General features: G+C 44.2%; 5 protein-coding genes across 14 annotated transcripts; 3 read left to right on the forward strand and 2 right to left on the reverse strand.

Annotated features, from left to right (window-relative positions):
- Positions 1–334: 334 nt before the first annotated feature.
- TSPAN31 (tetraspanin 31) lies at positions 335–91,850 on the reverse strand. Its single transcript, XM_033936508.1, has 6 exons — positions 91,589–91,850; positions 83,591–83,758; positions 65,512–65,592; positions 28,141–28,269; positions 9,768–9,878; positions 335–3,807 (listed from the first exon to the last, which is right to left on the reverse strand). Exons 1-6 carry the CDS (start codon positions 91,649–91,651, stop codon positions 3,733–3,735), a joined length of 627 nt encoding a protein of 208 aa, XP_033792399.1. The 5' UTR covers positions 91,652–91,850; the 3' UTR covers positions 335–3,732.
- LOC117356802 (poly(U)-specific endoribonuclease-D-like) lies at positions 68,647–165,015 on the forward strand. 3 transcript variants are annotated; one of them, XM_033936506.1, is made up of 10 exons: positions 85,013–85,377; positions 113,682–113,803; positions 125,804–125,877; positions 126,911–127,063; positions 128,939–129,089; positions 134,895–135,097; positions 138,160–138,273; positions 138,408–138,514; positions 144,540–144,682; positions 164,039–165,015. In XM_033936506.1, the coding sequence occupies exons 4-10, from the start codon at positions 126,997–126,999 to the stop codon at positions 164,151–164,153; spliced, it is 900 nt and encodes a 299-aa protein (XP_033792397.1). In that variant the 5' UTR covers positions 85,013–85,377; positions 113,682–113,803; positions 125,804–125,877; positions 126,911–126,996; the 3' UTR covers positions 164,154–165,015. The 3 variants fall into 3 exon arrangements, with proteins under 3 accessions (XP_033792398.1, XP_033792397.1, XP_033792396.1); XM_033936507.1 differs by lacking the exons at positions 85,013–85,377; positions 113,682–113,803 and adding an exon at positions 68,647–68,717; XM_033936505.1 differs by lacking the exon at positions 113,682–113,803.
- Positions 165,016–207,612: 42,597 nt separating this feature from the next.
- Positions 207,613–734,029, forward strand: AGAP2 (ArfGAP with GTPase domain, ankyrin repeat and PH domain 2). Of its 7 annotated transcripts, XM_033938399.1 has the most exons (18): positions 207,975–208,104; positions 231,244–231,402; positions 456,802–456,860; positions 475,743–475,830; positions 518,841–518,926; positions 534,184–534,325; positions 544,738–544,872; positions 560,097–560,218; positions 561,309–561,461; positions 572,032–572,115; positions 609,445–609,549; positions 615,677–615,839; positions 642,266–642,409; positions 682,661–682,812; positions 689,978–690,068; positions 711,923–712,145; positions 723,579–723,834; positions 732,352–734,029. In XM_033938399.1, exons 2-18 carry the CDS (start codon positions 231,315–231,317, stop codon positions 732,556–732,558), a joined length of 2,298 nt encoding a protein of 765 aa, XP_033794290.1. In that variant the 5' UTR covers positions 207,975–208,104; positions 231,244–231,314; the 3' UTR covers positions 732,559–734,029. The 7 variants fall into 7 exon arrangements, with proteins under 7 accessions (XP_033794289.1, XP_033794290.1, XP_033794291.1 ...); XM_033938398.1 differs by lacking the exon at positions 231,244–231,402 and having other exon boundaries at positions 207,613–208,104; XM_033938396.1 differs by lacking the exons at positions 207,975–208,104; positions 231,244–231,402 and adding an exon at positions 383,262–384,477.
- Positions 304,686–305,330, reverse strand: LOC117357586 (40S ribosomal protein S2-like). The gene has a single exon (XM_033938403.1). It carries the CDS (start codon positions 305,287–305,289, stop codon positions 304,711–304,713), a length of 579 nt encoding a protein of 192 aa, XP_033794294.1. The 5' UTR covers positions 305,290–305,330; the 3' UTR covers positions 304,686–304,710.
- Positions 734,030–776,792: 42,763 nt separating the features above from the next.
- On the forward strand, positions 776,793–982,821 carry OS9 (OS9 endoplasmic reticulum lectin). Of its 2 annotated transcripts, XM_033937157.1 has the most exons (15): positions 776,794–777,000; positions 809,490–809,666; positions 814,558–814,621; positions 815,473–815,549; positions 816,607–816,705; positions 834,843–835,044; positions 882,823–882,963; positions 895,765–895,904; positions 906,589–906,631; positions 922,208–922,296; positions 939,107–939,349; positions 941,251–941,443; positions 966,925–967,092; positions 972,182–972,294; positions 982,027–982,821. In XM_033937157.1, exons 1-15 carry the CDS (start codon positions 776,839–776,841, stop codon positions 982,162–982,164), a joined length of 2,049 nt encoding a protein of 682 aa, XP_033793048.1. In that variant the 5' UTR covers positions 776,794–776,838; the 3' UTR covers positions 982,165–982,821. The 2 variants fall into 2 exon arrangements, with proteins under 2 accessions (XP_033793049.1, XP_033793048.1); XM_033937158.1 differs by lacking the exon at positions 966,925–967,092 and having other exon boundaries at positions 776,793–777,000.
- Positions 982,822–1,069,424: the final 86,603 nt, after the last annotated feature.

Consider the following 1,069,424-nt stretch of genomic DNA (forward strand, 5'->3'; position numbering starts at 1 on the left):
AAGATAAGCCTCAAGAATTCTTCAAAGACTGGGGCACTGAACGACAGCACGGCAGACTGAATTTAAAGTAAAAATAGATAGTTTAGTAAAAATCTTACTCCTCTAAACCCAAATTTCCACCTTGGTGCTATTGCATGGATTTTCATGTCTTCTTTTTTATACAGTTCATTAAACTGTAATATCGTTTCATTTTGGTTTTTCCTTTGCCCTTCTCTTTTCCACCCTTCTTTGTGCCTTGTATATATTTTCTTTGTTTTACCCTCTACTTAGTATTATGTAAACTATTTTAGCCATCTTAAGATAGGTGATCAAACAAAGGTGAAATGTTTGAAACTGTATTCATCACTGAAAGATTTATTTAAATACCTTTTTACAATGGAAGGTACTTTGAGAGAATCTACTGCATGCCAGTGATATACTGTATATACATTACAGTGAATAGACAATTGCAATTCATATTTATCTCTTAGAAATGTGTAGGTAGATCAGCAAAATGTGGGAAACACATCCCAACAACTTGTATCTAGCATTTTGCTCTCATTGTGTTAACAGCTGGCCACCTCGATTCCAATCCCACTTAGCACACTTAAATATTCCATGGAACAAGATGACCAGTGCCTGAAAAAACATTTTCTAGATAAATGGACTTGCTGTGCCTGCCTAAGTCTTGTTCTTTTCAAAGTTCAACTCCAAAAATGGTAGACTGCATCCGGAACTTTTCCCTCCTATGATCTCCCAATCCTGCTCAATTGAAGAGTCTTCTGTCCGTGGGCATCTTGGTACTGACCTGCAGCACCCCTGCTGTTCAATAGTCTTTCCTAAAGCAAAGCCACCTTTACCTGGGTTAAGGTTCTGAGAAGCCAAAACGTGCAGACTGAGCCACAGCTCAAAGCCTCCAACTGTACTCAAGTCAGGGCTTGAACCAGGGCTTCTAGAGCTTACAGCTACAGTCACACACTACCACTTCTCCCAGGAAGTTCTTCATTCACTGCTCATAGGAGCACCTATATCCTACAACTTAGCTTTACAAGTACCTTAAAAGGTTAATACTGCTCTTGCAACCTACTGCTATCCTATTTAGAAAAGAAATCCTTCAAAAATGCATTTATCACTTCTCTATATGTTCTTTGACTAGATTTCTTTTTCTAAGCTTCTATAAATAAGATCAAAGCTTTCTTGCTGAACTGTCAGCAGTCAATAAAACATGCTACTGTAATGCAAGTGTACCAGATACTTTCTTAATGCAGTCTGGACAACATATGGGCTTCCAAGGTCACAGCTTTGGCTATTTTATATTGGTCCAATTTGAAGGATAAATTAAAGATTAAAACCTCCAAAGAATCCAGTTTTTTTCCAAACTGATGTAACTAATCCATCTGAATGAATTGATAAATCCAAGCCACTGTCAATTCTAGCTCACAATACATGAGTTTATTCAAAATTACTACGTAAGCCAAGGTTGCTTGTGGTAGCTCGGCATACACCAAAACAAAGCCTAACATCAAAATACACGATACTGTCTCACCAATTTAACTCAAAGTTTCAGTGTCTGGATGAGGTAATGGAGCAAAGGTTCTTGGAGAGTTTCATGTGTCAGGGCAATCCAAGATTCAAAAATGTTGAACTACAGTATTTGATGTACTGGAGGACACTGCATGGCCCATGTTACCCAAATTCATGGTTAAATACATTTTCTTTCCTAGTGGTAGGAGACAAGCAAGTAGGTATTCTATGAATTAGGACAAATTAATATTTAGTTCAGCTCACTTCTTCCCCTGCCCCAACATTCTCTTCATCAACAAATAAACTGAAGCCTTTTACTGATTACCAAAGAAACCCCAAACCATTGTGCTGAATTATATTTTTAAATCTCTGCTTTTATATTTTGGAAACTGAGACGTGGGAGTGGGAGGTGGTGGTTGTTTTGGTTTTTGTTTTTTTGCAGGGCTGTATTGCTCCAATTTGGGTCTCCTCTGGCTCCTTCGCTGAGTTCAGCGATGCCCTATCAGCCATCAGTTACTTTACTGTAAACCAGTGGTTCCCAAACTGTGAGCCCTAAATGGTGTCATATCCTCAGAGATTGGGGGTTAGAGAAAAAAAAAACCCCACACCTCTAAAGTCTTGAGTTGTAGCGAGAGCTAACATGGGACCTAGGGTATAAGCCAGTGCACATTCACATCATGACTCTACCTTGACAGGGTTGGAAATTCATACAGCATATCAAGGACCTACAAGCACACAAATAATCAAGCCCTGCTTTGAATGAGTGGGGAAGGAGAAAGAGAGAAGGGCAAATGATGAACCTATTTTATGTTGTCAGCAGCTAGGATCACATATTTTCTCACTTGTTAAAATGGGGTTACACTGGATTTAAAAAAAAGTTTGAGAAACATTGGTGTTAACAAAAAAAATTTAGACAAATGATTTGTTACCCTTAGATCTGTATTACTAGTAAAATGACCAAGTTTTAGGTCTGTTTAAAACAAGATTTAAAATAAGGCATCTTTAAAATTTCAAGAAGACATCAATTAGCATTGTCTAAAAATGCCCCCATCATGTTCTCCTTTTTCAGCATTTTGGGAAAATAAAACATTGATTTCTTTTTGTCACCAGTTCTTTCAAAAGGAATTCTGGGTTTTTTTTCCTTCTGCCTCAAAGTTTCAAACATTAGTAGATATCAGCTATCAAACAAATTCTGAAGGCCGACAACTCTGTCTAGAACTCCTAAAGGGCCTCCCACATCACTGGCCGTGACTGATGCACATACTCAGTTACTAGCTTTAAAAAGGACACTACATACCACACTACCAAATAAAAATATTTCCATCAGAGCCAAGACAGTGGCAGAGCCTATAGTTCCTGAAGCAATGCTGAACTAATCAAAGCTGCAGCCGCTTTAAAAATAAAATCGATCCAGTTCCTGGAAGAGTCGAACCCGGTTCTGATTTTCTGAACTTCTATCCACAGGTACTTGTAGTTCTAGCTCTGTCCATTTCCAATCAGAACTGCAAGCAGAAGAATGCAGTCAGCGGAGATCAAAGTCAGGATGGATTGAGATTACCCTCCAACAACTGGGTCACAACACTTCTCTAGTACAGCTGCAATGCCACCTTGCAAATATATGGAGTGGCATAACAGATCCAGTCACTCTTTTGCGCAGAGCAGCTTTGCAGATATACGCCCAAATTAAGAAAATAGTGTCCGTATTCTTGGTAGGTTTAGAAATCGAAGACTTAGTACACTGCACCCCCCTGAAACTGATGACTATGCTTTGTGATCTGTTTTTTTAAATAGCGGTAGCTAAATTCTTGAAGAGATGTGCAGACATGGGATAAAAAGGATAATGCCTCACCTATTCCCGGTAAACACACTGCAAATTAAACAAGAATGTGCTAGGAGTGTGTCCAAACACCATTTGTGGCCTTGGCTCAGGTGCTGTGTATACTTGTTTTTTCTGTCATAAGGCAAAACATCACATTAAGAACAGAACTCTACATAATCTGACAAATTATTGTACCAGCTTTTTGGAATAAAAGCAGAGAGCCTCCCACCCTCTCCCTTGAACATACAAGTTATGCTTAGTGATGATACCGCCCTGGAAATAAGCAGCCTTGAGCTGCTTTTCTTGCCCCTTTTACAGAGATTGACCCTCCATAGCATAAGATACTAGAGCTACAGGGAAGGGGCTGGAGAGGAAGAGTCACTCTACGTGGTGGAAGGACTGCTATTGTTCTATAAGAAGGCACTAGGATTTGCTCTGGGGTCCTTCTGGTTCCTGTATCGTATAGCCAGCCATACACCAAGTATCTATAAAAAGAAAGAGAAAAGTTAGCAGTGGAGCAAGGGTTTGCATTATAGTTTTAGTTTATGTGCTTGATTAATCACTTTTCACCAAATACCAAAAAAATATCAGCACACAGTTAATGTCAGCACTTTCAGTTATCTTGTCCTCATCTTACTCCTTAGCAATAAGCATTTCAATTTTTTCAGTTGTTCATCTTTGTATTGTGTGATTGTATGTATATGTATATTGTATGTATATATATATATATACACACACACATGTATATAAGTAGTATATATACATATATCTATAATAATAAAACGCTAAGCGCGCATGCGCACTCCTACCTGCATGATACATGATCCGTGAACCGTAGGTCCCTGGCTGACAGGAGTGCGCATGTGCGCTTCGACTCACCCCTCACCCGGCTCCAGCTGCGTCCGCAGTACTCTAAACACGCTGCTTCGCGGCCTTCTACTGCCCTGATTTCCTCTGCCATGTCCCTGATGACATCGAGACAGAGACGCGACAGAGGAAATCACCATCGAGACAGAGACGCGACAGAGGAAATCACGGGCAGAAGTCCACGAAGCAGCGTGTTTAGAGTACTGCGGACGCTGCTGGAGCCGGGAGGTTTGTAGGTCGTCTCGCGGTGGGAGGGTCAGATGGGAGGGCCAGTTGGGTCTGCTGCACGGCGGTGGTAGTGGGGGGGGGGGAGATGGAAACATGCTGCTCAACGGTTCTACTGCACAAGGGGGATGGGAGGAAGGGAGGGATAGAAAAATGCCGGGTTCTACTGTACGGGGGGATGGGGGTAGAAATGGAGGGGGATGGGAGGGAGGGAGGCAGGCAGGCTGGCTTCGGAGGTGGGGGTGAGAAAGTCTGGAAGGCAGTGAGGGGGACATAGGAAGGAGGCACTGGGGGCACTAAGGACACAGGAAGGAGGCACTGGGGCACTAAGAACATGAAGAGACACTGGGGACACTAAGAACATGAGAAGGAGACACTGGGGGCACTAAGGACGTAGGAAGGGGTACTAAGGACATGGGAAGGAGGCACTGGGGGTACTAAGGATATAGAAAAGGGCACTAAGGACATAGGAAGGAGGCACTGAGGGCACTAAGGACATAGGAAGGAGGCACTGAGGGCACTAAGGACATACGATGGGACACTAAGGACATAGGAAAGCAGCAGTGTGGCACTAAGGACATAGGAAGGAGGCACTGAAGACACTAAGGATATAGGATGGGACACTATGGACATAGGAAGGGGGCCACGGAGAGACAGGCAGGCATGGCGCAACAGAGAAATACAGCAGGCAGGGGGCCAGGGAGCCAGAAAAAAGACAGACAGGGGGCCAGGGGGAGACACAGACAAAGAATGACAGACAGCGTCCAAAGAGAGAGAGACAAAGAAAAAAAACCCAGACATCTCTCTAGCACCCGTTAATGTAACGGGCTTAAAACACTAGTGTGAATATGAAAAAAAAAATAAAAAATATATATATATATATATATATATATATATATATATATATATATATACACACACACACACATATATACATACATACACACCTACATACACATACGCACACATACATATATGCATATATATGTGTGTATATATGTATCTATACTAAAACCCTAGCCACGCATGTGCACTTGAAACGCCATACCTCCATGCCTCTGCATGCGCAGTAGAGTAACCAACCGAGCAGGGAAGCGTTTCAGTGCAGTGGCAACAGTCCTGACCCACCAACCCCCCATTTCTTACCCAAAGCAGCAGTGGCAGCGCTATAAACAGGCTGTTCGCGGCAAGCCCAGGCAGGGCCTTTCCTCTTCCGTATCACTTTGGGTGCTAGAATATATATGTGTGTGTGTCTGTCTTTATTTCTTTTTCCTTAGCCGCTTTCTGTATTTGTCTTTTTCTTTCTGTCTTTCTTTTGGCTGTCCACCACCACCCCTTGTGTGCTCCCCCTGTCCATTCTCCCTTCCTTGCCAGAATCTCAGGAGGCTGAGTGTTGAGTTCCAATTCTCAGCTATGCTCGATATTGATTTGGTACCAAAAAGCTTTTCAAATTGTAGTTTGCGGTCTTTAAGTGACCTCTTTTTGCATATAGAGACAGAGGACACAGATAATGTCCCAAGGGAAGATCGTGCCTAACGAACTTATTGCACTTCTTCGAAGGGATCAACAAACGGATGGACAAAGGAGACCCCATAGACATCATATATCTAGATTTCCAAAAAGCCTTTGACAAGGTGCCCCATGAACGTCTACTCCGGAAACTGAAGAACCATGGGGTGGAAGGAGACGTACATAGATGGATCAGAAACTGGTTGGAGGGTAGAAAACAAAGGGTAGGAGTGAAGGGCCACTACTCTGACTGGAGGAGGGTCACGAGTGGTGTCCCGCAGGGCTCGGTGCTCGGGCCGCTGCTATTTAATATCTTCATAAATGATCTAGAAACAGGAACGAAGTGCGAGATAATAAAATTTGCGGACGACACCAAACTATTTAATGGAGCTCGGACTACAGAGGACTACGAAAAGTTGCAAAGGGACTTGAACAAATTAGAAGAATGGGCGGCGAAATGGCAGATGAAGTTCAATATTGAAAAATGTAAAGTATTACATGTGGGGAGCAGAAACTCGAGGTACAACTATACAATGGGAGGGATGTTATTGAATAAGAGTACCCAGGAAAGGGACTTGGGGGTAATGGTGGACATGACAATGAAGCCGTCGGCACAGTGTGCAGCGGCCGCTAAGAGAGCGAATAGAATGCTTGGTATAATCAAAAAGGGTATTACAGCCAGAACGAAAGAAGTTATCCTGCCGTTGTATCGGGCGATGGTGCGCCCGCATTTGGAGTACTGCGTCCAATATTGGTCGCCGTATCTTAAGAAGGATATGGTGTTAGTCGAGAGGGTTCAAAGGAGAGCAACACGTCTGATAATAGGTATGGAAAACCTGTCATATTCTGAGAGATTGGAGAAGCTGGGTCTCTTTTCCCTGGAGAAGAGGAGACTTAGAGGGGATATGATAGAGACTTACAAGATCATGAAGGGCATAGAGAGAGTAGAGAGGGACAGATTCTTCGAACTTTCGAAAAATAAGAGAACAAGAGGGCATTCGGAAAAGTTGAAAGGGGACAGATTCAAAACAAATGCTAGGAAGTTCTTCTTTACCCAACGTGTGGTGGACACCTGGAATGCGCTTCCAGAGGACGTTATAAGGCAGAGTACGGTACTGGGGTTCAAGAAAGGATTAGACAAATTCCTACTGGAAATGGGGATAGAGAGGTATAGATAGAAGATTACTGCACAGGTCCTGGACCTGTTGGGCCGCCGCGTGAGCGGACTGCTGGGCACGATGGACCTCGGGTCTGACCCAGCAGAGGCATTTCTTATGTTCTTAATGTTCAGGACCAAGGCACTGAATGCACCAATTATGTGGATCAGAGCCTGAAATGGTCCGATTACATCAAAAGCATTTCTTTTTTTTTTCTTTTAATTTTAATTCTTTATTTGATTATTCATTACAATAACAAATATTCAGAAATATCCACTGAATTCTGTATATAAAATACAACTTAACATATAAAGGAAATTAATCAACAATGATAAAGTCCACATTATAATGGTCACCAGTATCAATAAAAAACTTAAAACCATCAATCTTTAACATCACAGGCAGTATTTGGCCAACTATAAATCATACACCCTCCTTCAATATATATATATAATTATTAACAATAGAAGTTAAGCTTTCAACAAAGGTTTCCCTTTAATAAAGTCTTCTAACTGGACTGGTTCAAAAAAAAATGTACTTATCACTTCCATACGAGACTAAGCACTTGCATGGGAATTTCAAAAAGAAGGCAGCTCCAGTTGCCACCACCCTAGGTTTTAACTGGAGGAATTGCTTCCTTTTAAACTTTGTATGCTTAGAGACATCTGGAAAAATTGTCACACATTGGCCACAAAACAGGTCTTGTTTTTTCAAGAAATATAATTTCAAAATAGCCTGTTTTTCCAACTCTGTTTTAAAGACCACTATTAAAGTTGCTCGTTTGTCAATTATGTCCTTAGAGGATTCAAGAACTGTGATACATTCAAACTGTCAGGTGAAACAAGTTTATCCATTTCACCCTCTTCAAGTATTTCTTTAGACACTCTTGGAATGTAATAGAGGTTATCTAATTCAAGAGTATCCACTTTAGTATGTTGTAATATATCCTTCAAGTACATTTTCAAGAGTTCTAAGGAAGACAAATAATGTGTTACAGGAAAATTTAAAAAAACGGAGGTTTTTAGCCCTTATAGAATTCTCTAGTTTTTCTAACTTAGCATGAGTCAACATACCATCTTTAATATTGGAAACAGCAGTAATTTGTAAAGTATTAACAACTTTGATGACTGGTCCGATGGATCGTCACCTTATGGCTCCTGTGTTGTTGCAAATGAAAAAGCACTCTTAATGCTTCTTTATCCTCTGGGGAACCTACACCACCTCCTCAACCACCATATTCCCCAGGGTTAGAACAGTCCCACCCAGTGTTGGAGGGAACATCTTCTTCCCCACAAACATTTTTACCTCCTGGACTAGAGAACTTAGCACAATCCCTGGAGGGACCTAAAGAACTGACCCCTGTGCAGATGGTCATAGGGCAAGGCTCTGAAGTTCTCCCTAAGGATAAAGAGATCACTCTAAACGATGTATGGCTAAGTATTAACAGAATAGAGTTATCATTACAAAAAACTGTTTTGAAATTATATCAGTTTTTCCTAGATATAACAGCAAAAATTTATGAACATGATGTTAACAGGGTGTAACAGCAAAAAAGTTAGAAAAAATAAATCAAAAGCATTTCTTAAAGCTGCTTAGTACCAATTTTGATATGGAGGGAAAAACAGCCGACACAAACTCAAAGGGCTAAATGGCCTGGGGAGCTAATGTGAAAAGAATGTGAAAATGATCAATGCTCCTGGGACGAAAAGGCCAAAGGTCAAAAACTAAAAAGTTGACCAAATTAGACCAAAGTCGGTAAGAATATAAGAAAACACTAAAAACAAAAAAGTATGACTAAATTAGACCAAAGTCGGTAAGAATATAAGAAAACACTAAAAACAAAAAAGTATGACTAAAAGAAATAAAAATAAAAATGGGAAGGCACAAAAAAAACCCCAAAAAGTCAGACGCGCTGAAGAGAACACTGAAGACACCGCTTCTCAGCTCTCAAGGAAAACTAAGAACTGCAGGTCCCATGAGCTGATGTCAGGCAGGAAGGTACTGGCATGCATGCAGTAGGGGCACTACCTTAAAAATTTTAAATGGAAGTACACTTGGTAGAGCCCTTACCAGGTTCCCTAGATGATAATATCCACGTGTGAGAATATTATACCTGCTTATCATCAGAGAAAAGAAAAAAAAGTTACCCAAATACCTCTGAACTACAACCACTGGATCGCATACATGCCTACCACAAAATTGTGATGAAAGAGAGAGCGAGAGAGAGACCCCCCAATATTGAGCAAGCTCCTTCAGTATGTCCAGGGAGCCATCATTTTTATTGTGTTTGACTCCCCTGTCATTTTGTTTGTTTGTTTCTTAAAAGAAATCTCTTAAGGGTAAGAGTAATACCATACAGGGTGGTGAAGTCACCAGGGCCTGCCTCCACTTCACAGCTTCTTTAAAATTTCAAGCTACATTGACCGACTTATGCGGATACAGCATCCCACTTCCTCTCTCACCCGCCAGGGCACAGCTTTATTGGCTGGTTGAGTGTCAAAACAGATTTATTTTCAAAGCAACCAAAATATACATATTAACCTGGTTCTTGGATCGTCTATATAAATCTAGTATCTGCTGAATGATGAGTGGACAAGCTGAAAGCCAGAGCCAATAAGCTCTGTTTAAGAGCGTAGATGCAATTTACAGAGAGACACACATTATTCAGGACATCATGTTGCAGTTACCTCTGTGAAACTGAAGAAGAGCCCTACTCCTCCCAAGATCTTCAGGGCTTCCCCTGCATGACGCAGCATCAGATCCCCACATGTCTCACACTTGTTTGCATGTATACATTCCTATTAGACAGCAGAAAAAGTATTCCGGTAAGAACAGACTCAGTACCGCTATACTGTAGGATACCGCAAACAGGTACCATCCTTCTCTCCAACACTGAAGGGGAAGAAGAACAGCCAAGTCCAGAAACCCCCAAACTTGGATCATCACTTGTAGGGATTAAGGTGCTCTTAAGATCCCTTTGAGAGAAACATACCAAAGAAATACTAACAAATAAAATCAATGCCTTTTTAACAATCTTCTTTAACAAAATAACTGGACCCCCCTTTTTCTCTCTGACATATAAAATGGTGTGCAATAATAAAAGCTGGCTTGCAAATAGGCTTATGATAAAGCTATAAAATGTGAAGGCCAAGTAAACACCAAAAAGTCCAACAGGACAGAGAACCCATGGGTATAAAACAGTACAAAAGGAAGTGGGAACAGACAATGAACACTCCACTAAAGATCACCGATGGGATAATTTTCTTCTATGTTGTCCTCTGATTTTCTTCTGTGTTCTTTTTGCTTATTTTCCTTTGGTGTGGTTTTTCTTCCCTCTTCCTCCCTTTCTTTGTTCTTTCTTTTCTCTTGGCCCCCTTTTTTTCTTTTCTTCTTTTTCCTTTTTTTCTCCTTACCTGTGGCTTTTCATATCTCGCTTTATACTCACCTTCCTCTTTCTTCAGTTCAGGTTTTACAATGCATGAAATGTTAACACTCGAGATTCTCTGTATTAACATTTTATAAAGCTGCTATTTTGTTACAAAGTTACATAGTGATACACTTGAGATTTTCTGCATTAACATTATGCATGGTTGCTAGCCTTTGAAGTTGGTTTACGCAGCTACATGTTTGCGCTCTTTTATTGTCTTATGTAAATATTATGTTATGTTGTAGTTTTGAGTTTTTAATTTTTATTTGATGTGATTTAATGTTATGTTTTTATGTTTAGTGACCCCTGATGCAGACGTTCCTCAGACACCGAAACACAATGCTGTGTCGGGTTCACAGCTTCTGCTTGTGTCCTTTTCTGAAATAAACAAGTTGGTGATCTTCAGTGGAGTGTTCATTGTCCGTTCCCACTTCCTTTTGTGCTGAACTAAAACTATAAAAAGGTCATGCAGTACATATGTAGTATGATAAATGTTCTTTGAAACATATTAAAACTATGACATCATTAATTACAGTTGGTTAACATAGGTTTTTCACTAGAAAATAAGTTTATAAAAAGTGTAGTTGCTTACCTTTAACGGAGGTTCTCTGCAGAAGCAAGCTAATGCAGCCTCTGGGTGGCTCTGTGTGTGATGCTGTCCTTTAGAGCTCAAGGAGTCCTTTGCTTAGAGAATCATCGAGCATGTTTATAGTACTTCCCTCTTCAGCTCAGTTCATAGCAAAGCAAAAAAGAAGAGTGGAAAGGGGCAGGAAAGTGTGTCTGAATTACCTGGCCTATGAAAAACCCCATTATAAGCATACAACTACACATTCTCCATCTCCATTTGGCCTTTATCTGCCATCATGTTTCTATTGGAGAGAGAAAGAGATAATGGTTACTGCGGATGGGCAGACTAGATGGGCCCACTTTTATCTGCCATCATGTTTTTGTGTTTCTAACAACAGAAGTAGTAGGTTTCCCTCTATTTCCAATTGGGAATGGTGGGTTTCAAGGTTGTAAAACTACTGCAGAGCAACAAGCCAATTATAAAACTTTAAAAAAATTTAAGATGTAACCTCAGTGCAAAAGATAAAAGCTATCAGTCTCGGTAAACCCGAGTTCCAGGCTTATACCAGTATAGAAAGGGCTATTTCTCAAGCCACTTTAGCACCATCATAGGCATACATCTAGTGCTTTTAAATAATAATGAACCCACTAATAGGTGTTTCTATGATAAATATATAACTGTGTAATACAAAATTGAAATCCACCAAACCAAATAGCTCAAACTAGCGATTTCATAGTACTTATCTCAGGCACTCCTCAATTGCACAACAGTTCTCCAGTTAGTAATTCTCCCCGTAGATGTTCCTAGCACGTCTTCGCCGCCAGGAAAGTAAGGCTCAACTGTGCCCAGTTTCAGGTATATTCCCTTCCTCAGGTGCCAATTCTTTGGGGTCTATGAAAACAATGTCCATACTCAACAAGTGAGGAGAAAATGCCTTAGAGAAAATCACTGGCGCCGCTAGTGAACACTAGATGTATGCCTATGATGGTGCTAAAGTGGCTTGAGAAATAGCCCTTTCTACACTGGTATAAGCCTAGAATTCGGGTTTTCCGAGACCGATATCTTTTTATCTTTTGCACCGAGGTTACATCTTAAATTTTCTAAAAGTTTTATAGTTGACTTGTTGCCATGCAGTGGTTTGACAACCTTGAAACCCACCATTCCCAATTGGAATAGAGGGAAACCTATTACTTCTATTGTTTATTACCCTCTGGGACAATTTTCATTGTTGTCTATGTTTCTAACAAGCAGGGAAATTGCAAGCACATTTGTTGCCAACTTCAAAGCCGAGGATCACCTGAAAAATAAGGAATGTCAAAGACGCCCTATAGAAGAATAAAAATGATAGAATGGTAGCACACATCATGGCTAAATGGATTTTGGAACACTAATTGACCAAAGCAGAATCATGCTGTGAAGAAACATCCAGGGTATACTAAGATATCTTGTCAAAATATAAAATGGCAGCTTTATATATCTCTGCTAAAGATGTATCATGAAGGCGTGCAATAGATGGGGATTTAGCCCTGAGTGCATGAGTCATCACCAACTCTTGAGGTGGTAGATCCAATTTGAATAGCAAAGCTGAATATATTCTGATACTGAACGGAAGATGGCACACTGGATGCTGGTGTTCTTGGTAAACAGTTAAAAGTACTACACAAAGAGGATGTATTCTGCAAGTAGTGCTGCAAAGTTTTATGGCAGTCTAGGGTATGTAAAGACTGTTCTACTACAGTATAATTTCGTTATAACGGATTTGCTTATAACAGAACCTCGCCTATAGCAGACGAGGTCCGCTGGTCCGGCCGTGCGCCATTATAAACATAATCAAAATCATCGCATATAGCGGACTCGCATATAACGGACTTTCAGATATAACGGACAACCAATTTGGTCCCCAGAGCCGCTTTTAGCTGTAGTTTTCTTCGGCTATAATGGACATGCAGGCTCCACCTACAAGGCGTGTGGCATGCCGGTGATATAGTATCAAAATGCAGCCAAGAAGAAAATGACAGAGTTTTTTCTTCCAGTACAGTACGACATAATGCTTTAGAACATCTTTTAGTGTTCTGGTTTTGCAATCATTTCGTGCCATACCAATGTTTTGCTGAGTTTTGTTCTTGATGTAGCTGATATGGTTGTGTTGTTCATTGTTTGAACGTTGTTTCAAGTTGACCTAAATAAAGTTTTTAAAAAATGCAACTCTGGATATAACGGACCATTTTTCCAGGTCCCTTGAAGTCCGTTATAATGAGATTATACTGTATAGCAAAATAAGGCCTTAAGAGAGAAGATAGAATCACAAACTGATTAATGTGGAATTTAGAGACTATTTTGAGTAGGAATTTGGGATGGGTTCTTAATATAACCTTGTTATGCAGCAATGGAATATAGGGAGGGTAATGAACTACTGCTTCAAGATCACTGGCTCCTTTGAACGAAGAAGTACTGAGCTACTACGATATGTTTAAGGTAGCTTAGGACACTGGCTCAAATGACGATTGTAAAGATTAAGCAAAGAAAAAACGCCGAGATCCCAAAGAAGACGCAGCTTCTGAAGAGGCTGTCTGGCATGGAAATTCCTTTCATGAACTGGTGCACCCATGGTTGGATGGAGATAAGCTTGCCATAGTAGGCTGCCAGCGCTGCCAGGTGACAACTAGAAAACAGACTACTAAAATTACGTTCATCATTCTAATTCTGGAATGGTAGCTGACAGCAAGTCTGTCTTCTTCAGTGCAACCTTTCCTTGAAGCCAGAATAATGCCTTTTACTTCCTGAGAGTCTGGAACTTGAAACAATCCGTTAGCTTTCAATCAGTGGCGTAGCGAGAGTGAGAGGCGTCTGGGGCGGTGGCACCCTTCCCTCCCCAATTCCCCTGCCACGCGCCCCCCTTCCTTTTCCCTGTATCTCTAATCGTTTACCGCCGTGAGCAACAACTTCAACATGCTCCTCGCAACCCCGTCGTCTCTTCCGCTGACGTTATTTCCTATGTGTGGCACCCAGAAGAGACGTCAGCAGGAGAGATGACGAGGCCGCGAGGAGCATGTTGAAGTTCTTGTTGCTTGCGGCGGTGAACTAGAGGGATGGGGAAAGGGAAGGGGGAGCGTGGGGGAAGGGAAGGAGTAGGAAGAGACAGGGGCAGAGAGGAGGAGGGGTGCCAGCACCTCCACAACATGGCACCCAGGGCGGACTGCCTCCCTCTTACCATGCCACTGCTTTCAATATCCATGTTGTGAAATTAGAGATTGCAATCAGAGGTGAAGTAACCTACCTGTGTATTCAGTTAGCAATGCGAGTGATTTCCTAGGTGGACTATTTGGGCCACAGTTGATGACTATATAGAGTGAAACAAATTTGTCAGGGCCAATAATGTACGCCCTGACTCAAAAATTCTTTTGAATAACAAGACAATGTGAGAAATGAAATTACAGTACTAATATTTCTAATAGTGTTAATTATTTCAAGGTATCATAAAAGGTATTCACACACTCTAAGAAAAAGGTAACATAATGTACATAACCACAGAGATGCATTAATAAAGTATGGTTGTGAGATTTGAATAAAATACTGATAAAAGATGTCAACTAATACAGAAGGTTGTGTATACATTGTAATTCGCTTAGAAATAATTTTAATTAAGCGATTAATCAAATATAAATAAAACTTGAACTGATTACTCCCACCCCAGGCCTACCAACATCTTAGAAGCTTCATCGACCGAAGAGGCAACATTGCAGGCCTACTCTGGGACCTTCTGCTGGCTGAATACCTCCCTCCTGATTAACTTCTGGCTTTGCCGGAAGTTGCATTGGAAGGAGGGACTCAGTTGGAGGAAGGTCCCAGAGCAAGCCTGCGATGTCGCCTCTTTGGTCGATAAAACATTTAAGCTGCTGGTAGGCCTGGGATGGGAGTAATCAGTTCACACAACTTCTGATTTCAGATGGACAGTATTCATGGCAGTCTCTAGCCTCCTATGCATGGGGGGGGGGGGGGTGCAACAAAGGATCTAGCCTGCAGAAACTTGCAGCTATATCTCCACAGTGCACAGAGATGGGATATCAGAGCAAAAAGCCAAAGAAAAAATAGCTACAAGAAGCTCCCCTAAGAAAATGCCGGTGCACAGTGCAGTTATACTCCTGCTCTGCTCTGCCCAGCCCAGCCCAACCCAACCCAGGTGGGGCAGGACCTGACTGAGATGACCAGTCAAAACATGCACACATATATAGAACCTGGCCAGGGTCACACATGCACTTACATGGAAAAAAGAAATGTTTCTCTCCTTCAGTTACTAACTGATAAGGGGATGGTGAAGGTCTCCAGCTGTAGCAGGGAGAGTCAGAGAAAGCAGTGTTAATATGGGCATATCAAATAAGAAAAACAGATCATGAGGCTGAAGAAAAGCTCTGCATATCTAGGGAGAGGCCTCTAGAAAGCCCAATTCACTGCCTATGTGGGCCCAATTTCCACCAACAAAAGCAGTTTTGTTCCATTCCACATAAGAATTCAGTCTGAATCTTATGTTAAAAAATAAATACATTTGAGGCTCCAGAGGTCAAGGATCAGTCTGATGCCTCCTGACATTTTAGAGAGAAGGAAAAATCTTGAGTAGAATAATTTGCTCTTCCTTTTCCTCCGCATTGTTCTGGATTAATAGATCTAATTCTGTAGCCAGTAGTTGTACACATGATGGCCTGAAGATTGGAATTTGTTAGAGGTTAGGTGGAAGAGAGGAATGTTTGAGGACAATATTTTGTAGCCCCGATTCATAATCCACAGCACCCTTCTGTCTGATTATGGAATTACATGTCTCTTTGAAAAAATGAATTCTGCTTCTTACTGGAAGACAAAACCAGGTCTGGTTTTAAAAGGTGCTGCAGGCAAAACTGATTACTGCTTTATTTCTCAGGTTCTCTGTCACAAAGCATAAGTCTTGGGAAGCCACCTAACATATGGATGGTACCAATTCCTTGGATAAAATTGTTGGAAATGTTGGTATACAGTTTCCTATAAGGAGAATTTGTACCTCTGTGAAAGTCTGTGCTCCAAGGTCTGGGAAATGAGGAAAGTTCTTTTATAGTGGATGAATTAGCAAAGTAAAAAAATATGTCTCTCAAATTAAGGATATCTCCAATGCATGAAGCATCTGTTAATTAGTCATGGGGATCCTTACAAAGACCAGAGGCTCTCAATCATGCCATTCTTCATGCCACAAAGCACAGTTACTTACCTTAACAGGTGTTATCCAGGGACAGCAGGCAGATATTCTTAACACATAGGTGACGTCACCGACGGAGCCCCGGTACGGACACTTTTAACTAGAAAGTTCTAGTTGGCCGCACCGCGCATGCGCGGGTGCCTTCCCGCTCGACGGAGGAGAGCGTGGGCCCCAGTTAAGATAAACCAGCTAAGAAGCCAACCCGGGGAGGAGGGTGGGTCGTAAGAATATCTGCCTGCTGTCCCTGGATAACACCTGTTACGGTAAGTAACTGTGCTTTATCCCAGGACAAGCAGGTAGCATATTCTTAATGCATGGGTGACCTCCAAGCTAACAGAGAGGGAGGAGGGATGGTTGGCCATTAGGAAAACAAATTTTGTAACACAGATTGGCCGAAGTGCCCATCCCGTCTGGAGAAGGCATCCAGACAGTAGTGAGAAGTGAATGTGTGAACTGAGGAACAAGTGGCAGCTTTGCAGATCTCCTCGATGGGCGTGGAGCGGAGGAAAGCCACAGAAGCAGCCATAGCTCTGACCCTGTGGGCCGTGACAGCACCTTCCAGTGAGAGACCGGCCCGAACATAACAGAACGCAATGCAGACAGCAAGCCAGTTAGAAAGCGTCCGTTTAGAGACAGGGCGACCTAGACGGTTAGGGTCGAAGGACAAAAAGAGCTGAGGGGACGAGCGGTGAGCCCTGGTACGGTCAAGGTAGTATGCAAGGGCACGCTTACAGTCCAGCGTGTGTAATGCCTGTTCCCCAGGATGAGAATGGGGCTTAGGGAAAAAGACAGGTAACACAATGGATTGGTTGAGGTGGAAGTCCGAGACCACCTTGGGAAGAAATTTAGGATGGGTACGCAGAACTACCTTGTCATGGTGAAAAACCGTGAAAGGTGGGTCAGCAACCAGTGCATGTAGTTCACTAACCCTCCTGGCAGAGGTGATGGCAATGAGGAAAAGCACCTTCCATGTCAGAAATTTGAGTGAAGTTGTGGCAAGAGGCTCAAATGGAGGTTTCATGAGGGCTGAGAGAACCACGTTCAGGTCCCAGACGACTGGAGGAGGCTTCAGCGGTGGTTTGACATTGAAAAGGCCTCTCATGAACCGGGAAACCAGGGGATGAGCCGTGAGAGGTTTTCCGAGGATAGGCTCATGAAACGCAGTGATGGCACTGAGGTGGACTCTGATTGAGGTAGATTTGAGGCCAGCGTCGGAGCGATGAGAATCATGGTGGCTCTATCTCTGCGGAGTTTGAACAATGTCCGCAACATCAGAGGTAGTGGAGGAAAGGCATAGAGGAACCGATCCGTCCAGTCGAGCAGGAATGCATCCGGGGCCAGACGGTAAGGAGAGAAGAGTCTGGAACAGAACTGGGGCAGCTGATGGTTGTGAGGAGCTGCAAATAGGTCCACTTGCGGAGTGCCCCAGCGCGCAAAGATGGAGCGGAGTGTGGGAGGATCCAGAGTCCACTTGTGAGGTTGAAGGATGCGGCTGAGATTGTCGGGGGTAATCATCAGTGAGGACATGAAGTCTGCCAATCAAGTGGAGCAGGCTTCGTCCAAGGCAAGACAAATCATGGGCTGCATACGAAGGGGTTTCGTCAGTCGTAAGGCGGAAGTCATTATGCCATTGTATAGATCCATGGTGAGGCCCCACCTGGAATACTGTGTGCAATTCTGGAGGCCGCATTATCGCAAGGATGTGCTGAGACTGGAGTCGGTGCAAAGAATGGCCACCCGGATGGTCTCGGGACTCAAGGATCTACCATACGAAAAACGGCTTGACAAATTACAGCTATACTCGCTCGAGGAGCGCAGAGAGAGGGGGGACATGATCGAGACGTTCAAGTATCTTACGGGCCGCATCGAGGCGGAGGAAGATATCTTCTTTTTCAAGGGACCCACGACAACAAGAGGGCATCCGTTGAAAATCAGGGGCGGGAAACTACGAGGTGACACCAGGAAATTCTTTTTCACTGAAAGAGTGGTTGATCGCTGGAATAGTCTTCCACTACAGGTGATTGAGGCCAGCAGCGTGCCTGATTTTAACGCAAAATGGGATCGGCACATGGGATCTATTCACAGGGCAAAGGTAGGGGAGGGACATTAAGGTGGGCAGACTGGATGGGCCGTGGGCCCTTATCTGCCGTCTATTTCTATGTTTCTATGTTTCTATGTCGGCCAGGGAGTTCTGTTCGCCCTGGATATATACAGCCTTGAGGAAGAGACTGTGGGCCGTGGCCCAGGACCAGATGCGGATGGCCTCCTGACAGAGGAGGGGAGATCCGGTGCTGCCTTGCTTGTTTATGTACTACATGGCGCCCTGGTTGTCTGTGCACAGAAGAAGGACCTGAGGGTAGAGAAGGTGCTGGAAGGCTTTGAGAGCATAGAACATGGCTCTGAGTTCCAGGAAATTGATGTGATGTAGATGCTCCTGAGGGGTCCAGAGACCCTGAGTGCGAAGATCTCCCAGGTGAGCTCCCCACGCATAGGGGGAGGCATCCGTGGTGATGGTCATGGAGTGAGGGGGCAGATGAAAGAGTAGACCCCTGGAAAGATTTGAGGAGTTCAACCACCATTGAAGAGATTGCTGAAGAGACGATGTCACAGAGATGGGATGAGAAAGAGAATCCGAGGTCTGTGACCATTGGTTGGCTAGAGTCCACTGAGGTGTCCTGAGGTGGAGTCGTGCCAGAGGAAGTACATGGACCATCGAGGCCATGTGGCCTAGGAGGACCATCATCTGCCGAGCTGGGATGGAGTGATGAAGGAGCACCTGACGACAGAGATGGAGCAGGGTCCGTTGTCGGTCGGCGGGAAGAAACGCCCTCATCAGAGTGGTGTCCAGAACTGCTCCAATGAATTGAAGTCGCTGTGTGGGAAGCAGATGCGACTTGGGGTAGTTGATCTCGAACCCCAGGAGATGGAGGAAAGAGATGGTGTGTTGTGTGGCTTGCAGCACAAGCGGAGACGTAGGAGCTTTCACCAACCAATCGTCCAAGTACGGGAACACCTGGAGGTTGTGAGACCTGAGGAAGGCCGCCACCACAATAAGGCACTTGGTGAACACCCTGGGTGATGATGCGAGGCCAAAGGGTAGCACTTTGTACTGATAGTGGCGGTGCTGTACCTGAAATCGGAGGTAGCGACGTGAAGTCAGATGGATTGGAATGTGAGTGTAGGCCTCTTTGAGGTCTAGGGAACATAGCCAGTCGTGTTGAGAGAGAAGCGGGTAAAGCGTGGCAAGGGAGAGCATTCTGAACTTTTCCTTGACCAGACACTTGTTGAGGTTCCGGAGATCGAGGATGGGACGGAGGTCTCCTGTCTTCTGGGAACCAGGAAGTAGCGGGAGTAGAATCCCCGACCCCTTTGTCTGGGGGTACCTCTTCGATGGCATTGAGAAGAAGGAGGGATTGGACCTCCCTCAGGAGGAGGGGGGATTGAGAGGAGTGAGAAACAGACTCTATGGGAGGATTGTCCGGTGGAAGAGTCTGGAAATTGAGAGAGTAGCCGTGGCGAATGATGTTGAGGACCCACAGGTCTGATGTGATGACCTCCCAACGGTTGAGGAAGAGTTGAAGACGTCCTCCTATCGGCTGAGGAAGAGGCAAGGATGGTGGGAGACTGGCTATGCCCTGGAGAAAAGAGTCAAAAGGGCTGAGATGGTTTTGACTGCGGGAGAGGCTTGGTCGGTGGGTGAGACTGTGAACGTGCCTGAGTCTGGTGCTGCTGACGAGGCCGGCGAGACTGTTGTTGTTGAGGCGGGTTGAGAGGTCTGGCCGAGAACCTGCGTTGATAGGAAGACTGCTGTTTGTAGGGGCGAGCAGGAGGAGTTTTCTTCTTAGGTTTGATCAGGGTATCCCACCTGGTCTCGTGTGCCTAGAGTTTCTGGGTACTTGAGTCCAGGGACTCCCCAAAGAGTTCATCACCAAGACAAGGTGCGTTGGCTAGGTGGTCTTGGTGATTAATATCGAGGTCAGAAACTCTCAGCCAGGCCAAGCGCCTCATGGCAACAGCCATGGCAGATGCTCGAGAGGTCAGCTCAAAAGAGTCATAAATGGAGCGCACCATAAATTTCCTGAGTTGGAGCAAACTGGAAAGTTGTTGTTGATAAACCGGGACCTTGCGTTCAGGGATGTACTTTTGGAAGGAGGAGAGTTGTTGCACCAAATGCTTCATATAGAAGGAGAAGTGGAAGGTGTAATTATTAGCTCTGTTGGCAAGCATGGAATTCTGATAAAGGCGCTTGCCAAATTTATCCATCGTTCTGCCCTCTCTGCCAGGAGGAGTAGAGGCATAAACACTGGAGCCCTGGGTTTTCTTTAAAGTGGACTCCACTAGAAGGGATTCATGGGGTAGTTGAGGTTTGTCGAACCCCGGGATAGGAATGACCCTATATAAACTATCCAGTTTTCGAGGTGCACCCGGTACCGTGAGAGGGTTTTCCCAATTTTTGTAAAAAGTTTCCCGTAAGATGTCGTGGACGGGTAACTTTAAAAATTATTTGGGGGGTTGTTCGAAGTCCAGGGCGTCAAGGAAAGCCTGGGACTTCTTAGAGTCGGACTCCAAAGGGATAGACAGAGCTGCCGACATTTCTCGTAGAAATTTTGTGAATGAGGACTGTTCAGGTTTGGAACTGGTATCGACCATCGATGGTTCCTCGTCCGTTGATGAAGCCTCATTCTCGGTACCGGGTGGGGATTCTTCCCATAAGTCCGGGTCCCTGACGTCGGTATGCGCGGGACGGGACGGTGGTGCGGATGGCTCAGTATGGCGAGTCTTAGAGAGGGATTTGCCAGAGCGCATCGAGACGGTACCGGGGGAGGAAGATCGGTGCCGGTCCTGGTCTCGGGGGGACTGGTGTCAGTCTCGATGTCGGGTAGGGTCGGCATCAGAGCGTGGTTGCACCGGAGGATGAAGTGGTTCAGCCGCGAGTACTGGCATGGAGGTGTTCAACGGTACCGATGGTGTCGACACCGGTGGTGTGGTGCGAGGCTCGGGCCGGTCCGGCACCGAAAGGAGTGGGGCCAACAGTGTGGGCAACAAGTGCTGGAATTGTTGTTGTAGTTGCTCCTGCAGTTGGGTTTGGAGTATGGCCGCAATGCGGTCGTCCAGAGGGGGCACCGGTACCGCTTTTTTCTTTTTCGGTACCATAGGTGCCGCTCCATGCCCCGGCGATGAGGAGGCCGATGACAAGGCACTCACCAAAATCGGGGCGGAGCGTTTGCGGGGTCGGCGTGATGCCGGGAGGACCGGCGTCGCCAGTGTGGCAGGAGGGCGCTCAAGGGAAGTGGAAGGCTTCTTAGCCGGCTTACCTGGTGCCAGCGACCCCGAGGAAGGATCAGGCGGTGTCGAAGTAGTCGGTGCCGACTTTTGCGATGCCGTTGACGGCGCGGCTGATTCCATGGCAGATCCGGTGCCGAAAAGAATATTTTGTTGGATCTGTCTATTTTTTAATGTACGTTTTTTAAGAGTAGCACAGCGGGTGCAGGTGTCAGCCCGATGCTCTGGACCCAGGCACTGTAGGCACCAATTGTGCGGGTCAGTGAGAGATATCGGGCGTGCACACCGCTGGCACTTCTTAAAGCCCGGCTGAGGGGGCATGAAGGGAAACACGGCCTCCGCAAAATCAAAACCGGAGGCCTGTATGGTGACAACAGGCCCCGCCGGGGCCGGTTCCAAAAATAAAGAGAAAACAAAGTTGTTTTTTTTGGAATTTAAAACGAAAAAGAAACCCGAAGGTAAAAGAAGAAAAAGGAAGACAAAAACGCGAGCGGGAAGGCAAAATCAGATATTTCAACGGCTGTTGAAAAATACATGCGTCTTCTTCGCTCCGCGGAAATGAAGAAACTGGGGACCACGCTCTCTTCCGTCGAGCGGGAAGGCACCCGCGCATGTGCGGTGCGGCCAACTAGAACTTTCTAGTTAAAAGTGTCCGTCCCGGGGCTCCTTCGGTGACGTCACCCATGCGTTAAGAATATCTGCCTGCTTGTCCTGGGATAATGGCTATTACAGCTGATCCAGTAGTGTCATAAGCATTAAAAAGTAGCTTTTATGAGGTAAAAAGTATATTTTTGTATAGATGGTATACTGACTTAACTGCGAAATAAAATCATCTAAAGAAAAATCAGAAGGTTGTGATATCTGGTTAACTAAGTTATTATAAAGCATCTGTAGCTGATAAGCCAATATTAATAAAGTTAACAAGGAGCTCTGGTAAGATTTCCATATTAGAATGTATAAATTTTATCCTTACCTAGGGGCATACTGCAATTAGGCTTGCTGTCTTGGACACTACTGACTGATAAAGGAGCTGGGTGAAGTCATGCCAAAAAGCTGATTTTGAGCATAACATTTTTAGGGGTCTTTACTACAGGTTAAAAGCACTTACTACAGGATGTGCTCTGGTGTTGCATGGTAAATGGACACTTCTATAAAATGTGCATGGAAAATAAAAAGTTTATTTTTCTGAAAGGAGGCGTATCTGGGGAGAGGAGAATGAGCACTAATCAGTTAGCACATGGAGAACTGCCACACTCTAATTGATTAGTATGGGGGGGGGGGGTTTCTTTCCACCTACAAAATAGGAGGCAGTAGAGGCTCATGTGCTAATTTTTCTTTAATGGCCATGAGTTTATGGCAAAACTAGCACATGGCCATTAATTCGGAAAATAGGGAAAAATTGGCCATTTTCCAGCCACTGGGAAAAATGACCTTAGCACACAGGAAAGACTCTCTTAAGGCCCCTTTATGCTACAGTTTAGTAAAAAAGACCCCTTAGAGGGGCATAAGTCCATATAATAAGTAGGTAGCACGGAAACGTCCAAAATGTGTGTGTGTGTGTGTGGGGGGGGGGGGGTTGAGAATGGCCTACCTGTACATTCAGCAGTTTAATCACCCAGATCGCCACTATGTGTATGCTTACAACATATTCCTGACCAAAAAATTGCCCAAGTCCCAAATGCCCAAAACAAGACCTTTTAGGTGAAGGAGGGGCCAGTCCTTTGCCTAAGAGCATGATTCTCTAACCAGCGTCAGTCATAAACAATGCCGGTTAGAAAATTGTGGATGCCTCCCCCCCATCCCCCCAATGATTACAGCAGGAGAGATGCCCAATCTCTCCTACCGCCACTTGCAGCACACCTCTCCCCCCCCCCCGACACTTTGCAGCAGGAGAGATTGGCCATCTCTCCTGCCGCCACCCCCCAAAATCCCCACACAATCGCAACTTCATCGCCAGTCCACCCCCGTCCTTCATCCCCACCCGGATCCCCCACCCCTTCGTCTGAATGGTGGGCCTGGTCCTTCCTGGTGCATTGTGGGATGCACCAGGGAAAGCCCATAAGAGAGGCCTTAGGCACGTGGGCCAACCTAAGATTCCAGCTGGCCCAGGTACCTAAGGCCCCTCCCCGGAGCATCCCACAATGCACTGGGAAGGGACAGGCCCACCACTCAGACAAAGGTGGGCCTGTCGGTCGGCCAGAAGACCCATCTATCCAGCCATCAAAAAAGGTTAGAGGAGGGTATGGGGTGAGGTCCGGGGGGTGGGCTAGGTGGCCCAGAAGGGGTAGATTAGACATTTCTCCTTCTGCGATTGTTACGGGTGCAGGGAGACGGGCTGCCTGGGCTGCTGAGCTGATCGTGGCAACAGCGATCAGCTCAGTGGCCCGATTCAGAACTTATACCTGTTTTGACTTTCTTCTAAGTCAAAACATTTAGGTTCCGTCTGGCAACCTGTCAAAGTTTTTTGGTTATGGCTGCCAGACGACCAAGTCTAGGTCAGCCCACATCCATCCCTATCCACTCCTCCAAAAACACCCCTTTTGACTCTGGGCATACAGCAGCACTGAAAAGGCCTAAGCTGGTTTTAAATACGTCTAAAACCGGTTTGATTATCGTTACTTGGACAACCTGTCATTTTGATCATCAAAGTACTGACTTAGGCTGGTTTTTGGACCTTTTTTGTGTGCGATTATGAGCCCCTTAGTGTTTATATTTATCGGCTTTATTTATTCATATAGGGCTCTTTTTACACCCGATTCCTGGCGTGGCCTTGTTAAAGGAGCCCATGATGTTTAAAACTTCTTTCTTTATATGAGGTTTACAAAGAATATTTATCACATTTGTTGCATGACCATTTTACAGCTTTATCATACATCTATTTGTGAGCCAAGTTTTATTATTGTGCACCCAACTATTTATTTTAGAAAGAAAAAAAGGGTCCTGTTATTTTGAAACATGATGAGAATTCATATGAAATTGCAGTTGTAGAGCATTTCTCTGCAAAGCACCACATGGTGTTTAGCTAGTTAGTTAGTTAAACACCACCTGTGAAAGAAGTAGGGTTTTAATAAGAGTCTAAGCAGGGTCAGGAATAAATTAAGCAAGTACTAGCCAACTACTGGGGTAATACAAGGATTTTTCATTCTGAGGTTGATATTCAGCTAGCAACACTCAACCTTTTGCTGACCTACGCCAGCTTTATGCCTGGAAATTCAATGCTAGGCCATGTCTGGGCTTTGGCATTGAATTTCCAGGTTTTTAGAGCCAGCCAAGTATAGCTGGTTAAGTTCAATATTCAGGATGACTTTTGTGTTGTTACCTTGGCTGGTTAAGTGTTGAATAGTGGCACTTAATGGGCCAAGTGCCAACCCCACCCCAAGAGCACCCCCAAAATAGTCAGTTTTGAAATCAGGGCTAACCAGTTATTTTCAGCAACACTCAAGGCTAGATTCACTAACAACAGCGACTCAATCGCTGTTGGCCAATTTTCCAACAGTGATTGATTCACTATTAAGCTTGCATGCAAACCCACCGACTCAGTTGCTTAGTGAGCGATTGAGATGTGCACAGAGCCCTAACAGTAGTGACAGGGGAAACAGCTATCAGGGCTTCTGCCAGTTTTGTGTTTTGTTTTGTTTTTTAATGGCACAGATATTTTGCGTCTATTACACAAAAAAATATCTGTCCCATTTAAAAAAAAAAAAATAAATAAAATTAATCCCCCACCGCCAGCCCTCCCCTAACACCCCCTGACAAACACAGGCAGAGGCTTAAGTCCCTGATTGGCTCAGATGCTTCAAGCCCCTCCCTTTGGGCAAAGTCTTAGGAGTCTGAGCCAATCAGGAACTCCCTTAGGCTCCCTCTGTATACTGGATAAAGAGCCTAAGGCTCCTCCGTTTTGTATCTGGGATACAGAGGGAGCCTAAGGGAGTCCCTGATTGGCTCAGACACCCAAGACCCTGACCATGGGGAGGGGCTAGAGACATCTGAGCCCATCAGGGCCTTAGGCCCCTCCCCATGCATGAGATGATGCACCAGGGAGGGGCCTAAGGCCTGCACTGCAGATGGCGGCCATTGGAGGAGCAGAAGGGACTGACTGAGCACCCCTCCTGCTCCTGACTAAAGGTACCATGGAGGAGGAGGGCGGGGGGGGGCTGATGGAGGGTGGCCTCCGCTGGCAGGAGGGAGTGGGCATCCCTCCTGCCATATTTAAGTTCGGTGTGGGGGGGAGCGCCTGGTGGCAGGAGGGAGTGGGAATCCCTCCTGCCATTTTTTTAGTTCAGGGAGGGAGGGAGGAGGCACTTTGTTGTGGGTCATTGGGTAGGGCTGTCGGGAGACTTTTTTCTTTTCTTTTTTATTGGGCAGATATCTTGCGTGTGTAATACATGCAAAATATCTGTGTCATTGCAAAAAAAGAAAACAAACAAAATCAGGCAGCAATCGGGTTTTAGGATCGGTAAAACCCGTTGCTAAATAGCCAAGCGATGTAAGTGAATCAATCGCCTGGCTATTTTGAATGGAGTTTCATTAATTTGAATGGCCAGATCAGAAAATGGACAATCGAGGGAAAAACCATGCAGTGGGCCATTTTGTGAATCAGGTCGATTAGCAGCGATTGCTGCTAAACCAGTAAAAACAGGTTTACTGACAATCGCTGACTTTAGTGAATCTAGCCCTTAATCAGTTTGTGAAAATGACCAATTAGCATCAAACATATGATTTAACTGGTTAGAAGTTATTTCTGCTTGGCTAAATTGCTTTGAAAAATCAACTTGGCTCTTTTCTGATCTGAAAAGGTGATATTGCCTTCAAAAGCTAAATCAAACATGCATTAAAAAATATATTTTTTTTTTTTGTTCAGTTTTATTTATATTAAAAAGTGGACTAACACAGCTACCACACCATTTCATGCTGTGTGTAAAAGTACCAAGTTCACATCCCATCAAATAGACTGCAGCTTATCGTATATACTCAAATATAAGTTGATCCAAATATAAGTCGAGACCCCCATTCCCCCCCAAAAAGGAGGAAAAATGGTTGACTTGAATACAAGTTGAGCAGCTCAATAGTCAAGTGTCCTGCCCTGCCAGGTTCTGCACTCAGCCCCCCTCCCTGCCAAGTTCTGCACCCAGCCCCCTTTCCTCCCTGCCCTGCACTCAGTCCTATTCCCTACCATGGTGTGAATCAAGCCCCCTCCCTGCCAGGCTCTGTACACTGTTCCACCTTTCTTCCCTATACCCTCTTCCCTCTAAAAAGAGCCAACATCATCAGTGATGTCACAATGGCTTGACTGTCCCGTACTCCCTTCTGCCCTCTAACCAAGCCAGCAGATTATGGTAACCATTCCCCTTAACTGAAACCACCTAGTGGTAGGCCTGGACAGGAGGGATCCCTCCCGTCTCCTGCCCTGGCCGACACTAATAATTACCACCCTACCTCCTTCCCTCCCTCGCATATCTCTTCCCTTGTGGTCCAGCGTGTATGCGCTGAAATTATCCTTTGTAAACATAGTAATCAGCGGTGTACCCGGGTCGGCACGCAAGAGCTAGCTTTTCGTGCTCCCGGCCAGCCCTGCACTGCTCCTTGATAGGCTGCCGCGGGATTTGCGGTTCTCGCGGTAGCCTATCAAGGAGCGGTGCAGGGCCGGCCGGGAGCACAAAAAGCTTGCTCCTGCGTGCCGGCCCGGGTGTGCAGCTGACTACTACGTTTACAAAGGAGGATTTCTGCGCATACACGCTGGACCACCAGGGAAGAGGTACGCAAGGGAGGGAAGGAGGGAGGGTGGTAATTATTAGTATCGGCCAGGGCAGGAGACGGGAGGGATCCCTCTTGTCCCGGCCTAAGGTAGGCCTCTGGAAGTCTGGGAGGGTTTTGGGTGGTCACTGGGGGATGACCCGAATATAAACCGGGACTCCCATTTTTGGGCCAATTTTTGGGCCCAAAAATCCCGGTTTATATTCAAGTATATACGTTACTTTATTTCAAATGAACAAAAAAAAAAAAAAAAAAGAAAAGGAATTTCTGCAAGAGTCCCTGACATTAGGCAATGATAATGATTCATTACTCTTGGCAGGAAAAAGTGCTCTAGCAAAATCAAAGCTGAGAAGAGAGTAGAGAGGGTTTAAGGTTGTTTCATATTTACTGTCAGCGATATCTAATGAATATTTTTCTTGATCTGGTGGTTTAAAAGGGTTACTAGCTATTTTAGTAATTTGTCCTAGCATTTAAATGGTATGTCTGGTGTACACATAGGTAGGCTGAGGCTTTATTACTAGGTCACTAAGCTCTGTGATTCGTGTTTCACTTTTTTTTTTTTGGGGGGGGGGGGAGGGCATGGAATTGCTATGCAAAATTTAAAAGTTTGCTGTCTAGGTCAAACTCTCCTAAGCATTTGGAGAGCTCAAATTACTGCAATCTGCAAAATCTACATGAAGGATATACGTTATGGAAAGCAAAGTTTATAAGACAAGTTCACGAGCGCAAGTCTGTGTGCAGGCTCTTCGCTATACTAGACAAATGAGCATTTACAGAATCCTGAAGTGGGTGACGTTCTCCACTCACCGCACGGCACGTGGTACGTTCCTTCTGTATATTCATGTCATTTAACAGCCCACAGCAGTTCAGCTGCTTTTCCAGATCCTCCTTTGTCTGGTTTGTCATACTTGCCCAAGTGGCATTTAGCAATTTTTCCTGCCATCAATAACAACAACAAAAAAAGGCCAATTAGGAGATACCACACAATGCAAATACCACCTGAACATCAAGATAATCTTACAGGCATAATAGTTACCAGTCTGAGTGAACCTGCCGAATTATACAGAAAATGACAACAGATAAACACCATATGGTCTTATCCACAATCTCTTCCTCTCCCGTAGGATGTTCTATGTGCTTTCTGGAAGCTTTCTTGAATTCAGAAATAGTTTGGTTCTCCACTGCCTCCACTGGGAGGCTGCTCTACACATATACAGTACCACCTTTTCCTTAGATTACTCCCGAGTCTATCCCTTTCACTTTCATCTCATGCCTTCCACTCCTGAGCTTCCTTTCAGTTCAGAGACTCAGCTGAAGGACCATATGCCAGTACTGCACCATGTAAGATTAATGGGCTGCAATTTATGCACAGATCATCGCCCCAGAATACTTTCTTGTCCAAGTGGTTTAAATGTGGGGTCTTTGCCACAGGGCACTGGTACAATTCAGGGCTAAAATTTAATATAGTCTCTAATTTTCAAGACCCTTAATGGAAATGGGTCAGAATACATCTCCTAGCACAGGAGAGGGCAACCTTGATCCTCACAGGCTACAACCCAGTTGGGTTTTCAGGATTTCCTTGATATGTATACAAATGGAGGCAATGCATGCAAATAGAACTCATGCATATTCACTGGGGGAATACTGAAATTCAAACTGGGTTGCGGCTTTCAAGGACCAAGGTTGCTCACCCCTGTCTCTAAAGTCCTTCCAAAAAGCATCCCCAACCACATCATCTCCACAACCAATCATGTGATAGAACAACCGCCAATGAGCCTTCCCCACACTCCCACAAAGGCTTGTGTTACGTGAAGCCTCTACTTCAGAAAGCAGGTGAAAACCTGGCTGTTCCCCAAGCCTTTAATGGAAGGGGCAACTAACTAGGCATACACTCAAGGACTAATATTAGCTGCTTATAATAAAAGACTTACTTATCACACCCCTCATGCCCAATCAGTTGCTTGCACCTTTTCTGAATGCAGATGCAAGTTTTCCTCAAGTTTTTCACCCTTACCTACCTAATGTCCTGTTACTTTATCATATCTATGTTACACCTCTTCTCTCCCTCTCTGCTGTCTATTTAAGATGTTGTAAATCATAATAAGTGTTGTGTGATAATGTGAAAAATTCTTGATACAAATATAAAGAGTTACTTTTCCAAGAGAAAATAATAATAATAATAATAATAACAGCTTATATACCGCAATACTGTGAAGTTCTATGCGGTTTACAAAAGATTAAGCAAAGGTACAAATTGACTGACTTAAAGAGGGGAAGAAGAAAGAGAAGTAATTAGACAGGAAATTCATTGTTGAGGAGAAAAGTGATCAAAAGGACAGTAGGTCGCTATTGAGAGGAAAGAGATAAGTGGATCAGTTGTCAAGATGTTTTAGGGAACAGGTGTGTTTTTAGACGTTTCCTAAATTCCTCATAAGTAGAGGGCGAAAGTAATTGTTCTAGGTCTTTACCCTATGATGCTGCTTGGTGTGAGAGAAGGAATTCATGGTGTTTTTTCAGTTTGCAACCTCTCACTGGGGGGGGAAACGAAGTTGGAATGTGAACTTCTCTTGTGTCTGTTGGTTGAGAAGGAGAAAAGGTCAGTAATGTATTTGGGGGCAAGTCCGTGTAATGCTTTAAAGTAGAAACAGGCAAATTTGAACTTTACGCGTGCCTTCATCGGCAGCCAATGTAGCTGCCGGTAGTAGGGTGTCACGTGGTCAAATTTTTTTAGTCCAAAAATTAGTCTGACTGCCGCATTCTGCAACAGTTGTAGGCGTCGCATATTTTTTTGGGAAATTGCCAAATAGGCGATGTTACAGTAGACAAGCAGGCTTAGTACGAGGGATTGGACTAGGATTCTAAAAACCGATGTAACAAAAAGCACAGTTACTTACCGTAACAGGTGTTATCCAGGGACAGCAGGCAGATATTCTCACATGTGGGTGACGTCATCTACGGAGCCCCAGCGCGGACAGCTTTTCAAGCAAACTTGATTGCAGTTTCAAGTTTGCTACACTGCACCACGCATGTGCATGCCTTCTTGCCCACTAGAGGGCGCATCCCACCTCGTGGTCCTCAGGTCCATAACTAGCAAAGAAGCCATCTCCGGGGAGGCGGGCGGGTTGTGAGAATATCTGCCTGCTGTCCCTGGATAACACCTGTTACGGTAAGTAACTGTGCTTTATCCTAGGACAAGCAGGCAGCATATTCTCACATGTGGGTGACCTCCAAGCCAACCAAAAAAGGGCAGGTGGGAGGATGGCAATTTAGGAAAACAGATTACGTAACACCGACTGGCCAAACCGGCCGTCGCTTCTGGACAAAGTGTCCAGACAGTAGTGGGAGGTGAACGTATGAACCGAAGACCAAGTGGCAGCTTTACATATGTCCTCCATAGGAGTAGATCGGAGGAAAGCAAACGAAGCTGCCATCGCCCGGACCTTATGCCCCATGACTCGACCCGGGAGCGTAAGACCAGCCTGAGCATAGCAAAAAGAAATACAAGCAGCCAACCAGTTGGACAAGGTGCGCTTGGAAACAGGATGTCCTAAACGATTAGGATCAAAGGACAAAAACAATTGAGGAACCTTCCTATGAGACCTGGTACGTTGGAGATAAAAAGCCAATGCCCTCTTACAGTCAAGCGTGTGAGTGCCGTCTCGCCAGGATGGGAGTGGAGCTTAGGAAAGAACACAGGAAGGAGAATGGACTGATTGAGGTGGAAATCAGACACAACTTTAGGTAAAAATTTAGGATGGGTGCGGAGAACCACCTTGTCATGATGGAACACAGTGAAAGGCGGATCCGCAACCAAAGCTTGCAGCTCACTAATCCGTCGAGCAGATGTGAGGGCAATCAGAAATACCACTTTCCAAGTAAGAAATTTCAGGAGAGACTTGTCGATAGGCTCAAAGGGAGGTTTCATCAGTTGAGCTAAGACAACATTCAAATCCCAAACGACAGGAGGAGGCTTCAGAGGGGGACAAACATTGATTAGACCCTTCATGAAACGCGTCACCAGAGGATGAAGCGAAAGAGAACATCCGTCCAAGTGCCGATGGAAAGCCGAAATGGCACTGAGATGTACCCGGACAGATGTCGTCTTCAGGCCGGAATTAGACAAATGTAACAAATAATCCAGTACCGAAGACACCAGGACCGAATCCGGATCCAGATGACGCGAGGAACACCAGGAGGAAAACCTGGTCCATTTCTGGGAATAACAAAGCCTGGTCGAGACCTTGCGCGAGGCTTCCAAAACTTCCCGCACCGAAAGGAACCAAGCGGTCAGGTGTAACGACTGAAGATTGGGATGCAACAGCGAACCCCGACTCTGAGATAGCAGAGGGAAACACAGGCAGAAGCAGAGGCTCCCTGATACTGAGTTGAAGAAGCAGGGAGAACCAGTGTTGACGAGGCCACCGAGGCGCAATGAGAATCATAGTGGCTCTGGATGATTTGAGATGAACCAACGTCCTCAAGATCAGGGGAAAGGAGGGAACGCATAAAGGAACCTCCCTTCCCAGTCGAGAAGAAAGGCATCCGCTTCTAGACGATCCGGGGAGTACATCCGAGAACAATACAGGGGTAGTTTGCGAGTCTCCGGGGAGGCAAACAGATCCACCTGTGGAGTCCCCCAGCGGTCGAAGACCTCGCGCAGGACTCTGGAGTTGAGTGACCACTCGTGCGGCTGGAGAAGCCGACTGAGTTTGTCTGCCAAGCAGTTCTGTTCCCCCTGGATATAGACCGCCTGTAGGAAGATGTTCTGGGAGACCGCCCATTCCCAAAGGCGCAGAGCTTCCCGGCAGAGGGACCAAGAGCCCGTCCCACCTTGCTTGTTCACATAGTACATGGCCACCTGGTTGTCCGTTCGCACGAGGACTACCTGATCGCGGAGCAGGTGGCAGAATGCTCGAGCCGCCAGAAAGATGGCACGAAGCTCTAACACATTGATGTGACAGCGTCGGTCCTCCGCCGACCACAGGCCCTGGGTCCGCAGACCGTCGAGGTGGGCCCCCCACGCGTACTCCGAGGAGTCCGTGGTCAGAACTTTGCGATGTGGAGGGACGAGAAAGAGCAAACCCCCGGAAAGATTCGAAGAGTCGGTCCACCAACGGAGCGAACGTCTCAAAGAAGGAGTCACCGTTATGCGACAAGAGACAGGATCGCACTCCTGGCGCCACTGAGAGGCCAGAGTCCACTGAGGAATTCTCAGGTGCAGTCTGGCGAACGGAGTGACGTGGACCGTAGACGCCATGTGGCCCAGAAGCATCATCATGCGCTGAGCCAACACCACAGGCAGTTGAGAAACGAGACGACCCAACCGAATCAGGGCCTCCTACCGAGGAGGTGGGAGGAACGAACGGAGGCGAACAGTGTCCAGCACTGCGCCTATAAACTGAAGTGATCGGGACGGGCACAACTGTGACTTGGGAAAGTTCACTTCGAAGCCCAGTCATTGAAGGAAGATGATAGACTGTCGGGTTGCTGAGATAACCCCCTCCCTGGTCGGGCCCTTGATCAGCCAATCGTCCAGGTAGGGGAAGACCTGAAGCCCCCGAGACCGCAGGGCTGCCGCGACTACCACCATACACTTCGTGAAGACTCGAGGGGACGAAGCCAGGCCAAAGGGGAGGACCCGGTACTGCAGGTGGAGCTCGCCCACCTGGAATCGCAAGAATTTGCGGAAGGCGGGATGTACCGGAACATGGGTATACGCTTCCTTCAGATCCTGGGAGCACATCCAGTCCCCTTCCTCCAAGAGAGGGTATAATACCGGAAGCGACAACATCCGGAACTTTTCCCGGACCAGGAACTTGTTGAGCCTCCTGAGGTCTAGAATGGGGCGTAAGTCCCCGGTCTTTTTGGGGACCAAAAAGTAACGGGAGTAAAACCCACGCCCTCGCTGGTCGGGGAGTACAGGTTCCACCGCCCGAAGCTTCAACAAGGCCCTGGCCTCCTCCAGGAGGATGGGGAGCTGGGTCCGATCGTATGGGCGAGCCCCGGTGGCTGTTCCGGCAGCGTAGCGCAGAAGTTGAGAGTAGCCCTCGGAGACGGTCCGGAGCACCCAGGCGTCGGATGTTATCTTGGTCCAAGCCGCATAAAAGGCCCGGAGTCGACCCCCCTATGGGTAGGGGTTCCGGCGTGAACGCGGAGGGGAACCTGCCCCATCCGCGCAGACTGTCAAAAGGACGGCGCAGGCTTGGACGCGCCCTGCGCCGGAGGCTTAGATTGTCCGCCTCTCCCCTGATGAGGTGGACGCCGAGGTGGAGGCCTAGAAAAGGCCGGCGTCGTCTTCTGAGGGTAACGCCTCGGGGGTGGCCGGAAAGGTTTTTGCGGCATGGCCCGAGGTTTTAATAATAATAATAATAATAATAATTTTATTCTTATATACCGCCATACCCAGCGAGTTCTAGGCGGTTTACATTAAATTAGATTAGGATCCGCATAGACTTGTAGATTTAAAACAAATTTATAGGATTTACAACAACTGTAGCCAAAACTTGGCAGATGAGAAGGGAAATTTACAACAAGTTTAGCCAACTTCGTAGATGAAGAGGGCAGAATTACAACAAATTAATCGGATTTACAACAGATTTGGTCAGACTTGAAGGAAGTGGGAAGGAGAAGCAGGGGGAGATAGGAGCTATCGTGAAGGAGAAGAGTCGGGTAGGGGGCCTTGAGATTATCTGAAGGGTCAGTTAAGGGTTTTGTTTGCTGAAAAGGTGGGTTTTGAGTGATTTTCTGAAGTCGAGGTAGTTGGGGGCCTCGAGTATCATTTGGGCTAGCCATGGGTTCATCTTGGCTGCTTGGAAGGCGAGGGTTTTATCAAGGAATCTTTTGAGTTGACAAAGCTTTGGCGAAGGGTATGCGAACAGCTGAATTCTGCGGGATTTCTTGTTGGTGCAGTGAAGATTTAAGTGGGGAGTGATGTATCTTGGCGAAAGACCATTTATCGATTTGTAGCATATGCATGCGAATTTGAAAAGAACTCTGGATTCGAATTGCAGCCAGTGAAGTTGGTTGTAGTATGGGGAGATGTGTTCCCATTTCTTCAGGCCATAGATGAGGCGAATGGCGGTGTTTTGGATCGTTTTTAGTCTCCTGGTGGTTTTCTTTGTGGCGCTCAGATAGATAATGTTGCAGTAGTCCAGAATGCTGAGAATGGAGGATTGTACTAGTAGGCGGAAGGAGGTGTCATTGAAGAATTTTTTTATGGTACGAAGTTTCCAAAGTACCATGAAACATTTCCTGATAATGAGGTCTGTGTTGTTTTCTAAGGATAGGTTTTTGTCTAGGATGACTCCCAGTATTTTTAAGGAGGGTTCTAGGGGGAAGGTCATTCCTTTCAGATGAATTGTGGTGTTTTTGATTTTTTCCTTGGGGGTGGCTAGAAAAAATTTTGTTTTGTCCGGGTTTAGTTTCAGCCTGAACGATAACATCCAACGTTCAATCTGGTTGAAAATGTTAGTAATGTAGTCAAGTAGTTCTGGTGTGAAATTGGTAAGGGGGATGGCTATTGTGATGTCGTCTGCATATATGAAAAATTTGAGTTTGAGGGTGTGAAGGAGGTTGCCTAGGGAGGCCAGGTAGATGTTGAATAGAGTGGGGGAGAGGGGGGAGCCCTGCGGGACGCCACAGGTGTTGTCCCAGCTATGTGAGATATTGTTGTCCTTGAGTACCTTGTAGGATCTATTTTTTAGGAACCCCTGGAACCAGTTGAGGACCTGATCGGATATGCCAATGTGTGCCAGGCATTCGAGGAGTATGGTGTGGTCGACCAGGTCAAAGGCACTGCTTAGGTCTAGCTGTATGATCAAGGCACTTGATCCTAGACTGAAGAGCGTGTGAAGATAATCGAGGAGGGAGGCAATTATGGTTTCGGTGCTGTGGTCCGTGCGAAAGCCTGATTGATTGTCGCTGAGGATGTTGAATTTTTCTAGGTAAGTGGAGAGTTCAGTCTTTACCACCCCTTCTGCTATTTTGGTGAAAAGGGGGATGTTTGCGATCGGTCTGTAATTAGATGGGGAATTTGGGGATTCTTTTGCGTTTTTTATAATTGGGGTTATCAGAATATGTCCTTGCTCTGGTGGGAAGTTTCCTGTAGATAGTAGGTGGTTGACCCATGTCATCATGTTTGCTTTGAAGTGGCATGGGGCAGTTTTCATGATATATGGTGGGCATGTGTCCAATTTGCAGAAGGAGTGGGTGTATTTATTGTAGTAGGTGTTAAAGGTTTGCCAGTCTATTGTTGAGAATTGTTTCCAGCTAGGGTCTGTTATGGATCCTGGGTTTGGGTTAGATGTATCGGGGTCTGGGAGAATGGGGAATAGTTCGAGGGGATTCATCTTGGTGGGTAAGGTTGATCTTAGTTTTTGAGTTTTGGTGATGAAGAAGTCTGCGAGGTCGTTGGCAGTTATAGTGGGTTCTTCATAGATGTTTGTGATGGTTTCGATGTTGTATAGGTCGTTAACCAATTTAAAGAGGTTACTACTGTTGGTTTTAATGTTGCCAATTTTGTGGGAGTAAAAGTTTTTTCTTTTTTCGTTGGTAAGGTTTTTGTAATTTTTTAATTTTTGTCTCCAGGCCAGTCTATGTTCTTGGGTTCCTGATTTTTGCCATAGTCTTTCTGTTTTTCTGAGCTCCTTTTTTAATAGCAGTAGTTCTGAATCGAATCAGCCTTCTTGGTTTGAGTTTCTTATTCTGCGGGTCTTCATGGGGGCTATTTCGTTTAGTATGTTCGTGCTATCCACGATCCATGAGGTCATGATTTTTTCCGTTTCTTCGGTTTGTTTGGTGTATGTTTCGAAGCGGGACCAGAATTCCACTGGGTCGATTTTTCCTCTGGAAGTGTGGGTTTTGATCATTCTGGTTTTGTTGGTTTTTGGGGTTTTTTGTTGGCAACCTATTGAGAAGGTGTATAGGGAGTGATCTGACCAGAGGGAGTCGGACCAGCTGCCTTGCTTCCAGTAAAACGTGGGATTGGCCAGTTCCTTAGAAGAGAAGGTGACCAGGTCTAGTTGGTGACCTTTTTGGTGGGTTTTAGTAGGGGGTTGTTTGGCATAGCCTAGTTGGGTGAGCAGTGACCATATGTCCGCGATTTCTGGTTGGTCAGATTGTTCAAGATGGATGTTGATGTCCCCGCATAGAAGATTGTACGGGCTTGTTAGGGAGTTGGTTAATAGTGATTCCGCGAAATCCTCTTTGGCCAGTGTCCATTTTTTGGGAGGTATATAGAATAACGTGATAGTTAGCGAGGAGGGCAGTGATTTAGAGGTTAGGGAGATGGTTAGAATTTCAGCGTTGGGTGAGGATATTGTGTTGAGAATGGTACATTTTAGCTGTTCCCGGTAGATTATCGCTAGGCCTCCTCCTCTTCCCCATGTTCTGGCTAGTGAGAGAATTTAGTCGGACCAAGGAGGCCAAAGAGCGTTCCTGCTCCGACAACCGTTTGGTCGCCGCCTCTAGGGATTCATCGAATAGTTCGGACCCCACGCAAGGGAGATCCGCCAGACGCTCTTGCAGATTAGGGTCCATGTCGAGGGTGCGCAGCCACGCCAGCCGGCGCATCGCTACCGCAAAAGCCGACACCCTCGAGACAAGTTCAAATGCGTCGTACACCGCATGGAAGAGGTACAGGCGCAATTGAGAAAGGTTGGACATGAACTTGTCAAACCCATCCCTACGGGAATCCGGCAGGTCCTCTCTATACTGAGGGAGGTCCTTCACCATGCCCCTTAAATAAGATGAGAATGTAAAGGCATAGTTGAGAACCCTGGTTGCCATGAGGGAATTCGAATAGAGGCGACGACCAAACTTGTCGAGGGTCCGACCCTCCCTACTGGGCGGAACCGCCGCAGAAACCCTGGAGGGTTGCGTCTTCTTCAGGGCCGACTCGACCAGCAAAGACTGGTGAGATAGTTGAGCCTTATCAAATCCCTTAGGTGGGATTGTTCTATACTTGTTCTCCATCTTGGACGGCACCGCTGTGACTGTAAGAGGTGAAGTCAGGTTTTTAAGGAAGGTCTGAAGAAGGACCTTATTCAAAGGAAGCCTGGGGGTTTCCCTCGGGGGAGTGGGGAGGTCCTGCTCCTCGAGGAACTCCTTAGTGTATTGGGATCCCGCCATGAGGTCCAGACCCAAAGCACGTGCCATGTCCTGAACAAAACTGGTGAAGGAGGACGGTCTGGCGGGCGGCGAGGGGGTTCTCGACCTCTCCGCCGAACAGAAGGGGGAAGCCTCATGGGAGTAGTGCGGCTCCCTACCTGACCCCGAGCCCCAAGAGGCCCGATCCAATGGCCTCGAGGGGGTCGGGGAACGTCCCCGTCTCGAAGACCCTCTGGGAGAAGTCCCAGGAGTCCGAGGGACCGAGATACGCCCCCTCCTCCTCAGCGAGGAGTCACACGAACCCCCTCGGACGGGAGAACGAAGCAACCTCGGGTTGTCGAGGCGAAGCTCCGAGACTCGCAAGGCCTCACCCCCGAGAGGCGAAGAGCGATCACGGCGCCGAGGAGAACCTCGCGACCGCTTGGGCTTCCTCGGACGACACCTCGCCCGAGGCCTGCCCGAGGGTGAAGAGCCCCGGGAGGACCTCGAGGAAGAGGAGGAGGAGATCCGACGCACCCTGCGCACCTTGTCACGGGGCCGTACGCTTCTCTCAGGCGGGGCCCCCGAGGCCGAAGTCGAGGGTAAGGTCGGGGTCGAGGTCGGCGCCGCCCCGGTGCCCGAGGGAGTCGAGGCCGAGACCGCCGAGGCCGGGGCCATCGAGGTCGGAGCAGCCGAGGTTGCGGCTTGCTGCAATTGCTCGAGGGCCCCGGAGAGCTCCGAGGCAATCAGGGCTCGTAACAGATCCTGGAACGCCGGGATCCCTACCATGGTCGGTAGGTCCGAGGCCGGGGGATGCTCCCTGGAGGGCGACCTCGGTCTCGAGTATTCCCTCGGGGCATTAGTGGCCGTATTCCTTGACGGGGCCGAGGACGACCCACCCGCCGTCGAGGAGCCCGAGGATGGCTTCTTAGTCGACCCTGGAGTCGAGGAAGGAAGAGAGGACTTACCCGAGGCAGGCTTAAGCGAGGGTGTAGGCTTCGAAGAAGACGAAGGTCGAGGCGAGGCCGAGGGAACCGAGGCCGATGTCGAGGCCGGGGCCGAAGCCGAGGCCGACGTCGAGGCCTTCCCCGGCGCGGAGTCGACCGCAAAGAGCTCCGCCATCCTGGCACTGCGTCGGCGGAGCGCTCTGGCCTGAAAGGTGGAGCACCGATCGCAAGAGTCAGTCGGATGTTCGGGCCCCAAGCAAAGCAAGCACCACCGGTGTGGATCTGTAATGGAGAGTAACCGCTCACACCGGGTGCACTTTTTGAAACCCGTCAGGGGACGGGACATGAAACCCGAACAGGCCGGAAACAAGGCCTGCCGCGGCCGCGGCTCACGGGAGCCCCCGGAGCCGACTGAAGGAAAAAACTCGTTTTTTTTAAAAAAACAATCAAGAAAGAAAGAAAAGATAAAATAAAGCACAGCGACCAACGAAAAAACAACCGGACGCGGTGACAGAAGGCAAAATAGCAGAGCTCAATATCCACAGGGCTTCTGGCTCCGCGGAAAAAACTGAACTGAGGACCACGAGGTGGGATGCGCCCTCTAGTGGGCAAGAAGGCATGCACATGCGTGGTGCAGTGTAGCAAACTTGAAACTTCAATCAAGTTTGCTTGAAAAGCTGTCCGCGCTGGGGCTCCGTAGATGACGTCACCCACATGTGAGAATATGCTGCCTGCTTGTCCTGGGATAATAAGCTTTAAGGGATCTGAGTTTCCAGAGAGTGAAAAATCCCTTTCTGATAAAGGAATCTAGTTGGTCTTTCATGGTTAGGCATTGATCCAGAGTTACACCTAGTATCTTTATGGAGGGCTGGATAGGGTAACTAAGGTTATTGATACAGAGGGGTGATTTAAAGTCAAGTGGATGTGGTGAAGCAATGAAAAAAAGTCATTTTATCTGAATTAAGTTTGAGCCTAAAGTTTGTCATCCATTGTTCCATCATGTCTATAGCTTCTGAAGCTTTGGGAATAGTTTCGGAGACAGAATTGGTGAATGGGATGATAATCGTAAAATCATCTGCATAACTAAATAGTTTTATCCCCCCAGGATATCAGCCAAAGAGAAAAATAAGCATTAAAGGTGAAGTATGAACATTTATCTTAAAAAATGAAGCACGTCCAGATTGGCAAGGGAGGATCGCCATGCTAAAAGACTTTTTTGCCTCCTTGAAAAAGAACGCTGGCGTTTAGGTTCTACCCAGCTCGGTTTCAGGAATCCTTGGCTGGGACAAGTTTATTCTATATACCGAACATCGACATGTATCTGGTTGGTTTACAATACTAAAATTTAGGTACAATTATAAAAGAAAAGGGGTCATTTTACAAATATAACAAATGATTCATTACAAAGACATTGAAACTTCACTCACAAATTAGGCTGGAATCTAATTTGTGAGTGAAATGGCAACGTCTGTGTTTATTAATAATTGACAACTAATGAAAGCCAATGCCTTTGAGACCTCTATGTACTAGTGCTGCTCGATTCAGGAAAAAAAATTTTCAATTCGATTCAGCCAACTGAATCGATTTTCCGAATGGATTTTCCTGCCCAATTGGGTGTTTTTTTTAAACATCCTGGTGGGTTTATTTTATAGCCTCTTCACCCCCTTTGCCCTCTCCTACTCACACTGGTGCGGTGTAAACAAAATAAACAAACAAAAAAGACTTTTCCTTTCTCTGTTAAATCCTAGCTCACGTTTGCGGTCTAACAGCAGCTCTGGCAGGATACACATTTCAAATCTGACATATTGTAATCACAAAACAGAATATAAAATTATTTCTTCTACCTTTTGTTGTCTGGTCATTATTCAAATAATGTTGATCCTAGGCTCTGGTTGTCTTCTGATCAGGATCTCCTTCTCTCTTCTTTCTCTGTGCTAATCATCCATCTTCCATCTGTCTTCCCCTTCCGTTTTCCTTCCCTCCCCTGGAGGTCTGGCATCTTTCCTTTTTTCATCTCCATCCCCCTGCAGCTGCGATGGACCCCATTATCCCCAGATCCACCATCTCTCCTTTTCTCAACTACCCTTCATCCAGCATCTCTCCTTCCTTCCCCACCACCCCAGGATCTACCAGCTCTACCTTTCTCTTCCCAACTACACTCCTATCCAGTATCTCTATCCCCCACCCCCCTCTATATATCCCCCTGTGTCGAACTTCTCTCCCTTTCTGTTCCTTCCTGCCCTAAATTCCATTGTCCACCATCTCTCTCCCTGTCCTCTGTTTTTAGACCCATTATTTATCCCCCTCCCCCGTTATATGCACATCTCTTTGAACCCCCTCTTCCCTCCCTATACCAGGGCCACCCTCCCCAGGCCTGCATGTTCCCCCAGCTTGTCCTGAAGGCCTGCATGCTTCCCCTGAAGGTCTGCCCTGCCCTCCCCCTCCAAAGGCCTGCATGTTCGGCCAGCTTCCCCACTCTTACCTTAACATAATATGGCAGCTGCAAGGATCACTAAAGCACCGGCGATCCTTATAATATCCACCCAAATTAAAAATATTGCTGAAATAACCATGTTCTTATTGCTTTCCTAAAAAGCCCGATATGAGACAAGTTTCTTATTTCATTGGGCCTTCTAGAACATTTAAATAGCTTCTACATTATGGAGGAGGAGAGTAAGGTAGAGAAAGTCTATGCCACGAGGGGACCAATTAAATTTTAAAGGAGAACATATGCCTCTCTGTACAGAAGTGACACTAGTAGACTGAGGTAGCCTAGTGCTGGGTTGCTGATATTTAACAATTTGGTAAGCCCTTGCAGTACATTTTTAATTATTTCATTGAACATCTTTTTCAGGGACCATAGAAGTTGTTATAGAAGGTATTGAAGCAGACACATGATTTATTTGCTACTGTGATCAGTACTGAAGTTAATGACATTGGAGGATTTTCAGGCAGTCATTGCATAGAAGAGGTTTATTGGAGTTAAAGAGACTAAGGAGTGCTGTATTATACCTGCATAATCAGTGAAAGAGAGCTCCTGTTCCAAATATAGTTACTTACAGACAGATAGACTGTCATCAACGGGCTCAGGGAAATGGATCCTGGACCGCTGGGACAAGGATATACTCGTGAGCCGCGGTGGGCGACACAAGGAAAAAGAAAGTCAGGTTTAGTGGAAGAAAACACAAACAAATTAGGAAGTTGAAAATCAAAATCAGGACTGGATTTATTCTTCAGAACAAAATAAACCAGTTGCTTCATTCTTTTGTTCTTAACCCAGTCCTCAAATAAATCAAACATAAACTTTGTCAGGATACAGCAGCAAACAATAAAGTCCCAAAACATAAGGTTTGGTATAGCTTAATGGTCCTAAATCTGGACAAAAAAGCTTCAACGTGGTTTTAAACCCAAAACAAGAAACCTTATCTTTCAAGCAAAAATGGAATCTTCATATAATCAAGAGTTCCAGTCAGCAAGGTTTCACTCAAACCAAAAATAGTCCAAAAACATAAGTCTTTACTTTCCTCAGGAAGACTTGTGCTTGTATCAGTGCACCAGCACTGATTCATCCAGCAGCAGTAGTGCTAGGCAAGATGGCGTGCTCCATGTGGTGATAATTTGCCAAGATTTGGCCCTCTATCCCACAGCATGAACGTGGGGCAAACCCCACCACCTTAGTTACAAAACAGTCAACCTTCAAAAAGGAAGAAAAGAAAAACTAATCCACAACAGGATAAGTTCAGCACAGCCCTTGTCAAAAGAATCCTATTCTACTTTAGACATAGCAAGACTGACAAGGTACAGTATCAAAAATAGTCCAACCAGCAAAACCCGGATATTTGTAATCCACTTAAGAGTTTTAAACACTTGCCTTGGACCAGCATATTTCCATGGGCTGGACACTGTTAGGTACCTCAGTAATTGGCTCCAGCTCCAGTTCCATGGCTTGGGATACTTCAAAAGTGTCAGAAGGTATCTCTGCTCCGGCCTCTGTAAGTTCCATACCCTCAGGTAAAGAACAGCCTTGCAGATCTCCCAGCCCTGAGCTCTGCAGCTGCTTCTGTTCCCTCCAAATCTCCCTCTGTCTCTCAAGAAGCTCAGACCTCTGGTTTAGGAGCTGGCAACCATGCCCCAAACCCTCAGGTGTAGAGGATATGCGGTTACTTCCTCTAGGATTGCGTGGAGGAAGGGAAAACTGCTGCTTAACCCCAGGGCTCCCTCTACTGGTTACAGAAGGTACGTCAGGCAAAATGCTAAACTGGGGTTTAACCTGAGCAGGTTGGGAACTGTCTGCTTTTGATACAGGTCTAACCCTAGGGCCAGACCTAGCAGGCACAGTCTGCATATCACAAGACAGACAAACTAAACCACAGGTACATCAATAAGATTATCTGACAGAAGGAGGCCCTTGAATAAACTTGATGGGCTGACATTAGAACCCAAAGTGAACTGAGCTAAAAACTGGTTGACAGACACACACCAGAGGGTGGTGGTTAAAAGCAGTTACTCACCTGTAAAAGCAGTTACTTTCCGTAACAGGTGCTATCCAGGGACAGCAGGCAGATATTCTCACACATGGGTGACCTCCAAGCTAACCAGAATGAGATGGTGGGAGTGTTGGCCTTCAAGAAAATAAATTTTGTAATACTGACTGGCCGAAGTGCCCATCCTCTCTGGAGAAAGACTCCAGACAGTAAAGCAAGGTGAACGTATGAACTGAGGACCAGGTGGCAGCTTTACAGATTTCCTCATTAGGAGTAGATCCAAGGAAAGCTACATAAGCTGCCATAGCTCGGATCTTGTGAGCTGTGACATGACTCTCCAGGTGCAATCCAGTCTGAGGATAGCAGAACGATATACAGACAGCTAACCAGTTGGAAATCATTCTCTTGGAAACAGGGTGCCCCAACTTGAGGGGCTGTGCGGTGTGGCTTTGTCCTGTCAATGTAATAGGCCAAAGCACGCTTACAGTCCAGAGTGGGAAGAGCCATTTCTCCTGCATGAGAATGAGGCTTAGGGAAAAAAACTGGGAGAACAATCGACTGAGATGAAACTCCATGACAACTTTCATAAGAAACTTTGGATGTGTGTGTAGAACCACTTTATCATGGTGAAAAACTGTGAAGGTTGGATCTGCCACCAACACTTGTAACTCACTGAACCAACTGGCAGAAGTGAGCGAGATCAGAAAAACAACTTTCCAGGTAAGAAACTTGAGATGAGCTGAGGTCATAGGCTCAAATGGTGGCTTTATCAACCTGGAAAGAACTACATTAAGGTCCTAGACTACAGGAGGAGGTTTGAGAGGTGATTTAACATTGAAAAGTCCTTTCATGAACCTGGAGACCAAAAGGATGAGCATTGAGAGATTTACCCTTGACTGGCATGTGAAAAGCTTTAATAGAACCGAGATGGACTCTGATAGATGTAGATTTGAGTCCAGAATCAGACAGATGAAGAAGATAATCCAACACAAAGTCCACTAACAAGGAAGTTGGATCGTGATGATGAAGAAGACACCAGGAAGAAAGCCTAGTCCACTTTTGTTGATAACATTGTTGAATGGCTGGCTTCCTGGAGGCGTCGATAATATGTCGAACAAGCTGAGAGAGTTGCAAGTAAGAAGAATTCAGGCCGAGAGAAACCAAGCTGTCAGGTGTAACAAGTGCAGGTTGGAATGGAGAAGGGATCCTTGATTCTGAGTAAGCAGAGTAGAAAAAATTTGCAAAGGTATTGGCTCCCTGGCCGACTCTCGCTTTAGTTTGAAAAGAGTCAAGATGAGGAGTTGGAGGAAATGCATATAGAAACAGGCCCGTCCAATCCAGCAGAAACGCATCGGCCTCCAGATGGAGAGGTGAGTTAAGTCTGGAGCAAAATTGGGGCAACTTGTGATTGTTGGAAGCTGCAAATAAGTCCACTTATGGAGTGCCCCACTGAGCAAAGATTGGATGAGGAACTGCAGAGTTGAGAATCCATTCGTGAGGTTGAAGAATTCTGCTGAGGTTGCCTGCTATGGAATTCTTCTCCCCTTGAATGTAGACAGCCTTTAAGAAAAGGTTGCGAGCAGTTGCCCAAAGCCAAATTTTGTGGGCTTCCTGACATAGCAGGAGAGACCCCGTGCCTCCTTGCTTGTTTATGCAGTACATTGCTACTTGATTGTCTGTGCAAGGAGGAGGACTCGAGGGTGCAAAAGATGCTGGAAAGCTTCGAGGGCTTAATACATCACTCTGCACTCTAGGAAATTGATGTGAAATGGCCCTAGGTTTGTAGTCCGTCCATATGTGCCCCCCAAGCATAAGGAGAGGCATCCGTCGTAATCACCTTTTGATGAGGAGGCAAGTGGAAAAGGAGACCTCTGGATAGATTGAAGGAGATCATTCACCAATGAAGTGACTACAGAAGAGATGATGTTACAGAGATATGCTGTGAGAGACAATCTGTCGCTTGAGACCACCGAGACACAAGGGTCCACTGAGGAGTTCAAAGATGTAGCCTTGCCAGTGGCGTCACATACACTGTGGAAGCCATGTGTCCGAGGACAACCATTAAAGAGATGGTCTGAACAGTGAACATCTGTTGACAGAGGTTGAAGAGAGCATGGAGAGGATCTGGAGGGAGTTATATGAATTGTTGATGCCATGTGACCTAGAAGACGCATCATTTGGTGTGTGGCGATGTGTTGAAGAGTGGATACTTTCTGGCAAATTTGAGTCACGAGAATTGAGTCTCTGTTGTGATAAAAATGCCTAAGCTTGAGCCATCTAGAAGGGCTCCAATAAACTCCAGAGTATAAGTTGGTTAGAGATGAAATTTCTGGCAACTGACTGAAAATCCCAGAAGATATACTGTCAGATTGATGGTTAACTGAGCTGCTTGAGGGGAATGGGCCTTATCATCCAGTCATCTAGATAAGGGAATACATGAAAGTCGCAAGAGCAGAGTGTTGCAGTTACTACAACTAAACATTTTGTGAAAATTTTGGGTGCTGAAGCTAGACCAAATGGAAGCACCCTGTATTGAAAGTGAAGTGTGCCCCAACTCAGAAGGAAGGGCTTTTTAGCCTTGAAACCTCGAGTTGTGGAACTTGGTGCCACATTTTTTCTAAAGTTTCCTTGCAAGTGTTTGGTGGCTTTTCAAAATATAGATTATATTTTTTGGGATCCTGCTTAGTTAATACAATTTCTTGATAAAAAATAATGGGGGATTATATATTTTATTGGTTGAGATAGCTATTTTCAAATTGAGGAGCCTGATTTGAAAAAGATACTTATATATCCTAAATTCCTAAAACAGAAATAACAACACGACCTCAAAAAGCCCTTAAGATCTACATATTACCTCTCTAGCTATTCACTACAATTCATATAATTCTGTAATTCTGTAACTCTCTGTAATTCTGTCCTTAAACTAACCTTTTGTAATCCGCCTTGAACCGCAAGGTAATGGCGGAATAGAAATCCCTAATGTAATGTAATGTAATGTAATGTAATGTAATATAGAAGGAAGATGTTTTCTTCCTTTAATTTTCCTTTGAAAAGATTTCTGTAATAAAATGGTGCACCTCTCCTTTAATGAGGGCTAGATGGAATTTCTGATTTAGTAATGGTAATAATTATGTAAAATGATTTATGTTTCCATATCCTGTTATGTTTCTTTGTAAACATCTGAAATTTCAAAATAAATAAAAAGAAGGAAAAAAAAAAAGTAAAGTGTGCCCATTCAAAAGCGAAGATAGTTCCTGTGGGCTGGGAGGATGGGAACGTGAGTGTAGGTCACTGGCATACCAAGGGGGAGGAGGAGAATAATTGTATTTTCCTGTTTTGTGATTACAATGTGTCAGATTTGAAATGTGTATCTTCCCACAACTGATATTAGACAGCGAGCGTGAGCTAGGATCTTACAGAAAGGAAATATCTTTTTTATTTTGTTTTCACCACAGCATTGGCATGGGGTTGGAGAGGGTGTAACCCTATGTAATGTTATATTGTAATACTGTGAATGTTAAACTGTAACATGTTCTGAGCTCTTTAGGGAGGATAGGCTATATCAGTGGTCGGCAAACTGCGACTCACGAGCCGCATGCGGCTCTTTAGCCACTTGAGTGCGGCTTGCAGCTCGTGCCCAACCTGCTTCCCTTCCTCCCTGCCCTTCCACAAGCCACCGCTGCCGGGGAATAGGCCGCCACCGCCGCCATCCGGGAACAGACCACCGCCGAGTTCTCCCTGCTTCCCCGCTGAAGCGCAAGGCTGAAAAACTCTTGCCACCCGACATCAATTCTGATGTCGAAGAGGAGGTTCTGGGCCAGCCAATCATTGCCTGGCTAGCCTGGAACTTCCTCTCCGACATTAGAATTGACATCGGGTGGCGAGAGTTGGTCGGCCCTGCGCTTCAGCGGGGAAGCAGGAAGAGCTCAGTCAGAACTCGGCGGCGGCCTGTTTCCCGATGGCGGCAGTGGCAGCCTATAGGCACTTGTTCAGGAAAGAAACAAAATCAAGGAATGCACATTTCCCAGTCTATTGAGGGTAACTTTCATAAAGGGGAGCTTTATTTTAAGTCAACTTTATATAGACAAATAGTTGCCTACATGTGTTTATACTAGTGCAGGGATGGAGACAGAAAAAAAGAAAGGGGGCATGGAGACAGAAAGAAAGGAGGAACGGAGAAAGAAAGAAAGAGAGAAATACAGACATACAGAAAGAAAGGGGGCATGGAGAGAGAAAGAAAGAAGGGGGCAGGGTGAAAGAAAGAAAAAGTTGGGAGAGGGAATGAGGTTTGGAGGAGAGGACGCATACAGGAGGCTGAAAGAAGGGAAGAAATATTGGATGCACAGTCAGAAGAAGAAAATGCAACCAGAGACTCATGAAATCACCAGACAACAAAGGTAGGTAAAATGATTTTATTTTCAATTTAGTGATCAATATGTGTCTGAATTTATATCTGCTGTCTATATTTTGCGCTATGGCCCCCTTTTACTAAACCGCAATAGCGGTTTTTAGTGCAGGAAGCCTATGAGCATCAATAGCAGCGCAGTGCATTCAGCACAGCTCCCTGCGCTAAAAACCGTTATCGCGGTTTAGTAAAAAGGGAGGGGTATATTTGTCTATTTTTGTATAGTTGTTACTGAGGTGACATTGCTTAAAGTCATCTGCTTTGACCTCTTTGAAAACCCGCGGAATACCTAGAAGATATAAGGAGAACAGAATTTTATCAGATACATGGAAAACATTGAGATATATTAGCAATTTAACACCTATTCCAATAAATAAATCTACAAATCAATCTTTATGGATTAATTCCAAGATTCAAATTGGTGGATCTAAAATCTTATGGAAAACCTGGATCATTGCAGGCATTTGAACTCTAAATGACGTTATTTCAGATGGTAAACTGCTTGAATTTTCACAGCTGCAACATAGATTCGGTCTTAATAAATCACAAAATTTTAAATGGTTGCAGCTGAAGCAGGCTATTCAGGTAGGGTTCCCTGAATGGAAAAATCTGAATACAATATAGTCTGGAGTTCCTTTGTTTTCAAGCAGATTTCCTGGGACATCAAGCCGCTTTGTGGTATAAATTATTATCTGGATATGTGAATAAAAAAACCAAAAAATGGTCTTAGAGACATTTGGAGTATTGAGATAAGGCAGCAAATTTCTGCATCTCAATGGCCACGAATTTGGTCTTGGAGAATGAGATGTACAATGTCAGCATCTATGAGCCAAACTTGGTTCTTTTTGTTGCATAGAGCTTTTTGGACCCCAGTTCGTTTGCAAAAGTTAGATAGGTCTAAGTCTAATAAATGCTGGCATTGTAATCTGGAAGAAGGGACATTGGATCATTTACTTTTTTACTGTTCCTGTATTAAATTATTTTGGAATTCAATTTGGACGCAGGTTAACCGTTTACTTGAAAATCATGTTGCTTTGTCTTATGATACTATTCTGTTTGGCATGGCTATGAGGAAAAAAAGTCAAATTTCATCTTATAACAACAATCTTCTATTAATAATGACAGGAGTGGCAATTCAGCACATTACAGCTAATTGGAAAAATTATACAAATCTTAATTATTCTTTTTGGTGGAATTCACTTTTGTCACATTTTTAAAATGGAAAAAGCAATTACAAAAAGGTAATTATAACAATTTTATAAAGATCTGGGGGCCATTAGAGAATTATTGTAATGAATGAACATCGTTTTCTTTTCTGATGGATACATGTATTTTATTGGGGGAGGGGGGAAATTGGATGATTAATATTTTTATTTAATGATTGGATTTCTGTTGTATTATGAAAATTTAATTGAAGAATTGTTGGGTGGGGGGAAAGGGTTATAATTTCTACTTTAATGGATTATATGTATAAGAATGTCAAGTGCTATATATTATATTAGTAATGTAATGTTTTAATATTAATCACTTGTTTGTCAGTTTTAAAATGAATAAAGAATTAAAAAAAAAAAAGAAAACCTGCAAAATATAAATGATAATTAACATTTTCTCTGCGTTCAGTGTGCTTTGTGTTTTTAAAATTTTATTGTTGGTAGATCATTTTGACTTGGCCACGAAGGTAAGGGGGAGGGAGGTAAGCTGCTGAAAGACATCTAGTAATCCTTGCAGGCTTGACTGTGCAGGGAATTATTTTTGTAAAATCATGTTTTGTTATGTGACTGGCATTATTTAGACTTTAATTTCTATGAATGAATAGAATGGAAATGATATAAAATTGATTGTTTTTATTTGCATGCGCTGAAGGGAAGTGGAGAGAGAGTGGGCTGAGGACGCTGAAGGGAAATGGGGAGAAGACGCCGATTTATAAATTGACAATTGTACAGAATATTGTTTCTTTTTATACTTTAATATAATAAGTTCAGAATAAAACTATTTGAGGCTTGTGTGGATGGGATCAGATGGTTTGCGGGGACAGGGCAGGGACGGAGACAAATTTTTTCCCCCGTGTCATTCTCTAGGCTCTGCTACGAATCGATTTAGACTACAGGCGGACGAGCAGGGTGTCAGTCGGGTTGACGTAGCCGTCATAGCACAAGCGGGCACGGGGTATGGTTCTCAAAAAAAATCTTAATCGTTGTACTGCTGATTTTGGCTCTTTTGACTAATGAGCTTGCCTACCACTGGGCTATATAAATAAATAAATTACTAAAAATATATTTTTTTATATTGAGGGCAGGGATGTTAAAAAAATGATCAGCCCCCGGGTGTCATGTACTCTAGGTATGCCACTGGTGTAGGTCTCCTTGAGATTGAGAACAATCAGTTGTTTTTCTCCAAATGCGGTAACAGGGTTCCTATAGAGACCATTCTGAACTTCTTTACTAAGTATTTGTTGAGAGCATAGAGATCTAGGATTGGATGAAAAACTCCAGTCTTCGTTGGTATTAAAAAATACTTGGAATAGAACTCTAGGTCCCTCTCCTGCAGAAGAACTTGCTCTATATAGCTGAGAGCTCTTGGTGAAGGATAGTCTGTTGGGAATTGAAAGAAGACTCTCTTGGAGGAGTGTTTTTGAAATGAAGAGTATAACCTTGTCTCACTATTTGTAGAATGGACTCATTTAATTGGTCCATCAAGAATAAATTGTTCATAATGAGATAATGACCAACAACAGGTGAAGCCATCATAGCAGACAGAAACTGGTCCAACTTCCCAATCCTACTCTGGTCGGACATGAACCGACTCTACAATAAATACAGCCATGCTTCCAGCGAACTAAATAATTGCCCCACCTACCTGTTATCAAGCTCCTCCACCACATTCAAAACCAACCTCATGCTATGGATTCAAACCACATTAACAGAAGGTCAATTCCCACAGGACCTAGGAGAGATCTTAAATCACCCCAATCATGAAAGATCACAAAGGCCCAATAGATAGCCCCTCCAACTACAGACCTATCGCTTCAATTCCAATATACGTCAAAATAATAGAAGGCCTAGTTACACAATACCTCACAAACTACCTGGAAAAACATAACCTACTCCACCCCTCACAATCAGGATTTCGAACTAACCATAGTACAGAAACACTACTGGTCTCACTTCTAGATACAGCCCGGCAACACATCAGTAAAGGAAAAATGCTGATACTAATACAACTCGACCTCTCTGCAGCATTTGACCTTGTTGACCACACCTTATTACTACAGATACTCGACGCCATAGGGATCTCAGGCAAGGTCTACAATTGGTTTCAAGGGTTCCTCAAATCAAGAACCTATAAGGTAAAATACAATGATATCAAATCAGAGCCATGGGCAAATCCCTGCGGAGTCCCACAAGGATCACCTCTCTCACCTACGCTCTTCAACCTCTTTATCTCCTCCCTAGGAGCCACCTTAGATAACCTAAATGTCACATCCTTTAGCTACGCAGACGACATCACCATACTCATCCCCTTCGACCCATCAGAGCCCTCCACCACAGCAAAGCTGGAAACTACCCTAGATACTGTAGAAAAATGGATGATAGATCACAAACTAAAACTAAACTCTGAAAAAACAAAATTCCTTTTGCTCGAAAAGGCCAAAACTCCTACCATCACAGAACTGATAATCAAAAATACCAAATACCCAATACAACCCGAATTAAAATTCCTAGGAGTTACTATAGACAGATGTTGCACAATGCAGTCCCAAATCAACAAGACGACCCAGAAAGCTTTTCTAACCATGAGAAACCTACGTAAAATCAGAAAATTCTTCAACCAAACACAATTCAGACTAATTGTACAATCCCTAGTCTTAGGTCTGCTGGACTATTGCAACTCCCTATATCTTCCTTGTCCAGCCATTATGATAAAGCAACTCCAGACTATACAAAACACCGCCCTCAGACTGATCTACTCACTTAGAAAATATGATCACATAACAAATGCCTTCTTAGACTCCCACTGGCTACCCATACAAGCACAAATTCAATTCAAATTCCACTGCCTATTATTCAAAGCAGTACACGGCTCTTCCCCCTCCTACCTAAACAACCGCTTAAACCAGATCTCCACCTCAAGACACAGAAGAACTCCGAACCCTTTTGCCTTCCCCCCACTCAAAGGTACACAACGCAAGAAAATGTTTGACAACCTTCTGGCAACACAAGCAGCAAAACTCAACCATTCCATCTCCAACTTACTGACAACATCGGACAACTTCAAAACATTTCGTAAAGAAATCAAAACCCTGCTTTTCAAAAAATTCATCCAAATTCAAACCCTCTCCACCTACCTCCAACTAATTCACCTACCTCCAGACAATTCACCTACCTCCAGAGAATCCACATACCACCAGATAATTCCCCCCCAAATACCCCACCTAAACACATTTCAAGTTAACAGACCCCTAAAATAGATTGTAATCTTGCCTACTCTAACTGTATTCCATTTGCTAATTCACTCAGTTCGGCACAGTCAGTTTACTATCCAACCCGTAAGGTCCCCTAGATTTCTATCCAGCTACCCCCCTTATAAAAAAAAAAAAATGTATCTTCACTGGAAAATGTCCAGTCAAATCCTCTGTAATGTGATCTGCACTGGAAATGTCCAGTCAAATCTTTTGTAATCCGCCTTGAACTGCAAGGTATAGGCGGAATAGAAATCCGTAATGTAATGTAATGTAATATAAAAAATTTAACTCAATATTCTACATTCTTCACCTTTTTACAAGGTAACCCTGATGGATCGATGCCGGTGCTGGCTTCAATGCTGATGATGGTCTTTGCAATTGTGCATCAGAGGTTGCACACATTCCCATGTCTTCCAATGTTGTACTGAAAAGTTTTTCAAATTGGAGTGATCTTTAGTAACCTTTTCTGAAGCTTGAGCAGCGCTGAACACATCAGTTATGTGGAGCAGTGACTGAGATGGTCCAAAGCCAGTAGAAGATTTTGACAGAGGGAAAGACTGCCAATGCAAGATCGAAGAACTTAATGATCTGGGAAGATCGAATAAATTTAAACCCCAAAAAGGGTCAACGCTCCTGGCTTGTGAACAGGCTCCAAGTGGCTCGAAGGTCTGAAAAAAATTAAATTTTTACAAGAAAGAACTATGAAAATAAAGAAAAATAAAGAAAATCAATATCAGGAAGGCAGAAAACCCGAAGTTTGATGCACTTTTGGAGAACGCCAAAAGATCTTCACCCAAAGGGTCGTGGACACTTGGAATGCGCTACCGGAGGAAGTGATCAGGCAGAGTACGGTACAGGGTTTCAAACAGGGATTGGACGGATTCCTGAGGGATAGGGGGATCGTGGGATACTGAGAGAGGTGCTGGGATGTAACACAGGTATAGAAAGCAAACCAAGTAATAAGTATAGAAATCCAACCAGGTCGTGCATGTGCAAGACCGGAGGGTTAGGACTTCGATGGGAAGATAAAACTCAATGGGAAATCAAGGTGGCAAGGGGGCCCCTTCTGGTGTCTCAGACAGGCCGTGACCTGTTTGGGCCGCCGCGGGAGCGGACTGCTGGGCAAGATGGACCTGTGGTCTGACCCAGCGGAGGCACTGCTTATGTTCTTATGTTCTTATCAGTTTTTCAGCTCCACAGAAAGCTGAGAACTGATAATCCCACAAGCCAACGTTGGGCAATAATTGTTTTCTTCTACCTGAGAATTGCACTAATTCCTGAATTGTGGGATTGAGGAGATTGCTATGTATGAGAAGGGCTGCACATACTTGGAACTCTACATTAAGCTCTGAGCTCACCTGCCTGTGTATGTGCGCGCATGTGATATCAACCCTGCTGTCTAAAGAAAAACACACCTTTCTAGTACCATTCCTGGAAGAAAAGTCTACAAACCATTAAGGTAGACTTGAGCAAATCCACTGCTTGGCCTTGGGTGTAAGCAGCATGGAGTTCTGTCTGCTTTTTGGGATCCTTTAAGATACTTGTAACTGGATTGGTCACTGTTGAAAATATGACACTGGGCTTGATGGACATCTCCCAGTATGGGAGATTGTTTATTCTTCTGTAAAAAAAATAATAATTTTTTTGTTTTGAAAATGATATTTGTGAGAGTCTTGTTTTGGGCTGCTTTTTAAATATTCAGTCACTGACCTCTGAGGTTCCTTTCATTAAAGGAGCTATTCTTTGCCAAGTCACTTCTTCCTACACAGACCTCTTTGGTGTTTAGAGGAACACCAGTATGTTCTTAAAAGATTAGATGCAGGATGTTAAGCCAGTTTCCTAGTTTGTGTGGTGACTGAAATGCATATTTCATTTGAATCAGCCAAAAGTCATGTTAAGTTAATGGAGTCTTACAAGACTTAAAAATGTATTTATTTAAAAATTTATATACCGCAAAATAACTTGGACAGAATATAGGAAGCATTATTTCTTCACGGACATGAAAACCATGTTGCCACTTAGGTAAAAACAGGAGGCATTCCATTTGAAAGAGCCACCCTGCTATGAAGAAATTGAGCACTTTCAGATACATTTAATGCAGATCTCCTTGGCTCAAAGCAGCAAACTCAAGACAATGCTGAGGGGATTTCTGCACTAGTAATTAACAAAGTCCCTTCATGAATCAAGAAACAGGTCTTCCAGCAGACATCGGGAGCCCTAAATAATGGAGATGATGCTCTCTCGTAGTATGTGTATTAGATGGGCATTAAATAGGGCATGTTCATTCATAATACACCAAAATGGAGAACCCTTTTTACTTCATAGGTACACCTAGTAAATTGATTTGTTGCAGTAATTAATGTATCCTAAATTGGCTCTTTTAATCCTAGACTAAATGCTAATAAATTTCCATGGAGGCCCTTGTTATGCATCATCAACAATAAAAATAGCTAAAAGAAGCACGGGGGAAGAACTGCAAGCTGTATTAGGATGGGGAACCAGTTCTGTCAAGACTAATACAGTACTATGATAATCAGGGTGCTTGACTTCTGCTAAAATTTGTTTCGGTCCAATCTGCTATGAGTAAGATGGAGAATATGCATAAAAGCAGAGGCCAAGTTCTAGGGGATTGCTAATGCATCCTTTGCTAGGCAGCCAGAGACTATAAATACAGCAGCAAAACCATGGGCACCTTCTCTACTGCGTTGGTGTGAATAATGAAGGCAAATTGTTTTTCAAGTTGACTTTTTGCTATGCTTGGTTATTTTCAATAAAGCTATTATTTTAAATACCAAAACCAAACAAGGGGAAATTCAAATAAATGCAGGGGGTATTAGCAAAAACTTCACTGGAAATAGCAACCCCCACATAGATCCTGAATTGCAGTTGTTTGAATGGTATAGATGTTATATCAAGCAATAAATTACTTCATATGTTCATAAAATGCTAGTTCTCAAGGCGCCAAGCGGTAAAAAGAAAACATATTCTAGTGGTGGTGCAAAATAGTGGTCTAATCATGGCATATACTACTGCCAAATGGTGCTTTGAAATACTGTCCACAAGTAAACTACATCAACATGTAACCAAGAGCAAAAGGCACTTAGCTTGGTGAAGTAATCCCGGCTTTGATACGAGCCATGTTTCGCCAACGCTACCTTAGAAAGCCGAGTGTCTGAGCTGATTTTTCATTCAGGCTGGAAGCTAAAGAGTGTTAAGGTTCCTATGAATTTAAACTGCTTCTCGGCTTTCTGAAGTAGCGTCAGCGAAACACGGCTCGTGTCAAAGCCAGGGTTACTTCACCAAACCATTCAAACAAACATGGTTCAGGATCTATGTGGGGTTGTTATTTTCAGGAATTAATTTAAATACAGCAGCAGATTATTTTTCATTGAGGAATTCCCCAACGCTGAAAAATGTCTTTTATACAGTTGTTGGCTAAGGATCACACAACCACACAGCTAAGCTTGTCTGCCAAGTGATTCTCAACTCCTGAGAGATAAGCAATTTATATTTGGAAGTTATCAACAATGACAAGGTGAAGAATACCATCCCTCCTTGTTTGCTGACTTAAAGGTCCTTAGTTTAGAAGCCCTATTCACACATTTAAGTGCTGCATTTATGTATGCACATTGAACAAACATTAGATCACAATTCTAGAAAGTTGGAATTTGTGTATAAATGTGCCATATATGCACAGGACAAGAGGGTGTGGTCTAGACAGGACACAAAATTCTCATGTTCTCACAAGCAGTCAAATGTCCTTATTTACAATTGTTCCCAGGTATATACAGATAGCACAGTTACTTATCGTAACAGGTGTTTATCCAGGGACAGCAGGCAGATGTTCTCACATATGGGTGATGTTAACCATGGAGCCCCAATGCGGACAGTTTCACAAGCAGACTTGCTTGAAGAACTTTTAGAAAGTCCGCAACTGCTGCACCGCGCATGCGCCAAGTGCTTTCCCGCCCGACGTAGGGCGCGCATCTCCTCAGTTCAGATAGCTAGCTAAGAAGCCACCCAGGGGAGGTGGATGGGTTGTGAGAATATTTGCCTGCTGTCCCTGGATAAACACCTGTTATGGTAAATAATTGTGCTTTATCCCAGGACAAGCAGGCAGCATATTTTCACATGTGGGTGACCTCCAAGCTAACCAGAATGGGATGGTGGGAGTGTTGGCAATTCAGCAGAATAAATTTTGTAATACTGCCTGGCTAAAGTGGCCAACCCGTCTGGAAAAAGAATCCAGACAATAATGAAAGGTGAAAGTATGAACTGAGGATCAAGTGGCAGCTTTGCAGTTTTCCTCAAAAGGAGTAGATCTAAGGAAAGCTACAGATGCTGCCATGGCTCTAACTTTATGGGTTGTGACTCGATCCTCTAGATGCAGTTCAGCCTAAGCATAGCAAAAAGAGATGCAAGCAGCCAACCAGTTGGAGATGGTGTGCTTGGAAACTGGATGTCTCAACTTGTTTGGATCGAAGGAGATAAAAAGTTGAGGAGAAGATCTTTGCGGCTTAGTCCTTTGTAAGTAGAAAGCCAAAGCATGCTGGCAGTCCAAAGTATAAAGAGCTGTTTCTCCAGAGTGAGAATGAGGCTTTGGAAAAAAAACACTGGAAGTACAATGGATTGATTGAGATGAAATTCTGAAACAACTTTTGGTAAGAATTTAGGATGAGTACAGAGGACCACCTTGTCGTAATGAAATACTGTGAAAGGTGGGTCCGCTACTAAAGCTTGTAGCTCACTGACTCTGAGAGCAGATGTAAGAGTAATGAGAAAGACCACTTTCCAAGTGAGATATTTGAGATGAGTCGAAGACATTGGTTCAAATGGAGGCTTCATCAACTTAGCAAGAACAACATTGAGATCCTAAACCACTGGAGGCGGTTTGAGAGGTGGCTTGACATTGAAAAGTCCTTTCATAAATCTGGAAACCACAGGATGAGCAGATAGTGATTTCCCTTCTAGTGGCTGAAGAAAAGCTGCAATTGCAATGAGATGGACTCTAATGGATGTTGATTTGAGTACTGATTGAGATAAATGAAACAGGTAATCCAGAACTGAAGACAAGGATGTAGACTGAGGCTCCTTGTGATGAAGAGCGCACCAAGCAGAAAACCTAGTCCCTTTCTGGTTGTAACATTGCCTAGTAGTAGGCTTCCTGGAAGCCTCCAAAATGTCCTTGATAGATTGAGAACACTGTAGATTGGCAGTTACGTTGAAAGGTACCAAGCTGTCAGGTGCAGAGACTGCAGGTTGGGATGAAGTAGAGAACCCTGATTCTGTGTAAGCAGAGCTGGAAAAACAGGTAGAAGTAATGGCTCCCTGCTGCTGAGTTGAATTAGAAGGGAGAACCAAGGTTGTCTGGGCCACCGAGGAGCTAACAGAATCATGGTGGAATGTTCATGTTTGAGTTTGACGAGTGTCTTGAGAATTAGAGGGAATGGAGGAAACGCATACAGGAATTTGTTCGTCCATTCCAGAAAAAAAGCATCTGCCTCCAGGCGGTGAGGAGAGTAGATCTTGGAGCAAAACTGAGGCAGCTTGTTGTTGTGGGGAGACGCAAAGAGATGTATTTGAGGGGTTCCCCACTGAGAAAAAATGTGATGGACAGGTGATGAATTGAGTGTTCATTTGTGAGGTTGTAGAAGACAACTCAATTTGTCTGCCAGAAAGTTTTTCTCTCCTTGAATGTAGATTGCTTTCAAAAAGATGTGAAGAATTGCCCAATTCCAAACCTTCTGAGCTTCCTTGCAAAGGGGGAGGGTCTTGTTCCTCCTTGCTTGCTGACATAATACATGGCTACTTGATTGTCTATACAAATGAGGACTACTTGATCGTGAAGATGTTGAAAAGCTTTGAGAGCATTGAAAATCGGTCTTGAGTTCCAACAGATTTATGTGGTTCCGACAATCTGTGCTGGACCAGTGTCCTTGAGTACGGAGACCATCAAGATGAGCCCCCCAAGCATAGATCAAGGAATCTGTTGTGAGAACCTTCTGATGAGGGGGCATTTGAAACAGCAAACCTCTGGAGAGATTGGAAGAGAGCAACCATCAGTGAAGAGACCGTCTCAACAAAGGAGGCCCTGTAATGTGCTGAGAGAGTGGATTGGAAACCTGTGCCTACTGAGATGCCAAGGTCCACTGAGGAATTCTGAGGTGAAGTCTGGCAAAACTACAGAGGCCATAAGACCTAAGAGAATCATCATTTGTCTCGCTGAAAGTGAACTGAGGGATGACACTTTGAGACAAAGTTGGATGAGAGTATCCAGACGCTGTTGAGGAAGGAATGCTCTGAGTTGCACAGTGTCCAGTACAGCTCCAATGAACTGTAGAGTCTGATAGGACTGTAGCTGAGATTTTGAGAAATTTTTTTCGAACCCCAAACTTTGGAGGAACCAAATAGTCCGTTGGGTCACTACAATAACCCCATGAGATGTTGAATCTTTGATGAGCTAATTGTCCACAAACAGAAAAACCTGAAGACCATGGCTGCACAGAGCTGCTGCTACTATATCAGGCATTTGGTGAAAACTCTGGGAGATGATGCCAGGCTGAAAGTAGCACTCTGTATTGAAAATGATGATTTCCCACCCAAAATCTGAGAAACTTGCGAGAGGCTGGATGAATGGGAATGTGAGTGTAAGCCTTTGAGATCCACAGAGCATAACCAATCATTGTGATCCAGAAGGGGATACAAGGATGCTAGGGACAGCATCCAAAATTTTTCTGACAAGAAATTTGTTGAGAGCTCTGAGATCCAATATAGGTCACAGGTCTTCTTCGGGACAAGGAAGTACTGGAAGTAAAACCCCGTGCTCTGCTGTTCTAGAGGAAATTCCTCAATGGCACGGAGACGAAGCAGAGCTTGAGCTTCCTGAATAAGAAGAGTGGTCTGTGATGGATTGGAAGGATACTCTCTTAGAGGGAGATCTGGTGGAATCTAAAGGAAGTGAAGAGAGTAACCTTCCCTGATTATTGTGATACCGCAGATCTGAATCCATAGGCAAAGAAGCAGATGAAAGACCACTTCTGGCACGAGTCAGAGAAGCAGAACGTTGGAATATTCATTTCTATCTTTATCTCTACCTCTGTCTTTATATTTTTATCTTTACTTTTCATAAATTGTTTCTTCAGGTACTTTAGTTAGATTGTGAGCCTTTGGGACAGTTAGGGAATTTCCAAGTACCTATCTTATTTATTTTTATTTATTGTATCTTTTAATGCATTATTTTTGTAAACCGCTTAGAAACCTCACGCTTATTAGCGGTATATAAGAATTAAATAAAATTAAGAATTAAATTAAATTAAATGTAATTAGTTCTCATCGATGATATAAATGATGGAGATGACCTCCTATGGGAAGAGGGGAGGACAGAAGCAGAACAATTGAGGTTATGCTCTGTGTTAGATGGTCAAAAAGGCTGAGTGGACTTGGGCACAGCAGGAGGCTGAGGCTTACGCTGCCTTTGTTGTTGTTGCTGCTGTTGTTTCTTAGGAGGCGTCCTTGAATAAGGTGCTGCCTTCTGAGGATAATGCCTCTGATAAAATGGAGGAGGCCTATAACTCTTAGCAGTTGAAGGCTTCGGCCGAACTATAGAGACAAATGATTTCTCATGCTCAGACAAGCGTTTTGTAGCTGCCTCAATCGAGTCAAACAGCTCATTCCCTTGACATGGGATGTTGGCCAGTTGATTCTGCAGATTTGGATCCATATAGATGGTGCGGAGCCAGGCTAGATGGCACATCGCCACCAAGAACGCAGTAACTCAAGAGGACATTTCAAATGTATCATATGCAGCCTAAACCATATGCATGTGAAGTTGACCCAGAGTGTGATGCATGTGCTGAAACTCTGGAAGTCGATGTTGAGGAAGATACTTTTAGAAAGTAGGCATGGCGTTGACCCAATGCTTCAGATAAGATGTGAAGACAAAAGTTATAGTTTAAAATTCGATTCGTCATTACTGAATTTTGATACAGCCGACGGCCAAACTTGTCCATGGTTCTTCCCTCTTGGCCAGGAGGGATGGTGGCATAAACTTTGGCAGGATTGGTTCTTTTTAAAGAAGATTCCACTAAAAGAGATTGATGCGATAGTCGAGACTTCTCAAATCCCTTACAATGAACCATATTATATCGAGATTCCAGTTTTGCTGGCACAGCAGGAATGGAATATGGTATATCAAAATTCCTTTTGAAAGTTTGAAAAAGAATGCCATTCATGGGTAATTTTAAAGAATCCCTAGGAGGATTATACCCAGTTCTTCCAAATACTCCTTAGAGTATTCTGAATCAGACTCCAAAGCGATGTTAAGATTTTTATTCATTTGGCATAGAAACTTCGTAAAGGACACCGGATCAGAAGAGGGGTGGCCCTGTTGAGGTGAAGGTGAACGAGAGCCCCTCAAAGTACCTCTCATTGCAGAAAAAGAAGGTGAAGCCTCGCTGGAATATTGATACAGCAGATCTGAATCCATAGGCAAAGAAGCAGATGAAAGACCACTTCTGGAACGAGTGAGAGAAGCAGAACGTTTTTGTTTTGAAGAACCAGCTGGTGAAGAAAACCTCGCAGGAGAAGAACTCGACTGATGAGAATGCTGTGGTTCCACAATAGATTTCCTCAACAAGGAAGTTGGTTGTCTCGAGGAGTCTCGATGCCTCGATAAATGAGGTCTGTCTCGAGAAGAGTACTGTATTTTTAATCATTGTTTATATAAAGTTATTAACGTATGTAAACCGCCTAGATCTTTGCGGTAGGGCGGTATATAAATAAATTATTATTATTTATTATTAACTGCCTCAGAGAACGAGGCAAGGATATCGAATTCAGCCTCGATATGGAATGTCAAAGAGTCCTCGCCCTGTGCCTCGAAGGCAATGCCTTATGTGTAGAGGTAGGACTGGAAGTTGGAGATCGATAAGGACATTGATAAGGACTCAGCTCCTTGTGCAGATGATTATATCTCGAGGCACTCTCAAGGAGTCAACTCCTTGCATAGGATGTGTAGATTGATCTCGAGGCACTCTTAAGGACTCGACTCCTTGTATAGAGCGTTCAGATTGACCTCGAGGCACTTTCAAGGACTCGACTCCTTGTATTACTGCTGAGTGAGTAGGCTGGACTTCAGGAAGCAGGGTCGAGGCAGGAGTTAATGCCCACAGTTTGGGCAATAAGATTCTGGAATTAGAGACGGAAATGAGGAACGCCGACCTAGATATGGTGGTGATATCCGAGATTTGGTTCACTGACTCCCATGGGTGGTATATGGCTATACCGGGATACAACTTACTTCGGCGGGATAGAGAGGGCAAAATGGGAGGAGGGGTAGCACTATACACTAAAGAGGACATCAAAGTTACCAAAATCGCAGATGTCAAGTACACCAGGGAATCCCTCTGGGTGAATTTGGCTAGGGGGAAGGACAAATGCCTGTATCTTGGTGTAGTATACAGACCTCCAAGACAACAGGAGGACATGGATATAGAATTAGTCGAAGACATTGAGAATATCACTTTGCGTGGAGACACAGTATTGTTAGGAGACTTCAATATGCCTGATGTGGATTGGAACAATCTTTCCGCTACGACCAGCGGCAGCAGGAAACTATTAACCTCTATAAAGGGAGCGAGACTCAGACAAATGATATTAGAGCCCACTAGGGATCGGGTGATACTAGACCTAATACTCATCAACGGAGAAAGTGTCACAGAGGTCTCGGTAGGCGATAAGTTGGCCTCCAGTGACCACAACATGATATGGTTCAACCTCAGGAAAGGTTTCACTAAGTCAAGCACATCAACCAAGGTTCTCAACTTTAAGGACACAAACTTCGAAAGCATGGCAGATTTCGTCCATCGGGCACTGCAAAACCATGCCAAAACAGATAATGTAGAGGTAATGTGGTCAACTCTGAAAACAACCTTACACGAAGCGACCAACCACTACGTCAAATCAGTATGTAAACGGCGAAGAAACAATAGACCACAGTGGTTCTCTGCGGAGATCTCAGACCTCATAAAAAAGAAGAAAAGAGCGTTCATCCTCTACAAACAATCAGGGAAGCGAGAATCCAAGGAGGACTATCTGGCAAAGTCAAAAGCGGTCAAAACAGCAGTCAGGGAGGCCAAACTCCGAATGGAGGAGAACCTTGCGAAGAACATCAAGAAGGACGATAAATCCTTCTTCTGGTATATTAGTGACAGAAAAAGAAACACAGATGGGATAGTACGCCTTAGGAAACCCGACGGGAACTATGTAGAATCGGACTCCGACAAAGCCAAACTTTCAAATGAATACTTCTGCTCGGTCTTCACTTGCAAGGGATCCGGCCCTCAGCTGCCGACGAGGGAAAACTCTGAAGACCCGTTTCGAAATTTCGAGTTTACGCCCAGTAGTGTCTACGAGGAGCTATCAAGATTCAAGGTGAACAAAGCTATGGGACCGGACAAACTACACCCCAGGGTGCTCAGGGAGTTGAGTTACGTCCTGGCGGAACTGTTATCCGCACTCTTCAATCTTTCCCTAAGTACAGGAAAAGTCCCGTTGGATTGGAAAATGGCTAACGTCATTCCATTCCACAAAAAGGGATGCAGGATGGAGGCTGAGAATTATAGACCGGTAGGTCTCACATCGATAGTGAGTAAATTTATGGAAACACTAATCAAACGCCAATTGGATACGATCCTGAACGAGGAGAATCTACGAGATCCCCATCAACATGGTTTTATGAAGGGAAGGTCCTGCCAATCAAATCTGATCAGCTTCTTTGACTGGGTAACAAGAAAGCTGGATATAGGGGAGTCCCTGGACATCGTGTACTTGGACTTCAGCAAAGCATTTGATAGCGTCCCACACCGCAGGTTATTGAGCAAGATGGGTTCGATGGGACTGGGTGAAACATTAACCGCATGGGTTAGGGACTGGCTTAGAGGTAGACTTCAGAGGGTAGTGGTAAACGGTACCCTCTCCGATACGACGGAGGTGATCTGCGGAGTGCTGCAGGGCTCGGTCTTGGGCCTGATCCTATTTAACATCTTCGTAAGAGACTTGGCTGAGGGGCTTTGAGGTAAAATTACATTATTCGCCGATGACGCCAAACTATGCAACATAGTAGGCAACCGCACAACAGATGAAAGCACAGTGCCCGACAAAAGCTCAATGCCTGACAGTATGACGCAGGACCTACTCCTGCTGGAGCATTGCTCAAAGACTTGGCAACTAAGTTTCAATGCCAAAAAATGCAAGGTCATGCACCTTTGCGGCAAAAATCCATGCAGGACTTACACCCTAAATGGTGAGATCCTAGCAAGGACTGTAGCAGAACATGACTTGGGGGTGATCATTAGCGAAGACATGAAGACTGCTAATCAAGTGGAGAAAGCTTCATCCAGGGCTAGACAAATCATGGGCTGTATCCGTAGAAGTTTCGTCAGCCGTAAGCCCGAGGTCATAATGCCGTTGTACAGATCCATGGTGAGACCCCATCTGGAATACTGTGTACAATTCTGGAGGCCGCATTATCAAAAATATGTGCGGAGAGTTGAGTCGGTTCAGCGAATGGCCACCAGGATGGTCTCAGGTCTCAAAAATCTCCCGTATGAGGAACGACTGGGTAAGTTGCAGCTGTACTCACTCGAGGAACGCAGAGAGAGGGGAGACATGATCGAGACGTTCAAATATGTCACAGGCCAAATCAAGGTGGAAGAGGATCTCTTTTTCCTTAAAGGACTAACGGCAACAAGAGGGCATCCATTGAAAATCCACCAGAAAATATTTCTTCACCGAAAGGGAGGTTGATCGCTGGAATAATCTTCCACAACAGGTAATTAAGGCCAGCAGCGTGCCAGATTTTAAGAAAAGATGGGATTGGCATGTAGAATCTCTTCATGGAGGTAGTTAGGAGGTGGGCCATTAGTGTGGGCAGACTAGATGGGCCATGGCCCTTTTCTGCCGTCATGTTCTATGTTTCTATGAGTTAATTTGGCAAGCATGTTACCAAACTTCTGGTGCAGAATAGTTTCCAACATATTCTGCAAAGCCAGCACCGAGACTACTGGAGCTGGTACAATTGGTGTGGCTATGGACTCCGAGGAAAACGACCTGGAGGAAGAGTTTTGCCTCGATTTTGAGACACGCTTCCTGGGAAGTCTCGAAGCAACTGGGTCCACCAAGGCCGCTGCTGAAATGGCTTGTAACTCCTGAAGGGTTGGCTTGGGTAGCTTACTTGATGGATACACTGAGGATAACGGCCCCTCCGTAGAGGATTTAGCTGACTTCCCTGAGGATGACGACTTCCCCATTGAGGAAGGCTTGAACGATGAGGTCAAGGTTGGACTTTGACGGCGTCGAGGTCGTGGCCGTAGTCGGGGTCGAGGCTTTAGTTGAAGAAAGATCCATTCCCCTGAAGATTTTTTCAATTTGAACTCAATGACGTTTAAGGGCTCAATTTTTAAATAATTTGACCAGCCAGGACATGGAATGAAAGACAGCCATGGCTAAATTGAAGCCCACAGGCTGAGTCCGTGGAACAGGCCCCGCCGTGACATAACCGAAAAAAATTTTTTAAAAACTTTTTTTTTTGTTAAACATGTGCAACACAGCGACCCTGTAAATAAGAAAATACACGAGCCGTGGTGAAAGAAGGCATGAGTAGAACTAACTCTTGCGCAAAGTCTTGAAACGAGGGCTTCTCAGCTCCGCAGAAAACTTAGAACTGAGAAGACGCACACCCTACATTGGGCAGGAAGGTACTCGCACATGCGCGGTGCGGCAGTCGTGAACTTTCTAAAAGTTCTTCAAGCAAGTCTGCTTGAGAAGCTGTCCGCATCGAGGTTGACATCACCCATATGTGATAATATGCTGCCTGCTTGTCCTGGCATAATTACTGCATTGGCCTATCATATGGAAGAATAATGAAGGCAAATAGTGACTTTTCCTTTAGCCCAGGCTTACATGGAAGTGGGGTGGGAGTGAGCTTTGATGCAGACTCCAGTAGATGGAACCTAAGCACACTACCGGACAGGGCTCTGGGTTTCTGGCCCAGAAATATCTAAGAAAAAATTCCATTTAAACTAAATAATTAATTTATGGAGCATGTATGGTTGGGCAGACTGGATGGACCATTCGGGTCTTTATCTGCAGTCATTTACTACGTTACTATGTTAACATCAAGTATGCTATTGCTGCAGCATTTCTGTACCTCCCACTTCCAAGAGGAGGTATCCAGCAGCACTAGACCAGTTCTTCTCAACCCAGTCCTCAGGGCAAATCCAGCCAATCAGGTTTTCAGGATATGCACAATAAGCATAAAAGCAGATAGCACATGCAACTTTCATGCCTTTTCATTGAGGCACTCTCACTGAAAAAAAACTGACTGGCTGGGATTCTCCCAGACAAGTTTAGGACCCCCTAGGGCATTTCTAGGAAAGCCAGCTTCTGTATGCTTTGGACTGGAGGACTTTTCTCATCCTTCCCATACTCTCTCATGCCTAAATAAAAGCCTAGCTTTGGTCACTTCAGTGAAAGATTGCTCTTTACCAGTTTTTAACTGAATTTTCCTCTCCTAGTGGTATACTAAACAGGGTAGTTGCAGGAAATGTAGCTTATGCTATTGACAAGTAGAGTCTGAGTTCCCTTTTTACATCATTTACCCTGTGTTTTAAGCCTTCTAACATATGAAAAATGCAGCACTGGATCTTCTACCAACTAAAAGAGGTCAGGCTAAACCCTGGTCAAAATCATTCTATCACTGGGACCCTGAATACCCCTTTACCTTGATAAACTCACCTGCTGTGTTTTATTTAGTGCCAAGCATGAACAGGAGACTCCAAATTGAAAAAGAAATACAAGAAATAAAATGACCATATACTGATGCACAGGTTAAGGAAAAAAAAAAGCTGCATATTTGCCTAGATTACAATAGCAGAGCTAGAAATTGCAAACACAATACAGAAAATTCTTATGCATGAAAAATAGCAAAGATATTTACCTGTAGCAAGTGTTCTCCAAGTGTAGCAGGCATATATTCTCATATGTGGGTGATGTCATTCACAGAACCCAGTACAGACACTGTCAAGTGCACTGTCATTTTGAATCTTTAGGCCAGTGTACAGCAAACATTTTTGAGCTGGGGCACACTAAATCTAGTGTCCTCGGCTCGAGACACCAGGAAGTGCGCTGGGGTTGGCGTGATGACATCATGCGCATGCGTGACAGTGCGCTGCCATCAGCGCATGTGCAAAGGCCCTTCAAATGGGCCTTGCGCTGAAAGAAAGACCCGCGCTGGAGAGAAGGGCTGGCAGAGAGAAGATGTGCCGGCGTCGGGAGATTGCTTACAGGACATGCCTCTCTTCACGAGAAGCATGTCCTGTAGACAGTCATCCAGCACCTCTCCTCTTCCCCAGTGTACCACGGCACACCAGAAATCTCAGGAAGCACACTGGTGTGCTACGGCACAGTTTGTGATACAATGCAATAGGCAGATGCTGGTGCCTTCCTGCCCAACATCGGCTCAGTAACAAATCTAAGAAGCCAAATAGGGGGAGTTGGATGGGTTGCAAGAATATATGTCTGCTGATCTCTGTTAACAGCTGCTACAGGTAAGTAGCATTGCTTTCTCCAAGGACAAACAGGCATAGTATTCTCATGTGTGGGACTTCCAAGCTGCAAGGATGTCTCTGGAAGGAAGGTTAAACATTGAATCTACAGGAGCCTGGCGAGACCCTATAGGGTTGGAGGGATAGGTTATCTTTATGTAGAGACTAGATATTACAGAACAGCTTGCCCAAACTGTCTGTCTCTTCTGGAGTTACTACTACTACCAATCATTTCTATAGCGCTACTAGACATACAAAGTATATCAAAACACAGAAGAAACCGTCCCTGCTCAAAAGAGCTTACAATCTAGTCAAGACAGACAAATTGGACAATAAGTTGTGTTCTAAACACTAGATAGAAGAAAACATATGGACTGAGGAAAAAGTAGCCGCTTTGCAGAGTTCTTCAATAGATGCAAAGCGAAAATGAGCTACCAAGGCAGCTATAGTCTATATATTATGGCCTGTCACACAGCCTTGTAGCACAAAGAACAAAAAAAAAAAAAAAAAACTGCAGACAAGCGTACAAGATGCAGGCTATGTTTATTATTTTAGTTATTTCAGGTGGTTAATGTTACCACCTTTTTACAAACCAAGGGACCCGACATGGTCCGTGTTTCAGTTAACACACCTTCATCAGGGGTCCAAGGTTGACAAGGTATCAAATTAAACCGCAAAAAATAATAAACATGAGCCTGTATAAATTGGATAAAATCATTGACCAAAAGTCTCTACATAAACTCACTTGTAGCATCAACCCAGCCTGAGTAGAAACCAGTGGTCTCAAACTGAAACCCTTTGCAGGCACTTGGAGGGCCTCAGAAAAAATAGTTAATGTCTTATTAAATAAATGACAATTTTGCATGAGGTAAAACTCCTTATAGTTTATAAATCTTTCCTTTTGGCTAAGTCTTAATAATAATATTGTAATTTATAGCTAGAGAGACATATGATCAAGAAACTGTTTTATTTTAATTTTGTGATTATGATAAACATACCAAGGGCCTCAAAATAGTACCTGGTGGGCCGCATGTAGCCCCTGGGCCACAAGTTTGAGACCACTGGTATACACAGAGGAGTCATAGATAATTAGCCAAGTAGAGATGGTTCTTTTAAAATATCAACTCCTAGCCTATTTGGATCAAAGGCAAGAAAAAGCCTTGAGGACCCTCTATGTAGTTTAGTGTAGTCCAGGTAGTATACCAGAGCACATTTCCTGTCTAAGGTGTAAGGGACTGTTCTCCAGGATGAGAATGTGGCTTCGGAAAGAAAACAGGCAAAGCGGATTGGTTGAGGTGAAACTCTTAAGACTTATGAATTTTGCATGTGTCCCAAGGACTATCCTGTTGTGATAGAACCTCGTATAGAAAGGATCCAATATAAGGGCTTGAAGTTTACTCACCTGATGTGCAGACATGAATTATTAGGAAAACTACCTTCCAAATGTTAAGCTTGAGACAGGAAGATGTAAGCAGTTCAAAGGGAGATTTTATAAGAACAGAGAGAACCACATTAAAATCCCAAGTGACAGGATGAGGTTTGATAGAGGCTAAGGGATGTATGAAAAAAGGTTTGTTGTCCAGGGAGGAATGAAATGCACTGATAGCACCAATATGAACTCTAATCAAATTGGGTTTTAGACCCTAAGAAGTATTCCACAACCAGTGGCCCAATTCCAAATCTGGGCTGCCTGCATATAGAGGGGATAAGATCATGTGCCCCATTTGTTCAAACAGAACATGGCAACTTGGTTGTCTGTACTACCTGTTGAAGGAGGTGATTCTAGAAAGTCTTGAGTGCATTCCCTATCACTCTTAGCTCCAGAAGATCAATATGGTTGGTTTGTTCATGGCAAGACCACACTCACCAAGTGTGGAGACTATCTAGTTGAGCTCTTCTGTCCGGCATCAAAGAATCTGTGTTTAGAAGTTTTTGATGGGAATGGGGCCGATGATGAGAGAGTGCCATAGATCTGGAGTGATCTGAACTAGAGTAGAAAAGGATCCCGTGGCTTGGGACATTGTATTAAGGTCCTTTGTGGAATTTTGAAGTGAAGGCATGCAAATGGGGTCACATGAACCAGAAGCCATGTAACCAAGCAGGCATGTGGAAGTACAAGCATGCAATTTTCTTCTGCTTCTGATCTTACTGTAACTGATCTGACCCTGTCCCCAGAAAGCTGAGGATGTGGCATAATGAAACCTGTCAGACAATCACCCAAGTTTTGGTTTGACTATCCACCGTTTTTGACAGCAGGTGCTTTTTTTGCTGATTAGTTCTCTGCTTTTTGACTCTGTAGTGACATGTTCAAAAGATTTCTGGTATCCTGATGCAAAACAGCTGAAGCCAAAGGTCACAGAGCAGACCATGAGAAGATTTCTCTGCATATTTTCCCAAGTGAGTGAAAATTCAAAAAAATAAAAATAAAGAGAGGGGAGCATAGCAAAATTATGTTTCCTGAACAAAACAATCTGCTGGTAAACAATTGTTATAACCTTGCATGCCCTGCCATACCAATTCTTCAAGTCCTGAAAGTCTTGAAGTCCAGGAAAATCCTGCTGTCATACTGCAATTAGAGCAGAGGCCTCCAAGAATCACAGGCTCCCCTCTTGAAAACAGAATTAGTACTTGCAAGATTCATTACACTGTTACCCACGAAATAGTATAAATGATACAATAGCAGCCATGTTGAAAAAGTTCCACTGTCTTTTTTTTTTTTTTTAAGGGTGCATCTCATCAGCAAACCATTACTTTACACTGGAAAATAGAAGGTTTTTAAAAGTTAAGTATAAAAAGGCAATGTTCAGAGTGTAATGTTAGAAACCAATACAAAAGAAAGCAGAAAAATACTGTAATAACTAAACATAACACACACTTCTACTCGTCATAAAAAAAAAAAAACAAGTATCACAAACACTAATACAGGGGCACTGCAACAAGTGCCCACAGAAACAGAGTAACTGCTAAAATGAAAAATGAGGAAAGCCTCAGATCCCAACCTTCACCCTACAGAGACAGGTATAGCAGGGTAAAAAAACAAACAAACAAAAAACAAAACAACTTATCATAGGCATTAAAAAAAAGCCAACTCTTCTTATATGCCAATTAAGTCAGTGCTCTGTGTGCAATGCCAAGTAAATCCACTGAAATTTCAAAAGTTGACAAAGGCTTTCCTGCGTTAGAAAAAGGTCTGTCACACTGACGATGGCCAGTATTTCACATCCATTGCTGCTTCAGAATGTGAACATATTGCACCGACTTGTGTTGGCAGAAAGAGGAGAACAGGGGGTTTGTCCCGGGCCCAGCTTTGTCTCTCTATGGCCCGGGTAGCACCCCAGGGCACTGCAGCAAATTTACAAGGGAGCCACAATATATTTTAAAACCTACCCCATCTGCCTGCCCCAGCAGTAGTGGCAAAACAATATATAGCCTGTCTTGTCCAAACCCACGGTTGCTGGTCTCACCCCCTCCGATGTTACTTCTTGTTCCAGATCAGAGCTGGCAGCCTCAGGTTTATATAGTGTAGCCCTTGAAGGCTGTATTTTGTTTCTGGGGAAGCAGCAGTGGCGGTGCTGGAGGTGTCAGTGGGGAGAGGGGTTAAATGCTGGATGGAAGTGAAGAGGTGAAAGGGGGCAGATGCTGGATGGAAGCACGCTGCTGACTTCCTTGCTGCTCAAGCAACATGGAGCTTAAAGTTTGGGCAGAGGACCACTTCAGCTAGTGGGCCTTCAGTATCTCTGCCAACAAAGTTAGGACTCCATGACGCAATGCTGCTGTGATGGGGGGGGAGGGGGAAGGGGAAATACCTGAAAGGAAGTGTGTGGTCTAAGTGATGTGAAAATTTACTTAGACATGAAGGGTACCATGAACCACAAAAGTTTGGGAACCACTCCACTTTTTTTTCTAAATCTTGCACCTCTGTTGTAGAACTTCCTGCCTCCTAGACTTCATTCTGAAACTTGCTTGTCAAAATTTAAGAGTCTTTAAAAAATTATTTTTGACCTAACATTCAACCGCTACACTGCAAAAGTCTCAAAAAGAACTTTTATCCCATTACCCTGCCCCTGATTATTTCTCTCCTTTATATATTGGCATTCTTCTTTCAATTATTTTTATTTGTATTTTTATAAAAACCACTTTGACCTGCTGACTAGTAAAAATCAGTGTATCAAATTATCTTAACATAAAGAAAATAGCACTTACACAAGTATATGTACATATATGCATGTAAATGCCAAAAGTCTACTATTCTGTAAATATGTGCATTTCTTTCAGAGGTAGAGTCTGGGTGGCAAGGGGGCAGGACTCACATACGTATGAGGGAGTGCTGTAAAGTCCTCAGTCCAACTAACTTCCTAAATTCTGAGCATTATTTTGCTACTGTAGCTGAAGAGTGTTAGTTTGCAAAGTGCCAATTTGCATAATCGTAATGCTGTTTTGCCTGCGTTTCAGATCATTGACTGAACCATGTCAACGAAAAGTGTGGAATTTTCAAGTGTGGAACTCCGAGCCATCATGAAGTTCCTATTCATGCAGAAGAAACATTCATGGGATTTCCTATGGAGTTATGATGCAAACATTGAATGACAAATGCCCATCATACTCTATAGTAAAGAACTGGTATGCAAACTTTCAATGTGGAGATTTCAAAACCAAAAGATGCAGCAAGGTCTCAAATGGCTTCATCACCTGAAATTGTTGACGAGATCAGCAAATATCAGCTAAAACAATTGCTGAGACACTATAGATATCCAGGGAACGTGTTGAGTGTATAATCCACAAGCAGCTAGGTATGCAGAAGCTGTCAGCTAAGTGGGTGTCCAAATGTTTGAATGCAGATGAGAAATGATATCAAGGGGACACTTTTAAGTTGATTTTGCAGCATTTTCAACGAGATGATGCCAATTTTTTCGAATGACTAGTTACTATTGATGAAACATGGTTACACCACTACTATCCTGAGACAACAGTCCATGTAATGGCAGCACTCAGGTTCTCCAAGGCCAAGGAAACTCAAGATCCAAAGTCAGCAAGAAAGGTCATGACCACAGTGTTTTGGGATCAGAAAGGTGGTGTAATCTTCCAAAGGGGTCAAACAGTTAATGCAGAAAACTGCTGTAACTTGCTGTGTCAATTAAAGGAGGCATTGAAAGAAAAAGAAAAAAAGGAGGAGAGAGAAGCTACGGCAAGGAGTTCCCTTTTGGCGAGACAATGCACCTAAACTAAACTAAAAACTTGTAAGAAACATGCTATCTTACTTCAGTTCGATTTGTCTGCAGCTTTTGATCATAATATTATGCACTATCTGCTCTCAGACATTGGCCTTGATCAGACTGTCTTGGACTGGTTCGATAAATTTCTATCCTCACGTTCTTACTCAGTTACTATGGAAGGATCTAATTCAAAATCTTGGAGTGTTCCCCAGGGCTCCCCATTGTCTTCAATCTTATTTAACATCTACATTAAGTATTTTGAAATACTATGGGCTCCTTTCATCAAGTCGTGCTAGCGGGGTTAGCGCACGTGACTTTTAATCACGCACTAACCCCAGCGCTAGCCAAAAAACTACCGCCTGCTCAAGGCAGGTGTTAGCGGCTAGCGTGGCCAGCGGTTTAACATGCGCTACTACGCACGTTAAACGCTAACGCGGCTTGATAAAAGGAGCCCTATGACTTGAATATTCGGGAAACTATTAGCGTACGCTGATGACATCTTCATATTACTTGAGGTCGACCCAGATCTTGTTAATCTAACACCCAAAATTATCCATTGCATTGCTAAGCTTCGGTCCAGGGCGATGATGGTCCAGATGAAACTGAATGCTGCTAAGACCAAACTTTAATGGATCGGTCCAAAGTTAGATTATCTTCCCTCAGCTGTGACCTTAAACTCAGGAGAATCTCTGAAAATTGAGTTTTCCTTGCTAATATTGTGTATTGTTAGATTCATCTCTTACATTTAAGGATCAGCTAAATTCTCTTGTTAAAAAGTGTTTCTTTAGTCTCCATATCCTGAGCAGAGCGAGAGCGCTCTTTCATCAGCAACACTTCTCTGTATTGGTTCAGTCAATTATTTTGTCAAGGTTGGATTATTGCAACTCAATGTACTTGTGTCCCTCAAGGGTCAGTCTGCAGAGACTTCAACTGATACAGAGTACTGCTGCCAAGCTCATTTTTGGTAAGAGTAAATTCGATCACGTAACCCCCATTGCTCAAGGAATTATATTGGCTCTCAGTGTATCTTAGAATTCAATTTAAGTGCGTTTGTATTACATTTAAAATTTTCTTTGGCATTTTTATTACTTTGGTTCCTTTAGATTGGAATGTACACAGATCTCATCTCTCTAGGAGTTTAAATAAATTAAAACTTACATTTCCTTCCCTTAGGGGGTAAAAAGAGACCTTTCAAGAGATTTAGCCACCCTTTCATTTTCAAACTAGCTGAGCTTCAGAATGAGTTACTGCTTTCACTCTGTCTGGGCCCCTTCATTTTATTTCAGAAAGCTCTGAAAACTTTCTTGTTTACTAAACACTTTGGAAACTAAGCCATTCTAGATTACATTCTTCTTCTATATTTATGTACTATACTTACATTATTACATGATAAAACAATTACAGACAGTTCAGAACACAGCCCTCAGAATCATCTACTCACTAGGCAAATATGACCACATCACCAAAGCATACCTAGATTCACACTGGCTACCAATAAAAGCAAGATCCCAGTTCAAATTCTACTGTCTACTATACAAAGTAATACATGGAACAGCACCCAGCTACCTAAACAACAGACTACACCGTAACCTCTCAAACAGATTAAGGAGAACTCAGAGCCTATTCACTCACCCCCCTCTCAAAGGAACACGACGAAAGAAACTATATGACAGCCTTTTAGCGACACAGGCAGCAAAGATCGATACTACCATCACCAATCTACTGACCAAATCAATAGACATTAAAGCATTCCGAAAAGAAATCAAAACTCATCTCTTCAAAAAACATTTCCCATCTTCATAACCTCACAAAAGTATTAGAAAATGCTCTCATGACTACCCTAACACCACCACCAGCAACACCCGAATCCGGACAGTATTATCTCTATTCGTCTAAACAGCAGAATCCGGACAATATTATCTCTATTCGTCTAAACAACCTATCACTATCTAATATCTACTACCAATTTATCCTGGAAAAGTCCAGAACAACAATTGTAACTTAACGCATTCTTGATTATATGTACTGCAATGCTACTGGAAATGTCCAGTCTTCTAACTTGTAATCCGCTTAGAACCGCAAGGCACAAGCGGAATAGAAATCACTAATGTAATGTAATGTAATGTAATGTAAACTCAGTTGAGCACCTTTTTGGCTGAAGACCCAGTCTATAAAATTAAAGTTTTAGTTTTGTTTAAGTGATCGGAGATGATTGCAGCAGCTGAGCAGTATTTCAGTGACCAGACATCAGAGTATTTTTTTGGAAGAGTTATAGAAACTAAAAACATGATGAGCCAAGTGTGTTGATCTTAGGGGTGAATATGTGGAATAACTTATAAGTTTCATGGCTCTACGTCATTCTGTTCCGGGTTGGGCTAAAAACATTTCAGCACCCCTGTGTAAGTTATTGGGCTGGTTGGAGAGGAAATCAGGAAGGTATGTGACAGAAGGATGCCAGTAGGGATGGAAGGGAGAAGGGGATGGGGTGTGTGAATTTTTCCTTTATGAGCATATACAAGGGGGAGGGGAGGGTTCTGGATGTGGTGGGGCAGAGAAGGGGTTTGCAGCAGACTGAAACAGCCCTTTCCTATTTGAGATATCCGTTAAGCTGGTTTTATCAATTCCTATTTATAATATAGTGAGGTGAAGGTTTTTTCCTAGAATGTGGGAGGAAGCACCTCCCCAAAAGTCACATGAACACCACTTCTGCAAGCTCTGCACAGGCTAAAAGGCAGATGTGGCTTCTCTTACAGGAAATTCATCTTAAGTCCACTGAACACGACAAGCTTAATGTCGGTGGACTGGAGCATATGGTGCTCCAACAGTAGCACAAACAAAAGTCACAAAAAACAAGTGGTAATCTTAATCCTAAAAGGGTCAACACTTCTTACATAAAGATATCAATGATGAGCAGAGCACAGTTTTAGTGGTCCAAATGACTTAGATAGGCAGTCATTCCTATTTTGGAATATTTATGTACCTAATATATAGAAAAGCATTTTGGGCTGGATTCTATAAACAATGCTGGCGGTGGCCACCTAAAAAATGGCCAATCACGTGACAATCACATAATGGCGTTGTTTAAAGAACTGTGGCTTTGCGAAAGGTAGGCACCAGAAATGTAGGCCGGGATTTTAAAGACCTACATTTCTGGTGTCTACCTCTCATGTGAATCGTGGCTACAGAGGCAATTTACAACACCCTAAGCCACTTCCGGTGTTAGCCATGCCTACAGTGGTATTGGGCATCATAAAGTGCCTCCATAGCCATGTTGCAGGCGCTGTTTTTCTAAGTGCCTACATTTAAAATCATTTTTAAATAGCATTTGCTACTAACACCCTGTTTTATGAAGCCACATGGCAACGGCCCCGAAGCCCTTTAAATTAGAGAATGACACGGTGACAAAATTCATCACCGTTCCCGTCCCCAAGGATAACCGCGGGAAACCATCTTCATGTCATTCTTTACGGACAGAGGGAAGAATCAGAGTATAATTGGGCACAACCACTGACCCGCAAGCTTTGCTTTAAAGAATGCTGGTGTAGAAGGACTGAGGTTGAGACAGACACTACAGAATGACAGTCTCTGGTATCCAGAGCAGATATTGTGATGTCATAATGCCTTATTCCACCAGTGCCTAGGAACCAATCACATCAGTGATGTCACAATGGCTTCATTATCCTTGGTTCACATAAGAACCAGAGTATGAATGGCCACAATCACTGACCCACAAACTTTGCTCTGAAGAATGCTGGTGTAGAAGGACCGAGGTTGAAATAGACACTAGAAAATGACATGGGATTATTTCCCACGGTTATCCGCGGGGACGGGGACGGTAATGAATTTTGTCACCGTGTCATTCTCTACTTTAAATCTCTATAGGCTTCGGGGCCGTTATCGCAACGCAGCCGCTAGCGCGGCTTCGTAAAACAGTAGGGTGCCTAACTTAAGGCAGTTTATAGAATATGGAGTCAAGAATTTCAGTCAATCCTTGATTTTTAAATTTTCTCAACTATGGAACAAACTTCCTCTTATTTTAAGGGGTCCTGGTCCTTTTCAACTTTTTCACAAATCTTTAAAAGCTATTTTATTTGCCAAACACTTCGGAAACCAGTCATATTAATATTTTCCGATATCAGTATTTTTTTTTTAATTACTGTTAACCGAGTCGAGCTCCTTTCTGGCTGAAGATCTGCTATACAAAGCTAAGTTTTAGTTTAATTTATATGGGCCTTGATGCTTAATTTGGTAAGCCTTTTGTTGGATTTTAAAGGACTACCTACAGTCCTAGGAGGCCATTTAATATGGTGGCCAATTTCACACTGGACAGGTCTCACAGCTCAGCTAGAGTACCCTAATTTTACTAGGGCTATACAATTTGACAGCTTATACCCAGCACCCCCTGGCTCACGTTTATACACCATTTAACTAGGGCCTATTCTACTCCATCCTGAATCGATCACTGGTTTAGTGCAGAGAATTGATGAGAAATACAGATGCAGTTGAAATTGGACCAGATGCTACATCAGACCATGCTATGGTTTAGGTGGAGTTGGAATTCCAAATATCTTATAGCATATCTTAGTGGAAATTTCCTACAGAGCTTTATTCAGATGAAACCATTTCAAGAATTGATGATGAAATGGACTTAATATGATGTTTTCAATGAGATTTGAAGGTAAGATCATTCTTTTTTGGAGGCTGCTAACGCAGTGTTCCATAGGAAAATTATTTTTATAGCTTGAATAACTAAGGTAGGCCAGAAACAAGGAAATTGAGACTAGAAAAACTGATCAAAACTAAACATCAAAACTTTAGGCTAATCCAATACCACATAAGCTTCAAATAGCTCTTGATGAGCTTTTATACCAGACAGCCAACTTATGCAATATTTTAAATATAAACACTATAAATATGGAAAGAAGAATGGTAAGTTGTTGGCCAGGGTGGTGTGAATTTGGAAGAGCCCCCAAAAATACAGATGAAAGACTACAGGTTTAGAATATCAATCATTATGAGCAGCTGTATTCTACACCTCTGGAGAAAATCTCGAGAGTGAGAGTTACTTGTCTAGTATAGAAATGGCAAATGGGCTGGATGATTCATCAGAGTGCATTATGTAAGGAACCAGGTCAAGATGGGTTCATGGTAGAATTTTATAAAATCCTACAAGGATGGGGTACAGTAAAGCCCCTTATGGCAATTTTTAATTTTATTGGTACCAAGAGTCTTTGCATAATACAGAGGCCAAACCATTGGCCAAGACAATGTCAACTTCCCACAATAATAAGACTACCAGGTAGGTTTTGTCATGGATCGAGATGTAGTACAAAACATGAAGAAAATTTTGGCCTCTTTAGAGCAGCTTAGCAGAGGAGGAAACACATTGTTACTTAGGCTTGATGTGGAGGCCTTTGATAGAGTTAAGTATGATGCTTTACAGAGTTATGGTATAGTGGGTTGCTTTGGCTCTGCAGTCAAGGTCTTGTACAAGTATTCTAAGCCCAAGGCTAAATTATGGGTCAAAGGGATGCTAGGGTTATCCTTTGTTCCCCCACTTTTTGTATTAACCTTGGATCCTAACAGGTGAAGAATTTAAAATAGAAGCATTTGCTGAGCATCTCTTGGTGCACATTACCAACCTGCAGGGCTCCTTGTCCACTCTAGTGGGAGAGTTTGGGGAAATATGGGTATTTTTCAGGCACCCTCCTCAATCTCTTAAAATCTGAAACTTTGGCAGTTGTGAGAGGGTAAAGGAGAGAGTGGGGAGATTTGTTTTGCTCAATATGAGCCAAGGTTTGTTTTTTTTTTGCCTATAATACTAGGAAACTTCATCGTCTCAATGTGAATTATTTATTATTACCCAATGCCAAATGGGAAATCTGAAGGCAGTTATTCCCATCTTTAAAATGGCTGAATTAGTTTACATAAAATGGCCCAATTTCAAATGGCTATATATTTTGCAGGTCCTCCCTACCAGTTTATTTAAGGATTAAAAAATGTGGGTTTTTTTTGGGGGGGAAGAGAGACACACACACACTACACACATATCTGAAGAAATAGAATAGTCGGGTTGGTGGTAGGAAGATGATTCAATCCTTTTTATATGCTATTTAGAAAAATGGAGGTCTAGGACTACCTAATATGAAAAATATAAAATCAGGCTTCTCTGGCCTGTCATTTAAAAGACTGATAATCCACCCTCAGGATTGTCCTCCAGTGACATGCACCAGCCACCAGTGAGAGACTGCAGCTGGGCGGGTGATGGCATTTTGCTGTGGGCTGGATCAACTCCTCACTTCCCTCAGCAATGCCAAAATTGGGCCTGGGGGATGGAAACTGTAGCACCCATATATGGGTTTGAGCCAGGGAAGCCCTGCAGTCTCATCTAAGCTGAAAGATCTGGGTTGTTTCAGTAGACAGGCAGTAGTAGTAGGTTGTCTTTTTACTGATCAGGCTGAGATCTCAACTTTTGTTTTCTTCTCTATTTTTTTTTGTAATTGATATAGAGCCTGAAGAGAGGAGAGCTGCAACTGGACTGGAGATGTAAGGGAATGGTGTAGCTCCTCCTGGCTTATCCTTTTTTTTTTTTTTTTTATTTTATATTTATCAAATTTTACATTTTATAAATCAAGTATCCACTTGTACAGAAAGTTGAAGAAAAGCAGAAAAATAATACTCATAGGTAAAATACATAATAATCAACTAAATAAAATAAATGTTTAGCTTAAATTCAGCTCAAGTCCTCAAAATTAGATCCAAGATGGATGAGGCGGACATATTAACAGATGCTGACGAAAATCAAATCAAATATTAGGAAAACAAAGTCCCTTAGCTGAGGAAGGATATCATTTATTCAATTGGACCTCTCTTGATTTCCCTTCATCCAGTCGAGTTCCTGCCAGAAAAGCTGTCAACTGGAATGGCTCAAAGAATACATATTTCTTCATATGGTACTGTATTACACATTTGCAAGGGTGTCGTAGGAAAAAGGTCCCTCCAAGAGATATAACACCTGGCTTCATCAAAAGAAACTCTCGCCTTCTTCTCTGGGTTTCCCGTGCCAAATCTGGGAACATTAATATTTTATGTCCAAGAAATTCTTTCATTTTATTCCTAAAGTACATTCTAAGCAACCAGTTTTTATCTGGTGCAAGGGCCACCGTGAGAAGCAATGTTGCCGGAGATGCTAGCTCTCTGTCCGAAAGTTCCAATCTCCTGGCTTATCCTACCGATAAGCCAGGAGGAGCTACACCATGCACCAAAGTCCCATGCATGCCCAGTAAACCAAAAAGCTTTCTTTAGTTGGAGAGCACTGGCACACTCAGCCCTTTGGCATTTTAATTACTTATATACAGAAAGCTGCCCATGGTATTGAAGCATGCTGCTTACTGCAGCTGTTGTGTAAAACTTGGAGGGAGATAGTAAGCATCAATCCAAAACTTACTAACCCATTACCTATTGGAGAGCATGCTGCTTTTATTCCAAGTTTGGATAGTGAAACTTTTGTACTTTGGGAAGAAGCAGGATTTACACTTATAAAATCACACACTTTTCTTTTTCTACAAGAGGATGGAAATTTAAAAGACATTTTCAGACCTGCAACAATTGCCTATGGGCAGGGGTAATTATTTCGCTTACTGCCACAACGAGGACAGGAGTCCATTGGGTGATCCGCAACCAGGCACAGAATACACCAGCGGTGCAGGTCTGTGATGGAAATAACCTGACCGCACTGGGAGTGCTTCTTAAACCCGGTAAGAAGCCGGGATATAAGTTTCAGCCGGCCGCAGCCACACGAGGCCAAGCGGTCATGGCAAACCGGAAGCCCCCGGTCACCGAGTACGAAAAAACAAAAAATATACGATCAAGTAGCAAAATGAAGTAACAAACCGCATAGCGACTCCCGAATAAAATAAAGAAGCCGCGGTGCTAGAAAGGCATTTAGAAGAATGCAGAGAAGAGAGACAGGGTTTTCTGGCTCCGCGGAAACTAAGAACTGAAGACCACGAGGAGGGGATGTGCTCTCTAGTGGAGCAGGAAGGCACACGCATGCGTGGGCAGCACTAGCAAACTTTGAGATCTTCAATCAAGTTTGCTTGAAAAGCTGTCCGCGACGGGGCTCCGTGGATGACGTCACCCACATATAGAGAATATGCTGCCTGCTTGTCCTGGGATACTAAGTTTATTCATTTGGAAAGCTACACTAGTGGAAAAGATATGTATCCTCCAACAATGAGTGTAAAACAGACAATCTCATTTTGTAAGGAGGAACAACATGGGTAGCAAAAGCAGCAAATTTTACAGTTGAACATAGGAAGTGGTTTTTAGTAATACGGGATACGTCAATCACTTGCCCTGAAAATTAGAAACCTTACAGTAGTCTGAATAGATTGCAGATGTAATAACTTCAGTGAAAATCTACGTGGTTGGGTGTGTCTTCTGAATTAGGTTGGGGGAGGCTTTGAACTGGATTGGTTTAAAAGGAGATAGCCGATTTCAGAATTGGGAGGCTATAAGACCCATGCCTATAGGTTAGAAGATAAACATAGGCGTTTCCTATTGCATTTTCTATATCTATGAATGTGTTTTCTACAACATTTAGTTCAGCAATTGTTACAAACTGTTTTACATATTCCATTATTTGATACCTTAACACTGATTTTAAAAGGTTCATCCAGCCACACAAATAACAAAAAGGGAAAAAGACTACTGGGAGGCATTACACGTAATGCTAATGTTTCCCTATCCCTATAATTTCTCAGTTCTACTGTTCCCATCCCTGTCCTCCCAAAAGGCTTTACTCAGTAAAGATTTTAGTCAGACAAAGGGAGAGAATCTAACCTCCCTCAATCCTATTAAAGGTTCCTCGAGGACACAGGGTAATAATATAATTGATAAACTAAAAAGGAGTGTAGAAAGATGAGAACTGCAAATGCTTTAAAGAACTGCAGGCTTTTCAGATGCCTTTTCCAAACTGCATACTAAATCCTTGCTGCAGAAAGCAATGCATTAGAATGCTGCATTAAGTTCCAGTACACAATATTCTAACATACACTAAAAATATTTATTCCCAATGCAGCAACATAATGGCATGCAAAATTACTAGAGTGTTCAAATGTCAGGCAAAACAACATCGCCACAGTAAGATGCAACAGTCCTCTGCATACCAAATAAAATGGTTTCCTTTATCAGCAAAAAGATTAGGAATTGTCATGCACTGACAGGAAAGGAAAGGCTTCCTGACTACTGTCCCCTACCATCATCTTAAAAAAAAAAAAAAAAAGTGTTGTTGGCTGAAACACCCTAATCCCATATCCCTCCCCTCTCAGACCCACAACTTCACAATGTCCTTGGTGGCCTGTGGAACTTGCATCTACTTTCCTAATCTCACCTCTCCCCCCTCAACTCTACGATGGCCATGGTGGGCTCACAGCTCTTTTGAGGGGAAGGGGATATAAGGGACCTAGGAAGTCCGCCCCAGCTTGTGCAACTTCAATGCTGGGAGGCATAAATGATGCCTACTTTTGGAGACAGTAGTAAATCAAGTACTGAGTGCCTTTGTGTCATAATGCTGGAGGTGTGCGAGGAAAGAAATTGGGTTCATTGAGCTACCATGGCTTTTGGGTTACAAAACAAGTGCACACTTCACCTCAGATGACCACTTTGCTCCCATGCTGCATCTTGCATATAGGAAAGAATTCAGCACAGTATTTAACACATTAGAACCGGTTTGTTAATCAACTATTTTGCATGCCCACTGTGCAATGGTTTTGCACAAGATTTTCCCAAGCTAGAGGTCTTTCTGTATTGGAGTAAGATTAGGACAGGAATGTCTGAAGATAAACAGTGTTTACTACATTGGCATCTAATTGGCAGACAATTAGTTGACACAGCAACTACTAATTTGACTTCATTATATTTCCTTCTCTTCCTTTTTTTTTTTTTTTTTTTTTAAAAAAAAGGAACACAATCAAATTAGCACTTATTCCTTTTCACAAAATCTCTCCTCCTCTTGAGCCATGCTATCCATCAGCAGAGGCCTTCAGCAACAAAAGTTTCATTTAGCTGTAACTACACAGACCACCATCCAAATCCAGATGTAATTAAAGTACAGCATTTGCATGTAATCAGTAAGGGAAAGGGGATGGGACATGATATCAGTGCTGTGGAGTCGGAGTCGAGGAGTCGGAGTAAATTTCGGGTACCTGGAGTCGGAGTTGCCAAACAATGCATCGACTCCGACTAAATTTAGATTGGAATTAAAAAAAGCAAGTTTAAATGTCCCAATTCACAAAAAGTTATAATTAATGACTTTTCAACTGTAAGAATAAAGACCAATGCATGCAGTGCCTCACGTAACTGCAAAACGAACACGTGCTTCACTATATGGCACACAACGCACAATTCGGAGCACCAATACTTATAAATGTATTCTCCCTTGTTGTTTACAACTTATTTCCAACATTCAACAAGGTTTTCAATACCTCGTTGGTAGAAATCACCTGGTGTAGCCTCGAAAAATTCATCCAATCAAGCTCTCCCACCATACGCACAACATCTTTTTACGCGGATGAAGATCTTGTTTCACGCGTGGGGTCGTTTGTTTACCGGGGCTAAGCCATTCCTTACGCTGCTTCATACTGATGTACAGACACCATTTTTCGTCGCCAGTAACGATTCGGTAAAGAAATCATTCCTTGTGTCCATGAGTTGAATGGTGACGAGCAAGCAAACCAGCAGAGATTGTGGCTCGTTGATTTTTGTTGTCGTCACTTAAAGCAGTAGTTTCTGTGGTAATGACATGTATGTTGCCTTTCTTTCCTTCAAGGAATGTATAAAATACATTCGCATATTAATACAGAGGAGTCGGAGTCAGAAGTACAAAAAACTGAGGAGTCGGGAGTCAGAAGTACAAAAAACTGAGGAGTCCGAGTTGGAACATTTATCTACCGACTCTACAGCCCTGCATGATATACCGCCTTTCTGTGGTTACAATCCAAGTGGTTTACATATTATATATAGGTACTTATTTTATACCTGGGGCAATGGAGGTTTAAGTGACTTGCCCAGAATTATAAGGAGCTGCAGTGGGAATCAAACCCAGTCCTGCTGTTTCTCAGGCCACTGCTCTAACCAGTAGGCTGCTCCAGTCTTATCAAGGTGGTTAGAAGATAAAGGGGGATTGTGCACCAGGATATGCCCTGCATTCCCTCTTAAAATGAGCACTGTAATAGATAACTGAAAATATATTTGAAACTGTTTTTGAATAAATAGGTCCATACTTTCAAAATATGGATCATATTTTGAATATACAAAACCCATCCCTTTTTTTTCCAAACCTACTAATCCATGACCTAGTGGGCCCATTGCTTGCTCCAATCTAAATTTATATAAAATTATGGGCTGTGATTCTGCAAAGGTGCCTACCCTCTTCAACGGAACTCTTAGAGCAAGACAAGTACACAAAAATAGGAAACATTTGTTAGATATGCATCTTTCGTATACAGCAGCATGGGTAAGCTCAGTTTTGCCCAAATGTACCAAGCAGGACATTAGAGATGGTCAGATTAATGTGATGATGGTGTACCATATTCCCTCCTCATCCTCTCTCCCCCAACAAAAAATAAAAAAAAAATAAAAAAATTTTGAACAAGCACAGACTAACGCATGACCACACTTACAGGATACTGCAATACTGTTGCCTAGTCACTTAACATTCTATAGCCCCAAGTACGTTGGTTAGATTCTGAGCCCAGCAGGCCAGATAAATATTTGAGTACCTGAATGGAAACTACTTATGCTATAAGCAGTGTATAAATATTAAAATAGCCTTTATCCTCAGTGTTTTCCATCCAGATACTAACTGGGCCCACTCAAAGTGCTGTTGCTAAGGCCATAACATACATATAAAAAATAAATGTCACCTTGTGTAATGACTTTCAAAAACAATGCATTTAAAATAAAGATTCAGGTCAGATTCATTAGGAGCATTCTGTGCATTCACAACATTTTATACAGTAATTCCAGAACCATGGAATAACACAAAAAGGATACCAAGAAAAGCATCACTTGGTGATGGTTGGCTGCACCAATTAGCCCCACAATTGCAATAAGGAGCAGGAAGACACCAATGGCAATCACTCCTCCAATAATAGTGATGCTGGAGACAATGCCGAATTCTTTACCCCATGCTGCTACACCAATGAGCAGCAAACCCACCAGCTGAAAAACAGAAGAGTGCTGAATGTTTCCTCTTTTCTAAGTATTATTTTCATCTTTGGGGAGGGGGGGCTAAGGAGGGAAGAGAAACAAGAACATTAAAAGCACGGCTTAGATCCTCTGGATTTTTCTGCTGGGCTTCCTCTTATAAGGTAGCCCCTTTCTTGCATTTTAAAGCCTTAATTTGAATTAAAATAAAAGCACACGTTATGATCACACATTCTTGGTTCGGCAATTTCTACCTGGACTTTGTAGCTCCATAAGCATTCAATACCAGCTGTGCAGAGCACTCCTTCAACCTACACAAACAACCCAGCTATTATAGACTGTCCTTGAAAAGGAGCCAAAGACTACATCTGCCTTTAGAGCACATTCATGCATGCAGAATCCCACTTGTAGCTGTTGCTGCTCAAAGACAGTCCTTTGGGAAAGGGTGAGAAAAAGAAGCTACCTCCATTGCTGCTTGTTTAATGAGAAGCCAGGGCCAAAAATGGCATCTAGGGCTTACGCAAAGCTGTCAACTAGGCATTACTACCCCTTTTCTAGTTTTCAGCTACTGTCATTATGTTAATATTCACACTTTTATTGCATTTGTGGAATACCTATTTGCTGTTTAAATGAAAAGTTGCACGGCCCACTTTAGATTATGGAGGGAACAGTGAACTGCAATCTTTTGAAACTCTGAAAATGAAATTAGTGTCTAACAATCGTTTCCTGATCTTTAAATGACAAATGGACACACCCACTAGAAAGCCCTAGGCTTCCTTCCCTGGTGTTACAGCTCCTTGGAAGGAGAAGTTCAGCTCACAACAGCACAAACAGAGAACTTTACTCTGTTCACGTAACACTGCATATATAGAGAGAGGGCCAATGCAGAAATCTATCATGAGCCTATCTGTGCTATCACTGCAGGTTTCTATGTGCACTTTACTGGCTGAGCAATGCAGAGAAGAGTTGTATGTGCATATGAATATATTAATGAAGTCCTTAATCATTCAGCTGCAATGCACAGAAGGAAACAATTGTTTCTGACATGCTCACAAAGCAAGAACATTTTTTTGACAGATCTGGAGCATCACAGAAGGATTGATAGAATTTCATACCCTTTTTTAGTGTTTCAGATGCCTTTTCAAAAGGCATATACAAGTCCCATCCCTTTGCCCCAACACACATCAGCAACTGTACTGAACATAAATATCAGCCTCACAACAATTTTATGTACAAGACATTTGTGCAAGGCAACTATTTATGCACAGAACAGCCTCAAATGTATGCCAACACTTTCATTTTCTTCGTACATGCACACCAATTCAGAGACAAACACAGCTTCATATGTGCATGTCCAGCAGGCTCCCTCTGATAAGCCCACAAGTTTGACAAACTCAACTTGTGTAAAAATTAGCTTTCTGCATGGCAAAAAGTCACATGCTCAGCTGTCCGTGACTGTTTTATAATCTTGACTGGATACTTCAATTTGCAAAGTGTTTTGCTGTGTACACACACATTATAAGAAGCAGAGCTACTCAGGATTCGCCAATACTCATGCTACTGACAGCATTTTGAGCATAAGCTATCTGCCGAGAGAACCGAGAGAAGTATTAATTCAAACTACACCAATATTTGTAAGTATAAAAATACAGACACCAAGGACAGATATTTTTCTCTACTGAAGGTAGCTTAATGCATTCATTTTATTTCTTGCTTGGGATTGCAACTAATACAGTATGTGGTTTATTGAACTCTAATTTGATGATTTATTCTTGCATTATTGTGTTGCATCACTATGATCGGTTAACTTTTATTGCACTTAATACATCTTTACGTTAAGATGTCATTAAATCAAAATTTCAGACGGTACTGTAGACCATTCCCTAAGCAGCTACACTATCGTGATACCTTCCGTTCAGAAGTTATGAACAAACAATTATGAAGCCACTTTGTAGATAGAGAATTTAACTCATGTTTGAAGCACTGCAAACTAGGAGGGGGAATAATAATAACTGCAGTACAAACATCCTACAGATGAAATCTGCAAAGCACACCTCCCTCTATGGGGGTGAGGAGTAGAGGATGACAAACTTTGTCCCCCGTTTCATTCTGAACAAACAGCATGAATATGCAAAACACGTGCAGACTGGCCAAATTTGCTTTCCCCTTTGTGCCGAGTCTTTTTTACAGGTTTGAACTACAATAAAGATTCTAGCACTGAGCAAAAGAATTATCAGAGGTGAAGTATACCCTGATAGATACTTGATACCCTGATAGAAAAGGTCCCTAGTAGCCCAAATAGCACCAAAGATCCCTACCAACCTAAACCCATCATTTTGTTGGAAGGCAGGAATAATGCCCATTCTCTCCTGACCTCTAGCTGTAATGTTAAAGAATAGTGCTAGGGGTCAGGCTGCCAGATAGTAGCCTCTTATCTGGCAAAATTAGATGCTTCCCTGGGACCAAGCACTAAAAGAGCAATTCTATTATCTAGGTGTCTACCATTTAGACACCCCTTTCTCGTATAAGGTTTAATATTTATAAACCGCCTCTTCAGTACATATTGAAGTGGTTTACAAATTTTTCAAGAACACGAAAGGAACTACAAAGTCATGAGAAGACAGAAAAGGGAAGGAGGAGAAGGAACAGGGAAGGTGCTCAGCTCTCACTCGCCAAATGACAAGGCAAACAAATAGGTTTTTAAAAAGGCTCTAAACTTAGGATAAGAGATCTTAGGATGGTTGAAGGGATATCCCAGTGGATCGTTCTTGGTGGTCTTTCAACCCAGTAACTCAATCTCAAGTTTCTCAACTATGCGAAAAGATGAGAAAATGTAAATGCTCTTTGGATCCCTTTCCATCATCCCTTTTCACTAATATTCCTTCCCAAGCTATTAACTGGCTGACAACACTACTGAACTATTCACTGAAAAGAGGGTACTTCTTGCATGACAAGGGGTGGATCAGCCTTACTCTACTTTTAAAGAAAGCTGACTTGGGCCCCACCACTCCTTCTCATTACCGACCAATTGCTAATATACCATTGTTGACCAAATTAATAGAATCTATTGTCACCAGTCACCTTGCCACCTATCTTGAGATTCTCAATTATTTTTCCTTTTCAACAAGGGATCTGTTCTAACTTCAGTACTGAAACTCTTCTAGTCTCTTTACTTTCAAAAATTCAACAATTGCAGAACAAATATGCTATTCTGCTTTAGTTTGATTTGTCTCCGGCGTTTGACGTCATCCATCATGACATCCTACTCTATTTACTTTCAGACACTGGTCTTGATCAAGTTGTTTTGGACTGGTTCTCTAAATTTCTTTCGTCCCATTCTTATTCAGTTAGAAACATAGAAACATACATAGAAACATAGAAGATGACGGCAGAAAAGGGCTACAGCCCATCAAGTCTGCCCACTCTGCTTACCCACCCCCTGTCTATGCCCTAATGACCCAATTTTCTTATCTTGACTCTCGTAGGGATCCCACATGGGTATCCCATTTATTCTTAAAGTCTGGCACGCTGTCTGCCTTGATCACCTGCACTGGAAGCTTGTTCCAATGATCAAGGTGACATATCAAAGTCTTGGGTGCCTCCCTGTGGGGTCCCTCAAGGTTCTCATTAACTCCTATTTTATTCAATCTTTACATGAGCACATTGAAACATTACAACTTGACAGCATGGGAAACTTTACTCACTTAAGCAGACAATATTTTCATCTTGATTGAGTTCAACTGATCTTTCCAATGTTGTTTCTAAAATAAATCAATGTATCTCCAAACTTCATTGGGCAATGTCAGTTCAAATGAAATGCCACCAAGACTAAACTTTTATGGTTGGGTCTGAAATTAGATTGTCTTCCCTCCTTTATGACCTTGGATTCTGGAATATCTCATAGACTCTTCACTTACTTTCAAGGACAAAATAAATCCCCTTGTTAAAAAATGCCTTTTCAGTCTTCATACGTCTTCGTATGCCTTTTCAGTCTTCAACTAAAGGTCACCCTCAATCTACACCCAACACCCTTAAACCCCACCTCTACCCTTCTTTCTCCATTCTAATCGTCTGCCTAAATTTCTGTTTAGTCCACTCTCAGCCTATACTCAAATAACTTGTATCTAAACTAAACTACTTATATTTAAACTACTGTTCTTAATTTGCTGTATAGTCCCTATATCTAAACTGCTGCACAGTCTCGTATGTCCAAGTATTTAAATCTACTGTATAATCTTGTATGTCCAATTCACTCCATTGTGAATGTTTACTTGTAAACCGTTCTGAGCTACTGGGAGGACGGGATAAAAATCTAAATAAATAAATAAAAGGGTTTTTTTTGTGTATTTACTATTTGGTTGTGGAATTACTGCTTTTTTGTTTTGAGAAAAGTTAGGGGCCTTTTTCACCAGCAGCATTTTCCTGTTTTGGTCCAAGCTATTATATTAGCCTGGTTGGATTACTGCAACGCAGTCTATTTGAGCATAACTAAGACCTCCTTGAACAGACTCCAATTAATACAAAATATTGCTGCTAAGTTGATCTTTGGAAAAAGTAAATTCGATCATGTGTCTCCATTGCTCCTAAAACTTCACTGGCTTCCCGTCTATTGAAGGATTCATTTCAAATGTGTCTGTATTGCCTTCAAGATCCTTTATGGTATCTTTGCTCCTCTTGTACCTTTATCTTGGAAAGCTTATAGATCCTGTCCTGCAAGAAGCACCCAACAACACAAGCTCTCCTTTCCCTCAGTTAAGGGACTAAAATCAACTAGGAACCTCAGACAATCCTTTACTTTCAAACTAACAGAATTATGGAATGGAATTCCCCATATTCTAAGGGTCTCTAGTGCCTTTCAATTTTTTCATAAAGCTGTAAAAACTACTTTGTTTTCTAACCATCTTAGAAATCTTTCCTAGCTTTGTCTTCTCTCATTCACTGGCTCTTTTTTTCTTCCCTTCATATTGTTCTTTTTTTTTTTTTTTTTTTAATACTGTTAACCGAATCTAGCTTCTTGTTTGGCGATGATCTGGAATACAAAACTAAGTTTTGTGTTTAGTTTAGAGCATGAAACAAAGTTCTAGAGCACAGGTGTCGAAGTCGGTCCTCGAGGGCCGCAATCCAGTCGAGTTTTCAGAATTTCCCCAATGAATATGCATTGAAAGCAGTGCATGCACATAGATCTCATGCATATTCATTGGGGAAATCTTGAAAACCCGACTGGATTGCGGCCCTCGAGGACCGACTTCGACACCCCTGTTCTAGAGGGAGGGAGTTCCGAAGTAATGGAACAATGGCAAAAAATTTGAAATGACGAGCTTAATTTTATCATGTGAACCATGAAAGGGACAATTGATATGCCAGAGTGGAACAAAGGCTGCGAATAGGTTTGTGTGGGACAAGGAATGAGGCCAAGGAATGAAGACGGCCAGTGTACATAGTTTTGAAAGCTAAAGGTGAGAAGTTTAAAATTTATTTTTGGAGATTGGAAGCTTGGAAGCCAATGATGTTCTTTTAATAGTGGTGTTACATGAACATGAGAGCAATCCAATCAAAGTACTGTATTTTGAATTGCTTGCAGTTTCTTATGTGCTACTTGTGGTAAACTAGTATATATCACATTGCAGTAGTCTAATTTGGAAGTCACTAAAACATAGAAGAGAGTGGCACAAGCACAAATTGAACAAATCAGTCGTAATGAAAAGAAACATGCTTTAGTAACCAACGAAATATGATTGCGAAAAGTGAGTGCTATAGCTATATAAACACCAAGATACTTTAAAGTATCCACAATCTTCAAACGAGTCAAACAAAGCAATAAAACTAAGTGGAGAAGAACATGTACCCACTACCCACAGAGCCCAAGTTTTAGAAGGGTCAAGGGTAAGACGGTTAGAAGAAAGCCACAAATCTATTATGTCAAGACATGACTGAATGGAATTTAACTCATGATTTAAAGAGTCATGAACCGATGCCAACAGAATGCCATCTGCATAGATGTAGCATCTTGTTTGTGATTCTTTAATTAATAGTGTCAAAGAGTATACATGTCTGGAACACTAGCAAATAAGGACAAGCAGAGCACCTAATGGTATTCTGCAAATACCTAGTTATAGTGAGTATTTGCAAGGAAGGTATACATATGGGCAGGGCAGGGCAGAGCTCCCTGTTACATGCTTAACTTACCGAACACAATTATGCGCATGCCTAATGCATTTAGGCATCTGCTCCCCCACTAAGACCCCCCTCATGGATGTTCTAAATCTTTCAGACACTCATTACCCTTAGATCTCCAATTAATATGTAAGTTTACCATTTAGACTATTGTACGGCATCTAGACTCTTTGTTCGGTACTGTATTTAAACTTATTGTATAGTATTGTATTTAGACTCACTGTATTGTATTATATGTGGACTTATTGTATTGTATTAGCATTGTACTGTACTAAGACCTTTGTTATTCGCTGAATGTCCAGCCTTCTTACATTGTAAACCGCCTAGAAGTCGCCTGACTATGGCGGTATAGAAAAATAAAGTTATTATTATTATTATCAGCTCTATGGCTGCTTCAATTGCAGGCATTTAAGCATTAAGCGTGCAGATAACAGGTTTAGTTAGTATTATAAAATAAAGTTGGGGACCAAGCTCCTACTGTATATCCTCTGGGTACCTAAATGGAGGTGCTCAGTTCTAAAAATGTCTTCTTAGTTCAATGGTGCTGCAGTTTCGGGGGGGGTGGGGTGGGGAGGGCTCGCCAACTGAGGGCTTTCCTATAGCAGATGTCATGGACCAGAGAGATATTTCCCCTCTCCTGTCAGTGTATGAGTCATGCACCGACAGGAGAGAAGAAAGGACTTCTATCTGACACACAAAACAGCAGCATCTTATGGTAGTAGTATATTTCTAGCTGTCTGTGAACATTTATACCACTGTAGGTTTGACCACCATAGGTTTACTATATCAGGAATACCTTGTCAGCACCTGTGTTGTAACAGTTGTATTACAACTGTATTGAGCTTCATCAGCCTCAGTGTGGAAAAGGAGCATTTTATTACAGAGCTGAGCAGAAAAGCCATAGTTCCATACCAATGGCGGAAAGGAGGGAAACAAGCCACATATTGCAAGACAAAGGATCAAAATGCAGAAAAAGGAGGAAGTGTACAAGCAAACCCCAGGAGCTTAAAGAAGCTAGAGAAATAAGATTTAGAAGACAGAAGAAACCATTGCCAAATACAGATTCTTAAAAGTCAACTTATAGGATGGTGTCACCAAGAGGTTTCAGCCAGGTTTCTTTTCACTTACCATAGCACATCAATACTTACACCGATTTATAATACAAGAGAACGTAAGTGGAACTCTTCCACCACTTTCTTAGGGCAGGTAGAACTAAAACTCGAGTAGCTAGTGACTTTTATAGGAAAGGAGAGTGTGCTGTTCATGTCTAAGACTTCTTATGTCTCCTCCCCCTCAAAACGCCTGAAAAAGCATTAACTCTGTACTCAGCAGGAGCTCCCCCCCCTAAAATAATAGAGAATTAAAAGAACCACCAACAAATCCTCTCCTTTTACAATCCCGATGAAGAGGTTAAATCCTTTCTTAAGGAGAATTTAATTCGGAAAAGCAGCATCGCAATAAAATAAATGCAAATTCAGTGCTGGTTTCCGCGCTCGTCCCGGTGCATTATGGGCACTGTAGTCCTTTCCCTGCTGATCCAGAGCCGCATGCCCTGGAGACCTCAGCAGAGAAGAAGCCAAGCCCAGCCCAGGAGTCTGTTTACATTAGGAGAGAGAGAAAGAAAGATGGCCTGACTGAGCAAGCCTCAGCCGAGCGGCGCAGGTAACTCACCATATACACCACGTTTAAGGCGCAAAGTGCGTTCTTCAAGCAAGTAAAGCCACCGCACCCCATGCTGGAATCACCTACCAACCTCCCCTACCCTGACCGAAAGCCCCGACCACTTAGTCCACCCAAGAGAAACCTAAACAATGAAAAGGAAAACCACCAACACCACAATAACCGTCTCTACATTGGAGGACACTTTAAATCAGAGCCGATGGCTTCCGGCTCGCCCGTGCTCTGACGTCATCGCGCTTCCGCCGTTTTGCGAGCTGATTGGCAGTGGGAGCAGCAGCATCAGATACGTGAGGTTTCCGCTAGGTTCTTGCTAGGAAAGCAAGCTCGTTAGGCTCTTCCTGTTTTGGTTTTTTTTCCTTTTCGACCGCATGCGCACTGAAGGTCCGCTGCTAGCTCGTCATCCAGGGCTTGGTGATGCGCCTGGATATAGGCATGCTTCCATTGGCCAGAAGAGTTTTTGCATTTTATTTTTTTAATCTATGGAAGAGCTGTTCAGCACATCTTATTCTAAGTCTCATTATAGAAAGGAAAGCAGGAATTATTAAATTGCATTACACTAGAGGGCTCTCTAAGCTAGTATTCTATTTAGAAACATAAAAACGTGATGACAGATAAAGGCCAAATGGTCCATCCAGTCTGCCTATCCACAGCATCCACTATCTCCTCTCTCTTGAATTCAGTCACAGTCCATCACTTCTACCGGGAGACTATTCCATGTATCTACCACCTTCTGTAAAAAAGTATTTCCTTAGATTACTCCTGAGCCTATCACCTCTTAAATTCATTCTATGCCTTCTCATTCCAGAGCTTCCTTTCAAATAAAAGAGATTTTACTCATGCGCATTTATGCCGCATAGGTATTTAAACTAGGGTTACCAGACGTCTATGGCTTTTCAAAACCTGGCACTTTGTCTGGGTTTTGAAAAGTTTCCAGCTTGGGACCCTTTTGGGAGGGCATCTACTCAGTGTAGAGAGAGACTGCATAGTTGTTGTACAGTCGGGTTTTCAGGATTTCCGCAATGAATATGCATGAAATGTATGTGCATGCACTGCTTTCAATGCATATTCATTGGGGAAATCCTGAAAACCCGACTGGAATGCGGCCCTCAAGGAGGGACTTTGAAACCCCTGTGTAGATGATAGAAGTAGCTGGATTTGGGAGATCAGCATATGAACTCCGTTTAGCTGTATCCCAAGTTTCCTGACTTGTGATTTAAGGGACAGTTTATATTTCTCAAAAGACATTTTGATGTTGGGTAGTATGAAGTTAAGAGGGAATAGGCTCAGGAATAATCAAAGGCTGCCTTCTAAAATACCTGCAGCAACTTCTTGCAGTTGCTCGTAGCATTTCCTGTAGTACCTTGAGAGCTCACAGCAGCCATTAGGACGCAGGAACGAGAGGGCTGTGCTATAACAAAGACTCCCACTGGACCACCAGGTACCTCGGTAGGCCTGGGAGAGGAGGGGAATCGTGGGGTTGGGAGGGAGAGTAAAGGGCCGGGGCTTGGAGAGGGGAGAGAGCCTTGGCTATGGTGTGGGGGGAGGGATGAGAGGTGCACAGACCTGCGAGGGGTTGAGATGAGAGAAACTACACCTTGCAGCTTTGTGAATCTTGGGTCAAACATTTTGGATAAACTGTTTTTTTGCTGCAAAAAGGTTGCTGATCCCTGTACTATGCCAAAGTACTTTAGTAAAATTAAAAAATGTACTTAAGTGAGTAAAAAAAGTTATTGCCTAATATAATACTTTTTGAGTAAAAAGTAAACATATCACAACTATAATAAATGCAACTGTTAGTTAACATTGTATCCCAATAACATTGCTCTACAATTCAATCCACTTTGTTTTTAATAAAACTACATTTTGAAAATGGCTGTCACTCATTCAAGTGCGCTCGTGGGTCATTAATCCAGCACAGCTAAAAAGTTGTTTGACAACTGCACTAGCAGAAAGTGGATCATTCAGTCTGATAAAAAGGTCCTTCAAATCAGGCCAGGTTGCAATATTACTGATTTCTGACTGGGTCTGCAGGTTTTGATCAAGAGAATCTCTGAAACACTTGACTTCTGTTTAGTGAAGAATACTTCATAAGAACATAAGAATTGCCGCTGCTAGAAGAAGTGCTATATAACTCATCCCTTGCATCTTCATTATCATTGCCACGCTGTCCAGTTACAGAAAAGGCTTTCACAAAGTTGGAATCATTGTCTGTTGTTCTAACAATTTTTAATCTGATGGCAAACTCTTCCCACCTTTTACAAAACTGCTGAAGCGGGTTTTAGCGCAGGCTGGTGCACTGAATGCTCTGTGTTGCTCCCAATGCTCATAGGAATTCTATGAGTGTCGAGAGCAGCGCAGAGCATTCAGTGTTCCAGCCTGCACTAGAAACCGCTTTCATGGTTTTGTAAAAAGGGGGGGATCTGTTTGAATATATTTGAGAACTAATGCAAGAACATCAACTGCATGGGAACTCTTCAGTCTTAAAGCCAAACAGCAGACTTCCTTTCCAAAGACTCTATCAATCTAGTGGACAATCACCCCAATGTAAAATTTTCCATGGGATGACCAGTCTATTCACCAAGAACTGCTACCAGCTTCAGCTTCACCTCCACTTCAAAATGACCCAATCATCACTGTTTTGTTTGGCTGGAGACCAGTAACCAGTTCAACAAAAACAATGAACAGAAAAATGTAAAATTAGATGATTCACTCTTTACATGACGAGGTTGCAATAGCAAAATCCTGTTCCTGGTTTTGCTATTTCATTGGGTTTTCTGAGCAATTCTCATTTACATCTCGCTGCCACTTTTACTTTTAATTGCAAACAGATGTAACTGAGTAAAAGTAGTCAAAATTTGTAAGTTATTACCGTTACTTCAGAAAAACTAAAAGTAATAAATTTTATGCTATATATCTTTGCAAGTAAAAGTGACAAAGCTTTTACTTAAATACAGTAACCAGTTACATTTACTTATGTTGACTTTTATAAAGCTGCAGTAAAGGTTTCTACCACAGGCCGATGAGGTAAATGCTCTGACACTCAAAGAATTCCTATGAGTGTCAGAGCATTTACCTTGTCAGCTTGCAGTACAAACCTCCACTGTGGCTTTATAAAAGGAGTCCTAAGTTACTCTCTCTACTTCCAGTGTGTTCCCCTCTCTCTCCTTTCCATTTCTCTTCAGCATCTGTTCCTCTCTTCCTTCCCCTCCCCCTCTCTCTCCTCTTCAGCACCCTTCGCATGGTCCAGCAGCCCCTTCCCTCCCTTGTGATCGCCGCAGTCCGGGCATCTCCCTCCCTTCCTTCTTTCCCCTCACCTTTGCTGGTGATTTTTATTGTTGTATCTCCGAGCGGCACAAGCATTTTCATAAGTCACGCATGGCTGCCTGAAACTTCTCCTCTGACACAACTAAAAACAGGAAGTTGTGTCAGAGGGGAAGTTTCAGAACAGCTGCATGCAACTTGAGAAAAGGCTGGGGCCACTCGGAGACAGAACAATGAAAATCAGCAGCGAAGGTGAGGAGAAGGAGGGAGATGCCTGGACTGCGGCAATCAGGAGGGAGGGGGCTGCTGGACCACATGAAGGGCCCCGAAGAAAGAGGGGGAGGGGAGGGAAGAGAGGAACAGACGCTGAAGAGAAATGGGAAGGAGAGAGAGGGGAACAGGCTGGAAGGAAGTGGATAGAGAGGGTAATGGGAGGAAGGAGTAGATGTGCATGCTAGTGGGTAGGAGAGAGAGGGGAGAAGACGCTGAAGAAAAGTGGGGAGGGGAGAGAGTGGAACAGACGATGAAGGGAAGTGGAGAGGAGAGAGGGGAGCACATATTGGATGGAAGGAGGAGATGAAGAAAAAAGGGCACATGCTGGATTGGGGAGACAGATACCAGATCTGAGGGGAGGAAAGGAGGAGAGAGATGCTAAAAACCACCTGGGAAGGGAAGAAGACAGAGATGCCAGACTATGGGGAGGAGCAGAGGAAAGAAGATGGATGCCAGACTATTGGGGATGGAGGGAGAGATGGAAGGGAGAGGCGGACAGTTTCTGGTGGAGGCTTACAAACAGAGCAGATACCATATTGAAGAGGCAGAGAGAAGACAAACAGTGGATGGAAGGAATAGAATGACGAGAAGATGAGGAAAGCAGAAACCAGACAACAAAGGTAGAAAAAAAATTCTATTTTGTTTCTTTTTTTTTTTGCTTTAAGATAAAGTAGTATGAGCAGGTCACGTGATGCTGTAAGCTGGGGCAGACACGTCCTGCCTGAGCTCCCAGGCCCCGAGTCTTACAAACTGCATTTAGCCTCCACTGCGGGGTTAGCGGATCCCCTGAACACTCGTCCATAGTACTGTTCAAGTACATGGACAAGTATTTTCCATTGCCGGGGCTTTCGATGACGACGCGAACTACAAAAAAAGATCGAGATCGCCCGGCAGCCTCCACAGACAATGGCGCTGGGATCCACGGCCACGGTCAGCCAACTCTCGCCAGAAGCCCTGCGGGACATTACATCGGCGGTCTCACTGGCGATGCAGCCTGGCCTTGACCGCTTATCAGAACAGCTGCAGCGGCTGGAGACCATAATTGCGGACGCCAAACGCCACACAACCGAATTAGAAACCCGCATATCCTGCATCGAGGATGCTCAGGGGGCCCAGCTGCAATCACTAAAGGAGGTGCAAGAGTTGACACGCACACATGCAGCAAGACTGGAAGATATGGAGAACAGGTCCCGCAGGTCCAATTTACGTTTTCTGGGTATACCAGAAACGGTAGCGGGTCTGGCTCTCCTGCAGACCCTGGAGACGTGGCTGCGGGATACTTTTCCCAAGCGGGAGAATCTGGGCCCCTTACGCCTTGAATGGGCCCATCACATGGACAGGGAACAAAATCGGGAGGCCCGCCCACGAATGATCATTGCTAAGCTGCTCAATTATAATCATAAGGTTGCAATTCTGCATAAATACAAGCAAATGAGAGATTCCTTGAAATTTGGGGATCATGAAGTTTGCATTTTTCAGGATTACTCCGCTGCACTGACAGAAAAGAGGAAATTGTTTTATCCACTTTGTTCTACACTGGTGGATAAAAAGATGCGCTTCATGTTTCTTTATCCCGCTATTCTGCGTCTCCGCCATCAGGGACACTGGCACACCTTTGATTCCTCTTTGGAGGCAGATAATTATCTCAATACTCACCCGCTTCATCCACAGGACCCTTCGTGAATGAAGAACGGGACCATGAATGCTAGCTCTCTTGCTCAGTCTGATAGCATCTCTCACTGACTCCTGCCATACTGCCCTCCTAGTTGGAGGGGTGGCAGCTGCTCACTCAATTATTCTTTTTGGTTCACAATATGTACAGTTGCGATATGTTTATACCTGGTTTTTATCTTTCTTTAAGCTCGTTCTCCTTAGAAATAGTGGGTGTGGGAGTGTCCTACTTGTGTTGTACATTGCTGTGACTCGGGGCTCGGGGGGGGAATCTCTGTGTGACCCTACACACTTCTGGACCTGCACCTGTGTGGGCCAGTAGCTATGTTTAGATTGGAGAATCTTGCGGGATGGGGGGAGGGACGATGGGATAGGATGGGATATTTCATTGTATTATTTTATATGAGCATGTTTTTGACACCTGGTTATGCAGATTTTGAGAGAAAGGGCTCATTGTTCTATATGGGCAGGTGGGAGCGGAAAGATTAGTGCATTGATTCAACGTTGTGGGGGAACCTGGTGTTTGGGGTGGATATTCACAGGGCTTTTCTCCGATTGTCTTGGGTTAGGCTTGGAACCCGGGATGTTAGTTTCTCTACGCAGCCGTGCATGTGGATACTCTGTTTTTCCAATTGTTTATGCCGTTAGCCGCAACTATGCGCATTATGTCCTAGAATGTATCAGGTATTTCGTCCCCTATTAAGCGAACTAAAATTCTGAACCAGTTAAAGCACCATAAGGTTGACATAGTTTGCTTCCAGGAAACCCGATTGACTGATTCAGAACATTCGAAATTGGGTAGATCTTGGGTGGGAGCTGTCTTTGTGGCCTCCTTGCCGCACAAAAAAATCGAGAATGGCGATACTGATTAACAAAACTCTTCCTCACACAGCAACTATTGTTGAGAGTGATCCACAGGGTCGTTATCTGTTACTTTCTCTCAAAGTGGGCACTTATTCGATTTATCTCTTGAATGTCTATGCCCCTAATGCATATGATCACTCCTTTTTTGAACGCCTGACTGCCTTATTATTGGAGCGGATGGACCGCCCGGTATATTTAGCGGGGGATCTTAATCAGGTTCTGGACCAGGATCTTGACCGCTCAAATCCCAGGATCTCACGAGGGGAGTGGGAACTCGTGGCATTCCTTATCTTTGTGCGACCTTGAATTTGGTAGATCCATGGCGTACACTTCATGTAACTGAACGAGACTACACCCACAGATCGCGGGCTCATGGGACACAATCCCATATTGATTACATACTCACCACTAGACATTCTTTTCTTACTATAGACTCTGTGGTCATCGGTCCCTCCATAATATCAGATAATGCATTGATCTTGATAGATGTTAAGTGGGATTTGGGATACGTGGCCTCATTCGATGGCGCTTCCCTAGTTACTTGTTTCAGGATGATCACTTTCGAACCTACTTACTTAACAAGTGGGAAGAGTATTTAGAATTTAAAGGTCAACATCGTCCTGACCCAGAATTGTTTTGGAACACAGCTAAAGTGGTCTTACGGGGGGACTGCATAGCTTATGTTATCACACGCAACCGATGGTTATCTAAGGGCATCCTTAGATTAGAACGTGAATTGGCGTCTGCCAAACGACACTATACTCTCCACCCGTCCCTTGCTGCGAAGGAAAATTGGTTATCTATTGAGACTGCCCTTAATTCTTTCATACATGAACGGACAGTCAAAATGTTGTTTTATCAGAAGTTTAAATATCACAAATATGGAAACTGGTCGGGAAAATTGCTTGCTAATCTGACTAAACGGGCAAGAGGACAGCGCCTTATTATGGGATTGAAAGATGGACTGGGTAGACTGCAACATAAAACTGACCAGATAGCAGCGATTTTACTAGAACACTTTCAGGGTGTGTATAGTAATAGACTCAGGCTCGGCTCCGTTAGTTCAAGACTATATAACTGATTCTGGACTGCCTACCCTGACAGCTCAGGAAGTCGAGTCCCTCAGTGTGCCCATTATCCTTAGAGAATTACAGAAGGCTATCCAACTCCAGTGCAATTATTCTACGCCAGGCCCTGATGACTTTACAGCCGAATTTTATAAATTATTATCTTCTCAGATCAGCACACCTTTACGGGACTATTATAATCAGGTCATAGATTAAGGGGAGTTCCCTGTGGAGGCTAATGTGGCTTTGATTACACTGATTTTGAAACCTGGGAAGGAGGCAACTACCCCAGACTCCTATCGCCCTATCTCCCTATTGAACGTGGACGTTAAAATCTTGGCTAAACTCCTAGTGGATAGATTAGCTAATATTCTTCCCAGACTTATTGGTCCGGGCTTTGTGAAGGGCCGCCAGGCAGCTCAAAATGTTCAAAAGACTGTTTTGACGGTGGCGCACGCCCAGACCCAGGAAATGCCCATGATACTTCTAGATGCGGTGAAAGCCTTTGACCAAGTGAATTGGAAGTATTTATTTGAAGTGCTGGACTATTTGGGGATGACAGGGTGGTATGCACAGGCAATACGAGCATTGAATGTGTCCCCTAAGGCTTGTTTACTAGTTAATGATGTTATCACTGAGGCCTTCCCCATTGAATGGGGAACCAGACAGGGCTGCCCCTTATCGCCCCTTCTCTTTTTGTTATATTTAGAACCGTTCTTACAAACGGTTCTTAGAGATCCCGGGATTGCAGGGATGGCCTTTCCAGACCATGCAATAAAAGTTTTGGCTTTTGCGGACGATTTACTTTTTACACTAGTGCACCCGTGCACTTCTATCACTCAGCTTCTGCAATCGCTTGAAGAATTTCATTTTTACTCGGGTTTCTCCCTAAATTTTCAAAAATCCACTGCTTTAGCAATCCCGTCTTCCCTACGGGATACCTGGGTTGGTGATTTTCCTTTTACATGGGCACCTACATCCATTAAATATTTGGAAGTGTGGATACCAAGTGATCATACCACTTTGTATAAGTATAATATAGATCCTATATTGGATGACACCTTGAGGTATTTTCAGCTTTGGGCCTCCTTCCCACTGTCTTTAGCGGGACGCTTGGCCTTGTTTAATATGGTATTGTTCCCCAAATAGTTATATAGATTCCAGGTACTCTTATTGTCTCATACACATAATCTCCAACTTAGAGAGCTTCAACGCTATATATGGGGAGGCAAAAAAACACGCATGACCCACTCTAGGATGTGCCTGCCACGGGATAGAGGAGCCAAATTCCTGTTGGACACAGTTACATCATTCTGCATTTACCACACAAGCCAGTCATGTTGAATGCCCCCGTAGATAGCCCAAGTATACCTATACTACACAATGAGACATGGACATGGGCTCTGACACAAAAAAATAAATGCTGCTGCCACAGCAGCACAGACTGAATCCCTCACCCCCACCCATGGGCATCCCTCACCCATCAAACCAACCACTTGAGATGAACCTCAAGATGAGCTCCCCATGAATAGCACTTCCCCCACCCTCAGATAAAGCCTCCTTCTCTCCCAAAAGCAGCACCTCAGAGAGAAGTACCCCTTGATCAAGAGTCTACCCAAGCTCAACCCCCACAGAAACACCATCCTAACAGGAGCCCCTCCCTAAGATCAGCCCCTCCAAACCAAATCCTCCGACCATAAACAATGCACTGAGCCTCCCCCCTCTCCTCTTGGTCTTACCTGCAGGTTTCCCTGAAAGTCTAGTGGAGCAGGGCTTGATCATTTTCCTTTCTGCTCCTGCCCTGTAGCTTCCAGGGTTAAAACTGGCAACTATGACTCTTAGTGGTAGTCTCACTTTACTACCATAGGGATCAACCCACTGTATAAGAGCGGATCTTGAGTACATTTATGAGAAGTGCAGAAAAAGACCAAGAGTTAATAGGAATCTAGCTACTGGTTCAAGTTTTAAAACAGGATGTGAAATTCAGACATGACTGGTGCTACGGTATCAGTACTGAACCCCCAAGACACTGCCTGGTGCAGATAATTTTACTTTCAAGGAAAAAAAGCTAAGTATAATCCTTATCTGAAAAGTTTAGCTTAATGTTTAATAGTCCACATGCTATGACTAAAACATTTTCCACAGATTCCCAATGACAAGTTAATTATTAACCCAAATAACACCATAGTTGTTTTTTAAAATTTTTAATTGAACCAAAGTTTTACAGATATCTTCACCAGTGACGGGTGAAGACTAGTTAAGTACAATGCTGATTCTCTTCTCAGAAATAATTTTGTTTTACATATTTTGTAGCACTTTGCATATTGCAATCGCTTCAGCTAAAACCAATCAAAGATTACAATCTGGTATAATTGCATAAAAAAGAAGTTCTGCCCAATATTCAGCGCTATTTAACCAGACAAGAATGGCTCCTGGCTAAGTGCTAATATTCAATGTGAGATGGCTGTGAATAGTAGCATTTAGGGCCATTCCTAGGCACGGGTTAAGGAAGCTACGTCAGAGGTAGAGCCGAAGCAGGCGCGACAGCAGGATGGGGGGGTTACTGTTCACGCCAGGAACATTATAGAGGTATGGGGGATGGGAAGCGGCATGCATGAGGGGCAGTGTGGGGGGTGCAAGACGGCACCCAGGGTGGTTATTTATGAGTTTCTAAACCCGGACCCACCCCCGCCTCCTGAACGCCTCATACAATGTGCACGACTATGAAGCCCCGCTCTAACGTCCTCACCTCTCCCAGGACCATCACATCTGGCCACAGTGCCCCCAGGCCTCACGCCTCACCTCTCACAAAGCCCCCCAGACAGCCACAGCACCTGCCCACCTGCCAGTCTTGTGCTCCCAGCAGGGCTTCTGAGCTCTGGCGCCCCAGCCAATCAGCAGCTGCCTTGGCTGGGGCGCCAGGTGGGTGCAGCCAATGGCGAGGAGGGTCTCCGCCGCTGTCACATCAACCTGCCGCTGAGCCAGCCAATAGGCATCATCCTTGTGAGGAGAGGGGAAGTCTGCTGTCTTTTCACCTCCTCGCATGGGCCAGGAGCGTAGGAAGAGCGCTGTTGCCCCGCTTCACCCGCTAGACCACCAGGTAAACTTTATAGAAGTCCGGGAAGCAGGAGTGAGGTGGGGGTGGGTCAGAGCCGGCCCTAAAAGTTATTCACGTTTTTCGATATCCGCGGGTCAGCTCTGCCCCTAACCCCAGCGAATATTGAGAGGGAAGTGTAGTAGTAATTCTGTGTTGTGTTGGGGCCTGAAACCATACTGAGAGAGATTTAGGCAGGAGAGTTTGTCTAGGTAGGCTATGAGTTTCGTACAAACCAGTGATTCAAGAAGCTTGGTGAGTGGAGGTATTCCAGCTGTGGGTCTGAAGTTGGAGTGTGAGGATAGGTCATCAGCTCCTTGACTTTTTGGGATGGGCGTGAGAGCAATGTGACCCATTTGGGTGGGTAGCTGGCCCTTTAGTGAGTGTTTTATTTTGATTTCCCCCCTCCCTTTTACTAAGCTGCAGCAGGGGGTTTCTACCGTGTCCCAGAATGCTAAATGCTCTGATGCTGCTCCAACATGCATAGGAATCCTATGAGCATCGGAGCATTTAGCACTCTGGATCACGGTAGAAACCTCTACTGCAGCTTAGTAAAGGGGGGGGGGGTAAATAAATAAAAAAAAACCCTCACTAAAAAGCTGTTTTCATAGTATATCTATTGTTTGTTCTAGCATCCATGGCTGCCTTTCTTTTCCCTAACTCCCCACACACACACCCCTCAAATCCCCTCTTTCTTTTGCCAATGATCATCATGATGCATCCCATCAATTATCATGTTCATCTCTCTCCTCCTATTTGCCCATCTCAGCCTCTTCGGTCTTCTTCATGCTCGCTTGCCCTTGTCTCTGCCCCTCTCCCTCCATCCCTCAACATTACCTCCTTCTTCTCCTTCCTCTCCCTACCCCTTCATCCCCCAAAGGCTCTCTTTTTATTTTCCAGTTCTTCCTCTATCCTCCTCCCCCCCCCTACATTTCTCCATGTCCCTGTGCCTGAAACATCTCTAATCTTCAGCAGTTGGCAAGATGGACTCTGCCAGTCACACCAAAGTGATACGACCAGAATATAATCCACAGGGCAATTTGAGGACACTTTTTAAAATTTTATCTTTTAATCAGATATATATAGGACTTCAGTATAAAGGGTTTAATATAGATTTTATCTTGCCTGTCAAGGAAAAATAACAAAATCAGATGCATAACTCAGTCAAGATGAGTTGCAAGGCTAGTCAGTACTACTGCTAGGACTTTCTTTTACACAGTTCCCTGCACTTTAGAATCTCTTGTCAAAGAAAGCCCATTTGCTAGGGAGCTAGCTTTATAAAGGATTTCCCCACAAGTAAAGCATGTTATAGACCAGGGCTGTCAAAGTCCCTCCTCGAGGGCCGCAATCCAGTCGGGTTTTCAGGATTTCCCCAAGAATATGCATGAGATCTATTTGCATGCACTGCATTCATTGTATGCTAATAGATCTCGTGCATATTCATTGGGGAAATCCTGAAAACCCGACTAGAAAAGGCTTTATTTATGGAAAAGGTGGTGGATGTGTGGATCGGCCTCCTTGTGGAGGTGGGTGGAGACAGGGACTGTTTCTGAATTCAAGAACGTGTGGGACAGGCACCTGGGATCATTTATGTAGAGGAGGACATAGTGGATGCTGCGGGTGAGCAGACTGGATGGGCCATTTGGCCTTAATCTGCCATCATGTTTCTATGTTTTAAGTTACTCCTAGAATTGGCTAAATCCCTTTGTGCTTGAGCCAGAAGTCTGTAACTGTACTAAATACAAGAACAGTAATGAAGTTAAGGTCAAAGATATCAGTATGAGCCCACCATGAATCATGGGAACCTTTTGGCTCAGGCTAAGTCTCACAGGTGACTAGCACCAGACGTACATCTAAATGAGAATTGCCTCATACATCATCAAATCTGTGACCATCTTCTATAAACAAAATCATTCGTTTCAAATGAAAAAATACAGGCTTATAGTTCAGGAACAAGGGGAATATAAGGACATAACAAACAAATACCCCATCACAGACTAAACCAACACAATAAATATGATAAGTTATGAAAACTAAGGAAAATATGTGAATAGTGGTTGAAGATTTACACATGCATAATTCTAAACCTCAAATTTAATAAATACTAAAACATTTAAATTAATAAGTTAATATATAACATCTAAAAGTTAATCTAAATAAATATGAGAATCCATTAAAAGAATTATATTGTGCAAATTGTGCTAAATGTGCAAATCTGCCCAGACCCTGAGAAACAAATAACTACAGTACGATAACAAATTGTATGCTCATGAAAAGTGCCAGTGCCAGCACCAATACAGGAATTTCTGTCTATAATAGCAACAGAATCTTTCTCATTAAAATAAAGTGCAATGACTCAAGTACCAATTGAATTTCAAACATTCAAATACAAATATAAAAAATATGTGAATATCACTCATGTAACCCAACTATAGTGGCTAATAAAGCATCAGTACTATAACAATTAACTATAACATATAACCAGGGGCTCAGACTATTACCAACCCCACACATATACACACACAATACCACTCAAACCGAGAACATATCGTCATTCATCACCACTCGACAGAGTTCCGTTTCGTGTCTTCATCAGGAGCAGGATGCCAAATAATATAATATAATGGCCCAGTGGAAAACACCGACAACCAAATTTCACAGTTAGTCGGTCCAAAGTTTCAAAACCAAAAATCAAGGAAAATACTCAGAGCTAGCGTGTACAAATCAAACAACGCTGCGATTGAAAAAACATGGCGTCTATGGGGTTTAAGAACGCCTCGGAGAGCCAGCCATGGACGCGCCCACAGACTGCGTGGTAACGCAAAAGAACGGCACCCGCAGAGGTGCCGTTCTAAATCTTCTTGGACCCCTTCTTCGTCCTAAATCTTCTTGGACCCCTCCGGGTCCTTTGGATCCACATATAGCCACTTTCCGTGATCTCACTCCCAGGCCCACCCAGTTTCGCCCATCCCTGCCCTGTAACATCCTAATCCCGCCCCCAGTCCCGCCCTAACCTCCCCCCCCCCCGCTGCCTGCTCTTGCAGATTATTTATGAACGCAGTCTTTTTGCTAGCAGTGTACAAGTGTTTATCCATCACTGAAAATATTTGAAATCATCGCATGGCATTTACGCATGCGCGGACTTCCTTCCTGCCCAACGCGATATGAGGAGGCTTTTCAAAACCTTTTTGAAAAGCCGTCCGGGGAAATCCGGACTTCTGGTAACCTTACCCATGTCCCTCCCATGGCCATGCCCATGCCCCTTTTTGAGTTGCAGTTGATCCAATTTATGTATTTATTCAATTTTCTATACTGTCAAAGTAGATCCATGGGGGTGGGGGAGGAGCACTGAGGTCTGTCAGAGCTAAAAGTGCAATTGAGGTCCTTCAGTTAAAGGGTAATGAGAAACCTCAGCTGTCAAAACCAAGAGAAACAAATGTTTAAGGAAGTGCAGTTGAGATCACGCATCCTGCACTTTTCTTCAGAATAAGTAAATCATTTGAAATGAGTGGGCTGCTCTTTAATTTAGGGATTTTTTGGCCCATTTAATGGACAGATCCTTTTTTTTTTAGTTCTTTATTTATAGATTTAAAATTTTGACAAACTTAACAGTCAAAAAAGGAAAATAATACAATGCCAATAATTATCACTCATAGCAATATCTTCAAACTTAACAATGAAAATAAATACACCTGCTTGTATAATTAGTCCACAATAAAGGAGGTGGAACTGAAATTAGACTGAAATAGTTAACTAGAAACTATATAAAAGGAAAATAAAGATGTGGCAGGATGGCCCCTGAACATTCCTTCACTGAGCTATTTAGAAGTATTCACGTAGTAGGTACATTTTGCACCTTGACGGAAATAAATTTTGACAACTGCTGAGGCTCATAAAAAACATACCTATTCCCTTGGTAAACCATAACACACAGGGGTATCTCAGGACAAACGTTGCCCCCCAGCTGCACTGCCTGAGGTCTCAAAATGAGGAACTGTTTTCTTCTCTTCTGAGTGAAACATGATATGTCAGGATACATTCTTACAACATAAAGGGAATATCTTTATATTTGAAAAAAAGTTTTAGCATTCATTCCCTATCTGAATCTAACGCAAATTGTACCAGCAGCGTAGCAGAAACCTGAGCCTCACTATCCGACCTCTCTAGAAAGTTAGATAAATCCAAACTATCGACAGATAAATTCTGCTGGTTTGGATTTTGAGCTTTAACTCTCCTAGGTAAATAGTAAACTTTTGAGAGGTGGGTAGGAGGATTCAGGTACCTTCAAAATTTCAGTTAGGTATTTTTTTAAACATATCATGTACTGACATAGAAAGCAACTTTGGAAAATTTATAATATGAAGATTACATCTCCTGGTGACATTCTCCAGCATTTCGACTTTGAAATAAAGATTCCCACTATCCTTAACCTGAGCCTCAACCACTTTTAATCTGATCTCATGTCCATCCACCTTGTTTTCCAGACATGATACTTTATTTTTTAAGTCCAGATTCTCTGACAAAACCGTCGTGTTACATGCTGAAAGATGCTGCATTTGAGTTCCCAGAGAGAGTTGCAAATTAGATATCGCTTCCCATAGTGTTTCCATGTTGAAAACTTTAGGCCTTTGCATGGGTACAACCTCGCCTCCAGAACCCCCTGTTTGAATCACAGTACCTGTAGCCACTGCAGCGGTCCCTTTTGGCATTAGGAAAACTTCGGGAGCCTGTTCCGTCTCGTTCTCCGATTGCACAGATGGTTGCAAAAAAAGCTTCTCTATCCCCCGTCCAGAGTTGTTTCCCGCGCTCTTCTGAGTTAGAGAGAGAACGTCCCAGGCTGGTTCCACCTCAAACCTACCCTCCATCTCCTCGGGACGAATTGGAGGACTACGCTTCTCCAGAGATAAAGTGGTGCCCTCCAGTGGCGTACCTAGGGGGGGGGGCGGGGGGGGGGCGGGCCGCCCCGGGTACCAGCCCTAAGGGGGTGTTCCCGGCCTTGCCGTTCAGTCCCCCGCCACCCCCGAAGGACCGCTCGCCCCCCTGGCCTCCCCGCACCACCTATGAACAGCCGCAGCAGGATCGCGAAGTCAGCGTCAGCATCCCTGCGCTGCTTCCTACGACGCGATCCCGCCCCTCCTCTGACGTCAGAGGAGGGGCGGGACCGTGGCGCAGGAAGCAGCAGGGATCGCTGACGCTGACTTCGCGATCCTGCTGCGGCTGTTCATAGGTGGTGCGGGGAGGCCAGGGGGGCGAGCGGTCCTTCGGGGGGGGCGGGGGAGTGAACGGCAAGGCCGGGAACACCCACTTAGGGCTGGTACCCGACGCTGACTTCGCGATCCTGCTGCGGCTGTTCATAGGTGGTGCGGGGAGGCCAGGGGGGCGAGCGGTCCTTCGGGGTGGGTCGGGGCATCAGGCCTTCAGGGTGGGGCGGGCGGGCAGGCAAGCAGGCTTTCAAGGGGGAGGGGGGTGACAGGCAGGCAGGCAGGCCTTCAAGGGGGGACAGGCCTTCGGGGGGGGGGTGCAGACATTCAAGGGGTGCAGGCCTTCAAGGGGGGCAGGCAGGCCTTCAGGGGGGTGCAGACCTTCGGGGGGGGGTGTGTAGGCCTTTGGGGGGGTGCAGACCTTCAAGGGGGTGCAGGCCTTCAAGGGGGGGAAAGGCAGGCAGGCCTTCAAGGGGGGGACAGGCCTACAAGGGGGGGGGACAGGCCTACAAGGGGGGGGACAGGCCTACAAGGGGGGGGGACAGGCCTTCAAGGGGGGGTGCAGGCCTTCAAGGGGGGTGCAGGCCTTCAAGGGGAGACAGGCCTTCAAGGGGGGGAAAGGCAGGCAGGCAGGCCTTAAAGGGGGGACAGGCCTACAAGGGGGTGGGACAGGCCTTCAAGGGGGGGACAGGCCTTCGGGGGGGTGCAGACCTTCAAGGGAGTGCAGGCCTTCGGGGGGGGGTGCAGTCCTTCAGGGGTGGGGTTTAGGCCTTCAGAGGGGGACAGACCTTCGGGTGGGAGGTAAAGTCCTTCGGGGGGTGCAGGTCTTCAGGGGTGGGGTGTAGCCCTTCGGAGGGGGGACAGACCTTCGGGGGAGGGGGGGTCCTGGTGTAAAAGTACACAGAGGGAGAGAGGGAAGGGGGGGTTCAAAGATACATGCATATGCCAGACTTTGGGGGTTAGAAATAATGGGTCTAAAAACAGAGGAGTGGGAGAGAGATGGTGCATAATGGGATTTAGGGAGGGAAGGAACAGAAAGGGAGAGAACTTGGAAACAGGGGATGGTGTGGAGGGGGGATAGAGATACTGGATAGGAGGATAGTTGGGAACAGAAAGGGAGAGATGGTGGATCCTGGGGTGGTGGGGAGTTGAGAAAAGGTGAATCTGTGGATGGAGACAAAAAAAAGGAAAGATGCCAGATCTCCGGGAGAGGGAAGGGAAACGGAAGGGGAGAACAGAGATGGCAGACGGATGGTTAGCACGGAGAAAGGAGACCCTGGCAAGCAAGACAACAAGAGCCTGGGACCAACAAGATTTGAATATTGATCAGAGAACAAAAGGTAGAAAAAATAATTTTATTTTCTGTTTTGTGATTACAATATGTTAGATTTGAAAAGTGTACATGAGACAGCTTGAAATGGGAACTTTTCTATTTTTGTGAATGGCAAGGCTGAGTTCAGTTAAAATATATGCTTTATAAGAAAATATAATAATGTGTTTTATAAAGTTTATAAGCATTGCTGGCATACTCGGTGAGGTGTTCCTAGTGTTGGTGGTGGTGGTAGCATGTCAGTGTGTTGAGAGGAAGAGGTGGTCTGGGAAATTCTGCTGAGCAAACTCTGGGCCCATTTCCACCCCCAGTTAGTCCACTCCACTCAACTGGTTCACACACTGAGTGGGTCTTTGGGTGTTATTTCTGGGTAGTTGTTTTAGAATCTCTTCCAGTGGTTTGTCAGTATCTCCTTCTGGTCCAAGGAAGGAAACTTTGTCAACCTTAGCATTGACCTTCAGAATATGTTTGTAACAGCGCTGCTTGTGTGGCATTAGGCTATGTAGTGATCGAAAGAAAAAAACAGACCTTTGCACATTTTTGCACTATATGGTGGGTGTATGAGGAGATTCATTTCCTGCACAGTTAAGTCCATTTTTTCTACTGAATAATAGTATAGGTACAATGAAAGTAAATAGCAAAAATGTTTGAGTAGATAATTAAGGAAATCTTTTTCATATTGCTTGCTTATGGACTGGGAAAAAAGACTGTTCAAGCAAATGTCTCCAGAACTGCTTTAATGGAAAAATGTGATTTTTTTTTTTTTAAGTACTTTGTGAAATTTATTGTTGTTGTGAAATTTATTGTTATACTTTGTTTAAACTTAAAAAGCGGTGTCATTAACAGTGAATCTAATCGAAAAATCGATTCAACAGGGTGAATCGGATCGAATGAAATATTTTTCTCTGAATCGGGCAGCACTATTGGCTACCATGAGAATGGGCTACTGGGCATGATGGACCATTGGTGTGACCCAGTTAGGCTATTCTTATGTTATGTTCTCATCTGTAGGGGCCTTTGTTTTCACTTCTTATTTTAATGTATTTTTTTCCTGGGAACTTATCAGTGTTTTTTTATAATGGGAACAAAAATGGAAGAGAATTAATGTGTGTGGAATGGGGGGGGGTAACTAATTTCTTCAGCTAAATAATTCAATCCACTTCAAACAGACATAGGAGAACTCACGCACCATTCACACACCCTCCAACCAAAAACGTCAAAAGAAAAAAACTGTTCGACAACCTCCTAGCCATTCGAGCTGCAACACTTGACCCCCAACTCTACAACCTATTGACCTCGACCACAAACTACAAAACCTTAAAAAAAGAAATAAAAACCCTTCTATTAAAAAAAACACATAAAACCAAACTAACATAATCAGAACTGTCCCAAGCATCACCTGCAACTACTCCATATGTACTTCTGATGTCATGACAATTCAGACATAATTTATGTTATGTTATGTTTGGAATAATGGTTACATAAATGAGGTTCAATAAAAGAAAATTTTCTGTGGGAGCATTTGTTGGAACTTCTGTTATCCTGATTTCTTCTATCTGTGGGCTTTCTTTAGCTAACCTACTTATCTGGGGCTTTCCACTTCTGCAGCTGCCCTTTTCACGGTCCACTTTGCGCTTGCACTCTCTGGGGAGGGGGGGTTGGGTCTGGGCTTGGTGGGGTAGGTGTGTCTGGTAGTTTTGTCTGGGTGGTGGCTGGGTGTTTCTTGGGTGCTTGTTGTGCAGATTGGTGTGTCTGGTGAGCGGTCTGGGTGTTGTTGCTTGTGGGGGTTTTTTTCATTATAAAATATGGCTGAGGGTCTAGTCCGGCTTATTATTCTTGTGGGTTCTGGGGTGGGATTTGTTTGCTTGCCCCAAGTTTTGGCCTTTTGTTGTGTATTGCTATGCCTCTCATTGGCAATTTTCTCTTGGGAGAGGCTTGTTCATGCTTGTTGTTGCTGTTACTCTCATTCTGTGTTCTTTTTGATAATGTATAAGTTTCTGTACAGACCATGGTTGCTTGTCTGGACCTTTTGCCATTCTCAATAAAAATACTTTGGAAAAAAAAAAAAAAAAAAAAAAGAAAATTTTCACTGCCTGTTTCTATTCTGACCATTTATTCCATTTCATGGTTATTGCAAAAAAAAAAAAAAAAAAAAATTTTACATGAGGGGGGGGGGGGGGTGTCAAAAAATGATGGGCCCCGGGTGCCACATACCCTAGGTACGCCACTGGTGCCCTCAAAAGAGAAGTCACACACCTCAGCCTGCGTGTCTCTCCCAGCCGAGGATCCCTCCGGTTCCTACATTCGGGTTCCTCGATCGACGTAGGCGTTCATCGGTCCGGCTATCATACCAGATTCCTCCGGGAAAACCTGGACTTTAGATTTTTCTCTTCACCATTCAGGCAAAAGATTGCAGAAAAGATTTTCGCCAGAAACTGCGATGGCGTCTCAGTGCAATGGCATCTCAGTAAGCTCCACTATTGCTCCTTAATGGACGGATCCTCACAAGCAGCAGAAGTGGAGCCATAACCTATGTTGAAATTAAAAGTGCCATAACTTTGCAACTTTATAAACTAAGGAAGTGGCTTAGAGGTTAGTGTAGCTGTCTGAGAGTGTGGGGATCTGGGTTCAAAACTGAGTTGAACCAAAAAAAAAATACATTTTCCTGCCCCAGCTCTGGGGTAAAACGCAGACCTATCAAAAAAATATGCAAGAGAGAAGGTTCAATTCTATATCCAAAAAATATATACCGACTCTATTCTTTCTAAATTTTTGAAACACCCAAAAATAATAATTGTGCACCAGAGTAGTTTAAATTGCAAGGAGGAAAAAGCCTCAGATCCCCGTCTCCAGCCAGAACTAATCTTGCTAGGAGACTTTGCCGCTGATTTTGAGCGCCGATGTTTCATGCCGACCCGCAAAGAACGAGCTTTATCTTCCTATCCCCCCTGACGCAGTGAGTAGTGAAACGCTGGTAACCACCGTCGGAGGAGGAAGATTTCTACAATACACTGAGCTCTGCACAGAATGACTACAGCACGCAAGATAAGTGCTGTAATCTTTAGTAGCTGTTCAAAATGAACTTTCTACGCAGAGCCTTCTATTAAGTCATGTTTGAATGAGTCTCAACACGTTCTGTGAAGTATATAAAACAGATTAAGAGTTTAAACAAGGAGGTTTAGTCTAGTCTCCTAGCAAGATTAGTTCTGGCTGGAGAGGGGGATCTGAGGCTTTTTCCTCCCTTAGTTGAAGTGTTTCCTCAGATTAATTATTACTATTAAGACAATCAGCACAGATCCGTGGGGTCAGAAATGGCTACAGCTGCAGCGGTGGAAAGAGGGGGTGAAATGCAGACCTTGCAGATATGAAATTTGAAACCGCAGCTGTCAAAAACTAAAGGAAAGCAGATTTTTAAAGACATGTGCTTGAGATCCGCATTTTACCCCTTCCCATACTGTTCTCCCAAGGGAGCTGAGAATGGTTTACAGGAATTTATTCAGGTACTGAAGAATTTTTCCCTGTCTGTCCTAGCGGGCTCAAAATTTATCTAATATACCTGGGACAATGGAGGGATTAAAGGACAAATTCTATAAGACGCCGCCCAAAAGATAGGCGCTGATATAGGCACTGTTCAGCGCGATTCAAGTAAAATTGGGTGCTGTTTAGTGAATCACGCTGACCGGCACCTATTTTGGGGGCACCCATTAAATAGGCCAGCTCTAGGCACAACAAAAAGTTAGGCGCCTATGCGAGCGCTTAAGCACGCTTAAGAGCAGTGATTCTGTAAGAAGGCGCCTAACACGTAGCCACGCCCACACCTAACATGCATAGCGCCTATTTTTTTTTTGAAGGTCGCCTAAATTTTCAGAGGCGCCTTGTTACAGAATCGCGCTTTCATGATAGGCGCCTATGTTTTCATCAGTGCTGATTAAAAGGCTTAATTGAGCTTCTTATTAGAGAATGACACGGTGACAAAATTCATCACCGTTCCCGTCCCCGCGGATAACTGCGGGAAACCATCTTCATGTCATTCTTTAAGGAGAGAGGGAAAAATCAGAGTATGACTGGCCACAACCACTGACCCACAAGCTTTGCTCTGAAGAATGCTGGTGTAGAAGGACTGAGGTTGAAATAGACACTAGAAAATGACATGGGATTATTTCCCGCGGTTATCCGCGGGGACGGGAATGGTGATGAATTTTGTCACCGTGTCATTCTCTACTTCTTATTCAATTTAGATAGGCGCCTATCTAGGTGGGCGCCTCCATAATAGGTGCCTAACTTTAGGCGCAGGTTACAGAATTTGGGCCTAAGTGACTTTGCCCAGGGTCACAAGGAGCAGCATGAGTTTGAACCCACAACCTCAGGGTGCGGAGGCCGTAGATTTAACCACTGCACCACACTCTGCATCAGTGTCCTGCAAACGTTTCAGCAGGGGGCACACAAAACCCAGTGCCCTGGCCGGAAGGCACCCGGAAGTGCGTTGACATCGACGCAGTGACATCGTGCGCATGTGTGATGTCATTACGTCAATGTGCGCAGTGGCCCAGCTGGTCGTGACCCTGAACCTGTCACTTCAGTGGGGGATCCTGAAGAAGGGGAGGTGCGGGGAGAAGAGGAGAGACGCCGGTGAGGAGGGGCGTCATCGGTGTGTGCCTCTCTCGCTGTGAGAGGCATGTCCTGTAAGCAGTCAGCCAGCGCCAGCCCCTCTCCTCCTTACCAGCATCTCATCGGGCCACACCTGGAATCTGTTGTGGCATACAGTTTGCAATACTCTGCTCTACTTACATTGCTATAGAGTAGCACCCAAATCATAATTAGTGCCAATTGTTAGTTCTAATAATGAAATTATTGGAGCCCATTAACTAATTATTTTGGGTGCCAGTCTGGGATCTGCGCACAATTATGGGCACCCTTGTATACACACAGTCTGTGGCAGAACAGCTGTAACTTTGTGCAGCTTCTTTACCGGAGGATTATTCTATGAGCCTTTTGTAGAACACACCCCTGTTGCCTTTACAAAACCCTGTTATAATATTATACCTTGATAATTACAATATTTTTTCTTCAGGATAAAAATAAAGCATGGCTCTTTGAGCTGTCTTTTAATTAACAGGTATATTCTTCCATGATGGTTGGGGTTATCCACGGCATTCTTTCATGAACTTGATTGTCATTATTTATATCTATTTTACTTTTTCTATGCTGGTGATTATTTGTAATTTTTCTATTATTTTATTTGCTCATGCTTGCCACATTCTTCTTCTTCTTTTTTTTTTTTTTTTTTTTAAATCTTATTGCATTTTTAATTGCATTTGCACAGGATTTTATACATATACCCTGGTTTGGGTATTTAAATGAGAAATGCTGCGTGGGCGAGAGGGGGGAAAGCAGGAGAAATGTTGGGCATGGCAGTGGTGGCTACAGAGGGAGAGATGCTGCATGGTGAGTTAAGAAATGTTGGATCAAGGGTGCAAGAGAGAGAGGGGCAGAGAGAGAAAGATGGCAAACAATGGACGAGAAGGAGGAGGGAAGAGAGAGGGGGGGGTATTGGACATGGGGTGAAGGAAATGGAGAAAGAGACGGACGTGGGGTAAAGAGGGAGGGAGAGATGCATAGGAGGGGAAGAAAGAGAAAAATGCTGCATCCAAGGGCAGAAAGGTTTGAGGGAATTGACCCTAGCAGATGTCTTTGTGTTGTGTTCAGTAGAAAAGGAAATGCATTTCTATTTTTATTTCTCCAGTGTTAAAACATATGAACAGGAATAAGTGTCCTAGAAAAAACAAAAAAAACTCCCAAACATATGAACAGCCATACTAGGTCAGACCAATGGTTCATTAACCCAGTCTTCTGTTTCCAATAGTGGTCAATCCAGGTTATAGCAGAAACCCAAATAGTAGCAACATTCCATGCTACTGATCTAGGGCAAGCAGTGTTGCTCTACATACCAACTTCTCGGGGTTCCCAATTAATTTTTTGTCTACATATTTGTATTTCTAATTTGTGATCCCTTGTTCTCTATTTGGTGAGTGTCAGTGGCAGGTGGAGCAATCAGAGAGGAGACAGAGAGAAAAGGGGATCTGGGAGGCCCTCTCCTTTATTTTCTGACCTGGGCACTAGTATGCTTAACACTGGTCCTGACCCTTGCTGTAGCTGGTGGGTATCACCAAGCATCACCAGCTAAGGACTTCCTCCAAAGGTGGCCAGAATTCCCTTCTATCAAGCTCTGCACTTGGCAGCAGCACCAACAACTAAGCATGCATGGGGTGCTGGCATAGGTGATTTCTGCTGCCTGTCGAGCTTGGTAAAAAAGGAATTCTGGCCACCTTTGGAGGAAGTCTTCAATAGAGAATGACACAGGAACTCAATTTACCCATCCCCGCAAGTTTTGTTGCTGTCCCTGCCACTGCCCCATTCCTGTAAGCTCTGCTTTAACTGCACAAACCTCAAACACTTATGATTTTAAAGTGTTTGAGGCTTGTGCAGATGAGGACAGAGCTTAGGCATTGGTGGAATGAGGCATTATGACATCACAATCTGAGCTCTAGAATGTTGTTGCTTATGATTTTAAAGTATTTGAGGCTTGTGCAGATGAGGACAGAGCTTAGGCATTGGTGGAATGAGGCATTATGACATCACAATCTGAGCTCTAGAATGTTGTTGCTTATGATTTTAAAGTATTTGAGGCTTGTGCAGATGAGGACAGAGCTTGCAGGAATGGGGCAGGGACAGGAAAAGAACTCACGGGGATGAAATGGGAAAATGAGTTTCTGCGGGGATGGGGAAAAATTTGTCCCTGTGTCATTCTCTAGTCTTCAACTCATGGACTTGGGGATCCTGATTAGCTAAAGTATTTATATTTTGAGTTGGAAACTGCTGGGGGAGGAGGAGGCAGAAATAAAATTTTGTGCCCACACTCTTTGAGCTCAGGCTGGGTGAGGGGTAGGGTGGAAAGGATTTGAAATGAAAAAAAACCCCCAACAAAATGCTAAAAAAAAAAACCTCAACAGAAAATGGTAATAAGCTCTATGTTTGAATTTCACGTCAGAGACCCCTTCAAAGCAACTGTAGATTACTACTACCGTACTACTACTACTATTAATTATTTCTATAGTGCTACCAGATGCATGCAGCACTGCACAGAGTCACAAAGAATAAGAAAACAGTCCCTGCTCGAAAGAGCTTACAATCTAAACAGCCAAGACAGACAAATAGGATGTCATGGATACAGTTAAGGGGAACGGTTAATCTGCTGGCTGGGTTGGAGGGCAGAGGAGTAGGGTTAAGGATTGAAATCTATATCAAAAAGGTGGGTTTTCAGTCTGCTTTTAAATAAGGGAAGGGAAGGGGCTTGACGGACAAACTCAAGTAATTTATTTCAGGCATACGGGGCAGCTAGATAAAAGGAATGAAATCTGGAATTGGCAGTGGAGGAGAAGGGTAGCGCTAAGAATGACTTATCTGAGGAATGGAGTTCTCTGGGAGGTGTATAAGGAGAGAGAAGCGAAGAGAGATATTGAGGGGCAGCAGAATGAACACACTTGTAGGTCAGCAATAAGATCTTGAACTGTATGCGATGGCAGATAGGGAGCCAGTGAAGTAACTTAAGGAGAGGGGTGACATGAGCGTAGCGAGATTGGTAGAAGATGAGTTACGCAGCAGTTTTGCACAGATTTCAAGGGGGAGAAGCAACACTGAGGGATACCAGTTAGGAGTAGATTGTATTAATCTAAGTGTGAGGTTACGAGAGCTTGAACAAGGGTTCGGGTAGTGTGCTCAGAGAGGAAGGGGTGAATTTTGGTGATATTAAAGAGATAGAAGCGACAGGTCTTAGCAGCTTGTTGGATATATGTAGAAAATGAGAGGTCAGATTTGAAGACTACTCCAAAGTTGCGAGCAGAGGAGACTGGAACAATGGCAGTATTATTTACAGAGATGGAGAAAGGAGGAGCAGAGGGTTTAGGAGGAAAGAGTAGCAGCTCAGTCTTGGACATATTTAGTTTCAGATGACAGCTGGACATCCAGGCAGCAATGTCAGCCAAACAAGCAGAGAGTTTTTCATGTACTTTAGGTGAAGTTTCAGGTGTAGAGAGGTTGATTTGGGAGTCATCAGCATGTAGGTGATACTGGAAGCCATGGGAGGAGATCAGGGCACCAAAGGAAGAGGTGTAGAGAGAGAAGAGAAGAGAACCTAAGACAGAACCCTGGGGTACGCCAACTGCTAGTAGGGTAGCAGCAGAAGAGGACTCACCAACACATACACTAAAAGTGTGTTGGGAAAGGTAGGAGGCAAACCAGGAGAGGACAGATTCATGGAATCCAAACGAGGACAGCATATCAAGGAGTAAACTGTGATTTACAGTATCAAAGGCAGCAGACAGGTCAAGAAGGATAAGGATAGAGTAAAGGCCCTTAGATTAAATTGTAAAATCAGACTAGCCCAAAAATAGGCAAGATAGAATTTCTAAACTAAAAGCCATAAATTATCAGCAGTTTACTAACTGATAAATTGTATCTAATCGGGATTCCTTAATCACACTTATCCAATACAGTTTCAAGGTGTATTGAAGAGGCCCATACAGCATCATGAGAAAAAAGTTACAGCATGTCGTAGAGAAAGGTTATGCTGTTACAATAGGGGAAAAACTTGCAAACATTAGAGGAAAGTTGCATTGTTGCAAGAGGGGAAGTAGTTACATCAAGCTGAGGAAGACTGTCACATTGTCATCGAGAGAAGGTAGAAATACTACTGAGCTGAAAGGAATTTATCAAGTAGGTACGTTTCTGTCTTTTCCCGAAGGCAAGGTAGTTCAGTTCTGTTCTTATGGATGTTGGAAGGGTGTTCCAGGCTCTTGTAGCAACATACGTGAAAAGGATGTTGAATGTTCATTTGCATTTTACTCCCTTGGATGAGGGGATGATCAGCTGATGGGTGTTGTTGCTCTTGGTTGAGGTAAAGAGGGAGTTGGTGAACAGATGGGTTATATGATCTGGTGAGTTGCTGTTTATTGCATGGTGTACAGTGCAGAAGACTTTAAACAAGATCTGGGCATTTATAGGCAGCCAGTGAAGTATGCAGAGACAGAGTCGTACTTTTTTAAAGCCAAATATCAGCCTGATTGCAGTGTTCTGAATCAATTGGAAGTGTACATTTGGGAGGAGGTTATGCCCGCGTAGAGGGAATTGCAGTACGGTAGTTGAGTTGTGTTAGGACTAGCATTTGAATCAGAATTGCAAATTGGTAGCTACAGAAGGAAGGTTTGATCAGTCTCAGTTACTTTAAGCTGTAGAAAGATTCCTTCCCCCCCCACCCCCCCGAGGTTGGATATTTGAGGTTTGTAGGAAAGTGCAGAGTTGAGCAGGATTCCAAGCACCTTAGAGATCTTCTCCACATTTAGTATCGAGTTTCAAGTTTCAAGTTTTATTGATTTTGATAAATCGCCTATTTTGTACTAAGCGAGCAACAATTAAAAAGAAATGCTATACATAGTTTTAAAAGAGGTACATAAAAACTTCGGACAGACAATACTGACAAACTTGAGAAACAATGGGAAGGGATAAAGTAGGTTAAAGTTACATATTGCGTTTCTCAGAGGAGAAGAAATGGAAAATGTGAAAGAGGAAAAAACATTAGGGTTGGGGGTTTAGAAAGTCATATTGAGAGAAGTTGAGAAAAAAAGAAATAGGAATTATTTAAAATTGCTGATTAAAAAAAAAAAAAATTAAAAAAAAAAAATTAAAAAATAATAGTAAGTGAGAAGGTTTTAAATATTAAAAGAAGTTTTAAAAAAGAAAGTTTTTAGATTAGATTTAAATAAGTTCAGGTCTTTGGTTTCTCTAATGTATAAAGGAAGGGCATTCCAAGTAAGGAGAGCCATGACTGAGAATATCGCACCAGAGAGTAAGATTAAACCCATGGGTGTTGACTTTATGGCATTGTGGAACCAAAGAAGCTTGACAAAAATGAACCATGGTCCCCATATATTAACAAGAGCTCAGGTTTTACGGTTCATAGTCAGTCACAAGCGAGACACCAGCGCGCCAACAATCAAGCGCTGACAATTCAGTGCAAGAAAGAAGCGCGTGGCGGGAAAACTTAGTTTTAAAGAGCTCCGAACCGGGGTGTGATTGGGGAACCCCACCCCCACTTTACTGTATAGTGTTCACGCTGCTGTGGGGGGGGGTTGGGGGGTTTTGAACCCTCCATTATAGAGAAAATGGAACTTTTTCTGATTTTTTCAGGAAAAGTTCCATTTTCTCTATAATGGGGGGTTGAGTTGCACCCCTACAGCCCCCCCAATGGCAGCGCAAACACTATGCAGTAAAGTGGGGGGGGTTCCCCACTCACCCCGGTTCGGAGCTCTTTAAAACACGCTTCACTTCTTTATTGCACCAAATTGTCAGCACTCGATTGTCGGTGCGCTGGTATCTGGCACGTGATTATCCTGTCACCGGTTTTACACCCTCAGTATTGTGCTTTCATGAATTCTGTGGCTGGTTTTAGGGGGCCTGGCTGCTGTGGGTTGGGTCCCTCAATGATCACCCCACTCCTGAAGAATAGCCTTGTATTTGAGTATCAGCACTTTTCTTTTGCTAGAACTGATATGATATACTGTCTTTCTGTGTTTATTAATAATAATAATAATAATAATAATAATAATAATAAATTTATTCTTCTATACCGCTATTACCCAAGAGTTCTAGGCGGTTTACAGTGTAAGAAACTGAAGCGAAGTACTTACATATCATAAGATTTTAAAAAACCAAGATTACAAATGGTAAAATAATTACAATGTTAAGAAGGCCTAATTATGTGATAAATTTGTCAAACAAAGCAGAATTTACTAATTTTTGAAAAGAACAGTAAGACATGGCTTGATAAAGACATTCACCGAGCCAACATTGAAATTTGCCTGCCTGAAATGCTAAGGTCCTTTCAAAAAAGTTCTTAAATATAACACCATTTGGCATAGGATAGGTAAATAAGTTAGAGCTTCTCGTAATCCTTGATGATCTATAAAATTCAAAGTGAGGGAACAAATAATTATTGTACCAGTAATCTAAAAGACACTGGATCAAAGTATTTTATAATGGTCTGTAATTTCCAAGTTTGTATGATTGATCCAAGTCAGTTGGCGGTCAAGCATGATACCCAAGATTTTTATGGAATCAAACTAGGTTTCATATTACAGTACTGTATATATAGGTACTTATTTTGTATTTGACACAGGTGAAGCCACTGCTTGCTCTATATTGGTAGCATGGAATGTTACTACTATATATGGTTTTCATAGACAGTGGAATGCTGTATTGTTTGCGGGGCCCAGAGAATCCACCTTGGGTCCCAGCAGAGTCCTGCAGCATGCCCTCTCACCAACTCCTGACTCCCCCCACCCACCTCCTCCGGCATTGTACTTTTAAATTTTCGGGCAGCTGTCATGCAGCGTCAATGAGCAGGCCTGTTCCCAAAAATTTTGGGGCAGTCCTGCTCGTTGATGCTGTGCAGTGGCTACCCAAACATTTAAAAGTACAGCGCCGGGAGGAGGGAGGGTGGGGGAGGGATACAGCCATAAACAACTAGCGACCACAATTTATTTTTGGGAGGAGGGGCCATAGCCCCTGTGGCCTTCCACATTCTGACCCCCATGGACCTGTATTGACCACTATGAAGATGGGCTACTGGGATAGATGGACCATTGATCTGATCCAGTAAGGCTATTCTTATGTTCTTATCTGGGGCCATAGAAGGCTCTTCAGCTTGGAAAAGAGACAGCTGAGGGGAGATATGATCTAAGACTACAAAATCCTGAGTGGTGCAGAATGGGTAGATGTGGATCGATTTTTTTACTGCATCAAGATTTACAAAGACTAGGGGACACTCAATGAAGTTATAGAGTAATACTTTTAAAACCAATAGGAGGAAATATTTTTTCACTCAAGAGAATAGTTAAGCACTGGAATGTGTTGCTAGAGGATGTGTTAAGGAACAGTTAATGTAGCTGGTTGGACAAGTTCCTGGTGGAAAAGTCCATAAACTGCTGTTGAGACAGACATGGGAGAAGCCACTGCTTGCCCTGGATCAGTGGCATGGAATGCTGCTACTATTTGGGTTTTTCCCAGGTACTTGTAACTTGGATTGACCTCCGTGAAGACAGGATACTGGGCTTGATGGACCATTCGTCTGACCCAGTAAGGCTATTCTTATGTTCTTATCTGGTGCCATAGAAGGTTAAGTGACTTGCTCAGAGTCACAGGGAGCTATTTGGGGAATTGAATTCAGTTCCTCTGGTTCTCAAGCTGTTGCACTATTAGGCTATTCATCCATTCCTCTGAAGAGCATCCTTTCTAGATAAACAGACATTCAAAAATACCAGCAGGTCAATGTGCATATAAATTTTAATGTTGAGGAATAGTAACATAAATATTTTTGAGCTAAATACAAACATTTATCTTAGCGATTTTAGAAACATAAAACATGTAATTTTCCTGAAGCTGTCATATGGTCCAATATCCCTTACTAGTTTGGCTTTTTGGTGATTAACGGGCGACCTCTTTTAATCCCTGTAGTGGAGCACTGCTCAAAAGGAGCACAGTTCAGAAACCTAGACGTGCTAGGCCAGTGGTTCCCAACCCTGTCCTGGAGGACCACCAGGCCAATCGGGTTTTCAGGATAGCTCTAATGAATATGCATGGAGCAGATTTGCATGCCTGTCACTTCCATTATATGCAAATCTCTCTCATGCATATTTATTAGGGCTAGCTTGAAAAACCGATTGGCCTGGTGGTCCTCCAGGACAGGGTTGGGAACCACTGTGCTAGGCTATACTAGACAACACATTGTTCTTAAGTGTGAATGTAGAAAGTGCATCTTCAGTGGCATGTTGCACTTCATGGTTTTGTATGCTCTAAGAAGTTTTTCAGCCAGTGGAATATAGTTTGGTGCTCTGTAACTTGCAAGAAAATTCTCAACACCATCCTTAAATGCTTTCCAGGTGATTTTCTCTAGCCCAACTAACAGATCTTCAAATCTGTCATCTCTGATGACGTGTCTGATCTGTGGATCAACAAAAATGTCTTCCTTAACCTTGGCGTCAGTTATTAATTATTATTATTTGCATTAGCCTGAAAGTATAACAAGAAATTGTAAAAATGCACTTTTTTTTTGTTAAGATGGTACATGATACGTAATTTTAAACGTGATTTTCGTGATCAGCAGCCAAAAATCTGCAAAATACACCCAAAAGTGTTGAAGAAACAAAAACTTTGTTGTCCAGTGGTAAATTCCAGTGTCGATCTGTTAGGACATAGAGGCTCCTTTCCCTTTTGAAATGTGGAATGAACATTCATTTTTTTAAAGTCCAACCTAGTCCTGCCCAAAGGTTGACCATACCACTCCCCCTTGCAATGTATTGATTGATTAATTTTCATGTTCTTCAAATTTAGATGCGTGTATCCTGGCTTTACAATAACAAAACAGGAAGAATGGAGGGAAACAATCAGAACAGCTGTGTACAGAATCCAGGCCTTAGGGCCGGATACTGTATTTTATAGCTAAAGTTTATGTGCAAATCTGTGCGCATTGCCAACTTGTGCACATAACTTAATTGTTTAATAAGCCAAACTGCCAATAATTGTGGGACAAACTTCACATGCACTAAAATTGCACTTAAATGAGCATAGAAGCACATTGCAGAGGGGTGTGATTTCTGCCCCTATGGTACAACACTGTGGCTCACACAACCATGATTATTTTCAGCTACAATGCTTGATCTTAGACCAGATTCCAATTTATCTGCGGGAAGGTAACAGAAGACTCCAGCTTCAATGAAAAGAGCAGTTCTGGATCTTTAATCTTCATGCTGTGTGTCCCCACGGACTAAACAATAGCATTGATTGGTTTCATTTTTATTAACTGTTTCAGTTCAACTGTTCCAGTATTTTTCAGCTTTTTTGATCCTTCAATTTTGCATCTCTCTGTGTTTTTTGCTTTTTGACTTCATCAGCTGATTGTATGACGTTTTTCTCCAGTTTTTTGTGAATGGGGATTTTCCCGTCTGCCCTGATTGGCCAGCCTTAGGTCCATTCATCCTGTCACGTGATGCATCACCTGACTGGCTTGGACGCTGTTTAAGCACCGCACCAGTGCATTTGAATTTGTGGTTATATGCAGCAATTGGATGATGCTTGGGTGGAAGAGTGTGGGTACACCTCTCCTTTAGTCTGAGGCTTTTCTTTCGCTTTAGCATTACCTTTCTCTGGCACCCATTGTGTGGTGGTGGTATAATGGAGTGATTTGTATTTTTTATCCTGGCTTTACAACATCAGAATTTGGATGATTATGTAAGACAAACGTTTAAGTGCCAGTTTCTGCACACCTAAAATGCAAATGACACTTCTAAACTAAGGCCCTCTTTTACTAAGCTGAGGTAGAGGTTTCTTCTATAGCCTAAAGCACTAAATGCTCTGACACTGCTCCGACACTGCTCCAATGTTCGTAGGAATTCTTCTTTTTTTTATTTCTTTATTTATCATTTTAAAGATACATTAACAAGATTCACTCTGGATACAGAAATCCGGATAAAAATTAAATCCAGGAAACTTTCCATCAATGAATATAAAAAATATTATATCTAATCCTCCTTAGACCACAAATTGAGAATAGGGGGTGTATAACAAATCAAGAGAGAAAAAATGAAAAGAAATATAAGGAAAAAAGCTAATAAATGAGATGTATGATGTAATAATAATTGTTTAACTGTTAAACAATTATTATTACATCATACTTTAGCTGATTTTACTCCCCTCATGATCTTTTTCAAGTCTATAAAGGCCTTCAAATGTTGAAATTCAAAAAAATACGTATTCTAACCCAAGGTATTTCACGACGCATTTGCAAGGGTACATTAGAAGAAATGAGGCCCCCAAAGATCTAACCTCCTCCCGCATAGCTAGAAACATTTTTTTTTTAATCCTGAGTAGTCTTTGTAACATCTGGATATATTCAGGTCTTTTGTCCCAAGAATAATGAATGTAATTTTCAAAAGAAGCGTTTCATAACCAAATTTAAATCATTCTCAAAAACAAATGAAACTAGAAGTGTAGATCTCTCTGTAACCTCCATCGATGATTCTTCCAATATGGCTGACAAGTCCTGAATCAAATCTTGGTTTTCCTTAATTTGCCCATGATTCTCCTTTTCCTGAGAGAGAGAGAAGCCGGTACTTCTTTTTTTGAGGAATATGGTAAATAATACACCTTGTTTAAAGGAGGTATATTCATAGAGGAAAAATCCAAAAGTTCATAGGAATTATATGAGCTTCGGAGCATTTAGTGCTCCAGGCTGCAGTAGAAACCTCTACCGCAGCTTAGTAATAGGGTGGGGTAAGTCCTGTAGTGTCTGACAGTAAAGTTTTAATTCTATATATGTCGTCTAAAAAAATCAGCACAGAAAAGATTAATATTTGGTGAGATTTTATAAAGTGCCTCCAGAGTTAGGCACAATTTATACAATCACATGTAGCGCCCGTCCACGCAGCAGGGTAAACTAACAAACCCCGCCTTTAGTTGCCTAGGAATAATGACAATTGTGCAAATATTACCAGTCCAATATTGTTTATTAATATTAACAGCATAATCTCGTATCATCAGGTCTTTGCACAATGGAGGCATATATAGTCAGGCATGTCAAAGTACATCTTTCCTGACAAATATGAACTCAGAGTACCACTCCCACAAGGTTCACTTATATACTTTTGCAGTGCCTAGTATGACATCACACATGTCAACCAATCGGCCAGCAGAAGCTGGCCTTAGGTTTTTGAATAAAGAAATTTTTTTTAACATAGCTACCAAACTAAAAAAAAACAGTTTTATAAAATACATATCTGTTCACAAAACTTTCTGCATATGTATAAACATTATACTATACCCCCAGAAACTTTGAATCCAAAACAGCTTTCTGTGTCAGGAGAAAACTTGCTTTGGAAAAACTGACAGTTTCAAGTTTCACTGACACACACAAAACCCATATAACCTTCCTTACTGGAAATTTCTATGTGGGCTAAAGGAGCCCACCCTTCACAAGTTTATATTGTAGGCTAGCTTAAAGGTCAAAGAGGTCAAATTGCAAATGTTACTTCTCAGGATTTCCCAGGTTTCAAATATATAAAAATAATATTTTCAAAACCCATTCTATGTTTAATATACATTCACATACATAATCAAAACACTTGCTCATATACATCCTTGGGATCCCAAACATTCATACACAAGCTACACTCATATTTCATTCATATCCAATAATTATGGTTAAGATACATATAAACTATCTGTATTCCAATCATGTGAAACCCTATATCTTCCCTCCAACTGCCACAAGTCAGACTGAGAGGTCTGGCATTAATTAAACCATGAAGTCAAGGCGGGAAACTGCAGTAGGTTTAGACAAAGGACACAAAGAAAGAAAGATGGAAAAATGGAGTCAGATTAATACCTCTCTAAGTATGTTATGTATATCTATACATGATTTCCTCCATGATCTTGCTTAATCCAGCAAAGTACATACAGCAAATATTATTATGCTTTTTCTTCCTAGTACCCCCTAGTGTTTTCCCGTTAATCTCTAGTTTTTCTGGCCTCAGCTGCAATCCATATTCAGATTTTTATTTTTGTATACCAAAACCTTTCATAGGCTTCTACTTGGGCGTGGCCTTATCTATCACATATGCATCTAACTAGATTTACCCAGAATCATATGAAAAGCAGGTCAACATATTCAAATTTTCATATCTTGCACACTATCCATTCTAGTGCAGCATATCATAGCACCCCATGGCTGCCACTACTCAACAGGTATTTATACCAATGAAAACCAGGTCAAAATGCTTGCGCCTAATTTGTGCGTGGATCAGGCACATGCTCCTCCCCTGGTCACATACCCTTTTTAGATCTTCACACTACAATTTATAGAATGCACTTAGAAAGTTGTGCGTGTAAATTCTAATTAGTTAAAGTTAGTTCCAATAATTGCTTGTTAATTGGCAATTACTGGCACTATTTGGCTTGTTAAGTTATGTGCACAAGTTGGCAATGCGCACAGATTTGCGCACAAAACTTTAGCTGCAATATACATTATCCGTCCCTAAGACCTGGATTCTCTAAACATCACCAATAATGGCGGCTGCTGATCACGCTACGGTGCCATTTAGAGAATTGTGCCTCCAGGAAAGATAGATGCCGGAAATGTCAGCCAGGGTTTTCAAAGCTGACATTTCCGGTGCCTCTCTTTGCCGTGCATCGTGCCTGTATAGTTGCTTTATGGTGCCTAACATCGCTTCCAGCGTTGGCCACATCTATAGTGGCTTGTCGTTTCAAACAGCATTTCCCAATTAACTTAGCTGCCGGTAGAATTTCCCTTTAAATGGTGTTTTGTTTTTGCATTCTTAGGGCTTGAATCACTGAGATCCCTTTCTCCCCACTCTTCTGGATCTAAAGGAAAAGAGAACAGGTCCTTTGTCATAGTGAGTACATGATAATGTTTCTGGCTCCATGACTTTTAGCAACTGATTACAGCAATGTTATCACCCTTTAGAGCAGTAAGTCATGGACCCCTTTAAGAATCTGATGAAAACTATGGACTCCCTTCCCCAGAAATAGTCACATAAACACAACTTTGTATGCACTAAATATATTGTAATTTATTTATCGAGATTTGATTGTCTCATAGATATATGACATACACAAAGTATTATTAAACTGTAAAGTAAACAATCTAAAAAAAAAACAAAAACCACTCCTTTTTTATGCAAAAAGCAATGGCCACTCATTATAATTGTGAAATAGAATCCTCTTGTGCAAATTAAAACAGATCTACTACTAAGTTTTCTACTACCATTACTGCTACTACTAACATCTACTCTCTCGTTATCTACTTTATTTCAATGAGAAGGTTGTTCTTGTTTGCCTTGAATAAGAATATGAAACTGTGGCATGGTCTTCGACAAGGTGACACGCATATCATCTTTGACATCCAATCTATTTCGACAAAAACAAATGCTGAGAACCCTGATTCACAATGACGAGAGACGTAGTGCGCGAGAAAAATCACGAGAAAGTTCACGTGAGAAAAAAAAATGAACAGTATCGAGCTGTTCATTTTTTTCTCACGTGAACTTTCTCATGTGATTTTTCTCGCGCATTACGTCTCTCGTCATTGTGAATCGAGCTGTATAGTGAATATAAATGTTAATTTTTATCTGACCCCCTGAAACCTATCCATGGACCCCAGGTTAAGAACCCCTGCTTTAGAAAATAAGCCCCTGGGTATCCACGGCAGAGCTGGGATTTGAACCCGTGAGCCTTCAGGTTCATAATGCCTTGCTCTAGCCCCTGTAACTCACTCTCCTCTTTAAATGTCTCCCCTCACAAATTATTGAACTTTCCCGACTCTTGCCCCATCTCTGACCGGCAACAGATGTTAGTGATGGTTTTTCCCTCGTGAAACATAAATCAACATTCCTCTTTTCAACGTAATCTGTTTTATTGCTTCATCAGACTTAATCTCAACAGTTTGTAGCAGATTATTTAAACAGCAGTGCAGTAGAATTCCCAGGGCACAGACTGACTGTAACAGACTCAACATGCAGTACTGGATCCTGTTTGCTGTCTTGCCATCTTTGATCCACGGGGCTCGCATCCAAAACCTTGGTAAGAACATTTTTTTCTATTGTAACCAAAAGATGTTAAGAATTACTGGGAGAATCTTTTATTATTATTATTTTTTTACCAGGTTTTTCAGGGCGAGCTGATCTATCCTAGTTTTACTTTACCCTTTTCTGGGCATAGACTTCTAGCCTTGCTTCTTAAGGAAATAAGAAGCACAAATTCAGTTGTAAAAAGGGTCATTTTCATGGGTAAAACAGTGACTTCCTCACAGAAATGGGGCTTTTATAAAATATTGCACCCTATATTGCAGATAAACCTATGCAAGTAGGAAGCAAATCTTTAAGTGGGTGCCTCCTTTTAGGATGTCAGTCGGTAAGAACAGTATTTGGGCACCTAAATGCCATTATAGAATGCTAACACAACCCGGTACTAGGGAGCCTAAAATCTAGACACCCACAGGTAGGCTGCCGCCACATATTGGACGGAAGGCTTCAGCGTATTGTCTACAATGACACCCAGATCCCTTTCTTGAGTGCTGACCCCCAAAGTGGTCCCTAGCATCTGATAACTATGATTTGGATTATTCTTCCCAATGTGCATCACTTTGCATTTGTCCACATTAAATTTCATCTGCCATATGGACACCCAGTCTTCAAATCTCCTAAAGTCTTCCTGCAATTTTTCACAGTCTGCATGTGTTTTAAGAACTTTGAACAGTTTAGTGTCATCTCCAAATTTAATCACCTCGCTTGTAGTTCCAATTTCTAGATCATTTATAAATAAGTTAAATAGTACCGGTTCCAGCACAGATCCTATGGGGGGTGGCCTAAGGGATCTAGCCAATCGTAATCTTAGGCCACTCCCAGCGCATCCCAGAATGTACTGGGAGACAGGCCTAAGATTCCAGTTGGCCAGATCCCTTAGGCCACCCCCCATAGGATCTGTGCTGGAACCGGTGCTATTTGCCGGTGAACTTTCAGGGGTTCAGGGGGGAATGTCTGGCAGGAGAGATTGGGCATCACTCCTGCCGGTGATCGTTGTGGGGAGGGGGGGTTCACAGCGGGTGCGGGCAGGAGGGACTGGGCATCCCTCCTGCCAGTAGTCTTCACGTGGAGGGGAAACATAATGGGTGATGGGTTGCCTGGGCCGCTAAACTGATCATGGCAGCTACAATCAGCTCAGTGGCAACCCGATCAGAACTTATATCTGTTTTGACATCATCTATGTCAAAACGTTTACATTCCTTCCAGGCAACCTCATCAAACTTTCAGTTATCACTGCAGGACAACTAGGTTTGGTCGGCCCACATCCCGCCCACCTCCTGCACTAACCACTCCTCCAAAAACGACCCTTTTCGCTCTGGGCGCACAGCAGCAGTCAAAAGGCCTAAGCTGCCTCTAGATACGTCTAAAACCCGTTTCGATTATCGGCACTTGGACAACCTGTCTTTTTGATCATCCAAGTGCCAATTTAGGCGGGTTTTTAGACATATTTTCAATTCGATTATGTACCTCTCAGAATATAGCCTTTTGATGTTATTGTTTCTGCTAACTGTCAATTGTATTGATCTTTGTGTATTGTAAATCACCTTGATCCATTTTTGATACAGGCGATTAATACATGTAGATGTAGTGTATGCTTTATACCCAGATATTCAGCGCTGGGATCTGGGTACAGTCCAGCACTAAATATCCAGGTGTAAAAAACCCAGATAGCAACAGGCATTTTAAAAAATTATGACTGCTGTGGGCCGGATATCAGGTGACAAAATAACTGACCTCTTATCTCACCACATGGAGAACTGAAGAACTGAGCAGGAGGATGGAACCCAGGCCCTTTGCAGTCTCTATTTTGAAGAATCAAGTTAGTACAGTTAAAGTTATATTATTTATACATTCTGATTCTGCTCTCCTCCAGGTACTGTCTCGGACAGTGAAGTCCAAAAAATCTCTGAGGAGATCTATGCGGCAGATGTGAACAGGGCAGTCAGTAACGACGTTGTCCTCAACCTCCAGCGTCAGATCTCCAGTTCCCAGATCAACGAGGGGCAGGACTATGCCAGCCAGAGGTAAGCCCTTTGGAATGCAATGCTATCACATCTCCGCCATGAAAACTCTCTTGACAAATTTAAAACCAAACTTAAAACTTTTCTATTTCAAGATGCTTACCAAAATATCAGATAAGATCCTTTCTCCAACCATCGTCTACATATAATGAGAACCACTTTTAAGAAGCGACTTCCCTTCCCTTTCTGTATTCCCCCTTCCCTTCTTCCCACCCTTTCATTTTTATTTTTTGATGTACATAAGAGCATAAGAATTGCCGCTGTTGGGTCAGACCCGTGGTCCATCGTGCCCAGCAGTCCGCTCACGCGGCGGCCCTTGGTCAAAGACTAGTGCAATAACTGAGACTAGCCCTACCTGTAATTTTATATTTTCCCCTCCCCCAGCACCTCTCGTATCTACTTTGTCTATGTTTCTGTCCTTGTCCTATCCTCATTTTACCCTATTTTATTTTTATTTTATATTTTATAATTTAAATTTTAGTATTGTAAACCGACCAGATACTTGTCGATGGTCGGTATATCAAATTATAAATAAACTTGGAAACTTGGAACTGGGACTCACAACAGAATGCACCCTTCATTAAACTGTCAAACCTCCCTCCCCCTCCCTCCCAAAAGCTCTCTAGAGAAAATGCCACCCGTCACGTTCTGGGCAACATTTCAAACCTGCACATGTTTCAGTAGTAATGTACGAGGGCGGCTTGAAAAGTTCAGTAAAAAAACACATTGTTAAACAAATATTTTTTAAAAAATTTGACAAAACCTGTTTTTCTGATGGGATGGAAAAATGCAGCATTAATGCGCGGAATAGCGCGCACGCTAGATGCTAATGCCAGCATTGAGCTGGCACTAGTTCTAGCCGTGTAGAGTGGGTTTAGTGCGCGCTAATCTGCTGCATGCGCTAAAAACGCAGGGCACCTTAGTAAAAGGAGCCCTTATAACCTTTGATTGAAAGACTAACCCCCTCTTTTACGAAACTGCATTAGCAGTTTCTAGCACGGGGAGCCGTGCTGAATGGCCCGCGCTGCTCCTGACCCTCATTAAGTTCTTATGAGCGTCAGGAGCAGCGCGGGCCATTGCTAGAAACTGCTATCACAGTTTCGTAAAAGAGGGGATATGTTTTGAAATATAGCTGGGTTTTTTTTTTTTAATATATGTATTTAATTTGATTTTTTTTTTTTTTTACCAAACCTTCAAACCACTCTCATTCATCTGGTATATAGAAGTCAGGATCAATTTTATTAAGGATTTGATATACTATACTTCATGAACCAATATAGAAGTTATTCAGAAATTATGATAAATATAAGTTTTGAAACCACATAGGTCTTGTCTACAGATGTCATTATTGCAAGTTCTTATGCTGGCCCAGAACAACAGCTTCCTCAGTTTGTACTGGTGACGGTCAGTCTTCATTTTGTTAGCTAGCACAGTTTAGAAAGCATTGTTGTCCCATCAGGTTATAGCCTTGAATCTGCTAGTTAATTACAGCTTAGTTGAATAAGTTAGAGTATAGTACAGGTACTCGTCGACGTACGACTGTAATTGGTTCCGACTCACAGGTCATAAGTTGATCTGGACGTAAGACGGCCTATGTTAGACTAAGGTAAGAATACTGTATTAGACTAGGTAATGATATTGTAATCATCTTAAGGTAATATTTTATCAATATTTTCTTACTTTCTAAGTCAAGCACGGCACAATCCCTTTGTGGTGAACATTCGTTGTGATGCCAAATCCTCTTTAGATTATTACTGCTGCATCGCGAGACTTGGGAGTGCGGGAGACTGGGGCTGCTAACAGCTGGCGGGGGAAACTGTAGTAAACGCGTCGTACAGTCGAACAGTCGTAACTTGAAGTCGACGAGTACCTGTATTACCCAGCACAGAGAGAGTCTGTGCTAAACACTCCCAGCTTGCTCTGATCACAGGAGGTGCAGGTTGAAGCGTGGATTCTGCAAGAAAGGAAATTCTTAAGATCATCCGAACTATATGTTTGTTTGTTTATTTGTTTTTAAGTTGTATTAAAGAAATTTGCTTTAGGAATAACAGAGTCCAGCCTGGTAATATTATAGACTACAGGTTCAATGAGTTTGTCTGCTATCCCCCAGGATAAGCCTCAGCACAGTGGAAATATGTAAAGAGCGATGCTTCATTAAACCCAATTAAACAATCCACAGTAAAACCAATGTGAGAATGGTACAACTGTGATGAGGTACACTGGACAGTTGAATTGAGAGATCTGTGGAGACCTGAAATATGAGAAGGTGCTGAAAAGTTCTCAGCCCAACCAAAAAAGGGAAAGATATGGAGCCAAGACACTTACAAGTTATTCCACATATTCACCATTAAATTCAACATACCCTTCCAAAAAATACTGTCTGGTCACTAAAATACTGCTCTGCTGCAGTCACCTTCAAATCACTCAAAAATTGTCACCCTTTCAAACTCTTTTTAAGGTCTGGAAACAGAAAATAGTCAGAAGGAGCAAGATCTGAAAAGCAGGGTGGATGGTCTATGCTAGGGGTAGGCAATTCCGGTCCTCGAGAGCCGAAGCCAGGTCAGGTTTTCAAGATCTCCACAATGAATATGTATGAGATGGATTTGCATGCACTGCCTCCTTGAGATGCAAATCTATCTCATGCATATTTATTGTGGATATCCTGAAAACCTGACCTGGCTCCGGCTCTCAAGGACTGGAATTGCCTACCACTGGTCTATGCAATGAAACACCAATTTCATCAAAACATCCATCATTTTGTCAGCCTTGTGAGCAGGTGCATTGTCTTGCAAAAAGAGAACTCTTTTCCGTAGCTTCCCTCTCCTTTTTTCTTTCAATGCCTCCTTTAATCAGCACAGCAAGTTACAGTAGTATTCTGCATTAACTGTTTGGCCCATTGTAAGAGAGTCAGTCATTACAAAACCTTCCTGAACCCAAAACACTGTGGCAATGACCTTTCCTGCTGACTTTTGGGTCTTGAATTTCCTTGGCCTTGGAGAACCTGAGTGCCACCATTGCATGAACTGTTGTTTTGTCTCAGGATCATAGTAGTGTAACATGTTTTATCAACAGTAACTAGTCATTCCAAAACGTTGGCACCAGCTCGCTGAAAATGCTGCAAAATCAACTTGGAAGTGTCCACTCGACGTTTTTTCTCTTCAGCATTCACATCCAGTATGTTTCCTGAATATCTGTAGTGTCTCAGCAATTGCTTTAGCTGATATTCGCTGATCTGCCAAAATCAGGTCATGGGCATAGTCAACAATTTCAGGAGCTGACACCGTTTGAGGCCTCCCAGACCTTGCTGTATCTTCGGTCTCAAAATCTCCATGTTGAAAGTTTGCACACCACTTCTTCACTGTGGAGTATGATGGACATTTGGCACTCAATGTTTGCATCATACATTCATGGATTTCCTTTGGAGTTTTCTTCTGCAGGAATAGGAACTTCATGATGTCTCGGAGTTCCACACTTGAAAATTCCAGTTTTGGTTGACATAGTTCAATCAATGATCTGAAAAAATGTCAAAATATAGCATAACGATTCCACAAATTGGCACTTTGCAAAATAAAACTACCTTTTTCAGCTACAGTAGCAAAATAACACTCAGAATTTAGGAAGCTGGTTGAGCTGAGAACTTTTCAGCACCCCCTCATATGGTAACCCTAATTATAAACAAAAGTCTCAATTCTGGATTAATACTTTATTTCTCATTTTTCTTTTTCAAAATTTATATGTTCAAACAAACTCACAAAATAAAATAAAAAAAACTAATATTTTACATATATATTCCATAATATTGTATAGTGCTCAGAAAATGGCTACCACGTAGCTTTAATCAAAAGTGAAGGAACACCCGTTTTCAATCATCGCACTTGCTATATTCCTAGGTTAATTTAAACAAAAGTCTCTCAATCCAGGAATAATACTTTATTTTTCATTTTTCTTTTTCCTGGGAAGACATCGCAAAGACTCTTGCAAAAGGAGGAAAAAAATGAGAAAGAACAGTTAAATCAGATACATCTAGAAATGGTTGCTTCCAAGGCTGGTCTACCCTTCTTGGCTGTTCTTGCCAGGTTAAAAAGATGATCTGACAACCAAAATTCATTTGTGACTTCCAAGTACCTCAGCAAAAGCCTGTGCATATCCAAGGATGTCAACACCCTGTCATTTTTTCTTGAACCTGAGAACATAAAAGCTGGCAACTACATTTCCTAGTTGATATGGAAACTAGAAACCATTGTCGGCAGAAAAAGAAGGGACAGTGTGCAGGATCACGCCTGATTCCATAATGCAGAGAAATGGATCTCTGGAGGCAGGACAAAGCTTGAAGTCTGGACACTCTACGGACCAATGTCATGGCCACCAAGAATACCATCTTGACCATCAGAGATGCTTGAACCAACAGCTCATAGGACGAGCCTGCCAGTGACCCAAGAACCAGATTAAGATCCAAAGTTGGAAACAGTTGACGAAGAGGAGGGCTGAGCCACAGTACGCCCTTCAGAAACCTGACCACATCCTGATGAGCCACAAGGGAGTCCTCCTGGGGCTTGGGACTGAAGCAGGAAAGCCCAGAGAGCCAAGAGCAAGGTCTTTTTCCAGACCTTCTTGAAGGAAAATGAGGACCACTGGGATCGACTCTGAGCTCAGGTCTTCATTCCGCTGAGAACACCAGGCCTGAAAACACTGCCATGCCTTAGCATAGGCTGTAACGGTCGACATCTTCTTCCTATGTAAGAAGGGAGCACCAGCCAAGTAGTCTATGTGCATTAATTCTGCACACTCAAGCCAGACCAAAAGACCAAAGTGGTCCAGAACCTGCAGAGCTGTCAGGCCATAAGTGAAAAAGTGAGGGTGGCAGGAAAGACTAAGACCCAATCTAACTGCAGATGAATCAAGTCTGCACACCACAGATGCCTTGGCCAATCGGATGCTACGAGAATCACTTGGCCCTGGTATACCTTCATCCTGTGCAGAAGTTGCCCTAACATGGGCCATGTAGGAAAGGCTTATAGAAGATCCTCCTGGGGCCAAGGCTGAACCATGGTATCCAAACCTATGCTGTTTGGCTCATAATGGTGGCTGAAAACCTGAGCCGCCTTCTTGTTGGACACCGATGCTGTGAAGTCGAAAATTAGATGACCCCCCTAACTCTCAACTATGAATGCGAAAGCTCTCTGAGACAGTGACCATTCCGCTGGCTTCGGGGTTGGTGGTTAAGATAAACTGCTTGTATATTGTCTAGGCCTGCAGTGTGCGCCTGAAATTGCTGATGAGAAAATTATTTAAGTAACTCCTCTACAATTCTGCATCTTGACTGTGTAGGCTATTTTTGTACAAATCATTTTTATTGTAAACCACTTTATAACCTTGGTATAAAGTAGTGTATTAATTAATTAAATAAATCCAATCCTGTACAAAGGCTTAAATGATGTCACACTTAGAGACCAATGGGATTCAAGAGTGTAGATATGTTGACATCAATGGTGATATCGAAGGGGAAGATTCTTACAAATTTTAAGCATAACTGAAACATTATGTAGCTATCAGTCAGACTTAGTGTAATGAAATATGTTCTAAGTGATAGAATGGTTTTGTGTCATGGGAATGTCCCAGGACATTCTGAATTGAATGAGGGGGCACACATGCTCAAATACTGAATGGGGGTGTGGGGGGGTGAGTGTGAAGTGAAAAGAGATGAGAATGTGATTGAGGACTTAGCTAAAATCAAATCTACCTCATGCTCTGATCGACCCTTTTTACTTTGTTCTGTTTTTCTCTTTCTCTTTCCCATTCTTTTTGTAGACTCTTCAGCTATGTTAATGAGGAAAAGCTCTTCTCCAAGCCTACTTTTGCCAGGCTGAGAGATATGTTGAATAACTACGACCGCATGGCTGGGATTGCTGAGTTCGTGACCAGTGACGAAGATCAGGAAATAAATGCTTTTCTGGATGAAATCTTCAAAACTCAAGTTATTGACAAGTTGTACCACTTCTTCTTGTCCAAAGGTAACGTATCAAAATGCATTGCATACAGTCACAAGGACACACTGCTCAACAGGACATGATCAGAGAGGATATCACTTTTATCAGCATAAGATTGTGGGACAGGAGTGCACATCAGTCTAAGCCAGATCACTCTTACTAACATAAGAGAGACTGACAACACATCCTAAATATAAGTTATGAAGCTCTTTATAATATATCATTTTGTAATATGTGCTGTTAGTGGTTCTCAATTCAGTCCTCTTGGCACGCTCAGTCAGTCTGATTTTCAGTGTACCAACAACACAATAACATAGGGCCTAGTATTAAAAAAAAAGGCTGAGCCTAAATTTGTGTTTCTATGAATGTGCCCTATTGTCATCCAAAGTTAGAAATCTAGGTTTTCAGCTGAAAATTCATCTTAATATACTGTAGGCAGTGGCTTAGTAAGAGGGATGTGGGGGGTGCAGTCCTAAGGGCATGGCACCCCTCCAACTCTCTGCCCCCCTCCCCCGCTCCTCTCCTTGCCATACATGCGCACCCCTCACCTTTCCCCATACCATTTTTACTTCCCCAGCATGAGGTTGCTGCCCGAGTCAGTATCAGTGCTCTCTCTGTCACTTCTGGGACTCACGCCAACGAAGTGACATCAAAGGGGGAGCCGACACTAACATGAGCATGTTGCTCATGCCGTCGAAGTTAAAAAAAGTACGAGTCCAGGAAGTGATGTTAAAGGAAGAGCAGACGCTGGCATGAGCAATAGGTTGGGTTGCTGCTCGCACTCGGAATGTTAAAGAGATATGAGGGAAGGGGTACGCGAGGTAGTGGGGGATGGGGAAGGAGTGGAGGGGCGGAGAGGAGGATGGGTGCCGGCGCCCCCCACCAAGACCGCACCCCCTTACCACCGACAGCACCCAAATTTGAATGTCAGGAAAAAAAGTGCTTGAGTTGGGTGCAGCTTGTAGAATAGCATGTAACACCAGAAATTACGCCCAGCGTTTAGATGTAAGGATTTACACTAAGCCTGGATTCTATTAAGGACACCTAAATCAGCCGGCACCTTGAAAAATGTCACAGACCTCGTGTCAGTCACGCTTAGGCGCCGTTAACAGAATCGCGGCTACAGGCACTTAAGGAAAATCTTTAAGTCCCGGTAATGTAGGCTGGGGTTTTAAAGGCCTACATTACCGGCACCTACGGTTTTTTTTGAGAATCAGGCCTAGCAGTGTCTAAGGTCATCTCCATCACTAACCACACCTACTTTGACCTTTGGCACCGCTAGCCACCATGCTGAAGGCACGATTCTGGCCTTCAGCAGGTGACTAGCGATGCCTACTTTGTTTTTAATGACTTTTTAACTGGTTGTTGCCCTTTATTTGACATTGTTGCTCAGAAGCAACATGTGTTTTCAGTACACTGTCAAAAGCATGCCGGACTTTGGCACACCAACAGTCCCGCAGTGACATTTGCGCAAAGGACATATGCGCGGCCGCCGCTACCACAGCTTTGAAGCCTTTCTGTTAGCGCTGTGAGGGGGTATGTGAGGGGGGAACTCTCAGTACATTTGCAAGTCCTCATGCTCCCATTAGGGGGGTGGGGTGGGGTGGGGTGGGGTGGGAACCCCCCCCGTACACACCCCCCGTACACTGAAAATTCCCATTCTCCTTTTCATTTTCCTAGGAGTTTTCAGTGTAGTGGTTCCTCCACACACACCTCCCTCAACAGGAGCACGGGGACTTGTAAATGTAGGGGGGGGTTCCCCCCACACACACCCTCACAGCGCTAATGGAAAGGCTTGAAAGTAGCAGAAGCGGCAACGCGCATATGTCCTGCGTGCAAATGTCACCGCGGGATTGTCGGCACACTAAAGTCCAGCGCGCTTTTGATGGGTCACCGTGTTTTCTATGGCTCTTATGGGAGCTCTGCATCTCCAAATGCCTGATACTTGGCACTGTTGCTCTCATTCAACATCAAGTTACGTTTCACCATCTGCCAATTAAAGGGTTAAACTATGCGGTCAATTACTGTGCTGATTAAAACCAATTAAAGAAATTAAGTTAGACACCAGTAGGTGCAGTCAAGGCGCCTACTAACACACCATTTACAGAATATAGGCCTGAATCCAGGTATAAATCACCATGCCTAAATTAGGCGAGGATCCCATAAGTTCTTTTGTGAACACCCCTGACCTGCCCGCACCCTTCCCATGGCCATGTCGCTTTTCAGTTGCATGCTAAAGAATTTCTATGCACATCTTTATAGAATAGCGCTTAGCAAGAGGCGTGAAATCCTAATAGCACTAATTGATTGTTAGCATCCAATTACTGGCACTAACAGGCTTGTTAGGCAATTGCATGTGACCAAATTTGGGCAAGCAATTTTAAGCAACATTTATAGAATTCCCCTACACATGTTACCATATATACTCAAATATAAACCCATCTGAATATAAACTGAGAACATTCCCCCCCCCTCCTTTTTTAGGAGAAAAATGTTAACTCAAATATAAATCAATGGTTTCTCTCCTTCCTTCCCTCCCTCTCCTGTGTCATCCGCATTCCTGTCTTCCCTCCCTTCCCCGAGGTGTCCTGTCCCTTTTCATCCTGTCCCATCCTGCTGGCTCTGCACCGAACACCCCCATCCTAGACACACTGCAGGCCTGTCCCTAGACTTTCAGTACCTTATAACTCTGGTGGTCCAGCAGTGAGCCAGAGCAGAAACGATCTTCCTACTCTCCTGTCCATGCAGTCTTTCCACTAAAAATGGCTGCTGCGAGTTCCCATGACAACCTCTTGAAACTGTCTCACCTCAGGGAAGGAAAGGACTGCATGTCCACTGGCTCACCATTGGACTACCAGGGCTTAAGGTAGGCCTGGTCCATGCTGGGTGGGACTCAAATATAAACTGCGATCCCATTTTTGGGCTCAAAACTCTCAATTCGTATGTATACTGTATATCTTTCTAAAAAGCTCTGGAATAGATAATCCATTGACCACTGAACACAGTCATGTGACCCACTCATGAAACTGCTCAACAGTCAAGGAACACCTCTTACAGATAAACAACTTTGTTTTTCTTTTGGACAGGTTACTACAGCTCACAGGCAGAGTTTAAGAATGACCTGAAGCAAATGTGGTTTGGGTTATATTCTCGTGCCAAAGGTGCCCTAGATTCTTCTGGCTTTGAACACGTTTTTCATGGTAACTTGCTGGAATGAATGAATAAAGCTCAGAATCCAATTTTCGGACTCATGGGTTTCTCTACAGTACCTATCTACAGTAGCTATGGATCATGACTATTTTTTGTTTGTTTTTTTCCCATCTGGTTTTTGTAGGCGAGATAAAAGGAGGGAAGATTTCAGGATTTCACAACTGGGTCCACCTCTACATGTTGGAAAAGCAAGGCCAAGTCAACTACCTCAGTTACAGCTTTGATGGGCCTGTGAGTACCAGCTACAGAAACAAAATTTAGTCATGGTTATATTGAGCTCATAATTGATGGTTGAATAATGAATACTATCAGGAAATCTCTAGCAAGTGTAGGGCTGTTGTTGTTTCAGTATGCAGCACCTTGTTCCAGTGGTGTACCAAGGAGGGGGGTATTCTGCCCTGGGTGCAGCACATAAGGGGATGCTCCAAGGGCCAGCATCATGAACTTCTTCCATCAGTGGCAGCATTCAGAATTTGCTGTTCTGTTGGCATTGGGGCTTCCTCTCTGCCAGGTCCTGCCTTTGTAGAAACAGGAAGTAGGCGGGACCACACCAAAAGAAAGAACACTGCCCTACCACCCCACCACCACCACACCATAACCCCCACCACCCCCACAACTACCCAAACTCCTACCCTCCCCTGAGCCCCTCCACCACCACCACACCGAAACCAATCTTTGAGCAAGACACCAAAGTCCACAGCAACTCATCAGAGTTCATTTAGCAAAACACTACATCCTCGGGCTTATCTGTTTTAATGGCCACACACTAATGGCAAAATTAGCACATGGCCATTAATAAAAAAAGGAAATTCAACCATTTTACCTCAGCAGTAAAAATGGCCTTAGTGCACAGGAAAGACCTGCATAAGGGCACAGTATAGACACTTTATACTGTTTGGTAAGGGGAAAGGGGAGGAAATGGGACTTGTATATTGCTTTTTTTTGGTTGCACATTCAAAGCAGTTTACATATACTGTATACAGGAACTTATTTTGTACCTGGGGCAATGGATGATTAAAGGCTCCATTTACTATGCAGCGTAACAGTATTTTACCGTGGGCTGGCCCTTGGTAAAATGCTCATGCTCATAGGCTGTTTAGTAAAACCCAGTGTATGTGACTTGCCCAGGCCAGCAGCTCTTTCACTAAGCCACTTCTCACCTTCTAAAAGAGTCATATTTTTGGACCAACATAGCTAACGCTTCAAAATGAATAATAAGAGATGTTACAAATTATACCACCCCCCCCCCCCTTTACAAAAGCGTTGCATGGCTTTTAATGCCAGCTGCAGCAGTTAACAGCTCCAACATGAGTGTCCAAGCTGCTACGGCCGGCGCTAAACACGCTAGCACAGCTTTGTAAAGGAAAGGGTATAATCATTAGTGAAAGTTATTCTTACAATGCTCACAAAATGCCCCTCCCCATAACCCCCCCCCCCCAAAACCCCAGCTTTAACGTTCTATGAAAAATCAAAATTCACTTAGGAGCCCTTTCTACTTTAGGTGCTAAAGCCACAGCTAACTCAGCTTAAAATGGCATACTGCAGGACATGCTCGGCCATCCTGCCTTAAGCGCCAAATGTGCGCATGCTAACTGCTAAAAATATTAAAAAATTTTCTTATGAGGGGGGATGTATATAGGGGTGGAGAGTGGGCATTCCTCTGCTAATCAATTAGTGCTGCTACATTACCATCTGCTAATTGGAAAGCACAGGAATAGCCATGTACAAAATGGTTAGCCGTAAGCGCACGTGTGCTAATTTTTTTGTAATGGCCACACGCAAATGGCATCATTAGCCCATGGCCATTAATCAAGAAAAAAAGGTCTTAGCATGTGGGAAAAGCTTGCACAAAGGTATACTAAGGTCACTTTTTACCACAGCTTAGTAAAATTACTTAAAAATTATTTAAATCCAGTGGAAAATCCCAAGTATGTCTTCAATGCTGGTAGATGTATCACACAACACAAAGGAAAAAAATCGCAACCCCACGTACAGGATATAAGAACGAAAAAGGAGTGGGGAAGGGACACAAAGTCAGACCGCTTTGAGGACAATCAATTTATTAAAGAACGTATATCCAGGGCAGGATTAACCAATAGGCCAAGTAATGGCCCGAAATGATCAGGGGGGCCCGATGAAGGAGGGCATCAACATTGTTTTATCCAAATGGCGATGGGCCTCTCCAGCATTGATCGGCAACACGCTCCCCCCCGATCAGCAACGTGGCCTCCCCATTGATGGAAAGTAAGACAGACAAGCAAGCAACGCGGGTAAGAAAGGCAACGGGAACTGTAATTTTGCAAGCGGTGCTGCTTGCCCAAAGTTTCCCTCTGACGTAGCTTCCTGTTTCCGCCTGGGCGCATGGTGGGGTGGGGCGGGGCAGGGGTCCCAGTGTACTTGTGTGCCTAGGGGCCCTCGACGAATTAATTCTGCCCTGTGTATATCCACATCATACATATATCATGTACATAAAATACGGCAATTCACCAAACAGCACTTGGAATTATAATTAGGTTCTTTTATGAGGGACATCAATCATTCATTTATCTAGAACAGGGGTGGCCACACTTTTTTGGCTTGCAAGCTACTTTTAAAATGACCGTCAAAATGATCTACCAACAATAAAATTTTAAAAAACACAAAGCACACTGTACGCAGAGAAAATGTTAATTATCATTTGTATTCAGGGTTTTTTTTCAGAGGTCAAGGCAGATGACTTTAAAATATGCAATGTCACCTCAGTAACAATTACACAAAAATAGACACATATACCCCCTCCTCTTTTACTAAACCTCGATAGCGGTTTTTAGCGCTGGGAGCTGCGCTGAATGACCCTCGCAGCTCCCGACACTCGTAGGCTCCCTACAAAATACAGACAGCAGATATAAATTCTCAAAACTCCGTCTCATTAAATCATGTTTGTCTACGTGTTCCAAAGTTTTATTTTTTATAATTGTTTCTACCATTTTGCCCAGTACTGAAGTGAGGGTTACCGGTCTGTAATTTCCCAGATCTTCCCTGGAGCCCTTTTAAAAAATCGGTGTAACATTGGCCACCCTCCAATTTTCAGATACTACAGATGATTTTAGCGACAGGTTACAGATCACTAAAAACAGGTCAGCAATTTCATGTTTGAGTTCTTTTAGTACCCTGGGATGTACACCATCCGGTCCAGGCAATTTATCATTTTTTAACTTGTCGATTTGGCTTAGTACATCTTCCAGATTCACCAAGATTTCTTTCAGTTCTTCCGTATCATCACCCTTGAAAACCATTTCTGGTTCAGGTAGATCTCTTACATCTTCTTCCATAAAGATCAAAGCAAAGAATTCATTTAGTCTTTCCGCCATGGCCTTATCCTCCTTGAGCGCCTCTTTTGCTCCTTGATCATCCAACGATCCCACAGATTCCCTCACAGGTTTTCTGTTTCTGATATACCTAAAAAATTGTTATGAGTTTTTGCCGGTTTTGCAAGTTTCTCTTCATATTCTTTCTTAGCTGTCTTTATCAGTGCTTTGCATCTAACTTGCCAGTGCTTGTGTTTCTTTTTATTCTCTTCATTCAGATCTTTTTTTCCATTCTTAGTTTAAAGGATGCTTTTTTGGCTCTAATAGCCTCTTTCACTTCACCTTTTAACCACGCTGGCTCTTGTTTCCTCCTTTGCTGATACGTGGAATAAATCTGGTCTGGGCTTCCACGATGGTATTTTTAAATAACATCCATGCCTGGTTTACAGTCCTAACTTTTACAACTGATCCTTTTAGCTTCTTTTTAACCATTTTCCTCATTTTATCATAGTTGTCCTTTCAAAAATTATTATTATTCTTATTATTATATTTTTTTTAACTTTATTGAATTTTAAATAATGGCAGTGCATTACAGAAATTATAACATGAAAAGCTTGCATAAAATGCACCTTAATACACAAAATATAATGAAACAACCATTTCCCCCCTATCATTCCACTATTTCTTTTGTGATGTTACTCCCAGTATTAGCTCAAATTTTATCATGTTATGATCACTGTTTCCCAGCGGACCCAATACAGTTAACTCCTGTACTATGTCTTGCATTCCACTATGTACTAAATCTAAAATTGCACCTCCTCTTGTCGGTTCCCAGACCAGTTGCTCCAAAAAGCAGTCATTTATGACATCTAGGAACTTTACCTTCCTAGCACTCCCCGATGTAACATTTAACCAGTCAATGGTGGGGGTAATTGAAATCATCCATTGTTATACTGTTGCCCATTTCTCCAGCTTTCCTAATCTCTGAAAACATTTCTTCATCTGTCTGCTCATTTTGTCCCAGGGACGGTAGTATAACCCTACCTTTATATTCCTTCCCTTCACACATGGAATTTCTATCCATAAGGATTCCACACTGCTATTATGTCATGTAGAATGTTTATTTTATTTGATTCAATTCCCTCTTTAACATATAGCGTAAACCTTCCTCCAATTTGATCTACTCTATCCTTGCGATATAATTTGTACCCAGGTAACACAGTGTCCCATTGATCTCATATACACCCCTCTAGAGTCCTCACATCAAGTATATTATTCCCCGATCATCAGAAGTATCACCTAGGACTCAAATGCTTTCATTGTCTCAGGATTTAAGTACCACTTCCTCACTGGATCATATTTTTGTGAATATAGTAATACATTAAAAAATATATATTTTAAGCATAACTTAGCGTACTTATATACTAAAAGTACTTGGCTTATATGGTCTTCCTTTCAGGGATAGTGAAGCCAACATGTTTCACCCACTGGTTTTTTCAAGGCTAATCATCCCTATCAAAAATGGAAAGAACTTTCTTATTTATAGTTTTAATTAGTAATCTTAAACATTCCCTACGCTAAGCTCTTAAAATTTTCATAGAAGTAACAATATTCCATTACAGTTTGTTACAAACCAACCCTTCTTCTTATCTTAGTAAGCTTTGCCCCACTGTAACAGACCACTAAGTCTATTGCAAACATGGCCGCAGTGGTTTTTTTCTCCCTCTTTTGAACATGTAGTGTTATAGTTTAGTAAAAGTGACAGAAATGCATAAATTTAGGTAGAATCACTTTAAGAGTTTACAAATCCGTGCCTTTGATGCTGACGTTGGTAGAAATGATGTAATCGTCAGCTGATCCGAACGGGCAAGTGTTCAAAAGAGGGAGAGAAAAACGCTGCGGCCATGTTTGCATTAGACTTAGTGGTCTGTTACAGTGAGGCAAAGCTTACAAAGGTAAGAAGAAGGGTTGGTTTGTAACAAACTGTAATGGAGTTTTGCTACTTCTATGAAAATTTTAAGAACTTAGCGTGGGGAATGTTTAAGATTACTAGCTAAAACTATAAATAAGAACGTTCTTTACATTTTTGATAGGGATGATTATCCTTGAAAAAAAGAGTGGGTGAAACATGTTGGCTTCACTATCCCTGAAAGGAAGATCACATAAGCTAAGTACTTTTAGTATATAAGTACGCTAAGTTATGCTTAAAATATTTTTTAAAAATTTATTACTATATTCACAAAAATATGATCTAGTGAGGAAGTGGTATTTAAATCCTGGGACAGGGAAAGCATTTCAGTCCTAGGTGGTACTTCTGAGGATCGTGGAATAACATACTCGATGTGAGGACTCTTTGGGCTCCTTTTACAAAGGTGCGTTAGGGCCTTAACGCACGGAAAAGCACACGCTAAATTGCCGCGCGCTAGACCTTAACGCCAGCATTGAGCTGGCGTTAGTTCTAGAAGCGTAGCGTGGGTTTAGCGCGTGCTAAAATCCTGTGTGTGCTAAAAATGCTAGCGCACCTTAGTAAAAGGAGCCCTTGGTGAGGAGACTTTGTTATAGCCCCTGAGTCTCCAGCAGCAGCTGAACTTGTCATTTCCTCGGCGCTTCTGCTTGCCTCGCAGGCACTGGAAGAGACGGACCCCTGACGTCATTGGGTCCGTCTCCACCTCTTCAAATTCACGCCTCTACCGTTTTTATGTTTATATGTCAAGGAATGTCTTTTTTTCTTTTGTTATTATGACAAATATAAATGTATGAAAAGTATAAATCAAAAAAATTAAAAAAGGAGCCCTTGCTGAATTCAATGGTTCCATATGTAAAGCATGCTATATACTCAGAAAATGCTTCCTAGCCTTACCACCAATAGGTTAACACCAGATATTGGTCTTACCATGACCTGTTTTTGCTTCTGCTGTGTGGAGTATTTAAAAATATATATATTTTTTGTTTTCCTATGTATTTTCCAGTGGAGCAGTTTCCCTGATATCTTGGCTTTCCAGTACAAATGGTCCAATTACCTTAAAACTCTGGGCTCCTTCTTTGTGGGTTCAAGTCCCGAGTTCGACATAGCCATTTACACACTGTGTTTCAAGACCAGGCCTGATAAACTGTAAGTATTATGAGAAGAGGGGGCTGTAACACTCCTGCGACATCATTTTTGTAGGTCACATCCTCTAGTCAGTCGTATGCAGTAATTTTTTTTTTTTTTTTTTTGGTTAACCCTCCAGTTTCCCCCTAATCCTTTCAGGCTTCCAGCTCAATAAGAATGTGCCTCCATTGGCCCACAACATCAAGCACTTTTATTCAAACCTAGGATTTCCCCCCCCCCCCCATACACACACATTTTGTTTCCCCTTTCCTACTTACCCAGGGCACCCCCCTAGTGACATTCTTAGGCTCAGAGTCACACACAAGATTCTTTCTGGAATTCTGCAGCTGTGGGAGTTGGACTACTGTAATTCTATTTATTTGGGTATTAAACAGGGCAGTTTAGATCGTCTCCAATTAATACAGAATACAGCGGCCAAACTTATTTTTGGAAAGAGAAAGTACGACCATGTTTCCCCACTGCTGAGAAAACTCCATTGGCTTCTGGTCCATCATAGGATACAGTTCAAGTGTGCATGTGTGGTTTTCAAACTCCTTTATGGAATATTTGACTCTTTGATTCCCCTTAGTGGGAATTCCTTTAGATCCTGCTATTCAAGAATTACAACAATGCACAAATTAGCATTTCCTTCACTGAAAGGTATTATATGCACTGGGAAGCTTAGTAAATCTTTTACTTTTAAATTGGTGAGAATTTGGAATGGACTTCCAGATTCTCTAAGGCTGGTAGATCGATTATTTCAATTTCGAAAAAGTTTTAAAACCTGGTTGTTTTCACAATAGTTAATTTGATTTTAGCTGTCATATACTAATTTTAAGCAATTCAACATACTTTTTTCTAACTTTTTCCATCCATCTAATCCAGTGATTCCCAAACCTGTCCTGGAGGACCCCCCAGTCAGTCAGGTTTTCAAGATATCTCTAATGAATATGCATGAGAGAGATTTGCATACCTGTCACTTCCATTATATGCAAATCTCTCTCATGCATATTCATTAGGGATATCTTGAAAACCTGACTGGCTGGGGGTCCCCCAGGACAGGTTTGGGAACCACTGATCTAATCTAACCAATTTCTGTTTATATCCCAGTTTTTACTTGTTATGTTTCATTTTTTAACAAACTGTAAACCGAGTCGAGCTCTTTCGGGAGTAAATTCGGCATATAAAATGAAGATTAGATTAAATTAGATTACAGTATGTCTAACAGCTAGATGTCACCATCAAGCAGTCACTGGGAACAGTCCCTTCCATGGTACTGTGAACACATCCCCAGCTCTGGCAGGTCTATGGAATGGAAGATCTGATCTGAGAATCAAACACAGATCCTCTACATAACAATGCTCTACGCTAGTCTAGCCTCTTTGTACTTGGCTACATTTTGAAAAGGGCAGCAAAATAACTTAGGGCCTATTTTACAAAGCTGCACTAGCTGCTGCAGCACAGTAACGGCCCCGAAGCCCATAGAGATTTAAAGGGCTTTGTAGAACAGGCCCTTAATGTCTTTCTCTCATTACAATGCATGCCCTTGAAACCCTACTTTTTATTTTCTCATATTACTCCATTATCCAGAGCTGAGTATCTGGATTAGAGTGGTAAGCAGCTGTGCCATGTAGATAGAAGCAATAAAGGGCAAGATTTTCTAATATTTGTAAAAACTGTAGTGCCAGCAAATTGTCCAATTTTAAAATGGCGATGAGTGTTGAAACAATATCGCATGCAAATGAGTTTTACAGAGATCCTCCATAATCCCATCCAATCAGTCGCTAGAAAAGTGACTGATGCATGAGCAGAGCTGGCAGGGGAAGCCCAAACAGCTAAGTGTCAGGGAAAGTTCTGAAGCAGTCTCTTGCCGCTCAATTGTTCAGGGCAAGACGACTTTCTTTTTTTCTTTAATGGGCACAGATGTGAATGTGTTACACATGCACAATATCTGTCCCCATAAAAAAAGAGACATGCCGCCCCTTCCCCCACCATGATGGCCCCCCCTGACAATGACCCCTGAACAACAAAAAAAAATCAGCAGGACACCTGGACCACCTCGCACCCCTGACCTTCCAATTTATATCGGCAGGAGGGATGCCTACTCCCTCCTGCCTCAGTGGCCACCTGGACCTCCCACCCTTGTGAATATCAGCAGGAGGGAAGCCCACTCCTTGTTGCCTCAGTGGCCACCCAGACTCCCCCACCCCCACCCCGTGAATATCAGCAGAAGAAATGCCCACTTCCTCCTGCCTCAGCAGCCAGCCAGACACCCCTACACCCCCCGACTCTCTCACCTGTAGATATTGGCAAGAGGGATGGCCATTCCCTCCTGCCTCGGCAGCCACCCAGATCCCCCCCAACCTCCCCCAGTGAAAATCCCCCATGGCCCCAACCCACCATTTTAAAGAGGCAAGCCTGCCAGCAGGAGAGTGTGGGCATCTCTCCTGCTGATCTGCTGAATAAAGTACAAGGGTGATTATGGGGCAGGGGGAGGGGTATAGGTGGCTAAGGCAGAAGGGAGATTAGAAGCTACTACTACTACTACTATTAAATATTAATATGCCTCAGGGATTTGTACTGGGACTGGGACTTTTTAGCACATTTATAAAGGATTGAGAAAAGAAAGTGATGAGTGAGGTGTTTTAATTTGCAGTTGGCACAAAATTATTTGAAGTTGTCAAACCACAAGTGAATTGTGAGGAGTCACAAGAGGACTCAGTGAGCGTGAGGAACCATGCTTCTAAATAGCAGATAAAACCTAATGTGAAAAAGTATAAAGTGATGCATTTAAAGAAAATCCTAATTATGATGCTGGGTGATGCTGGGTTCCTTATTAGGAGTCACCAGCTCATACCTTGATCTGAGTTTTAGACATTGTGGTCTTTGATCCGCTTCACTTACATACTGTCACCTACCGGGGTCTTGGTACGGTTAAGAAGACCCCCCGATAGGGGGTAGTACACTCTTGACGTGGCTCCCAAAGGGGAGACCTCACTGGTGTCTCACTATCCGGGCTTTGCCCCAAAAATAAAGCACCGTGAGTCAAGTTGAACCAAACATAATGTGTAAAGTTTAATTAGACACTTAACACACCAACTAGAAATCATATAAGCAGTTATTACAGTTCAAGTTTCCTAGCTTCTCCAAAACAGGGCAAAGAAAGAAAAAAAAAAAAAAAATGAAATCCTTTTAACTTTCACCCGGTCTGGTGAAAGCACAGCAAGCTTTCTGTCAAGTATAATTCCAGTCCAGGTCTTAGTGCTTTCTCTACTTTGCCCCACAGTCACTTAAAAAAAACACAGCACAAGTAGTCTCTCTTAAGAAATTATCAAGCCGTGAGCTTGAGTCCTGGGCTTACCAATCAACACAGTCCAGTTTCTTCACCAGGTATTTGCATTTGGGGTTATAAAGTAAACTTTAAGCAGGAACCAAAAGACAAAACTAAAACCTTACTGCAGGCTCTTAAAGTGTCAGCCCTAATTAGCTCACAGTCCTGTAGTTCCCCTTGAGCTTCTGCACAGCTGCAGTGTAGCAAAACAATCAAGCTGGTGCAGCCCTGCTCTACGCTTGTTTGTACCTCACAAACAATCAAAATTTAGTTCTTCTAAACTCTTCTCCATTATTATTCCTGTGCAGCTCCGTACCTGCAGTGTTTAGTGGCAAGTTGTCAAGCCCACATCCATGGCTTCTCCCATAACGGACTCCGGCATACACACTTCATCCAGGTCCATGCTTTCTGGGGTGTCCAGCTGCTCTGCTGGTTCCAGGGGTATTGAAGCCTCACACTCCATTGGCTCTGGAGTGAGGTCTGGCCTTTTCCTGGCCCAGAGAACTCTCTCTGCCAGACTCTCTTGGGCAGCCTCCTTTAATGCTCTGGAGAGCTGCTTAAAAGGCCTAGGGCCATGCCCTACACTGGGTGTCTATGTGCCTAGCTTGTGTGTTCTTGGGCTCCCCCTCAGGCTACAGGGCAGAATATCACTGGGAACTTGATTAAACCTCTTAGTGTGGCTGGAGGTTTTCCTGGTCCGTGGAGTTATCCTATATTCTGGGCACTGCTCTAGGTTGGAAGGCTCAGGATAGGCAGCTGGGCTTTCAGGATCTTCTTGCTGATCCTTTTCAGAGAGAGCCTGGTCTCGAGTAAGAGCTTGAGACCGGGGTTTTGCTCTGACATGACCGTCTCGGGGAGCGGAAATGTCACAATACTTTGGATTTAAAAATATTACCTGCTTTGAAACCTGTGGATTATTAGCTTTAAATGTGACTCCTGATGAAAACACCTTCTTGGGTGTTGAAACACTAGCCATGTTGAGTTTCAGAGTCACATGAACTTATATTTGACTATACTAAGGCCGAGATTCACTAAAGATAGCGATTCGATCGCTGTTGGCCAATTCCTGGCCAATTTTAAAACAGCAATTGATTCACTATCTTTTTTTGCAAGTCTGATGGGGAGCTGTGTTTTCCTCCCTATGTGAAAGAAAGCCTTGCCTTCATCATACTCATCTTAGTCAGTGGCCTTTCTAAAATATGGGCCTCATACTGGCCATCCAGAGATTCAGAGCTCCTCCTTCCTCCTCCCCCATGGCCTCTGCAAACATGACAGTTCCTGTACCTGTCATACACAATATGGATAGTTCTACTAGAAATCCCGTGGTACTGATGAGCAATATTTAGCCACTATTCATATGGTTGAGTAGTTTAGATAGGTCTGTGAAAAAGCAGTCCTAAGCTGAACAGCTGAGCTATACATATAGCAGCTGATATTGCTAACAGTGGTGGGCACTTGCTATGTGTATCGAACGCCTATCTGGATAGCAGTGCTGAATATAAATATTTTTCTAAATGCCACAGCCAGTATTTGAAAAATAAGGTTACTTGTCAGATCTGATTATTCACATATGCAAGGGGTGGGTAGGTTGGGTGTTGCGGTATTGTGAAAGGAATTTGCCCAATGGGTGGTTATAGGGAAATGAATCAGCTAGTGCAACCCTGGGTCCCAAGTGTTTCTCTACTCTAAGACTATCACACGTTGGGGACAGGGTGGAATGCTGAGGGAGTAGTAAGTGCGGTGTGAGTTTGAGTTTATATTGTGTGGTACAGATGGGAGAGTTGGGTGTTCTGTGGTTCAGAAATTTGAAATGGGCACTGTTCAGGATTTAGAGTTTTTATCTGTTTGTCACAGCGGAGCTATTTTGAAGAAAAGATACATGGGTGTAGGATCCAGTTTGATGGGGTCACTCTGGGTATGATTTTTTTTTTGACCCTACGCTAGATTGTAAACCTCCTAGGGTGGTGCGGGGAGACAACGAACGGATTGGCATGAATTTTCTGATGAGCGAATTGGTGCGCACACATATCCTTGATGTCCCCTTTAGTATTCCGCGCGATTGGCCTCCGAGGGCTGCACATGCAGGGCACTCCTACACAGACGCAATTGCCGAGTGAGAGACACCAGTGCCGCCTCACGTTGTCGGCACTGCTTAACCGTATAAGCGATAATCCGCCCCCACAGAAATGCCATGGCGGCCTCCCAGAAAATAGTATCCGAGACCTCCCCTCCTGTGTTAGTTTGGCAATAGTAGTCCCATTCCGCCATAAGATATGCATGAAAAGTTTTATCCAAGTAGAGTGCGGGGTTAAGACGCCAGATACGATCATGGACTGAACCCTGCCTTTAGTCCATGATCGTATCTGGCGTCTTAACCCTGCACTCTACTTGGATAAAACTTTTCATGCATATCTTATGGCGGAATGGGACTACTATTGCCAAACTAACACAGGAGGGGAGGTCTCAGATACTATTTTCTGGGAGGCCGCCAAGGCATTTCTGCGGGGCCGGATTATCGCTTATACGGTTAAGCAGCGCCGACAACGTGAGGCGGCATTGGTGTCTCTCACTCGGCAATTGCGTCTGTGTAGGAGTGCCCTGCATGTGCAGCCCTCGGAGGCCAATCGCGCGGAATACTTAAGCCTGCGTAAACAAATCGACGTTATTTTCACCGAGCGAGCTCTGTCTCATATTGACGTTTATAAGTTTTGGCTATACCAATGGGGCAATAAGGTGGGAAAACTATTGGCTAATCTGGTAAGACCGTTTCGGAAGGCCACTCGCATTTCCCGCATTCAGGCGAGTGACCACACTGTTCACATGGAGGAGGCAGAGATACAGGACCAATTCATTCATTTTTACTGGGATCTTTATGGGCCGGGCCCTTATGATCTGGAAGCGCGTGATTCCTTTTTTCGAGATCTTGTTTTACCCCAGGTGTCAGAACAACAGCTAAGCATGTTAAATGCACCCATCTCGTGTGACGAGATTCTTACGGAGGTGGGTAAGTTGAAGCTGGCAAAAGCCCCTGGACCGTATGGGATGGGGCCTGAGTTTTATAAAATCTTGAAACCTCAGGTTGGGCCAGCTCTGGCTGCCCTATATGCTGACATGAAGAGCACTGGCCGTGTTCTCCCTACCCAGAGTCACGCTCATGTAGTGGTTCTACCGAAGCCGGGGAAGGACCCGGAGTTGGTGGGATCTTATCGGCCAATCTCTTTGTTGAATCAGGATATGAAGCTCCTCACAGCGATTCTGCCATGCAGGCTGGCCCAGGTGATTCCTTCCCTGGTCCATGTTAACCAGGTCGGCTTTGTACCGGACCGTTTTGCTTCTTCCAGTATCCTACGGGCGCTGGTGGCCCTTTGGGAGGGTAGGGGCCGAGAGGGTGATGATCTTCTGGCTAGCCTAGATGCTGAAAAGGCTTTTGACAAGGTGACTTGGCCTTATCTTTTTTGGGTGGTGCAACAATTTGGTATCTCCGGGCCCTTTCATCAGTGGATAATTCATCTTTATACGTCCCCCACGGCCCAGCTCCTTATCAACAAGAGTCGTACGACATCTTTTTCATTGTATAGGGGCACACGACAGGGTTGTCCCTTCTCCCCACTTCTGTTCATTTTATCCTTAGAGCCTCTTGCTCATAAAATTCGGACTTGTCCAGACATCTCGGGCATCCGGGTGGGTATCGAGGAATGTAAGATCACTCTTTTTGCGGATGATATATTGTTGTTTGTAAGCAAGGCACCGGAGTCGATTCCCTGTTTGACTACCCTTATTGGGACGTTTGGTGCGTTTTCAGGTCTCTGTATCAACTTCAGCAAGTTGGAGGCCTTACCGATCTCTTCCCCGTGTGTCTCGTGCTCTGATCCAGGTTTCCTATTCCGGTGGGCTAGTGGGGAACTTAAATATTTGGGGATTTTCCTTAGTGCAGATTGGCCTATGGTTTATCGCCATAACATCTCTGACCGATTGAAAACTTTGCAGTTCTACTGTACGCGCTGGGGTGACTTGCTTCTCTCTTTGTCTGGTAGAATTGCCCTTGTGAAGATGGTTTTGCTCCCGAAGCTCCTCTACCCTTTACAGATGATCCCTCTTTGGATTAAGTCTGCGAATGAACGTTCTTACAGGTCTTTTATTGGTTCCTTTATTTGGCACAATAAGCAGGCACGTATTAGCGGCACACGCTTACTCAGGGTAGAGATAGGGGGGGGATGGCTCTGCCAGACCTGCACTTGTATAATGTTGCCACCCTGATGCGCTGGATTCAAGAGCTCATTACCGCTGCATCTCGCTTTGCCCCAGGGGGCTTGTTTGATTTTTTGACGGCTCCTTACAGAGCGTTCGCATGCTTGACTTGCCCTCAGTAGCGGCGTCCCCAATTGGGTCTTGCTTCGGTCTTGTTATCTCCCTTGCGCAGAGCGCTGCAGTGGTGGCGACATCAGATTGGTAGGGGTCAAGGTAATTGGGCTTTTCAGCTGATCAGCCATAGTCCTGATTTCCCCCCGGGCGTGGGATCGACGGGGGGAGTAGAGGTGCGGTTTGGTTCTCATTTTTGCATGGGTCATGTGTCATCGATGGGCTCCGATCCTTTTGTCTTTCCCTCTTATGACAATCTTCGCACCACCTGGGCCTTGCCATGCATGCCTTTTTTTGCATATCTCCAGTTGAAGCACTTTTACATGGCCCACCTCCGCCGTCACCCAGGGGGTGGCTCTTTTTTACGGGTGGACCAGATCTTCCTGTCCCTTCCCTCTGCTCTCAATTCTTTATCTTTTTGGTACCGGACTGCATGGACAGAGAGGGTGGACACTCAGCTAACCGGACTGGCTGTTCAGTGGTCTGGGGAGTTGGGGGAGGACGTTACCTCGGGGGAGCTTCGGGCCTGTTTCGCTAATGTCATTGCTGGGGTACGTAACGCACAGCTGCAGGAACTTCAGTTTAAACTGCTTCATTGTACCTACTTTACCCGACTCAGGGGATTGCAGGCTGGCTTATGGAACTCGGCGGATTGCATGAAATGTGAGCATGCATCTGGGACTCTATTGCACATGCTCATTGAATGTCCAATCTTGGGTGATTACTGGAACGGGGTTTTGGATTTTCTTGCCCCGATCCTGGGGGTGCCGGTCCAGTAGTCTTATCGCATTTTGGTTTTGGGCCATGAGTTTGAGTTTCTGGATCAAGGCTTCACTGCTGCCCAGTGGCATTTTGTCTATATTGCCCTTCTTGTAGCTAAACGGGTGTACTCCGCAAGTGGATAGATGCAGAACCCCCGGTATTGGAGCGGTGGAAGCGGGCACTTCGGGAAGTGGCTCACTGGGAGTTGCGGGGTTTGGAGGGGCAGTTGGAGGGGCCCATTCGGCTGTATAGGTCTCTTTGGGAACAGGTCACCGCTGCTATTGCTGTTCCTCAGTGATGCTATGATGCTACCCTGTGCCTCTCTTTCTTTTTTCTTCCTTCTTTTTCTACTTTCTCTTTTTTCTTTTTCTTTCTCCCATCGCTGAGGGGGGGAGTGGATGGGGGTGTGTGGGTGGGGGGAGTGGAGGGGTTTTCCGTCTGGTTTGGATGTGGGGGTTTTCTTCTTTGGGGGAAAAAAGAAGAAGTAAGCTGTGTTGCTTTCTACAGGTTCTCCATGATTGCTTTGTGTGTCCTCGGTCTTGCTGGGTACTGGCTGGTTTCTTGTTCGGGGTGGGGGGAGGGAGGGCTTGCTGCTTCTCTTGATTGGTTGGTATTTTGTTCTTGTTTCTTCTGCCCTTTCTAGCCCTTTTGAGTTGGACTATGTTATGTATTTGCTGTGTTCTTGGACACTGTTTGGTCATACTGGCTTTGTTTGTCTGTTTGCTTCTTAATAAAAAAAAACGTTTCAAACAAAAAAAAAAAACAAAAACCAAACACCAAGCAACACACGCATAAACAGAGATTAATACAATTCTGGTTACCGAATCTTAAAAAAGATATAATGGAAAAGGTACAGAGAAGGACAACAAAAATGATTAAGGCATGCCTTTCCTATGAGGAAGGGCTACAACAGCTAGGGATCTTCAGCTTGGAGAAGAGACAGCTGAGGAAAGATATGATAGAGGACTATAAAATACTGAGAGGACTAGAATGGATAGATGTGGATTGCTTGTTTATCTTTAAAAAAAAATAAAAATAAATAAATAACAAGAATTGCCGCTACTGGGTCAGACCAGTGGTCCATCGTGCCCAGCAGTCCGCTCACACGGCGGCCCCCAGGTCAAAGACCAGTGCTCTAAGACCAGTCTTCTGGAATCTTTCCTGATTTGATCGACAGATTGGCTATTAGTTGAAGAAGTTCAGCTATATTCTCTTTCCGTTCCTTGATGACCCTTGGATGGATGCCATCTGGTCCAGGAGATTTATTGCTCTTAAGCCTATCGATCTGACTGCATACCTCTTCTAGACTGACTGTCAACCTATCAGTTTCCCATCTTCATTTCCAGCATATAACCTGTTGGGTTCTGGTATGCTGTGTATATCCTTTTCGGTAAATACAGATGAAAAAAATGTATTTAGTTTGGCGGTGATTGCTTTGTCCTCGTTTAGCACTCCCTTTATTCCATGGTCTTCCAAAGGTCCCACTACTTCCTTCGCGGGTCGTTTCCCCTTAATATATCGAAAGAATGGCTTGAAGTTTTTTGTCTCCTTGGCTATTTTTTCCTCGTAGTCTTTATTGGCCCCTTTTACCACCTTATGGCACCTGCTTTGATGTTGTTTGTGCTTATTCCAGTTTTCGTCCATTCTTGACCTTCTTCATTCCTTAAATGAAATTTTCTTGTTTCTGATCGCTTCCTTCATCGCTACAGTGAGCCACGCCGGTTCCTTGTTCTTTTTCCTCTTGGATCCCTTGTTGATATGTGGTATATATGGATTTTGCACCTTGGTGACTGTGTCCTTAATAAGGGACCAAACTTGCTCTAGCATTTTTATAGTGCTTATCCTCTTCTTAATCTTCTTCCCCACCATGAGTCTCATCCCTTCGTAATTCCCTTTTCAGAAGTTCAGTGCCGTGGCCATCATTCTGGACTGATGTTTCGCCCCTGCGTCCAGGTCGAAGCGGATCATATTGTGATCACTGTTTCTCAGTGTCCCTTCTACTTCTACAACTTGTGCCTGTCCTCGCAGTCCATTTAGAATTAAGTCCAGAATTGCATTTCCTCTTGTATTTTCCTTGACAAGTTGTTCCAGGAAGCAATCGCCTAAAGCATCCAGGAACTTGATCTCCCTAGCACAGCCAAAGGCTCCAGTCTATCACCGGATAGTTAAAGTCACCCAGGATAACTGCGTTGCCTCCATTGCAGTTGCGTTTAATCTCGTCCGTCATTTCTCCATCAATTTCTTCGGTCTGCCCGGGGGGTAGTAGATGCCGATCTTCATTTCCAGTCCATTTGTTCCTGGAATTTTGACCCATAGAGACTCTAACTTATCCGTCTATTGTGGCGTGTTCTGTCCAGTAGATTCAATTCCCTCTTTGATGTATATGGCAATGCCCTCACCTTTTTGAGCCACTCTGTCTCTGTGGTATAGTTTGTATCCCAGTAGTAGTGTCCCAGACGTTTTCCTCAATCCACCATGTTTCCGTGATGCCGATGATGTCTACGTTATCTTTTTGTGCCATAGCTTCTAATTCACCCATCTTATTCCTTAGGCTCCTTGCATTCGTGTACATACACTTGAGTTTGCAGCCTGTTCCTTTCTTGCATTTTCTTCCCTTTTGTGTCCCTTTCGATCTGTCTTTCCTGTGATCTGGTGAGTCTTCCCCTCTATCTTCCTGCACGGTATCCTCCGGGTATACCGGTTCCCGAACCATTGACTCTCTCTCTCTCAGTTGACTGTCGGCTTTCCCCTTCTTCCTAGTTTAAAAATTTCTCAACTTTTCTCACCGATGCTCCTTGCTCTCTCCTGTCTTCTGTTGCTCCTTCTTCCCCTCTCCTGTTCTCTACTCTGCTTTTCTTTCCTTCTCTTTTCCTACTTCCTGCTTGCCTGCCCAAGCCTATTTAACTGAGCTCTGTTGGCCCCTCCCCTTTTAAGGAGGAGCTCCGGTGGATGATGTCAGGGGGTGGGCGGAGCTACCTCTCGCCGATGCCCTTTGCTCTTTCCTGCCTTCTGTTGCTCCTTCTTCCCCTCTCCTGTTCTCTGCTCTGCTTTTCTCTCCTCTTTTCCTGCCCCCTGCTTGCCTGCCCAAGCCTGGACTAGGGGGCATGCAATAAGGCTACTAAATAGTAAACAAAACAAAACACCAAAACCCAGAGAAAATATGTCTTCACTTAGTATGTAATTAAACTCTGGAATTTGTTGCCAGAGTATGTGGTAAAAGCAGTTAGCTTAACAGGGTTTTAAAAAGATTTTGATCATTTCCTATAAGAAAAGTTTATAAGCCATTATTAAGATGGTCTTGGGAAAATCCACTGCATATTTCTAGGATAAGCAGCATAAAATCTGTTTTAATAATAACAATAATTTTATTTTTTATATACCGCCTAACCAGGAATGGTTCTAGGCGGTTCACAACAAATGAAAACTGATCATACAGCGAAGAATACATTTTAAAATGGAAATATATCAGATAATAAAACATAAGAAATGTATAAAATTTTTAAAAGCGGACAGAATACCATTAGGATACTTTTTTGGGATCTTGCCAGGTACTTATGACCTGGTTTGGTCACTGTTAGAATCAGGATATGGGCTTAATGGACCTTCAGTCTGTCCCAGTATGGCAATGCTTATGTTCTTAAGTTAAAATAAACTATACATAAGGGATCAAAAATTTCTGTCTGCTTAGGGGCAAAACAAGAGAAAATTTGGTGTGAAGGAAGAACAGGGAAGACACATCAGATCTAAAAGTGTCAGATGAATTGTAGGCTCCAGAGGAAAAAAAAAGTTCCTTAAAATGCATTTTTACAGTAGATGCTGCTCCTGAAGCTGCGTTAGTGTACTGAGGCTTCAGTTATAATCTTTATAGAAGGATCCGTATTGCAGTACAACAGGGACGGTATATGTTAACCTCCCTTGAACACCTCCTATTTCAATAAGGTATATCAAGTATATTCTCCAGGCCCTCAGAGGTGCCACCAATCAGTTCAATATACTTTCATAACTGTTGGATTTATGCCCCCAATCGTCATTGGGTCCCTGGTATGATGAAAAGTGCAATGCTTTTTCTATGTTATATTTTTGTGTATTTTCAGTAGATAAGTTAAATAAGTTAAATAAATAGTGAAGTTTACTTAACTTGGGTGGTTAGCCAAGAGGGACAGAGTCGCCAACATGTTTCAACCTATTAAGGTTTCCTCAGGGCACAATCCCTCAAAACTATTCTCTCATCACGACGTGGCCACCCGAAATGTAATCTAACATAAATCCAACAGTTATGAAAGTATATTGAACTGATTGGTGGCACCTCTGAGGGCCTGGAGAATATACTTGATATACCTTATTGAAATAGGAGGTGTTCAAGGGAGGTTAACATATACCGTCCCTGTTGTACTGCTCCTGAAGCTGCAGCATAGAAACAGCTGTACATTGAAACACATCAGTTAGGGAATTGCTCCCCCTCCCGTCTCCTCTCCTGATCACAGACACAGTCAACATAATATACACACACAGAGGTATGCATGCCCACACATGAATTTGCATGCACACATGAGCACACACACACATGCCAGACATAGATGCACACACAGATACAGTCTTGTACCTTTTGATCCCTGAGACAGCCCTAGTGGATGAAACTTGGCCAAGTCAAGCATAGTGTCACCTCTCTACTCCTGTTGATAATAAATGGTGTTTTGGAATACTTTGGGATCCTCGGCCTTTTTTTCAGTCTGCTCCCTGTTTTCAGTCCAATTCTTTATATGTGAGTTTACAAACCATTGGACCCCTGAGGAAGGCGGTTGGATTTTTATCACTGTATTTTTTATCATTGTACTTTTTAAATTTAATTTTCATGGTTTTATATGTCAGTGTTTAATAAATTATCTCCAGAACATCTGCATCCACAGTTTTTGTTTTTGTTTGCTCACTGTTTTGGCCATCATTTGGGAGTGAATAATTACACCAGCCTTTGGCCAGCATAAATGCTCATGCTCAAAGTCAGGCACAAAGGCCCTGATTCTATAAAAGACGCCTACAGTTAGGTGTCTTGATTGGTGCGCCGAGCTGATTTAGGCATCTAACTTAATTTTTTTAATTGGCTTAATCAGCACTGATAATTGAAGTGCCATTAAAAAAAACCCACAATTAAAAAATGCTTTAAAAATTTAATTTGCTGGTAGGCACCTACCACTTCAAGGCATCTATTGGCATCTACCAGCAAGTAGGCATGGTTAAGGGTGGATTTGGGGTGGATTAGGAGCGGAGTCTGAGTGTTAACTGAGTTAGGCACAAGTAGGCACCCTGAAGTACATGATCAGGCAGATCCAAATAGTACAAAACACTGCAGTTAGATTTCTGCTGGGAAAATCAAAGCAGGCGAGTGTCATCCTGCTACTGAATGAGTTACACTGGCTCCCGATTGAAAGCAGGGTGAAATTCAAGATCATGTGGCTGATGCACAAAACCATTCATCTTTCAGAGCTGCAGTACCTAGCAAACAGAATAGACAACCATAAACCAACTCACACCCTACGTTTGAGCTTACATTTCCTACTGGAAATACCCTTCTTCAGAAACATCAAATACAGAAGCGTCAGGAAAAGAATGTTCTCGGTGATGGCCCCAATGTGGTGAACTCCCTATCGAGGGAATTAAAACTAGAAAAGGATACCAAAAAGTTCAAGAAAGGAATAAAGATGATACTCTTCACAGAACACTTTAGCAAATAAAGAAACATTTAGGGGGAATAGCAACATGAAGGAAACAGCAGCAGGCTGCTACGAGAGGAAATGCAATTCTGGACTTAAGTCTGAATGGACTACGAGGACCAGCACAAGGTGTAGAAGTAAAAGGGATGCTGGGAAGCAGTGATCACAATATGATCTACTTCAACCTGGACACAGGGGGCAAAACATCGATCCAGAACAACGGCCACGGCACTGAACTTCTGAAAAGGGAATTACGAAGGGATGAGAATCATGGTGTGGAAGAAGATTAAGAAGAGGATATATATATATATACCGCGAATCAACAAGGGATTCAAGAGGAAAAAGAACAAGGAACCTGCGTGGCTCACTGTAACAGTGAAGGAAGCAGTCAGAGACAAGAAGACTTTGTTTAAGGAATGGAAAAGGTAAAAAATGGATGAAAACTGGAATAGTAGCACAAACAGCAAAAAAGGAACAATAATAGTTATTAATACAGTTTCAAAAATGGCATTTAGAATCCAAAAGTAGAGTAAAATAACTCAGCATAGGGGAAAACCCTTTTATAAATTTTCATAGAATCAATCATTGCACCATCTTGTTAGAATAAATGATTTTTAAATAACTTCAAAGATTCATAAGTAATTCTTAAATTTTCATAATGTGAAAATAAAGTCCAAAGTCCAAAGTTTTGTGAAAAGCTCATATAAGTAAACAGATTTAGTTTCAATGTCTCTGCAGCGGTGACCCAGCGGGGTTCTGACGCATTTCGCCGTCCTGGCTTCCTCAGAGAACCCGCTAATGCTGTGTGTGACAGACTTGTCAGTTGGGTACCTAATTCAAAAGGGAAAAGAAACTTCCTCGTGTTCTATGACATGAATGCTCTGCTGAGCACCCTGTACTTAATAATAACAAAGTTAGACAAATTCCTCCTAAACCAGAACGTAGGCAGGTAAGGCTAGACTCAGGGCACTGATCTTTGACCTAAGGGCTGCTGCGGGAGTGGACTGCTGGGCACAATGGACCAGTGGTCTGACCCAGCAGCGGCAATTCTTATGTTCTTATGTTACCCACTTGGAACATGAATGGGTGAACTGACAAATAATATAAAGAAAGATGAATATATGATAAACAGAAACTATAATAATACTATATGTACATAGATGGTATATATAGGTAAGATATACATATATTTAACTGATGTATTGTAACACTTTTACTGAAGCTCATGCAAACCGCTCTGAATTGACTCCCCAGTCAGTAATAGCAGCAGTATAGAAATTTCCAATAAATATAAACATAAACCTTAAGCACCCTCATTTAGGCCAAGAAAACCCTGGCCTAAATGGCAGTGCACCTAAAAATTCAACGTCTATCGGCACCTATGAATGTTTAGACTCTGCTAGGTGGAATTCTATAAAAGGCGCCTAGCGGTTGATTGGCAACCCTATCGAATGGCACTTAGTTAGACGCCGTTTATAGAATCAGGGCCAAAATGCATGCTAAGCTTGTGTTCCGTAAAGGTCGTTCTGGAGAGATCAACCTTCACAGAGTGCTAGCTAAGCGCCAAAATGATATGCTCTAATCCAGTGTTTTTCAACCTTTTTTGGGCAAAGGCACACTTGTTTCATGAAAAATATCACGAGGCACACCACCATTAGAAAATGTTAAAAAATTTAACTCTGTGCCTATATTGACTATATATAAAGTAATTCTCTTGAATAGGAATCAAATAAACACAAAGAAAGTATTTTATAATGCTGCCACCGCCAACAACACCGTTGGCGGCGGTGGCACTCAAGTGGCTAAAGAGCCGCAGTTTGCCGGCCTAGGGACAACACTGGAGGGTGGCCAGCTGTGCACCCCCTTGGGACGTAAACCCGGGGTGGGGCAGACCGCCCCCCCCCACCCCCACCCTGGTATGCCACTATCTGTACCTCACTCCCTCCCTATGATCAAAAATTCTCCTTTCTTCTATTCCCCGTGTACACAACCATCTCTTTCCCTCCCTTCCTCTCTCCAAAGTCCATGCCTTCTGTGTCCAAACACTCATTCCCTCCCCCACCTCAGCATCTCTTTCCCTCCCTTCCTCTCTCCCAAGTCCATTTCTTCTGTGTCCAAAAACGCATTCCCTCCCCCACCTCAGCATCTCTTTCTCTCCCTTCCTCTCTCCCAAGTCCATTTCTTCTGTGTCCAAAAACGCATTCCCTCCCCCACCTCAGCATCTCTTTCCCTCCCTTCCTCTCTCCCAAGTCCATTTCTTCTGTGTCCAAAAACGCATTCCCTCCCCCACCTCAGCATCTCTTTCCCTCCCTTCCTCTCTCCCAAGTCCATGCCTTCTGTGTCCAAAAACCCATTCCTTCCCCCACCTCAGCATCTCTTTCCCTCCCTTCCTCTCTCCCAAGTTCATGCCTTGTGTCCAAAACGCACTCCCTCCCCCCTTTTGTGTTCCGTGTTTGCCTCCCAGCCCATCTTTGCAACTTTCTCAGCAAAACGAAGCTCAAGCCGCGAGGCTTGTCTTCTGCTTCCTGCCTGCCCTGCCGCGCACAAATAGCCGAACGGAAGTATTCTCCGACGTCAGCGCTGACGTCGGAGGGCAGGCTTTGCTTAAGCCCTCCCTCCGACGTCAGCGCTGACATCGGGGAACGCTTGCGATTGGCTATATGTTAGCTGCAGGGCAGGCAGGAACAGAAGACGAGCCTCGCGGCTCGAGATGTATTGAACTCCACGGGTCCCCCGTCTCTCTCCTGTCCACGTGGGGCGGACCGCCCCTCTCCCTAGACTGGTGGTACTGCCCTGATGGCGGCCCTGACCGTACGGCACACCAGGCAACATCTCGCGGCACACTAGTGTGCCGCGGAACAGCGGTTGAAAAACACTGCTCTAATCTTTGGGTGTCATTTTCAAAATCCAGCCCGAATTTTGTACTATGCTATTAGTGTAAAAAGCATGTTACCATGGGACAGCAGCACCCTGTGATTAAACTTGCCAAATCCATCTTTTGAAATCTGGTAACAGTGAGATCTAGCGGTCAAATAAGCAAAAAATGTGCTAAGACAAATTAATTATCTGTTTGTTTTGTTGAAACATGTTTAGCATTTGTCCAATATGTATGCACATAATTATGTAAACCGCATATTTATTATGCGGTATATAAATTACAAAATAGATCAGCTTGAATCAAATACAAAACCATAGTATGGTTTTTAGTATCGGCCATAGCGGTAACAGCTCCGACGCTCATACGAATTCTATGAGCGTTGGAACTGTTACCGCTGTAAGAATACCCCACGGGGCTAGCTCCGAGTCCCTTTTAATTATGCTTCTAACCTAATGACATCATAGTAACTCCCTCGTTACACATCTAATGATTGGTGGATACAATGGGACATGCTTTTACATTGGTGGATACAAAGGTACATGTTTTACATCTTGATCACCTGCCCTTTGCCTCGTGCTTTACCTCGTGATCACCCTCCAACTCAGCACTTAGACAAGGGCCTGATTAACATGTGGACAGCACCTGAGTCTTTGCACGTCCTCAGTGCCTGTCAGCTGATGTCCTTTCCAAATAAGGACTGCTTGATTAAGATAAGGGTTAATATGTGACAGGGGTCTTGTGACATGAAAGGAGGGGGGAATGCCTCAGCATTCTGTCACAAAGTGATAACACTTTCCTTTCTTAATGAGGGGAGAGGGAATGGGAATAATTCATAATTCTTTCACAGGAACGGTGAAATCAGCGTGCCAATCTCGCCCTGTTTCAGACTGGCAGAATGGCGTCCCTACATACCACACAGGCAGCACTAAAAACCGCACTATGGTTTTGTAAAAAGGGGGGGGGGGGGGTTGGTTAACAAAGAAATTAGAAAAATAGATAAAGATGAAAAAGTACAGATGTGCTGAGACAGGCCTTCATTGAAATGTATCTCTTCTTCTTCTCCCTAGCAACCTCATTCTGATCTCAGTGTGTGCAATAGGAGAAGGGTCACAGTTCTCAGCCCAACAAACAAAGTTTGGGCACTCTCCATTGAGAGCTATACACAGTCTAGCGATTTTCCACTTTTGTGTCCCATATTTTTCCAAAGAAACAAAAAAAGTGGAAAATCACTGAACTTCCGACAGGTCTACAGCAGTTGATTTTTACAATCGTAAAACCCAATGGAAAATAGCCAAGCAATTGTTAGTGAATCAATCGCTTGGCTATTTTATATGGGGTTTTACTCATTTGCATGGGTGGATCGGATTGGATCAAATAGGAGCTTCATTGGAAAGCAGTTTAGTGAATCGGATCGGGGAACACAAACGATTGCAAAACCGGTAAAACCGGTTTTGCGACCATCGTTACAGGATCAGTAAGTTTAGTGAATCTAGCCCTAAGTGTATAGGCCTCGATGGAAACTGCCCCAATTTTGTTGGTTGGACTGAGATGCAAATGATTGAACTTATTGAGAGGCAAATGATTGAACTTAATGTGTGAAAAGGGATCAAATTGCACATATAAAAATGAGTACAGCTGATAAAAGTGAACAATTAGAGGAGGGGGAGAGGTTTCCCTCAGTGCTTGGACAACTGCAGATACAGGATTTGGCCATAGGAGGGCTGAGGTTCCAAAGAGTAAACACAGAATGATTTCTGTGCTCTGTGGAATCTGTGCATCCTGTCAGAATAGTACAGGTCACAGAGGATTGGAAAATCCTAACAGCATTAAATTCACAGAAGTATTTGGAATTTTCCTGGGGAGAAGGGAGGGAAATCTCATTCACTAAAATCCTTCTACCTCAGATGAAGGCACCAGAGCACCACATATATAAGGGATCGACAGAGCTAACCTAGGGGGCTCCTGCCAAGTCGGGTTTCAAACCCAGGGATGTTCTTAAGGGGTATTGCATGTGCAGTTGTAAAGAGAAACAATGCCTGTAATTTAATGAAGAACCTAAGAGGAAATATAAAATTCAGTGGATGAATTAACAAAGATTCATGTTTCTAAATTCTATCACAGGGGCTAAAACTGGCACGTTAAAAATAAACATTATTCTTTTTTCCCCTGTTTATCTCATCCCTTATTATCTTCTCCCCTCTTTCCTCGCCCTCTCCTTCCTTTGTGCTCTTCATTTTATTTATTTCTCTTTTTCCTCTTCTTTTTCTCCCCATCTTCTTTTTTATTCTTTTTTTGTTTCTCCTGCTCTTCCCTCCTCTCCCTTTTCTCCTCTCTTCTAGGTGTAAGATCCGTCTGGATGGAAAAGCAGCTCAGATTCAGACCTGGGCTTGGACCAAGTCTTTTTATGGTGATGGTGGGAAGTACATTGCTTCGTCTTATCCCAACTCTCCCTGAATAACATGCAGTTAGAATAAACTTGCAGAATTCTGTGGCTATGTATGATTTTGAGAGTTTACCTAGGAGAAATGTCTATGTTAAGTCAATAGCATCATTTTATTTCATCTGCAGCTGTGCTGTCATGGAATGCTAGCCAAATTCCATTCCATTTTTAGCCAGTTGGAGTTTTCTAATTCTCCCTCTCAAAAACCTTATGTAAAACACGAAGCACCAGAAGTCCTGGAAGAAATATACCAGTACTGGAAATCTAGTAATGACATGAATTGAGCCAATAGCCTGTTTCAGGATCCAATTCAAATGTGCCTGCATCACTTTTAAAATCTTATATGGTATTTTTATTCCTCTTGTTCCTCTGCTATGGAACATTTACAGATTTTCCCATGCAAGAGGCCTTCAACAATTCAAACTCTCCCTCTTTGGCTTTCAAATTTTCTCAATTATGGAATGAACTCCCTTTAACTTTGAGAGGCCCTAGTTCTTTTCAATTCTTTCACAAATCTTTAAAAACTTTCTTATTTGCTAAACACTTTGAAAATTAATTCTTTATAATTTTGTGCTGTTTTTTTTAATATTCCTTTTTCCTAATTACTGTTAACCGAGTTGAGCTTCCTTTGGTTGATGATCTGGTATATAAAGCTAAGTTTTAGTTTCGTTTTAGTTTTTATGGGCTTAATGGGTGCTCAGGTATATAGGTTTCAGTTCTATGCCCATAGGTGTCAGTTCTATGGGCTTAGTGGATACTCAAGTACACAAGGGAAACGAAATCCCAAAAATTGGAGCATAGAATGTTATGAAAGGGTGGCTGAGAATCTCAGAAACCAGCTTGGGCAAATGAAATAAATTTCTACGCCAAGACTTACAAGTTCTACTGTTGCATCATTGATTCTCAAAACCTCCCCCAACCTTTATATAACACTCTAAAATTATTGACTGTAATCTTTATTACTTCTCTTCTAATGCTTCCTTACTTATTAAAAATTAATTCCAGCCGTTGAGCACCCAGCCCTCACTGGGAGAAAAGCAGCTAGAAATGCAGCATTATAATGGAACCCTTGAGAAAGCCTGAAAAAGGGAGAAACGGGTCCCGTCGGGCTAAGAATCTAGCATCTATCTAAGATAAGTTTATAATTTTTTTTTTGCTGGGTGAAAGATAAGTTATTAAGAAAATTAAAGAAAGCAACCATCATTGGAATTAATTTTTAACAAGTAAGAAAGCATTTTATCTACTGGCGATCCTCTGCAGGCTGATGTAAATAGGTTTAAAGGTGAGACCGGGAGGCTAGGGGGGAAGCCGGAGGACACTAGAGAGAAGGGGGAAACATGCAGGCCTTCAGCGAATCGGGCAGCGTTGGTGCTGTACCGCGTAGGGAAGTCAGCTGGTAGGCGACTCTCTTCCTCCTCAGTGTGCCATGGCCCACTTGGAATCTCAGGAGGCACACAGTTTGAGATACATGTGAGAGGAACTTCCCCCAAGGTCAGAAGGAAGCTTCTGGCTCAGCCATGTGCAGCATGCAGGACCCACTTACCATGGCTTTGTTGAAGAGAAACAAGTGCAGCTCAAGTAAGGAGGAAGATGGAGACAACCAGAACAGAGGTAAACCCGCAGGAGAGGGCACAAACTCAGGACACAGAACAGAGGGAGGGAGGAAGAGGAGCACGTAGGGACACAGAAGGAAGGGAGGGAGCACAAATTAGGGAGGGAGGAAGAGGACATGAAATTGGGACAGGAAGGAGAAGGGAAAGAGATTATAAAGTGTCTTCCTCACTGGTTCTGAAGCAACCCCTCCCCCCCCTCACCTAGAGCTGCCCGCGTCCTCCTCTGCACAGTTCCTTTGCTGCTGTCCATCCAAGCGGAAACAGGAAGTTGTTTCAGAGGAGAGTGAACCAGTGCAGAGGAGGCATGTTCTAAACTATAGTATCATCATGGCCAACAGTGGCTGTGACCAAATATGGCTGCGGCCAAATGTTGGCAGCCAAACATTCGTGGCCAAATGTGATAATTTGCATAATTTTGGTCTCTTAGTTAGGTGGGTGTTGGCCTTAATATGGACCAGCACCCATAACTTCCTGGTCATGGCTGCTGGGTTGCAAACCTGATCTCCCCACTTCAATCCCTCCTTATTCCCACAGTCTAATCTCATTTAACCTGAGATAGAGTTACCAGATTTTATGTAAAGAAAAAAAGAGGATGTGTAGCTCCATCCCATTCCACCCCTGGTCTCAGTCCCACCTTGCTCTGCCCACAGTCCCACCCCATTCTGCCCCCCCCCCAACCCCAGCCCCACACAAACTTTGTCTCTTCGGCCACATCTGGAGGGCATCTGCAAATGCGTGGATGCAACATGATGATGCGAGTGACATTATTGTGTTGCATGGCAAGAGTGGAGTGGGACTATTCTTGCCCCTTCGCACTAGATGATGAGAAATGGCTTCCAGGTAAGCCCTGAGAGTTCTTGGAGGGTCGGATGAGTATACGGCTATTGTATCAAGCAGCCATATGGGGTAAAGACCTAGAAAAACTAATTGCACACACAAACAACTATGAAGAATTCAGGAAACACCTAAAAACTTACCTATTCTTGAAATACCTAGGTAATGAACCGGAACATCAACCCCCCTCGTAACATCATCACATACCTGTACTTATAAACTGTTAACCTCAACCCCTAATCACTAACCATGAACACTCTATTCAATTTACGGAATATTTCTACTTCTGTGTAAGCAGCTTGGCACTTCTTGGCCTGCAGCACACATACTGTTGTAAACATTATTAATGTTATCAGATGCACACTGCTATACTCTTTAATTCGTTGTATGTACAGTTTCTCTTTATTGTATTTACTGTCTCTCGTTTTGTAAACCGCCTAGAAGTCGCAAGATTGCTGGCGGTATATAAGAATAAAGTTATTATTATTATTATTATTATAGAGTTACCAGATTTCATCATTATTAAGAGAGGACATGTGACCCCGCCCTATTTTTCTCCTACCCCAGCCCTGCTCTCGTCTCTTCTTCCTTGAGTCCGGGCTGTATCTGGAGGGCCTCTGAGTATGGCAGATGTGATGCGATGATATCACACTCATGCTTGTGACATTATCACCTCCAGATACAGCCCAAGCTCGAGGCTTTCCAAAACCTGGACATACTGCCGGGTTTTGGAAATCCATCCAGGCACCCAGATAATCATCTAAAAAGAGGACATGCCCAGGTTTTTCCGGACATCTGGTAACCCTAGTTCAGTGGTTTCAAACTCGCAGCCCAGGGGCCACATGCGGCCCGCCAGGTACTATTTTGAGGCCCTCAGTATGTTTATCATAATCACAAAAGTAAAATAAAATAGTTTCTTCATCATATGTCTCTTTAGCTATAAATGACGATATTATTATTAAGACTTAGCCAAAAGGAAAGATTTATAAACTATAAAGAGTTTTACCTCATGCAAAATTGTCATTTCTTTAATAAGACTTTAACTTTTTTTTTTCTGAGGCCCTCCAAGTACCTACAAATCCAAAATGTGGCCCTGCAAAGGGTTTGAGTTTGAGATCACTGCCCTAGATGAATGGGAGGAGCCTTGGGGAGTTTGGTAGAGAGGCAAGGGTATGGATGGGAGTGTCACATTAGGGAGGGATTAGAACTGGGTGTGGGAGGCAAGTGAATGTAGGACTTTAGTGATCCACTTATGCAGGTCCCAACTGAACATTGGCTAGAATCCACATAAGTGCTAGCAGCCAAAACATGGCCAGTCATAGATGGATATTCAGTTCTGGTGTTCAGACATGGCCCAGCCTTGAATATCTGGGTCTAATTTAGCCAGTGACAGTCAGTCCTTAAAAACACACTGAGTGACTACCACTGGCTGAATACTGACCATTGGAGAATGTAAAACTGTAAGAAAAAAAATTAATGTTCCTTTCTAAAATCAGCTTGAGAGGTGATCAGTCAAAAAAAGTGAGACCATTGAAAATAAAATACTGATGGATCTTGTCATAAAAAGAAAAATCTTCATCTTCATAAAAGCTAAACTACCAGCTCACTCACGCAGAATATTCTATATTGTGTACATATAGAGTTTCATCAACATAGCTGAAGAATCATGGCATGACTTATGATGCTCACATTATAGCCTGGGCAAAAAAACATGGGAACAAAAAAATGCAGGCCACCAGTGTGGGCACTGAAGACTACTTTGACACTATGTGACTGCAATACCCTAATTTGTCCTCTGGAGGGCAGAGAGACACAATTAATGCTACCAAGTCGTTCTGGAATCACTGCACTGAAACAATTGCTGTCAGTACTGTAACTCGATCAGTGTTTCTTAACCTGATGGTACCTACCTACCTCTAGTCATAGCTATATAAGGCCAAATTAAAGCATGGGCAAACTAGGTACATGCATTGGTCCCAAAGAATTAAGGAGCAATGTGATCAGGACTAGGATTGCCAAGTGTCTGGATTTTTTCCCACAAATCTACAAATTTTTAAACTAACCATCTCAAAGCCAGAAGGCTAGCTAAGCTAACATATCTGAATATTTTTCAGAGTTTAAACCTTAATAGCTCTCCAATCAACCACCCTTTTACACTGTGATTGGATCCAGCTAATGGGAAGGCCGCTCCAAACACAAGCAGAAGCTGTGCTTTTCTGGAGAGGGGGGGTCTAAGCTCTGCATAGAGCCATGGAGACCGCCAGTGAAATAGCTGCCAGGTCCACGGTTTTCTCGCCCAATTGGGCTGCTTTGGAATGCTGGCTGTGGGAGATTTTGAGTAGCTGCGGGTTGCGGTTTTTTGGGCTGCATCATGGCACGGTATTTTCAAGTCGGCTCGACATTCAGAAAATCAGCACTTAGGGCAGACCATATGTTCAGTATTCCACCAATGACGGCCCTTGCTCACCCTCTCCCCCACAGCCAATCATAGTCAGAGCCTAGCCTGTGTGTATCTCACATACCTTTCTCTCTGTCTTTTCTCCTGTACCTGAAGTTTGTTGTCCAGTAGATTTTTGGCATAAGGAGGAAAATTTTCCAACTAAACCCTAGGAGGTAAAATTGCTTCCCCCCAACTCACACACAAGATGGCTAGATTTAAGCAGGGAGGGAAAAGAGACATTCCAGGGCTCAGGAAGAGGAGAGGGAGAATACACTGGATTTGATTTGCAAATACAGTCTTTACCCTAGTTAAGGCAAGTAGAAAGCTTTCAAATTTTTTGTTGCACATGTGCAGTTTCTCTTTCAAAATGAGCTGTAGGTCCACAAGTGCAAAAGTATCTACCCTGTTCTAGCTGCTGTTTCGCTCGGTTCACCTGAATTGTTTCTCTCTATTGTGGAGGGTCTTGGTTATTTTCTGATTTGGAAAATGTATAGTACATCTCTGAAAATATTTGTGTTGTGCTGAAAAGTTCTCAGCCCATTCAACAAAACCGGGGCAGTCTCCATCAAGGGCTTTACACTTTACCATATATACTCGAATAAAAGTCAATCCAAATATGTCGAGACCCACATTTCCCCCCAATAAAGGAGGAAAAATGGTTGACTCGAATATAAGTCGGGCGACTTAATATTCAAGTGCCCTGCCTGGATCTGCACCCAGCAACCCCCCTCCCTCCCCTGTCAGGCTCTGCATCCATTCCCCTTTCCTCCATCCCTTGTCAGGCTCTGCACCCAGCCCCCTTCCCTGCCAGGCATTGTACCCAGCTCCCTTCCCTCTATCCCCTGTCAGGCTCTGCACCCAACCCCTTCCCTGCCAGGTACTGCACCCAGCTCCCTTCCCTCCATCCTCTGTCAGGCATTGCACTCAGTCCCCTCCCTGCCAGGCACTGCACCCAGCCCCCTTCCTTCCCTCCCTCCCAGGCTCTGCATGCTGACCCCCCTCTCTGCCCTATTTGTCATACCTGCTCTGCTGATCCCTGGTAGTCCAGAGGTACAGTGGGCAGGAGCGAGCTTTCCGCACTCCTGCCCCACTACTAACTTGGTCGATCAACCAGTCAGTCGCTGCTGTGGCCACCACAAGTTCCAGTTTCTTTAGCCACTGAGCGGCACGAGCAGGAGCGCGCTTTGGCGCTGCTGCTCAGCGCTGAGTGGCTTCCTGACTGGCTCCCGGAACTCATGGCAGTGACCGACCGACTGACCAGGTTAGCAGTGGAGCAGGAGCACGGAAAGCAGAGCAGGTACGACGGACAGGGCAGGGAAAATAATAATAATAACAGTTTATATACCGCAGGACCGTGAAGTTCTATGCGGTTTATAATGATTAGAAATGTTACAGATTGAGTGAATAAACAAAGTTACAGATTGAATGAACAAAGTACAGAGGTCAGGGTGCAGAGCCTGGTGGTGGCTTGCAATAAGTCTGGGAGGTGGGCGCTGTCCCGAATATAAACCGGGACTCCCATCCCAGTTTATATTCGAGTATATACGGTAATCCAGTGAGTTTCCACTTTTTTCGTTCTGACAGAAAAGTACTGAATGAAAAAGTGGAAACTCACTGGATTAAGTGTATAGCTCTCGATGTATAGTTCTCAGCCCCAACTGAATTTAGTTGGGCTGAGAACTTTCCAGTACCTCCTCATAGATTGTGCTGTTTGGGAGCTGCTTTTTCAAGGTAATTGGGTGGGATTATAAAAATGTATCTTACAACACTGGCCAGTGAAACCAGTGAGTTTTTTGGAGTTAGGAATATAAGAGTAACGGGGAAGTGTGAGGGACCTGCTGCAGGCTGAGGAAAAAGCTGTCAGCAAATGCAAGAATGTCATATGATAGTGAGCAGAGCTGGTTGGAGGGGCAGGGGTAACCAGTGGCTAGTAAGGGTAGGAGGCACCCGGGGGGTGGCGCTCTCCCTGTGCCCCCCGCGCCCTCCTCTCTATGCCCCCACTACTTCCGCACCTCCCCACTCCTTCCTACCCCCATTCCACAATTGCGCTCTCCCTCCCCTTGTACCTCTTAATCTTCAGTGCGAGTGGCTTCTGCAAGCATGCTCCTCACACCAGCGATGGATTCCCTCTGATGTCACTTCCTGGCCCCGTGACCCAGAAGTGATTCAGAGGGGAACCAGGCTGGCATGAGCAACAGACAGAAGTTGCTTGCGCTAGCGAAGATAATACAGAGCTACAGGGTAGGGAGGAGGGATGGCGCAAGGCAGGGCATGGCAAAGAGGTGCCAGTGCTCCCACCGACTTGGTGCCCAGGGCGGACCACACACCCCCACGCCCCCCTTATTTTGCTGCTGGGGGTAACAACACTGACTGAATGAGCACATGAGCAGGAGAAGCAGCACAGCACCACAAGAGAGTGTGTGTGTGTATCCAAAAACTCACGTGTGTAAATGCATATGAAGGACTTTGGTTTGGATTGGGGGTCCTGATAGAATATCAGGGAAATATTGGGGGGTCTTAGCACAGCCTACGGTCCACTATACCACCAGGCCCTTTTTTAACATTAGGAGGGACAGGAGGGAGCTGGGAATCCAGTAGACCACCAGACCTTTTTTTAAAAAATATTGAGGGGGGGGGGTTGGGGAGTGGGCCAGAGGTGGGCTGTGGCTCACTGGTCGAGCTGCTGCCTCTACACCCAGAGGTTGTGAGATCAAATTCCAGTGCTGCTCCTTGTGACCCTGGATAAGTCACTTAATCTTCCAGTGACCACTGCTTTGAATGTAAGTTTTGAAATGCCAAAGTCACAAAAAGACAGTATACAAGTCCCCAATCCTTTCTCTTTCCCCTTTCCTACTAGATCACAAGGCCTTTTTTATCATTTAGGGGAAAAAGGAGATTTGTGTTGCATCACCTCACATTACAATAGGAGCTGGATTTCGGATCTGGGGCAGGTTGGTGGGGTTGGAGGGAGAGAAGGAGTGTTGCTAGACACCTCTCCTCTCAACCAACCCTTCTATGCTGCGCCAGACCTGGCAAAAATGTTCCTGCACTAAGCATGCGTGAAATGGTGTGTGGTTTTTTTCTTTTTAACATAACTGTAGGGTAAATAATGGACACATTTAAATGCAGTGTGCAATAATGGTTTTCAGCATCTGCGATTAAGCCACTTAAGCCTGGGGCTCACACTAACTTGAATGCAAACCCAGCATTGACAGCATGTTAACACTGGTGGCACTTCTGAACATCAGCCCTTAGTGGCAGCGGGTTCAACTGCTCTGTTAGGGAGTTCACCGGAAATTTTCAGATGTTTGAGGGTACTTGCTATTTAAAAAGGTACAGAAATGCTGTACAAGATCATTTGAATAAAAGAGCTTGAGACTGGTAAGCAATACCAGCCATCAACAGAGTGGTTGCCATGGTAACTGGCACTTGGGGAAAGAACGGACTCCGAGGATGCAGTCACATGCCAGCGTACTAATGGCAGACTGTGGTCCCTTGCAACGATGTGATTGTTTTGTGGGAGACCTTGGAAGTGGACCTTGGCCATCTACTGGGCTGCAGCTGTGTCACTGCAGAGGATTGCCCCACTTTCAGGGATCTCAAAGTCCCTCCTTGAGGGCCGCAATCCAGTCGGGTTTCCCCAATGAATAGGCATTGAAAGCAGTGCATGCACATAGATCTCATGCATATTCATTGGGGAAATCCTGAAAACCCGACTGGATTGCGGCCCTCAAGGAGGGACTTTGAGACCCCTGCAAGCTGGAGCTTAGAGCATGGCACACTGGTATCCTGCAGGTGTTTTATGTTTATGTTTTATTAAAACTTGTTATACCGCTTAAGCATACGACAGAACTAAGCGGTTTACAAAACAAATACAATATAAAAAAGAACTCCATTGAAAATAGAAAAGACAAAAAACGAATACGTTACATAATAAATGTCTTAAAAAAGACACACCCCCCAAAAAAATCCAACAACTTTCCAAATGTCCTCTATCTGCCACCTTCCCAGGAACTATACCGCCGAGCTGAACTCTTTCAGTAACTATGTCTGCCTAACATGGATATCAATGCAGGGAGCTGCGCTGAAAGCTCCGTGCTGCTCCCGACGCTCATAGAGTTTCTATGAGCATCAGGAGCAGCATGGAGCATTCAGCGTGGTCCCTGCGCTAATAACCGCTATCACAGTTTAGTAAAAGGGGAGGGAGGGGGGTTGTTGGTGCCCTATCCAGTGGCCCTGGCCTTCAGACCTTCAACTTTATCAAGTGATCATGGCTTTTGTAAATATTCACAATTCTATCACCTCGAAAAATATCACTGTGTATGCTCACCTCATATTCAGGGACCTCCAGATCAGCTTCTCTAGTAAAATATTGTAGTAGCAGAAAGAGTGTAATTGACCCATCCAGTGTGTTCTGTTTTCTCCATCCATTACAGGAATATATCCCAATAAGCACAGATCCTCTACCCACTCTAATGCCCATATCCTCTCCTCATCATACCATACCACCATGCTTCAATCTAAATAACCAGCTTTCTTTTGCAGCCATGCTCTATTGCTACTACTGCTAATTATTTCTATAACGCTACCAGACGCAACAGCGCTGCACAGAGTCACAAAGAGTAAGAAAACAGTCCCTGCTCAAAAGAGCTTACAATCTAAACAGGCAAGACAGACAATCAGGATGTCATGGATATAGTTAAGGGGAACGGTTAATCAGCTGGCTGGGTTGGAGGTAGAGAATGACACGGTGGCGGTTTACCCGCGGCCACCGCATTTTAGCCGCGGGTCACCCGCCGAAACGGGGAACGAAAACTAGCAGTCGCTGCGGCGACGGGGACAAGGCCATTCACCGCCTGTGGGGCGGTGAATGGTCTTGTCCCCGCAGTGAGGCATGAAGGATCGCGCGGTCCCCGCAGCACACACCCGCCTGCCCAATCGATCCTACTGTTTAGCCAGCTCTCTCCCTTCTCCTCACCTTAGTTTGTAGGTTTTCTTTTTCGGCGACCCGCACACTATCAGAGAGCTGCGCACCCGCTGCTGCTCAGTTTCGATCTTCTGCTCTGACGCAACCGGAAACAGGAAGTTGCAGCAGAGCAGAAGATTGAACACTGAGCAGCCGCGCGTGCGCGGCTCTTTGGGAAAGCGTGCATGTCGCCGAAAAACAAAACCTACAAACTAAGGTGAGGAGAAGGGAGAGAGCTGGCTAAACAGTAGGATCGATTGGGCAGGCGGGTGGTGGCTGCAGGGACCGTGCGATCGCTCGTGTTCCCGGCTCAAATTGGAAGGAGGGAGTGAAAGGGAAAAGGATTCTGGGCCAAGGAGATGAAGACGGAAAGAAAAACCCACAGCAGGAAAGAAAGGGAAGGACAGGCAGGTGAGCCAGATGCTAGAAGCAAGGGGGGGGAGGGGAAGAAAGAGGGAAAAAAGCTAGATGGGGTTGAAAAGAAGAGACACACTGATATGGAAGAGGAAGATAGGGGAAATCTGGACACAGGAAGGTAACAGAAAGAGGGAAAATTATGTGCATGGGGCATAGGGACAGTGACATAAAGGGGACATGCCATGGGGATGGTATATGGACACAGGGGGGGGGGCAATGACAGATACATAGGGGAGATATTAGAAATGGAGAAAATAGGAGCACAGAAGCGAGATGGTTTGTGGGGATGGGACAGGGACCGAGCTTGCAGGCTCCAGTGGCTTGCACAAATTACATTGTAACGTGCCATGAAAATAAGAGGGAGGAAGGTAGATAGATAGGCCACGCGAGAGGAGCTGAAGGGTAGTAGAAAGGAACAGATGGTAAAGGAGGGAGGGAAGGGTGGTGGTGGAAAGGAATAGGACAGACATTGAAGGAGGGTGGAGAGGAACAGACCCCGAAGGGAAATGTGGAAGACAGAGTGGGAAGAAGACAGATGCCAGACTATGGGGGAGTGGAGGGAAGAAGATGGGTGCTAGACCAATTGGAGGGGGGGGGGTGAAGGGAGAGGCACAGTAACAGCAAGTGGAAGACGCAGAGAGAAGACACACAGTGGATGGAAGGAATTGAATGAGAAGATGTGGAAAGCAGAAACCAGACAACAAAGGTAGAAAAAAAAATTATATTTATTTATTTATTTTTTGCTTTAGGATAAAATAGTATATTAGTTGTGTTGATAAAAATTTATAAACAAAGCCCTGCCAGCTGAACATCTCTTTCTCTAGTTCAGCAGCAGGAACTTTGATTTATAAGAAAGGAATAAGCTAAATATTACAGTACTAAGGCTTATATGGATGCAGCGGGGACGGTGACGGGGCGGTGAATGGGATGGCAGTGGCGGTGACGGGGCGGTGAAAGGGATGGCGGTGACGGTGACGGGGCGGTGAAGGGAACGGCGGTGACGGGGCGGTGCAGAGGATGGTGGGCCGGTGACGGGGCGGTGACGGGGACAGATTTTTTCCCCATGTCATTCTCTAGTTGGAGGGCAGAGGGCAGTACAGAACAATCAAGCCATCGTGACATCACTGATGAGGTTGGCTCTTATTGGTGGAATGAGGCATTATGACATCACAATCTCAAAGACTGAAACTCTACACACTACTATTACTACTATGAATTGTTTCTGGAGCGCTGCACAGAGTCACAAAGAATAAAACAGTCCCTGCTCAAAAGAGCTTACAATCTAAACAGGCAAGACAGACAAACAGGATGTCATGGATTCAGTTAAGGGGAACGGTTAATCAGCGAGCTGGGTTGGAAGGCAGAGGAGTAGGGTAACACTCTAGTGCTGGCATCGACACTGTTTCCTGGGGAGCTGTATTCAGCTGGCATTGATCCAGCTACCCCATGGCCTGCAGTGAGTTTGGGCATATTTGCTTAATCTGCTTTATTGTTTAGTTTGATTATTTATTTATCATTCAATAAATCCCAAAGCAAGGCACAAAATATAAATTAAACAGTATCATTAACTTTAAACTTTTTTTTAAATAAGGTTTTGCAGTTGATGATGAACTCAGCCACTAGGCTGATCACTGGCGTTCCAATAATGGCACACAGTACTCATGTTTTGAAACAATTATGTTTATGTTTATTTAAAATCTTTATATACTGCTCACTATGCCAAATAGGATCAAGGCGGTTAACAATATAACACAATGAAAAGAACTCCATTTAAAAATAGAAAAGGCAAAGCAAAAAAATTAACTAACCCCCCTCTTCTACGCGCTAGCGGTTTTTAGCGCAAAGAGCCGCGCTGAATGACCTGCACTTCTCCCGACGCTCATTGAGTTCCTATGAGCGTCGGGAGCAGCGCAGCTCTCTGTGCTAAAAACCGCTAGCGCCGTTGCGTAGAAGAGGGGGTAAATATCATACATCCATCATACAGCATATTGAATATGTTTATTAAAAATCTTTATATACCACTTACATTCTTCAATAAAAATAAACAAAACAAAACATAGAGGTTATGGGTTCAAATCCCTCGCTGCTCCTTGTAACCCTGGGCAAGTCACTTAATACTCCCATTGCCCCAGGTACACTAGATAGAATTTGAGCCTGCTGGGACCGAAAGGGAAATATGATAAAGTACCTGAATGTAAAACCACTTAGAATATAAGTGGTATATAAATAAAAATATAAAATAAAATAATGCAGGTTAAAGTACTGAATCCTATCAATGGAAAAAGACCAGTTGAAAGTAATGGACCTCTAAATGCCTTTTAAAATTTAGGAAAGATTCTTCCTTTCTCAATTCTATGGGTAAACTATTCCATAGAATTGTAACCAGATTTTTAAAAATGTACAATTTCTATTGTAACAAACAGCATTAAATGGAGCACATAAGTGCCTGGATGAGTTCAATGCTGGAAGGTAGATAATCACAGTAAACGCATAAACAGTAAATCCAGCATTGAACTCATCCAGGCACTTGTTTGCTCCATTTAATGCTGTTTGTTACAAAAACCTTATCCACCATGGACCCCTGAAGAAGCTGTGTTGTCCGAAACACGGACCGTGTCGGGTCCCTTGGTTGGTAATAAGGTTGTATATTCCACTATAGTTTGAAATAAACAGTGCCTGCATCTTGTACATAGTCTGCAGTTGTTTTGGTTTTTGCTTGTCAATACAGTGGAAGCACAAGTCATCCCCCACTCCAAAAAATTTCAAGACAGAAAAATCTGTAGGCAAAGTCATGGCAACTGTCTTCTAGGATGATGTAGGACTTTTGCTTCTGGAGTTCATGCCACACAAGACAACATAACCAGAGAGAGTTATGCCAACACAATGATCGATTTGAAGGAGTCAATCAAGGAGAAAAGACGAGGAAAACTCACAGCAGGAGTGCCGCTTCTTCACAATGCGCCAGTGCACGTTACAACAATCACAGGCTGCCATTCGAGAATGTGGGTTTCAGCAGACGAACCATCCACCCTACAGTGCTGACCTGGCTCCCTTGGATTATTTCCTGTTCCAAGTTTTGAAGAAATCTCTCCATGGACAGCAGTTTTAAAGCAATGAAGACGTCAAGGAAGCTGTGACGTCCTGATGTGAAGGTCAAACAAAAGAATTCTTTGAAAGTCATTGCTGGAAAAGTGGATGAAGTGTATGGAGCTATCAGGGGACTATATTGAAAAATAAAACAACAATTTTTAAAAAACTTCTTTCCTACTGGGGTAAATAAACTATTGAACGTCCTTCGTACTTAAGGTCCTTTTCCAAAACCCCCACTATAGCCTTCCAAAATGTTTTAATTTGGTGACAGGTCCAGATGGAATGAAAAAAAATGTATTTTTCTCCCACTTACATTTCCTATGAAGGGATTGTCCTCTCCTTTCCTGTTATAAAATTGTGATTGAGATATATAGACCCTATATAACATCCTATATCGACATTCTCTCAAAGATGCCCTACTCATATTCCTCGGTATTGCCTTCAACCCCTTAGTTATGTTTAAGTTTCCTCTGGATTTCCCAAATGAGTACCCCAGCACTGAGTAACTGATGAAAGCTCTTATGGAATTTGTATTAAGTAAACTGCTCTGATGGCTCCCACTATAGCGTGATACATCAAATGAATTAATCAACTTGAACATGCAATACTAATTTCAATTAATATTGTTAGGGACCACAATGACCACACTGCTTTGGGATATTAACTCAAACCAGTAACCTCAGGGTTCAGTGCTTTCAGTCTTAAATGTAAAATTTACTTGCAGAAATTGTGTGAAGTCATTACTTTCTACAATGTATTCTAGAACCTATATGCTGACAATGTATCTTGCTATATGCTACTACCTATTAACAGCAGGATCTGGACAGGCCCAGTTGTCCCCATTATCCCCCCCCCCCCCCCGGCTCCCCTCCCCCACACACACATCTTGCCCTCTATCCCACACCTTTTACCACTTTGCCACAGATAATTCTATTCTCACTATACATAACACCAGATTTACCACATAACTCTCTTTTTGGTGACAGAACAAAAGCGCGTGGGACAAAGCCGCGCCGACATTTGAGAGCAGACAACTGAGCGCAAGATTCCAGCGCGCCATCGTAAAAGTTTATTTTAAAGGGTTCCCCTACTCTACTTAATAGTGATATCGCTGCCGTTGCTGTGTGGGTGCGGGGGGTGTAACCCCCCACATTATACAGAAAACTTAACTTTTACCCTATCAAATAGGGAAAAGTTAAGTTTCCTCTATAAGTTACCACCCCCAACGGCAGCACGAACACTATTAAGTGTGGGGGGTTTCCCCCCTTTAAAATATACTTTTACGGCGGCACGCTTCAGTCTTGCGCTCAATTGTCTGCTCTCAAATGGCGCGGCTTTGTCTCGTGCGCTTATGACTGTGAACCATTGGGGAGAGCTGTCATCACAGTTACTGAGAGGTCTAGGCAGGTCAGTTTTTACGATCGCTAAAACCCTCCCCTTTTTTTTTTCCATAGCCAAGCGATGTTAATGCGTTAATCACTTGGCTATTTCCATGGGGTTTTAGCTAATCTGCATGGCTGGATGGGAAAATGGGCAATCAAGGGGAAAAACATAGTGGGCCGTTTTGTGTATCGGGTCAGTAACAGCGGCGACAATTGCTAACTTTAGTGCATCCCCCAATTTATACATTGCGTTTAAACACTGCAAGTTGCACATAAAAAAAGAGGTTTTTCAAAGGTCCATGATAGAAATCTGGAACTGATAAGTATCAGATTATTTTATTCTATTACAATTTCCGAGCCGGTTTCTGAGATTTTTTTGGCCATGACATTTGCTGCACAATAAGAAGTTTTTGGATATAGGCAGGTTGCACATCGTGCTTCTTATTCTATCTATCATTGGACGAGTGCTGTCTGTTAATCCCCAAAAGACAAGCAAGAAGAAAAAGACAAAACTCCGCACAAAGCTAAATGGATAAACAAAGGAGCAGAGAAGACCAGACCTTCAAACTGAAGCTTTTAATGTCACCAATAGGACGTGGAACAAGAAAAATGGACCCAACACGCACCGTATTTCGGCTATAAACCCTGCACCAAGAGTCCTCAGGTTGTCCACTCCACAATCAGTACCCGAGGTTGTGGGTTCAAACCCACACTGCTCCTTGTGACCCTGGGCAAGTCACTTAATCCCCCCATTGCCCCAGGTACGTTAGATAGATTGTGAGCCCGCCGGGACAGAGAGGGAAAACTGCTTGAGTACCTGAATAAATTAATGTAAACCGTTCTGAGCTCCCCTGGGTGAACGGTATAGAAAATTGAATCCTCTATAATAAAACCCTGAACGTGCATGCGCACTTAGGAGGCCGTGATCCCAGCCAGCGTGCTGTGTGCTTCCGTATTCTATTTGCGGCACGTGCAGTGGCTTGAGGCGCGTGCGACAACTTGCAGCGCGTGCAGCGATTTGAGCAGCGGTGGCAGTTTGATTCCTGCGCTGCCGCTGCCGGGATGCCTCTTCTCACCCCCAGACCAGCAAACGCAGCAGCCGCGGGGCATTTGCTAGGCCAGCCCACTTTGATAATGCGAGGTGGGCCGGCCTAGCAAAAGCCCCAAGGCTGCCCGGGCTAGCGGATGCTGGACAGGGGGAGCAGGGAAAGGAGAAGGGGTACTACTGGCAGGGGGGAGCAGGGAAGGAGTGCTGCTGAACAGGGGGGGTGGAGGTAAAAGGAAGGGAGAAGGCCTACTGTTGGACAGGGGGAGCAGACAAGGGGTGGTGGTGGACATCCAAGGAAAGAGAGAGACAGAAAGAAAAACAGATAGACAGCGGCCAAGGAGAGAGAGAGAGAGAAAGAAAGACAGACAGACACATCTATTCTAGCACCCTGGGCTTAAAGACTAGTAAATAAATAAATTAGACAATAAACATAAGCTAACGTAGCATCTAATTCAACAAAACCTCACATTCAAAAGTGTCTGACTGGTGATATTAAAAGCTTCAGTTTGAAGATCTGGTCTTCTCTGCTCCTTTGTTTATGCAATCCCCAAAAGACAGCCATCCTGTTTTGTTTCTCAGGATCAGGGTTTTATTCCACCTAGTTCCACGCATGTTCATGGAATGAACTTGTTAGTAACATCAGGAGGTCCTGCTACCTTGGTGTAATTCAGGACCATTCTTTAACTAGGTCCCCACATTAATAAAGGGTTGTATTTTATAAGATGAAGGTGCTATGCCATTTATGACCATTCCTTGAAGATGGTGATTTTTGTACTGTGTTCCAGGCTTTAATAACCCTCATGATTTGATTTTTGTAATAAAATACAGGGCCGCCATCAGGGCAGTACTACCAGTCCTGCATTCAGGGGCCCGGAGCTGACAGGGGGCCCGGGCTCCCCCAGGGTCCTAGGCAGTGTTCTAAGGCAGGGGCGCCAGTAGCTCGCCAAGGCAAAGTGAGTCGATCACCCAGGACTCACTTTGTCTTGGCGATCTAATCTATCGGGCCGATCAGTCTTCCTCTCCCCGACGTCAATTCTGCAGTCGGAGAGGAAGTTCGGGCCAGCCAATCGCTGCCTGGCTGGGCGGAACTTCCTCTCCGACAGCAGAATTGACGTCGGGGAGAGGAAGACTGATCGGCCCGAAGCAGGGAGAGCATGCGTCGGCTTCGGCTTTGGGGCCTGTTCCCCATTGGTGGGTCCTGTTCCCCGATGGCAGCGGCAGTGGCAGTGGCTTGGGGAACGGCAGGGAGAAAGAAAGAAAGGGGGCAGGCAGGGAAACAGAAGGAAAGAAGAGAAACAGAAAAAAATAAAGATAGGTCAGGGAGAGAGGAAGAAAAAGTTGGGGGAGGGAATGAGGTGTGGAGGAGAGGAAGCATACAGGCTGAAAGAAGGGAAGAAAGATTGGATGCACAGTCAGAAGAAAAAAGTGCAACCAGAGACTCATGAAATCACCAGACAAGGTAGGAAAAATTATTTTATTTTAAATTTAGCAAAGTGGATGCAGTATTACCACAGTTTTCAAAGGAATTTGCCCAAATAACTTAATAGTTAACTGGGTAAATTCCCAGAGATGAAAACTTCCCTTCACTTACTATGCACAGTTCTGAATTTATATCTGCTGTCTATATTTTACAATATGGTCCCCTTTTACTAAACCGCAATAGTGGTTTTTAGTGCAGGGAGCCTATGAGCGTCAAGAGCAGCGCTGGGCATTCAGCGCAGCTCCCTGCACTAAAAACTGCTATTGTGGTTTAATAAAAAGGATGGAGGGTATATTTGTCTATTTTTGTATGGTTGTTACTGAGGTGACAATGCATAGAGTCATCTGCCTTGACCTCTTTGAAAAAAACCCAGAATAGGAATGATAATTAACATTTTCTCAGCGTATAGTGTGCTTTGTGTTTTTTTAATTTTATTGTTGGTAGATCATTTTGACTTGGTCATTTTAAAGTAGCTCACAAGCTCAAAAAGTTTGGGCACCTCTGAGCTAGAGCGTTGAAACTGTGTATTTCTATTTTATCCCCCCTTTTACAAAACTGTGGAGCATTTTTTAGCGCCAGCCGTGGTGGTAGCAGCTCTGATGCTCAGAATTCTATGAGCGTCAGGGCTGTTACCACTGTGGCTAAAATCCACACTACAGTTTTGTAAAAGAGTGAGGGGTTAGTTTGTGATGACATATTCCATACTAGGCGAAGGTGTTTTCTGTATTCTGTGTGTTCAAAAGACATGGTTTTCTGTTAGGATTGACGGTCTAGGATTGATCTGTGCTGGTCTGGCTTGTTTAGTTTTACAATGGGTGTATTGATGTACTCCTCACTGCAATATGTAAGATGCTGCCTTTTCCTAGGTACTCATGTGTGACGTGTGGCTTGTTACTAAAAATCATGTTTTTTGTACAGATGGGGGGAGGGGGGTGCCAAAAAATGATGGGCCCCGGGTGTTACATATGCTACATACGCCACTGTATGTAAAGAAACCAGAAAGCTGGCGTAGCAAAAACTTTAAGTAAATTGTTATTCTTCTAAGTTTTGAGTATTTAACCCTCCCACAATCTCATGTGCACACGTTTCAAGTTTATTGAGATTTTGATTTAAACGCAATATCAAATATTTTCAATGCGTATAACAAAAATAAATTTTGGGAAATAAATAAAACCATTTGAACAATAAACATACAAACATATCCATAGATAATTAAAATTACATAAGGAGTACAAGGATAAACTACATTTGTTTAAAAATGTGTTCTCCGCGCCTGCTCATAAATTTGTTGACTGGAAGGATCCAGCAATGTGGCCAGATGCCATTCAGGACAAAGACAGAGAAAGAATTGTGCAATTTGGATTAATGATGGAAGATGATTTAAAGCAAATGGCATAGTCTATGAGTAAAGATCTTGACGGACGTTCTTTTTATGAATATCTCCTCTATGCCAAATCACCCAATGGACGCGAGAAGATTTTAAGGGACTGGCTTAGGTGGAGCATTAGCAGAAAAGTATGTGTGTATTCGGCCCATGGAAGAAGGGGGGGTCGTCGGGGGGGGGGGGAAGGGGTGCGTGGGGGGCCCAATAGGATTGCTCAGTAAGGGGCCCAGAAATTTCTGATGGCGGCCCTGATAAAATATATTAGGGCTTAGTCATGGTTACTCTTAGGGCGAACAGAGAAAGCCTCGCCTTGTAGTACAAAAGAAAAGAAAAGGCAAGGGAGACATCCTTCCAACCGAAAACAAGTCTTTATTCTTTCATAAACATGATCTTAAGGCGCCCCTGTTAGCACAGAATACTTCCGCCTGGCTATTACTGTGCCAGGCTTTTTTTGTACATCCCTCCCCATTTTTGTCTTGTCATTGTCTCCTGATAGAGAATTCAATATAAGAGAATGGATTTTTTTTATATTGAAAGTGACACAGCACCTTGTCCCCCAGTCATTTGGCCTCCCCTTTCCACCACCACACCTCTATACAACCAGTTAGGTCCTGTTTCAAGCAAACATATTGTACCTCAGTTGAGTGCAGGAAGGAAACAGGTGACAAGGGATAGGGTGTTCTCTGGGTGGCAAGTCAACCGTTCTCTGTCTTGTCTGTGCAATGTGCTTCCTTGGATTTATGTCTAGTTTGTGAGAGGGAGGCATTTCATCAAGGACTTAGGACAGACATGTCAAACTCTGGCCCGCGAGCCAAATCTGGCCTGCGGGGGATAATAAAATTTGGCCCACCAGACAATTACCAATTTGCACTTAAGCTGGCCCGCCGGCAGACTTTTTTTTTTTTTTTCCCATCAGCGCCACATCAGCTATAGGTTCACGCGGCTTTCTGGTCTCACATTAAAGCAAAATCAGTTCACCCAAGTGGTATCGGTAACCAAAAATCCAAAATATATAACATACCACTTATCCAGAGAAGTGCATTTGTAGAGACAAGCACTGCTTAAGATAAGTGGTTCTTTTGTCAATCTTTTCAATATGCTGGATAAGTGCATATTAATATAGGAATGAAAGTATAAATAATGAAACTACTAACAGAATAAATAATGAAACTACTAATGTGGGAACACTGGTGTATTTTTTTAAGTAAAGATAAAAAGACAAAGAAAATAGAAAAAAAATGAATGTGAGTCATAACACCATGTCCTTTGGTCAATGATTGGAGCAAGGAGTAACAACCTACTGCTGATTTTCTCAGTTTGTGATAGTACAACTGTGCGTAGGCTCCAATTCTGAGGCCCTTGGAAATATACTTATAAAATTGGTTGGAGACCATTTGTTGCACTTCTCTGGATAAGTGGTGTGTTATATATTTTGGATTTTTGCTCACATTAAAGCAGCCTGCAGAGGATCACTGGTCTGCTGTAGCGATCCTAGCAGTCTGCCGTAGCCTCAGCAGCACATTCCCTCTGTCGCAGTCCCGCCCCTCCTCTGTGTATCCTGCCAGAGCTGGTGCTAGACAGCAGGCGTGAACTAGGACCTAAAAGAGAGAGGAAACGTCTTTTTTATTTATTTTGTTTACATTACAGAGCCGGCGTGGGGTTGGAGAGGTTGTAACCTTATACTTCTACTAAGACTAAGGGGTCCTTTTATTATTAATAATAATAATAATAACAGTTTATATACCGCAATACCGTTAAGTTCTATGCGGTTTACAATAGATTAAGCGAGGTACAAATTGATTGAATTTAAGAGGGGGGAAGAGGAGAGTTAATAGGACCGGAAATGCGTTGTTGAGGAGAAAGAGATTAATAGGACAGAGGAATCACTATGGAGGAGAAAGAAGATGAGTGGGTCAGTTGTCTAGATACTTTAGGAAAAGTTGAGTTTTTAGTACCTTAATAAAAGGACCCCTAAGTGTCTTAGTAAAAAATTCAGCCTGCGACTTAGCCTAAGTTTTAGATTTCAGCCCCTTATGTGATTGAGTTTGACATGCCTACCTTAAGACATATCTGTACCACCACGCATTCCAGTAATGTGTATAGCTCTGTGGGAGATAAAAGTTGGATGCACGTTATTTTTGTTACATTACTTCATTCGTGAGATTATTTAGCTGTAACCTAGTAATAGATAGGTGTTAATGTTTGTGTAATTCATTTACTGTATCTTATCTTAAAATGTAATGATATGGGAAGTAATAAATTTTTCTTATAACCCTTCATTGAAGCTCCTTTTCAACCTAACCCTTTAAACCGTGCCGAGCTCTACGCTACCTAAGGTTTGGTTTAGTTTAGTTTATCATTAAGTAAGTAAATACAAAAAATAAACCAACCGACCAACCTGACTTCTCTGGTATCCAAATGCCAGCCCTACCACTACATCCGTTCTGAAAAACTACAGAGAAAGACAGAGAGAAATGAGGCACAGAATGACACGGGGACAAATTTGCCCCCATTTCCCTGTCCCCGCGAGTTTTGTCACTGCCCCTGTCTTTGCCCCATTCCTGTAAGGTCTGCCTTAACCGCATAAGCCTCGAACACTTATGATTTTAAAGTGTTCGAGGCTTGTGCCGATGAGAACGGAGCTTGCAGGAATGGAGCAGGGACAGGAAAAGAACTTGCGGAGACGGGACGGGAAAATGAATTTCCAGGGGATGGGGGAAAATTTGTCCCTGTGTCATTCTCTAAAAGAGATCCTCTATAATAGTAGTATAGGTACAAAAAGCTTAGATTGTGAGTCCACTAGACTGAGAACATATTTGTAAATAATAGATGTAAACTGTTTTAGTTGTACCACAGAAAGGTGGCATACCAAATGCATGACCCAAATATGTACAGTATATTCCTAGGGAAACACGTATATGTCATGTCTGTCTGTCCAGGTTAGATTGTAAGCTCTTCTGGGAAGGGACCATCTATAAATGTCAAAATATATAGCGTTGCATAAGCCTTTCAGTGCTATATAAGTGATTAGTAGTCGTAGTAGGATGACATCCCATAAACAGCAGTGTGATGTTAGAAATCCCAACACAGCAAGTTTTCCTGTGGATTATGATCAGGAAGGAAACATTTGAGTGAACTATTGTACTGGAAAGCTTATTTATGTGTGAATGGCAAAAACTATATTTATTTATTTAGATTTATATCCCGTCCTCCCCAAAGAGCTCAGAACGGGTTACTGTTTACATTCACAGTGTCACAATAGTGTAGTTACTTACCTGTAATGGACTTATCCGTGGACAGCAGGATAGTCTTTACATACAGTGTGTTGCAATATATCTTCATGTAGGTTTACTCACTGATGCTGGTGAACGGTTGAGGGAGTGACTAGGCAAAAAAGATAGGTTTTTATAGCTTTTCTAAAGTTAAGAAGTCCTTTAAGGGCTCTAATACGAGGAGGTAGGCTGTTCCAGAGGTTTAATATGTAATGGAGGCTTTGTTTTGTGGTTAAGAGAGGAGAATAGAGTCGATTTGATGCATCCTCATTTTTACCTTGTAAGGCTCAAAAACCCAAAAAGGAAGAATATCTGAATATATAGCTGATAAAAGGATTCTTCCTGCAATACAGAGTATACCGGGGGATCTCTGCAAACATCTAAACAGTACAATTATGATTAAATAAATTTTGTGACAACTCAGTTATCAGGACAAACCTGAATTTATCGAGTTGAAAGCTGTGTGAACCCAAAAGGGTTATTTAAGCGTGAAACATATCCGGACCTTATGTGCGAAAATGTGTTCAAAGTGCAAAATCACACTAAAAATAACAAATGTATATAATCTCTCCAGTATACTCTTTGTGCAATAATATATTGCTACAATAATCCATGTTCGATTTGAGGTTAAACTTCCCCCGTTGTTCTCCCCCTTTCATCCAAAATTTCAAAATATGAAAAAACTCTTAGGCAATATAGAACATAAGCATTGCCTCTGTCGGGTCAGACCAGGGGTCCATCGTGCCCAGCAGTCCGCTCACGCGGCGGCCCCTCAGGTCCATGACCTGTAAGTGATCCTTTATCTAAATCTTTTATTCCCTAATCATTTAATATCCTGTATAGTAACCCTCTATCTATACCCTTCAATCCCCTTCTCCTTCAGGAAATCATCCAATCCCTTTTTGAAACCCAATATCGTACTCTGTCCTATCACCTCTTCTGGAAGCGCATTCCAGGTGTCTACCACCCTCTGAGTGAAAAAGAACTTCCTAGCATTTGTTCTGAATCTGTCTTCTTTCAATTTTTCTGAATGCCCTCTTGTTTTTGTTGACCCCGCTAGTCTGAAGAATCTGTCCCTCTCCACCTTCTCTATGCCTTTCATGATCTTATAAGTTTCTATCATGTCCCCTCTAAGTCTCCGCTTTTCCAGGTACTTATCTCACAACACAGTAATGTGGATATTATAGCAAGTAGTCCATCATTCGTGCTGCAATTAAAGGCTCTACAGAGCTCCGTTTCGGAGGGAAACCTCCTTCCTTGGGAGTAGTGGCACTGAAACGTCTCAAAGTTGTTACGGGAAGCTTGGAGACACAGAAAGTTGAGCTGAATCCCAAGTAGAAAATGGCACTTCGGCCTCTTTTTTTTCCAGCATGGCTGCAGTTTTAGAAAGTATGCATATACTGTATGGGTATTTAATGTGCCCTGCATGAGGTACAAACAATTTTAACCGAGTCAATTTCACTTGCAGTGCAGGGTCAAATGACAATTTTCAATCATGCAATCAACACAAAAACATTAATTTTTCTAAAATTCCAAAAAAGTGAGTGAATATTTAAAAAACAACATATATTTAATAAATCATCACCTTCTGGTGTTTAGAGATCCTCTGTATTGGGCTATGTGGAGCTATTCATAAGATCACTTCTCAGCCACCCATTTCATCATTGGTCTCTTGCCTTCACATGATTTTTTAAACTTGTCTTGTAATAAACTGAATGTAAAGAAAGAAGACTTAACTTGCATTGCACCCACTTTATTGGATTGCTGCCGACATGGCCAGTGCTTCACTTCCTGTGAGGTCCGATCACACTGGACAAAACATTTTTCCAAAAGTTTTGGGGGCTCGTCCGGGATGGACTTGACATTACCAATATTTTGTGAGTATTTCTGAATTTTGAATTCTGTTCTTTAATACTCACAGGTATTGGCATCATGTTCCAACCAGTGTTCCCTCTAAGCGGGCGGGTGTTGTGAGCAAACTTTTTTCACTGTGAGCTAAAAATATCGGGCGCCAGCAAGTTATGAGCCAAATAAATATGTTGCTTTCTACCACAGAACTTCCTTACGTTTGTATGGAATCTATCCCCTTTCAACTTTAGAGAGTGCCCTCTCGTTCTCCCTGCCTTAGCTACTAAGTCTATTCCCTTCAGTACCTTGAATGTTTCTATCATGTCCCCTCTCAATCTCCTCTGCTCAAGGGAGAAGAGGCCCAGTTTCTCTAATCTTTCGCTGTACGGCAACTCCTCCAGCCCCTTAACCATTTTAGTTGCTCTTCTCTGGATCCTTTCGAGTAGTACCGTGTCCTTCTTAAAGTACCAGTGCTGGACGCAGTACTCCAGGTGAGGGCGTACCATGGCCCGGTACAGCAGCATGATAACCTTCTCTGTCTCTTCAGTCCAGCATCTGCCCCTTCCATTCACTGTCTGTCTTTCCCTGCCATCTCTCCTCCTGCCCCCCCCCACCCCCCAATTTGGTCTAGCATCCATCATCTTCCTTCTGTTCCCCTCATGGTCTGGCATCTCTATCCTTCCCTCCCCCCTGTGGTTTTTAGCATATCTCTCTTCTCATTTCCTCCACTCAGATCTGATCATTCTCTGCTCTCTCTTCCCTTTTCTTCTCTGGTCTTCCTTCTCTATTTTCTGCCTCCATCTAAATTAAATTCTTTCTTACTATTTAGTCCCGTTTCCCTCTTTTCACTGTGTCTACACACAGCTTGTCACCCCTTTCCCTCACCCCTCCATTATCTTACTATTTTCTTCCCCCTTTATTTATCTCCTCCTTCCATCCAGTATGTGTTCTTTCCCCACTTCCATTCAGCATCTGCTCTCCCTTCTCAACTGACATCCATCTGCCTTCTGCTCTCTCTCCCTTCTTCTCACTTCCATCATCTGTCCCCTTCTCTCTCTCTCTCATCTCCTCCATTCCATCATCTGCCCCTTCTCTCTCTCTCTCTCCCCCCCCCCAACTTCAATCATCTGCCCCCCTTCCCCTCACCTTTGTGGGTCACTTTCTTTCCCCTGAGGGTGGCTCATGTCACAGGGGAAGCTTTGGCCGAGCAGAACCGCTTGATTGACAGTGGAACTTACTTGATTGATGTCGATGCTGGGGCCCGTTGCCGTTTGAAGGAAAAAAAAAAAAAAGGTGGAAAAAAGGAACCTGTAAAGGCGAGAGGAAGGGAAACCTCCAGGACAGCTGCTTTTTGCCCTCCTTCAGCGGCCCAAGAGTTCAGACCAGCAGCGGCAGCTCTGTATGCTTTTAACTTCGGCACAGAGCTGCCCCTAATCAATAGTTTAGCGCGGTTTCATGAGGCAGCCTCGGGGCCTTTGATAGCCGGCCCGCTTCGATGATGCGATGTGGGCCGGCCTAGCAAAGGCCCCGAGGCTGCCTTATGAAACCGCGCTAAACTATTGATTAGGGGCAGCTCTGTGCCGAAGTTAAAAGCATACACAGCTGCCGCTGCTGGTCTGGAGGTGCGGAGACAAGGCAGGAGGCAAACGCGGTGGAAGGCAGGAGTCCCGGCGAAGGCAGGAGTCCCGGCACAGCGACTGCAACAGGAAGTTGCAAGTCAGCTGACGCCGGCCTTTCGTTGCGGCGGGGACCGAATCCTTCGCGGACCGGCAAGATTTTGTTTGCGGACCGGCGGTTGAAGAACTGTGCTCTACACTGTGTGCGCTGTGACGAGAAACTTGTGCGCTGCGAGGTAATATTTTGTGCGTGAGCGCACCCCAGCGCAGCTTAGCGGGAACACTGGTTTTCCAACCCTTTATTTAAATTGTAGGGTTTTTGGTAAACCCGCCGCGGTTACTGTCCTTTTGGCAAGGACAAATATTAATGTGGAGTTTTCGGTAAATTCCCGCCGCAAAAATAAGCAGCTGCCATTCTTTCGGGAAGAATGAAATTAAGTGAAGACTTTTGGAAAGTCTCTATTGTGGAGAAACGTCTGCGCATTCTGTCATCTGTGCCATTCTTTGCATGCGCTTTTCTCTTCTATCGCTTAGATAAGATTTTATAGAGTATAAGATTATATTGTATATTATTAATGTATCTCGCTTATAAGGTAAGGTAAGCGAAAATTTCTGCATTGTTATATTGTTTTTTTTATTGAAAAAATTCCTGCATTGTGATATTGTTTTTCTAATGGGTCATAAAGGCACTTAGGATTCTCCACCTCCTAGACAGATGAGAATTTGTTCGCTTCAGTAATAATAATAATAATGGTAATAACTTTATTCTTCTATACCGCCACAATCTTGCGACTTCTAGGCGGTTTACATTTAAGAGAGCTGAACATTCAGCGATTTACAATATGTGGAGGGAGGACAGAGTACAGAGACTATTAGGAATCAAAATTACAAAATATAATGTTTGCTAAGAATTTCGGAGCGGACCTGTAAAGAAAAATCGCAGCTTTCCTAAAAAAAGGGAAAAAATTACAATGTACAGTTTGTTTAGAGATTCAGAAACAGCAAGAATTAGGATTTCAGAGAGCATTGTGAAAAGAAAAAGTACTTGGTGAGGTTCTGTTTAGGTGATGTATCTGTCGAATAGGGTAGTTTTTATGAGTTTTCTAAAGGCATTGTAGGTCAGTTCGGCTTTATTAATGTGACTGTCTAGCCAATGTTGTTGTTTATTTGCTTGGAGCATGAAGGTTCTGTCCAGAAAGGTTTTGTATTTACAATTGGTTATGCTTGGGTATGAAAAAAAAAATAGCTGTTTCTGGTTTGTCTTGTTGGGTTGTGGAGTGCAAAGTGGGTTTGTAGATACATAGGTGCTAGTCCCCAAACTAGCTTGAAACATATGCAGGAGAACTTGAATAATATTCTTGCCTCGACTGACAGCCAGTGCAGTGGTTTGTGGTGGGGGTGACATGGTCATTCTTTTCTAATCCATATATCAAACGGACAGCTGAGTTCTGAATGATACCCAAATAAACGATATTACAATAGTCCAGGGTAGAAAGCACTAGTGATTGCACTAGTAATCTAAACGAAAGTGGGTCAAAGTATTTTTTGATGGTCTTTAATCTCCATAGCATCGTGAAACATTTTGTTGCCACAATATTCGTGTGTTCAATCATAGTGAGGTGTGTGTGTCCAATGTGACTCCCAATATTTTTATTGTGTTGGTAATTGGGTAATCATGGTCTTTTATATGTAGCGTTGAATTGGCAATTTTATCCGTTGGGCTTGCAAGGAAGATTTTTGTTTTTTTCTGTGTTAAGTTTCAGTTTGAAGTTGCTTGTCCAATGTTCTATTTCGGTCATTATATGAGTAATGTATTTTGAGGTTTCATTTGTTATGCTATTCACTGGGATTAGGATGGAGATGTCGTCTGCATATATGTAATAGATCAGGTTTGGTTTTTGCAGTGGGTGTCCTAGAGAGGATATGTAAATGTTGAATAGGGTAGGTGAAAGTGGTGAACCCTGTAGGGCTTAATATGAATTGAATGTGAGTGAACCAGGTTGTGGATGTGTGGTATGGGTGAAGTGGTTGAGTTGGAGTCGGAGATCTGATTCTGATTCTGTGGCAGTCTTTGGCGGGAAGAGGAGGAGGACAGCCCCTCCTTCTCCTTTGTTGTAGTGACAAGCAGGCTGACTAGTTTTCAGCACTGTTTGTAGGCCGGCTGAGAACTTTTCAGCAGCTTGTTTGATACATAGATAAATTGTCTGAAATAAGTTTTTAAGAATGATAAAAGAATATTGGAAATGTTATAAAATGTTAATGTATATTCAGTGGACAGAACGAATATGGTTTCTAAAACTTTTAAACGTAGAAGAACTCCCTATAAGTAGGTTTCAGGTTTGTTTGGGGAACTTACCGAAACAAAATGAAAAAGGGTAGAAAATACATTTGTGTAATTATTAAAACAGTCAGAAAGGCATATATTTAAAAAACAAAACTAATTATAATGAAAAAGAAAGAGAGAAGGATCAAAACAAAAGGGAGGAAACAAAAAAAAAAAAAAAATTAATTAAATAAATAAATAATCTAGCACTTTGTAGAAAAGATTAAAATGAATAAGAAAAGCAAGGAGCAAAGTTCCATTACAGTCCTTAAAAGGACTATTATACTTCAAATGCGTCTTTAAAAAGAAAGGCCTTCAAGCTAGTTTTAAATTTATCAAGTGATGAACTTTCTCTTATATAGTTTGGTGCTGAGTTCCAGACGATAGGGGCCGTCACAGAAAAGATATTAGTATGCATGGTGCCAATGTGTCTTAAAGAGGGTCAGGATAAATTAACTTTAATTAATACAGGGGCCAGAATTAGTTTTACAGATAGAGCAAGAAAAATATGGAAATTTGTGAGATTCAAGTTTATTTTTAACTTATTGAATAGCTTAATTTAATTTGCTAAGCGATTTACAAATAAAAACAAAAGGTGTACACATATGCTTATTTATAGTAAATTACATGAGTTTGACATATTGACATACAAACTAACAGATACATAAGGAAGAAAGGGCAGAACTACAATTGTATTAATAAAGCACAAAAGAAGACATGAATGGTGAAAACAATAGGAATGGAGAATAAATAAATTAAAGGCGTCTTTAAAAAGGAAGCTCTTCAGATTGCTTTTAAAATGGTTTAGGTCATTTTCTTCTCTTAAATGCTGAGGTAAGGTGTTCCATAATTGTGGGGCCATTACAGAGAAGATATCATGATGATGAGTTCCGATAACTTTCAGTGATGGAATTATTAAGAGTTTTTGATTAATGGATCTTAAAGAACGTGATATACTATGGGGAATAAGTAGTTATTAATGAATTGGGGTTCGTTCAAAGACAGTGTTTTTAAAAAAAACTAAAAGTAGGATTTTAAAGGTAATGCGATGAGTAACAGGAATCCAATGTGATTCGATTAGGATTGCAGACAGAGCTTGATAGGTGTGGAAGAGGTTTAATGAAACCTGGACCCAAGAGGCAGGACTTAGGGCCCATGCAAATATGGATTCCCTACTTCAGACTTTCCTTTCTAACCTCCGTTCTCCTTTGCAGATTCTGGTCAAACAAATGATTTCAGAATGGCCCACTAGTTCTCGTGCATAATTTCAGATTGAAAAAAGGAGCAGTGCGGGGTTTGAACCCCCAAGCCTCAGGTTCCTTAGGCTGTAGCGCTAACCACTACGCAACACTCTCCTACGCTTTGAGATCTCTAAGCCTCGGGAAATCCTGCATTATTAGGGCCAGCTACCTACCTGGGGACCGCACCTGTCCGCTCCTCGCGGAAGAGGGGGTCACGGGTTTCGTAGCGGGCGGGCCCCTGTCTCCAATTGAGATGGTAATAATCCATCTAGAAGTACTGGATGTTTTAATTGCGGAGACCCTGGTCACTGGCTTAATCAATGCCCATCTGGCCGGTGCCCAAAGCCGCCCTTCGGACGGACTTTGGTGCAAAGAGGGGAAACCCTGTATACCAGCTGCCCTTGTTATTGTTGACATGTTCTCCCGATAACCTGAAGTTTTTTCCCACTACAAATGAAACTGCTCAGACTATGGTGAACATTTTACTTCGCGAAATCATCCCTAGGTGGGGATGTCCCACACACATCAACTCAGATAATGGTCCTGCTTTCACTGCCAGAGTATGCAAAGATTTAGCTATCGCATTCCGCATTGAGTGGAAATTTCATCTCCCATATCACCCACAGAGTTCCGGTATTGTCGAACGCATGAATAGGACTATTAAAGATAAAATCTGGAAAGCCACAGCTGGCACATTTGTGAATGGAAAAAAATTCCTTCCTATTGTTTTAGCTGAAATTAGGATGTTGCAAAATTAAAATGTGTTTTTCTTTTCTTTTTCTTAGCAGCGGTTCGGATATATGCATGCCCATCCCAGTTTTGGCACTAGGATATTTCTGGTGTTTTCCAGGGATCCTCTTTGTCACTGCAGAGATAAAGACGATCCAAAGAGACATTAGCTTTTCTAAATATGAGATGGTTATGCTATGCATTATTTGTCCATATACTTTACTCATGTGTTCATCTCTGTTTTGTTTTTCTATAACAATGTGTTTATTTCCAGAGATAAGTTCAGCTCTGAACACTTGACCGATGGAAGAATAGTTTGAAGCCTAGAGCTATGTGTTTTGTGTTTTGTCTGTGCCATGTGGTCTGTGTTTTGTCTACTTGTTTTGGTTTGAGGGGTACCCCAGGATATATAATATTGGCCATTTCTAGAGCTAGCTCTTTTCCCACTTTTTACTAGCCCAAATGCGCAATGTTCTTTTTCCCTATAATTTGCATATGCTAAATGTAGCTTAGTTAGGGGTTATATTTTAAGAAAAGGTTTTATTCTATATCTATATTCTATGGTGCTCACTTGATATGAACCATTCAGTACACATTTCTGACATAATTTTTTAAATACATTCAGTACAGATTTATGGTCTCTCTGAATTGCCATAATAGTTATATGCAGCACACAAAAACATATCTTTTTGGAATGTCTGATTAAGAACCTTAAGTACTTGAATATTGTCTCTCTTTTGCCATAACTATAACAAGTAAATGCATTAATATTGTCACATGTTGCCACATTCAGTACAGGCAACCTGGTCTCTCTCTCTCTCTACATTCAGTACAGGCAACATGGTTTCTCTCCCGTTTTCTATCTCTTATTTGGATCACACTGAAGTACAGCTGCTGAATGATATCGGGACTCTTTTCAAATCCCTCCCTGTATGCACAAACATCATTTCATCTCAAGGGTGAATACCACTAATTTGCAGTGACTGAAAGATCCTGTGCAAACATCAGATCCTGTGCAAACATCATTTCATCCCATCTCACCAGTTTAAAGAGACTGCCGGTTCCTGCTGGACTAATTCATCTTCCTGCACCCTGACTGCAAAGACTTTTCCACACATGCTGTACACAATGTTTCCTGTTCATCGGAGATAGCCACCTTCCTAAGAACGCTTTGCTGTACAATTCCTCCTATTTAACCTATTCTATGGACATTTCAGACTTTATTTCATATGCTGTACATCCACTACCTCTTGGAATGAGGAATGAGACATTCCAAAAGCTGCTGAACTTTACTGAACTCCATACTTACATTGAACAACTTAAGAAAACCTCCAAAGAAGTGAATCATACTATCACTTTTGAAAATGGACAGATTGCACAAACTATAGAAAATTTGCTACGAGACGCTCATGTCTCAGTTTGAGAACTTTTCTTTGGGTATTCGCCCACTGCAAACCATGTATTTAATGTTTTAATTCATCCTATCTTAACTATTCTACAAATTTTGCTATGTATTGTTATGATTCTCCTTTGCTGTAGAGTGAAACACGTGTACATTTCTTTTAGCTTTTAAGGCAGTTATACATGAATTTCCAGTATCTTCTCTGACAACTTGCTAATTTGGTTCTAATTTGGTTTTAATTTGGCATGGCCTATTGCATTACCATTACCAGGGTCAGAGATAATATTATCCCATATCCCATACTTACATACTCTCTTATGACATCCTTGTACCTTTTTGCCTGGGCCTCCTGAGAAAGTTTCCTGCACCTCTTATGCACCGTTCATTCGCTCAACGACGGGTAAGATATAGATACGACCTATGCAACCTAAGACAGAGGTTTGAACTCATAATGGGAACTGTTTATCTTCATAGCTTGGAGGACAGCTATGATATACTGTTAGAGATTGGCAAGGCATAAGCGAGGCAAGCTGGCTAAGGGTACCACAAGTTTGCTTTCATTTCAAAGAATATGGAAGATGTCAGCATAGCCGTTGCAGGCGTTCAGCATTTTCGGTTGGCATAGCTGGTGTCACCAAAGGCCTATGGGAAATTGTATCAATCTGACTCTGGCATGGGGATGCAGATAGACCCTGAGGGCAGGAAGACGGTTTCAAGTAGTCCTGATTAAATCATGATTAGCTAAAATGTGTTAATGTATTAATCAGAAACTATTGTCCGAGGCATACTGGAAATTTAACTACAGCCTAGTATTCTTTTTTGGAAATTATAGGTATGCTTCACTGTTGCCGCATTAGATTTTGCTTTAGGTGATATTTACTGGCTCTGTGGAGACCTCCGGCTCCGTGTTAAACTACTCAGCCAGTAGATAGGCCAGTGCACTTTAGCTATACATAGATGAGATAGGGGTCCCAGATGAATTCAAGGCCCGAGACCAGGTTAAGGCTAGGTTTGAGTCCCTTATTACTATCAATAAGAATGTTGAACTTAAACGTAATTCTGGTTTATCTAATCCTTGGGATCTGTATTTTATTTGGATGCAGGGGTGGGTGAAAGACCTTCTTATTGTTATAATCTTTATTATTATCTGCACTCTTGTTGCTTATGTAATTTTTAGACTGTTCCTGCGCTGTTTGACTCATATTACAGCCCCTAAAACTCCTCCTCAAGAGACATATCTAGAATATCTCTCCCTCCACGCTCATGCTGTGCATTTATGACATCATTTTCATGACGTAAGAGGGGATTGAAAGGAAAGGATAGGTTTTCTGTCTTTGTCTATGAAAGGACACATTTTAATGGATAAGTTTTCTGTCTCTGTCCATGCTGGAAGTAATCAAATGTAGAATGTTGGGTGTTTACTCTCTTAATGGTTTGGGAAGAGGTCATTTAATTTATGTTAACGAAGTTAACTCTCAGACAATGAAGGCTCGACCCCCCACTACTATGTACTGGTTGAGATAGATAAAGGAAGCTTTTTACACCTTTAGCTTTAAACAATGAAGTACATATCCTGCTCCTTTTTGATTACTTCTTTGAAGCCTATGTATCCTGTCACTAGATATGGTCTGTACTTACGTCATCTGCTAATACCACTGGATATATATAATGAATGCAGACTAATAAAAAAACAGGCTATCCCTTTAGAACTCTGTCCGTGTATCTTTCTTTCTAAGGGGAATTGCCTCCAGACGTCTGAAATAGATGACAGAATGTTTTGCAGGACGATTTCGGGACCAAGAAACGGATCCTGTTCGTTTCACTTAACACAAACTGGTGATTATGATTGACCCCTTCAAAATAAACACAAATATAATTTCCCACTGACTGTATCATGTAAGAATTTTGAGAAACACAATGGCATCTTTAATTGACTATAACAGTTTCTGATATGCTGTGATAGTTCGCCATTGAAAGTGTTTTCCTGCTGATTTTCGTTTGTTCTCTGTGTCCAATGCATCTTGTTGCCCTGATATCTTTTTTCCATAGTGACAATGTCCCGGTGAAATCTTTTACCATGCTTGTCGCTGACTGCACCAAGATTTGCAGGGAACAAGTTCAAGTGTGACTGTAGAAAGGGTATCTTCAGTGACATGTTGCACGTCATGGTTTTGTATGCTCTAAGATGTTTGTCAACCAGTTAAATATAGTTTGGTGCTCTGAAACTGCCAAGAAAATTCTCTACATTCTTAAATGTTTTCTAGGCTTTTTCTGGCCCGACTAACAGATCTTCAAATCTCTCGACATTGATGATGTATCTGATCTGTGAACCAACAAAAATGCCTTCCTTAATCTTGGCATCAGTTATTCTTGTAAACATCTGTCTTAGATAAAGAAAACCTTTGCCTTTCTTGTTCACTGCTTTTACAAAAATTTTTTTATCAGTCCAAGTTTTATATGAAGAAGAGGCAAAAATTTATTTGTCGAGTCAACAGGTGGTTCATGTACCACATTTTTCTGTCCTGGAACCAAATCCCTTTATGCAAACTGCTTTTTATACAGTCTTTTCAGGCAGAATCCATCAAGCCCATGTACATGCATGCCCAGATTGCATCATTTCCATGGACGTAATGGAACCTGCCCTGAATGTACGCCTGGACATGCCCACACTATATCCAGCAAGGTATAATGTGAACAATAGGCCTATATTAAGAATTCGGCTAAGAATAAATTGCATTCACCTGAAAGTATAATAAGAAATTGTAAAAATGTACTTTTTGTTAAAACGGTATGTGATACATAATTTTAAATGTGATTTTCGTGATCAGCCGCCAAAAATCTGTAAGATACACCCGAAAGTGTTGAAGAAGCAAAAGCTTTGTTGTCCAGTGTCATTAACAGCATTCTTTGTTTCTTTCCAAAGAAAACAAATGCTGTTAATTATCGGACTTCTACCCTGAAGCAGAAAGCAAAACACTGGCCATGTCAGCAGTGGTCTAGTGAATTTATTACAAGACAATTTTTGGTGAAGTTTAGAAATTCATGTGAAGGTGAGAGACCAGTGATGAAATGGGTGGCTGTGGGATGATCATACGAATAGTTTGTGTTTCAATTAAAACATCTTCTCTCAGGGGTCCAGGATGGGGTAAACAATGTGGAACACAACAAATGCGAATGAATCCAATGCCTGTTAGGTCGCCGGGATTAAAAGCATTGTCCTGAGACGTACTGCTCCTTGCTTTTAATCCCGGCAACCTAATTGGCATTGGATTCATTTGCACATTGTTGTGGTCCACATTGTTTACCCCAAAAGAGACATCCTGGACCCCTGAAGAAGATGTTTTAATCAAAACACGGACCATGTTGGATCTCTGTTTCTCTGGCTACCAATTCCACACCGTAACATATATAAAATAGCTATTCTCTCTTTCAAGTCTCAAAACACCAAAGAACCGGCCTTTATTCACAAACTTCTTATCCCTCATGAACCTACTAGACTCCTAAGATCTTCCTCCCAGCATCTTCTTCACACCCCATCCTTGAAGGTCATTAGTACATGTCAGGCTACCTCATTCGCTATTACCGTCCCTACAATATGGAATTCTATACCACTTTATATGAGGGCGGAAAAAAACTTAGATAAATTTAAGGAAAACATTAAGTTACCTCTTTCTAGATGCATATGACTATTAAACAGACTTAGCTACAACCAGACTTATTGTGGTTAACTTTTTATGTATCCTTTTCTTTTGGCTTTGTAGTTCTCCCAAACTTCCCTACTGTTTTACGTTGGTCTAGTATTGTTTAATGTGTCTCCTCCTTTTTAATATATATTGTAAAACGCTTAGAAGTCTTTGATTTGCATTTTATCAAAATTTTAATAAACTTGAAAATTTGAAACTTTAACAAAGGTGGACCACTTTTTAATCAACGTTTAATTGATTTAAATAAAGATCCTGCATCAAGTACATCAAATCTGCCGTTTCTCTTTTGGTTTCCATTGCTCAACACTTACTGCAGACCTGTTGGATCATTTTTTCTTTGTGACTTACGAAGAGTTCCACATAGCCCAATACAGAAGATCTCTAAATGCCAGAATATGATGATTTATTAAATATATTTATGCCTATATATTTAATATTTACTCACTATTTGGAATTTTAGAAAGATGTTTTTGTGCTAGGTGCATGATTGAATTTTTGCAAGAGCTATAGCCATGTTGGGTGTATTAATTCCTATGTTTGAATGTATGAAGGCATACAGATGTTTGTTTACCTGTTCTCCAGGTGTCTGTAAACGTGTGTAAGCATGAATGCATGCATACTTGTGTGCTATGAAACACATTTATTCCTCCTAATTCTACAAATTTGTGTGCACAACTTTATGTTTAGTGTGCAAGGTTTTGTGTGCAAGTTATAGAATGCTGACAATTATCTGCAAGATGTGATGTGGCCCCTAATAACTAATTATTGGCTGTAATTTGTGTTACTTGGCACTCACCAGCACTAAGCACTGATATGCCTAACTACCTTGAAAACCAGTGGTTCCCAACCCTGTCCTGGAGGACCTCCAGGCCAATCGGGTTTTCAGGCTAGCCCTAATGAATATGCAAGAGAGAGATTTGCATATAATGGAAGTGACAGGCATGCAAATCTGCTCCATGCATATTCATTAGGGCTATCCTGAAAACCCAATTGGCCTGGTGGTCCTCCAGGACAGGGTTGGGGACCACTGCTGTAAACAACATAAGAATAGCCTTAGTGGTCAGACCAATGGTCCATCTAGTCCAGTATCCCATCTTCATGGTGGCCAATCCAGGTCCACAGTACCTGGCAAAACCACAAATAATAGCAACATTCCATGCTACCAATCTAGGGCAAGCAATGGCTTCCCCCATGACTGCCTCAATAACAGACTATGGACTTTTCATCCAGGCAGCAAAATTGGACCCCTACATCTCTAACCTGCTCACAGTAACAACTGACTTCAAAATGTTCCGAAAAGAAATCAAAACCCTGCTATTCAAAAAATTTATCCAGATAGCTTAACCCCCCTTCCTCTCCCCCCTTGCAATCTCCCCCCTCCCCCCTCTCTACCTGTATTATTCCCCTAAGACTCAACAATGTAACCAGCTTCCACTCTTTAACTTCCTCATAATCTTCCAGCTTCATCTGACGTTTTCCTAATTTTTCTACCTATCTTGTACCCTCTTCTCAAAACTTTATTATGAAATCCGCTTAGAACTGCAAGGTACAGGCGGAATAGAAGTCAGTAATGTAATGTAATGAATTCATCCAACCCTTTTTTTTTAAACCACATCCTCTAGTACGGTAATACTTTCCAGAGTATTATCTGAATGAAAAAAATATATTTCCTCCTAATGGTTTAAAAAATATTTCTCTGTAACTTTGTTGAGTGTCCCCCTAGTCTTTGTAATTATTGTTGGAGTAAAAATTGATCCACTTGTACCCATTCTACACTACTCAGGATTTTGTAGACTTCGATCATATCTCCCCTTAGCTGTCTCTTTTTCAATCTGAAAATCCCTAACCTCTTTAGTCCTCATACCAGAGGAGTTCCAAACCCTTTATCCCGTTGCTCTTTGAATCTTTTCTAGTTCTGCTATGTCTTTTATGAGATAAGATGACCAGAATTGAATGCAATACTCAAAGTAAAGGAGCCAGCTCGGTGGGTACTTGAGCACCTCCAATACTGAGTAAACTCCTTGACTGAGCCCAGGATAGAAACATGATGGCAGATGAAGGCCAAATGGCCCATCCAGTCTGCCCATCTGCAGTAACCATTATCTCTTTCTCTCTCTAAGAGATCCCAGGCCTTCTTGAATTCAGACACAGTCTCCGTCTCCACCACCTCTTCCGGGAGACTGTTCCACGCATCTACCACCCTTTCTGTAAAAAAGTATTTCCTTAGATTACTCCTGAGCCTATCACCTCTTAACTTCATCCTATGCCCTCTCATTTCAGAGCTTCCTTTCAAATGAAAGAGATTCGACTCATGCGCCTTTATGCCACGTAGGTATTTAAACGTCTCTATCATCTCTGACCCCCAGAGCACTATTTGGTTTTTATATTATTGCTTCTCCTAAACCTAAAGGTCTTTCAGCTTCTGTAGCTAGAGTGATGTTGCTCGGCAAGAAGGCAATTTTGTCCCAGTGGCTGGCCAGTGAACCCCCGACTTACAGTCAGTGGAGATCATTGATGATCATTTATGCTTCTTTAGAGCGACAACATTTTTCAGACTTAGACACTGGCCCTGGCCACAGATTCTGTTGGATTTGGGAGCGCTTCTGGCTGAGTTTTACGCCTAATGCTAGAAGTCCATTACTGAACTCATAACATGAATATTCCTGCGTTTCCTGTCCTCGGGATTTCTCTCTTTTGTTTTTGTTTGGGGAGATGGGGGGGGTTTGGGGGGGGTAATGATCATGTGTGCACATTTGTAAGTATATTGCTTTATTTTTGCTGATGTTTGCTTGCACATTGGAAATTATTAAAAAACATTTAAACATAAACGTCTCTATCATATCTCCCCTCTTCCATCTTTCCTTATAGTATACATATTGAGATCTTTAAGTCTGTCCCTATATGCCTTATGACGAAGACCATACACCATTTTAGTAGCCCCCAGTTAAATTTAAAAGTTGACTCCTACGCCTGTTGGTATTCTACAAACTGTGCTTGCAAAATACGAAGTTTATAAGTACAAGGAGGGCATGGACCTGGGAGGGACAGGGCCAGTTTGGGGGATGTCCAGCACATTATAGAATATTGTCATTTACGCACCTAACTGACATTTACACCAGCCTTGGAGCTAGCATGTGTGCTCACGCCTAAAGTTAATGTTATATAAAGGCAATTGCACATGCACTTGCCGATATAGAATTTGGGCCCGATTCTACATATATTGCCTAAAAATTGGTGCCAACTAGAATAGCGATTTGCACGATTCTACAAGGTATGTTTACCTTTTAAAGAATCACGTTAATTACCACTGTGTGACCCATAACTTAGGTGCTGCCATTTAGGCCGGCTAAAACCAGGCATGAATGCCTGTGCATAAACTGGGTGCACAACGGTGCATATTCTATAAATGGGCGCATAACTTATACCACGCCCAAGATCTGACCCCCCTTTTTTAGGTACACACACTAGAACTGACACATAATTTGCACTGAATTATGCCTACCAAGTTAAGTGCATAACTTCTATTTCGTTTAAATGAACATCAATTATGAGGTGTTGTATGCGTACATCAGCTACATGCACCGATGTACACACACAACTTTAAGCGCCTTTTATAGAATTTCCTCCTTTGCGCTTAGTGCACATCATCCCAGTGCTTAATTTTAGGTTACAGTGAATACCGAAAATACAAATATGGAACCATTGATTCCAAGAGAAAAAGAGGGTTAGTTGCCTTTGCGACCCAGCTTATTGCACATTTTCACTACCTAGCACCATAAATTATTCATAGTTTTGTGTACCCTTTTTGTAAAGAACAGCATGCTTATTATATTCTGCATCAGTTTGCTACTCAGCTCTGTGGGTGCTGTAATGGTGCGGTGAATTCCTATTTTCATGCTATCTGGAGCTGTGCAGGGATCAGGCATTTTGGAAAGCTGTAGCCTCCTTTATACAGGAGCCCGTTTCTGTACTCTCTATGCTCTTTGCGCATTTTTCGCTGCTTTCTGGGTATACTTTGGCAGAAAAATTGTTTCTTAGTGAATGTTATATCTCGGGGAAGAAATATATCTTGACTTGTTGGTTAACTCCAGAGCCCCCATCCTTTTGGTATTGGAGAAATCGCTTGCATGAGCTGATGGGATGGGAGGCTAGATTGGCTCATGCCTCCAGACGGCGGAGCAGAGACTTTGTTGCCACTTGATCTCCATATTTGAACATTTTGTCTGCAGAGAGTAGACGCTGTATTTTGAATGGACTTCAATTGTATACTGCCCTTCCTGTTTAAGTTCTGATACTGGTCTGTACACTGTTTTGGGTGGGTGGAGTTCTGGAGTGGGGTACGATACTTGTGTCTGGGTGTCCCTTAGAGGATATAAGAGTACAGTCCTCCATGGTGGGTAGCCATTGTTGTTAAAACCCCATTTTGACTTGTGAACAGTGTTCCCTCTAAGCGGGCGGGTGTTGTGAGCAAACTTTTTTCACCGTGAGCCAAAAATATCGGGCGCCAGCAAGTTATGAGCCAACTCGCCCGATTCTCCTCTCGCCGCCCTGCCATCTGCCGTACGCCTCTTCCGATCGTGCGCTGTGACGAGAAACGTGTGCGCTGCGATGTAATATTTTGTGCGCCAGCGCACGCCAGCGCAGCTTAGCGGGAACACTGGTTCAAATGGTTTTATTTATTTCCCCAAATTTATTTTTGTTATACGCATTGAAAATATTTGATATTGCGTTTAAATCAAAATCTCAATAAACTTGAAACGAGTGCCCGTGAGATTGTGGGAGGGTTAAATACTCAAAACTTAGAAGTTTTTGCTACGCCAGCTTTCTGGTATCTTTACATACAGTGGCGTACCTAGCATATGTAACATCCGGGGCCCATCATTTTTTGGCACCCCCCCCCATCTGTAAGAAAAACATGATTTTTAGTAACAAACCACACGTCACACATGAGTACCTAGGAAAAGGCAGCATCTTACATATTGCAGTGAGCAGTACATCAATACACCCATTGTAAAACTAAACAAGCCAGACCAGCACAGATCAATCCTACACCGTCAATCCTAACAGAAAACCATGTCTTTCGAACACACAGAACACAGAAAACACCTTCGCCTAGTAAGGAATATGTAATCACAAACTAACCCCTCCCTCTTTTACAAAACTGTAGTGTGGATTTTAGCTACGGAGGTAACAGCTCTGATGCTCATAAAATTCTGAGCATCAGAGCTGCTACCACCAAGGCTGGTGCTAAAAACGCTTCACAGTTTTGTAAAAGGGGGGATAAAATAAAAATACATAGACAAAGGTTAAATTGAACCAGCAAGAAGCTGGACTCTGCATACAATGCTTCACAGAAACAGTGACACATGTCTCCTAAAGCAATAAATAAATAGAAATTTTTTTCTACCTTTGTCTTCTGTGGTTTCTCCTTTCCTCATCTTCTTGTAACTCTCTTCCTTCCATCCACTGTCTGCCGTCTCTCTTCCCCTATATGGCATCTTCTCTCCTTCTATGCCCCTTCCAGAAACTGTATGCCTCCCCCTTCCATCTCTCCTTTCACCCCATTGGTCTGGCATCTCTCTCCTCGCCTTCCCTCTCCCACACCTCTCCTCATAGTCTGGTATCTCCCCTTCCCTGATTCTCTGGCATCTCTCTCCTTTCCTTTTCTTCCATCTTTCGCTCCCCCTCCATGCTCTCACATCTCCCCCTTCCTTTTCCCTTAGACTGGCATACCTTCCTCCTACGCTCCAAGCCCTGGCATCTCCTTTAATTCCCTCCCTCATCTTCCTTCTCCCTCCAGCTGGGTACCGCAATACTCTTCCCTGCAGCTCTGCACTTCCCCACAATTGCCATGCTTCGGTTCCTCTTCTTCCTTCCTTCCTCCCCCCCCCCCCGCGGGACCCTGCGGCACCATCAACTCTTACTCCCTCTAATGTCGGCCCTGCAGCTCCAGACTTCCTCGCACCTTCTCCCCTCCCCCTTTGGATCGCTATTATTTTAAATGTTATAGCCGCGGAGCTGTATCCATCAGTGGAGATGTCTAACCTCGGCCTGCCCCGGAACTCTTACTGCAGCAGACGCCCGTCTAGGCAGGAACAGGAAGTCACTGTTGCAGTAAGAGTTCCGGGGCAGGCCGAGGTTAGACATCTCCACTGATGGATACAGCTCCGCGGCTATAACATTTAAAATAATAGCGATCCAAAGGGGAGGGGAGAAGGTGCGAGGAAGTCTGGAGCTGCAGGGCCGACATTAGAGGGAGTAAGAGTTGATGGTGCCGCAGGGTCCCGCGGGGGGGGGGGGGGGGGAGGAAGGAAGGAAGAAGAAGAGGAACCGAAGCATGGCAATTGTGGGGAAGTGCAATCCCCCCAATGCGTCCCCTTACCTTACCGACGCGTGTGTGCGCTGTGAAGAGAAACTTTGCGCTGCGATGTAATATTTTGTGCGCGAGCGCAGGCCAACGCAGCTTAGCGGGAACAAGTTTGTGAATTAGCTTTTGTATCACTGGTATCTGTTCTCTAATAAAAAAGATTTAAACATATTCTGTATCAGTGGTTTAGTAAGGGGGCAGGAGGGCAGTCTGCCCTGGGCACCGTCTTGGTCAGGGCACAGGCACCTGTCCTTCTCTCTGCCCCCCCTTCCACTGCCATCATATGCGCCTCTTCCCTTCCCCCATACCTCTGTAATGTTCCTGGTGCGAGCAGCAACCCCCAAGCTGCTGTCACACCAGCTTCAGCTCTTTCTCTGACGTCACATCCTGGATCCACGCCTAGGAAGTGATGTCAGAGGAAGAGCTGAAATTGGTGCCACCGCAGCTTGGGGGTTGTTGCTAGCGCCAGGAATGTTACAGAGGTACGGGGGAAGGGAAGCTTTCTGTGTGGGGGGGGGATGGGGAAGGAGCATGTGGCGTTGGGAGGGGGGGCGGAAAAGAGGGCAGGAGAGGGTTGCCTCTCACCCTCGCTATGCCACTGTTCTGCATGTTATAAATGTATTCTATGCACTGTTGTTGTTTTTTTGCTTTTTGTAAAAGCAGTTTTTTGGTGCAACAATATTCACTCACAGCTCTATGAATATATGCATCCTCATGGGAACCAGGGGTGTAGCCTTGGGCGAGCCTGGCCCACCCAGTTTGGTTTTGGGCCCGGCTACCCAGTAGTCACAGGTTGCCAGCAGTGGTCTGCATAAGCTGCCGGTGACTGACCTGGAAGCCTGCCCTCTGACACGTTTGTGTTTTGCATCAGAGGGAAAGCTTCCGGGTCAGCCACTGGCTGCATGTAAGAACCACTGCAAGCAACCTGAAGAAATGGTACATGGGCTGGGGGGGGGAAGAGAAAATTTGTTGCATGAGCTGGGAGGGGTGAAAGAGAGGGAGAGAATCTGCTGCACAGGCTGGGGGATGGGATGGGAAGGGAGGGAGAGAGAGTCTGCTGCACAAGCTGGGGGGGGGGGGATGAAGGGAAAGAGAGGTCCACCCACTTTGAGTTCAGGCCCTCCCAAAATTGATTGGCTACAGCACTGATGGGAACATACTGTGCATGACCGTGAATAAGTAAACATGCCTGTGAATAGCAAAACTGGGTTGCACAAAAAAAATAAAAATATTCTTTAACTATTGGCCTTCTCTTCCTTTTCTTAATTTTGTTGTAAACTGCACTGATGTTGTAATGAAGAGCGGTATATAAATACTAATAAACATAAACAAACTTTATTTTGCCCAAATAAGTGAATCCATGAATATGGAACACATGGATAATGAGAACACACTCTATCAATAGAGAATTCCCTCCTATGTGAATGCATGATATGTATTCATTCACTTTTCTATACCGTTCTCCCAGGGGAGTTCAGAACGGTTTACATGAATTTGTTCAGGCACTCAAGCATTTTTCCCAGTTTGTCCCAGTGGGCTCACAATCTATGTAATATACCTGGGGCAATGGGGGGCCAAGCGACCTACCCAGAGTTACAAGGAGCAGCAAGGGCCTGAACCCACAACCCCAGGGTGCTGAGGTTGCAGCTATAACCCCTGCACCAGATATGACATGATAGGCAACTTTCAGCCTCCTGCTCTGTTCGAGGGCACAGATTAAAAAAAAAAAAAAAAAAGAACAAGTTTAAATCAAAACTTAAAAATAACTGGGGTCTTTTAGAACAGTGGTTCCCAACCCTGTCCTGGAGGCCCACTTGGGTTTTCAGGCTAGCCCTAATGAATATGCATGGAGCAGATTTGCATGCCTGGCACCTTCATTATATGCAAATCTCTCACATGCATATTCACTAGGGCTAGCCTGAAAACCCGACTGGCCAAGTGGTCCTCCAGGACAGAGTTGGGAACCACTGTTTTAGAGTGGAGGACCCCCAGGCCAGTTAGGTTAATGAATATGCATGAGAGAGATCTGCATATAATGGAGGTGCCAGGCATGCAAATCTGCTCCATGCATATTCAATAGGGCTAGCCTGAAAACCCGACTGGCTTAGGGGTCCTCCGGGACAGGGTTGGGAACCACTGCTCTAAAACAGGGGTCTCAAAGTCCCTCCTCGAGGGCCGCAATCCAGTCGGGTTTTCAGGATTTCCCCAATGAATATGCATGAGATCTATGTGCATGCACTGCTTTCAACGCCTATTCATTGGGGAAATCCTGAAAACCCGACTGGATTGCGGCCCTCGAGGAGGGACTTTGAGAGCCCTGCTCTAAAATACCCTCCAAAGTTGGGTGCAGCACTATACTGTGCCTCACTGCTGTCAAAATGAATTCAGGTGAAGACAGAGAGTGAGAGAGAGACACAAACACACAGCACTGCGGCTTTGAAACTTGACACTCAGGAAGTGTGGTGGCGAGTGAATCAAGAGAACTACCAGGCAAGAGAGAAGTCACGCTGCCTAACAGACTCTGCTGAAGCCTAAAACTTACGAAAAGGACATTCTAGTTATTTGTGGGGGGGAGGCAGGCGCTAGGCGTAATGGCAAGGCTCGTCCCTTGGCCAAGCCCGTTGCCATGAGGGGCAAGAGGCCAGGAAAATGCACACCCAGAAGCAGCAGACCTCGGTAGCCATCCGGGCAGAGGTGAGGAGGCACGAGGGAGTCAAAAGCAGCCTCGACGCTCTCTTCGTGCTGGCGGAGGGGGTGAGCGAGCCCCAGCTGAAAGCCAAGATCAGAGCCTCGCTGAGCCACGTTCGAGGTAAGCAGGTGCACCGCTCTCGCGGAGTGATCGACGGCCCCGTCACTAATCCCGTCTTTTCCTCAAGTCATGGGGGGAGGGGGGGGACCCTCTTGCAGATGCGCTTAAGGGACGCCATTAAAAATGTGACAGGAGGGCCACGCTGAAAAGTAGAAAGATGATGTTCTGTTGTAGAAATGAAAATATCCCGAGAACGTGGTAGTAGGCCCGTGGTGGAAAATGATCTTTTTAAAAAAAAATTTTTATAGTTATATTTATTGATTTTCAAATCAAACAACCAAGAAAAAAACTTTGGAAAATGATCTTTTAAAAAAAAATTTTTATAGTTATATTTATTGATTTTCAAATCAAACAACCAAGAAAAAAAACTTTGGAAAATGATCTTGAAACAGAAGTTATTGCCATAGGGAAAAAAAAAAAAAAGGATGCTTTTATGAGGGCAGTGATCTTATTCTGTAGCAAGCATTGACTGTACAGGAAGAGACATGCTGCCACTGTGCAAAGATGTTTTCAGTAAGGGCAAGGTTCTTGGAGAACAAGTGTCACTTCTATAAGAGGATGCACGGGATTTTTGAGAGTAGGCTGCTTGCCATGTTTTTATTGCTTCCCTTCCCCCCCCACAAGATGTCCTGTAATAATTTTCCTTACAGCTTAATGCTAATTAATGCCAATCATTGCGCCCCTTTGTTAAAAACAGCTGTGGAGCAGCATCCCTAATGAGCTAGGCAGATCCTCTCCAAATGAATTAAAACTCTTAATAAGCTTAAACATTATCCCAAAATACAGGGAGGTGTGAATTGAAATCCCAAGCTGTTATTGGAGATATGATACAGTGATAAAGTGACATTATAGCTCCATGTCAGAAGGGCAGGCTGAGCCAGGCCTTGTTTGATTCCCCCCCCCCCCCACTAATGATTTTGACTTGTAAGTCGTTTCAGCTTCTCTCAGATAGGCAGGAATTACAAGGCAACGGGGGTAAAACCTGGACTGACACAGGGGCTGATGCAGAAAGCTACCCTGAGCAGAAGCACATCAATACTGTGGATGCAGAAAGAGGTTCAGCGCAGAAGTTAATTTGCATGGTAATTCACTGCCAGGTGTGGGGCAGCATAGAAAGGTTAGCCGAGAGAATTTACTCCAAGTTTTTGGGGGTTTCCTGCCAGTATTTTGTTTTATGCAGTCATAGAAATAACAGCTCCTGTGTATGGAGGTAACGGCGGCTTCACTGTGCACATATTGGAAGATACAAAAGTGCCAGCACATCTGCGCATGTTGTTCTGTTCATAAATATTATTAGCCTTGCAGGGATTTTGTGTCCAAGAAATGTTTCGGAGGCTAGTTGCTATGCGCAGATGTGCTGGCGCTTTTATTTTCTTCCAACATGCGCACCACGAAGCCGCTCTTGGTGCAGAACCTATGTGCATATATGTGTCTGACAGGCTTTCTCCGATTAGCACAGCACACAAGTCATGCATGCTTTGAATTTGCATCACATTAGCTTACTGCATTTCCACGGAGTAGTTTCTCGCTAATCTTGCAATAGAAGCTGTGTGCTCAGCCGCTCGTGTGACTTTCTGCATCAGGGCTTGGGTTTGTCTGTTTTGATTAAGTCACGTTCAGCCCACTCCTCCAGATACACCCAGCCAGTTGGATTTTCAGGATATGTGGTTGGTACCTGCTTTGAACTGCCTTTTTGAAGATGTATTTTATGATTGTGTAAAGATGTTCGGATGTTTTATGATATATACAGTCAAACCTCGGTTTGCGAGTAACGCGGTTTGCGAGTGTTTTGCAAGACGAGCAAAACATTCTCGCAAATCGTGACTCGCAAACTGAGCGTTGACTCGATTTGCGAACATCGCTTCCCACTCCCGAGAACCGGCATCGCTCCCCCCACTCGTGAACGCCCCCCCACGTGAACCCGGAATCCTCCGCCCGCCCAAACAGAAGCCTTACCCCATCTGGCACCAGTATGCAGCCCACAGGATGTGCCGGTGAACGAAGATCCTTCCTGTTGCCTGGGCCTTGAGCATCTGCGTATGCTCAAGGCCTTCTGGTTCTCGCTCTCTCTCCGAGATTTTGTGCAGATGCTCAAGGCCCAGGCAACAGGAAGGCTCTTCGTTCACCAGCACTGGCACGTCCTGGGGCTGCGTGCCGGTGCCAGATGGGGTAAGGCTTCTGTTTGGGCTGGCGGGGGATGCCGGTTTGCACAGGGGGGCGTTCGCGAGTGGGGGGGGGGATCGATGCCGGTTCTCGGGGGGGGGGAACGAATCAAGCGAGTTTCCCTTATTTCCTATGGGTAAACTCACTTTGATATACGAGCAATTTGGTTTACAAGCAAGCTTCTGGAATGAATTATGTTCGTAAACCAAGGTTCAATGTATTGCTATTGCATTTTGTTGTTTGTTATTTGCTGATTTTGTATGTTATATTGTTCCCGGTCTAGATTTGTAAATAGGCTGGCTACAAATAATTTTAAATAAATAAATATTCACAATGAATGAGACAGATTTGCTTACAATGGGAGCAGTGTGTGCAAATTATGTTAGATGCAGTGAAACGCCTTTTTGTTTTGGGGGGAGAGTGTTCGGCTCTTACATGTTTTAATGCGGAGCGCTATAAAAATGATAAGCAGCCGTCATAAGTAAACCTCTGCCTTGATCCTCTAAGCATCCTAGTGGATGATAGTATTTGGGACAAAAAGTTTGCTTGAATCATGACTCTAGTCGCCTACCTCATTCCACTGGCTCCATCTGGCTATCATACTTTATAGCAGGGGTGCACAAATTCCTGGGGGTCTACAAAGCAGGTCGAGTCTCAGTATAACACAACCTAACATAAAAATGTATTTATATATCACAGTACCTCAGGAGTTCTATGAGAGGGGGAGAGAGAGACTCACAATTCGTTCCACAACCCAAAAGGTGGCAAGGAACTGGGAGGACGTGGCGAGGGGTGTGTTCCTGTTGGGTGTCAGTTGCTGGGTGCTACAATTTGTAGGTGGCCACTTGGTTTGCGAGACAAAAGTTTGCTGAGTGTTTTGCTTGTATTGCAAAACACTCGCAAACCGCGTTACTCGCAAACCGAGGTTTGACTGTATATATGTTTCTTATCATTTACTGTAACTCTAGTGTGTGTGAGTTATCCCAGCTGGAAATCTCATTATGCAGAGAACATAATGTAACGTTCCCCATGGTATTGTTTGCTCTCACAGAATAGATTCACATGCATGCCATGTATACTGTATGTATGCCAGAATAATTAGGGGCAGAACAGATGGGCAAAGCTGAACTGAATGTAGTTTGGTCATTAAACGAGCTGTCATGTTCTTCCCAAAGGTTATTCACTAGAAAGGCTCATATCTCTCAAATCCCCAATACATGTGGTCTGCTTCTTTGCTGTGTTAAGGGAAGTGCTAAAGAGGAAGAGTGGAATTCTCAATCAGAAGTTTTACTGTACAACATTGTTGTTAGTTTTCATATTCACAGACTTATCAGATGCATATTTTTCCAGGCTTTGGGGTCCTTTTACTAAGGTGTGCTAGCCGTTTCACCGCGCACTAAACGCTAACGCGTCCATAGACTAAAATGGGCATGTTAGGGTTAAAACGGCTAGCCCGCCTTAGGAAAAGGACCCCTTTGTTATGTATGTAAACTTGTAACCCGTTCTGAGCTTTCCTGGGAGGACAAGTTGAAAGCAGCGGTTAGGATCTGCGTACTGATTACCTGGATTTGGCGCTAAGACCCTGAAGCAGTGGTTACCGGCCACAAAACGATTGTCGGCCTGGCCTGTTTGTGTTCAGTGGTTTTTACCATTAATCATTCTAGGCTATTTTTTTTTTTTTTTTTTTTGCTCCCACCTGCTATCTTTAAACTCGTGCAAAAGTTTTTTTTGCCTATGATGCTTTGGTGGAAGAGTGTAAGTACACCTCTCTGTTTGTCTGAGGCTTTTCTTTCACTTAAGTAATAAGCTAGCTTTCTTGGCTTGTGTGGTGCTTTTGTTATGGAGTGATACTAAATTTACATGCGTAAGTGTACAAATGGTGCTTAAACTGAGGTGACCTGTTGGAGAATGAAAGGGGGGGAGGGGTTAATGTGCAGCCTGATCTTTCTATTATTTTAGAGAAAGGACGAGTAATCCATTGCTCTCGGGACCACATCTGGCCCGTGGGAGTATTTAATCCAATCTGCAGAAATGAGTTGAGTTACAGCCCACAATGGTGGTGGTAAGAGGTGTGTGTCTGGAACAAGTTGCATTGTCAAGCCAGTAGTGATATCATTGGCTTGTCAGCATTTGAAGGGGACTGTCCCCTTTGCTCCTCTGACTTCCAGAGATCCCCCCCTCCTTCCTCAGATCTTACTACATATCTACTACTTCTTATCATTTCTATAGTGCCGCTAGACGTATGCAGTGCTGTACATTAAAACATTAAAGAGACAGTCCCTGTTCAGTAGAGCTTACAGTCTAATCAGACAGACAAACAGGACAAGTTGGGGATTAGAGAGTGTCTTAGACATGGGTACTTTACCTGAGAAAGTACCTGAGATCTTCATTACCCTCCCTTCACACCAAACCTACGGTCCCATGGCAAATATTTTTAGTTTGTTTGTCATTTGGACAGTTTTCCAAATTTTTAGAACAATTTTTTTTTCAGTCTGTTTCCATACTTTTGTATCATAACAAAAATTTTAACAGCTATAATTTGCTAAGGGGTCCTTTTACTAAGGCGTGCTGAATGCCAACACATCCATTATGTTCTACGGACACGTTAGCGTTTAGCGTGCGTTAAATCGGCTAGTGTGCCTTAGTGAAAGAGGGGGTAGGTTAATGTGCATTCAATTCATTTAGTGTGCAGTAAATTTAAGGCATACCAACAAACTGAATGCACATCCTAACCTGGATGGAGACTCTAATGTGGTCCTCGGACTAAAAGGCACGTACATCCTGCTCTAAAAGATTTGTTGAAGTCCCTTTCAGGCTGAATGTGGAGGACTTCTGGAACTGTGTTCCATTGCTGTACAATCTTTCTTATGGTTCTTTGTGATGGAGGAGGGGATTGCAGGAACCGAGCCTGGGATTTACAGCTGTGAGCCTGTATTCACAATTCCCTTAGTCCAGTGGTTTGCCACAACAGTCCTCGGCTGAGGGCCACGCACCGTGGCTTCTTTCAGAACTCTGCAGCCCTTGGCCCTACATCCAGTCTTACCATTGCCACATGGTGTAGAAGGGCTGGAGTGAGCTTTGACGGAGACTTCAGTAGTTGGAACCTAAGCACAGTACCGGGCAGAGATTTGGATTCTTGCCCAGAAATAGCTAAGAAGAAACAACAAAAAAAATTAAATTGCATCAGGTTGGGCAGACTGGATGGACCATTCGGGTCTTTATCTGCCGTCATCTACTATGTATGTTACTATGACTGGAAACCTCTCTCCTGCAGCGTCCCCAGCTCTCATAAGCTTAGAGACTAGAAGAGCTAACCTGGAATCGGATTCAGTTTCCTCTCCACGGAAGTGCAGAGCATTGCTACTGAACCAGCCCCTTTTCTGATTCTACTAAACATCCTTTTCAAGATGGTGTAAGTACAATACTTTCTGCTGGCAGAAGGGGGATGATTAGTGTAACAGAATATGATGCAACATACAGAGCATAAGCCCCATGTTGTCTGCTCAGTTTCATTCCTGTTGGAGTGCCATAGACCCCCCAATTGATCCCTGGCTTTCCACTAATTCCTTTGCAACCTTGGATCTTTTGTGCTTTTCTTAAATTCTGTTATTGATTTAGCCTCCACTGGAGGGCAGTTCCATATATTTACCATTCTTTTCATGGAGAAATATGTTTTCAGGGTCTCTTCTAATCCTGAATTTCTGTGATTTTAAAAGACCCCTTAACATCCTTTCCAGTCTTTTTTTATTTATTCTAGATGACTATTCATGGCTCCTTCTAACCCTTATTTCCATGGCAGAATTTAAGAAATTAAGGACCCCCTCCCAAATAAAATATCAGAAAAGGTCTCCAGAGCAGAAGATCCACTTCAAAAGATACAGGAGTGACTATAAGTGGACCCCATGCACTGTGGAACTACTGTATTTGGGTAGAATTGCTGGATTTTTTTTTTTTTTTGCTGCATGATTTCGCTACAGTGTAGCTGGTACATAAGAACATAGGAATTGCCGCTGCTGGGTCAGACCATCGTGCCTAGCAGTCCGCTCCCGAGGCGGCCCCTAGGTCAAAGACCAGTGCCCCAACCGAGACTAGCCTTACCTGCATACGCTCCAGTTCAGCAGGAACTCGTCTAACTTGGTCTTGAATCCCTGGAGGGTGTTTTCCCCTACGACAGCCTCCGGAAGAGCATTCCAGTTTTCCACCACTCTGTGGGTGAAAAAGAACTTCCTTACATTTGTACGGAATCTATCCCCTTTTAACTTTAGAGAGTGCCCTCTTGTTCTCCCTACCTTGGAGAGGGTAAACAACCTGTCTTTATCTACCAAGTCTATTCCCTTCATTATCTTGAACGTAAAATGAGTAGTGCTGACCCTAGTTTAGAGATGGAAAGATCTGTATTTCTGAACTGAGAATGCGATTGAGAATAATCTAAAATCATAAAAAGAAATATAATAAGGAGATTAACAAGCATTTCAGAAGTAAAGTAATAAAGAAAAAATAAGAGGTTTTTTTTGCCAATGACTATGTATGAGCCAAAGTCGGCATTTTTGCTGATTTGTTTGACACATATCAGTTGTGCTGGTGGCTCTATATTCTGAGGCTTTTTCCCTCCAATTAAACTAAGTTTAATTGTATATTAATAGAATTGAATGAATAGAAAACTGAAATACAGTTAAATCGTCCTTGAGTAAATAAATAAGGAACAGTACTATTCACTAGTGGGGTTATCTATTTTGATTAACCCTTTCAGGACCAAGGGACATATTTGTCCCATAACTTTAAAATCCTATAAATTTTGATTGGGATAGTCTACAATTCTAAATTTGATATGTACGGATTCCATATGATACTGCCTTTATGTAAACAAACTGGTTCCGACATTCATTCATTAGCGTCGTTGCCAGATTGACGAGAAGATTCACTTGCCACACTGTCCATAAGCCAGAAGTTTGATTTTTTACAAAAAAAAATAATGATATTTCACAAAAAAAATCAATTTTTTGGCATCTGCAAGCCCTTTTTACCATAAAAATGTCGTCAAAACCACAAAAATTGGCCTACGATCCTTATGGTCCTGAAAGGGTTAAAGATTGTCTATTGGACCACTAGGTCAGACATCATATTGTTTTATTGCTTGGGAGGAATTATGCCATTTTCGTCTTTTTACAATGCTAGATGACCTCTTAAGCTCGCTTCCAGTGCTATCATGCTACAGTTTTCCATTTTGACTAAATTGCTTAGCAAAGAGTACCATGGCGCACTAGTACTTCCCAATTACCAACCTTCTCACTAAACACAAAGGGCCAGATTCTGTATATAGCACCCAAAAAAAATTGTGGGAAAAAAACTTGTTTAACACTATTCTATAAACTGAGCCTGCAGTTAAGTGCTGTTTATAGAATACGCATAGTGGTCAGCCCAGTTGATGCCAAATGTACCCAAGCCAACTCAGGTTTTCTACTGCCTCTGGTACACTCACCATATTAGTAGTTGAACAGTGTTTTCCTGAGGCCACTTAAGCATTGACAAGTGCCACTAGACCATTATGTTTCCTGTACTGTGACTAGCTAAAGTACCAACTCTTCCTAGCCAATTCCCTGGTCTGGTTGAGTCTGAAGGTTGTACCATCCAGTACATGCCACCTTCACTATGCCATTCTCTGGGGTTCCTTTTACAAAGCTGCGTTAGGCTTTTTTTTTTTTTATCACCGGCCGCAGTGGTATTAACACTGACACTCATAGAATTCCTATGAGCATCAGAGCTAATACCGCCAAGGATGGCAATAAAAAAACCTAATGCAGCTTTGTTAAAGGGGGTGGGGGGTGTAAATTTGGATTTAGGCTCAGCAACAAATATCAGAAGCAGAAAATATTTTAATAGATCAAATCCGTAAACCAATTCATCTTATAAGAGGCCAGGAAGACATCAATTGAATCTTGGAGTTAAGATAAGGGAAATCAACACCTCTCTCCCCTATTTATTCTCCCCCTTCCTCATAATCCCTGACCTTGGATACAGCCAGAGCCTTCAAAATTAAAACACTTTACTTGAGCCTATAACTCAAGACAGATTTCAGTTTAGAGAACACTTTCAATTTGACTGGATGAAAAATACTACAGACATAGTTGAATACTTCTGAAGCAGGAAAGCGGTGGGATGGGAAGGCTAATTTTGTAATTTTAGAAGTCTAGCACTCTTTGCCTAATCACCCATTCCCCACCTACTTATTTCCAGTTACTTTGAGCAGCTAAGGCCCCATGGCTGCCTTTATTTTCAGTCAAACAGGACAGTGGTTCAGGACAGGACTTTTATGACAGACAAAGCAAGTGCAATCAAATGCAAGTTGAATATTCAAGTGACTTCAGCCCCATGAGAAGTTCAATATACCTTAACTTATAATGTGTTTATAGCATTTGCAAAATGTTCTGGGTTTCTGAATTATATAAGTGATCTTTACCCCCAGAAGAAAGGCTGAATCTTTAGCTGTTACTAATGCAAAGCTGTTGTCATGAAATCTAGATCTTTGTTGGAAGTTCATGCTACTTTTCAACGGCTGATTGATGATTCATTTGTTAAGTCTGCAGCATCCTGTACTGTGCAAATGAGCTGTCTTGAATCCACAGGCTGTCACTGCTTGAGAAGCTAAAGGTTGTCAGAATTGCAGAGGATGCTAGGGCCTGGCGTGGAAGTTTGCTTTTTAATTTACCTTCCTGAGGAGACGTGAATCTTATGGTTACACCAATGAAAGCTGCTTAAAAGAATTTCTGGGTCAGATTTGAAGATGGCTTTGCAGTTAGTTTTATGGAAAGCCCCCCCCCCCAACACACCCATTTCTCTATGCCTATTCCCAGTCCCCAGCTCTGCCACTGTCTGTGCTTGACGTTGGCTATGTTAATTTGGGCTTTATTTACTAACCCCCAAATTCTATATATGGTGCCTATAAAATCAGTGCTGATCAGAATGGCACTTAGTGCGATTCTATAAAAGGCACTCACTATATATAGAATCGTGCTTAAAGGCCATACGTGGCATAACATTTGGGCACATCCATTTAGGCCAAGGAAAACCAGGTCAAAATACCTTTCCCTAAGTTGTGCGCAGATCAAGTGTTCTATAACAGTAGACCTAACTTTTAGGCACGCTCGTGATTTGCCCATGTTCCTCCCCAGCCACACGCCCTTTTGAGATTTGCGTACTAGAAGTGACATGCACTACTTTATAGAATGTGCCTACAAAGCTGTGCACTTAACCACCAATTTGCCTGTGCAACTTAGGACGCTATATTCAGAATTTGGGCCTAAGGTTTTTCCCACAGATGTGCAAATGGGGAAATCCCTTTTTGAATGAGGTCCTTTATCTCCCTGAGCTTCAGTTAAAATCTGAGCTCTGCTACTACTGTACCTCACTTTTATCTTCCTGTGCCTCAGTTTACCCAGCTACAGTTCGAATGCCTTTGAAAGCTCTTGCACACCATAGACATCAAGCCTAGAAGCTAGGCCTTCCAACCAGGAGATGGCTGCATCCAGGCCCTTAGTTCATTACAATTTCAAATTTCTTTTCAGCTTCCCAAAAAAAAATCAGTATGTGAAAACTTTGAAGCATCACAAAGGTTGAGGCAGTTGGGCTCCAATAGTGTCCTTTTTCTTCTGGCACCTTTGTGGAACGTACCATGAGATGTTCTTCCCCTCCTGAAGTTTCTCTTGCATTTCCCTGATGGGCAAGGTGCAGCTTGGGTGGTTCTTGGTAAACCCAGTCTCCTGCTTCCACCGAAGCAGACAATGCTCAAGGGATTTTCGGTATTGACCAGTCCTGCTCTGACCCAGCCTTCTGGCCCATCTGGCATGTCTGGTCTGGGCAACAGTGAAGAAAGGGCATTGCTGAGCCCTGAATCATGGACCACAACCTCTCAATAAGGAAGTGCCACTGCTGAAGAAGAGCAAAGTCACTATGGTGCTGAGGAGAGTCACTAGACTAAGCTGTTGCTGGGGAGCCTTTAATTGGTATTTTCTATTCCACAAGCTGGGATAATACCTAAAATGAATGTGCTTTTACAGAAGTTAACCTCGGTAGGGGAACTGAATGAGTTGACAGCACAGGATCCTTCCTGTGGGTTGAGAGAATTGGAGAAACATAGAAACATAGAAAGATGACGGCAGAAAAGGGCTATAGCCCATCAAGTCTGCCCACTCTACTGACCCACCCCCTTAAGTCTGTGCCCTAATGACCCAATTCCTTAACTCGACCCTCGTAGGGATCCTACATAGGTGTCCCATTTATTCTTAAAGTCAGGCACGCTGGTGTCCTCGACCACCTGCACTGGAAGCTTGTTCCAGTGATCTACCACTCTTTCCGTGAAGAAATACTTCCTGGTGTCGCCATGAAATTTCCCGCCTATGAGTTTGAGCGGATGCCCTCTTGTGGCCGAGGGTCCTTTGAGAAAGAAAATATCATCTTCCACCTTGACACGTCCTGTGATGTACTTAAATGTCTCAATCATGTACCCCCCTCTCCCTACGTTCTTCGAGAGTGTAGAGCTGCAATTTGTTCAGTCACTCTTCGTACGAGAGACTCTTGAGCCCCAAGATCATCCTGGTGGCCATCCGCTGAACCGACTCGACTCTGAGCACGTCTTTACGGTAATGTGGCCTCCAGAATTGCACACAGTATTCTAGATGAGGTCTCACCATTTTTCTGTACAATGGCATTATGACTTCAGATTTCCGGCTGACGAAACTTCTATTGATAAAACCCATCATCTGCCTTGCCTTAGATGAGGCCTTCTCCACTTGTTTGGCAGTCTTCATGTCTGCACTGATGATTACTCCTAAATCTCGTTCTGCTGAAGTCCTAGCTAATGTTTCTCCATTCAAGGTGTAAGTTCTGCATGGATTTCCGCTACCGAGGTGCATGACCTTACATTTCTTAGCGTTGAAACCCAGCTGCCAGGTCAAGGACCAGCTTTCCAACGTAAGCAGGTCCTGCGCCATACTATCCTGCAAATTGCTTTCACTTACTATATTACATAGTTTGGTGTCATCGGCGAATAATGTTATTTTACCTTGAATCCCTTGAGTCAAATCCCCTATGAATATGTTGAAAAGAAGCGGACCCAGGACTGAGCCCTGCGGTACTCCGCTGGCCACTTCCAGAGAGGGTGCTGTTGACCACCACCCTCTGAAGTCTGCCACTTAGCCAATTGTTGACCCATGTAGTTAGTGTCTCCCCTAACCCCATCAATTTCATCTTGCTTAACAGCCTGCGGTGTGGGACACTATCAAAAGCTTTACTGAAGTCCAGGTACACGACGTCCAGAGACTCTCCCGAGTCTAGCTTTCCTGTTACCCAGTCAAAGAAGCTGATGAGATTGGATTGGCAGGATCTACCCTTGGTGAATCCATGTTGACTGGGATCCCGTAGATTCCCCTCATCCAAGATCGTGTCTAATTTACGTTTAAGTAGTGTTTCCATGAGTTTACACACTATTGATGTGAGACTCACTGGTCTGTAATTCGCAGCCTCTGCCCTGCAACCCTTTTTGTGCAGAGGAACGACGTTAGCTGTTTTGCAGTCCATGGGGACTCTCCCCGTACTTAGGGAGAGATTGAAGAGCATGGCTAATGGTTCCGCCAGGACATCACACAACTCTCTGAGCACTCTTGGGTGCAAACTGTCCGGTCCCATGGCTTTGTTCACCTTGAGTCTTGACAGTTCGTTGTAAACGTCAACTGGTGTGAACTCAAAATTTTGAAACGGGTCTTCCACGCTTGGCTTTGCCTCCAACTGTAGACCGTGCCCTGGTGCCTCACAGGTGAAGACTGAGCAGAAGTATTCATTCAGTAGTTTGGCTTTATCGGAATCTGCTTCCACATAATTCCCGTCCAGTGTTCTAAGGCATACTATCCCGTCTGTGTTCTTTTTCCTATCACTAATATACCTGAAGAAGGATTTGTCCCCTTTCTTAATGTTCTTTGCTAGAGTTTCTTCCACTCGAAGTTTTTCCTCCCTAACTGCTGTTTTGTCCGCTGTAGACCTGGTCCTATATTCTATGTTAGCTTCTCTTTTCTCCGTACGTTTGTAGGAGAGAAATGCTTTATTCTTCTCCTTAATGAGGTACGAGACCTCCTCGGTGAACCATTGGGGTTTCTTGTTTCTTTGTTATTTACTGATTTTATGTAGCGGCTAGTTGCCTCGTGTAGGGCCGATTTCAGGGTTGACCACATAGCTTCCACATTACTGGTAACAGCTTGGTCCTGCAGTGTCCGATGGACGAAATCTCCCATGCGTGCGAAGTCAGTGCCCCGGAAATTGAGTACCCTTGTTTTTGTTTGTGATCTAAGGAAGTCTTTCCTAAGGTTGAACCATACCATGTTGTGGTCGCTGGTGGCTAGCGTTTCTCCCACCGAGACCTCCGAGATGCTTTCCCCGTTCGTAAGTACCAGGTCCAGGATCGCCTGGGCCTTAGTGGGCTCTAGTACCATTTGTTTGAGTCGTACTCCCTTCATGGACGTTAATAGCCTCCTGCTACCAGTAGTCATCGCTGAGAGTGTGTTCCAATCCGCATCAATCATGTTGAAATCCCCTAGCAGAACAGCGTCCCCCCGTAGAGTGATATTCTCTATGTCTTCAATTAATTTCATGTCCTTGTCCTCCGATTGTCTTGGAAGTCTGTATACTATACCAAGGTACAGGCATTTTTCTCTGCCTCTGGCCAGGTTTATCCAGATGGATTCCCTGGTGTACTTGACATCTGTGATCCTGGTTGTTTTGATGTTCTCTCTGATGTAAAGTGCTACCCCTCCTAACCAGCAGTCATCACCAAGGAGATGCTTTGGGAAGCTCTGCAGGACTTAAACCTCTCTCCCAAATGTTTATGAGATACTAATGGATAGACTTGGTTGGGTTGGAGGGTATAAGAATCCTCCCTCCTCCCCCCCTTTTATGTGTTAGGCTTTTTTTATCACTGGCTGTGGCAGTAAAAGCTCCGACATCATAGAATTCCTATGAATGTTGGAGCTAATACCGCTGTGGCTAGTGATAAAAAAGCCTAATGCGGCTTCATAAAAGGAGCCTTAATAATATATATGAAATATTTTCCTTTTCTTGAATGTATAATTCTCCTGTTTTGTTGATGATGGAAGTAATCTTTTTCATATCTTGTTAGTAATTATTACTTTGCCTTTTTCTTAATTGGTAATATCGGGGATATTATTTGAAATTATAATATTTGAAATATCTATAAATAAAAAATATTTTAAAAAATGAATCTCATTAGCTTGGCCTTAAATCAGGGATGTCAAAGTCCCTCCTCGAGGGCCGCAATCCAGTCAGGTTTTCAGGATTTCCCCAATGAATATACATGAGATCTATTTGCATGTACTACTTTCATTGTATGCTAATAGATCTCATGCATATTCATTAGGGAAACCCTGAAAACCTGACTGGATTGCGGCCCTCGAGGAGGGACTTTGACACCCCTGCCTTAAATCATGAAAGTACATGTAAGTGAAATACACCAGATTCTAGATTTCTAAAATTACAAATTAGCCTTCCTACCCTGCTTCTGAAGTATTAAACTGTCTCTGTAGTACTTTATGATCCAGTCAAAATGAAAGTGTTCTCTAAGTCGAAGTGATTAAGTGTGGAATCGGAAGGAACAGACGACATATATCTAAATACAGAAATAGGTCTACAAAACTGGCTGTAACAGAGGCGAATAGAGATGCTGCAATTTATTCTAGGTTTGAAATGTATTTTTAGGACGTGTGCCAGAAAATCAATGCTATTGATGCCTGAGTCACCATTTCATCTTTTATCCTTGAAGTTAACTGAAACTGCACAACAGAACTACGAGTATTATTAGAAATAAATGTAAAAAGAGGAGAAGAATCATAATTTTGTGCGTACAAAATGCTGAGGCTGTCATGTAAAAATGGGTTCCTGAGGATTCTGGACCAAAACTAATAGTACTAATATATGCAAAGGAAACCCTAAGATTCAAGACTCTGCATGCAGTACAACTCCAGAGAAAAAGAAGCAAATGCATTTCTTCCTGAACAGTGCAAAATACAGACAGCAGATGTAAATTCTCAAAATTGACACTATTCAATCACTAAATTGAAAATAAAGTCATTCCCCCTACCTTTGTTGTTTCTCTCCCTCCATGCTGTGCCTCTCTCCGGCGGGTGTCTTACCTTCTGGCCGGCTCCCACCTGGCCATTTTATGCGGCCTGCAGTGCGATGCGGCGTTTTCATTGCCGCCTCTGGTGTTATCTTCTGGCTAGCTCCCTCCTCCTCACTGCCGCAGTGTGCACAAAGCCGTGAGCGGCAGCTCCTCATGCGTCCCGTGCCTCATCTGGAAGCATTACCTCTGATGTTGCGACATCAGAGAGAAGGCTTCCGGTTCAGGCATAGGATGCGCAAGGAGACACTGCGGCAGTGAGAAGGAGGGAGCCGGCCAGAAGATAATACCAGGGGCGCAATGAAAATGCAGCATCACACCGCGGGCCACATAAAACGGCTAGGCGGGCCTTGAGTTTAACACCTGTGCTCTAAGGCCAGCAAACTAGGCAGAAAGATAATTTTGATGTAAAGTAGATAAAGGATATAGAAATTAGGTACTGTGCCTGAGCAGTAGGGTTTTCACTCACAGACACACTTAATATCAGGCGTGTCAAACATGAGACCCACAAGGGAATTCTGTGTAGCTCACATTATAGGATCTAATGCTCATTCTAAATTCAACTTCTGGTTAATTCTGTAATGTAAATTTGGCTCCTAAGTAACTGTAGTGGGGAGAATAGAGAGAATGAATATTTTAGTGTGGCTCATCAGTGAATGCACAGCTGCTGTAGTGGCCCATCATTAGTCATGAGTGTGACATACCTGCTCAGTATCCACACATCCCATTCACCCCTGCATCGTTTTCTCTACCTATCAGTCTTATTTATTGAAAAGTTCTTTAAAAATAAGGTCCACTGTATACTTCTCTCTTTGTTTTAATTTTCCTACATGTCTTTTTCACAATCCTCTCTGTTCCCCTTCTGTATGTCTCTTTCTTACCTGCACCCCTCCCCCATCCATCTCTTTGGCTATTAAAATGATGCTTAGTCTCAGAAACCCTATGAACTGAGAATTAAGGACCTAAATGTGGATACTCCAGAGGGAATGGGGGAGGGGGGATTATGATTCTTACCTTTAAATTACTCATAGGCATAATTAATACACAAGAAGCCAACATGATTCTGTGAAAAGGAACCTTTACTACAAAAGATCATGATATGGGGTCCAAAGGGGGCAGACAGGAGTAACATTAGAAAATATTTCTTCACAAAAAGATGCTGGGTGCCTAGAGAAAACGATGGAAGGAAAAACAGAACAGAATTCCAGAAAGCCTGAGATTAACACAGAGAATCCATACGTGTGATGCTAAAGCTGGAAAGCAGGCAGACTTCGCAAGACTCAGTCACAAATAGGCAGACTCCATAGGCCTTCTTGTCTTTATCTGTGGTCACCTGCTAGACAAGTGTTCTTCAATCTTTTGACACCTATGGACCGGCAGAAATAAAATAATTATTTTATGGACCAGCACTGGTCCGCAGACCGGCAGTTGAAGAACACTGGGCTAAGTCGTGCCCATCTCCACCCAATCTCCGCCCCAGACCCCACCCCCATAATACTGTAGTACTAATTTGTAACACCATTTTTTCCATTCATTTTTCATATAAACACACACACAATATAATCGTATTAACACCACATAATGGTTAACCACAAAATTAAAATACACAAAGCACACTGTATGCTTTTCAGCATTCATTCCTACCAGTAAACAGATAACCCCATGCAAACGCAGGACCAAAAACTAAAAGTACTAATATTTACAAACAAACCCTAAGATGCAAGACTCTGCAAGCAGTACAACTCCAGAGGAAAAGAAACAAATGCATTTCTTCCTGAACAGACAGCACATGTAAATCAATCACTAAATTAAAATAAATAGAAGCATTCCCCCTACCGTTGTTGTCTCTCTCCCTCCATGCTGTGCCTTGCCTTCTGGCCTGCCCCTCTGGTGTTATCTTCGGGCCGGTCCATGGTGTGATCAACACGGCATCTTCGGGCCGGCTCCCTGAGTGCTGCATTGCACAGAGCTGTGGGCAGCGGCTCCTCGCGCACATCCCATGCCTCATCTGGAAGCCTTCCCTCTGATGTTGCGGCGTCAGAGAGAATGCTTCCGGTTCAGGCGCAGGACACGCGTAGGAGCCTTGTGCACTGCGTTGATCGCACCGTGGACCGGCGGCTGAAGAACACTGTTTTCTGCCCGATAGACCTGTGGACCGGCAGAAAATTTCTGCGGACCGGCGGTTGAAGAACACTGTACCAGACTATGTGTCTCTCTAGTGCTCTCCTGTCTCTCTCTTTGTCTCTATACACTTATAGTTCATGCACAGTGTATGTGGCACAAAGTAGACTTATGCAAAGTGAAAATGGCAAACATTAAAAAAAATGGCCATAGCTCACCTGCTGGTCCTGGTTCCCAGCAGCATTAGCAAGGCATTGTTGAGCCATTAACAATCTTTGATAAACACGCTGTATCCGAAGGAAAGGGTTTCCATGGTAACTGTGCTTTATATATCTGCAGTTCATGAAATCTTCCCTCAATCTCTGCCCCCTCTGATATATAATGCCTGCTAAGTTTCTCCCCCCCCCCGTCACTTCTCCCCCTCCCAGCGATGGTGTGGTATACGGGGACAATAGTGGACTGACTGTCTAGGTCTGGAGCAGATTCAGCTTGCATTCCTTATTTCCACTTGTAACACAGTGGATGGTGGCAGAAAAAAGGACAAACAATCCATCCTGCTTGCCCAATTCTCTTTTTCCACAATATTAAGGCTAAGTTACAGCTACCAGGTCAGCCACAGGGTGTGACCACTTGTAAGATATTGCTCCCTCTCCCTAACCAGAGCAGTTTTAACGTCTTCTGCAGGAAACACCCCAATGTTTTGGGTAAAAGATTACATATTTAGTTCACACCTAGTACCCCTACCTTCCCATGTCAGACTATAAAGCCAGAATATTTGGCTTCCAACGTTCTTGTGTAGACTACCAGACAGACCTGAGTTTTTGATAAGACGGGAATGGCCATTCTTTCATTCACCTCGAGCCAAGGAATGAAAATGCAAAGAGTCTCTGTTTTCAAGCCAAGGTCCCCAACAGGAACGCAGTCCCTCTCTCCTTCCCACCCCCTCTCTTTCTCTGCCTGTCTCTCCCTCAATCCTCTCTCCCTGAGCCCACTAGTTTTTATCATTTCTCCCACCCTGTCTGAATCATTCTTGCTCTTTCAGTTCCCCTAGCTTGCCCTCATCAGCCTTTCTCAATCTTCCCACCTTACTCCCACTAAGCATCCATCCATTCTCTCACTCACTCCCCATGCTCTGTTGAATGTTTGTCTGTCGCTCCTTTACATGCTGCCAAGTGCTTTTGTCTCTCCCTTCCCCCACATTCAGTCTAACATCTCTCTCTCCCACTCTTACACATGCCTAGTGTTTTTGTCTCTATCACACTCTGCCCATCTTCTCCCCCCCCATGCTGCGCCCAGGGTCTTTCCCTCTATCCCTGACATTTTGCTCAATGCTTCCACCCCGTACCCATTCTCTGCCCAGTATTTCTTGCTCTCTCTCACTCTCCGCATAATACCCCTCACTCCCAATAAAAGTGACCAGGGGGAGGTATGCCTCAACATGTCACCTCTCACTCTGCAAATTTCAAGTTTTATTATATTTGGTATACCGCTTATTGAAGCCTAAGCACTTTCCATACAAATTTTACAAAAATATAAATTAGGGGAGACACACAGGGATTATTAAAAACCATGGATAGATGTACTTGACACAAAACGGAAAAATGATAAGAGGATACATCATATCAAAATAAATGGAAAGGGGAAAGGAACATACCACAAGAAAATGATAAAAGAAAAGACTAGAAGAAGAGAGCTGAAAAAAGGAGAAAACAGAAAAAGTTTAGAGAATTGAATTCTAGTATGTGTCATAATTTAGGTACCAAGAACGAGGAGAGCTCAACAGCCCCAACACAGCATTCCCTACAAGAATTAAGGGGGCTTGGCTTCCCCAACATAACCTCTCCTGTCTCACTGTGTGCTATTTTGCCTCCTCTCTCTATACCAGTGGTCTCAAACTCACAGCCCGGGGGCCACATGCAGCCCGCCAGGTACTATTTTGAGGCCCTCAGTATGTAAAATAAGACTTGGCCAAAAGGAAAGATTTATAAACTATAAAGAGTTTTACCTCATGCAAAATTGTCATTTCTTTAATAAGACATTAACTATTTTTTCTGAGGCCCTCCAAGTACCTACAAATCCAAAATGTGGCCCTGCGAAGGGTTTGAGTTTGAGACCACTGCTCTACACTGTCTGCCCAGCTCTAGTATCCCCCTCCCCCAGTCCCTCTTTTGTTCCCCTATTTCAAACCCATTTCTCTATCCAACACCAGTAGCCCACTGGCTGACCCTCTTCTAGCCCTCTTTCTTCCACTACCCACTCTTTCTCTGTCCCGTCCCCCCAATGGCCCCACTCTTTCTCCTCTTGCCCTCATCATTTCTTTTATCCTCCTCCATTCAATTTCTGTCATCCTGTCCCCTCTTTCTCTCTCTGCCTGCGCTTCTTCTCTTTTTGCCTCATCCCCTATTACAACCCTCTTTCTCTCTCCCCACTCTCATCCTTCTCTCCCTTTTTCCCTTCTTTCTTCTCCTGCCAGTACTCTACAGCTCTCTCTCTTATACACCTTCTCTTCTGGCTCTCATACATCTATTTCTACAAATGTTTCTTGCTCTCAACTCCTCTACATCCCTCACCCCCCCACACCCCCACCATCTCTTATTCATTGTGAGACCTCTGCTCCTCCTGCCTTCATCACACTTTGACTCGGATTCTCTTCCCTCGCCTTTATTACTTTTGGATCTGTTACCACCCCTGTATTCATCACCTCTGGCTCTCTATTAGTCTTACCACCCCACCCCATCAGCTGTGTTAGTGTCTCTCTCCCTTCAACATCCCGGATCTCACTCACACGCATACTCTTTATCATCACCTCATTCCGAGTTCTACCCCAACTCTGTTTTTGGCTTTTTGTCCCCTACCCATACACCATTACCACCTTTGGCTTTCTTTCATACACATCATTCTCCTATGAATTTCTTGAACCCCTCTGTTGCATTTCACCATGCTCTTTCAAATACCTTTCTACCCTCATCCTTGGCTCTTTCATGACTCCACTACTCATTCCACATTCATGGTTGGCCCAAGGGTATCTGACATCCTAGGCAAACCTTCACAGCAGCACAAACCTCTTTCTCTCCCCTCCCCCCTTTTCCCCCAGTGGTCCAAGGTTCTATCCCATACCCCCAGTATCTCCTTTCGCTTGCCTGCTCCTCTCCCATAGTCATTTCAATATCTCAGCCCCAGGTAGTTAGCATCTCCCCTGACCCCTACTCCTCCCCTGGTGGCCAGCATCTCCCTTTTCTCCCCTTTCCTGAGCTCTGCTGTGTTCAGCATCTTCCTCCTCCTCCCTTTCCTGTCCCTGCGATTCCTCCTGCCTCTGCTCCTATCTGTGCTGATAATGCAGAAGAAACTCAGCACAGAGCAGGGCATTAAACATAGGCCCATGTTCAAGTGCTGCCATTTTCCACCCCATTCTAATGCAAACTTCATGCTGCAGAGAGCAGGGGATGTGGCATGGCAGTGCTTTAGTATAGGCCTGCTTAAAGGCTGTGCATTATGCTGAGTCCCATTGCAGCTTCAGGCCTGGGAAGGCTGCAGTAGCAGTGGCAGACCAGGTAGGAGGAAGGGAAGGGGGAGATGTGATACCCTCCCCCTAAATGTTGCTGCTGTAGGCTGATACCTAATAACATAAAATTTTATTTGTATACCTGAATACACCGTGAAGTCTGATGCGGTTAACAGGAATTAAGTAAAAGATTGTACATGAGAGGTGAGGGTATAAGTACAAATAACTTAGGAGCAAGATAAGGTCAGTGTCAAATACAATCATGTTAAGGTAATACGACAGACAAGAAGAACTCGAGTGAGTGAACAGCTTTTGATAACTGGTACAGATATGGAGACCCAAAAATGGGTAGTGAGAGAGGTCAGTGTCAAATACAATCATGGGAAGGTACTATAGCAAACAAGAAGACTAGGCGTCCAAATGGCAGATGAAATTTAATGTGGACAGATGCAAAGTGATAACCTGAATCACAGTTACCGGATGCTAGGGTCCACCTTGTAGGTTAGCGTCCAAGAAAAGGATCTGGGTGTCATCGTAGACAATATGATGAAACCTTTTACCCAATGTGCGGTGGTGGCCAAAAAACAAACAGGATGCTAGGAATTATTAAAAAGAGATGGTTAACAAGACTAAGAATGTTATAATGCCCCTGTATCACTCCATGGTGCAACCTCATCTGGAGTATTGCGTTAAATTTTGTTCTCCTTATCTCAAGAAAGATATTGCAGCACTAGAAAAGGTTCATAGAAGAGCGACCAAAATGATAAAGAGTTTGGAATTCCTCTTGTATGAGGAAAGACTAAAGAGGTTAGGACTCCAGCTTGGAAAAGAGACAGCTGAGGGGAGATGTGATTGAAGTCTACAAAATCCTGAATGGAGTAGAACGGGTACAAGCGGATCGATTTTTCACTCCGTCAAAAATTACAAAGACTAGGGGACACTCGATGAAGTTATAGGGAAATACTTTTAAAACCAATAGGAGGAAATTTTTTTTCACTCGGAGAATAGTTAAACTCTGGAACGCATTGCCAGAGGTTCTGGTAAGAGTGGATAGCTTAGCTGGTTTTAAGAAAGGTTTGGACAAGTTCCTGGAGGAAAAGTCCATAGTCTGTTATTGAGAAAGACATGGGGAAGCCACTGCTTGCTCTGATCGGTAGCATGGAATCTTGCTACTCCTTGGGGTTTGGCCAGCTCCTAGGGACCTGGATTGGCCACCGTGAGAACAGGCTTGATGAACCATTAATCTGACCAAGGAAGGCTATTCTTATGTTCTTAAGTGAGTGAGTTTGGCCTTGTCCACACTACTTCACAGTCCTCTCTTACTCCCTCTTTTCCCATTCTTAGCTCTGGTCCCTCTTATGCAGAACATAAGAGGTTGTAGACCTTGGGGAGGAATAAGATGTTAGACAACCCAGACAGATACAAACCTTGCATCAGAGGCATGGACGCCTTGGTGCAGCAGTGGCCCACGACAGGCCGGTTGTTTGTTTTTCCTCCTTAGACCAGGATAGGCAGGGCTATTCGAAGGATAGTGTCATACCCAGGACTGGTGATTCTAGTAGACCCTGATTGGCTGAGAAAGCCCTGATTTGTGGATCTAGTGTGACTACAAAGGGAAAGGAGCCTCAAGCTACCTCTGCATCCCACCTTGCTGTCGCAGGAGCCAATTGCCCTGGAGGATCTGGAATACTTTGGACTTGCAGCATGGCTCTTGAGCACAAAACTTTAGAATGCAGAGGCTATTCAGACGTAGTTGTGGCAACTATCCTTATGGTAAAGAAACTGGTAATGGTCGCTGCCTATGCAAAGGTCTGGAAGATGTTCAGAGTCTGGCGCAATACCAGAAACAAGGATCTTTTTTAGGTGCCAATTTCCTTAGTCCCAGCATTTCTCCAGGATGGCCTAGAAAAGGGCCTAGCAGTTGGATTCCCTAAGGTGGAAATAGCAGGTCTTTTGGCTTTAGGGTCCAGATGGACAAAGTTCCCTAGCTGCGCACCCAGATGTATCCAAATTTTTTAAAGGAGTGCTGCAGCTGCATCCACTGGTGAGACAGCCTTTTCTGACATGGAATCTGAACCTGATTCTGAAGTCCTTGACTTGGCGCTGTATGAGCCATTGCAGGGAGCGTTGCTCATAGACTTTACCATGAAGATGGTGTTTTTAGTGACAATTGTATAAGTGAGAAGGAGTTGCAGGCCTTGTCCTACAGAGAGCCTTTCCTCAGATTTACTGACATGGAACTATCAATACGCACAGTGCTGCCATTTTTGCTGCAGGTCATTTTGCCTTTACATGTAAATCAAAAAGTTTGTCTGCCCATGTTCAGACTGACAAGGTCCAAGAAGAAGGCCGAGATCTTTCAGTTGTTGGATGTCAAGCAGATCCTTCTATGATATGTCAAAGTGACCAATGAGTTTCATCTGACCGATCATCTGTTTTTCTTGATGAATTCCAGCTGGTAGGGAAGGCTGGCTTCTAAGGCGTCCATTTCCAGATAGATTTGCATGGCCATATCTGCAGCGTGTATCGGGAGTGGACAGCAATCCCTGATATCACTGAAAGTGCACTCCATTTGGGGGGTACTTGCAGAGGAGCAAAGTGGTCTAAACTTTGTACTTTTGCAAAGTTTTACAGGTTGATGTGCTGGCTCACCTGGACACAGCTATTGGGTTTTCAGTGCTGGCAGCAGGCTCATCTGACCCACCTGGGACTCTAGGGACTGCTTAGGTACATCCCAACTGTTCAGGACCTCTACACCTGTTGCATTGGAAAGAAAGATTAGGTTCTTACCTCAATAATCTTTCCTGTAGACAGATGAAGAGGTCCTGAAACCCACCCATCAGCATTCCTTTTGCCTTTATGTGATGTCCAGAACAATGCTACAGTATAGTAGACAATCAGCCTGTCAAGTATGTCTTAACAGTTTGCATTTACCTATTTTAGCAGGGTTATAGAGTAAAGATGTTTCTTCAATTCAGGAAACAAACAAGAGTTGATATAAAATGACTTAACTGTTAGTGCTAGTTGCGCTCATGTAGGTGGCTTGTTTGATCCACCTTGCTTTTATGTTCTAATATTTCTGTCATCTGTTTTAGGTATGTTACTTACAGAGAAGAACTAAACTTAAGTTATTCAGGGAGCTTCCCCGTGTCCCCTTTCTCTGTTTTGATGATAGGTTGTTTTGGTACAAACAGAAGCTACAGTACAGTCCACTGGGGAAGGAGGCGGAACCAAAGAAAATAATTGATGCCTTCTGCACAAACACGTGGTTTGAGGGTGACTACCCAACTGTTCAGGACCTCAACACCCATCTACAGGAAAGAAGATCATCGAGGTAAGAACCTAATCTTTCTTAATCTGACAAAAGTCATATATTTCATGTGAAAGAACTACAAGTTGGCCACTCCTGTATCTTCTAGGATGTCTAGTTCTTATTCTATGGACAGCCTGCCAGACAGACTCAGCTGCCATTTAATTTTATAATTAAAGACTATGGAGATATACTGTGCTTGTCTTCCTAAACAAGTTTAGATTCCATTCAATTAATCTGGTTTCTTCTCAACTCCATTTCTTTCATGACCATTTTGGTTTTGTGTACTCTCCTGTGGATACAATTAAACAAGACAATCAGAGCATAAAATTGTTTCCCAACCTCCTAATCTGTGCTAGGAGCTCAATTCCCTTGCCACCTCTTCACAAAGAAAAAAACAAACAAAATATAGAAACAGAGAAAAAATGAAGGCAGGGGAGAGGAAGAGTGTCAGTATTGGCGGTGCTGGAAAGAGAGCTCCCTGCAGCTACTGAGGCCCCTGTTCCAGCAATTCCAGGCGGCCTGGTGACATCATCTTTGCAGGTCAGAATCAGGGATAAAGGCACTGCAGGTCACTATCATTTTAGGAGAGAAGGAGTGTCAGTACCTGGTGGCGTTGGAAAGAGAGAGGCCCCTGTTCCAGCTCTTCCCATTGGCCTGGTGACATCATCTTTGTGGGCTGGCATCAGAGATAAAGGCACTGTAGGTCGCTGCAACATGCCCAAAGGGGTTTGCCCTAAGGGGCACATCAGGCCCCTTGTATATCCCTTTGGAGCCCTGGTGGAACCACAGTCAGCCTGAGATTCTAGATTTGAAGATCTACCTCTTCCTCTACTCAAGTGCAATGTTTTGTGTTTATCATTGGAAAACAGAAAGCTAAGACTAAATATTTGTCAGTAAGTACTCCCTCCACTCCAGGTCCTATTGAAAGACACTTGGAGGGGCATTTTCGATATGATGTCTAAATCCGAGATTAGACATTTTACAGAAGATACACAAAAATTCAGTACCAAAAATGCCCATTTTCAAGATTACAAAACGTCTGTCTTGTTTTTTCGAAAATGAATGTATTTGTGCTCTATATGTTTATACTCTGTGCGTCTATCTTTTGAACCCATTTTTAAAAAAGAACACATCCAAATGAAAAATGCACAAAACAAGCCATTGCGATGTAGGAGGGGTCAGAATTTGTGATGCACGGGGAGAGGCCTAAGGCCCTGATTGGCTCAGGCTCCTCGGGCGCTGAAGGAAGTCCCTGATTGGCAAAAAAGATAGTGAATCAATCGCTGTTTTAAAATCGGCCAGGAATCAGCCAACAGCGATTGAATCGCTATCTTTAGTGAATCTGGGCCTAAGATTCTTAAATTTTCCAGTATGCCATTTGCTACCTGCAGAGGAAATATTTCAAGGAAGTTCTAACTCTCTCATATGCTGAAGTTATTTCTATTTATAAATGTTATTAATTGACTCCAAAATGTGTTGAAGACCAGGGGTAGGGGGCCACAGGATGTATTGACTGGTAGAGTACTTAAGGAAAAATAAAATGTATATTTTAATACTTAAATAATGTAAAAAGCATCGTGAAGAACACATAAAAAATTTTACTTAAGAGGAAGTAAAAATGTTATTGTCCAATACGAGCATAATACTTTTTGAGTAAAAGGTAAAAGTATCACAACTACAATGAATGCAACTTATTGTTAATGCTATCCCAATAACTTTCCTGCTCTACATTTCAATCCAGTTTACTTTTAGTAAAACTAAATTTGGAAAATATCACTCGTGAGTATGCTTGTGCTCAACAAAGAACTCTACTGGCAGGAAGTGGATTATTCAGCCTGATAAAAAGTTCCTTCAAATCAGATCAGGCTGAAAAACTACTGATGTCGTTTGGCAGGGTCTGCAGGTATTGATCAAGGGAATCTCTGTCTGGAACACTTGCTTCCATATAGCAAAGAGTGTTTTATCATCATCATTGTCATTATCATCTGCATTAATTAATGTGCATGAATAGATTTGCTTGACTTGCCTTCTTGGTATGCAAATCTCTCTCATGCATTTCATTGTGGATATACTGAAAACCTGGCCTGCCTGTGGACCTTGAGGACTGGAAATGAGTCACCCTGTCACAGGCTTTTCTTCAGCATGGCTTTCTACTTGCTACCCACTTATATAGGCCATGTCTGTGGAACAATCTTGAAATTGTTGAGCAATTAATATTTCCCTCAGTCTCTGCTAGAGACTTCTATACTTGTTTTAAAGTAATCTTAGTCTTTCCAGTTGCCTTCCTCAGCAATTTTTTTAAAAATTCATGTCTATTGATTTTGAAGTTAACAACGCCATAAGTGTTAACAACGCCATATGTGTTAACAACGCCATAAGTATTGCCTACCAGGCAGGCTTCTAAACCCTTCTTCCTTATATCCCATAAATGTTTTCTTTCCTATCAGAAATTGTATTTTTACCCCACACTGCTCTTCACTATGGGGTCCTTTTACTAAGGCGTGCTATTCTTTGGACGCATTAGTACACGCTAAAATGGCTAGCACGCCTTAGTAAAAGGACCCCTATGTTTTTGTATGTCACCCCGAGCAATATTATATTTTAGCCTTTTTACTTATGTACACCGCTTAGAAAACATGTAAGTGGTATATCAAATTTTAATAAACTTGAATATACTTGGTTGATACAGTGTTATGGTGGTGCCAAACTGTTTCCGCTTTGCATGATTGGACCTGACGGAATCTCAAATAATATTCGAACTCACAGAAATATTCTGATAGCCTTCCCTCAATCTGTCGCTTATTGCAACGCTGTTTTGATAGCTGTGCATTTGCTTGGCTTTGAAAGGTGGTATATCAAGTCCATAATAAACAATAACTGCCATGAGTCGCTATTCTCTAAGTTAGGCCCTCAAATCCATCAGGTGCAACTGCAAGGGACCTTGACTGTAGGTCAAGACCCTGTCTGACGGGTCTTGACCTGCCCATGCCCCCTCCCAAGTCCCATGGGAGGGGGCATGGGCAGGTCAAGACCTGTCAGACAGGCGCACTGGTTATCAAATACTAAAACAACTTAGCATTGTATAAATCCTCAAACCCACATTCAATAGTAATATTTTTTGCAGATTTTTCAGATATGCCTCCACCAGCCCATTATTATTTCAACACGGCTGTATGAACGCAATCTCTGGCATTTATATCATCATTTAATCTGCTTTTTATATATTTTTTAAAGTACTTCATGTGCATAATCAAAATTTAGTAAAACTTCTATCTTTGAACAAAAGATTGAGTCGGGATGGTGTGTAGTAGTAAACTAAGAGGGGCTTCTCTTGAAAAAGCCTAACGGCGAAACATGTTGGCCAGTCCCTTCCCAGCAAAATGAAAGTTAAATGCTGACATTGCAGCGGCTTCAAAGCTAAATAGAGCTAAGAAAAACTAGTTATTTGAATGCTTTTTAGCAACGATCTTTATGGATTTAAAAATCAGATAGAAGTTTTACTAAATTTTGATTATGCACATGAAGCACTTTAAAAAAGTATAAAAAGCAGATTAAATGATGATATATATGCCAGAGATTGAGTTCATACAACCGTGTTGAAATCATAACGAGATGGTGGAGGCATATCTGAAAAAAATCTTCAAAAAAATATCACTATTGAATGTGGGTTTGAGGATTTATACAATGCTAAGTTGTTTAAGATATAACTTTTTTGTAGCAGTTCGTTAGAAATTTCCGGAGGCTCTATCAGATATACTTATAGAATACTGGCACATACATACCTAACTGCCTGCAGCCATTGAGCTAGCATGAGTGCTCTTGCCCAAAGTTAGTCACATAAATGCAGATGTGCTATTCTTTAATGGCCATTACGAGCACAATTGCTATTATAGAATTCGCACTTAGTGTGTATCATCCCAGCACCTAACTTCAGGCAACCATTTTACAGTAGAATTACCCTTTGAAGTACAAGTCCAGAAATACCAATGGAGAGAGAAACAGGAGTTGCTTAGTTGTTCCTGATAACCCTATCCTCATATGCATAGATCCAAAGAGCATGGGGGAGGAAGAGGGAAGCATTTTTTTTTTACCAGAGTACCCTTTAAAGCAGGGGTCTCAAAGTCCCTCCTTGAGGGCCGCAATCCAGTCGGGTTTTCAGGATTTCCCCAATGAATATGCATGAGATCTATGTGCAGCACTGCTTTCAATGCATATTCATTGGGGAAATCCTGAAAACCTGACTGGATTGCAGCCCTCAAGGAGGGACTTTGAGATCCCTGCTTTAAAGCAACAGTACTAGCACCCCATACAACTGCACCAGTTGTACAAACCCTAAGCTGTCCCTAGTAGTGTTGGCAGACATAACACCCCCCCCCCCCGAATGACTTAATGTCTTCTTTCACGATTTGGATGCACATCAATGCAGTATATAAGTATATGAGGGTATGTTTGTATTTATTTGTGTAAGCTTGCATGTATGTATGTGGTTATGTTAGATTATTGATATGTCGAGATACGTCTACAAATAGGTATGTAAACATGTCTGTGTGCATTTGTTTAGTATGTATAAGCATGCATATAATTTGTATGTGCACATAAAATGGAGGTTTGGAGGTAACAGTGTGTGTCACTGATGGACAGGATGCTTGGCAGGCTTGGTAATACTGCCCTGGAGCAATGTCAACCAATCGCAGAGGGTGGGACTCTTCTTGTGGCCACAGCTGCTGTTCTCTCCCTGGGGCCGTGCTGTGCGATGTGGTTTTCCTGAGAGACAGGCGTCACCTGACAGCATCACAAGAGGTTCTTCTGCCATTGCTCCTCTTCCTGCTGTTAACTGTCTGCCAGGCTAACTCTGGTTTCCCTGCTTCATTACTCTAAAGCGTAAAAGATAAGAGAGAAGCAGAAAACACATTAGCAGACTGAGATGTGGGACTGAATTCCTGATGAAGTTTCTGATGTAGCGAGGTAGATCTAAGACTATAGTGAATGCCATGAGAATAGAGATGAGGGCTCAGGACAGGGCTCTGAGGCACACCAATGGATAGTAGGGTACCAGTAGAGGAGAATTCACCAGAGAACACACCGATCCCTGTACTTTATAAAGGGTACCCAAATTTGGGTGCAATCCTGAGTTGCACATGCAACTAAATTAGTGAATGAGTCATTAACACTCAATATTAGCAGCTAACAATTACTGATATTAATTGGCAGTAAGGTGGAGTTTGTTGTGCAAATGCCTCTGTGCGATTCTATAAAGAGCCCATGCCCAAATTCTCTCTAGTGTAATCCAAAAGGGGGCATGGCCATGTGTGTTTCTAAAAGTTTTGCTGAACGTTACAGAACTGGAATGCATACCCAGTGGTGTAGTGAGGGTGAGAGATGCCCGCTCCTCCCCCTCCCCCTCACCACACAAGCACCCCTTCCCTATCCCATACCTAGTTTAACATCCCCGGTGTGAGCAACATGACCAACTCGCTGCCCGTGCCGGCTCTCCCTGACTTGACTTCCTAGGTGCGGGACCCGGAAGTGACGTCAGAGGGAGGACCGACGCTGGCGCGAGCAGCAGATTGGAGTTTTTGCTCATGCCGACGAAGGGATTGAGGTACGGTGGGGGGGAATGTGAAGGCGCACGCATGGTAGGGAGAGGAGAAGGGGTGCTGGTGCCACCACCAAGACGGCGCCCAGGGTGGACTGTCTCCCCCCCCTTACTACGCCACTATGTGCACTCAGCTTATACGGCAGGATTTACACCTGGTTTCAGTAAGTGTAAGTCTTGGCACCTAATTGTAGTTACAGGAATTGGCGCTAGGCACTGTTCTATAAAAGGGCAATCAACCCTGCCAAGATTTGGGCACCATTTACTGAATCTGGTCCTAAAAGTGTAAAGGGAGAGATAAAAAGAGGACCACAACCATTCTGAATGATTTGGAGGTGTAATAATGTTGGAAGTTTCATCTGAGACATGGACAGAGCAGATGGTTTGTTATGTAGTAGCTATTTGGTTTATATTCTGGTATGGGATCTTGTAGGAGGTTGGGGTTTGGGGGGGGATGGGATTTCTGTGTCTTTATATTGTATTGGCTATGTGTTCTTCTCAGAAACTAATAAAGATATTTTCAAATAAAATTAATTATTAAAAAAAAAGGGAGAACCAGCACAAAACGGAGACCCCAATTCAAGTGAGACTAAAACATCAAGAAGTAAACGGTAACAAAGGTGTCAAAAGCAGCTGATAGGCCAAGGAGGATGAATATCGCGTGAAGGTTTTGGCTATGAATAGATCACTGGAGGTTTTAGAAAGGGTTCTCTGTGGAATGTAGAGCATGAAAGCCAGACTGTTAAGATATAACACATAATCTGGAGGGCACTTGAATATTAAGTAGCCTGACTTATATTCGAGTCAACCATTTTTCCTCCTTTTGGGGGGGAAATGGGGTCTTGACTTATATTCGAGTATCTATGGTACTCAGTGATGTCACCGATAAGAAATATAAATATTTTCTCATGTCTTGTCTTTCTCTACTCTTAAGTTTACAGCACTACAAATTTATGAGGTTCATAATTATCATTTGTCTTTTTTATTATGAAGGCTTCTTTTTTACAAGTCAGCAAATGTCTGTATGTCAGCAGTTTCTTTCAGGGGCTGTAAATATTTATTTATTTATTTAATTAATTAATTAATTAATTTATTTATTTAACAGGCTTATATCCCGCCTAAAACCTAAGCAGGTTACAAAGTATATACATAAAATAATATACAGGGTGCCTACAAAAACACTCCTTGATTTTAAATGGATTTATCAAAACTTATTGGAATATTTTTATAAATAAGATGACAGCAAATACAAGTCCCCGAAAACACAGTTAGCAAGATCTTACACAATTGCTTGCACTTTCACCCTTATGAGCTCCAATTGGCGCAGACGTTACAACCTTCAGACAATGCATTGCAACAAAATGACCAGGTGTTTCTCAAGTAGCCCCTGAGGTTACCGGACATTACTGTTTGTGACTTTTTCCTTTGGGGGTATGTGAAAGACAGATGGCTCCTTTTACTAAGGTGCGCTAGCATTTTTAGCGCACGCTGCTAACTCCATGCTACGTGCTAAGAACTAATGCCAGCTCAATGCTGGCATTAGTGTCTAGCGTGCGCTAAAACCGCTACGCATCTTAGTAAAAGGAGCCCAGAGTGTACATACCTCCACTACCCGCAACTATGGATGATCTGCAGGAACGCATCATTGAAGCTATAAACGCGATCAATCCAGATATGCTTCGGAGAGTCTGGTCCGAGCTTGACTATTGCATCGATGTTTGCCGAGTAACAGGTGGGGCGCCCATTGAGTGTATGTAATCAACAGATGCCATATGAAACTTTATGAGTTGATGAAACTGTAGCCTCAAAGGTGAAAGAATATTCCAATGAATTTTGGTTTTGTTACCATTTAAAATCAAGGAGTGTTTCTGTGGGCACCCTGTATAATATTAGACAATACTAATACAAAAGTCTATTTATCTTGTATCTTCTATTTCCCTAAAAACAGTGCTCTCTATTTAAAAAAAAAGCTTCCACAAAGTTGTTTTAAAAAATTTCTTAAAGTGCTGAATATTATTCATCAATCTCAGTTGTCTAGTTATTCTGTTCATAAAGTAACCCCAGCTGCTGAAATGGCTTTTGTTCTGTCTCAGCATATTTCACCTGCTGCAAATTCTCTAAAGACAAACATTTTGACATCTCTAATCTTAAGGAACGTTGTGGCTGGTATCATGTTATAACTTTTGACAGGTACCAGGGTACCCTGTTGTGAACAGCTAAGACCAAAACTAGCACTTTAAACACAATCCTACTCTCAATGGGTAACCAGTGCAATCGCTGTAGCATGGGGTTCACATGTTCAAACCTCCCAGCCCCACATTCAAGACGTGTGGCAGCATTCTGGATCACCTGCAGTACCCTACATCCAAAGGACACCATTCCCAGGTTTAGGGCATTGCAGTAGTCCACTTTCTGTAATATCATATTCTGCACCAAAATTCTAAAGTCATAATTAGATAACAGTGGTTTTAATCTCTTATGAAAAAAAAAAATGATTTCACCACAGCCAGGACTTGATCTTTCATTGACAATATTGACTACAACGAAACCCCTAATAATTTAATTTTCCTCTGTACAGGAATTTTCATTGCATCCACAACAATTTCCTCTGACCTTGTTGGATCTTCCACTCCCCCCCCAATAAGTAACTCAGTTTTAGTAAGATTTGCAATTTATTTCTGATGCAGTATTCATGTATTCACAGTTCAGACATCTAGTTAACTATCTTTCAGTTTACTCCACCAATATTATATTGGGGAAAAAATTGGATATCATCTGCGTACAATCAACAGCTAACATTTAATTTCTTAAAAATATCTCCCGCGGAAGCCAGGTAGAGGAAAGCCGAGAGTACTGAACCCTTTGGAACCCCTTTGCAAATCATCATAGATTTAGAAACAGATCGTCTACTTTTTACCATTATTAATCTATGTTGAATAAGATACAAACCAATTATACACAGATCCTCCAATACCCATTGCTGTCAATTTGCCCAGTAAGATGTCACTATCTACTATATCAAAGGTCAGAGACACAAATGCCTTGATTCTATAAACTGTGTCCCGATTGTAGGCTAATCGGGATGCACGTTTTTAGAAAAAAGCTCCTAAGGCAGGCCTCTTACATTGGAGGCACCCCCAAGAGCCTAGGGAGGCCCACATGCCCGCCTAAGCTCGTCTAAGGATAGCTGTGGGCATGGTTTGCCCCAGAAGTCGCCTTAGGTGAACCTAGGTGGCCATACGCGTCTCCTTAGTCCAGGAGGAGATGCTTACAATGTAGGCCAGCAAAATGGGGAATCCACGCATGGAGGAGGCATGCATGGGGGGCCTCTGGTATCGGGTGGGGGGTTTCCGGCAGGAGGAATTAGGCACCCTCCTGCTGGTTTCATTCGAGGGGTGGGGGTGTTCTGGCAGGAGGGATTGGGCATTTCTCCTGCCGTGATCTTCAAGGGGGGGAGGGGCGGGAGGGGTGTTCCAGCAGGAGGGATTGGGCATCCCTCTTTCCATGTTTGGAGGGAAGGATTGGGCATCCCTCTTTCCATGTTTGGAGGGAAGGATTGGGCATCCCTCTTTCCATGTTTGGGGCGGGTGGAGGGTGGACCTGTGACCTGACCCAGCAGAGGCACTGCTTATGTTCCTATGTTATGAGATAGTTAGAAAAATCACCTCTGAAGTCTTAGGGGTCCTTTTACTAATTGATATAGCGTGTGCTAAAGGTTAGCGCGCGCTAAATGCTAAGGCATCCATTATATTCTATGGGCACCTTAGCATTTAGCGCACGATAAATCATTTAGCACATCTTAGTAAAAGGACCCCTTACTGATCTCTCCATTAAATATATAGGCTATTTGGCATCTCTGAATATCCTATCATGTGCAGCCAGTGACCCGAATTGGATAAAGTAGTGTGGTCCCTATGTTAGTATATGTTAAAAACAGAGAAATAAATGTTGATAAGTAAAAACAACTCCTCCTTTGAAAAAGTATCTTATTTATTTATTTATTTTATTTTATTCAAATGTCACACAGAAAGTACCTTCATATAATAAATGTAAACCGCTTTGGTTATACCACAGAAAGGCAGTATATCAAATCCATGAAAACTACCAACATAAGCACAACATAAATGGACACAGCCGAGAGGAATATTTATAACACGGTACTACTCGAGAGGGTCCAGAGAAGAGCAGCTAAAATGGTTAAGGGGCTGGAGAAGTTGCCGTACAGTGAGAGATTAGAGAAACTGGGCCTCTTCTCCCTTGAAAAGAGGAGACTGAGAGGGGACATGATCGAAGCATTCAAGATAATAGACTAGTAGATAAAGTCAGGTTGTTCACCCTCTCCAAGGTAGGGAGAATGAGAGGGCACTCTCTAAAGTTGAAAGGGGATAGATTCCGTACAAATGTAAGGAAGTTCTTCTTCACCCAGAGAGTGGTAGAAAACTGAAATGCTCTACCGGAGGCTGTTATAGGGGAAAACACCCTCCAGGGATTCAAGACAAAGTTAGACAAGTTCCCGCTGAACCAGAACGTACGCAGGTAAGGCTGGACTCAGGGCACTGGTCTTTGACCTAAGGGCCGCCATGTGAGCGGACTGCTGGGCACGATGGACCACTGGTCTGACCCATTTTCAACTTGTAAATCATGAGTAGAGCTGTTCACACCTGAACACACAGACCCCCGAAGAAGCCAATATTTGGTGAAACGGGTCCTGTCGGGCCAGCTGTTCAAGCTACAGAAGGAGCGACAAGCTAAAAGATAAGTGTCGCCCATCTGTGTACAGCTTTCAAATAAGTTGGTGTAATGTGGTTCACTTTCAAATTGCACATAATGTATGAAGCACGATGAAAGAAAAACTGTAATATCTGCTAATAGCTGTACCGATATATCTATCGACCAGTGCAGGAACCTAAGGGCTTCTTACTAAAGTGATATTTCACATATGCTAGACAACTGAGCAATAAAGTCCAGTGGTTGGTTTGTTTCATATACATCGGGGACTTTTTTTTGCCATTGCTTTTGGGTAGCTTCTCAAGTTAGAACAGAATGAGCATAAGTTGGCAATACAAGAAAATACACTGAATAATGAAAAGCATTCCAGATGTAATCTGAAGGGGAAAAAGTTGGGGGTTGGGAGAGTCTGATGAAGATCAGGAGGTGGCAGGCAGTAGAATTTCATGGATCAGGATTTCATGTGTTAGGATTGACCAAAGATCTGGGCTTTTTTTTCTTCTCGGTTCTAAAGTACTCGATAATTTTAACTTCAAAAGCCTTACATTCATGAATTGCTTTAAAATTTCCTTTTGCGTATCCTGATCATAAAGTTATTGATGCAGTGTTCTGATTCTCAAAAAACGCTCCCCCACAGAGATGTCACCTGGGTCTGTTTTGTGGCTTTTGATCATCTGGCCTAACTCACCAATTTAACACTCTTCTTCATATTTTCTGCCTTGAATAATAAACATAAGAGAAGAAACATCAGGGTAGTGATTATACACTTTTCATTTTCAGAGTAGGTGAAAAACACTCCAATTGTTTGTACAAGAATCTCTTAATTTTCTGATTTACACCAAAAATGGTTGCAGGAATTCCATGTTCACAACTACTTTTTAATATCCCCTAGAAAATTTTTTTTTTGTTTTTTTTTTACAATGAAATTGTTCACACATCCTAAAACTAACCAAGGAGAAGAATACCAGAAAACTTTACACGGAAAAGGGATCATGGGGCCTCCTATAGCGCACAGCTATTCCAGAACCCACTTCATTAACCCTAGCACTTTAATCATTTGTTCCTCCCCCCAACCTCCCTATTTCTACGTTTTTATTTGTTGCACGTTTCTTTTAAATCATTGTGTCTAAAACATTTCATTCAAATACCAAAATGTCAATCGCAATAAAGGCATTTGAAACTGCACTTATCTATCCGTATAGGATTCCAGCACTGTCCAGATTCTCTCACTCCCGATGCCCGGGAACAGCTGGTATACTGTCCCCCATATGGCATTTCAGTTAATAAAACCTTCATCAGGGGATTCTCCAGCACATACATCTTGAACAAACAAAAAAACCAGAACACAGTGTGAGACACAATAAAATACTGCATACCCACAGCCCCACCACACAACCTAATACAGACACTACTATTTTGAAACACTCCCCGTATTAGCTTACTTGTCGGCTTGAATAATAAACACTGCATCATAAGTAGAATCCCCTTATATTCATTGTCTTTCCCACGTAGGTAGCTGTGAAGTTATGGGGTTTCTGCTGGCATAGTTGCAGCATGATATATTTCTTTTTATTTATTGTGATTTATTAACCACTTTTATGAAGAAATAAGTGTACGGCAGGAACAGTGTAAAATAAAACTTGCAGGGTTGAACATTATTTTAGCCGCTGACACCATAATTCTCGGTTATTGAATACTGGACCATGTCCAGGCACCAGCACTAAATATTTGAGTTTATATGGCTGGTTTTTATGCAATTAAGTGCTGAATATTGTTACGTAAGGGGCTGATTCTACAAACGAGCATCCCGCTTGTTGGCGATGGTGGGCATTCTACCGCCGTTTCACAGCCAATTGGGACACGCTAAGAAAAATGCAGGCAGGGAAGGCGCCTACATTGTAGGCGCATGTTGCATGCCTACGGAGACAATTTGAGATGCGTACAGCTGCTCAAGGTGTGGCATGGGTGTGGTCTCCACCAGAAGTGGCTTTGGGCGTCTGTTAGCATCCCTACGCATCTCCAGAGGCGCGAGACAGATGCCTTAAATGTAGGCCTGTAAAATGCTGGTCTACATTTAAGGTGCCTGTTAGTAAAAGTAGACGTGATTTTTTACAGGACGCCGAAGCGTGACTGACACGCGATCGGCGGCCGCTTCTTAGGCAACCGCCGAGATCGGCATCCTGTAGAGAATCAGGCCCTAACTACATAAGAGACACTGTATAAACTTTTATGTGGTCTGATTTGACCACTATACTTAGATGGTTACATGCTGAATATCGGCACTTAACTGCATACGTGCCAGCTCCGCCCCCAGACCACAGACAAAATAGCTGGCTTTGAATTTAGCAGTCTCTGGTGATATCTAATCTAAACCTTAGGTTTGTATACCGCATCATCTCTACATTCGTAAAGCTCGACACGGTTAACAAGAGTTAGGGTAGAAAGGAACTCCAGTGGAGGGAAGAAGCAAAATGAAGAGAAAATTTAGAGGACTAGAATAACCAGAGAGGGAGGAGGAGTTACATTTTTGAGAATAACCAGGTTTTCAGATGTTTACGGAAGAGTTGGAGGGAGCTACTACTACTGGAGCGCTAGTCTAGGTCCTGGCAACTCAGCTTCAATGCCAAAAAATGCAAAGTCATGCACCTGGGCAGCCATAATCCATGCAAGACTTACACCCTAAATGGCGAGATCCTAACAAGAACTGAAGCAGAGCGTGACCTAGGGGTGATCGTCAGTGAGGACATGAAGGCTGCCAATCAAGTGGAGCAAGCTTCCTCCAAAGCAAGGCAAATCATAGGTTGCATACGCAGGAGTTTCGTCAGCCGTAAGCCTGAAGTCGTTATGCCATTGTATAGATCCATGGTGAGACCACACCTGGAGTACTGTGTGCAATTTTGGAGGCCACATTACCGAAAAGATGTGCTGAGAGTAGAGTCGGTGCAGAGAATGGCAACCTGGATGATCGCGGGTCTCAAGGATCTCCCTTACGAGGAAAGGCTGGATAAGTTACAGCTCTACTCACTCGAGGAACGCAGAGAGAGGGGAGACATGATCGAGACGTTCAAGTATCTCACGGGTCGCATCGAAGTGGAAGAAGATATCTTCCTTCTCAAGGGTCCCACGGCAACCAGGGGGCACCCGTGGAAAATCAGGGGAGGGAAACTGCACAGTGACACCAGGAAATTCTTTTTCACTGAGAGAGTGGTTGACCGCTGGAATAATCTTCCACTTCAGGTCACTGAGGCCAGCAGCGTGCCTGATTTTAAGGCCAAATGGGATATATACGTGGGATCTATTCACTGAGTTAGGTGGGGAAGGGTCATTGCGGTGGGCAGACTGGATGGGCCGTGGCCCTTATCTGCCGTCTATTTCTATGTTTCTATGAGCTCAAATTCCTAAGAGGGGAGGTAAGGTTGTTTTAATTGTTATTTCTAGTTCTGCCATGAAGAGGTTGGCATATCGTGCTACCATCTTGGTGCTTGTGATCTGTAGATAGAAATCATTATTGAAACTGAAGTAATTGTGGTCAGGACTAATTTGATTAGTTTTGTAATAGCTCTTGGTGTGTATTAGTGATCCAGAGTGGATGTCTTTGAAAAGTTTGCCGCTTTGGGTGAACTTTTTCCAAAAGGCTGTATATAAATCCAAATAAATAAAAGCTGTTGTACTTTATGCAAAGAGAAATTGGCGGTGTTGCTTTTGATCGGAATATGAAAATGAAAAAAAGAGAGTGTTGCTGTGTTGTGATTCTACATCCGTGTAGGGTCCGGTTTTAACTACCATTCTTTGTAGCAATTAGTATATTGTGATATTGTTTTGGAACATGTTATTTTCTGTACATATGGTCTTTTAATTCGGTGGACGGTCAAATAAGCGCAAGACAAATGCACGCAGACAATTTTGCGCAAGGCAATTACACGCAGGACAATTGCGTGCAGGGCAATCACATGCAGAACAATTGAGCGCAATGTAAATGCATATGCGCATAACATTAGTCCTGTGCATTTGTCTGCACGTATTTGCACTTATTTAACTATGCGCGTTAAACTTGCACGCATTTGTCGATGTACCTTTAATTCTGATGTTTTTAGATGATATTTTATCTCCAATAAATTTTTGGAATCTGACGACAGCTGCTTCATCCAGGCACTATTGTTCCACCATTGTTGTTTTGGATTCACAAGTTTTATTGTGGAACATACTGAGGTCTCTTCCTATTTTGCTTTGTGTTGGCTCTACTGTACATCCACTGTGACCAGGGGAGCACCAGGAAACAGCTGCTTAAAGTTCTTCAAATTGTTCGGAAAGTCTTTGGTGTCTTGTGTGAAAATGTTTAGTGTGTGAGAAGTTTGAGAATCTCCTCTAGGAGGATCATTATACAAAGCAATTTTTGCACATAAAATATCAAAACACGCAAATGGATTTTTAAGAAAATTAGGTCACACCTAAAAGTAGGCACAGTGCAAGCTGGCATGTGCTTGTACAGTAGGCGTGCCTGGGAGTGGAGTTAAACTTTATAAAACGTGCACATGCATGCATCAAGTACACACTAGCACTTACACCCACTCTTGAGTACATCTAATATCCATGCCTTGAATGTAGGTCCTAGTGCTGCTGTATTTGCTTCAGTATTTTATAGAACTGGTCTGCGTGAAATGTTACAGTGAGTTCCTCAGGTACTACTACCCTGACGTACCTTTAGTCTAGTGTATCGCAAACTGTGTGCCGCAGCAAATTCCAGGTGTGCCCCGACGAGATGCCAGTGAGGAAGAGAGGCGCGGGCGCGGGCTGATTGTTGATAGGATGTGCCTCTCATGGCAAGAGGCACATCCTGTAGGCAGTCAGCTGGCACTGACGACTCTTCTCGCTGGTGGCTCTCCCCTCCTCCAGGATCCCCCAACGAAGTGACATGTTCAGGGTCACGGCCGGATGGGCCTCCGCACATGTGCGGACATCAAAGTGATGACATCACACATGCGCGTGATGTCATTGCATCGACGTCTGTGCACAACCGGGTGCCTTTCGGCCGAGGCACTGGGTTTAGTGTGCCTTCCGGCCGAAAAGTTTGCAGGACACTGCTTTAAACGAAACACGATCATGTTGGGTGGCCCTGAAAGATGCGCTTTATTTCTGAGATATGTACGTACTCTATAAATTTAAAATACTCCTTTTGAATTTACATTGAAGCTATAAAAAATATTGTATTAGAAGGACCTATGAAGAATTATGGCAGATGCTGATGGTCCTCAAAAAAACCTCTTTAAAATCTTAAAAATAGTAATTTAGAAATAGTAAGAGTGTCTACAATCCATTTAAGATATAATAATAGCTTTTTTTTTTATATCCCATCATACCTTTCAGTTCAAGATGGTTTACAACAAGAGAGACTGCATGAAAGCAGATGAGTTACATCATGAGCATGAATTAGGAGGAAACAGACAGGCGTGAACCGTAGTTATATACAACAGGAGCATGCTGGAAGACGTAGAGGAAAAACGATTAAGGAAGCTAAACAAACTTGTCAAATAAATGGGTTTCCAGTGATCTTCTGTATGATTGATATGACAAATGGTTAAGGAGTAAGTCACTTAGAGTATTGTTCCAGATTCCTGCTTGGAAGGAAAGTGTCTTGTCGAGAAATCTTTTGAATTTGCATCCTTTAGGAGTTGGAAAAGTGAATAGTAATGTTCTTAAAAAAAAAAAAAAAAAAAAAATCTTTATTGATTTTCAAACTAAAACAGTGCAATACAAACCAAAAGAGCAATAAGTACTACAAACATTGCACTATTAACTATACAAGTAACACATATATCAATCAAATCCTCCCATCCTTCCTTCCTTTATTAATAACATAACATAACATAAAACATAATATATAATGATAGAATTAAATTACCCAAGTGTAACCATCAAAATTTATTTCCCTCCCCCCAACCCCTTACCCTGGATGTGTAAAGGTAAATAAGAAAAAGAAAAGATAAATAAACATTATTATAAATTCACAAATTTAGTCAATGGGCTCCACACTTTATTAAATGAATTACTAAATCCCCCACATTCCGCATTCATTCTTTCATATCTGTATGTAGTACATACATACATTCACCCACCAAAAAATGTAACTTAGTCTGTATGGTTTTTCCAATTACTTGTGATATCTGCTTCAAGAATAAGATTTATTTGTCCCCAAATTGACTTCCAAAATATAAATATCAAAGGACAAAAATATAACAGATGATCTAAAGTCCCTACATTAATATGACAATGCCAGCATCTATTAGATTTAGAATTATCTATTTTATTTAAATGAACTGGGGTCCAGAAAATCCTATGCAATAAAAATAACCATGTTTGTCTCATAGATGCTGACGCTGTACATTTCAACCTTCAAGTCCAAATTCGTGGCCAACGAGACACAGAAATATACTGTTTTATCTCGATACTTCAAATGTCTCTAAGACTATTTTTTGGCTTCTTATTTAAAAATCCAGAAATCAATTTGTACCACTGGGCAGCCTGATGTCCTATTAGATCTGTTTGGTAGCAAAGGATCTGCAAGCTAAAGTAAGTTTTTAAATTTTTTCATTCAGGGAACCCATTCTGAATAGCCTGCTTCAACTGCAATCATCTATATTGAATAGTAATGTTCTGCGTGAGAAGCAGAGTTTGTCTTGGAGAACAAAGTGATTATTATTTGATGGGGAGAAAGATGAATTGAATAGTATTTTATAGATTAATTGAATAGTATTTTATAAAGTGGCATAATAGCCTGTGTGTCTTTATACAGTGGCAGTAAACTAGGTATTTTCCTGCCTAACCTACAGCAGATGTCCTGTTATAAAATATCCCTCAAGTCTAGATATCTCTAATGAGAATGCCAATAGCAGATCTGATTGGTCTGCCAGGATTCCTGGGTTTATAGATTTTAGGTAGCTTGTAGAAGAACAGTGCTTATCAAATTTTTGTGGCTATGACCCCCGTTATCGTAGCCAAAAAAAAGCATTTAACCCCCTACTGCGCCAAAGCCAGTCAGCCAGCTTGCCTGCCTACCTCCTTCCCTCCCTGCCGCGCAAAAAAAAAAAAGCCTCCCTCCAGGCCCGATTTTAAAAAACCCCGGTCCGCTGCTGCTCTGCTTACCTCCCTGCTGCTAATCGCGCCCAGAAGCCTTCTTCCCAATGTCAATTCTGACGTCGGAGAGGATGTTCCGGGCCAGCCAGGCAGCGATTGGCTATCCTGGAACATCCTCTCCGATGTCAGAATGAGGGAGGCTTTTATTTTTGGCAGGGAGGGACAGGAAGCACAGCTTCGGGACGCTGTCCCTGAAAATGGGACATTTTGGTGTCCTGAAGTTGTGTGTGGGGCCAACGGGACAGGAGATCCAAAAATGGGACAGTCCTGTTCAAAATGGGACGTATGGTCACTTTACGCATACAATATCAAAACCACTTCGATCTACCCAACAATCTCTTCTTGCAGTTCCCTCTATTAGGCAATTATTTCTTGACACCACTCGTAAAACAGTTTTACAGTGGTAACCCCAACATTGTGGAATGCACTGCCATTTGCTCTTAGGCATGAATCCAACCTTTCCAAATTCAAATCAGTGCTCAAAACCTTTCTCTTTAAAGAAGCATATGAGGCCTAGACCCTGAACTTAATCTATACACTGCAGCTTGCCCTTTTGGTTTTTTCCTTCCCTACCACCTTTTTATTTTAGGAGTGTAACCCCTCCTTTTTCCCTCTTGTGTGTCTTGTAGTTGTTCATGATATTTGTCTACCTATGTATTTATGTTTATAATGTATACAATTTTGTTGTTTTTAATTTTTTAAGATATATAATGTTGTAAACTGCTTTGGAAATGAAAAGCGGTATTTCAAGCCTTAATAAACTTGAAACTTGGCCTGGCACCAAATATTCAGGGCTAATTTAACCAGCCATGGTCAGTGCCACCAACTGAATTTTGGGCCATTAGTTGCTAGATTCAGGAGGATATCCTGGGCCATGTCCCTATCGTCCTTCTCTTGTCAATTATTACTGCAGGTCACCCTAACTAGGTATGTTGTGGGGACATAAATATTAGATACTGTAAGTAAAACAACTCCCCATCAGTGTTGTTTAAAGTACTAGGTCAAAGTACTTTAAGTAAAAGTAAAGGTAAATGCATATTTTGATACTTAAATAAAAAGTATATACTATATATATATTTTTTTTAAACTTTATTTAGTTTTTAATGCCAACAAAAAGTGCAATACAATTTACATACAAATAATAATCAAATAAGCACTTATAAACAATCAGAATCTATACAAAAGATAAATATTCCCTCTTCCACCCATCATTACCATCAGGAATAATACCAAAACAAAAGATATACCCCCCCCCCCGCTCCACCCCCCCCAGATGTGTGAAGTAAAAAGTATATTGAAAAGCAAATAAAAAATTTACTCAGGTAAAAAAGTAAGGCCTGGATTCTCTATCTAGTGCTGATATCGGCAACCACCTAAAAAATGGCTGCTAATCGCATGTCAGTCACGCAATGGCACCATATAGAGAATTGCACCTATGGTAAAGATAGGCACCAGAAATATAGGTCAGGGTTTTCCAGGCTTACATTTCCAGCACCTGTCTTTGTCATGAATTGCGCTTATGTAGGTGCTTTATGGTGCCTAACATCACTTCCAGCATTAGCCATGTCCATAGCAGTACTAGGCGCTGGTAGGCCCCTCTGGAGGCACAATTCTGGCGCCTTTTCTTTAGGCACTTTAAATTTAGTTATCTCCCATTTCAAACAGTGTTTCCCTATTAAGTTAGGCTCCTAAGTTAAGATGCCGTTTGTAGAATTTCTCTCTACGTGCCTAAAATAATACTGTTTGAATAAAAATTAAAAGTACTGTAACTATAGTGTCTGTTCATCAAGAGTCGCTGCCAACTTCAGCTTTATCTCTGCTTTAAAGTGACCCGACATCCAACCAGTTCAAACATAGGCAACTCCACTGTTCTTATAGGCTGTATTCACTAAACTGCAAAATTTAAGATGAAATGATCCACTCTTTGCATAACGAGGTTTGCAGTAGCAAAATCCTGTTACCAGTTTTGCTGTTTCATTTGGTTTACTGAGGACTTGTAATTTACATTTCCTTCCACTTTTTACTTTTAACTGCAAGCATCAAATGTAACCAGGTAAAAGTAGTAAAAACTGGCAAAATTATTACTTCAGTAAAAGTAAATCCTATATAGTACTTCTTTACAAGTAAATGTATCAAAACTTTTACTTAATGGTGTAGTGAAGGAGGTTGACACCTGGGGTGGAGGTGCCCAGCATCGTTACACTGTGTGCCCCTCGCCCTCACGTATCTCATGAAATGTTTGCCAATATGAGCAACATCAACCATCTTCTGCTCACACCAGCCTTGGCTGCCTTCTGATGTCACATCCTGGCACCACGACCAGGAAGAAGTGTCAGAAGGGAGCTGAGACCGGCACAAGCAATAGGTGGAAGATGCTGCTCGTGCCGGCGAACATTTAAAGAAGTACACAGGAGGAGGCAGAGAGGAGAAGAGGTGCCGGCGCCCCCAAGGTGGTGCCTGGGAGGACTGCCTCCTCTTACTATGCCATTGAATACAGTAATTAGTTAAAATGTACTTAGGCCTAGATTCACTAAACTCATCGTTTTGGGGCGATCCGTGGACGAGTCTTGCCAGGCGACCGATTTACTACAGAGTCCTCATGCAAATTAGGTGATCGGAAGCACACCCCTCAGCGACCCCACGGATCACTGCAGAGCGATCCAGACGCGTGCGCAGACCATCCTCTTTGCCTGTAGATGTGATCCGTGCATGCGCTTAAAACATTCACACGACTTCCCCTTCTAGCAGCAAGGATCGCTATTGGGTTTACTGAAGCAATGGCGCAGCTCCTTGCAGAAAGGAGGTCAACAACAACGGTGATATTTCTTCTTCCATTTTGTGAAGAATGGCTTCCTAATGAAAGAAAGTCCCCCTGAAATGGGTCTGGCTACCGTTGTGTGCCAATGCAAGGTGGCGGGCAGGAGTAGGAGACCGGCAGCCCACAACTCCAGACACAGCACTGTGCGTCACATATATTGTGGAGCGAGGTTTGCTGTAATACAGAGGAGAGGACTTCAGTGGAAATGTGCCTTGTGCAGCCCCACTTTAAACCCACGAGTTAAAATCACGGGCTCGCAGAGAGGCAGGGCGGCAGAAAGCAGGAGAGTCAGCAGTTGCTTCATTTTGGATCGGCAAGCCCAATCGGTGTTCCTTCTTCTGTTTATTGAATCGCTGCCTTCCTACTTATGCATGCCATTTCCTCTCATTTGCATTTGTAGATCGGATCGGGTGTGGATCGGATTGGGCAAAAGTTTAGTGAATCGAGTCGGGAAACGCTTGCAAACTGGTCGGTACACGATGGGTAAGCTTAGTGAATCTAGGCCTTAGTTACTATACACTAACAATTATGATTGAAAGTCAGATTGCCGGTCTGATTCCCATTAAGCTGGAATAAAAGTTAAAACATAGAGGAGTTCTGGTATACCGAGATCCTTTTATTCAAAGGAAGTCCTTATCAGTTGCATCCATTATTAAGCTTTATTAACGATATCACCTATTCTATCCACGTTCATCTTTTTACATTTTGTTTCAACTCGTGTTATACCTGGAGAAGGCTCATATGTCTTTGCCCACCATAACTTGCCCCACCGTGTAAAGGAATATCTGTGTAAAGGAACGGCGGGTGGAGGTTTTAAAGAGCACTAATCGTGTGTGACTGGAGCAGAATCCGGATTTAGGAGGCACAAATCCAGCTGAACGGTGGAGATGGGGTGCAGAGCAGACAGCTGGGCTCTACATTGAGTGTGTAGAATCCCTGGTGACACAGCCGAATGTGTCCATGGCGGCTGAGGTGTGTCTCGTGCCAGTGCTTTCTGTCTGTTGTGTCAGCAGGGCTTGGCGGCAGGACGGTCGTGTGTTCAGTGATCTTCGCCACAGAGACTCTTGTTTCATTTTATGAAGAGTGGGGGTGGTGGGAGCTGCATTCAGAAAACTGCTTTCTTCCTAAATATTCAGCTGCTGCTGTCCACCTTTGGCCCTTCAGGGACCTGGTTTCAGTAGTGCAGGCTGAGCCGAAAGAACAGATATTGAAAACAACTGGGCGTTCCAGATCTGTGGGGGCTTTTCTTAGCACAAATCAACACTCCCCACCTACCCAGATAACAGTGCTGGAATTTGCTTACTATCGGGGGGGGGGGGGGGGGATGGAGGGTGCTGAAGCACCAACAGAGCTGGCATCTTTTGAGCAGAAGCAGTCCCAGTTTTACCTTCAGTATATTTTGGGACTCGTACTTCCAGTTTCTTCAAGAAAAGCAGGAACTGCAAGTTTACTGATGTAAAATAGGCACAGCCAAGATTGACTTAAGTCTGTTCCTGTTGACCCATATGCTGTCATCTGCTAAACCCTATTTAAAGAAAAGCTTTCCTGGCAGAAACAAAGGCTTCATCTCCAGAAATAAAGGGCTCATTTCCCAATGGGGGTTGGAATCCCTTTGAATAAAAACACTATTTTCAGTCACAAAGAAATAAGTCACAATTCTAATGAACTCCTAGGTTATTCAGCGTGACTTGTTTAGCAATCAGATAGATGAAGTGCAGTTGTAATGCAGTGGAAAAAGACAAGGATAGCTATAATTATGCCTAAGTGTGGTAATGGTGATTAAGAGAAGGTCTCTACGTGCAGAATGCCTTAGACTCTCCAGTGGCTAAACAAAATCACATTCACTGTAAACTGGCTTAGCCCATTTGAAAGCAATGGAAGTAAAACCTGGATGTCTCAATCCATCCTCCTTTTTTCTGGAGCCATATGGTAACCCTATCTCTGACTTATCTACAGAGCCAGAAATGTTCACCATGTGTGTGTGCATACACATACCACCATGCTGACCCTCCTCTTCCTATCTAACACCCCCTTTTACAAAACCGCAATAGCGGTTTTTAGCACAGGATGGCACACTCATTGCTCTGCGCTGCTTCTGATGCTCATAGAAACTCTATGAGCATTGGGAGCAATGCAAAGCATTCAGCGCACTGACCTGCACTAAAAACCGCTATCGTGGTTTTATAAAAGGGGTGGGGGGAAAGAATTGTTCACATCAGCCTTCGGAACAAATATAAATTTATTTAAAAAATTTGAAATCATTAGAACATATGCATAGAACAATTCAAGCCTAATAAAGAGTCCTTAATCCTTATTTTGGACCCTGACACAGTCTGTGTTTCGGCTTCTAAATGCAAGCCTTCATCAGGGGTGTGATTATAATTACCAGTAGATGGCGATGGTGTCATGAAAATACAAAAAGGATTGCTCTGGGCTTGTATGACCAACTAAGTCACTTGTATAAAAAAGAAAAAAAAAAAAAATCGATCCTATAGGCTGCTTGAAATTCCACATATAGGCAATGAAGTCACCAGAGTTTAAGTGCTAACCAAATTAAATGGTTCCTATGCCCTGACACAGCATAAAGTGAAACGCTGGCTTGCCTTCATCGGCGGTGGACTGCTGTTATGGTTTAGACTGGCAGCTATTTAGAACAAAAGTTCACAGCATCTAAGAACATTTGAAAGTTAAGTAATGTGTTTTCTAATGCATAATTTATTTGATGAAAATAGTTCAGTAACAATTAAGATATTGGTTATTGCATAGGGAACATAGGAGGAAGGAGGTTTTTTGAGGCGATGAGGTGGTTTCCTTTTCTAGTTTGCTTGCAAAGATAAATTCTGGTGACAAACGGGGATCTGAGGCTTTTTCCTTCTTTGAAACAGTTACTGACATGCTTTAACGTGGAATCAGCCTGCAGTTATGTTCCCTTCAATGGTATGAATGCTGAGGGAATATTTTTCCCCAGGTCTTACTGAGTACCTTCATATAGGGATCTTCTTGTATAATACCTATACCAAATCTCATTAAAGAGACACTACTGTAAAAGTATGGTAGGAAGGAAAAAGAAAGAGATACTGGAAATCCCCAGGTTAAGAACGAGTTACATTTTTAAAGCTGCTCTTAAGTCAGATTTGTATGTAACTCAGAACATGTAGATTTAAAAAATTCTTGCTGCTTACCTCTGCACCCAGCTGACAAAAGGGCCAACTGTCCCTAGCATTGTTCCCTCTAAAGTACAGCATGCACAACCACACACTGTTCTTAATGTGGCCATGCATCATTCCTGAATCTGCTGCAGGAGAAGTGTAGGAGTCTATGCCACTGGAAATACTGCTCAGTGAAATAAAATGAAGCTACAACCACGTTCTTAAGTACAAGTCGTACTTAAGTCAGGTGTCTGTAACTCGGGGACTGCCTATACTGGCTGCACATTGCTGACGGTGGTTGCAATAGTGCAAAACCCTGAGGAGAAAATAATGTTCCTGATGCAGCCGTAGGCCGTGTTGAACTTGTTCATGGACCCAGTGGAGCAGGAAATAAATAAGAGACATTAATGAAATATAAATAAGAGACATTAATGAAATATAAATAAGAGACATTAATGAAAAAAATAAATAAGAGACATTAATGAAAAAAATTGAGAGGGCTAAAAACTATTAGGTGGACTCCTGAAAATGAGATAGTATACTGTATTATTTATACTATAAACCCTTTTTTTTACAGGGTATATACAATGAGAGCTCACCACAAAATGGAGCAAAGAGGAAATATATTGAAGGAAATGTTGCAAAAGGCAACTGACACCAGTTTAAGATTCCTGATTGGACAAATTAAAGAATGCTGCCTAAGTGAGGATGTGTTAAAACAGCTGATACCGCAAAAAGGAAAATTAGAGAGAAAAGAGGTTCAGAAAGAAGTACAGAAGGAGAGATGCCACAGCATTTGGAGGCAGCAACAGGGAAGGTATTCAGAAATGTAAGACAGCAAGATAAATGAAGGACAGGAACAGAAGTCAACCGAGGAGGAAGAAATGCTGGAGCAAGACCCAGAGGTAGAGGAATTAGCAGTTCAGCTACTAGCCTATGTGGACATAGATAAATATGCTGGATTCAAGGAGAAGGAAAGGTTACCAAAGTTGAATTGGATATCTAGAGTAAAGAATATGATAACTAAGATGAAGAAGGCATAAACTTTATAAAAGGATGAACTATAGATATTATTGAAATTAGCCATATTTGTGCATCCAAAATTATTGCCAAGAGAGTTTTACCAATGAGGATGCAGGGACAGAGGAAAAAGAAACTGGGCGTCCAGATGGCAGATGAAATTTAATGTGGACAAATACAAAGTGATGCACATTGGGAAGAATAACCTGAATCACAGTTACCGGATGCTAGGGTCCACCTTGGGGATTAGCGCCCAAGAAAAGGATCTGGGTATCATCGTAGATAATACGATGAAACCTTCCACCCAATGTGCGGCAGCGACCAAAAAAGCAAACAGGATACTGGGAATTTTAAAAAAAGGGATGGTAAACAAGACTAAGAATGTTATAATGTACCTGTATCGCTTCATTGTGCAACCTCTTCTGGAGTATTGCATTCAATTCTGGTCTCCTTATGTCAAGAAACATAGTGGCGCTAGAAAAGGTTCAAAGAAGAGTGAACAAGATGGTAAAGAGGATGAAACTCCTCTCATATGAGGAAAGACAGCTTGGAAAAGAGACAGCTGAGGAGGGGGTTAGATATGATTGAAGTCTACAAAATCCTGAGTGGAGTAGAATGTGTGCAAGTGGATCGATTTTTCACTCTGTCAAAAATTAAGAAGACTAGAGGACACTCGATGAAGTTACAGGGAAATACTTTTAAAACCAATAGGAGGAAATTTTTTTCACTCAGAGAATAGTTCAGCTCTGAAGAGCGGATAGCATAGCTTGTTTTAAGAAAGGTTTGGACAAGTTCATGGAGGAAAAGTCCATAGTCTGTTATTGAGAAAAACTTGGGGAAGCCATAGCTTGCCCTGTATCGGTAGCATGGAATATTACTACTCCTTGGGTTTTGGCCATGAGAATGGGCTACTGGGCTTGATGGACTATTTGTCTGACCCAGTAAGGCTATTCTTATGTTCTTCCTCTTTGGAAAAATTGTATTGAAGGAAAAATAAAATAATTACAAACAGAGATGTCCTTGATAGATTGATATCTAAAAGGGAAAGAACATCAGTACAGTAAAAACACCATCAACATTTTGGAGAAACTTCTACAAGATCTTGTAGGGGAGAGTGTGGCATAGTGGTTAAAGCTACAGCCTTAGCACCGTGATGTTGTGGATTCAAACCCATGCTGCTCCTTGTGACCCTTGGCAACTCACTTAATTCCCCCCTCCCCCCCATTGCATGAAAATTGACTGTGTGCTGGGCATAACAGTGGATCCACAGACTGTACTGGATTCCTGGGACTAGCTAGGTAGGAGAGGGGATGCCACTCTGTAGCATATAGAGCATGGGCTCAGACTGGTCTTTAGTGTCTTGCAAATGGCAAGCCCCTCCACTGAGTTTCAATAGTTCCCTCTGGTAATAAGGGTAGTAGAATCGTTAAGGTTGTCACTTGATCCTGGTCAGTTAAGCCAAACTCCAATCCAGCATTTGCCCTTTTTGCCTATATGGATTTGGATTTCCTGATTACTTCTTACAGATACTGGAATTTCAATCCATGGAGTCAATGAAGGTAAAATGAGGACTGGCTTGGCCTGTCCCTGATACAGTTACCATTATTTTATTTGATATACCACAATTTTTTATTTTTTTTTTTTAAAGTTAAGCCAAAGTGGTTTACAAGAATATAAAAAAAAAATGGGCAAAAGTTAAAAATCAATAAGGACGAACAAGATAAGGAGACCAAGAGTAGTTAAACTGGACAGAAATAGGGGGACAAGAGCAGAAAGGTTTACAATATTATAGGGAAAAAAACAAGTAGGAAAATAAGAAAAGGTGACTGGATGAGAGAAAAAAACAAACAAACCCTGGAGCCATCTGGCGGGGTTCAGAGGAGAGCGACACGTCTGATAAAAGGTATGGAAACCTTTCATATGCTGAGAGATTGGAGAAACTGGGACTCTTTTCCCTGGAGAAGAGGAGACTTAGAGGAGATATGATAGACTTACAAGATCATGAAGGGCATAGAGAGAGTAGAGAGGGACAGATTCTTCAAACTTTCAAAAAATAAAAGAACAAGAGGGCATTCAGAAAAGTTGAAAGGGGACAGATTCAAAACGAATGCTAGGAAATTCTTCTTTACCCAACGTGTGGTGGACACCTGGAATGCGCTTCCAGAGGGCGTAATAGGACAGAGTACGGTACTGGGGTTCAAGAAAGGATTGGACAATTTCCTGCTGGAAAAGGGGATAGAGGGGTATAGATAGCGGATTACTGCACAGGTCCTGGACCTGTTGGGCCGCCGCGTGAGTGGACTGCTGGGCACGATGTACCTCAGGTCTGACCCAGCGGAGGCATTGCTTATGTTCTTATGGTGACGATGGTGGAGTCTCCCATCAGTACTGATGCAAGAGTTTGCAGCAGTTGCTTTTGACTAAATTTATTATAAGAAATTAAACAATGACAGATAAAAGACCTGAGTGGTCCATCCACTCTGCCCATCGAGGTAGCCAGAGTTGTATCTGATGCTCTGTGCATCTTGTACCCCTCTATTTCCAGTTTAAAGGTCATTTTATTATGCTATAATTCCATCCTCTTTGTATGTAGGAGTCCTCTATGTTTGTCATATATTTTTTAAATTTATTTATTTAAAAATTTATATACCACATGAAAACTATGCGATTTACAAAATTACATGCATACATATTAAAAATGCTAAACATGTTTCGACAAGACAAACACAATAAAACATTAACTAACGATATCATTATTAAAACCTTCTTTTAAATTCATCCTACAAGATGGAAAGACAAAATCCCATAAAAACATACAGGGCGGGAAAGAATTAACAGCAAACAGCATTAGCACATGAAGGCATTGACAAATAATTGTGTTTTTCAACATTTTCGTAAAGTTCAGTCTCCCCTCACAGAATCGCAGAATACCAGGCAGCGCATTCCAGAGCTTGGCACCTGCTAAAGACAGCATTGTTGCCCCAATCACTGTTTTTGTCCTCACCAGGAAGGATATTCCAGGCATCCACCACCGTTGTATCATTCTGTGCTTAGTCAGCTGGTGTTGCAGAATGGCCTGTACAGGAGTGGGTTGCAGCAAGAGAGTTTATGCAGTGCTTCCCAATCTCTCACCCACACAGACCATGTGCTGACTGTACCAAAGCTGCTACCAGTTCAGCAGAGCACATGGATGCAGTCTTTACAATGGAGAGCCCTTCTATTAGGCATTTAGAAGGAATTTCTATTAGGTATTTAGAAGGAATGCGCTGCCTGGTACTCTGCGATTTTGTGATTGGGAGACTGAATTTTGTGAAAATGTTGAAAACACAATTATTTGTTAATGACTTCATGTGTTAATGCTACTTGCTGTTGAAGCCTTACCGTCCTATAAATGTTTTTATGGGATTTTGTCTATCCATCTTGTAGGATGAATTTGAAAAAAGTTTTAATAATGTTAATGTTTTATTGTGTTTGTTTGGTCAAAACATATTTTAATATTTTTAATATGTATGCATGTAATTTTGTAAACCGCATAGTTTTTATGCAGTATATAAATTTTTAAATAAATAAGGCTTAGGAGCCCTATCTGCTGTTTGACCAATACAGCTGAGATATGCTTCACCTGAGGTCAGAGCATGTCCACATATCAGAGAGTCTATACATGTGGAAGCATATTTAAGATAGAACATACAAATCAGAAATGAGACATCCAGGTCAGGATGTTTCGAGTTCCGCTAGTATCTTTGAACATGATCTGCAGATATAGAATCTCTTCTAAAATACATCCAGGAATTAACACTGGTTAATGTAATGTAATGTAATGTAATTTATTTCTTATATACCGCTACATCCGTTAGGTTCTAAGCGGTTTACAGAAAATATACATTAAGATTAGAAATAAGAAAGGTACTTGAAAAATTCCCTTACTGTTCCGAAGGCTCACAATCTAACTAAAGTACCTGGAGGGTAATAGAGAAGTGAAAAGTAGAGTTAGAGGAAAAATAAAAATAAAATAAACATTTTAACAAGACAGCATTGATCTAAATACTTTGGAAGGTAGAAGAGAGGAGAGAAAGGAATAGAAGCATTTGCTCTCCAACCATCAGTGTCTAAAATATCAAAGAGTTCAAAACAGCATCATAAACATGTTGTGCCAGAACATACATTTGTATTCAGCCATTTTAAAAACATACAAGTCTGTGTTTTACCATGCTGTGTTTCAACACCTAAGATTTGCTAGTATTGCATTTTTTTGCGGAGGGGGGGAGGATGAAGACAAAAACTGAGGGATTAAGGAGATGTATTCATGCATTCCTCAAGTGCACTGGATATTGCATTCGTTTTTATGAAAACTTGAGCACCAACGGGACAGGAGTACAGGAAGAGTCCCGTTGGACTGGAAAACGGCTAACTTCATTCCACTCCACAAAAAAGAGATGCAGGACGGAGGCTGCAAATTACAGACCGGTTAGTCTCACATCGATAGTGAGAAAACTCATGGAAACGCTAATCAAACACAAATTGGATATGATCCTGAACGAGGAGAATCTAAGAGATCCCCACCAACATGGATTTACAAAGGGAAGGTCCTGCCAATCCAATCTAATCAGCTTCTTTATCTGGGTAACAAGAAAGCTGGATATCGTGTACTTGGACTTCAGTAAAGCATTTGATAGCGTCCCACACCGCAGGTTATTGAGCAAGATGAGTTTGATGGGATTAGGTGAAACATTAACTGCATGGGTTAGGGACTGGCTTGGAGGTAGACTTCAGAGGGTGGTGGTGAATGGTACCCTCTCCGAAACGTCAGAGGTGATCAGTGGAGTGCCGCAGGGCTCGGTCTAGGGCCCGATCCTATTTAACATCTTTGTAGGAGACTTGGCTGAGGGGCTTCGAGGTAAAATTACATTATTCGCCGATGACGCCAAACTATGCAACACAGTAGGCAAAAGCACAGTGCCCAACAGTATGACGCAGGACCTACTCTTACTGGAACATCGGTCAAAAACTTGGCAAATAAGTTTCAATGGCAAAAAATGTAAGGTCATGTACCTTGGCAGAAGAAATCCATGCAGAACTTACACCCTAAACGGTGAGACCTTATCAAGGATTGCAGCAGAACGAGATTTGGGAGTGATCATTAGTGAAGACATGAAGGCTGCCAATCAAGTGGAGAAAGCTTCATCCAAGGCTAGACAAATCATGGGTTGTATCCGTAGAAGTTTCGTCAGCCGAAAGCCCGAAGTCATAATGTCGTTGTACAGATCCATGGTGAGACCTCATCTGGAATATTGTGTACAATTCTGGAGGCCACATTACCAAAAAGATGTGCTGAGAGTTGAGTCGGTTCAGCGAATGGCCTCCAGGATGGTCTCAGGATTCAAGGATCTTCTGTATGAGGAACGACTGGGTAAGTTGCATCTATACTCACTCGAGGAATGCAGAGAGAGGGGAGACATGATTGAGACGTTCAAATATGTCATGGGCCGTATCGAGGTGGAAGAAGATATCTTTTCTCTTATAGGACCCACGGCAACAAGAGGTCATCCGTTGAAAATCAGGGGTGGAAAATTTCATGGCGACACCAGGAAGTACTTCTTCACTGAAAGGGTGGTTGATCACTGGAATGATCTTCCATTACAGGTAATTGAGGCCAGAAGCGTGCCAGATTTTAAGAAAAAATGGGATAGGCATGTGGGATCTCTTCATGGAGGAAGTTAGGAGGTGGGTCATTAGAGTGGGCAGACTTGATGGGCCGTGGCCCTTTTCTGCCGTCATTTTCTATGTTTCTATGTTTCTATCTATCGGATTGCAATCTGTACCCCCGAGGCAGGCAGGGTGTAAATCCTGATGCCAACAGAAACAAACGTGCACTCCCCTTCTGAAATAAGGAATGCATGTGTATCTTTTTGCCCCTCATAAAACATGCCCAGACTATGCCCCTTTGCCATATGCATTTATTTGTGTTTTGGATGTATATATCCTGGCCTTCTAAAAACAGTATTTAGACTTATTTGCAATATACACATCTAAGTACCAGTGTATGTGTGTCCAAATGCAAATAGGGCTTCTAAAATTACTGTCATTATGTCTGGGGCCCATTCTAATCTAATCTGCAATTTCTGTGTCAGTCTATGCCTAATGAGGTTCAAGGCGACTTACAATTCAAGAGAGTTACAATGTAATTAGGAGTACATAGCAGTTATAAAGCAAACAACATACTAAGCGGAGATCATCTAATTACGATGTAGCCATCTATTACAAGAATATATAGAGAAGACAGTGGATAGACAGAACAGTGGATTAATTTACGATCCATTAGTGCTAGATAGGCAGATGAGGAGAGTCATCTTTGGGAGAATGAAAGAGGGCATGTGATAGGTGGTTAAGTAATGTGGAATGTTTATTGTTGTTAAGCTAATGTTGTCTATGGAGTATATTTCCTCGAAGAGATGAGTTTGTAGTTTCCTGCAAAATCCCAGGTAGTTGGGTTCTGTCTTGATGGTTGGTGGAAGCCTGTTTCAGGTCTTTGCACTGATATAGGTGAGTAGTGTGTTAAATATGCATTTGTATTTGAATCCTTTTGGTGAAGGTAGGATCAGAAGAAGTTTCCTTAGGTTTCTAGCATAGGTTATCCAGGAATTGTTGAAGAGGTCTATGAGAGGCTCCACAGAGTTTCCATATAAGATATGAAACATTATACATGATAGCTTGAAGGTGATGGGCAGCCAATGAAGGGCGCTGAAGTATGTTATAATGGATTCAAATTTTTTTCAGTTTGACTATTAGTCTTATTGTTGTGTTTTGAATCAACAGTAATTGCGAATGAGAGTAGAGTTTATGCCTGCATAGAGAGAATTGCAGTAGTCTGACAGTACTAGCATTTGTGTTACTATGGTGAAGTGGTGATCATGGAAGAAAGGTCTGATTAATCTTAATTATCTCATACTATAGAAGGGTTTTTTTTTTGGTAGGTTGGAAATTTGAGGTTCATATGAAAGAGTGGAGTCCAGTATGACTCCAAGGATTTTGGAAGTTTTGTCAATATTTAGTGCAGTTCCTGAGGGTAGTGTGAAGGATGCCAGAGTTGTTTGTAAGGAGCTGTGAAACCACAGTACTTTGGTTTTTGCAGTGTTTAGTTTGAGCTTGTTGAGAGTAGCCTATGTATGTATCTTGTCTATGCCTTTAGATATTCTCTGGGAGGTATCATTGGAGATGCATTTGATCGGATGAAAAGGAGAATGTTTTCTGCATACAATAGCAAACATTCATTGTCATCAAAGTTAATGTGGCCCAGGGAACTCATGAATAGGTTGTACAGTACTGGTGAGAGTGGGGAACTCCACAAAATGCTTGCTAGCAGCTTTGGTATCAGATTTATCTTCCAATTCGCATGTCATATATTCAAGATCAGGAAGGATTGAGGAGTCTTTTAGGGTAATTTTAAATAAAACTCTTGTAGATTAGAACCAGGCCTCCCGCTCTCTTTTCTGACCTAGGCATTTGTATGATACTACAATATATCCTGGTGGGGAAAGTTGGGATAATTCTCGACAAGTCTGGTCATTAAGCCAGGCTTCTGTGAAAAAGGCAAGGTCTAAGTCATTGGTGGATATAAGTTTGTTCAGTTTGGCATTAACATATGCACAAGGCACAGGCATGAGTATGTGGAAGGAATAATCAAAAGATATGTCTAAGTCCGATTTGGACTTATGGCGCTAGATACCCAAAGTCACAACGTATAAGTTTTGTCTAGGAAATCTCGTGAAACATTTGATTATCCCTGTAGGACAACTAAGACAAACAGCCCTATTTTTAGGCGTATCACAGACTACCACAATGGGAACTAGGAATCTCTTCAGTTTATTCTTAAATACCTATTTTAATGCTGTTTAAATTAAATCTGATCTCAGTTTTTTTAAATCATCCTTGGTTGGAGTTTGTATTTCAGCCACTCTGCCATTTTGATACAATAGCTCTTTTCTGAACATAAATTAGGAATAAAGCACTTCCACTTTCTAATATAGCAGTAATGGAGGCAGGAGCAAATGAGCATCGCTCCTACTTTCTGACCAAAAGGTAGAAAGGGGAATGGGATAGATGGGAGCTTCAAGGCCCACTTGGACCGCCAGAGGCCTTTATAGACCAAGGTCACCTGAAGTGAAGCACTGCACTTGACTTCAGATGACCCTTTTGCTTCTGTACTAGATTGTTTGCTAGAGCTCAAGGCTATATTAAAGATTCAGAGCTAAACAGAAAGTAAAAAAGTGTGCCAGAATTTAAAATTTCTTAAATTATGAGCAATTTCTGATTCCATTAATTTGTAAGAGTTTTGCACATTGTTTTCATTGCAGATTTTTCTGCACTAAAACCTTTACTGCAATAGGTAATAAGATTAAGATGGGAAAACTGGAGCAACCGTCACCTTAAAGAATAGCACAGCTTATTTCGTTGACTTCTGAGTGAACTAAATGGCCTTCTCTGCAAATATGTGCTATGTTACAATGCAGACGTATAGGAATTTGGAAACATTTATCTAGATGTTGCATTACATTGCTCACCATGGAATTTACCTCTCTCTTCCTCCCTTCTCCCCCAACCCCCAAGCCTTACATATTTGCAAGTCACCTGAAGTTTTCTTATTACTCTGTTCTTTCCTGAAATGTCACCCTGTGATAAAATTCTGGAAATGAACCTGTCAGCATTCTCAGAACAGACCCTGCACCCATGAGTTTCTTAGAACCCATACAGAGATTCTGCCACACTTTGGCCTGTATGACATGTAATGCAGGCAGAACCCATTGGGTTTCTAGGGAAGAACCCCTCATCTTATCTTACAGGGTACTGAAAAGACTGAAAAACACCCCAAAAGAAATATTCTGCTGTCTGAATAATTAATCCATATCTTATGCATAGTTTCATTCTCACAATGCTGGGGTTGCTAGACTCCTTCTTGACTGAGTCCCTCACATTACAGTGACAAGAAAATTATTTTTCAGACTAAGACAACCGAGAGCAATCAGGCTGGTTCTAACCCAAAACAACTTTAGGATGATCAGTCAAGCGGTCTTACTACCCATACCTGGACTACTGCAACTCTCTATACAGTGATATTGCAGAAAAGGAACTCAAGAGGTTACTGACGCTTCAGAAAACAGCAGCCAGATTAATACTCGGAGACAGCAAAGTGGACAAGGCCACCCCACTTCTAAAAGAGCTTCACCGATGAATCATTCTTTTACCTTTCATCCAGGAGGGATCTTGTTGGGTCAGGTTTCATGGTTGGGAGTGCGGGGCTGGGGACCACGACTTTGGGTTTTAAAAGCCTATACAGTGGGGAAGAAATGTATTTTGCAATGCTGGACCCAAGAAACAGCTCCCTCATACTGTTACTGGTGAAATAGATTGCATGAATTGTTACTACTAGAGCTTCGTGCCCTGCACCTCACCTTTAAGCACATCAGACACTTTTATGCCATATGGGGGCCTTACATACATTCTTTGTCCCTGCGAGCGTGCAGTGCTATTCTCAATCGTCTTGGTGATGTTTTAACACTTCCTTGAGGGATAAGGTTCTTTGTACTTTTCCCTTCTCTGTTTTTCTACTGCTCATTTCTTGGTTGTTTTTCGTTCCTTTTCTCTATGTATTCTTTTAATGTGGGCTGGCTCCAGAGTCCATATCCAGGGGTCTGTAGAGTTTGGCCCCTGACATGATTGGTCTTCTTGCCTTTGGTGGGCAAATTCGGGCCTGGAGCAGTGTGGCCCTTCTTTGTACTATTTTATCTTCAGGGGGTAGGTTGGGAGGGTGGGGTGTGGGAAAGTATTGTTCTTAGTAGGGGTGTGTGCTCTAGGTATGGATCTTACCCACCTTTGGCTCCTTGGTTCATTATTTACCAGGATGATGTGTGTGTGTGTGTGTGTGAGGAGGGGGGGTAGTTAGGGTTCAATGTGGACTAGATGTTTAAAGGTTATATTCATACTGTTTTTTTGGACTGTTTGGTGTATGTGCACTCTTACTAGTTTTATGGCTTTGAATTTTCAATAAAACAGATTTCACTAAAAGAGCTTCACCAACTACTGATAAAGAAAAGAATACAGTTCAAGATGGTATGCATGACCCACAAAACTATATAGGGCGAAACCTCCTATGAACTCACCACAAGCATCAAGGTTGCACCTTCCTTCCTCAGCTCAAGAGCAATGCAAAGTTTCAAGATTCCCTTCCCATCTCCGCAATAAGTCCACTAAAAAAAGCTGTTCGAGTCAACTTTTGAATTCCAATCCCCATACATTTGGAATAAGCTCCCAAGATCTTTCCAACAGATTCCTCCTTACTTCCACTTCCAGAAGACACTAAAGACATATCTCTTCTCCTTATAGATAACTCTGTCCAGTATCTGTCTCAACTGACCTATAATATCTCAGTAGCCATTCCTATTGTGTACAAAGTCTTTTGTTAGCTGCATTGAATCCTTGTCGAAAAAAATGCAGGATATAAGACCTGTAAAGTATAGATTGGGCAGTATCTGTGCCACTGATTGGGGGTATGTTGGTGGAAGGTCCCAAGATAGACTCCATCTGGTATGATAATCCTGGGCTGGACCAGGAAGCCTCCGATTTATGTAAGTCAGTGGTTAGAAGTGTGAGTTAGACTTAACTTCCTGTATATGTTGGTTGTAACCCAATTAGCGTTTTAGATAATGTGGGTTAGAAATTTTTATAATAAATAGTTTGAAGATAAAAACAGCAGTAAAGTTAGACTACTAGCATTTTTAGCTCACTTTCCAAGATAAAAAGGTACACAGCTTGTGACATCTCTTCACTGATGATTTTATGCACATTTTCTTATTAACCAACTTTTTTTTCTAACACAATAAGTACTCAAAGTTTATTTAAAATTTGATTACACGCCTATCAAAATTCTAGGCGAGAATACAATAATAATAAAACAGGGGGGTACCATAATTTAAAACAAAGACATCTATATACTGAGGGCAAGCCTTACTAATTTGCATACTATTTGCATGCTGTATCATGTACTAACTTTTTTGTAACTCATGGATTAAAAAATGTGCACAAAAATTTTGTGCACATTTTTTCGTTGACAAGCAGGATTTTGTCAGGCATACAAGTGGGGGTGATGACATCCGACAGTAAAGGAGGTGGAAGCATCCTCATTGTTTGGACCTTCAGTTCAGAGAGCAAGTGCAGTCCTTTCTTTCCTTAGCTCTTCTTTCCACCTTAGCAAATGGACACAAATGAAAGCTCTCCCTCAATTTGAGATATTTTGTTGTGTTCCAACATTATTCATTGCTGGGTTTTTTTTATCATGTAAATTTTGTTCTTCCTCTATTTTGTTTTCATAAAAGCAAATGTCAGAGTTGGGCTTTCAACTTTGCTTGAAATGTGGTGGAAAGGTTTGGACTTGGAGGATGAGATGTACAGTGTCGGCATCTATGAGACAAACATGTTTTTTTCTATTACATAGAGCGTTATGGACCCCTGTTTGGTTACAAAAATTGAATAGCTCTAAGTCTAATAAATGTTGGCACTTTTAGATCATTTATTATTCTATTGTCCATTTATTATGACTTTTTGGAAATCAATCTGGGACCAAATTAATTGTTTGTTAGAAAATCCAGTGGCATTGTCATAGGATACTGTGCTGTTTGGTATGGCAATGAGAGCAAAAAGTCAGATTTCTTCAAATAATAACAAATTATTACTTATAATGACTGGGGTTGCCATTCAACAAATTACGTATAATTGGAAAAACTGGAGTAGATTAAATTATAATTTCTGGTGGAATTCCTTATGTCATATTTATAAAATGGAAAGATTTATTGCAATACAGCGAGGATGTTTCAGGAAATTTCAAGATGTGTGAGAGCCATTAACAAAATATTGTACTGATTAGATGACATTTTTTCCTTAAATTTACAGGTTCAATTATGAGGGGGGAGGGGGTAATTTTATGATTACATATTGTACAAGGTATTGATTATATAATAGGAAGGGGTGGGAAGGGTGGGAGATAAGAATATATCATTTGTACTATTGATTATTAAGTGATATACTTATTGTTAATCTGTTTTAACTTATTGACACACTTAATGTAAGTTCAAAAATGAATAAAGATTAAAAAAAAACAACAAAAGAAATGTGGTAGAAAGAATGGGGATTGGCTTTGAATGCCAGACCTCCGGGGCACCTATATAGCCATCCATTCTGTCTTTATTATAGAAAGTCCTCAGATGTCTTAAGGCCAGTCATTTCAAAAATCCTGCTTGGCCTGTCCTCTGCCCCCAAAGAAACACCATTTCTTTAATACAGCAAGAACTACCTTAAACATGCTTCAAGCAAGGGCCTTCCTCCCAAAAAACAAAATACAGGCTCTCGTTTTCCATAGCTGCATTATACAAACATTACCCAAGAATACAGCTAGGATTTAGTTTCAGGTGTTGCACCACATGATTTCTGCTGGCCAACCTCATGTTGTGGTGTTGGCCATCTCATGGTGAGGCATCCACAGTGAGACCTCAAGTTCCTTTGGAATTGATGATCTCAGCCTCTTGTCAGTCTTTTACTCACCACCTTCGCTTTGACTGAAATGCTGGTTGCCCGGAGGGTGTTAAAAGGCTTTAGAAGGGAAAGAGAAAGACACTGGATAGGGGGGGGCGGTGGGTGGGAGAAGAGTGGGGAAGGGGAAATGCAAATAATCTGAGCATTATGGATATCTTGAAAACCCATCTGACTGTGTTCTAAGGACTGTATTGAGATAACCCCTGGATTAAGGTGACTACCCTAGTTCAGAATCGCCAACCTTGTTCAGCATCTGCAGACAATCATATTAAGCTAGCCCTGGTTCCATTTTCCAAGCACTCTGGTCTTTCTAATCTTGCAGAATATCCTGGATAAATACTGAGTCTCCTTTGCTATTTTTCTGCCCTTTTGTTCTCTGGATTTTTCTGGGGGTCTCTCCAGTGCATTATCAGCCTTCACTGTGTTACACATTTAAACGCTACTTGCAAATTGTTTTGTGCCAGCTAAAATCAAAATCATTATTCAGATTTTTGTTTCACTCCCTGGGAGATGTTATTGCGTTAAAATTTTTGGTAGCTTCTTCTGCTTAGCAACCACCTTTATTATACATCTGAACAGACTGAGAGGGTGTTTTTGTACTCACCTTCACCACAGTCCTGCAGAAGTGTCACACAGATAATGTAAAGCGTGAAGAGTGGACGCAGGAAATGAAATTTTAAAAATAAAAATGCAAAGGGAATGTTACCATAATCCTTGGAACCAGTGGGTGCAGAACACTTCCTATACTGAGCAAGCTCCTTCATTGTGTCCTGGGAGGGGCAGTTTGAATTGTGTTTGGTATTCCCAACCATTTTGAAATGCTGACACATAATAAAAATTCATGCTTTTTTATTAAGAAAGAAAAGTATAAAAATATAAGAAAAAACCCCCCAATTAGGACAGAAAGAAAGTAGTCCTAGAAATGAGCCTGAAAGGGGCCCAACGGAGACCTAAAAGAGTAAAGCTGTTGTAAGGAAGTTAGCCCTGCTGCTGTTTTAAGAGCAGGGCTATAGTGAGCCATTAGGTTTTATAAAGGATCAGTGGGTGTTCTAATTTGCTTCTGGTTTTGTGTGGAGCTCTTTGTTTCCAGGCGTGCCAATAACAATGTGAAGCTCCCAGCACTTACTTCCTGGGGCTGTCTCTTTATTTTATTTTTTTTTTCTTTCCAAGTCATTTCCCTTTTGTGTTTTTTCAAGCAGCGCCTTAAGATGGGTAAGAAATCAGGAGTGCAAAAATTATTTTTCCTCCTAATGTACCTAAATAATTATAATATTATCATAAGATTATTAGAAAATATTTTGTATTCAGAACTCTTTTTTTTTGTCTTTTCCACTGGATCTGATCAGGAAGTTGCCTTAGTCTTTACTCCTTTCCACTGGAGTTTCATCAGGGAATTATAATAGATATTAGGGGCAGACTGACTATGATCTGGATCCCCGGGTAATAACGCATACTTTATATTAATAGATATTATTGGTTAGGGGAGAATGTTCGGGCGCTCCCTACTGGTGTTGACTAGTGCTGCCCGATTCAGGAAAAAAAAATTAGATTCGATTCAGCCTTCTGAATTGGTTTTTCGATTCGATTCGATTTTCCTGCCCAATTGGGTGTTTTTTTCAAACATCTTAGTGGGTTTATTTTATTACCTCTTCACCCCTTTTATAGCCTCTTCACCCCCTTTGCCTTCTCCTAACCACACTGGCGCTGTGGTGTAAACAAAATAAACAAACAAAAAAGACTTTTCCTCTTTCTCTTAAATCCTAGCTCACATTTGCAGTTTAACACCAGCTCTGGCAGGATACACATTTCAAATCTGACTTATTGTAATCACAAAAGGGAAAATATAATTAGTTTTTCTACCTGTTGTTGTCTGGTCATTCAAATCTTGTTGGTCCCAGGCTCTGGTTGTCTTCTGATAACTTGCTTGCCAGGGTCTCCTTCTTTCTTCTTTCTCCGTTCTAACCATCCATCTGCCATCTCTGTCTTCCCCTTCCGTTTCCCTTCCCTTCCCCAGAGTTCTGGCATATTTCTTTTTTTTCCTCTCCATCCACAGATCCACCTTTTCTTAATTACCCTTTCATCCAGCATCTCTCCCTCCTTCCCCACCACCCCAGGGTTCACCATCTCTCCCTTTCTTTTCCCAGCTACCCTCCTATCCAGTATCTCTATCCCCCCTCCGCACCATCCCTTGTGTTCAACTTCTCTCCCTTTCTGTTCTTTCCCTCCCTAAATCCCATTATCCATCATCTCTCTTCCTCTCCTCTATTTTCAGACCCATTATTTCTTCCCCCCCAAAGTCTGGCATATGCACGTCTCTTTGAACCCCCCTTCCCTCCCTCCCTCCGTGCACTTCTACACCAGGGCCCCCTCCCCTGGTCTATCCCCCCCTTGAAGGCCTGTACCTCCCCATGAAGGCCTGTCCCCCCTCGAAGGCCTACATCCCCCCCAAAGACCTGCCTGCCTGTCCCCCCTGAAGGCCTGTCTCCCCACCCTTTGAAGGCCTGCATCCCCCTGAAGGCCTGCCTGCCTGTCCCCCACTTTGAAGGCTTGCATCCCCCGAAGACCTGCCTGCCTGTCCCCCCTGAAGGCCTGTCCCCCCTTTGAAGGCCTGCACCCCCCAAAGGCCTGCCTGCCTGCCCCCCTGAAGGCCTGTCCCTCCCCTTTGAAGGCTTGCATCCCTCCGAAGGCCTGCCTGTCCCCCTTTGAAGGCCTGTATCCCCCCTGAAGGCCTGCCTGCCTGTCCCCCCTGAAGGCCTGTCCCCCCCCTTTGAAGGCCTGCATCCCCCCCGAAGGCCTGCCTGCCTGTCCTCCCGTTTGAAGGCCTGCATCCCCCCGGCCTGCCTGCCTTTCCCCCCTTTGAAGGCCTGCATCTCCCCGAAGGCCTGCCTGTCCCCCCATGAAGGCCTGTTCCCCCCTTTGAAGGCCTGCATCACCCCGAAGACCTGCCTGCCTGTGCCCCCTGAAGGCCTGCCCCCCCCCTCTGAAGGCCTGCATCCCCCCGAAGGCCTGCCTGCCTGTCCCCCCTTTGAAGGCCTGCATCCCCCCCGAAGGCCTGCCTGCCTGCCTGTCCCCCCCCTTGAAGGCCTGTATCCCCTCGAAGGCCTGCCTGCCTGTCCCCCCCTCTTTGAAGGCCTGCCTGCCTATCTCCTCTGAAGGCCTGTGCCCCCTTCCCCCGGAAGGCTGCCCCCCCCCCCCAAAAGGACTACACCCCCCCTCCGGAAGGCCTGCGGTTCCCCATGGCCTCTAGAATCAATCTCCCTAACTTCAGCAGCCTGCAATAAGATCGCTGGCACTAGCAAACTTTGCAAGCTGCTGAACGGCTTCGGAGCATCTTCTCTCTGCTGTGGTCCCGCCCCTTCTCCCGTGTAGGGTCCAGTAGGACAATTACATGTGGACTATTAACTTGGTTTTATTCTTTGTATTTTTATGATTTTATTGTGAAGAGTGAATAATAAATCATCTTTCAGAACATCCACATCCACAGTTTCTTGTTCTCATCGTTTGGATTGCTTTCACTGTGGAATATTGGTTCTTCTTTTTGTTTTTGTCACGTTGCATAAGTGCTAACACACCTTTGACCCATCCATGCCCCTTCCAGGTCCACACCCCTTGCAGTGGTGCACTATGGATTTTGCATGCTCAAATTGTAGAATACTAAGGGAAGTTCCACATTTAATGACAAATTAGTGGCAATTAACACCAATTATAACCACTTATTGGTAGTTAATGGCAATTAGCAGCTAATTAATAATTAAATTACATGTGTAATTGGCATTAGCAATTAACTTGCCTACACAACTTTGCACACTAAGCATCAAATTATGTGTGTAAATATAAAGAATTAGGGGGTCAATGTCTCTATCAGACCAGTACTTTCCTGTCTCCCCTCTTTCTAAACTTCCTGCCTTCCTTCCAGGCAAGGCTGAAAGTACCTTCCTTCTTCCCCCCTCACCCCCCCCCCCAAAACTGTTTGCAGTCTTCCCAGACAAACAACTTGTTTTATTGCCAGATTCCCTCTTCATGCAGGCATCTCATTTGATGTCATTTTGTCTATTTTAAGCTGGCCAATATAGACCTGAGCCAGGCAGTAGTTTGAAAAGAAATGAGCTATTATTAGTACAGTACATAAAAATTCAAAAGATTTATTTTTTCTGTTTTCCCAACAGTTAGCAGTAGCTTTTTTCCCCCTTCTCTTTATTTTTATCCTCTCCTTCCATCCCTCACAGTCCGTAAATTCCAATTAAAGGGCAGTCCGTATTTCAGTTGTAAGTGCTCAGAGGAGAGAGAGAGATAGATGAGTGTTTTAAAAACCTGTAAATCTGAAAGTAATTGTGTAGCATGAGTGAGAGAGAAATTTAATCCTAAAGGGCTTTTCACTGGTGCAGCAGCCCCTGTTCCCTTATTAGCAAGTCAAATGCTGGCCAGCACAGCACTCATCCTGTAGACCTGTCAAGAGTCCATGGAGGGACAGCTGTCATTTCTCTGCAGAAAATTGTTACTTCAGCAATAAAGGCAAACGGAGGGTAATTCCTATCCTTATTGAGTAGATGAGTGGAGTGAAGAAATGATAGAGGAGAAAGGAGAAGGGTGAGTGGCAAGGGAAAGTGCTTCTCATCCTATTGAGAGACACATTGGAGTCACTGGCAGTGATATACAGTACGTATTGAAGAACTCGTGAGCAAATTTGGTTTAGAGCTGAGAAAAAAATATTTTTGCACTCTAGTACATGTTTCAGAGTTCCACTACCTGTCTTGCAGAATCTAAAGTGCATACAGTGCATTGTGAGGGGGTGGGGGGCTTAGGAGTCCCATGCAACTTTGTCTCATGTAAAATTGTCCTCTTGTCTCCATGGCAACCAGGAAGCAATGTGGAGGACAAGAGGAGAGAAGCTGGAGCAGGAAGCTCACACAGCAGCAGTGAGTCCCCTGCTTCCTGCCTCAACATAACCAGCAGCACTAGAGGACAGGAGAGGAGGGAATAACTGGAGCTGGTAGCAGGGACAGATTTAAGATTTCAGCACCCATTACCAGGACCAGCGAGTGAAAGCAGGAAGCTTGAAGGCTATGGGGGACTATGTGGAAAACAAAGGTGGGATACAATGAAGGTGCCTCTATGATATGGCACTGGTGGATGGCCCTAGAGAAAATGGAAGAAGGTTCCTTTAGGTCTGGGTTCTTGGTGTTTTGAACATTTGGACTGTGTTGCTTATGCCTAAATTAAAGCCTAACTGATAGGATAGCAGAGAAGGGCCACTTAACTCCTGTTCTAGCTCTCTTCCATCTGTCCACTCTCTATCCCACCTACTGCTTAGAGCAGCTCTTCTCTAATCTGTTGTCTGGAAAGAAGGGGATGAGTTGGAATGGAGACAGCCCCAGCTCCGCAAAGTACTGTGCTTGCATGACTTGGGATTCAGCTGACAGCAGAGAGGCGATGAGAGTCATCTGGAGGTGTAGAGACTGATACGGTGACAGGATTTGTCGGTAAAACTAATTGCTTCTCTCCTCTTGACCATCCCCGTGGATAACCATGAGAGTTGTCGTTTTTTTAGTGTCTATCTCAACCTCAGTACTTCTACACCAGCATTCTTCAATGCAACGCTTGAGAGTCAGTGGTTGTGCCCATTCATAGTGATTTTTCCCTCTCTCCTTAAGAATAACATGGGGATGGTTTCCTGCGGTTATCCATGTGACGGTTACAAATTCTGTCACCGTGTCATTCTCTACGGCGGAGGTCCAGTCAACTCACAATAATCTGTGGGAGAGCTAACATGGAGTCAGGGTTTCTGGCAACTCCCTCCCTCCTTCTCTATCCAGCATCTCATTGCTCCTTCCCCTTGCCACTACCACCCTGTCTCTACCAAGGCCCAGAAGAAATCATCATAGCACAGGTCCACACTCCAGTGCTACTATGTCTCATCCCTCCAATGACTTCCTCTTAGAGGGGGTGAGATGTGGTAAGCAAGGTGTGATGGGGTCCAGCCTTGGCTTGTGCCCTCTGCCAAGCTTACCTTGCTTACTATGCTGCACTGGGAATGGGGTAAATGATCGGGGAGGGGTGCAGATTGAGAGGGGGCACTACACAGAGGAAGTGAACATTGTGAAGACGGGTTGAATGCTATCACCCTCACCAGTTCTTTGATGTTAGCAAAGCAGATTGGGCTGCCCTGCACCTTGCTCGTCCCCAAAATCCAGGCTGCTACTTGTGATGCAGCAGGACTGTGGAATTAGGGCTTTATAACATAATACAAAATGTAATTGTATACCGCAATACCTTCCAGTTCTATGCGGTTCACAGTTCAAAGAGACTGAAGAATTACAGCGAAGTACATTTGTATTACAAAAATTTAGCATATAAGTAGGTTTTCAACAATTTCCTAAAGTGTTGATAGGATGCAGAGCTAACAATTAAATGATTAAACTCTTTATCTCTTATTGCTGCTTGAAATGAGAATAGTTTATGAAAGTATTTTTTATACCGACAATTCTTAGCTGAAGAAAAAGCAAAAAATACAAGAAAACATTGTGAACGTCTAGAGTTGGCAAATATAAAATGATCCACAAGATAATCTACTGTAAGACTATGTAACACCTTATAGCACTTGGATCCAATTTTAAATATCATGCTAGCTTCAATTGGAAGCCAGTGCAACTTGTGATAGTAAGATGTTAAGAACATAAGAGTAGCCTTACTGGGTCAGACCAATGGTCCATTAAGCCCAGTAGCCCATTCTCACGGTGACCAATCCAGGTCACTAGTACTTGGCCAAACCCAAGGAGTAGCAATATTCCATGCTACCGATCCAGGGCAAGCAGTGGCTTCCCTCATGTCTTTCTCAATAACAGACTATGGACTTTTCTTCCAGGAAATTGTCCAAACCTTTCTTAAAACAAGCTATGTTATCCGCTCTTACCACAACCTCTGGCAATGTGTTCCAGTGCTTAACTATTCTCTGAGTGAAAAAAAATTTCCTCCTAAAAAATTTCTTCCTATTGGTTTTAAATGTATTTCCCTGTTGCATGATCTAATTTTTTTTAAATTAAAAATTAATCTTACCGCAGTGTTTTGAATGATTTATTTTTTATTTATTTATATTCTGCATATCTACAGTTCTAGGTGGATTACAAATTATTCAGGTACTCAAGCATTTTTCCCTCTCTGTCCCAGTGGGCTCACACTCTATCTATCTATCTTTTTTGGAAGACCTGCATAATAAATGATGTTACAATAATCCAGAGTACTGAGAATCAAAGACTGCACTAATAATCTAAAAGAGGAAGTATTGAAATATAATCTGATTGAATGTAATTTCCATAATGTATAGAAACGTTTTTGAACCAAGAAGTTGGTGTGAACTTTCATTGATAGGTCCATTTAGATCTAAACTCTGTTCTATCTTCTTCTTACAGTTGTTAAGTGCCCTAAACTCATGCTTGAGTCCTAGCAACTTGATGATTGTGGATCTAAAAATGAATTGGTTTTGTGTTAGTCCGGAAAAGTTGTTTTCAACATGTCCAGACATCTAATTGCTAGTCCGGAAAGATTGTTTTCAATGAGTCCAGTCATCTGATTGCAGGTCACCCTCTTCACCTGGTTCCTTCGATCTTCCCAAACATGATGTCCTTCTCCAGTGATCTCTCTCTCTTCTGATGGTGTGACCAAAATAAGACAGTTGTAACTTCATCATCTGGGCTTTGAGTGACATAGCCGGTTAGTTCTTCTGGCGGGCCACGGCACTCCTAAAATACTTCTTCACCACCAAAGCTCAAATAAGTCAATCTTCTTTCTGTCCAGCTTTTGCATCAGTAACTGGCCACTGAGAAAATGAGTGCATGGACAAGTCTGATCTTCATTTGAAGTGTTACCTTCTTGCCTTTGAATACTTTGTTGAGAGCCTTCTGCAGAGTATTTCCTCCATGATAGTTGCTTCTTTATTTACAAAATAGCCCAGGAGATTGAAATCCTTTACAACGTCTATTGCCTTCAAGCTCAAAATCTTCATCATTTTCCATGTTCATGATCTTCATCTTGTTTATGTCCCATTCTAATCCCATGTTATGACTTTCGGCTTTGAACTTTCTCAGTAGCTATATCATGTCTTTTTTGCTGCTGGTGATGATCTGTATAGCGCAGGTTGTTTATATTTCAGCCACCAACTTTGAAACCAACACTCTTCTTCCAAATTTGCTTGTCTGAAGATGGTTTCACCGTAGAAGTTGAACAGGTAAGGTGGCAAGATGCATCCTTGCCTGATGCCATGTTTTATTGGAAACCAATCAGTGTTGCCGTATTCAGTTCTTACTGCAACTGCTTGATTTTCATATAGACTCTCAATCAGCTGAATTATGTGTTTGGATATTCTTCTTACTAGGGGTAGCAAAAAAGAATTCTATCTGTATTGAGTTTCAATTTGAACTCATCCATTCATCACTCTGTAGTGGAAATTACAGTCAATATTAACTGTGTTACTTGAGATAAAGAGAATGAAATAGGAATCACAACAGTTATATCATCTGCATAACTATAAAATTTGATGTCTACATTGGACAGTCTTATTCCCAAAGAGGCCAATTAAATATTGAAAAGTAAAAGAGAAAGAGGTGACCCCCTGGGGAATGCAGCAGGGTATTGTTAAAATGCACCTGATAAGTACATGAATTCAAAAAGCCCTGAAACTATCTAAGTTTCAAGTTTCAAGTTTATTTAAATTTAATGGTTCGCTTAAGAATTCTAAGCGAATAACATTACAATAAATATAGGGGTAAAAACAGTTAAGATCATTTTTGTGAATTAAAAAACATATTCGTGACCACTTAACAAAACAGACACTACTGGAGTGGGTGGGAAAAACATAAGGGATAAAAAGTTACAATATTGTTGTGTCCTCGTATATAGGCGAAGAGAATTGGATAGGGTAGGATAGAACATTGAGGTTGGGGTACCTGAAGGTAGAAAGTTTTCGAAGTTTATGATATTTTTAATTGATGAAAGATGATTCCTATTTAAGGGTTAAAGGAAACTTTGAACAGGAATGTTTTTAGATTAGTTTTGAATAAAGTGAGATCTTTAATATTTCTAATGTATAAAGGAAGAGAATTCCAGATAAGTGGGGCTTTGACTGAAAAAATATCGTGTCGCCTGGTTCCTATTATTTTCAATGATGGAACCATAAGTAACTCCTGTCTATTAGAACGGAGAGAACGATTTGAGAAGTGTGGGATTAATAAGCGGTTAATAAACTGAGGTTCGTTTGTTATAGTTGTCTTAAAGACTAATAATGCTATTTTATATATTATTCTCTGGTTAATGGGTAGCCAATGAGATTTCATCAGATATGGAGTCACGTGATCATATTTCTTTCCATGATGTATTAATTTTATGGCGGTGTTTTGAATTATTTGTAAACGTCTTTGTTCCTTATTTGTTATGTTTAATAATAAGGAATTACAGTAATCTAATTTGGATATTATGAGTGAGTGGACTAAAATATTTACTGATTTTGGCTCTAAGTACTTGGACATTGAACGGATTAGACGCAAGCGGTAGAAACAGTTTTTAACTGTGTTATTAATATGTTCTTGGTAAGAAAATTTACTATCGATGATTACGCCTAAAATCTTAAGTGAAGTTGCTAATTCAATTGGTGTGTTGTTGATCGAAAAAGGGATTGATAGTTTTAGGTCTTGTTTTGAAGGAAAAAATAGAGCCCTTGTCTTGGATACATTAAGTGCAAGTTTATTTTGTGCTAGCCAACTTTTAATTTGTTCTAATTTTTGGTTAATTTGAATTATGTCATTTGGATTTTCCGGATTGAATGCATGAGTCAACTGGATGTCATCTGCGTAAGCATAGGTGGTAAAACCTATGGATTGGCTTAGGTTAAGTAAGGGAGCTAAAAAAATATTAAATAAGAGAGGAGACAAAGTTGAGCCCTGGGGGATACCATAGTTTTGGGAAAAAGGTTTTGAAATTGTGTTGTTAAAGCGTACCGTAGAAGTACGGTTAGAGAGAAAGGAGGTAAACCATTGCAATGCTAAGTCGCTAACGCCTATTGAATGAAGTCTGTCGAGAAGAAGAGTATGGTCGATTGTGTCGAATGCGGCTGAAAGATCAAGAGAAAATAAAATTACCGAGTTGTGGTGATCAAGGTTATATATGATATTGGTAGTGAGCCCAATTAAGGAATACTCTGTATTATGATGTTTCCTGAAGCCTGTTTGATTGGGATGTAATGTATTGGTAGAATTGGCAAAGTCTGATAGTTGAGTGAATATTACTTTCTCTGTGATTTTTGCTAAGAATGGGATATTAGCAATTGGACGGTAGTTAGTGGGGTCGTCATGACTGATTTTATGGTCTTTTAATATAGGAGATATTATTGATGCTTTCCAACTTTTTGGTACTGCCCCTGACGAAAGACTTTTTTTAATTATTGAATGTAATAGTGGACCAAAGCAAGAAAAATATTTTTTTAAAATTAAGGGAGGAATGATCTCAGAGGGAGTGTTTTTTAAATTAATTTTTTGAATAATTGATTTTATTTCATCTAACGATGGAACTTTAAAGTTAGAACATTTTGCACAAGGGATTAGATTATTAGTGTGTAACTCCGAGGAGTTATTGATAGGATCAGAGATAAAGTTTTTACGGATGTTTGTAATTTTTTTGCTGAAAGCCTCTGCCATGGTTTGAGCTGAGAGATTTGAACTTTTATTTTCGTTTTGAGGATTTAGATTGAAGGATTTTAAAATAGAGAATAATATAGAAGAATTTCTGGCTAATTTAATTTTATTTGAGTAGAAAGTTTTCTTGGACTCGTTGATTTTATTTTTATAGTATTGAGATTGTTCTATGAAAGCTTTTAAGTTTACATTATTTTTGTTTTTTCGCCATTTTCTTTCTAGAGATCGTAGTTGCCTTTTAATTAGTGAAAGTTCTGGTGTATACCATGGATTTTGAGTTTTTTTGTTGGATATTGTTTTATTAATTAGGGGAACCTCTTTGTCTAAGAGGAGTTGGATTGTATCGTTCCACGAATTAAGTTGGTGTTCAAGGGTGTCACTTTCTAATAAGGGAGGCCTTGAAAGAAGGAAAGAAGAGACTGAGGAAAGTTCTAATTTAGTATAATCACGGTAAGTAATCTTCTTGGGTACTGGAATTGGATTTATTTTGTTGTTTATCGTTAACTCGAAAGATATTAAGTGATGATCTGACCAGGGGACTGGAGTATTTAAGATGTTATTGCAGTAAAGATGCTCTGATTTGGGGATAAAGATCATGTCCAAGGTATGTTCGGCCTTGTGTGTAGGTTCATGGATGAGGGGGTAGAAGTTAAGTATTTCTGTGTAGGTTAAAAGCTCTTAGGTTAAAAGTCTAAGGACTTTAGCAGTAACACCCATGGCATCCAGACAGCTAAGTAGTTTTTTATGGTCCACCAAATCAGATACACTACTCAGATTGAATTGCACTATCAGAGCCCCGATACCTTTAAATAAGTTGTGCAAGTAATCCAGGAGGTAAGCAAGAACTATGTCTCGGTGCTATATCATGGATGAAATCCTAATTGAGACATATGTAAAAGAGAATGTTACTCCATATAATCAATAGACCAAGCTCTCAATTGTCTTGACAAAGAATGGTATTGATGCTATAGGCCTATAGTTGGAAGGATAAGAAGTTTCTTTTGAATTTTTTGATAACTGGAGTAATAATAATATGCCCGTTCTTCCTGGGAAATTCTCCTAACTCAAGCATATAGGTTAGACAGTCATAGAGATCTCTTTGAAATTTTAAGGAAGCACATTTCAAAACTAGGGGAGAGCAAGGGTCCAAAGAGCAATAAGAATTCTGTAACCGGCGCCCAAGTTGGTGGCTGCCTTAAAAGTGGCCACTGATCGCCTGCCAATCATTCCAGGGTGCTGGTTACAGAATCGCGCCAAGATAGGCGGCTGAAATGTAGGCCTGGAAAACCCAGGCTTACATTTCTGCCACTTATCTTGACCGCAGCAGCCGAGAGCAGCAGGGGAATTCCCCTCTCCCATCAGCTGAGTGGCAGGGACTCCCCAAAGCTGTGATTCTGTAACTATGGGAGAGGCCTTAGGGATCTGGCCAGTTGGAGTTTTAGGCCACACCCAGTGCATTCCAGAATGCAATGGAAAGGAGGCCTAAGATTCCTGTTGGCCCAGGTGCCTAAAGCCCCTCCTATGGGAGGGGCCATAGACGCCTGGGCCAATCAAGGCCTTAGGCCCCTCCACGGTACATCCCAGGATGCACTGGGAAGGGGAGGCCTGCCATTTGGAAGAGGCGTGCCTGCCCTCTAAAGGGAGTGGGCATCCCTCTGGCTGGCCTTCTACAAAAAGTTACAGTGGAAGGTGCAGGTGGATGGTGGGGTGCCAGCAGGAGGGATCGGGCATCCCTCCTGCTGGGGATGTTCAGGGAAAGTGCCGGCAGGAGGGTTTGGGCTTCCCTCTTGCTGGGGATGTTTGGGGGAGGTGCCGGGAAGAGGGATTGGACATCCCTCCTGCCAGGTGTGTTGCGGGGATGGCAGCAAAAGGGATTGGGTATCCCTCCTGCCAGGGATGTTAGCCAGGAGGGGGGTGCTGGCAGGAGGGAGTGGACATCTGTCCTGCTGGCTGATTTGTGGTGGAGTATGGGGGTTCCCTGCCGCAGCCGCTCTCAGACAATCGTGGTAGGAGAATCCCCCTCCCCCATCAGCTGCGATTCTGTAACTAGCGCCCAGAACTTGGGTGCCAGTTACAGAATTGTGGCTTTGGGGAATCCCCGATGCTCAGCTGATGGGAGAGGGAGGAATTTCCCTACCGTGATTGGCTGCTGAGGTCTAGGCAAAGATAGGCAGCTGAAATGTAGGCCAGGGTTTTCCAGGCCTACATTTCAGCCATCTATCTTGGCGTGATTCATGGATGGGTAGCTGCTTTAGATCGCCTAATGCCACTTCAGGGGTTGGTCATGCATACTTTAGCATTCCGTGAACTAAAGTGGCTTCCTAACAACTATTCCAGCGGCCATTTTAGCCGCCTTTTATTTAGGTGTCGGTAGGTGCTTCAACCCTGCCTACTGATGCCTAAATCTAGGTGCTGGTTATAGAATTTTCCCCTTAGTGTATAATTGCCTGAAATGATTCCAATCAGGGTTTTTAGAAGAATTTCATACAAAATCTGCATGTTAAATATTTTTTTTGAGAAAATTGTAGCTCTTAAGTCTGAGTCTTTAGTACTAATTTTAGTACTAAAGTAGAAGGCTAAAGCATCCGAGGTTGGAGGAATATCTTGAAGAGCCTGTGTGTAATGAGTTATATCAAAAATATATACATAAGGGAGCAGAAATAACAAGACAGGCAGGGATGAGATATGGGGCTGCTGAAGAGCCTTGTAGTGGGGATAAGGGCTTTGTGTGTGAAATAGTATGTTTAAAGTTGTGGAGAGGGGATGACAACCAGAGATAGAGGGTGTGGGGTGTTGAAAGAGCTGTAGAGAAGTGCAAGAAAGGGAGAAGAGAAGGGTACACTGTATATATGAAAGAAAGACCAGAGATGGCAGGAGGGAAGGGGGTTGAAAGAGCAATAGAGAAATGTAAGAAAGGGGGAAGAGGAGGGTATATATGAAAGAAAGAGATGTTGGGAGAGATTAAAAGAGTCAGAAATGGAATCGGATTCATGGTGGAGAAGAGGTGATGATGACAGAGTGTGTGTGTTAGAACCAAAGGAGCCAAAAGGGAAGGAAGGACAGAGAATTGAGAAGGGGTTGGGAAGTTAACCAGAAACAAAGGTGGTGATAAGAAGGGGGAACGAATGGTTAGAGAATGAGAGCCTCAAGGGGTTCGAAAGAGAAATAGTGATTGGGAGAGGGAGATGGAATGCTTTGAAAAGCACACAAAGATGATGGGAAATGGGCTTATGAGAGCTGGAATGAGCGAGAGCAGAGAATATATGAGTTAGAGAGTACTGGAGAGGGAGAGTAAGGGATGGAAGCAATCGGTCAGAGAAGGTAGGAGCAGAGGAACAGAAAAAAGATGATTTAGGAGTGGAGGGTGAGCAGGAGAGGCACTGCTGTAGGGCAAAAGTTAGAAAAGAAAGAGGGGTTTGGGGGCAGGGAGGAGAGAGAGATGGGGCAAGGAGAAAAGTGGTTAGAGCATAGTGGTATTAAACAGAGGATGGGGTAAGTGTTCAAAATGGCCCAAAGATGAAGCAGGAGGTGTTAGAGGACCAAGCCATAATTTCATGTGGTGGATGTTATGCTGGGTTAATGTGCTGGAGCTCCTGATCTGTTATTCTTCTGGGGGTATTAGGATGAAGCATCCAAGCCCCTGTTCTTGTGGGGGTTGTTATGGTGTGACTGTGATCTAACAAGGGGGAGGTTTTATGTTTGTTATTTTTCTTGTTGAGAGTGGTTATATTATTAGCAGAGATAAAGGGAAGAGTGTTGGGGTGATGCTGAGCAGAAACTGGACTGTGAGAGGACAAAAGCGAGAGAAACTGGTGGGGATGGAGTGAGAAGAGAGAGAGGGAGAGATTTTATCTTATTAGGGACCTCAAACATCTAAGGGAGCTCTCCCTTGAAAACATGAGGCTCTTTAGTACAGTACATTCTAGGTCCTTGGTGAATGCAAGCTGACTACACTTAAGTATCTTACACACTGAATACATTTGTTTATAGCAGTGGTTTCCAACCCTGTCCTGGAGGACCACCAGGCCAATCGGGTTTTCAGGCTAGCCCTAATGAATGTGCATGGAGCACATTTGCATGCCTGTCACTTCCATTATATGCAAATCTCTTTCATGCATATTCATTGAGGCTAGCCTGAAAACCTGATTGGCCTGGTGGTCCTCCAGGACAGGATTGGGAACCACTGGTTTATAGTACAGGCTGATTGGGCCTCTGTGTACTACATTGTATTTTATTTATTTTAAAATTTTCTATACCATTTAAATCTAAACGGTTTACATAATTTTACATACATAATTTTATAAAACGAATAAAGACAAACATGAACAAATAACCCTCAGAAGGTCAGCAGTGAAGAAAGGAGAGCCAGAAAAGTCTTATACAGAGTCATTTACGAATAACTGCATTTTAAGTCATTTCCTGAAGTTGCCCTTATCACAACATCTTCGTAATTGACTCACAAGTGAGTTCCACAATTTAGCCCCTGCACAACGGGAAGTCATTGTGCCGGTCTCAACATATTTTGGATTAACATTTGCTTTTATGTATCTCGTTGTAAACATCTCTTACTTCTTGTTGTAAACATCTCTTACTCTCAGTGTATGTAACTTGTTGTAAACTGCTTTGAACTTATGGTATAGCGGTATATAATTTCTTACTTAATAGGGAGATAAAGCTTAGTATTCTGTGACAAGAATTACTCAATAATAATGAGATCACAGCTATAATCTATTATTGATAATATTACTTTTCTTATATTATTTTAAATATTATTGTGAAGTTGGCCCGTTTGCTTTGAATGAGTCTGGTCTCAGTGAGCCATTACCAGTGTCCCTCCCTGATGAAGAGGTGAAACTCGAGTCGGGGGGACGGGATTGGAAGAATGAATGAACAGTTCTAGGATTTTAACGGAGCACAAGCATTGTATTAGTACACAGTCATCAATGAGAAATAATAAAATCAACTACCCCCCTATTCAGATAAGTACATCAAGTTGATCTGAAAAATATTTTTGTGTTCATCTAGGGAGGGCATGTGAAGGCGATGATGGTCCCCTTGTTAACCTCATTGTAGTGACTTCACTATATTTTGGGTTACTTGGTCTGAGCACTTCACAATAATATTTAAAATAATATAAGGAAAGTAATATTATCAATAATAGATTATAGCTGTGATCTCATTATTATTGAGAAGCGGTATATAAGAAATAAAATTATTATTATTATTATTTAATAAAGCTGAGTTTTCTATTTGTAGACTGTACCTGGCTCACCTATGGAAACCAGAAAAGAAACTGCAGAACTGATGTAAGTGATACAGGATCTTTATTTAATTACATCAATGAAACTTTGTTTAAAAAGTGGTCCACCTTTGTTGAAAAGAAATAAAGACACAACACGGTCCCTAATGAGATATAATCTCTCTCTCTCTCTCTCTCTCTCAATCTTCTCACTCCGTCCCCACTACTTTGCATTGTTCTGAGACATACTGCTCTACGCTTTTTATCCGGGTGACCTAACAGGCATTGGATTCTTTCGCAGCCGGGACCACTGAAGAAGATGTTTTAATCGAAACATGGACCGTATTGGGTCTTTGATTCTTTTCAACAAAGGTGGACCACTTTTTAAACAATGTTTAATTGATTTAATTAAATAAAGATCCTGCATCAAGTAGATCAGTTCTGCAGTTTGTTTGTTTTTTGGTTTCCGTTGCTCGACACTTACTGCAGACCTATTGGATCTCTTTTTTCTTTGTGACCCCTGGCTCACCTACACCATTTCCTGGTTTTGTTTGCCGCTTACGAACTGTGATGCAGAAGGGACCCCTGAGGCTGTTTATGTTCAAATTCTTCTTTTGTACACTCTTCACAATCCTTGGCAAGTCACTTTTTCTGTCCGAGACTCATTTTACCCAGTTGTGATTTGCTAGTAATAACATTAACCCTTCTCCCTGTGAGAGCTGTCAGGCAGAAGTGGCAAGAAAATTCATGCTAGTGCTTTCCACCACAGCGGTAGCCGAACATGATTTTCTGAAACAGTGTTAAGGATAAAGCATTTTGAGGCTCTGTTTTTACGAAAGTGTGTACATTGTTATTGTTGTTAAATAGAACAAAGACACCAGAGAATAGGTGTGGGAGGATTGCTGCTTTCAGAAATGCCAACCCTCACAAAAGACATCATTATGGAGAGCATTTGGAAACTGAAGATTTTATTTATGCACGGGGCGGGGGGGGGGGGGGGAGCAGATACAGTACAGGCAGCAGCCACCTATACATTCCCTCTGTCTTGCTGTCTTGCGTTTGGGACTCTACTTCCATGTACGGCTGCTTTTGCTCCATCTCATAGAAGAAAATTGGACCACTTTGTGGCCGGGAGAGATGTTAATGTAGGCATACAGTATGTTATCCCAGGACAAGCAGGCAGCATATTCTTAACGTATGGGTGACGTCACCGACGGAGCCCCGGTACGGACACTTTTAACTAGAAAGTTCTAGTTGGCCGCACCGCACATGCGCGGGTGCCTTCCCACTCGAAGGAGGAGAGCGTGGTCCCCAGTTTCTTCGTTTCCGCGGAGCGAAGAAGACGCATGTGCTTTCAACGGCTGTTGAAATCTCTGTTTTTGCCTTCCCGCTCGCGCTATTTTCTTCCTTTTTTTGTTCTTTTTCCTTCAGATTTCGTTTTTCGTTCTATCTTGCAAAAAAAAAACAACTTTGTTTTTTCTTTATTTTTTGGGCCAGCCCCGGCGGGGCCTGTTGCCAACATACAGGCCTCCGGTTTTGATTTTGCGGAGGCCGTGTTCCCCTTCATGCCCCCTCAGCCGGGCTTTAAGAAGTGCCAGCGGTGTGCACGCCCGATATCTCTCACTGACCCGCACAATTGGTGCCTACAGTGCCTGGGTCCAGAGCATCGGGCTGACACCTGCACCCGCTGTGCTACTCTTAAAAAACGTACTTTGAAAAATAGACAGATCCAACAGAATATCCTTTTCGGTACCTGATCTGCCATGGAATCGGCCGCGCCATCAACGGCGCCGCAAAAGTCGGCACCGATTACTTCGACGATGCCTGATCCTTCCTCGGGGTCGCTGGCACCAGGTAAGCCGGCTAAGAAGCCTTCCACTTCCCTTGAGCGCCCTCCTGCCACACCGGCGACGCCGGTCCTCCCGGCATCACGCCGACCCCGCAAACGCTCCGCCCCGATTTCGGTGAGTGCCTCGTCATCGGCATCCTCATCGCCGGGGCATGGAGCGGCACCTATGGTACCGACAAAGAAAAAAGCGGTACCGGTGCCCCCTCTGGACGACCGCATTGCGGCCATACTCCAAAGCCAATTGCAAGAGCAACTGCAACAGCAACTCCAGCACTTGTTGCCCGCCATTTTGGCCCCACTCCTTCCGGTACCAGACCGGCCCGAGCCTCGCACCATACCGCCGGTGTCGACACCATCAGTACCGTTGAACACCTCCATGCCGGTACTCGTGGCTGAACCACTTAATCCTCCAGTACAAACACGCTCTGATGCCGACCCTCCCCGACATCGAGACCGACACCAGTCCCCCCGAGACCAGGACCGGCATCGATCTTCCTCCCCCGGTACCGTCTCGATGCGCTCTGGCAAATCTCTCTCTAAGACTCGCCACACTGAGCCGTCCGCACCACCGTCCCGTCCTGTGCACACCGACGTCAGGGACCCGGACTTATGGGAAGAATCCCCACCCGGTACCGATGATGAGGCTTCCTCAACGGACGAGGAACCATCGATGGTCGATACCAGTTCCAAACCTGAACAGTCCTCATTCACAAAATTTCTCAGGGAAATATCGGCGGCTCTGTCGATCCCTTTGGAATCCGACTCTAAGAAGTCCCAGGCTTTCCTGGAAGCCCTGGACTTCGAACAACCTCCCAAAGAATTTTTTAAAGTTACCCGTCCATGACATCTTGCAGGAAACTTTTTACAAAAACTGGGAAAATCCTCTCACGGTACCGGGTGCCCCTCGAAAACTGGATAGTTTATACAGGGTCATTCCTATCCCGGGGTTCGACAAACCTCAACTACCCCATGAATCCCTTCTAGTGGAGTCCACCTTGAAGAAAACCCAGGGCTCCAGTGTTTATGCCTCCACCCCTCCTGGCAGAGAGGGCAGAACAATGGATAAATTTGGCAAGCGCCTTTATCAGAATTCCATGCTTGCCAACAGGGCTAATAATTACCCCTTCCACTTCTCCTTCTATATGAAGCATTTGGTGCAACAACTCTCCTCCTTACAAAAGTACATCCCTGAGCGTAAGATCCCGGTTTTCCAACAACAAATCTCCAGTTTGCTCCAACTCCGGAAATTTATGGTGCGATCCATTTATGACTCTTTTGAGCTGACCTCTCGAGCATCTGCCATGGCTGTTGCCATGAGGCGCTTGGCCTGGCTGAGAGTTTCTGACCTCGACATTAATCACCAAGACCACCTGGCTAATGCACCTTGTCTTGGTGATGAACTATTCGGGGAGTCCCTGGACTCAACTACCCAGAAACTATCAGCACACGAGACCAGGTGGGATACCCTAATCAAACCTAAAAAGAAGACTCCACCTGCTCGCCCCTACAAACAGCAGTCTTCCTACCAACGCAGGTTCTCGGCCAGACCTCTCAACCCGCCTCAGCAACAACAGCCTCGCCGGCCTCGTCAGCAGCACCAAACTAAGGCACGTTTACAGTCTCACCAACCTGCCAAGCCTCTCCCACAGTCGAAACCATCTCAGCCCTTTTGACTCTTTTCTCCAGGGCATAGCCAGTCTCCCGCCATCATTGCCTCTTCCTCAGCTGATAGGAGGCCGCCTTCAACTCTTCCTCAACCGTTGGGAGGTCATTACATCAGACCTGTGGGTCCTCAACATCATTCGCCACGGCTACTCTCTCAACTTCCAGACTCTTCCACCAGACAATCCTCCCATAGAGTCTGTTTCTCACTCCTCTCAATCCCCCCTCCTCCTGAGGGAGGTCCAATCCCTTCTTCTTCTTAATGCCATCGAAGAGGTACCCCCAGACCAAAGGGGTCAGGGATTCTACTCCCGCTACTTCCTGGTTCCCAAGAAGACAGGAGACCTCTGTCCCATCCTCGATCTTCGGAACCTCAACAAGTGTCTGGTCAAGGAAAAATTCAGGATGCTCTCCCTTGCCACGCTTTACCCTCTTCTCTCTCATCACGACTGGCTATGTTCCCTAGACCTCAAAGAGGCCTACACTCACATTCCAATCCATCTGACTTCACGTCGCTACCTCCGATTTCAGGTACAGCACCACCACTATCAGTACAAAGTGCTACCCTTCGGCCTCGCATCATCGCCCAGGGTGTTCACCAAGTGCCTTATTGTGGTGGCGGCCTTCCTCAGGTCTCACAACCTCCAGGTGTTCCCATACTTGGACGATTGGTTGGTGAAAGCTCCTACGTCTCCGCTTGTGCTACAAGCCACTCAACACACCATCTCTTTCCTCCATCTCCTGGGGTTCGAGATCAACTACCCCAAGTCACATCTCCTCCCCACACAGCGACTTCAGTTCATTGGTGCCGTCCTCGACACCACTCTGATGAGGGCGTTTCTCCCCTCAGACCGCCAACGAACCCTGCTCCATCTCTGCAGTCAGGTGCTCCTTTGTCGCTCTATTCCGGCTCGGCAAATGATGGTCCTCCTGGGCCATATGGCCTCGACAGTCCATGTGCTTCCTCTGGCACGACTCCACCTCAGGACACCTCAATGGACTCTAGCCAACCAATGGTCACAGCCCACGGATCCTCTTTCTCATCCCATCTCTGTGACATCGTCTCTTCAGCAATCTCTTCAATGGTGGTTGAACTCCTCAAATCTTTCCAGGGGTCTACTCTTTCATCTACCCCCTCACTCCATGATCATAACCACAGATGCCTCCCCCTATGCATGGGGAGCTCACATGGGAGATATTCGCACCCAGGGACTCTGGACCCCTCAGGAGCGTCAACATCACATCAATTTCCTGGAACTCAGGGCCATGTTCTATGCTCTCAAGGCCTTCCAGCACCTTCTCTATCCTCAGGTTCTTCTCCTGTGCACAGACAACCAAGTCGCCATGTACTACATAAACATGCAAGGCAGCATCAGATCTCCCCTCCTTTGTCAGGAGGCCATCTGCATCTGGACCTGGGCCACGGCCCGCAGTCTCTTCCTCAAGGCCGTCTATATCCAGGGCGAACAGAACTCCCTGGCCGACAACCTCAGCCGCATCCTTCAACCTCACGAGTGGACCTTGGATCCTCCCACACTCCACTCCATCTTTGCTCTCTGGTGCACTCCTCAGGTGGACCTCTTTGCAGCTCCTCACAACCATCAGCTGCCCCAGTTCTGCTCCAGACTCTACTCTCCTCATCGTCTGACCCCGGATGCATTCCTGCTCGACTGGACGGATCGGTTCCTCTATGCATTTCCTCCACTGCCTCTAATGTTGCGGACGCTATTCAAACTCCGCAGAGACAGAGCCACCATGATTCTCATCGCTCCTCGGTGGCCTCGCCAACACTGGTTCTCCCTTCTGCTCCAGCTCAGCTCCAGGGAGCCCATTCCTCTTCCTGTATTTCCTACTCTACTTACACAACAGCATCAGTCTCTACTACATCCCAATCTGTCCTCGCTCCACCTGACAGCTTGGTTTCTCTCGGGCTGACCTCTCCAGAGAATCTGTCTCAGCCTGTCCGTCGTATTTTGGATGCCTTCAGGAAACCGGCCACCCTCCAATGTTACCATCAGAAGTGGACCCGGTTCTCCTCTTGGTGTCTACTTCATCATCACAATCCCACCTCATTGGCGGTGGAAACTGTACTGGACTATTTGCTTTCTCTCTCCGACGCTGGCCTCAAGTCTACCTCAATCAGAGTCCACCTCAGTACCATCACTGCGTTTCATGAGCCTGTCCTCGGAAAACCTCTCACGGCTCATCCCCTGGTTTCCCGGTTCATGAGAGGCCTCTTCAATGTCAAACCACCGCTGAAGCCTCCTCCAGTCGTCTGGGACCTGAATGTGGTCCTCTCAGCCCTCATGAAACCTCCATTTGAGCCTCTTGCCACAACTTCACTCAAATTTCTGACATGGAAGGTGCTTTTCCTCATTGCCATCACCTCTGCCAGGAGGGTTAGTGAGCTGCATGCACTGGTTGCTGACCCACCTTTCACGGTTTTTCACCATGACAAGGTGGTTCTGCGTACCCATCCTAAATTTCTTCCCAAGGTGGTCTCGGACTTCCACCTCAACCAGTCCATTGTATTGCCTGTCTTTTTCCCTAAACCCCACACTCATCCTGGGGAACAGGCGTTATACACGCTGGACTGTAAACGTGCCCTGGCATACTACCTTGACCGTACCAGAGCTTACCGCACGTCACCTCAGCTCTTTCTGTCCTTCGACCCTAACCGTTTAGGTCGTCCTGTCTCTAAACGAACGCTTTCCAACTGGCTTGCTGCCTGCATTGCGTTCTGTTATGCTCGGGCCGGTCTCTCACTGGAAGGTGCTGTCACGGTCCACAGGGTCAGAGCTATGGCTGCTTCTGTGGCTTTCCTCCGCTCCACGCCCATCGAGGAGATCTGCAAAGCTGCCACTTGGTCCTCAGTTCACACATTCACTACTCACTACTGTCTGGATGCCTTCTCCAGACGGGATGGGTACTTCGGCCAATCTGTGTTACAAAATCTATTTTCCTAATGGCCAACCATCCCTCCTCCCTCTCTGTTAGCTTGGAGGTCACCCATATGTTAAGAATATGCTGCCTGCTTGTCCTGGGATAAAGCACAGTTACTTACCGTAACAGGTGTTATCCAGGGACAGCAGGCAGATATTCTTACGACCCACCCACCTCCCCGGGTTGGCTTCTTAGCTGGCTTATCTTAACTGGGGACCACGCTCTCCTCCGTCGAGCGGGAAGGCACCCGTGCATGCGCGGTGCGGCCAACTAGAACTTTCTAGTTAAAAGTGTCCGTACCAGGGCTCCGTCGGTGACGTCACCCATACGTTAAGAATATCTGCCTGCTGTCCCTGGATAACACCTGTTACGGTAAGTAACTGTGCTTTATAGGACTTAAAAGGATTGGCTGAAGGGGGCAACCACGGCTCACTGCTGAGGAAAACAAAGTAAGCTAGTTTGTGTGGGAAAAGCACCTACTAGCCTAGAAATACTGGGACAAAGAGGAGGTCATTACAGAGCCCTGAATAAACCTTCAGAAAGGAACCAGAAACTCTTCAGCTGACTTCCAGTCTCAAACTATAAATGGCTCCAAATTTGCATCTTGGAGTTGCTGGATGATAACATGTCATGAGGCACAGAATGATCCAGCTCTGTTTAATGTTTAAAAGGCGCTTATGTGCTGCACATCTCATCAAGTTTCAAGTTTAATAATAAATTTGATTAATCGCTTAATTTTAATTCTAAGCGATGTGCATATTAAAATACAGTGTTAGGGAGACAAAACAGTGCATTACAAAAACAGGGTCTTGCATGGTAATTAACAAACTCAACAAAATTAAACACAAAAGGATAAAGGGGTAGAACTACAAATTATTTGAAAGAAAGCAATTCATTTAAGGAAAAAAAACATAGGGAGGGTAAAGTTAAAAAAGCTTCAATAAAACGATGAGTCGAATTAAAATTGACTAAAATAACTAATTTTCGAATGCGTCTTTGAAAAGAAAACTCTTCAATTTACTTTAAAATTTTTCCAAATTATATTCTTCTCTCAAATAAATAGGAAGAGTATTCCAGGTTTGAGGTGCTGTAACGGAAAAAATGAATTGTCGCCTTGTATTGATAATTTTGAGGGAGGGAACCGTTAGTAGGTGCTGTTCATTGGATCTCAGTATTCTTTTAGAAGTATATGGGATTAATAATTTATAAATGAAAGCAGGAGTTTTATAAAGTAGAGATTTGAATGTTAGTAGGCATAATTTATATGTTATCCGGTAAGCTACTGAAGCCAATGTGCTTTTTCAAGAAGAGGTGTTACATGGTCGTATTTCTTGGCTTTTGATATGAGCTTAATAGAGGCGTTCTGAATAATCTATAGACGTTTGATTTCCTTGTGAGTCATAATTCTCTATGGTTAAAAATATCACATACCGGTACATATATTTATATACAGAGCAAGAAAACAAACAAAAATAAAACATAGATCAAATAACATTAAAAATGAAATCAATTCAGCCCCTATCTCTGCAAAAAAAAAAAAAAAGGTTTTCACATTCTTTTTAAAATCATTCAAATCACTGCCCGATTGCAGATCTAAAAGTAAAGAGTTCCACATTCTTGGTGCTGCAACTGAAAGACTAGTACAGCATTAATATAACACAATGTAGTGAAATAATTTCTAATCAACTCTGCACGCATTTCTGATAGGATGATAGAATCACAGTGAATTAGTCAAAGGGATAGGGTAAAAAAAAAAAAGACATAGGGGGTGGGACTTGATATACTGCTTTGCATATTTTAGACAGGTTCTTATTTTTTACCTGGAGCAATGAAGTTTTAAGTGACTTATCCAGAGTCACAAGGAGCTGCAGTGGGAGTTCACAACCTCAGGGGGTTGAGGCGGCTGTTCTAACCACTAGGCTACTCCTCTACCCACAAAAGGGGCTGATGTTCAAAGCGATTTAGTTGGCTGCTGACCTCTAATTTTCAGCAGCCCTTAACTGGCTAAGTGCTGCTGAAATTTGCAGATAGCACCGAACTCAAAGCCAGCTATGCCAGGGGGTATTCCTGGGGTGGTGTCAGCATTTGGCCACTTAAGAGCTGATATTCAGCCCTTAGGCAGCCAGGTTTAGCACAAAAATGGGACTGTATAAAAGTCTGCCTTTGATCACTCAAGGCTGCTTAAGTGCTGAATATTGATTTAAGCAGCTGTGTATTAGCCAGCTTAAAAATAATTGGATATTCAAAGCCAAAGCCCAGATAGAGCCTGGCTTTGAATATCAGAGAATAACTCCATCATCTGTGAACAGCAGATCCATAATAGCTGGAATAGCAAAAGCAAGACTTTGAATTTCACATGAGCACCCAGTGGGAGCCAATGCAAAGATGCTGGCACTGGTTTCATGTGCTCCCACAGTGGGATTTGGTTAAGAAGTCTCATCACAGCATGTTGTATCTTCTGCAAAACTCTCTTTGTAGAGTCAGGCAACCCTAATTACAGGGCATTGCAGTAATCATTAGTGGAGAGTGCCAACTGCTGCAACACTGTATGAAATTCATTAGCAGGAAGATAATGGTGTAACCTAAGTAACAGAACAAGAAACAACAAAATCCACCCAAAAAATTCCACAGGGAGAGCAAGAAGGCAGGTACAAATGAAACAACCGTGGAACCGATGATCTTGATCCAAACTTTATTCAAAAAGTTTTGGTATACAAGGTGCAGTCCAAAAAACCAATACAAAAATATACAATAGATCAGGGGTGGTATAGACCCGAAACGGTCCGTGTTTCAGTTAGAAAATTACCTTCTTCCAGGGTTTGGAGCGCTATGAACCACAAATAATGCTTTCTGCGGACTAGGTGGATACGCTTATTCAGCAACACTGTTTTGATTATTAGCATTTCATTCTTTGTGGTTCATAGTGGTCTGGACCCCGGAGGAAGGCCATTTTCTGACTGAAACACGAACCGTGTTGCGTCTATATCACCACCGATCTACTATGTATTTTTGTATTGGTTTTTTGGACTGCACCTTGTATAGCCAAACTTTTTGAATAAAGTTTGGATCAAGATTATCGGTTCCACAGTTGTAACCTAAGTAACATCGTAACTTTAAAAAATGATTTCTCAAATGTAGTAACTTAAATATATGGCCTCTTTTACAAAGCCGTGCTAGCGGCCTCGAAGCCCATAGAGATTTAAAGGGCTTCGGGGCTTTTGCTGTGCGGCCTTCTAAAAGAAGCCGATAGTTACTGATTATCTAAGACGATACCTCAATAATGTACTTCCAAACAGGTTTAATGACATAAGAATAAACTGTAAATATACTAGTAGGAACCTTAAAATGAGTATCCTTTGTTATCACCAATACCTTGTGATTTCTGGTAATTTAAATATAAACCATTAACCCACAACCAGTCTGACAGAGAAATGAAGGCAGTTAACAAGAGGAACAATGTGACAGAAACATTACACCTACAAGAGAAAAATATCATTGTAATCTGCTTACATGTAGAAAAATAAGCCCAGCTTCAAAATCATATCACACAATACTGTAGATGCAAATACAGATTAATGAGCTGCAGACAACTGATCCCTGAGGAACATCTTTTGAGTACTACATAAGAAATAGGAATAGTATGAACACAGTACACGATACTAAATATGGATGTGTATATGTATATATTTATATGTATGTATAAGAAGGTATAATATGAATAAATATATAATATATTTTATATAGGTATGTACAAGTAGGTTGTATGAGCAGGTAGATTGATTATATATTACTAGTCTTATAGCCCGTTACATTAACGGGTGCTAGAATATATGTGTGTGTGTCTGTGTTTATTTATTTCTCTCTCTCTGTCCTTAGCCGCTTTCTGTATTTCTGTCTTTATTTTTCCTCGGCTGTCCACCCATTCTCCCTTACTTTTACCTTCTCTGTGTCCACCACCACCCCTTTACTGCTCCCCTTATCCAGCAGCAGCCCTTCTCCCTTTTTTTTAATCTCCCCCCCCCTTTCCATCAGCACCTCTTTCCTGTCCCCCTGTCCAACAGTAGGCCTCCCTTCCTTTTTCTTCCCCCCCCCCCGTCTCTTCCCCTGTCCAACTTTTTCTCCCCCCCCCGGTCTGTTCCCCTGTCCAGCAGCACCCCTTACCTTGGGTCTGGCCTCCCGACAGCCGCCGCAGCCTGAAGCTGCCGACAGCTGCCGCGGTCAACAGTCTCCACCTGCATTGCTCCCGCCACGCCACTCACCGGCCCGTTGCTCTCCACCAGTGATCCTGCCATCTTGGGAGTGCCGAGCGGTGACGGAGGCGACGGGTGGATTAGCCGCTGGAGGAGGAGACTGGCGGGGAATGGAGAACAGGTTCAGGGCTGCCAGGGGGGAGGGAAGAGGGGAGGAGTGAGCCCGGCTGAGACTGGCAGGAAGAAGAAGGCGGGGCAGGTGAGCCGCCACCGCGAAAAACTTTAGTGAGCCAGCCAGAGCGTGAGTGCGGGCCATTGTAAGCTTGCATGTGCACTCTTGCCGGCCACGGACATACGGATCATGGAACACGCTGGCAAGAGTGCGCATGCACGGCTAGCATTTTATTATATAGGATAGGCGGAAATGAGAAAGTGGATTGATTATGGTTTAAGAGGGCTGTATTGAGAACCATCTCAGAAAATGCCAACTCTGTATTGTAACACCTTTACAAAAGCACAAGTATTGATTAAGATTTAATAATGTATTGATTTTGGTTTAATGTATTGAAATCATCCCAGGAAACAAAACTCTGTATTGTAACACCATTACAGAAGCTCATGTATTAACACCATTACAAAGCTCATATAAACTGCTCTGAATGGATTCCCTCAGTCATTAGCAACAGTATAGAAGCTTTCAATAAACTATCAGACAAATCCTCACCTCACCTGTCAGATACAAATGAAACCAAATTAAGCACAACACTCGTAAGACTTTAGGCCTTCAGCCTATCTAGTAAGATTTCATGAAAAACAGCATTAAAGGCTGATGAAATATGTAAAAATACTGCAGTCACAGCCTTTTGTCAGTCCAAGGTTTCATCCAGTGGTCATTTGTAAATATCATTAATGTTTGCATGCCGAAATTCTTGTAATACATCTGTTCCCTCAATATGTTGCTTTAACTGTTGATATATATATTTTTTTAAATGTGATTAACTTGGCCAAAAAAAGGCAGATGTACTAGGACAATAGGAATTAACCTCAGCCTTGTTACCATCTACTTTCAATAACTGACAATCTGAAGCTGTCTTCAAACTGAAGGGCATTCATTCAGACTGGGCCACAATGGAGCTCATAATATCTGGAAGGCCTTCATGGCCCATACTGCTCAAGGATCATTAACTTCAGAACTGGAAAGTTATATTCCCAGTTGTCTGAGAAATATGCTGCTTAGTCATGGGTGCAGATTCAGTCCAGTCCTCCTCCACAATTTGCTTCACTGCTTCCCTCTTAGCCATCATGACATTATGTGGATCCATCCCTTGCATTTTCATCTGTACATAATCAGCAAAATTCTTACTAGAAGTCTGCCATTCTTTCTCTTTCTTCTCATAATGACGCTGACATTACATGGTCATTGGTGATGGCATACCTAGCCCAGATTCTTATTCAAATGATGATGTCAGCAGCAGCAGCATGTAATGTTTTACTTTTGTTGAAGAAGTGGATGGACTTCCTTTATAATGTTTTATTACTTTAGGTAATAGCTTTCCAAAATTAAGATCCGATTGTTTAAAAATCGTACTGGGGCAGCTGCGCAAAAATATATTTTGAGAGCATGCAAATTCTCCTTTTACTTTACCCCCCCCTCCTCCAGAATCTAGAACAGACCTTACTAACATTTAAATGCAAATATAGGTTAGAGCAGGCTGAAAAGGCTTTTAAATATGAATTGATGATGGAAGTATTGCTTTCATAATTTCTAAACAATGAGGCATCGTGGTCCATTGTGTTTGATAATAGATTCTACTTGAAAGAACTTGTGCTGCTGCAACAGAATGCTCATGAGCTGTTTTCCAGAGAGAAAGGCAATTATATAATTACATTATTCAGGTTAGGCAGTTTCTCTTGTAGGCTAATTAAGGAAAGGCACAGGGCAGCTTAGCAGAAGCTGTAATGCAGTTTCTCAGGATAGCCAGACAATCAAATACCAAAACACTGTTGTGCATTAACCATGTGTGCCAGATCCAGAGTAGTAACCAAAGGAATGGGCAAGCCCAAGAGCTAGTCTCCATGGGCACGATTGGCCTGTTTTTGATCACCCATCGGGAAGGAGACAGGAAGTGTAGGAAGGAGAAAGGGGAGGGGCGCAGGCTCCAGGAGATATGGTGTAGGGTGGGTGGGCAGGGTATAGGAGATGAAAGGGAGCAACTTTATTAAATCTGACTTTCCTGCCGAAGGTGAGGAGCAGGTTAGGACAAGGTCGTTTTGGGAGGTGGGACACGGGTCTTTTCCCCTTTCCATTGGAGGTAGATTGTCACCAGCCCGCCCACCCTAGCTGGCATATAGGCAATAATAGAGGAATTCAGAGGAGGTTACAAGTCGCAGCTCACTGTATCCTGAAGCTGCAAGGTTATGCACTCATTGGGTGATGAGCGATATTGGGTCTTAAAGCTCACTGAGCAGTATCTTGAGGGTCAAGTGACCCAAAATGTCGTGGAGGTCCATGCCAACCTCAAGCCCTAGCTGTCAGGGCAGGGTCTGGGAGATATCAGATCAAAATGCAATGTGTTTTTTTGTGGTAGCTTGGTTGGGGGGTTTATGTTGGTCAATTATGTAATGTTGTTTCTGCTCAATAAACAAAGCTGCTGCCTGGTTTTACACCCACTGAGAATGTGTCTGTCTGGTCAATAACTAATTCTGAACATAAACAAAACCCAGTACCAGTGGCGTACCTAGGGTATGTGGCACCCGGGGCCCATCATTTTTTGACACCCCCCCCCCCCCCCTCATGGAAAAATTTTTTTTTTTTTTTTGCAATAACCATGAAATGGAATAAATGGTCAGAATAGAAACAGGCAGTGAAAATTTTCTTTTATTGAACCTCATTTATGTAACCATTATTCCAAACATAACATAACATAAATTATGTCGGAATTGTCATGACATCAGAAGTACATATGGAGTAGTTGCAGGTGATGCTTGGGACAGTTCTGATTATGTTAGTTTGGTTTTATGTGTTTTTTGAATAGAAGGGTTTTTATTTCTTTTTTTAAGGTTTTGTAGTTTGTGGTCGAGGTCAATAGGTTGTAGAGTTGGGGGTCAAGTGTTGCAGCTCGAATGGCTAGGAGGTTGTCGAACAGTTTTTTTCTTTTGACGTTTTTGGTTGGAGGGTGTGTGAATGGTGCGTGAGTTCTCCTATGTCTGTTTGAAGTGGATTGAATTATTTAGCTGAAGAAATTAGTTACCCCCCCATTCCACACACATTAATTCTCTTCCATTTTTGTTCCCATTATAAAAAAACACTGATAAGTTCCCAGGAAAAAAATACATTAAAATAAGAAGTGAAAACAAAGGCCCCTACAGATGAGAACATAACATAAGAATAGCCTAACTGGGTCACACCAATGGTCCATCATGCCCAGTAGCCCATTCTCATGGTAGCCAATAGTGCTGCCCGATTCAGAGAAAAATATTTCATTCGATTCGATTCACCCTGTTGAATCGATTTTTCGATTAGATTCACTGTTAATGACACCGCTTTTTAAGTTTAAACAAAGTATAACAATAAATTTCACAACAACAATAAATTTCACAAAGTACTTAAAAAAAAAAAATCACATTTTTCCATTAAAGCAGTTCTGGAGACATTTGCTTGAACAGTCTTTTTTCCCAGTCCATAAGCAAGCAATATGAAAAAGATTTCCTTAATTATCTACTCAAACATTTTTGCTATTTACTTTCATTGTACCTAGACTATTATTCAGTAGAAAAAATTTAGTTTGTTCAATCAAGCAGAACATTCACTCATAGAAGTCCAATGTCCACACAGGATTTGATTGAACAAACGATATTTTTTCTACTGAATAATAGTTTAGGTATACTGAATAGCAAAAATGTTAAAGCCACACAGAAAAGCAGTAAAAGTCAATAGGTTCTCCAAGTGGGAACAACCTGATGTCTCAGCACTTGAGGAAAAGACCACGTAATAATGTTTATAAGATAAATCATATAAATGATTATACTGAAGCAGGGTGTCCTCAGCGTGAGAGGTAAGCGAGAGGAGAGAATTCTCCAGTGCTTTACACAATAAGGCTCCTCTGCCTGCAGTGCACACCATCATAGGACACCTCAGGTGTGCTCAAATTAATCAATGTGATAAATTAAACAGTGATAAACAATTGGTCAATCACAAGAGTGCAAGATCAAACAGGTTGTTCCCACTCAGAGAACCTATTGACTTTACTGCTTTTCTGTGTGAGTAGATAATTAAGCAAATTTCTGATAGCCTACAGAACTGATTCTCACCTTCCATCCCCAGCCCCCAAGACTTACCAGACCCCCCCTGCCGATGCATTTACTTACTGCCTGAACTGGATATTAAATCGTGGGGAAGAGAGGAGAAATGCGGGGAAAGAGCCAGCCAAAACTAGTATTTGTTGCTGCTGAGTGCACCAATCCAGGGCAAGCAGACGCTTCCCCCATGTCTTAATAACAGACAATGGACTTTTCCTCCAGGAATTTGTCCAAACCTTTCTTAAAACCAGCTATGCTATCTACTTTTAACATAACTTCTGGCCACTTCATTTTTAAGCTTAGATCTTTCCTTCCAAACAGAGACCTTGCTAGATGTCAAATACAGCACAAGGTAACTTCACATGGACTTAACTGTGCAGGAAATGAATCTCCTCATACACCCACCATATAGTGCAAAAATGTGCAAAGGTCTGTTTTTTTCTTTCGATCACTACATAGCCTAATGCCACACAAGCAGCGCTGTTACAAACATATTCTGAAGGTCAATGCTAAGGTTGACAAAGTTTCCTTCCTTGGACCAGAAGGAGATACTGACAAACCACTGGAAGAGATTCTAAAACAACTACCCAGAAATAACACCCAAAGACCCACTCAGTGTGTGAACCAGTTGAGTGGAGTGGACTAACTGGGGGTGGAAATGGGCCCAGAGTTTGCTCAGCAGAATTTCCCAGACTACCTCTTCCTCTCAACACACTGACATGCTACCACCACCACCAACACTAGGAACACCTCACCGAGTATGCCAGCAATGCTTATAAACTTTATAAAACACATTATTATATTTTCTTATAAAGCATATATTTTAACTGAACTCAGCCTTGCCATTCACAAAAATAGAAAAGTTCCCATTTCAAGCTGTCTCATGTACACTTTTCAAATCTAACATATTGTAATCACAAAACAGAAAATAAAATTATTTTTTCTACCTTTTGTTCTCTGATCAATATTCAAATCTTGTTGGTCCCAGGCTCTTGTTGTCTTGCTTGCCAGGGTCTCCTTTCTCCGTGCTAACCATCCGTCTGCCATCTCTGTTCTCCCCTTCCGTTTCCCTTCCCTCTCCCGGAGATCTGGCATCTTTCCTTTTTTTTTGTCTCCATCCCCAGATTCACCTTTTCTCAACTCCCCACCACCCCAGGATCCACCATCTCTCCCTTTCTGTTCCCAACTATCCTCCTATCCAGTATCTCTATCCCCCCTCCACACCATCCCCTGTTTCCAAGTTCTCTCCCTTTCTGTTCCTTCCCTCCCTAAATCCCATTATGCACCATCTCTCTCCCACTCCTCTGTTTTTAGACCCATTATTTCTAACCCCCAAAGTCTGGCATATGCACGTATCTTTGAACCCCCCCTTCCCTCTCTCCCTCTGTGTACTTTTACACCAGGACCCCCCTCCCCCGAAGGTCTGTCCCCCCTCAGAAGGGCTACACCCCACCCCTGAAGACCTGCACCCCCCGAAGGACTTTACCTCCCACCCGAAGGTCTGTCCCCCTCTGAACGCCTAAACCCCACCCCTGAAGGCCTGCACCCCCCCCGAAGGATTGTACCCCCCACCCGAAGGTCTGTCCCCCCCTGAAGGCCTGCACCCATCCCGAAGGCCTGCACCCACCCCGAATGCCTGCACCCACCCCGAAGGCCTGCACCCACCCCGAAGGCCTGCACCCCCGAAGGCCTGTCCCCCCCCCTTGAAGGCCTGACCCCCCCTTGAAGGCCTGCCTGCTTGTCCCCCCTTGAAGGCCTATCCCCCCTTAAAGGTCTGCCTGTCCCACCCCCTTGTAGGCCTGTCCCCCCTTAAAGGTCTGCCTGTCCCACCCCCTTGTAGGCCTGTCCCCCCCTTGAAGGCCTGACCCCCCCTTGAAGGCCTGCCTGCTAGTCCCCCCTTGAAGGCCTGTCCCCCCCCTTGAAGGTTGGCACCCCCCCCAAAGGCCTGCACCCCCTTGAAGGCCTGTCCCCCCCCCTTGTAGGCCTGTCCCCCCCTTGAAGGCCTGCCTGCTTGTCCCCCCTTGAAGGCCTGTCCCCCCCCTTGAAGGTTGGCACCCCCCCAAAGGCCTGCACCCCCTTGAAGGCCTGTCCCACCCCCTTGTAGGCCTGTCCCCCCCTTGAAGGCCTGCCTGCTTGTCCCCCCTTGAAGGCCTGTCCCCCCCCCTTGAAGGCCTGCACCCCCCCTTGAAGGTTGGCACCCCCCCAAAGGCCTGCACCCCCTTTAAGGCCTGTCCCACCCCCTTGTAGGCCTGTCCCCCCCTTGAAGGCCTGCCTGCCTGTCCCCCCCTTCAAGGCCTGCACCCCCTTGAAGGTCTGCACCCCCCCGAAGGCCTGCACCCCCCCGAAGGCCTGTCCCCCCACTTGAAGGCCTGCCTGCCTGTCCCCCCCTTGAAGGCCTGCACCCCCCTGAAGGTCGGCCCCCCCCCTGAAGGCATGCACCCCCCCTGAAGGCCTGTCCCCCCTTGAAGGCCTGTCCCCCCCCTTGTAGGCCTGCACCCCCTTGTAGGCCTGTCCCCCCCCCCCTTGTAGGCCTGTCCCCCCCTTGAAGGCCTGCCTGCCTGCCCCCCCCTTGAAGGCCTGCACCCCCTTGAAGGTCTGCACCCCCCCCGAAGACCTGCACCCCCCCTTGAAGGCCTGCCTGCCTGTCACCCCCCTCCCCCTTGAAAGTCTGCCTGCCCGCCCGCCTGCCCCACCCTGAAGGCCTGATGCCCCGACCCACCCCGAAGGACCATTCGCCCCCCTGGCCTCCCCGCACTACCTATGAAGCAGCCGCAGCAGGATCGCGACGTCAGCTATCTTTGCGCTGCTTAGGAGCTGCTTCCTGCGCCGGGCTACCTTAAGCTACTGCCCCCCCCCACGCCCGAAGGACCGCTCGCCCCACTGACCTTCCAGCACACCTATGAAGCAGCCCGCAGCAGGATCGCGACGTCAGCAATCCCTCAGCTGCTTGGGCGCTGCTTCCTGCGCCGCGGTCCCGCCCCCTCCTCTGACGTCAGAGGAGGGACGGGACCGCGGCGCAGGAAGCAGCGCCCAAGCAGCTGAGGGATTGCTGACGTCGCGATCCTGCTGCGGGCTGCTTCATAGGTGTGCTGGAAGGTCAGTGGGGCGAGCGGTCCTTCGGGCGTGGGGGGGACTGAGCGGCAAGGCCGGGAACACCCCCTCAGGGCTGGTACCTGGGGCGGCCCGCCCCCCCCCCGCCCCCCCCTAGGTACGCCACTGCCCAGTACTATTATTCTCAAATAATACTCCAGGAAGTACAATCGATGATTGAAAAAAAAAATGTATACTCAGAGACCGGAAGACCAGTTTGGAGAACACCCCCATGTACTAAGTCTCACCATCCAATCATTGCATACTGCCTTCAAAATCTGGTGTACTTTCAAAAGAGATATTCACACTCATAAAGCTGTAACAGTCTTTAAAGCTGGCACTTATCTCATAACAATTTCCTGGGTCCATGGGGTCCTGGGGACCCAGGAAATTGTTATAAGTGCCAACTCTAAAGACTGTTATAGCTTTATGAGTGTGAATATCTCTTTTGAAAGTACACCAGATTTTGAAGACAGTATGCAATGATTGGATGGTGAGACCTAGTACATGGGGGTGTTCCCCAAACTGGTCTTCCGGTCTCTGAGTATACATTTTTTTTTTTCAATCATCGATTGTACTTCCTGGAGTATTATTTGAGAATAATAGTACTGGGTTTTGTTTATGTTCAGAATTAGTTATTGACCAGACAGACATTGTACTAACATGGAGGTGTTTCCCCAACTGGTCTTCCGGTCTTCTGAGCATACATTTTTTTCAATCATCGATTGTACTTCCTTGAGTGTTATTTCAGAATAATAGTACTGGGCTTTGTTTATGCTCATATAATTGTTTTCCCGGTCTTTTTTCTGAAACAAGTAGTTTATAATCTCCGTGCAATTTTTTTTAACTTAAGTCAATAATTAATTCTGACATCAAAAGAGTATTTTGAAGGGGTGGCAGCAGGGTCAGTCCAGATCTAGCTGTTAATACTGTGGATGCTGGCTCATGCCTTTTCAGTACTACTGTAGTTCAAAGTGAGCTGCATTAGTTGGCACAGGAATACAACATAGTAGTGTGTCATACTCCAAGATAGGAAGGTCACTATTGCTTCTGTTTTCTATAGCACTACTTAGATATATGTATTGCTGTACAGTTAATAAATCAGACAGTCCTTGCTCTGTGTAGCTCACTAACTAATCAAGATAACACAGACAAGTCAAAGGTTTCAAGTAGCATATTTATTAAAGAAAATATGGCTAAAACCAACAAGGTTATGATCAGGATGAGATGGGGGTTTAAGATTTATTTATTGTAATTATGTATGCATTCCAAAATTAACAAGAATCATGAAGACAAGCAAATCGGGCAGAGTTAATAAAAGGTAATTAAAAAAAAGAGAAAAAAGTATCAAAGCCAGCACTACCCTATTACTCGTAAACCTGAAATAGGGGAAGATCAAATAAGATAAGGGAACTGATGACAATCTGTATTTTCTTTGGGGGGGAGGTCTTTATATAAGAAAACATAATACTTAGAGAATACAAGAATGAAGAAAAAAGGAGGCAGATCATATCCAATTTGCAGTAGTTGACATACCCATTCAAGGAAGGCCCAGCATTCTTCTTACATCTAGCCCTGATGAAATCCTTTAATTGAATGATCTCATAAAGTTTAAATGTATTACCCTCCCATTTAATTACACATGGAAAAAATGAAACAGAAAACTAGCATCAGTAGAGGTACAGGCAACTTTTAACTGTAAAATTCCTAGCATCTCTGTTGTGTAACATTATGTAAATCAAGAACTATCCATATTTCATGGCCCAGGAAATCACTCTTAAAAAAATCTGAATCAAAATCCAATTCTAAGAGCAAAAGAAGCAATCAAAATGGATTGAGTATCCATCATGTCTTGGTCTTCAGGTTATGCTGTGAGGTTTGCAGTTTGTCTTTCTATACATACTACGAGTATATAACCCAGCTTCACAGGGAGAACATCTTTAAACTCGCCAGAGAATTTTTCTTTCTATGGGAAAAAGAGACCAAACGGATTTTCCTGCCAAAATTCAAATTGGTAACCAATAGACTTCCCTGCCTCATTCACCTCAAGCCCCAACCAATCAGGTTTGAGGATCCACTATATATTAAGGCAAACTGTAAACCTCACAGCATACCCTGAAGAAAGCCACAGCAAAGTGGCTGAAACGTCTACCTGACCAGACACAGTGAGACCTGGAAAACTGCAACAAGTATGATGCCAGCTGTGGAAGCCTAAGAGAACATGTGTCCTAACCTTATCTTGCTCCTATGCAAATCATGTTTGGAAATATGATCAGGTAAACAAGAGGACCTTAGCATCTTTTTGTTCCTTTCTAAAGTACTTTGACTCTTTTTTTTTCAGTTTTAGAATCATTTTAATTTCTGTCACAAGAAATATTTAGGAGGGTGCTGCGGTAGCGACAGCAGCTGCTTGGCTCCTCTGAACTGACACTCTTGTGGGCCAGATGATCAGTGTATTCCTGGTAAGGAGACTTGGTGAAGACAGTTTCCTTCCACAGATCAGGGGTCAAATAGCTGTAGGTCTTAGAGATTGCATCGAAGGTGGCTTTTGCAAAGTTTCCCAGTGTGGCTGTGCAACCCCTGGCTGAGGTGTAGCAGTCATCGATACCTGCCATCATCAGTAACTTCTTTGGGACTGGGGCGGAGACTATGCCAGTACCGCGGGGTGCAGGAATCAACCGCACTAGAACTGAACCACAACGACCAGTGACTTTGCAAGGAACAGTGTGGGGCTTGCCAATCTTGTTACCCCAATAGCCACGTCGAACAGGCACAATGGAGAGTTTAGCGAGGATAATTGCACCACGGATAGCTGTAGCAACTTCCTTAGAGCACTTAACACCGAGTCCAACATGTCCGTTATAGTCACCAATGGCAACAAAAGCCTTGAACCTGGTCCGCTGACCTGCCCGCGTCTGTTTCTGGACTGGCATGATCTTCAGAACCTCATCCTTCAGCGAGGAACCCAGGAAGAATGACTCTTTACGCTTAGTTGAAGGACTGTCCTTCAGAAATCAGTACAATATTCTTTTTTAGATTCAGTTGAGTCTCTGAAGACCCAACTCATGCCCTCCTAGATATTGCCAGACATGGTACCATAGTGGCATTCACTTACATGCCAGACTTGGAGAGCTGAGAAAATATGGAGAAAAGTGAAAACTTCTGTTCTTGCTGACTGCAACAACTGCCACCATTCTCTTGAAGTAAAGTCAGCACAAAAATCTTATTTTTCAGCTGATAACTTCATCTGTTAATTGCCCTAGGAAATCTTTCTATATAATATCAGTCTCCTCTAGTGCTAAATCCTATTCTGTTTCCAGCCAGATGCTATAGCAGACAATCACACAATAACTCCAAAAAATACTGCAAAAAGATACTAAATAGCAACCACATGAAGCAGTGAAAAGTCTAATAGACTCGCAGAGCGACCCACTCTGTCTAAAGCACCAAATATTCAATCCAAAATATAATATGTGGAGGAGGGGTCCTCAGTGTGAAGGATAAGCGAAGGGAGAAAATTCTTCAGCGCTTTACACACACTGGTGAAGATATAATAACCTCCACCTGCACACCATCATTGGACCCCTCCGATGTGCTCAAATTAATCACACAACAGTGAATGAAATAATTGCGTGATAAATTAATCACAACACTACAGTGCTAAAGTGAAGACAGAGTAGGACACTCTGGGAGTCCCCCAGCCGACTTCTAGGTGAAAAAAAGCAAACTTAGCTTGATGGCATGGTCTGAGAGGCTGGAATCAGCGGTAGGGCAAGAGAAAACCACCGCCAGGGTCAGGTTCTACCAAGTCCGGTTTCGGAGACTCTGGGTCCCTTCTTCAGGAACCTGTTGGACAAGACGGACAGCAATCATTCGACCATGAGCGGCACAAACGCAAGCCAGTCGGTGGGAGGGAGGAGGAGCTAGCAGACAATCAAGCATTATACTTCATTACTAAAGTAATTGGCATCAGAATGCAAGATGGACTATGGAACTTCTGGAGGACCATGAAAACCTTCCTCTTTACAAACCCAGCACCTTAAGGTCCCACTCCTACAAGAACTCAGTAGCTCCATTAACCGACCCTAGAACTCAAATGCTATTTAGTGTAACCCAAATGTACCATCTACTGTAAATCACATGTGTATCTCTGTCTACATGAATATGTTATGTCTGTCTTGTCTTGACCTATACTGTGTATGTGTACATCTATTACCTGTTCTGGGCTCCTTTGGGAGGACAGGCTAAAGAAATGAACAAATGAATAAATCTGCAGTGGCTTCTCTCCATTCTCTAACTCTGCTACTGTCTCTACTTATCTTCCAAGACCAGTCCACTTGTCACCTGATTTGATTACCTGAATGGATTCTCTATTTCACATTATCAACATGTTTTCCTGAACTTTTTCAATCCAGCCACAAACCTTTCCCTATCCAACTTGGTAACTTCAGCCAGACTCACTACATGTGCTGTAGATCCTGTCCCTTGTAAGTGGATCAGGAAGCCACTGCTTGGCCTATTACTCTTTGTCCTTACAATCATTAACCATAGCCTAACTTCTGACATTGTGTCTGACAGCTGGAAGAAGGCAATGGTCCCTCCAATCTTGAAAAACCTAATTCCAGCCAATTAGTGCCCTGCAGAATCTCATCAGGGTGTGGTCTTCTTAAATAGGATAAATTCCAGGCCTGTCACTGGCCTTCATTAGGGTTACCATCAGTGTTCCCTCTAAGCGGGCGGGTGTTGTGAGCAAACTTTTTTCACCGTGAGCCAAAAATATCGGGCGCCAGCAAGTTATGAGCCAACTCGCCCGATTCTCCTCTCGCCGCCCTGCCATCTGCCGTACGCCTCTTCCGATCGTGCGCTGTGACGAGAAACGTGTGCGCTGCGATGTAATATTTTGTACGCCAGCGCAGCTTAGCGGGAACACTGGTTCAAATGGTTTTATTTATTTCCCAAAATTTATTTTTGTTATACGCATTGAAAATATTTGATATTGCGTTTAAATCAAAATCTCAATAAACTTGAAACGAGTGCCCGTGAGATTGTGGGAGGGTTAAATACTCAAAACTTAGAAGTTTTTGCTACGCCAGCTTTCTGGTATCTTTACATACAGTGGCGTACCTAGCATATGTAACATCCGGGGCCCATCATTTTTTGGCACCCCCCCCCATCTGTAAGAAAAACATGATTTTTAGTAACAAACCACACGTCACACATGAGTACCTAGGAAAAGGCAGCATCTTACATATTGCAGTGAGCAGTACATCAATACACCCATTGTAAAACTAAACAAGCCAGACCAGCACAGATCAATCCTACACCGTCAATCCTAACAGAAAACCATGTCTTTCGAACACACAGAACACAGAAAACACCTTCGCCTAGTAAGGAATATGTAATCACAAACTAACCCCTCCCTCTTTTACAAAACTGTAGTGTGGATTTTAGCTACGGAGGTAACAGCTCTGATGCTCATAAAATTCTGAGCATCAGAGCTGCTACCACCAAGGCTGGTGCTAAAAACGCTTCACAGTTTTGTAAAAGGGGGGATAAAATAAAAATACATAGACAAAGGTTAAATTGAACCAGCAAGAAGCTGGACTCTGCATACAATGCTTCACAGAAACAGTGACACATGTCTCCTAAAGCAATAAATAAATAGAAATTTTTTTTCTACCTTTGTCTTCTGTGGTTTCTCCTTTCCTCATCTTCTTGTAACTCTCTTCCTTCCATCCACTGTCTGCCGTCTCTCTTCCCCTATATGGCATCTTCTCTCCTTCTATGCCCCTTCCAGAAACTGTATGCCTCCCCCTTCCATCTCTCCTTTCACCCCATTGGTCTGGCATCTCTCTCCTCGCCTTCCCTCTCCCACACCTCTCCTCATAGTCTGGTATCTCCCCTTCCCTGATTCTCTGGCATCTCTCTCCTTTCCTTTTCTTCCATCTTTCGCTCCCCCTCCATGCTCTCACATCTCCCCCTTCCTTTTCCCTTAGACTGGCATACCTTCCTCCTACGCTCCAAGCCCTGGCATCTCCTTTAATTCCCTCCCTCATCTTCCTTCTCCCTCCAGCTGGGTACCGCAACCCTCTTCCCTGCAGCTCTGCACTTCCCCACAATTGCCATGCTTCGGTTCCTCTTCTTCCTTCCTTCCTCCCCCCCCCCCCCGCGGGATCCTGCGGCACCATCAACTCTTACTCCCTCTAATGTCGGCCCTGCAGCTCCAGACTTCCTCGCACCTTCTCCCCTCCCCCTTTGGATCGCTATTATTTTAAATGTTATAGCCGCGGAGCTGTATCCATCAGTGGAGATGTCTAACCTCGGCCTGCCCCGGAACTCTTACTGCAGCAGCCGCCCGTCTAGGCAGGAACAGGAAGTCACTGTTGCAGTAAGAGTTCCGGGGCAGGCCGAGGTTAGACATCTCCACTGATGGATACAGCTCCGCGGCTATAACATTTAAAATAATAGCGATCCAAAGGGGGAGGGGAGAAGGTGCGAGGAAGTCTGGAGCTGCAGGGCCGACATTAGAGGGAGTAAGAGTTGATGGTGCCGCAGGGTCCCGCGGGGGGGGGGGGGGGGGAGGAAGGAAGGAAGAAGAGGAACCGAAGCATGGCAATTGTGGGGAAGTGCAATCCCCCCAATGCGTCCCCTTACCTTACCGACGCGTGTGTGCGCTGTGAAGAGAAACTTTGCGCTGCGATGTAATATTTTGTGCGTGAGCGCAGGCCAACGCAGCTTAGCGGGAACACTGGTTACCATATGTCCAGGTTTCCCTGGACAAATCTTCTTTGTAGGCAACTATCCAGGTGTCCAGGCAATTTTCCTAAATTGGGGAAAGGGTTCTAATCATTTATCCAGGTTAAAAAAACAACAACCAGTGGAATAGTCACAAGCCCACCCACTTTGGGATCAGCATAAACCACCCAACCTCCCCCCTCAGTGCAGCATGTCTTCCTCTCCTCCTGGTACACTGGCACTTCCTCTCTAGTCCCTTCCTCCTCCTCCTCCCCCTCATTCAGCAATCCTCCAATCCTCAGATACATTGTCAAAAGTGTCAGTGATTGAGATACCCGCTACCGATGGATCCTGAAGTCTTTTTTCCGCTTCTGTGATGCAATTTCCTGTTCCTGTGCAAGTGGAACACAATAGAGAGGACTTCAGGAGCCGGCCAACAGTGGATGTCTCAATCACTGACACTGCTGGCAATGCATCCAAGGACTGGGGAGGAAGGGGGAAGGAGCGAATAGAAAGAAATACCAAGCTTCATTCAAAGGAAATATGTTGCTCCCATGTGGCAGGGAAGGAGAGAGGAAAGAAGGAAACAGATTCATGAATTCAGGGGTGGCAGCTGGCAGGGAGATTGGATGAGAAGGGGTGGGTGGAGTGGAGAGAACAGAGACATTGGATGAGGGAATAGGGAAGAGAGGATTAGAGATATTGGAGGCAAGAGAGAGAGATTGATGCTGGAAGGGAGTCAGCAGAGAAAGATAGAGTGACAAAAAGAAAGTTACTGGCCCTGGTGCAGGAGGAAGGGAGTAAGATGAGGGACAAGGACACAAAGGGGTGATGGGGACAAAATGCAGAGGTTGAATGTAGGGGAGGGATACAGAGGGAATGATAGTGGACATGGACAGAGAAGAAATGTAAAATAGAGCAGAAGCCTTGGAAAGAGTGGAAGATTAATAGGGCTCAGGGAAGGGGAAACAGAACAGAAAATAGATGGTACTCAGGAGTTGGGAGATCAGTGCAGAAAATGGTTTTGACTCAGGGATGGGGTTAGAGGAACAGAGATTTGGTAACTGAATGGTAAAATGTTGGGGGGGGGGGGGAAGAAGGGAATTATGGATGGAAAAGATGATGAGGGAATTTTGATGGAGTGGCGAGGATCTGGCCATTGGTAGGCATGAGTGGGGCTGTGAATTGTGAAATGGTGAGTAAGAGAAAGGAGATGAAGCATGGAGAAAGGCTGAAACGTAATGTGAATGATCTGGAAGACTGGAGAGTGGATGAAAGGCATTTTAAAGGGAAGGTGGAACTGAGGGGTATGAGAAGAAAGAGTTGAGTAAGGGTAGAAATAGTGTTAAATGGTGAAAGAGAGACAATAGGAGATGGGGTATATGGTAAGAGATAGAAGAATGGCCTAGAGCCAAGGGAAGGAAGGAGAGACAGGGATGGAGCTGGAGCTAGTGAAGGAATGAGTGGGTGAGTACAGAGGGAAATGAAGATCTAGGAGTGGATGAAAGATGGGAATAAGAGACTGGGGAAGGAAAGAGGGGATGAGAGGGAGATAGAAAAAAACTGGGAGTAGACGAGAGGTGAAAATGAATAGACTAAGAAGAGGGTGAGAGAAAGAGAGAATGAGGGTGTGCTGTGTTCTTGCAAAATGTTTAGTGAGCAGAGTAGTAGAGTGTAAATTTTTTAGGAGTTGTCACGTATTATTTGTTATAATTTGACTATGTATGTTTTTAGTGGAACCCACTCAGAACTGTGGATGTAGCGGGATATAAATTTTTAAATAAATAAATAAAATAGGTGAATATAAAGGCAGAAAAGAGAAAAAAGGATTAGTGGCAGACAGATGTAGAGAAGAAAAAGAAGATCAGAGAAGAAATGGAAAGGGAAATCTGGAAAATAATATAGGAAAAAACTGACACAAGGAAACTGGAAAAGAGACTAGGACCAACACAATTCTGCATGTCAGTGAGAAGGCTGAGAGGATGGCATGAGCAGTGTCTATCAGTCCCAGCTTGCTGCTGGTGAAAACTGCTATTTAAAAGGTATGTGTTGAAAGGTCACTTTGGGAAGCCACAAAACTTAAAGACTTGAAGAAAGCAACAGGTTTTATTAGCATACATATGCGACTCCTGAGCTCCAAGCTGGCTTCAGAAGTCCCGAAAACAGGAAGTTATAGAGATATTTATACATTCTTCTGGCTATACAACTGAATTCTAGAAAAAACTTTTCACGTGTTACTTTTCTTAACAATCGTTGGTGCTAAGCTCACACTAGCAGGTCACTTATCTAAGCCCTTCAGTCTTTCTGTTACATGTCGTTTATGCTGAGATATCCATAAGAAGTTAGAATGTCCAAGCTAACACCCAGTAGAGGCAGGCTAGAACATCAGATAAGTTAGGTCTGCAGCTAAACATAATTCAGCATTTTATTAAAGAGAAAACTTAGTTCAACACTTAGGAAAACCAGTCCCAGACTCCTTCAGTGTGATAAACTAGTTTAAATATTTTTTTAGCAATGGTAGTAACCATTTTTAATTTTTGTCTCTGCAAATATGGTAGTCCTAGCTTTTGTATTAAAATTTGACTCTGATTGGGCCACTCTGAAGAAAGTTATTATATATAACTAGACATATATAACTAGTGTAGTCTACTAAACTGTGGCATATGCATAGTGTTACAATAACTATTCTCCCCCTTTTATCAAGCCACATTAGAGTTTTTTATTGTCAGCTGCTGCGGTAAAAGCTCCGACACTCATAGAATTCCTATGAGTGTCGGAGCTTTTATTGCAGCGGCCTGCAATAAAAAACCCTTACACAGCTTGATAAAATTGGAGGGGGGAGTAGTTATTGAAACACTGTGCATATGCCACACTTAGGTAGGGTTACCATTCGGTTCCAGAAAAAAGTAGAAAAGATTGAGACATCTAGGTTTTACTCCCAATCTGTCCTCCTTTTTCTGGAGCAAAAACCCCAAGACAAAATATCCTTAAAATATAAGTTGGGCATGCCCTAGGGCATTGAAGGAATGTTAACTCCCTAGACTCCAACAAAAATATATAAACTTCAAATCTAAATTTTTAAGATAAGGAGTACCTTCAGCATGAGTTTGAAATCTTTATAGAGCAACTCAAAGAGCAGCTCTAGTGCTTAGAATAGCAAAGCCAGCAAACACTGAGCAGAGATTACCACTCACTGCCAGCCGCACACCATCATCTGGGTGCTCCTGTGTGCTTTAAAGTGCAAGTCAAGTGCAAACAATGTGCAATAAATATATATAAAAGTGGAAGACAAAAAGTTCACTGTCCTGCAATGCCCCGAATGCCTAACCCACTGACGTGAACAGAGAATGAAAAAATTAGTCACTTGTCCCTCCAGTTACTTAGCTGAATAAAGGTGCTGTAGTCAAATAGTAGCAAGAGAGTTCAGCTTGCGAGTAAAAAAATAAAATAAAACATAAAAAGCACGGCATCAAACGCATGCACAGACCATCTACAGGCAAAGAAGATGGTCTTTGCATGCGTCAGGATCGCTCTCAAGCGATCCGTGTTGTTGGTGGGGGGGCGTTCCTCCGATCACCCCCATTTGAATACAGACCCGTTGTGAATCAGTCGGCCTGCCTCAGATCGGAGTGAATCGGGAAGGTTAGTGAATCTAGCCCTTAATGGTTAGAGCCAGGTTATCCAGTTCCAGAAGGGAGATATTAGAAACATAGAAACATAGAAAAAAGCAGCAGAAAAGGGCTATAGCCCACCAAGTCTGCCCATTCCAAGTATCCCCTCCCCTGAATTTACTCCCTTAAAGATCCCACGTGAGTATCCCATTTTCTCTTAAAATCCGTCACGCTGCTGGCCTTTATCACCTGGAGTGGGAGTCTGTTCCAATGATCCACTACTCTTTCGGTGAAGAAGTACTTCCTGGAGTCGCCATGAAACTTCCCTCCCCTGATCTTCAGCGGATGCCCTCTGGTGGTCGAGGGTCCCATGAGCCAGAAGATATCATCTTCTGACTCGATGCGTCCCGTGATGTACTTATATGTTTCAATCATATCTCCCCGTTCTCTTCTTTCCTCAAGTGAGTACAGCCACAATTTTTTAAATCTTTCTTCATACGTGAGATCCTTGAGCCCCAAGACCATCCTGGTGGCCATTCGCTGAACCGACTCGATCCTCAGCACGTCCTTTCGGTAGTGTGGTCTCCAAAACTGAACACAGTACTCCAAGTGAGGCCTCACCATGGCTCTGTACAACGGCATCATAACTTCAGGTCTCCTGCTAATGAAACCTCTGCGGATACACCCCATCATTTGTCTGTTTTTTTTGTAGCTGTTACTGAGGTGATATGTCATATTTTAAAGTCATCTGCCTTGACTTCTTTGAAAAAAAGCAAATATAAATGATAATTAACATTTTCTCTTTATACAGTGTGCTTTGTGTTTTTTTTATTTTGTGGTTACCATTATATATTAACAAGATTATATTGTAAGTATATGAAAAATAGATGGAAGAAATTACATTACAATTAGTACTATTATTATGGGGGTGGGATCTGGGATGGAGCTTGGGTGGGTCTGGGCAGAGCTTGGGCGGAGGTACTTGGCTTGAAGAAGTTGAAAAACACTTCATTATGGGACACGAAATTCTGACTTCACTTGGTAGTATCAGAGACTACAAATAACACACTGAATTGGGAGGTAAGTTCAACCAATGGATTGCCCAAAAATCTTCCTCCTAGAGCTGGGTAACTTGGCAGTTCTGCAGCAGTGAGCCAAGAACCAGAGAAGTTCTGCAAGCCATTTTTACCATCCATTGCCTCTGGTACAAACTAGAGGTGCCAAAGAACAGTGTAATTGAAGTACATATTTACAAAGTTTTAAGTGTGAGAAAAACTTCACAAATGGAAGCAGCAAAATAAAAATTATCACTGATGTTTCTGAAAGGCTATAGACCAGGGGTGCCCAAAAGGTCGATTGCGAAGGCAAAACAAGTCGATCGCGTTGCCTTCGTATTCTACTTGCTTCCCGACTCAGAAGCGCCGAGCCGACCAACTTTCCCCACCCAACATCAATTATGATGTTGGAGAGGAAGTTCTGTGCCAGCCAATCACTGCCTGACTGGCCTGGAACTTCCTTTCCAACTTCAGAAATGACGTCGGGGAGAGGAAATCTGGTTGGCCTGATGCTTCTGTGTGGGGAAGCAGGGAGAGCTTGGGGTGGCGGTGGTTTGGAGGCCTGTTCCCCGATGGCGGAGGCAGTGGCTTGGGGGAGGGCAGGGAGAAATAAAGAAAGGGGGCAGGCAGGGAGACAGAAAGACAGGGGAGCAGGGAGACAGAAAGAAAGAAAGAAGGGAAACAAAGAGAGAAAGGGGGGACAGGGAGACAGAAAGAAAGAAAGGGGGCATGGAGATAGAAAGAAAGAAGGGAGAAAGAAAGAAAGAAAGGGGAGGGAGAGAGAAAGAAAAAGTTGGCAGAGGGAATGAGGTCTGGAAGCATACAGCAGGCTGAAAGAAGGGAAGAAATATTGGATGCACAGTCAGAAGAATAAAGTGTAACCAGAGACTCATGAAATCACCAGACAACAAAGGTAGGAAAAATGATTTTATTCTGTCTGTTTTGAGAATTTATATTTGCTGTCTATATTTTGCACTATGGCCCCCTTTTACTAAACTGCAATAGCGGTTTTTAGCGCAGGGAGCCTATGAGCATTGAGAACAGTGCAGGGCATTCAGCGCAGCTCCCTGCGCTAAAAACTGCTATCGCAGTTTAGTAAAAAGGGAGGGGTATATTTGTCTATTTTTATATAGTTGTAACTGAGGTAACATTGCATAAAGTCATCTGCCTTGACCTCTTTGAAACTCTCTGGAATATAAATGATAATTAACGTTTTCTCTGCGTACAATGTGCTTTGTGTTTTTTTAAATTTTATTGTTGGTAGATAATTTTGACTTGGTCATTTTAAAAGTAGCTTGCAAGCCCAAAAAGTCTGGGCACCCCTGCTATAGACAGAAGGCAGTATTAGGACATTGTTCAAAGGAAATTGCACAGGAAACGGAATAGCTAGCTGGATAAATTCCTCAGGCTGAAAACATCCCTTCCTTTAGTATAGACACAGGTACATTTGTAGCAGTGGACTTTCAAAGGGAAGCTCTGTTTATATGGCACCGAAACATACACAAGTGCATACATTCTTTCAGGCAGTGTTCTCACCACACCATCGTTGCTGCTAGTTCTTTAACTCAGCCTATAGCCGACCCTTCACACTTTATTAAATTCCTACTCCCTTTTAACAATTTCAAATTCAAAGAATACTCACTAGCTTGCCGTGAGAGCCACATCCTGTAGGTAGTCAGACAGTGCCAGCATCTCTCCTTCTCTCCGCGCCTCTTCCCCTCCAGCACCCCCCACTGGTGGCTCAGGGTCATGCACGGACACCGACTAACCCAATCCACCTCAACCAGGCACAGGAGAACCCACTCACTATTCACACACCCACCAACCAAAAATGTCAAAAGAGGAAAACTATATGACAACCTAATGGCCACCAAAGCAGCTAAACTAGACAGACAAATCACCAATCTGCTATCTACGACTACAGACTACAAAACCTTCAAAAAAGAAATTAAGACCCTACTCTTCAAAAAAAAACACATGAAACCTGTTTAACACGCCCAGTTCCTTCCCTAACTCCACCTACCACACACTCCACCCATATCTAATCTAAAATGTTTCTTATTACCCAACATGTTGCTCCTTAAGTTCTCGACAATTCTTATGTAATGCTTACGACAATTCTTGTGTAATGTTACAATTCTTGTAACCTCCTGACAACTCTTGTGTGATCCACCTTGAACCACAAGGTAATGGCGGAATAGAAATCACTAATGTAATGTAATGTAATCGACATGATGATGTCATGCACGCGTGTGGCATCATCGTGTTGATGCCTGCGCACTTCCAGGTGCCTCAAGCCGTGGCCACCACGTTTAGTGTGCTGCGGCTTCGCAATGTTTGCAAGACACTGCACTAGCTCCGCAGCTCTCTCCAAAATCCCGTACAGAGGGCTCAACCCCTTCTTCCTGTGACTAGAACCTCCCCATTGGCTGGATCCTATCACTGTCTCTGCACTGGAAGGGGATAGGAATGGAGAGCTATAGTAGGGTACTTTAGCTATCATTCTGACTTCAAGCCCGGAAATGTATAAATTTGTAGAATCCTAAAAAAAAAAAAAAATCCAAACAATAGGCAATCCAAGGCTCTTGGGTACTTAGCACATGTGATAGGGCCACTCTGAACTTTTGGGCCCCAGGCACGTGCCTGAAGATAAGTGTTCATTTCAACTCTGATTTGATTTACCGTAGCTGTTGTCCATCATGGCTGCTGGGAAGCTCTTTTGAATGCAGAGAAATAAATCTGGCTGCTCTTTGCCCCGCTTCTCTATCTGATGACAGGCTGAAGATCTAGCAGATTTCAGCCTTCTGGATCTCTGTGGGCGGATTGCTATGGGAATATGTCTTGTCTCTTCCATGAGCTGTTGGAAGGCAGCATGGTTCTAGAGTGAATGCCAATTAGCTGAGAGACTTTTTTTTGTTGTTCAAAATTATTTTTGTTTTGTTTTTAGTTCAAACTTTTATTGAAGATTTTGTGATACAAACAAAAATAATAGACATTGAGTGCAATTACAAGATAGAACATATAAAATTGTCCAACAGCACTCATCTTAACCTGTTGCTACTGATACTTTGTAGTCAAATATATAAGCAAAAAGTGAAACTAATCAAGATATACAAGGAGAGAGGGAAGAACCAGAGATTAATATTCAGAGTGGTCAGCTATGTAACTATACATACTGGTCAATAAATTTTTATTTCCATCATGATGGAATAACATTGATTATTTTATAAATATGGTGTGAAGCTGTTCAATGCTCCATGTGTTTCTCAGCTGAGAGACTTCTTTTTAAGTATATATATCTTTATTAGATTAGATTTTCAAACTACAAATGTGCAACAAGTAATTCATATACATAAAATATCGCAAGACAAGCACAATAAACTTTCAGACATTAACATACAATTAAATTTTCCCCCACCCTCCTAGCCAATACTCAAATAAAATAAAACCCAAAATAAACTATCCATACATACCCTGCTATGGATATGTGGGAGGAGTGGTGGAGGGATAAGAGCTACCTTGAAAATGCCCTAAAATCTCTGAGTAATTCCACCTTCCAGACTTCCTTTTCATTATAGTTAGTAAAGGTATGAACCCAGTGGCAGGAGAATGCTGAGCCAGAAAGGTACTCTTGCAGCATCCTCCAAATGTTCCCATCTTGCCTATCACATTGCTGCCAAATAAAGGAAGCCAGTGGAAGGGGTGAAATTTGGTGCCTCTACCTTCCTTGCATCCATATTCTTGCTATGGAACTGCTCAATGGACAATTTCTACCTCTGGTATTTTCAGTTTCTGTTTTCTGCAGGTTTTTTTTTCCTAGGGCAGTGGCCTTCAATAATTTTTAAGCTGGAGTCACTTTGGATTCTAACAAGCTGAAGGAGAGCCACCAAATAACTTTCCATGTGGTATCCTCAAGATTGTGAGCATTTCCAAATGTATTCTGTTTTGTCTATTGAGAAATGCCTTGTCCTTGCAAGCATGTAGATCTTCCCTCTCCCCCCAAATCAACTTTCTCCTTCCAGTCCTAAGTCTAGGTAGAGAGTAGAGTGCGTTAACCCCCCCCCCCCCCCCCCACACACACACACAGAAAGATAATAGGGGCTGTTCCAGATGTCTTTGGAGGCTGCCATTTGCCCATGGCTTATATTGAAGAACACAGTCCTAGGGTCTCCTAACAAGATTGAGCCCCTGAGTTTTGCTTTTTTAATGAGTTTCCAAAATTTGTACCTTTAGGGTGTGATTAAAGCAGAGGTATTATTGTAATATTGTGCATAGTGTTGGGGGTGCAGTTAAAAAGCTTGCAATGTTGCAAAGTTGTAATGCTTGCCTCCTCCCCATTATACTTTGACTGACACATTTTCTTTCAAGCATTCGTGTGCAGATTTTGTGTGTGTGTTTTAATATTAGCTATTAGCTGGCCCAGCCCAACCTTAGTCACCCAAGAGATGTCACACTCCCTCCCTCTTTGCAAAGCTCTCAGTTGCCAGGCAACAGGCTAAGCATCATAAGCAGCATTTGGTTCCTCTCAAAACAGGGATGTGGACATTATTTAGGCAGGGGGCTTTCCATGGAGAATAGGACATTTCAGAGTTAGATTTAATCTGAACAGGCTTTAAACATAACAGAGAAAAGGATAAGAGTTAGCTTCAGTTTCTGAGGCTTCCTTTGTTAGAACAGAGGCAAGTGTCATAAAGAGTCAATTTATATATCTGATTGAGGCTGGGCAGCAACCAATAGCAGCTTAGCAGCTGCATTCTAGCTCATGACATCACAATGCAGCTGTGCAACTCTGTGCCTGTTTATAATAAGCTGCAATTAATGATCGGGCTTAGGGGACAAAAGCAATGATCAGAAAGGAGGGAGAGCAATGGAGGTAGGGGGAGAGAGATGCTGGGGAAGAGATAGAAGAACAAAAAGCGAAGGGGAAAATAAAAATGGCGAGAATTGCTATCATTACCTTAGTGCATTGTCAGCATAAGCGTCTGGAGAATAGTGGTTGATTTATCATGGGAGAGACATGGATCAGCTGTTATTCACCGACCCGTTACTTAAACCACTCAGTGCTCTTATGAAAGCAATAAAGCAAACCAAACCCAGTGGAACCTTTGCTGTCAGCTGGGAGACCCCAGGCAAAACATTACAAGACTCACAAAATGCAAATGCAGAAGGAAGTATTTGACTGTGTCATGCCTGCAGGCAGAGAGGCTAGATAGCCAGAAGCCTTACTTGCCTCGCTGCATTGTGCAGAACGCATAGAAAGGATGAAGGCTTTTGTTTGGCATTATTCATTGAGCCACGGTCTCAGGCTCTGCCTCTGCCTCTGAGCAGTGATGTCCTGCTCAGAGGCAGCAGCACATCACTGACCACAACTAGCTTGAGCTGCAGGATTTCTGTTTGAGCAGCAGGACCCATGCAAGAGCATTGGGCTCTTTAGGCAAACCTTCATACCCCCATTAACTTTCTGGTACCTAGCCTTCCCCTCCCCCACCCCAACAGAATTTTGATATTTAAACTAGTCAATCTTGATAATTTTAAAACAATCCTTTAAAACACATAATTGAACATCATTCTTTAAAATATTACTTTCCTTTGTGTGTGTTTATTAGATATATATCACGAAGAACTGATTCAAGCAAATGTCTTAAGGGCAAATATTGGAAAAAAAAAAAACCAACAACTTAGCAATGACAGTAAATGTAGACTGTGTAAAGAAAAAGAGGAAACTGTAGACCACATTGTTAATGGCTGCAGAAAAATTCCCTGACAGAATGTGGGAAACAACATGACATAGTTGTCAAATTAATTTGCTGCCACTTCCATAAAAAAATATGCATTCCGTGGGATAAAAAATTATAGGTACCATGAAATTAAGGATAAAATTATAAGGTGCGGATATTCAGAGTGCAGGAAGCGGGCTGGCTAACTCCCATGGTTGGCACTGACCGCTGATATTCAATACTGGACTGTCTCTGGTGACCAGCATTGAATATCCGGTCTTTTTTTGGCCAGCTCAAATTTAGCCAGCAAAGTCAATTTTAAATTGGTTGGTTAAATTATAGTTGCCAAAGAGAGACCTGTTTTTTTTTGTGTGGCCCGATTTGGCTGCTAAATGTGGCTGGTCAACACTTAAATTGGTGGCTATCATGCGATATAGCCAGTCAAGTTTAGCCTCTAACTGCTAATATTCAGTGGAGATAGTTGGCAATTTCCTGCTGAATATTAGCGGATAGCCAGCAAAATGCTATTTAACTGGCCAGGAGCCATTCCTGGCCAGTTAAATAGTGCTGAATATCAGGCAGATAGAAAATGAAAATGCCAGATATAATGGTGATCGAAGTGAATATACATGCTTATGTAGGGGCAATTTCAAAACATCCAGAAACTCAAATAAGTCGGCACTTGGATGTTTTTCTCACTAAAACATCCATGTGCTGATGTCCAAAACAAAAATGCTAGACATTTTGCAGGATGTTTTCCCTTCATAAAGTCTTAACTAGTAAAGGGGCATGTTAAGAGGCATGTTTTGGGAGAGATTTGGGGCAGTTTAGACTTTGACATCTTGCAGCTATAATTGAACCTTTTGTAAGACATCCTGGTCAGAACTTGGATGTTTCAGGCTAGACTTGTTTTAGAAGCATCTAAGTGCCAAAAAGGTACCCAAATCGACCTGATGATCACTGAATGAATTAAGTAATGACCCCCCCCCCCCACATCCAAATTAAACAGTACATATATGTCTCTAGAATAACAGCATCTGGAATAGGGAAGCCAAGTAGAGCATGACACAGGTGTCTTAAGTAGCCAGGTGGGTGGTCTAGTGAACCATAGAGAGGAGGAGCCAGGCCCAAAAGCCACTCTAAACACTACATTTATGGTGGAAACTATGAGTCTTCCAAAACCCTACTATACTTCCAAGGAGTGGAGGAGTGGAGGTTGCAGGTTCAAGCCAACGCTGCTCCTTGTGACCCTGGACAAGTCATTTAACACTCAATTACCCCAGGTACATTGGTCAGATTGTGAGCCCACCAGGACAGATAGGAAACATAAGAATAGCCCTACTGGGTCAGACCAATGGTCCATCAAGCCCAGTAGCCCATTCTCACAGTGGCCAATCCAGGCCACTAGTACCTGGCCAGAACCCAAGGAATAGCAATATTCCATACTGATACAGGACAAGCAGTGGCTTCCCCCATGTCTTTCTGAATAACAGACTATGACTTTTCCTCCAGGAACTTGTCCAAACCTTTTTTAAAACTAACTACGCTATCTGCTCTTACCACATCCTCTAGTAACGCATTCCAGAGCTTAACTATTCTCTGAGTGGAAAAAAAATTTCCTCCTATTGGTTTTCAAAGTATTTCCCTGTAACTTCATTGAGTGTCCCCTAGTTTTTGTAATTTTTGACGGAGTGAAAAATCGATCCACTTGAACCCGTTGTACTCCACTCAGGATTTTGTAGACTTCATTCATATCTTCCCTAAGCCATTTTTTTTCCAAGCTGAAGAGCCCTAACCGTTTTAATCTTTCCTCATATGAGATAAGGAGACCTGAATTGAACACAATACTCCATATGAGGTCGCACCACGGAGTGATATAGGGGCATTATAACATTCTTAGTCTTGTTAACCATCCCTTTTTTAATAATTCCTAGCATCCTGTTTGCTTTTTTGGCCGCCGCCACCGCACATTGGGCGTAAGGTTTCATCGTATTGTCTATGATGATACCCTGATCCTTTTCTTGGGTGCTAATCCCCAAGGTGGACCCTAGCATCTGGTAACTGTGATTCAGATTATTCTTCCCAATGTGCATCACTTTGCATTTGTCCACATTAAATTTCATATGCCATTTGGACGCCCAGTCTTCCAATTTCCTAAGGTCCGCCTGCAATTTTTCACAATCCACATGTGTTTTAACAACTTTAAACAGTTTAGTGTCATCTGCAAATTTAATCACCTCCTTTGTCGTTCCATTTTCCAGATCATTTATAAATAAGTTAAATAGCACCGGTCCCAGTACAGACCCCTGCGGCACTCCACTTGAGTACTTGAATGTAAAACTGCTTAGGCTAAAAGCGATATATAAATACTAAAATAAATATAGGTGCCATTTGCAGACATAAGGGCTATTGGGGTGGTAGTTAGATGGGTATAGTAGTTGTTGTGGGAGTTTTGGAGGGCTCACTGTAAATTATAAGGGGGTTATGGTAAGATGTATATGTGGTACCCTTTCAGTGAAGTTCACAGCAGTGCCCTCTAATGTGCCCCACTGCTCTGTTAGCATGTCTATGTGGGCAGTCCATTATAATGCTGGCCCCTCCAATGTCTAAATGGTGCTGATTTGGATGTTTTTGACTTGGACGGTTTTGTAGTAAAAAATTGGGAATAAGACGTCCTGGTTGCCCTAGACAATCTGCAGCTCTCTTTATCATTTTTCCAGTACTCTGACTTGAATTGCTCAGAGAACAGGAGAAACATATGCACTTTCATTGTTTCAGCTTGTGTCACCTTGGGGAAACTAACTACCGGTACTTCCAGTTTAATCAAATTTTGGATTTTGATGCTTTTCAGGTTTTGGGGTTTGGGAGCCATACCACAGAGATCTACAAAGAACTTAGAATTGCTTAACCTCGGAGGGCAACCACCTTACTAGCTACTAGAGTTAGCCTTATTCAGAGCAGCATATATTCTCTGACATTGCCTCTACAATTCTTAGGTCCTTGGGTAGGACTTGAATTTGTTGGGCAGACTGGATGGGCCATGCAGGTCTTCATCTAATGTGTTACTATGTTGGGGGAGACAACCAGTCAAAATACTATGATGGTTTTACAGGCTTTGATGATCTGTCTATATACAATATGCATGTGTACATACATAAAAGGACAGTTTCCAGAAGTTATTTATCCACTTAAAGGAGCTACTTGAAAATTCCCTATATTTTCTGCAGGTGACAAGTAAGTGCTAATGCACCTTTGAGAACTACCACCAGTACTCCTAGTAATAATCATTTCTGCAGTGTTACTAGATCATTCTTCATTTGGTTTGGTTTATTAGGTTTTTATATACCGCCTATCAAGATTATCTAAGCGGTTTCACAATCAGGTACTCAAGCATTTTCTTTATCTGTCCCGGTGGGCTCACAATCTATCTAATGTACCTGGGGCTATGGAGAACTAAGTGACTTGCCCAGGGTCACAAGGAGCAGCGTGGGGTTTGAACCCAAACCCCAGAGTACTGAGGCTGTAGCTCCAACCACTGCACCACACACTCCTCCTCATTCATCAACAACACTTACAATTTATTCAAGACAGACAAAAAAGAGTTTAGGGCGTTTCATTTATTATAAGATTGATGAAAACATGGATATTAATCAGGCAAATACGAGGGTTACAATTTAAAAGCAGTCTCAGAAAGTTGGGCTTGTAGCCTGAATGTGAATAGGGCCAGAAATGTTGCATGATATTATATACAGTTACAGTTTGGTGACTTAATGTCAGCTTAAAATTGTATTTTAGCTAAAGTTTGTTTTATGTTTTTATGAATTTGTACACCTCCTAGAAGGCTGATTGGGCGGTATAAGAAATTTTAAATAAACTTGAAACTACAGTCAAACCTTGGTTTGCGAGCATAATTTGTTCCAGAAACATGCTTGTAATCCAAAGCACTCGTATATCAATGCGAATTTCCCCATAGGAAATAATGGAAACTCAGACGATTCGTTCCACAACCCAAAAACTTTAATACAAAATACTATACATACATATTGCAAGACCTCGCTCATTTAGAACAGTCACTACACTCCTGCAGCGTCAGAGAAAGAAGAACCATTGGCTCAGTTGTGATATGTATATACTGTATGTACTTGTATTGCAAGACATTGTTTGTATATCAAGTTAAAATTTAATAAAATGTTTTGCTTGTCTTGCAAAACACTTGCAAACCAAGTTACTTGCAATCCAAGGTTTTACTGTATATCAACCTCAGGAAGTTTGTTCCAAGCAAACAGCACAGTAAGGAAGAAGAAATTAAGTCTGGAGTTGGACAGAGATAAAGAGTTCCAGGGCAAGAATATAATGAGAGATATGCACAGGCAGAACAGGGTGGAGTACTGGGACCTATGCTTCACCCAAAATTTGAGCAAAACCCATCCTAGCGGCTATTGTGGACTAGATGTCTCCTTAAGGCAGTGGTGGAGGGACAGGAGTGGCGCATTTTAATTTCCCTTCTCTTCCTCATCTTTCTGGAGGCAAATATCAAAGTGGATTAAGTGCTGGTGCAGAGCCTGGAAGAACAGGTCTAGCTCATATGCTGTCATGTCCTGCCACAAAGGGGGCTGAGATGAGACACTACATGAATGCAGGCTTCCTCTTCTAGGCCCCACATCAGCATGAAATCCATTTTGCTCTTTTGTCTTGGGAGGGAAGCAGCGGGTCAGGGAAATGGGGGAAATGCTGGATATAGAGGGAAAGGAAGGGGGAAGATTCTAGACTGTTGGAGAGAGTAGGGAAGGCAAAGGAAGATGCTGGACTGGTGAAAAAATCAATGTGCTGGTCAAAAATCTTTTCTGTTACTTACAAAATTAAGGAGAATCTGAAGCTTTTTAGATTTCACATTTTTCTGGATGGTGGTGCAGAGTAGAGAATGACATGGTGGCGGTTTACCCGCGGCCACCGCATTTTAGCCGCGGGTCACCCGCCGAAAATGGGGAAGAAAACTAGCAGTCGCTGCGGCGATGGGGACAAGGCCATTCACCGCCCGCGGGGCGGTGAATGGTCTTGTCCCCGCAGTGAGGCATGAAGGATCGCGCGGTCCCCGCAGCTCACACCTGCCTGCCCAATCGATTCTAGTGTTTAGCCAGCTCTCTCCCTTCTCCTCACCTTAGTTTGTAGATTTTCTTTTTCGGCGACCCACACACTATCAGAGAGCCGCGCACCCGCTGCTGCTCAGTTTCGATCTTCTGCTCTGACGCAACCGGAAACAGGAAGTTGCAGCAGAGCAGAAGATTGAACACTGAGCAGCCACGCGTGCGCGGCTCTTTGGGAAAGCGTGCAGGTCGCCGAAAAAGAAAACCTATAAACTAAGGTGAGGAGAAGGGAGAGAGCTGGCTAAACACTAGGATCGATTGGGCAGGCAGGTAGTGGCTGCGGGGACCGTGCGATCGCTAGTGTTCCCGGCTCAAATTGGAAGGAGGGAGTGAAAGGGAAAAGGATTCTGGGCCAAGGGGATGAAGTCGGAAAGAAAAATCCACAGCAGGAAAGAAAGGGAAGGACTGGCAGGTAAGCCAGATGCTAGAAGCAGGGGGAGGAAGAAAGAGGGAAAAAAGCTAGATGGGGTTGAAAAGAAGAGACACACTGGTATGGAAGAGGAAGATAGGGGAAATCTGGACACAGGAAGGTAACAGAAAGAGGGGAAATTATGTGCATGGGGCATAGGGACAGAGACATAAAGGGGACATGCCATGGGGATGGTATATGGACACAGGGGGGGGCAATGACAGATACATATGGGAGATATTAGAAATGGAGAAAATAGGAGCACAGAAGCGAGATGGTTTGTGGGGATGGGACAGGGACCGAGCTCGCAGGCTCCAGTGGCTTGCACAAATTACATTGTAACGTGCCATGAAAATAAGAGGAAGGAAGGTAGATAGGCCACGCGAGAGGAGCTGAAGGGTAGTAGAAAGGAACAGATGGTAAAGGAGAGAGGGAAGGGTGGTGGTGGAAAGGAATATAACAGACATTGAAGGAGGGTGGAGAGGAACAGACCCCCAAGGGAAATGTGGAAGACAGAGTGGGAAGAAGACAGATGCCAGACTATGCGGGAGCGGAGGGAAGAAGATGGGTGCTAGACCAATTGGGGAGGGGGGGTTAAGGGAGAGGCACAGTAACAGCAAATGGAAGACGCAGAGAGAAGACACACAGTGGATGGAAGGAATTCAATGAGAAGATGTGGAAAGCAGAAACCAGACAACAAAGGTAGAAAAAAAAATTATATTTATTTATTTATTTTTTGCTTTAGGATAAAGTAGTATATTAGTTGTGTTGATAAAATTTTATAAACAAAGCCCTGCCAGCTGAACATCTCTTTCTCTAGTTCAGCAGCAGGAACTTTGATTTATAAGAAAGGAATAAGCTAAATATTACAGTACTAAGGCTTATATGGATGCAGCGGGGACGGTGACGGGGCGGTGAATGGGATAGCAGTGGCGGTGACGGGGCGGTGAAAGGGATGGCGGTGGCGGTGACGGGGCGGTGAAGGGAACGGCGGTGACGGGGCGGTGCAGAGGATGGTGGGCCGGTGACGGGGCGGTGACGGGGACAGATTTTTTCCCCGTGTCATTCTCTAGTGCAGAGTTTGCTGTTATCCCAACTTGATTATAGCAATGTTTTGTATATAGGCTCTCATGAGTACTTACTTAAAAAAACTGCAGACGGTTGAAAATACACGAGTCTGCTTGATATATTCTGCCCACAATCATGACAGAATCACTCCATTGTTTATGGATCTCCATTGGCTGCCTATTGAAACCTGAATTTGATTCCCAAAATGTGTAAAATGATTTTCAAAAGATTTCATTACATTACGTTACATTACATTAGTGATTTCTATTCCGCTTGTGCCTTGCGGTTCTAAGCGGATTACAAATTAGAAGTCTGGACATTTCCAGGAGGGTTACAGTACAAAGTAGCAAGTTACAATTGTTAGTCTGGTCATTTCCAGGAGAATTATAAAGTAAAGAGTAAGTATATAATAGGTTACTGTGATGAATAATAGTACAATCGGGATACAGTAGTGAGTAGTACAATGTTGAAGGTGTTGCTGTGGTGGTGGTGGTGGTGTTCATGAGAGTATTTTCTAGTGCTATGGTGAGGTTAAAATGATGGGAAGTGTTTTTTGAAGAGATGAGTTTTGAATTCTTTTCGGAATACTTTAATGTCTGTTGTTTTGATCAGTAGATTGGAGATAGTAGTGTCAATCTTCGCTGCCTGTGTCGCCAAAAGGCTGTCGTATGGTTTCTTGCGTCGGGTACCATTGAGACTGATATATATGTTGCATTTAATTTGTAATCCGAAAGGAAACAAAAATATAGCTTAATACATTTTCCAGATCCCAAAAGACAAGCAGGGGATATATGCAGGCACACTTATTGGTGAAGATCCTGTGTGTCGATGCTCTTCCCTAGCAATAGTACGCTTTTGGCTTACTGGGCATGTGCAGGGACTCCCGCCTTCCAAGGTTCCTCCCCTTGTCTGTCAGTTTTATCTCTAGTTGAAAAACTTGTGCATCGTAGAGGATGGTGGAAAGGTATGTGTGGCTGCATTCCCCTGCTGTCTACGGAGAACTCCTATTACAGGTAAGCAACTTTACTGTTTTTACATCGGGTTTTTCCTGTTAAGCATCAGCTATCTGGAATTCACATCCTGTAAATATTAGGATGATACAAAAGTTATTGTCCTTTAAAAGGACTTTGAAATCATTTTTCTTCCAACAATAGTTACAGATGTGATATTAATGACAATGAAATTCCATGGAAATACTTTTAAAACCAATATGAGAAAATATGTTGTCACTTAAAGAATAAAGCTCTGGAACACATTGGCAGAGAATATGGTACCAGTGGTCAACATAGCTGGGTTTAAAAAAGGTTTGGACAATTTCCTGGGTGGAAAAGTCAATAGTTTGCTATTGAGACAGACATGAGGAAGCGACTGCTTACCCTGGATCAGTAACATGGAATGCTAGGTACATGTAACCTGGATTGGCCTCTGTTGAAACAGGATATTGGGCTAGATGGACCATTGGTCTGACCCAGTATGGCTGTTCTTACAGTATGTTTTATGTTCTTATGTTGGAGATTATAGTGATTTCTCCCAGCATTTGCCTGGTTATCTTAGTTAGAATCCGCATAGAACTTCACAGTGTGTGCGGAATATCAGAGCATTTGTAATTGTTATCAGGGGCAGCTCAAGAGGCTATGGACCCTGGACCATTTTTTGACTTTGCGCCCTCTCTGCCATGCCCCCACCTGCATGTCCCTTCCCTTCAGTCCAGCATCTCTCCATCCCCCACCGTCTGACATGTCCCTCTTTCCCTACCCCCCACAGTTTGATATGTCCTCCTTTCTTCACCCCTAGCCCCTCTCTCCACCCCCTATGGTCTGACCTTCCCTCTTCCCCTGTTCCCTCACCCAAGAGCTGGCATCTCTGCTGTTCCCCTCCCCAACATAGCTCCAGCAACCTCTCTCCCCCCCATCCTGCAAGTCCAGCACCTCTTCCTCTACTTTCCTCACCACCTCTGGTTCAGTAAATCTTTCTTCGCCAGTGCCTCTTCCTCGGCTTACCTCAGCATTCCTGGGATCTGCAAACCTATTCTTCACCGTCTTCTTCCCTCTGCAGCATCCCACCCGCATGTAAACAGGAAGTTACATCAAAGGGGCAAGATGCTGCAGGCAGACTGTTACCACTGCTGCTTCCAGTGAAGAACAGGTTTGCTGGTCTAGTGGGGTGCTGAGGGAGTCCAAGGAAGAGGTGCTGCATTGAAGGCAGGAGGAGGGGAAGAGGTTATAGATCCATGGCAGGAGGAGAGGGGAAAGAACTTTTGACTTAACCTATAGGGACTGTGATGTCACTGGCCCAGGCATTTGGTGCCATTTTTCACTGGCACCCTGGACGAGAGTTTCACCTGGTCCATTGTTTAAGCCAGCCCTGATTGTGATATCAGTATGGAAGTAAAAAAATGACATTAAAATCAGAGCTAGGGGCAAGGCTTTGGGTGGCACTGGGGAAGGAGCTTGGCCTCACCAACCAAAGAGGTGTAGAGAAAAGACACTGAGGAGCTGCAGAATGAATGCACTTTTAAGTCAGTAAGAGAAGATTGAAATGTATACAGAAATGGATAGAGAGCCAATGATGTTACTTGAGGAGTTTTGTGAAACTAGTGATTTTGGCAATAGAATTTCAAATAGACTGAAGGGGAAAGATGGTTCAGTGAGGAACCTATGAGGAGCAGGTTGCAGTATTCTAAGAAAGATGTGATGAGATTGCATAAGGGTTTATGTAGTATGTTCAGGAAGGAGGGCCCAAATTTGCTAACCTTATAAAGAAAGAAATGCGGGTTTTACAGTCCATTAGATATGTACAGAGAGAGAGATTGGAGTCAAATATGACTCTAAGGTGGTCGATATTCAGCCAGGGGCACTCAGTGTTTTGCTGACTGCCATTGACGTTATGTCTTGAAATTCAATGTTGGGTCACATCCAGGCTCCAGCATTGAATTTCCAGGATTATGGAGCCAGCTGCACTATACCCAGTTATATGCAATATGAAGCACTTAACCAGCTTTGGGAGCACTGCATAAAAATAAGACTGACATTTATGGGTTGACTTTGGCCAGCTGAGTGCTGAATACAGTAGAATATTACCCAATCGGAAAAAAAAAACTCCCCCGAAACACCAGCTGTAGCGGCACTGAGCTGCAAATCCCCCTCCCTCCCTCAAATCCCCAAGCCCTGAAGCAGCTGGGACACAAACTAGAGAGTTGTGCGGGGACAGAAATCAAACCCATCCCTGCCCATCCCCGGTAGAATCAAATCCGTCCCCATTCGTCCCTGCTAGGAGTCAAACTCGTTCCTGCCTGCCCCTGCTGGAATCAAATCCATCCCCACCCATCCCTATAAACTTCATAAGTAGTTATTTCATTTAATTATGCTACTGAATTAAAGGCTCTGGTAGAGACCTATATAGAAATAAGCAAAGACACTTTATTAATTTGGAAATATTAATTGGGAAGAAAACATACTTTGTAAACGGGTTTCTACCAAAGCCTCTAATGTAATTATAAAATATAAATACTCAGCTGATGAGGACCCCCAATGTGTGGCGGCGGCCAAAAAAGCAAACAGGATGCTAGGAATTATTAAAAAAGAGATGGTTAACAAGACTAAGAATATTATAATGCCCCTGTATCGCTCCATGGTGCAACCTCATCTGAAGTATTGTGTTCAGTTCTGTTCTCTTTATCTCAGGAAAGATATAGTGGTGCTAGGAAAGGTTCAAAGAAAAGCGACCAAGATGGTAAAGGGAATGGAACTCCTTTCGTATGAGGAAAGACTAAAACGGTTAGGGCTCTTCAGCTTGGAAAAGAGACAGCTGAGGGGAGATATGATTGAAGTCTACAAAATTCTGAGTGGAGTAGAACGGGCACAAGTGGATCGATTTTTCACTTCGTCAAAAATTACAAAGACTAGGAGGACACTCGATGAAGTTACAGGGAAATACTTTTAAAACCAATAGAAGGAATTTTTTTTTCACTCAGAGAATAGTTAAGCTCTGGAACGCATTACCAGACGTTTTTGTAAGAGTGGATAGCGTAGCTGGTTCTAAGAAAGGTTTGGACAAGTTCCTGGAGGAAAAGTCCATAGTCTGTTATTCAGAAAGACATGGGGGAAGCCACTGCTTGCCCTATATTGGTAGCATGGAATATTGCTACTCCTTGGGTTTTGGCCAGGTGCTAGTGACCTAGATTGGCCACTATGAGAACGGGCTACTGGGCTTGATGGACCATTGGTTTGACCCAGTAAGGCTATTCTTATGTTCTGCAGTTGGCCGGGAGTCCCTTTTGCCAAGCTTGGCAGCAGTAGCATCCCTGAGTCACAGATGTTGGCTCAGTGGCTCATGGATGCTGGCTCAGTGGCTCATGGATGCTGCCAGCGACTGCTGCGCTTGGTGGAGGGGAGTTCTCCCCCCCATGTGTCCCGCATTTGCCTCCCATGTTCGAGTCCAGATAACAGCTGATGTCGGAGGGAATGCTTTGCAGCGTTCAGGGCCCTGCACATGACTGACACGAAGCCTTCCCTCTGACATCAGCTCTGATGTTGGGGGAAGACTTCCGGGTCGGCTACGTGTGGCGTGCTGCAGGCAGGAAAAGAAGACGAGTCTCTCGGCTTGAGCTGCCTCCAATCCCACGGAATCCCTGAGACCACAAGGGAGGTCCCCACAGTATCCCCACGGCCCGAGGGGGTGTCCCCAAAGGATCCCTGTGACATGAAGGGGGAACCTGCAGGATCCCCTTGGGATTTCCGTCATTCTCATTCCTGTGCAGCTCTCTAACACAAACCCCCTTCACTCCCACCCTGAAGCACCAGTGGTCCTGAGCTGCAAAGCACCTCTCCCTTAACAGAAAGGCACTGCCGGCGCTGGCCAAAAGCAGCCCCTTTCGAGCGCTGCCTCCTGCTGACCAGCTGCCATTTCTGGTAAGGGAGGGAGGGAGCGAACAAGTGAGTGAGGGGGTTCGCAGCTCAGAACCGCGGCCTGCTTCTGCTGCTTCAGGGCTTGAGGGAGGGAGGGGGCTTTGCGACTCAGGACCACTGCCGCACTGGTGCTTTGGGGTGGGAGGGAGGGAATTGAGATCTGTGTTAGACAAGGTTTCTAACACACTCTCAATTAACCAGAAAAACAGTTATCTGGCATCCACCAATCTCCGTGGGTGTTGGATAATTGAGATTCTATTGCAGTTGGATAGGGGGGGTGTTTGGGGGGCAGGAGGGAGTGGGCATCCCACTTAGGACCACTTAAGCTCGCCTAAGGCCACTTCCGGGTGAAACCACGCCCACATCTAGCACTGGGCAAGCTTAAGCGTCCCTATGCGTCTCCCTCAACCACAACAGATACTTAAAGTGTAGGTGGCCTGCCTCAGAGGTTTTTTTTTTTTTTTTTTTTTAAACATGCGTCCCTATTGGCTGGTTAGACAGCGGTAGGACGCTTACCACCGTCTACAGTCGGGATGCCATTTATAGAAAATGCCCCCTAGTCCTTGATTGATACTCTGTGATTAGGGATGGATCAACACAAGACATTTTGTCTTTAGATATATCTGGAGCATTTGATTCGGTTGATCTCCATAAATTGTTGGGTAGATTGTATAATCTTGGAATGAATAATGCTGTTTTCAATTGGTTTAAAACATACTTGTTAGGATGCTCCTTTCAAGTGAGGAATGGATGCAAGATTTCAGGAGTATATTTAGCTAGGACAGGAATGCCACAGGGCTCGGTGTGCTCTGCCCTATTATTTAACATCTATATGGCTGCTTTAGGCAATTTATTTGGGTTCTTAGGAGTTGAATATTGAATATAGGCAGACGGTATTATTTTTTTCTTCCTAATAGGTGGAGGGGATAAGAATGTTGAACAATTATTGACTGTATACATGTGTAAAATTGAGGAGCGGATGGGAGAACAAGGTCTGAAACTAAATGTAATAATAATAACAGTTTATATACCGCAGGACCGTGAAGTTCTATGCGGTTTACAATGATTAAAAATGCTACAAATTGAGTAGAACTAACAACGTTAGAGATTAGTGACTAACAGTTCTAGAGAACAATTGTGGGAAATTGTACAGTTCAGCTACCTAAGTGCTTCAGGAACAAATATGTTTTTAGGTGTTTCCTAAATTCCCCATAGTTATTAGCATGCATCTTTTCCCCATAATGCAGCTTGATAAGAGAAAAGATGTTGATGATGTTTTTTAAATTTACATCCTCTAACCAGTGGTGAGACAAACTAAATGTAGATAAAACTGAAATAATGTTTGTAGGAAAGCCAGATTACCAGTGGCCTATAGAGGTGAAAGTTATTGATGATGTTCTCTCGGTACACGAGTCTTTGACCATTTTAGGGTGTAAGGCTTGATTCTGGCCTAACAATGAAGCTGCAAGTAACTGAGACCATTCAAGCATGCTTTGTACAAATGCATTTTCTATACCAATTAAAACCAATGTTGGCGCCTTATGATTTTCAAACTTTGTTCAGGCTATGGTATTGTTGAGACTTGATTACTGCAATGCCCTTTAACTTGGAACAAAAGCAAGATGCAGAGCATTGCAGGTTATACAAAATGCAGCAGCACGATTGATAATGGGATTGTCTAAATATGATCATATTTTACCACATCTCCAGAAATTGCATTGGCTTCCAGTCGCCTTCAGAGTACAGTATGAAGCAGTGATGATTTGCCATCAATTCTTGTATGGAAACATCCCAGAATTGTTAAAAAAAATAATATACTTAGTTATACACCAAAAAGATCTTTGCGTTCTGAGAATTTAGCTTTACTGAAGACGTCTGTGAATCCAAGACTTGTTGAGACTGGTAAAATGACTTTCTGTTGTGCAGAAGTTAAGTTCTGGAACTCCTTGGTGGGTCAGATATGAAATTGCTATGAAAAGGGCAGGTTTAGAAAATTACTTAAGATGCAGTTTTTTGTAGATGCTTTTTTCTAGCTACTTCTAGTAACGTTGATGAACTATCCACGATCTTTATTATCCAAATTACGGTATCTTTCTGAGGATTGTTTGCATGTTTATTTTATCGTATGTCTATTTTATCATGTATTTGTTTTATCATCTGTCTATTTTAAATATATGTATGTAAATTATGTAAACCGCTTAGTTTTAAACGGTATATAGAATTTTAAAATAAATAGTCGTCATTATGATTTGGATGCCGATCTGGCTGCACACTATTCTGTAACGATGGACACCTTAATTGGATTGCATGCCACTCAAAAGGGGGCATGGCCATGGGAGAAGTATGGCCGGGTCAGGGCATTCATTAAAGATGCGAGCAGTGTTACAGAATAGCAGGGATCCACCTCCAACTTGTGTGCCAGGATATATACACCAGGTTTCAACTGGCATAAGTCTTCCTGTCCAAAGCTGAGTGCAGAATTTGGTGCTCCACACTATTCTATAAAGAACACTCATCCCGGAGTTATAGAATAACATTGAGTGGTGACTTGTATCGATGCCTAATTTTTGGTGCCATTTATAGAATTTCCCCCTGTAACTTCATGATGCAAAGTTCCTCATTAGGAGTCATCACACAGGAAAAGGATCTAGGTATCTTCATTGTGTGGCAGTGGTTAAGAAACTTAATAGAATATTAGGAAAGGAATGGAGAGTAAAACTGAGAATATTATAATGCCTTTTTATTGCTGCATGGTGCAATTACAGCTTGAATATTGCATGCAGTTCTGGTCACCGCATTTCAAAAAAGATATAGTAGAATTAGAAAAGGAACAGAGAAGGGTAACCAAAATGATAAAGAGAATGGGATGACTTCCCTATGAGGAAAGGCTAAAGAGGCTAGGGGGCTCATATTAAAAAAAAAAAAAAAAAGTCCAAAAAGTGGCCTAAATCAGAACTTGGACAATCAAAAAAAACAGATCGTCCAAGTACCGATAATCAAAGCTGGTTTTAGACGTATCTAAGACCAGCTTAGGCCTTTCCCCTGCCTCTGAACGCCTAGAGCGAAAAGAGGTGATTTTGGAGGAGGGGAAAGTGTGGGAAGAGGGCCGACCTAGACTTAGTCGTACAGCAAGTATAACCAAAAGTTTAATGAGGTTGCCCAGTTGGAACTTATACGTTTTGACTTAGACCAAGTCAAAACAGGTATAAATTCCGAATAGGGGCCGCTGAGCTGATCACAGCTGCCGCAATTAGCTCAGCAGCCCCGGCAACCTGCCCACTCCCCACTGCAATGTTTGCAGCAGGAGAGATGCCTAATCTCTCCTGCCATGATCACAATCCCCCCGTCAAAACCACAATGGCCGGCAGAAGAGATCCCAAGCCCTTCTGCCAGCACCTCCCACCCCAGAACTCCAAACCGGCAAGAGGGATCCTAAGCTCTCCCGCCAGAAGGAAATCACCCCCCCCCTCCGTGAATACCGGCAGAAGGATCCCAAGCCCTCCTGCCGAAGACGTACCCCGAACACCCTACCCCCCTCAAATACGGGCAGGAGGGATCTCAGGCCTTCCTGCCCATGGCGCACTGAAAAGGCACTGCTAACCTTTTCAGAATATGACCTCGCTAAGACAACCCAATTGCTTTATATAATATAGGTTTATTAGTAATAGACAAAAGTCAGCTTACATGGAACAACACTACAGCAAATTGAGTCAATGGATAACATACAGAGTTGCCAGTTTCTGATATGGATCTATTCTGAAGCTTAAGCCAGCCGGTATGCTACTTATATACTTTAGTTCAGTAGCCTAGAGCAGTGTTTTTCAACCTTTTTACACCCGTGGACTGTCAGAAATAAAATAATTATTTTGTGGACCAGCAAACTACTAAGACTGAAATTTTAAAAAACACATTTCCGCAACGTCTCCGTGAGCTCGGTCCCCGCAAACCATCTGATCCCATCCGCACAAGCCTCAGTTATGATTTTATATTGAATGTATTTTATTAAAGTATAAAAAAAACAATATTCTGTACAATTGTCATTTTATAAATACAAATATACAGAGCAAGGACCAACAAAACCCCTGTCTCCCCTCCCCTTCACATATATCCCTTCTACTATCAAGAAAACTGAACAAGCCAAATTATTACAGAATGCCACACAGAAATATCATGCTAACAGAATACTGCAGTCACACATGACAGGAATAGTGTTAGGGGAGTGCCCCCTGGTCAGAGGGAGCCCTAAGCCAGCTGGAAGCTAAAGAAGCACTGCCTGGGCTTTGCAGTCCCCAGTTATGTCTTTAGCAGGATATATATTTCAAATCTGATATATTCTAATGACAAAATAGAAATAAAATTATTTTTTTCTACCTTTTGTTGTCTCTGGTTTCTGCTTTTATCTTCTTTTCACTCTTTTTCTTCCAGCGTCTGCCCTGTCTCTTCATTCCAGCATCTGCCCATTCCATCCACTGTCTGCCCCTTCCAGAAACTGTCTCCCCCCTGCCATTTCTCCTGTAGACCCCCCATTTGGTCTGGCATCCATCATCTTCCCTCTGCTCCCTCATGGTCTGGCATCTTTCTCCTTTCATCTCTCTTTCCCTCCCCCATGTGGTTTTTAGCATTTCTCTCTTCTCATTTCTTCCACTCAGATCTGATATCTCTGTCTCCTTCCCCATTCTCTGGCATCTCTCTCTCCTCTCTCTCTTACCTTTTCTTCTCTGGTCTTCCTTCTTTATTCTCTGCCTCCATCTAAATTAAATTCTTTCTTACTATGCAGTCCTCAGTTTCCCTCTTTTCACTGTGTCTACCCGCAACATGCCACCCCTTTCCTTCACCCCTCCACTATCTCACTAACTCTATCTTCTTCCCCCATCCAGCATATGTCCTTTTTCTTTATCCCTCCTTCCATCAAGTATGTGTTCTCTTTCTCTACTTCCATTCAGCATTTGCTCTCCCTTCTCCCCATTTCCATCATCTGCCCTCTTCTCTCTCCCCCTTCTACCCACTTCCATCATCTGCCCCTTCTCTCTTTCCCCCACTTCCTTCATCTGCCCCTTCTCTCTCTTTCCCCCCACTTCCATCATCTGCCCCCTTCTCTCAATATCTTCATCCACCACAGGCCCATCTCTCTCCCTTCCTTTCACCTTTCTTTCTGATTTTGGAAACAAGATCGGCAACGCCCCCCCCCCCCCCCCCCGTGATGACAATGATTTTGGAAACAAGATTGGCAACGGGCCTCCTTCCCCCCCTGGCATCAACAGCACTTCAGATCATCAACGCAGTGCTCAGTCCAAAGCTTCCCTCTGACTCGAACTGCCTGGGCGGAAACAGGAAGCTGAGTCAGAGGGAAGCTTTGGGCTGAGCACCGCATTGACGATCTGAAGTGCTGTTGATGCCAGGGGAAGAAGGAGTCCCGTTGCCGAACTTGAGTGCCGTCACAGGGGGGAGAGGCCTGTTACTGATCTTGAGTGCCGGGGGGCCCGTTGCCAATCTTGAATTGCAATACAGGGGGGGGGGGGTTCTGCCGATGCAGCCCAGACACTGCTGATGGCCCCAATCTGATTTTGCCGGCTCTGAGTGGACCGGCAGGAATTTTCTGAGGACCGGCGGTTGAAGAACAGTGGCTTAGAGTACTACCTAGTTACAGATTACATACTCACTTTCTATTGGATTGACATATCTATCATATCTATTGATTGTATAGTCTGCATACTTATCACGGAGCCTTATTGAAGTACGATATCACCTAGTGTCAAATTTGACCTCTCTATTTCCCCTGACAATGCATTCTTAATACTAAGTTCAATTGTTGCTTCATTGTTGCTCTGTCAGCAGTTCAGATAACTGTTGGTAGGACATCTTGTTTGGGTTTGTCTTCTTAGAAAGTCCCGAAATATCCAATGCTGTTACAGTCAACAAATATTTGCCAGCTACTAGAGCAAAGATGAACCTCTCACATAAGCATATTGTTTCTGCTGACAGGGAGAGATATGATTCTTTCATTATTCAGAAACCTGCATTCAATAGCACAATGCCTCTCTTAAAAATATCCTCTGGGAGTCTCATAGGGATCTTCACCTACTTTTTCATGGAGGTCTTATTCCTGATTCTCCCTCAGCACCCCCTGTGACCCCCCTAGAATGTCCCCCTGAACCCCCAAACGGAACTCCGAACGGCCCCCCACTACCCAGGCCCCCCAACTCCAGACAACTCCCCCTAACTTTCCTGTACTTTGGCCGGCTGGATGGGTCCCAAATCCAGCCGACATGGCAGGCCTAGGGCCTTTGACCCATGTGCCTAAGGCCCCTCCCATAGGAGGGGCCTTAAGCCCTGGCCAACCGGAATTGGCCCAGTTGCCTTAGGTCCTTCCTGTGGGCGGGGCCTTAGGCATTTGGGGGCCAACCCATCCCATGTGCCTAGGGCCCCGCCCACAGGAGGGGCCTAAGGCAACTGGGCCAATTCTGGCTGGCCCAGGCACCTAAGACTCCTCCTATGGGTGGGGTTTTAGGCACATAGGCTAATCAGGCCCTAGGCCCGCCATTCCGAGTTTGGCAGGCCTAACGGCTGGCTGGACTTGAGACTCGTCAGGCCGGTCAATGTTCAGGTAAGTCAGGGTGGTCTACAGGGTTAGGGGGGCCCAGGTAGTGGGGGAGGGGGGTTTGGGGGGCCGTTCAGGAGGCATTCAGGGGGTCACAGGGGTGTACGGTGGGCAGTAGGGCCTGGGATCCCTTCTGACCATATTTGAGGGGGTGGGGGGTTTGGGGTGCATCTTCGGAAGGAGGGCCTGGGATCCCTCCTGCTTGTATTTGAGGGGGTGGGGGTTCAGGGTGTGTCACCGGCAGAAGGGCTTGGGATCCCTCCTGCCGGTATTCATGGGGGAGGGGGGTGATTTCCTTCCGGCAGGAGGGCTTAGGATCCCTCTTGCCGGTTTGGGGTTCTGGGGATGGGGGTGCCAGCAGGAGAGCTTGGGATCCCTTCTGCTGGTGATCATGGTATTGTCGAGGGGATCGCAATCAAGGCAGGAGAGATTAAGCATATTTCCTGCCGCAATCGTTGCAGTGGGAGGGGGGGGCAGTTACAGGATTCTGTTACCCGCTTCGTTTTTTGACAGACACCGGTTACAGAATCCTGCTTTTAGGCAAAGGACTGGCCCCTCCTTCGCCTAAAAGGTCTGGGTTTGGGTGATTTTGTGTTCGGGAATATGGTGTAGGGATAGACGTAGTGGCAGTCTGGGCCTGTAGATTGCTGAATATGCAGGTAGGCCATTCTCAAAAAAACCCTCAATTTTCCATGCTGCCAACTTCAGCGTCTATTGACTTAGGCCAAAAGGGGACTTAGATTTTGTTTTTTTATTATGTCCCTCCACGGCTCTTCAGTTTAGCGAAGAGATGTATGAGGGAAGAAATTATAGAGTTCTATCAAATTCTGAGTGGAATGGGTAGACATGAATCACTTTTCTATTCTTTCCAAAAGCACAAGGACTAGTGGGCACACAATAAGGCTACTAAATAGTAACATTTAAAACAAATCAGAGAAAAATTATTCATGCAAGTGTAATTAAACTCTGGAATTTGTTGTGTTTAGCACAGCAGGGTTTTAAAAGGTTTTGACAAGTTCCTAAAAGAAAAAATCCATAAACCATTATCAAGATGAATTTGGAAATCTGCCTCTTATTCCTGGACTTGCTAGGTGCTTGTGACCTGGATTGGCCATTGTTGAAAACAAGATACTGGGCCTGATGGACCTTCAGTCTGTTCCAGTATGGTGATGCTTACTGTATGTTCTTATGTAAGCGGTATAACAAGTTTTAATAAAACATAAAACATACTTATGATTCTCAGGATTGCTATCCCCCCCCCAACTGCCACCTAGGTGACCACCTAGTCTTGCCTAATGGCAAGAAATAAGCATACCAAGAATTAGCTGCACATTTTGAGGACCTAGAGAGCAGCCATGGCTAGTCTCATTCATGCAACCTGCTTTATACAGTACACCATCAAAAGCGTGGAGGACAACGGCGTGCTGACAATCCTGCGCCGACATTTGAGTGCAGGAGAAATACACGCCACCACTTCCGCTGCTTTGAGGCCTTCCGTTTACGCTCTGAGGGTGTGTGTGGGAGGAACCCCCCAACTATAGTTAGAACTCCATGCGCTTCCATTGGGGAACCCCCCCCCAGTACACTGAAAACTCCCGTTCTCCTTCCCATTTTCGGTCTTTGGGACTTTTCAGTGTAGTGGAGGAGTTCCCCCACACACCTCCTTAGAGCGCAAAAGGGAAGGCCTCAAAGCGGCGGCACGCATTTGTTCTGCGCTCAAATGTCTGCGTGGGATTGTCGACTTGCTGTTGTCCTCCGCGGTTTTGATGCATCACCGTTTTATACATCGCTCTTTCTACAGAACCAGTGCTTTTATGCAGCCTGTGATCCACAATGGCAGAGAGTGATTTATATCATGCACTCATATCATGCAAAATGTGTTTCCCAGTTCCTGTAATGCAAGTGCATTTTCCTCTCTTAAGTAATTTATATTGATTATAAGCTCTTTATACAGTTAGTTGCAGTTTTGGTTTGTTTTTTGGTTTTGTTTAGTTTTTTTTTTTTTTAAATAGCTTTAAATCTCTTCCATCTACATAAAAAGCATTTGTACCATAACTACTGCTCAGCAAAGGAGAGTGCTTTTAGAAAATGTTGTGGGGTTTTTGTGGGTTTTTTTTTTTTTTTTTTCTTATCTCAAATCTAGAGAGCATTATCTTTATAAAAAATATTTATGGCAGTATGCAACATTCTCGCAATGCATATAAATAAAGTGGTCAGAACTGTGAAACTGTTTTAAATTGTTTGTGTATTTGAGATGTCAAGTTTGGGCCTTCCAAGCCAGTCCTGGTGATGCCAAAGCCAGTCACAATCACAGAGTTTATAAACTGACCAATCCCATATCTGGTTCATACAAACATACACTATATATGCATGAAGTAAAAATATTCTATGAAGTATTTGGGATTTCTGTGTAGCGTATTTGATGAGATGGACTTATGGTTGGGGTGGTGGGGTGGAGAAGCGTCTAATAGTGGGGAATTGTTGTGTTGGGAGATGTGAGGTGTGGATGGTGCTCTTCTGTAAATCATTTCAGCTTAGTTGGAGGGAGGCGATATGTCATTATGCTCACATCACCCCCTCTCAAGTCACTTCATTGGCTCCCTATCCATTTTGGCATACAGTTCATACCCTTGGATTGACTTACTGTTCATTCGCTCTGCTGCTCTTCAATATCTCTTCTCTCTCCCTATACTCCTGCCTGGGAACTCTGTTCATCAGGCAGATCTCTCTTATCTGTACCCTTCTCCTCTACTAACAACTCCAGACTACGGCCCTTCTCTCTTGCTACACCACGCCTGAAACAGACTCTTTTGAGTCAGTATATCAAGCTCCATCCCTGGAAGTATTCAAATTCAGGCTAAAAGCCCACTTTTTCAAGGTTTCTTTTTATGCTTAATCACTTGTAAAGTACCCATGCCTGAGAAATTTCCTAACCCCCTACTTTTCATGCTTTTTTGTCTGTTTGATTAGATTGTAAGCTCTACTGAGCAGGGACTGCATACATCTAGCAATGCTATAGATATGATAAGTAGTAGTAGTAGGGGCTCAAAGGCTCCATACCATGCTTCTTTCCTGTTTTACTGCTATTGCCAATCCACAACAGGTCCAGAAGCCACCAAACCAACAGTGGAGCAGGTGAAGAAACCAAGCAGTATATGGCAGTCAATGGGAGTCTCCTTATATTCAATAAATTCAATCCACTGAATGCCATAAACTGCTTGGTTTCTTTGTCTTTTTCACTGTTGTTTTGGTCTTTACTGCTATTGCCACCACTGCAGGTTCTGTAGATATTTGACAGTGGGAGTGGGCAAGAATGAGGGTCTGCCTAGGACTTTTGATATCCTTGTGCCTGCCCTGCTTGGGGTGGAAACAAATGTGGATAGTTATAAGCCCCTGTTCTTTAAGGAACCAAGGCTACAATACAATGCAAACTTTCTTGAACAAATGTTATAAAGTGCTTGCACCTTAGATGTTTAATAGGATTTTTCTTTATAGAAGGCAAGCAGTGATTTAAAAAAAGGGTAATGATATAATAAATTAAATACTGTCCAAAAAATAAATATAACCCAGAAATAAAACCCCAAGTTGACGCAAAAGAGGCAAAATATAGGCCTTCAGTCAGTACTGCTGCTTTAAGTAAGGTCCTGCCTCAGCAAACACCTACTTAAAATCTTATTTTAGCAGCAGCTGGGAATGTCAGACTGTGTGGGGGAGCTGAAGCATTTGATTTTCAGTGATTTATTTTCTTCTATTCTTTTTTGTTTTCTGGAAGGAAAAAAACCCACCTATCACTGCTCTGGCAGACACTACAGAAGCTAGTATGGCACAGTCCCTGAACCCTGTCATTTGTCATGGGATGACCAGCTAATTAGTTGGGCAGTCCTGCATATTTTAGTTGAAAAAAAAAGACCATATTTAAAACCTTTCCTATAAAAAAATAACTCATTCAGTCAATGGGATTATCCTGTGGGTTTTACATGTCTTTCAGGCCCACCATATGCACTCCAGGCCTATCCGGTATACTGCAGTAGAGATCCTATTTAATCTCCATCTTGCAAACCACTAAGTGCAGTGGCTAGTATGGTGGGCTGAAAACCAGAGTCTCAACCCAGTGATGATGCTCCTTCTGATTTTGAGCAAGTCGCTCTATCTTCCATTACCAATTTGCCTTAGGACCAATTTTAGATTGTAAACCCTCTAGGGGCAAAAAAATACCTAGGTCTCCGTTTACTAAGCTGCGCTAGTGGTTTTGGCGCACGCTAAATTGCCACACACGCTAGACACTAATGCCTCCCTTGAGCTGGCGTTAGTTTCCCCGCGTAGCGTGGGGGTTAGCGCTAAAAACGCTACTGCAGCTTAGTAAAAGGAGCCCCTAGCGTACCTGAAAGCAACTCACCTTGAGCTACTACTGAAAAAAACCCCCCCAAAAACATGAGCTTAAAGCAAATCCTAAGGATTCTTTGTCTGTTGCCTGTTCAAAGCCCTTTTGAAATCTGATAGAGTTTTTGTCCTCACCTCCCCTTCCATGGGAGACAGACAAAGCTACTGAAAGTGAAGAGACATCTTCATGATCACAGATACTTCAATTAATGGAATACAGAAGTGTATATTTATGCCCCAGGTGGTTTATTGTAATAAAAGTTTCCTTCAGTTTTGTGATACATGGAATAGTAATCTATTGCAGTGGTTTTCAGACTTCTTCTGAGGGCTCCCCACCCAGTCAGGTTTTCAGGATATCCGCAATAAATATCCATGAGATTTGCATTCAGTGGAGCCAGTGCATTCATATTTCTCTTATGCATGTTATTTGTGGATATCTTGTAATCCTGACTAAGAGCCCACAGGTGAGGTTTGGAAACCACTGAACTAGCAGTGGCAGCAAGGGGCTAATAACCATCGGGAAGCTAGAATTCAGATCCTGCTTTTCTCACTGTCACTCCTTGTAACTTTGGGCAAGTTACTTCACCTTCCATTGTCTCAGATACAAATACAGGTTTATTATTCAAACTTGTAGACCACACATTCAAAACCAGCTTCATGGATCTGCAAAGGCAAGTAAATTAAAATCTATCATGTTTCCCCGAAAATGACAGGATATCATATTAATTTTTGCTTCAAAAGATGCATTAGGGCTTATTTTCAGGGGATGTCTTATTTTTCCATGAACAACAATCTACATTTATTCTTTTTTTTTTTTTTAATTTAAATATAACAATTATAATACATACAGTATTCTAAAGCAATATGAGTCCACACAAAGGAAGAGAAAGAGGTCATTCTTGAACATACATAACCAACCAACAAACAAACAAACAAAAAAAAGATTTATGGACAGTGGTTAAAAGATCTGAAGCTTTACTACAGGGTCCAGTACAAAAGCTTTGTGTTTTTTCAGATCAAGTAGTGTCTAAATTGGAAAAAACGGATGAAAAAATTATTCAGTTGGAAGGAGCAGTTAAAAAATTAGAATCTCAGATGGATACTCTACAACAAACTAGTACCTCTGCAATTAAGGATAGTCTTTGGTTGCACAGACAGTGTGAGATTATGGAAAATCATATGAGAGCTTCTAATCTGAGAATTTTGAATTTCCCAAAATGCTCATTGCTCTCTCCTGAGATACTACTTAGAAAATATTTTAAAAAGGTTCTACAGTTAGGCAATGCTGAAACTATTATCTTGAATAGATGTTTCTATCTCCCAATGAGGGGATCGGTTAACCAAGAGGATGGTACATCTGATGATTCTAACCAGAGGAAAATTTAACATTATTTAACGTTATTTCTTGAAACAAGTTACAATGATATTTCAGATTGTGCCACCCTCTTGGTTACCTTCGCCTCAGAGAATTGTAAAAGTATGGTGTTGAAAAATTATTTCTTGAAAAAAGATTTCCTCTTTTGTGGGCAGAAACTGCAAATGTTTCCAGACTTTTGTAGAGCTACCCAGTTTAGGCAGAAACAATTTCTTCAATACAAATCTCGTGTATTATCATTGGGAGCAACTTTTTTCTTAAAATTTCCTGCTAAATGTATGATTACTTATTCAAATATGTCATATGCCTTTTTTGAACTTGATCAGTTGGAAAGATTCCTGATAGATAGGGAAACGGGTGTTCAAACTAAAACTTAAAATAGAAATATACAGGCTTTTTGTTTAAATCTACATTTATTCTTGAACAAAAATCTACATGTCATGTCACCATCTTCTGGAACCTTATCATACTGTAACTTTCCAAACCCTTTTTCCATGTACAGCAATCTACATTTACCTGTATTCATAAACAAAAATCTATATTTATTCAAATACAATCATGTCATCTTGTTCTGGAACATCATCATATCTCTCCAAACACCAAATTACATCATGCATTTCTTGCGACTCCACTTCCTTTACAACCATTGGCCCTAATCTCTCATGTCTAGCAATAGAGCTTTCCTTAAATGAGCACCTCTTGTCCATGTAGCCTGCTCGTAGTGCATTGGTAACACAACTGTCAGTGATTTTATCCCATAAATTCTTCACCTCAAAAATGTTCTGTCCTCAGTCCACATGAAGGGCCACACAAAGGACCCATTTGCAGGGCCCGCTGGTGGAACAGGACAGCCTGCAGGTTGGCCCTCTTGTAAGGTTTCTGTGCCAGCAGAAGATATCAGTCCATTAGGGGTGGTGCTTATCACCGTTCAAAATGCAGCAACTCCGGAGAGGTAAGAACATAAGAACTGCCATCTCCGGATCAGACCTTCGATCCATCAAGTCCGGTGATCTGCACACGCAGAGGCCCAGCCAGGTGTACACCTGGCGTAATTTTAGTCACCCATATCCCTCTATGCCTCTCGTAAGGAGATATGCATCTAGTTTGCTTTTAAATCCTTGAACGGTGGATTCCACAATAACCTCCTCTGGGAGAGCATTCCATGTGTCCACCACTCGTTACATGAAGCAGAACTTCCTGATATTTATCCTGGACTTGTCCCCCCCCCTTAGCTTCATTCCATGTCCTCTTGTCCGTGTCACATTGGACATTGTAAATAATTTTTTTTCCTGCTGTATTTTGTTGATTCCTTTCAGTATTTTGAAAGTCTCGATCATATCCCCTCGCAGTTTCCTTTTCTCAAGGGAGAACAATCCCAGTCTCTTAAGTCGTTCCTCGTATTCCAAGTTCTCCATATCTTTTATTAGCTTCGTTGCTCATCTCTGAACCTTCTCCAGCAGTTTTAATCCTTCTTTCCCTAGCAACAGCAGCAGATGAATCCAGAGACCAATGGGATAGCTCACATCTACCAGCAGGTGGAGATAGAGAAACTGATTAACAGGTGGTCCTATTGGCTGGCACTCCTCCTGTTTATTCAGTAATCTCTATCTCCCAGAAGGAAAAGGTCGCTATTCAACTAGCTCCTGAATTCTGGCTGTGGCTGGAACTTTATTTTCTCCTGTTGAGGTTTCTCTTCAGTGAGACTGCCATTCTGTTTCTCCTGTTGAGGTTTCTCTTCAGTGAGCTGGCAATGCTATTTCTCCTGTTGAGATTTTCTCTTCAGTGAGACAGGGGTGTCCGGCTGAACGGTGCCGGCTTTAGGGGTTACACCTGGGCCTCCCCAGGTCCCTGCCTCACCCTCCCTCCAGTGATAGAGGGTCTGACTGGGTCTCAATATTTTTCTTCTTTCCCTTCTCTGTAAAAAAAAAAAAAAAAAAAAAAAGAAAGAGAGACCACAGTTCCTCCATTCTACCTGGTTACTGCTGATCAACCAGATTTAACTGGCTTCAACCGGCCCTAACAACAAGTTTGTGAGTATGTCTGTTTGAACTTCAGGTTCTGTTTGGGAGTCTTAGTAATGTGAGTTCGGTCAATGTACGTTTAAGGCATGGATATTTTATTGAGGCTAAGTTTTATGACTAGAAATCCGTGGAGGGAGCCGGGACTTCCCGCCCTTTGCATGCACGCGCTTGGTTTCCTTGTTGGTTACAGCGCAGCAGTGGCGGTGCAATTTCATTATCGCACTTGTTCTCATTGTTGGGTTTCAGTGCAGCAATAGTATTCCTGTTTATTCTGAAGCTCTCTTTCATCGGTGTTTGTCACGGTCATGTGCAGCTGATAGTGCAGGTGCCGGTTTATAGCAGCATGAGATGGGACATGTTTTTTTTCCGGCGCTGTGGGCCGTTCTTCTGGTTATTCCCTGAGTCTGATTTTATTTCTGTGCAAGCCGCGGCAAGGTAAATTTTGTGGGGCTTGACTCCGACTATGTTTCTAGGAGCGTTGATGCAGCGGCCACGTGTCAGTGAGAATCAGGCGTGCGCTTGGGTCTCAGGCGATGGCGGGAGAGCTGCAGTGTTATCCCAGGACAAGCAGGCATGATATTCTCACATGTGGGTGACGTCATCTACGGAGCCCCGATGCGGAAGCATTTTCAAGCAAACTTGATTGAAGATTTTAAGTTTGCTCTGCTGCTCCACGCATGCGTGCCTTCCTGCTCCACTAGGGGGTGCATCCCCTCGTGGTCTCCAGTTCAAAATTTTCCGCGAGCCTAGAAGCCGTGTTTCTCAGGCTCTGCCCCAACTGCCTTCTAGCACCGCGATTTTTTCTTGTTTTTTTCTCGATTAAGTCGCTGTGCGCGAATTCCTTACAACTCTACTTGATTCCTGCTTCGTTTTCGACAACCCGGAGGCTTCCGGGTCCCCGTGGCCGCGTGGCTAATCGAGCCGCGGCCACTTTCGATTTAATGTCCCGGCCTTTGACCGGCTTTAAAAAGTGCACCCGCTGCGAGCGGCTTCTTTCTCTCACAGATCCGCATCGCCGGTGCATCCTCTGTCTGGGGGCAGCTCATCCAACCGACTCCTGCCCCCAGTGCGCTAATTTCCAAAACAGGGCCCTCCGCCGAAGAAAAGCCCGCATGGCGGACCTCTTCACTCCGGACCAACCCTCCACCTCGGCCTCGAGGTCGGCCCCGGCCTTGACCTCGGCCCCTGATACCTCGGCATCGCCTCGAGACTCGACCCCGAAGTCTTCGGGACAACAGAAAGCCTCGGCCCCGGGTAAGTCCCCTCTTCCCTCTTCAGGTTCGGTAACAGCGAAGAAGCCAACCTCGGGGACAACGTCGACGCATGGCGGAAGCCCCATGCTCACAGCGACTAAGCCCTCCAAGCCTTCGGGCCGTGCCTCCACCACACGGGAATACTCTGATACGAGGTCGCCCCAGGTGGAGTGCACCGAGGCAGGGGACATGCCTTCGATGCTGTCCGTGCCCGTCTTCCAGGACCTACTCCGAGCGATGATCATGTCGGAGCTGTCCACTGCAATGGCCCAGTTTCAATCGGCCTCGACCTCGAACGTGCCAGACCAGCCTGAGCCTCGCACAGATCAACCTCGAGGAAAGGTGCGCAATCCTCGCCGCATCCCATCCTCCTCCGACTCCTCGCCGAGGCGCCCGAGACGTTCCCCCTCCGCAGACCGCCGAGGGGCAAAACGTCGGGCTAAAACGACAGAAACCTCGAACTGCCGTACCTCCAAGAAGGCCCGAGGTTCACCAACTCTATGAGGCCGCTCTCCCACACCTCGTATGGGACCACTAAGGGTGGCTGAGTTATCACTCTCCAACCCGCGCATCCTCCGAACTCCCCCTCGGACGTATTCTCCGAGGGAATCCGGATCGAGGTCACCGATCCGATATCGATCGGTACCCCTAACTCCGGCATCGTCTCCGAGGGGCCCCTCGAGACGCCGAAGATCGACACTCTCACAGTGCTTCCCCAGTCTCGGAGCAGGGATCGGAACATGAACCTCGATACTCGAGGGAAGCCTCCCTATCCTTCTCCACCCGACGAAGGTCTCGTTCCCCGACCCCGCACGGGGCCCCGGGGACATCACGTCCATCCTTCACTCGCTTCGTCCAAGACATGGGCCACGCATTGGACTTAGACCTCCAGTCCGACTCCAGATACTCTAAGGAATACCTGGCGGAGCTGGATATGCCATCACTGCCCAGAGAGTCCCTCCGCTTACCACCTAACCCGGTACTCCAACAGGCCTTCTTCAGGAACCTAGAGACCCCCTATATGGTCACGGCCGTACCCTCCAAAATGGAGGCCAAATACCGCACAGTACCTTACCCGGGATTCGAGCAACCACAGCTCTCCCACCAATCGCTGCTAGTAGAATCCTCCTTGAAAAAGGCTCACCCGTCCCGGGTCTCAGCAGCGGTCCCCCCAGGCCGAGAAGGCCGAACCCTGGACAAGTTCGGCAGGAGACTATACCAGAACGCAATGATGGCCTCTAGGGTGCAAAGCTACACTTTCACCTTCACATCCTACCTCAAACACCTCATTGGACTACTGAGAGCCTTTGAGACTGACCTACCGGCCTCCCGGCAAGGAACGTTCGGCCTGCTTTTAGAGTCCCTCTCCAACCTGCGCCTTCATCTATTCCACGCGGCCTACGATGGCTTCGAACTCTCCTCCAGAGAAGCAGCCTTCGCTATCGCCATGCGCCGACTAGCTTGGCTGCGCCTGGTCGACATGGACCCCAACTTACAGGACCGGTTGGCTAACCTCCCCTGCGTGGGAAAGGAGTTGTTCGATGACACTATCGAGGCGGCCACAAAACGCCTCTCCGAACACGAACGCTCGTTTGCCTCCCTTGTCCGGCAAAAGCCCAAACCGCCAGCGGCCAGGCCGTATAGGGCCCCTCCGCGCCGCTACCCACAAAAGTCCACCCCTGCTTTCTCACGGCCCCCACCCAGGCGTCCGCAAGCCCACCACAGGACCATGCCCAAGTCCCAGCCTCCCGCGACCACCAAACCATCCCCGTCCTTTTGACGGGGCATGCAGAAGGGGGCGGGCCCCCTCCGCCATAGTCCCAGGCCTCCTTCCCATCGGGGGCCGACTCAAAGCCTTTTACCCTCACTGGGAACAAATCACGTCGGACGCATGGGTCCTTGGCGTGATCTCATCAGGGTACTCTCTCAACTTTCGGGCCATTCCCCCGGACAACCCCCCAAGGAATTGCCCTCCCAACCGGACTCAGCTATCCCTACTCCTCTCCGAAGCTCGAGACCTGCTTCGCTTGAGAGCAGTGGAGAAGGTTCCCCCCGACCAATGGGGGAAGGGCTTCTACTCCCGTTACTTCCTGGTACCGAAAAAAACGGGAGACCTACGCCCAATACTAGACTTGAGACGCCTCAACAAATTCCTGGTACGGGAAAAGTTTCGGATGCTCTCACTACCGACACTCTACCCCCTGATCGACGAGGGCGACTGGCTCTGCTCCCTCGATCTCAAGGAGGCGTACACACATGTCCCAGTGCATCCCGCCCACCGCAAGTTCTTGCGTTTCCAGGTAGGGGACTGGCACCTACAATACCGAGTCCTCCCCTTCGGACTAGCATCATCACCTCGGGTCTTCACCAAGTGCCTCGTGGTGGTAGCAGCAACCTTACGTTCCCAGGGCCTCCAGGTATTCCCCTACCTGGACGACTGGCTAATCAAAGCCCCGTCCAGGGAAGGGGCTATCTCAGCGACCCAACAGACTATTACCTACCTACAAAGTCTGGGGTTCGAGATAAACTTCCCAAAATCTCAACTACGCCCCTCGCAGTCCCTACAGTTCATCGGGGCCACGCTGGACACGGTTCGCCTCCGTTCCTTCCTCCCCCCTCCGCGCCGGGAGGCGTTAGTAAGTCTGAGCCGAAGGATCTCCCTGCTGACCTCGGTATCAGCTCGACAGATGATGACCCTCCTGGGCCACATGGCCTCCACCGTCCATGTCACACCCTTCGCCCGCCTCCATCTGAGAATCCCTCAATGGACCCTGGCGTCTCAATGGCGTCAAGACCGGGACCCGATCGACCGCTCCGTGACAGTGACTCCTTCATTGCAACGATCGCTCCGCTGGTGGGGCGACTCTTCAAATCTTTCCAAAGGTTTGCTCTTCCTCACCCCACCCCACAGCAAGGTACTCACCACGGACTCGTCGGAGTACGCTTGGGGAGCCCATCTGGACGGCCTACGCACCCAAGGAATGTGGTCAGCACAAGACCGTCGCTGCCACATCAACGTGCTAGAACTTCGGGCCATCTATCTCGCAGATGTAACCTTCCAACATCTGCTCCGCGACCGAGTGGTTCTCATCCGAACCGACAACCAGGTAGCGATGTACTACGTAAACAAACAAGGGGGGACAGGGTTTTGGCCCCTCTGTCGGGAAGCCCTGCGCCTCTGGAAATGGGCAATCTCCAACAACACCTTCCTCCGAGCGGTGTACATACAAGGAGAACAAAACTGCCTGGCGGACAGACTCAGCCGCCTCCTCCAGCCACACGAGTGGTCACTACACTCTCAGACCCTACGAAGGGTGTTCGAACAGTGGGGGACACCTCAAATAGACCTGTTCGCGTCCCCTCACAACCACAAGCTGCCTCTCTTCTGCTCCCGGATATACTCCCCGGACCGACTCGAGGCCGACGCCTTCCTCCTCGACTGGGAGGGAAGGTTCCTGTACGCGTTCCCGCCGTTTCCTCTAATACTGCGGACGCTTGTCCACCTGAAAACAGTACAAGCCACCCTGATCCTGATTGCCCCTCGCTGGCCTCGCCAGCCGTGGTTTTCCCTTCTACTTCAACTCAGTGTCAGAGATCCACTGCCTCTGCCTCTGTTTCCCTCTCTACTGTCACAGGGTCAGGGTTCACTGTTACATCCCAATCTTCAATCTCTTCATCTGAATGCTTGGTTTCTCTCCCCCTGACTGCTCTCCCCGTGTCTCAATCAGTCAAGGAGATATTGGAGGCCTCTAGAAAAACCTCGACGAGAACCTCCTACTCCCAAAAGTGGACCAGATTCACAACCTGGTGCTCCTCCCACAGCCAGGACCCGGTGTCGGCCCCCGTCCCCCTGGTCCTTGACTATCTACTTCAACTATCTCACTCCGGCCTAAAGACCAACTCCATTCGAGTACACCTCAGTGCGATTGCGGCCTTTCATCAGTCCCTGGAAGGGAAAGCCCTCTCGCTCCATCCCTTAGTCACTCGCTTCATGAAGGGTCTGCTGAACGTCCACCCCCCTCTCAAACCTCCCCCGGTGGTTTGGGACCTTAACGTGGTTCTGGCTCAACTAATGAAACCCCCATTTGAGCCACTAGACAAATGCCATCCAAAATTCCTCACTTGGAAGGTAATTTTCTTACTCGCGCTCACGTCCGCACGGCGGATCAGTGAGCTACAAGCGCTGGTAGCGGATCCACCCTTCACGGTATTCCATCACGACAAGGTGGTACTCCGCACCCATCCAAAGTTCTTACCTAAAGTAGTGTCTGATTTCCATCTCAATCAGTCCATCGTCCTACCCGTGTTTTTTCCCAAGCCCCACTCTCACCCCGGAGAAGTGGCGCTCCACACTCTTGACTGCAAAAGAGCGTTGGCCTTTTACCTCCAACGCACTCAGCCACACCGGAAAGTCCCACAACTGTTCCTTTCCTTCGACCCAAACCGGTTAGGCCACCCAGTTTCCAAACGCACCTTGTCCAACTGGTTGGCCGATTGCATCTCCTTTTGCTACGCTCAGGCTGGTCTCGCGCTGCATGGTCGAGTAACGGGACACAAAGTCCGAGCGATGGCAGCCTCCGTAGCGTTCCTCAGGTCCACACCTATCGAGGAAATCTGCAAGGCCGCCACGTGGTCTTCGGTTCATACCTTCACCTCCCACTTCTGTCTGGACTCCCTGTCCAGAAGCGATGGCCGGTTCGGCCAATCGGTATTGCAAAATCTATTTGCTTAAATTGCCAACTTCCCTCCATCCCTCTTCAGTAAGCTTGGAGGTCACCCACATGTGAGAATATCATGCCTGCTTGTCCTGGGATAAAGCACAGTTACTTACCGTAACAGGTGTTATCCAGGGACAGCAGGCATATATTCTCACAACCCGCCCACCTCCCCAATGTTGGCTTCTTGGCTAGTTAAGTGAACTGGAGACCACGAGGGGATGCACCCCCTAGTGGAGCAGGAAGGCACGCATGCGTGGAGCAGCAGAGCAAACTTAAAATCTTCAATCAAGTTTGCTTGAAAATGCTTCCGCATCGGGGCTCCGTAGATGACGTCACCCACATGTGAGAATATATGCCTGCTGTCCCTGGATAACACCTGTTACGGTAAGTAACTGTGCTTTCCGGTAGTTTATTTCCAGCTGACTTTGGTCAGGGTATGCCGGGGCTTCTCTCCTTTCCGATTCAGACAAGTTGTATGTGTTTCACCAGCTTTGGGACAAGCTTAGGCAGCTTTATATGTCTATGTCTGTGTTCCTGCTGTACTCCCTTGAAGGAAGCTGCTTGTTTAATCAGACTCTGGGGTTAGCACTCAAGGGGTTTACCAGAGAGACTCTGACCTGTGCTAGATCATCCAGTCTCGGTTTGTCTCTGGACTGGGGCGACATACGGCAACTCACGGCACAGTGAGATCAGCAGTAAGATAGTGCCCTGTATTTCACACAGGTATCTCTGTACAAGTGCCCTGTATTTCTCATTGTCTCTCTTGGGGTCCCTGCAGATTGAGCCTTTGTCGGTTGGTAACTGTCCTTATTTGGGCCTCTGTGCTGAGCTGCATGTGTCTAGTAGTGGCACAGGATATATATGCCTAAAGGTAGTACTAACAGTTTCCAAGTTCGGGCTGTCTCTATGGGCATAATGACACTGCGCATCTTTCTGCGGCCAGGACTCTCTTTCTCTATTTCTGAGGGGGCCTGGACTTCAGATTTCCATGCTTATCACGCTGGTTTCTCCTGTCACCATTTTCTCATGGCACATGATAGACGGGCCCCCTGACCAGACAGGAAGGGCTGTACAGCTCCTTTTAACCAGGAGCCAGTTACCTATTCTATCAAACCCGCAGAGGATCACGCGCTATGTGGCTGTTAGCCTCATCCCTGAAGCTCTCATTAGCGATGTGAGCTTTGTCTGATACCTGTAAGGATGCTGTTGTTTTCCACAGGGCGGTAGATGCAACATCTTGATTGAGTCTAGTACGTATTCACTTTAAAGGACATACGTATTTTGCTCATGTTGCATGGGGTTAGTACTGTTTTCATGGTTCCGGTATATTCCTCTTTACATTGTGAAACTTGATTTTTCCTAGGAGAATCTTCTTGCAGATCCTACAGTCTCATCCTGCCATTCCCTGACCTTCTGCACTTCATTCTGAGGGATCTTGACTTCTTCCAATGATTCTTCAGGCTTTCTCATGAGGGAGAAGACGCTATAATGTCAGGTCAGGGGGCTGTGAAGATTTTTCAGGATGCTTGCATCTTTGCATCCTCCTCAGGTTTCCAGTTCGTTTTTGGAGTTTTGTGTTTCCCTTTTCAGTGTTACTGGTCCTCAGGACAGTTCTTGTAGTTCTTCGGGAACTAAGGGACGTTGTTCCACTTACTGCATGGTGCCCGAGACGGGGCCATTGGGCAGGCTGGATCCCATTCTGCTGTATTAGTTTCTCGGGGTTACACATTTCTGCAGACAACCTGGGAGTATATTTACATTTTCTCCGAATCGGCACTTGGTTTGCCTGCCTCTCTTGGAGCGGCGCTTTCAGTTTTGGCACATGCCATTTCGCCTACCCAAGGCTTCACGAACGTTTTAGGTGGTGTGGGCGGTGGTACCGTTTTGGCGCTAGCAGGCGATTCATCTAATTTGTTCTTGACTGCCTGCTTGATTCGGACGACTTCCAGTCGGGCCATTTCACTGACACGAAAAGGGTGATATCTTTTCCTCAGTTCTTTACACGTGCATCTTCAAATTTGCACAACGCTCTTTTCTCCTATACTATTTATAGGTATATCGGGGTGATGTTTTTATTCATATAGGAGAGACATGTGTTTCTTTCCGGAGACTTGGGCGTGGGGTCTCGGTCTCAGATTGGTATTCTTCTTCGCTTACCATGACCAAGAGTGTGGGATTCTGTACAGTTTCTGGGATCCATATTGCTGACTCCACTGGGGACTTCGGCTTGCTTTCCCCTTCTTACGCTACAGCAGTTGCTTTTGTTCCGGTGGTTCCCGGTATCTCAGGGCTCCAATTATTTGGTATGTTCCTCCTGCCTCGCTCTGTATGATTTGGTGGCTCAGCGCGATTTCTGTTTTCAAGGCATGCCCTGGGCTGTCGGGTTGGGGGGCTCGGTGGCTTCCATCCTCAGCTCCAGGAGTCTGGTCTTCAGAGGCGACTCAGTACTTGTTCATTCTTCTGCTCTTGAGCAGGGTCAGGCTACCTTTCTGGAGCTTCAGATCATTCTTCCGGATTGCCGCTGAGGGTCCTTTTGGTCAGTATTAGGATGGGGGTATTTATCTACAGCTTGGGCAGTAGGTGTTGTACTCATTGGCAGGTGAAGTTGTTCTGCTTCAATGGGTGGACTCTCATCTTCGTCTTCTGTTGGCAGATCCTTTTATGGATCAGGATAAGAGTTTGGATTGACTTTCTCTCCGCGGAATCTGAGCATGGCCCATTTCTTATATGTTACAGTGTGCAGCGCTGTGTACGCTCTGGAAAGTGTGCATGTTAGTAATAGTGTGATCTTCTGCATCCTGGATATTGAGATTTGTGGCTCAGGCATTCTAGCTCTTTTTATGGACGTGCGATCTCCTTGACCTAGTCCTCATGGCCTCGTCTCTCAATTCTAAGCTTCCTAGCTTCTTTGGCGGGCCAAGGGAGTGGGAGTTAGAGGGGGTAGCTGCATGGCTCCTTTCTCGCTTCTGCCTTCTCTTTTTCAGTGTTTTCCGCTGGCTGATGATGGCTTGGATTTGCCATCTCGAGCTCGCTTTCCGGGCACAGTATTTGTAGAATCTCTGGATCGGCGGCGCCATCCTTACATTGCGGATTTGATGAGTCTTTCGACAGCCGGACTAAGAAGTTTCCTGGTATCTCCGGCTTTGCTCGCCTAGGGTCCGATCAACATGGATATTTGTACTACTTTAGTATTACGACCTAGTTTTTTGAAAAATCTTTGCTGACGTGTAAGGGTTATGCGAAGCAGGTTGTTTCTTCTCTTATCCAGGTGCTACGGACGTCTTCTCCTGTGGCTTTTGCTTCCTTTTGGAGGTTTTTCCTTTCTTGGGTGCTTCTTAACGTTTGAAACACTCCAGAATTCCTTTTTGGCACAGGTGTATTGCCGAGGGCTTTGCGTTCAATTCCCTTCAGCTTCTAGTGCCATTCTTGGCTGGTTACAAGGGCTAGGTATATTGCTCTTCGCTTACTTCTCAGCTTCATGTAGTTCAGTTCCTAAACAGAGTGCGGTATATTCATGCACCTCTTAGAAAGCCCGGTTTGGAGTACAATCTTCACGTACTTCTTCTCAGTTTACCGAAGGCTTCATTTTATCCTTGTCTTTTGGGACTCTAAAGGGCTGTGCCATTGAACATGGGGTTTCTTTTGGCCATGGCTTCAGCTCTGCAGTTTTCTATGTTGCAGGCTTTGTTCAACGTGGATTTCTATTTCTGATTTCCGAAATATGGGTTATCAGTTTGGATGGTACCACTATTTCTTTCTAGGGGGGTGTCATCCTTTCTTTTATGTCATGCTCGCTTTTCCTTCCTTCTTCCTGGGAGGAGAAATTGGGAGCAGTGCTTCACTGCATTTTTTGATACGTACGTAGCGTTCTCCGTGAGCTCGGTTTCTAACGACTTTTAGTTGTTTATATCTCCTTTTTGTATTCTTCAAGGGACGCCTCAAACGTATGGCGGCATCCGAAGCCTCCATCGCTCGATGGGTCCAGGAGGACATTCTTTATGCTTGCTTGCTGGCAGGGAAGCGGTTGGCAAAAGAACTTCATGACCATTCCGCTGGAGCGATGGCTACTTCTTGGGCTCGGCCCAGAGGATTTTTCCTTGGAGGAGATTTGTCTCGCTGCTAATTGGTCTTCCGAGAGTGCTTTCTCTCCACATTTCTGCTTGGATGTGGGGGCGCATGCGGTAGGGGCGTTTTGTGCTTCGGTTGTTGCGGAGGCGGCGTTTGCTTCACACCCAGATTGAGGATTGCTTTGCTACATTCCATTGGTCTCTGGATTCATCTGCTGCTGTTGCTAGGGAAGGAAAAATTATGTTCTTATCTGTTAATTTTCTTTCCCTTAGACGCAGCAGATGAATCCAGAGCCCCACCCTTTCTGGATATTGCTTCTTGGTTTTTTTTTCTTTTGCATCTTTCGCAGTTTGTTATTATGGCAGGTTGTTTTCTGTGTTATTACATTTTGAGATTTGTTATGGGAAAGAAGTTTTTTACATGCTATGCCTATTGATGGTTACGGATGCTTGGGCAAGGAGCTATACTGAATAAACAGGAGGAGTGCCAGCCAATAGGACCACCTGTTAATCAGTTTCTCTATCTCCGCCTGCTGGTAGATGTGAGCTATCCCATTGGTCTCTGGATTCATCTGCTGCGTCTAAGGGAAAGAAAATTAACAGGTAAGAACATAATTTTTCCTTAGGTTGGGAGACCAGTGCTGGACACAGTATTCCAAGTGTGGTCTGACCATTGCCCTATAAAGCGGCATTATAACTTTCTCCGATCTACTCCTTTCTTTATCATGCCTAACATTCTACTTGCTTTCTTTGCCGCTGCTGCGCATTGTGCCGACGGTTTCAGGGTCCTATCTATCAGTACACCCAGGTCCTTTTCTTTTTCGCTCTTACCCAGAGTTGCACCTGACATTCTACACTTGTGTTCCTTGTTCTTTCTGCTTAAATGCATTACTTTGCACTTTTCCACATTAAACTTCATCTGCCATTTCTCCACCCATTTCTCTAACTGACACAAGTCACTCTGGAATTCCTCGCCATCCTTCTGCGATCTGATTGCCCAGCATAGCTTTGTGTAATCTGCAAACTTGATGATCTCACTGGATGTTCCTTCTTCTAGGTCATTGATGAAAATATTAAATAAGATGGTCCCAAGTACTGAGCCCTGGGGCACACCGCTAGTCACTTTCTACCAATCCGAGAACTTCCCATTCATGCCCACTCTCTGCTTTCTGTTCCCCAGCCATTTGCCTATCCATCTTAGTATATCTCCCTCTATTCCATGGCTTTGTAGTTTCCTGAGAAGTCTTTCATGTGGAACCTTGTCGAACAATATCTGGAAGTCCAAGTATATTATGTTCACCGGTTCTCCACTATCAATTTGTTTATTCACGGTCTCAAAAAATTGAAGTAAATTCGTCAAACATGATTTCCCTTTCCTGAAGCCATGTTGACTGGCTCTCATCAGGTCATATGGATCCAAGTGCCGGACTATGCTATCTTTAATCAGTGCTTCAACCATCTTTCCAGGGACAGACGTAAGACTCACAGGTCTGTAGTTGCCTGGTTCTCCTCTTGATCTTTTTTTGAAAATTGGCGTGATGTTTGCTATCTTCCAATCATCCGGTATCTCTCCAGTTCTAATTGACAGGTTGGCAAGATTTTGCAAAAGCTCTCCGATTTCAACCTTCAGTTCTTTTAAGACTCTCGAGTGAATTCCATCAGCTCCAGGGGATTTGTCGCTTTTAAGATTGTCAATCTGGTAGTATATCTGGTCCAAGTCCACTTCTACTGTGGTGAGGCTGTCCTCTATTACTCCTTTGAACACTTTCACTGCTTCTGGTATTGTTGCAGTGTCCTCCTTCGTAAAGATACATAAAGAAGGAATTTAGTCTGTCTGCAATTTGTTTGTCTTCCTTGATGTACCCTTTTCTTCCCTGGTCATCCAGCGGTCCCACCGCCTTATTTGCAGGTTTTTTCCCTTTTACGTATCTAAAGAAGGGCTTGAAATTTTTGGCATCTTGCGCTATTTTCTCCTCATAGTCCTTTTTGGCATCCCTCACCGCCTTGTGATATTTCTTCTGATCATCTTTGTGTTTGTTCCACGCTTCGGTTGTTTTCGTGCGTTTCCATTTTTTAAAGGAGTCATTCTTTTCTTTTATGGCTTCCTTCACCTCTCTAGTAAGCCATGCTGTTTCTCTTTTGCCTTTAGTTTTCCTTTTTTTGAAAATCCGTGGAATGTGGAGATTTTGTATTTTTCAGTAGGGACCATGCCTGATCTACCGTTTTAACTTTGTCCATCTTTTTCTTGAGCTGCTGTTTAACCATGGCTCATGCTATCGCATCTTCCCTTTTTAAAGTTTAAGGTCGTGGTTAAGGTTTTGGTATGTTTCCCTTTCCCGATGTTGTGATCGCTCGTCCCCAGCGGGACCGTGACTTCTACTTCTTTTGTCGGTCCCGTAATGCCATTTAGGACCAAGTCCAAGGTGGCGTTTCCTCTCGTTGGCTCTCCCACCATTTGTTCCAGGAAGCAGTCCCCTAGCGTTTCCAGGAACTTGGCCTCCTTGCTGCAGTTCAAGGTTCCCAGGTTCCAGTCTATCCCTGGGAAATTGAAGTCTCCCATGATTATTACATTACCTGTCTTACCTTCTTGTTTCATTTATCATTTCTGAGTCTGTCTCCTCCGTCTGTCCTGGGGATCGATATTAAAGGCCAGTTTTTGTGTCTGCACCATTGTGTCTAGGAATCATGATCCAGAGGGACTCCAGCTTCTCTGTCCTTTCCGTCTTAGCCTCTCTTAACAGTTTCTACTCCATCCTGAACATATAGGGCAATACCGCCACCTTTCTGCCCTACTCTATCTCTTCTGTATAGTTTGTATCCCTGTAGTACTGTGTCCCATTTGTTTTCATCATTCCACCATGTTTCTGTTATGCCAATGATTTCCAGTTCATCGTATCTTGCTATTGTCTCTAATTCTCCCATTTTGTTTCTCAGACTTCTAGCATTCGTATACATACATTTGAGTTTCCTTTGTGTTACCTTCTTGGACTTTCTAAGCTTAGCAGTATCTACTGTTTCTTTCACGGTATCCTTTTCTGCTCCTGCGTTGTCTCCCTTGTTTGCTTTGTGGTCGTCCCCTCCCGTATCTGAGTAGTTGTCCATAGTTCCTTCTTCGGGGCATCCTGTCGCCTGGGCCATTGACTGGTGGTCAACTGTCGGCTTTCCCCTGTCCTTTAGTTTAAAGCCTTTTCGATGGCCCTCTTCATGTTGCCTGCCAATACTCTTGCTCCTTCCTTGTTAAGATGTAGTCCATCCTTTCTGTAGTACTTGCTTTTTCCCCAGAACGCCGTCCAATTGCGCACGAAGTCAAAGTCTTCCTCTTCGCACCATCATCTCATCCAGGCGTTGATCGCTTGAAATTCTCCTTGTCTCTTTCCATCCGCTCTTGGTACCAGGAGGATCTCGGAAAAAGCCACCTTCACCTCTTCCGAGTGAGCGGAGCTGGCCCTTCATCTCTTCCCTGACATACGTCCGCTCACATCGTTGGTTTCCATGTGGATAAGCACAGCAGTGTCCTCTCCCCCTGCGCTGTCTATGATCCTGGAGATCCTGTTGGCCACATCCTTCACTCTTGCTCCAGGCAGGCAGGTGACAATTCTATCCTCTCCCTCCTGCGGTGTGGCTGTCCACATGACGTATAATGGAGTCTCCTTCGATGATCCCCATCTTCTTTATTCAGAGGTTCCTTGGGGGTCGTAAATCCACGTCCATGGTATAGGGCCAATCTTCTTCCTCCTGCGATACGCTTGAAGTTGTTTTCGGCTCTTTGTGTGGGGGACGTCTTCATGCGTTCTTTCTATTCTTTCTATTTCTCCTGGTGTGCGGTCGTCCCCCATCTCAGCTTCAGTCTCTTCTGAATTGGTAACAGAAGGCTCCTTACCCAACTGGAAAATGGCTTGATAGCCTTTCCGGAGAGAAACACAACTAAAACATCCCCAATGCAATTACTTGCCAAAATATGGCTCTGTGTCTAGTTTGTAGTATGATATATCTGGATAACTCGTAAAATATAAATATCTTTTATTTATTCCTCGACTCCTGGTTCTTATTGACCCACGGAGCTCTCCTATTTATCCCTGCTCCCTTTTTCTGGTTTGCACCCACAAACTGAACCCCGCCCCCCTTAATTTCCCCTAGTATTCCCTCATACCTCCCTTTGTCTACTTTAGATCTTCTACTCTGTTTTTGTACCATTTCTGCACTAAGGACTCCTGAATTGCCTATATCTATCTATATCTATATCTACATTTACATTTATATTTATATCTATCTATATTCCCAAGTACCTATTCCATTGAAAATATCTAATATAATAAAGCCCTAAGCGCGCATGCGCACTCCCACCTGCGTGCTCCCGTTTTCCGTGCGCTGTAGGGTACCGCAGGTAGGAGTGCGCATGCGTGAGAATCCCCCAAGGCGGATGTCGGCTGCGGCGGCTTTCGGCTGCTGCAGGTCGCAGCGGCAGCTGTCGGCAGCTGAAGGCTGCTGCAGACCACGGCGGCAGATGGCTGAAGCCTGGCTGGAGGAGGACGAGGAGGAGCTGCGAGAGCTCCGCAGAGGCAGGAGGTGAGGAGAGAGAGACAGAGACAGATAGATGAGAAGGACGGAGGGGCTACTAGGAGGACCAGGAGAGATGGTAGGGGATAGGGAGAGATAGACTTAAGGGAGTATGGAGGGGGCAGGAGAGAGAGATGGTCTTGGGGAAGGATAGAGGGGGACAGGAAAGAGAAAGATGGCAAAAGAGGTGAAACAGGGTCAGAGAAAGATGGTAGATGGTGTGAAAGGGGGAAAGGGAGAGATGGAAATGGTAGGACCACAGCTGCTCTGGGGCACTGAGGGAGGAAAGGTTGGTACCTCAGGACTGCTGCTGCCGCCTCGAGTAAGTAAAGACCCTGTCAGGAGGGCCAAAAGGGTACAAAGGAAATGGTGAAAGGTGAGGTGGTGAGACTGGGATCAGTGGGAGGCAGGGTCCGGGCATGATAGAGGCGGGGCATGGGTGGGGTCAGGGTCAGGGTATAGGTGGAGCTTTTCTAGCACCCGTTACTGTAACGAATGTAACGGGCTAAAACACTAGTATATATATATACTGCTGCAGAGTATATAGATAGATAGATAGATAGAGATAGATATATATATACACTCTGCAGCAGTATATTGTCCAGAAATTAAAGGTTCTGTACAATTAAAGGTTCTGTACAATTAAAGGTTCTGTTCTTTGCTATTTATAAAATGTAAAAATAGGTTTTTATTTTTCAGCTAACTATGAGACTATTGAGGTATCAATCAACAGTTATCAGTGTTTTTATATCATAGGTACTATTCCTAGGCACCTATTCCAATGGGAGTGTGTGGCACAGTGGTTAGAGCTACAGCCTCAGCACCCTGAGGCTGTGGGTTCAAATCTTGTGCTGCTTCTTGTGACTGAATCCTCCATTGCCCCAGGTAGATAGAGTGTGAGCCCACCAGGACAGATAGGGGAACATGCTTAAGTACCTGAATGTAAACTACTTAGGCTATAACTGGTATATAAATGCTTAAATAATAAATAAATAATAGGTACTATTCCTAGGTACCCATTGGAATTAAATATATGTTCAAAGAAAAGGATTTTAAAAATATATGGAATAGGTACTATTATATATAAGGAATGGAATAGGTACCTAGAAATAATACCTATTCAATATGTATTTAATTCCAATGGAGTAAATACCTAGGAATAGTACCTGTGATATAAAAACACTGATAACCGTTGATTATACCTCAATGGACCCATAATTAGCTGAAAAATAAAAACCAATTTTTACATGTTATAAATAGAAAAGAACAGAACCTCTAATTATATAGTATTTCTGGACAGTGTACTACTGCAGAGTTTCACTTTCCTAGGCAGGAATGGTGACTCAAGGGCTATTCTCAGCTATCCTGCACACAATACTGTTTCTACTGGAAATAAATATTCAGTTAGATTAGTTTCTCATCACACTTTTAGTTCTGCCTTATTTAACAGTCTGTCTCCATGCAATAAGAGTAGAAAGGTAATATTCTCAAAATTTAGAGAAACTGGATAGTTTTATGGACCAGAGCAAGGATTCATTCAGTGCCTATCACTCCTAGGACCAAAAGGCTCAAGGCATAATCACAGGTATGCGTTGTGGCTTGCTATACTTGTTTATACTACTTTTCCTTTTACTTTTTATACTTAGCAAAGCAGTGAACATAGAGCACAGTTACTTACCGTAACAGGTGTTATCCAGGGACAGCAGGCATATATTCTCACATGTGAGTGACGTCATCTACGGAGCCCCAGCGCGGACAGCTTTTCAAGCAAACTTGATTGAAGTTTCAAGTTTGCTATGCTGCACCACGCATGTGCATGCCCTCTTGCCCACTAGAGGGCGCATCCCCACCTCGTGGTCCTCAGTTCCATAGCCAGCAAAGAAGCCATCCCCGGGGAGGAGGGCGGGTTGTGAGAATATATGCCTGCTGTCCCTGGATAACACCTGTTACGGTAAGTAACTGTGCTTTATCCCAGGACAAGCAGGCATGATATTCTCACATGTGGGTGACCTCCAAGCCAACCAAAAAAGGGCAGGTGGGAGGATGGCAATTTAGGAAAACAGGTTACGCAAAACCGACTGGCCAAACCGGCCGTCGCTTCTGGACAACGTATCCAGACAGTAGTGGGAGGTGAAAGTATGAACCGAAGACCAAGTGGCAGCCTTGCAGATGTCCTCCACTGGAGTAGACCGGAGGAAAGCAACAGAAGCTGCCATCGCTCGGACTTTATGTCCCGTAACCCGACCATGCAGCGCGAGACCAGCCTGAGCGTAGCAAAAGGAAATACAAGCAGCCAACCAGTTAGACAAGGTGCACTTGGAAACCGGACGTCCTAACCGATTAGGGTCGAAGGACAAAACAATTGAGGAACCTTCCGATGAGACTGAGTGCGTTGAAGATAAAAAGCCAACGCCCTCTTACAGTCAAGCGTGTGAAGCGCCACCTCGCCAGGATGTGAGTGGGGCTTCGGAAAGAACACCGGAAGAACAATGGACTGATTGAGGTGGAAATCAGACACAACCTTCGGCAAAAATTTAGGATGGGTGCGAAGAACCACCTTGTCATGATGGAACACAGTAAAAGGTGGGTCCGCAACCAAAGCCTGCAACTCACTAACTCGCCTAGCAGAGGTGAGTGCAATCAGAAAAATCACCTTCCAAGTGAGAAACTTAAGATGAGATTTGTCAATAGGCTCAAAAGGAGGTTTCATCAACTGAGCCAAAACCACATTGAGATCCCAAACTACAGGAGGAGGTTTCAGAGGGGGATGAATAATCAGCGCCCGGAGCAAATCCTGAAAAACAGGAACGGCCATCATGGATGGTAAGTCCGGGGCCGGTGGGTGCTCCCTCGAGGGCGACCTCGGTCTCAAGTATTCCCGCGGAGCACCCGACTTCGACTTCGACTTCGACACGCGGGGCGGGGCCGAGGACGACCCACCCGCCCCCGTCGAGGAGCCCGAGGATGGCTTCTTAGCAGAACCTGGAGCTGAGGAAGGAAGCGAGGACTTACCCTGGGCAGGCTTCATCGAAGTGGACGCAGGCTTCGACGAGGAAGGCAGCCTCGGTGAGGTTGAGGGAGTCGAGGCCGAGGTCAAGGCCGGGGCCGAAGCCGAGGCCGACGTCGAGGCCTTCCCGGCCGCGGGGTCCACAGCAAAGAGCTCCGCCATGCGAGCGCGACGGCGGCGGAGAGCTCTAGGCTGAAATGTAGAGCACCGAGTGCAGTCAGTCAGGTGATCGGGACCCAGACAAAGTAAGCACCACCGGTGGGGATCGGTAATCGAAAGCAACCGATCACACCGGGTGCACTTTTTAAAGCCCGTCAAAGGGCATGACATGAAGCAAAAACCGGCCGGGAACGAATGAGGTTCCGCGGCCGCGGCTCCCGGGAGCCCCCGGAGCCGAAAGAAAACAAATTTTTTTTTTTTTTTTTACGAATATCACGATCGCAAAGAAGGGAAAACAAAGAAAACACAGCGACTAAGGAAAAACAACCCCAGCCGCGGTGACAGAAGGCACTAGCACGGAGCGAAAAAACACACAGGGCTTCTGGCTCCGCGGAAGAAACAGAACTGAGGACCACGAGGTGGGGATGCGCCCTCTAGTGGGCAAGAGGGCATGCACATGCGTGGTGCAGCATAGCAAACTTGAAACTTCAATCAAGTTTGCTTGAAAAGCTGTCCGCGCTGGGGCTCCGTAGATGACGTCACCCACATGTGAGAATATCATGCCTGCTTGTCCTGGGATAATAATGTTTTTCTCAATAACAGACTATGGACCTTTCCTACAGGAAATTGTCCAAACCTTTCTTAAAACCAGCTACGCTATCCGCTCTTACCACAACTTCTGGCAATGTGTTCCAAAGCTTAACTGTTCTCCAAGTGAAAAAATATTTCCTCCTATTGGTTTTAAAAGTATTTCCCTGTAACTTCATCGAGTATCCCCTAGTCTTTGTAATTTTTGAAGGAGTGAAAAATCGATCCACTTGTACCTGTTCTACTTCACTCAGGATTTTGTAGACTTCATTCATATCTCCCTTCAGCCATCTTTTTTCCAAGCTGAAGAGCCCTAACCTTTTTAGTCTTTCCTCATACGAGAGGAGCTCCATCCCCTTTATCATATTGGTCGCTCTTCTTTGAACCTTTTCTAGTGCCGCTATATCTTCCTTGAGATAAGGAGACCAGAATTGAACGCAATACTCCAGATGAGGTTGCACCAAGAATATAAAAATACATCATTTTGCAAGATATATCCTGGAATGGGTGGTTCCTTATGGGACCCTTTGCTCAAAATTGATGAATTGATATTAAAATGGCATTTGACAGGAATAGGTAGTGATTTTAGTAAACAGGGGCATGCATACAGTATGATACAGATAATGGTGACCAATTAATAAACTGATAAATGTAATGACGTTTGTAAGTAACCAATGAAAACTAACAATATGATATGTACCAACGTGGCCTCAGGCTATCAAGAATTGTATAAAAGACAGCCTTTTTGATTATGTAGGCAGGACAGATCCGAGATCTCAGGCCTGATGATCCTATGTTCTGTTACTCTGTATGCTGGAAGATTTATTCTTGTAAGCTGTTACTGATTTACTAATAAAAATATATTACCTATACCAGCATATCGAGTGCCATGAGGTCAGTCATTATTGCAGGCCCCAAACAGCAGGGCCACACCATTCTCAAAATCTATCTCTCTCTTCTTCCCTCCCTGTTTCCATGGTGTGACATCTCTCTCCTTCCCTCCTTCCCCCCAGTGGTTCGACGATATCTCTCTCCTTCCTTTCCCCCCCTTCCCAGTCTCTCTCCTCTCCTTCCCATAATCTGACATCTTCGTAAAAGGAGCCCTATAACATGGATATAAGGAGTCAGAATGCTATGGGTAACATTTATTTATAGAGGTCTTTTTATAGTTAATGAGTGGATTTGATAATGAGGGTTGTAATTAGATGATTATTATATTTGGGATGAGTCCTATGGATGTGATGGTATAATTAGAATCATAATAATTGTTGCACAATGAGATGTTATTAAGTTTGTAACTTGTTATAATGAACTCTTTATTAGAATTGTAAACTGCTATAGCACTTCAATTTTTAGCGGTATATTAAGTATTAAAATCAAATCAAATTATAGAGCACTTCCACCATAAGAAGAAGAAGAAGAACATAAGAAGTTGTCTCCACTGGGTCAGACCAGAGGTCCATCGTGCCCAGTGGTCCGCTCCCGCGGCAGCCCATCAGGCCTATGACCTGTGAAGTGGTCCCTGACTATTCCTATAACCTACCTCTACTTCTATCTGTACCCCTCAATCCCCTTAACCTTTAGGAACCTATCTAAACCTTCCTTGAACCCCTGTAGCGTGCTCTGGCCTATCACAACCTCCGGAAGCGCGTTCCATTTGTCCACCACCCTCTGGGTAAAAAAGAACTTCCTAGCGTTTGTTCTAAACCTGTCCCCTTTCAATTTCTCCGAGTGCCCCCTTGTACTTGTGGTTCCCCACAGTCTGAAGAATCTGTCCCTGTCTACCTTCTCTATGCCCTTCAGGATTTTGAAGGTTTCTTTCATGTCTCCTCTAAGTCTCCGCTTTTCCAGGGAGAATAGCCCCAGCATTTCCAACCTGTCAGCGTATGAAAAGTTTTCCATACTTTTTATCAGCTTAGTCGTTCTTTTCTGAACTCCCTCAAGTACTGCCATGTCCTTCTTGAGGTACGGCGACCAGTACTGGACACAGTACTCCAGATGTGGGCACACCATTGCATGATACAGCAGCATGATGACTTCCTTCGTCCTGGTCGTGATACCCTTTTTAATGATAACCAACAACAAGGGCCTATGTAGGAAAAGGCAGCACCATAAACAACTGCAGACTAGAACAGTGGTTCCCAACCCTGTCCTGGAGGAACACCAGGCCAATTGGGTTTTCAGGCTAGCCCTAATGAATATGCATGAAGCAAATTTGCATGCCTATCACTTCCATCATATGCAAATCTCTCTCATGCATATTCATTAGGGCTAGCCTGAAAACCCGATTGGCCTGGTGTTCCTCCAGGACAGGGTTGGGAATCACTGGACTAGAACATCACTATACATATTACAGATCAGTACATAGAAAATTCATGCTAACAGAATACCTAGCCTCTATTGAATATAGAACACAGATCAAAACTCATCAAATACAGAATAAGTGACCATAAAGTAAAAATAGAAATGTGTATACAAAATTAAATTGCATATATGAAGTGCATCACAATAGAAATAAATGTATCCCCCTTTAATGTACGGTAATAATATAAAGACAGCAGATATCAGGGCTGACTTTAGAGGGGATACTATGAAGGTAATTGCCCCGAGTCCCTAGCCTAAAGAGAGCCCAAGCTTGCTTGAAGCTAATGGGCTTTGGGGTTCCCTCCCAAAGTTTCCAATAAAATTATTTTTTCTACATTTGTTGCAGAGTTGCCAAGTTATGTAGTTCCAGGGGAGAGATTTTAGGCCAGTCTGCTAGCCTGTCATGACACACTATGGAACCCGCAGCATGGATTTCAATGGATAGAATCGGGAACTATAAATAATACATTGTTTTATGGTATAAATTCCCTCCTGGAATTACAATTTTGCATCTGTCTGGAATGGATATATTAGTTTTCTAATTATATTGGTCCCAGGCTCTGGGTTCTGCTTTCTTCAATTCTGTTGTTGGGATCTCCTGTCCATTTGCTGTTTCTTCGTTTTCTTCCTGTCATCATGTTTTTATTTATTTTATTATCTACTGCCTGAAAGCTATCAAAGCAATATACTGTAGGAACTTTCTCCCCTACATCACCTCTTTTCCTCCTCACTACCCCTCTCTCTCCTTTCCTCTCCCAGTAAATCATTTAAACCTCTACCATGATTCATACACCCAATCCAACCTACCAGTTTCCCTTTCAACTCTATCAGAAATTAAAAAAGTGATAAACATAATGAACATCAGAGGGACCCACTTTGAGATAATCTCTCCGTTTATCTTGAAACATTTTTTCAGTGTTCGGAGTTCATATACTCAACATGGTAAGCAGGGTAATTGGACACAAGCGCACTCTTAAGCAGCAGTAAGCTGCTAGCTTTTCTCTAGGTGTGTAAAAAGTACAAGAATAATGAAATGATGCAAATGTTTTCTAAAAGCAAAATTATTATTTATTCATTATCAAAAATGATTTATCATAAGGTTATTTGCATCATGAGAATTATTACAGAAGCCAAAATCTGGCCTTGCTAGTAACGAATTCCAGCGTTTTACCAGTTACACATCCATATATCCTAAATGACGACATTCCTTTGCTACAATCTAACTGATCCACATTATTTGCTTCCATATAAGGCTTGCTTCTATACCTTCATATGGGCATGTCACAAAAGCATTCCTAAAGTTACATTCTTATACCTAAAAAAGTTCCATTCTCATACTAAGCTTACATGTTTTATAAAGAAGAAATACATAGACAGATATTGTAATGTACTCACAAAGACTAATGCCCACATACAGCTTTTAAATCCCTTCCTGTTACGATCATCTCTGTGCTGAGAAATTCATGTCCCTTTGTCTAACTAAAACTAGAGAGAGAAGATGGATTAACCTCCCCTCCCATCAGAGTTTCACAGAGTAGAAAAAGTTGCTTAAGGTCAGAGGTTAAATCCCAGATGTAATCCTCTCAGAATTTCTTCAAATTTCAAATATATGAAACCAAAGTAAAATATACCTACACTTGTTACCTATAGCTAAATAAGTAAATTCTTATTGTATAGTTTTAATGACTTACGGACTTACTAAAACTTAATTCTGGATCTATACATACAATGTGCATTCGATTAGTCTTCCTCACTGCAAAATCAGGGCCCCTTGGAATGTAGGCAACCATGTCAGAGGCCAACTCCTGTCTGCCTATAACTTCCCTGAGGACCAGCCTAGTCCAGGCTGGACACACATCCGAACAAAGAAACCTTATAAAACTTAAGCTTTGCCATCTAGGGTAAATTTGCTATGGTGCTTATCAATCACACTAATGTCCCAGTCTGACTTCCTGTTCCTTCAAGCACATAACACATGTGTGAAATCAATATGTTAGATTCCCATTTTTTGCTTTTGCCTCTCTGATTATTATATTCTGGCTTATCCAATATTTTCTTGTTTCATATATTTATGTATAGCCACTAGTAACACATTCTCACCTGCTCTTGGATTAGGCCCTATCTATCAACAGGTTTTTCTAACTAGTGAATCCTGGTGCAATGTGAGAAAGTGTAATGGCTGAATTTTTTATTTCATGTTTGCTCATTTCACCAAAATCTACCTGTCCAGGTAAATAAGCTGGCCCTCCCCAGGCCTATTTAAGGCACAGAACAATCTCACATGGTTAAGACAAGCTTATCCATAGGAACTGTGTCAAAAGCATGGAAACATTCTACTATAATACCTGCTATCAAAGATTTCAAAGTAAGCCCCTCAGAAGAGTCTAATTATCGTCTGATAGCAAATATCTCTTTTTTTAGCCAAACTCACGGAAAAAATAGTTTTCTCTCAAGTCTCTGAATTCATTGAAAAAAACAAGCTCTTGAACCTAATCAAACCGGGTTCAGACAACATCACTCTACGGAGCTTTCACTGATTGGATTGACTACAAACATTCTTTACCATCTTGATCACCACAAATCTGTTGCCCTTATCTCCTTGGATTTATCCGCTGTATTCGACACAATAGATCGCAAACCACTTCTTCAATGCTTGTATGACATAGGAAGTAGAGATCAAATTTTGGATTGGTTCACTTCTTACTTTTCCAATAGAACCTTTAAAGTTATCTTCAAAGAGACTACTTCTAACTCCGTTTCTAATCAGTTTGGTATCCCCAGTGTTCCATTCTATCCCCGTTACTGTTTAATATTTTATTGGCTCCCCTCTTGACGCTGGGCCAATCAATTGGATTTTCCATATTCGCATACACCAATTATATTCAGTTGACATCAAATAGACCTTGAGAACCCAGAAGATATATCTCTCATAAATCAAAAGCTTGAAAAAAATACATAACTGGCTTGGCACTAATATGTTACCTCTAAATATTAGTAAAACAAAAGTTATGATCTTTCCGGTAAGAGAGGGCCTTTCTTTATCTGCCCCAATTTCCGTTTCATCTATTTCCCTATAAACAGTCCCAACACTTAAACTTCTAGGCGTCACGTTTGATGCAAAACTAACTTACCAAAGTCAAATTAGCACAGTAGTTCGAAGCTGCTCACTCTCAAAATTACTTGAACCAGCATCCATCAATATTTTAATTCATTCATTGATAATTTCACGTCTGGATTACTGGAAACTTACTTGCTATTCCATCCTTGAGACACGTCAATACGATGTACTTAAAACATTTTCACGGTTACAACTCCTACCCTTTAAATGATTTCAAGTCCAAATTAAAAACCTACCTGTTTAAAGACACTTTAAATGTATGACCGTCCTGTTTAGGACGTGACTTTTCTGAATTTTAATGATTTACCTGACACCTGATCCCTTTCCTTGCGTTCTTCCCATTTGTGCTTTTTACTTTAAATAATGTAGTTCTACCAGTTTCCTCCTGTTCCAGTTTGTCTGTTTGTCCTGTCAAGTCTTTGTATGACAACCCAAAACTTAGTGTACTGTTTTTATAAATGTACTTTTTAACCTTTGGATGTACACCGCCTTGAAATTTGATTTGGCGGTATAACAAATATTAATAAAACTTGAAACTTAATCCCTCAATATCCAGCATTTATTCTCTTTCTCCCTAGCCCTCCCCTTATGTCCAGTATCCCTTCTATTTCCCTTGTCCCCCACATCTAGCATATCCCCTCTGTCATCCCATTCCTGCCCCCATCAGGTCCAGTGTTTCCCCTGTCTCCCTAGTCCCCCCTCCCTTGGAGATCCAGCATTTGTTTGTTCTCTAATCTTCCTAATTCTAGCAACTTCTCCCAGTATGGCATAACCTCCCTCCACTCCCCATATGGTGCAGCATCTTTTCCCAGTCTGGCATAAAATTTTCCTCCTCACAGTCCAGCATCTTCAACAATATCAATCTTCTCCACTCCCATCTTCTTCGCAGCTATAACATAACAGATAGGAAGCATGGTGCTTTGATCATGCACTGAAGACTCATGTATCTCCTGACCCCAAACAAACAGGAAGACAGCACTAGGGGTGGACCCTCTTGTCTATATAATTTCATAAGTTTCAAAGAAAAGCAAATACGTATTATTTTATTCAGCTTTTTTCATTTGCAAAGCAATACCACATTAAAATGTTTCTAGTCTGGATGTACTGACTTTCAGTCTCACTCTTTAGGGTGGTTCACCCTTGCCTTCTTCAGACCTGCCAAGTCTCCCGCATTCAGCATTTTGCAGGTCATTTCCTGTACTTACGCTAGGGAGTGAAGATCTCCCACTGAGCAGCCACCCCCTCCATCGGCAGCAGGAGATGTATTAATAAGACATCATCTGCCATGGCATCGGTCTCGCAATAAAAGCTGCAAAATCTGAGACTGGTTCCATGTTTTATTAAGGGGGAGGTGGCCTGTTAGTGCCACAGCCCAGGCCTGTCAAGGGATGGAACCAGGAAGTGGAGTGGGCAGGTTTTGGGGTATTACTGGGTATTGTCAGGGTGTGGCTGAGCAGTTGGTGCATGGCTGGGAGGCCTAGCTTAAATCTCCTTCTCAAAAATCAGGCCTCCTTGGTAGCTCTGCATCTCTGCTATCCTAGTTCTTTTTTCTCTGCTTCTCTTCCATTCTGGAGTAACATGAAGTGTGTCAATATATTAGTCAAACATTGTTTAGCCAGCCAGTAGTAGGCCACTGAAAGAAACAGGTACAATAGCACAGAAAACAGATGCCTTTTTTAGTTGCCCTCCCCACCACCAGGAGTGCAAGAGGAAATATTATGAGTGCTTCCTTAGAGCTGACACTTAAAAGCAGGGTTGATAACACAACTGCCCCAAAAATAGTTTTACTGACAAATTGAGGGAATGTTGACTGACCATCTAACTTTATTTACTGAACATCAGAGTTATTGATAAAAAAATTTTTTTGGTGCTGGCTACCCTACCTGGCAGATTGAGAAAAATGAAGGGAGGGTAATGCAGGGGGTATGGGAGGAGGAACAGTTTCCTCTCAGGACTCTCCTCTCCTAGCAGACCTTATGTCACATCTATAACTCAGTGACATCAGACAGAACCAGAGAAGTGTGACTTGGCTACAGTGCACACGTTTTTACCTTCAGGCTGGGGAAAAGCCAGAAGAAAGATTTACAGACAGACAGATTAACATAAATTATGGATTTTATAGACAGGACCATTTTTTAAAAGATATTTCTAGTGATCATACATTTACAGGGCAAAAACATTGATGGGTATCCCTGCTCCAAAGCACAGTGACCCTCACTGCTTGTGTGACTTTTCTCTTTAATTATTATTTTTTTTTTAATAGGATGGCATTGGTTGGTACTGCTTCCCTGTTGCTACCCGGGGGTGGTAGGAAGTAGGCTTTGAACAGGCACAGATGGAGCTAGTCAAGCAAAAAGGGATATCTTAAACGATGCACTGTAGCACTGGCAATAAGATTTCTTTTTTTTTTGAGTATGCTTACAACAAATTCCTACTCAGCATCCTTTTAAATACTGTACATCCTTTAGTGTGCATTTGCCTAGCAGTTATTGCATATTTTAATCTCTTTTTTTTTTAAATATCTCGCTTTTTTCTCTCTTGCTATATTCTTTAGGAGTCAGCGCACATGCGGATGATTTTCAAAATGAATCTTTAATGTTGAGAATTTTTAAAAATTGTTTGACCATACTAATTTCATTTAAATTCAGATATGTGGAGGGGCATTTTCAAAACATACGTCTAAGTCTGAATGGGACGTATGGTGCTAGATGTCCAGTCGGCAGTAAGAAAATGCCTATTTTCAAAAGTCAAACCACCATATGTCTAGAAATAACTTTTTTTTATTGAAAATCCTTTATCTGGATGTCCAGGCCATTGGGACGCCCAGACTGCCAGGACGTCTATCTTTATACCACATTTTCAACCAAAATTTTGTACAAGTCCCAAATGTCCAGAACAAAATCATTTGGATATGGACTTAGAGGAAGGGTATCACTGTTCGCCGCCGCCGCCAAACTTTGCAACATAGTAGGTAAAAGCATTTTGCCTGATAATATGATGCAGGATCTACCGCTGCTGGAACGGTGGTCAGCAACATGGCAGCTAGGCTTCAATGCTAAAAAGTGAAAGGTAATGCACCTGGGTAATAGAAACCCGCACAGAACTTACATACTAAATGGTGAGACCTTGGCCAGGACCATGACGGAACGTGATCTAGGGGTGATCATTAGTAATGACATGAAGGCTGCAAATCAAGTGGAGAAGGCTTCCTCCAGGGCAAGGCAAATGATGGGTTGTATCCGTAGAGGTTTTGTCAGCAGGAGACCTGAAGTCATGATGCCGCTATACAGGTCCATGAAGAGGCCTCATTTGGAATATTATGTTCAATTCTGGAGACCACACTACCGGAAGGATGTGCTGAGAATCGAGTCAGTTCAACGAATGGCCACTAGGATGGTCTTGGGGCTCAAGGATCTCACGTATGAAGAAAGACTGAATAAACTGCGGCTGTACTCACTTGACGAACGAAGAGAGAGGGGAGACATGATTGAAACGTTTAAGTACATCACGGGCCGTATCGAGTCGGAAGAAGATATCTTCTACCTCATGGGACCCTCGACCACCAGGGGGCATCTGCTGAAAATCAGAGGAGGGAAGTTCCATAGCGACTCCAGAAAATACTTCTTCACCAAAAGAGTGGTGGATCATTGGAACAAACTCCCACTGCAGGTGATTGAGGCCAACAGCGTGTCAGATTTTAAGAGAAAATGGGATATTCACAAGGGATCCCTAAGGGAGTGAAATGAGGGGGGCGGGTATTTGGAATGGGCAGACTTGGTGGGCTATAGCCCTTTTCTGCCGTCTTTTTCTATGTTTCTATGGGAAACATAATGGACTGGACTGTAATGGACTGGGCACCCAGACATGTCAACAGAGCAGTGGGGCACCTTAGAGGGGACTCCAGAAGCTTCCTCTCTGTAAAAATTAGGGGAAGATTCAGCCTTCCTATTACATGTACCTAGTACTTAGCAATATAAACTGACAAAGCACTATTTTTTTGGGCTGGGAGAGAAAGATGTACTTTATATCTGTTTTCATTTTAATTGTCAGTAGTAAGGGGAAGTGTTGTAGTTCTGCTCTGCACCCATTGTCCAACAACTTCACTCTTGCAACAAGTTCGCTGTCCTTCTTCAATTTGACCTTTCTGCAGCTTTCGACATTGTCCATCATGACATACTAATCCTCCAACTTTCTGAAATTGGCATAAACTCCACAGTCTTAGATTGGTTCTCAAAATTCTTACGTTCCCGCTCCTACTTCGTTAACATGAATGGCACCTCATCCTCCCCTTGGAAACCGATTTGCGGAGTTCCTCAGGGTTCACCTCTATCCCCGATTCTTTTCAATGTTTATATGTTCTCCTTGAAACTCCTCCAACTATCCCCTTTGGAGACACTTTACACCTACGCCGACGACATCCTTGTCCTCCTCGAGACTGACTCTAACCTCGCCAACCTCTCTGATAACATTTCTTCTTGTATAACGAATCTTCAATCCTGGGCTCTCACCGGTCAAATGAAACTAAATGAGACCAAAACAAAACTACTTTGGCTCGGCCCAAAATTAGATCAGCTGCCCACCCTCATCCCACTATCCTTTGGCACCAAACTGCAGCTTGAGCACTCAAGCAAAGTTCTGGGAATCATCATTGATTCTACACTGTCCTTCAACGATCACCTCAACTCCTTAGTAAAAAAATGCTTTTTCAACCTTCACATGTTAAGGAAAGTCAGATCCTGCTTCCACCAACAACACTTTGCTGTCCTCGTCCAATCCATTATTCTATCCAGACTGGATTACTGCAACTCCATCTACTTAAGCCTAACAAAGAAAAGTCTTCTCAGACTGCAGCGGATTCAGAATACCGCGACTAAACTAATCTTCGCAAAAAGCAAATTCGTCCACGTCTCCCCCGCTTCTGTCTAAGCTTCACTGGCTCCCAGTTATCCTCAGGGTTAACTACAAATGCGCCTGTCTAGCCTTCAAGTCTCTTCACGTCATCCTTCCTCCCCTTTTTCCACTTTCTTGGCTCTCCTCGAATCCTAACTCCACCAGATCCACTCAGAAATTCAAACTATCCTTCCCCTCTTTAAAAGGCATATCCCATACAGGCAAACTTAGAACATCCCTCCTCTTCAGGATCACTGAGCTGTGGAACAGCTTTACTGCCCCTATTCGGAGTTCGACCTCCCTCCAACGCTTCAGAAAACATTTGAAAACTTGGCTTTTCTCTAAAATGTAACTACTCCCTCCCTCTCCACTATACTAAGTCCCCTCTTTCTTTCCTTTTTACTAAGCCCTTCTTCTTTCCATTGGAGTTCCTTTCTTTATTAATTCCTGTAAACCGTGTCGAGCCCCACTTCTGTGGAGATGATGCGGTATACAAACTTAAGGTTTAGTTTAGTTTAGGAGTAAAGTTTCTCTGGACACAGAGAGGTCAATTCTCACCAGAATGTCTTCAGAGAATAATTTGAAACATCTAGTCTAAATGTTTCAAATTACTTGCCAGCAGTGCTATACATGCGCAGCGCCATTTTAGAAAAGTCATGAATAAATCACAATAACTAACTAATAATTCACCCAAGAGTCTTAAAAGAACTGAAGGTTGAAATCGGAGAGCTTTTGCAAAAACTTGCCAACCTGTCAATTAGAACTGGACAGATACCGGACAATTGGAAGATAGCGAACGTCACAACAATTTTCAAAAAAGGATCAAGAGAAGAACCGGGCAACTACAGACCTGTGAGTCTTACGTCTGTCCCTAGAAAGATGGTTGAAGCACTGATTAAAGATAGCATAGTCCGGCACTTGGATACACACGACCTGATGAGAGCCAGTCAATATGGCTTCAGGAAAGGGAAATCATGTTTGTCGAATTTACTTCAATTTTTTGAGACCGTGAACAAATTGATAGTGGAGAACCGGTGAACATAATATACTTGGACTTCCAGAAATCGTTTAACAAGGTTCCACATGAAAGACTTCTCAGAAAACTACAAAGCCATGGAATAGAGGGAGATATACTAAGATGGATAGGCAAATGGCTGGGGAACAGAAAGCAGAGATTGGGCATAAATGTGAAGTTCTCGGATTGGGAGAAAGTGAGTAGTGGTGTGCCCCAGGGTTCGGTACTTGGGCCCATCTTATTTAATATTTTCATCAATGACCTAGAAGGAACATCCAGTGAGATCATCAAGTTTGCAGATGACACAAAGCTATGCCGGGCAATCAGATCGCAGAAGGATAGCGATGAACTCCAGAGTGACTTGTGTCAGTTAGAGAAATGGGCGGAGAAATGGCAGATGAAGTTTAATGTGGAAAAGTGCAAAGTAATGCATTTAAGCAGAAAGAACAAGGAACACGAGTGTAGAATGTCATGTGAAACTCTGGGTAAGAGCGAACAAGAAAAGGACCTGGGTGTACTGATAGATAGGACCCTGAAACCATCGGCACAATGCGCGGCAGTGGCAAAGAAAGCAAATAGAATGTTAGGTATGATAAAGAAAGGAATCACGAGTAGCTCAGAGAAAGTTATAATGCCGCTTTATAGGGCAATGGTCAGACCACATTTGGAATACTGTGTCCAGCATTGGTCTCCCAACCTAAAGAAGGATATAAAACTGCTGGAGAGGGTGCAGAGATGAGCAACGAAGCTAATAAAAGGTATGGTGAACTTGGAATACGAAGAGCGACTTAAGAGACTGGGATTGTTCTCCCTGGAGAAAAGGAGACTGCGAGGGGATATGATCGAGACTTTCAAAATACTGAAAGGAATCGACAAAATAGAGCAGGAAAAAAAATTATTTACAATATACAATGTGACACGGACAAGAGGACATGGACTGAAGCTAAGGGGGGACAAGTCCAGGACAAATATCAGGAAGTTCCGCTTCACGTAACGAGTGGTGGACACCTGGAATGCTCTCCCAGAGAGGTTATTGCGGAATCCACTGTTCTAGGATTTAAAAGCAAACTAGATGCACATCTCCTTACGAGAGGCATAGAAGGATATGGGTGACTAAAATTACGCCAGGTGTACACCTGGCTGGGCCTCCGCATGTGCGGATCACCAGACTTGATGGACCGAAGGTCTGATCCGGAGATGGCAGTTCTTATGTTAATAAATAAATTGAAGTGGAACCTAAGTGAGAGGCTGCCAGGAAGTGGCACATGGGTGAAATTCCATGTCTAGAAAAGCTTTTCAAGGTAATTATAATCAGTGATGGTGCTATTAGATGATATATAGCACCTTGCATGTCCTCAAAGAAATCTGCATATCCTGGATCTCCAATATATGCAAATATTTATCTCATGCATATTCATTGTGGCTATCCTTAAATTCAGATTAGGTAGGCCAGCATTTAGGAATGGTTTGAGAAATACTGTTAATGGGACTTGTTCTAATTTCTCTCAGTAAAAGCAGAAACGTGAGGTCCTGACACAGTAAGGATAAAGACTGTCTCCAGTGACATGGAGCTGTGTGGGGTTGGGGGTTAGTAATTGTCTCTGTGAATCATTTCCATTGTTTAGTAGTGTCAAACCAGGCCTCAGTTTTCCCAAGCCAGTCAGTTTTTTGAGATATTCCAAAGGAATAATTGTGAAATATATTTGCATATACTACTTCCAATGTTTGAAAATTATCTCATGCATATTTATTAAGGCTATACTGAAAATCTGACAGGGAGAACCTGAGGACTGGTTTGAGCACAACTTACACTAGCAGCCTACCTCTTCAGCAGTTAAACCTTGAAGTGGAAGTATAGCTTCAAAATAATAGTGGAGACATTTTCTTCCAATATGTAAAGTCCATTAGTCTGCATGCCACTACTCTTATTTGGGGGGGTTGCAGTATTTTCAAGACTTTTGTTACCATAACAGCAGAACAAAAATTATCAAAATAGAGAAATTTTAAGTCTGTTCTGCTGTTTGACATATCTTGCTTTTGATACTTTGAGAAATAGTCCTATTAGGATGGTGGGGTATCCAAACCATATATCCTAGTGCACAAATACATATTTATTTATTTATATCTGATAATTATCATAGGCTGATGGATAAATAGGGAAGCGTGATAAATGGCTGGATACTGTAATATTGTAGAATTATAAAATAATGGATTTGTGGATGATAGATACTGGAGCAGATGCAGATACTAAATGAAAAAGGACCAAGCAGCTAGACCCTAAGACATTATGGGAACTCAGATTTGGACAGTGCCACTGATGGTTCTGTTTCATCACTCTTTGTAGAGGGATAGCTGTCCTTTTTCTTAAAAAGGAGATGATATTCAAACATTTCATAATACCTTATTTTATTTTTTTTATTTATTTCAAGTATTTATATTCCGCATATCATCTCTGTGCGGCTTACAAAATAAAATGAAATGAGATAGTTGAAAAATTCCCTATCTGTCCTGAAGGCTCACAATCTAGCTAAAGTACATGATTAAAATAAAAGGTATAATAAAATTCCAAGGTAATGATGAGTTACATTTCAAGAAAAAATTAAAAAACAACAAAATAAATCAATAGGAAAAAAGAAAGAAGATGGAAATAAAAGAAAAAAAATTAACATAAATAAAATAAATAGTCCTGCATAAACAGTTTCTGAAGTGGCTTGTTAGTAAATCCAGTCAGGACTTTGGCACCAACAAGCTGAACGATGAAGCAGATCAAAACGAAGGATTGAGCCAATGAGCGAAGCAGGACCCAGCAGATGAGGTCTCAAGAGTTCATCTTAACTACACCACACACCATGCAAGTGGGCTCCGGTGATCTGAAGATAGTAGGAAAGGGAGCATCCGGCCAGCAGCACTCTAATCCAGTAACAATATGGAAGAGCCACGATGTTCACCTCAGCGGAAACGGTTTGCATGGATATTGGACACAGCGCTACTACACTGGTATGCTGAAGCAACACCAAAGCCAGATCCCGCCATCCTCAACAAAGGAAGAAAATTTGATGGGGCACAACATCCTTCAAGCTCAGTCAGTCGATCAGCAAGTCAGTCGATCAGCAGGTAAAAGGAGTTTCGACTGTTGGATCATAACCAATGGTCATACTGGGAAAATAAATAAATTATGAAGATTGTAGATGTAAAAATAAAAATGGAGTCCTTAAACAAAAGAAATTCGTTTATTTGAGAAAAGCCAAATGAAATAAAAGAGCAAAATATAAGATAAAATACAAGTCCGATAAAAAGAAAAAAGAAAATAAGTGGAATGGGGAGGAGATACAGCTGATGACTTAGCCAGGTGTAGGGTTACCATATGGCTCCAGAAAAAGGAGGATGGATTGAGACATCCGGGTTTTACTTCCATTTCTTTCAATAGAAGTAAAGCCAGATGTCTCTATTTGTCCTCCTTACTTCCATTGCTTTCAGTAGAAGTAAAACCCGGATGTCTCAATCCGTCCTCCTTTTTCTAGAGCCATATGGTAACCCTAGTCAGGCGCCATCTTGGAATTACACTATTCTTTGGTAGATATTTGTCATGCTTATGGCAGCATGGTTCATATGAATTTTCTATATGCAGTTTTCCTTTATAGAAGATTAGACCAGAAATAGTAAGAGGAATGGCCATCAGGTCCTCACTCAGCACCTCAGAAAATACTTTTTCATGGAAATGGTGGTAAATATGTGATACAGCCTCCTAGTGGAGGTGGTGGAGACAAAGGCCTCCTTTTAGGAAACTGCTATAGCAGTTTCTAGTGCAGGGAGCCACGCTGAATGGCCAGTGCTTCTCCCGATGCTCACTGAGTTCCTATGAGCGTCAGGAGCAGCGTAGGCCATTCAGTACGGCTCCCCGAGCTAGAAATTGCTACTGCAGTTTCGTAAAAGAGGTGGAAAAACTATATCTGATTCAAGAAAGCTTGGGACAAGTATGTTGGATCTCTAAGGGAGAAGGGATAGTAGATGGCATGTTTAGGCAAACTAGATAGGCCATATGGTCTTTATCTGTCTTTATTTTTCTCTGTTTCTATGTTTATAGGGAAAATGAGGCAATAATGCCCCTGTATAATAATAATAATAATAATAACAGTTTATATACTGCAGGACCGTGAAGTTCTATGCGGTTTACAATTATTAGAAATGTTACAGATTGAGTGAATAAACAAAGTTACAGATTGAATAAATAAACAAAGTACAGATTTAGTGACAGGTAGTTCTTGCGCTCGGTTGTTAAGGACTAAGATTGAATAGGTTGGTTTCCTAAGTATTTCCTAAGTAATAGATGTGTTTTCAGGCGTTTCCTGAATTCTCCATAGGTAGTAGGCACAAGCAATTGTTCAAGGTCTTTACCCCATAATGCTGCTTGATGTGCGAGAAGATGTTGATGATGACTTTTAAATTTACAACCTCTAACCGGTAGAGAAATGGGGATGGCCCCAGGCTCCAAAATCTCAAAAGCAGGCTAGCTAACAGGTACCACCAAGGATTGGCCTGTCAGTTGCAGACCGCAGTCTTGCTTCTTCTCTGTGCAGGCAGAGCTATGCCAAGGATGAAAGCTCCAAGCACTGAAGAAACAAAAAACATTAAAAAAAACCCCACCAAATAAAATAAGAAAAAGGGAGAGAACTAAAACACTCCTTCCGGCTTGCATGCAAAAGGGAAAAACTGCAGAATAGAGCTCCCAGTGAAGTAGGAGGGACTCAGAAAAAAATCTGGAATGGATTCCTTCTGCATGTGGCTCATGGGCATGGAAAGATAACCCGCTTATCTAGAATGACACATCTATTACATTGGAAATTTAGATTAAGTGTACACAAAGAAGCAGCATTTTTCAGCAGAGAGTAAGTTCTAAAACAAGAGGTCATAAAACGGGGCTTCAACAGGGTATATTGAGAAGCAGAATAAGGAAATGTTCCTTTTTAGATATGGTGAACATAAAGGAACAGCAGACTTCAAGAAGAGGTGAGAGCAAAACCATTACTGCAATTTTTAAAAAGCATGGTATAACCATAGAGAATTCTTCCTTGTCAGAAAGTGGAAAAACAAAGTTAGATGTCCAATCAATGGGTTATGTGGTATAGCCAGAAGGGTAAATGAACAGAGCAGATGAACTTGGATATGGCACTTGACTAGTATTCCTGGCCTTATCACATTTTCCTTATCTGATATCATCACGCTGCAGTCTCTCTTCTAGTTGCTGCATAATCAGTTTCTCACTCCCATCATGTACTATTCCATGCCAATTCTGCACCCCAATTCATGATTTTGCACTTTTTTGACCATCCTTTAAATTTTAGGTTGCCTCATTCTAACTATTCTTTCTACAGTGCTCACTCTATGGCAGTTCTCATTGTCAAGCAAATGTTTCCCTTCCTGCTCTCTGCAATATCAGTCATAAAAAAAAAAATGAACACTGGCCCCAGGACAGATTCCATAGGCACTAACTTAGCAAAAGATATACAGTATATAAGTTTAAGGTGTCATAAAACATACATGTATATGTCTCTATCCCTTTTACAAAACCATAGCGTGATTTTTAGCACCAGCTGTGGTGGTAACATAGAGTAAAGGGGGGGGGGATATTTATAAAGAAAATCTGGTAATTAGGTCAAAGGTAGGAATGCACTAACCTTGATAGAATGAAAAAGATGTCCAACATATTGATAAGCTCATTAAGAGGTACTGCTAGACCTTCCAAAAAACAGGCCTATTTCCAGTCTGAAGTGAATCTAGATGAGTTGTGGGTGAATTTTTAGGCTGGGAGTTTGAATTAATATTTTAAAAATATTTTCCAACATTTTAGTTTATTCACAAGAAAGAGACAAAAAATTAAATGTATTCTAACCTGCAAGCCTATTGCCTGGGTATATTTTTCATCATCTTTTCACACCTGCTGGTTACCTATCAGAAATATATCACATACTACAGCTGTATAGCTGTTGTCGCTTTTTTATATAAACTGGGGGGGGGGGGTGTTAAACAAATATGCATATGAGAGGGCATTATTTTTGTACTTATAGTGGCAAGACACATGTATCATACCTCCCACTGCATCAGCACAGAAGAAATAGAGGCCATGCTAAAGGAGTTAAACAACGAAGAACTGCTGTAATGCCTTAAGAAGTATAATTTGTGCTCCATTGTGCTGATGTCACAAAGAAAGTAGCCTACTCATCCAATCGAGCTTCAGCTTTGATCCACCCATTTGCAATGCAATGCATATATAATTGGTCAAAGCAAAAATATTCAGAATATCAACATGACTCTTTTTGAGCATTGCTGTTCTGGCTATATTTCTAGACCTCCTTTGGGTTTTGTTATTGTTTTTAAATTGTATTAACATATTTTTTCTTATGAGCAGGTCTACAAGTTTACACCAATATATTATTTTATTGGAATACTACTGTACATGCAGTATAAGCCACAAATCAAATACTGTGATGTAAGATAAAACGACACTTCACAGTACAAAAGACATTTCTTTGTGCCAGGGTTGCAATTTTCAAATACAGTTCTAATGTTAAACGCTGCTGTAATTTAATAAGAGGCCATATCATCAGTCTACAGAAAAAAAATATAATTTTTTAACTTAGCTGTATTTTGTGAAGTATCCGGTACCCAATGCTTTCTAAATAATCCAGTGCCGCCTTGAGGTGGTCAAAAATTAACCGTTTACTGTACATGGTTTCCTGCCCCTCCCCCAGATATTAATCAATTTTCTACCACATAAGCTATTCTCGCCTAGTATGTGATCGAATTTGCTGCTTGGCATTTCTGCAAATTACACAGTGAAGGAATGAAAAATATTCCAGTCCAGATCTTCTCAGGGATTTACAATTCCTCATTTCTTTTGGATGGGAATCTTTCTTTTTTTTTTTTTTTCCTTTCTTGTGATGTATGAATTCTGGATTTTATCATTCTGATCCAACAGCCAGAGCTTGCAGCTTTCTCCCCCAGGCTGTTTTGTGCAAGTCTCCTTTTCTTTTTTTTTTTATTAATCTATCGCAGGGGGGGTCTCCGTGCATATGTGTGTGGGTGAGGTGGGATTTTTCAGCTCCTGCTCTCTTCCATCACCACTCTCCACCCTTCCCCGCGCGCGCACACAAATCAGCAGCTGAAATGCAACTTGCAACGAACATTCAGTAAGGCAGTAGACAACAACCATAGGCAAAGGGGAAGAACGGGGTGCATTATCTCTTCACGCTGGGAGAAGAAAGGACTACAAGCATGCCCGATTCCTAGTTGCCGTGGCTTTGTGTAAGATGTTCTTGCGGTGTTTTCCTATGGGGTAACAGAGGCTTTACTCTTTTCCTCTCCCAGAAGACAGCACACGATGGGCGACCACCTCGAACGAGACCTGTCCAACAACCCACGCTCCAGGGCACACGCCAGGGAATGCCTTCAAGAATTATGAAACCTTTGTGGAGGGGATATGAAAGCTCCACCAGCTGCACGCTGGAATCGCGACGAGACAGAATAAACGTGTGTTTTTTTTTTAGAAACCAGAGCTCTTCTGTACTCCAGGCGTTTTTATTACCCTTCTGCCCATGTGGATTTGTCGTTTTAGGCTGATGCTGTCAAAGGCTGCACCCTTCTCGAGCTTTTATGGGACAGGTTCGAGGGGTTGACTTTCCTCTGGGTTTCTTCGCATAAGACCTCCAACCTGGCTACACCGAACGCCCTGACACCTTCCCAAACCTCTATGAATGATAGTTTAAGAGGAGATCCGGACTGCCCATCTCTTTGCTTCTTTGACTTCAGCTTACCTTTTTTTTTTATCCTTGTGTTACATGATCCCATCTTGAAGACCATAAGGTGGGCGAGGAAACCTCAGCAGTGTTCTTAGCAGCCGATCGGTGGCCTCCTGCAGTCTATGTGCTGTGTGCTTCAGCTGGGCCCCATGAGTAGAGGAGCCACCCTGCAGCGAAGGACCACGTATCTAATCTCCCTCACCCTAGTGAAGCTTGAAGCAGTCGGTGAGGCCAAGGGGGATGTTTCCCCCTCTCCCCGTAGCAGCTCTTTGGGGCAGGTACCCTGCTCCTCCCCTGCACCCAAGGCTGAGGCCAGGGTAACTTCCCCGCAGCGCCCCCCTGAGCCCGTGCAGAAAGAGGAGGAGAAGGACACGGGAAAGGGAGACGATGTCCGCGGTGCAGCCGAGGAGACAAGGAACAAGCGGCAGGAGCGGCTGGCTTTCCAGCGCCAGGATGCGCTGTGGATCAGCACCAGCCTGGCCTCCGACTACTATCTGCAGACTTCGCCCAGCTCGCCTGCCCCAGGGAGCGCAGCCAGCCGCAGGCAGCGCCTCTCTTCCTCAGGGAGCCTGGAAAGCAGCCCACACTTCTTCGCCCAGACCCATCACTCTTTTGGGGTGTCCACTGCCGGCAGCCCCGCGCAGGCAGCACAGCTGTGTGCGAGCTCCAGCCTGCAAGAAGAAGGCCATGCCGCGGCAGAAAGGAGGCGGCCTCCCGCCCCAGAGCGGATTCCCCCACCTCCTCCTCCTCGCCCCCGGGGACTGAAGGAAGCGGCGAAGACCCAGAGCGCGGAAACCAAGAGCCCCGCGCAGGTCGCGGGTCCCGTGCCGTCGCTAGGCAGCAAGAGCCCCGCGCGCGCCGGGGTGAAGGGGCCCGTGGTTCCGGCGCTGTCGCTAGGCAACAAAAGCCCGGAACGGGGAGAGAAGGAGCCCGAGAGCCCGACGGCGTCGCTAGGTAACAAGAACCTAGGAGGAGAAGGGAAGGTGCCCGCGGGCCCGGCAACGTTGCTAGGCAACAAAAGCCCCACGGGGGAAGGACAGGCCCCCGCGTCGTCGCTAGGCAACAGGGCCGCGGAGCTTCGGGCCGATCCCAAGCCTGAGGTGAGGGAACCAGGGACTCCGAAGATTCTTACCCCAACCACGAGTAAGGGGAGCCGGCTGCTTAAGCTCTCCACAAGCACCAAACCTTTCAAAATGGAGTCGGCCAAAAGCCAAAAGCACCCCAACCGCCTGTCGTGGCCTGAGAGCGAGGGAAAGGGCAAGGCCAAGGGCAGCAGCCCCCGGACTGAAGCCCTGAAAAGCACAGGGGCCACTCTCTCGCCCTCCTCTTGCGACCCTCGGGGCTTCCGGAAGGGCAAAAGCAAGACATTGGACAACAGCGAACTACACGAGGGGGTCGAGGCCGGGCCTGAGAAGGGCGGCAGGACCCCCGCTGCTCGCGACCGTAGGATGCTGCGGTTCATCAGCGGCATTTTCGCCAAGAACACGGCGTCAGTGGCCTCGTCGCCCGGCCCCGAGAGCGGCCTCAGCCGGAAGGAGCCAGGGGAAGAGGGCAAAGGGGTCGAGATAAGTAAGTGCTACTGCCGGACATGTGCTTGTCTGTTCCTGGGGTGCACCCGCTCCATAATGAATATGCAGAAAGTGCATTTGCATACTCAGATCTTTGAGTCATGCAAGCTACATTCGTGCTTAATCATGACTGCCAGAGCGGCTTAGGTGCTTCTCAGGACCAGCAGGGTTATTTGACAGCTGGTTTTCAGGGACCAGCTCAGTGGTTTCTGGTTTTGGCTCTCTTACATCCATATAGTTGTATTGTTCTTGGTAAACCTGTAACTAAAATTTTCTATACAATATCAAAAGCAGGACTGGCTCAGCTTGTCCTAGTTATAAGTGATAAGTCGATAAGATATAATATAGGCCTTATTTGATAGAAAAAAAAAATATGTTAGTGATGTACTTTTACTACTACAGTACTACTACTTATGCATGAATACCTGCATAACTCTCCATAAATGTTCATAATGCAATCAATCACCTTTTAAAATAGAGAGAGGTAAAGAACTCCAGTGCTCAAGAGCAATAACACAGGTCTAGTTTTCAGGAGATCACAATCTCACCCGATATTCATTGCTAAAACAAGACCTATATGGCCGTCTGAGGACCAGTGCTAGCCAGCATCCCATATTTATAGTAGCCTTATAGTGCTGCTGCTGACACATTTCACTGTACTAAGAGAACCCCTTTGTGTGTAAGTTACCATGTGTTTAGTGTATGTACGGTATATGAATCTTATTTAGTTGACCCTGAACTTAACAGCTACCATGGTGCTTAGCAGTTAACATGTGGTAAGTTGCATGTCAACAGATAATGTGAAACGGGATGGAGATTGGGGGGGGGAGATGACTGCAATTTACAGTTAATGCATATTAAGTAACTACATGTTTATAGTTACTCCAGTAGATGTGGGGTTCATTTTCAAAGCACTTAGACACAGAAAATACCATAGGTATAGTTAACAATACCTAAATTGGTGTACCAAACCATACTACAATACAGGCAGTCCCCGGGTTAAGAATGAGTTATGTTTTTAAAACTGTTCTTAAGTCAAATTTGTATGTAACTCAGAACTTGTAGATTTTAAGATTCTTGCTGCTTACCTCTGCTCCCAGCTGACAAAAGGGCCGACTGTCCAGTGTTCCCTCTAAGGTACAGCATGCATAACCACACACTGTTATTAACGTGGCCATGCATCATTCCTGAATCTGGAAAAGGAGAAGTGAAGGAGTCTATGCCACTGGAAATACTGCTCAGTGAAATCAGTTGAAGCTGCAATCTCGTTCTTAAGTATGAGTCGTACTTAAGTTGGATGTCTATAACTCGGGGACTGCCTGTATCTGCAATGGAATTCATATGCACACATTTTTTTCTTTCTGCATTAACAATTAACATAGGAGTTTTGCACTTTAACTTCAAAACCTTAACATGCTTTAGTAAATAGGGGCCTATGAAGGCAATTCTGTAAGTGGGCACCTTCTTTTAGGCACCTGATGCTGCATGGTGGGAGCCTATTCTATAAATGCATTTGGGTGCCTCTATTTCTGTTGTAGAATTTTAGACTAATCTGCCATTACCAAGCCTAGTATTTACATGCCCATGGTTACACTTGCTGTAGACATGACATAACTGTGGTCATGTAAATGTAGCAAGGGCGTATATAACTTACAATATTCTGCAAGTTACACACATAAGTGGTAGCACCACCCATGCTCCTCCCATGTGCTACTTATGTGAATGTCTCCCTTTGCATTTATGCTCTGTTCTTCTTATGTGCCCTTATGGAATAATGCTTAGTTGATTTGCTGCTACTCGTGTATGTAAGTGACCTGAAAATGAGGGCGCTTGGTTATAGAATTGCCCTTTTTATGTTTAGGGAAGAAAACATTTTGAGAAAAAGTAATGATGAGGTGTGATGTGATGGTTAGAGCATTGTGAAGGGGAGATTCTTGAATACAAGTTCTAATTTTTATTTTCTCTGATCACATTGGACTAGATTTTATAACATTGTTTCTACATGGAATGTCAAAAAGGTGCTTTTATGCCTGTTTAATAAAGGCAAGCTCTAATGCACAAATATCACATAGATTCAAACACTAAAACACCTTATATTATTGGAGATTTTCTTTATTTTAAGTTTAGTTAAATTTACACTATTTAGAATAAGCATAAATTTACACTATTTAGAATAAGCATAAAAATATATATTTTGGACTGTGCAATATTGGTGTGTTATTTGATGGTCCATCTCAATTTTTTTTTAAAATATATATTTAAAATTTTGTTTATATTGAAGGTATATGTTATTTTTAGTATTGTGAAAACTATTTTTTTTGTAGATTTTTGGTTGTATCTTATAATAAATGTGTGTGTGTTTGTGTGTGAGGGCTATACACTTAGTCTAGGGATTTTCCACTTTTTTCTTTCTGTATTTTTCTGATGGAACAAAAAGAGTGGAAAATAATTGGACTAAGTGTATAGCCCTCGATTGAGACTTCCCCTACTTTGTTGGTTGGGCTGAGAACTTTTTAGTAGCCCCTCATACTCTACATTTACTTGCACAATTTTTAATATACAGGCTTTCATTTGGAAGGTCAGCTCTGAACACGTTTCATCATCAAAGTTTATCTGAGGCATTAGATACCACACATTTGTGTCAATCAAATTAGGATCCCTGAGGAAGGCTGATTTCTTACAGACTGTGTAGGGTCTGAGTCTCACTTTTGTGAGCATGTACCATCAGTGACACTATCTGTACCAAATTCATCTAGAGGTTGCTTTTATTTTGATTTTAAACTGATTGTTTCTCCTGGACATCCAGAGACTTGTGTTCCTCTTTGTGTTTTCGTACCACGATTGTCTGTGGAACACTTGTCCTTCTTTTTTGCTTGTGTTTACATAATAACTCTGCACCAACTTTGCTCACAGTATGCTCTCAGGAACACCTATATGTGTTAGCTTAAAGGTACACTCTTTGCCCCTTCTTATCTATGTATACCCATTCACAATGTTATGAAAGCCCTTTTCCATATGTAAAACATGCTTTCCATGTGGTTACAGCTTTATTAAACCACCCCATTTTAATCTTTATCCTATTATACCTGAAAATCAACTTGAGCTTTTTACTAATAGGCATGAGCTAAATCCAAAAAATCTTTGTATCTTTTTTCTCCACTTTTAATTACTAAGGCACTCACTTTCAAAAGAGAAAAATGTCTCAAAAGCTGAACAAAGCAGCAGATGGATGTTTTTCACGGGAAAACGTCCAAGTTGTGATTTTCGAAACTCAGATTTGAGATAGTTTTTTTTCTCTGTAGTTCGTCTAAATTGCAAGGGGGCAGGATTTGGGCAGATTCCTGAATCTGGACACTTTCAACAATAATGGATCAAAATAAAAATGTCTAGGGCAAAATTTGGCACATTTTTATTTGGACCTGTTTCAATCATGACTAAGCTGTGGTAGTGATTCTTCTGCAGCAAATGCATCAAAGCCCATAGGAACTGAATGGGCTTCGGTGTATTTTTTGCATGGAAATCACTACCGCATGTTTGTAAAAGGAGCTCTAATTTACAAAAGGGTCCCTTAGCTGACCAATGGAGGGATTAAGGCATGACCTCCTCTTAATCCCCCAGTGGTCACTGACCCCCCTCCTACCTCCCAAAGATGTGACAGCTTCAGATATTACATTACATTACATTAGGGATTTCTATTCCGCCATTACCTTGCGGTTCAAGGCGGCTTACAAAAGATTTATAAAAAGGGTTACAATGGGAGAACAATTGGTTTGCTAGATTGGTAAAGAGTAGATCTTTGGTGTTTCTTTGTTGGTTAAGAACAGGGAGGCTTAACAGAAGATTTGTAGACTGGGGTTTCAATCCTTTGTCAAAAAAATACGACCACGTTACACCTTTACTGATAGATGCACATTGGCTTCCAATTAGTCACAGAATCTCTTTCAAAATAATCCTACTCATTTTTAAATCATTAACATCAGGCGAACCATCTTTCATACTTAGATATTTAACCCCATATAATACTCAACGTTCACTCCGTTCTTCCGGACAAAATCTCCTATCGGTACCCTCTCTAAAAATTATTGGAACACGAAGATCAGATATGTTTACAGTTATGGGGCCTCAATGGTGGAATGCCCTACCACAATACATTAGAACAGAAAAAGACATTATTAAATTTAAAAAACTTTTGAAGTCATACTTTTTCAATGATGCGTTTAATATTTGAAATCCTTAGATCCCTTAGAAATTTATTGCTTTATACTTGAAATTTTCTATTTTTCGGTAATGCTCACAATAATGTTATGGATTTTATAACCCCTTTCCCTTTTGTTTTTACCCCTGTTTTTCTACCAACAATTTAAAATATAACTTTATCCTTTTTCCCTCTCAAGTCATGTTTGTTAATATGTTTTAATTTTGTTAAATGTTAGCCTGCTTTTATTAATTGTATTAGATTATGTACATCGCTTAGTAATTTTAATAGGCGATTAATCAAATGCTCTAATAAACTTGTAAACTTGTATAACCATTTCTACAGTATTAGAGCAGCAAGCTGGTCCCACGAGTAAGCTAGTGATCAGTGCAGTGGATTGTACAGAAAGGGATCGAGATCCATTTCTCACTCGTAATTAGTATTCTATGCTATGTTTTGTATACCACATAATCGCTAATAGGTTCAAAGCAGTTAAGAAATTCCATGTGAACTGGTCAATCCATGATGAAATAAAAAAGACAATTTTATAATTTCATAGTAAATGACAGCAGATATAGACCTAAACGATCCATCCAGTCTGCCCAATAGTCACGCTCATTATACATTCATGTTTAAATTGTCTTTTTTTCTTTAGTATTTCTGGGCAATAGACCATAAAAGTTTGCCCGGTACTGTCTTTAGGTTCCCACTGCTGGAGTTGCCACTGAAGCTCACTCCAGCCTATCCTAACCATTCTGTTACTGGAGCTTCCATCAAAGTCATCCCCAGCTCATCCTAAACCAAATCACCATATATGGGACACAGACTGTGCAGGATTGCCCAGTACTAGCCATAGTTTGTTTTATACTAAACTAAACCTTGGGTTTATATACCGCACCATCTCCACGAATGCGGAGCTTGGCACGGTTTACAGGAAGAAAGATGAGAGAGGAACTACAGTGGAGAGATTAAAGAGTTAGGTGTAAAGGGGGAAGGTGAGAGGCCTAAGAGGGGGGAAGTGTTACAGTTTTGAGAATAGCCAGGTTTTTAGGTGTTTGCGGAAGAGTTGGAGGGAGCTTGAGGTTCGGAGAGGGGAGGGGAGGTTATTCCAGATCTCAGTGATTCTAAAGGGGAGGGATGACCCAAGTTTGTCTACATGGGAAATACCTTTTATGGAAGGGAAGGATAGTTTAAAAATTTGGGAGGATCTGGAGGAAGTAGGGGTTAGGGAGTTCCAGGATAGAGGGATAACGGCAGGAAGGATGCCATGTAGGATCTTGTAGGCCAGACACGCACATTTGAAGTGGATCCATTCATTTTCTAATTAGAGATTCTTTGTGTTCATCCCACGCTTTTTTGAATTCCGTCACTGTTTTCATATTCACTACTTTCCTCGGGAGGGCATTCCAGGCATCTACCACCCTCCCAGTAACCTCAATTCATGCCCTCTTGTTTTACCATTTTCTTTGGAAAAGATTTGTTTCTATATTAATACCTTTCAATTATTTAAAAGTCTGTATTATATCTCCCCTGTCCCTCTTTTCCTCTAGAGTATACATATTCAGGTCTTTCAATCTCTTGTACATCTTTTGGCGCAAGCCCCATACCATTTTTGTCACTTTTCTCTGGTCTGCTTCAAGTCTTTTTACATCCTTAATCAGATACAGCCTCCAAAACTGAACACAGTACTCCAGGTGGGGCCTCATCAATTATCTATACAGGGGCATCAACACCTACATTCTTCTGCTGGTTATGCCTCTTTCTATACAGCCTAGCACCCTTCTGGCTACAGCCACTGCTTTGTTGCACTGTTTCATTGCCTTCAGATCCTCAGACACTATCACTTCTCCCTATCTGTGCAAATCAGAGTCTTACCTCAAAGCACATACAGTTCTCTCGGATTTCTACTCCCCAAGTGTATCACTCGGCACTTCTTTGTATTGTATTTTAGTTACCAAACATTAGACCACTCTTCTAACTTTTGCAGATCCTTTTTCATGTTTTCCACTTCCTCTGGGGTGTCTCCTCTGTTACAAATCTTGATATCATCCGCAAAAAGGCAAACCATACCTTCTAACCCTTCAGCAATATTGCTTACAAATATATTGAACAGAATTGGACCCAACACTGTTCCTTGTGGCACTCACCTTTCACGCAGTACTCACCTTTCCTTCCTTTGAGTGAATTTCATTAACCACCACCCTTTGGCTTTTATCCGTCAACCAGTTTCTAATCAAGTTCACCACTTTGGGTCCTAAATTCTGCCTGTCAAGTTTATTCAAGAGTCCCCTATGAGGAACCGTGCCAAAGGCTTTGCTGAAATTTTGCGTAAATTACATCTTGCACACAACATCGATCCAGTTCTTTGGTCACACAGATAAAGAATTCAAGTCAGGTTTGTTTGGCATGATTTGCCTTTAGTAAACCTTGTTTCCTCGAATCTTGTAACCTATTGGATTCTAGGAAATTCACTATCCTTCAGCAACACTTCTATTATTTTTCCAACAACCGAAGAGAGGCTTACTTGTCTGTAGTTTCCTGTTTCATCTTTGCGACTACTTTTGTGAAGAGGGACCACATCTGCTCTTTTCCAATCCTGTGGAACCTCTCCTGTCTCTAAGGAGTTATTAAACAAATCTTTTAGAGCAGTGTTTCTCAACTTCTTCAAGCCAAGTACCCCCTAAACCCTAACAAATACCAACTGAGTTCCCCCGCCCAAGCTCCGCCCCTATCCCTGCTCCCATAATAATAGTACTAATTGTAACACAATTTCTTCCATCCATTTTTCATACAATATAATCTTATTAATACATAAAGGTAGCTACAAAATAAAAAACCACAAAGCACACTGTACGCAGAGAAAATGTTAATTATCATTTATATTCGTGTTTTTTCAAAGAGGTCAAGGCAGATGATTTTAAAATATGCAATCAGTAACAATTATAGAAAAATAGACAGATATAAAGCAAAATATATATATATTAGATATAAATTCACAAAACTGACACATTTTGATCACTCAATTGAAAATAAAATTATTTTTCCTACCTTTGCTGTCTGGTGATTTCATGAGTCTCTGGTTAAATTTCCAATATTTATTTATTTCTGCCTCCTGCACACTTCCTCTCCTTCAGACCCCATTCCTTTCCCCAACCAACATCTCTCTCTCTCTCTCTCTCTGTCCCTCCATGAATCCAACTTTTCTTCCTCTCTCCTCCACCCCTATTGGCAATATGTCTCCCTCTCTCTCTCTCTCTCTCTCTCTCTCTCTCTCTGTCCATCTGTCTTGAGAGATCCAGGCATCTTTCCTACCCCCTCTACTGCCACATCCAACATTTCTCCCTCTCTCATCCCCCGGATCATGTGCAGTATTTTTCACCACTGCCCATCAGCCCCATGCCCATTTCTCCTTCTATCACCCCTCTCCAGCACAATGCCAAATTTCTCCCTCCATCACTATGTCCAACATTCCTTCCCCTTGCATCCCCTTCAATCTATCCTTCTGTTCCTTCTCCACCAGCATATCTTCTCTCATCCTTCTCTCCCCATGCATCTCTACCTCTCTCCTCTTTCTCTTGTGCCCAATTTTCCTCTTTCTTCCTTTCCCCTTCACTCACACACTGATGGCCAACAATTCTCCCTTTCTATTCCCTTCCTCCTGTCCCAAGTTAGTGCCTCCTTCCCTTCTGTGTCCCATGTTCATGCCCCTTCCCTTCCTTCTGCATTGAGTTTGTGCTCCCTCCCTGCCTTCCAGCCTTACAAAATTAAGTTGCACGCCGGGGATCCCTGCCTTCCCTGCCCAAACCCCCCCTCCCGAAGCCGCCCCATCCACAGAAGCCAATCCCTACCTGCCCTGCCCACACCCCCCCTTTCCCGAAGCTGACCCGTCTACAGAAGCCGGTCCCTGCTGGCCCCGCCTGCCTGTCCTCCCTCCCAAAGCTGACCCGACCCCTCCACAGAAGCCGATCCCTGCCTTCCCCGCCCACCCACACCCCTCTCTCCTGAAGCCGACCCGATCTGACCACAGAATCCAATCTCCGCTTGCCCCGCCTGCCCACCTGCACCTTCCCAAAGCTGACCCTGTTACTTTGTTGGAGCTGGACTTGCTCCATCCTCCCCCAGCAGCAACTCTGTGCAGGGACAGTGCATGCAGCGATTCAAATACTGCACGTGGCTGGCCCACAAGCCTTCCCTCTGACATCAATTCTGACATCGGAGAGAAGGTTCTGGGTCAGCTACACAGCTTATGAGTCGCTTCCTGCATCCCTTCACAGAGTGCTGCTGGGGGAAGATGGAGCCAGTCCGGTTCCAACGAAGTAACAAGGTCGGCTTTGGGGGGAGGTAGTGGTGTGGTAGCTGGGCGGGCAGGGAGGGAGGGAGGGAGGGAATCCCAGCAGCAGCTTTAGCAGCAGGGGGTGGGCAGGGAGGGATCCTCGGCGACAGCCAGGCCACATACCCCCCATCAAGCGGCCCTCTGTTTCAAGATGGATCCATGTGGCCATTTCATTGACTTACATAACATATGGCAAGCAGCTGCCAATTTCTCTTAAAGCTCATTCAACAAGAGGTGTCACAGCTTCTTGGGCAGAGTCTCGAGCGATTAATCCAGCTGAAATTTTTAGTGTGACCACTTAGTTGTCTCTTCATACCTTTACACGGTTTAACAGAGTGGATTTGGTAGCTTGGTCTGACAATGCTTTTGGGGCCTCAGTATTGTGGGCAGGCTCCTCTATCCCACCCTAGATGTTGCCATTATTTTGGTATGTCACCTATCGTACAGAATCTGGAGTGGACATAACAGAATGGAAAATTAGGTTCTTACCTTTGGTAATCTTTCTGTTAGTCCTTGATGGATTCTGTTCAGCCCCACCCTCTGTCTTCTCTGACTGTTGTGTGTTGCATATATATTTCTGTCTTGGACGTTTCTCCTTTCAGGCCTCAGTACCTCCCAGCCAGCAGATGGGCCTTGTGTGGAATCATTCTGCATATGTGAATACATATCTTTACTGAAGGCATGTTTTTAGTTAGTGCTCATTGCACGCAGCAGGTTGGTTCCATCTTGCTACCATGTTCTTGCCTATTTTTCATGTTGCCTGTTTATTAATTGTTTTCTTTATAAATTGCAGAGCAGAACAGAATGCTGTTGTGTAGTGGGGAAGTTCCCCATGATCCTTTTGAATGTGTGCTTTGTTCCACTGCTATTCAGTTGGCTTTTGCATGCAACTGCAGGGGCTCTATACTCCTCAGCTATGTGGGAGAAGCAGAGGAAAAAGGTGTGTGGTTTTCTGCAAGACCCGGTTTGCGGGTTGGAATGAAAGACCTATTGTACAGAATCCATCATAGACAAACAGAAAGAAGATTACCAAAGGTAAGAACCTAATCTTCCAATAGCTCCCTCTTCAGTTTTTTCTTCTGCAAGCGAACTGAGAAGGTGTGTTCTGATCTGCTCTGCTTTCTTTTCATTATTTTTGGGCCTTTTTGTCTGTTGGTTCTTTTCTCCTGTGTGGCTTTGGTGCCTGGAGGTCCCCTTTTTGGGCTTACTTCGCCAAGGAAAGGATGCAGACCCATGAGGGCGGGCTGTTGCTAAGTTCAGATGCTGTTATATTAAGTTATTATTAAAAAAGCATAAGAAAATTATATAAAGCATAAGAAGCATAAAGATAATACAAAGAAAGTTGTAGGATCACACTGTAGTTACAAGGATCAATGAGGAGTGATGCCACACTGAACTATATTGCTTGGATGGCATACTGAGGATCCTTTTAAGTGTGACTATCAGTAGTGTAATTTTAGCAAGACTTACTTTGGAAGCATCAAGAAAATTGTCTACGCAACAGTGTTATCAGCACAAATGGAAGCATTTTTCCACTTGGTGTAATCTTTACCATCATGATGCTAAATCCACCTCTGTATCTTCAGTTTTGGATTACCTTCAAACCACTTTGATTAGAGTTCATCTTAGCGCTATCAACGCTTTTCATAGACCAGTTGATGCAAAACCTCTCACTGCTCAACTTCTATCCAGATTTATGAAAGGAATTTTCAATGTCAAACCTCCTCTCAAACCACTTCTAGTAGTTTGGGATCTTAATGTGGTTCTTGCTAGACTAATGAAGCCTCCTTTTGAACCAATGTCCTCGGCTCATCTTAAATATCTCACTTGGAAAGTGGTATTTTTCATCTCTCTTACATCTGCTTGAAGAGTAAGTGAACTTCAGGCACTGGTGGCAGATCCACCGTTCATAATCCACTGTTCACAGTGTTTCATCATGACAAGGTGGTGCTTTGCACTCATCCAAAGTTCTTCCCAGAGGTAGTCACAGAATTCCATCTCAATCAATCCATTGTGCTTCCGGTGTTTTTTTTTTCAAGCCTCATTTTCACCCTGGAGAAACGGCTCTTCATACTTTGGACGTAAACGAGCTTTGGCCTACTATTTACAGCATACTCAGCCTCATAGGACATCTCCTCAACTCTTCGTCTCATTCGATCCTAATAAGCTGGGACATCCTGTATCCAAGAGAACTATTTCTACCTGGTTGGCGGCTTGCATTCTTGTACAATCTCTCTGGATGCTGAACGGATGGGATCTTGTATCTCTATTAGCTTCAGCTGCAGGCAACTAAAAGATATTCCCTCCCCTTTGGGCTACCTGCCTGGGAGCTTCCTGTCTTGCCCAGTTTGTTCTGCAGCTTCTCTGCATGGTTAATTCTGTTCGTGATTTGTTTTATCTTCCTAGTCCTTTTTGATTTTTTTTGTAGGTTTGTCCACGTGCTGTCGATCAACTAGGTGCGAGTGATCCTTCGGCGGGAGATCATAGACATTTTAAAGTTTGCTTCTGGAGGGTGCTTTGTAAGCCTGAAACTGCAGTAAGCCCTCTGGACAGCCTGCAGATTGATTCAGCTTTGGGGGGAAGCCATCTCCAGGTTCGGGAGCCATCTCTCCCCTGGTTCATCCGCAAAGGGGTAGAATGCAGGCTGCTGCGGTTCCGAGGAGGTACACCGGGATTGGAACTGCGCCGCGTGTCTTCCCTGATTTCCCTTAGGGGTCCTGGTGGTCGTGATCTGAGGTGGCAGGGAAGGTGAGGCGGTCAGAAGACCTGAATTATCCAGTTTATTCAGCTCCTGAGGTACTGATCTCCTTGCTTGTACTGTGTTTTACAGGCTGCCATAGATTTTCATTGCAGCACATGTCTCTGTGGTGTCTGTGAGTCACAGAGTTTGCCGATTTTATGGGGTTTTGGAGGGTTTCCCTGCATGCCTTGGTCACCCCCCACCTATAAAATCCTATTTTAGTTTTTAGCGTTTTCTTGCGTTTTTAAGTTGCTTTTTTGTCAAAATCAGCACCTGCGGCGGCCATCTTGGATTTTCTTTAAAGTTTTTAAAACTGTATTTTTTTAGACTTAAAAACTTCGTTTGCTCCAAACTTCACAGATAGCTACCTCAGGACAGGATGGCATGGATTCATGCCTTAAATGTGGCGAATGGCTTGCGGATTCGCAGCCGTGTGTTATGTGCGCTGCGGTCCGCGAGGGGCATGAACTGTATGTGGATGCTGCACTATCCTCTGGGGAGATTCTAATTGCCTCCGCTTCCACCGGAGGTGTGTTTCCAGCATCCGGGACGCCAAATTTGGGCGAGGAGGGCGCTTCCGCAAAATGCAAGCGCAGTTCTGGGGATAAGTCTCATAAGTCTTCAAAACACTTCAAATCGGAGTCCCGCAGATTGGCCCATTTTCTGCCAGAATTTGTGGATATGATGTATCAGGCTTTCATGCGAAAATGAGCTGCGACTGTGTCCCCCCTCAGACTCCAGTGTGACAGGCTGTGCAGCCTTTGGATTCCAGCATGTCAGTCTGCTCTCTTGCTAGTCCGCCGGAAAGCCAGAGGCAACTTCCTGCTGTTGCCTCACTGCCTGCTTCAATTTCTCTGCCGTTGCTGTTGCACGGCTCTTTGGCGGGCTCCGCTGATGTGGCTAGCCTAACAGATATTGGGGATTCCCTGAGCTCTGGGGCCCATGATTTGGGTGAGGATCAAGCTGTGAGCAGGCTATTTAAGTCCAGTCGCCTTCCTGATCTTATCTCTGAATCCCTGCGGACATTGAAACTTGATTCTAACTCTGCGGTTCAGGCGGAGTGTTCTATAATGAGTTCTAAACCCCACTTTCCGTTTCCTTTCTGGATGATGCGGATTTGGCGGAAATGCTTTTGGAGGAGGCCCCGTAGGGTCCCCTGAAGTGCACTAGGGCCATGGCAAAATTGTATCCCATGTTTTCGGAATTTTCCAAGCGCCTAGTCCCGCCGAGGGTGGATTTGGCGGTGGCTCAGGTCACTAAACGTACCTCCTTGCCCTCGGATGGAGGGGTGGTCCTGAGGGATGTCCAGGACCATAGACTGGATTTTGTCATGAAGCGTCTTTTTGATTTTGCTGCAATGGGGGAGCGAGCTGCAGCGGCCACTTCTTTTGTGGCCCGAGCATGTCATATTAAACTTCGTCAGGATCCTGAGGAGGTTGTCCTTCGGGATCTCGATTTCCTGGTCTCTGGCGTGAATTATTTGGCAGACGCCCTCTATGATATTTTGAAGGCTTTTGCTAAGCTGGGAGCTTATTCAGTTTCTGCTAGAAGAATGTTATGGATTTGCCAGTGGTCGGGTGATTCTTCATCCAAGGCTACTCTGAGCAAGTTGTCATCCAAAGGTTCGCTCTTATTTGGTCAGGGTTTAGATGATCTTATGGCGAGTGTGCAGGACCGTAAGCCTAAGGTGCTTCATGGCCCTAGATCTTGTCCACCCAGGGGGTCGGGACAGCCGAATTTTCATCCCTTCCGGAGGACCTCGCAGTACGCCGGACCCCCTGCGGCGGGACAGCATTTCGGAGCCTCCTGCAGACCTCGCTTTTGAGGTACAGAACACCCACAGCCTCCCAACCCTCGACCTTCAGGCCCTTCCAAAAGAAAATTATGACGCCAGGGCTCTGGCGGGGCCTCCCCGAATTGGGGGGCAGTTGTTGGCATTCCTTTTGGAATGGCTGAAGATAACCTTGGACCAGTGGGTTCTAGAGGTACTCAGGGAAGGTCTGCGACTGCACTTTTTCTGGCTGGCGGCAGACTTCTTCATGTCCTCTCCCGAGGGCAATCCGGACAAGGCCAGCAAGGTGTGCGCTTCTGTGCGCCGGTTGCTAGATCTGGCGGCCATAGAGCAGGTCCCACATGACGACTTGGGGCTGTGGGAGATACTCGATTTACTTCATCATGCCAAAGATGGACTCCGTCGATTGCAGACCCATTCTGGACCTCAAAGCAGTGAATGCATTCTTGCGAGTTCCGCGTTTCCGGATGGAAACGGTGTGTTCTGTAATAGCAGCGGTGGTACCTGGGGAGTTTTTGGCTTCCTTGGATCTCACAGAAGCGTATCTCCACATTCCAATTTTCCCAGAACATCGGAGGTTCCTGCGGTTTCATGTTCTCGGGAGGCATTTCAGTTTGCAGTGCTCCCTTTCAAGTTTCAAGTTTATTTTAATTTGATGAATTGCTTATTCAAATTTACTAAGCGAATTACAATAAAAAAAGATAAACATATATTTAGACATATTGTTTAAAATTTAAAAATAATTAAGGTTAGACTGACAGACTTACAGACTAATCGATATATATATAAGGAATGGAGGGATAGAACTACAATTCAATGCTTTAAAGTAGAAAAAAGAACCATAGATGGAAAAAACATTAAGGAGGGAGTAGTATAAACCTGGAGGGTTTACCAAGATCATGGTGGTGGTGGTGGCTGCCCATCTGCGATCTCTGGGTGTGTTGGTGCATCCGTACCTCGACGACTGGCTGATCAGAGCTCCCTCGTGGGAGCAGGGCCACTTGGTGGTTAGCCAAGTGGTGTCTCTACTGGAGCGTCTCAGATGGGTGATAAATCTGAAGAAGAGTTGCTTCGTGCCTACCCAGGAGTTGGAGTACCTAGGTATCCAGTTCAACACGGTTCTGAATCGGGTGTTTCTTCCAGAATCCAGAAAACTGAAACTCAGGAGTGCGATTCGGAACATGTTGGCGGTCCCTGCTCTGAAGGCCTGGCAGTACCTGCAGATGTTGGGTCTCATTGTGGCAACCATAGACGTAATTCCTGGTCAAGAGCTCGCCTGTGTCCTCTTCAGTTTTCACTTCTGTCGAGGTGGAATCCCCAGAGAGATGCGCTGGGGATGAAGCTGCCTTGGTTAGCAGCGGTGTGCAGCAGTATGCTGTGGTGGTTGAACCCAGTCACTCTGTCCACAGGGCTTCCTCTGCAGGTCTTGGATTGGGTGACCCTAACTACAGACGCGAGTCTTTCCGGTTGGAGAGCAGTTTGCATGTCCGTCCGAGTCCAGGGCCGCTGGACACCAAGAGAGAGCCGATGGTCGATCAATTGGCTGGAGCTACGAGTGATCCGGTTAGCTCTGCTACAGTTCCAAGTGAATCTCCACAGGAAGGCTGTCCGTGTGTTCTCGAACAATGCGACGGCTGTTACCTATGTCAGTTGTCAAGGGGGCACGAGCAGTCCCCAGCTGGGATTGGAGGCTCGGATGCTCTTTGCATGGGCGGAGCGTCATCGCTTGGCTTTATCCACAGCTCATGTGGCCGGCGTCAACAACGTTCAGGCAGACTTCCTCAGTCAGACTCTGGACCAGAGAGAATGGTCCCTGTCTGAGCTGGCTCTCAGGCCCATAGTGCGCCGCTGTGGGCATCCCACCTTTGATGGCGTCCTCAGTGAACAGGAAGGTGGACAGATTCTTCAGCTGCCGACAAGAGGTCAGAAGTGTCTGACTCGACGCTCTGGTTCAACCTTGGCCCACAGGGGAACTTCTGTACGTCTTTCCTCCGTGGCCCATGATAGGTGCGTTTTGCACCAGGCGTCCTCACACCGGGGACCAGTGATTCTTGTGGCTATCGCAGCTTAGTAAAAGGAGCCCTTAATAGCTAGGGTAAATTCCTTGGGCTGAAAATTTCCCTCCAGCTAGTGTATGCCTGGATATCTATAAACCTCTCCACTCCAGCCCAGATTTTTAAAGCGAAGCTTTATATGAGATTGTCTTACTACCACTACAATGACTAATCTAATCTATTCTAATCGAAATTTCTGTATTGCACTTATCCAGTACAGCAGGGGTGTCCAATGTCGGTCCTCGAGGGCCGCAGTCCAGTCGGGTTTTCAGGATTTCCCCAATGAATATGCATTGAAAGCAGTGCATGCAAATAGATCTCATGCATATTCATTGAGGAAATCCTGAAAACCCGACTGGACTGCGGCCCTTGAGGACCGACATTGGACACCCCTGCAGTACAGGTTTTAGGCGATTTATTTGGGAGGTCAGTAGGGAGGTAAGGGGAAGTGGCTATATCACATCAGTGGGTGTCAGATACTATCTTGCAGGTAGATAAGATGAAGGAGGTCGGTTACATAATTCAGAAGGTAGGGATAAATGCATTGGGGGGGAGATAATTACAAGTTCATGAACGGAATAAGGGGAGAATAGCGCTTAAGTCTGATTTATGAATGGAGTAAGGTGAGCATAGAGTAGGAGAATGAAGACAATTCTTAGCTTGGCAGATAGGTACTAAGTTACTGAGTAGCAAGGAATTTATCAAAAAAGCATGTTTTTAGCTTTTTCTTGAAGGTGAGGTAGTTTGTCTCTGTCCTTATAGATGTGAGAGGAGTGGATCAAGATGGCGTCGAGAACGGACGCCTGAACGAGCGGCGCCGCTCACCTCGCTTGAACCAGCACGCGCACTGACTCTCCCTCACGTCTCAATATGGGGAAGAGGAAGGGAGCCTCTCGCCCTAACCCTCCGGCGACTGGAGCCTTTCAGCGGATTGTTCAAACGTCGATCCAAAGCGCGTTGGCCCATTTGGGTGAAGAAACCCATTCCACTTCAGGGGAAAATCCGGATTTTTCGGGAACTCTCGGCGCGGGAAGTCGGGCGTCATTGAGCCCGGAGCATAGGCTAATTCCTCCCCAACCCGGAAGTGAACGGGTGCAGGGATTAGAGGTAGTCCTTCCTCCGAGACTGGGAAGCTTGGACACCTCCGGGAGAGGGGTACCTGCACGGGACTCTTTGGAGGAAAGAGCAGGAGAACAGGGTCATCTAAGTCCCTGCACCAGAGAAGAAGAAGTGGTGAGAGATGCTCCGGGAGGGAGAACTGTTTTGTTTGGGGAGTTGAGGAAGCCTGAAAAAATTGATATGGAGGCGCTCTGGCAGGCCATATCAATCATGGATTCCAACCTGAAACTTTCTTTGTCTGCCTTGAAAGTGGATTATGGAACTGTCCTTTCTAAGGTTGAGCAACAAGGGTCTATAGCAGGGGTGCCCAATAGGTCGATCGCCAAGGCAAAATGAGTTGATCACCCAGGACTCACTTTGCCTTGGTGATCTATCGGGCCGATCAGTCTTCCTCTCCCCGACGTCAATTCTGCCGTCGGAGAGGAAGTTCGGGCCAGCCAACCGCTGCCTGGCTGGGCGAAACTTCCTCTCCGACGGCAGAATTGACGTCGGGGAGAGGAATGCTGGTCAGCCCGAAGCAGAGAGAGCATGGGACGGCATCGGCGTCGGCTTTTGGGCCTGTTATCCATTGGTGGCGTTTTGGCTCCTGTTCCCCGATGGCAGCAGCAGTGGCAGTGGCTTGGGGAAGGGCAGGGAGAAAGAAAGAAAGGGGGCAGGCAGGGAGACAGAAGGAAAGAAGAGAAACAGAAAAAAAGAAAGGGGGCATGAAGAGAGAAAGAAAGAAAGAGCAGGGAGAGAGGAAGAAAAAGTTGGGGGAGGGAATGAGGTGTGGAGGAGAGGAAGCATACAGGCTGAAGGAAAGATTGGATGCACAGTCAGAAGAAGAAAGTACAACCAGAGACTCATGAAATCACCAGACAAGGTAGGAAAAATGATTTTATTTTAAATTTAGTGATCAAAATGTGTCTGAATTTATATCTGCTGTCTATATTTTACAATATGGTCCCCTTTTACTAAACTGCAATAGTGGTTTTTAGCGCAGGGAGCCTATGAGCGTCGAGAGCAGCGCTGGGCATTCAGCGCAGCTCCCTGCGCTAAAAACTGCTATTGTGGTTTAGTAAAAAGGGAGGGGGGTAGGTATTTGTCTATTTTTGTATGGTTGTTACTGAGGTGACAGTGCATAGAGTCATCTGCTTTGACCTCTTTGAAAAAACCCCGGAATAGGAATGATAATTAACAATTCTATGCGTACAGTGTGTGTTGTGTTTTTTTTAAATTTTATTGTTGGTAGATCATTTTGACTTGGTCGTTTTAAAAGTAGCTCACGAGTCAAAAAAGTGTGGGCACCCCTGTTCTATAGTAACTAATTTAAAAGAAAAATTGGAGAAGCATGAAGAGGATTTGGGACAAATGAAAAGAGTGGAATTGGAAAGGATTAAAGAGAGCTCTTATATTTCATGTAAAATGGAGAATTTTGAGAACCAACTACGGAGAAACAACTTGAGAATGTTGAATTTTCCAAAATGTCCTATTATATCACCTGTGGAAATGGTAAAGAAATATTTTCAGGAGACCTTGGCCATTCCAATGGAGAATTTACCTCCAATTGTGAGAGCTTATTACCTAAATATTAAACGACCACAGGAGGAGTCCACTCCTATTGGAAAGCAACTGGTTCAAAATCTGGATATGGATTTAACAAATTATTTGGAAAACTCCCTTGAGGTTGTGACTGATAGAACTACCTTGATGCTCACAGTAGCCCTGGAAAGTGACAGGGAATTTATTTTGCGTTTGTATTTCCGTCATATTAATGACAAGTTCTTGGGCTCTAATGTACGAATGTTTTCTGATCTAGCTTAAAAAACCCAGAGACGTAGGAAAGAATTCTTGGCCTTAAAACCAAGAGTTCTTGCTCTAGGGGCTACATTTCTTGTTAAATTTCCATCAAAATGTTATGTGTTATTTCAAAATAAGAATTTTTTATTCTTTGAGCCCAAACAGTTATTAGAATTCATTACCTCTAAAGAAGGTGTGGTAACCATGAATAATTAGATATGGCCTTCCATCTGGTAGTGAAATGGGTTATCTTATGTCGTTACTCTAATAATTTAATAGTTGAATTGAAATTTATTTCTTTTCTTGATCTCCAATATTGTGGGCTAAATAAGAGTTAATATTACTTGTTTATAATATTTTTTGTGTAAATTTTTATTTCTTCATCTCTGATCTGTATCAAGTTATCATTGTATACTTGTATTCTTTAAAATTCAATAAACAAATTAAATAATAGATGTGAGAGGATCGTTCCAGGTTCTCATGGCTGTATAAATGAATAGGGTGTTGAATATTCACTTGTGTTTTGCTCCTCTGGATGGGGGAAAGATCAGTTGTCATGTGTTATTAATTCTGGGCGATGTGAAGGAGAAGTTGGAGAATAAGTCAAATATTTGTTCTAGAGAGTTGGAGTTGAGGGCGTGGTAAGTGGTGCAGGAGAGCTGAACAAGGTAGCCCATTTATGGGTAGCCAATGAAGCTTGTGATAGTAAGCAGAAACTGGGTTGTATTTCTTTAAGCTGAAGATCAGTCTGATTGCAGTGTTCTGAATCATTTGGGATCTGTGCATATTAGAAGAGGTTATGCAATAGTCGAGTTGGATTTGGACAATCATTTGAACTAATTTAGCAAAATGGTGATTGTAGAAATAAGGTCTGATCATTGGAACCAGAGCAACTTTATTTTAGTGGTGTTTAATTTTAGCTTATTGGACGTTGCCCAAGAGTAGAATTTTTTCAATGCTTTTGGAAACTTTCATGGAAGCCTCCCTAACATTTGTATTGAGTGGGATTAGAAGAAAGATGTTGTCTGGGCTTTTAACCTACATTTGAACACTGTCAGAGATGGAGCTTGACATACTGACTCAGGCAGTCTGTTCCAGGCATATCGTGCAACAAGATAAAAGGGACGGAGTCCAGATTTGGAAGTAGAGGGAAGGGTACAGATAAGAGATGAACAGAGTTCCTGGGTATAGGAAGAAATAAGAGAGGAGAGATACTCAAGAGCTGCAGAGTGAATGCACTTGTAAGTCAATAAGAGGAGTTTGAACAGTATGCAGAAATGGATAGGGAGCCAATGAAGTGGCTTGAGAAGGGTAATGTGAGCATAACTACACTGGTGGAACATAAGTTGTGCAACAGAATTTTTAATGGATTGAAGAGGAGAGAGATGGTTTAATGGAAGACCTGTGAGAAACAAGTTGCAATAATCTGGGCCAGAGGTGGTAAGAGTGTGGATAAGGATGTCCTGTCCAGAGACACAGAAGCATAAACAAGTGCATGCACTCTCTAGCTCTTTTTTCTAGTACTGTTCTTTTACTCATATGCTCCATCAGACAGTGCCCCAACCCTTAACCAGTGCCCCCACCCTCAACCAGTGCCCACCATTATGTAAATTCAGTAATTTGCTGTCAGTTCTTTTCCTCAGCTGACAACAAACCTTTTATATTTTCCACATTCTTTAGTACTAATCCTTTTCAACAACCCCCACCCCTGACCAAAGTTCCTGCGCAGAGATCTGTTTCCCCAACAGCCCTTGCAGTTCAGCTCCTCCTTTCTTTGATAAGAGCAGCCTTCCTAATGGCTGCAGCCTACCACAGCCTCTGTAGTGAAAGTGGGGAGTATGGAGTGTTGTAGTGGGTTAAACTCTGAAAAATATCAACACACTTCACCATCCTTCTGACTTTGAGACAGGTAATGTACAACTTTTTAGAATCCTGAAAAAATCCAGACAATTAGCAATGCTAGGCTCCTGAATCCTGAGCACATCTTACTGCCTCCCCACTCACGTAAGCTATTGGGCCTGAGGCATATGCCTAGTTTGCCTATCCCTTAATCTGGCTCTGCCTAACGGGGGAAGTTATCATCATTGGCTACTGTTAAGATGTATTATTTTGCTACTAACTTATGCTAATACCTGGGGTTAATGGTTAAATAATAACTTAGTGGTAGTCCTTATCAGTTGCTGAGTTGTCGCTGTCTAGCAGGAATAGCGCAGAGCAAATAGACGAGGGTGTGGCAAGCCGTCCTAAGGTGGACAGTGTAAAAGGTATTTTTATTTATTTATTAAAAAATTTATATACCGCATATTGGCTTTGCAGTTTACAAATTACATACACATTATCTTAAGCTCCCTTTGATCAATAAAAAAACAAACAATGAGTGTAACACTGGAAGGCAAAATAGTCAGACACTTTTTAACTTCATCCTCACCACATTGTATCACAAAATTCCAGGAAAGCATGACCAGACATTAGCAGGTCAGATTTCAACAATATTAAAACAGGAAGACATTAATAGTCAAATTCATTTCTAAATATTCTTGAGGATTGTATCATAACATTCCAGAAAAGCAGTAACAGCCACAAGGAGGGATTACCAGAGAAAAGCATTAACATAGGAAGGCATTAATGAATAGTTGCATTTTCAACATTTTCTTGAAATTAATCCTCCCAACACAAAATCGCAGAATACCAGGCAGAGCATTCCAAAGTTTAGCACCTGCCACAGACATCATTGTTGCCCCAATTCTAACATGCATAATTGACATCTTACCCTCTAGTCTCAATTTCACACTATTTTCTGATCTTAGGTTGGTAGATTTCAAAGAACTCCTTTAATACCTTCGGGGAAACATGATACAAGATCTGATGAATGCTTGAAAGAATCTTAAAATGCACTCTCTTTGCTGCATGGCTAACCAATGCAATTGTTTCAAAACTGGAGTTATGTGTGACATCCTTGAAACCCCAGTAATTAATTTTGCAGCAGAGTTAATTAACATCTGCAATGCCCTCATCTTCCCTTTATCAACTCCCAGATAAAGTGAATTACAATAATACACCCTACTCAGGATTAATGCTTACACCGCACTACAGAAGTCAAATGCTGGCATCATTGGTTTCAATCTATATTGCAATTGCATATAACCCACCCGAATCGTTTTCAATATTTGTTTTTCCATAGTCAGACAACTATCTAAACATACTCTCAGTATAGTCATCTCCTTTTTTACTGGCAATCTCTCCCCCATCACAGCCACACTTTCAATCTCAAAGTTGTCCCTTTGGTTTTTCACTACCATTACCTCTGTTTTGTTGATATTTAATTTCAAATCATGTTCATCCACCTCACAGTCATTTCCATATATCTTTGCAAACACAATTCTGTGCTAAGAGCATCTCTTATTGGAAAAAAAAATATCATCAGCATATATTCTATATTGCACTCCCATCTCCTGAAGCTTCACCCCCAGAGTAGCCATGTAAATATTAAACAAAATTGCAAAAGGGCTGATCCCTGAGGTACTCCTCTTTTAACTTCAACAATTCTAGATACAGTTTCCCTGCTCCTCACTCATAAGGCAAACATAAAAAAAGAAACCCTAGTTGGATGTGGATTTTTCTACATGCAGACACCTACTTTCCATATGGTTCTGGGTAAACTAGCTAGAGATAAAATTGATAGATAAGACAAACACCCAATTTAAAGCATATGAAAAGTTAGGTGCTTCTCTGGGAAAGAGATATAGTAATTGAATATGGGTTATAGCCAGAGCCAGAAAAACTGGGAATTAATAGTAAGAAAATCATAGGAATAATAATATACAGTATAATTGTGTAACTTGCTGGTTAAGCAGGATTTAGGAGAAGTCTTAAGTGCATAGACATTTGTAGAGGTAAAGACTTAAAATTATAGGAGTTCCTTTCTCTTCTTTGATTAGTTTAGAACAAAATTTCAGATTCCCGAGTTTTCTGTGTTCTTTGTTTAAACTGTTATACACAGGAGACTGGTAGAAGGGGCCACTAGACTTCTGGTCTAGTTGTAATGAAGATATATGATTTCACATTCCTGAGCGAGGGAAGCCTGTATGTTAAAATCTCTTCTATGTGCTTTAATAATTATGGAATATGTGAAATATGAATGTATGTATGGCTTGGATCCAAGAAAGAATGAAAGGTGACCAATTGCATGACTGTATGTGTGATATTCAAACAGGAAAATGTTCTAAAAAAAACTTATAAATACTTTGAGGTTTAAACTTTGGGAAGTCCAGAGAAGGTATACATGTAGTTTGACCTATCTGACCTATGGCCAGTTTCCCCGGGATCATTGCCATGGAGGCTATCTGTGGAATGTAGAATTTCTCTTCCTATATTTGAGGCCTGCTTTGTTTTAAACATCTTGTATCTCAGGCTACATTCTAATGTAAACACAGCAAGGCATGCAAGTGGCTCTTTGTCTGTGAAAAACTTGGTTTTCCAGAGAAGATTACCTTGGTCAGAAAAAGCTTTTTTCATTCTTTAAGACTGTAGAAAGACATGTGAAGCTTATGAAAAAGGTTTTGGTTAAAGATAAGATATATTCTTTCTTTCTAAAAACAAGTTTTACATTCCTTTGATAAATTATAAGATAAGTGGTGCTAAGGAGTCCTTTTAAGAATATACACATAATCATATAAGAACATAAGAACATAAGCGTTGCCTCTGCCGGGTCAGACCAGGGGTCCATCGTGCCCGGCAGTCCGCTCCCGCGGCGGCCCCCCAGGTCCATGACCTGAAAGTGTTCCCTACCTAACTTAAAATACCCATACCCTGTTCACTCAATGTCCTGTCAGGTAAATCTCTATTTGTACCCTGTTATCCCTTTCGCTTCCAGGAAGTCATCCAGTCCCTTTTTGAACCCCAGAATTGTACTCTGTCCTATCACCTCTCCGGGAAGCGCGTTCCAGGTGTCCACCACCCTCTGAGTGAAGAAGAACTTCCTTGCATTCGTTATGAATCTGTCTCCTCTCAGTTTTTCTGAATGACCTCTTGTTTTAGTTGTCCCTGCTAGTCTAAAGAATCTGTCCCTCTCCACCTTCTCTATGCCTTTCATGATTTTATAAGTTTCTATCATGTCCCCTCTCAGTCTCCGCTTCTCCAGGGTAAAGAGCCCCAGCCTGTCTAACCGTTCGGCATATGAAAGGTTCTCCATACCCTTTATCATCCTCGTTGCCCTCCTCTGAACCCTCTCGAGTATTGCCATGTCCTTCTTGAGGTATGGTGACCAGTATTGGACGCAGTATTCCAGATGTGGGCGCACCATTGCTCGATACAGTGGCAGGATAACTTCTTTTGTTCTGGTAGTGATACCTTTTTTGATAATGCCCAGCATTCTGTTCGCTTTTTTTGAGGCCGCTGCACATTGTGCCGCCTGCTTCATTGTGTTATCCACCAATACCCCCAGATCTTTTTCTTGACTTCCTTCCCCGAGTACCCTCCCTCCCATCGTATAGCTGTACATGTAGTTCCCCTTCCCTATGTGCAAGACCTTGCATTTCTCCACATTGAAGCTCATCTGCCATTTTTTTGCCCACTCACTCATTTTGTTCAGGTCGCTCTGCAGTTCTTTGCATTCTTCAACAGTTCCGGCCCTGCTGGAGAGTTTTGTGTCATCCGCGAATTTGATAACTTCGCACTTTGTCCCCGTTTCTAGATCATTAATAAATATATTGAACAGCAACGGTCCCAGCACTGACCCCTGTGGAACACCACTTGTGACCCCTATCCAGTCAGAGTAGTGCCCCTTTACTCCTACCCTCTGTTTCCTGTCCGCCAGCCAATTTTTGATCCATCTGTACACGTTTCCTTCCACCCCGTGACTCCACAGCTTCTTCAGTAAGCGTTCATGGGGCACCTTGTCAAAGGCTTTTTGGAAATCCAGATATATAATGTCTACTGGGTCACCTTGGTCCAATTGCTTACTTATCCCCTCAAAGAAATGCAGTAGATTTGTCTGGCATGATCGGCCTTTACAGAAACCATGCTGACTCGATCTCATCAGATTATTTTTTTCTATATGCTCGTTGATACCTTCCCTGATCATTGATTCGACCATCTTCCCCGGAACAGAGGTTAAACTCACCGGTCTGTAGTTTCCCGGGTCGCCTCTCGATCCTTTTTTGAAGATCGGTGTAACATTCGCTATCCTCCAGTCCTTCGGGATTACCCCTGTTCTCAAGGACAGGTTGCAAATATGCTGCAGTAATTCTGCTGTTTCGTCTCTAAGCTCTTTTAGTATTCTCGGGTGGATCCCGTCTGGGCCCGGAGCTTTGTCCGTTCTTAATCTATCTATCTGCCTGAGAACGTCTTCGAGGCTTACCTCCATGCATGATAGTTTCCCCTCCTGATCTCCCCTGAAGATTTTTTCCGGTTCTGGCACATTGGATGTGTCCTCTATTGTAAAGACCGACGAGAAGAACTTGTTTAGCCTACCAGCCACCTCTTTTTCCTCTTTCACCACTCCCTTCCGGTCACCCTCGTCCAGGGGCCCCACCTCCTCCCTCGCTGGCTGTTTCCCTTTCACATACCGGAAAAATGGTTTGAAATTTTTTGCTTCCTTGGCTAGTCTCTCCTCATACTCTTTCTTGGCTTTCCTGACTACTCGGTGACATTCTTTTTGTTGCTTCCTGTGCTCTCTCCAGTTTCCTTCAGTTTTGTCCTTTTTCCACTTCCGAAATGATTTTTTCTTGTCTCCTATCACTTTCTTTACTTCACTGGTTATCCATGCAGGGTCCTTTGTCTGATTTTTCTTGGAACCTTTCCTAAATCTTGGTATATATAGGTTTTGTGCCTTGTTTACTGTGTCCTTGAATAGGGACCAGGCTTGCTCCACAGTCCGCGTTTCCTTGGAGCTGTTTCTGAGCTTTTTTCTCACCATTTGTCTCATGGCATCATAGTTCCCTTTCTTGAAGTTAAATGTTGTTGCCTTGGTTCTCTTTCCCATAGGTAGTCCTACTTGCACTTTGAACTGAATCATGTTGTGGTCACTGGTTCCTAGTGGTCCTATGATCTCCACATCCTTCGCGGGGCCTTTCAGCCCATTGAGGATCAGATCCAGCGTCGCTGATCCTCTCGTTGGTGCCTCGACTAGTTGTTCCATGAAGCAGTCCTGTACTGCTTCCAGGAACTCCGTTTCCCTTGCACATTTTGAGTTTCCGAGACACCAGTCTATCCCCGGATAGTTGAAATCTCCCATAACTATGGTGTTTGGGTTCTTGCATTCCCTTCTCAGCTCGGCTACCATTTCTGTATCTTCAGCTTCAGTTTGCCCAGGTGGACGGTAGAACAGTCCCATCTTTATCTCAGCTCCGTTGCTTCCTGGTACTTTGATCCACAATGCCTCCAGTTGGGCATTTGTCTCTGCTGTGTCCACAGTGGTTGAGTGAATTGTATCCCTTATGTATAGTGCTATTCCTCCCCCCTTCTGGTAAGTCCTGTCTTTTCGGTAGAGTTTGTATCCTGGTAGTACTATGTCCCATTTGTTTTCTTCGTTCCACCATGTTTCCGTGATCCCTATGATGTCTAGTTTCTCATTATTGGCCATGACCTCTAGTTCCCCCATTTTGTTCTTTAGGCTCCTTGCATTTGTATACATGCAGTTCAAGTCCTGGTATTTTCTCTTCCTTTCTATTTCATCTTGCATTTCATTCTTCATTTTGTCCCCTTCCTGGCCTGCCAACTCCTGAGTATTGTCTCTTTTGGCCTTTCTTTGTGGTAGATTCCTATTGCCTTCCCCTTGTGGCATGTTCCTATTGTCCTCCTCTTGTTCTCTCTCAACATCCAATCCCGTTTTGACTTCCCCTTCCAGTATGTTCATCCTGGCCCCCTCTCGCTTCATCTGACTCCCTTGTTTGTTCATAGTCTGTTGCTTGCCACTTGTGTCATCCCCAAAATCTTTCCCCTCAGTACCCTCATTGGGTACTGTTTCCCGAACCGTCGATACCAGGTCGACTGTCGGCTTTCCCCCTCTTCTTAGTTTAAAGCTTGCTCTATCGCACTTCTGACGTTATTTGCTAGTTGTCTGGTTCCCGCCTTGCTCAGGTGTAGACCATCCTTCTTGAAAAGCTTGTTCTTTCCCCAGAACGTTGTCCAGTTCCTCACGAAGAGAAATCCCTCTTCCTCACACCATTTTCTCATCCATGCGTTAATTGATTGTAGCTCCGTCTGCCTCTTCGTTTCTGCCCTCGGTACTGGCAGGATCTCTGAGAAGGCTATCCTCTGGGTCCTCATCTTCAGTTTCCTTCCTAAGATTTTGAATTGTTCAGTCAGTGCATTCTTGCTGTAGTCCCTCCTGGTGACATCGTTCGTCCCGACGTGGACTATCACTGCTGTCTCTTCCGTCTCTGCTCCTTCCAAGATTCTCTCAATCTTGTCAACGATGTCCTTTGTTCTCGCTCCTGGGAGACAGGTCACTAGCCGATCCTCTCTCCCTCCTGCTATGTGACTGTCAACGTGCCTCAGGATTGAGTCTCCCACCAGGATTGCAGATTTCCCTTCTTTCAGCCTCCGTGTCGGCCGCAGGTCTGTGTCCTTGGTGTTCTTTGTTTCTTCCAGCAAGGTTCCTCCGCGGGCATCCTCTACCTTGGTGTCAGATGTTCCTTGTCCTCTGCTCTGTGTGTCTTCCTCATTTCCGTGCTCCTGTTCTTCCACTCTCCTGTAGGCATCATCAATGTACCTCTCGAGCTCCCTGACTTGTTCCTCGTTGCACTCATCTTGCATGGGGTCTTCGGCTGTCTGGAAGGGGGCTTCGGAGATGTAGAGTCCCTCCAGCTCCTGGATCCTGAGCTTCAGTCGACTGACTTCGCTCTTCAAGCTTACCAGTTCCTGGCATCGTCCACACACATATGACTGCTGCCCGGAGGGGAGGTAGTCATACATGTGGCAGTCCGTGCAGTACACTGGGAAGCTCATCCTTCGGGTTCCTTCCGCTTCCATATTTGTCCGCTCCCTAGGAGTCCTGTTGCTCTTTGCTAGTGTTTTCACTCCTGTGCCTGGCTCTTCCTTACCTTCTTCGTCCTTCGCTTCCTTTTACTTATGCGCTTGTGCTATTTGCCCCTCGCTTACCCTCTGTGGCTGCCTTTTCCTTTAGCTCGTGTTCTCTCCTGGGTCCTCCTTTTCTTGTCCTGTTGAGCTTGTTACTGCTGTCTCTGTGTATGTGTGTGTGCTACCTTCTTAGCCTGCTTCTAACCTGTCTTTTGCCCTTGCTACCGTTCTTCAGTGCCTTCCTTGCCTGTCGTTCCTTTGATGTGTGGTCCTTCCTGGGCCTACTCCTTCCTTCTTTTCTGTGTTTGCTTCCCTTTTACTTGTGTGTATGCGTGTATGTGTTTACTTCCTTACCTTGCTTTCTTCCTTTCTTGGAGTCCTTGGTTGTAGTGACCTGGCCTGCCCTTCTTGAGGCCCTTCGCAAAGGCGCTCTCGCTAAGGCGAGCGCCTTTTCCGCTCGCCTTCGCCGCGCGCCGAACGGCTGGGCGCCGTTGGCTCCCCTCCTCTTAAGGGGGAGTCCGGCCTCTGGCTCCGCTGGTGACGCGGTGCGGGTGGGCGGAGCTTACTCTCGCCGCTGCCCGCCCTCGCCGCCGCCTCTACTTTCCCTGTCTCCCGGCTCCTCTCTCTAACAAGCCTCCACGCGGCTTGTGCTGCTTTCGCGCCGCGGCTCCCCTCCTCTTAAGGGGGAGTCCGGCCTCTGGCTCCGCTGGTGACGCGGTGCGGGTGGGCGGAGCTTACTCTCGCCGCTGCCCGCCCTCGCCGCCGCCTCTACTTTCCCTGTCTCCCGGCTCCTCTCTCTAACAAGCCTCCACGCGGCTTGTGCTGCTTTCGCGCCGCGGCTCCCCTCCCCTCCCAATTACATATGATTTTATGTAATTCTAAATACATATTTAGAATATCTTAGAAAGTGTTGTAAAAGAAATGTACCTTTATATCGTGTAAACTTTTTCTTTAAACTTGTTAAAAAAAAACCTAAAGAATTTCTTTGTCTGAGATAGTCCCGCCTTCTAAGAGAATGTGGTAATTAAGTATTGGAAGCTGAAGTGACGTGTCACCAGTTATTGTAATAGTATATAAGCAACTACAGAGCCCTGATTCTGTGGAGAACTTTTCTCCACATGCATAGACAACTTTGGGCTCCTTTTATGAAGCCGCGATAGTGGTTTTAGTGCATGCATCGGATTAGTGCGCGCTATGAAGTAGTAGCGGCTAGTGCACGCGGCAATTTAGCACGCGCTATTCCGCACGTTAAGGCCCTAGCGCTGCTTTGTAAAAGGAGCCCTTTATCTCATGTTACTATGTGTAACAAGTCTCCCCCACACACAGAATAATTACAGGGTTATGGTTTATGGAAATATATATAGTATACATAATTAATTAGCATTTTAATTCTAATTATAACCTCAAGTTTAATTTTGATACAAATTGAATAAATATTATTTTTATTAAAATATATATCTTTGTGTGTGTTAATTGGCATCAAAAGGACCCTTTGTTGAGCTGCAATGCAGCAAACATGCTCATTACTCCCCCTCAACTCATACTATTTTAGCATATCACATAATAGAAAATGTAGATAATGAAACCTATTACTAATAAATGGGGTAAATGGTAAAATAACACATCTTAATAGTAGCCCATTTTAATAACGTCCCCTAGTTATCAAACCTATTTGGAGACACTAAGAGGGGCATAATCGAAAGGGACGTCTAAGCCCGTTTACGTCCATCTCGCAAGTCGTCCAAAGTAAAAAACAGCTTAAGACACATTTTTGAAAAATACGTCCAACTTTTTTTTCGTTTCGAAAATCGTCTAATTATACGTCCTGCCGATCTGATCGTCCAAACCGCTAAATCGTCCATCTTTATACCACATTTTCGTCCAACTTTCCGTCCAAGTCCAAAATGCCTAGAACAAGCCCTGTTGAACGTCGGAGGGGTCTGCAAAGTGACGGACTGCACACCCGGACATGCCACCTAAATAGTGGAGTACCTTACAGGGCACTGCTGTGAACTTCACAAAAAGGGTGCCATGTCTTTTCCTCACTACAGCTCCCTTATAGGCCTTGGTGAGCTCCCCAAACCACCTCCAGAATCCCTTAGACCCACTTATAATAATAATAATAACAGCTTATATACCGCAATACCGTGAAGTTCTATGCGGTTTGCAAAGATTAAGCAAAGGTACAAATTGATTGACTTTAAGAGGGGAGGAAGAAAGAGGGTTAATATGACAGGAAATCCATTTTTAAGGAGGGAGTGATCAATAGAACAAGTTAATCGCTTTAGAGGGGAAAGAGAAGAGAGGATCAGTTGTCTAGATACTTTAGGAACAGGTGTGTTTTTAGACGTTTCCTAAATTCCTCATAAGTAGTGGGCGATAGCAATTGTTCTAGGTCTTTACCCTATGATGCTGCTTGGTGCGAGAGAAGATGTTCATGGTGTTTTTTCAGTTTACAACCTCTCGCTGGGGGGGAAACGAAGTTGGAATGTGAGCTTCTCTTGTTTGGCTGAGAAGACGAAAAGGTCAGTTATATATTTAGAGGCAAGTACGTGTAGTGCTTTGAAGCAGAAGCAGGCAAATTTAAACTTTACGCGCGCTTCCATTGGCAGCCAATGCAGCTGCCGGTAGTAGGGTGTCACGTGGTCAAACTTCCTCAGCCCAAAGATCAGTTTGACCGCTGCATTTTGTATCAACTGTAAACGCTGCATGTTCTTTTGGGAAATTACTAAATAGGCAATGTTACAGTAGTCAAGTAGACTCAGTACGAGGGATTGGACTAGGGTTCTGAATGCTGCTGTATCGAAATAAGATTTAATGGATCTGAGTTTCCAGAGAGTGAAGAATCCCTTTCTGATCAAGGAGTCCACTTGGTCTTTCAAAATAGGCACTGATCCAAAGTTTCACCTAGTATCTTTATGATAGGTTGGATAGGGTAATTAAGATTATTGATACATAGTGGTGATTTGATGTCAAGTGGATGTGGCGAAGCAACGAAGAAAGTTGTCTTTTCTGAATCTACCACCCCAATAGCTCTTATGGCTGCAGGAGCCACTTATATGACAGTACAAAAGTGTTTTGGGATGTATAGGGCAGTGCACATGTTTAAGTATCAGTGCAGTGATTACAGGGGCTTATGGGCATGGGTCCTCCTCTCTATGGGTCCCTAACCTACCCCCAGGATGATTTAAGCTGCCTCTGTGCTGGATGACTAGGTTTTCCTAAGCCAGGTGGCCAGGTGATGATGGTCTGGAGGCTGAATGTTAAAGGTGTGATTAATATTTTTATGGGAGTGGGGGGTGGGTCGGTGATCACTGAGGTAGTGTGTGGGGGTCTGTATTATGTGTTTTCAGTGCTTATCTGGTGAGTTTAGGTGGGTTTTTGTGACCTAGACCATGTTTTACTTTGGCTAAGTCACAGCGTCCAAGTTCCGTCGATCGTCGGGTGTATATCTTTTGGTTATACATGCTGTACAACTAAGTCTAAGCCAGCCCACGTCCCGCCCAACTCCCGCCCTCGACACTCCTCCCAAAACGTTCAGAAATACGTCCAAAACCCGTTTTTAGTATCGGCACTTGGACGTATTTGAGAAATGTTCATCCAAGGGCCGACTTAGGCCGGTTTTTTGACGTATTTCTCTTTCAATTATGAGCCCCTAACTCAAGACAGATCAACAAGTCCCATTACTTTTAACATATAAAAATCTTACTAGCTATGCTATAACAATATGTACACATCACAGACCTTCCTCATAGTTCAACTAAACACCAGCTCTCTGGAATCGGTTGCAAAGGTTAGGACTGTAAAGCAGGCGTGGATATTACTTAAAAATACCGTTGTGGAAGTCCAGACCAGATGTATTCCATGTATCAGCAAAGGTGGATAGTAGAGGAAACGAGAGCCGGTGTGGTTAAAAGGTGAAGTGAAAGAGGCTATTACGGGTGATCCAAGATGGTGGCAGAGTAGTGTGTGAGCAGACCCGGTCTCCACACTACTAGGGTGAAAAACTGGCAACTTACCCCACTGAGAGCGGATTTAGGTGGCATCCATTGGTGCTGGAGTGAAGCGGAGCTTCTGTTTCATTTACAAACTTTCCGCTGCACTGGAGGAGCTGTGATTAGGGATTGCTGTCTCGGGGACAGACTTCGGTGGCTTGACTGGCACAGGAGGAGTGCTGGAGTGGAGGCGTGGTCTGGTCTTCCGGAGCGGCAGGACCTTGTGTGAACGGCGTAGAGAGGAGGCTGGTGCTGGCTCCGGAGTGCGGCGGGCCCTCGCTGGTGTGAACTTTGGCGGCTGAAAGTCTCTTCCGGGTCAGGAAGAGTATAGGAGTGGAGGTGCAGCTGAAGTTTAGGAATAGCAGGGCTGCATACGAATGGCCTGGAGAAGGATAAGGAGCAGGAAGTGGCCGGGGAGCCTGCTAGACTCTCACCTTTGTGGCGTTTCGCTGTGGCTTTGGAGCACCTCTCCCTCCCAATCTTTACCGCATTGAGGACTGGTGGGACCACTGAACTGGAGAACAGAATGGAGGGGGAGGTATGGTTTGAGCCCTGAAGGGGTGAAGACATTATCCCTTAAAGGTAACCCAGCTTGAGCAGTGCCAGTTCATATCTTTTTTCTTACAGATCCATTTCCATGGGTTTTTTTTTACATTGTCTGGGTTTGGACTAAGGAAAGGCTTGGAACTGGACATAAGACCGGTTTGAGCAAGCAAGCAGCTGAGCTGAAAAAGGACTGTGATAGAGATCTTTCTTGCGGAGTTCTCTGAAGATTCTCTGGCAGTGGTAAGATCATTTAAGAATCTTTAAAGTGTTTTCAAGACTATATCTAAATTTAAGAGGCGTTCTAGCTGAGAAAGAAGGAAAAATAGGGGGGCTTGGGGAATATGGCTAACAAAAAAATAGACTTGATTTAAAGATGTTTGCTTACCGAGCAGAAGATATAACAGAGGTGCTAGCACTGGAACAAAATCCAACACAGGAATAAGAGGAAGCAACTACGCTTGGAAAAGAAACTTTAGAGCCATTTGAATCTCCCCCAGCAGACATGGCGCCAGCCAGCAAGGGGGACTTACAACAATGGATGGCCAATATGAAGCTTTCTTTAGCAGTCTTCACTTCAGATATTAAAATAAACATTGATGGCCTTCATAAAAAAATGGACAATATGACTCAGAGCCTCCAAGAATTTGAGGAAAGGGTTATTATGCGTGAACAGGAGATAACCAAAATCCAACAACATTGTAAACAAATAGACCTATCAGTAGAAGAATTTCTTCTTAAAGTAGAAGACGGAGAAAATAGGTCAAGGCGAAATAACCTAAGATTTCGGGGATTCCCTGAATCGGAAGACCTTAAAGAACCATCAGCTTTCATACAAACCATATGCCATAAGTTCCTACAAGCAGAAAACCCAGATGCAGAACTCCCAGTTATGGAATTTGAACGGATACATTGGGCTCTGGCCCACGTAAATCAGAGAGACCAAGGGACATATTAGTATGCTTCCTAAGATATCTACAGAAGAAGATATCTGCAAGCAGCTCGGAACATTGGCCATTTGATGTGGAACAACATAAAAGTGGAACTGTTTGAGGATATCTCTTCAGCAACTTTGAAATGGAGACGAGATTGTCGTGAAGTAACTAGATGCTTGCAACAGAACAATATCCATTATAAAAGGCATTACCCATTTTTGATCTCTTTTATGTTAGAAGGCAAGCTACATAAAGTTGCATCAGCGTCAGAAGCCCAACAGCTACTTCTACAGGCCAAACTTTGGACTACCGAGGGAGGAAAACAGCAAAAGGAGCCATAACAGCCCCTTCCTATGGAACCGCCAAGTCAGAGATGGCATAGAGCAGAACAAAAAATGAGATTACAGAGACAATGAGAATATTTGCTGATATTAATATTTCTATTTAATAATTGTTTGATAAAATAAAGATAAGAAATTTTAAGGGGTAGTTCATAAGAAAATGGTGGAGAACCGGGTCAAGTGAACTTTCTTCGACTCTGATGTCTGAAATTGGATCTGGCTCCCCGAGCTAGGAAACTGCTAGCGCAGTTTAATAGAAGAGGCTTTAAGTTTTGGGTGGCCTTTGGAGGGTTCACCATACAATATAAGCAAGTTACGGTGAAGTGTGTACCTGGGACATTTTAATGTGACATTCATTGCAGTATCCTCTAGATCAGTATTCTTCAACCTTTTGACACCTATGGACCGGCGGAAATAAAATAATTATTTTTTGGACTGGCACCGGTCCGCGGACCAGCAGTTGAAGAACACTGGGCTAAGTCGTGCCCATCTCCACCCAATCTCCGCTCCAGACCCCGCCCCCATAATAGTACTAATTGTAACACCATTTTTTCCATCCATTTTTCATATATACACACATATAGTATAATCGTATTAACACCACATAATGGTTAACCACAAAATTAAAATACACAAAGCACACTGTATGTTTTTCAACATTCATTCCTACCAGAGAACAGATAACTAAACTAACTAAACTAAACCTTGGGTTTATATACCGCACCATCTCCACGGATGCAGAGCTCGGCACGGTTTACAGGAAGTAGGATGAGAGAGGAACTACAGTGGAGAGATTAAGAGTTAGGTGTAAAAGGGTGGGGGAAGGGGGAGAGGCCTAAGAGGGGGGAAGTGTTACAGTTTTGAGAATAGCCAGGTTTTTAGGTGTTTACGGAAAAGTTGGAGGGAGCTTGAGATTCGGAGCGGGGAGGTGAGGTTATTCCAGATCTCAGTGATTCTAAAGGGGAGGGATGAACCAAGTTTGCCTGCATGGGAGATACCTTTTGTGGAAGGGAAGGATAGTTTAAAAATTTGGGACGATCTGGAGGAGGTAGGGGTTGGGGAGTTACAGGATAGAGGGATTATGGCAGGAAGGATGCCATGTAGGATCTTGTAGGCTAGGCATGCACATTTGAAGTGAATCCTGGGGATTACTGGGAGCCAATGGAGCTTAGACAGGAGTGGCGAGACGTGATCGAATTTGCCTTTCGCGAAAATAAGCTTAGCTGCGGCGTTCTGAATCCGCTGAAGTCTGTGGAGGCTTTTCTTGGTTAGGCTGAGGTAGATAGAATTGCAATAGTCCAATCTAGAGAGGATGATGGATTGTACTAGGACTGCGAAGTGTTTTTGGTGAAAATAGGGTCTGACTTTCCTTAGCATGTGAAGGCTAAAGAAGCATTTTTTTTACCAAGGATTGGAGATGGTCGTTGAAGGATAGAGAAGAGTCTAAGGTGACACCCAGGACTTTGCTTGAGAACTCGAGCTGTAATGGGGAGCTGGAGGACAATGGGATGGAGGAGGGTAAATGGACTAATTTTGGGCCGAGCCAAAGGAGTTTTGTTTTGGACTCGTTCAGTTTCATTTGCATTGTGAATGCCCAGGATTGAAGGTTCGTTATGCATGAGGATATGTTCGTAGAGAGGTTAGTGAGGTTCGAGTCGGTCTCAAGGAGGACGAGGATGTCATCAGCATAAGTGTAAAGAGTTTCAAGGGGGGATAGTTGGAGTAGTTTCAGGGAGGACATGTAAATGTTAAAGAGAATTGGGGAGAGGGGTGAACCTTGTGGGACACCACAAGTCGGGGTCCAGGGGGAGGATGAGGTGCCGCTCATGTTAGAGCGGGAGCGTAAGAATTTGGAGAACCAATCAAGAACTATGGAGCTAATGCCTATCTCGGAGAGTTGGAAAATTAGAATGTCGTGGTGGACAACGTCAAAAGCTGCGGAGAGGTCGAATTGTAGGAGAACAGCAAACTTGTTACGAGAATGCAGTTGCTGAACCTTAGAGATTAGAGAGGCCAATAGGGACTCGGTGAAGAAGTTGGATCTGAAGCCATATTGGTAAGGTAGGAGGATAGAGAATCTTTCTAAGTAGGAAGAGAGCTGGGTAGATATGATGGACTCGAGCAGCTTGGTGAGGAGAGGGATATTTGCTATTGGACGATAGCTGGATGGTATGGAGGGGTCTAGGTCAGCTTTTTTCAGTAAAGGGGTCAGTGCGATGTGTCCCATTTCAGTGGAGAATAGGCCTGATAATAGGGCAGAATTTATGAGTTTGGTAAGAGATGTGATGGCCTGTGTGGGGATTTTCTCAAATAAATAGCAAGGAAATGGGTCCAGGATGCAATTGCATGATTTTAACTTGAGGCAGAGTTTAAGGGTCTGAGAATCAGATATGAGCTCGAAGGCAGTCCAGGATCTGTCAGCAGGGATGGGGTTGAGAGAAGCTAGGGTGGGGTTGGGTTCGGGGGGCACCAGAGAGTTGTAGGAGACTGCGGGCGGGAAGGAGCGCCTTAAGATAGAGATCTTATCATTGAAGAATTTTGCTAAGACCTCAGCTGAAGGAGATGAGGGGAGAAGGGTGGAGTCATTTTTAGTGGTTAGGGAGCGCCAAATGTTGAACAGTGTGCTATTCTGGTTGTTGGATTTGGAGATCTTGTCTCCATAGAAGTTCTTCCTTACTTTTTTTAATATTGAGTTGTAGAGCTTGATATTGACTCTCCAGGCCTGTCTGTCAGATGGGGATTTGGATTTTTTCCATTTTCGCTCTAAGGCTCAACATTTTTGTTTCAGGTCTCTGTGGAGTGGAAGGTACCAAGGGGCTTTATGGGGATAGGTGATGGATTTAGTGGTTTGGGGGGCGAGGGAGTGGTAGGTAGACTTGGAGAGGGTGATCCAGTTGTGCCAATTGTTTTCAGAGTCTGCAAGCTTGGGAATGGAGGGGAGGTGGTTGAGGAATTTGGTCCAGAACAGATCGCTCGAGATTTTTTTCCGGAAGGTAATAGAATTGGGGGATCGGGGAGGGGATCCAAGATGAGACATGAAGATGGGGAGGCAGAAGGCCCCTAGGAGATGGTCTGACCATGGGACGTGTTCCCAACGGGTGTCTTCGGCAGACGTTTTATAAGCGGTGAGGTCGAGGAACTGGATGAAGTCTAGGGTGTGCTCCTTTTCATGGGTAGGAGCGGAAGTGGGGGGGGAGAAACCTAAGGAGGTGAGGAAGTCATTGAATTCTATCGTGTCCTTGCTGGTGGTGTCGTCAAGGTGGAGATTAACGTCTCCGATGATTAGTAATCTTTGGAATTTGAGAAAGGCGTTAGTTATGGTCTCGAAGACGAGGTCAGAGGAATTGGACCAAGGGATAGGTGGACGGTATAATAACAGGATGCCCAGTGGGTGAGGGCGGAGCTCGTCATTGACTGAGGCTAGCATATATTCTAATGAAACGTGGCAGCCTCTTTCGAGGAGCTGGACATCAAAGAAGGATTTGTAGAGGAGAGCCAGGCCACCTCCTTTACGATTGATTCTGGGTGAGAACAGGCCTTGGTAGCCATAACCCCATACAAATGCAGAACCAAAAACTAAAAGTACTAATATTCACAAACAAACCCTTGCAAATACAGGACCAAAAACTAAAAGTACTAATATTCACAAACAAACCCTAAGATGCAAGTCTCTGCAAGTAGTACAACCCCCAGAGAAAAACAAACAAATGCATTTCTTCCTGAACAGGCAATTAGGGCAGATGTAAAATCACTAAATAAAAAAAATAAAAGCATTTCCCCTACCGTTATTGTCTATCTCCCTCCATGTGCCTTGCCTTCTGACCTGCCCCCCGGTGTTAGCTTGAGGCCGGTCCACGGTGCGATCAACGCAGGGTCTTCAGACTGGCTCCCTGAGTGCTGCATTGCACAAAGCTGTGGGATGCAGCTCCTCACACGCGTCCCGCGCCTCATCTGGAAGCCTTCCCTCTGACATTGCGACATCAGAGAGAAGGCTTCCTGGTCAGATGCAGGCCGCGGGTAGGAGCCTTTTCCCAGGGCTTTGTGCACTGCAGCACTCAGGGAGCCGGCACGAAGACGCCACATTGATCGTACTGAGGACCGGCGGCTACAGGACAATGTCTTGGACCCGATGGAGGTGCCGGCCCTGTGGACCGGCAGAAAATTTCTGCGGACCGACACCAGTCCACGGACTGGCGGTTGAAGAACACTGCTCTAGAGTGCCCTTCTGTTCTGCTCAGATGTCTGTGGAAAGTTTGTTAAGAATGCTGGCTGCTTAGACATCCCAATGACTTGTATGTGTGTATTTTTCATTTGGACGTTTTCTTATATGAAAATGACCAAAAAAGATAGATGCATTAAGGGCCAAAATGTCTAGATAGGTCATTAAAATTTTTTTTTTTTTTAATGTGGTTTTGAAAATGGACATATTTTCTCTATTGGATTTTTGGATGTCTTTCCCAAAACATCCAAACTCAGATGTCTTATCGAAAATGCCGCTCTCAGGCTTCCCAGTTGCCAAAATTGAGACTTTTGAAACTCATATCTAACAAAGCCAACAATTTCAAGCATGCTCTGCTTAAGATAAATTGTTTTTACATCACAAGAAAGAAAATTTGGACAATTTCACTAGGCAGTTGAATTTGAGGATCTTAAACTTTACTCCGTTATTTATAATATCACCATTGGATCTTTTTATAGATTTCTAAAATAAGTTCTTAAATATTCTGAATCTGCTTTTCCAAAGTTGTTAGACAGAATATATTATTTACCTCTTCTAGTTCCAAAGCAATCTGGTTTTCTTTCAGGAAATTCTATTGTTAATGTCAGATAGTTCATTTGACAGAGATTTTGGGAGAGGAGAGTGGATGAAGTGATTTTCAGATCTACCTTATTAGTAACATTTATTTCAATATATGATAAAAATGCTTTCTTATGTTAACTTTTTAGAACTACAGTGGAATGCTGATTATCCAAATTGCTTTGGAGGGTCTCAGTTTATATTTGAGATACCCGCAAAGTACTATTCCTATCACTCTCCCTCCCACTAGTGCTCCTTCTCTGCTTTTGCCGCCACTACCATCAGCCCCCCCTTTCCTCCCCAAACTGGGAGACTTTCCCCTACCGTCAACATGCCTCCTTCAATGATTGGATGTTAATTTTTTTCTTTTGTTTTTTAATTTAAAAAATACCTTCAGTGCACACCTCCTCCCCAACAAGAAAAGGCAGCATTCCCTCTCCCTCCCTGAACAGGCACCACTAACCCCCTCCCAGACAGGAAAGACCCCCAGGCCTACCTCATTTCCCTGGTAGTTCAGTGGCAGCGCTGGGGCAGGAGTGATGCTACTCGCTCTTGCCCATGCAAAAATAGCTGCCGAGACCCCTAGCCTCAGAAGACTGCCACAGGAATTGTTGGCAGTTATTTTTGTCGCTGATAGAGCATGGAGAGGAGCATGTAGGATTGCTCCTACCCCAGCGTTGCCTCTAGACCACCAAGGAAACAAGGTAGGCCTGGGTTCTTTTCTGTGGGTCCGGGAGGGGATTGGTGGTGCCTGTTCAGGGAGGGAGGAGGAATGCTGCCTTTTCTTGTCAGGGGGGTGCAAGCTGAAGATAATTTTTGTGTTAAAAACAAAAGAAAAATTAATGTCTAATTATCCGGATTTTTGATTATCCGGACTACCCTCTGCCGGGGATAGTCCAGATAATCGGTGTTCCACTGTACTTTTTAGGTGAGATTTCTGCATTTCCAGAAATGTCAAGATTTATACAGTTTAGGAGGAAGAAATTTCTTGGATATCATCAGCAAATGTTATCTTTGGGTGCTATAATTAATTTAAGATAGCCCTGTAAATGTGTTGGTTTTTTAAGAGAACAACTCCTATGTTTCTATGACCCATCTCAATTACGTTTTTTTCTAGAAGGAAAAGGAATTCCAAATTTTTGATGTAGTCCTTAGTTTTAATGGGCTGATTGATGTAAGAAAGTATCTCATTGGTTTTCTTTCTTTTTCTGTAGTTTCCTTAACCCAATTTTGTTCTCAATATGTGACTTTTCCCCCCTAATAATGTGGTGTGCTATCTGTGGTAAAAAAAAAAAAAATCCAAAACAGTTTTCCTCTGTATACTTATTTATTAAAAAAAATTTATACCACATAACAACATACATAAAAGTCTAACATACAAACTATATATATTCATCAGAAAGAACTAATTCTTGTTACAAAGGCATCAACAATCAAGTAACTCCTCAATCATCACAGCAATAAATCATCACAGCACCTCCCTTCTTATCTTCCAACACCTCTTCAAATATATTGCATCACATAAAAGCATTCACAAACAATTGTGTCTTCAACAGTTTCTTAAAATCCAATCTAGCTGCACATAAACGCAAAGATCCTGGCAGGGCATTCCAGAATTTCACACCCCCTACTGACAACATGGTGTTACCAATCCTAGAATGAGTGATTATCCTGTTGCTGTTGTACTTATTATTTTTTTTCACAGTTTGTTTGATAATCTAACATGGAATATAAATAAATAAAATAAATAACATAGATTGCATATAGTTGAGGCAGTGCATCCAGATCTCTCTCATGTATATTTATTTTGGATATCCTATTCACCAGTCTGGTTTGTTGTGTCCCAAAGACTAGGTTGAGAACTACTGTACTATATTAGGTAATTCAGATTTCTTAAAGAAGCTTCTTTGCATTTCCATCCTCTACTGCTTAGTACAGTGATATTAGATATAGTCAGATTTTAGGTAAGTGTGGCTTCCAGAAAGGTCACAGACATCTGAAGAAAGAGGGCCTGTCATGTCTCCTGTAGAAGAAGGTAGTAGCCAGACAATGCAAGTAGTCATAATTTTTACTTGAACAGATACATTATGAAAGTGATTTAAAGAGAAAGCAATCAGTGGCACAAATTCTGCCTGAACAACCCCCTAAAATGCAAGAGGGCCCAAAGAAGAAGCTACTTCCAGATTTTTTGAGGTGATCTCTCTGTTAAATGGGCCCTTTCAAAGTTGTTGCTAGAGTCCCTTAAACTGAACTTATGCCACTGTTCATTCATATAACTTTTCACAGTATGAAAGCTCTTGTCAGGCACCTAAGTTAGCACTTCTAAATTTGGCTTGAGATGAATATTCGTTGACTGGGACTATATAAACTTTTCATGAAGTACTTCTGAACAGGTTAGCCTATGGCTTAGCTAGGTTTTATTCTTGAGCTTGGATTCCTTTCCTCTAATTACCTGGAGCTTGGAATACCACAAAGGGATGTCACCTGTAATATTGTATTATACTATACAGTGTTTTCCCCAGAAAGTTTTTCCAGCCGGGTGGCATGAAAAAGTAGCCGGGTGGTGCAGGTTGGGGAAATTTGGTAGTGGGGAAAATTAAATGTGTACTGTTTTTATTAGTTAATTATTATTATTTCCCAATGCTCAATATGACTTCCTTTTTTAAGGACACTTGTGCCAGAATATTTTTACTAAATTTAAGAAGTATCCAATTCTAGAAGTGAATAATTAGATATTCGCCCTCTTTCAAATGGTATAGAGATTTAAAAAATGGAAATGCGTTAATGAAGTTATTAGGTTCAATCTAGCCATTTATTTCTGCATGAATTGTATGTGTGTGTGTGTGGGGGGGGGACGGACGGACGGAACAACACCTATGTCAACAGTAAAGTTAGAATAGGGTCTTTAAATCCAGTGGTGTACCTAGTATATATGACAGCCAGTGCTGATCATTTTTTAATAACCCCCTCCTCTATATAAAAAAGTTATTTTTAGTAATAATCCATGAGTCACATAACAAGGGTGCACCTAGGAAAAAGCAGCATCTTAAACATTGCAGTGAGCACTAGAACACCAACACAGGCATTGTAAAACTAAACAAGCCAGATCCTGCAGTCAGTTGATCCTGTACAGTCGATGCTAACAGAAAACCATGTCCTTTTCATACACACAGACAAACTTAACTAAAAAAAAAAAAGATACACAAACTAAAAATAGAAATATGTAGACAAAAATTAAACTGAACCAAGAAACCAGACTGCATAAAATGCAACACCACAGAAACAGTGACACGTCCCCTAATACTGTGCAAAATATAAAAACAGTAGATATAAATTTGAAAAAACTGCTACATAAAAATCACCACTTTACAAATTAACAATAGAAATAAAACAAATAATGAGAAATAAGAAAATACAATTTTATTGGACTAATCCATTTTTCAATTAGGTTTCAGAGGCCAAATCTTTCTTCAAAAGACAGTACAGTATACTGCTGTTATGGTATCCTGTCCTGACTTGAGGAAAGGGGTTTAGTCCCCCCAAATTGCCTTATTTCCATTTCCTATTTATAAACTTTAACCAATACAGCTACAATACTACTTGATTCTACGCAAAGCAACAAAAAAAATTTTCTACCTTTTGTCGTTTCTGCTTTAATCATCTTCTCTTCGCTCCCTTCTTTTTATTCAGCGTTTGTCCTCGCTCCCTTCCATGCAACATCATTCCTCTCTCTTTGTCCCTTCTACCCAGCCTCTGCCCTTTCTCTCTCTACCCCTTCTATCCACTGTCTACCCTCTCTGCCCTTTCCATCCATTGTCCACCCTCTCTCTCTCTTCCATATGGCATCTTCCCTCTTTCTATGTCCCTTCAATAAACTGTATATCCTGTGCCCTTTCTCTCCTTTGTACATGATTCATTTCAGCTTTACCCCCTCCCCTATGCTTTGGCATCTCTATCTTCTCCTTTCCTTCCTTCCCACTCCACCCCATGGTCTGGCATCTCTATCTCCTTCCTTTCTCTCCACCCATGCCCTGGCATCTCTCTCCTCTCCTTCCATCTCCCACTCCCACTCCATTATCTGACATCTATTCTCCTTCCTTTCTCTCCTTCCTTTCACCTGGTCTGGCATCTGTCTCCTCCCCCTCCCCCATAAGCCCTGATCTATCCCCCCCCATGGTCTGGTAGCTCCTTTCCCTCCCTCCCATGGTCTTGGCATCTCTTTCCTCTCCTCTCCCTTCCCTGGTCTTCCTTCTCCCATCTCTCTCCCCAATTGGGTGCACAGCAGCACTTCTCTTCCCCCTCCCCAATTGGGGGCAGCAGCAGCATTTCTCTTCCCCCTCCCCCCAATTGGGTGCAGCAGCAGCATTTCTCTTCCCATCTCTTCCATCTCACACACCCATCGGCAGAGTCGCTACAGACTAAGACAAGTTGTAAGCTTCCTTCCATCGCTGACCTATCTTCCATAGGTCAGCGACGGAGGGAAGCTTACAACTTGCTGCTCTTGCTTGCTTCAGGCCTTCCTCGTTACCGGGTCCTGCCTTCGTGGAAACAGAAAGTAGGCAGGATCCGGCAGCTAGGAAGGCCCGAAGCAATCAAGAGCAGCAAGTTGTAAACTTCCCTTCGTCGCTGATCTGTCTCCTGCCTTAGCCTGTAGCGAACTCATGCTCTGGGGCTCTAACGTGCCGGCTTCCCTTCTCTTCTACCCCCCCCCCCCCCCCCAGGTACGTAACTTCCGGTTTCGGATGGAAGAGAAGGGAAGCTGGCATGCACACATTAGAGCCCCAGAGCATGAGTTCAAGTCGCTTGCTGGCATTTAAAAAATAAAAAAAATTCAGGCAGGAGTCAAACACTTTTGGCGGCAATTCAGGCTGTGCCGAGTCAGCAGCCTGGGAAATCTCCAAGCTGGTGAGAGGGTTTAAAAAAAAAAAAATGTTGAGCAGTGGCGGCACAGCAGGAATCGCGATCGAGATGACAGCCGGGCGGTCATCTAAATTAGCCGGGCAGAGCGCCCAGCTAAAAGGCCCTAGTGAGAACACTGCTGTATATATGATGAGACAGCCTGAAGAAAGAGCAGTTGTCCTTCAATGCTACACATACAGTATACTAGCACTAGGAAAATGCAACTGTCCTTTTAACACTGTAGACATAATTGCAGATGTGTCTCAAATGAGAATGTCTTACAACTAGGGATGGCTGTGCATGACTCTCTTCATCCTGGTTATAAATCAAAGCTATTGTGCAAAAAGAAAATAGACAGATGAGTTGACATAATGCCTACTTGAACCTTGTCACACAGGGAGCACTATTCAGCTGATGTGAGCATCTATTGGATTCCACCATCAATCCCATAAATTTTGACTAGGTTCTGGAATGACTTATAAAGAAATATGGCCATTTGCTTCAAGTCCAGTGGTTGTTTTTTTTATATTATTGTTATTATTATTTTAATGCTCAAAGGCTTCTGGTTATTTTCATGGCTCTCCAAATCCTGGATCTTTTTGCCCTTTCTGGGAGATTTGGAGCTCAATTGATGTTGAGATGTGGCAGTAGTTCTTATGACTTCCTTCTTTTCTTTCATTCTGATGTGATAGGATGCTGATTTTGCATCCTATCAAAAACATGATATACAGGGGCTCATAATCGAAAGAGAAAAACGTCCAAAAACCGGCCTAAGTCGGCACTTGGACGAACATTATCAAAATACATCCAAGTGCCGATAATAAAAGGTTTTGGATGTATTTCTAAACGACCTAGGCCTTCATAGTGCCACTGAACGACCATAGCTAAACGGGGTGTTTCAGGAGGAGTGTCGAGGGCGGGAGTTGGGCAGGACGTGGGCCGGCTTAGACTTAGTTGTACTGCATGTTTAGCCGAAAGTTATACAGCACAGGATCGACGGAACTTGGATGTTGTGACTTAGACCTTTTAAAACATGGTCTAAGTCACTGTTCTTCAACCGCCGGTCCGCGGACCGGTGCTGGTCCGCAGGAAATTTCTGCCGGTCCGTAAAGGGCCGGCAAGATTAAGGGACAGGCGCAAAAAAAAAAAAAAAAGCCAACAGGAAGTCTTCTTTCTGACGTCAATTCTGACGTCAGAGAGGACGTTCTGGGCCAGCCAATCGCTGCCTGGCTGGCCTAGAACGTCCTCTCCGACTTCAGAATTGACGTCGGAAAGAAGACTTCCTTTTGGCTTTAGCAGCTGCAGCATGGCGGTAAGAGCAGGGGAAAGGAAGTAGGGAGGTTTTTTTTTTTGAGCGGCAGGGAGGCAGCAGGCTGGCTTTGGCTAGGGAGGGAGAGAGGTAGACAGGCAGGCAGGCAGACTTCGGGGGTGGGGGTGGGACAAAGTGTGGAAGGCAGTGAGAGGGACATAGGAAGGAGGCACTGGGGGCACTAAAGACAGGAAGGGGCACTAAGGACATGGGAAGGAGGCACTGGGGCACTAAAGACATGGGAAGGAGGCACTGGGGGCACTAAAGACAGGAAGGGGCACTATGGACATGGGAAGGAGGCACCGGGGCCACTAAAGACAGGAAGGAGCACTAAGGACATGGGAAGGAGGCACCGGGGGCACTAAGGACATAGGAAGGAAAGAGGGAAGGAATAAAAAGGGACAATTCTTGGGCCTGAGTGCAGAAAGAAAGAAATGAAAGAAAGGATACACAAACAGAAGGAAACGCAACCAGAGACCCATGAAATCAATCACCAGACAGCAAAGGTAGGAAAAATGATTTTATTTTCAATTTAATGATCAAAATGTGCCAGTTTTGAGAATTTATATCTGCTGTCTATATTTTGCACTATATTTGTCTATTTTTCTATAGTTACTGAGGTGACCGAGCTCGCGGAAATGGGGTTTTAACATTTTAGTCCTAGTAGTTTGCCGGTCCACAAAATAATTATTTTATTTCTGCCGGTCCACGGGTGTAAAAAGGTTGACAAACACTGGTCTAAGTCACAAAAACCCACCTAAAGTGACCAGATAAGCACTGCAAACACATAATACAGACCCCCACACACTACCCCAGTGATCACCGACCCCCCCCAATCCCATAAAAATAATAATCACAACTTGAAAATTGTGCCTCCAGAATATCATCATCTGGCAGCCTGGCATAGGAAAGCCTAGTCGTGCTGCACAGAGGCGTCTTAATCTGTCTTGGGGATGGGTAGAGACCCATGGAGAGGAGGACCCATGCCCATAAGCCCCTGTAATCACTGCATTGATATTGAAACATGTGCACTCCCCTATAAACCCCGAAAACCCTTTTTTACTGGCATATAAGTGGCTCCTGCAGCCATAAGGGCTATTGGGGTGGTAGATAAGTGGGTCTAGGGGATCCTGGAGGTGGTTTTGGGGGCTCACAGTGACCTATAAGGGAGCTATAGTGAGATGATGACATGGCAGTGCCCTGTAAGGTACCCCACTATTTAGGTGCCATGTCTGGGTGTTCAGTCCATCACGTTGCAGATCCCTCCCATGTCCAACAGGGCTTGTTCAAGGCGTTTTTGACTTGGATGAAAAGTTGGATGAAAATGTGGTATAAAGATGGACGATTTAGCGACTTGGATGATCAGATCGACAGGATGTATACTTAGGCGATTTTTGAAACGAAAAAAAATGTGGACGTATTTTTCGAAAATGTGTCCTAAGCTGTTTTTTACTTTGGACAACTTGCGACTTGGACGAAAACGGACTTAGACATTTCTTTCGATTATGCCCCTCCACGTGCTTTGGACACTCAGAGCTGGTGAAATTTAATGAAGAGTGGAATATATAAACTGTGTGAAGCACTAAGGCCTCTATTGCATGAGTATTATTGCCTCCCATTTGGTTCTTATTAGGGAACCTTTATTCCTGTCCTCCCTCCTTATATCCCTTCATTTGGCTCTTATGAAATTGTTATTATTGGTTTCTTGAACCTCTCTTATAGCCCTCCCATCTGCCATATATTTCAATGTCCTAACCTCTAGGACCAGCCCTACTATTGAGTGACTGTGTTTTTCAAATAACGGCCCAATTTCTGCCCTGTTTTTCAACCCCTAGTGATTTTTGCAGATAAGGTCCTGTATTGTCTCTGCACTTGGCCATGTATCCATCTGCATCCCATTGGAACTGCCCCTGCTTCCCTCCAAGCCCAAGAGAGCAGAGTGCAGGTTTCTCACGAGTTCTTCTTTTTTGTAGTTTCCTTTGGGCTTCCAGCTTAATATGAACCAAGGGCTGGAATCTGGTACCATGAGTCTGTATTTACAAATATTCAGGGATTGTTACCCTTGTAGAAAAGTAACAAAATTGTTAGAGCACAGGGCTGGGAAACCAGGGTTCAAAGCCCACCGATGCTCCTTGCAATCTTGAGTACCGTATTTTCGCGGATATAACGCGCACCATTGTAAAACGCGCACAGGGGTATAGCGCGCAGAAATCACGATGATATGTACAAAAACTTTTCTATACCGCGCTCAGGCATATAACGCGCATGCTGCCCGACTCTCCTCTGGCCACCCCGACTCTCCTTTCGCCCTCCCCGACTCTCATCTGGTTGCCCCGACTCACCCTGACTTTCGGTGCACTGCCCCGACTCTCCTCTGGTTGCCCCGATCTGCCTGTCCCCCTTGAAGATCTGCCTGTCCCCCTTGAAGTCCTGTCCCCATCCTGAAAGCCTGATGCCCCCCCTCGACGTCCGATTCTTCTCCCCCCTCGGCAGGACCACTCGCACCCCCACCCCGAAGGACCGCCGACTCCCCGACAATATTGGGCCAGGAGGGAGCCCAAATCCTCCTGGCCACGGCGACCCCCTAACCCCACCCCGCACTACATTACGGGCAGGAGGGATCCCAGGCCCTCCTGCCCTCGACGCAACCCCCCCTCCCCCCAGCCGACCCGCGCCCCCCCTGGCCGACCCCCACGACCCCCCCACCCCCCTTCCCCGTACCTTTGGAAGTTGGCCGGACAGACGGGAGCCAAACCCGCCTGTCCGGCAGGCAGCCAACGAAGGAATGAGGCCGGATTGGCCCATCCGTCCTAAAGCTCCGCCTACTGGTGGGGCCTAAGGCGCGTGGGCCAATCAGAATAGGCCCTGGAGCCTTAGGTCCCACCTGGGGGCGCGGCCTGAGACACATGGTCGGGTTTGGCCCATGTGCCTCAGGCCGCGCCCCCAGGTGGGACCTAAGGCTCCAGGGCCTATTCTGATTGGCCCACGCGCCTTAGGCCCCACCAGTAGGCGGAGCTTTAGGACGGATGGGCCAATCCGGCCTCATTCCTTCGTTGGCTGCCTGCCGGACAGGCGGGTTTGGCTCCCGTCTGTCCGGCCAACTTCCAAAGGTACGGGGGAGGGGGGGGCGGGGGGGTCGGCCAGGGGGGGCGCGGGTCGGCTGGGGGGGCGGTCGGAGGTTCTTGGGGGGGGGCGGTCATTGGAGGGAGGGGGGTTTGCGTCGAGGGCAGGAGGGCCTGGGATCCCTCCTGCCCGTAATGTAGTGCGGGGTGGGGTTAGGGGGTCGCCGTGGCCAGGAGGGTTTGGGCTCCCTCCTGGCCCGATATTGTTGGGGAGTCGGCGGTCCTTCGGGGTGAGGGTGCGAGTGGTCCTGCCGGGGGGGGGATGTATCGGACGTCGGGGAGTCGGCCGGGCAAGAGGGCTTGGGCTCCCTCTTGCTCCGATCGTGGATGCGGGTGCGGGTGGGAGCGCGTGCGAGCGGTCGTTCGGGGTGGGGGTGCGAGCGGTCCTGCCGGGGGGGTGAATCGGGCGTCGGGCGGGGTGGGAACTATGTTTAAAAACTTTTGTATACCGCGCTCAGGCATATAACGCGCGAGGGGTATGCGCGGTACGTAAAATCACGTATAACGCGCGCGTTATATCCGCGAAAATACGGTAAATCATTTAACCCTCCATTGCTTCAGATACAAACTCAGGGGCTTTGTTGCTAAATCTTAAAGCAAGTGTGTGCTAAATGTTCAGAAGCCCATTATTCATTCATTTTTATAGCCTGTCCTCCCCAGGAGCCCAGAACAGGTTACAAGGATACATACACAAAGTTTTCAGGAACAGAGATACATACATTTCAGAGTCAATAACATATTACAGGATCAAAACACAAAGCTATAGAATCAATAATTTACAACTTATAGAGAATATGACTAAGAATGCTTTGCAGAATTTAAGAAAATAAATCATAGAGTCACGAATGGGTATTAACATATCTGCAGTGAATGGTAGAAGAACCTATGTACCTGTGGGCTTTTTAGAATTTAGCGTGCTCTAAGCTTTAGTGAAAAGGCCCCTTAGATTGATTGATTTAAAATATTTATATCACACATTTTCCGTGGTTCACAGTGGATTGCAACTTTATACATTCATAATCCAAATCACATGTAACATAACAAATTCACATAATGACACAATAAAACAAATCAACAACATAAAATTAATTCAAGTGAGAACATGGTCATGCCACAACTGCAGTTTTTCAAACATAGACCAAATTATGAAAAGGCTTTCTGAAATAAATACTGTACGAGGTTGGTTTGAAAAGTTTGGTAAAAAATCAAGTTAAACAATGTAGTCTCCATCAAAGGCTATACACGTAGACCAGCGAATTTCTAGTTTTTTTTGTATCTTAGGAAAAATAGCTTACAAAAAACTGGAAACTCTGGACTAAGGGCCATATTCTATAAATAGCATTCTGATTGTAGGTGGCGGTAGGCGTCCTACTGCTGTCTAACCAACCAATCAGAATGCATGATTTAAAAAAACAAACAAAAACAACCCGAGGCAGGCCGCTTACACTGTAGGTGTTTGTCGTGGGTGCAGGGAGGCGCCTAGACACACTTTAGCTCACCCAAGGCTTGGTGTGGGCATGGTTTTGCCCGGAAGTGGCCTTAGGTGAGCTTAAGCGGCCCTAGGCGTCTCCCTAGGGTTGTGATAGGTACCTGAAATGTAGGCCAGCATTTCAAATAGATATGGCTCCTAAACTGATCGCGGCAAGGAAATCTCCCTGCTGTGATCAGCTGAGCAGCCACGGCTATGGCACACATACCCCACTGCAATCTGGCCGGCACGAGGGATGCCCGTACACTCACGTCCGCCGCTACCTCCAACCCCCCCTCCCCACTGCCTGTAGCAGGAGGGATGCCCGCTACTACTATTACTAATTAATTATTTCTGAAGCGCTACCAGACGTATGCAGTTCTGTATAGAGTCACAAAGAAGAAAACAGCCAAGACAGACAAACAGGATGTCATGGATACAGTTAAGGGGAATGGTTAATCAACTGACTGGAATGGTGGGCAGAGAGGAGTAGGGTTAAGGATTGAAGGCTATATCAAAAAGGTGGGTTATCAGTCTGCTTTTAAGCAAGGGAAGGGGCTTGGCAGACAAGCCAAGGACAAGCAAGCTGTATATTCTCACATATGGGTGAAACGCCATCAACGGTGCCCCAGTACGGACAACTCTTAAAGTGCTCTTGCACTTTAAGAACTTTAGAAAGCTTGCGACTGACTGCACTGTGCATGTATCAGTGCCTTCCCGCCCGACGTAGGCGTGTGCTCCTCAGTTCTCAGTTTTTCGCGGAGCTACGAAGTCGTGTGTGAAACAATCTCCGTTTTATTTTGCCTTCCCACTCGCGTGTTCACTGATTTTTTCTTTCTTCTTTTCTTCTCGTATAGATTAAAAAAAAGAGTTTACTTCTTTCTTTACTTTTTGCTGTAACAGTTTTTGACAGTGGGGCCTTTGCCTCCGCCTCCGGGTTTTGATATGGTTGAGACGGTTTTCCCTCCCATGTCCCGCTCATTAACTGGCTTTAAAAAGTGTGGAAGGTGCCAGTGCACTATTTCCCTAACTGATCCACATAAGTGGGGCCTGGACCATCGAATAGCATCTTGTACATGCTGTATGATGCTTAGAGGCATTCCATAAAAACCGCCTTTTACAACAAAGACTTCTCTTCGGTACCATGGATACATCACAGATACCTTTGACACTGTCCAAGCCATGGATGTCGAAAGTATTGCCATCGTCTGAGGTACGAGCTTCCATGTCGGTGTCGCAGACTATAGCTCCGTCAGGTAAACCAGCTAAGAAGTCTCCAGCTTCTCAGAAGGTGTCTCGGGCCACTAAGGTATCGAGTCTAGTTGTAACGGCTAAGCAGAGACCATTAATGCAGCTCGCTTCAACTTTGAGGGGTGCATTTTCATCCATGTCATCCTCTCCGAAGCGAGCCGTGGCACCATTGATACCAGCGTCTAAGCCACAGGTGTCAGTTCAGGCTTTTAAAGAGAAGCTCGATGCTTTCTTTGGAGTTTGGGGATATGTTCCAACTTGTCACCCCCATGTCGGCTGAGTGTTGCCCCATGCGAGATGCAGGTACCATCACTGCCTCATCAGTACCGCGTCAATCTTGGCACCAATCATTGTCATCGAGTCATGCTTCTAGACACCATTCTTCAAGGCACCGGTCTCCTTCTACAAAGCATCGATCTTCAAGACATCGATCTCCTTCTCCAAGGCATCAACATAAGAAGCCTCATTCTTCTGAAACTTGCTTCAGTCATTCCAGACATTTGTCTCCATGTCTTATTTCCACTAAGTTTGGCAAGCATTCTTCGAAGTCCAGGCATATTTCTCCCAAGCATTCAGACAAACATAAGAAGTTCTTCAATTCCCATAGATTCAGACTTTCATCTTGATTCTACCCATCTCCATCTTCTACAGAGGCTTATGATTCTCAGGCAGAGTATTCTCGCACCACTTCTCACAGAGAACCTTCTCCTTCTGAGCCGGTCTCATTTACTTGATTTATCAGGCAGATAAGTAAAGACATGACTGTAAAATTGGAAGCAAATTCCAAGTATTCAGAGGAGTTTATAGAAACTATAGACTACAAACATCCTCCTAAGGAGCTTCTCAAGCTTCCATTACATGGCATTTTAAAGGAAACTCTCCGAAAAAAATTGGAATTTTCCTTTCTCTGTTCTTCGAAAGCTTGATTCTCAGTATAAAATCATTCCCATTCCTGGTTTTGTATGGAAAGATGTCCCCTAGCAGCAGTACTGTCAGACTAACACTAAGGAGTCCTTTTACAAAGGCACGGTAGCGGTTTAACTCGCAGAATATCGCGCGTTAAACCGCTTGCCGCGCTAGTACCTAACGCCTCCATTGACGAGGCGTTAGGATTTTAAGCTGCTGCGGGGGTTAGCGCTTGATGAAATGTCCGATGCGCTAACCCCCGTAGCGCACCTTGATAAAAGGAGCCTTAAGGGTCATAGTGGCCATTTTGGAATCCATACATGACTTGGGTTGGGGTAAAGGGAGACTGATCCTACTTAGTCATCCCTATCAACCATGGTAGGTTATGGGGGAGAGGTCCTCAGGGGAGGACATATTTTTTGAGGTTTTTTTTTTTTTTTTTTTGATGAATGTAGTTTCTGTACAGGGATGGGATCAGAGCTTCAAAGTGCAAGAATGACGTGCAGTGTGAAATGGTGTGTGTGTGTGGGAGGGAGGGGTGGAGAGAGGGGGAAATCAGAGCTTTGAGCCAAGATCAAGGGGAATCGAGGGGGCTTGGGATGTGCTGCTATGACTACCATTTTGCTTACCTCCTCACCCTACTATGTTACATACATTGGCGGATAGCTCCATATTCCCATGCTATCTGGTACTATATGGGCTCCTTTTACAAAGCCATACTAGTGATTCCTATGGACAAATGTAATGGAAGCAATAAAATCACATTTTAGTAAGAGTCCTTATGTAAATTTGCTTTCACTATGCAATTTTAATTTTATGTTTTCAGTGTTATATGTAACCTTTAATCCTTCTCCAATTTTTTTAAATTTTTTACTATTTTAATATAATTGTAAACTGCTAAGATTGTATGCTATTCAGCAGTATATCAAACGTGCATAAACTTGAAACTTATTTCAGTGCTCATCCTGCTGTCCCACGATCCTCCTTTTTACTCTCTTAACACCAGTTAAAGTTTCACTTCAGAACATCTGAAGCTAATTAAAAAGAACAGTATGTTGATTAGGAGTAGTAGGCCCTCTTTATAATTATTTTTGTAAGCAGTGCCTTGGAGATTTAAGAACAATGTGTGCATATGTGCATGCAGATTGTTTATTGACTCCCCCCTGCCTGATGTAGGGGGAGAAGGAGCGTGAGGGCACTGTGGGAAGTCTCTCGAGTCATTTAGATAGAAATCAGTGACTCTCTTACATGATATATTGAGTTAAATCGCATGCATTGCCCACGAGTGGGAGGCAACAGAGGTGACATTTAAATAAATACTGAGGAATCCATCACTGGTAATACACAGGAAAATTATGCCTTTTCCATTTTACTAAAAAGGTTCTTTTTTAAAGCTGGTGTTTTAGGGAGCAGAGTGTGCCACCTGGCAAACTTGATTTATCATCTGACACTGGGGGAAGATGTTTGTTTCTTTTTGTTTTTATTGTTTGTTTTTAGGTGGATGAATCATGGCCATAAAAGGTCTAAAGTGTTTAGGAATTTTATGGCCCCTTTTGTCAAGCAGCATTAGAGGTTTTTAGCACGGGCCAGTGTGATAAATGCTCTGATGCTCATAGCCCTACACCTCTCTTTCCCCATCCCCTTGACCTCCCTGGACCCCAACATCCCCCAACATCCCTGGACACTTCCCCCCAACATGCCTGGATCCTCCAAAATCTTCCCCACATTCCCCAACATTCATGAACCCCATAACATCCCTGGACCCCCTACATCTCCCACACATCCCCCAACATTCCTGGACCCCCCCCCCGCCCCCCCCCCGACATCCCCCGACAACCCTATACCTTCAGATGTCAAATCGGCAGGAGGGAAGTCCTCTTCCTCCTGCCTATAGAGCTGCGTGCTCAAAATGACAGGCCTTCCCCCTCCTAATGCATCTTGCCCATTCTATCTCCAAATTAAGGACAAATGGAATCACTGTGTTTAATTGAAATATCCATTGCTGTTCTCTATAGTTTAGTATCTTTTCATAATTGCCTCCCTACCACCCAACTATAATCTGATCTATTACTCTCCATGTAGTATCCTTTATCTGATGTTTATATTATCCCAGGACAAGCAGGCAGCATATTCTCTACATGTGGGTGACTTAATCAACGGAGCCCTCTAGCGGACGTTTTCGCAAGAAGACTTGCTCGAAGACCTTCAGGCTTGCGATTGGCCCGCGCATGCGCGTGTGCCCCTCCCGCCCTACCTAGGGCATGCGTCTCCTCAGCGTGTCCTCAGTTCAATGTTTTCCGCGGAGCCAGAAGCACTGCTCCCTTGCTGCGTGCAATATCGTTGTCCCTCTTGCACCATGGCTTTCTTTATTATTTTTGTTTAAGTCACTGTGCTCGTGTCTTTATTATTTTTCAGTTCGTATATTTTTGACCAGGTTCCCGGTCTTCTCCTGGCCGTCTGGCCTCGCGGGGCCGCGGCCGTATTTTTTCTTATGTCCCGGCCTCGTTCTGGATTTTAAAACTGTGCTCAGTGTAACTGCGTTATCTCCATACCCCCATTGTTGGTGTGTTGAGTGCCTGGGTGCAGAGCACCGTGCTGAGTCGTGTCCCTGTTGTGCGACTCTACAACCCCGGGCTCTTCGTCGAAGGGTGGCCAAGATCCTCCAACTCTTTGGCCCCATGGATTCTGCGGGACAGGCCTCGAGCTTGGCCTCGGCACCCTCGTTGGGCGCCTCGGCCTCAAAGTCCTTGGCCTCAGCTCCCTCGTTGGGTACCTCTGCCTCGAAGTTCCCGTCGGCTTCGAAGACTCCGGCCTTGGCCTCTTCTGCTACTCCGGCCTCGGGTAAGTCTCCTTTCCTCCTCAGGTGTGCCAGCAAAGAAGCCTTCCTCGGAGTCTCATACTAGCGCCGCCTCATCGGTGCCTTCGAGACATCACTCTAAGTGTGCCTCCTCACATAGGGAATACTGTTCCTCAAGGTCGCCTCCGAAGGAGCGCACTGCTGCACCTTCGACCCACCTTCCTTTGGTCTTGGTGCCTATGTTTGAGGACATGCTTAAGGCTATCATTACCACACAGCTTTCCTCGTTGGTGATCCAACTAGAACAGACCTCGACGCCTGTGGCCCGGTCTCGACCCAGTCGCGGTCTGTCCAGCCTGAGTGTCCCCTCGTTTCTCGAGGAGTCGCAAGCAAGAATCGGGTTCCCTCGAGCAATTCTTCCTCCCCTGAGGCCTTTGGGACTTTTCGGGGGTCCCGGCCGGGGGCCCAGGTTTCACCCGCTACTGGGGCGAGGCTTGCCTCTTCTAAAAAGCCCAGGTCTTCCCCGCCCGGTCGGGGCAGGTCTCCGTCCTCGAGACCGTTTACGCACACGCTTGTCCTCAAATTGGACTCTAGTATGTGTTCCCCATCGAGGAGCTTACCGGCTTCTAAGGGGACTGCTTCGAAACCTGTTGGGGATTTTTTCTTTGTCCCATCTTCTCCGAGGCTCTCAGCGATTTCCTCGGACCCCGGGGTCTTCCCCGGTTCATTTGGCGCGGGGCTATTCTTCGACGCCCCCTACACGCCTTAATCGAACCTCTTCAGTCTCATGTTCACGGGACTCTGAGGCTCTGGCTTCGTTCTCGGCTGCACTCCGATCTCGGTCGGAGTCTCCTCCGGAGGATGCTTCCTCTTCTCAGACCTCCTCCTTTTCTCATTTCATCTCTGATATGGGCAGAGCTTTGGACTTGGATCTTCAGTCTGACTCCCACTTTACCCAGGAATACCTGGCGGAACTGGGTGTTGACAACATGCCTCGTGAGGCTCTTCGCCTACCATTGCATTAGGTTGTTCGGCAGACATTTCTCCGGAATCTGGAGACACCATATTCTGTCACTGCTATCTCTTCCAAGTTGGAGTCCCGTTACTGGACTACCCCGGTTAAAGGATTTGAGGGTTCTCAGCTTTCCCACCAATCCTTGGTGGTTGAGTCTTCCTTGAAGAAGTCTAATTCCTCGAAGGTCTATGCTGCCATCCCCCTCTGGCAGGGAGGGCCATACGATGGACAAATTTGGTCGCCGTCTTTATCAGAACTCGATGATGGCGAACCGTGTCCTTAACTATAGTTTCTTCTTCACGTTCTACCTTCGGTTCTGTATTGATGCCCTCTGCTCGTTCCGGGAGGTCATGCCAGAGCCTCGGCGTCAGGAGTTTCGTCTCCTCGTGGAGACCCTCTCCCAAATCCGCCTGTATATGTTTCAAGCCTCTTACGACGCCTTTGAATTGTCCTCGAGAGTCACAGCCTTTGCGATCGCTATGCGTCGTCTCGCTTGGCTCCGACTTGTGGATATGGATCCGAATCTACAGGATTGTCTTGCCAATCTCCCGTGTGTGGGTCATGAGCTCTTTGATGAGTCCATCGAGGCAGCCATGAAGCGCCTCTCAGACCATGAGCGGTCCTTTGTGCGTCTCTGGCGAAACTTAAACCTAAGACCCCTCCGGCTCGCCAATATAAAATTCCTCTCTCGACCCAGTTGCGGTCTGTCCAGCCTGAGTGTCCCCTCGTTTCTCGAGGAGTCGCACGCAAGAATCGGGTTCCCTCGAGCAATTCTTCCTCCCCTGAGGCGCTTGGGACTTTTCGGGGGTCCCAGCCGGGGGCCCATGTTTCACCCGCTACTGGGGCGAGGCTTGCCTCTTGTAAAAAGCCCCGGTTTTCCCCGCCCGGTCGGGGCAGGTCTCCGACCTCGAGACCGTCTACGTGCACGCTTGTCCTCGAATTGGACTCTAGAATGTGTTCCCCATTGAGGAGCTTACCGGCTTCTAAGGGGACTGCTTCGAAGCCTGTTGGGGATTTTTTCTTTGTCCCATCTTCTCCGAGGCTCTCAGCAATTTCCTCGGACTCCGGGGTCTTCCCCGGTTCATTTGGCGCGGGGCTGTTCTTCGACGCCCCCTAAATGCCTTAATTGAACCTCTTCAGTCTCATGTCGAACAGCCAAGCCGAACCCATGGCTCATGTCGAACAGCCAAGTCGAACCCATGGCTAGCCCAGATGATACTCGAGGCCCCCACTTACCTTGCCTTCAGAAAACTACTAAAAACTTACCTATTCAGCAAACACGACCCTTAATTTTCCCTTCACCCCACTTAACACCGGCCCCACCCCTGCCCCCTTCCTCCCTCACCAGACCCTCCCTTTGTCTCACTCTCTACTTCCCTTGTCTAGTTCGATCAAAGCTGCAATTTCTATTAAATTGTTGTACATCTTCCCTTCATTGCAGACTGTTGTAAATTGTTGTAATTTCATTGCTGACTGTTGTAAATTGTTGTAATCTATCGTAAATCTGCTTGTAATTTGTTGTAAATCTGCTTGTAATTTGTTGTAAATATGCTTGTCAATGCAGATCATTTGTTAATTGATGTAAACCGCCTAGAACTCGCTGGGTATGGCGGTATATAAGAATAAAGTTATTATTATTATTATTATTATTATGTTCATGGCACTCTGAGGCTCTGGCTTACTATTCCAGGGAGGTTTCTCCCTTGTTCTCGGCTGCACTCCGATCTCGGTCGGAGTCTCCTCCGGAGGATGCTTCCTCTTCTCGGACCTCCTCCTTTTCTCATTTCATCTCTGATATGGGCAGAGCTTTGGACTTGGATCTTCAGTCTGACTCCCGCTTTACCCAGGAATACCTGGCGGAACTGGGAGTTGACAACATGCCTCGTGAGGCTCTTCGCCTCCCATTGCATCAGGTTCTTCGGCAGACGTTTCTCCGGAATCTGGAGACACCATATTCTGTCACTGCTATCTCTTCCAAGTTGGAGTCCCATTACCGGACTACCCCGGTTAAAGGATTTGAGGGTTCTCAGCTTTCCCACCAATCCTTGGTGGTTGAGTCTTCCTTGAAGAAGTCTAATTCCTCGAAGGTCTATGCTGCCATCCCCCTCTGGCAGGGAGGGCCATACGATGGACAAATTTGGTCGCTGTCTTTATCAGAACTCGATGATGGCAAACCGTGTCTTTAACTACAGTTTCTTCTTCACGTTCTACCTTCGGTTCTGTATTGATGCCCTCCGCTCGTTCCGGGAGGTCATGCCAGAGTCTCGGCGTCAGGAGTTTCGTCTCCTCGTGGAGACCCTCTCCCAAATCCGCCTGTATATGTTTCAAGCCTCTTACGACGCCTTTGAATTGTCCTCGAGAGTCACAGCCTTTGCGATCGCTATGCATCGCCTCGCTTGACTCCGACTTGTGGATATGGATCCGAATCTACAGGATCGTCTTGCCAATCTCCCGTGTGTGGGTCATGAGCTCTTTGATGAGTCCATCGAGGCAGCCATGAAGCGCCTCTCAGACCATGAGCGGTCCTTTGCGCGTCCCTGGCGAAACTTAAACCTAAGACCCCTCCGGCTCGCCAATATAAAATTCCTCTCTGGAGGTATCCACTGAAATCCACTCCTGCTTTCTCTAGGCCGCCTTCGAAACGGCCTCTGCAGCTACAGCAGTAGCAGCAGCAGCAGCAACGGCTACCTAAAACTCAGCTGTTGGCCCCGGCGAAGGCCGGGCCGTCTTTTTGACAATTCCAGTCCAAGCCTTCAGGCTCCCTTCCTTCTGGAGCCTTCACCCTTCCCCATCGGGGGTCGTCTCCATCATTTCTATGCCCAGTGGGAAAATCTTATCACCGACAGTTGGGTGCTGTCTAGCATCAAGGAGGGGTACTCCCTCCCCTTCAGTCGCGTACCCCCGGACATGCCTCCAAGAGAGTTTCCTTCTGCTCAGTCTCAGCTTCCTCTCCTTCTGCAGGAAGCACAGGCCCTTCTTTGCCTTCGGGCGGTCAAGGAGGTTCCCAAGGAACAGTGGAACTCCGGATTTTACTACCGGTACTTTCTGGTACCCAAGAAGATGGGGGATCTGCGTCCGATCCTGGTCCAATGTGCTCTGAACAGGTTTCTGGTGCGAGAACGGTTCAGAATGCTCACCCTTCCCAAGTTGTATCCCCTCTTGGACAAGGGGGACTGGCTGTGCTCTCTGGATCTCAAGGAGGCATACACGCACGTTCCAATACACCCGGCCTCTCGCTGGTATTTGAGATTCCGGGTGGAGGATCTCCATCTCCAGTATCATGTTCTTCCCTTAGGCCGGCGGCCTCTTCGAGGGTCTTCACGAAATGTCTGGTTGTGGTAGCTGCAGCCCTGCGCCTCCATGGCCTGTAGGTTTTTCCCTACCTCGACGACTGGTTGATCAAGGCGTCCTCTCACAACGAAGTCCTACGAGCGACGGAGCAGACGATCTTGCTCCTCTCAGAATCTCGGCTTCGAGGTGAACTTTCCCAAGACCCACCTCTGCCCGTCTCAGTCTCTCAAGTTCATCGGAGCGGTTCTGGAAACGGTGCATCTCCGCTCCTTCTTGCCTCAGCCTCGTCTGGAGGCCCTTATCCGTTTGTGCCGAATGGTGACCCATCTGTACTCGGCGCCGGCTCAGCTCATGATGGTCCTCCTAGGTCACATTGCCTTCACGGTTCACGTTACTCCTTTTGCCAGACTTCACCTCCGTATTCCTCAATGGACTCTGGCATCCCAGTGGAACCAGGTTCGGGATCCTCTCTCTCGACGCATTGTCATGACTCCTTTGTTGAGAAAGTCTCTCCGTTGGTGGATGCTCTCTTCCAATCTTTCCAGAGGTTTTCTGTTCCATGCTCCTCCTCCGCAGAAGGCCCTCACGACGGACTCGTCGACCTATGCTTGGGGGGCTCATCTGGACGGTCTGTGCACCCAGGGTCTTTGGTCCTGGGCCGACCGCCTTTGTCACATCAATCTTTTGGAGCTTTGTGTGATTTTCCTTACTCTGAAAGCTTTTTGTCACCTACTTCGCAACCGAGTGGTGCTGGTTCGCACGGACAGCCAGGTTGCCATGTATTATATCAACACACAGGGGGGCACGGGGTCCAGGTCCCTGTGCCATGAGGCGCTGCTGCTCTGTGTTTGGGCCGCAATATTTTCATTCAAGCTGTCTGCATTCAGGGCCAGACAAGTTGAGTCGTCTTCTGCAGCCTTACAAGTGGTCTCTCCACTCCGTAACCCTGCATCAGGTGTTTGCTCGTTGGGGGACTCCGGACATTGATCTGTTCACGTCCCCCCACAATCACAAGTTGCCCCGCTTCTGCTCCAGGGTTTACACCCCTCTCAGGATTGAGGTGGATGCCTTCCTTCTGGATTAGACGGACGAGTTCCTGTACGCGTTCCCTCCATTCCCTCTGATTCTGAAAACTCTAGTCAGACTCAAGTCTTCGCATGCCACCATGATTCTGATAGCTCCTCGGTGGCCCCGACAGCCTTGGTTCTCCCTTCTGTTGCAACTCAGTTCCAGGGAGCCTCTTACTCTGCCTGTTTTTCCTTCTCTGCTTACACAGAGTCAGGGTTCTCTGCTTCATCCCAACCTCCAGTCTCTGTACTTAACAGCTTGGTTCCTCGATACTTAATATCCTCGTTCCAGCTCTCCCAGCCTGTTCTGGATGTCTTGGAAGCGTCTCGGAAGGAGTATTCTCGCCAATGTTACCAACAGAAGTGTACCCGCTTTTCTTCCTGGTGTGCTACTCGACAGCTGGAGCCTCTATCTGCCTCCTTATCTGCTGTCCTGGATTATCTGTTACACTTGTCTGGCGCTGGACTCCAGTCCTCTTCCGTTCGAGTCCACCTTAGTGCCATTGCTGCTTTTCATCAGCTGATTGACAGGAAGCCTATCTATGTTCATCCTGTGGTTTCCCGCTTCATGAAAGGACTTTTCCACGTTCATCCGCCCCTTAAACCTCCCCCAGTGGTTTGGGATCTCAACATGGTCCTTGCAATTGATGAAACCCCCGTTTGAGCCGCTAGCGCAGGCTCACTTGAAGCATCTTACTTGGAAGATTCTGTTCCTTATTACTCTTACTTCTGCCCATCGGGTCAGTGAGCTTCAAGCCTTGGTTGCGGACCCACCTTTCACTGTCTTCCATCATGATAAGGTGGTTCTCCGTACCCATCCTAAATTCTTACCAAAGATTGTTTCTGATTTTCACATCAACCAATCCATTGTTCTTCCTATGTTTTTTCCGAAGCCCCATTCTCACCCTGGAGAAGCGGCTCTGCATTCTCTTGATTGTATGCATGCGCTGGCTTTCTACTTGAAGCGCACCGCTCCTCACCGTACTGCTCCCCAGCTGTTCATCTCTTTCGATCCCAATCGCTTGGGTTGCTCTGTTTCTAAACGGACCATTTCTAACTGGTTGGCCGCTTGTACCTCTTTCTGTTATGCTCAGGCTGGTCTCTCCCTACCGGGTCGAGTCACAGGCCACAAGGTCAGAGTGATGACGGCGTCTGTTGCTTTCCTCCGCTTGACTCCCATTGAGGAAATCTGTAAAGCTGCCACTTGGTCCTCGGTTCATACATTCACCTCGCATTACTGTCTGGATGCTTTCGCCAGGCGTGATAGCCGCTTCTGTTCTCCTAAATTACCAACTTTCCCTTCCATCCCATTGTAGTTAGCTTGGAGGTCACCCACATGTAGAGAATATGCTGCCTGCTTGTCCTGGGATAAAGCACAGTTACTTACCGTAACAGGTGTTATCCAAGGACAGCAGGCAGATATTCTCGCAACCCACCCACCTCCCCGTGGTTGGCTTATTTGCTTGCTATCTGAATTGAGGACACGCTGAAGAGACGCATGCTCTAGGCAGGGCGGGAGGGGCACACACGCATGCGCGGGCCAATCGCAAGCCTGAAGGTCTTCGAGCAAGTCTGCTTGCGAAAACGGTCCGCTAGGGGGCTCCGTTGTTGACGTCGCCCACATGTAGAGAAATATCTGCCTGCTGTCCCTAGATAACACCTGTTACAGTAAGTAACTCTGCTATCTTGCAAATGTTGTATTAGAGGTGCCTGTTGAGTTTGAGTGGTAATTCTAGATTTATGTTCATTCAAGCGGATGTTTATTGCTCTGCTGCTACATCCTATGTAAATCAATTTACATGGACATGCTATCACATACACCATCATTTTTACTTCTTTATGTGGTATTTGTTCTAGATTTAATTCTTCTATCCCTTCCTGACCCCCCCCCCATTCTGTGCCCTCAACTGTACTGTCACACCATCATTTCGATTAAATTTGTTTAACTGTAACCAGAGATAAAAGCCTATTTAAGATAGCATCTGTGAGAACATATACATAAGCATGGATTAATGAGAGAAAGCAAACAATGGATTTAGTCAGGGGAATCTTGCCTCACCAGTCTACTGCTTTCTTTGAAGAAGTGAATCAAAATGTGGATATAGGTGAGCCAAGTGATATCATGTATTTGGATTTTTCTAAAGGCATTTGCCAAAGTACCTCATGAAAGACTTTTGAGGAAATTAGAGAGTTATGTGATAGGAAGGTAATGTCTTATTATAGATTAAGAACTGGTTTAAAAGAAAGAAAACAGAGAAGTAAGTTTAAATAGTCAATATTCTGAATGAATGAAGGGTAATAGTGGAGTTCCACTAAGTTTATGAGATATTCATAGTGGATTTACACCTCTGGATAACTTGGACTAAGAAAATTGAAATGACATTTGAGAAGGGTATTTTTTGAAATTAATATATGTTCTTTCTCATACTGTATATAATTTTGGTAAATAGTGGAGTTCCCCAGGGGTCTGTGCTGGGATCGCTGCTTTTTAACATGTTTATCAATGATGTAGAGATGGTAATAACTAGTAAGATTATTAAATTGGCAGATGACACAGTTGTTAAATTGCAAGAGGATTGTGAAAAATAGCAAGAGAACCTTGGGAGACTGGGTGTCAAAATGGCAGATGACTTTTAATGTGAGCAAGAGCAAAGTGATGCATGTGGGAAAGAAGAACCCGAACTATAGTTACGTGTTAGAGTTCAAGAAAAAATGGGATATTCATGTGGGATCTCTAGGAGAGTAAGAATCAGGGAGTGGGTCATTGGTATGGGCAGACTCGATGGGCTATAGCCCTTTTCTGCCGTCAATTTCTATGTTTCTATGATGCAGGGTTCCACGTTAGGAGTCACTACCTGGGAAAAGAATCTCGGTCTTATCATTGAGGATACGCTGAAATCCTCAGCTCAATGTGTGGTGGCAGCTAAGAAAGCAAATAGAAATTATCCGGAAAGGAATGGAAAACAAAGATGAAATGTTATAATGCCCTTGTATCGCTCTATCGTATGACAGCACCTCGAATACTGTATGCAATTCTGGTCGCCCGTATCACAAAAAAGATGTAATGGAATTAGAAAAGGTCAGAGAAGGGCAACAAAATGATAAAAGAGATGAGATGACTTCCCTATGGGGAAAGGCTAAAGTGGCTAAGGCTCTTCAGCTTGGAGAAGAGATGGCTTTAGGGGTGATATGATAGAAGTCTATAAAATACTGAGTGGAGTGGAAAGGATAGATGTGAATTGCTTGTTTATTCTTTCCAAAAATACTAGGACTAGGGGCATGCGATGAAGCTATTAAGTAGTAGATTTAAAACAGACTGATAAAAATACTTCTTCACACAACTTATTAGTAAACCCTGGAATTCGTTGCCAGAGAATGTGGTGAAATCATCCTAGCAGGGTTTAAAAAGGTTTGGATAGTTTCCTAAAGAGAAGTCCATAGGTCATTATTGAGATGGCTTGGAGAAATCCACTGCTTATTCCTAGGATAAGCGTATAAAATCTGTTTTACTACTTGGGATCTTGCTAGGTACTCGGGACCTGGGTTGGCCACTGTTGGAAACAGGATGCTGGGCTTGATGGACCTTCGGTCTGTCCTAGAGAGTTGCGCAGGGACAGAAATCCCACCCGTCCCCGCCAAAGTCCCACCTGTCCCCGTGAGGAATCCCACCCGTCCCACGAGGAATCCCTCCGTCCCCACCCGTCCCGCGAGGAATCCCCTCCGTCCCCGTGAGGAATCCCCTCGTCCCCGTCCGTCCCTATAAACTTCAGAAATAGTTATTTCATTTAATTATGCTACTGAATTAAAGGCTCTGGTAGAAACCCATTTTACAAATAAGCAAAAAGACTTTATTAATTTGGAAATATTAATTGGGAAGAATACATACTTTGTAAACGGGTTTCTACCAGAGCCTCTAATGTTTATAAATTTTTATCAACACAACTAATATACTACTTTATCCTGAAGCAAAAAAAAAAAATAGAATTCTTTTCCTACCTTTGTTGCCTGGTTTCTGTTTTCCTCATGTTTTAATTCAAGTCCTTCCATCCACTGTCTCTCTTCTCTCTGCGTCTTCCATTTGCTCTGTTACTGTGCCTCTCCCTTTCTCCCCCCTTCCAAATTGGTCTGGCACCCATCTTCTTCCCTCCGCTCCCTCCATAGTCTGGCATCTCTGTCTTCTTCCTTGCCAGCATCTTCTCCCCACTCTCTCTTCCCCATTTCCTTTCAGCGTCCTTCTCCCCCCCATTTTCCCCATGTCCTGTTAGCATCCTTCTCCCCCCTCTGTCAGCGTCCTTCTCCCCCCCGTCTTCCCCATGTCCTTTCAGCGTCCTTCTCCCCCCGTCTTCCCATGTCCTTTCAGCGTCCTTCTCCATTCCTTTGTCTTCCCCGTCTTCCCCATGTCCTTTCAGCGTCCTTCTCCACTCCTTTGTCTTCCCCATGTCCTTTCAGCATCCTTCTCCCCCCCCAGTCTTCCCCATGTCCTTTCAGCGTCCTTCTCCCCCCTCTGTCTTCCCCATGTCCTTTCAGCATCCTTCTCCACCCCTTTGTCTTCCCCGGTGCTTTCAGCGTCCTTCTCCCCCATCATTTTTACCCATTTCCCTTAAGCATCTTTTCCTCTGCACTCCACCTTTCCTCCCTTTCTCTCTCCCTGCCCCCTTACCTTCGTGGCGCTTCCCCACCCGCCCCGCCCGATAACAGAACAGGCCGGTCCGACAAACCTCCCTGCCCTGTAACCGCAAATCTAAATTACCTTCTTACATCTGCTGTAAGAAGGTAATTTAGATTTGCAGCTACAGGGCAGGGAGGTTTGTCCTGACCATGGCCTGTTCAGTTGTCGATCGGTCATGTCGTGGAAGCGCTACAAAGGAAAGGAGACCTGGCCGGCTGTGCTGCACTTGGGGCGGACCACCCCCCCCTTTTCTCTATCTGCCCTGCCCGCAGCACACAGCTGACCGGAAGTCTTCCCGATGTCAGCGCTGACGTCGGAGGGAGGGAGGGCTTTGCTTAAGCCCTCCCTCCGACATCAGCGCTGACATCGGAAGACTTCTGTTTGGCTGTGTGCTGCAGGCAGGGCAGGTAGGGAGAAGACGAGCTTCGCGGCAGAGCACATCCAGCCCCGCAGGAACCCGCGACCCTCGGAGGCGTCCCCACGGGATCCCCGTGACTCTAGGGGGTGTCCCCACAGGATTCCCGCAACCCTAGGGGGCATCTCCACGGCATCCCCGTGACCCGAAGGGGGAACCCGCGGATTCCCAGTGGTCCCCATTCCAGTGCAGCTCTCTAGTCTATCCCAGTATAGCAATTCTTATGTTCATTGTAGCAAGAGTCTTCTTCATTGATGCTTTCCAAGCATCAATGCATCAATAACTGATTACCGTTTGCAATTGGTATCTCCTCAGGTGTGCCTCAACATCCAGGTTTCCAATGTCTCGACACCCAAATCAACAAGCATCTAATGTACACTTGTCAGTATCAGTACCAGAACCAGCACCAGCACCATTCACTGTGTGCTGGTACCAGTATCAGTACCAGTGTCAGATTCACTTTGTGCAAACTCCTGCAACAATACTCTCAGCTCCAGTCCAGTCTGATCTTCAGCCGTATACTCCTTCAAGCCTCATAAAGCCTCCACATTGAAAAGACACTCGACGCACACCAACCTATCCTCGACGTTCTTCAGCACATTCTTGACACTCCTCTCAATGCTCCCCTTGATGCTTCCTTGACCATTTATTTCCAGAAGAGCTGACATTAAGGACTCTGCCTCAGATTTGTCACCATGCTGTTCTGATTATTATCTAGAGTTTTCTGCAATTGAATCCTATCAGATCCTTCACCTCCTCCTCCTCCTCCTCGACGCAGATCTCCACCTGAAAGTCTGTCCTGTACCAACTTCATCAGACAGCTGGATCAAGCACTTCCTATTAATATGGAGTTTGAGGAGGAACCTCGTGCTGAGCTCATAGAGGCTTTGAACTATGTAAAATGGCCTAAAGATTGCAAAAAAGTGCCAGTACACAAACTCATGAAGGAAGCTTTCTTTTTAAAAACTGAGAAATCCTGCCATCTGTCTCAGTGGCTCCAAGTTAGTTGAACTCTTTATACAGAATTCAATCTTGTCCTGGTTTTGACAAACCCCAACTACAACACCAGTCTTTAGTAGTTGAATCAGCCCTCAAGCAAGCAAACAGCTCTCATACATTAGCCAGTATGCCACTAGGCAGAGAAGGCAGGACTTTGGACATTTGGCAGGAGAGTATTCCAAGCAACTATGCTAGTAAATTGAATACTCAACTACAATTTTTACATGACCTTTTATTTAAAGTCTTTAAGCTTTTGAGCAACATCTCCCAACAGACCAGCTCAAATCTTTCCAACATCTGGTCCAGGATTTGTTAGAAACTAGAAAGTATATGGTTAAAACCATGTTTGATGCTTTTGATGTCACCAGGCAGGTTTGGCTGTGTGTTTCAGATTTAGACACAAATGTCCAAGATCGTCTTTCCATTACCCCCTGTATAGGTGGTAAATGTTTCAGTAATCACATTGAAGAGACTACAGAAAATATCAAGAAACACAATGACCTCATGATTGTCTAAGATTCAAGTTTCACAGTCTCAACCGTCAAGAGAATATTTCAATACCTCTAAATGCTTATTTTTCCTTTCATCATTATAATCAGCGATCTTCATCATCATGATCATCCATTCAAAGATGTATTAGACCAGTGTTTTTCAACCTTTTTACACCTATGGACCGGCAGAAATAAAATAATTATTCTGTGGACCAGCATCGGTCCGTGGACCGGCAGTTGAAGAACACGGGGCTAAGTCGTGGGCCAGACCTCGCCCATCTCTACCCAATCTCCACCCCAGACCCCAGCCCCATAATAGTACTAATTGCACCTTGCACATCCTGTGCCTCATCTGGAAGCCTTCCCTCTTACATTGCAACGTCAGAGAGAAGGCTTCCGGTTCAGGCGCAGGATGCCCATAGGAGCTACTGCCCGTGGCTTTGTGCACTGAATTAGTTAGGAAGAGGGAACTGGCCGCATCGCTCGCACCGTGGACCAGCGGTTGAAGAACTCTGTTTTGGGCCTGATGCACGTGCTGGCCTTGTGGACCGGCAGGAAATTTCTGTGGACCGGCACTGGTCCATGGACCAGTGGTTGAAGAACACTGTACTAGACAACAAAGACAACAAAAGCCTACTACTACTACTTATCATTTTTATAGCGCTACCAGACACATGCAGGGTTGTACATTAAACATACAAGAGTCCCTGCTGAAAGAGCTTACAATCTAATTATGACACAAACAGGACAAAAAAGGTGACTGTACACGCTGATGAGGAGGGAAGAAATGACAAGCAGACTTATTTGTTTTAAAATATTTCTAACCCACTTAAACTAAGTAGTTTACAAAATATAAACATAATCAACATATGACTGACATACAGATAAAAAGACAAATTCATCTGAAATATTCACAATAGGAAAAAGCCTCCACAAACAAAGCTGTTTTCAATACTTTCTTAAATTTTTGAATATCAGAAAGCAACCTCAGTTGTCCTGTCAGATCATTCCATAATAGTACACCTGCAACTGAAATTTCCTTATATTAACGAGGCGTACTTTTGATAATTCATCTGTTGATAATCAGAACAGCCCCTCTGATCTTAATGATCTGTGAGGCTGATAAAGCTTCATCATTTGCATCAAGTACTAGGAGATCTTATAGTGAAAAACTTTAAAAGTTAACACAAAAACTTTGAAAACAATGCAGAATTTAACAGATAACCAGTGGAGTTTTTTCAAACTTGGTGTTACATGTTCAAATCTGCTTTCATTGCATATCAAATATGCAGCTGCATTTTGAATTACTTACAAAGCTCTGTTCCATGATGACAAAATTCCCAGATAAAGGTCATTACAATAATCTAATCTCTGAATTACTATAGTTTGAACCACCACACAAAAATCATAACCTAATGGCATAGGCTTTAATTTACTCAATAATCATATATGGAAGAATGCAGATAAGGGTGCTTTGCAAGTGGGTTGGAATTATCATTTGAAAACTCCATTTGCATCTTCACCTGGAGTATTGTATTCAATTCTGGTCTCCTTATCTCAAAAAAGATATGGCGGCACTAGAAAAGGTTCAAAGAAGAGTGACCAAGATGATAAAGAGGATGGAGCTCGTGTATGAGGAAAGACTAAAAAGGTTAGGGCTCTTTAGCTTGGTAAAGAGATGGCTGAAGGGAGATATGATTGAAGTTAGTCAATTCAAGTCTGTCCTCCGGATCTTTACCCAAAATCTGGAAACAATCAATTATTCATCCAATTATTAAAGATAAATCTGTTAGTACACTAGATCTTTCCAATTATCGCCCCATAGCAAATATACCATTCATGGCCAAACTAACAGAAAATATCGTCTTTCGACAACTTTCGGATTTCGTTGAGAAAACCAATGTTCTTCACCCTAATCAGACCGGCTTTCATCATTGTCATTCAACTGAATATTCCCTGTTAGGACTTACCACCAAAATACTCTACCATCTCGACCATCATCAATCTGTTTTACTCTTCTCTTTGGACCTTTCATCAGCATTTGACACCATAGATCACTGCTTACTTTTAACAAGGCTTCAGGAAATTGGTATTTCTGACCAGGTCTTGAAATGGTTCACATCTTACTTCAGAGATAGATCTTCTAAAGTAGTTTTCAACAACACCTCATCTGAATACATGCCATGTAAATATGGAATCCCGCAAGGCTCTATACTATCTCCTTTACATTTCAACATTTTTTTATCACCTCTTCTGACGGTTTCACAATCTATCGGTTTCACTACATTTGCTTACGCGGGCGATGTCCAACTTCTTCATTCTATCGATTTAAATAATAAGGAAGAACTAGCTCTTATTAATCACAAATTGGAAAAAATTAAATCGTGGTTGGACGTTAATAAACTTTCATTGAATATCAACAAAACTAAATTAATGATCTTTCCGTTAAAAGAAGGTACAACACTTCAGGCTCCATTGAAATTTGAATCTACCCCTATTAAAACTGTTTCGACTTTAAAGCTTTTGGGCGTTACTCTTGACAGTAAATTTTCATATCATTCTCATATCAGCGCAGTCGTCCAGAAATGTTTCTATCGATTAAGAATGATTCGTTCCCTTTCTAAGTTACTGGAACCTGCCGCACTGAAAATTTTAATTCACTCATTGGTTATTTCATGTTTAGATTATTGTAATGCCCTCTATAAGGGTATCACAAAAAAGGAGATCAGACGATTACAGATCATCCAAAATACCGCTATTAAGATCATTAGCGGGGCAAAGAAATAGGATCACGTCACCCCTCTCTTAATCAACGCTCATTGGCTGCCAATCGAACACAGAATTAATTATAAAATTTTACTTTTAACATTTACAACCAGAATGAATAACCAACCTGATTTTATTAACAGTCTTTTAATCCCGTATGTAACGTCAAAATCCCTCTGTTCCACTTCTCAAAATCTTTTAGTTATACCATCATTAAAATCAATAAATACTTTACGCACCAACAACTTTGCTGTCACTGCCCCTTCTCTTTGGAATTTACTACCTATATATCTCCGTAACGAATCAGATATAAAACAATTTAAAATAGAATTAAAAACATTTTCTATTCCGAGACACTTTTTATTAAATGCCCTTTTTTTTTTTTTTTTTTACAATCTTTTTACCTAACCTACTGTTTTAGCCTTTATGACTTACCTATCCTATATTTATTGTAGTTCTTCCCCATCTGTACTTTTGTTGCCATATGTTTGTTTAAGTCACTTGAAGTCTACAAGTGGATCGATTTTTCACTCCATCAAAAAATACAAAGACTAGGGGGACACTCAATGAAGTTACAGGGAAATACTTTTAAAACCAATAGGAGGAAATATTTTTTCACTCAGAGAATAGTTAAGCTCTGGAACACATTGCCAGAGGTTGTAGTAAGAGCAGATAGCGTAGCTGGTTTTAAGAAAGGTTTGGACAATTTCCTGGAGAAAAAGTCCATAGTCTGTTATTGAGAAAGACATGGGGGAAGCGTTTTGGCTAGATACTAGGGACTTGTATTGGCCAATGTGAGAATGGGCTACTGGGCTTGATAGACCATTGGTTTGACCCAGTAAGGCTATTCTTATGTTCTTAAAAGTGGGCTTTTAGCATGGATTTGAATGCTGCCAAAAATAGAGTCTGACATATAGTGCAGTAAAGTAGAATGGAGTCGGGAGCTGGCAGTAGAGGAGACAGGTACAGATAAGAGAGACTTACCTATTGAATGGAGTTCCTGGGGTGGAGTATAGGGAGAGATGAGAAGAGATATACTGAGAAGCTGCAGAGTGAACATATTTGTAGGTCAATAAGAGAAGTTTGAACTGTATGCGGAAATGGATAGGAAGCCAATGAAGTAATCTTAGGAGAGGGGTTATGTGAGCATAATGACCCTGGCGGAATATGAGCTGTGCAGTAGAATTCTGAACAGATTGAAGGGGAGAGAGATGGTTTAGCGGAAGACCTGTGAGAAGCATGTTGCAGTAGATGTGATAAAAGTGTCGATGAGGATCTTAGCAGTGTGCTTCAAATGGAAAGGCCAGATTTTAGCAATGTTGCAAAGAAATAAATGACTGGTTTTGGCGGTCTATTGGATATGTAAAGAAAGAAATGACTGGTTTTGGCGGTCTATTGGATATGTGAAGAAAAGGAGAGAGATGAGGCAAATATGACCCTAAGGTTGCGAGCCAAGGAGACAGGGAGGAAGAGAGCGTTATCCACAGAAATAGAGAATGATGGAAGAGGAGAGGTGGGTGTAAGGAGAAAAGATAAGGAGTTCTTTCTTGGCCATGTTTAATTTTAGATGGCAGTGAGCCTGGATTCCTGTAGAAATTTCAGGTGTAGAGATGTAGATCTTTGAGTTGTCAGCATAGAGGTGATACTGGAAGCCATGAGAGGAGATTAAAGCACCAAGGGAAGAAGTATATATGGAGAAAAGAAGAGGTCCCAAGACAGAGACCTGAGGTATACCAACCGATAGCAGAATGGCAGTGGAGGAGGATTCACCAGTTCATAAGCTAAAAGTACGATGGGGAAGATAAGAAGAAAACCATGAGATAACAGAGCCCTGAAACCCAAGCAATGAGTAGGTGGTGATCTACAGTGTCAAAAGCTGCAAATAGATCAAGGAAGATGAGGCTGGAGTAGATGCCTTTGGATTTGGCCCTGAACAAGTCACTGGAGATTAGCAGTTTCCATAGCATTGAGAAGGTGAAAGCCTGATTGAAATGGGTTGAGGATAGCTCAGGGCAACAGAAAGTCAAGACAACAGCACTGAACAACACATTCAAGTAGCTTGGATAAGCAGGGAAGGAAGGAGACGGGAAGATAATTGGAGCGGGCATCATTCAGAGAGCGGCTTGTAGGGTCCAATGATTGTTTTTTGAGGAGAGGTGTAACCTCAACATTTCTGGGGAGAACACTGCAGAGGCATTAATACCTTCTTTTTCCCACTGGCCATACCTCTCCCTATGCTACCTACCATTCTTCTAGCTTTTGCGGTCAACTTTTCAACCTGTTTGGCCACCTTAAGATCATCACATACAAACACACCCAAGTCCCGCTCTTCTTTCGTGCAAATAAGTTCTTCACCCCCTAAACTGTACTGTTCCCTTGGGTTTTAGCTGCCAAATATCAGACCATTCTTCAAGCTTTGCCAGGTCTTTCTTCATGTTATTCACACCATCTGGCGTGTCTACTCTATTGCAGATTTTGGTATCATCCGCAAAGAGGCAATTTTTACCCAACAACCATTCAGCAATATCATTTATAAAAATGTTTAAAAAGAACAGGCCCAAGAACAGAACCTTGAGGCACACCACTGGTAACATCCCTTTCCTCAGAGCTATCTCCATTGATCACTATCTTCTGTCGACTTCCACTCAACCAGTTCCTGACCCAGCCTGTCACTTTGGGACCCATCCCAAGGGCACTCAGTTTATTTATTAGACGTTTGTGTAGAACACTGTCAAAGGCTTTGCTAAAATCTAAATACACCACATCTAGCACACTCCCTCTATCCAATTCTCTGGTCACCCAGTCAAAGAAATTGATCAGATTTGTCTGACAAGATCTACCTCTAGTGAATCCATGCTGACTCCGGTCCTGTAATCCACAGGATTCCAGAAACTTGACCATTCTGTGTTTTAAAAGCGTTTCCTTTAATTTGCTTACTACAGAAGTCAAACTTACCGGCCTGTAAGTCCCTACTTCTTCCTTACTTCCACTTTTGGCCACAAAAATATATAAAAATAAGTGCCAGAATTAAAATGTTTAAAGAACAAATAGCAATTGTAAAATGACTGCCTTAATAAATGATGATTATAAGAATCAGTTAATATGTTATTAACTGGCAATTTTATCTTTACAAAGTAGTTGAAGTGGTGATATGATGAATGGTGAATCTTGGGGTATGCACAAAGATGCTGATTTAAGGCTTTATTAAGTATTACAGAACTGAAGTATGAGATCCTTATAATCAAACCACAATATTTAAATACAGTTTGAGGTAATTCAGTAATATGCGATTTAAAGAATCAATGTTCCCATCTGACTAATTTATGGGTCCTTTTACAAAGCTGTGCTGAATAGTGGCTTAGTGTGACCCTTAAGTGAATTTTTCCTATGTACTAAGGCTGCTGTGGCTGCTTTTAACTCCTTACTCTTACCAATGTCTGTTTTATTATTCCTTCTGTGAGAAATTCCCTAACCTAGATTGTAAGCTCTATCGAGTAGGGATTGTCTCTTGCATGTTTAATGCACAACGCTGCATATGTCTGACAGCGCTATAGAAATAATAATAAGTAGTAGTAGTAGTAGTAGTAATATCCCAATATATTTTTTTGTTTTTGTTAATGGTTCCATAGATGTCATAGTCTCCAAGTATCTGATTAATGGTTTTCATGAGTACTTTCACATTTTGAGAGAGCAGTTTTCAAAGTGATTTACACAGGTAAAAAGTATTTTCTCTCCATTAGTCAGCCGTCTGAATATTACCCACCCTCAATGCATGTAAAAATCTAAGGGACCCTTTTAATAAAGCTTAGTGCACACTAATGGAATTAGTGTGTACTAAATGATAAGAAGCCCATTTTATACCTATGGATTTCTTATCATTCTTATCATTTAACACATACTTATTCCTATGCATGCACTTTGTATCTATGGCAGATTTCAAAGTGAAAAGGCAAACATATTTGTGTGCAGCCCTACAGGTAAAAAGTTCAGTATACTGTATATGGTTTCTGTCCCAATGTGAAAATGAGCCCCAGAATTTCTAATAGAATATTTTTTCTGCAATTCCATATTCTGAGAGCAAGGAGGATCACTAAATTTTCCAATTAAAAGGTTGCTGATAAACTTTGATCCTTTTTTTTTTACTTATTTTTGAAATTCTGAAATAAGAGGTGGTGTTTGAATGTGCATTTATTCACTGATGCCATTTCTCCCCAGAATCGATCGCTAAGAGTCAGGAATGGACCCTCACTCGCTCCATCCCCGAGCTCAGACTGGTGAGTCTTTTATCTCTCCTTTGTAGTGCATGAGGTGATTCAATGTTAAGCACAATCAGGAATCCTTAGGTTTATGTTTGCTTAGTCTCTGTGCAAAACTGAAGTGAGAGATGACATTTTGGGTCAGAACAAAGATTTATCTAATGAAAACATCAAGTGCTTGAAGACAATGGGTAAAAAAGAGAGCATGTGTAATGTGGCCTTCCCCCTACTTACCCATTTTCCAAAAGGCATGATTTAGAGATTATCTGAAGCTGGAGTAATATCCCTCACTTGAATTTATTGGCATCTGCATTTGATTGACTTTTCTTCTTTTTGATAATGCCTGTGCATTTATTAAGAATCGTTTTCTTTGTGTTAGCCCACTGTTCTGCACAGTTGGGTTGTTAGCCTTTCTACCAGCAGATGGAGGTAGAAAAAACTTAATTTTATCAGTGATATCACCAGCATAAACTGGAGTGCTCCCTGGAACAATCCAGTATTGTTCTTTATCCCAGGACAAGCAGGAAGCATATTCTTACATATAGGTGACGTCATCCACAGAACCCCAGTGCGGACAGCTGCACAAGCAGTGTTGCTTGAAGAACTTTAGAAATTTTGCGACTGCCGAACTGTGAATGCTTGACGCCCGACGTAGGGCACGCGTCTTCTCAGTTCTAGTTTTTCTGCGGAGCTGAGAAGTCCTTCTTCAAGGTTCTGCGTGATACTAATGCCTTCTACTCTGCGAGTTTTTTGATCCTTTCGGGTTCGCTTTTTCGAGCGCTTGCTCTTTTTCTTCTTTTCTTTCTCTTATATATTAAATTAAAACAAGTTTGTTTTTCTGTCTTTTTCCTTGACGGCGGTTCTCAACGGCGGGGCCTGGTCTTCCGCCTCAACCCATGGAATTTGATTATGCTGAGGCGGTGTTTCCACTCATGTCCCGCCCGATCACTGGTTTTAAAAAGTATACCAGGTGCCAGCACGCAATATCTATCATAGACTCCCCACAAGTGGTGTATCAACTGTATGGGACATGATCATTGTGTGGAGTAGTGTAAGCACTGTGCTACTTTGCAAAAGTGATCAATTCGGAACTGAATTATCCAACAGAACCATCTTCGGCACTATGAATACTACTCCCATACCTCCAACACCGGTAAAACCAATGACATCGAAGGGACTGTCATCACCTGAGACACCGGTGTCCAAGTCGGTGTCGCCGTCCTTGACATGTAAGCCAGCTAAGAAACCTCCAGCTTCTAAGCCAGAGTCTCAGACTGTCCAGGTATCAAGTGTATTCGTACCAGCCAAACAGAGACCCCTAATGTGGCTCATCTCCAAGTCCCGAGGAGCATCATCTTTGATGTTGTCCTCGCCGGAGCGAAACAAAGCATCACTATTCCAGGCTTCTATGCCACAGGGATCGATGCAGGAATTTAGAGAAGCTGATGCTCTCTTTCAAATGCTTCCAGAAAACCTACCACTAGACAATGTTACAACCAAAAGTGCACTAGATTTTCTCCTTGGTGTGGTCTTCATCACAAGGAGCCTCAGTCTACTTCCTTGTCTTCAGTTCTGGATTATCTATTTCATTTATCTCAATCTGGACTCAAATCAACCTCTGTTCGAGTTCGTCTCAGTGCAACTGCTGCTTTTCATCAACCAATAGAGGGGAAACCTCTCTCTGCTCAACCTGTGGTTTGGGAACATGTTTGCCATGTTTACACCGATGTCGACACCTTCGGTATCAGTCCAGCCTGAGCATTGCTCCATACCGACTGCAGGTATCAAGGATGCTTCATTGGTGCCACCTTGATGGCATTGATCTTCTTCATCGAGTCATGCTTCTCGACACCGATCCTCAAAGCATCATTCTGCTTCACCTAACCACCGCTCTTCTAAGTACCGCTCTCCATTGAAGCATGCTTCTATATCACCAAAACAATGTCCTGGGTCGCCATACATCGAAGCATCGATCTATCTCTTCGAAGCACAAATCTTCCAGGTACAGGTCTGATTCGTCAGAGCATCAACAGAAACATCATCATGCTTCGAGGCATGAATCCAATCTGTCCAGACACTCCTCACCATGTTCAAAATCTGGAAAACATCACTTAAAGTCTAAACATATTTCTTCTGAGCATGTGCCTAAGCGGAAGCAGTCTCTATCACCTACCTCTTCTACTCATCATTTTAGAAAGAGATATTCATCCATGCCAGAGGATTTGGATATTCATTACAAGTATACACAATCAGTCTCTCCTTCCTCTGCAGAGGCTTCTAATTCTCAAGTGGAGGAGTCTCATTGCTCTTCTTCTCATAGGGACACTTCTCGATCAGAACCTGTCTCTTTCACACGATTCATTCAACAGATGGGTAAGGACCTCAAGATCACTATGCAGGCAGATTCCAAATACTCCAAGGAATATCTAAAGGAATTGGAATTGAAACATCCTCCCAAGGAGTTACTCAAGCTTCCCATCAATGGCATCTTGAAGTATACTTTTCGTATCTACTTGGACACACCTTACTCAGTTCCAGCTGTCCCTGTAAAACTGGACTCTCAATATAGTTATATCTAGTACAGGGTTTGAAAAACCTCAATTGTCCCACCAGTCTCTGGTTGTAGAGTCTACCCTCAAAAAATCCACCCCTTCTAAGGTATACGCTACTGTATCTCCAGGGCGTGAGGGAAGATCTATGGACAAGTTTGGTAGGAGATTATATCAAAACTCTTTGATGGCTAACAGAGTTTTAAATTATAATTTCTATTTTACACCATATTTGAAATTTTGGATAAAGACCATGCACGCTATTCAAATATCAACCTGATCATCGATACCAGACTTTAAACAAATGTACAGAACTCTCATGCAACTATGAGTCTATCTGGTCCAGTCTTCATATGATGCTTTTGAATTGACATTGAGAGTGTCAGCACTCTCTGTAGCCATGAGGTGCCTGACGGGGTTGAGAGTTAATGATATGGACCCTAACCTGCAGGACTGCCTAAAGAATATTCCTTGTCTGTGGACCACACTTTTCGGTGACTCGACTGAAAATGCTAAGAAACTTTCAGAGCATGAAAAATCATTTGCCTCCTTGATTAGGCCTAAACTAAAATCTACGGCATCTAGGGGGTATAAACCTCCTTCATCCTACCAAAGGCGTTATCCTGCAAAATCTGGGCCCTATTCTTGTCCGCCACCTAAGAAGGCTCGTCAGCAACGACCTCAAAAGGCTCAAGCACCTGCTGCGTCAAAATCAACACAGCCTTTTTGACCAGTTTCTACAGAGCATAACCTCAATTCCTGTACCTCTATCTTACCCTCTTCCCATTGGGAGTCGCCTCCTTCATTACTACCATCGCTGGGCATTGATCACATCCGACCTCTGGGTGCTTATCATCATAAAAGAAGGATACTTTTCATTTTCTTCAAGTTCCATCAGATCACCCACTAAGAGAGTTTCCTTCCAACCCTCTGCAGACCTCCCTTCTTCTCCAGGAAGTTGAAACTCTCCTTGTTCTCAATGCCATCGATTAAGTAACTGTGCTGTACCTTCAGCAGGTGTCCCTGACCTAGCTCCCTGCTATGCTGGCTGTGGCCACTCAGCATGGTCGAGCTTGACAGCCTCTCCCAGGCTCAAGGTCTCAGACCATATCTGGTTGAGCACAGAGTTTGGCTCCGCACTCCCCAGTTGCACTTATTAGTGCCACTGTGTGAGGCTTTGACTCAGTCTCATGGGGCCTTGCCTGAAGTGTGCAGGACCCTATTCCTCTACCCTTCTTGCCCATATATTTATTTATTTTGTTTTCTATCCCATCCTCCCCAAAGAGTTCAGAACGGGTTACAGGTTAATATACATAAGAATATCCTTACTGGGTCAGAGCAGTAGTCCATCAAACCCAGTAGCCCATAGTTACAGTACAAGGTTTTTCAATGCACGTTTTGTCCTAACTTGACACAAACTAGGGATCTAAAACCAAAATACATAATATACAGTTTGCAGGCTAAATTTGTCATAGTTAAAGTGCAAGATTTTTGAACACAAGTTTTTATCGTAACACGACAAATACTAAGGATCTTGTATCAATATACATTTCTTTGAAATATATCGGTCGTGGTTGGGGGAGTTAGGTGAAGAGGTATATTTTTATTGCTTTCCTAAAGTTGAGTCCTTCAAGGGATCTAATCTCTGGGGGCAGTTGATTCCAGTGGGTCAGTATGAAGTGGGAGTAGGAACATCGTTTGGCAGTTTGCAGTGGAAGGGCACGACCAAGGGGTGTTTTGAGGTGTATTTCATCCTGGGAGCAGAGGAAGCTTGGTCATCATCTAGCCCAGCAACATGTCTTGTAGTGATTTGATATACAGTACCCTGTTTGAGTGTAATCCCCTTGGGTTCCCTTCTAATAGTGTACAAGGGTTCAAACTCACACTGCTCCTTATGACTCTGGACAAGTCACTTAATCCCTCTGTTGCCCCAGGCACATTGGATAGATTGTGAGCCCACCGGGACAGAAAGGAACACACCGGCGACTCCCCCCCTCCCGCCCTCACTCACCGCCAGAGAAACCGGTGCCGCCAGGGCATAGAAAGGCCTTGCATTTACAAATTCAAAGACAATTAAGTGTAGGGAAGTAGAGTGCATCGGCAAGTGCATGCATGTGCTAGTGCCACCGTCCTTTAACTGTTCTGGTACAATTTGTATTAGTTTAGGACAGGAGATGCTTTCCAGGCTTGGGAGCCGGGAGGCCCTTTACTGGACACGCGCAAAGCCTAACCCGAACTGCATGGACGGGACCCATCTCCTTAGAGATTTCCAAGGCAGCCCCACACCGTCACCAAGGGCGGTAAGAGGCGAACCAGAGGCAGCGGACTCTCCCCAACCAACCTTACCCGCCACCCAGCCAGCATCTCTTTCTGGCTCTCAATCCGCTATCCCAGTCCAGCGTATCTGAGTTCCCCCTCCCCCATCAGGTATCTTCTTCCTCATTCACAAAAACCCCGCCCGGTCCTACCTTCAAATTTATCTTTGAGGTTGGCTGTGGCAGTCAGGCTGGAAAAAGGAAGTCGTGTCAGGAGGGGTGTGGGATGCAGCGGAGGGAACGCTCCCGACCGGAGGGACTTGGCTGCTGTTGCTGCCAGCAACTTCAAAGACCACTTTGAAGGTGGGATGGCAGGCAGGGAGGAGAATAGAGACATTGGGTCGGGGAGAAATGACAGACCACGGTCCCGGGTCTGAGTGCGTATGAAGAGGGGTATTTGACGTGGAACTTAGTGTTATATTACAATCATCACTCGGGAGGGAGGAGGGGGGAAGAATAGATGCCGGCAGGGGTGTGTTACAGAGTGGACATGAGGGAAGCAGCTGGGGAAGGGAGAAATGGATGTGGAGGAGGCAAGATGGGGAGAGGGAGAGAGATTCAGGGAGGGGACAGAAGGGGGAGGGAAAGATATAGACAGAGGAAGTAAGAGAGGGAGAGATGGACATGCCTGTGGCCAGAAGGGGTGCTGCTGAACAGGGAGAGTTAAAAGGAAGGGAGAAGGGCTGCTACTGGACAGGGGGAGATAAAAGAAAGGGAGAAGGGTTACTGCTGGACAGGGAAAGGAGGCAAGGGGTGGTGGTGGCCAGCCGAGGAAAGAGAGAGACAGAAAGAAAGAAAGACAAACAGACAGAAAGCGGCCAAGGAGAAAGAGAGAAAGAAAGACAGACACCCGTTAATGTAATGAGCTTAAAGTCTAGTAAATAAATAAATATGCTTATCTTGTGGTTGAGCATATGGCCAGCAGGCACTTCTGGGTTTGCATGAGTCAGCAGCTGCTAGCTTTGTCTGTCCGGTGTGATGGTCCATTTTTGATTTAGGAAATGGACCCTGGGGTTGAGGGCTCCCTGAACTAGTTTGGCTGTTATCGCTGTAGACCTGATGGTGGTGTGAACAGTGACTATTTTAAATACTGCAGTTTTTTCTCCTGCTGCTAAGTGTCCTAATCCTCATTGGGACAGGTGGATGGGGGTTTTCCTTTCCTCTCCCCCTTAGGTCTGACTTCTGGGGGCTCTGTGGCTTTTTGGCTCCACAGCTTTGTCCAGTTGGTAAAACAGGCCCAACAGGTAGATTGTGGATCTCCAACAACCGGGGCTGTGTTGTAGGCCTAAGAGGTGTAGAGCTGAATTGAGGGTTCTGAAGGGTCCAGCGCCCTCGAAAGATGTGGGGGGAATTCGGAGGCTCTTATAGACTCCCAATCCCTTTCAGATTTGGAATCTAATTCTTTGGGATCTAATTCCTTTGGAATCTAATTCCTTGAGAAACAGAGGAAGAGTGGTCCCATGTGCTCCATCTCTTTTGGGGAGTTCTTTCATCTTGACGAGGTGACAAGAACCCTTTCTATGCTGAATTCTCCAGTTGTGGATCCTATAGAGGAGATTCACTTCAGGAAAGGCTCACAGAGCCTCTGAAGCATTTTCTTCTTCATGAGGCCCTTTTTCATTTGATGATGGCAGAGTGGGAGAATCATGATGATTCCCTTTGGGGGGCCACTGTTCTATGTTGCCTTTACACTGTTACTCCAGAGGAGGTCAAGAAGTTCTGGATGTTCCCTAAGGTGAATGCATTGGTGAGGGCAGTCACAAAGGTGAGCGCTGTTCTCATCCAGGAAGGCTTGGCCCTCAAGGAACTTCTTGATGAGAAGATGGAACAACAACTTTGCCTGGCCTTTTCGGTGGGGGCATCTAGCATTCAGGCTAACATATACAGTGGCTAGATGGCTAGAGCTATGCTGCGCTGGCTGCAGCAGCTTCTGAAGTCCCCAGAGGTTGCTTTCCTTTTTGATGGATGTTTTCTACGATATGTAAACTAAGATTACCTGGTCCATCAATCGTCTGGAGACCTGGGCAGTTTTGGCTAGCCCTACTGGAGTTTTGGTAGCTTCTCCAAGAGAAAGCAGACAGAGTAATGTTGGACAATGCCATGATTTTGGCTTCTATCAACTGGTAGGGTGTACCAGGAGTTAGGCAGTGGCCCTGGAGGCAGCGAACATCTATCGGTAGGCAGGGAGCTATCTGCAGGCCCTTTCAGCAGTTCAAATTGTAGGCAAGGACAATGTGCCGGTGGACTATCTCAGCCACTCTTTCCTAGACCTGGGAGATTGAGAACTGGGGCAGCAGGCATGTCAGCTCATTGTGATCCTCCTCAATTCAACCTGCTAGCTTCCAGAATGAATGTAAAGGCAGAGTGCTTCTCCAGATGACGGAGGGAGCTGATCTTTCAGGGGATCGATGACCTGTTCATCCTTGGCTATTGGAGGAGCTCCTCTATATCTTCCCTCTGTAGCCTTTGATAGGCCATCTGTTGCGCAGGATTATACACCATCCTTCTCCTTCTGATGGCTATGGACTGGCTCATGGACCCTGGTATTCGGCTCTTCATGCCTCCGGGTAGAGGAGCCTTTTCTACTGCCCAGGGGCCAAGGTCTGCTCTGGCAAGGGCCAGTAGACATGGAAGACCTGGATCCATAGGTGCCAGCTCTGTGGGTGCCTGAGCAACCCCAATATTTTGGGGACTTCATATGACAGCAGATGCACTACCACTACTATAGTGGTATACCAAGGGGAGGGGGGGATGTTGCGGTCCACCTCTGGTGTAGTTCATTAGGGGATGCTCCAGTCCAGAGCCTGGTTTCTCCATGCTGCAGCCTGCAGACTTTGGGCTGAACATGCTGCCTTTGGTGGCCCCAGAAGTTCCCCCTCTGCAGCAACATCCTGCCTTTTCAGGGACAGGAAGTTGAAGCAGAGGGAAAGCTTCTGGGTCCACCAGAGGCAGTGTGTTCAGCTCATTAATGCTGCTGGTGGCTTGAAGCTTACAAGCAGCAGAGAGAGAGGTATGAGAAATGTTGCACCCAATTTGAGGGAGGGAAGGATAAAGAAGAAAGCTGCCAAATTGGAAGGGAGGAAGGAAGAAAGAAGGGATCATCAGGGAAGGAAGAAGAGAGAGAGATGCCAGACCATGGGAAAGGGAGGGAAGGAAAGCAGAGAAGAAGAGAGAGATGGAAGGGAAGGAGATAGAGATTCCAGATCATGGAGTGGGGGTTGGGACAGACAAAAGAGAAGAGTGAGGAAAAAGAGATGCCAGACCACGGAAGAGAGAGGGAAGGGAAGCAGAGAAGAGAGATGCCAGAGTATGGAGAGGGGAGGAAGAAGGTAGGGAGATATGGAAGGAGACAAGGATGCCAGATGGGGTAAGGGCAGGGAAGAAGAGAAAGATGAGGAGAAAGAGAGATGCCCGATCCATGGGGAGAGGGGAGGGATGGTTGGAGAGAGATACCAGTGCATAGGAGGTAGGAGGAAATATGGAAGGGAAGTTGACAGAAATGCAACCATGGGAGGATGAGGAGGGAAAGAGATGCCAGACCATATGGTAGGGTGGGAGACAGAAATGGAAGAGAAGATTAAGATACCAGACCTCGGGGGGGGGGGGGGAGGAAAGGAGAGGAGAGAGATGCCAAACCATTGGGGGGGAAAGAATGAAAAAAGGAGAGATGGAAGGGATGGAGACAGAAATGCTAGACCATGGGGTAGGGTGGGGTGGGGTGAGGAAGGAGGAAAGGAGAGGAGCAATATGCCAGAGCATGGGAAGAGGGGGAATACAGAGAAAGGAGAGAGAAAAATGGACAGAGAGGTGATGCTGGAATGAATCATGTAAAAAGGAGAGAGGGAGCACAGGCTGAATGGAAGTGGTAGACAGTTTATGGAAGGGACAAAGAAAGAGGGCAGATGCCATATGGAAGGGGGGAGGGCAGATAGTGGATGGAAGGGGCAGTGAAAGAGGACAGATGGCATTTGGAAGGAAGAAAGTGAAGAGAAAATGAAGAAAGCAGAAACCAGAGATGTCAAAGATAGAAAAAATAATTGTCCCCCTTTTTTATTGCTTTAGGATAAAGTAGAATTGTAGTTATGTTGCTAAACATTTATAAATAGAAAAATGGAAATAAGGTGATCTTTTTATTAGACTGATTTCAATATATTTTTGACTAATTTTCAGAGACCAAAACCCCCTTCCTCAGTTCAGGACAGGATACCAGGAACTGCAGTATACTGTACTGAAGAAGGTGATTTTGGCATCTGAAAGCTAATTGGCAGTTCAGTTTAACTTTTGTCTACATATTTCTAATTTTAGTTTGTGATTATTTATTTCATTCTGGATGAGTGTGTGTCTGTGTTCTGCATGAATAAAAAAAGACATGATTTTCTGATAGCATTGGCTGCAGGATCAATCTGTACTAATCTGGCTTATTTAGTTTTACAATGGGTGTATTGATATTCTAGTGCTCAATGCAGTGCTTAAGACGCTACCTTTTCATAGTTACACACTTATTGTGTGACTCATGGATTAGTACTAAAAATATTTTTTTTTCATTTAAAGGAGGGGGTGTTAAAAAATGATCGGCCCTGGATGTCAAATATACTAGGTACACCACTGATAGTCTTATTGAATTTGAAAAAATGTATAATTAATGTTCAGGCAAGAAGAATAGATAGAAAGCCTTTTTTATCTTGATTTTTTTGAAGTATAATTGGAATTTGTAACCTGTGAAAATGTGCATCTCTTTTCATATTTTACACAGTACAGAGTAAATGCAATTCTGTTTTCTAGTTTTCCAATGTTTTACTGTATAGAAGGTTTGTCTTCCTGGGGTTCAGGGTTTGTCTGCATAATTGTATTTTTAATTTTTAGTTACTTATTCTGTATTTGTTGAGAATTTGTTATGGTAGCAGTGCAGCTTATGCTGTTTTCCCCATAGGAGGTGATAGTGTATTGGTATTCTAGATCTCAGTGTGATAATTATTGAAGTGTTGTCACTTCATAGACAGGGTTGCTGTTTGAGCTCTTTCAGTTCTGTAATAGCATGACAAGCTTGATTTATAGGTTCTAAGTGTGTTTTTGCAGGATACTGTGGCCGTTAGCGTAAGAGTTTGCTTCTTCTCAGTGCACTGGATTTTTGTGGTATCATCCCAGTGTAAGGTGAGCTGTCCACATCTTCAGGTTCAACAAAATGTAAGACTATTTCTTTTTTGGTTTTGGCCGGGGGAGGGAGGATATTGGGCATCCCCAATCATTTTGAAAAGTTGGCTCCTGTGCCTGGATCCCTTCTGGCTTATGGGCTGGCCATTGAGAGGAGGCATTTAAAGAAGTGCAGTTTCTCCCTTGATCCAGTAATCTCTATGCTGCTGTGCTCCAGGAAGTCCTCTATGCCTGCCTTATGTCAGGGTTTGGCTTGTTTTTGAGTCATAATGCAGGGAATAGTCCCTGTCTGCCTAGATCAGTGTTCTTGAACCGCTGGTCCGCAGACCGGTGCTGGTCCGCAGAAATCTCCTGCCGGTCTGTGCAGAGCTGGCGAGATCAGTGTACAAAAATTTCCTGCCAATCTGTGCAGGGCTGGCGAGATCAGGGGGGCCCGATTCAGTACTTGCCTGCAGCAGCGCAACGATTCACTTCGGCAGCCTTGGGGGGGGGCTTTTGCTGAGTTGCAGCCCACCTCTGATGATGCAAATTCCTCTTTCCTCAGAGGTCCACAAAATAATTCTTTTATTTCCGCCGGTCCATAGGTGTAAAAAGGTTGAAGAACACTGGCCTAGATGATTCAGATCCCCGATATTTTGAAATTTCTGCAGCAAGGCTTGGATCAGGGGCTGGCTTTGAGTTTCCTGAGGATTCAGGTCGCTGGTCTGTCCAATTTGGGGGGAAAAGTGAAGGGCACCTTTCTGGTCTTGCATAGAGAAGTGGCCTGCTTTCTGAATGGTCACATTTATGTCCTTTGCTTCATCCTTCTTTTTCTTCGTGGGACCTTGGTATGGCATTGAATCTGCAGTTTTTCTTTTTGTTATCTGGAGATTTCAATACAAACTGCAGAAGAGTTAGATTTTTTTTGGTTTTTTTCGACTTGTATCCTGGTATATGCAGGATAGCAAATGCTACTTTGTGATGTTTTGCTTGCTTGATTTATCGTTGCAGCTGCAGTGGTTGATGGGGCATAGGTATGTTATAAAAAAGAACCTTCTGGTGCTTGGGCAGATGTACAGTATATTGTCTTTTTCTAGGGAGCACTCCAACTTATACTGTTAATGTCACTGGTAGAATTCAGTTTTCACTGCCTCTGCCTGTTGGTAGGAAGGGTTAAAAATCCAGTCATGCAAAACAGTATCACTGACTAAAGGAAAGACAATTATCAGGCAAAATATAATTTCTCTTTCTATTTTCTACATACAGTATTTAGTAGTACCTGTAACCATGATACTTGCTTAGTTCAGGACTGTATTTTCCTTGAGTGAAGTATTTTATTCTGTTCAGGTGTTATACAAAATGTGTGGATATTTTCACCTCTTATTCTTTTCTCCACTTACACTTCTTCCTCCAAATCCGCGGATTCGGTTATTCATGATTTTTTTTTTTTTTAAATTAATTTTAATTTTTTGGGCTATTTTTAAGCCCTCTGAGACTCCCTAGAACCTTACCTGGTGGTCTTAGCGAGCTTTTGGGGCAGGAGCGATCTTCCTATGCTCCTGCCCCGTGCAGATCACTCATAGGAAATGGCTGACATGAGCTCCCATAGTCTCTCGAGACTATGACGAGAGCTCACGGCAGCCATTTCCTATGAGTGATTTGCATGGGGCAGGAGCCTAGGAAGATCGCTCCTGCCCCTAAAGCCCGCTAGACTACCAGGTAAGATTCCGGAGAGTCTCAGAGGGCTTAAGATAAGGTCCAGGATTCTGGGGGAAGGTGGGGGGTGGGTCAGAACCAGCCCAAATATTATTCGCGGTTTTTTAATATTCACGGGCTGACTCTGCCCCTAAAATCGGCGAATATTGAGGGAGAAGTGTATTTCTACCTTTTGCTGTCCTTCTCGTATCCCAGGACAAGCAGGCAGGATATTTTCACATATGGGTGACGTCATCCACAGAGCCCCGATGCGGACAGATGCAAAAGCATTTTTGCTTGAAGAACTTTAGAAAGTTTGATCTTTTTCATATTTTTTTCTTAATAAAACTAAAAAAAAAGAATTTCTTTTTCTTTATTTTATTTTCGGACGCGGCGGGGCCTTGTCCTCCGCTTGAGCCTTCAGACTTTGATTTGGTTGAGGCAGTTTTTCCTCCCATGTCCCGTCCGTTAACTGCCTTCAAAAAGTGTAGCAGGTACCAGTGCACTATTTCTCTTACAGACCCCCACAAGTTGTGCAACCAGTGCTTAGGGCCAGACCACCGTGTACAGTCTTGTTCGCGCTGTGTAACACTACAGAAGCGGTCCATCAAAAACCGTCTATTACAGCAGAAGCAGATTTTCAGTACCATGGATGCTGCTTCGGTACCCCTCTGGCATCTTTGTATCCATTTCTTGATCACAATGATTAGTTATGCTCTCTGGATCTCAAGGAGGCTTACACTCACATTCCCATTCATCCAGCCTCTTGCAAGTTTCTCAGATTTCGGGTGAGACATCACCATTACCAATACAAGGGTCTATCTTTTGGCCTGGCATCATCTCCCAGAGTTTTTATCAAGTGCCTGGTAGTAGTAGCAGTAGCTTTACGGAATAACGGACTCCAGGTTTTTCCATATCTGGACGATTGGCTTATCAAAGACCCTACAGCTCAAGGGGTTACTGTAGCGACACAACAGACTGTTTTGTTCCCGCAAAATTTGGGATTCGAAATCAACTTTCCCAAATCCCAACTGCAGCCCTTTCAGACTCTGCAATTTATTGGAGTTTTTCCCCAGCAGTGTCAAGATGCTTTTGTACAACTTTTCCAACAAGTGTCCATCCTTCCTACACTCTCAGCGAGGCACATGATGGTTCTCCTAGATTTATGAAAGGACTTTTCAATGTCAAACCACCTCTTAAACCTTCAGTGGTTTGGGATCTCAATGTTGTTCTTGCTAAACTGAGGAAGCCTCCATTTGAACCAATATCTATAGCTCATCTTAAATGTCTCACTTGGAAAGTAATCTTCTTCATATCTCTCACGTCTGCTCGCAGTCAGTGAGCTACAAGCTTTGGTAGTGACCCACCATTTACAGTCTTCCATCATGACAAGGTGGTACTCCGCACTCATGCAAAATTCTTATCCAAAGTTGTTACAGAATTTCATCTCAATCAATCAATCGTGCTTCCAGTGTTTTTTTCCCAAGCCTCATTCTCATCCTGAAGAAACAGCTCTTCATACTCTGGACTCCAAGCGTGCTTTGGCCTACTATTTGCAAAGAACTAAATCACAAAGATCTTCTCCACAACTTTTTGTCTCCTTTGATCCAAACAAGTTGGGGCATCCTGTTTCCAAAAGAACAATTTCCAACTGGTTGGCTGCTTGCATCTCGTTTTGTTATTCACTGGAGGGTCGAGTCACAGCCCTCAAAGTTAGAGCTATGGCAGTTTAGATCCACTCCTGTTGAGGAAATTTGCAAAGCTGCTACTTGGTCCTTGGTTCATACCTTTACTTCTCATTACAGTCTGGATTCCTTTTCCAGATGGGATGGCCACTTTGGCCAAACAGTATTTCAAAATTTATTCTCCTAAACACCAATACTCCCACCATCCCATTCTGGTTAGCTTGGAGGTCACCCATACGTGAGAATATGCTGCCTGCTTGTCCTGGGATAAAGCACATTTATTTACCGTAATAGGTGTTATCCAGGGACAGCAGACAGCTATTCTCATAACCCACCCATGTCCCCTGGTTGACTTCTTAGCTGGCTATCTGAACTGAGGAGATGCGCGCTTTACGTTGGGCGGGAAGGCACTCATGCATGTGCGTTGTGGTCAGTCGCAAACTTTCTAAAGTTCTTCAAGCAAAAATGTTTTTGCAGCTGTCTGCATCAGGGCTCCGTGGATGACATCACCCATACGTGAGAATATCTGCCTTCTGTCCCTGGATAACACCTGTTTCGGTAAGTAACTGTGCTTTCTCTGTCGAATACATCTGCCTACTGCCCACTGTATCCTCACCTCCTTCTCTCTTTTTCATCCTCTTCCTACAGTCTAGCATTTTCCCCCATCTTTTAATAAAGATTATTATCTCTTTTCCCTTTCCCCTTTTCTTTCCACCCCAAGCTGCCCCTCATCTCTCCTCCTTTTAAATTTTTTTTTTTTTAATTGTATTCTTAGTTCAGTATAGCTTGTCTTCTCTCTCCTTCATACTTCTTCTTTCTTGTTTCTCTTAACACTCCTTTTTTCATCCCATTTTCTTTGTGCTACATTCTTTTTTTTTTTTATGTGCACTCCTCATTTTCATTTTTCCTTTACTCAGTATTGGGGCACTTATATAAGGTGGCACCTCAAATTGGGCACCTTGATGCTGCACTGAGCGCCAAGATTTGTTTATGGAATTCTAGTGCAAGTCGGCATTAACCCACCTACATTTAGGTGGGTCTACTTACTCCAGGTCTAAGGCTGATATAAATTGGTGTGTCTTAGGCACCATGTGGTGCATGTAACTTATAGTATTTTATGGGGCTCATAATAAAAAAAAAACATCTAAAAAGTGGTCTAAATGGGTACTTGGACAATCAAAAAGCCTGATCGTCCAAGTACCCATAATCAAAGCTGGTTTTAGACGTATCTAAAACCAGCTTAGGCCTTTCCCCTGCCTCTAAACGCATAGAGCAAAAAGAGGCGTTTTTAGAGGAGGGGAAAGGATGGGCGGGAGGTGGGCCGACCTACACCTAGGCATACAGCGGGTATAACCAAAACTTTAGACAGGTTGCCTAGTCGGCACTTATACGTTTTGGCTTAGACCAAGTCAAAACAGGTATAAGTGCCGAAAAGGGGCCGCTGAGCTGATCGCTGCAGCTCAGCGGCCCCAGCAACCTGCCTACCCCCCTACTACAACATTCGCTGCAGGAGAGATGGCTCATCTCTCCTGCCACGATGGTGATCACCCATTCCTCTCCGAACCACAGCACTTCGGGGTGAGCATCGCGGAAGGGCATCTCCCCTGCCAGCGATCAGCCCTCCCCCGTCTATTACAATCAGGCAGGAGGGGGCCCAAGCCCTCCTGCCCAGAAACACCCCGAACCCCCGACAGCATCGGGGCAAGAGAGAGCCCAAGCCCTCTTGCCCTGCCGACTCCCTGACAGCATTGGGGCAAGAAGGAGCCAAAGCCCTCTTGCCCCGCCGACTCCCCGACAGCATGGGGGACAAGAGGGAGCCCAAGCCCTCTTGCCCTGAGTTTCCACCCCCCCCCCCCCACCGAGTCCGATGGGGCCATGAGGGAGCCCAAGCCCTCCTGACCTGGCGATCTCCAACCCTCCTCCCCCCCCACGATCCGGCCAGGAGGGAGCCCAAGCCCTCCTGGCCTGGTGACACCCCCTAACCCTTACCCCCCACTAAAATATGGGCAGGAGGGATCCCATGTCCTCCTGCCCTCGATGCAAACCCCCCATGACTCCCCCCCGAACCCCGATCGCCCCCCCACGATTCCCCCTCCCCGTACCTTAAAAATTGTTGGTCAGACGGATGGGTGTCAAGCCCGTCCGTCTGACAGGCCAGCCATCTCCGGAATGGCTGGCCTTAGGGCCTGATTGGCCCAGGTGGCTCAAACCACGCCCACAGGTGGGGCTTGAGGCGCCTGGGCCAACCGGAATCAGCCCAGTTGTCCTAGGCCCCTCCTGTGGGGGGTAGGGGTTGGGGATCGTGAGGCAAGAGGACTTGGGTTCCCTCTTGCCCCCCGATGCTGTCGGGGAGTCGGCGGGGTAAGAGGGCTTGGGCTCCTTATTGCCCCGATGCAGTTGCCTTATTGCCTCGAACGTAGTCGGGGGTTCGGGGTGCCGCAGGCCAGGAGGGCTTGGGCTCCCTCCTGCCCGGATCGTTGTAGGGGGGGGGGTTCTGTAACATTAGGGAGATCAAGCAGAAAAATTAACATCCATGGAAGTGAGCCTGGAAGACGTATGCAGGCAGCTAGAAAAACTAAAAACTGACAAATCCCCGGGTCCAGACGGAATCCATCCAAGGGTTCTGAAGGAACTAAAGGAGGAGATAGCGGAACTACTGCAGCAAATTTGCAATCTAGCCCTGAAAACAGGCGTGATCCCAGAGGACTGGAAGATAGCCAATGTTACGCCCATCTTTAAAAAGGGATCAAGGGGTGACCCGGGAAACTACAGACCGGTGAGTCTGACCTCGGTTCCGAGGAAAATGGTGGAAGCACTTATAAAAGACAACATCGACGAACATTTTGAAAGAAACAAACTTCTGACAACCAGCCAACATGGTTTCAGCAAGGGGAGATCGTGCCTAACAAACTTATTGCACTTCTTCGAAGGAATTAACAAACGGATGGACAGAGGTGACCCCATAGACATCATATATCTAGACTTCCAAAAAGCCTTTGACAAAGTACCCCATGAACGCCTACTTCGGAAACTGAAGAACCATGGGGTGGAAGGAGATGTACATAGATGGATCAGAAATTGGTTGGCGGGTAGGAAACAGAGGGTGGAAGTGAAGGGCCACTACTCGGACTGGAGGAGGGTCACGAGTGGTGTCCCGCAGGGCTCGGTGCTTGGGCCGTTGCTATTTAATATATTCATAAATGATCTAGAAACAGGGACGAAGTGTGAGAAAATAAAATTTGCGGATGACACCAAACTATTTAGAGGAGCTCGGACTAAAGAGGACTGCGAAGAATTGCAAAGAGACTTGAACAAACTAGAGGAATGGGCGACGAGATGGCAGATGAAGTTCAACGTTGAGAAATGTAAAGTACTACATGTGGGAAGCAGAAACCCGAGGTGCAGCTATACGATGGGAGGGATATTATTGAAGGAGAGCACCCAAGAAAGGGACTTGGGGGTAATGATGGACATAACAATGAAGCCGACGACATAGTGCACAGCGGCCGCTAAGAAGGCAAATAGAATGCTAGGCATAATCAAGAAGGGTATTACAACCAGAACGAAAGAAGTTATCCTGCCGTTGTATCGGGCGATGGTGCGTCCGCATCTGGAGTACTGCGTCCAATATTGGTCGCCGTACCTTAAGAAAGATATGGCGTTACTCGAGAGGGTTCAGAGAAGAGCGACACATCTGATAAAAGGGATAGAAAACCTTTCATACGCTGAGAGATTAGAAAAACTGGGACTCTTTTCCCTGGAGAAGAGGAGACTTAGAGGGGATATGATAGAGACTTACAAGATCATGAAAGGCATAGAGAGAGTAGAGAGGGACAGATTCTTCAAACTTTCGAATAATAAAAGAACAAGAGGGCACTCGGAAAAGTTGAAAGGGGACAGATTCAAAATGAATGCTAGGAAGTTCTTCTTTACCCAACGTGTGGTGGACACCTGGAATGCGCTTCCAGAGGACGTAATAGGGCAGAGTACAGTACTGGGGTTCAAGAAAGGATTGGACAATTTCCTGCTGGAAAAGGGGATAGAGGGATATAGATAGAGGATTACTGCACAGGTCCTGGACCTGTTGGGCCACCGCATGTGCGGACTGCTGGGCACGATGGACCTCTGGTCTGACCCAGCGGAGGCACTGCTTATGTTCTTATGTAGTGATAGACACCGGTTACAGAATCCAGCTTTTAGGCAAAGGACTGGCTCCTCCTTCGCCTAAAAGCCCTTGTTTTGGGCGTTTGGGACTTAGGCTTTTTGTAGGTTGATTATATGGTGTAAGTTTAGATGTAGTGGTGGTCTGGGCGTTTAAACAGCTGAACGTAGAGGCAGGCCATTATCAAAAAGCCCTCCTTTTGGACGTTTTTATTGATAATGGACGTTTTCCCTGCTTCTACTTTCAACATTTAAGACCTTAGGCCAAAAGAGGACTTAGACTTTTTTTTAATTATGTCCCTCCACGTGTGCAAATTGGCACTATGCACATGGTATGCCCATGCTCTGCTCGTGTATATGCCCCCTCACACTTATACATAAATAAGCAGAACATGGAAGAAAAATCACATCTAAAAATATAATTTTATCATATAACTATTTTTAAAAATTTTAGATTTAAAAAATGGTAGTGAAAAACTTCAGACATCCAAGCAATGTCCACAGCAGACTCATTTGCCTGATCATGACAACTGCACAAATGGGTTGAAAACAATCATATGTCACACTTGTATACCATAGCACTTATACACTACCTTTAAGAATAGGATGAATAATATTTGTTCATGTAAGTGGTGCTAATTGGTTTATTACATGTGCAAGTGCGTAACTGCATTTGCCCACAGTTATAGAACTATCTTTCACGTGCTTTCCCTATTTTTCTCCGTCTTCCTGTTTAGTCCAGGATGTTTCTTCCCTCTTTTCTCTCCAGTCTGTCTGTCTGTTCTCATTTTCCCTATCCAGTCTATTGTTAATCTTACCCTTCTGTTTCTTCAACTCAGGTTCTTCCTCTTATCACTCTTCAACTCAGTCTGTGTCTGGAAAGACCTTCAGAATTTCTTAACACTTGCAGCTTAAAGTATTATTAACTTTATCATCTCTACCCAATAATCAATTGTAATATTAATAATAATAATGACATGGATTATATAGCTAGGGCTTCTGATTTTAGGTTTTAGCTGATAAAATACCTCTAATACAAAAAATATAGATGTTTATTGAATGAACTGTGGAGAACCTCACTTTTCATAATACCATCTCACCCCTCCTTATGTTTATTTTTGTGCTTTTTCTGTGCTGACAGCTCCTCAGCTGCATAAATGCATTTGATTCCACTGGAAAAGGTACCCAGCAATAGCACATATTCCACAAAAATACCACAGATTTTTTTTCTACTTTAAAAGAACATCTAATTAACTGGAAATAAACATCTATATTTACAGTCTATCAACACCTAAGAATAGAAGCCCTATATACGTATCATGTTACAGAATGCTAACTGAATTAAACCTGCGGGTGATGTTTCAGGGTGTGGTCGGTAATATTAAGAGTGGGAAGTCAGCACTCATCCATCGGTTCCTCACAGGATCGTATGTGGGGTTAGAAGCACCGGATAGTAAGTACAATACTTGATATATGTAGTAAAGCTAGAAGATGCCTTAAATCTTTGTTCTAGTGTTATAAATCATTTGTCATCTGAAGACACTTTAAAATTCCTTGCATCATTTGGCTCTGAGAAAATGAACATAAGCAGGACCCTTTGAAATGATTTCCCAGGACTATGCCCTTAAGAGAAGCAGCAGCAATATCATTAATACATAAATGTTTTCTGATATAAAATAGAGATCTGCCTTGTCCTTATTCCTCTTCCTTTGAGAATGTGTTCTCTGTCCCCCCAAAAGGCATTGCAGTTGCTCTATGGTGTCCTGTGGCTGTCTGGAGCCCAGTTCTTCTTCTAACAGTTTTCATTTAAAAATATGTTTATAAAAAAATTGATGTCAGTGCTGTATATCTATTTATCCCAGGACAAGCAGGCATGATATTCTCACATGTGGGTGACGTCACCTACGGAGCCCCAGCGCGGACAGTTTTTCAAGCAAACTTGATTGAAGTCTCAAGTTTGCTATGCTGCACCACGCATGTGCATGCCTTCTTGCCCACTAGAGGGCGCATCCCCACCTCGTGGTCCTCAGTTCAGTCGCAGAGCCAGAAGCCCTGTGGAATTTGTGCTCTTCTATTTTAGCCTTCTGACACCGCGGCTGAGTGTTTCTTTCTCGGTCGCTGTGCTTACTTTGTTTTTTTATTTGTTTGTGTTTAGGTTTTCGTCAAAAAAAAAAAAAAAAAAGATTTTTCGTTCGGCTCCGGGGGCTCCCGGTAGCCGCGGCCGCGGGACCTCGTTCGTTCCCGGCCGTTTTTTGTGTCCATGTCCCGTCCCTTGACGGGCTTTAAAAAGTGCACCCGGTGCGATCGACTCCTTTCGATCACCGATCCCCACCGGTGGTGCTTACTTTGTCTGGGTCCTGAGCACCCGACCGACTCCTGCACTCGGTGCTCTACTTTTCAGCAAAAGGCCCTCCGCCGCCGTCGCACTCGTATGGCAGAGCTCTTTGCTGTGGACCCCGTGGTGGGGAAGGCCTCGACGTCGGCCTCGGCTTCGGCCCCGGCCTTGACCTCGGCCTCGACTCCCTCGACCTCGCCCCGACAGCCCGCTTCGTCGAAGCCTGTGTCCTCGACCCCGAAGTCGACGACGGGTAAGTCCTCACTTCCTTCTTCTGTTCCAGCCTTGAAGAAGCCATCCTCGGGCTCATCGACGGGGGCGGGTGGGTCGTCCTCGGCCCCGCCCCGAGCGTCGAAGTCGGGTGCCCCGCGGGAATACTCGAGACCGAGATCGCCCTCGAGGGAGCACCCGCCGGCCCCGGATCTACCAGCCATGATGGCGGTGCCGGCTTTTCAGGACTTACTCCGTGCGCTCATTACCTCGGAGCTGTCCGGTGCCCTCGCGCACCTCCAGCCGCCTTCGGCTGCCCCGGCGTCGAATGCCTCGGTCTCGGTACCCTCGACTTCGGCCCCCGGGGGGGCTTCGGCCTCGGCCCCGACCTTGCCCTCGACCGCGGTTGACCAGCCTGAGCGGAGCGTGCGGCCTCGGGACAAGGTGCGGAGGGTTCGGAGGATCTCTTCCTCTTCGTCCTCGTCGAGGTCCTCCCGGGGCTCCTTGCCCTCGGGTCGGCCTCGGGCGCAGCGTCGGTCGAGGAAGCCCAAACGTCAACGGGCCTCTCCTCGACGACGCGGTCGCTCCTCGCCGACCGGGGCAGAGACCCTACGGGTCTCCGAGCTCCGCCTCGATAATCCGAGGCTTTTCCGTTCCTCCGAGGTTGAGTGCTCGAGGGACTCTTCGCCGAGACGGAAGGGGCGTGCCTCGGTGCCCCATACCCCGGGGACTTCCCGCAGGGGTTCCTCGGGGCATGGGCGGTCCCCGACCCCGTCGAGGTCGCTTGGTGCGGCTTCTTGGGGTTCGGGGTCTGGCACGGGTAAGGAACCTCGTTACTCCCATGAGGCCTCCCCTTCCTTCTTGGCGACGAGGGCTTCTCGATCTCCCTCTCCGCCTTCGAAGCCCTCCTCCTTTTCGAGATTTGTGCTTGATATGGGGAGGGCTTTGGACCTTGATCTGGCGTCAGGGTCGCAATACACGAAGGAATTTTTGGAGGAGCAGGATTTGCCCTCTCCCCCCAGACAGACTCCTCGGCTGCCTCTCAACAAGGTTCTCCACCAGACCTTTCTGAGGAACTTGGACTCCCCTCTTACAGTCACAGCGGTTCCATCAAAGATGGAGTCTTAAGTACCGCACAGTCCCTTGCAAGGGATTCGATAAAGCACAGCTGTCCCACCAGTCGTTGCTGGTGAAGTCGGCGTTGAAGAAGTCTCAGCCTTCTAGGGTCTCTGCTGCGGTCCCCCCCGGGCGGGAGGGACGGACCCTGGACAAGTTTGGTCATCGCCTCTATTCCAACTCCATGATGGCTGCCAGGGTCCTTAATTACGCATTCACCTTCTCATCCTATTTAAGGCAAATGGTGAAGGCGTTGCCCAGGTATTATGGGGTCATGCCGGATTCCCATAAGGGGGATTTTGGTACCTTTATGGCCAATTTGTCTCAGCTGCGTCTCTACCTTTTTCACGCAGTTTACGATGCGTTTGAGTTGGCCTCTCGTGTATCCGCCTTTGCGGTGGCGATGCGCCGTCTCGCATGGCTTCATACCCTGGATATGGACCCGAACTTGCAAGAACGTCTGGCCAATCTTCCATGTGTTGGCTCCGAGTTGTTCGATGAGTCCTTGGAGGCGGCGACCAAACGCTTGTCTGAACATGAGCGCTCTATCACCTCATTGGTCCGTCCTAAACCCCGGGCCCCGCCGCAGAAGCCGTTTAGACCTCCTCCGCGGCGATACCTGCAGAAGTCGACGCCGGTTTTCTCGAGGCCTCCGCCCCGGCGTCCCCCTCAGCAGGGCAGAGCGTCCCAACCAAAGCCTCAGGCGCAAGGGGCGTCTAAACCGGCTCCGTCTTTTTGACGTGATGCGCGGTTGGGGGCGGGCCCCCTCCGCACCATCGAAGGACCCCCTTCCTATCGGGGGCCGATTGCAGGCCTTTCTTCCAGCCTGGGCCGAGATCACGTCGGACGCTTGGGTGCTCCGGATCATCTCCGAGGGTTACTCGCTAAACTTCTTAGCCATGCCGCCAGAACATCCGCCGGGGGCTTCTCTTGGCTGTCGAGACCAGCTTCTGTCGGAAGCCAGGTCCTTGTTGAGCCTTCGGGCGGTGGAGCCCGTGCCCCCGAACCAAAGGGGACGGGGTTTTTACTCCCGTTACTTTTTGGTCCCGAAGAAGACAGGGGACTTACGCCCCATTCTGGACCTCCGGAGGCTCAACAAATTCCTTGTCCGGGAGAAGTTCCGTATGTTGTCCCTTCCAGTCCTGTACCCTCTGTTAGAATCGGGGGACTGGATGTGCTCCCTGGACCTGAAGGAAGCATATACTCATGTTCCGGTGCATCCTGCCTTCCTTAAGTTCCTCAGGTTCCAGGTGGGGGAGTTGCACCTCCAGTATCGGGTCCTCCCCTTTGGACTGGCTTCGTCCCCTCGAGTCTTCACGAAGTGTATGGTGGTGGTCACGGCAGCCCTGAGATCTCGGGGGCTGCAGGTGTTTCCCTACCTGGACGATTGGCTGATCAAGGCGTCCTCCAAGGAAGGGGTTATTTCAGCGATCCGACAGACTATCATCTTCCTTCAACGTCTGGGGTTCGAAGTGAACTTCCCCAAGTCTCAGTTGTGCCTGACTCAATCCCTTCAGTTTATCGGGGCCGTGCTGGACACGGTTCGCCTCCGTTCGTTCCTCCCCCCGCCACGGTTGGAGGTCCTGTTTCGATTGAGTCGCCAAGTTTCGTTGCTGCCCTCAGTTTCGGCGCAGTGCATGATGGTTCTGCTCGGCCACATGGCGTCGACGGTCCATGTCACTCCGTTCGCCCGTTTGCACCTGAGGCTTCCTCAGTGGACCTTGGCCTCCCAGTGGCGTCAGGATCGGGACCCAGTCTCCTCCCCTATAACTGTGACTCCTTCCTTGAGACGCTCGCTCCGTTGGTGGACCAACTCTTCCAATCTTTCCGGGGGTTTGCTCTTTCTCGTTCCTCCGCATCGCAAGGTCCTGACCACGGACTCTTCGGAGTACGCGTGGGGAGCTCATCTGGACGGTCTGCGGACTCAAGGTCTATGGTCGGCAGAGGACCGGAGTTGTCACATCAATGTTTTAGAACTTCGTGCCATTTTTCTGGCTGCTCGAGCGTTCTGCCACCTGCTGCACAATCAGGTAGTCCTTGTGCAGATGGACAACAAGGTGGCCATGTATTATGTGAACAAACAAGGGGGAACGGGCTCTTGGTCCCTGTGCTGGGAAGCCCTGCGCCTTTGGGAATGGGCGGTCTCCCAGAACATCTTCCTGCGGGCGGTTTACATTCAGGGAGAGAAGAATTGTCTGGCCGACAAACTCAGTCGTCTTCTCCAGCCGCACGAGTGGTCGCTAAACTCCCGAGTTCTGCACGAGGTCTTCGACCGCTGGGGGACTCCTCAGGTGGATCTGTTTGCCTCCCCGGAGACTCGCAAACTGCCCCTCTATTGTTCTCGGATGTACTCCCCGGACCGTCTCGAGGCCGATGCCTTTCTTCTCGACTGGGGAGGGAGGTTCCTTTATGCGTTTCCTCCTTTCCCTCTGATCTTGAGGACGTTGGTTCATCTCAAGTCGTCCAGAGCCACTATGATTCTCATTGCGCCTCGTTGGCCTCGACAGCACTGGTTCTCCCTGCTCCTTCAACTCAGTGTCAGGGAGCCTCTGCTTCTGCCTGTTTTTCCCTCTCTGCTGTCTCAGAGTCGGGGTTCGCTGTTGCATCCCAATCTTCAGTCTTTACATCTGACGACTTGGTTCCTTTCCCCATGACTTCACAGGTTTCTCAGTCTGTGAGGGAGGTTCTGGAAGCCTCGCGCAAGGTCTCGACTAGGCTTTGTTATTCTCAGAAGTGGACCAGATTTTCTTCCTGGTGTTCCTCGAATCATCTGGATCCGAGTTCGGTTCCGGTGTCTTCGGTTCTGGAATATTTGTTGCATTTGTCCAAGTCTGGGCTGAAGACGACTTCCATTAGGGTGCATCTCAGTGCGATTGCTGCTTTCCATCGGCATCTCGAGGGTCGATCTCTCTCTCTTCATCCTCTGGTGATTCGTTTCATGAGGGGTCTAGTGAATGTTAATCCTCCTTTGAAACCTCCTCCTGTAGTTTGGGATCTTAATGTGGTTTTGGCTCAACTGATGAAGCCTCCCTTCGAGCCTATTGACAAATCTCATCTTAAGTTTCTCACTTGGAAGGTAATCTTTTTGCTTGCGCTCACGTCCGCTCGTCGGATTAGCGAGCTGCAGGCTTTGGTTGCGGACCCGCCCTTTACTGTGTTCCATCATGACAAGGTGGTTCTTCGCACCCATCCTAAATTTTTACCTAAGGTTGTGTCTGATTTCCACCTCAATCAGTCCATTGTTCTTCCGGTGTTTTTTCCGAAGCCCCACTCTCATCCTGGGGAGGCGGCGCTTCACACGCTTGACTGTAAGAGAGCGTTGGCCTTTTATCTTCAACGCACCAAGTCTCATCGGAAGGTTCCTCAATTATTTTTGTCCTTTGATCCTAATCGGTTGGGACGTTCTGTTTCCCAGGGCACCTTGTCCAACTGGTTGGCTGCTTGTATTTCTTTTTGCTACGCTCAGGATGGTCTCGCGCTTCATGGTCGGGTCACGGGACATAAGGTCCAAGCGATGGCAGCTTCTGTGGCGTTCCTCCGGTCTACTCCGGTGGAGGATATCTGCAAGGCTGCCACTTGGTCTTCGGTTCATACTTTCACCTCCCACTACTGTCTAGATACGTTATCCAGGAGTGACGGCCGGTTTGGCCAGTCAGTTTTGCGTAATCTGTTTTCCTAAATTGTTATCCTCCCACCTGCCCTTTTTTGGTTGGCTTGGAGGTCACCCACATGTGAGAATATCATGCCTGCTTGTCCTGGGATAAAGCACAGTTACTTACCGTAACAGGTGTTATCCAGGGACAGCAGGCATATATTCTCACAACCCGCCCTCCTCCCCGGGGATGGCTTCTTTGCTGGCTATGGAACTGAGGACCATGAGGTGGGGATGCGCCCTCTAGTGGGCAAGAAGACATGCACATGCGTGGTGCAGCATAGCAAACTTGAAACTTCAATCAAGTTTGCTTGAAAAGCTGTCCGCGCTGGGGCTCCGTAGATGACGTCACCCACATGTGAGAATATATGCCTGCTGTCCCTGGATAACACCTGTTACGGTAAGTAACTGTGCTTTACCTGCTGAGAATATGCATCTCCCAGGAGGTTACAGTTTGTGAGCACAGTGAGAGTTAAGTAACTTGTCCAGGGTCATGCAGTCAGTGTGAGTAGAGAAACCTGCCTAGGGTCTTATACTTTGCAGCTCTGATGTATGACCATTATGTTATACCACTAGCTCAATGAGATTAATGTGGTTGTTTTTCCAGCTCCCATCCTTATGCATTCTTCTAGATCAGTGTTCTTCAACCACCGGTCCATGGACCGGTGCCGATTCACAGAAATTTCCTGCCGGTCCACAGGGCAAGCATGTGCATCAGGCCCAAAACTGTGTTCTTCAACTGCCGGTCTGTGGTGCGATCGATGCATTGTTAATAAGATTATATTATGTGTATATATGAAAAATGAATGGAAAAAATAATGTTACAATTAGGACTATGGGGGCAGGGTCTGGGGTGGAGACTGGGTAGAGATGGGCAGGGTCTGGCCCATGACTTAGCCCAGTGTTCTTCAACCGCCGGTCTGCGGACCAATGCCGGTCCACAAAATAATTATTTTATTTCTGCCGGTCCTTAGGTGTAAAAAGGTTGAAGAACACTGTTCTAGATGACAAGGACCAGATTACACTGGAGCTGAAAGTTATAAAGCTGGGAATGAGTGGAAAAAATGAATATCCAAGGAATTATAGACTAATACCAGTACATGAAAAAATATGGAACAAATCAAATACTGTATGTACTTGTGTATAAGATGAGAAATTTTGACTTCAACATTCCATCAATAAACCAGAATTGTCTTATCTATGGATTATCCTCATCAGTCCCATAGCCCTCTTGCTATTGACAGACTGTGGCTATGCTGAAGTTACTTTAGAGGATATATAGCCAGTGCTATATACTGTATGTTCCTGGTGTGAAAAGAGCTCTTAATTCAGGGTGAGCTTGTACAGTGTTCAAACTAAGACAAGAGGTTTGGAGAAGATGTGCAAGTGAGATTGGGGAGTGATAAAAATAAATAATAGTAATTGTTTAAAACCTGTAAATATTCTGGTAGGTTGAAAGTTTGTGCTGAGTATGTACATTGAGAGCAGGATATGCCTGCAGGGACATGTGCATGACAATTATCAGATGATACAACAAACAAGGCAGCAAATCAACAAACATTGAAATAAACAGTTTATTAAACAAAAACCTAAGGTAGCCATGTTTTTTGCCTTAAGGCTTCATCAGGGGTAAAAGCTATCAATCTTAACAACTATGAATAGTTGTTTTGCAGGACTACTATGAATTGTTTAATGTGGAAGAGGGAAGCAGACTTTAACTTTTAATCTCTCTGGACCACAATAGAGCTGTTATTCTAGAGAGAGGTTTGTGATTTGCTTGACCTCTCTAGTTTTGCCTCTGACGCAGCCTTTGGATGAAATGTGACCACATCAGGCAAATGTTCTATTAACTGTCCTGCTTTTTATACTCATTTGGTCTGCTCTTTGCTTTATTATCCTTGTATAGCAGATCACTTGCCTCTCTTATGTCTTATTGCCTCTCTTATGCTTTTCCAGTCCGAGTATTGTCCATTTACCCCACTCTCTGTTTTCTATCCGCCAACCAGTTTTTGATCCACGTGAGTATTTCACCCTCAATCCCATGACTCGCAATTTTTCAAAGTAGTCGTTCATGTGGCACTTTGTCAAACGTCTTCTGAAAATCCAGATATACAATGTTGACCGGGTCACCTTTGTCTATCTGCCTGTCAACTCCCTTGAAGAAGTGCAGCAAGTTTGTCAAGCAAGATCTTCCTTTGCTGAAGCAATGCTGGCTGGTCCTCATCAGATTGTGTTTGAAATTTTTTGTTTTCTAGGAATATAATAAAGAGCAGAGACAGGTATTGAATCAGAATTAGCTATCCACAAGATTTCCCTTAGATACTTCCAAAAAAGTATTTTGGGAGAAATCAAGTGGGTAAGAGGAAAATTTGTCAAACGTGGGTTTCTACTCCTTGCTGAATTCCCCATCATTTTTAACTTAGAATAAATAACATGAAAATCTTTTATAGCAAATGTGGAGAATCCTTGCAGGTTAGAGACCTGTTTATTTGTTTTAAGCATACATGCATCCAATACTTTAATGTTCGAGTCAACATTCTCTAACTTAACAACAACCTCTTTTGAAAACATTTGAGACTGAGTTGTGATAGATTTCAATAACTTCTCCATCCTCACATTAATTAACCATAAATCTTTTAAACACACATCCTGCCTAGATTCATCAGAGGCTTCAAAATCATCTGTAAATATAGAAATTTGAGGCATACTTGTATAGGAAACAACCAGATCAGTCTGGGCCTCTGCAGCTTCCAAAGAAGCAAAGGGATCTACTTCGGGACCCGGATTGACAGGGAAATCAGGAGGGAGAGGAGGAGTTCGCTCTGGAGAGCTCAATGAGGTTCCTGATATCTGAGCCACTTTATCAGTTGTAAGGTGCTAGTACTGCCTACCAAAAGGGGGCGGTTCATTGGGCCGAAGAGACTAGGGTGGAGGCTTTAACCTTTCCTTTGCACTTCCCCATAAGCAAAGATAATATAACAGGAAAAATCTGTTTTACTTAAACTAGCACAATATAAACCATAAAGTCAAACCTTGCTCCTCTTATCTCCAATTGGCTCCAAGGACCCAGTGTGCCCCTCAGGGCACGCCCCTTTGGCCACACCCTGTGGCCACAGGAGCAGCAGGGTTTTTCAACCAGGTGAATTAGGGCTCGATGATGTCAGAGGTGCCCTTATCCATGCCTACCCGATTTGCGGCACTCGGGGGACTCAAAAACAAACGCTGCTGTAGACCAGGGAAACAGGTATCTAATATAATAAAACGGTAAGCCACGCATGCGCACTTCCTATGCGTGCGTCTGTTTTCTGTGAGCTGTAGCGACCCATAGGAAGTGCGCATGCGCGGCTTACGGTCTGGCCTCACGTGAGGCAAGACAACTGCGCGCCCTTCTCTGCTCTCCACCTGCAGAGCGGCGGCTGCCGCCTGCTAGCACACCCTGCCCTCTCCAAGCCAGGACCGCAGCCAGCCAACGATCGCCTCCACAGCACGGAACAAATCGACGACTCCCCCCCTCCCGCACCAACCGCTGCCGCTCCTGTTTGAAGCGGCCTGATGAGGTTCGCGGTCAGCTGTAGCGAACCGCACAGGCCGCCATCCACATGAAGCACGTTCCCTCTGACGCGATCGCGTCAGAAGGAACATGCTACCATATGGAGAGCGGCCTGCGAGGTTCAAAACTGCCACCCATGAACCTAAGCAGGCCGCTTTGAACAGGAGCAGCAGCGGCGGCACTCCCCCCCTCCTTTCAGCGGCCGGCAAACAACATGGAGGACTGCTTCCGGGAGGAATCGGCTTCCAGCCTCATATCTCAGGCCTGACCCGCGACTCAAAGGGGAGAGGATATGCTGGATGGAGGGAGCAAGACAGATACTGGTTAGAAGACTGAAAATAAAGGGGGAAGAGAGAGAAAGAGAAGATGCTGGCAGGGAAGAGTTAGCAAAAAACAAACAAACCAAAAAAAAAACCTCCCAAAAAAACAAACAACTGGAGAAATAGAAGCAGATAGAGATGCAGAAAAATAAATGGAGGAAAACTGAAAGATAAGTTTAAAGTCTGAGATGGATGTAGGAGAGGAAGTGAAGACAGGAATGAGAGAACAGCCAGATCGACTGCAAACCCTGGTAAGAAAATTGAGAGAAGAGAGCAGAAACTGGGATAAACATGAATAAAATGGCCAGACAATAAAAGTAGAAAAAATAATTTTATTTTTAATTTCATTAACAGAAAATGCAGTTTTACTGTAAATTTGCACTGCTTTCTTTTTATATTCCAAAGTGTATAGTGTTTTTTCTCTTTCTCTGGTGTTTGAACTGCATATTGCTGGACAGGGGGAGCAGGAAGAGGTGTTGATGGACAGGGGGGGGGAATGAAGGGAGGCCTACTGCTGGGCAGGGGGAGCAGGAAGAGGTGCTGATGGACGAGGGAGCAGGAAGAGGGGTGAGGTAAAATAAAGGGAGAAGGGCTGCTGTTGGATAAGGTGAGCAGTGATGGGGTGGGGGAGGACACAGGGGAGGTAAAAGGAAGGGAGAATGAACAGGGGGAGCAGACAAGGGGTGGTGGTAGACAGCCAAGGAAAAAAAAGAAAGAAAGATAGAAATACAGAAAGCGGCTAAGGAGAGAGAAAAAGAAATAAAGACAGACACACACACACATATTGTAGCACCCGTTAATTTAATGGGCTATAAGACTAGTGAACAATAAAGCCCCATTCTGTCAGCAGACACCACCAAACAGCACTTTCTCCCCAACCGTAGTATTTCTGAATGGCAGGTGTTGTCGTGTCGACACCCTATGCTGCGAGTTCCTAAGAGTGGACAGTTCTTTCCTTTTTTGCTGAAGGTGGTTTCAGCTTTCCATGTCCTTCCGGAAGTGTGTTTCCATGTTGTTCAACTGACGAGTTCCAATCTAAGGATTGTCTGCTAAAGAACTTGGTAGTACGCAGGGTGCTCCTGCATTATTGGCAAGTCTCTCAAGAGTTTCACCTTCGGACCACCTGTTGTGGTGGCTCTTTTATTCTGCGGGGTTCTCCCACTTTTTTTTTCAAAACTTTTTATTCCACAAAACCAAATACACGCAAAATAGCAGAGCATTTCCCAATATACATCAAACAGCGAATAAATTGAACAAACTATTACAATGAGAGTCCAGGCTTGGGTTCTTATAGCCTGGACTCGACTAAACCCCACCCTACTGATAGTCCTCCTGCTGCCCTCCTGCCCTCCTCCCCCCTGCCTCCCAACAAACTCACTTGTAGCAATGGGACCATTGGCTTCCATAATCTATTGACCACTTGGCTTTTGATCAGAGGGGGTAAAGTATCCAAATAAGGTGTCCAAACTGACAAGAAAAGCTTGCTCCGATGACGAGAGAACCGAGCGGACAGATTCCCACACCATTAAAAGATGAAATTTATTGCACCAATACCAGATGGTGGATGGGGAGTCCTGGAGCCAATGAGTCAAGATGCACTTCTTTCCCAAAATATAGCCCTTGTGGATAAGCTTGCAGAATGCCCTCCCAAATGGCCCTTAGCCACAAAAATAATTCCTTCAACCTGCGAGGGGAGGGTATAGCCCACCAGGGCCTGCAAATAACAACAGACCTCCAGCCAAAATGCAGCAATAGCAACACATGACCAGAGACCGTGTGCTAAAATATTATCACCCTGGCGACATTTCAAACAAGTAGGGGAAGGGGCACACCCAGAGTGAAAGGCCTGTTTCTGGGAAATATATCCTCTATGAAGAACCCGAAATTGACATTCCTGGAGCTCAGTGCTTTGCACCACCCTGGGGATCTGCTGCACCAGCAGAGCCAAGGATGCCACCCGTGAGCGGCAGCTGAGATCTCGGGTCCACAAAGACAAGAGCTGTTGATAGTCCCTCCTTAGCTGCAGAGCCACAATCTGGTGATGATATTGAGAAACCGAGAGCCAGTCCCAATTAACATCAAAAAAGAAATCCTGCAATGTTGCAAGAAATGTCTGCGTCAAGGACTCTCTGGGGAGAGAAGCTACATAGTGGGAAAGTTGTCTATAGGCAAAATGATTGTAGCACTCAGGGATCAGGACGTCTGGAGAGCAGGGGAAAGGAGAAAGACTACCATCCGCCAGAAGGTAATGCCCCAAATTACAGAGCCCCTTCCACGCCCATTGTTTAAAGACAACATTATCCTGTCCGGGACTAAAGGCTGCATTACCCACCATAGGCAGCAGAATGGAGCTGAAAGACGAATGACACCAAAACCGTAAAAGACACCGCCAAGCCCTACGAAGCGGCTCAACCAAACAGCTATGGGCCCCAGGGCCCAACTGCACTTTCCCATCCCAATGTAAAAGATAAGGCAGAACCCAGGGGAAGAAATAATCCTCCTCCAATGCCACATCGGTTAACTGAGAGCTAGCAAAAAGCCAGTCGTGCAGGTGGCGAAGCAAGCAGGCTAAATTATAAAGGGGAACCGAGGGAAGCCCCAAGCCATCAGTAGTCCAGGATCCCTGAAGAAGAGTACTGTTAATCTTGCCTTTCTTGCTCCCCCAACAAAAGAAGAATACCAATCTCTGGAGACTCGCCAGATCCTTTTTCAAAAGAAACAATGGGAGCGTTTGTAACAGGTATAACCACTTAGGAAAAACAATCATCCAAAAAAGATGAACGCGACCCATCAAAGAAAGAGGAAGATTCATCCAGTGGTGCAGGAGCACTTTAGTCTCAGCCAACAAACGATCTACATTCAAGCGGTACAAAGCTTTAATGTCCACGGATAACTGAATGCCCAGGTAGCAAAAAGAATGATTAGCCCAGCGTAATGGAAATATAGGTCTCCAATCCACACGCAAAGAGTCCAGAAAAGCTAGAGCCTCTGACTTTAGATGGTTCAGATGAAAGCCCAAGAAATCCCCATACTCCCGGAAACTCTTCAGAGGATGGGCAAAGTGTAGAAGGCCTGGATGGCACAAATTGCGCAGAAGAAGCTATAGCAGGGCATGACAGAGACCTTTCAGTCCTGATCAGAGGGTTTTATATACATGCAAACACATTTAAAACTTTGAAAAGTCAGGATAATAAACAAAAGACCAGGAAACTGATATATAGCATAGGAAAAGGGAATTCACTATTTGTGTGAGGTGTTAGGTGGGGCAGGATCATATGGAAATCAGGATGTGTATAAATATTAATACATAGAAGTATTAATGACTCCATTTTGTATTAATTTTCCTCCACGTTGGCTTCTGTCTTTCTTTGTGTCTCTTCTTCCTGGGGTAAACCATACTTAAGTTTTCCCACTTATAAAAGGCCCGGGATTCTAGTGTTCTTTGTGTGGACTGCCATGCCAGGGGAATAAGAGAAACCTCATGGCCTAAGTATTAACAGATGGTCCTGGCATTTCATGATGGGTAGAGAATAATCTTTTTTTTTAATATGATTTAAAGAATTATGAGATATGAGTGTTGCTTGTGTATGAATGTTTGGGATCCCAGAATGTGTTTGATTATGTGTGTGAATTTTGGTTGTCTTTGCATATAAAATTTAGGTTTTGAAAATTCCAGAGGTAACATCTGGAAATGGTTAAGTTAAAACCAGGGACACTGTTACCATGGAAACCCCCTAGAGGCCCAGTATAGGAATTCTCATTAAGGGGGGCTCAAAATCCCAGGCTGTCAATGTTTCAAGCAAAAGGGTCAGAGAACTGTTTTTGATGTAAACTTTTAAAGAATACGGGGAGAGGAAGTTTTCTTTGGGTATATTATGTTTTATGCATATTCAGAAATTGATGTAAACAAAAATATGATTTGTAAAACCTTTTTCTATGTTAAGAGGAATTTTCTCTGTTCAAAACTAAGGACAGCCTCTGTTGGCTGATTGGTTGACGGGAATGATGTCATAATGGTCAGTGTGAAGGTATAAAGGAACACACCAGTATTGATTCTTTTGAGACCTTTGCTTCAGGAGAGGTGCAATTTACATGCCTGGTGGGGGGTCTCCCATGCCCACATGCCTTCTGAAAGTTGATTTTATGGATTATATTAATAAACAATATTTGGACTGGTAATATATGGGCATTTGTCATTATTCCCGGGCAACTAAGGGCAGGGTTTGGTAAGTTCCCTGCTCAAGTGGCAACCCAGATGGGACTGTCGGTTTAGGGTATGCTTAGGCCTGATTAACCTGCTTAAAGGACACCTGAGGATCCGTCAAATAGACCAGGAGGTCATCTGCAAAGGCCTCCACTTTGAAATGATGACCCCCACCACCATCCCCGTGACCTCTGGGTTGGCCTGAATGTGCCGAATAAGCGGATCCAAAGTCAAGATGAATAGTAATGGCGAAAGGGGGCATCCTTGGCGAGTGCCTCTGCAAATCGGGAATGGGTCCGAAAGAACATCATTTGCCCACACCCATGACAGGGGATCTGCATAGAGGATTTGCACAGCCTGAATTAACCAAGGGCCCAGGCCATAAGCTTGCAAGACTGCAAATAAAAAGCCTTAATCCACCTGGTTAAAGGCCTTTTCCGCATCAAAGCTGATCACAAGGGAAGGAAGCTTATCCTGCGCCGCACGTTCCAAAGCTGCTAAAATATGCCACACATTCTTTGCAATAGCTCGACCCTTCACAAAGCCAACCTGGTGATCCAAAATAAAGCTCGGGAGTTCCATAACTAAACGATTAGCCAGAACTTTCGCAAAAAGCTTAGCCTCAAAATTCCACAAAGAAATTGGTCTTTATCCCAGGACAAGCAGGCAGCATATTCTCACTGATTGGTGATGTCACTGATGGAGCCCCGGTACGGACCACTTTAAAAGTGCATTGCCACTTTAAGAATTCAAAAAGTTCGTGATAGCCCGAACCACGCATGCGTAAGTGCCTTCCCGCCCGATGAGGGCATGCGGTCCTACAGTTTCTTAGTTTCCGTTGAGCTAAGAAGTCGCGTTTTAATGGCTGTTGAAAAATTTTCTTTTTGCTGCCTTCCCGCTCTCACGGTTTTCTGACCTTTTAGTTAGTTTTTTTGTTTTCTTTAATTTTTAGTTTAAAGAAAACAAAACCATTTTTAGTTTCTTTAATTTTTTTTCTTTTACTGTCGTTGGTTAAGCTTGGTGGGGCCTTATGGGTTGCCATACTGTTTTCTCCCCACCTTATCGGCTGTTTTTCCATGCAGTTTTTTTCCTGCTCCATTTCCATAAGCACGGTTGCTTTGCTGGGGAATTGTCTTCACAGACATCCTTCTGTGGTTCTAGCAATGTCGGGTTCTTGGCCTTGCCAATTTCTTCTTCCCCTGCTCTTCTCTTCACCAATGCATTTTCATTCTTCAGAAGCGGGTTTTCGTCGGTGCCATCAGGAATCTGGCACCCGCCAGCATCAGTAATCTGGTGCCCAGCCTACTTCTGGCACCGTTCTTCCAGCCCGCACCAACATTGACGGGCCCGATCTTCTCTAGGTAAGTTAGCTTGCAACTTTCTCTTTTGGGCTTCAGGTCATTGTAGCAGTGAGTCTAATCCTGCCAACCTTGGTCATTGTAGCAGTGAGTCAAGTCTTGCCGACCTCACTCAGCTCCATCTCTGACACTGATGATACCAGTTCATAGGCCAAACTCCGGTGTTTTTTTTTTCCAGCTCCGCTTCGATATCGATGAGTGCCTCGATACGGGCATACTCATCTTGGAAGCGTGGAGCAACACCAATGGTACTGGTTTATAGACCAATGGTACTGGTGTATTTTTCTTTCTGACTCCGCTTCGATATCAATGAGTGTCTCAATAAGGGCATACTCATTTTGGAAGCGTGGAGCGACACTGATGGTACCGGTTCATAGACCCATGGTACCGGTGTTTTTTTTTTTTCCTGCTGAAATTTTTTTCAGCACATCAATGGTACCGGCAATGCAGCCAGCGGTACCAGTGTTTTCCTCTTTAGCAGATTTCCTTCATGTCCAACTGTATTTTCAGTTGTTCCTGTCAACACCGTCATGTTCAACTGTATTTTCAGTTGTTACTGCTGACGCTCATGTCGACTTCTGGTGTCAATCCGGTCTCAGTTCTTGACACCAATAGCACTTTCACAGGAGTCTTCTACAATTTCGACGAAGCATATAATGTGACGCCGGTCTTCTTTAACGTTGCTGGTGTCAATTCAGTATGGGAAGGCCTTGCAGTCATTAACCTGTCTTCAGCCTTCGACACTGACTTCCTGACATCGATTCTGTTTAATTTGGGATTGAATCTCTGAGAGGGAGTGTTTTTTTTTTTTTTTTTTTTAGCAAGACCCAATATCTCTCTGAAGCAGTGGGTTTTTTTCACCACATGCTTCTCTTTCTACTTCATTAGGGTTAAGAATTTATTTTTTCACGATTCCTTAGGGGAATGTCTGAACCTTGTGCCATTCCCTTGTAAAGTCATTCTTTTGACTAAGGACTTTTATTTTACTTGTTAACTATAGTTAACTACTCAAGGATTTTTTGATTACTTCCATGATATTTTACGGGATATATTTTGATATGCCTTTAGAAATACTGAGTCTGTTTCAATAAATCCCTACTGGTGGAGTCAACTCTACAGGCTAGTATGTAGGCCTCTGTCTTTCTAGGTTGGCTAATCGGCTTCCCAGATTCCTATGCTGCCTCGCTGGTTCAGTAACCACTTTACTTGGCGTAAATTTTCTCCAGTCATTTTTCTCTGCTTACACATACAGTGCCTGTGTTTTTCAACTGCCCACCAGGACAGGCTAGTAAATACACCTTGTTTGGGGGACGACCTTTTTGGTGCTTCCATGGTCCCGCTGGGACATGTCTACTCAGCAGTTGTCTGTTTTAGTAGACCAAGTGAGACTCTCTGGTCAAGACCAAATAGCTGTCTTCACCTTTATCTCAATCTTCTTGTCAACAAAGATTTGCGGTTACTTTTTTCCCTATATTTAGGGCATACTCATGTACTACATTTGGAGGCTATCTTCAGTTCCTCATGCATTGCTGGGGGTTCATCACCTTAGCTCTCTGGGTTTTCTTCATAGAGCAGGTTTCTATACTCATTGTTTTCATCCTGCTCTCAGACCTTTTTTCTAAGAGTCTATTTGGATGCTGCACAGTCCTTCCTTTTTTCTTTTGCTGATTGCCATTGAAGGATCCTCTTCGATTCGTGGAGTCAGGGATTCTAATCCCATTTCTGCTTGATTCTCAAGTACACTGGAGGACTGAGATTATTCCTGGATCTCAGAGCTCTCATCATTTTTCTGGTTGGGAGGTATTTCACTCGTTTCTCATCATTCAGACCTACTAGCTATGTTTCCTGGAGCTCAAGAAAGCCTTCATATATTCTAATTCCTATGGTTTTCGGAATATACCTTTGAGTTCAACTCAGTCATTGCCATTACCAGTACAGAGTCCTTCTTTTCGATCTTCTCCCAGAGTCTTCATGATATGTCTGATTGTGATGGCCGCATCTATCCAATTACACGGTCTTCAGGTTTTTTCTTTTTCTGAACGTCTGGTTCATCAAGGCTGTTTCTTTTCAAGAAGTGGTCTGAGCAATTCTCAGACCATCTCTATTCTTCTGATTCTAGGCTTTGAAATTATATACACCGTAATCATGTCTATAATTCATTGAGGCAATCCTAGCCACCACTTTCATGAGAGCGTTTCTGCCTCCAGATCGTCTTCAGACTCTCATCCGTCTGTGTCAGCAGTTACTTCCTTTACAGACTATCTTTGCCAGACACATGATGTTTTTTTTCCGAGCCACAGGGTTTCAACTGTTTATGTTCTACCACAGGTAGGATTACATTTTTGCACTCCTCAGTGGTTTCTTGCTTCCCAGTGGTCTCAAGCGATGGATCGTCTCTCACAGCATGTATATCTATGACATTGTCTCATTTGTAGTCACTTCAATTATGGATGATCTCCTCTACTCTATACAGAGATCTTTTTTATTTGTCCCCTCATTATATGCTCATCACGACTGACACATCTTTTTATGCATGGGGGGCTCATATGGACGATCTGCGGACTCAGGGTCTTTGGACTGCCAGGAAACGGAACATTTCACATCAAGTTCCTAGAACTCGGAGTGATGTTTTATGCCCTCAAGGTTTTTTCATCATCTACTCTGCCCTCAAGTCCTTCTCCTTGGCATTGTCATTCAAGTAGCAATGTACTACATCAACAAGCAAGGAGGCACGGGCTCTCTTTTGTTGTCAGGAGGCCCAGTATATCTGGACTTGGGCGACAGCTTGCAATCTTTTCTTGCTGCCTGTCTACTTTCATGGGGAGAAGAATTCCCTAGCAGACAACCTCAGCAGAATTCTTCAATGACTGGACTCTCAACTCTACAACTCTCCAGTCCATCAATGGGGCACCACATAAGTGGACTTGTTTGCGATTCCTCACAATCACCAGTTGCCCCAGTTTTGCTCCAGACTTTACTCTCTTCTCCGTCTGACAGCAGATGTTTTTCTTCTGGATTGGATGGGCATGTTTTCTATATACATTCTCTCCACTTCTTCTCCTGTTAAGCATTTTATTTAAGCTCAAGAGAGGAGTAGCCACCATTTTCTCTTTACTTCATGGTGGCCCAGGGCAACATGGGTTTCTCCCTTCTCCCTTCAATTCAGTTTCAGAGAGACCTTATCTCTTCTGATATTTTCTACTCGGTTCACTCTGACTCAGAAGTCTTTGATTCATTCCAATCTGCAATGATTTGCTTTCTCAATTGATTTTTCTCAGGCTGCGTCTTTATCAACCAGTTTGTTATCTTCTGGATGTCTCCAGGAAACCAGTCACTCAACAATGTTTCCATCACAAATGGTCTAGGTTTTTCTTCTCAGTGTCTTCTTTCTCTTCATGTTCCACATTTCCTACATAAGGGAATTGCTCATGGATTATTTTCTTTTATTTGATTTTAGTCTCGAGATTAATCTCTCATACTTCTTTTCAGTGCTATTGCGTTTTTTTCCTTTGTCAGTTGAGGGTCTCCATCTTACTGCTTATCCTCTGGTTTCATCATGACAAGATGGTTCTGCATACACGTTCAAAGTTTCTTCTACAAGTTGTCACTTTTCACCTCATTCCGCTCCCCACTGCCTGCTCTTGTCTGCAAATCGCATTGGACAGGGAGGAAGTCCACACATGCATGGATGTCATGCGATGACCAACATCTGTGCATGAACGGACTTCCTTCCTGCCCAACGTGATTTGAGGAGGCTTTTCAAAACCTGGACAAACATAGAAACATATGGCAGATAAGGGCCACGGCCCATCTAGTCTGCCCACCTCAATGACCCTCCCTCTACCTTTCTCTGTGAATAGATCCCACATGTCTATCCCATTTGGCCTTAAAATCAGGCACGCTGCTGGCCTCAATAACCTGTGGTGGAAGACTATTCCAGCGATCAACCACCCTTTCAGTGAAAAAGAATTTCCTGTTGTTCCTGTGCAGTTTCCCACCCTTGATTTTCCACGGATGCCCCCTTGTTGCCGCGGGACCCTTGAAAAAGAAGATATCTTCTTCCACCTCGATGCGGCCCGTGAGATACTTGAATGTCTCGATCATGTCACCCCTCTCTCTGCGTTCCTCGAGTGAGTATAGCTGTAATTTATCCAGCCGTTCCTTGAACGGGAGATCCTTGAGTCCCGAGATCATCCGGGTGGCCATTCTCTGGACTGACTCAAGTCTCAACACATCTTTACGGTAATGCGGCCTCCAAAATTGCACACAGTACTCCAGGTGGGGGTCTCACCATGGATCTACATAATGGCATAATGACTTCAGGTTTACGGCTGACGAAACTCCTGCGTATGCAACCTATGATTTGCCTTGCCTTGGATAAAGCTTGTTCCACTTAATTGGCAGTCTTTATGTTCTCACTGACGATCACCCTAAAATCTCGTTCTGCTTAAGTTCCGGGTTTTGAAAAGCCGTCCAGACCCCGGATATGTCCTCAAAAGGAGGACATGTTTGATGAAATCCAGACGTCTGGTAACCCTAGGTAATGAAAACGAAAACTCTGTGTAGATGATGATGTTCAAGATGCAGACTTTATTTGAAAATATACAAATTCATAATCCACATAAAATATATCTAGGACCCAAACCGTTGGGAAACTGTGGACCCAACATGGTCCGTTGTTTTGACAATGCTGTCTTTCCTCAGGGGTCCTTAAAGTCCTGATATAAAAACGCGTGGATTAAAAACTGAAAACAGTACTGAATCATAACTCTGCGCGGATGAGGAATCCTCATACAGGGATCTAAGGCTTTTTCCTCCTTTAAACAGTGTTTAATTTCTGTGAGTCATCGGAAGTGGTGGATATTGTTTAAGGAATTAACATTATAGAGTGTGAATACACTGTGAGGGAATTATAGTTAAAAATTTAAATTTGTACTCTCAACATTTCTGCATATTATTTTTTGGCTGAATTGAAAACTTTCTCCATTGAGCATATTGACCATTTAAACCCACCCTCTGTTTTCTATCTTTCAACCAGTTTTAATCCATAATTAAATTTGCTGATGACACAAAGCTGTTCAAAGTTGTTAAATCACAAGAATATTGTGAAAAAATGCAAGAGGACCTTGTGAGACTGGAAGATTGGACGTCGAAATGGCAGATGGCGTTTAATGTGAGCAAGTGCAAAGTGATGCATGTGGGAAAGAGGAACTCAAACTATAGCTATGTGATGCTAGGTTCTATGTTAGGAGTCACTGCCCAGGAAAAGGATCTTGGTGTCATTATTGAGGATACTTTGAAACCATCAGCTCAATGTGCGTCGGTGTCTAAGAAAGTAAATAGAATGTTAGGAATTATCAGGAAAGGAATGGAGAACAAAGATGAAAATGTTATAATGCCCTTGTATCGCTCTATGGTAGGGCCACACCTCAAATAATGTGTGCAGTTCTGGTCGCCGTATCTCAAAAAAGATATAGCAGAATTAGAAAAGGTGAGAACATAAGAACATAAGATTTGCCGCAGCTGGGTCAGCCCAGTGGTCCATCGTATCCAGCAGTCTGCTCACGCGGTGGCCTTTAGGTCAAAGACCAGTGCCCTATTTGAGTCTAGCTTTACCTACGCATGTTCTGGTCCAGCAGGGACTTATCTACAGAGAAAAGGCTAAAGCAGCTTGGGCTCTTCACCTTGGAAAAGAGATGGCTCAGGGGTGATATGATAGAGGTCTATAAAATAATGTGTGGAGTGGAAATGATAGATGTGAATCACTTTTCACTCTTTCCAAAAATACTAGGAGTAGGGGACATGCGATGAAGCTACCAAGTAGTAGATTTAAAACAAACTGGATAAAATATTTCTTCACATAATGTGTTGGAAAATGTGGTGAAATCAGTTAGCTTTGTGGGGTTTAAAAAAGGTTGGGGAAATCCACTGCTTATTCCTAGGATAAGCAATATAGAATCTGTTTTGCTACTTGGGATCTAGCTAGGTTCAGTGGAACCTTGGTTTATGAGCAGAATTTGTTCCAGAAGCATGCTTGTAAACCAAATTACTTGTATATCAAAGCGAGTTTCCTCATAGGAAGTAAGGGAAACTCGCTTGATTAGTTCCACCTCCCCCCCCCCCCGCGGCCACTGGTGCTGCTCCACCCCACCACATCCCCAAAACACTCCCCCAAGGCCACTGGTGCGCTTCCACCATCCCCCCCGCGAACTGGCATCGTCATCCCCCCTGCTCGCAGACACTGCCCCCCCCATGAACCAGCATGGCCCCCTCGCGAACGCCCGCCCAGCCACCCAAACTGAAGCCCTTACCCCATCTGGCACCACAGGAGGTACCGGTGCCCAAAGATCGTGCTGCTTGCCAGACTGGGCATTGAGCATCTGCGCATGCTCAAGGCCTTCTGGCTCCCGCATCTCTCCGAGATTTTCGGAGAGAACGAGAGCCAAAAAGGCCTTGAGCATGCACAGATGCTCAAGGCCCAGTCCAGCAAGCAGCACGATCTTCGGGCACTGGCACCGGCACCTCCTGTAGGTTGGTTCTGCGTGCCGGTGCCAGATGGGGTGCCAGATGGGGGTAAGGCTTCAGTTTGGGCGGGTGGGCGTTCGCGAGGGGGGGGGGCCTTGCCGGTTAGTGTGGGGGTGGCATTCGCGGGCGGGGGGTAATGCGGGTTCGCGGGCGGAGGGACTCGCAAATCGAGTCAACGCTTGGTTTGCGAGTCACGATTTGCCAAAATGTTTTGCTCGTCTTGCAAAACACTCGCAAACCGCGGTACTTGCAAACCGAGGTTTGACTGTACTTAGGACCTGGGTTGGCCACTGTTGGAAACAGGATATTGGGCTTGATGGACCTTTGGTCTGTCCCAGTATGGCAATTCTTATGTTATTATGTTCTTATGTAGACAGAAAATTTTGACAGGTAAATGTCTCAATTTGTGGAATAAACTGCCAAATGATGTTTGTAATATCACTTTTAACTACACATGTAGGAAAATGGTCAAAAATTTTTTTATTTAATATTTGACGGGTAACTGACCTAGAATGTATGATCATAATTATAAATACATTGTTATAAGGAGGGATTACCTCTTTTTGATTTATGATTGTGATCTGCCTTGAGCTATACAGTAAAGGGAAATAAAAATGCTAATGTTAGATTAGATTACATACCTGCCTACCTCCCCTAGAAGTTGTATTCTATAAGCCTTTATATTAGTCAGCATTGGCCCACGACAGCAGGCAGGAAGGCACTTGCATGTGCGGTTGACAGCACTAAAGGCTTCTTCAGTATCTGAACACTGAGGGAGCTTCTCTGTGTTGCAGCTCTGCAGATCACATCACCTGTATGATGATGTGTCCTGCTTTCCTCTGAGAAAATCTGCTACAGAAGAGTAACTTTATTTCCTGTTTCTGGGATGCTCTCACCTCCTCCATATTCAGGGCTGCAAATCAGTTCTTCATTTCAAGGACAGGCAGTGGCGTACCTAGGGTATGTGGCACCCAGGGCCCATCATTTTGTGACACCAACCCCATGTAAAAAAATATTTTTTGTAATAACCATGAAAAATAAATGGTCATAATAGAAACAGGCACTGAAAATTTTCTTTTATTGAACCTCATATATGTAGGAAAACAAACAAAAACTGCAGACAATGTACACGATGCAGGCAAAAATTTATTATCCCAAAATAAAATGCAGTAATATAAAAACCTTATTACCAACCAAGGGACCCAACACAGTCCGTGTTTCGGACAAACACCTTCATCAGGGGTCCTAATAAATAAAATACAATACTGAAATAATATAAACAATATTGGCAATATTTAAAAACTTAAACACTAAAAAAAAATATATATAGTGATACAAAAATAATAAAAATTATATAAAATAAACTAAAAGGATGGTGTTGTCATGCCATGCCTAAATATATATAACCATTATTCCAAACATAACATAAATTATGTCTGAATTGTCATGACATCAGAAGTACATATGGAGTAGTTGCAGGTGATGCTTGGGACAGTTCTGAATGTGTTAGTTCGGTTTTATGTGTTTTTTTGAATAGAAGGGTTTTTATTTCTTTTTTGAAGGTTTTGTAGTTTGTGGTCGAGGTCAATAGGTTGTAGAGTTGGGGGGTCGAGTGTTAGGAGGTTGTCGAAGAAATTTTTCTTTTGACGATTTTGGTTGGAGGGTGTGTGAATGGTGCATGAGTTCTCCTATGTCTGGTTGAGGTGGATTGAATTATTTAGCTGAAGAAATTAATAACCCCTCCCCCCCCATTCCACACATATTAATTCTCTTCCATTTTTGTTCCCATTCTAAAAAACACTGATAAGTTCCCAGAAAAAAAATACATTAAAATAAGAAGTGAAAACAAAGGCCCCTACAGATGAGAACATAACATAAGAATAGCCTAACTGGGTCAGACCAATGGTCCATCATGCCCAATAGCCCATTCTCATGGTAACCAATCCAGGTCACTAGTACCTGGTCAAAACCCAAAGAGTAGCAACATTCCATGCTACCGATCCAGGGCAAGCAGACACTTCCCCCATGTCTTAATAACAGACTATGGACTTTTCCTCCAGGAATTTGTCCAAACCTTTCTTAAAATCAGCAACGCTATCTGCTTTTACCATAACTTCTGACCACTTAATTTTTAAGCTTAGATCTTTCCTTCCAAACAGAGACCTTGCTAGATGTCAAATACAGATAGAAAAAGGTAACTTCACAAGGACTTAGCTGTGCAGGAAATGTGAATCTCCTCATACACCCACCATATAGTGCAAAAATGTGCAAAGGTCTGTTTATTTCTTTCGATCACTACATAGCCTAATGCCACACAAGCAGCACTGTTACAAACATATTCTGAAGGTCAATGCTTAGGTTAACAAAGTTTCCTTCCTTGGACCACAAGGAGATACTGACAAACCACTGGAAGAGATCCCAAAACAACTACCCAGGCACAACACCCAAAGACCCACTCAGTGTGTGAACCAGTTGAGTGGAGTGGACTAACTGGGGGGGGGGGGGTGGAAATGGGCCCGGAGTTTGCTCAGCAGAATTTCCCAGACCACCTCTTCCTCTCAACATATTGACACGCTGCCACCACCACCACCATTAGGAACACCTCACCAGGTAGGTCAGCAATGCTTATAAACTTTATAAAACACATTATTATATTTTCTTTTAAAGCACATATTTTAACTGAACTCTCTGACATCCTCAGCCTTGTCATTCACAAAAATAGAAGGAAGAAAAATTCCTGTTTCCTGCTGTCTCATGTCCCCGGCCTATACAATATTTTTCTTCTGCAGACCCTTCAAAAGTCTGACCAAATCCTCATTTCACTTGCATTATAAAGTACTGAGGATGCCATCTCTCCCCAATCCCAGGTCCTAAAGTCTAAGACAGTAGCGCAAACTAGTGCTGCCCAATTCAAGAAAAAAAAAAAAATTCGATTCGATTCAGCCTATTGAATTGGTTTTTCGATTCAACTTTCCTGCCCAATTGGGTATTTGTTTGTTTTTTTTCAAACATCCTGGTGGGTTTATTTTATAGCTTTTTCACCCCCCTTTGGCTTCTCCTAACCACACTGGCGCTTTGGTGTAAATGAAATAAAGAAACAAAAAGGACTTTTCCTCTCTGTTAAATCCTAGCTCACGTTTGCAGTGTAACACCAGCTCTGGCAGGATACACATTTCAAATCCGACATATTGTAATCACAAAACAGAAAATAAAATTAGTTTTTCTACCTTTTGTTGTCTGGTTATTTTTCAAATCTTGTTGGTCCAAGGCTCTGGTTGTCTTCTGATAACTTGCTTGCTAGGGTCTCCTTCTTCCTTCTTTCTCCATGCTAACCATCCATCTGCCATCTCTGTCCTCCCCATTTCCCTTCCCTCCCCAGGAGGTCTGGCATCTTTCCTTTTTTCGTCTCCCTCCACAGATCCATCTTTTCTTAACTACCCTTTCATCCAGCATCTCTCTCTCCTTCCTCACCACCACAGGGTCCACCATCTCTCCCTTTCTTTTCCCAACTACCCTCCTATCCAGTATCTCTATCCACCCCCCTCCACACCATCCCTTGTGTCCAACTTCTCTCCCTTTCTGCTCCTTCCCTCTCTAAAAGCCATGGTCCATCATCTCTCTCCCTCTTCTCTATTTTCAGATCCATTATTTCTTCCACCCAAAGTCCGGCATATGCGCGTCTCTTTGAACCCCCCCATTCCCTCTGTGTATTTCTACACCGGGGTCCCCCTCCCTGAAAGCCTATCCCCCCCCTTAAAGGTCTGCATCCCACCCCTGAGGCCTGCACCCCCCCCCCGAAGGCCTGTCCCCTCCCTTGAAGGCCTGCCTGTATGATCCCCTTGAAGGCCTATCCCCCCCTTGAAGGCCTGCCCCCCCTTGAAGGCCTGCACCCCCTGAAGGCCTGCACCCCCCTTGAAGGCCTTTCCCCCCCTTGAAGGCCTGTCCCTCCCTTGAAAGCCTGCCTGCCTGCCTGTCCCCCCCTTGAAAGCCTGCCTGCCTGTCCCCCCCTTGAAAGCCTGCCTGCCTGTCCCCCCTTGAAGGCCTGCCTTCCTGTCACCCCCCTTCCCCCTTGAAAGCCTGCCTGCCTGCCCGCCCCACCCTGAAGGCCTGATGCCCCGACCCACCCCAAAGGACCGCTCGCCCCCCTGGCCTCCCCGCACCACCTACGAAGCAGCCCGCAGCGGGATCGTGATGTTAGCGATCCCTGCGCTACTTCGGAGCTGCTTCCTCCGCTGCAGTCCTGCCCCTCCTCTGATGTCAGAGGAGGGGCGGGACTGCGGCGCAGAAAGCAGTGCCGAAGCAGCTCAGGGATAGCTGACATCGCGATCCTGCTGCGGGCTGCTTCGTAGGTGCTGCGGGGAGGCCAGGGGGGCGAGCGGTCCTTCGGGGGGGGGGGGGGACTGAATGCCAAGGCTGGGAGCACACCCTCAGGGCTTGTACCCGGGGCGGACCTCCCCCGCCACCCCCTTAGTACGCTACTGAGGACAGGTAGAGTCATGGTATCAATTCTATTGGATTTCCCGATTTGCATTTAGTTGTCCTCTTTCCACGAAGCTTCTTATCCATGCTGCATAAATGTTAATTCGTACTTTATTGAATTACCACCTCAGTGTGTTAAAACTAAGACTGGATTAGAGTATTCTGAGAAAAACAGTCAACTGGTCAACCTGCACTGTAGGAGAATGAATGGAGACAAGGGCTTCAAATGTACTCGTAAGGCTCTGGATCCTCTCTGCTAAGCCACACCTTTAGCTTTTTGTCTGAAATAATTTTCTTTTGCTGTACTAATAATATATTGCAAACATGCTTTTCCACTTTGAAATCCAAATGTAAAAAATATTTGTCACTGAAAAGAATAACTTTGCAGGGAGTATGTGGGCTGAAAAAGCCACTTTAGCAATTTAGATTCCTCCCCTGCTGTTAGTCTCAATCGCCCTATCCTTCAAGATTTCCAAGACCTTTTCTATTCTTTGGATTACATTTTAGAAAATATCCCTTTTTTAGTTTGGGTGAATCAGTGTGTTTATGAAACTGAAACATAAAAGAAGCTCAATAAATTTTGGACTCTGAGCCATAGTATTCATGTTCATAAATAACATGGGGATAGGTACTCATTCTGCTGGCATTCTCTTCTGTTTCCTCAGACTCCCTTTCTCCTTCACAGTCTCCACTTGGGAGTTTTCAAAAGGCCAACCAAATGTGTATGTCATCTGCAGGTTTCTGAGGTTGAACTGCTAGACTGGAATAAGGAATAGGGAAGAGGAGGAGGAGGATGAGTGCTTTTATATTCTCAAGTAACTGGCCAAATCATTTTCTTACCTGGCCACTGTTCTAGTGACATTTCTCCAGATGCTTTATCTACCTTTTCCATCTGCGTTTCTTTGGCCACTCCATTGCACAGATCCACTGATCTACAATTTGATAATCCTGCATAGAAGCTATGCTGTGAAAACTAAAGAAAATAGACACCATTCAATGACAGCCCTGAACTGGCCCTGGGTGAGTGTGCTGGTCAGATGATGAAGGCTAATAGAGTGAATGGTGATACAATCATATCCACAAATGATGGCTTGGCATTAAATCATGCAAACTAACTGATGCACATCTCCAGTCACTCAAGGAGACACAAGAAGAGGGCCAGCACAACACTACATACTTGATGACTGCCTATTTGCTATGTTGACTCACCAAACCTGTTCATTCTACAGGCCATAAATGAAAATGTGATTGGGTAAGGCTAAGAAGTAGTGGATTACAGTATCAGCTGATGGGGTATTAGTGTGCTAAGTAGACCCAGGAGTAAGAAAACAGGGGCATGTTAGATACACAGGAGATATGCCTTACAGAGGTGGAGCCAAGGAATGGTGTTCAGGTGGCCCAATGTAAAAGCAATAAGCAATAAGATTTCTAACATGGAAGAGACACAGAGCAGGTATACCATATTTTTCGCTTCATAAGATGCACTTTTTTTCCACCCAAAAGTGGGTGGAAATATTGGTGCATCTTATGCAGTGAAGATATTATTTTTTTTAAACATCCACCCCCACCCTGTTGTACCTTTCTAAAGGCCCGTGCCAAATACAGTTCTCCCTTCCGTCTGTGAGCACCAGCTGTCTTGTTGGCTTCCCTCACAGCGTCCTCTGGATTCCCCCTTTAAAATTAATTAGACTCACAATGGGTTTCCCGCACCCACAGAGATGTGTCTTCCGCACTGTGACCACCGCTGAGCCAATTACGGCAGCCTGAAGAGTGGACCTAGCAGGCTGCCACTGGCCTCTGAAGCATGTTGCCTCTGCTGTGGTCATGCCCCGACATCAGAAAAGGGGTGGGACCGCGGTAGAGGAAATGTGTTTCGGAGGCCAACAGCAGCCTGTTAGGTTCACTCTACAGGCTGCCATAATTGGCTCAGTGGCGGTCACAGCATCGGAAAACAACCTCTGGACAGAAAAGGAGAGCTGTGTCTCCCCCGATCTCCTGCCCCAGATAGCGAGCAAGAAGAGCAACTGTTGGGGAGGTGAAGAGAGCATGTAACTCTGGAGCATGCATTCGGACCCGGGCAGAAGCTGCAGCCCTGCACTCTGAGGGCTTCTGCCACCCATCCCAACTCAACCCAGCACTGTCTGGGAGCCGGAGACAATGACCTCGCAGGAAGTAGTGAAGGTAAGACCCCCACCCATCGTGAGGGCCCTGGTGGGACGCTGGATCTGGACACCGGTGGGGGGGGAGAGACAGAAAGGGACCTTGAGGAGGGGCAGGAAACAGACTTCAAGACAGGGCAAATGCTGGACTAGAGGGGGTAGGGATGGGAGGACTCAAAATGTGAGCAGAAGGAAGATAGAGAGAGGGAAAAACCTGAAACAAAGGGGAGGCAGAAGAGAGTGGGGCAGATGTTGGACTTGGGGATGTATAGAGGGAAGAGAGAGAGACTGCAGAGAGGTGAAAAGATTCTGGACCAGGGAGGGAGGAAGGAAGGAGAGAGAGAAGCAGAGAAAGACCTGGAAGAAAGCAGAACAAATGTTGGACATGGGGGGGGGGGAGGTTGGTAATCAAAAGAAAGACAGAGAGAGATAGAGACCTGGACCCAAAGCTGATGGGGCTGGATTCTGAAAGAAATGTTGGATGCACAGTCAGAAGGAAGTCCAACCAGAAACTAATTAAATCACCAGACAACAAAGGTAGGAAAAATTAGTTTATTTTCAATTTAGTGATCGAAATGTGTCAATTTTGAGAATTTATATTTGCTGTATGTATATGAATAATGAAAGGAAAAAAACTGCATTACAATTAGGGGATGGAAAAAAACTGCATTACAATTAGGGGATGGGGGACAGGGTGCAGAGCCTGGCAAAGAGTATGGGATTGGGTGCAGAGCCTGGCAGGGAGTGAGGGGGGCTGGGTGCAGAGCCTGGTATATTTTAGTACACAATTTGGTTAAGAATGTTTTTTTTCTTGGTTTTCTACTCTAAATTTAGGGTGCGTCTTATGGAGCGAAAAATATGGTAATTTATCAAGGGGAAAAAGAGAGAAGGTATATACCAATACAGTGTATATTACTTATAATAATTTATTTTATCAGTATTTTGATTATGTTTTCTCAAAGATTAAAAATCTATTGCACATATCCATAACATGATCAAAAAATTAGCATTTAACTTATTGAAATTCAAATAGCTTGCACCTTAATAAAGTCCTTTTGAAGTCCTCAAGTGCATAGATCTATAATCAAGATCAAATAGACTCTCAGAGCGACCCACTCTGTCTAAAGCACCAAATATTTAGTCCAAAATATAATATGTGAAGGAGGGGGTCCTCAGTGTGAAGGATAAACGAAGGGAGCAGATTTCTCCAGCGCTTTACACACACTGGTGAAGATATGATAACCTCCACCTGCACACCATCACTGGACCCCTCCGGAGTGCTCAAATTAATCACACAACAGTGAATTAAATAATTATGTGATTACTTAATCACAACACTACAGTGCTACAATAAAGACAGAGTAGGACGCTCTGAAAGTCCCCCAGCCGACTCCTAGGTGAAAAACAGCAAACTTAGCTTGATGGCATGGTCCAAAAAGCTGGAATCAGTGGCGGGGCAAATGAAAACCACCGCCAGGGTCAGGTTGTACCAAGTCCGGTTTTGGAGATTCTGGGTCCTCGAGGAAGGGACCCAGAGTTCACAGTACCTAGCTGGCTGCTGGATTCCTCTCCCTGCTTGTTGGCCTGGGAAAACCACACATTCCTGGTGGTTTGCAAAGCTGGTTGGGATGCTCTCCGTGTGCCCTGCTCTGCTGCCCCTGTTTGAATCAGCTGGAGTTAATTTATTCACTTGCAATCTTTTCTCTAGCTGATGTGATTGCAGTAGTACCTCCCAATTCAGAAAAAAAATTTGATTCAATTTGATTCAGCCTATTGAATCGATTTTTCGATTCGATTTGATTTTTCTGCCCAAGTGGATGTTTTTTTCAAATATCCTGGTGGGTTTATTTTATAGCCTCTTCACACACTTTGCCCCCACCACGACCACACCCCAGCACCTTTCCCAAAGAGAGTCCGGCAGGATGGATGCATCTGGGAAGGGGTCTGCCGGTGGTGGTAGCGATCCACTCCTGCAACTACTCCTTGCGTCTTCTCTCCACTGCGGCCCACCCTCAGTGAAAACTTCCTGTTTCCGCTTGGGCGGTTGAATGGAGAGAAGATGCCCAGAATAGTGGCAGGGTAGTGAATTGCATTCACTACCGCCGCTTTTGCCTGGCCAGGGAGGAGAGGAGAGAGCCTTGCTGCCGGGAAGGAGAGAGCCTTGCTGCCCTGATTTGCAGCAGACACCCATCCGGGCTTTCTCTCTGCCACCGGAGTCCTTGCTTCTGATGTAACTTCTGGTTTAGCAGAGCAGGGGTAGGACCATAGCAGAGAGAACGTGCCGCTGAGGACAACGGGTAGCTGCAGGGATCGCTATAGCACCAGCGATCCTGCAGGTTGCCGTATTAGTTGCTTAAGGTAAGAACGGGGAAGCTGGGGGAATATGCAGGCCTTTCTGACTGATCCTCCCTCCTCAAGCAGGAGTGGCAGAAGACGGCCAGAAAGAGGCAGTGCTGCTGCTCCTGCTTTAGGAAGGCATGGGGGAAGGGTCGGTCATCGAACCGGGAGGCCGATTTTTTGTTAAATTGAATCGATTCAAATCGTGAATCGGGCAGTACTAGTTTGAGATACCCTAATTCAGTGGTCTCCAACCTTTTTCATGTAAAGGGACACAGTGTAAATATAAGACAGCTCTGAGGGCTACCAAAAGATTTCAAGCTTACACATTCTACTAGTTTTGTAAATTGCCTTGACCTGCTAGGTTCAGACTGAGAATTTAACATTAAAAAATAATACTAATATTGATTCTATAACACCTCAAGGATATATTTTAAAAACTCACTTTATTTTGGATTGTCAACAGTAGCAAATTCCATAAATGTGATACCAAAGTAACATGCTTAAGAGATTGCTTGCAATTACTATATCAAATGGATAAGAATGAAATTAATGCTTTTACAGGATATGAAGAGCATTTCAGCCAATTGTTTGAGGGCTGCAAGCAGCCTGGGAGTTGTATGTTGGAGACCACTTCCCTATTTGATGTTATGAAGACAATTACCGTAATAAGATTCCCCAGTTGGTTCATAGTACTGAACTTCAGGAGTATCAATTCCGGATCTGTTGCAGTCATAGCAAGCCATCTGGAAGACTGAGAGTCAGAGACAATGCTGTCTGAAATGTTGAGGTGAGGAGGGGACCTTTGTCCATATGCTTTGGTCTTGCCCCATAATTCAAGCCTTTTGAAGGGCTATCTTCTGTTACTTGAGGGGTTTATTGGGGCAGAATCTTGTGGCTGACCCGAGAGGGTTATTGTTGGATTAGAATTGAGGCTTTAGGGATTTGAGAGAAGGAAGCTAAACCTTTGATGAGGAAGCCTATTGGGAAAAAATGTATTGTCCCAAGACAAGCAGTCAGCATTTTCTCACATGTGGGTGATATCATCGATGGAGCCCCGGTAGACACTTTTAAAGTGCATTGCCACTTTAAGACTTCAGAAAGTTTGCGATAGACCACACCGTGCTTGAGATAGTGCCTTTCCGATATAGGTGTGTGACCCCCTCAGTTTCTTATCTTTTATTCTTAAATAGAAAATAAAAAAAAATAAAAATAAAAAATCTTTCTTCCGTGCAGTCTGCGGGTTTTGACCCAGCGGGGCCTTTGGTCAGTCTCAGCCATTGAGTTTAATTTGGCTGAGGCTGTGTTCCCAACAATGTCACACCCGCTGACAGGATTTAAAAAGTGCGGTCGGTGTTCTCGCACTATCTCTCTAATGGACCTTCACAGCTGGTGCCTACAGTGTTTGGGTCCTGAACACTGTGTTCAAACTTGTAAATGTTGCTCTTCCTTACAAAAACATACCATCAAGAATTGTATTCTTTAACAGGAGAAGTTTTTTGGTGTTGGCATGGAGGGAGATGCACTAACGACACTATATACATCGAAGTCACCGGCATCGAAGACTTTGGCACTGCCAGAGGCACCAGCATCTACACCGGTGTCACAGCACATCATGCCCTTGGGTAAGCCGGCTAAGAAGCCATCCCCTTCCCCATCAGGGATGCAGGTCACAAAGGCATTAAGCCAATTCATGCCGACCAAGCGCAAGTCCCTACAGTGACCACTTCCATTATCGAGGGGTGCCAGTGGTACTGGCAACAAAGGCCCCAAGTACCGGTGCTTATTTTGAGGCAGAAGCTCGATGCTTTGCTTTGAGAGGTGCTCGGGGACCAATTTCAGTTGCTGCTCCTGACACTGACTCCTCCGGTACCAGTACAGCCTGAGCCTAACATTGCCAGGACCCCTGGCACCGTCGGTGCTCCATCAGTGCGTTCCAGGGACTCGACATGTCGATCTAGCCCTGCCATTTCGGCACCAAAGCATTGGTCTTCCAAGCATCGGTCCCAATCTGCTCAATGTCATATGTCCTCTTCCAGGCACTCTGACAGGAGCTCCGTCAAGTCTGGGAAGGTGTCTCGAAAGAGAAAACATTCTGAGACCCTGACACTGGACCGGCACCAGTCGAAGCACCGTTCTCCTTCTCTACTGGAAGACTCTGACTTACAGGAAGACTCCGACCCTAATCCATCTCCATCTACTACTGATGCTGCTGATTCTCCTGCATTGAAGTCTCCGAGACATTCTCCTGCTAGAGCTACCTCTTCCACTGAGAAGCTGTCTTTCATTAGATTTATACGCAAATGGGAAAGGATCTTTCGGTGAAATTGGAGGCTGATTCTAAGTACAGTGAGGAGTATATCTAAACCTTAGATTATGATCATCCTCCAAAGGACATGCTCAAACTTCCTTTGCATGGTATTTTAAGAGAGACTTTTTACAAGAATCTGGAATCACCACTCTCGGTACCGGTGGCTCCTAGGAAACTGGAGTCACTCTACAAGATAATTTCTCTCCCTGGATTTGATAAACCTCAACTTCCTCATGAATCCTTTGTCATAGAGTCTACTTTTAAAAAGTCTACTCCGTCTAAAGATTATGCATCGGTTCCTCCTGTTAGAGAGGGCCGTACGATGGACAAATTTGGCCGACGACTCTATCAAAATTCCATGTTGGCTAATAGAGCCGTCAACTACAATTTTTACTTCTCATGCTACTTGAAACATCTTATGAAGCAGTTTCCTGCATATCACAAATATATTCCTGCCCGTAAGTTGAAGGGTTTTCAACATTTTGTGAGCACTGTTCTGTAATTGAGGAAGTATCTGGTACGTTCAGCCTATGACATCTTTGAACTCACATCCAGAGCTTCTTTCATGTTCATGGCCATGAGGAGGCTAGCGTGGCTTAGAGTCTCTGACAAGGATGTAAACCATCAGGACAGACTAGCCAACGTGCCTTGCTTGGGGGACAAACCTTTTGGGGATTCAGCGGATACTGCAACCCAAAAAAACTCTCGGCTCATGAGACTCGATGGGACACCTTGGTTAAACCCAAGAAAAACCCTCATCATTGAGACCTTTTAGGCCTGCTTCGTTTTATCAAAGGTGTTTTTTAGCCAAGCCTCTGCTCCAGTACGGTCTCGGCAGAAGAAACAAAAGCAGCAATGTCCTGCCAAGATCCAGCCTGCTGCTCCTGCCAAATCTGCTCAGTCTTTTTGACATGTTACTAGAGAGCATAGTTTCAATCCCCTTGATTCAACTTCTTCCTCAGCCAATCAGAGGACGCCTTCAACTTTATGTCCATCGTTGTGAGCTCATCACCTCCGATCTTTGGGTGCTGCAGATCATTCGCGAGGGATTCTACATTTCACTGCCCTTCCTTCAGATCATCCTCCAAGAGAGTCTGTTTTCAACCCTCGCCAGTGCTCTCTTCTTCAGGAGGTTCAATCCCTTCTTCTCAATGCTTGTAGATCAGAAAAACCTAGGGTTTTAGTCCCACTATTTTCTAACTTTGAAGAAGACGGGAGGTCTGCGAACCCTCAACAAGCCCTCAACAAGTTTCTGGTCAGAGAAAAATTTTGAATGCTATCTCTAGCCACTCTATATCCCCCTCTTGGCTCACAACGATTTGGCTATGTTCTCTGGATCTAAAGGAAGCCTACATTCATATCCCAATTCACCAGGCCTCCAGAAAATATCTTACTGAACTGAGGGACCACGCGCTTACATCAGGCGGGAATACACTCGCGCAAGCACAGTGTGAGTTACCGGGAACTTTCTGAAGTCTTAAAGTGGCAATGCACTTTTAAAGTGTCCATACCGGGGCTCCGTCGGAGAAGTTCACGCAGAGACGGTTCCTTGGTTACCGACTTTCGCTTGCACAGGCTAAGTTTTTGTTTGCGGTTTTATTTGATACCTTATCAACCTGGGACCCCTGATGAAGGCGTGTTAACTGAAACACGGACCGTATCGGGTCCTTTGGTTTGGTTTTAAGGTGGTAATATTAACCGCATTCATAGTTTTGCTATAATAAATTTAGCCTGCATCTTTCTACGTTTGTCTGCAGTTTTTCTTGTTTTACCTTGTGTTTTGCTCACTGCAGACCTTGTTGGTTTTCCCCTTTTGTTGTTTGTTTTGAGATAAAACATAATCCCAGATCTGTTTTACTACTTGGGATCTTGCTAGGTACTTGATACCTGGGTTGGCCACTGTTGGAAATAGGATACTAGGCATGATGGACCTTTGGTCTGTCCCAGTATGGCAGTTCTTATGTTCTTAAGAAGAACTTTGTAACTATATAGGAACCCTATATTCAGACACTTCCTCTGAGGGATCAAAGTTTGATTTTAATCCAGTTTGAGGTCTGAAGAGAAACCTAGTAGTCAGAGCATAGAGGTGAGGTGAAATGGCAGGATCTTTACTGGCAAGAGTGGATGGAGTGGGAAGCCTGGTGGGTCTTAAGAGTACAAACCCACCAGAAACTGAAAAATTGTGATATGGGGAGAAGGTAGAAGGTGAGTGAATGGGAAGGGGGTTGGACGGTAGAGGGGTCCAAGAGAGGGTAAGGATAGTGTGGGTTAGAAGAACAAGGAGAGGGAAGTGATGTATGCATATTGAGATCCTTGCACTTTATGACGAAGACCACAATCATTTTAGTTGCATTCTCTGGACTGACTCCTGTTTTTGAAGGTGTGGTCTCCCAGAATTGTACATAATATTCTAAATGAGTTTCACCAGTCATATATAAGGGCATCATTACCTCCTTTTTTCCTACTGGCCATTCCTCTCCTATGCACCTAAGTAACCTTCTAGCTTTCACTGTCACCATTTGTACTGGAACTGTTTGAGTTGGTCATATGAAAATGGATTATTTTTGTTTTTTCAATAAAATGATTGAAACCATATAAAACATTGTGATCAGCACTGGATTTAAATATTGGCCATAGTGTTTCAGTCTTCTTGAATAAGTGGCTTCTGATGTTGACCCCCTAAGTCATTTTTAACCAGACCGTTGCATTACATACTTGCAAGGATTTACAAGAAGGGAGTCCTTTTGACTGCACGGTAGGAAAGAAGCAGAAACAGAGATGTAGAGATCATTACCATCTGATATAAGAAGAAGATGACTGTTATCTTTCCAGCCACTTGATATGACTCGCACTTGTGATCCTGATAGCATGCACTGATCAGGCATATGTGGGGTGATGTAATCTGATGGCCACTGGAATGGAAATGCTCTCCCAAAGCTCTGAACTTTAGTATAAAATTTCAAACATCTAGGGCCTCTCACACACAGCTTCTCAAATGTGTATTTTCTGCTTGGCTGAGCGGCTGTGAACATGGACGTTGAAAAGGGGAACCATTTGGTGCCATTGGCACCCCCCCAAAAAATCTTCCTACACCCCACTACCACTGCTGTTTCAGTAGTGGTAGCTGCCAACTCTTCTCCAGAACTGAAAGTGATGTCAGAAAGAGGCAGGGCTAGCAGCTGTGAGGATGAATAGAGCAGCCCAGTGATGCTCCTGAAGTGTCAGTTTGAAGCTTTGGCCCTAGGGATTAACGTAGCAGACACATCTTCATTTGTAGCACATATTTGGACACACTTGCCTGACCTCAGGCCTCAGACCCAATTAGATAGGGAAGATCCCAAATGCTTCCTCTCCTGGGGTGAATTATATTGTGGGATGCTCTGTATGATCCTTCAAGTTTATTAAAAATATCTTTTTAAACCTGCTTAATTCAGGTTTCTAAGCGGTGTACAATATAAAATTTACATATTAAAACTGAGGATACTAGATAAATCTAGGTGTCTTAATAAAACACTAATAAGACATATAGACCAACTTCAAACAATAGGAAAAAAAGGGTAAGAACTACAATCGTAAAAGAGAGTGAAACAAAAAAGGGAAAAACACTAATAGGTTAGGGTAAAAGTAATAATTTAATTTTTTTGTCCTTAATGAGGACAGTTGTTTGTCCACAAGACATCCTGGAACAAGAATGTATTTAATTTTGCTTTAAATTGTTTTATTTCGTGTTCACTGCGCAAATGGTTTGGCAGCGAATTCCAGAGAGTAAGGGCAGTGACAGCAAAATTATTGGAGCACAGCGAATTGATCAATTTTAAAGAAGGTATGACGAGAAGATTTTGAAACATTGAACGAAGAGATTTTAAAGTATTATAAGGAATTAAAAGTCTGTTAATGAACTCTGGTTGATTGTTTAATTTTGTTGTAAATGTTAAAAGTAAGATTTTGTAACTAATTCTATGTTCGACTGGTAACCAATGTGCACTGATTAGAAGAGGTGAAACAAGATCGTATTTCTTTGTGCCATAAATGATCTTAATAGCTGTGTTTTGTACAATCTGAAGCCGTCTAATTTCCTTTTTTTGTAATGCCTTTGAACAGGGCATTACAGTAGTCTATGCAAGAAATTACTAGAGAGTGGATCAGTATGTTCAAAGAGGCTGGTTCTAGTAACTTTGCAAGGGAACATATCATCCTGAGTCGATAGAAGCATTTCTGAATGACCGTGCTAATGTAAAAATGATAAGAAAATTTACTGTCGAAAGTAACTCCTAACAGTTTTAGAGTAGGGACAACTTTGATGGGGAGCGATTCAAGCTTCAAGGGGGCCTGAAGCATTATTCCTTCTTTAAAAGGAAAGATCATAAGTTTTGATTTGTCGATGTTTAGAGACAGTTTATTTGAGTCTAACTATGATTTAATTTTTCCTAGTTCATGGTTAATAGACGCCACCTCCTCTATATTATTGAGGTCGATGGGATGGATTAATTGCACATCGTCGGCATAAGCAAACGTGGTAAAGCCAATAGGTTGGCCCACCGTCAGAAGGGGCGACATAAAGTTATCCCAGGACAAGCAGGCAGCATATTCTCAACATGTGGGTGATGTCACCGATGGAGCCCCCTAGCGGACGTTGTCGCAAGCAGACTTGCTTGAAGACCTTCAAGCTTGCGATTGGCCCGCGCATGTGCGCGTGCCCCTCCTGCCTGACCTAGGGCATGCGTCTCCTCAGCGTGGCCCCAATTCTATGTTTTCCGTGGAGCCAGAAGCATTGCTCCCTTGCTTTGCGTGATCTCATTGGAAGGAACCATATATGCTGGGAGGAGAGAAGCTGATATGCACGGACGGGGAGAGGGGACTTGGGGTGATAGTATCTGATGATCTAAAGGCGAAAAAAACAGTGTGACAAGGCAGTGTCTGCTACCAGAAGGATGCTGGGCTGTATAAAGAGAGGCGTAGTCAGTAGAAGAAGAAGGTGTTGATGCCCCTGTACAGGTCATTGGTAAGGCCCCACTGGGAGTATTGTGTTCAGTTTTGGAGACCGTATCTGGTGAAGGACATAAGAAGACTTGAGGCGGTCCAGAGGAGGGCGACGAAAATGATAGGTGGCTTGCGCCAGAAGACGTATGAGGAGAGACTGGAAGCCCTGAATATGTATACCCTAGAGCAGGGGTGTCCAATGTCGGTCCTCGAGGGCTGCAGTCCAGTCGGATTTTCAGGATTTCCCCAATGAATATACATGAGGTCTATTTGCATGCACTGCTTTCATTGTATGCTAATAGATCTCATGCATATTCATTGGGGAAATCCTGAAAACCCGACTGGATTGCGGCCCTCGCGGACCGACATTGGACACCCCTGCCCTAGAGGAAAGGAGAGACAGGGGAGATATGATTCAGATGTTTAAATACTTGAAGGGTATTAAAGTAGAACAAAATCTTTTCCAGAGAAAGGAAAATGGTAAAACCAGAGGACATAATTTGAGGTTGAGGGGTGGTAGATTCAGGGGCAATGTTAGGAAATTCTACTTTACGGAGAGGGTAGTGGATGCCTGGAATGTGCTCCCAAGAGAGGTGGTGGAGAGTAAAACTGTGACTGAGTTCAAAGAAGCGTGGGATGAACACAGAGGATTTAGAATCAGAAAATAATATTAAATATTGAACTAAGGCCAGTACTGGGCAGACTTGCACGGTCTGTGTCTGTATATGGCCATTTGGTGGAGGATGGGCTGCGGAGGGCTTCAATGGCTGGGAGGGTGTAAATGGGCTGGAGTAAGTCTTAACAGAGATTTCGGCAGTTGGAACCCAAGCACAGTACCGGGTAAAGCTTTGGATTCTTGCCCAGAAATAGTTAAGAAGAAAAGATTTAAATTGAATCAGGTTCTGGGGTTGTTTTATTTAGTTAGCATTAATGACAACAGTATTAATGAAGGCAGATATAAAAACTTAGATTGTGAGTCCACTAGGAACTGAGAAAGTACCTGCATGTAATATGTAATCCACTTTGGTTTTGCCACAGAAAGGGGGCATATCAGATCTATGTCTCTTTACCTTTATCCTTTTTTACCTTTTAATATTCAAAGAGACTTACCTGAGTAATCTTGGAAATTACCAGATAAATTGTCAAGATATGTTAGGGCCTTAAACTGCATTAATTGCCACTTAACTTGACTTAAAAGGGCTCTAACACTATTTGACTTGCCCTAATGTGGGGATATTTAGGTGACTGCAGGTTACATAGTAATGAGATGTAAGACATGTAAATCATCTAATTACTATATAAAGACTATAAAGAGACTTGCGTTGTGCACTATGTAACCTGTGGTGACCTATATATCCTTGTGTAGAGCAAGAGAAACTGCATAATAACCCTTTAATTCACATCAAGGGGCAATTAATATGACTTAAAGCTGCTTTAGAGCTTTTTAAGCTTTGTTAATTGCCCCTTAACATGACTTAAACAGACCTTAAACAGCTTGTCATGCCCTAAAATGAGGATATTTAGGGTTAGGGTAATGAGATTGAAAACATAGTAATGAAATTGAAAGCAAGCAAATGCATATAAAGCAGCTCATTACAATGTAAAAACCATAATAACCTGGGGGGAAGTTATTAACAAGGATGTGGCTACTGTTAAAACATGTTTGGTTTTTTTTCACTATTAACACGTGCTGTTTTAGCACAGGTCCCATTTTATGCAGTGAGATCTAGTTATTAATAACCGGGGTTAAGAGTTACATAACATATTTAAACAGTAGCCTACATTGATAATGTCCCTAATTTTGAAAATTTTGGCCATAGCTTAAAGCATATGCTTTGGCCAAACAAGGTAAAGAGGTGCTTTGGTGGTCTAGAAAACAAGGTTTCACATTAGCTGGATAGCAGCAATATTCAGCCACTATCCTGCTAACTTTTCTATATATCTTGGTCAGTTGTAGCAGGCCTAAAGATATCAGATAAGATATATCTATATGTCTGAATGCAACTCAGATATAGATGGATATCTCTTGGAATATCCACATAAAGATAGTGGCGTACCAAGGGGGGGGGGGGTGGCGGTCCGCCCCAGGTGGACGCTCCAAGGGAGTGCACATCCGGCTGGATCCAGAACCTCCCGCGCTGCTCCAAACGGCACCTCAGCGTGGCTGCCATACTTATAACAGAGCAGAGTTGGCAGCCACGCTGAAGTGAACTAAGGTCCTGCGATAACTGCGCCGTCTACTGCCTCTGTTCCAGAAGAGGTAAATGACGTCGGGGGGGGAGGGGGGGGGAGGTGGACCGGCAGCCGCAGTCATCGTGGGATCTTGCTATAACTCCCTGCATCTGCTGACCCAGCCCCCTCCGACTTCACTTACCTCTTCCATCCGGAGCAGAAGCAGTCATTGCGGGACCTTGCTGATTTGGGATGGAGAAAGAAAGGAGCATAGTAGGGTGGTGAAGGGTGAGAAAGGGGGTCAGGGTGTTATGGAAGGCTGTGGAGGGTGAGAAAGGGGGGTCAGGGTGGTATGGAAACATGGTAAAGGGTGAGAAAGGGGGTCAGGGTGGTATGGAATCATGGTGAAGGGTGAGAAAGGGGGTCAGGGTGGTATGGAAGCGTGGTGGCGGGAGAGAAAGGGGCAGATGCTGATGGAATTGCGGGGAAAAAGACATAAGGGGGAAGGATACTGCATGGAATTGGGTTTGAGGGAGAGAAAGGGGGCAGATGCTGATGGAAGTGGGGAGAAGGGAGAGGAGAGAGTGAAATGCCAGACCATGTGGGTGTGGGAGAGGGAAGGGAAGAAGAGGAGAGGAGAGATGCCAGACCATTGGAGGAGGAAAAGGAAGAAGATGGATGCCAAACTAATGGGGGTGAAGGGAGAAATGGAAGGGAGATGCATAAAGTTTCTAGAACGGGAATAGAAAGAGAGAAGATGCCATATAGAAGGGGCAGAGAGAGGGTAGACAGTGGATGAAAGGAAGAGAGTGACAAAAAGATGAGGAAAGCAGAAACCAGAGAAGACAAGGTAGAAAAAAATTATATTTATTTATTTATTTTTTGCTTTAGGTGAGATGCATCGCTGTTTCTGTGATGTTGCATTGTATGCAGAGTCCAGCGTCTTGGTGCTTTAGTTTAACCTTTGTCTACATATTTTTATTCTATCTCCCCATTTACAAAACTGTAGAGCGTTTTTTAGCGTTGGCATCTGAGCTGTTACCACCGTGACTAAAAAACACACTACAGTTTTGTAAAAGGGGGAAGGGTTAGTTTGTGATTACATACTAGGCGAAGGTGTTTTCTGTGTTCTTTGTGTTCAGAAAGACATGGTTTTCTGTTAGGATTGACTGTGTAGAATTGATCTGTACTAGTCTGGCTTGTTTAGTTTTACAATGGGTTTATTGATGTACTGCTCACTGCAGTATGTAAGATGCTCCTTTTCCTAAGTATTCATGTGTGATGTGTGGATTGTTGCTAAAAATCATGTTTTTCATACAGATGGGGGGGGGGGGTGTCAAAAAATGATGGGCCCCGGGTGTCACATATGCTAGGTATGCCACTGCATAAAGATATCCAAATACAGTAAAACCTTGGATTGTAAGTAACTTGGTTTGCAAGAGTTTTGCAAGACAAGCAAAAAATTTTATTAAATTTTATCTTGATATACAAGCAATGTCTTGCAATACAAGTACATACAGTATACACACATCACAACTGAGCCGATGTTTCTTCTCTCTCTGATCCTGCAGGGAGGGTAGTGACTGTTTTAAAACAAGCAAAGTTTTGCAATACAAGTACATACCGTATTTTGTATTAAAGTTTTTGGGTTGTGGAACAAATCGTCTGAATTTCCATTATTTCCTATGGGGAAATTCGCTTTGATAAATGAGTGCTTTGGTTTACAAGCATGCTTCTGGAATGAATTATGCTCGCAAAACAAGGTTTTACTGTATCTGGATATCTTTATTCAGATAGACTGCAGCTGAATTAGGATGAAATTCTGTAAGAGGTACCTAAAGATAGACATCTAAATAAATAGGCACCTAAAGTTAGGCACCTAATTTAATTAGTAAATTGGCTTCAATTATGAGCTTTAACAAACTCATAATTGAAAAAAAAAAAATTAAAATTAATTGGATGATGGGTGCCTATCTTAGACGAAATTCTATGAAGATTGGCACTTATCGCATGATGCCTAGCAGGGCCTACCTCCAAAGTAGGCGTGCTTTGGGATGGGGAAGGATTTAGGCACTGCTAGGCATGATTCTCTAAATGACTTAAGCGCTTATAATGTAGGCCTTTGAAACCTTGGCCTACATTACATGTGCCTAAGTTTTAGTTAGGTGCGATTCTGTAATAGGTACCTAAGTGTGATTGGTGCCTATCTTTTTAGACACCCTTTACAGAATTTCCCCCTTATTGCTTCCAATATGGAGAAAGAGATTTTGAGGGGAGAAGTGCATAAAGAGAGAATTATCTGCTAAATGGATCCTGTCTTTTGCTACTATCTACAAAGTGTCTGTTGTGTCAGTATGCAAAAATATATCTTGAAAACATCTCTTGCATATTTATTGTGGATATCCCAAAGGTCATATCTGTTTTGAAGTTGTTGAGGGACAGAATTTTATGGTTTTCTGCTTTACTGTAGTTACTAGGTGAAAATCACCAGTAGAGTAGTGCAGTCCTATTAGTTTTCATCAGTAGATGACTATATGCAATATAGTACATTTGTGGTATTATTCATTGGTATCACAGCAGTTGTCATGCCATGAGTGATATGTCAGTGAAATTTCCTATGACTGTACTGATGGATCATTGTTTATGTCAGTTATGTTTCATTGAAGCTTGTTTGTCAGAAATCCATATAATAATTTTCAGCTTTCACCCTCTACTAGTAAAATAGTTTACAGTATTTTCTTTCTTTTTAATAAAGGTGAGCAGTACAAGAAGGAAATTGTGGTAGAAGGCCAAAGCTATCTCCTCCTTATCAGAGAAGAAGGAGGTGCACCAGATGCAAAGGTGACAAAGCCATTCTCATTAAATTTCCTGAACAGGGAAGAGGAACTTGGAAAAATATAGAAAAATAAAATATCTGCCACTTAACACCATCAGTATACACAATAATGTAAAAGGCAATCAAATATTTATAAGAGTATTTTAATTATAGTTGAAATAAAATCACTGCTGACCTTTTATACTCAGAGTTGATCCATATCACACTGGAAGAAAAGGTATTGATACTGAAACTCAGCAGTAAATCCCAATATTAACTGGAAAACCCAGTGGGGAAAGCATTGATGAATAATAAACCAGAGGAAGCTAAACCTAGTGAACACATATTTTACTGATCACTTGGAAAAAATAAAGAAGATTTTAAAAAATTTGTAGATGAGGAAAAACAGATTAAGGCAAATGACTTGTCTGTAACTGTGTCCCAGAGGAGTGCAGGGAAATAAAGTGACCCTTTTAATAAAGATGTTAAGCCCTAATGCGAGAGAAAATACCACAAAATGTGTTAAAACACTAAGGCGTCATTACATGCTCCCACATTAATTTTTTGCAAATCCCACATGCTTTTGGAAAAATTAGCATAGGACCTACCAAAAATATTTTTAAAGCCCTAAATATGGCCATATTATATCTGGTTTTAGCATGCAGAAAACTACTGCATTAAAACGTGATAAGCCCAGATTTTAACACATTTTAGTAAAAGGGCCTCAAAGTGACTTGCTTAAGGCTACTAGTAGGGGCATAATAAAAAAAACACAAAAACATCCAGAAAACCGCCTAAGTCAGCACTTAGATGTGTTGCTTGCCAAAATGTCTGAGTGCCGATTTTTGAAACTAGAAATTTGGACATCTTGTGGGTCATTTGTCCTCCAGAATGTCTAAGTCTAAAAGGGGTGTGTAAGAGGCGTGTTTTGGGTGGGCTTTGGGGCGGGTTAGACTTGGACATTTTGCAGTGCTAATCAAGCCTTTTGTAAGACATCCTGGATGGAACTTAGACATTTTTCTGTAGACCAAAAAGGGACCCAAATTGACCAAATGACCACTGACCCCTTCCCACCTTCCAAAGTTCTACATAAAACAGTACATACCTGTCTGTAGAACAGCAGCACCTGGTATGAGAAATCCTAGTAGAGAATCACACAGGTGTCTTAAGTAGCCTAGTGGGTAGGCTAGTAAACCATAGATAGGAGGAGCCAGGTCCATAAGCCATTCTAACCACTACATTTATGGTGGAACGTATGAGCTCATCAAAACCCTACTCTACTGCCATATTGGTGCTACCTGCAGCCATAAAGGCTATTAGGATGGTAGACAGGAGGGTATAGTAGGTTTTGGGGGAGTCTTGGAGGGCTCAGCATAAATTATAAGGGAGTTATATTGAGATGTACATCTGACAATCTTTATGTGAAGTTCACAGAAGTGTCCTCTAAAGCCCTGCTCTGTTGAACATTTTTGACGTTGAAAATGGCAAATAGCTTTAGATGTCCTGTCAGTCTAGACATTTTGGCGGCCAAGATGGCAGTTTTCAAAAAACAAATTGGACGTCCTGTTTGAAAATTGGCATTTCACCACTCCCAGATTTGGACATTTAGCAGGGAATGTTCAAATTCAGACATAGACATTCTATCGAAAATGCCCCTCCACGTGCATCATTGATAGATTGGGATTAGATCTGATACACAAGAATATAGGATAGAGGTACTAAGCATTTTTGTGATATAAACAAAGAAAGAAGGAATCTGTTTAGTATACCTGCCCAAAATGATTTGTCCAAGGTTCTACAGATAGCCAGTGGCAAATTGAAACTTTAAACTCATATTCTAAATCTTCTCTGGAATCATAGCCTGATGCTCTAAAATACCAGTCCTTTTCACAAATAATGTAAATCTATTAGCAGGATAAGAATGTTATCCCAGGACAAGCAGGCAGCATATTCTCACATGTGGGTGATGTCAACCACAGAACTTGGCAAGGACCATCCAAATGAAGTGAACTGTAAGAATTCAAAGACTGTCCTTATTGTGCATGTGCAGTGCCTTCCCGCCCACTACCAGTTCGCGGCACCATCAGTTTTTGGTTTTTTTTCATAAAGCGAAGATGCCATCTTTTGGTTTTCTCGTCACACACCTTTTGGCATGTATCATATGCGTTTTTAACATACGTATTTTATATGCATACATATTTTATATGTATTTATTTTCTGCATGTATTAGTTGGGCATGTTTTATGCCTTCCCACATTAAATCTATTTTCTATTCCTTTTATTTACCAGTATTACTTAAAGGAATGCTTTTAGACTTTGGCCTGCTAGCCTTCTTCTCCTTGCTGAGGAACCTTGTGTTGAAACAAGTCTGTGCATGTTGTGACATATCTCAAGGTTACTCATGCACAGTTGCGGCTCAGTGCGAGTCTAACATTTCAAGAGACATGATGTAAGAAGAGTCCTCGTTTGAATCAAGTAAGAAACTGCTAGATTTGGAGCACCATTCAGTGATAAAAATTTCTTACAAAAAGAGGGGAAAAGCCAAAGGAGATCCATGAACACATGACTGTAGGATGATGGGGCAGACTCTCAATAAGAACATAAGCAGCGCCTCCGCTGGGTCAGACCAGAGGTCCATCGTGCCCAGCAGTCCGCACACGCGGTGGCCCAACAGGTCCAGGACCTGAACTGTAATCCTCTATCTATACCCCTCTATCCCCTTTTCCAGCAGGAAATTGTCCAATCTTTTCTTGAAACCCAGTACCGTACTCTGTCCTATTACGTCCTCTGGAAGCACATTCCAGGTGTCCACCACACGTTGGGTAAAGAAGAACTTCCTAGCATTCGTTTTGAATCTGTCCCCTTTCAACTTTTCCGAATGCCCTCTTATTCTTTTATTTTTTGAAAGTATAAAGAATCTGTCCCCCTCTACTCTCTCTATGCCCTTCATGATCTTGTAAGTCTCTATCATATCCCCTCTAAGTCTCCTCTTCTCCAGGGAAAAGAGACCCAGTTTCTCCAATCTCTCAGCGTATGAAAGGTTTTCCATCCCTTTTATCAGACGTGTCGCTCTTCTCTGAACCCTCTCGAGTAACGCCATATCCTTCTTAAGGTATGGCGACCAATATTGGACTCAGTACTCCAGATGCGGATGCACCATCGCCCGATACAACGGCAGGATAACTTCTTTCGTTCTGGTTGTAATACTCTTCTTGATTATGCCTAGCATTCTATTTGCCTTCTTAGCGGCCGCTGCGCACTGTGCCGTCGGCTTCATTGTCATGTCCACCATTACCCCCAAATCCCTTTCTTGGGTACTCTCCTTCAATTATATCCCTCCCATCGTATAGCTGCACCTCGGGTTTCTGCTTCCCACATGTAATACTTTACATTTCTCAACGTTGAACTTCATCTGTCATCTTGTCGCCCATTCCCCTAGTTTGTTCAAGTCTCTGCAATTCTTCGCAGTCCTCTTTAGTCCGAGCTCCACTAAATAGTTTGGTGTCGTCCACAAATTTTATTATCTCACACTTCGTCCCTGTTTCTAGATCATTTATGAATATATTAAATAGCAACGGCCCAAGAACCGAGCACTGCGGAACACCACTCGTGACCCTCCTCCAATCCAAGTAGTGGCCCTTTACTCCCACCATCTGTTTCCTACCCACCAACCAGTTTCTAATCCATCTATGTATGTCTCCTTCCACCCCATGGTTCTTCAGTTTCCGAAGTAGGGGTACTTTGTCAAAGGCTTTTTGGAAGTCTAGATATATGATGTCTATGGGGTCACCTCTGTCTATCCGTTTGTTAATTCCTTCGAAGGCACGATCTCCCCTTGCTGAAACCATGTTGGCTGGTTGTCAGAAGTTTGTTTCTTTCAAAATGTTCATCGATGTTGTCTTTTATAAGTGCTTCCATCATTTTCCCTGGAACCGAGGTCAGACTCACCGGTCTGTAGTTTCCCGGGTCACCTCTTGATCCCTTTTTAAAGATGGGCGTAACATTGGCTATCTTCCAGTCCTCTGGGATCACGCCTGTTTTCAGGGATAGGTTGCAAATTTGCCGCAGTAGTTCCGCTATCTCCTCCTTTAGTTCCTTCAGAACCCTTGGATGGATTCCGTCCAGACCCGGGGATTTGTCAGTTTTTAGTTTTTCTAGCTGCCTGCGTACATCTTCCAGGCTCACTTCCATGGATGTTAATTTTTCTGCTTGATCTCCCTTGAAGATTTGCTCAGGTTCCGGTATGTTGGATGTGTCTTCATTTGTAAATACAGACGAAAAGAACATGTTAAGTCTTTCTACTACTTCTTTCTCTTCCTTCACCACTCCCTTCCTGTCTCCATCGTCCAGCGGTCCCACCTCCTCCCTGGCTGGCTGCTTCCCTCTAACATATCTAAAGAACGGTTTGAAATTTTGAGCTTCCCTGGCTAGCCTCTCCTCATATTCTCTTTTGGCTTTTCGAACCACACGGTGACATTCTTTTTGATACTTCCTGTGCTCCTTCCAGTTGTCCTCAGTTTTGTCCTTTTTGCATTTCCTAAATGAATGTTTCTTTTTGCCTATCGCTTCCTTCACTATTTTAGTTATCCACGCCAGGTCTTTTGTTTGACTCTTTTTGCACTCCTTTCTGAATCTGGGGATATACAGATTTTGCGCCTCACTCACAGTGTCCTTGAAAAAAGACCAGGCTTGTTCTACCATTTGCCATTTTCTGGAAGTGTCCCTAAGTTTCTTCCTTACCATTTTCCTCATTTCTTCGTAGTTTCCTTTCCTGAAGTTGAAAGTTGTCACTATGGTTCTATTTCCTTTCGGTATTCCTACTTCGACCTTGAACTTGATCATATTATGATGCTGTTTCCCAACAGTCCTACTACTTCCACTTCCTTTGCAGGTCCCTTTAAACCATTTAAGATTAGATCCAGAGTGGCATTTCCTCTCGTCGGTTCTCCTACAAGCTGCTCCATGAAGCAATCTTGTATAGCCTCCAGGAATTCTGTCTCCCTAGCGCATTTTGAGCTTCCAAGACTCCAGTCTATCCTAGGATAGTTGAAGTCTCCCATAATAACCGTGTTGCCGCTTTTGCATTCACGCTTCATCTCGTCTTCCATTTCTTCATCGATATCTCTGGTTTGCCCAGGTGGACGATAGTATAGACCCATCTTTATTTCAGGCCCTTTCCTTCCCGGTATTTTAACCCATAGCGATTCCAGCTTGTTGGTCGTCTCTGCTTTGTCCATTTTTGTCGATTGTATGATTTCTTTTATGTATAGGGCTATTCCACCTCCTTTCTGTCCTGACCTGTCCTGGCGATAGAGCTTGTACCCCGGCAGTGCTGTATCCCATTTGTTTTCTTCATTCCACCATGTTTCAGAGACTCCAATGTTGTCTATGTTTTCTGCATTGGCCATGGATTCCAGCTCCCCCATTTTGTTTCTTAGGCTCCTTGCATTAGTATATATGCAATTTAGATCCTGGTATTTTCTTGTCTTCATTTCCTTTCCCTGTGCTTCGGTCTTTAGTTTATTCTCTTGTGCTACAGTACTTCTAACCTCCTCTTCTGTGTTAGTCAACTCCTGTAATTTGACCATTGTTTCTTCGCTGCTTCGCTGCTTCTTCTTCTATGTCTTCGATGAGCTTCGCTGTTTCTTCTTCTAGGCATCGATCAGCCATTTTCTCCCCCTCGTGTGGTGCTCCTCTGTGGGCGTCTTCTTTGAGGTCATCTGCTTCTTCTTTTCCCTTCCATGTTGGTGTTGGTGTGACTTCGTCTTCCATCTGAAGTTCATTTTCTTCCACCCTCCTCCCGTAGGCTTCCTCAATGAATTTCTCGAGTTCCCTGACTTCCTCCTCAATGTGTCTCTCGTTCATGAAATCTTCAGCTGTCCTGACTGGGTCCTCTGTAGTGTAGAGTCCTTCTAGCTCCTGTATCTTGTCTTCTAGTCGCTTTACTTCCTTCTTCAAGCTTTTCAACTCCTGACACCGACCGCATACATATGACTGTCTCCCCGAGGGGAGATAGTCATACATATGACAGTCTGTGCAGAACACTGGAAAGCTGATCTTCTGGTTTCCCTCTACTTCCATTGTCGTTCCTACTTTAAGATAACAGTTAGCAGTTTACGTGTGACCTGCTGATGTTATGTATGGTAGTGCCTTCTGTGTCTGCTTTGTCTCCTCTCTCTCACTCTCTCTGCCTGCTGCTGGTGTCCTCTCTCTTCCTCTGTTGCTGGTGTCTTCTCTGCCTTTTGCTTGTGTGTGCTGTCTTGGCTTTACCTTACCTGTGTGTGTGTGTTCCTTATGTGTCTGTCTCCCCTTTACCTTCTGTGCCTGCCGCTTCCTTACCTTGCTGACTTTCCCTGGTGTCCTTGGTTGTGGTGACTTTGTCCCTTCTTGAGGCCCTTCGCAAAGACGCTCTCGCTAAGGCGTGCGCCTTCGCTGTGCGCCGAACGGCTGAGTGCCGTTAGCCCCTCCCCTTTTAAGGGGTAGCTACTCTGGATGATGTCGTGGGTGGGCGGAGCTAACTCTCCCCGCTGCCCAGTCGATCCTGCCTCCTCCACTCCTGCTGTTCTCCTCCGGTTGTGGTTTTTTTCTTTGTTTTGCTCCCCTGTTCTCCTCCTCTCGCTTCTCTGCCTCCTCTCTGTCTTCTACAGAGCCGAACTGCAAAGTAAAATTTTAGAACAAGCAGTTTAAGTGGGATAGAGAGTCCATTAAAAACATAGAAACAAGACAGCATATAAAGGCCAAATGGCCCATCTAGTCTACCCATCCACAGTAACCATTTTCTCTTTGGGGTAAAACGCCCCCTCTCCCAAGTTTTACCCTCTTTTAAAAATCTAAATCTCTTGTGGCTATTTTTAGATTTATTTTGAGAAGATAGTAATTAAAGGTAGATGTTTTAAAAAGATTTTTATTATAAAAGAATATTTATACATTGAATTTATTGAGTTTTTTCTTAGTTATTATCCTTATACTGGATACCTGTGAAAGCCACTTCTACAGAAATGTGCAAGAAAGTTGAGGATTTAATTTTGTCAGACAAACTAATTAAGGTTTCCCAAATAGTTGAAGAAATGGGCATCTCAGCAGGTACAGTTTGGAAAATAATTCATGAAAAATTGGGCATGTCCAAGGTTAGTACCAGATGGGTTCCAAGAATGCTGATGCCATGTCAGAAGGCCACAAGGCTCCAATGCTGTCAGGAGAACTTGGAGATGCTCCGTGAAGACCAAGAGAATTTTTTTCATCGTTTGATGACTGAAGACACTCCATGAAGACTTAGTGATTTTTCCATCATTTAGTGACTGGAGATGAGACTTGGGTCTATCACAGAGATTCTGATTCCAAAATGGAGTCAATGCAGTGGAAGCACAAGCTATCTCCCACCCCAAAAAAGTTCAAGATAGAAAAATCTGCAGGCAAAGTCATGGCAACTGTCTTCTGGGATGATGAAGGACTTATGCTTCTGGAATTCATGGCACACAAGACAACCATAACTGGGGAGAATTACACCAACAGAATGATCGCTTTGCGGGAGTCAATCAACATAACATCTTTATTTATATACCACGAGTGTCTTTTGGTTCAAGGCGGTTTACATAAAAATGGCTGAGAAGAGTCAGCAAGCTATATTAAAGGAGAAGAGAACTACATAAGAACATAAGAATTGCTGCTGGGTCAGACTAATGGTCCATCGTGTCCAGCAGTCCGCTCCCACGGTGGCCCTTAGGTAAAGGACCAGAGCCCTAATTGAGTCTAGCCTTATCTACATCCGTTCTGGTCTAGAAGGAACTTTTCTAACTTTGTCTTGAATCCCTGGAGGGTATTTTCCCCTATGACAGCCTCCGGAAGAGCGTTCCAGTTTTCCACCACTCTCTGGGTGAAAAAGAACTTCCTTACATTTGTACGGAATCTATCCCCTTTTAACTTTTGAGAGTGCCCTCTTGTTCTCCCTGCCTTGGAGAGGGTGAACAGCCTGTCTTTATCTACTAAGTCTATTCCCTTCATTATCTTGAACGTTTCAATCATGTTCCCTCTCAGTCTCCTCTTTTCAAGGGAGAAGAGGCCCAGTTTCTCTAATCTTTCGGTGTACGGCAACTCCTCTAGCCCCTTAACGATTTTAGTCGCTCTTCTCTGGACCCTTTAGTACCATGTCCTTCAAGTACGGTGACCAGTGCTGGACGCAGTATTCCACATGGGGGTCGCACAATGGACCGGTACAGCGGCATGATAACCTTTTCCGATCTGTTCGTGATCCCCTGAGAGACTGGAGGATCGGAGAGAGAGAATTAAGAGGACCTCACCAAGAAGGGAGGTTAATAAATAAGTAAGGGAGATCATAGACAGAGTAGCAACATGGAATCTGATCAATGGAGTTGGCAGAGTTTTTTGGGGGATTTAAGGTAGGTCGTTGGTTTTGGAGATGAGGTGTGTTTTGAGGAGTTTCTAAAGTGCATGTAGGATGTGGATGTTCAGAACATTTGGCTCCATTTTGGATCCTTTGCGGCGGCTTGGTAGGATTAGGAGTCTGTTGATGAATCTTTTGTGGGTGTATCCCTTGATTGAGGGGAAGGTGAAGAATGACTGAGGTCAAGTGGATTGTCCGGGTCTGACGAATATGAACTGATTGGTGAGATAATTAGGCAGTAGACCATGCAGAACTTTATAGAAGAGACACACAAATTTGAAAAACATCCAGCTCTCAATTTTTAGCCAGTGCAGTTTTTGATAGAAAAGTGTGATGAGGTTGAATTTTTTCAGGTTGAATTTGAGCCTCACTGTGATATTTTGGATAACGCTTAGTCTCTGGAAGTGTTTGTGTAGACTTGCTAGATAGATGATGTTGCAGTAGTCTAGGATGCTTAGGACTAGAGTTTGGAGTAGAAGTTTGAAAGGCGCCTGGTCAAAGTATTTTCTAATGGATCTGAGTTTCCAGAGTGCATTGAAGCCTTTGCGTGTGACATGGTTGACTTGGGCAGACATGGACAATTGTCTGTCAAGATGTACTCCCAGGATTCTGATTGTGAGTGAGATTAGGAAGTTGGTTCCCCTTAGGGCTAGGGAGGTTTTAGAGAAGTTGGTGGCTGTGGCTAAGAAAAATTTGGTTTTCTCAGTGTTCAGTTTTAATTTGAAATGGACCATCCAATTTTCTATGATGGATAGAATAGTGTTGTTTCTGTGGGTGTCAGGGATGTGACAGGTAGGACAGTTGTGATATCGTCGGCATAGCTGTAATTGGAGAAATTTAGACTGCTGAGTAGTTCCCCCAGGGAGGAAAAGTAGACCTTGAAAAGCAAGGGCAACAATGGGGAGTCTTGTGGGACGACACTTTTGCTGGAAAAGACGAGGAAAACTCACAGCAGACATGCTGCTTCTTCACGACAATGCACTGGTGCACATATCATGACAATCACAGGCTGCCATCCAAGAGTGTGGGTTTCAGCAGCTGAACCATCCACCCTATAGTCCTGACTTGGCTCCCTTGGATTTTTTCCTCTTCCGAATTTTAAAGAAATCTTTCTGTGGACAGCAGTTTTTAAGTGATGAAAACGTCAAGGAAGCTGTGACATCCTAGTTTGAAGGTCAAACAGAAGAATTATTTTCAAAGGAGGCTAAAGTCATTGCAGGAAAAGTGGATGAGATGTATGGTGCTATCAGGGGACTATACTAAAAAATAAAACACATTAAAAAAAAAACTTTTTTCTTTCTTACTGAGGGAGAATAAATTTTTTATTTATAAATCTTTATTGAGTTTCAAAACCAACAAAAATGCAATACAGTATCTATACAAATAATATTAATCATATATGCATTTATAATCAATCAAAATCCATACAACAATAAAAAAAAAAAAACACCCAACCAACATTTTATAAGGGAATAGAACCATACAAAGAAATACCCCCTCCCGCCCTCCTTTCCCCTGGGTGTGTATGCAGTATACCAACAGGAATAAAGGAAAAGACAACTAGAATAAATTATTGAACACCCCTCTTACTATGTGAATAAACAGGGTGGAACAGGCCATCCGATTCTAGTCCTGGACCATTGCTCTCAACATTTTCCTGAAAGCAGTCTACCTAGCAGGAAATCAGAATGCATTGGCCGACAGGTTGAGCAAAATTCTGCAACCATGGTCGCTCAGCACTTTTCTCTTATGACATCTGTTTATAGCTTAGCGGGACCCCAAATGTATACCTGTTTGCTTCCCCCTACAATCACAAACTTCCTCTTTTTGCTCCAGGCTCCATCCTCCCAATCACCTGGAAATGGAGGCCTTTCTGCTTGATGGGCAAAGCAGGTTCCTCTATGCATTTCCTCCAAACCCTTTAATAAGGACAACACTGATCAAATTTTGCCAGGAACTGGCTACCATGATATTCACCTTAGTGACCACGTCAACCTTGTTTCCCTTTCCTCCTAAAAATGAGCAAATGGCAATCAATCACTCTGCATATTTTTCCAACACTGCTAATGCAGAACGAGGGCTCTCTACTTCATCTCCATCTATATCTATAGAGCTCACAGTATGGTATCTTTCTCCCAACCAATAGATACTCTTTCACTGTCTGCACCAGTGTCAGCTATCATCACAGCATCTAGAAAGCATTCCACACAGCATTGCTACTGCTTCAAGTGGTCTTGCGTCTCTGTGTGGTATAGTGACAAGTCTCTGGATCCAGTAACATATCCTCTTCTATCCATACTGGATTATCTCATACACCTCTCTGATTCTGGACTAAAGCTAATGCTGTGAGAGTTATTTTCAGTGCTATCAATGTTTCTCACACACTTCTGGACAATAAGCCCTTAGCAATGCATCCTCTGATTTCTACATTCATGAAAGGTTTTTACAATACCCAGCTGCCTCTGAAACTCCCTCCACCAGCTTGGGACCTTATTTTGCTGCTTTCAGCAGTCATGAAGCCTCCATTTGAATCACTGTCCACTTGGAAAGTGGTTTTCCTCATTCCTCTCACATCAGCACGCCGAGCCACTGAACTCCAGGTGCCAGTAGCATGTTCACCTTACACTACATTTTTTCCTGAGAAGATGGTTCTTCAAACTCAACCAAAATTCCTCTCAAAAATTGTTCCGGAGTTTCACCTCAACCAGTCCATCAATCTTCCAGTATTTTTTCCAAGCATGAGGCTATTGGGGCTACACCATAGTGCTACAGAGAGTATATTTTAGACTGCAGAAGACTATCCAGTATATACCCAGTGTCAGTTTCAGCATTGGATGTAAAGACTATACATTAACTGCAAACAGTTTGTATTAAAGGAAAGAATAGGAGATGCGACAGTGTGCATCAGTGACTTTCAATCAATGGACTTCAGTAGCCACTTAGGACCAGTGTGAACCTTAGGAGACATTTTCATGTCCAAATACTACTGCATTTTTGATCGTGGGAATGGTTGCATTGGAATAGCGAAACTACACCATGGAAAGTCTCATGTGAAACATCCTGCAGGTGTTCAAGCAATGGTATAACAGCAAATCGTAAGAGAGAAGATATGGGGCGTATGACTGTAACTTAAGAGATGAAAATCCACAGATTCCTATTTTTGTAAAATATTTTCTCTGTTTCTGTTCCCCACTCCTGTGGCTCTCACATGTGCCTCCTAAGTTATTGCTAATTCAGTTATTATTTCCTTTAATTTGTGTTTTGGAAACACCGCATTTAGCATTTTTTTTTTTAAATTAGTCTAGCTTGCTACTTGGATAGAACCAAACCTCACAGAACTACTCAGCTGTTCCTGTCATTTGACCCAAACAAGATGGGAACCCCTGTAACTAAGAGAACAGTCTCCACATGGATTGCAGACTGTTTATCATAGAAACATAGAAACATAGAAATAGACGGCAGATAAGGGCCACAGCCCATCTAGTCTGCCCACCCTAATGACCCTCCCCTACCTTTCTCTGTGAATAGATCCCACGTGTCTATCCCATTTGGCCTTAAAATCAGGCACGCTGCTGGCCTCAATCACCTGTAGTGGAAGACTGTTCCAGCGATCAACCACTCTTTCAGTGAAAAAGAATTTCCTGGTGTCACCTCGTAGTTTCCCGCCCCTGATTTTCAACGGATGCCCTCTTGTTGTCGTGGGACCCTTGAAAAAGAAGATATCTTCCTCCGCCTCGATGCGGCCCGTAAGATACTTGAACGTCTCGATCATGTCTCCCCTCTCTCTGCGCTCCTCGAGCGAGTATAGCTGTAATTTGTCAAGCCGTTCTTCATATGGAAGATCCTTGAGTCCCGAGACCATCCGGGTGGCCATTCTCTGCACCGACTCCAGTCTCAGCACATCCTTGCGATAATGTGGCCTCCAAAATTGCACACAGTATTCCAGGTGGGGCCTCACCATGGATCTATACAATGGCATAATGACTTCCCTCTTACGGCTGACGAAACCCCTTCGTATGCAACCCATTATTTGTCTTGCCTTGGATGAAGCCTGCTCCACTTGATTGGCAGACTTCATGTCCTCACTGACGATCACCCCCAAGTCTCGTTCTGCTACCGTTTTTGCTAGGATCTCGCCATTAAGGGTATAAGACTTGCATGGATTTTGGCTGCCCAGGTGCATAATTTTGCATTTTTTGGCATTGAAGTTGAGTTGCCATGTCCTAGACCAGCGCTCCAGCAGGAGTAGGTCGTGCATCATGTTGTCGGGCACTGAATCTTTGTCTGTTGTGCATTTGCCCACTACATTACTTAGTTTGGCGTCATCGGCGAATAATGTTATTTTACCTCGAAGCCCTTCTGCCAAGTCCCTTATAAAGATGTTGAATAGGATTGGGCCCAAGACTGAGCCCTGTGGCACTCCACTGATCACCTCCGTCATTTCGGAGGGGGTGCCATTCACCACCACCCTTTGAAGCCTACCTCCAAGCCAGTTCCCAACCCATTGCGTCAATGTGTCACCTAATCCTATAGAACTCATCTTGCCCAGCAACCTGCGGTGTGGTACGCTATCGAATGCTTTGCTAAAGTCCAGGTACACGATGTCCAGGGACTCCCCAATATCCAGCTTCTCCGTCACCCAATCAAAGAAGCTGATCAGGTTGGATTGGCATGATCTCCCCTTAGTAAATCCATGTTGTCGGGGATCCCGTAGATTCTTTTCATCCAGGATTTTATCCAATTGGTGTTTGATTAGAGTTTCCATTAGTTTGCTCACTATCGATGTTAGACTCACTGGTCTGTAGTTTTCTGTCTCCATCTTTGAGCCTTTCTTGTGGAGTGGAATGACGTTAGCCGTCCTCCAGTCCAACGGGACGCTGCCTGTACTAAGGGAGAGGTTGAAGAGCGCGGACAGTGGCTCCGCCAAGACATCACTCAGTTCCCTAAGCACCCTGGGGTGCAGGTTGTCCGGCCCCATTGCTTTGTTAACCTTGAGCTTTGACAGCTCACCGTAGACACTGCTGGGCGTAAACTCAAAGTCACTAAAAGGGTCAACTGAGCCAACCCTTGTCTGTAGCTGAGGGCCAAGCCCCGGCGCTTCTCGGGTGAAGACTGAGCAGAAGTATTCATTTAATAGTTGGGCTTTTTCCGAATCCTTATCCACATAGTCTCCGTCTGGATTCCTAAGACTTACAATCCCGCCTGAGTTTTTTCTTCTGTCACTGATATACCTGAAGAAGGATTTATCTCCCTTCTGGATGTTCTTTGCCAGAGACTCTTCCATGTGGAATTTAGCCTCTCTGACTGCTGTTTTGACGGCTTTTGATTTGGTCAGGTAGTCTGCTCTAGAGTCCTGCTTCCCTGATTTTTTGTAAGAGATGAAAGCTTCTTTCTTCTCCTTGATGAGGTTTGAGATCTCTGCAGTAAACCACTGTGGCTTATTGTTCCTTCGCCGTTTACTTACTGATTTAACATAGCGGTTTGTTGCTTCTTGTATGGTGGCTTTCAAAGTCGACCACATTTCTTCCACATTATCAGTTTCAGCTTGGCTTTGTAGCGCCTGGTGAACGAAGTCTCCCATTTCTTTGAAATTTGTGTCCTTGAATTTGAGGACCTTGGTCAGTGTGGTAGATTTAGTGAAACCTTTCCTGAGATTGAACCATACCATGTTGTGGTCACTGGAGGCCAATGTGTCGCCCACCGAGACCTCTGTGACACTTTCTCCATTGGTAAGTATCAGGTCCAGTATTGCCTGATCCCTTGTTGGTTCCAACACCAGTTGCCTGAGTCTTGCTCCCTTCATAGTGTTTAATAGCCTCCTGCTGCTTCCGGAAGCAGAGGTAAGTGTAACCCAATCCACATCAGGCATGTTGAAGTCACCTAGCAATACTGTGTCCCCACGCAAGGTGATATTTTCTATATCTCCGATTATTTCCATATCCAGGTCATCCTGTTGTCTTGGGGGTCTGTAAATTATGCCAAGATACAAGCATTTGTCTTTCCCTCTGGCCAAATTAACCCAAAGGGATTCCCCAGTGTACTGGACATCTGTGATTCTCGTGACCTTAATGTCATCTTTAGTATATAATGCTACACCTCCTCCCATTCTGCCCTCCCTGTCCCCCTATCGTTCTGCTATTCTTGGACTTGTCTGACGTTAGAGGGTTATGTTACCACAAATAAGGTGCAAGCAATGGTTACTTCAATAGCCCATCTACGCTTCATTCCTATTGAGGAGATCTGTAAAGCAGCCACCTGGTCCTCAGTTGGTACATTCATGACCCACTACTGTTTGGAAAATCTTTCCGGACAGGATAGTCAGTTCGGCTACAAAGTTCTCCAAAATTTAATCTCTAATTTGAAGCCAACTTCCCTTCAACCTTTTGTGTGAAAATATGCTGTCTGCTTGTCCTGGGATAAAGCACAATTACTTACCTGTAATAGGTATTGGTGCAAGTGTTTGAAAAAGCAGTTACTTACCTGTAATAGGTGTTATCCAAGGACAGCAGGCAGATATTCTCATAACCTGCCCACCTCCCCTTTTTGGCTTCTTAGATTTGTTACTGAACTGATGGTCCCATGAGCTGGCGGTGGGCAAGAAGGCACCCAAGCATGTGTGGTATGGACAGTCTTTGAATTCTTAAAGTGACAGTTCACTTTGAATGGTCCATTCCATGTTCTGTGGATTACATCACCTACATGTGAGAATATCTGCCTGCTGTCCTTGGATAACACCTGTTACAGGTAAGTAACTGCTTTTTCAAACACTTGCACCAATATCCTAACTCTTGGAGAAAATTGACTTCAGGGAAATCCTCCTGCTTTAGGACCTTTTCCGTAGAAAAAGTTGGCAAATTGATATGTCTGCTCTTTCCTTTGCAGTTCTCTGGATGGGTGGATGCTGTCATTTTTATCTTCAGTCTGGAGAATGAAACCAGTTTCCAAGATATCTTTCAGTACTACACTTTACTGGCAAACTATCGCAACACATCGGATATCGCCTTAGCATTGGTGGGGACACAAGGTAAACTTTTTTCTTGACCATCTTTCCCTATTTAGTCTGCTCATGCTCCATTTTACAATTTTGTACAGAGAAGGTGTTTCACATGATACGAGGATGTACATCTCACAAACATCTTTTCATTTGAGCTACTGGTGAAAACTTTTATATTTTAATTTCAAGTCACAGCAGTAGATAGAAAATAATGTGAAATTACATATCAGATTCACTGCTCAACAAAGAATAAATAAACCTCAGCTCAGGATGTTTTTGAAAGGCTCTGGAGAATCCCTGGAGGAGTGGGATGGGGGCCAACCTAGACTTAGTCGTCCTGCAGGGATAATCGAAAGTTTTACTAGACATCCTGGACAAAACTTAAACATTGTGAGTTAGATGATGTAAAAACAGATATAAGTGCCAAAAAGGTATCCAAAGTGACCAGATAACCACTGCAGAGACAAAGTAAAGACCCCCACACACTCCCCCAGTCTTCACTGACCCCCTCACACCCCCATAAAGATCAGAATAAAAACGTACATACCTGTCTCCAGAACATCAGCACCTGGTATAGGAAAGCATAGTAGAGCTGCACAGAGGCATCTTAAATAGCCTAGGGCAGTGTCTCAAACTTTTTTTAGTTCTGGCATACTAAATAGAGCAAATGTTTTTCACAGCACATTATAATTGAAATTATAAAATGGCAAAACCAACAAAAAATTAAATTTGAGAGTTATTTATTTAAAGTTCTTTAAGCTATGTATCTGCAATTGTAACAACGGTAAAACTAAAGTAAATAGAATGGAATTTCTAATCAATGCAATGGATGTGCTTGTTTTTGAAAGCAAATTAACTCAAAACATGGCTCAGGTTATGTGTCAGGTTTCATTACAACTGATATAATTGTTGGAAAGATTTGTGGCTTTAAATCAATAGTAGCATTGAATCACACAGTTTTACGTTTAATTAAAATCTGACCTGACGTTGCAGCGTGCTGTCATCATTACGTTGTAAGTATTTTGATTGGTCATGCATACTCGTTCATGTGTTTAAAAACTCCGCCTTTTAGGGTGCACGACACAACATTTTGCTGTGCGGGTATTAACTATGAGGCGTACATGAACATTGCCTGATAAAGTAAGTAGTTTGTATCAACTTTAGTAATGTTTGAATGGCGTTGTGACTTGTTAAATTGTGATTTATGTTTTGTATTAGGATTGATTGGCAAATGCGGCAAGAGTACTTAACGTTTAGGACGCCGCTGCCATTTTGACATATCTGTGTAGTTCGCGATTGGTAGTATACATTTCATTGAGAGTATGTTTTGATTTCAAATGTCATCTATTTTCATTGAGTTATAATTAGGGTGTTCATTTATAATTATAACAGTATGTTTGTTATAGAAATGTATCAGAGTTATGTTTGCTCTGGTTCACAACAATATTTGTGAGCTGAAGAGTGTTTTGTATCCTATTTTGGATACAGGTTCAGATAGAACAAGTATTTTCCGTCTTTACACCATGAGTAACATGTAATTTTTTAAAGTATTTATTAGTATTTATTATTATCCCAGGACAAGCAGGCAGCATATTCTTGACTGATGGGTGACGGCACCGACGGAGCCCCGGTACGGACAATTTTAGAGTGATTGCACTCTAAGAACTTGGAAAGTTCTAGCAGGCCGCACCGCGCACGCGCGAGTGCCTTCCCGCCCGACAGAGGCGCGCGGTCCCCAGTTTCTTAGTTTCCGCGGAGCTAAGAAGACGCGTCTCTTTCAACAGCTGTTGAAAGATTTTTTTGTAATCGCCTTCCTGCTCGCGGAAACCCTTCTGGAAATAAAGTTTCCTTTATTTCTTTTCTTTTTTTAGTTTATAAAAAAAAAAAAAACTTTAGTTTTTTCTTCATTTCTTTCGGTTCGGCCCGGCGGGGCCTGTTGCCATCATCGAGGCCTCGGCCTTCGATTTGGCAGAAGCCGTTTTCACTTTCATGCCCCCTCAACCCGGGTTTAAAAAAGTGCCAGTAGTGCGCTCGACCAATTTCACTGACAGACCTGCACAACTGGTGTCTGCAGTGTCTTGGTCCTGACCATCGAGCGTCCACCTGCACCCGCTGTGCAACTTTAAAGAAGAGAACTCTAAAAAACCGTCAGATCCAACAGCGGTTGTTATTTGGCGCCGAGATGTCTGATTCTGCAGCACCGGCACCGACATCGGCCCCATCTCAGTCGGCACCTACTTCGTCGACACCGCGCGATACCGCGCCGGCGTCGCACCCCGCAGGTAAGCCGGCTAAGAAGCCTTCCCCGTTGGAGCGTCCTCCGGTCTCAGTAGCAGCGAGTCCTATCCTGCCGACCTCGAGGCGCCCACGGAAGCGCTCCGCTCCTATTGAGGTGAGCCCCTCGACATCGGGTTCCTCATCCTCGGAGCGTAGAGCGGCACCACAGGTACCGCAGAAGAAAAAGGCGGTACCGGTGCCTTCGCTGGACGAGCGGATTGCTGCTGTCCTGCAAGTGCAACTTAAGGAGCAGTTGCAACAACTCCTTCCCGCACTTTTGACACCGAGCCTTCCAGTCCCGGTCCGGTCTGAGCCACCGGTACCGACAGTGGAGCGCCCTCTTTTATCGGCATCCACTTTGTCGGTACCGGTTCACACTGCTTCCTCGACTTCGATGCCAATCTTAGCACCGGAACCGAGAGCTCAACACCAGGCGGTGCAGACTTCGGTACCGACGCAGCATGTCACATCTCCTGGTACCGTGTCTATGAGGTCGGGTAAGTCGGCGCACAAAGCCCGACACCTGGAACCCTCCACTCCGGAGTCTCGAGACCGTGGCTCTCAGATTCGGGACCCTGATTTGTGGGGTGACTCTGAAGAGCCCTTTCTGTCTGAGGGTGAGTGTTCCTCTGATGAAGAGGATCAACTTGTTGCTGATCCCTCTTCTAAACAGGATTCCACATCTTTTACCTCTTTCTTAAAAGAGATGTGTGAATCTCTTTCTATTCCCTTGGAGGCTGAATCCAAGAAATCCAAGGCATACCTTGATGCTCTGGACTTTGACCAGCCTCCAAGGGAATTTCTCAAACTTCCTCTCCATGACATCTTACGAGAGACTTTTTATAAAAATTTAGAGACTCCCCTGACTGTACCAGGAGCTCCTCGTAAATTGGACTCCTTATACAAGGTTATCCCTATTCCTGGTTTTGACAAGCCTCAGCTCCCGCATGAGTCTCTTTTGGTAGAATCCACACTTAAGAAATCAGCGGGAGCTAGTGTGTATGCCTCAGTCCCTCCTGGCAGAGAAGGAAAAGCCATGGACAAATTTGGCAAACGTTTATATCAGAATGCCATGTTAGCCAATAGGTCAGGGAACTACGCTTTTCATTTTTCATTTTATTTAAAGCACCTCATTCAAAACATGGCTGCTTTTGAAAAGTACCTCCCTGACCACAAGAAATCTGCTTTTCATGCCTGTTTTTCCTCTCTTCTCCAGTTACGCAAGTTCCTAGTTCGGTCAATTTATGACACTTTTGAATTGACTTCTAGGGCCACGGCTATGTCTGTTGCCATGCGTCGGTTGGCATGGCTCAGAGTCTCAGAGCTCGATGTAAATCATCAAGACCGTCTAGCAAATGCTCCCTGCTTGGGGATGAGCTCTTCGGAGAGTCCATGGATTCCACTACACAAAAGCTGTCTGCCCATGAGACTCGGTGGGATACTCTCCTGAAGACTAAGAAAAAGACCCCTCCTACTCGGCCTTTTCGCCAACAATCTGCCTACCAGCGCCGCTATGCTGCCCGTCCCTTGCCACCGGCTACTCAACAGCCTAGACGTCAGTGCCAGCAACAGCGACAACCACCTAGGCCAGCCCAGCAGCAACAGGTGAAGCCTCCTCCACTACAAAAGTCTACCCAACCCTTTTGACGTGATTCTCCAGGGCATAGCCAGTATTCAACCATCTGTCCATCTCCCTCGACCCATAGGAGGACGTCTTTCTTGTTACATCAGCCGTTGGGAGAACATCACATCGGCTCAGTGGGTCCTCAACATCATCTGCCACGGCTACTCTCTCAACTTTCAGACACGTCCTGCACAAAGTCTGCCAAGAGAGTCTGCTTTGAACACCTCTCAGTCTTCTCTCCTTCTTCAGGAGGTTCAATCCCTCCTCCTCCTGAACGCCATAGAGGAAGTTCCTCTAGATCAGAAGGGGCAGGGATTCTACTCCCGTTATTTTCTGGTCCCCAAAAAAACAGGAGATCTCAGACCCATTCTAGATCTTCGCGATCTCAACAAATGCTTGGTCAAAGAAAAATTCAGAATGCTTTCTCTGGCCACTCTTTACCCTCTTCTCTATCAGGGCGACTGGCTATGCTCCCTCGATCTCAAAGAGGCATACACTCACATTCCGGTCAATCTGGCCTCCAGACAGTACCTTCGCTTCATGATCAATCATTGTCATTACCAATACAAGGTGCTGCCCTTCGGTCTTGCCTCCTCTCCAAGAGTATTCACCAAATGTCTGATTGTGGTGGCTGCCTTTCTACGCTCTCACCACCTTCAAGTCTTTCCTTATCTGGACGATTGGTTAATCAAGGCCAATTCATCTCAAACAGTGCTCCTGGCCACCAACCAAACCATCCTGTTTCTACAACTTCTGGGGTTCGAGATCAATCTACCCAAATCTCATCTCATCCCCACTCAGAAACTTCAATTCATTGGAGCGGTGCTGGACACAGTCCTCATGAGAGCATTCCTGCCGTCCAACCGTCTTCAAACTCTTCAATCTCTATGTCAGCAGGTGCTTCCACAAAGTTCCATCTCTGCCAAGCAAATGATGATACTCTTGGGTCACATGGCCTCCACAGTTCATGTCACACCCCTCGCACGTCTTCACCTGCGCACTCCTCAATGGACCCTAGCTACCCAGTGGTCCCAAGCGACGGATACTTACTCACGACACATATCTGTGACATCATCTCTTCGTCAGTCTCTACAATGGTGGTTGATATCCTCAAATCTCTCCAGAGGTCTTCTGTTTCATCTAGCTCCGCGTCAACTTGTTATCACCACCGACGCCTCCCCTTATGCCTGGGGAGCTCATTTGAACGAATTCCAAACTCAAGGACTTTGGACAGCCCAGGAAATGAAACATCACATCAATTTCCTGGAACTCAGAGCGATGTTTTATGCCCTCAAGGCCTTCCAACATCTTCTCTTTCCTCAGGTCCTCCTGCTGTGCACAGACAATCAAGTTGTGATGTACTACATCAACAAGCAGGGTGGGACAGGCTCTCGCCTCTTGTGCCAGGAAGCCCAGAAGATTTGGGCTTTGGCCACAGATCACCAACTATTCCTGAAAGCTATCTACATCCAGGGAGAACATAATTCCTTAGCAGACAAGCTCAGCAGAATTCTCCAGCCTCACGAGTGGACACTCGATCCTTTGACTCTTCAGTCCATCTTCGCTCAGTGGGGCACTCCTCAGATAGACCTCTTTGCAGCTCCTCACAATCACCAGCTGCCCCTCTTCTGCTCCAGACTCTCCTCTCCTCACCGTCTGACAGTGGATGCATTTCTCCTCGATTGGTCCAATCTGTTCCTGTACGCTTTCCCTCCTCTGCCTCTCATGTTAAGAACCTTGTTCAAGCTCAAGAGGGAACGAGCCACCATGATTCTGATTGCTCCACGGTGGCCCAGGCAACATTGGTTCTCCCTTCTACTTCAACTCAGTTCCAGGGAGCCTTTTCTTCTTCCACTGTTTCCGTCTCTGCTTAAGCAACATCAGGAGACCCTTCTGCATCCCAACCTCCAGTCTCTGCACCTGACAGCTTGGTATCTCTCGGGCTGACTTCGAATGATACTCTTTTGTCTCAGCCCGTTCGCTCCATTCAGGATGCCTCCAGGAAACCGGCCACTCTGCAATGTTACCATCAGAAGTGGACTCGATTTTCTTCCTGGTGTCTTCTTCATCATTTTGATCCCACTTCCCTCGCAGTGGAGACGTTGTTGGATTATCTTCTTTCTTTGTCTGACTCTGGCCTCAAGTCTACTTCCATCAGAGTCCACCTCAGTGCTATTGCGGCTTTTCATGAGTCAGTTCATGGAAAACTCCTCTCAGCTCATCCCTTGGTGTCCAGATTCATGCGGGGTCTTTTCAATGTGAAACCACCTCTTAAAGCCCCTCCTGTTCTCTGGGATCTCAATGTAGTTCTTTCCGCCTTAATGAAGCCTCCATTTGAACCTTTGGCTACCGCTTCTTTCAAGTTTCTCACTTGGAAGGTACTTTTCCTTATTGCTCTTACCTCTGCCAGGAGGGTCAGTGAGCTACATGCACTAGTTGCAGATCCACCTTTTACTTTTACCTTTGTCTTTCATCATGACAAGGTGGTTCTGCGTACACATCCAAAGTTTCTCCCTAAGGTTGTCTCTGAATTCCATCTCAACCAATCTATTGTTCTGCCTGTCTTCTTTCCGAAACCTCACTCGCATTCTGGAGTACAGGCTCTGCATACTTTGGACTGTAAGCGGGCTCTAGCTTACTATTTAGAGCGTACTAAGCCCCACAGATCATCTCCCCAACTCTTTCTGTCCTTTGATCCAAATAAATTAGGACGTCCTGTTACTAAACGTACGTTGTCAAATTGGCTTGCAGCGTGCATTTCATTTTGTTACGCTCAGTCCGGACTGACACTGGAAGGTTCTGTCACGGCCCATAGAGTTAGAGCTATGGCAGCATCTGTGGCTTTCCTCCGTTCCACGCCTATTGAGGAAATCTGCAAGGCTGCTACATGGTCCTCAGTTCACACTTTTACATCTCACTATTGTCTGGATGCATTCTCCAGACGGGATGGACACTTCGGCCAATCTGTTTTGCAAAATTTGTTTTCCTAATGGCCAACCTTCCCTCCATCCCTCTTTTTGTTAGCTTGGAGGTCACCCATCAGTCAAGAATATGCTGCCTGCTTGTCCTGGGATAAAGCACAGTTACTTACCGTAACAGGTGTTATCCAGGGACAGCAGGCAGATATTCTTGCGTCCCACCCACCTCCCTGGGTTGGCTTCTTAGCTGGCTTATCCTAACTGGGGACCGCGCGCCTCTGTCGGGCGGGAAGGCACTCGCGCGTGCGCGGTGCGGCCTGCTAGAACTTTCCAAGTTCTTAGAGTGCAATCACTCTAAAATTGTCCGTACCGGGGCTCCGTCGGTGCCGTCACCCATCAGTCAAGAATATCTGCCTGCTGTCCCTGGATAACACCTGTTACGGTAAGTAACTGTGCTTTCTTAGAAATTTAGAACATTTATAATTATGTACTGTTTGCTAGTTTTTGCACTTTATTAATATTCAAGTAATCATTGATTATATGTATTTTTTAGATTTATGTGCAATAGCTTAGGGAAGCACAGCCCCTGACGAAAAATGTGAAACGGTTGGGCAGCCGTCGGGAGAGTATGATAAGTGCTTTCCGTTTTTGGACACTTTATGCACTTTATTGGTTGAATTTTTTGCACAGCACAAGTCACTTGACCAAATGACCAATAGAGAATTGTTTATCTCAAGAAGGGCAATAATTATTTGATTAAAAGTGATGCCTTGGGAAGCATAAGGTCTGGTTGCTTATTTTTACTTGTTTCCTTTTATTTGTGTTCTCTACTTGTTGAGAAACCAAAGCAGACTGCCACTGTACTACCCAAATAGCTTTCTTCCTTTAGACTGCATTATCCAAACATAATCAATTCCTTTCACCAATAGTCATCCTGCCCTACCTGTGTGAAATCAGGTGCAGTTCTTTCTACAAGAATGGCAGAAGATAGGAATGGATTCCTGGATATTCAGGATTGTAAAATTTGGCTACCAGCTCATTTATTTATCTGTTCTTAAGAGATCTTTGGCCTGTGAGTAGTGGTGCTGGCTGGCTCGTGGGGGGCGCTATAATACTGCAATGGAATGGATAGTGTGCAAGACATGTTTGTGGAGTATGTTGTAGATTTTTCTACATATGAGATGCCTCCTTTTCTTGTGATACTGGATAAATCTAGTTAGATGCATATGTTATAGTTAAGGCCACGCCCAATAGAAACTTATGAAAAGTTGGTACAAAAATATAAACAAATTGAATATGGATTGCGGCAAAGGCCAGAAAAATAACATTATAGAATAACAAAAAAATGCTAGGGGTTACCAGGAGGGAAAAAGTATATGTATTTTGCTATTAAGCCAGATCATAGAGGAAATCCGTTATTAGATATACATAACACACTTATAGAGGTATTAATGACTCCATTTTGTATTAATCTTCCTCCATTTTGGTTTCTGTCCTTCTTGATGCCTGTTCTTTGTTTAAAGGATTCGCGCCAAAAGATCTTCAAGGCCTAATTGATAACAAATGTTCTTGAGCTTGTTAGTTTGGAGCATATTTGATTTCACATTCTAATGCTGAGTATAGAAGAAAGTGTATATGTTCTAAAGTATTGAATATATGATAGATATGAATGTTTTGGGGCTCCATATGTGTGAGAATGTGTTTGATTATGTGTGTAAATGCATGTTTAAACATGAGAATTGGTTTTGAAAATTGTATTTTTATATATTTTAAACCTGAAGAAATCCTGAAAGACAACATCTGCAGTTTGACCTATTTGACCTTTACGCTAGGCAATTCTCTCTACTCTGTGACATTCCAGGAGGCCTGTTGGCTGTTTCAGGGCTCCTTTAAGCCCATATTAGCAAATTTGAAGCTGTTAGCGTTACTGAGTCTTGATCAGAAAGCTGGTTTGAGCTAAACTGTTAAAGAATTACTGAGAGAAAAAGTGTTCACAAAAATATGATTTGTAAAACTTTTCTTAAGCCTGGTAACTATGTTAAAATGAATTTTCTTTGTTCATGCCTAAGGACAGCCTTTCTGTTGGCTGATTGGTTGGCAGGTGTGATGTCATACTAGGCATTGCAAAAGTGTATAAGTGATCCTTGTGGGAGTGGTTCTTTGAGTTCATATTTGCCAGCAGAGATGTACTTTGACATGCCTGACTATATTTGATTCCTTGCACAAATTACCTTTTGAACGTTGAATTATGATAAAGCTAATAAAAAATAACCAGTTGGAAAAGATTTGTTCAATTGTCATTATTTCTGGGCAACTAAGGGCAGGGTTTGATAAGTTACCCTGTTCACCTGGTATCTAGTACCCTCAAGCCTGTGCTTACCAGCTTCAAGAAGTATTTCTCTTTTGAATTAATGCCATAGAATGTGTTCTAGGCTAGGAAAGGAATTCAGAAAATTTCCAACATAAACTCAAAACCTAAACAAATAGGTAAGACCCAAAAGAGGATTCTAGAACCACAGGATATCATAATAATACATTCATATTGGACAGAGGTGCCAAACCATCTTATAATAAATATTAAACTTCAAAATTAAGTATCTATGGATTTTTTCCCTCAATCTACAGAAAATAATTCTTTATTAGTGACATTATTACTAGAATCAGATCATAATTAGCTTTTTATTCTCCTCCCACAATAAAATGTTTAGGGGCAGGTAAATAGAACTTACCCAGATATTTAATTAGAACACAAGCTTATTGTCATTGGTTTTTGTCTTTGTCATCTCAGATACTGGCTATGGGTGTTAATTTTTCTTTGAATTATCCCTGAATTAAATAATTTTCAAAAGATTATTGAGTCAATATTCAACCTGCAGCAGAGAGCATCTTACAAGCTGCTTCCAGCTGCGGGCTTACTTAATCCTAGATATTTAGTGCTGGGGCATATACCACTCCTGGCACTGTACTGTATATCTGAGTATGACCGCTAACCCTGAAAGTATCCAGGCACCAGCCATATTCAGATTGCTGTATAAAGTTAGAACAGTTCGCTTGCTGTCCTAACTATGAGTATATACAATTACTTATCTGGTTAGTGGAGTGAAAATCGCTAGAGGGAGCTAATGACTGCGGCAGGGAAGTAGAGCAGAGGCACAGACAAAAATCCGAAGTGGATTCCTTCTGCAGAAGGCACATGGCCATGGGGACACTACCCATCTGTCTAGAACAGTGGTTCCCAAACCCTGTCCTGGGGGACCCCCAGCCAGTCGGGTTTTCAAGATATCCCTAATGAAAATGCATGAGAGAGATTTGCATACCTGTCGCTTCCATTATATGCAAATCTCTCTCATGCATATTCATTAGGGATATCTTGAAAACCCGACTGGCTGGGGGTCCCCCAGGACAGGGTTTGGGAACCACTGGTCTAGAATGTCTCACCTATCTACTGGAAAAGAGCTTACCAGGGTAAGTTCATAATCTCTTTTTTTAATACTGCACCTGAGTGGTTTTTTACCATTAGTTATTATCTCAATCTGTTGGTTTGACTGCTGCCAGCATTCTGTTTTTGTTTCTATTCATATTTATTAACTATCTGAAACTGAATGCTTCCTGTCATTTTACAGACAAGATCAATGCAAACAACAGGAGAGTGGTGGAGGACACTCGTGCCAGAGCACTATGCAGTGACATGAAACGCTGTGTGTATTATGAGACCTGTGCAACTTATGGGCTCAATGTGGACCGTGTCTTTAATGAAGGCAAGAGCAACCATTTTCATATACTATCTTCTGCTTCCACTTATTTTGTGTTCAAAATATTTCAGAACAAGTGTACATCACTAGTAAGAGTGCATAATAGCTGGACTGAATAGTGAGGATATTCAGAAATCCTATTTCAACTATTTTATAAATGGCGATCTGAGTTGTACGCCATTTATAGAATAGCACATAACGCTGGGATCCATACCAAGCTTTGGACGCGAGGATTTAAGCCAGCTAAAACCTGATATAAGTCCTGGCGTGTAAGTTAGGCGCTGATTACCTGAACTCTATAAACTGTGAATACCTTTAGTGAATGCCCCTGACCCACCCATACATCTCCCTTGACCACACCCCTTTTCAATTGTGCACTAAATTACAAATCTGTGGTATGCATGCCCAATCTGCAATTTTTCCCTGGCATCCAGATATTAGTTTTTTAGTCACAGAACAGTCTGACTCTCCAGAAGGTCCCTTGCGGAATGCTAGGGTTATGTCTCACTTGTTATCATCTGGCGCAGGAGTGTAAGCAGCTGCTGGGACAACCCAAGGTGGATTCTTTGGTGGCCCAAATGACCCAACACACTTTGCTCCCTAGTGATGGGGGTGTTGTGTTTAAAGATATGCAGGATCACCGGGTGGATGTGATCCTCAGGAAAATTTTTAAAATAGCTAATTTAGGAGTCAAGGCTGCTGTGGCTATGTCATTTGTGGCACATGCCTGTGTGGTCCGGCTCTATACACTAGAAACTGATGCAGTGGATCCTCCTCCTCAGCATCTGATGGCTGGGATGGACTACTTGGTGGATGGCTTATATGAACTTTAGAGTGTGCTAGCAAAGGGCTCATCCTATTCGATATTGGTCTGCCAAATGATCTGGGTTTGGCAGTGGGCTGGGGATTCCACCTCCAAGGCAACCTTGGCTTGACTGCCTTTTAAGGGGCCTTAGGCATGGGCCAACCGGAACCTTTGGTAGGCCCAGGTGCCTAAAGACCCTCCTGTGGGTGGGGCTTTAGGCACCTGGGCCAATCAGACTTTAGGCCCCTCCCCAGTACATCCTATAATGCACCGGGAAGGGGCAGGCCCGCCCCATTCTGACGGAGGCGGGCCTGCAGGACGGAGGGAGGGAAGACCTCTCTGTCCAGCAATCTTTAAAGGTTAGGGGGGTCCGGAGAGAGTAGGGGGGGTTACAGGTTAGAGGGGGGTCGTGCTATCTATGGGGTGGGGGGTTTCTGGCAGGAGAGATTGGGCACCCTCCTGCCGGCGATCTACAGGGGGGTGGGGGTATTCCGGAAGGAGGGCTTGGGCATTTCTCCTGCCGTGTTCATTCAGGGTGGGTGGGGGATGTTCCGGGCAGGAGGGATTGGACATCCCTCCTGCCACGTTCGTTCAGGATGGGTGGGGGAACTGGCAGCCGTGGCCGCTAAATTTATTGCGGCAGGGAGATCCCTTGCCGTGATAAAATTAGCAGCCATGTCTACAACAACCTGATTTTCTAACCGGCGTCTATAACATAGACGTTGTTTAGAGAATTGGGTTGACTTTAGGCAGTCTTAGGCCCAATTCTGTATAGGACGCCTGTCAGCTTCTGAGACCGGGCATCCTGTACAGAATCTGGGCCAAAGTGTTAATTCAAATAAAAATGTGAAGTGATAGATGGAATCATCATTAAGCTGAACACAAAACAGTGGATCTCTAATCTGCCTTACAGTCTCCTAAATTTATTTATTCTTATCCATTATGATTATACTGCCACCCTTATCTGCTGGTTAATCACAATTTCACAGTTACGTGATAGAGATAATAGCTTGATGTTTATCATTTGTAAGGTTGAAAAATGTCTTCTTATGTAGTGTGTTTTCTATGGCTGCTATGGGCTAGACTCACTAACCTCCTTTCCGTGGCCGATCCGTGCAGGCCTGAGCAATTCACAAAAGAAAAAAATTGAAATGAGGACGATCGGAGGAACGTCCCCCTTGGACTGCATGGATCGCTAGTGTGAGATCCTGACGCATGCGCAGACCATCTGTAGATGATCTGCACATGCGTCTTAAGAGCTGCAACTTTTTTTTTTTTTTTTTAACTTTTACTAGACCAGCGAGCCCGTGGTTTTAACCCGCTTTTAACCACGGGCTCGCAGTGCGGGGAAGGGCAGGAGAGTCGGGGCGGCAGGAAAGATTTGGGCGAGAGCAGGGTGGCGAGTCAGGGCGGCAGGAAGGAGAGATTCGGGGCGAGAGCAGGGTGGCAAGTCGGGGCGGCAGGAAGGAGAGATTCAGGGCAAGAGCAGGGTGGCCAGTTGGGGTGGCAGGCAGGAGAGATTCGGGGCGAGAGCAGGGTGGCCAGTCGGGGCAGCAGGAAGGAGAGATTCGGGGTAAGAGCAGGGCAGCCAGAGCAGCAGATCTGGGCAGAGAGGAGCAGGAGATTGGGGCAGAGAGCAGATCGGGACAGAGAAGCAGGACAGAGAGCAGGGCGGCAGAAGGCAGGGCAGTCGGAAAGGACCTCAGCGACTGGTCCTCAGCAATCGCTTATTTTGGATCGGCCAGCCCATTCCGTGTTGCTTATTTATTTTAGTAAATCGCATCCTTCCTGCTTTGCATGCCGATTCCCCTCATTTGCATGCACGGATCAGGATCAGATCGGTACACAGGTAAGTGAATCGGGTCAGAGGGAAATCGGGTTGCAAAGGACTCGCAAACCTATCGATTTGCTTAGTGAATCTAGCCCTATGTCATCAAGAGACACAATGGTTGAAGGTCATAATGAGAGAGTCAGGAGGACTGGGGATACTCATCTTGAATCATTATAAAGTACCATTTGAATCCATTATAAAGTAATCATTTGCAGGGCAATCTATATGCACAAAATGAAGTATGATTTGTCATTTTATAACAAAACTAAATACACCTATACATGTTAGCAAGGGGTCGTATTTTGCAGTGGGAGCAAACATCAAACATTTTTGCAAAACACATACATGAGTATCGGATAAAACAGTTTATGATAAATTAAAAATATGGATTTCTTCTACTGTTGTTGGCGTGGATACAGATATCTACCTCTCCCCCTAGTCCTGCTCCTCCCTCTGCCCTGCTTTTGTCCCTGCCACAGTATGGATAGAAGTCCCTTGAAAATTCTGATGAGCATAACTTTTCTGTTGTTTTGCAGGTCAAATATGATCTAAAAAAACAAAACATTTTGGTGGACCTATAGACGGACCTTGGACAGGAGTAGAAGGAAAGCTAGTGGGTAGAACGGGTACAATGTGGATCAATTTTTCACTCCATCAAAAATTTCAAAGACTAGAGTACACTCTCCCTATGCACTCTAGCATCTTTCTAGCTTTCGCTGTCACCTTTTCAATCATCGCATACAATCACCCAAGTTCCGCTCTTCTGTCGTACACATAAGTTCTTCACCCCCTAAACTATATGATTCCCTTGGATTTTCACTGCCCAAATGCATGACCTTGCATTTCTTAGCAATAAATTTTAGCTGCCAAATTTCACACCATTCTTCAAGCTTCGCTAGGTCTTTCTTCATATTATTCACACTATCCGGCGTGTCTACTCTATTGCAGATTTTGGTATCATCCGCAAAGAGGCAAATCTTACCCGACAGCCCTTCATCAATATTGCTTATAAAAATGTTAAAAAGAACAGGCCCAAGAACAGAACTCAGGCACACCAAAGTTAATATCCCTTTCCTCAGGGACAATATCCATTGACCACTACCCTCTGTTGCTTTCCTCTCAACTAGTTCCTGACCCAGTCTGTCACTTTGGGGCCCATCCCGAGGGCACTCAGTTTATTTATTAGACGCTTGTGTGGAACACTTTCAAGGGCTTTGCTAAAATCTAAATACACCACATCTAGCATACATCCCTCTATCAAATTCTCTAGTCACCCATTCAGGCTGGTGCTATGCTAATGTTGATCTACTGCCAATTCTGTGATAGTTGCATTCCATTCTATCTGTATTTAAACTTCTATCTGGATAGTAGGTTTGGAGTATTCATTCTTCATGGTCTCTTTGAGAACTAGAGTTCAATTTCATCCTTCCTAGAGTCCATATTTGATATTAGACTATCTTTCCTATTTTGTAAGAAAAAAGAAAAACAAAACTATAAAATAGCTTGAACTATTATCATCCTTCTCATGTGCGACTCAGTGAACTGATCTTCAGAGAAAGCAAAATTGTTACTTATAATGGGTGTTTTCTAAAGATAAATGTTTATCAATCATCCCACCCTTCCACCAGCTTTTGGAGTTGTTCTGCACCTGATCAAAGTTTTTATTTGGAATGAAGTGGAACTGCAGGGTCATGGCAGCATAATAGCTACCATGCATTTGCACTATTTTCTAGAACATTCTGGAAGAAATCTATCCATTGAACACCAAGAGACTACATGTTAACAAGGTAAACAATTTTTCTTAGGATCAGGGCTTGAAAGAACCTGGATGTGATGTTTCTAGGCACCTTCCATTGTAACAAAGCTTGGAATATGACAAAGATATTGGCTAGGAGGCCTGAATTGAGAGGCCACCAAATTTGCTGAAGTAAAGTATGGAAGCTGGACTGGTTGTCTAGGGATAGGGCACAGACAAAGAAGTCATTGCCATGCCAATGACAAGTGTGGGGCCCAACACAAGAGGGTACTGTCATCACTGATGTCAAGACCCAGACAGAAAAAGGTTAGTTTTGAGGCATGACTTGGTTGAGAAAGGCTAGGAGCTGCCTCATATATTAATACTGAATTCCTTCAAAAGGAAGTAAATAAATCCTAATAAATAAACTTGCTGTATTATATGGAAGAAATGAGTGCCTGGAAGGATTCAGGTGGCGGGATACCTGCAAGGGTGTTTCATTCTGAAGCAATATAGTTCTTAACTATTCCTGCTGCCTATGAATCTTTTCTGGATGTGACAAGAAATTGTAGTTTTTTTATTCCTGGATCTGTATTAGGAATCATCTTCCTGTAACTTTGAGGTTATTAACAAATACCACAAAGTATATTTAAAAAGCAGTTGTAGACTTTTCTTTTTACTAAGGTCTTTCCAATATGGGATTAATCAGTTTTGGTGGAAATTCTACAATGGCACCTTAACTCAGACACCTAAGTTATTAGGGAAAGACCATTTGAAATGGTAAATAACTTTAAATTTAAAGTGCTTACTGGTGCCTAAAGAAAAGGCTCCAGAATCACACCTCTGGAGGCGCCTACTGGCACCTAACACCACTATAGATATGGCTAACACCAGAAGTGGTGTTATGCACCATAAAGTGCCTACGTAGACGCAATTCATGACAAAGGTGCCTGAAATGTAGGCCTGGAAAACCCTGCCATACATTTCTGGCACCTATCTTTCCCGGAGGTACAATTCTCTATAAGGTGCCATTGCATGATTGACATGTGATTGGGGGCCACCGATATCAGTGCTGTATAGAGAATTCGGGTCTGTGCCCTTCTGCATGGTTAATTGGTTGGCAGTGATAAATAAAATACTAAACTAGTAGTTCTAAAGACAAATAGTTTGTCATTTTAATCTATATTTGCTCTGCAGAGAACACTGACAGAATGACCACAAGCTTTGCTGTTGACTGACAGAATGACCACAGGCTTTACTATTGAGAAACAGTTATGTGAATTTATTGATCTGGCAGGAGCATGTTTGTTTCTGTTTGTATATGAAACAGAACATACGCAAGTAAGGCTAGACTCAAATAGGGCACTGGTCTTTGACCTAAGGGTCGCCGCGTGAGCGGAATGCTGAGTACGATGGACCACTGGTCTGACCCAGCAGCGGCAAATCTTATGTTCTTATTGATGACCATATATACACAAAGCAGTACAATACAACAATGCCATCAAGTTTTACATTATACAAAGCAACACCAAAAGAAGAAAGAATCCCCTCCCATTCCCCCTAATTACAACCGCCCTTCCCCCAAAAAAGCATCCTGTCCCTTGCACCATACACAATAAACCCAGGAACCAGCCAAAAATGCTCTAAACCATTAAACTAGAGCTCATTAAGAATAGCACTTCTACCCCTATGATGTAACTGTTTCAAATAGGGACCCCAAATTTTCAAATAAAATTTCTTCCCCTTCCATTGCCCTCAGACATCTCTAGCCTCCCAACTGGCCAATGGGTGTAAAAGATTGCGCCAATGCCAATAGGTGGGTACAGCAGTGGGTCCTGGATTGCAAGATACATTTGCGAGCTACCAAATACATTTTCCTACACAACAGAGTATGAGCAGCAGACAGAGACCCAAAAGCTCTCGGAACATCCAAGACCAGCTAGGACACCATACCTGCTACAGGGGAATGAAAACGTCTTCGCATAAATCCCACAATACGTTTCCAATATATACTGATAAGAGGACACTACCAAAAAGCATGTTCTAACCGCGTATTGTGATCCCTCCCACATTTTATACAAAGATCAGAGTTGATGCCCCCAGTATAATATAATTGACATTGAGTGTAATAACCTCTCAACAGCACCCAATAATAACATTCACGCAACCAAGCACATTGGGTCAAGGTGGGGATACCCCGTATATTGACATGGATATCCCACTGCGACAGATCAAGATTTAGGTATTCCCCCCACCGCTGGCTATGTGTCTTAAGATCTTTCATAGGCACCAAACCGCACAAAGTTCTATAAAGGCCCAATACAGAACAAATAACCTCCCCCTCAGGAGCAAAGAATTGCCTTAAAGTAACTCTCATATAAGCACCCAAGAGGGCTTTATCTAAAGACACCCAATAAGCAAAACGATTACCCTGAATAGAATCAAAAGGCAAGAGGTCTCCCCCTTCCTGAAGCACATGTTCCAGTCTTACTATCCCCTGTTGCGCCCATTCCTCAAAAACTTTATTCTCCAGTATAGTCAAAAAGGAAGCATTCCCACACAGCGGCAGCAGATCAGTGGTTCTGGGGTCCTCTCCCAAAAGCCATACCAACCAAACCCAAGCATCCCGCAATGGTCTCAAAAGTACACAATCCTGTAGGCGCTGAGGCAGTTGCCCTGGAGCTAAGTGTACCAGGGAATAAAAATGATAGAGAGCACAATATGCTCTTTCCAGCGACACCGGCGTGTATCTAGACCAGACATGGGCAACTCCGGTCTTCGAGGGCCGGAATCCAATCGGGTTTTCAGGAATTTCCCAATGAATATGCATGAGATCTATTTGCATGCATTGCTTTCAATGCATATTCATTGGGGAAATCCTGAAAACGCGATTGGATTCTAGCCCTCGATGACCGGAGTTGCCCATGTCTGATCTAGATGCAGACTAAAGCCAATCACCAAGATGATGCAAAAGACAAGAATAATTATACAGCATAATATCAAGCAGGCCCAAACCCTCCCAACCTCCAGCCGCCCCTTGACCTTGGGTTTCTTACCAGCCCAGCAGAATCCTGTGAAGAGCCTCTCTAAGACCTGGATATCTCTAACCTTTAACCGAATGGGAAGAGTGCAAAGCATACAACCATTTAGATAACACCATCATTCGGATCAAACTAATGCACCCCCATCAGGGAAATCGGTAGCAGACACCAGCCCGCAAGCAGATTCGTAATCCACTGAAGCAAGAGTGAAACATTAAGTTTATACAGCTGCTGATGATCCAAGGCCAGTTGAATATCCAGATATTTAAAGACCCCATCTGCCCATTTAAGGGCAAATCTCCTACCCCATAGGCCAAGCATTTCCTCCAAAGAGAAAAGTGCCTCAGATTTATCCAAGTTAAGTTTAAATCCGGCATAAGCGCCAGGTTCCGCAAAAATCTCCAATAGGTCAGCAAGAGATGTCTTAGGGTCCTCTAAATGAACTAATAGATTATTAGCAAAAGCATAAGAACATAAGAACATAAGCAGTGCCTCTGCTGGGTCAGACCAGAGGTCCATCGTGCCCAGCAGTCCGCTCTCGCGGCGGCCCAACAGGTCCAGTACCTGTGCAGTAATCCTCTATCTATACCCCTCTATCCCCTTTTCCAGTAGGTAATTGTCTAATCCTTTCTTAAACCCCTTTACTGTACTCTGCCCTATCACGTCCTCTGGAAGCGCATTCCAGGTGTCCACCACACGTTGGGTAAAGAAGAACTTCCTAGCATTCGTTTTGAATCTGTCCCCTTCTATCTTTTCCGAGTGCCCTCTTGTTCTTTTATTTTTTGAAAGTTTGAAGCAGCTATTTGAAAACCCTCCATACCCATAGCAATCCCCTTAACAGTAGGCATAGCATAAATATCCTGAATCAGGGGATTCAGCACAAGGATAAAGAGCAACGGGGAGAGTGGGCACCCCTGCTTGGTCCCTCTACCGATAGGAAACAAATCATTATTATTAACAAAATTCTGCGCCTGCTGGGATGCATAAAGTGCTCCAATTGCCGACACAAAAAAGTCCCCAAACCCGTAGGATTGCAAAGCAGCAAATAAAAAGTCCTAGTGCACCCCATCAAAAGCTTTGTCAGTATTAAAACTCACCAAGATCGAGGGGACACGCAGCCTCTTATAGTGCTCCAGCGACACCAAAATTTTCCGAAAATTGTGCACTATGGTCCTACCCCACACAAACCCAATTTGAGTATCATAAATCAATCGAGGGAGCACTCGCGCCATCCAATTGGCCAATACTTTAACTAACAGCTTAACTTCCACATTTAACAAGGAAATAGGACGGTAAGAGGCCGGCAATTGGGGATCTTTTCCTGGCTTAAGCAAAACTAAAATCCTAGCCATATTCAAATCGGCTGGCATGGCCTCAGCATGCACCATAACATTATAAAAGTCTGTCAGCAGCTGCACAATATCTTCCCCCATAAGTTTATAAAATTCTATGTGGAATCCATCGATCCCAGGAGCCTTTAGAGAAGGGCTTTGCTGAATAGCCAACAGCACCTCATCCGTACTAATAGGCTCATTAAGACATACATTGTCCTCCGGTGTCAGACATGGTTTAGAAATACCAGCAAGGTAATCCTCCACCGGTAGACCGATCTCAGGGGGTTCCGCATAAAGCTGCTGAAAGAACCTAGAAAAAGTAGTCCGAATATCTTGATCAGTATGTATCTGGTTTTCAGTCGCAACCCGCTTAGGTTTTTCCCTCTGATTGATCAAGCGTACTAACATTTCCCCCCTTTATTACCATAACGGTAAAGATGATATTTATGTTGAATCAATTTTTATTTTCAAACAAAAATCCAACCAACAAAATACCAACATCCAGAAAACAATAGAAAGAAAACTAAATACAAAGCAAATAGATCTAACAATCCCAGCCTTAACCCTTCCCACCCCCAAACCCCCCAATCCAAGAACAAAAAAAAACCCAAAATGCAGTAGGCTTGGACTCTGCGGAGGAGTAATATCTAAACCCCAACACCCATAAAAAAAAAAGGAGAGAGAAAAAGAAAATGAAAACAACACAGAAGAGGTTCGCATCCTCCCATGCACCTCTGGCGCCCTCGCGTGGACAGTATAGAGAATTCCGGCCCTGGAGTTCAAAATGTCACTCCGAACAAAAGGCCTCATATTTATCCAGCAAAAGATTAGCCGCAGAAAGAGGAAGCTTACAACCCAAAACACCCTCCACGTAAGACAAGATCTGCCTCCAAAAACGTTTAATTTTCACACAGGACCAAAAAGCATGGATGAATGAATGGGGCTGCAGGAGGCATTTAGGGCACAGAGGTGAATCCGCATAACCTGAGAATTATAACTGACTCTTTGTAAAATAGCCACGATGAAGCACCCGAAATTGACATTCATGCAGATCTACCGTATTTTCGCGGATATAACGCGCGCGTTATACGTGATTTTACGTACCGCGCATACCCCTCGCGCGTTATATGCCTGAGCGCGGTATACAAAAGTTTTTAAACATAGTTCCCACCCCGCCCGACGCCCGATTCACCCCCCCAGCAGGACCGCTCGCACCCCCACCCCGAACGACCGCTCGCACGCGCTCCCACCCGCACCCGCATCCACGATCGGAGCAAGAGGGAGCCCAAGCCCTCTTGCCCGGCCGACTCCCCGACGTCCGATACATCCCCCCCCCGGCAGGACCACTCGCACCCTCACCCCGAAGGACCGCCGACTCCCCAACAATATCGGGCCAGGAGGGAGCCCAAACCCTCCTGGCCACGGCGACCCCCTAACCCCACCCCGCACTACATTACGGGCAGGAGGGATCCCAGGCCCTCCTGCCCTCGACGCAAACCCCCTCCCCCCAACGACCGCCCCCCCCCCAAGAACCTCCGCCCGCCCCCCAGCCGACCCGCGACCCCCCTGGCCGACCCCCACGACACCCCCACCCACCTTCCCCGTACTTTGTGTAGTTGGGCCAGAAGGGAGCCCAAACCCTCCTGGCCACGGCGACCCCCTAACCCCACCCCGCACTACATGACGGGCAGGAGGGATCCCAGGCCCCCCCGCCCTCGACACAAACCCCCCTCCCTCCAGCGCCCGCCCCCCCCCCAAGAACCTCCGACCGCCCCCCAGCCGACCCGCGACCCCCCTGGCCGACCCCCCCACCCCCCTTCCCCGTACCTTTGGAAGTTGGCCGGACAGACGGGAGCCAAACCCGCCTGTCCGGCAGGCAGCCAACGAAGGAATGAGGCCGGATTGGCCCATCCGTCCTAAAGCTCCGCCTACTGGTGGGGCCTAAGGCGCGTGGGCCAATCAGAATAGGCCCTGGAGCCTTAGGTCCCACCTGGGGGCGCGGCCTGAGGCACATGGGCCAAACCCGACCATGTGTCTCAGGCCGCGCCCCCAGGTGGGACCTAAGGCTCCAGGGCCTATTCTGATTGGCCCACGCGCCTTAGGCCCCACCAGTAGGCGGAGCTTTAGGACGGATGGGCCAATCCGGCCTCATTCCTTCGTTGGCTGCCTGCCGGACAGGCGGGTTTGGCTCCCGTCTGTCCGGCCAACTTCCAAAGGTACGGGGAAGGGGGGTGGGGGGGTCGGCCAGGGGGGTCGCGGGTCGGTCGGAGGTTCTTGGGGGGGGGGCGGTCGTTGGAGGGAGGGGGGTTTGCGTCGAGGGCAGGAGGGCCTGGGATCCCTCCTGCCCGTAATGTAGTGCGGGGTGGGGTTAGGGGGTCGCCGTGGCCAGGAGGGTTTGGGCTCCCTTCTGGCCCAACTACACAAAGTACGGGGAAGGCGGGTGGGGGTGTCGTGGGGGTCGGCCAGGGGGGTCGCGGGTCGGCTGGGGGACGGGCGGAGGTTCTTGGGGGGGGCGGTCGTTGGGGGGAGGGGGTTTGCGTCGAGGGCAGGAGGGCCTGGGATCCCTCCTGCCCGTAATGTAGTGCGGGGTGGGGTTAGGGGGTCGCCGTGGCCAGGAGGATTTGGGCTCCCTCCTGGCCCAATATTGTCGGGGAGTTGGCGGTCCTTCGGGGTGGGGGTGCGAGTGGTCCTGCCGAGGGGGGAGAAGAATCGGACGTCGAGGGGGGGCATCAGGCTTTCAGGATGGGGACAGGACTTCAAGGGGGGACAGGCAGATCTTCAAGGGGGACAGGCAGACCTTCAAGGGGGACAGGACTTCAAGGGGGACAGGCACGGAGAGGCGGGGCAGTGCACCGAAAGTCAGGGCGGGTGAACGGTGAGTCGGGGCAACCAGAGGAGAGTCGGGGCAGTGCACCGAAAGTCAGGGTGAGTCGGGGCAACCAGATGAGAGTCGGGGAGGGCGAAAGGAGAGTCGGGGTGGCCAGAGGAGAGTCGGGGAGAGCGAAAGGAGAGTCGGGATGGCCAGAGGAGAGTCGGGCAGCATGCGCGTTATATGCCTGAGCGCGGTATAGAAAAGTTTTTTTACATATCTTCGTGATTTATGCGCGCTATACCCCTGTGCGCGTTTTACAACGGTGCGCGTTATATCCGCGAAAATACGGTACATTAACGGAGATTACAGGGATCCGTTTAATCAAAGAAAGGAGATCCAAAGCATCACACTCTATCGCCAGATCTTGACACCAACGCGCCTGTAACGCTGCACAATCAGTCTATCCCATAATCTAATCTAATCTAATCTAAACCTTAGGTTTGTATACCGCATCATCTCTACATTCGAAAAGCTCGACACAGTTAACAAGAGTTAGGGTAGAAAGAAACTCCAGTGGAGGGAAGAGGCAAAATGAAGAGAAAATTTAGAAGACTAGAATAACCAGAGAGGGAGGAGGAGTTACATTTTTGAGAATAACCAGGTTTTCAGATGTTTACTGAAGAGTTGGAGGGAGCTCAGATTCCTAAGAGGTGAGGTAAGGTTGTTCCAGAGCTTAGTGATTCTGAAAGGGAGGGAAGAACCTAGTTTTCCTACAAGGGAAATGCCTTTTAGAGAGGGAAAGGAAAGTTTCAGTTTTTGGGTGGATCTGGCAGAATTGGGGTTAGAGGAGTTCCAAGAAAGAGGAATGAAGGGAGGGAGAATACCGTGTAGGATCTTGAAAGTGAGGCAGGCACATTTGAAGTGGACTCTGGAGATAATCGGAACCCAGTGGAGCTTGGATAAAAGCGGTGAGACGTGGTCGAATTTGCTTTTTGCGAAGATAAGCTTAGCAGCGGTATTCTGAATCCGCTGGAGTCTTTGAAGGTTTTTCTTTGTTAGGCTAAGGTAGATAGAGTTGCAGTAGTCCAGTCTGGAGAGGATGGTGGATTGGACAAGGACGGCAAAGTGTTTTTGATGGAAACAGGATCTCACTTTTCTCAGCATGTGAAGGCTGAAGAAACATTATTTTACTAGGGAGTTGAGGTGGTCGTTGAAGGAAAGTGTAGAGTCAATGATGAAAGTCCTTATAGAGGCCAGAAACCGTAAATCCAACCTCCAAATAGTGGTCAAGAAGTGCTACAAACCTGTCTTCAATAGGAAAAGCTAAAGCGTCCCTTGGAAAGATGGTATTTATAATACGCTATAGATTTACCAGCCCGTTGATGAAGTTTTTCATTTAACACCGTCCTCCAAAAAAATACCCCATCCCCACCCCTTCCAACTGTCTCCCTACCCCTCCCAAAGGAGACAGGGAGCCCCATCAGAGAAAGGCCCACCCACTGATCTGGATCCTTGAGGCATGAAACCCTAATCCCAACCATCTCCCCTCATCCCCACCTCAGTCCCAACTGTCCTGCAACACTACCCCTTTGGAACCTCCAAACACCCTCCATAAACATGCAGAAATCACCCTTAACAAAGCTGAGTTGAATCAAACCCCAAAGTCCAGGAGTCCACTTCAGGTTGGCTTCTCTTGTTCAGCCACTGGACTAGACCACCGCTCCTTGCACGCCCTCTGCTGTCGTTTCCACTGCGAGCCCTGTCTCTCCAATTCCGCCTCACCACTCACTTGCTCCCTCTCCGTCGGCAGGTGTTCAGCTGTCAGGTCTCGCAACTCTCTCAAGGCTTCTTTGGGGGGGGGCCCGCTTCGTGCCCCCACCCACAGTCATCACCAAAGCGAATGGATGAGTCCACCTATAGCGATAGCCCTCCTGCTGGAGGTACTTTGTGACACACTGCATGTCTCGTCGTTTGCAGAGGGTCACCGCTGCCAAATCCTGGAAGACATCTACTCTAATGCCTTTCCAAGTATATAGCCCCTGCTTTTGAGTTGAATGAAAGATTTCTTCCTTGATCCCGAAACTCTGCAAACAGAGTACAATGTCCGGAGATTGTTTCCCCAGCGCACCATGAGCGTGTTCCAGACCCAACACTGAAGGCTCAATTCCACCACCACGTGCCTGGGCTAAAATGTCCAAACAAATATCTGTTGCCACCTGGCACACATCTCGGTAGGCCTCCTCCTCCGGGATTCCCCTCAGACGCAGGTTATAATGCCGCAACTTGTTGTCCAGGTCTTTGATCTTGTCCCAGAGGGCCCTGTCTGCCTTATTCAAATCCGCTATGTGCTCCTGTGCATCGATCACATCTCCAGCCACTGTGTCCAGTCATTCAGTCATACCTTCTGTTTGGTATGGAGCTCGGTTATTTTGTGTTTTAAATCCTTCACCGCTTGGGTGACATCTAATTGAAAAGACCACAGCTCTTCTTTTATAGCAGTAAACAGTTTCAGCAGACCTTCTGATGGCAAAATATCGGCTCCTGCATCTCCCGCCGCTTTCCCCACTTTTGTACCGCGCCATGCGCCCTCTTCAGACACAGCCGCTGCCATCTTACTGGCACTTGAGGAGCCGACCGCTGATTCTTGCGACACCGTCGCCTTGCTCCCGCTGAATTTATAGGCTTCCGATTTTCGCTGAGTGGTCATAATAGCTTCCCCTTGAGGACGAATACAAATTTAAAAGGTAATGAAGGCTCGGGAAGATTTTATCTCAATTTCTCATTGCAGCCTCAGGTAAGCTTCACACTCAAGCATCTTGCCACATTGGTAACGTCACTTCCTCCCTGAAATTGATGTTTAATGATTCTGTTTTTGTTTTATCATAAATTGCTTAGTATGTATAATATGCAGTATAAATAAATAAACAAAATAAAATGATTGAGAGAGTACCAGGATGGAGAGAAGGCAGATGAGATAAGGGGGGAAGATGCAAGGAGAGGTGGGGATAGTGCATGGAAAGCAGATAAAGTGGTCATTTACTTAAAGCTTAGCATACACTATTGAACTTATGGGCCACATGGCACTTAGTACACAATAATGTCTGTTAGCATGCGCTAAGCATTTGTTAAAGGGTCCCAAAGTGAGAATAGAGAAAAATAAAAGTAAACATAAAGAAGCAAAAACATGTTAAATTAAGATGAAAAAGAGCAAAATAAAAACAAAATAACTAAACACTACTCCCCCAATTATAAAATAATAAGGAAAAAATTCCCTGAATCCTAGAAACTTTTATGGTTCTAAGATTTTAACCTTTTTTCACCCTGTTCATAGGAAATGAAAGCTTGAAAGTGGGGTGTCCAACCTCAGCCCTTGCAAGATCAGGTTTTCAAGATTTCTCAAATGAATATGCATGAGATCTATTTGCATACAACAGAAGCCGTGCATGCAAATATATCTAATGCAAATCCATTGGGGAAATCCTGAAAACCTGATTGGATTATAACCCTCAAGGACCAATGTTGGACAACCCTGCTTTAAAGCCAAACTGGTTTCTTTTGCCAGACTCCAAAAAAACAAAGGTCCCCTTCTTAACTACAATGAATATTGAGGCATTTGTGTTGTCAGTTGAAAGAGCTATTTCTTTGACTTGGTGGTCTTCATTTTGGTTGCAGTTGCCCAGAAAATAGTGGCTTTGAAAAAGCAGCAGCAGCTCCTGGCTTCCTGCAAATCTTTACCAAGTTCTCCAAGTCACTCTGCTGGATCTATGTCTATACCTGGAATCATCACTGGGCAGGTAATCAATGAATTATCCCTAGCAGCCACACAGAATATCAATCTATGCAGCCTTTTGATTGACTTATTGTCAAGAAGGTGATCCTAGTTATCCGCTATAATAAAACGCTTAGCGCACATGCACACTTCAATCTCCATGCCTCCGTGCCGCGCATGCGCAGTGCCTGCCTTAGCTATTTCCTGCCCTGATCTCCAAAGCCGGCTGACTTTCTGCCTTCTGACTACACTGCCGGGATGCCTCTTCTTCTCATCCCTGGACCAGCAGCAGCAGCAGCCGCCGCAGTTTCATCAAGCAGCCACGGGATATTTGCTAGGCCAGCCCACTTCGATAATGCAAGGCGGGTCGGCCTAGCAAAAGCCCCGAGGCTGCCCGGGCTAGCGGATGCTGGAAGGGGGAGCAGGGAAGAAAGAAGGGGTACTACTGGACACAGGGGAGGTAAAAGTAAGGGAGAAGGGCTACTGCTGGACAGGGGGAGCAGGGAAGGGGTGCTGCTGGACAGGGGGAAGATAAAGGAAGGGAGAAGGGCTACTGCTTGACAGGGGGAGCAGGGAAGGGGTGCTGCTTATTTATTTATTTTTTAAATTTAATTTTCTATACCGTTCTCCCAGGGGAGCTCAGAACGGTTTACATGCATTTATTCAGGTACACAAGCAGTTTTCCCTCTTTGTCCCGGCAGGCTCACAATCTATCTAATGTACCTGGGGCAATGGGGGGATTAAGTGATTTGCCCGGGGTCAAAAGGAGCAGTGTGGGTTTGAACCCACAACCTCAGGGAAAAGGATTACTGCTGGACAGTGGGAGCAGGGAAGGGGTGCTGCTGGACAGGGGAGAGAGACAGAAAGAAAGACAGACAGACAGGGAGCCAGGGAGAGAGACAGAAAGAAAGACAGGGGGCCAGGGAGAGAGACAGAAAGAAAGACAGGGGGAGAGAGACAGAAAGAAAGAAGGCAGGGAGAGAGAAAGAGACAGACATACAGAAAGAAAGAAAAAAAGAAAGAAATGCCTAAGTCTACATATCTATTCTAGCACCCGTTAATGTAAAGGGCTAAAAAACTAGTTATCATATAATTCTTTTGCTTGTCCTCTGCAGGCAAGCAATGGAGGCCACACCAGTGATTACTCATCATCTCTTCCCAACACCCCAAACATTGGTCATAGGGAACTGCGAAGCGAAGTATCCGTTGGGCTCACTACACCCAGCTCTCTCCATAGAGGTGCCAAACGCCGGACAAGTCTCTTTACTGTAAGTCAGCATTTTTGCATCTGCAGTGCACAATAGCTTCAAGCATGGAGAAATAGGTGGTTTGCCTTCAACAAAATAAGGAAATGGGAGTTCCTCAGTACTATACACTGATTCTAGCCTGCATAGTAGATGACATCAGAAAAAAAAATCTGACCCATTCAGTTTGCCTAGTAATTCTGGTCTCCATTGTGAAGGATATATCCCCCTTTTTTGGGGTTCTCTACTATTCCATGCTATTGATTATACAAATTTCCAGACCCAGTCCAATGCCCATCAGCCACCTGTACCTCACCTCAAGCTCAGCAATAATTCAAGCAGCACCAAAACTACTACCAAGATGTCCAGATGCCTAGGTCCTTTTAGTGTTATCAACTTTTGACATGGGCCCATTTGGTTTCTAGGGAATTGTGGACTGCTACTACTATCCTGCTGTGTTACCAGATTTACTCAACCTCCCAGCCCTGTTCCTAGTCACTGCCTTTCATGTTGGACCCAAATGTGTCCAGATTTTATTACAGATGCTGACCTTCTGGATCTCCACTGGTTGGTTCTTTCAGACCTTGTTTTCTTCCTTCATGATTCTTTCAGTTTCTTACATAATTCAATGTTTAGGCAGACAATCAGTGCTGGTATCCTAATACCAGTTATAGCTGAATCAGCGCTGAATGGCAGTGCTATTTGGTAAGCAGCAATTTTCAGACCACTAGCTATAAGAACATAAAGAGTTACAATACTGGGACAAAACAAAAGGTCCATCAAGCCCAGTATCCTGTTTCCATCAGTCCCAATCAAGGCCACAAGTACCTGGCAAGATCCCAAAGAGTAAAGTAAATTTTATTCTGCTTAAATTAGGAATAAGCAGTGAATTTCTCCAAGTGCATCTTCATAATGGCTTATGGACTTTTCTTTTAGGAAACTATCCAATCCTTTTTTTAAACCCTACTAAACTGACTGCTTTCACAACATTTTCTGGCAACAAATTCCAGAGTTTAACTATGTGTTAAATGAAGAAATATATTCTCTGATTTGCTTTAAATCTACTACTTAGTAGCTTCATCGCATGCTTCCTAGTCCCAGTATTTTTTGAAAGGAGTAAACAAGCAATTCACATCTACCAGTTTCACTCCACTCAGTATTTTATAGACCTCTATCATATCTCCCCTGAGCCATCTCTTCTCCAGGCTGAAGAGCTCTAGCCACAGGATCCCCTAATTCTCTAATCTTAGCACCTAAATATATGTACCATATATGCACTAGCATGAATGTCACATTCACATGCATAAGTGTGATGTGCTTGAAGAGTGATATTCTGTAATGAACGCATTTAAGTCGCACAGCCTGTAGCCGCAAGAGGATGAGGAATGGGTGTGTCCAACAATTACACACATGGAGGACCATTTTCAATAGGATGTCTAAATCTGACTTTGGAAGTTTCCTGCAAAATGTCCAAAAATTTTTTTTTGAAAATCACCTACTTGGATGTTTTGGCCAACAAGATGTCAGTCCCTTAGGAAGCCTAACTTTATACCCTATTTTAAACCACAGAAATATCCAAGTTGGAAATGTCCAAATCCAGACCATTTGGATATGGGAGTGACCATCAGGACTAGCCACACAAACATGCCAACAGAGCAATGGGACATCTTGGAGAGCACTGCTGTGAATTTCACATAAAGGGTGCCAGATATACATCTCATCATAACTCCCTTATAATGTATGTTGAACCCTCCCAAACTCCCCCAAAACTTACTAGAACCACCTGTCTAATACTCCAGTAGCCCTTATGGCTTCAAGTGGCAGTAGAGTAGGGTGTTAGTGGGTTTTGATGGACTCACACTTTCTACCATAAATGTAGTGGTTAGAGAAGCTTGTGGGCCTGGGTCCTCCTCTCTATGGTTTACTAGCCCACCCACTAGGCTACTTAAGACACCTGTGTGATGCTCTACTAGAATTTCCCATACCAGGTACTGCTGTTCTATAGACAGGTATGTACTGTTTTATTTAGAAATTTGGGGGTTGGGGGGTCAGTGATTACTGGGGGACTGTTGAGGGTCATTACTTAATCCCTCCAGTGGTCATCTGTTCAGTTTGGGTCCCTATTTGGCACTTAGATGTTCTGAGCTAGACCTGTTTAAGAAGCATCTAAGTTCCATCCAGGATGACTTGGGAAATGTTCAGGTATCACAACAAACGCCCAAGTTAAGCATGCCTTAAGCCTGCCCAATTCATGCCCACAACATGCCTCCCAACACCTCCTGGAACTCTGGTTGCACAGCAGGCAAAATGCCTCACTAGATGTCCATAAAAGTGGCCTTGAAAATCAGCATTTGGATATCCTGGCAATTAGGATTTCCAAGTGCTGACTTATGACGATTTTTGAAAGTCTTTATTTTTTTATTATGAGCCCCTTAGGTTATAGAATACTGTCATTCTCTAAAGTGACATATTTAGGTGTGTACATTAACACCTGTCATAGATATGACATACATAGGTGCACCTAATTGCTAGCATGTAAATGCCAACTTATACTAGTATTTTATAACAGAATTTGGGTGCCCATATACTGTTATAATATTTGCAGTCAGCACGTTACATTTTGGCACCTAAATTTTGGTGCCCTATTTATAGAATTGCCCCTTATTTGATTAGCTCTCCAGTTAAAGTCATCAGTGGCTGGATAACTTCTAGCTCCTCCCCTAAATCTTTCACATCCCAAATCTAATGCAACTCTTTTTTCACTAAATATATTGGATTTTGTAATTTTCACATAGCACATATTGAACAGCATATATACTTTGAATGTTTATGTAAAGAATGTATGCACATAATCAGTGCATAAAGTCTATACTCCCATTGGGGATGAAAAAGCACAGTTGTACTTCTCCAAATAACCTCCCAGACTTTAAACACAAACTATAGTGTAGATTTGCAAACCTGCATAAATGCATGAATGTGTGTTATCAATATTTAAATAAGTGTTATGATTTTTTTAATTTCTATCAAATTAAAAATATTACCCAAGCAGATACTATTTGATAATCCATATAACAAGCAGACTTAATAAAGGAAATTATATACAGTATGGGGCTCATAATCATAAGAGAAAAACATCCAAAAACCGGCCTAAGTCGGCCCTTGGACTAACATTGTCAAAATACATCCAAGTGCCGATAATAAAACCGGGTTTTGGACATATGTATAAACGACCTAGGCCTTCATAGTGCTGCTGAACGTTCATAGCTAAACGGGGCATATCAGGAGGAGTGTCGAGGGCGGGATTTGGGCGGGATGTGGGCAGGCCTAGACTTAGTCGTACTCCATGTATAACCAAATGTTATACAGCATAGGATCGACAGAACTTGGACGTTGTGACTTAGATCATTTAGAACATGGTCTAAGTCACAAAAAATCCACCTAAAGTGACCAGATAAGCACTGCAAACACATAATACAGACCCCCACGCACTATCCCAGTGATCACATAATCTCTTTAAGTGATACAAGAGGGCTTCATGTTCTGCTTCAACAAGGTCCTCCATGCTACTCTTCCAGAGCTTCTTTAATTCTGTTTCTTCTCTTCCTTCAAGAACTCTGAAATTTGCTGACCATCTGCTGTAGAGCTGGTGGTACAAAAAAAAAAAAAAAGAAAAAGAAAGAAACAACAAATAAACAGTAGCACGAACATTGATTTGAAAGCAGAAACCAAGAGTTCTGTTTCAACTACTTCCTTATTCTGAAGGATATGGAGGATTTGGAGTGGCTATAGGGGAGGAGGAGATTACTTATACATACTGACCCTGAAAGCGGTATACCTTTTCCCATCTGGTCTATATATGTACTCACTAGACCTCTTACAGGCAATTTGCCTTTACCTTCATCATGTGCAAATGCAGCTCACTTACTTCGCATCTCATAATGCTCTTTTGACTAGTTTTTTGTCCAGAATTTTTACTAACTATTCAGTTATGGTAACACTAACACATCCTTTCATAGCTACAAAGTTTTCTTTCTTGAGATGCTTACCTAATAGGAGTCTTATCTCCTCAAATACATTGGCTCCCAGAGCAATAATACTGTTAATGGAACTTCCAAGATTACTACTGAAAAATCTCAGTTCATATCAATGATTCTCACTATAATTCCCTTCCAGACTCAGGCTAAAAAAAAAAAAAATAAATCTATTCTTCCACAGGATTGCAACCTAACTACATCAACTGGTGTCTACTATGTATATACCCCATTTGCATGTTCTTGCCTCTGCAATGGATTCTGATCTTGCAATGGTCATGTTATAAAGATATGTTCTACTACATATCTTCCACATATTGCTCTCACACAAAATTCATCAGTGTTTGCGTACAAGCCTCTTCCATAGTCTGGGACTTACCATGCACATAGTGAGTAATTGGCACTCCTCTTACAGAGTTCCAGCTTAGTCTCCTCTTCCAGATTTTCTTTTATGGACTTTTGTGTTCGTTGTACTGTATTATATCACCACAGCTGAGTTATCCTAGACACCCGACACCGAGGTTTCACTAAGGATGCTAATAGTTTACCTGTCTTATTCCCCCAGTAGTGGAATTGGTGTTTGTAGGCATCAATGTGCGTAAGGACTCTTAACTGTCAATATAGTATCAATCTGTTTGCAAGCAGTTAGATATTGTTCCCAATTTTGGGCTGTTCCTATCGCAACAGAAATACGATATTTATTCAGTTGTTTAGTGAGCGCAAGCAAGGTAGCTGCATTACGCTTTCTTTTGCCAATAGTGTAGGCTATAATTTTACCTCAAAGGAAAACATTGGCCGCCTCCCAATATACTGGTTGAATGTGCTTCCCTGACATTGGAGAGAAGGCTTCCAGGTTAGCCATGTTCAGTAGCTGCCCGCGTCCCTGCAACAAGTGCCACTGAAGACAGGAAGGAGCAGAATCCCACCTGGAAGGAAGTAACTGGGATCCCCCGCTGACCCAGAAGGCTTCCCTCTGACATCAGCTGTGACATCGTAGGGAAGCCTTCCAGGTTGGCTTCAGTGGAGAGGAGCAGGCAGGAAGGAGGGCGTGGGATCCCCCAGCAGCTTCGGCGGAGGTCAGCGGGCAGGAAAGAGAGCATGGGATCCCCGGTGGCCACTAATCAGGAAGGAGGGCGGGAGACCCATGCAGTGCATACTCCCAACAAGCGGCTTGCATACCCTAAGGGTACGCATACTGCATGCTGAGAATCTCTGCACTAGACCACCAGGATTTGGTTATGGGGTGGTGGGAGTGGTTAGGGAGATCGGAAGAGGGGGGGGTGTTAGTGTCAAGAGAATCTCTGCACTAGACCACCAGGATTTGGTTATGGGGTGGTGGGAGTGGTTAGGGAGATCGGAAGGGGGGGGGGGTGTTAGTGTCAAAGGGTGTCAGGGGCTCCTGGTTTTGGGCCCCTTGCCAGCAGGGCTGCATTGTCTTTATGCTGTTATACCTGTGTTGTGTGTTCCCAACACACGCACAACAGTTACCAGCAGCTCCAGAGCTGCCAGTAATTATTGACTGGAAACAAGGGGGGATTCCCTTCTGTGTATTGCTAGGAGAGCTCGTTTAAATACTAATGAGCTCCTAACGATGTATTTGCAGAGGGTTCTAGGGGTTTGGGAAGAAGGGGGCACGTGTGGTGGAGGGAGGGGGTGAACGCACAGAAGGGGGCATGGAAGTGCGCCTCCACTCCGGGTGCCCCCTATCCTTACTACGCCACTGACGGAAAACCCTGTGCTTGCCTGGTAAAGCTAACAAAAGCTTCTGGGTTATGGAAGGGCAATTCCCTGCTATGAGCCATCAAATGGTTTTTACAGAGTCATATGTCTGCATTATCCTACTGTCTAGAGAATTATCCTACTATCTCTAGAAAACCCATTATAGGTAAACAACTTCATTTTCTAGCCCAGGAACACCTCCACTAGAATGTAGTTAGAAGTGCATGCATTAGAGAACAAAAAGGTCTGTAATTTTCAAGCAACCTATTTACATGGGTAAATATTATTCTGGAAAAGCTTTCCTCTCAGCCAGCTGAAAATCTACTTAGGAAGATTGTTTTTCAACCCTTAATTTTGCTTGTGTAATTTCTGGTTAAACTTTTAAAATACTGTCCCAAAAACCTAAACATAATTAATCAATTCCTCATGGTATTTCTCATTGATAATGCAGTTAACTTGCACAATAAGGGTACTTTTTTTTCAAAATATATACATGCATTTGGCAATAGAATCTCCATGCTTAATTTCAGTCCCCTGACCTGTATACAAAGGAGAAAGCTTTGTGGGTACAGACGGAAGAAGTAGATAGAGATTTAAGTAGACATTCAGAATATATCTAAAAAAGGGGAAGTCTGACTAATAGGTGATTTTAACATGCCAGATGTTGATTGGGGTATCCCTATTTGGGGTCTTCTAGAAATGGGGAGATCCTGGATTCTTTACAAGGAGAACTGTTCCAGCAGTTGGTAATGGAACCCACGCAGGATGGGGTCATACTGGACTTAGTGCTTACAAACGGGGAAAGTGTTTCTGATGTTACATTGGGTGATCATCTAGCATCCAGTGATCACTGCTGGTACGGTTTAATATTAAGATGGGTATAGAGAGGGCTCATTCAAAAGCAAAGGTTCTAGACTTTTAAAAAACTAACTTTGTTCAGATGGGGGTTTATGTCAAGGAATTGTTATCTGGGTGGGAACGTCTGAAAGGAGTGGAAATACGATGGGCAAAACTGAAAGGAGCGATTATAAGGGCGCCAAACCTTTTGTGAGGCAAGTAAGTAAAAGTAAGAGGAAAAGAAGGCTGCTTTAGTTCTCAAAAGTAGTAGCTGAGAAGGTAAGGAATAAGAGGTTAGGTTTCATAAACTACAAAAGATCACAGAAAGAGGAAGACAGGCAAAAATATCTGGAAAAGTTAAGAGATGCTGGTCGTGTGGTCAGGAAAGCAAAGATGCAAATGGAAGAAAAAATAGCTGACACGGTAAAACGGGGTGACAAGATATTTTTTTTAGATATATTAGTGATAGGAAGAAGTGCAAAAGTGGCATTGTGAGACTCAAAGGTGAATGGGAGGAATATGTAGAAGCTGATAAAGAAAAGGCCAAATTGCTTAACAAATATTCTTTTCTGTGTTCGGCTGAAGCGCCGGGAGCAAGATCGCAGAAGACAAATGTGAATAGGGATGGAGGAGTAATATACCCTGATCGATTTTCAGAGGGTTGTGTTTGTAAGGAGCTAGCTAAAATAAAGGTAGACAAAGCGATGGGGCCAGATGGTGTACATCCAAGGGTGCTGAAGGAACTTAGGGAAGTTCTGGTAGCTCCGCTGACTGACCTTTTCAAAGAGTCTCTAGAGTCAGAAGTGGTACCGGAGAATTGGAGAAGGATGGATGTGGCCCCTCCCCACAAAAGTGGAAGTAAGGAAGAAGTATGGAATTAGAGACCAGTGAGTCTGACTTCTGTGGTAAGCAAATTAATGAAACGCTTTTAAAACAGAGAATGGTCAAGTTTCTGTAATCCTGTGGCTTACAGGACTGGAGGCAACATGGATTCACTAGAGTTAGGTCTTGTCAGACAAATATGATCAATTTCTTTGACTGGGTGACCAGAGAATTGGATAGAGGATGTGCGCTAGATGTAGTGTATTTAGAGTTTAGCAAAGCCTTTGACAGTGTTCCACATAGACGTTTAATAAATAAACTGAGTGCCCTTGGGATGGGTCCCAAAGTGACGGACTGGGTCAGGAACAGGTTGAGTGGAAGGCGACAGAGGGTAGTGGTCAATGGAGATTGCTCTGTTCTTGAGCCTGTTCTTTTTAACATTTTTATAAATGAGATTGCTGAAGGGTTGTCGGGTAAGATTTTCTTCTTTGCAGATGATACCAAAATATGCAATAGAGTAGACACGCCGGATGGTGTGAATAACAAGAAGAAAGACCTGGCGAAGCTTGAATGGTCTGAAATTTTGCAGCTAAAATTTAATGCTAAGAAATGCAAGGTCATGCATTTCGGCTGCAAAAAACAGAGGGAATGGTACAGTTTAGGGGATGAAGAACTTATGTGCATGAGGGAAGAGCAGGACTTGGGTGTGATTGTATGTGATGATCTTAAGATGGCCAAACAGGTTGGAAAGGTGACGGTGAAAGCTAGAAGGATGCTAGGTTGCATAGAGAGAGGTATGGCCAGTAGGGAAAAGGAGGTATTGATGCCTCTGTATAAGACTCTGGTGAGACCTCATTTAGAATATTGTGTACAATTCTGGAGCCGCACCTTCAAAAAAATATAAAAAGGATGGAGTCGGTCCAGAGGAAGGCTACTAAAATGGTGTGTGGTCTTCATGATAAGGCGTTTGGAGACAGACTTAAAGATCTCAATCTGTATACTTTGGAGGAAAGGCGGGAGAGGGGAGATATGATAGAGTCGTTTAAATACCTACATAATATAAATGTGCATGATTCGAGTCTCTTTCATTTGAAATGAAACTCTGTAATGAGAGGGCATAGGATAAAGTTAGGAGGTGATAGGCTCCGGAGTAATCTGAGGAAATACTTTTTTATAGAACGGGTGGTAGATGCATGGAACAGTCTCCCGGAAGAGGTGGTGGAAACAGAGACTGTGTCTGAATTCAAGAGGGCCTAGGATAGGCAAGTGGGATCTCTCAGAGAGCGAAAGAGATAATGGTTACTGCGGATGAGCAGACTAGATGGGCCATTTGGCCTTTATCTACCATCATGTTTCTATGTTTCTAATATTGAGTTAGTGTGCAATAACCTTTGATTGTTGACCTCTGAATTTGTAATGTTGCCCTTACTAGGACAATTTTCAAATTGCACTTTTATACTAATTCCGAGATTCATTTTTCAACAATGGAATTTGGACTAAATTTTTAAGGTAAAGTACACACAGTGTAGTTGAGCAACCTAGGTCATGTGTTCTGTTACTATATTACTATGTTTGTTTATGAAAGATACTTAGATGAATAGTAGCTAATATTGGAGCTTTGATATTGGTATTACTACTACTGTTATTTATCATTTCTATAGTACTGAAAGGTATACGCAACACTGTACACTTAACAGATAATAAACGGTAGAGCTTACAATCTAATATGGACTGACAGACAAGACATATAGGGGTTGGGGAGTTTCTTGCAGAGAGAATGAAATGATGGACATGGGTGTCTTAAGGCAGACAGATTTCAAATGTATTCTAATTTAGGAAATATTTTCAAATTCTTTTGGGGGTTTTGAATCAGGTTTGAAAGAGAAAGTACACATATACTTTTTTCTTTGAAACTTTGCATGGATAGATTTTGCAAGACAAATAACTTTGATAGACCTGAAAATACAATATATGTACATTAATTTCTGATTCCACTCAAAATATAACCCTGAAAGAACTCCTTAAATGCAGCTAAAAGCATATACATTGTGGAACACTACATATTACTTGTGCCATGTTGAGGGAGACAGTTTTCAAACAGCCAGTTTACATGGGCAAATGTTGGTTTACATATGGCAGTGGTTTTGAAATTGTTCTCTTAAGGGGTCTTTTACAAAGCTGCAGCTAAATGCACTGAAGCTCATTCAATTCCTAAAGCAGCTTTGTAAAAGGAACCCTTAGTTTGTTACCGTTGTATTTTCCATGTATGTAGTAATTATGCAAAAATAAACTTGGAATTGTCTGGTAACATTCTCTAATGAAAATTTAATATTTTAAATCTGTAGTGGCTCACTGGTTTGTTTGATTTTTTTTATTTTTTTATTTTTATTTAACTGGATATGGAGATGAAAGGCATACTGAAAAATAGCTGCACATTTTTCAGGCCATGGGCAGGGGGTGAGGGGTGGAATTTATGTTCACATTAATTGTCCCTGGAGTCATCTACTTCCCACATGTACTCCTAGAAATCTTTAGCTTTACAGCTATATGCACTTTAAACAAAGTTGAATTTTTGCTAATTTTTAGACCAGGCCAATGCAAAGACATTAGTCGCCTAAGTGACATTCATCCTTGTGTCCCTCAGTTAACATTTAGACTTGTAGGCCTCTTCACATTATAGTTTGAAAGTTAAACTCAACAATCATGATCACCTCAATACCACCACTTTTAAAACAATCCTGTAAAAAATACATGAAAGTACAGTAGTTCTTTGAGTTTATAGGGCTGTTAGGACCTGTTATATTGCTTTGACTGCAGCTGCTCTATGCTGTCCTCACTCCCTTAAAGCTACTACCCTTGGCTATTGCCTGGACTGCCTAATGAGTTAGTTAGAGCTTTTCATGGGCTTATTTATTGGCAGACTGTCCCAGGTAAAACATTCAAATAACTTTAGTCAAATGCTTGCTGCTTTTGGCTATAGTGATATATAACTATACTTACTACATGCCGTCAGTTTTCTACCATTGTGAACAGGATAGATTATATGGCTTTCAAATTCTTTCTTGGAACAGCTTACAATCTTACATTTATGACTGTACAAACTGAATGCAAGGATGTCAATCATAGCTATTGTGCTAGAGAATGTACAGTGGATAATGCCATTATTATTATTATTATTATTGTAGAACCGCAGAGGGAGTGATACAGAGAAGAGAAGTCTGGACAGTCGTGACAACAGTGGAAGTGGCCGTGCTATACCAATTAAACAGGTGATTCTACTGAACAAAGCTGTCACATTTATGCTCCTCGATCACTTTAGTTAAACTGGACATAGATAATAATACAAGGCTAGCAATGTGTATGCATTTTTAGTTTGGTGAGCAAATTCAGCTATGCAAGTCCCCACTGAATATCAAGCTGGGACCTACATAAATGCTATATCCATATCCTGTGCCCCCTTCCTCTCTAAGACAGGACAATACTCTTGTCCAGTTCCACCCCCCTCACAGATCCAGATCTCCTTCCCTCCACCCCAGTCAGAATAGCCCCCTCAACCTATTTGAACTCCCTAGTTGATAGGAGAAGGAAGTAATCCCCACTCACTCTTGTCTTTAGTGGTTCCATGGTCAAAATGGCCACTGTGACCTCTAGCAGTAGTCTCATAGTACCACTACCACAAAGACATGCCAGGTCTCAGAACTGCACATCTCAGATCAAAACTTTAAAATACCCTCCAATCCTTCAATCAGCACTTCCCAATACTCTCATCCTTGATCATTGTTTCCTGACACCCCATCACCCCTATCAACAATTCCTAATACTACCCATAACCCTCTCTGATCAAAAATTCTTGATACTACCACTAGAGGTCAGTGCCATCATTTTGACAGTGCCACCATAGTGGCCACATGGGGAAGGAGCCACCATTGCCACATAGTGAAGGAGCAGAGAGGATTGCTTCTGCTCCAGACTGCTGCTCCACTATTGAGGACCCCTGGATGAGCCCCCAGAGGTGGCTGGAGGGCCCTGGGGAGGTTTTGGGAAAGTGGTGAGCAGGAGTGGTGGTGAAGAGGTGTCAGGAAATGTTGACGGGTTGAGAGAGGTGTACAAAAGAATTGATCAGGGATAGGAGGTATCGGGAAAAGTTGAAGGGAGTTACTGGTAGTCCTCTGTGGTGGGGCTGTTCTCATGCTACCAAACTGCCATTAGCATGGCTGCACATACTAACATCTTGATGAGTGCAACTTTGCTATTGACAGTGTACAGTCCAACCCCATGCACTAGCTGCCATATTCAGCCCATAGTGCATGTCATCACTCTGAACATCACTGGGAACAGGTTTAACTCCTGATGTTGATCTGGGATGTCATAGACATGCCCTCCCTTTCTGAAATGGGAAATGGATGTCTATGTTTTCATCCTGCTCTAGTCCCGCCCAGTACACACACCCTTGCCATAATAGGTTTTCTTCAGTTTTAGATGTTTATATCCCAGCTTTGTAAAATCGAAATTTAGATATCCTTGCAATATGGATGTTTAAATGCTAGTTTACAGATGACTAACACACAAACAGGCTTTCTAAAATAAACACAATAATATTATCTTGTAGACTTGTAGATTTTGTAGACTTCAAATCATATCTCCTCTCAGCTGTCTCTTTTCCAAGCTAAAGAGCCCCAACCTTTTTAGTCTTTCCTCATACGAGAGGAGTTCCATCCCCTTTATCAACTTGGTTGCTCTTCTTTGAACCTTTTCTAGTGCCACTATATCTTTATTGAGATTAGGAGACCTAGTCCTTGTATTTTTGGAAAGAGTAAACAAGCAATTTATATCTACCTATTTTACTCTACTCAGTATTTTATACACCTCTGCTATATCTCCCCTGAGCTGCCTCTTTTCCAAACTGAAAAGCCCTAGTGCTTTAGCCTTTCCTCATAGGGAAGAAAGAAGTCGTACCATACCCTTCATCATTTTCATTTCTCTTCTCTGTACCTTTTCTACTTCTTTTATATCTTTTTTGAGATGTGGTGACCAGTATTCAAGGTGCAGTTGTACCATGGAGCAATACATCATAAAGCTGAGAGGAAACCGTCGTAAGCTGGACCCTCAGATATTTAAGAGACGAAAAGACTCAATGATAAGGAAACTCACGCCAAAGCACACACACAGTCTCCAAGGGAACATTTACATTCAAAAGCTCAGATTTAACCAGATTCTCTGTGAAGCCCAAAACATGACCAAACTCCTGTAAACTGAGGGACACTTCCTGCAGGGAGGACTCCAGACACTGCAGAAATAAAAGAACATCATCTGCATAAAGCAATATTCTTTAGCACTCTCCAGACCAGTAGAGGTTAACTTTACGATTGGGTATATATCTAATCATGACCAGCAGGTGGAGACTGAAAACAAAACTTTGGGACAGTATATCCTAGCCCCTCCTCTCTATTTCCCTCAGTCTTCTTTCAGTCTCCAGCAGGTGTTGAGTGATCTGTACCCATCTCCCTTGGTAGGGCTGTTGGAATTTGTTTAGAGGTTTATTGTCCCTGTTTTTAGCCGGACGGAGCTTGGACGGACTCTGTTTGGGGGTTCGTCCGACCTCGGGGGTGTCAAACCCGGCGGGTCACGAGCGGGGTCCCTCCCCCCACTTCCTCCACCTCCCCATATTTTTTTAGAGGAGCCTCAGCAGTAAGCCTTGCCCCCTAAATCAAGCAAGGCATATTGCTTCGAGAGCCTGTGGAGTCTGTTCTGTAAAAAAAAAAAAAAAAAAAAAAAAATCCTGAGGTAGTGCTGGTCTGGAGGGTTGTATCCCTTTAAGAAAACTGTATTTTACTGTATTTTTCAACTAACCGGCACTTTTTTACAGCTAGGTCGCGTATGGAGCAATGAGCACTTCTAAAGGGAAAAAGTGCTCATTGTGCTCCAGACGCGAGGCACTCGCGGCCGGCCTGTGCAAGCGGTGTTCAGGCCGGTGCGGTGGAGGAGCTCCGTCGGCAGCGGCTGCAGGCGCCCAGAGCTCCCCGCCGATGGTGCCTCGCGAGTCGGCAGGGAACGGTGGAGAAGCCCGGTCTTCTCCGTCCGCCCACGGAGGGATTCCCCGAGCCGCCGACGGTCGGGTTTTAGAGGATTCCCTCTCAGCTGATATTTTGACAGCTGATGCCGGCTTGCCTGTTTTAGCGGCTGAGACTATTCAGGTCTCTCAGCCGCTGCAGGCTATGGAGGGAGCTGTTTTGGCGGGAAAGACGCCATCTTCTCTGTCTGGCCCCTCCATTTTGTCTTCCACCTCAGGTGACCTTCCCCCTGTTTTGGCTAAGCAGGGGCAGGTTTCTGCTGGGTCCCCTGCTGTGGCAGGGAGTCCCTTGGGACCCTCGGGGGGTTTTTCCCCTGATTTTTTCTTTTCATTATGCAAAGCCTATTTTCAGGCGGCTGGGGGTCCCGGTTGCGCCCAGGGGGTCTCGGGGGGTGGGGTTTCCTCCGCGCTCCCTGCGGCTTTGCCTCTCTCGTCTGACGTGACGTCCCCTCCGCCGCCTCTCTTGTCCAAGCGTCCGCGGGTGTCGTGGGACGAGGATTTGTGGTCGGAGGAACGTGTCGGTCTGGAGGAGGACCTGGACCCTTCTGAGGAATTCCAGGACCCTCTGGAGGGGACGGAAGCTGGCGGCGGGTTGTCGGGTTTCCCGTTCTCCAGTGACGAGGCGTCCGTGGTGCGCCTTTTTCAGAGAGATGAGCTGCCTGACCTTATTCAACAGGTTTCTTCGGCTTTGCGTTTTGAGGACGCGCCGCCGGAGACTCCGCGTGTGGGGGACCCTCTGTTACGAGGGATCCGTTCCGTTTCCCGCTCTTTTCCTATGCATCAGGATATTCGGGATATTATTCTTGAGCAGTGGAAAACGCCGGAGACGCCGTTTCGGCTGGCGCGCAGCATGGCTCGCCTGTATCCCATTCCTGAAGGGGATCGGGCTACGTTAGCTTCGCCAGTCGTGGATGCGGTGGTCTCGGCTATTTCCAAGCGGCATACCGTGCCTGTTGAGGGCGGTTCTGCCTTGCGGGACTCTGAGGAGCGCAAATTGGAGACCATCCTTAAGCAAAATTTTCAAGTCTCTGCCTTTGGGGTCCAGGCGGCTATTTGTGGGGGACTGGTCGCTCGCGCCGTGTTTCGGTGGGCGGAGCGGGTCTTGGATCGAGAGTCTGACGACTGGTCTCTGGTGGATCAGGAGGTAGCGAAGATTGAGATGGCTGCCTCATTCCTCTCGGATGCTCTGTATGACTTGGTGCGGATCTCGGCTAAGTCCATGGCTTTTGGCGTGGCCGCACGGCGTGTGTTGTGGCTGCGCGCTTGGGCGGCGGATGCTGCGTCCAAAGCTAAGCTTACTAAATTTCCCTTTCGGGGGTCGTTTTTATTTGGAGAGGACTTGGATAAGTTGATTCAGACTCTGTCGGACTCGAAAGTTCCCCGTCTGCCGGAGGACCGTGCCCGCCCGGCGTCTCGGGGTGGTGCGGCCCGGGGGCGTTTGCGGGAATTTCGCAAGTATCGCCCTGGGCGTGGGGCTGCTTCTTTCCAGTCTCCGGGGTTTTCCCGGGGTCGGTTCTTCCAGCGCATGCAGCCCTTTCGGGGGGCCCGTCGGGGGGCAGGGAATCCCTCCGCCGGTTCCCCCGCTTCCCGTCCTGCACAATGACGCCTTGCCGGCGCCCCCCTTGGTTCCGGTGGGGGCCCGGCTGCGCGACTTTTTTCCCAAATGGGCCGAGATCACGTCCGATCAGTGGGTCCTGGAGGTGGTGCGGGACGGTTATGCCCTGGAGTTCGCCCGCTCTCTGCCGGATTTTTTCCTCGCTTCTCCATGTCAGACTCCTGGGAAGATGCTGGCGTTTCGCCAGTCCCTTCAGCGCTTGCTAGATCTCAGGGCAGTAGTTCCAGTGCCCCCCCCGGAGTGGGGCACGGGCAGGTACTCCATTTACTTTGTGGTGCCCAAGAAGGAGGGGACTTTTCGGCCCATCCTCGATTTGAAAGGGGTCAACAGGGCTCTCAAGGTTCCCTCTTTCCGTATGGAAACGCTGCGGTCGGTCATTCTGGCGGTTCAGCCGGGGGAGTTTCTCACTTCTCTCGATCTGACGGAGGCCTACTTGCATGTTCCTATTCGGGCCTCTCATCAGCGTTTCCTGCGCTTTGCGATCTTGGGTCGGCACTATCAGTTCTGTGCGCTTCCCTTTGGGCTGGCCACGGCTCCCCGGACGTTCACCAAGGTGATGGTGGTCGTCGCGGCAGCCTTGCGGTCGGAGGGCATCCTGGTACACCCCTACCTGGACGACTGGTTAATTCGGGCCAAGTCGTTGCAGGAAAGCTCCCGGGTGACGGCTCGGGTGGTGGAGTTTCTCCGGTCGCTGGGCTGGGTGGTCAACCTTTCCAAGAGTCGGTTGGTTCCGGCTCAGCGTCTGGAGTACCTCGGGGTGCTGTTCGACACCTCCTTGGGGAAGGTCTTCCTCCCAGAGGCCCGGGTGAGCAAATTGCAGTCTCAGATTCGCCTGCTTTTGGCGTCCCGGTGTCCTCGGGCGCGAGATTTCCTCCAGGTCCTGGGGTCGATGGCGGCGTCCCTGGACGTGGTGAGGTGGGCGCGGGCCCACATGCGTCCTCTCCAGTATGCTCTGCTCCGGAGGTGGTCTCCCCAGAGGCACGGGATGGATGTTCCGGTTCCCCTGCGAGGCTTGGCGCGCTGCAGTCTGCGTTGGTGGCTCCGGACCCCTCACCTAGTTCAGGGGGTGGGTCTGGATCTTCCGCAGTGGACGGTGCTCCTTACGGATGCGAGTCTCCTGGGTTGGGGGGCCCAGTGCCTGGGTCACTCAGCTCAGGGAACCTGGTCCACGGAGGAGGCCTCCTGGTCGATCAACGTGTTGGAGACCAGGGCGGTCCGGCTGGCGCTGTTGGCTTTCCACTCCCTTTTGTTGGGCAAGTCGGTCAGAGTCCTGTCGGACAATGCCACGGCGGTGGCTTATGTCAATCGTCAGGGGGGCACCAAGAGCACTCTGGTGGCGCAGGAGGCGGCTCGGCTCATGGTTTGGGCGGAGTCGCATCTTCTGGATATCTCGGCCTCTCACATTGCCGGGGTAGAAAACGTTCAGGCGGACTTCCTCAGTCGTCACTTCTTGGATCCGGGAGAGTGGTGTCTCGGCGCCGAGGCGTTTCAGTTGCTAGTGCGTGCTTGGGGGCAGCCCCTGATGGATCTGATGGCTACAAGTGGCAACGCCAAAGTACCCCGCTTCTACAGTCGTCGCAGGGACGGTCTGGCCGAGGGTCTGGATGCTCTGGTCCAACCGTGGCCAACGGAGGGGCTGTTGTATGTGTTCCCTCCTTGGCCATTAGTGGGCAGAGTACTGCTTCGCATTGTTCGCCATCCGGGGCTGGTGGTCTTGGTGGCTCCGGATTGGCCTCGTCGTCCGTGGTATGCGGATCTGGTGGGGCATCTGGTGGCGGATCCTCTTCCTCTGCCTCTCGGATGCGATCTTCTGACGCAGGGTCCCATTCCCATGTTCGACCCGTCTCCCTTTTGTCTTACGGCTTGGCTCTTGAAAGGGGCCGCCTGAGTAAGAAGGGATATTCCGACAAGGTGATCTCTACACTTTTGGGGTCCCGGAGGCTTTCTACCTCTCGGGCTTATGTACGGGTTTGGCGTCTTTTTGAGGAATGGTGCCGAGCGCGGGGAGTGGTCTCCTTTCGCGCTTCTCTGCCTAACATTCTAGAGTTTTTGCAGGATGGCCTGGATAGGGGCCTGGCCTGGTCTTCTCTTCGGGTTCATCTGGCGGCCCTGTCGGCTTTTCGGGGGCTGGTGACAGGTCAGCGTTTGTCAGCCATTCCTGATGTGATTCGCTTTCTTAGGGCGGCCAAGTTGATCAGGCCTCCCATAAGGCCCTCGATTCCCTCTTGGGATCTCAATCTGGTTCTCTCTGTTCTAGTGCGCCCTCCTTTCGAGCCGTTGGATGGCTGTTCGTTGAAGGACCTTACGCTGAAGTCGGTCTTTTTGGTGGCCATTACTTCCGCTAGACGGGTGTCGGAGCTACAGGCTTTCTCTTGTAGGGCTCCCTTCCTGGAGTTTTCGAAGGAGCGGGTTGTTTTGCGGCCTGTTCCTTCCTTTCTGCCGAAGGTAGTTTCTCCTTTTCATGTCAATCAATCGGTGGTCCTCCCGGTCTTGGGTAGTCGGGAGGGTTCTTCTGAGCAACGACAGCTGCGCAAGTTGGATGTCGGTCGGGTCCTCCATGCTTATGTGCAGCGGACCCGGGATTTTCGGAGCTCCGATCATCTCTTTGTGCTTCTGGCGGGTCCTCGTCGGGGGGCTGGCGCTTCTAAGGCTACTATTGCGCGCTGGATCAAGGAGATGATTGCTTCCGCTTATCTTCTGAGTCAGAAGCCGGTTCCGGAGTTTCTCTAGGCTCATTCCACTAGGGGTCAGGCGGCTTCTTGGGCTGAGTCGTCGCTCGTGCCTCCGGTGGATATTTGTAAGGCTGCGGTTTGGTCCTCCTTGCATTCCTTTGTTCGGCATTATCGGGTAGATGTTCAGGCGCGTCGGGACGCGGTGTTCGGTGAGCGTGTTCTGGTATCAGCCCTTCGGGGGTCCCGCCCGTGAGAGGGACTGCTTTGGTACGTCCCAATCGTAAAGTTAACCTCTACTGGTCTGGAGAGTGCTAAAGAAGGAGAAATTAGGTTCTTACCTGCTAATTTACTTTCTTTTAGCTTCTCCAGACCAGTAGAGGTCCCCACCCTGTCTGTTGTTGTTGTTGTTGGGGCTGTTGCGCGGGCAGTTTTTGGTTTTTGCTGCGGGTTCTAGTATTTTTCTAGGGCCGGGGAGAATTGAAGAACAGCGGCTGTGGCTCGGCTGGCTTAGCTGGCGAGCTGTGGGGACCTTCTTCCTTCGGGAATTTCTCCTCTGCATTTTCCAACAGCATTTTTGGGTATGTTATTTGTTACTCCTTTCGGAGTATTGTTTTTTCTCTCTGTTGTTTTCCAGTTCTTGGTTCTGCTTGGCTATTCGGCAGACTGAGGGAAATAGAGAGGAGGGGCTAGGATATACTGTCCCAAAGTTTTGTTTTCAGTCTCCACCTGCTGGTCATGATTAGATATATACCCAATCGTAAAGTTAACCTCTACTGGTCTGGAGAAGCTAAAAGAAAGTAAATTAGCAGGTAAGAACCTAATTTCTCCTTTTGGATTCACGGGAGCCCATCGTAATCCCACGAATACCTCCATGGGCCCAGAGTCCCGGACCACACAGGCCAAAAACTCAATGGAAAGGGCAAACAAAAGAGGGGAAAGGGTGCACCCCTGCTGAGTAACCCTAAGCAACTCCAAAGGGGCCAGGTAATGTCCATTCACTTTCAACCGCGCCGAAGGGGAAATATAGAGAAACCTACCCGAAAATCCCATTTGGGTCATGACCTGAAACAAGGCCCAATTAACCCTATCAAATGCTTTGTCTGCATCGAGGGACAAGAGCACCGTGGGAGATCCCTCTCACTGAGCATACCATAATAAATGCAAGGCTGCATTAATATTATCAAATGTTTGCCTATTTTGAATAAACCCCCATGATCCGTGTGAACTAATTTAGGGATTACTAATTGCAATCTAGAGGCAAGCATCTTTATAAATATCTTATAATCCACATTGAGTAGAGAAATGGGGCGGTACGAACTACAGCTAGTAGATGGTTTGCCAGGTTTAGGGATCATCGTAATCACCGCAGTCCTCCAGGTACTCAGCGGGGGGACCTCGTATTTATAAAACTTGTTGGTATATCCATCTAACCCAGGAGCAGTGTGCAATGACGAAGCCTTGATAACATCCAAGATCTCCAACTGAGCGATGGGGCCAGATAACAGGCCCCGTTCTCCCTCAGACAAAGTGGGCAGCGAGAGCGAAGAAAGATACGCCTCACTCTCCACCTGATCAGCATTGGTTTGGGACTGATATACTTCCATATAATAAGCCTGAAAAGCGGCCCCAATATCCACAACAGAGCGACAATCCCACCCCTCAGGAGTAATAATCTAGGGAATAAAGTTCTGGGTTCTCTGCTTCCATAATTTGTTAGCCAGTAATTGGCTAGCCTTATTGTTAATCTCAAAATGCTCCTGTTGCACCCTCTGCAGGTCAACACTAAGGGCTGCCAGCTTCAAATCTTTAAGAGCAAGACGTAGCTCACAGGCTCGAGATCTGGCAGACTCCGAGCTAGGAAACACCCAGAGATCCTCCTCTAAATCAGTGAGCTGCTGCCACAAAAGCTGCTTCTGACGTCGTTTTATGAATATGAGCCTGCATAAGAACATAAGCAGTGCCTCTGCTGGGTCAGACCAGAGGTCCATCATACCCAGGAGTCTGCTCATGTGGTGGCCCATCAGGTCCAAAACCTGTATAGTAACCCTCTATCTATACCCTTCTATCCCCTTTTCCTTCAGGAAATCATCTAATCCCTTCTTGAACCCCAATACCGTACTCTGTCCTATCACACCCTATGGAAGTGCATTCCAGGTGGCCACCACCCTCTGGGTAAAGAAGAACTTCCTAGCATTGGTTCTGAATCTGTCCCCTCTTAACTTTCCGAATGCCCTCTCGTTTTTGTAGTTTTCGAAAATTTGAAGAAGCTGTCCCTCTCCACTTTCTCTATGCCCTTCATGATTTTGTAAGTCTCTATCATGTCCCCTCTAAATCTCCGCTTTTCTAGGGAAAAGAGCCCCAGTTTCTCTAATCTTTCAGCATATGAAAGGTTTTTCATACCCTTTATCAATCGTGTCGCTCTTTTCTGAACCCTCTCGAGTATCGCGATATCCTTCTTCTCAAAGCAATAATTTTTCCCCAGAGGACAACCTTCAGGCCCTCCCAAAGCAAACAGAAATCGATGTTATCAACATCATTAAATTCTAAATATTCCATGATGGAATTCGCTATTGCCTCACCATGTACAGGGTCAGAAAGCAGAGAATCTGAAAAACGCCATGGACACCAGGATGGGCGTGGAATCAAGCCTTGGAGGGAAATTCGCACAGGCAGATGATCAGAGAGCATGCTAGATAAAATCAAGCAAACACTCAAACTAGACAGCCACTGATGATCCCCCAACCAAAAATCAATCCGGGAACTCGAGTCCCAGAGCAGAGAATGAAAAGTAAACTCACGCTCCTGCGGATGAGCGTGTCTTCACAGATCTACCAGCCCCCAGTGAGAGATCAAAGAAAGAAGGTGCGCCCGGTCTCCATGGGCCGAGATACCATGTGTGACGGTGCTGTCCCAAATCACATGGGGCATCAAATTTAAATCCCCTCCCATCAAAACAAGACCTATGGCGGAACGGCCCAGCACCTCACTCATCTTATCAAAAAAAGCCCCCTGGCCCACATTTGGGGCATACACATTTACCAAAGTATAGGTTTGGTGATCCACTGTTAACCGCAACACCAAATAACGCCTCTCAGGGTCACAGAGCACATTGTGGACCTCCCCAGGAAAAGAGGATGCCAACAGAATAACCACTCCCTGAGTTTTCTTATTTTCCTGTACTTTAGAAGCAGACAGATGAAGCAATGTTTTCAGAGATTAGGAAAGCTGGAGAAATGGGCACCACTATAACAATGGGTGATTTCAATTTTCAAATTAATAGGGAATAGTATGTAAAAGCAACAAGTAACAAAGCTTATACTCTATAAACAAATATATCTATAGAACCCCCTACAATTCCACTCAGTACTGCCAAATAATCACTCACAGATAGAGGAAATACACCACTGCAATCATACACCACACACTAAATTCAAAGCAGAAACAGAGGGAAAAGGAGCACAAGAGAGCCAAAAAAGAAAGTGGAGAACAAGCCTCAGTTCAACTTCATGGGCTCAAAAAAACTCCACTTTCTCTCATATGGGCTCCATTTTTCTGAATCAAAATGTTCACTGAATCAAGTATCAGTGGTAGCCACTCCCCAGTTGGAGATTGGAACATCCAAAAGTCTTGGAAAATACAGGGAAAGTTCAAAAATCACTAACAGGCATGAGATGGCAAAAAACAGATACTTAGCTGCCGGTTATCTCATGCCTCTTGTGCCATGATCCCCCAAATGAACATGCACATGTAAGACAGCAGAACTTGAAATGGCGTCTTCACTAAGGGGGAAGAGCTTGAAGCAAATGAAGGAGACACAAAAGGAGCACAAATAGATACTGTGAAAGACACAACAAGGACTGCGAAGCCCAGAAAACCCAAGATGAGAGCTCAAAGAGAGCTTAAATGTATGTATACGAATGCCAGAAGCCTGGGAAACAAAATGGGGGAGTTAGAGGCACTAGCAAGACACGACAAAATAGATATTATTGGCATAACAGAAACATGGTGGCACGATGAAAAAAAATGGGACACGGTACTGCAGGGATACAAGCTATTCAGAAGGGACAGAATTGGGCAGAAAGGGGGAGGCATTGCCCTTTACGTCCAAGAAGGAGTAGTAGCGATCAGGGAAGAGAACACAGAGGGGAAAGAGAAACTAGAGTCACTCTGGGTAAGGATTCCCAGAAAGAACGGTGCGGACACAAAAATTGGCCTCTACTATAGACCCCCAGGACAGACAGAGGAAACAGACGTAGAATGACAAAAGAAATAAGGTAAGGATGTAGGACAGGCAATGTAACGATCATGGGAGACTTCAACTTCCCGGGGATAGACTGGAACCTAGAAACCACAAGCTGTGGCAAAGAAACAAAATTCCTGGAAATGATAGGAGACTGCTTCCTTGAGCAAATGGTAGGGGAACCAACAAGAGGGAACGCCACATTGAATTTGATCCTGAACGGCATAACTTGGCAGACAAGAGATGTAGTAGTCAAGGTCCCACTGGGGACGAGCGACCACAGCATGATCAACTTTAAACTGGGCATTGGGAAAGGAAAATGAATCAAGACACAATCCACAGCTTTTAACTTCAAAAAAGGAAGATACGACAACATGAGGGACATGGTAAGAAAACGTCTCAAGAATAGGATAGCTGAAATAGAAATGGTAGAGCAGGCATGGTCCCTACTAAAAAATACTATCACCGAAGCTCAGAATTTATACATTCCGCAGATAGCCAAGGGAAGGAAACATAAAGGCAAAGGAGAACCAGCTTGGCTAACCAAAGAGGTAAAAGATGCAATAAGGGAAAAAAAGAGCTCATTTAAAATATGGAAACGCAAGAAATCAATTGAGGCTTGGAATAGCCACAAGGTCGACCAGAGGAAGTGTCACAAGGTAGTGAGTGAAGCCAAAAGGAGCTATGAGGAAAGGATAGCGCAGGAAGCCAAAACCTTCAAACTTTCTTTAGATACGTAAAAGGGAAGAAACTGGCCAAGGAGGCAGTGGGCCCTCTCGACGATCAAGGAAGTAAAGGATACATCAAGGAGGACAAACAGATTGTAGACAGATTAAATTCCTTCTTTGCATCGGTCTTCACCAATGAAGACACCACATCAGTACCCGAGCCAGTGAAAGCATTCAAGGGAGTAATAGAGGAGAGCCTTAACACAGTAAATGTGGATCTGGACCAGATTTACTATCAGATCGACAAACTAAAAAGCGACAAATCCCCTGGCCCGGATGGAATTCACCCGAGAGTATTTAAGGAGCTAAAGGTAGAAATCGGAGAATTACTGCAATTGCTCGCTAACATGTCAATTAGAACCGGAAAGATACCAGAAGACTGGAGGATAGCAAACGTCATCCCAATCTTCAAAAAAGGATCAAGAGGAGAACCAGGAAACTACAGACCTGTGAGTCTCACATCAGTCCCTGGGAAGATGGTTGAAGCATTGATCAAGGATAGCATAGTCCAACATCTGGGTACCCATGACCTAATGAAAGCTAGTCAACATGGATTCAGGAAGGTGCAGTCATGTTTGACGAATTTACTTCAGTTTTTTGAGACGGTGAACAAACATATTGATAGCGGAGAACCGGTGGATATAATATACTTGGACTTCCAGAAAGCTTTTGACAAAGTGCCACATGAGCGACTTCTCAGAAAACTTTAAAGTCATGGAATAGAAGGGGACATACTAAGATGGATAGGAAAATGGCTGGAAGAGAGAAGACAGAGGGTAAATGGAAAGTTCTCGGACTGGGAGAAAGTGACTAGTGGAGTGCCTCAGGGCTCAGTTCTTGGGCCCATCTTGTTCAATATCTACATAAATGACCTGGAAGAAGAAACAACAAGTGAGACCATCAAGTTTGCTGATGACACAAAACTGAGTCGGGCAATCAAGTCACAGACGGACTGCGAGGAACTCCAGAAAGATTTGAGACAACTGGAGAAATGGGCAGAGAAGTGGCAAATGAAGTTTAACGTTGAAAAATGCAAAGTGATGCACCTGGGCAGGAAAAACAAGGCGCACCAGTATACCTTATTTGATGTAACTTTGGGCAAAAGCGAACAGGAAAGGGACCTGGGGGTAATGATAGACAGGACTCTGAAGCCGTTGGCTCAATGCGCAGCGGCAGCAAAAAAAGCAAACAGGATGTTGGGCATGATAAAGAAGGGTATCATGAGTAGATCTGAGGATGTAATAATGCCGTTATACAGAGCGATGGTGAGACCACACTTGAAATACTGTGTCCAACATTGGTCTCCCTATCTAAAGAAGGATATAATACTACTGGAGAGGGTGCAGAGGCGAGCGACGAAGCTAATAAAAGGTATGGAAAATTTGAGCTACAAAGATCGCCTCAGAAAACTGGGACTTTTCACCCTCGAGAAGAGGAGACTGCGAGGGGATCTGATCGAGACTTTTAAAATACTGAAAGGATTCTACAAAATAGAACAGGAAACATCTTTATTCACATTGTCGAAGGTGACTCAGACAAGAGGTCATGGACTGAAGCTGTGGGGAGACAGGGCCAGGACAAATGTCAGAAAGTTCTGCTTCACACAGCGAGTGGTGAATGCCTGGAATGCTCTCCCGGAAGAGGTTGTGGAGGAAACCACCATTTCAGGATTTAAGGGCAAGTTGGATGCATATCTTCTTGAAAAACACATTGAGTAACCAAGGTATTCGCCAGGGTAGACCTGGCTGGGCCTCCGTGTGTGCGGATCACCGGACTAGATGGACCCATGGTCTGATCCGGTGCTGGCATTTCTTATGTTCACTACAGGACCTGACAGGGAACTTCCTTGTTTCGCCGAGGCTGCTTCAGGAGCATTGCAAAAGCCACATGTTGATAAAGGTGAGCCAGTTGATATAGTGTATCTAGATTTTCAGAAAGCTTTTGATAAAGTTCCTCGCAAGAGGCTCCTGAGAAAACTGAAGTGTCATAGGATAGGTGGCAAAGTTCAGTTGTGGATTAGGAATTGGTTATCAGATAGAAAACAGAGGGTAAGGTTAAATGGTAATTTTTCTCAATAGAGGATAGTAAACAGTGGAGTGCCGTAGGAGTCTGTACTGGGACCGGTGCTATTTAACTTATTTATAAATGATCTAGAAATTGGAAGAACGAGTGAGGTGATTAAATTTGAAGATGACACTAAACTGTTAAGTTGTTGAAACGCATGCGGATTGTGAAAAATTGCAGGCGGACCTTAGGAAATTGGAAGAATTTAATGTGGACAAATGCTAAGTGATGCACATTGGGAAGAATAACCTGAATCAAAGTTACCAGATGCTAGGGTCCACCTTGGGGATCTGGGTATAATTGTAGACAATACGATGAAAACCTCTGTCCAACGTGTGGCGGCGGCCAAGAAAGCAAACAGGATGCTGGGAATTATTTAAAAAAGGGATAGTTAACAAGACTAAGAATGTCATAATGCCTCTGTATCGCTCCAAGGTGCAACCTCACCTGGAATATTGTGTTCAATTCTGGTCTCCTTATCTCAAGAAAGATATAGTGGCGCTAGAAAAGGTTCAAAGAAGAGCGACCAAGATGGTAAAGGGGATGGAACTCCTCTCGTATGAGGAAAGACTAAAACAGTTAGGGCTATTCAGCTTGGAAAAGAGATGGCTGAGGGGAGATATGATTGAAATCTACAAAATCCTGAGTGGAGTAGAATGGGTACAAGTGGATCGATTTTTCACTTCGTCAAAAATTACAAAGACTAGGGGACACTCGATGAAGTTACACTGAAATACTTTTAAAACCAATAGGAAAAAAAAAATTTTCACTCCGAGAATAGTTAAGCTCTAGATCATATTGCCAGAGGATGTGGTAAGAAAGGATTGCGAAGCTGGTTTTAAGAAAGGTTTGGACAAGTTCCTGGAAGGAAAAGTCCATAGTCTGTTATTGAGAAAGGCATGGGGGAAGCCATTGCTTGCCCTGTATTGGTAAAATGGAATATTACTACACCTTGGGTTTTGACCAGGTACTAGTGACCTGGATTGGCCACCGTGAGAACGGGCTACTGGGCTTGATGGACCATTGGTCTGACCCAGTATAGCTATTCTTATATTCTTAAGTCAAGAGATCACTCTTAAGGCTTTAGACCTTCAGTTCTCAAAATAACATTTAGCTTTCAAAAATAGTTTTAGATTCTCCAAGTTTCACACAACTGTTTATACTGGTTAATGTCTCAGCAGATTAGTAATCAGAAAAGACTGTAGGTATGCACTCCAGCAGAAAAACAGCTGAATACTAAATTACATACAAAACATTTGCTGTAAATACCAATAATATTTTTTTTACCAATTTTTTATTATTTTCAATACTTACAATAAGTGTCACAGTAAATACAAACATTTTATATCCAAATTCCACACTTAATAGTCTTATAATATCCATTTCAGAATTATATCCCCCTCCCCCCTAAACAATCACAATATCTATACATAAATATCTATAATTACCCCATATCAGTTATTCAAAATTCCCACCCCCCCACCCGGATGTGCATATTTAAAGGGAAAAACACTATTTAAATGTTACAATATTTTGCTAATGGCTCCCAAATCTCCTGAAACTTCTTAAAATTTCCTTTCTGAATGGCCAATGTCCTTTCCATTTTGTACATATGACATAGTGAATTCCACCAAAAACTATAATTAAGCCTTTTACAATTCTTCCAATTGTTTGTAGTTTGTTGTATGGCGATTCCTGTCATAATTAATAAAAGCCTGTTGTTTTTAGATGATATTTGGCTTTTAGCCCTCATGACCATGCCAAATAATACCATATCATAAGACAATGCCACTGGATTTTCCAATAGACAGTTAATTTGGCCCCCGTATTGAATTCCAAAATGACAAAATAAACGGACAATAGAACAATAAATGATCTAAAGTCCCTGCTTCGAGATGATAGTACCAACATCTATTTGACTTAGAGCTATCTAACTTTTGTAAACGAACTGGGGTCCAGAATGCTCTATGTAACAGAAAAACCATGTTTGTTTCATAGATGCCGACATTGTACATCTCAACCTCCAAGTTCTTGACCATTGAGACACAGAAATTTGGTGCTTGATCTCAATACTCCCAAATATCCCTAAGACCAGTTTTTGTTTTTTTTATTTGCAAATTCAGCTAACAATTTATACCAGAGGTGTCCAACCTTTTGGCTTCCCTGGGCCGCATTGGCCAAAAAAAAATGTTTCTGGGGCTGCACAAACACGCAAATGTTGCAGCAAGACAGAGGAGGGAGCTGGCAAGACAGTAAACACCTGGGGGCAGCAGAGGAATACACTGCATCGCCCTCGACCGGGGCCGCACAAAATACTTCACGGGGCCGCATGCGGCCCTCGGGCCTCAGGTTGTTCACCTGGTAACTTAACTTGGGCAGGGATTGTACAAGTTGAAAAGTTGAAATGTCTCAAAATGAGTCTGCTGTCCTCACGGGTCCGCTCCCGCCGACGTTTCGCCGCAAAGGCTGCGTCAGGGCGAAACGTCGGCGGGAGCGGACCCGTGAGGACAGCAGACTCATTTTGAGACATTTCAACTTTTCAACTTGTACAATCCCTACCCAAGCTAAGTTACTGTCTTTTGATTATCTATTGGTGGAAGTCAGCAGGCAGGAGGGGGAGGGAGGCCGATGAGGTTGTTTCCCTATCTAGTGCGGCTGATAAGCTAACTGCTGGCAGCGCACGGAAATCTGAGGCCCCTCCTCTTAGAAAAGACATTAAGCAGTTTAAGCCTAGAGATCGGGTTGGTACATTGAACACTGACCATTGATCCATATTCTAACAGATAGAGTGTACTTTACAGAGAGTTATTATATTTTGTAGCAGTTTTTTTCTCTCTTATTCCTACATACTATATATAAGGACCCAATATATACCCTGGTGCAAGATATAGGATTGATGATACCTATAAAAATTTGGAAAATTTACCCCTCCCTCCACAATTGGCTTTTGTAAAGATACCAATGAAATTCTCGCAATTTTACCCAGCCAAATAAATTTTGTAAGAATACTGTTTAACTTTTTATAAAAGGACCCTTTAAAAAAAAGTGGTAACATACTCATTTGATAACAAACCACAGGCAATATCATCATTTTAATAGTTTGAACTCTCCCCCACCAAGAAAGATGTAAAGGATTCCACTGCTCGCAGATTTCTGTTACCTTCTGTAATAAAAAATTTTCATTCATCTTCATAATTTCTTCCAGAGTATTTTTTATCCAGATATCTAAATAATTTATTCCATCTTCTTTCCATAAAAAGGGGAATTTTTCAAATAATCCTTTTGTGCAATGGACATTAAGTGGAAGAACTTCTGATTTACTCCAATTTATCTTATAACCTGAGAATTTTCCAAATATCTCTATCAAATCAAGTAAGCATGGAATGGTTGTTTCAGGATTCCTCAAATGAAGCAGTATATCATCCGCGTAAGCAGAGACCTTGTAATCCCAATCTGAATAAGGAATACCCTGTATCTCCTTCACCTGCTGAATAGCTAATAACAAGAGTTCTAATACAATATCAAAAAGCAAAGGAGACAAGGGACATCCTTGTCTAACTCCCCTCTGCAAACTAAAACATTCAAAGAGATTATTATTAATATACAATCTTGCTAAAGGGGAACTATACAAGGATTGTATCATATGTATAAATCCTGAACCTATTCCAAACCAATCTATTGCTTGATACATGAAGGTCCATTCCACCCGATCAAAAGCTTTCTCTGCATCTAAAGATACAGAGAAGGCTGGATCCTTCATGGCTTTTGTTAAATTTAACATATGAAAAGCCAGTCTGGTGTTGTTGGAGGAATGTCTCTGAGCAACAAATCCTGTTTGGTACGTATTTATAATAAAAGGGAGAGCCTTAGCCAGACGTAAAGCAAATGTCTTAGCCAGAAGTTTACCATCTACATTTATTAAAGAAATAGGTCTATAGTTTGATACCAAAGTAGGATCTTTATTTGGCTTTGGCAAAACTATAGGAATGATTCCGCCATAGTACCTGTAATGCAACCATTAATTAGTTGAGTCTGATATAAATTTAATAAATGAACTAAGAGGGTATTTTGAAATGATTTATAAAACTCTACCGTGAAACCATCTCAACCTGGAGCGGATCCTGCTCTAAGGGACTTCAACGCTGTTTGCAATTCTTTTAATGATATAGGTGCCTCTAGACTTACTTTTATATGATAAGGAATTTTTGGACCATTGATTAATTTTAAAAATTCTAAACCATCCTATTCTTTATCTAAATAAGGCTCGGAGGAGTATAAAGCTTTATAAAAATTTAAGAATTGCTTTAAAATGGATCCAATTTGGGAATGAGTATCACCTTTTTCATCTTTTATTGCAATAACTTTTGTTCTTCTTTTCTTTGCTTTAAGATAATTCGCCAATAATCTTCCTGCCTTATTTGAACTTCCATAATACATGGTCTGTTGAGAAGACAAATCTTTCCTTACAAATTGTGAAGAAATATCATTATAGTTACATTTTACTTTTAAAAGAGCCTGTAGAGTAGTTTGTTCCCATTTATTAATCAATTTTGACTCTAAAACTTTAATTTCCTGTTCCAAATTAGAAAATTGCTTTTTGAGCCGTTTCCTAACATATGCTAAATATGAAATAATCTGACCCCTCATGGTACCTTAAAAGCATCCCATAGTGTCACCACTGAGACTTCTTTTGAATCATTAATTTGGAAAACTTCATTTATTTTTAATTGAAATTATTCAAGAAAATTTGAATCCTCTAACAATGCATTATCGAATCTCCATAAAGATCTACTATTATCTTGCCCAACAAGATTTAACTCAATCCACACCCACCCATGATCCAACAAAATAATTGAATCTATAGAGGCTTGTGTTACCTGCTGACTTAAATGATTTGAAACGAAAATATAATCTATTCTTGAAAAGGATTTATGAACTTGAGAACAAAAAGAAAATTCCCGTTCATTAAAATGAAGTATCTGCCATATATCTTTCAAATTACAGGAATATACAAAATTATCTAATCCTAATGATTTCATAATTTTACTAGGTTTTTTATCCATCACTGTATCCATCACAGCGTTAAAATCCCCAGCCATCACTAAATTAGAAGCAGCCAGTGGTAGTATTAACTGTTGCAGAGTTTTAAAGAATTCACTTTGTTTCTAATTAGGGGCATATACATTAAATAGCGCCAACATAGTATTTCCCAGGCTCATTTCCACATATACCCATCTTCCTAGAGGATCTGAATCCACTATTTTAAAATTATCTGAACATTTTTTATTCACCAATATAGCTACTTCTTTTTTTTTTTTAATTCTTTATTCATTTTGAAAACTTACAGCAAGCGTACAGGAATATACCATTAGTAACTTGTAATTCTCATATAATTCTAAAAACATAAAAATGATATCCCGTCCCACCCACCTTCTTTCAAATATTATAATCAATAATATCATAAATATAATATAAACAATGCTGAACCCAACCCCCTTCCAGTTTCTTAGCTTCTGTGGCCGTCAAGTGAGTTTCTTGAATATAGTATACATCTGCATTTTGTTGTTTCAGAAAGGAAAGTATTTTTTTTTCTTTATTGGATGATTTAAGCCATTGGAAACTCTTATATCTTGGCATCCCAAGTCCTCTAAATTTTCTTCACACTTCTACCTCTAACCCTCTATTGTAGTTCCTTCCTATTTCTCCTACTGTAAACCGCGTTGAGCTCTACAAACGTGGAGATGATGCGGTATACAAACCTAAGGATTAGATTAGATTAGATTAGATTTACATTTAACAAAAATATTTTCAGCTCCATTTTTATTTTGTACTAAAAAGGGACTGTAGGAGATACCAGAAACCAACAAATGCCTCAGTTAATTCATCATTCCCCTGTATCACAATGCCTCCCAATAAAACAATAAGTTTATTTTCCCCTTGCACATCTAAACCCATATTTAACAAAAACCCCTCCCCTCTCCCTCCCCATCTCCCCACATAAAATGACTGCCTTAGAACACACATTGGATTAGCAATCCCAAAAACCCCTCCCCCAGGCAACTTTATCCTTTCTTCCTATATCATATAAAGTTAATGATCTTATATTAATCATCAAATAACTTCATATTTATATAAATAAAACAAATAAATAATTTCCTAAAACATTCATTTACCATTAATTACCACATTCCCAATTACTATACCCACCCACTCCCACTTCTATGTACCCTAAATTTAACCCAATATATCCCAAAATTTTAATTTCATAACAATTTCCGATAGAAAATATGTTTCATTTAAATGAAATTTCTGTCCATCCGAACTTTTACCCTAAATAAGTTTATTCTCTAAATCAACTATGTAGATTTCCCCTAGAACATGTAATAAAACACCATTGAACAACAATTATATCTTTCTTCCTTGAATTCATATTCTTTAACCTCTTCCTCCTAAATTAATAACGAATACATCTATAAGAAATTCATCTTTTATATATATATCTGAAATTAACCCCCATGCTTCCTTTGTTATTAAAAGTATAATCTCATTCAATCTGAATATTTAAACTCATTACTTTCAATATGCATCTATCAAAAACTAATAGTTCAGATAATTCATGACATTTAGAATTCATACTATTGTATATAATGAATTTTATAACTCATTGTAATAACTTTTTAAATTCATTAAAGAAAAAGCTCCCTTCTTAAGCAAATACAGTATGTAAATTTCAAAATAAAATATCCCTTTTTTTTAATTGTAAGTACAATTCATCAGCGACTTCTCAAATAATCACAAACTGAGAAAATTGTATTATATTTGATAACTATGACTAAATCAAATAATCATTAACCTTAAACTTTCATCTCCAAGAATAATAGAAACATAGAAACATAGAAAGTGACGGCAGATAAGGGCCAAGGCCCATCAAGTCTGCCCACACCAATGACCCTCCCCTACCTCCCTTTGCGAAGAGATCCCACCTTTCGATCCCGTTTAGCTTTAAAATCAGGCACACTGCTGGCCTCAATCACCTGTATCGGAAGACCATTCCATCGATCCACCACCCTCTCGGTGAAGAAGTTTTTCTTGGTGTCGCTATGCAATGTCCCTCCCCTGATTTTCCATGGATGCCCTCGTGTTGACGTGGGTTCCTTGAAGAAGAAGATATCCTCCCCCACCTCGATACGGCGCGTGAAGTACTTGAATGTCTCGATCATGTCCCCCCTCTCCCTGCGTTCCTCTAGGGAGTAGAGCTGCAATTTATTCAGCCGTTCCTCATACGGGAGATCCCTGAGCCCCGTGACCATCCGTGTGGCCATTCGCTGGACCGATTCAAGTCTCGGCACATCTTTGCGGTAATGTGGTCTCCAGAATTGTACACAGTATTCCAGATGGGGTCTCACCATGGACCTATATAATGGCATTATGACTTCGGGTTTACGGCTAACGAAACTCCTTCGTATGCAACCCATGATTTGTCTGGCTTTAGATGAAGCTTTCTCCACCTGAGTTGCAGTCTTCATGTCCTCACTGATGATTACCCCTAAGTCTCGTTCCGCTACAGTTCTCTCTAGGATCTCACCATTAAGAGTGTAAGTCTTACATGGATTTTTGTTGCCAAGGTGCATGACCTTGCATTTTTTGGCATTGAAGTTTAGTTGCCAGGTCCTGGACCAATTCTCCAGTAGGAGGAGGTCGTGTGCCATACTGAAAAGGATTCAGGTCCCAATTCCTGCCCCATACTTTCTCTGTCTCTGTCATATGTAAGTCAGGTACCTGGGGACACATCTTAAAGACCAGAAACCATCTTTCAAATATGTCCAAAGTTTATTATGAGTTTCACATATTTTATACGAATCAGGTTTGCCAGCATGTGATGGCATGTGACGTAAATACAAACCATATATGGAAGGTCACATGAAACTTTAAACACATCAGCATTTTTTCTATCTGGAGATTGAAGTCCAAAGAGGGTCAGAAAAAGCCTTGACCAGCAGAGCTTCTTAACTAAAGCTGTCTGTAAATACGGCTTAACAAAACAATTGAATTCACTTCACATTATCTCTGTTTAAACATTACCTGTCCTTGTACCATCTTCAAAGAAGGGAAAGATAAACAGGGCCTACCTTTGCATCTTTAAACAACATATGCCTAAGGACACTTACTAAAGTTCTGATACGTGTCCCTTCAAATCCCCTCTTACGTCATGTAAATGACGTCACAAATACACAGCATGAGCTGGAAGGGAGTGATACCCTAGGTATGTCTCTCAAGGAGGGGTCTTTTAGGAGCTGTAATACGAATAACACAGTACATGAGCAGTCAAGACAAGAGTGCAAATAATAAGAAATTATGCATTCAACTAAAGTGCTGATCCCAAGAATTAGATAAATCAGAGTTACATTTGAACTCAGCAAAGAGGTCTGCTAATTTCTGAATGTCCATAGGAGGACCTATATTGTCAGAAAGAAAAGTACAACAGCATAAAATACTGAGGAGAATTTTTCAGCTAGAATCCTAGCTAGGGCCATACGATTTTGAGAACCATCTGAGAAGTGGAGCCTAATTGATCAGTAATACCTTGCAAGGCGTCCCTAGAATAGTTCACAAAGCGTTGCTGATTATAATAATTTTAACTAATCCGATCAACATTCTTATTAATAGTAATAAAGGGAATAAGGAACTCAAACCCAGCCTTAACCTGAGCTCGGGCCTTAAATTCATCTGGGACCCCTCTTGGGACCCCTATAGCATCTATGTATACATGTGATCAGATTTATATCAAGACAAATAAAAGGAAAAACCATTTGAATAGGAAGGATGCCTATCAGAAAAATATGCAGGAGCATGGTAACCTTAACTAAAGTGCACTGGCCTATCCACTGGCTGGGTAGCTTAACAGGGAGCCAAAAGTCTCCATAAAGCCAGTAAATATCAAATCTGATGCAGCAACAATAGGGCATACCTATGAGCCAAGACAGAACAATAACCTGGGGGTAAATTACCTACAAAACTACCCTGTGTCAGATTAGAAACATGACATGTGTAATTGCCCTTATAGATGATAACGGCAATATCAAGCTTTTGCTGTCCTGGCAACAAAGGGTATTTAGAACACTGCAGTGCACAAAGAGGATAGGTAAATAACCCAAAAAGGCATGGTTGGATACCAGGAGGGAGGTCCAGAGGTACGGTTCCTAGATGGGGTCTAGCTTGAGCACATATGTAACAATTACTCTTATTATGTTGATCAGCAGTGAATTTCATCCATTCTAACCAAAGGTTAGGTTCTGAAAACCCTACCTCAACAGCCACAATATCTTCAAAAGTGGGATTGGCAATAGCCATCATGTCAGTAAGTTTATTGAATGTAGGGGCCAGTGGGTTAGTATTTTTTGGGGCCCCCACAAAATGGCGGGAGAAGATGAGTGGAGGTAGATAGATCCCATAAGAAAACTGATGATAGCTAGACCCACCCTTAAACCACATGTTCATAATGTACATACCTTCATCAGTAGGTCTAGGGTTGTCAATAGTAAGAGAAAGCTTAATAATTTGTGCAGGAACACTTTTCCTATAACAGTGTCCAACCTTATGAAGGGTCATACAAGTAAGCAGTGATTTTGGTCCACTGCCTTTCAGAGTATTTTCTAGTTTATAAGCCCAGTCAGTATCAATATTCCACCCTACCACTCCCCAGAATGCACACTTAACCCCCAACGTGAGTCAATAACATATATATATATATGTCCTTAGTTTTAGGAATCTCTGAGGACCAATGGCACAGCCTTGGGATATCAATTGATGAACAGTCCACAATGTCACAATACTCAAAGGAGAAGGTGGCAACTTGCACACTGCTGGAATTATACCAAAGGGTAGCATACTATCGGTCTTTTCTGGATTCCAATTGAAGGACAGCCTTTGCGAGGGAGTAGTCCAGCTTGACGTCTTAGTCGCAAAGAGGTGTCGGGGGTGCTGTTTACAGTAGAAGTGCCATTTACAGATGGATATGGGCAGAAAGTGTCGTGGACCCAGAACACATCATCCCTGTAGACCCAGTTAGAAATGATCCATACAGGGAGAAAAACTAGCAGCAGCGGTGCCAGTAAGAGAATGATAAAGTTGGTAGAATGCTGCAATGAGATCATCATGTTGTTCCACTGGAGGAGGTGAAATCTGCGCAGGGAAGACTTGCTTCTGGGGTTTTAGGTTAACCCTCTTCAAGCGACTTGCGTGGATCCAAACAGGAAACTCCTCAGTGAGTGCAGCGGGCCTGGTCACAGCGATCACAGTAGTGGGAAGGCCAAAGGGGAAATCCGTCTGCTTCCGATCCTTGGAAAGCTGCTGGATAATCACCAGGCTGGAAAAAATGGGTAGGAATCTGTGGAGAGAAAGGAGAAGTGCAAGACACGTTTCTTTGAACAAGCCCTAATATTTCAATTAGCTTTTAGACGTATTCCTCCTGTATCAAGGGAAAATCTACCCATGGGGCGGGGAAAGGTCATCCCGTGAGAATCTCAAAGGGAGAGCAGCCAGATGTCTGTGCATACAGAAAGAGATACTTGAAAAGAAATGCTTGAAAAGCATTCCAAATATCATTCAGCAGCTGTACTCCAATGTGATCCAAATAAGAGATAGAAAACAAGAGAAACCATGTTGCCTGTATTGAATGTGGCAACATGTAACAATACCAATTCATGTACTTGACATAGCTATGGCAAAAGAGAGACAATACTCAGTTACTTAAGGTTCTTAATTGAACAATCCAAAAGGATATGTTTTTATCGTGCTGCATATAACTATTATGCACCTCAGAGAGACCACACTGATGTACTGAATGTATTCAGAATATAAAAGCTAAAAGTAAAAGAACATTGCGCAGTTAGGCTAGTAAGAAGTGGAAAAAGAGCTCTAGAAATGGCCAATATTATGTATCCTAGGGTACCCACTAAACTGAAACAAGTAGACATGACACAGACAAAACATAAAGTTTTAAGCGTGGAGCTATTACTCCATCTGTCAAGTGTGCAGAGCTGAATTTAACTCTGCAAATAAACACATTGATATAAAAAAACCAAAACAACAAATAATGTATATCATAACCATCTCATATTTGGAAAAAGGCATAAAGCTAATGTCTCTTTGGAGCGTCTCTATCTCTGCAGTGATAAAGAGGACCCGTGGAAAACATTAGAAATATCTGTGCCAAAACTGATCTGGGATGGCTATGTATAAATCCGGAAAAAACATTTTAAATTAGCAACATCCTAATTTCAGCTAAAACAATAGAAAGGAATTGTATTTTCCAATTTATTTTCAATTCACAACCGTGCCAGCTGTAATTATTGAGCTATATATATCTGTATCAAGGAGCAAAAGGTCAAGAATGAAAATATCACTAGCAAGAAGTTAAAATGTCGTGTCGAGCGAGCACTACGATAACCAATACCATGATATTGGGCAATGAATAAGGAAGAGCTAGCAGCTGGTATCCAGGGTTTCCCCTCTTTGCACCAAAGTCCGTCCAAAAGGGCGGCTTTGGGCACCTGCCAAACGCCAGGCATCAAATTCAGAGGAGGGGGTGGTAACAAAGGACTGAAGCTGTGAAAAAAGAGAGGAAGAGAATCCTGTTCACCCTTGAGACCCAGAAGCCTATTTAAAAGAAGGGCTTGGACATCGTGAAAAGTATGAAGGGTAATGGGGTGACCTAGGATCAGAAAAGTAACCATCTCTACCACAATAGCACAAGCAGCCAGGGAACTTGAACAGGAGTGACTATAAAAAAAGGCAACAGAGCGTAACTTACCGCCATGTTCTCCCTTCATGGTGTTACAATAGTCCCAAACAAAGAGATAAAACATGTGGGCATAAGCAGGAAAACCCAAACTTGAGCTAGAAACCAAAGCACATTTTAAATGTCCAACATTTCATAAGTCCATCTGATAAGAGCAGTCATTTCAGAAACCAGGGTCTGTCTCAAAATCTGGTCATAGAAGGAACAAGCAGAGATCCATTGGCGGCAGTGACCAATCATAGCAAGAAAAGTAAGCATGTCTTTCTTGGTAGCTGGGCGGGGCAGACCCAGAATAGCAGCAATGCAGAAAGTGCAGATTTTCCTCTGACCATGAGACAGGACAAAACCCAGGTATTTCACTTCAGATTTACACCAGTGCAGTTTATTTCATGACACCTTGTGACCACACACAGACAACCATTATAAAAGATGCAAACTATCAATCGGACAGGTCTCCTGAATTATGGAACACAAAAAGTTGTACAAAATGAGAATAGGACCATGAGGGGCAGTGCATGACTTTGTAGAATAGCCCGAAGGACATTCCACACTAGGTATACTGTTGCTTAAAGGTGAAGGCAAAAAAAGAGCTGAAAAGCCTCACCAAGGGACTAAAAATAAAACATTCTTTAGGACAATGACAGAAAAAATCATTGGCTGCCGGTGGAATGGTGGAAGAAACATAAGTGCAATGAGAATTACCAAAACACTAACAGCCCTAAATCTAGGACGAAACAGGGAATGCCATCAGCTTTGACAAGAGCGATGGGCGTATTATAAGAAGAGATGGTGGTTTTGATAATGCCGGAGAAAAGTCAAGAGACAAGCAGTGGAATCTCACCTTACTGCTTTATAAAACCAAGAATGAGTAACTTCAAAGAAGCACTATAGGGGGTCAGTGGAAGCCCAAACAGAGAAGTCTGGGGAAAGGGACAAAAACATTCATGCACAGACCCTGATAATGAAAGCAAAGAACAGATTAGCTTTGCTCTGCACAAGAAAGAAAACCTCTAAAACGGAATTTTTTCTTTTTCTTGTTTCTTTTTTTTTTTTTTTTTTTAATGATCCAGCACAGAACACAAAGAAAGCAGCCATAGAAAAAAACGCACAAAATTAGTCAGGATCAAAAGGAAGACAAGAAATAGTGCTTGTGTACAAACTACAAGGGAAAGATCTTAGACTGATTCAAACAGCGCTTTCAATTCATTCCACATAACAGCATGTCCTACCTCAGTAGTAAACATTGGTGACACAGAAAGATGGGAGCAAAAGGAAAAAATGTCATACATACACACAGCCGTACAAGTCTCATTTGTCTAGGAGTAAGTGCCTTTATGACTCATTACAAAAGCAATATAACAATGCAAAAATATTCGCTTATCTTACCTTATAAGCGAGGTACAGTAATAAGAGACAATAAAATCTTATACTCTATAAAAGTTTTAACCTTACAAATGACAGAGTGGGCAGGGGGGTTCTATAAATAATTTCATTCTTCCCGAAAGAATGGCAGCTGCTTATATATATGAGGGGTGCTTACCGAAAGTACCCCGAGATTTTTCCCAAAAAAACTCCATAATAGAACCCAAAGCTTGAACTTAAAATAAAGGGTGGGTACAGGTCACCACTACCCAGTGAGTATTAAAGAACAGAAAAAATTCAGAAATACTCACAAAATACCGGTGATATCATCTGCCCATCGCGGACAAGCCCCCAACTGAAAAGGATTCAGGTCCCAATTCCTGCCCCATACTTTCTCTGTCTCTGTCATATGTAAGTCAGGTACCTGGGGACACATCTTAAAGACCAGAAACCATCTTTCAAATATGTCCAAAGTTTATTATGAGTTTCACATATTTTATACGAATCAGGTTTGCCAGCATGTGATGGCATGTGACGTAAATACAAACCATATATGGAAGGTCACGTGAAACTTTAAACACATCAGCATTTTTTCTATCTGGAGATTGAAGTCCAAAGAGGGTCAGAAAAAGCCTTGACCAGCAGAGCTTCTTAACTAAAGCTGTCTGTAAATACGGCTTAACAAAACAATTGAATTCACTTCACATTATCTCTGTTTAAACATTACCTGTCCTTGTACCATCTTCAAAGAAGGGAAAGATAAACAGGGCCTACCTTTGCATCTTTAAACAACATATGCCTAAGGACACTTACTAAAGTTCTGATACGTGTCCCTTCACATACTATCGGTCTTGGATTTGTTGTCAGGTCCTGTTGTGTTCTTGTCCACTATATTGCATAATTTGGCATCATCGGCGAATAACGTTAATTTACCCTGAAGCCCCTCAGCCAAGTCCCTTATGAAGATGTTGAACATCTTCATAATGAATCCATTTCCATATCTAATTAAATGTTGTAAAAGTGCAAACCATCAAAATTGATTGCTCCTTTTACAAAAAAGACTTCCCCCCCCCAACATCATGCATGTAATCTCCATTTAAAGATTATCTTCTTAATGGATGTTTTCTCTTCTTTTGTTCTTTCAAACTGTATCCGCACAGAAAAACTTCCAGTAAATTTTTCCTCCTCACTCTTCCATTCTTGTAATAATAAACAAAAATTTGCAATTATGATCAAGAAATAAACTATAATCAGTTAAATAGACATTGGTTCAGATTTTGATAAAAAATCTTTAGCTTTTCAGGATCTTGAAAATGAAAAGTCTTATTCCCACTTGTAACCCTCATTGTTGATGGATAATATAATCCATAAGAGAGCCCTTTTTCTCCCATCTGTTGTCTCATCATAAAGAACTGCTTTCTTGTATTGGCCATTGATTTTGCAAAATCTGGCACTAACAGCAACTTTGAGCCTTTCTAATTTAAATTTCTGTCAGATTTGGCCAACTTTAGTATTTCCAAAGCTTGTTGGAAACGTAACACTCTGAAAATTAAGGGCCTTGGGCCAGCCTGGTTTGCTGAACGTTTTGATGGAATACGATGTGCCCGTTCTATCTCCAAAGGCCATTTTGAATTCAACTGTAAACTCTTGGGTAATAAGTTTTCCAAAAACTGGACAGCATCCCCCCCTCCAAATCTTCAGCCAATCCAATTATTCTGATGTTCTTCCTCCTTCCATGATTTTCATAATCCTCGAGGTGCTTCTTTAACGTTTCGATAGTTTGTCTTCCTGTTTCACACTTACATGTGATAATCTCCATCTGTTCGACTCTGGTTTCAATCTGCGTCATTCTTTGATTAGCTATCTTCATCTGTTGGTTTAAGCTCACAACTTCCTCTTTCACTTCCATAATCCTATTCGCGTTGTCTTGCAGCATTAATTTAATTTTCAACAACTCCGCCATGATGTCTGCCTTATCAAGCGCCTCTTCGTCTTCTAGAGGAATAGGCACTTTAGATGGTGTCAGCTGGGTAGTCTTTGACTGTTTCGCGGTCCCGCCTGATGTGCCTGGCGTAACCGACTTTCCCTGCCATGCTGCCATATTTAACCAGGTTTGTTTTCCCTGTTTTAGGACGGAACGAAGTTTGTGAAGCCTTTTAACTTTCAGGTAATTGCCCGGGCTTGAGGAGCGCTACGGTTATGCTTTCATCTTGCATGCTCCAAGCCACGCCCCTCCAACACCAATAATATTAAGAAATCTGAGTTGAATCACTGCTCTTTCTCTGGGGGAGTGGGTATGGGGAGCTCAGGGCAATGTGGCCCCAATGGTGGATGAAGGAATGTCCGGATATGTGATTGCAGATGCATGCTTGCCAGTTCGACGTTTGGAAGAGTCCATCATACAGAAGTAGCAGTTGGCTTGAATGGTCAGTGGGTGTCCGTGAAATTCTTGGGATAGTAAACTTCATGGCTCTCTTTTCCCCTCTCTAACATCATGTAGAAGAACAAAATGAAATTGTGGTAATGAAAACAATAAATTTATTTCACCTATGACTAATCTGTATGAGATTCTCAAACATATTTCATATATGATATATTTTCAAATAACAAAAAATTTTAAAATTTAAATGTTTTTAAAAATTAAATAATCTAAGAAATTTTTATAGCAGTAATTTCCACTGTCCTAGTGAGAAACAAATTGTCTTACCTTCTATAGTTTTTTGGCAATGCTTGCATTGAAGTGAAGTGCCCAAGGTTTGTCTTGATCCCCAACAGGCATGCCGAAATATGCTTTGTAGACATCGCACATCTTAGCAGATACTTCTATGGAGTACTTTTTCCCTCTTGTCTTGATACATTGGCCACATACATAACAAAATGCATCTGCCATACCTTAGTAAAAGGTCCCCTAAGTTTATTCAGCTTAGAATCAATGTGGAATGTTCTGCAAAAAGGGTAAGTTTCAAAATATCGATGCCTGGTCACTAAAGCAAAGTTTGAGGGGAATGATAGCCATTTTCTAAACTTTTGTGGCATAAGCAATTAAAAAAGAAAACTTATTACCCAGGAACAAACAAACAAACAAAAATGTTGTTACATGGTGTTATCTATTATCTAATTTTCAAAGAATGCACATTGACATCCCCTTTTTTTAAGCCAAAGTAGAGGTTTCTACTTTGGCCTAGAGCAGAGTTCTTCAACCTTTTGACACCTATGGACCGGCGGAAATAAAATAATTATTTTGTGGATGGCACCAGTCCGCGGACTGGCAGTTGAACACTGGTCTAAGTCATGCCCATCTCTACCCCAGACCCTGCCCCCATAATAGTACTAATTGTACCATTTTTTTTCCATTCATTTTTCATATTGTGGCCAGGCCTGTTCCTAAGTAGGTGGGAAGTCAGGCTCGGACTCCAGGCAGATTAATTTTAGCGCCTTTTATATGGCTGGATGAATGAAAACATGGGCGGATGAATGAAAACATGGGCGGAGAAATGGCAGATGAAGTTCAATGTGGAGAAATGCAAGGTAATGCATTTAGGCAATAAGAATAAGGAATACGAGTATACAATGTCAGGTGCAACTCTGGGGAAGAGTGAACAAGAAAGGGACCTGGGTGTACTGATAGATAAGACCCTGAAGCCGTCGGCACAATGCGCGGCAGCGGCAAAGAAGGCAAATAGAATGTTGGGCATGATAAAGAAAGGAATCTCGAGTAGATCGGAGAAAGTTATAATGCCGCTTTATAGGGCAATGGTCAGACCACACTTGGAATACTGCGTCCAACATTGGTCTCCCTACCTAAAGAAGGATATAAAACTGCTGGAGAGGGTGCAGAGACGAGCAACAAAACTGGTGAAGGGTATGGAGAGACTGGAATATGAGGATAGACTTATAACACTGGGATTGTTCTCCCTTGAGAAAAGGAGAATGCGTGGGGATATGATCGAGACCTTCAAAATACTGAAAGGAATCGACAAAATAGAGCAGAGAAGATTATTTACACTGTCCAATTTGACACGGACTAGAGGACATGGAATGAAGCTGAGGGGGGACAGGTTCAGGACTAATATCAGGAAGTTCTGCTTCACTCAGAGAGTGGTTGACACCTGGAATGCCCTCCCAGAGGAGATTATTGCGGAATCGACCGTCCTAGGCTTCAAGAGCAAACTAGATGCATATCTCCTTAAGAGAGGCATATAAAGATATGGTGGACTATAAATTACGCCAGGTGTACACCTGGCGGGGCCTCCGCGTGTGCGGATCGCCGGACTTGATGGACCGAAGGTCTGATCCGGTGATGGCAGTTCTTATGTTCTTATGTTCTTATGTTCTTAAAACCAGGAAAAGGATTTCTCAAAAGAAAAACAGCTTCACTTTATTTGTAATTCCACGAGCATGGCAATCCAATAATATGTTCATCAAGGCAATATTCTTTAAGTCCTTTGGAGCAATCCCTCTTGCTCCAGGGTGGGCAACTTGCCCTGTACTTGTCAGCAAAAGCACAAAAAAAAACGTTTTTCCAAAACCAACATTCAGGAGTTTGCTTTAGTTTTCTGGAACCCACATCTTCCTGGGCAGGTGGGCAACTTCCAACCAGTGTTCATGGGCTCATCCCTTCAGGCATCCCTGCTGCTGGGCTACTTGCTCTCCCCCCACAAAGGGTCTCCCTCACCGAGGCAATTACAAACTCCTAACTTTGCCTCTTGAGTCCTTTGGGCTTATTGGAAAGCCTGGAGACAGACTTCCCTCAAATTACCTTTAATTAGGCAGAGCTGCTTCTGCCTTTCTTACAGCCTGCTTTAGCTAAGGGTTTTAGAACCACCCTTCCTACTTCATCCCCCCCCCCCTATCTCCATGTCCTCCTCCCATTCACTGTCACCATGAAGACTGTTCCCTGTTCTTCATTGGACAGGGAGTCCAGGTTGTATTGGCAAGTTCCTCTCTTGGGCTGTTCCTCCCCTCCCCCACCTTGCCTGCCTGTCAGCTCTCTGCTAAAGTGCTCTTTCCCATACACAACTCCCGGGTCACCCTCCCAGGGTCTGTTAGGCAAGGCAATAAACCTCCCAGGGCTTATAGTCTCTCTCCTGCTAGGCTGACCTTTGCATAGCGTCCTGGGCTGGGGAACTGGAACTCTGGAACTGCCCCTTCGGCAAGTAGCTGCACTCTCTTCATTAGAGCCAGCTGAGAACCTCTGCTTGTTCTGCCTCCTCTCTATTTGAGGAAGCTGGTCCCGACTATCACGAGGGCTGACCCCACCCCCTCCTGGGTTGGATTTAGGTTTCTCACTCTGAGGAAAGGATCGATAGGGGAGATAATTGGTTTGCAATGCCCTTCCCCCCTGGCTGTTATGTTGTACTGAACCTTGCCTCTGCCCCTCTCCTCTGGGCTGTCAGCTGTGCCTGCTCCAGCCCAGATTTTACCAAGCCCTTTGATGCCTGCTGGGGAAGTTTAACTGTTCTTTTCCTTGGGACAGGGGCTTCCCTGTCACAATATACACACAATATAATTGTATTAACAACACATAATGGTTAACCACAAAATTAAAATACACAAAGCATACTGTATGCTGTTCAACATTCATTCCTTCCAGAAAACAGATAACCCCATGCAAATGCAGGACCAAAAACTAAAAGTACTAATATTTACAAACAAACCCTAAGATGCAAGACTCTGCAAGGAGTACAACCCCAGAGGAAAAGAAACAAATGCATTTCTTCCTAAACAGATAAATCAATCACTAAATAAAAAACAATAAAAGCATTCCCCCTACCGTTGGTCTCTCTCCCTCCATGCTGTGCCTTGCCTTCTGGCCTGTCCAAGGGGTAATCAGCTCATAAATCCAATCTATAGTCAATTTATCCTGGTCAAAATGTACCCGGTAAATCCTAGCGTCAACCCTCTCTCCCCTTAGTTTTCAGGAACACACCATCACGTGCGGGAAATCAACCTGAGCTCCCAAAGACCCTTCCATCCCTTCGCTAGCCGCACCTGGCCAGAACAAAACTCAGAAAGCCATGGTCAATGTATATGGGATCAAGGGTGCGAGTGGGGGGGGCTAAACCCAATGGAAATGACCCTCTCCCTGGCCACAGTCAAGCAGTTTGCTCCATACTGGGGGAGGAGTAGAGCTGCCTCCCAGGAATTTCTGGGGCCGCGCCCAATCTGGCCCCTTCCAAAAGGAAAATGGCTCTTCGGGCTTTGAGATGGCGAGGGGAACGCGTGTGGGTCGAAGGAGCCTTCGTGCCCGGCTCAGTCAGGTTGGCCCCAACCTCTGCATTGAAAGCCGAGCGCCCGCCTTTCGTCACCAGCTCCCTGAGGGCTGTGGGCAGCGGCTCCTCGTGCACATCCTGCTCCTCCTCCGGAAGCCTTTTCTCTGACGTTGCCCTAAACTCTTTCCTCATTTATTTCCAAGGACGGGTCCTGCATCCTTCCTCCAAGCAGCTCCAAGCCATCCCTAATACAGGAGCTAAAGGAGATTAAAACAGTTTAAGATCTCGGAAGCTCCAAGAGGCCCTTTTCATAAACCAGTGTGCTTACTGTAGCAAAAACAAAATAACTTCCTGCAAGGTGCGCTGAGACAACCCACAGTAATTTTCAGGTGTGTGCACTTTCTGAAGTCCTAATAATTTTTGTTAGCCCTGGGATTAGGTCTAAAGGTGGAGAGTTCTGCACTACTGGCTTAGTATGGCTACATAGCCAAGTACTAAGCGATTAGCCCATGCTTCCCGAGCTCCTACCATCTATGAGTGGCAGTAGGAGCTCACCCCATGCTAATGGCCGCATAAGAAAATTAATACATGACTATTAATGGGGAAAATAATCATTTTATCCCAGGGTAAAAGTGGCCACTTTTTACCACAGTTTGCTAAAAGGGCCCCCAAGTGTGGCGAAAAGCAAACCGGAAGAGGACACTCAGCAACTCACACGCGATCACTTCCAACCCATTTGCTATTGCTCCCTTTCCCTCAAGCACAAGCCCCGATCCTCAGTCCAGCATCTATCCCTCATTTTCAGGTTCTCTTCCCCCACTATTTCTCTCAAAGTCCAAACCCCAAGTCCTAGTCCAGCATTTCCCCCTCATTCTTTCAAACTCCTCCAACCCAAGTTGTTTGAGTTCACCCAAGAGCTTTCTTACATCAGCATCCCAACCTTCTCTAACACAATGCTTTCTCTTGCCCAGCGTCCCACCCCCTAACGCAATTTCCTGTGTCTGGCAGGGCAGAACGTGGCTGAGATAGAGAACTTGTGTCGAGGGGGGACGGGTGACCTAAGGTGTTTGAAGGTAGAATGGGGGAGAAGTTGGGGTTAGAGGGATTATGCGGGATCGCGAATGGGGGCAGAGAGAAAAGCATGCTGGACCAGGGAATGCCCAAAGGATAGCACACCATGGGGGAGGTGACCCCCAATCCCTGAATGCATGTGAAGAAGGATGCTTGGCATGTGAGGGTGAAGGAGTCAAATGCGTGTGACTTGGTATTTCTGTGGCTTTGTGCACCGCATTGCTGTACTCAGGGAGCTGGCCTGATGGACATGCTGGCCCTGCGGACCGGCAGAAAATTTCTGTGGACCAGAGGTTGAAGAACACTGGCCTAGAGTGCTAAATGCTCCAACATTGCTCTGACGCTCATAGGAATTCTATGAACATTGAAGCGTTCCAGGCCATGGTAGAAACCTCTACTCTAGCTTAGTAAAAGAGGGAGAGAGGGGGGAGATGAATTTGCAATTGTACTTGCTGTTAAAAAATTGCTCCCAAAAGGTCATCTGTTTCCCAAGCTCCGTATTGCAGAGCCTCATCTGATTTATTGTCTTATATCAAATCACAGATTTTTTTTGTCTCTGGTGATTGTGAGGTTTTTTTTACATTTATTTATATGTGTAGCCCAGCACTCTAATAGCCATACTGGTCCTAGAGGATTCTTTGCAGGTTGGAATATCTTTAATTGAATCAACATTATAAATTCTTTAGAAATAATGCTATGCATGAATTTCAGCAAGTTTATGTGACCAAATTTCTGCCTAGGAGAACTTCCGATTTTCATACCCAATGGATTTCATCATCTTTGGAGAATTCTTATGTTAATCCAATTAAAAATAACAGGGAAATTAGGAACAAGGTTTACAATAAGTATGAATTCCATTTTACTGTTTCGCTTAGTTGAAAGAGATAAAGGTACTAGGAAAAACAGCTTTTGTTACATCCACTCCGGAGTCAGTATGACAGGTGTTTTATCTGAACCCACAAACTGGGTTTTCCAAAAAGCCACATGTTGTCTTCTGCTCCTCCAACATAGGAGAGGAATACAATGCCCCCTACAGTTTTTCTTTTTGCAAGCAAACTGTCTTTCTGTTTTACTCTGCTCTTTTTTTTTTTTTTTCAACCTAAGTTCTTTTCAGTGGATTTGGTGCCTTGAGACCCCCTTATTCAGGGGTTCTCTGCTTGGGAAAGGAAGTCTTTCCCGCTGAGCCGGACGGCAGCTTCACAGGGCAAACTTCAGTTGGACCTGTGGAGTCAGTTTTCTGTGTGCACCATCGAGTTTGGGGTCCGTTCCCCTGGGAGTGATCTTGCCCTCTGACCTTGTGAGAGGTTTACATGCAGGCTGGGGTATCAGGGACTGCCATTCTAAGTCTATCCTGGGTAGCAAGCCTCGCTGTCCTTTTAGGGAGAATCATCATAAGTTTTAATCCTTCATGCAAGTTTCATCAGAATTCCACAGGCTCTTCCACCCAGAGATACTCCCAGGGGTACAGACAGTGCTAGTGCTATAGTAATCCTGGACTCCAGCAGGCTTCGGGTTCTCGCATCAGCCCCTCTTATAAGAAGTTCCAGTAACGCCGGGACTTCAGCCGCGCCTCCTTGCATTGGAGGCCGGTTGTCAGAGTTTCACCAGGAATGAGAAGGGATCTCCTTGGACCAATGGTTGCTGGACATCATACGGGAGGAACACAAGATAGACTTATTTTGTCTCCCCCTGGATTTATTTCTGGATTCTCCAGCAGGAAGGCCAGAGAAGGCATTAAAGGTCTGGGCGACACTGCAGCATCTCTTGGACATTAGAGCAATAGAGCCAGTTCCCGAAAGCGAATCAGGCTCCGGTAGATACTCCTTATACTTCATCATGCCAAAGAAGGGCTCAGAAAACTGGAGACCCATTCTGGATCTCAAGGCAGTCAGTGCATTTCTGAGGATCCTGCACTTTTGAGTGGAGACACTGCGTTCAGTCATCGCAGCAGTGGCTTCAGGGAAATTTCTTGCATCTCTGGCTCTGACAGAGGCTTATCTTCATATCCTTATATTCCTGGGACATCGGAAGTATCTGATGCCTTCCTCAGGGGTCCAATGGTTTGCAAACTCACATATAAAGAATTGAACTGAAAACAGTCTATTGTCTTTAAACATGTGAGAAAAGAACACCGCAGACAAGCTGAAGTAGCAAAAAAATGCATTTTTATCACAGTATTTTCTATCATTCTTTTTAAATTGAATTTTCATGGTTTTATATGTCAGTATTTAATAAATTATCTCCAGAACATCTGTATCTACAGTTTTTATTTGATTTTGAGCTCAACTTTAGGAGGCTCTTTATTCCTCTGCTAAGTAGGAAGAGCAGAAAACAATGTGTGGCTTTCTGCAAGACCCAGTTCGCAGGTTGAAATAAAACACCTATCATACTGACTCTTCCGTGAATTTACAGAATGAAGATTATCAAAGGTAAGAAACCTAATATTCCATTGCTCTGTTTTCACTGAAAGTGCTGATCCAAGCCTTGGCTTATTCTATTGCATAAATTGTAATTCCAGTTCATATTTCAAGAATACAAACAAGTCCACCCATGTAATCAGGTAAAACCAGAGCAAGATCCACCTTTTCTGCAAAAACAGAGCCAGCTAGTCACCCAATATTTTATCTTTCTGTTCTGCATTATTTTATCTTAGCAGAATGACAGTGCTTTCTGTGCTTAGCCAGTAAGTGACACTGCTTACTTGGGTGATTTGCAGCTTGATCTGAAAGATAGTCCTTAGGTGAGTTTTCTGTTTTTCTTGCAGAGTTTCTTATTGAAACGAAGTGGGAATTCCTTAAACAAAGAATGGAAGAAGAAATATGTTACACTGTCCAGTTCTGGATTTCTTTTCTACCATCCCAGCATTAATGTAAGCGCCTTTCTTTCCTACAATGTATGTGTTTTTTGTGGGGGTTTTTTCAATTTTGTATCTTTTAAACATTTTATTAGAAAGATCAGAAGTACAAAGTATACATCTGTAAACCAAGCAAAATTTTTTAATTTACTTACAACATCCCCATCCATCCTGAAGTCCTACCTCAAATCATGCATCAGTGTAGCAAGGGAAGGAGGCACCTAGCATTGCTGTGCATCCCACTGTGTGTGTACCCTCCCCACCCCACCTACCTTTTCAAATCTTCACCAGCAGCAAGTAGTATCTCCTACCTGCTGTTCACACAGGCCTCAGCTCTCCCTCTGATGTCACTTCCTAGTCCCGCAACCAGGAAGTGATATCCGAAGGAAAGCTACTATTATCATTATTACTATTTATTATTTCTATAGCAATACCAGACACATGCAGCACTGTACATTAAACACACAACAGACAGTCCCTGCTCAGAAGAGCTTACAATCTAATTATGAAAGACATACTGGACAAAATGGTGAATCAATATATGCTGCTCATGTAGGGAAATACACAGGGAGAAAAGGTAGAGAGGGTAGAAGGCTACAGATGGAATGACAAACAAATGTGATGCTTTACAAATTGGTAGGGTTAAGACTTAAATGCAGTTTCGAAAAAGTAGACCTTCAGCCTGGACTTGAATACTGCCAGAGACAATACTACGTCAGGCAGGTTGTTCCAGACATACAGCGCAGCAAGGCAGAAGGGACAGAGTTGGGAGTTAGCTGTAGAGGAGAAGGGTACAGGCAAAAGAGACTTACTTGATGGAGTTCCCAGGGCGGAGTATAGGGAGAGATAAGAGAGGAGAAATATAGAGGAGCCACAGAGTGAATACACTTGTAGGTCAGTAACAGGAGTTTGAACTGTATATGGAAGTGCTCAGGGAGTCAATGAAGCGGCTTGAGGAGGGGGGTAACGTAAGCATAATGACCCTGGCAGAATACGAGGCATGTAGCAGAATTCTGAACAGATTGAAAGGGAGAGAGATGACTTAGTGGAAGACCTGCAAGAAACACATTATAGTAATCTAGGCGAGAGGTGACGAGAGTGTGGATGAAAGTCTTGGTAATGTGTTCAGAAAGGAAAGTCCGGATTTTAGCAATGTTGTATAGAAAGAAGCAACAAGTTGGATATGCGAAGAGAAGGAGATAGATGAGTCAACGATGACCCCAAGGTTGAAAGCCAATGAGACAGGGAGGATGAGAATGTTATCTACTGAAATAAAGAATGGAGGAAGGGGAGAGGCAGGTTTTGGAGAAAAGGGAAGGATTTCAGTCTTGGCCATTTTTAATTGTAGATGGCAGAGAGACATCCAGGTAGCAATGTCAGCCAGGCAGGTTGAGATTTGGGTCTGGATTCCCGTAGAAATTTTAGGCGTGGAGAGGTAGATTTGCAAATCGTCAGCATAGAAATGGTACTGGAAACCATGGGAGGAGATTAGAATGCTGAGGGAGGAAGTGTAGATGGAGAAAAGAAGAAGAGGTCCCAGGACCAAGCCCTGAGATACACCAATACATAGCAGAATGGCAGTGGAGGAAGATCCTCTGGAGCTAAAAGTGCTACAGGAAAGATAGGAAGAGAACCATGAGATAAAGCCTTGGAATCCAAATGAAGATAGTATATTATTAAGTAGGCAGTTATCTACAGCAGTGATTCCCAACCCTGTCCTGGAGGAACACCAGTCCAATTGGGTTTTCAGGCTAGCCCTAATGAATATGCATGAGAGAGATTTGCATATGATGGAAGTGATAGGCATGCAAATTTGCTTCATGCATATTCATTAGGGCTAGCCTGAAAACCCAATTGGCCTGGTGTTCCTCCAGGACAGGGTTGGGAACCACTGATCTACAGTGTCGAACGCTGTAGATAGATCAAGGAGGATGAGGACAGAGTAGAACTGTGAGTTGTCAAACCCTTTGCGATGCACAGTTTTATACCTAGAGTCCAATTTTCCTGGAACAGCTGGTATAGAAAAAGGTGTTTCCATGCATCGACCAAAAGTCTGATTCAAAAGCTTATGAAGTGGAAGCTTAAGAGACTCTGCTGGAGGTTGAGGAAGATGCATGACTTCGAGATACTCCTTAGAGTATTTGGAGCCAGTATCTAATTGAAGATCCAAGTCCACAGCCATCTGACGAAGAAAAGATGAGAAAGATAGCTGATCTGCTAATACTTTGCCTCGAGAAGGACTCGAGGACGTCGAGGCAGCCTGGGTCGAAGATGAAGCTTCGGCAGGAAAAAAGGCATCAAAGGAATATGGTGACTTGGACGAGGCAATCGAAACCGGGACATCCTCAAGGTCCGGCATTGGAGACCTCGAACGAGGAATCGGTGGTCTAGTCGAGGTTGGAGTAGATCGAGACTTAGTGGAAGAAGGTCTTTCTTTAGAAGAAGAACTATGCCTGGAAGGATGCCTCAAAGAAGGCCTCGATCGTCGATGAGAACTATGCCTGGAAGCAGATCTCGAAGATCGAGGAGACTTCGCCTCGGAGATGGAAGCAGCCGATGGTATCAATGAATGTATGGGACTGGAGGCTGTAGATCGAAGCTCCAGAGGCTTAGTGGAGGAACCTTGATGCTCTGCTCCTTGTATAGAGTGTGAGGAATCCTTCTGAGGCACTTGCAAAGAATCTGCTCCTTGCTGTACATGCACTGATGCCAGACCAGACACTCACAGAGACTCTGCTCCCTGCAAAGAGTGTGGAAGGTCAGCCTGAGGCAGTGGAAGCGGCTCGACCTCGCGGGAGACTGCTGAATGCTCAGGCTGGATAAGAGGAAGAAACTTCGGTCCCATGTTAGTAAGGAACTGAATGAACTGCTTCTCCAACATGGTCTGGAAAGAAGCTGGCAAGGATGGATCCGCATCTGAAACCGGACCACCTGCCTTGGCTGGAGGTCCCTTTGAGGTAGTGTGAGTGTGCTTCGACTTGGAAGTCTTAGGCACTTTAATCACTACCACTGGAACCGACTGCTGAGCTATGTGACCTGAGGAAACAGGGGAAGATACAGCAGATGTCGTTGAAGAAAGAGCCGCTGCAAACGACGAAGGTCTGATGAGGCTTAAGGTGGAAGCAGGAGGAACCTCGGTAGGAGTCGAGGCCGAGGTCACCTTTGAAGTCGAGGGATCAGTAGAAGATTCCATCTCGAAGAGCTCGTCCACCAAAATACGACGATGATTGAAAGCTTGAGGCTGAAGCATTTGACAGCGCAGGCACGATCTAGGATGATGTTTAGGCCCAAGGCACTTGAGGCAGCAACGGTTTGGGTCCGTAAGAGAGATCACATGCTTACACCTGTCACACTTCTTGAAGCCCATCACAGGCCGGGACATAGAAGTAAAAATAGCCGCCGCAAGATCGAAGCCCTCGGGCTGCGGCCGAGTGGCCTGTCCCGGAAAACAGAAGGAAGAGGAAAAAAAATTTTTTTTTAAACTGAAAATAAAATAAAGAAAATAAGAACAGCGATTCGTGAGGAAAAAAAAATAACAAACCGTGGTTCAGAGAAGGCACAAGTAACGAAGTTAACGCAGAGAGTCAAAGACGAACTTCTCGGCTCCGCAGAAAACTGAGAACTGAGGAGACGCGCCCTGCACTGGGTGAGAAGGCACTCGCGCATGCATGGTGCGGGCAACTCGAAACTTCGAGTTTCTTCAAGCAAGTCTGCTTGTGAGGCGTCCGCATCCAGGCTCCGTCGGTGACATCACCCATATGTGAGAATACCTGCCTGCTTGTCCTGGGATAATACTTGTATTTGGGAAGGAGAAAATAGTTTACCCAAAACTCTTAGGTATATATTAAACAGGGATGGAGATAATGGAGAGCCTTGCGACACACAACAGAATGCTCTCCAGACTTGGAATTTACTGCTACCCCTTTTTACTTCATTTGTTCTATTTCCCCCAAAACTCTGAGAACCATTTCAATACCATACCCCGTAGACCCAATTCACTTAATTTGAAAAGTAATGAGAAATGATCCATTGTGTCGAATGTGACTGAAATGTAGAACTGCAATAAAACAGATTGTTTGCCCTTATTTAAATAAGATTTTGCTTTTGTTGTTAGCTCTAACAGTAAGGATTCTGTACTATGCATGGATCTAAATCCATGCTGTGAACTGCAAAAACCATCAGCCTTGTATAGAAAATCTGTTAGCTGTAAATTAAACACAGAATTCTAACAGTTTTGCTGGCCACCACCGGTCTAAAGTTTTCTATTTTTGTTAAATCTAGTCCCATGGCCTTTGGTATTGTAGTCAGTGTGATAGTGGATATGTTTTTGGATATTGGCCTTTTCCTAGGTATGCATTAATAAGATCTGTCAGCCATATCATAAATTCAGAAGGAATATTCCTTAACAAATTTGATGGGCATGTCTAGTCTATAATATTTTTTTTAAAGTCTCTTTAGTAAGCCTGAGATTATATCTGGAGTGACAATAGAGAATTCTTTTCAACATCTATCAGCTGGAATTCCCCTTCTATATTATTTGAATCTAATTCAATGCAGTCTTCTAATGTATGTGTAAATGTCCCTCTTACTATCTTAGGGTTCCTTTTGCAAGGCCACAGTAGATGTTTCTACTGTGGGCGAGCGAGGTAAATGCTCCGACTCTCTTAGGAATTCTATATAGCATCATAGCATGTACCTTACCGGCCCACAGTAGAAACCTCTACCACAGCTTTATAAAACCAGCATTAATCTTGTTTAGAAAATAGCGTGCCAAACTATCTGTATCTGGTTGTTGTATGGTAGAATCAACAATAATTCTTTAGTAGATATTAGTGAATTAAAAATCTCTAAGAGACTGTTAGAGTTTTTTTGATTGGTTGATCAGGTTATTATAGTATTGTTTTTTTGGCCTCAGTTACTGCTACTTTATATTTCTTTATTTCTCTTCTCTATCTTATATGCATTCCTGGTTCTGCTACTTCCTCCAAGCTCTCTCCAACCTCCTTACTTAGGTTTGTAATATTAGTAATGGTTCTGAAAACCATGGATTGCATTTCTGCTTCAGCTTCGCAACCTTAACTAGAGCAATCTTAAACAGAACTGATGTTGTTAATTCATGTCATGAGAGTAGAGTCTTATCTACATCTGCATTCATAGGTTCTACCTGATCCAATTGCCAGAATCCATTGTTGGTATCTTACTGTACCATTTTGTACATGTATTCTTATGAGTTCTAAGAGTGAATATTTTGGGAAGTTTTAAATAGAAATTTAAAAGATAGTGGTCGGACCAGATAACTAGTTCCCATTTCACATGATCTATCAGGGGGAATTTTAGACCTTCAGACACAGCGGAAATAAAATCTAAGCAATATCTTCCCTTATGAGTTGATTCATATGAAAAGATGTGAATTAAGGTTTTGAAAGGTGCAGACTTTGGGATCTTTGTGCATTTCTAGATATAGATTTAGGTCCCCAGGCATTATCAAACTAGAAAAGATGGTTGCGCAATGTATGATCAAGTTGGATAATTTATCCTCTATTGAGTTCTTATTATTTGGTGGTCTTTAGATCAGAAATATACCCAGCTCTTTTCCACCTTCTGGGTTCTGCATACCGCAGATCATATATTCCAATCCTTGATCATTAAATCTCTCTAGGAGTTCTTGTTTGAAAGTGCTTTTTGTGTGGCAGTATTAGGTTCAAGAAGTATGGTATCTTGATGTAGGAATTGTGTAAATTTTCCTTAAATTTCTTATATTTATTGTTTACTAGGTTTTCTTTTTTCCAGTGATGTGGGTTTGCTTTTGTTTCCTGTTTTATCACATTCTGTTTGCTCTAAATAACAAATGAACAGGCTACACACCCCCTCAGCTCTTTCTTCCATCTCTGGAAGAAGCCAAGGAAAAAAAACCATCAAACATAAAAGTGTAATTAAACATGCAAAGCCTTGGGAATTCTTGGCATCCTACTAACTGGTAGGGAAACAACCAAGAATCTCCCTGAATTACAAATGACAGGTCATTTTATAAGGCCTCAATTATTCAGAATATGCATGGCAATAATAACTGGCTTATTACAACTGCAACAAAATATATGGATTCAGGATTATGATTATTTATTGTCTCTACCTGTGCTTACAGGATTACATCCACAGTAATCATGGGAAAGAGATGGATCTTCTAAAGACTACTGTGAAGGTCCCAGGGAAACGACCACCCCGAGCCATCTCTTCCTGTGCTCCCTCTACTAGTATCAATGGTTTGGTGAAGGACATGAGCACAGTTCAAGTTGGGGAAGCCACAAGTAAGTCAGCAGGGATAGTAAAAATAAATATGTATGTAAACTGAATTTTAGGGCTCCTTTTACTAAGCTGCGTTAGTTGCCAGCATTGAGCTGGTGTTAGTTCTAGCTGCATAGCGCGCAGTAATATCCTGCGTGTGCTAAAAATGCTAGCGCACCTTAGTAAAAGGAGCCCTTAGTCTTTTTCTAGCATATATACTTGTTTTAAAGAAGTCCTTTTTTCAGATATTAAGAGGGAGATAAATCCTTTCCAGGGGTGAAATATTCTTTTATCTAGCAAATATACTTGTTTTAATATTAATAGGGAGATAATCAAACTCTTTCCAAAAGTGAATATTCTTTTATGTATAAGAATATTATTGCCTCCTTTGTAGAAGTCTGCATGTATAACATCTATGAACGTTTACCATTGAACTTTAGAGACAAGTATGAACATAGTTTTGTCTTTAAAAAATACCTGCACAAGTACAGGCACAAATTTGTGCATATACTTATAAGGGGGACATAATCTTTGATGGTAATTTATCTTCCCTTAAATGGTTTAATTTTGAATAAAATATAATCTATTATCTTGAATGAGTGGTAATGAATCTTTGAGGACACTTTGGGGCCCTTTTACTAAAGCTTAGTGTAGTGTTCTTCATTGCAAGGCCTGCAAACCAGTGGCAGCCCATGGGGACCTCTTATGTGGCTCACAGCTTCCTACCCAGTTTCAAAGCCCTCCTCACCTTGAAAATTACAGGGAGGGCACTGACGTGGCAGTGATTCTCCAGCACGATGGCCTACTCTGTACTGTTCTGCTGTGGTCCAATCCCCTCTGAATCAACTTCCCATTTCCACTTGGGCAGACCGCAGCAAAGGAACTGTGCAGAGAAGGATATGGACAGTGCTAGAGAATCCTTCCATACTGGCAACCTCCTTGTAGTTTTCTAGGTGAGGAGGAGCTTCAGAACCGGATGGGAAAGACATTTGGTAGAATCGGGGGTGGTGAGGAGGGAGGTAGAAGAAGGGAGAGATGCTGAATGGGAGGGAACAGAGAGGAGGGGAACAGGGGTGTATGGATGGAGGAGAGGGAAAGGAGATGGTGGCATATGGATGGAGGGGAGGGGAACAGGAACAAAGAGTGCACATGGAGGGAAGGGAAGAGGAGGGAAGAGATGGTACACATGGATGGAGAAAAGAGAAGCGAGGGAAGGATGGTACACATGGATGGGGGTAATAGATGGTGCATATTGATGTAGGGAAGGGGAAGAGAAGAGAGGGAAGAGATGGTAGACATGGAGAGAAGGGAGGGAGGAGATGATGCACATGGATGGAGGAGAAGGGAAGAGATGGAAAGGTAGATAGATTTGAGATGGAGGCAGAAAAATGGAAGAAAACTGAATATGAAAATCAGTGCCAAAGATGGATGTAGTGCAAAAAGTGAAGAAGGAGAGGAAAGAAACAGCAAATGTGTAAGGAGGCTTTGGAAACAGAGTTAAGAGCACAGAGGGAACAAGATGATCAGAAAAATAAAAATAAAAAATCGCCAGATAACAAGGATAGGAAAAATGTTTTTATTTTCTATTTAGTGATTGAAATATGTTAAGTTTGAAATTTTACATCTGTTGTTTTTATATTTTGGACTGGTCAGAAAGAAATGCATTTCTTTCTATTCAGTGGCGTACCTGGCATATATGATACCCGGGGCCCATCATTTTCTAACAGCCCCCTCCTATATATGAAAAACATGACTTTTAGTAATAATCCACATGCCACAAAATAAGAGTGTACCTAGGAAAAGGCAGCATCTTACATACTACAGTGAGCAATAGAACCACTGTAAAACTAAACAAGCCAGAATAGTATAGATCAATCTTGCCCAGTCAGTGCTATCAGAAAACCATACACCCAGAACACAGAAACACCCTTACCCAGTATGGAATATATAATCACAAACTAAAAATTAGAAATATGTAGACAAAAGTTAAACTGAACCACAAAGAAGCCAGACTTTGCATGCAATGCAACACCACAGAAACAGAAACAGTGATGCATGTCCTCTGATACTGTGCAAAATATAAAGACTGTGCAAAATATAAAGACAGCAGATGTAAGAACATAAGAACATAAGCATTGCCTTTGCTGGGTCAGACCAGAGGTCCATCATGCCCAGCAGTCCGCTCACGCGGCTGCCCATCAGGTCCAGGACCTGTGTAGTATTCCTCTATCTGTACCCTTCTATCCCTTTTTCTTTCAGGAAGGAAATGTAATGTGGAAAAAAACTGAAAAATAGTAATCACTTTACAAATTAACAAACAGAAATAAAACAAAAGATGGAAAATAAGAAATACCATTTTATTGGACTAATCCATTTTACAATTAGCTTTCAGAGGCCAAATCTTCCTCCTTCAGGTCAGCACATCATACTTCTGTTACGGTATCCTGTCTTGACCTGAGGAAAGAGGTTTAGTCTAATAAAAAATTTGCCTTATTTCCATTTCCTGTTTATATACTTTTATCAATACAGCTACAATAGTACTTCATTATAAAGCAACAACAAAAATCATTTTTTTACCTTTTGTCATTTCTGCTTTAATCATCTTCTCTTTGCTCTCTTTCCATCTGTCCTCTTTGCTCCTTCCATCCACTGTCCGCCTCTGTATCTCTTCCATATGGCATCTTCCCTCTTTCTGTGTTCCTTTCATAAACTGTCTATCCTGTGCCCCTTCTCTCCTTTGTACATGATTCATTTCAGCTTCAGCCCCCTTTCCATTTTTGTCTTTCTGTCTCTACCCCCTCTCCTTTCCTTCCTTTCTTCTCATTCCACCCCATGGTCTAGCATCTCTATCTCCTTCCCCCCATGCCCTGGCATCTCTATTCTCCCCTTCCATCTTTCTCTTCACCTCCATGATCTGGCATCTTCTCTCCTTCATTTCCCTCCCTCATTCCTTTTCCCTGGTCTGACATCTATGTCTCCTTCCCTTCCCCCATGCCCTGGCATCTATCCCTCCCCCTCCATGGTCTGGTATCTCCTTTCCTTCCTTCCTTTCTCTCCCTCTCTTCCCCATGGTCTGGCATCTCTTTCTTCTTCTCTCCCTTTCCTGGTCTTCCTCCTCCCTCCTTTCCTCTCTCTCCCCATTTGGGTGCAGCATTTCTCTCCCCTCCCCTCCCTCTCTTTGTAACCACCCCCTTCTGTTGGCAGCACAACCTTCACAACTCATGGCCACAGACGAGTATCAGTTTTCTTAGTAAAACTTTTTAACTGGTATTAATTTTTCATGGAAAAATATTCCTTTTCATCTTCATTTTTTCCCTAATTTAGTAGAACCTTGCTAGCTAGGGTTCATAGTAGAGAATGATATGGGAACAAATTTGTCTCCGTCCCCACAGGAACTCAATTTCCCCGTCCCATCCCCATGAGTTTTGTTGCTGTCTCTGTCCCTGCCCCATTCCTGTAAGCTCTGCCTTAACCGCACAAGCCTCGAACACTTATGATTTTAAAGTGTTTGAGGCTTGTGCAGATGAAGATAGAGCTTGTAGGAATAGGGCAAGGACAGAAAAAGAACTTGCGGAGATGGGAAAATGAGTTCCCATGGGGATGAGGAAAAATTTGTCCCCATGTCATTCTCTAGTTCATAGATTTCTTAGTAATTTTTCTTTGTAAAGCCTTCACTATTGATTGCACATTTGTTTTTACTTATTTGAGATCCTTTGTTTGTAAATCTTTTGCTAGATTGTGTGTTGCTAGTGCAATGGTATTCACTAGTGCTGCCCAATTCAGGGAAAAAAATTTCGATTCAATTCGATTCAGCCTAATGAATCGATTTTTCGTTTCAATTCGATTTTCCTGCCCAATTGGGTGTTTGTTTGTTTTTTAAACATCCTGGTGGGTTTATTTTATAGCCTCTTCACCCCCTTTGCCTTCTCCTAACCACACTGGCGCTGTGGTGTAAACAAAACAAACAAAAAAGACTTTTCCTCTCTCTGTTAAATCCTAGCTCACGTTTGTGGTCTAACGAAAGCTCTGGCAGGATACACATTTCAAATCTGACATATTGTAATCACAAAATAGAAAATATAATTATTTTTTCTACCTTGTATTGTCTGGTCATTGTTCAAATCTTGTTGGTCCCAGGTTCTGGTTGTCTTCTGATAGCTTGCTTGCCAGGGTTTCCTTCTTTCTTCTTTCTCCATGCTAACCATCCATCTGCCATCTCTGTCCTCCCTTTCCGTTTCCCTATTCTCTCCTGGAGGTCTGGCATCTTTCTTTTTTTTTTTCATCTCCACCTTTTCTCAACTACCCTTTCATCCAGCATCTCTCCCTTTCTGTAACTTTCATCCCTAAATCCCCATTGTCCACCATCTCTCTCCCTCTCCTCTGTTTTTAGACCCCTTATTTCTTCCCCCCAAAATCCGGCATATGAACGTCTTTGACCCCCCCTTCCATCCCTCCCTCCTTGTACTTCTACACCAGGGCCCCCTCCCCTGAACGTCTTTACCCCCTGAAGGCCTGCATATTCAATTTACCTAATTTCAGCAGCCTGCCCTGCAGAAGATCGCTGGCTCTAGCGATCTTTGCAAGCTGCCATACGTCGTCTGAGTTGCCTTCTCTCTGCCGCGGTCCCGCCCCTCCTCTGATGTCAGAGAAGGGGCGGGACTGCGGCAGAGAGAAGGCAACTCGGACGACGTATGGCAGCTTGCAAAGATCGCTAGAGCCAGCGATCTTCTGCAGGGCAGGCTGCTGAAATTAGGTAAATTGATGCGGGGAAGCTGGACACCAGCGGGGAAGCCACTTCCCGACTGACCCTCCCCACTCGCCCTCTAAAACAGGAGCGGCAGGCCAGCAAGAGGCAGCGCTGCCGCTCCTACTTTAGGGGCGAGGGGGGAGAGTCAGTCAACGAATCGGGAGGCCGATTTTTTGTTGTGGTAAATCGATTTGAATCGTGAATCGGGCAGCCTGATTCTCAGCTTTCCCAGCCCAATTCTAATTTTCCCCAGCCCCTCTGTCCGATTCTCAGCTTCCCCAGCCCCCCTGCTCGATTCTCAGCTTCCCCAGCCCCTCTGCCCGATTCTCAGCTTCCATTCCCAGCCCCCAAGACTCACCAGCTCCCCTGCCGATTCCCAGCTTCCATCCCAAGACTCACCAGCCCACCCTGCCGATTCTCAGCCCTCACCCCCCTGCCGATTCTCAGCCCCCCCTGCTGCCGATTCTCAGACCCCCCGCCGCCAATTCCCAGCTTCCATCCCTAGCCTCCAAAACTCACCAGCCCCCTGCCGATTCCCAGCTTCCATCCCAAGACTCACCAGCCCCCCTGCCGATTCTCAGCCCTCACCTCCCCTGCCGATTCTCAGCCCCCCCTGCTGCCGATTCTTAGCCCCCCCCTGCCGCCGATTCTCAGCCCTCCTACTGGTTACCCTTTGCTTCCGAGATTTACTCGCTCCCCCCTCAATGCTCCCTTTTGTTTCTTCTGATGTAACTTCCGGTTTCACAAAACCGGAAGTTACATTAGAAGGGAATGAGTCCGGCGGCCGGTGGTGAAAAAAAGAATTAACTTGAATCGGGGTTGAATCGGTGAGTCCGGTTTTTTACCAAAACACACTGATTCGAATCAATTCACCTAATTCGAATCGGTGAACCGATTCGAATCGTGAATCGGGCAGCACTAGTATTCACTGATGGTCATCAAGAGCCACAAACAGGTCAAATTTTCAGGATATTCTTAATTACTCCAAGGACAATCAGGATAGCAAAGCCTCACAGATAGATGACAGAATGGCATCATCTAATGAAGCTTGTGTAGAGAAACTTTGGAAACTCTGAGAAGCCCTACCATGCATGTGTGTGATTTCCTATTTGTTACTGTTATGTGGGATCTCTTTCAGTCTTTAGTTTTGCAGAGCTGTTAGGATATATACCTGCTGCATTCTGTGCATTCTGCATTCTGTGAGAGATTTTCTCTTATTGATTTCTAGTTTTAAATTTTTAAAACTTTACTTTTATTATATCTAGTAAAAATAAACCCAAGTATAAACTTGTTATAACAAAACAGAGAAAGCACCAGAGAAGCAACAGTCTGTTTTTAATGACCAATGCTCAAAAGTAACAGCTTGCAAATTACATGAATGCGGTTGCTGTTGAGCACTAGTTGCTAAAGGGTCAGAATTTCCTGGAAAATGTCCATAAGAGCTGTGACGAAAACAAAGGCAGGGGAGCCATACCAACAGCTCAGAGCTGTTGGTAGTTTGATAGGGGTTTTGTGCAGCCCCTTATTCTGGGCATTGCACAGAATCTGCTAATTCACCCACTGCATTCCACAGAAACCACCCTTACTAAAGTGTCCAATGACATGTTCCTGGCCAGGTCCAATAGCCTCTACTCCATCCTCATCTTTCTCGATCTATCTGCCGCCTTTGATACTATTTATCACAGCCTGCTCCTTGATAAGCTGTCCTTGCTGGGATTCCAGGGTTCTGCTCTCTCTTATTTTCTTCCTATCTGTCCCATCGCACCTTCAGTGTATGCAACAGTGGTTTTTCCTCCAAAGCCATCCGGCTATCAATTGGTGTACCTCAAGGCTCTGTCCTGGGGCCACTTCTTTTCTTAATCTACACCTGTTCACTTGGAGTGCTGATCTCTTCCCATGGTTTCCAGTATCACCTATATACTGATGATTCCCAGATCTAGCTCTCCGCACTGGACATTTCTACTGTAGCCCAGACCCGAGTCTCAGCATTTCTGACATTGCTGCCTGGACATTTCACCGCCATTTAAAACTGAATATGGAGCTGTTCATCTTCCTGCCTAAACCTACCTCCCTGCTACTCCCATTCTCTGTCTCTATGGACAATACTCTCATCCTCCCTGTCTTGTCTGCTCATAATCTCGGGGTCATCTATGACCCTTTTTTCTCCTTTTTCGCCCAGATACAACAGATTGCTAAAACTTGCTGGTTTTTTCTCTATAAAATTACCAAAATCCAACCTTTCCTCTCTGAGCACACTACCAAAACCCTTATCCACGCCCTCATCACCTTACACTTAGATTACTGCAACTTGCTGCTCTCAGGTCTTCCGCTCTGCCATCTTTCTTTCCTTAAATCCATCCATAATTTGGCTGCATGACTCATATTCCACACGTTACCCCTCTCCTAAAGTCACTTCATTGGCTTCCTATCCATTTCCGAATACAATTCAGACTCCTCTTACGGTCTTAGAAATGCATTCACTCAGCTACCGCTCATTACCTCTCTTCACTTCTTTCCCCCTCTTTCCCTGCCAACTCCAAACTCTATCCTTTCTGTCTTGCTGCGCTGTATGCCTGAAACAAACTGCCTGAATCCCTATGGCGGGCTCCGTCTCTGACAGTGTTCAAGTTAAAAGCTCACCTCTTTGAGACTGCTTTCAACTCCTAACTCTTCTCCTTGGGATCTGCATCCCCAACCCTCTGTGTCATGTCTGTCTGTCCAAATTAGACTGTAAGCTCTTCCAAGCAGGGACTGTCTATTTAATGTCAAAATGTACAGCCCTGCTTACGCCCTTCAGCGCTATAGAATAGTAGTAGTAGTAGTAATAAGACTTTTGTTTACTGCTTCCATGCATGGTAAAGCAGTGACCAAAAGCCTCTGTGCATTGGCCACAGGTTAAACACTTCATTTAGACTGGATAAAACCAGTCTAATTGAAATGTTGTCAGCACTGGGGGGGGCGTCTTGGAGCGGGACATTGTGCCTCAAGAACTAAGTCACAAAGGAATTAGTACAAAGATTAAATAAATCAAAAATATATTACTCTACATTAGACCACTATAAAAAGGGTGCGCGGGAAAGGAGATTATAAAGAAGAAAAAAATGCAGATTGCAAAACAAGGCTTCACGTAATCATACACCACCAGTATTATAGTACAAACCAAGATAGTCCCTTATGATAAGAGCAGTGGCGTACCTAGCATATGTGATACCCGGGGCCCATCATTTTTTGGCACCCCCCCCCATCTGTACGAAAAACACGATTTTTAGTAACAAGCCACATGTCACACATGAGTACCTAGGAAAAGGCAGCATCTTACATACTGCAGTGAGCAGTACAACATTAATACACCCATTGTAAAACTAAACAAGCCAGACTAGTACAAATCAATCCTACACCGTCAATCCTAACAGAAAACTATGTCTTTCGAACACACAGAACACAGAAAACACCTTCGCCTAGTATGGAATATGTCATCACAAACTAACCCCTCCCCCTTTGACAAAACTGTAGTGTGGATTTTAGCCACCCATAGAACAGCTCTGACACCCATAGAATTCTGAGCATCAGAGCTGCTACCACCACGGACGGCGCTAAACAATGCTCCACAGTTTTGTAAAAGGGGGGATAAAATAGAAATACATAGACAAAGGTTAAATTGAACCAGCAAGAAGCTGGACTCTGCATACAATGAAACACCACAGAAACAGTGACACATGTCTCCTAAAGCAATAAATAAAATAGAATATTTTTGTTCTACCTTTATCTTCTCTGGTTTCTGCTTTCCTCATCTTCTTGTTACTCTCTTCGTTCCATCCACTGTCTCTCTTCTCTCTGCCTCTTCCATTTGCTCTATTACTGTGCCTCTCCCTTTCTCCCCCCCTTCCAAATTGGTCTGGCACCCATCTTCTTCCCTCCCTCCGCTCCCCCCATAGTCTGGCATCTCTGTCTTCTTCCCTGCCAGCGTCTTCTCCCCACTCTCTCTTCCCCATTTCCTTCCAGCGTCTTCTCCCCACTCTCTCTTCCCCATTTTCCTGCAGCATCTTCTTCCCACTCTCAGTTCCTCATTTCCCTTCAGCATCTTCTCCCCACTCTGTCTTCCCCATGTGCTTTCAGCGTCCTAATCCCCCCTTTGTCTTCCTCATGTCCTTTCAGTGTTCTTCTCCCCCCCTGTCTTCCCCATGTCCTTTCAGCGTCCTTCTCCCCCGTCTTCCCCATGTGCTTTCAGCATCCTTCTCCCCCCCTCTGTCTTCCCCATGTGCTTTCAGCATCCTTCTCCCCCTGTCTTCCCCATATCCTTTCAGTGTCCTTCTCCCCCCCTCTGTCTTCCTGATGTCCTTTCAGCGTCCTTCTCCCCCCTGTCTTCCCCATGTGCTTTCAGCATCCTTCTCCCCCTCTGTCTTCCCCATGTCCTTTCAGTGTCCTTCTCCCCCCCCTCTGTCTTCCTGATGTCCTTTTAGCGTCCTTCTCACCCCCTGTCTTCCCCATGTACTTTCAGCATCCTTCTTCCCCCTCTGTCTTCCCCATGTGCTTTCAGCATCCTTCTCCCCATCTATTTTACCCTGTTTTAATCTCCACCCCACCTTTCCTCCCTTTCTCCCTCCCTACCCCTTACCTTCGTGGCGCTTTCTCCCTCCCCCCCCATACAACAGGCCTGGTCCGACAAACTTCCCTGCCCTGTGGCCGGCGATGTCTAAACTGCCTTCTTATAGCAGCCGGAGCATTGTAGTTGCATATGACTGCCGTAAAGGTCGTCTCTGATGCAACTTCCGGTTGTGTCAGAGATGACCTTTAAGGCAGCCACACGCAGCTTCAACGCTCTAGCTCAGGGGTGCCCACACTTTTTGGGCTTGCAAGCTACTTTTAAAATGACCAAGTCAAAATGATCTACCAACAATAACATTTTTTTAAAAAACACAAAGCACACTACGCTGAGAAAATGTTAATTATCATTCATATTCCGGGGTTTTTTCAAAGAGGTCAAGGCAGATGACTCTATGCACTGTCACCTCAGTAACAACCATACAAAAATAGACAAATATCTCTTTTTACTAAACCACAATAGCAGTTTTTAGTGCAGGGAGCTGCGCTGAATGCTCAGGGCTGCTCTCGATGATCATAGGCTGCGCTAAAAACCACTATTGTGGTTTAGTAAAACTACAATGGCTTATTTTAATTCACCAACACAAGTTTTATGCACTATATCACTATTGAGGAACAACATTATACAATCAACCACCCGACAAAGATAAGTATATAAGTTGATACAACGCACATGGATTGCTTTGATATAGGGTGGCCCGGGGACAGTGAAGGCGATGATGGTCCCCTTGTTAACCTCAATTTAGTGATATCACTAAAGCACTGGTTAAAAGGTCTGAGCACTTCACTTTAATTTAAGAAATATTTGTGAGTAAAGTTGAAAATTCAACCAGAGCTGTGAGAATAATAGCAGGAGTTAGTAAAAGGGGTGCCATAGTGCAAAATATAGACAGCAGATATAAATTCAGACACATTTTGATCACTAAATTTAAAATAAAATCATTTTTCCTACCTTGTTGTCTGGTGATTTCATGAGTCTCTGGTTGCACTTTTTTCTTCTGACTGTGCATCCAATCTTTCTTCCCTTCTTTCAGCCTGTATGCTTCCTCTCCTCCAGACCTCATTCCCTCCCCCAACTTTTTCTTCCTCTCTCCCTGCCCTTTCTTTCTCCCTGCCTCCCTTTCTTTTTTCTCTCTTCATGCCCCCTTTCTTTTTTTCTGTTTCCCTTCTGTCTCCCTGCCGGCCCTCTTTCTTTCTTTCTCCCTGCCCTCCACCAAGCCACTGCTGCCACCATCGGGGAACAGGCCCCCAAGCCGCCGCCATCGGGTAACAGGCCCAAAGCCGCCGCCGCCCCAAGCTCTCTCTGCTTCTCTGCGTCGGGCCGACCAGCATTCCTCTCCCTGATATCAATTCTGCCGTCGGAGAGCAAGTTCTGGCCCAGCCAGGCAGCGATTGGCTGGCCCGAACTTCCTCTCTGACGGCAGAATTGACGTCGGGGAGAGGAAGGCTGATCGGCCTGGTAGAATTTTCCAGACCTGGCCGGCTGTGCACACCCCCTAAGGCTGCACCCGGGGCGGACCACTCCCCACTGGCCTCCCCCGCCCCCCCCTTGGTACGCCATTGGATAAGAGCATTTCTACACTTGAAGAAGTTAAGTTGTTCCAGAGCAAAGAAAACATGCTTAGCCTAGCCATATCTCACTAAATTTAAATTGAATCAGGTTGGGTAGACTTGATGGACCATTTGTGTCTTTATCTGCCGTCATCTACTATGTTAAATATTTATATAGATAACAAAACATTACTCCAAGATCTTTGGTTTCCTGTCTCAAAGCCAAGAAAACTTTCCTTCTTTCTTGTGTATTTTAGTAACATCTGGATAAATCCAGACTCTTTGAACATTAAACATGAACTGAGAAAAGAGAGCTTTCAGGTTGCAGTGAGATCTTGTTCAAAAACAAAAGAAACAAGTAGATCTTAAAATAGACACTTCTAAAAGCACTAACAGAGTATTCAAATCCATATCCTTGAACACAGCATACCCATCAAGCTATATGCTGGAAGTGAAAACGGGAAACTGACAGGATTGACGGTCAGTTTAGAAGAGGTATGCAGGCAGATTGATAGGCTCAAGAGCGATAAATCCCCGGGACCGGATGGCATCCATCCGAGGGTCATCAAGGAACTGAAAGGGACCATAGCTGAACTGCTTCAACTAATAGCCAATCTGTCGATCAAAATGAAAAAGATTCCGGAAGACTGGAAGGTGGCGAATGTTACACCGATCTTCAAAAAAGGTTCAAGGGGAGACCGGGAAACTACAGACCGGTGAGTCTGACCTTGGTACCGGGAAAGATGGTAGAGGCGCTGATAAAGGACTGCATCATTGATCACCTTGACGGACACGGTCTGATGAGGACCAGCCATCACGGTTTCAGCAAAGGCATATCTTGTTTGACAAACTTGCTGCACTTCTTCGAAGGAGTAAACAGACAGATAGACAAGGGCAAACCAGTCGACATTGTATATCTGGACTTTCAGAAAGCGTTCGACAAGGTTCCGCATGAACGACTACTTTCGGAAAATTGCAAGCCATGGAATAGAGGGTGAAATACTCACATGGATTAAAAACTGGCTGGAGCATAGGAAACAGAGAGCGGGGGTAAATGGACAATACTCAGATTGGAAGAGCGTCACCAGCAAAGTGCTTGGACCCATGCTCTTCAACATCTTCATAAACGATCTGGACATAGGTACGACGAGCGAGGTGATAAAATTTGCAGACGATACAAAGTTATTCAGAGTAGTGAAGATGCAGGGGGATTGCAAAGATCTATTCTACAACGTGACATAATCAGGCTCGAGGAATGGGTTGCGACATGGCAGATGAGGTTATCACTGTGGACAAGTGTAAAGTGATGCATGTTAGTAACAAAAATCTCATGCACAAATACAGGCTGTCCGGGGCAGTACTTGGAGAGGCCTCCCAGGAAAGGGACTTGGGAGTTCTGATTGACAAGTCGATGAAGCCATCAGCGCAATATGCGGCGGCGGCGAAAAGGGCGAACAGAATGCTAGGAATAATAAAGAAGGGGATCACAAACAGATCGGAGAAGGTTATCATGCCGCTATACCGGGCCATGGTGCGCCCTCACCTGGAGTACTGCGTACTGCTCTGGTCGCCGTACATGAAGAAGGACACGGTACTACTCGAAAAAAAGTCCAGAGAAGAGTGACTAAGATGGTTAAGGGGTTGGAGGAGCTGCCGTACAGCGAAGATTAGAGAAACTGGGCCTCTTCTCCCTCGAACAGAGGAGATTGAGAGGGGACATGATCAAAACATTCAAGGTACTGAAGGGGATAGACTTAGAAGATAAGGACAGGTTGTTCACCCTCTCCAAGGTAGGGTAAATGAGAGGGCACTCTCTAAAGTTGAAAGGGGATAGATTCCATACGAACGTAAGGAAGTTCTTCACCCAGAGAGTGGTGGAAAACTGGAACGCTCTTCTGGAGTCTATCATAGGGGAAAATGCCCTCCAGGGATTCAAGACAAAGTTAGACAAGTTCCTGCTGAACAAGGACTTATGCTGGTAGGGCTAGTCTCAGTTAGGGCACTGGTCTTTGACCAGAGGGCCGCTGCATGAGCGGACTGCTGGGCATGATGGACCACTGGTCTGACCCAGCAGCGGCAATTCTTATGTTCACAACCCTGAATTTTCCCTGGCAATTTAAAAACATAAGAATAGCCTTGTTGCTCAGGAAGTGATGTCACTCAACTGAATGGCAGGGTAGTTTTGGAGCTCCGATGGGGCTTGCAAACTAGTGCAGTTAATAGACTTCCCGCGAGTGGTATTGCTCCCGATTAAGGGCAATTCGATATAAGTGTATGGTGAGTTGTAGGCGGCTGGAGAAGTTTCATTATAGCGAGCTTGCGAGTGGCAAACGGGTTGTGAAAGGGCCAGCGTCACCTGCTGCGAAATCAAAGATGGCGCAATCGCCGGGGTAGCCTCAGCAATCTCCGCTCTCGGCCCTGCCTGCAGATGGTACTTCTGCCCTGCAAGTGACTTTGGAAACTTGGTTTCAAGACTTAAAGGCAGAAATGAAAGGGATCCGAGAGGATGTATAAACTGCAATGGCGGAGCTCTGGGCGGAAGTTGGAGATCTTGGTGGTCGGGTCGAGGCCTCGGAACAACACGTATCCCGGTTGGAAGTGGTGGTGGAGGAAACTAAGACAGCGATGGAGCAGCAAGTGAAGGAACTTGCAGATCTCCAGGCACAAATCGAGGACCTGGAAAACAGGTCCCGCGGAAGTAATCTGCGGTTCATAGGGATCCCTGAGACTGACCGCCATATAGATTGCAAGGAGGTGGTGCAGGATTTCTGTAGCCAACTGCTGGGGCCAGATGAGCAAGTAGACTCCGCATCTATTATCATTTTGAGAGCCCACCGCAGTTTGGGAGCTGGCCGACCAGACATTCCGAAAGATATTATTGCTTATTTTGGGGACTATTTGTTTAAATAAAAAAATTCTCCAGGCAGCTAGGCGACGACCGCAGTTTCAATGGAATGGGATTACTGTTGGAGTGTTCCAGGATTTGGCCTTGGCTACGCTACAGAAGCGGCGGGCATTCAGAGAAGTGACTCAAGTGCTACGAGTGGAATGGCAAGTTGCGCAAAGTTGATGCTGTGGGGGACGCTTGGCTGGCGCTGGAAGACCTGGGTTGTGGAAATCTGCCTGCTGTTTCTGCTGGGGTGACACCAACAAAATTGGGCAGATCTGATGAGGTCTGGCGCACGGTTACCCGATCTACTAAAAAGCTAGCTCCAATGGAGACCTGATAGCTGGATGGTGGCCCAGGGTGACAGTCTTTGCTACTTCTGGTGGAGTGGATTGCGATGCTTCAGTTGCTCCAGGCAAACTTTTGTGTGTGGGGACATTGATATGCAGCATGTAGTTTGTTGGGAGGAATATTAATGGGGAAAGATGACTGGAGTATAGGGGATGGTATATGGGGTAAGTGAATGACGCTGGGGCGATTATGTGGTTTTATGGCATAGGGGGTGCTGGAGGATATTGCCCAGGGAGGGGGGAATAGGGAGGTATGCTAAGATGGCTGGGGCCTGGGAAGGGGTTGGGATGTGTGAGAGCAGGAGGGTGAACGATGGGTTCGGCATTTTAGAAATATGAATGGTTGGGAGCTCGAATGCATGATGAGTGTTTTATACAAAAGGGAAGACTGGGGGATCCATTGCCTTTTGGGAGAGACTTCAACTTTTCCCGTTGGCTGGTCTGGACACTACTAGATCAGCACATGTGGGGGGAAGGGGGAGGTTTGAGGGGAAAAAATTGATTCTGGGGGAGGAACACCAGGGGCAGAAATAGAACAGAATTTACTTAGGATTGGGTCATAGAATGTTAATGGGATGAATAGCCCGGGGAAGAGGAGTATTGTTTTCCAGGAGTTGAAGAGAATGCATTGGGATATATGCATGTTACAGGAGACACATCTGAGGCCCTGGGATGCTGTTTTCTTGCAGAATCCTGCCTTTGAACAAGTTTGGGCACATCAGGGATGGAACACTACCAAAAAAAAAAAAAATGGTGGGATTGCAGTTTTGGTGAAACGAGGTCTGGGATTGGTCATTGATCAGGTGTATAAGGATGCTCAGGGGAGATGTCTCGCGTTAAGAGGGAGCTTACAGGGGCAAAGAGTGACAATAGTGAACATATATGGTCCCAATGTAGATCAATCTGAGTTCTATCGTAAGTTACAGGATGAACTGTTGTCATTCAGGGAGTGCTGATCCTGAGGGTGGGGGGGGGGATTTTAATGTGATCCTGGACGGGTGGCTAGATCTTTCCAAGGGTAGTAGGGGCTCTAACCGGGTGCATACACAGGCTTTTCGGGTATTCATGCAAACATTGGGGCTGGTAGATTGTTGGCGCCTATTATATGGGACTCAGCGCAACTATACACATTACTCGGTTCACGGAAGTTTCGCCCCCCACATTTCGCCCCCAGCAATTCGCCCCTCACATTTCGCCCCCGCACATTTCGCCCCCCGGATGTTTCGCCCCCACACATTTCGCCCCCGCACATTTCGCCCCCCGGATGTTTCGCCCCCACACATTTCGCCCCCGCACATTTCGCCCCTGAGTGTCAGACTATTCCTCTCGCAGGCGATTTCTTTGCCGACACGACGGCAGGCTACAAATTCAAAGTGCACAGCTGGCTGTTCTCACTGCCTCTAATGTCGGCCCTGCAGCTCCGGACTTCCCCACACCTGCTCTCTCCCCCCCCCCCCCCGATCACTATTATTTTAAATGTTATGGCAGCCACGGCGCTGTATCCATCGGAGGAGACTTCTAACCTCGGCCATGAAGTTGCTATTGCAGGAAGAGTTCCGGGGCAGGCCGAGGTTAGAAGTCTCCTCCGATGGATACAGCGCCGTGGCTGCCATAACATTTAAAATAATAGTGATCGGGGGGGGGGGGAGAGAGCAGGTGTGGGGAAGTCCGGAGCTGCAGGGCCGCCAGCTGTGCACTTTGAATTTGTAGCGGTTTTTTTTTTTAAGGAGTCAGGGAGTATGCTGATGCGCCCCCGAACGCCGGCGCCGCCCCCCAGCGCGAAGAGAGTCGCTCGGCGCCGCGAGCCGCCAGCCCAAACGCGGCCCGCGCAGAGGCGCGGCCCCCCCCCAACGACCAGCCGACCCCGAACGCCACCGCGAGCAGACAACCCCAACGCGGCCCGCGGCCCGGCAGTAGGGGAGCGCCGGTCCGCTGCGGTCGGCGCCGCCAGCCGCTACAGGGGGAGCGCCGGCACGCGCGTTCTGCGCCGCGAGCTGCTGGCCCTAACGCGGCTCGCGGCCTGGGAGGAAGGGAGCGCCGGTCTAATGCGTTTTTTGCCGCGGGCCGCTGGCTCCTACGCGGCTCGTGGCCTGGGAGGAAGGAAGCGCCGGTCTGGTGCGGTCGGCCATTGGTGCCGGAGGGGGAGAAGGAGCCCCCAAGCGGCCCGGCCGGGAGGAGGGGAGCGCCGGTACGGTGCGTTTTTGCGCCGCGGGCCGCTGGCTCCAACGCGGCCCGCGGTATGAGAGGAGGGAAGACTACCGGCTAAGGGCAGGAATCTGATCCGACGCTCCCGGGCAGGCGGACCAGCCCGCACGTGTGGGGCGACCCGCCCCGCTCATATAGTTGCCAGGAAGAGAGTTGTTCGGTGCCGCGAGCCGCTGGCTCACACGCGGCCTGGGCAGAGGTGCCGCCCCCCCCAACGATTAGCCGACCCCGAACGGCAAAGCAACCTGCGGCCAGGGAGGAGGGAGTCGGCGGCCCTGAAAGCCGGCGCGGCCGACGCCCCGACTCCTTGCAAGCCGCACCCCCCCTCCTGCACCAGCTCCACGCGGGGAGAGCCGGCAACAAGTTTAAAAAACGCCGAGGGCAGAAAGCCGATCGGCAAGAAGGCGCAGCGCTCTAAGGCGGGCGGACCCGCACGCAAGTTCCGGGCGGGCCGCCCCCACCGTCCTCTCCCTCATCGAGAGCGCCGTCGTGTCAGCAAAGAAATCGCCTGCGAGAGGAATAGTCTGACACTCAGGGGCGAAATGTGCGGGGGCGAAATGTGTGGGGGCGAAACATCCGGGGGGCGAAATGTGCGGGGGCGAAATGTGTGGGGGCGAAATGTGGGGGGCGAAATGTGAGGGGCGAATTGCTGGGGGCGAAATGTGGGGGGCGAACCTTCCGGATCCCACATTACTCTCATGCACAACAAACTTACACACGGATAGATGGGATGTGGGTCCATAAGAATCAGTGGGCTAAGATACGTTAGGCTGAGATTGGGGGTATTCAAGTTTCGGATCACTCCCCGGTCTCAGTGGATTGCGCGGGAGTGGTGTCGGGAGGTGGAATAAGATTCCGGAGACTTAACAACTCCCTGCTTAATGCACCCGAAGTGGAGGCGGAAATCATTCAAAGTATAGCCAATTATTTGGAGTTTAATGATACCGGGGAAGTTTCTGATGGGGTCTTGTGGGATGCGTTGAAGTCAGTGCTTCAGGGAGTCTTTATTAAATGGGGAGCCCTATTTATGCACCGCAGAGCTAGAACTCAGTTACAACTCAGAGAACATTTAATATCTCTTGAATTGGCTCATAAGCGATCCCCGGACTCTCAGACCATGGATCAGTTATGCATGGTAAGGGGAGAGTTAAGTCAACTTTAAATGGAAGAGTACAATCATGTGCGTGAGAGATTTAATTCTTGTCTTTATGAGCATAGTAATAAGTGTAGTGCTCAGCTGGTTCGCTATATCAAAATTGAGCAATGCCTAATGCCTGGAGCTCTATCACAGCAATCCGGGATGAGAGCAGTAATCTAAAGGTTACGGATAAAGCTATTGGTCGCTCCTTTTTGGATTAATATAGGAGCCTTTACAGTGCTGGAGGGGACAAGGGAGATGGGGCAGTGTCCCGCTTTTTGTATAAGGTGTGTATGCCTGAGCTATCCCCTGATGATCGAACACTGCTAAATGAACCGGCAAATTGAGCTATTTTTCCTCCTATGTCCCGGCCAGCAACAGGCTTCAACAAGTGTAGCCAGTGCCAGCGGGCGATTTCCCTCACAGACCCACACTGTTGGTGCCTCAAGTGCCTTGGGCCGGACCATCAACCGAAGTCATGCGAGCACTGTGCTACTCTTCAACCTCGAGTCCTTAAACATTGTTGGATTTTAGTGGAGAAGCTTTTTGGGATGGACTCCTCAGTTTTTCCTCGACTTCGAAAGCGGCCTCGGTTCCACCTTCTACCAAGGGTCCTCCTGCCTCCACGACTCCGACCTCGAGCCTCATCAGACCTTCTTCGTTTGCGATGGCTCTTACCTCGAGTACACCTGCTGTATCTTCCCCTGTATCCTCAGGTCAGATAGCTCAGCAGAAAGTTCCAATGGTGGTCCTCAAGCTTTCTAAGACTTCCAAGTCAAAGCACATTTCCACTGGCACTTTGGAACCTATAGCCGTAGCAGGTGGTCCTGTTTCAGACATGAATCCATCCTTGTCGGCTTCCTTCCAGCCCATGTTAGAGCAGCAATTTATTCAGTTCCTAACTAAAATGGGACCGAAGCTGGCTCTCTAATCCAGCCTGGGCATTCTGCAGACTCCCGTGAGGTCGAGCCTCTTCCTATGCCTCGGGCTGAAACATCACACTCTATGCAGGGAGCAGAGTCTTTGTGAGTGTCTGGTCTGGCATCTATGCACTCAAAGCAAGGAGTAAATTCTTTGCAAGTGCCTCGACAGGAATCCTCACACTCCATACAGTGGATGCTATCTTCCAATCTCTCCAGAGGCTTGCTGTTTCTAACGCCCCCCCCATCAGAAGGTCCTCACAACAGATTCCTTGATCTATGCTTGGGATGCTCATCTCTATGGTCTCCGTACTCAAGGCCAGTGGACCAGTACAGATCGTCAATCTCACATCAATCTGTTGGAATTCAGAGCGATTTTCAACGCTCTCAAAGCTTTTCAACATCTTCATGACCAGGTAGTCCTTATTCAGACGAACAACCAAGTCGCCATATACTATGTCAACAAACAGGGGGGCACGTGATCTCCCTCCCATTGTAAAGAAGCTCTGAAGGTTTGGGACTGGGCAATCCGCCACAACACCTTCCTCAAAGCTGTCTACATCTAAGGGGCGGAAAATTGCTTGGCAGACAACTTGAGTCGTCTTCTGCAACCTCACGAATGGACACTCAATTCCTCGCCTCTTTATCACATTGTTTCGCAGTGGGGAATGCCTCAGATAGATCTCTTTGCAGCTCCCCACAACCACAAACTGCCCCAGTTCTGCTCCAGGATATATTCCCCTCATCGCCTCGAGGCAGATGCTTTCTTACTGGAATGGACGAATCTCTTCCTGTTTGCATTCCCTCCATTCCTTCTCATTCTCAAGACTCTTGTCAAGTTGAAGAACGATCATGCCACCATGATTCTGATTGCTCCTTGGTGGCGAGGCAACCTTGATACTCCCTTCTACTTCAGCTCAGCAGCAGGGAGCCATATCTTCTACCAGTTTTTCCATCTCTGCTTACACAGAGTCAGGGATCTCTGCTTCATCCCAACCTGCAGTCTCTACACCTGACAGCTTGGTACCTCTCAACATAACTCCTTTTCAGTTTTCTCAACCTGTAAGAGACATTTTAGAAGCTTCTAGGAAGCCTGCCACTAGATAATGCTACCACCAAAAATGGACTAGATTTTCTACGTGGTGCATTTCTCATGATAAGGAGCCTCAAGATTCCTCCTTCTGTTCTGGATTATCTTTTGCATTTACCACCTCTGGCCTCAAGTCTACATCGATCCGAGTTTATCTCATTGCAATTTTTGCTTTCCATCAACCTATTGAAGGGAAACCCCCTCTGCTCATCCGGTGGTTTCCAGATTCATGAAAGGACTTTTCAATGTCAAACCTCCTCTCAAACCGCCTCCAGTGGTTTGGGATCTCAATGTTATTCTTGCTCAATTGATGAAGCCTCCATTTGAACTAATGTCTACGGCTCATCTGAAGTATCTCACTTGGAAAGTGGTGTTTATCATTGCCCTCACATCTGCTCGAAGAGTCAGTGAGCTGGAAGCTTTAGTTGCTGATCCACTTTTCACTGTGTTCCATCATGACAAGGTGGTCCTTCGTACTTATCCTAAATTTCTACCTAAAGTGGTTTCAGAATTTCATCTTAACCAATCTATTGTACTTCCAGTGTTTTTTTTCCAAGACCTCATTCTCATCCTGGAGAATCAGCTCTTCATACTTTGGACTGTAAGCATGCTTTGGCCTTCTACTTGGAACACACCAAACCACACAGATCTGCTCCTCAACTTTTTGTCTTCTTCGATCCAAACAAGTTGGGACATCCAATTTCTAAGCGTAGCATCTCTAACTGGATGGCTGCTTGTATCTCTTTCTGCTATGCCCAGGCTGGATTACAACTACAGAGTCGAGTCACAGCCCATAAAGTCAGAGCAATGGCAGCTTCAGTGGCTTTCCTCAGATCTATACCTATTGAGGAAATTTGCAAAGCTGCTACCTGGTCCTCGGTTCATACATTCACCTCTCACTATTGTCTGGATGTTTTCTCCAGACGGGATGGCTATTTTGACCAGAGAGTGTTACAAAATTTATTCTCCTAAGTTGCCAACACTCCCACCATCTCATTCTGGTTAGCTTAGAGGTCACCCATGTGTGAGAATAGGCTGCCTGCTTGTCCTGGGATAAAGCACAGTTACTTACCGTAACAATTGTTATCCAGGGACAGCAGGCAGCTATTCTCACAACCCACCCACCTCCCCTGGTTGGCTTCTCTGCTAGCTATCTGAAGTGAGGATACTCACCCTGTGCTGGGTGGGAAGGCTGTCCGCATCCGGGCTCCGTGGATGGCATCACCCATGTGTGAGAATAGCTGCCTGCTGTCCTTGGATAACAACTGTTACGGTAAGTAACTGTGCTTTTTGTGCCTCATGGCCGACTATCTAAAAGGCTTTGGTCTTCCTATACTGTGCAACAGTGGACTCAGGAGACTGATAACTCTTATATATTACATCTGATCAAGATGTGGGATAGAATGAAATGGGTCTGCAATAATGGGTTAGCGACTTCCACTTTAGCTACTTTAAGGGATGAACCACACTTTTTAGTAGGTAAATCCAACCCAGTTTTTGAAAGATGGGCTTGACCCAATTCCGTGATTTTTTGCAGTCGGGGAAACTAATAAGTTTTGAGGTCCTGCAAAGCATGCCTGGAGTACAGGCAGGTGATTTTTTGGGTTTTCTTCAAGCGCAACATTATATGAGAGCTCCGGGATGGGATACAACATCTCCCATTGAGATTGAACACTTAGAACAATTATGGGGGACTTTACAGAAGGTGCCCAGGCCCCTTTCACTTCTATATAAGTATTTTAAGGGGGCAGGTAGTACTGCAGTTTGTCTTTCAATGACATTGGGAGTGGGACTTGCAATGCATATTTACAACTAGAGAGTGGGACATTATTTGTGCTGAGGTGGGTAGAGCGTCTACCCCTGCTTTGATACAGGAGAACGCCTATAAGGTGTTGAGCCGTTGGTATTATACCCCGGAGAGACTTCATAAGATGTACCCACAGTACTCAGACAGATGCTGGCGCTGTCACGGGGTGGTGGGCACCTTTCTTCATATATGGTGGGACTGTCTAGTATTGGTTCTTTGCTAGACAGCAGTGATGCAGACTGTCTCAACTGTTGGGGGTAACTGTCCCTGTTACTCCTCAAAGCTGATTATCGGAGATGTCTAATATTTGTGAGACCACTTAACAAACCTGATTATTACAAATGGGGTTGGAATCGATTAAATGTCTCATAGCTGTCTATTGGAAACAGACCCGAGTGTCTGATTTGAGTGAGTGGAGAGTGAAATTAGCACTGTTGGGGAAAATGGAAATGTATGTGGCAAAACGTAGAGGTTATTATATGCAATCGATACATACCTGGACTGTTCTATCCCAGAAATTGGCTGTTAAGATGAGGGGTGGGGGGACCTTGATCCTAATGTGGAATTTATGTTCTGGAGGGAGGGGATGGTACTGTGTTGCTGTTTACTGGTGTTCTTGCATTTTTGTTTTTAACTGGACATTGGTTTGGAATTTGCTTTACTGTGTTCCATATTGTTGTGTTTTGTGATGTTTCTTTGATTAAAAATCCAATAAAAATTTAAATATTAAAAAAGAATAGCCTTGTTTGGTCAGACCAAAGGTCCATCAAGCGCTGGAGCCCGTTCTCATGGTGGCCAACCAAGGTCATTAGTACCTGGCCAAAACCCAAAGAGTAGCAACATTCCATGCTACTGATCCAGGGCAAGCAGTGGCTTGGCCCATGTGTTTCTCAATAACAGAGTATGGACTTTTCCTCTAGGAAATTGTCCAAACCCTTCTTAAAACCAGCTACGCTATCCACTCTTATCACAACCTCTGGCAATGCATTCCAGAGCTTAACTATTCTTCGAATGAAAAAATATTTCCTCCTATTGGTTTTAAAAGTATTTCCCCTGTAACTTCATCGAGTGTCCCTTAGTCTTTGTAATTTTTGATGGAGTGAAAAATCGTTGAAGAAATCTAGTAACTTCTATTCAATGGAAGCATAGCTTCAGGAGTAAATTTCAAATTTTCAACCAAATATTTTTAAAACATATCACCAGTTGTCATCCCAGTGGTATAGAACGGGTAAATGTGAATCAATATTTTACATTTTTTTTTAATTACAAAGACTAGGAGATACTCAATGAAGTTAAATGGGAATACCTTTACACAAATAGAGGAAATATTTTTTCACTCAAAGAATAGTTAAGCCCTAGAACATGTTGCTGGAGGATATGATAACAGCAGTTAACTTAGCTGGGTTTAAAAAAGTTTTGGACAAGTTCCTGGAGGAAAGTCTATAGTCTGCTATTGAGACAGACATGAGGGAAGACACTTTTTACCCTAGTATTGTTAGCATGGAATGTTGCTACTATCTGGGTTTCTGCTAGGTACTTGTAACCTGGATTGGCCACTGTGGAAACAGGAAACTTGGCTAGATGGATCATTGGGATGGAGTTCTGAACCAGGGCAAGGTCAGCACATAGGCCAGGTCAGCACACTGATCTAAGGCCCTGTGTAAGGTTCTGAGGCCTTGTGAAAGAAGTATGAATCCTTTCTCATTCCCTCTCCCCTCCTGCCACGTTGACATTCTAAAATCAAGGAAAATGTTAGCACCTTGTGACAGAATGCTGAGGCATTCCCCCCTCCCTTCTCTTGTCACAAGATCCTTGTCACATATTAACCTGACCCAAGTCTACCCTTATCTTATTCCTTATCTTGTTTAACTATTTCTTATATGGGCAACAATCAGACTTTGCCTATGTGCAAAAGCAGGCCCTGAGTATAAGGCTAATCACGAGGTGCTTAAGGAGCATGCATTATAACCTTTGGACTGTCACATGCTATAGTAAGATTATAGACATATTAAAAGTGTACTCAAGGGAATCACTTTATTGTAACCGTTATGATGTATTCATATGTCTCTTGAGATAGTAGCTTTGAGAATCACATTAGATATGTAAACATTGGCAGTGTTCCCTCTAAGCGGGCGGGTGTTGTGAGCAAACTTTTTTCACTGTGAGCTAAAAATATCGGGCGCCAGCAAGTTATGAGCCAAATAAATATGTTGTCAAAGTTGCTGATACATGAGGACGAGGTATTCAAAGGAATTTTAGGCCTACACGCTAAATTAAATAACGTTAAATAATATTTTTAAGAACACAGAAATTGTAGGGATGAAATGATATCTTAATAAATGTTTTACAACAAATGTAGTTATGTCTGTTACATCCATATGTGTAAACTGTAAATTAAAAACAGTCCAGAAGACAATACGTTTGATGCTTTCAATTTCTAGACCAGTGTTTTTCAACCTTTTTTGGGCAAAGGCACACTTGTTTCATGAAAAAAATCACGAGGCACACCACCATTAGAAAATGTTAAAAAATTTAACTCTCTGCCTATATTGACTATATATAAAGTAATTCTCTTGAATAGGAATCAAATAAACACAAAGAAAGTATTTTATAATTACTTTATTATGAAATAAAAATTATAAAATACTTTATTCAGTGCGAAACCTGGGCCTGTTTGGCTGAACACAAAGCTGATATTCTGGCTGGAATGGAAGAAAGACACACACGTAGCTCTTCGTCAACAGCTCTCAGTCTCTCTCTGTATTTGGTTTTTATAGCATACAAAAATAGACAAATATACCCTCCATCCTTTTTATTAAACCACAATAGCAGTTTTTAGCGCAGGGAGCTGCGCTGAATGCCCAGCACTGCTCTTGACGCTCATAGGCTCCCTGCGCTAAAAACCACTATTGCGGTTTAGTAAAAGGGGACCATATTGTAAAATATAGACAGCAGATATAAATTCAGAACTGTGCATAGTAAGTGAAGGGAAGTTTTCATCTCTGGGAATTTACCCAGTTAACTATTAAGTTATTTGGGCAAATTCCTTTGAAAACTGTGGTAATACTGCCTCCACTTTGCTAAATTTAAAATAAAATCATTTTTCCTACCTTGTCTGGTGATTTCTGGTTGCACTTTCTTCTTCTGACTGTGCATCCAATCTTTCTTCCCTTCTATCAGCCTGTATGCTTTCTCTCCTCCACACCTCATTCCCTCCCCCAACTTTTTCTTCCTCTCTCCCTGACCTTTCTTTCTTTTTTTCTGTTTCTCTTCTTTCCTTCTGTTTCCCTGCCTGCCCCCTTTCTTTCTTTCTCCCAGCCTCCTGTCCAGCAGTAACTCTCTTCCCTTCCTCCCCTCCCAGCAGCATCTCTCCGTCTCCCTCTCCAGTAGCAGCTGTCCCTTTTTTTTCCTTGCCCAGCAGCTTCCCAGATTCCTTTCCCTCCTCCCCTCCCAGAAGCATCTCTCCGTCTCCTTCTCCCTCTCCAGTAGCAGCTGTCCCTTTTTTTCCTAGCCCAGCAGCTTCCCAGATTCCTTTCCCTCCTCCCCTCCCAGAAGCATCTCTCCTTCTTCTCCTTATCCAGTAGCAGCTGTCCCTTTTTTTCCTTGCCCAGCAGCTTCCCAGATTCCTTTCCCTCCTCCCCTCCCAGAAGCATCTCTCCTTCTTCTCCCTCTCCAGTAGCAGCTGTCCTTTTTTTTCCTGGCCCAGCAGCTTCCCAGATTCCTTTCCCTCCTCCCCTCCCAGATGCATCTCTCCTTCTCCTTCTCCCTCTCCAGTAGCAGCTGTCCCTTTTTTTTCCTGGCCCAGCAGCTTCCCAGATTCCTTTCCCTCCTCCCCTCCCAGAAGCATCTCTCCTTCTCCTTCTCCCTTTCCAGTAGCAGCTGTCCCTTTTTTCCCCTGCCCAGCAGCTTCCCAGACTGATAGTGGTTTTCTCCCCTCCCAGCAGCTCTTCTTACTTCCCAGCGCAGCGATTCACGAAGACAGCCTCGGGTCCTTTGTTGTGTCGCGCCGCCTCTGAGGAAAGAGGAAGTTGCATCATCAGAGGCAGCCGCGACTCAGCAAAAGCCCCGAGGCTGCCTTCGTGAATCGCTGCGCTGGGAAGTAAAGGAGAGCTGCAGAGAGGGGAGAAAGCCACTGTCGGAGGCTCCCCAAGATCTCTCCGGCCCAGCGCACGCTTCCGATGCTGATCTTGCAGAAGTTCAAATGAGTCAATCTTGCCGGTCCTGCGCTGTGACGAGAAACTTGTGCGCTGCGACCTAATATTTTGTGCGCCAGCGCACGCCAGCGCAGCTTAGCGGGAACACTGAGTTACCTTGTTATAATCCTTACTGTAAATGCATGATGAAATTGTAACCTTACAAAGCATTAGCTAAGTAATTAAGGGAGTTAAGATACTCAATAAAAGGGTGAGAGACCATCCATTAGGGCCGCCTCATCCCACTCTGAGCCTTGTGTGAAGCCTCATTCCTACACTTATTGTTTATTGAAAGCTTCTGTACCGCTACTGATGACTGGGTAGTCAATTCAAAGTGGTTTACATGAATTTCTATGATGGTGTTACAATACATAAGCTTCAGTAATGGTGTTAACTATACATGAGCTATAATTTGAGCTTCTATAATGGTGTTACAATACACAAGCTACGATTTATGACCTTTTATAATGATGTTTCGATACACAAGCTTCAATAATGGTGTTACAATACATGAGCTATGCTTATCTGAGAAGACTTATCCTGCTGTCCATGGAGAATACATGCAACTGATTAGTAATGGTTTAATTTATAAAACTTGATATCCAACTTTCTGTAAAACAATATTATAGCAGTTACAATAAATAGAATACTGTACACTGGCTCCATTGTATACAAATATTTCTCATGTATATTCATTAAGGCTGTCCTGAAAACCTGAACCATTTGTGGCCTCAAGGACTGGACATGAATACCACTGGGCTATTGAATTGAGAAACGTATGTTAATTTCTAAGGAGCAGCACTTTAAGGCTTCTCAGCCCAGGACTATTGTTAGAACGGCTGAGCTAGATGGAAGAGGGAAACATCTCATAGCTGCAAATGAAGACTTATGATGCAGATGTTATAGCACAGTCTGAAAGTAAGATATATCTACCTTAAGATAACTTGTTACTTTGTTAGAGAGTACTCCAGCAGCAGAGGGAACCCCCAGTCCTTCCAGTAGCAAAGAACCTCCTGCATCCCCCATGGTGGACAAAAAGAAGCATCGCCGGAAGAAAGTCATGACACCTTCCAAAACTGAAGGGTCCGTGGGTCAGGCAGAAGGTAAGCATCCAAATTTCTTTCGTTCAGTGCACTTTTCAACTTTTGCTCTAGTCATAATTTTCCACAAGCACTGGTTTTTGATCAGCACAGCAACTTAACTTTTTGTGTGCAGATTCATAATGGTAAAATAACTAGACAAAAAAAATGCTAAAAGAGAAATTACTATTACCGTATATACTCAACTATAAGTTGATCCGAATACCCCCTTTTTCCCCCCCAAAAGGAGGAAAAATGGTTGACTCGAATATAAGTCGGGCGGCTTAATATTCAAGTGCCCTGCCCTGTCAGGCTCTGCACCCAGCCCCCTTCCCTCCCTCCCCTGTCAGGCACTGCACCCAGCTCCCTTTCTGCCAGGCACTGCACCCAGCTCCCTTTCCTCCCTTCCCTGTCAGGTACTGCACCCAGCAACCTTCCTTCCCTCCCTCCCCTGTCAGGCTCTGCAGCCAGCACCCTTCCCTCCCTCCCCTGTCAGGCTCTGCAGCCAGCACCCTTCCTTCCCTCCCTCCCGTTAGGCTCTGCACCCAGCACCCTTCCCTCCTTCTCTTGTCAGGCACTGCACCCACCACCCTTACTTTCCTCCCTCCTGTCAGACTCTGTATCCAGCACCCTTCCTTTCCTCCCTCCTGTCAGGCTCTGCACCCAGCACCCTTCCTTCCTTCCCCTGTCAGACTAGTCTGCACCCTCCTTCCCAAGCTCTGCCCTCTGTCCCCCCCTCCCTGCCCTATCCTCATACCTCTGCCAATCCCTGGTGGAGGTGCAGCGGGCAGGAGCAAGCTTTTTGAACTCTTGCCCTGCTGTGCAGATCCAGTTTCTTCAGCTGCTGAGTGGCACGATCAGGAGCACAATTTGGCATTGCTGCTAGGCGCTGAGTGGCTTCCTTACTGGCTCCCTTGAGTTCTTGCGAGAATTCACAGGAGCCAGTAAGGAAGCTGCTCAGCGCTGAGCAGCAGTGCCAAATCGCGCTCCTGCTCATGCTGCTCAGCGGCCAAAGAAACGCTATCTGCGGCAGATGGTTAGCAGCAGGGCAGGAATTCGGAAAGCTTGCTCCTGTCTGCTGCACCTCCACCAGGGATCCACTATCAACAGGGACAATGTAACAAAACTAAGAGTCAGAAAAGATACTGTGTAAACAAAAACAAACCGACTCTATAATGGTAACTCAACCCACGAGGAGGACCCGTTGTGCTAAAATACAGCTCAGAGGTATAAAACTCTAAAGAGGAGGAGGTAACCCCCTCTTAGGAAAAAGAGTTTATTTTCCAATCATTGCTTCATAACAAACGAGTCCAACTCAAAGGTTTGAATGATTGTAAGGTATATATGTCTCGCTAATGATGCAATATGCATTCAAAACGTTTTTCAAAAGATAATCAGAATTTCTGCATTCAGGTAAGCACTAAACAATTTTTGCATTCATATAGTAAATGCTCAAAAAAGGTACTTGTCAGGGTCCCGACGTGGCCCCGTTTCGGTGTCTACTTCAGGAGACCCCGTCTGGATGATTAGCTTGCTTACAAATTGACAACCATGTAACATTTGAAAAAAAGATCGTTCAGCAGATGAAAAAATTCTTTGTGCTACCTCCTCCAGGGATCCTCCAGGGATCGGCAGAGGTATGAGGATAGGGCAGGGAGGAGGGGGGCAGAGCCTGGCAGCGGCAGCAGCCTGATTAATTCTGGAAGGGGGCGTTGGCTCAAATATAAACCAGGACCTTCATTTTTGGGACAATTTTTTGACCCAAAAATCCCGGTTTATATTCGAGTATATACAGTAACAATCCAGTAGTCAATTACATGTTAGCTACAAATATTCAGAAATACGGTACTCTTAAATTTAGGAGCTTAAAATTATGGTTATAATCTTAAACCCGCTATTCATTTGCCTAAATCTATGGGCCTAGTGCTGAAAATCAGTGCTGAACTCCTAATCTTTCCTCTGCTTTAAATCTGCTCCTATTACCACACCCACTTTTTGTGCTCCTAAATTTAAGAATTTAGTGAAATTTTGAGTATAAATTTAAGCATTCGGCACTAGTAAATTTCAGAGAGGCCAATTTAGGAGTATAACTCTCAAAGAGGCCCTTTTACCAAACTGTGGTAAGAGTGGTCTCAGCACATCCTTACGCGGGCCATTCCTGTGCACTAAGGCCATTTTTCCATATGGGTAAAATGGCCATTTTTCTATTTTTTTATTTTTTTTTTTAAATTAATGGCCACATGCTAATTTTCTTTTCTTTTTTAAATTATATTTATTAGCCATTCCAACACAGACTATACAACCATCAAACAATAAAAGTGTGAGCCGCATCATACAATGATAAGAGAAATGAACAAAAGATTATCTAGTACATAACTAGGGCAAACTTCAACAAACTACAGTCCCGTTGTAACCAACAATTTTCTGTATTATATCCCTCAGACACTCATCCCTATGAAACACTCCTCAGACTCACCATCCTATACACAACATACACACCTCAACACACAACCTCACTCACTCAGCCACCCACCCAGCTGTCCAGTCCAGGACAACCCTCTAGAATCCAAGAAGACCATAGAGGCCTAGTTCTATGCAGGGGGGGTCACCCGGATAAAGTAACAAGACATCTTTCCAGAGGGCTACGTAACACATATGTTCTGCCCGCCTCGCATTGGGGGGTCCTCTTTATCTCATATCGAGCCACCTACGTAATCCTATTAAGCCAATTTGAATAGGAAGCTACCCAATGTTGCAACAAAAGCTTCTTAACTACCAAGATAGCCATGTAAATAACCTTCCGCTGAGAGAATGAGAACCCTGCCTTCAGCAACCCCCTCTGATCCCATGGGACAGGGCACTTCACTATCCGTTCTATGAAGGGAAGAACTTGCAACCATAGTTCTGTAGTAGGGCACTCCAAGAAGTGATGAATAAGGGTATCCTGGGACCATTTGCATTTGGAACAAAGATCCCCCTCCCATAATCCCATTTGGGCCCCCTGTACCCAGGAAATATATACCCGATATCTTAAATTGTATCTTCTTAAGATCTGTTGAGCCTCCCATGGAGTGGACATTATCAAAGAGATCTATAATGACTTCTGGTCATACTGAATATCCAACTCCACCTGCTAAATAAAAACTGTTTTACCACAGGGTGGAAGGTAGAAGCAGCTTTCAGAACTTGATACCTGGTGACACCTGTAAAAATTGAGTGTCCAGCAGACCACAGAGCCAAGCGTCCCCCCATTTCTGTTGTAAAGAAGTGTAATAATGCCGGACCTGAAGATATGTCCAAAATTGAATCTAAGGCACTGCCCACTTGGTCTGCACATGGGCAAAGGTGGGAAATACCCCTCCCCCCCACATCCCAGAGGACTTTCAGAGTCCTACACCCCCTCTGCTCCCACACCTTGAACCATGATTGACCCACCCCCAGAGGAAAATAGATATTACCAATCATCTGCAACAGTAAGGAAGCATCTGGTGTTTTCTGTTGCCATTTCCTCCACCATCTCCAGGCCAGCCGAAGAGGCTGTAAAAGTCTTACCCTGGAGGACCCCCTGGGACAGCAGAGGACTTTATATGTAAGAGTTTCAGAACAGAGTAAGGTGAATATTTAAAATGACCCTTGGTGAATATTTAAAATGATCTGTCCACCCTTCGTGAATAAAACAGAGGAGGGCTGCTACATTATAGAGTCTAATATTGGGAAGATTAATGCCCTACTGCGGCCTATCCAAAACAAGTCTGGCATAACCTCTTGGTGTTCACCTCACACTCTTCTGAACCTCTACAGTTCCCCTACTACAATCACATATCTCCCCTCTTTGTCTTGCAGGACCTTATGAATATGTAAAGGCAATTGTTTATGACACAGGATTGCTACCCCTCTATTGCTGTAGGAAGAAGAACACATCTAACCCACCCATTCCCTACGGAGTTTAGCATGTTCAACTGCAGAAAGACGTGTTTCTTGTAGAAATGCTATATCTTTTCTCTCTTGAACCAGTTAAGGATTTTCTTTCATTTGATAGGAGAATGGATCCCTCCACATTTAATGTAGATACTTTGAGCTTAGCCATGGTCAAAAACACTCACACAGAGACAAGAAGAAGGTCAAGTAACACACATAAACGGACGGCCAGCCCCTCAGCTAGGCCCCCTATATCCAATACATCTCCATGTCTGAGGATGTGCTCCAGAGTGCCCTCCCTGGTCAATATCGTGTTCCTCTCAATAGGGGAGTGAAGCCCATCAACATTGAATGACGCTAACCTGAGCTTAACTATGGTCCCGGAATGTCCCAGTTCTAGTAGTACAGTATGGCCTCAAACCTTGTGTAGTGTGAGTGATCCCACAGCTAGACCACCTCACCCCCCGGCCAATCTGTAGACAGAGCTCGCAGGACTTCTCACCAAGACAAGAACATCCCCGCAGCATAGACAGACTTCTCCACATGTCCAATAGACAAGCATACATCCATACACTCGCCCCCCTCCAATCACACGCCACCCAACTCTCCCCCCCCCCACCTTCCAAGGCCTCCCTCAACCCCCTCCTCCCAAAGTAAACCTTCCTCAGGAGTTCCCAATAATGAAAGAACAATAAGAATAACAAGCGAAAAACTGGGATTCAAAGTAAGAAACAGAATGAAGGAGTCCAGGCTCCACAGCAAACTGAAACTTCAGGTATCATGTCCGCTAAAGCCTCCAGAGCCCAGAAAGTGAAGCAGAACACTCTGATGACCACTGCAGAGAAATCAAAGGTCAATGCAATGACCAGTATAGTCATGCACTCCATGTTGTTGACACCTGCCAGGCCAGCAGTCTACCTCCAGGCAGGTAGCACCTCGTGGGGAAAAATGGCCCATTGATTCAAATATGCTTAACTTGAGGCACCATCGCACAAAGACTCACAAGATGTAGTGGCCAGATGCCCTCCAACACCTCAGAGCAACCCCAGCCAGGAGGATCTCATAAAGCCTGCTCAGTCACCACAGGGTCCAGGATAGGAGGCGACGTAAAGCAAAGTTCCCTCTCCCGAGAGTGTAAAATCAATCAGACAGCAGAGGCTAGAGGATTCTCTGGTGCATTCTCCTGTCTATTGACTGAGTCCAAAAATTGTTGTGCTGCTCCCTTGTCAGCAAAGGTGAAAACCTTGCCCTCTCTCCATACCCGTAAGCTGGCTGGGTACACTAAAGCAAAGCAAACTCTCTTCTTGTGGAGGAGCCATTTCCCGCCTCAGCATCGCTACTTGAGCCGAGTAATCATTAAATAAAAGCAGGCGTGCTCCCTCATATTCTAGAGATGCAATCTTCCTGTTCGCTTTTAAAAGCTGTTCTTTTTCCTGCTAATTAACTTACCTTGCAATGGCAACTTGAGGTCTGATGTTATTATGGGATCTTAGTCCAATCCTATGTGCCCGTTCGCAGACAAAGGTAGTAACCGACGCTGAGAGCCCCAGATTTTCTGGAAGCCAGTGGTGAAAGATGTTGTAGAGGGTTGCTTTAGTCAAGAATTCCAGCAAATCCACGATACACAAATTATTGCGGCGTTGCCTATTCTCCTGCTCCTCCAGATGATCTGTGAGTGCCGCAATGTGGCCCTGTAAGCCCTCCAGCCTTGTGTTAACCTTCTGGGTTTCATCCTTGCAATCTGAGATCCATTACTCTGCCTCTGCAAGATATTGAGCCTGAGCATCAAACGTTTCATTTATGCCCTCAACCGCTGATTGTAGTTTGTGCAAATGATCATCAAGGGCTATAGTCACCATTCGGGAAATTTCCTGAGCCCATTCACCCATCCGAGGAGGAATCGGTGAGGTATTAGTCGCTATCTTTGTTTTGCATGAATCGTAGGGAAAATCTGTTATAAATCCTGTGTTTTAGGGTAGCACTGATAGAACCTGCAGTTTTGTTTAAAATACTGTGTTTTAGGTGGTATAGAGCCTATATTTCTGCCTTACTTGTAGTCTTACTTATAGTCCCACCAACCCCAGGGACCACTATTCATATATAGAGACCCATATAATCAGGACTACTCAAATCAAGTCACTTCACAACCAATTATGATGACCTTTATTCTATGCAATCACTGTGGTGCTTTAATTCCAAGACATACTATTTGGAGGCTTAAGGCTTGCCCCATCTGTCTTCAACTTGCCAGTATTAAGGAGGAGCTCTGCAAACTTAAACAGGAATTGAATACAATTAAAGCAGCTTCCATCACTCCACAAAATCATACCAACTTACCACCTCTACCTCAAAGAATAAAACAGCCCAGGAATAAATGGGTCACAGTAGGCTCAGGAAGACTGCGACATGTAACACAGAAACATCCACCTTCACTAATATTACCTCTACAGAATTCCTTCGCTCCACTAGTGCACTGCGATACTCAGGAAAACAGAAGGGAGGTGGGACTGGAACCAATGAAGGAAACTCAAGAGAACAAGAGCACCCTAAGTACAAATAAAAAAGCCAAAAACAGAAAACTATTACTGTTGGGGGATTCCATCATCAGAGGCATTAACCTTGGAACACAGGGCGAGGAGACCAAAATAGTGAAATGTCTTCCAGGATCCTCAGCTACCAGGAGTTCCAGGCAAATACTGACTATAATTAAGGAAGAAACTAAGGATTTTAACACTGATGTTGTTATCCATCTGGGAACAAATGACCTGGCCAACAACTCCACACTTGCAGCACAGAAAGCTTTTCGGGAGCTTGGTGAGGGCGTGAAACCTTTTGTAAAGACTTTAGCTTTTTCTGAAATACTGCCTGCATATGGAAAAGGAGAGCAAAGAGTGAAAAACACAGAGGACTTTAATAGATGGCTCAGAGCCTGGTGTCATCAAGAAGGCTTCAGGTACATAGGAGGATGGGGAAATACATGGAAGGACAAGAAGCTATATTGCACTGATGGGCTACATATTACTACAGCAGGAAAAAGAAACCTTGCAGAGAAATTTAGACAATATTTTTCTAGGTATTTAAACTAGAAGGTGGGGGTGGTGTATGTACGAAGGACAATTATAGAGACCACCCCCGGCAAAAGAAAAGATGTGATAGTAGTAAAGGCTGCAACATAAGCAATATCAGCAACTCATTTCTTAGTATTGCAACGGAAAGTGAAACGACACAAGAATCCATACGAAAAAGGAGATTATCGCTGAAAAATAGCTGGAAAGCGATGACCACAAATGCTCGCAGTCTAAGCAACAAAGTTCATGATCTGCAAGCCCTGATATTAGAGGCAGATCTAGATATTGTTGCTATCACAGAGACATGGTTCAGTGAATCACATGGATGGGATGCAAACATACCGGGATATAATCTTTTTAGGAAGGACAGAGATGGTCATAAAGGTGGAGGAGTAGCTCTCTATGTAAAGATCAATATCCAAGCGACCGAAATGCAAGGGACCTGGGGAGAGGAAGAAGCGATATGGATTGCTCTGAAAAGAGAAGATGGAACTTCTATCTACGTGGGTGTAGTCTACAGACCTCCGACTCAATCGCAGCAAATTGATAAGGATCTGATTGTGGATATCCAAAAGTTTGGAAAGAAAGAGGAGGTTCTGCTGTTGGGAGATTTCAACCTGCCGGATGCGGATTGGAATGTTCCGTCTGCGGAATCGGAAAGAAGTAGGGAGATTGTGGATGCCTTTCAAGAGGCTCTGCTCAGACAAATGGTGACGGAACCCACAAGGGAAAAAGCGATATTGGATCTGGTCCTCACAAATGGAGAGAGTATCTCTAATGTTCGAGTGGGTGCTCACCTGGGTAGTAGCGATCATCAAACGGTTTGGTTTGATATAACGGCTAAAGTGGAGAGCGGCCGCACGATACTTAAAGTCCTAGATTTCAAACGTACGGACTTTAATGCAATGGGAAAATACCTGAAGAAAGAGCTGTTAGGATGGGAGGACATAAGAGAAGTGGAAAGACAGTGGTCTAAGCTGAAAGGAGCGATAAAAATGGCTACGGACCTTTATGTGAAGAAAATCAATAAAAACAAGAGAAAAAGGAAGCCGATATGGTTCTCCAACCTAGTAGCTGAGAAAATAAAGGTGAAAGAGTTGGCGTTCATGAAATATAAAAAAACCCAAGAAGAGGAGAGCAGAAAGGACTACAGGGTGAAACTGAAAGAAGCCAAGAGAGAGATACGTTTGGCGAAGGCACAGGCGGAAGAACAAATGGCTAAAAATGTAAAAAAGGGAGATAAAAATTTTTTCAGATATATTAGTGAAAGGAGGAAGATAAAAATGGAATTGCTAGGCTAAAAGATGCTGGGAACAAATATGTGGAGAGTGATGAGGAGAAAGCAAATGTGCTAAACAAATACTTCTGTTCTGTGTTCACAGAAGAAAATCCTGGAGAAGGACCGAGATTGTCTGGCAAAGTTACACGAGAAAATGGAGTAGATTCTGCGCCGTTCACGGAGGAGGGTGTTTATGAGCAACTTGAAAAACTGAAGGTGGACAAAGAGATGGGACCAGACGGGATCCATCCCAGGATACTAAGGGAGCTCAGAGAGGTTCTGGCGAGTCCTATTAAAGACTTGTTCAACAAATCTCTGGAGATGGGAGTGATTCCTGGGGATTGGAGGAGAGCGGATGTGGTCCCTATTCATAAAGGTGGTCACAGGGATGAAGCGGGAAACTACAGGCCGGTGAGCCTCACTTCAGTTGTTGGAAAAATAATGGAAGTGTTGCTGAAAGAAAGGATAGTGTATTTCCTTGAGTCTAGTGGGTTACAGGATCCGAGGCAACATGGCTTTACAAAAGGTAAATCGTGCCAAACGAACCTGATTGAATTTTTTGATTGGGTGACCAGAGAGCTGGATCGAGGACATATGCTAGATGTAGTTTACTTGGATTTCAGCAAAGCCTTTGATACAGTTCCTCATAGGAGGCTGTTGAACAAACTTGAAGGGCTGAAGTTAGGACCCAAAGTGGTGAACTGGGTCAGAAACTGGCTGTCGGACAGACGCCAGAGGGTGGTGGTTAATGGAAGTCGCTTGAAGGAAGGAAAGGTGACTAGTGGAGTCCCTCAGGGTTCGGTGCTGGGGCCAATCCTGTTCAATATGTATGTAAGTGACATTGCTGAAGGGTTAGAAGGAAAAGTGTGCCTTTTTGCAGATGATACCAAGATTTGTAACAGAGTAGACACCGAAGAGGGAGTGGAAAATATGAAAAAGGATCTGCTAAAGTTAGAGGAATGGTCTAATGCCTGGCAACTAAAATTCAATGCAAAGAAATGCAGAGTAATCTATTTGGGGATTAATAATAGGAAGGAACCGTATATGCTGGGAGGAGAGAAGCTGATATGCACGGACGGGGAGAGGGACCTTGGGGTGATAGTGTCCGAAGATCTAAAGGTGAAAAAACAGTGTGACAAGGCAGTGGCTGCTGCCAGAAGGATTCTGGGCTGTATAAAGAGAGGTGTAGTCAGTAGAAGGAAGAAGGTGTTGATGCCCCTGTACAGGTCATTGGTGAGGCCCCACTTGGAGTATTGTGTTCAGTTTTGGAGACCGTATCTGGCGAAAGACGTAAGAAGACTTGAGGCGGTCCAGAGGAGAGCGACGAAAATGATAGGAGGCTTGCGCCAGAAGACGTATGAGGAGAGACTGGAAGCCCTGAATATGTATACCCTAGAGGAAAGGAGAGACAGGGGAGATATGATTCAGACGTTCAAATACTTAAAGGGTATTAACGTAGAACAAAATCTTTTCCAGAGAAAGGAAAATGGTAAAACCAGAGGACATAATTTGAGGTTGAGGGGTGGTAGATTCAGGGGCAATGTTAGGAAATTCTACTTTACGGAGAGAGTGGTGGATGCCTGGAATGCGCTCCCGAGAGAGGTGGTGGAGAGTAAAACTGTAACTGAGTTCAAAGAAGCGTGGGATGAACACAGAAGATTTAGAATCAGAAAATAATATTAAAGATTGAACTAGGCCAGTTACTGGGCAGACTTGTACGGTCTGCGTCTATGTATGGCTGTTTGGAGGAGGATGGGCAGGGGAGGGCTTCAATGGCTGGGAGGGTGTAGATGGGCTGGAGTAAGTCTTAACAGAGATTTCGGCAGTTGGAACCCAAGCACAGTACCGGGTAAAGCTTTGGATTCTCGCCCAGAAATAGCTAAGAAAAAAAAAAAAAAAAATTTAAATTGAATCAGGTTGGGCAGACTGGATGGACCATTCGGGTCTTTATCTGCCGTCATCTACTATGTTACTATGTTACTTCGTAGCCTTCGAACTCTTTACTGGCATTCATCGCTCTCAGGGCCACCGCAAGTGTTCACTGAGTACAGCACACCTTTAGCTGCCAACTGTGATGTTCTAGCGAAAATGAGTATTTTGGAGACTTTTATGCAGGGTTTAATCGCGGGTGCCGCAGAGCCTGTTAATGCACATCTTGTTAGTTTAAGTACATCATGTGACCCCCGCCACATGTTAATTTTCACATTAGTGCATGGCAATTAACTTATGAGCCCCTACCACCACTGTGTAAGCAGTAAGAGCTCATGTGCCTGTTACGTGCTAATTGGTTAGTACACAGCAATGTAGCTGCATTAACTGATTGACGCAGAAAATACCTACTCTCCGAACCCAGACTGCGTGGGAAGCACATGTTAATCATAAATTACCATAGGACACCTGAGCATGCCCTTTGGTAAGGTCTTCTTAGCTGCAGTAAGCAAGCATTAGTGCTTACTAGAGAATGACACGGTGGTTGTTACCCGAAGCTAGCCGAAACGGGGAAGAAAAAATAGTGATTTCTGCGGGGACAGGAACAAGGCCATTCACCGCCCCGTGGAGCGGTGAATGGACTTGTCTCTGCAGTGAGGCAATCAAGGATCGCGCGGTCCCCACCCGCCCGATCGCAGCGTTCCGCCATCTCCCTCCCTCCACCTCACCTTAGATGTAGAGTTTGCCGGCTTTCTTTTTCGCCCAGCCGCACGCATTCAAAAAGCCACGCACGCACGGCTGCTCGAGTTGATCAATCTTCTCCTCTCCTGCACTTCCTGTTTCCGGTTGCGTCAGAGGAGAATATTGAACAAATGAGCAGCCACGCGTGCGCGGCTTTTTGAACGCGTGCGGCTGGGCGAAAAAGAAAGCCGGCATACTCTACATCTAAGGTGAGGTGGAGGGAGGGAGATGGCGGAATGCTGCAATCGGTCGGGTGTCTGCTGTTTTTGTATTACTGCCTGCCTGCGCTCAGTTATAGAAATGCAAGTGAGCATAGCGGTGAGTTACAAAGTCATTCATTTGAAAAAATGGCTTCTCCAATAACTAATATGCATTGCAAACAATATTCTTAGAGCTTGCTTAATTAAAATGTACAAAAAGTCCCATGACCGTCTTTAATTTCTGATGTACAAATCCTGAGTGGAACAGAATTTAAACAGTAACATTTTTCAGGTATTATTTGCAGACACATGTCAATAATCCCTCTTGAAAGTGATGGTGACCACATATAAAAAGAATACTGGCAAGTTAGAGGTATTTTAATGGAGAGCCACTGTCATTTGATTTTTTGCAAATGAAGTTTGGATTTCCTGGTGCAGCAGTTGGTCAAACATAGTCCATGTTGGGACCCTACAGAAGATAAGTGGCCACATAGACATCCCAACTGGGTCAGACCAATGGATGATCTAGCCCAGTATCCTGTTTCCACAGTGACAAGTCCAGGTCACAAGTACCTGGTAGAAACCCAAATAGTAACAACATTTCATGCTACCGATCCCAGGATAACCAGTAGCTTCCCCCATGTCTATCTCAATAACAGACTATGGACATTTCCTCCAGGAACTTGTCCAAGCCTTTTTTAAACCCAGCTACGCAGCCCACTGTTACCACATCCTCCAGCAATAAGTTCCAGAGCTTAACTATTCTTTGAGTGAAAATATATTTACCCCTATTTGTTTTAAAGGTATTTCCATGCAGTTTCATCAAGTGTCCCCTAGTCTTCGTAATTTTTGAAAGAGCAAAAAAATCGATTCACTTTTACCCATTTTACACCACTCATGTTCCAGATCCTCCTGTTGCTCATTGTACTGCAGCATCTGCATGACTATGTGCTCAGGTGGGCATTTTTAGTGTGCACAATTGACCTGATTCGAGCTATAGGTGAACATGGGGGACACGTCATTGCAAGGGAGGTCAAGTCAATTGATTTATTTTATGCTCTGTTTTTACTACAGGGCAGAGGCACTGAAACAGATTCTCAGTGCAGTAGTAGTAGTGGCAGGACTCTCTTCTGTCTTCATGGTGTTTTGCAGTACTGAGGCTTATATGGATGCTGCGGGGATGGTGACGGGGCGGTGAATGGGATGATGGTGACGGGGCAGTGAAGGGGATGGCGGTGACAGTGACGGGGCGGTGAAGGGGACGATGAGCCGGGGACGGGGCGGTGACAGGGACAGATTTTTTCCCCCGTGTCATTCTCTAGTGCTTGCTACAGCTTAGTAAAAAGACCCTAAAATTAGGAGCATACATCCTTTGAATATTGGGCCCTACATTTTTAACAAGCCAACTGAAGAGCATACCAGAGGTTAAGGCACCATAGTGTTGCCTCCCAGGGCCAACAATGATCAACGTTGCAACCCTCCACTAGGCAGCACTGCACAATAATTCCACTTCCCAAGATGGGGAAAGCTTTACAGGAGGTGCTGGCTTTGAGTGGCAGCCACAGCATTGTTAAAGACAACCTAAAACATCAGACATATGGCACAGAGGCAGATGGTTTGGTTTTAAAAGAAAAAGTAGACTATTGGTACATGAGCCTCAAAGTGTAAAAACTGTTTCACAAAGCATATTCAAAAAATACTGCATTCAAAAACAACACCCTTCAATGAGGCAAGGGTGGTCAGCGGCAGCAGTTTGGATCTGGGGGGCTTCTGAGGTTCTTCATCTTACACTAGTGCCATGCCCTGCTCGTAGATGTGGCTTTGCATAGGTCAACAGGTTGTCCCAAAAAGAAACAAAGAAAACATAATGTAATGAGCAACTAAAGGTATTATTGCACAGTTCCCTAACAAACTCTGCTCACTAGCAGGATAAGTTTGCAGTTCTTAGCAGATGACCAAACAAAAAGGTATACCTCAGGTTTCAAAAACAATCTTTAGTTTGAATGGTATCTTACAGCCTTATGGTTTTTGCATCACTTGTACAAGTAGTTGCCAAACAGTTCTGTTTCACTTGTTCAAAAACAAATCCAGAGGGAAAAAAACACCAAAAAGATAAACTTCTGCCTTTCAGGTGTGAGCAATTATGGACATGCTCCTCTGTCCTACTCACAAAATAGTTCACAATGAAAATCTCTTTAAGTCAGGGCAAACCTCCTCAGTAACAAAACACAAAAATAACAATGCTTCAGTTAGCTAGTTACTTTCTATCTCCTCAACTAGCTCACCTTGGGAAGGCAGTTCTGCCTGGGTCAGCTGGGCAGGTTCATCCAGCTTAAGGTGGCCATACATCCTGTTTTCAACGGGACAGTCCCGTTATTGGACCGACCGTCCCGTTGTCCCGAGCCACCGCTTCGGAACGCCGAAATGTCCCATTTTCAAGGACAGCGTCCCGAAGCTGTGCGCGGGAACAAGGAGACGGTCGGTCCAGCGCCAAACCCCTGCAGTGTTCTCCGCGCCCGGCTAATCCTGCTGCTGCCGCCGATGCTCCTTCCCGGTCTGACTTCAGCATGCAAACTGAACCCACACTCTGCGCTCTAACGTGTGCGTGCCGGCTTTCCTTTTCTTCCCTCTGAAACCGGAAGTTACGTCCCGGGGGGGAGGAGAAAAGAAGAGAAGCCGGCATGCACACGTTAGAGCCTCGGAGCAGGAGTTCACTATAGGCAGCGACGGAGGGAAGCTAAGCGAGACACAGAGGGAAGCTTACAACTTGCTTCGGGCCTTCCTCGCTACCGGGTCTGACTCCTGCCTACTTTCTGTTTCCGCAAAGGCAGGACCCGGCAACGAGGAAGGCCCGAAGCAAGGAAGAGCAGTAAGTTATAAGCTTCCCTCCATTGCTTACCTATGGAGGGAAGCTTGTGACTCTGCCAATGGGAGGGATGGGAAGAGAAATGATGCTGCTGCACCCAAGGGGGGGAGGGGGGAATAGAAAACATGCTCCTGATGCACCCAAGGGGGGAAGGGGGAATAGAAAAGCTGCTGCTGCTGCACCCAAGGGGGGGGGGGAAGAGAAAAGCTACTGCACCCGAGGGGGGAAAAGAAAAGCTGCTGCTGCACCCAAGGGGGGAGAGGGGAAAAGAAAAACTGCTACTGCACCCAATTGGGGAGGGGATAGGGGAAGAGAAGTGCTGCTGCTGCTGCACCCAACTGGGAAGAGAGAGGGGAAAAGGAAGACCAGGGAAGGAAGAGGAGAGGAAAGAGATGCCAAGACCATGGGAGGGAGGGAAAGGAAAGGAGCTACCAGACCATGGAGGGGGGAGAGATATCAGGGTATATGGGGAGGGGGAGGAGACAGATGCCAGACCAGGAGGAAGGAAGGAAGGAGAGAAAGGAAGAAGAGATGCCAGATAATGGAGTGGGAGGGGGATAGGAGAGAGATCGGAAGGAGATAGAGATGCCAGACCATGGGGTGGAGTGGGAAGGAAGGAAGGAAAGGAGAAGAGAGAGATGCCAGAGCATAGGGGAGGAGGTGGAGACAAAGACTGGAAGGCAGTGATGGAGACAACCGAGGACACTAAGGATATAGGAAGGGGCACTAAGGACATAGGAAGGAGGCACTGAGGACATAGGAAGGAAGGAGGGAGGGAATAGAAAGGGACAATTGTTGGGTCTGAGTGCAGAAAGAAAGAAATGAAAGAAAGGATGCACAGTCGGAAGGAAATGCAACAAGAGACTCATGAAATCACCAGATAGCAAAGGTAGGAAAATAATTTTATTTTTAATTTAGTTATCAAAATGTGTCAGTTTTGAGATTTTATATCTGCTGTCTATATTTTGCACTATATTTATCTATTTTTCTATAGTTACTGAGGTGACATTGCATATTTTAAAGTCATTTGCCTTGACATCTTTGAAACCCCCCAAATATAAATGATAATTAATATTTTCTCTGCGTATAGTGTGCTTTGTAGTTTTTTTTTAATTTTAAGGTTACCATTATGAATTAATATGAAGATATTATGTGTACATGAAAAATGAATGGAAGAAATTGGGGGCGGGTTTGGGGGTGGGGCTAGGGCAGGGTTGGGGTGTGGCTAGGGTGGGATTGAGGCGGGGCTAGGGTGGGATTGGGGGCGGGACTGAGAATTAATAGATGTCCCCTTTTGATGAAAAAAATAAATGGTCACCTTAATCCAGCTCCACCATTTTCACATCAGGCTTTACTTTAGGCTGGAGTTTGTCCCATGGACTTGTCTGCTCCCTTGCCACCTCTTGCTCTGCTTGCTTACTTGCTTCCTTCTTCCTTCTCCCCCTTTCTGCCTGAGGTGCTAGCTTTTGTTGATGAGAGCCCCACCCAAACCTATGTGGGATTGGAATGGGCTAAAGCTCTCTCTGGCTCCCCCTTTGACCAGGCTGCAAATGGCTACTAGGGAACTGAGACTGTTTCTTTAAGGCAATTTTAAAGGGTTTTATTTTCTGCCTAGTGTAAGCTTTTCCTCCTGACCCGTTTACCCCATCCTGCCAGGAATTGGAACCTAAAGGAACTGTGCCAGGATAGTCAGCCTTAACTTAACTGTCTGTGAGCCCGGGAAAATTCCCTGGTGAGCTTTTCTGTCTTTTGGAATAGTATACTTCCTTTCTTTTAAAATGTGACAAGTCAGGAGCTGTGCTGGACTTGCCACAATAGCCAAATCTTTTCTTAACAAGTTAAACAAAGTACATTTAACCGTAACAGGATGCATACTACATAATAAGTCAGCTAACACTAACAAATTATATTTATCTAAATACACTTTATCCCAGGACAAGCAGGCAGCATATTCTCACATGTGGGTGACGTCATCCACGGAGCCCCGGTACAGACAGCTTTAAAAGTATATCGCCACTTTAAGAACTTAATAAAGTTTGCGAACTGCCCGCACCGTGCATGGACACGCTTCAATTTGTGGTGTAATCTCCATGACCAAGATGTTTTCTTCTCTCCCTTCAATGTTGGATTATCTTCTCCATTTATCCAGTTCTGGGCTGAAAACCACCTCAGTCAGAGTTCACCTCAGTGCTATTAGTGCTTTCATGTTCCTGTCAACAATAAACCTCTGGCTACTCATCCCTAGTTTCCTGGTTTATGAAAGGATTTTTCAACTCCAAACCTCCACTCAAGCCACCTCTAGTTGTCTGGGATCTTAATGCAATCCTAGCCAGTCTGATGAAGCTGCCATTTGAACCACTGGCATCTACTCATCTTAAGTTTCTCACTTGAAAAGTGGTCTTCTTGATCTCTATCAGTTCTGCTTGTCAAGTAAGTGAACTTCAAGCATTGGTTTGCAACCCACCGTTCACTGTATTTCATCATGACATGGTGGTTCGCAGGATCCATCCTAAATTCCTCCCAATGGTAGTCACAGAATTTCACTTGAATCAATCCATTGTGCTTAGCTTTCTTACGGTCCACTCCCATTGATGAAATTTGCAAAGCAGCTACTTGGTCCTCATATCACAAATTCATATCTCACTTCTGTCTAGAATCCTATTCCAGACGAGATAGTTGTTTTGGCCAAGCAGTATTACAGAATTAATTTTCTTCTTAATGGCCAACTCTCCTAGGAAGACCCACATGTGAGAATATGTTGCCTGCTTGTCCAAAGATAAAGCATAGTTACTTATTGTAACAGGTGTTATCCAGGAACAGCAGGCAGATATTCGCACATTCCTCCCACCTCCCCTGGTTGGCTTCTTTACTTGCTTATGGAACTGAGATACCGCGAGCTAATGTCAGGCAGGAAGGCCTAAGAACATAAGAATAGCCTTACTAGGTCAGACCAATGGTTCATCAAGCCCAATAGCCCGTTCTCACGGTGGCCAATCCAGGTCACTAGTACCTGGCCAAAACCCAAGGAGTAGCAATATTCCATGTTACTGATACAGGGCAAGCAGTGGTTTCCCCCATGTCTTTCTCAATAACAGACTATGTGCTGTGCAGTCCATCACAAAGTTGCTAAAAGTTGCTAAAAACTTAGTGGCAATTCACTTTTACCACTGTCCACCGGGCTCCATGGATGATGTCACCCACATGTGAGAATATCTGCCTGCTGTCCCCGGATAACACCTGTTACTGTAAATATCTGTGCTTTATGGGTTTGTGGAATATTAGTCACAGCCTAAGGTTTGGAAAGATAGCAACTTAACCTTATCTAATAACTGACCTCATCTATGCAAACATTGTCTCCAAATTCTATACACTGAATGTATTGTCCCTGAAGGAAAAAGAATATATAAATGGTTTCTTGAACTATTTTTTCCTTACCAGGCAAGCAAATTCCCATTCATATTAGACAAACATGAAATTACATGCTGTTTAGGAAGAAACTAAAGACACTTTTATTTAATAAGTTCTTACTGAGGACTAAGTCATTCAGCTATCAACTCTGTGCTGAGCAGGACCACCAGGGAATTGAAAGGTACGTGGGGGAGATGGGAGAGAGGTAAAAATTGTTACAGTTGGCAGGGACAGGAGGCAGGAAGGATCCCTCTTCTCCCGGCCCACCATAAGACCACCAGGGAATTCAAAAGGTATGCAGGGGAGGTGAGAGTAGTAAAAAATTTTTAGAGTTGGCCAGGACAGGAGGTGGGAGGGATCCCTCCTGTCACGGCCCACCGCTGGACCATCAGGTCTTAGGGCAGGCCCCATTGAGGTCTGCAAGGCATCGGGAGGGAGGGGGGACAGGATGCAGAGCCTGGCAGGGCAGGAAGGGAGGGGGCTGGGTGCAGAGCCTGATAGGGCAAGAGAGGGAGTGAGGGAAGGGGACTGGGTGCAGAGCCTGGCAGGGCAGGGCACTTGAATATTAACCCCCTGTGCTTATATTCGTGTCTGCCCTTTTTCCTCCTTTTTGTGGGGTGGGGAGAAGGGCTACTTCAGCTTATATTATGATCAGCTTATATTCAAGCATATACGATATGTCCTCTTATAATTCCACTGTTACCTCCTGTAAATTTAATGCAGGTCTGTGCTTCCTGAAAATACAGACTTGCCGTGCAGAGACTCTGGAGAAAACATAAATCTTCATCTACTATTACTACTACTATTTATCACTTCTATGACTCTGAAGGGTGTATGCAGCGCTGTACATTTTGACATTAAATAGACAGCCCTTCTCAGAAGAGCTTACAATCTAACTTGGACAGACAGACTTAACATATAGGGTTGGGGAAGCAGAACACAAGGTAAGAAGAGTTAGGAGTTGAAAGCAGACTCGTAGAGTTGGGCTTTTAACTTGGACTTGAACACTGCCAGAGATGGAGCCTTACGTAGGAATTCAGGCAATTTGTTCCAGGCATACAGTGCAGCAAGACAGAAGGGATGGAATCTGGAGATGGCAGAGGAGGAGAAGGGCTTACTAGTTGAACTAAGGACTTACTAGTTGAACGGAGCTCACAGGAAGGAATATGGGGGAGATAAGTGAAGAGAGATAATGATGGGTAGACAAGTGAATGCATTTGTTGGTCAGTAAGAGGAGTTTGAATTGTATTCAGAAATGGATGGAAGCCAATGAAGTGACTTTAGGAGAGGGGTAACGTGAATTTAGCAGCTCTCACGGAATATGAGTCATGCAGCTGAATTCTGAATGGATTGAAGGGGAGAAAAATGGCAGAGCGAAAGTCCTGAGAGTAGTGAGTTGCAGTAATCTAAGCACGAGGTGATGAGGGCATGGATAAGAGTTTTGGTATTATGCTTGGACAGAAAAGATCAGATTTTTGTAGTATTATAGAGGAAGAAGAGACAGGTTTTAGTGATATGTTATATCTGGACAGAGAAGGAGGTAGAGGAGTTAAAGCTGACCCCGCGATTGCGAGCAGACAAGACAGGGAGGATGAGAGTGTTGTTCACAGAGACAGAGAACAGGGGAAGCAGAGAGGTAGGTTTAGGCGGGAAGATGAGCAGCTCCGTTTTAACCATATTCAGTTTTAGATGGTGGTAAGACATCCAGGCAACAATGTCAAACAGGCAGGCTGAGACGAATGTCGTGCAGACAGGTAGATCTGGGCGTCGTTAGCATAGAGGTAATATTGGAAACTATGGGAGGAGATCAGCGCTCCAAATGAGCAGATATAGATTGAGAAAAGGAGTGGTTCCAGGACAGAACCTTGAGGTACACCAATTGATAGCGGGATGGCTGTGGAGAAAAAAACAACTGTTACATACACTGAAGGTGCAATGGAAGAGATAAGAAGAAAACCAAGTGAGAGCAGAACCCTGGAATCCCAGCGAGAACAGCGTTTCAAGGAGTAAGTAATGATAAACCATATCAAAGGTGACAGATAGATTGAGAAGGATGAGGATAGAGTAGAGGCCTTTGGATCTGACCAGGAACAGGTCATTGGAAACTTTAGTAAGGGTAGTTTCCATGGAACGCTACAGGCGAAAGACTAACTAAATCAGATCAAGAATAGCTTGGGATGAGAGGAAGTCCAGGTAATGGCGATGAACAGCACATTCAAGTAACTTGGATAAGAAGGGGAGGAGAGAGATGGGGCAATAGTTGGAGGGGCACGTGGGGTCTAGTGAGAGTTATTTTTAGGAGGAGTGTGATAATGTCATGTTTGAAGGCATCAGGAACTGTTACAGTGGAGAGCAATAGGTTGAGGATGTGACAGCTGGGAGGGATGACAGTGGGACAATGCTTTTGGAGGTGATCATGGACTCCCTCCAGGAATTAAAGATAGAGACTCCGCAGTCCTCTGCTACACATATGACTAGCGTGCAGTATTGGAAGCTGAAGACTTTACTGGACAGCAGACTTTGAGCCCTAGGGGGTCAAGTTGTGATGATTTTCAGGCCTCCAGATGATATCGCCAGTTTTCGGCAGATCCTTCAGGCCAGAGACCAATTCAAAGCTCAAGACAAAGATTCAGAGGTGTCAGGTCCCCCAATCTTCAGGATCCTGCTCTGCAACAGCTCCCAAAAAAGCAATTATGACACCAAGCCATCAGCCGATCTTCCATGCATCGGCAGGAAGTTATTGGCTATTGGGAAGCTTAAGCAGATATTACCACAGATCATTGGGTGCTGGACATTATACGGGAGGGATACAAGCTTGAGTTCTTTCATCCCCTCTCAGACCCTTTTCTAAACGCTCTGGCTGGGAGACCGGGAAAAAGTGACCAAAGCTAGAGCAACAGTGCAAACATTGCTGGATCTAGAAGCCATAGAGTCTGTACCAGAGGAAGACTCAGGCTCCTGCAGATACTCAGTATATTTTATAGTGCCCAAGAGAGGCTCAGAAGACTGGAAGCCAATTCTAAACCTAAAAGCAGTGAATGTGGCCCTCAAGATACCACGTTTTTGCATGGAGACGGTGTGCTCGTTGTTTGTGGAACTGGGGAAATTTCTCACCTCCCTAGATTTGACGGCGGCCTATCTGCACATTCCCATTTTTCCAGCGCACAGGAAGTTTTGCTGTCCTATGTTCTGGAGCAACACTGCCAGTTTGCAGCCTTGCCCTTCAGACTTCACCAAGGTAGTGGTTATTGCAGCACACCTGCGCAAAGTGGGTATACAAGTCCATCTGTACCTGGACGATTAGCTAATCAGAGCCCAGTCCAAATCCAAAGGCAGACTAGTGGTTCACCGAGTAATTCACCTACTGCAGAAGCTGGGTTGGGTGGTCAACTTTTGGAAAAGCCACCCGGAGCCGATGCAGATCTTAGAATATCTAGAAATCCGGTTTGTTACAAGCCCGCTCTCCTCCCAGAAGCCCATACAAAGAAGCTTCTGCATCAGATCACGAGAGTTTCAGAGCAAGACTGCACCAACTGCCTGGCATTATCTGCAGGTTTTGGGATCCATGGTTGTCACCATGGACATAGTCCCCTGAACAAAAGCACACTTGTGTCTGCTCCAGATGTGCTCCTTTCCCGATGGTGCCCACAGAGGGATGTGCTTCTCCAGAACCTACCTTGGACAGCGGAGGCTTGTCACACTTTGGCACAGTAATTGGAACCCTAGTCTCTTACCAGCTGAATTCCCCTCCGCATCTCTTCATGGGTGACTCTGACGATGGAAGGCAGCCTCTACATCTGGGGACCACATTGCAAGGGGCATCCAATTCAGGAAAACTTGTCCCCTTCCCAGAGAAAGTGGGCAATCAACCGTTTGGAACTTCAGGCCATCCATCTGGCATTCTAGGAGTTTGGGAATGCATTACAGAACAAAGTGGTATGAGTTTTCTTGGACAAAGGAACAGCGGTAGCCTATGTCAATCACTAGGGGGGCATCAAGAGTGCTGCTTTTCGTTTGGAAGCCCAGATGCTGTTTCGATGGGTGGAGGTGCATGTGGCTGGAATGGACAGTGTACAAGCAGATTTCCTCAGCTGGAAGACCTTGAATCGGTGGGGGCACCCAACATTTGATCTGATGACATTGGTTGCCAACAAGAAGGCGGTTTGGTTCTTCAGTTGAAGATGCGAGCCGTGGCCCATGATAAGCTGACTTCTGCGCAGGGTCATGGTGCACCAAGGGCCAGTGATTCTAGTAGCTCCAGACTAGCCAAGATATGCAGACCTGGTCCATCTGCACAGGGATCAAAGACTCAAACTTCCCTATCATCTTCAGCTGCTCAACACAGGGTCCATTTGCCCTGCAAGATCCAGAACGCATAGCTCTGGAGCACATGGCACTAACACATAAAAGCTATTTGAATGGAGTGGTTTCCACTCTTCTAAGATGGAGGAAGAAGGTGACTATAGCAGTATGTGTGAAAGCATGGAAGTGTTTCCAAATTTGTTGCGCTCAGAGTGAGGACCTAAGTTCATCACCGATCTTTGTGATATTCGCCTTCCTGCAGGAATGTCTGGAATAAGGCCTAGCAGTTGGCTCCTTAAAAGTTCAGATTGCAGGGCTTTCCTATTTGGGGCCTAGAATTAATAACAGCACCATAATCACACATCCAGATATGGCCAGGTTTTTGAAGGGTGTATAATGACTCCGCCCTCTGGTGCAGCAGCCTTTTCTGACATGAAATCTTAATCTGGTCCTCCGGGCACTAATGAGTTTCAAGTTTAATAAAAGTTTGATATAATCGCATTATCAAAAAATTTCAAAGCGATGTACAAAATTAAAATTAAATAGTATATGACAAAACAATATGTTAAGGTGGACAGAAGACTTAACAATAGACAAATGGTTTATGAGAGGAAACATTAGGATAGTGGGAAGAGCTACAATTAGTATGGAAAAGAAACATAAAGGGAATAAACACTAGGTTAAATCATATCTAAAATTAATGGTCTCGTAGCTTTTATGTATTGAATTCGTCCTTGAAAAGAAAATATAAAGTTTTCCTTTAAATCTGACAAGGTTGGGTTCCTCGCTTACATATATCGGCAAAGAGTTCCAAGTATGAGGGCCTGTCACCAAAAAAATAGTGTTCCGCCGGGTATTAATGGTTCGTAAGGAGGGAACTGAAAGAAGATGTTTATCTTCCGATCTTAATGTTCTTGAGCACCCTATGAACCTTTGGAACATATTTCCTTGAGGGACCTCACCATCAAAACAGTGTTCTTGGTGGTGATTACCTCTACCCAAAGAGTGTTGGAACTTTAGGCTTTATCTTGCAGAGATCCATTTCTCAGGATTTTGGATTCAGATGTGATCTTGCACAAAGTCCCCTCTTTCTTGCCGAAAGTGGGTTCCAGATTCCACATCAACGAAGAAGTAAGCTTTCCTGCCTTCACACCCTCAAGAAAAAGTGATCGGGTGCTGAAATTATTGGATGGGTACAGACTGTGGCTGTGGTATCTAGAGCTTATGAATGAATTTCGATTGTCAAATCATCTGTTCATACTGGATGGAGTGAACTTAAGGTGAGCATACATCCTGTTTTGAACGGGACCGCCCCGTTTTTGGATCCCCTGTCCCGTTGTCCCTGCACACAGCTTCTGGACGCCGAAATGTAACAGTAAAAGAAAAAAAATCCCAAAATTTAACTACAAAATATTACTCACCAGAGATGGGTTACACTCCCCCGATAACCATTTCACAAACCAGTGGAGAAAAAGCCTCAAAAATTTCAATGCAGCAGTAAGCAACTTCAATACTGTTTAAAGTCCAAGCTGCTTATGTACTATCACTGGCAAAAAAAACTCCACCACCACTGAAATGTAATTATCAAAAGGGTAATATACCCATCACTGTGCACAGGAAAAGCAAAAAAACGTTTTACTTAGCTTGGGACCATGGTCTGAAATGCCGTGCTGTACTGGTAGAAAATGTCTGGCCAGACTGTAGATGAAAACACCACGGCACCATTTAGATGAACAATCCAGAATCCATGCCCAATCCTCCAACAAGTGCCTTGTTTCGCCTCTCAAAGGGTTCCTCAGGGAATGTATCAGCTGGAAAACTGCACTCCTCTTCCGTGCACACCAGCACAAGAACCGCCCCTTGCTAAAAAGGAACTGCAGGATCCAACTTCCAGTAGCACTTCCGGGTTTCAAGGGAAAAGAGGCCCAGTTTCTCTAATCTCTCACTGTATGGCAACTCCTCCAGCCCTTTAACCATTTTAGTCGCTCTTCTCTGGACCCTTTCGAGTAGTACTGTGTCCTTCTTCATGTACGGCGACCAATGCTGGACACAGTATTCCAGGTGAGGGTGTACCATGGCCCGGTACAGCGGCATGATAACCTTCTCCGATCTATTCGTGATCCCCTTCTTAATCATTCCCAGCATTCTGTTCGCCCTTTTCGCCACCGCCGCACATTGCACAAACGACTTCATTGAATTGTCAACCAGTACTCCCAAGTCTCTTTCCTGAGGGGTCTCTCCAAGTACTGCACCAGACATCTTTTACAAGCAAAATTTGTTCCAGAAGCATTCTCATAAGCCAAAGCACTCGTATATCAAAGCAAAGTTCCCCATAGACCATAATGTAAACCCAGATGATTCATTCCACAAACAAGGATTGCTATGGTGGCCCAGGGGTGGGTACCTGCCTGTGGGTGCCGGAGCCCCTTCAGCGGGTGGCTTTCTTCCTTCGGGGTCCCCATGCGGCTGCCCTCCTGCTTCTGGCAATGCCTTTGCCATCCGCCAGCGCCTCCTGGCTCCCGATTCAAGCTGGCCGCCATCCTGTGCAAGCATGCACATGACCTCTCAGCTCTCGAGCCAAGCCGGCCACTGCCCCAACAATGCATGCGCCACGTCCCGGCTTGAATCAGAAGTCAGGAGGCGCTGGCGGATGGCAGAGGCATGCTGCATGGGGACCCCGAGGGTAGGAAGCCACCCCGCTGTAGGGGCTGCGGCACCCACAGGCAGGTACCCACCACTGGGCCGAGAGCTCATTTTGCGAGTCAACGCTCGGTTTGCGAGTCTCAAATTTAGCAAATGTTTTGCTCATCTTACAAAATACTCGCAAACCGCGTTACTTGCAAACCAAGGTTTGACTGTACTTCTGCTGGCCCCAAACATAAATGACCCCCAGTCAAGGAGGATCCATCTTTCAGATACCTGGGAATTATTATTGACTAAGAGCTTAGTTTTAAAGAACAGATTACATCGTATGCAAAATTCTGTTTCTTTTTCATTTGCCAGTTTTGTGTGGTACAACCATTTCTGGACAAAGATTCTCAAATGACAATTATCTATGCCCTTATTAATTCCTAGTTAGACTATTGCAACATCATCTATTCTAGACTACCTCTTTCTAGACTTCATTGGCTTCATATTATTTAAAATACAGTGTAACCCCGCAAATTCGTGGTTCGTGATTCGTGGACTCAGTCATTCGCAGTATTTTCTGACCACTTCTTCTGGTTAGAAAATACCGTAAATGACTGACCAATTGAAAAGCTCTCTTACCAGTTCTGCACAGCCAGCCGTCCCTTTCCCAACCTGCGGTCTTCCCTCGCTTCAGCATTCACCTGGGGACTCGTAAGAGGCTGGCATACATGAGCTGGAGGAGTCTGACTACAGTGACCGCCGTGACATCTTAATGACAGGCCCTTTCCTGATGCTTTCCACAGTCATTCATGGTATTTTCTGACTGCCTCTTCCGGTCAGAAAATACCGCAAATGACTGCCCAATGGAAAAGCTCTCTTACCAGTTCCACACAGCCAGCCTTCCTTTTCCCAGCCTGCGGTCTTCCATTGCTTTAGCATTCGCCTGGGAACTCGTAAGGGGCTGGCGTGTGCAAGCTCGGGGAGTCTGACTGCAGTGAGCATCAGGACAGGAGGAGGGAGAGTGCAGATTACTCTTCCTCGGACCCAACTCTTCCGATATTCGCGGTTTTTCAACATTCGCGGTCACTCCACGAACTTCGGGGGAGTACAGTACAGCAATATGCACTCTCACCCGAGCTAAGTGATGCGAGCATTTAACACCTGTTCTGATTCAGCATCACTGGTTACCTGTTACATACCATATGCAATTTAAGATCCATATACCTACCTTTAAAGCCCTACATTGTGGCATCCCTTACAGTGTTATGTAAAAGCCCCTAGTGGCAATGTCATGCAATTACATTACACTTCCCCCTCCCCATTCGCGGTTTCGGCAATCGTGATTTCACATATTTGCGATTTTTTTGGGAGGGGGAAAAAAAGAAAAAACCCCATAGTTTAGCCTTACCCCCGGCGTCCCGGCCTTACCTGGTGGTCTAGCGGGCTTTCGGGGCAGGAGCGATCTTCCTACGCTCCTGCCCCGTGTAGATCGCCAATAGGAAATGGCTGTGGGGAGTTCCCGTCGTAGTCTCGAGAGTCTGGTTCTCAAGTCAGTAAATCTCTTCCTGTGGATTCCTCATTTCCTCTCTGCCAGGGCAAGCTTCTTTGAATCTCAGAGTGGATAACTCTTATGACGGATGTCAGCCTGTTGGGTTGGGGTGCTCACTGCGGGGACTGCTTCATTCAGGAGCAGTAGACTCTTCAGAGGCATTAGTCGATCAATCTTCTAGAACTTTGGGCGATTTCAACTGGCATTACTCACTCTCCAGCCCACTCTGAAAGGAAAAGCGGTGCGAGTATTCCCAGACAACGCCACGAGGAAGCTCACGTGCTGTTTCGCTGGGCGGATTTACATCTTCTGTCTTGGCTGGGCATATGGCCAGTGTCAAAAACGTACAGGCAGACTTCCTCAGCTGACAGGTCCTGGACCTGGGAGAATGGTCCCTCTCGTGGAAATAATTCCGTCTGATCATACAGTGCTGGGGTCAGCCCCAGATGGACTTGATGGCTTCAGTAGAGAAGTCGAAGAACAGAGTGTGAAAGCCTAGGGCTGGACGCCTTTGTTCAGCTCCAGCCGGCTCATGAGCTCCTTTGTGTTCCCTCCGTGATCTCTGGTTGGTCAGGTCATCCACTGGATAATGACACATCCCGGCCTCGTAATTCTAGTCGCTCCGATCTGTCACCCGTGGTATGCGGATCTTGTTCATCATCAGCGAGACAGGAATCTCAAATTCCCTCTTCATCGCAACCTCCTCAGTCAGGGCCCGGTGCCCTTGGAGAACCCATAGTGCTTTGGTCTTATGGCATGGCTCCTGAGCACTCAGCCTTGATGAGGCATGGTTATTCAGATGTAGTCATCTCAACACTTTTGAAGTCCAAGAGTCCCTCAACTATGGCTTTTTATGCCAAAGCCTAGAAGTCTTTCCAATAGTGGTTTGCTAATGAACGGGTGGAGCCTGAGTGGGCTCCCATTTCGGAGGTCCTGGCCTTTCTTCAGGCAGGTTTAGATAAGGGTTTAGTGGCGGCCTCCCTTAAAGTTCAGGTAACAGGCCTTTTGTGCTTCAGGACCCACAGGGGTTCTAGTTCGCTCACTGCTCATCCAGTTATGACCAGGTTTCTGAGAGGGGTGCTTCGTTTCCAACCTCCCTTTGTAACCACTCTGCTGCCCGAGATCGGGACTCAATAGCACCGCTAGTCGCTAAACATGAAAAGTACACCAACGTGTGACCCGGCGTGGAGTCACCCTGCAGGATTGGACGGATATGAGGAACTCAGCAAAACACCACCACACAGTTATAGAATCAAACAGAAATTTACTGTCCAAAATAAAGGTCAGAATGGCATCAACAAAATGAATAGTGCTACTTGCAAAAGAATGCCAAAATAAAACAAAACTCCAAAAGCAAAATAAATCCAAATAGTTCAAGTTTCTTTCCTTGAAACAATGGATCCAAATCCTCCTGAGACCCTGCTTTCAACAAAGCTTATTTTCTCAGATAGTTCTCAGCCTGCTCCTCAGCAGGTGACAATTCAAACAATAGAGTTCTCTGCATTGGAATGTATAATGTACACAGTTCCCAAACAGAAGCCTCCAGCAGCCTTTTGAAGCACTGCTGGGCAATTAAGAGTGTCTTAGGTTTGCCTTTTAGAACAGCTTTACACACAGCTATCACAATTTCCCTCCCTGGGTGTTAGCAAACCTCACCCAAGAGACACACTCACAGCTTCAAATATTCAAAATAAAAAAAAAATAAAAAATGCAGAGTTCCAAAAAGAGTCCCAAACAAAACTCACAGTCAAGCAGATCATTCTTGGCACCTGGTAGTTAAACCAACCTCCATCGGATCAGCATATTCAGCAACTCCTTCAGCCAAACTCCCTTCCAATTCCATTGGGGTTTCTTCATCAAGTAGTTGCAAATTCAGTGCTTCTCCAGCCTCAGTAACCTCCATGGGTGTACATCTCTCACCTCTGCCTGGACCAGGGGGATCCTCCTGGGAGAGGAACCTTATCCTTCTCCCTAGCCTGCCTAACTGCTTGTCCCAAACTGCTGCCTTTTTTAGAGCAGGGCCCCACCCTGATCTAGCTGAGTCAGCAGGTGCTTGCACAGCTCTTGGGCTCCCCCGGTGGTGACCTGAATATCTGCCACCTGGGAAGTTCTTGGGCCTACCAGCTCCCCCTAGTGGACAGCAGGATTTCACAGTCTTTAATTCTGGAGGACTAGTAGGCTCCGGGGAATCAATACAGAGTCCAGGATGGGCTTTGGATGTACCTCCCCTGAGCTTTCAATAAAAAATATAAACATAAGCATTGGTTGCGTGTGCTTCTAATCTACAGCCCACGTACCTGAGCAATGCTAAATACTTTCTGATACAAAGGAAGCTCCCGTGGTACAACATTGGCTCAACAACCAACATGATCCGATGGATTTAAGATTTTCTGTACTAGATATAGTAGAGATCTCTAGGGGTGGGAATGCAGCACATATCCTGTGGAGAAGAGAACAAAAATGGATATACAATTTGAACACCCTTCATCCACATGGATTGAATAACGAAATAGAATGGGCTGCTTTCCTGTAGCTTTCTTTGCAATTTAGTGCTATTGGAAGCTTTCAATTTCTTTTGTAAAGTTTTTTTGTTTTCAAAGGATATCGTCATCACGTAGTGTCACGCATTAAGCCACTCCCCCTTTTTGTTCAAAAGTCGGAACAAAGATCAGCGTTCCTTGTTGTCCGGAACCATTGAGGCAACTTTCCAAAGTGGTATGTACTTTTTCGCTTCTTGTTTCCCATTTTGGCACCCACAAGAAAGTATTTAGCATTGCTCAGGTACGTGGGCTGTAGATTAGAAGCGCACGCAACCTGTGCTTATGTTTATATTTTTTATTGCATTACAGATATAAGTTCACGGATATGAATGAATCTAGTTATCCTATATTTATCAAGTGAGCGTTACTCAATCAGTGGGGTCTCCCGAAGCAGATACCGAAACGGGGCCGCATTGAGATCCCGGGACCTTAATCATAGCATCACACAAGATAAGTGAGGTTTTTTATACTCCAGTGACAAATGTAAGCAACTGCATAAGATAATTTGAAAATATTCAACAAGACAAGTGGATTTTTATTATATCTTATTTAAGAAACACAGTGAAGATTTCAGAAATATCTACTTAACCTCAGAGTGTGACCCATTTTGTATATAATACGCTATGACTGGATGGTGAACTCTTGTCCCAAGAGGGGTTTATCTCCCCCTCTTCAGAGTTTCATTTCTCTGAGCGCATTTCAAAGCTGGGTCACTCTGAGTTTTTAGTCAACACAGTCAGTTTTCTTTTTCTTTTTCCTAGTTACCAATACAGAGTAAGCAGTGGCTTCCCCATGACTTTCTCAATGACAGACTATGGACTTTTCCTCCAGGAACTTGTCCAAACATTTCTTAAAACCAGCTATGCTATCCGCTCTTACCACATCCTCTGGCAATGCATTCCAGAGTTTAACTATTCTCTGAATGAAAAAAAATTTCCTTCTGTTTGTTTTAAAAGTATTTCCCTGTAACTTAATTGAGTGTCCCTAGTCTTTGCAATTTTTGACAGAGCGAAAAATCGATCTTGTACCCGTTCTACTCCACTCAGGATTTTGTAGACTTCAATCATATCTCCCCTCAGCCGTCTCTTTTCCAAGCTGAAGAGCCCTAATTGTTTTAGTCTTTCTTCATACGAGAGGAGTTCCATCCCCTTTACCATCTTGGTTGCTCTTCTTTGAACCTTTTCTAGCGTCACTATATCTTTCTTGAGATAAGGAGACCAGAATTGAACGCAATACTCCTGATTAGGTCGTACCATGGAGCGATACAGGGGCATTATAACATTCTTAGTCTTATTAACCATTCCTTTTTTAATAATTCCTAGCATCCTGTTTGCTTTTTTGGCCGCCGCCACACATCGGGTGGGAGGTTTCATCGTATTGTCTACAATGATACCCAGATCCTTTTCTTGGACACTAATCCCCAGGTTGGACCCTGGCATCTGATAATTGTGAATCAGGTTATTTTTCCCAATGTGCATCACTTTGCATTTGTCCACATTAAATTTCATCTGCCATTTGGTCGCCCAGTCTTCCAATTTCCTAAGGTTCGCCTGCAATTCTTCACAATTTGCATGCATTTTAACAACTTTGAACAGTTTAGTGTCATCTGCAAATTTAATCACCTCCTTCATCATTCCAATTTCCAGATTATTTATAAATAAGTTAAATAACACCGGTCCCAGTACAGACCCCTGCGGCACTCCCCTGTTTACTCTCCTCCATTGAGAAAAGTGACAATTTAACCCTACCCTCTGTTTTCTAATCAATAACCAATTCCTAATCCATAACTGAACTTTTCCACCTATCCCATGACACTTTAATTTTCTCAGGAGCCTCTCGTGAGGAACTTTATCAAATGCTTTCTGAAAATCTAGATACACTATGGGGCTCATAATCGAAACAGAAAAACGTCTAAAAACCGGCCTAAATCGGCACTTGGATGATCAGTAACAAAAGTCGTCCAAATGCTGATAATCGAACAGGGTGTTAGACGTATTTAAAAACAAGTAGGCCTTCACAGTGCTGCCGAATGACCAGAGCTAAAAGGGGTGTTTTAGGAGGAGTGGTGAGGGCGGGATTTGGACGGGACATGGGCCATCCTAGGCTTAGTCATACTGTATGTATAACCGAAGGTTTTACAATACTGCTTAGACGGAACTTGGACATTGTGACTTAGGCCATCTAAAACCAGGTCAAAGTCCACAAAAGGTATTCAAAGTGACCTGATAAGCACTGCAGACACAAAGTACAGACCCCCATACACAGCCCCAGTGATCACTGACCCCCCCCTCACCCTCTTAAAAAACCGTAATAACAACTTTACATATCTGCCTCCAGAACATCAGCACCTGGCATAGGAAAGCCTAATAGAGCTGCACAGAGGTGGCTTAAGTGGTTTTGGGGGTGGGTTAGTGAACCATGGAGAGGAGGACCCAGGCCCATAAGCCACTCTAATCACTGCATTCATGGAGAAACATGTGCACACCCCCAAGAAAACCCCAAACCCTTTTGTACTGCCATATAAGTGGCTCCTGCAGCCATAAGGGATATTTGGGTGGTAGATATGTGGGTCTAGTAGTTTCTGGGGGTGTTTGGGGGGGCTCACCATGACCTATAAGGGAGCTGTTGTGAGATGTTTATGTGGCACCCTTTTTGTGAAGTTCACAGCAGTGCCTTGTAAGGTGCCCCACTACTCTGTTGCCATGTCTGGGTGTCTAGTCTCTTACTTTTCTGGCCCCTTCCACTCACAAAAGGTCTTTTTCTAAGTGTTTTTGAGTTGGATTAATTTTTGGTCGAAAATGGGGTATAAAGATGGACGACTTAGTGGTCTGGACGATCAAACAGCTGGACGTACAGTTGGACGATTTCCGGGGAAAAAATATGCTGGACATATTTTTTTGAAAATGGACCTTTTCCTATGTCCGACTTTGGACAACTTGTGAGTTAGGCCAAAACGGACTTAGATGTTTCTTTTGATTATGCCCCTCCACATCAACCGGCTCCCCTTTAGCCACGTGTTTATTCACACTTTCAAAGAAGTCAAGCAAATTGGTGAGGCAAGATCTCCCTCGGCTGAACCCATGCTGACTCTATCTCATTAAATCATGTTTGTCTACATATTGCACAATTTTATTTTTTATAATCGTTTCTACCATTTTGCCCAGCACTGAAGTGAGGCTTACCGGTCTGTAATTTCCCAGATCTCCCCTGGAGCCCTTTTTAAATATCGGCGTAATATTAGCCACCCTCCAATCTTCAGGTACTACAGATGATTTTAGTGACAGGTTGCAGATCACTAACAAACACACACACACACTCTCCAGAGCAGACATACAAATTTTCACTCAGCACCCTTAAACTTTCTGCTTTCCTATAGCTCACAATAACTGTCCTTAGGCTCTTATTGAGAGAATTGCTTTTATGTGCAACTTCTCATAAGCTTTCTGCTGTAGACTCTCTGTCTCTTACTTTCTGATCTCCTTGTAGCTCACAGGCTTTGTGCTCAGGCCCAGCCTCTGAGCAGTTCCTAGCATTTCCCTCCTGCCTCTCCCCTGTACGTGATCCAAATTTATTATTTTTTCCCTATTACATTTATTTCTTCTGTTATCCCATATGTACCCCCACTCAGGCTTTTCTGCTCCCTCAATGATCACTGGCTACAAATTCCCTTTCCACAAGTGGCTAGATTGGATACAACCAGAAAACACCTTTTCTTACTAAGTTAATCCTTCTCTCTAAAATTCTCTCCCTTCTGAAGTCCAACTGGATTGATCATACACAAAATTTAGGAAGGCTTTGAAGTCTTTCCTATTTGAGAAGGCTTTCAAAGATTGCCTCCTCACCGGGATTGTAATGTCCAGAACTGGAGTTCCTTTTCACTTTGTTTCCTCTTAATTGATTTTATTGTGTTCACCGCTCTGTAAAACTTGCAGGGAAGAGCAGTAAATCAAATTTTAATTAAACCATAAACCTTTATAATATTAATATTTACTCAGGAATGTTCTTTGTGCATATGCATATTCTTAGGTCAAACTCCAATGTGACCACCTCTGGGAAAAGGTGACTAAAGTACCATATTTTTCATTCTATAGGACGCACCCCCTTGTAGAGGAAGAAAACCAAGAAAAAAAAATTTGGTTCAGAATTTTTTTTCTTGGTTCTTCCTCCTCTACACGTAGGTGCGTCTGGTGGTCTGGTGCTGGGAAGCAGCAGCCCGAGTAAGCCCTCAGTAGAAGCGAATGCACCTCCTTCCACCCCCAGGTACCTGTTTTTTAACAGGCGGTGGTCCTGCGCGGTCTCCTGCTGGACGGCTGCCTTTCTCCTTGCAGAGCGGTGCACAACACAGGAGCGTGATCTTTTTGCTTCCTGCCTGGTCCTGCATTGTTCTGTGATTGGCTGCCGTCAGTCACTGATGGCAACCAATCATGGAGCTGCGCTCCTGCATTGTGTGCCGCTCTACAAAGAGAAAAGCAGCCATCCAGCAGGAGATCACGCTGGACCACTGCCTGTTAAAAAAGTACCGTGGGGCGGGGGGGGAGGTATATTCGCTCCATAAGACACACCCACTTTTCCACCCCCTTTTTGGGGGTGGAAAAAGTGCGTCGTATGGAGCGAAATCAGAAACAAAAAAAAAATGAAGATCTAATGAATTCTGTTAGAACAAACAATTTGTAGTACCAATGGCCCAAAACCCACCCTTTAATGTGGAAAAGTCTAAAAAGTTGCATAAGTTCAAACATGTAACTTTTATAGACTACTTTTGGACCCATAACTTGAAAAACTGGCCATACTTATGGACCCATGACATAAAAAACTGACCATTCTTAACATTTTGAATATGCTGCTTTAATCACCTTTCCCAGAGACAGTCACAAATTATCTAACAACTTTTTAAAATAGTGATTTTTAATTAAATAGGATAAAAATTAGGAGAGCAATATTCAACCGGCAGTGGTGAGTATATTTTTAACAATACCAGGTCACGTCCAGAAACCAGCATTGAATATATGGGTTTATTTGGCTAGGGATATTCAGCACTTAACCACATAAGTGACACTGGAAGACTGACTTTTTGTGCAGTCCGATTTGACCACTAAACTTAGACAGTAAGAGCCGGATTCTGTAAATGACGCCATTATCGGCAACCGCATAAAAAACAGCTACTGATTGCATGTCTATCATGCAACGGTGCTGTTTACAGAATCACAGCTTTTGTCAAGGGTAGGCGCCAGAAATGTAGGTCAGGATTTTAAAGGCCTACATTTCCAGGGTCTACCTTTGATGAGATTTGTGTCTATAGAGACGTCTTAGAACGCCTAAGGTCGTTTCTGGCGTTAACCATGCCTACTTCACCCTTAGGTGTTCTAAGGTGCTTCTTTAGATGCGATGAAGGTGCCATTTTTCTAGGCGCCTACATATTTTTTAATTATATTAACAGTTTTTAAATAATTTCTAAATGGCTTTTACCAATTAAGTTAGGCACCATTGGGGCACCTACCGGTATGTAACTAAAGACGCTGTTTATAGAATATTGGCCTAAATGCTGAATATTGGCACTTAACTACATAAGTGCCAACCATCCCTGGACCATCCACAGAATAGCTGGCTATTACTTTAGTGGCTGAGGTGATATTCAGTGGCACTAGCCAGTTAAGTGCTGAATATCAGCAGCCCTGCACAAGCAATTTAGCCATCCAGGAACCATTTCTGGCCAGTTAAATCACTTTGAACAGGTGTTTTCAACTCAGTCTTCAGGATACACCAACCCAGGTTTTCAAGATATCCACAATGAATATGCATAAGATAAATTTGCATGTGCTGTCTCCATCTCTTTCATGAATATTCATTATGGGTTATGGATATCCTGAACTCTTGACAGGCTGTGTATGTCCAAAGGAGTGGTTTGAGAATCTGTGTAATAGAGCAAACAATTAAATGGCAGAGACAAAAAAAAAACTGTAGAAATTTAGTTTAGGCTGTAGTAAAATATAAAGGTTAATTACAGAGCTTTAAAACTGGGATATATTTTTTGTCTCCTATTCGCCATGTGACCTTGAGCATAACTTCTCTGCTCTTAGCCTCATATTGTAAGCTCCTTGGACCAGGGACCTTAATAGCCCAGTGCATATGATGGCATTATATATAGAGAAAGGTGATTTAAAAACTCTTTTCAAGCACAGTTCTGCCTGCTTTTTAAATATATCTTACCACCTCACCAGCTCATTTATAACTTCAATGCACTCCCTTCTGACTATGCTCCTCTGCCTGCTGAGCTCTTTGTAATATCTGCCTCAAGCCTCTTTAATTATCTGCTTTTATTTTCTCTTCTGTCTTTGCTTACCTGCTTCCTGGGACACGCTACTGACAGCCAAACGCAAAATGTGGAAATTAAAAACCTTTGGTAGCTTAAGAAATATTTATAAAACAGGTAAATAACTGTGAGCCATCCATCTCAGTGTACCTGTGGGGCTAGTGGCATCATTCCTGCATGTACCATTGAGCTGTTACTGGAACCCTTTTTAAAAAAATTCTGTGTATATGTTTTCCATGTTTGTTAGGGATTCATTTTCTGGTGCCTTATTTTCACTTTATGTTCTTGTACTTCTGTTCTGTATCCTGGTTCTGCCAGTGATTCTGTGTGACTTTGGGGGTAAATCACTTTGTGGGTCATATACTGACAGTGAGTATACGCTAATGACATTATCACATGTTATCTACAGCAGGGTCCACAAGAATAAAATGGGGTAATACTGTTAGTAAATGAGCTGTGTTCTAATCTGTAAGTATGCCACTGACTCTTTGCTTATGATCTTATTAACAGTGTTCTCCCTAGCGTGTTTTAGCCGGGCGCTTCGCCCAGCTAATTTAGGTGAGCACCCGGCTGTCATCTTGCATCCGCAGATCTACAAGCAGCCCCGCTCATCGCACCACCAGCATTGAAGCCGCACACTAATCCTTTTCCCTGTCCCTACCCTACTCCTTCACCATGAGCAGGGAGAGGTAAATTTCATAGCATTCCAGGCCACGCGCCAACCCTCTTCCCCGTTCCTACTCCTTCACCGTAAGCAGGGAGGGGTAATTTGCATAGCACCAAATTTGCACCAACAAATTTCCCCGTCCCACCCCACCTGGCTACTTTTTTGTACCACCTGGCTGGAAAAAATTTCTGGGAAAACACTGTTATTAGATTACACGAAGGGAGCAATAGCTCTGAAATTACTGACAACATAATTTGTTCTATCTCAGAATATATATGACTGTGTTTTAATCCTAAAGATCAGAACATTCCAACCTAATTAAATCTTTTTGAGTTTTTGAGGGGATTTTTTTTCTGCCTCTGTTTCTTTTAATTTCCAGCTCACTTGGAGCCAGTCTCTAGTGAGCTATGTTGCCCCAATCCTTCATTTTGTAATTAAATTTTTCCTTAGCATCTCATCAGACCAGTCCAGACAAATAGGCTAAATCCATCTACTAGTGGATGGTGACAGAGAATGAAAATAGTTCTCAAGTGATTTGTCCCTTAGGAAATGGTCTTCAAACTTTTTCATGTAAAGGGCTTCAGTGTGACTACGAGAAAGTTCCAAGGGCGGGTGGAGTTCAAGCTTACACATACCACTGATTTTGTAAACTACCTTGACTTGTTTGCTCAAACTGGGTATTAAATAAAAATTAATTCTAATATTGATTCTACAACACTTTCAAGGAAATATTTTAAAAACTCACTTTATTTTGGATTGTCAACAGAAGAAAATTAATGCATTTACAGGATTTAAAGAGTATTTTAGTCAACTGTTTGAGGACTACAATGGAGGACTTTAGGAGCCACATGAGGCTGTGGAGCCATGCGTTGGAGACCACTGTCTTAAGGGAATTGTGTAGCATAAAATGTTCAATATTTCTCTGCCTCCCAAGCAGATGGATGACGGACTAACAGTCCTGCTTCTAACTTAGTTTCTGACTAGATTCAGTTGAGCTTTAACTACCTTTTTGGGGTTTTGTGCTTGTGAGCTAGTTTTATGCTGAATCTCTGTAAGTTGGGGGTTCCTATTTGGCTTGTTCTCCTGAACCAGCATCTCAACGCTGTTTCAGTTGAGTTGGGGGTACCTATTTGGCTTATTCTCATGAAACAGCTTCTCAGTAGTGTTTCAGTTGAGTTGGGGGCTTGTTCTCCTGTCTCAGTTTAATAACTGGGTTTCTGTTACATAAACACAGGAGTCTGTACATCAATCCGTGCTTGTGAACTGTTGCGGAAGGATGTCAATCATATCTTTCGGCTCCTCCTCCTTCACCAGTGTAGCATACCGCTCTCTTCAGTTTTTCCTTCTGGAAATGAACTGAGAATGTATGTTCTGATCTGCTCTGTTCATTTTTTTATTTGGATATTTTTCTCTCATTTTCTGAGGCTTTGTTGCCAAAAAGACTCCATATTTAGGGCTTCTCTGTCTGGGAGAGGACACAGACTCAGCAAGGGCATGCTGGATCTCTTAGCGCTTTTGACCCCCACTGCCTGGCACTACCTTCAGGGACGGAGTTACATGGCAGCTTACCTGGAGATTATTCCCTGGGCCAGGTCCCACATTCAGCCTTTACAGGTGTTCTTCCTGTCTCGATGGTTCCCTCAATGTCATCCCCTTCAGATGCAATTCCCCTGGACAAAGATGGTCGATCAACCATCTCAAGCTTCGAGCCATAAGGCTGGCATTGAGAGCTCTGGAAAACACACCATAGAAGGAAAAGCAGTAAGGGTGTTTTCCAACAAAGCCACTGCAGTGGTGTATGTGAATCGGCAGGGGGGCACCAAAAGTGTTAATTTGAGTCGGGAGGCACGGATACTTTTCCTGTGGGTGGAAGTGCACTTACAGGCTTTCTCCACAGAGTGGAGTGGAAAATATGCAAGCAGACTTTCTCAGTCTCCAAGCTCTGGACCCGGGAGAGTAGTCTTTCTCACAGCGGGTGTTTCATCTCATTGTTCATTGTTTGGGGCAGACTAATGATAGACTTGATGGCTTCAGCCAGGAACTCGAAAGTCAAGCACTTCTAGAGTTGATGAACAGAGCCAGGAAGCTTAGACCAATTCAGGTGCTCCTTTACCTCTTTCCGCCTTGGCCCATCATGGGTCGAGTCATCTGTAGGATTATGACTCATCCAGGCCTGGTAATCCTATTGGCTCCAGACTGACCTCGCTATCCATGGTATGCAGGTCTCATCTGTGTTCAGCGGGACAAGAGCCTCAACCTCCCTCTTCCTTGTGACCTTCTCAGTCAGGGACCGGTTCCTATGGAGAACCCCCAGTGCTTTGGTCTTACAGCAGGTTCTTGAGTGCAAGGCCTTGCTTCAAAGGGGCTACTCTAATGTGGTCATTGCCACTCTTTTGAGGTCCAAAAAGCCCTCTATTATGGTGACTTTGCACCAAAACTTGGAAGGCTTTCCAGCAGTGGTGTGACAGAGACCAGGTGGAGCCATTGCATGCTCCCATTCTGGTGGTTTTAGCTTTTCTGCAGGCTTCCCTCAAGGTACAGGTGGCAGGCCTTTCCTGTTTTAGGGTGCACAGTGGTTCCAGTTCACTTACAGCTCATCCAGATGTGTTCAGATTTCTCAGGGGGGGCTCTTCACTTTTGGCCACCCCTACAAAAGCCTTTTCCTACATGGAATCTTAATATTGTTCTGAAGGAGCTTGCTAAAACTCTTGAGCCGCTTAACCTTTTCCTATCGTGTGTCCCGGATGACGGGACATTTCAAAAATGACATAGACAGTGGATAAACAGTCTGTGTGGACTAATAAAGAGCCAGGAACACAAAATATTTGAATTTACAGACTTATGACTTATTTACATTATGTTTACAATAGCCGTAAATAATAACGGTGAATAATACAAAACTTTGCTAAAATAATTACAATTGGAACCAGCATAACATAAAATTTATTACGATAGGAAAAGGTTAAGGATGCATCCCTTCTGGACTTTATGGTCAAGACAATATTCCTCATGGCAATTGTCTCAGTAAGGCATATTTCTGAACTGTAGGCTCTCTCTTGTAGAAAGCCCTTTCTCCGGATCATGGAGGCAAGGGGTATCCCTCCATACAGTTTCTTCTTTTCTTCTGAAAGTAGTTTCGGATTTCCATGTCAAACAGGAAGTTTGTCTTCCTGCTTTTTGTCCCAAGGGAATGGAGCAGAAGGATAAGATATTACAGAAGCTGAACATACACAGAGCCTTACTTCACTATTTAGAAAGAACCAATGAATTACATCTTTCTTATCATCTGTTTGTCCTGACCAGTCAATCTAGGCATGATAGGCTGGCATACAAGGCCTCTGTTTCCAGATGGATCCGCATGGCCATTTCATCGACTTACATCACCTGTGGTAAGCAGCCATCAGTTTCTCTCAAAGCTCACTCGACCAGGAGTGTCATAGCTGAGATTTGTAGAGTGGCTACTTAGTCTTCCCTTCATACCTTCACGAGATTTTACAGAGTGGATGTGGCAGCTCGATTTGATGCTGCCTTTGGGGTCTCAGTATTGCGGGCAGGCTCTTCTGTTCCACCTTAGACGTTGCCATTGCTTTGGTATGTCACCTATTGTACAGACTCCAGAGTGGATGTAACAGAATGGAAGATTAGGTTCTTAACCTTTGGTAATCTTTCTGTTAATTCTTGGAGGAGTATGTACGGCCCACTTCTGATTCTTTCTGTACCGCCTGCATTTTCTGCCTTGGATGTTTCTCCTTTCAGGCCTAAGTATCTTTCAACCAGCAAATGGGCCCTGCGAGGAATCATTCTGTATAAGTGAGTATATAATTTAGCCTTTGGCTAATTTCAGGTTTGTGCTCATTACACGCAGCAGGCAGGTTCTTATTGCTGCCTTATTTGTGCATGTTTTTCATCTTTCCTTTTTATTAATTCTTCTCTTATATATTGCAAAACAGAATAGTGTTTTGCAATATATAAGAGTGTATGCTTTGTTCCAGTGATATTTGATTGCTTTTGGACTCAACTGTAGTGGGCTCTGTGTTCCTCTGCTATGTGGGAGGAGCCAAAAATTTGTGTGGCTTTCTACAAGACCCGGTTCGTGGGTACGTATTGAACACCTATCATACACACTCCTCCATGGATTAACAGAAAAAAGATTAACAAAGGTAAGAACCTAATCGTCCAATCCATTTGAATGGCTTATACAGTATATCTTGCTTGAACTCAGAGAAGTATGTTTAGAGATAAAATTACACTTATTCCTAGAGACAGGAAATATTTTATGATTCCCATTTAATAGCATTTCTTTGAGATTAATCAAGCTCACACAAGAGCTGGTAAAAGACTGGAGTCTGCCTAGGCTAGCTTCAAGAAAAAGCTAGTATGAGTGGACCTGCTAAGAAATAGATGACTTTAAACATGTACTGCACTGTAGGCCTTCACTAAGGAAATTAAATTAATTTATAATAAAAAAACACATGAATGGTGAAAGTATCTCAAAGGACAAAACTGAAAGTTACTGATGTAGAAGCATTTGCGTGGGACCTAAGTTACAGAACCTAATCCCTATAGTACTGTACTACGACAATTATACAATTAGGAGACTTTTAAGAAACAATTGAAAACTTGTTTTTGGGGGGCTTTTTGTTATTTTTTTTAAATAGAGCCGGGAGTACTGTAAGTTTATTTGAGAGAGCAGGTTTTTGATATTATATTTAAAAAATATATATATATTTTGTACCGTGCCTTGAGCTCCATAGGGTGAGGCAAGTAATCAAATATTTTTGTAAAGTTTAAAACACAGATATTTGTGTCAACCAAAAAAAGTATGTAACTTTTAATTTGGGTTTGTCTGTTCTTATGTTTTTTACAGAGGAAGACAATTTTGAATTCATTATCGTCTCCAGTTCAGGACAGATTTGGCATTTTGAAGCAAGTAGCTTTGAAGAGAGGGATTCCTGGGTCCAAGCCATCGAGAGTCAGATCCTTGCTAGCTTGCAGTGTTGTGAGAGTAGTAAGAACAAGGTACTGCAAATATCTGAAGCAAAGGTTTTCTCCCTTTCATAAATAAGGTGGTCAGATTTTTAAATCCAGAAAATGCTATCAAGACATTTTTCAAAATATGAGTGTACGTCCCCTTTGAAAGTGTACTTCCAAGGAAAAAGTATCCACAAAGATTTAAACCTTCTTTTTATTCAGAAACATTTTTTTCACAAATACATGCAAAATGTTGTATTGCCTCCCCTGACATGACAAAACCAAAAGCACCTCCTCAAATGTAGATAAAAGCAGACTTGTCAAGTCTTAAGCGTTAGGTGGGAGACTCCCATGTCAGGAGTACATCTTCACCTTTCCCATGCAAGAGCAAGAGACTATTGTCAATGCAAGAGATTTGGGAGGTGGGTTCAGCTGGGCCTTTAGGAAAAGAAATGGCAGGAACTAGGGCTGCATGTTAATCACGATTAATGAGTTATTTTACTAATTGTGATTTTCAAAAATGAATTGTGGTGGGGTTCCCTCCTGCCAGTCTTCAATGGGGGTGGTGTGAAAGATTTGGGGAAGGTGTCGGCAGGAGGGCGTAGGCATCCCTCCTGCCAGTTTTCGTTTGGAGGATTTCAGGGGATCAAAGGGGCTGGTCATTTTGTGTCTCTGAAATTTGCAGACTCTTCGTTAAACAGGTCAATTTGATTATGTAGTGCCGGTGGTGCAAACAGTGCTACTTTTGGCGCTTTCCTTGATGAAGCTCTTATAAAAGTAATAGGAGCGAAACGGAGATCTTCCGTCGTTAAGCATATATTTTGAAGCTAAGTACTTCATGATTATATTCCATAATGGGAGAGTATTGCATAAGAAATTAAGATCACTAAATAAGATCACTAAACTATTTAAAAATATTTAAAAAAAACAGTTTATAAAAATCACCTACGAAGAGAGTGTATGGGATCGATGATAGCTCACTTTGTGGTTATTGGCCTTGAAAAGAATGTCGGGCTTATAGCTGTGAGTGCTTGAGAACCCCAGTACCTCTCTATATTACCTAGTTTGGGTTAATACAGACTTGTGTTTTAGCCAAGTATCAAAGATTTTAGTGTGTTTCACAAGAGTTTGAAGAATTTCTTGTATTGTAACTGTGTTATTGACAGGTCTGCCTGGTTTAAAAAAAAAAAAGTTTTAATGGCACTGATATTTTGCGTATTACACACACAAAATATCAGCCGATTAAAAAAAAAAAAAAAAAGGCACCGCTCTGACAAAGTGCCCCTCCTTCCCAGAACCTCCCAAAATGCCCCCCCCCCCCCCCCGCCGATGTCTGCCGCCGTCACCACTTCAAATATGGCAGGAGAGATTCCCACTCCCTCCTGCCATCGGGCCGACTTACCCCTGAAAAACAAACAAACAACCAAATGGCAGGACGGATGCTGACTCCCTCTTTCCACCAGACGCCCCATTCCCATTCCCCTCCCCCCTCCCTGTACCTGTAAGGGAGCAGGAGGGGTGCTATATTGTGTCTGTTTAGAAACATCTGGGAAAACTTAACTGTTGCCCACAAAACAGCTTTTTTATTTGCAAAATAAAGTTTTAGTATAGCTTGCTTTTCCAATTTAGATCTAAAAGTAACCAGCAATGTTGCTCTTTTAGCTATATAATCTTTAGATGATTCCAGGATTGAGAGATATTTAAACTATTAGGAGATACCAATTGATCTATTCCTCCTTCTTCAGTTATAACTCTAGTACCACTAGGAATATAATAAAGGTTATCAGGTATAAAACCTTCTACCTGTAAATAGTGAAGAATATCTTTCATATTGTGACCGGGCCAGACCTTCAGCTAGCGAAAGACCCGGCTCAGACAGCAGGCAAGATTTTGGGTGCCTTTGATTTGGTTGGTGAAAAGAAAAACACGGAATTTTTCTGGATTCAGTTCAAAATAAGGTTTACACTTTATTTGTCCACAAGAAAACCAAAACCAAAAATTTCAGACTTAAATCCAGTGATAAGTTCAATGCAGTTCAGTCTTCACTGCCACCTGGGTAAAGCATCCTTTATTATATTTCATTTCAAAGTTCATTGCCATCAGGCTTCATTTGCCTCTAATACTAATGTCCAAATAATATTATAGTCTCTGTTGGGACCCCTACCCACAGGTAGCTAGGTTCCTTTTTGAGGAGCGCTCTGCCGGCTTACTCCCCTCTCTCCAGGCAATGCCTGTTCTATTATAGTATAGCCAGTTCCAATAATAAAGCAAAACAGTTCTCATTGGCTTTTAACTTCTTCATTCACTGCTCTTCTCTCTGGGGACCTCCTCCCGTTTTGTCCAAGCAGTGGAGAGTGGAATCAAACAACCCTTCCTGTGCATACAGCTGTTCTATGCCCCACCCAAGTTTCCAAGCATCCCTTTCTACTTCACTGCAGTTTAGAAGTTTGTTCAGGGAATAGCTAATTTCCCTAGCACTTGTGCTTGGTCCCTGTTTCTTATCAGCACTCTGTAGCCCTCCCCCAGCACATACACATTCATAGCTCATTTAATATTCTGGCTGGGGAAACGTTTACAAAGAGCAGTGCTGGTGAGCAGTTACATTACAACTCCATGCCTTCTGGCAAATTATAGTCTTCTGGGATATTAGTATGGCTCTCCCAGCCCATACTACTGGTATCACAATCATACTCAGCTATTTCCATGCTTTCTGCATTTACATTTTCCCTCCCCCTCCAGGATAGTTAAAAGAGCTGGCTGGCCAAGCTTCCCCCTGCCCCCCTGTATCATAGCCTTGCCTCTCCCTGACAAATCCCTCTGCAAGGTCCCAGTACTTAGCTGCTGGTGGCAGTTCTGTTTGTCCTTCTTTGGATGGCAAAAAGTTGTCTTTTTTCCTCTGGGGAGGGAATGTCCCAAGTTGAGCTGTGGGCTGGGCTCAAATCTTCTTTCTAGCCTCAGCTGGGTTTAATTTAGTTCCCTTCTCCTTCACGTCTGCAGGCTTAAGTGCTTGCAGCTTCCCAGGGGTGGCCCCGCCCCCTTCTGGGTTGATTCTCTGTTTCACAGCTTGGTTTTGCAGGGAAACTTCTCTGCTCTTGGGAAAGGAATAATGGCAATTAGACTGTGGTTTGGGAGACCTCCCCACTGGGTTCCTGGTGGATGGCTCTCTTTTAACCCTGCTTGTTTTACTCTGCCTAAAACACTATTCTCTGGCTGCTGAATTGGCTTAGCTTTAGGGATTGAGGGTTTTAGAGCAGGGTTTTTCCTCATGACACATGTCACAATATATATTAACAGTAATTCCAAAAGAGACAGGTAATGAGATATAGGAAAATTTAAGAACCTAAGGTTCTTAGATCTCATAGCATTTTCCATTTTTTCCATTTGTAAATGTAAATGTAATAAAGTATTGTCTTTCATATTAGATGTTACACATGATTGCATTACAGAAACAGATGTATTTCATTTATCCACCTTTTTTTCAATTAAAGTTAATTGAGTTTCATGTTCAATTACCTTATTAGTAATTTCAGTTAAAAATTGACAACGCTTGACACCAGTGCCCTGTAGTGAGCTTTCTATTCTATTCACCATAGTCCAGACATCCTGAAGTGTAATAGTTTTAGCACCAGACACAGGACTAATATTAGATCCTGGAGGCATTGATACTGGAGATAACGATAATAGGTTGTTGTCCCATGATTGGTATCTTTGGATCCAAATCAGATACATTAGGAGAAGTTGATTCCTGTCCTACTTTGGAATAAGAATCAGCTTTCTCCAAAGAATTTAAAGCTGTTTAAGGTGGAGGTGGAGGTTCATCCGAGGAGAGAGAGGCAGACTGGGACTGTAAATCAGTCTTACCTTCAAGAGGTGCTAGAGAACCCAGATGAAGATGGCAATCCATCAGACCCGTTGTAACTGAAGTTGAAATAATTTTCGCCTTCCTCTTCCCCTTAGTCGTCTCCTTCCTGTTCCTCGCTTCTTGTGACTTAAGTAAGGGGTGCAAAAGGGCATGTCCTGCCCCTTTGGGCACATGGCCTCGGGCACATGTCCACGGCACTCAGATTTTTAAATATCGGGAGAGAGGACGCAAATTTATTAGAAACTCATTCACTAAATATTCTTATCCACTCTCTCATCCTATCCAGACTAGAATATTGTAACGCGCTCTACAAGGGAATTACTCAAAAAGAACTAAGAAGATTACAGATAATACAAAATACGGCAATCAAACTATTAACCAAATCAAAAAAATACGACCATGTGACACCATTACTTATAAAAGCCTACTGGTTGCCAATTTCATAACGAATCACATATAAAATTATTTTACTAACATTCAAGTCTAAAACCTCCAATAAACCAGAATTCATAAACAGATTAATAATTCCTTGTACACCTAATAGAGTACATCTTTTAGTTATGCCATCACCACAGCAGATAATACGATACCACACGTTCATCAATATTCTCCACTATAGCCCCTCAGTTATGGAACTCAATGCCTACTTACCTTCGGGAAGAATCCAACATCAAAAAATTTAAATAGGATCTAAAGATCTTCCTCTTTAAAGATACATTTGATCTATAACATATGACAATCTGTATCCATCCTCTATCACAGATGCTAATTCCCCCACCTACTTGTATTACCCGCCTACCTCCTGTAATTCTTGTCAGTCTGTAGTGTCCATGTAAATGCAAATACTGTTTTTATATAATGACAAATGTCTGTATGTCCCCCTTTATTGGAAATTTTACTGTAAAACCGCTTAGAAATTTGATAAGTGAGATAACAAATTTTAATAAAACTTTTTTAAAACATGGAAAACGCCAACTCTTGCCAGGTGGTGGTCACAGGGGTACCTGATTTCAGGTGTCAGCTTCCTCCAAAAAAGAAAATCAGCCCTCTGTTCTGCGGCACTCAGGTTTTTAAATATTGGGAGAAAGGACCTCCCCTCCCGATGCTGACTCTTGCCAGGTGGTGGCCGCAGGGTGCCTGATTTCAGGTGTCAGCTTCCTCCAAGAAAGAAAATCAGCCCTCTGTTCTGTGGCACTCAGGTTTTTAAATATCAGGAAAGAGGACCTCCCCTCCCGACGCCAACTCTTGCAGGTGGTGGCCGCAGGGGTGCCTGATTTACGGTGTCAGCTCCTCCAGCAAAGAAAATCAGCCACAAACAAACTTTACTTGAATACAGATTTAGAAACTCAAAATTCACAAAATGTGAAATATCAAGAAAAAGAAAAGTTGAAAATTACACATTAGTCCACAAATTGTTACTCCCCTCCCCCTCCCCTTCCTTTTATTTTTATTCATCATTGTAATTAAAACTTCCCTATCCCCCAAAACCTCTCGTTTCAAATCAGTCCTAATTCGTCATAGTTTTAGGTTTACCCTCTTTTTATTTTACCCCACCTAAATCAAAAATAATATTGGACCTTTCTAATTTTTAATATGGTAAACCACCCAGATACATGTGATGGTCGGTATATCAAGCCATGAATAAACTTGAAACTTGATCTGTTGCTGCAGTTACCCTTGTTGCCATCCTCTCGGTTTTATGGCAGAAGTAAAAGCAAAGAGAAGCACCACCCTTGGAGCCTGTGCATATGCTCAGTGTCTGCTGGTCCCACCCTTTCTGAGGCAGACTTCCTGTGTCAGAGGGGGCAGGACCATCAGACACTAAGTCAATGCACAGTTCCAAGGCTCCAAGCTGTTCTTTGGGTTTTCTTCTGCTGGTACTTATTTGTGATTGGGCATTTTTTTACAGGCTAAAAAAAAGTGTTAGTACTGTGTATTAGTACTTAACTGCCTGAACAAGCTGGTGCCCAGATTTGGATGCCAAAAAATGAGGACTGAGCACTATTCTACAAACAGCATTCCAAAAGGGACACCATTTATAGAATAGTGTGTAGTGTCAGGATCCACACCCAGAAGATTTACAGCAGCTAAAACCTGATGCATAAATTAGGTGTGGATCTCCTGAATTCTATAATGCTGTGAACATCTTTAGTGAATACCCTTGACCTGCTCATGCCCATTCCATTGCCACCCCCCCCCCCACCTTTTCAGTCACACACTAAAATATTTGTGCACGCATCTTTATAGAATAGTGGTTAGCAAGAAGCACATGTGAATCCAAATTGTTGCAAATTAGCACCAATAATTGATTGTTAGTGTCCAGTTATTGACACTAACTAGTTTATTAATTAAATTGCATGCACAAATTGGGCATACTCCCAAATTTGCGTACACAGTTTTGTACGCCATTTATAGAATCTGGGGATTTGGGTGCCACCCATGTTTTCAAAGGGAGAGAGTTTCATTTGAAGATGGCTTGCAGACCTTTGCATCCTTTGGCCTAATTCTTCTTTTTGGAACAACTCCCTCTTTTGGTCTTTTATCTAACTTTGCACTCTAACCCTTGTAAGTCGTTAAAACCCTCAAGGTTTTTCTTTGTTTTTGATGAATAACTGAATTAAGGCTACATCTGGTAGTGTAGTGAGCAGGAGAACCTTGTACCTTGGTTTGGGAACTAAGAGATCTATGTTCTGGGCAGCATTTTTTGGCCAAACCTGGGCAGGAGATGGGTGTGAAGAACTCAGGCAGTGTTGGATTAGAAGCCATGGATGGTTGTGTAGTAAGACAAGCATTTGGTTGTGGAGCTTGGCTGACCCTGGCAGAAGCTGATCCTTAGAAGATTGGGCTAGGGAAGATAAAGAGGTTCATGCCATCAGATTTTTGCAGCTGTTGTTCCTTCAGAATAGTAAACCTGCATATTATGTGAAAGAGGGCATGTTCTGTCACTTTGGGCTCTAGATGTGTGCTTGTTTGGCCATTTTAATAATGCCTGAAAATCTGGACAATTACAAGTTATAATGGTAATTGCAAAAAAATATATTGCTGGAATGTCTATCAAAAAAGATATTTATCCCCTTAAATATAGGAATTCTGATCATCTTACTCAGGATATAAATGGTTTGTCATCATTCTAAACGCCAGGAGGCATCTCAAGGATGGGACTTACTTTAAAACTAATTATTTGCTCCCGTTCAATACAGTGGCTCAGGGGGACAAATCCCCTCTGATAGTACTCAGTGGAAGCCACTTATCGACTGGTTTTACATATAGGGAACAAGTATGTGCCTGATCTTTTTTATTGTATGCTCCCTTTGCCTGATGCTCTTTTTCTCTTTCTGTTCCCATGGGCAGGCTCGTATGGACAGCCAAAGTGAGGCTGTGGCAATTCAAGCCATCCGAAACACCAAGGGCAACACCCATTGCGTGGACTGTGGGGCACCAAGTAAGTCCCAGTCTTAACAATGTTATGGTAAAGTGAGTCAAAGGTGATGGAAAACCTAATTGTAATAGTGATGGGATACAGAGTTCAAGGCATCTCTTCTTATATAACTTCAATATCAGGCATTCCAAAGAGTTCCAGTAGTATTCACTATATAATAGAGTTGAGATAAGTGCTGCTAAGTAGATAAAAATTCAGCTGTATCAAGCAGCCGAGATTTGGTCACCTGGAATGGGGTGCTCGGCATTTTCCTTTGGCAACTATGATTGAATCAGGCACACAAGAGAATGATGTCATCCAACAACATCGGAATGGAACTGTCCCAGAGCTCAGAACTAGTGTAAAGTAGAGGTCTGCACGGGAACGGGGATCGCGGGGATCCCGCGGGTCCCGCGGGGATCCCGCGGGTTCCCCCCCTGGCCCACGGGACTCCCACGGGGACGCCCCCTGGCCCACGGGACTCCCACGGGGATGCCCCCCTGACCCACGGGACTCCCACGGGGACGCCCCCTTGCCCACGGGACTCCCACGGGGATGAAAACAACCTACCTAAATTCTGGCGATGCAAGTCTGGCGTCGCGTCGGGAAATAGCCATGTTGAGCAGTGAGCTCAGCACGTACACAGATGAAAGCCTTGCTTGCTGATTGGTCCGGCGGCCCCGCCCCACCGTGCCGCCGGACCAATCAGCAAGCAAGGCTTTCATCTGTGTACGTGCTGAGCTCACTGCTCAGCATGGCTATTTCCCGACGCGGGCATTAGGCTGTTTTTTGTCATTTCGGGTGGGGGATGGCAGCGGCAGCAGCAGCCTGAAAAAGAAATCATCCTGGCCGGGTTCGGTGTCATGCTCCGGAGCTTCTACAGCCTTCCTATCTCCCTCTCCCTTCTACCTGCGGCTCTCTTCGGCAACTTAGCAGCAACGATCGACACAAGCTTCTGGCGTCGGGGCCTACCCTCTGCGAGTCCCGCTTGTTTCAACTTCCTTTTTCCACAAAGGTGGGACTCGTAGAGGGAAGGCCTCGATGTCGGCAGCTTGTCTTGATCACCGCTGCTGACGAGTTGCTTAAGAGCCGCGGAGCAGGGGGGTGTTGCCAGGTGCAGGTAGAAGGGAGAGGACCAGATGCAGGACTCGTGGGTGAGGGAGGAGAAGAGAGAGGGGAGAGAAACAAAAGGAAATATTTCATACTGGGCTGGGCCGGAGTGGAGAGAGGGTGGAAAGATTCTGGCTACAGGGTGCATTAACAAAGGAAAAAGGGGGAAAGCTGAAAATGGAGATAGTGACACAAAGAAGAGAAAGGGTAAGCAGGACCTTCTGAATAAGGATAGAGATACAGAGGGGACATGAAGAGGAGGTGAAATAGAGACATAGAAGTAATGCTGAAAAAGTGTGTGTGGGGGGGGGGAGATAAAGACATTGAAAGGGCAAATGGTGAATATGGGGTAAAGACAAGGACAGAGACAAATGAAGATTCTGAAAAAGTGGTGAGATAGGGATATAGGTGAGATGGACACAAAGAAGGGTGATGCTGGAAAATAGGTGGAATGGTAATTCTGACAGACACAGAAGGGAAATGCTGGATCAAGGAGAGATGGGGCTCAGGCTGGATGGAATGAGGAGAAATGCCTTGTTGGCCCGGAACTTCCTCTCCTACGTCAGAATTGACGTCAGGGAGCGGAATGCTGGTCAGCGCGACGCTTCTGCAGGGAAAGCTTGGGACAGCGGTGGCTTGGGGACTATTCCCCGATGGCGGTGGCAGCAAACCGAGTGGCTTGGGGGAGGGCACGGAGAAAGAAAGAAAGGGGGCAGACAGAGAGACAGAAAGAAGGGGGAACAGGGAGACAGAAAGAAAAAGTTGGGGGAGAGAATGAGGTCTGGAGGAGAGGAAACATACAGGAGGCTGAAAGAAAGGAAGAAAGATTGGATGCACAGTCAGAAGAAGAAAGTGCAACCAGAGACTCATGAAATCACCAAACAGCAAAGGTAGGAAAAATGATTTTATTTTCAATTTAGTGATCAAAATGTGTCTGTTTTGAGAATTTATATCTGCTGTCTATATTTTGCACTATGGCTCCCTTTTACTAAACCGCAATATTGTTTTTTAGCGCAGGGAGCCTATGAGCATTGAGAGCAGCGCGAGGCATTCAGCGTAACTCCCTGTGCTAAAACCTACTATTGTGGTTTAGTAAAAAGGGAGGGGGTGTATTTGTCTATTTTTGTATTTTGTTACCGAGGTGACATTGCATAGAGTCATCTGCCTTGGGAAATGTATATGGCAGATATCTTTGTTTTGTGTTCAAAAGAAAAGGAAATGCATTTCTGGTTTTATTTCTACAGTGTTGAAGTACTTGTTGGCCCTTGCTGTGACTGGTGGGGATCCCCAAGCACCGCCAGCAGAGGACCTCCTCTAGAGATGGTCAGAACTCCCCTCCACCAAGCGCAGCAGTCGCTGGCAGCATCCATGAGCCACTGAGGTGCCAGCATCTGTGACTCAGGGACGCTACTGCTGCCTGCCAAGCTTGGCAAAAGGGACCCCAGGCCAACTGCAAAGGAAGTCCTCAGCTGACAGTTTGTGGGTTCTCATCAGCTGAGTATTTATATTTTATATTTACATTAGAGGTTCTGGTAGAAACCCATTTACAAAGTATGTATTCTTCCCAATTAATATTTCCAAATTAATAGTCTCTTTGCTTATTTGTAAATGGGTCTCTACCAGAGCCTTTAATTCAGTAGCATAATTAAATAAAATAACTATTTCTGAAGTTTATAGGGAAGGATGGTGACGGAGGGGATTCCTCGCGGGGACGGGTGGGGACGGAGGGGATTCCTCGCGGGGACGGGTGGGGACGGAGGGGATTCCTCGCGGGGACGGGTGGGGACGGAGGGATTCCTCACGGGGACGGGTGGGGACGGAGGGATTCCTCACGGGGACGGGTGGGGATGGGTGGGATTTTGGCGGGGACGGGTGGGGACGGGTGGGATTTCTGTCCCCGCGCAACTCTCTAGTGTAAAGCTCTGAAATAATTAATAGTAGTAGTAGTAGTACATGAAAGGATTTTCCTATCCAGCAGTCAGTTCAGCATCACATTTTTCTTTATTTCACTTTGATAAATAGATAGAAAAACAAAGCTGTTTTGTACTGAGGAAGCTTTTAATCCTTCTTTTGTCTCCATCAGAAATTTTTTGTCATTTTTCTCATAAAAAAGGAAGTTTAATTAGTTACTTTTATTTATTATTATGTCCTGCAAAGAAATGTGTCAAATGAATTTGGAATTCAGCCATGTCCTCAATATTTTAAGGGAAAGATCCATGGTTCAAGGCTAAGGCCAAGCCATTAAAACAGTATCCGGTTACAATATTATTTCACAATAAGATATAAAAATACAATTAAATAAAAAGAAAAAAAGCAGAGATTGACCAATCCTGCTGTGCTCCACATGTCCCAATAACCCACAGTTATCCAGCTGCAGAATTTCATTGCCCATTCCAGATACCTGGCAGACAGGGACATCTAGTCCTTTCCTGAGCTCAGAAAATTATCAAGGTGACTGCAAAGATTGCGTCAAAATTTGGTGCACATCAGATGTATTCTATAATTGGCAAATGAGTGATTAATTGGCAATAATTGAGCACTAACAATCATTTGGTGCTGATTGGCAACAGTTTAAATTTATGTGTGCATCTTCCTATTCTGTATTCTATAAAGATACGTGCATAAATTCTTATGTGCAGATCTGAAAAGGGGGCATGGCCATGGAAGGGGCTTGGGTGGGTCAGTGGGGCTTCTAGAATTTGTGCACAGTTTTAGAGAATATGGAAGATCTGTGCCTAATTTAAGTGTGAGGATTTATACCAGGTTTGAGTCAGTGTAAATCTTCACACCAAAAATTAGACAGGGATCCCAGCACTAAGCACTATTCTAGAAATTGCACTATGCACTTATATTTTACAGCACCAAAATTTGGGCAACATTTACAGATCTAGTCCTATATGTATACCATCTTCCAAAATATGCAAGATTTCTCATCCAGGCTCTTACCACAAATATGGACTATCTTAGCAGAAGCTGATGAATGTGAGCCCATCTTGTGTCTTTATTTCAGAAGCCCTATTTGTGATTTACACATGTAAATACTAGCATTTACGTATCTGTATTGCATATATGTATAAAATATGATTATAGAAATTCAGTAAATCTGTAGTATGTGTAGATGGCGACGTGGTGTATTTTGGGCAGGAACAAAATTTACATGTGTATTATTTATTTCTGAAAGGGAATAACATGTATGTTCCAATATTGGGCATGTGTGACCTGAAATTTCACTGTCGGATTTATTGCTGTTCCTTCACACATATATGTTTTTAGAACATTTGGACCAGCCATTTATAGGAGGGATTAAGACAATTCTCCTTCTTAATTCCCCATTAATTATTTCCTTCACCAAAATGAAATAAGGATTGCAGCCTTTATTGTTAATTAGTGACATGTATACTTTTAGATTGCAAAATAGCAGGTATATAGGTGTACATGTACATGTACAAGTTACACATGCAAATTGGTAGTTCACAGCTTAAACACGTATGGTGCAAAGTTAAGTTTTTCATATACTTTGTAAAATGGCTGCTGCCACTACACATACAGGCAAATACACTTGCACTCCTGTATGTATTTCAGAAAAGTCTCTATGTGAGCAGACCCATTTCTTAAATTCTACTGGAATAGTGCACAACTGGACCCAGAAATATCAATTCTCATTTTTACATTCTAAAAATGAGGCTTCAATCAATTCTTCCACCAGAATTTCAACTTCTACCATTGTTCCAAGGTGCCTGGTTTGTATGTGCTTTTCTGTCCTACGTGAGGATGTTCACACTAGGTTGGGCAGATGTTCCATATACTGGAGATTCCTTATCTAATATAATAAAATGCTAGGCCACGCATGTGCACTCAAAAGTCGTGTTCCCTGATCCGTCGCGGAAACAGGACTGCGCATGCGCACCCCTGGCTCTCACTGTGAACTATGCTCAAGCTGCCGCCATGGCTCCTCTCTCGAACTGCAGCAGGATCGAGAGAGGAGCTGCGGCGAGGGCTTTCAGGACAGAATATGATTACCATGTTTCTTTAGGCAGCCCCGGTTGTTTACTTGGATTCAATGTCAGCATTAGGGTTCGCCGGCCACCAGCCGTGAGAGCCGGGTGAGGAAGGCCGCCGCTGCCTTGCGCCTAGGTAGGGGGACAACAATCGCGCTTATGCTCAAGCCGCCGCCACGACTCCTCTCTCGAACCGCACCAGGATCGAGAGAGGAGCTGCGGCGGGGGCTTGAGCATAAGCGCCATTGTTGTCCCCCTACCTAGCCGCAAGGCTGCGGCAGCCTTCCTCACCCGGCTCTCACAGCTGGCGGCCGGCGAACACTAATGCTGACATTGAATCCAAGTAAACAACCGGGGCTGCCTAAAGAAACAAAGTTTCACGGTGCTTGGCCCGCCAAACAATTCTTGCTGTTGCCGAAATTTGCCCCACCGTTCCTTCCCTTCCTCTCATCAGGTACAGTTCAGCTCCGCCTATGTTAAAAGGAGCTGCTTTGAAATTGGAGCCCTGCTGCCACCGTAACACGTTCCCTCTGCCGCGGTCCCATATGTCAGAGAAGGGGCGGGACCAAGGCAGAGGGGAAAGTGCTACGGCAGTGGCAGGCCTCCGATTTCGACGCGGCTCCTTTTAACATTGGTGGATTCACTGCACCTGATGGAGGGAGGGAAGGAAAGGTGATTGTGCGCTGTTGAGCCCCTCTTTGCCCTCAGACCCTCTCCTAACTGCTCCCTCCTGTCTCAGACCACTGGGGGGAGGTACCTGTCTTCAGCTGCAGGGATGGAGGGAGGGAAGAAGAAAGAAGGGGCCCTGGCAAGCGAGTTATCAAAAGCCAACCATAGCCTGGGACCCCTACATGGTATGAATAATGACCAGACAACAAAAGGTAAGAAAAATAATTTTATTTTCTGTTTTGTGATTACAATATGTCAGATTTGAAATGTGTCTTGAGGGAGGCTGCTGCGGCGGCTTTGGACAGAGGGGCACCATTTTCGTGGGAGCCGGCCTTCGGAGAGGCTTAGGACGCGGGGACGGATGCGGGAGGGGCTGCCGCTGCGAAGGGCTTTGGTGGGGGAGCCAGCCAGACCGCGAGTGTGGGGACGTTGTAAGCGCGGATTGGTCAAGGAGCCGCCGCTGCCGAGGCTTTGAAATTGCTCTCCCACTGTCACTCCCTCCCGCCCCGGCTCTGCCTCTGCCCAGGTTCAAAAGCAGGAGAGGCGGTCATCTAGCACCCGTTAATCTAACGGGCTTAAACACTAGTTGAATATAAAGAGAAAGAAACTGTAGATATCATTAAGGACCACTGCTTCACTTTGCAGCATCTGTCTGCTGTTCTGTTAATGATTATGTCTTCCTCTAGATATTTCAGTGCATCTCAATATTGTCAAAATTACTACTGTTGTGGAAGAACTTTCTTGCCTTTCCAGAGACAGCTTCAGCAAGTGCAACATCTTGTTTTCACCAGTAAGATAGATGACAACCAAAGCAGTCCAGGCCTACTCAGTTGAAACAACACATTTTGACTTTTACCTATTGATGCAGCTGGACAAAAACAGACACCATAATCCAAAAGTACAACCCCAAAGACTTCATCTCACAATGGAGCCACCTAAGTACAGCAACCATGGATGAGCTAGCCCCAAAACAACCCAAAACCAGAATCCATAGAAAATCAGACAAATGGTTCGACAACGAACTACTCCAAATCAAAAGGCAATGCAGACAACTAGAAAGAAAATGGAGAAAAAAATAGCCTAGATTCCACAAAAACAACATGGAGAATGCTACACCAAAAATACAAACAAAAGCTGAAAGAAAAAAGAAAAAGACATACTACACAAAACAAATAGGAGAAGGATCCCAAGACACAAAAAAGCTTTTCCAGTTACTAAAAGAACTCACAGACACCACACCATATCTGACCAATATCAACTCCCCCCTCCCTCAGCCACCTTATTAGCCACATTCTTCAAAAGTAAGATCGCAACTATCAGTGGAACACCTATTCACCTAGAAGAGATCTCAACTTCCCATACAGTCACGCAGCTTGCGACCTTAACCACTGCCCACCATACTTATTGAAAACCTCCAGTATGCTATTCCACATGCTGCTCCTACAGTGGATACAAATTGTACTCACAAATGGCCAGTTCCCACAAGACCTCAGCAAAATCATCATAACTTTGATCCTAAAAGACCCCAAAGGAGCAACAGACCAACCATCCAACTACAGACCCATAGCCTAAATCCCACTTTACATAAAGCTAATGGAAGGCCTCGTAGCTATGGCAGATGGCCTGTGACGGCATCAAGATGTAATCCAACCGGGAGTGGGTGTGATGCACTGCGGAGTAAAACATAAAATCCACTTCCCCAGGATGGTGAGTTCTCCACACATCAACCAGTCCCAGTTCACTCATCAAAAAATTCACGCCAATACGCTCATTATCTCCCCACACCGCCCTCGGAGGTTTGCAATCTAGGGTGGGATCGCTAGTGATGTTGAAATCCCCTGCCAGAATGGGCTCATAGTTAGGCAAGGCCAAAATATGAGCAAGCACAGCGGAGAAGAAAGAGTGAGCATAAACATTAGGGCCATAAATATTGCACAAGAGCACCGAACGGTCCTGAAGGGTGCCAGCCCAAAGGACAAAACGGCCCTGGGGATCCACAATGGTCTTATGCGTAACTGCCACCACCGCTTTATTGATAAGAATAGCGACCCCACGCTGTCTGGAGTTATAGGAAGAGTACACAGCCTCCCCCACCCAGTCCCTGACCAACTTGGAATGTTCACTAGATGTAAGGTGGGTCTCTTGGAGGAAAGCCACTGACACCCTTTCCCTCTTCAGGAAAGACAACACCTTCTTACGTTTGATGGGAGAGTGGAGACCATCCACATTAAGAGTTATATAAGTCAGATCAGCCATAACCATGTGAGCTGCAAAGAAACAGGAAAGAAAAACATAGGGCCTCAGATTCCCAAAGAGCCTCCCAGCAGAGCCCTCTGAGAAAAAGGAAAGAAGAGAAAAACTCCCCGTCGCCAAGGGGTACCCACCCCCTAACCCAGCCCTCCCCCCTCCAAGGCCAAACCAACCCCCAACCCCCCCAAGGTACAACCCCCACCCATCCACTCCTACCCACCCCCTCCTCCCCACCATCCAAAAACCCGGGGAGTGCAGCAGGGAATCACCCCAGATCCCCCATCGTACCACAACATCCCTCCCCTGCCAAATCTGGAGGGTCCCATGGAAAAAGGAGTACCCACAACCTCGCATCCCCCCACCCCGCCGTCCGCACCCCGCAAACATTCCCCAAATCCAACACACAGACAGCCCCCACACAAACCCCCCCAGCCACACAGCCCGCACCCTACTCCCCTCCCCCCTCACTACAAAAGTATACACATCCCATCCCCTGCCACCAGGCAGGCTTACATACCCCCCCAGCACCCACATACCCCCCCAGCACCCACAACCTCCAAAACCAAAAGGTAAAAAACATCCCCATATAACCCTCCCCCGCCCCCCTCCAGCCCAGCCACAAAAGAACAGAGAATCAAAAACATTGCAAAAACTTAGGAAATACAATGCAAATACCAGAAACTTCAAAGAACAGCAACAGCCCAGTTCAGATCATGACTCCATTGATCCCGGGAAGGTGAGCAACCCCCAAAAGAGGTGCCTCCACCTCGGAATCGAGCAGACATATAGAAACCAATAGTATCCCCAACCTATACAGGCAAATAAACAAATCCCCCCCCCCCCCGGAAAGCAGTATAAGCCAGCATCCCGAACAAGGAAGAGTCCGCCAGCCATCTCGAGGGGGAACACAGTCCAGGCGCCAGGAAATAATAGGCCCAAAGTGAACTGGGACAGGGGCAGTCATGTGCAAGGGAAGCCCCCTTAGGGGCAACCGCCCAGCACCAAAAGTCACTAACGGCTCCACACCGCTCCCCCGGTCCACAGAAAGATCCCACACGAGCCTGGAGGAGTCAGTGAAGCAAGGACCTTGTATGGCAGGACCGGGCAACCTAGGACGCAGCCTCCTCACGGCGCTCCGCCAAAAAGGCCTGCAGCTCCTCCTTGTTCTCACACAGACGAGCCCCTTCTGTAGTATGAATCCGGACCCTGGCTGGATAGAGAACAGCAAATTTCAAACCACGGTTCCGAAGCTCTGTGCAGTAGGGAGCCAAGGCCTTCCGTCTCCCCGCAACATCCGCCGAGTAGTCATTGAAAAGCAGGAGCTTCGCCCCTTCATAGGCCAAAGTCCCAGATCTGCGGAACAGCGCCAAAATACGATCCTTAACAGCTGCATTCAGATATCAGGCAATCACCGGTCTTGGGCGCGCCTCATCCCCTCTCGATGCCCCAATGCGATGCACCCGCTCAACCACACAGCCTCCTGCTTCAAGGTGCAAGCCCACATGTTCTGGCAGCCATTTTTCCATTAGGTCTTTCAGCTCAGGATCTTTGATCCGCTCAGGGAGACCAATCAGCCTCAAATTATTTCGCCGCCCCCGGTTCTCCTGATCTTCCAGATGGGAGTGGAGTAACTTGCAGGTGGCTTCCAAGTCCCGGACCCGCGTCTCAGTTAGCCTGGCTGCATCCTCCCGGGCCGAAACCCGCTGTTCCAGCTGGGTAATTTGAGACCCTTGGCGCTCGACACAGTCCTTCATCTCGTTGACCGCCGCCTGAAATCGGGCAAATTTGTCATCGATCAGGGCCGACAGATGCCGAGTCAACTCCCTGATGGTCTCCTCCTGCAGCGCGACGGTGGTTTTAGGAGAAGCGCTGGCGGCCGCCATATTTGAGGGAAGCATGGTCTGTCGCAGTTTGACGGGCTGCGGAGTCTTCGAGGGCATGACCCGGGACCCGACACTACCCCCGAGGCGAATTTGCGCCACCACCTTGTGCTGCGAGGTCTCAGCGTATCTTGGAGACCAAAAAACAAACCCAGCCACGAGGTAAGCACTGCAATAAAAGCTTAAAGGACTGGAAAGGAACGGAGCTCGGGCTGGAAGCCTCCGCTCAGCTAAGCCTCATCACGTGACCCCCGATTAATCAAATTTTAAATGAAACTTGAAACTATTTCTTATATTATATTATATTTTATATTACTTATTCACTTATATTCATATTCACATTCATAATCTTCTATCACAATCCATTAGAGCAAAAATCAATTTCAAACAGGATGCTGGAAATTATTAAAAAAGGGATGGTTAACAAGACTAAGAATGTCATAATGCCCCTGTATCGCTCCATAGTGCAACCTCACCTGGAGTATTGCGTTCAATTTTGATCTCCTTATCTCAAGAAAGATATAGTGGCATTAGAAAAGGTTCTAAGAGCAGTGGCCAAGATGGTAAAGGGGATAGAACTCCTCTCATATGAAGAAAGACTAAAACGGTTAGGGCTCTTCAGCTTGTAAAAGAGATGGGATATATGATTGAAATCTACAAAATCCTGAGTGGAATAGAACAGGTACAAGTGGATCGATTTTTCAGTCTGTCAAAAATTACAAAGACTAAGGGACACTCGATGAAGTTACAGGGAAATACTTTTAAAACCAATAGGAGGAAATTTTTTTTCACTCGGAGAATAGTTAAGCTCTGGAATGCGTTGCCAGAGGATGTGGTAAGAGTAGATAGCATAGCTGGGTTTAAGAAAGTTCCTGGAGGAAAAGTCCATAGTCTGTTATTGAGAAAGACATGGGGGAAACCACTGCTTGCCCTGTATTGGTAGCATGGAATATTGCTACACCTTGCGTTTTGGCCAGGTTCTAGTGACCTGGATTGGCCACCGTGAGAACGGGCTACTGGGCTTGATGGACCATTAGTCTGACCCAGTAAGGCTATTCTTATGTTCTTATGTTATTAAATATCAGCAGTGACTTATTAACTTATTAAATATCTTATTAAATATCAGCTGTGATTTAGGCAGATAGAAACGCTCAGTGGAGTGTCCATTTCACAAATGCTTAATCTGGAGCTACTTACTGCCCGAATGCTTTTCACTCATGCTGCTTATTCCAATTCATGCATGCACCCTGCTTCACCACTCCATCATTTTGGGTGGCACAAGCTTGATCAAAAAGAACTTCCAAGAACATATAGATATATTTCCTAAACATGCTACATCTTATGAACTCCAGACAGAAACTTTTTGGAATAATGCAATATTCTGGCTTAGAAGTGAGGTTCATTCTTGTCATGGAGTTTTGTTAGTGGATGAGTTTTTCTCCCTTTCTCTTTTTTCTCCAGATCTTGTTAAATTTAAATCAATGATAATAAAGTAGAGCTCCAATAGGGATTGATTGATATTTACTTTATCTCTGTTGAATTCCAGAGTTTTGAGGTTTCTTTTGATAAGTTTAATTGTTTATGGTGCTGGAGACCATCGTACTGAAGAATTTGCAAACTAACAAATTGTGGACTGAGTAATTTTATAGTTTGAAGTCTGGTGGATTGTATTCATGCACAAAACTAAACAATTTGGAGATATTGCCCTGAGAAAAAAACATCTTTATGCTTTATAAGCTTATCTATCATTTTTACAAATGGAGTTTCAGGTTTTCTTAAAATTTGATATACCGCCTTATCAAAATTCAAAGCGGTTTTCATAATATATTAAAACAGGATATAATAAAAATGTACATTAAAAACAAATAACAAAACAATGCTTCAAATGATCAGACACACTGACAAACATTGACTTACCGATACAGGATGGAAATGGGCAGAAATACAATATATATAAAAAGAAAGAGAGAGGAAGAGGGAAAAATAACAAAAGGAAGGGGAACAAAACATAAATAGTCTACAATAATGTAAAATAAGCTAAAATGATTGTAAAATGGCAAGGAACAGAGTGAGGATGGAGGATTGGCTGCTGGAAAAGACAAGCCACTGGATTCACTTTTTGCTTGTCAGAGACAGAAATCTTTCTCCATTTGCCAGCTGGAGAAAGAGCTGATTCAGGCACAGCACATAGCAGATCTGTAAGTACAGGCTATTACTGCTTATGGGAAATATCAGGGTGAGTAAAAATGTGACTAAATTAAAGGGTTCTGGGGCTGTATCTAAAATCCTTATTTGAGCTTTTTTTTTTTACTTTTAGTTTTGCTCTGGTGAGCTGTTTTGGGCTCCAAAACATTGCCGCAGCAGCCATTTTGAATCTTGCCAACTAATTTTTAAAAGCCTCTTACTGTTTCTAATGGCTTCTATTTTGAATTGCAGTCGACTCCACTTAAGTGCAAGGCCTCCAGACTGGACCAAAACGTGCACTTAAACTAAGTGTGCGCCTAATTGGAGTACCACTTTTTAGTCATGAAAAATCACAGTACACTGTAGTCAAATACAATAAAACTTTTATTCAGCAAAAAAAACATACGTAAAACAATTCTACACGGTTCAGTTTTAGAATCAGCACTGTACCGTTTAATGCAAAACATTGTAAACCTTTTTTAAAACCAACATCCTACTGATATAATCAGTCATTGTTTTCTGCACGCAGATTGCACTATCAAGTTGTGTATTTGACTACTGATGCTGTAAAACTGGCCATAGTCGTGACATCCATTTATCTCCAGATAACAATGCAGTGTGTGTAGGGACTTCAGTGCGTCTGAGAAGGAAACAATCTCTGCAGGTGTTTCATTAGTCGTGATGACCGCAGCAGTATCTCCATCCTCATCAGACTTCTGGGTGTCTGCAGTAACTTTATGACTGTACAGATATCAGAATTAGTGCTGTCAGATGATGTGGGCATATCGTTGTCAATGGCGACATACAGCTCAAATTCTTGTGACGAGAGTTCAACTGGGAGTGGACGAAGTGTCAGCTTATTCATGAATGAAGCTTGCCCATCGATAGCAATTTGAAATTGTGGATGATGAGACTCGACTCCATGTCTCCCGTACCATGTGACGAGTCAATCACCTTCATTTTTCTCACAAGTTCACCAGCTCGGGGGCTGGATTCCATGCTTGCATCAATCATTGCCATCATATATCTTAGGATGAGCGACCTATAATGATGTTTGAAGTTGGCGATTATCCCCTGATCCATCGGGGAGGAGAAGGGTACAGCTAAGAGCAGCTTATCTGAGGAACAGCATTCTCTGGGAGGTATATAAGGAGAGAGAAGAGATATTGAGGGGCAGCAGAATGAACATACTTGTAGATCAGCAATAGGAGCTTGAACTATATGTGAAGGTAAATAGGGAGCCAGTGAAGTGATTTAAGGAGAGAGGTGACATGAGTGTAGTGAGGTTGGTAGAAGATGAGCCATGCAGCAGAGTTTTGAACAGATTATAAAGGGGAGGCAGCACTGCGGGAGACCAGTTAGAAGTAGACTGCAGTAATCTAAGTGTGAGGTTACGAGAATGTGGACAAGGGTCCAGGTAGTATGCTCAGAGTGGATGGGTCTACTATTAATTATTTCCATAGCACTACCAGACCCATGCAGTGCTGCACAGTCACAAAGAATAAGGAAACAGTTCCTGCTTGAAAGAGCTTACAATCTAAACAGATGATACAGTCAAACAGATGTCATGGATACAGTCAAGGGGAATGGTCAATCAGCTGGCTGGGTTGGAGGGCAGAGGAGTAGGGTTAAGGATTGAAAGCTATATCAAGAAGGTGGGTTTTTAGTCTGTTTTAAACAAGAGAAAGGGCTTGATGGACAAACTTGGGTAATTTATTCCAGGCATAGGGGCAATTAGATGAAAGGAACAAAGTCTGGAATTGGCAGTGGAGGAGAAGGGTAACGCTAAGAGTGACTTATCTGAGGAACGGAGTTCTCTGGGAGGTATATAAGGAGAGATATTGAGGGACAGCAGAATGAACATACCTATAGGTCAGCAATAAAATCTTGAACTGTATGCGATGGCACATAGGGAGCCAGTGAAGTGACTTAAGGAAAGGGATGAAATGAGCGTAGCGAGGTTGGTAGATGATGAGTTGTGCAGCAGAGTTTTGCACAGATTGTAAAGGGGAGAGGCGACACTGCGGGATACCAGTTAGGAGTAGATTACAGTAATCTAAGTGTGAGGCTACGAGAGCTAGGACAAGGGTCCAGGTAGTGTGCTCAGAGAGGAAGGGGCGAATTTTGGTGATATTGAAGAGATAGAAGCGACAGGTCTTAGCAGCTTGTTGGATATGCATAGAAAATGAGAGGTCAGAATTGAAGGCTGTGAGCAGAGGAGACTGGAATAATGACAGTATTATTTACCTAGATGAAGAAAAGAGGAGGGGAAGCAGAGAGTTGGGAGGAAAGAGGAGGAGCTCAGTCTTGGACATATTTAGTTTCAGATGATGGCAGGACATCTAGGCAGCAATGTCTACTAAGATGACTGGCACAAGGTGTCGAAGTAGAAGGGACGCTGGGAAGCAGAGATCACAATATGATCCACTTCAACCTGGCACTAAACTTCCGAAAAGGAAATTACGAAGGGATAAGACTCATGGTGGGGAAGAAGATTAAGAAGAGGATAAGCACTGTAAAAATGCTAGAGCTAGCATGGTTCTTTTTAAGGACACAGTCACCAAAGCTCAAAATTTGTATATACTGCATATCAACAAGGGATCCAAGAGGAAAAAGAACAAGGAACCGGCATGGCTCACTGTAGCGGTGAAGGAAGCGATCAGAGACAAGAAAACTTCGTTCATGGAATGGAAAAGGTCAAAAACAGATGAAAACTGGAAAAAGCACAAACATCAAAGCAGGTACCAAAAGGTGGTAAGAGGGGCCAAAAGAGACTACAAGGAAACAAATAGCCAAGGAGACAAAAAAACTTCAAGCCATTCTTTCGATATATTAAGGGGAAACGACCTGCGAAGGAAGCAGTGGGGCTGTTGGATGACAATGGAATAAAGGGAGTGCTAAAGGAGGACAAAGCCATCGCCGACAAACTGAACACATTTTTTGCATCTGTATTTACCGAAGTGGATAAACACAACATACCGGAAGCCGACAGGCTATACGCAGGAAACGAGGACTGGAAACTGACAGGGTTGATGGTCAATCTAGAAGAGGTATGCAAGCAGATTGATAGGCTTGAAAACGATAAATCCCCGGAACCGGTTGGCATCCATCCGAGGATAATCAAGGAACTGCTTCAACTAATAACCAATCTGTCGATCAAATTAGGAAGGATTCCGGAAGACTGGAAAGTGGCGAATGTTACGCCGATCTTCAAGAAAGTTTCGAGAGATCCAGGAAATTACAGACCGGTGAGTCTGACCTCGGTACTGGGAAAGATGGTAGAGGCGCTGATAAAGGACCGCATGATTGATCACCTTTATGGATACAATCTTATGAGGGCCAGCCAGAACGGCTTCAGAAAAGGAAGATCTTGCTTGACGAACTTGCTGCACTTCTTTGAGGGAGTAAACAGGCAGATAGACAAGGGTGACCCAGTCGACATTATATATCTGGATTTTCAGAAGGCGTTCAACAAGGCCCTGCATGAACGACTACTTCAAAAAATTGCAAGCCATGGAATCAAGGATGAAATACTCACATGGATTAAAAAATGGCTGGCAGATAGGAAACAGAGAGTGGGGGTAAATGGACAAATTCGGACTGGAAAAGCGTCACAAGTGGAGTGCAGCAGGGTTCAGTGCTTGGACCCGTGCTCTTCAACATATTTATAAATGACCTGGAAATTGGCACGACGAGTGAGATGATTAAATTTGCGGATGATACAAAGTTATTCAGAGTAGTGAAGACACAGGAGGATTGTGAAGACCTCTAACGTGATATAAACATGCTTGAGAAATGGGCTGCGATATGGCAAATGAGGTTTAACGTGGATAAGTGTAAGGTGATGCATGTCAGTAACAAAAATCTTATACACAAATACAGGATGTCCGGTGCAGTACTCAGAGAGACCCCCCAGGAAAGAGACTTGGAAGTACTGGTTGACAAGTCAATGAAGCTATCTGCGTAATGTGCATCGGCAGCAAAAAGGGTACTAGGAATGATTAAGAAGGGGATTACGAACAGATCGGAGAAGGTTATCATGCCACTGTACTGGGCCATGGTTTGCCCCCACCTGGAATACTGCGTCCAGCACTGGTTGCCGTACATGAAGAAGGACACAGTACTACCCGAAAGGGTCCAGAAAAGAGCGACTGAAATGGTTAAGGGGTGGAGGAGTTGCTATACAGTGAGAGATTGGAGAAACTGGGCCTCTTCTCCCTCGAAAAGAGAAGATTGAGAGGGGACATGATCGAAACATTGAAGATACTGAAGGGAATAGACTTAGTAAATAATGACAGATTGTTCACCGTCTCGAAGGAATGGAGAACGAGAGGGCTCTCTCTAAAGTCGAGAGGTTCCAGAATTTTAGTTTAATTTTAAAAATTATTTTCATAAGTATACATTAGAGTAGATGACATGTAAGTTGTGTATGCAAGAATCTGTCAATGTTATGAGCATCTGTATGTAAGGATATAACCACCCAGACAAGCATCATTCTTTGATGTGATTGGTCCTTGAAAACTGACGGTAAGAAATTTTAGTTTTATTTTTATGCTATAGTTATTCTAACTTAATCAAGGCTTTCTTACTGTTTGGATCTTCTTATCTTTGTGAACTTGGAATTTCAGCTCTGACAGAAATTAAATGAAAAAAAGAGAACAACTGCAGATGGTAGATGATGAAATGCATGTTTGCTTGTCAACTATCGAGATGCGTTTTGATTTAATTTGCACTCAAAATCAAGCACATCTATTGCATTGATTAGCAATTCTGTCTACTACTTTAGTTTCACCGTTGTTACAATTACCAATACATAGCAGTTGTTCTCTTTTAAATAACTTTCAAATTTAGGGCTCCTTTTACGAAGCCACGTTAGCGGCTTTAGTGCACGTGACTTTTAATCATGCACTAACCCCCACGCTAGCCGAAAAACTGCCCCCTACTCAAGAGGCGGCGATAGCAGCTAGTGCGGCTGGCGGATTAGCGCACGCTATTACACACGTTAAACCACTAACGCGCCTTCGTAAAAGGAGCCCTTAATTTTTTGTTGGTTTTGCAATTTTATATCTTCAGTTATAATGTGGCACGAAAAATGTTTGCTCTGTTTAATGTGCTAGATCTAAAAATGTTTTAGAGACACTGGCTTATAGTGTTAGAAGAGAAATTATATTACAATGAAATTAAGTCTTTATATTAGAAAATAATTTGAGAAATTATTGCTCTTGATTGTAATTTTTCAGAGGATTATAGTCCTTGCATTCAATGTGCATTTTATTCTGGATTGTGCATCAGGCTGGTATAATGTCTGCAGTGTCTGGACGTCTTTACCATATTTTGGTAAGAATCTATATCATGCACACTCGGAGGCCTTCCAGACACAGCCCTGAGCTCAGGGAAAACAAAATGAGGTTTGTGTGGGGGTGGAGAGAAGGTGAGGTGCCGAAGCCAGAAGTGACGCTCAGTATTAGTGGTGCCCGATTCACGATTTGAATCGATTCACCGATTCACTTTGGGTGAATCGATTTACCAAGCAAAAAAATCGGCTTCCCGATTCGTTGACTGACCCTCCCCCCTCGCCCCTAAAGCAGGAGCGGCAGCGCTGCCTCTTGCTGGCCTGCCACTCCTGCTTTAGAGGGCAAGTGGGGAGGGTCAGTCGGGAAGTGGCTTCCCCGCTAGTGTCTGTCCGGCTTTCCCACATCAGTTTACCTAAATTCAGCAGAAGAAGATCGCTGGCTCTAATGATCTTCGCAAGCTGCCATACAACGTCCGAGTTGTCTTCTCTCTGCCGTATGGCAGCTTGCAAAGATCGCTAGAGCCAGTGATCTTATGCAGGCTGCTGAATTTAGTTAAATTGAACGCGCAGGCCTTCCAGGGGGAGGGGGGTGCAGACCTTCCGGGGGGTGGTATATGCCTTCGGGGGAGGTGCAGCCTTCCAGGGTACAGGCCTTCAGAAGGGACAGGCAGGCCTTCCAGGGGGGGTGCAGGCCTTCAGGGGGGACAGGCTGGTCTTCAGGGATGGGGTGTAGGCCTTCAGGGTGGGGACATGCAGGCCTTCAGGGGTGGGGTGTAGGCCTTCAGGGGGGTGCAGATGTTCAGGGAAGGGGGCCTGGTGTAGAAGTACACAGTGGTGGAAGGGGGGGTTCAAAGAGACGTGCATATGCCGGACTTTGGGGGGAAGAAATAATGGGTCTAAAACAGAGGAGAGGGAGAGAGATGGTGGACAATGGGATTTAGGGATGAAAGGAACAGAAAGGGAGAGATGGTGGACCCTGGGGTGGCGGGGAAGGAGGGAGAGATGCTTAATGAAAGGGTAGTTGAGAAAAGGTGGATCTGTGGAGACGAAAAAAAGGAAAGATGCCAGACCTCTGGGGGAGGGAAGGGAAACAGAAGGGGAGGACAGAGATGGCAGACGGATGGTTAGCACGGAGAAAGAAGAAAGAAGGATACCCTGGCAAGCAAGTTATCAGAAGACAACCAGAGCCTGGGACCAACAAGATTTGAATAATGACCAGACAACAAAAGGTAGAAAAACTAATTGTATTTTCCATTTTGTGATTACAATATGTCAGATTTGAAACGTGTATCCTGCCAGAGCTGGTGTTAGACCGCAAACGTGAGCTAGGATTTAACAGAGAGAGGAAAAGTCTTTTTTGTTTGTTTATTTTGTTTGCATCATGGCGCCAGTGTGGTTAGGAGAAGGCAAAGGGCTATAAAAGGGGTGAAGGGGCTATAAAATAAACCCACCAGGATGTTTTAAAAAACACCCAATTGGGCAGGAAAATTGAATCGAATCGAATCGAATCATCGATTCAATAAGCTGAATCGAATCAAATTTTTTTTTCCTGAATCGGGCAGCACTACTCAGTATATGTCATGTATCCTTCAATCTGTGGCGACACACCCAGAATCTTGAGTGTGCTGTGACACACAGTTTGCAATTCACTGATCTAACCAATTCTGCCGTCTCTAGAAAATATCTGTTGTAGGAGAGTGCCAGTACTTTCTGTTGTACATAGTAATAGAAGATATTAGCAAATAACGAGTTGCTCTTGTATGCACCACTTTATTTGAGGATGTCTGATAGCTGTCAGCCATGTAGTCTTGAACACCTTCACGTTCCTTGGTATTGTTCTCTTTCTTTTTAGCCCATTCTCATTATACCTGTGGTTTCAAACTCGCGACCTGGGGGGCCACATGCTGCCCGCCAGGTACTAGTTTGAGGTCCTCGGTATGTTTATCATAATCACAAAAGTAAAATAAAAGTTTCTTGATCATATGTCTCTTTAGCTATAAATGACTATTATTATTAAGACTTAGCCGAAAAGAAAGATTTATAAACTATAAAGAGTTTTACCTCATGCAAAATTGTCATTTCTTTAATAAGACATTAACTATTTTTTCTGAGGCCCTCCAAGTACCTACAAATCCCAAATGTGGCCCTGCAAAGGGTTTGAGTTTGAGACCACTGCATTATACCCACTATGTTACAGATATCTTTCAGCTGTCGATGGTTTAGGCCGGGGGTCGGCAACCTGCGGCTCCAGAGCCGCATGCGGCTCTTTTCCACCTTTGCTGCGGCTCCGGTAGTGTGTCACGCAGGCATGCACCTTACAAGTCCAGCGTCGCGGCGGGAAATAGCCATGCTGAGCAGTGAGCTCAGCACATACACAGATGAAAGCCTTGCTTGCTGATTGGTCCGGCGGCCCCGCCCCGCCGTGCCGCCGGACCAATCAGCAAGCAAGGCTTTCATCTGTGTAGTGCTGAGCTCACTGCTCAGCATGGCTATTTCCCGCCGCGACGCTGGACTTGTAAGGTGCCTGAAAAAGAAATCATCCTGGCCGGGGTCGGTGTCATGCTCCGGAGATCTACAGCCTTCCTATCTCCCTCTCCCTTCTACCTGCTTCCGGCCACATCCCCTGCTCCGCGGCTCTCTTCGGCAACTCAGCAGCAGCGATCGACACAAGCTTCTGACGTCGGGGCCTACCCTCTGCGAGTCCCGCTTGTTTCAACTTCCTTTTTCCACAAAGGCGGGAATCGTAGAGGGAAGGCCTCGATGTCGGTAGCTTGTCTTGATCACCGCTGCTGACAAGTTGCTGAAGAGAGCCGCGGAGCAGGGGGGTGTTGCCAGGTGCAGGTAGAAGGGAGAGGGCCAGATGCAGGACTCGTGGGTGAGGGAGGAGAAGAGAGAGAGAAAGAGAGAGGGGAGGGAAACAAAAGGAAATCTTTCATACTGGGCTGGGCCGGAGTGGAGGGAGGGTGGAAAGATTCTAGCTACAGGGTGCAGTAACAAAGGAAAAGGGGGGAAAGCTGAAAATGGAGATAGTGACACAAAGAAGAGAAAGAGTAAGCAGGACCTACTGAATAAGGATAGAGATACAGAGGGAACATGAAGAGGAGGTGAAATAGAGACATAGAAGTAATACTGAAAAAGTGTGTGTGTGGGGGGAGATAAAGACATTGAAAGGGAAAATGGTGAACATGGGGTAAAGACAAGGACAGAGACAAATGAAGATTCTGAAAAAATGGTGAGATAGGGATATAGGTGAGATGGACACAAAGAAGGGTGATGCTGGAAAATAGGTGGAATGGTAATTCTGACAGACACAGAAGGGAAATGCTGGATCAAGGAGAGATGGGGCTCAGGCTGGTTGGAATGAAGAGAAATGCCTTGTTGGCCCGGAACTTCCTCTCCTACGTCAGAATTGACGTCAGGGAGCGGAATGCTGGTCAGCGCAACACTTCTGCAGGGAAAGCTTGGGACGGCGATGGCATGGGGGCTATTCCCCGATTGCGGTGGCAGCAAACCGAGTGGCTTGGGGGAGGGCACAGAGACAGAAAGAAGGGGGAACAGGGAGACAGAAAGAAAAAGTTGGGGGAGAGAATGAGGTCTGAAGGAGAGGAAACATACAGGAGGCTGAAAGAAAGGAAGAAAGATTGGATGCACAGTCAGAAGAAGAAAGTGCAACCAGAGACTCATGAAATCACCAAATAGCAAAGGTAGGAAAAATGATTTTATTTTCAATTTAGTGATCCTGTATATAGCATTAAGATAAGAAACAATATATGCAGTGTTAGATTTGTTTTATAATGGTTTTGCGGCTCCAAGTTTTTTTTTCTTTTCGAAAACGGGTCCAAGTGGCTCTTTATGTCTTAAAGGTTGCAGACCCCTGGTTTAGGCTTTAGTACCTATAAGTCATTGCACTTCCTCTGTCAGTGAAAATTGTAACCATGTCAATCTGCAGCCCTTATTAAGAAACTAGTCATCTATTAGGATGTATCAAATCCTTGATGCTGTTTTGTGTTGGTTGACCTTATCTCTTCTTGGAAACTTTAACTAATTGTAATACCATTGTTGCAAACTGACTTTGTTGTCTTCCTTTTTGTGGATTTGTATAGGTTTCCATAACTAGTGTAACACCCAGACCCTCCTTCCTCTTCCTTTTATGTACTGTAATACTTAATCTGCTTCTGTGTTCTAATGTTTGAATTTACAAATGTTTGAAGTCCTGTAAGCTTTGCTTTTGCTTACAGTTTGATGAAGTAGAAATAAAGTAATGTTTCTGTCTTCCATTTTTGTTTTTTCCTTTGTCTTAATCATTCTTTATTTTTTCACTCTTATTTTGTCATTGTCTTTCATATTTGTATTACTCTGACTTTCTCTTCTTTTTCTCACTAATTTTCTTTGTCTCTGTCCATTTGCTTTTTTCTTTTATCTGAATTTCTTCTCTGTACCTCTGTTCCTACCTTTCTGTCTATATTTTTTCCTTCTTCAACCCCTACCCTTCAGACCCAACCTGGGCTAGTTTGAACCTAGGTGCACTGATCTGCATCGAATGCTCAGGAATCCATCGAAATTTGGGCACTCACTTGTCTCGGGTGCGTTCACTTGACTTAGATGACTGGCCTCTGGAGCTGACACTGGTTCTGACCTCTATTGGCAATGAAATGGCCAACAGCATCTGGGAAAGAAATCCAAGGGGCCGCACAAAGCCCACCAGTGATTCCTCCAGGTAATGGATATGACAATTCATAGTGATTTGTTTGCTTAAAGTTTTATTTTTTTTGGTGTTAAAACAACTAGAGGCATGCAAGGGGATGGAGTCAATGGAAATCCATGGGACTCAGTAGTGCTGGTGACAAAAAAAATCCATTTATGCCAGGGATTGGGTGGGAATAGAAAAGAATTGACTGGGGATGGATCCAAACTGACTGGGGATGGATCCAAACCAGGGGTCTCAAAGTCCCTCCTTGAGGGTCGCAATCCAGTCAGGTTTTCAGGATTCCCCCAATGAATATGCATGAGATCTATGTGCATGCACTGCTTTCAGTGCATATTCATTGGGGAAATCCTGAAAACCCGACTGGATTGCGGCCCTCAAAGAGGGACTTTGAGATCCTTGATCCAAACTGACTGAAGATGGGTGGGGACAGGGACCAAATTATGTCAACTCAGTGGAAAAGCGAGAATATTATGGACTTTGATATTTAAGAAAACAGTTTACTTACTTGTACTTAATTGCTTAACATAAAGTGTTAATAAAAATATATTTTTCTTGAATTTACAAGACATAACATAACATTTGTGTACCACAGGACCTTGCTGAACATCAACACGATCAGTTTTTAACAATTTCCTAAAATTCACATAGGATGTGGAAATGGAAAATAACTGGTGAAGATCAAATCGTTTGTGATATCTTTTATACTGACAACCCCTGAATGAAGGGAATTCAAATAATGTTGAAATATATAAGAAAAGTCTAAGGGCTCCTTTTAGTAAGGTAGGGCCTTAACGCGCAGAATAGCGTGTGCTAAATTGCTGCATGCGCTAGACCTTAACGCCAGCATTGAGCTGGTGTTATTCTAGAAGCGTACCGTGCGGTTTAGCATGCGGTAATTTTGTGCGTGTGCTAAAAACGCTAGCGCACCTTAGTAAAAGGAGCCCTAAAATGTGGAAATTTAAAGTGTTCTATTAAATAACCAGGAGCCAAATCATGTAAAACTTTATAACACAGACATCCTAGTTTAAAAAAACACTCTGGCTTGAACAGGGAGCCAATGCAGTTTTCTATAATAAGGAGTTATATGATCTGATTTTTTCAATCTGAAAATCAAATGAATCAGACAAAGGCAGTCAAGATTCTTATGGTAACCACCCAAATGAATAATATTACAGTAATCTAAAATAGAACAAGTGACTGAGCTAATAATCTAAAAGAATTATCATTAAAATAGAGTCTAATTATCCATAACTTCCAAAGTATAAAAAACACATTTTCGAACTAAAACATCAACTTGTTTTGTCATTGACAGGTTCCTGTCTAGATGAACACCCAATATCTTAATAGTTGGAACAATAGGACAGGAAATTCCATTTAGATCACTCAAATGTGGGCTGCAGACATGGAAAGAAAACTGGGGGGGGGAGGGTTGTGAGGAGATGGTAACAATATGATGGGGAATGGGAAAGAAGATGCGGGGTGGGAATGGAAGAGAATTGACTGGGAATGGGGCGGGGGATGAATGCAAGCTGACTAGAAATGGGTGAGGATGGGAACCAGATTATGCGCCTGTGCATACCTCTAAATATAACCTGTTCGCTTCTAAATATTAAGCTAGTTAGAAGGAGGCAGAAGAATATGCTGTACACTGCAGTCACTGACTCTCAGAGCTGACGGGGTTAATTCCTGAGATTCTAAAACAATGAGATCACCTGAAAAACAGCTGTTTAAAAAACTGGCCGGCCTAAAGAAATTGTTGCTGACTAAGGGCTAGATTCACAAAGCAAGCCGATCATGTACTAATCAGTTTGTGACCCCTTAGCGACCAAATTCCTCTCCGGCCCGATTCACTTACCTCTCTGCCGACCATCCTCCAATCCGCGCATGCAAATGAGGGGAGGGACATTCAAAAGTAAGGAAGGCAGCAATTCACAACACAATCAATCTGATCCAACTGGGCTGGCCGATCAACTCCAAAAGCGACTGCTGGGGACCAGTCTTTCAGTGGTTTCCGACTGCATATCCTGCTCTCTGCCCCAACTCAAGCACAAATCTCCTGCTCTCTGCCCCGAAGTCTTGCCGCCCTGCTGTACCCCAACCTCTCCTGCCTGCTCGCCCTAACTCTCTGGCACCCTTCCCCGCAGTGCGAGCCTGTGGTTTAAAAGTGGGGCTACACTGCGGAGAACGGCAGCGGAGAGTCGGGGGAGCCAGAGAAAATAGCCCACCCACCGGCCTGACACCCTGGCCCACCATCCGTACATACAATTCTGGAACAGGAGAGGTGCGCAGTCCCTCCTGCACCGTTGGCATCACCCTGACCACCCCCCACCCCCACCCCGCGTACATTTTAAATAGTTGGGAGCTAGAGGGGTGCCCGATCCCTCCTGCTCCTAGGCCTCAATCTTCGGGAGCAGGAGGAAACGCAAAGTCCTCCTGCTCCTGCACCTCCGCTAGCCGCTGTGTAATAGCAGCTTTAGGCCATGCCCCAGTGCACCATCTGATGCACGAGGAGAGGCCTAAGTCCTTGACTGGCTGAGGCGCCTCAGGCTCATTCTATGCTTCAAAATAATCATTCAAAACCATCTTTTCAATATCCCATACACTAGGGGGTTTCTTTTAAAATTAGAAAACTAACACTAACCAGGAGAGGAACATCAGAAGTTTAATTTAGGGAAAGGGATCATGGGGCCTCTTATAGCGCACAGAGCCCACTTCACCAATCCCAGGCTATACCTCTCTATCTATTGGGGGGATTGGGGTTGTCAGCTGTTAAAGCAGGAAGGTATTGTGGTGTAGCAGGTGGTGTGGAATTTCGGGGGTGATGATGGACGATCAGGTGTCTTGAAAGCAACATATTGCTTCATTAATTTGTACTTTTTTTAAAGTTACATTCTATTGGCAGCTGAAAACATTAGCTCTTTTTATCAGTTTTCCAGGTAGTCATGAAATAGTTTATTTTAGCAGGATTGGATTAATGTAATGGTCTTTCGGTAGGATTACTTGTTTTACATGTTTTACAGTTAACATAATATACATAACATAATATTTTATTTATAGTCCGCTGTAACCTTTGACAGTTCAAAGCGGATCAGAATTCAAGAGTTGGTCATAACCAAGAACATACAATTCATAACAATCCTCAAGCAAACAATAAACAGAAAAACCATACCCACCCTAATTCCCTAAAAATTTACCCAACAAGTACTTTTTAAGATAGTGCCTGAAGACCCTATATAGGTTATTGAAGTCAGAAGGATCACCAATATTTCCTTTTCCAATCTCACTGTCTAGAAAGAGAACAACTTCCCACGTCCCGTCCAAATCCTGCCCTCGACACTCCTCCTGAAACGCCCCGTTTAGCTCTGGTCATTCAGCGGCACTGGGAAGGCTTAGGTCGTTTGTAAACACATCCAAAATCCATTTTGATTATCGGTAGTTGAACGTCTTTCGTTTATGATCGTCCAAGTGCCGACTTAGGCTGGTTTTTGGACATTTTTCTCTTTCGATTATGAACCCCCTTAGCCTCATTCTCCCTATAAGTAAGGGAAAGGCAAAATGGTTAGTACATGTGCCAGTGCAGTGAACTCAAAATGACCCACCAAATAAGGTGGTGCCTGTCCATACAAAACCTTATACAAAAAAAGCAGGCAACTTTAAACATCCTTACCTGTACAGTTAACCAATGAAGCTTCAAATAAAAAAAGCAAAATACTCATATGATCTTTTTTTTTTTTTTTTTCCCATAGAGAAAATTAATCCCCCCTTTTGCAAAACCACACAAGAAGTTTTTAGCACATGCCTGCACGCTGAATACTCTACGCTGCTCTGACAGGCATAGAGTTCCTAAGAACGTCAGAGCAGCGCAGAGCATTCAATGCACTGGCCAGCGCTAAAAAACTGTTGCTCAGTTTTGTAAAAATGGGGGGGGGGGGGCAGGGGGGAAATGCACAGTTATATTCTGGACCATTTACAGCTGCTTACAATAGTCCAGGATACTTAATATCAAAGCTTATATGACCAAACTAAATTGATCTTCCTCAAAGTAACCATGGATGCACCTGATTAAGAATGTAGCAACATAACACTATGCTTCCATAAATTAAAAAAATATGAACAAAAATGACCTCAGAAGTCACTACTGGCAATTTTAAAGTTCCAGTAAATGTAGCTATTTCAGTTATCAGTTGAAAAGACTCCATATATAATTTAATTTTAGGAAGAAAAATTTCATAAAAATGCTAAATGCAATGAGATCAAGAAAAGGCTATGAAATATTGTGAAAAAAGAGAAAACTTATGCATTGCATGTACTTAGCTGCATTTTGAATAATATCATAAATGCTTATCCCAACAAAGGTCCTCATTATGCTAATCAGTGTTTGAGGATTTGGACTGCCAGATTGACACATCTGCATTTACTCCATAACAGGAAGCCTGCATCAGAGTAGGACATAGCAGGTCTTAAGTACGTGTATCCTGAGGCCCCCTACTTAGGGTACTATATGGCTCCAGAAAAAAAAGAGGACGGATTGAGATATCTGGGTTTTACTTCTATTGAAAGCAATGGAAGTAAAACCCGGATGTCTCAATCCATCTTCCTTTTACTAGAGCCATATGGTAACCCTATTTCCTACTTCTATCTTGTTTTAGCTATTGGGCTGCTGCATTTTAGTCTCCTCTGTTCTGTCCACCCACAACTGTGTGATCTGACTAGGGGTGGGGGAGACTGAATTAAAAGTGGAGGGGCCCAGACTCCCCCCACCGTGGCTACACCTCACTACTCAGTTTCCAGTTGACTGTGTCTGATTGCATTTCCTTCACTTATGAGTTACCCTTGAGGGTCATGCCAAGCTTCAGTGTTTGAGTCATGGCTTCATCAGTAGCCCACTTGCAGAACTGTAACATGAACATCAGTCTGCGCTTTCACATCTCACTGCTGCTTGTAAAGAGACTCCCAATACAACAAAACAGTAGGATTGGCCAACTGATTCTTTAGAAGCTCTTTGGGGATTAAAATCCAACTCCAACCCCTCTCCCTGCAGGCTCGTTTTTCTTTATTTTCTTTACCTGTAGCAAACATTGTATAAAGATAGCAGGATAGAAATCCTCACATACCCATTCACCTCTTCAGGTAGTATTTTATAAAAGATAGGAGGATAGTTACTAATGTGGGCTACTGTTAAAATGTATTATTTTACCACTAACTTGTGCCATTTTAGTACAGGTCTTAATTTATGCAGTGAGACCTAGATACTAGTGCTGCCCGATTCGCAATTCGAATCGATTTCACTTTGGGTGAATTGATTCGAATCGATTCGGTTGTTGTTTTTTGGTTTGTTTGTTTTTTTTAAATCAGCCTCACCAATTTGGTGGGGTCATTCAGGAAGTACATGAGGCTATGCCAGTCGTCTTCAATGCAAAACCCGCGCACCTGTCCGGACCTCTATTCCACCCCACCCCCCCTACCTGATCTGGTACTTATTTACCCTCTAGCTCCCCAACAGCACTGCATGTGTTCATTGTCGGGGCTGCGGACAGCGTTACAAACATGCTGCCTTCGCGAGCCCTGGAAGCTTTTCCTCTGTTACAGCGTCTGACCATAGAGAAGGCTGCCTTTCGAGTATTAGGGCGGGGTTTGGTTTCCTGGCATGGTTTACACGCTGTGGAAGTCGGAATTTGTGTGCTGTGCAGAGCGAGGAACAGGTTCGGGTAGGCCGGAACAGCGGTTAATGGAGAGATCAGTGTTCCACTGACAACTGTCATGGGGTCAAAATGGATGAAAGACTTCCCATGTTGAGCATCTTTGGGAGAATTCTCACCTATGCAAAGAGAAGCGGAGGACAGAGAGAGAGCTAGGGAAGAAGACGAGAGTTAGCTCTTTCCACCCCCGACGTCATCCACCGGGCTTCGACTCAAAAGGGGAGGAGCCAATGGCACTCAGCCATTCGGCGCGCGTTGAAGGTGAGCGTTAAAGGCGCTCGCCTTAGCGAGAGCGCCTTTGCAAAGGGCCTTGAGAAGAGACGAGCCACCGCTAAAGTAGAAGCAGAAGGAGACCACAGCAGGCGCAGAGGACACATATCCAGGCAGGCACAGAGGACACACAACCAAGCAGGTACAGAGGACACACAACCAAGCAGGCAAAGAGGACACACAACCAGGCAGGCACAGGGGACACAGCAGGCGCAGAGGGCACACAGCCAGGCAGGCACAGGGGACACAGCAGGCACAGAGGACACACAGCCAGGCAGACACAGAGGACCTAGCAGGTGCAGAGGACAGCCAGTAGATACAGAAGACATCCACAGCAGACCGGCAAGCAGGCAGCAATGGAAGCAGCAGACAGAAGGAGGATGTTGAGCTACCCAGTTTTCTGCACTGTCTGCCATATGTATGACTACCTCCCCTCTGGGAGGCGGTCTTACATATGCACTCGATCTGGAGAACTGGAGAATCTGAAGAAACAAGTCAGACTCCTGGAGGGCAGAATACTGGAACTGGAGGCACTTAAAGCAATGGAGGAGGAAGACAGAGATGCAGAGAACTCCAAGCAGTGGAGGAGGAAGGTAGAGATGCAGAGAACATCGAGATGGAGAACACCATCGAGGAAGAAGTCCAAGAGTTGGAGAAGTTCATAAAGGAGGCATACAGGGAGGCTGTGGAAAATCATCAACAACAGTGGAACTGCCGAGATACACCAACAGAGAGGGTGGACCACCCAACGGACAACCACCACGAAGGAATGGGTGACACAGCAGCGAGAATGAAGGACACGGACCTACGGCTGGAGAAATGGACGTACATCAGGGACATGGACCTACAACTGGAGAATCAAGAGGAGATAGAGAGGACAGTAATCGTCGTGGGGACTCCATCATCAGACTGAATTGGCTGGTGACCTGCCTACCGGGAGCCAAGGTAGAAGACATAGTGAGCCGCATCGACAGTGTGGAAGAAGAAGATAGGGTGATGGTGATCCATGTGGGGACAAACAACGTGAGCAACAGGAACTACAACAGAGAAGTACTGAAGGATCAGTTCTGGATGCTAAGAAGGAAGCTGAAGACCAGAACACAGAGGATAGCATTCTCGGAGATCTTGCCGGTACCCAGGGCAGACGAGAACAGGCAGAGCTGCAAGCAGTCAATGCATGGATGCGGCGCTGGTGTGAGGAAGAAGGATTCCACTTTGTGCACAACTGGACAATATTCTGGGGGAAGAGCAAGCTATTTAGGAAGGATGGACTCCACCTCAGCAGAGACAGAACAAGGATATTTGCAAGCTACATCAAGAGAGAAGTTGAAAAGTTTTTAAACTAGGAAGAAGGGGAAAGCCGACAGTTGACCGAGAGAGAGTCAATGGTTTTCGGGAACCGGTATACCCGGAAGATACCTTGCAGGAAGATAGAGGGGAAGACTCACCGGATCACAGGCAAGACAAACCGAAAGGGACACAAGAAGGGAGGAAATGCAAGAAAGGAACAGGCCGCAAACTCAAGTGTATGTACACGAATGCAAGGAGCCTTAGGAATAAGATGGATGAATTAGAAGCGGTGGCACAAAAAGATAACATTGACATCATCGGCATCACAGAAACATGGTGGACTGAGGAAAACGTCTGGGACACTGTGCTACCAGGATACAAACTATGCCATAGAAACAGTGTGGCTCAAAAAGGTGGGGGGCATTGCCATATACGTCAGAGAGGGAATTGAATCTACTGGAGAGAACACGGCACAAACCGACAGATAAGTTAGAGTCTCTATGAGTCAAAATTCCAGGAACAAATGGACTGGAAACGAAGATCAGCATCTACTACCAACCCCCAGGGCAGTCCGAAGAAATTGATGGAGAAATGACGAATGAGATTAAACACAACTGCAAGGGAGGTAACACAGTTATCATGGGCGACTTCAACTATCCGGAGATAGACTGGAACCTAGGCACCTCCGGCTGCGCTAGGGAGGCCAAGTTCCTGGATGCTGTAGGCGATTGCTTCCTGGAACAACTTGTCAAGGAAAATACAATCAGAAATTCTGGACTTAATACTAAATGGACTGTGAGGACCGGCACAAGGTGTAGAAGTAGAAGGGATGCTGGGAAACAGCGATTACAATATGATCTACTTTGACTTAGACGCAGAGGCGAAACATCGGTCCAGAACAACGGCCACAACACTGAACTTCCGAAAAGGGAATTACAAAGAGATGAGATGCATGGTGGGGAAGAAGATTAAGAAGAGGATAAGCACTGTAAAACCCTAGAGCAAGCTTGGTCCCTTTTAAAGGACACAGTCACTGAGGCACAAAATCTATACATTCCGCGTATCAACAAGGGATCCAAGAGGAAAAAGAACAAGGAACCGGCATGGCTCATTGTAGAGGTTAAGGAAGCGATCAGAGACAAGAAAACTTTGTTTAAGGAATGGAAAAGGTCAAAAACAGACGAAAATTGGAATAAGCACAAACAACATCAATGCAGGTGCCATAAGGCGGTAAAAGGGGCCAAAAGAGACTATGAGAAAAAAATAGCCAAGGAGGCAAAAAACTTCAAGCCGTTCTTTTGATATATTAAGGGGAAGCAACCCGCAAAGGAAGCGGTGGAACCATTGGATGACCATAGAATGAAGGGAGTGCTAATGGAGGAAAAAACAATCGCTGACAAAATGAACACATTTTTTGCATCTGTATTTACCGAAGAGGATATACACAGCATACCGGAACCCATCAGGCTATATGCTGGAAACAAAGACGGGAAACTGACAGGGTTGACGGTCAGTCTAGAAGAGGTATGCAGGCAGATAGATAGGCTTAAAAGCGATAAATCCCCGGGACCAGATGGTATCCATCTGAGGGTCATCAAGGAACTGAAAGAAACTATAGCTGAACTGCTTCAACTAGTAGCCAACCTGTCGATCAAATCAGGAAAGATTCTGGAAGACTGGAAGGTGGCAAATGTTACGCTGATTAGAGAATGACACGGGGAAAAAATCTGTCCCCGTCCTCTTCACCGCCCCGTCACCGCCATTCCCTTCACTGCCCCGTCACTGCCATCCCCTTCACCGGCCCGTCACCATCACTGCCATCTCATTCACCACCCCATCATCGTCACTGCCATCCCATTCACCGCCCCGTCATCATCCCCACAGCATCCATATAAGCCTTAGTACTGCAATATTTAGCTTATTCCTTCCTTATAAATCAAAGTTCTGGCTGCTGAACTAGAGAAAGAGATGTTCAGCTGGCAGGGCTTTGTTTATAAATTTTTATCAACACAACTAATATACTACTTTATCCTAATGCAAAAAATAAATAAATAAATAGAATTTTTTTTTTTTCTATTGTTGTCTGGTTTCTGCTTTCCATATCTTCTCATTCAATTCCTTCCTTCCACTGTGTGTCTTCTCTCTGTGTCTTCCATTTGCTGTTACTGTGTCTTTCCCTTCATCCCCCCCAATTGGTCTAGCACCCATCTTCTTCCCTCCGCTCCCCCATAGTCTGGCATCTGTCTTCTTCCCTTACAGCGTCTTCTCCCCACTCTGTCTTCCACATTTCCCTTCAGGGTCTGTTCCTCTCTACCCTCTTTCAATGTCTGCTCTATTCCTTTCCACCATCACCCTTCCCTCCTTCGTTTACCATCTGTTCCTTTCTACCACCCTTCAGCTCCTCTCGTGTGGCCTATCTATCTACCTCCCTCCCTCTTATTTTTGTGGCACGTTACAATGTAATTTGTGCAAGCCGCTGGAGCCTGGGAGCTCGGTCCCTGTCCCATCCCCACAAACCATCTCGCTTCTGTGTTCCTATTTTCCCCATTTCTAATATCTCCCCTATGTATCTGGCATTGCCCCCCCCCCCCCCCGTGTCCATATACCATCCCCATGGCATGTCCCCTTTATGTCTCTGTCCCTATGCCCCCATGCACATAATTTCCCCTCTTACTGTTACCTTCCTGTGTCCAGATTTCCCCTATCTTCCTCTTCCATACCAATGTGTCTCTTCTTTTCAACCCCATCTAGCTTCTTTCCCTCTTTCTTTCCCCGCCCCCCTGCTTCCAGCATCTGGCTCACCTGCCTGTCCTTTCCTGCTGTGGGTTTCTTTCTTTCCCTCTTCATTCCCTTGGCCCAGAATTTTTTTCCCTTTCACTCCCTCCTTCCTAGTGTGAGCCGGGAACACGCACGACCGCGCGATCCAGCAGCCCCCACCCGCCCGATCGCAGCATTCAGCCAGCTCCCTCCCTCCACCTCACCTTATATTCCGAGTTTGCCAGCTTTCTTTTTCGCCAAGCCGCACGTGCGGCTTCTCAGTTGTTCAATCTTCTGCTCTGACGCAACCGGAAACAGGAAGTTGCAGCAGAGAAGATTGAACAACTCCAGCAGCTGCGTGTGCGTGGGTTTTTGAAAGTGTGCGGCTCGGCGAAAAAGAAAGCCGGCAAACTCGGAATATAAGGTGAGGTGGAGGGAGGGAGCTGGCTAAATGCTGCGATCAGGCGGGTGGGGGCTGCTGGACCGCGCGATTCTTGATTGCCTCACTGCGGAGACAAGACCATTCACCGCTCCACGGGGCAGTGAATGGCCTTGTCCCCATCCCCGCAGCGACTACTATTTTTCTTTCCCCGTTTTGGCGGGTTACCTGTGGCTAACAACCACCGTGTCATTCTCTAACGCTGATCTTCAAAAAAAGGTTTGATGGAGAAGCCGGGAAACTACAGACCGGTGAGTCTGACCTCGGTACTGGAAAAGATGGTAGAGGACAAAAGGGGTGAAGAGGCTATAAAATAAACCCAACAGGATATCTGAAAAAAAATACCCAATTGGGCAGGAAAATCGAATCAAAAAATCTATTCAATAGGCTGAATCGAATCGAATAGAAATATTTTTTCCTGAATTTGGCAGCACTACTGGTTACTAATAACTGGGGTTAACAGTACTCCATGTTGATAACTTTCCCCTTAATGATGTTTTGTGTGACAGCAATGAGTGGTATTGATTTAGATGTGCAGTAGGGCTCACAAATGCTTCCAGACCATATCTGAGATGTACAACTGTCTCTGCTCTGAGTTCCTTTGATTGGTATTACCAATTTGAGAAGACATGTATCCTGCTATTTTTTATGAACGCATAGCGTGGGTTTTAGCGCTGGTAGTGTCAGTAACTGCTTTGATGCTCATAGAATTCCTATGAGCGTCGGAGCAGTTACCACCGTTGCTGGCACTAAAACCTGCGCTATGCATTCATAAAGGTTGATTTTACATGAGCTGGAAAGATCACATAAAACCCTTCTTTAGATGCAGTCTAAAATGAAGCTCTTACTTTTGTATAATTCTTATGCTTATCGAGCAACAAAAAATAGTTTCCTTGGACTAAAACAGCTACTAGGTAAAACACAAAATATAAATAATGTTAATAAAATTTGAGCTATCTAATTTATAAATGGTTTTTTTTTTTATAGGGAGGAGAGAGAAGCCTGGATTCGAGCTAAGTATGAACAAAAACTTTTTCTGGCTCCCCTGAAGAATCCTGACATTCCACTTGGCAAACAGTTGTTTAAGTCTGTGTTGGAGAAAGACCTTGCCTTTGTCCTGCAACTGCTAGCTCATAGCACAAAAGAGCAGATTAACACCAGCACTGGAGACAAGGACAAGCGAACAGCACTGCATGTGGCCTGTGGATTGCCACATGTGGTGATCACGCAGCTTCTCGTCTGGGTATGCAACAAAAATGCAGTTTACTGCTTTACTATAATGTGCCCTATACAGCTAGGGTTACTAGATGTCCAGATTTACCTTGACTTGTTCTCTTTTTTAGAGGACTATTTGGGTGACTGAATAACTTTCTACAGTGTTCGGGGTATTCTCCTCTGCCTGCCCCCCTATCTACCTTCTTCCAAAATTGAATCTTCGGGCCGGCTGGCAGCAGCAGCAGCAAGGTGAGCTTGCTTCTATCGGCCTATCCCAGAAGTCGCCTCTCTGAAGTGTACTGGCTACGTGGGAATAGAACGTTGCTTCAGAGAAGGCTTTCGGGACAGGCTGAGAGCAGAAGGCTGCTGCCGGCCAGCCTGAAGATTCAATATCGCAAGGGGGTAGGTGTGGGACAGGAACGGAGCCAAAGGGGGAGAGAAAAACATCGTTCTACGGAGGAAGAGAAGAGAGCAGCACCATCTTATGGGAGAGGGAAGGGACCGAGACTATATGGGGAATTTCCAGGGAGCTACCCCAGCTCTTCCAGTTTGCTGAAGTGCAAGAAGCAAATGATGATTTTGTACAATCTCACTCGATTCCTGAACAAGTGGGTAGTTAATCCCATTTCGTGAGATCTCATGTAGGAAGCCTTATTAGCAAAGCGTTTTGCGCCTCCTCTCTTAGATTGCCCTCCAACTTCCAGTTGTCTTCCTATAAGTGAGACAGTAGGAGCTAGACTTTAAGGGGATAGTCTGTTTACAGAGGATTGGCTGCTTCACTGTGCACCACCAGGACTGCAATCTCAGTTTATGACTCAGGGACGTTCCCTTGGGAGAGTTGCTCACCCCAGGTTCATCTGTAGGCTGTGTGGCTCTGTGGTGGTTTATCCAGGATTGGGGCCAACTGTATTCCTACACCCATTAACGTGTGCAGGTTCCAGGAGGGGTAGAGATCTCCGACTGGTATGTTGGGTCCAAGAGGCAGTCAGAAAGCACAGGCAGTCCAATTTTCCAGCTTCTTGACGGATAGGATCTCCCTGTAAGCTGTCACAGCTTTCATTTTGCAGCTCTCAGCACACAACATGGCACAGTAAGAAGTTCACAACCTGTGAGATCAGTTTTCGGGGATCTCCAAATTTAGGTTTTGGGTATTCGGAAAATTAGTACTAGGTACTCCCACCCCAAAAATCCTAAAATCGATGTTTTTTTATTGCTCAATTTGAATTTCTTGGGCTGTTTTATTGCAAAAATCACTCCCATGGTTGCCATCCCTTGGATTTTCCCAATTTGAATTTTAAGTTTTTATCTGCCGCAAAACACCTCATTTTCGCAAGATAACAGGTGGAATGGACTCCTTAGTGCAGAATACTTTGGATTCATGCCATGTTTGTGGCGGATGGCTGTTGGGCAAGCATCCGTGTTCCACATTCCATGCATGTGGGGGGGAAGGTAATGTCTGTTTTAGCACCCCCACCCCCACCTGCTCCTTCGAGAGTTCTAGTATTCAGTCCATCTGTGGGCTGACCAAAAAGTCCAAAATAGGGACAGGGGCAGTGCAAGTGTGTCCTTGGCAAAATGCAGCTGTGATTCGGCGCCAAAATCACAGAAAAGCTCCAAAGGCTTTATAAAGGGCTCAGAGAGGACCCCTGCCCCTCAGGGGCAAGGATTTTATCCAGAATTTATTAATAAGCTGTTCCAGACATATCTGGCTAATAAGAGTTCTACAAATCTACCTACTATGGCATCCCTTTTAGCACCAGGGGGGCCCTTCCTCCAAGGGCACAGGTCCCCAGCAACAGAGCCATGCTCACTCGGAGGACAGTCCTCATGAAGACAGCTCGGATGATCTGGATGATAATTTCAAGCTTTTACTTTCCCTGACAAGCAAGTGGGTCATGGAGCTGCAGTCACAGATCTGAAGGACCTGGATCTGGGGGTTGCTCTGGATCTTGGGTAGGACTCCCACAGTGTAGTGACTTTTTAAACCTTCAGCGCTGATAGGGATCATTTCAGAATTCCTTCAAGAGTTGACGTTAGAGACTCCTTAGTATTCGACATTACAGTGTCCTGTTATGTGTAGCAAGAAGCCGCAGTCTTCTTATTTTCCAGATCATCCGGACGTCACGAAGATGCTCACGGATCACTGGGAAGTGCCAGAAGGTCCTCTGCATTTGGTCAAGGCTATGTCTAAGCTCTATCCAATGGTGGATGCTTTTTTTTTCCCCAAAAAAGTGTTTATTAAAGTTTTGAGTATAATATACAAACTGTAATACACATCAAAATGCAACACTCAAATACATACAGAAGTCATGGAACCTCTCATAAACCCATACATCCTAGCTACTAACAATAATCACCTCGCCTAATAAGGAACCATCGACAAAGCAAATACCCCTCCCCCATACAGTCAACATCCCACCACCACCCTAGCCAATCCTCCCCTTATCTAAACCCCCTCTCCCCTTTCCAACCCTCCCTAACCCATCTTAAGCCCAGAGTGGAGTGAAGATGCTCAACAAAATACATAGCTATTCCATATTTTCCTGTAGAGTTCCATACGCATCCGATGCATTGCTGTCAATTTACACATAATCTGGACAAAATCCAAATTATTAAGTAATTGCTCCCGTTCCATTAGCTTAGCAGATTGCCAACAGCTAGCCAAAGCCACCCTCGCTAACGTAACCACAAAGAGGGCAAAGTGGTTCTCTTAAAGTAGAAACCCAGGTACACTTCTCCCTCCGTATTCACTATGATAGGGGATTAACAGAACCACAAATACAGAAAAACTGTGAATAACTTTTTCATATGTTATTTGCTGTTTTCTATGAAAAACCATCATGAATATGGTGAAACTGCGAATAACATGTGGAAGACCTGGCCTGTTGCTGAAAGAGAGGCAAAACACAGTGAAGAAAGTGCTGGGAATCAGTGAGTTTCTCTGTAAACACTTGGAATCAGCGATTTCTCTATGCAAGCTTATGTAATTTAGGGGGAGGAGCCAGCAAGCTAAAAACCATGAATAATCAAAACCCCGATTGCTGAAACCGTGAATACGGAGGGAGAGGTGTATAGGCACATTAAGCAAACAGCACTCCATCAAAACCGGAAAATGTCTATCTAAAATTTGGACAATCAACCATATTCCAATATTCCTTAACCCTAGGGCAGGTCTACCAAATATGGTGGAAGAATCCTAATTGCCCACACCCTCTCCAACATTTATCAGAAGAAGAAGCCCCAAGGTGAGCTAGTTTTTCCAGTGTCAAATACATTTTAAACCCATTTTCCGAGGCATCTATAACACCTACCACATTCTGCCTCAGCCAATGTTCTCCCCACCTCCCTCTCCCAAGCATGCTTGTAGCTATCTTCAGGCACCTCCCTGAATAGTAAAGAACGATATATGGAAGAAATCCCTCCCCGCCCAATCCCCTTCCGCAAAGCCAGTTCCAGTTTGGTTACCTCCAAGACCAAATCCCAGTAGGCCTATTTATGTAAAAAAAAAAAGTCTTAATTGTGCATAAGATAACACATCAGAGTGCAAGAGCCCATACTCATCTTGTAGCTGATCAAACGTAAACATTCCTCCCTCTTGCCAAATTTGTCCCACTGTGCACAACCCTGCTTTGACCCATTGAAACCATATTGGATCCTCGCCCCCAGGAGAAAATCCCTCTAAAAGACTAATAGGTGACAACGCAAAATGTCTATGCTCTGGGAACATTTTCCTCCTCAGCTGATACCAAGTTAAAATCACTCGCAAGAAAGTAGATACTTTTAATCAGCTTTATGTTTCCCCAAAGGTGGATTCTTTGGTGGCACAGGTTACTTTCTAGTGAAGGCGGTGTGGTGTTAAAGGACACCCAAGACTGCAGAATAGATTTTGTGCTCAAAAGGCTTTTTGATCCCACGGCCTCTGATTTGAAAGTGGTCGCAGAGGCATCCAGGGCCTACCAATCCAAGCTACATCACGATCTTGACACAATCGTGGATAAGGATGATCACTGGAGTGGACTATGTGGCCAATGCCCTGTATGATTTGTTCAGGGTGGTGAGCAAGCTGTTGGCTTACTCCATCTCTGCGCTCCGGATGCTGTGTATCAGACAGTGGTCTGGGGATTCTTCATCTAAAGCAACCCTCAGTAAACTGCCATTTAAGGGGAAGTTATTGTTCAGTAAGGGTCTAGATAACCTTATAGCCAGCATGCAGGACCACAAACCTAAGTCCTTGCTGGACAGCAAGCCTCGGTCTTCCAAGGGGCCAGGACGTTCTAGTTTTGTTCCTCCAGATGATATCATCAATATTCCAGAGGCCCCTTGAGTCAAAGATCTTATCAGAACATCAGACAAAGATTTGGTGGAGCTAGGAATCTGCAATCTTCGGCAGCCTACTCTCTTCTGCCCCAAAGAAGCAGTTCTCACACCTGGACCTTGGCAGGTCTTCCTTGAATTGGGGGGAGAATTCCCTTAAAATCCAATGAATATCCAACTACTCTTACCTTGCATTTTTTCCCTTGCTGGCATACCTCATGACCCAATTTCCCTACCATATTTGATCAGAATTCTAGGTGTGGACTCCCTATCCCATCACCCCCAAAACACATTTGCCTATACCAAAAAAATCACTCACACTATTCAAAGTCCCTGAGAAATTAACTACACCCAAATAAATAAACAGAAAGATTCCTCCCCCTCCCAGATATAGCATACATTTTCCACTCTCTATTTAAAGATTAAACATCCCTCTCCCTTATCCTAGAAACAGCAATTAATTAATCAGATTAACAAGGCAATATATAATTGATAGCAGGAACCATCAAATGTGCTAATAGAAATGTTCCATACACAGACATTCAACAAACTGACAATCTCTCTGTGGACTGCCGCAGTGCAGCTTCAAAGGTTTTCCTCCCTGCATTACTTTTTGCCAGCGAGTTGAAGAAGTTGAAGGCAAAGGTGGATTTACATCCATACATTTACTCTCTGGTAGCAAGCCAGTCTTTATTAGATTACATTAGTTTCTTTCATTCTGCCAATACCTTGCAGTTCTAGGCGAATTACAAAAGGAAGAGATTCTGGTCATTTCCAGAAGATTACAGGGAAGCTATTGGTTGTAACATTTGGAGTCTGGTGATGGAGTGAGGATATTGGTTGTATCAGGAGTTTGGCTTGACATATTTCTTGAACAACCTGGATTTTATTTCCCTCCTCAAGGTTCTGTAGTTTGGTGCTGAAATCAGTAAATTGGAGATGTGGCTGTGTATTTTTTATGCTGGATGCCTTTGATTGGGGGGTGGGTGAAGGGTGTCTGAGTTCTCCTTGGTCTGGAAGAGGTGTTCCAAGTTAGATGAGTGTAATGGCCTCTTAAACTATTTTAACATTATAACATTATTAACATTATAAGTAGTGCTTCCCACATAGCACACCTATATTACAGTGAGAGCTGACAAATCTTTCCATTTACTCTGACCCATTTGTCTGGCCTTACGTATTATTAATTCTTTAAAGTGTATGTATAAAGACAGGCAACAATGTCTCTGAGGTCCAAGAGCTCAATGTGCTCTCATAAGAACATAAGAATAGCCTTACTAGGTCAGACCAATGATCCATCAAGCCCAGTAGCTCATTCTCACGGTGGCCAATCCAGGTCCCTATCTAGACCCTTACTGGCAAAAACCCAAAGAGTAGCAACATTCCATGCTACTGATCCAGGGCAAGCAGTGGCTTCCTCCATGTCTTTTTCAATAACAGACTATGGACTTTTCCTCCAGGAAATTGTCCAAACCTTTCTTAAAACCAGCTACGCTATCTGCTTAACTATTCTCTGAGTGAAAAAATATTTCCTCCTGTTCGTTTTAAATGTATTTCCATGTAACTTTGAGTATCCCCTAGTCTTCGCAATTTTTGATGGAGTGAAAAATTGATCCACTTGTACCTGTTCTACTCCACTCAGGATTTTGTAGACTTCAATCATATCTCCCTTCAGCCGTCTCTTTTCCAAGCTGAAGATCCCTAACCATTTTACTCTTTCCTCATACAAGAGGAGTTCCATCCCCTTTATCATTTTAGTTGCTCTCCTTTGAACCTTTTTAAGTGCCACTATATCTTTCTTGAGATAAGGAAACCACCTTAATAGGCTGATCTATTTGTTGCATGCCAGGATTGCTGCACAAATTTGGCAGACTAATTCAGAATAATTTCTGTACCTTTCCTATTGAAGGATCCTTTGGAATTTAAAAATATTCCTCTTGGAGTGGGTTTCTAAATACTCTAGAACTGGCTCCATACTCTGTTCCAGTTTATCTAGGTAGGATCCATGAGCCCAACATGTTCAGTCTCCTCTGCTCTCAGGAGAAGGGAAGGGCATGGGGTCTTGTATACCACCTTTTTGTGGTTTTGGAATTTCAAAGCAATGGGCACTGGAGGATTAAGTGACTTGCCCAGGGTCACAAGGAGCAGCACTGGGATTTTATATCACAACCAATGGGTGCAGAGACAGCAGCTCAACCTGTGAGCCACAGCCCTTCCTCTGACCGAAATCTGTCAAGTTCACCTGCAGTTCTGATAATAATGTTTTCAGTTTGTATGTATTTAATATCTCTTCTAATTTAATATCCTGGTTGAGTTCATCTAACATAGCTCGAAGATTCTCTTTTGTAAGTGATTCATTTAGTGGCCCACCTCAAGCTCAGATGTTTCATCCATAATACGTTTCCCATATCAGGATATTCTTCCGTCACCATGTATGGCACCACAGTATTGTTCCAGTTCACAGCCAACAAAAAGTATTTAAGATTTCCAAATTTTCACCCTGGCATGATTTCTACAGTGTGAGACAAGAATTTTCCACTCTTTGATACACAGATTAGAGGGCAATAATTGTGAATGTGAGAGTATTTTACTTAGTTAAGGGTGACTGATATAGAGCTCACAATTCAGGCAGCCATTCACTGCTGACATCACCTGGCAGAAAATGATTTTAAACAAAGCCTGGTCAATATTCAGCTGGTGGTGGTAAGCATTGTTTAAACACTGACCACTATGGGCAGAATTTAGGCCCAGATATTCATTACTGGATCATGTCTGGGCACTGGCATTAAATATCCAGGGCCAAGCCAGCATTTGCTGTCCACTGGATCTTATGTGGGTCCTTACCAATATTCATCTGGGACCTACGTAAGACACTTATGTGGGCCCCAGCTGAATATCAGCCAGTGAATATCAATTAGGATCTGCATAACAGGAAGCAGGTGTCCTCACCCCCTCCGAGCAATAGCTACTTTGTCATTGTTTGTTTGTTTATTTTAAGAAAACTGAACAGTACATTTTTTCTTTCCATGCATTAAGCGCATGGAGGGGCATAATCAAAAGAAACATCTAAGTCCATTTTGGCCTAAGTCGCAAGTCGCCCATATTTGGACGGGGAAAAGATCCATTTTTGAAAAATACGTCCAGCATATTTTTTTCTCGAAAATCGTCCAACTATACGTCCAGCCGTCTGATCATCCAGACCACTAATTTTCGTCCAAAAATTCGTCCAAGTCACAAATGCCTAGAAAAAGACCTTTTGGATACGGGAAGGGTCAGTAAAATGATGGACTGGACACCCAGACAAGGCACCAGAGTAGTGGGGTACTGCTGTGAACTTCACAAAAAGGTGTCACAGAAACATCTAACTACAGCTCCCTTATAGGTCATGGTGAGCCCCCCCCCAAACACCCCCAGAACCTACTAGACCCACCCCAATAGCCTTTATGGCTGCAGGAGCCACTTATATGGCAGTACAAAAGGGTTTTGGGGGTTTTAGGGGGGGTGCACATTTTTCACCATGAATGCAGTGATTAGAGTGGCTTATGGGCCTGGGTTCTCCTATCCATGGTTCACTCACCTACCCCCAAGACCACTAAAGCCACCTCTGTGCAGCTCTACTAGGCTTTCCTATGCCAGGCTGCCAGGTACTGATGTTCTGAAGGCAGAAATGTAAAGTTGTTGTTACAATTTTTATGGGGGTGGTGGGGAGGGGGGTCAGTGATCACTGGGGGAGTGTTTGGGGGTCTGTACTTTGTGTCTGCAGTGGTTATTTGGTCACTTTGGATGCCTTCTGTGGACTTAGACCTGGTTTTAGATGGCCTAATCACAACGTCCAAGTTCCGTCTAGGCAGTGTTGTAAAACTTTTGGTTATACTTTTGGTTTTGGTACGACTAAGTCTAGGACGGCCCACGTCCCGCCCAAATCCTGCCCTCACCACTCCTCCTGACACGCCCCTTTTAGCTCTGGTCATTCAGCAGCACTGTGAAGGCCTAGGTCATTTTTAAATACGTCTAAAACCCAGTTCGATTATTGGCACTTGGACGACTTTTGTTACTGATTGTCCAAGTGCCGATTTAGGCTGGTTTTTAGATGTTTTTATCTATTATCTATCCAGGCATTCTGGTATAATAATATCTTGATTTTCTCCACTCTTTTAATGTTCTAATTATCTAGCAAAGGAGCTAAATAACAACATCTGCTAACTTTTATTTTTTTTTTGCATTTATGCAGTATGGCATTGATGTGAAGACCCAGGATGCATGTGGGCACACAGCACTGTATTATGCCAAAAAGGCAGAGAGTCAAGAGTGTGTGGATATCTTGTTGCAGCATGGCTGTCCTAATGAGGGACTCGGACCCATTGTGACCCCCAGCCTCAGGCGGAAAAGCAGCACTACTAGCATAGTAAGAACTGACTCACGGACTGCCCTGGTATAACCCGCGAATCCATACTGCTCATGTCTCATTTAGTTCCATTCAGAATTCTTCTGCCAGCCTTCCAGAAATGAAGCTCCATTGGACCATCTTATCCACTCAACTCACGCCCAGTGCCTAGAAGAGAAGCTCCATCTAGAAGCTTTGAGAAGAATATTGGAAGTCATTGGTAGCAAATTACAAATAGCAAGACATAGATATTATCCATACTATATCTATTAGAAGAAAGAAAGGCTAGGAATTTGAAAGTGTTTTTGTAATAAATTTAAGAATTCCCCTTTTTCTCTGATAGGTTTATCTAGGAAAGGGGAAAAGTTAAAATTAGGTAACTAATGTGTAAAAATTAAGTTATAGCTAACATTGAAATGTCCCAAAGAAGTCTGTAAATCTGCAAATTAATGCCCCATGATTTATTTTAAATGTGTATTGTTTTATCAGAGTATTACATATATAGATATATGATTTTATTATATTACATGCATTTTTAGTCCTTTAGAACTAATACAGAGTTTAAACTGTGTTGAGAGTACTTGATTGAGCAAATTTACAACCCAATGGAAAAGAATCAATATTTGATACAAAAAAGTTTTGGTTTTCTAGTTCTATTTCAGTTTTCATTTTGGCCTAGTTATTGTGTGAACAGAGATGTGCTGAACCAATGGTAGAGCTCTAACATCAGCCCCCTTCCACCACCAGTACAGGTGCCTCAGCACATCCAGTGTCATTTGAGGCACATGGAGACAGGTCAGAAGTGATAGAAAATAGACTGATAACCATTTCTGTGGGTATAGAGCATATATAATGAGAGATGGGTGAGGGGGCAGGCTGGTACTTATTTAGTTGAATCAATTTCCTATTTATCATATCAGGAACTACTTTCCCTTTGTTTGCTATAAAACCTTCCTGGAAAATAAAAAGTTCATTTCCAGAAGTACTTAAATCTCAAAAATGCTTCACCAACCCAAAATGTTTGTACAAAATATAGAACTTTTCAAATATCTCCGACTTCTCTTAGCTGTGATATAATATTATGATGGCAATTCTATAAATTGGTGCCAAGATTTAGGCACTGCAGTGCCATGTACTGAGTGCCAATTCTATAATGGCATCTTGGCACCAAGTTTTCATTGTAAAATACAAGTGTAAGTGAGTACTGGCACACCAAAGTTAGGTGTCAACAATTACACCAAGTCAATGGCAGTTGTAACTTTCAGCACCTTAGTGTGTGTGCTCTGAAGAGTGTGTAACTTATAGTATTCTAGTTACATGTGTATCTCAGAAACAAATCCATGACCTGCCAATACTCCACCTATGTTAATGCCTTCTTTCACATACCCAGTAAAAGATTATGGCATACATTTTTAGAATAGTGGCTAGCACTTGTGGGTGTAAATGCCTATTAGAGATGTCATTTATACACATACATGCACCTGTGCTATAAATTGATGCACATAAATGGCGCCTAAATTTTAGATGGACCTTAAAGAATTGCCCTTTGTGTGGTTTATTTAATAAATATTTTCCACAGGCATAGAATGGGAAATAGTCCTTTTTGAATAAGAATCTACAGTATGTCTTATAGCACAGCTTCATAATTTTATATGAGCCATTTTCTGCATCTAATACATAAACAAAACACTTTCTCTATTGACAAGCAGGATTGAACAGGCACGTAAGTAGGTGACTTTATCGCACAGCACCAAAACAAAACATCTCTCCTAGAGGTGAGAAGTGATGTTTATATCTAAATATAAAAGGCCCTTCCCACATGCTGTGGTCTTGTCAGACCCTTTGGTTTTTGGTTTTACACTCTGCCAAATGGATGAGAAAACAAAGCTCTCCCAAAACATTTTTCAAATAATTTTCTATGTAGGCTTCCAATGTTGGCTGTTCTATTCTCTTTCAGGTCAATTTTTAGAGGTGGTGGTGAACATATGAGGATAAAATGAAAAGTAACGCCTCCACTTCCATAATTCATCAACAGATGACAGCACTGATATGTTGCATGTGTTCACTTGTTCTTGGAATTTCTTCCTTCACCTCAGTTTGTTGAAAAGAGTCTGTGTCAAGACACTGTTTTGCTATTGCTTGTGAAACGGAAGCAGGCAGAAAACACTTAAATGAGCAATGTGCTGTGATAGAATTTCTATTGAAGGAGTCCTTCTAATTGAAATTCACCTTTGCATACTGGTCATTTATGGTGATAACTCTGCTGATTTGACCCAGTGATGCCCAGTGCTCACAAAATGTAAAGATAGTGGACTGTGTGATGAAAAACAAAGCGGACAACCTGTGACAGCATCTGTTGAATCTCACACAAGAAAGGTTGACAAACTTGTGAAAAACAATAGAGGATCACTCAAAACATTTCATTGCAACACTGAAAACTTTGAAGGAATAATTGAGAAGAGTTCAGAAGCACAAGAAGAAAATGTTGTAACATAAAGCTAGGCCTCATGTAGCATGAAACACCACAGAAGCAATTGCGGAGATGGGACTCAGTCTCACCCATCTGCCATACAGCCCAGACTTAACACCATGTGATTTCCATTCTTTTCCACAATTGAAGTAATACCATTGAGGGAATCTGTTTGACTCAAATGATGAGGTGGAAAGGACTGAGCAACTGGTTGAAGAGATAAGATGTGTAGTTCTTTTCTTGACAGTTTTCAAAAACTTGTCCATGATTAGCAAAGATATATGGCAAATGTCTTTTCTGGCTGAAAAGTTTAGTTAAGATTAAAGCTTAGATGTTACTCTTGCACCATCAGCATAGGCATGAAAGGTGTAACAAAAGAACATAAGAATTACCGCTGCTGGGTCAGACCAGTGGTCCATCATGCCCAGCAGTCCGCTCAAACAGCGGCCCCCAGGTCAAAGACCAGTGCTCTAAATGAGTCCAGCCTCACCTTCGTATGTTCCAGTTTAGTTTAAACTTGTACAACTTTGTCTTGAATCCCTGGAGGGTGTTTTCCCCTATAACAGACTCTGGAAGAGCGTTCCAGTTTTCTACCACTCTCTGGGTGAAGAAGAACTTCCTTATGTTTGTACGGAATCTATCCCCTTTCAACTTTAGAGAGTGCCCTCTCGGTCTTCCTACCTTGGAGAGGGTGAACAATCTGTCTTTATCTACTAAGTCTATTCCCTTCAGTATTTTGAATGTTTCAATCATGTCCCCTCTCAATCTCCTCTTTTCAAGGGAGAAAAGGCCCAGTTTCTCCAATCTCTCACTGTACAGCAACTCCTCCAGCCCCTTAACCATTTTAGTCGCTCTTCTCTGGACCCTTTCGAGTAGTACCGTGTCCTTCATGTATGGCAACAAATGCTGTACACAGTACTCCAGGTGAGGGCGCACCATGGCCCGGTACAGCGGTATGATAATCTCCGATCTGTTCGTGATCCCCTTCTTTATCATTCCTAGCATTCTATTCACCCTTTTTGCCGCCACCGCACATTGCGCGGACGGCTTCATCGACTTCTCGATCAGAACTCCCAAATCTCTTTCCTAAGAGGTCTCTCCAAGTACCGCCCCGGACATCCTGTATTCGTGCATGAGATTTTTGTTACCGACATGCATCACTTTATACTTATCCATGTTGAACCTCATTTGCCATGTCGATGTCCATTTCTCAAGCTTGATTATGTCACGTTGCAGATCTTCGCAATTCCCCTTTGTCTTAACTACTCTGATTTTAGCATTGTAGCATAACCACAACTCCCATGCTATCTAGTGCAGCACTTCAGAGTCAGACCCATCTGCAGAATGATCTTCATTGTGTAGCCAGTATAAGTGAACGTTCCTAATGTTTATGATAGGGGTTTTTTCAGCCAATGATAGAAGCATGGGGGAAGCCGTTGAAGGCATAGCTCCCTTTCATAGCTCTGGTGCAAAGTTTTTTGCCCTGTGGCTTCTGAGGCGTTTTCCCCTTTTTTCATACAGTTATGTTCACTGTTGAAGTCTCTGGCAAATAGTGGTTGGGTCTTAAAAGACATTACACCCAGCAAATAGATTTCTGGAGTTAGTCAATCTTTAAGCTTATTTTTTTGTCTCCAGTTTCTCCTATTTTGGGAAATGATCTTCCCAGTGCAGAATTAACACAGTTATCATCTTGTTCACTGATTCAGGTGCAGGGTTGTACCTTTTTAGTACTATCCTTTTGTGCTTGATGTTTCAAATAGCCAAGCAGAAAGTATAAAGCCACTATTGTTGACCTAGTCTTGATCACAGTAACAGATGAGTCTGCACCCTAGGTTTTGTTTTTGCCCTGCTGAAATAACCCCACATATTCTTGCAGAATATATTCAAAACATTTGTCAGAGTCTGTAAGAATAGGGCATCAAGAGCGGACTGATTTACAAGACTCCCAATCTAAAGGAATGTCCTGTGAAGGATCCAGGAGTATCTCTTTTCTTCTTTAGATTCTGGGTTGCAAAGCATTCACTCTTTAAGCCTATCTTCCCCACAATCATAACATTCTCAGATTGAGTTTCAAGATTATGAAGCTCTTCTTTTTATTTCAGAGGTGTCTTCACCTGAGTGGACTGACCATTTTACTACAATCCTTTCTGATTCATCTCCTCCTCTTAACAAGGAATTAATTACCTTATGAAGGCATCTTTTATCTTAAGTTAGTACAACACATGGTAAAATTGGAACCCAGAACAGATGTCTTTTTGGCATATTAAAATTTATACTCGTAAAATTCATACTCGTTATACTCGTAGAATTCACACTTACAAGTAGCATGCATCATTCCAGTGCCTAACTTTAGGCAACCTTTTGAGAATTACTTCCTATATGTATACCCTACTTCAAAAGGTCCAAGAACTTTCTTCTAGTCTGTCTACTGAAATGCAATCTGAACTAACCACCATTTTATCTGAAGCAGGTGAATTTTATCTTTAGACAGAGAAAGAAGATAGCCTAAATAGGTTGCTTTTTAACACAGCAGAAAACATCAACAGATTCCAGAATGGTTGGCATTGTCAGGGCTGGATATTACCTAATGTTTGAAACTATTACATCAAAAGAACCCTCATCTAGCTTCATCTTTCTCAAGCCCATATCCAGCAACTTCAGGAAGAAGTCTTCCTCCTGTAGTAATGCAATGTAATATAACATAATAGAGTGTGCCACTACAAGAGAAAAATGAATGATTCTACTCCAGGTATTTCTTTATCCACAAGATGGAAGGCCTGCACCCCATGTTGTACCTCAGAGACCTCATTTTCTGTAGACAGATAAATTCAAGATGAACTCTCTTCCTGCCATCTTCCCTGACCAAAGAAAACTGGCTGTATTTACTGGATCTCAGAGATACATATAGACATGCACCGGTTCATCTCAGCTACAGGAAATAACCTTGTTTTGCTCCAGAAATCAATCACTACCAATACAACAGCCTCTCATTCAAACTCTCTTTATCTTCCAAGGTCTTTACCAAATGCCTTTTGGTTTTTGCAGCCCACCCCCAAGCATTCCTAGGGTGCAATTTTACAACTAGGTGCCTTCATTTAGGTGCCCCAAGGGTGCATGGTGAGGGCCTATTCTATAATGCACAGATTTTGTTATAGAATACCACCATAGCCCAGCATCAATGTGCCTTATATTTATATGTAAATGCAGCAGGGACACATGTAACTTACAGTATTCTGTAAGTTATGCAAGTACACAGGAGACCCATTCATCACCTGCTCATACTCTGCCATGTATATTCTCCCCTTGAATTTATGTTCCATTCTACTTAGGCATACCCTTACAGAATAGTTCATCAGTGACCTACTAGCATTTTTCATGAGTAAGCATGCACTTATGTGCATGAGCGCTAGTATTTTATAATTCTACATGTGTCAAGGGTGCATAATTGTAGGTGCCCAGTTATAGAATCACCCTTCACGTTTCCATATCTATATGATTGGTTTCTGGCAGCTTCACTGTGGAATGTATCCATTTTCCTCAGGGACATGTCATTGCATTTACTTCAGTTCCTCAATTTTCTCAAAAGTTCACAAATCAACCTTCCAGCTTATGATATAGACATCTTTCATAGGAGCTCTTCTAGACATGGAACAAGCAAAAGCTTTCCTTCCACAGGACAGATAACAAAATCTGAGTGTTTTTAAAAGGTCCAATCATCCCCATGGGTTATGGCCTTAACTTTCTTGCAAGTAGTAGGCCCATTGGTGTCTTTGGAGCATGTGGTACTTCTTGCTTGCCTAAAGATAAGAAAACTACAATCGAACTTCTAGCTTTACAAGAATCAAAGAATCTATTTTTTGTTGCCCAACATTTACCTATCAATTTTACTTCATATCACAGTAGCAAATCACCGGGACCTGATGGTATACATCCCAGAGTACTGATAGTTTTGAAAAAATAACTTGCAGAGCTATTGTTAGTGATTTGTAATTTAATTTTAAAATCCAGCATGGTACCGGAAGACTAGAGTATGGCCAATGTAATGCCGATTTTTAAAAGTGGTGATCCGGGAAATTATATACTGGTGAGTTTGACGTCAGTGCTGGGCAAAATGGTAGAGACTATTACAAAGAACAAAATGACAGAGCATATACTTAAGCATGTATTAATGAGACAGTCAATATGGATTTAGTCAAGGGAAATCTTGTCTCATCAATCTACATTTCTTTGAAGGGGTGAATGAACATGTGGATAAATGTGAATTGATCAATATTGTGTATCTGGATTTTCAAAACGCATTTGACAAAGTGCCTCATGAACAACTTCTGAGGAGTCATGGGATAGGAGGTAACATCCTTTTATGGATTAAGAACTAGTTGAAAGATAGAAAATAGAGAGTAGGTTTAAATGGTCAATATTTTCAATGGGGAAGGGTATATAGTGGGATTCCCCGGGGGCCTGTGCTGGGACCGCTGCTTTTTAACATATTTATCAATTATCTAGAGATGGAAATAACTAGTAAGAAAATTAAATTTGCTGATGACACAAAATTATTCAAAGTTGTTAAATCGCAAGAGGATTGTGAAAGATTGCAAGAGGACCTTGGGAGATTGGGCATCAAAATGGGAGATGGCATTTAATGTGAGCAAGTGCAAATTGATGCATGTGGGAAAGAGAAACCCAAACTATAGCTACGTGATGCAGAGTTCCACATTAGGAGTCACCGTCCAGGAAAAGGATCTAGTCATCATTGAAGATATGTTGAAACCCTCAGCTCAATGTATGGCAGCAGCTAAGAAAGCAAATGGAAAACAAAGCTGAGAATGTTATAATGCCTTTGTATCGGTTCATGGTGCAGCCACACCTTGAATACTATGTGCCGTTCTGATTGCCTCATCTCAAAATTAATATATTGGAATTAGAAAAGGTACAGAGAATGACCACAAAATTAGTAAAAGTGATGGAATGACTTCCCTATGAGGAAATGCTAAAGCATCTAGGGCTCTTCAGCCTGGAGAAGAGATGGCTAAGGGGAGCTATGATATGTAAAAGTCTATAAAAGTGGAGTGGAACTACTGTAATAGATTTGAATCGCTTGTTTCTCTTTCAAAAAAATACTAGGAATAAGGGGCATATGATGAAACTTTTATGGGTAATTAAACTCTGGAATTCCTTCCCAGAGAATGCAGTGAAAACAGTTAGCTTAGTGGGGGTTTAAGAAAGGTTTGGATAATTTCCTAAAAGAGAAGTCCATAAACCATTATTAAAATGGCTTAGGGAAATCCACTGCTTATTCTTAGGATAAGCAGCATATAATCTGGTTTTCTCTTTGGGATCTTGCCAGGTACTTGTGACCTGGGTTGGTCACTGTTGGAAACAGGATACTGGGCTTGATGGACCTTTTTGGTTTTTCCCAATATGGCAACTCTTATGTAGAGCCAAAACCAATTGTCAGACAAACTCAACCTCATGAGTAGTCTCTAGACCTTGAATGTCTTTAGATTATTTTTCAAAAATATGTCATTTGCCAGCCTTGAGAATGCAAAGGTGCTTTTTATTGTACAGTGCACCTGGCTTCTTCTCAAATAGCGCAGGATGCACTAACAATAGAAAGAGCATCCCCTCTACACTACCATGCAAAAGACTTTCAGCTCTGTCAAATCTCTCCTACCTTAGTAACACACAATGAGAGTATGCTTCTATATTTCAACCTCAAGTTCCTAGCTCTCTCAGTATAAAAATTGAGTAGTGCCTAGTTTCATCCTTTGACCTTCCATCTCCATTTCAAGATTTTTTTGGGCAGCAAGGAGAACTTATGCTCTTAAATACAAGTTTGAGGCAGTGGATGCTCAATTGACTCATCCAAGGTCACAAGGAGTATCAGTGAGAGAAGCTGGTTCTCAATCTACTGCTGTAGCCACAAGGTTACTTCACTTGCTTTTTGCATCATATATTCACTTCACATTACTATTTGGACAAAACTAAACAGTACTAAGCAATTTTTGTTTATAATCTGCTCAACTCTAGCATCATCATCTAAGTTGATCACTCCTCAACAAAGAAAAGTTATCTGAAATCTGGAGCACCCTTGAGCGCGAGTCACCTACTTGGATGCCTGATTCAATCCTACTTGTCAACAGAGACAGCAGGAGTAATCAGGTACATTGTCATTCTCACCTTCCTGAGAACTGTACTTCTTGAATTATGGAACTAATTGAGGGATTGAGGAAGCCATTATGCAAGGGAAGGACTGTGCATATTCAGAATGTTACATTAGTTTTGATCTTTGGGAAAGCTGTTCTGTCTGGCATTATCTGATGATTACCCTCACATTAAATGCTTTAAACCAGTGGGCTGATGCAGAGGTGCTGGGCAGTAAGAAAGTAAGAAGCATGACACCCTAAGATCTAGAAATGTAGGAGGAGTAGCCTAGTGGTTAGTGCAGTGGCCTGAGAATCAGGAGAACCACATTCAGTTCCCACTGCAGCTCCTTCTGACTTTGGGCAAATCACTTAACACTTTATTGCTCCAGGTACAAAATAAGTTCCTAAATACAATATGTAAACTTCTGTGTAACCACAGAAATCCTACCCTCTTTCCCTATGAACAAAATTGATCCTGAAACAAAGGAGTAATTACTGGAGTGTTGTTGAAAATTATTTGTAAAAATTGTGCCCTTTTGCTGCTTAACATTTTGCCAAAACTTCATCAAAAGATATAGTCATAAACAGCTTCCATTTTCAGTTTAATCAGGCACTGCAAATTAACCATTTTTTGAACCTTAGAGGCCCTTTTACTAAATTGCATTAAAATATGTAGCTACCATGTGGTAGCTGCAAATTTTATGCAGCAGCCAGTGAAAGTGAAACCAGCATTTTCTAGTGCTGATCTAGGTGCTCCTGTGTTAACTGTACATTAACTAGTTATTGTATAGTAAGTATAACACATTAGCTGGCCAATGTTTCCATGTCCACTCTCTGCCCACGTCATGCTCCCTGACAGAAAAATTCAGTAACGCACAGTTTAATGCATGGAAACAGGCAAATTATCACAAACCTCTTAATGTGGTCACAGAATAGTCTGTTTTCACCCATTAGCTACATGTTAAAGGCTCAATTCAATAAAGGGCACTAAGAGATAGGAGCCAAAAAACTGGGGGCTTGTTAGTATTCTATAATGGTATACTAGCATGCTAAGGGGTTCATTTTCAAAAGAGAAAAACATCCAAAAAATGGCATAAAGTAGCATTTGGACATTTAGGGCCAGATTCTCTAAATGGCGTCACTAGAGGTGGCTGCTTAAAAAAGTGGCGCCAATCATGTGTTTTTCACACAACAGCGTTTAGAGAATTGCAGCCATGTCAAAAGTAGGAGTCAGACATGTAGGCCAGGGTTTTACAGGTCTACATTTCTGGCACCTACTTTCGATGAGATTCGTGTCATAAAGGCACCTACATCCACTTCTAGTGTAAACCATGCCTATTTTAGACATAGGCGCTTCTATGAAAGGGAGTTGGCTGCCGTCATTTGTAGGCACTTGCAAGCAACTACATTTTTTTTTAGATTTTTAATTGGCTCTAAACAATGCAGTCAATTACTGCATAATTTATCACCAATTAAACCACTTAAGCCTAACTTTCAGTGCAACTTTGAGAATTTGGGCTTTAGTTTGCTGAAATATCCAAGTTGCCATTCTTGAAACACATTTTATAGATGGTTTTCGATGTTGTTTGTAGTGTATCTAAACCTCAAGAGGGTGGTTTCTGGGTGGGATTTGGACATACTTATGATTTGGATATTTTCCTGCAATAATGGAGCATTTGCAGAAAACATCCAGGGCAAAACTTGGATGTTTGAGGCTAGACCTGTTTCATTAACGAATAAGTGCCAGAAAGGTGGCCAAACTGATCAGATGACCATCAGATGCATGAAAACATGGACCTCTCTTACCCCCCAGTGGTCACTGACCCCCTTCCCACTCCCTAAAGATGTGAATGAAACAGTACATACCAGCCTGTATGACAGCTTCAAATGTTATGGTTAGTTCTAGTAGAGCAGCAAGCAGGTCTCTGGCGTAGTCTAGTGGTTGATGTGGTTGACTTCCGAGAATGAGACCCAGGCCCATATCCCACTGTAACTAGTACATTTGTACTGTACCAACATATAGGTGATACCTACAAGCATAAGGGCTATTGGGGAGGTGTACAGTTGGGTACAATAGGTTTTGGGTATGAGTTGGAGGGCTTACTATACAATGTAAGGAGGTTATGGTGAGAGGTGTACCTGGAACCTTTTATGTGAAGTTCACTGCAGTGTCCCACTGCTCTGTTGGGACATCTATGTGGTCAGACTGCTGACCACTCTTCCATCCTAATGGCTGTTTCTGTGTGCTTCTCATTTGGACTTTTTTTTAATGGTTCAAAAAGATAGACGAACTGAGGACAAACACATCTAGGAAATAGCCATTTTCAAAACAAAAAAAAGATGTTTTCCTGTTTTGAAAATGATCATTTTCTCTACTGGATTTTTGGATGTTTTTTCCCCAAAATTGCATTTACAAAGGCAAACAACAAGGAAATCCAACAGTGTCTGCAATTCAAGAACAAAAAACAAAAGAGAAAACTGCAGACAGTATGTACAAGATGCAGGCTGTGTTTATTAAACCAAATATAAAATGTGGTAACCATTGTCACCTTTTGTTTTACAAACCCTGGGACCCGACACGGTCCATGTTTCGGAGAACACGCCTTCTTCAGGGGTCCATGAGTTGTAAGGGTTAAAGCAAACCGCAATATAAATTGGTAATAAGCAAAGCGCCTATGTTAAAGCAATCAATGCGATCCAAATGTACACCACAAAAGCGAGATGCTGGATCGTATTGATTGCTTTAACACAGGCGCTTTGCTTATTACCAATTTATATTGCGGTTTGCTTTAACCCTTACAACTCATAGACCCCTGAAGAAGGCATGTTCTCCGAAACACGGACCGTGTCGGGTCCCAGGGTTTGTAAAACAAAAGGTGACAATGGTTACCACATTTTATATTTGGTTTAATAAACGCAGCCTGCATCTTGTACATACTGTCTGCAGTTTTCTCTTTTGTTTGAAAATTAGATTTAGACACTATATTGAAAATGTCCCTCTACATCAGTGGTCTCAAACTCAAACCCTTTGCGGGGCCACATTTTGGATTTGTAGGTACTTGGAGGGCCGCAGAAAAAAATAGTTAATGTCTTATTAAAGAAATGACAATTTTGCATGAGGTTAAACTCTTTATAGTTTATAAAACTTTCCTTTAACAGTTTTACCTTATGCAAAATTGTCATTTCTTTAATAAGACATTAACTATTTTTTCTGTGGCCCTCCAAGTACTCTATTTTTTCTGCAGCACTCACATTTAAAGTTTAATATCTTTTCTTTCTCAAAACTGGCACATTTCTATTACTAAATTGAAAATAAAATCATTTTCCTACCTTTGTTTGGTAATTTCATCAGTCTCTGGTTGCACTTTATTCTTCTGACTGTGCATCCAATATTTCTTCTCTTCTTTCAGCCTCCTGTATGCTTCCTCTCCTCCAGACCTCATTCCCTCCCCCAACTTTTTCTTTCTTTTTCTATGTCTGTCTTTCTCTGATTCCTTGTCCCATTTTTTTGCTTTGTTTCTGACTCCTTGTCCCCCCCCCTTCTTTCTTTCTTCCTGCCTGCCCTCCCCCATGCCACCGCCGCCGGGGAATAGGCTGCTGCTGCTGCTGGCGCCATCGGGAACAGGCCGAGATCTCCACGGGGCCGACCAACTCTCGCTGCCCGACGTCAATTCTAACGTCGGAAAGGATGTTCCGGGCAGCCAGGCAGCGATTGGCTAGCCAGAACTTCCTCTCGACGTCAGAATTGAGGTCGGGCGGCGAGAGAAGCAGGGAGATCAAAGAGCATGGTGCCGGCGGTGAGAAGGGAAGGGAAGCAGTTGGGCACCCCTGCTCTAGACGAGCCGCGAGCCGCACTCTAGGAAGAACAGTGGAGGTGACCAGTTGTGCGGACCGCCCCCCCTTGGTACGCCACTGGAGCAGCAGCGTGTCTGGCCGGCTCATTCCATTCAAAGCCGCTGGTGGCAGCTCCTTGCGAGATCCGCGCCTGCGTCTGAAGCCTCTCTGATATTGTGATGTCAGAGAGGCTTCCGATGCAGGAGCGAATAGCGCAAGGAGCCGCCAACCCGCGGCTTTGAACGGAACGAACCGGCCAGACCTGCTGCTGCTCCAAAAGGAAGGAATTATCCAGTCCAAACCACGGGCCGCAAATAAAACTTGGAGAGCCACATGTTGCTCGCGGGCCGCGTTTTTGAGTCCGCTGCTCTACATCTATTATAGAATACTAGATTAAGTCCACAGTAACACACCTGTTGCCATATCTATGGTTGTTGTAAATGACTTTGATTAAATGCAGCAGCTGTGCACTTAAAAGCAAGTATTGTATAAAGCACATGCAAGGTTAGTTGGGGCACCCCTGATGCATCCATTCCCCTCCCATGTTAATGCCCACTTTCCAGTTATGTGTGAGAGAAATTAGGCACTCAGTTTACAAAATAGGAATTTAAGTCAATTTTGCGTGTAACTTAATGTCAATTAGTTCTTGTTAATGCCAAGTATTGGTACTTATTTCCAATTTAGCGCCAATTAGCTAATTTTGTTACACATGTGTAACTGATCCTAGACTATAACTGGGCACGCAATTATGCACTTAACTTTAGGCACCATAGTTCATATTCTATATGTGACACTTAAAATATTGGCACCAAAGAGGATGACAGCACGATTCTATAAAACACCTCGAAAGTTAGGCGCAGTTTAAAGAATCAGTGGCCATCTGCATGACTAACATTTAGGTGCATCCATTTAGGCCAAAGAAAACCAGGTTTAAATTCCTGCGGCTAAGTTGTGCGCAGATCAGGCATATTCTTTAAGAATGCACCTGACTTTTAGAAATGCTCATGACCCACCCATGCTCCTCCCCTTGCCACACACCCCTTTGAGATCTGAATTTATATGCACCAATTTATAGAATAAGCTTAGAAAGTTGTGTGCATAAATTCTAATTAGTGCCCATTATTGTTATTTGCCAATTATTGGCACCGATTGGCTTGTTAAACAATTAAGTTTGGGCGCCACTTTGGTTACACTATACAGAATCAGGCCCCAGATATAGGAAAGGGGCCCCTAAATGTATTCAACCCCCCCCCCCTTTTACAAAAGCACGGAAGAGGTTTTTAGTGCCGGCATGCTGAATTCTCTGCTGCTCTGACAGTCATAGAATTCCTATGAGCGTCAGAGCAGCACACAGCAATCAGTGCGCCAGCCGGCATTGAAAATCTCTTCTGCGCTTTGTAAAAGGGAGGGCAAGTGTATCCAATGAATATTCAACCTGGTTATCCTGAAAACTAGACCTGTTTTTGACCCCCTCAAATTTGAGCTGAACACTAAAAAAAATTGCCATGTTCCACAAATTATTACATGGGTTTCTTGTATTTGCACAAGATCTGTGAAATCGTTCATGAAGCCTTTAGTTAAAAGGATCCTAAGAAAAGCTGACCAAAATAAAATTCTTGTTAAATTACAAAGCCCTAAACTTTAGAACTAACAAGGAAAAGGAAACTAGTTTAAATATATAAAAAAAATAGCATGATTTATATTAAGTAAATACTGAAAACTTCAAAGAGGGTGACAAAAAAGTTGATAATTTTTTAAATGCATGTTTTGTTCCATTTGATGACTGTCATCTAGAAACAGTTGAACCAGTCATAGTTTTGCCCCAGTTCTCAGTACTCCCTCGTCGATGTAGTTCTGATTTCCTTAAGAAGAGCAACAATAGCAAACAGTACTGTGGTAAAACCAAAATATTTATCCTTAATGCTGAAATTATTGTGCTAGGTATTTTTTATTTATCATAGAAGGTTTTTTTATTTAACATTTGTGAGGTATGGGCAGATTGAGGAAGTCCAGTGTGAATGTGCAAATTTGAATATTCATATTCTATTTTTATTAGCTTCCACAGTTTTCCTATGTTTTCTTTAAAAAACCACAGATTCATTTTAGGTGACCAGATAGCTTCATTTCAAGAGGGATAGACTGAGCCAGTTCTAATTTTAGCAGCTGCATTCAGTGAATTGCAACCCTGTTTTCTTTAGAAAATTGGACTAAATCCATACATACCGTAGGAGTAAATCCAAGACTGATGCATTCTCTTGTATATTATGACAGGGGCGTCAAAGTGGTAACATTAGGTGTAATCTCATTTTGCTTTGTGTTTCAATGATCATGAACTGCTTCTGCAGTGTGGATAGTTAATTTTACCTTTTCAAATCACTAGGCTTTGCATTAGAAATATACTCTCCCAGCGTTCATTGTGTAGTATTCCGACCACTTGGGGAAAATCTAGGAAATGCAATTACCAGATAGGGAAAACTAACTTTGTTATATTTGGCATTAAACAATACTGTTTCTGAAGGTCTTTGTTCCCAACCAAGAAACACATCAACCAATATTCAAATTAATTAAAGCAGGTAGAGAGGCCCCTACCTTCTTCAACTGCTTGTCTGTGACTAACCGCCATTATTCAGCAGAACTAAACCAGTTAGCACCATCACCAAAATCAACTAACGTGTGGGCGTTTCAGGGGCAGAGTTGGCACTTATGAGATTAAGTGTCAATATTCAACCCTCAACTTCATAAGATAACCGCTTAAATTGGCCCACATAAAGAACAGTGCTGTCTTTAAGTGATTCAGCCTATGTGATCAAGGGCTGAAATTGTACTTAACCGCATAAGCATAACCTAAAATTGGATATTCAGTGACAGTGCCTGGAACACAGCCAGCACTGAATAGCCAGGAATACAGCTAGTGGCAGACATAAAAGCACTCACCACCACCAGCTAAGTATTGCCCAGACAGTATTTAGAGCAAATGTGATGTTCTCTATGTCTCCTTTATAATTCAGGTTATGATATAGGATTATGGAAAATTCATTATTTGATATCAATCATTTCATTGCTATAGGAGCTACTAATAAATTCTGCAATTTGTGTTGTAAGTACAGATGTGAACCTATATATTCCCTAGTGTGCAAGTTTAAATTTGGTTGTAGTTACAGTAGTGTGAAGAATAAAAACAATGGTATCCAGAATGAAATTGACAGCAAAAGATTATGTTAGTGGACTAATATTATTTTTGCTAAGACTATTCAGAATGTGTAGAAAGTTGTGACATAGTTTGAGCTATAACAGGAAAGGTATGATGTTAAATACAACTAAATAAAATTAGAAACAAAAACATCAAGGGGGTCATTTACTAATGGTTAGTTCACAGTAACATGCTAAAGGCAGTAAATGATCCTCCTCCTCCCCCCCTAAAAAAGTTAAATGTAGCACCTAAAATGCAGGGCTACTCAGTCCGATCCTCGAGGTCCACAGGCAGGCCAGGTTTTCAGGATATCCACAAAGAATATGCATGAGAGTGATTTGCATGCACTGCTTCCTTGCTATGCAAATCTCTCCATGCATATTCATTATGGATATCCTGAAAACCTGGCCTGCCTGTGAACCTTGAGGACCGGAATTGAGTAGCCCTGACTTAATAGTTTCTATCCCTACAACTGCCACTACTTCTTTAGTAAACAGATACAGCATCCAGTAAAGGTGCAACAAACATCTTCTTTTTGATTAGTTGTCTTTTTTTCCATGCCATGGGAAAAGGAGGAGTCCATTTTATTACAAAAAGCCTTGAGTTACCAAGATCATAGTATGCGCTCATTGCAATTCAGTGTCTCTTGTACTAAACCACTATAAGCAGGATAAGCATTTGGTTAAAATAATCATACTGGCATTCCCTAAAGTTATTCAGCAGTTATAAATTGATGATAACTCAGTCATATGGCTACCAACAAGCTCCAGGCCACTGAAGGCAGGCTGAGCCACTCCAGGTTTTATTCCAGTTCAAATATGAACTTGTAGCCCTGCCTTTGTTTTAGAGAAACTGAAATAAGTCCATAGATTAAAAAAAGGGAGGGGGGAGAGACAAAACTAGGACTGACTCAGTTTGTTTAAGACAAGGAGCCCTTCGCATCCCTATTTATGCAATACTGGCTCTAGCTGGAAATAGAGATAAGTTTATTCCAGGAAACAATGTGATTCATCTTCTTTGGTTTTAAACTATACCAAGATTAGGAACCAGTGTGCTCTCTGTATATCTTTGACATGTGCAAGAGTAAAGATTATCATCATTTTAAATTCAATATTGTTTTCTGTATGTACTTTAAAAGTCTTGGTCCCTGTGACTTTATGATGTAAATCTATACACACACACAAAAAAACATTATCATGTGATGAAGCGATTGTATCTGTGTTTTATTTGGAAACAATTACTTTATTTATTGCTTAAGTAGAACTAGGATATAATCAGATCTCTCTCTTTTTTTTTTTTTTTTACAATTGATTTGGCAGCTAATTTATGCAATGTTTACAAAATGTGTTGCTTTCTCATAGGCAGCCTTGAATGTTTATGGAAATTGGCATCAGAGTAAATCAAGAATGTGATAAGCTAGGAGACTGGATGTTTTAGGACAGCCTGTCTCAACCCAGGCCTGGAAGCACAGCTAACTAGCTGGATTTTCATGAAATTAATTTGCATACATTAGAAACCCAGTATATGCAAATTACCTCAAACATCTTCATTTGGCTGTCTTGAATATTAGCTAGATGTGCCTCCTGGATTGGGTTGGGATAACTTGAATAAAGAATAAGAATGGGTAAAGAGAGAACCTTTCATTTTTAGAATTGCATAGCTCAGGGGATAGACACAAGGATATAGCGTTTTTCACCTCTGTGACTGGATGACTCAGGGTTAGGCACAGATATACAGAGCCCGTCACTCCTAGGGCTGAATGGGTCAGGGACTGAGCATGGGGATACAGGGTCTGTTGCATCTAGGATTAGATTATAGGAAATTTTTGCAGTCCCTTCATTCAGCGGCAGTTCCTTTTTAATGTCTTCATTTGATCTCAAACATTGAAGGCTGCCTTTTGCAACCCTTAGCAAACAGATGTGGAATGACTCTGGATGCTACTTATATGCATCAGCTTCAGACGCCATTCAGTCTTTTGCTCTTGGATCGCAGTTGTAACAATGTAAAGGTTTGGAGCTGTAATAGTGACTGATTTATCAATTTCTTCCTGTACAGTACCTGTGTTGTAGGAACTTCTGTTCCTGTTAAGTGAATACTGTGCAGCATTTGCACTAAATCTCTGCTTCCTGTAGGGATATGTAAGTCCGCAAAACAAAGGTGATTTATTATGTACTGCTGAAAGGCACCCACCACTCATCTCAAGCTGGTTGTTTTTCCATCATGACATTCATCGAGGATGCCCAATTAAAAAAGTTTCTGTGGGATTCTCCATTTAACATTCATTTAGATTTCAACCGCACAGTACTCACTTAGCAGAGCATTCTCCAGAAAATAATATATATAGATATATATATATATAGATATATATTTGTATAGGTGGGGTATTTTTTTGTTGCCAAGATTTTTTTGCAATGGCGAACTGATGTAATATAAGATTTGTAAACTAAGAGCCCCCAGTTTGTTCTGAACAGTTTTGATTTTTTTTTTTTGATGTGCATTGTTGGACCATGAAATTCTTTGTCACCTCTCTGGTGCAGGCTGCAGGTGGCCCGCTGAATTGTTCTCAGCCAAGGGAAAAATAAAATAAAACAAAGACAAAAAAAAACCCCAACAACTTTGATATGATTTGTGGTGTCAACTTAAAAAGAAATAAAAGAGTGATTTTGATAAAATTGTTTGTTGCTTTACTTATTTTTCCTCTGCATCTCACACAAATGTAACAATTCAAGAAAGGTGGTCTGAAGTTAGGTGCCAAAAATTGGGGCACTAAGGCCCTGATTCTATAAAGTCTGCCTAAAGATAGGCGCTGATATCAGCATCGATTCTATAAAATGTAGGCACCCATTGTAGAATCATGCTTAATGTTAGACAGTGCTCGGCAGCCTAACATTTAGGCATCCCCAATTTATGCCAGGGTTTTCTATACCTAAATATAGGCACCAATATTAGAGCCTAACAGCACCTGATTTACAAAGTGGTGCCTAACTCAAAAACACACCCATGATCTGCCTCCTAACCATGCCCACTTTTGGTGTAGATGCTTTGGACTAGGCACCTACTTTTTATAAAACTGATGTTTTTCAAGGTAGGTGCCTAATTTTCAATTAAGTTCAATTAAAGCCAAGTGTGAGGTGTTGAGTGCCAATATCGGCATTGATTAAGCCTAACTTTAGGCAGACTTCATAGAATCGGGGCCTAAGGGCTCAATTCTATATATGGCACTGAAAAATCGGTTTTGACTACTACGGCACTAAACGTGATTTTATAAAGGGCACCCACTATAGAATCACACTTATTGACACCTAAGCGTGGTTAGGCAGTGCTAAGAATTCTAACACTTAAGCACACACTATTTATACCAGGGTTTTCTTGAACTAAATGCCTACGCCTAAGTTAGGCACCCAATGGCTCTTAACTCAAAAACACACCCATGATCCACCCCAACCATGGCCACTCTTTTTTTATTTATTTATTTATCAAATTTTTACATGTTATAAATCAAGTATCTACTTGTACAGAAAGTTGAAGAAAAGCAAGAAAATAATACTCAAAGGTAAAATACATAATAATCAAATAAAATAAAATAAATGTTTAGCTTAAATTCAGCTCAAGTCCTCAACAATAGATCCAAGAAGGATAAGGCGGACATATTAACAAATGCTAACAACTGCTAACAACTATCAATTCAACTATCACGACTATGGCGGTATAGAAGAATAAAGTTATTATTATTATTATTATTAGGAAAACAAGATCCCTTGGCTGAGAAAGGATATCATTATTCAAATGCACTTCACTTTGATTTTGATTTTCCTTCATCCAGCCGAGTTCCTGCCAAAAAGGCTGTCAACTGGAATGGTTCAAAGAATACATATTTCTTCATATGGTATTGTATTACACATTTACAAGGGTGTCGAAGGAAAAAAGTCCCATCAAGAGATGTAATACCTGGCTTCATCAAAAGAAACTCTCGCCTTCTCCTCTGGGTTTCCCGTGCCAAGTCTGTAAACATTAATATTTTTTGTCCAAGAAATTCTTTCATTTTATTTCTAAAGAACAATCTAAGCAACCAATTTTTATCTGGAGCAAGAGCCACAGTAAGAAGCAATGTTGCCGGAGATGCAACCTCTCTATCCGAAAGTTCCAAGATTGCTGAAACATTAAGTGGTTGATTATTCTCCTGTTGTTTAGATGGTGATTTAATAGCTTTCATTGGTAGGTAATATACTTGAGTAAGTGGTGGTAATGTATCCTCTGGAATACCCAAAATCTCCAACATATAACGTTTCAACATATCCCTAGGTGTCACCTAGGCTATCCTAGGAAAGTTAATCAGTCGGAGATTATTATTACGAGAAAAATTCTCCAAAGATTCCAGTTTTCTACGCATATTTGTATTATCTTTTATTATTGCTTCATTAAGCTGTTTTGATACTTTTAACTCCTGTTGTATATTCTCAATAGAATTCTTAGATTCACCAATTTCAACTTTTATGTTTTTTATCTCAGTTTCTTGAAGAGTAATTTTATTTTCCAGCTGCAAAAGCTGGGGCTTGACAGACTTGGCCAGGTCAGCCACTAAATCCCAAATTGAATCCAGTGTTACTTCTCTGGGTTTTTCAATAACATATGAAGGATTAAAAGTTTGAATAGTCTCACCAGTTTTCAGCTGTTCCTGGCAATCCTTCTGCTGGCCTGAAGTAGACCCTGATGTTTCAAAGTCCTCGGTGTTTCTTGGACTCACCTGAAAACTCAGGGAGTCCATCTCCACGCTCCCCTCTCTGTTCTCCCTGGCCTCCGAGGGTAGATGCCTGCCTTCTCCTGGCAGCTCCTCCACTCGTGGGGAGCTGGTAACCTGAGGAGGTGGGGGAGGTGCCCTAGCGTCGGGGCTCAGCGTTGTCTCTAGCCCCAGGGAGATCACCTCATTTCCGCCCCTCTGAGGTGTCTCCAGCGGGGGTGCCGACGCTGCCGGGATATCCTGCATCCGACGCAGGAGTTCTTCTATGTTGCCGAACGAGGGGACCGCCGAACGCCGCAAGGCTCCAGCGGCGCTGCGACCTCTCCTCTTCGGCATTCTAGGTAGGTAAACCTATTCGGCAGAAGCTTTTTTTCAGAAAGTCTCCTCCGGCGTGCTGTTCAGCGTCCGGGACCGTCGGCCATCTTAGATCCTGTCTTTTTTCACCATGGCCACTCTTTAACATGTGCTTTGCACTAAGTACTCAACTGTTGTAGAATTACACCTACCAAGCTAGGCACCTAACTTTCAATTAACTCCACTTAGAGGCATCGAGTGCCAAATTTGGGACACCAATTTAGACTATTAATTACGTTATGCAGCAAGGCATGCTGAGATAGGTGCCTAACTTTAGGTGCACTTTATAGAATTTGAGGGTAGTGTCGGTTCTAGTGGCAATTATGCACATAATTGCTATTATTTAATACTAACGCAAGTCAACATTCACACACCTAACTAGGCATAAGCACTTATGCTATGTCAAAGGATGGTGTAAATGCTTGTGTAACTGTTGGCACCTGTTGACCTAAGTGATAATATTTTATAACTCAGGTTTGCAACTGCAAGATATGCCCCTGATGCAGCCATATGCACACCCTCTTTGCAGTTTCATGCTATAGTATTTAGGCATTATTCCCCACCCCCTTTGATAGTCAGCATTATTTAACTGGTCAGAAATGGCTGCTGATCGGTTAGTGTTTTTGCAGCTAACTACAAATATTCAGCAGGAGATGCATGGTTATTGCCTACTGCTAAACCAACTGCATCATGTGACTTACCCAGTTAGGGGCGGATATTCAGCGTCATATCAGATAAGATTAATAGTTAAATGTGATTGCATAAATAGTAGTCTTGTCTTTAACCAACATAACTTAACTGGTCAGCCGCTGAATATCAGCTTAACCATGTGTTTAACAGACAAAGAAAATAACGGATATTCAATGTCGGTTGCAGGAAACAGCCTGGTATTCAATATCCAGGTTTATGCCAGTGGCAGGCAAAGTGCCGTCAACCGGTGGCTGAATAACAAGCCCTATGTTTATAGAATAGCACCTAAGTGCAATTATACATGTAACTACAAATTAGTGCCATTTAAGGGCCATTATTGGTGCTTCAAGCCAATCTACCTAATTTAACAATTATGTTAGGTACTATTGTATAACCTGCCTGCACAATTTTGTGCACTTGTAGTGAACCCCTGGATTCTACATATGACAACCGATCCAAGATGTGCACCTATTTGGATTTGGGTGCACATCTTGCTATGCATTATAACAATATGTGCTCAAATAATAAATTTATTTATATACTCCCTGCTCTTCCTTGCTGCTTGAGCGCCCGTCCCCCACCCGCATACTTCTTGAAATGTTCGCTAGTGCCAGCAATATCTTCCACCTACTGCTCATGCCGTCCTCAGCTTGCTTCTGACGTTACATCCTGGCCTGAGTCCAGGAAGTGACAGCAAAAGAGAGTCAATGCGAGCATGAGCAGCAGATGGAAGATGTTGCTTGCACTAGCGAACATTTAAAGAGGTACACAGGGGGGGAGGGGAGGAGAAGGAATAGAGGCGCAAAGGCCCCTGCTAAGATGGCACCCAGGGCAGTCTGCCCCCTGCCCTTACTTCTTCACTGATTTTGTTGGGTTGGAAAGGTTGAGCAGTCATCTTTAACCTTATCACCAAAGAGATTATCCCCTAGGCATGAAGCATCTGCCAGTCTATCATGAAGGTCACCCTCTGAGGCCCAAAGCTCTAAACCATGCAATTCTTCTGGCTGCAATAGATACTGCTCCCCTGTGGGAAGTTGTATCATACAAATCATATGTGTTAGTAATGAGGTGGAATGTGATTTTTTTTCCATGGTAGAAAGAAAATTAGAAGCCGCTTGCAATGTTGGTAATGAAAAATTTGAAGATGATGAATAGCAATTCTGGAAGCGAGCATTGCTTCTGAAAAAAACTTCCTGCCTACTGAATGGAGTTTTTGGTTCTTTACCAGGAGAAAAAGAAGGATCAAATTTTAGTGATTTAGATTTACTATTTACTAGTTTTTTAGTCCGTTACATTAACGGGTGCTAGCAGCCCTTCTCCCATACTTTTACCTCCCCCTTGTTCAGCTCCACCCCTTCCCTGCTCCCCCTGTTCAGCAGTAACCCTTCTCCCTTTTAACTCCCTCCTGTCAAGCAGGACACCTTTCCTTCTCCCCCCTGTCCAGCAGTAGCCCTTCTCCCTTCCTTTTACCTCCCTCCTGTCCAGCAGTAGCCCTTTTCCCTTTTACCTCTCCCTGTCCAGCAGCACCCCTTCCCTGCTTCCTGTTCAGCAGTAGCCCTTCTCCCTTACTTTTACCTCCCCCCTGTCCAATAGTACCCCTTCTTCCTTACCTGCTCCCCCTGTGCAGCATCCGCTAGACCGGGCAGCCTCGGGGCTTTTGCTAGGCTGACCCGCCTCGCATTCTGAAAGTGGGCCAGCCTAGCAAATGCCCCGCGGCTGCTTGATGAAACCGCGGCTGCTGCCACTGCTGGTCCTGCCTCGGGCTGGGGAAACCCCGCTAGTCCCTGTTTGTGCACATGGCAGCGGTGCTTTGACTCCTAGAGGCCTGAACATTTTCCGTTCGTCGAGGCACAGGCTGGCTGGGGTGTGGGAGGGAGGAAGCCATTATCACATATGCACTTGAGAACGGAAGTCAATAGAGAAACTGCCGCAGGGTCCTACTGCGCATGCAGGAGCACGGCACCACAGAGGCACAGAACATGGAGTTTGAAATTGGCATGCGCACTAAGGGGTTTATAGCGGATTATCATTACTTCTGCACTGTAGTGATATGGAACGAAAGATTAGGCTTCTTACCTCTGCTAATCTTCTTTCTTGTAAATCTCCTCTGTAGTCTGAACTGTAGGGTTATCAGTCCCTTCCAGCCCTGAACTGTAGGGAACTCAAAACCAAAGTCTGACCCCTCCTCCTGTGGTCATCTCCTGTGACACTCCCCCGGAATATCAGTCAGTTATTAAGCCAGGTAGATCTATAGCAAAAACAGGAAACAAAAGATCTTATTGTTGACCTACAAGTGTGTTCATTCTGTTGCCCCTCAATCTCTCTCCTCGCTTCTCTCTCCTTATACACCTCCCAGAGAACTCTGTTCCTCAGATAAATCACTCTTAGCATTATCCTTCTCCTCCTCTGCCAATTCCAGACTTCATTCCTTTCATCTAGCTGTCCCCTATGCCTGGAATAAATTGCCTGAGTTTGTCCATAAAGCCCCTTCCCTTGTTTAAAAGCAGTCTGAAAACCCACCTTTTTTATATAGCTTTCAATCCTTAACACTACTCTTCTGCCCTCCAACCCAGCCTGCTGATTAACCGTTCCCCTTAACTGTATCCATGACATCTTGTTTGTCTGTCTTGCCTGTTTAGATTGTAAGCTCTTTCGAGCAGGGACTGTTTTCTTACTCTTTCTGACTCTGTACAGTACAGCGCTGCGTGCGTCTGGTAGCACTATAGAAATATTTAATAGTAGTAGTAGTAGTAGTAGTAGTAGTAGTGAGGGGGTGCAGGGAACTCCCCGCTGCATAATCAATTCTGATCATATGCTAAACAATTTCAAAACGATTAATGCCCTAAAGCTAAATAGCATAAACATGTAACTTGAACATCAAACAAAATTTGAAAGAGTACAAATTTGGATAAAAGAGACTCAACCTGAGGGTTTGGAAGGGGGCAACAACCCGGGAACCCCTTAAACCTTACATTAAGGAACAAGTATGGAGTTCTCTGGCAGTTACTGACCAGGCGACCTGCGAATTGGACAGAAAAACGGACGGGTGTTCAGACTGCAGAGGAGATTTACAAGAAAGAAGATTAGCAGAGGTAATAAACCTAATCTTTCATTTTTGTACAATTCCTCTGTAGTCTGAACTGTATGGACGTATCAGAGCAGTCTCAGAACATCAGGGGGGGGGCCCGATGAGCCTGCTGCCAGGACCAAAGCCCCAAAAGCCGCATTGTGCTTGGCCACCACATCAAGTCAGTAGAACTTGGTGAAAGGATGTAGAGAAGCCCAAGAGGCCGCCCTGCAAATCTCAGGAGATACAGCTGTTGATTCAGCCCAAGAGGAAGCCATTCCTCTGGTGGAATGAGCCTTCACTCCAAGTGGAGGCTTCTCCGCTGAGCAGCGGAAATTGCCACACAGATCCATCTAGAGATGGTAGCCTTAGAAGCAGGTCTACCCCGCTGGGCAGTACGAAAAGATAGTCCGAAAAACGGAAGTCATTTGTGGCCTCCAGGTATCTCAGAAAGAGATGCCTCATGTCCAGGGACTGCAAAAGTCAGTCTTTGGACTTGGAGCCCGATGGAACAAAGGCGGGCAGCTGATCTTCCTGATATTCCAGGGGAGTGTCACAGGAGATGATCACAGGAGGAGGGGGTCAGACTTTGGTTTTGAGTTTCCTACAGTTCAGGGCTGGAAGGGATTGATACCCTAGGTTCAGACTACAGAGGGATTGTACAAGAAGCTGATTTTTTTCATGCCCTGGACAGTGTTCCCTCTAAGGTGAGCGCATGAGCGATCGCTCACTCTTTTCAGTGGCATCACTCATGTTTTTTCTCGTGTCGCTCAGAGGTGAGAGGAAGCGGCGGCGGAGGTGAGAGGAAGTGGCAGCGGCGGTCTGCCCTGCTCGCCTTAGTGTCGGCGGCGGAGGTGAGAGGAAGCGGCGGCGGCGGTCTGCCCTGCTCATCTTAGTGTCAGCGGCGGAGGTGAGAGGAAGCGGCGGCGGCGGTCTGCCCTGCTCGCCTTAGTGTCGACGGCGGAGGTGAGTGGAAGCGGTGGCGGCGGTCTGCCCTGCTCGCCTTAGTGTCAGCAGCGGAGGTGAGAGGAAGCGGCGGCGGCGGTCTGCCCTGCTCGCCTTAGTGTCAGCGGCGGAGGTGAGAGGAAGCGGCGGCGGCGGTCTGCCCTGCTCGCCTTAGTGTCAGCAGCGGAGGTGAGAGGAAGCGGCGGCGGCGGTCTGCCCTGCTCGCCTTAGTGTCAGCGGTGGAGGTGAGAGGAAGCGGCGGCGGCGGTCTGCCCTGCTCGCCTTAATGTCTTTTAAGTTGAAAGATGCAGCGGCCACGTCTTTCACCTTAAAAATACACTAAGGCAAGGCAAGGAGCAGGGCAGACCGAAGAACAGCACCAGTGAGGCTGGGGACTCACGCATGCGCACTCCTCACAGATAGGAGTCCCAATGTTCTCTCTTAGGATTGGGCAGGAGAAGTAGTGGCCTCGTTGAACAGGGAACCAGTGTGTGGAATGCCCTGCTTCCAAGTTGGCCTGGGAGAGCTGCTGAGTTTGTTCAGCATGGCACCACCTCTTGGTGGATTTTAGAAACCAGCGGTAGTTGATTGTGACCCCATAGGAAGCCATTATAGGGACTCGGCCCTATAATAAGTGAAGATAGTTCTGGAGAGGTCTGGTGATATCCAGGCCCAGATGGAATTACAGGGTGTTTACATCTAAGGACCTGATTTTTCTTTGATTAGCCCAAGGTGCTGTAAGGAATCCTTTTTTTTGGTGGGGTGTGGTGATGGAGCCATCTTGCTTTATTAACATATAAAATCTGTGAGTGACACTCTTAGAATATATGAGCATTTGCTCAGCTTAGAGGGAACATAGGGATTAAGTTACTTTAAATATCAAAGAATTCACTATTTTTAAAGAATTCATGGCCATGTCTAAGTGGCGAGCTGAGGAAAGTTTATGTAACACAGGCAAGAAGAGGTGCTTGGGTTTTAAAACAGAGTGGTTGACTGAATGCTATGTTGAAACGGATTTACCGCATGGCACCACACAGCACGTGCTACTTGGGGAAATTTTTTATTACTCAGAAACTGATGGTGTTAAGTGCAAAATTTGCATGAAAGCGGAATACAATAGTGACTGGACATCAGGAAAAATGTGGACCGATTGGAAAGTTGATCATTTAAAAGCCAAAAATCGCACATTGAAGCAGTCACAAATCTGAAAAACAAAAGCAGAAGTCTGTTGAAAAACATGCTAACAGAATCGAAAGATCGTGAAAACAGAAAAGAATTAGTTAATCGACAACAAACGACTCCTGATGAGGTAAAGATACTCATTGATAACGTTTTACTTGCTGTTAATATAAATTCTTCAATGCTAACAGTGCAGGCAATTCATGACCATGTTGCAAAATATGTAAAGATACCAGAAAGCTGGAGAAACAAAAATATGCTTTTGAATTTGTTGAGTGTATAAATTCAACCATTAGGTCGGAAATATTATTGGAGATTAAAAATGCAGCTTACCATACCTTGATCGTGGACGAATCAACTAATATTTCAGTTTCCAAAATGTTAGTTCTGTACATGAAATTTAGAAATGCCAATAATTCAGTCCATAAAACTATATTCGCTGGAATTTTTAAATTAACAACTTGTGATAGCTTGTCAATCTTTGGAGCCATTCAGAAATTTTATGCAGACAACGAATTAGATTTGAACAAGATGGTTATGTTTATCTCTGATGGAGCCTCAGTTATGGTAGGCAAGCAGAGAGAGGTAGCAGCATTTCTTCGCCAGTTAATTCCACATGTGTCTGAACAACACTGTGTGGCACACAGAGAGGATTTGGGAATAGATCATGCATGGAAAGATATACCATTGATGAAAGAGATAGAAACTCTGCTGAGAACTGTTTACACAATTTTCTGCAGATCATCTGTCAAGAAGGATAAATTTGAGGCCTTGGCCAAAGCTGCTGAAGCAGAAGTGATTGCATTCAGACCACTCAACAAAGTTCGGTGGTTATCCAGGCATTTTGCTGTCAATGCTTTGGTTTTGAACTATGATATTTTAGAGGAATACTGTAGAAAACAGGTTGATGAGAATAATGACCCGGTCCATAAATACTGCCTAGAGAAACTACCGAATCCAGAACACCATGTTGCAATTACAATATTGAATGATGTATTATCAGAATTAAGCGACTTGTGTAAACTTTTTCAAAGAAGTTTGCTGTCTACTGTGGAAGCCTTTCAGTTTGCAAAGGCAAAAATAAAGAAACTCAGATCACAGTATCTTGGAGAGAAACCTCACTACACCGAAAATGCCAGCCATTTGCTTTCGTCATTTCAGCACCCAGTGAACACAAAGTCAATAATTAAGTTCATTCAGCAGACATGTGAACATTTGGATAATAGATTTCCAGATGAGGAATTACAAGATTGGGCAGTATTTGACAAAGAATGTTTTTCAACAGCTGTGAACTTAGAGGATTATACATTTGGTCTTGAGCAGATGAAGAGGCTTGGAAACCGATACCATGTTCTTCTGGAAAAAGACAACGAAGCATTCCAGAAAGAACTTTGTAAGCAGTTTCCAGAATTTAAATTGATTGTTAATGAGAAATTGCAAACTGGAGCAGTTAAGACATTTGCTGATCTAGTTGCATTCACAAAACAGCAGGATCAACTTCAAGACTTATTTTTGCTTCTGGATATCTGCGGTACATTCCAGGCTTCAAGTGCTGACTGTGAAAGAGGATTCAGTTTGATGAACAACATAAAGACAAAACACAGAAATAGACTAGATGTTGAGCATCTGGACAATTTAATGAGAATAAAGCTCTTTTTAAATTCTGGACAAACTGTAAATGCTGAAAAGGTCTACAATCTTTGGAAAACTGAAAAGAATCGAAAAGAATATTTGTGAAGATTAAAGAACTGATGATATTACGTAATTAAAAGAACTTTAAGTAAATTGTTATTTTTCTGAGTTTTGAGTATTTAACTCTCCCACAATCTCACGGGCACTCGTTTCAAGTTTCAAGTTTATTGAGATTTTGATTTAAACGCAATATCAAATATTTTCAATGTATATAACAAAAATTAATTTGGGGAAATAAATAAAACCATTTGAACAATAAACATACAAACATATCCATAGATGATTAAAAATACATAAGGAGTATACATAAATTTGTGGAGTATGTAACTTGTCACTCATGCATATTTTTTTTTTGCACACACCTCATCAATCCTTAGAGGAAACATTGGCCCTGGAGAAGGTTTCACTTTATACTTAGCATCTAGCCATTGAGATAGGCTATAAAGCAGCAGTCTCAAACTCAAATCCTTTGCAGGGCCACATTTTGGATTTGTAGATACTTGGAGGGCCACAGAAAAAATATAGTTAATGTCTTATTAAAGAAATGACAACTTTGCATGAGGTAAAACTCATTATAGTTTATAAGTCTTTCCTTAAATGCTTCTGATAATTTCATCTATACGCAGCTGAAAGCAGTGTAACATGCAGAAAGTGAAATTTAGTTTTTCACTTTCTGCATGTTGCACTGCTTTCAGCTGCATATAGCTGAAATTATCAGAAGCAATTAAGGAAAGATTTATAAACTTTAAAGAGTTTTACCTCATGCAAAATTGTGATTTAGATTCTAAAGTATCAACTGCAAGAGACAAGATTTTGGTGTAGTCCTCTAGGCTTTTTTGTAGAGGGAAGAATCAATATTCGACTTGTGCCTTGAAAACTTGTGCCTTAAGTGCCTTAAGTCCGGTGGTCGCATCAGCAACCGTCTTCAGCTATCACCTCCTCCAGCACCAGACACAACCGCTATCTTACATCAAGCAGTCACCGCCAGGAAAGGTGCCGAATTTTGCAAGAGTTCACGAGATTACGTACACACGCACAAGCTGCACTGTCTCCAACGGTTACCTTACATTCTGAAACGTTGCCTGCCTCACTGCTGTAACCTCACGCAAGCGCTCTCCTGCATCTGTATGCGATGTCCTCTCCACTTCACAATCGCGTACAGACACAGGAAAGCGCTTGTGTGAGGTTACAGCAGTGAGGCAGGCAACATTCCAAAACAATGGTAACATACCGAGGGCCTCAAAATAGTACCTTCTACCATTCCGTAAGCATCTGAAGACCTGGCTCTTCTCCAGAACGTAACCCGTCCCGCTCCTGGCACTCTCACACCAACCTCTCTTCTCTCATACTTATATAATTCCACTGGAGTTCCGTTCCTTCCCTAACCATGTAAACCGTGTCGAGCTCCATCTGCGGAGATGATGCGGTATATAAACCCAAGATTTAGATTAGATTAGATTAGATTAGTACCTGGTGGGCCCCAAGTTTGAGACCACTGCTATAGAGTATAAGGATTATGCCAAATCTTTATTTGCAATCTAGGGAGGTTAAGACTAGAGAATGACACGGTGGCTGTTACCCGCGGCTAGTCACGGGTAGCCGCGGGTAACCCGCCGAAACGGTGAGGAGGGAAAAGTGCTCACAGCAGGTACGGGGAAAAGGCCATCCACTGCCCCGTGCAGCAGTGAATGGCATTGTGCCCGCTGAAAGGACAAATCTCTGGAGATGGGAGTGGTTCCCGGGAATTGGAGGAGAGTGGATGTGGTCTCTATTCACAAAAGTGGTCACAGGGATGAAGCGTAAAACTACAGGCCGGTGAGCCTTACTTTGGTTGTTGGAAAAATAATAATAATAACAACTTTATTTTTGTATACCGCAATACCACAAACAGTTCAGAGCAGTTTACAATGCAAGAGACTGTACATATACAGCGAAGATACAATGCCAGGGAATGTATTATGCAGTTCAGAGCAGTTTACAATGCAGGGGACTGTACATATTCAGCATAGGAGTTTATACAGCGAAAATACAATGCAGATTTACAATGCAAGAGACTGTACATATACAGCGGAGATATTTATACAGTGAAATGGAAGTGTTGCTGAAAGAAAGGATAGTGTACTTCCTTGAATCTAATGGGTTACAGGATCCGAGGCAACATGGCTTTACAAAAGGTAAATCGTGCCAAATGAACCTGATTGAATTTTTTGATTGGGTGACCGTAGAGCTGGATCGAGAACATATGCTAGATGTAATTTACTTAGATTTCAGCAAAGCCTTTGATACGGTTCCTCATAGGAGGCTGTTGAACAAACTTGAAGGGCTGAAGTTAGGACCCAAAGTGGTGAACTGGGTTAGAAGCTGGTTGTGGTTAATGGAAGTTGCTCGGAAGGAAAGGTGAATAGTGGAGTCCCTCAGGGTTCGGTACTGGGGCTGATCCTGTTCAATATGTTTGTGAGTGACATTGCTTAAGGGTTAGAAGGAAAAGTGTGCCTTTTTGCAGATGATACCAAGATTTGTAACAGAGTAGACACCGAAGAGGGAGTGGAAAATATGAAAAAGGATCTGCAAAAGTTAGAGGAATGGTCTAATGCCTGGCAACTAAAATTCAATGCAAAGAAATGCAGACTAATGCATTTGGGAATTAAAATCGGAAGGAAACGTATATGCTGAGAGGTGAGACGCTGATATGCACGGATGGAGAGAGGGATCTTGGGGTGATAGTATCCGAAGATCTAAAGGCAAAAAAACAGTGTGACAAGGTGGTGACTGCTGCCAGAAGCATGCTGTGCTGTATAAAGAGAGGTGTAGCCAGTAGAAGGAAGAAAGTGTTGATGCCCCTGTACAGGTCATTGGTGAGGCTCCACTTGGAGTATTGTGTTCAGTTTTGGAGACCAAATCTGGTAAAGGACGTAAGAAGACTTGAAGTGGTCCAGAGAAGGGTGACGAAAATGATAGGAGGCTTGCGCCAGAATATGTACGAGGAGAGACTGGAAGCCCTGAATATGTATACCCTAGAGGAAAGGAGGGACGGGGGGGATATGATTCAGATGTTCAAATACTTGAAGGTATTAACGTAGAACAAAATCTTTTCCAGAGAAAGGAAAATGGTAAAACCAGAGGACATAATTTGAGGTTGAAGGGTGGTAGATTCAAGAGCAATGTTAGGAAATTCTACTTTACGGAGAGAGTGGTGGATGCCTGGAAAGCGCTCCCGAGAGAGGTGGTGGAGAAGAAAATGGTGTTGGAGTTCAAAGAAGCGTGGGATGAACACAGAGGATCTAGAATCAGAAAATAATATTAAATATTGAACTAAGGCCAGTACTGGGCAGACTTGCATGGTCTGTATATGGCCATTTGGGGGGAGGATGGGTTGGAGAGGGCTTCAATGGCTGGGAGGGTGTAGATGGGCTGGAGTAGGTTTGGATGGAGATTTTGGCAGTTGGAACCTAAGCACAGTACCGAGTAGAGCTTTGGATTCTTGCCCAGAAATAGCTAAGAAGAAAAAAATTTAAATTGAATCAGGTTGGGCAGACTGGATGGACCATTCGGGTCTTTATGTGCCATCATCCACTAAGCTAAGGGAAGGAACACGCACGGTCACCAATCGAACGCAGCCCCCTCCCTCCTTCCTACCTACCCGAATCTATCTATCTACCTCCCTCTTACCTAAGATGGTATGCAGGCAGAGGGTGATTAACCTGTGCCTTATTGTGTAAAGCGCTGGAGAATTATCTCCCCTCGCTTACCTCTCACGCTGAGGACACCCTGCTTCAGTATAATCATTTATATGATTTATCTTATAAACATTATTACGTGGTCTTTTCCTCAAGTGTTGAGACATTAGGTTGTTCCAACTCGGAACCTATTGACTTTTACTGCTTTTCTGTGTGGCTTTAACATTTTTGCTATTCATTATACCTAAACTATTAAATCAAATCCTGTCTGGACATTGAACGTCTATGAGTGAATGTTCTGCTTGATTGAACAAACTAAATTTTTTCTACTGAATAATAGTTTGAGTAGATAATTAAGGAAATCTTTTTCATATTGCTTGCTTATGGACTGGGAAAAAAGACTGTTCAAGCAAATGTCTCCAAAATTGCTTTAATGGAAAAATGTGATTTTTATTAAGTACTTTGTTTAAACTTAAAAAGCTGTGTCATTAACAGTGAATCGAATAAAAAAAAAAAAAAAAAATCGATTCAACAGGGTGAATCGAATCAAAATATTTTTCTCTGAATCGGGCAGCACTACTCTACAGTGAACCCATCACCTCCTGGAGCGGATCCAACTATTAAGGGACTTCAACGTTGCTTGTAGTTCTTTCAATGAAACAGGCGCCTCAAGGTTTCCTTTTATATGATCAGGAATTTTTGGTCCCTTGAGTAACTTTAAAAACTCTGAGCCCTCTAGTTCTTTATTTGAATAAGACTTGGAAGAATATAAAGCTTTATAAAAGTTCAAAAATTGTTTTAAAATGTCTCCAATTTGAGAATGAGTTTAACCCTTCTCATCTTTAACAGCTACAATCTTTACTTTTCTTTTTTTAGATTTAAGGTAATTTGCTAGTACTCTTCCTGCCTTATTTGAGATTCCATAATACAAAGCCTATTGAGAAAACAATTCATTCCTAGCCAGTTGAGAGGAAATCAAAATATTTAGCTTTTAAGAGGGCCTGTAAAGTAGATTGCTCCCATTTCGAGGCCAATTGTGACTCCAAGTCTTTAATATTTTGTTCCAGATCAGTAAATTCCTTTTTAAGTTGTTTCCTAATATGTACCGAATAGAAGATTATTTGTCCCCTTATGGTAGCTTTGAAAGCATCCCATAAGGTTTCTAATGAGATTTCCTCTGAGGTATTAATTTGAAAATATTCATTCATTTTAATTGGAATTCTTCAAGAAAGTTTGAATCTGCAAGCAATGTATTATTAAATCTGCACACAGGTCTACTGGAATCTTGATCCGCAAACTTAAATTCAATCCAAACCACCATGATCTGACAGAATAATTGGATCTATGACAGCTTTTGTTATCTGCTGTACTAACTTATCTGATACAAAAACATAAATCTATTCGCGAAAATGATTTGTGAACCTGGAAACAGAAGGAAAACTCCCGATCATTAAAATTGAGAATCTGCCATATATCTTTAAGTGCACAGGATTTTACCAAATTATCTAACCCTAATGATTTTATTATTTTACTTGGTTTCTTGTCCAATAATGGATCCATCACAGTGTTAAAGTCCTCCAATAATGGATCTATCACAGTGTTAAAGTCCCCCGCCACAACTATATTAGAAGCATCCAGTGGTAATATCAACTGTTGAAGAGCCTTGAAAAATTCAGCCTGATGTGAGTTAGGGGCATAGACATTAAAAAGCGCTAACATATTTTTCCCCAAGTTCATGTCCACATGGACCCATCTACCTAAGCAGAATTCAATTTAAATATAGCTAAGCATTTACTATTAACTAAAATGGCCACTCCAGCCTTCTTACCTACAGCAGGGGCAAAGAAACATTGACCCCCCCTCCAACTTTTTTGATTCAATGGCATTTAAGTGTGTTTCCTGAATATAATATATATCAGCATCCTGTTTCTTTAAAAAGTTAAGGGTTCCTTTTACAAAGGTGCGCTAGCGGTTTTAGCGCATGCACCGGATTAGTGCACGCTATAGCTTGCGCTAGCCGAAAATCTACCACTTGCTCAAAAGGAGGTGGTAGCAGCTAGCATGCATAGCAATTTAGCGCATGCTATTCCGCACGTTAAGGCCCTAGCGTGGCTTTGTAAAAGGAGCCCTAAGTGTTCTTTTCCTCATAATTGGATGGTTAAGGCTGTTAACATTTAATGAAAATATTTTTAAGGACATTGTAAATGATTCACAATAACATTCAAAGTATACCCCTTCCCACCATAATACACACTAACAAATAATTCCCTGTACACATCCAGGACTTCATCCATCCCACAACCCACCCTAACCTTCCTCTAAAATAAATCATGTAAGCTTGAATACAGATTGAATAAGCACACAAAATCACTCTCCCTCGCCCCACAATTCATATTATATTCAAATAGTTTTTATTATAAAATTAGTAAAGCACACCAGTACAAACAGCGTAGGTTTTTTGTTATGAAACAGAACCACTATCAACCGCCCTCCCCCCCCCATACCCCTTCCCACCCCAGGAGTCCAGTACTACAACAAAAATGGAGAGCAAGAGTCAAACTTAGAGATTCAATAATCTGCTGCGGGCATGCGGAGTAAGATCCTGCCAGAAACATTCCCAGGTCAGACTGAATCTACGACCAAGGCCACGATCCAAGGCTCCCACCATTCTGCGTTCCAGTGTTGCATGGGTTATCCTCAGGGATCGCCACTGTGCATAAGATGGGGGATCACGAGACAGCCAGTTTGTAAGTATTGCTTTTTTCCCCATCAAAATCGCTCTAGTGAGGAAAGCCGACATGCCTTTGGGTTTAGGCGTGGCTATATTGTAAAATCCGAATAGTGCTCTTGGTTGTGGAAGCCATCGCCTCCCCCATAACGTCGTAATGTAGTGTCCCAAATATCTCCAAAACTGTAAAATTTTAGGGCAAGTCCAGAGCATATGGCCTAAAGAAGCGTGATCCTGATCACATTTCGGGCAGGAGTGAGATGCAGTAATCCCCATCCGAGCTGCTCGTTCCGGCGGGATGTAGAGTCGCAAGACTATCTTCAATTGCATTTCCCAATGTGTAATGTTAGGAGAGACCTTCTGAATATTTTTCAAAACCCGCTGCAACTGCTGGTCTGTTAAAGTGCATTGCAAGTCCTCTGCCCATGTTGTCGCCAAGATGGCCAAAGTAGTGCCCGATTGACAGTCCCGGACTCCCACAATGTGAAAACGAAGCGGAACCCTCTGTTGTGCAGAAAGACTGAAAAGTTCCGAGAGGGCCTCCCGGGTAGCTTCAGTTAGGTGTTCCCCAGGTAGAGACTGAGCATAATGTCGGATTTGATAATAAGCAAAAAAGTCAGTTGGCTGTAAATCAAATGTCTGACGTAATTCCGCAAAGGTGGCCATTCTCCCCTCCTCCAGAAACAGATGGAAAAGATATTGTAATCCCAGCGTACTCCACCTCTGGAAGGATGTATTTTGCAGTCCAGGCAGAAAGGCTCCATTGCCCTGGATGGGTAAATAGCAGGAAACCTCAGAAGACAACTTTGCTGTTTTACATACCCATTTCCATGTGTGCCGCGCCGGCGCAAATATCGGATAGGGAGACACCAAATGACGTATCTGTGGGTCCGCCACATGCAAGAAATAGCTTACATGGTACGGAGCCAACAAAGATAATTCCAAAGGAGTCGCAGAGAAATCTGATGTCCCCCTAAACCAATCATTGAGATGTCGCATGCCAATGCATACCAACGGACATTTAATAAACCAAAGCCCCCTCGTTCCCTGGGTAAGCACATCCTAGGAAATTGCATAAGGGGTCGTTTACCCCCCCACAAGAAACATTGTAAACCTTTAGTTAAACGTGTATTATGAGTATAGGAGAGGAGGATTGGTAACACCTGAAAGCGATATAGCCACTTGGGAAAGAGCACCATATTAAAAAGAGCCACCCGTCCCGCTACTGAGAGTGGGAAAGAGGACCAATTTTGTAGATGTTGTAAGGTGTCCTGCATGAGGGAATTAATATTACTGTCATAAAGAGTTTTGAGGTCTCTGGGAATCCAAATTCCCAAATAGCGAATCGACGTTGTTGCCCATGCAAAAGGAAACTCTCCCACCCATGTCTGCTGGAGATCCGCCGGACTAGCTAGAGCTATAGATTTCTGATAATTCAAAGTAAAGCCCGAGTAGAATCTGAATTCCCGTAGCGCCTGCAGCAGATGAGCAATGGAATGAGTGGGATTAGTCAGTGTAAATAATAAATCATCAGCAAAAGCTAGCACTTTGATGGTGCATTTCCCAAAGTCCACTCCCACTATGTCAGGGTCCAGAGTCACTGTCCGGAGAAAGGGCTCCAAGTATAGTAAAAAGAGGAGGGGAGACAGAGGGCACCCCTGTCGGGTACCCCTTTCAATTAAAATAGGGCCTGTAATGAGCTCATTAACAAGCAATCTCGCCCTCGGTGTCGAGTACAATGTGCGTATCGCTCTGGCGTACCAACCTGTCATCCCCATATAGTCCAACACCTCAAATAAATAATCCCAATTGACTTGATCGAAAGCTTGGGCTGCGTCTAAACTAAGCAGCAACATCTGTGTATTATGGGATTGTGTGTGGGCCAGTGATAATAGGGCCTTTCGAACATTATGCACTGCCTGTCTGCCTTTCACAAAACCTACCTGTGCCGGTGCAATAATGTTCGGGAGAAGAGTAGCTAGTCTATCGGCTAATATTTTAGAAAGAATTTTAATGTCCACATTTAATAGAGAAATGGGACGATAGGACTCGGGAGCGATGCTCTCTTTTCCTGGTTTCAATATCAGAGTGACTAAGGCCTCATTTGCTTCAGTGGGAAAGTGTTCATCCTGTATTGTCTGAGAATAATATTCCCGCAAAAAGGGACCTAGTTGAACTGATAAAATCTTATAGAATTCTGCCGTGAAGCCGTCCGGCCCTGGAGCAGAAAAATTCCATTGTCGTTGGATTGCATTTTGCAATTCTTTCGGGGTAATGGGTGTATTAAGATATTCTATGTCTGGGTCAGAGAGTGGCAACAAACCAGAATCTGCTATATAATCCCTAATAAGGGAAACTGTTCCCGAGTCCTGGCGTCCATAAATCTTCTGAAAGTGAGAATGGAAAGTGTGGGCAATGTGAGCAGTAGAATGTTGCAGACGTCCCTTATCATCCCTCAATCCCAACACGTATCGATGTCCCCTGGCCTGTGCAGTCAGCCGTGTCAACAATTTCCCAGCCCGATTACCGTAACGATGGTAGCGATATTTTTGATATAGAAGCATTTTGACTGTTCGCTCATGTATATATGAATTAAGGGTCACTTCCACCGATAATAAACGTTCCCTATTAGTTTGTGTCGGGTATTGTGTATAATGGCGTTTGGCGGATGCTAGTTCCTTTTCTAAGTTTAGGATACCTCTAGACAAACGACGGTTACGCGCTACAACATAAGCTATACAATCTCCTCGGAGCACTACCTTAGCGGTGCTCCAAAACAGCGTCGGATTGTCACAATGCTTACCATTAAATTCAAGAAAGTCTTCCCACTTAGATGTTAAATAAGTTTTGAAATGGTCATCTGAAAATAAATAACTAGGAAAACGCCAGCGTACTGGGCCCCGCAAACTAAAACCCACATTCACATCGATCCAAATCAACGCATGATCCGAGATCACGGTCGGGCCTATCATTGCCGCATCTACATTCAGAAAGGCCCTACTCGTAGTAAGGACATAGTCTATTCTAGATTGGGTGTTGTGTGCCCTGGATCGATGAGTGTAATCCCTTTCTGTGGTGTGTAAAAGTCTCCAGGGGTCTACTAGATCTAAAGTGGCACAGAGATAAGGAATACCCCTAGTGTGGGACACGCAGGTGTTCGGTCCTGGCGTAGATCGGTCCCAATTCGGGTCTAAGACTTGATTGAAATCTCCGGCTATGTAGACTGGTTCCCCAACACGCTCTAATAACAATGCTGTAATACCCTCAAAGAAAGAATGATCATATTTGTTAGGTGCATACACATTCAAGAGAAAAAAGGAATATGTCCCTACCGTTAAGTGTATCAGTACATATCTGCCCTGTTGATCAGTTACAATCACTCTGGCAGTATAGGGTAAAGTCTTACGAATTAATATTGCTACCCCCGCCCGTTTTTGAGGGGAAGAGGCTGCAAAGACTGCCGCCACCCAGGACCTCTTCAATTTCTGATGTTCTACGTCCGTCAGGCGGGTTTCCTGCAAACATGCAATATCTACGTTATGTCTTTTGAGCTGAGTTAGAATTTTGGTTCTTTTAATAGGGGATGTAATGCCCGATACGTTCCATGACATTAGGCGCAGAGAATTAGCTATGACCTATGAAGATGGACAATATTTGCGAAAAAATAACAGTGTATTGAAACCAACCACCCCAGGCTCCCAGCCACACCCAGGGTAGCCATGTGTTACTTAGGACCTGTCGAAGTATCTGCAAGACCACATGCCCGCCCACTGCAGAATTCCAACTCTCCTGCCTCCAAACCTGTCTTACATACCTCCAACATAGCATAGGACTCCCCCCCAAACCTCCCCCTCCCACCCCGCCCACTCCCCCCTGTCGACCCCCCTCTCGCATCAGTATGCAGTCACAACTAAAGGTCCACCCCAAGGTCCTATAGGTGTGAGAGATCACAAACTAATGCCACTCCAGGCCCCGAATCACCCGCAGATCAAAAAACATTAGGCCCATAAGAAACCCAGTAACAATTAAACGTATAGTGGACAGCAAAATTAAGTACTCAATCCCAGTAACTGTGACCACTTGAATGCAATTCTGAACAACCCCAGTCCATATCAACAAGTAGGAACAGAAGAAAGAGAGAGTCCCGAGCTTCCTGCATTTGGGAATCTAAGCATCCCAGAAACCTCCAGACCATAGTGCAACCAGCAGAATGCAGTGAGTGCTTCCATGAAGTGAGTTGACAGTCATGTAAGGTCCGCCTGAGAGAGCACTTGAGTATTCATAAAAGTGGCTGCCTCCACAGCTGAATCAAAGACTTGCCATTGACCCTGATGTTGTATACGCAAGGTAGCTGGGTATAAGAAGAGAAAACGGATTTTCTTTTCTGTCAGGGATGAACAAAGCGGGTAAAATAGCTTCCTGCGCTCGGTCAGGGCCGCGGAGTAGTCTTGAAAAATGCGCACCTCCGAATCTTCAAACTTAAGGTCCTCACGAAGTTGTTTATATTTGCGCAGTATTTCAACTTTGTGATTGTAGTTCAAGACTTTTGCTATGACCATGCGAGGCTGCGCCTCCCGCGCCTGCTCCCTGCCTAGGCGATGTACCCGCTCCAACCGTATCGGGCCCAGGCTCTCCCGTAAAGCAAAAGTATTGGTCAGCCATACCTCCAGGACCTGTAGCAGGTTAGGTCCAGTTACTGTATCCGGGATGCCTAAAAAACGCAAATTGGACCTGCGGGAGCGATTTTCCAAATCCTCCAGTCTCTCTGCTTGCTTTTTTGTAAGTGCCTGCAGCTCCTGTAAGGTATTCTCATGGGTGCTCTGTGTATCTTCCAAATCAGAGACTCGGGCCTCTAAGACAGTTGTTCTGCGGGTAGTCTCTGTTAGTAAGTTCTCTAAGTTGGACAGTTGGTCAGAAAGCCGGTCCATACCGGGTTGCATCGCCGCCGTTACCGCCGTTGTTAAAGCCGCCAGCGCCTCCGGCGCAATTTGGTGGATGGCCGAAGATGGGGCCGGCGCCATTTTGTCCGCGCTAAGCTGCGGGCGATCGCGGTCCTTCTTGGCGGTGCGAGTGGCCATCGGCGACGCAGGGGAGGACAAGAACCTGTCCATGCGCACCCCACACCACGCGCGATCACTCGCCGTCCTCCGCCACGTCCCCGGGGATCGGTAACGGGGCTGTTCGGGATTCGGGGCCCGGGAGCTCAGGCAGCCGTCGTCTGCCCGCGCTCAGTGCATCACGTGATCTCCCCCCACAATTCATATTAAACACTATATCCCCACTTCTTTTTTCAAATTAAATTAATCAAATTATAAGTACAGCTTAAATTACATCAATTCATTGCAAAAAAATGCAATTTCTATAAACATCTCTTAAACTAAATTAAATTGAAAAACCCTGTTATATCACCCTTCCCCAGTACCACTGTAATATAAGAATATCTATTCCCTCTATAGATTTAATAGTAATACAGAAATAATCAACCATTAACCTCTCCCTAATAATTTCCCCAACCCTAATTGCATTGAACTCATTTTATACTTAGACAATATCATTACTGTTCAGTAAAAATTAATTCATAATTGATTAATAATATTGAGCAGTATACATAAATAAGTTATTATTAATAACACATCCTCCCTACTATCATGTAGATTGAAACCTAGCTAATATAATTTTCATTAAAATAACTTAATAGAAATTAAAGTTTCTTGTTCCCAAATAAAATACATTAAAACCCACTCCTCCTATATTAAACAGTCCTCACTACCTTAATATAAACTTAACTTTCCTGTTCACAAATATAAATATAATCCTTACCACTCCTCCCATACCAAACAACTCTCATGCTTCTGCCAAAAGTGTTGGCAACCGAGAATTAAAGCGCAAACCCTCCAAATGGCTTCATAAGGCCCATACTAAAATGTGCGGTCCCACAGAGAAAAAACACTCTCACTCAAATACACCTAGAGGAGCAACAGACATCCCAATCAGATCCCTAGAAATGCAGAAGAAAAAGCAAATTATCTTAAAATATGAGTTAGATGTGCTTAACTGACATTTTGTAATGTTTAATATATCACATTAAAGGTACAACTAGTTAGGAATCAAGTAATACCAATTAATGTGTTTGGTAGTAAAACTTTTAGATGGTACAATAAGGTGTCTAAAAAGTTAAATTTAATAATATTTGGTGATCAATGTGAATGTTTTATATTCAATATGGCATGCCAAATTAGAATAGCCACAAATTATTTCCTTCAAAAGAAGGTCACACCCTTTGTATACTGAGCAGTTTGCCAAAAATACATGCAATACACAATCCACATTTAACTTTTCAACAATCATTAAACTTTAGCCAGTACCAAAGTTGAGGTGGCTGAAATGCAAACCACGCTTGCACAATATTGCATTATATAACTTTTAAAGAAGCTTCTATATGAAAAGATAAAGCTATGCACTTATGAGAGCACTACACACTTTCAAAACCTGCATTTCTCTGAAATTCTGTACTGTGTGCTCTCAGAACACTATAGAAACTTATAGAGGCAGCACAGATACTTTTATAGTGTCTTCCTCACATGTCAGCAAAGGCTTAGATGACTATCAGCTATGTGGCACTGCAGAGAAAGTACTTTCAAATATAGGATGACTGCCTGCCTGACCAGAACACAGGAGAAATCTTCCTTCTGGTTGAATACTGAAGTAAGTTTCAACTGTCATCAACTGTCAGAACACTCTCAGTTAAACCTCCATGTGCTGATTTATAGATTCCTCAAGTTTTTTTGAATCCCGATACTGAACTGTGTTATTATTAAATGTAACCCTCATAACTGCTGCGTAAAATAACTCATATCTTGCTCCTAAATCCTTAAGTCTCCCACGAAGATCCAGGAACTGTTTTCTGACAGCTGCAGTCTTCTTAGAAAAATCTGGAAGGAAGTGAAGTTTTTTATCCTTCCACATCACTGTTTTTTTTTTTGGCAGCCTCAAAAATTTGCATTGCATGTTTAAAACACAGTACTTTAATTAACATTGGTCTTGGCCCCATCTGATTACTCTGGATCCTGAAAGGCACCCTGTGTGCTCTCTCAATTCACAGAAAGGATGGTAGATCACTGGAACAGACTTCCGGTGCAGGTGATCAAGGCCACCAGCGTGCTCGACTTTAAGAATAAATGGGACATCCACGTGGGATCCCTACGAGGGTCGAGTTAAGGAACTAGGTCATTAGCATTCAGACTTAATAGAGTGGGCAAACTTGATAGGCTGTAGCCCTTTTCTGCCGTCATCTTTCTATGTTTCTAATTTCAAATTGCTCCACAAAGTGAAGGGATAAAACCTCTCAGATGAGAGAAGTAAGGAATGACGCAGGTTTTTTTCCCCTCCAATCCCTCTGGTAATCCCAAAATTCATACATTGGCCCTTCTATTTCTGTTCTCCATATCTTCCAGCTGGGCAGACATCTGAGCAATAATTTTATGATCCAATTTGCTCTGAGAAGCCACCTCCTCCACTGCTACCATCCTCTACTCCAACTGATCTACCCGGGCGTTACTCACTGCCATTTACAGGGAGAGATTAGCAACTTTACCTTGAAGTCCTTTTAATTGTGAAGTTGTCTCCTTGAGCATTTCTTTAATGACCTGGAGGTCTGCTGTTACTTGCTCCATTAATTCATGAGATTCCCTTGGCAAAGGAACCCTAGAAGGTGTAGGAGGATCAGCTTTAAGTCTTTTGGCATTTCCCCCTGAAGTACCAGCTGTATCTCCCTACTTTGTTTTCCTGAAGCCATACTCTGCTATAGTAAAGCAATATTTCAATAAAAAGAAGAAAAGGATGTAATTCAATCCTGCAGAATGTTCAGATAAGTGAGGCCAGGAGGAGCAATGAGATCATGCTGCCATCTTCCCTCATGGCCAAGCTCTGGAATCTATCTTTGAGATTTTAAAGCGTCATTTTTGACAACTGAGGATCTATAGCAGATGAAGTGGAAGGATTTTCAGATACACGAGTATGCTCATGCTGTTGAAGCTGGTCTTCATCAGAGGAAAATAACTATTGGTTCTGAAAGGGAGAAATCCGACCGCTGAAAGAAGGCGCGCTGGGGATGGCGTATGTGGTGCCCGGAGAAGAACCGTTGCTGAGATAGATGCAAGATAAAAGAGGTAGAACTGGTTGTAGTAGTATCTTCTGAAAAAGCTGCAGAAGAAGAGAAGCTGCATCCTGAGTAGCTGCATAGGAAAATTTAGAAGCAGGTGGAGGTACTAAGGTATCCGAAGGTTGTGCAGTGCTGCAGAATTTGAGGTAAAAGAGACAAGTTGTACTTAAATTTGCTCGACTAAGTTTTTTTTAGCAGGATGGATGAGTCGGGAGTTCAGTTTGAGCTGAAGTGAAGGGGTGGAGTCTGGTGGCAGCTTTGACGAAACAACTGTGTGAGTGCAGAGATGACTGAACAGATTCAGAAACTATCAAAAGTGATGTTGGAGACCGCTGCTTTTTTAAGAGGGGTTCAACATAGAAAGTGTCAGGGCTTCAGCCCTCTGGAGAGTACATAAGGCAGTGCCGTGACCCTTTAGTACTATTGAGGTGCCCGCCGGGTCAGGAGATGTTTGCAGTAATTCCTGCAGGGACCTGAGACAGACCCATTGGGACCGCATAAAAATGTTCCATCCGTGCAGTGAAACCGGCTGTTTTACATAACTTGAGGTTGAATGAGAACAACAGTGCCAAGTAAACAGGCATTTGGAAATGGAGATCTCCCATAAGAAGGTACAATGGAGGGTGGATAACGGAGGGTGACCTGGATTGGCCACAGTAAGAACAGGCTACTGGGCTTGATGGACCAGTTCTCTGACCCAGTAAGGGTTCTCTGACCCAGTTCTCTGACCCAGTTCAATGCTTCTGAGCAACAATGCCAAATACTGTAAAGGGCTACAGAAATAAAGACACAAAGAAAACAAAACAAAACCCAAACATTAGTGTTTAGCGCCACAGCAGGATGGGAAGCGCATACCCAAACGTAATTGGTTAAAAGGCGCTACTAGAGCATGTCCGGATAGGCAGCCTGTGGAGGTGACTACAGTTGTACAGTACCAAACAATATTCCCTCTAAAAGTGCAGTGTTTTTTGTTTGTTTGTTTTTTCATGTGCGCTCCAAGTTCTAAAAACCAGATTTGCAAGTATTTTTGTAAGCGACCACATAAAATATATGAGCAACGTTCGTAGACTGTGAGCAATTAATTGCTTATGGCTCCGCTTAGACGGGAACATAGCTACCAAGTGTCTCAGCAATATCATGTTCCACAGCAAACAATGATCCATTCTGCTATCGCCGCGTCCCAGCGAAATAAAACACTTCATTGGTCGAGCCTTTATTGCTGACGCCAGCCAATCAGAGCCCGGCAGGTGACAGCCAAAACAAACCGATCGCTCCACCTCAGGGGCTGGCTTCTCTTTCTACACCAATCGGAGGCGCGACCGTAGGCGGAAGTGAGACGCCGCTGGAAACAGCTAATTGGGCAGTTCAGCAGCTGTCTGTTTTGTCCAATGGGCGACGTCCGGTGGGTGGGACGCTGCGTCTGTAGCTTGCGCATATGCACAGAAGACTATGGGGACTGGGTGAAGATGGCGGCGGCAGATGAGTGTTGGAGGTGGTTTGGAGTTTGTACCTCACTTGTTATTTTTTTCAGCCTGGGCTTGTTGACGTCGGCTTCACTGAACCTGGAGGAGCTGAGTGAGATGAAGTATGGGCTGGAGATCCTGTCGGAGCCGGTGGTGCTGGGGCAGGTGAGCAGAGGGTTTGCTTCCTGCGAGGTGGTAAGGGAATAAAGCGCAGAAGCTTGCCTAGTAAAATCCTAAATAAGAGGTTGAACTGATCCTTCCCCGAGAGGGTCCTTTTAACTTTGGTGTAGGCGTTATTTCTAGCGTGTTCGTTCCATGCCTTTTTACCTTATTTTTGCATTTTTAATCTAAATTTTACGTTGATGAGAACGCATAAAGCTATTGTATTACTTTTTATTTATTCATTTACGCTAGTACTAGCTCGCCTACAAGTTATGCTTTGACTTTAAATTGTATGAAACGCATGTCAAATGCTTGTTCTGGAAGCAGTATGATTCGTTTGCCACTAGTAACTTTTTTTTTTTTTTTTTAGATGTATTTATGTAGCGGTAGTGTTAATATTTGCAGTATGGAAGGTCTCTAGATCGATTTTCAAGTCGGATACGGTATTTAACTCCTTGTATTGGTAGGAGTTGGAAATGCTGTAGAGGCAGTGTTTGTGACATTTTAAGTCTTTCATCTATCCACCGAGGAGAGGAGGTTAGGTAAGGTTGTTGGGTGGCACTTGTTTGGATTTGGAGGAAAAGCTCTGGTGCACGGGTTCTAGTCGAGCGTTTGCTACATAGAAAATTGTGCAACTGGACACGCAGACCTCTTCCAATTCCCGTTATAATACCAATCTCCCAGCCATGGCTGTCCCTCCTACTTCTGCTTCCTATGTTCCTGTTTTGAGTGCCTTTGTCTAAAATCTTGTGCTCATGCTGACTTATGATCGCAAACTGTTTTCCCTCCCAAAACAACTGCTTTGTCACGCTGAACTCTCCTCACAGTATCTCTACTTCCAGCACTCTTCTCTTCTCTCTTCTCTCCCCTCTCCCCCCCTTCTCTTCTTCCATTTCATACTCTCTACCTTCTGAACCCTGCCACCTTTTTTTATTGCCTAAAATCACAGAAGAGAAAGTAGCACCTCTCTCCTCCAAACTCGCTACATATTCCTTTATTCTCATTCCCACCCATTTACTCAGCTCTGTATCCCCCTACTGCAGGGGTATCAAAGTCCCTCCTGGAGGGCTGCAATCCAGTTGGGTTTTCAGGATTCCCCCAATGAATTTGCATGAGATCTATTTGCATGCACTGCTTTCATTGTATGCTTATAGATCTCATGCATATTCATTGGAGAAATCCCGAAAACCTGACTGGATTGCGGCCCTCGAGGAGGGACTTTGACACCCCTGCCCTACTGTCATCCTTTGTCATATCTTCAGCCTATTACTTACTATCCACCTCAACTGTTCCTAATGTCTTTAAATATCTCAAAAATTTTAACTGAATCCTGCCTGTCTCTCCATCTGTCATCCCCTCCCCCTCTTCTCTTTCTCATCAAAGCTAGTGAATGTGCTATTCACTGCCACTGTTTTGACTTCTTCATCTCAAACTATTCTTGATCCATTATTCACCCTGTATGTTCAGAAACAGCCCTTACCAAAGTCTCTAGTGATCTTTTCATTGTCAGAGCCAAGGACCTTTAATCTGTGTGCACCAGTGTGTTTGGATTACCTCACATGGATGATACCTGGAAGTCCTTCAAGCCAATGGATCCTTCCATGCATGTTCAGTGTCACACCCACGCTCTCTGTGAACACCCTGAGCTGTCGGGTAGTGACATGAAGCTTGTTACTGGCGTGGTCCCTTTAGAATTAGGGTCACCTTTCAAGTTGGTAGTCCCTGGCAAATGCCAAACTAAGCTTATTCTTCAAGGGTTTTGAAAAATCACACTTTGTCAGAATGGCCTTGGTGAAAACATAAGCTTTTATTCGGCCACCGGCCGTGGAATTACTGTGCCGCTCCAGGTTTTCCTGGTAGCATGAACATCATACAAAAACAACAGAAAAAGTTCATCTCACTCGTAGTCACCCAGTAATCAGCTCTGGACTGGGTTAATAAATCACATACAGTCATTAATATTCCAGGAGGTTAGGAGGTGAAACAGTTAGCACAAATAACTCTCCATTGTAGCTTTACAGGAGAGACATTCTTGTTCAGGATTGAGAAATATTCTGTGCTGTCTTCCAGTGCTCTTACACTCTCCAGCTGGGCTGGACTTTCTCTCTAGTCCCGAGCAGGCTTTTCCCTGAGAGGGTTAATTTCCTTATCCCTATGAGGCAGGCAGACTAATTGAATTAGTTAGTTGCTAAGGCACTATCTTTACAGCTGGGCCCTTTCACGGAGTGTGGAAGTCAGGAAATTCTGGGCTTTAAACTAGCCATCATTACACCCTGGCTTTTGGTTCAGCTGTGAACATAACCTGAAGAGGAGATTACTGTAGCCTTTCCAAACTCCAGCAAAACAGCATGTAAAATTGCAATACAGGATTATTTCCCTAGTAACTCCCACAGTCATTAGATCACAGAGCAAGCAGAGAAATACAGCCAAGACAAAACCTCTGTTCACAGACCTTTCCCAGGATATTCAGCTCTCCATTTCCTCTGAACAGCTTTCCTGTATAGCCCCACTTTCTTCCCATACCATGGGCTCTGGGGAAAGGAATTCAGTGGCTAAATTACCAGCCTGTTCCTCCGTCATTTCCCAGTCAGTGCTGAGGAACTGCTCAGCCCCGTCCTGCCTCTGCTCTACTGCCAAGCCTCGTTCTGCTCTTCCTCCTTCCTCCCTCTGCTCTCTAACGAGCCTGGCTTTAAGCTGAGGGGAAGAACCACTCCCCCTTGGCTTTGGATGGGAGAAGGGAATTCCTTCCTCAGCCCATGCCGTTTCTCTGAGGGGAAACTGCCTATGAGCTTTCTGCCTTATAGGCAATGGACAATAGCAAGGCAGCTTCTTCCTGCCTGGCTCTGGAACTGCTTCAGGTAAGTCTAAGCCTTCCTGTTCTATTTCCATTTCATTGTCACTCACCAGGTAGTCAGCTAATTTATTGTCCTGGGCACTGACCTGGTCAGCCCTTCTGCAATGGGGTTTATATACTTTCCTTAATTTCCCTGTGGCAAACCTTGGGGAAGACGTCCGTTTGTCACATCAGTCACCATTTAATTTCAAGAGGCTGACAGTTCCCGCTGGATTAATTCATCCTCCTGCTCCTTGACTAAGCACTCCCATTTCCTCATACCTTGGAGCTGGACACATTTGTGTTCACCTGTTCTTTCTACAAAATGTTTCCTGTTCGCTGGATCCCGGGTTCATGAAAGCCTCCTTCCTAAGAACACTTTGTTGTACAGTTTGATCTATTTACTGAATAGTACTTCTGTCCTCCTTCACCATTAATAGGACAACTTATTCCACACCTCTGGTAACTAATGATTCTATAGACATTCCAGACTTTATTTCATATGCTGTGCATGGGAAACAAGACATTTCACAAGCTGCTGAATTTTACAGAACTCTGTGCCTATATTTAACAACTTAAGACAACCTCCAAAGAAGTGAATCACAACATTGCTTTTGAAAATGGACAGATTGCACAAACTGTTGAAAATTTGCTACAAGATTCTCATATCCCTGGGAACTTTTCTTTGGGTATGTATTTTAATGTTCTAATTCACCCTATCATCTTAATTATTGTACAAATTGTGCTATGCATTGTTATGATTTTTTGGAGGGCCAAGTGGTCAGAGTCTTCTCTGGCGATGCTATGGCAGTATCATATGTCCATTGCCAGGGAAGGACCAAGAGAACCTCTTTGGTTCTGTAGGACCACATTCTATTCCTGTAGGTGGCACATCGTCTGCAGTTGCTTTCAGCAGTGCATGTGATGGGAGTCGACAGTGTTCAAACCGACTTCCTCAGCAGACAAGACTGGATACGGGTGAGTGGGAGCTGTCCTCAGTGGTTTTCTGAGCCATTGTGTGGTGCTAGGATCGATCCCCGCTTCATCATCATGGCCTTGGCACTGCACAAGAAGGTGCCTCGATTCTTCAGTCGAAGATCTGAGCCCAGCAGCTAAGGTCTTGATGCTCTCATGCAGTCGTGGCCTTAAGGAGTTTTCCTGTATGTCCTTCCTCCCTGGCTCATGACAGCCACTGAATGACTCGGCTGTGTCATTCTGGTGGCTCCATACTAGCCTTGTGGGCTCTTTGCAGGGTCATGGCCTTCAGTTCCACACCCCTCTGGACCTACTTACTCGGGGTCCAGTCTCCATGGAGGACCCGGGTTGCTTTGTTCTTACAACATGGTTATTGAATGCATGGCTTTAGCGCACAAAGGCTATTCGGAGGTTGTTCTTGTCACACTTCTTGAGTCTATGAAGTTGACTACTGTGTCTGACTACGCTCAAGCATGGAAGACTATTCAGGCTTTGGTGTGACCAGGAACGGATGAAACCATTTTCCACTCAGATTTCAGTGGCTCTCTCCTTTCTTCCGGCTGGTCTAGATAAAGGCTTCTCTTGTTTTAGAACCCAGGACCATCATTGTTGGTGTCTCACCCTATCATTGCCAGTTTCCGAAAGGGGCTTTTTGCATCAGACCACCGATTTTAAAACCACCAGTCCCTTGGTGGGACCTCAACCTGGTGCTGTCTGGTCTTACCATAGCTCCCTTTGAGCCTATTCAGGATGCCTCCCTCTTGGTCTTGTCTCTCTAGACTGATTTTCTTTGTCACTGTTACATCTGTGAGACATAACTCAGAACTTCTTTCTTGTAGAAAGCCGCTCTTCCGCTTGTTAGTTTTTGGTCTTTCCTTGCACATGGTTCTTTCTCTCCTGCTGAAGGTAGTTTGGCTTTCCATGTTCTTCAGGAAGTGTTTGCCTGTTTTTCAGTCCACGAGTTCTAAGAAACAGGCTAGCATTTTGATGAAGCTAGTTGTACACAGAGTGCTCCTTTGCTGTCTGGAGGTCACTAACAAGTTTCATCTCTCAGACCATCTGTTTGTGCTGAGTCGTTCTGTCAAAAGGGGCTCTTCGTTTCCAAAGCCATGATATCCAGTTAGATTCATAGGGTCATTTCATCAACCTATATTCTATCCTGGGACACAGTCTCTCGTCTCCGTTAAGGCACATTCTACTAAGACTATAGCTTTTTCATGGGCCGCAGCTAGTGTGGTCTCTCTTGAGATTTGCAGGGCAGCAATGTGGTGGTCTTTGCACACGTTTGCCAAGTTTTACAGAATGGACGTGGCAGCTAGACAGGACTCTGCCTTTGGGTCCTCAGTCTGTGAGCTGGTGCAGTTAGCCTGCCCTAGCTTTTAGGGATTGCTTTGGTACATCCCACCTGTCTAGAATGTATAACCTATTGCACTGGAAAAGGAGATTATGCACTTATCCCGGTAAGCTCTTTTCCAATAGATAGGTGAGACATTCTAGACTTCCTCCCTGTCTTTCCTACACCTGCCTACTATATGTTTCTGCTTCTCCAAGTTGATTCTTGGATGTCAGTCAGCCCTTGGGCTGGGAAGAATCTATCATAATAAAACCCTTAGCGCGCATGCACACTTGAATCTCCGTGTGTCTGTGTTTTGTATTACCGTGCCGCTGCATGCGCATTAGAAGGAGCAAGTGACGGTTTCCCTACCTTGAGAATGAGCGTTAGAGCCTTCGGTGGTTTAAACATTGCCTTCCCTCTGAGACGCTGGACAGGGGGAGCAGGGAAGTGGTGCTGCTGGACAGGGGGGAGGTGAAAGGAAGGGAGAAGGGCTACTGCTGGACAGGGGGAGCAGGGAAGGGGTGCTGCTAGACAGGGGGAGGTGAAAGGAAGGGATAAGTGCTACTGCTGGACAGGGGGAGCAGGGAAGGGGTACTGCTAGACATGGGAGGTAAAAAGAAGGGAGAAGGGGTATTGCTGGACGTGGAGGGGGGGAAGTAAACGGAAGGGAGAAGATAGGGGGAGGGATGGAGGACCAGAAGAGAAGCATGCAGGAGGCCCTGGAAACATAGTTATAAGCACAGAAAAATAAAGTCACCAGACAACAAAGGTATGGAAAATGATTTTATCAATAATCACTCATGTGCACGTGAAACTCTGTGCCTCTGTTCATCCATGCCTTCGAAGAAAGACAGACAGACAGGGGGCAAAGGAGAGAGACAGAAAGAAAGAAAGACAGGGGATCAGGGAGAGAGACAGACAGACAGTGGGGCAGGGAGAAAGACAGACAGACAGGGGGCCAGGGAGAGAGAGAGACAGACAGACAGTAGGGCAGGGAGGAAGACAGACAGGAGGCCAGTGAGAGAGACAGACAGAAAAAAAGGGGGGCAGGGAGAGAGAAAGAAAGAAACGACTCAACGCCCCATTGTTTTAAAAGTTTAAACATCTATTCTAGCACCCATTAATGTAACAAGCTTAAGCACTAGTCTATATATATATATATATATAGTACTGTTTTATGCAGGGGCGTTTCTGAGCTCCTTTGATGCGTTTGTTACCTGTTTACAGTTAATGTTCTCGTGTTAATTCATGAGCAGAACAATTGTATATAGGCTTCAGTGCCATGGGTATCTCTACTTCACGTTTGTAAGGTGGCTCTCGGTGTTTGGGTAATAATTGCAGGTGGAGTTAGAGAGCACACTGAAGTAGAGCAGAGTTGAAGAAAAAAATCCAGATTGTTTCCAGGCGTAAGGTCATAGAGCAGGGGTGCCCAAAAGGTCAATCGCGAAGGCAACGCAAGTTGATTGTGGAGCCCATCCTAGTCTCCGTGATAGACTCACATTGCCTTTGCGTTCTACCTGCTTCCCGACACCATTAAGAGGACGCTGAAGCGCCGGGCCGACCAACCTTCCTCACCCGACGTCAATTCTGACGTCAGAGAGGAAGTTCCGGGCCAGCCAATTGCTGCCTGGCTGGCCCGGAACTTCCTTTCCGACGTTAGAATTGATGTCAGGTGGGGAAGGCTGGTCCCGGCGCTTCTGCGTCCTGTTTACGGCGTGGAAACTGGGAGAGCTCAGAACGCCGCCGCAGCCTGTTCCTTGATGGTGGCGGTGGTGGCTTGGGGAGGGCAGGGAGAAGGAAAGAAAGGGGAGGCAGGGAGACAGAAAGAAAGGGGGCAGGGAGACAGAAAGAAAGAGGGCATGGAGAGAGAAAGACAGAAAGAAAGAAGGGGGCAGGGAGACTGAAAGAAAGAGGAGGGCAGGGAGACTGAAAGAAAGGGGAGGGGGCAGGGAGACTGAAAGAAAGGGGAGGGGGCAGGGAGACTGAAAGAAAGGGGAGGGGGCAGGGAGAAAGAAAGAAAAAGTTGGGGGAAGGAATGAGGTCTGGAGAAGAAGAAGAAGCATATAGGAGGCTGAAAGAAGGGAAGAAATATTGGATGCACAGTCAGAAGAATAAAGTGCAACCAGAGACTGATGAAGATCACCAGACAAAAAGGTAGGAAAAATGATTATATTTTCAATTTAGTGATTTGAAATGTGTTAGCTTTCAGAATTAACATCTGCTGTTTGCACTGTTCAGGAAGAAATTCATTTCTTTTTATTTCTCTGGTGTTGTACTGCATGCAGTCTGGCATCTTAGGGTTTCATTTGTGTATATTAGGACTTTTAGTTTGTGGTCCTATATTTGTATAGGGTTTATCTGTGTTCTACACATATGACCAAGGCCAGGTGTTCTGGTAGGAATGAATGTCATGAAGCATTATTGGTGTCATGGTCTCAAGTAGGAAGATATTTGTCTGCTCTCCGTCAGCCCTTTTGGATTCAAAACGACTCTCACTTAAAAATGAGCAAAGACCACTGCCTTAGCTAGTCTTCATCATCCAGCGAGCCAGTCAGTCTTCCTCCTCCCCACCTACCCCCTAGCCACCGATCCTCATCCTACAGTCCATGGCGGCTGCTGCTGCTGGGGCAAGTATTTCCTCCTTCCCGCACATTGTGACCCTACATGAATTGTGTAATGCTGCAATCCTCGGGCTGTTCTTGTGGGAGTTTGCAGTTAAGTTGGACAGTCTTATAGTGCAGGGAGGAGGAAATTTCTGCTTCAGCAGTGGTTGCATAGCAAGGAAAAACAACTTTAAATAAAAGGGACACAAATAGCCTAGGTACCAGAGAAATTTCTAGTCACTATGGCAACCTGTGCCTGGGATTTGTCAAGCTCTGGTTTAACTAGTCAACTTAGCCTCTTGGAGACCTGCTGATAGTCATGTGCCTTAATGATCTGAAATATGCATTAGTGTACGTGCTTCAGGGGATTAGCCAAACAATTGTTTAAGCAAAATTTAAGGATGGCATAGCCAGAATACTGCAGCACAGATTTGCACTTGAGTGTTTGGCTTTGCTGTAGATATGAGTCACTTGAATTGTGGGTGGGATGTTGGTGCAGTTCCCCCTGAAACTGTCCGTTGAAAGAGCCTTTGTCATAATGGCATTTTCTGTTTATTAATTGGGGAACATAGAAAAGAAGTTAAAGGCGGTATAATTGTCCCTATATAAGTATGATGGAAAGCTACTGTTGGAGGCACTTTCTCCAAATAAATTTGCATATACTGTAACAGTAATGTATCTCACTCCAAAGCCAGGATATGTGCTCTGTTTGGTTTTCTTGTTGCAAAGTTACTAGAAATTGTGAAAAGTGCCCAATATAGAGGGCAAGTCATTTCTGTATACTGTGACCTAGATTATCAAACATTCACATTAAAAACCGACAGGCTGCTGTCATAGCTGTTATAGTATCGATTTAAAAAAAGCGTGTCATTCTCCAAAAAACACTTGTGCAAATGAGGATGATGGAGAATATAGAAGATTCGCTAAATTTGCATGTGCCCATCGCTGGTGATAGCGATGGGTACATGTACAGAATAAATGCAAAAAAAACCAAAAGCAAATCGAACCGCTGAAGTCGAGTAACCCTCCACCTAACAGCGGGAGAGATGCCCACTCTCTCCTGCTGCCAAGCAACCCCCCCCCCCAACATCCCATCGGCAGTGGGAGAGATGGCCACTCTCTCTCGCTGCCAAGCAACACACACCGCAACAGCCCCTTAAGCTTATATACTGCATCTTCTCTATAGAGCTTGGCACAGTTTACAAAAATTTTAAAGAAAGGAAAATATAATAAGAATTAGTGATTGTATAGAGAGCAGCAAAATTTGCATTTTTGAAAATAGCCAAGTTTTCAGATGTTTTCAAAATAATTGGAAAGAGCCCAGATTACGCAGCTGGACAGGAAAATTATTCCAAAGCTCAGTAATTTTTTAAGTAAAGAGATTTCCCTAATTGTCCAATACAGATAACGCCTTTTAACGAGGAGAAAGATAATTTAAGCTTTTGGATAGACCTGGTAATATCAGGTCTCACAGAATTCTAAGATAGAGAAATTAAAGGAGGAAGAGTGCCATGCACGATCTTAAATGTTAGGCAGTCACATTTATATTCAAATAGTTTTTATTATAAAATTAGTAAAGCACACCAGTATAAACAGCTTAGGCTTTTGTTATAAAACAGAACAACTATCCATCTTCCTCCCCCCTCCCCCCCCATACCCCTTCCCACCCCAGGAGTCCAGTACTACAACAAAAATGGAGAGCAAGAGTCAAACTTAGAGGTTCAATAATCTACTGCGGGCATGCGGAGTAAGATCCTGCCAGAAACATTCCCAGGTCAGACTGAATCTACGGCCAAGGCCGCAGTCCAAGGCTCCCACCAGTCTGCGTTCCAGTGTCGCATGAGTTATCATCAGGGATCGCCACTGTGCATAAGATGGGGGATCTCGGGACAGCCAGTTCGTAAGTATTGCTTTTTTCCCCATCAAAATCGCTCTAGTGAGGAAAGCCGACATGCCTTTGGGTTTAGGCGTGGCTATATTGTAAAATCCGAATAGTGCTCTTGGTTGTGGAAGCCAGCGCCTCCCCCATAGCGTCGTAATGTATTGTCCCAAATATCTCCAAAACTGTAAAATTTTTGGGCAAGACCAGAGCATATGGCCTAAAGAAGCGTGATCCCGATTACATTTCGGGCAGGAGTGAGATGCAGTAATCCCCATCCGAGCTGCTCGTTCTGGCGGGATGTAGAGTCGCAAGACTATCTTCAATTGCATTTCCCAATGCGTAATGTTAGGAGAGACCTTCTGGATATTTATCAAAACCCGCTGCAACTGCTGGTCTGTTAAAGTGCATTGCAAGTCCTCTGCCCATGTTGTCGCCAAGATGGCCAAATTAGTGCCCGATTGACAGTCCCGGACTCCCACAATATGAAACCGAAGTGGAACCCTCTGTTGTGCAGAAAGACTGAAAAGTTCCGAGAGGGCCTCCCGGGTATCTTCGGTCAGGTGTTCCCCAGGTAGAGACTGAGCATAATGTCGGATTTGATAATAAGCAAAAAAGTCAGTTGGCTGTAAATCAAATGTCTGACGTAATTCCGCAAAGGTGGCTATTCTCCCCTCCTCCAGAAACAGATGGAAAAGATATTGTAATCCCAGCGTGCTCCACCTCTGGAAGGATGTATTTTGCAGTCCAGGCAGAAAGGCTCCATTGCCCTGGATGGGTAAATAGCAGGAAACCTCAGAAGACAACTTTGCTGTTTTACATACCCACTTCCATGTGTGCTGCGCCGGCGCAAATATCGGGTAGGGAGACACCAAAGGACGGATCTGTGGGTCCGCTACATGCAAGAAATAGCTTACATGGTACGGAGCCAACAAAGATAATTCCAAAGGAGTCGCAGAGAAATCTGATGTCCCCCTAAACCAATCATTGAGATGTCGCATCTGGCATGCCAATGCGTACCAACGGACATTTAATAAACCAAAGCCCCCTCGTTCCCTGGGTAAGCACATCCTAGAAAATTGCATACGGGGACGTTTACCCCCCCACAAGAAACATTGTAAACCTTTAATTAAACGTGCATTATGAGTATAGGAGAGGAGGATTGGTAACACCTGAAAACGATATAACCACTTGGGAAAGAGCACCATATTAAAAAGAGCCACCCGTCCCGCTACTGAGAGTGGGAAAGAGGACCAATTTTGTAAATATTGTAAGGTGTCCTGCATGAGGGAATTAATGTTACTGTCATAAAGAGATTTGAGGTCTCTGGGAATCCAAATTCCCAAATAGCGAATCGACGTTGTCGCCCATGCAAAAGGAAACTCTCCCATCCATGTTTGCTGTAGATCCGCCGGACTAGCTAGAGCTATAGATTTCTGATAATTCAAAGTAAAGCCCGAGTAGAATCTAAATTCCCTTAACGCCTGCAGGAGATGCGCAATAGAATGCGTGGGGTTAGTCAGTGTAAATAATAAGTCATCTGCAAAAGCTAGCACTTTAATAGTGCATTTCCCAAAGTCCACTCCCACTATATCAGGGTCCAGAGTCACTGTCCGGAGAAAGGGCTCCAGGTATAGCAAAAAGAGGAGGGGAGACAAAGGGCACCCCTGTCGGGTACCCCTTTCAATTAAAATAGGGGCTGTAATGATCTCATTAACCAGCAATCTCGCCCTCAGTGTCGAGTACAATGTGCGTATCGCTCTGGCGTACCAACCTGTCATCCCCATATAGTCCAACACCTCAAATAAGTAATCCCAATTTACTTGATCGAAAGCTTGGGCTGCGTCTAAACTAAGCAGCAACATCTGTGTATTATGGGATTGTGTATGGGCCAGTGATAATATGGCCTTTCGAACATTATGCACCGCCTGTCTGCCTTTCACAAAACCTACCTGAGCCGGTGCAATAATGTTCGGGAGAAGAGTAGCTAGTCTATCGGCTAATATTTTAGAAAGAATTTTAATGTCCACATTTAAAAGAGAAATAGGACGATAGGACTCGGGAGCAACGCTCTCTTTTCCTGGTTTCAATATCAGAGTGATTAAGGCCTCATTTGCTTCAGCGGGAAAGTGTTCATCCTGTATTGTCTGAGAATAGTATTCCCGCAAATGGGGACCTAATTGAACTGATAAAATCTTATAAAATTCTGCCGTGAAGCCGTCCGGCCCTGGAGCAGAAAAATTCCTTTGGCGTTGGATTGCATTTTGCAATTCTTTCGGGGTAATGGGTGTATTAAGATATTCTATGTCTGGGTCAGAGAGTGGCAACAATCCAGAATCTGCTATATAATCCCTAATAAGGGAAACTGTTCCCGAGTCCTGGCGTCCATAAATCTTCTGAAAGTGAGAATGGAAAGTTTGGGCAATGTGAGCAGTAGAATGTTGCAGACGTCCCTTATCGTCCCTCAATCCCAACACGTATCGATGTCCTCTGGCCTGTGCAGTCAGCCGTGCCAACAATTTCCCAGCCCGATTACCGTAACGATGGTAACGATATTTTTGATATAGAAGCATTTTGACTGTTCGCTCATGTATATATGAATTAAGAGTCGCTTCCACCGATATTAAGCGTTCCCTATTAGTTCGGGTCGGGTATTGTGTATATTGGCGTTTAGCGGATGTTAGTTCCTTCTCTAAGTTGAGGATACCTCTAGACAAACGACGGTTTCGCGCTACAACATAAGCTATACAATCTCCTCGGAGCACTACCTTAGCGGTGCTCCAAAACAACGTCGGATTGTCACAATGCGTACCATTAAATTCAAGAAAATCTTCCCACTTAGATGTTAAATAAGTTTTGAAATGGTCATCTGAGGCAGTCACATTTAAAATAAACCCTGGAGATTACTGGGAGCCAGTGAAGTTTTAACAAAAGCGGGGAAACATGATCAAATTTGCTTTTTGCAAAGATCAACCTAGTCTCAGTATTCTGGATCTGCTGAAGTCTTTGAAGACTTTTCTTGGTTAGACTTAAATAGACCGAGTTACAATAGTCCAACCTAAAAAGAATGATTGATTGTACAAGGACAGCAAAATGTTGTTGATGGAAACAGGATCTCACTTTCCTCAGCATATGGAGACTAAGAAAACATTTTTTTTGCCAGAGAATTAAGGTGGTCATTAAATGAAAGTGTTGAGTCTATAATGACACCCAAAACTTTTCTTGAGAATTCAATCTAAAGTGAAGATCCAGAGGGCAATGAAATGAATGAAGAAGGTAGCTGATCTAATTTTGGGCCAAGCCAAAGTAGTTTTCTTTTGGACTCATTCAGCTTCATTTGTACAGTAAGGACCCAAGTCTGAAGTTTCATTATACATGCTATTATATTCTCAGCGAGGTTAGTGAGATTCGAATCTATCTCAAGAAGGACAAAGATGTCATCTGCATATGTATATAGTGTTTCAAAGGGAGATAGATGGAAAAGTTTCAAAGTAGACATATGGATGTTGAAAAGAATAGGGGATAGAGGTGATCCCTGCGGGACTCCGCATAAGGCTTCCAAGAAGATGACATAGTGCCATTCATATTAACAGTATATGAGCAAGATCGTAAGAATTTCGAGAACCATTCTAAAATTGTAGAATCAACAATGCCTATCTAAGAAAGTTGGTAAATCAAGATATCATGGTGATTGACGTTGAAGGCCGCAAATAAATCAAATTGTAATAGAATTGCAAACTTATTACGTGAATGTAGTTGCTGAACCTTTCAAATTAATAAGACCAATAGAGATTCGGTACTGAAGTTGGGTCTGAAACCGTATCGGCAAGGTAAAAGAATGGAAAATCTCTCTAAGTATGATGAAAGCTGAGCAGATATGATAGACTCTAACATTTTGATCAGGAGAGGAATATTCGCTATAGGTCAGTGGTTTCAAACTCACGGCCCACCAGGTACTATTTTGAGGCCCACGGTATGTTTATCATAATCACAAAAGTAAAATAAAACAGTTTCTTGATCATATGTCTCTTTAGCTACAAATTACAATATTATTATTAAGACTTAGCTAAAAAGAAAGATTTATAAACTTAAAGAGTTTACCTCATGCAAAATTGTCATTTCTTTAATAAGACGTTAACTATTTTTTCTGAGGCCCTCCAAGTACCTACAAATCCAAAATGTGGCTCTGCAAAGGGTTTCTGTTTGAGACCACTGCTATAGGTCGATAACTAGATGGTGAAGATAGGTCTAGATCAGCTTTTTTCAATAATGGGGTTGGAGCAATGTGACCCATCTTTACAGAAAATAGATCTGATAGTAAGGCAGAATTTATAAGTCTGGTAAGAGATGAAATAGCCTAAGTGGGCATTTTCTCTCATAGGTATTAAGGAAACGGATTCAAGACACATTTACAAGATCTTAATACCCACTGTTCGAGGTTTCCTGTGGTTAACAAGCACCCGCCCTAATCCCAGAGAACCATAATCGCTGTCAAGGGTGACTGGGTGGATCCAAGAAGGCTGCTGACCTGGTTAGCTGAGATACACGCCACAAAGTGCTTCCTTAAGAAGTTGGTTTTGGCTGACTTTGGCTTAAACAAATTACATACAAATGCCGAAGAGGAGAGGGTGTAGCGCTGCTGGAGCCTTGTGGCGCTCTGGGACAACTGCCTTCGGCAACATTGAAGAGCTAATGTGGCGAATGCAGGGTATACTGGCAGTATTGGTTACTTCCCCGCTTGAGGTGCTCCGGAGAGGCAGAACGGTCTCACAGGGTTTGGAAACAACGGTAAGCCCTCACGCAAGAGCACCTCTCCCACTTCCTCAGATTACCAGCTCCTCACGAGTGGAGAACCTCTCAGAAGACAGCAGGCACCTCCCCTTGGAGGCCAAGAAGATCATAGAAGATCATAGAGGGGAGCATGGATGGACTACCTGTATTTGCAGGTGAATCTCGATGTAGAATCTGAGGATATAACAACATTGGGGGCTAAACGAACCCAGAAGAGTGACAGCCCAAGAAAATCAGCTGGTGAGCAAACTGAACTGATAAAATTGTTGTCATCTATAGAAAAACCCCGAGAGGTAACTTTAGATTCCCATTGGGATCTTGTGGCCAATCTGGCTAAAGCTATAAATCCCCAGCTTGTGCAGCTGGAAGATAAACTTGAAGTCCAGGAAACAGATATTAAGAAATTGAAGGTTGAAATTGGTAACTTTAAGACTTTCATGGAAAATATACACCAAGAATTAAAGTTTCTAAGCAAATTACAGAGACACTGGTTAAGCATAATATAATCCTGAGAAGAAAATTGGAATCCTTAAAGAACTTTTCCCGCAATAATAACCTCAGATTGATTACCGTATTTTCACGTGTAAAACGCGCACACGGGTATAGCGCGCGGAAAACACAAATTTATGTACAGAAATTTTTGTATACTGCGCACACCCGTATACCGCGCATGCTGCTCGACTCTCCCGTCGCCCGCCCCGACTCTCCTCTGGCCACCCCGACTCTTCTTTCGCCCGCCCTGACTCTCCTCTCCCCCTTGAAGTCCTGTCCCCACCCTGAAAGCCTGATGCCCCCCCGACGTCCAATTCACCCCCCCCCGCAGGACCGCTCACACCCCCACCCCGAAAGACCGCTCGCACGCACCCGCACCCCCACCCTGAAGGACCTCTCGCACCCCCACAGCCTCCCGACCCCCCCCATCATGTAGAAGCTCCTACCGGTGTCCTGCTGCTTCCTCTTGGCGGTCCCGCCCTTTCTCTGACGTCAAGCCCTTTTGCCCCGCCGACTCCCCGACACGATCGGGGCAAGAGGGAGCTCAAGCCCTCTTGCCCCAGCCAACCGCGGCACCCCCGACACGATCGGGGCAAGAGGGAGCTCAAGCCCTCTTGCCCCAGCCAACCGCAGCAGCCCTCTTGCCCCGCCGACTCCCCAACTCCCCGACAATATCGGGCCAGGAGGGAGCCCAAGTCCTCCTGGCCCTGGCGACCCCCCCCGCTAGTTGTTTGGGCCAGGAGGGAGCCTAAACCCTCCTGGCCACGGCGACCCCCTACCCCCACCCCGCACTACATTACGGGCAGGAGGGATCCCAGGCCCTCCTGCCCTCGACGCAAACCTCCCTCCCCCAACGACCGCCCCCCCAAGAACCTCAGACCGCCCCCCCAGCTGACCCGCGACCCCCCTGGCCGACCCCCACGACACCCCTACCCCCTTCCCCTTACCTTTGTGTAGTTGGCCGGACAGACGGGAGCCAAACCCGCCTGTCCGGCAGGCAGCCAACGACGGAATGAGGCCGGATTGGCCCATCCGTCCCAATGCTCCGCCTACTGGTGGGGCCTAAGGCTCCTGGGCCAATCAGAATAGGCCCGGGAGCCTTAGGTCCCTCCTGGGGGTGGGCCTGAGGCACATGGGCCCAACCCAACCATGTGCCCAAGGCCCCGCCCCCAGGAGGGACCTAAGGCTCCTGGGCCTATTCTGATTGGCCCAGGAGCCTTAGGCCCCACCAGTAGGCGGAGCATTGGGACGGATGGGCCAATCCGGCCTCATTCCGTCGTTGGCTGCCTGCCGGACAGGCGGGTTTGGCTCCCGTCTGTCCGGCCAACTACACAAAGGTACGGGGAAGGGGGGTTGGGATCGGCCAGGGGGATTGCGGGTCGGCTGGGGGGGCGGTCGGAGGTTCTTGGGGGAGGCGGTCGTTGGGGGGAGGGGGGTTTGCATCGAGGGCAGGAGGGCCTGGGATCCCTCCTGCCCGTAATGTAGTGCGGGGTGGGGGTAGGGGATCGCCGTGGCCAGGAGGGTTTGGGCTCCCTCCTGGCCCGAACAACTAGTGGGGGGGGGGTCGCCAGGGCCAGGAGGACTTGGGCTCCCTCCTGGCCTGATATTGTCGGGGAGTTGGGGAGTTGGCGGGGCAAGAGGGCTTGGGCTCCCTTTTGCCCCGATCGTGTCGGGGGGGCAAGAGGGCTTGAGCTCCCTCTTGCCCCGATCGTGTCGGGGGTGCAGCGGTTGGCTGGGGCAAGAGGGCTTGAGCTCCCTCTTGCCCCCATCGTGTTGGGGAGTCGGCGGGGCAAGAGGGCTTGACGTCAGAGAAAGGGCGGGACCGCCGGAAGAAGCAGCGGAAGGCGCAGGGCTCACAGAAGGTTGTGACCGCCAAGAGGAAGCAGCAGGACACCGGTAGGAGCTTCTACATGTTCTACATGATGGGGGGGGGGGTCGGGAGGCTGTGGTGGTGCGAGCGGTCCTTCAGGCTGGGGGTGCGGGTGGGAGTGCGTGCGAGCGGTCCTTCGGGGTGGGGGTGCGGGTGCGTGCGAGCGGTCCTTCGGGGTGGGGGTGCGAGCGGTCCTGCGGGGGGGTGAATCGGACGTCGGGGGGAAACTATGTAAAAAAAATTTTGTACAATGCGCTCACGCGTATAACGCGCAAGGGTATGCGCGGTTTGTAAAAACCACATATAACGCACGCGTTATATGCGAGAAAATATGGTAATTTCCCTAGGGTTACCACGGTAACTCTTAGGGAAATGTTGAACTGTTATATGATGAAGGTTTTGGAAGTTCAATTACCACCGTTTACTCAGGTTTATTACTTACCAGTTAGGAAGCAAGAACAACCACAAGAGATTAATGAACAATCACTTAATAGCTCAGCACTGTTGGAGCTTTCTGATAAAGAAGTAGCAATAGCGGCAACATTACATATAACTGTTAATTTGGCACCAGATAAAAACTGGTTGCTTAGGCTTTTCTTTAAAAATAAACAAAAAGTATTTCTTGAGTCTTAAGGTACAAATGTTCCCAGATTTAGCATGGGATACCCAGAGGTGCAGACGTGAATTTTTTCTTCTAAAACCAGCTGTTATTGCTCGGGGGGGGGGGGGCAGCATTCTATCTCTGCCATCCATGTAAATGTGTAATACATTATCATATGCAAAAAATTGTCTTTTTTTGATCCCTCCTAACTGACAGTTTTCTTGTCGGTATCGCACCTGGAAGAGGGAAAAACTTGAGTTCTCTTTGAATGAATAGATACCTTAGCTCAGTTAATTGTTCTTTTTCTTTGTTTCTCAGTATTATTATCTCACTTTAATAAACTTTGGATCCTAATTGAGGACTTAAGCTTATTAATTTTTTCTCAATCATAATAAAGAGGTCCAACCAATCTGTGTTGGGTCCACTTTTGATAAACCAGAATGGCATGATTTTTTCTAAATTATTTCATAAATATGTAAAATCGTATTGTTGGCTTGATTTCTGCCCTCCTGCCTTGATGATTGTTGCACCTTTAAATTTTAAATTGAAGCTATTTGAATGGATTATTGACTCTGGATGCAGGAACATTTCCCTCAGATGATGGTAACATAATTATTATTCCGATATTTAAAAATACTAAAGAACCCATTTCACTGCTCTCTAATTATAGACCAATAGCATCGATCCCCTTCTTCGTTAAAATCATGGAAGGTTTGGTTCATATCCAACTGACCAAACATCTTGAACAACACTCTCTACTCCACAATTCACAATCTGGATTTAGATCCTACTTTAGCACTGAAACGGTAATAGCTGCATTACTGAACTACTTAACAAGCTTATTACGTAAAGGCAGAAGTGCACTTGTGCTCCAATTTGATCTTAGTAGCGCCTTTGAACTTGTGGATCATTCTACTTTATTAATTTGTTTGGATGCCTTGGGCCTTCAAGGAAATGTCTACTCTTGGTTTAAAGGTTTTCTGGAGTCTAGATTGTACCAATTAGGTTTAGGACCCACCTTTCTTCTATTTGGAAAAACCCATGTGGTGGTCCCCAGGGATCTCCACTTTCACCCACATTATTTAATGTTTATCTTTCATCACTGGGTTCATGTTTGAGTAATCTGGATGTAGGACTCTTTAGTTATGCTGATGACATCACTATTGTCATACCTTTTACTTCAGTTTTATCTCAGATTACCACTAAAGTTGAAATTGTAATGAAACGGATGGATTCTTAGATGCAAAAATTTCAACTTAAACTTAACTCTGGAAAACAAAGTGTTTTGTGGCAACCTCTTGGTAAAATTTATTTCAAACCTTCCATTAGTATAAATTCAACTCCGTATACAATTCATCCAACGATTAAAATTTTAGGTGTTATTCTGGACCAGCATCTTACAATGAAAGCTCAGATAAATGCTGTAGTACGTAAATGCCATTTCACGTTATGGAAATTACGAATAATTAGATCTTATTTTGAATTCACTGCTTTTAGAGTATTGGTTCAATTGTTATTACTTAATCTTCTCGATTACTGCAATATTATCTATCTGACAGTCACTAAGAGAGAATTAGCAAGACTTGTACTAATACAGAATACAACAGTCAGAATGATTTATGGCCTAAAGAAATATGACCATGTCACACCCTTTTATCGTGAATTGCATTGGTTGCCTATGGAAGCTCGGGTGTTGTTTCTGTTATAAGGCTGTTTATGGTATAGCTCCTTTTTACCTGGTCAACAGGTTTTCTCTGGCTTCATACATACACAGTAGAAGAACTCATCCTCTGTTCAATTTTCCATCCATCCAGGGTTGTAGGAGTAAGAAACTTCTTAATCATACTTTGGCATCTCAGGCAGCTCTTCATGACAATGAATTTCGAATATTACTGCTCACAACCCGTTCTTGCAGACATTTTAGAAAACAATTGAAGACCTACCTTTTTTCTAAATATTTGACTAACTAACTAACCATTTTATTTTATGTAATATGCTTACTTTTATAATTTTTTGTAAACCGCGTTGAACTAATGGTTACGTGGTTAATAAGCACGTTATGTTATGTCAGTTCTAAAAAATTCTAAAAAATCAAAAAGAATCTTCAGCTATAATATCCAACTACAGACCAGTAGCATCCATTCCGTTTATTGTAAAAATTATGGAGGGATTGGTACACACCCAACTGATGGATTATCTGGATCAGTTCTCTCTCCTACATGAAACTCAATCTGGTTTTAGACCATTATTCAGTACTGAGACAGTAATTGCGGCTATTTTAGACAATCTGCGCCTACTGTTTAGTAAGGGCCTTAATGCCCTGGTTATGCAATTCGATATGAGTTCTGCCTTTGATCTAGTAGACCACGGGAAACTGCTGCAATGCCTAGACGCCATTGGAACCAGGTGCTGAATTGGTTCCGTGGCTTCCTTATGTCCCACACTTATCAAGTACGTTTTAATTATGAATTTTCAGATACCTGGTGCAATCCATCCGGTGTGCCACAAGGGTTTCCGCTATCTCCATTGCTCTTCAACGTCTACATGTCCTCACTAGGCATGCAGCTAACCCAGTTAGGGATAAAACTATTTAGTTATGCAGATGATTTTACGATCATCATCCCATTCGTTAATTCTATCTCTGAAACTATTCCTAAAGCTTCAGAAGCCATAAACGTGATGGAGCACTGGATGATAACCTTTAGGCTCAAACTTAATTCAGAAAAGACAACTTTCTTCGTTGCTTCGCCACATCCGCTTGACACCAAATCACCACTATGTATCAATAATCTTAATTACCATATCCAACCTACCATAAAGATACTAGGTGTAACTTTGGATCAGTGCCTAACCATGAGAGACCAGGTGGACTCCTTGATCAGAAAGGGATTTTTCACTCTCTGGAAACTCAGATCCATTAAAGCTTATTTCGATACAGCGGCATTCAGAACCCTAGTCCAATCCCTCGTACTGAGTCTACTTGTAACATCGCCTATTTAGCAATTTCCCAAAAGAACATGCAGTGTTTACAATTGATGCAAAATGCAGCGGTCAAACTGATCTTTGGGCTGAGGAAGTTTGACCACGTGACACCCTACTACCGGCAGCTGCATTGGCTGCCAATGGAAGCGCGCGTAAAGTTTAAATTTGCCTGCTTCTGCTTCAAAGCACTACACGTACTTGCCTCTAAATATATAACTGACCTTTTCGTCTTCTCAGCCAACAGACACAAGAGAAGCTCACATTCCAACTTCGTTTCCCCCCCAGTGAGAGGTTGTAAACTGAAAAAACACCATGAACATCTTCTCTCGCACCAAGCAGCATCATGGGGTAAAGACCTAGAACAATTGCTTTCGCCCACTACTTATGAGGAATTTAGGAAACGTCTGAAAATACACCTGTTCCTAAAGTATCTAGACAACTGATCCTCTCTTCTCTCTCCCCTCTATAGCGATTAACTTGTTCTATTGATCACTCTCTCCTCAAAAATGGATTTCCTGTCCTATTAACCCTCTTTCTTCCTCCCCTCTTAAAGTCAATGAATTTGTACCTTTGCTTAATCTTTGTAAACCACATAGAACTTCACGGTATTGCGGTATATAAGCTGTTATTATTATTAGTAGTAGTAGTATTATAACTTTACTTATTGTTAATTAATAATCTTTTTCCTTGCTTTTGTATATTGTTAATATTGCTTTATACTTAGTTAAATGGCTTAAAATCGCTTTCTGTACAAGTGGATAATTGATATATATAATTGAAAATGTATTAAAAAAAAGGTGACTAGGTGGTGGGAGCTACAAGAACGACACTACAGTACTTGTCTACATGAATTCTCTCCTCCTGTTGCTCTTTTTTATTTTTAATTTAAGTTTCCGACTTTCTTTTATAAACTGCTTAGGAATTTTATTTGTAAGGTGGTATGTTAAATAAACTATATTGTTGTATCTCAGTAAGCTGCAGTTTGTTTCAAAGAACAAATCGGTATAAATTTTATATTAGATTAGTTGATGGCAATAAGAATAGCCTTACTGGGTCACCCAAGCCCAGTAGCACATTCTCATGATGGCCAATCTAGGTCAATACTTCCAAAAAAGCTACACTCTTAACATAAAAATTACTGGGTGAAACCAATGGTCCATCAAGCCCAGCTGCCTGTTCTCACGGTGGCCAATCCAGGTCCCTAGTACTTGGCCAAAACCCAAGGAATAGCAACATTCCATGCTAATGATCCAGGGCAAGCAGTGACTTCCCCATGTCTTTCTCAATAATAGACTATGGACTTTTCTTCTAGGAAATTGTCCAAACCTTTCTTAAAACCAGCTACGCTATCTGCTTTTACCGCAACCTCTGGCAACACATTCCAGAGATTAACTATTCTCTGAGTGAAAAAATATTTCCTCCTATTGGTTTTAAAACTATTTCCCTGTAACTTCATCGAATATCCCCTAGTCTTTGTAATTTTATTTTTCCATATCTTTATTCATTTTTAAAAATCAACATCAAGTGCAACATATTATCGAACAATGTTCAAAATAAAAAGCACTTAATTCCATCAAATGATATAATTAATACATATTCTTCCCCCCCACCCACCCATTCTGTCATACATTATAAAGATAAGCAAAACTAATACAAATGATTAAGACCAACAAATTACCCCCTTCTCCCCACAATCCTGGATGTGTATAATCAAAGGTCTAAAATCAATAATTAATCTTTACAAAATTTTGTCAATGGGTCCAAAACATCCTTAAATTTCTTATAATGTCCCAACTGTATTGCTCTCATACGTTCAAATTTATAAGTTTGGCACAAGGATTCCCACCAAAAATTAGTTTAACCTGTCCTAATTTTTCATAACAAGTTGTAAGGCAACTCCCGTCATGATGAAAATTTCCTCCAATTGGTTTTAAAAGTATTTCCCTGTAACTTCACCGAGTGTCCCCTAATCTTTGTAATGTTTGACGGAGTGAAAAATCAATCTACTTGTACCCGTTCTACTCTACTCAGGATTTTGTAGACTTCATCCCTTCAGCCATCTCTTTTCCAAGCTGAAGAGCCCTAACCTCATACAAGAGGAGTTCCATCCCCTTTATCATCTTGGTCGCTCTTCTTTGAACCTTTTAGTGCCGCTATATGTTTCATGAAATAAGGAGACCAGAACTGAACGAAATGTTCCAGATGAGGTCGCTCCATGGAGCAATACAGAGGCATTATAACATTCTTAGTCTTGTTAACCATCCCTTTTTTAATAATTCCAGCATCCTAGGAAGGATTCATTGTATTGTCTTTGAAACTCAGATCCTTTTCTTGGGCGTTAACCCCCAAGGTGGACCCTAGCATCCGGTAACTGTGATTCAGGTTATTCTTCCCAATGTGTATCACTTTGCATTTGTCCACATTAAATTTTATCTGCCACTTGGATACCTAGTCTTCCAGTTTCCTAAGGTCTGCCTGCAATTTTTCACAAACCGCATGCATTTTAACAACTTTGAACAGCTTAGTGTCATCTGCGAATTTAGTCACCTCACTTGTCATTCCAATTTCCAAATCATTTGTAAATAAGTTAAATAGCATCGGGCCTAGTACAGACCCCTGCGGCATTCCACTGTTTACTCTCCTCCATTGAGAAAAATGACCATTTAACCCTACCCTCTGTTTTCTGTCCAATAACCAATTCCTAATCCACAATTGAACTTTGCCACCTATCCCATAACTATCTTATTTTCTCAGGAGTCTTTCTGAAAATATAGATAAACTACATCAACTGGCTTATCTTTATCCACACGTTTATTCACACCTTCAAATAAGTTTGGTGAGGCAAGATCTCCCTCGGCTCTGTCTCATTAAATCATGTTCATCTACGTGTTCCACAATTTAATTTTTTTTTTTTATTTATAAATTTTTCAAATATAACAATCAAGTATATACTTGTACAGAAAGCAAAATTCAAGAATAAAGAAAGAAAATAGTTCAAACTTAGTATATAATATATAAAAGGAAAAAAAATTTATCTTAAATCTCACTCAAGTCCTCATCATTTGAAATCCAAGATTAAGTAAAAACGGAGTTTAAGCAATCATCAATGATAAGAAAAAACAGTTATAGGTAAATCTGTGCTAAGGAAGTCATTTATCATTTTATCCATCTTGAGCTTTCTCCAGCCTTGACAATGATAGGAATGTTGTCAGTTGTGAGGGTTCAAAGAAAACAAATTTATGCGACTTATAATGTACTATACATTTACAAGGATACCGAAGAAAAAAGGTAGCCCCCAGAGCAGTACCGTAATTGCTGGTCTCAATATCAAAAATTCTTTTCTCCGTCTGTGTGTCTCTGGCCAAGTCAGGAAACATTTGAATTCTCAGTCCTAGAAACTCTTTATGTTTATTTTTGAAATATAGTTTCAGTAACCATGTTTTGTCCATTGTAAGAGCCACTGAAATAAGCAAAGTTGCCGGAGTGGCTACTTCCCTGTCAGAGAATTCTAATAAAGCCGTCACATTCAAAGGCTCTTGATTTACTTCTTGTAAATTTTTCTTATCTTTAGTGTCTTTAACAGGAAGATAATAAACCTGAGTGAAAGGTGGTATCGAAGATTCAGGAACTTCCAAAATTTCTGTTAGATAGCGAATAATCATTTCCCTAGGAGTTACCGTTGTAATCTTTGGAAAATTGATTAATCTAAGATTATTTGTTCTTGAGGAATTTTCAATTGATTCAAGTTTTCTTCTTAAACTTATGTTATCTTTAATTAGTGCCTCCTGCACTGCTTTATAAGAGTTTATATTCTGTTGTTGATTTTCTAATTGCAATTTATTATCGGTGGAAATTTTCTGTAGTTCTGAAATACTCTTATCATACATATTAAACCGTTCTTCTACTTGATTTAATTGAGACGCTAGAGTTTTAGGTATAGTGGCAACCAAGTCCCAAAGGGCAACCAAAGTTACTTCCTGGGGTTTGTTTAACTGAGGAAATTGAAAATGTAAATGTGAATGTAAATTCTTGTGCTCACCCACTGGCAAGTCTTCCACCAACTGTTCAGTCTGGATCATTCCCTCTCCCGCAGATGTCGAGGCCTCCAACTCCATACTCAGGTTCCCAGAAGAAAACTGGGAACCCGAATCTCCATCCCCCGGACTGTTCTCCACTGCCTCTGAAGGAAGGAGCTCTCCGACTCCCGGAAGCTCCCCCTCCCTCGGGGAACTGGCTGTTCGGGGATGCGGGAGTGGAGCTCGCATTTCAGGGCTGAAGGTGGTTTCAAGCCCCAAGGAGACCTGCTGCATGCCGTTCTCCTGCAGCGTCTCCAGCGGGGGAAGCCCTGAACAAGTTGACGTCTCCTGCATGCGCCAGATAAGCTCCTCAATGTTGCCCGCCATCGAAGTCTCGGAGCGCTGCGAGGCCGCAGCGGCACTTCTCCCTCTTCGCTTGGGCATCTCAAAAATAGGTAATTATAAATTCGCCTGCAGAAATATGAACTGCTTGTGGGAGGTTATCGGGAGCAAACGCACAGGCTACCTATCCCGTCGCCATCTTGACCCATCCACAATTTAATTTTTTATAATTGTTTCCACCATTTTGCCCGGCACTAAAGTCAGGCTTACTGGTCTGTAATTTCCCGGATCTCCCCTGGAACCCTTTTAAAAATCGGCGTAACATTGACCACCCTCCAATCTTCAGGTACTACAGTCGATTTTAGTGACAAGTTACAATAGAGTACTGCATGTGCGGTGGCATGAAGTCTTGGTCTCACTGTTGACAGTTTTGAAATATTTGATAGCACTACCAATTTTATTTATTTGTATTTAAATTTTAATTATGATTTTTTTTCTGTACACTGTCTAGATTTGCAAATATTGCAGGTTAAAAATAATTAAATTTGCTGTCAGCAGCAGATGAATCCAGATGCATGGGTCTATCCACCATCAGGTGGAGATAGAGAGCACTAAAGTTGTGATCCATCACCTTGGATAGCATGCTCTTTACTTCTCCAGTATACTCTGTCTCCAGCAGGCGGATGGATGGCTTTACCCATGCTCCTGGATTTTTTGCTAAAAGGCAGGCTCCCATTTGGTTGTAGCTTGGGGGGGCTTAGGCTTATTTTGGTTGTAGCTTGGGGGGGCTTAGGTTTACCAGATGCCTAGGGGATATACTTGGGAAGCCAATACCCCTCCCCCCTCCACACTCCCTGCCTCTTAGGCTCCCCCATCATCATAAAAAAAGACTAATCTCAACCCATTAAAAAAACAAATCAAAAGGAAAACTCTGGTTGTTACTTGTTGGCAGGTGATGGCAGAGACATGCAGAACCGCTGCTTCTTCTGCCTTGTGCTAGTCCTCACTCTTGGTCATGCACTTCTCCATTGCGTTTTAGCCAATTTGAGTTTACGAATGGCCAATTGGATTTCATTCCCCGTTATAGCTCCACGGAGAGATTGTTGTTGCTCCACTGATAATTGAGGTAGTGGGAGAGCTTGAAAGAATTTTCTCTAGCGATATCATCAGCCGGCTGATCTGTGTACAAGTTTGTATAGAACTGCACAAACTGTTGGGTAATAGCTTGATGGTCATGGTGTATCCCACCCTGAGGGTCCTTGATGGAAGTGACAATGTGCTTAGCTTTGGGAGGTTGTACCAGATTGGCAAGCATACGGCCCGTTTTATTCCCCATCGGTGCAATTTATATTTATAACAATAAATACTGCGATTCACCCTTTGATTCAAAAGGTCATTAATCTGATTCTTAATTTGGCTGATTGCGGCTTTATTCGTAGGGTCCAGGCACGCAATGTGTAATCTACGCAGTCGGGTTAGCTCCCTGATCAACGAGAGAAGTTCCCGGTTGTGCCTCTTCTTCAGAGCCGCAAAATAAGCCAGTATGTGCCCCCTCATGACCGCTTTAGCTGCCTCCTAATAAATGACTGGGCTGACATTGTCCTCCAAATATTTGTATGTAAATAATCCTCCCACTTTTTCATAAGATAAGTGTGAAAGTTGGCATCCGCAAAAAGATGGAGCGACATCCGCCAAACATAGTCAGCAGGAGAAAGGCTGAATTGGATAGTGAGCCCCAAGAGGGCATGATCAGACACCAGGGGCACTGCCATAGAAGCTGCAGTCAACTTAAGAAAAAGCGCCTCAGAAACTAGAATGTAATCAATACGGGAGTACACCACATGGGGATGGGAGTAAAAGGAAAAGTCATGCTCATCTGGATGTAGGGTGTGCCATGTATCTGAGCCCTAATTCTGTTGAAAGAAAGTTCACCCCCCCCTCGTAAAGTGACCCTTCGGGGCAGCCTTAGCAGGTTTGCAATCCCAAGTGGGATTGGCCACCACATTAAAATCCCCTCCCATTATGATTGAATCGGAGCCGAGTGGAGCTAAATGGCCTACCAACGAGGAGAAGAACCCATGAGAGTAAGTACTAGAGGCATAGACATTACACAATACCAACGAGTGACCCCAGAGTTCCCCCATCAAGATAATATATCTCCCCGTGGCATCAGCAATTTGGTTATGAACATGAAAGGGTATATTCTTTTGTATAAATATAGCTACTCCACATTTCCTGGCCATTTAAGAAGCATAGTTCACCTGTCCCACACTTGAGTTTAGCATGTTCCACAGGGGTCAAGTGTGTCATAAGAACATAAGCAATGCCTCCACTGGGTCAGACCTGAGGTCCATCGTGCCCAGCAGCCTGCTCATGCGGCAGCCCAATAGGTCCAGGACCTGTGCAGTAATCCTCTATCTATACCCCTCTATCCCTTTTTCTAGCAGGAAATTGTCCAATCCTTTCTTGAACCCCAGTACTGTACTCTGCCTTATTACGCCCTCTGAAAGCGCATTCCAGGTGTCCACCACACGTTGGGTAAAGAAAAACTTCCTAGCATTCGTTTTGAATCTGTCCCCTTTCAACTTTTCCGAATGCCCTCTTGTTCTCTTATTTTTCGAAAGTTTGAAGAATCTGTTCCTCTCTACTCTCTCTATGCCCTTCATGATCTTGTAAGTCTCTATCATTTCCCCTCTAAGTCTCCTCATCTCCAGGGAAAAGAATCCCAGTTTCTCCAATCTATCAGCATATGAAAGATTTTCCATACCTTTTATCAGACGTGTCGCTCTTCTCTGAACCCTCTCGAGTAATGCCATATCCTTCTTAAGGTACGGCGACCAATATTGGACGCAGTACTCCAGATGCGGATGCACCATCGCCCAATACAATGGCAGGATAACTTATTTCGTTCTGGTAGTGATACCCTTCTTGATTATACCTAGCATTCTATTTGCTCTCTTTGCGGCCGCTGCGCACTGTGTCGTCGGCTTCATTGTCATGTCCACCATTACCCCCAAGTCCCTTTCTTGGGTACTCTTCTTCAATAACATCCCTCCCATTGTATAGCTGTACCTCGGGTTTCTGCTTCCCACATGTAATACTTTACATTTCTTAACATTGAACTTCATCTGTCATCTCGTCGCCCATTCCCCTAGTTTGTTCAAGTCCCTTTGCAATTCTTCACAGTCCTCTTTAGTCCGAGCTCCACTAAATAGTTTGGTGTTGTCCGCAAATTTTATTATCTCACAGTTCGTCCCTGTTTCTAGATCATTTATAAATATATTACCGTATTTTCACATAGATAACGCGCACCCGTGTAAAACGCGCACACGGGTATAGCGCGCAAAAAACACATATTTATGTACATAAATTTTTATATACCGCACATACCCGTATACCGCGCATGCTGCCCGACTCTCCTTTCGCCCGCCCCGACTCTCCTTTCCTCCTTGAAGTCCTGTCCCTACCCTGAAAGTCTGATGGCCCCCCCCCCCGACGTCCGATTCACCCCCCCCGCAGGACCGCTCGCACGCACCCGCACCCCCACCCTGAAGGACCGCTCGCACCCCCACCCTGAAGGAGCGCTCGCACCCCCACCCTGAAGGAGCGCTTGCACCCCCACCCTGAAGGAGCGCTCGCACTCCCACCCCGAAGGACCGCTCGCACCCCCACCCGAAAAACCGCTTGCACCCCCACAGCCTCCCCCCCTCCCCCATGGAGAAGCTGTCTACCTTGTTTCCGGATGCCAGCGAGCCTAGCTGTTTCCTCTGCCGGCGGTCCCGCCCCTTCTCTGAGCCCTGCTGTGCTACTTTTTCTTCCGGCGGTCCCGCCCTTTCTCTGACAGCAGAGAAAGGGCGGGACCGCCTGAAGAGGAAGCAACGTAGCACAGGGCTCTGAGAAGGGGCAGGACCGCCGGCAGAGGAAGCAGCTGGGCTGGCATCCGGAAACAAGGTAGACAGCTTCTGATGGGGGAGGGGGGGGAGGCTGTGGGGGTGCGAGCGGTTCTTCGGTTGGGGGTGCGAGTGCTCCTTCCGGGTGATGAGTCGGGGGGGGGGGGGGGAACTATGTAAAAAAATTTTTGTACAACGCGCTCACGCGTATAACGCGCGGTTTGTAAAAACCACGTATAACGCGCGCGTTATATGCGAGAAAATACGGTAAATAGCAGCGGCCCGAGCACCGAGCCCTGCGGGAACGCTATGTCAGTGCTCTCCCTCTTCAGATAAGCTACTATCTTAGTGCGTTTAATTGGAGAGTGTATCCCATCAACATTAAAAGATTTTACATTCAGTTGAGCCAGTATAGAGCATCAGTAGAAGAAGACAAAAACAAAGAATATATGCTTAAACCTATAGGGGGAAGAGACGACCCAGCCATATCCCTTCCCCCCCCAGCATGAGTACCCACACTACAAACAGAGTACCAGCATGCCCTAAAGCTTCCGGTGTCCAAACATCCCTCAGAGTCATAAGAAGCAAAACCCACATACACAACACCATACATTTCCCCCCCCCCCCATACACTCCCCACCCCCTAAACATATCAATCCCATCCCCCCACAGTGCATGGACAAGCCATGTCAAACCCAAATGGAGACAAAAGCAAACATGTAGCCCCGGGCCACAGCCAACACAATAAGTAAAGCATAACCCAATTACATATGAACTGTACCAGCCCATAAGGCCAGCGCTATGCCAATCGCAGGCCAAAAAGCTCACAAACCAAGAACAGTACCGTATTTTCACGTATATAACGCGTGCGTTATACACGATTTTACAAACCATGCATAACCTTGCACGTTATATGCATGAGCGCGTTTTACAACTTTTTTTTACATAGTTCCCCCACCCCGACGTCCGATTTACCCCCCCGCAGGACCGCTCGCACCCCCACCCCGAAGGACCGCTCGCACGCACTCCCACCCGCACCCCCACCCTGAAGGACCGCTCGCACCCCCACAGCCTCCCGACCCCCCCCCATCATGTAGAAGCTCCTACCGTTGTCCTGCTGCTTCCTCTTGGCGGTCCCGGCCCTTCTGTGAGCCCTGCTTCTGCGCTGCTTCCTCTTCTGGCGGTCCCGCCCTTTCTCTGCTGTCAGAGAAAGGGCGGGACCGCCGGAAGAGGAAGCAGCGCAGACGCAGGGCTCACAGAAGGGCCGGGACCGCCAAGAGGAAGCAGCAGGACAACGGTAGGAGCTTCTACATGATGGGGGGGGGTCGGGAGGCTGTGGGGGTGCGAGCGGTCTTGCGGGGGGGATGAATCGGACGTCGGGGGGGGCATCAGGCTTTCGGGGGGGGGGCATCAGGCTTTCAGGGTGGGGACAGGACTTCAAGGGGGAGAGGAGAGTCGGGGCGGGCGAAAGGAGAGTCGGGGTGACCAGAGGAGAGTCGGGGCGGGCGAAAGGAGAGTTGGGCGGCGACGGGAGAGTCGGGGCGGCATGCGCGGTATACGGGTGTGCGCGGTATATAAAAATATATTTACATAAATTACAGTTTCCCGTGCGCTATACTCGTGTGCGCGTTTTACACAGGTGCGCGGTATATGAGTGAAAATACGGTACATATAGTAAAAGAACATCCAAACAGGGAGTAGTTCGCAGGAAACGAAAGCTACCAAGATCATGCTTCCCCATTAAACAACAAGGCTAACAAGAATCCTGGCAAAGTCTGCAAGTCTGTGAAGGGCCTGGATCCATGCAGCTCCCATAGGCCAAAGGCCACTCTGTGAGTGTAGCTTGCAAAATGTGCCCTTTGAGACTCCATGGCCTGTGTGGGTAAATAGTAGATCCAAAATAAGAAAGAGGAGCCACGGTTTGAAGGATGATAACCGAAACTCAACCTCTGTGATAACAGTACAACGCAGGATTTTTAACAGTGCAAAGCAAGATTTTCAGGTGCTGTGAAGTACCCCTCTCATGGCACACAACGATCCTCCGGCACCACAGTGGGCAGCTGCTTGATAAAGTGATCCAGCTCTTCGGGTGAATTCAAAAAGGAAATTTTATTATTATTATTCACCCGGGCTCTCGCAGGATATAGCAGGGAGAACCTGATATTCTGTTTGAAGAGCTCACGGTAGTAGGTGCCATAGCTCTGCATTGGGAAGAGACCTGGGGTGAAAAATCTTGAAATATCAGGATCTTATGGCCCTCAAATTGGAGTGGTTGGTCTCTTTGTTTGCAATATTGGGTCAGGATAAGTTCTTTGATTGCGAAGTTCAAGAAGCGGACAAGGACTGGCCGCGGATGCCTCTCCTCCACCCGGCGGTACAACAATGACATTAGTCTTTATTTCTGGGTCACTGAAGGCTAGGCTTGGCTAGGTTAGGAGATGCAGCAAATGAGCACTGCAACCATATGTTATAGTCAAATAATTTTTTATTAGGGTCAACAAGAAACACAAATGACAATATTCAGCCAGAGAAATAGGACTCCAAACAAGTTTTAAAGAAAACACCTCCCTCCCACCCCCAACCCCAACCCTCCAGGTCCAGAGTTCCCAACACCAAAACCAAAAAATAAATAAATAAATAAGTAAACAAAATAAATACATCAGAGAATGGGGCAGTAAATAATACACTCAACAATTTAAAATACGACTTCTGGCCACAGGAGTCATTGTAGTCCAAAAAGGCTCCCAGACGGCCATAAATCGCTGTCCCCGCAAAGTGGAAAAATCAGAAATGTCCCGACGTTCCCAGGACAATAAAAGAATCATCTGTGTTCACCAGAACAAGATATCAGGAGCTTCCAAGGCCAGCCATTTCAGGAAAATACACTTCAACGCCATCAGAATGGCCCAGCGAAGAAAAGCACTCAATCCCGGCAGTCTGGGATGATGAGAGGGAAGAACTCCAAAAAGCAGGGTAGGGGACGATCTGATGTTTGCCCTCCAAAGCGATCCAATGTATACAAAGAGTCCAGTCCAAAAAGCCTGAATAACTGAACAGGACCACAACATATGTCCCAATGAAGCAGGTCCCTGGCCACATTTGTCACAAACATCAGTAGGTCGAAAATTTGCATAGAATGCCCTATGGGGTGACACATAAACCCGAAATATCACTTTATATTGCATTTCCCAAAAGTACATGTATTTCCGCAACAAAACCAATCGAGATACAGCACGGGAGAGAAAGTCCTCTGATGCAGCCATATGTTATTAGCTTGGTATTCTCTTCATGCTCTTCTAAATTTCTTCTCATTTTGGATACATTTGCAGCATTATGTGTGACTAAACTGCATACTAGGAAAACAAACAAAAAAAACACTGTGGAGTGACGATGTTCCTGAAGTGGTCTTTTATTAAAAATATAAAGTTTCAGAAATACAATAAAGCAATCCACATAAAAAATATATATGATCCACATAAAAATCTACAAGACCCAGTGCGCTGAAAGCGCAGGACCCAACACGGTCTGCGTTTCAACAAGATAGTCTTCTTCAGGGGTCCCTGAAAGTCCTATGGTGGTACATACTTGGAAAAACTGATATGTGGAAAGTCATAAGGCATAGTTATGATTCCAGAAAATAAAGCACAAATCTGTTTTTTTCCTGTGGCAATATAGAAAAAATATGTGCTACTTTGCTAGAATTATTATCAGAAATCCTGCAGTGCCAGTGGTATTTGCACCAAAGCAGACAGTTTAATTATTTCCCCTTGAAGATTTGATCTCCTTTCAGATTCTGCTAGCCATTTTTACTGTTTCACTCAATCAAATATAATTTTAAAGCTATTTGTACAAATAATTTAATTTTTAAATGTTTATTTACAGAGCAAGTCGGAAGAGGTGGTGATGATTTCCTCAAAATACAAGCAGAAGTACGAGTGCAAACTTCCGGCGCTGGCTGTGAAATTCCATCAGGACCGGGATGAAGATTCTCATGCTTACTCGGGAATGGGCATCTCTGATTTGCTACGGCCCATGGAAGCTGCACCTTGTCTCATAAAGGTAAGGCTATCTTTGTGGCTGGTGCTGGGAGATTTCAGATGGGCAGTGTCATCACTGGCACTGTTTAGTAGATTGTAGTTGCGGATCATTGTAATACAAGGTCTTTGGGGGAACAAATAGTAGTCTTAAAATTTTTTGCAGTGATTTATGCCCCTAGGTTTGTGAATTTGTGCTTCCATAGTCCTTGATTGCCTAGCAGTTCCCTACTGAGGGATTCCAGGTAGGGTTTATAATAGTAAGAGCTGTCTGGGGGTGAGTCAGAGTGATAGCTCCATTTCCAGAAGGAAAACTTCCTATTGGTGCTCAATATCATTTCCTTCTCTATCTTGGCCTGCAGCTGCTGTTGCATGAGAGTGATGGTAGGCCAGCAACTGCTGTGTGCTGCATGTGTAGCAGACAGTCCTCTCTCATTCTTCAGTCTCAGCAGGAGCTGCCATATTTGATGTTGATTTGACCTGTGCCTCACATGATCATCCCTGATGATAATTGCTGATTGTAGACTTTGTTGTTCATCTCAAAGACTATAATTGGCAGTACTGCAGATCAGCTAAAAGTGAATTGCCTCATGCTGGGAGTAAATACAGATTTTAAAATAAAACACTGGATTTTGCTGTGGGTATAGTGAGGAACACCAAATGGAATGGGCAGGCTAGCTAGTTTTAATATAATGATTTATTTATTAAGATTTTATTTACTGCAGTTTTGAAGAAATTCACCTAAGGTGATGTAAGCAAGAAAAGGCCTGATGTAGGCAAAAGTCAATTGCAGCAGTAAATATATTCAGATAACGGTACCGTATTTCCCCATGTATAGGTTCCAGGAAATGCAGATTTATGTTTTAAAACTCTTAGATAAGCCACCCCATTAGATAAGCCGCATCATCTTCCCCCTTAAATACCTCACTCTCTGGACAGCTGCCAGCTACCTCCTCCAATCACGCTGTGCAGGGCAGGAGCGATGTTTTCGATCTCGAGCCTCACCCCGCACCGCTTCCTGAATAGCTACCGTCAGTTCACGCGATGGTAGCCATACAGGAAGTGACACGGGGTGAGGCTTGAGATCGAAAACATCGCTCCTTTCCTGCACAGCGTGATTGGAGGAGGCAGCCATCCAGTGAGGGAGGTATTTAAGGGGGGAGGATGATGATTGTAAGATAGGCCACCCCATTTAAGCAAGCTGCACCCACTAGGCCGGTTTGCAAAATCGATGCATAGGCCACAGCCTATACATGGGGAAATATGGTACATATTATGGCATTGTGTGTAATGTACCCAAAATATCAGGGAAGCAAAGTTAAAACGTTACTGATGCAAAAAGAGTTCATTTGAAAAACAACAAAAATCCTCTAGCATATATATGTCTCCAGTTAACATACGTGGTGTTAACAAAGTAAAAATGTGCTCAGAGGAGATTTCAGACCTGAGACTGTAATCACCTCTGCGCACATTTTTACTTTTTTTTAACACCACACATGTTAATTGGAGACATATATGCTGGTGGATGTTTTTGTTGTTTTTCATTGTGTGTGCTGTTCCATTTTATCTAATCAGTTACAGGAAGAAAGACTTACCCCCTCTTTTACTAAGGCGCACTAGCCAATTTAGCACGCGCTAAACGCTAACACGTCCATAGAATATAATGGATGCGTTAGCCTTTAATGCGCGCTAAATCGGCTAGCGCACCTTAGTAAAAGGACCCCTTAGACTACAGTTGCATTGGCCACAAGCAATCAGGCAAAAATTCTTTATTATAGGAGCTCTTTTATCAAAGAGGGGTAAAAGTGGCCGAAGTTGAGGAGTAGTGGCTCGTGGCCAGCAGGGGGTGATGTTTATGGGACGGTAATGGAATGGATGTCAGAACATGATAAGTGCAGTATTTTTGTGGAGTTTTTCTACAAAAGCGCCTGTTTTTCTTATGATTCTGGGTAATTCTAGTTAGATACAAGCATATGTGTTAGTTAGGGCCACGCCCAATGGAAGCGTACGAAAGACGGGTAAATAAAAAATCTGAATATGAATGTAGATAAAGCCAGAAAAATACACTACAGATTAATATAAGGGAAAGAATGGTGTTCTTTGTGTGTATTTTGCTGTGGGGCCAGATCAGAAGGAAACCAAAGGAATCCATTTTGGGTTCTCTGTTTTTTTTTATATCTGTTCTGTCTTTGGACACCATTTTGTGCCAGTGACTAGTTTTCTGTCTTCTTTGTCCTCTCTGAGTTTTCCCACTCCCAGCAGCGTGGTGTTAATTAATACCACATGTGCTTGCTTTAGACTTTAGACTAGTTAGTAACGTGTCCCAAACTTGAATGAAAATTATGAATGAATGAAAGCTTGGCCAAGCAAAGTATGAATTAAGCAAATATGACTGAAGTATATGATTGTGTGGCTGTGTGTTGAACAAAGGAATGGGTTTTGAAAAACATATTACTGTATATATCTTTGCAACCTAAAGAAATCCTACAGCAACATCTGAAGTAATTAAGTCAGAGACTCCTGCTCTTTGTGTGTGAGACTGTCAGCTCAGGCAGCCCCTCCTCCTGTGGGCTAAAGCTATGTAATTTGAACCTATCAGTTTCTTTTCTTTTCCTCTAAGGCTGAGAACTTTTCAGCATCTTTTTAACAAATAATTTCTCTTTTCTCTTAATATACTTTTGTGAACATTATGATTTATATTCAGAAACAACTATTAGCAAACAAATGTACTTTTCTAAAACTTTGTCTAACTTTGAAACGTAAAGGAATTTTCTTTATCCAACTTTTAAGACCACCTCTTTTGTGAATTGTTATTGGTTGTTATACTGATGATGTCACTGAGCCAAAAGTATATAATAGAATGACCGGAGGTATTAAGATGAGTTCGTTATTAGAAGGCCAGCATTTGGCAACTATAACGATCTCCCATTAGCGCAACTGTTAAGCAATTATGCTTGATTCTTTTGATATCATAATGGAAAAATAGAAACAATAATTCAATAAATTTTAATTATAATTTTTAAACCCTTGCGCTGGTGTCATTTTGCATATTTTATTATTTTTAAAACCGTGAGCTTTCAAAGAGGCGTCGATGTCCCTTGCTCAAAGTGCACCCTTATGCAAGTCGTTCCTGCATGTTAAAGGTCATCTTTAACGAAATACCTATTTTTTGGTATTTTGCGCTAATTTTCACAATTAATATCTTGGAGATTATAATATCGAATAGGCACTCATAAAAATATATCGAAACTATAGTGCTAAAGAATTTAATAATATACAAACAGAGTCAAAAGAAAAATAGAAAAAGACCCATATAACATTATAGTGAAATGTAATGAATGTGCTAAGTATCCTCTCACATACCAATCATATGAAACGGAGACCAATGGAACAGAGAACCATCACAGCTACATTCTATTCTCCGTTAGACCAATTATTACATGCTTCGGTATCTCATAAAGTAAATGAATTTGCAATAATAGAGCAAAATAGCCAGCGCTTAGGTAATACAATAATAAAAAGGTCACTTATCTAGACTCTAATCAAACGATTCTGGCAGTTCAAAAACAGAGCTCACAAATCACTGGATGCCAATAGTCCACAAGCCTCAATTCCACATGTTCAAGATGTGTGATCCTGAACACCACTCGTGAATCAATCAAAAGTTAACCCCCCCCAACAAAATAATATTCCAAATCACCAATGTCCTATAAAGAAATTGTTCACTCCCTAATCCAGCCGAGTTTCAAAAATGTCTTCATCGGGATGAATGACTGGAAAATTTCTCAGTCACCACACTCAGCAGATATCTACATAAAGGCAAACGTGGAAACAATTAAAAAAAAAAAAATAATTAAAAAAAAAAAAAAAAAAAAAAATATATATATATATATAAAATAATGACTGAAAAATAAATCAAAATATGAATAAATATTCACCTACTGAATAAATCATTTAGAAAAAGCAATAAACTCATATACAGTGATACCTTGGATTACGAGCATAATCCGTTCCAGGAGCATGCTCGTAATCCAAAATGCTTGTTTATCAAAGCGAGTTTCCCCATAGGAAATAATGGAAACTCGCTTTGATAGGTTCCCCCACCACGAGAACTGGCATTGCTTCCCCCGAAGGCCCCCCATGCGATCCAGCATCCTCCCCCTCGCGACCCGGCACCCCCCGCCGCGATCCGGCCCCCCCCCCTGCTTCTTACCGGCACCTGGGCACCGGCACCGGCATGTCCTGTGCTTGGTGCCGGTGCCCGAAGATGGGCCTCTTCTTCTGCTGGGCCTTACTGCTAATTGGTTAGCGGCAAGCAATGTAGCTGCGCTAACAGATCAGCAGAGAACACGCTTACTCTCCACCCACAGACATGACCCCTGCCCAAAAAAACCTGTGCTTTTTTAGCACATGGGTAGTGCTTGCACATGGCAAAATTATCATGGGACACCTCAGCATACTAATACTATACTCTCAGGAAAAGGGTCAGTTAAATTCCAATTATATTACCTCTAAATCAGAACCCCATATGGACAACAAACCTCCCCTCTGCAACACTAACAGGCTTTAATTTCACACACACACACACACAAGCCAATCACACAACAGGAAGTAACAGGGGAAAAAAAAGGTGGAGAAAAAGCCTCAGTTCAGCTTCATCTGACAAAAAACTCCACCTCAGCACACCCAGTGGTATGAAATTTTTTGTTGTAGTGAGTACATGTAGGGGCTTACTTCAGCTTTATAAAAGGGCTCCAGAGTGTTTTCAAAACAATAAAAATCAGTGCAACTGGACTGATTTTACAAACCATAGTGACAAAGAGGTTGAATTTCAAGATTTTTTTAAATTATTATTACATGATACTTTATAGGATACCTTTGTACATGTAATTTAGTGTAAATTTTTGTTCTTTTAGACCAAAGACTGGTGGACCTATGAATTTTGTTATGGGAAATACATCCAGCAGTATCATATAGAAGGTACTGTATGCTTTTTTTTCTATCTAAACTTCTCTGTATCCATATAGAATACAGTGCTTTGGTTTGGGCCAAAAGAAATGTTTACCTATGTGTCCTTGGTAGAAATGAGTGAAAAGTTAACGCTGAGCTCACTATTACAAGGAATGCTGAAAAAGAGTGATGTATTGAAGGGAGCCCCAAGATGCACAGTAGATGGTAGCACATGGTTGCAGGGTCCTTAAGATCTTGTAATCTGTCTTAGATATTAAAGTGAATTGGTCAAAGTTCAAATGCTTGGTAGGCATATCCCATGCAGGAAAACTAGGGATCTCCCTCCCCTTCAGAATCACTGAGCTCTGGAACAACTTTACCTCCCCACTTCGGAATCTGAGCTCCCTCCAACTTTTCCGTAAACATCTGTAAACTTGGCTATTCTCAAAAATGTAATACTTCCTCCCTCTCTGGTATACTAAGCCCCTCTAAACATTCTTTATACTAAGGCCTATAACCCTTCATTGGAGTTCCTTTTCTATCCCAGCTCCTGTAAACCGTGCCAAGCTCTACGATTGTGGAGAGGATGCGGTATACAAACCTAAGGTTTAGTTTAGTTGGAAAGTGGAATTTTGGGTTATGTAGCTCTACTTCATATTGTTCTTTCTAACCCTATGGCTATCACTGTCATCTCATAAAGTTTTGTTAAAGTTTCCTTGTAGTAATGTGCATTTACAAATTTTGTCCCATTAGGTACTCTCTGGAAGAAATCTAAAGCTCAGTTACCTTCAAACATTTTAGTGTTGTAGAACTAGCACGTATAAGGCCACTGTATCATATAAGACATGTTCATGTATGTACTTTTTTGTGTGTATTTTTAGAATCCGAAGTGAAAGGTGATATTTTATATCTCGGTTATTATCAGTCTGAATTTGACTGGAACAATGAAACAGCCAAGGTGAGTGCGAGTCAGACTAGTCCCAGGGGCCAGTTCACCATGGCATTTAGAAATTGCACTGTAGCACCTAGGGGCTTGTGTCCCAAATGTCCTTGAATGTTGCTTTTGCTGCAGTTGGTAGCTGCCACTGCCATTATCCCTCCCCACTTCAATGATGTGCACCATTCTGCTGTTTTTGAACCATGCAGATGCATCAACTCCAGCACTGGTTTTGCAGTTTGAAGTTTTGTGATCAGATTATATTCTCTAGTGTATTTTACATTTCTGTTTATATAGTACTTTTAACTTGTGCAACACTATACAAGATAAATTGTGCAATGATAAGGTAACAATAATATTCTGTATGGTACTCCTACTTGCATGGTATTGTATGAGGTAAGGCATCTCAATTCAGCTATTGAGTCTCGGTCGAGGTAAAGCAATAAAAAAGGGGATTCTTCATTGTGAATAGGAGGGTACCATGAAGAAACTAGAGATGTGGACTGTGTTAAAACATTTTTGAGTGGTGGGAGGGATTGGTGGTAGTGGAGTTCTGAATAAAAGTTGCAATGCAGTGTTATTGAAGGCTATTTTAAAACTATAACAAGGATACCTCAATGGATTCTTTAATTTGTGTATAATTTTCAGAAATTTGGTAGAATGGGGAAAGAAATTAAAATGGAAGTTTGTTTGATTAGAGTGTAGACGTTACACGCCTTAAGATACAGTGTTTTGTCATGGTGGTGGTTATACAAAGTGTAACTCTAACATTAGATATTGGAATTGTATGAATTACTTTATACTGTACGATTGTGATATGCCTCGACATTTCCTCCTATGAAGTAATGAATGCCTAGAACTACTTGGTCCCCATTCACCCCTTTAAAAGTAATGCCTCTGTTGCTCTCACCTGCTTATTTCAATCTTTATTGAGTTTTACAAAAATTCTCCTCCAAAAAGTGAAAAAATGCATTATGTACAAAACCAGGCTCTCACCTGCTTATAAACATGGTCATACATACTTTAAAAGCTGTGCTTTTTCCTGCTGGTTCCACGTAAATGTTTTCTTTTATTTCAGGCATCAAAGCATCATAGGTTGAAGCGATATCATAGCCAGATGTATATTAATGGCTCTAAATGTGACCTGAACGGACAGTCCAGAGAGACAGAAGTCAGGGTAAGCAGAAATCAAAGCTACCTATTCATTAACCAAATATAAAAGGCAACAATTCTCTGTATATATGTGGTTATTAGCTGCTTCTCTCTGATAATAAATATGTTAAGTCTAAATCCTGTGATGATACAGTAAAAACTGCATAATTTGCCTTTGATGTGAAATTAAGGAAATTATATTATCCCAGTTTGATTCCCACAGCCTATATGGCCTAGTGCTACTGGGGTAGACTTCTTTTCCTTTCCTGCATTATGCCACAGCTAAGATTTTCTTTCAGCTGTTGGCATAGCTGAGGCTCACTGCTTCCCAGCCAGTGGCACTGTTCAGGCAACTACTGTTAATCTGACCTGTGAAGACTGCCTGTTTCATCATGTGCTTCCCTCATCCTCCCAGTGGTAACATCAAGCGGGAGTCCAGCTGTTTGTGAGATGCCTCTGCACTGGGACATCCAGGGATACAGAGGCCTTGGGCATTCCTGTGCATCAAATGATGCACTGGGAAGGGGAAAACCCGCTATTTTGGAGTGGTGAGCCTTGAAGCAGGAGGGACCAGGCATCCCTGCTGCTGTTAACTTCTGAGACAGGTACAGGGAATGTGTATGTGTGTGTGGGGGGGGGGGGGTTAGAGGGAGCATCCGGTGGCAGGAGGGAGTGGGCATCCCTCCTGATGTTTTTCGCTTGTGCGGGGGAGGATTCGCATTGACAGGAGATGGTGGACATCCCTTCTGCCTCCATTCTGGTTCATTGAGAGGGAGGGTGGGGGGTCATCGGAGAGGGCCATCATCGAGTGTGGTGGGGAAGGCGGGGAAAACAGATGGACAGGCACAGCATTTTTTTTTTTTTTTTAAATGGGGTAGATATTGTGCTTATGTAATACAGCATCTGTGTCATTAAAAAGAAAAAAGCCCCAACAGCTGAGTGGGAGGAGGCTGCTTTGGGGCTTCCCCAAACCAGCTCTGCGCATGTGTCGGTCACTCTCGGAGCGACTGATCGGACGGGACCTCTGTGCAAATAATTAGCATGCAAACTTGAGAGTCGGCCAAAACTTTGGCCAACAGAGACCCACACGGTCTTAATGACCGTGTTTTGTGCATCTAGCCCTTACTTTCTTTGCCTGTTGACTTGGAGAGTCAGATTGATATGCTTAAAAATGATAAATCCCTGGGACCAGATAGCATCCTCCAGAGCTTCAAGACAAGGTTGGACAAGTTCCTGCTGAACCGGAACATACGCAAGTAGGGTTGATCTCAGTTAGGGCTCTGGTCTTTGACCTGGAGGCCGCTGTGGGAGCGGACTGCTGGGCGCAATGGACTGCTGGTCTGACACAGCAGCGGCAATTCTTATGTTCTGGGGGATTTTAATTTGCTACTAGGACTTCTGCTTTGGAAGTTGAGAGAACAGGAACATGAGATAAGAGCATTTATCATCTTGTGCAAGGTCTGATTGTTTATGAAGCTACCCATAAAGCAGACAATATTCTCTTTTTTTTTTTTTTTATTAATCTAAAAGTCTAATCAAATACTTGACTTCTTTTTACATAAGATACAACAAGTAGAATTGTCTGATCGTTTTTAATTAGTTTTTCTCTCTTTGATATTAAGTTGAAGGACAATGGAATGAATGTTTATTCTTTTAGTTCTCGTACTAAATTTGAATTGGATGATTTAAAGGAAAAATGGATTGATATGGTTTACTTTGAAGATGTGTCAGTGGATGAAATACTTGCTTGTTGATATGAGAACTTGACAGGTGCTTTAATTAAAGTTGCTTCAAAGAAAATATGATTGTTTAAAAAAAAAGGTCAGGAGTATTGCCCTCAGTTTTCTAGAGGACTCATAGTTTTAAGAAGAGAATTGCGGAAAGATGAACACTTATGGAGGCATTCATTAGATGTTGGGGAAAGGGATTGGGACTTGTACAACCACACTCAAAGCGATTTACATACAGGTACTTCAATCATTTTCCCTATTTATCCTGATGGACTCATAATCTATCTAATGTACCTGGGAAAGTGGAAGATTAAGTGACTTGCACGGGGTTTGCACCCACAATTTCAGGGTGCTGAGGCTGTCGTATAATCTGAAATTTGATTGATTATTTAGTTAGCAGTAGGGAAAGCGATAGTTCCAATAAATATATCGGGGGGGGGGGTGGGTTCTGCCTTTGCCTTGGGGTGGGCTAGCTGGGGGCTGGTTGCCATTACACGTGCCCATCACTAGACATGTTCTGTAACCTGTCCCGGCCTACCTCTAGAGGGGGTATAGGTCACGCCATTTGGTTCAGAATTTTTTTTTTTTCTTGGTTTTTCCTCCTCTAGAGGTAGGTGAATCTTATGGTCAGGTGTGTCTTATAGAGCGAAAAATATGGTAATTAAATTGTGGAATTCGTTAACATAAAGAATATAAAAATTGCTATACTGGGACAGATTGCCAGTTTGTCCCAGTGTGGTAATTTTTATGTTCTTATGCTAGTTTCAACTATAAATGAAATTAAAGGTCCTCTCTTACTGAGCAGAATTACTATCGTAATGACTATTATTCTTTTTAGGGGAGGATTCTGACATAGAGGTGTTTAGTCATAATCCTACAGATGGTTGCCTTGCCCCATTGGGTCTTCAGCCAAGTTCATATACCTCCAGCATATAGCTTCCACTTTCAGCAGGTGGTTGTGGTATGCTCTACAACTCCTAATATATTCTAAGAAGCTTATTGTCCAGATGGTCAACTGGGATTCTTCACAGAGTTATGCCTAGAAGTTTCTAGGTCTCTGTCCTCTCCCTTTTCACTTCTTCCTCTCTTTATTTCATTCTGTACACTTCTATGATCCTATTTTTAAAAATGCATAATGGAGTCTGTTCTCTCAGTTTTATTGCTGTAGTGGTCACAGCTGTTAACTGAAGGCACCATTTCTTCACGCCTCACTGATCCCACCTTTTTTTTTTTTTTTTTAGTAGTAATTGGAACTGCATGGTATTCTTTTCATTACTTCAGCAGCACTGTTTACTCCACTCATTGCACTGGCTATAGTAGCCCCTGTGGGGGTGGTAAAGAGATGTTCTCACTGTGGCTCTTGTAAATCCTCGAGCAGACACTCCTCTTCTATACTGAGCCTAGGCGCCTTGGTTTCAAAATCCACCTTACAGTCTTTGATGGTCCCAGTTTTTCCTTTCCTATGTGCCTCTAGCTCCCCTCAGGAAACTGAAGGAACGACAGCCATTTTAGATTCTAGACAGGAATCTGTTGCAGAGTCAGTGTCGGTGCCTTAAGTATCAGTGTGCTTATCTGCTTCTGTTTTGCCATCTGAGAAATAATCAGCTTTAGTACCATTTTTTTTCTCCTGAATTTGTATTATTAATGCACCAGGCTTTATTTAATGAAATTTGGTTAATGTGCAGATGACGATCTGGTGTCTTCAGCACATTCTTTTCTTTCCTCCTGTTCCCAAATGGGTCTGATTGGACCATGCAGACTTAATTGATTCAGAATCTGTGGTCTCTCTCCTTCAGATCAAGCTTCTATTCTGTCCAGATTCTCATCCTTGCAGGAACCTTTTGAGGTAAGAGAACTTACTGCAAAAGAGAGAGACAACCCTTAAGTCCTCATATTCTTTTATAAGAGAGAACTTTTTTCCTCATTTACTAAGTCTTTTGCAGTTCTTGACATTTTGGATCCTGCAACAACTTCTATATTTCAACCTCTGTTTATCATGGTAGGTTTAAAGGGTCCTTCTAAGACATTCCCTATGTATTCTGCAATTGAAGGTCTAATTTCAGCCGAGTGGCAATCTGCTGTTGTCAGTTTCAAAGTAAGCAGAGCATGACTTTATCTACTAGATTTTGGAGAAAGAAAATCTTCAATTATCACAGGTGGATTCCCTGGTGACAGTAGTTACAGAGAAGACTACACTTCTGTAGAAAAGCAGACCTTTCTCTGAAAGACTGAGGCAGCAATCACAGTTGTTTGTAGCTTCTCTTGATCTTCTGGTGTCTATCTGTTCTTCTTTTGTGGCTATTACATGCCTGAAATGGCTTCAGATATTTTCCTCTTCTACTTCCAAAAATTAATCTTTTGTTTCATCTTGTATCACCTGCTTGAAAGCAGGGTTAGCTTACCTAGTAGATACCATTTATGATCCCCTCTGCTCTTGGTAGCTGCAACACTCAGCAGCTTCCAGAAGATATACCTAAAGCCTCCAGTTGTTCCTCTTCCACATCTTTTGGCTTTCTATGTGAGATTTGAAGTGCTATAGACTGGGTAGGTCTCCATACACTCAACCACAACCATTTCCAGTCTCATCAATCTTCCTTTTGCTCAGATTTTAAAAAAATCCAGATCTCAACCTGATCATGGAGCCAATTTGAGTCTCAGCTTCCAATGATGGGATTTGGATCCTATCCTCGGACAACTTCATAGGAGGTCACCTTTTCAAGTATTTTGAGGTATGGACCAAAGTCACTGCAGATCAGTGGACTTTATCAGAGAGGGCTACAAATTGGTATTTTGCCATCAAATTGCTCCATCCTTAGTTTTCTCTTGCTCTCGTCCCATCAGATGTCTACCTTACATTCTCTACCTACATGTCTACCTTACATTCTCTCTCTAGGTGCAGTCATACCCATACCCTGAAAAGAGCGGAAACAGGGCAAATAGTCCATCTGTTTGTAATTCCCAAGAAACATGGTTCCTTTCGTCCGGTCTTTAGACTTTAAAAGTCTCAATCATTCTCTTCGAGTTTCATAGTTCTGAAGTAAGACCTTGCATTCAGTTATCACCTCAGTTCATCCAGGAGAATTTCTTACCAGTCTGGATTTCAAAGTAGCCTACTTTCATATGTTTATATGGCCTCCAAACTAGAAGTTTTGCCGATATGTGGTAATGGGGCAACGCTTTCAGTTTTAAGTGACACCATTCAGCCTAGCCACAGCTCCCAGGACCTATTGCAAGGTGCTGGTAGTTGTGGTGGACTATTTACACAGACAAGGTCTCCAGCTTCATCCTTACCTAGATGATTGGTTGATTTGAGCTGCTGCTTTTCAAGCAAGCGACTTCCACAGTAGTCAATCATCATTCTCTCGGCTGGGTAATTTAATTTCAAAAAGAGCAGGTTGCAGCCTTCTCAATCCCTAGTGTATCTTGTGATTCAGCAGTGTGTTTCTCCCAGATCACAGGATTCTTAAAATAGTCTCATTCAGTCTCTGTTGTGACAGCAGAGTCTTCAGACACGGGACTATAGTCAAGTTATTAATTCTATGTTAAATCACTTTTAGAGAGAGTTCTTTGAGCATGAGCTCATACGAGACCTCTGCAGGTGTCGCTCCTCATTTGCTGGTCTCCCTTCTTCCAGGAGTACAATCATTAATACCTTGGACAGCGACAACTAATCGCGGAATGATATGGTGGCTTTGATTGCCCAGCCTTCTTATCAAGAGTTGCCTTAGTGATTTCTTATTGGAAAATCATGACAGTGGATGCTAGCTTGTTGGCACATGGAGCTCATTTTCAGAGTTTTCTATCTCCACCTTCTTGTCGATGATCATAATAACCACTTTTCTGGAGTAGTTTGAAGGACTAAAGAAAATAATATTATCAGTAAATAATATATTAATAAATAATATATTAATAAATAATTAATATTAAATAATATCTTAATAAATAATAATAGTATTATCAGAAAATAATATTATCAGTACTCCAGGTGAGGGCGCACCATGGCCTGGTACAGCGGCATGATAACCCTCTCCGATCTGTTCGCGATTCCCTTCTTAATCATTCCTAGCATTCTGTTTGCCCTTTTTGCCACCGCCGCACATTATGCAGACGGCTTCATCGACTTGTCGATCAGAACTCCCAAGTCTCTTTCCTGGGAGGTCTCTCCAAGTACCGCCCGGGACATCTTGTATTCGTGCATGAGATTTTTGTTACCGACATGCATCACTTTACACTTCTCTATGTTGAACCTCATTTGCCATGTGGATGCCCATTTCTCAAGCTTGATTATGTCACATTGCAGATCTTCACAATCCCCCTGTGTCTTCACTACTCTGAATAACTTTGTATCGTCTGCAAATTTAATCACCTCACTCGTCGTACCAATGTCCAGATCGTTTATAAAGATGTTGAAAATCACGGGTCCAAGCACCAAGCCCTGCGGCACCCCACTGGTGACACTCTTCCAGCCCGAATATTGTCCATTTACCCCCACTCTGTTTCCTATGCTCCAGCCAGTTTTTAATCCACATGAGTATTTCACCCTTGATTCCATGACTCACAATTTTACGAAGTAGTCGTTCATGTGGAACCTTGTCGAACGCCTTCTGAAAATCCAGATACACAATGTTGACCGGGTCGCCCTTGTCTATCTGAGAAAACCCAAATTGCATGACACGAAAGAGGTCTCTTGAGTTTCCCAACACCCCCCACCCCACATACTCCCGGCCAAGGTTTCTTTTCAGAAGACATCCTGCAAGTAAGATTTCATTTGATTTATTTCCTCCTTTGAATTGGCTATTGTGAGTATAGATGAATATTAAGATTTATGGATTTCAGCAAGCTGTGTTTGCTGAGCTACATGGTCCAAACTAGAGGTGTTATGGCTAATCAGTCACCTAGAGTTGATAGCAGTGCAGAAAGCGCTGCTGGCATTTGCTGCTATTCTTTCCTGTCATGCAATTTGGGTTTTCTCAGATAGACAAGGGCGACCCGGTCGACATTGTGTATCTGGATTTTCAGAAGGCGTTCGACAAGGTTCCACATGAACGACTACTTCGTAAAATTGTGAGTCATGGAATCAAGGGTGAAATACTCACGTGGATTAAAAACTGGCTGGAGCATAGGAAACAGAGTGGGGATAAATGGACAATATTCGGGCTGGAAGAGCGTCACCAGTGGGGTGCTGCAGGGCTTGGTGCTTGAACCCGTGATTTTCAACATCTTTATAAACGATCTGGACATTGGTACGACGAGTGAGGTAATTAAATTTGCAGACGATACGAAGTTATTCAGAGTAGTGAAGACACAGGGGGATTGTGAAGATCTGCAATGTGACATAATCAAGCTTGAGAAATGGGCATCGACATGGCAAATGAGGTTCAACGTAGAGAAGTGTAAAGTGATGCATGTCGGTAACAAAAATCTCATGCACGAATACAAGATGTCCCGGGCGGTACTTGGAGAGACCTCCCAGGAAAGAGACTTGGGAGTTCTGATCGACAAGTCGATGAAGCCGTCTGCATAATGTGCGGCGGTGGCAAAAAGGGCGAACAGAATGCTAGGAATGATTAAGAAGGGAATCGCGAACAGATCGGAGAGGGTTATCATGCCGCTGTACCAGGCCATGGTGCGCCCTCACCTGGAGTACTGCGTCCAGCACTGGTCACCGTACACGAAGAAGGACAATGTACTACTCGAAAGGGTCCAGAGAAGAGCGACTAAAATGGTTAAGGGGCTGGAGGAGTTGCCGTACAGTGAGAGATTGGAGAAACTGGGCCTCTTCTCCCTTGAAAAGAGGAGACTGAGAGGGGACTTAATCGAAACGTTCCAAAATACTGAAGGGAATAGACCTAGTAGATAAAGACAGACTGTTCACCCTCTCCAAGGTAGGGAGAACGAGAGGGCACTCTCTAAAGTTGAAAGGGGATAGATTCCATACAAACGTAAGTAAATTCTTCACCCAGAGAGTGGTGAAATACTGGAATGCTCTTCCGGAATCTGTTATAAGGGAAAACACTTTCCAGGGTTTCAAGACATATTGGACAAGTTCCTGCTAAACTGGAACATACGCAGGTGATGCTGGACTCATTTAGAGCACTGGTCTTTGACATGAGGGCCACCGTGTGAGCGGACTGCTGGGCAGGATGGTCTACTGGTCTGAACCAGCAGCAGCAATTCTTATGTTCTTATGTAATGCAATAGCAGTAGCTTAAATGAACAGACAAGTCTCATTCCACATCTCACTCTGGAATCCAACATGCTATTCATATGGGCAGAGAAACATCTCATCACTTTTTCGGCAGCCTACATAGCTGGAACTCTCAAGTCCAAGCAGATTTTCTCAGCAAAGTCTCGTGGTATCCAGGAGAGCGTTGATTGTCGAAAGAAGCATTCCAACTAGTTGTGAAACCTAGGAATTCCCAATCATAGATTTGATGGCTAACCAGCGCCGTACCAAAGTTTCAAAGTTTTTTCAGCTGTCACAGAAAATTTGGGTCTCGGAGCCTTATGTGATAGTTCAGCTGAGGCCTCACAGAGATCTTTTCTATGCTTTACCTCTGTGGCCCATGATGGGTTGCCTGCTGAATTGCATCATGAGCCCCCCTGAATCTCATTGCTCCATATTGGCCTCACTGGTTGTGATACACGGATATTATGTGTGTTCTGAAAAATCAGCCTCTTAGACTTCCTAGATGCAAGAGAGAAGATCCTTCTGGAGGATCACTACTCCTTTGGTCTGTGGCATGGCTATTGAAACACAAGAGTTATTCTGTTGAGATTATTGTGACTCTGCTGCATGCTGGTGTTCTAAGAGGGCTATTCTCCTATGTCATTGTCTTTAGTGGCCCAGATCATGCCTTTCACAAGTCCAGCCTTGAGAACAGGTTGGCCTTGTTCTTTTAAGTACAGGTAGCCATGAAAGCTTGTTACAGTGGAAATTTAAAAAAAATCACTAGCATTGAATCTGGATGTAGCCTTTTTTGAAAGGAATTCAGTCATTTTCACCTGCCTCTTTAACCCATTTGTCTAGAACAGAATCTCAATCTAGTCCTGTGGGTTCTTCAGCAACCTCCCTTTGAGCTGCTTTGGAAATGTACCTTAAAGGATTTAACCTTTAAAAACAATCTTTCTGGTTTCTATTTTATCAGCTAGAAGAATTTCCTGCCACAATCCCCTCCTCTTGTTTAAAAGAAGCAGGAGTTTCTCTTTGCATGGTTCCTTCCTTTTTTCCCAAGGTCATTTCTTCTTTTTTTTTCCATGAAATTTTATTGAAAATTTTTCAGAATACAAAAAGGAAAGAACAAATCAAAGTCAATTTCACATCAATACAATAATTCCAGTGGAGAAATTTCAATATAATATAAAGAGGTCAAATACAAATAGAAAAATAATTTATCTTAATTTGTGTTACAACCAAGTAAAACAGGTGGAAAGATCATAAAAGGGGGAGGAGAGAAAAGAAAAAAGGAGGAGAGGCTATTAAAAGGTAAGGTAGGAAGGGAAAGTCCTATATCAAAGGAGAGATAAGAAGGAGGTCCCCCAGAGGCTAAAGAGAGAAGAAAAGAAAGGAAGAAAGTGGAAAGATAAGTAATCAGTACTATGTAAAATCAGTTAAAATTTAGAGAGAATCTAAATAATCTTTAAAAATGGCCCATTTCATGTTGACTTTGATGTTGAAAGGCTTAGTGGCAGAGATTAACATCTCATGTTTATGTTGTAACAGTACAGACTGGAACCAAAAATGTACATTAATCGAATCAAATGATTTCCAATTGGATAGTATAAGTCTCGGAGTAATGATGAGAAGGGTATCAAATAGGGGGTATTGTGATGTAGGGATATAGATAGTAGAAGCCTCTTATTTCATTACTATTATAATATTATACTGAAGATAATTCAGACTTTATATGTTTGTCAGTGAGATCCCGATACTGCGCCCTTTCCAGAGCGGCAGTGTCTGCTCAAGATTCGAGCTTCTTGATCCGTTAGTTAAAGATGCATTAATCTTAGTCAAGTCATCCTTTAGCTCTTTAGTAGTTTCAAAATGTTTAGTAGTTGGATCCCTGAGGGCCCGAAGCTCATCCAGCATGACATCGCTGGAGTTTGCAGCTTTTTTCTCCGGTGCCATTTTCTCCGGTGTTAGTGGGTCCGGTTTGGTTCTCTTAAAACCCACTGAGGAGCTAGGAGATACATCCATCTTGCTTAGTTTGGAAGCAGACATTTTCTTCTTGGGTTATAGAAAAAAATAGCGCAGTTCAAACTTAAATGCAAGCCTGGCAGTTGAAGTTATCAGCTGTAGAGGAGGAGAGTATGATTCAGGTGTCCATCTTGTCTGCAGCTCGGATACACCCTCCCCTCCCCCCCTCCGGTCATTTCTTCATTTCATAATAACCAGTACATTAGATCTTCCTTCCTTTTGAAGGAGTACTGTTGCATGTGATTCTCTAGCTTGTGCCTTCTGGATGTCTGCAGAGCTGTTTCATTATTTAGAAGTTACCAATTAATTTCAGTGCTTGGACAGGCCCTTTGTACTGTTTGGGCGTGCTCAACAGTGACAAGCAGCATCCAAGCTATTGATTGCTCTTTTGCTAAGGAAGCTATATTTTCTGCTTATATTCTTGCAGGCAAGACAGCGATAAGCTCTGCATGCCCATTCTACTAAGAGCACTTCTACCTGTTGGGCAGAGAGTTGCCGGAACTCTCCCTCAGACATTTGTAAGGCAGATACCTTGTCTCTGTATACTTTTACTAGGCATTATAGTTGATAATGCATCCCGTTAGGGATAAAATTTTGGTTCATCTGTCCTTGAGGCAACAATTGCTGCTTTCCACCCTACTTAGAGATTGTTGTTGGGGTTTTTTTTCTTACGTTTAGCTTTTCTGGAATAGTGTAAGGAACAATTAGGAAGGAGCAATTATGCCTTACCTGATAATTTACTTTTCTTTAGTCCTTTAGACTATTCCAGAAAAGCAATTATTGTGACCATCAATCAGCATGTGAAGATAGAGAACTTAAAATTGAAGTGTGCTGTTAAAATAGGTAAAGAATATTATAGGAGACTAAAACTATTGAAGAGTGCATTAACATCATGGAATCTAATATAATAAAACGCTAGGCCGCGCATGCGCACTTCCTATGTGTGAGCCGGTTTTCCGTGAGCTGTAGCGACACATAGAAAGTGCGCATGCGCGGCTTACGATCTGTCCTGCTCCCTGTTGAAAGACATGCGCACTCGCGCCACATGTTCGCGCATCACAAAAGCTTCCCTGCTCTCCACCTCACAATACGGCCCTACCGGCCGAAGTGCGAGCGAGCTGCAGAAGTGGTGGTGGTGGTGGGCGGCCTCAGGTATCAGTTTGACGTTAGGATGGTTGGGTGGGGAGGCCTGCGGAGCCCAGCAACTTTCTGCTGCCCGGGACCCGAGTCATTTGCCGCCTCCCCCTTCCCTTCCCGTGGGCCCGACTGGCAATTTAAGCAGCATGTGCAACAGTCTTCACACGCTGCTTCGGGCCCTTCTACTGCCCTGATTTGCTCTGGACGTGCCAGAGTAAATCAGGGCAGTAGAAGGACCCGAAGCAGCGTGTGAAGACTGCGGCACACGCTGCTTGAATCGCCATGTGTAGTCGGGCCCGCGGGAAGGGAAGGGGGCGGCAAAGGATTCGGGCCCGCGTTTGTAGTCGCGACTGTGGGAAGGGAAAGGGGGTAAAGGAAACGCTAATGCTGCTGCACAGGGAACTGGTGTGGGGGGAGGGAAATGGAAGGGGGAGGGAATGTTGCTTTGCACACACAGAGAGAGGGAGGAAGGGAGACAGAAAGACAAGAAGAAAGACACAGGGGCAGGTGCACAGGGAACTGCTGTGGAACTGCTATGGGGGGGAGGGAAATGGAGGGGGAGGGAATGCTGCTTTGGACAGACAGACAGAGGGAGGAAGGGAGACAGAAAGACACAGGGGCAGGTGCACAGGGAACTGCTGTGGGGGGAGGGAAATGGAGGGGGAGGGAATGCTGCTTCGGACAGACAGACAGAGGGAGGAAGGGAGACAGAAAGACAAGAAGAAAGACGCAGGGGCAGGTGCACAGGGAACTGGTGTGGGGGGAGGGAATGCTGCTTTAGACAGACAGAGGGAGGAAGGGAGACAGAAAGAAAAGAAGAAAGACACAGGGGCAGGGAGATATACAGAAAGACAAACAGACAAAGGGGGCTAGGGACAGAGACAGACAGAAAGAAAGACAGCGGGAGTCGCGTCAGGAGGGGTGCGGGATGGTAGTGGACAGCCAAGGAAAAAGAAAGACAGAAAGAAAGAAAGCGGCTAAGGAGAGAGAGAGAAAGAAATAAAGACAGACACACACACATATATTCTAGCACCCGTTAATGTAACGGGCTACAAGACTAGTAAGTAATAACCTATTAATCAGCTCACACTTCCTGCACACTTGTATAGCTTTGGTATTGTGGACTGGCCTCTTAAAGACAGAAGAACTAGATGTATAAATGAGAGGTCATCTTATAAGAATCAATGTATGCCTAGACTTTGCAATTATAGATGTGAAGGAGAGATGGTGGTTGAATATTGTGGTATTTAATGTGTGATTGAGTGTGTGTGAAGTAATTTTAAAAAATTGTAAACTGCTTTGAATTGACTTGAAATTTTAAAAAGATAAACATAAAGATAAAAAAGTCTAACACATAGCTTCCCCTCTTCAGTAATTTGGGTACCAAGCAGTGGACAGAAGAGATATGTAGACAAAGATATAATTTACTTAAATTTCAGCAAAGTTTTTGACACTGTTCCTTATAGGAGGCTCCTGAACAAGCTTGCTTGGCTGAAGTTAAGACCCAAAGTGGTGAACTGGATTAGAAACTGGTTGACAGATCCCAGATATCAGAGGGTAGTGGTTAATGGAATTTACTTGGAGAAAGGAAAAATGAGTAGTGGAGTGCCTCAAGGATCGGTGCAGGGGCTGATTCTGTTCAATATGTTTGTGAGCGATATTGCTGAAGGGTTAGAAGGAAAGGTTTTCTTTTTTGCAGATGATACCAAGATTGGTAACAGAATGGACACCTTGGAGGGAGTAGAAAACATGAAAAAGGGTCTGCAAAAGATATAGAATGGTCTAATTCTGCAACTAAAATCCAATGCAACGAAGTGCAGAGTTATGCATTTGGGAAGTAGAAATCTGAGGGTGAGATATGTACAGATGGGGAGAGGGACCTTGGAGTGATAGAGGGGCATAATAAAAAAAACATCTAAGTCCCCTTTTGGCCTAAGGCCTTAAACGTTGAAAGTAGAAGCAGGGAAAATGTCCATAATCAAAAAAAACGTCCAAATAGAAGGTTTTTTTTTTGGATAATGGCCTGCCTCTACATTCAGCTGTTTAAACGCCCAGACCACCACAACGTCTAAACATATACCCCCACGATGTCTACACCATAATGAACCCAAAAACTCCTAAGCCCCAAACGTCCAACACAAGGGCTTTTAGGCGAAGGAAGAGCCAGTCCTTCGCCTAAAAGCTGGATTCTGTATCTGGTGTCTGTCAAAAACAACACCGGTTACAGAATCCACACCAAACCCCCCCCCCCCCCCATCACGACATTGGGGCAGGAGGGAACCCTAGCCCTCCTGCCCTGTGGCACCGACTCTCCCCCCCACCCCCCGATTACATTCAGGGCAAGAGGGAGCTCAAACCCGCGGCACTTCGACGTTCCCCGACGTTCACAGGGCTTTAAACTAGGTAAATCGGGGGAGGGTACCCATTCACATATTAGTGCAGCAAGGAATTATCCTGATGAGGTGAGTCGAAACTCTGCTTCCATGTCCAAGGTAAGTACCCACATTGCAAACAGTTCTTTAGGAGTCACACCGACTCGGGTAGGATACGCCTCACAGGGACTTAGCAAACACAAGATATGGAGGGCCATGTATGTCAATGCACACAGTTTAGGTAACAAAATTCTAGAATTGGAGGCTGAAATAAGGAATGCCGACCTAGTAATATCTGAAACTTGGTTCACGGACTCACATGGATGGGATATGGCTATACCGGGCTACAATCTACTTCGTCAGGACAGAGAGGGCAGGTTAGGAGGGGGGGTAGCTCTATACATTAAAGAGGACATCAAAACCACCAGGATCACAGATGTCAAGTACACCGGGGAGTCCCTCTGGGTAAACCTGGCAAGAGGCAGAGAAAAATGCCTGTATCTAGGTGTGGTATACACGATCGGGCAGGAGGGAGCCCAACCCCTCCTGCCCAGGCGGACCCCCACCCCCCACTACAATACGGGCAGGAGGGATCCCAGGCCCTCCTGCCCTCGACACAGTCCTCCCCAACGACCGCCCCCCCCGAACCCCTGTTCTGCCCCTCCGCCGACCCACGACCCCACTCAACCCCGAATCCCACCCCCATACCTGTAAAATGTTGGCCGGACGGATGGGTGCCAAACCCGCCCATATGGCAGGCCAGCCGGCTACAGAATGGGGCCGGATTGGCCCAGGCATCTGAAACCCCTCCCACAGGGGTTGCGGGTCAGCGGGGGGGGGGTCGTTGGGGGGGGAGGCCAGGAGGGCTTGGGCTCCCTCCTAGCCTGATCGTAATCGGGGGGTGCCGCGGGTGCCCGGGGCAAGAGGGCTTGGGCTCCCTCTTGCCCCGATGTCGGGGAATTTCGGGGTGCCACTGGGCAAGAGGGCTTGGGCTCCCTCTTTCCCTGAATGTAATTGGTGGGGGGGGGGTCGGTGCCGCGGGGCAAGAGGGCTTGGGCTCCCTCTTGCCCCGATGTTGTGTGTGGGGGGGGGGTGATGTATTGCGGCAGGAGAGATGCCTCATCTCCCCTACCGCGATGTCATCACTCCTCTACACAAACTGCCGCGACCCGCGGCAGGAGAGATAGGGCATCTCTTCTGCCTCTGGTCGCAGCAGTTTAGGTAGAGGAGTGATGGCATCGCGGTAGGGGAGATAGGGGGTAGGCAGGTTGGTGGGGCCTCTGAGCTGACCGCAGCAGCCACAATCATCTCAGCAGCCCCTTTTTCGCCACTTAGACCTGTTTTGACTTCGTCTAAGTCAAAACGTATAAGTGCCGACTAGGCAACCTGCCTAAGGTTTTGGTTATACCTGCTGAACGCCTAGGCGTAGGTCGGCCCACCTCCTGCCCACCGCTTGCCCTTTCCCCTCCTCTAAACACGCCTCTTTTCTCTCTGTGCATTTAGTGATAGGGGAAAGGCCTAAGCTGGTTTTAGATACGTCTAAAACCAGCTTTGATTATGGTTACTTGGACGATCAGACTTTTTGATCGTCCAAGTAGCCATTCAGGCCACTTTTTTAGACTTTTTTTTTTTTATTATGAACCCCATAGTGTCTGAGGATCTAAAGGCGACATAGCAGTGTGACAAGTCAAAGGCTGTAGGCAGAAGGATGGTAGGCTGTATAGAGAGAGGCATAACCAGCAGAAGAAAGGAGGTGTTCATGTCCTTGTACAGATCATTGTTGAGGCTCTACTTGGAGTATTGTGTTCAGTTTTGGGGGCCGTATCTGACCAAGGATATAAGAAGACTTGAAGCGGTCCAGAGGAAAGCAATGAACATGGTAGATGGTTTCGCCAAAAGAAGTATGAGAGAAGACTAGAAGACCTCAACATATTAACATATAATATATCGTGAGTCCTGGCGCCGTGAGGTGTGCTTCTGTGGCAGTATTCTAATTGACACCTCACGGCACTTGAAGGGACTGGAGGCACGCGCGGTGGCTGAAGGCGCGCGACTGTGGAGTTTTGTCAGCGCAGTTGTCTTTAGGAGCATTTGGCGGTTTGTGGACCGGCAGGAGAGTGGCGGTGGCGGTTTCGAGTAGCAGCGCCGGCATTTTCTCTCCTGTTAGTGGAGAGTGTCAGTTCCGGGGTGTGCAGCCGCTGTTACAAAGTAAAAAACAAACAAACAAAAAAAAAATACGGTTCAGGGAAGTGGAGGGGGAGAGGGAAAGGGGGCTACTTTGGAGGGAGGGGTGTGCTGGGAGGCCGACAGAGAGAAGGGGGCCAGAAGAGACAGAGAAATACAGGCAGGGGGCCAGGCAGAGAGAGAGAGGCAGAGAGAAAGACAGGGGTCAGGCAGAAAGACAGAGAGACAGACAAACAAAAAATGGGGGCCAGGGAGAGAGACAGCCAGAAAGATAAATAGGGGGCCAGACAGAAAGACAGACAGAAAGAAAGACAGCCATCCATACAGTGGCCAAGGAAAGAGAGAGAGACAGAAAGAAAGAAAGGCAGGGGTCAGGCAGAAAGACAGAGAGACAGAAAAACAGGGGGCCAGGCAGAGAGACAGAGAGAAAGAAAAACAGGGAGCCAGGCAGAAAGACAGAGAGACAGACAAATAAAAACTGGGGGCCAGGGAGAGAGACAGGGGGCCAGGCAAAGAGACAGCCAGAAAGATAAACAGGGGGCCAGGCAGAAAGACAGACAGAAAAAAAGACAGCCATCCACACAGCGGCCAAGGAAAGAGAGAGAGAAATAAAGAAAGAATGACAGACAGACAGTGGGCCAGAAAGACAGACAGCCAGCAGCCAAGGACAGAGAGAGAAAGAAAAACCAGACAGATAGACAGCGGCCAAGGAGACAGAGAGAAAGAATGACAGACAGACAGAAAGGGAGAAAGACAGACAGAAGGAAAGACAAACAGACAAGGGGTCAGAGAGACAGATAGAAAGAAAGAATGACAGACAGACAGGTTGCCAGAAAGACAGACAGACAGACAGAAAAACAGACAGCCAGCAGCCAAGGAGAGAGAGAGAGATAGAGAGAGAGAGAGAAAAAAAAATACAGAGACAGACAGCGGCCAAGGAGAGAGAGAGAAAGAAAAAAAAAAACATACAGGCAGCCAGCGGCCAAGGAGAAAGAGAGAAAGAATGATATACAGACAGGGGGACAGAGAGACAGACAGAAAGGGAGAGAGACAGAAAAAGACAGACAGCCAGAAGCCAAGAAAAGAAAGAGAGAGAAAAAAAAGACAGACAGTGGGCAAGGGAGAGAGACAGAAAGAAAAGGACCAGGGAGAGAGAAAGAAAGACATACATCCTATATAATGTTCCCTGCCGCCGTGTTTTCTGATCCGTCATACCCAAGGAGTTCTAGGCGGTTTACATTTGATTAACAAAAAAATTACAAGTATTTTAAAAACAATTGAACACTATTAGAAGCAAGCAATAAATTACAAGTGGTTCGAAACAATTGAACAATATTAGGAGCAAGGAGGTAGTTGAAGTTAGAGAGAGAGGGGGGAGTGTAGGTCAGGGGGGGGGTTGGAGGTGGGTAGGTTGGGAAAAGAGAGGTGGAAGGGGGCAGGAGGAGATTGTTGTTCATTGGAGAGGGGTGTTAGGTGTCTTGTCCATGGAATAGGTGAGTTTTGAGAGATTTTCTAAACTCGAGGTAGGTGGGGGCCTCAAGGACAATTTGGGCTAGCCATGGGTTCAGTTTGGCAGCCTGGAAGGCGAAAGTTTTATCAAGGAATCTTTTGGAGTGACATAGTTTTAGGGAGGGGAAGGAGAAGAGCTGAATTCTGCGGGAGTGCTTGTTTATGCGATTCAGGTAGAAGTGAGGGTTTAAGTAGCTTGGGGATAGGCCAAATACTGTTTTTTATATATATATGTATATATGTATGTATATATATATATATGTATATATATATATATATATGTATATATATATATATGTATATATATATATATATATATATATGTATGTGTATATATATATATGTATGTGTATATATATATATATATATATATATGTGTGTGTGTGATAAGACAACGCTGACAGTTTTTTTTTTAAACTAGAAAACGTCCAGATTACATGTGACTTTCAGTAACTTGTAAAGATCTATTAATTGTTGATCTACGTTTGCTGAGTTACTTGTTAGTCCTCTGAAGAAGGCAATTAGCTGAAGCTGGCATCCTAGTCGGGACATAATCAGAAAGATCTGTTTTCTGATCAAGTATCTTTGTTTGGACTTTATTGGACATGTTATAATTAAAATTATCGACTCTTGGTGGTTTAAGCCATCTCACTTGCCTCTTTTTGTGTACATTTGCTGTTTTTTGAGGTGAGATCTTATCTTCTGTTTTCTTCCTGATATTTGCTTGTGGAACTTAAGAACCATTGAGAACAGGACTTGGGTATGGTTGGGCAGCTGGGTAGGGTTAAAAGATGTTTGTTTTTGTATTGGAACTTATTTTTTTATAATGATTGGATAATAAATAATAAAAAATTGTTTGAAAGCTTAAATCAAAATTATTGGCCTAAATATTTTTACTCTTGAAATGTGAACACGGAGATTACAGCAGAAAATATTAGAATGGGAAGAGAGCTCAGAAAGGCATCCGATTGGCTGCTGGTCTTGGCACAATAATGAGATTAATAATATCTATACTTTTCTGTTTCTGTTCTAGTTTATGTGTGAGGAAGGCTCAGGCGATTACATTGCTCGTGTGGATGAGCCTCAGTCCTGCTCCTATGTTCTGACAGTACACACCACTCGCATATGCCACCATCCATTCCTACGACTTCCTTCCACTGCCACACCTCAGTCCATCAAATGCCATCCAGCTCTGAGTCCTGAACAATATATAGCCTATGTCAAAGCGCAAGTCTGTGAGTATCTGAGTATCAAAATAATCTAACTTATGACATGTCTAAGAGATCATTTAGCAGGGCCTGCCTTCCCAATAGGAAGCAAAAACTGAAGATGCTACTGCTATCATAAGTGGTTTTGTTTATAAGAATAATGGGATGAAAAGAAATTTAAAATTGGATGAACTCATCAGAACTGCTAGGACAGAATCTGAAATCTTCAGTCACACTGAGCCTCCATTTCATTCCATTGTATGTATTAATCTATAACTTATCTAGTAAATTCATGTTCAAAAGCGGATAACATGATCATAATTAAACAAGTCTCCCTATTTTGTTGTTTTCTAATCACTGTCATTCCCCAAAGACATTCCTAAACAGTATAGAAACATAGAAATAGACGGCAGATAAGGGCCACGGCCCATCTAGTCTGCCCACCCCAATGATCCTCCCCTACCTTTCTCTTTGAATAGATCCTACGTATCTATCCCATTTGGCCTTAAAATCAGGCACACTGCTGGCCTCAATAACCTGAAGTGGAAGACTATTCCAGCGATCAACTACCCTTTCAGTGAAAAAGAATTTCCTGGTGTCCCCGTGCAGTTTCCCGCCCCTGATTTTCCACGGATGCCCCCTTGTTGCCGCGGGACCCTTGAAAAAGAAGATATCTTCTTCCACCTCGATGCGGCCCGTGAGATACTTGAATGTCTCGATCATGTCACCCTCTCTCTGCGTTCCTCGAGTGAGTACAGCTGCAACTTATCCAGCCGTTCCTCGTACGGGAGATCCTTGAGTCCCGAGACCATCCGGGTGGCCATTCTCTGGACCGACTCCAGTCTCAGCACATCCTTACGGTAATGCGGCCTCCAGAATTGCACACAATATTCCAGGTGGGGCCTCACCATGGATCTATACAATGGCATAATGACTTCAGGTTTACGGCTGACGAAACTCCTGCGTATGCAACCTATGATTTGCCTTGCCTTGGATGAAGCTTGCTCCACTTGATTGGCAGTCTTCATGTTCTCACTGATGATCACCCTTAAGTCTCGTTCTGCTTCAGTTCTTGTCAGGATATCACTATTAAGGGTGTAAGTCTTGCATAGATTTTGGCTGCCCAGGTGCATGACTTTGCATTTTTTGGCATTGAAGCTGAGTTGCCAGGACCTAGACCAGCGCTCCAGTAGGAGTAGATCGTGCATCATGTTGTTGGACATTGAATTGATGTCTGTTGTGCTTTTGCCTACTACATTGCTTAGTTTGGCGTCATCGGCGAATAATGTTATTTTACCTCACAGCCCTTCTGCCAAGTCTCTTATAAAGATGTTGAATAGGATCGGGCCCAGGACCGAGCCCTGCAGCACTCCACTGATTACCTCCGTCATTTCGGAGGGGGTGCCATTTACCACTACCCTCTGAAGCCTACCTCCAAGCCAGTTCCCAACCCATTTTGTCAATGTGTCGCCCAATCCTATAGAACTCATCTTGCTCAGCAACCTGCGGTGTGGTACGCTATCGAATGCTTTACTGAAGTCCAGGTATATGATGTCCAGGGACTCCCCAACATCCAGCTTCCTCATCACCCAGTCAAAGAAGCTGATCAGGTTGGATTGGCAGGATCTCCCCTTAGTAAATCCATGTTGACGGGGATCCCGTAGATTCTCCTCGTTCAGGATCGTATCCAATTGGCGTTTGATTAGAGTTTCCATTAGTTTGCACACTATTGATGTGAGACTCACCAGTCTGTAGTTTGCTGTCTCCATCTTGGAGCCTTTCTTGTGGAGTGGAATGACATTAGCCGTCTTCCAGTCCAACGGGACGTTACCCGTACTAAGGGAGAGATTGAAGAGCGCGGATAGCAGTTCCGCCAAGACATCACACAACTCCCTGAGCATCCTGGGGTGTAGGTTGTCAGGCCCCATTGCCTTGTTAACCTTAAGCTTTGACAGCTCGCAGTAGACACCGCTGGGTGTAAACTCGAAATTACTAAACGGGTCATCTGCGTCAACCCTTGTCTGTAGCTGAGGGCCGAGTCCTGGCACCTCGCGGGTGAAGACTGAGCAAAAGTATTCATTTAACAGTTGGGCTTTTTCTGAGTCCGCTTCTACATAGTCTTCGTCTGGTTTCCTAAGACGTACTATCCCACCTGAGTTCTTATTTCTGTCACTGATATACCTGAAGAAGGATTTATCTCCTTTCTGGATGTTCTTCGCTAGAGACTCCTCCATGCGGAATTTGGCCTCCCTAACTGCTGTTTTGACGGCTTTTGACTTGGCCAGATAGACTTCCCTAGAGTCCTGTTTCCCTGATTGTTTGTAAGAGATGAATGCTTTTTTCTTCTCCTTGATGAGGTCCGAAATCTCCACAGAGAACCACTGTGGCTTATTGTTCCTTCACCGTTTACTTACTGATTTAACAAAATGATTTGTTGCTTCTTGTATGGTGGCTTTCAAAGTCGACCACATTTCTTCCACGTTATCGGTTTCTGCTTGGCTTTGTAGCGCCTGGTGAACGAAGTCTCCCATTTCTTTGAAGTTTGTGTCCTTGAATTTGTCCTTGAGTTTAATAGCCTCCTGCTGCTGCCGGAAGCAGAGGAAAGCGTGTCCCAATCCACATCAGGCATGTTGAAGTCACCTAACAATACTGTGTCCCCACGCAAGGTGATATTCTCTACATCTCCAATTAATTCCATATCTAGGTCATCCTGTTGTCTTGGGGGTCTGTATATTATGCCAAGATACAGGCATTTGTCCTTCCCTCTGGCCAAATTTACGCAAAGGGATTCCCCAGTGTAGTGGACATCTATGATTCTGGTGATCTTGGGCCATAAGGATCTTTTATGCCTATGTTTCATTTTCAGAACTATTTTTCCTTTATGCTAAGGTGTTTGGTTGCACTGGTGGACATATCTCCTATCAGAAGGCAGAAAATTTCACTACACCTCAATATCAATATGGGATTCAAAAGCTGGAGTGGATTCTTTCTGCATGGCTTGCAAGCACTGGGATATTACCCGTCTGTCCAGAATGACACACCTATTGCACTAGAAACTCTCTTACTTGTTTTGTCTTCTCATATTAAAAGATAGTTAAGCCTAGCTGTGAATTGGAAGTGCTGCCCCAGCACATGAAACCGCAGGTATCTTCTGTGTGCTGTAAAGATGGGGATATGCAAATAGGCCTCCGAGAGATCCAGAGAAACCAAAAACTCCCCTGGAAATACAGAAGCTATGATTGATAACGCCATTTCTATGCGGAATCGAGGCACCTTGAGAGCAGCATTGACCGCCTTGAGATCCAGAAAGGGCCACAACTCTACTACTAATTATCATTTCTATAACGCTGAAAGGTGTACACAGTGCTGTACATTTAACATTCAATAGATGGTCCCTTCTCAGAAGAGCTTACAATCTAATTTGGACACACAGGACATTTCAGGGTTGGGGAGATTCTGGTAGTGGAAATGATACAATGGGTATAGGTATCTTGACAGCAGTGAGTGGGAGTTAAGAGTTTCAAAAAAGTGGACTTTTAGCTTGAATTTGAATACTGCTAGAGATAGAGCATGACATATTGTTACAGGCAGCCTGTTCCAGACGTACAGTGCGGCAAGAAAGAAGGGACGGAGTCTGGAGTTGGCAATGGAGGAGAAGGGTACAGATAAGAGGGACTTAACCTTACAAATGGAGTTTGCAGGGGGGAGCATAGGGGGAGATAAGTGAGAGATATTGGGGGACTACAGAGTGAATGCACTTGTAAGTCAGTAATGCCCAAATCTGACTTCTCTCTAAATACACTAAGGATTTTGTTAGTGTATTTAGAGAGGAGAAGTCAGATTTTGGCATTATTATTATAGAAGTGGAAGCGACAGGTTTTAATGGTTTGTGGATCTGAGCAGAGATGGAGAAAGAGGAGTCACAGATCACCTTGAGGTTGTGAGCTGACAAGACAGGGAAGAGGAGAGTGTTATCCACAGAAATAGAGAACAGCGAGAGGGGTGAGGTGAGTTTAGAAGGAAAAATAAGGAGTTCAGTTTAGCCATGTTAAGTTTGAAATGGCAGTGAGACATCCAAGTGGCAATGTTGGACAGGCAGGCTGAGATTGAGGCCTGAATTCCTGTAGAGATATCTGGTGTGACGAGGTAGATCTGGGAGTCATTGGCATAGAGGTGATACTGAACACCATGGGAGAGCGGGTATATATGAAGAAGAGGAGAGGGCCTAGAATGGAGCCTTGAGGTATACCGATAGACAGTGGGATGGCAGCGGAGGAGGATCCACAGTAACATACACTGAAAGTACGATGAGAGAGATAAGAAGAAAACCAGGAGAGAACAGAGCCCTGGAATCCCAGCAAGGACAGCATGTTGCGAAGGAGGTGGTGATAACAGTGTCGAAGACAGCAGACAGATTAAGAAGGATGAGGATAGAGTAGAGGTCATTGGATTTGGCCAGGCAGAGACTTTAGCAAGGGCAGTTTCCATAGAATAGAGAGAGTGAAAACCCAATTGAAGCGGATCAAGACTATCATGAGAAAAAAGGAAGTCCAGGCAATGGCTGTGAACAGCCTGTTCAAGTAGTTTAGATAGGAAGGGGAGGAGGGAGATGGGGCCTTAGTTGGAGGGGGATGCGGGATCTAGTGAGGGTTTTTTGAGGAGAGGTGTAACTACGGCATGTTTGAAGACATCAGGATCTGTAGCAGTGGACAGCGAAAGGTTGAGGATGTGACAGATGGTAGGGATGACAGTGGGAGCAATGGCTCAGAGTAGGGTAGGAATCTGATCAGAGGAACAGGTGGTAGGTTTGGAGGAGCAGCGAAGGTAAGCAGTTTCCTCTTCCGTGACTTCAGAAAAGGAGGAAAGGATGGTAGGGGTTGTTAAAGGGAGGTTGGCAGAGTGGACAGCCAAAAGGGGTGATGGAGGAGGTGACATGGTTGAGAATTCAAGGTGGATCTTGTGAATCTTGTCGTGGAAGAACTCTGCCATCGTCTTGGGGGAAGTGAGGAGGGGATAGGAGGTGGCAGTACTTTGAATAGAGAGTTGAGTGTGGCAAAGAGACGGTGAGGATTGGCATTAAGAAAATTAGTTAAATGGTTGGTATTCTTGTTTGGGTAGATTGGAAGGACATCAGCATGAATTTGAAATATATGAAGTCTGCATGTGTGCGGAATTTAAGCCAAAGATGTTCAGTAGCTCAGACACAGGAGCACAGGTAACAGATATTGTGGGTCAACCAGAGCTGGGGTTTTGCACATCTTACAGTATGTGAAATGGGAGGGGCAAGGGTATCAATAGAAGAAGAGGGAATGGAGTTATAGGAGATGACAGCTTCATTGACAGACTTGTGTGACCTAGTAGTAGAAAGGAGGGATGAGACAGTGGTAGAGTGTGTGTTGGGGTCAATAACCTGAAGGTTCCTAAAGTATGGGTAATGATTGGTTGGGTTTGGAAGGAGGAGGATGAGTTGTGAAAGTTAACAGCTGATGGTCAGAGATGGTAAAATTTGAGGTGCAGAATTCAGTGATAGAGCAGTTGGAGGAGAGGATGAGGTCAAGACAGTAGCCTTTCTGGCAAGTAGGAGCAGTGGAGCACAGCTGGGGATTGTTGGAGGATGTTGGAGCAAGAAACCTGGACGTATAGAAGTCAGAGGAGTCATCAGCATGGATGTTGAAGACACCAAGGACAAGGGAGGGAGATGAGGGTTCAAGAAAGAAGAACAGCCAGGAGTCAGTCAGTGAAGAAGGAGGAGAAGGACTTATCAGGGAGTCAGTAAATGACTGGTATTCTGAGAGATAGAGGGGCGAATAGATGGATAGAGTGAACTTCAAAGGAAGGAAAACAGTGAGACTGAGGCAGAAGAAGGGGTTGATATTTACAAGATGGTGAGAGTAAGAGTCCAACACCGCCTCCATGACCATCTACGGTGAGGTGTGTCTTTCTTAGGCACAATGGAGTATCTGCCTCAGCCTGACTCCTCTGAAGGCACCTGTTGCATGGCCTATAGAGTTTAGAGCTGCTTTTTCTGTTTTCTTTGGGTTTCCACCAGGAGAGTCCATGAATAAATCTGGAAGAGGGGAAGAGAATGTCAGCTTGTAGCCTTCCTGAAAGATGTCCAGCACCCATTAGTCCAAGCATATTGCAGCCCAGGCCTCCCAGTGGGCTGGCAGCTGCTTTCCCGTCCGGGATAGATCGGTTTCCCTCCTGGCATCATTGGAGCTTCTTGGGGGCACTTCTGGGTGCAAAGCAGAGCCTGAAGAGCTTCTTGCTCTCCTGAAAAATTGCCAAGAAACTGGAAATGCTCTCTGTGTGGAAGAGACTGTCATGCTCTGGCAGAAATGTTGAGAGCCTTGAAAGGAGCCTCAACCAGTCCTGCTAGTGACCTGAAGTCGACTGTCGGGGAGAGCCCTAGACCACCACACAGGTCATGAGATCATCCAGGCCCTTCCCAAACAGCATCTGACCTTTAAAGGATAACCAAGTGAGTATAGCTTTAGAGGCAGAATCTCCAGTCCATTGCTGAATCCAGAGCATTCTACGGGCCAAGATAGAGAAGGACGAGACCTTACTCATACCCTGAAAAATATAATAGCATCCACAAGAAAAACTAGGGGTAGGCATCCTCCTCCTCTACAGAAGCCTGAAACAGGAGAATATGGCAGGCACAAACCATGAAAGAGGCTGCCGCCACCTTCAGACCCAATGCCGGCTCTTCAAACTGTCTTTTGAGTGCCAAATCCAGTCTATGGTCCAGCACATCCTTAAAAACCACCCCACCCTCACTGGGCAGGGAAGTGCAGTGGGTGACTTGCGCTACCAAGGAATCTACCTTAGGCAACACAAAAAGTGCCTGAAATTCCTGAGCCAGCGAGTACAACTTAAAACATGGTCCTTGCTACTCGCAGGGGTCCCTCTGGAACATCCCACGGCACCATCAACATCATGGTGATATCCAGATAAGAAGATAAACAGGTAGACTGTGGCTTAGTGCTGCTCATGACCATTCTCTGAACAGCATCAATCTGAGGAGAATCTAATTTTAGAATTTGCAAGAATTCTGCAATGACCTCCAGTAAAGCCGCTGGCTTGAAGAGGCGGCACACTGCCGGGTCCTTCCCTTGGTCCAGGAGCATCGGAGACCTATGATCCAGAGACCCCTCCTGAGATCTGCCATCCTCCAGGACCAAGGCATCGTCTTGGGGAAGTAAGGTCATTGAATCTGACCCCAAATCAGTCAAATTTCTGTCCAACTGGACTTCAGGTTCCAGAGACTGCAGATCTCTGGGAGACTGAACTGCCTGAGAGAAATACCCTGAGATACAGAAGCGGAGCTAGATGGACCCTGATAGCCAATATATGCTTCAAACATTAGTCAAACAAAAACAGGAGTAAAGCTGGGCAGGAGTGGACACACAGTAACTCCCCTCGGCTCCCCCTTTCTCTGTGCACTCTCTGAGGTTCCTGCACACCTGCACTATGCCAAAACAGGTGAGCCGCTCTCTGATGGGAAAAGAGAAGAGGATCCCTGCGACCCAGGGGCCCTAGATTGGCCAGACGGAGCTACCTGCACAGAACCCACCCCCACCCCCTCACATTCTCTCTTGCATGTGGAACATGGACGCTCCTCAGATGGCTATCGAGTGAAAATCTGGCACAATCCCAATGCCAAATGCCCCGAGGAGTCCATATAAATTGATTTTGAGTAAAAACGAGGGGTGTTTTGAGGCAGATTGAGGCTTTTAAAATTGTGTCGAAAAATCCAAGATTGCTGCCATGGCTGCATGAGGGTGCCAAAAATTGAATCGAGGGAGCTAGGTAAAAATGCAAAAATAACAGGGAAGGGGTTTTTTGGAGGCGGGGAACCTAAAAACTTGCCCCAGAAACCCTCAAAAGTGGAATTTAGAGACCCTCCCCAATGTGTCCCATAGACAATAAAGGCTCAGTACTCACAGTACAGTAAGTGCTATGCCTTCCTCAGACTTCAAGCAGGCTGGAAAGTGGTGGAGACTTACTGCCTCAGACAAGCATAAAAATAGGACCTGCTTGTGTCTTCTGGTTACCACTCAAACTGGGTTAGAGCCCAAATCCCTGGACTCCACAGCTCCTTTTGGGTGGGGAAATGCAGCCAGCACCTGCTAAAGCCCCAGAGACTGGCACAGATGCCAATCAGCCTGTGTGCAGCCCCGAGACTATCTGTAAACCACATGGGACGAGCAGTGCTGCAAATGGAACAATCCTCAAATTATTCCAATGTTAGTTCAGGCTGGCCTGGTAGGTACGCTCAAACAGGGTAATCCTCCAACTATAGACATTAACCGAGAGCATTTGCATCTCCACCGAGGCAGAGCTGCTTCAGTGACCCCTAAGCTGCTTTAAAGCACCAAAAAGCCCCTTTATTAAATTTCCGGGGCTTTTTGGTGCTTTAAAGCAGCTTAGGGGTCAACAATTGGAAGAATCACAGAAACCTTAGTTATACATTTTGGTGGAATATATTATGTCATATTTAAAATGGAGCGAGCAATAGCAATACAAAGAGGGACTTATACTAAATTTATAAAAATATGGGGACCATTGACAAAATATTGTAGTGAATAGTCATCACTTCTCTTCTTTTTTTCTTTTTCTTCTTTTGACACACCGAAGGGGGGAGGATGTTGGGAACAATCTTACATAATATATTATAATATGTTCTATAATCTAATATAATAAAATGGTAGGACGCGCATGCGCACTAAAAAAATCGTGTTCCCTGAGCTGTCGCGTTTTTTTTAGTGCGCATGCGCACTAAAAAAATCGTGTTCCCTGAGCTGTCGCGTTTTTTTTAGTGCGCATGCGCGGGTTGTACGTCACCAGCCAATCGCCTCCACAGGCCGGACCGCGGGAAGGGAAAGGGGGGGGAGGAGGGCTTCGAGGGAGCCAGCTATCGGAGGAGGGCAGACGCGGGCCCAGGAGCAAGTCCAGCTGTACAATCCTGTCCCTTAAGCCGCGGCGGCGGCTTTGAAAACGGCTACCTTAGTTCTTTGTTCGATTTTTTTTTTAAAGTTTAACGCTGCCGCCGTGGCTCCTCTCACGATCCCGGCCTGTGTCAGAGAAGGCTTCCGACGCAGGCGGGATCGTGAGAGGAGCCGCGTTGGCATCTTTAAACTTTAAAAAAAAAAAATCCAGCAAATAACTAAGGGAGCCGTTTTATCTGCATGCTGCTACGAAGGAACAGGTGAAGGGGAGGGAAATGCTGATGCTGATGCACAGGGAGCAGGCAGGCATGGCAGGCAAACAGGGGGAGAGGGAAAGGGGCTGCTTTGGGGGTAGGGGTGTGCTGGGGGCACACAGCAATCATGGGCAGGGGACCACAGAGCAGGCAGGCATGGCTCAACAAGGGGAGAGGGAAAGGGGGCTGCTTTGAGGTGAGGGGTTTGCTGGGCCAGCAGCAATCATAGGGGGGAAACAGAAGGGGGCCACGGAGCAGGCAGGCATGGCACAAAAGGGGGCAGGGGCATTGGAAAACGGGGCTGTTTTGGGGGGAATGGTGTGCTGGGGGCACACACCAAGAGATAGGCAGGCATGGCGCAATGGAGAAATACAGGCAGGCAGGGCACAAGGCAGAGACACAGACAGAAAGAATGACAGACAGACAGCATCCAAGCACAGAGAGAGAAAGGAAAAAAAAACAGTCTACTCTAGCACCCGTTGGACAGGGGGAGAACGAAAGAGATGCTGATGGACAGGGGGGGGTGAAGAAAAAGGAACGGAGGACTAATGTTGGACAGGGGGAGAAGGAAACAGGTGCTGCTGGACAGGGGGGAAGTAAAACAAAGGGAGAAGGGCTGCTGCTGCATAAGGAGAGCAGTGAAGAGGTGGTGGTGGACACAGGGGAGGCAAAAGGAAGGGAAAATGGACAGGGGGAGCAGGCAAGGGGTGGTGATGGACAGCCAAGGAAAAAGAAAGGCAGAAATAAAAAAAGCGGCTAAGGAGAGAGAGAGAAAGAAATAAAGACAGACACACACACATATGTTCTAGCACCCGTTAATGTAACGGGCTTAAAGATTAGTATGTGTATATTCTGATTGAAAATAAGATGAAGGTTGGGAGGTAGGGGGGGGGTTAAATGTATCATTAGATTTTTATGTAGTAGATATCAAAGTGCTATTGTGTAATAACTTGTTGAATTATATTATTTTGTGCACTTGTTGTCAAATTTGAAAATGAATAAAGAATTATAAAAAAAAAAAAGAGCACCAAAAAGCTTTTTGCACTAGAAAATTTTTTGAGGAAAAGCAAAGTATATAGGATTATAGCTGATTACCAATGAGTAAATTATTATGGTTAGTTTCTTCTATCTCATGAAGTACACCTTCATGAGATAGAAGAACAAAAGAGACCTGTGATTTAAAAGATAAAAGTAGAAGTCAGAATTATTTGCATTGGTCCAGATTCTGCAACTGGCTTCAAAGCAATTCCCAGTGTATTGGAGAAGATTTCTGAAAAGATTTTTCTTTTGATGATTTATGCATTTCCCACTTACTGTACAGTAGTTGGATATAAAATTAATTTCCTTATTCTGCAAGATCAGTGAGTTAATCCCCTGTATCTTTATTTTTATTAAAAACTTTTATTACTGTTTTACAAACCAAAAAATTAGTCTAAAGTGTTTTGCATAAGCATGTAAACACAAAGGCCCAGATTCTATAAACGGCATCCCGATTGTAGGCAGCGGTAGGCATCCTACTGCTGTCTAACCAGCCAGTCAATCGGGATGCACATTAAAAAAAAAAAAAAAAAAAGCTTCCGAGGCAAGCCGCCTACATTGGAGGTGCCTAGGGAGGCGCGCAAGCCTGGCTAAGCATGGGCGTGGTTTGCCCCTGAAGTAGCCTTAGGCAGATTTAGGCGGCTTTACGCGTCTCCCTAGGCCAGCGGGAGACGCATACAATGTAGGCCAGCAAAATGCTGGTCTACGTTGTAAGTAGACACAGCCCCTGAGCTTACTGTGATAAGTTTAGCGGCCGTCCGAACAATTGCCGGTGGAGAGATGCCCAATCCCTCCTGTTAGAACCCCCCACCCCATAGATCGTGGCAGGAGGGATGCCCAATTCGTCCTGCAGGACCCCCACCCCGTTGATTGTGGCAGGAGGGATGCCCAATCCTTCCTATAGGAACACCTCCCCCTGTAGATCATGCTGCCCCCACCCCCACTAGAACTCCTCTTAACCCTATGGGAGGGGCCTTAGGCACGGACCAACCTAAGATTCTGTTTGAATCAGGTGCCTAAGGCCCCTCCTATGGGCGGGGCCTTAGGCACCTGGGCCAATTAGGTTTAGGCCCTTCCCTGGTGCATCCCACAAAAGGGGCGGGCCTGCCAGCCGGATGGAGAGAAGACCCATCTGTCCAGCCTTCCTAAAAGGTTAGAAGGGGGATATGGAGGGGGGGTTTATCTGGGATTAGGGGTTCTGGGGGGGCAGCATGATCTACTTGGGGATGGGGGTTCTTGCATCCCTTTTGCCGCGATCTACAGGAGGTTCTGGCAGGAGGGATTGAGCATCTCTCCTTCTGGCGATCGTTTGGAGTGGGAGGGCAGCCATGGCCGCTAAACTTATTGTTCAGCGGCCGCGTCTACTACAACCTGATTCTGTAACATGGAAGTTGGTTGGAGAATTGGGATCACTTTAGGTGGGCTTAGGCGCAATTCTGTATAGGACACCCATCGGCTTCTTAGACCAGGCGTCCTATACGGAATCCAGGCCAAAGTGCCTTAATGTATGCCTTATGTAAACCACTTAATACTCATGTACAAGTGGTATATCAAATGTAATAAATACAGTACAATGTATCCAGAATGGCTTATATAGAAGTTTAAATCAAGGCAATTTACATTAAAAAAACATACATATCTCCAGCACCCCTTTAAATCATCCTAGGGACCCTTTAATCTAGAAAAGTCATGTTTTCATTTTATTTTTAAACAATTTTTTATTGTTTAAAAAGAAAATAGGCAGACTCGATGGGCTGTTCAGGTCTTCATCTGCTGCCATTTACTAAATTACTGTGTATTTTTTTTTTTCTTAAGATCTCCTGGCAAAGAATTATACCAAGTAGAGGCCATAACAGCAAACATCTTAGCTTCTTTGCCAGCAGAAAGAGACAGAGAAGCTGAAGATTCCACCAGCATCACAGGCATAAGAAATGGTGCAGCTAGGAACCTATCAGTACTTCTCTGCTTCTAGCAGATGGTACAGGTTGGACTAGTGAAGTGAGATTTTGTTATTTTTGTAGTAGGCCTCTATCCTATGGGCCGGTATTATCTCCTAGGAGTCACATGATAGTCCTTCACCTGGTTAAGATTAGAAGAATTATCTCCCTCTCTATAGCCCCTAGCCTTGCTTCATGGAAACATGATGACAGATAAAGGTCAAATGGCCTATCCCAGTCTGCCCATCCACTATCTTCTCCTCTCCTTAAGAGATTCCCATATGCCTGTCCCATACTTTCTTGAATTCAGACACAGTCTTTGTCTCCACCACTTCTGCTAGGAGACTATTCCATGCATCTACCACCCTTTCTATAAAAAAGTATTTCCTTAGATTACTCTTGAGCTTATCACCTCTTAACTTCATCCTATGCCCTCTCATTCCGGAGCTTCCTTTCAAAAGAAAGAGACTTGCCTCATGCACATTTATGCCATGTAAGTATTTAAACATCTCTATCGTATTTTCCCTCTCCTGCCTTTCCTCTAAAATATGCATATTGAGATCTTTAAGTGTGCTCCCATATGCCTTATGATGACCACTGACCATTTTAGTAGCCTTTCTCTGGACAGACTCCATCCTATGTATATTTTTGAAGGTGCGGTCCCCCAAATTGTGCACATTATTCTAAATGAGGTCTCGTCATAGTCTTATACAGGGGCTTCAATACCTCCTTTTTCCTACTAGTCATATCTCTCCCTATGAACCCTAGCATCCTTCTAGCTTTTGCCTTCACCTTTTCAACCTGTTTGACCATATTAAGATCATCACATACTGCTCCTTCACTACAAGTGGCTGGCTGGCACACGCCCCATGGGGCCTGTGCTAGTGGGGGTACCTCTGCAAATCCCCTCCCTATTTAAAAAAATTGGAAGGAAAATTTCAGTGTAGATTACTGAGCTTTAAAAAAAAAAAAAAAAAAGAGGGCAGAGTAAAAGGGTTTTCTGACTTGTAGCCGCAGCATTCACTTGCCCTGGACTCTGACACTCAATGTGGTATTTTAGATATAGGCTGGTCCTGAGTGGCATGCCAGCCAGCAAGTGCTGTAGAGCCTGTGGGTTGAGTACTGCTGCTTGCATGTGAAGGGAGGCACTAATCCACCATCAGGGGATTCCCTGTATCTGCTTATTTCAGTGGGAGGAGTTAGCTTACTTTATTAATCAGGTTTTTGCAGCCCTTTGTATCTCTGCAAATGGACTGGAGCTGATTCAGAGTTCATTTTGGAAGGTTTATGAAGCAGGAAAGCTTTAGAGGGTTTCCATACCTCATTGGCCCTTCTAATCTCAGCTGTTGAGAAGCTCTGATTCCCCTCTCATTATAATCAGGAAGTAACAAGCCTGGCAGTGTCTACTGCAGAATCTGCTGTTGGGTGTTCCCTTGGACCTGCAGGATGGGATTGTAGTGATGACTGATGCCAGTCTGCTGGGTTGGGGAGCTTATTGCCAGGAAGCATTGTGACCTATCAACCACCTGCAGGTGAGGACAGTTTGGATGGCCTTCGGACATTTATTTGTCTCTTATTGAAAAGGAAGGAAGTCCAGGTGATATGGAAACAGAAACATGATGGCAGATAAAGGCCAAATAGCCCATCTAGTCTGCCCATCCACAGTAACTATTGTCTCTTTCTCTCTCTGAGAGATCCCACTTGCCTATCCCAGGCCCTCTTGAATTCAGACACAGTCTCTGTTTCCACCACCTCTTCTGGGAGACTGTTCCACGCATCTACCATCCTTTCTGTGTCAGTGCCATGTGAATAAGAAGGAAGGAATGAGAAGTGCAATGGTGTTATTGGAAATTGATTATCTGTGTGCATGGGTAGAGGATCTCCGCTTGGTCATTTTTAGTAGTGCATTTTGCTAGGGTAAACAATGTCCAGGTGGATTTCCTCAGTAAGCATCTTCTGTAACCAGAGGGAGGGGGAGCGGGAGCTCTGCCTTGCTACCTTTTACCTAATAGTGGAGTAGTGGGAAACTCTTAAGTTCAACCTCATGGCAGAACAGCAGAATTTGAAATGTCCGCTTCTCTTCAGCCACAGGAAGGAGTGGGAAGCAGCCAGACTGGACACCGTAGAGCAACACTGGCTAAATTGCCAATCTCTGTACATTTATTTTCCTGTGTGGCCTCTTAGTCAGAATTTTAAAGCTTCCATTTCTTGTCATTCATGGCTACGGACTGACCACATTGTCTACAATGCTGCTCCTGGTAGGTTTTTTGGCTCTGTTGCTGGAAAGACTTCGAGGACCAGTGCTAATGGAGGACCCAGATCCCTTTTTGCTTAATTGTTTGACCTTTGAAAGGGGTCATATGAAAGAGTTCTCTGCCTCTTGCACTGCTGCTGTATGGTATATGTTAAAATCTGCAGCGCTGATGTTCAACCAACAAATTATCTACTTGGAGAGCAGTATCCCGGGAAATTACAGACCAGTAAGCCTGACTTCAGTGTTGGGCAAAATGGTGGAAACAATTATGAAAAATAAAATTGTGGAACACATAGACAGACATGATTTAATGAGATGTAGTCAATATGGGTTCAGCCGAGGAGGTCTTGCCTCACCAATTTGCTTAACTTTTCTGAAGATGTGAATAAAGGTGAACTGGTTGATGTAGCGCCCCTGTAATGCTCCATGGTGCGACCTCATCTGGAGTATTGTGTTCAGTTCTGGTCTCCTTATCTCAAGAAAGATATAGTGGCGCTAGAAAAGGTTCAAAGAAGAGCGACTAAGGTGATAAAGGGAATGGAACTCCTCTCGTATGAGAAAAGATTAAAAAGGTTAGGGCTCTTCAGCTTGGAAAAGAGACGGATGAGGGGAGACATGATCAAAGTCTACAAAATCCTGAGTGGAGTAGAACAGAGCGGGTACCAATGGATCAATTTTCACTCCATTACAAATGACAAAGACGAGAGGCAGACTGGAGGGTGGAGCCTAACTAAGATGGCGACCTGAAGAACTCGGAGGAACGCCGTCGGGTCTGTGGATTAAAAATGGTTAAACGAAAGTCCAAGACTCGGGTTTTCCCTTCGGAGCCCGGGTCTGGAGGAAATTTACCTGGCCCGATGGATTTTTTCGTCGAGCGACGCCCGGGTGGAGAGCCGGAGGAGAGAGCCTTGGCTGGAGGCGCGAGTTTGACGGTGAACTCGGGAACCTCCTTTGAAGCAGTCAGCTTCTCCCCGGAGGAGCGCAGCACGCCAGTGCAGCCACGCCCATGTTCGTCGCCGAGTGCGACGGGAGAGGCAAGTGAGGCGGCAGACTCGGAGGACAGTGAAGTGGGGGAAGACCAAGACCAGGATGTCCAGAACGTCCTGACCGCCGGAGGAATACAACGGCCACAGCGTGAGTTTGCAAGTTTGCTAGGGGACCAGCAGAGTCAATCTCCAGAACAGCAAATTTCAGGTACTGTGAAAATTAAACCATTTGCAATAGTACCCTTGAAAAAACCAGCGGTGATAGATCTAAATTCAATATGGGAAGCTATTTCCGAATTGCAGACCTCACTGGGAACACAGATGCAAAACTTAACTTCTTATTGCTCTGGGATATTACTGGACACAAAAAAATTACACCAAAGAGTTGATAAAATGGAGGTAGATATCCTTCAACATAGACAAAATTTAGACACTTTGACTGTGCAAAATCAGCTATTAATGAAAGATAATGGGAATATCAATTTTAAACTTGAAATGCTGGAGAACGCGTCAAGAAATAAAAATTTGAGGTTAATTAATTTTCCTAAATTGCAATTGGTTTCACCACTTGACCTGTTCAAAAAGTATCTCACTGAAGTTTTGAAAATACCACAAACATCTTACCCACCAGTGGTTAGAATTTATTATCTTCCAATTGGAAAGAAGAAAATAGCTGAAGAACAACAGGATCCTGTGGAAGGAACTTTGGATGTACTAGATTTGACTAATATTTTAGAAAGATCAGATTCTGAACAGATGACTGTGGCTACGCTTTTTGTTCAACTAGCATTGGAATCTGATAGGGATTGGTTGTTGAAAATGTTTTTCAAATTTAAAGATATAGAATTTATGAAGAATAAAATTAGAATGTATCCAGATGTATCTAGAGTAACCCAGAAAAAGAGGAAGCAATTCCTAATTCTCCGACCCCAGGTGTTAAAATTGGGGGCAACGTTTGTACTTAGATTTCCATGTAAATGTATAGTTAATTTCCAGGGAACTAGATATGTGTTTTTTGAATCTTCACAATTGTCAAGATTTATTTCAGCTAAAGAGATTTCTACTGCTGTTAACCCTAGCAACTTGCAACAAGAAGCTTCTTAATTAGTAGGGACCTAGGTGTGATTCAGGTCTACTCTTTGTTTACCCAAGAATGTATAGAGAATTATAATTATACCGATTTTTCTTAAGCTCACTCCTCAATATTGTGGACTAAATAACAGTACAATTGAAAAATTTTATTTAATGATTTAATTATATTTTACTTTTAACTAATTTGAAATGTAACTGTTAAAATGTTGATTTTTGTTGATTATGAAAATGAAAATTAATAAATATTAAAATGAAAAAAAAAATGACAAAGACTAGGGGACACTTGATGAAATTACAGGGAAATACTTTTAAAACCAATAGTCTAAGTAGCAACACCCTCTTATTTCAGGGGTTGAATTGGAGGGTTTTCCATAGCAGCCCAGCAGAATGTTTTGCGTTTTTCTTTGGATGATGGAACAGATTCATCTGCCCTTCAGGATGACCTTGATCCAATGGGATCTTAACTTAATGCTGTTGGCCTTGGCATGTCCTCCTTTTGTGTTTCTCTATTGTGCCTCCTTAAGATACTTCCTTGAAAACCAGTTTTTCTGGCTGTTATGTGCTTGGCTATGAAGTTGCATTGTCGTTTGGGGTCCCTATATATCTTTCTCTAAAGGCTATCTCTATTTGTACTGTTCCATGCTATTCATTGAAGTCAGTTTTCTCTCCATGTGAATCAAGCGATAAGTTCTATCCTTTCAGGAGTTGGATAAGATACTGCACAAGCTAGGTGTTTGTAGAATTTTGCTCCATTATTTAACAGATGTCTGATCACCTCCTTTGTGCTCTTCATTAGTCTGAAAGGGGCAGGCAGCTTCTATATGTTTGGATAAAGGCAACTATCAAAGCTGTGTACTTTATCAATCAGAAAATGATTTCACAGGATCTTATTCTCTAATGGCCCAGATGCCTTCTTGGGCAGAAGCCCGATGGGCAAAGCCAGAGGATATTTGTAGAGTGGCAACTTGGTTGTCAAGGCATTTGTTCGTCAGTTAGAGAATGACAGGGACAAATTTGTCCCCGAGGGTTCTATTTCCATCCCTGTGTGTTCTGTCCTTGGCAGCTCTGTCCTCATCTGCACAAGCCTCAAAAACTTTAAAATCATAAGTGTTCGTGGCTTATGCATATGAGGACAGAGCTTGCAGGGACGGGATAGAACTCACGGGGACAGGGATGTAAATAGATCCCATGGGGGCAGGAACAAATTTGACCCCGTGTCATTCTCTATCGGGCATTTATAAGACTTATTTATTATTTATTTATTTATTTTTATTATAATTTTGAATACATTACAATATCCAATAATTCAAAAGGAAAAAAAAGAGAAATCTCACAAAATAATACATCATCATTCATACATACATAATTCATTTTAAGCCCACATTATGGGGAAACATGTTACAATTTCTAATCAAACATTTATTATTTATTTAACAAACTTATATCCCACCTAAAGCCTAAGAGGGTTACAAAAATGCATAAATAAAATCAATAACCTAATATAACAAACAATAATATGACATACTCGTTCTACATCTCCCATTCCCTTTTAAACAGTACTCCTCATCTATTTAAAAAAAAGCTTATAAATATGTTTTTAAAATCATCTTAAAATGCTGAATGTAATCCACCACCCTCAACTGTTCAGCTAAGTTCCATAGAATTACCTAAGCTACAATTCTAGTATCAGCATATTTCATCTGCTGCAGTCCCTCCATTGATAGATGCTTTGCCACCTCAGATATTAATGAGCGATGTGGACAATACCATGTCATAGCTTGTGATAGGTACCAATTTACCCCATTGTGAACAGCCTGAAAAGTCACACCAATACTGCAGGTCCAAAGGAACACCCAACAGCAGATTCTGCAGGAGACCTGGCAATCTTTTTTTTTTCTCAAACATTTATTCATTATTATTATTTTTTTTAATATTCTTTATTCATTTTTAAAACTTCAATTGTGCACAAAAGATAATGCATTTACATAAATTATTATCATTACAGCACAATATACTTAATAGAATAAAGACAAGACTTATTTTCTCCCACCTACTTTCCAATTTACAAACACCTCATAAAAATACTTATCAACCCTTCTATATTTCTTAACAAATGCCAAAACATATCCCCTCCCCCCTCCCCGGATGTGCATGTTTTCCCCAATTTATACAAATAAATCAATCTTTACAATATTTAGATAATGGTTTCCAAACTTCCATAAATTTTTTATAATAACCCTTCTGAATGGCCATTAACTTTTCCATTTTAAAGATATAACGGCAGTGATGGCTAACCTTTTTGAGCCCGAGTGCCCAAACTGCTGCACAAAACCAAAGAATTTCCTCAAAGTGCCAGCACGTCAATTAAACCTTAATAACAAGATTTTAGTATCTAAAAACTCTTTATAAAGTTGCCTGAACTATGTAACATCATTTTTAAAGGTTGGAATCTTTGTATTGTCAGAGAATCAATTTGATTCACAATCCTTTGGTTTTCATTTCAATTTATTGACAATTTATAATGTTTTAATGATTTCATTCAATTTAATGAATTTAGGAAGGATTTGATTCAGTTACACAATATATTTTAAATGTATTATTCACATAACATGTCAAATGAATCCTGAGTAAAAAAAAAGATAAACTTCTTAAAATTGTTAACTGTGTCAAGACTCGGTGTGTATTCCCAAAGAGTCTATACATGTTTTTTTTGTAAAATTTACAATCAAATTAGAAAATAGTTAAATCATTACATTTCTAATAATATGATGTAAAGAAAACAAAAGAGCTTTCAATTAAACCAACCGTTTTTATTGGAAATTCCAGATTGGAATACAACAGGGCCATGTAAAGTCCCTTTTTTAAATAATATCTTTAAATAATATTTAAATAACTTAGAAAGTGTCTTAACTGCAAACTGAAAACACTGCTTCATGTAAACATATGCATTGGGCATGCTCTGAAAAAAATTAATGTGATTTTTGTTGTTGCATGCATGCTGATAACTTGTCATTCCTTGGCTCATAGTGCGTTAATTTCAGAGCAACACATGCAGCACTCATGTCATCCGTTAATCTGTTTCTAGCATCAGATTTTATATGATTCAAAGCCAAAAACAGCTGCTCACAAGCATAGGATGACCCAAACAAAGTAAGAAGAGCAATCCCAAGTGCTTTCATGGACTTAAAATTGTCTGGCAGAGAATTCCACGCTTTTAGGATTTCATTTTCAGAACTGCTAGCAGTGATTTCATTTGTCACCCTTTCACACTCAACACGTTCAAGAGCCGCATGCAGGTCATTGAATTTACTTTTCCAGATAGAGCTTTCTTGAAATTCCAGTAGCTCCATTTCCAAATTTTGAATATCCAACCACTGTAAGCAGGAAAGATCAAGATCTTCAAATGTGGACTTTTCTGGGGAAGTTATAAAAGAAAGGGTTGTCTCCATCTTACGGAACTGAGAAAATCTTTTACTAAAATTCTCCTTTGCTTCGGCTACAATGGTGGAATATGCTTTGTGGATTTCCTGGTGTTTTTTATGACTGTCCACAAATGTTGTAGAATTATCCAAATGTATTTTTAGGTTGGGAAAATATTTTAGCTGTCCACTCTCAAGGTCTTTTTCAAAAACATGCAATTTTCTCTCAAAAGCTTTGATGTCACTAAACATGCTTTCTGCTGTTTTTCCCATGCCTTGTAATTTTTTGTTTAGTACATTAAAGTGGTTAGTAAAATCTGTAAAGAACATGAGGTTGGTAAGCCAGGCCATGTTGGTGAGTTGAGGATAGTCTTCCCCCTTTTCGTTCATAAATAGCCTAACTTCTTCCAAGCAGGCCACAAATCTCTCTAACACTCGTCCTCTGTTCAGCCACCGGACATTATTGTACATCAGTAAAGTGTTATATTGTGCCTGAACCTCATCAAGAAGGGCTTGAAATTGTCGAAAATTAAGAGCACGCGCCATGATGAAGTTCATCATTTTTGTTACATCTTTGAGGACATCGTCAAGTTTTTTGCTGCTTTCTTTGATGCAGAGAGCCTCTTGATGTATTATGCAGTGAAATTGAATCAGTGGATGTTTTGCTTCCTTGGCAAAGAAATGAATGAATCCTGATGTTGTCCCCACCATGCTAGGTGCTCCATCGCTAGTAACTGAAACCACTTTTTCTGGACTTATGTCTAGTGATGAAAAAGCCTCCATCACAGCATTGTGGATATCTATCCCTTGTGTTCTTCCAGGCAAAGACAGCAGTTTTACCAGCTGTTCTCTCATGATGTCACCAGTAGCATAACGCAAAATGAGCGCTAGTCTTGCATGGTTAGTAATATCTGTACTTTCATCCAAGCACATGGAGTAGAAGGGTGCTTGTTGTAAGTCGCAAGTAAGCTGTTGACTAACATCAGCAGCCATTCGCAGAACCCTATCTTTTGCAGTATTTCTGCTTAGCGGCATCTCAGAGATGCGCTGCACAATTTTATCCTTGTTTTGGAAATCATGGAAGAGTGAATTACTCCCAGCCAAAATTGCCTTTTTGATAAAATCTCCATCAGAGAGGGGCTTACCATGTTTTGCCATGCACAGTGAAATTTGAAAGCTGGCAACTGTAAGATGATTAGTTTTTGAAAGATAGTTGCTAAAACTAAGAGACTGGGAGTGATATTTCTTTAATTTTCCTACAAGGAACTCTTTTCTTTGAGCTAAACCAAGTTCAGCAACACTGTTATGGTTGGTCTCAAAGTGACGTTTGACACTTGATATGCGAGACACAACACTTTCATTACACATAATACACAATGCTTTCCCACTGCATTCAATCACTCCATATGTCTCTGTCCAGGCCTCTTGGAATGGTCTTCCACTATCTGTTTTTGCTTTTTTTGCTGTACTCATTTTCTTTGTTCAAGACTTCAAGTCTACAAAAAGATAAAATTTGTATAATAAAAAAAATCTAATGAAGTTCTGTATACAAATCCGTCCCCATAAAAAATATGTGATTGGGGAATTTTCCTAATTGTAGACATCCATTTTGGTCAAAAAATATACTGTCCGGGTGAAAACCGGACTTGTGCAACCTGAGTGTATGGGAAAAGGACTTTTATTTTTATTATTGGAGCCTTTGTTATTTTATTATGATGTTTACAAAAGCACTGTGAAGGGCCACATATACACTTTACTGGAGTTTTCCATAAGGTACAGCGCAGAGGATTAGTGTGTTGGTTGTTCACAGAGAGCCCAGCCCTCCTCTCAGCTTACTGAACTTCTCTATGCAATCATCATAAGCAGCTTTTTTTATTTCCTCGAATTTAGCATGCCCCCCACGGAAGATACAGAGGTTTTTACAGAGGAGCACATTATTAGACACATTAACATCCCCCCATATCCTCACCTCTCTAGCATTGGAGCACTAGGAACTGTTCCTGATTACAGATGTCATATGTGGAGACACACTACAGCCTCACTGAGTTCCTGTGACAGACTCAGTGTGAAGCTTCTCTTCCTCCCCCCACTTCCCCCTCACACACTGCCTGGCTCATAGGATACTAAGGGGAAGACAGGCAGGCTAAACATCCACTCACAGGACTGCAGCCAGCACAGGAGGATGGGCCGCGGCCCACCGGGACAATGCCCGGTCCTCCCAATGGCCAGTCCGGCCCTGTTGCCAGGTGAGCTGCAAAGCAGACACCGGCACACTCGCCTCCCGACGCGCCGCATATCTTAATTGCGGACTAGAGAGTTGCACGAGGACAGAAATCCCACCCGTCCTCACCCGTCCCCGCCAAAGTCTCACCCGTCCCCGTGAGGAATCCCACCCGTCCCTGTGAGGAATCCGTCCCCACCCTTCCCCGTGAGGAATGTCCTCCGTCCCCGCCCGTCCCCGTGAGGAATCCCCTCCGTCCCCGCCCGTCCCTATAAACTTCAGAAATAGTTATTTCATTTAATTATGCTACTGAATTAAAGGCTCTGGTAGAAACCCATTTACAAATAAGCAAAAAGACTTTATTAATTTGGAAATATTAATTAGGAAGAATACACACTTTGTAAACGGGTTTCTACCAGAGCCTCCTTTGTTTATAAATTTTTATCAACACAACTAATATACTACTTTATCCTGAAGCAAAGAAAAAAAGAAATAGAATTCTTTTCCTACCTTTGTTGCCTGGTTTCTGCTTTCCTCATGTTCTCATTCAGTTCCTTCCATCCACTGTCTCTCTTCCTTCTGCTTCTTCCATTTGCTCTGTTACTGTGCCTCTCCCTTTCTCCCCCTTCTAAATTGGTCTGGCACCCATCTTCTTCCCTCCGCTCCCCCCATAGTCTGGCATCTCTGTCTTCTTCCCTGCCAGCGTCTTCTCCCCACTCTCTCTTCCCCATTTCCTTTCAGCATCCTTATCCCCCCCATCTTCCCCATGGCCTTTCAGCGTCCTTCTCCACCCCCCGTCTTCCCCATGGCCTTTCAGCATCCTTCTCCACCCCCCCATCTTCCCCATGTCCTTTCAGCGTCCTTCTCCACCCCTTTGTCTTCCCCATGTGCTTTCAGCGTCCTTCTCCCCCCCGTCTTCCCCATGTCCTGTCAGCGTCCTTCTCCCCCTTTTGTCTTCCACAAATGCTTTCAGTGTCCTTCCCCCCCACCCCGTCTTCTCCATGGCCTTTCAGCATCCTTCTCCACCCCTTTGTCTTACCCAGTGCTTTCAGCATCCTTCTCCACCCCCCATCTTCCCCATGTCCTTTCAGCGTCCTTCTCCACCCCTTTGTCTTCCCCATGTGCTTTCAGCGTCCTTCTCCCTCCCGTCTTCCCCATGTCCTGTCAGCGTCCTTCTCCCCCTTTTGTCTTCCACAAATGCTTTCAGTGTCCTTCCCCCCCACCCCGTCTTACCCATGGCCTTTCAGCGTCCTTCTCCACCCCTTTGTCTTCCCCATGTGCTTTCAGCGTCCTTCTCCCCCCCGTCTTCCCCATGTCCTGTCAGCGTCCTTCTCCCCCTTTTGTCTTCCACAAATGCTTTCAGTGTCCTTCCCCCCCATCCCGTCTTCCCCATGGCCTTTCAGCGTCCTTCTCCACCCCTTTGTCTTCCCCAGTGCTTTCAGCGTCCTTCTCCCCCCTCCTTCTCTCCTGCCCCGGGTGCAGCACAGCCGGCCAGGTCCCCTTACTTTTGTGGCGCTTTCCCGACCGACCGACAACAGCCCCGGTCTGACAAACCTCCCTGCCCTTAACCGCGAATCTAAATTTCCTTCTTACAGCTGCTGTAAGTAGGTAATTTAGATTCGCGGTTAAGGGCAGGGAGGTTTGTCGGACTAGGGCTGTTGTCGGTCGGTCGGGTTAGCGCCACAAAAGTAAGGGGACCTGGCCGGCTGTGCTGCACATGGGGCGGGGCGGGGCGGACCTCCCCCCTCCCTTAGTAGCCACTCGAGCCGCGAGGCTACTCCTCCTTACCTACCCTGCCTGCAGTACAGAGCCGAACGGAAGTCTTCCCGACGTTAGCCCTCTCTCCCTCCGACGTCAGCGCTGACGTCGGGAAGACTTCCGTTCGGCTCTGTGCTGCAAGCAGAGTAGGTAGGGAGAAAAGCCGCGTGACTTAGTACATCCAGCCCCGCAGGAACCCTGTGACCCTCGGAGGCGTCCCCACGGGATCCCCGTGACCCTAGGGGGCGTCCCCATGGGATTCCCATGACCCTAGGTGGCGTCCCGTGCAGCTCTCTATTGCGGATCTTCCCGCGTGCCAGCTGCAAGGCCTTCGCGTGCCACAGCTGGCACGCGTGCCATAGGTTCGCCATCGCTGACATAGGGATTCCCACCAGTATGAATAATTTAATCTATCCCAATTTTTCCAATTCTTTAAAATAAGCTACATGGAAACTCCCGTCATTATAAAGAAAACCTGGCAAGCTTTTAAATTAAGATGGGGGAAAAACTGACAGTCACCCAAGAACAGATGGTTTGGTGTGGAGTATCCTTGAAGGATACTATTGAAACAAGATATTTAGGAAGTTCCAATAGCGAGGTTTCAATATTGGTGAAAGAAAGCCAGGAGTGCTTAAGGGGAAGACTGAGTAAAGGACTCGGATTATTCCTGTCATCTTCTCTGCAGCCTGTGGATACAAGGAAAAAACACAATTTGAAGTGTCTGTATACAAATGCTAGAAGCCTAAAAAATAAAATAGGAGTTAGAGCACATAGCACTGAATGATGAGATAGATGTAATAGGCATCTCAGAGAGTTGGTGGAAGGAGGACAATGGGAGACTGTGTACCTGGGGACAAATTATATCACAAGGATAGAGTAGATCCTTGGAGGGGGGGATTGCGGGAATTGAATCAACAAAATAAACATTCTGCATGACATAGATTGCAGTGTGGAATCCATATTGATAGGAATTCCATGTGTGAAGAGAAGGAATATACAGGTAAGGTTATACTACTGTCCCCCAAGGCAGAATGAGCAGACATATGAAGAAATGTTTTCAGAGATTAGGAAAGCTGGCAAATTGGGCAACGGTATAATAATGGGTGATTTCAAATACACTACAAAAAAACAGGAAGACAGTGTGTTACTTCATTCACAATCGCCGTTCATATATACCTCCAAAAAATGAAAGCAGGAACCTAACTGCCTAATAAACCTACATTCCACCAAAATAATAGTGTGGAGAAAAAGACCTCAGTTAGTCTTCATAGGTCAGAAAAACACCACTGTCAAAATTATAGGCTTTATAAATTTAATAACTACACATGTCCAAAATTAATATAAGGCAATAAAGTTCACCTTGTTTACAAAACACACTGGTACTTTGCTGCTTCAAGGAAGGAAAAAGTTAAATCCACAGTTATTTAACTGCACATCTTCATGCTCTCCTCCCCTTCACAAACAGGTAGCACTCTACAGCTCTGCAACCCAACAGGGAATCCCAGTTTTGCCAATGGCTGCTTCAGGGGTTGCTACTACAAGGTGAGGATTTCTCTGTTCGCTTGCTCCAGCAATAGTCTGCCATCATGTGTGCATTCCTTCTTCCTTGGTATCTGGCTTCCATTGTTTTTATGTCTTGGTGAACATATAATGGACTTTAACACTCATGTTACAGCCAAGCCTGTTGAAATGAAAGAGCATATCCTCTACTAATTGTGTGCAGTTGTCTGCCTTGTTGCCAAGAAAGTTTTTCACAAAAAGAACAAATGAAGACCAGGCACATGATTCAGTTTCATTCATTGATGCTATAAAATGTGAGTCATTTATAAGTTCTCTGATCTGTGGACCATCAAAAATTCCTGCCTTCAGTTTTTCTATGGTAAGTCCGGGTAACATATGCGCTTTGTGGAAAATGCACTAACATATGCGCTAATATGTGGAAAATTGCAAGAACGTTACTTGAAGCCATAGCTTTGGTTTCAAGTAGCGTTCTCCTTGTGATATTCCACATATTAGCTTTTCCACGTATCTACCATCATAGGACCTACAGGGACCCCTGAAGAAGACTATCTTGTCGAAATGCGGACCATGTTGGGTCCTATGCTTTCAGCATACCAGGTCTTTTAAGTTCTTATGTGGATTATTTTATTTACATGTGGATTGTTTCGTACTTTTGGAATTTTTATATTTTTAATAAAGTCCATTTCAGGAACGTCATCATTCCACAGTGTTTTTTAGTTTTCCTTGGATTCTTTTCTCTGTGGATTCTTTGGGGTCAATTCTTTTTGGTTTCGCACGGAGTTATTAGAAACAACATTGTCTGAATCTACAGAAAGGGCTACATTGTTGATATCCTTTGTCTTTGAACAAGATGTAAATGTTATTATCCCAGGACAAGCAGGCAGCATATTCTCACATGTGGGTGACGTCATCTACGGAGCCCCGACGCAGACAGCTTTTCAAGCAAACTTGATTGAAGATTTCAAGTTTGCTGGTGCTGCACCATGCATGTATGTGCCTTCCTGATCCACTAGAGGGCGCATCCCCTCCTCATGGTCTTCAGTTCTTAGTTTTCCGCGGAGCCAGAAAGCCCTGTCTCTCTTCTCTGCGTTCTTCTAAGTGCCTTTCTAGCACCGCGGCTTCTTTATTTTGTTAGGGAGTCGCTGTGCGTTTGTTGATTGATCGTGTATTTCTTTGTTTCAAAAAAAAAAAAAAAAAAAAAAAGGGGACTTTTTATTGTGTTTCTGCTGGTTCCACCGGCATGGCCCTTCTTGGGCCTCAGCCATGCGGCTAGGCCTCATTTGGCTGCAGCTGTATTTTCTTCTTCCCTGGCCTCTCTCTGGGCTCACCTCATGTGAGCATAATGGCCGGGACCCTTTTTCCTTTGTTGGAATCGAACTGAGTAGCTTCGATCCCCGGTAAGTCTTCTTTCTTTCTTTCTGTTCTTCTAGGTGCATTACCTCGGTGATGCCACCGGCTGAGTCTCAGGCATTCCAGGCATCGTGTGCAGTCGTGCCCGCCTCTGCGAGACCTTCGAAGCATGCCTCCTTTCATGGGAATACTCATCTCAAGGTTGCCCTTTATGGAGCGCACTGCTGCACCTTTATTACCAGTTTCATTGGTACGGTGCCGACTTCTCAACCTCGACGGACTTCGGTGCGTCGACTGGGGCTTCGTGCCTCGACGTCGACTGAGGCTTCGTGCCTCGACGTCGACTGAGGCGTCCTGCCTCGATGTCGACTGAGGCGTCCTGCCTCGACGTCGACTGAGACGTCCTGCCTCGACGTCAACTGAGACGTCCTGCCTCGACGTCGACTGAGGCTTCGTGCCTCGACGTCGACTGAGGCTTCGTGCCTCGACGTCGACTGAGGCTTGGTGCCCCGACGTCGACTGGGGCTTGGTGCCCCAAAGTCGCCTGGGGCTTGGTGCCTCGACGTCGACTGAGGCTTGGTGCCTCGACCTCGACTGGGGCTTTGTGCCTTGACGTCGACTCCGGCTCTGTGCCTCGACGTCATTTGATGCTTTGTGCCTCGACGTCGACTGCGCTTTGTGCCTCGACGTCGACTGCGCTTTGTGCCTCGACGTCGACTGAGGCTTCGTGCCTCGACGTCGACTGAGGCTTCGTGCCTCGACGTCGACTGAGGCTTCGTGCCTCGACGTCGACTGAGGCTTCGTGCCTCGACGTCGACTGAGGCTTCGTGCCTCGACGTCGACTGAGGCTTCGTGCCTCGACGTCGACTGCGCTTTGTGCCTCGACGTCGACTGAGGCTTCGTGCCTCGACGTCGACTGAGGCTTCGTACGTCGACTGAGGCTTCGTGCCTCGACGTCGACTGAGGCTTCGTGCCTTGACGTCGACTGGGGCTGGGTGCCCCGACGTCGACTGGGGCTGGGTGCCCCGACGTCGACTGGGGCTGGGTGCCCCGACGTCGACTGGGGCTGGGTGCCCCGACGTGGGCTGGGTGCCCCGACGTCGCCTGGGGCTTGGTGCATCGACGTCGACTGAGGCTTGGTGCCTCGACCTCGACTGGGGCTTTGTGCCTCGACGTCGACTCCGGCTCTGTGCCTCGACTTCATTTGATGCTTTGTGCCTCGACTGAGGCTTTGTGCCTCGACGTTGACTGCGCTTTGTGCCTCGACGTCGACTGAGGCTTTGTGCCTCATTGTCGACTGTGGCTTGGTGCCTCGACGTCGACTGTGGCTTGGTGCCTCACCCCCTGCTGAGGCCTTGTGCCTCAACGTTGAATGCAGCTTTGTGCCTCGACGTTGTCTAAGGCTTTGTGCTTTGACTTTCTGCCTCGACGTCGACTGGGGCTGGGTGTCTCGACGTCGACGGATGCTTTGTACCTTCGACGTCGGCTGCGGCCGTGTGCTCCGCGTCACTTGACGCTTGTTCTTTGACGTCGCCTGAGGCTTTTGCCTCGACGTTGACTGAGGCTGGGGGCCTCATTGTCGGCTGGAGCTCTGTGCCTCGTCGTTGACCGAGGCTTCGTGCCTTGCCGTCGACTGGAGCTTTGTTACTTGACGTCGCTTGGGGCTTTGTGCCCTTTGGTTGGCTGTGGCCTTGTGTCTCGAAGTTGACAGGGGCTGGGTGCTGCAACGTCGCTGGGGGCTTTATTCCTCGGCATCGGCTGAGGCTTTGGGCCTCGGCGTCGACTGCGGGTTTGCACCCCGTTATCGACGGGGACTTAGCCCTCGACGTCGTCTGGGGCTCTGTGCCTCGGCGTCTCGGGCTCCTGTTCGAGAGGGTTCCCCGCTTTCTCTTCGGTTCATTCCTGGCAGCCGTGACTGAATCTTGTAGTTTGGTTTCCTGGAGGAGACTCTCTCCCTGCTCCGGCTCTGTTGCTCCCGCCGTGCGTCATCTCGCTTGGCGCAGAGTGTGGCTGAGGATCCGAACCTCCAGGATCATCTCGCCACTTTTACTTGCGTGAGTGCTGCGCTTTTTGAAGCCTCTCTTGCGGAGGCCACTAACCGCCTCTCAGAACGCGACCGGTCTTTCGCCTATCGGGATGCCTTCTGCTGAATCCCTTCTGCCTTGGTGGTTTGGACTCCTTCTCCGGAGGGGCCCTCCGGATACCTTTCTTGTGTTATCTCGGCCTCCTTCGCAGCAGCCGCGATAGCTCCTGCAGCGCCGGGCTATGGTCCAGCCGCCGGCTTCGGCGACTCCTGGCCGTCTTTTTGACTATTCTCGCATAGCCTCCAGGCTGCTCTCCTTCTGGGGATTCCTCCCTTCCCTTCGGGAGGGGTGTCTCCGTGTCTGCGCACCGGGAGTATAGCCTCGCTTCTGTCGATGGGGCATTCCCATCCTCCCATCTGCGTCTGGTCCTGGCCCTTCATGACCTGCACTGGTTTCTTGTCCAGGAGTGGTTCAGACTCTGTCCGCCCCTGTCTCGGGAGTCCGTCGGGGCGGACCTGGACCCAGTTTGTCTGCGCTCCTTCTTGTCTTGGCCTCAGGGGGAGACCCTTGTTTGTTTATGCCGGAGGGTGGCCCCTCTGTCCTCGGTCCGCCTCCGGTCTTTTCTGCCTCTGCCTCGGCAGGCCGCCTGTCTGCGCCTGAGTCAGCTGGTGTCTCAGCGGTCTTCGGCCTCGGCCAAGCTGATGCTGCTCCTTTCGAGATCATGGGTCTCCACGGTTCATGTCCCGATGTTCGCCTGGTTTCATCTTCGTGTTCCCCGCTGGACCCGAGCATCTCAGTGATGACAGGATCGGGATCCCGCTTCCCAGCACATTGTGGTGCCTCCCTCCTTGACACGCTTGTTTCGTTGGTGGGTCACCTCTTCGTATCCCCGCATCAGCAGGTTCTGCCGATGGACTCCTTGGCATAGGCTTAGGGGTGCACCTCGACGGCCCTCGGACTCAGGGTCTTTGGTCGGGTGCGGACCGTCGCAGCCGCATCAATCTGCTGGAGCTCCGGGCCATTTACAATGCCGGGGTGGATTTTCGTTATTGGTTGCAAGATTGCGGTGTCCTGGTGCATCCCGACATCCCGGTGGCGATGTATTCTGTGACCAAGCCAGGGTGTACAGGTTCCCTGTTACTTTGCAGGGAAGCCCTTAGTCATTGGCAGGGGGAGTTATACCACTACTTCTTTCTTCGGGCGGTGTATTTCCGGGGCGAGCTGCATTGTCTGGTGGACACGTTGAGTCGCCCTTTTCGGCTGCATGAATGGTCGTTCCATTCTCAGACTCTGTGGCATGTGGTTGTTCGGTGGGGAACCCCACAGGTGTTCTGTTCGCTTCGCCCCTCACTCACTGGTTGCCTCGATATTGCTCGAGGATGTTCTCCCGGGTTCGCATCGAGGTGGATGCTTTCCTTCTCGATTGGATGGGCAGGTTCCTCTATGCGTTCCCTCCCTTTACTCTGATTCTTAGGTCTTTGATACACCTCCTGTCGGTCTGAGCCACCATGATCTTAATGGCTCCTCTGTGGCCCTGGCAGCCGTGGTTCTCCCTGCTCCTTCAGTGTGTCAGGGAGCCTCTGCTTCTACCTATGTTCCCTTCTTTGCTGTCAGTGTTGAGGTTTCTGTTGCATTCAAATCTGCAGTCTCTACACTTATCAGCTTGGTCCTTGCAACGTGTCTCCCTCCTTCTGTTTCTCTCTGTCGGTGGGGGTGTTCTCGAGGCCTCTCGGAAGATCTCCACATCGGCATTGCTATTCCCAGAAATGGTCCTGATTTGCTGCGTGGTGTGCTCGGCACCGCGTGGATCCGCTCTCTGCCTCCTTGCCTTCAGTGCTGGATTATCTGTTTCACTTGTCTCGGTCTGGTCTCAAATCGACATCTATTCGAGTCCACCTTTGTGCATTTGCTGCCTTTCATCGGCCACTTGATGGGACGCTGCTCCTCCGTCCATCCGACGGTTTCCCGCTTTATGAGGGATCTCTTCAATGTACATCATCCGCTCAAAGCCCCTCCGGTGGTTTGGGATCTTTGTGTGGTCCTGGCTCAATTGGTGATACCACCGTTTGATTCCATTGATAAAGCTCTTTTGAATTACTTCACCTGGCAGGTGGTATTCCTGGTTGCTCTCACGACTGCTCGCAGTGTCGGTGAGCTGCAAGCTCTGGTTGCGGACCCGTTTTTTCCTGTATTTCATCATGACACGGTGGTCCTGCGTACTCAACCCCAGTTCTTGTCCAAGGTGGTTTCGGACTTTCCTCTCAATCATTCCATTGTTCTTCCGGTCTTTTTTCCGAAGCCCCACTCGCCTCCTGGCGAGGTGGCGCTTCACACGCATGACTGTAAGAGGGCATTGCCTTTTTATCTTCAACGCTTTCAGTCTCCTTGGACGGTTCCTCGATTCTTTTTGTCCTTCGACCCTAATCGGTTGGGACGCCCAGTTTCCATGCGCACCTTGTCCAACTGGTTGGCTGCTTGTATTTCCTTTTGCTACGCTCAGGCTGGTCTCGCGCTGCATGGTCGAGCCACGGGACATAAAGTCCGAGCGATGGCGGCTTCTGTAGCTTTCCTCAGGTCGACGCCTATCGAGGAGATTTGCCAGGCTGCCACTTGGTCTTCGGTTCATACTTTCACCTCCCACTACTGCCTGGATACTCTGTCCAAGAGCGACGGCCGGTTTGGCCAGTCGGTTTTGCGTAATCTGTTTTCTTGAATTGCCATCTTCCCTCCGTCCCTTTTTGGTTAGCTTGGAGGTCACCCACATGTGAGAATATGCTGCCTGCTTGTCCTGGGATAAAGCACAGTTACTTACCGTAACAGGTGTTATCCAGGAATAGCAGGCAGATATTCTCACAACCCGCCCGCCTCCCCGAGGTTAGCTTCTTTGCTAGCTATCTGAACTGAAGACCATGAGGAGGGGATGCGCCCTCTAGTGGATCAGGAAGGCACACACATGCGTGGTGCAGCACCAGCAAACTTGAAATCTTCAATCAAGTTTGCTTGAAAAGCTGTCCGCGTCGGGGCTCCGTAGATGACGTCACCCACATGTGAGAATATCTGCCTGCTGTCCCTGGATAACACCTGTTACGGTAAGTAACTGTGCTTTATGAGACTTTATTTCCGTAACCCTCAAACTTTGTATTATGGGGAAAAAAGTCTTAATAGTCCCTGATGGTCACAAGAACTACGCAAGAGCAGAGGAAGTTATTTCTTGCTATTTGTGCTGAGACATTGACTCGAGGCAACATTTCTTCTAGCATACCCATGCAAATGTTTGATAAAATATCTGGGAGTAAAATATGTCTTCTATACCCCAGATCAATTGCGAGCTTTATTGGACTTTAAAAACTTGGCAGCTGGGAAGATTCAATGAATGGCAATTAGAATAAGGGGATTTTATTGTTAAGCCTATGCCTTTATTAAACATAGAAACAAGAATTTACAGGGAAACCATTACACTTCTGGGATAGGAAGAAATACCATACCCTGCAAACATGAATCTCCTCCTGATTTTCCTGATCTGTCTGCTAATTGGCAACATCAAAGATGTTAACTCCCTCCACCCACAATCACAATCAATCAACTACTCGGATCTCTCACTTTTACACATCTCTATTCCACAAGAAAACATAACAAATCACATTACTGCTATCTCAAATAAAAGAAGACACCAACGAACCCTTAAAAAAAGAATAAGGCAAGTAAAACCCATCAAAACCAATACCGCTACCAAACCTATCACACCCACATCTGTCCCCTGTGCATACCTTAATACTAGATCTGTCAGGAATAAAGCCTTCCTAATTAATGATTGGATCATTAACAAGCAAATAGCCTGCCTTTTACTAACAGAAACATGGTTACTATCAGAAGATGATCCAATAATAATTGACCTCCTACCAGACAATTTTAAAATCCTTACGCTAAACCGTGTGGGGAAAAAAGGAGGAGGTCTAGCAATTATTCTTAAAGATGGATTTGAGTTCGAACTATTAGATTCCAAAATGACCGACCAACTAGAAATTCTAGCCTGTAAAATTAGCAACCGTCATCTAGAAGAATCCCTATCATGAATATTATTCTATGTCCCACCAAAAAGCTGGCCAAAAGCCAAAGAAGACTTCTGTGCATTTGTCCTAAACAATTCACTCGGTTCTTCTTACAATATCATTGCAGGAGACATAAACTTACACCTAGATGAAGAAGACAATACAAATGCGAAAGAGTTTAAAAACTTTCTATCCCTACTCAATTACAACCTCCCTCTACCCACACAAACACATGAAAAAGGCCATCAGTTAGACATGGTAGCCATGTCCACAAAGGACATCCCAAACCCTGCCATCTCTATACGTAAAGGCACCTGGTGTCATGATATCTGGTCTTATCATTTTACTTATTATTTCAAGCTAATCTGGTCTTATTCTAAATCTAAAACACGCCCAATAATAAAAAGAGAACATCACACAAGAGGCTATATTAATCCAATAGATTTCTGGTCACAATATGAATTTCAATCAGAGATAGAAGAAGGAATCGATTTCTGGGATCTCTGGATGACAACCAGCACATCCATTTTAGATAAAATCGCCCCTATACGCAATAGCAAAAGCAATGCAACTAAATATAACAAATGGTTTGACACCGGACTTCTAAAACTGAAACAACTAGATAGACGACTAGAAAGAACTTGGAAAAAAACAGGAGAACTAACAGACCGTAACAAATGGAGAGCTAACATAAAAATCTACAAACAAATGATAAGAGACAAACGTAAAGCATTCTACTCAATTAAAATCAACTCATCTTGTAATGGTTCACAAGGAATCAATACAAAAGAGCTATTCAACCTGATCACAAATTTATTTGACACCGCTTGCTACACCACACCCACACACAACTCTAAGTTACCCTCTGCAAATGACTTAGCACTACACTTCGATTCGAAATTTAAAAACCTTAGAATTCATTGTTCAACAAATGACCCTAGTGATCATCAGATACCTATCACCCAAGGAAATGATACACCGGCAGACATGATCTGGAGCTCCTTTCAAGATTTAGAGTGAAACAATTACAACAGACTATATAACAAATATTCTAAATCCTATTGCGTTCTGGACTCATGCCCCCCAGAAATCATGAAAGCGGCACCTTTAGTATTTAAACTATCGTTGATGCAATATTTGGCTCATAACCTAAAAACTGGGAAGTTCCTCTCTAATAATGGTCACATAATAATAACCCCAATTCTAAAAAATCGAAAAGAATCTTCAGCTATAATATCCAACTACAGACCAGTAGCATCCATTCCGTTTATTGTAAATATTATGGAGGAATTGGTACACACCCAACTGATGGATTATCTGGATCAGTTCTCTCTCCTGCATGAAACTCAATCCGGTTTTAGACCGTTATTCAGTACTGAAACAGTAATTGCGGCTATTTTAGACAATCTGCGCCTACTGTTTATTAAGGGCCTTAATGCCCTGGTTATGCAATTCGATATGAGTTCTGCCTTTGATCTAGTAGACCACGGGAAACTGCTGCAATGCCTAGATGCCATTGGTATCAGGGACGAGGTGCTGAATTGGTTCCGTGGCTTCCTTATGTCCCGCACTTATCAAGTACATTTTAATTATGAACTTTCAGATACCTGGAGCAATCCATCCGGTGTGCCACAAGGGTCTCCGCTATCTCCATTGCTCTTCAACGTCTACATGTCCTCACTAGGCACGCAGCTAACCCAGTTGGGGATAAAACTATTTAGTTATGCAGATGATTTTACGATCATCATCCCATTCGTTAATTCTATCTCTGAAACTATTCCTAAAGCTTCAGAAGCCATAAATGTGATGGAGCACTGGATGATAACCTTTAGGCTCAAACTTAATTCAGAAAAGACAACTTTCTTTGTTGCTTCGCCACATCCGCTTGACACCAAATCACCACTATGTATCAATAATCTTAATTACCCTATCCAACCTACCATAAAGATACTAGGTGTAACTTTGGATCAGTGCCTAACCATGAGAGACCAGGTGGACTCCTTGATCAGAAAGGGATTTTTCACTCTCTGGAAACTCAGATCCATTAAAGCTTATTTCGATACAGCGGCATTCAGAACCCTAGTCCAATCCCTCGTACTGCAAAATGCAACGGTCAAACTGATCTTTGGGCTGAGGAAGTTTGACCACGTGACACCCTACTACCGGCAGCTGGATTGGCTGCCAATGGAGGCGCGCGTAAAGTTTAAATTTGCCTGCTTCTGCTTCAAAGCACTACACGGACTTACCCCTAAATATATAACTGACCTTATCCCAGGACAAGCAGGCAGGTATTCTCACTAGGGGGTAATGTCATCAGACAGAGCCCCGGTACGGACGTCTCACAAGCACGTGTTGCTTGTAGAAACTTAAAAGTTTCTAGATGCCCGCACCGCGCATGTCTCCTCAGTTCTTTTCTTTCCGCAGAGCTGAGAAGTTCAACTTCATCATGCGCTAGCTGAATTCAGTTAAATTTGCCTTCCTTGTCCGCGTTTTCGCTTTCTTTTAATTACAATTAACAGTACATTTCTTTTTCAGTTTAAAAAAAAAAAAAAAAAAAAAAGAAGATTATTTCCTCCGGCGGGTCGAACGGGCCGGCCACGTGGCTCAGGCCTACAGGCTTCGACCTCGCGGCGGAGATTTTCCGGCCTATGTCCCGGCCAATCACCGGGTTTAAAAAGTGCAGCAAGTGCCAACGCGCGATTTCACTCACGGACCCTCACCGTCGCTGTTTGCAGTGTTTGGGTCCTGACCACATTCCGAAATCGTGCAGGCCTTGCTCTACCCTTACGGCACGCTCATTCAAACGGCGTTGCCTATTGTGGGAATCGATGTTCAAGATGGACGCAGCTAAGGATCCTTCAGCCTCCACTTCATCTGATACCTCCCCGGTTCGGGCGAAACCGGTATCGACCCCTCCTGCATCGAGTGTGGTGAAACCGGCATCGTTCATCCCGACAACATCCACGAGCTCGACGTCGGTGCCTGCCCCGGTCTCCTCGGTTCAGGTACCTCTTCCTTCCACAGTACCACCAGTGGTCATCAAAGTGCCGAAAGCTACTAAGCAGAAGCACTCGACCTCGAAGGAGCGCGATGACCGTGCAGGAGGACCCCCTTTCGGTGCGGATCCCTCCTTATCGGCTTCGCTACGGTCCATGCTGGAAGCTCAATTCGTTGAGCTCATGCAGACCATCGGACCCGGGCTCATCGCTGCCATACAGGGTGACCTCCCGGTACCGGTCCAAAGGGGCGGTCCGCCCCCTCCCCCTCCTCCACGCCGTTCGACCTCGAAAACCGACGAGGACGAACGGGGGAGGGCGGCGATGCCCATGCGGCAAGCCTCGCTTACCGATATGCCGCCATTAGAGCCCATTACGCCTCCGCGCCAACATGGGACCAGACCTCCGATCGATACTCAAAGCCCTGGGCATAGTCAGGAAGAGTTCTTCCGCACTCCTTACCAGACTTGGGTAGCATCGCAAGAATCCGCATCGCAACCCCAGTTGCGATCCACCGCTTCCAGCCCTATCCACCACTTGGGGGCCTCGGGAGACCATGCGATGCACAGACGATCCCGATCCCCGTCCCGCCACCGAGACGGGCACCGATCAAGACACTCATCTTGGCACTCTTCACGCCATTCGGAGGTGTCACCGCAGAAAAAACTGCAACGTATGGGATACTCCTCAACAGAGGTGTCGCCTCCGGAGGGACCGGAGTACGAGAAGACACCCGTACCCGATTCTCCTTGCCACTCCCCGATGTCCATGGATCCGGAGGCCTCTTCCTCCTCCAGCCCGTCTCACAGACCGACGCTGGCGGATCAATTGTCTTTCTCATCATTCCTCCGACAAATGGCGGATGATCTGGATGTGACCCTTGACACGGGCTCCCGATACTCCAAAGAGTATCTGGACACCATGCATTTACCTAACCCTCCAACGGAGTCGCTTCGGCTCCCTCTGCATAAATTGCTGGATCAGACCTTCATGCAGTGTTTCGAAACACCGTACTCCATACCGGCGATTCCCAGCAAACTCGATGCTCGATACCGCATCGTGCACCATAAAGGGTTTGAGGGCCCTCAACTCTCCCACCAATCCCTACTGGTCGAGTCCTCTCTTAAACGCTCTCATCCCTCTCAGGTCTACGCCTCTGTACCGCCGAGCCGAGAGGGGAGAACGATGGACAAATTTGGTAGAAAATTCTATCAAAACTCCATGATGGCGTCACGGGTGCTGAACTACAATTTCTTTTTCTCTTCCTATCTGGAGTTCTTCTTGCCGGTGCTCCGCAAGTTCACTCCGTTCATAGACACCCAAGCTCGATTCGAGTTCGAGGAAGTGGTAGCCTCCCTCTCCCAATTACGCCTCCAGCTGATGCAATCCTCCTTCGATGCATTCGAACTCTCGGCACGTGCTGCCGCAAGCGCGGTAGCCATGCGTCGCCTGGCATGGCTCCGTACAATCGATATGGATCCCAACCTCCAGGACAGACTCGCCAACGTACCATGTGCGGGAGCTGACCTGTTCGATGAGTCTATCGAAACTGTTACCAAGAAGCTGTCGGATCACGAAAAATCTTTTCAATCCATCCTGCGGCCCAAACCCAAACCTCAACAGTCTCGACCTTCCAGGCCACCCCTGATTTACCAGCGGCGTTACATGCCCAGACAAACGCCTGCTGCGAGACAACCTGCGAAGAGACAACCTCCCCAGAAGTCTCAGCAAAAACCTCAGCCACCGGCTGCACCTAAGGCTCCCCAGCCCTTTTGACTCCCCTCCTGGGAGCATAACCGACACCGTTCTGCACCCCTCAGCCTCTCCCATAGGGGGCCGCCTCCATCTTTTTTACCATCGATGGGAGGCCATAACCACGGACCTATGGGTCCTTACCATCATAAGAGAAGGATACTCTCTTCACTTCCATCGGGTCCCCCCGGACCATCCTCCAAGAGAGTATCCTTCAAGCTCGACACAGACCGCCCTTCTTCTTCAGGAAGTCCAAACCTTACTTCAGCTTCGGGCTGTCGAGCAGGTCCCGTCAGACCAATTGAACCGAGGGTTTTACTCCCGGTACTTCCTCGTCCCGAAGAAAACGGGCGACCTGCGACCCATTTTAGACCTTCGGGCCCTCAACAAGTTTCTGGTCAAAGAGAAGTTTCGCATGTTGACTTTGGCTTCTCTATACCCCCTCCTCGAGCAGAACGACTGGTTATGCTCCCTGGATCTCAAGGAGGCCTACACTCACATCCCCATTCACCCGGCCTCCCGAAAGTTCCTCAGATTTCGGGTGGGAAATCTGCACCTACAGTATCGAGTGCTACCATTCGGCCTCTCTTCGTCCCCCAGAGTCTTCACAAAGTGCCTGGTGGTAGTGGCCGCGGCACTCCGGGACAGGGGTCTACAGGTGTTCCCATACCTCGACGACTGGCTCATCAAGGCCCCGTCAGCCCCAGAGGTCACTTCGGCTGTCTTGGCTACAGCCTACTTCCTCCAGAATTTGGGCTTCGAGATCAACTTTTCCAAGTCTCATCTACAACCCACCCAGTCCCTCCCCTTCATCGGAGCGGTCCTGGACACCACTCGACTCCGAGCATTCCTGCCTCTGCAACGCATGGAGTCTCTTCTTCATCTCTGCCAGTTGGTGTCTACTCGCCAAACCCTACCGGCGAGACAACTGATGGTGCTCCTGGGCCATATGGCCTCCACAGTACATGTGACACCCTTTGCCAGACTCCATCTCAGGATCCCCCAGTGGACCCTGGCATCACAGTGGAATCAGACGTCCGATCCACTAACCAAACACATCTTAGTCACACCTGCTCTTCGGCAGTCTCTACTTTGGTGGATGACCTCTTCGAATCTATCCAGAGGTTTGCTGTTGCACTCTCCCCCCCATCAGAAAGTTCTCACAACCGATTCGTCGAACTATGCATGGGGGGCCCACCTGGATGGTCTCCGCACCCAAGGATTCTGGACCAGTGCGGAAAGACTACATCAAATCAATCTACTGGAGCTCAGAGCCATCTTCAATGCGCTCCAAGCTTTTCAACACCTACTTCACGACATGGTGATCCTCATTCGCACAGACAATCAGGCCGCCATGTATTATATCAACAAGCAAGGAGGCACGGGCTCGGCCCTCCTTTGCCAGGAAGCTCTACGAGTCTGGGATTGGGCGGTGCGCCACAACGCCTTCCTCAGAGCTGTCTACATTCAGGGGGAGAACAACGTCTTAGCAGACAAACTAAGTCGTCTGCTACAACCGCACGAATGGACTCTCCATTCCAGCCCCCTTCACCAAATCTTCACACAGTGGGGGACGCCTCAGATAGACCTCTTTGCGGCTCCCCACAACTCCAAACTGCCTCAGTTTTGCTCCAGGATCTACACTCCTCATCGCCTCGAGGCAGATGCTTTTCTACTGAACTGGGGGAAACGATTTCTATATGCGTTCCCACCATTCCCGCTGATCCAGAAGACTCTGGTCAAGCTGAAACTCGAACAGGCCACCATGATTCTAATAGCTCCTCGGTGGCCCAGACAACCTTGGTTCTCCCTCCTACTTCAACTCAGCAGCAGGGAACCAGTACCACTTCCAGTGTTTCCTTCACTACTTACTCAACATCAAGGATCACTGCTTCATCCCAACCTGCAGTCTCTCCACCTGACAGCTTGGTTCCTCTCAACGTAACCCCTCACCAATTCTCACAAGAAGTGAGGGAGGTCTTGGAGGCTTCCAGGAAGCCCGCCACTCGACAATGCTACTCCCAGAAATGGACTAGATTCTCCTCATGGTGTGTTGCTAAATCAAAGGAACCTCAGCGAGCTTCCTTATCCTCCGTGCTGGACTATCTCCTACACCTATCTCAATCTGGGCTCAAGTCTACATCCATACGAGTCCACCTGAGCGCTATTGCGGCGTTCCACCAGCCCCTACAAGGGAAACCCCTCTCGGCCCATCCGGTGGTCGCCAGATTTATGAAAGGACTCTTCCATGTTAACCCTCCTCTCAAACCACCCCCAGTAGTTTGGGACCTCAATGTAGTCCTTTCCCGTCTCATGAAGCCCCCGTTTGAACCACTCAACAGGGCCCCTCTTAAGTATCTCACCTGGAAAGTGCTTTTTCTTGTAGCCCTTACGTCCGCTCGCAAAGTCAGCGAACTCCAGGCATTGATGGCGGATCCACCATTCACAGTATTCCATCATGACAAGGTGGTCCTCCGCACTCACCCGAAATTCCTGCCTAAGGTGGTCTCCGAATTTACATAGAAACATAGAAACATAGAAACATAGAAAAGACGGCAGAAAAGGGCTATAGCCCACCAAGTCTGCCCATTCCAAATTCCCCCCCTCTGATATTACTCCCTTAGAGATCCCATGTGAACATCCCATTGTCTCTTAAAATCTGACACGCTCTTGGCCTCAATCACCTGCAGTGGGAGTTTGTTCCAATGATCCACTACTCTTTCAGTGAAGAAGTATTTTCTGTAGTCGCTATGGAACTTCCCTCCCCTGATTTTTAACGGATGCCCCCTGGTGGTCGAGGATCCCTTGAGGTAGAAGATATCCTCTTCTGACTCGATACGGCCCGTGATATACTTAAATGTTTCAATCATGTCTCCCCTTTCTCTTCGTTCCTCAAGTGAGTACAGCCGTAGTTTATTCAGTCTTTCTTCATACGTGAGATCCCTGAGCCCCAAGACCATCCTAGTGGCCATACGTTGAACCGACTCGATTCTCAGCACATCTTTCCGGTAGTGTGGTCTCCAGAATTGAACACAGTATTCCAGATAAGGCCTCACCATGGACCTGTACAGCGGCATCACTACTTCAGGTCTCCTGCTGACAAAACCTCTACGAATACAACCCATCACTTGCCTTGCCTTGGAGGAAGCCTTCTCCACTTGATTAGCAACCTTCATGTCATTACTAATGATCACCCCTAGATCACGTTCCGTCGTGGTCTTGGCCAAGGTCTCACCATTTAGTATGTAAGTTCTGTGCGGGTTTCTCTTTCCCAGGTGCATTACCTTGCACTTTTTAGCATTGAAGCCTAGCTGCCATGTTGCTGACCACCGTTCTAGCAGCAGTAGATCCTGCGTCATATTATCAGGCAAGGTGTTTTTACCTACTATGTTGCAAAGTTTGGCGTCATCGGCGAACAGTGATACCTTTCCTCTAAGTCCTTGGGTCATATCTCTTATGAATAAGTTGAATAGAATCGGGCCCAAGACCGACCCCTGCGGCACTCCACTAATTACGCCTGACGTTTTGGATGGGGTACCGTTTACCACCACCCTCTGAAGTCTACCACTCAGCCAATCCTCAATCCATGTAGTTAGAGTGTCCCCCTAATCCTATCGACTTCAGCTTGTTCAATAACCTCCGGTGTGGGACGCTATCAAAAGCTTTACTGAAGTCTAAATATACTACATCCAGTGACTCTCCGGCATCAAGTTGTCTAGTAACCCAGTCAAAAAAGCTGATTAGGTTAGATTGGCAGGATCTGCCCTGGGTGAATCCGTGCTGGTGGGGATCACGTAGGTTTTCCTCGTCTAAGATTGTGTCAATATTTTGTTTGATCAGTGTTTCCATGAGCTTGCACACTATAGACGTGAGACTCACCGGTCTGTAGTTTGCCTTCTCTGTCCTGCAGCCCTTTTTGTGGAGTGGGATAACGTTGGCGGTTTTCCAGTCCAAGGGGACTCTTCCTGTGCGTAGGGAAAGATTGAAAAGAACAGATAGTGGTTCTGCCAGGACTTCTCTCAATTCCCTGAGCACTCTGGGATGTAGGTTGTCCGGTCCCATGGCTTTGTTTACTTTGAGTCTTGATAGTTCATAGTAGACGCTACTGGGCGTAAACTCGAAGTCATGAAATATGTCATTATGAAAAATTTCATCTCAACCAATCCATTGTACTTCCAGTATTCTTCCCTAAGCCCCATTCTCACCACGGAGAATCGGCCCTTCACACTCTAGACTGTAAGCGTGCTTTGGCTTTCTACCTGGATCGCACCAAGCCACACAGAACCACTCCTCAACATTTTGTCTCCTTCGATCCTAATAAGTTGGGAAGACCCATATCAAAGCGCACCATCTCTAATTGGATGGCGGCTTGTATCTCTTTCTGCTATGCCCAGGCTGGATTATCACTTCCTTGTAAGGTCACAGCCCATAAGGTCAGAGCAATGGCAGCCTCAGTAGCATTCCTCAGATCAACACCAATCGAGGAGATTTGTAAGGCTGCCACCTGGTCCTCGGTTCACACATTCACCTCACATTATTGTCTGGATACTCTCTCCAGACGGGATGGACAGTTTGGCCAAACAGTATTGAAAAATTTATTCTCTTAAGTCGCCAACTCCCCCTCCATCCCACTGAGGTTAGCTTGGAGGTCACCCACTAGTGAGAATACCTGCCTGCTTGTCCTGGGATAAAGCAATGTTACTTACCGTAACAGTTGTTATCCAGGGACAGCAGGCAGCTATTCTCACGTCCCACCCACCTCCCCTGGGTTGGCTTCTCAGGCTAGCTACCTGAACTGAGGAGACACGCCCGGATCTCCGGGCGGGAAGGCACCGGCGCATGCGCGGTGCGGGCATCTAGAAACTTTTAAGTTTCTACAAGCAACACGTGCTTGTGAGACGTCCGTACCGGGGCTCTGTCTGATGACATCACCCCCTAGTGAGAATAGCTGCCTGCTGTCCCTGGATAACAACTGTTACGGTAAGTAACATTGCTTTTTCGTCTTCTCAGCCAACAGACACAAGAGAAGCTCACATTCCAACTTCGTTTCCCCGCCAGTGAGAGGTTGTAAACTGAAAAAACACCATGAACATCTTCTCTCACACCAAGCAGCATCATGGGGTAAAGACCTAGAACAATTGCTTTCGCCCACTACTTATGAGGAATTTAGGAAACGTCTGAAAACACACCTGTTCCTAAAGTATCTAGACAACTGATCCTCTCTTCTCTCTCCCCTCTATAGCGATTAACTTGTTCTATTGATCACTCTCTCCTCAAAAATGGATTTCCTATCCTATTAACCCTCTTTCTTCCTCCCCTCTTAAAGTCAATCAATTTGTACCTTTGCTTAATCTTTGTAAACCGCATAGAACTTCACGGTATTGCGGTATATAAGCTGTTATTATTATTATTATAAAGGCCAAATGGCCCATCTAGTCTGCCCATCTGCAGTAACCATTATCTCTTTCTCTCTTCGAGAGATCCCACGTGCCTACCCAGGCCCTTTTGAATTCAATAGAAACATGATGGCAGATAAAGGCCAAATGGCCCATCTAGTCTACCCATCCTGAATAACCATTATTTCTTTCTCTCTCCGATATGTTTATCTTTTCCTTCTTTTGGAGTTTCTCTTCACTCTTCATATTTCTTCTCCTGATTTAGTGGTCTAAGAAAGACTAATTTTTTTTCTTCTACGTTTAGCAGCAAAATTGCTGATTTGTATTATCATATTTACCATCTGCTTTTCTTGTAACAAGAGTATACTCTTGTGAAGTATGTTAAAATTTCAATAAATAAAACAGCTTTTAAAAAACTGTCTTTAATGGAATGCAGGGCATAGTATGGGAGGTAATTGTGTTAGGTCCCCTGGGAAACTGTGATCATAATGTGATCAAATTTGAGTTGATATTTGGAGTGACGTCACTAAAAAATCTACTGTAGCAGCATTTAATTTTTTGAAAGGGTGGCTATGATAAAATAAGGAAAATGGATAAAAAGAAACTAAAAGGATCAGTGGCAAAGGTTAGGATATTTAAAAATACCATCGTGGAAGCCCAGACCAGATGTATTCTGTTTATTAACAAAGGTGGAAACAAGAGCAAGCATGGCTAAAAGGTGAAGTGAAAGAGGCTATTGAAGCCAAAATAAATCATCCTTTAAAGAATGGAAAAATGATCCAAATGAAGAAAATAAGAGGAGACTTAAGCGCTGGCAAGTTAGATGAAAGCATTGATAAAGAAAGCTAAACAAGAATGTGAAGAGAAACTTGCTAAAGAGGCAAAAACTCATAGTATAATTTTTTTTAGGCAAATAAAAGCAGATAACCTGTGAGGAAATCCATTGGGACTGTTGTATGCTCAAGGAAAAAAACTTCACTGGGTGGTCATGTCGTGAATAATTGGTAGGAAAAAGGGATAGTAGCCCTGAGGAAACCCCCTCTAAGGGTGAAACATGTTGGCTCATTAATCCCTTGCTAACCACCAACCACCAGTCAGCTAAGTATTTAACTTATGGAAAAACTCCTTTAAACTATTTATTGTCTTAAAACAAAATTAAAATAATTGAAAAATAATAAGAAAGTTATATACACACTATATATTGACCCAATGACGATTGGGTGCGTAAAGCCAGAAGATATGATATTGTGATCTTCTGGTGGCATCTCTGAGGGCAAAAAATGTATTGAAAAACTCTTTTTGACACAAGGTATTAAGGGTGAACTAACGGTATCACCTGGGTTGTACTATAGATACCTTGTCCTTGTGAAAAATCCTTTTCACTATATATAAGCCAGATACACTAATTCATCAAGGAAAAAAAGGGGCACTTAGGGGAGGATAAGGCCATAGCAGAGTGACTGAATTAATTCTTTGCTTCAGTCTTTAAGAAAGAAGATGTAAGAGATCTACCTGAACTGGAAATGGTTTTCAAGGGTGATGATGCAGAGGAACTGAAAGACATTTCAATGAACTTGGAAGACATACTAAGCAAAATTAACAAGTTAAAGAGTGATAAATCTCCTGGACTGGATGGTATATATCACAGGGTACTGAAAGAGCTGAAACATGAAATTGCTGATCTGCTGTTAGTGATCTGTAACCTGTTGCTATTGTCTGTAGCACCTGAAGATTGGAGGGAGCCAGAGGTGTTCCGATTTTTATAAAGGGTTCCAGGGGAGATCTAGGAAATTATAGACTAGTAAGCCTAATTGGGCTTACTAGTGGAAACAATTATAAAAAAAATAAAATCGTGGAACACGTAGACAAACATGAATTAATGGGATAGAATCAGCATGGGGGTCAGCCAAGAGGGTTCTTGCCTCACCAATTTGCTTGACTTCTTTGAAGATGTGAATAAAGGTGAGCTGGTTGATGTAGTGAATCTAGATTTTCAGAAAGCATTTGACATAGGTCTTCATGAGAGGTTCCTGCGAAAATTAAAGAGTCACAGACTAGAAGGCAATGTTCAGTTCTGGATTAAGAATTGGTTATCAGACAGAAAACAAAGGGTAGGGTTAAAAATGGTCATTTTCCTCAACAGAGGAGGGTAAATAATGGAGTGCTGCTGGGATCTGGATATTGGAATGATGAGTGAGGTGATTAAATTTGCAGATAGCATTAAACTGTTGAAAGTTGTTAAAATGCTAGTGGACTATGAAAAATTGGAGTCAGTCTTTAGGAAATTGGAAGACTGGGTGTCTAAAGGGCAGATTAAATTTAATGTGGACAAATACAAAGTGATGCACATTGGGAAGATTAACCCAAATCATAGTTACCAGATGCTAGGGTCTACCTTGGAAGTCAGCGCCCAAGAAAAAAATCTAGGTATCATTGTAGACAATACACTGAAACCTTCTGCCCAATGTGTGGCGGTGGCCAAAAAGCAAAAATGCGAGGAAATATTAGAAAAGGGATGGTAAACAAGACTAAGAATGTTGGAATGCCTCTGTAGCGCTTTATGGTGCAACCTCACTTTGAATATTGCATTCAGTTCTGGTCACCTTATCTGAAAAAACAACCTCCTCCTCATCCAAACTACCTCAACCAGACATAGAAAAACACACACCCCTCATCAAAGAAGTTAAACGGAAAAAAATATATGATGGCCTCCTAGGCACCCAAGCAGCAAAACTAGATAACCAGACTACAAAATGTTCAGAAAAGAAATAAAAACTATACTCTTCAAGAAATTCCTGAAACAGTCCTAACATCACAAATACCTACCTTCCTTCCTCCCTCCTTCTTCCTGCCACACAGATACTACCTGATCTACACAGATACTACCTGATCTACTCTTTACCTTCTCTAGAAATAACCAATGATCTTCCATTGTAACCCACCGCTTATAACTCTTTTGTAATCCGCCTTGAACCGCAAGGTAATGGCGGAATAGAAATCTCTAATGTAATGTAATGTAAAAAAGATATAGCGGAATTAGAAAAGGTTCAAAGAGGAGCGACCAAGATGATAAAGGGGATTGAACTCCTCTCGTATGAGGTAAGATTGAAAAGGTTAGGCTCTTCAGCTTGGAAAAGAGATGATTAAGGGTAGATATGAGGGAAGTCTACAAAATCCTGAGTAGTGTAGAATGGGTACAAGTTGATCGATTTTATTTATTTATTTTTACTCCATCAGAAATTACAAAGACTAGGGGGCACTCAATGAAGTTACAGGGAGATACTTTTAAAACCAATAAGATGAAATATTTTTCACTCAGATAGTTAAGCTCTGGAACGCATTGTTAGAGGATGCGGTAAGAGCGGTTTATGTAGCTAGTTTTAAAAAAGGTTTGGACAAGTTCCCGGAGGAAAAGTCCATAGACTGCTGTTGAGACAGACGTGGGGGAAGCCACTGCTTGCCCTGGATCAGTAGCTTGGAATGTTGCTACTATTTAATTTTTTTTCAGGTACTTGTGACCTGGATTGGCTACTGTAAAAATGGGATACTGGGCTTGATGGACCATTGGTCTGACCCAGTAAGGCTATTCTTATGTTCTTGACACCAATACTTTAAACACAATGAATGACTCACGGAAGACTTTCTGGAGGGGCCATTGTTGTTTTCCCACCCTAAGGAATAAGTTTTGGTACGTCCTACTGGTCTGGATTGGTCTAACATAAGGTGACATATTTACTCCTACCTGAAAACTTCGTTTCTTCAACTCATTCTAGACCAGTCTAAGACCTACCCTGGAAGACTTGAGGGGCTTAGAGTGCTCCTGGATCCAAATATGGCATAATTTGAAGTCCTTTTAGGTTCTTCCACGTTTTCAAATGAGCAATGTTTTACAAATAGCGTTGTAAACAATGTTTCAACTAAGAACTTAAGCCTTGCCATACTGGGACAGATCAATGGTCCATCGATGTCCATATTCTGTTTCCAATAGTGGCCAATCCAGGTCACAAATTACCTGGCAATATACCAAAAAAGTAGAACAGATTTCATGCTGCTTATCCTAGAAAGAAAAGCAATGGATTTTCAAAAGTCCATCTTAATAATGGCTTATAGACTTTTTTCTTTTAAGAAATTATCCAAAACTTTTTATTTAACTCTAGATATTAGTTTTCATTATTCGTGCCTTTAACATTAGCATACTAATAGGTTCCTAGCTGCACCATTCCTTACACTGGGTGATGTCACTGGAGTCTTCAGCTTATCTTTATTTTTACTATTTCTTCTATTCCATCTTAAGCCTGAAAGCTGTTGAAGCAGTGTACATTCAAGTACAATAGGTATTTTTCTGTCTCTGGAGGGCTCACAGTCTGAATCTGTACCAACAATGGAGGGGTAAATGATTTGTCTAAGATCACAAGATTTGAACTGAGATCCCCTGGTTCTCGGCCTGCTGCTCTAACCATTAGCCTTCTTCTCCACTTCACTCCATCTGTTAGTAAGGGGATGTTCTAGCAGGACTCAAGGAAAAAAAATTATCGGGTAAGAGTAAATTTCACCTTATTTTCATCAAGTCTTATTGCTTCTTTTAGCAAATACAGTATATCCAAGTAAGCTGTTAACTGTAATAGCCTCATTCAGTCCTACTGTTGGATATGTTTGTCATCTGCATATGGAGTACATAATGTGTAATGCCAAAAGTGGCCATTAGATCCATTAATGTTGGGAATATATATTAAAATGTAGATGAGATGAGATGTTTCTGTTTTAATGTTAGGTTAAATGCCTTGCTTTACTGTTGCACATATAGCTGACACAAAGGGTATAGTTGAAGAGATCTCGGAGGAACTTAAAACACTGGACATGAAAATGCAGGGCACTCAAGAGACAGAATCTGCAAGACAAAAACTGGAGACTACCAAAGAAGAGCATGAGGTGGAGGAGGGGAGTGGTATGTAATGCATTAATGTAAAAAGATCTTTTGCCTATTATGTTGGAGAATAAAGGGTTATGGATTTAATATACCACCTTTCTGTGGTACAACCAAAATGTTCAGTTCTAATGTTATTCTGACAGTGGATTTGTGTTTTTCCATTTCCCTGTTACTCTTTCTACCTTGTAAAGTTCCTTTTCCTTAGAAAACCTTCAGTACAGATACTTGTAGCTATACTAGAGCTAAATTATGGTGCCTATTTCACTTTTATAAACTAATCTCTTGTTGTCCCACCAGACCAGTCTAGATGAATAGGGTTTTGCCCCTTACCAGCAGATGGAGACGGAGCAATTAGATTGCTAGATGGGTGCCATGCAGCATACAGATTTTGTTTGTAGCAGATGGTAGATTTGCAACCTGTTCAGCTCTGGACTGTAAATGGCTGAATTATTGGCTCCTGAGGGTCATTTTGAGTGGGATTGTGCTCTTCTGTATTGAGAAGGGCAGAGCAGGGGTGGGAGGCAGGGAGCAGTACCTAGAACAGTCAGAGTCCCTTCCTCTTGCTGGTTCCTTGTGACCCTCTCCTTTTTTTTTTTTTACTCTCCCCCCCCCCCCCAAAAAAAAATAAATAAATAAACAAACCCATGAAGAAAAAACTTGCAATTCAGGGACATTGACTCTTTTTCAGAGCCTCTATGGCAGCAGTGTGGATAAAGGTTGCGTTTTTAAAAAATGAAGAGGCCAAGGTACCGTATTTTTTTTGCGCCAAAAGACGCACCCTAGATTTAGAGTAAGAAAATAAGGAAAAAAACATTCTGAAACAAATTGTATACTAATATATACCAGACTCTGAACCCAGCCCCCTCACTCCCTGCCAGGCTCTGCACCCTGTCCTCCCTTCCCTCTACATCATTTTGCTAACTGAAATCTATTTAAAATATACACATGATGTTGGACCTTACAAAGGCTACTGAGGTCTATTTAGTAAAAATATACAAAAGAGCTTGTCTTACAGGAATATTTGACGAAATGCCAAGTTTCTCCTTGGTGGGGGGAGGGGAAGGAGCAACGCAGGGGCTGCTACCGACTTGGCCATTAGCTGTAGAGGCTGAGAGGGAAGGAATGAGCTGCGTAAGCTCAAGTCAGAACCAGTCTCGGGATTCAAGCATGGTCTCTCCCCAGATCGTATCCGAGCCAGCACCAATCATAAGAACATAAGAATAGCCTTACTGGGTCAGACCAATGGTCCATTAAGCCCAGTAGCCCGTTCTCACAGTGGCCAATCCAGGTCACTAGTACCTGGCCAAAACCCAAGGAGTAGCAACATTCTATGCTACTGATCCATGCACACCCCTAGGGATAGATAAGTTATTAACTTTAACATCTTCAGTATAAATTTGACAGATTGGTCCTGCTTGATGCATACAAAGATGCTCTGTAGAAGATCAACCATTTTCCAATATAAGAGGATAGAGGCAGGAAAGAGTCAGCAGTTGTGCTGCCCGATTCAAGAAAAAAATTTTGATTCGATTCAGCCTATTGAATCGATTTTTCGATTTGATTTTCCTGCCCAATTAGGTGTTTTGTTGTGGGGGTTTTTTTCCCCCAAACATCCTGGTGGGTTTATTTTATAGCCTCTTTACCCCTTTTGCCTTCTCTTAACCACACTGGCGCTGTGGTGTAAACAAACCAAAAAGACTTTTCCTCTCTCTGTTAAATCTTAGCTCATGTTTGCGATCTAACACCAGCTCTGGCAGGATACACGTTTCAAATCTGCCATATTGTAATCATAAAACAGAAAATAAGATTATTTTTTCTACCTTTCGTTGTCTGGTCATTATTCAAATCTTGTTGGTCCCAGGCTCTGGTTGTCTTCTGATAACTTGTTTGCCAGGGTCTCCTTCTTTCTCTGTGCTAACTATCCATCTTTTGTCTCTGTCCTCCCCTTCCGTTTTCCTTCCCTCCCCCAGAGGTCTGGCATCTTTCCTTTTTTTCGTCTCCATCCACAGATCCACCTTTTGCATAATAAACTTTTCTCAACTACCCTTTCATTCAGCATCTCTCCCTCCTTCCTCATCATTTCTCCCTTTCTTTTCCGAATTACTCTCCTATCCAGTATCTTTATCCCCCCTCTCCACACCATCCCTTGTGTCAAACTTCTCTCCTTTTCTGTTCCTTCCCTCTCTAAATCCCATTGTCCACCATCTCTCTCCCTCTCCAATGTTTTTAAACCCATTATTTCTTCCCCACAAAGTCCGGCATATGCACATCTTTTTGAACTCCCCCTTCCCTCCCTCCATGTACTTCTACACCAGGGCCCCGCACCCCACCCCTGAAGGCCTGTGCCAACATCCCTAAATGCCTGCCTGTCCCCCCTGAAGGTCTGTGCACCCCCCACCCTTGAGGGACTGCCCACCCCCCCGGAAGGCCTGCATGTCCCTGATCTCCTGCGTATCCATTTATTTAATTTCAGCAGCCTGCAGAGAGGATCGCCAGTGCTAGCGATCTTTGCAAGCTGCTATAGGCCTTTGGAGCTGTTTCCTCTGCCGGCAATCCTGCCTCTGACGTCAGAGGAGGGGCGAGACCGTGGCAGAATGAAGACTGTTCCGAAGACCTATGGTAGCTTGCAAAGATCACTAGCACTGGCGATCCTCTCTGCAGGCTGCTGAAATTAGGTATACAGATGCGTTGGAGGCCAGGAGTGAAGCCGAACACCAGCGGGAGGCCAGGGGGGAAGCCTGACACCAGAACTTCCTGACTGATCCTCCCCCCTCAACCTCTAAAGCAAGAGGCAGCGCTGCTGCTTCTGCTTGAGGGGGGAGGGTCAGTCACCGAATCGGGAGGCCAATTTTTTTGTTGCTTTAAATTGATTTGGAATCGATTCACCCGAAGTGAATTGGTGAATCGATTCGAATTATGAATCGGGCAGCACTAGTCAGCAGGATCCCTCCTACTTCTTTATAGCATGAGTTGGGGGGGAGGGGAGTTGAGCTAGAGAAGTTTTTTTCATATTGAGAGGAGGAGGATGGACGGGAGGCTGCTAGAGACTAGCGGGGCTTTTTGTTGTTGTTGTTGCGGGGGGGGGGGGAGGGGGTATTGGTTTAGATCAGATTGGGATCAGGGAAAGCCATTAGACTAGCAGAAATTTTGACTTTAATGTTAGAGATAGCAAAGGGTCAGATTGCTTTCTTTGTGACCCAGTATGTTTATGCAGTCTACCAGGGATTTTGGACATTGATGAAGAATGCTATGTTGAGGATAGAGGTTCAGGTTGGGGTGCAGTATTGAAATAAAATTCTAAAGACTCTCCCCAGGAATAATACACTGTTATGTAAAATAAATACAAAAACTACCATATTTGGCTATGAGTTTGCACTTCTCAAAATGTCAGCTTAATTGCTAAAAAGAGAGAAAGTCTCCCCTGACCCAAAACGAGTGAGGTGGAGAGAAAGCCCTGACAAACAAACCTAATAAAGCAATAGTCAGAAACCTATTTGCTAAGTTGCATTAAGCTGTTAACATGGTAATTAGCAAAGGCTAACAGCAACGATTTCTATATTAACCATCTAAGTGGAAAGGTATAGTGAATGGGTGAGAACTCACCTTATCTATTCATAAGAATTGCCGCTGCTGGGTCAGACCAGTAGTCCATCACGCCCAGCAGTCCGCTCACACGGCGGCCCCCAGGTCAAAGACCTGTGCCCTAACCGAGACCAGCCCTACCTGCATTTGTTCCGGTTCAGCAGGAACTTGTCCAACCTTGTCTTGAATCCCTGGTGCATCTTTTCCCTTATAACATACTCTGGAAGAGCATTCCAGTTCTCTACCACTCTTTGGGTGAAGAAGAACTTCCTTACATTTGTACGGAATCTATCCCCTTTTAACTTCAGAGAGTGCCTTCTCATTCTCTCTACCTTGGAGAGGGTGAACAACCTGTCTTTATCTGCTAAGTCTATTCCCTTCATTATCTTGAATGTTTCGATCATGTTTCCTCTCAGTCTCCTCTTTTCTAGGGAGAACAGGCCCAGCTTCCCTAATCTCTCACTGTACGGCAACTCCTCCAACCCCTTAACCATTTTAGTTGCTCTTCGCTGGACTCTTTCGAGTAGTACCTTGTCCTTCTTCATGTACGGCGACCAGTGCTGGACGCAGTATTCCAAGTGAGGGCATACCATGGCCCGGTACAACGGCATGATAACCTTCTCCTATCTGTTTGTGATCCCCTTCTTAATCATTCCTAGCATTCTGTTCGCCCTTTTCGCCACCACTGCACATTGCACAGACAGCTTCATTGACTTGTCGACCAGTACTCCCAGGTCTCTTTCCTGGGGGGTCTCTCCAAATACTGCCCCGGACATCTTGTATTCGTGTATGGGATTTTTGATACCGACATGTATTATCTTACATTTATCCACGTTGAACCTCATTTGACATGTCGCTGCCCATTTCTCGAGCATGGTTATGTCGCGTTGCAGATCTTCACAATCCCTCTGCGTCTTCACTACTCTGAATAAGTTTGTATCGTCTGCAAATTTAATCAGCTCACTCGTACCCATTTCCAGATCGTTTATGAATATGTTGAAGAGCACGGGTCCAAGCACCGAGCCCTGCGGCACCCCACTGACGTTCTTCCAGTCCGAGTATTGTCCATTTACCCCCACTCTCTGTTTCTTATCCACTAGCCAGTTTTTAATCCACGTGAGTGTCAGTTTTGTATAAAGAATATATTATATAAATAGGGGAAAAGAAAGGCAGTATTTATAATCATTACAATTAAGCATTACAATTAAATAGAGAGCATAGCAGTTTCCCTGCCTTACAGAGTTCAGAAGGAAGCGTGAAGTTTCAGGGAAAGGCAGAGAGAAAGAGAAAAGGGGGATGGTCTAAGCTTCGTGTTCCATAGATAAAGGGAAGGATAGACAGAGAGAGGGAGAGCCAAGAGAGAACCAGAGTGCCAAGCCAAGAGATAGCTAGATAGAAAGAGAGATATTGATAGAGCAGAGAGCAGACTTTTATACCTTGGAATCTTATTCTGAATAAAGAAAATATTGTATCTCCCAGTATCTTTCTGTTTAGAATTTGTAAACTGTTTGAGACAATGGTTAATTTAATTGCTAAGGAGGATGTGATACTTGCAAGCATGGTGATGGGATTAAGTCTCTGGCTTCTTTGTCCCATTCAAGCAGGCCATTGTCCTAAGCACCCTCTTAATCAGACATTAACACCTTTTAGCTAGTCATGATTCAATCAGGGCTGCTTAAAACCATATCAGGGAAACTTAACACAGTCTCCCTGCCTTACAGAGTCTATCTGCATTCCCATGCCAGAGTCAGATTGATATAATTTCCCATAAGCCTCGCTGACATAAGTAATGCCAACTAAAATGCTGAATGGTAGCGACAGCTAGGCTGACAGTGAGTATTTCACCCTCTATTCCATGGCTCTCAATTTTTCGAAGTAGTCATTCATGCAGAACCTTGTTGAACGCCTTCTGAAAATCCAGATATACAATGTCGACCAAAATCCAGATTTACAATGTCATTAACTTAATCCAGATATACAATTTCAGTAACTTAATATGGTAAATAAAGCAGTGCAATTAATGCTGCTTAATAGGTATAGCTAGCTGGATCACGTTATTTGCAATGTGCAATAAAAACATTTCTTCTGCCCTAATTATATGGGTAGATGCTGGGAAAGCTCTCAACTGTTTATGCAGAAGTTATGCAGTTATCGCAAACCAGGCACAGTCTCCCCTGAGCTGGATCATAGCCAGAGTCTGATGTGGTTTCCTCCGATCCGGATCCTCCCTCCGAAACCGGTCCCGAGTCTCCTCCAGATGGATCGTGAGGCGCTGTGGGCCAGTCCCAGCTACTTCCTGATTGTGCTGTCGGGGCCAGCGGCGCACAAGCATGCTCCTATATGGACCCGTACCACTTCCTGAAAGGACTCACGAAAACTGACCACAGCCATTCATTAAGTGGCACGGGCCCATGGAGGAGCATGCTTGTGCGCCGCTGGTCCTGACATCAAGGAGGCTACTGTCCAGTGACCACAATTTAAAAGTACCGGGGGGTTGTATATTCGCTCTTTAAGACACACCCTTTCTCCACCCACTTTTAGGGGAAAAAAGTGCATCTTATGAAGCGAAAAATACAGTAAGTACAGGCAAGGAGGCAGGCAAGTCTTAATGTAATAGTTCCTTTAGTAGGTTCCTTTGGTAGTAGGTAGGATAAGTAAGGAAGTGGGCCTGGTTAAGTAGGCATCCTAGAATGTATACATGGTGGGCCCCATCTCAGTGTGGGGAGCAATGTGGGGTATGCACAGGCTATTGGGAGAGCTCCTCTTCCAGCAATATATGCTGTGCCTGCAGCTTGGAACAGGGACCATTTTGGAGACAGCAAGAAGTCTCATGGAGCAGCAGTATCCAGAATACCCAAATGAGTTTGAAAGCTGATTTGCATGTGAATAATTTTGGTGGGGAGGGTGAATAGAAGGGCCTTTCTAATTGTCTGAGGATCCATGCAAACAAAATACAGAGGCTGCAGGGATGGCTCAGTAACCATAGGGACTATAAGAAGTAGCAGCTATTGGGAATAGAAGCAGAAGTGGTCATTGGGTTGGGACCAGCAGTGTCTTCAGTTGGTATATGATCAGAGGTAGCTATGGAGGTCAGAAGCAACAGGACCAGCATCAGCCTGCAGGGCCTGGAAACAGCAGTCCAACATCAGAAGTTGAAAAGATACCAGTGGCGGTGTGGGGCGGACGAACTGGGAGAGAGAAAGACTGTCTGTCTGACTGTGGATTGGCTTGGAGAAGAAAGAGAGGCTAGTAAGGATTGGTGGGGGGTAAGGAGAGAGATAGTTAATGAGAGAAAAAAAGAGGTAGTTGGGGAACAGGCTGGAAAGATTAGGAAGAGAGGAAGAGGAAGGTAGATATAGGGCTAGTAGGAACAGGCTTGGCTTTGGGAGGAAGGGGTCTGGGAAGACTGGTGGGTATGAATTGGGGATCTCTGAAGTTTATGAGAATCTTGTGTTAGTGTTCTACCTAATGAGGACATAATTCCTCCTTTAATAGTTCCTCCAACAGTGATGATGAATAATGTGTCCATTTTATTTTATTTTTTCAAATGTCATATCTAGGTGTTAGATGCAAATGTAATAGTTAAGGCTTATATTAAACAAGTGATAAAGGGAGACTTTTATAAAATCAGGATACTCAGGAGTTGTGAAGCTTATCTGTCAATGAGCATTCTAGTGCAATAGGTGTATCTTTCTGGATGAGTGGGCAATATCCCAATGCTCACAAGCCATGCAGAAGGAATCCACTCCAGTTTTTGAAGCCCTCTTACTTCACCAGAGGGCTCTTCTGCCCCTGTCATTTTTTTTCCATCTGCATGTGAGCTGGGAGGAGTCTTTCTGCTCTGCTCTGCTTATTTCTTTATTTTGGTCAGTTTTGGTCTCTTTGCAGTCTTTTTTGCTTCATTTCAGTGCTGAGAGCTCCTCTGGTCGAGGGTCCAACTCTGCCTGGGTGGAGGAAAAGCAGACTGCAGTCTGCAGCTGACAGGCTAATCCCTTGTGCTACCTGTTGGCCAGCCTACAGAAGTCTTTTTGGAGCTTTTCTGAGCATGTGCTCCTCCTACCTTAGAGAGTTAGAGCCCCCTTATAGATTCACTTTCTACAAGCAATATGTGCAGAAGTCTTCTGATCTGCTCTTCATCTTTTTCTTATTTTTTTTTTCACTTAAAGTTCATCTTTTTTGGTGGCTTCAGTGCCATGAGACCCCTTTGCAGCAGAGAAAAGGATGTGTTGCTTCACAGAGAAACTTTGGTGAGCCATCTTGAATTTTTATCAATATTTCTTTTTCAAAGTTTTATTTTTACCTCAAAACCGCTCAATTTTGTTAAAATTTCTTTGGGATGGACTCCTCAGCCCATAATCTGTTGAATGTGTGAACTGATTGTGCTGGATTGGCACCCCTTGCTGCAGCGTGCTGGGGGGAGGGGGTGGGAGCTTCAAGCTTCGCCTCTTCCAGGTCCACCAGGGCTGAGGAGTTGGCCAGGGTTCGTGGTTTTAAAAAAAAAGTATCGCCCTGGGGCCATTCTGGAGTCTGCCACCAAACACTTGTGTTCTGAGTCAGGGGACTCCTTCAGTGTGGTGCAGGCACCTCAACAGGGCCCAGCAGTAGCTACAGGGTGTGAATTTTACCCGGACTTTATTTGGCTCCTCTGGAAAGCGTTTGATGCAGCTGGTGGGCGCGTTGGCTTCTAAGCCTGTTGCGCCAGTGGCAGAGATCCCTGTTCAGGAGCCCTCTCATCTGACTATGACAGAGCTCGACTGTATTAGTTGCCTTATGGATTTTATGCCTCTTATGTCTCCTGATGCTGTTTCTGTTGGATCCTGCTGCTGCCCTTGCTGGGACGAGTCAGCATGCTCGCCTTGAGAGTCTGGATTTGGGTGAGGTCTGGTTGATCCGGGTTCCGTATTGACACAAGTGTGAATGTGCTATGGAGGCAGTGGTATCTCTGCTACAGCACTTGGGTTGGATGGTCAACTTCAGGAAGAGCTAGTTGATGCCGTCACAGACCTTGGAATATCCGGACCTTCTCTTTGACACCTGGCAGAGTCGTGTGTTTCTTTCTGAGTCACGCAGATAGAAACTTCAGCAGCAGATCTGAGAACTCCTGGACCTTCCAGCTCCCATGGCATGGCATTAACTGCAGGTGCTGAGGTCTGTAAACTGTTTAAGATTCTCTGTCCATCATTTTATTGCTGATGTTCTGAATGAGCTCAAATTGGAATCTTCACCTTCCACGTCACAGTATTTGGTCATGGACCGTTCTAATGTGTTGTCCTCTTTTTTTTTTTTTTTTTTCATCCCATCCACAGCTTCTTGGTTGGGTTACGGAACAATGGGATACCCCAGAAGCTCTTTCTGCCTCGCTAAAGCTATGTCTAAGACTTATCTGCTGGCTCCTTCTTTTCAAAACTACACAGGAGGAAAATAACTTCAAAAATCAAACAGCGTGAAAAAATTCAAGAAAATAAACAAAAAACACGCTAGTGTAATTGCTGTAACTTCTTAAAAGTCCTCTTGAAACTCCCTATTCCTTATACTTTAATCAGTGGATAGATTGTGCTCAGAGACATGGAGGAAAAAGGGGACAGAAAGTCCCCAAAAAACCTCACCACCCAATCATTGCAAAACTTCTACCTTAACACACTTTTATATGTGCATGACTTGAAAGATTGTATTATTGAAAAAGCACTTATCTTTTGTGTATAGTTCTTTGGCCTCGTAACAGCGAAAGACTCTTAAGTCTTCCAGAATGGGTGTCAGTCTCTGGTCTAGCTTGCAATTCAGCTTTCAGTGAACTTCCGATATCTGCTGAAGTGTGTTAAGGTGGAAGTTTTGCAATGATTGGGTGGTGAGGTTTTTTGGGGACTTTCTGTCCCCTTTTTCCTCCATGTCTCTGAGCACAATCTATCCACTGATTAAAGTATAAGGAATAGGGAGTTTCAAGAGGACTTTTAAGAAGTTACAGCAATTACACTAGTGGCTCCTTCTTTTCCATGTCAACCAGGAAATTCATTTGCCTGCGTTTCAATCCACAAGCTTGGAGAGAACAGATCAGATTTTACGCAGATTGGATAGCAAGAGAATCTTGCTCCATTTTTTGGAGAAGGTTAATTTTTGGCTGTCTGATTTCTCTTTGTCTTGACTGCCCCTCCTCGGTGTGGTAGGTCAGCGTCTAAGACCTTGATCGCCCGTTGGATTCATAAGGCCATTTCCACGACTTATGTCGCCCACGGCAAGCAGCTGCCAGGTTTTCCTTAAAGCCCACTCAAGTAGAAGTGTTGCCACTTTGTGGGCAGAGTTTCATGCGATTCATCCAGCTGAAATTTGTAGGACGCCTACTTGATCCTCTCTCATAGCTGTACCTGATTTTCATGGTGGATGTGGCAGCTCACGCTGATGCTGCTTTTGGGACCTAGGTGTTGTAGGCAGACTCTTTTGTCCCTCCCTAGACGCTTCCATTGCTTTGGTACGCCACCTAGTGTACTGAATCCGGAAGGAACGTTACAGAATGGAAGATTAGGTTTTCACCTTCGATAATCTTCTTTCTGTTAGTCCCTGGAAGATTCAATATGGCCCACGCTTTCTGTGTAAGCTCGGTTGTTCTGAATTGCCTGCTTTCTTTGGCCTCTTATTTTCCTTACAGGCTTTAGAATCTTCCAGCCAGTAAACGGGGCCTGTGAGATGTTTGCTCTTCTGTGAGTATGCATATTATCAAATGCTGCTTCATGTAGGTGTTCACTGCACACTGCAGATTAGTTATACATTGTTCCTCAGTATTTTTTTCTGTGTTGCCTTTTCACTGTTTATTATTTGTTTTCATGTTTTGCAGAGCAGAACAGAAATTTATTTATTAGTGGGGAGGTTTCCCCATGTTCCCTTATTTTGTTCCGGTATGTTGCTTGGCTTTGGGACTGAACTGTAGGGGGCTCTTACTCTCTAAGATAGGAGGAGCACATGCTCAGAAAATTGTATGGATTTCTGCAATTCCCGGATTGCAGGAAGGGATTGTACATTTAGCATACTGAATCCTTCAGGGACTAACAAAAGATTATTGAAGGCGAAAACCTAATCTTTCAATCCCTGCTAAGTGAGGGAGGCGTGGTATTAATGTAATAACCCTTGTAGGGTTTTCTGAGGTTGAGAAGGAGTTTAATTGCTGCAGAATTATAAGAGGCACATTATCACAGGCATACATGTGCCTGCTGGTTGCTCTGGTAACAAAGGGTAAACATTCTGGTTACTGCTGCTGCCTGGCATTGGCACTGTGAAACCTGTGTCCTACTTTGTTGCTTGTTTCTGTGAACTGAATTAATGCTGTTTTGGGTTAAAATATTTATTAGAAAGGTTTTTATTTTACTAGGAAGTGGTGATTCATTAATAAGTATTGTCACTCTCTGCTTGAGAGTTGTAAGTACTGTCATAGGAAAGAAGGGTGTTTTAAACACATTGTAATGGCCCGTTGTATAGACTTTTTGATAGTTTGAATAGGCTGGAGGCCTGATTTAATTATCTGACTTTATATGCTTTACTGTTGAAAAATAGAGCACAGAGCTGGGTGAATTGTTAATTTTACTGTGTTCTGAAAATTAAATGAGAGAGGAAAAAATAATAAAAGTTTATTTTTGACGGAGGACTTTCATTAGTTAGGAATTTGGGTTCTAGATAGTTTTTCTCCTTTAAGTTGTTTGAGATTAAGGAGGAGATTCAAGAAAGTGAAGAATTCAGAAAACCTGAGCTCCAACAAATCCAGGAAGAAGAGCTGAAGAAAAACAAGAAACTGGTGAGACAGATACTGAGAAAAAGACAGATTCGGGAGATGTCCAAGCCAATTTCCTCAGCAGACAGGCACTGGATTCGGGAGACTGGACGCAGTCTGCTTCAGCCTTCCAAACCATTGTTTTACTTTGGAGTTGCCCAATGTTCGATCTCATGGCAACAGCGCAGAACAAGGTGGACAGTAGAGAATGACACGGTGACAAAATTCATCACCGTCCCCGTCCCCGCGGATAACCGTGGGAAATAATCCCATGTCATTTTTTAGTGTCTATTTCAGCCTCAGTCCTTCTATACCAGCATTCTTCAAAGCAAAGCTTGAGGGTCAGTGGTTGTAGCCATTCATACTCTGATTCTTCCCTCTCTCCTTAAAGAATGACATGAAGATGGTTTACCACGGTTATCCGCGGGGACGGGAACAGTGATGAATTTTGTCACCGTGTCATTCTCTAGTGGACAGCTTCTTCAGTCGAAGGACCAAGCCCGGAAGCATGGGTCTAGATCAGGGGTGGGCAACAAGGGCCGGAATCCAGTCAGGTTTTTAGGATTTCCCCAATTAATATGCATGAGATCCATTTGCATCCAATGGGAGGCTGTGCATGCAAATAGATCTCATGCATAATCATTGGTGAAATCCTGAAAACCCGAATGGATTCCGGCCCTCGTTGTTCACCCCTGGTCTAGATGCTCTGGTCCAACCGTGGCTACAGAGCGAGCTGTTGTACATCGGAGAGAAGATCTGGGCCAGCCAAGCATCTGGGTCAATCACAGCCTTAGTACCCTCCCCGGATGCGCTGGGGAGGGGCCTACAGAAACCTGGGCCAATCGGAGCCTTAGGCCCCTCCCTGGCGTATCCCAGGAAGCACCAGGGAGGGGAACGTCTTAGGGAGTAGGCATCCCTCCGGCTGGCCTTCGTAAACAAGGTAAAGGGGGTTATCGCTGGCTTGGGGTAGTATTGGGGTTGTTGCTTGGCAGCGGGAGGAAGTGGGCATCCCTCTCACTGCTAGGGGATGTGTCGCTTGGTGGCGGGAGGGAGTAAGCATCCCTCCCACTGCCGGGGCCTCCTAATTTGGGGAAGAGCAATTGCTCCTAAAGTTTGAGTGCAGAGGCTTTTAATAACCTGAAGCCCACAAAAGTTCAGTAGTATCAAGAATCTGAACGTTTGTCTCCTGAGTTACAATAGAACTTAGTTGTGCAGTGCTTCAGACTGACATTTTGGGCTCCTTTTACTAAACAATATAAGAGCATTTTACTGTGGGCCGATGAGGTAAATTCTCCGGCGCTCATTGAATTCCTATGAGTGTCATAGCATTTACCTCGCTGGCCCACAGTAAAAACGCTGCTTAATAAAACCCAGCATTTATTACTTTTTTTTCTCAACTGTATAGCATTATTATTTCCTGTAAAAAATAATTTCCCCAGTTTTGCTGGTGGTTTGCAGCTGTTGACCTTTTTGCTTGGTTTTAGAGGAAGTTGCAGAAGAAACACAGATGGTTCCTGAAGAGGAGAGTTTAGCTAAGGATCTCGAAGATGATGAGACAGACTTCTGGGATAAAGTTCTTCAACCAGAGGCCCAAGATGAAGAGACGCCTGACACAGAAGCCTGGGTAGCCATGCATTTTAATTGTATATGTTTGAATGCTGTATTAAAACTCATTGGTTTGCAGGAGATATTTTAAGATTTTCTTGCTTATCAGTTTGAGCTATGCTCTATTTTATTCTTAGATGAATTAGTTGTACCAGAATGGGTAAGAAGACCTGAGCTGTATGTTTTGTAACTGTTTAAAAATTTTTTCTCTGATCTGCTGTTTTATGCGAAAAGTAAAAGATGGAATGACTTAGACCACTGTTCTTCAACTGCCGATCTGTGGACCGGTGTCAGTCCGCAGGAAATTTCTGCTGGTTTGCACAGGGCCGGCGAGATTGATTAACTTCAATTTCCTGCCGGTCCGCGCAGGGCCGGCAAGATCAACGAGATATTTTCAGCTGGGCTGGAGAGATCATGGGGAGCCTCTGACAGTGGCTTTCTCCCCTCTCTGCAGCTCTCCTTACTTACCAGTGCAGCGATTCACGAAGGCAGCCTTTGGGCTTTTGCTGAGTCGCGGCCGTCTCTGATGATGCAACTTCCTCTTTCCTCAGACCCAACAAAGGACCTGAGGCTGTCTTCCTGAATTGCTGCGCTGGTAAGTAAGGAGAGCTGCTGGGAGGGAAGAAAGCCACTGTTGGAGGCTGGGAAGCTGCTGAGCAAGGGAAATAAAGGGACAGCTGCTACTGGACCTGGAGAGGGAGAAGGAGTGATGCTGCTGGGAGGGGAGGAGGGAAAGGAGTCTGGGAAGCTTCTGGACAAGGGAAAAAAGGACAGCTGCTACTGGACCTGGAGGGAAGGAGAAGGAGAGATGCTATTGGGAGGGGAGGAAGGGAAGAGAGTTGCTGCTGGACAGGAGGAGGAGGGAAGGGAGAAGGAAAAAAAAGAAGGAAACAGCTGTCAGGGAGATTAGAGGAGGGGAAGAGGAGAGACAGGCATGAGAAAGTAGAGAGATTGATGATGGGAAGGGGTCAGCAGAGAAATAAGCAGAGAGGGCCAACAATGCTAGATCTGGTGTAGGAGAGAGCAGTGAAGCTGGAATGAATCATGTAAAAAGGAGAGAGGGGGCACAGGCTGGATGGAAAGGGAAGAGGGACATAGAAAGAAGACAGATACCATATGGAAGGGGGAGAGGGCAGACAGTGGATGGAAGGGGCAGATGCTGGATTGAAGAGACAGAGAGGGCAGACGCTGGAAGGAAGAGAGTGAAAAAAAGATGAAAGCAGAAACCAGAAACGACAAAAGGTAGAAAAAAATAATTTTATTTCTATTTTGTGATTAGAATATATCAGATTTGAAATATATATCCTGCTACAGCTGGTGTTAGACATAACTGGGGACTGCAAAGCCCAGGCAGTGCTTCTTTAGCTTCCAGCTGGCTTAGGGCGCTCTCTGACCAGGGGGGCAGTTGCCCTTGTTGCACTTCCCTAACACTATTCCTGTCATGTGTGACTGCAGTATTCTGTTAGCATGATATTTCTGTGTAGCATGGCTTATTCAGTTTTCTTGATAGTAGATATGTGAAGGGGAGGGGAGACAGGGGTTTTGTTGATCCTTGCTCTGTATTATTTGTATTTATAAAATGACAATTGTACAGAATATTGTTTCTTTTTATACTTTAATAAAATATATTCAATATAAAATAACTGAGGCTTGTGTGGATGGGATCAGATGATTTGTGGGGTGTGGGGACCGAGCTCGCGGAGATGGGGCGGAAACGGGGTTTTTAAATTTTAGTCCTAGAAGTTTGCCAGTCCACAAAATAATTATTTTATTTCTACCGGTCCACGGGTGTAAAAAGGTTGAAAAACACTGACTTAGACTGCTTTGCAAGGAGTCTATTTATTTTTTTAGTTGTGTGATCACTTAGCCTTCTTGGCCTGCTGCAGGTTGCCATTTTAAGTTTGGGCTTGGCAATGTTTACAGGCCTCATGGGATGAAGTTTCAACTACTGCTTAAAAGAAATGTCTATAAAGACTACAGAGTAGAGAGTTGCACAGGGACAGAAATCCCACCCGTCCCCGCCAGGATCCTCTCCATCCCCACCTGTCCTCGTCAGGATCTTCTTCGTCCCCACCCATCCCCACAAGGAATTACCTCCATCCCCGCCCGTCCCCATAAAAAGCAGCAATTAATTCTGACAGGATCATCAATTCCACAGTTTCTTTTGTGTTTGCGCTGCTGTTTTCCTTGTGGAATCTCTTTGGTGAAACCCATTTTTGTTTTTTGTTCAGGTAATTAACTTATAAACCCCCTCTTTTATTAAGGCTGACGTGTACATTATATTATATGGACGAACCCTTCTTCCAAAGTCTTACAACCCTGTGGGAGTCCCGTTGGCTAGAGGGGGGTCCCCATGGGAGTCCCGCGGGTTAGGGGGGGATTCCTGTGGGAACCCCGTGGGACCCGCGGGATTCCCGCGATCCCCGTTCCCGTGCAGACCTCTACTCCAGAGTTAATGTGTTCCAAGTTTTGGATGGCATCGCATGGTTTCCTTCACCAGAGAACTACAGCTGGACTTGGAAGGGGATGGTTAACCAAAAGGAATAGTTGCAACCAAAGGCTGATTGTGTTGCAAAAAATAATTTTCAGCAGAGATTCTTTGGTTTGCTGGTTATACTAGCCAGTACAAAATTGTTAGGGGGCCCGCTGAAGGAGGGCAAAGAGAGAGCCTTTTTTTTTATTTTTTCAAAATGGCGATGGGTGGCATCGGAAACGGGCCCCCCCCTCCCGCAATGGAACTCAAGATCAGCAACGGGCCTCCCCCAGCACTCAAGATTGGCAATGGGCCTCCTCCTCCCAAGGCATCAACAGCACTTCAGATCGGCAACGCAGTGCTCAGCCCAAAACTTCCCCTTTGACGCAGCTTCCTGTTTCTGTCCGGGCAGTTCGCATAAGAGGGAAGCTTTGGACTGAGCATCGCGTTGCTGATCTGAAGTGTTGTTGATGCTGGCGGGGTCCCGTTGCCAATCTTGAGTGCCGTCGGGGGGGGGGGGATGGCCCATTGCTAATCTTGAGTGCCATCGCGAGGGGGAGGGGCTCGCCGATCTTGACTGCCATTATGGGTGGGGGGGGGGGGTGGCGGCCCTTTGCTGATCTTGTTGCCAAAATCGGAAAGAAAGATGAGAGGAAGGGAGGGAGATGTGCCTGGGGTGGATGGAGAGATTGAGAAAAGGGGGCAGATGATGGAAATGAGAAGGGAGAGAGAAAGAGAAGGGGGCAGATGATGGAGGTGAAGAGAAGGGGGAGAGAGAAGAGGGCAGACGGATGTCAGTTGAGAAGGGAAAGCAAATGCTGAATGGAAGTGGAGAAAGAGAACACATACTGGATGGAAGAAGGAGATAAAGAAAAAGGACATATGCTGGATGGGGGAAGAAGATAGTGAGATAGTGAAGGGGTGAAGGAAAGGGATGGCATGCTGTGGGTAGACAGTGAAATGAGGGAAACTGAGGACTGCATAGTAAGAAAGAATTTAATTTAGATGGAGACAGAAAATAAAGAAGGAACACCAGAGAAGGAAAGGAAAGGGAAGAGAGAGGAGAGAGAGATGCCAGGGAAGGAGACAGAGATATCAGATCTGAGCGGAGGAAATGAGAAGAGAGAGATGCTAAAAATCACAGGGGGAGGGAAAGAGAGATGAAAGGAGGGAGATGCCAGACCTTGAGGGAACAGAGGGAAGTCGATGGATGCCAGACCAAAGGGGGGTTGCCAAGAGGAGAGATGGCAGGGGGAGACGGACAGTTTCTGGAAGGGGCCGACAGTGGATGGAAGAAAGAGAATGACAAGAAGATGAGGAAAGCAGAAACCACATGACAAAGGTAGAAAAAATTCTAGTTTTTTGCTTTAGGATAAAGTAGTATTATAGCTGTGTTGATAAATGTTTAGAAATAGAAAATGGAAATACGGTGATCATTTTATTGGACTAATTTTAATACATTTTTGACTAGCTTTCAGAGACCAAATTCTCCTTCCTCAGGTCAGGACAGTATACTGTAACAGTAGTATACTTTATCCCAGGACAAGCAGGCAGCCTATTCTCACATGTGGGTGACGTCATCCACAGAGCCCGGATGCGGACAGCCTCGCAAGCAGACTTGCTTGGAGAAACGTAGAAGTTTCGAGTCTGCCGCACCGTGCATGCGCAAGTACCTTCCCGCCCAGCACAGGGCGAGTCTCCTCAGGTTTCCGCAGAGCCAAAAAGTCTGTCTTTGACGCTGTTTGTGAAACTTCATTGCTTCATGCCTTCTCTTCACCATGGTTTGAGTTAGTTATTTCGCGAATCGCTGTGTTCATTTCTTTATTTTCTGTTTTAAAAAAAAAAAAGATAGAATTATTTTTTCTTTGTCAACTGACTGGCAATGCAGGTCGCTCGCCCACAGTCTGCGGGCTTCGACTTCGCAGTGGCTATCTTCCCTTCTATGTCCCAGCCAGTAATGGGCTTCAAGAAGTGTAGCCAGTACCAGCGTGTGATTTCCCTCAAGGTCCCACACCGCTGGTGTCTTAAGTTCTCAGACCTGACCATAGTCTGAGCGCTGTGCTACTCTTCAACCTCGAACCCTTAAGCGTCGTCAAGTTCAAATGGAAAAGCTGTTCAGGATGGACTCTTCAGCTACACCTTCGACCTCGAGTCCTGACTCGGTCCAGACTTCAGCCAGGAGTATTCCTGCTTCCACGACTCTGACCTCAAGTCTCATAAAACCTTCCTCGTGTGGATCGTCTTTGGCCTCGAGTACACCTGCTTTATCTTCCCCTGAGCTTCCCTCAGGTCAGATACCTAAGCGGAAGGTTCCTGCGGTGGTCCTCAAGTTATCCAAACATCAGTCCAAGCCAAAGCATGCTTCTGCTGCCACCTCAGAGCCTATAGCCTCAGCAAGTGGTTCAGTTTCAGACTCGGATCCACAATTGCAGGCTTCTCTCCAGACCATGTTAGAGCAGAAATTTGTTCAGTTACTGACCAAATACATTCTTGCCTCGACTCTGTTTCCTGCAGTCCAGCCTGGGCAATCAGCAGTCTCCCGCAAGGTCGAGTCCCTGCCTGTGCCTCGAGCTGAGTCTACACACTCTATGCAAGGAGTCGAGTCTTTGCGAGTGTCTCAATTGGAATCTACACACTGTATGCAAGGTGTCGAGTCTTTGCGAGTGTCTCGACAGGAATCCTTCTCGAGGTCAGATCAATTATCTTTTTCCTCCTTTCTTCGTCAAATGGCTGACAACTTGGAAATTAAATTGGACGATGGTTCTAAATATTCTAAGGTGTGTTTAGAGGAAATGCATCTGCCTCAGCCTCCTCTGGAGTCACTCAAGCTTCCTCTTAATAGACTTTTGTCTCAAACTTTCAGACGAAATCTTGAGACTCCTTATGCTATACCTGCTGTTCCAGGTAAATTGGAGAGGTATAGAACACTACATTGAAAGGGATTTGAGAATTCACAGTTATCTCACCAATCCCTTCTTGTGGAATCTTCATTACAGAGGACCCATCCTTCCAGAGTCTATGCCACAGTACCTCCTGGAAGAGAAGGCAAGACCATGGACAAGTTTGACCGTCGCCTTTATCAGAATTCCATGATGACCTCTAGAGTCCTCAATTACAATTTCATCTTCACGACATATTTGAAGTTTTTGATGACCATCTTCCAAGTTTTATGAAGAACTTGGATGAACATAGACATGTGGAGTTTCTGGAGCTCGGTGCTACCTTAGCACAACTCCAAGAATATCTTCTCCAGTCATCTTACGATGCTTTTGAACTTTTTTACAGGGTCACTGCTTTCTCAGTAGCGATGCACCACCTAGTCTGGCTTCACACCATTGATATAAACCCTAATCTTCAGGATTGTCTGGCTAATATTCCTTGTGAGGACAATGACCTCTTTGATGAATCCATAGAGGCCTTCACCAAGAAGTTGTCTGAGCATGAAAAATCTTTTGCTGCAGTTGTCAGACGAAAGCCTAAGCCAGCTCCTTCAAAGCCTTCTCGACCACTTCCAACTTTCCAGAGGCGTTATCCTCCAAGGGCGGCTTCTTATACTTGAGCACCCGCTAAGAAACAACAGCAACAGAAGCAACAGAAACCTCAGCCTTCTGCTGCACTTGAGGCTGCTCAGCCTTTTTGACTGTCTCACATAGAGCATAACCTCCATTGTTCTGCCTCTGTCCTCCCTTCCCCCATAGGAGATCGTCTCCATCATTTTTACCGATGGGGGACCATTACATCCGACCTTTGGGTGTTGTCAATAATCAGGGAAGGATACTCTCTTCATTTCTCTCAGATTTCACTAGAGCTTCCTCCAAGAGAGTATCCTTCCAATCCATCCCAGACTGCCCTTCTTCTTCAGGAAGCTCGAGCTCTGCTTCGTCTCTGTGCCATCAAGGAAGTTCCCTTGGAACAGCAGAGCAGGGGTTTTTACTCCCGTTACTTCCTAGTTCCGAAGAAGACAGGCGATCTGCGACCCATTCTGGATCTCAGGGCTCTTACCAAATTTTTAGTCAAAGAAAAATTTTGCATGTTGTCCCTGGCGTCCCTTTACCCCTTTCTAGATCAGAACGATTGGTTATGTTCTCTAGATCTCAAGGAGGCTTACACTCACATCCCCATTCATCCGACCTCCCATCAGTACCTCAGATTTCGGGTAGGGAATCTGCATTACCAATACAGAGTGCTACCCTTTAGCCTGGCTTCATCTACCAGAGTGTTCACCAAGTGCCTGGTGGTGGTAGCAGCAGCTCTAAGGAACCATGGTCTTCAGGTGTTTCCCTACCTAGACGACTGGCTCATCAAAGATTCTACTAAAGAATTGGCTAGAACACTTTAAACCTGAAGTAGTAAGTCTGACAAAACAGTTACTCAATGGGAGGAAACAGGATTTAAAATAGTATGAGCCCATCATGGATAACGTGAACCTCTGGCTCAGGCAAAGTCTCAGAGGTGACCAGCACCAGACATCAGTCTAAATGAGATTTGCCTCATACATCATATAGTCCGTAACAAAATTCATCACCTGTGAAAATAATAACACTCCCAAATGAAAAATGCCAGACTTAGTACTCAGGAAAAAGGGAAATGAAGGCATATAAACAACATACATTCCCTAAAGACTAAACTAACACAAAATAAATAAGGTGGACTGTGTGGGGTGGGAATGAAAGAGAAAATTAATAGATTAATAAATTAATCACACATAAGTTTAAAATTTTTGATAAGTAAATACATTAACATTTGTGAATTGATACATAATTATCAAATCTTGCTGAATAAATATCATATATATAAAAAAACTTTAAAAAAAGCCCTGAGAAAATTATTTTACGTGCTAATATAAAGTGCAAGTGCAAAAATTCCTATCGTAAACTAATTGCCAGAAAACAAAGACTAACTTGGAAGGTGAAATAGATATCCCAACATTTAATAAACAACTTAATACCAAGCAAGTAAAGTAAATAACATTGCCTAAGCAGATGTACAAAGGCTAAGCTAAACGCTAAATAATCAAACTATAAAAAAAAAAATATATATATATATATAAAGTGCCAATCCAAAAATTCATTGGTAAAAGTAAATATGACAAGTTGGTCTCTGTACTCATCCTAAATTATTACCTAAAGTGGTTTCAGAATTTCATTTCAACCAATCTATTGTACTTCCAATGTTTTTTCCAAGACCTCATTCTCATCCTGGAGAATCAGCTCTTCATACTCTGGACTGTAAACGTGCTTTGGCCTTCTACTTGAAACACCAAACCACACAGATCTACTCCTCATCTTTTTGGCTCCTTTGATCCAAACAAGTTGGGACATCCTATTTCTAAGCGTACCATCTCCAACTGGATGGCTGCTTGTATCTCTTTCTGCTGTGCTCAGACTGGACTGCATCTACAAAGTCAAGTCACAGCTCACAAAGTCAAAGCCATGGCGGCTTGAGTAGTTTTCCTCAGATCCACTTCTATTGAGGAAATTTGCAAAGCTGCCATCTGGTCCTCGGTTCATACTTTCACTTCTCACTATTGTCTGGATGTTTTCTCCAGACGGGATGGCCATTATGGCCAGAGATTATTACAAAATGTATTCTCCTAAGTTGCCAACACTCCCACCATCTCATTCTGGTTAGCTTGGAGGTCACCCATATGTGACCTGGGATAAAGCACAGTTACTTACCGTAACAATTGTTATCCAGGGACAGCAGGCAGCTATTCTCACAACCCACCCACCTCCCCTGGTTGGCTTCTCTGCTAGCTATCTGAACTGAGGAGACTTGCAGTGTGGCAGACTCGAAACTTCTACGTTTCTCCAAGCAAGTCTGCTTGCGAGGCTGTCCGCATCCGGGCTCCGTGGATGACGTCACTCTCATGTCCGCTGTCCCTGGATATCAACAGTTACGGTAAGTAACTGTGCATTACTGACCTAAGAAAAGAGGGTTTGACCTCTGAAAACCAATTAAAAAATGTATTAGTCCAATAAAATGGTATTATCTTATTTTCCATTTTTTGTTTTATTTTTATTTGTTAATTTGTAAAGTGATTTATTTCTCTTTTTTTCAAATTTACATCTGCTATCTTTATATTTTGTTCAGTATTGGGGGATATGTGCCACTGTTTCTTTACCCCCTAAACTGTACCATTCCTTCAGTTTGTAGCACAAGCCAGCATGCTGAATGCTCTGCACTGCTCCGATGGTCACAGAATTCCTATGATTGCCAGAACAGCACAGAACATTCAGCCCGCCAGCCAGCGCTAAAAACCTCTTCCATGCTTTTGTAAAAAATGGAGGGGGAGTTTAGTTTGTGATTACTTATTTCATACTAGGTGAGGGTGGTTCTGTGTCCTGTGTGTATGGAAGACATGGCTTTCTGTTAGCATTCACCAGCCTTGTTTGACGAAATGCATCAGGCATGGTTCCTGGAAGCACCTTAAATAAATCTGATTTGAATCTCCTTATTGTCTGCCGATCTTTTTTTCTTCCACGTTGGATTCTTTGGTGGACTGCTTGCCTTGCTGTTTTGTTACAAATTAACATACATGGAGTGGAACGTATCAGATTTGGTTGATTATACATACATATGGGTTAAAGTTGGATGACAGAGTGAGGCAGTTGAGAGGAGTTGCAAACTTGGATATTAATATAGACTTATGTTTCGGATAGTATTACTGCTTTACAATGCATTTGAACACTTTTATATACATTAGGAAAGGGTTCAGAGTTAAAATCCTGAGCAAGTAGGTGGAAAAGGAAGGGGGGGGCTTTGTTCAGAGATGTTTGGGGCTTGCATAGAACTAAAACTACACTGGTATGGTAATCTTTGTTGTTTGTTTTTGAATTTTAAAATAAATGAAAAAAAGAATTACAAAAGTGGAAATAAAGAAGTGAATAAGAAAACAGGCAAATGAGTGTGGGGTGTGGGTGGGGCAGGGCCAGGGGGGGCCCAGTGTACTTGTGTGCCTAAGGGCCCTCGAATAATTAATCCTGCCCTGCATATGCCTAAATTTGAGCCTAGAAGTGAACTAGAAAGCTTCTGTAGAGTGGTGCTTGATATTGCCATTAAGTTACCAGGCTGGTTCATTGTGGAACATATTTTATTGGTCTGCCTTTGTACTTGTATATTCTCTGTATGGTTGTCACATAAGTGTTCTCATTAATAGTTCTGTCCTCTGCATTCTACTTTTCAAATTCTTGTCTCTTGTATCCTCTAAGTCCTTTCAGGCTTTCTCAGACTGCCCATCGTCTTTAGCCTCCTAACTTCATTGTTTTTTGAAGTGATGATTCCCAACTACATCATAGAAACATAGAAAGATGACGGCAGAAAAGGGCCATAGCCCATCAAGTCTGCCCACTCCATTAACCCTCCCTAAACAACCCCCTAAGGGGTCACAGGTGGCATCACTGCTCTCGTAAAGATCCGACTTGGGCATCCCATTTATTCTTAAAATCTTGTATGCTGCTGGCCGCGATCACTTGCTCTGGGAGTTTGTCCAATGGTCTACCACTCTTTCTGTGAAGAAGTACTTCCTGGTGTCCCCATGAAATTTCCTCAAGTTTGTGGAGGTTCCGTTCCAGGAATCCACGCAAATTTCAAAAAATCACAAATATGGTTTTTCACCTGTCAAGAGGCAGGAGAGGGCAGCTGGGGCACCGGCAGGTGCAGAAAATCACTCGCGATATGCTCAGACCGCCTCTTCCTGTTACTAAAGTCAGGCTACACCAATCAAGAGCTGCTATGACATGCCAGATAGCGTGTCAAAGCAGCTCCTGATTGGTGTAATCATGACTTTAGTACAAGGAAGTGGCGGTTGGAAAATACCGCGAATTACTGAGTCCACATTTCACGAACCACAAATTTGCAGGGGTTTACTATACTTCCAGTTTTCTATTGCCAAAAGTTTGTTTTTACAATGCCAATGCCTTGAATCCAATTCAGCCACCACCCTCCAGGCTCCCTCTGGTCTTTCTTTTGCTTCAGGGCTCTTCTTTCCTCCCTTAAAAAACACATTCTACTTTCAGACTTTGTCACTGCCTCCTTTTCCTCAAGTATCTATTGTTCCTCCATTCAAGTATTCTGTGCCTTTTTTCCCCACCCCAATAAGTTTTGTGCCTACTTTCAGTTACATTCAGGGCACCTTTGGTCTACTAAAATTATGACACTTTTGAGAACTATAGTGTTACTGAATAATACTGTGTCCAGTCTGCATTTTACCTGTGTCTTTGCTCTTTAGGAGGAAGATAATGTTGCGAAGGCAGCTGCCCAGCAACCTGATGGTAAGGGGACTATTTCTTCTACGTATCACCCTAATATTAACATGATCTTGGAAGTCTCACTATTTGGGAAGAGAATCTGTGGAAAGCATTTCTGGATACTGTAAAAGAGAGGGCAGAAATATCAGATCACTAAATATATTTCCAGTGCAATAGGAATGGTATGTAATTTAAAGAGAGGATAAGATTGGGCAGACTGGATGGACCATTCTGTTCTTTATCTGCCATCATCTACTACAGGTATGTTGTTATGTTATGTCTTGGGTTACTCTGTCCATTCTCGTGAGCATACTGCAGAAAGGTGTCAATTACAGCTTTTGAAATCTTCTCCTTCTCCCAGGAGTCTGCTGCCCCTTCAATTTCTCTTTCTGCAGGTGAGCATGAAAGGTGTCTTCTGGTCTGCTTGATTTATTTCTTTTTATCCCAGGACAATCAGGCAGATATTCTCACATATGGGTGATATCATTCATGGAGCCCTGGTTTAAAGTGCATCGCCACTTTAAGAACTTAAGAAAGTTTGCAAACTGCCTGCCCCATGCATACATGAGTGTCTTCTCGGCCAATGCCACTCACAGCTCCTCAGTTCTTAGTTTTTGGTGGAGCTAAGAAGTCATGCTTTTTGAATGTTCAAATTTTTGCCTTTGCCTTCCTGCGCACGCATATTTTTTATTTGTATTTTATCTGCGTATTTGAGTTCAAAGAAAAAAGAATAAAAGAGACGAGAACATTTTTATTCTCACCTCACGGGCTTCCTCCGCTGAGGCCTCTTCATTTTCTTCAGCCATTGAATTCAATTTGGCTGATGCAGTTTTTTCATTGATGTCCCGGCTGCTAACCGGTTTTAAGAAGTGTTATAGGTGCCAACGACAAATTTCCATCACTGACCCACATAGCTGGTGCTTACAGTACCTTGGCCCTGAACACCTTGTTGAGTCCTGCGCACAGTGTTCTACCCTGCAAATGCATACTATTAAGAGTCGCTAGCTCCAACAAGAGAAGTTGTTTAGCATCAGTATGGACACCAAGAAGAAATCACAGCCTTCTACATCGAAAGCATCAACTTCGGCATCGGGGGACATCGCTCTATTGGATGAGCCAGCTAAAAAGCCGCCAGTTTCCCAACAGGTCTCGTAGGTCAACATTGCATCGAGTCCCTTGATGCCAACCAAGCGACGACCACTTTTAGATCTGGCCTCTTCTCCATCAAGGTGTGCATCCTCTCCGAGGCCAGACAAGGCACCGATGGTACCAGCAGAACGCCAAATGGTATCGGTGCTCTCATACCGGGAAAAGCTCGAAGCACTGTTCCAAGTCAGTGATATGTTCAAACTCCTTACTCCAACACTGACTCCATCAGTACCAACCCAGCCTGAGTCTAAGGCCACCAGGTCCTGCAGTACCTGATACTGGATCTCTGGTACATTGTCAATGTTCCACGTATAAACACCGCTCACTAAGAGACCATTCTCCATCCAGTTCCTCGAGGCATCAGCGTTCTTCCTCATCATCAAAACTATCCAAATCCACTCAGCATCGTTCATCCTCAGCTGCTTCAAAGCGCAAGCATTGGTCTTCTTCCCACTCTACAAAGTGTGCAAGGAAGTCACGTCATATATCTTCATCTTCATCGGATCCACACCAGACTCGACGTCAACATCGGTCCTGCCACACTCCTTCACCAAAAGACTTTTATGATTCAGACTTAGTCTGACTCAGCAGGTGATGTCCTTGAGTCTACTACAGAGCCTTATGACTCCCTTTCTGAAAAGTCTCCTCAAAAGTCTCCATACAGCAGCAAGATTGATAATGGGATTGTCGAAATATGATGAGAGACCACAAACTAAAACTGAACCCAGACAAAACAAAATTCATACTTCTCAAAAAAAATTAAAACCCCAACCATAACAAACCTAGTAATAACCTCAATCACATACCCCATTCAACCCACTCCAAAACTTCTGGGAATGACTATAGACAGATGCTGCACCATGCAACCACAAATCAACAAAACAATACAGAAATCATTCGCGGTCATGAGAAACCTAAAGCAAGTTTAAAAATTCTTCGACAGAAAACAATTCCAGCTCATGGTCTAGCTCCTAGTCCAAGTCTCCTTGACTACTGCAACATCCTATATCTCCCCTGCCCCACAACAATGATAAAACAACTACAAAAAGTACAAAACACAGCCCTGAGACTAATCTATTCACTAAGAAAACATGACCACATCACCGAGGCATACCTCGACTCACACTGGCTCCCAATTCAAACAAGAATACTATTTAAATTCTACTGTCTATTATTTAAATCCATAAATGGTGACAGCCCAGCCTACTTGAACAACCGCCTAATCCAAATTACCACAACCAGACACAGGAGAACCCAGACACCATTCACATACCCTCCAATCAGAGACATCAATGGAAAAAACTGTACGATGGCCTTCTAGACACACAGGCAGCAAAACTAGACCACCAATTCTCCAATCTACTAATCACGACCCCAGACTATAAAACTTTCAGAAAAGAAATAAAAACCATGCTATTCAAGAAATCCATGAAAACTAACTAACACCATATGAAACATTTTAATCCTCTGAAGCAACCCGCTCTACTCTGTAACACTTCTGGACATGTCCAGAAATCCTCTTCTTTAATCTGCCTTGAACCACAAGGTAATGGCAGAATAATCACTAATGTAATGTAAAGAGCTAAGTCTCCTACTGAAAGACTTTCCTTCACAAAATTTATTCAGCAATTAGGTAAAGAGCTCCCAGTCAAATTAGAAGCTAGTTCTATCTACAGTGCTGAATATTTGGAGGCTTTGGACTATGATGAGCCTCCTAAAGAACTCCTTCAATTACCATTACATGGTATTCTCAGGGAGACTCTTCATAAGAACTGTGAACTGTTTTGATTCATGACTTGTGTATGTTTGAAATCTACTATAATAAAACTTTAAGCACGCATGCACACTCTTACCGGTGTGTTCCATGATCCCTGATCTGTAGGTCTGTGGCCGGCAAGAGTGCACATGCGCACTAGAAGACACCAGGACTCCTCCTCCCAAGCACCAGCCACACTGACTGGCTTTGGCTCTGCGGGCCTCTCATGGAGCCCACCTTCCCACCCAGCATGGATGGTGGCTGTGGCAGCGATGCGGGCCAATACCAGGGCGACTTGAGGCGGCTGTCAGATTGAGGTGTGCGTGGCGGCTGTTGGCACGTGCAGGCTGCGGCGTCTTGAGGCGGCTGATGGCGCATGCAGGCAGTTGAGTTGTGGCGAAGTCGAATGCTGGACAGAGGAGCAGGCAAGGGGTGCTACTGGACAGGGAGAGCTTGAAAGAGGTGCTGCTGGAAGGGGATGGAGGAAACAAGAAGGGAGGCCTACTGCTGGACAAGGGGAGCAGGGAAGAGGTGTTGCTGGACAGGGGGGATGTAACAGGAAGGGAGGCCTACTGCTGGACAGGGGAGCAGGGAAGAGGTGCTCCACGCTGGACAGTGGGGGGTATAAGAAAGGGAGAAGGCCTACTGCTGAATGGGGAGCAGGGAAGAGGTGGTGCTGGACAGGGGAGGAGGTAAAACGAAGGGAGAAGGGCTGCTGCTGGACAGGGGGAGCAGTGAAGGGGTGGTGTTGGATACAGGGGAGGTAAAAGGGAGAAGGGCTACTGATGGACAGGGGGAGCAGGTAAGGTAAGGGGTGGTGGTGAACAGCCGAGGAAAGAGAGAGACGGAAAGAGAGACAGAAAGAAAGACAGACAGCGGGAGGGAGAGAGACAGAAAGAAAGAAAGAAAGAAAGACTTACAGACATATATTCTAGCACCCGTTAATGTAACGGGCTATAAGACTAGTTATTAATAAAATATATATTGAACTAAAAAAAACTAAACTAGGAAACCCCCCCCCTTACTATTACTGTGGCTCTCAGAATATTGGACTCTATACAAAATCATTTCTTCTCCTGGTTTTGACAAACCACAACTCCAGCATCAGTCTCTGGTGGTAGAGTCGACTTTGAAAAAATCTACTCCATCCAGAGTCTATGCATCAGTGCCACTAGGACGTGAAGGGCACACTATAGACAAATTTGGCAGTCGCCTGTTCCAAAACTCCATGTTGGCCAATAGTCCTCAACTACAATTTCTATGTCAAGACTCTGGTTAAAAAATTGTTGGTTTTTTTTTTCCAATTTATTCATTTTTAAAAACTTACAATAAGTGTAACATCATTTACATCATTTCAAACTCCAATACAATACTTAATATTCTTTAAATTCAATACAACCTATCATAAACCTCATTCTAATATATTTTATTTAATATTCAAACTATAGAACACCCACCACCCATCTTGGATGTGCATTTTTAAGGGAAAATATAATACTTAATCATTATAATATTTTGTTAATGGCTCCCAAATTTCCTGAATTTTTTTAAAATTCCCCTGCTGTATGGCTATTATCCTTTCCATTTTATAAATGTGGCATAAAGAGTTCCACCAGAAACTGTAATTCAGTCTTTCCCAATTTTTCCAGTTACTCATAATCTGTTGTATGGTAACCCCTGTCATAATAAGTAAAAGTCTTGTTATTTTTAGATGATATTTGACTCTTAGCCCTCATTGACATGCCAAACAGGACAGTATCATATGATAATGCCACTGGATTTTCCAACATACAATTTATTTGACCCCCCATATTGATTTCCAAAAAGCAAGAATCATTGGACAATAGAATATCAAATGATCTAATGTTCCAGTACCAACATCTATTAGATTTAGAGCTATCTAATTTCTGTAAACGAACTGGGGTCCAAAACGCTCTATGTAAAAGAATAAAACAAGTTTGTCTCATAGATGCAGACACTGTACATCTCATCCTCCAAGACCAAATTCGTGGCCATTGAGACGCATTAATTTGATGCTTAATCTCAATGCTCCAAATATCCCGAAGACCAGTTTTTGTTTTTTTATTTAAAAATCCAGATATTAATTTATACCACTGAGCGGCCTGATGTTCCAGAAAGTCCACCTGAAAACACAAGAACGGCAAACTATACTGATCACAAAGACTTTTCCATTGAATGATCCGGCTTTCTCTGTATCAAGATTTCAAGATTTTATTAATACTTGATGAATCGCTTATTCAATATACTAAGCGATGTACAACTTCATAAAAACGGGGATGTGTAGACAAACAAATAACTTAAGAGTTCAAACTCCAGGACAGACATGACTGGTGATGGATAAAGGGAAAAAGTTACAATTCTTAGTTAGAGAGAAGAAACAAAAATGGGGATGCAGAGAAGGCCTTTGATCGTGTGGAATGGACCTTTATGTACCAAGCAATGGATTGGTTTGGTATTGGTTCGTGATTTATACGGATGATTCAAACTTTGTATAACTCCCCTACTGCTAGAGTATATGTTAACAATAATTTTTCAGAACGTTTTGGTCTGCAGAGAGGTGTTAGACAAGGTTGTCCTTTATCTCCTTTGCTTTTTGATATTGTATTAGAAACTTTGTTATTAGCTATTCAACAAGTGAAGGATATACAGGGTATTCCTTACACAGGTCGGGAATACAAGGTCTCCGAATATGCAGATAACACATGGCTGCATTTGAAAAACAACCATTCCACATTTGCTGGAATTAATTGAGAAATTTGGGAAATTTTCAGGATACAAAATAAATTGGAGTAAATCAGAAATTCTTCCACTAAATGTTCATTGTACAAAAGGATTATTTGATTCTTTTCCTTTTCTTTGGAAAGAAGAAGGAATAAAATATTTAGGCATTTGGATAAAGAATACACTGGAAGAGACAATGAAAGTGAATGAAAAATTTTTATTGCAAAAGGTCGCAGAAATGTGTGAGCAATAGAACCATTACATCTTTCTTGGTGGGGGAGAGTTCAAACTATAAAAATGATGATTTTGCCTGTGGTTTGTTACCAGTTGGGTATGTTACCAGTGTTTTTTCCGGGGTCATTTTATAAAAAATTGAATAGTATTCTTACAAAATTTATTTGGCTGGGTAAAATTGCAAGAATTGCTCTAGTATCTTTACAAAAGTCAATCAAGGAAGGGGGATAAATTTTCCTAATTTTTATAGGTATCATCAATCCTATATTTTCATCAAGGTATGTATTGGATCCTCCCAGAGCTCATGGAAAAGTTCCCAGATTGGTTGACGTTGGAATGGCAACTCATGTTCCCTCTGAGATTAAGCCATGTTCTCAGTATCAAAATGCCTAGATTATATAAAGAAAACAGAATATTAGTAGATACATGGAAAACATTACGCAACAGCAGTAGCATATGTCAACAGGCAAGGAGGCACTAGAAGCGCCCCTTTGCAACTAGAAGCTCAACTTTTCTTTCAGTGGGCAGAGGCTCACTTGCAGGCTCTCTTGGCCATGAACGTGGCAGCAGTGGAAAATATGTAGGCCAATTTTCTCAGTCGGCAGACTCTCAACCTGGGGGAATGGTCTTTTTTCCACAGGTGTTCGACACCATAGTTCATGGTTGGGGCTGCCACAGATGGATCTGATGGCCTCGGCAGTGAACACCAAGACGCCTCATTTTTATGGCAAAAGATCTGAGCTCAGAAGTGAAGGGATAGACGTATTAGTCCAGCCGTGGCTGGAGAACGAGCTCTTGTAAGTGTTTCTCCCATGAACCATGCTCAGTCAAGTCATTCACAGGATTGCAATTCATCCTGTCTTGATAGTCTTAGCAGTGCCCAATTTGACCTCACAGACCATGGTATACGAACATAGTTCATCTCCAGGAGGATGAAGGCCTCAGACTTGTGGTCCAAGTGAATCTTCTCACTGATGGACCAGTTCCTTTTAAGAATCTGGAACACTTTGGGCTTACAGCATGGCTCTTGAATGGGCAGCCCTGCCAAGCAAGGGTTATTTGGATATGGTCATTACCACTTTGCTCAGAGCTAAGAAACTGTCCATGGTGGCAGCCTATGCTAAGACCTGAAAGTCTTTTCAGCACTGGTGTGCGGTGAAGGATGTAGCACCGTGGTGATCTCTGATTTTGGTAGTCCTGGACTTTTTGCAAGAGAGACTTTAGAAGGGGTTATTGAGTTGGTTCTCTGAAAGTGCAGGTAGCAGATCTTTCCTGTTTTCAAGCTTGGGTGGAAAGAGGCTCCTTGGGCTCTCGCCTAGATGTCGCCTGGTTCATCAAAGGAGCTCTGCATTTGCATCCTCCGGTGCGTCCCCTTTCCCTTCCTGGAACCTTAACATTGTGTTGCAAGGTCTTGATACTGCTCCATATGCGCCCTTACGGGAGGCTTTCATTTTGAATCTTAAGGTCAAGACAGTGTTCCTGGTGGCGCTTATGTCAGCAAGACGAGTCTCCAAATTACAAGCTCTTTCCTGCGGAGAGCCATTCCTGATGATCACGGAAGCAAGACTCTCCTTAAGCATGGCTCCATTTTTTTTTTTTTTTACAGAAAATAGTCTCATCTTGCTACATCAGTCAGAAAGTCCATTTGCCCGCTTTACGCAGTAAGAGTCTAAGAAAAAGGATAAAGTGGCCAAGATGACCGTAGTTATCTGACTGGGGCGAGATACGTCAAGAACAGTTGCCACTGTTATACCTGATTCGTTCCTGAGAATGCCGAAGCATAGGGGGAAGAGCGCTGCTGCAGCCTCATGGCACTCGGGGACCCCTCCTTTGGTAACTATTAAGGATTTCTTGAGATGCTGGCAGCAGGAGTCAGTATTATCGGGGAATTGCCCGCAGAAGACGCTGGTGTTGAGTGAAGCCACGGCGAATCTCTTTGGGCTGGAATCGACGCTAAGCCCCGATGCTAGGGCCCCGCCTCCACAGCCGCAGGGAGCCAGCTCACCAAAGTAGGACACTGTTTGAAGAGGCAGACTCTATCCCCCGGGAGGCTGTACTGGGCCAGGTTCCTGAAGAGATCGATCCCACAGCTGAAACATCATTGAAGCAAGAAGAGAATTGAGATAGAATAGAGAGAAGCTCAGGGACAGTGGATTTCGACCCAATGCCTACAGGTACTTTTACAGTTACAAAACCCACCAATGTAATCCTTGATTCCCTTTGGGACCTGGTGGCTAGTCTTGGACAAACATTGTCCCCACAAATTAAGAACTTGGAAAATAAATTTTCTGAACATAAAGAAGAATTTAACAATTTCAAGCAAGAAACTATGGCTGTAAAAACAAAGGTAAAAATATGGAAAAAGAGCTCTTAAATGTAAAACAGCTGCAAGGGGTTTTGATTAAAGACAATACCAACTTAAGAAGGAAGATGGAAAATTTAGAAAATAACTTTACTTCTAATAATCAAATCTAATATAATAAAATGCTAGGCCGCGCAAGTGCACTCAAAAGTCGTGTTCCCTGATCCGTCGTGGAAACACGACTGCGCATGCGCGCCCCTGGCTCTCACTGTGCACTATGCTCAAGCTGCCGCCACGGCTCCTCTCTCGAACTGCAGCAGGATCGAGAGAGGAGCTGCGGCGGGGGCTTTCAGGACAGAATATGATTACCATGTTTCTTTAGGCAGCCCCGGTTGTTTACTTGGATTCAATGTCAGCATTAGGGTTCGCAGGCCGCCAGCTGTGAGAGCCGGGTGAGGAAGGCCGCCGCAGCCTCGCGGCTAGGTAGGGGGACAACAATCACGCTTATGCTCAAGCCGCCGCCACGACTCCTTTCTCGAACCGCACCAGGATTGAGAGAGGAGCTGCGGCGGGGGCTTGAGCATAAGCGCCATTGTTGTCCCCCTACCTAGCCGCGAGGCTGCGGCGGCCTTCCTCACCCGGCTCTCACGGCTGGCGGCTGGCGAACCCTAATGCTGACATTGAATCCAAGTAAACAATCGGGGCTGCCTAAAGAAACAAAGTTTCACGGTGCTTGGCCCGCCAAACAATTCCTGCCGTTGCCGAAATTTGCCCCACCGATCCTTCCCTTCCTCCATCAGATACAGTTCAGCTCCGCTTATGTTAAAAGGAGCTGCTTTGAAATTGGAGCCCTGCCGCCACCGTAACACATTCCCTCTGCCGCGGTCCCATATGTCAGAGAAGGGGCGGGACCAAGGCAGAGGGGAAAGTGCTACGGCAGTGGCAGGCCTCCGATTTCGACGCGGCTCCTTTTAACATTGGTGGATTCACTGCACCTGATGGAGGGAGGGAAGGAAAGGTGGTTGTGTGCTGTTGAGCCCCTCTTTGCCCTCATACCCTCTCCTAACTGCTCCCTCCTGTCTCAGACCACTGGGGAGAGGTGCCTGTCTTCAGCTGCAGGGATGGAGGGAGGGAAGAAGAAAGAAGGGGCCCTGGCAAGCGAGTTATCAAAAGCCAACCATAGCCTGGGACCCCTACATGATATTAATAATGACCAGACAACAAAAGGTAAGAAAAATAATTTTATTTTCTGTTTTGTGATTACAATATGTCAGATTTGAAATGTGTCTTGAGGGAGGCTGCCGCGGCGGCTTTGGACAGAGGGGTACCATTTTTGTGGGAGCCGGCCTTCGGAGAGGCTTGGGACGTGGGGACGGATGCGGGAGGGGCTGCCGCTGCGAAGGGCTTTGGTGGGGGAGCCAGCCAGACCGCGAGTGTGGGGACGTTGTAAGCGCGGATTGGTCAAGGAGCCGCCGCTGCCGAGGCTTTGAAATTGCTCTCCCACCATCACTCCCTCCCACCCCGGCTCTGCCTCTGCCCCTGCCCAGGTTCAAAAGCAGGAGAGGCGGTCATCTAGCACCCGTTAATCTAACGGGCTTAAACACTAGTCTTAAGATATTAAATTTCCCCAAAGTTCCATCGATGGCTCCCAATACAAGCAAGAGTACAATTCAAATTCTACTGCCTACTATTTAAAACCATAAATGGAGATAGCCCAGCCTACCTAAACAACCACCTAATCCAAATTACCTCAACCAGACATAAGAGAACCCACAAACCGTTCACGCATCCCCCAGTCAGAGACGTCAAACGAAAAAAAACTGTATGATGGCCTTCTAGCCACACAAGCAGTAAAACTGGACCACAAAACTCCAATTTACTGATAACAACTCCAGACTACAAATCATTCAGAAAAGAAATAAAAACCATGCTATTCAAGAAATCCTTGAAGACAAACTAACACCGCAAGACTCTTCCCAATTCTCTGAAACAACTTGCTCTTCTCTTCAATTCCTCTGGAAATGGCCAGATAACTTCTTTTGTAATCCGCCTTGAACCGCAAGGTATTGTTGGAATAGAAATCACTAATGTAATGTAAAGGGATGTTAAAAAAATATTTCCTTGAAATTTTGAATGTTCCAGAGGATATATTTCTCCCTTTTGCACAGATATATTATCTTCCAACAAAAAAAAAAAAAAAAAAAAAAAAGGAAGAGCAACATTTTTTAGTATAAGATCCGGATCCACAGATAGATATAACAACAATTTTGGAAACATTTCTTAAAGATTTAGTTAAACCAGCTACTTTACTAGTCATGATGGCATTGGCACCCGACAAAAATTGGATTCTAAAATTTTACTTTAAACACAGGCATAAGGAATTCCTAGGACAAAAAGTTCAGATGTTCCTAGACGTGGCAAAGGAAACCCAGAAACATCGACGACAGTTTTTACTTCTTAAATCAGGAGTAACAGCGATGGGTGGTGTATTTTTGCTACGGTATCCATGTAAATGCATTGTTAAATACAGATCTCATACATATATATTCTTTGAACCGTCACGGTTAACTGGGTTTCTCTCTATGAAAAGGCTTGAATGGGAGATAACAAGTTAATGTGTTATTAATGCTCCTGTAACCATAGATAATTTGCTTATTTTGATATTGGGGGAAACCCATGATTGCCTTATTTTGTTTTTCACTTATTAGATTTTTGGATCCAAAAATTTCGGACTATAATATTTATTAAGTAACAAAAATTTATTTTGTAGTTTTTTTATTCATTATATCTTTTTCAATAATCTGTACAAAAAGGTGTTCTTGATAATATTGTTTAAATTTAAATAAATAAAGAAAAAGGATAAAATGTTGTATTTGCTGGATTTCAAGCGAATATGTCCCTAGCGTTCAGGACCACTAGACACATTTCAGTAGAAAGATTAGGTTCTTACCTCGGTAATCTTTCTTTTAGATACATTGCAGTAGAAAGATTAGGTTCTTGCCTCGGTAATCTTTCTTTTAGATGTGTCTAGTGGTCCTGAAACCCCACCCTTTATATGGGCTTTGCCTGCCTTATGCCTTAAGTTCAGTCTGGATTTGAAGAATTTTCTGTCTTTGAGGAGCTGAGAGGATTTAAAAAGAAAGATGATGCATAGGTAAATCCATATGACCATACAGTCTGGCTTCAGTCTCTGCTTGATAAGCAGGTCATGCAAGTAGATACGATCTCTAAGTATAATTAGTGCTGGTTGTACAAATTTGGATGCTATAATATTATTTCCTATATTTGTTAGAGCAGAACAAAAAGTAGTGTTGGGGATTTTTCCCCGTTTTCCTTCTTCCTGTTATATTCTTTTATTATAGTGCTACTTTGATTTCTTTTGTACAAATTGAGGGGGTAGGAGCAGCTTCCTGGGAAGAAGGTGCAGTGAAATCATGATTAAAAATTTTCTGCAAGCAGCTTGCTAGTTTAGATACAAGACCCAAGTGTTCAGTACCACTAGACATGTCTACAAGAAAGAAGATTGCTGAAGTAAGAACCTTATCTTTCTTTCCAGTGCAATAGGAATGGTATGCTGGACTGTAGGGTTATCCATGCGTTCTCCCAAGCATTCTGCAGAAGATGTCAATCATAGCTTTTCAGAAGCTCCTTTTCCTCCTCTCTCTCTGCTGCTCCCTTCAGTTCTTCCTTGTTCAGGCGAGCATGAAGGTGGTACTATGATTTGCTCCATTTATTTATTTATTTTTAGCAGTGGTTTATTTCTGGATTCTTTTTTGTTTGCGGTTTTTATGCAGTTCCAGGAATAGGAGTGCTGCTTGGAAAGGAGCAGACTCTGTCTGTAACTGACAGGTGCATCCTTTGCGAACCTGTACAATCAGCCTGCTGAATATATGTTGAGCTCAGGTTTTCGGGTCCTCAGCATTTGCTCACTTCCTTGACTTGGTCAGGAGCTTGAGCGCATCAATAGCGTTGTTCGGGGCACTCAAAAGTGCAGGCTGCAGTTTTGACCCCACCCTTCTCTTTTCAGTGTTCATTGCGGCCTAGGGGGAGTAGAGACTGTCTGACTGAGGTCTTACTGGCAGCTCAAAGATCTTGGTATGTTAGCTGACCGGTGGATTGAGGTAGAAAATCCCTCCAGAACCAGCTACTCTTTCAAGGAGCTGAAACAGGCTGCAGCACCTTTTCCCTTGCATATGATTTGTGAGTACAGGTTGTGATAGCCTCTGGGGAAAATAAGGAGATTGAACATCTGTTTTGAGTGTTTCTGCAGCTAGAGCTTTGTTCCCCCTCCCCTCACCTCCCCTCTCTAAAATCCTATTTTTAGTTGTTTTTGGTAATCCCTGAAGCGTTTTAAAGCCTTTTTTGGTACTAAAAAGCTGCTGTGGCAGCGAATTTGGATTTCCTGATCTTTCCTTTCTAAGATCTCAAACTCCCTTAAAACACCTCATTTTGCCTCAAAATTGGTAGGGATGGAGTTCTCAGACCTAATACTCCTATATCATGCCTTATTTGCCCTGGATGGGCAGCTGAAGAGTGCCATGTGCCACATGGCATGGAGAAAAGGAGCAGGAGCTTCATGCTTAGCTCATCTGCAGGCCACTAGGGCTGGAGAAAGGCAGATGGTCCTGTCAATGAAACACCACTTAGAGCCCTGGAACAGCAGCTCTGCGCACCAACAGGGCTTAGAAGCTTTGCAACCCAAGACTAGATGCCTGTTCCACCCTAAGAGATAAGGAGACTTGCCCTCTCAGGCCTTTACCTCAGAGTTTATTAATCTACTCTGGCAGGCTTATGCACAAGACAGAAATCTGCCGATCAAGTATGCAAGTGAGCGGACCAACAAGCAGACCTCGTTGGACTCTGAGCACTTCCTTCCTGAAAACGGAGGCTATTCTCGGCTATGATGATCCTTCAGACAGAGACTCAGAGGATGAAGTGTCTGATCTGATCCTTTTGCTGTCCCAAAGTGAGGCTTCCCTGATGGGTCCTCCATTCAGAAAACCAAGATTTATTGGCTATAGATTAGGGAGAAGATCCCTCTATCTGCCAACTTTTTAAGTCCTCGAACCTAATGGAGATTATTACCGAGTCCTTCCGAGAACTGAAAATAAACCATTCACAAACCCCGTCTTCCCAGTGTTCTCTTCTAAGTGGGGTCCAGGCTCAGCCCACTTCTTTCTCGTGGACCCGGACATGAAGGTCCTAATTACAGAGCCCTGGGAGTAGCTAAAACCATGGCTAAACTATATCCCATGGATCAGGAATTCAGCAAATGTTTGCTATGCCAAAGGTGGACCCCCTAGTAGCCCAGGTGACCAACGCACTTCCCTACCCAGTGAGGGTGAAGTGGTTTTAAAAGATCTGCAGGACCAAAGAGTGAATGAATATGGTCCCCTGGAGACAGTTTCGGCTTTGTCCTTAGGGGTAAGGCTACAGCCGCTGCTTCCTTAGTGGCATGTACCTCTCATTCTAGGCTAAGAATCTAGAGCCTGACTGACTCTAAGCCTCTGCCTCAGCTTGTGCTGGCAAGAATAAACTGCATAGTGGATGCCCTCTATGACATCATCAGAATCATGGGGAAAGTCTCTCAGCCTTTTTGATCATTGCTCCCTTTTAAGGGTCAGATGCTGTTTGGCAAGGGCCTAAATGATCTTATGGCTAATGTACAATATTGCCGGCCCAAATCTTTACTGGACAACAGTCCCTGAGTGCCTAGAGGCCAGAGTCAGGGATCCTTTCATCAGTATTCCACAAGAGCCTCTACCCAGATAGTCTTTCAAGATTCCATACAGAGATTTTCTGGAATACAGAGGAATCAAGGTTCAGATTCTAAGTTTTATTTAAAATTTGATATACCGCTTAAAAAGTTGTCTAAGCGGTGTACAAAGTCATGAGCAGATAAAATCATGGGGGAACATAATTGGACAACAGACTTAAATGATATATTGAAACAAGGGGGATGGGGGAGAAGTACAATTTTTGTGAAAGGATAGAGAAACAATAAAGTTCAATACAGTGGAAGGGGGATATGCTACAATGACACCAGTCCTCCTAACACTCCTCTGAAGAGCTTCCCTGTACGATATGCAGGCTCCTCTATCCTACCTGAGAGTTTGGGACAACATACCTTTCCTATTGCACTGGAAAAAGAGATTAGATTCTTACCTTGGTAATATCTTTCCCAGTAGATAGGACTGGTATGCTGAACCCCTCACCCACCAATTAATCTGATATGCCTGCTTTCTGACTTAAGCTTAATGGTCAGTTTCACAGTTAAGATTTTCTTTTCAGTCAGACTCTGGGATTATGAAGAGTCTCTGTATTTTCTTAAAAGGGAGGAATGTGTGAATTCCATAAATGTTTAGGCAGTTATGGTCTTGTTTAATTTCTATATTTCTTGCATTCATGTTTCCTCTCAGAGGCTTGCAAATGTTTTATTTGCATTATGGTTTGTTCAGTGATTGATTTACATCTATCTGAGTAGATCAGACACTTGCCCCCTCTTCTACTAAACCGTGCTAGCGGTTTTAGCGTGGGGCGCCGCACTGAATGGCCCATGCTGCTCCTGATGCTCATAGAGTTCTTATGAGCATCGGGAGCAGTATGGGCCATTCAGCGTGGCTCCCCGTGCTAAAACTGCTAGTGCAGTTTAGTAGAAGAGGGGGTTGGTTTCGGGGAGTCCCTCCTCCTGCCTTATTCTATAGGGCTATCACCAACTTTGGTACAAACTGAAGGATGCAGCAAAGACAGGGGAGAAGGAGGAGGAACTGAAAAGCTGTGATTGATATCTTCTGCAGAATGCTCATGAGCACGCATGGATAACCCTACAGTTCAGCATACCATTCCTATCTACTGGAAAATATATGATCAATGTAAAAACCTAATCTTTTTATTGACTTAATATTCCACTCTTTGTAAAACATCGTAGTGAGTTACAATGGAAAAAATATTGAATACTGCCAAAAATAATAAATACATTAATAACCATCTAAATCTAATAAGGAAAATTATAAAATCCAGATCACTAAAATGGTCATATTACTGCCCAAAGAGCTATTTGCTTAATACACAATGTGTGTGATCTTGATGTATTAAATTTGATAAGGAAAATATGTTTTCTGTCATGTCTCCTTTGGTTTTGTTTTCTGAAATGTGATTATAGCTGTTTAGAGCATGTGCCTAGCTTAGATATTTGTTCAGATCTTTCTCTCCCTAATGATGTCTTCACATTATCTTGTCTGCATACTCAAAACATCTTTGACTTATAACTTGTTCTGTGAGATCAAGAAGCTGAGCCCATTCAGTTGCTTGCAATGAGAAACTGTCTTAATATATCTGTATAGTACTACAATATTATAGGAAAGAGCAATAATAATAGATCTTCAGATCAAATGTAGAATCTTAATTCATTTTTCAGGTTTGCGAAATAAACTTCATTTCAAGGTCATACGAAATCCTGATGACCTAGTCAACTTCATAAAAGAGCTTAAAAAAAGTACAGAAAAGGTAGGATTGATCTAAAATTAGATTTTTTTTTTCAGAGTGGGATCTGTAAAAGCAGTTCTTGTTGGCTTCCTAAGAGCAGTCATGACTCTTAACTATTTTCTTCCTGTTTTTGTTTTTATGTTTTCTTCTTGCAATCAGCATGTAAGAACTTGGAGTTTATAGCAAAAAGCAATACAGTCTCATCCCCAAGTTGCAAGGGTACCCTTGGTTATGGCAATCCCATCTGTTGAGATCAAAGTCAAGAAATAACTGAGATACCTTACAGTGTGGTTGAGTTCTGTGGAACTAATGCTGTGGAGCATACCTGTAATCCTACTGTGTGTATTTATTAGCATCTTTTGGCAGGAGCTTAATAATGAGCTTGCAGGACCACATGATTAGTATGAAATTGTTTGGATGGTAATATGCAGTGTCTACTAACAGAGGTGGTGGTAGTGATGAACAAGGTTTTTCAGGAAGTAAAATGTAGCATTGAGTATTCCATTGGCTTGAAGGGAACTGTCTTTGAGTTGTTAGAGTATCAAATTGAGGTCCAGTGTCACTGGAGGAATACATATGGGAGGATCCTCATGATTCAGGGCATAAAGGGTTGTGATGATATGGATTTAACTTCTCTGAGGTCTTGATAGACTGTGATTGCACGAAGGTGTACTCGTATTAAGTTCTTCTTTAGACTAAAATTAGAGACAACAAATAATTTTAGAGCGGAGGAACTTGATTGCCAAATTATTTATGACCCTGTGCATGATACCATAGTGCAAATTTATGTCACATAAAGCCATAGGATCTCTGAGGTGCAAGAAAAATGGAAGATGAGAAACTTACCTTCCAGCATCCATGTTGTAGAGGTAAGGATCTGTAGGTTGGTATGGAGAAGCTTGCTGTTCTCTTAAGTCATGAGGTCTAAGTAATATGCAAATGCTAGAAGTCTAAAAAAATAAAATTTGAGTTAGAATGCAAGGCACATTCACCGGGTAATTCTCTCTTATCTGTACTCTTCTCTACTGCCAATTCCAGACTCTGTCCCTTTTATCTTGCTGCACTGTATTCCTGGAACAGACTGTCTGAGTCAATATATCAAGCACTACCTCTAGACTAGACTAAAAAGCCCACTTTTTTGAGGCTGCTTTTAACTCCAACTCACTTGTAAAGTACCCATGTCTGTTTTATCAATCCCTCTATGAGAAATTCCCTGACTCCTATTTGTCCTGTTTCTGTTTTAATTAGATTGTAAGCTCTGTCAAGCAGGTATTGTCTCCTACATGCTTTGTCTGGCAGCATTATAGAAATGATAAGCAGTGGTAGTAATTGGACATAAGGAGCATATCAAAGACCTGATAAAAGGCAGCCAGGGTACTAATTATATAGAAGTGATAAGGTGGATCAGATTGGTGAAAGGGTGATGATATGACGACATGTATAAAGGATTCCTAGAGTTAAGAGGATAAAAGTTCTGTAGGAAATAAAATGTAGTGTGATATTTTTATGGATAGAAATTTCATAATAATAATAATAATAATAACAGTTTATATACCGCAATACCGTTAAGTTCTATGCGGTTTACAGAAGATTAGTGGAGTACAAGTTGAGTTGACGTACAAGTTAAGTTAACTTAAGGGATGTGGGAACAATGGGGAGAAAGGGCAAGAGAGGGGAAGGAGGGAAGTGGGTCAGCTGTCTAGGTATTTCAGGAATAGGTGAGTTTTGAGGCGTTTCCTGAATACCTCATAAGTGGTGGGCAATAGGAGTTGTTCTAGGTCTTTACCCCATAGAGCAGCCTGATGTGAGAGAAGATGCTCATGGTGTTTTTTTAGTTTGCATCCTCTAACCGGGGGAGAAACGAAGTGCGAGTGGGAGCTTCTCTTGTGTTTGTTGGCTGAGAAGGAGAATAGGTCAGTGATGTATTTAGGGGTTAGACCCTAGAAAACTTTAAAACAGAGGCAGGCTAACTTAAACTTTACACGAGCTTCCATCGGCAGCCAGTGTAGCTGTTTGAAGTATGGCGTCACGTGATCGAACTTCATGTATTCTGGGACAAGATAAAGAAGTTAAATGCCAACATAAATTAAGAAAGTTAACAAATTTGGTAACGGTATATCAGGCTTCAAGAATTTCTCTCCTTTTGAAGATCCAGATGAGACTACTTTCCTCCTGACTGCACAATCACAGATGTAAAGTTTCCATTCAAAAACATGGCGCCTGCAGTGAAACATTGATCCATTTGAAATCAAAAACAGGCCAAAAGAATCCACCCTTCTTTGGTACTAGAAAACAGATTGCAATGGTGACTCCGGGGGAATTCCTAGCTTGCCTAGATCTGATGGAGGTGTACCTTCTTATTCCCATTTTTACAGAATACGGGAAATATTTGATATTCCATGTCCTTCCAAAGGCATTTCCAGTTTGCGGCTCTACCTTTCGAGTTGGCAACGGCCTCACTCACCTTCACCAAAGTGATGTGGTGGTTGCACATAACCTGGACGATTGGCTGATCAGAACTCCATCAGGGTCGGAGGGCAAGCAAACAGTGCAACAGGTTTATGGATCTTCTATAGAATCTGGGCTGGATAGTCAACTTCAACAAGAATCATCTAGAGCCGACTCAGTGTTTGGTGTATTTGGCAGTCTGCTTCAACATGGCGAAAGTTTGTGTCTTTCTTCCTGAGCCGCACAAACAGGAAGCAAATTTCAGAGCTCTTAGCGATGCTGTCCCACAGCCTGGCATTACCTCCAGGTGCTGGTGACATTTTCTCCAGCTGCTGGTGACATTTTCTCCAGCTGCAGCTCTCCTGGACAGGGGAAGTGAGGAACAGCTTGAGCTAATGGCTTTGAATATCCTCATGGGTGATCCTAGCAACTGATGCCAGCCTGTTCAGCTTGCGGACCCATTGTGGCAGTCATCCTGTACAGGGCTAATGGACTTTTGCAGAGAAAGTGATCCATAAATCATCTGGAACTACGAGCCATACTTCTAGCATTGAGGGCTTGGAAGTACCTTGAAGGAAAGGCGGCCAGAATGGTAGCTCCAGACTGTACTTTTTGGTCTTGCTATGCAAACCTAGTTTGTCTCTAACAACACAAATGCATGAAGCTACTAGTTTTCTATGGGGCTTCTCAGTAAGGGACCAGTTCCCATGGAGAATCCAGAGCATTTTGGTCTTATGGCATGACTCTTGAGCGCACGTCCTTAAACCGCAAAGGTTATTCAAATATATTTATTTATTTTGTTTTCTATCCCACCCTCCCCAAAGAGCTCAAAACGGGTCACAGGCTAACATACATAATATACAGTTTACAGGTTGCAATTTGCCATAGTTACAGTGTAAGGTTTTTCAATACAAGTTTTTATCCTAATGCAACACATACTGAGGATATTGTATCAACATACATTTCTTTGTAATATATTGGTCGTGGGCAGGGGAGTTAGGTGAAGAGAGATGTTTTTATTGCTTTCCTAAAGTTGAAGAATCCTTTAAGGGATATAATCTGTGGGGGCAGTTGATTCCAGTGGGTCAGTATGGAGTGGGAGTAGAAATGTTGTTCGGCGGTTTGCAGTTGAAGGGCACGACCAGGAGGCATTTTGAGAAGCATTTCATCCTGGGAGCGGAGAGACCTGTTAGGCACATACTGAGAAAGCTTGGTCATTATAGAGTCCAACGCCATGTCATGTAAGGATTTGAACGCTAGCATCAGGCCCTTGAAAACACATTGTTTGGCTAAGGGCAGCCATTGTGCCGATGTTAGAGCATGGGAGATGGGGTCATGTGCACAGAAGTTTTGTAGAAGTCTGATTGCCGCATTTTGTACATATCAGAGATGTCGTATGTTCTTCGCCAGGAAACCGTTGAATAGCTCATGTTGCAGTAGTCCATGCAGGAAAGGGCTAAGGTATAGAGTAGCTAGGTGAAGTCAAATTCAGAAAAATTGTTCCTTATTTTTCAGAGTTGTCACAGGCAGTAAAAGGAGGAAGATACCATCTGAGAAATATGGTTGGAAAGCGACAGGTAAACCAAATTTGGTATTCGAGTCCTAGCATAGGGAGGGACGGGTGTAGTTGCAGTGTTCTTTGTGCATACAAAGGAGTTTTATTTTGGAGGCGTTTAGTTGTAATTTGTTGACAGACATCCAATTTTTAATTTCCGAGAGGCAGTTTAGGAGTTTTGTGATCTGGGTGTCACAGGTTTCTCCTAGCAGTAGGTATAGTTGGATGTCATCCGCGAAGGAATGAATCTGTATTTGTGGGCAATGTCTAATGTAGAGATTGAATAATAGGGGGGATAGTAGAGCCCCCTGCAGAACACCATATTTGACCAGTTTCGGTTTCGATAGCACATCGTTGAGCAGTATGCTTTGGGATCTATTTTTCAGGAAGGAGGCGAACCATCATAACGCAGTGTCTCGGATACCAATTTCAGAGAGCTGAGCAGTGAGGAGAGGATGGTCGATAGTGTCAAATGCCATGCTGAGATCCAATAGCACCAGAAGAACATCATTACCCTTACCCATGAGTTTCCAGCAGTCATTGATTATGTCAAGAAGGATGGTTTCAGTACTGTGGAATTTCCAGAATCCCAATTAGAAGGTGGATAGGGCTCCTTGTTTGTCGATGAAAGAGTGTAATTGGTTTAACACTTTTTTCCAGGATCTTGGAGATGAAGGTAGGTTGGAGACAGGCCTAAAGTTGCCAGGCACATTAAGGTCGAGTGTGGGGTTTTTTCAAGATCAGTCTGATAACTGCTGACATCCAGTTTAAGAGCAATATGCCCGTATCTAGAGAGGTATTGATAAGAGGAAGGATGGAGTCTACAAAGGTGTCTTTCACAGCCAGTAGGAGGCATTGCCGACATAGGTCTAAGTTTGAGCCATAAGGGCGAATAGTGTCTAGTATTTGGCAATGTTGTCATGCAGTTTTGAAGTGAGTTAGGTTCCCAGTTGTAGTCTTAATTATCTTGTTTGAGTCATGGGGGGGGGGGGAACGATATTTGTAGCGCGGTGGAGTCGAGGTGAGACTTCTACCTCTGTATTCACGGTTTCAGCACTCGCGGTTTCGCTTATTTGCATGCTGACTCTTCCCCTCAAAATTACTTCATGAGTAAAGTACCAGTACTGTACCGATAAAGTTTGGCGCTTACCAGCTTTCACTCAGAAAATCGCTGCTTCCTTGCTTTCACCCTCAAAAATGCTGCTTCCCAGCGTGCACAGAGAAAAACGTTGCTTGCCTGAAAATCGCTACTTTCTTCACCGATTTTGCCTCTCCTTCAGGAACAGGTCAGATCTCCCACCATTGTTTGTTATTCGCGATTTCAATAGTAATAATGGTGGCTGTTACATAAAACCGCAAATAACATATAAAAAGTTATTTGTGGTTTTTCTGTATTCACGGTTACATCCTGCCCCTAACCACTGCGATTACGGAGGGAGGAGTGTACTTTGTCAGCAAAGTAGTCTGAGAGCGTTTCACTGTCAAGTTCGGTGCTAAGGCATCATTTCTCTCCTTGTGATGTTCTATTTTTTTGCTAGTTTAAAAAGGATTTTGATCTATTGGCGGTCTTTCTGTTACCTGCAAAAAGAAAATTAAAATTTGGGGGTCTTTAATAGTTGTTGGAGTAGTATATCTTTTTAGTTTCTAGTGTGACTTTTTTATATTCTTCATGCAGTTCCTTCCATTTAGACCTGTCACTGTTAAGTTTGGATTTGTACCATTTCCTTTCCGCTTTCCTTAGTTCTTTTTTCTTCTTAAGTCATCAATGAACCACGGGGAAGAATATTTACAGGGCTAGTATTTGATCCTCTTCCTTCTTATCTTTTTGCCAATATTCCAACTTAGGTGATCAATTGGCTGATTATATTATTAAATTATTCTTTGGAAACAGGATTTTTTTTTGAATGATATGGGTATAATAAGTCTTACTCCCCTTCTGAAAAACTGATCTCGATCCAACTGTTACCTCCCATTATAGACCGATTGCTAATATACCTCTCTTAACTAAACTTATGGAATCTGTTGTTGCCACCCAACTCTCAAGTTATCTGGAGAAATTTTCTATTCTTTTGCCTTTCAGCATGGGTTCCGCCCGAATTTCAGTACAGAAACTCTTCTGGTTTCACTTCTTTCTAAGATTCAACAGCTACCGTCTAATAAGAAGCACGCTTTCTTACTTCAGTTCGATCTCTCTGCAGCTTTTGATGTAGTTAATCACAATATTCTGCATTATCTGCTTTCAGAAATCATCCTTGTTCTAGACTGGTTTGATAAATTTCTATCTTCTCGCTCTTATTCAGTCAATATGAAAGGCTCCAGTTCAAAATCGTGGAGAGCCCTCTGTGGTGTCCCCTAGGGCTCTTCATTGTCTCCAATCTTATTTAACATCTACATGAATTCATTGAAACATTACAATTTGAATACCCAAGAAACTCTACTAGCATATGATGATGATATCTTCATATTACTTGAGGTTGATCCACATCTCGATAATTTGATACCTAATATTAACCATTGTATTACTAAACTTCAGTCCTGGGTGACATGGTCCAGATGAAATTAAATGCTGCAAAGACTAAGCTTTTATGGCTTGGCCCAAAGTTAGATTCTCTCCCTTCTGCTGTGATCTTAGATTCAGGAGAATCTTTGAAAATTGAGTTTTCCTCATTAATACTAGGTATTATTGATTCTTCACTTACATTTAAGGACCAACTAAACTCGCTTATTAAAAAGTGTTTTTCAGCCTCCGTGCTCTGAGAAGAGTGAGAGCACTTTTTTACCAACAACACTTCTCTGTATTGGTTCAATCAATCATTTTGTCAAGGCTGGATTACTGCAATTCAGTGTATTTGGGTCTTTCAAAGGTCAGTCTGCAGTAGTGCTGCCCATTTCACGATTTGAATCGAGTCACCGATTTATTTCGGGTGAATCGATTCGATTCAAAAACAAAAAAAATCGGCCTTCCAATTCATTGTCTGTGTGGGGAAAGCTACAAGGTAGATAAAACAGAGTAAAATGATATTTGAACCTCGAAAATAAGAAAAAGTACTGAAGGAGAGTCTTTTTAAAATCCCTTTCACAAGACTTCATGTCACAGTACAGTTTAGAAAGCAGAGAGCTGCCAGGTTTTAAAGGGTTCCTGGTTCCTGCAAGTGTTATCAGAGCATGCGCGGATTATACTCTGGCAATTTCTTCAATTTCTCTCGCTCCTGCTCACTTTCATTTTGCACAATCACGAGGGAGTGCACGTATCCCATGGCAACCTAATCACTGTAAAGTCCATCCAGCGTTTTTCTTCTTGGGCAGAGGTGAAGATTTGAGCTTATGGTCTCCATAGCCCAGTTCACCAAAGATTGGAGAAGGGCCCCAGCTGATTGTGCTTTCATCTGCAGCCACAATAACACTGCTTTTCCCACAAGCCAAACTGCGGATTTTCCACCCACACAGATCCTCGCCCCCCTAAAGCAGGATCGGCAGCGCTGCCTCTTGCTGGCCGGCCACTGCCTCTCCTCCTTTAGAAGGCAAGGGGGAAGGGTCACTTGAGAAGTGCTACAGTGTCTGGCTTCCCCCCCTGGCCTCCCGCACCTCCTTTTACCTGATTCCAGCAGGGAGCAGCCTGCAGAGATGATCACCGGTACTTTAGCGATCATTGCAGGTTGCCATAGGCCTCAGGAGCTGTCTTCCCCCTGCCGCGATCCTGCCTCTGACGTCAGAGGAGGGAAATGACCGCAGCAGAGGGAAGACAGCTCCTGAGGCCTATGGCAACCTGCAATGATCGTTAACGGTGATCATCTCTGCAGGCTGTACCTGCACCGGAGCTATTCGGACCTGGGCCGGCTCTTCAAGTGCCTGCTGGACTCCTTCCCCGAGGACCACGTCAAGCTGTCACAGTCGCCGCTGCTCGAAGGTTTGTGCAGCCACTGCTTCTGCTGCATGCTTGCCAAATTCAAGAAGTATTGGGGAGGGGGATAGGAATATTTGCAACCTTATGTGTTTGCTTGTTTTTGTGCTTTGATTTCATTCCTACTTAAAATAAATGCTGCAAAATACCCTTGCTCTATATAATGCCCCTAGTTATTCTAATGCAGCAACTATTGGGGGGAGGAGATGTTGATTAATGGAAAGAAGTAAAATGGCAATACCTTGAACTTTATTCTTTTTTTTCAACTATAGACTTTTATTCAATTTTTCAAATAAAATGTCAATTTAAATGGGTTTGTTATTGATTCACTTTTTGGATAGCTGTCATTAGCAATTCTCTATATTGTGCAATGCTATGCAGTACATTGTGAGCCAGCAGACACACTCCCCCCACTCTATGGTAGCGATGGGTGCTTGATAAGAGAGGGAGGGGTGTGGGGAAACTGGTGCCAGCCTGGCACCGGCCACCCTATAGTAGGCTGCTCTCTGCTGGAATCGGGAAAATGGAGGCATGGGAGGTCAGGGAGGAACACACAGAGGGGAGGTGCAGTCCTTCGGGGGGGTACAGGCCTTCAGGGGGGGTGCAGGACTTCAGGGGGCACAGGCAGGCCTTCAGGGATGGGGTGTATAACTTCAGGGGAGGACAGACCTTCAGGGGAGGGGGCCCTGGTGTAGAAGTAGATGGAGGAAGGGAGGGACGAGGGAGTTCAAAGAGATGTTCATATGCCGGACTTTGGGGGAAGAAATGGGTCTAAAACCAGAGGAGAGGGAGAGAGATGGTGGACAATGGGATTTAGGGATGAAAGGAACAGAAAGGGAGAGATGGTGAACCTTGGGGTGGTGGGGAAGGAAGGAGAGATGCTGGATGAAAGTTGAGAAAAGGTGGATCTGTGGATGGAGACGAAAAAAAGGAAAGATGCCAGACCTCTAGGGGAGGGAAAGGAAATGGAAGGGGAGGACAGAGATAGAAGATGGATGGTTAGCATGGAGAAAGAAGAAAGAAGCAAGTTATTAGAAGACAACCAGAGCCTGGGACCAACAAGATCTGAATAAAGACCAGACAACAAAAGATAGAAAAAATAATTTTATTTTCTGTTTTGTGATTACAATATGTCAGATTTGAAACGTGTATCCTGCCAGAGCTGGTGTTAGGCCGCAAACGTGAGCTAGGATTTAACAGAGAGAGGAAAAAGTCTTTTTTGTTTGTTTATTTTGTTTACACCACAGCTCCAGTGTGGTTAGGAGAAGGCAAAGGGGGTGAAGAGGCTATAAAATAAACCCACCAGGATGTTTGAAAAAAACACCCAATTGGACAGGAAAATTGAATCGAATCGAAAAATCGATTCAATAGGCTGAATCAAATCGAATCAAAATTTTTTTTCCTGAATCGAGCAACCTAGTCTGCAGAGACTTCAATTAATACAGTACACTGCAGCTAAACTTATCTTCAGTAAGAATAAATTTGATCACGTAACCCCTCTGCTCAAGGAATTACATTGGCTTCCAGTGTATCTCAGAATTGAATTTAAGTGCATTTGTATTGCATTTTAAATCCTATTTGACATTTTTGCCACTTTGATTCCTTTAGACTGGAATGTTCATAGATCTCATCTTGCCAGAAGTTCTCAAAAATTAAAACTTACATTCCCTCTCTCCAGTGGTAAAAAACAGAACCTTTAAGAGATTTAGTTATTCTTTTACTTTTAAATTAACCGAATTCTGGAATGCTTTACCACTTACATTAAGAAGTTTAGGTTCTTTTGCTTTATTCCGGAAAGTTCTGAAAACTTTTTTGTTTGCTAATCATTTTGGAAATTAACTATTTCAGTCAACTTTTTCTTGTCAAATTTACGTATTATGTTTTACGTTATTGTAAACCGAGAGGAGCTCCTCTTGGTTGATGTCTCGGTCTATAAAACTAAGTTTTAATTTTTGGATTTCTCTGACTGGCACTAGCCCTTCCTATAGGGTTTTTACCTCAGTGTGCCAGCCCACGGCAGCTTCATCAACTGATTTGGAATTGGGTTTTAATGTTCCCACTAGGTTGGAAAGGTCTGTGGATAGAATCTCCAAATTGATAGCGTCATCTATAATAATAAAATGCTAGCCGCGCATGTGCACTCTCGCCGCGTGTTCCCTGAAATCTGATCTGTCGCGCTGTGCTGGCGAGAGTGCGCATGCACGTACTACGTCACCAGCCGACGATCGCCTCCATAAGCCCGCTCCCAGCCAGCCGACGATCGCCTCCACAAGCCGGGACTGGGGCACAAAGAGCGCCTCCTGCCCCCCCCCTCTCTGGGACGAACCGAGAAATGGAGCTGGGCCGCCCTCCGCGACAGATCAGAGGAGTCCGAGTCCTTTGCCGCCCTCCCCCCTTCCCTTCCCGCGGACCCGACTACGAACCTGGCGATTCAAGCAGCGTGTGCAGCAGTCTTCACACGCTGCTTTGGGCCCTTCTACTGCCCTGATTTACTCTGCCGTGTCTCTGATGATGTCATCAGGGACGTGCCAGAGTAAATCAGGGTAGTAGAAGGACCCGAAGCAGCGTGTGAACACTGCTGCACACGCTGCTGGAATCACCAGGTTCGTAGTCGGGCCCGCGGGAAGTGAAAGGGGGGGCGGTAAGGACTCTCTATCCGAGTAAAGAACAAACTCCGGGGAGAATGGCAGAGACCGAGCCTTTACTAACTTCCGTGGACAGGGGGAGCAGGAAGAGGTGCTGATGGACAGGGGGGGGAAAAATGAAGGGAGGCCTACTGCTGGACAGAGGGAGCAGAAAGAGGTGCTGATGGACAGGGGGGGGGAAAAGGAAGGGAGGCCTACTGTTGGACAGGGGGAGCAGGAAGAGGTGCTGATGGACAGGAGGGGGAAAAAGGAAGGGAGGCCTACTGCTGGACAGGGGGAGCAGGAAGAGGTGCTGATGGACAGGGGGGGAAAAAAAAGGATGGGAGGCCTACTGCTGGACAGGGTGAGCAGGAAGAGGTGTTGATGGACAGGGGGAGGGAAATGAAGGGAGGCCTACTGCTGGACGGGGGGAGCAGGAAGAGGTGCTGATGGACAGGGGGGAGGTAAAACAAAGGGAGAAGGGCTGCTGCTGGATAAGGGGAGCAGTGAAGGGGTGGTGGTGGACACAGGGGAGGTAAAAAGAAGGGAGAATGGACAGGGGGAGCACGCAAGGGGTGGTGGTGGGCAGCCAAATGAAAGAAAGAAAGACAGAAATACAGAAAGCGGCTAAGGAGACAGAGAGAGAAAGAAATAAAGACAGACACACACATATATTCTAGCACCTGTTAATGTAACGGGCTATAAAGCTAGTTGTTGTATATTTTCATAAGTTGGGTTTGCTTCCTGGTTGACAGTTGATTCGTTTTATAGGTGTGGTTGAATGTGGTCAAATGGTGATCGGACCAGGATACTATTTTGGTAGTGCAGCCAGGAGTTCCTGTGGTGAGCGGAGTATCTTTTTGAATAAATATTAGGTTTAGGATGTGGCCTGCAGAGGGAGTCAGCGAGGGGACCATTTGCTTGAAGCCTAGGTCCGATAGTGAAGTGATGAAGTCTGCTGGGGATCCGATCTCACTTGGTTAACTTGCGAAGTTAGTCTTCAAGTATGATGAGCTGGTTGTGTGTGATGGCCAATGAGCTGGTTGTGTGTGATGGCCAATTTGCTAAGGATGGATAGCAGGTAATCTAAGATGGCCATTAGAGAGTGTGGTGGTCTGTATATCAAGGCAAAGATTAGGCTCTGTTGTGACACACTGAGAAGGTGAGGCACTCTAGTGCATCTAATATGATGGCATCTATCAGTCTTGTGTTGAGGCTGGACTTAATGATGGCAACTACTCCTCCACCTCTAGTGTCGGTGTGTGAGCAAACTATTACTTGGTACCCTGGTGGGAAAAGCATAACCAAGGTAGCTCTGTCATTGTCTTTAAGCCAGGTTTCAGTAATTAGGAAGATGTCCCAGTTATTGTCTGCGAGCTCAGTTAGTATAATGTCTATGTTGTTTACATATCTTGTATTTGCCAGTGCAATTTTGAGGTTATTAAGTGTGTATGTTTTGGGGGGTGGGGTGTGATGGGCTTAAGGTAGCGCTAAGGCCTTCCAATTCTGGTGCGCTAGAGATGAGGTTGAGCTTTTCAAAGCACCTATTCCTGTGATCCTAGCATTTCTACAAGCCAGACTAGAAAATTGCCTAGCAGTGACATCTCTCAAAGTCCAGGTGGCAAGCCTCTTGTGCTTCTGAGCTCGAGAAGGAAAGCTAATGCTGGCATCTCACCCAGATGTGACCCAGTTTTTGAAGGGAGCATTCGGGTTGCATTGCACCATCCTGGAATCTTAATATCATCTTAAAGGGCCTTTTTAAGCCTCTGCATGAACCTCTCTAAGAGGATTCTGTTCTATATCTCACAGTGATGATGGTATTTCTCATGGTAAGGGTCTTCATCAAGACGAATCTCGGAATTGAAGACTGTTTCCTGCAGAGAGCCCTTCCTCGGGATCACAGAGGCTGCGCATGGTACCTTAATTTCTGTTGAAGGTTGTGTCAGCCTTTTACATCAACCAAGAGGTTCATTTGCCTGTTTTTCATCTTACAAGTTCAGGTTTGACTAAGTAAGATAAGATATTGCAGAGGCTAGATGTGCAAAGAGTTTTACTCCACTACCTGGATAGGACCAATGATTCTCGATTTTCTGACTATCTTTTTTTGTTCTAACCCAGTGGTAGGCAAACTCATTAGTCAAAAGAGCCAAAATCAGCAGTACAACGATTAAGATTTTTTTTGAGAGCCATACTCCGTGCCCGCTTGCGCTATGATGACTACGTCAACCCGAATGACACCCCGCTCGCCTGCACGTAGTCGAAATCGATTCATGGCAGAGCCTAGAGAATGACACGTGGAAAAAATTTGTCTTCGTCCCTGCCCCGTCCCTGTGAGCTTGGTCCCCATCCCTGCAAACCATCTGATCCCATCCACACAAGCCTCAAATAGTTTTATACTGAACTTATTATGTTAAAGTATAAAAAGAAACAATATTCTGTACAATTGTCAATTTATAAATCAGCGTCTTCTCCCCATTCTCTCTTCCCCATTTCCCTTCAGCGTCCTCAACCCACTCTCTCTCCACTTCCCTTCAGCGCATGCACATAAAAACAAGCAAGCAATTTTATATCATTTCCATTTTATTCTTTCATAGAAATTAAAGTCTAAATCATGCCAGTCACATAGAAAAAATGATTTTACAAAAATAATTCCCTGCACAGTCAAACCTGTAAGAATTACTAGATGTCTTTCAGTAGCTCCCCACCCTCCCTCCCCCTTACCTTCGTGGCCAAGTCAAAATGATCTACCACAATAAAAAATTTTAAAACACAAAGCTCACTGTACGCAGAGAAAATGTTAATTATCATTTATATTCCGCGGGTTTTCAAAGAGGTCAAGGCAGATGACTTTATGCATGTCACCTCAGTAACAACTATACAAAAATAGAAAAACATACCCCTTCCCTTTTTACTAAACCGCGATAACGGTTTTTAGCGCAGGGAGCTGCGCTGAATGCCCTGCGCTGCTCTTGATGCTTATAGGTTCCCTGCGCTAAAAACCGCTATTGCGATTTAGTAAAAGGGGGCCATAGTGCAAAATATAGACAACAGATATAAATTCTCAAAACGGACACATTTTGATCACTAAAATGAAACTAAAATCATTTTTCCTACCTTTGTTGTCTGGTGTTCTCTGGTTGCACTTTCTTCTTCTGACGGTGCATCCAATATGTCTTCCCTTCTTTCAGGCTCCTGTGTGTGTCCTCTCCTCCAGACCTCATTCCCTCCCCCAACTTTTTCTTTCTTTCACCCTGCCCCCTTCTTTATTTCTCTCTCCATGCCCCCTTTCTTTCTGTATGCCTGTATTTCTTTCTTTCTCCATGCCCCCTTTCTTTCTGTATGTCTTTCTTTCTCTCTGTGCCCCATTTGTCTTTCTCCATGCCCCATTTCTTTCTTTCTTTCTCCCTCCCTCCCTGCACTAGTATAAACACACGTAAGCAACTATTTGTCTTTATATAAAGTTGACTTCAAATAAAGCTCCTCTTCATAAAAGTTACCCTCAATATGACTGGGAAATGCGCATTCCTTGATTTTGTTTGTTTCCTGAACAAGTGCCTATAGGCTGCCACTGTCTCCATAGGGGAACAGACCGTTGCCGAGTTCTGACTGAGCTCTCCCTGCTTTCCCGCTGAAGCGCAGGGCTGACCAACTCTCGCCACCCGACGTCAATTCTAACGTTGGAGAGGAAGTTCCGGGCCAGCCAGGCAGCGATTGGCTGGCCCAGAACCTCCTCTCCGACGTCAGAATTGACGTCGGGTGATGAGTTTTTCGGCCCTGCGCTTCAGTGGAGAAGCAGGGAGAACTCGGCGGCGGTCTCTTCCCGGATGGTGGTGGTGGCGGCCTATTCCCCGGCAGCGGTGGCTTGGGGGGGGGGAGGGGAGGGAGGAAGGGAAGCAGGTTGGGCACGAGCCGCAAGCCACACTCAAGTGGCTAAGAGCCGCTTGCAGCTCGCGAGCCATAGTTTGCCGACCACTGTTCTAACCGGTCAGTCAAGGCAAGGCAGACCAGCTTCCAAAGACTTCTATTGCCAGATGGATTTGCATGGCAATTTTGTTGATGTACATTGGCTGTGGCAAACAGTCACCTATTTCTCTGAAAGCTCATTCGACCAGAAGTGTGGCATCTTCATGGGTGAAGTCTTGGGCAGTTCCACTCGTGGAGATCTGTAGAGCAGTTACTTGATCTACACTTCATACCTTTACAAGGTTCTTCAGAGTGGATTTGGCAACTCGAGAGGATGTCGCTTTTGGGTCTGCTGTTTTGTGGGCAGGCTCATCAGTCCCACCCTAGACGTCTTACACTGCTTTGGTAAGTCACCTAACATACATTCTGTTTATATAACAGAATTAAGAATTAGGTTCTGTTAATATACATAGGAGTCTGTTAATATACATAATCTTCTTTCTGTTAATATACACAGGAGTCTGTATGGCCTGCCCTGTGAGTTTGCAATTCATCTGCTTTCTGCCTTGAACAATTCTATAGTCCGAAACTAGAGTTCTTCTCCTGACAATTGGATGAACATGTATGATTAAATTACTAATAAAGTATGAGTTTGTTGAGTTTTGGAGCTGCTTATGTGTTAGTGCTAGTTGCACAAAGCAGGTTGGTTCATTGATACATCTATATTGCAAGTTCATGTTAATTATTGTTGTTTTTCATGAGTTACAAAGCAGAACAAAAATGTATGATATATGGGGGGGGAAGTTCCCTGTGCCCCTCCTTCTCTTTTCTTCTGTTACAGTGGAGATTGATTGTGTTGGTATAAACTGACAAGGGCACTGATGAAGGAGGAGGAGCTGAAAGATGTGATTGACATCCTTCTCAACAGTTTGTCAGCACGGATTGATCACTTATCTTACAGACTCCTATGTATATTAACAGAAAGATTATCCAAGTAAGAACCTTACAGTGAAGGCATTAATAAAAAGGTAGATCTTCAAATTATTTTAAACTGTTATAAAGAGGTACTAAAGTGAACATACCCTGGCAGGCTATTCTACAGCCATGAACCTGCATGGGAAAAGGCACGAGGTATGGTGTCCAAATAATGTATTCTGCATAAATCTGGTACTATCCCTTTCCTAGTCATCTCAGATCTTAACATAAGTGCTGGCTTCTAAAATTGGATTAACTTCTGTGACAATCAGGGGCTGACAAAAACAGGCAGTGATAGATTTGTACAAAAGTTTTAAATTGTACCCGTTAATCAGGTAGTGGTTCTTCTTGTGCAGGGAGTATAGAATGCTGCATCTGCTAGTGGCTGATTCTTCTCTGGTATCTGGAGGTGACTAACAAGTTCAGGAAATCAGACCAATGGTTTGTTTTGGTGATGCAGGAAATGAAGCAGCAGCATCTAAAGCCAAAGTTGTCTATTGGCTTAAGGAAGGAATTGTGTCATCATATAAGTTGAAAGGAATGCAGCCTCCCCCTTTCTTAAGGGCTCATTTGATAAGGGGAATGGCAGCTCTGATAGATATTTGCAGGGTGGCTATGTGGTGGTCATTGCATTCCTTGTAAAGCACTACAGACTTGATGTTGCACAAATAGAAGCATCCTTTGGTGAAAAGTTTTAATGTGGGGGCATCTCAACCCCCCCACCCTTCTTGAGGATTGTTTTGCTACATCAAACAGGTTGTGAACTAGTCTAGAGTGGATGTAGGTCTTGACTGTTGTTTTTCTTTCCTTTAGTCTTACCAGACCATTCCAGGGACCCTCCTGAGTTTAAAGCAGGACAAGTGGCTTCTCAGATACAAGTTAACTTGGTTTTTAGATTGAATTTCTTCTCAAGTTTTCAGTGTTCTGTGTCACATGTTCAATAGCTGTTTCAATAATTTAGAATCAGGCATGGGTGGTTGTAATGCAAGAATAAAGGAAATGCCCTATTCCATTGCTTTGTCACTTGAAATAAGACCTATGGCTGCATGGTGCTTTTATAGGGCAGAGTTCACAAATCATTAGGCTCTATCTCCATCTACAGAACCTGTGGGCAAACATAGCCCACGGGTTCTAGACTGGTCTGGTAGGACTAAAGGAAAGAAAAATTAACAGATAAGATCTAATTTCTTCCATGTTAGATTTTATTGGCTACTATATATAATTTAGGAGGTCTTGCATGGTTACTGAGCATGCAGAACTTAAAAACATAAAGATCTGCATATCTGGATTTCGCACTGTCAGATCATACTAGTGTGGCTGATTTGTCCACAGAGGTGGTTGTGCAATTCAGTTTAATGTAGCTATGAAAACGGTGTCCTGCCACACTTCATTCTTTCAAATGGTTTTATTTACTTTATTCTGTAGAAGGAGAAAGGTGATGTGGCACATGAAACTCTGGAAAATGACCCTGGGATTCCAAAGAGCAGAGAGACTCCTCTCAAAATGAAGCAGCCCCAGGAGGAGGAGGATGCAGATGATGATGAAATCATTATCAAAGAATTTGAAAAGGAACTAGAAGAAATCCTCCTGCCCAAATCTGAAATATCAAAATTAAAAGAAGACGTCAAAACAGAAATGGAGAATGAGTTTGATGTCATTATTGATGAGGTAATGTTACAGGAGATGTGCTGCCAGTCAATGAAACAGAAAAGATCTGAAAACAGATTGAGTGAAACAGGTTATATTTATCCTTCTCATTTCCAGTGCTCTCTTTTTCCTCCTTTACCTTGGTTTCTTTGTTCTTGCTGATCCTTATCTCAAAATTTCACACCAAAACTGTAATTTGCAACTAGTCAAACCTCGGTTTGCGAGTAACGCAATTTACGAGTGTTTTGCATGTTCCTGCATGACATCAGCTAAAGCAAAATCAAAACAAATACAAAAATATCAGCAATATAGCTTACACAGGATTCACCCAAGATATATGGAAAACCCAAACCCACCCCAATCTCCCCCCCTCCCCACCAAGCATAGAACCACAAGAAAAATTTCTCAGCAGCATAAAGCAATTTGCAAGTGTTTTGCAAAACACTCTCGCAAATTTTGCCTCGCAAACCGAGCGTTGACTCGATATGCGAGCCCCCACCCCTGAGAACTGGCATCGCCCTTCTGCCCGTCCAAACCCTTACCGTGATCGGGCCCCGGCACGCAGCACCAACCCACAGGACATGCTGGTGCTGGTGCTGGAAGTTCTCTCCAAGTAACATAATGGTCCCAGACTTTATGATAAAGTTGCAAAGTTTTATGGCATAGAGCCGTCAGTTTAGACATAAGTTGCTCAAATCTGCTCAAGATCTTGGACATATTTGGAATGGTGTCAGACCGTAAACACCGTGCAAGTACCAGTCGTGCTGAAGTGAAGACATAGGCTGCCAGTTTTTGTTCATCCACAGTATATCCGGGGATCAGGGCATTGAGCAAACAGTCCATCATAATATAGGGCAGTGCTTGCAAGTGATACACGCCAAAAGGCACCCCATCTCCTGTCAAAAGGCTTTTAGTCGGGGGACATGACAACCATATATGGCAGTAATCTCCATCTTGCCCACAGTATCTCCAACATGAAGTAGTAATATTACCATATATCTTTTTCAAAGCACAGGGGGTATAATGCCATCTGTAATTTTACAGCCATTTTCAATATAAACTGTAGCCCTTGTAGATCCCAGTTTGTAAGCCCAGTTCCAAATCCCGTTCCCATCTTAATTTATAAGGGTCCTGAGGGGATTCTCATTTCAATAGAGCCCGATATATCCGAGGGAGACCCCCCCTCTTCCTGCCCCAACTCTCAGCTGTTTCCAGTAGTGTCTCTCCCAAGCTAAGGTCCCAGGAGGCTCTTTTATACAAGAAAGTACGAAGCTGAGTGTAAGAGAATGCATCCCTAGCTTCCAACCCATATTCTTCCTGTAATGAATCAAAAGGTATAATCTGAGACTCTTGCCACAGTTGCCCCAAGGTGCATAAACCCAAAGTGACCCACTTTTATCTAAAGGGCTCCTCACCACCTGGGAAAAAAATCTACAGTCAAGCTAATAGGAGTAAAATAAAAATAGAGATGGTCGGGAAACATCTGAATCCTCACAGCATACTAAGTACTCAATATAGTTGCCAGAAAGGGATTAGAATGATTCCGATGGCTACCCAACACCACTAGGGGGGCCCATGGGTGTCTCCAAAGGGAAATATCTGAAATAAAGTTTATGTGCAATGTGTAGCCAAGGATACTCTATATACATAGTGCAGAGCACTACCTCCTGCAGCAATTCAGCTTTATAATAAAGATAGCTTTCCACTTTTCTGCTTTACTTATACTGAGATGTCTGCTTGTTTTAGCACTGGCCATAAAGTAAGTGACTATGCTTAAGTTCACACATTGAATGGTGGAGCAGGTAATGGAATGGTCTGTTCCCAGCTCACAAATTTGTATTGTCTTCCTAGCCAAAGAGACAGCAGTATATAAATAAAGATATGACTTTAGTTCTATTATTATTTTATTTTTTGTATTTCAGGCTCAGGAAGAGCTGGAAATGGAGGGCCTTAAAGGGGAGTTCGACAGAAGCCAGGCCTCCAAGTCCCTTGCCTCTACCCTGAACAAACTAATTGACAAGTTAGATGATAAAGAAAATGAAAAGGATGAGACAGATGCGGATGATAAGAATACAGCTAGGGACAGCCCAGGTCCACTTGGCAAACCATCAGCTGGTAATTATAATAGTGGGAGGGAGGTTTACTGAAAAAAACTTCAATACTTTGTAAATCATTATTCTTTTTTTTTCTAACTGGTTATTACAATCATACATTTGCATAGGAAGTAATATGCAATATATTTCAGAAATTGTCCCTAGATCAGCCAATTCTTCTTCTTGTTGTTTTGGAGATCAGCCTTTCCAAAAGTACAATCCCTTTACATTCCCAATTCAGAACTTTCTCTCCAGTGCATTCCTTTTATGTTTTGTGCCAGTAGTACTGCTCTAGTCTGAGTTGATTTTCATTTGAATTATTGACTTATACTGCCTTCATACTTGAGAGATCCTTTTTTTACATATCCAGCAAAATGACAGGTGCCTTCAGTGTGAAAGATATCTTGGGTACTGGAGTCCCCCCATTTATTTTATTTATTTGGATTTATATCTTGTCCTTCCAAAAGAGCTCAGAACAGGTTACCAGTTTATATATATAATAAAGCATAACTACTACTATCCATTCAGTCGTGTCCAACACTTGGATACTCTGTAGGTCAGTCCTCGCCATACTTCCCAGTTTTCCGCAGCATAGTACAGGAGTTAACGTGATAAAATTTGAGCTGATACTGGGAGTGACATCGCAAAAGATATCTACTTTAGAGGTGTTTAATTTTCAAAAGGGCGACTATGATAAAATGAGGAAAATGGTTAAAAAGAAACTAAAAGGATCAGTTGCAAAGGCATGGATGTTATTTAAAAATACCATCGTGGAAACCCAGACCAGATTTATTCCACGTTTCAGCAAAGGTAGAAAGAAGAGGAAAGGAGAGTCGGCATGATTAAAAGGTGAAGTGAAAGAGGCTATTGGAGCCAAAAAAAAATTCTTTAAAGAATGGAAAAAGGATATGAATAAAGAAAATAAGAAAAGACACAAGCACTGGCAAGTTAGATGCAAAGCATTGATAAAGAAAGCTAAGAAAGAATATGAAGAGAAACTTGCAAAAGAAGCAAAAACTCGTAAATTTTTTTTAGGTACATCAGAAGTAGAAAACCTGTGAGGAAATCCATGGGAGCCATTGGATGATCAAGGAGCAAATGGGACATTCAGGATAAGGCCATAGCGTTAAGACTAAATTAATTCTTTACTTTGGTCTTTACAGAAGAAGATGTAAGAGATCTACCTGAACCGGAAATGGTTTTCAAGGGTGATGATGTGGAGGAACTGAAAGAAATCTCGGTGAATCTGGAGGATGTACTAAGCCAAATCAACAAGTTAAAAAGTGATAAATTGCCTGGACCGGATAGTATACATCCCAGGGTACTAAAAGAACTCAAACATGAAATTGCTGACCTACTGTTAATGATATGTAATCTGTTGCTAAAATCGTCTGTAGTACCTGAAGATTGGAGGGTGGCCAATGTTATGCTGATTTTTAAAAAGGGTTCCAGGGGAAATCCAGGAAATTAAACCGGTAAGCCTGACTTCAGTGCTGGGCAAAATGGTGGAAACAATTATAAAAAAAATAAAATTGTGGAACACTTAGACAAACATGATTTAATGACAGAGTCCAACGATAAAAACAAAAACTGTGGATATAGATGTTCTGAACGATGATTTATTATTCGCTCTTCGCAATAAAATCATTAAAATACAAATATAATAGTCCAACCAGACAGAGTCAGCATGGGTTCAGTTGAGGGAGACCTTGCCTCACCAATTTGTTTGACTACTTTGAAGATGTAAATAAAGATGTGGATAAAGGTAAGCCAGTTGATGTAATGTACCTAAATTTTCAGAAAGTTTTTGATAAAGTTCCTCCTGAGGAGGCTCCTGAGAAAATTAGAGTCATGGGTTAGGTGATAAAGTTCAGTTGTGGATTATGAATTGGTTATCGGATAGAAAACAGAAGATAGGGTTAAATGGTCATTTTTCTTAGTGGAGGAGAATAAACAGTGGAGTGCCGCAGAGGTCTGTACTGGGATCCAAATGAATTTTACACACATCCAGGGAGGGTGGGAAGGGGGGGTGATATGTAATTATATTATTACTAGTTGTTAAGCCCGTTACATTAACGGGTGCTAGAATATATGTCTGTCTGTCTTTTTCTGTCTGTCTCTTTCCTCCCTCCATTTCCCTGTGTAGCGCTGTCTCTGCTTTCTTCCTCAGTCTGCACTCTCAAGCTGTGACATTACTGCTTAGCTTTTTCTCCCTGCAAGCATCTGTGCTCTCTTTCTCATCCCCAGTCTCTTTGCTCTTTTTCTCTTCTTGCAGGGGTCTCTGCTCTCCTTTTTGTATATGTTCCTGATTCCTTCAAACTTCTGTTTTCTCTGTATGCTCCTGATCCTGTGTTTCCCTGTAGGTGTCTCTTTTTTTTATTATTTTATTCCTTCTTCAGTCTCTGTTCTTTATCTGAACATTCCCTTCCTCGGTCTCTCCAACTGCAGCTCTCTTGCCCTCTAAGCCCCTGCTGTGCATGTCACTCCTGATCCCCTCTAGTGTTTAAGCCTGTTAAAGCCTCCTTCCTTCACATGTCCCCTATTTTCAGCCCCAGCTCCAAACTCATTTTTTAGCCCCCCCCAGCCCTCTTCTCCCATCTTTTTCCTTTCAGCTTCCAGCCCCCTTTTCTCCCATGTCCCTGGAGCCTATTAATCCACCGAGAAGCCCCACCCTTCCCTGGCCCAAATGGAAGCGTCCCTTTCCCTCTCTGTGGCAGTGGTTGCTTTTATTTTTGGTTTTGGCCGGGGTTTCTCCCACTCTTCCTCCCCTTCCCCTTTTGCCCCCTCTCACTGTTTTGCTCTCCTGTTCTCACCCATTTTCTGCCTCGCTTTCCCTTTCTCTTCCAGGACCGGTCTTGCTGTGTTGTTATAGCGGCTGGGTTTCCATGGCAACCCTGCTCGCGGGTCTGTGAGTGTCGGGCCCTAATGTTATTTCCTCCTATTTGAAGCTGTCCGGGTCTGGCGGCGCCGTGTCGGGTGGAACCGGGGAGGCGGGGCCTGGCTCGGTAGGTGGTGGAAGAAGGCTGGGTAGCCGCTCGATGGATCGCAAAAAAAGGAGGAGGGGCTGGCCACTCGGAGAAGGGAGCCGTTTTAAAAGGCGCCCCCGCGGCTCCTCTCATGCGCTGCAGTTGCGTCGGAAGATGAGAGAAGAGCCGCGGCGGTGGCTTTGTGGGTCCGTAGTCAGAGAGAAGTAAGACTGGGGACTCGCGCATGCGCACTCCTGCGGCCACAGACTTACAGCGCACGGAACACGCAAATAGGAGTGCGCATACGCGAGTTAGCCTTTTATTATATATGATGATTTGGTAGATATAAGTGCTGATTATTGTATCATTTATTCATAGTTCTATTGCAATTTATGTTTGTTTTTGAAACTAATAAAGATTTATTAAAAAAAAAAAAGTGGAGTGCCGCTGGGATCAGCACTGGGAGTCCCAGTGTTCCCTCTAAGCGGGCGGGTGTTGTGAGCAAACTTTTTTCACTGTGAGCTAAAAATATCGGGCGCCAGCAAGTTATGAGCCAAATAAATATGTTGCTTTCTACCACAGAACTTCCTTACGTTTGTATGGAATCTATCCCCTTTCAACTTTAGAGAGTGCCCTCTCGTTCTCCCTGCCTTAGCTACTAAGTCTATTCCCTTCAGTACCTTGAATGTTTCTATCATGTCCCCTCTCAATCTCCTCTGCTCAAGGGAGAAGAGGCCCAGTTTCTCTAATCTTTCGCTGTACGGCAACTCCTCCAGCCCCTTAACCATTTTAGTTGCTCTTCTCTGGATCCTTTCGAGTAGTACCGTGTCCTTCTTAAAGTACCAGTGCTGGACGCAGTACTCCAGGTGAGGGCGTACCATGGCCCGGTACAGCAGCATGATAACCTTCTCTGTCTCTTCAGTCCAGCATCTGCCCCTTCCATTCACTGTCTGTCTTTCCCTGCCATCTCTCCTCCTGCCCCCCCCCACCCCCCCAATTTGGTCTAGCATCCATCATCTTCCTTCTGTTCCCCTCATGGTCTGGCATCTCTATCCTTCCCTCCCCCCTGTGGTTTTTAGCATATCTCTCTTCTCATTTCCTCCACTCAGATCTGATCATTCTCTGCTCTCTCTTCCCTTTTCTTCTCTGGTCTTCCTTCTCTATTTTCTGCCTCCATCTAAATTAAATTCTTTCTTACTATTTAGTCCCGTTTCCCTCTTTTCACTGTGTCTACACACAGATTGTCACCCCTTTCCCTCACCCCTCCATTATCTTACTATTTTCTTCCCCCTTTATTTATCTCCTCCTTCCATCCAGTATGTGTTCTTTCCCCACTTCCATTCAGCATCTGCTCTCCCTTCTCAACTGACATCCATCTGCCTTCTGCTCTCTCTCCCTTCTTCTCACTTCCATCATCTGTCCCCTTCTCTCTCTCTCTCTCATCTCCTCCATTCCATCATCTGCCCCTTCTCTCTCTCTCTCTCTCTCCCCCCCCAACTTCCATCATCTGCCCCCCTTCCCCTCACCTTTGTGGGTCACTTTCTTTCCCCTGAGGGTGGCTCATGTCACAGGGGAAGCTTTGGCCGAGCAGAACCGCTTGATTGACAGTGGAACTTACTTAATTGATGTCGATGCTGGGGCCCGTTGCCGTTTGAAGGAAAAAAAAAAAGGTGGAAAAAAGGAACCTGTAAAGGCGAGAGGAAGGGAAACCTCCAGGACAGCTGCTTTTTGCCCTCCTTCAGCGGCCCAAGAGTTCAGACCAGCAGCGGCAGCTCTGTATGCTTTTAACTTCGGCACAGAGCTGCCCCTAATCAATAGTTTAGCGCGGTTTCATGAGGCAGCCTCGGGGCCTTTGATAGCCGGCCCGCTTCGATGATGCGATGTGGGCCGGCCTAGCAAAGGCCCCGAGGCTGCCTTATGAAACCGCGCTAAACTATTGATTAGGGGCAGCTCTGTGCCGAAGTTAAAAGCATACACAGCTGCCGCTGCTGGTCTGGAGGTGCGGAGACAAGGCAGGAGGCAAACGCGGTGGAAGGCAGGAGTCCCGGCGAAGGCAGGAGTCCCGGCACAGCGACTGCAATAGGAAGTTGCAAGTCAGCTGACGCCGGCCTTTCGTTGCGGCGGGGACCGAATCCTTCGCGGACCGGCAAGATTTTGTTTGCGGACCGGCGGTTGAAGAACTGTGCTCTACACTGTGTGCGCTGTGACGAGAAACTTGTGCGCTGCGAGGTAATATTTTGTGCGCCAGCGCACCCCAGCGCAGCTTAGCGGGAACACTGACTGGGACTGGTGCTATTTAACTTATTTATAAATGATTTGGAAATTGGAACGAGTGAGGTGATTAAATTTGCAGATGACACTAAACTGTTCCAAGTTGTTGAAACTTATGTAGATTGTGAAAAATTGCAGGCAGACCTTAGGAAATTGGAAGACTGGGGGGTCCAAGTGGCAGATGAAATTTAATGTAGACAAATGCAAAGTGATGCACATTGGGAAGAATAACCCAAATCATAGTTGCTAGATGCTAGGGTCCACCTTGGGGGTTAGCGCCCCAAAAGTGAATCTGGGTGTCATCATAGACAATACGATGAAACCTTCTGCCCTATGTGTGGTGGCTGCAAAAAAGCAAACAGGATGCTAGGAATTATTTTTAAAAAGGATGGTTAACAAGACTAAGAATGTTATAATGCCCCTGTATTGCTCCATTGTGTGACCTCATCTGAAGTATTGCATTCATTTCTGGTCTCCTTATCTCAAGAAAGATATAGCGGCACTAGAAAAGGTTCAAAGAAGAGCACTCAAGATGATAGAGCAGATGGAACTCCTCTCGTATGAGGAAAGACTAAAAAGGTTAGGGCTCTTCAGCTTGGAAAAGAGACGACTGAAGGGACATATGATTGAAGTCTACAAAATCCTCAATGGATCGATGTTTTTCACTCTGTCAAAATTACAAAGACTAGGGGACACTTGAAGTTAAGGGGAAATACTTTTCAAACCAATAAGAGGAAATATTTTTTTCACTTAGAATAGTTAAGCTCTGGAATGCATTGCCAGAGGTTGTGGTAAGAGTGGATATCATAGATGGTTTTAAGAAAGGTTTGGACAATTTCCTGGAGGAAAAGTCCATAGTCTGTTAATGAGAAAGACATGGGGGAAGCCACTGCTTGCCCTGGATGGGTAGCATGGAATGTTGCTATTTTTTGGCCAAGTACTAGGGACCTGGATTGACCACCGTGAGAACAGGCTGCTGGGCTTGATGGACCATTAGCTTCACCCAGTATTGTTATTTTTATGCTCTTATGTTAAGACTGTAGCTTTTTTGGAAGTATTTCCTACTTATGGACAGGGAGAATAAAGATTACAAAATACAGAGAACGTTAATAAGTGGCTCAAAGCCTGGTGTCATCAAGAAGGCTTTTTAGGTACATAGGAGGATAAGGTAATACATGGAAAAACAAGAGACTTTATTGCAATGTTGGACTGCACCTTATTATGGCAAGAAAAAGAATCATATCTGAGAAATTCAGGCAATGAAGGTATGTTTCTAGGCATTTAAACTAGAAGGGGATGTAGCATATATGTATGCAGGTCTTTTCCAGTGACCACTCCCAGCAAAAGACAAGATATAAGAACATAAGAACATAAGTAGTGCCTCTGCCGGGTCAGACCAGAGGTCCATCCCGCCCAGCAGTCCGCCCCTGCGGCGGCCCAACAGGTCATGACCTGCCTTAATCACCAGAAGGGGCCCCCTTGCTCCCTAGGTTTCTCATCGAAGTCCTATCTTCCCATCAATGTCCTAACCCTCCGGCCTTGCACCTGCACGACCTGGTGAGCTGTCTATACTTATGCAACACCCCAGCACCTCCCTCAGTACCCCACGATCCCCTTTTCCCTCAGGAATCTGTCCAATCCCTGTTTGAATCCCTGTACTGTACTCTGCCGGATCACTTCCTCCGGGAGCGCATTCCATTTGTCCACGACCCTTTGGGTGAAGAAAAACTTCCTTGCATTTGATTTGAACCTATCTCCCTTCAGTTTCTCTGAGTGCCCCCTTGTACCTGTCGTCCCTTTTAGTCTGAAGAACCTGTCCCTGTCCACCCTCTCTATGCCCCTAAGTATTTTGAAGGTCTCTATCATATCCCCCCTGAGCCTCCTTTTTTCCAGAGAGAAGAGCCCCAGTTTATCCAGCCTCTCAGCATATGGGAAGTTTTCCAGCCCTCTTATGATGGTACTAAAGACAGCAGTGAAAACAACAATATTAGCAATTCTTTTTATAGCAATGTAACAGGAAATGAGACGAAACTAAAAACTATGCATAAAACGAGATTGCCACAGAATGGTAGCAGGAAAGCAATGACCACAAATGCTCACAATCTAAGCAACAAAAATCAGGATCTGCAGGCTCTGATGTTAGAGGCAGACTTGGATATTGCTGCTATCACAGAGACATGGTTCAGTGATTACCATGGATGAAATCCAAACATTCCGGGCTATAATCTTTTTAGGAAGGATATAGATGGTCATAAAGCGGAGGAGTGAAGAACAATATCAAAGCGACTGGAATGTAGGGAGCCTGGAGAAATAAAGAAGTGATATGGGTCGATCTGAAAAGATAAGATAGACCTACTATCTACATGAGTGTTGTCTACAGATTTCCGACTTAGTTGCAGCAAATTGATAAAGATCTGGTTGCAGATATCCAAAAGTTGGGAAAGAAAGGGTAAGTGTTATAGCTGGGTGATTTCAACCTGCCAGATGTGAACTGGAAAGTTCCATATGCGGAATTGGAAAGAAGTAGAGAGATTGTAGATGCCTTTCAAGGGGCTGTGCTCAGAAAAAAAAGTGATGGAAACGACAAGGGAAAAAAGCAGTACTGGATCGGGTGCTCACAAATGGGAAAAGTGTCTCTAATGTTCGAGTTGGGTGCCTATTTGGGAAGTAGCAATCATCAAACAGTTTGGTTTGATATAGCAGCCAAAGGGGAGGGCAGCCACACAAAACTCAGTCTTGGATTTCAAATATGCAGATTTTAGTAGCATGGGGTAATATCTGAAGAAAGAACTGATAGGATGGAAGGACATAAGAGAAGTGGAAAAACGGTGGTGTAAGCTGAAAGCAATAAAAATGGCTCCTGACCTTTATGTGAGGGAAAATAAATTAAAACAAGAGAAAAAGGAAACCGATATGGCTCTCCAAATTAGTGGCAGAGAAAATAAAGACAAAAGCAGTGGCATTTGTGAAATATACAAAAACTCAAGAAGAGTACAGAAAGGAATACTGGATGAAATTGAAACCAAGAGAGAGATTCGTCTGGCGAAAGCAGAAGCGGAAGAGAAAATAGCTAGAAATATAAAAAGGGAGACACTTTTTTTTTTTTTCCAAGTATATTAGTGAAAGGAGAAAGACAGACAAAAAATGGAATTGCAAGACTGAAAAGCTATGAACTGCTATGTGAAAAGTGACAAGGAAAAAGCAAACACGCTAAGCAAATACTTTGATGTTCACGTAAGAAACCCTGGAGAAGGATCGTGATTGGCTGACAAAGTTACATGCGAGAGTGGAGTGGATACTGTGCTGTTCATGGAAGAAAGTGGTTTCTGAACAACTTGAAAAATTGAGTACAAAGCCATGGGATCAGGAGGGATCCATCCCAGGATATCAGAGAGGTTCTGGTGGGTCCTCTTAAAGATTTATTCAATGAATCCTTAGAGACAGGAGAGATTCCGCGGGACTGTAGAACATCAGATGTGGTCCCCCTTCACAAAAGTGATCGCAGAGATGAAGTGGGACACTGCAAGCCAGTAAGCCTCACTTCAGTTACTGGAAAAATAATGGAAGCTTTGCTGAAGGAAAAGATAGTGAATTTCTTAGAATCTAATGGATTACAAGATCTGAGGCAACATGGTAATTTGTGCCAAATGAATCTGATTGAATTCTTTCACTGGGCGACCAGAGAATTGGATTGAGGTTGTGCATTAGATGTAATTAACTTAGATTTCAGCAGTCTTTGATATGGCTCTTCATAGGAGGCTCTTGAATAAACTTATAGTTAGGGCCCAAAGTGGTGAACTGGATAGAAACTGGTTGATGGACAGACACCAGAGGGTGGTGATTAATGGAATTTGCTTGGAGGAAGGAAAGGTGAGTAGTGGAGTGCTTCAAGGATTGATGCTAAGGCTGATTCTGTTCAATATGATTTTGAGCAACATTGCCGAGGGGTTAGAAGGTAAGGTTTGCCTTTTTGCAGATGATATCAAGATTTATAACAGAGTGGATGCCCCAGAGGGAGTGGAAAACATGAATAAGGATCAGCAAAAGTTAGAAGAATGGTCTAAAATCTAGCAACTAAAATTCAACGCAAAGAAGTGCATAGTGATCCATTTGGGGAGTAGAAATCAGAGGGAGCAATATGTGCTTGGAGGTAAGAAACCAATATGTATGGATGGAGAGAAGGAACTTGGGGTGATAATGTCTGAGGATCTGAAGGGAAAGAAACAGTGTGATAAGGCGATGGCTGTAGCCAGAATAATGCTAGGCTAGAAAGAGTATTCACCAGCAAAAAAAGGGAGATGTTGATGCCCCTGTACAGGTCGTTGATGAGGCCACACTTGGAGTATTGTGTTCAGAGTTGGAGGCCGTATCTGGCCAAGGATATAAGAAGGGTTGAAGTGGTCCAGAGGCAGGCAATGAAAATGATAGGGGGTCTGTGCCAAAAGAAGTATAAGAGACTGGAAGACCTGAATATATATACTCATACTTTGGAGGAAAAGTGGAACAGCAGAGATATGATATAGATGTTTAAATACTTGAAAGATATTAATATAGGACCAAATCTTTTCCAGAGAGGGAAAAATGGTAAAACTAGAGGGCATAAATTGAGACTGCGGGAAGATAGACTTAGGAGTAATGTTAGGAAATTCTTTTACATGGAGAGGGTGGTGGATGCCTGGAATGCCCTCCTGAGGGAGGTGGTAGAAAAGAAAATGGTGACAGAATTCAAAAAAGTGTGGAATAAACATAGAAGATCTCTAATTAGAAAATGAATGATATATACTAAAGAGCTAAGACCAATACTGGGCAGACTTTGCATGGTCTGTGTCCTGTATATAGCAATTCGGTATGGGATGGGCTAGGGAGGACATTGATGGGAACTCCATCCAGTATGAGGATGTTGCTGGGCAGACTTTATGGTATGTATTTGCAAATGATGAGATAGTTGGATGGGCTGGTGTTAGGTTCGACGGCAACTCCAGTAGTTGGAACCTAAGGACAGTACCAGATGGACTTTATGGTCTATGGCCCAGAAATATAAAAGAAAAAAGGACAATTTAATCATGAATTTATAATGCTTGCAACTAATGGGCAGACTGGATGGACCATTCAAGTCTTTATCTGCTGACATTTTATATGTTACTATGAGGGGCATTTTTGATAGTACGTCTGAGTTTGGACATTTTGGGAAAGATGTTCAGATATCCAGTAGAGAAAACGTCCATTCTCAAAACAGCAAAATGTCTATCTGTTTTTTTAGAATGACCTACTTAGATGTTTTGATCTATCTGTTTTGGTCAATCTCAAATATAAAAACATACACATGCAAAAGCAAATTTTTTGGACGTTCATGCAGCCAGCATTCTTAGGAAACTGTTCACAAACAGCTGAGCATTCCTCAGCACAGAAGGATTACTGCAGAGAATGTCATATTAAAAGTCCCAGGCACAGATGTCATGTTGACTTGCTGTATGGTGAACCCTCCAAAACCCATCCAAAACTTACTGTACACCACAGCAATGACTCTTATCCCTACAGGTATCATCTTTATTTAGGTACAGTAGGTATTGGAGGGCTCACCATACAATACAAGCAAGTTAAAGTGGCATCTGTGCCAGGGACTTTTAATGTAAAATTCACTGCAATAGCCAGTGTGCTTTCTCCACTCAAATGTCTGTGTTTACATCTGAGGCTGCTTGGGCTGAGAACTTTTCAGCAACCCCCCCCCCTTTAATACAGGCTAGAATGTACTGGGGGGATTAACATCTTTGGATGGTGGGAGGAGGTCAGTGACCACTGGGGGAGTAAGAGGGGGGTCATGCCTTAATCCCTCCAGTGGTTGCTGGTCAGTTTGGGCATCTTTTTAGCATTTAGACGCTTTTAAAACAGGTCTATCTCCAAACGTCTAACAACAACAAAAAAATCCCAGGACTTTTTGTTAAAGGTTTTATTATGCCTGACGAGTGTCTAAGTCCTAAGCCCACCCAAAACACACCTCTAACATGCCTCCTTAAGATTTGGGCGCACTGGAGACAAAACAATCAGAAGGACGTCTAGAAAGTATATTTTGAGAATGCCCACTGGTAAGGCTTCCAAGTACTGGTTTATGCTGTCTTTTGGACATCTATCTTTTTTGAAAGTTAGTTTGGTTAAGATGTGTTTGTTTATTTTTACTTAATTTGGATGGTACTGTAGATATTAGGTCTATTAGGCATTTTTCTGTGCTATGTGCTTTTCTGAAGCCATGTGAGTAAGTAGCAATAGGCTCCATTTTATGATGTTGTCTTTTTCTTCAAAATTTTTTTATTTTAATAAAGACACATACAAATGAAATACAACAGTCAGAGCACGTACATAACTTGTGCAAAACTGAAGATAAGATAGTCATCCATGGGGTTTCTGCAAGGAGACTAAAGAACTCAACAAGACAATTCAAAAATCATCTCCCCATTCCAATCCTACCCTATACCCTCCCCCCCACCCACCCTCCCCAGCACTCCAGTGTCAAAACGCAAAAAAAAAAAAAAAAATTCAACAGGGCACGTCGGGCCCCATGGGACAAACTATCCCAAACAGGAGCCCAAATGGCCAGAACTTCCTCCAACGACCAGGCCCACAATTCTTAACATCCAAATATTCATACCTTAACAGAGTGAACAGTTCATTTTTCCACATAGTAATAGTAGGTACCTCTGCCTGGCGCCACAATAAGAGTATACATTTCCTAGCTAATAAAGAAGCTTTTTGCAATAACAAAGAAGTACCCTTAGACAATCCCAAGTAAGAGATTTGAGAGAAAAGCAGGACATTTGCCCGCAATGGAACTCGCTTTCGCATGATCGCCTGCAGGTGAAGACCAACAAATGACCAAAAGGTTTGCAATCTGTCACAAGACCAGAACATATGAAAAAAACCAGCTGGCGTTGAATGGCACTTGGGACAGCTAGCATGAGAGGCAAACCCTGCCACATATAGGGTGAGATATAAAGGTGTAACAGGAATTTATAATACTGTTCTTGCAGCATCACAGAGCGAGTCAAATGCGGAAGACGTTTCATATATGACTAGTCTTTAAGCCCGTTACATTTACGGGTGCTAGAATAGATTCTGTCTGTCTTTCTTTCTGTCTCTCTACCTCCTGCTGTATTTCTCTCTCCCTGACCCCCTCTTCCTGCCCCTGTGTCTTTCTTTTTGTCACCCTCCCTCCTACTGTCTGTCTGTCTTTATTTCTATCTGTCTCTCTCCCTGCTCCATATTAGAGAGCTGCACGGGAACGGGGACGACGGGAATCCCGCGGGACCCGCGGGCATCCCGCGGGTTCCCCCTTTGGGTCGCGGGGATCCCGTGGGGACGCCCCTAGGGTCGCGGGGATCCCGTGGGTACGCCCCCTAGGGTCGCGGGGATCCCGTGGGGACGCCTCCGAGGGTCGCGGGGTTCCTGCGGGGCTGGATGTACTCAGTCGCGCGGCTCTTCTCTCTACCTTCTCTGCTTGCAGCACAGAGCCGAACGGAAGTCTTCCCGACGTCAGCGCTGACGTCGGAGGGGAGGGAGGGCTTAAAGCTTAAAGCCCTCCCTCCCTCCGACGTCAGCGCTGACGTCGGGAAGACTTCCGTTCGGCTCTGTGCTGCAAGCAGAGAAGGTAGAGAGAAGAGCCGCGCGACTGAGTCGGGAAGACTTCCGTTTGGCTCTGTGCTGCAGGCAGTGCAGGTAAGGAGGAGAGTAGCCTCGCGGTTCAAGTGGCTACCAAGGGACGGGGCGGTCCGCCCCACCCCGCCCCGGTTGCAGCACAGCCGGCCAGGTCCCCTTACTTTTGTGGCACTTCCCCGACCGACTGACAACAGCCCCGGTCCGACAAACCTCCCTGCCCTTAACTGCGAATCTAAATTACCTTATTACAGCTGCTGTAAGAAGATAATTTAGATTCGCGGCTACAGGGCAGGGAGGATTGTCGGACCGGGGCTGTTGTCGGTCGGTCGGGGAAGTGCCACAAAAGTAAGGGGACCTGGCCGGCTGTGCTGCACCCGGGGCGGTAGAGAAGGAGGGGGGGAGAAGGACGCTGAAAGCACTTGAAGACAGAGGAGGGAGAAGGACGCTGAAAGCACATGGGGGAATACAAAGGGGTGGAGAAGGACGCTGAAAGGCCATGGGAAGGGCGGGGGGGGGGGGGGGGAAGGACTCTGAAAGCACTTGTGGAAGACAGAGGGGGGAGAAGGATGCTGAAAGCACATGGGGAAGACAAAGGGGTGGAGAAGGACGCTGAAAGGACATGGGGAAGATAAAGGGGTGGAGAAGGACGCTGAAAGGCCATGGGAAGGGCGGGGGGGGAAAGGACTCTGAAAGCACTTGTGGAAGACAGAGGGGGGAGAAGGATGCTGAAAGCACATGGGGAAGACAAAGGGGTGGAGAAGGACGCTGAAAGGACATGGGGAAGACGGGGGGGGGGGTGGAGAAGGACGCTGAAAGGCCATGGGGAAGACAGAGAGGGAGAAGGACGCTGAAAGGACATGGGGAAGCAGAGGGGGGAGAAGGACACTGAAAGCACATGTGGAAGACAGAGGGGGGAGAAGGACGCTGACAGGACATGGGGAAGATGGGGGGAGAAGGACTCTGAAAGGAAATGGGGAAGAGAGAGTAGGGAGAAGACGCTGGCAGGGAAGAAGACAGATGCCAGACTATGGGGGGGAGCGGAGAGAAGAAGATGGGTGCCAGACCAATTTGGAAGGGGGAAGAAAGGGAGAGGCACAGTAACAGAGCAAATGGAAGATGCAGAAGGAAGAGAGACAGTGGATGGAAGGAATTGAATGAGAACATGAGGAAAGCAGAAACCAGGCAACAAAGGTAGGAAAAGAATTATATTTCTTTTTTTTTTTTATTTTGCTTCAGGATAAAGTAGTATATTAGTTGTGTTGATAAAAATTTATAAACATTAGAGGCTCTGGTAGAAACCCATTTGCAAAGTATGTATTCTTCCCAATTAATATTTTCAAATTAATAAAGTCTTTTTGCTTATTTGTAAATGGTTTCTACCAGAGCCTTTAATTCAGTAGCATAATTAAATGAAATAACTATTTCTGAAGTTTATATGGACGGGCGGGGACGGAGGGGATTCCTCGCGGGGACGGGTGGGGACGGAGGGGATTCCTCGCGGGGACGGGTGGGGACGGAGGGATTCCTCACGGGGACGGGTGGGATTCCTCACGGGGACGGGTGGGGACAGGTGGGACTTTGGCGGGGACGGGTGGGATTTCTGTCCCCACGCAACTCTCTACTCCATATGTAACATTCCCCCCCTTCATTTCCCTGTGCAGCAGCATTTCCCTCCCCCGACCTCACTTCCTGTTCAGCAACAGAAGCAGTATTTCCCTCTCCGTCCACTTCTCTGAGCAGCGCAGCGGTATTTACCTTCCCCTACAGGTCCCTGTGCAGCACCATTTCCACCAACCCCCCCCCCCCTTGCTTCCCGCGGTCTGGCCTACCATCGCACTCACTGTGATAAAGGAGATCGAGAGGACACAAAAACGGCACTACTGGTAGAAGTTTATTTTTAAGTTTAAAGTTGCCGCGGCGGCTCCTCTCACGATCGCTGCATTCGTCGGAAGCCTTCTCCGATGGCAGGTGCGGCTCGTGAGAGGAGCCGCCGCAGCACCTTTAATCTTAAAAATAAACTTCTACTGGTAGTGCCGTTTTTCTTGGATTTAGGTTTGCGGGAGGTGGAGAGCAGGGAGGCCAGCGGTTTCCAATTTGTTTTGTGGCCACCAGGTGTAAGATTGCAAATAAGGCCCATCTCCCATTTTACTTGCCCCCGAGTGCCGATTATCCCAGGACAAGCAGGCAGCATATTCTCACACATGGGTGACGTCACCGACGGAGCCCCGCAGCGGACAGCCTCGAAAGCAAACTTGCTTGAAGATCTTGATCTTTCGAGTGCTGCATCGTGCATGCGCGCGTGCCTTCCTGCCCGAAATAGGGGGCACATCTCCTGTGAGGATCCTCAGTTCAACGTTTTCCGCGGAGCTGAGAAGACTTGTTCCTCTGGCTCTGCAGCGTTGTGCCTTCTCTTCACCGCGGCTGGGAATTTTTATCACGGTCACTGTGTGCGTTTCCGCTTCTTATTTTTTTTTCGTGTCAAAAAAAAACTTTTTTATTTAACTTCGGTTTCCTTTCGTTTGTTTTTGTGCTAGGTGCGGAGGCTTGGGGCCTAGGCCCTCTCTCCTTTCTATCCGGTACGGACTTTGTATTTTCTATGTCCCGGCCCTTGACCGGGTTCAAGTGTTGCTATCAGTGTGGCAGGACGATCTCTATCACCGACCCTCATAGTCGGTGTATGGTCTGTTTGGGTGACAGTCATCGTCCCGAGGATTGTGTACGCTGTCTGACCCTTCAGATTCGTGCTTTTCGCCGCCGCTGTGACCGGTTCCTTCAACTTTTCCCGCTTATGGAGCCGGAGAAAACCTCGGTCGAGGTGCCATCCAAGACCTCGACATCGGGAGCGTCCTCGGGTGCCAAGAACTCGCCCTCGACTCCTGTACCGGCCTCGGCCTCGAAGACCTCCGGGTCCTCGGCCTTGAAGGCCTCGTCGGTCTCGTCCTCGAAGCCTACGACTGGGGGTAAGTCTCCTGCTTTCTTTTCAGGTACTATCCCCAAGAAGCCTCCAGAGTCTCTGTCCATGCAACCCGGGGCTCCGGGTGTGACTCTGTCCTCGAGGCCTTCTGCTAAACGTGCCTCCAAGTCTCGGAAATACTCTCATTCGAGGTCGCCCTCCTTGGAGCGCACAGGGGCACCTACGAGACCGAATCCTTTGGTCTCAGTGCCCATGTTTGAAGATATGCTAAAGTCCATCTTGACTACACAAATTTCTTCTATTGTGGCTCAGTTGGTTCCGTCCTCGACTTTGCCTCCGGTGGACCAGCCTGAGCAGCAGCCTGAGACCCTTGTGCAGCCTCTCCGGGGCAGGTCTCGCAAGAGGGTTTCTTCCTCGGATTCCTCGCCGGATCCTTCTTCGAGATCCTTGTTGCCTTGTCCGAAGCATCGGTTGAGGCAGTCGAAACACCTCTCTTCGAGGAGCTCGAAACATGCGGAGGTTTCCTCGAGGCAGTCTCCTCGCTCTCAGGTTAGGGTCGCCTCGTCTCCTCTGTCTTCGAGACATTCGAGGTCAGACTCCCCCCTCGAGGCCTTTGTTGTGAGACTCGTCTCCTCCTTTGTCGAGACATTCCACGCCCCGTACTCCGAGGACGTCGCCGTCGAGGAGTCTGAAGAGAAAACATTCCTTTACCCCGCCACAGACTGGGAGTGGAGCTTCTTCGGTGATGGTGCACTTGGAGTCGGAGCCGGTGTCTCAATACTCCCGTGAGGCTTCACCATCCTATTCGGTGGCTCCTCAATCCCGTTCTGCCTCTCCTGAGGAGGCTTCATCTTCAAAGTCGTCTTCGTTTGCCAAGTTTGTTTTTGACATGAGGCAGGCTCTTCATTTGTACTTGCACTCCGATTCCAAATACACCCCAGAATACTTGGCAGACATGGAACTTTCCCATTCTCCCAAGGAAACTTTGAGGTTGCCCATGACTCCAGTCCTGAAGCAGACTTTTATGAGAAATATGGAGACCCTTTACTCGGTCACGGCTATCCCTTCTAAGTTGGAGTCACGATACCGCACGGTCCCCTGTAAGGGCTTCAAAAAATCTCAGCTGTCACACCAATCCTTGGTCGTCGAGTCCTCCCTGAAGAAAGCTCACCCATCTAAGATTTCTACAACTGTTCCCCCCGGCAGAGAGGGTCAAACCATGGACAAATTTGGCCGTAGACTGTACCAAAATTCCATGATGGCCAACAGGATCTTAAACTACAATTATGTGTTTACATCCTACTTCAACCATTTCCTAAAGATGCTGCCATCTTTCTATCCGGACCTGCCCAAAGCCCGCCTTTCGGAGTTCAAACTCTTTCTCAGTTGCGGCTTTTCATGTTGCAGGCATCTTATGATGCTTTTGAGCTTTCCTCCAGGGTATCGGCTTTTGCGGTCGCCATGCGTCGTCTGGCCTAGCTCCCCATAGTCGACATGGACCCTAATCTCCAGGACCGTCTGGCCAACTTGCCCTGTCAGGGGAATGAGCTTTTCGATGACTTAATTGAAGCTGCTACCAAGCGACTCTCCGAGCATGAACGCTCTTTTGCTTCTCTGCTCTGGACGAAACCCAAGCCTTCTACTGCTCGGGCTTACAAACAATCGGCTCGTCGTTAACCCATGAAGACGACTCCTGCCTTTTCTAGGCCTCCTCCTCGATGTCCTCAATAGCATCAACGTCCTCAGAAGCCTCAGACGCCTGCTGCTGCTGCCAAGCCGGCTCCGTCTTTTTGATGTTCCGGCCTTGAGCATTCCATCCTCCCTGTAGAATTCTCATATACCCATTGGAGGTCGTCTTTCCCTGTTTTCTTCCAATTGGGAAAGTGTCACATCGGATCTCTGGGTTCTGACTACCATCCGTGAGGGATACTCTCTGCACCTGCTTCAGGTGCCACCAGATCACCCTCCAAGAAAGTGTCTTTCCAGTTCCTCGCAATTCCCCCTTCTTCTTCAGGAGGCTCAGGCCCTTCTTCACCTTCGGGCAGTGGAGGGGGTTCCTCCCTCCCAACGCAATCTGGGGTTCTATTCCAGGTAACTTTCTGGTGCCCAAGAAGACGGGGGATTTGCAACCCATTCTGGATCTTCGAGCCCTCAACAAATTTCTGGTCAAAGAGAAGTTTCGCATGCTCTCGTTGCTGACCCTGTATTCCTTCATGGATCAGGGGGATTGGATGTGCTCACTGGATCTCAAAGAGGCTTATACTCGTATCCCTGTTCATCCGAACTTTCGCAAATATCTCAGATTCAAGGTGGGGAATCTTCATCTCCAGTACAGGGTTCTTCCCTTGGGTCTGGCGGCCTCTCCCAGAGTGTTTACCAAATGTTTGGTCGTGGTGGCTGCGGCTCTTCGCTCTCAAGGTCTTCAGGTATTTCCATACCTGGACGACTGGCTTATCAAGGCCCCTTCTCTTCCAGGGGTTATGCAGCGACCCATCAGACTATTTCATTTCTTCAAAGTCTAGGATTCATAAGTACATAAGTACATAAGTAGTCGCCTCCGCCGGGGCAGACCAGAGGTCCATCCAGCCCAGCGGTCCGCTCACGCGGCGGCCCATCAGGCATATTGCCTGGTCAGCGGTCCCTGACTAATTTTATTGCCTACCTCTACAGTTATCTCTAAACCTTCCACTGCTCTTATCTGTACCCCTCAATCCCTTTGTCTTCCAGGAACCTATCCAGGTCATCCTTGAAACCCTGTACTGTGCTATTTCTTATCACGGCCTCCGGAAGGGTGTTCCATGTGTCCACCACCCTCTGTGTGAAAAAGTACTTCCTTGCGTTTGTTTTAAACCTGTCCCCCTTCAATTTCATCGAGTGACCCCTTGTTCTTGTGGTTTCTTTCAAATTGAAAAATCTGTCTTTGTCAACCTTTTCGATGCCCCTCAGGATCTTGAAGGTCTCTATCATATCTCCTCTGAGTCTCCGCTTTTCCAGGGAGAACAGCCCCAGCTTCTTCAGTCTGTCAGTGTATGTAAGGTTTTCCATACCCTTAATCAGTTTAGTTGCTCTTCTCTGGACTCCCTCAAGCATTGCCATGTCCTTTTTGAGGTACGGTGACCAGTACTGTACACAGTATTCCAGATGCGGGCGCACCATAGCCCGGTACAGTGGCAGGATGACTTCCTTCGTTCTGGTCGAGATACCCTTCTTAATGATACCTAACATTTGGTTTGCTTTCCTCGAGGCTGTGGCGCATTGTGCCGACGCCTTCAATGTCGTGTCTACCATCACTCCCAAGTCTCTTTCCAGATTACTGACCCCTAGCATTGATCCCCCCATTTTGTAAGTGAACATCGGGTTCCTTCTCCCTATATGCATGACCTTGCATTTCCCTACATTGAAGCTCATTTGCCACTTTTTCGCCCATTCTTCCAATGTCGTAAGATCCCTTTGGAGATTCTCGCAGTCAACCGTGGTTTCAACCTTGCTGAATAGTTTGGTGTCATCTGCAAATTTGATGACCTCGCATTTTGTTCCCGCCTCCAGGTCGTCAATGAATATGTTAAACAGGAGCGGTCCCAGCACCGATCCTTGAGGAACCCCGCTCGTGACCCCTTGCCAGTCCGAGTAATGGCCCTTTACACCAACCCTCTGCTTCCTGTCTGCCAGCCAGTTTTTGATCCATCGGTGGACCTCCCCGTGCACCCCCTGGTTCCATAGCTTCCTGAGCAACCGCTCATGTGGTACCTTATCGAAGGCTTTCTGGAAGTCTAGGTAAATTATGTCTATGGGTTCTCCTTTGTCCACCTGGTTGTTTACCCCCTCAAAGAAGTACAACAAGTTTGTGAGGCACGACCTACCCTTGCAGAACCCATGCTGGCTCGACCTTAGCTGTCCATTTTTTTCGATATGGTCACAGATGCTGTCCTTAATCAGTGCCTCCATCATCTTTCCCGGGACCGATGTGAGGCTTACCGGCCTATAGTTTCCCGGGTCGCCCCTCGAACCCTTCTTGAAGATGGGCGTGACATTAGCTATTTTCCAGTCCTCCGGGATCTCTCCAGTTTTTAGGGATAGGTTGCATATTTGCTGAAGTGTTTCTGCTATTTCATTCCTTAATTCCTTGAGCACCCTTGGGTGAATGCTATCCGGACCTGGCGACTTGTCGCTCTTTAGCTTGTCTATCTGCCTGAGGACATCCTCCTGGCTCACCTCTAATTTGACCAGCTTGTTATCTTGATCTCCATTTTCTATTTCCTCTGGTTCCGGAATGTTGGATGTGTCCTCCCTCGTGAAGACTGACGTAAAGAAGTCATTTAACTTGTCAGCTATTTCTTTTTCCTCCCTCACTACTCCCTTTCTATCCCCATCATCCAAGGGCCCCACTTCCTCCCTCGCTTCCTCCATATCAAGTTTCCCAAATCTCAGTTGATTCCTGCCCAATCTCTGCAGTTCTTTGGGGCGACTCTGGATTCTGTCAGCATGAGAGCGTACCTTCCACTAGCTCGTCAAACGATCCTCCTTCGGCTCTGTCGGCAGGTGTCTTGTCTTCAACCATCTCTGCCCGACAGATGATGGTTTTGCTCGGTCACGTGGCTTTTACGGTTCATGTGACCCCCTTTGCCAGACTTCACCTTCGCATCCCTCAGTGGACCCTGGCGTCTCAATGGCAACAAGCGCTGGACCCTCCTTCTCGCCGGATTGCGGTGACTCCTTTATTGAGGAACTCTCTCCGCTGGTGGATGCTCTCTTCCAATCTTTCCAGAGGTTTGTGGTTTCACGAACTTCCTCATCAGAAAGTTCTCATCACCGATTTATCCGCCTACGCTGGGGAGCCCACGTAGATGGTCTCCGTACTCAAGGGTTGTGGACATCTGCAGACCGTCGGTGTCGCATTAATCTGTTGGAACTCAGAGCGATTTTCCATGCTCTCAAAGCTTTTCATCATCTTCTTCACCAGGTGGTCCTTGTTCGAACAGACAATCAAGTGGCCATGTATTATGTCAACAAACAGGGAGGGACGGGGTCTCACTCCCTTTGTCAGGAAGCTCTCCGGTTGTGGCAGTGGGCAATTTCTCACAACATCTTTCTAAGAGCTGTTTACATATAGGGTCAACAGAACTGTCTGGCGGACAAATTGAGTCGTCTGCTGCAACCTCACGAATGGACGCTCAATTCCCCCACGCTTCGTCAGGTATTTGCTCGGTGGGGGACCCCTCAGATCGACCTTTTTGCGTCGCCCAGCAACTTCAAACTGCCTCAGTTTTACTCCCACATTTTCTCGCCTCATCGTCTCGAGGCGGATGCTTTTCTGCTGGACTGGAGGGACCGGTTTCTTTATGCCTTCCCTCTGTTTCCTCTGATTCTCAAGACTCTTGTCAAGCTGAAGTCGGCACATGCCACCATGATTCTGATAGCTCCTTGGTGGCCCAGACAACTGTGGTACTCCCTTCTACTTCAACTCAGCGCCAGGGAGCTTCTGCTTCTGCCAGTTTTTTCTTCTCTGCTCACTCAGAGTCAAGGGTCCTTGCTTCATCCCAATCTGCAGTCTCTACACTTGACAGCTTGGTACCTTTCTGCATAACAGACTCTTCTCAATTTTCTCAGTCTGTTCGAGATATTTTGCTTGCTTCCAGGAAGCCATCCACTCGTCAATGTTATGGCCAGTAGATTTTCTGCTTGGTGTTCCGCTAGTCAGCTTCATCCGATGTCTTCCTCGTTGGCATCAGTTTTGGACTATTTGCTTCACTTGTCACAATCTGGACTTCAATCTACATCTATCCAAGTCCATGTAAGTGCTATTGCTGCTTTTCATCAGCCTCTGGAAGGGAAACCTCTCTCTGCGCATCCCTTGGTTTCCCGCTTTATGAAAGGGCTTTTCAATCTTCATCCACCACTTAAACCGCCTCCTGTGGTTTGGGATCTTAATGTTGTTTTGGCTCAACTGATGAAACCTCCATTTGAACCACTTGACAAAGCTCACCTCAAGTATCTCACTTGGAAAGCTGTATTCTTGATTGCCCTCACTTCTGCTCGACGGGTCAGTGAGCTGCAAGCGTTGGTTTTGGACCCTCCTTTCATGGTCTTTCACCATGATAAGGTGGTCCTCCGTACGCATCCTAAATTCTTGCCTAAAGTTGTGTCAGAATTTCACAACAACCAATCTATTGTTCTACTTGTCTTTTTTTCCAAAGCCGCATTCTCATCCTGGAGAGGCGGCACTTCATACTTTGGACTGCAAACGTGCCTTGGCTTTCTATCTCCAACGCACTCAACCTCACAGAACATCTCCTCAACTTTTCATCTCTTTTGATCCGAATAGGTTGGGACGCCCTATCTCGAAGCATACCATCTCCAACTGGATGGCTGCTTGCATCTCTTTTTGCTATGCTCAGGCTGGTCTTCCTCTGCAAGGTCAAGTGACAGGCTATAAAGTTCGAGCTATGGCGGCGTCTGTAGCTTTCCTCAGATCAACTCCTCTTGAGGAAATCTGCAAGGCTGCCACTTGGTCCTCGGTTCATACTTTCACCTCTCACTACTGTCTGGATACTTTCTCCAGGAGGGATGGCCATTTTGGTCAATCTGTTTTGCAAAATCTTTTTTCTTAAATTGCCAACTTTCCCTCCATCCCTTTTTGCTTAGCTTGGAGGTCACCCATGTGTGAGAATATGCTGCCTGCTTGTCCTGGGATAAAGCACAGTTACTTACCGTAACAGTTGTTATCCAGGGACAGCAGGCAGATATTCTCACAACCCTCCCACCTCCCCTGGTTGGCTTCTTGGCTAGGTATCTGAACTGAGGATCCTCACAGGAGATGCGCCCCCTAGTTCGGGCGGGAAGGCACGTGCGCATGCGCTATGCAGCACTCGAAAGATCGAGATCTTCAAGCAAGTTTGCTTTCGAGGCTGTCCGCTGCGGGGCTCCGTCGGTGACATCACCATGTGTGAGAATATCTGCCTGTTGTCCCTGGATAACAACTGTTACGGTAAATAACTGTGCTTTCTGTGCACATGTCCGCCGCCAGTACTCCCAATGACCTCTTCGCGGTCCAATGTGGTCAGCCATAGCGATGTTTCTCTGGTGGTGGGTGAGTGAGGGCGGGAGGGGGGGGAGTCATGGCATGTTTGCTGCCTCTGTCAATCGTTTGCTGCCTCTGTCTATATATTGGCCTGGCATCATCTCCAAGAGTGTTCATCCAATACAGAGTGCTACCTTTTGGCCTGGCATCATCTCCAAGAGTGTTCATCAAGTGCCTAGTGATGGTGGCAGCAGCTCTGCGGAACCATGGTCTCCAGGTGTTCCACTACCTGGACGACTGGCTCATCAAAGAATCAACATCTCAGGGGGTTACTGTAGCGACCCAATATCCCATCTTCAGCCCTCTCAGAACCTACAGTTTATTGGAGCTGTTCTAGACACGATCCAACTCAGAGCATTCCTTCCTCAGCAGCGTCTGGATGCTCTGCTTCAGCTTTGCCGCAAAGTGTCTTCCCTTCCTTCGCTCTCAGCGAGACACATGATGGTACTACTCAGTCACATGGCCTTGACTGTTCACATGACTCCTTTTGCCAGACTTTACCTCAGAATTACTCAGTGGACCCTGGCATCTCAGTGGGTGCAGGCTTGCAATCCACTTTCTCGACACAATACAGCCACTCCTTCATTGAGACAGTCTCTCCGTTGGTGGATGCTCTCTTCCAATATCTCCAGAGGTTTACTGTTTCAGATGTCCCCTCATCAGAAGGTCCTCACAACAGATTCTTCGACCTACGCTTGGGGGGCTCATCTTGACCATACTCAAGGCCACTGGTCCAGCACGGATCATCAGTGTCATATCAATCTGTTGGAATTCAGAGCGATCTTCAATGCTCTCAAAGTTTTTCAGCATCTTCTTCATGACCAGGTAGTCCTCATTCAGATAGACAATTAGGTTGCCATGTACTTTGTCAACAAGCAGGGAGGAACAGGATCCCTCCTTCTTTGCCAGGAGGCTCTGAAGGTTTGGAATTGGGCAATCCTTCACAACACCTTCCTGAAAGCAGTCTACATTCAAGGGGAGAAAAATTTTCTGGCGGACAAGTTGAGTCATCTTCAGCAACCTCACGAATGGACACTCAATTCCTTGCCTCTTCATCACATTTATTCTCAGTGGGGAACTCCCCAGATAGATCTTTTTGCGTCTCCCCACAACCACAAACTGCCTCAGTTCTGCTACAGAATATACTCTCCTCATCGCCTCGAGGCAGATGCTTTACTTCTGGAATGGACAAATCTCTTCCTGTATGCTTTCCCTCCATTCCCTCTCATTCTCAAGACTCCACCATGATTCTAATAGCTCCTCGGTGGCCGAGGCAACCCTGGTTCTGCCTTCTACTTCAGCTCAGCAGCAAGGAGCCATACCTTCTACCAGTTTTTCCATCTCTGCTTACACAGAGTCAAGGATCTCTACTTCATCCCAACCTGCAGTCTCTGCACTTGACAACTTGGTACCTCTCAACATAACTCCTCTTCAGTTTTCTCAACCTGTAAGAGACATTTTAGAGGCTCAATTGATGAAGCCTCCATTTGAACCAATGTCTATGGTTCATCTGAAGTATCTCACTTAGAAAGTGGTATTTCTCATTGCCCTCACATCTGCTCGAAGAGTCAGTGAGCTGCAAGCGTTAGTTGCTGATCCATCTTTCACAGTTTTCCATCACGACAAGCTGATCCTCCGTACTCATCCTAAATTCTTACCTAAAGTTGTTTCAGAATTTTATCACAATCACATTGTAGTTCCAGTGTTTTTTTCCAAAGCCTCATTCTCATCCTGGAGAATCAGCTCTTCATACCCTGGACTGTAAGCGTGCTTTGGCCTTCTACTTGGAACGCACCAAACCACACATATCTGCTCCTCAACTTTTTGTCTCCTTCAGTCTGAACAAGTTGGGACATCCGATTTCTAAGTGAACCATCTCCAACTGGATGGCTGCTTGTATCTCTTTCTGCTATGCTCAGGCTGGACTGCATCTACAGAGTCGAGTCACAGCCCATACAGTCAGAGCCATGGTGGCTTCCTTAGCTTTCCTATGATCCATTTCTATTGAGGAAATCTGCAAAGCTGCCATCTAGTCCTCAGGTCATTCTTTCATCTCTCATTATTGTCTGGATGTTTTCTCCAGATGGAATGGCCATTTTGGCCAGAGAGTATTACATAATGTATTCTCCTAAGTTGCCAACACTCCCACCATCCCATTCTGATTAGCTTGGAGGTCACCCACATGTGAGAATAGGCTGCCTGTTTGTCCTGGGATAAAACAGTTACTTACCGTAACAGTTGTTATCCAGTGACAGCAGCAGCTATTCTCACAACCCACCCACCTCCCCTGGTTGGCTTCTCTGCTAGCTATCTGAACTGAGGAGGCGCGCCCTGTGTTGGGCGAGAAGACACTCGTGCATGCGTGGTGCGGCAGACTCAAAACTTCTGAGTTTCTTCAAGCAAGTCTGCTTGTGAGGCTGTCCGCTTCCGGGCTCCGTGAATGACGTAACCCACATGTGAGAATAGCTGCTTGCTGTCCCTGGATAACACCTGTTGCGGTAAGTAACTGTGCTTTCTAGTAGTAATTGTAATACAGATTTATAAGCTAATAGTTATTATAGATCTTGGAACTTGACATGTAAGGCTAGAACTCTTTTTTTAAGCAGCTCTTTGATTTTCTGTCTCAGATGAGGAATCAGACAGCCGGGTGAAGGTCAGGGTCACCAAGATAAAGCCGGGGAGTGCGCTACAGAAGGAGATGAGAGTACGAGAAATGAGCAGTGACAACCCTCAGCTGCGGCACATGGAAAATGTAGTCAAGGAACTGCTGGAGAAGGAAGGGCTTAAGGCGGAAGGTACGGTTGCATCATGGGCAAGAGTCAAAGCTGAGAGGAACCAAACTTCCCAGGGAGCACTAAGCAGGCTAGTCAAACAGGCTAGTGGTGATTCAGAAATGTGCCATTAATATCTTGTGGTAGTCATTTATGACCTTTCAGGGGGGGAAAGCTGGCGTCTTCATACCAGCATTACATTAAAAATACACAACTTGCTGGTCTTTATCATTAGATTAGTCTCTGTCTCCACTACAGTAAAGTGTCACTGTGGAAATCATTGTAGATGTTACTTCCAGGCAGTCCATCAGGCCATGACAGTAGCTGTCCATCCCATGGCCATGTGGTAAGATCAAGTGAGGGGGAAGTGCTATGGTTTGATATTTCAATAAAATGTGTGGAAGTAATGAGAAAAAAGCCTGCTACTCTGGGTTCTTGTCTGCCACCTGCTGGGATTGCTGTTGAGATAGCATTCATAACCCTAGAGAGAAGCCCTAGTGAATGTTAGAAGAGCCTCATAGTATTGTGGCTCTTAAGACTGGTAGTGAGTAGGTGCCATGCAAAGCGGCAGCACATTGAACTCCACCCTCTCAGCTGGTACATGTCCTTTAAAAACTTTCCCTTTGCGGCGCACAAGCACTCAAATCTGCCGAAGCCTATCTACTGAGCACCCGAGCACTAAAACCTCTTTAGCTGTTGCATTTTAGTTGTTTAAGTTTTGCCTGTAATTGTTTCATATTTGTACTGTTCTTACTCGCTGTTAAACTTTTTTTTTTTCCAGTTTTCTGATGTTGTGCTCTTTGATCTGCCGCTTGGCACATTGGACTCCGCCCCCTCAGTTGGTACATGTTCTTTGAAAACTTTCCCTTTGTAGCACAAACCGCAAAGGCGCGTGCCTTTGGCGTGCGCCAAAGGAGCGCACCTAAGGAGCAAATAATGCTCCTTAGTGCGCAACTTTGTTAGTTACTTTTCGCAGTACAATCACAGGGTAATCAACCTCATTTTACTCAATGTCAATACAAATTTCAGCCATCTTCAGTTCTCTTACCTTTCTCTCAGCTACTCTCTCAATTCTCAGTGGATTCACAAGTGTCACAAATTCCAGTTTTCTGGGGTCACAGACCTCCTAGACCCAATAACTTTATTCCATTTCGTTCTCCAGAACGAATTGAACTTTATACTGCTCCAACTCCTATCCACCTACCTGCACATACTAACGTCAAATAATCAGATATTCTAAAACTAGATCTAATAAACACAAAATGGCTACACAGCAAACATCATATTCTCAAAGATCCGATTACCACTAATTCTTTGGACATACTTTGTATTGTGGAAATTTGGTTGAAAGATGGCGAAGAGGCTTATTTATCCTTCGCCAGCCCTCCTGGCTGTTCTTACTCTTTCAACCATCAAGTAGGCAGGAATGGTGGCGGTCTAGCCGTAATTTTCAAATCTTCCCTCATAATATGTTTTGAATCATCAACATCCAATTCCCCTATTGAAACCATTCAGTGTAAGATCAACACTAACCCTTCCAGTGATCTTCTACTTCTATATAACCCTCCATCTATTACTGCAAATTCTATAGCTCAAATGCAAAGCATCGTCTTTGATTTTTCCACACTCTCTGTTTCCCATTGTCATCGGCGACTTTAATATTTACTTTGAGAACCCTAACAACACCAACACTTGCGATTTCTTAACTCACATGTGTGATACCTAACCCCTCTAACTCTGGATCCTACACATATAAAGGGTCACACCCTTGACATGATTTTTGTTCCCCCCATCTCAGCATTCTAATTTTTCAAAACCTACTTCATGCCAAGTTCCGTGGTCTGATCACTTTTTTATCTCTACCTTCTGTCATCTTAACCCGGTTTCTAATTCTCCACTGAAAAAAATCTTATTTAGAGATTTTAATAATCTCAATGATGCTACCATATCCTCCACTTTCAAACTTAACACAGATAAGCTTATAGCTGCATCCCTTAGCGATCAAATTCAAATTTGGGATGATGCCTTTCGTTCCTTTCTCAATAAAATAGCCCCAATCTATGTTTGTATAATCTCAACCAAAAACAAAATAACCCTTGGTTCAACTATGAATTAACCTTTCTCAAGCAACAGCTTTATTCCTTAGAACATAAATGGCACTCCAATCCAACTAAGTCCAACCTACATAAATATGAAGAATATTCACATTTCTATAAAACAACGTTAAATGCTACAAAGATGAAATATTATTCAAAATGCATAAACAAAGCTAAGAATTCAGCCACCTTATTTGCAATCTTAAAAAAACTCACACAATTCAAGCATACCCAGCCTATCTCAACTGAGAACTCTCCTTCAGCCCAAAACCTTGCAGAATTTTTCCAAGAAAAATCAGTATCATCCGAAATGATCTCCAGCAGCAAAATACTCCCGTATGTCAGGAAGAAGAATGTAATCTAATCTAATCTTTGGTCTTATATACCGGGTCATTTTAGCAGAATCTCTCTATTAAACTCTATTATTTATCATCCAGAAATTTGTTATAAAAATATGTCTTCAGGGTTTTTCTAAAGCAAATTAAAGAATACAAAAATCTAATTTCTGAAGGGAGATCATTCCAAATTTTCACCGTCATGAATGCCAAAGAGTGAGAAAGTTTACCTAAAGCTTGAATCCCTTTACTAAAAGAGAATTTATTTATATGTATATCTCTAGAAGAAGATGGACGTTGAGAGTTGAAAGAAAGGGAGAATAGTGGAGAAAAGATTCCATAGAGACATTTAAATACAACATTAGCACACTTAAACTGAATCCTCCAGTAAACCAGGAGCCAATGCAGCATCCTCAACAGCGGAGTAACATGATCAAATTTATTCTTACAAAAAATCAGTTTGGCAGTCGTATTCTGAATCAGTTGCAATCTCTTCAAATTACCCTTACTCATACTGATGTAAAGAGAGTTTGCATAGTTCAGATAAATCAATATAATAGCTTGGACCAATACAGCAAAGTGTTGTTGATAAAAGAAACTGCGAACCCTTTTTAACATCCGGAGATTAAAAAAAAAATTTTTAGATACATTGTTAATTTGATTAGTCAAAAAGAGGATGGAATCCAGAATGAATCCAAGGATTCTAGATGAAAATTCAATCTTTAGGGTGTCACCTGAGTCAAGTCGAACAGAAGGGGCAAATTATATATAGTGAAGTAGTTCTGTGCCTTAAATAAGCCTTGGGGGGGCCAGCTTATTAACCTGGACAGGTGGTTTTGGTGAAATGAACAAACATGAAATCAAAATTCAGCCATTACGCTTTTTCATATTGCATAGGATTCACTAGTTAGAAAAACTTATTGATAGGGCCTAATCCAAGGGCAGGTGAGCATGTGTAATTAGTGGCTATACATATGTATTTAAAACCAGAAAATTGGATAAAACTGGGTACAGAACCAAAAGACAAGGGAGTAGCAGACCTGTATCATACTGATTTGGAAAAAACCCACATGTGCTGTGTGCTTGATGGAAAAGGAATGCAGGTTAGGACATTAGCATGATTGATAAGCGCCATAGCAAATTTACTCCAGATGGCAAAGCTTAAGTTTCATAAGGTTTCATTGTTCAAATGTGAGTCCAGTCCGGTCTATGGAGATCTCTAGGGAAGTTATAAGCAGACAGGAGTTGGCTTTTGACCTTGTTGCTTTACATTCCAAGAGGCCCTGATTTTAAACACTAATTGGATACACATGTATAGTATTGTATAGATCCAGAATTAAGTTTTAGTAAATTTTAGTAAGCCATTAAAGCTATACACTAGGAATTTACTTATGCAGTTCCAGGTAACAACTGTAGATTAGAATATATATTTTACTTTGAAAATTATATTTTATATATTTTAAACCTGAAGAAATTCTGAGAAGACCACATCTACAGTTTGACCTCTTTGACCTTTAAGCAACTCTCACTACTCTATGGAACTCTGGGGGGAGTAGCCCCTCCTTTTGCTGTTCTAACAAGGACCAAAGACTTTTCAGCATATGCTGATAGCAGAAATGCAGGCTGACTTTAACAGAAAGGGTTTAAAGCTGTGTGTATGGATTATCTTTTGTGGGTATATTCCAATATTTGTTTTTGTATTTTTCTTTATAAATCATGTAAGCTTAGTATAAGAATGTAACGTTTTAGGTATAAGAATGTAAATTTTAGGAATGCTTTTGTGACACACCCCTATGAAGGTATAGAAGCAAGCCTTATATGGAAGCAACTATTTTTGACCAGTTAGATGTTAGTGAAGGGATGTCGTCATGTAAGGTATATATGAATGCACAACTAGTATAGAGTCGAGTTCGTTGTCAGAAATGCCATATTTTGTGCATCTGCAACAAACTTCTGATGCAAATACCTCTTGAAAGTTGCTTTGATAAAATTAATAAAAAATTTTATACGTATAGAAGAAGCCCAACCTTGAAGTCTTGAGATACAAGAATTAATTTCTGTTGTTAAGTTCGCCAATGATGGATCAACTTCAAGTAAGATGAAAAAGCCTTTTACTACACTGGCTATATGTAGTAACTGCTGCTGGATCCATAACTGTGCCCTGAATAAGTCTATTTTAGATTGTCATATTAAGTTTTATGTATTAGAAATGTTTTGTTGTTGTTTTCTTTTTCTTTATTATTTAAATGGAGTTCCTTTCATTACTTTGATTGAATTATGTTATTAACTGCTTTGATCCTTCTTGGCTAATTAAGCAGTATATAAAGATTTTTAATAAACATGAACATACAGACTTGAGCAAAATTGCTGAAGCAGGGTGGTTATTCTCACTAACCACTGTTAGGTTACTTACCAGAAATTGATAGCCCAAGGACTTCTAACTTACCACTTCATGACAGCTATACAGAGGGCAAAACATCTCTTCCTTAAGTTAGATATAATGGTTTAGCCAATAAAAGTACTTGTGTGGTGATACCAATATTGGTAACGTATTATTAAAGATTTCTATATTCATGCAATGTTTGAATTGGTGCTTATTGTGGTAGCAGACATTTTACAGTAAGGTGAACACCTGTCTAGTGTAATGATGCATTAGTCTTTTCCTTTCTTTTTTGCCTCAAGGGAAAATAGAAATCAAGATTGTTACCACGGGGGGCTTTGGTGATGAGGATGATACTCACTGGCTTTCAGATGAGGATACCAAGAACTTAAAAGAGATTTTCTTTAATATATTGGTAAGTAACTACAAATCATTATGGGTAACTTCCAGATGCACTTATATAGAGCATAGACATTTTGAGCTGTATCTCTCATCTGTTGGTTAACAGGCATTGTGGTGTTTTTATCATATCTCTTATAGTACCAAACCTATCTATTCATGTACTATGCATAATTAGGCTTCATGGTCGATGTAATGAACCAGAAAGGACTAGCATCTGTATGTCCTGCCCCCTGCTGCTGCTCTCTCAACCCACCCCCTAAGAAGTTCCTGCCATCTATCTCTTGCTCATACCATTTACTGCTATTAGAGCTCCTACCTGTCAGCTGCTTCTGGCTCTCCTGCAGTGTGGGTGGATATGCAAAAAACAAAAGGAATTGACCCCAAAATATCCACAAAGAAGAAAATCCAGAGAAAACCAAAAAAACTCTGTGGAGTGACGATGTTCCTAAATGGACTATATTTGAAAGTGTCAAAGTTCCAAAGGTACACTGAAATCATCCACATAAAATAATTTCATCCACATAAAAATGAATCATCCACATAAAAGCCTTAAAGGACCTAGTTCATTAGGGATACAAGACCCAGCACGGTCCGCGTTTCGACAAAAAGTCTTCTTCAGGGGTCCCTGGGGGTCCTATAAAGGTGAATACGTGGGAAACAATTGTGTGGTGAGCCGGAAGTGAGACACTGCTTGCATTTGCAATAGAAAGGGTGGGTGGATATTACATGGAACAAGTGATGATGGCAGGAAGTGCTCTCATGATTTCATGTTTTAGCCTTTAGTACAAACTAGAGAATGACATGAGGACAAATTTGTCCCTGTCCCTGCAGGAACTCAATTTCCCCATCCCGTCTATACGAGTTTTGTTGCTGTTGCTGTCCCTGCCCCTGCTCCATTCCTATAAGCTCTGCCTTGAGCACACAAGCCTCAAACGCTTATGATTTTAAAGTGTTTGAGACTTGTGCAGATGAGGACAGAGCTTGCAGCAACAGGGCAGGGACAGGAAAAGAACTCACTGGGATAGAACAGGAAAATGATTTCCCGTGGGGATGGAGAAAAATTTGACCCCTTGTCATTCTCTAGTACAAACATCAATTAAATTCTAAATCCTAAACTTAAGGACTGTAGGTAAATAGAGCCATGTTAGCAGCCGCTATGCAATGCATGAACTGGAAAGTATTAGCTTTTCCTCCCACACTCCTTATGATCTTGGGCAAGTCACTTTACCCTGTGTTGCCTCAAGTACAAGCTTAGATTATAAGCCCTCGGGCAACAGGGCAATAAGGGAAGGTTGTTTCTGATGAGGAGTAGAAGATTGTTCCAAAAGTGCTACCAATTCCACACCGAATTATATACTATTCTCTCTTTCAAATCCCAAAATACTAAAGAACCAGCCTTCATTCACAAGCTTCTTATTCCATATGAACCTTTAAGAGTCTTAAGATCCTCCTCTCAACATCTTCATACACCTTGAAAATCATTAGCATGCATCGGGCCTCTTCATTTGCAATTATGGCCCCTACAGTATGGAATTCCTTGCCACTTCATATCAGGGCTGAACAAAACTTAGATAAATTTAAGGGAAATCAAAAATGCTACCTCTTCCAAGATGCATACAATTGCTGAGTAGATTTGGTGACTTGTCAGGGTTGTTTAATAATCTTAATTCCCTAGCTTCTCTATTGTCTTTTACAATTTATATTCCCTCATCCCTTTTTTATGTTTGCCTTTCCTGTAATTATTGTATTTCACCAAAACTTATCTATTGATTTTGTTTTAAATTCTTAATTTGTCTTGTCGCTATGTTTTTGTAAGTCTTCCCTTGTTTTTAACCTTGTAAAACGCTTAAAATTCATGATAGGCATTTCAAAAAATTTTAGTTCAAACAATTTTTTTTATTGATGACAACCAAGCAATGAATTCACAATGCCAATAGTAAATACACATATCCAACCAACAGTATATCATACACAAAACTAGCCAGCAACATATCATAGAGGCCAAATCATCAAAATTTTGTCTTGTACTAAATGCCCCCAAAAAATAATCCACCCCCTCCCCTCAACATGAAACACCCCCAAGAGAGTTACATCCCCAATCCCTCTTCCCCCCCCCCCTGTAAAACCACACTCCAACGTCCAGGAATTGGTTCCTTAGTCCCCAGACATCACCGAACAATACATTCTAACCCTCCCACCCCCATCAGCAGCCGTTTCCACAAATTTTAATAAAACTTGAAACTTTGCTTTTAAAATTGTAGTTCTCCCCACTTTCCTATTGTTTTTATGTTTGTCAAGTATTGTTTAGTCGGTATTTATCTGTTTAATGTTTCTTCCTTTTTTAATATAAATTGTAAAACACTTAGAATTCATTAGCGTTTTATCAAAATTTTAATAAACTTGAAACCAATATAACGGAAGGCAGTAGAACAAGAGGACTTCTGAAGGTGGTGCAAGTCAGAGAAAATTGTGGTCAGTAGAGCGCAAGAAGGGAAGGGGAGTATATAAGGGATGATGAGTTTGTGAAGGGAAGCAGGAGCAGAAAACAGGTGTGACTTGTAAACAAGAGTACGAATCTTATAGGAAATTGGTGCAGAAAGAGGAAGCCAGTGCTCAAGTTTAAGCAGAATTGTGCCATGGTCAAAGCGATGTGTTGAATGAAGAAGTTTAACTGAAATTAGTTGAATAAGTTGTAAGCACTTAAAAGAAGAAAGAGGAAGATTGACATAGAGAGAATTGCAATACTGAAGATAGGAGATTACCAATGCCAAGTTTAAGGGGCGAAGAAGAGAGAGGAAAGAAAAGAGTGGATCAAATGAATATGATAAGAAGATAACTGAATTGATTTGAAATTTGAATGTGAGTTTGGCATAGAAAGCATCATTTAACAGACAGGGGAGGGACAAGAAGCAACAGTGGAAGAAGAATAAAAGCAGATGGATTCACATTTGCTCAGTGGTAATATGATAGAGGTCTATAAAATACTGAGTAGAATGGAAAGTGTAGATGTAAATTGCTTGTTTACTCTTTTCAAAAATACTAGGACTATGGGGCATGCGATGAAGCTACTAAGTAGTAGATTTAAAATAAACCGGAGAAAATATTTCTTCACCCAACATGTAATTAAACTCTGGAATTCATTGCCAGAGAATATGGAGAAATCAGTTAGCTTAGCGGAGTTTAAAAAAAGTTTGAATCATTTTCTAAATGAGAAGTTCATAGGCCATTATTGAGACAGCTTAGGGAAATCCACTGCTTATTCCTAGGATAAGCGGCATAAAATCTGTTTTACTACTTGGGATATAGCTAGGTACTTGGGACCTGGGTAGGCCACTGTTGGAAATAGAGAATGACATGGGGAAAAAAATTTGTCCCCTTCACCGCTCAATCCCCATCCCCGCTGTCCCCTTCACCGCCCCATCCCCGCAGCATCCACCCTTCCCTTGCCACCTCAACGCCCTTCAGCGGCCCGAGAATCTCCCTCCATCCCCTTATCTTTGCGGTGTAAAGAAACTTAAGGGAGGGAAGGCACGCGGTCACCAATTGCGCGCGCAGCCCCCTCCCTCTCTTCGGCCAAATCTATCTCCCTCCCTCCCACCTTCGCGGCGCTTTAGAAAAGAAACTGATGCCAGTGAAGCCTACCTTTGCTGCCCTGCAGTCGCATGTGTGTGGACGGAAGCTTCTTCTCTGACAATTGTCATTTTATAAACACAAATAAAACTGAGCAAAGTTCAACAAAACCCATCTCCCCTCCCTTTCACAAATATCCCCATCACTATTGTGAAAACTGAACAAACCAAATTATTACAGAATGCTACATAGAAAAATCAAGCTAACAGAATACTTTAGTCACACATGGCAAGAATAATGTTAGGGGAGTGCAACTAGGGCAACTGCCCCTGGTCAGAGAGAGAGCCCTAAGCCAGCTGGAAGCTAAAGATGCACAGCCTGGACTTTGTGGTCCCCAGTTATGTCTAATACCAGCTCTAGCAGGATACATATTTCAAATCTGAAATATTCTAATCACAAAATATAAAATAAATTTATCTTTCTTTTTGTTGTCTGGTAATTTTATTCTTCAAATCATATTGGTCTCAGGATTTGGTTTTAGGTCTTCATCATGGCATGGCTGGCTCCTGAAGGTAAAGTAGGCACAAGAGGAGCTGGGGAAAAGATGCTGAGTCTGACATGGGCGCAATTTTTTTTACCACAGGAGTAAGACTTTTCACCGCTCCCACAGGGCGGTAAAAGGTCTTATCCCCATTTCTGCGGGGCGATGAAAGGTCTTGTCCCCATTCCTGTGGTAAACCAGTTGCAAATGTCTCCATTCCTGCGGATTTACTGCAGTGATCCGCGGTTTAACGTGGTAAACAGTCTCCGTGTCATTCTCTAGTTGGAAATAGGATACGGAACTTGATGGACCCTTGGTCTGTTCCAGTATGATAATTTTTTTTTCTCAAAAAATGTTTATTAAACATTTTATAAAGCATAAAATTACCAGAATCTAATGCATGAGACAACATACAAAGAAAGTGCTCTTGCATCACCTAGCTAATACACAAGGCTCCTCACTATACATGGAAACGTTACCAAATGTACTCCCCCAACTACCAAAGTCTTCCAAGTTTCCAAGTTTATTATATAGTTTGATTAATCGCCTAATCTACATTCTAGGCGATATACAAAATGCTTACAAATATCTAAAAACATAGGTAAATTATTACAGACATACAGTGTTTCAAAAACAAAACAACAACAAAAAAAAATTCATAAATACAATATAGAAACAACAGGAAGATTATTTAAAGGTTACAATCTGTATTAAGCTTAATATATAAAGGTAAAAACATTAGGAGGGAAGACAAACATGAAAAAAAGAAATATAAGATAAAGATGTATTGAAGGATCATTTATTCACTAAAAGCATCATTAAAAAGGAAACTTTTAAGCTTAGTCTTAAATTTGTCTAAATTCTTTTCTTCTCTTATATAGAGTGGGAGTCACTGAAAAAATAGTAAGACCACTCTCTGGATGAAAAAAAACTTCCTTACATTTGTACGGCATCTATCCCCTTTTAACTTTAGAGAGTGCCCTCTCGTTCTCCCTACCTTTGAGAGGGTGAACAACCTGTCTTTATCTACTAAGTCTATTCCCTTCATTATCTTGAATGTTTCGATCATGTCCCCTCTCAGTCTCCTCTTTTCAAGGGCGAAGAGGCCTAGTTTCTCTAATCTCTTGCTGTACGACAACTCCTCTAGCCCCTTAACCATTTTAGTAGCTCTTCTCTGGACCCTTTCGAGTAGTACCATGTCCTTCTTCAAGTACGGCGACCAGTGCTGGACGCAGTATTCCAGGTGGGGTCGCACCATGGCCCGGTACAGCAGCATGATAACCTTCTCCGATCTGTTCGTGATCCCCTTCTTAATCATTCCAAGCATTCTGTTCGCCCTTTTCGCCACAGCCGCCACACATTGCATAGACGGCTTCATCAACTTGTCGATAGGTACTCCCAAGTCTCTTTCCTGAGGGGTCTCTCTGAGTACTGCACCAGACATCCTGAGACGACCTTTACTGCAGCCACACGCGGTTTCAGTGCTCCGGCTGCTGGTAAGAAGCACACTTAGAGAAATTCCCTGCCACGAAGGTAAGGGGCAGGGAGGGAGAAAGGGAGGAAAGGTTGGTTCTTCTACCATCCTCTTTGGGCTCTGCTGCTTCTGGTCCTCTCTGCGGTTCCAATTATTCTCGCCAAGTCCCGGTTGCCAGCAAAGAAGCAGCAGTGAGAACGGGTTTTTATCAGAGGAGTCGGGTTTACCTCCAGAAACTCTGCCGTAAGTGCCATGTACCATCAGGAAACTGGGTCTGAGAAACAAAAGGACTGAGGTCAGAGTATATTTTTTGTATGGAATGAAACCTATTCATATAAATGAATATATAAGTTTACAATCTGTCCACTCTGTCCTGTCTGCTGTAGCCAGAACCTTTTGACTGTAGGGAGAAAACACTGAGAAATGGGGAAGACAAAGTGGGGAGAAGACAATGAAAGGACACGGGGAAGTCAGAGTGGGGAGAAGACACTTAAGGGAATGGGGAAGAGAGAGTGGGGAGAAGACACTGGAAGGGAAGAATACAGAGATGCCTGACTATTGGGGAGCGGAGGGAAGAAGATGGGTGCCAGACCAATTGGGGGGGGAGTGAAGGGAGAGGCACAGTAACAGAGCAAATGGAAGGTGCAGAGAGAAGACAGACAGTGGATGGAAGGATCTGAATGAGAAGATGAGGAAAGCAGAAACCAGACAACAAAGGTAGAAAAATATTTTCTATTTATTTATTTATTTATTTTGCTTTAGGATAAAATAGTATATTAATTGTGTTTATAAAAATGTATAAACAAAGCCCTGCCAGCTGAACATCTCTTTTTCTAGTTCAGCAGCTAGAACTTTGATTTATAAGGAAGGAATAAGCTAAATATTGCAGTACTGAAGCTTGTATGGATGGGGTGGTGAAAGGGACAGCGGGGGACAGGGCGGTGAAGTGGATGGTGGTCCCGGGACGGGGACAGAATTTTTCCCCGTGTCATTCTCTACTTCTTATAACAAACTGCTAACACCAGAGGAAAAGACAATGAAACAGGAATCTCCAGCTCTAGATCTAACATTCTTGAGAAATGAAAATAATCCAATAAGGTACTCAGGGTTGGTGCCCTCAAAAATCACACATGCCCTCAAAAATCACACATGCCAGTTTAAAAACATCTGCCTGTATGGGCAACCAGTGTAGACAGATCAGAGGGATTAGCTCTGTCAGACCTCTTCAAATGAAAAATTGTACTAACTACAGTATTTTGAAGCATCTAGAGTTTAAAATAGAGTTTTATAGAAATAGTTGAATACAAATTATCATAATCCATATGAGAGAACACAAGCACCTGAACCAGTAATAGAAAATGTTCTTCTTAACTCACAGCTACTGGCTATGGAGGGATGTTTCACTGGTGTCAAACTGTTTGCACTTTACTGTGATGGACCACACAATGTCCAAGGGATGTTCACACACACATTCTTATAGCCTTTCTCCCAGTCTGTATCTTTTTAATAACTTCATCCTAGAATTGTTTTAGTAACTCTGTGTTAGCATGTTTAGAATTTTGCTTCAAATAGAGTTCCTTTACTGATTTTCCCTCCTTTTATTTATGGCCTGTTCTCCAATAAAAGTGGTATATAAAGTTTAAATAAACACAAAATGCACTTCATACAACATAATGTATTGAAAGAAGAATCAAAATATTAAAATTAGCTCAACTGGGGTGCTTGGACACAGGTGAAGTTATCTTATCCAACTTGTTAAGAGAGCTTTGAAAATGGATTTAATTTGGGCTTCCTCGTCTCTCTAGAACAGTCCAAATGTGTGGATTTGTGCTCCTCCATTAACAGTACAGCATTTGGACTAGTCTGGGGAGACTTGAGGAACGAAAAAATTAGGTGAAACACAATTTCTCCTTGCTGTGACACAGGATGGGTAGATTTATGCAACTGAGACTTTTTGATTTCTTCTTTTTCAGTTTGGAAGTATACCGTATTTTCGCGGATATAACGCGCACCTGTGTAAAACGCGCACAGGGGTATAGCGCGCAGAAATCACGATGATATGTACCAAAACTTTTCTATACCGCGCTCAGGCATATAACGCGCATGATGCCCGACGCTCCTTTCGCCCGCCCTGACTTTCCGTGCGCTGTCCCGACTCTCCGTTCACCCCCCCTGACTTCCGTGCACTGCCCTGACTTTCCGTGCACTGTCCTGACTTTCCGTGCACTGTCCCCCCTTGAAGTCCTGTCCCCCCTTGAAGGTCTGTCCCCATCCTGAAAGCCTGATGCCCCCCCCCCCCGACGTCCGATACATCCCCCCCCCCCGGCAGGACCACTCGCACCCTCACCCCGAAGGACCGCCGACTCCCCAACAATATCGGGCCAGGAGGGAGCCCAAACCCTCCTGGCCACGGCGACCCCCTAACCCCACCCCGCACTACATTACGGGCAGGAGGGATCCCAGGCCCTCCTGCCCTCGACGCAAACCCCCTCCCCCCAACGACCGCCCCCCCCAAGAACCTCCGCCCGTCCCCCAGCCGACCCGCGACCCCCCTGGCCGACCCCCACGACACCCCCACCCGCCTTCCCCGTACCTTTGTGTAGTTGGGCCAGAAGGGAGCCCAAACCCTCCTGGCCACGGCGACCCCCTAACCCCACCCCGCACTACATTACGGGCAGGAGGGATCCCAGGCCCTCCTGCCCTCGACGCAACCCCCCCTCCCTCCAACGACCGCCCCCCCCCAAGAACCTCCGACCGCCCCCCCAGCCGACCCGCGACCCCCCTGGCCGACCCCCACGACCCCCCCACCTCCCTTCCCCGTACCTTTGGAAGTTGGCCGGACAGACGGGAGCCAAACCCGCCTGTCCGGCAGGCAGCCAACGAAGGAATGAGGCCGGATTGGCCCATCCGTCCTAAAGCTCCGCCTACTGGTGGGGCCTAAGGCGCGTGGGCCAATCAGAATAGGCCCTGGAGCCTTAGGTCCCACCTGGGGGCGCGGCCTGAGGCACATGGGCCAAACCCGACCATGTGTCTCAGGCCGCGACCCCAGGTGGGACCTAAGGCTCCAGGGCCTATTCTGATTGGCCCACGCGCCTTAGGCCCCACCAGTAGGCGGAGCTTTAGGACGGATGGGCCAATCCGGCCTCATTCCTTCGTTGGCTGCCTGCCGGACAGGCGGGTTTGGCTCCCGTCTGTCCGGCCAACTTCCAAAGGTACGGGGAAGGGGGGTGGGGGGGTCGTGGGGGTCGGCCAGGGGGGTCGCGGGTCGGCTGGGGGGGCGGTCGGAGGTTCTTGGGGGGGGACGGTCGTTGGAGGGAGGGGGGTTTGCGTCGAGGGCAGGAGGGCCTGGGATCCCTCCTGCCCGTAATGTAGTGCGGGGTGGGGTTAGGGGGTCGCCGTGGCCAGGAGGGTTTGGGCTCCCTTCTGGCCCAACTACACAAAGGTACGGGGAAGGCGGGTGGGGGTGTCGGCCAGGGGGGTCGCGGGTCGGCTGGGGGACGGGCGGAGGTTCTTGGGGGGGGCGGTCGTTGGGGGGAGGGGGTTTGCGTCGAGGGCAGGAGGGCCTGGGATCCCTCCTGCCCGTAATGTAGTGCGGGGTGGGGGTAGGGGGTCGCTGTGGCCAGGAGGGTTTGGGCTCCCTCCTGGCCCGATATTGTCGGGAAGTCGGCGGTCCTTCGGGGGGGGGGGATGTATCGGACGTCGGGGAGTCGGCCGGGCAAGAGGGCTTGGGCTCCCTCTTGCTCCGATCGTGGATGCGGGTGCGGGTGGGAGCGCGTGCGAGCGGTCGTTCGGGGTGGGGGTGCGAGCGGTCCTGCTGGGGGGGTGAATCGGGCGTCGGGCGGGGTGGGAACTATGTTTAAAAACTTTTCTATACCGCGCTCAGGCATATAACGCGCGAGGGGTATGCGCGGTAGGTAAAATCGCGTATAACGCGCGCGTTATATCCGCGAAAATACGGTAATATACATTGTATAGATCAGTGAAATAAACTTCTCATTTAATTCATTATTAATTGTATTTTTGATATATTGTAAACAAGCACGCAAGTAGAAAGGGTTTTCCAAGGCACAGTATTGTATCTGAGATGCCTTGCAACAGACTCCTTACCTCCTTCCACAGACGCAAGGGCTGAAGTTGTCTTCTTTTATGTGTCTCTGTAGGTCCATGGCACAGAAGAGGTGCACAGAGAAGAAAAGAGACAGCAGCAGCTGGAGCACAATTACCGCTTTGTCTGGGATCAGAATCGGGAAGAGACTGGGACAGCTGGTGGTGCAGACTCGGATGAGATGGATTTCTAAATAAAATGTACAAATTGGCAAAGAGAAAAGCTACAAAGAAAAAGAATTTTAATTGCTTTGTGAAATGATCCTGGTGCAGTCAAAATTGTGCTGCCTCCTTGCATAAGTGGTTTTGTGCGAGAAGTTACAGCTGAACCAGCATTCAGCTCTGGTACCTGCAGAATTTAGAGTGAACAGGTTTTGCACAGTCCTCTTAGTGGCTTATGATGAGTAAACATTCCCCCGAGGGACAGTACTAGGAAAAATCTTTTTGGCAATGGCAATATAATTGGCAGCTCGTTCACTACAGCATTTAAGATTCTTCCCTTTTCATGTTTAGTTTTAATCTCCTTTATGGGCAGAAATAAGTGCTGGGTGGTTTGTTTGGATTTATTTGCCAATTTTGGAAAATTCTGCCTCCACCACCTTGTTTTGAATCTTGGTATGGCAGCGTGCTGATTTTATTAGCTCTCAAGGCAGAGGTCTTGCCTAAAAATAAACTACAGCCTGTCTTATAACTTCAGTGAAGATCTACAGAAGAACAAAGAAGTGTCTTTGCCCTAGCAAAAAGATGCACTTTTATTTTAAAATATGAAATTTGTATGAAACATTCTATAGACTAAGGAAGAGAGGATACATAGGAATAAAGACAAATAAAATCAAGAAATGTGATACTCATGGGACTGCTGTTTAAAACTGCCTTTTATGAGTGATCAAGGAGAGGAGAGGGCTAGTTGTAAATACCAGTCTTATCCAATAGCTCTTGTAAATAGTCTTATAAAGAACCATTATTGTGATGTTGACTGGTTTTTATGAAATTTACCTGGTTTGCTTTCCTGTGCCTTACTCCAGGAATCCTCACCCTGGAAACTTTTTTGGATATTGCAACAGCGGGTGAGACTCCTATATGATATGCAAATTAGTTTTGATTTTAAACTCCCTTCCAATACTGTTATGAAACTGCAAACAAGAGGAGGGGATGTTATGTGAGCAGAGAATAAGCATCATCAAAGTATATGTCTATAAAATGGTTAACATGAAAAAGCCCCTAAAAGGAAAGATTTAGGTTTTTACCTCGGTAATCTTCTTTCTAGTAGACAGTCACTCCATTCCTGAACCTGTGGGGGCAGTCAACCCCTTCCCACGGGACCTTTGAGACAGTAAGCAGGCAACTGAACATCTGATAGGGTGGGCTTTAGGAATGGAGTGTCTTGTCTACTAGAAAGAAGATTACCAAGGTAAGAACCTAATCTTTCCTTCAAGTGTGACAAGACACTTCATTCCTGAACTCGTGGGATGTATCAAAGCAGTCCCTTGAATTTAGGATGGGACCTGTGAGACTGCAATCAGAACTGAAGATCCGAATGCAGAGTCCTGTTTGGCTGCCATGTCCATGCTGTAAAATTTTGTGAACGTATTGAGAGAAGACCAAGTGGCCATTCTACAGATTTTCTCTGGGAATACTGCTGAATATTCTGCCCATGAGACAAGAACATGTCTAGTAGAGTGCGCTTTTACAGATATAGTTGGACGTTTTCTACTTCCAATATAGGCTGAAGAAATGGCCATATGGATTCATCTTGAAATGGTCGCTTTCAAGGCTGGTTGACCTTTACGGGCAGCCCCATCCTGTATGAACAAATGATTCAACAATCAAAATTCATTTATAACCTCTAGATCAGTGTATCTCAAACTGTGTGCCTCCTGAGATTTCAGGTGTGTCACAGTACACTGGGGAGGAGAAGAGGCATTGGCGCCAGCTGACTGCCTACAGTGGACGCCAGCACCTATCCTCTCTGGCCCTCTTTCCTTCTGGCACCCCCCACTGGCATCTCAGGGCCCACCTGGAGGGCCTTCACACACACGTGGACATCGACATGATGATGTCACGCATGCATGTGATGTCATCACGGCAATATCTGTGCACTTCCAGGTGCCTTGAGCTACGGCCACTACCTTTATTGTACTGTGGCTCGAGAAACCGTTTGCGGGACACTGCTCTAGATACTACAGCAAGAGCTTGCATCCATTCAATAATTTCAACACCTGATCACTCTCTCAATCCCAAGGGTTTGAAGGCAGGCAAGCATGCAAATTAGTTGATGTGGAAACCACTTTCAGCAAGAAAAAGGGGACTATGCACAAGATCAAGCCTGAATGCGAAATCCTGCAAAATGGACCTCTGCAGGACAAAGCCTGAAGTTCCAACACTCTTTGGACGAGGTTATCGCCATGAAATGGTGAAGTCCCTCAATGAAGCGCATTCCAAAGGTTCATAGGGCACTCTCACTAGTGCTCAGAGGACCAGATTTAGATCCCATGTCAGAAAAAAGCTGACACTCTGGAGAGTGGAGTCAGGATGCGTCCTTTAAAAACTTGGCTACATCTTGTGGTTGCAGTGCTCTTATTAATCCTAGGCCCAAAACAGGAAAACCCCGCAATCTGAACTTTCATCGGGGCAACTGTTAGGCTTTTTTCCTTACTTTCCTGTAGGAAGTCAAGTATTACAGAGATCAGTGCCGAGCTTGGGTCCTCACTCCTCTGAGCGCACCAAGTTTGGAAGCACTTCCAGGCTATCACATATACTTCTATAATCGCCTTCTTCCTGCATCTTAGAAGGATGGAGACTACTCCAGCTGAATAGCCTTTACGCGCTAACACTGCAGTACAACCAAAGCGTTCTGGACCCTGCATGAGCAGCCGAGGGTGGCGGGGAAGTTTGAGACGTTGATTTCTTTGCAGACAGATCAGGTCTGCATACCATAGTCACTTCAGTCAGTCTGGTGTTACTAGAATCACTGCTCCTTGGTGCGCTATGATCTTGCACTGAAGTCAGCCTATCATGGGCCACGAAGGGGAGGCATAAAGAAGACCTGTCTTTGGCGAGTGTTGCACCAGAGCATCCAGGCTTTCGCTTCCTGGCTCGTAACTTCAACTGAAGAATGAACTGCCTTCTAGATCAAATGTTGGGCGCTCCCACCAATTTACCATGCAGGTGGAAGCTTTCTGAGACACTGACCACTCTCTGGGATTCAGGGTCTTCTGGATGAGGAAATCTGCTTGTATAATGTCCACTCTTGCCATATGTGCCGCTGAGAGCACCAGAAGATGAGCCTCTGCCTATCAGAACAACATCAGGGCTTCCAAGCATAGAGAAGCACTCTTGTTGCCACCCTGGTGATTGACATAGGCTACCGCCATTGCGTTGGTTGAGAAAATTCATACTGCTTTGTTCTGCAGCACACCCTCGATTGTCTGATTCCCAGATATTCCAATATCTGTCTTAGGTCCAGGTGTCCTTTCTGAAAGTTGACCACCCAGCTGCTACAGCAATTGAATCATTCTGTGACCACTAGTCTGCCTTCAGATTTGGACTGGGCTCTTATTACTCAATCGTCCAGACACAGATGTACCGGTATGCCTGTTCTGCGCAAGTGTACAGCTATTACTACCATTACTTTGGCGAATGTCCGTAGTGCCGTAGCCAGCCCAAAAGACAAGGACGTGAACTGTAAGCGTTGTTCCAGCACCTGGAATTGCAAAGCTTACTATACTCTGATAAAATGGGAATGTGCAGATAGGCCTCCGTCAAATCCATAAAGGCAAAAGATTCCCCTGGCGCCCCTGACGCAACCATAGACCTCATTGTCTCCATTTGGAAATGTTGCATCTTGAGGGTCACATTCACTGCTTTTAGGTCTAAAATCAGCCTCCAGTCTTCTGAGCCTCTCTTGGGCACTATGAAATATACCAAGTATTTCCCAAAGCCCGAGTCTTCCTCTGGTTTGGACTCTGTGGCTTCCAGATCCAGCAACTTTTGCACTAGTGCTCAGACTTTTTACCACTTTTTCCCAGCTGGAGAGTCTAGAAAAAGGTCCGGGAGAGGGCAAAAGAACTCGAGCTGGTATCCCTCCTGTAGAATGTCCAGCGCACAGGGATCTGGGGTGATTTCCATCCACACTCCTCAATAGGCTGATAACCTCCTGCCAATGCGTGGAAGGTTGGCTGACAGCTTGCCATCATAACTGCTTCTTGGGAGTTGTGGTAGAGCAGGATCCTGAAGGTTGGGGGCGCCTGCCCCCTCCCTCAATCTATGCCTAGAGCTTTGAAAGGATCTCGTGCTCAAAGGCCCTCCCAAGAACTGGCAATATCATCTGGAGGCCTGAAAGTTCTATGACCTGCTCCTCTATGGGCTCGAGGTTTGCTGTCCAGTAAAGACTTTGACTTGCGATCCTGCACACTGGCAATAAGATCATTCAGACCTTTCCAAAGAATAAATGTCCCTTAAATGGTAATCTACTCAAGGTCGCTTTAGAAGAGGAATCCCCTGCCCACTGTGTGAGCCATAACATTCTGCAAGCTGAAAACAGACTATTTGCTCACAATTCTGAAAGGTCATCCATAGTCTCAGCTATATAATCTACTCCAGACAGTAAAACTCTTACTGCTCATACTGAATTGTTGCACAACTTGGAGTGGCCAAAGCCTGGATGACAACGCAGCTGCTTTCAAACCTGAGGCCGTGAGCTGAAAGAGTTTTTATGAACAAAATCCAGCATGTAGACCTGGGCATCTTTAATACCATGCTGCCTGCACTGGGAAGGAAGGTATACTTTATAAAATGCGTCATCAGTGGATCCACTTTCAGGAAGTCAAGGAGCTGATTAAATTCCACATTCATTGGTTAGAACTTTGCCAGGGCTTTGGCCACCTGAAGGAGCCCCTCCAGAACCTCCCAGTAGCCCATGAATATTTTGGTAATGTCTTAATGGCAGGGAAAACAGGAGGTCTGTGCCTTTGTGCTGCTCATAAGCAAGCACAAAGTAGCAGAGGACTTTGGATCCTCTATATTTAATTCCTGGAGGGATTCCATGATCACCTCCAAAAATGCTGAAGGGTTAGACAGCCTGCACACAAATCTAACAACAACACCCCCTCCCTCCCCCCCCCCCCCCCCCCCCCCGATGAAGCCGCATCTCCTGCTACAGATGACCCTGACTGGGAGAGTAAAGGCATTAAAATAGAGCCCATTTTGACTGAATTTCCTTGTCTTGTGCATGGCACTGTTGCTGGGAAATTGTGCTCTTGTTGGCCAGCAGGGCCTTGATCCCTGAGGGTTCCATGTGGCCCTTCTTAAACATGTAAGCTTCAAACATCGTATTGATGAATTTAAGGAGAAACTCCTGACTAGGACGTCCAGACAGTTCCTGCGGACACTCACAAGCTCCTTTCTGGGGTCTTTGCCTGCTTCTGCTTCAAAGCACTACATGGACTTGCCCCTAAATACATAACTGACCTTTTCTTCTTCTCAGCCAACAGACACAAGAGAAGCTCACATTCCAATTTTGTTTCCTGAAAAAACACCACGAATGCCTTCTCTCACACCAAGCAGCATCATGGGGTAAAGACCTAGAACAATTGCTTTCGCCTACTACTTATGAGGAATTTAGGAAACGTTTAAAAACACACTTGTTCATAAAGCATCTAGACAACTGATCCTCTCTTTTCTCTCCCCTCTATAGTGATTAACTTATCCTATTGATCACTCTCTCCTCAACAATGAATTTTCTGTCCTATTAATTCTCTTTCTTCCTCCCCTCTTAAAGTCAATCAATTTGTTACCTTTGCTTAATCTTCTATAAACCGCATAGAACTTCACGGTATTGCGGTATCTAGACAACTGATCCTCTCTTTTCTCTCCCCTCTATAGTGATTAACTTATCCTATTGATCACTCTCTCCTTAACAATGAATTTTCTGTCCTATTAATTCTCTTTCTTCCTCCCCTCTTAAAGTCAATCAATTTGTTACCTTTGCTTAATCTTCTGTAAACCGCATAGAACTTCACGGTATTGCGGTATATAAGCTGTTATTATTATTATTATTTGTGGCCGTGTCATGGCTGTGCTTCACCAGGAAGATGCACTTGCGCTGCTCCCCAGTTCAAATCTGGATTTTCCACACCCCCCGGCCCTCGAATCATCTGGGTACTAAGACTTCCCAAGGGACAAGAGGAGGCTACCTCCCCCCCCCACACACACACACACCAATGCGGCATGTAGAATATGGATGATCCTCAGATGGCTGTGTATCACAAATCTGGCATGAATCCAAGATAAAACAAAAAACAAGAAAAACTGCAGACCAATGTACAAAGATGCAGGCTAAATTTATTTAAATCAAGGTCATAAATGCGGTTAATATTACCACCTTGTACCAAACCAAGGGACCCAAGGTATCCTGGTCTGAGGAATCTATCGCACCTGTTTGTAAACAAAAACATAGTGTTTTGCGGCAGATAGAGGCTTTTATTTTTAAATCGGGAAAACCAAGATGGCCACCGTGGAAGCAATTTTGGCACCAAAAATGGCCCGAGGGAGCTACACTGGGGAATTAAAAAAATAGCGATTTTAGGAATTTAGAGGTATGAGAACTTAGCTCTAATCCCAAAATAAAAAAAGTAAAAAAAAAATCAATTTTACAGGAACCCCCCACCACCACACACACACAGCCCAATTTTGTTTGTCAGGCTGTCAGAGCCTCTTACTCACTGTGCAATGTTTTGTGCTGGGAGCTACAAGTATGGAAGTTGCAAACAGTTTACAGGGAGGACCTCTGCCTCAACAAGGTTGGAATCCGGATTGCTTATGTCTTCTGACTGCAACAAACTGACCGGAGATCTCAACCCCCACCAGATCACGTGCACGTAAAGGGGGGGGGGAGGAAAGAGGGCGATCCTGGAAAAATCATAACGGAGCCAGTCAGCCTGCGCTTTAGCCGTCTGCAGATGAACCTTGGATGAGCCTTGCTCCCAAGAGAACAGCCGCTGAGCCCCCGAACTATTAGTGTGGGCTGTCCAAGTGGGCGTACTGCAAATCAGTCTGTCCCTTGGAAGCAAACTTTCAACTTCAGAGTCTGCGCTCTCCTGCAGCCAGAGCTATTCCACAAGAGGTATCCTCTGCATTATCAAAAAGCCTTGCAAATGGTAAGTGAAAAAGACTGAATTTAAATGAAAAGAAACACAAGCAGATAAGACAAGCTCCTACCATTGCGCTTGTAAAAAGAACTGAGAAATTGGAGGACAGCCAGGGAGGGATGGGAGGCGGAGCAAAATAATGCAAATTAGGCTCAAGAATTCTCATGAGAATAATTGACTACCCACAGGTCCAGGAACGGAGTGTGTTGCACTAGAATATGTGTTTTTTTACAGTCTTACTAGTTTTTCAGAGTTTAAGTTCAGGAGTGTGATTATGGTAGATTTCTGTGCAAAGCAGAAAAGTGAATGATGGGGAAGAATGTGTTGGATTTTCACTGCAATAGTCATGGAGATACTGAAGACTTTCTTTTTTAGTGAGAGGATAGCCTTCTAAGGACATTGATCCATTTATGTCACAGGCTTTGGAAACAGCTGTTCAATATGAGTCTTGGATAAAGTCTTCTGGCTCCAGTTCATTAGGGAAAGGCTCAGCCAGTCTTGCTTTTGCATGTGTGGATTTGCAGTTGTAGTTTCTCTAAAGTGAGCAGACACACAAGTTGTAGATACAGTGAGGTAAGAGCAGGACTAGCTCAGTCTAACCTTTTTGACTTGGAGTCCTTGCAGAACCAGGGGTCTCTGCATCCAGACCTTGACTCACTAGCCTGGAAATTGAGTATGTTTAGTTTTCATGTTGGCTTTTCAAACACCTATTGAAGCTATTGTAGTGGCAGTAAGAGTCTTCCACAAGACATATCTGTGCTTAAGTGGAAGAGAAATTTTCACTGTCACCGTCGCCACGGGAAACCATCCCATACCCATGTTATTCTTTATAGTGTCTGTCTCAACCTCAGCCCCCTTCTACACCAGCTTTCTTCAGTGCAAGGCTTGAGGGTCTGTGGCTGTGCCCATTCATACTCTGATTATTCCCTCTCTCCTTAAAGAATGACATAGGGATGATTTCCCGCGATTAACCTTGGGGATGGTGCTGGTGCCAAATTCTGTCACTGTGTCATTCTCCTATTTAGAGGGCAATTCTGTAAAGGAGTGTATAGCTGGAGCCTATTCTGTAAAGGAAAATAGGTGTCCATATGGAATACTGGCATAACAATTAAAATACATTGTGTATGACTTAGGTGCAAGCATTTACACCAGCCATAAAGCTGGTATAATTGATCATATCTAGATTATTAAAACAATTGTACATAAATTATAGTAGTATATAATTTCTCAGAAGACAAACAGAATCAGTGAATCCACCCATGTGACTGATGGAGCCGCCTAGGAAGTTCCCTCCAGTACTTTCCATAACTATAAGCAAGCCTTGTAGCTCCTGCACACCTCTTCCCACCTGTTGCAGTCATACTCCCCTGTCAATGGCTAGCTTCTACAATAAAACACAATGTCTTGGGCAGAAGGATGTGTTGTGAGGCTTCTTATCCTGCTGTCCTTGGAGAACACCTGCTATAGGTATGTACTGTGTGTTTTCTCTGAGGACAAGAAAGACGTGTGAATATTCACATATGGGACTCCCTAGCTTAGTGTTTTCAACCGGTGTGCCATAGGAGTCGGACCAGCTTAATTTTGTGCCATAATGGAGTAAGTTTTCTTGTCTCTTGTGGTTGGTGGTAGTAAGCAGCAATTTATATAGCCTGCTCACACTAATTGAGGAGCAGTCTCTCTGATGTAACTTTCAGCTTCTGCATAGGCAGGAAGCGTCAGAGAACAGGCTCTGGGGGTTGGTGCAAGCAGGCTGTATGAATCGCTACTACCAAACACTAGTGACAAAATTTTAAAAGCTACACGGGAGGAGGGGGTGTCAAGAGACAAGGAGAGATGTGTGGTCACCAGCTGAAGAAGGGACAGTAGGGGGAGTTGTTGGATTATTATTGAGAGTGGGGGGAAGAGAAGGTAAATGCTGAACTATTTTTTTGTGTGTGGGGGGTAAGTAAAATGGTGGTTTATGTGTGGAGGGTGTTCCTTGTCAATGTTAGCGCTATGTAAGAGTTCCATAAGATGAAAAAGATTGAAAATTTCTGCCTTACCTAGAAGCTGTCTTCAGCACCTACTCTTGTGGGACATATTTGGAATTATTCAGATAAGATTAGGATCGTAGGCATAATATTTGATCAAAAATTGGCTTTCAAATTGCATAGAGCTAGTTTTACAATTTTATTATTATTTTTTTTTCCCCACTACAACATATTCGCTTAGTTAGACCTTACCTCCCTACAGCATGTATCAGAATACTCATTCTAGCTCATGTATTCATAGCACATGTAGCTTAGGCAATTCTTTGTTTTCAAAAAAAATTATTTAAAAAAGACTACAACTCATGCAGTCATCAGTAAAACTTCTTCACAAAGCTCATATGTTTGATTGTCTTACCCTTACTCATTTCAGAACATTGGTTACCAGTCTCTGCTTGCATCCAATTTAAATGACTAATTTTGTTCTACAAATGATTAAAATCTTCAGCTCCAGCTTACATTTCCAAATTATTGGTTCCTTACACTCCCATTTGTACATTCTGTTCCTCTTATAATGCACTATTGCTGTTTCTCCTGCCTCCTTGCCTCTGATGAGGTATAACCTAGGAAATTACAGTACATTTTCCTATGCTGCTTCACAATATTTTTAATTGTGTGATTAAATGTGGAACAAAGCCAGCAGTCCATGGGGGAGGGGTACAGGAGGGGATTGAGCAACCACACATTTCCTCTCCCTCCTCCCCACCTTAGGTATCATACATTTGCTGGTAGAGATGCCAAAACCCTGCCAGTCAAAGAAATCTGCCAAAGCTGCCTTCTTCCTCCTTATAATGCTTCAAGAGCAAGGAAGTCAGTGGGGTGCCCCTAGCCAAGGCGTGGACAACTCCGGTCCTTGAGAGCCGGAATCCAGTCGGCTTTTCAGGATTTCCCCAATGAATATGCATTGAGAGAGCAGTGCATGCAAATAGATCTCATGCATATTCATTGGGGAAATCCTGAAAAGCCGACTGGATTCTGGCCCTCGAGGACCAGAATTGCCCACCCCTGCCCTTGCCACTGAGGGAAGCACACTGTTAGCTTCCTCACTCCTGAGGCAGTATGAGAAGGAAGGGGGTGACTCAGCATATTTCTTTGGCTGATGGGGCTTCGGCTGCCCCACCAGCCATTGAACAGGTACTGCAGCTTTGGAGGGAGTCAGGCTGCACCCAGGTCCAAGTCCTTCCTCTCCCTAAAACCTAGGTCCCACTCACTCCACTCCCTGTACCCTCAGATCTATCTTTTTCCTACCCCCAGATCCAACTCATCTCTTCCCCACAGCCCTCTGATCCAGCTCTTTCCCTACTCCCAGCTTCAACCAACTCACTCCCTCCATCAATGGCATCTCTCCCTCTTGGCCCTGCCCCAGTTCTCTTAATTCCCTCCCTCCCTCCTGCCCATAAGGACTGGCATTTCTTCCCCCCAAACTTTCTTCTCACTACAGCCATACTAATTTTATTTATCTCGGTCACCTTTTCACGCAAATAGCTCAAATTCTCACTTTCTCTACCAAATATATCTCTCTCACACAGAAGCCTTTCTGCTCTTTACCACTGTGTACATTGCTGTCCCCCAACTGACTTTGGAATAAACAACCAGATTCAAAAACCTGGAGATTCCAATCTCCATTTTTAATTTTAAAAAATGTGTAAAACCCTTGGTTTTGGCTTAAAAAAATACCAACTCAGGTCTCCAACATGTGCTAATCTGAATTTCGCTAGAAATCCATTTTTAAAGACCCCCAAAATAGAACCCTTTTAAAGTTCAGGAACTCCACATAAAATCTGGACCGATTTAACACTATAGTCATTTTGAGCAATCTCTCAGGACTTAAAATTTTCTCATTTTTAGCAGCATCAATAGCGATTGTATTAATAAATATACATAATAGGTGTCGGTGCAGGTCTACTTAAGCTGTTCTGCCCATGTGTAAACATTTGCACTATTTTGGGGCTTCCTAATAGCCTCTCAGCTTCCCAATACTCCCTGGGGCATCTTTAGTATAAATATATGTGAACCACACATGCACAATTGAGATTTATAACGTGAATTGCGCTAGCACTGAAGTCCACTGCCCTCTCCTTCAGCCCTATGGCCCACTTTTAAATTTGATATTTTATTAAATTTTAAGCCCTAGGCCCCATTTCTCTTCCTTCAGTCTATCCTCCTATTGCCAGCCCAATTCTGGCCTTCTGCGCATGCATGCACTGTGACATCACCATGCATGCATATACAGTGACTGCATGTGCAGATGCCACCAAACATAGCCCCAAGGTCCAACAGAATCTGGGCCTTTCCTGCTACTTTCAGCCAAGATTGAGCCTTCCATGGCTCCCCAATGGCCTGGAATGACAGCTCAAAATGTGTGTCAGACCCGTAAATGGGTCAGAAACAATGCTCCTCTGCTCCCAGGGCTCTGCTTAAGTTCCCCACCCCCATATAAAATTTAATTAACATTTTTAAATTGTGGTTACACTAATATTACTTTTAGTTACCTTTTATTTCTTGGATATAAACAGTTGTTTTGACATTACATAAAATTAATTCTAGAAATTGGAAATTCATCCATTGGAATGTAATGTTCTGGTTGTGTTATAGGGGATCCGGAGTTAACTCCTGTACTGTGCCATGCATTCCACTAAGGACCAAATCTAAAATAGTTCCCCCTCTTGTCGGTTCCTGGACTAATTGCTCCAAGAAGCAGTCATTTACAATGTCTAGGAATGTCTACCTCCTTATCACTCCTCGATGTAACATTTAACCAGTCAATGTTGGGGTAATTGAAATCATATATTCTATTATAAGAATGTGTTAGCACCAATTTGGGAAGGCTGACTGTCACCACGCTTCAACCCACAGAAATATCCCGGCAGAGGCTCTTACAAAGAAAAAGTGTGGAGAAAAAGGATCTTAGTTTGTCTTTGTGGATCTTAAATAACCTCCACACATCAAAGTAAGGTCTGTATATCAATGCATCAAACTGCCCCAAATAACTTTCAAGTTAACAGCTTATCTCTTCAGCCTATCCCAGATTATATTGGAAGTCAATTAATGCCACAATTCAGCATCTAGTCCTGGGAGAAGAACTATGTAGGATTCAAAGAAGAGGGGGCTGATAGAAATCAGCTGAGAAAAAGGTTCTAAGAGAGAAGATCAGGTTGCAGGGAAGAAGCACTAAAAGGTAAAGAAAGGATGGAAGTGGCAGGAAGGGTAAGACTTGGAAGAAAAAAAATAACAAGCAACAAAAAGATAATTTTTAGAATTTTGTGCTTATGGTCCAAATGCAAACCCAAGAATCACTTGGTGGGAGATATAATATTACTAATTGGGCTGGGTAAGTTTTGGGTAGCTGCTAGCATCTACTCTTTTCATCCAACTTTGTGGTCACTGGGTCAATAAGGTATTTCAGTAGAAGGATGGGAAAAGGGGAGGGTGCCATGAGACTCCAGCAGCATTCCCGCCCCTTCTCTTCGGCATTCCAAGTAATTTTGTGCATTAAAACCGACAAAAAGTAATCATAAAAGAAAAAGACTTCAAGATGTCTCGACTTTCAGTTGATTGCAGCCATCTTGGATCGAGCATGTCCCCCTGGACTTGCTTCTTAAGTAGAATGGGGGAGTCTAGAGGTGGGGGAGAGGTGAATGATTAGATCTCTTACAAACGTTTTGGACTCTCCAATCCATCAATATTCTAATTCACTCTCTTATTATATCCAAACTTGACTACTGTAATACATTATAGAAAGGTATATGCCAAAAAGATATCTGTCGATTACAATTGATACAAAACACTGCCATAAAAATTATTACTAACAGGAAGAAATTTGACCATGTTACTCTTCTGCTGAAAAGTGCACATTGGCTACCAATCCCACATCAAATTTTATATAAAATAGCTATTCTTTCCTTCAAGTCCCAAAATACTAATGAATCGGCCTTTATTCACAAGCTCCTAATTACACATGAACCTTAAGAGTCCTAAGATCTTCATCTCAACATCTTCTCTATACACCATCATTGAAAATCATCAGCATGCATCGGTCCACTTCATTTGCAATTACAATATGGAATTCCCTGCCACTTCATATCGGGGTGGAAAAAAATTTAGATAAATTTAAGGGAAATCTAAAGAGTACCTCTTCCGAGATGCTTACAACTGCTGAATAGACTTGGAAATAGCCAAGGTTATCTAATAATCTTTACTCCCTTTCTTCCCTATTGTTGTTTACCCTTCATATTTTCTTTACTTTTAAATTGTAGTTCTCCCCACTATCATTTCATGTTTGTGATATATTGTTTAGTCGGTATTTATTTGTTCAGTGTTTTCCCCTTATTTTAATACAATTTGTAAAATGCTTAGAAATCTTGGTTTGCGTTTTATCAAAATTTTAATAAACTTGGAATTTATGAGGCCGGAAACAGAAGGGAGAGAGAGAAAGATAGTGGGCAACGGTGTTGAGGAAAAGAAGTTGTACTACTGGGGTGGGATGGAGAAAGGGGAAAGAGATTCTTGAAGGGAGGACAGTTGGGAATAGAAGGGGGAGAGATGGTGGACCTGGGGGTAGTGCAGAGGAAGCGAGAGATATAGGATGTGAGGGAGGATAGTTGAGAAGAGAAAGGGAGAGATGGACCTGGAGGGAGGAAGGCAGGCAGGGAGAATATGGGTTGGGAGGGAAGTTGGAACTGAGGATGGAAGGAAGGTAGAGAGGGAGAAATGTTAGGTCTGGGGTAGAAGGGAGAGAGAGATGCAGCATCTCTTTTTTTTTCCCTCCCTCCCATTGTTCAGCACCAAGGGGGGGGGGGGGGAGGAAGAATAACAACAACAGAAAAGAGAAGGAGAGAGGTTGGATCATAGGGAGAGAGAATGAAAGATGGACCCATCGGAGGGCAGGTGGGATAAGATGTTTTTAGGACAGTGGTCTTCATTGCAAGGTCCACAAGCTGATGGCAGCCCTCTGAAACCTTTGGAGCCTATTCAGAATTTTATTTCCCCCCCCCCCCCCAGGTGGGATCCACCACTTTTTAACCCCTTATTTTTCTAGCACTGCACTCTTCGAGCTACAGGCACCCAAAGTAAACATGCTGCCTTCAGTGGTCCCGGAAGCTTTCCCTTTGCTACAGCTTCCTGTTCCCGCAGTAGGAAGCTATAGCAAAGGGAAAACTTCTGGGATCACTGAAGGCAGTGTGTTTACTTCACTCACGCTGCCCATGGCCTGAAGAGTGCAGTGCTGGAAATACCGTGTTTCCCCCATTATAGGACCTCCTCCTTTAGTAAGACACCCCCCTTTTTTTCCCCACCTGGGAAATATAAGCCCCCCCCCCCCCCCCCGAAAATAAGGCACTATTTGGCAAGCATGTCTTGGCGATCCAGAGTACTGGTACAGTACCGTATGCGTGGTCACACAACTTCCTGCTTCCGCTGTCCAGGAAAACAAGCCCAGGAACAGCCTCTGTACACCAAGAGCGGAGATGAACTTACAGGTACCCACTCAATGTTAAAAGCAGCCGGCAAGCTCTTTCCTACCTCCTCCTCAAGTCATCTAATCCTGGCTTTAGGCAGCTGCGCCCTGTAGTTCATTTTCTGCGTAGTTCGTTACCGTACCTTTCATTGCTACGTACTACTGGTATTTACTTGTAGTGATATCATACATAGTGATGCTGCCATCTAGTGTTTTAAAAGCAAACTACAAATCTGTATCTGATCTGTACGGTATGTGGAGGATGCTGTTTTCTAACAGATTTGAAAGCTGATTTCAAGTTCAAACTTTACAAGTGTACATTTACCGTGTTACAGACACATTTCCAAAAATGTTAGCTTGCCATGTAAAAGGTAAATAAAAATTGGCATGCAAATCCTTTAAACCAGATTGTTAACTGTAAAATCAAAAATCTGGTTTAAAGGATTTGCATGCCAATTTTTATTTACCTTTTACATGGCAAGCTAACGTTTTTCTCTCCATACTGTTAAGATGGTAACCGCCCATCCCCCTGATTCTCTTGTGCCATTTTGATTCCCCCCTCTGATGCCCTCTGTATCATTTTAAAAGATCACCCCCCCCCCACCCAGGATACCCTAGTGCCATTTTTTATTCTTTTACCCTTAGGCATGGCCACAAAAAGAAAAAGCTACTCTGTGGAGTACAAGAGGAGAATCGTGGAAGATTCTTGGGGCCAAAATCTTGCTGCTTTCTGCAAAGAAAAAATGTTGAATATACGATTGCTCCGCAAGTGGCGAGCAGAGTATGGTAAACTAGTTGAACAAGTGGAAAAGGGAAATTCTAACAAACGCAAGTGTGGATCAGGTCGGAAACCAATATTTTCTGAACTGGAAGATCTGATCTGTGAATGGGTTGTTGACAGGAGAACAAAGGCTTTGGTTGTGAATAGGGCTCATATTCAAGAATTCGCCCTTGCAATGGCGCCACAGTTTAACATAGCCTCTGAAAATTTCAAAGCATCACAACACTGGCTGGATAATTTCCTTCAGAGAAGTGAATTGTCTTTAAGAAGATCCACGACATTGTTTAGGCTGGAAGATGCTCAAGTGATTAAGCGAGCACTTGCATTCAAGTCCTTTATTGATGAGATTGACTTCTCTAAATACAAGCTTTCCAACATGATTGCTATGGATGAAACTGCAGTGTTTATGGGCCAATCATCTCAAACAACAATTGAACAGCGGGGTGCCTCCTCAGTGTACATTCCCTCCACTGCTTATGAAAGTGCACGTGTGACCTGTATTTTGGCAATTCGTCTGGATGGCACTAAAGTCCTACCTCTAATAATTTCTAAGGGCAAGAAGGAAAAGATTGAACGTGTTTCAGGAATTTTTGTCCTTGAAACTGAAAAAGCCTGGGCCACACAAGCTGTTATAAGAAAGTGGGTAGATTTAATGCTGCCACTTGTTATGCGAGGAGGTCAAAGAGGTCTGCTAGTCTGGGATGCAGCTAGCACTCACCGTGCTAAAGATATGAAGTCATTTCTTCATGAAAGAAAAATAGATCAAATAATGATTCCTGCGGGAATGACGGCCTATCTCCAGACCCTTGATATTGCAATCAACAAGCCATTTAAGGACAATCTGCGCATGGAAATTAATGACTACATTGAAAATAGAATGGAGAGAAATCAGCGTGGAAACTTTGTGAAACCTAAACTGCAAGAGGTTATGACTTGGGTGAAGAATTCATGGGATAAAATCACTGACAGTTGCATTGAACATGCATTACGAGCAGGCTACCTTGATAAGAAATACTCATTTGAGGACACTGCTATTGCTAAACATGAGAGATTTGGTCCACTGATTGTGAAAGAAATGGAGTCCCAAGTAATTGACCTGGAACCTCAGGGTGTGAGTTATTATGATGATGTTCCAGAAGATGATGACTTGATTGTCATTGATTAAATGTGTAAATGTATCATACTGTAAACTGTTATACAGTAAATGTTTTTCTGGTTTGTGATACAGTTTTTTCTGGTTTGTGATACAGCTTTTCTGGTTTGTGATGACCTGTACCATATACAGGTAATAAATGTCTTTTTTTTCAGCAATAAATGTGTACTGTATTCTTCTTCATGGAAAAATAAGACATCCCCCTGAAAATAAGACCTTGTGCATATTTTGGAGTTTTTAAAAATATAAGACAGTGTCATATATTCGGGGAAACAGGGTAAAAAGTGTGAAAAAGCACCGGATTCCGCAGTAGGAGGGAAATGGTACTACAAAGATGATGACTGTAGAGATGGGAAGGAAAGGGTAAGAGGATGCCAGACTTTTGTGGGAAGAAAAAGGGAAAGGGGAGGACAGTGATGCCAGATTACAGGAGGAGGAAGGGAAGGAGAGAGATGCAGAGCAGGGATGGAAGGGAAGGAGGGGGGAAAGAGAGAGAGATGCTAGACTGCAAGGAGAGAGATAGCAGACCACAGGAAGGGAAGGAGGGAAATGGACCACAGGAAGGGGAAAGGGGGGAAAGAGGAGAGAGATGCCAGACCACAGTAGGGGAGAGATACCAGACCACAGGAAAAGGGGAAGGGAAGGAGAGAGATGTCTGACCACTATAAAGGGAAGGAGGAGGGGGAGAGAAGGAGAGAAATATGCCAGAGCACAGGAGGAGGGAAGGGAAGAAGTGAGAAAGATATGCCAGACCGCGGGAAGGAGAAGAGAGTGATACCAGATCCAGGGGAAGGGGGCTGGAAGGAGAGAGATGTCAGACCATGAGAAGGGGGAGGGGAGAGAGATGCCAGATCTCAGTAGGGGAAAGGAGGAAAAGGAAGGGATAGAGATGCCAAACTGAGGAAAGGAGAGAAAATAGATGCCAGATCATAGGATAGGGGAAGACAGAGATGTCAGAATACAGGAGGAGGAGAGAAGAGGTAAAATATGGTGCACAGGAATGGGAGGAGTGGGGAAGGGAAAAGAGATGGAAGAAATGCAATTTAGGATTGGTGGGAATAGGGGAAAAGGAGGGAGGAGTTGGTGCAAATGGATGGAGAGGAGGGGAAAGGCAGAGAGGGAGGAGATGGTGCACATGTATAGAGAGGAGGGGTAGACATGGAAAAATAGATTGAAAAGGAAGCAGAAAAATGGAAGAAAGTTGAATGTTAAAGGTTAATGCCAAAGATGGATTTGCAGATTTAAGTATTATTGATGGCAATAGGGTTTTATTTTTGTTTTAAAGATGGATGTAGGGCAGAAAGTGAAGGAGAGAAAATCAGCAAATGGATAAGAAGGTCTTAGAAACAGAGTTAAGAGTACAGACAAAAGGAAGTGCAGCCAGAGACTGGGAAAGGATGATTAAAAAATAAAATCACCAGACAACAAAGGTATGAAAATAGGAGGATTTTATTTTCAGTTCAGTGATTGAAATATGTCAGTTTTGAAAATTTACATCTGCTGTCTATTTTGCACTGTTCAAGAAGAAATTCATTTGTTTCTATTTCTCTGGTGTTGTACTGTATGCAGAGTCTGGCATCTTAGGGCTTTGGGTATATTAGGATTTTTAGTTTGTGGTCCTATATTTGCATAGGGTTTATCTGTGTTCTGCATTATGTGACCAAGGCCAGGTAGGAATGAATGTCGAGAAGTGCTATTGGCATGACCCCAAGTAGTAAAATACTTGTTGGCTCTCCTTCAGCCTTTTTGGACCTAAAACAGTCCTCATTTAAAAATTAGTGAATACCACTGTGCTAGGAAATGGGAGAAAGGGACAGGGAGCTTTAGAATGACAAGAATGGAGAGAGGGAGGGGGGATTCTGGAAGAGGTCAATACACATGGGCAGAAAACTTAAATAAAGTGCAATTAAGAACAAAAGTACATAATAATGAACATCCCAAGCCATAAAATACGCAGCCCTGGGAGACCTCCCTATCCCCACACCCCCACCGCCCAACTTACTCCCCATTCCAAATTTCTCAAGACCCATAACCAACACGACAATTCCGGGCCCTAAGATTAGGAACCAGAAAGTCAGAGCCACAAAATGATGTGACCTATCCCCAGGCCTCAACCATCCAGACAAACATCCACAGATTCCAGAACTCAGAACAAACAGTCAGCAATCCCATACACTACCATGAAAGCCCCCAAACTCTAACACCCACAACAGGCCAATAAATGAAAAAAAAATAGAAAACAAAGAGAAGCCAGCCAACAGCTCAGAAAAAGAGTAGCTGCCTTAGCAGGTCTCAAAAAAGAAAAACCAGTATTATAACTGGAGGAGACACCACTCCATGCAGCAATACAAAACCCTGTAACAAAGTTAGGCAAGAGAAGGAGAGCTCTACGATCAGGACTGGAAAGTTGCAAGCCGTGGTAAAGAAAAACAAGTCTCAAGCCAGCCATCTCACTGACGGCGGCCATCATAAGGCAGAAACCTTAACATCAACATCCCATTCAGCACAACCCAACTCACACTTCAACCACTCACACCCCTCCAGTAACCCACCATACCACTACCCCAACCACAAACATACCAAACAACAGAAAATAAAAAAGAGCAGAGAAAAAAACAGACAAAAACCCGATGCACACAAGAATTATAGACTGACCCTCAGCAACAAACATACCACATAACCATTGCAGACAGTCATCAAAAATAGACAAAGTATACAATAGCAAGGCATTGCAAGAGCACATTGAAAACAATGGGTAAAGGAAGAATAAACAATGTGAGCAAAGACCACCATGAAAACCAGATGAATCCCTTCAAGTCAAGGAAGTAAAAGCCGCTGCATCTGAAGGCAAAGAGTTTAGGAAATCACTCACTGACATGATAGAATTGAATGACCGCCAGGCCCTTAGGCACACAAGTACACTGGGCCCCCCCCCTGGCCCTGCCCTGCCCACACCCCACCCCCATTCATTTACCTGTTTTCTTATTCACTTCTTTATTGCCACTTGTATTCCAAAAACAAACAACAAAGATTACCATACCAGTGTAGTTTTAGTTCTGTGCAAGCCCCAAACATCTCTGAACAAAACCTCCCTTCCCTTCCCACCTACTTGCTCAGGATTTTAACTCTGAACCCTTTCCTAATGTATATAAAAGTGTTCAAATTCATTGTAAAGCAGTAATACTATCTGAAACATAAGTCTATATTAATAACCAAGTTTGCAACTCCTCTGTCATCCAACTTTAACCCATATGTATGTATAATCAACCAAATCTGGTACGTTCCACTCCATGTATGTTAATTTGTAACAAAACAGCAAGGCAAGCAGTCCACCAAAGAGTCCAACGTGGAAGAAAAAAAGATCGGCAAACAATAAGGAGATTCAAACCAGATTTATTTAAAGTGCTCCCAGGAACCATGCCTGATGCATTTCATCAAACAAGGCTGGTGAATGCTAACAGAAAACCATGTCTTCCATACACACAGGACACAGATCTACCCTCACCTAGTATGAAATAAGTAATCACAAACTAAACTCCCCCTCCATTTTTTACAAAAGCATGGAAGAGGATTTTAGCGCTGGCTGGCGGGCTGAATGTTCTGTGCTGTTCTGGCGATCATAGGAATTATGTGACCATCAGAGCAGTGCAGAGCATTCAGCATGCTGGCTTGTGCTACAAACTGAAGGAATGGTACAGTTTAGGGGGTGAAGAAACAGTGGCACATATCCCCCAAAACTGAACAAAATATAAAGATGTAAATTTGAAAAAAAGAGAAATAAATCACTTTACAAATTAACAAATAAAAATAAAACAAAAAATGGAAAATAAGATACCATTTTATTGGACTAATACATTTTTTAATTAGTTTTCAGAGGTCAAACCTTCTTTCCTTAGGTCAGTAAAGCACAGTTACTTACCCTAACAGTTGTTATCCACGGACAGCGGACATGTGGTTGACGTCATCCACGGAACCTGGATGTGGACAGCCTCGCAAGCAGACTTGTTTGGAGAAACGTAGAAGTTTTGAGTCTGCTGCACTGCGCATGCGCAAGTGTCTTCCCGCCCAGCACAGGGCAAGTCTCAGTTCAGATAGCTAGCAGAGAAGCCAACCAGGGGAGGTGGGTGGGTTGTGAGAATAGCTGCCTGCTGTCCCTGGATAACAACTTTTACGGTAAGTAACTATGCTTTATCCCAGGACAAGCAGGCAGCCTATTCTCACATATGGGTGACCTCCAAGCTAACCAGAATGGGATGGTGTGAGTGTTGGCAACTTAGGAGAATATATTATCCCAGGACAAGCAGGCAGCATATTCTTAACACATGGGTGACGTCACCGACGGAGCCCTCGGTACGGACCTTTTAACTAGAAGTTTCTAGTTGGCCGCACCGCGCGTGCGCGAGTGCCTTCCCGCCCGACGGAGGAGTGCGTGGTCCCCAGTTTCTTCGTTTCCGCGGAGCGAAGAAGACGCGTGTGTTTTTTCAACGGCTGTTGAAACCACTTTTTTGCCTTCCCGCTCGCGCTTTTTTCCTTATTTTTTCTTTCTTTACCTTCGGGTTTATTTTTTCTTTGATTTGCAAAAAAAAAAAAAAAAAACTTTGCTTTTTCCCTTTTTTCTTTCGTTTTGCCCCGGCGGGGCCTGTTGCCAGTATACAGGCCTCGGGCTTCGATTTTGCGGAGGCTGTCTTCCCCTTCATGCCCCCGCAGGTCGGTTTTAAGAAGTGCCAGCGGTGTGCACGCCCGATCTCCATTACTGACCCACACAATTGGTGTTTGCAGTGTCTGGGTCCGGAGCATCGGGCGGATTCCTGCACCCGCTGTGCCACTCTTAAAAAGAGAACTCTTAAAAACCGAAGAATTCAACAAACTCTTCTCTTCGGCACCGAGTCGGCGATGGACTCCTCACCTTCAACGGCGGTACCTCAAAAATCGGCACCGTCGTCCTCGACACCGACCGACCCCGCATCGGCGTCGCTGGCGCCAGGTAAGCCGGCTAAGAAGCCTTCCTCTTCCCTCGAGCGCCCTCCAGCTACGGTGGCGACACCGTCCTTACCGGCATCGAACCGGTCCCGCAAACGCTCCGCCCCGATCTCGGTGAGTGCCTCGTCATCGGCCTCCTCATCGCCGGGGCGTGGAGCGGCATCTAAGGAACCGAAGAAAAAGAAAGCGGTTCCGATGCCACCCCTCGATGACCGTATCTCGGCCATCTTAAAGGCTCAACTCCAGGAGCAGTTGAAGAAACAGCTTGAACAACTGCTGCCCACTATCCTGGCACCGCTCCTTCCGGTACCAGACCGGCCCGAGCCCCGTACCGAGCCCCCGGTGTCCACTCCTTCGGTACCGGTGAACACCTCCATGCCGATCCTTTCGGCCCAACAACTTCATAGCGATCCCGTGGTTCTTTCTCATGCCACATTGGATCCTCCTCAGCACCAGGCGGTGCGGCACTCTTCTCGGGACCGAGATAGACGCCGATCCTCCTCCCCTGGTACCGTTTCGGTGCGCTCTGGAAAATCTTTGTCCAAGACTCGCCATACCGCGCCCTCCACCCCGGTGTCTCGACATGCACCAGAGGTCCGGGACCCTGACTTATGGGAGGACACTCCTCTCGGTACCGAGGAGGATCCCTCCTCGTCTGATGAGGAACCATCGGCACCCGATGCCACCTCCAAACCAGAGCAGTCCTCTTTTTCTAAATTTCTGAGAGAAATGTCTGCTGCCCTGTCACTTCCTCTAGAATCTGACTCAAAAAAGTCTCAAGCCTTTCTAGAGGCCTTAGACTTTGAGCAACCTCCTAAGGAGTTCCTCAAGCTTCCCGTGCATGACATCCTACGGGAAACATTCTATAAAAACTTAGAAAATCCCCTCACGGTACCGGGAGCCCCCCGTAAACTGGACAACCTTTACCGTGTCATTCCTATTCCTGGATTCGACAAATCCCAATTGCCTCATGAGTCCCTTCTGGTGGAATCCACCTTGAAAAAGACTCAGGGCTCCAGTGTCTATGCCTCTACCCCTCCTGGCAGAGAAGGTAAGACCATGGACAAGTTTGGCAAGAGGCTTTACCAGAATGCCATGCTTGCCAACAGGGCAAACAACTATTCCTTCCATTTCTCTTTCTATCTGAAACATTTGGTCCAACAACTGTCTGCCCTCCAGAAGTACCTTCCTGAGCGCAAGGTCCCATTATTCCAACAACACATCTCTGGCCTTCTCCAGATGCGTAAATACATGGTCCGCTCAATATACGACTCCTTCGAGCTCACCTCTCGGGCCTCTGCCATGGCCGTAGCCATGCGTCGTTTAGCCTGGCTCAGAGTCTCCGACCTGGACATCAACCACCAGGATCGTTTGGCCAACGCCCCCTGTCTCGGGGATGAACTCTTTGGAGAGTCACTGGATTCCACCACCCAGAAACTCTCGGCCCATGAGACCAGATGGGACACCCTAATCAAGCCGAAGAAGAAGGCTCCGCCTACTCGACCCTATCGGCCTCAATCATCTTACCAGAGGAGGTTCTCCGCCAGGCCTCTCAATCCGCCTCCTCAACAATCTCGACGACCCCGTCAACAGCAGCACCATGCCCAGGCTCGATCTCAGGCCACTCAACCCTCCAAGCCTTCTCAGCCTGCTAAACAATCTCAGCCCTTTTGACTCTTCTCTCCAGGGCATAGCCAGTCATCCACCCTCGCTGCCTCTTCCACAGCCTATAGGGGGTCGTCTCACCATTTTCTCAAGCCGTTGGGAAGTCATCACGTCAGACCAGTGGGTCCTCAACATCATCCGCCACGGCTACTCTCTCAACTTCCAGACTCTTCCTCCGGACAATCTTCCCGTAGAGTCTGCTTCACACTCCTCTCAAACCCCCCTCCTCCTGAGGGAGGTTCAATCCCTCCTCCTTCTCAATGCCATCGAAGAAGTACCTCCAGATCAAAGGGGTCAGGGATTCTACTCCCGCTACTTCCTGGTTCCCAAAAAGACGGGAGACCTCCGTCCCATTCTCGATCTCAGGGACCTCAACAAGTGTCTGGTCAAGGAGAAGTTCAGAATGCTCTCCCTTGCCACGCTTTACCCTCTTCTTTCTCAACACGACTGGCTATGTTCCCTGGACCTCAAAGAGGCCTACACTCACATCTCCATCAATCAGAGTTCCCGCCGCTACCTGCGGTTCCAGGTACTGCACCACCACTATCAGTACAAAGTGCTACCGTTCGGCCTCGCTTCCTCGCCCAGGGTCTTCACCAAGTGCCTTATAGTGGTAGCGGCCTTCCTCAGGTCTCACAACCTCCAGGTGTTCCCCTACTTGGACGATTGGTTGGTGAAAGCACCTTCATCTCAACTCGTGCTACAAGCCACTCATCACACCATCTCTCTCCTCCACCTCCTGGGGTTCGAGATCAACTACCCCAAGTCGCACTTGCTTCCCACCCAGCGACTTCAATTCATTGGAGCAGTTCTGGACACCACGCTAATGAGGGCCTTTCTCCCCTCCGATCGCAAGCAGACCCTGCTCCATCTCTGCCGTCAGGTACTCATGCATCCCTCCATTCCTGCCCGACAGATGATGGTCCTCCTAGGTCACATGGCCTCGACGGTGCATGTCCTTCCTCTGGCACGTCTCCACCTTCGTACACCTCAGTGGACTCTCGCCAACCAGTGGTCACAGACTACGGATCTTCTTTCTCATCCCATCTCTGTGACATCATCTCTTCAGCAATCTCTCCAATGGTGGTTGAACTCCTCAAATCTTTCCAGGGGTCTACTTTTTCATCTGCCCCCCCACTCTATGATCATCACCACAGATGCGTCCCCCTACGCGTGGGGAGCTCACCTGGGAGATCTACGCACCCAGGGACTTTGGACCCCACAGGAGCGTCGTCATCACATCAATTTCCTGGAACTCAGAGCCATGTTCTACGCCCTCAAGGCTTTCCAACATCTTCTCTGTCCTCAAGTCCTCCTCCTATGCACAGACAATCAAGTCGCCATGTACTACATAAACAAGCAAGGCGGCACCGGATCTCGCCCCCTTTGTCTGGAAGCTCTGCGCATCTGGACCTGGGCCACGGACCGCAATCTCTTTCTCAGGGCGGTCTATATCCAGGGCGAACAGAACTCTCTGGCCGACAATCTCAGCCGCATCCTTCAACCTCACGAGTGGACGTTGGACCCTCCGACTCTGCTCTCCATCTTTGCTCGATGGGGCACTCCGCAGGTGGACCTCTTTGCAGCACCTCACAACCATCAGCTGCCCCAATTCTGTTCCAGACTCTTCTCTCCTCACCGTCTGGCTCCGGATGCATTCCTGCTCGACTGGAGGGATCGGTTCCTCTATGCATTCCCTCCACTTCCTCTGATGTTGCGGACCTTGTCCAAACTCCGCAAGGACAATGCCACCATGATCCTCATCGCCCCTCGGTGGCCTCGTCAACACTGGTTCTCCCTCCTGCTTCAACTCAGCTCCAGGGAGCCCATTCCTCTTCCTGTGTTTCCTACTCTACTTACACAGCAGAATCAGTCTCTACTGCATCCCAATCTGTCTTCCCTCCACCTGACAGCTTGGTTTCTCTCGGGCTGACCTCTCCGGAGAATCTATCTCAACCGGTCCGCCTCATTTTGGACGCCTCCAGGAAACCGGCCACTCTCCAATGTTACCATCAGAAGTGGACCAGATTCTCCTCGTGGTGTCTCCGGCATCATCAAGAACCCACCTCTTTGGCGGTGGAAACTGTCTTGGAATATTTGCTCTCGCTGTCCAACGCTGGCCTCAAAACCACCTCCATCAGAGTCCACCTCAGTGCCATCACTGCGTTTCACGAGCCTATTCTCGGAAAACCCCTCACGGCTCATCCTCTGGTTTCCAGATTTATGAGAGGGCTCTTCAACATCAAACCGCCTCTCAAGCCTCCTCCTGTCGTCTGGGACCTGAATGTGGTTCTCTCTGCTCTCATGAAACCTCCGTTTGAGCCTCTTGCCACAGCTTCACTCAGGCTTCTTACCTGGAAGGTACTTTTCCTAATTGCCATCACCTCTGCCAGGAGGGTTAGCGAGCTGCATGCACTGGTTGCCGACCCACCGTTCACTGTTTTTCACCATGACAAGGTTGTTCTGCGTACCCACCCTAAATTCCTTCCCAAGGTGGTCTCAGCTTTTCACCTCAACCAGTCCATTGTGCTGCCCGTCTTCTTCCCTAAGCCTCACTCGCATCCTGGAGAACAGGCGTTGCACACGCTGGATTGTAAGCGTGCCCTTGCTTACTACCTTGATCGTACCAGAGCTCACCGAACATCCCCTCAGCTCTTTTTGTCTTTCGATCCCAACCGTTTGGGCCGTCCTGTCTCCAAACGGACACTTTCAAATTGGCTTGCTGCCTGTATTGCCTTCTGTTATGCTCGGGCCGGTCTCTCACTGGAAGGAACTGTCACGGCCCACAGAGTCCGAGCTATGGCTGCTTCCGTAGCTTTCCTCCGTTCCACGCCCATCGAGGAAATCTGCAAGGCGGCCACTTGGTCCTCAGTTCACACGTTCACTACTCACTACTGTCTGGATGCGTTCTCCAGACGGGATGGACACTTCGGCCAATCTGTGTTACAAAATTTATTTTCCTAATGGCCAACCATCCCACCTCCCTCTTGTTAGCTTGGAGGTCACCCATGTGTTAAGAATATGCTGCCTGCTTGTCCTGGGATAAAGCACAGTTACTTACCGTAACAGGTGTTATCCAGGGACAGCAGGCAGATATTCTTAAGTCCCACCCACCTCCCCGGGTTGGCTTCTTAGCTGGCTTATCCTAACTGGGGACCACGCACTCCTCCGTCGGGCGGGAAGGCACTCGCGCACGCGCGGTGCGGCCAACTAGAAACTTCTAGTTAAAAGGTCCGTACCGAGGGCTCCGTCGGTGACGTCACCCATGTGTTAAGAATATCTGCCTGCTGTCCCTGGATAACACCTGTTACGGTAAGTAACTGTGCTTTATGTAATACTCTGGCCACAAGGGCCATTCCATCTGGAGAAACCATCCAGACAATAGAGGTGAAAGTATGAACCGAGGACCAGGTGGCAGCTTTGCAAATTTCCTCAATAGGAGTGGATCTGAGGAAAGCTACTGAAGCTGCCATGGCTTTGACTTTGTGGGCTGTGACTCGACTCTGTAGATGCAGTCCAGCCTGAGCACAGCAGAAAGAGATACAAGCAGCCATCCAGTTGGAGATGGTACGCTTAGAAATAGGATGTCCCAACTTGTTTGGATCAAAGGAGCCAAAAAGTTGAGGAGCAGATCTGTGTGGTTTGGTCTGTTTCAAGTAGAAGGCCAAAGGACTTTTACAGTCCAGAGTATGAAGAGCTGATTCTCCAGGATGAGAATGAGGTCTTGGAAAAAAAACACTAGAAGTACAATAGATTGGTTGAGATGAAATTCTGAAACTACTTTAGGTAATAATTTATGATGACCACCTAGTCATGATGGAAAAGTGTGAAAGGTGGATCAGCAACTAACGCTTGCAGCTTACTGACTCTTTGAGCAGATGAGAAACACCACTTTCCAAGTGAGATACTTCAGATGAGCCGTAGACATTGGTTCAAATGGAGGCTTCATCAATTGAGCAAGAACAACATTGAGATCCCAAACTACTGGAGGCGATTTGAGAGGAGGTTTGACATTGAAAAGTCTTTTCATAAATTTGGAAACTACCGGATGAGCAGAGAGGGGTTTCCCTTCAATAGGCTGATGAAAAGCAATAATTGCACTGAGATGGACTCAAATGGATGTAGACTTGAGGACAGAAGTAGACAAGTGCAAAAGATAATCCAAGACAGAAGCCAAGGAGGTATCTCGAGGCTCCATGTCATGAGAGATACACCCCATAGAAAATCTAGTCCATTTTTGGTGGTAGCATTGTCTAGTGGCAGGCTTTCTAGAAGAATGTCTCTTACAGGTTGAGAAAACTGAAGAGGAGTTATGTTGAGAGGTACCAAGTTGTCAGGTGCAAAGACTGCAGGTTGGGATGAAGTAGAGATCCTTGACTCTGTGTCAATAGAGACAGAAAAACTGGTAGAGGGTATGGCTCCCTGCAGCTGAGCTGAAGTAGAAGGGAGTACCAAGGTTGTCTCGGCCACTGAGGAGCTATCAGAATCATGGTGGCATGATCGTTCTTCAACTTGACAAAGAGTTTTGAGAATGAGAGGGAATGGAGGGAATGCATACAAGAAGAGATTCATCCATTCCAGTAGAAAAGCATCTGCCTCAAGGCGATGAGAATATATCCTGGAGCAGTGGTTGTGGGGAGATGCAAAGAGATCTATCTGAGGAGTCCCCCACTGAGAAAAAATGTGATGAAGAGGCGAGGAATTGAGTGTCTATTCGTGAGGTTGCAGAAGACGACTCAATTTGTCCTACAAACAGTTTTTTGCCCCTTGGATGTAAACAGCTTTCAGGAAGGTGTTGTGGAGGATTGCACAGTCCCAAACCTTCAGAGCTTCTTGATAAAGGGAGAGAGATCCGGTTCCTCCCTTCTTGTTGACATAGTACATGGTGACTTGGTTGTCCATGCAGATGAGGACTACCTGGTCGTGAAGATGTTGAAAAGCTTTGAGAGAATTGAAGATCGCTCTGAGTTCCAACAGATTGATGTGACACTGACGGTCCATGCTAGACCAGTGGCCTTGAGTACGGAGACCATCGAGGTGAGCCCCCCCCCCAAGCGTAGTTCGAAGAATCTGTCGTGAGGACCTTCTGATGAGGTGGCATCTGGAACAGTAATCCTCTGGAGAGATTGGAAGAGAGCATCCACCAGCGAAGGAGTGATTGTAATGTGTCGAGACAGTGGATCGCAAGCCTGTGTCCAATGAGATGCCAGGGTCCACTGAGGAATTCAGAGGTGAAGTCTGGCAAAAGGAGTCACATATACTGTGGAGGCCATGTAACCTAGTAGGACCATCATATTTCTTGCTGAGGGTGAAGAGCGGGAAGACACTTTGTGACAGAGCTGAAGAAGAGCATCCAGACATTGTTGAGGAAGGAATGCTTTGAGTTGGATAGTGTCCAGATCAGCTCCGATGAACAGTAGATTCTGAGAAGGCTGAAGTTGGGATTTGGGGAAGTTGATTTCAAATCCCAAGCTTTGGAGGAACCACGTAGTCCGTTGGGTCGCTACAATAATCCCCTGAGATGTTGAATCTTTGATGAGCCAGTCGTCGAGGTAGGGAAACACCTGAAGACCATGGTTCCTTAGAGCTGCTGCTACCACCACCAGGCACTTGGTGAACGCTCTGGTAGATGAAGCCAGGCTAAAGGGTATTGGTATTGGTAATGCAGATTCCCCACCTGAAATCTGAGGTACTGACGGGAGGTTGAATGAATGGGGATGTGAGTGTAAGCCTCCTTGAGATCTAGAGAACATAATCAATCATTCTGATCTAGAAGGGGGTAAAGGGACGCCAGGAACAACATGCAAAATTTTTCTTTGACTAAAAATTTGTTGAGAGCCCTGAGATCCAGAATGGGTCGCAGATCGCATGTGTTCTTCGGAACTAGGAAGTAACGGGAGTAAAAACCCCTGCTCTGCTGTTCCAAGGGAACTTCCTCGATGGCACAGAGATGAAGCAGAGCTTGAGCTTCCTGAAGAAGAAGGGCAGCCTGGGATGGATTGGAAGGATACTCTCTTGGAGGAAGCTGTGGTGGAATCTGAGAGAAATGAAGAGCGTATCCTTCCCTGATTATTGACAACACCCAGAGGTCGGATGTAATGGTCTCCCATCGGTAAAAATGATGGAGACGATCTCCTATGGGAGAAAAGGAGGACAGAGGCAGAACGATGGAGGTTATGCTCTATGTGAGACAGTCAAAAAGGCTGAGCAGCCTTAGGTGCAGCAGAAGGCTGAGGTTTCTGTTGCTGTTGTTTCTTAGCGGGTGCTCGAGTATAAGGAGCCGCCCTTGAAGGATAACGCCTCTGGAAAGTTGGAAGAGTTTGAGAAGGCTTTGCAGGAGCTGGCGTAGGCTTTGGTCTGACAATTGCAGCAAAAGATTTCTCATGCTCAGACAACTTCTTGGTGGCGGCCTCTATGGATTCATCAAAGAGGTCATTGCCCTCACAAGGAACATTAGTCAGACAATCCTGAAGATTAGGTCCATATCAATGGTGCGAAGCCAGGCCAGGCGGCGCATCGCTACTGAGAAAGCAGTGACCCTATAAGAAAGTTCAAAAGCACCGTAAGATGACTGGAGAAGATGTACTTGGAGTTGTGCCAAAGTAGCACCGAGCTCCAGAAACTCCACATGTCTATGTTCTTCCAAGTTCTTCATAAAACTTTGGAAGATGGTCAATCAAAAATAAGTCGTGGAGATGAAATTGTAATTGAGAACTCTAGAGGCTATCATTGAATTCTAACTTAGTGACATAGTAGATGACGGCAGATAAAGACCGAATGGTCCATCCAGTCTGCCCAACCTGATTCAATTTAAATTTTTTAATTTTTTCTTCTTAGCTATTTCTGGGCAAGAATCCAAAGCTTTACCCTGTACTGTGCTTGGGTTCCAACTGCCGAAATCTCTGTTAAGTCTTACTCCAGCCCATCTACACCCTCCCAGCCATTGAAGCCCTCCACAGCCCATCCTCCACCAAATGGCCATATACAGACACAAACCGTGCAAGTCTGCCCAGTACTGGCCTTAGTTCAATATTTAATCTTATTTTCTGATTCTAGACCCTTTGTGTTCATCCCACGCTTCTTTGAACTCAGTCACAGTTTTACTCTCCACCACCTCTCTCGGGAGCGCATTCCAGGCATCCACCACCCTCTCCGTAAAGTAGAATTTCCTAACATTGCTCTTGAATCTACCACCCCTCAACCTCAAATTATGTCCTCTGGTTTTACCATTTTCCTTTCTCTGAAAAATATTTTGTTCTACGTTAATACCCTTCAAGTATTTGAACGTCTGAATCATATCTCCCCTGTCTCTCCTTTCCTCTAGGGCAGGGGTGTCCAATGTCGGTCCTCGAGGGCCGCAATCCAGTCAGGTTTTCAGGATTTCCCCAATGAATATGCATTGAAAGCAGTGCATGCAAATAGATCTCATGCATATTCATTGGGGAAATCCTGAAAACCCGACTGGACTGCGGCCCTCGAGGACCGACATTGGACACCCCTGCTCTAGGGTATACATATTCAGGGCTTCCAGTCTCTCCTCATACGTCTTCTGGCGCAAGCCTCCTATCATTTTCGTCGCCCTCCTCTGGACCGTTGATAAAGGCAACGGCCAAACTTGTCCATGGTCTTGCCTTCTCTTCCAGTAGGTACTATGGCATAGACTCTGGAAGGATGGGTCCTCTGTAATGAAGATTCCACAAGAAGGGATTGGTGAGATAACTGTGAATTCTCAAATCCCTTGCAATGTAGTGTTCTATACCTCCAGGGTATAGCATAAGGAGTCTCTAGATTTCATTTGAAAGTTTGAGACAAAAGTCTATTAAGAGGCAGCTTGAGTGACTCTGCAGGAGGCTGAGGGAGATGCATTTCCTCTAAATACTCCTTAGAATATTTAGAACCAGCATCCAATTTAATTTCCAAGTCGTCAGCCATTTGATGAAGAAAGGAAGAAAAAGATAATTGATCTGCCAGAGCCTGGCCTCGAGAAGGATTCCTGTCGAGACACTCGCAAATACTCGGCTCCTTGCTTAGAGTGTGTAGACTCAGCTCGAGGCACAGGCAGGGACTCGATCTCGCAGGAGACTGCTGATTGCCCAAGCTGGACTGCAAGAAACAGAGTCGAGGCAAGAATGTATTTGGTCAGTAACTGAACAAATTTCTGCTCTAACATGGTCTGGAGAGAAGCCTGCAATTGTGAATCCGAGTCTAAAACTGGACCACTTGCTGAGGCTATAGGCTTTGAGGTGGCAGCAGAAGAATGCTTTGGCTTGGACTGATGCTTGGATAACTTGAGGACCACCACAGGAACCTTCTGCTTAGGTATCTGACCTGAGGGAAACTCAGGGGAAGATAAAGCACAGTTACTTACCGTAACAGGTGTTATCCAGGGACAGCAGGCAGATATTCTTGACTGATGGGTGACGGCACCGACGGAGCCCCGGTACGGACAATTTTAGAGTGATTGCACTCTAAGAACTTGGAAAGTTCTAGCAGGCCGCACCGCGCATGCACGAGTGCCTTGCCGCCCGACGGAGGCGCGCGGTCCCCAGTTAGGATAAGCCAGCTAAGAAGCCAACCCAGGGAGGAGGGTGGGACGCAAGAATATCTGCCTGCTGTCCCTGGATAACACCTGTTACGGTAAGTAACTGTGCTTTATCCCAGGACAAGCAGGCAGCATATTCTTGACTGATGGATGACCTCCAAGCTAACAAAAAGAGGGATGGTGGGAAGGTTGGCCATTAGGAAAACAAATTTTGCAAAACAGATCATCATTTACCTCGACTTTCAAAAGGCTTTCGACAAGGTGCCACATGAAAGGCTACTTAAAAAAGCTGTGGAACCACGGGGTGGGAGGGGATGTGCACAGATGGATCAAGCACTGGTTGTCGGGTATACTGCAGAGGGTTGGAGTAAAGGGTCAATATTCTGACTGGCGGGGAGTCACGAGCGGTGTGCCACAGGGATCGGTGCTGGGGCCTTTACTCTTTAACATATTCATCAATGACCTGGAAAAGGAGGCAAAATGTGAGGTTATAAAATTCGCAGACGATACCAAACTGTGCGGCAGAGTTAGGACCAGGGGAGGAGTGTGAGGAGGAGTGTGAGGACATGCAAAGGGACCTGGACAAGCTGGAAGACTGGGCAAACAAATGGCAAATGCGCTTCAACGTGGACAAATGCAAGGTCATGCATATAGGGAAAAAGAACCCGTTGTTCAACTACAAATTGGGGGGGGGGTATTGTTGGGAGACAGCAGACTCGAGAGAGACTTGGGTGTGCTGGTGGATGCATCACTGAAGCCATCTGCACAGTGCGCAGCAGCCTCGAAAAAAGCCAGCAGGATGCTGGGAATCATAAAGAAGGGCATAGTAACCAGAACACGGGAAGTCATCATGCCATTGTATCGAGCGATGGTGTGTCCACATCTAGAATACTGCGTTCAGTATTGGTCGCCGCACCTCAAGAAGGACATGGCGGTACTTGAGAGAGTCCAAAGGAGAGCAACGAAAATGGTAAGAGGGCTGGAACACTGCTCATACGCCGAGAGGCTGGGATAGGCTGGGGCTCTTCTCTCTGGAGAAAAGGAGGCTCAGGGGAGATATGATAGAGACCTTCAAGATCATGAGGGGCATAGAGAGGGTGGATAGGGACAGATTCTTCAGACTGAAGGGGACAGCAAATACGAGGGGGCATTCTGAGAAACTGAAGGGAGACAGGTTCAAAACAAATGCAAGGAAGTTTTTTTTCACCCAAAGGGTCGTGGACACTTGGAATGCGCTACCGGAGGAAGTGATCAGGCAGAGTACGGTACAAGGATTCAAACAGGGATTGGATGGATTCCTGAGGGATAAAGGAATCGTGGGATACTGAGGGAGGAGCTGGGATGTAACACAAGTATAGGAAGTTAACCAGGTAATGAGTATAAACCAACCAGGTCGTGCATGTGCAAGACCGGAGGGCTAGGACTTCGATAGGAAGGCAGGACTTAAATGGGAAACCAAGGTGGCAAGGGAGCCCCTTCTGATGATTCAGACAGGTCTTGACCTGTTTGGGCCGCCGCGAGAGCGGACTGCTGGGTAGGATGGACCTGTGGTCTGACCCGGCAGAGGCACTGCTTATGTTCTTATGTTCTTAGATTGGCCGAAGTGTCCATCCCGTCTGGAGAAAGCATCCAGACAATAATGAGATGTAAAAGTATGAACTGAGGACCAAGTAGCAGCCTTGCAGATTTCCTCAATAGGAGTTGAACGGAGGAAAGCTACAGATGCTGCCATAGCTCGAACTCTATGGGCGTGACAGAACCTTCCAGTGTCAGTCCGGACTGAGCATAACAGAATGAAATGCACGCTGCGAGCCAATTTGACAGCGTACGTTTAGAAACAGGACGTCCCAATTTATTCGGATCAAAAGACAGAAAGAGTTGGGGAGATGATTTGTGGGGCTTAGTATGGTCTAAATAGTAAGCCAAAGCTCGCTTACAGTCCAAAATATGCAGAGCCTGTTCTCCAGAATGAGAGTGAGGTTTCGGGAAGAAGACAGGCAGAACAATAGATTGGTTGAGATGGAATTCAGAAACAACCTTAGGGAGAAACTTTGGATGTGTACGCAGAACCACCTTGTCATGATGAAAGACTGTAAACGGTGGATCAGCAACTAGTGCATGTAGCTCACTGACCCTCCTGGCAGAGGTAAGAGCAATAAGAAAAAGTACCTTCCAAGTGAGAAACTTGAAAGGAGCGGTAGCCAAAGGTTCAAATGGAGGCTTCATTAAGGCGGAAAGAACCACATTGAGATCCCAGATCACAGGAGGGGCTTTGAGAGGTGGTTTCATATTGAAAAGACCCCGCATGAATCTGGACACCAAGGGATGAGCCGAGAGAAGTTTTCCTTGGACTGGCTCATGAAAAGCAGCAATAGCACTGAGGTGGACTCTGATGGAAGTAGACTTGAGGCCAGAGTCAGATAAAGAAAGAAGATAATCTAACAAGGTCTCCACTGCAAGGGAAGTGGGATCATGATGATGAAGAAGACACCAGGAAGAAAACCGTGTCCACTTCTGATGGTAACATTGCAGAGTGGCTGGTTTCCTGGAGGCATCCAGAATGGAACGAACGGGCTGAGACAAAAGAGTATCATGAGAAGTCAGCCCGAGAGAAACCAAGCTGTCAGGTGCAGAAACGGAAGGTTGGGATGCAGAAGGGTCTCCTGATGTTGCGTAAGCAGAAAGGAAACAGTGGAAGAAGAAAAGGCTCCCTGGAACTCCTGGAACTGAGTTGAAGTAGAAGGGAGAACCAATGTTGCCTGGGCCACTGTGGAGCAATCAGAATCATGGTGGCTCGTTCCCTCTTGAGCTTGAACAAGGTTCTTAACATGAGAGGCAGAGGAGGGAAAGCGTACAGGAACAGATTGGACCAATCGAGGAGGAATGCATCCGCTGCCAGACGGTGAGGAGAGTAGAGTCTGGAGCAGAAGAGGGGCAGCTGGTGATTGTGAGGAGCTGCAAAGAGGTCTATCTGAGGAGTGCCCCACTGAGCGAAGATGGACTGTAGAGTTAAAGGATCGAGTGTCCACTCGTGAGGCTGGAGAATTCTGCTGAGCTTGTCCGCTAAGGAATTCTGTTTTCCCTGAATGTAGATAGCTTTCAGGAACAGTTGGTGGTCTATGGCCCAAGCCCAAATCTTCTGGGCTTCCTGGCACAAGAGGCGAGAGCCTGTCCCACCCTGCTTGTTGATGTAGTACATTGCAACTTGATTGTCTGTGCACAGCAGGAGGACTTGAGGAAAGAGAAGATGTTGGAAGGCCTTGAGGGCATAAAACATCGCTCTGAGTTCCAGGAAATTGATGTGATGTTTCATTTCCTGGGCTGTCCAAAGTCCTTGAGTTTGGAATTCGTTCAAATGAGCTCCCCAGGCATAAGGGGAGGCGTCGGTGGTGATGACAAGTTGATGAGGAGGTAGATGGAACAGAAGACCTCTGGAGAGATTTGAGGATATCAACCACCATTGTAGAGACTGACGAAGAGATGATGTCACAGATATGTGTCGTGAGCAAGGATCCGTCGCTTGGGACCACTTGGTAGCTAGGGTCCATTGAGGAGTGCGCAGGTGAAGACGTGCGAAGGGTGTGACATGGACTGTGGAGGCCATGTGACCCAAGAGTATCATCATTTGCTTAGCAGAGATGGAACGTTGTGGAAGTACCTGCTGACATAGAGATTGAAGAGTTTGAAGACGGTTGGACGGCAGGAATGCTCTCATGAGGACTGTGTCCAGCACCGCTTCAATGAATTGAAGTCTCTGAGAGGGGATGAGATGAGATTTGGGTAGATTGATCTCGAACCCCAGAAGTTGTAGAAACAGGATGGTTTGGTTGGTGGCCAGGAGCACTGTTTGAGATGAATTGGCCTTGATTAACCAATCGTCCAGATAAGGAAAGACTTGAAGGTGGTGAGAGCGTAGAAAGGCAGCCACCACAATCAGACATTTGGTGAATACTCTTGGAGAGGAGGCAAGACCGAAGGGCAGCACCTTGTATTGGTAATGACAATGATTGATCATGAAGCGAAGGTACTGTCTGGAGGCCAGATTGACGGGTACATGAGTGTATGCCTCTTTGAGATCGAGGGAGCATAGCCAGTCGTCTTGATGGAGAAGAGGATAAAGAGTTGCCAGAGAAAGCATCTTGAATTTCTCCTTGACCAAGCATTTGTTGAGATCGCGAAGATCTAGGATGGGTCTGAGATCCCCTGTTTTTTTGGGGACCAGAAAATAACGGGAGTAGAATCCCTGCCCCTTCTGATCTAGAGGAACTTCCTCTATGGCGTTCAGGAGGAGGAGGGATTGAACCTCCTGAAGAAGGAGAGAAGACTGAGAGGTGTTCAAAGCAGACTCTCTTGGCAGACTTTGTGCAGGACGTGTCTGAAAGTTGAGATTGTAGCCATGGCGGATGATGTTGAGGACCCACTGATCCGATGTGATGTTCTCCCAACGGCTGATGTAACAAGAAAGACATCCTCCTATGGGTCGAGGGAGAAGAGCAGATGGTGGAATACTGGCTATGCTTTGGAGAACCACGTCAAAAGGGTTGGGTAGACTTTTGTGGTGGAGGAGGTTTCACCTGTTGCTGCTGGGCTGGCCTAGGCGGTTGTCGCTGTTGCTGGCGCTGACGTCTAGGCTGTTGAGTAGCTGGTGGCAAGGGACGGGCAGCATAGCGGCGCTGGTAGGCGAATTGTTGGCGAAAAGGCCGAGCAGGTGGAGTCTTTTTCTTAGTCTTCAGGAGAGTATCCCACCGAGTCTCATGGGCAGACAGCTTTTGTGTAGTGGAATCCATGGACTCTCCGAAGAGCTCATCACCTAAGCAGGGAGCATTTGCTAGGCGGTCCTGATGATTTACATCGAGCTCTGAGACTCTGAGCCATGCCAACCGACGCATGGCAACAGACATAGCCGTGGCCCTAGAAGTCAATTCAAAAGTGTCATAAATTGACCGAACTAGGAACTTTCGTAACTGGAGAAGAGAGGAAGAACAGGCATGAAAAGCAGATTTCTTGCGGTCAGGGAGGTACTTTTCAAAAGCAGCCATGTTTTGAATGAGGTGCTTTAAATAAAAGGAAAAATGAAAAGCATAGTTTCCTGACCTATTGGCTAACATAGCATTTTGATATAAACGTTTGCCAAATTTGTCCATTGACTTTCCTTCTCTGCCAGGAGGGACTGAGGTATACACACTAGCTCCCGCTGATTTCTTTAGTGTGGATTCTACCAAAAGAGACTCATGCGGGAGCTGAGGTTTGTCAAAACCAGGAATGGGGATAACCCTGTATAAGGAGTCCAATTTACGAGGAGCTCCTGGTACAGTCAGGGGAGTCTCTAGATTTTTATAAAACATCTCTCGTAAGATGTCATGGAGAGGAAGTTTGAGAAATTCCCTTGGAGGCTGGTCAAAGTCCAGAGCATTAAGGAATGCCTTGGATTTCTTAGACTCAGCCTCCAAGGGAATAGAAAGAGATTCACACATCTCTTTTAAGAAAGAGGTAAAGGATGTGGAATCTTGTTTAGAAGAGGGATCTGCAATAAGTTGATCTTCTTCGTCAGAGGAACACTCGCCCTCAGACAGAAAAGGGTCTTCAGAGTCACCCCACAAATCAGGATCCCTAATATGAGAGCCATGGTCTCGAGACTCCGGAGTGGAGGGTTCCAGGTGTCGGGTTTTGCGCGCCGACTTACCCGACCTCATAGACACGGTACCGGGAGATGTGACATGTTGCATCGGCACCGAAGTCTGCATCGGCACCGAAGTCTGCACCGCCTGGTGCTGAGCTCTCGGTTCCGGTGCTAAGATTGGCATCGAAGTCGATGAAGCAGTGTGGACCGGTACCGACAAAGTGGATGCCGATAAAAGGGGGCGCTCCACTGTCGGTACCGGTGGCTCAGACTGGAAGGTTCGGTGTCAAAAGTGCGGGAAGGAGTTGTTGCAATTGCTCCTTAAGTTGCACTTGCAGGACAGCAGCAATCCGCTCGTCCAGCGAAGGCACCGGTACCGCCTTTTTCTTCTGCGTACCTGTGGTGCCGCTCTACGCTCTGAGGATGAGGAACCCGATGTCGAGGGGCTCACCTCGATAGGAGCGGAGCGCTTCCGTGGGTGCCTCGAGGCCGGCAGGACTGGACTCGCTGCTACTGAGACCGGAGGACGCTCCAACAGGGAAGGCTTCTTAGCCGGCTTACCTGCGGGGTGCGACGCCGGCGCGGTATCGCGCAGTGTCGATCAAGTAGGTGCCAACTGAGATGGGGTCGATGTCGGTGCCGGTGCTGCGGAATCAGACATCTCGGCGCCAAATAATAACCTCTGTTGGATCTGGCGGTTTTTAAGAGTTCTCTTTTTTAAAGTCGCACAGCGGGTGCAGGTAGACGCTCGATGGTCAGGACCAAGACACTGCAGACACCAGTTGTGCGGGTCTGTGAATGAAATTGGTCGAGCGCACCGCTGGCACTTCTTAAACCCGGGTTGAGGGGGCATGAAGGTAAAAACGGCTTCTGCCAAATCGAAGGCCGAGGCCTCGATGGTGGCAACAGGCCCCGCCGGGGCGAAACTGAAAAAAAAAAATGAAAAAGAAAACACAATTTGTTTTTTTTTTTAAACAAAGAAAAGAAAAAGAAGGAAACAATATTTCCGACCAAGTTTACGCAAGCGGGAAGGCGAAAGGAACAAAAGTTTTCAACAGCCGTTGAAACGTGCGTCTTCTTAGCTCCGCGGAAACTAAGAAACTGGAGACCGCGCACCTCAGTCGGGCGGGAAGGCACTCGCGCCTGCGCGGTGCGGCCTGCTAGAACTTTCCAAGTTCTTAGAGTGCAATCACTCTAAAATTGTCCATACCGGGGCTCCGTCGGTGCCGTCACCCATCAGTCAAGAATATGCTGCCTGCTTGTCCTGGGATAAAGCAGGGGTACTCGAGGCCAAAGATGATCCAAATGAGGAAGGTCTTATGAGACTCAAGGTCAGAGTTGTGGAAGCAGGAGGACCCCCGGCTTGAAGTCTGGACCAAGTCAGGATTTGAGGTCGAAGGTGTAGCTGAAGAGTCCATCCTGAACAGCTTTTCCATGTGAACTTTACGTCGTTTAAGGGCTCGAGGTTGAAGAGTAGCACAGCGCGGGTACGACTTCGGACTATGGTCAGGTCTGAGACACTTAAGACACCAGCGGTGTGGGACCGTGAGGGAAATCGAATGCTGGCACTGGCTACACTTCTTGAAGCCCGTTACTGGCTGGGACATAGAAGGGAAGATAACCACTGCGAAGTTGAAGCCCGCAGGCTGTGGGCGAGCGACCTGCACCACCAGTCAGTCGATGAAGAAAAAATAAGTCTGTCTTTTTTTTTTAAACAGAAAATAAAGCAATGAACACAGCGATTCACTAAATAACTAATACAAACCACGGTGAAGAGAAGGCACGAAGCAACGAAGTTTCACGAAGAGCGTCAAAGACAGATTTTTTGGCTCCGCGGTAAACTGAGCACTGGTATTCATTACCAGTCTACTTAAGAGAGTAAGACAATATCAACAAATTTAAAATGAATATAAAAACCTTCCTGTTCAAGGACGCATATAACTTATGACTTCCTGTCCGGCCCAGATCACTGATTACCTCCAAAAATAATAATTAAGGAAGAGCATAGTTTCTCTCCCTAATTGTCCTTTTTTCCTTCTTTCCTATAAATGACTAGTTCTACCCCTCTTCCTTTATGTCTCGGTCTGTCATGTATTTGTCTAAAGCACAGGTGTCAAAGTCGGTCCTCGAGGGCCGGAATCCAGTCGGGTTTTCAGGATTTCCCCAATGAATATGCATGAGATCTATGTGCATGCACTGCTTTCAATGCATATTCATTGGGGAAATCCTGAAAACCCGACTGGATTACGGCCCTCGAGGAGGGACTTTGACACCCCTGGTCTAAAGTATTAATAATATTTTCCCAATTTTTTTGGTTTTTTTTAAATGTAATGTACACCGCTTTGACAATTTTTAAGGCGGTATATTACATTTTAATAAACTTGGAAACTTTTTCAGCTTATATTGGTCCTTCTTTGACCTTAATCCTAGGTGTCCTTTTTTATCCTGGCGGGGGAAACAACAAACTTCAAATCGTTCTTCAGATATGTGAAGGGGAAGCAACCGGCAAGGGAAGAAGTGGGGCCATTGGATGATGGAGACAAAGAAGGAGTGGTAAAAGAGGAAAAAGAGATAGCAGACAGGTTAAATAAGTTCTTCACGTCAGTCTTCACGAGGGAGGACACATCCAATATTCCGGAACCGGAGGACATTGTAAATGGGGATCAGGATGAAAAGCTGGTCCAACTAGAGGTAAGCCAAGAGGATGTCCTCAGGCAGATAGACAGACTAAAGAGCGACAAATCGCCAGGTCCGGACGGCATTCACCCAAGGGTACTCAAGGAACTAAGGAACGTAATAGCAGAGCCACTTCGCCAAATATGTAACCTATCCTTAAAAACTGGAGAGATCCCGGAGGATTGGAAAATTGCGAATGTCACACCCATCTTCAAGAAGGGTTCAAGGGGGGACCCGGGGAACTACAGGCCGGTGAGCTTGACCTCGGTCCCGGGAAAAATGATGGAAGCACTGATTAAGGACAGTATCTGTGAACACATAGAAAACAATGGACAGCTAAAGTCGAGCCAGCACAGCTTCTGCAAGGGTAGGTCATGCCTCACAAACTTATTGTACTTCTTTGAGGGGGTAAACAGACAGGTGGATAAAGGGGAATCCATTGACATCATTTACCTTGACTTTCAAAAAGCCTTTGACAAGGTACCGCACGAAAGACTGCTTAAAAAGCTGTGGAGACACGGGGTGCAAGGGGAGGTCCACCGATGGATCAAAAACTGGCTGGCGGACAGGAAACAGAGGGTTGGAGTGAAGGGCCATTACTCGGACTGGCATGGGGTCACGAGCGGAGTTCCGCAGGGGTCGGTGCTGGGACCGCTCCTGTTCAATATATTTATTAATGACCTGGAGGCAGGAACAAATTGCGAAGTTATTAAATTTGCGGATGACACCAAACTCTACCGCAGGGTTGATACCATGGAAGACTGCGAAGATCTGCAAAGGGATCTAACGACGCTAGAATAATGGGCCAAAAAATGGCAAATGAACTTTAATGTAGGGAAATGCAAGGTCATGCATGTAGGGAAAAAGAACCCGATGTTCAGCTACAAAATGGGAGGATCACTGCTAGGGGTAAGTAACCTTGAAAGAGACCTGGGAGTGATGGTGGACACGTCTTTGAAGGCGTCGGCACAGTGCGCCACAGCCTCAAGAAAAGCAAACAAAATGTTGGGTATCATTAAGAAGGGTATCACGACCAGGACGAAGGAGGTCATCCTGCCACTGTATCGTGCAATGGTGCGACCGCATCTGGAGTACTGTGTCCAATATTGGTCGCCGTACCTCAAAAAGGACATGGCGGTACTTGAGGGAGTCCAGAGAAGAGCAACTAAACTGATAAGAGGTATGGAAAACCTCTCATATACTGACAGACTGAAAAAGCTGGGGCTGTTCTCCCTGGAAAAGCGGAGACTTAGAGGAGACATGATAGAAACCTTCAAGATCCTGAAGGGTATAGAAAAAGTAGACAGGGACAGATTTTTCAGATTATGGGGAACCACAAGTACAAGGGGGCACTCGGAAAAATTAAAAGGAGACAGGTTTAAAACAAATGCCAGAAAGTTCTTTTTCACCCAGAGAGTGGTGGACACATGGAACGCGCTTCCGGAGGCTGTGATAGGCCGGAGCACGTTACAAGGCTTCAAAGAAGGTTTGGATAGGTTCCTAGAGGATAAAGGAATTGAGGGGTACAGATAAGAGTAGCGGTAGGTTATAGGGATAGTCTGGGACCATTGCTCAGGCAATGGGCCTGATGGGCCGCCGCGGGAGCAGACCGCTGGGCGAGATGGACCTCTGGTCTGCCTCAGCGGAGGCAACTTCTTATGTTCTCTCTCTCTCTCTCTCTCTCTCTCTCTCTCTCTCTCTCTCTCTCTCTCTCTCTCTCTCTCTCTCTCTGCTACTCAGTTGGAAATGTGCATACCTTTTATTATTAATACCTTTTTGTAAAGCTTTTATATCTCCTGAATGGACTGTGCTGTGCATTTGCTGATGCCTATGTAAGGTTCCAATGAAGAACCACAAAGCAGCAGCATGTCCTAACTTATTTAGATTCATCACATTGGGAGTGGTTATATAAGAGAAACTCTCAAAATATTTATACATTACATTAGTGACTTCTATTCCGCTTGTACCTTGCAGTTCTAAGTGGATTACAGTATAAGATAGCTGGGCATTTCTGGCAGGTTACAATTTAGGGGATGCTTACACAGTAGATGCAGGGGAAATTACAATTAAGGGAACGTTAAGTAGTGGAGGCAGAGGGGGATATTGAGGAAGAGAGGAAAAAATTGAGGATTACTAGTAGGGAAGAAGAAATTTGGGGTAGGATACTTAATAGGGTCATTGGGGAGATATTAGTAGAGTAGTAGGAGGTCAGCTGGTAGTTTGCATGAAAGGGAGAGGATGCGAGGGGGGGGGATAAGAAGGCTGTATAGTTTTTCTAAATAGCAGATTTTTGATTTCTTTTCGGAATGATTTATAGGGCCACCTGAAATCCCCTAAATGAAATGTAAAAGTCAGTTAGTGGTTCTTTTCTAGGCTGCTAGCTGAAGAGGAATTTCATGAGAAAGAACACTGTAAAATGTATTATATTTAAAATATTTATAATCAGGCTCTATCTGATAAAACAAAACAATACACTATCAAAATATGGTAGTATCATTGAGACAATAACAATTAAACCCCAGAGATTGTAGGACATCCATTAAGTGCACCAAAAAGGCCAAAGAAAATAAGTCTTCAAGTTGAAGTCATGTTAAGTAATTCTTTAAGTAATGTATTCCATAATTGAGCTCTTTCAATCTGCACCTTAGCTGATCTTAATGTATCAAGCCTCATCTGCTTAAATGGAGATACATCCAATGACATTTTTTCAGCTGAAGGCTGATAGATTCTTAAGATGCAAATGGAGCTTCATTGTTTAATGACTTAAAAATTAATGCCAAGACTTTAAATCTAATTTGCCAGAATATTGGAAACCAGTATTAGTCTATTAGATCTGCTGTTATATGTTCATACTTTGAGACACCAGTCAGCTTTCCAGGTGCTGCATTTTGAGCAATTTGCAAAGAATGCAAGATTGATTTAGATAAATCTAAATAAAGTGAACTGCAATAATTTAGAATCAGATTGAAAATTAATCTCAGATAAAACAAACATTCTTCAGTCCCTTTAAAAGTTTCAATCTAGTTTGATTTTTTTTTAATCACATTTTTCACCTGAGGTTTAAGTGTTGAATTTAAAATAACACCCAAATATTTGCATTCAGACACAATCATACATTTCAGAGAATGATAATCTCTCATGGGAACAGATTAACTCAATAAAAATACAATTTGCATCTTGTTGCTATTCAGTTTAAGTCCATTTGCTTTCATTCAAAATCTCAACATTTGTAAGCATATTAGAAAAGATAAAGTGATATCTACTGTATCTTTCCCTGGATAGTAGAATTGTATATTGTTGGCATGAAGCTGATACTGGACACCTAGACAGGAGAGAAACTTACAGATTGGAAGCACCTATAAATTAAAAAGTACAGCTAATAGGGCGGAGTTCTGAAGTACCCCGTCAGAACAGGTGTCCAGTCAGATCCTTCCTCTCCCAAAGAAATATGAAAGCAACAATCTGAGAGAAATTACCAAAATTATTTCCAAACCGTGCCTCAACTACCTAATGAGTGCAACCTATTTACATGATGGATTGTATCAAAAACAGAAGAAAATGCCATAAAATACTACTGTGTGAGCAAAACCTACATGAACATAGAGTCTAAAATAGAAACTAATAAAGTCTCCATTGAATGTTTAGGTCTAAAACCAAACTGAGCTGCATGTTGACCTCTAGATAATCTTGAAGTCCCAGTTCTTCAAGTATGGGGGGAGAGGCCGGCAGTCCACCTTGGGTGCTGTCTTGGTGGGGGCACTGGCATCCGTCCTCCTCTTCCCCTTCCTGGCTCCTTCCCCACCTGCCGCACACATACACCCCTTCCCTTCCCTCGTACTAATTTAATTTTCTCAGCGTATCTACAGACTTGCTGCCCACATTGGTGTCGGCTTTCTCTGATGTCACTTCCGGGTCCCGCATCTAAGAAGTGACATCAGAGGGAGAGCCAACACGACGTGGGCAACAAGTTTGTGATGCTGCTTGTGCCAGGAAAATTAAAAAGGTATAGGGGAAGGGGAGTGTATGTGGTGGGGGGAGGGAGGCCACTCACCATCACTACACCACTGACACTGCTCAATAAAAATTATTTGACTATAAATTATAAACTGTTAAAACACATTAGAAATCACTTAAAGATACTGTTAAAGGCAAAAAATGACCTGTGGAAGCTTAAAAAATAAGTGAAAAATTGTGATAAAAACTGTTAGAAAAATAATTTCAAACCTGATAACGTGAAATATTATGGTCTGGAAGCCAGAATTGCTAATTATTTTTTTTTTCAAACAATATGTAAAAACATGTTTAAAATCTTGATTTTATTTATGTGATTTGATGACATGACTGACATCACTGAATAATCTGCTATAATAAAACCCTTAGCAAGCATGCGCACTTAAATCTTCTTGATCCCTGCGTCCGTGATTTATGCTTCTGTGCCACACATGTGCAGTAGAAAGAGCCAGCGGTGGTTTCCCCATTGCGCTCCCTCGGCAACGCTGGCTCCTTCTACTGCGCATGCAGAGGCACCTTAAGCATGGATGCACAGAGGTTGCGACCACGGCAGCAACTCCCCCCTCCCACCCTCACTCTGTCTAACAGAACGGTCTCGGCGGCGACCATAGTGGCCACCCCCGCCTCCCACCCTCACTCTGTCTAACGGTCTCAAACTCACGGCCCCCCAGATAGTATTCTGTGGCCTGCGGTCTGGCCGGCTCTCTTACTGAAGTTATTCTTCAGTCCCTTGCTGAAGTTATTTTTGAGTTCAAAGCCATCGCCGCAACTCCACCCATGAGCCACACCTGCGTCAGTAGCCTCTCTGACATCACATCAGAGAGAAGGCTTCCGACGCAGGCACGGATCGTGAGAGGAGCCGCAGTGACTGCTTTGAACTCAAAAATAACTTTGGCAAGGGAGCCGGCCAGAAACGATGAACAGAAATGCTGCTGCCCTGCTGCACAGGGAAGGGGGGGAAATGCTGCTGCAGCTGCACAAGGCAGTGGAGAGGGAGGGAAATGCTGCTGCACAGGGAAGTGGAGGGAGAGGGAAAAGGGGCCAGGGAGCGAACTTGCTTTGCTTTGGGGGGGGGGAGACAGAAGGCCACGAAGAGAGACAGAAAGAAAGGTGGGCAGGCAGGGGGCCACGGAGAGAGACAGCAAGACAGGCAGGCAGCGCATAAGAATGAAAGACAGAAAGACAGCAGGCAGGGAGAGAGACAGAAAGACAAAGGGGGGCCAGCGAGAGAGACAGACAGAAAGACAGACAGGGGCCAGGGAGAGAGACAGACAGACAAAGGGGGCCAGGGAGAGAGACAGACAGACAGGGGGCCAGAGAGAAAGAGACAGACAAAGGGGGCCAGGGAGAGAGAAAGACAGACAGGGGCCAGGCAGAGAGACAGACAGAAAGAAAGACAGGCAGACAGGGGGCCAGGGAGAGAGACAGAAAGAAAGAAAGACAGACATATATTCTAGCACCCATTAATGTAACGAGTTTAAACATAATTAGCTTACAAACTGTCTCTAAGGGCTAGATTCACTAAGCCCACCTTACCTTTCCGGTCCGTGTCTGATCCATGTCTAGGCTCCCGATTCACAATATGACCTCATGCTAATTAGGCCAATCGAAGGAACGCCCCCAACCGACCATGTGGATCACAGAAGAGCGATCCTGACGCATGTGCAGACCATCTTTTTTGCTTGTAGATAGTCTGCACATGCGCTTGCCTCAGTAATTTTTTTTTTAGCCTCTAAAACTGCTCACTCATGCTTAAGATGTGCATTTGTGTTTCATTTAGGGCCTGTTTTACAAAGCCACACTACCGGCTGCTGCGTGGTAACGGCCCCAAAGCCCATAGAGATTTAAAGGGCCTTAGGGCTGTTGCCACACGGCTTTGTAAAACAGGCTGCTACTATCCGGAGTCAAGGGCTTTTACTACCAGGAACTTGCCATCGTGAAAGCCTGGTCTTGCAAAAAAAAAAAAAAAAAAAAAAAATTCAATCAAAACAGTACATGTCCAGTACAGTAACAAGTTAAAAGAAAATAATCTCCAGAGTGTACTTATATAAAGGAACCGAGTTTATTTCTCAAAGTACATACATATAATAGGTTACCTTCACAGTTGGCGTTATTATTATTTGGACATAACTCAAACCAACAATAAAAAAGTCTTGGAAAGAGATCAAACTGAGCAGGATTGAAATAAAATATTGCATTTGAATGCAAATAACGACAAAGCTAGCCTGGGGAAATTTTTTTTTCCAGAAAGACAGTTTGGGATAGCGGCTGGAGACACAGTTCTGGCATTGCAGTTAAAAGTCGTGTTAATACACTGGAGCAGGCAGTATCTCATGGGTAGCGGTGTCCACTGTGCTTGGCGGTTGCTTTGGGGGAAATAGATTTCACGGCTGCAGAGCAGAGAGGCAGCGAGCAGGGCGATATGTGAAGTGATTTCAGGGCTGCAGAACAGTTGTCAAGGATGTGAGTGACTGGTCCTCACCAGTCACTTCTTTTGTGATCAGCCAGCCCAGTCAGAGTTCCTTACTTTATTTATTTATTTTTTTTGAATCGCTGCCTTCCCTACTTTTGGATGTCCCTCCCCACATTTGAATGCACGGATTGCAATCAGATTGAAAGGCATGTTAGTGAATCGGGTCCAGGTTGCACAGGGGTTGCTAAGAATGGAATAACTATATCAAACTATTTAACAAATACTCTAAATCATACTGCAGTCTGGACTCGTCCCCCGGAAATTATGAAAGCGGCTCCATTAGAATTTAAACTATCTTTGCTGAATTACTTAGCCCATAACCTAAAAAATGGAAAGTTCCTCACTAATAATGGTCACATAATAATAACCCCAATTCCAAAATATAGCAAATGAATCATCAGCACTGGTAACCAACTATAGACCAGTAGCATCCATTCCATTTATTGTAAAAATCATGGAAGGATTGGTACATACCCAACTGATGGAATATCTTGATCAGTTTTCTCTCTTGCATGAAACTCAATCTGGTTTTAGACCTTTGTTCAGTACTGAGACAGTAATTGCAGCTATCTTAGATAATCTGTGTCTCTTGTTCAGTAATAATAATAATAATAATTTATTTTTGTATACCGCCATACCCAGGGAGTTCTAGGCGGTTCACAACAAATAGATGAGTTACATACAGTGCAGTTGAAAAATAAGAACATAACAAGACAATCAAAGGGTCAAACTAGTTTACATTGACAATTTAAGTAAGGAAGGACTAATACAGAGCATAAACGGTATTTACCGTAAAAGAGTACAATTGAATTTGAGAGAAGGGGGAGCAAAGCATATTGTATGACAGGAGGGGGCAGGGATCATTGGGAGGGGGGAGGAGGAGGGGGAAAAAGTAAAGAAAGGTGGCCGTGTTGAGGGGGGGAGAGAAGGAATTGGTTTGATGCAGAGAAGAGAGTTCGATCTGTTTACTAATGAGGAGAGGGGGAGCGTTAAGGCGGAAGAGGGGAGCATTAAGGATTTGGTTCATTGAAAAGTAGAGTTTTGAGCTTTTTTCTAAAGTGGAGGTATGAAGAGGCGTCAAGTATAATTTGGGCGAGCCATGAGTTTAGTTTGGCCGCTTGAAAAGAGAAGGTTCGTTCAAGGAATCTTTTAAGATGACATGCTTTCAGTGAGGGGAAAGCGAACATAGTTATTCTGCGGGAGCTCTTATTATTATAGTTCAGGTTGAAGTGGGGGTAGAGATAGTCAGGTGACATACCCAATACGGTTTTGTAGCAGATGCAAGAGAACTTAAATAGGATCCTGGATTCGAATGGCAGCCAGTGCAACTTGTGGTAGAAGGGGGATATGTGTTCCCATTTCTTCAGGCCGAAGATAAGGCGGATGGCGGTGTTTTGGACCAGTCTCAGCTTCTTGGTGACTTTCTTGAAGGCGCCTAGATAAATGATGTTACAGTAGTCCAGGACGCTAAGAATAGAAGCTTGGACCAGCAGACTAAAGGAGGTTTCGTTAAAGTATTTTTTAATGGTGCGGAGTTTCCAGAGTATGGAGATACATTTTTTAAACACTAGGTCAGTATGTTTCTCTAGTGAGAGATGTTTGTCTAAGGTGACTCCTAGAATTTTTAAGGATTGCTCGATACAGTAGTCTAGGCCATTGATATGTATCGCAGTTTCCTTGATTTTGTCGTTTGGGGATGCTAAGAAGACTTTAGTTTTTTCTGGGTTTAGCTTTAGCCTAAACGCTGTCATCCAAAGTTCGATCTGATTTAGGGTGAGAGATAGCGAGTTGAGTAGCTCTGAGGTAAGGTAGGAGAGCGGAATGATTATGGTGATGTCATCTGCATATATGAAGAATTTGAGTTTCAAACTCTGCAGAAGGTTTCCTAGGGAGGCAAGGTAGATGTTAAATAGGGTGAGGGACAAGGGGGAGCCTTGTGGGACCCCACAGGGGTTGACCCAGCTGTAAGAGGTAGTGTCGTCCTTGAACACCTTGTAGGTTCTTGTTGTCAGGAATTCTCGGAACCAGTTGAGAACATGGCCTGAGATTCCAATAGATGTTAGGCAGTCTAGTAGAGTGGCGTGGTCAACCAAGTCAAATGCGCTACTCAGATCGAGTTGCAATATAAGAGCGCTTGAGCCTTGGCTGAATAGTTGATGAAGGTAATCAAGCAGAGAGGCTAAAATTGTTTCAGTACTGTGGCCTGACCGGAAACCGGATTGATTGTCATGTAAGATATTGTGTTTTTCTAAGTATGTGGTGAGTTTGGTGTTTACTATCCCTTCTGCTATTTTGGTGACCAGGGGGATATTGGCGATTGGTCTAAAGTTGGATGCCTTGTTAGATGGCTCTTTAGTATTTTTCTTAATTGGCAAAATCATAATGTGCCCTTGTTCAGCTGGGAACTTCCCAGAGGTTAGTAGAGAGTTGATCCAAGTCAGCATTTTGGCCTTAAAAAAGACTGGGGCCAACTTCATGACATTAGGGGGGCAGGTATCTAGTCTGCAGTAGGAATTGGCATACTTATTGTAGTATTTACTGAAAGTTTGCCAGTCTATGGGTGAGAATGTGTTCCAGAATAGATCGGCTCTTGAATCGTCTGAATCTAGAAGAATGGGGAAACACCAGTGGGGTTTTGTTGGGTCAGTGAGGGAGGACCTTAGTTTTTGTATTTTGGAGGTGAAGAAGTCCGCCATGCTGTTTGCAGTTAGGGAGGGCTCTTCGGGTGTGTCGATAAATGTTTCTATATTGTATAGATCATTTACCAGCTTAAAAAGGTTGCTACTGTTGGTTGAGATGTCGCCGATTTTGAGGGCATAGAAGTTTTTCTTTGGTCTGAGTTTTGTAGATTTTTAATTTTTGTCTCCAAGCGATTCTGTGCTCTTGTGCCTTAATGCCCTGATCATGCAATTTGACATGAGCTCTGCCTTTTGACCTAGTTGACCGTGGGAAAATGCTACAATGCCTAGATACAATTGGTATTAGGGAAGAGGTGTTGGACTGGTTTCGAGGCTTCCTTATGTCCCGTACCTATCAAGTACGTTTCAATTACGATCTCTCCGATACCTGGAGCAATCCATCTGACGTACTGCAAGGATCACCACTATCCCCATTGCTTTTCAGTGTCTACATTCCTCACTAGGTGTGCAATTGACCCAGCTGGGGATAAAATTATTTAGTTACGCAGATGACTTTACGATCATCATTCTATTTACTAACTCTCTCTCGGAACCAACTTCCAGGGCATCAGAAGCACTAAATTTGATGGAGCAATGGATGACTGAATTCAAACTGAAACTTAATTCAGAAAAAAAAAATTTTTTGTAGCTTCGCCACACACGCTTGACACCAAACCACCGCTATGCATCAATAACCTTAGTTATCCCAGGACAAGCAGGCAGCATATTCTTGACTGATGGGTGACGGCACCGACGGAGCCCCGGTACGGACAATTTTAGAGTGATTGCACTCTAAGAACTTGGAAAGTTCTGGTAGGCCGCACCGCGCACGCGCGAGTGCCTTCCCGCCCGACAGAGGCGCGCGGTCCCCAGTTTCTTAGTTTCCGCGGAGCTAAGAAGACGCGTTTTTCAACGGCTGTTGAAATTTTTTCTAACTTGCCTTCCCGCTCGCGTAAACCTTTTTGGCTTTATTGCCTTTTTTCTTTTCTCCCGCTGTGCCACACTTAAAAAACGAACATTAAAAAATCGCCAAATACAACAGCGATTGCTGTTCGGTACCGAGATGTCCGACCCCGTTCCATCGACTCCGGCTTCGGCACCAGTTCAGTCTGCACCTTCCTCTTCGACGCCGCGCGACACCGCACCGGCGTCCCAGCATTCAGATAAGCCGGCTAAGAAGCCTTCCCCGCTAGAGCGTCCTCCGGTCTCGAGTGCAGCGAGCCCAATCCTGCCGACTGTGAGGCGCCAGCGGAAGCGCTCCGCCCCTATTGAGGTGAGTCCCTCGACATCGGGCTCCTCATCTCCGGGGCGTCGAGTGGCACCGCAGGTACCGCAAAAGAAAAAGGCGGTACCGGTGCCATCCCTTGATGACCGAATTGCGGCCATCCTCCAAGTACAGCTCAAGGAGCAATTACAACATCTCCTTCCAGCTATCCTGGCACCGAACCTTCCGGTGCCGGTCCGCACTGAGCCACCGGTACCGATAGTGGAACAGCCTGTGCTGTCTGCATCCACTGTTTCGGTACCGCTTCACTTGACCTCATCGGTATCGATGCCAGTCCTCGCACCGGAGCCGAGAGCTCAGCATCAGTCGGTACAGACTTCGGCACCGGTGCCACCGATTACATCCCCTGGATCCGTATCGATGAGGTCGGGTAAGTCGGTGCGCAAAACCCGACACTTAGAACCATCTACTCCAGAGTCTCGGGACCGTACTTCCCATGTCAGGGATCCTGATCTGTGGGGAGATTCAGAAGAACCCTTTCTCTCTGAAGGTGAATGTTCCTCAGATGACGATGATTCTGCTGTACCTGACCCATCCTCTAAGCATGACACTACATCTTTCTCGTCTTTTCTGAAAGATATGTGTGACTCTCTATCTATTCCTTTGGAGGCTGAGTCCAAAAAGTCTAAAGCCTTTTTAGATGCCCTTGACTTTGACCAACCTCCAAAGGAATTTTTGAAGCTCCCTCTTCACGACATCTTGAGGGAGACTTTCTATAAGAATCTAGAGACTCCCTTAACGATCCCAGGGGCTCCACGTAAATTAGACTCTTTATATAAAGTAATTCCCATCCCTGGGTTCGACAAGCCTCAACTTCCACACGAGTCTCTACTTGTGGAATCTACCCTTAAAAAATCCTCAGGAGCTAGTGTGTATGCTTCTGTACCTCCTGGCAGAGAGGGTAAAGCCATGGATAAATTTGGTAAGAGGCTCTACCAAAATGCAATGTTGGCAAACAGAGCTGGTAATTATGCTTTTCATTTTTCTTTCTATCTTAAACATCTCCTTACCACCATGGCTTCATTTGAGAAGTACCTTCCTCAATGTAAACAACAATCTTTTCACCATTGCTTGTCGTCTCTGTTTCAACTTCGTAAGTTCATGGTTAGGTCCATTTACGACACCTTCGAACTTACCTCCAGAGCGACAGCAATGTCTGTGGCAATGCATCGTCTGGCCTGGCTTCGGGTATCCGAACTTGATGTTAACCATCAAGATCGGTTAGCCAACGCCCCGTGCCTAGGGGATGAGCTCTTTGGGGAATCCATGGATTCGACCACTCAAAAGCTCTCTGCCCATGAAACACGCTGGGATACCCTGCTTAAAAATAAGAAAAAGCCTCCTCCAGCAAGACCTTTTAGGCAGCAATCGGCCTATCAGCGCCGCTTCACAGCTCGCCCACTACCAGCAGCTGCTCAGCAACCTAGGCGGCAACGGCAGCAACAACGTCAGCCTCCCAGACAACAGCAACAGCAGCAACCTGTGAAGCCACCTCCACAGCAGAAGACACAGCCCTTTTGACTTACTTCTCCAAAGTATAGCCAGTACTCCTATATCTGCTCTCCTACCGCAACCTATAGGAGGTCGTCTTTCTCTGTTCCTCAGCCGATGGGAACTTATCACTTCGGACCAATGGGTCCTCAACATCATCCGCCACGGCTACTCTCTCAACTTTCAGACTCTTCCGCCCCAAAACCTGCCAAAAGAGTCTGCTTCGAACAATCCTCAATCTGCCCTCCTTATTCAAGAAGTTCAATCCCTCCTCCTTCTGAACGCTATAGAGGAAGTTCCTCTAGATCAAAAGGGGCAGGGATTCTACTCCCGTTATTTTCTAGTTCCCAAAAAGACGGGAGATCTCAGACCAATCCTAGATCTTCGCGATCTCAACAAATGTCTGGTAAAGGAAAAATTCAAGATGCTTTCTTTGGCCATTCTTTATCCTCTTCTCAATCAAGACGACTGGCTATGCTCCCTCGATCTCAAAGAGGCATACACTCACATACCGATCAATATAACCTCCAGACGGTATCTCCGCTTCATGATCAATCATTGTCATTACCAATACAAGGTGCTGCCCTTCGGTCTTGCTTCCTCTCCAAGGGTGTTCACCAAATGTCTCATTGTGGTGGCTGCATTTCTACGCTCTCACCACCTTCAGGTATTCCCTTACCTGGACGACTGGTTAATCAAGGCCACATCAGCTCAAGCAGTACTCCTGGCCACCAACCAAACCATCCTGTTTCTGCAAATGCTGGGATTCGAGATCAATCTACCCAAGTCTCATCTCATCCCCACTCAGAGACTTCAATTCATTGGAGCGATACTGGACACACTCCTCATGAGAGCATTCTTACCATCCAACCGTCTTCAAACTCTTCAAACTCTATGTCAGCAGGTGCTTCCACAACGTTCCATTTCTGCCAAGCAAATGATGATACTCTTGGGTCACATGGCATCCACAGTCCATGTCACACCCCTCGCACGTCTTCACCTGCGCACTCCTCACTGGACCCTTGCTACTCAGTGGTCCCAAGCGACGGATCCTTGCTCACGACACATATCTGTGACATCATCTCTTCGTCAGTCTCTACAATGGTGGTTGGTATCCTCAAATCTATCCAGAGGTCTTCTGTTCCATCTACCTCCTCATCAACTAGTCATCACCACCGACGCCTCTCCTTATGCATGGGGAGCTCATTTGAACGAGTTCCAAACTCAAGGCCTTTGGACAGCCCAGGAAAAGAAGCATCACATCAATTTCCTGGAACTCAGAGCGATGTTTTATGCCCTCAAGGCTTTCCAACATCTTCTCTTCCCTCAAGTTCTTCTGCTGTGCACAGACAATCAAGTTGCGATGTACTACATCAACAAGCAGGGTGGAACGGGCTCTCGCCTCTTGTGCCAGGAAGCCCAAAAGAACTGGATTTGGGCCATAAATCACAATCTATTCCTGAAAGCTATTTACATTCAGGGAGAAAAGAATTCTTTAGCGGACAAGCTCAGCAGAATTCTCCAGCCTCACGAGTGGACGATCGATCCTTTCACTCTACAATCCATCTTCGCTCAATGGGGCACTCCTCAGATAGACCTCTTTGCAGCTCCTCACAATCACCAGCTGCCCCTATTCTGCTCCAGACTCTACTCTCCTCACCGTCTGGCAGCGGATGCGTTTCTCCTCGACTGGTCAAATCTGTTCCTGTATGCTTTCCCTCCTCTACCTCTCATGTTAAGAACCTTGTTCAAGCTCAAGAGGGAACGAGCCACCATGATTCTGATTGCTCCGAGGTGGCCCAGGCAGCATTGGTTCTCCCTTCTACTTCAACTCAGTTCCAGGGAACCTTTTCTTCTTCCACTGTATCCTTCTCTACTTACACAGCATCAGGAGACCCTTCTACATCCCAACCTCCAGTCTCTACACCTGACAGCTTGGTATCTCTCGGGCTGACTTCTCATGATACGTTTTTGTCTCAGCCTGTTCGTTCAATTCTGGATGCCTCCAGGAAACCGGCCACTCTGCAATGCTACCGTCAGAAGTGGACACGTTTTTCTTCCTGGTGTTTTCTCCATCATCATAATCCTACTTCTCTTGCAGTGGAGACCTTGTTGGATTATCTTCTTTCCTTGTCCGACTCTGGCCTCAAGTCCACTTCAATCAGGGTCCACCTCAGTGCTATTGCTGCTTTTCATGAGCCAGTCCATGAAAACTCCTCTCAGCTCATCCCCTGGTGTCCAGGTTCATGCGGGGTCTTTTCAATGTGAAACCACCTCTTAAAGCCCCTCCTGTTATCTGGGATCTCAATGTGGTTCTTTCCGCCATAATGAAGCCTCCTTTTGAACCTTTGGCTACCTCTCCTTTCAAGTTTCTCACTTGGAAGGTACTTTTCCTTATTGCCCTTACCTCTGCCAGGAGGGTCAGTGAGCTACATGCACTAGTCTCAGATCCACCTTTTACAGTCTTTCATCATGACAAGGTGGTTCTGCGTACACATCCAAAGTTTCTCCCTAAGGTTGTCTCTGAATTTAATCTCAACCAATCCATTGTTCTGCCTGTCTTCTTTCCGAAACCTCATTCTCATTCTGGGGAACAGGCTCTACATACTTTAGATTGTAAAAGGGCTCTAGCTTACTATCTAGAGCGTACTAAACCCCACAGATCAGTTCCCCAACTCTTTCTGTCCTTTGATCCGAATAACTTGGGACGTCCTGTTTCTAAACGTACGTTGTCTAATTGGCTGGCAGCGTGTTATGCTCAGACCGGACTGACACTGGAAGGTTCTGTCACGGCCCATAGAGTCCGAGCTATGGCAGCATCTGTAGCTTTCCTCCGTTCCACTCCTATTGAGGAAATCTGCAAGGCTGCCACTTGGTCCTCAGTTCATACTTTTACATATCATTATTGTCTGGATACTTTCTCCAGACGGGATGGACACTTCGGCCAATCTGTTTTGCAAAATTTGTTTTCCTAATGGCCAACCTTCCCTCCATCCCTCTTTTTGTTAGCTTGGAGGTCACCCATCAGTCAAGAATATGCTGCCTGCTTGTCCTGGGATAAAGCACAGTTACTTACCGTAACAGGTGTTATCCAGGGACAGCAGGCAGATATTCTTGCGTCCCTCCCACCTCCCCGGGTTGGCTTCTTAGCTGGCTTATCCTAACTGGGGACCGCGCGCCTCTGTCGGGCGGGAAGGCACTCGCGCGTGCGGCCTACCAGAACTTTCCAAGTTCTTAGAGTGCAATCACTCTAAAACTGTCCGTACCGGGGCTCCGTCGGTGCCGTCACCCATCAGTCAAGAATATCTGCCTGCTGTCCCTGGATAACACCTGTTACGGTAAGTAACTGTGCTTTATCCTATTCAGTCTACTATGAAGGTATTGGATATAACACTAGACCAGTGCTTAACCATGAAGGACCAGGTAGACTCCTTAATCAGAAAGGGTTTTTTCACTCTCTGGAAAATCATATTTTGATATGCCAGCATTTAGAATTTTTTTTTTTATTTTTTTTATAGGGATTTCTATTCCGCCATTACCTTGCGGTTCAAGGCGGATTACAAAAGGTTAGTTTAAAAAAAACAGAGTTACAATGATTAGCTAGAGAGGTAAGTTGTAGATCTTATAAACATTTAGCAGGTTGTTGAGGGTGAGGTGGTTTGTAAAAGAGTTAATAGGTGGTCATAGCGGGAGTTCTTTTGTTATTATTAGTGCAGTAGTGGGTAGATCAAGTGTCAGTTTTAGAGTTAATAAGCGGTCGTGATGTTATTGCTGCTTCAGGAATTTCTTGAAAAGTGTGGTTTTTATTTCTTTTCTGAACGTCCTATAGTCTGGGGTGGTCATCAAGAGGTTGGAGATCTGGTTGTCCAGCCTTGCGGCTTGGGTGGCTAGGAGGCCGTCGTGTAGTTTTGTTCTATTTACTTCCTTGATTGGGGGGGGGTATGAATGGGGCGTGCGTTTTTCTTTGTCTTGTAGTGGGTGCTTGTATGAGGCGATTGTTCAAGTATGATGGACTGTCTCCGTGTAGTGTTTTGAATAGTATGCAGTAGAATTTGAATTGGATTCTTTCTTGGATTGGAAGCCAATGTGAGTTGATGAAGGCTTCAGTGATGTGGTCATGTTTTTTCAATGAGTAGATGAGTCTCAAAGCTGTATTTTGGATCGTTTGGAGTTGTCTAATCGTAGTTGCAGGGCAAGGAAGGAAGAGGATGTTGCAGTAGTCCAATATCCCTAGTATTAGGGATTGTACTATAAGTTGGAATTGTGTTCTTTCAAAGAATTTTCGGACTTGTCTCAGATTTCTCATGATTGCGAATGATTTCTGAATTGTTTTATTTATTTGCGGTTGCATAGTGCAGCATCTGTCTATGGTCATGCCAAGTAGTTTTATGGTGGTTTGGATGGGATATTTGATTGTGTTTATGTCTAAGTTGGTTGTGGTTTGGATCTTGTCATTTTCGAGAAGGATGAATTTGGTTTTGTCTTGGTTGAGTTTAAGTTTGTGATTTTTCATCCAGTTTGTGACTGTTTCAAGTGTTTGGTGAAGTTTATCTGTCATGGTAGGTTTAGAGTGATCGTATGGGATGAGGATGGTGATGTCATCAGCATAACTATAGGTGGTTATGCCCATATTGTCCAGATGCGTTCCTAGAGAAGCAGTGTAGAGATTGAAGAGGGTGGGGGATAGTGGAGATCCTTGTGGTACGCCGCAGGGGTTTGACCAGGATTCTGACTTTTCTTTGAATTCTGGTACAATCCCTCGTACTGAGTCAACTTGATTACTGTAACATTGCCTATTTAGCAATTTCCCAAAAGAATATGCGACGATTACAATTAGTGCAAAATGCAGCGGTCAAACTGATTTTTGGGCTGAAGTTTGATCACGTGACACCTTACTACCGACAGCTGCATTGGCTGCCGATGGAGGCACGCGTAAAGTTTAAGTTCGCCTGTTTCTGTTTTAAAGCACTATATGGTCTAGCCCCTAAATACATAACTGATTTTTTTCTCCTTCTCAGCCAACAGACATAAGAGAAGTTAACATTTGAACTTTGTTTCCCCTTCAGTTAGAGGATGTAAACTCAAAAGACACCATCAACACCTTTTCTCACATCAGGCAGCATTATGGGGTAAAGATCTAGAACAATTGCTTACGCCTACTACTTATGGGGAATTCAGGAAACGCCTAAAAACATATCTGTTCCTGTAATATCTAAAATCAAAAACCACAAGCAAACTTAGATATTTTCAGTTTAAACCCGCTTTAAGACCTCAGCAGTGCAGGCTGTGTGTAGATTTCATTCACAGTTTCATGAGCAGCATATAAGTAATGCCCAGATCCCCCTCCCAGGCCTTCATATAGGAAATCTTATGAGCTTGATCAGCATGTAACAGATGATATAGAACTGAAATATTCCCCCTAAGTACTGGGGCACCCAACAACGATTCAAATGGGGAGCAAGTGACAACGGAAGAGCCCACCCCTCTAGACCGCATAATATAATTTTTCACCTGTAGATAAGGGAACAAATCCCTCGACTCCAAATTAAATTGAGTTTGAACTTCAGAAAACAGTTTAATGGTCTCCCCTTCCAAAAACTGGCCAAAGCAGCAGAGACCCCCCCCCCCCACCCCCGCTCCCACCTCCTCCATCCCGACCCGGTAGGAAGTCCTCTGCAAACCTGAGAGGAAGAAAGTGTACCTTCCAATCCGTACCCACCAACTTCAACAGGGCCCCTTTCCAAACCCGCAGGATCCACCTGGTGAATGGATTCGCAAGTGCAGTAAGTTCCTTGTCCCTCAATCCCATCCACGGCAGAAAATGTAAATCCCCAATCCCCCTATGACCCTCTAGAAGCCCTTGCTCCACTCTCACCCATAGCTTAACCAGGAAGGCATGCCAATCTACCATCGCCCAAAGTTGCGCCGCCTGATAAAAGTGTTCCAAGCTGGGAATGCCTAGGCCCCCCTCCCCCTTAAATTTAAACATGGCATACCGAGCCACTCTGGGATGCCTACCCCCCCAAATGAAGCGCATAATGCTCCCATACCATCATTGAAAGTATACTCTGGGGATTTCAATAGGCAAGACTTGAAAAAGATACAAAAATTTAGGGAGAACCATCATCCGCACAACCTCCATTCTACCCATCAAAGATAAAAAGAGTTTATCCCATCTAGCTAAATCCTGTACTATAGAGGAAACTAACGGTAGATAGTTAAGACTAAACAGAGACGACCAATCCACTCCAAGCTGTATCCCCAAATAACGGATGGGGACTTTCACCCACTGTAAGGGGACCTTACACCTAATCTTCTGGATAGCAGCCTCCGGCACCAAAATATTTAAAATTTCCATTTTGGTTAAATTAGTTTTAAACCCAGATTACCTCCCATAAGCCAACATAAGATCCTGTAGGGCCAAAAGAGACCTCTCCGAGCCCTCCACAATAGCTAAAATGTCATCCACAAATAAGGATAGCTTATCCACCCCTGGATACAAATCCCCCGCACATGAAGTGACAATCTAATCGTTTGCGCCAATGGCTCGATTACCAGTGCAAAAAGCAGAAGGGAAAGCGGGCAGCCCTGTCTTGTCCCCCCTATGGAGCTCAAATGGGGTAGAGTAAACCCCATTTACTTTAACACAAGCCATCAGACTATTATAAAGAGAAAGAATCCAGGAGATAAAGCGCTGTCCCATCCCCATCTGACGCAATGCCACTTCCATGAACCTCCAATCAACATGATCAAAAATCTTTTCCGCGTCTACTGCAACTGCCACCCACAATCCCCCCAACTGTTTAACCTGCCACACCAAATTCAGCACCCGGTGGATCCCATCCGCTGCTTGCCTCTCCCCAATGAATCCCACCTGGTCAGGATGTATAAGCTCCGGCATATGCGCAGTCAGGCAATCCGCCATAATTCGGGCCATAATTTTTGTGTCAATCCCCAAAAGGGAGATGGGCCTATAGCTACCACACAAAGTAGCAGCCATTATCCCCGCTAACCGCATATAGAAAGGCAACTGTTCTCCATCTTTAAGAGAGTTAAAGAGCCTAGCCAACTATAGATGAAAATTTCTTATAGAACAACCCCGTGAACCCATCTAACCCTGGAGATTTTCCCGGCTTCAACAAGTGGATGACCTGCAACACCTCCTCCACAGTGATATCCCTGTCCAATCCCAGCGAATCCAGGGTAGACAAGGACCACAAGCCTAAATCCTGCAGGTATTTGGCAAAGTCTGCATCAGAACCTTGACTCTCAGAGGTATACAAAGCCTGATAAAAAGTCTCTAAACTGCCCTTGGATACCTGCTGCATCGAATAAAGTAGAGCCATCAGCGGCCTGAATGGACATAATATTAGCCTGGGTTTGCTTCAGCTTCACCCTATGGGCCAATATTTGAGGCAGAGTTTATCCAAATTAAATTTAATAATGTCATCCTCCAATTTCCCCAGAGCCATATGAGTCTCTTGAATCCTCAACTTAAGCTGTGCTCCACCCTGCCCCCGCTTATTTTGATCCAGAAGCTGAAGCAAGTTATCCCTTAGTTGCCGTTCTGCTCTCTGCCGCTCCCACTTCTTATGAGCTGCCATAGATATAAGCTCACCCCGAAGCATTGCCTTTACACTTTCCTAAATGGTCACTGGGAAAACTGATCAATATTGTTTTGTTCCAGAAACTCTGAAATCCCTTGCTCAAGCTTCCGAACAATTTCAGGGTCCCCCAGGAGGCTGTCATTTAATTTCCAGTAAGTGTCTCCCAACCGTGGGGCAAACCAGCTCAGATCCGTCCAAATAGGAGCATGATCTGACCAAACTATATTATCAATTTTGGTATCCACTAACTTCCCACCCCACCCCTTATCCATACACAGCATATCAATGCGCGTGTACACATCATGTACAGGGGAGTAAAAGGTGTAGTCTTGACCCCTCCAGTGTTGTAGTCTCCACCCATCCACCACATTGAGTACCTCCATAAAGCGCTGCAGATATTTCATATCCCCCTTCAGTCAATCCCCCCCCTTACCCATGGAATCCCAACCCGGGTGAATCACCAAGTTAAAATCCACCCCTCCCCCCCGACCACTAAGTGGCCTACCTTAACCTTCAATATGGTCTCTACTAACTCAAAGAACTTCACTTGTTGAGCATTTGGGGCATACAAATTAACTAAAGTCACCCGTTCCCTATTCACCTCCCCCACCCAAATAAGCCACCTTCCCCCCACATCCCTCTATTCCCCCACAGTCGTGACCTGTAAGCGATGAGAAAACAAAATCCCCACCCCTGCTTTTTTTTTCTCCAATTTGTTAGATGCCCAGGCCCGGATAGGATAGTCCCGGAAATGAATCAATTTCTCCCCTGCTTTGACAAAATGTGTTTCTTATATAAAACAAATATCAAACTGGAGCCTCTTCACTTCCTTCAACAACATATTGAGGCCCTTAGCATTTAAACTCCCAAGTCGCAAGTGACTAACCCCCCCCCCCCCCATCGAAAGCCAAGAATTGCCCACTACTACTCCATACCCCACCATCCCTCAGCCATCTCCCACCCCCACCCCTCCCCTCACCCAATTCTCTGAACAAACCCCTTCCCCACCAACTCCACAGCCCCTCACACCCAACTTCCACAATGGCTTCAAGTGACTCCACCAACCCCTTATTGCACCCTCTAATACCTCTCTCCCCTCCACCCTCCTGCATTCAATCCACCTTCATCTCCACACTAACACACTCCCCAGCCACCAACACCCCTCCACACATCCAGCCTCATACACACTCCCTCCATCTTGTCACACAACTATCCCCTGCTTGGGCTGGCAGGCGGTTTAGCTGTGCTATATTCTGACCTGTCGGAGTGGCTTCCCCAGCAAAGAGGAAGGCTTTTCAGGTAAAACAGCCCTAGGCTCCTGCCTAGTCTGCCCAGGCCACACTGAGATACGTTTGCCAATAAAGGGAGACACAATTCAGATATGGTCAAAATCTCATTCTCAGGCTTTATTTGATAGGGGGTCTGAACACCGTCAGCCACACTCAAGACATGCATAAGTCAGGCAAAAAGTAAAAATAAAATATATCATACAATTTTCAGAATGGCCTAAAGACCAAATATGGCATACAATTGCATTCCCCTGGACTTTCTCTGCTTTAAAGATAGTCCTTTTCACCAGAGTTCAAATAAACACAAATGTCAAAAAATAAACTTCAAAACAATGACAGCAAAAACTGCATAACCATAGCAAGAAAGTAAAGCAGCAACCTTTGAAAATAAAAGTCACAAGCTTCCCAGCTAACCTTGCTGGGTAAAGTGTCCAGTTTCCAGCTCAGACTCCGTTCAGAGCTCTGCCTTACAATAGAGCTCATCAGCATCAGCTGAGCTTTTCAGCTGACGGAGCACAGCAGGGTATTAGATAAGCTGTTAATTTACAGAGACTTTATCACAGTGGCTTCACACGATCAAAGATAATAAATTAATAAAGATTTAAAAAAAAAAAGACTGGAGGCGCAGAGTGGTTCTCCATGCTTTGTATTATGTGTTCTTCTGTTTGCATTTTTTGTACTTTTCAAGTTTACATATTTGTTGATTGAGTTATTCCTGTTCTCTTGATGACTCAATAAAAATTATATAAAAAACCAAAACATAATAGTAACCACAAAATAGAAAAAACACATACACAGAGAAAATGTTAATTATTTATATTTTGTGTTTTTTTTCAGAGGTCAAGGTAGATGATATTAAAATATGCAACGTCACCTCAGTTACGACTATAGAAAAATAGACAAATATAGTGCAAAAGATATAAATTCTCAAAACTGACACATTTTGATGACTAAATTGAAAATAAAATTATTTTTCCTAAAAAAACAAAAAAAAACCACAAGACAGCTAAGAAATAATATGAAGAGAAACTTGCAAAAGAGGCAAAAACTCATAACAATTTTTTTAGGTACATCAGAAACAGAAAACCTGTGAGGGAATCTGTTGGACCATTGGATGATCAAGGAGTAAAAGGGGCACTCAGGGAGGATAAGGCCATAGTGGAAAGACTGAATGAATTCTTTGCTTTGGTCTTTAAGGAAGAAGATGTATGAGATCTACCTGAACCGGAAATGGTTTTCAAGGGTGATGATTCGGAGCAACTAAAAGAAATCTGAAAGATGTACTAAGACAAATTGACAAGTTACATAGTGATAAATCACCAGGACTTGATGGTATACATCCCAGGATACTAAAAGAACTCAAACATTAAATTGTTGACCTGCTGTTAGTGATCTGTAACCTGTAGCTAAAATTGTCTGTAGTACCTGAAGATTGGAGGGTGGTCAATGTTACGCCAATTTTTAAAAAGAGCTCCTGTGAATTGCAGACTGGTAAGCCTCAATTCGGTGCCAGGCAAAATAGTAGAAACAATTATTAAAAAATTAAATTGTGGAACACGTAGACAAACATGATTTAATGAGACAGAGTTCAGCCAGATTCAGCCGAGGGAGATCTTGCCTCACAAATTTGCTTGACTCCTTTGAAGGTGTGAATAAGCACGTGGATAAAGGTGAGTCAGTTGATATAGTGTAGCTAGATTTTCAGAAAGTTTTTGATAAAGTTCCTTACGAGAGGCTCCTGAGAAAATTAAAGTGTCATGGGATAGTTTGCAAAGTTCAGTTGTGGATTAGGAATTGGTTATCGGATAGAAAACAGAGGGTAGGGCTAAATGGTCATTTTTCTCAATGGAGGAGAGTAAACAGTAGAGTGCCACAGAGATCTGTACTAGGACCGGTGCTATTTAACTTATTTATACATGATTGGAAGGGAGGAGCCTAGCCAAGGTGGCATCCTGACTGATCTCAGTGAAACGCTGCTGAACCTTTTTCTAATTTAGAAGGTCAAAAGGAAATCAAAGACCCAGGTTTTCCCTTCTGAGCCTGACCAAGTACCTTTGCAATCAGGTCTGATGGATACATTCATTGAGAGACAATCTAGAGGGGAACCGGATGAGAACAAGTCCTCGGCTCGAGGTGAGAGTCGGTCAAAGGATTCCCAAGCTTCTCTCGAGGCAGTCAGCCTCTCTCCAGAGGAGCGGAGAACACCAGTGCAGCCACACCTCTGGCCGTTAGCGTTCAATATGGGAAGTGAGACAGTGATGTCGACAAGCAGCAGGGAAGGTGAAGAGCTTGCTGCGCAATGGGCATCAGCTGTTTTTAAAGAACAACTTTCACTGCGTGAACCCTTGGAATCGGTGGAGGAACGGCAGAACTTATCTTCAATAATTTCCTCAGCAGGTAAACTTTGTGATAGCTCCTTTAAAGAAACCCCTAGTGGTAGACCTGAACACATGCCGGCCCTGTGGACCAGCAGGAATTTTCTATGGACCGGTGGTTGAAGAATACTGGTATAGAAAATTGAATAGATAAATAAATACTGGATGAACCTGGGGTGAGCTAGCTCCCAAGGGAATGGACCCTGAGCCATGATCTAATATGCAGGCTGTCAAGAGGGCTTACTGATAAGCAGTGAACCCTCTAGATGCAGACTTTTCCCGAAGGTCTGCAATTTCCTGCAATCAGAGCTGTCCCCGCAGGGAACCTCCACAGTACGAGGGCGAAAACTGCAAACACAAAGACTGAAATTATATGAAATAAAACATGAGCAAAAAAGACAAGCTTCTACAGCCTGGCTTGTAGGAAGAAAGACAAGGGGACAAATTTTTCCCCGTCTCCACAGGAACTCATATTCTTTTCCTTTTCCTTTTCCTGCCCCATTCCTGCGAGCTCTGTCCTCATTTGCACAGGCTTCAAACATTTTAAAATCATAAGTGTTTGAGGCTTGTGCGGTTAAGGCAGAGCTTACAGGAATGGGGCAAGAGCAGGGACAGTGACAAAACTTGAAGGGACGGGATAAGGAAATTGAGTTCCTGCATGGACGGAGACAAATTTGTCCTTGTGTTATTTTCTAGTTCACAGGGACAGTGATGAGGTAAGAAGGGAAGGGATTTAAACCTCTGAAGTTTGAGGCTTCCTACAAAGTCCTGATGGGTAGACGGAAATAACCCACTATTAAATGGGATTGTACAAGAACAGTGCATTGCATCTGAGATTAATATATCCATTCTATAGTACTTACATTCATATTTTTAGAATGGTCTTGTTCCAGAGTAGCCATTAACTTTTACTGTCACTTGATAGCACCAGGTGTTTTTTTTTCTCTTTTGAAACCTTCCTAAAAGTTACCCTTCAGTGGAACTTTAACAATTTCTTGTATGTGATGCTGAGCTTTGTAATATAAACCTGAATAATACTTTTTGTAGGTTATACATTACATAATGTATTAATAGCACCATCTAGTGCAGATATGTCAACTCTGGCCCGTGGGCCATATCTGGCCCGCGGTGTGTTAAAAATTGTCCCGTCAGACATTTTCTTATTTTAAAAAAAAAAATTCTTTATTCATTTTTAAAAGTTTCAATAAGTGTAGTATAAGATAAAATCATTTTACACTTTAACATCACTTAATATTCTATCAAAGTCTAATTCACATCAAATATCCCTCCCTCCCTTCTACCCAACAATTGTCCTTAAACATAAGAAAACATAAAATATCTCTCCCCCCCCCCCCGCCCGACTTAGACGTGTATGTTCATAGGGAAAAACCAATGTTCATTCTTTACAATATTTTGTTAATGGCTCCCAAACATCTTTAAATTTCTTAAAATGCCCCTGCTGTATGGCTATTACCCGCTCCATTTTAAAGATGTGGCATAAAGAATTCCACGAAAAATTATAATTCAGCCAATCCCAGTTTTTCATAATATGCTGTATGCCAACCCCCACCCGCGTATCTTTACTTTGCTCTAACTATTTAAAGTAAAAATATTTAAAAATATTTATAAACTATATTTATTGAGACCGATGACGACCATGGATGCCTGAACGTCTATCAGCTAAACAAGCTGTATCAAATGAATTTGGACTCTATATATGTTCTATTATGTGTATGGCAACCCCTATCATAATGAGTAAAACTTTATTATTATTAGAAGATATTTGACTCTTAGCTCTCATTGATGTACCAAATAACACAGTATCATATGATAATGCCACCAGACATTTTCAACTTTATACTAAATCTGGCCCTCCAAAACCGCTGCTGCTGCTCTTCACTCGCGTCTGCCTTCGCCTGGTCTCCTCTTCAAAGCAGCCTGCTGAGGATCGCTAGCCAGCTGTAGTGAACCTCGCAGGCCGCTGTTGACCTCGATAGCATGTTCCCTCTGACGGTGATCCTCATCAGGCTGCTTTGAAGAGGAGACCAGGCAAAGGCAGACGCGAGTGAAGAGTAGCAGCAGTGGCAGCGGTTTGTGCCGGCGGGCCAGAGGAGATTAGGAAGCCAGGATGGAGGGAGGGTAGGAACAGCGGGCCAAATCTGAAGCTGAGACTGGGAAAACATGCAGGCCTTCAGGACGGGGGCTGGCTCTGGGGTAGAAGTACTTGGAGGGAGAGAAGGAGGGATCCAGATGTGCATATGCCGGACTGAGTGGAGGGTGGGGTGGGTAAGAAATAAAACAGAGGAGAGGGAGAGAGATGGTGGGCAATGGGATGGAGGGAGGGATGGAAGGAACAGAAAGTGAAAGAAGTTGGACACAAGGGATGGTGTGGAGGGGGGGATAGAGATACTGGATAAGAGGGTAGTTAGGAACAGAAATGGAGAGATGGTGGACCCTGGGGTGGTGGGGAAAGAGGGAGAGATACTGGATGAAAGGGTAGTTGAGAAAATGACAGATGGTGAATCTAGGGATGGTGGGGTCCATCGCTGCAGCTGCGGATATGGACACGAAAAAAGGAAAGATGCCAGACATCAGAGGGAGGGAAGGGAAACGGAAGAGGAGGATAGAAATGGAAGATGGATGGTTAGCACGGAGAAAGAAGAAAATGACAAATGGGCAGGAGACCCTGGCAAGCGAGTTCTCAGAAGACAACCAGAGCCTGGGACCAACAAAAAGTAGAAAAAAATTTATCTTCTGTTTTGTGATTACAGTATTTATTTTGTTTACACCACAGAGCCAGTGTGGGGTTGGAGACGTTGTAACCCTATATTTCTGCTAAGACTAAGCCTTAGTCACTTAGGGATCCTTTTATTAACGTGTGCATTTAGCGTGCGCTAAATCGGTTAACGTACCTTAATAAAAGGACCCCTAAGTATCTTAATTAAAAATTTGGCCCGCGACTTTGCCTTTTTTTTAGATTTCGGCCCCTTATGTGATTGAGTTTGACACCCCTGATCTAGTGGATTATTTTGTAATACAAAGTTTGTATTACAAAAGAATCCACTAGATGGTGCTATTAATACATTATGCAATGTTGCACCTATAGAAAAGATCATTCAGAGTTGATTACATATTCAGTTCTGCTCTTTGAAATAAATGATCAAATAGCACAGGATGATTAACTTGGCAGCTCTGGTTTAAGCATCTTTTGCTCACTTACAAGTACATTAATTATGCGATTCTATCTTTTCCTACACCTCTCAGGAACTCTACTTGCCCTTCTCCATCACCATCACCAACTCCAGACTCTGTTCTTCATGCCTGGAATAAACTTCCTGAGTTAATGCATCATATCTGAAGTGACTAATAATCTTAAGCCCTTATTCACCTGTTTATACCCCTGATGTTTTCAACTATTTCCCATAAAAAATGAAGCATCCTTTCCAGGAGACTGTGAGCAGTCAGTGTGTGTCATTGGTGGAATGCACCATCAGTGCTGTGTGATGTCATTGATGTCCTGTGCTGGCTTTAGACACCTTCAGTGCTGTGGTGAAATTGGGAGACAGTGCCCAATTAGTGTGTGCCATAATTGAACTTTCTGTTACGTCCCTTCTGGATTCTGTATGCTAGGTGTTAAATGAAAACACTGTGGAGAAGATGATGTTCAAGATGCAGGCTGTATTGAAAATACAGTCCAATAATCCACTTGAAGAGATGCCTTGGACCCAAATGATTGGGGACTATGGACCCAACATGGTCCGTGTTTCGACAAAAGTGTCTTCCTCTTTTGAGGATTTCTCAACCGCGCAGAGTTTTTGCCCAGGATTGTTGTTAGCCTTTGATCCATGAGTTTTTGCATTAGGACCTCCAGGGACCCCTGAGGAAGACACTTTTGTCGAAACACAGACTGTGTTGGGTCCATAGTCCCCAATCACTTGTGTCCTAGGTATCTCTTCATGTGGATTATTGGACTGCAATAAAGCCTGCATCTTGAACATCATCTTCTCCAGTGTTTTTGTTCTCGTCAGATTTCTGTTTCTGTGGAGTACCAAGGGTCAGTTGTGCTAGATGTTCAGTCCCTTCTCACAATCCAGGAGTTGCAGAAATCCAGTGGCCTACCTAGCATATGTGACACCTGGGGCCCATCATTTTTTGACACCCCCCATCTATATGAAAAATATGATTTTTAGTAATAATCCACATATCGCACAACAATACATTGGGGTTTTCGTCCCCAAAAGAATAAATCCTATATTCCACGTCAATCGGTGATTACACCCATCGTTTCTCAAACTTCCCCTCCCACCAATTCTAATAATGCCCTTCAAACTACATCTTTGTTATTTCCTCCTGTTTCCAATACTCAAAAACAAGTACATTTAAAACTAGGACTTATTAACACAAGATCTATTAAAGGGAAATACCATCTTATTAAGGAAATGATTATTTCACAAGGTCTTCATATTCTCTGTTTAACAGAATCTTGGTTAACAGATGGCGATGAAACCTATCTTTCCTACTGCTGTCCACCTAATTATTCTTTTGTCTTTAATCATCGTCACAAACGTAAAGGTGATGGCCTAGCTATCATCTATTTCAACAACATTATCAAACCTGTTGACCATTCTACTGGAAATGTAGCGATTGAATTCCTTCAAATCAAACTTAATATTAATCCAAAAATAGATATTTTATTACTTTACATCCCTCCTCCCATTACCCAGAATAATTTATCCCTCCTCCAAAATCTGATCTTCGACTTTTGTTCCTCATCAGACCAGCCTTTGATTTTAGGTGATTTCAACATTCATTTTGACGAATTTACAAACCCTATCACCAGTGAACTTATAGCTTACATTAATGCCTTAAATTTGCAACCTTTAATACAAGATTTGACACATTTGGCTGGACACATTTTGGATATGATCTTAATTCCAAATTCTCATCGCTCTATATACTGCAATCTTCAAAACACATCAGTTCCCTAGTCAGATCATCATCTCATCACTATTAGATTACTTCTAAAAAAATAAACAAACATTTACTCCCTCACCTAAAACAATCACCTACCGGGACTACACAAAATTAGAGCCATCTTCCATCTCCTCTTTCCTTAATATAAATACCTTAATGGCAGAAACTGATTCTCTAGAAGATCAGCTTATCATTTGGAACTCAGCTATCCAACTTTTGCTAGATAGTGAAGCACCAATCATTAATAAAACTATTTCTATTAGAAATACACAAAATCCCTGGTACTCACAAGAGCTCTCTTTAATTAAAAGACAACTCAGGTCCCTTGAAAGGAAATGGCGTAAAAATAAATCTGCTGAAAATTTGAAATTTTTTAAAGAACAATCACTTTTCTATAAAACAAAAATCAACTACGCTAAAAGATCTTATTATTCTAACAAAATTCCAAAAGCTAAAAACCCCTCTATACTTTACTCTATTTTAAAATCCTTCACTCCTAACCCACAAAAGGAAGTCAACAAAATTAATTTAACAGCCCAAGATTTGGCTAACTATTTTTGTGAAAAAATTAAAAATATACGAAAAAACTTTGAATCTATCGCATTTGACAATCATTCAGATATTTCAACTAATTGTCATCTCCCTTTTGCAAAATGCTCCACCTTTAACCTCCCAACCCTAGCAGATATCGAACACATTCTTCAAAAAGTCAACTTAAAAGGCTCCCATTCAGAGATTATTCCTCCATTAATTTTAAAGAAATACTTCTCCTGTTTTGGCCCCTTCATACATTCCTTTATATTAAAAAGTCTCAATACTGGCACTTTGCCGCCATCATGGAAAACTGCTACAATATTTCCAATAATAAAGGATCGCAAAACAAGCTTGGAGGACCCCTCGAATTACCGTCCCATTGCCAATATTCCATTTTTGGCAAAAATAACCGAAAGAGTAGTATTCAACCAACTGTCTGACTTTGTAGAGTCCACAAACGTTTTACATCCTAACCAAACAGGTTTTAGGAAAAATCATAACACTGAATACTCATTAATTGGCCTTACCACCAATATCATTTATCATTTAGACCATCATAACTCCATCATACTCTTTTCCCTCGATCTTTCTGCTGCATTTGACACCATTGATCACTCTCTGCTCCTAGATAGATTAAAAACCATAGGTGTTTGTGATTTAATCTTACAGTGGTTTACTTCTTTTCTATCCAATCGTTCATCTACGGCAGTGTTTTTCAACCTTTTTTGGGCAAAGGCACACTTGTTTCATGAAAAAAATCACGAGGCACACCACCATTAGAAAATGTTAAAAAATTTAACTCTCTGCCTATATTGACTATATATAAAGTAATTCTCTTGAATAGGAATCAAATAAACACAAAGAAAGTATTTTATAATTACTTTATTACGAAATAAAAATTATAAAAATTATAAAATACTTTATTCAGTGCGAAACCTGGGCCTGTTTGGCTGAACACAAAGCTGATATTCTGGCTGGAATCGAAGAAAGACACACACGTAGCTCTTCGTCAACAGCTCTCAGTCTCTCTCTGTATTTGGTTTTTATAGCATACAAAAATAGACAAATATACCCTCCATCCTTTTTATTAAACCACAATAGCAGTTTTTAGCGCAGGGAGCTGCGCTGAATGTCCAGCGCTGCTCTTGACGCTCATAGGCTCCCTGCGCTAAAAACCACTATTGCAGTTTAGTAAAAGGTGACCATATTGTAAAATATAGACAGCAGATATAAATTCAGAACTGTGCATAGTAAGTGAAGGGAAGTTTTCATCTCTGGGAATTTACCCAGTTAACTATTAAGTTATTTGGGCAAATTCCTTTGAAAACTGTGGTAATACTGCCTCCACTTTGCTAAATTTAAAATAAAATCATTTTTCCTACCTTGTCTGGTGATTTCTGGTTGCACTTTCTTCTTCTGACTGTGCATCCAATCTTTCTTCCCTTCTATCAGCCTGTATGCTTTCTCTCCTCCACACCTCATTCCCTCCCCCAACTTTTTCTTCCTCTCTCCCTGACCTTTCTTTCTTTCTTTCTTTTTTTCTGTTTCTCTTTTTTCCTTGTGTTTCCCTGCCTGCCCCCTTTCTTTCTTTCTCCCTGCCATTCCCCAAGCCACTGCCATCGGGGAACAGGACCCACCAATGGATAACAGGCCCCAAAGCCGACGCCGACGCATGCTCTCCCTGACGTCAATTCTGCAATCGGAGAGGAAGTTCCGCCCAGCCAGGCAGCGATTGGCTGGCCCGAACTTCCTCTCCGACTGCAGAATTGACGTCGGGGAGAAGAAGACTTATCGGCTCGATAGATTAGATCGCCAAGACAAAGTGAGTCCTGGGTGATCAACTCACTTTGCCTTGGCGAGCTACTGGCGCCCCTGCCTCGGGCCCCCTGTCAGCTCCGGGCCCGGCGGCCCTGCGGCACACCAGGCAACATCTCGCGGCACACTAGTGTGCCGCGGAACAGCGGTTGAAAAACAATGATCTACGGTACACTTTAATAATACAATTTCTAATCCTTTCACCCATAATTACGGTATTCCTCAGGGCTCAATTTTGTCGCCTCTACTTTTTAATATTTTTCTTTCCCCTTTACTAAGTCTATGTCAATCAATAGGCTTTACTACTTTTGCCTACGCAGATGATATTCAACTGACTCACCCCTTCAATCCTGAAAATACTGATGAAATACATCTGATCAATCCAAAATTAGAAAAAATTAAAAATTGGCTTACCCAAAATAGATTAGCTCTAAATATAACAAAAACTAAAGCATTACTCTTTCCAATGAAACAGGGGTTGAAATTAGCAGCTCCATTTTTAATTAATAACATAAATCTAAATCTAGTATCATCATTGAAGATACTTGGGGTTATTATCGACGATAAACTTTCTTATCATGATCACATTAGCAATATCGTCAAATGTTGTTTTTACCGTTTGCGTTTGATTCGTTCCATGTCCAAGTTTCTGGAACCCAAATCTTTAAACATCTTAATACATTTGCTTATCATTGCTAAGCTTGATTATTCTAATTCACTATTGCTAAACATCACTCAAAAGGAAAAGAAACGTTTACAAATAATTCAAAATACTGCAGTTAAAATTATCCACAATGGAAAAAAATTTGATCACGTAACTCCCTTTTTGATTGATTCACACTGGCTTCCCATTAATCAACGCATAACCTACAAAATTTTGCTTTTAGTATTTAAAACATTATCTACTAACGAACCTCAATTTATAAATCGTTTGCTTATCCCATATAGTACGACACGTTCTCTCCGATCCACAGCTCAGAGGCTGTTAACGGTTCCTTCTTTGAAAATTATTGGAACCAGACGTCATGATATATATTCAGTAATGGCCCCCCAAACCTGGAACACCCTACCTCTATATGTAAGAGAGGACAAAGATCTCAACAGATTTAAAAATAATTTGAAAACTTTTCTTTTTAGAGACGCACTCAATCTTTAAATGATCTATTTCTAACATACCTAACACTGCTCCTCATGTTCCCTCCTTATTTGACTTCTTCCTTTCTTTTTAATTATGAAAAATATTAATTTTGTAACACTCTCCCTTTCTTTTTTTTTCTTTTTTTCTTTTTCCTTATGTATCCAAGTCTGTCCGTCTGTTAGTCCGTTTTAACCCATTTTAATGCTGTACATTAAATTCTTAGCCTATTTTATATTTTACTGTTACTCGCTTAGTATGTAATAAGCGATTTTATCAAATTTAAATAAAACTTGAAACTTGAAACAAGAGTGTACCTAGGAAAAGGCAGCATCTTAAACACTGCAGTGAGCACTAGAACACCAACACATACATTGTAAAACTAAACAAACCAGATCCTGCACAGTCAATTGATCCTGTACAGTCAATGCTATCAGAAAGACATGTCTCTTTCATACACACAGACAGATACACCCTTGCCCAATATGGAATAATCACAAACTAAAAATAAAAATATGTAGACAAAAGTTAAACTGAACTGCCAAGAAACCAGACTGCATACAATGCAACACCACAAAAAAACAGTAATACATGCCCTCTAATACTGTGCAAAATATAAAGACAGTAGATGTAAATTTGAAAAAACTGATACATAACAATCACCACTTTACAAATTAACAAATAAAAATAAAACAAATAATGAGAAACAAGAAAATACCGTAAGCTCGGTCCTCATCCCCACAAACCATCTGATTCCATCCACACAAGCCTTGAATTGTTTTATATTGAACTTATTATATTAAAGTATAAAAAGAAACAATATTCTGTACAATTGTCAATTTATAAATCAGCGTCTTTTCCCCACTATCTGTTCCCCATTTCCCTTCAGCATCCTCAGCCCACTCTCTCTCCATTTTACTTCAGCGCATGCACATAAAAACAAGCAAGTAATTTTATATCATTTTCATTCTATTCATTTATAGAAATTAAAGTCTAAATAATGCTAGTCACATAACAAAACATGATTTTACAAAAATAATTCCCTGCACAGTCAAGCCTGCAAGAATTACTAGATGTCTTTCAGCAGCTCCCCTCCCTCCCCCCCCCCTTAACTTCGTGGCCAAGTCAAAATGATCTACCAACAATAACATTTAAAAAACACAAAGCACACTGTACACAGAGAAAATGTTAATTATCATTTATATTCTGCGGGTTTTCAAAGAGGTCAAGGCAGATGACTTTATGCAATGTCACCTCAGTAACAACTATACAAAAATAGACAAATATATTCCCTCCCTTTTTACTAAACCGTGATAGCGTTTTTTAGTGCAGGGAGCTGCGCTGAATGCCCCACGCTGCTCTCGATGCTCATAGGCTCCCTGCACTAAAAACTGCTATTGCAGTTTAGTAAAAGGGGCCCATAGTGCAAAATATAGACAGCATATATAAATTCTCAAAACGGACACATTTTGATCACTAAATTGAAAATAAAATCATTTTTCCTACCTTTGTTTGATAATTTCATCAGTCTCTGGTTGCACTTTATTCTTCTGACTGTGCATCCAATATTTCTTCCCTTCTTTCAGCCTCCTGTATGCTTCCTCTCCTCCAGACCTCATTCCCAACTCCAATTTTTTCTTTGTTTCATCCTGTCCCCTTCTTTCTTTCTCTCTCCGTGCCCCATTTCTTTCTTTCACCCTGCCCCCTTCTTTCTTTCACCCTGCCCCCTTCTTTCTCTCTCCATGCCCCCTTTCTTTCTCTATGTCTGTCTTTCTCTCTCTCCCCTTGCCCCATTTTTTTTCTTTCTTTCACCCTGTCCCCTTTCTTTCTTTCTGGATCCCTGTCCCCCCCCCTTTCTTTCTTTCTGGATCCCTGACCCCCCCTTTCTTTCTTTCTGGCTCCCTGTCTCCCCCCCCTTTCTTTCTTTCTCCCTGCCCTCCCCCATGCCACCGCCGCCACTACTACCATGCTGCCACCACCGCTGGGGAAAGGCTGCCACTGGCCATCGGAAACAGGCCTGCGCCAAATTCGCCCTGCTTCGTTTCCCGCGGGCCGACCAACTCTGGCTGTCCGACGTCAATTCTGACGTCGGAGAGGACGTTCCGGGCCAGCTAGGCAGCGATTGGCTGGCCCAGAACGTCCTCTCCGACGTCAGAATTGACATCGGACGGCTATAGTTGGTCGGCCTGCGGGAAACGAAGCAGGGCGAATTCGGAGGGAGGGAGAACTGGCGCCGGCTTCTTTCTGATGACGGCAATGGCAGGCCAGCTGTGCACCCCCTTGGGCCTGTGCACCCGGGGCTGACTGCCCCCACACCCCCCCTAGGTACGCTACTTTAGAAATCCAAACACTTTTCTGAGAATGGGTTCCTCCTACCTTGGACAGAGAGTGAGAGCCCCCTATAGTTTCAATTTCTGCAAGCAATCTGTACAGAAGTTTTCTACTCTACATCTTTTTTTTATTTTTTTCTCTTAAAGTTCATCTTTTTTATGGCTTCAGTGCTGTGAGAACAAGTGGAGAGTGGGATAGAGCAAACTGGGACAAGCAAATTGTATTTTAATAAACTCAAAGCAAATACAAAATCACATAAATAAAAGTGCATATGTCAACAGTCCTATGGATGTAATGTCCTTATGTTGAAAGGATTCAGCCAATGACCCAACAGTTCTTTATGTGTTCCCTCTGTAGCCTCTGGTTGGTTGGGTCATCCACTGGATAGCATCCTGGCCTTGTGATTCTAGTTGCACCAGACTGGCCTCGTCATCCATGGTATTCAGATCTTGTCCGTCTTCAGCGGGACAGGAAGCTCAAACTCCCTCTTCATCGCAACCTTCTCAGTCAAGGTCCAGTGCCCATGGAGAATCCGCAGCACTCTGGTGTTATAGCATGGCTCTTGAGCACTCAGCTATAATGAGATGTGGTTATTCAGATGTCTTCTTGATGCTTTTGAAGTCCAACAAACCCTCTGCTATGGTTTCTTATGCCAAAACCTTGGAAGGCTTTCCAACAGTGGTGTGCTAAGGTCCGCTTTTTTTTCACCCCCCCCCAATCCCTCAAGCAGAATGTGGTTCTAGGAACGCTAGAGTTGAAATTAGCCCCTCCCCCGCTGCTGCCTCCAGTGATCCTGGACGGGACAGGGGTGGTGGTGGTGGTGGTGGTGGTGGTGAAGATGATCCTTTTTCGTCCCTGCTGTCCAGGCCGTAATGCTAGTGTGGGAACCAGTTCATCATATGTAATCCGGCCCTGTGCTTATTGTGTTGCAAGCTTCTTTTGTTTTCTCGCTGCCTTTTCCGTAGTTGTATATTCTGCTTTCGGCTCTCCTTTTCCCCCTCTTATAGTTCAGCAGTAGTTTCTGCATTATATTTTGGAAGATTCCACTAACTCAGGGCGGCAAGAGCAAGGAGAGTCAGGGCGGAAAGAGTAGGGCGGTTTTTACTTTTTCAGGACAGCAGGAGGAAAGGATGTGAGCAGAAAGGACGTGAGCGACTGGTCCCTAGCAGTCGCTATCTTTTTTGATCCGCCAGCCCAGTCGGTGCTACTGAAAATGTTTTGTGAATTGCAACCTTTCTTACTTTGCATGCCGTTCCCCCTCATTTGCATGCGTGGGTCGGATCGGGCGCGGATCAGATCGGGAGTAAGGTTAGTGAATTGGGTCAGGCTCGCAAAGGGCTCGCAAACTGATTGGTACACGATCGGTTTGCTTAGTAAATCTAGCCCTTAATTCTTTATTTTGTAATATTGAATGGGGTATTTAACACCTTTCTAACAGATGGCTATGCTCAGAAATTCACTCTTAAATCCATCTTAACTCCAAGCAAAATTATAAAACCATATCATTTTTACTTTAAGTCCCTCAGAATAAATGATCTATTGGGTAAGGCAATAATTCAGATTCAAAATTAACATTAACTATAGCATGCTACATATTTTAAGATCATATCAGAATTATAAAATCATTTCATGCTACAGTGGCAGTTTCATGATGTGGAAGTACTTGGACTAGATCTTGTGCCGAGCCTCACACATCTTGCAGCATCTTTCTGGGTCTGCGAAGACCAATGTGTAATTTGTTCAAGTTGCCGGAGCCTGCCTGAAGTCATGTGCGTATGCGGGCGGAAGCTTCTTTTCTGATGCAACTTCCGGTTGCGCAGAGGAGAAGCTTCCACCCATAGACGCACGCGACTTAAGGCAGGCTCCAGCAGCTTGAACAAATTACACATTAAAACACGCTGCAAAGGTAAGGAGGAGGAAGATAGATGCAGCCGGTAGGTAAGTAGGAAGGAGGAAGGGAAGGAGGGAAGGGGGTTGCACGCGATCGGTGACCGCGCACATTCCATCCCTTAACTGCGGAGACAAGGCCATTCACCGCTCCACAGGATGGTGGATAGCCTTGTCCCTGTACCCACAGTGAGCACTTTTCTCCCCCCACCGTTTCGGGGGGGTTATCCATGGCTACCTGCGGCTAGCCGCGGATAACAGCCACCGTGTCATTCTCTACTCCAAATAAACCGAGAAATTAAAGATATAAAGTGCAGTTCTTCCTGGCAATGGAGCCAAATCAGCACCGTCTGAAGTAATGCTGCCCGATTCACGATTCGAATCGATTCACTGATTCGAATCAGGTGAATCGATTCGAATCGATTCAATTTTTAAAAAAATCAGCCTCCTGATTCGATGACCGACCCTTCCCCTGTGCCTTCCTACAGCAGGAGTGGCAGCGCTGCCTCTTGCTGGCCATCCGCTGTCACTCCTGCTTGAGGGGGGAGGGTCAGTCAGAAAGACCTGCATCTTCCCCCAGCTACCCCACTCTTACCTTAAGGCTAATATGGCAGCCTGCAGGATCGCTAGTGCTATAGTGATCCCTGCAGCTGCCCGTTGTCCTCAGCGGCACATTCTCTCTGCTACAGTCCTGCCCTTGCTCTGACGTCAGGGGCAGGATCGCAGCAGAGAGAACGTGCCGCTGAGGACGATGGGCAGCTACAGGGATCGCTATAACACCAGCGATCCTGCAGGCTGCTGTATTAGCTGCTTAAAGTAAGTGCAGGGAAGCTGGGGGAACATGCAGACTTGTGGGGAGAGCAGGCCTTCGCGGCGGGGAGGAAGAGTGCCTTCACGGCAGGAGGCAGGCCTGTGCAGAGGGAGGAGGAGGAAGGAGTAAGAGAGGGGAGGGGAGATGCCAGACCTGGGGTGAAGTGAAGGGAAGAGAGAGACCAAACCAAAAAGAGGGGGAGGAAAGCAGAGGAGAGGTGCTGGACTAATGGAGAGAGGGAGAGAGAAATGCAAGGCCACAAGGGGAAGGGTACAAGAGGGACAGATACTGCTCCAAAGTAGGTGGGCAGGGTGCAGGATGGCAGGAGAAATAGTAGGAGAAAGCCTGTACATGGGGAAGGGGATACAGGAGGTAAGGAAGAGAGAAAGAAGAAGCTGGATATGGGGAGAGATAAGATGCTGGGCATGGAGAGAACATAGGAACAAGGACACAAGGGGGACAGTACTGGAGAGGAGAATAGGGACAGGGACACAGAAGAGAGATGCTGGATGAAAGGGTAGTTGAGAAAAGGAGAGATGTTGGATCTGTGGATGGTGGGATCCATTGCTGCAGCTGTGGGGGGATGGAGATGAACAAAAGGAAAGATGCCAGACTCAGGGGGAGGAAAGGGAAACAGAAGGAGAGGACAGAGATGGAAGATGGATGGTTAGCACGGAGAAAGAAGAAAGGAGAGCCTGATCAGAAGACAACCAGACCAACATGGGACCAACATGATTTGAAAAATGACCAGACAACAAAAGGTAGGAAAAATAATTTTATTTTCTGTTTTGTGATTACAATATGTCAGATTTGAAATATGTATCCTTCCAGAGCTGGTGTTAGACCGCGAATGTGAGCTAGGATTTAACAGAGAGAGGAAAAGTATTTTTTGTTTGTTTATTTTGTTTACACCACAGGACCAATGTGGGTAGGAGGCTATAAAATAAACCCACCAGGATGGTTGGAAAAAACCACCAAATTGGGCAGGAAAATCAAATCGAATCGAAAAATCAATTCAATAGGCTGAATCGAATTGAATCGAAATTTTTTTTCCTGAATCAGGCAGCACTAGTCTGAAGGGGTAAAGTAGTTTAGGAAGCAGGACCATTTTTACCAATGCCACATGCCCCAACAGACCCAGTGGAAGATCCTGTCACGCCTGGCATATTTCGTAATAGCATCAAGGTGTCGAAGTACATTCATAGAATAAAATTTGGCAGGGTTGGTACTCAAATAAATACCCAAATAACGGACCGGGGCAGCCGAAGGCAGGATAGGGAGCAAAACATGCCACGGTTCTGCGGGGCCCCCAGCCAGTAACAAAAGCTCAGACTTACTACAATTAACCTGCAGACCCGACAAGGCCCCAAAGTCCCTCACAATCGCCAACGCCTCGCTCAAGTGGATGGAAGCCTGATCCAAATACAATAAAATGTCGTCCACGAACAGGCTAATTTTGCATTCCCCCCTTCCAATTCCCCGAAAACTAGGGACCTGTCGTATCTTAAGAGCCAATGGCTCAATAGCCAATAGAAACAGCAATGGGGAGAGTGGGCAGCCCTGCCTGGTCCCCCGTTTCAGCCCAAACACATCCGTCAATCCCCCATTAATGAGCAGCCGAGCCTGGGGAAGGGTGTACAGTGCTTTAATCCAAGACAGAAAGAGCCCCGTAAAACCATAACTCTCCAAAACCCAAAATAAATACTCCTAGGACACACTATCAAAGGCTTTCTCCATATCTTATCCCACTACTGCAGACTGCCCCCCCTCTTACCCTTATGTTCATGAATGGCCCCCAACACTTTCATCAGATTCGAGGCGTAGCGACCAGGCACAAAACCCACCTGATCTGGGTGAATCAGAGCCGGCAAGAAACAATTGAGACGCTGCGCCATCGTCATAGCTAATAACTTAATATCCTGGTCCAAGAGGGAAATGGGTCGGAAGGAGCCCACCAATTCAGGATCCTTCCCCAGCTTTGGCAGCAGCACAATATGCGCCAAGTTCTCAGGAAATTGACCATCAGTTCCAGCTATAGCGTTACACATGTGGCTAAGTGGACCCGGCACCAGGTCCCATAGCATCCGATAATATTCTGGGCCAAATCCATCCGGGCCTGGTGCCTTGGCTAGAGTTAGAGAGCCTATCGTGGTGGACATCTCGTCCACCGTAAGAGGCGCATTCAAGATCAACACCTAGTCCTCTGTCAACTAGGAGAGCCCCAGATCTGCAATAAAAAGTGGTCAAGGCTTCCCTATCCAGAGGCTAGCGCCCGTACAGACTCTCCTTAGCATCCATGTTATAGTGTTCGTTCCTTAACAAAAGATTTCAGTAGCTTATGAAAACCCAAGTACAGTACTGTAACTTTCCATTGGTTGTAATTCAATTGGCAATTTATTCCACAAGTTAGGTCTAGCAAAACAGAATGCTCTTTTCCATGTTTCATTCAATCTCACTTTATCCAATGATGGTAATTGAAGCAACTTCTTCTGAGATGAACGCAGAACACGTGCTGGAGCATATTTACTCAGTTTATCTGACAAATACTCTGGGACATTCCACTTCAAAGCTTTAAATACCAAACATAAAAATGTAAAAGTAATTTGTTCCATAATAGGCAGCCAATGCTATTTAACTAATATAGGTGTAACATGATCTAATTTGTTTTTTCTAGTTATCACTTTAGCTGCAGTATTTTGCACTCATTGCAGTCTTGATAAACAATTCTTAGTAAGGGCTGCTAGATTCTTAAAACTTCGGGTAAAATCCAGCATCTACCCTGTCTTCCCCCTTCCTTTTGGTTCAAGTCTGCTTTCCCGCCCCTCCTCAAGGCCCTTTTATGTCCCCACCCTGGTGTCCAGATCCAGCGTCTCTGGCAATCCCTATCCCACCAGGGCCCTCGTGACGGGTGGGGCCTTACCTGCAAACAGGCAGAATAGAGGACCAATGCAAATGAGAATTCTTGCTATTCTGTTATACCGCTCTCGGAGACCTGTGTCGTTCAAAACACTTCTGTGTTTAAGAACCGTATATACAGGTAAATGGTATCTTTCATTGAGCCGGTATTTTTATGTGCAAAAACTACAAATGTGCAACAAGCTCGTATAAAGTGCTGAGTGAAATAAATAACTTTAAAATGTATCAAAAATTTGCACTTAACTTATATGAAAGCTTGACTTGTAGTAAATCATTGTAGTTGTAATGGAATGGCTAAACGCCCTACGGGACCCGTTTCACCACAGTAAAGGGCTTCTTCAGGGGTCTTGTGTTTATAAATGTGCAACTTTGTTTCGGTTAACACATAGAAAAAATGGCGCTAAACACAAGACCCCTGAAGAAGTCCTTTACTGTGGTGAAACGGGTCTCTTAGGGCATTTAGCCATTCCATTACAACTACAATGATTTACTACAAGTCAAGCTTTCATATTAGTTAAGTACGAATTTTTGATACATTTTAAAGTTATTTATTTCACTCAGCACTTTATAAGAGCTTGTTGCACATTTGTAGTTTTTGCACATAAAAATACCGGCTCAATGAAAGATACCATTTACCTGTATATACAGTTCTTAAACACAGAAGTGTTTTGAATGACACAGGTCTCTGAGAGCGGTATAACAGAATAGCAAAAATTCTCATTTGCATTGGTCCTCTATTCTGCCTGTTTGCCTTGATTGTTTCAAGAGGACTTTGTCCATTCCCGGGGCCTTACCTGCACCCAGCAAGGTCATCTTTCGCACTGTGACTGCCACTGCCACACCCGATACGGCTCTCACTCCATGCTTCTGTTCTTCCCTCTAGTCTCACCTTTAAAAGCGCTTCCGCTGCTTATTGAAAACCAACAAGCTAATTATGGCAACATGCAGAGCGAACCTAGCAGGCTGCCATCAGTTTCTGCACATGTTCCCTCTGCTGCGGTCCTGCCCCTGATGTCAGAGGAGGGGCAGGATCACGGCAGAGGGAACGTATGTGGAGACTGATGGCAGCCTGCTAGATTCGCTCTGCAGGCTGCCGTAATTAGCTTGTTGATTCTCGATAAGCAGCGGCAGCGCTTTTAAAGGTAAGACTAGGGGGGAAGAGCAGGAGCAGGAGTGTGGAGTGAGAGCCGTATTGGGTGCGGGCCAGAGTGAGAGCCGTTGTGCACATGTTGTGCAGGGCTGCTCTAGGGTATGCATATTCAGGGCTTCCATTCTCTCCTCATATGTCTTTTGGCGCAAACCTCGTATCATTTTTGTCCCTCTCCTCTGGACCACTTCAAGTCTTCTTATGTTCTTTGCCAGATATGGTCTCCAAAACTGAACACAATACTCCAAGTGGGGCCTCACCAACAACCTGTACAGGGGCATCAACACCTTCTTTCTTCTACTGGTTACATCTCTCTTTATACAGCTCAGCATCCTTCTGGCAGCAGCCACTGTCTTGTCACACTGTTTTTTCACCTTTAGATCTTCAGACACTATCACCCAGTGGCGTACCTAGGGTATGTGGCACCCGGGGCCCATCATTTTTTGACACCCCCCCCCCCCCCCTCATGTAAAATTTTTTTTTTTTTTTTTTTTTTGCAATAACCATGAAATGGAATAAATGGTCAGAATAGAAACAGGCAGTGAAAATTTTCTTTTTTTTTTTTTTTTTTTTTCCAAAGTATTTTTATTGAGAATGGCAAAAGGTCCAGACAAGCAACCATGGTCTGTACAGAAACTTATACATTATCAAAAAGAACACAGAATGAGAGTAACAGCAACAACAAGCATGAACAAGCCTCTCCCAAGAGAAAATTGCCAATGAGAGGCATAGCAATACACAACAAAAGGCCAAAACTTGGGGCAAGCAAACAAATCCCACCCCAGAACCCACAAGAATAATAAGCCGGACTAGACCCTCAGCCATATTTTATAATGAAAAAAACCCCCACAAGCAACAACACCCAGACCGCTCACCAGACACACCAATCCGCACAACAAGCACCCAAGAAACACCCAGCCACCACCCAGACAAAACTACCAGACACACCTACCCCACCAAGCCCAGACCCAACCCCCCCTCCCCAGAGAGTGCAAGCGCAAAGTGGACCGTGAAAAGGGCAGCTGCAGAAGTGGAAAGCCCCAGATAAGTAGGTTAGCTAAAGAAAGCCCACAGATAGAAGAAATCAGGATAACAGAAGTTCCAACAAATGCTCCCACAGAAAATTTTCTTTTATTGAACCTCATTTATGTAACCATTATTCCAAACATAACATAACATAAATTATGTCTGAATTGTCATGACATCAGAAGTACATATGGAGTAGTTGCAGGTGATGCTTGGGACAGTTCTGATTATGTTAGTTTGGTTTTATGTGTTTTTTTAATAGAAGGGTTTTTATTTCTTTTTTTAAGGTTTTGTAGTTTGTGGTCGAGGTCAATAGGTTGTAGAGTTGGGGGTCAAGTGTTGCAGCTCGAATGGCTAGGAGGTTGTCGAACAGTTTTTTTCTTTTGACGTTTTTGGTTGGAGGGTGTGTGAATGGTGCGTGAGTTCTCCTATGTCTGTTTGAAGTGGATTGAATTATTTAGCTGAAGAAATTAGTTACCCCCCCCCCATTCCACACACATTAATTCTCTTCCATTTTTGTTCCCATTATAAAAAAAACACTGATAAGTTCCCAGGAAAAAAATACATTAAAATAAGAAGTGAAAACAAAGGCCCCTACAGATGAGAACATAACATAAGAATAGCCTAACTGGGTCACACCAATGGTCCATCATGCCCAGTAGCCCATTCTCATGGTAGCCAATAGTGCTGCCCGATTCAGAGAAAAATATTTCATTCGATCCGATTCACCCTGTTGAATCGATTTTTCGATTAGATTCACTGTTAATGACACCGCTTTTTAAGTTTAAACAAAGTATAACAATAAATTTCACAACAACAATAAATTTCACAAAGTACTTAAAAAAAAAAAAATCACATTTTTCCATTAAAGCAGTTCTGGAGACATTTGCTTGAACAGTCTTTTTTCCCAGTCCATAAGCAAGCAATATGAAAAAGATTTCCTTAATTATCTACTCAAACATTTTTGCTATTTACTTTCATTGTACCTATACTATTATTCAGTAGAAAAAATGGACTTAACTGTGCAGGAAATGAATCTCCTCATACACCCACCATATAGTGCAAAAATGTGCAAAGGTCTGTTTTTTTCTTTCGATCACTACATAGCCTAATGCCACACAAGCAGCGCTGTTACAAACATATTCTGAAGGTCAATGCTAAGGTTGACAAAGTTTCCTTCCTTGGACCAGAAGGAGATACTGACAAACCACTGGAAGAGATTCTTAAACAACTACCCAGAAATAACACCCAAAGACCCACTCAGTGTGTGAACCAGTTGAGTGGAGTGGACTAACTGGGGGTGGAAATGGGCCCAGAGTTTGCTCAGCAGAATTTCCCAGACTACCTCTTCCTCTCAACACACTGACATGCTACCACCACCACCAACACTAGGAACACCTCACCGAGTATGCCAGCAATGCTTATAAACTTTATAAAACACATTATTATATTTTCTTATAAAGCATATATTTTAACTGAACTCAGCCTTGCCATTCACAAAAATAGAAAAGTTCCCATTTCAAGCTGTCTCATGTACACTTTTCAAATCTAACATATTGTAATCACAAAACAGAAAATAAAATTATTTTTTCTACCTTTTGTTCTCTGATCAATATTCAAATCTTGTTGGTCCCAGGCTCTTGTTGTCTTGCTTGCCAGGGTCTCCTTTCTCCGTGCTAACCATCCGTCTGCCATCTCTGTTCTCCCCTTCCGTTTCCCTTCCCTCTCCCGGCGATCTGGCATCTTTCCTTTTTTTTGTCTCCATCCACAGATTCACCTTTTCTCAACTCCCCACCACCCCAGGATCCACCATCTCTCCCTTTCTGTTCCCAACTATCCTCCTATCCAGTATCTCTATCCCCCCTCCACACCATCCCCTGTTTCCAAGTTCTCTCCCTTTCTGTTCCTTCCCTCCCTAAATCCCATTATGCACCATCTCTCTCCCACTCCTCTGTTTTTAGACCCATTATTTCTAACCCCCAAAGTCTGGCATATGCATGTATCTTTGAACCCCCCCTTCCCCCTCTCCCTCTGTGTACTTTTACACCAGGACCCCCCTCCCCCGAAGGTCTGTCCCCCCTCCGAAGGGCTACACCCCACCCCTGAAGACCTGCACCCCCCGAAGGACTTTACCTCCCACCCGAAGGTCTGTCCCCCTCTGAAGGCCTAAACCCCACCCCTGAAGGCCCGCCCCCCCCCCCCGAAGGCCTGCACTCCCTTGAAGGTCTGCACCCCCCCGAAGGCCTGTCCCCCCCCTTGAAGGCCTGTCCCACCCCCTTGTAGGCCTGTCCCCCCTTTAAGGCCTGCCTGCCTGCCTTTCCCCCCCTTGAAGGCCTGTCTCCCCCTTGAAGACCTGCACCCCCCGAAGGACTTTACCTCGCACCCGAAGGTCTGTCCCCCTCTGAAGGCCTAAACCCCCCCCCTGAAGGACTGCACCCCCCCCCCCGAAGGCCTGCACTCCCTTGAAGGTCTGCACCCCCCCCGAAGGCCTGTCCCCCCCCTTGAAGGCCTGTCCCACCCCCTTGTAGGCCTGTCCCCCCTTTAAGGCCTGCCTGCCTGCCTTTCCCCCCCTTGAAGGCCTGTCTCCCCCTTGAAGGCCTGCACCCCCCTTGAAGGCCTGCACCCCCCCTTGAAGGCCTGCACCCCCCCTTGAAGGCCTGTCCCCCCCCTTGTAGGCCTGTCCCCCCCCTTGTAGGCCTGTCCCCCCCCTTGTAGGCCTGTCCCCCCCTTGAAGGCCTGCCTGCCTTTCCCCCCTTGAAGGCCTGCACCCCCCTTGAAGGCCTGCACCCCCCTTGAAGGCCTGCCCCCCCCCTTGAAGGCCTGCACCCCCCCTTGAAGGCCTGTCCCCCCCCCTTGTAGGCCTGTCCCCCCCCTTGTAGGCCTGTCCCCCCCCCTTGTAGGCCTGTCCCCCCCTTGAAGGCCTGCCTGCCTTTCCCCCCTTGAAGGCCTGCACCCCCTTGAAGGTCTGCACCCCCCCAAAGGCCTACACCCCCCCCCGAAGGTCTGCACCCCCCTGAAGGCCTGCCTGCCCCCCTTGAAGGCCTGCACCCCTTGAATGTCTGCACCCCCCCCCGAAGGCCTGTCCCCCCTTGAAGGCCTGCCTGTCACCCCCTCCCCCTTGAAAGCCTGCTTGCCTGCCCGCCCGCCCCACCCTGAAGGCCTGATGCCCCGACCCACCCCGAAGGACCGCTCGCCCCCCTGGCCTCCCCGCACCACCTATGAACAGCCGCAGCAGGATCGCGAAGTCAGCGTCGGGTACCAGCCCTAAGGGGGTGTTCCCGGCCTTGCCGTTCAGTCCCCCGCCACCCCCGAAGGACCGCTCGCCCCCCTGGCCTCCCCGCACCACCTATGAACAGCCGCAGCAGGATCGCGAAGTCAGCGTCAGCGATCCCTGCTGCTTCCTGCGCCACGGTCCCGCCCCTCCTCTGACGTCAGAGGAGGGGCGGGATCGCGTCGTAGGAAGCAGCGCAGGGATGCTGACGCTGACTTCGCGATCCTGCTGCGGCTGTTCATAGGTGGTGCGGGGAGGCCAGGGGGGCGAGCGGTCCTTCGGGGGTGGCGGGGGACTGAACGGCAAGGCCGGGAACACCCCCTTAGGGCTGGTACCCGGGGCGGCCCGCCCCCCCCCCCCCGCCCCCCCCTAGGTACGCCACTGCTATCACCCCAAGGTCCTTCTCCCCATCTGTGCATATCAGCCTCTCATCTCCCAGGACATGTGGTTCCTATCGATTATTAATCCCCAAATGCATTTCTTTACATTGAATTTTAGTTGCCAGATATTAAACCATTCCTTTTTCATGTTTTCCACTCCCTCCTCAGTGTCTACTCTGTTACAAATCGTATCATCCACAAAAAGGCAAACTTTTCCTTCTATCCCTTCAGCAATGTCACTCACAAACATATGGAACAGGATCGGCCCCAGCACTGAACCCTGAGGGACTCCACTACTCACCTTTCCTTCCTCCGAGTGACTTCCATTTACCACCACCACCACCCTCTGGTATCTGTCCGACAACCAGTTTCTAATCCAGTTCACCTCTTTAGGTCCTAAATTAAGCTCTTCAAGTTTGTTCAAGAGCCTCCTATGAGGAACTGTGTCAAAGGCTTTGCTGAAATCTATGTATATGACATCTAGCATATGTCCTTGATCCAGTTCTCTGGTTCCCAATCAAAAAGAGGACGTGTCCAGGTTTTCCCTGATAACCCTATGCCTAAGGAATGTCTGTTGAATACACTAACAGCACAGAAGCCAGAACAGCTGCAATGTAGGTAAGGAGTTGTCAGGGGAAGAGAGGCTGAAGGGAAAGATACTAAATTTAAAAGGGAGAACAGAGCTGAAGTGAGCTGAGGGAGGCATGGACAGTGATACAAAGATAACTGCAGCCCATTGGTCATTCATAAGGAAGCTTATCCATCCAATAGGCTGCAGGGATCAGCAGGTTTAGGTTAAGGTTGATATATCTGACACAAGGCCAAATTTGTCCCAGGCCCTGTGGGATCTATCTCCATCCCCATTCCATTCCTGCAAATTCTTTTCCTCTCCCTGTCCATCCTTGCAAGCTCTATCCTCATTTGCACAAGCCTCCCAATACTTTAAAATCATAAGTTTTCAGGCTTGTGCAGATGAGGACAGAGACAGAACTCAGGGGCAGCGGGATGGGGATGGGCATAGATCCCACAAGGACAGGGACAAATTTGACCCTATGTCATTCTGTACTAATAATCTATTGGTCCTATCTCCTCTGCAGCTTATTGATAATCACTCACCCCACTTTCCCCAGAGAATTTAGATTACTGTAATTCTCTCCTAATAAACATATCCCAGAAAGAAAGAAGACGACTTCAAATTATACAAAACACCGCAATTAAATTAATTCATAAAGCGAAAAAATACGACCACGTTACCCCTTTATTTATCAAATCTCACTGGCTTCCAATCTCTCACCGAATCACTTTCAAAACCTTATTTTTAGTTTATAAAACATTAATCTCAAATGAACCCCAATTTATATAAAAAATGATCGTTCCATACAACCCTTCTTGATCCCTAAGATCATCTTTATCTAATCAGCTTTCAGTCCCTTCATTAAGAATAATCGGCACCAGACGTAATGATATGTTCTCAGTGGTGGCTCCCTCATTGTGGAACTCCCTCCCAAATTTTATTAAAAATGAAAAAGATCTTATCTCTTTTAAAAAATTGTTAAAAACTTACTTATTTCAAGATGCATTTGATTTATGATATGATCTATTTTAGACTTTTATATCTCTCTAATATTCTTTTTTGCCTCATCCCATTTATATCTATTGTATTATCCATTCTATGTAAATTTTAACAAACAATGCAATTGTAACTTTCCCCTTCCTTCCTACCTAATCATGTTTGTCCAAATTGTTTTGTCAATTGTATAACTTAGATAAATTATATGTATTACCACAATCTGTTGGTTTTTAAATTGTACATCGCTTAGATATTTTTTATAAGCGATACATCAAATGTAAATAAAACTTGAAACTTGAAACTTGAGAAGCTCGGTCTTCCAAGTACTTAATACCGTATGCATTTAGTTGTAATAATTAATTGCATCACATCACCACTAAGGATTCTGCAATAGGCATAAT

This window comes from Geotrypetes seraphini, chromosome 3 (assembly GCF_902459505.1).
Source record: "Geotrypetes seraphini chromosome 3, aGeoSer1.1, whole genome shotgun sequence".
NCBI lineage: Eukaryota > Metazoa > Chordata > Amphibia > Gymnophiona > Dermophiidae > Geotrypetes > Geotrypetes seraphini.

What these genes read in the sequence shown, in the direction of transcription:
- AGAP2 (XM_033938396.1), top strand. Translation starts at nt 384,102, where the DNA reads ATGGAGTCGGCCAAAAGCCAAAAGCACCCCAACCGCCTGTCGTGGCCT. An exon ending in CCATCCCCGAGCTCAGACTG is followed by an intron (nt 456,861 to 475,742) that starts GTGAGTCTTTTA and finishes GTGATGTTTCAG; the next exon opens with GGTGTGGTCGGTAATATTAA. An exon ending in GTCCGTGGGTCAGGCAGAAG is followed by an intron (nt 642,410 to 682,660) that starts GTAAGCATCCAA and finishes TGTTTTTTACAG; the next exon opens with AGGAAGACAATTTTGAATTC.
- OS9 (XM_033937157.1), top strand. Translation starts at nt 776,839, where the DNA reads ATGGCGGCGGCAGATGAGTGTTGGAGGTGGTTTGGAGTTTGTACCTCA. An exon ending in AGCCGGTGGTGCTGGGGCAG is followed by an intron (nt 777,001 to 809,489) that starts GTGAGCAGAGGG and finishes GTTTATTTACAG; the next exon opens with AGCAAGTCGGAAGAGGTGGT. An exon ending in GGAAGGGCTTAAGGCGGAAG is followed by an intron (nt 967,093 to 972,181) that starts GTACGGTTGCAT and finishes TTTTGCCTCAAG; the next exon opens with GGAAAATAGAAATCAAGATT.
- LOC117356802 (XM_033936507.1), top strand. Translation starts at nt 126,997, where the DNA reads ATGCAGTACTGGATCCTGTTTGCTGTCTTGCCATCTTTGATCCACGGG. An exon ending in CAGGACTATGCCAGCCAGAG is followed by an intron (nt 129,090 to 134,894) that starts GTAAGCCCTTTG and finishes TTCTTTTTGTAG; the next exon opens with ACTCTTCAGCTATGTTAATG. An exon ending in GTTACAGCTTTGATGGGCCT is followed by an intron (nt 138,515 to 144,539) that starts GTGAGTACCAGC and finishes TGTATTTTCCAG; the next exon opens with TGGAGCAGTTTCCCTGATAT.
- TSPAN31 (XM_033936508.1), bottom strand. Translation starts at nt 91,651, where the DNA reads ATGGGGTGCGGTGGCTTTACTTGCTTGAAGAACGCACTTTGCGCCTTA. An exon ending in AACGTACCACGTGCCGTGCG is followed by an intron (nt 9,879 to 28,140) that starts GTGAGTGGAGAA and finishes GCTGTCTAATAG; the next exon opens with GAATGTATACATGCAAACAA. An exon ending in TCTTCTTCAGTTTCACAGAG is followed by an intron (nt 3,808 to 9,767) that starts GTAACTGCAACA and finishes TTCTTTTTATAG; the next exon opens with ATACTTGGTGTATGGCTGGC.
- LOC117357586 (XM_033938403.1), bottom strand. Translation starts at nt 305,289, where the DNA reads ATGCCAGTCCAGAAACAGACGCGGGCAGGTCAGCGGACCAGGTTCAAG.